Here is a 1,153,433-nt window from a genome sequence, read left to right as displayed (position 1 = left end):
GAATGTGGTCCTTCTGGAAAAGCCACAGGGAAGGGACTGAGTATGCCTAATATTTATGTAAATTTTAACCACATAATGGGCAACTCAAGAAATAATGATGTGACTGCTGGGACCAATCCCTTGAACTGCAAAAGCTTTTGATTCACAAGGAACAGTGGTGATGATTGCCCCTTGCTCTGTCAAGAGTGTACGTTTTGCATTTAGATCAGTTTGGGTGAGAACTGAAAATATAAAACCTAAATATAAATGGACTTGGGTGATGTTTGTAAGAAACATGCAATTTAAAAATTGACATCTAGCATGAAGAAGTGTTAAAAGTGCTAATCTAAAAGTGCTAATACAATAAGAATGTTATTGAAACATGAAAGAAGTTGACCTTTGAGATGCCAGATTTACATGTTTCGCTATTACTGTGCCCTTTTTGTGGCATGAAAGAGTTGGAGAAATTGATACAAAAATATAAAATTCCCCTTTCCTGGATGGTTCTTTGAAAAATGAAATGCTTTGAGAGACAATAAAATGAATGCTTTAATATGTTATACAAGGCTGGCAGGGAAACAAGCAGTGTTCATTTATTTCCCTCTTTTTATTTTTCTATCATTTTCCTCCTCTCTCTCACGAGTATTTATTTATATTGTTTTTTCTTCTGTGTATATAGTGGGCTTGCATCTGTTCTAATTATGCTCCTAGATTTCAATATTTAAATAATGCCCTTTTGTTTCCCTGTTCTGCCAGAACTAAAAATTTATTTGCATCACTATAATGTACTCTTCAATTTTATTACCATCTTCAATTCTTTGCAAATGGCTTATAGATCTTCTCCTACCATAACTTTCATTTAAAATTTAAATTCGCATGAGAATTACTTGCATATTCCAAAACACTCCTAATTCATAATGTTATGTTTCCACTAAGGAGGCCCATGTATTATGTTAAGAGCAGAGCACAGACTCATTGATACAAGGCTCCCAGTCTGGGTTTGTGCCTACTCCACTATCAGTTTGATTTCTACGACTGAGAAAAACTGCAAATTGCAACTAGGAAAGTATTCCTTGGTGTATAATCCTAACAATCAGTTAGTCAGTCCCACTTGGTTTTAAAACAGCAATGTTTGTTTCTGCAAATGAATGTGATCTAAGAGAAAACCTTAAAAAACCTAATGTATTTTTTAACGGTGCATTTATTACCACTGTACTGCTCTCATTACAAATACAAAAGGTCATTAACATGTAGAAGGCTTTTGTCAGATTATTTAGTTCTCAGGACAAAAATAAGTATTTCATAGCCAGTGGAAATTAACGACTTGATTCCATACCAGGAAACACGTCAGTTCCTCTCTATAATTCTTCTTAAGCATCATAACTAGTCAAAATAGATTTACACTTGAGAAGGTCGCACATATTCCCCTGGGAAACACTTTCTGCAAAACTACATTTTGCTGCATGACTTTATGGAGAACAGTACATTTCACAGCACATTCTGACTTCCCTTTCAAGACTTGGGAACCAAAAGGCATGAACAGCAATGAGAGATGTCTTTTTCAGTCATTTAAACCAGGGACAGTTGAATTTGGTTTCATTTAGAGTTAATTGCACATTTTGAATGATTTGGTTTTGACAAAATCCAAAGCATATTTTGCAAATCGCTTTTCCCATTAAATACTAAAACGCTTTATTTTTAAAAGGAAATCTAATCCATATGTTTGGAATTTGTTTACACTAAAATTATAAAAAAATCTATATTTTATTCATGTCCCAGAAGCTTTCTGCACCATTTTGTAAACCTCTTTCAAAAATCAAGAAGTCATGTATTGCCAAAAACTAATGAGATCAAATCCATAAATGTTAGAAATATTGATTTTATGATTCCTTATGGTCTGACCTTAGAAAAACATATCTTTGGTGTTCAATCATCCCTTGCAGAGAAAACGACACCCTTTCTTTTGAGAAACCTATACCAAAAGACCTTTTAGGGGACCGAGTTTTTGTTGTATAGGAAAGTTTTGTTTTGCCTACACTTATCAAGCTGCTTGACCAAATTCAATTTGAAAATGATTTAATTCAATAAAAAGTAAGCAAACTAGAAACTGAGAGTTTATTAAATGCTTGTTTATTAAATACCACATCCAAAATTGTCAAGTTCAACTCATGGGGTTCACTAAACATGAGGTGGTTTCACATACTAAAAAATATCCCACCTGAAAATAAAGAAGGCCAAGAGGAGATAAGAGACCTCATATATTCCTTCATAATGAGGCTGAATATGAAGATGAATTTATCTTCCCCAGTATGCTGAAATCACCATTGGCTTAGAGCAGGGATCAGCCAACTTTTTTTCTGAGAAGGACCAGAAAGTCAGTACTTTAGGTTTCGTAAGTCATGTGGTTTCTGTCACAATTTCTCAATTCTTCCACTTTAGGGCAAAAGAAGACATAGAAAATATATAAATGAAGACCTGTGGTTGTGCACCAATAAAACCTTATTAACAAAAATATTAATAGATGGCAAGAGGGATTTGGCCCATGGGCCATAGGTTTTCTATGGGCCCTGGCTTAGAGTTACTTAACAAAATGCCCAATTGTATTTGGTATGCACCTGAGGTCACATTTGGGAAAAAAAAAAAGACTTTAGATGTTGAAAGACAAGAATCAATTTTTCATCCCTTCTCCTACTACTTTCATTCTTGGAACTTTCATTTTGCAGCCTAAAAAGTTAACTTGTGAAGAGACTAAAAGCTTGTTCATTGCACCCATAGAAATTAGTCAGATGCCTAAAGTTATCAATGCAAATTTAACCCTCCTGAAATTGGCATGTTTCCAGCCTATTGTGCACTTTCAGACCTTGCGTGATTGGTAGTAGTGTATTCTTAATGACCACAAACAACATTAAAATGTTTGAGAAGAAATAGCTTTCTACTAGCATGAGCTAGTGTTTTTATGACCCTGGTGTGGTTATCTTGTTGCTAATGTGCTTTATATAAACTTTTTGCTTAATCAATACACTATGGTAATTTCTGATCAATGGTTGAAAACTTGAACCTTGGACCACACATAGTCTTCTACACACACGTATAGCATAGTGGCTGACAGCACAAGCTGTGGAGTCAGGCCATGATGACTCAAATATCCAATCTGCCACTTATTAGTTGTGTGACCTTAGAAAGTTATCAATGTCAATGTCACTGCTTCACTTCTCACTTACGGTAATAACATTCTCAATATTTGTTGGCGCATATAGCTCTGAATAAATCATAGAATAAAAACTACATTTCCCAACTTCTCCTGCAGGTAGCTGTACCTATATGACCAAGATCTGGCCAATTACAACAAAAGTAATATGATTTATTAATTTTTTCTGATATTTACTAGGGTGTATTTATATGTGGATTTTTTTTTAACTTGCTTGGGATCCAGTGGCTTCTGTGTATTAATGTCTTTCATCATTTCTGAAAACTTCTCAGCCTTCATCTCTTCAGAATTTCTTATCTCCCAATCTCTCTTTCTCTTTTCTATTTCTGAGATTCCAATTAAACAGATATTAAACTTTATCACTATCTCTGTCTCCCTGCCATTCTAAATATTTTATTATTTGGCTTTCTGTGCTTCATTTTGAACTATTTCTTTTAGCTTACTCTGAATCTGCTGTTAATTTTGTTATTTTCTATTGTTATATTTTTCAGATCTAAAGTTTCTATTTGGCACTTTTACAAAATTGCTGTGTTGATTTTTATATTTTCCAGTTCCCTGCCAATTTACTTAAAATTTGTTTTTATATTCTACAACATGGTGATCTTTGTTGTTTTGCAGTCTGTATCTGACTATTCCAATCATTATAGTCTGCAGGTGTATTTCTATTGTCTGTTGTTTTTGTTGGTTCTTGCTTATATGGTCTTGTCTACTTGTGTGTCCAGTTGCCTTTGATTGTGTCCTGGACATAATATTAGAAATATTATTTATAGAAATAATTTGAAGACTAAGGTGACATTTTCTTAGTTATGTTCATGTCTGTTAAGTGTCTGAGACCAGTGCTTGCAGTTTAGTACCATCTTGATCCACGTTTCAGATTTGAGATTTTCTGATGGAAAATCAGGTTTTTACAAAGCAGGGCTTCAGGTGATGCAAGAGTTAGTTTACTTTCCATTTACCTTTACTTCTAGGGCACAGTCCTTTGGATTCCAGCCTAAAGAGCATTTATATATTTATTCCCCTAATCCCTTGGGGTCACCAGAAGACAGCTAAACATCTCAGCTGAAGATGCCCTTAAGGCAAAGGCAGTTTCAAGTCTTTGCTCATTTTTTTCTGGGTTCCCAGCCTGTCTAAGATGTCAGCCCAATAATTGCTTAGTATCTTATTAGCTCTTTGATCTTTTTAGAAGATTTTAAAAATAATCCAAATAGCTTTTTAAGCTGCATTTACTGGGAGGATTGGTCCTTATTACCTAGTTCACATCACCAGAAGTGGAAATTCTGAGATTTCTACTCATGTTCTTAAGGAAGACGAGGTGCATGCTTTTATTACCTCCCTGATCTCCATCTTCGCTTTGGAACATTGTTGGAGTTATGGCCAATCTTAGGCCATGCAGATGAGAACACCACTTGAGAGCAAGGCGGAGCAATGAGACAAAAAGGGCCCAGGCACCTGGAGGATTTGTCGAGCACAGCAAGCATATAAGACTGGACTGCCTACCTGTGGACTACTATATGGTGTAGTAATATTCCACTGTTACTTTGGACTTCTATTACACACAGTCTAACCGAAATCCTAACTAAAAGAATAAGTTACTTAACCTCTGTGGTAGATGATGCAATGATCATCCCAATTCTTCCCTTGACTTTGAGAAAGCAGGATGTAGTGGGCTTAAAAAGTACTTGTGTATTTTTTCTTGTCCTATTGCTTGTTCTTGCATTCCTCCCTCTACAAGGCAAAATGTCTGAGCTAGCCTGCTGGAGGGATGTAAGAGATATGTGGAGGAGGGCCTACATGTAGTAGAGTCACCCCAGATGAGGCCATCCTACATCTACTGCCCAGGTAGCTGACTGCAGATGCATAAGCAAGCCCAGCCAAGATCAGCAGAACCACTGCCTGACCAAACACTTAAGAGCCATAATAAACAGTTGTTATAAGCCATCATGTTTTGGGAAGATTTGTTATGCAACATGAAGTGTGGCTAGAGCTAATTCTTACATGGAGATAATTATAACACCTTATTTTTTTATTTTTAAACTTAAATGATTTATTTAAGTCATTCCTTTTACTACAGTCACTGATATATAGTATGCACACAAGAAGTATTATCTCCTTATATGATGTTTACTGTTATAATTACTGTAACTATTACTGAGACTATAACTCCTTCAAGTCAGGAAATTCAGTGATTATCACATACAACTGACACCAATGTCTAAATCCACAAAACTTTTTAGGTATTGTTATTACCTTCATCCTTCTTCTCCCTTTTTATAGAATCTCACCTCTCATATTTAGTATCTTGAAGAACATTTAGCTGGTTTCTTTTAAGCATTGCATAGATGAAATATCTGAATACTTGGATGAGTTTACCAGTGTTTTTCTCTGACTTGCTATAAAAAAACATAGTTTGGGTGTCAGATTGCTGAACCAAGAGTCATGAGGCTGGGACATTAGTTTGGCTTTTACCACTGACTAGCTGTAAAACTTATATAAGTCACTTCAGATTTCCAGGTTGAGTCTCTTCGCCCAAGGACTGAGATATTTGAAGGCAAACTGGGTCTTATCATTGCATCCCCAGGGCTGATATATAGTAGACTTAGTGAATGTTTGTTGATTTTATTCAATTGAGTTGAACATGGATTAAATTAAGGAAATTTGCTAAACCTCAGCAAGTTCTTTTTCAGCTTAGTCTTTCTATAATTTTACCACCTCTTTTCCTTTAAACCTCCTTTTTCAAACAACCCCTCTCCATTACAAACAAACTAAATAAAATTAAATTGGCTTCCAGTAGTAATCATTTTCATCCTTCCTTCCCAATGGATGTTCTTTGATGCAAACTGTTTGGAAAAGATGCTAACATTATCCATTTTCTGTGTGTCCATGTACTGTTTTCCTGAAGTGACAGGCTAATCTCCTTTATCTCCTCAGCCTTGCACCAGCAACTGTGCTGTGGGACCAAGTTGGGCAGGGCTTCACTATCCAGAAAAAAGGCTTTACTTTTTCTGTTAGTATTTTAATACAATAATAAATTATAATAATGATGGAGAAATCATGACATGTGAAAGCATAGGGGCCTTCAGTTTTCCATCTTAGAACTTCAAACCACGGGCAGCAAGTCTGTAATCTGAACCTCAAACCAGCCTCTTTCACAATGTTTCTCTTCAATGTGTTGACTTCAGCTCTTCAGTGAATATGTGTTTCCTGTGCATTGTTTTATCTGAATTAAAAAACTTTTAAAATAGTTTACAGTAAATATGTCTATGTGTCTGTCACTTTTGCAAATAAAATAAAATTTTCTCTTACTAAAGGAACCAAGAAGTATTTTTTTAAGGTTGTTGGGAAGGTGGGCAGGAAGTTAATGGAAAAACTGAATGGTATAATAATTATTAAGATAGAAGCTTTGGTGTTGAGTGGAGAGCAATTTTGTACAGATTTATTTCTATTAGTATTTCCTGATACCAATATTAGGAAACGCCAGGTCTGAATTGTGGTTAACTGATTTTTTTTTTTTTTTTTTAGAGAATTTTCGACACTGACCTCATGAGGCTTTGAAATTAATATAAGCAAGATGCCTTCATCAAGAAATGAGACTGTGATTCCTCAGTGCTATCACATTGTGCCACTTACGGGAAGAGAACCAACATCATGCTCCACCTCCCACAGGAAAAAATGACAAGGAAAGCTCAGCAGCACCATATACAGGCAGTAAGCTAGGCAAGCCCTTGGGCAGGCACACTCATGTAAGGGGAATTTGAGGGTCTTATTCCTGCCTATATCTTCTAACACCCATTTAGTCCACATTATTGAACTTCATTAAATTTCCTTGCTGTGAATTGAACTGAATTAAGGCCTCCTTTGGCCTTAAAAATCTATAATTTTATCCCTTCTCCTCACATCTGAATAAACCCAACTCTAGAGAATTTGAAGTTTGGGAAGCACCTGGAGATCATACCTTTGGTGGTATAGACACAAGTCTCTGAAAATGTGGTCATACCAGCTATAAAATGTCTCCAGTGGCTTTCTGAGCAATGAATGAATAAGTTAGATGCAGAGCCAAAGAGGAAAAATTGGAGATGCTCATGGGGACTGCAGCAGATAGACTGCCTTGTGGTTGCATGTGGTTGCATGCAAAGATTCTGAGAATCTTTGGGGATTCTCAGAAAATCCTAGGGGATGCATGGGTATGAGGGAGTTGAGGGTCTCCTCTTCCAAAGTTGGTGGCAGTTGAACTGGGAGGCTGGATGGTGTTCCTCTGCATCTCATCAGGAGATGAAGCCAGGTAGAAATAGGCTGGGTCTGCCTACCACCAGCTACTCATTTCCAAACTGAGCTGCTCTTCTGGCCCATATGGGACACCTGGATTTTTTTTTTTTTTTTGAAGAAATGGTCACTTGGCTAAGAGAGTGGACAACGTCCCCTTCTAGCCCTGTGGTTCTCCCATCTTCTCTCCATGACCCAGATGAGTGACTGAGGAACAAACTAACAAGTATTTTTACATTAAAGTAAGCTAACATCCTCAGGGCCTGTGAAAAAATGTCCAGAAAGCCATAAATGCACCAGTAACAACTTCTCCTGGTTTATAACAGGAAAATTGGATTCAGATTCCAAGATTCTCTTAGTGATGAGTGATGAAACCACCACAGCAACATTGAGGGTACAGTTAGGTGATAACCTCCAAATTCTATTCTAATTCCTGACTTGGGCACTAGAAACGGGACTAAGAAGCTGAGAAATGTTGGAGAGGTGCAAAAAAGACAATCAATCAGAACTGGGGGCACCCAGCTTAACGTAAAGTAGAAGTCTCAAAATTATGTGATCGAGATTCTTCTTTCCTTCTATCTCTTTGGGTCAGTCCTCTTGTGATGATTAATTTGCTCCCTAAAGCATCCTACATCCTGTTATATTTAAGGCTCTATTGACTTCCTGTGCTCAGAACGATCTTCTTTAAACATTTGAGATAAGACTCTTAGAATGTGTATATTCTTGGTGGTTATTATATAGGAAACATATGAATCCAAATGTTATCCTCCAAGACAAATTGGCAGGAATGTCAGGATCCTTTTGGGGCTCTGTTTTGTAAACACGGAGAGGTAATGCATATATCTCATTTCCAAGAGCCCAAAGAAGACCCTCAATAACTGTTGAATTGAGGGTAAAATTATAATTTGGAGGCTTACCCTTCCAATCTTCATAGATGCAACCCCTCAACTTATGGCAGGATGCAGGATGTGGGTTGTTAGAGTGATAGAGTTGGGGAGGGCTATGAAAACAGGTTATATGGTAGATAGGGATGAATCTATGACATGCTGCTAATTACTTATGCCTTGGAGTTGGGCTGGAGATACTGCATCACCTCCTCCAATGATGCTGAGGGGCATCATTGGATCAGCAAAGTAACAACCCCAAGCCAGACTGTGCTCTGTCTCTACTATGTTCTCCTGGGGAATCCAGAGAGGTCCCAGCTACTAAAGGGAAGGGGATGTGTAATGGTCCCCAGTACCTTAAAGCTTACAACTTATCTGTCATTATGTTTAGCAGATGTCATCAGGACTCACCTGAATATGACACCTTTTATTAAGCCTTTTCTCATTGACTCATGCAACTACACCATAGTTCTGTATTTTGGCTCCCACCACCTTCCAAATACTGTGTGCTTGTCTCATGCAATTTCTCAAACTCTATTTTGTGTTACAATTATTCATGTATGTGTCTTATCTTCATATCAGAATAAAACATTCTTGAAAGCAGAACCTGTCTTACATAGTTCTGTTTGTTCTGGTGTATCAAAGTTGGCTCCATCCTCTTAACAAATGTTTGACAAATATTAGTTGTTTTGTTTTGAATTGAGTATAATGGTACCCCTCAAGGGAAGGAGTTTTATTAAATAGCTTTTGGAGCACATCATCACAGTCCCCTCTCCATCTCTGTAATCTCTTCTCATCTCACCAAATAACTCCTCCTCTTCTCAGAGCATTGGCTTTTATGGTATTCTGGTTATCAGCCTCATAACAAAAGATCAACCTAAAATGAATTGAATGTGGCCTGTTTCTTCTTTCTGCTTATTTACACATGGGGGTTGGCTGTAAGATGTTGATATGGAGAAAAGCAGATATGAGCAGCTATGGTAGGTAGTATGGATGTACAACAGAGACTAATGCAGGGTTCACCACACTATATCTTCTTCCTGGGCATACAAGAAGTCTACATTTCCCAGCCTCCCTTGCAGTTAAATGGGGCCATATGACTAAGTTCTGGCCGATAGAATCCGATAAGTAGTGACGGAAGCTACTTTCCTTCTAGTCCTTAAAAACATCTCATGAAACCCTTTAACCTTCTCTTCCTTGCTAGGAATATAAAAATTCTTGGAGGCTGTGTCTATAAGTCCATCTCTGTTGCATAATAATCACTCTAAAAGTTAGTGGCTTAAAACAAAAACAACTATAGTTATGTCTTGGTATACACAAGGGATTGGTTCCAGGAACCCCATATATACCCAAATCCCCACATAATCAAGACCTCAGCCAGCACTGCAGAATCTGCCTATACAAAACACCGGCCCTCCCTATAGGAAGGTTCACATCCCTCAAATTCTGTATTTTCAATCCATGTTTGGTTGAAAAAAAATCAGTGTATAAGTGGACCTGAGCAATTCAAACCTATGTTGTTCCGGGGTCAACAGTATTTTATTTGCTTGTGATTCTGCAGTTTAACACTTTGAGAAGGGCTCAGCTGGGCAATTCTTCCATAGATTTTGTTTGGGATTACTCATGTGGCTGTATAAAGCTGGGATTGACTAAAGAATGGGTTGATCAAGAGGGCCTCAGAACTTAGGAGGGTTTATCTCTGCTCCATACGGTCTCATCCTCCAGCAGACTAGCTAGGGCTCTTCATGAGGTACAGGAATAGATTTTAGTAAAAAGAATCCATGTGGAGGAGACTAGAAAAGGTGATGGGAGAAAGAATTTAAAAGGAGGCATAATTCACTGGGGGTTTGTCACTGCAACAATCTAAGACTTAGATTATGTTCCAGGTGAAAAACTAAGATGGAACTATTTCAGATCCCTGAGTCATCATTTGGTAGAGCGTGTCCTGATCTGCATCAGTCTGTGATGCAAGAAAATGTTATCGTGTTGTCACTAATATTTCAAGGTTTATTTGTTGGCACATCATAGACTAAAGTGTTATCCTAACTAATACAGGGAGAAGGACATTGCTCTCAGGTTTGGTAAAGTATGTCTATTATTAGTATATGTAGAATATAATCTTAATATAAAACCATAAATTACTTTCCTGATATGTAGAATACAATCTTAATATAAAACCATAAAGTACTTTCCTGAGGTAATTCTTTAGTTGATAATACTTCTATTAGTGTCGAGGTTTACCATTTATACAGTTATTACTGTATAACCAATTTAATTCAGGTACCAACAGAAGAAATACATAAGAGAGTCAGGTGCTCTTCAGTGACAAAAAAAAAAAAAAAAAAAATTCAGGCCTGGTGTTACATGTTGCACAAAGATCACAAAGGTAGAATTAGCAGGGCTGATACTATCCTTTATTTCAGCAGACTCATCACTCTTACACAGGGTAGTCTTGGGCCATTCACTGTGCTTGGTATAGGCCAAGCATCAATAGGTCTTAAGATCAACCTATGAACTAACATTCCTTGGAGAAGAAACAAGAACTAAGTGAGAGCCCCCTTGTCATAAAAAAAAAAATAGGAAGTCAGTTTATGACTGTGCTGATTCCAAGAGAATTAGGATGTATTGTCTGTCTGTCTGTCATCAAGTCTGGCAGAGTCAAAGCCTAAAAGCTGGCTGGGACGAAGATGCTGAGCTTAACCAAAGAGAGGTGCCAAGTCTCACACTAGCTAGGGAAGGTGCTTAAGGCATGAAGAGCCCATGGAGAGAAAGGAGGCTGCTGCAAGGTCAGTTCCAAAGCCTACAAGGCACAATGGAAGACGCTTTAGAGTAGATGTGGAGCCTCCTTCCCAACTTGGAGAGTCAGGACCAGGCCAGGACCCAAGGGAGTCCATGCAGCTACAGAGATGAAATGAGAGCGACTGGGTAGAGTTTGAGCATGTGGCTATATAATGTCTGTTAACAGAGAAGACTTGGAAACAGGATCTTGGTGGAGCTGGAGAGTCTATCAACCATCAAGCAGGGTCTGAATGGAGGACAGCAGGAGTCAGCAAACTAAGACTCCCTGGGTCAAATCTAGCAGCTGCCTGGCTTTGTTTTGCTTTGTTTTGTTAACTTTTTTTTATTATAGTATAATTTACATAATATAAAAGGAACCATTTTGAAGTGAACAATTCAGTGGTATTTATTACATTCACAGTGTTGTGCAACCACCTCTTTCTAGTTTCAAAACATTTTCATCACCCCAAAGGAAAACTCCATAGCTATGAGCTGTTACTCCCCATTCCCCTCCCCCTAGCTCCTGACAACCACCAATCTGTTTCTATGGATTTACCTATTCTGGATATTTCATATAAATGGAATCATACAATACATGACCTTTAACATCTGGCTTCTTCAACTTAGCATAATGATTTTGAGGTTCATCCATATTTTAGCATGGATCAGTACTTTATTCCTTTTTATGACTGAATAATATTCCATTGTATGGATATACCATAATTTGTTTATTCATTCATTCATTCATTCATTTATTCATGGATTTGGGTTGTTTATACTTTTTGGCTATTGTGAATAGTGCTGCCATGAACATTTGTGCACAAAGATTAGGTTGAGTACCTGTGTTCAATTCTTTTCAGAATGTACCTAGCAGTAGAATCACTGCCTGTCTTTGAAAATAAATTGTAATGAAACACAGCCATGCCCATTCTTTTGAGTATTGTCTACAGCTATTTTCATGCTACAATGACAAAGTTGAATAGTTGTGACAGAGACCATATGGCCACAAAGACAAAAATATTTACTATCTGGCCCTTTATAAAAAAAAAGGTTGCCAACCCCTGGGGTAGAAGAAACACCACCTGCAGATTAATTTTCTCCTGGTTTTTGAAATGGTAGAAAGGAACTGGAGTTTCCCTGTGATCTCTGTTGCCCAAGACTTGATGTGGCATGTTTTAAGTTAGAATAAGAAATAAGTATTGGTAGCTGGGTGCGGTGGCTCATGCCTGCAATCCCAGCACTTTGGAAGGCCAAGGTGGGCGGATCACTTGAGGTCAGGAGTTCAAGGCCAGTCTGCCCAACATGGTGAAACCCTGTCTCTACTAAATATACAAAAATTAGCCTTGCTTGGTGGCATGGGCCTGTAGTCCCAGCTACTCGGGAGGCTGAGGCAGGAGAAATGCTTGAACCCAGGAGGCGGAGGTTGCAGTGAGCCAAGATTGTGCCACTGCACTCCAGCCTGGGTGATAGAGTGAGACTCCGTCTCAAAAAAATAAATAAATAAATAAATAAATAAATAATAAAAAAATAAAAAAAGAAGAAAGAAATATGTATTGGTGGCTATTCCTCTCATTCTCTCCACCCTTCCCTCTTCCTCTCCTCTTTCTTTCTGTTCCTTTGAAAAATTCCAATCTTCTCTCAGTAAATGAAGAGAGGAGACAGGACAGGCAAGAGAATCAGTGCTCTGCTTTTTGCCAGGTACAGAGATCCACTTTGCTTAGAAGTTAGGAAAGGGTCCACAGAGCTGGGGCCCATGGTGGGTGGAAACCTGCCACTGTCCTGTGTGACTTCTATCCATACTTTAATGTGCAAGTAAATCACCTGGGACCTAGTTACAAAGTAGATTCTGATTCAGTAGGTCCAGGGAGGAGCTTGAGACTGCTTTTCTCAATTTTATTTATTTATTTTTTATTTTTGAGATGGAGTTTCACTCTTGTTGCCCAGGCTGGAGTGCAATGGCGTGATCTCGGCTCACTGCAAACTCTGGCCTCCCAGGTTCAAGCGATTCTCTTACCTCAGCCTCCCGAGTAGCTGGGATTACAGGCATGAGTCACCACGCCCGGCTAATTTTGTATATTTAGTAGAGACGGGGTTTCTCCATGTTGGTCAGGCTGGTCTCGAACTCCCAACCTCAGGTGATCCACCCGCTTTGGCCTCCCAAAGTGGCTGGGATTACAGGCGTGAGCCACCGCGCCCAGCCTGAGACTGCATTTCTAACCAACTCCCAGTAGATGCCAACACTGCCAATGCAAGCACCACTCTGAATAGCAAGTTAAGTACTGGTACCCCAACAAGGCTACTTCTTGCAATCTGCTGAGAAGATGTAAAAAATCCCAATGCCTGGGTCCTGCCCCCAGAGATTCTAATGAACTTGGTCTGGAGTGTGGCCTGGACATCTAACAAGCTGCAAAGTTTGAGAGGCAATGTTCTAGAGTTCAGGAGATGGGGGTTTAAGTTGGATCAGTGACGGCTGTTTTCAAAATAGGTTATTGGTAAATACAAATAAGGCTAATATTAATTCAAAACTCAAATTGACCATCTACCTATCAAGTGATTTCTATAAAATATTCTATTTTATATAACTAATTTAGGCTATCAGGGGAATCCATGTAATTCAAAGCTGGATGTACTTTACAAATAAGTGATCTGATTTCATTACTCCTTTTCCTGGGAATTGTGCCTGGCCAAGCTGTGATCAGCTTCCTGCCTCTCATTGTATCAATAAATACGTCAGCATCAGGCCGCTGGGACCTCATCTACACTGACAGCAGAATGCTCAAGACGATCCAACAGTAAATGTTTTAGACTTGTCTCTTCCCATTTCCAATTACACGCTTGTTTTCAGGCAAATCAACATGAGGCCAAGTCTGCAGATGTTTGAAAACTTCCAGATGATTCCTTAAGTTGTTCGTTTTTCATGCTAATGTAAAGATGCCCATGTTCATGGTCTTTATTGTGTATTTTAAAAGTGACCCAATAAGCCCAAGTTTTCCAATCCTATCTTCCATGTCTCCAGACTAGAACATAAATAAAAGTTTTGTTAACAAGACTAAAATACCAGTCGAAGTACCACCACCTCCAATCTGGCCTCTTAGTGCCTGGGTCTGCATGGACTACTCCCCTAGATTATTGTGTTCAGAGCCTTGTATTCCACTCCTTCAGAGGCCAAAATCCATTTTTACAAGATTCTCCCACTCCACCACTCTACCACCAGTACTATTTGTATTCTCTCCATTGTGGTCTATTTCCTCTAAGTAGTTGGTTCTGTTCTCAGCTCATATCATATCAAAAAGTAGCTATATCTAAAGAGCTCAATCATTTCTATCTGTGCAGCATATCTGCTGAAAATGGTTAATCCCATTAGTATCCAGTGATTTCTATCAGTGATTCTCAAAGTGGGTCCTTGGACCAGCAGCACCAGCAGCACCAAGAAACTTGTTACAAATGCAAATTGGGGGGGAGGTCCCAACCCAGACCAATTGACTTACACTCTCTGGGGTTGGACCCAGGAATCTGTGTTTCACAAATCCTCCAGGTGACTCTAAACGGAGCTTCAAGACTGAGAAGTACTGGAGAAGATTAATCACCGTTTTCTTGTAACATCTGTGGGCATGCTATCATTAGGTGTGTTACATTAGCTATGAAATATGCTGACATGAAAGCTCAGTGGCATCATATGCAATGACAGTCGGTTCTTTTTCATGGCTTGCTCATGGCTTCTGCTTCAGATGGCAGGTTGAATCCAAGTGTGCTGCATACATCTTATTCTGGGACTTAGGCTGAAGGAGTGGCAACTACCTGGGCATATGTCTCATGGCAGACGTCAGAAGCTCCCAGAGAGCTGATCTTCTGAAGACTTAGCCTCAGAACTAAGACATCTCTTCTACCCTCATTCCATTGGTCCAAGCTGATCACACGGCCAAACCCAATAGGGTAGAGAAATATCCTTCTACGGAGGTGTTGGGGTAAAGGGGCAAGGGGAAAGAATATTTGCTGAACAAAAATCTAACAGATCATGCTGGAACAATGGGTAATTATACTCAATGCAGATCTTGCCAGCTATTAAATACAATTAAATTATATTAGACTAACAATGGTAATCAAATGAAAACTGCAGATATTTCAAGAGAGCAGCAGTCAACGTATAGATAATTTTTGTCATTCTTTTCGTATTCATGTGATAAACCCTAGACAAAGAATTTCCGTTCACATTTCCTTTCTGGTTCTACTTCTAAAGTACATATGCAGTATAAGCTCAAAAAAAAAATCAAAGGAAATACCTGCTACAGCACTTTCCCCCATGGTTATTTCCACTTTGAAAAGCTGACCAAATATTTTTCTCTCCTAATGTGTGTTTTTTTTTAAAAAACTCTCTTAAATTCCCATCATTGATTCTTTAACCACATTTGACTAGCAAAAGCCAAAAAGAAAAATACGTTCCCTGAAGATACAGTGGAGCCTGCCACTACTAACAGAATTAATCATGTGTCCAGCATGGAATCATTATGGTACTGGGGACAGCATGATCATACTCTAGGAGATTGAGAAGGCAACTTAAAATCCCTGATGACAGGATTTAAAAAGCCCTCATTTCCTTAGCTTTCCCTTAGCTCAGCAATTAAAACACCGGGCCCAATAAATGTTTGCTGAACTAAAAAACATGAATTCTGCTCAAGATGCCAGGTAGCTGGCAAATTCTAAGCTCAGTGTCCTTTTGAAAGGGGAGCAAAGGGAAGCCCATTCTAGAAAGATTATTGTCCACCCAGCTGCTATGAGACAGATACCCAAAGGTGAACAAGTCACCACTTAATGGGCATGTAGAACCACATGCTTCAATGCTAGAGGGCAATGCAGTTTTCTAACCACTGTTTTGTAGATTAGGGTTGGTTGAAGAATTTCTAACAGGATGTATTAGTCCATTCTCATGCTGCTAATAAAGACATACCCGTGACTGGGTAATTTATAATGGAAAGAGGTTTAATTGACTCACAGTTCAGCATGACTAAGGAGGCCTCAGGAAACTTACAATCATGGCGGAAGGGGTAACAAACACATCCTTCTTCACATGGTGGCAGCAAGAAGTGCTGAGCAAAAGGAGGAAAAGCCCTCTATGAAACCATCAGATCTCCTGAGAACTTACTTACTATCCCGAGAACGGCATGAGGGTAACCATTCCCATGATTAAATCACCTCCCACCAGGTCCCTCCCACGACATGTTAAGATCATGGGAGCTACAATTCAAGATGAGATTTGAGTGGGGACACAGCCAAACCATATCACAGGGTGAGAACTTTTGACACCTGTAGGGGAAACCACCTTCACGGGCTGTGTGGATGACCCTGATTTATTTGAAGAAGAGCTGTGGACAGGACAAGTCAAAACAAAGCAAAAGCCCAGCTCTATGAAGAGTAAAGTGGGAATTTTGTGGGAAAATCCTTGGTCTTGGGTCCCAGCCCTGGCCCTGATCCTTACACTATTAGACACCAGGCAAGTTATATAAACCTTTCAACCTCAGTTTCCTCATCTGTAGGGTTAGGATAACATACCTGCCCCAAAAACTTCTAAGGGTGACCCCAAAACTCAGTTGGAATTTTGTGTTAAATGTCCCCCCATTAATATGCACAATATTCTTACTAGGAATAATAACCGGGGGAGGGACAGACAGTGTGGTTTTGTAAACAGCACTCCTGGGGTTGTACAGTGGACAGTCTCTACTACTATATGCTGGACTGCCTCACTTTCCATGCTGTGGCCATGGTGGCATCTAAAAGCTACATTGATGAACGAATTTTCAAAAATGGTACAGAGCTACCAAAAGTCACCACCATGTTCACTGAGTTCTTGATTCAAGTTAATTAAAAAATATTGTTCATAATTTTTTAAAAACTCTTCAGACACTAATAGCATGATTCTCCCCAGTCATGTGATGGAAGCAGTGAGACTGATATTTTTCTTATGATTTTGAAGTTTTCTTATAACTTTATAGATGTCATTATTTGGCGTTTTATTTGGGAGGCAGCACAAGAAAAGTGTTTTCTCTTTTACTCCTTCCCGTTTGCCTCCAACATCATCCTTCAGAGAGGGGAGCAAAAGGAAGCCTATTCCAGAAGGATCACTGTCCCTCCATGCATTACACTTCTGTTATGAGCCCGGCACTACACCTCTGTTATGAGCCCGGCACACAAAGGTGAATGAGGCACTGTGTGGAGGGGATGTGGAATGAAGCAGAAGGATTCAAACAAAAACAGCAATGCAGTGTCCCAGCTTTTGCCTCTATTTCTCATTATTTGTGGTGGACACACCCTAAGGTAGCCCCCAAGGAGTCCCACCCTGGTATAAACCCCTCCCTTTGAGTGCGAGTGAAAGCTGTAGTTTGCTTCTAATCAATAGAATATGGCAAGGGTGACAAGATATCACTTCTGTGATTTCAATAGATAAGATTCCATCTTAGTGGACTGGAGAGACTTTCCTGCCAGCCTTGAGTAAGCAGTCATGTCATGAACCACCTATGGAAAGAACCACATGGCCAGGAACTGCCAGCAGCCTCCAGGACTTCAGGGCAGCATCTAGCCAACAACCAGGAAGATGCTGGAGACCTCAGTCCTACAACCACAAGGAAATGAATTCTACCAACAACCTGAGGAAACTTGGAAGCAGAATGTTCCCCAGTCGAGCATCTGGTGAGAATGCAACAACCTCCCTGGCACCTTGATTGCAAGTTTGTGAGACCCTGAGCAGAGGACCCAGCTCAGCTGTGCCCAGATTCCTGGCCTAAAAAAACTGTGAGAAAATAAATATGTGTTGTTTTAAGCTGGTAAATTGGTGGTAAGTTGTTAAGCAGCACTAGGAAACCAACACACCACTGTATTAAATTATAGTAGTATTATTATAACTAATCATCAGCTTAATTATCTAATAGATTAGAATGTAGGGTATGTCCTATTCAGAGAGAGAAACCTGCTGTGGGCTTTTAACATAGAGCAGGGAAAAGAAGCTGATCTTCCCCCCTCCCCTTACAGCTCTTTTCCTATAAATAACATGCACACTGCTCAGAGGTCTTCTTGGCAGAGTGGAAAATCTCTAAGGGGCAACCCCCTCACCAGCGGCCCATGGTCAGAGGCCTACCAATTCTCTGGGAATCATGAATCCACACAGACTCCTTTGTGATTATCAAGTTCAATTAATTATTACACTAAAGTTACCCTGAAGCAGAATTCTCAACTCTCATAGCAGTCAAGGAGTTTACTGTCTGAAAATATTCTCCTATAGCCAGGTATTAGAGAGACTCCACAGGTATGAATTCTGAAGAACTGTAATCTTCAGCATGTTTTGTGCCATTTGAGTTGTTTTCCTTAATAGATTCTGGTTTCCTCAGTTGGGACTTTAATAGCTTACAAAATATAGAAATGTTGCATGTGGTTTTAAAATTTTGGTCCTTCAGAATAAATTGTGCATAAACACACACTCACAAATTATAGCCACTCTGATGTAAAATAGTTGTTTTGTTCCTAAACTTAAGTTGTGTTTTTATATCATGGGTAGCAGTTTCCATTTCAAGCCAAACTTTCAATCTGGCTTGAGAATTCTAAAACAGTAGTAAGATCAAGTCTTTTTACTACATTGAGAACTGATTTAATTTATAAATATCCCCCAATGCCCTATTCTTATCTGCTCTACTGGCATATGGTCACGTACTCCTTACACAATTGGCCACGAAGTAGTATCAAACTACACGAAAGTCTTCTATGAAATATCAACTTAGGTCACAATTCAAAATAACTCACTCTATTCCAAGTGTTATCCTTAATATAATGTGTGACTATGGAGGGTGTTTTCAACTCTGAAGTTCAAAAAAGCCATAAATGTTTCCAATATCTTCTAGGACCAAGTCCCGTGGTAAGTGTTCCATAAATTTTAGTTTACTTCCTCTCCAGGATCTTAGAGGCTAAACTTAAATTATCATAATTGGTTATCTAAATGTATTATATGTTTAGCAATATTTAACTAATTTCAGAGACCGTTCATATAGTCTTGTGGTGGACACACCCCAAGGTGGCCCTCAAGGAGTCCCACCCTGGTATAATCCCTTCCCTTTGAGTGTGAGTGAAAGCTGTAATTTTCTTCTAACCAATAGAATACAACAAAGGTGACAAGATATCAAAAGAAATACACGAGCCAGTGATGCAAATCCGTATTACAAGAAAGAACAGTATCACTTTGAATTTTCACTTGATTCTGGCCTTTGGATTAGCACCAACTGTGGCAAAGATGGCTCCTTTAATACCATTTATGACAACCGCATCATGGCCAGTGAAATCGTCTTCATGACCTTGTGACTCAAAGGGTGGTCTATGGACCAGCAGTACAAGCATCAGTGGGTGCCTATCAAAAATGCAGAATCTCAGGCTCCACCCAAAACCTGCTAAATCAGGATCTGCATTTGAACAAGAGTGTCTCATATGTACAATGACATTGGAGAATCTCCATGCTATGGTATAGTGTGAGTCCAGGGGGATTGGACATCTAGCCTTTGTTGCCAAGCCCTCCTCCTTTCCCCAGGCTGTGTGAACTAGGTGTTGAAATGTTGGGCTTATGTTCACTAGGGGCTACCTCCAACAAACTGTACCTTTGATTGGCTCTTCACATTTTAGCTATGATCTTCACACACCATCCAAGCACATCTAAATTTTGACACACATCAACAAGAAACAGCAAGGCCAGAATGAGTTCTACATGGAGCGAAGGCTGCAGGCAGCAGATGCTTCCATGTCAAAATAAATAGTAAGATTGGATGCAAAGAATAAAGAAAGCTATTGCTGTCAAAATACAAATACCCTCTATTTATGAGAAGATATTCTCCAAGTATTGATAGTACATGATATTTTAAGGTCCAATATTTCTTTATAATTTAGGTGTTATGAGAAATTAAGAGCAATGCCACGATTATGTAAGGTATTAACATTGGGGGATGCTGGATGAAGTATATGGGAACTCTGTACTATCTTGGCAACTTTTTTTTTTTTTTTTTTTTTTTTTGAGACAGAGTCTCGCTCTGTCAACCGGGCTAGAGTGCACTGGCACAATCTCAGTTTACTGCAACCTCTGCCTCCCAAATTCAAGTGATTCTCCTACCTCAGCCTCCTGAGTAGCTGGGACTACAGGCGCACACCACCATGTCCAGCTAATTTTTTGTATTTTTAGTAGAGATAAGGTTTCGTCATGTTGCCCAGGCTGGTCTGGAACTCCTGGCCTCAAGTGATCCACCCCCTCTCTGCCTCCCAAAGTGCTGGGATTACAGGCATGAGCCACTGTGTCCGGCCTTGGCAACTTTTCTATATATAGAACATTATTTCAAAATAAAAAGCTTATTTAGAAAATAACAAAAATTTGGCTTGCAATTTAGGAAAACGAGAAAAAACTTTTTGAGTGATATTAAAAAGTTAATATATAACAAGTGAAAAAAACAGAGCAATTGAAATAAACACACATAGATTTGCCACATTTTCTCACTGTATCTTTGCAGAATACACCTATTTGCTTAGCAAACCCAATGGGGCACAAGGATGTCAAAAAGCCAAAAAAAAATAAAAAAAGAACAAAAGCAGCATGAAGAATCATAACTGCAGTGCCAGAAATTTGATGAAGATATATTAGGAACATGAAATTAAGACAAAATCTCCCTTAAGCAGTTTGACTGTCCTCTCCTTGCAAATAGCTATCAAAAGATGTTTTTAATAGAAAAAGGCAGTTAAAAATCATATACTTAAAAGGAGCTATATCCATCATCCATATATGAAATACTCCAATTTTATTTTATTGGTCAGGATTCTGACTGGCAAACAATGGAATCCATTCTCTGGCAAGTTTAAGCTACTGAAAGATATTCAGTAGCTCCAGAATCACTGGTAGGGCTGGAGAAATAAATCCACGGCATCACTTCCAGGAAAAATGCCAAAACCATGCAGCAAATTAGCCTGATTTGGGGGCGGGGGGAGAAGCCGCTTCTGCCTTACTGCTGCCACCAGCAAGCCCCAGGTGCCAGGTCCTCAGCCTGATTACAAATGATAGCGCTTCTAGCCTCCAGCTCTTCTGCATCAGGGACTCTAACTTGCAGCCACTGCTCCCGCCCCTGAAAGGCAGCCAGCTGGACTGCTATCCCTGCTGGCAACATGGAAGCTCACTGCAGTGTCTTTCCTTCCTAGCTCAGCTTTGAACTGAGGGCTGGGGTAGCTTTTTGATTCTAAACAGCAGAGACTTGGTTACATGCCACATCCTAGCAGCAAAAGAGCTTGGAAATTTGAGCTCTGATTCTACACCTAGGAGGCAAAATCTAGGGTGATCAACTTATCCCAATTTCGCCAGGACTTGCCTAGTTTTAGCAATATTAAAGTACCATATCCCAGGACAACCCTCAGTCCTAGGCAGCCAGAAACAATAGGTTGTTCTGCTGAGGACTCATGACCTGTGAATTTCCCCAAGTACAGAAATGCTCTTAAAAAGATCATGGGTAACCACAGCTATGATACATATCCCCTACAGTAATCAATACACATAAATGAAAATATAAATTTGAAGCGATTACACCAGTAGTCAAATTGGTCACTAGACCAACTGACCCATTTTTGAGATGAATTGGCATCTCCCTCTCTACTCTCCTCATCCTTTCCTAACTCGCGTGCCATAGTTTGTTCCTGTTCACACATAATTATTTGTATAAAGTGCCCAAAATTTTCCTGGTCACGTTGCAATTCTTTTGTAGGATATATTTATATCTGACAATTACTAAATTGGTTTAAAGTGGCTTACATTTTAAATACCACCACACACACACACACACACACACACACACACACACACACACGCTGGGCTAGTTTTCAGCTTGTTAGCATCTGCTTTTCCTTTATTATTCTGATTTGCCTCCTCTCATTGAGGTAGGAGGTAAGACTCGACTCTGGAGGTGGGAATTGGACACTGGACCAAACTGAGGACTAGCTAAAAACAGGGAGGGGGCAGAAATACCTTTCCATAAGACATGCCCACCAGTGTGCCATGTCAGTTTACCATTGCCATGGCAACACCCGAAAGTTACTACCCCTTTCCATGGCAATGACACAATGACTCAGGAGTCGCCACCCTTTTTCTAGAAATGTCTGCATAATCTGCCCTTTAATTTGCATGTAATTAAAAGTGGATATAAATATGACTGCAGAGCTGCCTCTGAGCTGCTAGTCTCAGCACACTGCCCATGGGGCAGCCCTGCTCTGCAGGAGCAGTCATGGAGCTGTAACACTGCTGCCTCAATAAAGTTGTTTTCTTCTACCACCAGCTCACTCACTCTTGGATTCTTTCCTGAGCAAAACCAAGAACCCTCCTAGGCTAAGCCCCAATTTGGGGCTTGCCTACCCTGCATCACCATTTCTTACTATACAAAGGAGGTACTGAAAATCATCTCTCCAATGCTCATTCCATTTGACTTTCAGCATGATTTTCTGTAATAAAGAGGCTGGAAACTTGAATATTTTTTCAGATTCTTTGCATTTTGCATGGGACCCAGGATTCTGCCAAACAGATCGACTAGCCCAAGATTTTGGAAGGTAGCAAAAAGAAACGTGATTTGATTGACATGTGTAGGATATTAAAATTGTTTGGTGGAAACTTTTGGTTCTTCTTGGCTAACTTCTAGGAAGTTACTCCATTTGAACCTTAGCAACATGGGTATTGATGAACAGGCTATGACGGAAGGGTGGAAATTTCTTCTAGAACACTGTTGGATCAGTGGCCCCTGTCTCCTTGTATTACACCTGTCTATGTAGCTAAAGCATCCCTGGTCCTCTAGATTCTGAGAGCTAACTAATACCCTGTAATCAGTGATTTGTTGGAGCGGACTCACACCAGCTTATGAAAGCCAATTGTGTGCATCTCTTTCTAATTCCTTATCAGTGACATAATATTGGTAGCCTGAAATCTGCCATGAAGCAAGTATATTTACACCATGAAAACTGGAAAATGCTACAAATCAGGATTTTTTTTTTGAGACAGAGTCTCACTCTGTCACCCAGGCTAGAGTGCAACGGCAAAATCTTGACTCACTGTAACCTCCACCTCCTGGGTTCAAGCGATTCTCCTGCCTCAGCTTCCAGAGTAGCCAGGACTATAGGCACACACCACCACGCACACTTATTTTTTGTATTTTTAGTAGAGACAGGGTCTCACCATGTTGACCAGGCTGGTCTCAAACTCCTGGCCTCAAGTGATCCACCCACCTCGGCCTCCCAAAGTGTTGGGATTACAGAGTGAGCCATCGTGCCCAGCCTAAATCAGGAATTTTTTGAGAGCTGATAAACATTTACCAGAACACCACTGCCTGTGATACATCTCTGTCTGCTACTATGGAAGTATAGTCTGTTACCTGGAACTGAGTACCCTGACTATACTCCATCTCTATTATAGTTATGTTTCCTATTTTGTCTCCCTAGCTTTAGATAATTGATTAGGTCTACCCAACTACTAATTGCAAAAGTTTTAAAATAACTAATCCAGATAAGTTGTCTAACTTCTAATGAGTAAATATGTATCAACTACCTCCCCAGCACTGTGCTAGGTAATACTGGAGATTTAAAAAGAAATTTCAATTCTAATTTGAGGGGACAGCAGTAGTGATGTTCAAGTAGGCACTTGAACCATGAAACTTGAGTCTTTGCATATAGTAGTAAGTCACTCTTAACACATTCTCAAAAATATGATATAACTTCCTTCCTTATGGCAGATTTTAAATAGATAACCTGGCTATTAAATTCCTGTCTAAGAAATGTGACTCAAATAACCTTCCTATGTTATCTAAAGCAGTCTTTTTAGTTTGGAGGTTAAATCAATTCAGATACTTTCGTTTGAAAGTACCAGAAACTCTGCCATTCCCAGGTGTTGCTTCGTCTTTAGACAGGTAGCAGGAAGGTTACTGTGGTTCAAGCATGATATCCAATTTGACTGTCTCTATCCAAAGAAGAGGCACCATTTATTCCTTATACCTCTAAGAGCTAAGGAATAATTCTCAGAAACTCCTCAGCAGAGTTCTTATTATTTCATTGGCCAAACTGAGTCATATCAATACTTAGATTAATCACTACCAAGGAAAATGTAACCACAATGACTAATTTAGACCAGGGTTTCTAGCCTCAGCACTATTGACATTTTGGGCTAGATAATTCTTTGTGGTGAAGGGATGCCTTTGCATTATAGGATGTTTAGCAGCACCCCTGATCTCCACCCGCTAGATGCCAATAGTGTGTACATGCATGCGTGCGTGCACACACACACCCCAGTTGTGACAACCCCAAATGTCTTCAGACATTGCCCAATGTCCCCTGGGGAGCAGAATCATCCCTGATTGAGAGCTACTAATTTAGACCAATCAGGATTTACCTATTAAATTAGAGAGGGTCATCCTTTCCTAAGTCACATGGGAATTGGGACTGCATCAGAGGGATAAGTTTGTCAGATAACTGTCAATGGCAGCTACCTCGAAGATCTGTCCTAGAGTCTCCTTACATTCTCTCTTAAACCTATTCCAATTAAGCCCTTCCATGATCTTACTCCTCTGCAAGATCACCCTTGATCACCACTTTGCTAAATCCAATGATCAAACCTCAGTACTTGTTTAACTTGACCTATCAGCAGTATTCAACATGGCTGACCACTTCTTCCTCCACGAAACACTTTCTTCACTTGACTTCCAACAAACCACAACATTGTTACCTCTTACCTTGACTGCACTGTTTGCAACTTCCAAGTCTTCTGTGTTCCTCCTTAACCCCATCCCCACCTCTTAACTTTGGAGCATCCCAGGGCTTAGTCCTAATACCTCTTCTTTCGATCTACATTCACTAACTTGTTGACCTCATTGAGTCTCATGTCTTTAAACAGCATTTATATGCTGCTAACCACCAAATGTATATCTCCCTGGGCTCTGGAATCTTCTATTCAACTGCTAACAAGACAGTACCACTTGTTTGTAATAGGCAAGTCAGACTTTACATATCCAAAACAAACTTCTGATCCTTCAACGCAAATCATCTCTCTTCTATGATCTTTCCCATCTCAGTAAATGGCAGCTCTATTAATGCAGTTGTTTAGGCTAAAAATCTTAGTTATGTTTGACTCCTCTCTGTCTTTCACACCCTGCTTTCAATTCATCAGCCAATTTGGTCAATTCTCATATACACAGCCTGACCACTTTTCCCTCACTTCTGTTGCTACTGTTGTCCTGAAACATACCACCATCATCTTGTGGCTAGATTGTATTCATAGCCTTCTAATAGGCTTGCCCACTCCTCCACCCACACCTCCTTGTCTCCCTTTCCTTCTATAATATTCCCAAAATGGCAGCCAAAGGATCCTTTAGAGCCAAAGTCAGATCATATCAGTTCTCTCCTTAAGCCCCTCCCAACAAAGCCTTCTATCTCATTCATAATAAGCCCCAGAGTGCTTAGAATGGCCTACCAGTCTCTGAATGCTCCAGCTCCTGTTACCTCTCTGCATCATCTCCACCACACTTGGCCTTGTTCGTTCTGCTCCAGCCACACTGCCTCCTTGTTGTCAGTTGGATACTCCAGAGATACAAGGGCTCCAGACCTTTGCGCTAGCTGCTCTCTCTGCCTGGAATTCTCTTTCCAAATATCCACATGGCCTGCTCCCTCAATCCTTCAGATCTTTCTCCAGTGGACCTTCATACTGAGGCCTCCTCTGGCCACTTTTCCTAAAATTACAGCCAATTCCCACCCCCCCACCCCCCAACTCCTAATGACCAGTCTTGGCTTCAATTTTCTCCTTAACACCTATTACCACCTAACATACTATATATTTGTCCTTCATTTTTCTTATTTATTGCCTTTTGCCCACCTAAAATGTAAAGTCCTCAGGAGCAGCACATTTTTTTTTTGGCTGTTTTGTTCTCTGCTCTATCTCTCCACTCAGAACATCACAGACACATAGTAAGTGTATAATGAATAGTTGTTGAATGGAAGACTAAAGAAGTCAGGTTGCCCTGAATTAAACCAAAAGTACACAACATCCCCAATGAAAATGTCAATATTTTTTAAATAGAAGAGCTAAAGCTGATATGGAAAACGAAATGAGAAAAAAATAGCCAGAAAACTTCTTGGAAAAAAAAATAGAAAAATAAAGGAAGACCAGCCCTAGGACATATTATAAAACCACAACACTTGTTTTGTTAAATGCATCTCTGCTTTATCTATTAACATATTCTTCTGTCCCCTGTATTTTTAAGAAATTAATAGTTGGATCTAGTGGCTTGATAAGATTCATTTTCATTTTTCATTTTTATGGTGAGAGTAATTGACAAGTGGTGTTGTAGACATCCATTAGGATGTACATAATGTCTGTCCTTATGCTATGTTAGTGACCATTGATTACAACTACCCAGATGCACTGAATTAATTAGATGGCAATAATTCTTTGTTATCTGAAATGCATAAATAAAATAAATCCATAAATAATAAAGAAAACATCTCTAAATCAAAAAATAAAAATAAAACCACAGCACTTTCAACAGGGTGGAGTATGGAAATATAAAAAGATAAATGAGCCAAAATAGAAAGTTCAGACCCAGATATATCCAGGGATTTCAGTATCTGATAAAATTGACATCTCAAATCAATGAAAAAGCTATGAATTAGTTGATAAATTGGGCATGGTACAACAGGTTAAAAATCAGGGAAAAATAAAAATACAAAAGTTTCCATAACTCATCCATCATACAAGGATGAGTATCAGATAAATACATGAAATATGTATATATACTTTCATGGTTACATTATACATATATTTAAAAAATAAAAGTACTAGAAGAAACCACAAGGTAATTTTTGAGGTCTGAGAATGTCAAAGAGCTTTCAAAGTATGAAACAAAACTCAAACTATTTTACTACGTATATGTAAGTTTAGAACTGTTATACATCTCTTATTAAACCTTTTGTCATTTCATATATACCCTCTTTGATTATACATTTTGTAATAGTATCTACTTTTTCTGATATTAGTATCAGTTATTGATATGCTCCAGCTTTTTTTGAATTGTCATTTGGCTTGAAAATTGTTCTCCATTCTTTTTCTTTCTGTATTCTTATGTTTTAGATGGGTACCTTGCTTTTACAATCTGTTCTTACACTGTTTGTTTCTTCAGTTTATGTTTATCTGATCTTTTTCTTTCTTTTTTTTTTTTTGCTATCTTTTGATTCCATTGAGTTGTAGGTATTTGGGGCTTTTATAGGTTGTTTGATTTATTTTATTTTCTCTTCTACTGGCTTAGACATTAAAGCCTTAAAAATATACCAGGCATACTAAACAAAGTATAAAATTAATAAATATCTAAACTCTTTTCTTAACAAATTCAAAGACCTTAGCACTCAAATCATTTCTTCCCACTTGCCACACTACTTTTCTGAAGATTTTTTAGATAATATTTTTATCAATGTATTGTTAATTTATAAGGATAATGTTCATTTATATTTCCATATGCTTTTATAAGCATATGTATAATTTTTTAAGTTTATATAATCACCATTTGTTCTTGCACCTCAAACATTTCTTCTGAATTTATTTTTCTTCATCCTAAAACAAACCCTTTAGAAGTTCCAATAATTCTCAGTAGTTCTAGAAGTATACTTTTGCTGAGAACACAATTCTAGGTTGAGAGTTGTTTTCTGGCAACTTTTTAAAAGATATTCCCCATCATCTGACTCCCATTCCTTTGAGGAAAATGTCTTTTCTCATCGGCTGCAGCTTTACAACTATATGTCTATGTGCAGGTTTCTTTTTATTTCTCATTCTTGGTATACATGGTGTTTCCTCCATCTGTGAGTTCATGATTTTCACCAGTTCTGGTTAATCTCAGCCAGTATCTGTACAAATATTTCCTCTCCTCTGTTCTCTCCTTATGGAACTTCAATTAGATATACATTAGACCTTCTTTATCTTCCCTGTCTCTTCAATCTCTCATATTTTCCAGCTCCTTGTCACCCATTACTTCATTCTGGGTTATTTATGTCTTTATTTAATTTCATTAATTATTTCTTCACCTATGTGGATGCTGTTTAAAACATACATCATTTACTTTAATCATTTTTATTGTGAAATACAACATATATGCAGAAAAGTTTCTGAAAGATAACATTCTGCAAATTAAGTAACCATAAATCAAACATCTGCACAACCTCCCCACCCAGGTCAAGAATTAAGACATTATAAGTACTCAGAAATCTCCACCTATCACTACTCATTCACACTCTTGCTCTTTCCTCACTATATGAACCACTTCCCTGACATATCTTGCAATCTCTTCCTTACTTTTCTTTATAGTTTTACTACCTATGTATGCATGTGCAGTTTTTAATTTCAATGATTTTTTATTCCTAAGAGATTGATTTGGTTATTTTTAAAATCTGCCTAGGTATTTTTTTAAATTATCTCCTGCTCCTTGCTCATTGTTATTCCATCTTTAAACATTTTATAGACATAAAGCCCTTGCATAGTCTTTATCTGTTAATTCTAACATCTTCAGTCCTAGAGGTCAACAACTTCTAGTTATTGTTTTGCTGACTCACTCATATTGGCTTGTTGCCTTACGTATTTAGTAATTTTTTTTATCATGAGCTCATAATTGTTATTTCCTTTAGCAAATATTTGTATTTACCTCTGATAAACTCTTAGGAGCTACTAATCTGAAACTACTTTAATTTAATTTATCCACATTTAGGACTAGTATAAGTTTGAACACCAGAATCTAAGTGATACCAAGTCTGTGGTTGCAGATTAACAAGGGAGACCTCATTATAGTCATTATTGTCATTATCTTTATTAATATTATCATCAATGTTATTTTTAACCCAAAACCTGTCCCAGGGGCCTGGCTCAATGCAGGAGTCTCTGAGCCAACACCCTCATTTTCAAGAAGCCTGTGGTTTGCTATTCAATTTTCTCCTCCCACCCAGCCCTCCCCACCATAATAGTGGCATTCATGCCCAAGATAACTCTAAAACTTCTGTTTGCTTCCTGCCCACTTCCCTGGTCTCATCACTCTTGTTGTTTTCATCGTTATTATTATTATTACCAGTTTGCCTTCATAATTTTATTTCCCTTTACTGCAGACCAGAAATTGCATTAAAAAACAATGTTATAATTTATCCAAAATCTGGATGTGTTACACCAAGAGGGCTTTTTAGAACTTCTAGTACCCTTGAAAGCAGATTTCCCATGTCAAAAATGACTTTCAACAATTGAAAAGGTAATAAGAGAAATGCAAATTAAATGCACATTGAGATACCGTTTCTCATGTATTAATTCAGCAAATATAAAAACAAGTTTGATAATAGGCTGTTGATGAGACTTGGGAAAACAAGTGCTCCCACACATTGCTGGTGGGGGTATAAAACGGTTCCACTTTTATGGAGCAATCCAGCCATTTCTGTCACAATTGTAAATACATATACCTTTTGACCCAGAAATTCTATTTTTGAGAATTTATTCTACGAATACTCTACAAATACTAGCACATGTGAATCTTATTCATGGCAACATTACTTGTAATAGCCAAATATTTGAAATAACTTACATACCTATTAGGAAGGAACTATTTAAATAATTTACAGTACATCCATACGATATAATATTATACATTATATTTACAAACGAGAAAGTTTTAATATACTTGTATGATGCAACATCCATGATATATAATCAGTGGAAAAAAGTTATTGAACCATGCACATATTATTCTCTGTTTTTTTTAAATACACATTCATATATTCATTTGTATAGCCTTAACATATTTTTGGAATGGTACATAAAATATTCCATCAATGTCGACTGCCTCTAGGTTGGGGACCCGGGTACTTGAAGAAGGAAGCTGAAAGGGAGACTTCTCATTGTACACCCTTTTGTACGTTTTGCATTTGAAACCATGTGATATACTGTCGATTTTTTAAAAGGGTTTGTCAGCTTGTGGTTGACCTTACACGGAAGTGCTGAAGAGGGCAAGCCAAGGATGACAAACTTTGCTTTCTTCTTGGTTTTGCCTAAGGCTGCTCTCACCCCAAGCAGAGAGGGAGTATGGAGAAATCTGGAAGCCAGGCTGTCCAAGAAAGACTGGGTGAGCTAGTGCTGATTTATCATCCATGTGATCTACCTCCTGACCTGGTCACGTGACTAATAACAAATCCACTGGCTCTTTGTTTTATTGCTTTTCACCCAGAAATTTGGAATGTCACAGATGGTTGTGTTTTGACAGGAATTTGGTGTACACTCAGACATACAAAATTCCAGAATCAAAGTCTTCAAAAGCAGCAATTCTCTCTCCTTCTCTTGCCTGGGCCCTGTGTTTTATGTTTGGTGCTACTGACTGACAGCTTCGACTAGAAACACACTACTAGATAGCAGTCCCGGACATCTTGCTGAACCAGCTCCATTTCTTGGTTCAAAAACCCAGAAAGGGAAAGGAAATAATTAGGTTGTAAGTGAATACAATCACACAGTATGCACAACATTAGAATTCAAACTTAAAACTAGAAAATTCAAAATTGAAACCACAAAGCTCAAAATTCAGACTTCAATTCCATTGCAGGGAAAAGTCCAAATTCCATCACTCTGTTACCTAATTTTGTCTTCAAAAAAAAAAAAGGCAAAAATGTAAATGCTAAAAAACCTATATTTTTGTGTTTTTACTTTTTCCTGTTTTAGTATGTTTCAGACATACAGAAAAGTACAGAGCATGTTCTAAAGAACATCATCCATCAACCCACCAAAAAATTGTCACATTTAAAACTTTTGCCATATTTGCTCCAAATAATTGTTCTAAAAAATAAATAATTTTGGATGCAGTTCAAGGTCCCTGTGTCTCTCTTTCCTCATCCCATCTGTTTCCCTTCCTCCTGAGAGGTAACTGCCTTTCAGAATTTGGCATTGATCACTCTTATTAATGCCTTGTGCTTTTACAACATGTGTAGATATGCATAAACAATATATAATACTGTTTTGCATGCTTTAAACATGATATACATGATATGCTGGATCCATCATTCAACACCTTCCTTTTTGCATTTAACTTTTTCTATTACAGGACATATGGTTGTTTCCATTTTTTCCCTATTGCAAAAAATGCTGCAATAAAAATTTGGTACTTGTCTCTGTGTGCACATATGGGACACTTTCTTTAGGCTAGGAGAGAATTGATCAGTCATAGGATATGCCTCTCCTCAACATTTCTAGAGGAAAAAAATTACTGTCAAATGTGACACTACCACTTTACCCTCTTTTAAATAGCCTCCCAAATTTTCTGGGTATGCTTCCTAGCTTCAGAGAGCAGTGGGAGAAAATATATTTTGGATCCAAATACTAATTTGATGAAAGAGTCTGTAGCAGAAGCTGTCTGTCAGTGTCCCACTCATATCCCCTCACTCCTATTACATCAGCACATGCCAGCCAACCCCCAACAGCCAGCACCTGCATTGCTTTTTGCCTGAACACATTCTCTGGCTGCCAGTGATAGTGTTGCTATTGGGGCAGCAATAACAATTGGGGCAAGCTGGGAATTTATATCCTTTCAGAACTACCCTCAATCAATGACTGATGGGAGTTGGAGTATCAATACCTCAGCTCCCTCATTCTTGAGATGGGATGACTCTGAAGCACACGCTTTATCCAGATTTTTGGGGTGCCCAGCAGAATTAAACCAGTTTATCACAGTGATAATCTACTTGATATCGAACACTATATTCAACAATGCTTTGCCTTCCCTTCTCTATCTCACTTCCCCTCACCCCACCAGCATCTTGAGGCCACCTCCCAGATAAATACTTGTTCCCAAACCCTTGTCTTACGGTCTGTTTATTGGGGAACCCAGTTGGACTCCAATTAGCGCTCATGTGTATGTATTCAGATGCTGGTAATGGTCACAGGGATGGGGAGAAATTGTTACCAGTTGTAGAGTTTACTATAAACAAACCACAAAAAAGGAAATAAAAAGGGGGTTTGCATATTATTCAGAGACAGGAGACAAAAAACACTTTGCCGTTTGGCTCGTGGAGGAGATTAGGCAAAAATCCCATAAATAAAGTGTTAATACCTGCTGGGCCAGGAGGCTTTCCTTTGAAAGCCATATCTTTAGTTTCCATTCTAAAAATCTCCAAGTTCAAATATGGCATATAAAAATCACCATATTTGGGCCGGGTGTGGTGGCTCATTCCTGTAATCCCAGCACTTTTGGAGGTCAAGGAGGGTGGATTACTTGAGGCCAGGAGTTCGAGACCAGCCTGGGCAACATGGTGAAACCCCCTCTCTACTAAAAACATAAAAATTAGTCAGGCATGATGGCACATGCTTGTAATCCCGGCTGTTCGGGAGGCTGAGGCATGAGAATCACTTGAACCAAGGAGGCAGAGGTTGTAGTGAGCTGAGATCGTGCCACAGCACTCCAGCCTGGGTGACAGAGCAAGACTCTGTATCAAAAAAAAAAAAAAAAAAAAAAAAAATTGCCATATTTGGCTGTGTTGGAAGAAAATGTGTTTTTTGGTTTGGTTTGGTTTTTTTTTTTTTTTTTTTTGTTAAGCCTAGGTTTTGGTGTAGCTATTTATGAAATTTTCCTTTTAGTTGTGCTACGTTTTTATTTTTAAAATTTTCACAAACGACAGCAGCTCTATGCATGAATATTAGGCAGCAGTTTTATAATGTCTTCAAAGACTCCACCTTGATCCTTTGTTTTGTGCAATATAAAAATTGGTGGTTTTCTACACCCTTACCTTTAGCAAATTTTTAATAAGTAGCATTTGTTGCAATGGGCCTTGAGAAGATGTAGAAAGGTTTCAAGGGTTTTTTCAGCTACAAATCTAGTCAACATCACATCAGTTGGTAGAAGGCTATGTTTTGCCAGCCTGGGTAAGTTGACAGGACCAAAGCAGGAAACTTCTGAACCATCACAGAGCACAAAACACTCTATACTAAATAGCAGACAATCAGACTTTCTAGTTCCACTTTTCATATTGCACAGAAACAACTTCGGGCAGCAAGATGGATTGTGTGTTTCACTGCAGGGCTGGATTAACTGACTTGTGAAGGCTTGTCTTCAAATTCAAGAGCTTGTTTTCATGGTTAATATTCTTTCACTGCATTTATTAAGACACATACCATGTTCATTGGGATTAGAAAGTTCATACAGGCATTCCTCAGAGACATTGTGGGTCCAGCTCCAAACCACCACAATGAAGCAAGGAGTCACACAAATTTTTTGGTTTCTCAGTTCATATAAAAATTATGTTTGTACTATACTGTAGTCTGTTAAGTGTGCAACAGCATTATGTCTAAAAAAATCATACTTTAATTAAAACTACTTTATTGCTAAAAAATGCTAACGTTTGAGCCTTTAGTGAGTTGTAATCTTTTTGCTGGTGGAGGGTCTTGCCTGCATACTGATGGCTGCTGACTGCTCAGGATGGTGGTTGCTGAAGGTTGTGGTGTCTGAGGCAATTTCTTAAAATAAGACAATAAAGTTCGCCACATTGATTGTCTCTTCCTTTTTCAAAATATTTCTCTGCATCCAATATTATTTGATAGCATTTTACCCACAGTAAAACTTTTTTCAAAATTGCAGTCAGTCTTCTTAAACCCTGCCAAGACTGTGGCAACTAAGTTTTTGTAATATTTTAAATCCTTTGTTGTCATTTTCACAATTTTCATAGCATCTTCACCAGGAGTAGTTTCCATCTCAAGAAATCACTTTCTTTGCTCACCCATAAGAAGAAAGTCCTCATACATGAAAGTTTGATCACGAGATTGCACCAATTCAGTCACATCTTCAGGCTCCACTTCCAATTCTAGTTTTTTGCTATTTCTACCACATCTGCAATTACTTCCTCCACTGAAGTCTTGAGCCCCTCAAAGTCATCCAATGAGGGCTGGAATCAACTTTTTCCAAATTCGTGTTAATGTGGATATTTTGACCTCCTTCCATTAATCACAAATGTTCTTAATGGCATCTAGAATGGTGAATCCTTTCCAAAAGACTTTCCATCAACTTTGCTCAGATCCATCAGAGGAATCACTATCTATGGCAGCTATAGTCTTATGAAATATATTTCTTAAATGATAAGACTTTAAGTTTGAAATGACTCCTTGATCCATGGGCTGAAGAATGCACATTGTGTGAGCAAGCATGAAAACAACATTAATCTCTTTATAGATCTCTTGGGTGACCAGGTGCATTGCCAATGGGCAGTAATATTTCAAAAGGAATCTTTTTTCTGAGCAGTAGTTCTCAAAAGTAGGCTTAAAATATTCAGTAAACTATGCTCTAAACAGATGTAGTGTCATTCAGGCTTTTTGTTCCATTTATAGAGCACAGACAGAGTAGATTTAGCATCATTCTTAAGGGCCCTAAGATTTTCAGAATGATAAATGAGCATTGGCTTCAACTTAAAGTCACCAGCTGCATTAGACTCTAACAAGAGAGTCAGCCTATCCTTTGAAGCCAGGCATTGACTCTAGCTATGAAGCCAGGCATCCTCTCTAGCTATGAAAGTCCTAGATAGCATCTTCTTCCAATATAAGCCCATTTCATCTACATTGAAAATCTGTTGTAGTGTAGCCATTTTCATCAGTGATCTTAGCAAGGTCTTTCAGATAACTTGCTGCAGCTTCTCCATCAGCACTTGCTGCCTCACCTTGCACTTTTATGTTATGGAGATGGCTTCTTTCCTTAAACCTCACAAACCAACCCCTCCTAGCTTCGAACTTTTCTTCTGCAGCTTGCTACCTCTCTCAACCTTTATAGAATTGAAGTGAGTTAAGGTCTTGCTCAGGATTAGGCTTTGGCTTAAGGGAATGTTGTGGCTGGTTTGATCTTCTATCGAAACCATTCAAACTATCTCCACATCAGCAATAGGGCTGTTTTGCTTTCTTATTCATGTATTTGCTGGAGTAGCACTTTTAATTGTCCCTGAAGTAGTTTTTTTGTTTTTGTTTTTTTATTTTCAGCTTGGTTCACTGGCACAAGAGGCCTAGTTTTAGGCCTATCTTGGCTTTTGACATACTTTCCTTACTAAGGGTCATCATTTCTAGCTTTTGCTTTAAAGTAAGGGACATGTGATTCTTCCTTTCACTTGAACACTCAGAGGCCATTTTAGGGTTATTAATTGGCCTGATTTCAATATTGTTGTGTCTCAGGTAATAGGGAGGCCCAAGGAAAAGGAGAAAGATAAGAAAATGGCTGGTTGGTGGAGCAGTTAGAACACACAACATTTAAATATTTGCTGTCCTGTGTGACACAACAGTTATAATAGTAACATCAAAGAGACTGATCATAGATCACCAAAATAGATATAATAACAGTGAAAAAGTTTGAAACATTGTAAGAATTACCAAAATGTGACACAGAGACATAAAGTAAGTGCATGCTATCAGAAAAATGGTGCTGATAGACTTGAAGGACGCAAGATTGCCACAAACCTTCAATTTGTAAAAAAACAAAAAAAAAAAACAAAAAAAAACAAAAACAAAACAAAACAAAACAAAAAAGCCCATCATTTGCAAAATGTGATAAACCAAAGTGCAATAAGACAAGGTCTGCCCATATTTTAAAACTCACTTTGTGAAGTAGAGTATGAGTTGGGTATTGTATACCTGGCTCTGTAGACCCAGCTTGGAGTCCCAACTCTGCCCCCTTTTTTGCTATGTCTGATGGTAAAATTACTTACGTTCTCTAAGTTAAACACCCTCATCTGTAAAATAGAGATAATGATAGTACCTATGTTGCTGAGCTGTTGATACAGTAAATGATGTTCTCATAGAATTCTTTACCTTATCCCATGGCCTGTAAAATGGACAGGAGACTGTTCTAACTTGTGACTCTTATAACAAAAGCGAAGAGGCAAAGTTGAGTTTTGAAAGAATTTTTTCTAATTACCTAATTAACTCATGTTAATGAAAAAATTGCAGAATATATGAAAGTACAAAAAAAGAAACATTCTATCACCTGGAGAGAAGCACCAGTAATCACTCATTTGTGCATATGTTGTGGCCTCTGATTTTTACACAAAAACTAGAACTTACTGAGTGTACCATTTTATAAGCTATGGCTTCACTAAAAGTATCATGAAAAGTGCCCCATATCATTAAATAATCTTTGAAAGCACGTTTGTTTGTTTTTATGACTTGGCATTTCATCTAATGAGGTTCCATAATTTATTTATCCAATTTAGCCTATTTTCTAGACCTTTGAATTGTGCCTTCCAAATTTTCAATGCTTCAATGACATTCTTTGATGATATAGCTTTGTGTATGTACATATTTGTTTCTTTGGCCTGAATTCCTAGATGAGCAATCAGTGTTTCAAACGATAAGAATGCCTTTTTTTTTTTTTTTTTTTTTTTTTTTTTGAGACAGAGTCTCGCTCCGTTGCCCAGGCTGGAGTGCAGTGGCGCGATCTCAGCTCACTGCAAGCCCCGCCTCCCGGGTTCACGCCATGATAAGAATGCTTTTAAAACTTCTGATACCTATGCCAAATTGTCCTCCCTAAAGGCTGTTCCAATTTACACACTGATTCATGGTGCGAGGATGTTTGAAGACACAAAATATTTTATCACGTCACAAGAGTTGCAGCAAATGCTATGAGAAGCGCAAAGCCTCCAGGCCTATTCACACACCCCAGCCTTATTTTAAGTTTTGCTTATATTTGCTCTTCAACACAATTAGAAATTCCAACACGTCTTGATTCTCTGGAAGGCAATGGACAAAATTAGAATGTTAAGTTTATTTGCTTGACACTGCAAATATTGTTCAAAATCTGTGACTACTGCTAGATTCTGGAGGGCAGAGACCACTCTGATTTAGTTTTTCATCTTAAGTACCTGGTACGTTTTATATCCTGGCTTCACTGAAAGAAACTCTCTTCCAATACTCATGAATCCCCAGTCTGATTATGAAGTGTGCTCTAAGGTGATGAATTAATTCCCAATTAGAAGTTAATAGATAATGATGGGCTTTCCTTCACTCAATACCTGTCACGTGCCAAAAACCTCTACTAGGAATAAAGATGTTTTACATGGCTTTAAAATGAGCACCTTCAATGTTAAACTCAAAAATTATCATATTACAAAAGAAGAGATACAAATGACAAAAAGGGAAAAAGAAAGAGCTGAGTATTTCTGAAAGTGTCAGTATGCTGATCAGCTGCACTAAGTCACTTGTGTTCACAGTGCTCATAACTCATGTCCTTCAACTGGAGTCCTGCATGAGAGCAAGGACTCCAGTCCTGTCCACTTCAGGCTTCTCCCACTTCCCATGCCTTCTTTAGGAACTCCTGAAAGCACAGCTTTCTGACACTAACAAAGCCACATTGGTTTCAGCTGTAAGGGCGCCTTATGGGTGGCATGCCTGTTGTTGTCTGAGCTGCAGAAGCCTTCAGTGTCCTGCAAGATGACGAATGCCTCCCCAGGCTGCCAGGTCTCCCACTTTCCTACTGTCTGCTTCATGGCCTCTCTTCAGTGCCATCATCCCCTCCTGTTCACTTCCCCTAAGGGACTCATCTTGGGATCTTGGGACAATCCCACACTTCTGTTACCTGCACAGTCCAGCAATAACATCTCTGTTTCTTTCTGTCCAGCCATCTTCCCAGTCTTTGCCCTTTCATTCCACTACTCTCCCATGTTCTTTCTGCTTGTCTGTGTTCAGTCACATTTTTCTCTTTTTCTAACCCATAAAAGCACCTCCAGAAATATCTAGAGCACAGCTACGAGTTGCTGTATTCAGGAAGCCCTCAAATAGAGGTTATGATTACTGCATATAGAAGTCTTACAGGAGCTTCAAAAATAAAAATATCACCAAGATATTTTCCTACATAATGATCTTATTTTTCAGCTATGGTGCATTTAACTTGAAGATTTTTTTTCATCGATTTTGAGGATACACTTGCTTGTGGCCATTCTGTGCTTCAGATAAGTTAAAAATCATGAGCCCAATGCTGTTGACAGTGTTCTCCCTTCATCCTCCAGAAACAGCTTCTTGGAACAACTGATTGCTTTAATTTCCATTGAGGAGTGATTGCAAGGTCCATAATTCAATGATTATTTTCATCTTCTATAAATTATAAATTTTATCTTCACTCTACTTTTTCTATATTTCTCTCCTCCTACTAGCATGTAGACTTGTATTTCCTGCCAAATAAGTTGACTGAAATGAAAGAATCCATTTATTCACATTGATAACACCATGAAAAGAAAATAACTGCTTATATACTATGCTACAGCCTGCTAACATAAAAATCAGATGGTTTACACCAAGGTTTATGAACCTCGGCACTGTTGACATTTTGAGCTAGACAATTCTTTGTTGTGGGTGGTGGCCCTCTACATTGTAAGATGTTAAACAGCAACCCTGGCCTCTTACATCTTACTAGATGACACTAGCACCTCCTACACAGTATGACAATAAAAAATGTCTCCAGACTCCTAACGTCATCCCATGTTGGGAACTGTTGGTTTATACTACATGGAACATGAATGTTCGCAAACAGACATAAGCTTAGATAAAGCCACATTTTGTTTATTCTCCATGAGCTCTCTGGGCGCCAATTATCCTGTTATAAAAATCAGTCAGATTCATCAGGCCAAGATATCTATGTTTGGTATTTTACAAATATAAGGATATTTATAATCATATCAATAACTTGGGACTTTGAGGAGAGCTAAGTGATTATTTGAGAATGACTGACCTCACCATTAAATGGGATGACAGAAAAAAATGAGAAATAGTACATAGAAGTGGACAGCACCCCTTATCTTGGTGTTTGAACCCATGGGACCTAATTAGTCTCAGAAAAAAAGAAAAGCTTGATCAATTAATTGGGCCAGGATGGGCTACATGGGTTGGCTATAGTGTTCAGAATGCTAGCACCAGGAAAAGACTTTCAAAGGAAGGCGTATTGGGCTCCCTCAGACTCCGGTATGAAAATAGGGACAGCATGGTAGACATGGGGCCAGAGGTTAGGAGCGCATTACAGTAGTTCAGATAAGGAACAATAGTGCCCTTGGGTTGAAGTGCTCTCAGTATATGGCATTTCCTAAAGGGAGTAGCTAAAGAATGAGAACACGTGTGAGCATAAGCTCTAGAAGTACTAGCTCTATAGTCATTTGGGGAAAAATATTTCATTTTTCTGGGCATTAGTTTAGGGATTTATCAGATTAAGGGCCCAGAGTCAATATTGCCTAAGGGCCTTTCCAATCCTTTTCCCTACCTTCCCTCCTCCCCCACCAAAAGCTTCAGGTCCAAAAACAGACTGATGTATGTGATTCAAGGACTAATTACTGCTCCTCACACCTATTGTCTTGTAGTAAAATAAGAAGACAGGTGAACAAGTGCCAGTCTCGGCATCCACTGGCTCCAGGTATGTGCAATTAGCAGAAGAAAGTTAACAGAGCACCTTCATGTTTGCTTTGGAACCACAAGCAAAAGACCAACATTTCTGAAGCTGACAAAGTTGTGAAAGAAAGTTCTGATCCTCTCAAATCACCAAGTTCACCAAGTAGGTGGGGCAAACATGCTTCAGGACACATTGACAACTCATTTTCACCACAATTCAACCAACCATCCTCAAAAAAGTGGTGTCCAGTAATGGATCCAACAGCACGGGCCACCATCTATTCTTGGGAGAGTCGCTGGAGTTACTGAGCAGTTCATGTACATCAGAATCCAATAAACCATTTTCAAAGAGGAGTGGCTGGCGACAGAAAATAAGCAACAGGCTATTCCTGGGAGACTCTTCTGGAGTCGCTGAGCAGCTCTTTTGGCTCTCAGCCACACCACAAACCAAGCATATGTGATTCAGGTGAATGGTGGAAAACACTCACAATTCTATACTATTTACATATGCAATGAATTAATCTTTAGTGCCATATAAGACCATGATTTGGGATTTAGTTATTCAATAAAGACCTACTTAGTACAAAGACACGTAGTAGGTCTGTGTTAAACATAGGACCAAAAAACAGATCAAAACCTTGTAGCTTGTGCTCAAGGAGCTAACAGTGTATGTCTTCAGGCCTCTTCTGGTAACAGTAACAAGTGACAGAAAAAGCACCTCAAACTGGCTTAAGCAATAAAGGGGATTTATCAACAACTTTCTGTAAATTCCAGAGGTAGCAGAAGCTCCAGGGTGGCTCAATCATGGTGCCTAGTTTCTTTCAGCCCCTTCACTCTGCTTTCTGCAGGGTCAACGTTATCCTAAGGCTCATTTCTAGCATGTTGGGAAAATGGTTATAGAATTCCAGGTTTCATAGATGTACCCCACACTACACAAGGCAGGGCGTGGGGGGCGAGTTCCTGGAATATCAGCAAAAGTAGTTTCAGCTTTATTCTGATGGGACAGCTCCAGAATGAATCTCTGTAGCTAGGGATTGCCATGATCTGATTGACTTAGGTATGAGTTACCGACACCAATCATGGAAGCCATGGGGTTAGGATTGGTTTATGCCAGTAGAGCCCTCACATTGAAGCTTGGAGTGGAGTTGATGCTGCCAACCAAATAGCTCCTACACAATGGAATGGGGTAAAATGGATATTGGGGAGTCCACCCCCATATCCACTGTATGGTGTAATATTTGTGTGCATAAACATCTAATATACAGAGCAAAAGAGAAGCCTGTCATAAGAGACAGCCCAATAAAGTGTTATGGGTATTTAGGACTGATCCAGGAAGTACATTTTAACTTGAATCCAGGGTTCCTTCCATTGTACTAGTGTGGCTCCTATGGTTGTATGTCTGCAATGAGTATCCAAATGGAATTAATCTGTGGACAATTAGCTCACAATACCCAACACTCAATAGCTACAAACACATGAGCAAGCACAGTTGATTTACTTCACCCACACAGGTGATGCAAATGTCACTACAAAGTTAGCACTGAGCCCAAACAGACAGTCAGAGGGCAAGGCCAAATGGCTGCCTAGGCAGAACCTTCATGGATTAGAATTGTTTTACTCATATACTGATCTCATCCGTTACCTGTGGATATTTCACACTTTATCACCAGAGGGTGTTCTTATCTTCAAATAAATCATAATATTCCATTAAGCAAATGTCAATGTTGAATTATTTTATACTTATAAATTAAGAGTGTCTTATCAGAAAAAGATACTTGAAACTTAAAAAAACCCTTGCAAAACCCCTAATTCTCCTAATTATTTAATAATATATAAAAATAAAATATACACAATCTGATATTTTTGATAACAAATAAAAAACTGATAATGATCCCTGCAATGACCTAATGTAGACTTTTCTCATGTAAGTTAGTGTTTCCCCACCTTGCCTACTCATCATACTTGCCAGATAAATTTTAAAAATACCATTCCCCAGGTCCCATCCCAAGATTCCTACTTAGTAAGAAGTCAACCAAGGCATTTTATTCACAAAGATTCACTGCTGCTAGTGGGCGGGGGTGGGAGTGGAGAATCAGACTTCTCAGCCCCACCATTAAGCTGCACCCTGTAACTTGCCCTGGCCAATGAAACTGAGCAGTGGTGGTGAGAGTCAATTAGCAGTCAGCCAGACTCTTCTCTTCTCTATGCCATGACAAACAGCAATGCTCCAGCTAGAGGCTACTCTGTCACCTTGATGTCACAGTGAACATAAGATGGAGAAGAGCCACAGGTAACCCACAATAAATCCACATTGTGAGGAAGAACTAAGTCTTTGTTGTAGTAAGTCATGAGATTTGGGTACCATTTGTTATTGAAGCATAACCAATCCTATTCAAACTCAATCATTCCTAGAAGTGATTCTGATACACAGTCACAATTGAGAACCATGGACCTAAATGTACTTGAACATCACATATATACACATGTTTGTATGAGTTGCATTCATAAGACAAAATATGTGAGTTCTGAGATGGTGACCTTTCTCACTAGGCTTGGAGATTCCTGTGTGATATATGAAATTCTGACAAATGAACTTTCTATGAAAAAGTCTGCCCATCACTGCTAAAGAGTACAAGGCTACAGTAACCAAAGCAGCACGGTACTGGTACCAAAACAGAGATATAGACCAATGGAACAGAACAGAGCCCTCAGAAATAATACCACATATCTACAACTATCTGATCTTTGACAAACCTGAGAAAAACAAGCAATGGGGAAAGGATTCCCTATTTAATAAATGGTGCTGGGAAAACTGGCTAGCCATATGTAGAAAGCTGAAACTGGATCCCTTCCTTACACCTTATGCAAAAATTAATTCGACATGGATCAAAGACTTAAATGTTAGACCTAAAACCATAAAAACCCTAGAAGAAAACCTAGGCAATACCATTCAGGACATAGGCATGGGCAAGGACTTCATATCTAAAACACCAAAAGCAATGGCAACAAAAGCCAAAATTGACAAATGGGATCTAATTAAACTAAAGAGCTTCTGCACAGCAAAAGAAACTACCATCAGAGTGAACAGGCAACGTACAGAATGGGAGAACATTTTTGCAACCTACTCATCTGACAAAGGGCTAATATCCAGAATCTGCAATGAACTCAAACAAATTTACAAGAAAAAAACAAACCACCCCATCAAAAAGTGGGAGAAGGATATGAACAGACACTTCTCAAAAGAAGACATTTATGCAGCCAAAAAACACATGAAAAAATGCTCATCATCACTGACCATCAGAGAAATGCAAATCAAAACCACAATGAGATACCATCTCACACCAGTTAGAATGGCAATCATTATAAAGTCAGGAAACAACAGGTGCTGGAGAGGATGTGGAGAAATAGGAACACTTTTACACTGTTGGTGGGACTGTAAACTAGTTCAACCATTGTGGAAGTCGGTGTGGCGATTCCTCAGGGATCTAGAACTAGAAATACCATTTGATCCAGCCATCCCATTACTGGGTATATACCCAAAGGATTAGAAATCATGCTGCTATAAAGACACATGCACATGTATGTTTATTGTGGCACTATTCACAATAGCAAAGACTTGGAACCAACCCAAATGTCCAACAATGATAGACTGGATTAAGAAAATGTAGCACATATACACCGTGGAATACTGTGCAGCCATAAAAAATGATGAGTTCATGTCCTTTGTAGGGACATGGATGAAGCTGGGAACCATCATTCTGAGCAAACTATCACAAGGACAAAAAACCAAACACTGCATGTTCTCACTCATAGGTGGGAATTGAACAATGAGAACACATGGACACAGGAAGGGGAACATCACACACCAGGGACTGTTGTGGGGTGGGGGGAGGGGGGAGGGATAGCATTAGGAGATATACCTAATGTAAATGACGAGTTAATGGGTGCAGCACAGAAACATGGCACATGTATACATATGCAACAAACTTGCACGTTGTGCACATGTACCCTAGAACTTAAAGTATAATAATAATTTTAAAAAATAAAAAAGTTAGCTCTTCCCCAAGAAAAAAGTCTGTGAAAACATAATGGCTTTCTCTTAGGCTTTGTTCAATTCTCTTTGAATATGAATTAATTCCGCATGGTCTTATAAGGAATTTAAAAATGAATGGAACCAATTATTCCCTGCATTTTCTCCACCATACCCCTGCAGAAATGAGCCTTTCCTTGACTCCAAATTCCCCTGGAAAAGAAGATAAGATAATTCAGCCTCATTTCAACTAATCCGTTGGTTGTAGAACCAGGCTGAAAGTTATAATAAAAGCTAATCTTTCAGTTATTTAATAAGTATCTTTCAATAAACTAAAGTCTTCATTAAAATTATTGAAAAATTGAATTGTCCTTGGTGAAATCAGGAATAGACTTGTATCTCTTTAGCAGAACAAAAGCACTTCAGCTTTACAATAGTTTTGAACAGAGACAAACTTACTGATAAAAAAAATAACCAGCATGCTTGAGAAGCTATTGATTCAGACCCTCTGTGGCACCACCTCTCAATCATAGCATCCTGGACAAGTTGCCAGGGTCAATGAAGCAGCAGAGGGCAGATGAAGGAAAGGGGCTGCCAGCAACAACAAAACTAGCGTTGGCTTCCTTCCTGCAAACCCTGTCTCCACCAGTAACTCTGACTCTGTGAGATTCCTTATTTTGCTCTTGTGACAGTTCCTGGACACACTCAGACCTACAACCAACAGCTTTGGCAGTTTATGTTCTCAGATGTCCATGGAATGGTCCTGCTTCCTGACACCTAAGCAGAAGGGTAGGCTGAGGCAGCCGTGAAGTGAGGGGCTGTGAGGACCCGTGGGGCCCAAGAGATGATTCATTCTGGGCTGCAGAGAAGGGTCCCCAGTCAAAAAAGGCACCAAATGACTCATCAGATCCTAAGTGGACTTAGGTTTTATAGTAAATAATGCAGCAGAGGATTCCTTTTGATAGCTGTAAATCAGGAGTTAACCAGGGGTGGGAATAGGGAGATGGAGGTCAGAGGATACGAAGGAGCAGGTATGTAGGATGAACAAATCTGGAGATCTAACACACCACCTGAGGACTACATGGCATAAAATTATACTGAATTTGGGATTCATAAGAAATGAGTAGATTTTAGCTGCTCTTGCCACAAAAATAAAAACGAAAAAAGGCAACGATGTGATTTGATAGATATGTTAATTCGCTTCACTGTAGTAATCTTTTTATTATCTATGTATTCCATAACATCATGCTGTATACCTTAAATATACACAATAAAATGTATTTTAAAACAAGAGTAATAAAAAATTAAGTTGTAAATCAAGCAACTTTTAAGTTTTCTCACAGGACTAGTATTCCTCTTAAATGTGTAGATTTAAAATCCTAAAAGATGGAGTTAGATGCACCTATTATTAGAACATAAACTAGGAAGTAGCCATTTTGAGCTCAGTAAACATAAAACATTTATCTTGTGAATTCCAGAACCTTTTGTGCTGTGTAGTCCAAACTATAATTCATGTCAAGCTATGGCACTGAATTCCCGAATCTCATTCATTACACTGAAAATATATCTAAGAATTCTTTATGGATTTTGTAGGCACTATTCAGCCTGAAAACAACTCTTATTTGTTTCAATCTCAGCAATTCTCTGCCTCTTTCCCACTGTCATCTGGGTTGGATAAATCAACTCTGACATGCTTGAGATCAAATCAAACATAAATTGGCTTATTGAGTCTCTTGCTTGTGCTTCAGTTAACACACAAAAAACTATTCCACCTTTTCAAAGGTCAGAGCTTCCCTGACCACTTAAGCAGAGAGAAGATCATCACAAATTCATTATTTGGAGCTTTTATGGAGAAATGTATGTTTCTAGGTTCATTTAAGCACAATTTAAATATCAAAGGAAAAAAATGTGAAGGAGGAAGTTTTTTTAAGAGCAATGTCTCACTTGTACAATAAAAAGCAACTCAGAAATTCCAAAAGAAAGGCTCAAAATGGCCAGAAAATACATAATTATTTTTATCCACTTCTGCAGACATTATTTCTAAAATAGTATTTGAGGCTGTGCCTCTTTGCTGTTCTCCCTCAAGTAAAAAAAATTGGTGGTTTTTAAAATATTAATATATAATAGTTGTACATATTTTGGGAGCACCTGTAGTATTTTGAAACCTGTATACAACGTGTAATGATCAAATCAGGTAATTGGGATATCCATCCTTCAAACATTTATCTTTTTCTTTGTGTTGGGAGCATTATAAATCTTGCCTTCCAGCTATTTTGAAACATACAATAAATTATTGTTAACTATAATTTCCCTACTGTGCTACCAAATACTAGAACTTCTTCCTTCTATCTAACTGTATTTTCGTACCCCTTAACCAACTTCTCTTAATCCTCTCTCCCCTCTTCCTTTCCTAACCTCTGGTAATCACGATTCTACTGTCTACCTCCATGAGATCCATTCTTTTAGTTCCCACATATGAGTGGGAACATGTAATATTTGTCTTTCTGTGCCTGGCTTATTTCACTTAACATAATGATCTCCAGTTCCATCCATGTTGCTGCAAATGACAGGATCTCATTCTTTTTACGGCTGAATAGTATTCCAGTATGTATATATATGACAAGAAAATCTGGTGGTTGTATTTATTTATTTTATTTTTTGAGATGGAGTCTGTTCTGTCACCCAGGCTGGAGTGCAGTGGTGCAGTCTCGGTTCACTGCAACCTCCGCCTGTCAGGTTCAAGCGATTCTCCTGCCTCAGCCTCCAGGGTAGCTAGGATTACAGGCACATGCTACCACGCCTGGCTAATTTTTGTATTTTTAGTGAAGACGGGGTTTCACCATGTTGGCCAGGCTGGTCTCAAACTCCTGACCTCAAGTGATCCACCTGCCTCAGCCTCCCGAAGTGCTGGGATTACAGGCGTGAGCCACCACACCTGGCAACCTGGTGGTTTTAAATAAATGTTGTGTTTTTATTCTTAAGATTCCTTCCAGAGACCTTGTGAATTGGTTGGACTTAAATATTATTGGCAAAGTAAGGGGATCTTTCTCATTTTTCTTCTCTGAAGCACGTTACAAGGCAGAGAGAATCCTGCTATTGTCTTTGGACATTTCTTATTTCCAAGCATGATGCAGCTATAAAGAAGAAAGGAAAATATCAGTGTTTTTAAGTTTCAAGGACTTACCATTAAATGAAATTTAAACTGACATAGAAATGCACGTTAGCAGGATTGATATTTGTCTCTACCTTCGTTGGACTTAAATTACATGCTAATTAAGTCAGTTGTATTAGCACGATGGAGCCCTTCTGTCAATAAATAATAAGTCTGATTTCACTCACAAACTACATTTGTATATGAATGTGCACAGAAATTTGTATCATCAAAGGCTTGCCTAGACATACAGGACTCATAAAGGGAGGAAATACATGCCTTAAATAATGGAGTTTTAAAATTTGAAACAAATTCGAGTTATAAATTTCCAGCTCTGAGCAGGAACATGAGATATGGGGTGTCTGAGTGATTTTCCTGCATGATAAAGCATTGTTTTTTGCGTCGTTGTAACCCAGCTCCAGGGGTAGTGAGCAGAGTCATAATGTAGGTGTTGTGATTCCTGCAAAGAAACTTAATCATAATAGATACTGTGTGCTAAACACATCATCCTTCAAGCTCTCTTAATACATCAGACAAAATACATCAATTAATGTAACAAAACACAGAGGAAAAGTAGGAAAGAGAAAATTGCTGGTGGTACTTCAAAGGTACCACATGTACCCAGCATCCCCTGGAGGATTTCCTGTATGGTAAAAATGCAGCATGAGTGAACATGCTTTCCAGCTGCAAGCCCAAATGCGGAGACCGATTAAGAGGGCTCAGGTTGTAGCTCTTCAAATAAAACACCACGTGTTTACCTTAAAGATTGCCTGGAAGAGACAAGTACAACTGGATGTCCAGAAATGAGACTAAAGGAGCTTCAACATGAAGTAAAAAACACACTTCCAGAATCAACTTGAGGTCACAGCACGGGACAATGCAAGTTTGACTTGGTATCCAGTCTGGACTCTCCAGTACCTGCTTGACATGAGGAAGAATGCTCTCTAATGCCAGCCCTGAGCCAGGCCCAGGGCAAAGCATATGCCATTCCACCCCACCCTGCACCTCCAAAACTGACTCTTCACAAATTAGGTTATGCAGACTTCAGGAAAAAAGAAACTCTAGTGACATTTGGTGGTGATGAAATCTGCTTCCACGGAAAAGACTTTTCACAAGTGTGCTATTAATTTAAAGCGCATCTGGCTAAACCATTTATAAAATGTAACTTCCCAGAAAGAAAAAAAAGAATAGGGATTCACTTTTCTTGATCTTTAAGAAAATGGCTTCTATTTGCTTGCAAAGTTAGGGACTCGAGTCTCTAAATACACTGCTCTGCCTTTTTTGAGTGTATCCAAGAAGATATGCTAAAAAGAATACAAATGTTGGGCCTTATTAAAGTTGTGGGAAGGACAAGGTTCTAGAAATAAGAACTGCAAAAACTGTGATGTTCCGCATGCTAGCCATGAATACTACAGTAATTTCATCAAGTGACGAAAGACTAAGGATATACAACCAAAACAGCAGAGAGGGAGACACTGGCATTTCGTTTTATGAGAGGAATAGTTAATTCAGGGTTGGGTTCACTGCCGAGTCAGGCTGATAGGTGGTGGAAACAAATCCTTATTACTTTCACGAGGGCACTAAATGGTTGTCATTGTGAATGCAGTCACTGCGTTATTGACTGTGGTGTTCCAATCAATTCATGTTTGAGGCTACTAATCTATTCCAAATGAAAAACTGGCTTTTCTTTTGATCAGTGAAGATGACCAGGATCATAATTCAGATAATCCAACCTCCAACTAGGGATGCCAACAGAACTTTCAGCAGGAGCTAAAACTTACATGAGGTCCAATTCTGTGCCTTGATGAAGTGAATATCTGAGAGTTCTCAACATTCCTGTCTTCCATCTTTTTATCTCGTTTAAGTTTCATCAAGGTTTATTTTCTAAACTTTCTATGGTTATTTTGGCAGTTTCATTATATTTGGCATTTTTTTTTATAATTCAAGCCTGATTTTTAAGCTCATTCTAGTGATACTTAACAGGCATTGATTGAGCTCTTAGGCGCTAGTCCCTGCCTTCAAGCTCCTTATAATTCTAAAGGATATTTATATTTCTGACTCCCCCAGTAGATGACGAAATACCACAGGGCAAGGGCACTGTTGTACACATCTGTGAGCTCACGGTGTTGGGTATGATGCCTGACTTATATCAGAACCTTAACAATTTTTTTCAAAGGACTTTTCAAATAAAAAATTTCAAAGACTTTCTGCAGGAATAAATACATGATGCACTAACATCTAGTTCAACGCCAAGTGAAACACTTCGGAAACTGATCTTTTCACAATTTAGTTTCGCTTAGTCAGAAATTCTAAAACATTTTGTAAACACAATTTACAAAAAGAAACAGATTCTATATTTTCTAGCAAGAGAAACTAAAGCAACACTAATGTTTGTAATCCACAGAGTCAAATTTGAAAAGTGAAAAATTCAGCAAACTCCATTTCCTGGGTGGAGGCAGAGGAAGCCCTTGCTGGGAATGATTTGGAAATATGTAAATAAACTCCTCTGACATCTTTTTCACAGGTGGCTACTAAAGATATGTAAAAGGAAGAAGCACTACATGTGAAACACAGGGGAGAGGAAACCCAGATCTGTGCCCCAAGGGGAACTGGATGCTCTGAGAACCTGGATGTGGAGACACCTGAGCCCAGATAGCCATGGAACGTAAATGTGGCCCATTCTTCATGTTGCCTGCATGCCCTTTGCCTAGTGATGTTACTGAGGGGATTACACAGGACTCTGAAACTGTTTTGCCTCTTTCATGCCTTCATTTTCTTTTATAGTTATTCTGAAATCCAGGGAAGCATTCAAAAAGATAATAGAACTAAGAGTTACGTTAATGAATCTCCACTACCATTCCCAAACGCTTCTAATGAAAATTCATCACTTCATGGATGCATTTGAGGGGTTGGTTTGTCGGGGCTGAAACTGACTAAGTCAATTCTATCACACAGGTATTTCACTAATAGTGGCTTCCTGCCCATCACCCACCTTCATCCAGTGGGTAAAGTTTCATTCTGTTTAAGTTTCCTGAACCCATCTGTGACCTTAGCATTCATTCTATGGGCAAAAATTTAAACATATAATTCAGCAAAACAGAATCAAAGGAAAAGGAAGAAGTGTGTGTGGGGAGGGTGGGTGAAGAGGAAGAGGAAGAAAGGAAGGGAGGGAGGGAGAAGTTTCCACCTCTCCTTTTTCTATTTGCAGAGGGTATACACGATGGGAAGAGGGAGAGCAACCACAGTAAAAATGATAATGTTTATAGACAGGAGTTGAAAAAGTCTCCATCTGGCTTATCTTTCCATTCATATTGTTTCAGGTTGTGACTAAATAGGTAGTCGATTCTCTTCCTTCAAGATCTCATCATTTACTATTTCTGGAGACAGGCGGTGGACTCTTTAGTACCCAGTGGAGACTTGTGTGGGGTGGAGCCTTCTCTCTTTTGCTGCAGAAACTGGTACTCAACAACAAGCATCTAAGGCATCTAGATGTACAATATCACTGACTAGATGATTCTGATTAAAATTGTATTTGATAGGAAGGGGTTTCCTTTAATTTTTTACCTTTTTTGCAACCAGTATGGGCACTATTTGAGGCAGACAAGGTGTACCCTCAAGAAGTTTCTAGTTCAATAATGGAGACGGGAAACCTGCAATGCTTGCCCCTTCCTGATCACTTGCAGTGCCATGCAAGAAACATAGAGTCCAGGTTTAGCAGGGTTTTCAGTCTCAAGCAGTGGTCCTCAACCAGAGGCAATTTTGTCCCCACCCCCAGCCCCCGCGGGGACAATTGGCAATGTCTGGAAACATTTTTGGTTGTCACAACTAGAAGGGGGTGCTCCTTACATCTAGTTTGTGGATCCCGGGGATGCTGCCAAACATCCTGCAGTGCACAGGATGACCCTCACCACAGAGAATGATTCGGCCCCAAATGTCAATAGTGATGAGACTGACAAACCTGTTCTCAATCGAAATTCTAAAGACTAAGTTAGAACTCATACTAAGGGGAAATTTAAATACAGTGTTAGAGCAATATGTGAAATGGGGCAATTAATTAATGTCCCCAGGTCCCTTGCCCTGAATATAACTCCTCTGTCTCCAGAGCTTCCCTCCATGGGGCTTGGTTTGATGCCGCACCCTCACTAGTCCCCACAACCTAGTACCATGTCTCCCCTGACCTATAGGTTTTTCCTCAAAATCACCTTCACGTGAATCATCTCAGATTCCACATCTTCTGAGAAGGGGTGTGACTTACTTGCAAAGGTGGATGGATTGGGTCTAGAGAAACCTTGAGGAACATGCAGCATCCCCACCCCACAGCCTGACCTACCACACCAGCAGAGGTTCTGGAAAAGAGCTCTGAGAAGGGGCTGGATGGACTCCGGGGAGGGCCCTCTGGCTCCTGGGAAGTGAGTCAGGGCCGAGCAGGGGCAGCCCGGCCACAGGTGACCAAGAGGAGGAGCTGCGAGCTTTGGAGGCCATTGAGACAACACACTCTGAAGGCTGAGGAGCTCCCAGCCAGCCTAGCAGTCCCGAGTGGAGGAGAGTGCCAAACATAGGCTCAGCACAGCTGCAGCTGCAATGTCACCGCAGTCACCCACAGAACAGCAGAACTGAAGTGTGGGAGGAAGCTGGCATCCCCCCCTCATCTGGGTACTCCCGCAACAGGGACCATGGCTCTTTTTCTTTGTGTGCTCTAGCACCCAGCACAGGGCCAATCTATGATAAATGCCCAGTGGATGTCTGTTTAGTGGATTAGTGGCTTGATTACATAATTAATTATCAGGGACCACCCTGGGAGTAGCTGGTGTGGCAGATGGGCTCTAGTGTGGCTCCCCGTTCCCCCCTGCCTCGGCCCCAGTGTCCACGCTCTTGTGTAACTCCCTCTGATTGAGTGTAGGTAGGACTTGCAACTTGCCTCTTATAGAGTGGTTAGATTCATTATGGCAAAGGTGATAGGAGGGACATGATTACCTGTACCTGACAGAGTGCCCGTCTCCTTGGCATCTCCCTCTCTCTTTGCTGGCTTTGAAAAAGCAAGCTGCCATGTTGCGAGCTGCCTGTGGACAGAACCATGTGGCTAAGTGGCCATCGGCCTGGGAGAAACTGGGGCCCTCAGCTCAGCAACTTGCTGGGAACTGCATGCTGCCAACAACCTGAATGAGCTGGGAAGAACCCCCACCTGCACCTGGGAGGCCCCGACCTCCCTGGCCACCACTCTGATACAGCCTTGCAGTGGACCCAGTTAAGCCATGCCACGAGACACAAACACAGCAATAGATAAGCAATACAACTGGACTATGATAAATTTCAGCCATGCTCGCTTCCCACAAACCAGACATTCATGGAGTGGTTTTGCTGTCCTCTGCCCAGCACCAAGTACACGCCCAGTCTTGTCTTTCTCTGTGAAGTCTGGGTAAGGTCTGTCCTATTCATCCATCATTTTCTCTGTGCACTGACTGGCCTTTAAACAAACCCAAAGAAGGGGCTAAATCTCCCTTCATTTCTTCCATTTCCATCACCACTTCCCATCTCTGAGGTCCAATGACCCACACCAAAATTTGCCAAAATTCATTTGAGCCACTTCACATACATTGGGCTAACAGCAAAATTTATAGGCAGTAAGCCTTATAGATACAATTTTTATAGCTTCATATGAACCCTAAAACGCAAGCAAAGTGGGAGAAGAAAGAATATTCTGGCAGATGAAACTTCATTAGCTGTTAGAATCATGGAGTGCTACAGATGGAAGGGACCCCAGAGATTACAGGTCTGAAACACTTATCTCACAAAATAGGAAAGTGGATCAAGAGCAAGGAGGAGAAAATTTCAGGATCACACAGGGACTTAACGGGTGGGACAGAATTCTTTTAATACCCAGTCTTTCATTACATACATTCCTGTCCTTCAAATTCAGGGTAGAAAACTTTTCAGTCTCTGCCATTCTGTGACCCAAGAATTTTCCCAAGCATGATGGCTACTTCTGAAAGGGATCTTTCCCTCTTTTTCATCTTTTATATATTGAGACTTTCAAAACTCTGCTGAAATCCAGGAAAACAATCCTATTAGATGAAGGCCACAGCTGTTATCTTTACCAGGGGAGTGTACTCAGGTAGGGATCCCATTTTCAAATATGGCACATGTTTTAAATGGAATGAACCGTGAGCGAGCTCTACCTTCGTGGAGCTGCTGTTGGCTTGGCCTTTGGACTCACAGCGTATCATCCTGCTGTGCCCAAACCTAGCATTGGGCAGACTTTTTCCCCAAAAAAAATTTGGGTTGAGATTGGACAGCATTTCAAATTTCTGTAATGAGGGTCATTACACATTTTTAAGACTTGACTAGTCCCACTGCCTCCGGGTTGGCTGTTTAAAAACACAAAGGGTTGGCAGAGTTTAGGTGAGCTGCTCACATTTGGGGTTTTTACGTATAATTTTTAGACTTATGAAAGATAAAATAAGGTGCAAACCCCTTTCATAAAAGGCCCCATCTGCTGCAAGAAAAATTATTGTTATCATGTGTGAAAATTCAACTACATGGTTAAGGGGGAAATCAGAGCATAATCCAAAAGTAAAAAAGATCACGTTTCCCTAAATTCCATATCTCATTCTGTCTCCTCCGGTTCATTCCAGTATAAGATACACATAGCAGACCTTCAGCTCTCTGCACCTGTGGCACCAAATATAGCATTTGTTTGTAATCACAGAAAACTTGATTTTCATTCATTTAAAGCCCAGGGTAACCACGAACTTATGTGGGAGTTCAGAATGAAGCCAGAAATGCCCTAGGCCCACCCCCTGGAGAATCTGATTGGTCTGGGCTTTGGGCTTACTGGGAATTGCTTTCACCTGCCTCCATCCTCTAGTTGACGCTGACTCATGCTGCCAGCTAGCTCCGGGAGGGCATTGAAGCCAGCTAACGGGCGCCTGAGCTGTGACATCTTGGGGGCCTCTGCTCATTTGATGTTTCCAGTGCTAAAAGGTCTCGGCCTCACTGCTGGATTTACTCTTTTGACTCTCCCCAAGGGAAGGTGAAACAGTGACTCATGGCCAGCAGGATTTAAAACGACATTGACTCACAAATCTCAAAGTTAGTAGGTTTGTCGTAGTTCACAAATGCAGTCTGCATTTACGGTCATCTTCACAATATTTCTAATTGTGAAGAGCTGTTTTTCCGTCTCAATAAAATGCTAAGTGTCTAGAAATAGGTTCTGAGCAGCCTTTTCTTTTAGGAAAAAAAAGCGTAGTCTTAAATGGTACCACCATTTATCCAATTGCTCAAAACAGAAAGTTCATCCCCAACCTGCATGTCCAAGGAGTCCAAAGTTCTGTTGACCCAACATTTTCTTCTTATTTATTTGAGACAGGTTCTTACTCTGTCACCCAAGCCGAAGTGCAATGGCGTGAACAAAGCTTACTACAGCCTTGACCTCCTGGGCTCAAGCAATCCTCTCACCTCAGCCTACCGAGTAGTTGGGACTACAGGCATGTGCCACCACATCTTGCTAATTTTTGTATTTTTTGTGGAGATGGGGTCTATGTTGTCCAGGCTAGTCTCAAATTTCTGGGCTCAAGGAGTCCTCCCACGTTGGCCTCCCAAAGTGCTGAGATTACAGGCGTGAGCCACCGCATCCAGTCCCATTTTCTTCTTTATTGTGTTTATTAATTATTGAGTAGAAATTTTAAAAAACTACATGTTTTTAAAATCATTTCAAAATACATTCATGTGTTTGCATCACTGAATCAATTTCAGAAAATGAATGTTACCATTATTTTGTTCCCTATGTGCCTCACCCCAAATTCACTCCCTTTCTCAAGGTTTCTTAACCTCAGCACTACTAATCTTTGAGACCAGATAATTCTTTGCTGTACAGGCTGTCCTGTGCATTGTCAAATGTTCATCAGCGTCGTCCCTGGCTTCTACCCACTAGATGTCAGTAGCACCCTCTCCCCCAGTAGTAACCAGACATTGCCAAATGTCCACAGTAGTCTCCAGATATTGCCAAATGTCCACAGTAGTCTCCAGATATTGCCAAATGTCCACAGGAACCAAAATCACCCCTAGTTGAGAACCACTGCTCTAGAGGTAAATCCTATTCTGAATTTTGTGTTTGTCATTTCTTGCTTGTAGTTTTTATCACTTGTATTTGTGAAAATATTGTTTGGTTTTAAGTTTTTTGAAATTCTTATAAACTTAATTGTTAAGAAAAATGTACACACAACTTACAACTGACCTCGTGTCCTTTCAATGCCATACTGGAACATTACCCAACAGGCTAATCAAGGAGCATTAAATTCTCTAGATGACTATAATTCTCTTTATCTACTATTGACCAGGGCCCAGGCTCTGGAAAGTTACATGTTGACTTGCACATTTTTTTTCCAGTATAGATGAAATGTATTTCTGCTGGGTAGAGAAGATAACCCCAAAGGTTATTATTTTATTGCCCTGTGGGATATAACCAGTTTTGTCTCTTAACTTTGCAAATGCATTTCAGCCTTCTCGCGACTACATAAATCTCTGTTCCTCAAGTGGTCTTAGAAGCAGCTTTGCCATCCTGCTGGTTCTCTTTTGTGAATTGAATAATTTTTCCTTCTACACATTCCTCCCATAATTGTATGAGTCATGTATGAGAGGAATTTTTTGAAAATTAAACACAATCATCCTAATGTATGATTCTACAATTTACTTTTGTTAATACTATGTTCCTAAAATTCATGTATGCTGTTGAGTGTAGTTTTAGTTTATTAATTTTTATTGTAGTATAGTCTCCTATTGTGTGAATATATTGCAACTTTATTTATCTGTGCAATGTTGATGGATGTTTAGGTTGTAACCAGTTTTATTGCTGTTATAAATATACTGCTTTTTAATTCATGTTCATGTCTCTTGATATACAAGCCCAAGAATCTCTCAAGGGATTGTACTTTAGGATGGAACTTCTGAGTCATAGAGCATGTGTATCTTCAAGTTTTTGAGATAATGCAAACATATTTTCCCAAGAAAATGATCAAGTTTACAGCACCACCAACAGTGCAGAAGTGCATTATTGCTCCACTTCTTAAAATCTCGTAGGTATATATTAAATTAAAATTGTTCTGTCCTAGATTAATTTGTACTTCCCGATTATGATACAGTTGGCATATGTTCATATGTTGGTTGGTTTTTCTTCTGTGAAGTTCTTCCATAAATATTTTCTCTTTTGTTTCTATTGGATTATTTACCTCTTTCTTATTCACGTATAGGAGTTATTTTTATACACTGGATAATAATCCTTCTTCAATTTCTTGAGGTTCAAGTATCTTCTCCCAAATTTTGGGTTTTTATTTCACACACTATGTGGCAGCTTTTGCACCTTTCATGTTAAAATCCTGTTTTTATAATATATTTAAAGTGCATCTCTTATCTAGTCTGGCAATCTTTGCCTTTTAATTGGAATATTTAGACCATTTCACTTAATGGGATCATAAATATGGTTGGGTTTAAATCTAACTAGATTTCTATTTATTTTCTATTTGTCTCAATTTGTTATTTTTTTTTCTTTTCCTGCCTCACTTTATCTCCACAGTGAGCTTATTAGTCATTCCTCTTTTAGTTTTTTAGTGGTTACTCTTGGGTTTGTAATATGCATCTTTCACTTGTCCCACTCCACTTTAAATACCATCAAGACACTTCACAGATAGTGTGCCAACATTCACACAGGAGCCTTCTGGGTCCCCCTTCCTGTTCTTGTGCTGATGCTGCCATACATTTTATTTCTATGTAGGAGACAACTTGACTTGCAATACATTACTTTTTTTTTCTTTAAACGGTCAATTATCTGTTACAGAACTGTGGTTTTTTTTTTTCAAAGGAGAAAGCCTATTTTGTATTTACGCAAATATTCACCACACCCTGTGCTGTTCATTCTTTTGTGTAGATCCACATTTCCATCTGGTATTATTTTTCTTCAGCCTGAAGAACATCCTTTAAGATTTCTTGTAGGACAGACTTGCTGGCAACAAATTCTCTCAGCTTTTGTTTGTCTGAAAGATTATCATTTCACTTTTTTTTGAAGTATATTTTCATTAATATAGAATTCTAGATTGACCAATTTTTCTTTAAGCCCTGTAAGATGTGCCTTTTCTTCTGGCTTCTGTTGTTTCTGTTGAGAGGTCAGCAGTTATTCTTACAACATTTCCTATATATAACATGTCTTTTTGCCCTATCTGCTTCTTTAATTTTTTCTTTATTACTGGTTTTCAGAAAGTCGATTATGATATGCGTTGATATGATTTCCTTTGTGTTTCCCCTGGTTGGGTTTTGTTGAGATTCTTTGAATATATAGTTTTCATTAAATACAGAAAATTTGGGGACATTATTTCTTCCAGTATTTTTCCTGCCTCCCTCTCTTTCTGGGACTCCAACTGTCCATATGCTAGACTATTTAATATTGTCCCACTGGTCACTGAAGTTCCATTTTCTTTTTTCAGCCCTTTTTCCTCTGTGTGCTGTAGTTTGAATGGTTTTATTGCTATGTCTTCAGGTTCTCTGATATTTTCCTCTGCAGTGTCTAACCTGCTATTAAGCCATCCAAGAGAATTTTGAAATCATATTTCTCATCTACGGAAGTTCAATTTTGCTCTTGTTATATCTTCCATTTTTCTCCTCATTATGTTCATTATGAAATTGCTCACCATATTTATAATAACTATGTTTTAAAGTCCTTGTCTTCTGCTTATTACATCATCTCCGTCATTTTGGGGCTTGTATCTATGAACTGAGTTTTTGCCTGATTATGGGTCATATTTAAATGTTATTTGCATTTTTTGTAATTTTGTAATAGATCCCAGACATTATGAGTTTTACATTGTTTTCCAGATTTTGTTGTCTTCTTTTAAAGAATGTTGAGTTTTTATTTAGCATGTGATTATATGTTAATCTGTTCGATGCTTCCGAGGCTTGGTTTTAAATTTTATTATGGTGGGTTTAGGTTTGTCTAGGGCCAGTTTTTATCTACTACTAAGAAGAGGTCTCAATCACATGCTCAGCACTTTTAGGTCTCTACTGAATGCCCACGTGTTTTGTGAGGTCTCTCCACTCAGGTTGGTCAGCCCCATGTGAACTCTGAGAATTGTGCAGCTTACCACTCTCTAGTAGTGGTTCTTATGGAATCTCATCCTACGTGTATGCAGTTGAGCCAAAACTTCAAGGAGTCCATGGATATTTCTAGAGCTCTGTCTCTGCAAGTTCTCTCCTCTCCAGTACTCTGCTCTGCAAATTTTAGCTGCCCAATCTTCCTGAACTCTGATCTCTGTTTCCTCAATTTATAGAGACTGCCATGATCTACTTGAGTTCCCCAATACTGTGTGATATTCCAGAAAGTGACTCCAGGTAGAAAGCCAGAGCAATCACAGAACCCACCTTGTTTATTTCTCTTCTTTTTATGGATTACAACTTTACACCTATTGTCCAATGGCTAAAAATAGTTGTTTTCCTATATTTTGTCCAGTTTTGTAGTTGTTTAAGGTGAGAAAGCAAGTTGATTGCAGTTGCATTGCATCAACATATTTTTTGGTGAAAGAAAATCCTCATAAAACAGAAACCTTGCTTGCCCAGTTTGAAAATTAGTATGGCTTAAAGTGGAAGTCTATGATGTTTTTTGGTAAATAAAAGTTCTTAATTTATTAATAAAAGGAGCCATATTTATCAATCTTCTCCTTAATCATTTGTACATTTTATGTCTTATTTAAGAAATCCACATGTCCTTTAAGGACCTAAGCGGATCCTACCTTCTGAGATGTGTAATTGAGAAATTTCTATTTTAAAGTTTTACCTATTTATAACGTGTAGAACTTTTCAAAACCCACTCTTTATTCTACAACTCTTAATCATCCACTTAGTATTAGAGAAAAATAGATCTCTTTGACTGTTCCTGATTGTTAAAACGAACAAACCTTAAATTTCATCCTGGAGTTCTTAGAGATCTCACTAAAAGGTATAGAACCACAAGGAAGAACAAAAATACTGAAAGCATGGATGTCAAATTGTCTTTACCTTTTCTTGTATGATCATGAATAATACCTTTTCAATGTGACACAATGTAGAGATGTTCTCATCTCTGCCCTCCCTGTGCTAGATTTTGAGTATACAAATAAAAGATATTCATGCCTTTCTCTTAAAAAAAGAAATTATTTTCCTATATTACATTCTACAAGTCTTATAGTCTGCTTTTTTCATTTAGATTTATCATCGATTTACAAGCAACTTGTATGTAACTTTTTACATATGGATAAAAAATTGTCACCAAATCATTTATTGAAAAGTGTACCTTTTCCCTATTGATTTTCAATGCTACCTGTTCCAGAAATCAGATTTCCAGATGTGTGGCTCTATATCTTGTGTTAACCTAGTCAACTTCTTTATCTCTACGCACTATGTCACAGTCTTAATTATTAGAGCTATAGAATACTCTGAATTTCTAGAAAGGCAAGTTCTCCCATCACGTTCTTCTTCGGACAAGACCATATGGGCTATTCTTGACCGTTTGTGCTTCTATATAAACGATCAGTTTGTCAAGTTTTAGACTATATCCATTAAGCTTTTTATTGAGAGTCATTGAATCTATGGATAAATTGGTAGACAACTGCTATCTTTATAATATTGAGTGTCGTGGTAGTTTAAAATATGTCCAAAAACTCTTTGACATCTCCTTTAAAGGATGGAGACTAATTCTCCTCCCATTGAGTGTGAGCTTGACTTAGTGACTTGTTTCTAACAGTTAGAAAAAGCATAAATGATGATGTATGACTTCGAGACTTTCTCTTTTGGATCATCGATTCTGGAGGAAGCCAACTGTCAAATTGCCATATGGAAAGACCTATGTTTTGAGGAACTGATGCCTCCAGTCAACAGCCAGACAGGAACTGAAGTCTCTTGCAGACAGCAGTGTAAGTGAGCTTGGAAGTAGATCCACTAACCCCAGTCAAGCTTTCAGGTCGCTACATCCTCAGCTGACATCTTGATTGCAACCTCACAAAAGACCATGAACAGAACCATATAACTAAGCTTCTCTTGAATGCTTGACCTGCAGAAACTGTGAGTTAATAAATGCTTGTTGTTTTAAACACTAAGTTTGGGGTAATTGGTTCTGCAGCAAGAGATAATTAAGTGTTCACATCTATGGATATTGTGTGATACTCCATTTTATTAATGTTCTTTAATGATATTCAGTAAAGCCTTGTAATTATTTCCATAAAACTCTGTGGAAATCATTCCTAAATACTTTAAAATTATGATGCTATTATAATTGTTCCTTTTCTTCTATCTTCTGTGTGTTACTGGTAAAAAGAAACACAGTTAATTTCGTGTGCTTATTTTGTATCCAGCAATTGTAAAACTTTATTTGCAAATGATCTGCAGTTTTCTACATAGATAATCATATTATCTATGAATAATGAGTTCTTTTTTCTTTCTTTCCAATTCCTATAATAATATAATGATGAATAGAACTACTGACAGTAAGAACTTCTTCTTGTACACATGATTTTTAAAGGAATACATTTAATATGTCATCATTAAGTGTGAAATTTGATGTAATTTATTTGTAAATATTCTTCATGAGACATTAAAGAAGTTTTCTTCTATTCCTTGTTTATCGAGATTTTAAAATCATGAATATTGAATTTTATTAAATGCCTTTTAGGCATCTATTGACATGATTACATGATATTTCTTGTCATTAACAACATTAATTGATTTTTCTCTTATTAAAAAAAACTTACATTCCTGACCTAGGCATTCATTTATAAACTAATTATGTCTCAATTTTGGAAGCAGAAGTAAGAGTTCAAGATTTAACTCCCCCCAAAGTGGTTGACCTATCCAGTATATGATTATAACACTAGGGAGCAGAGAAACATAAAGGATTTTTGGTTTTATAGATATCCATAAACAATTGTATTTAATATTGATGGTCTGCGTTACTTTAAAGGGGAATTTGCTCCAACTGTATGACACTGCGGAAAAGGCAAAACTATGGAGACAGTAAAAAAATAAAAAATAAAAAAAAATCAGCCAGGGGCAGGAGAGAGGAAATGAATATGCGGAGCACAGAGGATTTTTAGGGCAGTGAAACTATTCTGTATGATACTATAATCGTGGATACATGTCATTATACATTTGTCAAAATCCATAGAATATACAACACAAAGAATGAACCCTAATGTAAACTATATATGGACTTTAGGTGATAACGATGTGTCAGTGTAGATTTACCCATTGTAACAAATGTTCCACTCTAGTGGGGGATGTTGCTAGTTGGGGAAGCTGTACATGTATGGGGGCAAAAGTTATATGGGAACTCTGTGTATCTTCTGCTCAATTTCCACTGTGAAACTAAAACTGCTCTAAAAATCGTCTATTTTTAAAAGGGAGAGATGGAATTTGGTTCTTGTTTCATGTTGGAACTGCATATTGAACTGATTAATGGACTCTGGGTTTGTCCCTAAAATTGACACATACTGAAACATGCTTGACATATGCTTTTATGTTTTTTTTTAATTTTGTAAAGGATGAAATGGGGGTAGAGGGGAGGGATGGGGAAAGGAGAGAGGTAAACCATTTTGAGTATTATATTTCCATGATTTGAAACTTTAACACTATATTATTACTGGAAAATATTCATGTTTGCAAAAGCCTGCAATGGGCAGGATTGTTTTGATTTGTATTGATTTGTTTTTCAAGAAAAGAGAAACAATTGTACGTAACAACCCACTCAATGCCACAGATGAGTTAATGTTGCCAGATTTTGTGATACTATGTACTTGAAATTATACTGTAAGACTATATCACAGTGTAAGTCTCTGTGATGTATCTCTTTGTCATTCACCTTTTCTCTATCCTGTTTCCTGCTCCAACTGAAAGTGAGAAATCGAAAGCCACAATAGACTGGGTTATAATGGTTCATTTATTGAGTGTGTAAGATATGCAGGGCACTATGCAAAATGCTGTGTTTGACCCCTCTAGAATGAACTGGAAGACCTCATCAGAAGTTTAACAAGCTATGCAACCATCTAAACAATGTATCACTCACAGTCCCGAATCAAACAAACTATCTGGCAATGCTAATAACAATGCCAGATAGTGCTTTTTGTGTAGACATTACTTATGAAGAGCATGGCTTTCTTATAAGGTAACAAATATGAATCTGGATTTTTTTCTTCTAGAGGAAACATATGAAAATTATTTTTAAAGATACATTGGCTCAAAGAAAAAATGAATTAGATACACATAGTTTTTAAAATACAGATAGATTAAAAGTAAGTGCTGGATATACCTAATGTTAAATGACGAGTTAACGGGTATAGCACACCAACATGGCACATGTATACATATGTAACTAACTTGCACATTGTGCACATGTACCCGAAAACTTAAAGTATAATTAAAAAAAAAAAAAAGTAAGTGCTGGGCATGGTGGCCTGTGCCTGTAGTCCCAGCTACTCAGAAGACTGAGGCAGGAGGATCACTTGAGCCCAGGAGTTTGAGACCAGTCTGGGCAACACAGTAAGACACTTTCTCAAAAATATTAATCAATTAATTAAAATAAAAAATTTTAAAAAGTAAGTAACTTTATTCAGATTTAAGATTGGGAACATAATTTTGGTATCCAATTATGAAACTTAACGCCTTTAGGATTCAAAGAGATTCACAATAGTTATTGGCTAAGGAAAACCCTCATAAAACAGAAACTTTGCTTGTCCAGTTTGAAAGTTAGTAAAAGTGCTTTCACGAGAGGGCTGTGGAATGTTGTCCCTGTGCTGTGCAAATGTCTACACTTTGGGCTCTCACTTCAATGCAATCAAGCAGTAAAATCCTAGGAACATCATAGAGCTTTCCAGGGAGTATATAATGTCTCTGCCCATTAAGGCCTCCTTTCACTTTATTAGGTATATATTTTATTGTTACTAAAGGAAGGACAGAAATCAAGTATGATAAATTTAAGATTGTTTCATTCTTTTCTATCATATTTGCATGAGTTTGAAGAAACTAATCAAGAAACAATGTAGAATGGCTGCAATTGTAAATTTTCACTCCAATTTTTAACAAAGGGAAAAAAGAAACAAAGTAAAAAAATTCCTTGTCAAAGGATATTTAGAGAAGTGTGGAGGAAAGAACCACGGTTTGAATTTGAAGGCACACAGTCCAATGTGCATTAAAGCACATTGGACTTCAGTGCCTTATCTATATATTAGGTAAAATAAGGACTTCTGTGAAAGGCAGGATTAAATAAAGTGGCCTATGTAAAACCATGTAGCTCAGTATCTGTCTTCCAACAAATATTTTTAAAATGTTAATTTTTTGGAAGAACAAAATACTCATAAGAAATACCAACTGTTATTCCCAATGCCATTGGAGGAGAGCCTGAGGAAATCTGGACATTCTTGGATTTCTGTCTTTGATACTACCTTGGCCAATTTTCTGTGTCTAGTTTCCTGGAGCAATGAAAATTTGTTACATTTATTGAAACTTTTTCAATGACAAGTGAAAGAAACCCAATACTCTCTAGGCTAATTAAAAAGGAGACAAGTGGCTCACGTAACTAGAAAGTCCTAGATGCATCTGGCTTTTGGGCACAGGGTCTCAAATGTGGTCATTTCCCTGCCTCCCCATCTTTCAGCACTGCTGAGTTCTGTTAGCCCCTGTGTTTCATCTGCTGAATGCACTGGATCGCCCCAAAAGCAGTGGCAGGGGAGTTCCCACAGGGAGTGCCCCAAACCGTCCTGAGATGGGGCCGGTTGGAATTCCAAAGAAAAAGCACTAAATGCCAGGGTGAGCCACCCAAAGCATTCATTAGGGGAACTTGCATACAGAGTGCTGCAGCATATCCTCATGATGGACAGCGGGGTAAAAAGGATGTTCTACGTGGGTAGGTTGGCAGTGAGGGGATCAGGGTTTAAGGAATTTGGCTCAGGGCCAGGGCCAGTTTCTTTCAGTGTTTTGGGAAACAGCCTAGATACCTTTATCTGTGCCTGGGAATTTTCTTTTTTCTTTTTTTTTTTTTTAAGTATAGTGTTTAATCCATTTATAGATGAAATCTTGAAATTTAAATACAACAGATATATGTGATGATGTCATGGTCAATTTCTTTTTTTTTTTTTTATTATACTTTAAGTTCTAGGGTACATGTGCACAATGTGCAGGTTTGTCACATATGTGCCATGTTGGTGTGCTGCACCCATTAACTCGTCATTTACATTAGGATGAAGCTGGAAACCATCATTCTCAGCAAGCTATCGCAGGGACAAAAAAACAAACACCGCATTGTTCTCACTCATAGGTGGGAATTGAACGTTCTCACTCATAGGTGGGAATTGAACAATGAGAACACTTGGACACAGGAAGGGGAACATCACACACCTGTGCCTGGGAATTTTCAAGGCCCCAGTTTGAGTTCAAGCCTATGGGAAAAACCTGCAGCTGCCTGGGTCACAGAGCAGTCAAGGCACTCTGATTTTCAGCCAGGACACAGAAAGAAAGTGGGGGAACTGAGGGGATCTACACTCTGTTAAAGAAAAAATTTATCACTACACTTGTTAAAATGGCAAGGAAGATTTTATTCAAGACTATTGCAGTAAGGTAAGGGTCAACTCTATTGTAATAGGATAGAGAGATTGGACTCAACTCCAGTAAACAAGGATAAGTAGAGATTTATAGCCAAGGAGCAGGGTGAGGAGGTGAGTGAATGGAAAATTACTTAGAAAAGACATCAAAGGTAGGGAGATACTTGCTAAGCCAAGCTAACAGGATTCTTGCTAAAGGCAGATCAAGGACTTATACATCAATGGTGGGGGTTAAAGAACTTGATCAGATACCAAGGATGATTAGATATCAAAGGTGGAGGGATTCTTGCCAAACTGACTTAGCAGAATTCTTGCTAAGATTGGGCAATGCAGGCCCAGCCAAGGACAGAATAGGCACAAAAGCCCAAGGTCAAGGTTTAGTTGAGAAGAGGGCTCAGAGGAGTCTAACTAAATTTTGTTGAAGGAGAGAGTCTTTGTAACTCCCACATGCCAGTCAAGATTTACCTCCTCCTGTTCTAGCAAACTCAAGGGCAAACGCTGCTCATTCCTAAGACTTCTCGTTGAAAATGACTCTGATTGGTGCAGTGTGGTCCCCATGCTCCTCTCTGAACCAATCACCACGTCTAGTGTAATGTACCATGGCTGGTCAAACTTGGTGTATGCTACTTCCCCTTTGAGTGACAAAGAGCCCCACTAGCATCATACAGAAGAGAGGAGATTTGTAAAGGATCCAGAAAAAGGAAGATGGGCAAACATGACAAGTGCTCAAAATCTGTGGCTGCCACAGCCCATTATGTTCACAGTACACATTTTCCAGAGGACTTTGACTTCATAATAGCAAATATGAATAGTGATGATAGAAATTATTTTAGATGTGGTTCACACATCAGGAATGCTTTATGGAATATGCTTTCATTTGTCATATTTATTTTTCTTTTCTCCCAGAACACCCCAATAAAAACCCAGTGATCCAGCCCAGCCACTCTGCTTGTCTTCCCCAGCCAGGCAACTCTTCCTCCTGAACAGATGGACCACTGCTACCACTCAACTCCAATCATGAAAGCTCTGTCTGTCCTCCAAGACCTTCTTAAATACTATCTCCACCATGTTGCTTTTCCCACAACCCCTCAAGAAAGCATCCCTCCCTTATCCAACTTATACACAACCAAGCTTCAGAACTTTGTGTAATTGAAGTATATGTCTCTTCTCTCTTCATTACTCACAAACTCACATCACAAACTCCTTAGTTTGTGAGTCCTTTAAGAACTGTGTCTCCTGTAAGAATGTTATCTAATGCTAATGATTATTTTCTTGTGTGCTTCATAGGAGGTTATACAATTTCAACATAGTGCCATAATTAAAGCTATAGTGCAAGTAAAATTTGCTTAATGAGCTAATCTATTGATTGCCATTTGTTAGGAATGCACTCTGAGTGTATAACCTTTAGCTCTTTACTTTTTCCAAGGTTTTACTTCCAACAGTTGTTTATTTGGGGGTTTGCATATATGACCATGTGTAGACATTTTGAAAAGGACAGCCTAAGGGGCCCTTTATTAATCCTTTGGAACTCTGTTTTACTACAGAACAAGCATTGAATTGGGAAATAGAAGACCTGACGTCTAGACCTATGAAGTGTTGGACCTGGTAAAACGTAGTGCCTCAAACTCCTTATCTGTAACTTGAGGGATGTTCCTAAGGTTCTTTAAAGCTCTAAAACAATTTATGGTTTCCTATTGTTCCCTATATATTTGTGGTTCTTTGTTATCTCAGGGACTTTCTCCACGCTAGTTCCTTTAAATTTTGTAAGTCTCCAAAACTGCCTGGTTCCTTTCTGATGCAACAATAAATACTTATATCTGCATTGCACTAAATAATTTGTCAAAAGCCTTCACAAGCACAATTGCTTTTGATTTTCATAATAATACTTCCTGATAGACATTATTTTCCCCGTTGTATAAATGAGAACACTGAGGTTCAGAGAGGTCCCATGACTAATAAGTAGAGTGTCAAGTGGTGGACCCACATCTTTCGACTCCAAGTCCAATGTTCTTTTCACTTCTCTACAATGTCAGGAAAAGAACCTAGAAGGATGCACAGTTTTGTGTTTTTGTACAAGATAAACAAGAATATAAATTAGTATTTGAATATTCATTACAAGTTTTTGGCCTGGTCTCCAGACAAAGGCAACAGGACAGATCACAGGGCCTCAGCTCTCTTGATGACTTGGACTAAGAGCTGCTCTCTGGAAGTGAAAGGGGAATGACGTGTGGACTCTCTTAACCCACCTTGGGTTATATTTTAAATGAAATTAGAGAAAATGTACAAATATGCAGAAGGTCAAACAAGGGTGCACTTGAAGGAAGCTCCAGGAAGGAAGACTCTTTTGCAAACACGCAAACCTGTTTGTGATAACTTTGGAATGTTGATTTGAAACCTAAGGATTTCCCTTTGAAGTATCACCCCTACTTCACCTCTCCACCTTCCCTCTCCTGCCTCTCATTGCTCCTTCCCTTCCTCCCCAGGCAGCCAGTCTAAATAGAAGTCTGCAAATTTCTTTCAGAATTGCTCTCCGTAGGAGGCACTCCCCTAGGGACTATCAGTTAATTTTCCTGGGGCTTTGAAAGCCACTCATCCAAAAGGTCTCTATCAATTTTCTACCCTATTATTGAGGCTATTTTATCGTCATCATTATTGATGATCCCTTGGATTTGAGTTGAATAATACCAAAGACCATCAACTCAGCCCCTGAGGCTAACCAGTGGAGCCCCCACTCACCACTGTTTACTCTCACTCAAGTGGTGTGGCCTTCAAGTTATTTCTTTCATATCAATATGTTTAATCTGGCCAGTGGCGTGATGTTCAGGGAGAGAGCTTTTTTCAGTAGCTTAAAAAAAAGAGGAAGGCAACAAGGAGAGGTTACCATCATTTGTGAGAACTGAGGAAACAATCAAATCAAACAGCAAATTCACACAACAGTAATGACTGTCAAGCCATTTCAACTACAAGAACTGAGGCAACTCAAAAATAAAATAAAATAATAAACTAAAATAAAATGAAGAGGGGAGGAGGGAAGACTGGGGAGTAACAAAGATGAACTATGTTTGAAGTATCTAATGTTCATACAGATCTCCTTCTCCTTCTCCTTGACAGGGTCTTGCTCTGTCGCCCAGGTTGGAGTGCAGTGGTGCGATTTCAGCTCACTGCAACCTCAACTTTCCAGGCTCAGGTGATCCTCCCACCTCAGCCTTCCAAATAGTTGGGACTACACGCATGTGCCACCACATCCAGCTAATTTTGTATTTTTTGTAGAGATGGGCTTTTGCCACATTGCCCAGGCTGGCCTCAAACTCCCGGGTTCAAGCTATCTGCCTGCCTCGGCCTCCCAAAGTGCTGGAATCACAGGCGTGAGCCACTGTGCCTGACCCAGATGCTTCATATTTTCAAAATGCAACTGGTTAACTCCCATTCAGAGATCTTGCCTGTGCCTTAAAAAACTCATCAGCCAAATTAAAGAACACGAATTTGTGTCTGCATATGACTGGGGAGGGGTCTCCACACTCCCCTTTCTGAAAGAACAGTAGGTCTTTCTCTTGAGATTGCAACTAACTACAATCAGTTTTTTACTTTGAGCAAGTTACTTATTCTTTCTTATCCTCAGTTGCCCCATATGTAAAATCAAGGTATGTATACCGGCCTCAGATAATTCTGGTAAATAATAAATGAGGCAGGTGCAGTGGCTCACACCTGTAATCCCAGCACTTTGGGAGGCTGAGGTGGGCAGATCACCTGCGGTCAGGAGTTCAAGACCAGCCTGGCCAACATTGTGAAACTCTGTCTCTACTAAAGACTCTACAAAACTTAGCTAGGTATGGTGAGGCACTCCTGTAATCCCAGCTACCCAGGAGGCTGAGGCACAAGAATTGATTGAACCCAGGAGGCAGAGGTTGCAGTGAGCAGAGATCCCACCACTGCACTCCAGCCTGGGCGACAGAGTGAGACTCTGTCTCAAAAAATAACAATAATAAAAATAATGAGATAATGTGTGAAAAATACCCAGTCCAATTCCAAGCAGAATTGGTGATCAATTATAGATAGGTGTTGTATTTTTACTGTTACTGAAATCTCTGTATGTCAATATCTAGATGTATGTCAATATTTAGAACAAATCCTACATCTGTACATCAATATTTGAATATCTGTATGTCAATATCTAGATATCTATAGATCGATATTGAGAACTAAGGACCCTGCCACTATTCTTTTATCCAGGCATGTGGCCTGAGAAGAATTTCTTAGCTAATAAATTACAAGTCAAGAAATAAGAAAAATATAGCAGCACCTCTGTTTTCTGGACTACATATTCCATGCCTTTCAGCTGGAGAACCAAAACTCAAATGACATTAAAACAGCTATAATAAGTGCTAAAGAGAATATATATTTTTACATCAATATATGAGATATTAATACATATGTTTTTTAATGGAAAATGTATTCATATAACTTGAATTTTAACATGTCACCCTCATGTAAGACTGCATTCGATAAGCTGAATAATGACTCCACAGATGTTCATACCCTAATCCCCCGAATCTGTGACTATGTTACCTGACATGGTAAAAGAGACTTTAGAAATGTGATTGAGTTAAGGGTTTTGAGATGAGAGGATTATCCTGAATTATTCAAGTGAGTTCAATATAATCACATGGGGTTCTTATTAGAGAGGGGGGTGAAGAAAGAGAGAAAGAGAGGGAGGGGGGAGAGGGAGAGGGAGGGAGAGGGAGAGAGAGAGAGAGACAGAGAGAGAGAGAGACAGAGAGAGAGAGAGAATATAATGATACAAGCGGAGTTCCAGAGGAGAGACGTTGCTACACTGCTGGCTTTGAAGAGGAAGGAAGGGGCTATGAGCCAAGAAATGTGGGCAACCTCCAGAAGCTGGAAAAGGCAAAGAAACAAATTCTCCCCTAGAACCTTAGAAGAAATGCAGCCCTGTGGATCTATTTTAGACTTCTGACATCCAGAACTATAAGATAAATTTGTATTACATTAAGCCACTAAGTTTGTGGCATTTTGTTACACCTGCAGTAGGAAATGAATACATTGAAGAAATCTGATGTGACCCAGCATTTCTCACTGAAAGCCCTAGAAACATAAATTGGGATGTCTCATAGTTCTCCTTTTGGACAAGGGTAGGAAGTTTGTTACCCATCTGTACCTTGACAGTTTGGAAACTGTGATGATGTATTGGAGAAATGTGTAGCAAACACAAACACAGCCTTAGTCTATTTTGTTACATATGCAGATTAATGTTTCTTAAAACAAAGATCCCATGTAAATACAACCTGGAGTTTTAGATGTCTATAATCATCTGCAAAATCTCGTTTGCAATTCAGGTGAGCTATTTGACAGAGCGGATTCCCTCAAACCTTATAAGGTCTCAGAGAGATAGAGAACTTGGTCTAGCAGCTCCCTACTGTTCCTGATCTCCAAGGCAATATGGAAATGCAAAAAAGGAGGAGGAAGAAGAAAGAAAGAGAAGAAGAGGGAGAAGGAGAAGAAGAAAGAAAGAAGGAAGAAGAGAAGAAGAAGGAGAAAGAGAAAGAGAAGGAGAGGGAGAGGGAGGAGGAGGAGGACAGAAGGAGGAGGAGGAGGAGAGGAGGAGGAGAGGAGGGGGAGGAGGAGGAGGAAGAGGAGGAGCTACTTTCTTTTTCAGGTAGTATTTTTTTTGAACCTCAAATTTTAAAAGTTCCCTATAACTCCCAATCACTCATGGTGTCTTTCTTTGCTTTGGCTATTTTTCAAGAACTTTCTACCTACTTTTCTTTCCCTAATAGTGGTATTTTCCCCCTCTAATTTTCTCTTTATATTGGCATTATTTGACAGAAGAATAATCTGGAAAATCAGGAGTCTAGAAGTCCTACCTCGGGCTATGGAAAACACCTTGCTGATTTCTTTAGGGTAGACGTGATCCTAAAAGAAAATTTCCCAGGCCTTTCTGCAGAGTTTCATGAAAACTTTTCTAGCACTAAAAGTAAACTTGTGGATTCCAGGCTTTCTGTGAGATCTTAGATCTAGGACTGGTCCAGAAGGTAGATTCTCTATGCATTATGTATTTCTAATTTGCTGTCCCCTGGTCCATTTCCTTAAATCCTCAATCAATACCAACTTTGACCAGCCCTGTTACCTTGCTCCCTCAGCTTCCTCCCCCTCTTTCCTTTCTTGCTACTCCCTCCCACTCCCTGCCCATGTTCTTTTTTCTTTTGTTTTCTTTCCTTATCCCCCTTTCTCTCCCTTTCTCTCTCCCTCTCAGCTTTTAACTAAGCCATTTGAAACAGTTTTTCCTAATCCTCAAATGTAGAGGGCTTATTATAATATTTTGTTGGAATAAGTAGATTTCCAAGATCACAGTGGTCAGTCAGGAGTGCTGGCGGCTTTGCAAAGGCCCTGGATAATTTTTAACAGACTCCCTATTGGGAATCAGCCATTACCATGTTAATGTCATACTGCAGTAGGGAGGCTGGCAGATGGCAATTCTGATGTAGTTTCACCCCCATTAACTTCATAGATTAGACTCTAAATAAGGAAATACCCATGTGCACAAGAGCATATAAATTATTAAATAGGGTAGCATCAAATGGCTCAAATGGTTCTTTTGTAACCTTATGTTTACAGGGTCATGTTCTACAAATCTATAGGAAAATCAGAGATTGCATCCCAGGAGCATGAAAGTATAAGTGGTTAGGGATTTAGATGCTGCTTTCTCAGGGACTGAGTTGAATTCCTGCTTTGCCACTGACAAGCCCTTGTGGCTCTGAACAAGTTAATTCAACTCTCTGAGCCTTAGTGTCCTCATCTTAAAAAAAAAAAAATCTGCATAGTGGTTTACTTGCCTCCTAATGTTGTTTTGAGAATTAAATAAGAAAGTGCATGGAAAATACTTAACACGATGTCTGCCCCATAATAAAACATAACAATGGTTAGCTCCTATTAGTTTATCATTGGGAAAGGTAAGAGGAAACTAAAACTTTTAGCTCCTCCATGCCTATATGATCAAACACCCATAACAACTCCACTCAGTACATATTAAGTCAGAAACGGAAGAGTCTGAGATCTTATCTGGCTTGTTCTGATGGGAGGCAAGAGGCTTTCTGGATTAGAGAACAGACAATCTATTAACTAGGACAAAAACAGCCAGAGTAATCTAAGCACCAGTTCCCCAAGCCCTAATCCCCATGGGGCAATGGAATGAACACCACATGTTACCTGTAACCCAACAATTAGGAGACCTGAAGCTGATATCTATCTCCTGCTGGCACTTCTGCCCATCCTCCCCTCCAAAAAGGGAGAAAGATGACTCATTAAGCAATCTCACCCATTATGGGGTAGGGGAAGGTCTCTAGCTTCACCACCCTGAATGTGTAGGCCAATGGCTCGAACTTTAGGGAAACAATAGCTCTAGTTTCCAAGGCCTTTGCTTAGAAAACCTGAACCATGTAGAAAAATGAAAGTAGTCATGGAGAATTATCTCCCAACTGGTATCATCCACATTATACAGATACAATGTTACATGTCCACTCTGGGATCAGGATTAGGAGACACCATGGCTGGCTCATCATATCAACTCTGCTTCTGTCATTTGTTCCCATACCAATGAATAGTATTATTTACTGGATTTGTAAGAGCCAACTCTTAAAGTGCTTAGTTCAGACGAACCATTTGGATGTGCTGAGGAAAGTGACATAGAGGGCTACAAATTAATGACGTCGGCTCAGGGAAAATTTTCCTGCAACATACCCCTATATTTTAGACGTATTATTTCCTTCTCCAACACTAAATTGACTTTTTATCTGTCCCATTTCCTCAGGACATTGTTAAATAATATTAAAAATAAATTTACTTTGAGGATGAATGCAATCTTCTAGGGAATTTGTGCTTAACATAAGACAGTTCATAAATGGTTTAACCCAATCTTGCAAATCCTAATGGAAAGTTTTAGACAGGTAGACATTTTGGTAGAAAGATATATCTCACACAAAACATATCTCCAATTAACAGCTAAAAGCATGTGTGTGTGAATTATTCTATTTAATCTATTAGAAAACCCAGGGCAGAGGCATTTCAGAGGAGGAAATACAGAGCTCTAGGTTAAATGCACATTAGAGGTTAAGCAGAGGTAAGCTGCAACATGGACTCCAAGTCTTCAAATGTGAAGGATGCTGGAATTTTATCAACTCTTGCATGCTCCAGATCAGTGACCCAACTATAGCATGTGTGTGGTGAGGGGAGGGGGGACAACTCATTAGGAGGGTCACCATGTCAAACCCACCTGGACGGTGGTTCAAACTATGATCTCCTTCAGAGATTTTTGTTGCCCTCTTCGAGTGAAAGCGACACTGATGTTGGGAGCCTTGTTAATGACACAACAGTGCCCCAACTTTGGGGATGTTTAGAGAGAAAAATCCCTGAGAACTACTAGTGCAATTTTATAGCTAACCAACATACTTTCAAATAGTTAATAGAAATAATTTCATTTCGTTAAGAGAGACTGTCATAAAATATAGAATATTTTAGTGCATTCTATTGTAGAACCAGCTTGGTGGGTTATGCAGCATGCATGCGAATATTCATATTAATATCTTTGTATAAATATCTCTTATTCTTGGTTTCCTTTCATTTAATCAGGTGTATAAGGGTTTCGTGTCTGTTTATCTTTTTACAATGACAACTACAGGTTACATCCCAGATTGTATAAGTCTGACTTAAATACAGTACTTAAATTCTAATAATGATGAAAAATAACTAATCAGGGAGAACACTTTTAGACAAGATTACTCAAGGAGAAAATTGTTCTTGACGGTATTAAGAGTACTGCTCCGCTCCACCAACGGGCAATCATGAAGCACACAAGAAAATCAGCATTAGCATTAGATAACATTCTTCCAGATGTCATCAAAATTCTCTCTCATGTTTCATGAGTACAATACTCTGTTCCTCACCACCTGTTTTAGTTGAATTGACTGCCAGAGAAAGGAGAGAAATGGTGTCCATTTCACTGCACTGCAATTTCCCAAAAGTCAGAACTTATAATGCAAAATGCTTGAATTTTATGTATATCCTGAAGTGGGAACATCAAACAGAATGCAAGAAAAACAACAGACCTAGGTTTTATTCCTCTTCTGCCTAATTTTAAGTGCAGGAAGTCATCCTTTGCACAGTAGCTCAGGACTGTAAAAGTGACCTTGCAAGCTGAAACTGTGCAAAGTGATCTTAACAATCAACAGGGAAAATTATGATTATGCTGGAAATTATAAACTTTACATCAAAATATTAAAGACTCAGAAATAAAGCTACATATCTACAGCCAACTGATCTTTGACAAAGTCAACAAAAATATACACAAGGTAGAGGACACCCTTTCCAATAAATGGCGCTGGGAAAATTGAATTGCCATATGCAGAAAAACAAAACTGGACCCCTATCTCTTACCACATACAAAAACCAACTCAAGGTGGATTAAAGGCTTAAATGTAAGATCTGAAATTATGAAAAAAAAATGCTAAAAGAAAACCTAGGGAAAACTCCCCTGGACATTGGTCTAGGGAAAGAACTGATGACTAAGACCTCAAAAGTACAAGCAACAAAACCAAAAATAGACAAATGGGATTAATTTAAATAAAAAGCTTCTGCACAGCAAAAGAAAGAATGAACAGAGTGAAAAGACAACCTGCAGCATGGGAAAAAATATCTGCAATTATGCATCCAACAGGAAACTAATATCCAAAATTTACAAGGAACTCAACAATTATAAACAGCCCCAAATAGGCCGGGTGCGGTCGCTCATGCCTGTAATCCCAGCACTTTGGAGGCCGAGGCAGGTGGATCATGAGGTCAGGAGATCGAGACCATCCTGGCTAACATGGTGAAACCCTGTCTCTACTAAAAATACAAAAAATTAGCCGGGCGTGGTGGCACGTGCCTGTAATCCCAGCTACCTGGGAGGCTGAAGCAGGAGAATTACTTGAACCCAGGAGGCAGAGGTTGCAGTGAGCCGAGATGGTGCCACTACACTCCAGCCTGGGTGACAGAGCAAGACTCCATCACACACACACACAAAAAAAGCCCGAAATAAGCCCATTAAAGTAGGCAAAGGACATGAATAGACATATTTCAAAAGAAGAAATACAAACGGCCAACAAGCAGATGAAAAAATGTTCAACATCACTAATCATGAGAGAAATGACAAAACCACAATGAGATATCATCTTACACCAGTCAAAATGGCTATTCCTAAAAAGTCAAAAAATAATAGATGTTGATAAGGATGCAGAGAAAATGGAACTGTTATACACTCTGGTGGGAATGTAAATTAGTACAACCTCTATGGAAAACAGTATGAAGATTTCTCAAATGACTAAAAATAGTACTACCATTTTAACCACCAATCCCACTACTGAGTATCTACCCAAAGGAAAAGAAATAATTATATCGAAATATAATGATTTTGCATGGGTATGTTTATTACAGCACTATTCACAATAGCAAAGATATGGATGCAACCTAAGTATCCAGCAGATGACTGAATAACGAAAATGTCCCAAAGACAAAAACCACATGATTATCTCAATAGATGCAGAAAAGGCCTTTGAAAAAATTCAACAACACTTTGTGCTAAAAACTCTCAATAAATTAGGTATCAATGGGATGTATCTCAAAATAATAAAAGCTATCTATGACAAACCCACAGCCAATATCATACTGAATGGGCAGAAACTGGAAGCATTCCCTCTGAAAACTGGCACAAGACAGGGATGACCTCTCTCACCACTCCTATTCAACATAGTGTTGGAAGTTCTGGCCAGGGCAGTCAGGCAGGAGAAGGAAATAAAGGGTATTCAATTAGGAAAAGAGGAAGTCAAATTATCCCTGTTTGCAGATGACGTGATTGTATATCTAGAAAACCCCACTGTCTCAGCCCAAAATCTCAAGCTGATAAGCAACTTCAGCAAAGTCTCAGGATACAAAATCAATGTACAAAAATCACAAGCATTCTTATATACCAATAACAGACAAACAGAGAGCCAAATCATGAGTGAACTCCCATTCACAATTGCTTCAAAGAAAATAAAATACCTAGGAATCCAACTTACAAGGGATGTGAAGGACCTCTTCAAGGAGAACTGCAAACCACTGCTCAATGAAATACAAGAGGATACAAACAAATGGAAGAACATTCCATGCTCATGGGTAGGAAGAATCAATATCATGAATATGGCCATACTGCCCAAGGTAATTTATAGATTCAATGCCATCCCCATCAAGCTACCAATGACTTTCTTCACAGAATTGGAAACAACTACTTTAAAGTTCATATGGAACCAAAAAAGAGCCCACAAGTCAATCCTAAGCCAAAAGAACAAAGCTGGAGGCATCATGCTACCTGACTTCAAACTATACTACAGGGCTACAGTAACCAAAACAGCATGGTACTGGTACCAAAACAGAGATATAGACCAATGGAACAGAACAGAGCCCTCAGAAATAATGCCACATATCTACAACTATCTGATCTTTGACAAATCTGACAAAAACAAGCAATGGGGAAAGGATTCCCTATTTAACAAATGGTGCTGGGAAAACTGGCTAGCCATATGTAAAAAGCTGAAACTGGATCCCTTCCTTACACCTTATACAAAAATTAATTCAAGATGGATTAAAGACTTAAATGTTAGACCTAAAACCATAAAAACCCTAGAAGAAAACCTAGGCAATACTATAGGCATGGGCAAGGACTTCATATCTAAAACACCAAAAGCAATGGCAACAAAAGCCAAAATTGACAAATGGGGTCTAATTAAACTAAAGAGCTTCTGCACAGCAAAAGAAACTACCATCAGAGTGAACAGGCAACCTACAAAATGGGAGAACATTTTTGCAACCTACTCATCTGACAAAGGGCTAATATCCAGAATCTACAATGAACTCAAACAAATTTACAAGAAAAAATCAAACAACCCCATCAAAAAGTGGGCCAAGGATATGAACAGACACTTCTCAAAAGAAGACATTTACACAGGCAGAAAACACATGAAAAAATGCTCATCATCACTGGCCATCAGAGAAATGCAAATCAAAACCACAATGAGATACCATCTCACACCAGTTAGAATGGCAATCATTCAAAAGTCAGGAAACAACAGGTGCTGGAGAGGATGTGGAGAAATAGGAACATTTTTACACTGTTGGTGGGACTGTAAACTAGTTCAACGATTGTGGAAGTCAGTGTGGCGATTCCTCAGGGATCTAGAACTAGAAATACCATTTGACCCAGCCATCCCATTACTGGGTATATACCCAAAGGATTAGAAATCATGCTGCTATAAAGACACATGCACACGTATGTTTATTGCGGCACTATTCACAATAGCAAAGACTTGGAACCAATCTAAATGTCCAACAACGATAGACTGGATTAAGAAAATGTGGCACATATACACCATGGAATACTATGCAGCCATAAAAAATGATGAGTTCCTGTCCTTTGTAGGGACATGGATGAAACTGGAAACCATCATTCTCAGCAAACTATCACAAGGACAAAAAACCAAACACCGCATGTTCTCACTCATAGGTGGGAAATGAAAAATGAGAACACATGGACACGGGAAGGGGAACATCACACTCTGGGGACTGTTGTGGGGTGGGGGGAAGGGGGAGGGATAGCATTAGGAGATATACCTAATGTAAATGATGAGTTAATGGGTGCAGCACTCCAACATGGCACATGTATACATATGTAACAAACCTGCACATTGTGCACATGTACCCTAAAACTTAAAGTATAATAATACAATTTAAAAAAAATTGTGATATATACACACAATGTAATACTAGTCAGCCACAAAAAGAATGCAATCATGTTTTTTGCAGCAACATGGAAGGAACTGGAGGCCATTATCTTAAGTGAAACAACTCAGAAACAGAAAATCTTAAGTGAAACAACTCAGAAACAGAAAATCTTAAGTGAAACAACTCAGAAACGGAAAAACAAATACTGCATGTTCTAACTTATAAGTGGGAGCTAAGTAATGTGTGCACATGGACAGAGTGTGGAATGATAGACATTAGAGACTTGGAAGGGTGGGAGAGTGGGAGTGGAGTAAGGGATGAGAAATTACTTTTTAAATAAACTTTTATTTTAGGTTCAGGGGTGCATGTGCTGGTTTGTTATTAATATATAGGTAAACTGATGTCACAGGAGTTTGGTGAACAGATAATTTCATCACCCAAGTACTAAGCATAGCAGCCAATAGTTATTTTTCCTGATCCTCTCCCTCCTCCCACCCTCCTTTCTCAAGTGGGCCCCAATGTCTGTTGTTTTCCTCTTTGTGCCCATTGGTTCTCATTATTTAGCTCCCACTTATAAGTAAGAACATTAGGTATTTGTTTTTCTGTTCCTGCATTAGTTTGTTCAGGGTAATAGCCTCCAGCTCCATCCATGTTCCTGCAAAGACACGATCTCATTCTTCTTTATGGCCGCATAGTATTCCATGGTGTATTTGTACCACATTTTCTTATCCAGTCTACTGTTGATGGGCATTTAGGTTGATTTGCTATTGTGAATATTGCTACAATGAACATGAGTGTGCATGTGTCTTTATGGTAGAAAAATTTATACGCCTTTGGGAATATACTCAGTAATGAGATTGCTGGGTCAAATGGTAGTTCTGTTTTCAGTTCTTTGAGGAATGCCACACTGCTTTCCACAATGGTTGAACTAATTTACACTCCCACCAACAGTGTATAAGCATTTCCTTTTCTCTGCAACCTCACCAGCATGTGTTATTTTTTTGACTTTTTTATAATGGCCCTTCTGACTAGTGTAAGATGGTATTTCATAGTGGTTTTGATTTGTATTTCTCTAATGATTAGTGATGTTGAGCATTTTTTAATATGCTTGTTGGTCACATATATGTCTTCTTTTGAAAATTGTCTGTTCATGTCCTTGCCCACTTTTTAATGGGGTTGTTTGGTTTTCACTTGTAAATTTAAGTTCCTTATAGATTCTGGATATTAGACCTTTGTCAGATGCATAGTTTGCAAATATTTTCTTCCATTCTTTAGGTTTTCTGCTTACTCTGTTGATAGTTTCTTTGGCTGTGCAGAAGCTCTTTAGTTCAATTAGATACCATTTGTCACTTTTTGCTTCTGTCGCAGTTGCTTTTGGTGTCTTCATCATGAAATCTTTGCCAGTTCCTATGTCCAGAATGGCCCAAGTTATCTTCCAGGGTTTTTATAGTCTGGAGTTTTACATGTAAGTCTTTAATCAATCTTAAGTTGATTTCTTTATACAGTGTAAGGAAGGAGTTCAATTTCAATCCTCTGCATATGGCTATCCAGCTAACTCAGCACCATTTAGTGAATAGGGAGTCCTTTCGCCATTGCTCGTTTTTGTTAGCTTTGTTGAAGATCAGATGGTTGTAGGTGTGTGGCATTATTTCTGAGCTCTCTATTCTGTTCCATTGGTCTATGTGTCTGTTTTTGTACTAGTACCATGCTGTTTTGATTACTGTAGCCCTGTAGTATAGCTTAAAGTCAGGTAACGTGACACCTCCAGCTTTATTCTTTTTGCTTAGGGTCACCTTGGCTATTTGGGCTCGTTTTTGGTTCCATATGAATTTTAAAATAGTTTTTCTCTAGTTCTGTGAAGAATGTCAGTGGTAGTATAGGCTGGGCGCAGTGGCTCATGCCTGTAATCCCAGCATTTTGGGAGGCTGAGGCTGGTGGATCACGAGGTCAGGAGATTGAGACCATCCTGGCTAACATGGTGAAACCCCGTCTCTACTAAAAATACAAAAAATTAGTCGGGCATGGTGGTAGGCACCTGTAGTCCCAGCTACTCAGGAGGCTGAGGCAGGAGAATGGCGTGAACCCAGGAGGCAGTGCTTGCAGTGAGCCGAGATCGTGCCACTGCACTCCAGCCTGGGCGACAGAGCGAGACTATGTCTAAAAAATAAATAAATAAACAAATAAATAAATAAATAAATAAGAATAGTGTTGAATCTGTACATTGCTTCCAGTAGTATGGCCATTTTCACAATATTGATTCTTCCATTCATGAGCACAGTATGTTTTTCCATTTGTTTCTGTCATCTCTGATTTCTTTGAGCAGCGTTTTGTAATTTTCATTGTAGAGATCTTTCACCTCCCTGGTTAACTGTACTGCTAGGTATTTTATTCTTTTTGTGGCAATTGTGAATGGGATTGTGTTCCTGATTTGGCTCTCAGCTTGGATGTTGTTGTATAGGAATACTACTGATTTCTGAGAAATTAATGGATACAGTATACATTATTTGGATGATGGTTACACTAAAAGCCCAGACTTCACCACCACAAGATATATTCAAGTAACAAAGTTGTACTTGTACCACTTAAATGTATACAAATACTAATTAAAAAGCTTTAAAACTCTCTTAATGTCAGTTACAAATGCATAAGGAAATGAAAAATACTAAAGCTAATATTTAGTACACTGTAATTTAAAACATAGAAAATTAAAGTGTTTTATTTATTTGTAAAACACCATTATGTAACCTACAATACAAAGTACCTTGCCTGGGAAAATTGTCATATCCTTTTCTAACTTTGAATCCACTTTTAACATTTTATCCTTTGTATCTTCAACATCATGAATTGTCTCTGTGAATTCCTTTAGGGTGAAGTTTTTTTGTTTTGTTGGCATTTCTTCCTCTGCGGCATCTTCATTCTTCTTGTCTCAACCACATTCCTCATTTACATCCATAAGTTTCCCTTCACTAAATTCCTCTAGTTGCAGGTCTACAGGCTCTCTAATGGTAGAAGCATTGGTGTTCCCACAGTCAGCTATTTCTGTTGTTAACTCCTTTTATGTTTGATTCCAATTTCATTTCCAATGTCATCATGTTTCATTTCTTTGCCACACTTTCATTTTCATTGGCCAATTCTCTCTTCCAATTATCTATTCTGTATAATATCCTGTGAATTTACTACTGGGAGACAAGGAGGCAACACAACTACATGTTTTACTGTCTATACATAAATTGAAGAACAGATGCATAGTGACCACGCATGAATAGAATTTGAAAGAAGTCATGTCCAATTAGCCAAATACACCATATACCAGATGACCAGTTTGTTTAAAGCCAATTAACTGAAGGATCAATTTGCAAAATTTTTAATTTGCCAAATGACCAACTGATTGAATTTGCCAAAATTACTCATTGGCTGAAATCTCCCTTTAAGGAATAGTTTTCTTTAATATGGTCAATGAAAATAAATGTTGTATTCTTGGAATTATAGCCTTCTTAACCATAGTAAGTAAAAATATTGAATAATTATGCGTTAGAATATATTCAAGAATATATTCAATAAATTCAAAATATAAAATCCTTATAATTATTAATATATTTAATAAATAACTTCATTAACATGGTTTTCACAAATAGCAACATTAATGAAAAATATCTTCATGAAGTTGAAACTGCCCAAAAACTCAGAACTTTTAGCAAGTTATTGTGTCTATGGAAAATACATCAGTTGACTAAGATTCAAGGAGAATTTTCTAGGAGACAAGAAAATGCCACCCCAAAATATACAAGATTGTTGAGTGAAGGCAAGCAAGAAGAAGCAGATGCAGGAAAGTTATCTTATTTGCCTAAAAGAAAGACAAAGATTTATAAAGACAAAGGTATCTTGTCCCCTTTCTACCAGGAAGAACAAGTGTTAACCACTAAAAACAACTCTAGACCCTTATCAGCCTGAAGATGGTACCAGAGGAATCTACACCAACAAACTTTCCTAAGTAGACTTTATCTGCCAGTTATTTGCCTAGCCACAAGTTGCTGTCCCGAGAGACTCAAAGTTCTTTTCCTTTGTCTTGTCACTTCTCTGAAAATTTTTGTTCTTTGTTGAAGATGCAACATAAGCTGAAACTCAAAGCCTCTTTGAGAACTACGCATTCTCTGAATGTCTTCCATGTATATACGAAATATGAATGTTAAACTTCTGTTTTTCTCTTGTTATTCTGTCTTATGTTACAAGGGTCCATTCCCACTAAGAATTTATGAGGGTTGAAAACAGAAAGTTATTTTTCTTTCCCTAAAATATTCTTAAGATAAGTGTTTAGTAAACTTATAAACTTTGATAAATTGGCCACTAGGCAATTTGGCCATCGGCAAGAGCTCTAAGCAAGGTAGCTCTTGACCAACTGTTTTTCAGCAAACTATATCAGACCCCACCTTTCTGCCCCTCCTCCTCCCACCATCTCTCCTCTAGGCTGGTTTTGATGTCCTTGCTGTGTGCCCCCCAATATCATGTATTCCTCTATCATGGTAATTATTGCACTTTTAGCCTTACTTGAATGTCTGCCTTCCCCCCATCCACTGCAAGCTCCACCAGGTCAGAGACCAAGTCTGCTGTGTTTATTTTTGTGTTCTAGCACCTAACACAAAATAAATACCATATCGATAAGTAACATTATTGAGTACTTCCTCCAAGCCAGGGGCCATAGCTGGTCCTCTGCATGCATCATTTTCTTTACCTTTTCATACAATCCTATAAGGTGGGTGAAATTATTGTTCCTCATTTTACAAATGAGGAAGCCAAAATCGAAGTCAAAGAGTGCATAATGATAAAATGGATTCCAGAACCAGCTAAGCAGCCTCTCAGCATTAGGAGTCCCATAAACATATGTTGAATTAGTTAAGCATTTACTAACATTTGTATGTAGAGCAACTGCTTAGGAAACTACTGTGTGCTGGTAACTTCTGCTTACATTGTGTCCATGGAGCACAAGCAGGGTCCTTGTACCTCAAGAGCAGGCTTTGGGGCCAGGCACGGTGGCTCATGCCTGTAATCCTAGCACTTTGGGAGGCCGAGGTGGGTGGATCATTTGAGGCCAGGAGTTGGAAACCAACCTGGCTAACATGGTGAAACCTCATCTCTACTAAAAATATAAAAAATTAGCCGGGCATGGTGGTAGGTGCCTGTAATCCCAGCTACTCAGGAGGCTGAGGCAGGAGAATTGCTTGAACCTGGGAGACAGAGGTTGCAGTGAACCGAGATCATGCCACTGCACTCCAACCTGGGCAACAGAAGGAGACTCTGTCTCAAAAAAAAAAAAAAAAAAGCAGGAGCCATCTCTGGGATGCACTGCAGAGCTAGTCCAGTGGCACACTGCCTCTTCTTTCTTAATCAGGAAGATGGAGATCAAGAAGTCACCTCTGGAACTGTTGGCTCCAGGGGCTGCAGCATTCATGCTACGTCTGAACCAAAATGAAAAGAAAACAAAACAAAAGGAATGTCTTGTGCCCTGCCTGTCAACCTGCATGCTGGGATCTTCAGTAATTCAGAAACAGAAAACATCAACGTGTTCACAACTAGTTTTGCCAACTATGGCAAAGAGCAGAAGCCAGCATTACCTCATTCCTGCCTTCTAAATTTCTCATGAGTGCATCTGATTAGTGGAACATAAGGCAGACCTGGACTGTAGCTGCAAGAGAGTCTGGAATTGTAGCTCTTGGCAGTACCACATAGAAGGAGGATGCGATAGAGTATACATGCCTTTACCACCTTTACCATCCACAGTGAACTAATCCTGTGTTGTCACAATGCTGCACCCTCTGCATGGGAATATGGTGCTAGCATGTCTGGTTTATTTGTGCAGCAGATGGAAAGATTGTCCCTGATTCATCCACACTCTCCCACCTAACCTATTGTTATCTAAAAAACAAACAAAACAAAACAAAACAAAAAACACATAATTGGCATTGGGAAGGCCAAAGTTTGGAAAAGAACAAGTAGAACAGAGTAGAACAATCTGGCTGATGTGGGTTCTAAACCTACAATCTTACTTTTATTAGCACACTGTCCTGATGAGCCCGCCTTCCTAGACTAGACAGTAACAGTCATTATAATCATCTTGCCAGTCAGCCCCGTCTCCTTGTCATCATATAACCATGTGTTTGCGCCAACAGAATGAGCATTCCCAGTCAAATCCTCGGAAAGACATTCAAAAGATGACATACGGAGTAAAGGGCGACCCTAACAGAGATAAAGGAGCCCATTTACACTGAGACAAGCTGCCCAAGGAGCCACAAATACATAAATATCTGCAGCCAAAAGGACTGAAAGTAATTTAAGATGAAGAATCAATTCAAGATGGAATAATTCAATTGCTTGATGATGAGGAGGAGGACCACAAAAAGCAGTATTTCCTGGCACATTATTCAGGGACTCATGGGGAAGGTAGGGAGTGATCCTTAGATTTGCACCATGCATGGCAAGAGTGAAGCATGAGGAGAGGACCCTGGTTGATTTGACACCAGAACAATACCTCCCACTACAACTACCAGGACGAGTCCAACCTGAGCTGATCCCCTTGAGCCAAAGAAACTCATCAAGCTTTCTGGCTGTAAAATGGAGGATCTAATATTTGCACCCAAACTTACCTCTTATGTGGCCCATCCCATGAGCTTTTTAAGTTTAGATGTTTTTAAGGTCTAAAATTTTGTGTTGCACGTCATGTTTATATTGATATTCTCCCTTAAAATTTCATTTTTGGGGGGAACAAGTAAATACATTTTTACTGTACCTTACACAGGGATATATTTCTTTAATATCTTTATTTTACAGGCCAAATGTCCCTAATTCTCTTCCTTCCAACATTTTTATAAAATTTAAAAGCAGAGGAAATACAACAGTGAAAAGCTATTATCTTAACATAATGATTTAAAACATTTACTGCCTGCCTTCTCCTTTGCAGGCATTGAATTCTATGTTTTGCATAAATTCACTCATTTAATACTCTCACCAGCACTATAAAAAAAGGTCTACTACCATCCTCATTTTAGAGTTATAGAAACCAAGACAAGGACAAGTTAAGTAACACACCTGAGGTCACACAGATAGGAGTGCTGGAACCAGGCAGTTTCCCTGAGTCTGATCTCCAAACTTAATCACTATCCTTTCTTTCATCATTCAGTCTTTGTTCAAAAAACATCTAAGGAATACCTTCTAAAGTGATACCCTCCTCTGAGAGCAAAGGGGGGCAAAGAGAAGAACCAGACACTAGACACTAGTTTTACAACGTGTACCCTCCAGTTGGGGGATTGTAACATATAAACAGGTCATCTGGTCCCAGGTCCCCATTCTTGACTACTATGTATCCTGCCATTAAAGATAATTCATTTGTTTTTACTTCTTTGGTTACTACAAAGCTGCACTTTTCCATAGCAATGAGTAATATTTCCAGTTTACTTCTGAAACTTGTTAGTTTTTCTTCCCCTGCTGGGAAATGGTTCCCCAGGAAGATTCCAAGTGTTTCAAAGGCATAATTTATACACAGACCTTAAGAGTGCACATCAGCTAGTGGCTTGTGGTTCTTTCTGTTTTGCTTTGCTTTTCAAAAGATGGAAGGAGGCCAAGTAGGCATTTCAAAATAGCTGAAGTCCAAGGAAATAGAAATCAATTCAAATTAACACAAGTATTTACTGGGGTGATTTTTAAATCTTACAAATGTTGAAATGTCTAAGGAAGGAAAATGAATTATTGTGATAGTATATTTGTTAATAGTTTTTGGTTGCATGCAGCAAGGTCGCATGCAGCAAAAATCAACTGAGCTGGTTTAGGCAGAAGGGGTATTTGCAGGGTGTCTCATAGAACCAAGGGGAGAAATTAAGTTGGACCTCAGGGAGGGAATGGGAACAAGAACCAGAAAGGAGGTAAAACAAAATTTTAAAAGGCCGTGTGCGTGTGTATGCATGTGTGCATACAGTGCATACCCACTGATTGGCTTTTTCTGCTTCTTCATGTGGCATCTAACCTTAAAGATCATCCACTTAAATGTTATCATTTCAAGAACACTCAGACTCCAACCAACTGTCTTTCAGTGCCAATTTAAGTTCTCAGAAGAGAATCTCATTGGCTCAGTTTGGGTCATGTGTACAATCCTGATCTAATCCATTTTAGCCAAAGCGGGCATGGTAACATGTCATAATCAAGGCTTTCTAGAGGATCATCCACAGATCCAATCTTTCAACAAATACACATTAAGTGTCTACTGGACTGGATGCTGGGGACACAGCAGTGATGGATGTTTGCATTCTTCTGGACAGTTCTTAAAGGGAGAGTATAGTTTATGACCTACACAAACTCCCAAAAGATTTCTACTACACAGTCTCTAAGTTTTAAAAAATTATTTTACATCATGAAAACTCATTACCTCATACAGTTTCTCTAAAATCCTAATCCCTAATCTCAGTCTTTAGTCTGTATGCATTCACTCCTGTCCATTCTCACACTGCTATAAAGACATACCTGAGACTGGGTAATTTATAAAGAAAAGAGGTTCGATAGACTCATGGTTCTTCAGGCTGCACAGGCATCTTTTTCTGGGGAGGTCTCAGGAAATTTACAATTTACAATCATGGCAGAAGGCAAAGGGGAAACAAGCATGTCTTACATAGTGAGAGAAGGAGGAAGAAAGAGATCGAAGGGGGAAGTGCTACCCACTTTCAAACAACCAGATCTCATGAGAACTCACTCACTATCATGAGAAAAGAAAAGGGAAAATCCATCCCCATGATCCAATCACCTCCCACCAGTTCTCTCCCCCAACATTGCGGATTACAATTCAACATGAGATTTGGGTGGGGACACAGAGCCAAACCTAATCAACTCTTTTCTTTCAACAACATTTATTGAAGCCTTTTAGTGTGTTAGATGCAAACCTGGATGCTGACAGACTAGAATTTCCTAGTCTTGAAGGGTTTAAGTCTCTCAGGAGTGATTCAGATTTATGAACAAAATTTGGCCATTTACTAAGGTGCAAAGACAAACATATATGTGAAACACTGGGAGACTACAGGGCAAGGAGATACATTGAACCCTGGGGCCAGGAAGGGCTGATAAGGTGATTTCGTGTTAGTTTAACTTTATATAGAAGGTACTAGAGAGAATATAATGAAAACCTAAGTACATAGTGTACCTTAGCCGTGTTGGAAACCCTGGTGTCTTGAGTTTCATGTTAACAATATACCATGTTCTAACCTTACTCAGAAATGCCCTCTAATCGTTATCATCCTTCTGGTGGGTCAAGGCTGAGAGAGTGGTTGGTGCTCCTTAATCCTTCGTAATTATTCTTAAGACCTCAACCATTCAGTACTTTGGACTAGGATCTGGGACTGGCCCCACCAAAAAACTAAACCATTTGCAACTCTCCTTTAGAAGGGGGGCATACATCACAACTGCATCCAAGTAATAGTACCTGAAAATCACCCTTCAACTGCCTTAGCAAGGCCTAAAATCTTTTTAGATTAACCACCATAATATTTAATTATTCCTACACTTAACACTACTTTCCTCTTCAGTAAAAACATCTAAGTTTTGTTCTGGATCTTCTTTGCACTCTGGATTAAAGATTCTTCTGAATCACTCTAGGATCAGAATTGTAAGATTTTTCCTACAACATGGTATCATTTTATCATGTTCGGTTCTGACATACCATTTCAAAGATTAATGGTTTTTCAGTTATTTTGGGTTTTCTCCGTCTACCAACTCTCATTCTGCAAGCTTGGTGCAGATGTCTTTTTAATCTCACCATAAGGCATCAGAAGAAAAAACTTAGATCGCTATAGATTTCCTACTCTTTTCTTAGATAACTGATTATCAAACTTCAGCATGCACCAGAAACACTTGGCAGGCTTGTTAAAACACAGATTTCTGGGCCCCATCCCCAGAGTTTCTGATTTAGAAGGTCTGGGATGGACCTCAAGAATTTGTGTTTCTAGGTCAGGCACGGTGGCTCATGCCTATAATCCCAGCACTTTGGGAGGCCAAGGTGGGCGGATCACTTGAGGTCAGGAGTTTGAGATCAGCCTGGCCAACATTGTGAAACCTCGTCTCTACTAAAAATACAAAAATTAGCCGGCCATCGTGGCGCATGTCTGTAATCCCAGCTACTCGGGAGGCTGACAAGAATTGCTTGAACACAGGAGGTGGAGGTTGCAGCGGGCCAAGATCGTGCCACTGCACTCCAGGCTGGGTGACAGAGTAAGACTCTGTCTCGAACAAACAAACAAAAAACAACGCTGTTTCTAGCAAGTTCCCAAGTGATGCTGATGCTGATGCTGTGGTCTAGGGCTACACTTGAGAACCACTTTCCTTAGGTCTTCTCTAAATGGTTTGTTGAAACATCAAGGGCTAAAGGTGACCAGCTGTGCCGTCAAGAATAATGACTGTGTCATAGCACATTCTGCTAAATTTATTTTCAGCTGATCAGATAAATTAATTTTCTGTGGAACCCACTAAAAATTTTTTGGCTAGTTGTACCAACTAGAGATCTCTGGTATGAATATCCAATAAAAATTTTACCAATCTTCCATCAATGTAAAAATCCTGCATTCACTTTTCACACAAGTATAATTATATGATTGCAAAGGAAAGTACATGCATTCTTATGTAACTTGTGTTTTAAAATGATATAGGTGGCAGAAATATAATAAATAGCATCCGAGCAATGCACTTCATTCCCAAACTGGTGCTTTTGAACTTAACATTTTTAATAGCTTTAGGATTGGCAGCATAATTTTAAAAATTATTTTCAATTGTGGTAAAATACACATAACATAGAATTTCTCATCTTAATCATTTTTAAGTGTAGAGTTCAGTAGCACTTAGTACATTCACATTGTTGTGCAACTATCACCATCATCCATCTCCAGAACTCTTTTCATTTTATAAAACTGAAACTCTATAACCATTAAACAACGAATCCCCATTCTGCCTGTCCCAAAGCCAGGCAACCACCATTCTCCTTTCTGTCTCTCTGAATTTGCTACAATTTCTTAAAGTGCTTAAGTGGATAAATGCAAACCAATTGACACTTTACACTAGCCTAGCATAAAAATATACCTATAAACCATTTGCAGGAGAATAGAAAAGATGGGCAAACCAGTATGAGATTTATCAAAGCTAGTAGCACATGGTGGTGAAAATTTCCTACTATATTATATTGCTGCTAAGTAATCTACCGTAACACCCTCTCACCCTCTTCCCACACTGCATGTCTCATTTCTCACCAGGTGCTAAATGGTTATTGTAGCATTCATCTCCTTGGACTTAAGAACTCTAATGATCCAGTAACAGCAGCAGAATACCAAAACACCATGAAGGCCATCGTTTTTTTCTTTTCCCCTCATCTTTGAGACCCTGACATTACTGAAGAGTCTGAGCAGAATCATGTCATCATCATCAGGTGTAGAAAAAAACCTGCAACAGGCCAGAGCTGGCTGATAACACAGGCCAGGTTTGTGGGGTCGCAGCACAGAAGTGAGCCAGCATTCCTCTGGATGCCTGGATGCAGAGTTCAAAGGAAACATCCAGCACATTCTAACTTTAGTAAATCCCCAGGCCAAAGGTAGACTTTTCAGTAAATTAATAATCCCTGAGTGACATCTGATGAGTTCTTTCAAAGACATTTTCCTTCACCCTGCGCCGACCCCTGACCTACTTTTCATTCCTTGCCAAATGAACGGAGCCCATGGTAGTGACTTTTCCATTAAGATTTGGCCTCTCTCACTAAGCAGAGACCTTGAGAACACCAGATAATCAATTTACATTTAGGCTTTTCTGCAAAAGTGGAATGTTTTGATGCCTTGAATTTTATATTATTGACTTTAGCAAAGTTTGCCTTAACAAAAATGCTAAAAATAAAGATTCAGCTGAAAGCAAAAGTGTTTCATAAACACATTGTGTGTTTATTCAAATAAGGAGCTCCCAAATTATATCCTTAACGCCATACTTTTCTTTCCCTAATAATATAGAAGAGAAATATTATTAAGTCAAAAGTGAAAATTTATTGGTAACTATAAATGTACAGTTGAAAGCCTAGTTGTGGGGTTAAGCTGTATGTTGCACGGTAATAAAAGAGGAAATACTAAGTTGGATGAAGGAAAAGAACTGATATTTACTGAGCCTTTATCATGTTCTGGGAATTCTACTAGATCTTGCGCTTAATTTCACCTAGTACAACCACAACAACTACTGTCCCCCAATTTTGCAGATGAGTAACTTGTTCAAGGTCACATAGTTGATAAATGACCAAATCCGAATTCAAATCATGCTTTTGTATTCATTTATTCATTCAAAATTAGTTATTGGGCACCTAGGAAGGGCCAAGTGCAGAGGGTCCCATCATTACTCTTCATGAAAGTCCTAATATGAGGAAAGCACTCCTTTATGTGAACTATAAAGAGTATTCATGCCAACCTAAATGCTCAAGTGACATTACTGTCTTTATATTGACTATAGAAGTTAAAGAAGATGAATAATGGGTCCAAAGTCACAGGCTAGGAAGTGAACAAGCTAAGTTTTGAATCTAGGTCTGTTTGTTTCAAAAAGCAATGCTTTTAATTATTGTGTTTTAATCAATATCTGTTATGGATTGAATGTTTTTGTCCCCCCACCCCCCGCTGCCAAATTCATATGTTGAAGCCCAAGCCCCCACTGTAATGGTATTAGGAGGTAGGGCCTTTGGGAGGTGATTATGACTAGACGAGGTCATGAGGGTGGAGCCCCCATGAATGGGATTAGTGCCCTGTTAGAGTCCCCAGAGAGCTTGCTTCCACTCAGTGCTCTCTGCCATGTGAGGACACAACCAGAAGGCAATCATCTACAATCCAGGAAGTGAGCCCTCACCAGGCACCAGATCTGTCGGCACTTTGATCTTGAACTTTTCAGCCTCCAGAACTTTGAGAAATACATCCCTATTGTTTAATCCACCCAGTCTATGGTATTCTGTTGCAGCAGCCTGAACTGACTGAGACACTCTCTGAGCCTCAGCCTCTTTGCCTACAAAATAGGGCTCATAGCAGCTCTATTCACAATAGCCAAAAGGTGGAAACAACTCCAATGTCCATCAAGGGATGAATGCGTAAACAAAATGTGGTCTATCCATATGTTAGAATATTATTTAGACATTAAAAGAAATAAAGTACCCAACACAGGCTACAACATACATGAAGCACAAAAACATTATGCTAAGTGAAAGAAGCCAGACACAAAAGACTATATATCATGTAATTCCATTTATACATATGTCTAGAATTATAGAGACAAAAAGTAGATCCGTGGCTGCCAGGGGCTGGGGGAGTGACTGCTAATGGATATGGAGGTTTTTGGGTGGAGGGTGATAAAAGTATTCTAGAATTAGGTAGTGGTGATGGTTGGACAATCTTGTGAATATACTAAAAAACACTGAATTGTACAGTTTAAAATGGTGATTTTTTATAGAATGTGAATTATATCTCAAAAATAAATAAATTAGCAAATATAGGACTAATATGAGTACCTAACTCCTAGGATTGTTGTGAAAATTAAATGGAGCAGTTCCAGGGAAGTACTTGGCACAGAATCCAGGCTCATTAAGGCCCTCACCAAATGTTGACCTTAAAAAAGTAGGGAAAGGGCTGGGTGGTGTGGTTGGTCACAGCGCTGTGGCAAATAGATCACTCCCTGCCCGTTGATCCTTCCTCCATTCTTCTGTCCATGGAGCCTCAGAGCCCCTGCCTCATTGCTGGTTCCCCAACCTGGTCACTATCCCCTGCTACCTGCTGTTCTGCTGACACTCCCCTTCCCCTGCCTCCCCAACCCCACCTCACCACCCACCTTCCTCCCAGTGAGAGCAAAGGAGGATCAGTCTCTGTGTGTTCTTCATGTGGGGATATGATTCCCTTGTTGCAACTTCACCTGGTGCTGCCAACTGGACATGAGAACTCACAACCTGGAACAAGGGGATAAAAAATGCCAGGACATGCAAGGTTCTTAACAAATGACTAGAGGAGAAAAGAAAGGAAGCAACTTCTCTCTTGAGGAAATGTGAAAATAAATGTGAATATGTAAGCTATATTTGAGGAATTGCAAAGAAGTCAAATAGCTCACCAGATCCCTATGGAGAGAATAAAGGAAAGACAAGTGTGCAGGAGATGATGAGGGGTCTCCTTGGCCCTGCTGTGATGTTTGAACATCATGGGACTCTCCTGAGGAATTTAACTAAGGCAACACACCATGATCAGAATTCTACTTTTGAAAAAATATTCTTGTAGCATGAAACAAATAACAAGGCCATCAGCAAAGAAAGACGTTCAAGGGGAAAGAGTGGGCAATGCTGAGTCCAGTTTGGGTCATTTTGAGTTGGATGTGTATATGGGACTGGAGATGGAGCTTTCTGGAAGAGACTGGGTGGCTCAGTTTGGAGTATCAGAGGGAGTCCTAGGAGAGAGAATGCAAACAACCCAGGTGGTAGAGGAAGCAGGAGTATGGTTGAGATCTCCAAGATGGGGAGCAGAGCAAGACACAAAATGGGCTGTGGAAGGAATTCCAGCAACCTCTGACATTGAAGGGTGGTGAGAAGAGAGCAGGGTCTCTGCACAGAGCACGTTAACAGCCCTTGTTGCCAGAGTCTGGTGTTCAAATCCTAGCTCTTCTAATTCCCAGCAATAGAATTTTTTTTTTGAAGAGTTTTATGCTTTTTTTTTCACATCTGTATTTCACCCCCGGAGTACTGAGACCGTCATCAATTTTCAAGAGTTTTCGAATTTTCAATTTTCAAAATTCTTCACTGCATACATTTCAATATGAACACATGTTGGGATGGGCAGGTATACCTATGGCTGGCATGCAGATATCACCTGACTATAGCACCATCAGTTTAGTCCACCAATGTGTTCATAGATTGTGTTTATTTTTGTTTTTCATTTTGAAATTTTCATCTGGTTTTACACTGTTGCAGAGCAAATTAGACAAGAAACGTATGTTGTGCAATTTGTGTGGCTACTGCACATAATTGTGATTGTCCCATCTCAATCTTAAGGACAAAATGTTTTCACCCCTGTGAAGCTGAAGACACAACATAAGCAACTTGTGCAAGAACCCATCAATTGCATTCAGAAAACTAGTCACCTCTCTCCCTGCTTCCTTCTTGCTGACTTAGCCCACTCTTTTTTTATTCAGCAAATAATTGTCTAGCAGCCTAAACAATAAGGAAGCAAGAGCCGAAGAGTGGCCATATTTTGAACTGTCTTTCCAAGAAATTATTTGCTTTTTCTGAAACGTGTATTTTTTAAAAAAATAACTAGTTTAAAATATTGCTTGTCTCCACGTATTCAACTTGAGCAGATGTAAAGGAATACATTAAATCAGTTTTTTAAAGATATGCCCATTAAAGACACATTCAGACGTGATTGAGCACTTAAACTCTTTATCGTAAATGGGAGTCTTCCTTAAATACCTCTGATTATCACTTCGGGTAGCCTGTCAGTTTCATCAGAACCAAATATAGCCCCAGATTCCCTCTTCCCTTCTGCCTGAGAATCCTGAACTAAGAAACACACAGCCATCTGGTTCGCCTTTGGAATTGCTGTGTATTATAATATACAATCACATATGATAAAAGAAAATGTAGGAAACATATGGTGCAAGAGTCCGAAGGTATTTGAATGATTACAGCAAGAGCCACTTTTAGCTCATTTTATACATGGACAGAATTTTAAAAATTCTGCAAAGTCATTTGCAACAGTATATTTGTTTGCCCAGCATGATTGCATTCATAATACATTCTTTTGATGTTAAATCAGAAAGTAACAGTGGAGCGGGCTGACCATAAATCAACAGGTTACAACTGGGTCTCTCTGGCACTCTCCACCACTCAGAATGTCATGTCAACCGGCACATATTGAGGCAATTCTATAAATTGGGTTATCTTGGGAAGGGGAGAAAGGAGCAAGAAGAAAAAGGATGGAAAAAGAGCATAGCAAGCTCAAAGAAGCTCTGCATTCCTGATAAGGATCAAGACTCCTCAGTCTCTGTGATTTACTATGTCCATAGTTTCGTCTACCCTGGTAGACACCTTGGCTCCAGATTTTTCAGGATGCATGTTTTTAGTTCAGTGACACTCAATAACAGCATGGTAGGACTGATTTACCTTGACTGCAGAAGAAAATCATGTATTTTCCCCTATAAACTTTTATTTGCTTTCCAAAGCAGAATCTTCATATGTTCTCTCAACCCAAGACTTCTAAACATTACCTTATTTTTTATTTAACAAATTACTAATATAGTGTTTACCACATGCCAGGCATTGTTCCAGGGGCTTGCACATATATTAATCCTCGTAATAGAAGTCATTTAATACTCAAAACAACCATATGACATAGGTAAAATTATTCTCATTTGCAGATAGGAAAATTGAACCACAGAAGTAACCTACCACAAATCAGGAGGTGGCAGATGTGGTACTGCGAAATTCATTTGTTGAATCACTTTGTCTGAAATAAAGAAAAGAAATATACTTGGTTATCTCAAGTAAAAAGGGGTATAATACACATGGGCTGATTGGAATTAACCCTGGAATCTGAAAGCCTCCAGTCAGTTTTAGGGACTAGAACTCTCTCTCTGCCTCTCTCACATGCATCATGATCTATCTCTCCCAGAATCTCCCCCTTTCCCTGCATGTCTGTGGCCCCATGCCTCCATCTTGCTTGTGGCTTCTCTTGGCTCCTACTCTCCCTCACAAATCCTCTCTTTTTCAGCTTTGTTCTATCTCTTTCTCCCTTTCTCTCTCTCTCTCTGTTTTTGACTCAAAATTCTCCAGAAAATGGCAGGTAGCTCTGTGAAGCCAGGCCACACTGCAGTTCCCTGGACAGTCTGGTGTCACCCTCTGTTGAGTCAAGCCCACCACTGCTAACTGGACTAATTAGATGCATGGGCTAACTAGTCTCCAGAGAGGGCTCCCAATGGTTCTTCCCACCCCAGATGTGCCTGCCACACCTCCCAGTGAGAGATGAGTCTATTTCCCCTTCCCTCGAATCTGGGCTGGACTTGTGCTTTGTTTTGGCATGTGGTGGAAGACACGTTGTGGGACTTCTGAGCCCAGGACTTAATACCGACAGTTTTCATTTCCACCTTTCTCCTGAAAATAAGCCACCATGTTAGAAGTCTCACTGCCCAGATTAGAAAGAGCCAAACCCCTTACACCATGTTTCAAGGAAAACCAAACTACCTATATGGAGACAAAGAAATTAAAGGAGAAAGAGAGACAGATGGAGAGAGAGAGAGACTAACTGACCTAGTGGAGGAAGACTGTGGCCCCCAAAATATAAGCAAACCTTTCTTGGATGTTCTGGCCCAGGCCACCGCCAGGTGATACAACCAAATAAATGACCCTAGCTGATACACATGGAACAGAAGGGCCATCCATCTGAGCCCTGCCCAAATTCCTGACCCATGAAATGGTGAGAAATAATAAATTGTTACTGTTTCAAGGTTCTAAGGTTTGGGCTAGTGTGTTACACAGCAAGAGATTACTGAAACAGTGGGCTAGTCCATTTTTAATAACATTTTTATAAAAAGAAACAAACATGGAAAGCATAATAGCCAGATGGCCAGGTGGATGTCTAGAAGATGCCTATCAACAGGGCCACAAACGAAGCCTACGAGAAGCAAGGACCCCTGGCTACAACAGGACATGCCTTTCTCTCCTTAGTCATTCCTGCCTCACACCAACCCCGTGAGCTAGTTAGGTTTTCCCAGTGTAAGACTGCTAATGCAACTTCCATAAAGTCACTTATCTAAGATCAAAATTGGCTTCCATACCCCTGCTCTTTTCTATATATCATTCTGCCTCCCTTTCACTGACACGACATTTGTCCCCAAAGCCACATGACCCAGCTTCCCAGCCACCAGAGGCAAGCCAGGCTGGACACATGGGCATGACTGATTGTAATCTCCTACATCTCACATTGCCAGGCAGCAGCCCCGCCTAAAACTGCTCCACCAGAACGAAATTAGGACCCACTCTTATATCCCTGAAGGGCTAAGCGGGAAACCTCCTGTACAGTTGAACTGCTGCCACCATCTCCAACATCAGCTGCAAACATTTATTGACCCTAACTATATGTCGAGTTCTGTGCTAGTAGACCAGGATACAAAGAGATTAAAACTCCAAGGCTGACATCACGGAGGTTAATGGAGGAGGCAGATAAACACATAAACCATAAGAAGTAACACAAGGTAGCATATGCAAAAAGCTGAAAGAATCTTGTAGTAAAATAAGAGTTTGGGAACTTGGGTAAGACATTGGGATCAGTACAGGGATCCCTCTTAGAATGCAGAAGAATGAGCTAGAGTCTAAGGAGTAGAACTTGGAGTTCTCGAGTGAGAAAGGAGTGATTCAGAATTCTAAGGACTGAACTTGTTTTAAAAATATATAATTATTTAAATTATTTGAAGTTACTCAGGGTTAAAAACAGATCTGGATTAATTTAATTACATAGATAAAATTCATTCAAATAAGTATAAGCCTTCAAAGTAAGTTGCATGGTTTCCGTAGTGTAGTGGTTATCACGTTCACCTGACAATGTAAGTTGCATGAACAACTCTAGAAAGCAGGAGAGTCAGTTAACTGTGTAAGCAAAAAGAGAACCTCTTGAGAGATCCTGGGCTGGCTGTCCAAGAATGTGGAAATCAGGACCAGTTACCTTCACACAAAGCAAAGGAGTTGACTTGTCAGATAGTGAGAGCTCTTGCCATCCAAGGACATTGGATACATTTCCTCAGCCCTGATCTGACTTTTGTGACTTGGTGGTGGCCAGCTCCCAAGCATACTGCTGGGCTCTCATCTCAGCCTCACACTAGGTCTCTCCATTTGGTTTGCTCCAAGTTTTCTCTGTAAAACCAGGAGGTCACTGTGCGGGCACTGCCTAGAAGTGCCAAAGGTCAATGTGCTTGGAACAACCTTTAACTAAGAAGGGATGGGAGTTAGTAAGTACATGCCTCCCCCTCCCATGCTCCAGAGCAGCAATTCTGAAACATGTTCTATACGGTTCCTTCTGAGTCCCTGGTGGAACCAAGCCCCAGTTTTGCACAGCTGTAACCCCCTAATTAATGTACTCTCTATTAGTTTATCCACCCTCGTTTCCTCCTTCTCCCTCCTCTCTCACTCCTGCTTCCTGCAGTCACCTCTCAAAAAACCTGCACCTAAGTCCTTATCACGGATTCTAATCTCAGGGGCTAAGAGATAGCGAGATAGCAGGAAACCAAGGGTAAGAAAAGGTGAGGTGCTGAAGGGAGACTATACACTTTGGGTGAAAAGTGAAAGGTTGACCAAAACCAGAAAGTTTTTACAAAGACAAGCCTCCTAGATTCCATGTTGCCCCATAGCTGACCTTGCATAAACAGGACTCTACCCATTCATTACATGTTGAAGAAATGAGCAACAATTGGCTGAAATCAGAACACTGCAGTTAGGGCACTCTTCAAGAAAGTCTCTTTTAATAAAGGATGAAAAATGTAACAAACTATTGATGCACACAACTTGGATAGATCTCAAGGGTATGCTGAGTGTAAAAGCTAATCACAAAAGGTCACATACATGATTCCACTTATATAACCACCTTGAAGTTGTTATATACAAAATTATAGTGAGGGAGAACAGATCGGCAGTGGCAAAGAGTTAGAGTTGCAAGGAGAGTGTGACTATTAAAGGGTAACATGAAGGAGTTTCCTTGTGGTGATGGAACAATTCTGTTCCAACAATTCTGTTGTGTATTCTGATTGTGATGGTCACTCGAATCTACACGGGATGAAATTTCATAGAAATACACACACACACACACACACACACACACACACACACACACACACACACGAATGCATTATTAGTACCAGTGTTAATTTCCTGGTCTTGTCAATGCACTATCTTTATGTAAGATATTATAATTGTGGAAAGTTGAGTGAAGGGTACACAGGAACTCTCTGCACTATTTTTGCAACTTCGTGTAAGTTTTAAACTATTCCAAAATGAAAAGCTATAAAACTGAAAATTATTTTAAAAAATGGAATGCCAAAAGCCAAGAAAAGAGAGAGTAGGAGGAGGAATACAGCCAGTTTTTCCTTTTTTTCTCCCTCACAGGGCTATGTCAAGGGAGGGCTTGCCCCAGGATGTCCAGAATAAACATTATCAGTTATTATGATGTTTGTGATTATTATTGAGAAACACAATGCAAATTGTTACTCCAGGCACTTAATAAGCTAAGAATTTAGTGAAGGCATTTATTCTACTGCTTAAGGTATAGGAGTTGAAGAATTACCTGAGCATTTTCTTTATTCTGATTCCCCTTGGCCCCAACTGCTAAAGAGAATTCTAACTTGGCTGAACGTGATTTCATTAAAATGGAGAGGCCGATATCAGTGACCAGGAAACCAGGGCATCATCCAGTGAACTTTATGCAACAATGGCATTGAACCTGATCCTGATGAAAAGGATATCTGCCTGCCATATGCATGGCTTCTGAACAGAAGGCTATGAGTCTGAAATGTAGGTGCACACGTGTATGTCTGAGAGTGCCAGGACATAAGCAAGTATTTGACTAGAAGCCATATAAAGAGACGGACAGTTGGAGCCAGGTGGTGAAGAAAAGGCTAGCAGACCCGTGATGAGAGACTAGGTCACTGGGAGCAGATGTTAGAAACGAAAAGTAAGTTATTGGAAGGAAGGCAGAATTTGCAAAGAGCCTGTTAAGTTTAAATCTTTTTACACAAGTAATTAAGCACATCATAAATGGGAAACGTTTAACAATATATTAAAATTTTTAATGTTCTAAATGTTAATGAAACCACAAACATTCAAGTCATTAGATTTTAACTTAAAAATTCTCAAAGGTGTACATTCCATGGGCACCTGTCTTTTTGCTAAGCACTGTATATTTATTACTGCATGAACATTCTCATAATCTTATGCATATATAACCATTTCATTAATTCATTCAACAAAATATTTACTGAATGCCTTCTCTATCTGGTGCTGGGTTTCAGCAGAGACTAAGTTAGACCAATTAGCTGTCCTCATGAGCCAGTAGACTCAGTTTTAAAGAAAACGAGTGTGAGATGCATTCTGCATTGCAGAATGCTTAGAGAAGTGTTCAGTGCTCCAGAGACAACCTGAAGCAGTAAATGAAGAGCCACTCCCATAGAGGAATTATCACAGATACAGGAGAATCAGGAGAAACGAAAGGAGAAATTTTAGGAAGGAGAAGATAGTTGACATTGTGGGACACTTTGGAAATCTGAGGAAATATCCTAGAGTTGGGTGACAAGGAGGTTGGTGAGAATTCTGCTCAGTACACATTCAATAAGAGTATTATCTAGCAGTGTGGCTGGTAAGGAAGGAAAAACAGTCAAACATTAGCTCTTTCAAGATTTTGGAAATTAAAGGAAGGAGGAGGACAAGAAAGCAAATCAGGGAACATCCTGCAGAGGCAACTGGTATTTGGGGATATCTCTACCATAGTAAAGTCAAAAGAACACAAGAAACTGAAGCAGAAGAAAGAAGAGAATTACCCTGGCATTTCTCCCACCCTCCAGTGTCTAACCTGGTTTCCCATTGGTTGAAACTAACTGGAAGCCAGTGGGCAGGGGAGCCTGAGAAATGTAGTCTGTAGGGGTCAGAGCAGAGCAAGGAAGGTTGGGGAATGGGTCTGATATGGTTTGGATGTTTGTCCCATCCAAATCTCATGTTGAAATTTGATCCTCAATGTTAGAGGTGGGGCCTGGTGGAAGTTATTGGGGGTCATGGGAGCGGATCCCTCATGAATGGCTTGGTGCTGTCCTCATGGTGATGAGTGAGTTCTTGCTCTATTAGTTCCTCCAAGATCTGGTTGCTAAAAGGAGCCTGGCACCTACCTCCCCCCTCACTCTTTCCTCCTGTCTCACCATGTGATGCCTGCTCCCCTTCCTCTTCTGCCATGAATGGAAGCTTCCTGAGGTCCTTACCAGAAGCTGATGCTGTCGCCACTTCTTGCAGAACTGCCTGCAGATCTGTGAGCCAAATAAACCTCTTTATAAATTACCCAGCCTCGGGTATTCCTTTATAGCCATGCAAAACAGACTACGACAAGGTCTGAGCTTTAGTAGAAAGTCATTCCTTCTTTAGGACTGGAGGATCAAAGGAGGTGGTACAGCCAGAGCCCAGGAGCTGGGGCAGCCTGGAGGGAGCTGGAACCATGACAAGGACTTGCCCAGAAGAAGTACATCCATGGAGGGAGGTGCTTTCTGCTGGGATAGAATCTAGGAGGCAAAGCAGCCACATGTAGGCCTTTTGGAAGATGATTTCTGAGAATTAGGAAAATTCATGGCTTTATGTTTGGCAAATTCACATTAAAAAAAACATTACGGCAGGACTCGGCCAGTATTTTACCTTGGAAATAATATATGCATTTCTTAATGATTTCTCTAGTCTCTGAGAAACTATAAGGGCTCAGCTGGCCCCTTAATCTATATGACATTTTTATGACAATGAAACTATCACCCCAAGGAGAGTCTTTTGTTCAATTGTCAGATTTTATTGGGCTAGCATAAGCTAACAAAGCAAAATAAAATTATACAGCTAGTATTATATTTAAAACATCAATTTATTACATTTAAAGCTATACCCAAATAAATAAATACACTGGCCTTTGGTGTCAACCAAACAAAATCAATCACACAGATGTTTAATATCTGATTATAATTTTTCCCTACAAGTAAGCTTCTTTGTCTGGACCACAGATAAGAAGATTCATCCTCCCAAACATAATAAGAATTTTAATGGCAACTCAAACTAATTTTATGTCCTTTTGTCAGTCCCTTGCAGAAGTTTTGTGTAAATAAATCTAACTCCTTCCAAAGCAAAATTGTATATCTTTTGGGAGGGGAGCAACTTCTTTCTTTTTCCCTTGGACTTTGAACTGTGGAGTTATACACACTTGGGGTCAAACCATCATTCCAACACTTGTCACTGTGACTCTGGCAAGTTGTAGAAGCTTTGTAAGTATCGGTTTCCTTATTTGCTAGAAATAAGTAAACAAACAAGTAAATAAATGCTGAGGATTAATCTCTGTAAAGCACTTAGAACAGTAACTGACCCATAATAAGTATTCAAGAATTGCTAGCTGCTTTCTTTTCTCTGGAATCACTAACTTTTCTCCAAAAACTCACTGCCTTCTTGATCCAGTTTAACTGCCAATCAGTGATATTTGGCCAAAAATATTTAGCTTTGTCCCAGGGGATCACATGTCCTTGTGTGGTCTAGTATGTATTAAATCTAGCTAAACTACAGAACCACCAGGGAGCTTTAAAAATACAATTTCCCAAGCCCAATCCCAGGCCCACTGAGTTGTAACCCTCAAGGACAGAGACCTAGATCTACATTTTTAACAAGCCCCACCCCCCACTTAGAAAGCAATTAAACAGGTGACTCGGATGATATATACAGCTTGCCTTTTTGCCACTCATGAGGCAGGGTTATTAATCAACTTGACTATTTCCTTCACCTGAAATCCATAAGTGCTTTGCACACCTCTATACAATATCTAAACTTCATCTTTCCAGAAGACAATCTCAAGAAAACACAAGAAATGCATCCCCCCCCCCATTTTTTTTTAATGAACTGCTTTCAATTTTATAACCTTCAGGTTAATGTCACATTTTCTTGCCATTGGCATTTTCAGATGTAGGGTGGACTTTAAAAGTCAATATAAGCTGGAAGAAAAAAGATCAAACAGCAGAGCCTCCTCAAATGTCACTGCTATTGAGAATGGCGGCCACTGATATTACAGGGTCCAACGGTCCTATTCATATTATTTCTCTTTAATACCAAACCTTTTTCTAGCTAATCTGTCAGAAAAAAAAAGCCATTTCTGGGTGGTGATTTTTCAAGCAATGGGAGTTTTCATTTTGCTTTTCATAAAGTCACATAGTTCCAAGCAGACAGACTGGCGACAGAAATCATATTCCAAACACAGATCGAACAGGGTGTGTCACTAAAAGCCTGTGTGCACATTCACAGCAGATGCCAAGCAGCCATCTGTGTGGGGCCAGTTGGAGCTCACAAACACCAGGCCTGTAATTGCTAGAAAGGGCCTGGCAGTGCTAGTACCTCTTCATGCCAGGCCATCTTGGTACTTCCAGGGGGTCAAGTATAATGACAAAATAAAGCCACTCTTACCCCCTTATAGTCACTTTTACTCTTTACTCTGTCTTCTCAATGTTTAAGGGGAGGTCTTGGTTAGATTTTGCCTGAGGCAAAAAACAACAGCATCTTTTACTAAGAATTTTACATTGTTCCCTAACAACCACCCTAAAAAATAATATTACTATCCCATTCTAACCAGTACAGAAAGAGGTGAGTAAAGGTTCAAAGACAAAGAGCTGTGGGTGGAGGGATAAGTACTCTTTCAGGATGTCAGATTCTTAGCCCAGCTCATCCCCTGCCACTTGGTCATGTTACAAAAGGGTAAAGTTGACAACACTGACTTTGCCTGACTTTTCATTGCCCCAGCTTGAAGAGTTAACTATTCTAAAATATTTGCACTGATTTGGGATGGCTGGACTGAAGACTTTTAAGGGCACTCACTGAATGTTTATGAAAAGGAAGGAGGGAAGGAGGGAGGGAGGGAGAAAAGACAAGAGAAGGAAGGAAAGAAGGGAAGAAAAAAGATGAGGAAAAGAGAGAAAGGAGGAGGAGGAGAAAAGGAAGGAGGGAAGTGAGGGGAATAAAGGAAGGAAAAGAAGGAAGGAATACCCTGTTGAGGGCCCAAATTGAACAAAAAGGTGGAGAAAGGGCAAATTCTTTCACTCTCATCTTGAACTGGGTACTATGTGATGGATGAGAGTTCGTGATGGATGAGAGTTCATGATGGAACTCTGGTCCATTTTCTCCTGCCCTTGGACATTAGAGCTCCTGGTTCTCAGACCTTTGGACTTGGGCCGAGTTACACCACCAGCTTTCCTGGTTCTCCAACTTGCAGATAGCACATCATGGGACTTCTCAATCTCCATAATTTCATGAGCCAATATAATACATATACATATGTAATATATAAATCTTCATACACACACACACACACACACACACATACACACACACACACTCTCTCTCTCTCTCTCTCTCTCTCTCTCTCTCTACTAATTCTGTTTCCCTAGAAACCCCTGACTAATACAGATGGCAAATGGGATTACAGATGTGACTTACTTAAGGATCTTGAGATGTGGAAATTATCCTTATTATCTGGGTGACCCAATATAATCACAAGGGTCCTTATACCAGGAAAGCAGAGCAGGAGAGTAAGAGGAGATGTGATGATGGAGACTTTGGAGCAATGCCTTTTCTGGCTAGAAGAGGGCCATGAGCCAAGGAAGCTGGAAAAGACAATAAAGAGATTGTCCTCTACAGCCTCCAGAAGGAACCAGTTCTGCCGACGCCTTGCTTTTAGTCCTGTTTAGTCCCATTTTCAGACTTCTGACCTCCAAAACTATAAGATAATGGATTTGTGTTGTTTCATGCCACTAAGTTTGTGGTGATCTGTTACAGCAGTGGTAGGAAACCAATACACCAGAAATAATAGCAGCCTTCTTATCTCAGTCAAGAGTCCCCAGACCACAGGGGCCAAAACCAGCCCCTGATAGAGTCCCGTGTTAGAAACTTGTATCTCATTGAGATGTGCTACATGCTGCAGGTTACATGCAGACCACAGTCCACTGGGCCTGAAGATGTTCTCCCTCAGAGAACACCCACCAAAGGGAAGGGTACCTTTCTCCCCCGCCACCCACAACTATTTCTTTTATTTCTATAACAACACTGCCACATTCAAAAGTGGCCATGCTTACCAATTTGTCTGAATATTTAAGATATTTTAAGGAAAACGGAATATTATTTTGCCACAGAACCTTTTTGTGATAGATTTACAGGATGTACCCCACCAGGGAATTAATCAATTTTAATCCGTTGTTGCAACAATTGGTTCATCTGTGAAATCAGAAGAACTAATGTTTCTGTCTATGTATGTACAATTATGCATCGAATTCAATGACATAATGATACTCTATCAATATCCTACAAGCTTCCCCTTTTTTCTCTTTTGAGACAGGGTCTCACTCTGTCACCCAGGCCTGAGTACAGTGGCACAGTCATGGCTCAGTGCAACTTCGACCTCCCAGACTCAAGCGATCCTCCCACTTCAGTCTCATGAGTAGCTGAGGCTGAGGACTACAGTAGCTCCCAAGTAGCTGAAGTGGGACTACAGGCACGTGCCACCGCGCCAAGCTAATTTTTTTTTTTTGAGCCGGGGTTTTGCCATGCTGCCCAGGCTGTTCTTGAACTCCTGAGCTCAAGCGATTCACCCAACTCTGCCTCCCAAAGTGCTAAGATTACAGGCATGAGCCACTGCACCCAGTCAATATCCTACAGTTTTCTAAGTGTTCCATCCAGTTTGACGATCTTTGTTAAAGGCTTGCTATACCTTTGGTGTATGAGTAACCACAGTTAGGCTTTCACCAAAAGAAAAAGATTTCATTTTGAACGTCCCAATGGTCCTGTCAACCACTATGTCATTTTTACAACAATCAATTCTCCAGCACTAACTGGGTTTCCCACCATTTAATTCAATGGAGACATTAACTATCCGGAGTTAGCACAGACCCCACAGGTAAAGAGCTCAGTCCCACATGACTGCTCTCACTTCAGATGCTAGCCACAAATGGGGTCACCAGGCTCCCTGCACTTCTGCCCAGCCAATTACAAATTCAGGAGTTCCCATGACTTGCTCCCCATGTGGGTTTGACAATTCGCTAAGATGACTCACACAACTCAGGAAAGTGCTATAGTTACAACAGTTTATTATAAAAGGTACAAACAGCCAGGTAAAGAGGTATATAGAGCGAGGTCTGGAAGGACCCTGAGCACAGAAGCCTCTGTTCCCAGAAAGATGAGGCATGCCACCCTCCCAGTACATTGATATATTCACCGACCAGGAAGTTCCCCCAAACCTCATTGTCCAGTTTTTACTGAGGTTTCATGTAAGCACTATTGACACACTCATTGGCTATTGGTGATTGAATTGAATCTCCAGATCCTCTTCCCCAACCAGGGGTTGGGGATGCAGCAGAGAGTTCTAACTCTCTAGTCATGTGGTTAGCTTTTCTGTCAACTAGCCTCATCCCAAAGCTGTTTAGCCCTCCTGCCCTATAAGTCATCTCATTAGTATAAACTCAGGTATGATTGAAAGGAGCTTGTTATGGATAACAAAAGACAAGGTATGGAAGGCAATGGTTATACAGGAGTTAGCTAGTCTTGCTAAGCTGTGTTGTTATCATACATGTATTTTTGTCTTCACATAATTTTAGCTCTTTGGGAGTTAGTCAAGTCTTTCTGAATTGCAATTCTGGTTTTTCTCTTATTTTATTTCTTTATTACAATTAAATATATTCAAAGTAAAGCCTTTCTCATCTCTGTCAATCAGAACCAAGGAAGGGACGGATGTCCACAGCGAGCTAGCATTTTTTTTTTCCACGGAAAGCAGGATGGTAGTGGGTATAGAAATCAGGTAAGAGAATCCCAGAGGGAAGAAGCAACTCGGTCAGGGTGAACAGATTCAGGGTGTGTCATCCACCAGCCTATTCCTCTAGAGATCTTTTTGCTGGGGCTAAAATCACAGAAGCTCAGGGCTTTGTGGAAGAAGAAAGACTGGTTCCTTCCCATGTGTAAATGGCATTACCACTAAGAGTCATGGACCAGAGAGAAACTTTTTGGAGGCAGCATCTAGCACGGCCAACAGGGTCAATGCAGAGGTCCGTTTTCAATTATAACCCTTAGAGAATAGGGTCTGTGCCTTTTGACATTGCTTTGTATGACATTTAGTACTAAGCTCCCACAGGTGGGGGCTTTATAAATGCCACCAAAAGACAATGGGAACAGTCATTGTATTCTTTTTACGTTTCACCCAGGAGATGGGTTGTCAGCAAAAGTTCATTTTAGAGAACTCTGAGTAGATAGACATCATCCCAGGGGTGGTTTGGGTTCCTGCTACAACAATGTAAAATACTATTCATATCACCCAACTTTGTAAAGGTGGAAGCATTGGATTTTTTAAGGATTTTAAAAATTTCAATAGGTTTTTGGGGGAACAGGTGGTGTTTGGTTACATGAATAAGTTCTTTACTGGTGATTTCTGAGATTTTGGTGCACCCATCACCCCAGCAGTGTTTACTGTGTCCAATGTGTAGTCTTTTATCCCTCACCCTTTCCCACCCTTTCCTCTGAGTCTCCAAAGTCCATTGTATCATTCTTATGCCTTTGCGTCCTCATAGCTTAGCTCCCACTGATAAGTGAGAATACATGATGTTTAGTTTTCCATTCCTGAGTTACTTCACTTAGAATAATGGTCAAATGTAGTGGCATTGGATTTGAATCATCAGATGAAACCTCAACTCTCTATGCAGCTTCGATCGTAGGTATGTGTGGGGCTTCTGTAAAAGTCTGATCCAGGGTTACACAATATATTCAAAAAGTACATGGGTATTCTCATGAAGAGCTCTCAGAGTAGGGGGTAAGACCTAAATACCTGACAAGGAAAATAATCATTGAAGAGATAAATGAGAATGTAATACTAAGGAAAGCAGCAGATGTTTGGGATATTTTTCCTTTGGTGGCCAGCATTTGAACCCCTTCTGGATGCTGAGCCAAAAGTGATTTCTAGGTAACCAGAGTGTTTCTGTTGCCCATTAGTCAGAGGTGGGGCTTAATGGGGATAAGAAGTTAAACAGAATTTGATCTGTGCCAACATAATGGCAAGCTCAGTGGAACCCCAAGCCCACCCTGAGCTTAATTATCCCAAATCCTGAGTGTATGCTCGGCAACAGGCAAAATGCCAACTTTGCTCCCAACCTATGGTAGGAAGGGAAGTGGAAGAAGATTCCAGAGTCCTCCCTCCATAGCAAGAAAGGCAATTATGACCAACACCACTAGCCCAGGGCAATCGTACTGATTGGAAGCACCATTGGAGACTTAAAGATGCAGGATGGGAATTCCTATCCATCTCCACTAAACTCTGCATTGTGATGGGTAAAAGACAGATAGACATGGAAAATTGGATGGCGACTCTAGTTTAGGTTGCATTTAGGTTGCTGTTCTAGATATGGTCTCTGGGAAAAATCAACATTGTAGAAAAGCACCTCAATATAGCTGCTGACTGCCTTACACAACATCATAGTGTCCCAGACATTGCCCCCTGTGCCACATTCTAGCCCTATATCTGTCTAAAAGAAATAGCTGCAACATCAGCTAACACACTGGGAACTGATCTTCATTCTTTCTTAAAGATCCAAGTTGTAATCTAGTGTCATTTCCCTTCAGTGTAAAGAACTCCTATTATCATTTCTTGTAGTTTAGGCCAGCTATCAATGAATTCTCACAGTTCATCTGAAAATATTTCTATTTCTCCTTAATTTTTGAAGGACAGTGTTGCTGAAATGGTTTCTGGATTTGCATTAACAAGTGATCACCCAGACTAGAGGGTCTACTTGTCTGAGCCTTTGCAGCAATAATTCTGGGTTACTGCCCCTGGGTAATTGTTAGGTTTTTTTTTTTTTCCCCACTATAGTTATTTCTGCTACCATAAATACTAACCCATGTATCCCTTTATTGTAATGAAATGATTCAATATTAAGCTTTAAAAAATGAGTCAATTAGAAGAAAAGTATTTAGAAAATAAAAATAGAGATGGGATAGAGATTTGGCACAAATCTGAAGTTCATTAGGAATGACTAATTTTGTGAAATAAATATGAGGCAGCAACAAGCCTGATGCGGTGGCTCACATCTGTAATCTCAACACCTTGGGAGGCCAAGGCAGGAGGATTCCTTAAGCCCAAAACTTTGAGGCCAGCCTGGGAAACATGGCAAAACCCCGTTTCTATTTTTTAAAAATACAAAAAATTAGCTTGGCATAGTGGTGCATGCCTATAGTCCCAGCTACTTGAGAGGATGAGGTGGGAAGATCACCCGAGCCCAGGAAGTTGAGGATGCAGTGAGCCATGATCACACCACTGCACTCCAGCCTGGGCAACAGAGTGAGACCCTGTCTCAAAAGACAAAACAAAACAAACAAACAAAAACAGAGGCGGTAACCATGAGTCACAACTGCAAAGTTCCAGAGAATTAGACCCTCTAGTTTAGGTGACTACAGATAAGTGCAGGTCTAGAGACCAGAATCATAGAACTGATGGGCTCGTTGGGAACACTGAGCCAATCCTTTTCCTTTATGGAGGAAGAAGTAGAGGCTAGATAGTTTTAAGTCAATTGTCCAAGGTCACAAATTTAGCAATTACTAGAGTAAGAATTAGAACTCTGGTCTCCTGCCAGTTCGCTCCTATCCATCACCTCTCTAGATTTCACACTTAAAGTCCTGTCCAGCCTTCTAGATAAAGACTTTCCAGGTCTATGTTTGTCTAAAAGACATAGCTAGCATACCAATTCCCACACCAGGTTAGTATAATGAAACCAATTTTTTTTCTCATCAATGTTATAACTAAACAACATTGAAGAAAACGACGTTAGTCAAGGACCTGCTGTTGTATGTCATTTCAGGTAAAGTTGCACTTTCCAAGAACCTATCGACAATGCTAAGTGAGGATTTACTGTAATGGAAGTTCCAGGCTGGAGATGAAACTTGGAGCTAGCATGTCCAATATCTGTATGGGGATGTCAATATACAGGAAACAGGAGGTAGGGGAAATGCACATGGTTCATGAGCTGAAAACATTAATCAACACAGAAAGAGTGACTGAAAGAATGAGCTTATAGGTTATATAGGCACAAAGAAAGTTACTTATAACAAGTATTAGCTAAGAATCTATGTACATAGGTTTCTTTTTTTAAGGTGCATGAATTTTATGATATCACATTTGTCTGTTTGATCATTCATTTCCTATGGAAAATATAGGCAAAGAAAGTTTGTATGACAAACTTTCATGTATTCTAAGGGCCGAAATAAACTCCTTGGATGAGTAATCAGTGGACCCAACACCACTAAGTATTTTCATCTCTGAAGCTGAGGCCTCAAACAGTGACCTGGGACATGGTGCATATCCTACAGAGAGAATGGAGAGAGAAAAAGACCTACCTTTCTAATTGTGAAAGGCTGTGCCTAGCTCAGCTTTGGGATACCCAGGCTGTGATGACCTTTTCTATTTTGAGAAGGTCAGGCAGTCTGTTATCAGGCTACTGGCGGCTTATCATGAACAAATTTTGCCAAAAAAGAGAATGTATTTAGAGCCCATTCCTCCCTTGAAAAAGAAGACATCAACCTCCACAGCTGTTGGTATAAGGTGTTACTATTCCTTCCGTTTGGATGCAGCATCAAAATAAGCAGAACTCATTCATTAGACGTGGTCAAAGACCAGCAGATGCCAACATCTAAGGTGGCAGCTGCACATACTAGGAACTGGGTAGTGCTATTTCCCATAAGCAAAAGAATGGGTCATTCGTCCCTGACAAGTGAAAACCTATTACTTGGAATTTATGAATTGATAATTCTATTTATCACAAGTATATGACTCATTATTTTCCCACCCAGAAAGTAAGCAGGTTTTTTCTTTCTTGTGGTTTCCACTGAACACGTTTTTGATTGCCTGGTCAGCAAAGAGAGTCTGTTTCCCTTTTTATTGTCTACAGGTGTGTCTCACTTTATGCAATAAGTAGAGTCCAGAAAAATTAGAAGTGAATTAATTTTTTGAATATGGAGGCACATTTTAAATGCACAATGAGAACATACAACTGGAATAAAGCTTGTGGTGGATGATTCTCTATTGCTAAGTCCTTGTTCTTTCACACTGGTCATCATAATGTCTCAGAGATAGTTCCGATTTCTTGCAGGCTGCCTCAACACTTTTGTGAGGTAGAAGAATGAAAAATTGAATATGTGCATTTATTAATTTTTGATCTTATATGGAAATGAAGACTTTAGCACAAGTCATAATCTATTTTTTAATTTTGCAAGCTTTTAAAATTTTATTTCCTACAGTAAATGCTCTGTTATTTTGGCAAGTAAAAGGACAAAGGTTGATAAAGCCTTCCGGTCGAATGTGCATTAAAATTCCTTGTTTGTGTTCATGAAGAACTAGTACTATCTCCAGAGGGATTAGGGGCCTGGGGCAAGTCACGTGGGATAACGAAGTCCTCCATTGCTGAAATATATTTCCTCAGGCGAAATCTGGTTAAAATGAACTTCAAAGCCCCCTCAGATCAAGAGACACCAGAGCTTAAATGTCAGGATCAGACAGAGGTAAAATTGTGATTAAAATAAAATAAGATAGGAAAAGTCACAAAGGGCAATATTCAACTACTTGTTTGCAAAGGATTATTGTGCCTCTCCTAACACTCAACACTGTGTCAGAGAATGGGGATTCAACTATGAAATAGACACTGCCATATATTTCAAGAAACTCACAGAATAGCAATGGAAATGTACATGCAAATGTGGAAACTGTACTACGTGACCAAGTCTAATTAAGTGCCAAGGGTCATGGAGAGCTTCATAGGGGTGATGACAGTTGACCTGGTCTATAAGAACTCCATCTGGTTTTCCTAAGCAAAGAAAACAGAAAAATCATTCTGCACCAAGGTAACAGACCCATGAGACTGAAGCTCCCAGGTTTGGTGGTAAGGACTGTGGGATTTTTAAAACGAAAATGATACAGACAAGCTCTGTGGTAACTTGATCTTTTTCATCAATGTAATAATTTTAAACGATGAAAAGTCAAATAGTGAGAAGGACTTATGAAATGAAAAGCAGTGTCTTTAGCCCTGCTGCTACCTGCCCCCGCCTCAGTCTTGCCCCTGGAAGCAATCTCTTGTTTTTAGTTGTTCTGTGATTTCTCACCAAAACTCTAAATAATAGCTCATCGAAAAATGTCAGAAAGGTGACATTCCAACTGAGAACAGCACTAAGCTCCTGGGCTAGGGTTCCGGTGGGGGTTTAAGGGCTGGAGGGAAATGAGGACAAGCTCATCCTCTGTTGTCTTATCAACTAGACGGGATAGATATTGACACCCTACTCTGGAAGATGAACATTTTGCCCAATTACACTCTCCGCTGCCTGCTGGACCCCACTTGTGATGCCCCTTGTAATGATCATGGCATGAACACCCGCTGGATGAGCCATAGATACTGTGAGATGGTGAGCTCACTTTCTTTAGAGAATTTTCATTGTTGCACCCGGATGTAAGTACTAACCAGGCTGCTTCGGCCAAGTGAAGGTGAGAGGTTCTGCTTCAGTGAGTCCCCTTTATTTGAACCTCACTTCTTGCTCCCACTCTTTTACCTGCATGCTTGAGCCCAAAAGTCGCTTCAGATTTGTGAGACACAATTTGACTCCCACCTCCATTGCAACTTTCACAGGAGAGTCTGGGATGTAGCACCTCTGTTCTCTTTCGTCTGCCAACTGGCTTTGCATGTTCTGCTTTAGAGCTCCCAGATATTTGTTGAAATAGTTCCTCCTTTGATAAGCACCCCCCAACCTCCCAATCCTTCTCTGTTTATCCCCTTTGGTTGAGATGAGTAGGTGTATTAGCTTTCTATTGCTGCTGTAACAAATAGCCACAAATTTAGTGGCTTATAATTCCAAGTATTTATTAGCTTATAGTTCTGCATGTCAGAGGCTTTGGCACAATGTAGCCCAACAGGTCTTCAGCTTAGGGTCTCACAAGACCAAAGCCAAGGTGTGGCAGGGCTGCATTCCTTTCTGAAGGCTCTGAGGATGAATCTGCTTCTGAGCTTATTCAGGTTGTTGGCCAAGTTAAGGTCCTTATGGGTGTAGAACAAAGGTCCTCATTTCCTTGTGGGCTGTTGGCTCGGGGTCCTGTTTTAACTGTTGCCCACATTCCTTCTAGTGCTTTCCTTCTCCTACAACCCTGAGTTAAGTCTCTCTTAAGCTTTGAATCTCTCCAATTTCTTCTTCTGCCACATCTCCCCACCTCTATCTAGCCTAGGAAAGTTGTCTGCTTTTAAGGACTCATGATTAGATTGGACCCACCTGGATAATACAGAATACTCTCCCTAGTTTAAGGTCCATAACATTAATTATGTCTGCAAAGTTCCTTTTGGCATGTAATGTAACATACTCACAGGTTTCAGGGATTAAGGCATAGGTATGGGGGAAGGGAGACATTCTGCCTAACACAGTGGGCACAAATACTTTTGCTCAGGCCACAATCTTCAGCTCTGATGTTTTAGAAAGATTCTTAGAAGGATTAGCTCCAATGCAGAGTGTGGCCTGAAGAAAGAAGCAGGAAGCAGAGTGCCCAGTTAGGAAACTATTTGGAAAGGAAGGGCAAACAGTAGTGAAGTTCATCAGAAACAGTGGAAACTAGAAATAAGGAGGAAGATTTGAGATGCATTTCAGGTGTAAATCAAATCTTTTTGACACAATAGAATATGAAGTTATATGGAAGTATTAATCGTTCAGGATGGTTCCAAGGACAGAGACGTGGTCAGGAGATGGGTAGTACTGGCACTAAGTGAAATGGGAGGCTGCCTCCCCAAATCCATCCCCAATTATTTTTCCACCCTGCGACAACCTTAGCTTGAGTCTTTATCATTATTGCCTTGGTTTCCACTATGAGATTCCACACATAATCCAGTTTCCTCTCAATCTTTTCATTTCTAAGATATCAGATATCCTGGCCTTTCTTAAAGGCCATGAAGCCTCCTAAATGTTGGCCATGAAATGGCTAAAGGAAAGCAACCTGTCACCTATCTTGCTCAGGAAAGGATACTGAAGGATGCCAGAGGATATGTCATGACACCCAATAGTTAAAATCCATTTCTAACACAGAATTCAGCCCACTCTCTCCAATGAAAGGAACTTTACATACATCTCCTATTCCTACTGCACATTAAATACCAATTGCAGCAAAGAAGCCAGCAGACAGAGGCTAGCAGAGCACTCAAATTAAGACAAAGAGTAATAGGATCATAAAAACCATCCCTGATGTGCCCAATATATTGAATGAGCTGCATTTGGTAGGGTCCAAGCTGAGAAACAACTTTATGTGTTTCCACCAGTGAATCTGCAGATCCAGGAGCCCAGTATAGCCTAAAAGCAAAACTATCCTCCTCTAATTCCACTTTATTCTTCTACTCCTAGTCCCCTACTCATTATGCTGCCTCTGGCTACTCCAAAGTGGCTAGGAGCAGAGCTGAAGGGGGAAAAGGCCTTACTTGACTCTGTGCTTGTAATCTGGTGGTGTCACAGATGCACAAAAGCTGACTCTCTCTTGCAGAATGCTTTGTTGTGTTTTTCAGTGGCCCATTGTCTTAGTTCATTCAGGCTGCTATAACAAAATACCTGAGACTGGATCATTGGTAAAGAACAGAAATGTATTTCTTACAGTTCTGGAGACTGAAAAGTCCAAAATCAAGGTGCCAGCAGGTTTGGTGTTCGGTGAGGGTCTGGTCTCTGCTTGCCAGATGGCACCTTAAACGTTGCTTCCTACAGACGGGATGAATCTTGTCGTCATGTGGCCAAAGGGACAGAAGGAACAGACTGATCCCCTCAAACTCTTTTATAAGGTGCTAATCTCATCTGTGAGGTCTTCACCCTCATAACTTAATCACCTCCTAAAGTTCCCACCTCTTAATACTATTGCATTGGTGACTAAGTTTCAACATATAAATTGTGGGGGACACATTCAGACCATAACACCCACCCTCCTTTGGGAACTTCCCACTTCTCTCTCCTCTGCTTCAAGAATGCAGTCTCCAGAGGCCACTTGTCACCTGTACTCCTGGTTATTGCCCCTTGCAGGTTCCTTCTACCTGGACCATCTCTCCCAGGCAAGCAGTAAGCAGTATTTTTTTTTTTTTTTAAGATGGAGTCTCACTCGGTTGCCCAGGCTGGAGTGCAGTGGTGCAGTCTTGGCTCACTGCAACCTCTGCCTCCTGGGTTCAAGTGATTCTCCTGCCTCAGCCTCCTGAGTAGTAGCTGGGACTACAGAGGCGTGCCCCACCATGCCCAGCTAATTTTCGTATTTTTAGTGGAGACGGGGTTTCACCATGTTGGCCAGGCTGGTCTCAAACTCCTGACCTCCAGTGATCCGCCCGCCTCGGCCTCCCAAAGTGCTAGGGTTACAGGCATGAGCCACCGCACCGGGCCGCAAGCAGTATTCTTGAGAGGGGTCCCTCCTTGAGTACCCAGTATACCCCTTGGAAGTCGGCCTCTTTGCCAGGATGAACGTTCAAACCTCAAGCCGCCCCTATGGCAACCCTCTCTCTCTCCTCTTTGTCCTCACAGAAGTTGCCAACCTTCAGACTTTAGGCATGTCCAGGCAGGTGTCAGCCAGTAGTCTCTGTGTCCTCCAAACTCTGAGGGTCATTTGGCCAGATTTTCTATGGACTTTCACTCTAAGCTCTCCTCTGGTCCCATGGCTATAACTGGATAATGTGTTTCTACCGACACTTCCCATACAGCCTCGAGTTTCTTCAATCAACCCTCAGCTGACCTCACACACCTTTGAGGTGAGTGATAGGCTAAAGGCCCCTGGACAAATATAATCTCTTACCTTATCCTACATACATGATCTACCCCTGATATGTTTTAGATGCTTGTTTCCTCCGAATCTCTAATGTTCGAGGTGGGGCTTCGTAGGAGGTGTTTGGGTCATGGGGTTGGGTCCCTCATGAATAGCTTAGTGCCATCCCCTTGGTTATGAGTGAGTTCTCGCTGAGTTAGTTCACATGAGAGTTGGTTGTTTAAGGGAGGCTGGCTCCTCCTCCTCTCTTTCTTGTTTCCTCAAATGCCACGTAACACATGATGAGTAAAAGTACCCTGAGGCCTCATCAGAAGCCCAGCAGATGCCGGTGTCATGCTTTCTGTACAGCCTACAGAACTGTGAGCCAATTAAATCTCTTTTCTTTATAAATTACCCAGTCTCAGGTATTTCTTTACGACAGCACAGATGGTCTAACCCCAACCCCTCTCCCTAGAACGTGGAGACTTGCGACGTATTCTCAAGTGTTGAGGCCTCAGTTGAAATGGGAAACAAGAAATGTCTCGTTTAACATCAGGTTATATCAAATTAAGGAGCGAAACAAGCTTCCAGTATTTGAGCATATCAGAGGTATCAAACACCCTTAACAACACAGTGTTAAAGGTTTTATGTTTCAAGCAAACTTTGGTCAATTGTAAAAGCAAAACAAACAAACAAAAAACCAATACGATTCTACAAATGATAGACTGGGTCTTCAAACAAGAAAGTTTCCATGCTTGGTATGAAATGGAATGGGTCAAAAACAGTTTGGAGTTCAGTCAGAAGAGTAGCAAAGTGATGTTACAGTGGGCTCCCACATGAAAACCATTTGTCACACTCTGTATTACCAGCTTGTTAATATCACCAATGGCACAGCACACACAGCACCAGGAAAATAGCAAATGTTCATATAAATGGACAAATGGATAAACAGATAGACAGGAGATGAGTGAATGGCTGGATGGATAAGCAAATCCTGAATTCAACACCGTGGGTCCCTTGGTCAAACAAACTAAAAATTCTTATCAGCTACTTAAAAAGGAGTAACTGGAAGTTGTAACAGAACCCTGCAGTATATTCTTTAAAGTTTGTGGTAAAGATTTATTCAACTTAATATTTAAATGGATATAGTTCTCTTTCCAAAGCATGATTCATCTCTTGTCAGCTGATCCTTTTATTTTCACAAAGTTCCAAGTTAAAGAACTCCTCTGGCTATGTCATAAATTGATACACGAATTACCTCTACCTGGCTAATGAAATCAAAATAGCTATACCCAGAATGTGGGCCAAAACAGATAAGTAACAGCCCTTGCATATTTTGTCTCCACTGGGTTTATTTCTGTCCAGGTACGCTCCATTTCACATTTGCTTTTCCTAGTACAGAGCCATCTCTGCTATTTGTTCTCAGGGGTTATCATGTTGTCGATACTGAGTGCTAAATCATTTCTCAAGAAAAGAACACTTTCTAAGAGCAACACAAAGAGTGTTTCAAATGCAATTTGATTGATCTTTATCCTCAGATAATGGTTTCTGGTCTAATGATAAGGAATTTCTTTCTCTTTCTATTGAGTGGCAACTGAATTCCCTTTTGCATTGCATAGTGGTATATTTATTGATTTACTGCAACTCTTGAGGTGCACCAAAGCTTTCTTCATCTAGCCACTTCCTTTAGGTGAGACATTTAGGTGACCTTTAGGTGAGACATTTGGGGTAAGCTGAGGGCTCCTCATGACTTACTCATTCCCTCAAAGGATGAGGTCTCCCCCACCATACCCAGCATTAACTTAGTCAATAAACCTTTAAAGCCTGCTCCCTTATTGAGGCACTGTTCTGTGCCCAGGCAACATATGATCATTCCCCTACTAAGATAGAAAATGAGAGGTAAATGAATAATCACTTTCACTCAAAAAACTTTTGTTGGATCAGCCTGGCCAACATGGCGAAATGCCATCTCTACTAAAAATACAAAAATTAGCTGGGCGTGGTGGCATGTGCCTGTAGTCCCAGCTACTCAGGAGGCTGAGGCAGGAGAATTGCTTGAACCTGGGAGACGGAGGTTGCAGTGAGCTGAGATTGTGCCATTGCACTCTAGCCTGGGCAACAGACCAAGACACCATCTAAAAATAATAATAATAAAACTTTTGTTGAACAAATATTCACCCAGGCCAAGCATAAGCATGGGAAGGTGGCCACTGCAGTCATCCAAGCACAATGGCCTTCTCAGACCTCTTTGAAAGCCACGTTTCTGCCTTCATGACTTAAAAGACAACAATGAATAATCCCAAGGGAAACTACAATTCTTTTCCTAATCAATCAAAACCTCACACCTAGAATCCCTCCTGTTTCAGTTATCTGTTGCTGTATAACCACTCCAAAATGTAGTGGCTTAAACTAGCAACAATTTATTTTTCTCATGATTCTGTAAGTTGACTCAGCTGGATGGTTCTTTTGATCTATTTTGCCTTGACTAGAGCCACGCACTCAGCTGCATTCAGCTGGTGTCTGGGCTGGGTGAGAAGGTTCAAAAAAGCTTCACTCATGGCTGCTCACTTCATTCAGGTGGCTCATGCCTGTAATCCCAGCACTTTGGGAGGCCGAAGTGGGTGGATCATTTGAGGTCAGGAGTTTGGAGACTAGCCTGGCCAACATGGTGAAACCCTGTCTCTACTAAAAATACAAAAATTAGCTGGGCATGGTAGCACACGCCTGTAATCCCAGCTACTCAGGAGGCTGAGGCCAGAGAATTGCTTAAACGCGGGAGATGGAGGTTACAGTGAGCCAAGATTACACCACTGCACTCCAGCCTGGGCAATGGAGCGAGACTCTGTCTCAAAAAAAAAAAAAAAAAAAAAAGAGAAGACTGTACTCACATCTGGTGTCTAAGTGCTTCCCCACGTGGGCACTCCACGTGGTTGGTTTGGGCTTTCTCACAATGTGGTAGTCTCAGGATAGTCAGAATTCTTAAATGTCAGCTGTCTTGTAGAGGGATGCTGTCAAAGCAGCCACTCCACTTAAGGCTTGTGCTCAGAAGTCCCAGAATGTCATATTCTCCATATTCTGTTGGTCAAAGCAAGTCATTAGGCCAGTCTAGATTCCAGGGGAGAGGAAATAGACTCTGTTCCTTGGTTGGTGGAGACACATGCACATACATGGAAGACAGGAATTGGTGGCGGCCATCTTTGGAGACCACTTCCTAGTATGAAATAAATCCCCCTTTTTGCATAAGGTTGTCAAGTTACACCATTAACAATAATTTAAATATTGTGTGACAGGTTACATAGGAGAGGTAAAAATTTGTTACCATGTTGTCAGGAAAGAGGAATAATCAATACCACTTTTGGAAGGACGCATCTGAAAATTCTCCACAGATAACCCTCCGTAGTAACCCTCAAACCCTGGAGCTTTAGCAGAGGTGTTTAGGGCACCTAAAAAACTGCTTCATACAGTGCACATTTCTTAGGAAAGAATAAACTATGATTAGCTAAGAGGTCTGTATTAGTCAGGGTAGCTTAACCACTGCAGCAAACAACTCCCAACTCTCAGTAGCTTTTTTCTCATACATATCAGTTTAATGCAGGCTATCAGGTAGACTCTGGTCCACACAATCATTCAAAGACCCAGGCTCCCTCCCATCTACATGGCTCTAAATCCCTGGGGCCTCCTCCACTAGATGCTCTGCATTAGGTCATCCCTCAAGGAAAGAGAAAGATATAGAGAATCACATGGAGACTATTGATGGACCAGGCCTGGAGATGGTGTACAACGCATTCTCTACTTAACTGTAAGGAATTCTGGGAAATGTAGTCAAGTTGTATGTCCCAGAAAAAAAGAAAATCAGTTTGGTAATCAACTAGTTAGACTCTGCCGCAAACTCTTACCAACCCATCCCTACCTTTCTAAAACGTAAACACCCTCTGTTATTTCTAAACAATGCTTAATTTGTATTTAATGCTTATTATCAGCCATTTGAGAAGAATTGGATAGAAGATACAACTCTGAAGAAATATCTGAGCAGGCTCCTATGAAGAGCTTTAGAGCCCTTAAGCTCTGAAAGATATTACAGAAATTTCATCCACATCTAACCCCCTTTCTTAATGTCAGCCTAAATAAAACTAATACTGAGCCCTATCCCCAAAATATAAGGAAGTCCGACAAAGTCCTGATTTTTCTCATGACTGTTGGTTTGTTTTTTCAAAATATTTAATTCCCCCCAGAATGATTTGTGTGTGTGTGTGTGTGTGTGTGTGTGTGTGTGTGCATAGTCTGCCTATCAGATAATCAAGTCTAGCCCATTACCTATAGAACGAATGCCAGAAGGTAAAGGACAGGAATATAGAAAACTGTGGAGAATGCACAATTTTCCATAGAGCCCTCCATCCCTACCCCACCAAGGACACTCTTTAACACCTTCAGGCCAACTCTGACCCATCTTGTAAATAACTTAACATTCCTGAAGAGATAGTGCAATAGTGTTCTTCAGTTCTGCATTGACAAACCACATAATTTCTAGGATCCTGAGTAGTTTGGAAGAGGAGATTATTTGAGCAGAAAACTTGGGTTTGTATTTGCTTTTGTTTTTGCTTACTTGTTTAGTCTGAGTCCTAAAGGAAGCTGGCCAGAATGTTTCTCCACCTAGCCTATTCTGATACTTTAGATATTTGAGTCTGAGATCTCCAAATCTTTTATATCTGTAATCAGTTCATAGAGAAGACTGTATGTTTATAGGAATGTGGAAATAAGGTTCAGTTAGCATAAGACTGTCTATGCTGCAGTAACAAAAATCTCAAAGGCTTAGCACAACAGAAGTTTGTTTCTTACTTACATGAACTCCAATGCAAGTTGGCCAGAGCTTGCCTCCATCTGGTGACTCAGGGATCCAAACCTCCTCCATCTGGTGAAACTGCCATCTCAATATGTGAATTCCCAGGTTGCCATGGTTGAAAAAGAAAGATGGAAGAGGCACACTAGTTCTACACTTCTTTGGCCCATACATAACATATGCCATTTCTTCACAGAATTCATTCAGTAGAAGTTGTCAGATGACCTCCTCTTAACTTCAAAGGAAGCTGGGAAATTTAGGGGAACATATTGTAAACTTGACGAATATTAATCACTTTTGCCTTATAAAGGAAATAAGACTACTTTCAGAAAATTAAACAGGCAGCATTCACATATCATGAATGAAACTAGGAAGTCAGGAGTGTGTGTGTGTGTGTGTGTGTGTGTGTGTGCACGTGTGTGTGTGTGTGTGTATGTGTGTGTAAATGGGTGACAAAAGAGTCTGGGAGATATCCAGAACTCCATGAACAATGTATTGCTCTGGAAAATCACTGGCTAATCTAGAGATTAACAGGCATGGGGCTCTAGGTCAGGTCACTAACAGTATGTCCATTTTTCCTTGTTCTGGGAAAGAAAGGATTCCTAAACTGACACTTTTGTCATTATCACAAGGTGCTACAAGACTCTTGTTTCAACCCAAAATATAATTAAGACATGCTGCAGAAAGGAAAAAAACTGGAAATAGAAGTATAAAATTACTGAGATAAAACTTCCCCTGTTCCAAAATTATAATTTGCTATGTTAATGATGTTATTAGAGAAAAGAGAGAGAAAGCCTGTCCTTCAGTGCTTCCCATGATGAGAGTTATGTACAACAGATATCACCAATTGCCATCATTTCTGCCCCAGGTGAAACAAAGCCATGTGCCAGCCAAGCTTGGCTACTGGCACACCTCCATTTGCCTGCACCCCCATCTTGGAATGGCACCCACAGCTCCAACATTTGAAAGATAAAGAAAAATCTCACCAATAGAGGACTTAAAAACCCAATTTCATTCATATGTGATTATTACTTGATACTATCTCATAGGAAAAATGGAATAAATTATAAAAAAAAACTCCTCTTGTGTTTGCCTATCTCTTGGTATTTTGAAATGCCCATCCCAAAACTTTCAAAAACCAATGAGATAGTCAGGACTATCAAGGAGAGGAAGTTATCCCTGACCTTGGTAAAATCCAGAATTACACCAGCATTATCCTAGAGAGGTAGGTCTGGAAAGTAATTATAAACTATTCCATGGTGTTACTTATTTCTTTTTTAAAAAGGCTATTTTTAATATGCGGGATATACTAATCTATCTGAAGATCGGGAAAATGTCTATCCAGGAAAGAGGCAGGTGCTGAATCTGACTAATATGAAAACTCTTATTCCTTAGAGATAAATACTATTGAGAGAGTTGTATGATTTACCAGAGTCACCATGACCTGAACCGAGAAATCCTTGGGACCATCCATCAGCCTCAATTCTAATTTCTTGCTACCCACCCAGTCTTCTCATTTCTAAGCCCATTCCCTGGATGCCTGGACACCAGGACAGAAAGCTTCAGAGTGGTTGGCACAAATACCCCAGCCACATACAGGTAGTGCTTGCATTTGTGTCCTGTGTTATCCCTTAGTCTTTTAGGTGTTTGACTAGCTTGAGTCGATTCCCAACAGCCCAATATGTCTGATGAGATCATTCAACTTGGATTTCTGTTCTTGAATACCCAAAATCTAGCAACACCTCCTCCACTGCCTGAACAGTCAGTTCACTGCCTCATCTCAACTCCCATCTCTCTGACTGCACCAGTAAAGACTTCTTCCCTGAATGCACCTGCACTCTCTCACAGCCAAGGGGAAATTCTACTTCTAAAGAAATAAATACATTCATGATTTGGTTCTCTGCTTGCCTGTTGTTGGTGTATAGAAATGCTTGTGACTTCTGCACATTGATTTTGTATCCTGAGACTTTGCTGAAGTTGCTTATGAGTTTAACAAGCTTTTGGGCTGATACAATGGGGGTTTCTAGATATAGCATCATGTCGTCTGCAAACAGAGAAAATTTGACTTCCTCTCTTTCTATTTGAATACACTTCTTTCTCTTGCCTGATTGCCCTGGGCAGAACTTCCAATACTGTGTTGAATAGGAGTGGTGAGAGAGGGCATCCTTGTCTTGTGCCGGTTTTCAAGGGGAATGCTTCCAGCTTTTGTCCATTCAGCATGTTATTGGCTGTGGGTTTGTCATTAATGGCTCTTATTATTTTGAGGTATTTTCCTTCAATACCTAGTTTATTGAGAGTTTTTAACATGAAGGGATGTTGACTTACAAGTGGGGGCTGAACAATGAGAACACATGGACACAGGGAGGGGAACAACACACACTGGGGCCGGTTGCAGGGTGGGGTAGTGAGGAGGGAGAGCATTAGGAAAAATAGCTAATACATGGTGGGCTTAATACCTAGGTGATGGGTTGATAGGTGCAGCAAACCACCATGGCACACATTTACCTATGTAACAAACCTGTACATCCCACACATGTACCCCAGAATGAAAAATAAATTTTTTAAAAAATCACCTTGCTTAAGAATGTAACATAATTGAACAGTTGATAATCACTTTCCAGACCTGCCTCTCTAAGATGATGCTGGTATAATGCTGGATCTTACCAAGATCAATACAACTTACATAAACTAAAGTCATTCACCTTTGTTGTCATTTGTGATTTAACAGGAATGGGCACAGAAAGAACCCAATTCCTTCAACTACAAAGTAGCAATCGCATAACCCTTTGCTTGTTAAATCTGTCCAGCTACAAAAATGATCCTAATAGCGTTTGCCTTAAATTTCTCCCTTAGGACCACAAGAAAAATTTTATGACACAGCCAGTGATGCATACTCTGAAGGTACCACAGAAAACCATTATTTGTATTCACATCAAATCTCAGAGATTAGAAGTCAGATTGGTGAACTAGAACTTCTGTTTTGCTCCCTTGCATGTAGGGCACAAGAAGTCACCATGGGAATGCATTCTGATTCCTGTACACTCAGAATAATAAGAATTTTGTGCATTTTTGTTTTCCTGCCAGTGAAAATAACAGAATTTCAGCTCAGTTTCCTCATACCATATGACTTGGAATTTAAGCCTTTTACTTGGATGACTTACTATGGCCGTTTATAGACCTATAATTTTATGTGCCACCTTCCTATAAAACTCACTCCAATTTGTAAACCCAAGGCCAATGATGCACAAACCAGGTGTTTGGAGACACATTAGACAGAGTAGTCTCAGAGAAATGAGAACATTTGAGTCTAGGTTAACATGTTTCTTGACTCTTCCTCAGACCTTGAATTTCAGCAACTTAGCAGGGCCAACCTACACACAAAGGAGCTCCATTCTCTTCCCTCATGTGCCTGTTGGCAGAAGACAACTCGTATGGAAAGTGGTTTTTGGAATCGATGTGATTCTACATGAGGTTCTATGCAGAGTCAATGCCTCTGCAAGGAGAAGCAGGCTTGCCCACACATGGTTTGCCCTGAGAGCATGTACTGTCTGTATTTATCTCCCTGTCTATATGCAGCCCACTGTCTTACAACAGTGCAGTGCAAGCCCTGCAGCTGGTAGGATATCAAAACCTGAAGGCCTAGATTTCAAGTGCCAGGTCTGCCTTTTACTTCCAGGGCCATTTTCAGTGCTGTACATAGGCCATTTTTGGAAGTGGTTCTGAGGAGAAGTGCCAAAGAAGAGGGTATTGGAAGCCTTTTGCTGTACCCACTCAAAACTTGGGATTTTCTCATTCCTCCTCCCTTCATCTTCCAAGTTATCTTATCCCTTGAGAGAACATTGGTTATTTCTTCATCTGCCCGTGTGTCAGCTGGGTTCTCCAAGAAGCACGCACAGAGATGGAGTTAGAAATGCAACATGTATGTTGGAGAGTAACACCTGAGGAAGAATTGGGCAGAGGAAGCTTCCAGACTGTGATGTTGACCTGGCAACTTCTCCATCAACCCAACAGGGAGCTCTAGAGTAAAGATTACCCTTAGAGGAGTCTCACATTGGGCAGAAATGGCTAGAGCCTTTATTGTCTTGTTCAGTCCTTGGCCAGCGACTGCTCTAAGAAGTGCATGTCCTTGGCTCTAAAGCTAATAGAGCGAATGAAATACACTCCTCAAAGCTTAGCAGCAAGATTTTTTCTTGAAGCTTGAGAAAGGATCTAAGCATCATATCTTCACATCTGCCGTGACCAGCCACCCTTCCACTGGGAAGTAGCTCCACTCTCAAATTCATGTAATTCTAACAGGGCAAGGAGTTAAGACCCCCTTTCTTTCCCACAGACTGAGCACATACCCCAGGATAGGTCAATCCAAATCAATTTTGAACATTAGGCATGGGGTGGCCAAGGTCTCTTTCTCTGCAGTAACTCTAAGGACCATATAACTTGGAGCTTCTTGGGGATGTCTTGTCACCATGTGGATATACCTTTCTAAGAATCAGGCTGAGGCAAGCAGAATCAAGAGATGGAACAAGAGACAAGAAAATAGAGACCTGCTGGTTACGGATAAGACACCTATGGGCCACTTCAAATCCTCTTGGCCTCTGCCCTGACTCCACCAACTGCTACTGACACCAGTTCCATGTAGGCTTTGACCAGCCTCATGCAGGTGCAACCTGACAATGTTTTCCACCCTGAGACTCCTCTGAGACTGCAATGAGTTCATTTTCTACTCTGTAGCTTCTCTCTCATAAGACACCTGTTGAACTGGCTCAGCACTCACCTGTGCAACCCATCCATATGAGGGGTGCCAATACCCAGGGGGCCACACTTGATGAATGAGGGACAGAGCTGATGAATAAATGCTTCCCCCTTTGTCACCAAGAAGGGCAGTCCTGAGATGGGTTCTATAAGGCTCTCCTGAAGATCCCATATGGCGTTGAGCTCCAGTTTCCCATGGTGCCAGCCAACTCATTTTTGCATCCTTCTCTTAGGTCTCTTGCATTCCCTTTCCCGTGCTGCTCCCAAATAAACTACCCTCACACGAGCCTTTGTCTCAGCCTCCTTGATGGGGGAACCCAGTCTATGACAGCACTGTTTGAATACCTGGATCCAGCTGTTCTTCAAACTACTTCTTTGGACTTCCCAGTTCCTTGAGCCAACAAAGTTATAAAGTTTTTTTTTCCTTTGGTGTGTGTGTGGGGGGAGGGGTGGTTTGGAGTGTGTGTGTGTGTGTGTTTAAGCTAATTTAAGTCTTTGTGATTTGCAACCAAAAAAGAACTTATCAACACAACTCCATTTTCCTCTTCTAAGTCACCATCATACCTCCATGACGGTCCACCACCACTTCTACCTTTCCAACATCCCTCTACCCTCCCAGTTAGCTCTAGTAAGATGAAGTATCATAATTGACTCCTCCTCATCCATCTCATCCCACAGGTATGGGGATGCCAAATCTCCCTGGAGATGCCAAATCGCCTCCAGATATGAAATCTTTCAACCTTTCGGTGGCTTTGAATCTAAAGTGTGTCTCTTGTAAATGGCACACTGAGTTTGAAGTGCCTGAGGGATCTTCAGCTGCATCCAAACAGGAAGTTAAAGAAGCCAATCTGGAGTTCTGGAGATAGACCAAGGTCAGAGACTGGGGAGGGATGGTCAAAACCAAGACCCTGGCTAAGGTAGCAGACAGAGCTTGTACAGATGAGAAGGCCAAGGCTGGAGCCCTGCAAGCCCATATTTATGGGTAGGAGGAGGGCAATGCTCATTGTCACTTACCTCAAAATTACGGGCATGTCATATAGGCCCAGAAGAAACCTCAGCAGCAAAATAGCAGGTGCCACAGAAGGTGGAAAAGGATTCAGGAGGTAGCAGGACCCACACTGAGTGCTCCTTTCCTCACACAGGGACCCCCATCTGTCTGGGCATTGGCAAGAATCTGGATCTGGAGGTACAAGTGAGCCATTTCAGCATCTTCAGCCACAAGATAGGCATGCATCTTCCCTCTGAGATAGCTCTTTTGTCAGTGCCAATCAGATCACTAAAGGCTATTTTTGACTGAGGCAGGAACATGGTTTCGGAGCCTAAAACTCATTTTCTGCCCTCTCCTAGACTCAAATCTCTCATTTGTTATCCTAGATTTTCCATTTCTTCATTAAAAATATCCGTTTCTGGTGGCTATTGATTACTTCCATGGCAGAGTGACAGACCTGAAATCTATTTCATTTGGAATTTGCACACAATGAAGGACTCTGGAAATGTCTTCAGCTCAAATTGCATCAGGAGGGATTTCCAAAGGGAGAGGGCAAGAGCTGACGTCCCACAAACCTGGTCTAACTTGGCTTCAAGAGGATTAGTAAGTGTGCATCCCAAGGAGGATACAGTGTGAGGTTAGCTGAATAGAAGGGGAGGTGACAGCTGATTTTTGAGAAGGCATTTTGATGAAGTTTCTAAGCAAGGAAAAAATACTTGCTGACAGACAGCAGTCAATACTGTGATAGCAGACAATTTTCTGGGGCTTTGACTAGGAAAGCATTTTGTCTTAAGCAAAGCATCCATATTGCAAATGCCAGACAGTTAGCATAGGCAGCACACAGTCACGACATTTGAAACTTTGGATGTTGGAGTTCACTGCTCTTCTAATTCTTTCTAAACATACTGCTTCTAATATTTGTCTTTGAAGATTATATCATAAAAGACAAGACAAATTCATTGGTCACTGTTCCCAAAACATTAGTTTGCCAAAACTGAACTATGTATCACAAGAATAAATAGAATCGGATCCCTGGTGCTTGCATTTTGCAGGACTGTGTACTCCAGTAAGATGGTTGGGGGTGTGGAGGAGTAGAGGAGCTAAACTTCAAGATGCAAAGGGCAAAAACATTCGTTTCAGCTCCCTGATCCTGGATATCTCTTTGGTCCGCATGTTAATTTGCAAAGAGAAGCTTGGCAGTGCCCATTTTTCTAAGCCTTGACGTATTAATCGGTAAATTAAAAAAAAAAAAAACCTATGGACTAGCTTAGCACAGAGGTGTCAAATGGTTCTTACTGCTTTCAACATCATTTCAACTCATTTGCAACATTTGCAAATGAGTTATACACAGTTTCTCAAGCTGAAAAGGACTAATTGAGTATCTGCCATACAATCAAACCAGAGGCTGGCAAATTATGGCCCGTGGGCCAAATCCATCCCACCACCTGGGTTTGTGTGGCCCACAGACCTTGCTGGAGCAAGCTGCCACTGTTAGTGGGGAGACCAGCCAGAGCATCACCCTCTGCCCCCTATTTCCCCCTCTGTTCCCACAACCTGCCTCCCAGGCCAGTGGCACTGATCAGGGCCCACACTGGACACCGCCTACACAGTGAGGTCTCTGCTGTGGGCGACTGCTGGGCTTCAAGCAGTCCAGGACCCTTCAGTCAACTGCCCAAGTTCAGATGGCCCAGTTCTCCAAAAGGAGAGAAGGGTGCACCAGAATGTCACCAGGGCAGAGAGCGAAACAGATCATGGTAGCGATCCTTCCCCAGATCCAGGCCCTCCCCCTTCCTCCCAGAGCCTATGGTTCAGATTCAAAGGGCGGTCACTTTTCCCCTAGAGAAAGTCTGCAGTAGATGGCACCTGGGCAGAAAGCTGCCTGCCATCCAGGACCAGCCACCCTAATCAAATGGGGCAGGGAGCCACAGGACTTCTCTCTCGTTATCTCAGAATTCACATGGTATTCTCAGTTTTGCCTTTTGGCCTGCAAAACCCGAAATATTTACTATCTGGCTCTTTGCAGGAAAAGTTCAGGACCCCTGGTATAAATTCCCATAAAACACTGGATCCAAATAGAGTAATCATTAAGGTGAGGAGGAGGCTGGAGAAGGAGAAAGCCCTGAGGGCCTATGTTGGGAAATCAGAGGTTCGTAACATGCATTTAAGAGAAAGATGCAAACTATAGATTTACATAACTGAATCCACAAACTTCTGCAAGTTGCATTCATTTCTTACCTGTTGTGTCATCTGCACACCAGGCTTGGTTATGTGGGGTATTTGAATGCCACCTACTGGGCACAAATGGCCTCCAATCATTGGAAATGATTGTTCACACTTGAAAAAAAAAAGGAGGTAATAGCTGGCATCTGACTGCATTGCCCGCACTGGGTCACACTGCACACCACAGCTGGCTGAAGGGCTTGAAGTACAGGGAAAGGTATTCTCTGTGGCAATCAAATTTCTCACTCGAGCAGAGTTTCTCAGCCTCTTTGTGAGAGGGCTGTCCTGTGCTGTCAGATGTATCTCAGCCTCCCTGGCCTCTACTCATGTAGCAGACTGAATAGCGTCCTCTGAAAAGATACGTCCAAGACCTAAACCCCAGTACCTGTGAATGTAACCTTATTTGGAAATAGCATGTCTTTGCAGACGTCATCAAGTTAAGGACCTCAGGATGAGATTATGCTGGATTTAGGGTGGGTCCTAAATCCAATGACAGGTGTCCATGTGAGAGAAATGAGAGGATGATTTGAGATGCAAAGACACAGAGGGGAAGGCCGTGTGAAGTCAGAGACAGAGACTGGAGTGCTGCTGCTATAAGCCATGGAATGTCAATGACCGCGAGTGACCAGCCAGACCTAGGAGAGAGGCACAGAAAGGATTCTCCCTCAGAGTCTCCAGAAGGGACCAACCCTGCTGATATCTTCTTTTCAGATTTCTGGCCTCCAGAATTGTGAGATAATAAATTTCTGTTATTTTAAGCCACCAAGTTTGTGGTAGTTTGATACATACAACATCAGGAAACGAATACAACCTACTAGATACCAGTCGCGTCCTACCCCAGTTGTGACAATCAAAAATGTCTCCAGATATTGCCAAATGTCCCCCGAGGAACAAAATCGCTCCTGATTGAGAACCACTGTGTGAGCACTATGCCCTCCAATCTGAAAGGAAGGAATTCTGGAGCTCTGTGAAGGCTGCCCAGCCATCCTACAAATTGAACAGTAGGTGAATACCATTGACGTGTGAGGCAAATGGGAAATGCAACCAAACTGAGGGAGATGAAATGCAGAAACGACTAGGAACTTTCTTTTTTGTTGATGCAGACATTTTGTTGACACAGACATTCTCTGTAAACCACCACTAGACACAGCAGGAACCCTTTTTAATCCATTTTGATCACAAAACATTAAGAGAATGATTGTCTTCACTTTTTTGTGAGGTAGGAGGTGAGACCAATGTCCTAGAAATAGAAACTAGTGACCATCACACGCACTGGGAGTCCCTCCTGTCACACAAGCGTGTGCCACGGAGAAAGTGCAACAAAGGCATTGCTTCTGCCTCCTGACTCTTGGCCTCTTCCACTACCAGTTAAAGCAAGATGTTAACTTTACCTCTGTTTCTGGAAGTGAACTTGGGCCACTTCCAAAAAGAGTGTAGCAGTGCTGTTGCTGGGTAGAAGTGTGAGCTTGAGAATCAGGCTGCCTGGCTTCAGAGCAGAGCTCTGCCTTGCACTAGCTGTGTGAGCATGCTCAAGCCACAAAACCTTTCCAGCCCTCATGTTCTCATCTGTAAAATGGGGGTAGCCATGGTGTGCTCAGCTTAGAGTGAGTATTCAAAATGTAATGAACATCAAACAGGCTCAGCCTAGAGTTTGACTGGCATAGTAAAGTGTTCAGGAAATATTTGCTCTTATTACCCAGAATGAAGAACATTCATGAATTAGCCAACCAATCTAGTGAGAACATTAAAGATTTATGCTTTGAAGGCACTACCAGAGGAGCAGAGCTACAAAACCTTTGGATTCCAAGTGCCCCAAAATGGAGCATGTTTGGGCATTGAATTTTTGATTATTTGGATAAAGGATTATCCACACAAAAAAATAGTGTGGGTAATCAAAAGCAGAAGTTAATCCAGAAATAACTGAACTACAGTCAGCAAATGCCATCAACACAGATCTCACTCCCAGCAATAGATAACCTACCTACATGCGAGGTCAGGGTCTCTGCCCTGAGAGGCCGCCAGCAGATTCATGACAGAAAGCCTCAGAGAGTAGCCAACTCTGACCTTGATTTGGTTACAGTAGTCCACAAAGCTGATTTCTGAAAGCAAAAAGGACAGCTAAACATCACAATGACATTGGATCTCCAAAACACAAGTCAAAAATATGTAATTTTTAAAAATGTGAATAGTGGTTGTATTAGTTTCGTATCACTGCTGTAACAAATTACCACAAATTTAGCGGCTTAAAACATCAAAGATTTATTATCTCATAGTTCCAGAAGGCAGAAGTCTGAATGGATCTTATGAGTTAAAAACAAAGGTGTTTTTGAAAAGATCAACAAAACTGATAGGCCACTAGCAAGACTAATAAAGAAGAAAAGAGAGAAGAATCAAATAGACACAATTAAAAATGATAAAGGGGATATCACCACTGATGCCACAGAAATACAAACTACCATCAGAGAATACTATAAACACCTCTATGCAAATAAACTAGAAAACCTAGAAGAAATGGATAAATTCCTCGACACATACATCCTCCCAAGACTAAACCAGGAAGAAGTTGAATCTCTGAATAGACCAATAACAGGCTCTGAAATTGAGGCAATAATTAATAGCTTACCAACCAAAAGAAGTCCAGGACCAGATGGATTCACAGCCGAATTCTACCAGACGTACAAAGAGGAGCTGGTACCATTCCCTCTGAAACTATTCCAATCAACAGAAAAAGAGGGAATCCTCCCTAACTCATTTTATGAGGCCAGCATCATCCTGATACCAAAGCCTGGCAGAGACACAACAAAAAAAGAGAATTTTAGACCAATATCCTTGATGAACATCGATGCAAAAATCCTCAATAAAATACTGGCAAACCGAATCCAGCAGCACATCAAAAAGCTTATCCACTATGATCAAGTGGGCTTCATCCCTGGGATGCAAGGCTGGTTCAACAAACGCAAATCAATAAATGTAATCCAGCATATAAACAGAACCAATGACAAAAACCACATGATTATCTCAATAGATGCAGAAAAGGCCTTTGACAAAATTCAACAACCCTTCATGCTAAAAACTCTCAATAAATTAGGTATTGATGGGACGTATCTCAAAGTAATAAGAGCTATCTATGACAAACCCACAGCCAATATCATACTGAATGGGCAGAAACTGGAAGCATTCCCTTTGAAAACTGACACAAGACAGGGATGCCCTCTCTCACCACTCCTATTCAACATAGTGTTGGAAGTTCTGGCCAGGGCAGTCAGGCAGGAGAAGGAAATAGAGGGTATTCAATTAGGAAAAGAGGAAGTCAAATTGTCCCTGTTTGCAGATGACATGATTGTATATCTAGAAAACCCCATCGTCTCAGCCCAAAATCTCCTCAAGCTGATAAGCAACTTCAGCAAAGTGTCAGGATACAAAATCAACATACAAAAATCACAAGCATTCTTATACACCAATAACAGACAAACAGAGAGCCAAATCATGAGTGAACTCCCATTCACAACTGCTTCAAAGAAAATAAAATACCTAGGAATCCAACTTACAAGGGATGTGAAGGACCTCTTCAAGGAGAACTACAAACCACTGCTCAATGAAATAAAAGAGGATACAAACAAATGGAAGAACATTCCATGCTCGTGGGTAGGAAGAATCAATATCATGAAAATGGCCATACTGCCCAAGGTAATTTGTAGATTCAATGCCATCCCCATCAAGCTACCAATGCCTTTCTTCACAGAATTGGAAACAACTACTTTAAAGTTCATATGGAACCAAAAAAGAGCCCGCAAGTCAATCCTAAGCCAAAAGAACAAAGCTGGAGGCATCACACTACCTGACTTCAAACTATACTACAAGGCTACAGTAACCAAAACAGCATGGTACTGGTACCAAAACAGAGATATAGACCAATGGAACAGAACAGAGCCCTCAGAAATAATGCCACATATCTACAACTATCTGATCTTTGACAAACCTGAGAAAAACAAGCAATGGGGAAAGGATTCCCTATTTAATAAATAGTGCTGGGAAAACTGGCTAGCCATATGGAGAAAGCTGAAACTGGATCCCTTCCTTACACCTTATACAAAAATTAATTCAAGATGGATTAAAGACTTAAATGTTAGACCTAAAACCATAAAAACCCTAGAAGAAAACCTAGGCAATACTATTCAGGACATAGGCATGGGCAAGGACTTCATGTCTAAAACACCAAAAGCAATGGCAACAAAAGCCAAAATTGACAAATGGGATCTAATTAAACTAAAGAGCTTCTGCACAGCAAAAGAAACTACCATCAGAGTGAACAGGCAACCTACAAAATGGGAGAAAATTTTCGCAACCTAGTCATCTGACAAAGGGCTAATATCCAGAATGTACAATGAACTCAAACAAATTTACAAGAAAAAAACAAACAACCCCATCAAAAACTGGGCGAAGGACATGAACAGACACTTCTCAAAAGAAGATATTTATGCAGCCAAAAAACACATGAAAAAATGCTCATCATCACTAGCCATCAGAGAAATGCAAATCAAAACGACAATGAGATACCATCTCACACCAGTTAGAATGGCGATCATTAAAAAGTCAGGAAACAACAGGTGCTGGAGAGGATGTGGAGAAATAGGAACACTTTTACACTGTTGGTGGGACTGTAAACTAGTTCAACCATTGTGGAAGTCAGTGTGGCGATTCCTCAGGGATCTAGAACTAGAAATACCATTTGACCCAGCCATCCCATTACTGGGTATATACCCAAATGACTATAAATCATGCTGCTATAAAGACACATGCACCCGTATGTTTATTGCGGCATTATTCACAATAGCAAAGACTTGGAACCAACCCAAATGTCCAACAATGATAGACTGGATTAAGAAAATGTGGCACATATACACCATGGAATACTATGCAGCCATAAAAAATGATGAGTTCATGTCCTTTGTAGGGACATGGATGAAACTGGAAACCATCATTCTCAGCAAACTATCACAAGGACAAAAAACCAAACACTGCATGTTCTCACTCATAGGTGGGAATTGAACAATGAGAACACATGGACACAGGAAGGGGAACATCACACACCGGGGACTGTTGTGGGGTGGGGGGAGGGGGAGGGATAGCATTAGGAGATATACCTAATGCTAAATGACGAGTTAATGGGTGCAGCACACCAGCATGGCACACGTATACATATGTAACAAACCTGCACGTTGTGCACATGTACCCTAAAAGTATAATAATAATAAAATTTAAAAAAAATTTTTTCAAAAAAAAAAAAAACCAAGGTGTTGGTACAACTGCATTCTCTCTTGGGACTTTAGAGGAGAAATCTGTTCCTCGCTTTTTCTAGCTTTTAGAAGCTTCCCACGTTTCTTGGCTCATGGCTCCACATCACTCTAGTCTATTTCCATTGTTACATCTCCTCCTCTGACTTGGACCCTCCTGCCTCTTTCTTCTAAGGATCCTCATGATCACATTGGCCCATTTGTTCCACCCAGGATCACCTCCCAGTCTCAAGCTCCTTAACTTCATCACATCTGCAAAGTCCTTTTGCCATGTAGGGTAACATATTCACAGGTTCCAGGGATTAGGATGTAAACATCCTTGGGGGTGATTTTTGTGTCTACCACAGTGCAGAAATCCTGGTGAAATGTATATCTAATCCAGGATGGTCAGAATCATGTTGGATCATAAGAGAAGAACCCTCCAGTTATGTCATTTTTGAGATTGTGATTCAAAGCATTCTTCTTATCCATGAATGCACTGAAGGGCACTGAAGGCACACAGAGGTCAGGGTGAATATATTATGAGAGTCAGGGCCAAGGGCAGCTAACAGAATACACGTGACATCCATACTGAGAGGTCTGAATAAAGGAGTCAGCTCACCTCTGGTGAAGCAAGGAAGTCTTGGTGGAGTAAGGAGATTCTCAGGGGCTAGGTAATGAAAGAACAGAGACAGTCTGGTTGTCTGGACAGGTTATGAGCATCTTAGGCAGATGGCGCCACATTGACTCAAGAGAGCTAATAAATACCTTAGTACCCTTCTTCCTTTCTGCAGTGATAACTCTGAGACACATGTTCTAAACTATCTCCAGCAGCCAACAGCAGCAGCGATTTGCTGAAGAAAGCACGCTTTGTTGGTTGCCTTTCCTTCTCTGTTTCACCTCTTCCCCACTCTGCCATGCTGTTTCCTGGCATCACCTTCCAAATAAATGACTTGCACTTGAATACCCCGAGACAGGGGATTCTGCTGTTAGGGGAACCCAGACTGAGACAGCCCCCTCTATACTGGCTGCAGCCTCCCTTAGAGGAACATGAAGGGGATAAAACACTTTCTCCAGTGCCTGTCATTATGGAGTGCTTGGGAGTGAGGGGAGAATCACTGTACTTTGGAAGACATCCACTTGCTGATGGAGCAGTGACAACCAGTCCAGACAGGGGAGATGAAAGAGGTTAAAGGCCTGAATCACAAAGAGACCCAACACACTAAAATGTATCCTTAGCCCCAGATATTCCTATTTCAGAAAGGCAAAGATTAGACTGTTCTTCCCGCTTCACCATATGCCCTGTCTAACCCTAAGTATTAGCTTTCGTCCTTTCACAATGTCTCCTCTTTCAATTTATTCAAGCCTGGTCTTGAGTCGTAGCCACAAACACTTTGTGAGTTATTCAAATATGTAATGCACTAGGTTATGAGGCTTTGGGATAAGGCAAAGAGGAAAAAGATATATTCTTAGTCAGTAGTGTGCTAGTAAATGCTCCAGTGAGGGAGAGGAGGAAAGACTGGTTTACAGTATTTGCCAATTTCTGTGGTGTAAACATTTCCACCATGGCTGATTTCAAGGTAGGAATGTGACATCAACTGGCCCATAAAACGCCTGCAAATGTAACCATCAGCTCTTGAGAGCTGGTACAAGCTAGCTTCATCACGCCACTACCCAGCATTCTAGGAATTTATAGTGGTAATAACTGCATAGTCTGGGTACACTATCTGCTTTATCAGACTGACCCCAAAGTGGAAAATGGCTCAATACCACAGAGCTTTGTTTCTTATTCACATGACAGTACTGGGCAGGTAAAGAAGTCACTGGGAAGTCCTCTTCCACAGTTATTAAGAGGCCCAGGCTGACAGCAGAGCTGCCATCTTCAACACATGGCTTCCAAGGTCATGCTGGGTCATCTCCATTCCAGACCAGCAGAGAGGAAGACTGCAGGGGATTGCTGATGGGCTCTCCAGGCTTCACTCCTGCTTACATTCCATTGGCTAGAACCAGTATTGACCACACCTAACTGCACGGGGAGCTGGGAAATACAGTCCAGCTATGGACCCACGAAGAAAAGGAGAACACAGATTTGGTGAGCATCAGCTATCTCTGCTACAATCACATTTTTGGGCATTCATGCTCTGCCATCTGCTGTGCCCAACAAGTTTGTATGGGTAGACGAATTACCATATTTTATAGATGAGAAAATCAAAGCTTAGAGAGGTTAAACGATTTGCCCAGGGTTACACAGCTAGGAAGTAACAGAGCCTGGATTCAAAACCATGTCCATCTTATGCCAAAGTTAAAGCCCTTCAATAGATCATTTACACCTGGCTTTACCTCTATAAAAAATGGTGGCCAGAGGTGTTATGATCCTAAATCAGATACCAGCTAAAGAAATGTTCCTTTGGCAAGACACAGTTTTCGACCTGCCCCTCCCAGCTCTCTTGCCCCAAATGAGTGATGCTGAAGTTTTAATGAATGGCCCCATCAACACAACTCATAAGAAGTGATGGGTTTTAGCAAACAGGGACTGATTTAACTTGTAGTTGCTTCCCTCTGAAGAATGTGAGAATCCAAGGTGACTGGGGACACTTTGGCTGGCACAGACTGGAGGGAAATGGCATTTTCTATCTCAAGCATAGAAGGAGTGGTGGAATGGAGCCAGGCCCTCAGAAGGGAGGAGAGAGAAAATAAGAGAGCTTGGCCCTCTGGCCCAGAGCAGCTAGGGTCCCTGCTGGGCCTGATTATTAAATTGCAATAAGACAGCTCAACAGGAGAAAAGCATACAGATTCATTTAATGCCAAGTTTTACGTAGCACAGGAGCCCTCATAAGGTTATGAAGGCCCAAAGAAGCAGTTACGAGTCAGTCACTTACATACTGAATCAGACAGGGAATAGTTAAGTTGTGAAAAAAGCAACTACATTATGTGGGGAGGCTAAAAAGATAAGAGTTATTGTAACAAGGTCTGCATGGAATTCTGTTTCAACTTCCCATCCTTGATAAGATTGTTATTTCTTTTTGTGTAAGAAGGATGTCTTTCACATGAGAATTTAATCTGCTTTTAAGAAACAAAATGATCAGAGTGAACTTCTTGCACCTGCTTTTTCTGTTGTTAAGTCCCTTTAATTAAAAATAGTCAACATGCCAGAGCAGCGTATTTTGGGGTGGCATATTCTTAGCTCCCTCACAGTCAAGTTGCAGATAGTGTCCTGGGATGTGCCTACAAAGCCAGGGTCTACCCGTCACAGTGTCTGGACATCATCTTGGATGTCACAGCTGAAAAAATTTTTTGAACTACTTCTCTAAAGATTACGATACTCTCTCTTATCTATAGTTTTATATTTTCATTCCCCTTAGACCTCGTTATTAGGTGTGCCCTTTGGATATTTTTCTACTAAGTCAACAGAATCACTTAAAGTTCTTATATTTGGAAGAGAGAGAGAATCTATTAACCAAACCCAGAAATACTGAAATTTTATCTCATTTCTATTCTCTCTCAACATTGAATACCAAAAGAACTTTCCAGTCAGTGGGGCACTTTTCCCCTTTGATGTGACATGTTCAGTAAAGTCACCGGCATGGGTTTCCTGAGCGGTTAGTCACCACAGCTTTTAGAGCCTGCCACACTTCTTCGCAGGTTCAGTTTGATCAAAGATACACCAGGGCACACAGTGTCTTCAGATTACACTTTTATATTCATTCTTTGGAAGCTCAGGGCATCTGAACTAAGCAGCTTCTCTCAGGCCATGAAACACCAAGCCGATTACTGTTTTCTTTTGACACCTAGTGTTTTATGTGACATTTCACACAGTGGCAGATAGGTCTGTTTTGGGGAAATGCTCCATGTCTCCAGAAAACTCTGCCAGGGTTATTTTCCTGATTTATTCTAAAAGGTCACAGCTAAAGAACAGGCTTTCAGCATTTATCCATTGTTCAAAAGCATACATTATATTGTTTATCGTCAATATACGACATACGAGAACTGACACTGAAGAAAGATAATGGAGACACAGCTCTTCGGCCTTGAGAAACTCATAAGTTTGACCCCAAAAAAAAGTCAACCCTAGTTTTTCCCTTTTCAGAATTCCCACATTAGAAATCAATATTCTTTATTGGCTCCAGGATAAATAAATAAAATAGAATCACAAGTTACCCCATCTGCTTCCAGGGACTGAGCTTTGGAACTTCAAATGAAGCTACTATGTAAAGCAGGGCCTGCTCTTGTTAACTCCTGGAGTGAAACTTGAATGTCAAAGTGCAGATTTGAAACCGTCATGAGCTCACATGGTCCCACCCATTTTGGAAACAGCATGTGCTTTGCAGTTACATTCTCTGAGTCCAGTAATTATAAAAGCAAAACCCAAATCAGATGCTGTGATTTCCCCCAACAGCAGCTCCTTTTTGGAGCCTGTAATCATCGTTTGTACTTTCCCATGTCTGTCTGCGGGAGCCCCCTCTGCCCGTCTTCCCCCATTGGCAGCTGGTGCTGTGAACGTTTGCTTGAAACAAACATTCTTTCCTGGGCATACATGTCTGTCCCCTCACTCTGGGCGATCAGTGCACAGCCTTGAATTATGTATATGTTGGTGTGGTTTTCAGATTGGGAATGGCAATGCTGTGGAGGGGGAGGCTCTGAGAGGGACTGAGGGTGAGGCTGAATTCCGTCACCCACATGCCACACAGAGGTATCCCTTGCCCTTGATGAGTTTTGACTGATGATGCCTCTCTGTGTTCATCTCAGAGACGATTTGGAGCTCACGTTACAATGTGACTTCTGGGGACTTTGAAGTCCCAGCTGCAGTGTAACAGCACTGTAGTGATTAGGGGGCCAGCCCTCTCCGGGAAGGGGGTGGCTGCACCGTGGAATACAAAATGCAATTATAAAGGAGCACCTGGGATAAAACCGAAGCAAGGAATGTGGCTTTGGCTCCAAGCAGAAGGGGGCTCATTTAATCACACAAGAATGTTCATCTCAACCAAGTGCTTGATTCAGAAAAACCCAAAACTTTGAAAACAAAAAGTGAAATGAAACAGTAACAAAAAAAACCCTCTGACCTGCCAGCACAGCAAAGGGATGCAGAAACTCTTAACACCTTCATGGCTGCCTAAGAGGAAGATGAACTCCGCAGAGGCTCAACTCAGGGCTGGTGAGATCCTTTTGCTTTTTCTGCCATCCGGGTACCTTCATATTTCCCCAGATGTGCACAGATTTTCACTTTTCTTATAACTTCTTGTGTTCATTCTGCCCCTCCCCAGCCAGAGCCAATTTCCCAGAGGCAAGGCCTGGTTTTCTGTGTGTGTGTGTGTGGTTTTTTTCCAGTTTTAGCCCCTTACTTCCATTAAAATTTATCTATCCGCTTTCCCAGCACATTAAACCAGTGGTTCTCAAACCGGAGCTGCCTCTAAACCGGCTAGAGGTTTTGGTAAAACACAGAGGAGTAGGCCCCATCCCCAGACTTTCAGATTTACCAGGTCCAGAGTAGGACAGATAACTTGCATTTCTAATAGATTGCTGGGTGATCCTCATGCTTCTGGTACAAGGACCATACTTTGAGAACCACTGGGTTAGACCCTGAGCCAAGCTGGGTTGTTATATTGTAGGAAAATGTTCCTAGACTTGAAGTCACGAAGACCAAGTTTGAGCTTCCTCCAACAAGACCACCTCCTAGGTATATTAACTTGAGCAAATCCCTGGAGCCCAGAGGTTCTCAATCTCACATTAGAATCACCCGGTGACCTTTTATAACGTTGATGGAAGACCCCACCCAAGATGGACTTAATCAGAATCTCAGGGCATGGCTCCGGTGCATCAGTATGTTGCAAAATCTCCACAGGTGATTCTTCTGAACCTCAGTTTTGTCTTCTAAATAATAGGTATAATTTTTCCCACACAGAACCATTGAGACAAACACAAATAAATATTAAAATCCCTTCATAAATGACACAGTGCTATTCAAGTGTTAAGTGTCATTTTCTGTTACAGAAAACATATTTAAATTCTGACAGAGGCCATAAACATCTCAGTTAATATCTAAGTCAGGACAGATATTTCTGGCACAAGTTAAGCTGTTGGAGAAACTTGAAGGATGGAAAATCATTTTAACAAATCCATCTTATTCCACTGACACACGCATCTCTCCTTGATTCTGTATTTAAAGCATTTCTTTATATTTTACATATAGTCTAAGAAAGTTAAATTACTCTTGGTGACTATCCAATGGTTTGGTGACCCCAATTTACTCTAAGCCAGGAGCCAGCAAACTTTTTCTGTCAAGGACCTGATAGTAAATATTTTGGGCTTTGTAGGCCAGATGGTCTCTGTTGCAATTATTTAACTCCACCATTGTATCACAAAAACAGTTATAGACTAAAACAAACAAACATAAAAAGCAGCCATAGACAATATGTAAGCGGCTGCACATGGCTGTGTGCCAATCAACTTTAGCTGCAAAAACAGGTGGCAGGCTGCATTTGGCCACGTGCTATAGTTGGCCAACCACTCCTCTAAGTTTCAAAGAAAGACACAAAAATGTTCAAGTTGACTCAAAAAAGCAACTAGGAATCTTTCTAATGAGATGTACCCAGCAAAGAGCGATTTCATCGACATGCTTGCGTGCATGGTCTGAGTGTGGGAGGCAACTGAGAAGGACGACAGGGTGGTCACACAGACAGTTGAAAGTAAGCCAATCACTTTGAAATTACCAATTGGCGTGAGACTTATGTCCAGGTAAGGTGACTGCATTCTTCCTGGGCTCACCATTAGGTTCTCAGAAAGAAGGAAATGCACCCTCTCCCCACTAAATTGCTGTTTTCTGCTTAAAGGCTGAGGGAACTCTTCCCCAGCCATGGGGACTCGTCGAAGCAGGATGGGAGTCCCCATCAGTCTTTGCCTTACACTAGCAATTTTCATCCAGCGTTAGGAAAAAACCAGCAAAATGACACCAAAGGGTGATCCCTTTTCCCATGCTTTGTAAATCACAGTGCTCCCTTCTATACAATTAGGGGAGGGGAGGGGGGAGATCTGCATACCTCCCCCCACCCAGGACACTTGGCAACGTCTGGAGACGTTTTTGGAGTCATAACTAGGTGAGGGGTGCGATGGCATCTAGTGGGGAGAGGCCAGGAATGCTGCTCGCCATTGTATAGTGCACAGGACAGCCCCAAATGTCACTAGTGCTGAGGCTGAGAATCTGAGATGGGGCATCACGTAGGAGGATAGCTGTAACTGGGAAAGTCTGGGGACTGAGAAATAGGGCTTAGAGCTCTTATGCCAAGCTTCTCCCTACCTTGTTTCTCTGGACAGGCTCCTTCAGTGGCCCAATCACTGCAGTCATCACTCCTTTTTCCTTTGGAAGTAAGATAATCTTAGAGAAAGTTGGGTCTTAGCGCTAGAAGTAAACTCAGATCACCTGGTCACGCAAGGCAGCACGTCTCAAATTGTACTCTGCACACAAATCACCTGGGGTTAATTCTGCCTGACTCAGCAGACCTGGATGGGGCTTGCAATTCTGCATTGCTAAGTGGCACTTACTCCAGTAATACAGGCACAGGTAGTCCCTAGATCACACTCTGATTAGCAAGTCACTGCTTTCAGATGATGTGGCTGCAGTGCGTTAAAGTTAAGTCGGTTCTTCCAGTCACTCAACTAGAAATTCTCAAAAGAAACTTAAAAAAGACTTCATGGACCCTCACGCTCTAGCCACCAACTTAGTTAACCACAGATCCACCCTTCCTCTGGCACCTGGCAGCATCCTGCAGACACTGTACCCTGGAGGCACTTTGGGAAATCATCTCCACTGAATGCCGTCCTGCTCTTTCTCCCCAGCATTTTTTTTTTTTTCTGAGACAGAGTCTCGCTCTGTTGCCCAGGCTGGAGTGCAGTGGTGCAATCATAGCTCGCTGCAGCCTCAAACTCCTGGGCTCAAGCGATCCTTTCACCTCAGCCTCTCAAGTGGCTAGGACTACCAGTGCTCACCACCATACCTGGCTAATTTTTTAAAATTTTTTTGTAGAGATGGGGGTCTGTGTTGCCCAGGCTGGTCTTGAACTCCTAGCCTCAAGCAATCCTCAACCACCACAGCCTACCAAAGCACTGAGATTACAGGCATGAGCCACCACACCTGGCCTCTCCCTAGCTCTTTAATAACCAGTGGAGACTCCTGCCCCATGGAGCAACTTGGCTTGGCCACTCCCTGGAGAAAGTTCCTTGCTGATCATGTAAACCACTCAGCAGCCATTCCTAGAAATGTCTTTCTGGGGAGAGGCTAAAGTTTGAGAAATGTAAGAAAAGGAAACCTGTTTCATCAAAAGGGAGCTAGCCCGCCCCAATTTCCACTTGGGTTCGTATCAACTGGAAACAGGTGGAAGCCCTGAGAGAGTGAGTGTGTGTGAAATGAACATGGAGTTCTGCAGAAGGAAGGAATGTTCTACCAGCGAGCATCCCCTGGATCCAACCTGTTAGGAGCCTGTGGGACGAGAATTTATGGATGTGTTTTCAATTTCTCTGAGAGAGTCTGTTTGGATTGAGGAAGGCTGTTTCATCTTTGAAATATGTGTTCCATAACAAGCGCTGGAATCACACATCAATTGCTCCCTTCGTTCTGTGAGCCAAGCCCTGACTAAAGGGGTTTGGAAATCCCCACAAGGTGCTCTCTGCTTATTGCTCATTCAGAAAGAAAAAACATGTCTTTAATGAAATGCAATGTTGAGGAACAGCCAGAAATAGATGCTCCCTATCTGCCTTCACATATGGTAGCTTCTTTCTGGCCAATTGACCACCAATGAACTGGGGAAGAGCTTTAACAATGGGCAGTCCAGGCACCCCGTGCTCAGCTGAAGCACACTGGTCCTGATGGAAATTGATGGAGATGGACGTTTCTAGTCCTTTCTCAACCCATGAAAGCCCAGGAAACCCATGCATGACCCAGACTTTTATTTGCAAGGCCATCCTGGTTAGCTCTAGCTAAGCCTCCAGAATTAAAACTGATGGGCTGTCACTTTTCAGACAAATTCTATTTGTTCATTCTCCCCCTCTGGTTTTTAACAACATCATGGTGACCGGAAATGTCCAAGGCCCACAAAACGCTGTTCTTTCATGAGTTTTACTAACAGACTCATTTCTACATTAACACCATGCTGGAGAGATTTTTCTTTGTCTGGAAGTGCAGAGGGTATTGAGTTTTAGGTTGCCTGAAAATAAGCAAGCTATACACTTTCTTGTGTTCCATGAATTCTTGCTCCAAATTTCAAAGTAATCAATTCATAGTTCAGTATCCATGCATACTGATGCTTTTCTGCTCTTCAAGCCAATATAAAGGTACAGAGAAATGGAATTTTCTACCAAGTAGCTTCCTTTCTATAATTTCCCATTAATTTGGAGACAGATTTTTTTTTCTAAATATATCCCTTAAGAGATCTGAGTTGTTGCTTTGTTTTGTTTTGTTTTTTGGAAAAATGACTGCAGGGACTGGGAAAAAAGCATTTGGCTAGTCTGATCTGCGTTTACTTTCTGTGGCCTTATAATTAAACTAAAGTGTTATATGTCCTTTAACAACACACAATTAATTGAAGTATTTCCAACTAAAGCTACTGAGCTTTAGATGATAATGTCTACCATTTGCCTGGTCATATTCCATGCCAAGTACTGTACAGCAATTACCTCATTTAATTCTCACAGCCATGCTGCTGTGGCAAGAGCAGTAGCTCACTCTACAGAGATGAGGAAACTCAGGCTCAGAGAAGTTCAGTCCCTTTGACAATGGCACACGGAGCCAGGACTCAATGGAGCCGGAACTCAAGTGCAGTCCTATCGGCCTGTGACATTGGTGTGACTCCCTGAAAACTCAATATTGAAATTCTGTTGGAAGAATATTCTGGCTGGGTGCGGTGACTCATGCCTGTAATCCCAGCCCTTTGGGAGGCCGAGGCGGGTGAATCACTTGAGGTCAGAAATTCGAGACCAGCCTGGCCAACATGGTGAAACCCTGTCTCTACCAAAAATATGGAAAATTAGCCGGGCGTGATGGTATGCAGCTGTAATCCTAGTTACTAAGGAGGATGAGACAGGAGAATCGCTTGAACCCAGGAGGCGGAGACTGCAGTGAGCCAAGATCATGCCACCACACTCCAGCCTGGGTGACAGGGTGAGACTCCATCTCAAAAAAAAAAAAAAAAAAAAAAAAAAAAAAAAAAAAAAAGATTCTCCTGTTTGCTTTTAGGATATCATGAGACCACAAAAGTTTCCAGGCATGGCTTTAAATGCCACCGATATGCCAATGGCTTGATTTATATCTCAAAACTTAATGATTCCACTGAGCTCCAAACTTGAATGTCTAAGAGACATCTCTCATGTAGCATTTCCAAAAGGGAGCTCCTCACCTAGTCTAGCCCATCTCAGTAAGTGGCAACTTGGTTGTACCATTTTATAACCAGTCCATCAGCAAATCTGTTGGCTCTACCTTGGAAATACAGTTTGCCCTCTGTATCCATGGATTCTGCATCTGTGGATTCAACTGTGGATTGAAAATATTCAGGAAAAAAAATGGATGGTTGCATCTGTACTGAACATGTACAGACTTTTTTCTTGTCACTATTCCATAGACAATGCAGTGTAACAACTATTTACATAGCATTACATTGAACTAGGTATTCTAAGTAATCTAGAGAACGTTTAAAGCAGACAGGAGGATGTACGTGGGCCATATGCAAATAATACAACATTTTATATAAGGGGCTTAAGCGTCATGGATTTTGGAATCTATGGGGGGTCCTGAAAGCAATCCCCCACAGATACTGAGGGGCAACTGTATAACTGGAATTCAAGAATTTTTCTGGGGCAAGCCCCCATCATCACTCACCTATTTGCAATAGACCCTTTTTTTTTTTTTGAAATGGAGTCTCGCTCTGTTGCCCAGGCTGGAGTGCAGTGGCACGATCTCAGCTCACTGTAACCTCTGCCTCCCAGGTTCAAGCGATTCTTCTGCCTCAGCCTCCCGAGTAGCTGGGATTACAGGCGCCTGCCACCACACCTGGCTTGTTTTTGTATTTTTTTAGTAGAGACAGGGTTTCGCCATGTTGGCCAGGCTCGTCTCAAACTCCTGACCTCAAGTGATCTGCCTGCCTTGGCCTCCCAAAGTGCTGGGATTACAGGCATGAGCCACCGCACCTGGCGTATCTGCAATAGACTCCTAACCGGAGCCCTGGCTTCCAGTCTTGCTGTCCAACAGCCAGAATGGTTTGTGGACAACACAAGTCAAATCATGTCACTCCTCTGAATTCCAGAACTTTACCTGGTCCTTCAAGACCCTGAAGCATCTGCTGTGTCTACCCTCCTCCCAAAGGGAAAACAAACCCAACTTCAAATACCCCCACTCCCATCCCAAGGCTGCAGCCATCCACCCCTGGTGGGCCCCCAGCAGGCTAGGCCCATTTCCACCTCAGGACATTTGCACTTGCTGTCCCCTCTGCTGAGGATACCCTTTCCCCAGCTGTACCCCCAGCTGGTCCCCTCCCCTAACCAGTGGGGACTCCTCTAACCACCCATATTAAATAGCACCTCTTCTAGGTCAAGGATCTGTGGGCATCCTTTGTTCCTTTCTTTTCTTTCTTTCAAATTTTCTGTAAAGTAGAAAGTTTTCACAAAAAAAAAGAAAAAATACTTGTGGGAAAAGACATAATTCAACCCTTGTGGTTCCCAAAGTAATAAAGGGAAAATTTGCTCCTGAAAGAAAGGATGAAAGAATGAATGAATGTTAGACCATTACCCAAGCCGTACTCCCCAGCCTTCACACAGGGCAAGCACAGATGGCCTGAGGACAGTGTTCCTACCCAATCCTTGGAAACTGATAGCCTCAGTCTGAATTTTCATTTGGTCACCGCCCACCCAGCCAAGAACAAGGAATTTTAAAGCTGACTAAATGGACTTCACAATCTGTGTGCCCGTCTTAAGATGGCTCTTTAACTTTACTGGATAGTTCTACCAAGTCATGGGGACCAGGTTTCCAGAGGTTCTACTGCGTAGAAACACACTGTGAAATCAGTATCTCTTCCATTTACATGTTTGTTGCAGACTCTGTGCTTGTTTTATTTTTAAAAATAGAGTTCAGACATTTAATATTTAATAAGGTGTCAACGTTTACACAGAGTGTTACAATAAAAAAAAACCAACACGTTGCTATGTGGTCGTTCCAACACCAAATGTGAATATATCTCATCAAAGTCGCACGTAGGCTCATTCCCAGCACCTCTAGGATAGCAAATAAATAGTTATTACCGCGCCAGTGAAAATAGGGTCTGCTTAATGTTTCCCAAGTCAGATATACAGGCTCTCTCCTCATGTAAATCATTTCAAAGGCTAGAAGCTTAGTCTGATAGAACACTGCCCATACAAAATTAAAGCATAATATTACAATTATGTGGTAATTCAATAGTTCTCCTTGGGTTTCTCATCTTTTCCAGCTTAGCATCTAATAATGAATACTAAGTAGAATTTGCACATGTTGGTAATTTAAAGTAATCAGTTCTCACCTAAGTGAAACAAACTGCTCTAAAATTTTCCATTTCTGTGACTTATTAGGCTCAAAATCTATCAGTTTACACATCTCCTTTGTAAGGTCTTTGGGAAGGACTGAATAAAGAACTGAGATTACCTGGTTCAAAGTAACAGTAAGCACTGAATATTGAATGACTTCGACTTCTAGCACATTCTGCCTTTCCCTAAAAGCCACATGAGCATCATGCAATCGCAGGGGATGCACTAAAAACGACTTAGAAGAAACACACATGTCACTTCCAGGGTGCCCTTATTTGGTGCTTTTGTACAACACATTTCCTCAGTGAGAGCAAGAAACATGTGATGTATATCATGAAAGAGCTCCTTTCCCATGATGTGTTGATGGTTTTTTATGTTAAAACCCGATTCAGAAGGAATCCAGAAAGTTCTACAAATGTCTAAAGCCTTTGGTTCTGGAAGAGGAAAAAAAAAAAAACCTTATTCTGAAAGATGCTTATTTCACCTCCACGTCCCCATGCTGTTCATCAGATCACCAGATAAAGTGGATGGAAGTTCTGCATTTGGAGAGAGCAAATACCCTTGGGATCCCTACCCAACTACGTTTACAAGAAAGACAGAGCATGGCAGCATGTTCCCCATGGGGTTTGTCTGAGCCCCCGGGCCCCTGGGTGAGTGGACCACATGGCTGAGTTAGGACTCCACGGAAGGAAGGCAGTTTGCTGTGGTAGTCCCCACTGCAGACTCCTCATCCTTGACCTTAGTCCACCTGTCCAACTCTGGCCTTCTATTGAGGAGAGCCTGAACCCCACAATAAATCAGAGGTTCAACTTACGAAAGAAAGTAAGATTGGGTTGTTTCAGTCAAGTAACTCTTCCAACTGTTTGCCATGAATTTGCAGGTATCTCTACTCTAAGCACTGGGGAGGACACAAATCCCAAGGTCCCCCTCGGTGACCTTGGCCCGGAAGCATAATTTCCCCTCATTCCCCCCCATGGCCTCAGCCAGATTAGAAAGAAATGCTGTGGTTTCACTGACCTTTGGCTATCTTTTCACTGTTTCATGTTCCCTTTTGAAGCCACTTGTTTCAGCTAAAAGGACCTCCTGGATTCTATAAAGCCAGGCTATGACTAATACTCTTTCCCAGCACACGCTGGCTCTGAGGAGACCACAGGGGAATAAGAGGGGAACTACATGAAGCGGTCATTAAGACTTTTTGGATTTAAAGCCCAGGAGAATCCAACTTCACTTGTAAACGTTCCGCAGAAACCACAACACCAACACTAACATTAAGACCTGTTACTCAAGGCTTACGTGCTATAAATACGACAATGAATTTTATTCTTTTATAGGACCAAGGATTAAATTCTCTACTATTGACTGGATATTGTCACACTGAGGTGGCTACTTGATGTTATTTTGGAAGGAAGAGGTCAATGAATTACACAAACAAATTTTCTTATTGTGTCAGCATGATCTGACTTAAAATTTCTTAACCTGGAGAAAATATGTATTTTGCACATTAATTAGAAGTTCCATAGAAACCCATTTGTAGCTAGGTTTTTGTCCAACATGAAAATTCGTATTAGAGCTAAGAAATTATGGATTTGGGCTGGGAATTCTAGGTCAAATCTGAGAAAAGGGGTGGGGAACAGGAAGGTTAGAAGAACATTCACAGGGGTTTAGCAAGAATGAAAACCGGAAGGGCAATGACAAGGACACGATGATGGCATCCAATACAGCAAACTTCCCCTCCTGAAGACCAACACTCTTCCTTAATAAGATAATATGAATTTCGTTCAGAGAGTAATGTGCCTAGCTCAATATTTTCCTTCCCACACTAGTGTGCGGCTAGGGGGAGCCACGTGACAGACTTCCAGTCAATGGATACAAGCTGAGCGTCTCTGGGGAAGCTTTGCTTTCCTGATAGACATTGTACCTAGTTGCTTGCCTCTCCCTTCCTCTTCCCACTTAGAAAGCAGACATGATACCTGACAGTTCAGGAACCATCTTGCAACTCTGAGGCAATAAGCCAGAGGACAAAAGGTAAAAACGGTGAAAAAGAAATAGCAACGGGATGGGGATCCCAATGATGTTATGGAGACAGTCCTGGAGTACCCCCTCTCAGGGTTCTTATCCAGCCCTTCAGTGTTTGCTGGGTTTTCTGTTATTTGCAGCCGAATGCACACCTAAGTGATACAGCACTATCCAGTGACAATGAGATTGAAAAGGATGAGGGGCACTTAGTGAAAAGGAAGGGACAAAGACTAAAGAGAAAGGGCAAGTGGGATAATCTTACTTACACAGATCGTATGGTGGACCTAATACATAGCTTAATTCCTTCCCGCAGAAAAGACCGAAATCCTGACTAAAAGAGTAAATGTGTCGTTAAGTTCAAATACAAAGATGCCCAGTGCCCAAATTGGCTATATAAAATTTAATGCTGTCCTCCTGTGCTGTGATTGCTAGTATGAAGTGCATGCTTATACATTACAACTGGATGTTTTGCATCCTACAGAGAAGATAATGGAACAGATTTAGAATCAATTTAGTATTTCTCTTGCAATCCATTTGGAGGGATTCCAACTGACAACGCATATGCCTCATCCTCTCCACAGCCGTATCTGATAAGACCTGAGAGGAAAAATAAGTAGTAACATTGGGTAGCCTGTTTGGACTCTTGCATATGCTACTTGAAAATGAAAGCACGCTTATGGCAGGCTGGGGGCATACCGGCTATGGCCCATGGAAGTGCTGAGCTGATCAATATTGAATGCATGGGCAAAAGCAATAAATAAATGAAGCAAATGCCATGGGGATGCAAATCAATGATCGGGTGAGTATACCCTCAAAATAAGGATGTGTCCCTTTGTATGGGAGGAGACACACCGCAGTACTGTATGCTCCAATAGTTCATCGTGCAGTCCCAGGATGCCAGTCTTGCATAGAGAAATGATTTCTTCACACTCATCATGGCAGGTGCCCCTGATGTTGGTTCAGAAACTGATGGATAAGCCAGATAACAGGCTGAGAACAGGAGCAAGAAACAGGACGGTCGTGAGCGGACCCACTGGCATACTTGCAGCTTTCACTGTGTTCAAATTTAATTTCTTTTTCTTTTTCAACAAAGTAAGCGCAAATGTCTTTAGTATGATTCAGTAACATAGCAGCAAAACTTCAAGAACCAATAAATAAGGACGCTGACATGCCGATGCCCCTTTGTCTTTTGGACTCAACACTTCACGTGTGTTCATAAGTTACAAACATCAGCCTTGAGCAGAAGGAGTAAAAGTTTCTTGAGTCAGCATTCATGCTCCACATACTTGTACAGATCACATCATTTACATCATTTACCCACCCACATGCCCCCACAGCAGTAGCAAACTCATTAGGAAACACAGCTTGAAACTCATACGGGGTTAAAGCTATAAAATGCCTACTCATTGATGTTTTTGTTTTTGTTTTTAAAGGTTTCATCCTTCTTCCCCGCCTTTCCAAAAAAGCTTTTGTTTCTGCTGTCCCCAATGCATGATCTTTCATTGGGATAATAACATATCATTTATTTCTTTTTAAATGACACAGTCAGTGTTTTTCTGAAAATAATTGCCACCTTGTTGCTAATTAAACATGATGGATTCGGGGTCCTGGTTTGCCATCTGGGCCATATGTCTCAGAACATCCTTTTTTGTGATGATGCCAAGAAGTCTCCTGGAGAAGAAACAAAATAGAGAAAAGAGGTCAGCCTTGAAACGACGACTCATCCCTCTCCCTAAACCCCAGTGCCTTTTCCATGTGGACACAGAGACAGACAACATTTCCCAGCCTCCCTTGTGGTTAGGCAGAGCCAATGGAGGGAGCACTGGCCAATGCCTGTGGGTGGAAGTGACAGATGCTGCTCCCAGGTCTCCTGTGCATTTCCCCCCACTCTCTCTTCTCATCTGGCAGCCAGAGGCACAGGAGCCAGTGAAGGGCTCTGAGGATTGACTTAGGAGCCACCAGATTCAAACACCTAGGTCCAGAGCCCACCTGCAATCCACAGTGGATGTAACATGTGAGAAAAATAAACCTTTATTGCATTAGGCCACAGAGATTGCAAGCTTGTTTATTACGGCAGTAAACCTATGATGACTACTATATCCTCTTAAATTTCAAGACTATAATCAATTTTAAAAGGGTTTATGAAAGGCATTGTCAAAACTTGACCACACCACAGGAATGCCAAGTGTAAGGTATTTTAAGTATAAGAAATTTTAAGTACAAGATAAAAAGTGATTCTATTTGTAATTCTTACTGGGAGGATAAAGTTGACATTTATCTCTGACTATATACGTAAATTGCCTTCTCTTCCAAAATTCCATTGCTTTCAACTTACAAAAAGAATGCCACTTCCCAGAGTCCATTGTATGGGACCACCAAGACTGTATATCACACAGTGCCAAGGAGCACTGCTCACAAACACTGCAGTAGAAATTGTGCCCTCTGGATTATACAGTGCACATTTGCACAACCATTCATAGCAAGCCTTGTTTCATTATTTTACTAAATGACCACCTGCAGGAACACATCATGTCCCTTGGGTAAAATGAAAGGTCTGAGAGAAGGAGAAGTGAACAACTTCTTTGGAAAAAAAGAAGCTCCATTCCCACATAAGTTTGCAAAACACTACTCACTGTATCTCCACTGTACCCCCCAAAAAAGGGGTATGCAGAAGCAAACTCTGGTAGTCTTGCATTAAAATACTTTATAGCTATTAAAATAATGGGTTTCTACTCTGTGTAATATGATAATATACAAAAGAAATCAGAAAACCTAACTGTAATATACTGTCATTTATTTAATTAAGGCAAAATTAGTCAAATTTATCTCTTAGTGAATATGAAGAAGGGATGTAAGTATTCTAAGCAGTATTCAAATCAGTTACACCTGGTGAAATAGACACTGATTATTCAAACTGTCAGGCCAGAATTCTGACTTTTTTGGCTCTGACAACACTGGACCTTAAACAGTCTTGGAAAAGGTATCCGTTTCTTGTGTTGGTTTCCCTATGTATCACACTGAGAGAGACAGCAAATAAGACCCCTTCCCCTCCATCTCATGGCAACATCTTTAGGAGAGAGGAAAATAGTGAAAGAGCATGCTAAGCAAACAGAATAATGACAATATGAATTACAAAAACATTAAAAGAATATATCATGACCCTACAGGGATTGTTTTTCTTAAATGGGGAGGAATACTTGATAAACGTAGGAAGCAGGACAGAATTTGATAATTAATACTTTGCAACCCCCAATGTAATAGTTAGCTTAGGCAATAATTGTCAATGGATACCAAAATCACTGGGCGAATGGTTGCTGGAAAACAGAAAATTCACATGGTCTCAAAGTACTTTCCTACAGATTATGAACAAAGAGAAAAATGTCACTTTACAATGGAGGGTTCTGGCCATCACCACCTCATCCGAGCAATGGAGCTTATCATCAACAAAGTCAGAAAAGCAGACTCCATAGCGTTACCTATGTTGGAATGCTGCCAAAAACGACTTATGCCAAACTGAATCATGAGGAAGTAATCAGACCCAGAATGTGAGACTACTGGTCTGGACTCTTCAAAGGAAATCTTTGCAAGTAACAAACCTGCACATGTATCTCCTGTGTCTAAAATAAAATTTGGAATTATGTTTAAAAATCTCTCATTAAAAAAACAACAACAAGGCAGGAAACTGTTCTAGACAAGAGACTAAAAAGGCAAAAGAATGCAATGCACAAACCTTGATGGAATTCTGAGTTGATATTTGAATGAATATCAACTGGATATTGGATGATATATTGAGTTACTGTTAATTTTACATCATCATGGTTTGGTAGTTATGTAAAGAAAACGTCTTAGAAGACGTCTGCTTCATTCATAATTGCCAAAACCTGGAAGCAACCAACATTTTCTTTAGTAGGTGACTGGATAAACTGAACCATGGCATATCCAGACAATGGATATTCTTCAGCAATAAAAACAAAAGTGCTATCAAGTCATGAAAAGACGTGGAGAAAAATCAAAATGTGTATTGCTGAGTGAAAGAAGCCAGTCTGAAAAGGCTACATACTGAATGATTCCAACTACATAATATGCAACATTCTGGAAAAGGCTAAACTATGGAGACAGTAAAAAGATCAGTGGTTGTCAGGGTTTGGTGGGTGGAAGAGAGGGATAAATAGGCAGAGCACAGGGGATTTTTAGGGCAGTGAAACTACTCTGTATCATCCTGTAATGGTGGACACATGATATTATATATTTGTCAAAATCCACAGAAATATATGACACAGAGTACACTCTAAAGTAAACTATGGATGTTAGTTAATAATAATGTATTGATATTGGTTCATCAATTACAACAAATACAACAGTAATGCAAGATATTGACAATAGGGGAAACTGAGGGGAGTGAAGGGGATATATGAGAACTCTGCATATTTTGCTCAATTGTTCTGTAAGCCTAAATGTTGTTATAATCCTGAAACAAGAGCTACCTAAAGGAAACAAATGTTAGCACTCTTCTTTGCGGTGAGATGCTGAGTTCTCCTGGGAAAACCCATCTGTGAGTATGAACACAGTTGACAGATTCAAGGCCCAACAAGGGCTCTGGTCTCCTCACACAGGAAGGTTGCTGGGTCCAGCTGGCAGAGCCTGAAACCATTTCTTTCCATCCTGATTTGTTTTAGCTGCTTCGGGCTCAACTGTCATAATGAGGGCCCATTGCAATCAATCAACCAGAGATACACATTTTCTCAAGGGCACTGTTACCCAATACTTCGCCAAATCACCCTGCTTCTACGGTTGCAAAAGCTTTAGTGGGCCCCGGTCTCATTAGAGTTGCCCTTTTGCTTTGGCAGCCATGTATTGCTGCTGAGAAGAGCAGTCCAGGCCTCCAGACTTGAGGCATGTCAGAGCCAGAGGCCCACATAAGAAATAAAGGTTTCCCAATCAACAAAGTGAAGAGACAACCCACAGAATGGGAGAAAACACTAGCAAACTACCCATCTGACAAGGGATTAATAAGCAGAATATATAAGGAGCTCAAACAACTCTATAGGGAAAAATCTAATAATCTGATCAAAAAAACGGGCAAAATATTTGGATAGACATTTCTCAAAAGAAGACATACAAATAGCAAACAGGTGTATGAAAAGAGTACAGCTGGATAGTTTGTAACACAAAGGGTAAATGCTTGAGGGGGTGGATGCCCCATTCTCTATGATGTGATTATTATGCATTGCATGCCAGTATCAAAACATCTCATGTGTTCCATACCCAAAGGAATATAAATCATGCTGCTATAAAGACACATGCACATGTATGTTTATTGCAGCACTATTCACAATAGCAAAGACTTGGAACCAACCCAAATGTCCAACAATGATAGACTAGATTAAGAAAATGTGGCACATATACACTATGGAATACTATGCAGCCATAAAAAAGGATGAGTTCATGTCCTTTGTAGGGACATGGATGAAGCTGGAAACCATCATTCTGAGCAAACTATCACAAGGACAAAAAAACAAACACCGCATGTTCTCACTCATAGGTGGGAATTGAACAATGAGAACACATGGACACAGGAAGGGGAACATCACACACCGGGGCCTGTAGTGGGGTGGGGGGACGGGGGAGGGATAGCATTAGGAGATATACCTAATGTAAATGATGAGTTAATGGGTGCAGCACACCAACATGGCACATGTATACATATGTAACAAACCTGCACGTTGTGCACATGTACCCTAGAACTTAAAGTATAATAAAATATATATATATATATATTTTAAAAATCTCATGTGTTCCATAAATATACACATCTACTATGTACCCACAAAAATTTAAATAAATGTTTTTAAACAAGGTTTCCTCCCAGAGTCAGGAAATTTTGTTCTAGCTCTGATAATTCTAATTAATTTCAAGAAAGCAGTGACAGCTAGGAAAGGCGGCTTTGTTACTGGGAAGGGCCTCTATTTACAGGCAGATAGGAATCCCCAGTGAGGCCCCCTCCCATGCGGTAGCAGCAAAATGCAAGCTGGGCCAATAGGACTCCTTCCACCCATCCAGCCCTCCACCTGGGAAGGCTTTACGCAGGGTTTCTCCACCTTGGCACTAGTGACATTTAGGTTGGCTAATTATTTGTTGCAGATAGGCCATTCTGTGCACTGTAGAACATACAGCAGCATCCTGGGCCTCTACCCACTAGATGCAGCAGCATCCCCATCCCCCATTATGGCAACCAAAATGTCTCCAGACAATGCCAAATGTCTCCTGTGGAGGGGGGACAAGATAGCCCCTGGTTGAGAACCACCATCCAGATTAAAAAGTACTAAAATAGTTCTACACCGGTTGGTTTATAGCCACTGAGCTAGACACCCTGGGATGTACCCTGCCAACCTCATACCTTATAGAACTGCAGTGAACTCCCCACAATTCATAACAAATCAGTTCATTATCTGGCACCAGCTCTTAAACACTTTGACTATTACTCCCAGCCAGAAGCTTTCAGACACAAATAGACCTCTGTGGGTGAATCTATAATACACCGTCAGCATGGGACACAGGAATCCCGTTACCTGGCCCCATATCCTCTGTATTTTACTGAACAGGTATCCCAAAATGCAGCCATTCCAGGAATCTGGATACTTAAGGATGCTGCCACATATCTTCCCATCACGCCCAGGTCTACTCCCCACTGTCGTTGGTCCCAGAGGGTGCTGTACGGAGGGGATTGATGTCCTCAAGGGTCAGGGTCGGCTGGCAGGGTTCTCCATCAAAGGTCCTCCCGGTACCTGGCAGCTGATTGTGCCTCAGGAGATAGGAGACCTGGAAGAATCCAGATGGGACTGGCTCTGCAACCAATTCCCTTTAACCCTGAGCAGTGTTTTGCTTCTTAGAGTCTCACCTCCTCATTTGAAAACTAAGGGGAATGGGGGAGGGGGGAGGAGGGGATGGAGGATGGTTAATGGGTACAAAAAATAGTTTAAAAGAATGAATACGATCTAGTATTTGATAGTGCAACAGGGTGACTACAATCAATAATTTAACTGTACATTTAAAAATAACTAAAAGAATTGGAATGTTTGTAACCCGAAGGATAAATGCTTGAGGTGCTGGGAGACCCCATTTACCCTGATATGATTATTATGCATTACATGCCTGTATCAAAATATACCATATACCCATAAATATATACTCCTATGTACCCACAAAAATTAAAAATAATTTAAAAAAAAGAAAAAAAGGGAAACCAAATGTCCATCAACTAATGAATTGATCAGCAAAATGTGGTCTATCCACACAATGCAAGATGATTCAGCCCTAACAAGGAAAGAAGTACAGACACATCTTCAGTGTGGACGAACCTTGAAAACATGATGCTCAGTGAAAGAAGCCAAATACAAAAGGCCACATAGTGCATGACTGTATTGACATGAAATGTCCAGAATAGGCAAGTCCACAGAGACAGAAAATATAGAGTAGTGGTTGCCAAGGACTGTGGTATAGGAGGTAACAGCTAAGGGGTGTGGGGTTTCTTTTTGGGGTGATGAAAATGATCTAAAATTGTGGTGATTAATGCACAACCCATTTTCTACTAAAAACCACTGAATCATGCATTTTAAATGGGTGAATTGTACAATATGTTAAATAGGAATGGTGAGAGAGAGCATCTTTGTTTTGTGCTGGTTTTCAAGGGGAATGCTTCCAGGTTTTGCCCACTCAGTATGATATTGGCTGTGGGTTTGTCATAAATGGCTCTTATTATTTTGAGGTATGTTCCATCAATACCTAGTTTATTGAGAGTTTTTAACATGAAGGGATGTTATTTTTATCGAAGGCCTTTTCTGCATCTATTGAGATAACCATGTGGTTTTTGTCTTTCATTCTGCTTGTGTGATGAATTACGTTTATTGATTTGTGTATGTTGAACCAGCCTTGCACCCCAGGGATGAAGCTGACTTGATCGTGGTGAATAAGCCTTTTGATATGCTGCCGGGTTCAGTTTGCCATTATTTTTTTTTATTGAGGATTTTTGCATCAATGTTCATTAGGGATATTGGCCTGAAGTTTTCTTTTTTTGTTGTATCTCTGCCAGGTTTTGGTATCAGGATGATGCTGGCCTCATAAAATGAGTTCGGGAGGAGTCCCTCCTTTTCAATTGTTTGGAATAGTTTCTGAAGAAATGGTACCAGTTCCTCTTTGTACCTCTGGTACAAAGAATTCAGCTGTAAATCTGTCTGGTCCTGGGATTTTTTTGGTTGGTAGGCTATTTATTACTGCCTCAATTTCAGAACTTGGTCTATTCAGGGGTTCAACTTCTTCCTGGTTCAGTCTTGGGAGGGTGTATGCATCCAGGAATTTATCTATTTCTTCTAGATTTTCTAGTTTATTTACATAGAGGTGATACAGTATTCTCTGATGGTTGTTTGTATTCCTGTGGGGTCAGTGATGATATCCCCTGTATCATTTTTTGTTGTGTCTATTCGATTCTTCTCTCTTTTCTTCTTTATTACTCTAGCTAGCAGTCTATTTTATTAATTTTTTCAAAAAAACAACTCCTGGATTTGTTGGGTTTGTTGATTTTTCGAAGGGTTTTTTGTATCTCTGTCTCCTTCAGTTCTGCTCTGATCTTGCTTATTTCTTGTCTTCTGCTAGCTTTGGGGTTTGTCTGCTCTTGGTTCTCTAGTTCTTTTAGTTATGATGTTAGGGTGTTGACTTGAGATCTTTCTAGCTTTTTGATATGGGCATTTAGTGCTATAAATTTCCCTCTTAACACTGCTGTAGCTGTGTCCAAGAGATTCTGGTATGTTGTCTCTTTGTTCTCATTGGTTTCAAAGAATTTCTTGAGTTCTGCCTTAATTTTATTATTTACCCAGGAGTCATTCAGGAGCAGGTTGTTCAATTTCCATGTAGTTGTGTGGTGGTTTTGAGTGAGTTTCTTAATCTTGAGTTCTAATCTGATTGCACTGTGGTCTGAGAGACCGCTTGTTATGATTTCAGTTGTTTTGCATTTGCTGAGGAGTGTTTCACTTCCAATTATGTGATTGATTTTAGAGTAAGTGTCATGTGGCGCCAAGAAGAATGTATATTCTGTTGTTTTGAGGTGGAGAGTCCATATAGCCCAGAAAATCCTAAGCAAAAAGAACAAAGCTGGAGGCATCATGCCACCCAACTTCAAACTATACTACATGGCCACAGTATCCAAAACAGTACAGTACTGGTACATAGATCAATGGAACAGAATAGAGATCTCAAAAATAAGACCACATATCTACAACCACCTGATCTTTGACAAAGCTAACAATCAATGGGGAAAGGACTCCCTATTTAATAAATGATGCTGGGAGAATTGGTTAGCTATATGCAGAAAATTGAAACTGAACCCCTTCCTTATACCTTACACAAAAATTAACTCAAGATAGATTAAAGATTTAAATGTAAAACCCAAAACGATAAAAAGCCTAGAAAAAAAATCTAGGCAATACCATTCAGGACATAGTCATGGGCAAAGATTTCATAACGAAAACCTCAAAAGCAATTGCAACAAAAGCAAAAGTTGACAAATGGGATCTAATTAAACTAAAGAGCTTCTGCACAGCAAAAGAAACTATCATCAGAGTGAACGGACAACCTACAGAATGGGAGAAATTTTGCAATCTATCCATCTGACAGAGGTCTAATATGCAGAATCTACAAGGAACTTAAACAAATTTACAAGAAAAAAACAACCCCATCAAAAAGTGGGCAAAGGACATGAACAGACACTTCTCAAAAGAAGACATTTATATAGCCAACAAACATATGAGAAAAAGCTCCACATCACTGATCATTAGGGAAATGCAAATCAAACCCACAATGAGATGCCATCTCACATCAGTCAGAATGGCAATTATTAAAGTCAAGAAACAACAGATGCTGGTGTGGAGCAAGAGTGTGGAGAAACAGGAATGCTTTTACACTGTTGGTGGGAATGTAAATTAGTTCAACCATTATGGAGGACAGTGTGGCGATTCCCCAAAGACCTAGAACCAGAAATACCATTTGACCCAGCAATCCCATTACTGAGTATATACCCAAAGGAATATAAATCACTCTATTATAAAAATACATACACACGTATGTTCGCTGCAGCACCATTCACAATAGCAAAGACATGGAACCAACCCAAATGCTCATCAGTGATAGACTGGATAAAGAAAATGTGGCACATATATACCATGGAATACGATGCAGCCATAAAAAGGAATGAGATCATGTCCTTTGCAGGGACATGGATGGAGCTGGAAGCCATTATCCTGAGCAAAATAACACAGGAACAGAAAACCAAACACTGTATGTTCTCACTTACAAGTGGGAGCTGAACAATGAGAACACATGGACACAGGGAGAGGAACAGCACATACTGGGGCCTGTCGTGGATGTGGGGAGGGAGAGCATCAGGATAAATAGCTAATGCATATGGGGCTACCTACCTAGGTGATGGGTTGGTAGGTGCAGGAAACCACCATGGCACACGTTTACCTATGTAGCAAGACTGCACTTCCTGCACATGTATCCCGGAACTTTAAATTAAATTAAATTAAAAAAGAAAAAACAGAACAGTCCCCCCGGAGCGCCTGCCTTGGGTAGCACCACTTAAACTGGATTATGTCCATGTTCTTTAGTAGATAACAAGCTCCTTGGCTTTTTTTTTTTTAAACACTTTTTGTGCCCCCTACAGTTCCCAGCTAAAATAGATGCTCAATATAATGTTGATTAAACCAATGTTGCTTTGAAAAAAATAAGACTTGTTAGTGTTTGCAAAGTGATGATAACTATAACACACACACACTCACATACACACACACACACACACACACACACACACACACACACACGGAACCCTCCCATATCTATAAATCCTGGTTTTTGTTTCCTTGTCTTCACCCTGGAGACAGTATCAAAAGATCAAGCATTTGCAGTTCTGAAAACCTCCTTTTAAAGCTCTGTGACTGTAATGTCTAAAAGTTAAGTTGATTATAACAGCACTAGGGAAATATGAATTCAGGAGCTGCCTTGGGTTCGTGCATAAATTGTGCCCTGGCCCGCGATGGTAATTATCACAAAAGAAGAAAGCTGAACATCAACCCAGAAGGAGGTAACATCAAATCCAGCAGGCTTCGTTAGTGGCATGAAATGTCCTATTTGATTTAAATCAAGTGTTTGAACTTCCAGCCCCTTTGAGTAGCAGTTGAAGCGAATTCAGCGAATTATAAATGGCCAGATCTATGACCAAGGACATAATTCAAATTCGAGCAGCTGGGCTCTTCTGCGAAAGCTATCCTGTCCAGGCCCCTGTGGACCACCTAGCAGGGCTTGGGGAAAATCTGACACCATCTCCCTTACTCACTTTTCCTTTCTAGAACTTTCATAGGGAAAATCTCACCCAAATTCACTCTTAGCAACTGGAGGCTTCCTAGATTGCGGCATTCCGATTCCTGGTCCAGTTTTATGATGCCCCTTGAACCCCAGGCCTGAGAAATGCTGCAGGTGATCCAGGCCAGCGGTGGAGCTCAGGCTCGTGGCCATCCCGAGCAGGGAAGGTACAGGGTGGGCGAGCACATCAAACATGAGAGCTGGCCAGAGACGTGCCTGCCCTGGCAAGAAGCCCAAGGAGATGAAAGGCCCCGCAGACAAGCATCCCTTGCCAGCACTAACGCAGCAGCATCTGTGTTTGTGTAAAAGATGTAGAGCGAGAGAGAGTGCGATTTTGCTTTCTTGAAGCACATTCAGAGCCAATTTCGGCACCCAGATCTTCACAGGAAGACCTCATGGGGCTCTATGAGGTGTGAGCGGGCATTAAGGGCAGAGTTTCCTGCCTGAGCTGAAATTCCAACGATAATTGACTTTGGATTATTGTTTTAAAGGAAAGGAGAAACTGCTACACACTTGAGACAGCATGGGCAATCACAGTGGTGTTTATACCAAGAGTACTGGAAACTCAAGTGCATAAATCGACTTCAGTGGTTCTCAAGGTGGGGTCCCCAGACCGGCAGTTGCAGCATCACCTGGGAGCTTGTTAGGAAAGAATATTCTTGGGCCTCACCCTAGACTTCCAGGGATCAGTACCTCTGTGGCAGGGCCCAGAAATCTGGATTTAACCTGGAGGTTTAATCCTCCAGGGTATTTTGATCCACACTCAAGTTTGAAAAACCACTTGAGCTCCTTTAAAATTCATCAGCAGAAATGATCCCTAGCCTTGTCAAACACAAGGACTCATTTATTTTTCCCTATTGATTGCACCTCCCACATGCAAGACACTGCTCTGTCTGTAGTCAGAGCTAAGGAGGATGCTCACTCTGCTGGCCAGGAGTTCTCTGGGTAAATCTGCAAATTGCAAAGCCTGTCCCCCTGTGTGCTTGCTACCAGGACAGCAGGAAGAAAGTGGAATGAATAGGATTGCTCATTTGGCTATACAGGCACATCCAGTCCAAGGTCACTCAACTGCACGACTAGTGACATTTTGGGCCAGATGTTTTGTTGTGGAGCTGTCCTGTTCACTGCAGGATGTTTAGCAGCGCCCCTGACCTCTACTCACTAGATGCCAATAGCATCCCTCCCTCCAGTCATGACACCCCAAATTGTCTCCAGACATTGCCCAATGTCTCTGGGAGGTAAAATCATCCCAGTTGAGAACTGCTGTGTTAAACTAGAGTGTGCTGGCTCTGGAAATATAAGCTATATTAGATAGTTGAGCCTCTGGAGTCTATAAAGGCCTAAACTTTATTAGGTACCAATGTCTCCAGAACCCATTCCCCGCCTCCTACTCCCAGCCCATAAAGGAATAAAATGGGCAGATAACCCTAGGTTCCAGGCTACCCTGACCAAGCCGACCCCTTCCCTTACACAAGCTTCTGACACCATGGAACTTGTGACACTCAGAGGCCAAGGAATGACCTTTAAGGAACTGCTTCTCTGGTGCTACTACAGTGGACCCTCGATCTTTGCATTGTTGGTTTCCTGATTTGTGACAACACAAAACAAAAGTGGCAGCAGGGACAATGCCATGGGGCCATCAAATCTCTCCATTCTCCAATCATGTTTGTTTCGAAAACAAAGTTGTTTCAAACAAATTGATATATCAGGAACAATCTGAGCATAATATGAATTTTACCTTTGCTTATGTGTGATTTCATCCATGAGAAGCTCTAGGCAAATGCAGGAAACTGTACCCAGCTGAACCCAGTGGGATCGGCATACACAAAATGCACATGCCCGGCCCCCAAACATCCACAAGCGACCTCAGTTCATGCATGCGTGAAGAGCCATGCCCATCCACACCTGCTGTGACCACTTCCCCTTGAGTTCAGGCTCCCCTCCTTCCACCCCTTCCCGGTAATTCGGAAGTGGCACAGCTTGTGAAACCCACCCCACAGCCAACTTCAGGCCTTTTTAAGATGAAGTGACATATTTCTGTTGTATCCCTGTATTTCTTAACCATTTAACTAATGTGTAACATGGTACTACCACTATTCTTTTTACAAGACAGGGTCTCATTCTGCTGCCAAGGCTGGAGTGCAGTGGTGCAATCCTGGGCCACTGCAGCCTTGGAAGCCTGGGCTCAAGTGATGCTCCTGTCTCAGCCTCCCAAGTAGCTGGGACTATGGGCACACTTGGCTGATTTTATAAAAATTTATCTGTAGAGATAGGGTCTTGCGACCCAGGCTGGTCTCGAACTCCTGGGCTCAAGTGATCCTCCACCTCAGCCTCCCGAAGTGCTGAGATTACAGGCACGAGCCACTCACTGCACCTGGCTCGGTACTACCATTCTTATTAGGCTTCCACCTCTTTTATGTCATATATCACTGATGAAGTTTTTGACTGTTGTGTACCTAACCCCATTTTTCCCACAAGTCCTGTGGTTTGCATGGAGCACTTTTTGCGTAGTGCTGTGATTTTGAGGACCGCATACATCACGTTATAGCAGAACCTCCTCCCTAAGCCAAGTGTCACATGGGGTGGTAGAAAAGCAACACCAAGCCCTTCTCCTGTGGCTCCACCCCTTTTTACTCAACCTCCCTCAGCCCAGGCAGCAGTCCAGCCTGGACCACCCCCTTCTCTGGCTGCACGGCTGCCCAGCCCTCAGTCCCAAGCTCCCTGTACATTTCCTCCTCAACACATTCACCACAGCTTACTGCCATTCTCTGTCAAGGACTATTCCACCCCATGGCCCTCCACATTCTTCAGGGCTGAGACCATGTCTCACTCATCTTTTTCTCCCTAGGTCATTCTGGCCACATGTCCGGCTACTCACCCGCTCCGCGTCACCAGGCACTGCCGAAGCCCCAGTTTCCGGAAGATATCCACCACCGTTTCCATCGGAGTGTGGTCTGTCACTGTAAACGGGCTGAGGTTCAGGATGCGCCGCAGCTTCAGGGGATGTGGGCTGTTGGCCGGCAGCTCGGGGGGTTCCTCCGTGAAGTACATGATGGAATTGCTCACAATGCCCTCCTGCCTCTGTCTGGCGTTCTCTAGAATGGGGTGAGCAGGAACAATGAGCCACACAAAAACCCCTTGCTGAGCAATTCCCCACCCCACACTCACACACACCATCTAGAATCCCACAGAAAAGGGGTTTGGAGGATGAACCACACATTCTTAATAAGGGGCTTTAGCCAAACATCTGTGGAATTGGCATCTCTCTGCAGCTAATGCTGTGTGAGGGTCCCCTGCTGTGACCGGATCATTTGTTGCCAAAGTCTGGCAAGATGGGCCTGACCCAGATGGCCCCTTTGGGGACATTCACTGCTTCACCGCAGACTCCGGGCACCCCAAACAGCCCAGGGCCCTCCACTCTGGCTTTCCTTACGCTCCTTCACCTCATCATGGGCTGGAGTTTGAGGTGACAAGAAACTTACTTAGCTGCCCGATGACCTTAATACATTGTTTTTCTTTTTACGAACTAACTTATAACTGGCCCAAATGGCATTATGAATCCTGGGAGGAACAAGAAACCAATACGGCCAGCCCAGGCTCACAGCCCAGAAATGCAGCTCAATCCCAAACGCGACCCTTGGGTCCAAAGAAACAACCCCAGAAAAGCTGCATCCCCCCTCAACCCTTCGGATCTCCTGTCTTAAAAATGGGCCATTTTGTGGATCCCTCAAAGAAAGATAGTAAAACTGTTATGGTAGCAATTAGCCTATTTCTGTCTATAGAAAAGGCCATGTGAAAGAAAGCTGAAGAAAAGTAGGGTAACAGGAACTCATTAGAAATACAGCTTAACGCGGTGCTAGAAACCCAGGCTATTTTAAGCCACACATGAAATAAATCCATCGGTCTCAAGATATTTCTCCAAGGCGATTTTCCTTCTGTTGGAATTTTAATCTTTCTTTTGGTTCATGGGAAAAGGTTAGGGAAAATGTACAGCAAGGCTTGCTTTAAAATGGATCCTGGTTCCCATAATACACTTCTTACCTTCTCAAAGACTACTATTCACCTATATTGTTCTTTCAAAAATAAAATTCTAACTGCCTCCTCTAAGGCCATTTAGTGCAATAGAGTACTCTAATGGAAAACTGGCAGCATCTGGGGTCAGGCTGAGTCTGAAAAAGGGTCTCTGTTTAAAAGAGGAACAGAGGGCCTGCTGGGCAAATGCCTTCACATTACATGGGTCAGGTTAAATCAAGTTACATCAAATGGGGTATGATTCTGCCACAAATACCAGACGACTCTGAGGCACAACGCGTTTTCAAATGTAGACTGTTCGATATATACTACGTACTTCTCTCCTAAACCAAGATGATTCTGTCCTTACCCACTAAGGCAGGGAGGCAACTGGCAACACACACTTATTTGCTCATTCCCATAGACCAGCCGATTCTCTTAAAGTCCCACTAACAGGATTTCCATCAATTTCAACCACTGAGTGAATGTCAGGATTGGATCAAGTTGCAAACCCCAATCAAGAGTTGATGACATGGATTTGCTGAACCCCTTCTAAAACCAAATACAATTTAATAAATGGTCGATCCACTTGCTACAATAAAATAAATAACATGCTTATATCTCCTTTGAACCTACTGATTGGGTTAGAAGCCCTGATTCTAACAGCCACTAGCTCAATGAACTCTTGCTCACCAGTGCACTCCCAGTGCCTGGACAATGCCTAACACACAGTAGACACAAAACAGATATTTGCCAAATGCACATATGAATGAACGGATGAGTAGGTCTACTAAATGTCAGTGTATCTGGTTCTGCCTGCCACATAAAACTGAACCTATCTCACATAGGAGGCATCAGGAAGGAAAGCACACAAGGTATTTACTGCCAAGCAAAAATATAGGCATCAGCTAGGGTCAGAGCCAGAAGCCTGAGCTATGCACCTTGCTGTTCCCACAGTGGCAACTGCTACTCTCCTCAGAAAGGTTCTGCTAGGCCACTTTGGAACTCTATTACAGACTTACAGGAGGCTTCAAACTTTGTGGGTAGAGGTGCTAAGAACAGGCAAAAGCCTGTGAATGGAAGAACAACCAGCAAGAAAGCTCTTTGCAATTCTCTACCAGGGTGAAACATCTGCTCTCAGTTTGGACCAGAAATCATCAGACACCAAAATGCCTGCATGTAAGTTCACAGAGGGCAGAGGCAGTGTGCTGTCATCCCTGGACTCTGAGCTTCTAGGATGGTATCAGCACATGGTGGACACTTAAGAAATATTTCCTGTGTGAAAGGATAAACCAACTAACTCCTCACCCAGGGGATGAGCCAGTGCTACAAGAAAAGAGACCCACAGACCCTAGGAACACTTGGGAGTCTGTGTTGAAAAAGAAACCAAAACAATACAACCGAAAATGCATCTTTTTAAAAGACCTAAAAGACAAAAAGGAAATGCACTAAATATCAATCATGTCTTCTTTGGTGATAAGAATGTAGGTGGCTTTTTAAATGTTTCCTTTTTCTTCTGATTTCCCCAATATTTGGAGTGTGTATTACTTTCATTTTGAAAAAATGTAATAAACTTCATTTTTAAATGTTTTAAAAATAGTTAAACTGTTTTTAAAACTGTCTTTAATGTAGGAGGTTTGTCATATATTCTACTAGAATGAGTCTCAGTGGCCACAGCTCTTAAAAAAGAATGTACATTTTAGGCCAGGCACAGTGGCTCATGCCTGTAATCCCAGCACTTTGGGAGGCTGAGGTGGGCGGATCACTTAAGATCAGGAGTTCGAGACCAGCCTGACCAACATGGTGAAGCTCCGTCCCTACTAAAAATACAAAAATTAGCCACGCCTGGTGGCATGCGCCTGTAGTCCCATCTACTCGGGAGGCTGAGGCAGGAGAATTGCTTGAATCTGGGAGGTGGAGGCTGGGGTGAGCCGAGATGTCGCCACTGCACTCCAGCCTGGGAAACAGAGCAAGACTTAGTGAAAAAAAAAAAAAAATGAAGGAATGTATATTTTATGAGCACCTGCTAAGGTTACTCAACATTCCATTTCCTAGAAGCAATATGTTCATATGCCAGATGTAGAGATGGTAAATAATAAAGTATGGGTAAGAGAAATTTCACAAACTATGTGATAGGCCAAGAAATTTTTCAAAATTGGAAATAATCACATATTCATTAGGCTATTGAGTGGCTTTAGAGCAATGGTTCTCAACTGGGAGCAATTCTGCCTCCACCCTCAGGGGACATTTGGCAATGTCTAAAGACATTTTTGGTTATCACAATAGGAGAGGGCAAGTGCTGCTGACATCCAGTGGGTGGAGCCCTGGGATGCTGCTCAGCACCCAAGAGTGCACAAGACAGCCCCAGCACAGAGAATCATCAAGCCCCAAATGTCAGCAGTGCTGAGGAGGAGTACTCCCACTTGAACTGTGTTTTTAGGGAAGTAATAGTCTATCATCCTGTTAATTAAAAATGCTTAGCCAGGCATGGTGGTGCAAGCCTGTAGTCCTAGCTTCTCCGGAGGCTGAAGCAGGAAGACTGCTTGAGCCCAGTGGGTAGAGGCTGCAGTGAGCTATGATCGCGCCACTGCACTCCAGCCTGGGTGAAACAGCGAGACCCTGTCTCAAAAAATTTTTTTAAATGCGTCCATAAGACAGATATAATTAATGAGATAGGTTAAAATGGAAAATTGAAAGCAACCACAGAAGTAGTACAAAGATGATATGATAAAAAAGTAAAGATTATACAGAAGAAAAAGCAGATTGTTTTACAAGTTATTGTCTGTCTACTAAAGCATGGAGAAGTCCCTCTATGTGTGTGTGTGTATATATATATATATATATATACACACACACACACACACATCCCCAACAGAAAGGTGTAGATGACACCACTATTCTCCATGACCTAGTCCAGTAACTAACAGCCCTCCCGGGCAGAAACCTCTTTCTCCCTTGTCTGACAGACCTGACACTTAGCTTCTTGTTCAGTGCTGGATGTAGACCCCTTTCTGCAACTAAGCGTCTTCCACATGCTGGAGAATCATTAGGTTGGTGCAAAAGTAATTGCGGTTCTTGCCATTGAAAGTAACGGCAAAAACCGCAACTACTTTTGTACCAGCCTAATAAATCATCCACCAGACCAAAAAAACCTGAGAGTTTCCTTAACTCTTCCCTGAAACTCTAACTTTCCACCCTTTAATCATCTCTGCAACTCCCCGCTGAGTCCTCTTTGAACCTCTACTTAACTGCAGAACTCAAGACAAGAAGCACCTGAGCCCTGCTAAGTACAGGCGAGTCCTCATATTTGCAGAGCAATGAGAGGTAAAGGCCCATTTGCCAGGAACTTGAGCAAGAGTCGCATACAGCCCCGTGTGCTAGTATGTGATGGTGAAGAGAGTCACGTTGCCTAGGTGGTGCTAACGACGTGCTCTCTAACAAAGATAACGCCATGCTTTGGCATTCCAAAACATAACAAAACATTTTCAGCTTCATGTGAGCAGTTGCTACAATTTTTAAACATGATATGTAAGAAAAATCCTTATTTACCTCACTTACCTTTCTTTTCTGATCCATACTATCTTGGATCTGTCTATAATCTTTGCTCCCAATTCCTCTAGGAAGTGAAATTGGCATGGGATAGTGTCTAGCTAAATGCTGTCATATTTCTATACTCATAAAATGGCACAAGATTCCTCAAATACAGGTCATGCACCTGTATTTCTCCACCAGAGTACAGGGGCTCTTCTATTTCCACAGGCCAGAAAAACAGCTTTTCTGATTCCTCAGAGCAAAACACTCCTTCCCTCTGCACAAACCATGTAAATAGCACCTTCTATATTATTATCGGTCTGATTGAAAGCATATAGGTAGTATTTACACCGTGTGGTGCCTCTTCAGACATTCCAAACATAGCTTCGAGAAGAGTACTTGGTTGGTAAGCTTAAATTTCTTCTCTAACTGGTTGATGACAATTACTGCTTCCCACTTGATTACAGTAATGGGTTTCAGCAAAATTAGTAAGCTGCCTCTTAGCAGGTGTGCCTGGAGCTATACAATAGATAATAGATTCTGTGACATTTATTACCTTAGTTTTTAAATTTCAACCTTTGCTTAAAAGATCCTAGGGAATGAAAAAATTTTTAAAGGCTGCTGATTACAGTATTTTTAAACAAACCCAATCCTACTTAACCTTAAAAAAACCTCATTATTTATAAGGCAATATTTACACAAAGGCACCTACCTACCCGTTAAGCAACAGGACCTATAATAAGGAGAAGCATCGCCGAACACTTAAGCACAAACTTGCTACGGTGTCTAAAATACAAAATCAATTTTTACTTTGGGGGAGGTAAAAATGTTTGAGTGTCAAGCTAAAATGGGAGAGGATAGCTTATCTCAACTTATTGTTATAAAGCCTTTGATGAAGATGCCTTAAAGATATTTTAAAGCTATGTAACACTGGGAAGAGGTTTAAGGGAGGTGCCTTGGAAACAGGAAACAAAGGACAGGGAGAGAAGTAAGCAGTTGCCTGGTGGAGATGTATTAACAGTGGGCCATTCCAACATCAGACCAGGGAAAGTCCCATTGACAAGCTTCAAGAATACTCTAGAAGATATATAGTAAAACTGTCGTGTGCACATGGGAGCCACGCCATGGGCCCTGGTCTATCATGAGATGCTGGAATGTTGTACAGATCACAGAGCAAGGATGGTGAGCGTGCCCGTGGATGTGCTATGCTGGTCCTTGCCCCTGCCACCTTGAGGCCCAGCAGGACTCTACCCCTCCAAGGCTCACAGCTTCTCCTTGCCTGGGGTCCCAGCAACTCACAACCAGACCTCTGGCCCTCAGCCCGCAGCCCTAGGCCCCTCTGTCTTAGGAATTCTCCTACCTCCTGTTTACCCTTCTGTTGGAGCCATCCCTCGGCTGATGGGGCCCATGGGCTTGCTTCTCTGATCCACCTGTCGTTGGGACACCCTGACCTGGGCATCATCCCATACTCCCCTCCCCCAACTCAACAGCCTGCCCCTCAGTGCAGCTGATTGTCATTCAAACACAAGAGGAAAATCATCTCACGCAATTGGTTTCAGCGATGTCTGCACATTTACCCACAAGGGCCTCTAACTGTGGAATCTGACATCATATCACAAAGTGAAGCAAAAGACTTGTGTGGTGGCAAGGGGTGTCTGGGGCAGAGAACTCGTGATCTCAGCCGGATGGTTGGTACACCTGAAAGTCTCTGAGACAGCTCAGCCCGGGCCACTCCAGGCTGTCGCCTCTCTTCCTTCTCAGCTTTAGCCAACAATTGCTGAAAGGCAGCAGCGGAGCAGGGCCAGGGGGCTGCTTGCAAACATGCAGTCACTTTGCAACCAAGAATGTCTACCCAAGACTTGGGTTTAAAGCCTTTTTCCTTACAGTGTGACGTGGGGACCAGCAATATCGGCGTTAATGGGGAACTTGTGAGGGATGTAGTATCGGATCCCACCCAAGACCTGCTCAATCAGAATCTGCTTTTGAGCCAGACCCCTGGGTGACCCAGAGACATGTGAAAGCTTGAGAGCCCCTGGCTTAATGCACATCACCTCAAAAATCTTGGATAATGTTAGGGGTACAAAGGATGCCATTCGGCTCTTGGTAAAATGTGAGCTTCCCTCTCTTTACTCACTTATTGCGAGAATCAGTTCCCTCCTCTGGGCAAATCCAATGAGGCGCTCGGAGTCTCTGGAGACCACCACGGGGAAGCCGTTGTAGTCGGTCTCCTTGATGAGCGTCTCCACGTCCTCGACAGTCATGCTGTCCTGGGTGAGCACCGACAGTGGCGGCTCTCCCCGCCGGGGCCGCATGACGTCGGTGGCCAGTGTGCGGTGAGTAAACTCGTCCTTCACGTCAAGGAAAGGGTACCCATTTAAGTGGATGTGGGCCTCGTAGATGCCTTCTTTCCCAAATGCATCAGCTACCCACTTGCTGGTCACAGCCGCCGCCATCAGGGGCACGATGTACTCCAGACCCCCGGTTAATTCAAACATGATGACCACCAATGACACCGTCATCCTGGTAACTCCACCTGCAACAGAGGGGAGGAGTAAGATTCCAAAGTGCAAGCCGGGCAGCTCACGGAAGCATGATTTGGGGAAAATGACAGACAGGCTGTAAATTCCCCTCACACCTGTTCCAAGCAGACTCTCCTACATGCTTCCTACACTGGGCCTCTGGAACCCAGGCCAGGCCCTGTCAAATGTGGCTTTGCGTTGGGGAGCCTGAAGTTGCATCTCACTGGGGCCTCTGCTCCAATGACGGATCCCGGGTTGTCTATTCACCGTGGCCCACACAAGCTTTTTGGTGAGTGGATCCTACATGGGCTCTGCAAGCTTCTGACTAAGCAAGCATGGTGCTCTTCAAGAACCCCATAAACAGAATATCACAGAAATTCTTAAGGACTATAGACAGGGGACAGACCCACCTTTGTGCCCCTGAATGATTAGGTGGAGAAGCGCCTTCTGCTAAACCAAGATTTTTATTTACAGACAGTCCCTGACTTACGATGGTTTAACTTACAATTTTGCCACTTTCCGTGGTACAAAAGCAACAGGCATTCAGTAGAAACCATGCCTCAAGTACACAGGCAACCATCTGTTTCTCACTTCCAGTACAATATTCAATAAATTACAAGAGATATTCAACTTCATTATAAAATAGGCTTTGTGTTAGATGATTGTGCCCAGATGTAGGCAAATGTAAGTGTTCTGAACATGTTTAAGGTAGGCTAAGCTAAGCTACAACGTTTGGTAGGTTAGGTGTATTCAATGCATTTTCAACTTATAATATTTTCAGTTTATGATGCATTTATCAGGATGTTAACCCCATCATAAGTTGAGGGCATCTGTTTGTGTGTGTGTGTGTGTGTCTGCATAGTGAGCGAGACATAGCCTTGGTGCGTTAAGCCATTGTGATTTAGGGGTTTACTTGTTATAGCCACACAACCCAGCCTATCCTGAGTAAAGAAAATGTTCAAGTCCATGTCTTCCTTCTTGGCAGTCCTCTAAGCCAGATTAGTTCCCCGGTCCCCCTCCCTGCCCCACCCATGGTCGTACCGAGGCAGGCCGCAGCTCCCACCATTGCGTACAGCCCTGGCGTGACACAGTCTGCACCGGGTCTGCACCAGTTCCTGAAGATGATCCAGTCATGGTGATGGTAGGCCAGCTGCTCCACGCCAATTCCCACCATCCTGCCCGCTATCGCGCCCACAGCCATGCTGGGGATGAAGAGGCCCGACGGGATCTTGAGGAGACACAGAGAAAAGCAACATGAGGGAAAAAGACCAAGTCCCCGCTTCACGACCCCCAAGAAACACATTCCCCCTCGACGGGCTTGCATTTAGCTTCAGTCTTCAGAGGAGGTGCAACTCTGCAAAATAGGTCAGCTGGGGAAAGGTGGGACAAATAATTTGACCTGCCTAGTCAGTCATATCTACTGCAACTTAGAGAGGACGCAATTTTATACTTTGATTCCCTCTCCTTCAAAAGCTGGCTGGGTTTGCCTGCTGTGGATTAAAGAATGATAAGCCCCACTGCAAATAACATTCAAAGTGAGCATCTGTCAGTTGAGACACCACTTTCTCTCGCCCCTTGCCATGTCATTCAGAATGGCTTTTAAAATTAAATGTCAAGCCACAGCATGAAAATGGAAAAGAAGGGCCTGCGACTGCTCCCAGGTAAAATAAAGAAGCTAAGTCCATCATTGCAGCCACCCTGGATCTTCCAGAAAGCACTTCAATGGCTCCCTGCCCTCTCTAGTAGGTGGTAGCTGAATACCTGTCAGAGAGAGACGAGGGAGGCAATTCCCTCTTCCTAATGAAGTACATTTTCTAATAAGTATTCTGAATATTTTCAAGCCAGGATAGGGGCAGCAAAGAAATAGAATGTAAACTAAGAGATCTTGGTACCAGCGTGTTCTCTACCCTGCTGGATGAAGATACATTTTAGTTTATCTAATGACCACACATGTACTATAGAACAAGCCTGACTCCCTGTGTTCGCTGAAATGACACGTGACCGCTGACCATGGGCAGCAGCTGCAATGATGCCAGCCAGCCCCAGGTGGTTACCCATCTGAGGATGGAAGCAGAACTTTAACCTAATTCAAGTGAAGTTTGGATCCTTGGGTGTGATTTCTAGAGTCAGAATACTCCTTAGGAAATCATTCCTTTCTGAGCTTCCCCTTATTCTACATCATTTATATCCCTGTAACATCAAAGGAGACTTTTCTCAGCAAGCATCATAAAATGTTACCAGCATCTTCCTGAGACATGAAAACAAATCCCTTTGCTAGGAGATGACAGATCAGAGACAGCCAGCTGTTTAATAAGGCCTACTCATCCTTGTTCTTAAGGCCCAAATTCAGGTTTGTATTTGACCACTATGACACACTCAAGTAAACAACTTCTTAGAATTTTTTTCTTTTTTTTTTTTTTTTTTTTTTTGAGACGGAATCTCGCTCTGTCGCCCAGGCCCGTGTGCAGTGGCGTGATCTCAGCTCACTGCAGCCTCTGCCTCCTGCGTTCAAGTGATTCTTATGCCTCAGCCTCCCGAGTAGCTGGGACCACAGGCGTGTGTCACCACGCCCAGCTAATTTTTGTATTTTTAGAAGAAATGGGGTTTCACTATATTAGCCAGGCTGGTCTTGAACTCCTGACCTCAAGTGATCCACCCACCTTGGCCTCCCAAAGTGCTTGGATTACAGGCATGAGCCACCATGCCCGACCATTAAATTTAAAAAAAAAAAAAAAAAAGACAATTCAGGCTGGGTGTGATGGCTCACGCCTGTAATTCTAACGCTTTGGGAGGCCAAGGCAGGCGGATCACTTGAGCCCAGGAGTTCCAGACCAGCCTGGTCAACATGGCAAGACCCCATCTCTACAAAAAATACAAAAATCAGCTGGGCATGGTGGCACGTGTCTGTAGTCCCAGTGGGCTGAGGCAGGAGGATCACTTGAGCCCAGAAGGTCGAGGCTGCAGTGACCCATGATTGTGCCACTGCACTCCAGCCTGGACAACAGAGTGAGACCCTGTCTCCAAAAAAAAAAAAAAAAAAAAAAGACAATTCAGGCAGGGCACAATGGCGCATGTGTGTAATCCTAGCACTTTGGGAGGCCAAAGCAGGAGGATCACTGGAGCTCAGGGGTTTAAGACCAGCCTGGGAAACATAGGGAGCTTGGTCTCTATTTTATATTTTTAATAAAAATAAATAAAATTAAAAGACAATTCATAGAAATGCCACACAGAAAGCAATAGTAATGGAACACAAAAGGGGGCTCTGGGAGGTGGATAATGTTCTGCTTCTGGTCCTGGGTGCTGGTTACACAGGTGTGTGTGTGTGTTTTATGAAACTCCATCAAGCTGTACACTTCTCTATATGAACGATATACTCTAATAAAAGTTTCTTTAAGTAAGTAATGATAGCATTATTCATAATAGCCAAAAGGTGGAAACAACACAAATGTCCATCAAAGGATGAGTGGATAAACAAAATGTGGGATCTCCATAGAATGGAATACTATTCAGCCATAAAAATGAAGTAGTGACACATGCTACAATGTGAATGAACCTTGAAAACATTGCACTAAACGAAAAAAGCCAGTCACCAAAGGCCACATATTATATGATATCATTTATATGAAGTGTCCAAAATAGGCGAATCTAGAGACAGATTAGTGGTTGCCGGGGCTGCAGGAGGGAAAAATGGGGAATGACTGTTAATGGAGATGGGATTTCCGTTTGGGGGATGAAAATGTTCTAAAGCTAAATACAGGTGTTAATTGCACAATATTGTGAATGTATGTAATGCCACTGAACTGTATACTTTAAAATGATCATTTATGTTTTATGGGTTTTACCTCATTTCAAAAAAAAAAAAAAAGCTATAATAACAAAATCCCAGGTTCCATAAAAGAAAGTTCTTTAGGAGGGGCTTTTAAAGTATTTTAACATAATGATTTTAACAAATGATTTTAACACAATGAAAGAGGAAACCAGCTGTCTCTTCTCTGGCTTTAGGAACAAGAGTAATGAAGGCATGTGCTGTTGGGTGTGGTGTGGTGGCTCATGCCTATGATCCCAGCACTTTGGGAGGCTGAGGCAGGAGGATCACTGGAGCCTGGGAGTTTGGGACCAGCCAGGGCAACACAGCAAGAGCCTCATCTGTACAAAAAATTTTTTTAAATCACCAAGTGTGGTGGTTCACGCCTATGATCCCAGCTACTTGGGAGGCTGAGATGGGAGGATCATTTGAGCCCAGGAGGTTGAGGCTGCAGTGAGCTGTGATCATGCCACTGTATTCCAGCCTGGGAACAAGACGAAAGGAAGGGAAGGGGGAAAGGGGAAAGGGGGAAGAGGAAAGGGAAAAGGGAAAAGGGAAGGGAAGGGGAGGGAAGAGAAGGGAAGGAAGGGAAGGAAGGGAGGGAGGGAGGGAGGGAGGGAGGAGGAAAAGAAAGCATGTGCTGTCATCCACAGCTCTGTTCTTCAAAGAGGATGTGTGCAAAGAGCCCCTGTCATGCCCAGCCCTACCCAGACGGGGGACACACTCACTCTGTGCTCCCGTCATACCAGCGTGGTGCTCATCACAATGTCAGAACTCCAGGTCTGCATCTCTTTCTCCCAGAGCTGTGTGCTCTGCAAGGGCAGCTTTCTGTTTGGGTTCTGTATCCCTCAGACTTAGCACGATGCCTAAGATACAGCTGATACTCAATGCATGTTTAATGAGCCAAACTGAGCCAAACCTGGGCTTTTTCCACCACCTGGCATCACCTGGCCAGCGGCAGGAAACCTGTGGTCACCACCACCTGTTCTGGGAATGTGTGAAGTGGGTTTGATGCCTAGCTCTGTCTCCCATAAGCTGTGGGTCTGATCAAGCCACTTAAGATCTCAGAGCCTTAGTTTCCTCAGTTGTAAAATGGGATTAAAATCTCTATTTCATAAGCTTATTGTTTATTAGAAGTTATTTCCTATTGATTAAAGGAATGTCAAGTGCCTGGCACATGAGAACATTCAAGAAAGGCCAGTTCCCCTTTTTTTCCCACCGCAATTTTATTTTAGAGAGTAGGGTGCTGTCCCCAGAAGGACATGGGTCCCCACCCCATCTTCCTTCCCTTTCACTTACCTTCATGCCAAAGGTAAATATGGTAACGACGATTTTGAAGATCAGTGCCAGGGCCAGCTGCCACATGGCCGTGTAAACACCGACACCAGCCGGCCGGTCTGGAATGTCATCCACAGGCCGAGTCATGTTGGGGTCATTGATGTAGTCACAGAGCTGGGAAGACTCAAGGGCTCCACAGTCATTGAACAGCTCAGAAATGAGCTCGCTGGTGCTCTGGCGTGTGTAGGGATTGGGGTAGGCAATGATGGCAGTGATGGCAGTCACCACAATGACCTCCAGCACCGGGTACTTCCCCAGCCTGGTGGTCTTGCGCCTCCTGCACCAGGCGATGTTGCAGCGGATGAAGAGGGTTCCCCACAAGCCCCCGAAGACCCCAAGCAGGATGAAGGGGAAGAGTTCAGCCATGTACCAGGGCGTGTGGTATTCCACATAAAAGAGAACGAGACGGCTATTCCCAAAGGGATTGATGGATCTCAGCGTAAAGGCCGCCACCAGGGCTGCGAAAAATGACCTCCACAAGGTCTTCAGGGGAAAGTAGTAACTGACCTGAGATGAAAAAGTGGAAAATTAAAGACTGGCCGGAGAAAGAGCTGCTCAGAGCCAAGCCCTCTGGTTGGCAGGAAAGTCACACTCTAAGTCCAAGAGTGGACACACTCATTCCATGAGCCTGGACTTAATGTGACCAAAACGCATCAGCAAAGATACCTGGAGGAATCTAACTATGTCTAGAAGTGGAATGGACACTAATCAAGGTGGGTTTGGGCTATATTTTTAAGAGAAAAGTATTTAATCATAATTCTGTTCATGGCACAGAGACTCCCCTAGAAGCAAATAAACCTCTGGATTGGATTCTACAGAAAACAGAGTAGATCAGGGTTTGGAAAACTCTGGGCTGCAAGTCACGTGCAGCCCAGTGAATGCATTTGTATGGCACATGAGTTAAGAATGGTTTTTACATTTTTAATTGATTGAAAAAGGTGAAAAAATCTTTTGATTTGAAATATTCAAAAGAAGAACAATATTTTGTGACATGTGAAAACCATAAAATTCAAATTTCAGTGCCCATAAGGAAACATCTATGGAAATGCAGACATGCCCATTTGTGTACGTATTGTTCACAGCTGCTTTCATGCTATGACAGCAGAGCTGAGCAGCTACAACAGAAATTGCATGGCCCACAAAACCAAAAACATTTACTACCTGGCCTTTTACAGAAACGTTTGCCAACCCCTGGAATAACCCGTTTGGGTTACCAAAATCAAAAATGCTTAATTAAGTTGGTTATGAGAGGGAGAATACTGTAAATCTTTTTAAAAAATCACCTTGGCAATTTTTGAAACAATACTTGAAAACAGGAATTTATCGCTGGTGGCCGGGTATTGTGGCTCACGCCTGTAATCCCAGTACTTTGGGAGGCCGAGGCAGGTGGATCACCTGAGGTCAGGAGTTCAAGACCAGCCTGACCAATATGGTGAAACCCCCATCTCTACTAAAAACACAAAAATGAGCCAGGCGTGGTGGCGTGCACCTATAGTCCCAGCTACTCAGGAGGCTGGGACAGGAGAATTGCTTCAACCCGGGAAGCGGAGGTTGTAGTGAGCCAAGATTGCGCCATTGCACTGCAGCCTGGGTGACAGAGTGAGACTCAGTCTCAAAAAAAACAAAAACAAAAACAAAAACAAAACAAAAAAAAAACAGTGGAAATTGTGGCTCCTTAATTAACTGCCGGAATCTTATCCAATACTTCTTTGATTCTAACCCTCAACGGGCCTTGCTGCTCAAAATCACGAATTCCCTCAGCTGCCCATTCTCACCTCTTCTAGACTGAAAAGCACGCCTCCAATTGGTGCACCAAAGGCAACAGAGACTCCAGCAGCCGCTGCAGCTGAAAGCACCTACAAAACAAATAGTTCTACATAAGCTTCAAGGCCTTCCATGAAAACAAACGTGCAAACCTGCAAGTCAGACAGCAGGAGGGGGCTTTGAGAAGAAAGTTTCGCTGCAGATGGAAGCTGAGCTGGCTCACCTCCCGCCTCTTGCCCTCATTCTTGCTGTACTTGGAGAAAAGGCTGCTGAAGAAGTTGCCACAGCAACAAGCCACGTGCACTAGCGGCCCTTCCTTCCCAAGGCTCAGACCGGAGGACACTACCAGCACCAGCGTGACTGTCTTGATTAGCAGGGTCCACTTCCCCAAGTAGCCCCTGATGATAAAGCCGCTCAAAATGGTCTTTATCTGAAACAGAGGATGGAGAACAAGAGGGAATGAACTCCTTCAATCCATGGCTAGGAAAAGAGCTATAATTCCTCTGAGAGACACGTTCAAAGTTTAGATTCACTCAATAGCATGGAACAGAAACCATTTTCATTTTTGATTTAACTATAATTTTATATTAACTGAAATATTAAAAACTCAATGCATGGTAAATCGTAAGGAGTCCTAGAGTACCAAAAGATCCTAAAGAGGACTGAATAAATCATTAACAAGGTCTCACTTGATTTATGGCATTTTATCCTGTTCACATTACCTTTTGTTATGTTGAGAAGAGACATGTACCTATTGATGTTAACTGTTAACTTTTGACTCTGAAATATATCCTAGATTAAGAGATGGAGAGCTGGCTGACTATGTGACAAGGCAAGGAGAGTGAAGTAGTTAAGAATATGCTACCCCAGGCTGGGCACAGTGGCTCACACCTGTAATCCCAGCACTTTGGGAGGCCGAGGTGGGAGGATCGCTTGAGCCCAGGAGTTCAAAACCAGCCTGGGCAACATAGAGAGACCCCATCTCTGCAAAGAAAAAAAAAAAGAAATTAAAATTAGCTTGGCATGATGACATGCACCTGTGGTCCTAGCTACTTGGGAGGCTGAGGTAGGAGAATCACTTGAGCCCGGAAGGTCAAGGCTGCAGTGAGCCGTGATCGTGCCACTACACTGTAGCCTGGGTGACAGAGCAAGATCCTGTTTCAAAAAAAAAAAAAAAAAAGGAATATGCCACCCCAAAATATGCCACTCTGGCAAACTGACTATTTTGGGTTAAAGGCTCTTGAAAAACAGCAGGTACAAGAACAAGAACATCACCTGACCATTCTGTTTCTTTTTCTTTTTTTTTTTTTTTTTTGAGATGGAGTCTTGCACTGTTGCCCAGGCTGGAGTGCAGTGGTGCGGTCTCGGCTCACTGCAAGCTCTGCCTCCTGGGTTCACGCCATTCTCCTGCCTCAGCCTCCTGAGTAGCTGGGACTACAGTCACCCGCCATCATGCCCGGCTAATTTTTTGTACTTTTAGTAGAGATGGGGTTTCACCCTGTTAGCCAGGATGGACTCCATCTCCTGATCTTGTGATCCGCCCGCCTTGGCCTCCCAAAGTGCTGGGATTACAGGCATGAGCCACCGCAACTGGCCCATTTTGTTTCTTAAAAGCTGGAGATGAAATTCCCATGTGAAAGATGCCCTTCCGATACTAGAAGGAAGCATCATTCTTATCATCAAAGACAGGAAGTTGAGGCTGAGGGAAATCTGCATGAACCAACCTTGTTAGACTAACCCTCATCCTCCTGGCCACTTCACCCAGCTAACCCCCCAGCCCAGGCTCCTCTGCCTCGTCACACTTTCATAGATTACTACTCGTCCAATTCAGCACATAAGTATTCAACCCTAACTTCATCTTTGGGTCTTCACTCCTTATGAAGGCTCCCATGTCATGTAAAATTCATTAAATAAACATGTATGCTTTTCTCCTGTTGATCTGTCTTATATGTCAATTTAATTCGCAGGCCCAGCCGCAAACCCCTAAAAAGGTGTTTGCCCCTACAAGAGCAAAATGACAGTTGAACTTTAGGTCAGGGGTTGACAAACTACAGACTGTGGTCCAAATCTGGCCCACTACCTATTTTTGTATGACCCACGAGCCAAGTGTAGTTTTAACATTTTTAAAAGTAGTATGTAAAAAAAAAAAAAAAAAAAAAAAAAAAAAAAAAAAAGACTACTAGCTTTCTGGTGAGAATAGTTGCTCCATCTTGCCCATTGGCCTCCAAGGCCTAATATATTGACTCTCTTTCTTTTATAGGAAAAGTTTGCCAACCCCTGCTGGAGGCAATGAATTAATGAATTTTTACTGTCCAATTCTTTCAACTTTTCTGTATGTTTGAAAATATTCTTAATACAACAGTAGAAAATGAAGAAGACGCTCAACATTCCAATGATATATGTTTGGGGGATGTAAAGATGTTTGAATCCATCATGACCCCTTCTCTTCTATCAAATCCTACCCTCTTTTATTGTAAAGGACTTTGACTATAGGGAGTGTTATCTTGCTCCATTTCCAGACCTGCTGCATTTTATAAATACCAAATAATGGCTTTCTTCCTAAACGTTCACTTGAGTCTTTGCCTAATGCTTTTAGAATTCAACTGGGTGCCTATCACAGTGATTAACTTCATACACCAAGGGCCTCTCCCCTGCCAAAATGGTATTCTCTTAGATATAGAAGCATCATCAATGATCAAACAACTTTTCTACCTCCAACCCGTCCCCCAATTGGCTGAAATGGACTGAATGTTTACTGCCGGGTTAGCAACTTACAAGCCTGTAATCACAGATTAATTAGACACCAAGTGAATCAGTCAATGAAATCTGTGGTCAATTTCTGGTTTTCCCATTATGTAATACATAATGGGACAAGGTTATCTCTTGTCAGTGTTATTTATGTAACTTCAAAACACCTCCTTGTGGGCATTGCTCTGCCAAGTAATCAGTTTCTCAAATAGCTACTACAGTCGTTCTCAACCGTGGCACTCATCAGAGTCACCTGGGGAATTAGAAAACACTGCTGGCTGGCTCTCACCCCAGAGATTTGATATAATTGGTCTGAGGTGCATCCAGGGTATGAGGATTTTTACAGCCTCTGTAGGTGACTCGAAAATGCAGCCCAGGTGGAGAGCACTGCTTGATTCCTGAAAAGAGCAGCACAGAGATTCCTTATTTCTCAATACAGTATTTAAGGGAGAGCCGTGAAACACTCTTTGTTCTTTCACCAGGTCCTTCTACTGAGCATCATGTCACCTTGGGCGATTTGGGGAGGGTCATGAAGTGAGCTCATCCAAGAGTGTGTATGTTCCTGAAGGACTCAGTGAGCTCCTTCCTACAGAACATGTGCAAGGTCTCCTAGCTATACAGTCAGATGGTGTTTCCTGAACTAGCCTTGAACTCGTGGCAGACAAACTAGTGGTGGTTAGACCCGTCCTTAACTAGTGGTAGTTAGCTTAATTGAGCCCGTGCTCTGGGATCTCAGATCCCTTTATTTAAGGGATGTTTTATTACGCCTGCCACAATTCTGCCCTTTTGTGTTGCCTCAAATAAAATTATCTATAATTTTTTGTCAGTTAGTTAATGTGGATTTGGACCCAAGGGTATAGTTTAAAAGCGTAATACCATTTAGAAAATTACAAGCATCTAAATTACCTGAGCCTTTGCCAGCCATGACATGTGGTGAATTGAACAATGTAATAGGTATTTTGTAATTCTCTAACATGATTTTATAAAATTCTCATGATCAAATTAGGGACTAAATAAGACAAATTCATTCCCAGTAGATGGCAAAATCCAATCACTTGCTTTAATTTGAATTCATAGAGACTGAAGCGAGCAGGGCTTTAACGAGATGTACTGCAGCGGATTTGTGACTTGCTGGTGTTAACCTGAAAACCAGAACTCTTTCCGATAAATAAATATTTGTAAGAGTGTTTATGTTTTATGTTTTTTAATAAACTGAAACATCAACACAGAGTAAGTTCTGAGAGGGTATGATTTCTCATATAGTTGACACGACAGTGGTTCTACTGACAAAAGGAAGCAAGTAGAAAGAGGACACCCTTACCCAGTTCTCTCTCAAGTCCCACGTGCAACAAAAGCTGAGTATTCACTCTTTTTTTTTTTTTTTTTTTTTTTTTTTTTTTTGAGGCAGGGTCTGGCTCTGTCACCCAGGCTGGAGTACAGTGGCACAATCACAGCTCACTGCAGTCTCAATTTCCTGGGCTCAAGTGATCCTCTCACCTCAGTCCCCAGAGTAGCTGGGACTACAGGAGTGCACCACCAAACCTGGCTATTTTTATTTTTTTTTTATGAGACAGAATCTTGCTCTGTCACCCAGACTGGAGTGCAGTGGTGTGATCTCAGCTCACTGCAACCTCTATCTCCCAGGTTCAAGCGATTCTCGTGCCTCAACCTCCCAAGTAGCTGGGATTACTGGCACGTGCCACCACGCCGGCTAATTTTTGTATTTTTAGTAGAGACGGGGTTTTGCCATGTTGGCCAGGCTGGTCTCAAATTTCTGGCCTCAAGTGATCCACCCAGCTCAGCCTCCCAAAGTGCTGGGATTACAGGTGTGAGCCACCACACTCTGCCGCTTATTTTCATTTTTTTGTAGAGATGAGGTCTCACTACATTGCCCAGGCTGGTCTTGAACTCCTGGGCTCAAGCAATCTTCCCACCTTGGCCTCTGAAAGTGCTGGGATTACAGGCAAGCATTCACCTTTAAATGTGCTTTATAGAACTTTTATAGAGAGCATTTATTACATAAAATAAAAAAAACCTTCTTTAAATTTGCTTCTTTTTTCTGTTTTAGAAACAAGGTCTTGCTCTGTTGTCCGGGCTGGAGTGCAGTGGTGCAATCATAGCTTACTGCAGCCTCGAACTCCTGGCCTCAAGCAATCCTCCCACCTCAGCCTCCTAAGTAGCTGGGATTACAGGCATGAGCCCCCGTACCTGACCTAAATTTGCATTTTAAAAAATGTTTCCAAAGGAATTTTTCACTCTAAGTAATCAAAATGTTTTAGAAACAAATGCTAGGGAGGATGAGCAATTTTTTAAATATACATAAGTGCATCACAGTCAAAGTTCATTCTTACACAGTGTGCCATATAGCAGCTTATGGCAGATCACCTCAGACAATGATAAACATGTTTTCCAAATAGTTCAGTCAATATCTTTGCTAGAATGAATGAAGAACAGCTTCATGTCTCAACTGAAGTCAGTTTCCATATTTAGTTGGGTGCTGACTGGGAGGAGATTCTTTTTACCCATGATTTATTTATTTATATTTACTTTTTACTCTGACCCTCTCCTCCAAGAACTGGGAAAAATACTGTATCCTTATGTTAAGAATTTCCAGCTCTACTATAGTAACATGAAGACTTTGCTACTGCTGGGTCAAACCTCCATTTGGTTCCTGAAAGTTCTTTAAAAGATTGTTATGAACTATTTAGGAAATAGAGAAATGAATCCATCACGCACTTATATAGAGTTAAAAGAATACTAATAAAAGCGAGTACCCATGTGCCCACTACCAAGTTTAAGAAACAGAAGAGTGGCTACCTCGTGTTTGCCTCCCCAGTCGAACCTTCCTCCTTCCCCTCACCACTTCCTACCATTTCTTCCCCTTTCTCTATAGTTTTAGCACATACGTTTTTTCATTTTAGCTGTTTATAGACGTTCTATCAATCATACTTTCTCCTTGTAAAACTTGCTTTTTCACTTAACATCACATTTTTTAATTTCATCCATGTCTATGTATCCCTTGCACTTTTGTCACATAAGAAACAAATGCTCAGCTAGGTACAGTGGCTCACACCTGTAATCCCAGCACTTTGGGAGGCCAAGGCAGGCGAATCACTTAAGCCCAGGAGTTAGAGACCAGTCTGGGCAACATGGTGAAAGCCCACCTTTACAAAAAGTACAAAAATTAGCCAGGTATGATGATGCACACCTATAGTCTCAGCTACTCAGGAGGCTGAGGCAGGAGGACTGCCTGAAACTGGGAGTTCAAAGCTGCAGTGAGCTGTGATCATGCCACTGCACTCCAGCCTGGGCAACAGAGTGAGACCTTGTCAAAAAAAGAAAAGAAAAGAAACAAATCCTCAACTCAGTATTTTACTCCTTCTGAGTTCAGCTATCACCAATAAAATGCCCAATTTAGATGATGACAAAGTCCAGCCAGCCCTTCAAAGATAGAACTGATATTCGAACTCCCTGTCTATAAGGACACCAGCTGAGCCACACATCTACAGTTCTTGGAAGGGAGAGATGGGACTACCCAGTGTGCCTCTTACTGCTTCTATTTTCCACCAATTCCCCATCGGCCATCTCCTTATTTGCAAAATGCTTGAGTCAAAAATGCCTACTGTTGGGCAGTGGGATCACAAACTGAGATGTTTTAGACATCAAATAAAATACAGTCAGCTCTGCTACGACACTTGGTTGGAAAATGCAAATTTGCCTCAAGCACTGTGGCTCACTCCTGTAATCCTAGCACTTTGGGAGGCCAAGGCGGGAGGATTGCTTGAGCCCAGGATTTCAAGACCAGCCTGGGCAACATGGCAAAAACCTACAAAAAAATACAAAAATTAGTTGGGCATGGTGGCACGTGCCTGCAGTCCCAGCTCCACAGGAGGCTGAGGCGGGAGGATCACTTGAGCCCAGGAATTTGAGACCAGCCCGGGCAATAGAGTGAGACCTCGTCTCTATATAAAACAATAAAAAAACAAGAAGGCCAGGCGTGGCGGCTCACGCCTGTAATCCCAACACTTTAGGAGGCCGAGGCGGATGGATCACATGAGGCTAGGCCAACATGGTGAAACCCCGTCTCTACTTAAAAATAAAACCAAAAAAAAAATTAGCCAGGCATGGTGGTACACATCCGCAACCCCAGCTACTTGGGGGGCTGAGGCATGAGAATCGCTTGAACCTGGGAAACGGAGGTTGCACTGAGCCGAGATTGTGCCACTGCACTCCAGCCTGGGCAACAGAGCGAGACTCTGTCTCAAAAAAGAAAAAAAAGAAAGAAAGAAAAAGAAAAGGAAAAAGAAAAAAAGAAAATGCAAATTTGTTCCAATGCCACTCATGTTAGGGAGGAATTTGAGCATAACTCAAATTTTATGTCTATTTATGCGCATTTCCTCCAGGAGAAATACCAGGTAAATGCAGAAAATTGCACCCAGTCATGTAGGAAAACACAAAATACACGAGTCAAACATCTACCGGTTCACACATATGCCAGGGTGCCACACCCATCTACGCCTGCTGTCTCAACTTCCCCTACAACTTCAGATAACCTTCCTTATGCCCTTCACAGCAACGCGTAAGTTGCAGCCCTTGCGACACCCACTTCCACAAGCAAACTTCAAGTTCTTTGCAGGAAGTGACATATTTATTGTGGTATTTACATATTTCTTAGCCACTTAATGTGTACAGCTGTGCTCCTGTTTTTACTAGGTTCCTCTTTTTGTCATATGTGTCAGTGATGAAGTTTTGTGTATTGTGCCCCTAATTCATGTTCCCCATAAAGCCCTGTGGTTTCTGTTGTGTGATTTTGCATGGCATGGTGATTTTTAGGAATGCGTATGTTGCATTATAGCAGAACTGGCTGCGCTGAGAAAACAGGTTGGTAATACAGCTTATTTTTCAGGTTCCTGAAGCAATATGTTAACATCAACCATCAAAAATTCAGCATGACATATTAAGACTTCTTTTTTCTATCTTTCCTGAAACAAGACCATGTTGAATTTTGCCTCTGATTGTCTTTTCATGACTTCAGCCCTTTCTGCAAACTGCCTGGACCACCATCAGGGCTGCAGGGTCCTCCCAAAGGGTGTGGATTTACTGCCATACTCAGCCCACAACTACATCTTCAAACTCTCTAGCCCACTGCCTGTGTGCATCGCTAAGGCATCAACCCAAAGGAGAACTGAACTGCATGGATTACAGTGATAATACCAGAACTTTTAAAATTACTTCTGGCTAAAATTTCCACCATCTGGGCTTTTCGGGAATCAGCTCAATTATCATGATTCTGCCCAGTAGGTCCTCATAGGTTTCAAGTTTGGTCTCAGGCACTCCTCTTAATCGGTGAGGTCACTTCCCTCATGCTTCGGTTACATGAAAGTGCTGAAAACTATTTATAAGAACTCGAAATTCACGGGGGTACGTTCACAGTACATGTATTAAAGGCAGAATTCAGGTTTTTAAAAGATTGCTATTAGCTTGCCACCAGAAGAGCAAAACATGGCAAGAGAGATTTCATCATCAGTGAACTTTCACAGCAACAAACCTCCACTATCGTCTCTCACATTACATCACAGATGCACTGATGAGTTATTACAGCGTGTTTATGTGTGTGGTTAATGAACTCTGATTCCACAGGCTTTAAGAGTTATGCCTGGTTTACAAAGACAAGGCTTTTATCATCTGAGAAGCAATAGCACAGAAATCTTGAAGACAGTGTGTAAATCCTGAAGTCAGAACACTGGGTTCAACTCACAGCTTACCAGCTTGGTTACCTGGGGCAAGTCACTTAACCTCTCTGTGCTTTAGTTTCGTCAACTATCAAATGCAGAATAATAGTACCTACGTCATAGTCTTATTGAGAAACTTAATGAGTTAGTAGAAGTAAAACGCTTGGAACTGTGCTTGGCATGACAGTGCTACAGAAGAATTTGCTATTCTTATTATTGGTACCAAAAAAATCAGCCAGAACTCACCTCTGGTATGCCAGAGCCACAGGCATATGGTGCAAATACACGCACCAGGGAGACAGCCAAAAATGCAAACAGCAGCGCCCATAGGATGTACATTAAGTAATTCAGAATGTAAGCACTGGCACCCTAGACAACAGACACAAAACACAAAAGGAAACATTAGCCACAGCTGACCTGAGCAACAGACTCAACCCCTCCCCATCTGTCTTGACAACAAAAGCTTTGACGGGATTGGGCAGGTTTGGTCCCAGTCCTGTATAAACCAAAAGGCCAGCGTAGGTTTATCAGCTGTTGCTATTGCTACAGTCAGTACACACAAACAGAGCAGCGGGTGTTTCTCTGGGAGCTGTTTACACGCGCCTTCTACACAGGGAAGGCTCAGCAGTAATGGAAACCGTGGATGATGCTTGGTTTTAATCACCACTTGCATAGAGTTAATCAAAGGTGTGATGCAGAAAATCCTGCCTCCGAGACCCTGGCAGATTAGTTTTGTCTTGTCTGTGGTGGCTTGGTCTCTCTTAGCTTTCATTAAGGCCACGCCCAAGCACAGCAAGCACCCGCACTGCCAATGAATACGGGTCGGGCCTGTATTTTAGAATACTGCTGCTCAGGGTGGGGTCCATGGTCCAGCCACATCAGTGGCTTATGAGACATGCAGACTCTCAGGCCTCACCCGAGAACTGCTGAACCAGACACCAGACACTCCCGGCTGGGGCCCAGGTCAATATGTTTTAACAAGCCCTCCAGGAGGTTCTATGCGCACTAACATTTGAGAGGCACTATCAGAGAAGAAAAACGTGATCACTTTCAGAATAATTCATTGAACCATTTATTCCAAATTATCTGATGTATGGAGAAGGTTTTCTGAACCAAAAACACAGTCTGGGGTCCTATGCGTGAAAGGCCTGGTCTGCTGGGTACAGACCACACTCTCTAGACCTCAGCTTCTTGCCACCATCTGGATTACTTAAGTAAAGGGGGCAGAAAAGAGAGGTCACCTACAAGTCAGGCCATGGACAGCCACATGTGTGCCTATTAAATGCAAAAACACGTTCCAGGAGACTGCTCTGGCCTTTACAAGCACATATATTCACACCCTATGCGGTGAGAAATCGGACTAAGAAATACCTTTCACCCACTTAAATATGTACTTTTTTGGAGGCTAAAAATAACTCTCACTCTTACTAAAGGTAATTCTTCGAATCAAAGTATAAATCTTAAAAACAGCTGAAAAGATGGATGGCTGTATTTCCCCAAAACACACATTGCAAGTAGGAGAGAAGAATAAAAATATGGCGCACAGCCAATTCTGTCTGCCCGCTCCCATCAACCCAAGTAGAGAATTTCTTTTTGGAAGTAATGGAGAGCACTGAGAACATGTGAGATTTCAAGATCCCTGTCTCCTTCTGAGATTTGAAGGAATTAATTTTCAATTCCACTGAGAAAGAGGTTTAGCAAAAATGGCAAAGTGCATTCCAAATGTCTTCAGCTGTGGTAAGTCAGTCAGGCAAAAAAAAAAAAAAAAAGTGGGGAAGGGAGGAGATGTATAAATAGATTACATATACCTTGAAAGATTAGTTCTAGCTTGAGAGATCCTCACATTACCCCTAATGTGAAGCTTGACAACCTGGTTCCTCCTCACGTGGCTTTCTGATCCTTTAATAACTCATAGTCATGGTGGTAACCACTGAAATGGGTTAGAAGTTAACTCTTTCCTGAACTAAGATTTTAATAAAGATCTGAAGCTCTAAATGCTATAGGTCTGTGGTTCACCACTATTATCTCCTGTGCCTAGGGCATTCTCTTTATAGAAGGCCCAGAACATCCTCTATAATGTGGTCATAAAATGCAATGGAAGATGACTGAAAGCACAATGAGATGCCACTTCATAACCACTAGGATGGCTATAATCAAAAACAGATAATAACAAGTGCTGACAGGAAGGTGGACAAATTGGAAGTCTCATACACTGCTGGTGGGAATGTAAAATGGTACAGCTACTTTGGAAAACAGTCTGACAGCTGCTCAAAAGGTTAAACATAGAGTAACCATCTGACCCAGCAACTCCATTCCCAGATATATACTTGAGAGAAATGAAACATATGTCTTCACAAAAACCTGTACAGAAATGTTCATAGCAACATCATTCATCATAGCCAAAAAGCAAAAGCAACCAACAAATGGATAAATAAAATGTGGTCCATTCATACAATAGAATATTATTCGGCCATAAAAAAATGAAGTAATGGTTCATGCTACAATAGGAAGAAGTCTGGAAACATGATGCTAGGTGGAAGAAGCCAGACACAAAGTCCACACATTGTATGATTTCATTTACATGAAACATCCAGAAGAGGCAAATCTAGAGAGACAAAAGGTAGATTAGTGGTTGCTCAGAGCTGGCAGGTTGGGGGACATGGGAGTGACTGCTAATGGAGACAGAGTTTTGGAAAGGATGACGAAAATGTTCTAAAATTAGATTGTGGTAACGGCTGCAAAACTGAATATACTACAAGCATTAAATCGTACACTTTAAACGGGTGAACAATGTGAACTGTGAATTTATCTCACTAAAGCTGTTTTTTTTAAAGGATAACTTAAAAAGTTATGTTCTTCTCAATTAGAAGATATCAAAGTCAACCTTGTTTCTTCAGCATGATCAGCAAACCACCTTCGGTAAGAAAAAATAAAGCCAAATATAACAAGATAAAGCCAAATATGAGGCTTAAAGTGTATATATATATATATATGCATTGTGCACATGAAACAGTGGGGAAGGGTTTTGCAAGTGAAGTTTGAGTGGTAGCATTAGAGCTGGAAAAAGCCCGTCATCTAGTGTTAAGCCACGAACTTCAGAGCAGGCACTTGAAGGTGAAATCACAGACATTCACAAATCTCCCAGCAGCATTCCCAAGCACGCATGGAACGGCAGGGGTCCCCAGCCAGGACCCTGCCCAAATACCCACCTCTGACTGATTCACCAGCAGCTCCGACCATTTCTGCCACAGGGGACACTTGTCTCTGTCCTCAAAAGTGGTCTCGTTAGAAGTCCAGCAACACTGCTCATGGCTATACCAGAAGGCAGACAGGCAGACCCCCTCCTTCAGGTCCGTCATCCAGTCCACGGCGAGATCGATGACCCCAGCCAAGGTGCCTGGAAGAAGTAACACGAGCCACTAAGAGGAATCGCCCCATGATGCGACAAGAATGAGACCAACACGGCGGCCAGACAGGGGCACATCAGCAATGATGGCCCAGATTCCAGAGCAGGCAATAAACTTGCAATGGGGCTGTCACTTACATAGGAAGCTTCTTTCATTAAACTTGCAGCACTTGAACATTTATGTTATGGGCAAGGCAGCACAAGCCCAATGAGAAATACAAAGGGTTCAGTAGCTTGAACTGGGTAGGAGAGACAAGCAACTTTTGCAATTTTTCCCTTTCCAAGTTTTTGACATTGGGTATTTATAGTGTAAAAGACAGAACTCTCTCAATGGCTTCTGGGGCAGGATCCTAGAATCACACACATTAATATTTCTCAGGGAAACATGATAATTCAGACAAAATGGACTCATAACAACTACGACGGCCTCACATCATAAATGAGTAAGGTTTTGCCACCAAATGAGAACCAAATTCGGGAAGATCCTGTTTATTAAAACTCTCTGCATTATTTAAATTATAAAGAATTATGGGTCTATAAAACTAAATAAGTATTTTAAAAGCCAATAGAAATGGGAGAAAACGGAATGTGCAGTTGAATGGATCACAAAAGGCGGCCTTGGGTCTCTTTCCAGAATAATGCATTCTCATCTCTCACAAAGGCAGAGAATGCTTTCAAGCATCTTCATTTTTCAGCCTTTTCACTGCATCATTATTACAGGATCGGTTCTGCATCCACATCCTCACCAAAAGCATCCACACCTGGCATCAGCACTCACCCCTCCCTTCTCTTCTCCTGGTGTTGCATCGGACACCGCCCACCTCAGCTCTACATCTCCTTCCTCCATGGGGCCTCGTTCTTCCCATTCCCCTTTCCTTCTCCTGTATCTTCAACCTCTTCCTCTCCTTGCCATCAGCATTTAAACATTAAAAAAAAAAAACCCTCCCTGTTTCCACTTTCCCTCTAGTCACCATCCAATCTCTTTCCTTCCCTTGGCCCAGTCCATCCCCTCAATCTACCAGGAGATTCCCATGCAGCTAAGGCAATGGCCTTAGCTCATTCCTCTAGAACAGGATCCACAAACTACAGCCCATGGGCCAAATCTGGCCCACAGCCTGTTTTTGTAAATAAAGTTTTATTGGAGCACAGCTACACCATTCAATTACATGCACTCTGTGGCTGCCTTCATGCTACAGTGGCAGAACTGAAGAGCTGAGATAGAAACCACATGGGCCACAAACCTGAAAATATTTACTCTCTGGCCTCTTGCAGAAAAAGTTTGCTGACCCCAGTTCCAGAGCTCTCAGCATCATCTGACTCTGTTGACCACTCCACCCTTCCAGAAACACCTCTTCCCGTGGCTTCCACATCATGCTCTCCTGCTTTCCTCCTCACTCTCTGGTTTGCTCTGACTCCTCTGATCTTTCTGACTCCTCCACCCAACTTCTAAAGGCCATTTCCTCAAAGCTTGACCCTAAACCCTTTTCTCTTTTTATACTATGCTCTCAACCCTGGCAACCTTATTCATATCCTACTATTTACCATTAGGTATAAATGTACATCTCAAGCTATGCTTTTCCAAGCACATAGAGCCCACTGGCTATTACAGAGCCAATCACTACATAGCCCAGCCGTCAGCTTCCGATGCCCACAGCAGACATCACCAATCAATAATAGCACACTCTATTGGATTCCCCTTCACAATTCTTTTGACATGCCCATGACAGACATCACTAATCAATCATGACACACACTTGTGGACCTACCCTCCCAAATCTTTGTAGCAAAGCCCCAGGCAGTCAAAGCCAATGAATGGGCATTGTCAAAGAACACAAGTCTATTTGCCTTCTTGGGTCTACTAGATATCTCCACTTCAGTCCACCACCATCCGACACCGAACTAAAGCATCCTCCTCCCAGCCTCAGCTTCGTCCCAACTGGGAGAGGAACCCACCATCCAGGCACACTACTGTGCAAACTAGAAATCTGGGAAAGCAACCCCCTTCCAGGCAATCCCCATATCCCAGCAGCTCCACCTCTGAAATCTCTCTTGAATCACTGCAGTTTCCCCCATCCCCACTCGGGCTGTCTTTCAGATCACCGTGTTGAAGTCATTGCTGGCTGGACTGCTGCAGGAGCTTCCTCTCTGGTCTCCAGCCTCAGTCCTGCCCCATTCATGGCCTCTCCACACTGTGGTCAAATAGGCTTTCCAAATGCCAGACTGACCTGTGCCACTCCCCTGTGGAAAGCCCTGCCATGGTTACCCATTATTCTTGGGAGAACACCCAAATCCTCAACAGGTCACCCACCCTGACAGCTGGCCCCTCAGATCTCTCCAGCTTCATCTCTTTCCCTCACTAACTCCCCACACCCTGCCCACTCCATGTTCCTGGAATGTGCCACGCTCTCCTACCTGCACCATCTCAGCAAGCACTGCCCTCCCCTCCCATCAGACTCCTACTTATCATCCAGATTCCAGCATTTATATCACCTCCTCTGGGAAGTCTTTCCTGATTTCCTAAGCCTGGGTTAGGTGTACTTCCCTGGCATTCCTGTGGCTGCCTGTCCTTCCCCATCACCACACCTCTCGCATCCTAATATCACAATTAGCTCTCTTTCTCTTTTTCTCCGTGTGTGTGTGTGTGTGTGTGTGTGTGTACTTCCACTAGTCTATAAGTGGTGGGTAAAAAAGGTTTCATTGTTTGGTTTTCATACCACAGTGGGGGGTCAGGCCTGGCATCCAGACCCTGTGTCCACTCTAAGTGGGCAAGGACCCTATCTGTCTTGTCCATTGTTATATCCATGTCAGGTGCATGGTTGGCACTATATATCCATGTTGAATAAAATATTGCAATAAATAAATGAATGAAAAAATCAGAAAACTCAGGTCCATTCATTCATTCAAGGGATAGTTACTGAACATGTACCTACTACACGGCAGTTACTCATCCATGTCTTGGGAATACAGCAGTGCAAAGAGTAGACCCAGGCCCCTGCCTTTGTGTAACTGTACCTGGGACAGGAGAAAATAAGTATATTAAAGGCTCTGTTAAAAAGTATAAGGGCCAGGCGCAGTGGCTTATGCCAGTAGTCCCAGCACTTTGGAAGGCCGAGGTGGACAAATCGTTTGAGGCCAGGAGTTCAGGACTAGCCTGAACAGCATGACAAGATCCTGTCTCTACAAAAAAAAAAAAAAAAAAAAAAAAAAAATTAACCAGATATGGTGGCACGCGCCTATAGTCCCAGCTACTCAGGAGGCTGAGGCAGGCAGATTGCTCAAGCCCAGTCTGTAACGAACCATGATCGCGCCAGAACCAGACCCTGTCTCAAAAAAACCAATTCTATTCCTAGGCATATACCCAAGAGAAATGAAAACATCCATGCACACAAACACTTGAACAAAAATGTTCATAGCAGCATTCTTCAAAATAGTCACAAAGTAGAAAGAACTCAAATATCCATCAATGGATAAGTGGATAAACAACGTGTGGTCTATCCATACAATGGAATTGTACTTGGTAGTGAAAAGGAATGAAGTACTGACACGTGCTACAACATGGACAAACTTTGAACATATTATGCTGAGTAGAATAAGTTAATCACAAAGACCACATATTGTATGATTCCATTTATATGAAATGCCCAGAATAGGCAAATCCATAGAGACAGAAAGCAGGTTAACAGTGGCCTAGGGCTGGAAGGGGGATGGTTGGGGAGCAGGGGCTTGATAGCTACAGGGTATAATGATTCTTTTGGGCATGATAAAATTATTCTAAAATCGACCACGGTGATGGTTGTACAACTCTGTGATACATTAAAAACCACTGAATTGTATACTTTAAATGGGTGAATTATATGGAATGTGAGTTATATTTCAATAAAGCTTTACATACATACATATATACATCCATAGAGCAGGTGAGGGAGGTGAGGCTTACAGAGAGAGGGATGTAATTTTATTGTTTTTTAAATTTTAAATATCAGACAGGTTTGAAATTTTTAAACATGCAATTCAATAATGAAAGACTTGATTCCAAATATACAAATATATATAATTAGTCTAATTAAGTTAGAGATATCATTAGCTATTTCCTGATTTATTCTTTCATTTTAAAATGGACACATAAGATTGTATGTTGTAATCATATACAACATGATGTTTTGAAGTACATATACCTTGTGGAATGGTGAAAACTATTTCCTGATTTAAAGTTGGAAACTGAAACCCAGTGAAAAGAAATCCTACATGCTCAAAGTATTTTCTCTAGATCATGAAATCCTGGATGCAAGCTTGGTTCCGCTTAATGCTAGTTTGCAGAGTCAGCTAAGTAAACACTGCCCCCTAGCAACAGCACGCAAGAACCATAATATTTAGTATTTCATGAGGTCTTTCCACAGGGTCCGGTAATGTCAAATTTAGAACTATCCACAGTTCTTTGTTTTTCCACAGGAAAAACAAAGGCAAAGAGCTCATTATCTTGATTTTTTAACTTTTTAAAACTGACACATAATAATTGTGTATATCAATGTCATGTTTTGATCTATGTATACATTATAGAAAGACTTGATCGAGCTAATTAAAGATCCGATCATGCCGTTATTTTAATGGCAAAAACCACAATTACCTTCGCACCAACCGAATCACCTCCCCAGTTTATTTTTGTGGTGAGATTATTAAAGTCTACTCTTTTAGCAATTTTGAAATATACAATACATGATCATTAATTGTGGTCACCATGCAGTGCGACCGCTCACTAAAGCTTATTCCTCCAGTCTAACTGAAACTTACGCCCTCTGATCAACATCTCTTTCCCCATCCTGTCCCCACCCCTCCCTCTAGCAGCCACCTTTCTACTCTGTTTCTATGACACTGGTTTTATTTTTTTGGACTCCACAGATAAGTGACATCGTGCAGTATTTGAAGAAGAAGGTGAAGAAGATGGGAGGGTCCTGCAGATATCCAGGGGCAAACAGGATGATCACCCCAAGTTTCATCATTATTCATTCATTCACAACCCCCCTACTGCACACCCAATCTTCCTTGCTGATTCTGGTTCTGACTGCGCTTCAGCAGGCCTCAGCTTTCTTTCGTGGTCCAACAGTGACACCTAGCGGTGACTTCTGATAAGCACATGCGGAGATGCTGTGGGCCTACCCATGAGGGGAGTCCGAAGACAACAGCCACTGAGGGGACAGCCGGCCAGGCAGTGAGACCCCAGGTCCTCTCCACTGTTAGTCCAGCGAGGAAGGGGGAAGTGAGTGGGACGTGGCTCTCTGGCTGTCCCTTCAAAGTGCATCCAAATCAAAAGAACACTGTAGTCCCTTCATTTTCAGCATCACCCCATTCTCACCCTCCCATGTATTCCCCTGCTGACGTGCGCATGGGCTCTCCTTTGGCCAGTGGTGCTCACCCCTGGCTGCACATTACAATCACAGAGGGGAGGGGCAGGCTGTATTCAAGCTAGAGGTCCTCTCCAGAGATACTGTTTAAGTGAAGCCAGGGCAGCAGCATATTGTTTTTAATTCCCCCTCGTGAAAGAGCTGATGGAAATCAAGTGGATAATAAAGCCAGCTGGTCAAAATCAGATTAAAGTCAGCCCAGTTGGGCTCCTAGGTCAGTCAATGAATCTAAGCTGTGCCGTTATCAGAACATCTATTCCTGTTCTGAGTTTCTTCATTTACCCTATTTATTTCTCCTTCCTACGAGCCAAGAAAAATGACACACTATAAGGTTTTATCAATCTACTCTAAATAAGGACATCAAAATTCATAGCAAACTCCCACCTGGCCCACCTTCAAAGGCCTTTATAGAAGCAGTCAAGCAAAATTGGTCGTCCAATCCCTTGTGACAATGAAGTCTAATTTCCTGCCCTGGCTGCTGCCAGTACATGACGGGAAATGCCACTGGTAAAGGAAGGACAGGCTTGGAGAAACGGACAGACAGCATCTGTGACTAGTAGGAAAGAACTCCCCCTCTGAGCATTCCTCTTAGCTCTTTACGGAATGCTGAGGCAGGTGAGGGAGGTAGAGCCCTTCCCTGGCAACCAAGCCCCTCCTCCGATGAGCTAGGGAATAAATCAAGATCACCTGGAAACTGAAAGCCCCTGGAATCACAAAACTCTATCTGTGCCCCATTTGTGTTCTGTCCTTCTTAGACCACTTACTACATATATTCTGCCTGTGTTCTAGTCAATTCCCTGATCTGTTCTCTAACCATAACTATTATGTTGTTATATGCAGGGGATTTTTATTAAGGAAACCTCTTCGTCATGCCAAATTTTTTATTCTTAGACATTAACCTTCACAATCTCCTAAAAGGACATAAGTTTCAGGAAACTATTTCCCGGAAGGGCTGGTGCGTTTGATATTAAAAAGACGTGTTTCCCCTCCAGATAGCATCCATTTACTCTGGAAACATCTACTGCTCGCAAACACGGTGTTGGGATTCTAAAAAGGAAAGATGCAGAGTTCCTGAGGGTCAGGATGATGGAGGCCCCTGGGCCTGCCTCAGCTCCCGTGGGTGTCTAGCATGGTGCTGACTGTTGCAGGATGTTTCCAGTTCATCCCAGAGCCTACCAGTAGTAGCAAAAGGCAATCTCATATGACATTTTGTTATTGAAGATAAAACAGTCCCTGATTTTGTTGTCATCTACATAATCAAGAATAACCGAATATAAAATGTGTGCTTGGCTGGGCTCAGTGGCTCACACCTGTAATCCCAACACTTTGGCTGAGGCAGGAGGATGGCTTGAGCCCAGGAGTTTGAGACCAGCCTGAGCAACACAGTGAGACCCCATCTCTATGAAAAAATAACAAAAATTAGCTGAGCATGGTGGCGCATGCCTGTGGTCCTGGCTACTCAGGAGGCTGAGGTGGGAGGATTGTTCAACCCCGGGAGGTGGAGGCTGCAGTGAACTGGCATCATTCCACTGCCCTCCAGCCTGGGCAATGGAACAAGACCGTTTCCAAAAAAAATGTGTGTTTTCAGTCAAATCCGGTATAGTAAGAAAACTCTGCTCTGTGTGGAAAGGCTACCAGCTCTATCGTCACAGCTCTTCAGAAGCCTGTGCCTGAGCTCATGCCTTGGGCATGCCTTATTGATGATGGATTTTAGGTTAAATATACAGCCATGCATTTTGCCCTTAGATATTTCAAGTAATAAATCCCTCCCACAGGGGTAAAAGCGACAAGCGACACGCGCTATATTCCAAATCTCCCAGAGGGTTCGTGTTTTGAGGTTTCGGCCTCTGCAGCTTCCCACGGGAGTGCCGCATGCCCATCCACGTACCCGCCAGCAGGCCGATGAGCAGCATCACCACCCATCCCGACCAGGCATCCAGCAGGCTCTTGATGAACTCCCATATGGACTCCTTGCTCTTGCTGGTGATCTAGAACAAAGCAGATACAGCAACTGATCCGAATGCATTTTCGAATTCATGCTTTTTTCCTTGAAACTGTTTCCTCGGGAAACAGGGTAATTAAGAAAATAAAATGAATGTCATCAAGCAGCTAAATTCCCACTGATGTGATTCTTTCAGTTATGTGCCGCAACGGTACGACGAGCTTTCTAGTTCACAGAGCTATAAAGATGCCACAAAAGTCTCCAAAGAATTCGAGCACACACTCAAATAATTCACTTAATTAAAAAACATACTAAATGTGATTTGATCTTTGATGATTTAAAAGCTATGCTGAAGGGGGACATTGGTTCGGTGTCTCCATTCTGAATATGAGTTACTATCTTAACTTACATTGCTAAGTTTCATTAAAAAGCCTCTTCACACAGACTTCATCTCCTCCTTTTGTTTTCAAGGTTAAATTTTAGCAGCACGAACTTAGAATTAGCTGGCACAGATCACGTCTCCCACAGCAGATGGACTACCTACACACACCTCCCTGTGCTAACAGAATCCTATGCTCCTCTGAGATCATCATTCCCTCACGGCCTTTTAGAGCAGTGGTGGGCAAATGTTTTCTGTAAAGGACCAGAGAGTAAATATTTTGGGCTTTGCGGGCCGGATGGTCTCCGTTGCAACTCCTCAACCCTGCCACTGTAGCACAAAAGGAGTCATAAAAATATGGAAATGGATGGGCATGGCTGAGTTCCAATAAAACTTTATTTCTAAAACAAGGTGCCAGCTGGCTTTGGCCCGCAGGATGCAGTCTGCTGAGCTGTGCTCTAGAGGGAATGCTGCCTCGACCCCACATTCCTGCACTGCAGAGCCAAGAGGCTGCAACATCTTCATGACTGAGCCTGGCTCCCTACACATTCCCCTCCTCCTTTCGTGCCAGCCCTCGTGAGGCGATGTGACATGGTCACACTGTCCATGTCACTCCTCACCCTCGTCTGAAGCAGCTCTCCCCTCACCGCCAGCCCCCATGCCGCTGGCTCGCCTCCTACCTGACCTCTCCATAGAGGGTGACCTTGTGAGCAGGCCCCTACACAACACCCTTTCCATTCACAGGGGACTGCTCTTGGCAGGGTCCCCTCTTGTCACAGGCTCCCCATCTGCCTCCCCTGGACCTGGTAACTCTGGGCACTGCCTGGGGATTTGACTACCTCTTCCCTTCTGTCTCTGCACACCCACGCCACCGTGGCTGTTTCTAAAGCTTCAGCCTCCACTTGCACACAGGGACCTCATTCTCCCCCCGGCCCTTCCCTCACCCTTGAACCACAGAGTTCTCGCCACCTGTGATCACCCATCCGCAGCGCAGCTCAAACCAACGCATCTACACAGAACTCAATGGCCTCCTCCGCAGTCTGCCAGTCCCCCCTTGCTTCCTCTAGGCATCAAAGGCATCATCCTCATCAGGCCAAAGCCTGGTGTTCTGTGACCCCATTCCCCTCCTGGCCCCAGCACCTCCCCTGAATCCCGTCCGTGGCGCCTCAAAATACCTCTCCATCCTGATCCCCTCTCTCCACCTACACATCACTGCCTTCGGTCTCCTGGACTCATTTCCAAGCTTCCTGTTTCTCCCTTTGCAGCGCATCTTTATTGTCTTCTGTGGCTTTCAGCATGAAATGCAAACTCCTCTCCACCGCCAGCATGGCCGTTCCCCACGTGGCCCTGCTGCCTCCATTTCCACACTCATCCCTATCCCTCCCTCTGCAGGAATCCTCCACCAGATCCTCGGAGCTCCCTGAATTGCCCAGATACATCAGATTCTTTCATGCCTCTGTGACTTAAAAAAGGGGGGCATTCCTGATGTTTAGAATCCTCACCGTTCCTCTGCCTAGCAAAATCTTAGTCATCTTTCAAGACCCAACTGAAATGTTACCCTTGCTGAAAAACCCTTCCCTAACCGAACCTAAATGATCCCACAGCACTTGACAGATAACCATTGTGGTCCATTAAAATATATACTGATTGCCAACTAGACACCAGGCACTGTCATATGTGCTTTCATATACACATAATCTCATTTCCTTTTCAGGCATAATCACTTCCATCCTCATGGATGAGAAAACAGGTTCCAGAAATGGCACCTGCAAAGTCCCCTCCCTCTCCTCCACACCACAATCCCTCCATATGACACAACGTCCTGCCCAAAGCTCCTGCTAGTACAATGATCTGCCAATATATCTGCTCCTCCCACTGGCTCTTTTCTTCTTTAGACCCTAACCCAGCACATGACACGTACGTGGACCTAAGCCCCAGCTCAGTAACTTTTGAATGAAAACATGGCTTAGCCATTTGCAGTGTGTCCTTTCGGAATGCCACCTACCTTCCTGTGTCTGTCGGTGTCCCGTGACTTTTCCCTTAGCCAGTCGATGGTGTGGAAGTCCTCATACGTCCCCACATCAGGGAACGGCTCATCGAGGAAATCCATCAGGTTTCCAGAGCCACTCATCGCTCCCGCATTGACCATGCTAATTACACCTGGGCAAGAAAACCGGTCGTTAAAGACATGAGCAGGACATGCCATGGCCATGCAAGAAGAATAGTCCATGTGCCCTATTTTCTTATATAAGAAAAATTATTTCAGCATAGGCATCTGTGCTGTAATGAAATATATACACAGTCAATTATCATTATTCGTGGAGGTTATGCTCTATAAAGTCACCTCAAACACTGAATTACTGAATACTGAACTACTGTTCCCAAGAGAATACAGGGTTAAGTTCCTGCAAAATCTTTGGTCACATTTTCATCAAACAATCAAGATGTACCTTGTTTATATACTTCTGTTTAAAGACACTCTAATAGATATTGTTGAGTTATTAACATTGACCTCACAGCCAGCAGCACTATCACTCATGCCTGAACAAGGCTTCTCCATAAAACATGTCACAGCCCTCCTACACTCAGGAACACCAGACAGCTTCCCAGCACTGCATTGCAGGGCCATTTTAAACAGCAAAATTACCAACAAAAAAAGCACAAAACTGTGAAAAACATGGCACTAAATAGAACACGAAAAGGACCCTTGTTGACAGGAGGAGAGTGGAAGCAGGAAGGCAGAGCATCGCCTTCTCAGACCTCAGCAAGGAACGGGCACTGCTGGCACTTTTTGTCGCTCTACACACACACGTATCTATGAACAACCTCGAAAGCTCCACGAGTATTGATCTGGGGGGCTACACATAACATTTTAGCCAGTAGGCAAATTTGCAAATATGGAATCTGCAAATGAGGATTAATTAATTATATACATTCCTGGAAAACCTCACATTCTGCAAAAGCAAGGTGTCCAAATGACAGGGCTGGAGGGGCAAATAGGGTTTAAATGAAAATAATGGTAATCAAAGCAATAATTGGTTCCTATGGGAGACAAAGTGGACCACTCAGGCAGGCAGCCTATGTGATTGTCATCATGGATATTCAAAATGTACTCCAATGGCACAGTGAAAATGCTGGCAAGACTTTAATGAGTTGGTGGGAGCCCAGGCAATCTGCAGATGGCAGGAGCCCTCTATGTGAGTGGGGCCACCCTGGAGCTGGACAAGGGAGGTGGGACAACCTGCCGCGAGCCAAGAGCCATGAGAAGCTGGTGGCACGCTGCCCTGGGCAAGGAGCTCCAGGACAGATGCTCATTTTTAATGTCTTAAAATGCAGTCAAAAGGGCTCCTGCTGCCAGGGCAGTAGCACAGTTGAATGTGTCTTCCTTTCCTATCCAAGATAATAATTCTACTCCCACTATTCCAGCTCTCCTCACCTGGAAAACAATCGCGAGTGAACCAACACCATCTCCCATATTCTCCCACCATCAGAGCCTGATTTACAGATTGCACAGGAGCTCATTTCAGCTGTAGAAAATGCTTTGCAGTGGGACCAAGGCTCACCACCAGTTAGCAGAAAAAAGAATACAGTCTTACAGAGACAAGAGGTTGGAATATGCATAAATAAGAATTACTTTGGCAAAGAGCATGGAAATTTGAATTATAGGATGAGGACCACAAAAGTGCTGGCATAGATGGTTAAAAATCTGAAGGGTGGTTATAAAAACATTTGAGTGCAGGCTTCTCTCATGTATTTATATATCTAGAGGACTCAACCACGACCCAATGAAACTGCATTTTAATCAAATTGAAGAGTCACTATGGGCAAAGTAGGGTAATCACCTTACAAGCAATAAAGTGGTCACAGTGATTGATTTATTGATCATCAGTGCAACTCGGCTGCTTTAAAACTTTAAAAGTTTGAGGTTTGAGCCATGCCAAGTTGAAAATAATACCCCCTGATGAGTGCCCAGGGAAGAATCACATCGCAGAAGTCAGTAGCAACCAATGATATGAGGAAGAGAGTAAAATTAGAAAGCAAAGATTTCATTCTCATGTATACAAAAACAACATGAAAATAACCTCTTAATATATGTGGGAAAGAAAATCTCTGATGGGAAAAACAAGACGACAGGCTGTTGACCCTCCAAGAGAGCCCTTGTCAGAAAAACCCAACCAGCAGATAGAATCGCAGAGACTTGGACAGTCTATTCAAAAGGAGTTGATACCACCTAAAATTTAACTACATCTCTAGTCAAACAACTACTTCAGGCAATAATGCTTGAAACAAAAAATCACTGTAGAGAGCAATCATATCTTTAAACTTTGACGGAACATGCAGTGGTCCTGAGGAAAATAAACAGGCTCTGATCTGCAGAGCCTCAGAGGACTTCCCTGGGGACCCAGAAGGAGGTGTTGGTGTCTATTGTGAGGTTGGGATTAAAAGATCATCTAGGGGCCAGGCCCGATGGCTCACGCCTGTAATCCCAGCACTTTGGGAGGCCGAGGCGGGTGGATCACCTGAGGTCAGGAGTTCAAGACCAGCTTGGCCAACATGGTGAAACCCCGTCTCCACTAAAAATACAAAAATTAGCCAGGTGTGGTGGCAGGCACCTGTAGTCCCAGCTACTCAGGAGGCTGAGGCAGGAGAATCACTTGAACCTGGGAGGTGGAAGTTGCAGTGAGCCAAGATTGCGCCACCGCACTCCAGCATGCGCGACAGAGCGAGACTCCATCTCAAAGGGGGAAAAAATCATCTAGGTCCAGCCGACCACAGATTTATGTGTGAGTCCAGCCAAGATCAGCCAACTTTGGCCCCATCCAACCATGCAGCCAACCTGTAGACTTGTGAAAATAATGAATGGTTGTTGTTTTAAGCCACTGAGTCCTTTGAAGGAGTTGTTATTCAGCAGCATGATAATTATGGGTTAATAGGTAGAATGAACTTGAGCTCTGAAGGAAGGAAGACAGGTCAAGTTAGCTGGAGCAATGCAGACCAACTCTGGGGAGGACTGGAGCAGCCATACATGACAGTACCAATAGTGAGAGGGTGGAGTGGAATTTGCCTCAGTTCAGGCTGGAAGTATCCTGCCTGACAAGAGAACATCTCTCCTACACAACCATTATTTGCCTCCAAAGGAACTGTGGAAGGAATGCAGGACACCTATATCTTGCAACCAATGCCTCAAGGCAAAAAAGTATCAGTAGGTTTGGTCTCCAAGCATGAAGACCCCAAGGAATCAGGCTCAAGTTCTTCAACAGCAGATCCTGTCCAGTAAAACTCACTTCACCCAGGACCCAACGAAGACAAGCATGTATTAATACAATAGTATTAATGATGTCATTTACAGCTCTGATGTTAAAAGTGACTCTGAATGGGTCAGCTCGCTCTCAGAACAGGGATCTGTAACACTCGAAGGAAACCTGGACTTTTTATGGTTGGGTATTAGCAATAACATAACAGGTTCTAGAAGATGAAAGAAAGCAGGAAATCACCTAGATCAAGATCTAGAAGGACAGATTCTAAGTAGAATCAAGGCTTGGCTGAATATAAAAATGCTACCCTAGGTGAATCATGGTTATCCATGTTTGACCAAAAATGTCAGGTAGAAACCCGTATCTTTGAATGTGCTTTTCTCTTCTACCTTGAACCTTCTCCTCTGCCTTGAAAGCTCCTATTCACACTGCAGAACCCTGTTCTGTTTCACCCTATCTGTGGAACTTGCATTAATTTCCCCAGACACAGTTGGGGCATCTTCTTTAGCCATTCCAAAGGATTCTTTCTTTTTCTTTCTTTTCTTTTTCTTTCTTTTCTTTCTTTTTTTTTTCAGGGTCTCACTCTGTCACCCACAGTAGAGTGCAGTGGCACAATCACAGCTCAACACAGCCTCAACCTCCCAGACTCAAGCGATCCTCCTGCCTCAGCCTCTTGAGAAGATGGGACCACAGATGCATGCCACCACACTGGCTAATTTTTTTTTATTATCTGTAGAGATGGGGTCTCACTATGTTGCCCAGGCTGGTCTCAAACTCCTGGGCTCAAACAATCCTCCTACCTCAGCCTCCCAAAATGCTGGGATTACAGGTGTGAGCCACTGCACGCAGCCCATCATATCTTTATCTATCCTGGTACTGGGGTCTCATTGGACTCAGCAAGACCATCCTCACCCAGGGTCTTTCACAAGGTCTTGGTCAGACAGGGGCTGGAGCTGGCATCATCCGAAGGCTTGTTCACTCACACATCTGGTGCCTGGGCCAAGAGACTCAACAGCTGGAGACTAGAACAGCTGGGGTTCCCAGGCCTCTCTCTCTTTCCATGTGGCATCCCCATGTGGTCTCTTCAGCATGTGACTTTGGGTGGCAGTATTTCTTTTCTTTTCTTTCTTTCTTTTTTTTTTTTTTTTTTTTTTTTTTTGAGATGGAGTTTCACTCTTGTTGCCCAGGCTGGAGTGCAATGGCGCAATATCAGCTCACCGCAACCTCCGCCTCCTGGGTTCAAGCTATTCTCCTGCCTCAGCCTCCCAAGTAGCTGGGATTACAGGCATGCACCACCACGCCCAGCTAATTTTGTATTTTTAGTAGAGATGGTGTTTCTCCATGTTGGTCAGGCTGGTTTCAAACTCCCGACCTCAGGTGATCCGCCCACCTCGGCATCCCAAAGTGCTGGGATTACAGGCGTGAGCCACTGCGCCCGGCCAGGTGGCAGTATATCCTACCCAGAGGCTCTGGGCCCCAAAGCAAGTGTGTTAAGAGAGAGAGACCCGGCAGAAGCTGTATCACCTTGCGTGGCTCAGCCTCAGAAGTCAGATACCGTCCCTTTTGCCACTTGCTGTTCATTGAGGCAGTCACAAAATCCCACCCAGGTTCAAGGAGAGAGAAAGTAGACTCTACCTCTTGATGAGGAAATGGCAAAGTTCTAGATGAGCATTCCGAAGTCAGAGATATTATTGTGGCTATTTTTTTAAAACACACAACCAACCACCCAACTTACAAAACTTCTTGACAAATACAGAAAACTATCAAGAAAAAAAATAAGGATTACCCATCATCATGCCCTTGATAACTCCCATAACCTGTTGGTATGTTTTCTTCGTAGTTGTATTTTAAAACAAATTGGCAGTATGAGATATTTGGATCTTCAATATTGTACTTTGTCCCTCTATATTCTGATGTTCATCACAAGAGAGGCAGCATCACACGCATACTGGTTAAAACACAGACTCCAGAACAGCGCTGCATGAGTTCAGATCTCAGCTCTGCCACTTACCACCCGTGTGACCTTAAGCAAGTTGTTGGACCTTTCTTACTGTGCCTCAGTCTCCCCCATCTATGAAGTAGGAATTGCAGCACTACCTGCCTCAGGGTGCTGTGAAGAAGACGGAATGAGCTGACATTTGTAAAGCAATTTGTGCCTGGCATGTGGTTAGCGCTTCATAAATGTTTGTTAAAATGAAAATCATGTTTCATGAAAACACCCCTTCCTTATCCCCCTGCATGTCGCCTTGTTTCTGAGGTTGATCTGCTCACTCCTCTGCTTTCTGTAACTGATAGAGGGGACCTGATGGACTCCAGTTCTGTTCAGGGAGATTGTGGTGGTCCAACTGAGCTTCTGGGGGACCTTCTGGGGGATTCCACTTACCAAGAATCAGTGAGGCCATTAAAACATGAATCTATGCCTGACATTCGAAATAGCTTTTCCTAAAAACTCCTCAAAGCATTTACTTTGAGGAGACTGTTTAGACTGTTTTCTTTCAAATCTGAAATACCTCTATTCAAAGTGGCAAGACCACTAACCAAGAGACTTGTACGACTCCCAAGTATGGGTGTGTGACCACAGCTGACCCTCTCTGCCCCTCTCTCAAAAGCCAGGACCCTGGGATGCTCCCTCCCCTGCCCCTTCAGCCCAGTACATGGCACAGGGAATGAAACAGCACCGGCCCCTTTCACCCTCGCAGGGACAAGCAAACCTTTTGTCATTAATTAAAACTGTTTGTCTCTGCCACAGATAATGTTTAGGGCTGGGACTTTACAGAAAGTTCAGCGCTATCTTCACTGCCAGCTGTGATTATCTGTCATTACAGAGCAGAAAATCCTAAGAAATACACTCTTCAGTGTCAGCAAAATGAAAACCTTCAGATCCTCTGGGTAGTCATCTCGCACCCTCAAAAGGGATCCTCTCAAAAGTTATCACAATATTTGCAACCATTATGGCCCTTAACATCTAGAAGTGGGGACCAAGAAGTTTAATTCAGAAGAGATTGAGAACTATATATAAAAAGCAACCTACAGGTAAGCAGTGAAGTCTTTTTTAATGTTTTTGTTTTGTTTTTTGTTTTGTTTTTGTTGTTTTTTGTTTGTTTTTTTACTGCTCCATTTCATTGGCTGTGAAGCAATGAAGTCTTGGAGGAACCAGCAAGGAGCCGACAGCCCAGGCTCAGCTATGGGAATGGGCCCCAGTGGCTACTACATAGATTCCCATTCCTCTCCAATCAGACCAAAGGAAAACAGACATCAGGAAAATGGGGGCGAAGTCAGGCATAATCACAGGAAAAGTCCAGGAAGCAAGTTATCTAGGATCTTTTAGTTTATCCTGTTTTTCTGAGAACTGCAGTTTTAGTAAACAAAAGTAGCAAAATTAACATGCCCATGTTAGCTACATTCTAGAAACTGCTCTGTGCTACTCAACTGGCTTGGATCTAGAGGAAGAGTCTGGATTACCTGGGGGAAGTCAGGCATTCCCCCTGCCTGTCAACTTTCAAGATATCTGCATTTGGAGGAGTAGCAGGAAGAATGGATGAGGTGGCTGTCACCTTGAGACCTTTTCCTTCTGACTTGTACAGATACACACAGGTCTGTAGCAGCAATCTCTTACAGCATTTTTAAAGAGGTAATTCACATACCATAAGATGTACTCTTTTAAAGTGTACAATTCAGTGGTTTACAGGAAATTCACAAGGCTGTCCAATCATCACCACTATCCAATTCCAGAACATTTTCACCCCCCTAAAAATGACCCCCTACCCATTAGCAATCACTTCCTTCTCCCAGCCTAGGCAGCCACTAATATACTTTCCATCCTATGCGTTTGCCTATTCTGGACATTTCGTATAAGTGGAATCATGCAGTAAGTGGAATCATGCAGTATGTGGCCTCTTGCATCTGGCTTCTTCCACCTAGCATAATGCTTTCAAGGGTCATCCAGGCTGTGGTGCGTATCAGTGCTTCACCCCTTTTTATTTATTGCTGAATAAGATTCCATTGTGTGGCTGTATCACATTTTGTTTATCCACTCATCAGCTGACGGCCATTTGGGTTGTTTCTACTTTTGGGCTATTATGAATAAGGCTGTTAGGAACATCTGTGTACAAGTCTTTGCATGGACATATGTTTTCATTTCTCTTGGGTATATGCCCAGGAGTGGATTGCTGGGTCAGATGGGAACTCTGTTTAACCTTCTGAGGAGCTGCCAGACTGAAATCACTTTTCTTGAGTAAGCTTTTTATTGAAGTAAACATGTATTCGTAAAATGCAAAAATCATAGATGAACAGCTCCACACATTTTCACAAAGGGAACTCACCCATGTATGGAGTGCTCAGATCATGGGACGAAACATGACCAGCCCCTAGACACCACTTCAAGCCCCCGCTAGTCCCTGACCCACCCCAAAGGGTAACCACTATCCCAACCCTCACACTATAGATTACTGTTGCCTGCTTCTGAACTTTAAAGAAATGAAATCTTGTTTCCAGCTTCTTTCATTCTATATTATGTTGCAAGATCTACCCATGTTGTTCAGTGTAACTATCTGTTCATTCTCTTTGCACTGTAACAGGGGCCACCAAACTTTTTCTGTGAAGGGCCAGAGAGTAAATATTTGAAGATTTCTGGGCCATGCAGTCTCTGTCTAGACGACTCAGCTCCACCGCTGTCATTGCAAAGCAGCCAGAGACCATAGACACATCAATGCCTGGTGCTGTGTTTCAATAAAACTTTATTCGCGGACACTGAAATATGAATTCCATATCATCTTCATGTGTGGCAAAATATTATTCTTTTGGTTTTTTCTCAACCATATAAAAATGCAAAAACCATTCTTAGCTCATAAGCTGTACGAAAGCAGGCAGTGAGCTGGAGTTGGCCCACAGGATCACGAACTTGGCCGACTCCTGTTTCACAGTATTTGACTGAGGAATCAGCCCCAATGTAGTTATCCATTCTACTGCGGGTGACACTTGGGTGATTTCCCATCTGGAGCCATTACACTTTGTGCTGCCATCAGTATTTACACCGTCCATAAAACGCTGTGGTTGAAGCCCTTCCACCTGTTCCCTCTGTCCTCTGCCCAGCAGTGGCCAGGTGCCACAGTACCTGCCAATGTTTATGCCAGTATTCCCCTCCCAAATCAGACCATGTCAGATTATTTGCCAACTTGCTCTATTAGCTAATCCCCAGATGACTTGGACAGATGGAACGGAAAGTCATAACTCAGATTAAAAGATTAAGAGTCTCCAACAAGCAAGGAAGGCCACCCTAGAGGCAAGTCCCGGCAGGGTCCCCTGCCAGCGTGGGCAGGGTAGAAACTGCTACTAAAACCACCTCCGGCTCTCATGAGCCTCTCCCACAAGCTGTTCCTGCCCCTTGCTCCTTCCTGTTTCCTCGTAGTAACTTAACTGATAGGAGTTTGCAAATGTTTCTGAGAAAGGTCCAGGTGGGAAATCTTTTCAGCTTCGCGGGCCATATGCCATATAGTCTCCATTGCGATTACTGGACTGTGCCATTGTACAGCAGAGCAGCCACGGACAATATGGAAATGAAGGGATGTGGCTGCCTGCTGACAACACTTTATTTACAAAAACAGGAACAGGCTGGATCTGGCCTGCAGGCTGTGCTTTGCCGGCCCCTGCTTTACACCATGGGTGTTTATTGGGCATCTGCTACCTGCCAGGCCACTGTCCAAGGCACCAGAGCTACCAGCACATTTGCGGCCCTCACCTCCCAACAAAACCCAGCAAACAAATAATCGTGACCCACGGGGACAAGTATAATATAAAGACAAGTGGCCACAGTCATTCCCCTTAGGATTATTTAAGGGAAGGAATGAGTTTCCAGAAACCCAACAATGCAACTAAAGGATGTCACCATCAACATTTCAACCTTAAAGCTTTGGGAAAATAAAGATGAGTTCCTATTACACACATACACACACACACAGAGAGAGAGAGAGAGAGAGAGAGAGGGAGAGGGAGGGAGGGGGAGAGAGAGAGAGAGGGAGGGAGGGAGAGAGAGAGAGAAAGAGAGAGAGAGGGTGGGAGAGAGAGAGAGAGAGGTTTCTGTGAGATCCTACAATCAGAAAAGTTTCTCCAAGTAATTAGTGATCCGAATGCTTCAAGATTCCGGGTGCCTCGGCTCATGAATAAAAATATGATCATACCATAGCGCTAACAAAGTGTTCAAGATCATCACAGTTACCTGTAGTGTTCACATGACACCATGAAAAGCATAGGACACAACAGAAATTCTAGAACACACAGCCAGAGGAGAGGGCCCAAGAACATCAAGTTCAGAGACAGGCCATGGTCAGACGGCAGCTAAAAATAAACATCTCAAAAGCTTCATTTCTTACAGATTTTCCAGGAGCCCCAGTGACTCATCACAAGCAGCCTTTACCGAGCTGCTTTTCTTCCAACCTTGTGGATTACGAGAGGTGCTGGCCTCAGTGGCTGCTGGCTGCTGGCTGCCAGTTCCTTGGTGCTGGGAGCCCCTAGTCTCAGAGGGGGCTTCACTGCAACCCAAGACGACTGCTGGTTCAGCTCCTGCTGGTCCAACAAGCCTGTATGAGGAATGCTTCCCCCTTTTTCCATCTCCTCCAACCTGTAACTCCTACCTCGTCAGAAAGAGAAGGCAGGACAACCCTCCCAAACCTACCACGCCTCACCTGCCATCCTCCCCACGGCCTTCAGACCCTAAGCTGGAGCTCCTACCCAGGTCACCGCAACCTCCTAACTGCGTAGCCCACCACTCCAGCTCTGCCCAAGTAATGCCAAGGTAATTCCCTCTCTGACCCACGGCCATTCCTCTGTCACCTTCAGTGGCTTCTCATCTACCCACCCTTTGACTCAAGCACTTCCCAAAGTATGCTTGCAATGAGTAAACACAGAATACAGAGCAAAAGAATCCGGATGCATCCAAACACTCTGTGTGATCCCGTTTACATCATGTTCAAAAACGGGCAGAAGTAAATTAACAAAGCTCAGGAACCAGAATTCTTTGGTAAATCTACAATGAAAAGTAGAGACGTAAACACAATAGAAGTCAGGAGAGTATTCTGAGGGGCAGGGAGGTGAGGGGACTGGGGAGGGGACAAAAGATGACAGCAGCAACAGTCTTTCCTGACTTGAGCAGAGGCATGATGACACAGTGTTCCTTTTACAATTCGTCCAGCTATATGGCAGTGTAGGGCAGCCTGGAGGGGAGGAAGAGCTCAAGGGGGTGACAGAAAGGTAGGGCTGACAGCAGGGCACAGGGTGGGGGGAATTAGGGAGCAACTGGGCTCCGCAGGTTGCCATGGGTGTCACCAGCCCTGCTGAGCTGCAGTCTGCTCACCTGCAATATGGGCTAACAAGACCACCTCCTAGGATGGTCCTGAAGACTGTTTATAAAATGCCCGCCCTGGAACAGGGCCCAGCTGTTCGTTGCCACATAACAGATATTTGCTAAATGAGCTTGTTATTGGGTGAAGGGTCAGCGGAGGACTTGGGTCCGTAAAGGGCTGCTAGAGTGGTCCAAAATAGCCATTTGTGCCTCCATCAGAACTCTCCCAGTCTCCTTCAATTGCTAACAAAGCTGGCCCCTGGCCCCAGATGTGGCACAGAACCCAATCTGGCCAATGACAGTGCCCCGACCACCAGGCACAATGACCGGCTATGGGGATGAGCGTGGGACCCATGCAGGGCCGCACACATGGACGAGGGGGAGAAAGGAAGTCTCTCTTTCCACGGTAGTGGCTAACTTGGAACCACCAACCCTACCAAGGGTGTATGGCGGGAGGGAATGAGGCCAGAGGCAGACACCAAAGTGTCCCCTAGAGACCATTCTGCCCCCAGGGGATGCTTGACAATGCCTGGAGACATTCTTGGTTATCACCTCTGGGGAGGGGGATTGCTATGGCATGATGTGGGTAAAAGCCAGAGATGCTGCCCAGCGTCCTAAATGCACAGGACGACCCGCACAGAGAAGAGTGATCTAGCCCCAAATGACCACAGTGGCAAGTTGAGACAGCTAGAAAACAAACAAGCCAGAGACCCAGACAGACGCCTTCCAGTTCCTGAGCCCAGGCTCCCTACATTCCAGCAGATTCCCTGGGTTTCTTTCCCAGCTTACGTCACCTAGACCAGCGCTTCTCATATGACAATGCACATGCGCATCCCCTGGGCTTCTGGTTAAACTGCAGGTGCTGATTCAGCAGGTCTGGGGCATGGCTGAGGCTCGAATTTCTCACAAGCTCCCGCCCCCGCAGAGGCACTTTGGAGAATGGCCAGGAGGTAACAAAGAAAGAAAAGAGACCGGGCTGCCTTCAGAAATCGGGGAGCCAGGAGCAGAGGACAGAGAAAGAGCCACAGAGGGAGGAGATTAAGCAGTCACGTGACTGGGAGGCTGGGGAAGGAGAATTCCAGAAGGGTACTGCCAGGGAACCCCACGGTTCCCAGCCCGGGGTGCGCAGCCGAACCACGTGGGAGCATTCAGAAAGCCCAAGGAGCAGGCCCCGCCCAGAGTCATTAAACCGGGGTCCCTGAGGCAGCGCCCAGGCATCAGCATTTTTAAAAGCTCCCCAGGTGCTGCCAATGTGCGGCCTCGGGTGAGATCTGACTCCGACTTGGATGAGCCATGCATCCCTTAGGGTCTTATTAAACGGCAGATTCTGATCCTGGAGAGCTGGGGTGTGGCCCAAGACTGCATTTGAGACGCCGAATTTCTAAGGCACTCCCAAGCGATGCCTGAGACCACCACACGAGGCTCTAGGAAGATTGGTTTCATCTGGCGGTTGGCAGGGTCTTGGAGATGTCTGAGAGGGGAGGGGAAGAGGGCAGTCTTGCAGTTAGTTGCCTTTGAAGAATGTCGCCAGGCTGCAAGGCCTGCATTACCGTGATCGTCATCAGACTGTGTCATTTCACTCCTTCCTGCTCCAGCTTCAAAGCTTCCCCACAAGCGCCTCCTCCAGGGTCTCCTGCTCCTCGAATAACATAACATGCTTAAGAAATGCAATCCAACACAAATTAATAGCCATCTTCAAATTATACAACAGACCGCTGTTCTCTTAATTTACTTGTGTGGAAGGAGGGAAAAAAATGTTCTGGCATGAATGTTTGAGGCTATAGCAAACATTTGTTTATCTGCCTATTCACGCTGCTCAGAACTGAAAGATTAGAAGTGGAAGTTTAAAATACAGCTAGTGTACCAGGATTTTCTGCCCCCACAATGCTCACACACACACACACACGCATGCCCTCTCTCTCTCTCTCACATACACACACACACACAAACACACACACTTTCCCATTCCTCCAATGAGCAGACACAGGAAGGAAGCATCTACCTAAGGAGGTTAGAGCGAAGCCTTGACCTCGGTCTCTTCATTCACAGTTACAATACTGCCACACGACCCCAGGCATGCGAACTACCCTATACACATGGCTCTGTTGTCCCCATCCAATTTCTAGAATAACTACTGTATCTGATGCTGCCAGCGCCCCACTCATATCACTCAAAACCTTCCAGTAAGCTCTAGCTAATTTCCAACCATATCGCTTAGTCTAAGGTCACTGTCATTGTTTTGAGACCCACAGAAGGTGGCTCTGCTTACATGGCATGCCTGAAGTGCATTATTGGGAATAGGTATTAATCGATGACTCTCAAGAACTGACTCCCGAGGGAAAAGGCTTGCGGGGCAAAGTCTGGAGAAAACCAGACATCTTCAAATGTCCTACTCCCTTGTCCCTTGAATGAGATTATTTCAAGGCATGTGCTTTGTACCTGTGCAGAAAACACGTAATATAGCAGACCTGAGACTGCTCTCCTTAGAAAGGCCTGTTTGCAAGGTTGGCCCTTGGCTGGCATCTGGGAATTTGTATTTTGGGAGGGTTCCCACCATTCCCAGAGCTGGTAAGAGTGGCTCACTGTGCCTAAACTCTTTGTCCAAATACTGTGATCTATGCTGAATGCCTGCTTTCTCTCTGGGAGTCTGGAATTTTGATGTGTGCTAGGCAGAGGGTGCCTATGTGAGCAGCCCCCAATACAAATCCCAGGCGCTGAGTCTCTAAGGACCTTCCCTGGTGGACATTTCACACATGTTGTCTCAACTCACCATGGGCAGGAGTAGGCATGTTCTGTGTGACCCCACTGGGAGAGGACTCTTGGAAGCACGTGCCTGCTTTTCTCCAGACTTCACCCCATAAGCCTTTTCCCTTTGTTGATTTTTCTCTGTGTCCTCTTGCTTTACTAAATCATAGCCATGCATATGCCATGTGTCAAGTTTTATGAGCCCTCCTAGGAAATCACCAGACCCAGAGGTGATCTTGGGGGCCCATGACACAGCGAGCACCATTTCCTAGAGTTTCCAAAGTGTGGAATTAAGCTCCAGTCGCCCATTGCGTGACATTAACAGCCCGGCCCTAATGGCTGCCTTCCTTTCCTGGTCTCACTTCCCCACTCCCCTCCCAAATCAACTTGCACCAGAAACCTAATTTCAAGTTCCACTTCTGCAAGGACCCAAACGAAGGCAGCATCACATGGCATTTTATATTTCTTCAGCCAGTTATGCCCTTGCCTGTGTAAACCCATGTGAGTGATCTTTACCTCTCCTACACAAATGAGCAAAACCTAGGGCTAGGCAAACAGTTATTAGAAATGACATCAAAAACACAATCCATAAAAGAAATAAAGTAGTAAGCTGTACTAGTTGGGCAAAGTAAAACTTTCCCTTCATTTAAGAATTCAGAGCCGGACGCGGTGGCTCACACCTGTAACCCCAGCACTTTGAGAGGCCGAGGTGGGTGGATCACCTGAGGTCAGGAGCTCGAGACCAGCCTGACCAACATGGTAAAACTCCGTCTCTACTAAAAATACAAAAATTAGCCAAGCATGGTGGTGGGCACCTGTAATCCCAGCAGCTACTCTGGAGGCTGACGCAAGAGAATCTCATGAACCCGGGAGGCGGAGGTTGCAGTGAGCGGAGATCGCGCCACTGCACTCCAGCCTGGGTGACACAGCGAGACGCTGTCTCAAAAAAAATTCAGAAAAACTCCCTAATATACTTTATTGATTGCCGACATACATCAGTCCCCTAACAAAAGGGTCCAAGCTGTGCTGAGGCTTCTGGCAATTAGGGGACAACGTGGGCACTAAAATGGCCTGTCCTAGGCTTCCCGACAGAACCCTGGTGGCTTATCACCGTCTAAACCAGTGGTTCTTCAGCTTGAACGTGCATCAGCATTACCAGGAGGGCTGGGGAAACCCAGACTGTCAGGTCCCACCCTCAGAGCTTCAGATCCGGCAAGGCTTGGATGGGGCCGGGGAATCTGCATTTCTAACAAGCTTCCAAGGGAGGCTGCTGCAGCTGATCCAAGGGCGCACATTAAGAGCCACTGGCCTAGTATAACCTTTTGTTCCCTTCCTATTTTCCACTCATTTCATGACCTGCATCCTTGCCATTGTGTTTTAATCACTAAAATTTTAATATTGTTTATATTAATATTTTTAACATCAATCTTATTTAGAAACTGCATTTTGTTCAAGTGATTATTTACAAACATGCTTCCTCCCATATTTGGCTGTGAGCTCCTTGAGGGCAAAGGCTTATGTTACTCATCTCTATTTACTATCCGGACCTGCATAAAATGAAGTGTTTGCTGAATGTTGCTATATAGAAATAGTGTCCACTAAGCCACAAAAAGCTTAGCCAGGCACACATACTACCTCTATTCTACAGGGAGTGTTATTAATACTATATCCATCAATAGATATAAAACCCTATCAAGTAGTCAGCTATTGAATGCTTTGGACATCACTGCACAGACATGCTCAAGAATCAAGATAAGAGGGCGGGTGTGGTGGCTCATGCCTGTAATCCCAGCACTTTGGGAGGCCGAGGCAGGTGGACCACCTGAGGTCAGGAGTTCAAGACCAGCCTGGCCAACATGGTGAAACCCCATCTCTACTAAAAATACAAAACTAGCCAGGCATGGTGGTGCATGCCTGTAATCCCAGCTACTTAGGAGGCTGAGGCAGGAGAATCGCTTGAATCCAGGAGGCGGAGCTTGCAGTGAGCCAAGATAACACCACTGCACTCCAGCCTGGACAACAGAGCGAGACTCTATCTCAAAAAAAAAAAAAAAGAAAAGAAAAGAAAAAGAAAAAAAAAGAATCAAGAAAGATTTTTATCTGTACATGTACAGAGAACAAAAGGCTATGTAGGCCAGCCTGAAGTCACTGCCATGTCACACGTGAGTGGTTTTGAAACGTCCACCATCACCCACCAGTTTTATAATTTGTAGCAAAATTAAAAAATTTTAAAAAGAAAAACAGAAAATATTTTTTTAAAGACATGATAATAATTTGTAGCAATGCCTGTCTGAGGGGCATACCTTGCCTTTCCTTACTGGTTTTGTTTGTTTGTTTGTTTGTTTTTCTGAATTCATCTTGTTTCCCTTGTTACTTTTCACTCATGAAAAGAGTTGGGCTGACAAAAACAGGTGTCCTCCTGATATCCAGCCACAGGCATTCGACACAGAATCAATGGAGCCTGAGGGAGTGGACTCTGGACCCATAACAGAGGCTAAAAGCACCACAAGCTGACGGTTTCTTATCAGCCCAACAAGACAAATCCTTCACTGTTTTTATCCAAGTGGAGGAGGTGACAGCTTGAGAGGGAAACTGCCTTAAAAATCCCTTTAAGCTCTCTCAAGAAGTTTCTCGGAAATAAATGTAGATACACTGACCAGAACATTCAATATAGGAAATCTTGTTTACACAAAGATTTAAACTATTAGACTATATAATCCTATAGATAGAAGAAGCTCAACAAACCCCAAGCACACACAAAAAAATGAAGAAAACTACACCAAGGCATAGCATAATCGAACTGTTAAACAAGTGAAAAAGAAGATCTCTTAAAAGCAGTGACAGAAAAGAGACACTTTACATACAAAGAAAGCTATTAGGCTATACAGGGCTATGAGGAGGAAAGAGGTACCACTCCATCCCATAATAAGAATGAAGCTCACAAGCCTAATGTCAAGTAAAAGAAAGACACAAAGAAAAGCAGACACAAAGGGATCCGAGATTCCATCCCTATAAAGTTCCAAACAAGCAGAAGGAACCAGTGGCGTTATTCAGGATAGCAGTTACCCTTGGAAGGGGACATGAGGGTGGCTTCTGGGAACTGGTCATGTTCCATTTCTGGATCTGGGCACTGTTACCCAGGTGTGTTCACCTTGTGACAATTCATCAAGCTGCACGCTTACCTTTTGTGCACTTTTCTGCACATGGATTTCAATTAAAAGTTGACCAAAGGCAACCCAAACAAGCCATCAGCTGGAGTTAAATCTCACTGCTTCACTTTACAAAAGTGAGGTTTTTCATTGGCATGCTTGCAACACTTCTTTGAAGTGCCCGTGAAATACTTTCTCTTTTCAAACACCCATTGCATCCTCTCTTGCAAAAATGACCTCCCACTGAAATAATTGAGGTCAGAAGTCTGAAAGCCCTGACAAAGCAAAGGCGCTGGAGTTGGCAAATCCCCTGTGCAGCGGGCAGAGGACACGGGCTCCACATTGCATTACAGGCTGTGGCGTGTTTCCCTGGTGCTGGAGGAAAAGGGGGCTGCTCGCATCAAAAATGACATCCCGCATCTGCAAAGGCCGAATGCCCAAAGTAACGCCCAGACAGCCAAACCCCACTGGCATTTGGGGAATATTTTACTGAAGCCTCCAGGCTATAAAGAGATACACAGGATATACATTTTCATGAAATACAGACCGTTGCCCATTTACTAAAAATCTATATATCCAAACTCATCCTCAATATGCCCTAATTTATCATCAATAGACCTAAACTTTGCATGAAGCTCCTCTCCTCTCCAACCTAGGAAGGAAAGAGAGAGAAAATACCATGAACAAATATGGAACGATCAGAGAAAAGTGGAGCTTCAGAAGGGGCAAAACGAAGGCAGCTATGGCCAGAGCCTGGGGAGCTGACCCAAGGAGAGACCAGCACTGGGCCTCCCCTCCAAGAAAGCTTTGGACCATTACTAGTCATTTCAGTTATCTGAAGCTGCATCACTAATTACCATTTACACTGACCATTCACACGGTTTCTATGTGTCAGGAAGTGGGGAGCAGTGTGGCTGGGTCTTTCTGGCTCAGCGTCTCTCAGGAGGTTGTGGTCAGGATGTCAGCCAGGGCTGCTGTCATCTGAAAGTTGGACGGGGGCTCCCTCACATAGCAACCAACTTGCTCGCTGGCATCCCCACAGGATACCCTGAATGTCCCCACGACATGGCAGTTGGCTTTCTCTAGAGGGGGTGGTCCAAGAGAACCAGGAGGGTCTCTAATGACCTAGCTTTGGAAGTCACACACTGTCGCTTCCACGGTATCCTATTGGTGACACAGGTCAGCCCTGAATGGTTCCATATGGGAGGGGACCACACATGAGCATGAACACCTGGAGGTAGGATGGTCGAGGCCCATCTTGGAGGCTGGCTCCAATACAAAAGCTTTTCACTGCCTTATTCCACCTTGCCTGAAACCCCAGGAATTTCATTTTCATTTGTAATCATTTTGAGTCTTGCTTTTAAAATGCGGGCACCTTTAGGATGATGAGGTGGCCAGGACTCATTCCACCCCTTCTAGCTAACCCTCCAAACACCAGAGGGGAGAAGACAGGAAGGCACTGACAGTGACGGGAGCCAGGTGGTGGCCCCCAGTGAGGGGTGGAGGGCCACACGACCAAGGAGTTTCAAACAGGGGGAAGCTCAGAGCAAAAGGATGTTCAGAAAGAAACTGTGCCTGTTTCAAAATTCTGCCTCGAACCAGCGGAGACACTTCCTTTTTCCTCCTCCCACTTCCTCCCCGGCCCCGGCCCTGCCCCCAGCACTCCCTGTGTTCCTTCAATCACAGTCTGGCTTCCATAGGACTAGGCAGCTGTTGTGTGACCATGGCAGGCTTCCTATGGACCCAGGGCCATGCAGCCATTCGTTCCACGTTGAAACCCAGCCCACGTGTTGGAAATAGGATGAGGCCAACCACATGTGGCCTCGGGTGACACAATGGCCTCAGTGTTCTCACACCCCCATCCCAGGGACAGGAGGGCTGGGCTGTGAGGTGTTTGTGTTGCTGGTGCCAAGAGCCAAGGGTTTGGAATTTCCCCAGAGACTTCTTCCCATAATAATAGTCACAACGCCTTTGTACAGGGCTCCGTGTACCTGGCTTCATTCTAAGCACTTCCCCCGTGTATGAAGTACCGCCTCCCTCAGGCCCACGTTACAGATAAGTTACAGATAAGCAAACTGCGGCACAGAGGTTAAGTCTCACACACAGTGAGGGGGCAGCTGGATCCAGCCCAGGTCCCAGGGGCCTTTCTCCACAACAGCAGGCAGGCCTCTGCCACCTCAGGACCCAGAGCCATGTGCCTCCATGGAGAGGGCACTGGGGGCCACGTTTCTCCTACACCGTGTGAGAATAGCTTAATTAAAGGCCCCTGGGTCGCGCTCTCATGCATCCACAAAAAAATGCTGCTGCACGTGCTTGCTAGGGCTGCCGTAACCAAGCACCACGGACTGGGTGGCTCAGATAACAGAAAAGGGTTTTCTCCCAGTTCCGGAGGCCAGAAGTCTGAGATGAAGGGACGCGCGCTGCTGATGCCTTCGTTTCACCATGATGACCTCTGTCAAGGCCCTATCTCCAAATAAGGTCACGTCTTGAAGTACTGAAGGTTAGGACTTGAATCTATGAATTTGTTGGGGACACAGTTCAAGCCATCACAGCTGCTGAAGACAGTGCAGGTGGGAAATCCCTCGCTCTTCTGGCACCTCCACAGCCTGGCCTTCCCTTCACCATTTTCTGACAGGTTTTCTCCACAACAACCTATTTTCTGCTTATCCAAGGTTCACACCCCCTCATGGATAAAAAGAAAATTTCAGGAGCCACTCGTGACTGGCAAGTGTGTAAAGCCTAAATGCTGGAAGGCACCCAAAACCGCGTTCATGTGCTGTTCCTGGTGGCCCGGGACGCCACGGTGAAGAGAGGCAGGCCACTCTGACCAACACACGGGCTGACATTTGAGCCAATTCCATGTTTGGGGTAAAAGGCGAGCTGGTGTGATGCGTGACTAAGCTAAGAGGAACAATCTCTCGGCTATCTGCTAACCACAGAGGCCTTTTCACCCAACCAGCACCTCCAGGGGTTAGAGTGGAGGGCGAAAAAGAACTTTCATATTTAGCCAAATCAACCCAGAAGGGAAGTGAAGAGCCAAGAGATAGGAGGACACAGTCAGCCCATCGGGAAGCATCGCGAAACTGCGGGCAAGGCTCAGGGGAGCGGCAGCCACAGAGAGGAGCCGCAGGCCCAGCACCCAGGACCAGGAGCAGCCTCCCCCATAAGGAAACACAGCGTTGGGGTAGCTCTCACATCAGCAAACCCCAAACCCATCCTGGGCGCCCCAACTGCCTCAGATGGAAAGAGGGGAACACCACCCTCAGGGGGAGCGCCCACCCACAGCCTCTCCTTCATGACCCTGCTGTTCCCATGTGTCGTCCCCAGGGCAGGTCAAGGGCCTGACCCCAGCCTTCCAGGACTCTCCTCTTCTGCAGCTTCAAGAGGGGTTCAAGTCCCCTCTGTGAGGAAGGCTCCGGTCTCACATCTACTTTCAACCCAGCCAACAGCAGGCTCTCTGTTGAATACGAGGGGGCTGAGTGCTCAGGGCTGAGGGAATAGCCAGTGCAAAGGCCCTGGGGCAGGGCAGGACCACGTCAAGAACAGTGTGAAGATGGCAAGCCAGCAGGCAGGGGCTTCCATGAACCCCCGATTGCAGGCCACTGCATCCCGCAGAAGCGCACGTGACAGGCGGTGCAGGGCGACCAGGGCCACTTGGAGAAGGCAACAAGGGAACAAGTGTGGGGGTTGACCCTCCAGCCACAGAGAACAGCCAATTCAGAGACTCAGTGGCAGGAACAAATGTGCTGGGCCCGAGGACAGCAAGCAAGCTGTGTAGCCAGAATCACCGGAGCCACCGGCAGCCTGACAGCTTGGGAGACTTCAGCCACGACAAGAAGCGGGAAAGAGAGCTTTTCAGGTGTCATGTGGGAATGTGCATGGCCATTTCCTCTGCTGTCCCTGGGAGGCCACCGCCCATCAAAGGTGATGCTGCGACTGAGCCGGATGCATGAGGACACGTCTGCAGCCTCCATGTCCTGCCCTGTAGTTCACACTACCCTCCCACGCCAGGCTTCTTTGATCACCAAGGGCCCACTCTGGCACCTAGGACAACATTGCTGCTAAAGAGGTTAGCTCCTCAGTCCAACTCACCTGGTCACCCTGGCCACTCCCCATCTGGCCTCCAGCCTCGCCTCCTAGCCTCCTTGCTGGCTGCCCTGCTTTCTTTCTCACCCACCTCTGACTCTGCTCCTGACAGCAGCCAGTCCTTTTAACCCAGTCTCAACATGTCACTCCCCGACACAGGAGCATCCAGTGGCTTTCCATCACACTGAGGACAATCCAGGGTTGACACCACAACTGCCAGTTCCAGGATGGCCTGCCCCCTGCGCCCCTCTGAGCACCTGTCCCCACCCCTACTCTCTGGGTAGCTCTACTTTGCACACGCCGATCTCCCTGCTTTCCGCAAACGCTTCCTGTCCTGCCCTGCCTCAGGGCCTTTGCACTGGCTGTTCCCTCAGCCCTGAGCACTCAGCCCACCGTGCTCAAGTGGCTCTCTCTCCATTCGGATCTCTGCTCAAGTGCGACCCCTCAGAGAGGCCTTCTTGCCCTCCCTGACCAGCGTTTGGAGTCCAGTGCTGTGCATCCTTTGCTGTCCATCCTTTCACTCAACACACAGCCTATCCAACAGCTACTTCCTCTTCCCTCAGCTCAAATCAGTCCCGTGAGGGCAGGAACCTTGTCCATTTGGTCCTAACATGTATCCCACTGCCTAGACTTGTAGGACTCAACCAACTGGGGGCAATACTGACCCCCAGGGGACATTTGGCCATGTCTAGAGACATTTTTTGTTATTACAACTGGGAGATGGGGTGCCACTGGCATCTAGTGGATGGTGGCCAGGGATGCGGCTCAATACCCTACATTGCCCAGAACAGCCCCCCATAAAAATGAATCATCTGGACCCTAACGTCCACAGTGTCAAGGTTGAGAAACCCTGGCCTAGACGCACAGACCCAAGGAATATTTGCTGAATGAAGAAGTAATTAAGGGGCCGGGAGCAGTGGCTCAAGCCTATAATCCCAGCACTTTGGGAGGCCGAGGCGGGCACATCCCCTGAGGTCAGGAGTTCGAGACCAGCCTGGATAACATGGTGAAACTCGTCTCTACTAAAAATACAAAAATTAGCCAGGCGTGGTGGTGCGTGCCTGTAATCCCAGCTACAAGGAGGCTGAGGCAGGAGAATCACTTGAACCTGGGAGATGAAGGTTGCAGTGAGCCGAGATCAAGCCACTGCACTCCGGCCTGGGCAACAAAGAGAGATTCCATCTCAAAAAAAAAAAGAAAAGAAATGAAAGTCATTTAAAAAAATACTTATCACAAAAAAAAAAAAATTCCTGCACATAAAAAAGCCACCCACTGAAAATGTGGTTAAACAAAGGTCTTGTTACCAAGGGAAAGTGTGTATGGGGGAAGGGATAGGAGGGGGGACTGTCCCCACACACCTCTTCCCCCAGGTTGGTAGAAGAGATGCGTCATCACACTAAACCCCTTTGGTCTGCTACTGCAAGGCTGACAGGTGGAGAGGAGGCAGGTAAGGCGAGGACCTCTGGGGCAAAGTGGCTGGGGCCTCTGGCCCATGTGATGGGGGCACCTGGAGCACAGGTTAAGCCCTGGGCTTCACCCCCAGACCTATTCAGTCAGAATCCCCAGTGTGTCTAAGGGTTTACATTTCTTTTCTTTTTTTCTTAATTTTTTATTATGAACATTTTCAATTACACAGAACATCATCCAGAAGAATCCAGTGAATAACACCAATCAGACTGAACAGTTGTTCACATTTGGCTCTATCTGCTTTATCTCTTTCTCTCTCTTCATTTAACTGAACCATTTAAAAGTAAATTATTGATCTTGAAGCCTGATCTTCAAAGTGTCATCTGGGGACTCCTTGGGCTCCCCAAGTCCCTTTAAGGGAGTCCATGATGTCAAAAACATTTCACAATATTCTGACATTGTTATTTGCCTTTTTCTAAGTTCATTCTCTCATGAGCATACAATGGAATTTTCCAGAGGCTACATGACATGCGATATTGAAACAGATTGAATGTAGAACCAAGTATGAGAATTCATCTGTCTCCTATTAAGTCATACATTAAAGAGATCTCAAGAAAACATCAAAAAAAGAAAAAAAGTAAATGACTGCTACCATGACACTTCATCTCTAAACACTTTAGTATACATCTCTAAACAAGAAGACTTTTCTACATAAACACATGTATTAGCTATCTATTGCTGCCTAACAACTTACCCCAAAGCATAGCAGCAGGACACAAACATCTATCATGTCACTGTTTCTGTGTCAGGAACCCTGGAGTGGCTTAGCTGGTGCCTCAGCTCAAGGTGTCTCACAGGGCTGCAAGCATCTCAAGACTCAACTGCGGCCAGGCGTGGTGGCTCATGCCTGTAATCCCAGCACTTTGGGAGGCCAAGGTGGGCGGATCACCTGAGGTCAGGAGTTCGAGACCAGCCTGTCCAACATGGCAAAATCCCATCTCTACTAAAAATACAAAAATTAGCCAGCCGTGGTGGCGTGTCCCTGTATTCCTAGCTACTAGGGAGGCTGAAGCATGACAATCGCTTGAACCCAGGAGGCGGAGGTTGCAGTGAGCTGAGATCGCTACCACTGCACTGCAGCCTGGGTGACAGACCGAGACTCTGTCTCAAAAAAAAAAAAAAAAAAAAAAGACTCAACTGGGCCTGAAGGGTCTGCCTCCGAGCCCGCTCACACCCTCACACCGTCAGCGGGTCTCAGTTCTTCTCAGGCTGTTGGAATGGACCTCGGGTCCTCACCACGGCAGATGGACCCTTTTGTAGGGCTGATCACGACATGGCAGCTTCAGTGTAAGCAACCCAAGAGAGAAAACACACCCCAGGCAGAAGCCCCTTTACACCCTCATGGTGGAAGTGCCTCTCCCCCACCCCTTGCTAGACGTATTCATTGGAAGTTCATTACTTGGTCCAGACCAAACCCCAGGGGAGAGGGTGATGCCAAGTTGCAGCTGCCAGGGGTGGGGATCACTGCATCTGTCCGAGGGGCTGCCGAACACATCACAGACTGTCACATCTAATCAAAGCAGCAGCAGTCTCCTAGTGTCACCTAATAGCCAGTCACATCAAAGCATCTCCAGGCATCCCCAAAATGCCTGTTACACGTTTGTTTGGGCCGAATCCAATCGAGGGCCACAAGTGATATTTGGCTATTCCGTCTCTTAAGTCTCGTTTGATGGAGAATACCCCACCTCCCTTTTTAAAAATTTCTTTCATGATATTACCTTGTTGAAGAGACAAGGCCAGATGGCTCATACAGAGCACCAAGCCCACTGGAGGCACACAGGAGCGTGACAGGCCTGCCCTGGGATGTCCGTGGACTGAAGCCTGTGAGGACAGTGGCGTGGGGAGTGGATGGAGCCAGCTGCTCTCACCCTAGCCCTCTGCACAGTGGGTCTTCCTCACCGAAGGCCAACCTCCCCCACCAGGGCTTTCCTATCTCCCCCCAGGAGACCATTTTCATGGTGCCAGGAAAGATGAGACAGACAGAGAGAGAGAGAGAGAGAGAGAGAGAGAGAGAGAGAGCAAGCTGATGGCAACGGAAAGGGAACCCAGGGGAGGGACACATCAAAGTCCAAAGCCTGGGGCACAAGGAAATGTTTTCTGGCCATTCTAAGCACCCCACCACCACCACATACACACACATAGTAAACATGTCCCCCCCTTGCTATGCTGCTGCCACCCCCGCTTCCTGTCTCTTGGGAGTTTCCCAGCCTGCAGACCCTCTCACTTCCATCCGTCCCTCCCCAACAGCCAAGGAAGCAGAGTCAGCAAGCACGGTTGGCCCCACTTTACAGATCCGACAGCAGCTCTGCAGGGTGAAGTGATGCAGCCACGGTCACCCTCCTAGGTGTCAAAGCCAGATCTTTAGTCCTGGACTGAAGCTTAAAGCATGCGACCATGTCTGCCCAAGCGAGTGTCCGTGTCGCTGGTGGTGCGGGCCATTTGTGTTTGCCTCCTCCTAGCTGCATAGACATTACCACCCTCTCGTCCTCACCACGTCCCCCACCAGCACCAGATGTCGTGTCGTTTCATCCTCACAACACCTCCGAGTGGACACTGTTATTCTCATTTTTGCAGACAAGGAAATGGACTCTCAGCTGTTAGGTCTAACCCAGGGTTAGACTACGTCCAGGGACGTGCTCCAGGTCTGCTGAGCACGAAGCCCCGGCAGGTTTCCACACACGTTCATCTAGTGCTCTGTTTTTTTCCTCTTTCCCTAACACTCTCCTTTCTGCCAAGCTCGCCTCCCAGCTACAAATGGCATACAAACAGCTCCTCCCCTTTTCACAGAAGCTATTTCTGGAAATTCACAGCATAAAAACGCCTTCACATTGTGTTTTCCAATATATGTGATATTAAGAAAGGGAATCAGATTTCTGATCAAGGGCTTGGCATCAAACCAATCATAAGAAAATGAATTCTTGGAGCCCGAAGAAGAATATTTCGAGATCATCTCAATCAGTGGTTCTCAACAGGGGGCAAGGGAGCCCTCAGGGGACATTTGGCAATGTCTGGCAACATTTTTGATTGTCACAACTGGGGGCTGGGAGGGGGAAGTGCTACTAGCATCTAGTAGGTGGAGGTCGGAGATTCTGCTAAACATCCTACAATGCACAGGACAGCCTCACCACAAGGAGTTATCTGGCCCCAAATGCCAGTAGTGCCAAGGTTGAGACACCCTGACCTAAATCCCTTTGTTACTTTGAGGACGAGATAGTCGAGGCCCAAAGACACTAAATGACATATCCAAGGCTGCACAGTCACAAAGCCAAAAGTGGAATCTAGGTCTGTATTAGATCCACCTCTATCATCTGCTTTGCTCTATCTAGGGTTGGGCTGGAGGAGAAGGGAGGGCGGGGACCCGGGGATCTTAATTTGTGTAACCAAACTGAACCAAAGGAAGAAAATTGCAATAAACAAGTTACTAAATTACTGCAGCAACACATCTGGGTGTCCCAAATTCTGAAAGAAATGCCTCCTTCAATTATTGATGGAAATAGCATTGCTTTACAGGCCCCCCAACGTTGCTGGTTGGTCAAATTATTCATGATGTGAGTTCCAATACAGTTTAGTGACAACAAAGCTTCCAGAAGGGTCAGGTTTTAGAGGGGAAAATAATGCCACATTCTCCCCCTAAGGGTGCCCCCACACGTCCTGGCTGTAGTTTCTTCCTGACCCCGAGAAAGGCATGTAAACGCTCTAGAAACAGTCCATTAAAATCCCCCACCCACTGTCATGCTAGAACTGAAGTCACCTGACCCCTCCATCTGGCGCTGTCATCAAGCCTCTCCATTCAGCAAGCGAATTATCAGCGAGAGAATTAACAAGAACTCTGGGAATTCTTAGGTTTTGGTGTTATCTCCACCCCCACTCTCTGCTAAAGATCATTTGGTTCTTAGAGATGTAGCTGTCTCTTACGCTCACATGTTATCTTTGGAAGCTGCAATTTATTTTTATTGTATTGGATACCGTTCTTTTTTAATCTACTTAAAACACCTGGAAGGAAAAAAAAAATACGTTTCTGACGTATGCCCTGTAAATGCTGGAACCTTGCAAAATAATGCAAAGCAATTTAGATTGCACATCTGGCTCTTAAATTGCTAACCAAGAAGTTTCCACTCCCCAGCCCGCTTTTGCTTTGAAAGAAATGAGGCTAATTACTGAGGACAAAGGCCTGTAATTAGTAAACATGTCGTTATTTAAGAAGCAGAATGACACTAGGAAAACACTTGATAGTTACCTCTTAAAAGCCCCTCTGTCTACTTAGAATGCATGCAGTGTGGTCACTTCAGATTTTGTTCCCCCGCCGGAGCGGTTTTTTCCCTCCCCCGTCTTTCTGTCTGGCCCCTGCCCGCTTTCTCGGGGCGGGCACGCCAAGACCCAAGTCACGCGTGGGCCTGCCACGGGCCATCCCCGGCCGGGTGCATGCAGCTGCAGCAGGCAGCTGTGGGCAGCAGGCGCCGCAGCAGCCAGAGGCCCCACTTTGGGTTTCTGGGGGCGCAGCCGGGCTGCAGGCCCGCGGGCCGGGCTCCACCTGCAGCGTCCGCGCTGCCGGGGGCGCCGGGGAGGGCATCCAGGCGCCGCGCGCCCCTTACCTGCAGTGCCGCATCGCGCCCGCGGCCGCCCACCTGGACAGCATCCTCGAGCATCCTTTCTTCAGCGCGACGGCTGCGAGCGCCGTGACATCACCAGGAGGCGGGCCCCACGCTGCCACGTGACGCCCTCGGGGCGAGGCAGGGAGGTGTGCGCGGGGTGGGGGGAAGACCCTGGAAGTCCCGGGAGGTGAGGGTCGATGGCCAGAAACCCTCGCGCTGGCCGCCCCTCAGGCGTTTCGCTTGATGTGTGCAGCTTGCCTGGCCTTTCGCGAAGAATTATGAAAAACAACACACAGGAGGAGAAATCCAAATTATTACAGGCTCCAAGCGAGTAATAGGATTTCAAAAGAATTAGCAATAAAGGGATTACAGTGAAAGGAAATACAATTTCATGTTTTATTTTAAAACTAGTATTTATCAAATGCAGTGGAGAAATAAACATTTTGTGCAAATCAAAATGACACAAAATATAGCATGGACATACTTTGCCTAGAGTTTCTATGTTTCAAGCCGTATATCGAGTATTATACCAAACACTTTAGTTCAAAGCAATTCATTATGGAACATTATACTAATTGCACGGATGAATAATGCTTTAATTACTCTGAATAGCTGCATTCCAATATTAATTTGTATTTGCCAAAGGAAAAAATGGTGACACCACGTATTTCTACTACTTACTTAAATATGTGATGATTTAAAATAAAGCACTGCTACGTGAGCATGGTTGTATTTGTGTCTCTGTTTTCTTACATCTTCTGGCAAGGCATTTAATCTCTGAGACATGACTTAATTCACAATAACTCATTATTTCACATTTTCTAATCTTTATCACATTCTGAAGAAGTGAGTCATTTTACTATCACAGAAAATATGTACAATGTCAACATTTCTCATTCACAACTGAAACAGCCTTGCCTAGAAAGACTTTAGAAAATTACAACTGTGATAATTTTGTAAATTTGAAATAGCGTATTTCAAACTTAAGCAGTGCACATATAAACTTTTCTTTTGCCAAAATACACAAGCGTTTTTGAAATGTAAAAGGACAAAAGCAAAGACTGCTTTTATTTGTATTCCAATTGCAAATAGATTCATTTACTTTCACTTGAGTTAAAAATCACAATTTTAACATTCCCTTTGCTCACAGCCCTGAAGGAGACATGAAATAGATTGTTTTACAAGCAGGCTAGAGTTAAGTTTACTTGCAGTTTATTCCATCAGCTTTCGTGTCCTTCTATATTTAACCCTGGCCCTTATACCGTGATTCCCTCCAAATTAACCAAATTTCTGTTCAGAAGGTTAATCTCTAATTTGGGGATAAATACAGCCCTTGACTCTCACAGCGATCAATTATTTTCAACACCAGATTTTAAAAATCAACAAAGTCGCAGTGTACTTTACTAGGTCACTCCTCTCAAATTTGTTTTTCTGAGTGATAAGCAGCTTACCTTCCGCTTTCAGATTCTGAGATAAAGTTAAAACGCTACCGAAATCTCCTGCTCCTTTGGGTTGAGGGTCTAATGGAGGCAGAAACTGACAAGCTCATTTTCCTGCCAGAGGCAAATGTCGATTTCAGCCCGGAGGGCCCCGGAGGCCGGCTGGGAGCATCACGTGCTCGGCCCAGCCACTCAGCCCTGCCCAGCCAGCCTGGTCACCTCTTGGCTCCGGAGCCCCGCCGTGCCAGTGTCATTCGCCTCCTACCCCCGGAGCATTCGTGTCCAGAGAAAACCCGGCGTCCCGGAGACAGGACGCCCCACCCTCAGGGGCTGGGCTGCACGGAATTCTGTGACCGGATTTTCCAGCATCAATGGGAGGTGGTGGGTATACAAAATGCCCTGCAGCCTGAAGAGGATGGTAGCACGGTGCAGACAGCCTTGCTCCGTATTCCGGCTTGGCTGAAATGACGAAATACAGGCAACCTTCTTCATCCTGGAGCAGTTTTTTTGCAGTAGGTTAGTTTCACCTTCTCTTTTTTCTAGGTGATTGCTCAATTGTAAAAAACATTGCAGCAAACCGGCAATTCAGACAAGGCCCAGAACTGGGCCAAGCAATTCTCAACAGAATGAGAGAGCTGTCTGAACACCCTCCACCCTCGCCTTTCAAATTGTCATTTTAGCCAAGATTAAAAAACAAAACCAAAAAAAGCAAAAACCAATACCACCCATGGGAATGTAAGTTGAGCAATCTTTCTGGTGGTCTGTTTAGCATTTTTCCTACCAAATGCCTTACAGATACACAGTTTCGCCAATTACTCCGGGCCCTACAGCTGTTGGTATCATGTGCTCCAGCAACTTGATGTCCAAGAATTTGTCCTGGGGTGTGGGGAGTGGGGGTGGGGGGAAGAACGGTGTGCAAACCCCTGACTAGGGAAAGTTTGCTGCAATATTACTTATGATCTCAAAGCACTGGAAACAAGTTAAATCTCCAAAAACAGGGGATGTTTTAAATTATAAGCCATCTGTGCAGTGGAAGAATTAAAACTAATACGGTGGTACACACGGATGGAAAAAGACATGTGCAGCGGATTAAATGGGAAAAAAAATGGAAGCTTCAAAGCATTATGTGCTGAGTGATCCGTCGTTTCTATGTAGGTGTAATATATTTATATCTACACATATACCTTTGCGAACACAGAAAACTATTAGGAAATGAATTCACTAAAGTATCAAACATGGTATCTCACTGGTTAGTGGGATTAAGGGTGTTTTAAATTTTTCTTCTTTTAAGCTTAGAGATATCGTCTAATTTTTCCACAGTGAATATGTATTGCTTTTATAGCAACAAAAAAATTGTTTTCTTAAAAGCACCATATAGACATGATTATGGAATAAACAAACAGTTTTGGCTAATTTTTTAATGCAGATTTCATTACTTGAAGATCCTGAATTCTTAACCACAAAGTCCCGAGGGAACAATCCCTAGCCATCCTAGATTATTCTGCTCATGAAGATCTTTAGGAAAGAAAGTGCCATTCAGGGGCCGTTGTTAATATTTAACCATCTGTATGTCCAGTTTTAATTTCTCTTCCATTTAAACCTACTTCTTTTTACTTTGCTCTGTGTGGAGATAGAAAGCTGGTTATTACCATCCTTCATGAAAAGATTCTTTCAATAGTTACGGAATAATAACCTTTGAGTTTTTTGTTCATTCGAGACAGGGTCTCACCCTGTCTCCCAGGCTGGAGTGCAGTGGCACGATCATGGCTCACTGCAACCTCAAATTCCTGGGCTCAAGCAATCCTCCTGCCTCAGCCTCCCAAGTAACTGGGACTACAGGCTCTTTCCATTGTCTTCACAGATTTCTCTTTCCTATCCCTTTGAATCTTCTACATTTTTTCTCTTATCTGCCAGTTTTCTACAGATGTCATACAAGGTTTAGAACAGCGGTTCTTAATGGGGTGATGTTGCTCCCTTTCCCCCAGGGGACATTTTTGGCAGCCACAACTGAAGTGGGAGGAGCCGTGTGCTCCTGGCATTGAGTGGGTAGAGGCCAGGGCTGCTGCTGAACATCCTACAGTGCACAGGACAGCTCCCTCTCCACTCCTACCTCCCGGGACAATGAACATTTCGGCCCAAAATATCAGTACAATAGTGCTGAAGTCGAGAAACCCTGGTTTGAATTACTGATGGAGTATAATTTGATGCCCAAGATGTTCCATTTCCCAGCCATTTTCAAGAGTTCCCCATTGTATGATGTGCTGGAAGCTCTCTTCATTATAAATCCCTTAAAGGTAGTACTCCCAGCATGTGGGACGTGTCATTGCCCACCTGTGTGTGCACCACAAACCACCTCTGAAAAGAGACATCGGGAACTGCTAAGGGTGTTATCTCTAGGGAGGAAAACTGTGTGGCTTGGCACAGAGGTGGATGGGAAATTTTCATAGATTTGGATGCACTGTATATTTTTAAAACAGACATTTTCCCACCACTAAATTGTTAAAACTCACTATTCAATTATTCTATAAATGGTGGGTTTTACAAAACCTAGAGGTGAGGACCCTATTGCCTCTTTGTGTCCAAGCCCCCATATATATGTGTGTGTGTTTGTATATATATTATATATTATACATATATATTTTATATATATATATATATATATATTTTTTTTTTTAGACAGTCTTGCTTTGTCGCCCAGGCTACAGTGGTGCAATCTCAACTCACTACAACCTCCGCCTCCCGGGTTCAAGCGTTTCTTGTGCCTCAGTCTCCTGAGTAGGTGGGATTACAGGCGCCCACCACCACACCTGGCTAATTTTTGTATTTTTAGTAGAGATGGGGTTTCACTATGTTGCCCAGGATGGTCTCGAACTCCTGATCTCAACTGATCCGCCCGCCTCAGCACATGCACCCTGTAGAGAGTGCCTTCCTCTGCAGCATGTCATCTGATTCTCGCAGCAGCTGGTTAACAGGAGTAGGGCAGATCTGCTGTGCACCCATTTTGCAGACAGGCTCAGAGACAGCCCTGACATCAGCCTCCTGTTCTGATGGAGGCTGGAGCACCCTGGGGTCAGGCTAGGTCTTCTCTGGCCAGGACCCCAGCTTCTTCCCCAGGCGCCTCTGACCATCCCCTCCACCCTTCTTGGAGCCACAGCTTCCTGGGACCCTCTGGACAGCACTCACCAGCTTAGACCCAAATTATTTACTCGCATTAACCCCTGAGCTCCTGAGCTCCTGAGCTCCTGGAAGGACAGAGGGGAGCTGCATTTACCTGCTCTTTGAAAGCCCAGCATATAGCACTGTCTCTGGGATACAGTTTGTTACACCAGAACTAAAATTTTCCCAAATGTTCTCAGCCAACCGCTTTAATCATACACCATCTTGAAGTATTACATGGCTGTATTGCAGTATTACTGCCTGTGCTATTTTGCCAAGCTTCTGCAAGCCCCACTTTTCCCTTCTGTAAAACAAGGAGAAGGAGGAAGAGTAATAGTATCCACCACTTGTAGCTGAGTGAGACGTAAGTGAGAGATCTGGAAAGAGCACAAGCAGTGCCTTATTATTAGAATTTGAGACACAAGAAAAGTTGTGTACCCCTAAATACAGTGATCAAGATACCCTCTTGTATTTTGAACCAAGTGAAAAAAGTCAGTAAAGACCCTACAACCGAAACACACACGCACAGAAACTATGTATAATGCTCCCCGTGGCCCAATTTATTTGCACCCACATAAACCTCCCCTTCAGATACCTCCTGGCCAAGTAACCCCTCGCTGATTGGAATTGACTATGCTCCCTTGCCCAACACTGAAGGGGAGTGAAACAAACCACAACAGCCTGTCCTTATTTAAAATGTTCATATCTTGTACATTGTAATTTTCTGCACTAATTTTGATTTTATAAATTATATATGTACATATATATGTACATATATATGTGTGTGTGTATATATATACATATATATGTGTGTGTGTATATACATATATATATATTTTTTTTTTTTTTTTTGAGATGGGGTTTTGCTCTCGTCGCCCAGGCTGGAGTGCAGTGGCATGATCTTGCCTCACTGCAACCTCCATCTCCCAGGTTCAAACAATTCTCCTGCCTCAGCCTCCTGAGTAGCTGGGATTACAGGTGCCTACCACCACACCTGGCTAATTTTTGTATTTTTAGTAGAGACGGGGTTTTGCCATGTTGGCCAGGCTGGTCTCAAACTCCCGACCTCAGGTGATCCACCCACCTCAGCCTCCCAAAGTGGTGGGATTACAGGCGTGAGTCACCGTGCCTGGCCAGTATATTATCTTGATTACTGATTTTTGTGGTGCCCTCTTACGTTTTGCACCCAAGGTAAGTGCCTCCCTCACCTCCTCCAAATTCCAGCCCTGAGTATCTGGTAAATTATTCTATAAATGGGGGATCTTATAAAACCTGGAGGTGAAGACCCTATTTCATCTATCTTTGTATCCTGAACTCCTTTACACCTGAATACACCATCTCCAATGAATGAATGAATGAATGAATGAGTTGCTTCCATACCTAGCTGGGGGCTATGCACATGGCCAGCATCCTAAAAGATTTGGGGAATAAGTAAGTGACATGGGATATAAGAATATGCAATCCAGCCTTTTCTAGGCATTCTGGGCTGTGTTCACAGATCTCAGCAGACATCCAAAAGCTGCAAACTCAGACCCCATTGCCCTGACATCGATCCAAAGTGACAGCCTTGACTGACGTGACAAACAACAGCTTTGAAATCCCTCTGCTTTTGCAGTGGAGTGGAGTTGTTGTCAAGGACATTGTCTGTGCTGGGAAGCCTGAGAAAAGAGCCCGTGTAGCTCTAAGGCCTAAGAGAAGTGTTGCCATCCCTTAAAAAAACCATATGGTGCTTTTCCTCTCTGACAATAAGAACTGTGGAGCTGCCACTGTCTCCTTTTTCTCTGTGAGTGCCAGGAGACTCAGATGTTGCCAAGGCAATTCAGTAGGCCTGTCTCCTCCAGTAGGCATATGCACAGTGGCATGTCAGTCATCGTTAAATAACCCAGCTCTCCAAGGGTGGGGCATGGGGAGGGAGGCTTGATTTGTAGCTTGTGCTGATTCTCCTGGTGTAAATTCTCCTGCCATGCCTTGCTTCGAACTACTGAATGGGGAGCTGGAAACTGATGCACGATAGCCATCATTGGACAGCATCTCCACCACGCACAGACAGAAGTCAGTTATCTTATTGCACCTGGACAGTGAACAGCTTTTCTCACCCAGGACCTGGCCTCTGAGAAAAGCTGCTCCTTGTCCAGGTGCCTTGGGTTGGAAATGGGATTTTTCTAGAATTGCACTGCTCTATGGTAGCCACTAGACACAGTTACTATTTACATGAAAATGAATTTAACTTAAAAGTTCCAATTCAGTCCCTCAGTCACACTAGCCACATGTCAGATGCTCAAGAGCTACATGTGGCTTGTCACTACGGTATTTTAGCGCAGATATAAAACAATTCCATCATTGCAGATAATTCTATTGGATGATGCAGTAAAATATTTCTTTTAAACGAACTCCATTGCAATAAAACAATTTGTGTTTATTACTCATGGGATTCTGCCTGTAATTGCAGGGTAGAAACAGCAATCTGGCCAGAGCGTCTGTTAGTGGGAACAATGGAAAGGCACAGATTCCAGAAGGCCGTGTGCCTCTAGCCACAGGTCTCAGACAAGATGCTTCCAAATGCCACTGAATGTGCAGCCTCTGCCGTTGGACTTCACCAGGAGCCTGGGAATCTTCTAAGAGGGGAGCGTCTGATCACTTGTTCCAAAGCAAAACTTGAGATGCATGCCGGAGTACATACATACTGAATACAGGAACCGGCCCTTCAAAGCTCAGTGCTTCTAGGGTGGGCTGGAGAATGACCTCCCCAAAGATGTTCACCCCCTTATTCCCAGGACCTGTGAAGATGTTGCTTTACGTGACAAAAGAGATTTTGCAGATGTGATTAGATTAGGGATCCTAAGATCGTGGGGAGATGATCCTGGGTGGCCCCAGTGGGCCCAGTGTCGTCACAAGGATCATTATAAAAGGGAGGCAGGAGGGTCAGAGTCAGAGAAGATTGGCAATGGAAGCAGAGATCAGAGAGGGAGATTTGAAGCTGCTACACTGCTGGCCTTGAAGATGGAGGATAGGGCCATAAGCGAACAAATGCAAGTGGCCTCTAGAAGCTGGAAGAGGCCAGGAAACAGAATCTCTCCACTAGCCTATGGAAGGAACACAGCCCTGCTGGCACTTGATTTTAGCCCATTCACACCCAGTTTAGACTTCTACCCTCCAGAAAAGGAAAAGGATGAATATGTGTTGTTTTAAGCCGCTAAGTACAGCAGCCATTGGAAACGAACAGAGCCTTGGCTCATTGATTCATCCGATTCCTATTTACGGAGCCCTCCGTCTGCACCAGGCAGAATGCAAGGCCCGAGGGTCAGCCACGCTCGGGAGTGACTGTGTCCCTCTGCTGAGTCCCTCTTACAGTCCATGGGGAAGACAGTCATGAAACAGGTCTTCCCAATCAAGAGTGGGGAATCCCTGATGAGAGAAGTGTTGAGTGATGTGGAAAAATACCGCTAGGGGTTGAATTATGTACTCCCAAATTCATATGTTGAAGTCTCAACTCCCCAGTACCTCAGAATGTGACTATATTTGGAGATAAGTTCTTTAAAGAAGTGGTTATGTTTTCACATCAGGCCGCTAGGGTGGGGCCCTAGTCCCATCTGACTGGTGTCCCTATGAAAAAAAAAAAAGGAGACCCCAGGGTCATGCATGCAGAGTGATGACCACGTGAGGAGGCAGCAAGCTGAGGGGAGAGGCCTCGGGAAACCAGCCTGCCAGTGCCTTCATCTTGAACTTCCAGCCTCCAGTGAGAAAATCAATGTCTGTTGTCGAAGCCACCCAGTCTGTGGGACTTGGTTACGGCAGGCCTAGCGAACTCATACACGTACATAAAGCAGAGGGGCCAAATTTCTTCAGGGATGGAGACCACTTCCGGCCTCCTTGAGAAAGTCATGGTTAAGCTATCCAAGGACAAGTGGGAGTTAGCTCAAGTTGGGGACTGTGGAAGAGTGGACCAGAGAGAAGACAGGGAGTGCCCATAGGTAGCCAGGAGGGAAAGGCCTTCTTTCTGCTACAGCAACTGCAACAAGTAAAATTTGGCCACAGTAGCATTGCTCAAAGTTATTTTTGCCTTTTGTTTGTTTGTTTGTTTTTGAGACAGAGTTTCACTCTGTTGCCCAAGCTGCAGTGCAGTGGCATGATTTCAGCTCACTGCAACCTCCATCTCCAGGGTTCAAGTGATTCTCCTGCCTCAGCCTCCCAGGTGGCTGGGATTACAGGCGCCCACCACCACGCCCGGCTACATTTTTGTATTTTAATGGAGACAGGGTTTCACCATGTTGGTCAGGCTGGTCTCAAACTCCCGATCTCAGGTGATCCACCTGCCTTGGCCTCCCAAACTGCTGGGATTACAGGTGTTAGCCACCATTCCCAGGCTAAAAGGTTTTTTGTTTGTTTGTTTTGAGACATCCAGAGTAATGAGTGTCTTTTGTATGCGAAAGAGATGATGGTAGCTGAGGGCCCTAGGTAGCCTCAGGATAGGGGCTGGTCACCAGTCACCAGAAAGACCAAGGCAAGATAACAGATTGGGGACTTTTAACCCCACCTCCTTGACCTCCGGGGAGGGGAGAGGGGCTGAAGCTTGAGTTTATCACCAGTGGTCAATGATGTAATCAATCATGCCTATGCAATGGAACCTCCATAAAAACCAAACACCACATGTTCTCACTCATAGGTGGGAATTTAACAATGAGAACACATGGACACAGGGTGGGGAACATCACACTCCGGGGACTGTTGTGGGGTCGGGGGAGGGGGGAGAGATAGCATTAGGAGATATACCTAATGTAAATGACGAGTTAACGGGTGCAGCACACCAACATGGCACATGTATACATATGTAACAAACCTGCACATTGTGCACATGTACCCTAGAACTTAAAGTATAATAAAAACAAAACTTCAGTAACAAACAAACAAACAAAAGCCCACAAAAGGACAGGGTTTTCCGTGGGCTTCCAGATAGCTGAATACACAGAGGTTCCTGGAGGGTGGTGCCTAGGGAAGGGCATGGAAGCTCCGTGCCTTGCCTTCCATACCTTCCACATCGCTTCCATCAGGCTGTACATCTGTATCTTTGGTAATATCCTTTATAACAAATGGCTAAACATGTTTCCCTGAGTTGTGGGACCACTCTAGCATGTCAGTGAACTTGAGGAGGGGGTCATGGGAACCCCCATTGTATAGCCAGTCGGTCAGAACCACAAGCCACAACCTGTGCTTTTCATTTTTGTTTTTTGAGACAGATTCTCACTGTGTCACCCAGGCTGGAGTACAGTGGTGCAGTCTCGGCTCACTGCAACCTCCGCCTACCGGGTTCAAGTGATTCTTCTGCCTCAGCCTCCCGAGTAGCTGGGACTGCAGGCGTATGCCACCATGCCCAGCTAATTTTTGTATTTTTAGTAGAGATGGGGTTTCACTGTGTTGGCCAGGCTGGTCTCGAACTCCTGACCTCGTGATCTGCCCACCTCGGCCTCCCAAAGTGCTGGGATTACAGGCGTGAGCCACCGCCCCGGCCACTTTTTTTCTTCAAGACAGGGTCTCACTCTGTCACCCAGGCTGGAGTGCAATGGCATGAACACGGCTCACTGCAGCCTTGACCTCTGGGGCTCAAGCTCAGCCTCCTGTGTAGCTGGGACCACAGGCACATGCCACCATGCCCAGCTAACTTTTTGTATTTTTTTTGTAGAAACGGGGTCTCGCTATGTTGCCCATGCTGGTCTTGAACTCCTGGGCTCAAGCGGTCCTCCCACCTCAGCTTCTCAAAATGCTGGGATACAGGCATGAGACACCACACTCGGCCTCAACATCTTATTTAATGGGGAAACACTAGTTTTTCCACCAAAGTCTGAAAAAAGGTAAATAGCCTTGCATGTATGTGTATTTATCTTATTGTTATTTTCTGTCTTTATGCAGACAAAGACAGAAAACAAAATAGACAAAAACTCATGAAGAAATATCCAAAATACATACGAGTAAAACTATAAAGCATTCCTGAAAGGCACAAAATTAGTCTTGGACAAATGGAAATACACTCTTGGATAAGAGGATTCAACATCATAAAGATTGCGGTTCTCCCAAATTTGTACGTTTAATGCAATTCCAGTAGATTCATAATTTTTTTTCCCTGGAGCTAGACAAGATAATTATAAAATTCATTTGAAAGAACAAATAAGCAAGAATATCCAGGGAAGCCCTGAGAAAGAAGAAAGGAAGGAGGGCTAGCCCTAACTGATATTAAAACTTACCAACAAGCCTCTATAATTAAAGCAGCTTTGCTCATAAGCACAAATTTTGATTGTGCTGAGATGCTTTCTCACCTCTGCAACTGGCAAAGACTCACAAATGTGACACCATTCTATTGCTGAGGTTGTGAGGGAACTGTCTCATACATTGCTGGTGAGAATACAAAATGGCAAAGTCCCCGTGAGAAAAATGCAGCAACACCCAGCAACATGCCGCATGCATTACTGTTGACCCAGAGATCCCACTTCTTGGGATGTATCTCACGAAAACCCTGGCAAAGGCCGGGCAGGGTGGCTCACACCTGAAATCCCAACACTTTGGGAGATCGAGGCAGGAGGATAGCTTGAGACCAGGAGTTGGAGACCAGCATGGGCAACACGGCAATACCGTTTCTATCAATAAAATAAAAAAAGAAACCCTGGCAAAAATGTGAAAAGATGTCTGCAGAAGACTTTCATTGTTGAATTATTATTTTTTGAGACGGAGTCTCGCTCTGTCGCCCAGGCTGGAGTGCAATGGCACGATCTCGGCTCACTGCCACCTCTGCCCCCCAGGTTCAACCGATTCTCCTGCCTCAGCCTCCTGAGTAGCTGGGATTACAGGTGCACGCCACCATGCCCAGCTAATTTTTGTATTTTTAGTAGAGATGGGGTTTTACCATGTTGGTCAGGCTGGTCTCAAACTCCTGATCTCATGATCTGCCCACCTGGGCCTCCCAAAGTGCTGGGATTACAGGCATGAGCCACCGCGCCCGGCCTGTTCAATTATTTTTAATAGTATGACTAGAAACAACCAGAAGATGGTTGAATAAACAATGGTACATCCACTAATGTTGTGTGCAAAGGTAAAATGAAAAGAACACTTACACATACCTTTGGGGGATATGGGGATGGGGTGAATGTATTTTGCTTGTGGGTTGGATGTGAATTTGGAGGGGGGGGATGCAGAGGACAGATCATAGTGGATTGAATGGTGGGCCTAAAGATATGTCTACCTGGAACTTGGGAACGTGACCTTATTTGCAAAGAGTCTTTGCGGAGGTAATTAAAGACCTGGAGATGCGATCATCCTGGATTAACCGGGTAGGCCCTAAATCCAATGGCAGATGTTCTTGTAATAGAGAGAAGACAGGGAGAAACGCAGAGAGAACGGTGATGTCACGATGGGGCCAAGACTGGAGTCATGTTTCTTGCACAAGCCAAGGATTGTCAGCAGCAGCAAGAGCCGGAAGAGGCGGGAAGGATCCTCCCCTAGGGCCTTTGAAGAGAGTGTAGCCCTGGTGACACTTTGATTTAGCACTTTTGGCCTTGAGAACCGTGAAATAAATTTTTGTTAAGCTACCAAGCTTGTGGTAAATTGTTATAGCAGCCAATACAGACTTTGGTGGTCTCTGGGATATATCTATTTTTCTTTTTTTAAAGAAATGCAGTCTCACTACATCGTCCAGGCTACTCTTGAACTGCTGGTGTCAAAGGATCCTCCCACCTCAGCCTCCCAAGTAGCTGGGACTACAGGTGTGCACCACCACCATTGGCTGGGATATACTTTTAAGTGAAAAAAGCCAGGTGAAGAAAAGTATGTTTTTATGCTACCATTTGCCCAAGGAGAGAAAAATACAAATATAGATGTGTTCATATTTGTGTAGTCATGTGTATATGTGTAAATGCACACATGTATATATTTGTATGTACACACTTACATATTTATATACCTGCTTATATTTTAAAATAACAATGCAAGGAAAAACAGTAATCTCTTTTCAATGGTTACCTGTAAGGAGAGGGGAAAAAATAGGGTAGAGGCAAGAATAAAAATCTGACTCTGTGGGGCGTGGTGGCTCACGCCTGTAATCCCAGCACTTTGGGAGGCCAAGGCAGGCAGATCACTTGAGGTCAGGAGTTTGAGACCAGCCTGGCCAACATGGTAAAACTCTGTCTCTACCAAAAACACAAAAATTAGCTGAGCATGGTGGCACACACCTGTAATCCCATCTACTCCAGAGGCTGAGGCAGGAGAATCACTTGAACCCGGGAGGCGGAGGCTGCAGTGAGTTGAGACCGCGCCACTGCACTGCAGGCTAGACAACAGAGCAAGACTCCATCTCAAAAAAAAGCCAGACATAACTACAATGAGATACCACTTGGCATCCCCTAAGATAGCTATAAGCAAAAGGACATAACAAGTGTTGGCCAGGATGTGGAGCAACTGCCGGTAGGAATGGGAAATGGCACAGCTGCTTTGGAAACAGTCTGGCAAGTCCTCAAAGAGTTAAATATGGAGTTACCATGTAACCCAGTGATTCCACTTTTAGGTATTGACCTAAGAGAAATGAAAACATATATCCACAGAAAAGCTTAAATGTAAAAGTCCATAGCAGCATTATCCATAATGGCCAAAAAGTGGAAGCAAAGTGTCCATCAACTGATAAATGAAGAAAATGTGGCCTGTCCATGCAATGGAAGATGATTCAGCCATAAAAAAGAATGAAGTCTCAACACACACTACAACACGGATGAATCTTGAAAGCATTATGCTAAGTGAATGAACCCAGACACAAAGGCCACATGTTATGTCATTGATATGAAATGTTCAGAACGGGCAAATGTGTAGAGACAGAGAGGTCAGTGGTAGCTGGGGTCTCAGAGGATTGGGGAGCAACTGCTAATGAGTCTGAAGGCTTTTTTGGGGGGTGATGAAAACGTTCTAAAAATTGTGATATTTGCACGACTCTGAATATACTAAAACCACTGAATTATACATATTAAATGGGTGAATTGTATAGCATGTGAATTATGTATCAAGAAAAGCTATTACCAAAAAAGAAAAACACAGACAAAAAAAATCCCAATAAGTGAATCATGTTTAGATTCTGTTCAAAGAGTTAAAGAATGACACAAGATAAATGGGAGAGAAAACCTTGGCTATTTGGTAACAGTAAGGAATTATTAAATGCTAAGATGTGATAAGGTTATTATGTTTTTCTCTTTTAGCAATACATATTGAAATATTTAAAGATGAAATGATAAGCTATATGGGCTTTGCTTCAAATTCTAAGAGGAGGAGGTGGGCTGGAGGGTAAAGGAGAGGGCAGCCGTGAATGATCGTGTTGAAGCTGGGTGAGCGCTGCGTTCAGCTATTTTCTCTGATTTTATACCTCTGTTTTTATGCTTGAAAAACACACATTTTTATATATTTAAGCTTCCATAATTAAACATTCTTTTTCCATAAAGCCACACATTTCCACTCTGTTCTTAAGGCAGGTTAGTTTAATTTTATAGAAGAAATATTTTTCAAACAGTACAAATGACACAATTAGAGAGAAAAGAGTGACAAAAAACAAAGAGATGAATACTGATTATAACTTATTCCCACAACAGAAGGCTACTTATTTCTACAATTATCAATCAAAGCCTGACAATTCAGTGATTAGATGAAGTGAAAGCCAAATTCCCTTTTACATGTGGTACTATTTCAAAAGAACCCTGGTGGCAGGATCCTGATGGTTTTGAGACCAGAACTGCTTCTAAAACCTGGCAGCGTTTTTTTGTTTTGTTTTTATCGCGAGGCCTGGTAGATGGACAGATTGAAACATAGATGGAAACACCTAGGACTTCACTTTTCTGGCATGTGGGGTATTTTCTGGGGTTGGCGTGGCAGTCTGAACTAGTCAGAAGCTCCAAGACCACGTCATGAATGACAAGCAACATAGGGCGCTTGGTGTCCTTCTGCCTGCTCAGGCCACCTCCACTGCCTGCATCTGCACCTGCAGAGAACTGCGCGGCTCTCTGGCCTTCCTTTGTCTTTTCTTTCCTTGTCATGGCTGCATTGAGCTGCAAAAGCGGACACAGGCAGGGAGGCAGGGGGAGGTTCAAAGGTAAAGGTGGCAAACACGAGGGCTCCTTGGACTGATACGGAAGCAGGCACTGCATCTGTTTCTTGCAGGCTATCAGTGAGATTCTATTTTTAAAAAACCCAGCCAGGCATGGTGGCTCGCAAGTCCAAGATCAGCCTGGGCAACAGAGCAAGACCTTGACTCTAAGAAAAAAATCAAAATAGGCTAGGCACAATGGCTCATGCCTATCATCTCAGAACTTTGGGAGGCTGAGGCAGGAGGGTCACTTGAGCCCAGGAGGTTGAGGCTGCAGTGAGCTATGACCACGTCACTGCACTCCAGCCTGGGCAACAAAGCAAGACCCTGTCTCAAAAACAAAACAAAACAAAAAAACCCCTTTGGGTGTCAGGGTGGATGGGAAGTACTTCAAATGGAAATCTGTGCAGGCTGGGCAGTGAAATTTATTTGAAAACATTTGTCTAGGGCTTCCTGCACTGACACAGTGGGTTTCCCCACATTACTACTTAATAGGGCTTGGCAGAAAAGTAGCCTCAATCCCTCCCATTTAGAGAGATCCTTGTGGGGCACAGGCTGGGTGTCCTGGGGCCGGGGTGGAAATGAGCTGCCTCCCTGAACAGCCTAGGGTCCGGCAGTGTGGATGGTTGTTTGTTGCCCTTCAAAGTTTCAACAGCTGGGGCCTGGAGACGGGGCCTGCCCAGCAGCGCTGGGAAGGACCCAGGGTGCTCCGTGTCTCCCCACCTCTGTTGTGGGCACATATAAAAAGGAATTGGCCAAAAAGAAAAAAAAAAGGCAAAACATGGCAAGGCTAGAGGCAGAAATACATAGCAAGAGACAAGAAGTGTGAAAAGCATCAGGATTTCAGTCTTACCACCACTGACGAATTCCATTGTCTGTGATAGGTCGCGTGTCAATGAAATGCTTTTACAAAATCCACTTTTAATAAATGTAAAAAGGAAAGCAGGTTATACAAGGGGGGAAGCTACAGACTGATGAGAAGAGAGAGGCCTGATTCAAAGGGATACCTCCAAGGGAAGGGAAGAAAGGTCCAGGAGGAAGAGTTCTGAGTTCTGGTTCCTCTGACATTTCCTGTGGCCCACCCCATTGATTCAAATCGAGGCCTCATCGAGAAGAGTGCATTTCATCTACAATAAATATGTATTAGGCAAAATATTTATATCATTTGGCATTTCAAAGAATAATGGCATATTTTTATTACATTAAAAAATGTTTTTCCTCACAAGCTGGTTCTAAGATTTCTTGAGGAATAGTGGGACGACTCCAGTACAGGGAGCCTCCTGACTCAAACCTGATCCTCTCCTCTGGACGACTCGCTGGGTAGTTCTAGTTACCCGTATGTCCTTCCCTCCCCCAAACAAGCACTTTCAAAGGTGATGGTGTGTATGTCCTAACTGCTGTATTCACCCACGGAGTCAACGAGCGTGGGCATTCCTACTTCCTCGTTCCCTTTCACTTTCCTTCATGACACAGTGGCGTGGCAGGAGTTCCTCCGCCACCCTCCTGGTCTGTTACAGTCGGACAGGGCGGGGTGGGGGGAGGCGGGCAGCATGGACAGCCACCACGGACAGTCAGGCTGAAGCCCCACAGACAGCCACCACAAGCAAGCAGGCTGAAGCCCCGTACACCAGAGGCCCTGGCGCCTGCTTCAGACTCACGCTGAGCACAGAAAGATGCTTCCAAAGGCAACACAGAAATGAGCGGTTGGCGTGCGGCCCACGCCAGAGACTGACCTCTGCAACACACACATGCTTCCGAGTCACGATTGAACCACTGCAGGGGACATTTTAACATGACATCAAGGGAGTGAATGTGTACAATATACATGGTAAATGCACATATGATACGGTGACAAATTTAGCACATAGCGTTCGCATTTCAGGTGTCAAAAACCAAACCAGCCCCAAGTTCCGTTCTACTGCATGAAAAGTACTAAAGAACAAAATTTCAGTCTTAAAATACATCTTAAAGTCAGTATTTTCCTTCAAGGAAAAAAAAGTACTATAAATAAATTACAATACAGTGAATTTGCCTGAACTCACTTCGTTTCTGTCTTCCAGCCTTTAAGTCAAATAAAACAGCATAAAAACTGTACATTCTTAACATGATAGTTGATCTTTTATAAAATAACCTGTCTTCAGAGATGTCGATTTCACAACAAGGAAAAACCAAGCCCTGTTGCCGTCACTATTATAAAATATATATGTATAGATATACGTGTTTTTTTTTTTTTTTTACAAAATGTGTATATTAATAGCTTTGCACAAATATTTTAAAGACAAATTCAGCTAGTCTAAGAACTTCATGAAAATAAAACAGGTGGATAAATACTTCATGTGCACAATGCACTCCATCAGACGTCGTCGGCTGGGAGAGGAGGTATGTTGATCCTTGGCCTTGTGAAGAATGCTATCTTCTCCCTGGGACCGGAGACAATTACAGGTCAGAAGCTGATATGAAGACACGGAAAGCTGGTGGCTCTCATATCAATCATGGCTTTTCTTATTCATACAACAAACTGAATTTAAGTCCCCAACAACACATGTGCTTGTATAGAGTCTCCAAATGTTAATTATGAAGAACCGTAAGAGCAGGGGTTTCTTCATCTCCAGTACCTAGAACAGTGCCTGGTGTATATTAGGTGCTCAGGAAATACCTGTCGTATTAACAAATGAATGAAAAAGTGAAAACTATGTGAATATTAAATGTATACAAAAATTAGGGCTAAAAGACACATTTTATTCGCCCTTAACAAGGAAGGACACACTGGCACATAGGCTACATGGATGAACCTCGAAAACCCTCAGCTGCAGGAAAGAAGCCAGATGCAAAAGTCCACGTAAGATATGATCCCATTCCTATGAAACAGGCAGAAAGGCATATCCCTAGAGACAGAGCTAGGGGAGGGAGAACGGGGAGTGACTGCTTAATGGGCATAGGGTTTACTTTTGGGGTGGTAAAAATGTTCTGGAACTAGACAGAGGGGTGGTTGTGCAACATTGTGAATGCGCCAAAGGCTGAACTGTTCACTTTAAAATGGGTCATTTTATGTTATGTGAATTTCAACTTAATTTTTTTTACAGACACAAAAGAATACTGATGCATCTGTAAAAATCCCCTCAGCAAAAACAAAAACAGACAAAACCAATCTATACTATTAGAATTCAAGGTGGTGGTTACTCTAGTGTGGGATCTGGGGGCACTGATAATGACCGATTCTTAGGACGAGTTTGTAACAATTCACTGGACCATGTGTGTATGATACGCAGCTTTCCTGCAGATACATTTTGCCTTAATCAAAAGTTAACTGAAAAAGCAAAGGTGGTCGGGTGCAGCGACTCATGCCTGTAATCCCAGAACTTTGGGCAGCTGAGGCAGGTGGATCGCTTGAGCTCAGGAGTTCGAGATCAGCCTGGGCAACACAGTGAGACCCCATCTCTACAAAAATGAGCAGGGCATGGTGGCATGTGCCTACAGTCCCAGCTACCTGGGAGGGTGAGGTGGGAGGATCACTTGACCCTGGGAGGTCAAGGCTGTAATGAGCCATGACTGAGCCACCACACTCCAGCCTGGCTGACAGAGTGAGACCCTGTCTGGGGGTGGGGGGACATATATGTATGTGTATGTATATCACTGTTATTTACAATAGCAAACATTTGAAGACGAGCAGCATGTTATAAAATATAGTGGTTGAGTAAACTATTAGATGAGACATTACAGTCAAACAAGATAGCACATTATATAGCAATATGGAATATTTTAATTTAAAAAATGCTAAATGCCAAACTGAACCCGCATTATGATTAGAAGTGGCATGAAAAAAAAACTGTAGGAAAAAAAGATCAGGATAAAAACATGAAAATACACTACTGGCTGCAGTGGATTCCTGTTTTGTTCTCAACTTCCCAGGGGTTTTACAGACTCACACGGCCAGACGCAGGGGCTCACGCCTGTAATCTCAGCACTTTGGGAGGCTGAGGCAGGTGGATCATTTGAGGTCAGGAGTTTGAGATCAGCCTGGGCAACATGGCAAAACCCAGTCTACTAACATTTAAAAATTAGCCGGGTATAGTAGTGCGCATCTGTAATCCCAGCTACTCGGGAGGTTGAGGCATGAGACTTGCTTGAGCCCAGGGGGCAGAGGGTGCAGTGAGACAAGATCGCACCACTGCACTCCAGCCTGGGTGACAGAGTGAGACTCTGTCTCAGAAGAAAAACAAAAACAGACTCACTGTACTTTTTTACCATGCCAAAGGCACGACAGTAAGGAGGAAGCAGGGCCGAGGGGCCGGCCTTGCCACGCCTCCGCCATACCTAAAGGTCTGCACTTGGATGGGCTCTTTGTGGCTCTGCCCACGCAGCTGGTAGATCTCCTTGGAGGCCTTCTTCAGCATCTTCTCAGCCGCCTGCTCATGACGGTAGTCAAGTTTGGTCTGTCTTGTCTGGAACAGCAACGTTGGACCAACAAGACGATTTTATTGATTTTTTTTTTTTTTTTTTTTTTTAAGGAAGAATGAGTAAGTTCACTGCCAACCCTGGAGCCCAGAAGAACCAACCACAGTCAGCGAGTGGTGACAGGAGGGAGTAAGGCCCACCTCACCCACACTCCCCCCAAGGAATTCCTCCCAGGAGACAGAGGCCAGGGGGTGGCTGGAGTCAGGCCTAGCGACTGGGGACCCAGAATGTTCCCCCAACAAGGTGGGGAGGGCCCGTGACCCCTCCTCCAGCACCCGCAGCCTCCAGATGCACGCAGAAGCCACACAGACGCCACCCTCGCAGCCCACAGAGGGAGAAGGGACTCCAAGAGCCCAGTGGTGGGGTATTTCAGGGACCACCTCTGTGTCTGGGAGGCTCCCTTCAGAGCCTGGAGCAGGGAGCAGTGAGGTGCAGGCGGGAGCTGGCCACAGGGGACCCCCACCTGCCGCTCGGCCTCCCGCAGCAGGCCACGGAGCCGCTCGTCCCGAAGCACCCAGGGTGGGAGGTCAGTCTGGCCACGGAGCTGGGCGTCCTCCAACCGCTGCCGCAGCTCACGGAGGGCGCAGAGCTCCTCATTCAGCTGCCTCTGCCGTGTTCTCGACGCCTGGAGATCCAGCTCCAAGTCCAGGGAGGTGCGGGCCATGAGCTCAGCCAGGGAAGACCTGCATGACTGCAAGAGACGCCAGCTGTGAGCCCTCACTCAGGCCTTCTAGAAGGTTCTTCCACAATTAATAGGAGACAGGTCAGGCACACGTATTTCTCTAAGCACGCCCAAGGTTAAAAAACACAGATGTGGGCAAGAGGAATGTAAATCTCTAGTTCAGTATCAAGGTTAGTAACAGCAAATTGTTTTTCTTTAATGATGACCTATGTATTGGCAGAAATGTGCAGCAACAGATGCTCTTATATGGGGCTGGCAGGATCAAAAATGGAACAATCTTTCTGAAGGGCCATTTGAGAATATATATATGTCTACAGCAAACTTGCATCTGAAAGGCATAACTGCTGACATGCAAAAGTGGTCCAATTAAGGTTTATGACAGAAAAAAAAAAGTAAGTCTATAACAGCAGGAAACGTTAAATAAATTACAAGGCCAGTATAAAATGTAGCCATTGTAACAAGTTGAAAAAAATATATGGACATGGAAAAATCTTAATGATCCACTGTACAAGGGGAAAGAAAGTACGTTATAAACCATGAGTGCTTGTTGTTTAAAAAATAGTATACACACTCCCACGCAAACACGCAGACACACACATGCAAGCTGTCCAAAGCTTCCCTCCCCATATAAGCCTCAAGTAAGCAAACATACCTAGGCTCAGGAAAGCCCTGACAGGGAAAAGACTCTTGTCTGCGGAACTGAGAGCAGTACTTCCCATCCAATGGGAAACAGAACCCTGAGACAGCAGTCACCGCAGCAAAACCACAAATCCATTCGCCAATCACCATGGGTCAGTGGCCTGAGTCACGGTATGCTTTTTACACACACAACGCTATTTTGCACATACACAGAATTTAAATGCAAATATGGGTTGTAACTTAACAAATATAAATTCTTTAAAAGCACTGCTGAATTCTCAGCAGAGCTTCATGGTTCTCAACCAGGAGAATCTGGCCCCCGGGAGGACAGCTGGCAATGTCTGTGGACATTTTGAGTGTCACAACTGCTGTGTATGTGATGGGGTGTTACTGGCATCTGGTGGGTGGAGCCCAGGGACACTGCTCAACATCCTAAAGTGCACGGGGCAGCCCCCACAGCAAAGAATGAGCCTGTCTGAAATGCCAGCAGTGGTGCTGCTGAGAGACACTTCTGAAGCCAAATTATGCACTTTTTTTTTTTTTTTTTGAGACGGAGTCTTGCTCTGTCTCCCAGGCTGGAGTGCAGTGGCATGACGTAAGCTCACTGCAACCTCTGCCTCCCGGGTTCATGCAATTCTCCTGCCTCAGCCTTCTGAGTAGCTGAGATTACAGGCACGTGCTGCCATGTCTGGCTAATTTTCATAATTTTAGTAGAGACGGGGTTTCACCATTTTGGACAGGCTGGTCTCGAACTCCTGACCTCAGGTGATCCGCCCGCCTCAGCCTCCCAAAGTGTTGGGATTATAGGCGTGAGCCACTGCACCCGGCCCAAATTATAAACTTTCTTATTCTTCCCAGTCAGCAGCCACTCTTGTATGTGGTGGAGCACAACTGCCACGTGGAAATTGGGGGTTTTTTGTGTGTCTGTCTCTCTTCCTCTCTACACACACACACACACACACACACACTATATATATATATATATATATATATATATATATATATATATATATATATATATATTATTCAAACGATCCCTGCCCAGAAAAGCAACATGTTGAAAAACTCAACTTTTCTAAACTATATATACTCTCCTGTCAAAAAAAGAGAAAACAGCCTATTATATAAAAATGGTTATTTATTATACTGAAGAATGTAAAGATCACAGATTATCTGAAATCATGATACTATCTTAAGAAATATTAGCAACATTACGACATTACATCTGTTAAGTAAACAAGAAATAGAAATACTACCTTTTCATTTACATGACCTTAAATGTTACCTTTTTAAGGCTTGTAAAATCACTCGCAGGGCAAGCACAGATTCCATATTTGTTTACAGGGCACATACCTGCTTATAGCGAAGGGTTCGTCTTTCCAAAGTATTTCGGACAAAGGGGGACTTCCGGGGCAGCGTTGAACTGTCGCTGTCACTACGATAAAGCTGCACAAAAAAGAATGATGTTCAGAAACAATTTCTCAGCAATGCACAGTTCATTGTGTGTGTGTAGTCAGAGTCTCAGAATGGATTCTTTTCATCCTCTTCACAGGCCCTCGAGTGCACTTATGATTATTGGTGCTTGTAGCAGGTCTTTGGGTTTCAATTTAAAGAAGAGTTTCTGCTAAAATGAAAAAAACAAAACAAAACAAAACAAAAACAAAGCAAACGAAACCCTCCCCCAGTTTCCAGGCTAACTGAGCCAACAAAATCTCTGTGTGATCGATACCAATGCCATTTTGTGCCCTGTACAGCCCCCATGAAGGCTAGCGCTGCCCTCAGCACGGTTCACTTTTCCTCAGTCTTTCTCATGTGCTGTATTTGTGGCTTTGGCAATAGCTGGGGAAAGTGACTTCCAAAAAAGAGACTCACTTCTGGTAGTAGGACAAGCCAACATTGCCAACTGCAGCTGTGCCCATCAAAGGACAGGGCGTGCTTTTAAACAGGAAGTAAAGAATGTCATCTTTATGGGAGCCAAGTCATTACAGCCTTCATTTTGGTGGCAGGGTCTCACCTCAGGATCAGTGTCAATCTGTGTGAAATCCAACATCCCTGCCTTCGTGGCCTTATTTTCCACGCCAGTAAACCTATTCAGGAAGTGCAGCGGCCTGGCAGCATACCTGCACGGCGTTCATACAAACATACAGAACAGCGAAGCATCCAGAAGCATCGCCAGTAAGTGCAGCTGTTACGCAGGCACACAGAGCATTTCCTCTGAGTAAGCAAAACACTACCTGCTTGCACCCTCCCCGCCTCAATAAGCAGCCCCGCCAGCCGACACGTTGGTGGCTCGGCAGGAGCCTGGAACAAGGAGGGCGGTGAACGTGGCCTTCCATCTAGAGCGTCCAGCCAAGCGCTTGAGCATCAGCCTCCACGGGGCTGAAGTGTGACGGGTGGGAGGGCCTGTACCGGACGCGGCGCCACCTGGGGCAGCTGCCAGCAGGGACACTTCAGACCAATGGGACAACAGCAGCGGGTCTCACCAACATGGCTGAGAGGCTGTTTTGGCCACCTAGGCCCCCTCCCACAGTGTTTGCCACATCTCCTTTGAGGGTCTGAGGCCCTTCCCTCTCCGAAGATCTGCCTTGGCTCTGCCCTCATGGAGCGAGCACCTCCAGGGCAGATGCCTTCTTCAACAGCCCCAATTCAGAGGTGCAGGAAGGGTCATGGTTCTCAACCAAATGGCCCCTCCAGGTCACTGTGTCATGAGCCATCATCCTTAAAAGCCCTTTCTGTACAAGTCCATGCTGGCACTATCACTCTGTCCTACCTTCATTGACCACACTGGCTCGCATCTTCCCTCTACCCACCTTGGGGTTCTCAGCCTTGTGTGACATGCTAGAACCATCTGGGTGCTTCCGGAAGTTCTGACGCCCAGGCCTTACCTGTGACCAATGGCAAATCTCTGGGGTGCTATGTGGGTACCAGGATCTGTTGAATCCCCCGACATGATTTGACTGCAAGGCACAGCCATGGCTGAGAACCGCTGAGCGCCTCCCACTCATCCACAGGTTGGGAAGTTACATGTGGGTGAGTGAGAACCCACTGCCCCTTTGCCAGGACCATCCACCCTCTGGCCCAGAAACCTGGCTGCCCCACAGGGCTCCAAGCCACTCAGGTTCCCGGCTCCTCCAGCTCAACCCATTCAAGAGGGCCCCTGCTTCCACTTGTTCCTTAGGCTGAGGTAGAAATGATTCGCCCTGCTTCCTGCCCCACAGGTCAATACATACACAACACTGAAAACTGGGGGAAGGGATGAATTTGAATCCTGAACAAATCCAGAATCAGATAAGCATGGTAGGACATGCGGGGAGATCACAACACCAATGTCATCACCGCATACCTATAAAGTTCATAGTTCATGGATTGGTATTATTGGTGCAAATACATATGCCTTTCAGTATGAACAGCAGAAAAAAAAAATCACAAAGGGGATGGAAGACAAAACATTCCAGACAGGTGACAAAGGGATTCCAACTTACTCTGCAAACATACTGGCTTCGTGCTCCAGGCGAGAATGTCTGGGAACGGACAATCGTGCCACTCCGAACAAAAGGCGACCCTCGGGCCCGGCGGCTGGGCCGCTCCTTCACGAGGCTGGCTGCTTCTTCCAGAAAGAGATCTTCCGTGTTGGTTTCCTTATCAACCTAGGGAGTGGTTCACTCATGACTATGGCTTCTTTCATAATGTGAGCAATAAACTTATGGGAACAACCATGTCTTTCACTTCTCCACTTGGGGTTTAGCTGGCGTTTCACATGTGGCACGTCCACAATGGAAAAGCTGATATCTCCCCAACCCCACCCTGGCCCCTCCTCTCACAGGGATCTCAACTTTCCATTTGTTCATGCAAAGAACGTTAGGGCCATCCCGGACTTCCGATCTCTTTTGCACACCCCATATCTGGTCCAAGAGCGATCCCTGCTGGCTCTGTGTTCAAGATCAAGGGGGTTTTGAGCACTTGTCAGCAACCTTTCACCTGAGTCGCCATTATCTCATGCCTGGATGAGTGCAGTAGGTGCCTCACCAGTCTTCCCAATTCCACACCTCTCTGCCCTTCGATCTATTCTCAACACAGCAACCAGGGACATCCCAGGAAAACTGGCCAAATGTGGAAACACCCCAAATGTCCATTGACAGATCAATGGATCAACAAGATGTGGTCTTATCCACACAAGGGAATAGCATTCAGCCATAAAAACCAACGGAGTGTTTATACACGCTAAAATGTAAATAAACCTTGAAAATATCGTGCTGAGTGAAAGAAGCCATGCGGCAAAGGCCACATAGTATATGATTCCACTTCTGGAAACATCCGGAAGAGGTAAATCCACACAGCTAGAAAGATTTTGGTGGCTGCAGGTGGCTAGGGGGAGGGGAATGGGAGTGACTGCTCAATGGGGACGGGTTTTACTCTGGGGTGATTGAAACGTCATGAAACTAGATAGAGGTGGCGGGTGAGCAACACTGTGGACCAAATGCCACTGATGCATACACTTTAAAATGCTTCCCTTTATGTGAACTTCAACTCAATAAATTTTAGAAAGCACTAACAAAAAAGCTACGGTCAGATCATGTTGCCACTGGGCTCAAAACCCACCAGCTTCTCATGCCCTCAGAGAAAAGGAAGGGTCCTGAGTGGGCCCCACAACACACTCCCTTCGTCCTCAGCACCGCCCCACAACACACACTGGCTGCTCCCACACCTGCCCATGCTTCTGCACAAAGCTCTGAGCTCCCTTCCTTGACGATCTCTACTCAAACACTGCCTTCTCAGTGAGGCCCTTCAGGGCCCTGTTTTTTAAAATATTGTGGGAAAAAAACACGCAACAAAAGTTACCATATTAACCATTTGTACAGGCACAGTTCAGTGGCGTCCATTCACACTGATGGGCAACAGATCTCCAGAACTTCTTTACCTTGTAAATCTGAGACTCTGTCCTCTCCACTAAACAACTCCCCATTCCCACTCCTGAGATAGAGCAGAGACCCCATTTTAGGGGCCTGCAGACCTCCCGAGCATGGAAATAAAGGAAAATCAATTTCTTTCAAGGGAAATTCCAGGTACCTCGCTATCCCTGAGATGTAAGTAAGTAACCTGATAAGCAAGAAGGTAATAGTAGCCTAAAACAATAGCCAAGGAAGTTAGAGTCTGGAGATGTTTGGTTGCCTAGAGAAACTAAAGACATCTTGGTCAGGTGCGGTGGCTCACGCCCGTAATCCCAGCACTTTGGGAGGCCAAGGCAGGTGGATCATTTGAGGCCAGGAGTTGGAGACCAGCCTGGCCAACGTGATGAAACCCCGTCTCTACTTAAAAAAAAAAAAAAAAATTCATCTGGGCATGGTGGTGGGCGCCTGTAATCCCAGCTACTTGGGAGGCTGAGCCATGAGAATTGCTTGAACCCAAGAGGCAGAGGTTGCAGTGAGCTGAGATCACGCCACTGCACTGCGGCCTGGGTGACAGAGCGAGACTCCATCTCAAAAAAAAAAAGAAAAGAAAAAAAGAAACCAAAGACATCTTAACATATGTCCCCGACTGTCTTTCAGAAACCCAGACCCCCACCAAAGGGACCCGCTGGCACAGATCTCAGATAAGGGGGAGCTGAGGACTGCACTCTGACCCTTGCTCTTTATTCTGAATCTCTTCCTGAGGGGTCTGGAGGGAGTCACACCTACAAGTCAGAGCTAACTATCTTTTCTGCTGACCCCAAATTTTTAGACAAAGCTTTGCCTCCTGAACCAACTGCAATCAGAAAATCTTTGAATCCATCTACGTCCTGTAAGCCCCCACATTAAGATATCCTATCCTTCTAGGCCAAAAGCAACGTGTAACCTCCATGGATTGGTTTAGGATTTTGCCTGTGACTGCCGCTTTCCTGAAATTTACCTCTGCCTTTAAAAACCCTTCCCTGCAAGGCATGGGGAGGCTGAGTCTTAAATGTGAGCTGCCCAAATCTCCTTGCTTGGCACCTGCAAATAAATGCCCTCTTTCCACCAGTGCAAAACACCTTCGTGCAGACACCTGGTTTTACTGCACCGGGCGAATGGACCCCAGTTCCGTTCTGTAACACATCCCCGCACCCCATCCAAGCTCCTGGCAGCCACCATTCTATTTTCTGCCCCTGTGAATTCGACTACTCCAGGAACCTCACGACGGTATTTGTCTTTTTGTGCTTTTCTATTCTCTTAGCCAGCCACCAGTAACTCATTAGCATATAAAAAGATTTTTTTCAGGCTGAGGCAGGAGAATGGCATGAACCCGGGAGGCGGAGCTTGCAGTGAGCCGAGATCGCGCCACTGCACTCCAGCCTGGGCGACAGATTTTCAGATTCTAAGGATTTTAGGAGTTGCATGCCAGGTAACATGCAACTCAAAGAGTTGAAGACCAAATAAATATTCACACTGGCTTATTCACTCAGCATGAGTCCTCAAAGCTCATCCATGTTGCAGCGTGACAGAATTTCCTTCCATTTTAAGGTTGAATAATATTCTATTGCATGGATAGGCCACGTTTTCTTTATCCACTCATCCATGATGGACACTTTAGTTGCTTCCACCTTTTGGCTACTGTGAATAATGCTGCTGCTATGAACATGGGTGTGCACATATTTCTTCAAGATCCTTTCAACCCTTCTGGATATACACCCAGATATACCCAGAAGCGGGACTGCGGGATCCTGTGGTGGTTCTATTTTTAATGCTTTGAAGAACCACCATAATGTTTTCCGTAGCAGTTGCACCCTTTTATCATCCTGATGTTTGTAAAATGTAAATATAAATTTACATTTCTAAATGTGAACCCTTTCTAAAACTGCAAACCTCTCTACAAGTGTTTGCCCGCTTCCCTGCCATTGCATTCTCCAGAAGCCGCCTTGCTCTCTGTGACATGAACGTATGATAGCAACGTCTCCTTTGGCGCCTCCCTCTCGAGGGTGGGAGTTTGTGTTCTTTTTTTTTTTTTTTTCCTACTCACCCGCTATACTAACTTTGTTGTATCTGTGATGCCCACACAGAAAGGGAGAATGCAAATGTGCTGAAGAACTAACAACTGTGGGATCCAGGTGAGGTGTACAGGTATTTGTTGCATTATTCTAGCAACTTTACTGCAGATTTCACTTTTTCAAAACTAAAAGTTGAGGGAAGGGGAAACACCAAAAAACCCTCCCACGGCCACTCGCCCTGGCTTGGGCTGCTGCTTTTTGAGATCTCAGAAAGTTGGACAAGGGCCATGACCAGCAGCCTGGTCCAAAACAACAACTAGGAACCTGCTGTGGGTCACAGCTTGGGAAGCTGCTGGGGGCAGATTTCACTTTGTGCTTCTGGGTGAGGGCAGGGGCGTGAGGGTGATAAAATACTTTTGTGAGCTGAACAGTGGGGAAACAAAGTTTCAAAACAGCATTGACAGTGCCTTCCCTGACCTCACAGGCACTATAAACATGAGACTTCTCCCCTAAAGACAGGGTGACAGTACAGCTAGGAGCAGATGAGCAGAAGGGGCAAAAGGACAGCACTATTCTACATTTCACAAAAGGGGAAGAGGAACTACAAATGTCCAAAACCTATGGGACTCACAAACCCTCCAGAGCCTCTTTGTCCCTGAAGGTGGGAATGGATCAGCGGTGCCTATTCAAGCCCTTTACACATCTCAGGCCATTCACTTCTTTTCCTCGGCTCACAGTAAACCCAGCCTTAGCTGTGGCCCCCAAATCCAACAGCAGTGCCCATTTTACACCACAACACCCGGGCCACTGCGTGTGTGTGTGCAGGTCAGCCACGTGGCTCTCCTCCCTGGGAGCCTCGGCTCTGCTTGCCTTTGGTGCATCTTCCCCCATCCCCTCACACTTCTCACGAAGAATTTGGGGGCACACAGCCTCTCCTTCCAGGGCAGTATACCTGGTACGTATGGCAAAATATTTGGGGTGAGGGGCTCCGGACAATCTCCTATGTTTTCTACTTACCTTAAGAGGCGAGGGCTGAAATTTCTCGGGGCTGTAAGGCCCTGCCTGAGCAGCAAATGGGTGGCCCAGGATGGAGTCGATACCCATGCAACAGGGCTCTGGGTACGGAGGGCTGGTCTGGGTGCAGTTGCTACAGCCGCTATCCACCGAGTCCGCTTGCCAACTCCTGAAGGCGGACATTGCAGAAGCCCAAATGGTCACCAAACGGGATGTATTTCATGCTACTCTTAGAGCACAGTAGTAGAGGTAATGCAATACAACCTATTTCTTTCCAATGATTGAAGACTGTTGCATCTCTCATAAAGTAAAAGGGCGCTTCTGTTTTCCAGGGAAGATGGCTCTTGAAGGACTGTACTTAAGAGGGGCTTTCTCTGTCACCAATGGCAGCCACTGAAGATCCCAGAAAACTGCACCACTCAGCCCCAAACCCCTCCCAACTCCTGTCCATCCCTGAACACAACACCTTCCCCTCTGCATGCACTATCGCTCCCCAAAATAAATTCCTCTGTAAACTAAACTCAGGGAAAGCCACTGGGAAGCAGCAGGAAGCCCTGGAAAGATGGCGCACTTTATGGAAAAATGCGGAAGTACAGCAATATGTACAGCACCTCCAGAGACGATGAACGCAAACCAGGGCACCAGGGGCACCCATTCACCGGAATCATTCATCTATCGCATGCAGGTCTCCACGGGGCCAAGGATTCACCAATAGGCTGCTTCACGTGAAGCAGAAAGGGACGCCGCATGACCCCATTTGTAGGAAGTGTCCAGACCGGCAAGTCCATAGACACAGAGGGCAGATTTGTAGTTGCAGGGAATCAGAGGAGAACCTGGGAGCGCATTTGGCTAGGGACAGGCAGAGAGTGTGTGATGAAAATAAAATGCTGTAAAATTGACTGTGCCCATTCAGTCCTAAAAACCACCTAACTGTGCACTTTAAACGGGTGAACTGCATGGGAGGTACATTATATCTCAATACAGGTGTTAAAAAAGAAAAAAATCCAACAACTTCAAGGGACCTTACTGTATCCAATCCTGGGAGAGGGCAGTGCTTCAACAGTCCCACTCTCGACAAGAAACTCCAGGACAGACAGAAGGAAAAGGTGAAAAGCACACGTGAGAGTCAGGAGAGAGACTTCGGGGAGCTGCCCTCGTCCACACCAGCACTCAATTTCCACCAGAATCGACTTCTGGGCAGTGGTGCCTAAGGATTGCCCAGCACCTTCTATGGAGGCATGGCTGAGGAAAGCAAGTGCACCTCAGAGACAGCCATGCTGCCTGGCACACTGGCTGTCTCCCCAGAGAAAATGTGCTCCCCCCTGACAGTTTTCACGAGCCTTCTGACCACAGGGCACCCATGCTCCTTTCCAGGGAGGGCATGAGCCGGAGCCTGCCCGCTGAGCTAGCCCTTACCGCTCGGATATGGCCTCGGCCTGCTCCTCCTTGCGCTCCATCTCCAGGACCTCCTCCTCCGTGTACTCCAGCTTGGCCCGCTCCTCGGCCAGTTCCCTCTCCACCGCCTGCAGCTGTGCCGTGGTTCTGGCCAGGAGCACCGTCACCGCATCCTGCAGGAAGAGGGGGTGCGTGAGGACAGCTCAGGCCAGCAGACCCTGCGCACACGGCAGGTGTCCACATGGCACAGGTAGGAGGCCACTCTGCTGCCCTTCCGTGAGAAGAAACTCACCCTACCTAGGTCTGTGGTGGAGGCATTCATGTGGCCTTCTCCTGCAGCTCTGAGGGCTCATATTTAAAACTAGCCAGTGTACCACCCATGACCATGAACACATTTGCATTAAAAAAACATTCGCATGCAATGGCCATATGGAAACTCTACTCCTTTACCCCACTATACTGACTTACGTCTACAAAGACACTTCTAAGAAATGACTTCCCCAAGACAAAGCCAGTCTCAGGGTCACGAAGGCAGCAGTGATCAGCTCCTTAGAGCAGGGCCAAGTACCGTCTTGCCGGAGATGGAGATGGTGTGTGCAGGGTCCCGGGCGGAGCTCTCTCCTGCACACCCAGCCTCCCGCGTCCTTGATGGTTCAGAGCTGGTGAACACCTGCACGGAATGCCAGCGCAGCTGCATCTCACTCAAACTGTCATAGTCAGCCAGGTTAATCTGAGCAATGCCCTGCAGGGGTATTAAAGAAATGCCAGAACAGGCACTGAATGATTTCGCCGTGATGACTAGAGTCCTTTAAAATATCCAGTTCAGGCAGGGCAGGTGGCTCATGCCTGTAATCCCAGGATTTTGGGAGGCCGAGGTGGGAGGATTGCTTGAGCCCAGGAGTTCGAGACCAGCCTGGGCAACAGAGCAAGACTCTGCCTCTACAAAAAAGTTAAAAATCAGCCGGGCATGATGATGTACAACTGTGGTCCCAGCTACTCAGAAGGCTGTGGTGAGCCAAAATCATACCACTGCATTCCAGCCTGGGCAACAGAGTGAGACCCTGTCTCAAAAAAATCCAGTTCACCCTTCAATCTTTGTGTGTGTGCGTGTGTGTGTGCGTGTGTGCGTGTGTGTGTGATGGAGTGTTGCTCCGTTGCCCAGGCTGGAGTGCAGTGGTGCGATCTCAGCTCACTGCAACCTCCACCTCCCTCCCTAGTTCGAGAGATTCCCTCGCCTCAGCCTCCCGAGTAGCTGGGATTACAAGTGTGCGCCACCACACCCGGCTAATTTTTGTATTTTTAGTAGAGATGGGGTTTCGCTATGTTGGCCAGGCTGGTCTCAAACTCCTGAGCTCAGGTGATCCACCCGCCTTGGCCTCCCAAAGTGCTGGGATTACAGGCATGAGCCACTGTGCCCAGGCTACCCTTCAATCTTAACCAAACAAGACATAAAAGATTTCATTCCTACTTAAAGGACTGCAGCACAATGAAAGCAACTGCAGAGGAGTCTAATGGGTGGCTCCCTGGTCGCCTGTTCCGCCCAATCAGAAAGTGCTGGGAAGGGATCAGAAAGGGCAAAAGAATGGGCAACCTGGAGTGCTGGGCCAGGCTCACAGCTCTACTGCAGTGATGAGGCAGATTCGCTCAGGAATTTCTGAAATAAGAAACGACTGCTGAACTCTACATGCCCTAATTGTGCCGCTGAGGGGACAGAACCAAGACAGAACACTCTGGCCATGGAAGGAATCCACCCTGGCTTCCAACCCTGGCATGGGCCTTGGATGGCTGGGATACTGAGGACAAACTGCGGATTCTCCTGAGGCCTCGCCCCGGGGTTGCCAGGTAACGTGCAGGGCGCCCAGGTGAATCTGCACTTCAAATAAACAACACAGGGTTTCCCTGTGAGTCTTAAACACCGCATGGGAAATACTTACACTTTAAAGAGCATCCATAATTTATTTGAAATTCGAATTTAGCTGACTGTCTTGTATTTCTATTTGCTAAATCTGTCAACCCTACTTTGTTCCCTGGACTGAAGATGGGGCTGACGCAAAGGCATCCCACAGGGTCGTGAGTACTAGTTGAGAGGACACATTTAGAGGACAAGGTGCTTGACAACATCACTGGTTGGATCATCCCTGTTTGTATTTCCAGCCACAGAAACACTGAAGAAGATCACAACTTCCAAGCAACCCACCACGGGAGAAAGGGAGGATGGCAGAGGGGAAAGGAGGGAGGGAACTAGAGATGGAGGCAGAAGAGAGAGAGGGAGGCCAAAAGGCAAAGACATACGAAACCTAAGAAAGCATCACAAAAGAGTACAAGAGAAAGAAGGGAAAGAAAGATACACACAAAAAAAAGACCGGCTGACTGAAACACGAAGGAAGGAAGGAGGACGGGGCGGGCGGAGCCTGGCGCCATACCAGCAGTTCTTCCTGCAGCTGCGGAGTCACTGAACACACGTATAACTGAAGTGACTTCAGTGTCAACGCGCTGGAATGCACGGGGATTCTGAACACTTCGTTAAACACCAGCGGCACTTGGAACTCCAGAGCCTTGGAGCAGTAAGTGTTGGGCGTGCCCGAGTCCAGTGGGGGCAAATAGACTCGGATGTGGCTGCAAACAGAACGGGGGAGGGAAGAGCGCGTGCAGGCGGCGCTCACAGATGGCGCAGTCCCAGAGCAGGCGCGACCTACACAATGCGCACAGACCCCCCACGTGCAGCCCCCTTTGGGCAGCTGTGGCTACAGTCTCAGAGTCCTTTGCAAAAAGTTCCTTTCTCAACTAAGCATAGAACGATGTACCCCAGGGATGGGGGAAGTCACTCACAAGGAGGATGACTTCCAAGCCAGGACTGAAGCAGCGGATGCTTCCAGGCCCTGCTGCTCCCCACCTTTTTGGGAATCGCCCCTCTGGTTTTTCTGCATGGCTCCCCCACTGCTTTCTCTGCCCATCACCCATGGGGTAGCCCGTATTTCCCACCCTCCCTGCCCCAAGTCTGGCACATGGGAGGGGCTGAGCCATCTGTGAGCACTGCAGAGGTCATTGGGGTGGCCGAACCCCAGCCGAGCCCCCAGCTGCTCACACTCAGGGATCCTGAGGCCTTTAGAAGACTCACCAAAGGGGCCCCACCCTGCGACTTGAACAGACCATTACAGGCATGGTCACCTGCTTGGGTAAGTGGGACCCTCCATCAGGCCCCCATCTGGGGCCACGGAGCTCAGAGAGGCAGCGCTCCCACGATCGAGGCCAAAGTCACCAGCTGCTCCCAATGCCTATTTCCTCCTCCCCGCTCAGTCAAGGATGCCCTGGTCCCAGCCAGAGGTCTCTCAAGATCACAGAGCAGAGCACGACGACATCAGCAACCCCATCCCCGGGCCAGGAGGATGCAGTCCTGTACGGCACAGGCAAGTGCTTCCTCCACGCCAACACGGCACACACTAGCTTGCCACCAGCACCGGCACCTTCACCAGCCTCAAATCATTCACTAGACTCTTTTGAAGACTTTACACTTCAGACACACACTCCCTGGTGCTTTCCTGGAAATTCAGGCTCCCAAACTGTCTTTTCCCTCCTCAGCCATGTGGCTGGCTGGCCACTGCCCTGGGGCCTGGCTTACACTTTGCAGTCTTCCTTCACCGCCAGCCCCGCCGGGTTCTTCAGCTGCAGCACGTGCACGAGGAGACACTCGCTGCCACTGTCGCGCCTAGGAAACCAGACACGAGTCATGGACGGCAGGTGCCCCCCAAGTAAAACCATCCTTCTGACTCAACTGCAGCAGTGGCCATCCACTGCCTGGGATTCTGCCCCACCCTATCTGCAGGAGACATCTGCACCTAGTGGGTAAAGCCCAGGTACAGCACAGTCCCCGTAACAAAGAATGACCAAATGCCAACCATGCCAGGTGGAGGAGCCCTGGACTGAAGTGACGAGAGTGAGCAAAGGAAATGGCTGGGACCCAAACACCCTGTTTTCCTCAGGGGCACCTCACAGTCACTGCCCTTATTGACACTGTAATTAGAAACCAAAAATTGTTGTCCTGCCAACCAGCGGATTACTTCCTTGACGGTGAGGGAGGGAGTCCGCTACCTGTGCTGCAGTGAGCAGAACCAACTCCTGGCAGACACGGGCGCAACTGTCCCCGAGAGCCACACTTTGCCTGCCGGAGCCCCCAGCTCCAGGAAGTGGCGGCTCTCAGCTGTGAATCTCCATGTTGGAAGACAACAGTGGAGCCACTTTTCCCTGTCACTCCTTCCTGCCACCTCTGTCCCCTCACCTCAGACCTCGGGTAACAAGGGTCCCTCCAGCCCTGTGTGTGCAGGTGGGAGCCACGGGTTGGGCCCAGTCTCCAGCCCAGCCCCAGGGGAAACAGGGTAGGGTCTGTACTCACAGGAGTCCCACGTGGATCTGGGGATCTCCGTTACTGGCCGTGTCTCCGTAGGCAGGCTCCTCGGCATCTTCGTTCCTGAACAGAGGGGTAAATGCAACCAACTTCATTCCTGAGGGAACCGGTCGCTACAGATTCTGCAGGAGCTCCCTCGTGCTGAGAGAGGGCTTTGTTAAGTTGTGACGTTAAGTCAATGAGGTCATCATGTGTCTGAAGGAACAGGGCGGGCCCCCAGAATCCATGAGGCATCTTACTGGGTACCTGCCTACAAACTGCTGGGTATTTTTGTTGTTTTATTTTGTTTTGTTTCTGAGATAGAGTCTGGCTCTGTTGCCCAGGCTGGAGTGCACTGGTGCAACCTCGGCTCACTGCAACCTCCACCTCCTGGGCTCAAGCGATTCTCCTGCCTCAGCTTCCCCAGTAGCTGGGATTACAGGCACCCACCACAACGCCCAGCTAATGTTTGTACTTTTAGTAGAGACAGGGTTTCACCATGTTGGCCAGGCTGGTCTCAAACTCCTGACCTCAGGTGATCAGCCCACCTCAGCCTCCCAAAGTGCTGGGATTACAGGCGTGAGCCGCCGCGCCCAGCCTATTTCTTATGTTGTTCCTGTTTTAGGAAAATAGACTTTGTGGCTGGGCACGATGGCTCATGCCTGTAATCCCAGCACTTTGGGAGGCTGAGGTGGGTGGATCACTTGAAGCCAGGAGTTTGAGACCAGTCTGGCCAACATGGTGAAACCCCATCTCTATTAAAAATACAAACAAAATTAGCCAAGTATGGTGGAGTAGATCTATAATCCCAACACTTTGGGAGGCAGAGGCGGGCCGATCGCTTAAGCCCAGGAGTTCAAGACCAGCCTGGGCAACATGATGAAACCCCATCTCTACTAAAAATACAAAAATTAGCCAGGCACGGTGGTGTGTGCTATAATCCCAGATATCTGTGGGGCTGAGGTGGGAGAACTGCTTAAGCCCAGGAGTTTGAGGCTGCAGTGAGCTATGATTGCACCACTGCACTCCAGCCTGGGCGACAGCGAGAGCCTGTCTCAAACAAACAAACAAAAAATAAATAAATAAAAGAAGAAAGTAACCTTGCACGCCTTTCAAAACCACATGTAATACTTGAGGAAATGTTCAAAAATTAACTTTAAGTGAACTGTCTTCTAGATACCGGAGACTTAAATTGTACAAAGAAATAATGACATCAAAGATGCCCGATCAAAATAAAGCATGGAATTCCAAAAGGCGCTGTGTCATTGTGAAACCATTCCTATAGCTACGAAAACAAGGAAGGGAGGGAGGGAAGAAATTCATTTCTAATGAATGAATGTCCTTTCCAGAAAAGCAGGGCTCTCCCATACATTGATTCTCCTTTTTGAGCTCCATCAGACTCAAGCCTTAGGCCCCCAGGGCCAGGGAGAAAGACTTCTTTCTAAAACCCAATCACCCAAAGGTGAAAGAAGCTAGAAAAATATCCTACCCCTGGAAAAATAAACAAAGTGTCAATGTATGAAAGTTTCAGTACGGAATCTTTTTGTGATTGCCAGTAACACAGGTGATTCTGCGTAGGGAGAAGGAAATAGTAAGACTAGCTTCAGACCTTTTGGTTAGAGGTTCAAACACCCCACTGTCGCTGGCTAGCGAATAATCCGACAGACATGCGGAGATGCGGCGTGCCCTCCTCTCCAACCTCTTGGCACTGTCTTCTCGAAGAGTCACTGCTGTAAGTAAGGGACACACACAGGGTCAGGAAATAACAGCACCGGGGACCGGGGTCCTTGACGCTGGAGCACACACTTCGTCAATGAGTGTTCCAGAGACTCGCTGGGACACACACACACGGAGACATGCTGTGCTCTAGTTGTTTTTCATATGGGAAAATTGAAGAAATGAACTTCTGCTACCTCTTGGATTCATAAATCTATTTCCACCCCCTTAATGAACACACAGAACATAAGATGACGATGAGAAGCCCCTCAAATGGCACTTTCTGAAAGCCGCGCACACAAACGAGACAGGAAAGCAGCATTAGCCCGATGGGAACAGCAGCGGCGCTCGCCAAGAGGTCATGGTTTTCACTGCCTTCTTTATGCTGTCGGGTATTTCCCATGTTTTATACAACAAATACTGCTTTTATACTCAGGAAAAAAACATTTTAATTATCCAAATAAACCCTAGAAAAATTAGCAACCTTCAAAGCAGAGGACACAGTTGAACCCACACTCATTCTCTGAAAACACCACCTGGGAGGCCTGCGGCCCCGGGGGAGGAAGCTGGGGCTCAAGCGTGGCTGTCTCAGTGACCGCAGGCAGGAGCCTTCCAGCCGCCCTTCTGGGTTAGCACGCTGCTATTCCTGCTATGCTTATTTTTATCTTTCACATCTATTTTATTCAAGAGCCAAAAATAGCCATTGAAATGTTTCCTTTTAACATTTCATCAGCCGTTTCTACCCATTTCCTCATAGCAATAAGTTCCTTTTAACAAAACCAATACAAACATGTATATCATCTTCCCGCGCTAAATGCAACTGTGAGCCCAGGAGTCTGTTTTGTGGAGGGGCACACTCGGCTGGAACACGGAATCAAATTGGAAGCCCCAGCTGGGCACTCCACCGTCACTCAAAGCCAGCTCCCGCTTCCATCTCCGCACTTTTCTTTGGCTAAGTTCTAGAAACGGAAAGGGTTGACCTTTGTGCCTTCCTAAACTGAGTCCACTGGTGACCATCTCTCCTTTCAACCAAATTATCATCCACGCCAATGAAATACAAACATGTTCAACAGCACGCAGAACACATGGGGCTGTGGCCTTTGGTCTCACAAGGTTAAGTGGAGGCCGAGTGAATCTTCCAAAGGTCTGCCATACCACATCTGGAGAATTCGCTGCTTCTCCCCCATCAGCCAGGGCTGGAAGCTGGCCTCCATCCTACGGTGGCCGGAGGCACTGCCTCTCAGACAGATCATGACTCCAGATGCCAGCTCTCCTCTTTATCCCTGCCACATGGAAGGACCCAAACACCTGGCCCTCAACTGCAAATGGAAGCCCCCCCAACCACTGCATCAACCCCCAGCAAAGGAAACCACCACTACCATTTGCATTCCCAGCCTTGACACGCGTGGTCCCCAGACTCAGCTGTAGATGCCTGCAGGGAAACAGCACCAGGTAATGAGCCTAAGCACCTGCAACCAACCCAGCCCAAGGCGCAAGTCTGGCCACGTTTCTCTCTCATCATTGCCATAGAAGTCAATACAGAGAGGAAAGAAATGAAGGAGCTAATCCTCGAAGCCCAGGCTGAGTCACTGGACCCACAGGGTGGGTGGAAGTAGGAACTGCCAGGAGGAAGTCCTGTCGGCAACTGCCCCGGCTGAGAAAAAGCACAGACTCCACGCTCCACACCCCGGACACCTGCCCTGGGGCTTCAAGGCACAGAGGTGGACCCTCAGGAGCAGTGCCAGGGAGACAAGGGTCAAATCTTCCCCATGTTCATGTGAAAATCTCTTTACTCCCTTTTCATCATTCAAGACAGACAGACACTAAGAGCCAAGGATGTGAACAGTGCTTGGTAAAAAGGAAGAAAATACAGTCAAAACCACAGCATAGCAGAGCTGCCAGGTGGCATATGACAGCAACGAACGCCATTACATTCCAGAAACAAACACATACAGGGAATGAACAGTGAAAGCTTCTAGGAAAGTTCTTAAACAGCTTGAATATTAACAATGAGATAACAATAAGGCCAATTGCCAACTTGTGTTGAAGCACAGCTATAAGATAACCGTCGTTGGCCACACCCCAGCCATCCTGAACACATCCATCCACAGCACAAACGTATGCCTGGGGCCTGAGCAACAACGCTGAGCAAGGGGACTCCCAAGGCCACTTACAGTGAGCACTTCTGTCGAGCCGCATGAGGAGATAAAAAAAAAAAAAAGCACAAAGTGAAAACACTGCAGAATTTAAGCCAACAACATTAAACAGAATATCAATATCATAAAAACATCAATATGAGCAAAGTCAAGATTTTTACAGGTTTTGATTAGCAAATACTAATGGGTAGATGAAAATAGCTAAGTATTTCATAATCATAACACATTTGACTTTTAAAATCCAGGGAAGACAAAACTGTAACAAAAACGTAAATAGTATGAAAAATCACAGTGTATTGCCCCACTCCTCTGACCTGCCTTCTGTTTCCTCCGATTGATTGAAAACACAAGGAAAAAATCATTCAGAGGCTGGTTTGCAAGTTTGGACAACTTTGATTTTTATCTTACAAAAATTTTGTCTTACTAAGACTTGCTGGGGGCCAAACTTAGACTGCAGTGTTCCCAGCACAGCTGATACATGATGGGGCAGGGGAGGCGAGGAGCCCCCCCTGTGTCCATGCCTGAAGCTGGCTACCCAACCCGGCCCTCTGGGGACACCCAGCAGGGTCAACTATTTCAAGTTTCTAAGGATACAAATAAACGTGTCCTTAGAACAACATAATACATATGTGTCCTTGAAACAATGTAATATATGTAACATATAAAACCATCACCAGATGGCAGTATCATAAAAAGCTACCGCTAGGCGGCAGTGTCACGCAAGAATCCACCACCGATGTCATATAAGAATCTACCACCAGATGGCAGTGTCACTCAGGAATTTATTGGCGGTGTCATATAAGAATCCGCCACCAGATGGCAGTGCCATACAAGAATTCATCACCAATGTCATATACGAATCCGCCACAAGATGGCAGTGTAATACAAGAAATAATCACGAATGACATATGGCTCCACCACGAGATGGCAGTGTCTACACACGTAAGCAAATACTTCCCAGTCCAAGAAGTTTCAACCATTATAGCATCTGCCACGGAAAGCAAAGGAAAAAATAAAGAAACCAGGATGTGAAATTAAGTCAGCGCTTCTCCCTCCCACTCTGTCTCTCCTCTGACCCAAAGTGGCCCTTGGGCCTTGTGCAGATTTTATGCCTAACTAGACTGACATTCTGGAATCTCAATCCCTTAAGGAGAAGGTGGTGGGAGAGAGGAGGGAGACTAAGAAAGAAGTCCTAATTGGATATTTCTTTTCTGACTGAACGGAATAAACATGGAGCAATCAACCTGTGGTTATAAAGAGGAACAAAGCTAATGAAGGATACCTGCATATATGGACTTCAGAAACAATGTATCTGGGGATACCAAAGTGTGTTTGCAAACACAGGGGCAGACACCAAAATAGAGATGCCAAAAAGCCCTGGGGCAGTCTCAGAACATGATGGCCTCTGGTTACGCACGTAAGTGCCAACAGACTACTATTTTATAGAGTGATCAACCTATCTATTGATCTACCAATCCATCTATCTCTTGGGTAACAGAATGGTGGCAAATGGAAGGGGTCACAAAGATCACTGCATTCAAGGGTGGAAAAGGTGAGACTCAGTCCAGGTATGTGTTCAAGGTCACACAGCTAGAAGTGGACAGGGCAGGGAACAAAAGCCTGGTCTCCCAGCTGCTAGTTTGAAGCTGTTTCCACTACACCACACTGGTTCTGCTCTCTAGTTTTATTTCTACCCCTTGCCGCATAAATACTCCATAGTACGTGACTAGGGTTTCTCAGCCTCAGCCCTCTTGACATTTGGGGCTGGACCATTCTCGAGGGGGAGGGGGTGCTGCCCTGTGCATGCCAGGAGCATCTCCCATCCCCTAGTTGTGACAACCAAAAATGTTTCCAGACATTGCCAAGTGTTCCCCAGGGGCAGGACGCAAAAACACCCCTGGCTGAGATCCACTATGCTGCACAAATTATCTAGTGTTTGCCTAAATGGAACATTTAAAACATTTTTGCCGTGCAAATAAAAGTCAATTAAATGGGCTGAACTTCAGGAACGGGAGACCTTGTTCTTGATCCTCTTTAAAACCAAAGGAAGATAAAGTTGCCATGGGTGGCTGAGAAAAGCACATGGGGTCAATATTCCCTTCAATAGCAGTTTGGTCTTCCAAGCAGGCTACAAGCTGAAAGACCCCAGCTCCGAGGAGGAGCTGAACCAACACCAACTGAATGGATGAGGCTCCACGGAGCTCCGTGTTTTTCCATTTGAAGAATCACCAGAGAAACCAAATCAGTAGAAATGACCGATACTTACAGGCATGTCTTTTGAAATTACACAATTATTTTCACTTCCACATTTGATAGACCTATGTTCTTGGAAACTATGAAAACTATAAAAGATAAAGAGATGTCAAAGCAACAAAAGAAGTCAAGATTTCCACTAGCTACAACCAGACACCTGTTGGCATAATGGTCTCAGGCGGGCACACACTGACGGTTCCATCTCGGCACGCACGCTGCAAAGGTCATGAAGGCCCTAATCCATCTCCAGCAGCCTCTGAATGTGGAAGCCTGTGTAGTTCTTACCCTAGTTTTCAACAATTAAGTATTTTTTGAAAACAAGCCAAATACCTAGGAAAGACAACTTTGTCAATTTCAATGATCTTTCCCCAACACAGATCAGAAAGAGCAGGTGTGTGCTCTTCCCGATCACATCAATATTCCTAAACGTAAAGCTCACCATGGACCTGGAAAGCCAGCCATCCTCACTCTGGACCCCACAGTTTCCGCCCTGCAGGTAACCCTCGCCCCGCAGGAGGCCACATCCGCACTTACTTCCACCCACGGGAGCGCTGGCTGGTGGGGGTCCTCGCTCGTGCGGCCCTTCCCCATCCCCGGGGACCCCGTGTGGCTGAAGGGCCGCCATGCCTGGTAAGTCTTCGTCCCCCATAGCCGAGGCGTGTGCCCGCAGTCTGTCTAGGGCGCCCAGGCCTGGCCCCTCACAGCTGTCCGCCAGCTGCGCCAGCGGCGAGTCCCGTGAGGCAGGGAGGAAGGGCGTGTCCAGGGGCGAGCTTGGGGGCGACAGCGAGGACAGCGAGGAGCGGGAGGACAGCGATGCCAGGGACTGGGGCGTGTCCAGGGACCGCCTCTGCTTGTGGAAGCCCGAGGGGCCTGGGGGCTCTGAAAAGGGAGCATCTCGCCCCAGAGAGTCGAAGGGAATGAGGTCGAAGCGTAGAAGCTGGCTGCCCTCAGCGTCGGGCTTCTCGTACTGCGGGAGGCCGTAGATGTCCGTGAAGCTGACCGAGCTCAGGGAGCCCCGGCTGGAGGCCAGAGACCCACGGCTGGAGGCTAGGGACCCGCGGCTGCTCCCCGAGGACACCGTCAGGGTGCTGGCACACAGGCTGAAATGAGACAGCATGGCCATCTGAGATGGCAGGGCAGCCACCCCTGCTCACCCTGTGAGCACGGAAAGGGTGGCAGAGAGCAGTGGGCAACAGCAGAGACCCGTGCCCAAGTCCCAGTCCCAGTCCTGGCTGGAACACATACTAGCCAGGTACACTTGGTCAAGCCATTCACCCCCTCTGGGCTCCCACTGGGGCTGGGGTGAGAACAGTTCCCACCTGGGGCATTGTTAGGAGGAATATCTGAGAAAATGACACATCTGAGGCCCTTGACATTGGCCATTCTTGAGCAGCCAAATCTTACTAGCTTAAAAAGTTCGTATGCTTTTAAAAAAAACCCAAAACAAAAATGCGCACGTGTATAGATGTACACTTCTGAAACTGTTAATTAGGTTACAAAATCCTTGAATACATCTGACTTCAGGCCTCTTATTTACCCTGAAGCCAAATGTGGTTCTCTCCATATTCCTTGAGTCATACAGTAGTAGCATGTTAAAAATATAATGTATCCATTCTGTGTTAACAACATTTCAGGTCAAGCTACAAGAAACGAGTTCATGTACCAGTCATTGGAACATGATGAACAAGTACAGTTTTCTCTTTGAAAGTAACCTACCTTTTTAACTGGGACTGGAGGTAGGATGTTAAGCGGGTGGCTTCTTCCAGCTGCATAAGTAGACAATTCCTTTTTTCCTGAAGCAGAATCCTGTAGGTAAGAAGACAGTCGATTAGTACATTTCAAAGACAGGGAGAATATTTTCATAACAAGACAGTCCACTATCAATTCCCTCCAGCTGAATTAGGTTGCAATCACCACCCATTCTAAAAGCACCCAGGTCACAAGGGCCAAGATCACAGAGACTGCTTTTGTCCCGTTTGAAAAATACATCCCTGGCACCCTGAGCAGTGCCTGCTACTCTGTGGAAGCGCCAGGCACAGTGCACGGGGGAGGGGATGCGTGAGAAGAGGAGTGGGCACAGGGATGGGTCAATGTGTGGGTGGGTGGCTGGATGGGTGGGTGGCTGGATGGGTGGGTGGGTGGCTGGATGGGTGGCTGGGTGGCTGGGTGGGTGGCTGGATGGGTGGCTGGGTTGGTGGATGGCTGGCTGGGTAGGTGGCTGGATGGGTGGCTGGATGGGTGGCTGGGTGGGTGGCTGGGTGGGTGGCTAGATGGCTGGCTGGGTGGGTGGCTGGGGATGGCTGCTTGGATGGATGGGAGGAGTGGTAAGTGAGCAGAAGGACAGATAACTAGCAGATGAGCTCAAACGCAGAGCACGCAGTCATCTGTTGAAATTCCTTGGAACAAATCAGATTCCCTCATACTAGGCCACCTTCTAGAGAAGAACAAATATAATTCTAAGATCTATACAGTTAAAACATTAGAAGCAAATGAAACAAAACAGCAGCCGTTGCCATCTCCAGGCCATGGGGTTGGAGGTATTTTTGTTTTCCTTCCTTCTACTTTTTTCTACTTAGTAATTTTGTAGAATAAAATTTATTCCTACTGCAGTAGGCCCACCGCCTAGAATCGAGCCTATTGTGGATAGGCACTCAATACACAGTTGTTGGACAACTCCATGAATAAATATGTTTGCCTCTAGAAGGAAACACTCCTGGTTTACAAATGGAAATGACACTGTGACGTGTGGCCACAGTAGGCCCCTTTAATACCTTCCTCTTTCCACCAACAGGGAAGGGGACATGCCGAAGGGGTTTAAAGAGCTTGGCTAGGTGGGAGTGAGAGGAAACCAGACACAGTGTCTGACAGCAGCCTGGGATTCAGAGAATCCCACCTGGCCAGTCACTCACAAGCTGTGTGGCCTTAGGCAAATGTCTCACCCTCTCTGAGCCCTTAGTTTCATTACCTGTAAAAATGGAGTCCACAATCTCCAGCTCAGGGAACTGATGCTGCATAGATAAAATAATGTACGGCAGATGACACGTGATTGACAAAGAGCTGCTATCACCCATAAAGGAAACAGATGCGCCACCAACTTAGGATAAGGAAGACAAACCAGTCTGAGTTTGTTTACAAGTTTCAACCACATGCCATAAATTCTGATGAGCCTTTGTTTCTCTTGATGCAAACAAAATTCCAAATGGTGCCATGCAGAGGTCAGCTGGCAAGAGAGTAACAAGCATCGTCCTAAATGGAGCCACGACACAACCCACTTTCAAGTTCAATATCATATATTGAAACCAATGGTTTCCAAAGCATGATCCAAAGACCCCTGGCGGATCCCCAAAACTCCTTCAGGGGTCCTATGAGGTCCCCTCCTTCCCAATGGCATATCGGTAAGCAGCTAGATGGTCTTCACGTGTTCACTCAAAATGACCCTATCTCAACAGGCCGAATGCACCAATGGCCAAAGCAGCTGCCTTCTAGCAAGCCAGACGCTAAAGAGATGGATAGCAAGGGCAAATAATACCACTCTTCTCACTATAGTTTTTTGTTTCAAAAAAGTTATCAGTCATAAAAATGTTACTAATATTAACACATAATAGGGTTTGTATTGTCTTTTTTTATTTATTGAGATGGGGCCTTGCTCTGTTGTGCAGGCTGGAGTGCAGTGGTGCGATCAGAGCTCACTGCCACCTCCACCTCCCGGGCTCAAGCCATCCTCCCACCTCAGGCTCCCAAGTAGCTGGGACCACAGGCATGTGCCACCATACCCAGCTAACTTTTGTATTTTTTGTAAAGATGAGGTTTTGTCATGTTGCCTAGGCTGGTCTCTAACTCCTGAACTAAAGTAATCCTCCTGCCTTGGCCTCCCAAAGTGCTGGGATTACAGGCATGAGCCACTGTGCCCGGCCTATTGTTATCTTTAATAAATAAATATTTTAAAAATTTCCCAGCGCTAACTTCTAAATTAGCAAATACTGACAGATAAAAATCCACATAAACACTGATAGGTCCCTGGGTGGGGAAAAATGAAAAACAAAACAAAACAGTTAGAAAAAAGAACTTTAAAAAAACCAACACAAACAAAAGCTCTTTGGGATCCTCAGCATTTTAACATCGGAAGGAGGTTCTGAGACCAAAATGTTTGAGAACAGCTGTAATAAACTCTTGAGTAGAATGTTCTAAGATTCCACTTACCTATGATATTTTAATTTTTAAGGAAAATGTTTTGATAGCTTGTACAAATGAAAGTAACGTTTAAAAAGCAATTCTGGGGCCGGGCGCGGTGGCTCACGCCTGTAATCCCAGCACTTTGGGAGGCCGAGGCGGGCGGATCACGAGGTCAGGAGATCGAGACCATCCTGGTTAACACGGTGAAACCCCGTCTCTACTAAAAATACAAAAAATTAGCCGGGCGTGGTGGCGGGCACCTGTAGTCCCAGCTACTCGGGAGGCTGAGGCAGGAGAATGGCGTGAACCCGGGAGTCGGGAGTCGGAGCTTGCAGTGAGCCAAGATCGTGCCACTGCACTCCAGCCTGGGCGACAGAGCGAGACTCCATCTCAAAAAAAAAAAGTTCCACTGAGGGGCTTATAGAAAGGCACACTGCTTTCTATGCACTGCCTCATTCCTTACTGGTCTTTGGATTCTATTCCTGCTTTACAGATGAAGAAACTCATATAAAGTAGCTTGCGTCTGCTACGCAAGCTCAAAGTTCGGTCAGGCTGGATTGACCCTAAAGCCAAGGCACACTACCAACAAACAGGCATTTCCTTTACTACTGAAAAACATTTCCCCAATTTTCTGTGATACTCACATCCTATCTGACGCTTATCAAGGGCGATATCCTCAAAAACCCCATCTTTTTCAGAAGATGGAGAGCCGAGAGTTTTCAAAGGGAGTTTAAAAGTGAGTTCAAAATACATCCTTCATTGAGCTTTGGAGCTGTAACTTGGAACCCACTCTCACAAGCACCGGGACACTATTAAGTCACAGAGGACTCCAGGGGCAGAGACGACACCAGCAGAGCGTATCCAGTGGCAAACAGTGACCAGCTCCAAGAAGCCATTTGTTGTAGGGAATTTACCCAAGCCCGGTCCAAGGCTACTAACTTTTTTCTTAATGCTTTTCAGAAATTCTAACCCAACCTGAATTCTATTAGCTCAAATCCCAAATTAATAGAATCTAAATTGAGTTCCTACTGAAAACTGGCTCCACTCTTGAGTGACCAGGGTAGAATTTCCAACCCATCGCTAAATCCGTCAGCGCATTCCAGCTCTGTTTTCACACATATGACATATAGATACATTCATATGTACGGCTCGGTTTTAGACTGTCTTTAGTCATGACTTATTTTCAGATTGTTTTATCTGTAGTGAAAAAAGTTTTAGATCAAATTCCCCCCTTCTATCCAATACAACACATTTGTCATTATACAAACAGGTGCATTTCGGAGCGCACAAGAGACAGCGCATCTGGATACAAGATCACACACAAGTGCCCATGACTGCCCACATTTGCAGTCTAATTTTATGCTGGTTATTCTGAAAGTTGCAGATGACTAAAAATGTAACTTCCTTACCAAACAGGGGCCACGCTGGCAATAACTGAGACATCTAAAAAACTGGCTGGAACATAAACTGCTAAAATAAGAGTCTTAGACATTTGCCTGACTTCTGTACTTATTTTTTCAACAAAAAGAAAAGGGGATACAGTTTCCTGGCAGAAAACTGGCCAGGGCCCAACTCCTAAAGCACATAGCCTTGTGTCTCCAATTCAAATGAAACGAACTTCAAAGAATATTTACCACTGCTATGAAAAGGAGTAGAAAAGTAAGCTAACAGATTAAGAAAATATAAAGTCTAATTTACTGTCTTTATTTACTTTACATAAAGTACTTTATTGTAAAGATGTCATTAAATTATGACAAAGGAAAACATGACTTCAGGTTCAGCAGAACAAAATTTTTGCTTTTTGATAGATCTTTCATTTTATAATCACCCCTATAATAAAAGCAGTCATCCTTGGAAAGAGAATTTCTCAGGATGGCAGGCATCTTGTAATAGAGCCGTGGGGTTCTCTGTTGAACATCAGCATCTTGTATAAATGCCTGCCACACACTAACATGAGCAAGCTAAAATAGCAAAGGATGTTGCAAGCGTTGACACGAGCCATCCGAGAGATTATCTAGGGTATGTGTCCTTCACCTCAAGCCTGCTCCCTCAGCCCAGGAGACGTGCACCAGCTCCCTCCAGAGATGCTGGCTCTGAGCAGCTGGGAGGCCGCCGCACGTATCATCTGCCGGGGCGGGAGGCCTGAAGGAGGTGCGCATCTCTCTCTTTCTCCCCCGGATGACACCCCCAGCCCGGCAAACGCCTCCCATTTGCTGCTGATGACACTGCAGGTGAGACAGGCAGACTGGGCCCAGCTCTACAGCTGGCACGGCTCAGCCTTAAGGCACCAACCTCACTCTCTCTCTGCACCTGGCCCACGCCGGGTCTCCTAATGCTGCCAGCCTGTGCTGGGGGAAGCCTCCTACCATGTGGCCTCATACTTGCAAACTGCAAACACCCCTCCAATGAAGGGAGGTGGAGTGGAGAAATGGGCCCTGCGTGTACCGGCACAGAAAGCCCAGAGCTACAAGAGCCCCACCCCCATGCGATGTGCGTGCAAGTGCTTAGCACATGTGGATGTGCTTTTCCGGCCAAGGTCATTTAGCAGCAGATTCAGGAAACACGCTTGGGGCGATTAGGTCCTGGTCGAGGGCTCTGAGTCCCAGGACTCAGCACCTGGGCTGGTCTCACGAGAGACCCCCATGGGAGTCAAAGCTGGTCCGGCTTTGCTGTCCCCACCCTTGAACCCAGGCATCGGGGCTAACACTGGCTCCATGGAGGGCTGCAGACTTGTACTCAGGGGCCACAGCACTCGTGTGTGCTGGATTTCCACATGGTGACAGCAGCCACAGTCAAAGGAGCGTGGGTGTGGGGCCCTGAGATGCAGGCGACATTTGTGGGGCCAAGTCCTCCCCCCTTCACAGAGAAGCAACAGGAACTCCCAGGCCCTCCTACGCAGAACACACATACAAGAATACCAGGGGTGGAACAGAAGGAAATGTTTAGCTGAAAACAAACGCAGCCGTGCAAGAGCTCTTTCACATTCAGATTCTCCTCGCGGTTGATTCCGGGTGAGGTGACAGGGCATGCCACCATCTCAGGCAAAATGAAATTCACCTGCCTAGGACTCTGAGCTCAACTCTCCAAACACCACCGCTTCCCTGAGGCTGCCGTGAGCCCCTCGTGCCAAGCCACAGACTTGTCTCCTATGAAGATGACCCATGAACATCAAGCATAAAGGACGCCCAACAATACAACCATCGTGAAACAGTAGGAGTAAGAGCATCTGAACAGATCGAATCATCCAAGCATCTATTAGAGTCTCTGTAGAGCTGCTCATGTGAGCTCAAGGGGGCAAGACTTTAACACGTGGGGGAGGGGCTGCTCTCCAAAAGCCCAGCTGATAGCCACAGAGAAACTGCTGTTAAGTGTGGAAGGCAGGCCCAGCCTTTGACACAATCTGCAGTCTCACACAGCAAATGGAAACCAGGACACACGGCACACGAGGAAAGGCTGAACGACTCAGTGCCACCGAATACCAAAGCCACTATGCTGGCTTTGCATGTCCTGCGTGGTGAAGGAGCCTCAGGACAGACGCACGACAGGTGGCCAGCTTCCCAATGCCAGAGAAGAGCAGGCTCTCCTGGCTAGAAATCAAAGTTGGAGAGGAAAGCAGTAGGTGGATACCCACCATGCTCACCACGTCAGGAACAGGGAATTCTTCCCCCATGCAACAGAGCTGCCCGGGCCGGAGCGGGACCACAGCCTGCTCAGGGCACTGTCCCACAAAGGCAGGTGGAAGCACCAAGCACCAACTTCAGGAAGGGTGGGGCGTGGGCGGAGATGGAGGTCACCCATCTTCCCTCACTCCTTCCCCCTTGTCAATCACCTCCTGCTTCGGAGCAGAGGCTCCAGAGACCCAGGGAGCAGAAGGCAGTGCCCCCCACCGCATGCCCCTCCTAGGCCAGGGAACATCCAGGCAGGAGAGGCTCTGAGTGATCATCAGGAACACCCTCCAGCCACACACAAGCCACCCCGTGGAGTTTTTCCAGCAGGCTTTCCGCTGGAGGTCGTGTCCCCGCTGACCCACCTCTCCGTGGCGCCCTGTGCGGAGGTGGCCCGTGCACGCCGCAGCTCCTCCTCTAGGCGCTCCCGCTCCTCCTCCAGCCGGGCCACATCTCCCGCAGAGCGGCGCTGTGCAATGATGAGCTGAAGCTCCTGCAGCAGGGCCTCCTTCTCCTTGATGAGCTGCAGCCGGTCCCTGTCAGCCTCGGCCGTGCTTGGCCAGGACTCATTGTCAAGCCGGGCCAGCTGCTGCTGGATGTTGGCGACTCTGCAAGAGAGACGGGGAGGAAAAAAGGACATCGGCGGACTGAAAACGCCGTCTTCACACCTTCTCCACGTCTCACACTGATTCTATAAACTCCTTTTGCCAAATAAGTAGTGAAATGATTACACCAAGTGACCCTTACACTTAAAAGGATATGGAAACAATGTCCTAAAAAATGGTGCAGAAGTCTTTTCCTGAAGCTCCCTTAGCCTGAGATTCGAGATGAAAATAACCCCATCGTGCCTGTTCCGAAGAACTGACAAAAAGGCCAGCAGCCCTCAACATGCCCATACTCGGCGGCTCAGACTCCTGGTTTCCTACATGAAACTGTCCCAGAGCAGGAGGGAGTCTGCTTGTTTCTTCTGCCCACCCTCATCAGTAGCTAAACAGCATGCTGGACCCCCAGAAGTGCTGCCGGCCTCCCGCCTCCTCAGCTGTGTCTAACCACTGTCAGCCGCTTTAGCAAAATAACAAAGGAGAAATGCACTCATCATCTGGCGTCCTGAAGGAAAGACCTTCGAAGCCCCATGCTCCGCGTCTTCTGGTTCTGTGTGCTCCTTCCTGCACCAGAGCCCCTGGCCATACATGAATTCAAAACACCTTGCGGAGAGCAAGTGGGCACTCGACAAAAGCTGAGTGCATTGAACAGTGAACAAACACGCCTGCAAATATGTGAGAGGAAGAGAGGCAGCCCTGTGAGCATGGATGCTGGTGAGAGATGATCTGGGTGGATGCAAAGCGCAACAATCCTCAAGGTGGAAAAACAGAGGCTCCTATCAGTTTCCATGCCTCGAAATTTCCAAGTGCTTGCTTGGCAAACAGACTGCATTACTTTTTGTGTCATGAGGTGCTGTTGAATGCAGATTAAGTGAAACAGATGTGGCCTGTATTTTTAAAGCATCCTTTAAAAGTAAGAGTAGAATGTTTTAAGCCCTTTAAGTAGGGTTAAAGATCAGGGATATGTTTCTAGGGAGAAACTAGGAATGGCAAACTCAACCTGAACCCCATGCTGTGGAGGACATAGTTGGCATACTCGCCCAAAAACAAAATCCAGAGGCTTCTCTGAGATCACAAAGAGCTGTGAGAACAGGGAAGTGGCAGGCACACGTGGCCCTATATCCTCCGAGGGAGATGCAGGGCAGAGGTGCTCCTGAGACTGCCTCCTCCTGTGCCCGCGGTCCACGGCACTAACCAAGGCTGGCTTCCCACCTGCTGGGTCTAGACCTCAGAAGCCTTCTCTACACTATGAGCCATGTGGATATCCCCAATTGACTAGCATTGCCACACATGTTAAAACCTGCCACCCAGCCTTGTGCCAAGTCAGGCTCCACCTAAACTAGACACGAGCACATGGACTCATGAGGATCGGGCATGACTCCCTCTCTAGCCACCAAACGAATCTGAAAGCCCACAGTTAAGGAAAGAAACGGGTACACAAGTTACAGTTTAAATGTATGCATTTTACTCAAGTCCACTTCAACAAGGTAAAGACACTAGTTGAATGTCAGTAGCTTTATTAGACAAGTTATTTTCTAACTTAAAACTAATGTCTGGAAAACGTGTTGGAAGATGGTGCCAAACCATGTCACCAGAAAAACTAATGACAGAGGCAGCTGAACAGGGCTAGGACTCCAACTGGGCTTAAGCATCCACCTACGTCTAATTAGTGTAATTAAAATTTATGGCAGTCATATATCCAAAGCCCAAGGAAAATACACTCCAAGCAAACCCACAAATAAGTCAGTGCTAAATCAGACATTATACCCAATGACATTTCTGGAACATTCTACAGTAGACCAAGACAAGTTAAGAAATAAATATAAAAGATGAAGAACAATCAGCAAATCTGTGTCCTCATACTTTTTTTCATTTCCATTTATCTGATCCACAGGAAAGTCTGAGCCCAGCTAAATTTTGCCCGACCATTTTATACTCATACTAATTACCATACATATAATATAAACAGAAGTATTTTACAGAACACTCCTTTTGAGTTTTCTGAGCCTTAAATATGAAGAGATCAAGATTCCATTTGAGTCTGCCAGCTCTAGGTTAGCTGCTAGCCTACAAGGATTCAAGCTGTTGAAGGTGGCGGAAGATCCAATTCCAGATAATCACAACCTTTCCAGGAAAATCTCAAGTAATATGCACTGTCAGGAAAAAAAGAATGAGGAAAAAAATGAATTATAGGAGGGAGGAGAGGCAAAGGGTGAGTTTCAAAAGACCTGTCTGCTGCAGGCATAAAGAAACAGAACAGCAGCCCAAATTAAACCATGTCCTGTCACTTCCCACAGCTGGCAGGAAAAATATGCAAGGACAAACGGCAAGGGACGACCTCTCCAGCAGAAACAAAATCTGCAACCCATCTGGAAATGTTTGGGCTGTGCTGAATGCTAGGCAAACATTTCTGTGCCTTCCAATTGTGGGGTTTAATAATAAAATTTCAAAACAATGCAACAATGCAAACAATCTCATCTTCATTTCAGAGCTATATATGAATCTAGAAGAAACTGGAACATATTGAAAAGTTCAATTTCTTTCTTTGTCCCCATGTTCTAGGTGTGAACATTTGGGGCCTGCTTCAGCAAGGTCGAGAGAGGCACATCTGTCTGTCTGTCTGTACTGGAAGCCAAAAGCACTAGGATTCCTTCAACAATCGATTGTTCTTATGTCCCCATGAGACAGACAAGACGGCTTTGCCTTTAAAACCGTATGACTTGTCTACCTTGCCGTGGGCCGGAAACGAGCCATCTGCAGGGAGTATCTTTAGTACGTTAGGTTTACTTGAAGAAACAGACTTCCTGCCTAAGGCTAAACACAGATGTACTGAGTTTCAATGCACCTTCTTCTACATCCACGCCAAACAGCTGATCCACTGGTTGGAGCCTCGCTCCTGTGAGTGCTGTTGTTCCAATTTTGGGTATTAAAGGAAAAACAATTTCCAGAAAGGCTTTTCTTTGAAATATCATTTCAGTGAAATTAAATACATGGAAGTAAAGCAAGGTCATGGTTAAAGTTTGCAAAACAAAATAACTTTCCCGAGTTTTTTGTAAAGAGAACTAATAGCAGCTTAAAATTAGAGAGGATTTTTTTTTTTTTCTGTGAGCCAACTATATTCTTCAGTGATTTTTATTTTTGAGGGGTAATGCATTTTATGGCCTATATAAAATCTCTCCCAAATGCCTTTAAAAGCCTTAAAATATATGCCCCCGTGTCCTGATAGTGAAGAAAGCAAATGTTCAATCAAGCATGCAGGTTTCTTATTTATTATGTGTTTCCCAAATTCTATTCCCTGAGCAGGTCTAATGTAGACAGACATAAAATATGAATCATTTTTCCCTTATGATTTTTGCTCAAACACTTTTCTGTTACAACCCAGGCACCATTAAACCATGCATTTATGCCGCAGAAACTATTTAGACTCTCACAATTCACATGAAAATCTTAAATACGATTTGCATTTTTATAGGAAAACAATGCACTTTCAATAATAAAAAGTTCTGAGGCATATCAAGAATAATCCCTAATTATTTGAATTTATACCAAAAATCTGCAGTCTACAATATCATTTCTCATGGTCCTAAAATCCTGCTGCTTTCTGGAATAGCAAGCAGAACTCTGGACAGCCCACGGTCCTATCCCATGGTGATGAGTCGTGAGGGATCCCAATGGCACATTCCAGGACGCGGGGTCAGCTTAGAGCCTCATACCTTCAGATTGCAATTACGGCTACAGGTTCGATACTCCTTACATTTTCTCTTAGTTTTCTTGTTGTAAATACCCATTTAAATAAAAAGCAAAGGTTAAAGAAAACAGCTGAGATGTAAGTCAGATGGACAATGAAATCACTTCAGCTGATTGAACTAAACCAGCGTCCATTCTACTCAACTCTTTATGTCAGAAGTTTGAGAAGTCTGAATCTAGAATATGTGGGATAAGAAAGGTCTACTAATACACCAATATCTCACCCCGTCCTCAGCTTCCCAGCCCTGACATCTTCTCCCTTTGCAACAGACAGATCTTCAGAGAGCAACTTCATCAAATAAAAAGCAGTGAGTCTACAGGCTTCTCCGTGTTGACCAGAATAGGGAAGACAGAGCCACAGTGGCAAAGATGCTTTTCCTTATTTCTCACAACTGTGCCCCACCCCTAAAACCCAGATAGGAAGTCATTTGAGAAATGAAAAAATCCAAGTGATTGATCAAATTCAACTGGAATCATAACACTACACTGATCCTCGACAACTGATGAACAGCAGGACTGATCCTGGCAACAAAAACTAAGAGGCAGAGAAACTGGATGGACCGAATGTTTTGTTCCTATCTGGACTGAGAGTGTTTCTATGGTAACAGCTACAGTTTGTGCACAGTTCTGGAACAAGCGCCCTTAAGTTAAAAATAAGGAGCCATCTGCGTCATCGGGATTGCTTCAAGAAGACTTGCTCTTTCAACTTCACTTTTAAAATTTCTGAAATTTTAAAATCAATAGTGTGAATATTCCTATCATTAGGTCTGCCTTGGGAATCCGAAGAGGCGCTCCTGAGGCAAGGTGCAAGCAGTCCTTTTGGTACGCTTCACAGGACCCACAGTTAAAAACACAAAACTAGTCATCATGATAGTGGTCGTTTGGCCAGAGAATTCTCTAGAAATCACATCACCACTCAGAATTATGAGTTCCACTTCCACAAACTTCCTTTAAATCTGAATATATATGAAATCCAGCTGAGTGGGGTGGCTCACACCTGTAATCCCAGTACTTTGGAAGGCTGAGGTGGGTGGATCACTTGAGGTCAGGAGTTCGAGACCAGCCTTGGCCAACATGGTGAAACCCCGTCTCTACTAAAAATACAAAAATTAGCCAGGCATGGTGGCACGTGCCTGTAATCCCAGCTACTCAGGAGGCTGAGACACAAGAATCGCTTAAACCCAGGAGGCAGAGGTTGTAGTGAGTCAAGATCACGCCACTGTACTCCAGCACTCCAGCACTCCAGCACTCCAGCCTGGGTGACAGAGCGAGACCCTGTCTTCAAAAAAAAAAAAAAAAAAAGGAAAGAAAAAAAATCTGAATGTATATATATATATGAAATCCCTCATTGTCCAGAATTCGGCATTTTTGACAATTTCCCACATCTTAAAAATAATCTCAAATATATATGTGCAAGGAAAGACGTCCAAAATGCCTAAGGCATAAAATCCTCCACTGTTCAGAAGTGGCAAAGCACAGGAGGTTCTGCAGAGGATATACATGATGGTTTACTTTGTGTGTCAACTTGCCTGGGCTAAAGCTTGCCCAGATAGCTGGTACAAACATTATCTCTGAGTGTGTCTGGGAAGGAATTTCTGGAAGAGATAAGCATTTGAATCAGTGGACTGAGCAAAGAAGATCCACCCTCACCAATGTGGGTGGGCACCATCCAATTCATTGAGGGACTGAATAGAGCAAAAGGGTGGAGGAAGGGTGAATTCTGTCTGTCTTCTTGAGCTGGGACATCCACCTTCTGCCCTCAGACACCAAAGCTCCTGGTTCTCAGGCCTTCAGACTCTGGGACTTACACTATGACCACCCACCCACCCACCCCACTCCACACCCCACCCCACCCCCAGTTCTCAGGCCTTCAGACTTGGACTGAATGAGACCACTGGCTTTCCTGGGTCTCCGGCTTGCAGATGGTGGGACTTCCTGGCCTCCATAATTGCGTGAGCCAATTCCTATAATAAAATAATCTCTCTCCCTTCTCTTCCCTACCCCTACTCTTGTTGGTTCTGTTTCTCTGCAGAACCTAATACAGTAGGGAAGGTAAGCTTGCAGGGTGAAATGATTTCAGGAATGAGAGCTGGGAGATTAATGTCCAACGGCGAAGTAGCAGAACGAAAAGACGACACTGAATTGTGGCACTAATCTAATAGAAGTTCACCTGGGCAAGAGGAAAGGGCACATGATGTCCCTTAGGCTTGGAATGAGGGAGCAGGGAAGAACGCATTATTCTTTGCTAACACTGCCACTAAGAGCAACGTGTTCTTTTTCATGCTTTGGTGGGTTGATGGGGGTACATGATGCCTTCCTGCTCATGGCACACCACTTCTCCAGGGACGCTCACAGGGATATCAGAGACATTATCTCCCAGCCTGATCAAGGGGGCCGAGGAAGAGACCATGGACGGGACCTCAAAGCCACCATGCTTTGCCTGTGGTACTCAGCACCTGGCTCCTGGAATGTTAATGTTGAGTTCTTGCCAGAGAACCACTTGCCACTGCTCTCTCCCCAAGTCTGTATCGTTCTACTCTCGTGCCTCACTTAGAGGCAGTCCATCAGAACACTCGGAAAACACCATTGTAATGAAATCGCTCATCTGGTGCTGGGGAGACCTGATAACATCAACCCTTCCTAGCCTTCCATCTGTCTACAGGGATGGGGCAGAGGGGAGCCAAGACTATCCTGACAACGCTACAAGGTATGTAAAGTCTAGGGCCTTGCCCAGGCTGCTAAGGGTTATGTGACCTACAGCTGAGTAGTTCACATGGCAGGCATGCACTTACTGGTCAAGCCTTAGCTACAGTAACCAATGTGGAATGACTGGAGGCAGAAACAATCACACCAAGGGGACTGGAGACGTGCACCGCCGCATCTGGGAACCAGAGCCCGGAGGGAGCTGCAATCAATGACTCAGCGAACTGCAATCTCCACTGCGGACTCCACCGACAAGAACACTTCATGGATGTTTCTCAGCAGCTTCAAGTCCACTGAAAACACCAAACTCATGGTCAAAACCAAGATCTGCCTTTCAAATGACCCTCCACTTTACTGTGAGCCTCTGGAAACCCTGTTTAGGGTCATCCTTCTCCTTTAATTCCAGGGAGAGCACCATCTCAGTCACACTTCCCCCAGGCCAGTCCAATTTAAGAAAGGGGATGTGCTGATGGCAACAATTTAGGACTGCCAGCTTGTTATTTTGCCAAGTAAAGACTTTTGGAAAAAACCAATTCACATCAATGATCATCATTAGTTAATTAAGAGAAAGATGTTTTAACAGAAAAAAATATATATGAAAAAATGTATATTAAACACGTATTATAAATATAATATATAAAAATATACAATAAATATGTATTAAATATATATAAAACATATATTAATTATATATATTTATATGTATGTATGTACATATGTATGTATCTCTGAGAATGAGAGGCTTCTTTGACTGGAAAGCAGCGAGTTGGCTTTAGGAACACCTGCCGCTGGCCCTCCTTTTTCCCATGCACTGTGGACTAAGGACACCTCAGGCTGGGCTTGGGAAGCAGAGGCCTGCCTGTCGGCCAACGGTACCACCCCCTTTTCGTTCCTTCACAGCCACTGGGCCCGTGGACATAAGTGTCTTCTCAGGTGTACTTCCTCTTCTTGTTTCCTCCAGCCCCAGCCATCCCCTCTCGGACCTTTTACTACACCCCTCTGGCCAGTCTCGTCCTCGCCAGGCCTTTGATTGGACTTCCTCAGGCTCAGTCCTGGCATCTCCTCTTTTCTCCCTGTGTTCCATCTCCCAAGGTGAGCCCAGCTGCTCGGTGACTTCATCTCTATGCCATCTGGGTTCCTCAAATGGCCCTCCTCCACATACCACCATCTGAATGGCTCACACTTAATCTTTCCAACTCAAACGTCCCAGCATGCCCAGCAATTCTGACCCCTCTTCGGGGCATCGTGGCCCCCATGCCGTGGCCTGCCTCCCTGCTCATGCATCCTCCATTCCAGCCTGGCTGGCCTTTGCTCTGCAATTCCAGGCCAGTCCAGCTGCTGCAGAGTGACACCTTACCCCCACTCCTGACCCCCACTCTTACCTGAGAAAGCCCATCCCCAATGGACGGCGACTGGAATCCCAGCACTCCTTCAGGACCCAACTCCAATGCCATTTTCTCCAACCCCCAAGGAGAGGATTAATTATGGAGTTCAAAGGCTAGTAGCCCTTTTGAATGTCCATGAAGGCCCAGAACTGTTAGTCTAGCTCGGTGTGTTGACGTATCACACCTTGAACATAGTCCTTGAAAGGGAGAGACAGTTCCTTGCCTACCTCAGATCCCTAAAGGCACCCATGTCTTGAAGCCCTTTCCCTTCTCAAGTCAAGGCGAGAGACCCCAAGGCTCACACCTGGATGGAGGTTTGAGGAAGGGACCCAGGAGCAGAGCAGTTGGCCTGGAGCTGACCTGGCCCCGGGACTGCCCTGGCTTGCCCCGTCCCAGGGGCAAAGGCCAAATAGCAAATGCAACCACACGGGACCCTCATTTACTCATTCAATAAATATTCACCAAGTATGTAGCTGCTGGGCTTACAGCAATGACCTACAATCCCTGCACTCATGAGGGTTATTTACATTTTCACAGGGAGAGACAGGCAGTAAGAAAAGTAAACACTGGTTAGGTAATAACATTTGCTCAGCCAATCAGGGGGACCGGGGTGAGGACAGGGTGGTGAGGTTTTATTCAGGATGGTCAAGGAAACCTCTCTTAACAAGGTGATCAAAAGGAGAGGTCATGTGACAATTTGGAGAAAAGCCACCCCATTCCAGACAGAGAAGACAGAACAGGCCAAGGGCACTGTATGAGTTTGCTCTTTTCTGCCCCAAATTACCACAAGCTTAATGGCTTAAAGCAACACCTATTATTCCCTTACAGTTCTAGAGGGCAGAAGTCGAAAATGGGTCTACAGGGCTGCGTTCTTTCTGGAGGTTCCAGGGGAAAATCTGTTTCTTTGCACCTTCCAGCTTCTAGGGGCTGCCCGTGCTCCTTGGCTCCTGGCCCCACACTATTCTGATCTCTGATTCCAACCTCACATCTCCTTCTCTACTGCCGACCGTCCTGTCTCTCTCTTATGAGGACTCTTGTGATGACACTGAGCCCACCTGGATCATATAGGCTCATTTCCCCATCATCTCAGGATCCCTAATTTAATTACATCCACGAAGTCCCTTTTGCCATGGAAAGCCACATCTTCACAGGCTGTGGAGATCAGGATGCAGACACCTTGACGGACCATCATTCTGCCAGCTGCAGATGCTAGGTCAGGAGTTGGCTCGGTGGGACTGAGGCCCGGTGGGAGGCCCGAGGGGCTGCTCAGTGCAGGCGTGCTTGTACATCTGAGGAACATCGAGGGGCCGATTGGCTGGAGCAGGGTGAGTGGGGAGCAGGCTGATGCCTGTGAGTCAGCAGGCGACCTGCTCATGTAGGCCCCTTGTTGTCCATGCATCGTGAAGATTCAGGAGCAAGACAGGAAGAAGCCCCAGGGCGAGGTTTCTGGACCTTGGCACCGCGGCCATGCTGAGCCGGGTAAGTCTTTGCTGCGGGGGCCATCCTGTACACAACAGGATGTCAAGCAGCCTCCCTGGCCCCTGCCCTAGAGTTGGGACACCTAAACATGTCTGCAGACACTGCTGGAGGTCTCCTGGAGGGTGAAGGCCTTGCTCCCTGTGTGGAGCCCCACTATGCTAGTGGGAAAAGGACAGGCAGCACCTGTGCAGGCCCACCCAGGTGGAGTTTAAAAGAAATCTCTGATTTTTAAATGCTCCAACACAGCCCACAGAGGCACTTCTGACATGCCGCTACTGTCAGTGGAAGGTGGACCTTCCTCTGTAGCTGTGGTGCGTTTCCTAACAAGGTTCTGGCCATCTTGAAATAATATGGTATTTTATTCAAAAGAACTGATGAAGTACCATGCCTGCCCCTTGAACAATTTTCTTAAATACTCGACTTTTCACCCAAATGTATTATCCCAACATTTAGAAGGTTACTCACCATATACTGGCACCATCTCTAGAAAACAAAGAAATCACTTGCTATGTTTGGTAAATGTCACAACCAAACACGTAACAATCATGTTCCTAAGTGTAGCAAATTCCAGCACCCACACTCCGCAGTTTCACCAGAAACAGGCAAGAGCAGACGAATACTCAGAAGAGACAATCGCTCCTCACAAACTCTTGCAGGCTACAGAGAAGGAATATGCATGATAATGAAGAATCACCACACAGACAACTGGTATTGCCAAATGAACTTGGCACTGTTCTGTGGGGAAATTTAAAGCCCACCACGAGTCCATCCTAAAAAGCCAAGAGGCACTGGTTAGAAAACCTCCTAGAAAACAGAAGGCCCATGTCCGTTTAAGTTGGCCCTGGAGCACTGAATCATATGATGTGCTTTTGTTGCTATTTTTACATTTTTTAAAAAGCCAACAAAGTAGCTTTCCAGACGTCCATGAATGGTACAGTGTGCTGAGCAGGCCTAACTGTTTAGCTTCCAGAAAGAACTCCCTCACCCCACCCGACATTCTGCTATTCTGCTCTCCCCGCCCCCCATGACAATATTTCATTTGTGACTCAAGTAACTTTTTAAAAAAGATATGCTTGATACTCTTCTGAAGCACTTATTTGGAAATAATTTGGCTTTAAGACTCTTTCCAGAAGGCACAAACTAGAGAAAGTCCCTAAAAAGAGAATACAAAAGTCAGAGAGGAGAAGAATATTGAAAACGGGAGCCCTGCACAGCTGAGGAGACACGTGACGCCCTAAAATACTATGCCATGCGAGGGTTCGGAAGCCTCTCAGCTTTGTGCATGTCAGAGGATGAAGACTGGAAGGGAGGGAGGGAAGTGAGGAAAGAGAAACACAAGTGCACAAAGTGGGTCAAGCTGCAATTTGCAGGAGGCCAATGGTTTACGACACAGGACAACATAAATGGAATGAAATCAATTAGGTACTGCTCACCTGTTGACCTAATGCTTATTGAATGTCTTATAACCAAGATACATGGCTTTGCCCATTAGCTTATGGAGTTAGAAGCCACACATATAAAAGATCAAGTGGTTTCACTTATGACACCCTCTGGAACTGATGCTCGTCTATTGGAAGGAGGGAAGGGAAGGAGGGGTAGAGGTTCTGAACCACCGGGGATGACAAAGCCAAAAAAGTTTCTATTCTTATGGAATCACGTCTGTATAACTGTTTGTAATATTGCAAATTTCACATTTTAAATGCACTTGAAATGTTGTCATATGTATGTATTAAGCTACACGTAAATGAAGATCCTTGACTTGGTATTCTATCAAACGCTGTTCTCCGATGAGACGTGACCAATCACACACAGGAACTATGCCACGCTTCCTTCCACAGGAGAAAGTAAGTAAGTAAGCAGAAGGCGAGGTTGGAAAAAAGTGCTTCTTACCTCTTTCTGGCTTCTTCATATTGCCAATTAAGTCTGACTCGGTCTACAAGTCTTGTTTTATCATCAAAGACAAACTTTCCGGAACAGAAGAGAGAAAAAAAGAAAGGAAACGCATATTAAAAACATATTTCCAAAATAGCAACTTCACTTAAACTTTCGGCAGCAATGAGAAATATTCTTCATCTCTTTCACTTTCAATCTGTGCAAGGTCTGGAAGGAAACACTGAATAACCCTTTGCGGCCACCCCTGGCTGGGGAGGGGGGAGGGGGAAGGGAAGACTCTTGCTTGCCTAAACTGGTAGGGTTTTTTGTTTTTTTTTACAGCAGCAGCATATCTATCTATTCTGTAATTCCAAACAACAACCACAAATTAGGTTTTAAAAGAAGTAGGAAATTACTTAGTAAAAGTTGATACAAAGGCAAAAACCAGTCACCCGATTTTGTGCAGTACATTCTCTAATTCCTCAGTAAACGTAAAATAATGATGTTCTACTCAGAAGCTCCACGGTCTGAGGAAGCTGGACTAGCTGTGTGACGGATGGGCTGGTGGACGCCTTCTGATGCCACGAGGTGTGTTAAAGAACCAAGGGCAAGCCAGGCGCGGTGGCTCACGCCTGTAATCCCAGCACTTTGGGAGTCTGAGGCGGGCGGATTACGAGGTCAGGAGATCGAGACCATCCTGGCTAACACGGTGAAACCCCGCCTCTACTAAAAATACAAAAAATTAGTCGGGCGTAGTGGCAGGCGCCTGTAGTCGCAGCTACTCGGGAGGCTGAGGCAGGAGAATGGCATGAACCCAGGAGGCGGAGCTTGCAGTGAGCCGAGACTGAGCCACTGCACTTCAGCCTGGGCGACAGAGCAAGACTCCGTCTCAAAAAAAAAAAAAAAAAAAGAACCAAGGGCAAAAGGAAAGCAAGCAAGGTCTCAAAAAGCCAGAGCTCGGGGAGTACCAATATAGAGTTAGCCTAAATGCGGTGCTCTGTGACGAGTAGATATACTTAAATATTTTTGTACCAGTTACATTGATGACAATAAAATCCTACACAAAACAAAAAAAGACATGTACAGGAAGTAACTGTAGTACATTTTGGTTAATTCCTCATTCCTGCAAATATTCACACAACTCCAGTTTCAATAAATCAGCTCCATCTGTTGATCTGACCTTACTAGATCACATATTATGGCCACCAAGTCTTTACATTTTTGAAATAACTTCCCATCAACAAGTATCTGAAAATATTCAACTTGAATGATTAGCAGTGAATTTATCGACACGAGTTTTGATCTATGTTGATGAAAAATGTCTTCGCAAATTTATTGCCTTGAATGGCAAGATGAAAAAGTGCCTTACAAGGGACTGAGCATTCTCCAACCAGAATGACAATTGTTCATGGTTTCTTTTTTTGAGACAGGGTCTCGCACTATTGCTCAGACTAGAGTGCAGTGGCACAATCACAGCTCACTGCAGCCTCAACCCCTTGGGCTCAAGCGATCCTCCTGCCTCAGCCTCCCAAGTAGCTGGGACTACAGGCATGAGCCACCACGCCCAGGTGGTTGCCCAGCCATGTTGCCCAGACTGGTCTTCAACTCATGGGCTCAAGCAATCTGGCCACCTCTGGCCACCTCAGCCTCCCAAAGTGCTAGGATTACAAGCATGAGCCACTGTGCCTGGCCACAATTATACATGTTTAAACGGCCTCATCCAATGCTCCTCTCCAGCTTCCTCAGTATAAATATATTTAAGTGGCAGTGCCACAGCTCCAAAAGCTGTCCACAGTGGAGATGAGCTACTTGCCATTTCAGTCCCCTCTTTATTAGTGACCCTGCAATCAACTCATCAAGATCAGTAAACATCATCTCTCAAACCTCTTCTCAAAGCTGTATGCACCTCTCTCTAAGCTTTGTTTCTGTACTCTTCTTTGAGAATTAAATGGACATTTTAGTGAAAAGAAAAGACAGCCAAATGGATCCAAGAGACTCCTGCTTCAGAGTTCCTATGCAGCGCTACAGCGTGTGCAACCCTGTGGCTGCAAATCTCCAGTCTCAAAAAGCACATCTGACATACAGCAATATCCACCCCACAAAACAGACTCAACACAAGCACAAAGTGAGGTAGGCAGACTTCTAAGAAGGCCCCTAATGACCAACACCTCCTGGGATTCTCCCCGTGTGAAATTCCCTCCCCCTGAGAATAAACTGGGTCTATAACTTGACTCTAACCAATAGAACAGAACAAAGGTGATGGGAAGTCATTTCTGTGAATAGGTTACAAAAGACTGTGACTTCCATCTTGCTAGCAGACTCTCAGCTGGTACACTTTGACGAAGCAGGCTGCCGTGCTGGAGCAGCCCATGTGGCAAGGAACTGAAGCCCTCAGTCCAGCAACCTGTGAGGAACTGAATCCTGCCAACAATCACATGAGCTTAAGAGTGGCCCCTCCCCCAGGTGAGCTTTTGGATGAGACCACAGTCCTGGCTGACACCTTGATTGCAGGGAAGTTCCTGAGAGACCCTGGAGCAGAAGACCCAGCCCAGTCTCCTGGACCACATCAAGCATGAGATAATAAAGGAGTGTTGTTGTAAGAGGCTAGGTTTTGGGGAAATCTGTTATGCAGCAATGGTTAGCTAATACAGTCATAGCCTTTTGATCTATTTTTCTATAACATGATGTGGTTTCTTAGAAAGTACAGGGGTTTAGGGATGAGAAATGTTTCAAAACCAGACCTGCCTCTCCTCAGCTACAAGACCTTAGGTAACCTGGCATCTCGGTCTCCTGCACATCACACAGGATGGGAACAACTACTTAAACTGAGATAACAGCTATGAGATTGCTGACCTAGGGTCAGCCCCGGTAAACTTCAGGAGCTTATCAACAATGAGCAGTGACTGCTCAAGTAGCATAACCAGCCACCACTCCTCACCTGACATTTTTAGAAGGGTTGACCTAAATCACTGGAGAACCTTCTATCTTAACTGTTTCTCTCAAACTAAATTCTAATTCTAACCTTACAATAAGCAGCAATGAATTATTCACGAATTCAATGAGTCTTACACTTGTTTCCTTCTCTCGCTCCAAAATCTTTACGCAAAAATGCCAAACATTTTTGAATTACAGATTCTCCTCTGTGTGTTACAGATGGCGACCATATTCTTTCATCCAAAGAAGATGCCTAGTCAAAAACGGCCAAGTGTACGTTTGGAACAACGCAGGCAAATTTGAAAATAGGACTGTTCCAGGACACCCAAGACATAAAGGGCCGTGATTTCCTACATTATACTCCACTCGAAGAGGCACTAGTTGCTAAGATTTCAAAATATTAATTAGCTAATTATTTAAAACCCAGAGTTTTCCATCAATTGTTTTTTCCTCCTTTTGTTGCTTTCCTTTTATTTATTTAATTTCGGGGGAGGGGTGGCACTGTGCATTCCATTGATACCTCATCTTTACTTAATAATCCTTAAAAAAAAAAAAAGAAGCTCTTTAAACTGTTTTTCCATTTGGTAACAAATTAATGTCAAGCTTCACTCAATGATATTACAATACTAGCGTCTTTGAATATCCACCATCCTGCTTCAAATGGTGATTTTCCCAACTTTGTTTTTGTGGCTAACTCAAGGCTTCGCTAATTAACAAAGGAGGCATTATGACATTCTTCCAAGTCTCAAACAAAAATGACTTTTAGTTCAATTCAATTTCCTGACATTCTTTTAGAAGAGTAAGAAACAGCAATAAAGTAACACCCAAGGTGGCACAGCTATAAAGCCTTTGGAAATCAGTGGTCTAAGGCAGGAATCAGTAACTATGGCCCTGGGGCCAAATCCAGCCCACTGGCTGTTCCGTAAGTGAACGTTTGAGCAGCTCGAGGCCCCAGTCTTACATGCTTGCAAGGCATCTCTGTTATGGCTGCATGTACACTACAATGACAGGGTGGGGCAGTTCCAGCAGAACTACCTGCAAAGCCTAAAATAGTGACTATATTTACTATCTGGCCCTTCACAGAAAAAGCGTGGGGACTCATGCTCTAAAAAGTGATATGTCTGTCAAAAGAACAGTGAAACTCAACTCTCACAAGGAGTATGTCATTTATAAGAGTCCAAATCATAAGGGCAGCAGTAATAAGCAATTCAATTGTATCACACAGCTGGATGTGAGACACAACACTTTTTCTTCAAACTTAATGGCACAAAAGTGAAGGCATTTCTTAAGTGAACATGGAAAATTACACCAAACCAGTGATGGCAACACTGAAGCAGCCCTCCCCTCTCCCGGTGCATTTCTCCCCCTGGGCGCGCATATACCTCCCCGATGATATCAGTCTGGGAGCCGGCATCGCAGAACTGCTGGGGTACACCAGCATCGCCAGGCACGCCTACATGGTGAGGGAAGTCCACTAGAGAGTCGGTAACGGAGCAGCTGTTCTTGAAGCTATCGGTCAGCTTGGCCAGGCTCTGGAACACAATGAGACAAGCTCTTTGAACGGAGATGGTGATGTGTCTCTTCCCTCCAGAAGTGGTTCTCTCATTTGTTTTAGGTCTGCTGCATTATTTATTACTGAACAGTTGCCCCACCTCACCCCCATGCTCGTTAGATTTCACATAAATGCCCTTCATCACAGGCACCTCTAATAAAATTCTTAGTCATTTAAATCACATCGCAACTAAGTCCCCCTGGCAGCATGTGAATAAAATAGAGGACAATTATGGTACCATTTTTACTGGTTCTTAAACCTTCATGTTTCCTAAAGAAAAAAATAAGTATTTCTATCGAAAATGTAAATGAGCCTGACAGAGATGAATGCTGCCTTGAGATTGTTACAGAGGAAAAACAGGGAAGGGGAAAACAGCTCCCAGACAATGCTTACGTATTTCTTTTTCAGTTCTTTGAGTTGCTGTTTTAGCTTACGTATTTTTATAAACCTCATTTCTCAGTCATAATTCTACATGGTCAAAAGTAATCTCATATGTATGTTGGTTTGCCAAAAATTAGAGTTAGTATGCATTCTGGCACATGAAATCTCTCTGTGTGGCAGTTTTAAGCAGAAATCAGAATTCTGATTTTTTTTTTTTTTTTTTTTTTTTTTGAGAGAGGGTCTCACTCTATCACTCAGGCTGGAGTGCAGTGGCACAATCATAGCTCACCGTAGCCTCGACCTCCTTGGCTCAGGTGATCCTCCGACCTCAGCTTCCTGAGTACTTGGGACTACAGGTATGCCACCACACCCAGCTAAACTTTTGTTTGTTTGTTTGTTTTTGTAGAGACCAGGTCTCACTATGTTGCCTGGGCTTTTCTCAAAGTTCTGGGCTCAAGCTATCCTCCTGCCTCAGCCCCCCAAAGTGCTGAGATTATAAGCATGAGCCACTGCACCCAGCCAGAAATCAGATTTTTGACCATTTCTTTTAGACTTCTGAATATATTCACTTTCAGCAAATTTTACTACAGACACCAGAACCAAAAATGCCCAAGTGCAGTAGAACTCACAAAACTGGCTTGAGATTGAGATAAGGCCTTCTTGGGAGGGGCCAATATTGTTAAGTTCACATAAGAAAGGCAAAACAACTTATTTAACCTGGATAGAAGAGGACTCTGCCTGTGCCTCTTCCTGGAGCTTCTCAGAGTTTGAGAGGCTATGGAGACGTCAAAGAAGGTGCTCGAGCCTGAAGCTTCTTCCAGAAATTCTATCTGTTGCCTCCACGGTGGGAATTCAAGCAAGGCAAATGAGTGGCTGGCCCTGGTGCTGCACACGGTGGCCTCAGAGAGGCCGGGGCAGGCAGCCCTGCTTGGCCTCATGGCGTAAAGCCTCTGTGTCTCCACCATGGAACACCACATGGTTCAGCCTGCGGTATTGACGATGGGTAACAAACATGGGGCATCTTGTTTGATGTCAGCTGAGCAGAGACCTCAATAAATGGTAGCTGTTCTCAGTGCTACCTGTGTGCCAAAAAAAAAAAAAATCTAACAATTAACCATTTACTTATCACAACCTGGAGAGGTCATCTGAAAATAGATTCCTAGGCCCTACCTCCAGAGATTCTAATTCAGTGAGTCTAGGGTGGGGCCTGGTAATCTGCATCTTAACAAGCACCATGAGGACTCTCCGCAAGTCCCTCATGGCCTTGACCTTAGAAGGCACTACCCAGGCAGGGTAGTTTTTTTGTGCATCTGTCTCATTTTGCCTATGAGTTTGAGCTTTGCTTGTTCTGTCCTGTGGGTCTTATACTCTACAGAATCTAGACACATGCCAGCAGGCAGTAGGTGCTCACTTAGGGTAGCAGATGAAAAATAAAAGCTGTAACCAAAAGCACTGAATGCATTCCAGCACTTTACGTCATGAGGTCAAGCAGCGCTCCCCTGCCTTGGCCTCTCTGAGGCCACCATGTGCAGCACTAGGGCCAGCCACTCAGATGTCTTGCTTGAGTTTCCCACCATGGAGGCAGCTTTTTGCATTTGCAAAAGTTCAACTTTTTCTAAAAATAACAGAAACTACAAAAGCTCAAGGGGAAAAAAACATAAAGCAGTATAAAGCTACAATGATCCCAGCTATATATAATACAAATACACCCACATAGTAAAATACTATGCAACCATCTCAAGGAAAGAAGCAGCTCTTTGTGTACAGATATGGGGAAAGGTAGGGGATATTGCTGTTAAGTGAGGAAGCTAGTGCGGAACAGTATCACAGTCCTGGCTTTGCGTGAGGGCGGCTAAACATGTATTCTCTTTTTGTGTGCCCACATGAATGCTGGAAGGGTAGGCAAAAAGGTAATAAAGGCAGTCAGGGGCAGTAGGAGGATGGGGCGATAGCGAGACTTCTTATCATAGACCTTTGGAATTATCTTGATTATTGAACAATATAAATGTATCACCCATTGCTGTGGGTTGAATTATGTTCCCCCAGGAGATATGTTCAAGTCCTAACCCCAGGAACCTGTGAGTGTGACCTTATTTGGAAATAGTCTTTACAGATGTAATCTAGTTAAGATGAGGTCATACTGGATTAGGGTGGGTCGTTATCCAATGGCTGGTGTCCTTACAGGAACAGGAAATTCAGACAAAGAGACAGTCATGTGACCATGGAGGCAGCAATCAGAGTGGCTCATGCCTGTAATCCCAGCACTTTGGGAGGCCGAGACGGGAGGATCGCTCGAGGCCAGGAGTTTGAGACCAGCATGGCCAACACGGTGAGACCCTGTCTCTACTAAAAATATAAAAATTAGCCAGGCATGATGGTGCGCACCTGTGGTCCCAGCTACTCTAGAAGCTGAGGTGAGAGGATGGCTTGAGCCTGGGAGGTCAAGGCTACAGTGAGCCATTTTTGTGCTATTGTACTCAAGCCTAGGTGACAGAGATCCTGTCTCCAAAAAAAAAAAGAAAAGTATACAGGAGGACTGTGCAGGTTATATGCAAATACTACACCATTTTATATAAGGGACTTGACCATCCAATGATTTTGGTATCCTGAGGGATGGGGGTGTGTCTTGGAACCAATCCCCCAAGGATACAGAGGGATGACTATATACGTACTTAAATACAGTGGGGGGTGCGTATGTATGTATGCATGTGTGTGTGTGTGTGTATTATATACACATATATGTTATATATACAATAACTATATAACATGTAATACATAAGTATATTAAAAACATCTTAAAATAAAACACATGAGCAGGCAGGCAGCTTACATGCATCAGGTCCCGCCTCTCCTTCTCGCCTGTGCAAATGGCCTTCTTGATGGTCCGGAGCTCACTCATGATAGCCTGCGCCTCATCCAGTTTGTAGCTGGTGTGAGTACTTGACATCTTCCGATCAATCCTAGTTAAAACAGAAAAATCAATGTCATTTCACATGAGATCCTAGCATTCCATTAAACATACAACTACGAAAACCCAAAAGCTTCATAGAGAGGTGGAAACAGTTAAAGTAATGTTTTGGCTAAGAAAAAGAAAGACCCCACGGAAGCGTCCCTCCTTCTGGTCGATACAACACCCTTTGCTCAGGAGCACCCTGGGCAGGTGAAGACGTCCGAGACAGGATGCCCACGTCCTCCGCTAATGATTGCGCAACAAGATTGCTTGCTTGAGTAATTTCCCGAGACTGTAAATTCCTCTCTCTGAAAAGAGGACATGTTTTGTTTATCTCCAGGTTAGTGGTCAAAATCTTTGTTAAATAAACATATGAATGAGATCTGTGTACAGGGAGAATATATGGGACACAGCAAGAAGTAGTGAGCTTTCGATAATGGTGCTTTGTACAAAAGCTGGAAACCTTTTCTGTCTCCTATAACTCTGATTTCATTCTGGTTCTAATTTATTACTCACTCTTTCTCCTACCAAGTCCTCAATTCTTTCCTTCAATCCAAACACTCATCCAGGGAAAATGGCAATGTCCCTCCCTCCCTCCTTCCTCCCCTTCCTCCCACCTTTCCTCCAAGCTTCCATCCTCCCAGCCAGCTCCTGTACACACCAGGCCTGGGTCTGGGGCTGGACGCAGAGCACAGAACAAAACAAGACTTGGTTCTGCCTTCAAAGGGAGGTGGCCTCTGGAGCATGTCCTTTGTCACATCCCCTACACCTGAGGCTCCAGCATGGGAAGCCCTAAGGCTAAGGAACTTGAGAAATTTTGGTCCAGAGTGGAATGAATTCCTTCTCTGGAAAGCAACTGGCTTCTTTCAGGTTCCGAGTCTCCCAGTTCACAGGTTCTGGTTCTAACATTTCCCTCCATGTTATCCTGAAAACCTGGATCATTAACTGCCAGCCCCAACTCCCTTGCTTACCGCTCACAGGAACCTCTGGCATGCTGGTGGGTGCGAGTGGCACCCAGCTCTGCCACTCACTGGCTGTGGGACCTGGGTGAGTCACTTCCCCTCTTTCCACCTGCTTCTTCCTGTCTCAAATGGGGACACTAAAAATATTTCTCCCATGGGATGGGCATGAGATTTAATGAGAAAATGCAAGGTAAGAGCTTGCTTGGCAGGAGGCCTGGCATATGGTGTTTGCGGTGACTGTTATTATCAGGATAACACAGAATCTCCTTACTCATGGGAGAAAAAGTAAATAACTTGCCAACTCTGGTGTTTTATTATCATTAACAAATTCCTTGCCAAATATGTCACAACTCAAGCAAAACTCGGCACCAGAGTCAACCTGAGCTATCAGCATCCATGGCCTAGGAAGAGGGCAAACAACACAAGCAGGAAGCCATTGACTCCCTTTGAATAGGGCTCTGGGGCTCGGCAGCATTGCTGTGATTGCCATCAGCTACAAATAAAATATTTATAAACACTAGTCCTGAGTTCTGCCCCGAGGAGAGCAGATAGAGGCACACCGTGCATGGTGAATAATGACACTCCTAAATGCCAACGTGTCCTGACCCTGCAGGCACTTCCATAATGGCTGTTACAGACTTGTAGGTTTCTCAAATACACATTGCCTTGTCTGTTCCTACAAAGCAGAAGTCTTTATTTATACATCTTTATTAAAAGGTACACGTATCTTTAACTATAGAGTATTCCATGCCAAAAGTTAAAATAAGTGAGCATGAACTAAAGTTTGAGCTGTGGGCATATTTTTTCTTTTTATTCTGCTCTCATTAAATCCCTTCTTTCACAAAACAGTTCATCCAAATGATCAAGGTGGTAAACTTTAACAGTCTACATCACCTGAGGGTCCTCGGGAGATTTGGCAATAAAATAGAAAAAGTTCCCAGCACAGTACCAGCAGGCCAGTTGGTGGCTACTAAAACGTGGGAGCCAATAGCAAGAATGGTGACAGTAGGCATATAAACCCATTGTACATTTTCAAAACTCTTTTGTTTGTCCCTCAAAACCAGCCCCACTTCCATCAAAATGGCTGGCCTTCTCACTCACTGCTCGTAACTCACTGGGATATTCATGGAAGGGCTACCTTATACTTTCTTAGCTGTCATAGCTTCACAACACCTCCATTTTTTCAATTGTGATCCATTTTCATCCAACAAAAACTTCAAAGGACAGTAAATGTCTTCTTTTACTTCTGTAAAATTCATTTATTTGAGAGCACACTCTCTCTCTCTAAAACTTCCCTAAAAAACTTTGGTCCAATGTAGATGATGTGCTCAATGATTTGGTATTTTTTAAAAATATTGATGTATTCCAGTTCGTTTAAAAAATCATAAGATCTGTGACTGCCAAAGAACTGCCTTATTCTGGTCTTAATTTTAATTAAGAGTGCAAGACAGTGCCTTTACCATACATCACAAATAAAATGATAGAAAAGGTAACTGCTCAAGGAGACTAAACAAGGACATGAGTTATTATGCAGTATGAAATCAAAATTCAGTGCACAGACTCACAGTCTTTACTTTTGCACCCTCTACATTTTGCATTCAGCTTCAGGGACGTTAAGTGATTTGCTGAGGGTCACACAGCCAGTAACAGGCAAAGTGAAGTTCACAGCCAAGGCCCCCCACACCAGGACTTGTCTGCTCCATCACCAGGTTCGCAATATATTCAAAGTCAAGGCCTCTAAATGCCCATTGTGTCAAACCTGAAGGCCACCCATATAACCAGTCAAATGTCATCCCAAAGTAAACTGGTGCTCTTTATGGTGTGCTTTTGAAAGAAATGGGCTGGAGAGAAAAGAAGAAGATACAGCTTCAGATGAGGAACCTAGTACAATGGAAAAGGCATTTTAGAGATGTTTATTGTCAACCTCTACCTCCTGCCACCCTAAAATTTCCATATTGGTTGTTCAATTTAAGATGTCAAGAGAACTGCACTAGGAAAAATAAGAGTAAAACCACATAACTTCTTAACCCCACATCTTGAAGGAAAGAGCTGCCAGCCCTCTAAAGATATTCTGTGTTAATACCACAGATTACAACCCAGAAGAATGGAAAGGTTTGTTACAACTTCTACATTTTCTATCAGCAGCTCTGGCAGACGGCCTTGGGTGAACCTCAGAAAGCTTCCGGCGGCTTTCTATCAACAGCAAGACCTGTGTGGAACACCAGACCTGTCCCACAACCAGGAACAATCCTCTTTTTGTTTCCAGCCCATTTCTGTACGTTTCGCTGTTGTTATCTGAGCATTGCCGAGGTTTTCGCGTGGGCTGTTCCTTAGGTGCTACGCTAATGGGAGATTGTTACTTTAAGCCTGTTCTACTGAACAATCCCACTCTTTCTTGAAACTACTAAATCCCTTCAGACAGAAAATGCTAATTCTAATATGCAGTAATGCTTCATTCTGGTATTGCATGCTTAGAAGGATGTAGTGGCTCATATTTAAGGAGACAAATGGGTTTCACCCCATTTGGGAAGTTAATCAAGAAATCAAAAGTCTTGAAGCAGAGGCTCACCTAGTGGCTAAGAATGTACCTCATGGAAACTAGTTAGTGGAACATCTGGTGAGCATCCCTTTCTGTGATTTGAATAGCAGTGATAATAGGACTTCTTAAAACCCAGGCCAAAACAATATCACACAAAATGCAGAAGAGAATGCTGTGCTAGAGGACAGTTGGCAAGAAGGTGACTGGACAATGTCTAGAGGCCTCCCTGAGTTCCTCCAGCCCAGGGACAAAAGTTTTGGCCAAGGAAACATCTGCCCTCACTCAGAGTGTCCCAGTGTCCGAGAAAGAAGTGGACCCTGTGATGGCTACTAGCGGGCAGGAACAGCAACCTCAGCCACTCCCCCCAGCACCCGGGCAATCTGCATTCACTCCCAAGCCCCACCCTGTGCTGAGAACTGGCTGGGTCCTCAGGATGAAGCGGCGAACAAAGCCAAGTCCTTGTCTTCGTGCAGCACGATTCGAGCCAAGGAGACAGACAATGAAAAGTACATCCTTAGGTCAGGCAGTCACAAATGTTTTCAAAAAAAAATGAAGCAGTTTGGGGATAGAGTGTGACAGAGTACATTTTTAGATGGATGGTTAAGCCAGGATCTCTCGAGATGTCACTAAGCAAAGGCCCACGGAAGTGGGGGAGCAGGCATGTGAGAATCTGGGGGAAAGAGCATTCCAAGCAGAGGGAGCTCCAAGTACCCACGGTAAAGGCAGGACATCCCTTTCAAAGGTGAAACTAGAGGTAAATGAGGCAGGGCCGGGGGCCAGCCTATGTAGAGTCTGGCTTGTGTTGTAGGTGAGAGAGAGCCACAGAAGGACCACAAGGAGAGCACTAGCTGTGGAAGAACCCCATGGCTACTGTGTGAGGATGGAGACTCACATTAGTGCTTGGCCCAGAGCCGTGGTGGTGGAAGCTGTGAGAAGGATCAGAGGCCGGGTGTAGAAACAGCACACCATGGACAAGGTGGCCAGGCAGTGTTACCCAAAAGCATCTTCTGCCATCAAGCCAGTGCTCAGGGACATTATAGGTATCATGGCAGGAAAAGGCTCTAATAACACGAGCAGGAAACTCAGGGAAGGGCAATGTTAAATGAGCTTCCCAGCTGCAGGACCACTCAGAATCTAACATAAGGGGCCGGGTGCAGTGGCTCACGCCTGTAATCTCAGCACTGTGGGAGGCCGAGACGGGCAGATGGCTTGAGTCCAGAAGTTCGAGACCAGCCTGGGCAACATGGTGAAACCCCGTCTCTACTAAAAAAATATAAAAATTAGCTGGGCATGGTGGTGTGCACCTGTAGTCCTAGCTACTCAGGAGGCTGAGGCATGAGAATCGCTTGAACCCGGGAGGCAGAGGTTGCAGTGAGCCAAGATCGTGCCACTGCACTCCAGCCTGGGCCACAGAGTGAGACTCCATCTCAAAAAAAAAAAAAAAAAAAAAAAATCTAACACAAGGTACATTCTAGAGCTCCAGGCAGGAGCTGGAGAGGGGAATTTGCCCACATCTGTTGGTGCACTTGGTCCGTTCACGCACATCACCCAGTTGGGAAACATTGCACGTGTCCTGGTCCTGAGTCTTCCCTTTGCCTCTGGACACTAGTAGTAAGTTACAGTAAGGTAATTTTTCCAAAACGTTTCAGAAACTTTAGGGCAACAGAGTCCAGGGGACCTTTCACTGGAAAAGCTCAATTTTTCTCTAAACTTTAATTAGTCATTGTAAATGGTGCTCCTATTTTCTGAAGACTTTTATAAAAGGCCTCAAGAAAAATGCAAATTGAAACTACACTGAGATACTATCTCTCACCTATGAGACTGGCAAAAATGCAAATGCTTATCAACACATCCTGTTGGCAAAGTCACAGGAAACGAGAACACTCATATGTTAGTGGTAGGAAGGCAAAATGGTGCAACCCCTCAGCAAAGGAATTTGGCCATATCTAATACAAGCTGAGTATCCCTAATCTGAAAATCTGAAATCCAAAGTGCTTCAAAATCTGAAACTTTTTAAGCATTGACATGACACCCAAAGAAAATGACCAGTGAAGCATTTCAGGTTTCAGATTTTTGGATGAGGGATATTGAACCAGTAAGTATAATGCAAATATTCCAAACCAAAAAAAAAAAAAAAAAAAAAAAAAAAAAAAAAAAAACTGAAATTCAAAACACTTCTGGTCCTAAGCATTTCAGATAAGAAATACAACCTATAATACAACAAATACATTCACCCTTTAACCTACCAAGCCCGCTTTCAGGAACTTATCCTGGAAGATACACATCCATAACTTAGGTAAAAAGCTGACAAGAAATGTTATTAATATAAATCAAAGCATTGGGCTAACAAGGCCAGAACCTACTGATCATCTTCACACCGCAAAAAGAAACAAGCACAGAGTGGTGCCTCCTGATGGAAGTAACACCACCACCTAAAAACATTCTTACTAAAAAAAGAAAAGAAATCCAACTTGAATCAGATCAAGCCTCTCAAACTATTACGCCCATTTGCATAAATAACAAGAGACAGAGGAACACGTTCAATGACATCATGTGAATTTCAGCAGCAAAACCCAACATTAGGGAAATTCTATAGGACAACCAAATTACTTTCTCCAACAAATAAGCTGTCAGGGGAAAAAAAGGAGGGAGAGTAGAAAAGAAAAGACGTAAGAGACACATCAACCAAAGGCACTCTGTGGCCCAAACTGGACCCAAACACCTGAAGAAATGCAAGAGCTCACTGGACACAAGATGCCTAGTAAATGGGGTACAGGGATTAGAGTTATTTTCAAAAGGAGTCCATAACTTTAGGAGACATATTTATGGATTAAATGGGATTCTGGCATTTGCTTCAATAAGGCCGTGAGAGCTTAGCAGATGGGGTGGGGTCACCACCGAAACAAGATTGGCAATTGTGCAGGTTAAATGGGGTGAGGGGTACAGGAAGGTTTCAGTATACTATTCTCTCTGCTTTTGTGTTTGATATTTTCCATCATTAAAAGCTTACATGTGTACACTTCACATAGATACACATAAAACACACATCTGTGTACATATTCTATCATTAACCCAGCGAACATATCTGTGGCCAATTCCTCTCTACAACAATCAACAACATATATAGATTTAAAGTAAAATACAAAAGGTTCTTTTTTCCTTACTTGGACCCAAGTGTAATGATGAATTTCCTTGCTAGCCAGGAAATTCACCAAGATAAACAAGGCAAGCTTAAAATGTTATAAGCAGCCAAACTCCTAGTGAGGTGCTCTGGAAAAGAATACACTGGATATTCTGGGAAGCAAGAACAGCAGGAAATTTTCTGGAGGAAAATCTCAGGCCACTGCCTTAAGCAATGTTGGTGATAAAATCAGAGATGCTTCATGTTTAGGTATAACAGCTCACCTGCTATCTGTACGTATAGTCAGGATTTCCCAGTAGAGATGGGGTAATCACATTTTCAATGCTTGAAAAGGCCTTCTAAAATTTCTCAATTAAAAAAATATACATTTGCATGATTCAATCCAAACCTAAACACCCAATGTTCAATACCAGAAAAATAATGAGGCTGTTTTCATCTCATAAGCTGTGGAACTCAGAGAAAGGCTACCAGATTATCTTCCACTTACAAAAATATTTTAAGAGTGGCACGGGTGCCTGGGTTTTCTCTTCTTCCTGTGAGGCTGTGTCTGTCCCAGAATAAAGTAAACATGCACAGTAACAACGCAGCGTCAGACAGAGCCAAGGCAACGTGCCCATTAAACAACAGCTCTGGGCAGCTCCCTCCTGAAAGCTAACTTGCCCCTGGTCAGGCATGAGGTGGGGTGGGCCCCTCAGGACCAAGGCCAGGTCCAGAGCCTTCCCCAGGCCACTCCTTGGCCTCCAGGGGGAGGGCGGGTATTCTCATGAGCTCAGGCAGACAGGAGGAGCCTCCCCTTGGCAAGTGGCAAGTTTACAATTGCTGTTCCCAAGCGTGGGATCTTGATAATGAAAGCAGAAAGACAATCCAAACAGCACTGGCCCGCCTCTCTTCCAGGAGCACAACTTGCGCTCCGTTTTGGCCGCAGGTGTTAAGTTAAAATTCTCGTTATTCTGGCTCCTGCTTCTCTGTCTAATGCCCCTAGGGAAACAGAGGCTGCCTTTTCCTATTCTTGAAACCACTGCAACTACAAAAGATGAATTCACATCCTAGCCATGCTAAGGAGAAGGGGGTTTTCTCAGTCAGCAGTACGTTTCAGTTTCTAAATCAGTCCATCTACAGCTGACACTGCTATATGGCCTTTGTCTTCAAATAAGGAAATGGAGTTCACCAGAACGATGGAGCCAAGGCAAAGCAACGGGCGCTGAGCCCAGCAACCCACTACAGAAACCATGGCCATGAGGGAAGTGCCAGACGTGGCTCCCTGCTGATGCTCAGGGATCCTGAGCAAACTCAGACTCTTCCTGAACCCCAGTCACCTTCCTCAGAGCTGCAAATGAGAATGACATTAACTGCAACCTCCGGCACACACAATGACTAACATTAAAACCACCTACTGGGCCGGGCGTGGTGGCTCATGCCTGTAATCCCAGCACTTTGGGAGGCTGAGGCAGGCGGATCACCTGAGGTCAGGAGTTCGAGACCAGCCTGACCAACATGGTGAAACCCGGTCTCTACTAAAAATATAAAAATTAGCTGGGCATGGTGGCGTGTGCCTGTAATCCCAGCTACTTGGGAGGCTAAGACAGGAGAACTGCTTGAACCCAGGAAATGGAGGTTACAGCGAGCCAAGATTGCACCACTGCACTCCAGCCTGGGTGACAAAGACTCCCCATCTCAAAAAAAAACCAAAAAAAAACAAACAACTACATATTGTCCAGAGACACTGTATCACAATGAGAGACAGCTACAGTGTGGCCTAATGAAGGTAGAAAATTCACCTCAAATCCAACTAGGTAGTCCTAATAACTTTTGGTGACCTGTCACAAATCAAATGATTTGTTTCTGCTTATTCTTTATCCACCACCTTAGCCAAAGTGACACAGGATGACACTGCCACAGCACACACAGTCGCATCTGAGGAGGTGTTGGAGTATCTGGAGGCTGGCTGGAGTGGGGGGCTAAAAGGACAAAACACACGTCGGTGCATTTGGAAAGCACTCTGGCCTATGCACCGCATGAATGACAAAACCAGCAGCCGGTTAGTTGGAAAAGAAGCTTGATTTGCTTAAGACAAAACTAAAGAAGAGGCCGGGAACGGTGGCTCATGCCTGTAATCCCAGCACTCTGGGAGGCCGAGGCGGGCAGATCGCCTGAGGTCAGGAGTTGGAAACCAGCCTGGCAAATGTGGCAAAACCCCATCTCTACTAAAATACAAAAATTAGCCAGGCGTGGTGGCGGGCACCTGTAATCCCAGTTACTGGGGAGACTGAGGCACGAGAATCACTTGAACCTGGGAGGGGGAGGTTGCAGTGAGCCAAGATCACACCACTGCACTCCAGCCTGGGCGACGAGAGCAAGACTCTGTCTTAAAAAAAAAAAAAAAAAAAGCTAAAGAAGAAGCTGTGCTAATACTAACTAGGGTTAATAAAAGGAAGCTCTGACTGTAGATCCAAAATGCACACAAACACATAGCTGGGTAATGGTAGATAATTACATCTGTACCTCACATTCCTTTATTACCTCCCCATAAAGAGCAGTGCTGCAGTCACGTGTGTCACCTCATGCATCTGCATGCAGGATGAAAGACGGCAACATGGTGCCCACCTGCGTCAGTAACAGTAACCACACAGAGTTGGACTAATTGTTTCGGGCTGGGCATGTACCAGGTGCTGGTGCTGTCCTCAGTATAACTGAGCACAGTGATTGCTGTTATGGACTGTGTGTTTGTGTGTCCTCCAAATTCTTATGTTGCAGCCTTACCCTCTAATGTGATGGCATTTGAAGGTGGGGCCTTTGGGAGGTGATTAGGGTTAGATGAGGTCACAGGGTGGGACCCCATGATGGGATTAGGAAAAGGAAGAGAGAACAGAGTTTTTGCTCTCTTAGCCATGAGAGGAAACTGCGACAAGATGGTCATCTGCATATCAGGAATCGGGCCCTCACCAGGAACCAAATATTGGACCTCCAGCCTCCAGAACTGTGAGAAACAAATATCTGCTATTCAAGTCACCCAGTCTATGGTATTTGTCATAGCAGCCCGAGCTGCCTAAAACAATCACCATTTGCAGATGAGAAAAGTAGGTGCAGAAGGCGTGCGGCACATGCGCAAGTTCAGCAAGGAAAGCCAGTGAATGGAGAGAACGGCTCAGCAAACCTTCAGACCCACACCAGCACCATTTCTCAAACACCACCTTTAGTTCATGAAACCTGCAGACTCGATACAGCTCACTAATTGTAAACAATTCATCCCCAATCTCTTAGTAGGGATAACGTTCTTATTGTAAAAATGAGAACAGGAGGAAGACCTACAGACTGGAATGTCCAAAGGAGCTTTCCGTGATGATGGAAATCTGTCACCTATGGTGTTCAATACAGTAGCCACCAGCACGGTGGTTCTCCACTGGGAGCAAATGTGTACTTTAGGGGACACTTGGCAATGTCTAGAAACATTATTGGTTGTCACAATACAGGTGGAAGGTGCTACTGGCATCTAGCGGGTAAAGAGTAAAGACAACATTCTTTGTGTTTTTGTTTGTTTGTTTGTTTTTGAGAGACAGTCTCGCTCTGTCGCCCAAGCTGGAGTGCAATGGCGCAATCTCGGCTCACTGCAACTTCGGCCTCCCAGGTTCAAGCGATTCTCCCTGCCTCAGCCTCCCGAATAGCTGGGATGACAGGTGCCCGCCAAGCGATTCTTGTGCCTCAGCCTCCCGAGTAGCTGGGATTACAGGCATGCACCACCACGCCTGGCTAATGTTTGTCTTTTTAGTAGAGATGGGGTTTCACCATGTTGGCCAGGCTGGTCTTGAACTCCTGACCTCAGGTGATCTGCCCGCCTTGGCCTCCCAAAGTGTTGGGATTACAGGCGTGAGCCACCAGGCCTGGCCAAGACAAGACAATTCTACAGTGCATAGGATAGTCCCCCCAAGACAAGAATGATCCAGCCCCAAATCCCACTAGTGCTAAGTGGTGGAGAAAACCTGCACTAGCCACATGTCACTACTGAGTACTTCTGATGTGACTACTGAGACTGGGAAACTAAACTTTTAATTTTCTTTTACTTTAAATGTCAATTTTAGAACAAAAAATTTAAAAGACTAAAACTAAGAAAAAGTCAAATTTAAATGTAACTAGCCATGAGTGTCTTGCACAGCTATAGTAAACGTGCATAAACATAAAAATAAAGGTCTTGTTTCCCAAGTATTTCCATTTAAAGCAACGAAATATCTTCAAGGAAAAGAGAGATTCTGAAGTTAGCATTGGAAAATCATGAGCATAAATAAAGGCATGAAAGTGAAGGGCATGAAGCTTTGGGACAAGTGTCCAGGCAACTCACTCTTGCAGGGTCTCCACCCCCTTTTCTTTGTACTGCAGTTCCTGCTTCATCTGGGTCAGCTCTCGTTTTAATCTGGAAAGCTAAAGACAAATCACATTTTTTTTCCCAAAAACCAGCTGTGAAGAATGATTTCTACAGTTGTTATTAGCACTGTCATCTGAGTTTCTACTCAGCTTGCAGTTCATAAGATCATCTATTCTCACTACAAACTTCCATTCACATGCATAAGAAGCAGCCTTTCTAGAAGACCTGCTGTGCTTAGATACAAAAATCCCAGATTGTTGACAGACTCTTACGCAAGTGGGGAACCAGCAACTATTTGCATTTTCAAGGTTTCCACATTACAGCTGGCAACTTCTGTAACGCATTCTTCATCTTTCCTTCTACCCACTCCTCTCAGACCCCGCACATGAAACTTTGTGTCCAGAAGCGAGCTCTCTGACTACCTGAAACTCAATGGCTCCTGGAGTGCTTCTTTAAACAGATTCTGGGACCCGCTCCAGGCCCACGTCAAAACTCAGGGGCTAGGCCTGGAAGCTCGCACTTGGAACAAGCTCCCAGGTATTTTTCTTAGCTGTGCTAAAATTTGAGAACCACTGCACTAAAAGATACACCCTGATTCAGGGAATGACACACCAAGAGAGGAGCAGGCTTCATTGCCAAGATGTTTCTTGTGCTTTGTCCCAAATGCAACAAAAGTGTTTCCCTTCCCAGACAACCAAGACAAGGGTCTGAAGAGACGAAACATGGTAGCACATAGATAATTCAGGGGTCACCAGGGAAGAGCATCAGAACCCTCAGAACTCTTCCAGTCTAACACTGCTAGCGATCCCTCCAGGAGGAGTCAACCAGAGTAGAACACCAGCGGCCTAGGCTATAAGGCCCCAGGCTTCCGTCCACCTGGTTGTAAAAACAGCGGTTTTACTCACCCTATCCCGACGACTTGCTATTTCTGCTTTAATTTGGTGTGGGTCATACTTTGTATTTGTTGAATATCCAGAGAATGCTAAATAGAAAGAAAATATTTTATTTTATAATGGATCCTTCAAAATACATACACACAAGGAACTTCTGATTTACTGCATTAAAGGACTCTAAATCTCTGATTTACAAGTGGTCACTGGCTCCTAAAGAATTGACATTTAACATCCTCAAATCTTCCTGATGTTTGATATTTGCATCAGGACTTTCTATAGGATCCCATATAATAAAATACATGGCTGTAGGTCAATCAAAACTCTGTTTAGTTCTACTATAAAACTACTACAGTTAAACACCATATAGACACAGCGGGGGTACGGGGTGAGGGGGAAGAGGTGTGATTATGACATAGGAAACTGTACTTAATACGTGAATAGTACTTGCAGTATGAACCTACTTTTACTTTCTTTTAAAACACACACACACAGACGTCACTGGAAAGATAGAACCAAAAAGTTAACTGCAGTTATTCTCAATGGCTGCATTAAAAATGATTTTATTTTTATTTTCTTCACACTTATATTCTCCGGATGAACAATTTTTGACACAAGAAAGGAAAAAAACATTAGAAATTTGTAAAATAAAAAAGATTTCTAGTAATACGTCAGGATCTGGCAGGCTTGAGAAAAAAGATGGGCCCCCAAGTTGTTTGTCCCAGAAACTGAAGTGAGGCACTCGTGCTTTTACTCTAATAATTTGTTTTGATGAATGTTTAGCTAAAAGACATCACATACCTCAATGCTTTCCTAAACAGTGCAGTGTATATGATTTAAAGTCTTTTTACAGACATGGCATCATTATCGTGAGTAACCAATACCTAGGGATGAGTAAGAGCCACAGAGCTGTTTACACGCTAGGCACAGTCAGCAAATTTCTGTGCACACAGAGAGCTGCAAGCTTTTTCCAGTGTTACGGAAGCTGGAGCAGCGAGTGGCTATTCCTAATTTCTACCACCCCATCCACCGCTCTGCGGTGCTTTTTCTTGATGCTTCTGCCTCCTTTCTTTAGGTTTCTGAAGGCATGGGCTCTATACCACTGCTGCATGGCTTCCCTTCTTCTGCTTAGCTAGTGGAATGCTGGTCTGTCTTCATCTGTGAACCACCCCACTCTGGTGCCCTCTGCCTCCCAGCTATTGTCATTAACATCACCTGCTCAGAAGACACATCTGCAGGGACGGAGTCCTTTCTTTAACGCCTTTGATCTGAGAATCAAAGGCTGGCTGTCATTCAGATAACTCAGGTGCCAACAATGAGAAACCAATTCAAAATCATTTGTGGACTATGTACTGCAGAGGATGGCTCAACACCATTGAGTAGCTTCAACAGCACAATTACTTCAAACCTCAATTAGAACCACATCCAAAGTTCACTTGAGCAGTTGGATCTCCTATTTTAATAACAGTTCTATGGAAAATCTACTATTTAAGTCCCATTCAGTCAGAATTTCAAACAACAGAATCTACTGGAAATAAACAACTGGAAGAGCTAAATGTTTGCCAACTTTATCTCCAATTTTCTTATACTTAGACTCATGATCTCTCAAAGACATGGAGTAAAATATTTTACAAACAATTCTTTCTTAGACAAGACTGCCTATTTCCAAATCCTACATCTTCCATCTTGCCTGACTCTTTGGTTTCATTTAAAATCAGTAATGAAAGCAACATCTCCAACAATGTCCTTAAAAGGCAGAAATAACTTATAGAAAACATCTCCATATTAAACTCCTGGGACTTTAAGTTTCCCAGATCTGAGCTTAAAGGCCTTCTTTCACTTGGGATAGAGATAATATGCAAATGAGGCTATGAGGTTAGGGCTTGCTGAATCCTGGCTTACAACACTACAACACATGTGTCAACTTGTCAACTTGCAGTGGGAGGAACACAAGCCCAAGAGTTATCACCTGGGATCTTTCCCATTAAGGGTAGAAAGTAAGCCTACCACCAAAGTTCAACAAAGTTCACTGCAATGCTAAACATTAGTACCGGTCAGGCGCCGTGGCTCACGCCTCTAATTCCAGCACTTTGGGAGGCCGAGCCAGGCGGATTACGAGGTCAAGAGATCGAGACCATCCTGGCCAAAATGGTGAAACCCCATCTCTACTAAAATTACAAAAATTAGCTGGGTGTGGTGGCAGGTGCCTGTAATCCCAGCTACTCAAGGAGGCTGAGGCAGGAGGATTGCTTGAACCCAGGAGGCGGAGGTTGCAGTGAGCCGAGATCACGCCACTGCACTCCAGCCTGGCGACAGAGCAAGACTCTGTCTCAAAAAAAAAAAAAAAAAAATCTGTACCAATCTTCCTCTGTCTATGCAGTTTCATAAGGAAAATTAGCAAAGAGACTTGAAATACGCAGGGGAGGTGTCTTGGATACTGTTGGACATCTACACGGCAACCTTCCCCCATTTCTCCTTCCTAAGTACCAGAACCCCGGAAGTGTTGGGTAGCTACCTCTCCCCAAGAGACTCAGCATGTATCCACTCCTAGAGGGGGAAACTGACAAACCAATGACTCCACTGAGTCACTGAATCCACCTATGGGGAATCCCACCCCACCTCCAGAGGACTCCGCTATGTGACAATGAATTTTCTTATTGTCTAGGCCCATGAGAATTATTCTTCTCTGCTGCAGCTGAAACCATCATAAGTGACAGAATACCTTTTAATTATGTGGATCCCATTCATGTTACTTTTGCTATGGTCTCTATAAAATTATAAAATTCCAGGACTGGGATAAGGGAAAAGTCTACTCAAGTAACTAACACAGTGAATACATTTTATCTTCAAATACTAAGGATGGTTGTGAACACTGGCATAACTTTTAATAATGTAATTAAATTTATAAATAAAATTCTCAGTTCCTCAGATCTGCCAATAAGACTACTAGAACCATTTACAGAGTCCAAGAACAGATCAGGACTCCAGACCTCATAATAGCGTGTACTACACAACACTTCTTTTCTTTTGGAGACAGGGTCTCACTCTGTCACCCAAACCAGAGCACAGTGGTGTGATCTCAGCTCACTGCAAACTCCACCTCCTGGGTTCAAGCGATCCTCCTGCCTCAGCCTCCCAAGTAGCTGGGATTACAGGCGCCGCCACCACACCCGGCTAATTTTTTGTATTTTTAGTAGAGATGGGGTTTTGCCACGTTGGCCAGACTGGTCTGGAACTCCAGACCTCAAGTGATCCACCTGCCTCAGCCTCCCAAAGTGCTGGGATTACAGGAGTGAGCCACCGTGCCCGGCCTTCCACAACATTTATAAACGGAGTATCTTCCTCTATTAAGACATGTCTCCAATCTCGAGGTTTATGCTAAAGACCAGACTTTCACCTCTGAAGCTTTCTTCTCTCTTGAAGAGTTAAGTGGGCAGAGCTATTAAATAGCATATGGAGTCTGCTCAGGCATACAACATTGCCTCAGATAATATAATAACAAGGTTATAGCCTAGCTGGACCACAGCAATGTAAATTATTATACCTTGCTATTACAGGGTGCCTTTCACATTTATTTAATCTATTCTCATAAAATCTTTGTGAAGGTGAAATGATACTTATGTGTCCTTGCCCATTTTATAGATTAAAAGACTGAGTCTGTAGTGACTTGATCTATAATACATTATGCCATCATTCATAGAGGGCTTCATGTCTAGAATCTGGGCTCCGGTGGGTCAGCTGCCAAAGATCCTTTAATTGGGCTAGCTTTCCCAGAAGAAGAAACGGTCCTCCAGCTCCCCAGTGCCCACCACCCAACAGGTGAACTTGACCTGTGTATTTAGGACTCAAAATGCTGCAAACCCCAGTACTTAACTCTGGATTTCAGTTTGACAGATTACTGAAAGGGGAAATGTGTGTGTCCATGAGTCTGTTTGTCTTTGTCTCTCTTATGTACAGGCGTCTTCTGAGCTATGGGTACCTAAGGTCACCCCAGAGACAAGACATGCTTTAAAAGACCAGCAGTCCTTCTTCAAAGACATCCTCTGGAGCAGGTTGCTCCTTAGGACCAGGTGTAGGCCTCCAGGGATCAGCACTGTCAGGAGTTGCTCAAGGGAGCCAAGAATGACTCTGGGCAAAAGGCCGACAAGCCCTGACAGGTTCCAGGTTGACAGGTACTATCTACCAGAGAGGCACATGGAGAAATACGCAAGGCCAACAAAGCGGGCAGGATGGGTTTTTTTTAAGGCAATATAAGCAAAAGACCAAAAACAATCAAGTAAGGCCACCTGGGGGTGATCTACAGAAGTAACCCAAGAAGCCACCAAATCCTAACCAGGAATTCTCCCTCCAGGACAGACTAGGGGATTATTTCTCAGGAAACACATGTGCTTTGCTGCAACCTCCAAAATCTGGCTTGCTGACTAATACATGGGAAAAATGCTCCATGATCCTTTTTTCTCCTGCCTGCTCCAACATGCGTGTGTGAAGGAAAACAAAAGGTTGAATTGGAATGGATTGCCTGTAGCCCTGTTCCTAACCAAAGACAGCAAATGAGAAATCCTTCAACAGCGAGAGCCCCAATGAGGCCGGGTGCGGTGGCTCATATCTGTAATCCCAGCACTTTGGGAGGTAGAGGCGGGCAGATCTCTTGAGTCCAGGAGTCTGAGACCAGCCTGGGCAACATGGCAAAACCCCATCTCTACAAAAAGTACCAAAATTAGCTAGGTATGGTGGCGCACATCTGGAGTTTCAGCTACTCAAGAGGCTGAGGTAGGAGAATCGCCTGAGCCCGGGAGGTTGAGGCTGCAGTGAGCCAAGATCACACTACCACACTCCAGCCTGGGCAACAGAGCAAGATCCTGTCTCAACAACAACAACAACAAAAAAACAAAAAAACAAAAAAAAAAAAACAGAGCACCAATGGAAGAGTCATTGTGAGACAGGCTTGGAGCCTCAGAAGGAATGCTGGCAAGGCTGATGGCTGATAAGGTCAAGCTTCACCACCACCTAATCCAAGAACTCAGGGTGGATCAGCACTTTCTCACCAGAGATAACGCTGCCTCTTTCCTAGCCACCCAGAAAGACTTTCAATGTAGACTTTGAGTAACTCCTAGGAACTAGGATAATAAACAAAGTCATATTCCTGCTGCTACAAGGGCCATTCACACTCTGTCTAGCCCAGTGGATTTCAACCCTGGGGATCACCTGGGAAGCTTAAAAAAAAAAGCCTGGTCCCACCCAAGGCCAGTTCTATCAAAATCTCTTGGGGTGAGGTCCAAGCAGCAAGTTTTTAAAGATTCTAGCTTGCAGCCAGGTCTGAGAACTATGGGTATAGACCAGGAATTAGCAAACTTTTTCTCTAATGGGCCAGACCCTAAATATTTTTGACTTTGTGGGCCATACAATCTGTCTCAAATACTCAATTCTGCCACTGTAGCTGCTACAGACAATAGGTTACTAAATGGACATGGCTGTGTTCCAATAAAACTTTATTTACAAACACCCACAGTGGATAGGATCCAGCCCACAGGCTTGACATAGTTTGCAGACCTGAGGTTTAGACTATTATCCTACCCCATGCAAGAATTTCTTCCAAAAGATCCTGCAAATGGTCATATATAGTTCATCTGAATGTGCCTGGGGCTAGAGTTTCTCAGGAAGAATAAAGGAATAACTCCAGGAAAAAATGTGTCTGAGATAATGAACGTATTCAGTGTTAAAAGGCAGGCAAATAGAAGAACATGTTGCAATAAAGAAAGTAGAAGAAAACTCTACAAAATGGAGCTGTAGAAAAAGTAGCAGGTGTGTCTCAGAGAGAATGAGTCCATTGTTGAGCAGTTTCACCCCAGTGTTCTACGAAGCATAAATGAGGCCTGGGCATCACCAGGCAGCTAGCACAGAAGCTCATTGAAATCAAGCAGGGTTGGGTTCCTACTCTCATGCAGACAAGTGTGCAAAGCATCCAGCCAAATATCTGAATTTGCTTTCAGGTCAAGGCACGGATGTTCTTAGATACCAGATGGCCCAATACTGACACAAAATCTTTCCTCTCCAATGCATGAAGTTTTCTTCTGGTGATTTCCATAGCTCGAGGGAAATGTGTGAGGGGTATAGGTGAGATGCACTTCTCCTCCCTACCTTCTGCTCCCACATTAGAAATGGCTGTTCCAGTTAATTCCTCTGTTCACACATTATTGCCTCATCTTTCCCAACAAGCAACCATTAGGAATAAAACGTGTTCCCGGCTGGGCGCAGTGGCTCACGCCTGTAATCCCAGCACTTTGGGAGGCTGAGGCAGGCAGATCACGAGGTCAAGAGATAGGGACCATCCTGGCCAACATGGTGAAACCCTGTTACTAAAAATACAAAAATTAGCTGGGCATGGTGGCATGCGCCAGTAGTCCCAGCTGCTCAGGAGGCTGAGGCAGGAGAATTGCTTTAACCCGGGACACAGAGGCTGCAGTGAGCCAAGATCGCGCCACTGCACTCCAGCTTGGGGACAGAGCGAGACTCCGTCTCGAAAAACAAAACAAAACAAAACAAACAAACAACAAAAAAAACATGTTCCCGCCATTTAGTATATATCAACAGCAGGTGCTAACTGTCGAAAAATAAATGAACAGTTTAGTGATCTTACATGGGCCATGGAAAAGTCAAGATCTAGAAAGTGCTCTGCCTTCCACTTGCCCCCTTTATTGCTGCAAAATTTCCCGACAACTTGTCAATTTATAACTAGTCTTTATTTTCAGATAACCTGAAAGTTGGATGGGGGAGGGGTTCCACAAACACCATCAGCTGTTCTGAGTGGCCTCTTCCATGTCTAGGAAACCGTACAGAGCACTGAAGGCCACCAACACAAACAGATCTGGGCTTAAATCCAACTTCTACCATCTGCTGGGTATGTAATCCTGAAGAAATAATTTAGCCTCCCTGATATTCAGTTTCTCATGTGAACAATAAAGAAAACAGCACGTGCTTGACAACACTGTGATCACAACAATGCACAGAAAACACCAGCTCATTGGATATCGGTTCCTTTCACTTCAAGTCATTACCCATGAAGAAAGAAGTGGGAATTAAGTCCAGATGTTATTCTGTTCACAGTATCAGAAAAAGGAGACGCCTCCTGCTTTAGATGACTGGCACTGAGGGAGATCTGGGCAGTGAGACCCGTGTGGCTACACAGCCAACGTGTGCTATGGAAACTGCCACCAGCAGCTCCCAACATGGGCCCAGGCCCTCTGGCATGGCTGTAGAAGCCATCTGTTAGATCATGGTCAAGCCAACAAAATCACTGCATTGGACTTTATCCTGTGGCCAGAAAGAATTCATCTGAGTCCACTCTAGCAGGGTTTTCCTTGTTGTACCTGGTAGTTCGGGTTAAATGGCAGATTGAGAGAGCTTGGTGGGAGCCCTAGGGACAGCAGCAAGTTGATAAAACACTTGGATCAACTCCTAGATTCCGTTCAGAGTTGGCTTTTTCCCTGATGAGCTGACAGGCCCCAGGAAGACCCACTGGCATCTCCAGCCCTTTCACGAAAACAGGCAGGCCCACTTTTGGCCTCGAAGGCAACCTACACAAGTGGAGGGAGAGATCGTATCCACACAGAGACATCCAGCAGGTCAGGAAATGGAATCTGGTGAGCACCTTAGAACCTCAAGTCAACAACAGAGTCATCAGCTTCCTCTACTGAAGGAACAGATACCACTTCAAAAAGAGCCTCTTGAGTGTATCTTTTTAAACGAGCATTAATAAAATCCCATAGGGCACAAAAAGAAATGTAATTGAGTAGAATTCCCTATTTGCCCAAACATCAAAGAAGTGAAAAGCCCATGGAAATACAAAACCTGATCCTGCAGGATCCTTAGCAACTCAGGATGCTGAAGTACTGAATACTCTTAACCTACAGCTTGGCACTGCATTGGGGTTCCCCGTTCACTGCCCCTCAGAGTGGGTGTGGAATCAGACAGGATGTTCTAATGTCTGCATCATTGAGGGCATCCAGTCCAGGGTCCCCACAGTCACTGCAGCTGACATCCTGGCTGCACTGGTGGTAGCCAGTACATAATACACACTTTCTCTAGACTCAGTTTTTCTTTCTTTCTTTTTTAATAGAGACAGGGTCCTGCTAGGTTGCCCAGGCTGGTTTTGAATTCCCGGTCTCAAGTGATCCTCCTGCCTCGGCCTCCCAAAGTGTTGGGATTACAGGTGTAAGCCACTGTACCTGGTCTCAATTTTTCTTTTCAATCACTGGCAAGAAACATCCTGCCAAGTTTTTCTGATATGTATTTCTTCCATTTCATTCTTTGAAAGACTGATTTGAGAGCCTCTTTGGAGACCTAACCAAACGCAAGCATGTAAAAGATAAGGTACCCAAAGACTGCTGGAAAGAAACACACTATTAGGTTGGATTATAAGAATAGCCAATATTCAGCCCTTTTCTAGATACAAAAACAGCAATTTTATACCATTCAACCCAACTTCTACCAAGCAGCTTTCTGAAATGTTTAGAATTGCTAACTATATAATCTCAGAACAGGTTATAGGCCAATGCTTCAGCTAGGGAGACATCAAGGCACCAAGCCCATGGGCTTCTGGTCATCAAAAAGACTGGCCAGGCACGGTGGCTCACACCTATAATCCCAGCACTTTGGGAGGCCGAGGCAGGTGGATCACCTGAGGTCAGGAGTTCCACACCAGCCTGGCCAACATGGCAAAATCCCGTGTCTACTAAAAATACAAAAATTATCTGGGCATGGTGGCGGACACCTGTAGTCCCAGCTCCTCAGGAGGCTTAGGCAGGAGAATCGCTTGAACCCGGGAGGTGGAGGTTGCAGTGAGCCAGTGAGCCAAGATCGTGCCACTGCACTCCAGCCTGGGCGACAGAGCAAGACTCCATCTCAAAAAAAAAAAAAACCAGTATTCTAGGCCATAAAAGTAATCTCAATAGATTTCAAAAGACTGAAATGTTACATAGTCTCTGACCACAATGGAACTAAGTTAGAAATCAACAACAACATGACATCTTTAAAAAGTCCTGCTGACTTACTTCTAAACAACCCATGGGTCAAAAACCACCAAAAAAAAAGGAGAAATTATTTTGAACTGAAAGAAAATACAGCATATCAAAATTTATGAGATGCAGTTAAAGTAGTACTTAGAGGAGAATCCTTATCTTTAATGGCTATATGAGGAAGTAAGAAAGATCTAAAACCAGTGATCTAAATTTCCACTTTAGGAAGCTAGAAAAGGAAGAACAAATTAAAGCCAAACTAAGTAGAAGGAAAGAAATAATAAAGAAGAAAAACCAGTAAGATAGAAACAGACAAGAAATGGGAGAACAGGGCAAAAGCCAGTGTATTGTAAAGATAGATAAAAATCAATAAAAGTTTAGCTATACTGATTAAGAAGACACAAATTATTAATATCAGCAATTAAAGAGAGGACATCACTTCAAAGCCTACAGACATTAAAAGGCTAATAAGGGAATTCTACAAACAACTTCATAGACTTGACAGCTTAGATCACTGGGCAGCAAACTCCCTGTGGGCCAAATCTAGGTTGCTACCTGTTTTGATACTTCTACTGGAACATAGCTAGGCACATCTGTCTACATGTTGTTTCTGGATGCTTTTGCAATATAACTACAGGGTAGAATCGTTGGCACTGAGATCATATGGTCGACAAAGTCTAAAATGTTTACTATCTGACTCTTCATAGAAAAGTTTGCCGACTTTTAGATTAGATGAAATAAGACAATTCTCTGAAACACACAAATGCCAAAACTGATTCAAGAAGAAACAAAAAATCTGGATACCTCTCTATTAAAAGTATTGGATTTGTAGTTAAAAACATTCCACAAAGAACTCCAGGTCCAGGTGGCTCTTTTGGTGAATTCTATGAAATAGTTAAGAAAGCACTAATACCAATCCTACACAAACTCTTTGAGAAAACAGAAGAGGAAGGAACATTTCCCAATTCATTCTATGAGGCCAGTATATTACCCTCATACCAAAATCAGAGAAAGATATTCCAAGAAAAGATGACTGTGAAGATAAGAAACCAGCCTCTAAAACTCCACACATAGCTGACCTATCACAATCTGATGGGAAGTTAAAAACAAAACAAAGCCCTCAAAAAAACCAACCAGGTATGTGCCACTATCTGCAGAGATGGAGATAAGATGGCTTGGAAGCAACACATCAGTAAAACTGAGTTCCCTGTTTCCCTCAAGACACACGGAAATAGAAATATCTTCAATTCCTATTGCAGAGGGAATACCCCACTCCTGGCCATAGCTTCTAAGGCTTCTGCCCCGTCAACAGTTGCCGCAATAAAACAGAGCACAAAACGTGTGGCCCCTTAGCCTTACCTCCATTCTGACTTGCAACACAGAATAAAGCTATAGCTGTGTGTTTAATATCTGCCATGGCAACATGGCACTAATATCACAGGAAAGGCCCCAAGTCTCAAACAGACAGGTTTTTATAAAATTCAACCCAGTGGTACCAACTTTCATCCATTCTTTCCAAGCTCACGAGTGCCCAGGCCAGTCACAGTCATGCACATCTGTTGGGGTCTGTTGAGGGTGAAAGTCTGCTGGGAAGGAACTGGCTCATGTGGTGACTGACCGTGTCCACAGCAAAATGCTTTGGGTTCTGAGAGTGGACCTGGTTTCTTCAACACCAAGCACTTGCTGAGTACTAATGAAATGAAGCCCCCCACTCTGGCAGCCTCCAAAACTAGAGAGAGGTCCCTTTAGAGAACAGCAAGCTGTACATGGTCATCTCACCTGAGGGGCAGAAGGAGAGTCCTCCGATTCTCTGGGTTCTATGGTGTTCCTCCTCCTTCCCTGTACTGCGTACTAAAGCCTACAGCCCAAGAGGAGAACTCTACAAAGAGACAGGGGGCTTGACATGGCTGAGGTCTCCTGAGTCTTCCCACTCAGAATGAATGAAGCCACTGTGTGGATTTCCCAAGAGATCATCCCAGACAAGCAGTGTTAACTGCAGAGATTTCTGAGGGAAGCCCTCTTCAAAACTGACATGCATGAGACAGGCAGCTGGTACACATCCCTACCTGAAATTTTGTTTTCTTGTTTATTTTTTACCTTCCCCACCTGAATGTGAGCTCAAGGGCAGAGACCTTTCCTTTCTTAGTCACCACCAACCATAACCCAGTGTCTGGGCACAAAGTAAGCATTTGATAAATCCTTGCTACAGGAGTGGCTGCCAGGTGCCCACCTGATTTCAGTGCCAAATACTGATGACCTAACAGTATGCGATTAGAACCTTTATGAAGCTATCTTGCCCAGGGAAGGTTCAGTGTTTGCAGGTAACCTAGCAGAGAGATGGCTTTTAAAGTCACAATGGCTTTTAACAGGAGATAAGTCAACTCACAGCTGGCGTACGAGCGGCTGTCATCCTCACACATTTTGTGCAGCTGCTGGTATTCCTCCTGGGCCAGCTCGAACCGCTGCTGCTTAATCTGGTAGATTTCTTTCTTGGCATTGAGAGCCTCCTGAGCTACAATTAAATATTCCTTCAACATGCGCTCTTGCTCTCGCCTCCACTGTTCTCTTGGATCCTCAATCTGGGTAAGTTCTGAAATTTAAAAAGGTAAAAACATAAGTGACTTAAAAGTAAAATCCTTAGGTTGACCAAGAGTCATGCAGTGATGTCACTCATCAATGTGAAAATTAATTAGTTACCAGGATGCATATTATGGAAGATTTTATATCACAAACCTTTCCAAAATGTGGAACAGTTTCCATTTTTATATCCACAGTGCAGATGAGAAGGAAACTCTACAGATATGAAACAGTCCATTGGAGGAGGGAAGACAATACAAGACAATGTTTTTACCAACAAAGACCACACTCTAAATAAGCATGGGAGGAGATGAACCCACAAGAGCTCAGAACTGTGACACTAATTGCTATTTATGACCTTCTCCTCATTGACTCCTTCTGTGTGAGATGATGGAAACTCTTCTGTGCCCCTGGCCTGGCTAGCCCCCTTCTCCTTTCATTTTCCAGACTAGACTGTGTAGTCTTTTCCCATTCCTCACCGACTTCCTTGTCTCCTCCCACCATAGCTTCCCTCATGTGCACTCCTGCTTCCTCCCCGTCCAGCTCTCCAAGGGCCTGTGCCTAACTCCAGCTCCAGCCTCTCTCCCCGGCTCCAAACTTTCATTCCCCCCTGCCTCCTGGATGCACCTCCACATGGATGGACCCAAAGTCATTCCCAGCCATTCATCCAAAGCAGCCCTCATTCTCCACACCACCTTTCACCACCAAGAGCAAAACCAAACGAAACATCACACAGCACACGCCTGCTTCTCCTGTCTTCCGCAATCTCCTGTCTTCCCCTTGTGGGGAGCCGCATCATCTGGATCTAACTGCGGAGCCAGCCTGGGAGTGCAACCTGGGACTCATCCTCAAAGAATCCCACTCCTCTTCCTCCCGAAACATTCGGTGGGTTATGAAGAACTGGAGGTTCCTGCCCCTGGATATGATCATCACTGGCGACACGCCCTTGTCTCTGTCTCTCCTTACTTCAGTCAGACTCTCTGGGCCTTCTGGTCTCATCCCACCAAAACCCATCCTCAGGGCACTCTCCAAAGTGACCTTCCTAACTGGGATGCAATGCTTTCACACAGAAACCTCTTTGAAAGCACAAAGTCCAATCTCCTTAGCCTGATACAGGAGTCCCAAAACTCACTTATCAGCCTCATCTCTATTTTCCGTCTTTTTCCCCAAAAACATTGTCTACACAGACTGAACTTCTGCGAAGTCCCCAAATATGCTTGGCTGGCCCCCCGGTGCCTTTGCCATGCTGACTCAGACCTCTTCTGTCACAGGAAGGCCTGCCGTCTTCCCAGGCACGCTGCAAAGGCACCTTTTCTTCTGAAGCCTTCTCTGATCCTCTAGGCACATGCGTCTCTCCCCTGCTTACGCGGGCTGCCCTTCTTCCCCCTTAACACTGAGCACATGAGTGTTTTTATATCTTTTCTGTTTCCCATCTAAACTATGGCCTCTAGATGGCAGGGGCACAGCCTCAGTCACCTTTATACTCTCAGGACCTTTCACTTAGTGCATACAACAGAGTGGTTTGTATAAACCATATACAAAGGAATAAAATTCCATAAAAAGGAATAAAGTTCTGATGCTCGCTATGACATGGAAGAAACTCAAAAAACAGCTAAGTGAAAGATGCCGGGCACAAAAGGCCACATAGCATCTGATTCCATGTCTATGAAATACCCAGAACAGGAGACTCCACAGAGACCGAAAGCAGACTAGGGGTCACCGGGACATAGGGGAAGGGGAATGGGGAATGACTGCTTAATGGAGATGAGATTTCCCTTTGGGGTGAGGAAAATGTTCTGGAACAAGATAGAGGTGATGGCTGTGCAAGACTGCAAATGCACCAAATGCTACCAAACTATTCACTTTAAAAATGGTTCGTTTTACGTTCCGTGAAGTACACCTCAAAATGGTTAAAATGGTAAATTTTACATTATGTCTGTTTTGACACACACACACACACACACACACACACACACACACACGGTGTGCTTGCTAGAATGTTTCCAGGTAAGTTCTCCTTGGAAATGCCTTCCCTGTCTGCTCTCCTGTCAATATCCTTTGCTCACCCCTTTTCACACCATCCTAGAAAGCCCCTCCTAGAAAGCCTCTCCAAGCCATAAAAGCTCACAGGAGGAGATTTACAAACCAAAACAAATGCAAAATCAGAGTCCTGCTCTTGTCTCAGAGATGAGATTCAGTGGGCGTGGGGCATCCGTACCACCAAGCCCTGGGAAGGACGAAGCGTGTTAACGAAGCCACGGGCATGTGCCCAGGTCCACAGCATGGTGGCCCTGTGAAGTGAGCAGCTCTTACGTGTTACCAGCTGCCGCTTAGACTATCAGCTGGGAAGCCTAGCTCAAAAGGCCACATTTACCCAAACACACACAGCCGTGAAGTGCCAGGCTGGCAGAGAGCCACTGGGGCCTCTCAGCTTCTCTTCTGCCAGGTACTTTCCCTGTCCAAAAAGCAGTGGGTCCACCTAGAAGTCCTCCTGCCACCCGGACCTGCCTGGGAGGGCAGCAGGGCCATAACGGTAGGTATCCCCTGTCTCCAATCACCACTGCTCAATCTCTGGATAAGAGCTGCAATCGTGCCCAAGGACGAGTGCCAGGCACCAAAAACCCCACTGCCCCGAGATCTGAGATGGGGGACTCAGATCTTGGGTGCCAGCAACTGACAATGTAGGAATCAGCCCTGAAGACACCAATCTGAGTTGACTGCACAGTGGGGACATGAGGAGTCATGGCACTGGACTAGAAAAGTGCCTCAAAATCACTCAGGTGGGGGGCACCATGCACCTTCAGACCCTGCAGCCGCCCCGCACTTCACCAACCAAAGGACAGAAAGTAAGCCAAGGGGAAGCCATGCTTCATATCCTGGTAGTGAAATGACAATGACAGAGCCACTGAGGGAAGCCAGAATGAAAATGAGAGAGAGTGAAAAATGGATTCCCAGCTGGGACCCCATCGAAGAAAGCTGACGAAGAGACAGCCAAGATTAAGGGGCAAAGAACAGATCTAGAACAGGGTTCCTATATCCTGGCACCATTGACATTTGGGATCGCCTCATTATCTGGTGAGGGGGGGCTGTCCTGTGCATTGTAGGGTGTTAAGCAGCATCCCTGGTCTACACCCACTGAATGCCAGCAGCACCTCTCCCAGGCACAGCCACTGAAAATGCTTCCAGACAATGCCAAGTGTCCCTGAGGGATAAAATCACCCAGGATGAGAAGCACTGCTCTAGACAGTTCTACAAAGGAGGCTGGCATGGTCAAAGACCCATTGTTTTTGCTATGGTCTCTATACCATTACACACACACACACACACACACACACACACCCCCCGAAAAGGTTTGGTGTATGAAAGCTAAAGTTAAATGTATAAGACGAAATGAAGTGAACATAATCACTTGGGCACTTATTCCAATAACTTGTCAGTTCCACTCTGCAACAAATAATTTTTTCATTATGAGAGGTATCTCTATTTCCAGACTGCCTGGGAAATTTATTCCTTGTAATAGTTATTAAAACCCTCCATTAAACATATTATATGCAGTCCCTAGCAAGACACAAGCAAGGTACAGCTACAGAACTGCTTCACTTTGTGAAGAACTGAGCTAATGGAAACTTCGCATTACATTTATAAAACCCAATTTAATGCTGCATTGGAAGGTAACGATTGTTAAACTCTACAAAAAGTTTTTGGCATCTTTGATATAATGCCACAGATTTTGCACACTACTTACTATTTATGTGGTCCATGTAATAAACTCCAATTTGTTTATCATATACGGTTTCCCATCCTAAAGGAAGTTCGTCCCCAACACAATCGGCAAAGGTCAATGGCTTTGTTATCCTGCAAAATAAAATTATGAAAACAAATTTGAAAGTCAGGTCAGTTTTGTATAAGTTTGCTTTATCTTATCTAATTGACTGCTTTTGCTCCAAATATTTGGTTGGAAAATTAATTCACCAGCTTTGCCTAAATAACTGCATTAGTACACTTGCAATCAGAAGCATTACTATCTCAAAGTGCAACTTTAAATGTGAGCAAAAAGAGATATTCGGTTACTAACAAAACAGGTAAAGCAAGCATCTTCTTCCAAGCAGTATGTTTAATGAGGTGACGACAATGGAATGTAGCTCTTCCAGAAAAATCAGAGAGCACCTATGCTCTGTTCTCATTCCCTGAGAAATGTTCCCCTCACAACTTTCAGTTTCCATACATTACACATGAACATTGGCTTAAATCTATATAAAATGCATTTGCAATATTTTCATCTACCACTGGTCATGAGTTTAATAAACATCAACCATTGGCCAAATGCAAAGAGCCAAGCAAGGTAACAATACAATGATACCCACGCCCTCCCCCCTACTAAATGCTTCCTGTATTTCTTATACAGTAGGAATCAGAAATTTCAGAGTCCTTTTTTATTTTTCTGGAGAAAAACAATAAAAGCACTTTGTCTACAGGCATCTCTCCCTGAAGAAAATCTGATTGAGGAAATTTGGGCTTGACAAGAGAGATAAAGTAAAGAATTTTCAGATGGATTTTTAAAAGTAGACCTCCCCCCTCCCCGATCCCCCATGATCACATTGATTGACAAGACAGTGTTAGGACTGCAGCTGTCATATAAAACGAGACACACCTATAATTGTCTGAGTCTGGGCAGCTATCTCTTGGGCTGTCTCTATAAATGCACACTGACTGCTATGCATGGGAATCCGATCACCTACATTTCACTAAGTCAATCCTCCCACTTCTTCTGTCCCTAGACCTGAGAAAGTGACACAACCACAGCCAAGCCCCATGAGACCAGTATGAATTTTGAACACGTAATTTCCCCAAACTGGTTTGACAACAAGGCTGTCTCTCCCCAGGGGCATTCAGAAATTGATAAACACCATCAGAACAACACTAGTTTTAATCTTCATTCTAAACACATGGTTTTAAGAAGTTAGAAACAATATAAAAACAGAAATATACAGAAGGTGAAATATGCCATATATATCCTCCCAAACACGACTCACTCAAAAAATCACATCACAAGATGAGCCTACTGTATGTAGTTTGTCCCATCCTGGAACTGATGTCTGCAGCACAATGCCTTTACCAGTCAGGAACGTAATGCCGTATCGAGGGTCCCAGTCAAGCAGGTAACAGCAGACTGTTGTGCATGATTTGCATCCTGAATGGGACCCAACCACAGCAAAAAAGAAAATCCTACTTTAACACAAACTGAGTTCTGAGCAAATTGCTGCTAGTCTAACGTAATGATATTCACAAATAAGCCTCTAGAGAAAAATGCCCATGCACAGGTACATTCTAAGCACATTTACATACACGATCTCATTTAATCAACAAATACTGGCCAGGTGCAGTGGCTCACACCTGTAATCCCAGCACTTGGGAGGCCAAGGTGGGAGGACTGCTTGAGCCCAGGAGTTCAAGACCAGCCTGAGTAACACAGTGAGACTCCATCTCTACCAAAAATAAAAAAAAATTAGCTAGGCCCATGCCTTAGTCCCAGATACTCGGGAGGCTGAGGTGGGAGGATTGCTTGAGCCCAGAAGTTCGAGGCTGCAGCGAGCCATGACTGCACCACTTGCACTCTAGCCTAGGTGACAAGACAAGATCCTATTTCCAAAAATAGACAAAGTAAACAAATATAGTTGAGAAACCCATCCTTATAGCACTGCAGAGCCAAATTCTGGCACGATTTTCAATAACAGCATTGAGAATGTCTAGATGTATTTTCCTAATTATCATTCCAAAATATTTATGGGCCAGGGATTTCATAGTTTTCTCTTGTATAGCATATCCTATCTATCATGAATACTCTAAACTTTACCAATATCAAATGATGCTTTTCTCCCAAGAAAGTTATTGGTGAGTAACATTACTTCAGTCATAAATAAATCACTTCAGAGGAGTTATTCAGTTCCAGAATCTATTTGATCACATCTTTTTTAAAAAAGGCTGGTCAAGTGAAGCAGTGGGAGAGGAGAAGAAACAAAGAAATCTGTAATTGGTTGTGATCAATTAGTTGTAAACACCACTGCACTTAGATCAGCCAAAGGAGAGACGAATAAATCTTGGCTCCTCTTTCATCGTCAGAGGGGAAGTATCTGGAGGTGTGGAAAACTGGCGTTTTTTGGTGGTAACTTTTCAGCAAGGAGTGTTTTCTGGCTCTTGCTGGCTAAAAAGCATGGTTCCTGCATGTCAGGATGAGGCCGAGGCCACCCAGGAGCGATCTCAGCCTCATCTGGGGACAATCAGCACCCTCAGCCAGGTGGTCGGCTTCATCCTGGACAATCCCATGATCCCTCATCCTGCCAATGATCATCCTCCCACTTGGGTGGAGACACTGATGTCCAAAGAGTCTTCCCCAAGCACAGTGGCTCTCCATGCAGAAATGCACAGCATTGAGCTGGGCGTGGTGGCTCACACCTGTAAACCCAGCACTTCGGGAGGCCAAGGCGGGCAGATCACCTGAGGTCAGGAGTTGAAGACCAGCCTGGCCAACATGGCAAAACCCAGTCTCTACTAAAAATACAAAAATTAGCTGGGTGTGGTGGCGTGCACCTGCAGTCCCAGCTACTCGAGAGGCTGAGACATAAGAATCGCTTGAACCCGGGAGGCAAAGGTTGCAGTGAGGAGAGGTTGTGCCACTGCACTCCAGCCTGGGTGACAGAGCAAGACTCCATCCTCAAAAAAAGAAAAAAAGAAGAAATTCACAGCACTGAGTTTGCCAGAGCAAACCTCCTGGGCTGGTGTGAAAAGTCCTCCCCAAGCCAAGCCCATACAAAGCTTCTGGCTCTTTCTGCTTCAACTCCCTACCACCGCCCCTCTGCACCCCCCACCCCCTCCCCAACACACACACAATCTCTTGTCCAGGCAAATGAGTTTGTTTACCCGCCTTCCAAAACATCACACTCATTCCAGTCTAAGCAATCTGTTCTCGGTCTTTCCTGGACCTGTGGAGAGGCTTCCTCTTCCCCTCTCGTACCCCAATCCCATCAGCCCTGCAAAGGCCAGCTTGACCCTATACAAATCATCACCGCCAAACACCCACGGTCTCCACTGCCTGGGAGCCACATCCATTCTCAGTCACTGGACACAAAACACCGCTCGTCATGTTTCTGACATTTGTACACATCCTCCACATAAATGAAGGTTAGCTGTTTAGTCTCCTCACTCAACCACACTCCAGCAGGGATCTTGGAGGGAAAAGAAGCTTTTGAAGCTGAGAATGATCCTAAAGCACATCGGCTTTACTCCTAAGAGAGTCCTTCATGTCCTCTCTCAGAAGCCAAGGCCATGGTGACTCCACATATCCGTACCTGCAATTTCCAACACACCCTTAAACTGACCCTCAATGCCAGATTCACACTTCTCAGTATTTCCCAAGGAATCCAGAATCCAGACCTTCGCATGGGAAAAAGTTCAGTTCGCAGAGCATCTTCACGTCTGTCCACATCACATGGGCAATTTTTACATTTTATTGCACGGTTTACAGTCATTGATAGAGACACAGAATTATCTCACGGTAGAGCCAAGGTGGGCCAGAGACGGAGGAACCAGCTTTGTGGGCCTCAAAGCAGCCAGGCTTACATCTGGTTTAATGCATTTTGTTTGTACTATTTCATCAAAATAAAAGGATAGAAAAAATGAAAATGCTAGTGCTGGCATAGGCGCTGTATGAACTGTATACAGTTAAGAGGAAAGTAGAAATTGCTGGGTATGTGGAAAGGCTAAACCCTTAGCCACAGGACTAAGTTGAATCCAAAAAGAAATTTAATGCAGGCGAAAAAGAGTCAGAAATATGTCAAGGACTATGTGTAAAATATAAAGCAGAATTGGAGATGTTCAAATATTTTCGGTTCTTCAGGAAAGGAGCCCTGGGCTATCCCCTTCCCCAAATGCACTAAAGTCTTTCAGCTTTCCCATGCTCATTCACATGTATGCGAAAGCAGGGGAATGGCAATACCGCAGTTTACTCCCCTCACAATAAAACAGAAGAGAAAAATTAAAAGTGGAAAGCGGCACACTATCACAAGGAGGAGCATAGAGAAATCAGTGGTCTATTACCAAGTGGAAGGAGACAGGAAATCTACAAACAAAACAGGAGAGCTCAAACCACCCAACTGAGGCCATTTAGCTTCAAATGAAAAAGAACCTGACGCCTCAACATCTCCCAGATTCTCCTCTATTACAGCATCATCCAATGACTTAAACTCTCAAAGACATCAGGAATTTATTTATGCCTAATTTTAATTCTCCAAGCTATTTTCACACCTACCAAAGATGTAGGGCTTCTAATCTTGTGGTTAAAGTGTCACCAGGGGGAATATTTTCTATTTTTGTAAATGTCATTTTGTTTTCCCCAGAGACAGGGTCTCACTCTGTCGCCCAGGCTGGAGTGCAGTGGCACAATCACAGATCACTGCAGCCTCAACCTCCCAGGCTCAAGTGATCCTCCCACCTCAGCCTCCTGAGTAGCTGGGACCACAAGCAAGTGCCACCACACCCAGCTATTTTTCTTTCTTTTTTTTTTTTTTTTTTTTTTTTTTTTTTTTTTTTTTTTGGTAGAGACAGAGTCTCACTATGCTGCTCAGGCTAGTCTCACACTCCTGGGCTCAAGTGATCCTCCCACCTTGACCTCCCAAACTGCTGGGATTACAGGCATGAGCCACCACGCCCCAACTGATTTTCATCATATTTGATTTTACTAGTTAAAATGCTGAGAAGACAATTGAAAATAAAGGTAGAGCTAAAAAGAAAAAGCACTTTGTTCTAAGATCCCTGTTTCTCTGAGTATGGTACTCCCCCATCCCCAGTTCTAGTCAGTTTCAACTGTGATGGGGTTCCCAACATTGACAGCAGTCCCAAAGTAGAGTATTCTGAAATAGTCAGGGCCAGTAGATCAGCTGGCTAGGGCAGCTTCTCATTTCTGACCTTAGAATCCTTTTTAATACATGGAAATAATATTAGATAATAGAATTTGAGCAAATAGATTAGCAATTCAATTGTGTCTTCTTAAAAACATCACTAAGCCTTTTAATAACTTTAAAGACCAATTTTTTTTTCTGAGAATCGTAAAAAGCGTCCTTATTAACTACCCAGTGGGGTATTACTGGTGTCCAAGTAGGGCCACAGATGGGCAGGGGATATCAAAAGGAGAGAGGTGGCTGAGAAAGAGAGGAAGATGGGGTGCAGGATAGCAGCGCGCACACACTAGTATTTCCTCTGAGGTTCTGTCTTCACCCACAGGGATGCCATCTCAGGTTCTGGAGTTCTCATCTCCCCAAAAACTTGATGCTAGATTCTCCCCCACCCAATCCTTCCCAGTCTCCACAGACAGACTGGGGGAATTTTTGTTTCCATCACAAAAAATTTAGGAGACACTTAAATGGGAGAGAAATGTCCATTGACACCACCACACAAAGGCAACCACTATTCCTATATTAGTATGTTTTTCTCCACCTTTTTTTGATGAGTTGTTTTTATCTGGTATTTTCTGACGTACTCATGATCACACAGTATGTGCAATTATCTATCCTACCTTTTCCACTTAACTTTGTAACATGTTTACTTAATTCGTACCTTGAGGCTCTCCAAAACTTACTTGAGCTAGCCTACCCCTATAGCGTAAGAATTCTGTCCCCCTTGTCATAAATTATTTGTAAACATCACATGGAATAGCTGAATAGCTCAAGCTCCTTGAGAACAATTACCCCATCTCAATCACCTTTGATTTGGTCCAAGACAGGGCATGAAGCTGGTGTTCAATAATTCCTGCTGAATAAATAACTTGCATTTGTACAAATCCTTCACTAAAGGGATTAATGGAATTTACCTAAGCACTCTCCTACTATTGACATCTACATTATTTCCAAATTTTCACTAATATAAATATGCATGAGAGCCACTCATGCTTGGGAAATAGTTCAGCAATTTCCCAAACACTTAAACATAGAGTTATAACCATATGATGCGGCAATTCTACTTCTAAGTATATACACAAGATAAATGAAAACATACGTTCACACAAAAACTTGCACATGAATGTTCATAGCAGCACTATTCATAATAGCCAAAAGGTGGAAACAGCTAACAGCCATCAACTGCTGAATGGATAAATAAAACATGGTCTAGCCATACGATGGAATAGTATTCAGACATAAAAAGGAATGCAGGAATAGACGCAATTGTTGGGGCACTGACCCCCACGAACTTTCAAAATCCATGTATAACTTTTCACTCTCCAAAAACTTAATTACTAACAGCCTACTACTGACCAGAAATCTTACTGATTACATAAACAGTTGATTAACACATATTTTGACATTATACACCATATTCTTACAATAAAATAAGATAAAGAAAATTTATTAAGAAAATCACAAGGAAGAGAAAATATATTTACTATTCATTAAGTGGAAGTAGATCATCATAAAGGTCTTCATCTTAGTCTTCATACTGAGTAGGCCGGCATGGACGTGGAATGGTTGGTCTTGCCGATTCGGGGGTGACAGAGGCAGGAGAATAAGTGGACCCATGCAGTTCAAACCCATGTTGTTTAAGGGTCAACTGTATTGATACATGCTACAACACAGATGAACCCTGAAGTCAATGTGCTGGGTGAAAGAGGCCGGACACAGAGGCCACACATTGTGAGGTTCCATCTAAAGGAAATATCCAGAATAGGCAAACCCAGAGAGACAGAAAGTGGATCAGTGGTGACCAGGGGCTGGGGGAAAGAGGGAATGGGAGTGACTGTTAACGAGCACAGGGTTTCCTTTTAGTGGGAAGAAAATGTTCTGGAATTAGATAGGGTGATGGCTGTACAACCTTGGGAATATACTAAAAACCACTGCTGTACACTTTGAAATGGTGACTATTATGGCACATGTGAAATATATCTCAATTTTATATTAATGATAGAAGGAATATCTGTGTCTATAAAGCTCATAAGCCGTACTTATAATTATTCTTTGAAAAAATTCTCAGAATTAAATTTCAAGGTCAAAGGATATGAAGTTTTACCCCTATATCTTAAATTTGATGCAAAAATTCAGATCATAATGTCTACATGGAATATAACCACTCAAGATCCAGAAGCCTTGGATTCACATTTTAGCTTCTTTTTCTCTCTTCTTTGTCCTACATTTTTTCCATAGCTCATATCATACTAGATATAATGTCATAAACTTATTGCATTTCAGTTGGGTATTGCCTCACGTCTTTTAGCTCTGTCGGCGTCACTTATTTACCAGGCACCCTGGGTCATCCACTTAGGTACGTCCCAGCTTTCTGCTCTTTACTGTAAGTAAGAGAGAGGAGCTGACAGTAAATATTTGAGAGATGTTGCCAAAGCGCTCTCCCATCGCCTCACATGCTCACCTGCAAAGAAAGAAGTGGTCTTTTTCACCACCTTCTGGGGATAAGTTTAATGCATTCAGCCCCAGGCTCCAGATGAATCCACATGGCCTAAGCGGGCTGACCTTCAGGGAACAAGCTGGTAGGGAGACAGCGGAGGTTTGACAGCGCTTTTGGAAGGTGGGGGACTTCCTGGGCCAGCTGCCACTGTCTCTTCATCCCACCCCCGCAACAGCATCAACCCCAGAGTCACTCACTTTCTCTGCCCTCAGCCACCACCCAGAGAGCTGCCAGATGCAGATCGTGCCCTTCACAAACCACATTTCTTGGTTCAGCAGAGCACACGAATACACACTGCTGGTCATTCCAGGGCCAGAGAGGGGAGAGAAGAAAGAAGGCACGGCCCAGCTTTTGTTCCCTTTTCGCCTACTGTATCCTGCTGGGTCCCTTGAGAGATGGCACCTGGGCCATGTAGCTTTAAACAACACAAATGGATTCCCTTACAGTTCTCAACATTAGAAGTCTAAAATGGGTCCAGGGGCCTGCATTCCTTCTGGAGGTTCTGGGGAGAATCTGTTCCTGTACCCTTTCCACCTCCTACAGGCCTCCTGTAGTCCTTGGCTAGTAGCCCCTTCCTTCCTCCATTCTCAAAGGCAGCATGGCCAGATGAGTCTTTCTCAGGATGCCATCTTTCTGGTTCTCTCTATTCTGTCTCCTTCTTCCACTCATAAGGACCCTTGTGATGACACTGGGCCTGCCCAGATCATCCGGGACCATCTTCCCTGGGCAGGATCCTTAAAGTCATCACAGCTACAAAGTCCCTTTTGCCACGCATGTCAACATATTCACAGGTTCCAGGGCTTAGCGACATGCACATCTTGGAAGCCATTGTTCTGCTGACCACAAGACAGCAGCTGGGGAGACTGCAGGGCCAGAGAGAGCGAGCAAGGCAGTCGGTGGCAGACCCATGCCCCGAAGCCCACACCTTCCCTGGACCAAACTGTAGGAAACTACAGGTGGGTAGCAGAAGGTGGAACAGTGAGAAGGGATGAGCGCTGCTGATCCCTCACACATTCTCTCCATCAAAAGGAGGCCAGGGCAATGCTCTGGCACTTGTGCTACACCTTCCAGTCTCAGGGAACAAGAAGATCTTTATATTTCCAATTCACGTTTGTTAAAATGCTCTTCAGAGAGGACACTATTAATCTCGGCTTCAGTTCCAACCCAATCCTCAGGAAATCCTAATGACTTCCTCCACCTTTTCTAAGCTACCTGGCTCACAGTGAGTTTCAAAGCCCGCCGGAACTTGGACACCAGCCCGCTTGTGGTTACTTAGGTGGTGAATTTGACCCTGTTTGCTGTGCTAGTTGCTTCTCCAAGCTTTTGGTGGCAAGCATTTACACTCAGAGCCACGGCTCTCCCGTAGCAGAGAACGGGTCCCTGAGCTCCCTGAAATTAGAAAGAAAAATTGATAAGCACAGTACATGGCATTCATCAGATTCCCAGGGATGTTGATCACCCCAAAAAAACGAAGCTCAGAAGTTCTTTTAGAGAGACTCCTCGTTCCTCTGTCAAAGTTTAAAATAGTAGTGAATGTGCCACAAACCTGTCACACTAATCCTGAAAAGCCATTTGGAATAATCATTTAAAATCTGTGTTTTTGCCCAAGGTATTTATTTAGAATATGCATAGGAATTGAACTGGCTCTTGTCTTCAAGTCCAATTCTATAAGTCTAGAATGTAGGGCAATGAGTAATTACACCTAGAACTCAATCTAAACGTTGCAACCATGTATTAATATAGTGTGAGTGTCCCGACTGTTAGTGATAGAGCCTCGGAACTAATCATTCTTAAATAACATTTGTAATTTCCTTGTGGAAATGTGAAGTCCTCTTAAGAATCAAAAAAAAAAAAATTATACATTGTCAGTCTTTTTATTGTCTCTAACACAAAACTATCATAATTAATGGACAAATTCCCAGACTAATATAAAAAGCAAACAGCTCCTCAAATGTATTTCAAGGAAAAAAGGGATGTTTAGAGGCTTTATGAATGGCAGTAAATCCGTAAGACACTTGACCATGGATGCCTGTAGGTGTTTTTTTGCGGGGGAGGTGGGGAATGACCACAGAGAATCAGATGCAGGTAAACCCCTGTGCCTGAGGAGTGCAAAGCTGCATTGACAGAAGACCGCCAGCCTCAGAGTCTTCAATCTGAAACACGAAGAGCACACCACCAAGATCTGTCTCACTGCTTCAGTGGTGACAAGGTGTAGCACTGTCCTCTAGCCCTCAACCATGTCCATCTCACTGAGACTTTTCTACCTTGCCATGAGCCTCCCAGGACACAATTCCCCTCATTGGCACCTACACCTTCCTGAACGTCCACCTGAAAAGCCAGGTTCCAGCATGTTCTCCAGGGCATAGCTTTTCACAGTGAAGCAATGGGCCAGCCAGCCTGAGAGAGCTGGGGGAGCCTGTTCACAGCCAACTCGCCTGAGTTTGAAGGTCAGTGTTACTGATATCCCAGCAGGGATATCACTCAGGTCATAAAACCCCAGTGAGAAATATGCCAGATGCATCTTTTAATTGTCACAATGAAACGGTACTACCCCATCAGTGAAGCCAATACTTAAAGGCTGCCTCCTATGAGTCGGTATTTGTTACCCAAAGCAATGGAGCAGCAACAGTGCTACATATCCACCAAACCCCTGCTTCCTCTTCCTCTTGGGCCCACAGAGAGATCACACTTCACAGTCTCTCTCCCTTGCAGCTGGGTGGCACCATGTGACTGGGCTCTAGACAATGGAATGTGGGCAGAAGCAATGTACACCCCTTCCAAGGCTTGTCCCAGAAGCTTCTGGCAGGATTCCCCATGCCTTCTCTCTTCCCTTGCCTGTGGGCCCAAAGCAAAGAACCCACTGGAGGACAGCAAAGCCTCAAAAAATGGGCAAGCCACACCACAGAAGCAGCCTGGGTCCACCCTCCACGCCCCAACCAATACTAAACTTACATGAGTGAGAAACTTCTATTCTGCTAAGCAATAAGACTTTGGAGCTGTTAGTATAGTTAGCTGGCTAACCCACTTGGAGATCTGGACAAAGGAAGGAAATAATCAGAATTTGTGAAAAGTCTGAATATTTCATCTCATTTGATGACATGAGCATCTTTAGTGATTCACAAAAAAGTTATCCAAGTATAGACATGTTTTGGAGAGAACTGGTTTGTCCTTCCCCACTATGGAGTCCTGCGGGGCAGGGGTAAGAAAGACCACTGCCCACATTTCCATTACGGACAGTGCTTCTTGCTTTATAGCATAGTCATCATTTGACAGGCTACCTCCCCTAACAGTCTGTGAGTTCCTTGGAAGAAAGGATTCACCTTTCTAAGCCAGAGCCCTCAAACACAAGAGTCCTTCATTAAAGTGCATGATAAATTAATCCGGCCAATTTCAGGAACTGATACCATAGAAAAACCAGTTTGGAGCCAATTAACACTTAAGAAAGAACTGGAAGGGGACAGAAGGGCATTTTAACTTGACTGAGATCACAAGGCCTAGATTATAAGAAATGCAGGACTCGGGAGGCCAGAGCACTACAGGGTCATTCCTCACTCGGACAGCTCTTTTTTTAGACAGATCTATCCTTGGAAGGAAGGTGACTTTCATCAGCTACCAGAGCTTGATGCAACATCCCTGAGTACCTCCCCTAGGTCTTTTGTTCTGAGTTTGCACTGACCATGCCACCTTCTGATCTACAATCTGGTTTCCTGAATGTGGGTCTGCCCACCAGAAAGGGAGTGTCCAGAGAAGATAAAGAGACAAGATCTTAGCAAGATGTTCTATCCTCCAGCAAAGAATAAACTGTTCTAGGAAAATCAGTCCAGGAGGTATTCAAGAAAACCAGCAAACCCCTGGGGCTCTGCAGCCCCAGTGATCCTACCGGTTCTCAGGCATGTTCAGGCATTGGTGCAATGGAAGTCCAAACACCTGAAAAATGCCACCCAGTAATGACTGAATACATCTAAGGTCCCTCGGTACATATTTTATTGAATCACAGACATAGATGGGAACAATTATTTAAAACTTTAAGGGAGAAAAACTTCAAACTGAGGAAACTATACTTTAAGTACTTCCTAGAGGTTGAGCATAGGCAAATGACTCAGTCTCACTGTGCCTCCATTTTCTCCGTTTTACTATAAGGTGATGAGGCAGAAGGCCTGAGACTATTATCAAGGTTTCTGGAATGTATTACATTCTCCAGTAATGCCTGTTTTCCTTCCATTTTATTTTTTTCCTCTAAAGACTGGAAGAATGTCGCTATTATTTTGATTTAGCAGCATAATACTGTATGAAAGGAACATAATCTAAAAGCAAGCTGACCTGAGGCCAAAATTCGAGTCTACCACCCAAAGGAAACCAAACCCAGAGGGGCGCCCAACCGCAGCCATCATCTGAGTGCCCCCCAGCAAGGGTCCCTCTGAGACAGAATAACAGAGAAAAGGAATTTCTCAACAAGCCTATCAAGAGCACACTCCTGAGCTGATGTGAAAACACTTTGTTCACCTCCATATATAAGTTCTAGGGATACAATTTACAGTAAATAAAATAGAGACAGACTTTAGCCCAGCTGGTACAAAGAATTCTCTGGGGCAGCACTGTCCAATGGAATCAGAATGAGAGCCCACATATTAATGCAAAACTTCTTAAACGAGTAAAAAGAAACAGGCGAAATGAATTTTAAAACATGTTTTATTTAACCCACTATACTGCAAATACTATCATTTTTACACGTAATGACTACAAAAATTACAAATGGAATGCTTTTCATTCTTTATTTCAATGGAGTCTTTGAAACCCGGTGTGTTTTACAGGTTAAGCCCATTTCATTTTAGGACTGACCCGATTCAAGTGCTCATTTGCGTGTGGCTGTGGCTACTGCACTGGATATCACAACGTCACACTCTCATCTAAATTCTACAGTAATTTGAGTCTGCAAATGATCACAGGTGCACAGGTGCATCACTTAAGAAAGACCTGGCCTGAGTTGCCATCCTCCACAAGCCACTAGTGGGGATTTTGAAGGAACCACACTTCTAAGACCACAAAACCGCATACAGGGAACTCCTGGCTTCCCTCCAACCCCCTCATATCCATCCGCATTCCCAGTAACCCATGGGAACTGCTATCCCCAAACCTGGATTGTTCTTTCCCTTTGCCAAGTTTCCCCTCACCCCGCCCCTTTCCTGTTCAAATGCTAATGCTTCTTCTAAGATGTGGCCCAGATTCCTCAGGTCCAGACCCAGCCCAGCCCAGCCCAGCCAGAAGCAAGCTGGCCTTTCTTTGGCCAGCCTCAGCACTTGATCTCTTCTGTGGCAGTTCTTAAAACTCTAAGTAGAATGCGGTCATTAATAAACATTGCATCTCCCCGAGTACTAGTTCCTTCAGGGCAAGGCTGGCATCCCCTCCAATGCTGACCTGACCCCCACAGGGCTCCAGGACTTGCCCAGGAGGTGCTCCACTGCATATACAGGATGAGTCGGAATTACTTGATCAATGCTGAATGGAGTCTGCCACCCAAAACAGGTTGTCTGTGGCAGCTCTAGAGCTGATTGTAGATGGTACTGGTCTGGACAGGAAATGCTCATGAGTAGGTGTGCAGATTGGAAGCTGGAGAGACTGGATCAGAGGGAGAATGGGCTGCAGTGTGACAGATGCATGGCTTCCTCTTCAGGGACTGGGCAGAACAGGTGCTCGGGAGCTGTTTACCAGAGTGATCGGAAACTCGGGCTTGTCGCATTAAGAATGGCATCATGGCTGCAAAGCACTAACAGGGGGAGCCAATGCAGGCTAGAGGACCTCATTAGGGGACTCCCAAGTCAGCTCTGAGCCTTCATTCTACAGCTGCTTACAAATCCCTAGACCCACCCCACGCACGCACAGACCAGCCCTCAGTACCCAGCCCCCTCCCATGGACCCAAATGGGTCCTCCTCACTGGCTCCAGACCAGGCTTTCAGGCATGATGGCCCAGAAACCAGGAAGAACCCCAGGCCACTGCAGTTCCCTCGTCAAGGAGGGCAGAGAAATGATACCATCCAGGAGTCTGACTTCTGAAACATGCCTTTCCCTAAGAGAAACCAGGCAGTGGTAGTCAGGCAAGTGGGACTGGGGACAGCAGGGGACAATGGGCGTGTTCTACAACCTAATTGTGATGACAGTCACACAGCTGTATAATTGACTAAAATTCATAGGACTGTACTAAAATGGGTGCATTTTATGATATGGAAATTACACCTCACTAAAGCTGTTTTTAAAATACACACACACACACTGACGTTCTTATTGAATACTTCATTTACAGTGGGGAAAAAAGAATTTAAGGATTCCAAGTCACATGAAATACTTGGGAGAAGAAAAAAACACAAGACTTGGATGCTATCACTAGCTTCGCTGTCATCTCACTCACTTGAAGCTGTTAGATGCATCTGGAGATTTTTATGTGTAAATTCCAAGTCATGGCTGGTGGATGTTCCAGAATATCTTCCATCTGGACACATGTTGAAACATTCCCGAAACTAATTACTTCCAATCCTTTGTGTTCATTCATCCCATTACTCTCTATATCAGGGCTCTCACACTATAGTCACAACCTATCAGTGAGCAGTGAAATTGAGTGAGTAGGTCCCTGGCAGTATTTTATTTTAAAAAGAAAATATTAAAGCACATCATACTTCCTAGGGGCAGTACAGTATGTACATGTCATTAATTTTTCTTCTGGTTGTGTATGTAATTAAAATAGGCTCCTTATTTTTGGTAACCGTCCACAGTACTTGGACAGGCAAAGCTGCAGGACATATGTATACATAGATACATCATGTAAATACTGGAGCACTGAATGTGCAGGGCCACTGCACGGGACGGTGCCAGGTGTGCAAACTAACACTGCAGCCACACAGCAAAGCCCAGCACTGTGCTCAACCAAACACTTAATCATCACGATAGCGTGAGGAGGTGGGCCCACTATCACCATCCCATGTTACCTAGGAGGAAGCTGAGCTCAGGGACACACACCTGAGAAGTGGTGAGACCAGGATGTGGGCAAGGGCAGTCAAGGACTTGGAAGCCACGCCAGAGGCAGCCAGCTCCCTGCACTTCCACACGGAACTCAGAGAACCGATTCCAAGCAAACTTCAAGGGTTCCAAGAGCTCTTTATAGGAATAAGTGTAATGTGAACCGTATTCCACTTTTAAATACTTTCTTATCTCCTTTACCCTCTTGACAAATTTCTAACGATGATTACTCTGGTGAGAGTATAGTTAGAGAAGCAAACGATCAGCCTTTTACTTTTAATATTGCCAAAATTTTAGATGGGAGTCTTAACACAGTCCTTTCAAAATAAAATACAGTATTATAATATTTTGGTCCTTAATTTACTACTGAATACAACAGGAAGAGATATTTTAAAATTAAAAAGGAGAAGTTTTAAGGAAGGATTTGGGAAATAAAGAAACAAATAGTAACAATGGACGGAAGAAGTAAATTCAACCGAATTGGGCAAGGAAAACTACACTGGCCAAGGAGAGCGAAGGGGCTGAACAATAACATTCTTTAGAAATGGCATCACAGGGAAGGCGACCCAGGATGCGTCTCGGCCATCCGTTCAGACGACAAGCGGCACACAGGGGTAAAGATGTCAGTCCTTCGGGCTCTATAGTATCAATTAAAGCTTTTCCAATACTGCCAAGATCAAGTCCCCTCCCCACTCTGGTTTGTATTGGAGCCCAGCTGCAGAAAGTCCTGCACCAGGATTCTAAGAGTAAGAACAAAAGGATTTTATCACCTGCCTTTTTTGGCATTAATTAACACCCCACACCCCGAAGGAAAAAAACAACAACAACAACAACAACTTTCAGCAGTCACTTAACTCGTTTTCTTTGGGGCATGAGAATTCCACTATTTATAGATGCATCGCTGCATATATCACCAACTGAATCCATGAACAAAAGCACGGGGGGAAATGCCAAGCATCTGTGACCTCCAGTCATCCAGCCTGCGCATATTAATTGTGTGCCAGGAAAGGATGCAGAGGAGAGCAGCCGCCCCAGGCAGTGGTTCTTTTTAAGTCTTGGATCTCTTTGGGAATCTGAGACAAGCCATCGATGTCCTGCCTGGAAAGATGTGTCTACATGTACACCCAAGATGCTGCCTCAAAGATACACAAAATGCTACCAGTCTGGGAACTCCAGTTTCAGGAACCCTGTTCCCAAAGCTCCAGGCACAGGGGAAGAGCCACCCAGGCAAACAAGCGCAGCTCGTGGGGATGGGTGGGTTTTAGAAGCACTGGGTTCAAGGCCCAACAGGAGCAGCAAGGCCGCTTCTAACCTGCCTGGGGAGGGGAGGAATGGGGGACGCTGGAGCCATGATGGGCAAGTCCCAGATGGACTGGGACCTGCCCTAGGTTGGGTGAGGGTGGGTGTGGTGAAAGGAAGCCTCCTGAAGAAAGCCTGGGCCACCCTGATAAGGAGATGGGTTCTGCAGATGGCAGGACGCCACTGGGAAGTGAAGCAGGGCCTGTCATCAGCAGATCTGCTTTGTCGAAAGAGGCTGCAGGGAACAGCGGGGAGGGAGGCTGAGGTGTGGGCAGAAGGGAGCCCGCTGTCTGAGCAAGGCAGGAACAAGGGGGCCTGAGCAAGCACTGGGCCAGGACAGTCCTTCTTGACTCCACAAGGAGGCCACTGACTGGGAGCTTGGCCATCATCTCCGCTCCATACCATCGCAAGAGGGACGGCAATGCCAGAGCTCACTTTGTAACCATTTCTGCCCGTTTCCGTGACCTTGATGGTTTCCCTGTTAAGCGGCATCAGGAAAACATGGAGTGTGACGTCTTCTGCAGTGTCTCTGCATTAACGCATGCCCATTAAAGTGGTAACTTATGATGAGTGTGAAGATTTCTACCATGCTAGGCTCCCCTTCAAGAAGGCAGGACTGGGGTCCCTGTCGCCTTTATCACAGACTCCTAGCAGGGGCCTGACACACAGGTATGTCAAATGAACAGGTAGGGAAGTCCAGGTGTTCCTGAGCTGGACTCGAGACGTCCTGAGGATATAGGAAGCCCCCTCTAAAATAACAGGCACTGGCCAGGCACAGTGGCTCACGCCTGTAATCCCAGCACTTTGGGAGGCTGAGGCAGGTGGATCACCTGAGGTCACGAGTTCGAGACCAGCCTGGCCAACATGGTGAAACCCTGTCTCTACTAAAAATATAAAAATTAACTGGGTGTGGTGTCGAGTGTCTGTAATCCCAGCTACTCAGGAGGCTGACGCAGGAGGATCACTTGAACTTGCGAGGCAGAGGTTGCAGTGAGCCGAGATCGCACCATTGCACTGCAGCCTGGGTGACAAGAGCAAAACTCCGTCTCAAAAAAACAAATAAATATATAAATATAAAATAAAAGAACAGGCACTGATGGAGGACTCTGTCATTTTGCTCAATATTGGCTCACAAGAATCATTAACAACAACAACAACAGAATCCTCAGAGCAGGACTGTGGGCAACAACACTTGATCCAAAACACGCAGAGGCCAGACCTATCAGCAACCACCTGAGGCAGCTTAGTAGGGAGCCCCAAATTCTCCTTTAGAAGAGAAAAGAAGTAAAGTTCTTCACCTGCAGGAGCACAGGAAATACTCCACATAAAAACAATTATTCCAAACTCTATACTACATGGAACCAAGCCAGTGTATGTCACCATATGCCCCTGCCACTGTGGCAGAAATTTCTGGATCCTTGAGCATCCGAAAGGCTATTACCATCCACACTGAGCCTCTCCAGTACCACCACTGAAATGTGCCTGCGGCCTCAGGGAAGCGGTGCATTCTCGGCCTGGCTCACACACGCTGGGCCAAGTCCACCTGAGGCTGACTGTGTGTGCTGGGCAAGAGTGAGCCCCTCGGAGGACACACACTGGGCCGTCTGCAAAGGTTCCTCCAATCTTTACACCACCACTAGGAAGCCTGCAGAACCAACCTTCAGCCACACAAACTCGGAGGCCTGTGGCTGTGCCCTGAGCTCCTTCTCTTAGCCGATGCACGTGACCATGAGGCAGGAATAGAAGCCCCACCTCGAGCCCTGGCTAGGCAGAGCTGAGCTTCGGCTGGGCAGGACAGCTGGCCAGTCAAAACAAAAGCACAACACCCAGATGTCTCCAAGACTGAAAGCAACACTGAGAACAAGTAAGTTGCCATTTTTCTGAACTACATTTGCTCTCTCAAACTTGTCCATGCACATCCCCAAAACTGAGCCAGCAGCTGAGGGTTCAGCACTGTCATCCAAGAGAACTGTCAGGTAAATCAGGCCTGCTTAATTATGTTCAGAACTGCCTGGCCACCCATATCGCTGGAACATTGCTTATCAGGACTCCACAGTGAGTTCCTTTTGCTGACGCAAACTTCGCGTGCCCGAGGTCGGCTTTGTGATGGCAGAGGGGGCATGTCAGAAGGAAGGGGTGACTGCCAAGTCCAGAAACCAAGGGAGGCCAAAGGGCCATGCTCACCTGGCTTTCACACATGATGGTCTAGAAACCCAATCTCAGAGAACAAGGCTGCAAGGGCAAAGGCCCTTTGTTTTTGCATCTTGCAAAAACTAGTCCAGTGCTCTACACTCAGAAATGACCTTAACTCAGTCTTCTCACTCCAGGCATCCACAGTCCCCTTTCCCTGGAGAGGCAGCCTCACCACAAGCCCAGGCAACCCTGATCCCAAGATGCTGCTTAGCTCTGAATTTTCACTGAAGGGCAAGTGTCTCCAGACGCCCCCACCAGACTCTGCACACCACAAAGTCAAGGATCATAGAGGTCCTGTCTCCCAGGACCTAGCTGGGATCCTGGAGCGCGCTATGCTCAGATGAATAGATGAGTGGGGGGATAGAGAGAGAAAGGATGGAGGGAGGGATGGAAGGATGGACTAAAGGATGAATGGAAGCAGGGATGAATGGAGGCAGGGATGGCTGACTGGACAAAGGGATGGGGGGACGGAGGGAGGGAGGGATGGGCAGATGGATGCAAAAATGAGGGAGCTTGTTCTGGAGAAAACGCCAAGGGTGTGGCTGGACAGTCACTCCATAGAGAGGTTACCCGTGATGTTAATCAGCCATCTTAGCAGAAGCCAGGAAGAAAGATGGGCTTACACCAGCAGAGACACTGCCAGTTTGAACTACAAGGACAGAGAAACTGGAAGTGAATGAAACAAGGCTGTTGGATTTCTTGGATTCTATAGGATGCGACCATAGATATATTCAGATGAGAACACAGACTATTCTTCAAGAAAATCAAAGAATCACCCTGAAGGCAATTCAAAGACCATCCGGGCTGCCACTCCCACACAGGGCTAGGGGACAAGGCCGTTTCGTCCTCAGTTTCAGAGGGTGGGGGCCTCACACAGTCAAAGAAGGGCACCTAACAGAGCTGTGAGGGTGATGCTGCCACCCCAGTGGGCCTGGAAAGCGGGGCATCTAGCCAGGGGATTATTCTGGAGCCTTAAGATCTCATGGAATTTGTCTTGCTAGGTTTTGTACTGGCTTGGGACCTGCTTTCTTTCCTACTTCTCCCCTTTGGAACAGGAATGTCTGTCCTATAGCTGCCCCACCATTGTATTTTGGAAGCACACGTCTGGTTTTACAGGTTCATGGCTGGAAAGAAATTTTGCCCCAGGATGAATCATACCTCAAGTCTCACCCATACCTGATTTAGACGAGATCTGGATGAGGCTTTGGACTTTAGAGTTGACGCTGGAATGAGTTAAGACTTTTGGGGCTGTTGGGATGGAATGAATATATTTTGTATGTGAGAAGGATGTGAGTTTTGCGGGGCCAGGGGTGGAATGCTATGGACTGAACTGGGTACCCTCAAAATTCATGTTGAAACCTGAACCCCAAAGCATTTGTAGATAAGGCCTGTTAAGGGATGATAAAGGTTAAATGAGGTCATATGAGTGGAGGGCCCTAATCCCATAGGGCTGGTGCACTTATAGAAAGCGGAGACACCCAAGTGCACTCGCTCGCTCTCTCTCTCTCTTCCCCCTCTCTCTCTCTCTCGGCGCCGCCCCCCTCCCCGGCCCCCATCCACTTTTGAGAGAACACAGTGAGCAGGTGGCCATCTGCAAGCCAGAAAGAGTCCACACCAGAAACCAACCAACCAAGATGGAACTGGATCTGGGACTTCCAGCCTCCAGAACCACAAGAAAACAAATGCATGTCGCTGAAGCCCCCAGCCTGTGGTACTCTTACGGCAGCCCAACCACACACAGACAGACAGCCCGGCTCCAGTGTCAAGAACAGTGGGAGAACCCGGTGCCCTCAGGGGAAGGAGTGTGGCGGAAACAAAGGAGCAGGCAGAGGCAGTGGACAACCGTTCACTAGAGTATTTTCCCCAAGCAGCACATACTTTAAGGTCTAAAATCTTTTAAGACTTTGGCACCCTTCACAGTCCACTAATTACACTAGCGCAGGGATTCTCAACTACCATTTTGCCTCCGGGGGATACTTGACAATGTCTGGAGATACTTTTGTTTGTTATAACTAACTACAGAAGAGAAGAGTTCCTGGCATCGGGTGGGTGGTGGCCAGGGATGCTGCTCAATATCCTCCAATGCTCAGGGCGGCCCCTACAAAAACAATTACCCAGCCCCAAGTGCTAATAGTATCACCTTTGATCATTCTCTAAAATACGTGAGGAGCTTCACATATAAACAGGTACATCACAGTGCTACTTATAATAGCAGAAAAAAAAGGAGACAAGCCAATGTCCAATGCTCAGGATGTGATCCAACAAACTACTGCATAGCAACAATCATCGAGAGTTAGTCCTTGAATACCTGGCTACATGTGAGGCTCTCGTTAGGTGCTGTGGATGGAGAAAAAAAAAACACAAAACCAGAACTCCTGTGTTGGTGAGGTCTACCTGGGATAATTTTCAAAATATGCTAAATAAGACACTGTAATAACCTGGGAGTACTTTGGCTAAATCGTTAGGAGAAAGGGTGGCTATAAAATTATTTGAAGTCCGGGCACGGTGGCTCATGCCTGTAATCCCAACACTTTGGGAGGTCGAGGCAGGCAGATTGCTTGAGCTCAGGCATTCAAGACCAGCCTGGGCGACATGGCGAAACTTCATCTCTACAAAAATTAGCCAGGCATGGTGGCGTACATCTGTGATCCCAGCTACTCAGGAGGCTAAGATGGGAGGATCACTTTCAGCCTGGGAGGCGAAGGTTGCAGTGAGCTGAAATTGCGCTACTGTACTCCAGACTGGGTGACAGAGTAAGACTCGGTCTCAAAAAAAAAAAAAAAAAAATTACTTGATATATAATCACATTTTGGTTTCTTTCTTTACAAAAAGAAAAAAGACTAGAGAAGACACCCCAATACAGCTGTAATTGTCAGTAGGGAAGTGGGTGGAATTGTGGTGTGTGTACAAAACTAAAAGCCATTTTTTAAAAGGAAGCTTTTACCCAGAATCTAACATAGCCTCCTCTTCCCATGATCCCTAAGGACAAGTGCAGCCATCACTGAATTTTTTTGAGTTCTGCTCCTCTCTGCCTTAGAGAGGGGCAAGCCAGGTGGCGAGAGCTGGAACCACATGACTCCAAGGCTGCCCAGGGCCACCTGCACTGCAGAAGTGTTCTGCCTGGTTTGCTGTGTTGGCCCTAGGGTGCTCTACCAAAACCTCAACGGGCTGCCAACATTAAAACTCAGATTTCATTTCAAAACCCAGAATGTCTAACTCCCTTGAAAATCAGAAGCGGACAGGTACAGTGGCTCCCTCCAGCACTGTGGGACGCCAAGGCAGGAGGATCACTTGAGCCCAGGAGTTCGAGACCAGTCTGGGCAACATAGGGAGACCCCATCTTCCTTAAATTGTTTTAAATTAAAAAAAGAAAATCAGAAGGGTTGGCACATAGGGATTACAGTGCCCAAAGACGGTAACTGGCTAAAGCTGACTAGAGCCATCCCTTTAGAAGGGGCTGCTCGCTAGTTCACCACAGTCCCCACCACTCCCTGTTACCCCTCTGACAGCTTGCCATCTGGTTGTAGGCCCAACCCCAGTGGGCATTTGTCTGTAATGACCATGCCAAGGCACAGAGGTGGGCAGTCTTCCTGGCAAACAGATGGTATGTACAGAGAGCTCCTGCTAGGCAAGGCATGCATGAAGCTTGGTCTAAATGATGCTCACAAGCCTCGGGCATGTAATCTTGGCTAAGGATGAGAGGGCTTGGGGACCGCACCCTAGGAAAAGCACTGTGAAAAAACTGCAAAGTGCTATTCATTTGTTTAAATATTCACTGCAGGAAAGCTATTTGAGATGCTCAGTGCCAGGAGTTAACCTCAAGGAATTCAGCTCACCGGGGGACCAAATACATAACAAATTACCACTACACAACAGATTCACTCAAAGGCAGGGACACAGCCATGGGAGCTGAGAGGAGAAAGCTACTCGACACAAATACAAATTATTTTATGGTCAGCAGAACATCAAACCTTAGCCCCAGCCTCACTACCCACGCCCCACTCCCACTCCCATTCCATAAAAATAATACCGTGGCATTTATAGCTATTCCACCTCTTTCCCCTTTACAAACCCCATTTCTAGTTTCCAAGGTCATTAAGGGGTTGAAATGATCAACAAACATTCACTGGTTATTGTGAGCAAGATGGAGTCCCATAGCCAGTGAATCTCCACCCTGGCCAGGGGCCATTTCGATGGGGACTTAACTGGTCTGTGGTGGAACACAGGCAGCAGTATTTCTGAAATGCTACATTCGAACTGGAAGCCCAGGTTTAGAACCACTTGTATGACTGATGCTCACAGGTAAATATTCATCTGTCCCCCACGTGCCTGGCATCTAAATGGACAAGGAAGATTCCAGGTGAGCAGGGTCAGAAGTGTGATATTGTGGCAAATGAAGAAATATATTTGCTTCTGCTCCAGGGTCCTGGCACACAGCTCCTAAAACCCTTGGAATTTCCTGAGCAATAGGGGTGCTAGGTACATCTTTTGTTCTGATATTTCGTCTTTGACCCTGGAATCCTGACACAGAGCTCCTAATCCCTTGGGATTTCCTGAGTGATGGGAGGTCTTTTTTAATTAGGTGATTCTTGGTGGGCTCCTGGATGGGGGCTGGGCACCAGAAAGACCAAGCCATGATTGGAGGCTTGGAGAGAGGGAGAAAGGCGGAGACTGAGTTAATAATCAATCATGCCTACGTGATGAAACCTCCACAAAAATCCCTTTAAAGTGCCGGGTTCAGAGAGCTCCCGGGTTGGCAGACGCATCCGTGTGCATCCCAACTCCATAGGGACAGAAGCTCCTGTGCTCAGGAGCCTTCCAGGCCTCTGTGTGTTTCTTCATCTGGCTGTTCGTCTGTATCCTTTATCATACTTTTTACTCACGCAATAAACTGGGGAACGTGTCTCCCTGAGCTTTGTAAGCAGTCCTCACAAATTAATCAAAACCAAGGAGGGGGTTGTGGAGATCCTGATTCATAGCTGGTCAGTCAGAAGTAGGGGTGACAGTCTACTACTTGTGACTGGCATTTGAAGTGGGTGGCAGTCTTGTGGAACTTAACCTGTGGGATCTGACTCTAACTCTAGGTAGACGGTATCAGAAGTGAGTTGAATTAGAGGATGCCAGTTGGTATCCACTGGAGAATTGCTTGGTGTGTGAGGAAAATGCCCACATATCTGGTTGACTTGGGGTGAAGCCTTTATTGTTTGTTTTTTCCTATACTGTAAACAGGAACCATATATGGAGGGCACATGATGAGTAATTTTCACCAGCATCTGTTTTTCAAACTAGGAATTCCACCTTGAATGATGAAAGTGTCTTCAGAACTGTCATCAAATAATTACTCATCCACCCAGCTGTGGAAGACTGGGCACTGCCATTTGCCAAGTGCAGGAAAAGCTCTGAGAAACAGGATAACTGAGGGCAACCCCTGACACGATAAAGTCTGGCAGAGAAGAGAGAAAAGAAAAATGCCAGCCAAATACATAAACTAAGTACATTTCACCGTGATGTGCTTCTGCATGGAGTAAACAGTAAAATGCAACAATTACACCAGACCCAGCCTCTCCTTTTTTGGAGGGAGGCGATGGTTTTGAAATAGTAATCAATCTTTAAAACTGGTATACAGAGCATGTGCTAATGTGTGACATGTATGGCTGACGAAGAGACTGAAACAGATTTTCCTTTGCCTTCTTCTCTGTAACACTGAATATGATGTACATAAGATAATCCTATAGAAAATGCACAGCAAAAAAATGTTTTGCTAAAAAAAAAATAAATAAATAAATAAAAATAAAAAAGCTTTTGCCCTGACATGGAATTTAAGAAAACACATGCATTTATATGGAACTGAAGCCCTTTGAAGCACTATTTTTTCTTCTCTTTTCCCACATATCAATATCTGGTCTCAGTAATCCCTATGTTCTTCCCAACGTTTGTACATAAGTAACTCATTTTAGACCAGCAGGAGACAAGGGTGGGGAAAGAGGGTCCAGGTTGTGGACTGGTGCAGAAGGTGACAGGAAGGAAGAGCGACTCACGTGGAATACGGTAGGCTCTCCCGCCCCTATGGACCCAGAAGCAACAAGGGAACCACCAGGGTGGATCCCAGATCCATGGATGGGGTTTCCTCATAAGAGATTCCTGTGGGGCAGAAAACCCTGGGGACCCTCTCTCTCCTGCCCCCATGCTCAGCTTCCTATCAGATGGAGAACTTCTTTCATTAGAAAGCTCCACCAACAGCCCCGGAACCATCCCACTTTCTCAGTTTTGAGCCCAGCCCTCAGCCATCCTTTGGAATTAAGGGTACTTTGGGTGGGGGCAAAGCAGGCTAAAGATACTGTTCTTCATGGTAGAAAACCTCAATATGCCACATTGCCATGATTAAAGGGACATTTCAAACAAGTACTGAGAGTGCTCTCCCGACCAGACGAGTCCCCACAGAACTAAGCATTGCACCGTTCAAGGGCTTACGCATGAATGCCAGGGTGCCCTTCAGGTGGACAAAGTGTCACCTCCTGAGAGGTCTGACAACATGACAAGTCTTGATGGCACCTCGAGGGGCTGGGCCACCCTGTCACATGAACCATCAGGACAAAGGGCAGCCTACTGCACATTTCACAAATGCTCTGCAAGGGCATTCCGGGAACAGGGAGCAGGAAGCTGATGGCAGCTGATTCTCTACAGAGCCACTGGATTCTCTTTTTTTTTTCTTTTTTCAAAATTTCCCTTTGAACATAGGATTCTCTTTTTGATGTCACCTGTTCAGTCAGGTCACCGGTTACCTTAACAACTGCTTTGCCATGTATTAGTTTTACGTTTGCTCCCTTTGGGGTGGGGATGTATTATCAGAATCACCTGAGTGGCTTGAGGGACAGGGGCTATGTTTAAGAAAGCTTCCCAGGTGTGTTGTAAGAAGCCCCAAGGAATGAATCGCTGGTCCCATTCTTGAGCCTGGTTGCTAATGGAACCCACTGGGAGCACTTTTCAAAAAAGGATGCCACTTGAAATTCATTTATGTGCTGGGCGCGGTGGCTCACGCCTGTAATCCCAGCACTTTGGGAGGCTGAGGCGGGCGGATCACAAGGTCAGGAGATCGAGACCATCCTGGCTAACATGGTGAAACCCCGTCTCTACTAAAAATACAAAAAATTAGCCAGGCGTGGTGGCGGGCACCTGTAGGCCCAGCTACTCGGGAGGCTGAGGCAGGAGAATGGCGTGAACCCGGGAGGCGGAGCTTGCAGTGAGCCCAGATCGTGCCACTGCACTCCAGCCTGGGCGACAGAGTGAGACTCCGTCTCAAAAAAAAAAAAAAAAAAAGAAAGAAATTCATTTATGTGATAGGTATCTAGTCATGTTCTCGTCACATTTATAACATTTATATATTCTAGTCTGAATATATAAAGAACTCTTAAAACTCAGAAACAAAAAGATAAACTAATTTTCAAATGGGCATGGGACTTGAATAGATATTTTTCAAAATAAAAAGATATACAAATGGCCAACAGCACATGAACAGATGCCCAACTTCATCAGTCATTGGGAAATGCACATTAAAAAACCACAGTGATATGCCACTTCACACCTACGAGGTTAGCCATTTTTTAAAAAGCCAAAAAAAAAAAAAACATGCAAAATAACTAGTGTTGGCAAGGACATGGAAAAGCTGGAACCCTCCTATACTTTTGCCAGTGGGAAAGTAAAACAGTGCAGCCACAGCCGGGCGCAGTGGCTCACACCTGTAAGCCCATCTCTTTGGGAGGCCGAGGTGGGCAGATTACGAGGTCAGGAGATCGAGACCATCCTGGCTAACACAGTGAAACCCCGTCTCTACTAAAAATACAAAAAATTAGCCGGGCGTGGTGGCAGGCGCCTGTAGTCCCAGCTACTCGAGAGGCTGAGGCAGGAAAATGGCGTGAACCCGGGAGGCAGAGCTTGCAGTGAGCCGAGATCACACCACTGCACTCCAGCCTGGGCAACAGAGCGAGACTCCATCTCAAAAAAAAAACAAAAAACAAAAAACAAAAACAAGAAAAGGTGCAGCCACTCTAGAAAACAGCCTGGCAGTTCCTCAGAAACTTACACATAGAATTACCATATGACCCAGCAATCCAACACCTAGGTATATACCCTAAAAACCTGAAAACAGGGACACAAATACTTCTACCTGTATTTCATAGTAGCACTTAACAATAGCCAAAAGGAGGGAAACAACCTAAATGTCCACCAAATGATGAACGGATAAACAAAATGTAAACGTAGCCTAGCCATACAATGAAATATTACTTGGCCATAAAATGGAATGAAGTTTAGCCAACAGTGGTGGCATGGAACTGTAGTCTCAGCTACTCAGGAGGCTGAGGCGAGAAGATTGCTTGAGCCTGGGAGGTCAAGGCTGCAGTGAGCTGTGATTTACACCACTGCACTCCAGCCTGGGTAACAGAGTGAGACTCTGTCTCAAGAAAAAAAAAAAAAAGTAATGAAATATTTGACACGTTACAATATAACATGGATGAATCTTGAAAACATTGCGCTAAGTGAAAGAAGCCACAGAAGGGCATATATTCTATAATTCTATTAACATGAATTGTTTAATAAAACAATGTCTCGCCACCTCTGATCACTATTATTAATGCCTGATTTCTGAAATACCTGTAAGAACAGAACTCTCTACAATAAACAGAACTGGAACATCATAGGCTTGAAGCCACAGGTATCATTTCTATCTTGAGATCGATCTCGCTCCTCAGATTTCCTGCATGAATAGGCAAATCCATAAAGACAGAAGGTAGAATAGTGAGTAACTGCCTGAGGCTGGGGATAAGGAGAAATGGGCAGCTGAGGCTGGGGATAAGGAGAAATGGGCAGCGACGGCTTAATGGGTACACAGTCTTCTTTTGGGGTGATGAAAATGTCTTGGAACTAGATAAAGGTAGTGGTTGCACAACACTGTGACAATACCAAATGCCACTGAATTGTACACTTTAAAATAGTTAGTGTTTAATGTTTAATTTCATATTCCTTTTTTTTTTTTTTTTTGGAGACAGGGTGTCTGACTCTGTCACCCAGGCTGGAGTGCAGTGGTGAGATCGTGGCTCACTACAACCTCTGCCTCCCAGGTTCAAGTGATTCTCCCACCTCAGCCTCCTGAGTAGCTGGGACTACAGGCACATGCCACCAAGCCCGGCTAATTTTTGTGTTTAGTAGAGATGGGGTTTCACCATGTTTAATTTTATGTCATGTTAATTTTACCTTGATTTTTTTAATGGAGGAAAGACGGACGTCAGGGGGCTTCCTGGGCCCTGCTGATCAGAACCTCCTAGGATGGCACAAACACAAATATATAGCTCCCAGGTTAATCTAAAATGCAGCTAGGATTGAAAAGCACCAGGTTAGGATACTGTATACATGTATACACAACCTTCAATATAAAAGTGGGGGCCGGGTGGAGTGGCTCATGCCTGTAATCCCAGCACTTTGGGAGGCTGAGGTAGGCAGATCATTTGAGGCCAGGAGTTCAAGACCAGCCTGGGCAACATAGCGAAACCCCATCTCTACTAAAAATACAAAAAATTAGCTGGGCGTGGTCACGCATGCCTGTAATCCCAAGTACTCAGGAGGCTGGGGCATGAGAATCACTGGGACCTGGGAGCGGAGGTTGCAGTGAGCCAAGATCGTGCCACTGCACTCCAGCCTGGGTGACACAGCCAGACTCTGTCTCAAATATATATATCTCATATATATATGAGATATATATATATAAGCACTTCTGTGGCCAACACCTCAGGGTTTCACCTGCTGCTACACTCATCATGGATAAAGTGTATAACATTCCTGCCTGCTCCCTCTTCCTAGAAAAGAAAATGTGCATTTTAAAACAATGTAAGTAGATGTGCGACATTCAGAAAATGAAGGTAATGGCTACATCACAGATATGAGGCACTCAGGAGCAACATAACCAGAACAGTGAGTGGATTCATAATCATGCCCCCAGAATGATGGACACAGTTTAGTCCGCATAGTCTTCAAACAAACCACAGAGTGGTGGTCACAAATCAGCAGACCACTGTGTGCTCATTAAGAACACCAAATAAGGTCAAATATGAATGGGCTCTTAGGAGTACCAACAAGACCAGATGGGCAGGTAAACTTCAGTTGGAGCCATGGGCAGCTCAACAAAAGAAAGAACAATCTAACCTGGAGCTGGCTACCATCTGTGGTTAGAGATGTTATTCAGCAGGAAGGACTCGGCCACATGACTGCAGATGGGCCAATGTTTTTTATTCGTGTGGGAAATCTAAGGAGTAAGACCGACCTCAAAATAGAAATGATGCCTGTGGCTTCAAGCCTATCATGTTCCGATTCTTTTCATTGTCGAGAGTTCTTATAGGCATTCCAGAAATCAGGTGTGAGTAACAGTGGTCAGAGATGGTAAGACATTGTTTTATTAAACACCTCCGCTGGAGTAGAGGTAGTTACTATGAAGGATCGCTGTACATACAATTCATTTGCTCATTTATAAACAAACTATGCTGCAATTGACGCCTTTTCCCAGCACCTTCTTTTTCTTGCTTCTGGAGAGTTCTTACTTTGATCCCATCTTTTGATCCCAGTAAGCATAAGACCTAATTAGTAACAGATTCATGGCCTAACAGTCATACTTTTGTTTCATCTTTACTTTCATAGCAAGTCATGGGAGGAAAAAAAGAACTGAAGAACATCAGTTTCTTTAAAACCCATTCATTAATATGAGAACTATAACTTTAATGTAGGGCTGTCTTTTTGGTGAGAAAAAAAACCCAACCACTTCTTACACCTCCCAGCTTTGCAAACATTACCGGCCAACCACTTCACAAAACCAATTCCAGTAACTCCTGTGCTTGAGGTACCATTATGTCATTGGTTTGCTTCATGGAAAATTTCCTGATTTTCATTTATTTCAGTAGTTTGGAACATGCCAAGATACTCACTTTCTTTAACTATGGGTGGAGAGGTAAAGCAACCCAACACCAGTTAGACATAAAAAAGACTATGGAGAAGAGAGGAAAGACCCAGAGGCATGCTTGCTTTTTCTGCTACACAATCGATACCGAAGACCCTCTGAGGAATCCAAGCTGTCTGTGAACTTCCTATGGGTTTGGAGAGCGTTCTTCCACAAACTAATCGCGCGGGTCAGAGGTGAAAGAAACAGCTTAGCTTTGGCTCCCCACCACCTGGTTGGGATTAATCCACATGGTTTTATAACTCCAAAAATGAGACAAAAGTAGCATTTGTGCTTGAAGTGAAATGATAGGGTGTTATTTTCACTGATGCAGAAAAGGGATGACCACCCCAACAGATGAGAGAAGGGCTACTAACCACTCCTAAATAAATGGGAAGAAGGTGGTATGTTTCTCTACTTTATATAACAAGAGAAAAACTGGCCCACCTTAAGAAAATGCAGACTTTGGATTCCATCAAATATTTACTGAGCTGGCACTAGGTTTAGAGCTGAGACACTGACAATGACTCAGGAAAAACAAGTATTTTATCAGTCATGTGTTTACGTAAAACTTCAGTGTCATCTATCTTTTAAAAGGAGCTGAGTAGCAAATAGCACAACAAAGAGAATTATCTCTATTAGTAATTCTAAAGCATAATAAGGACATGTGTTCCTTTTCAAAAATTGAAAGTAAGTCTATCTAAAGCCTTGAGGTAAAGCTGAGGGCCGGGAGTTGTTCAAACAGGAATTATTGGTTCTGGCCATTGCAGTCGCATTTTAAATGCAAGAGCTACTCTGTCCTTCGCCTGTAACTACATGTGAATGCAAGAAGCTATTCTTGGTAATCCTTGACATTTTTGTCAATATGCCACGTCCATGGTGACATTTTGGAGGTTTATGATATGCGTTCAGTGGGGTGGTTTTCAGAGCCTTGGCTTTTACTATTGAGAATAACAAGGTGACAATCTTGGGTTAACCCGGCCAGGTCAATCACAGAATGATGTATCTGGAATGCCTTTTGAATCCGTATTATCTACGGCAAACCAAACAGTGTCACAGTGCTCCTGAAGAAAACGTACAATGTTCCCCTGGGGGAAAAGTGTTAAAAGCGCTGTAGAGTTGGCCACCGTGGACTTCAAGCCCTACCATTTTAGATCCACACCATCCCAGCCGTTAGAAAGCAAACGATCACCACTTCTTTTTTTTAAATAATAATAAAATATCAGTTTCTAAACTGATTAAAGCATTACACAGGCATTCCAAAAGCACATATGAATATTCTTTGAGACGGAGTCTCACTCTGTCATCCAGGCTGGAGTGCAGTGGCATGATCTTGGCTCACTGCAACCTCTGCCTCCCGGGTTCAAGCGATTCTCCTGCCTCAGCCTCCCGAGTAGCTGGGATTACAGGTGTGCACCACCATATCCAGCTAATTTTTGTATTGTTAGTAGAGATGGGGTTTCACCATGTTGGCCAGTCTGGTCTCGAACTCCTGATCTCAGGTGATCTGCCTGCCTCAGCCTCCAAAAGTGCTGGGATTACAGGCATGAGCCACCGCGCCCGGCCAAAGACGCTGTCTTTTAGGACACAGCCCCACTGCTAAAATAACAGGCACATCATGCATGCCCTGCACACTTCCTGTTCCACGGAATTCCTTATAGCCCCAGCAGCAAAACTGAGAAGCAGTCTGGGAAAAAACCCCAGCTCCTCTGCTGATCCACCCATGACAGCCTTGATATCCACTTTGGCAGAACCCTTTACTCCTCAAGCCAGCAAGGATTCTGAGGGAGGGTCTCAGGAGCTGGGGTGAAGCAGAGAGAGGACCAAATCGCAGGGTCCAGGTCCTCAGGAAGCCACCCCACTGCCTCCTCCTTGGCCTGAGCCACCACTGCTCAGCCCTGGGGGCAGCTGCCATCTCCTAAACCAGTCTCCTTGCTTCAGCTCCTGCCCTCCTAGTCCCCCACAGCAGTCAGAGCGACCTCAATGAAATGTTAAGTCTCCCAACAGAATAGCTCCCAACAGAATTGCTGAGTCACACCTGGAGTCCCTGCAGTGGCTCATGAGGTGCTGCCACCACCGCCTGACCCCATCATCCTCCTCCTGGCCCATTGCTCTCATCTTAGCACCTGTAGCTCCTTCTCCCTGAAAGCCTCTGACCCTAGACACCTCAGGTTCCCTCCTCCCCTCCTGCAGGCACCTGAAAAATAAGGCCTCTCCAGCCGCTCTCCACAAAACGGTCACCCACCCAGCCACACAGTCCCACCAACCTCACCCTGCCAGTTTGCACCTTGTAATGTGGTGACACGCTCAGTGATTGCTATTTGCCACCACTGCAGCGGAAGACCCACAAGGGCAAGGGCCAACGAGAACAGCTCGCTGCTGGAGGCCTGGAGCAGGTGTGAGCCAGAGCCCCAGCTCTGCTGACTCAGGGCAGCTCACTCTCTATGGGGGGGCCACACTGCACGGCAGGTGTGGACGACACCCCTGGGCTCCACCCGCTAGGTGCCAGCAGGACGCACCCCATCCCCCCCAAGTGGGGACAGCAAAAAATGTCTCCAGACAGTGCAAATGTCCCAAGGGGCACAGTCACACCTGCCTGAGAGTTACCACTATTTTAGTGGCATTTGTGAACCTAAGGATGGGAAGATCTTTTACAGCCTTGGGCACATGCTGCCAGCAATACACTGAAGCCAACTCTGTATGAACTGTTCACTGTCTTCTGCTGCCTCTTTCTAACTAGCTTCACCCACTTTCCCATCTCCCACCACTGGTCCGTGACCCCACAAAAGCAAGGACTTTCCCAGGCATCCACATGGACAAGCTGCCCATGCCACCCTTGACTCTGAGCTCTGAGAGTTTCCATCCGAGACCCAAACAGCACAGAAATTTGGGCAAACTTCATTTTGTTCCAAAAGTAAGTTCACCCGCACATTTAAATATACATCCAAAAGCTGTCGGTACACATATGACAACTGCCTCCCAGGTTTTGTACGAGGGTGCTGAGACGTGGCTGAAGATCTTGATCTTGAATCAACTTGTCCAATTCTTTTTTTTTTTTTTTTGAGACAAGGTATTGCTCTGTCACCCAGGCTGGAGTACAATGGCGATCATAGCTCACCACAGCCTCAAACTCCTGGATCAAGCAATCCTCCCGAGTAGCTGGGACTACAGGCATGTGCCACCACGCCCAGATAGTTTTTAATATTTTGTAGAGATAGGGTCTCCCTGTGTAGCCCAGGCTGGTCTCAAATTCCTGGGCTCAAGCAATCCTCCCGCCTCAGCCTCCCAAAGTGCTGGGATTACAGGCATGAGCCACGACACCCAGCCAACTTCTATTCTTAACATCTGTCCAGTATTAAGTGACTGCTAGCTATGAAACAAAGTCTAATCATATAATGTGAATTTTTTTAAGTCTCTAGCATCACTGAGTGCTACAATTTCCAAGTTCCAGAATACTATGACATCACACCTAGAAATCAGTATAATTCTATACACACTCAGAGTATTTTCAGATTTGTGGCCAAGCTAATGCAACGATAATGAAAGTGTGTGACACAAAAGCATTGGCTGTACAGTCATGCACTGCTTGATGATGAGGATATGTTCTGAGAAACGCATTGTCAGCCAATGCTGTCACTGTACAAACATCACACAGCGGGCTTACACAAACCTAGCTGGCACAGCCTACTACACACCTAGGCTATGCAGTAGAGTCTAGTGCTCCTAGGATACAAATCTGTACTGAATACTATAGGCAATACAGTAACACAATAGTATTTGTGTGTCTAAACATAGCTAAACATAAAAAAGGTACAGTAAAAATATGGCATCACAATGTTAAGGGACGACCAGTGTATATGCAGTCCATCATTTCGGTGCAAGACTGTATTAGTAAACGAGAATGACATCGGCCAGGCACAGTGGCTCACGCCTGTAATTCCAGCACTTTGGGAGGCCGAGGTGGGCAAATCATGAGGTCAGGAGTTCGAGACCAGCCTGGCCAACATGGTGAAACCCCGTCTCTACTAAAGATACAAAAAATTAGCCTGGCGTGGTGGCGTGCGCCTGTAATCCCAGCTACTTGGGAGGCTGAGGCAGGAGAATCGCTTGAACCCGGGAGGCAGAGGTTGCAATGAGCCAAGATCGCACCACTGCACTCCAGCCTGGGCGACAGGGTGAGACTCAGTCTCAAAAAAAAAAAAAAAAAAGAATGACAAATGACATCAATCATGGGGTGGTAAACTGCACATGGGTCAATTCCAGCCTGCCTCCTGTCTTTGTAAATAAAGTTTTATTGGAACACAGCCAGGCCTGTTTGTTTCTGTATTGTCTATGGCTGCTTCTGCACTACAGCAGCAGGGTCGGGCAGTTGCAACAGAATCTCCATGGCCTTCATTCACAAGTCCTACGGGTTTAAAAAAAAAAAAAATAATAGAAAGAGAGAGAATCCTATGGCTTTCAAAGCCTGAGATATTTACTATCTGGCCCTTGACAGAAAAATCTCAATGGCTCTCCTCTAATCTGTTATCTCTCTTTAGTAACATTTCACTTCCAGCAACTTCGCTTCCCCAGCCACAAAATCATGAGAATGCAAAGAACAGTTGCTTAGTGAGGAAAAACAGTTATCATAAACTCTGAGCCCTTGTCTTTACACTGCTGAGCCTCCAGTGCTACCCAACTACAAGGAAAATAAGGAGGCAACTCAGAAGCAGAAGTGGAATCATGGAGAGAGGGATTTTTTTTTTATTTTATTGATTTATTTATTTTTTCGAGACAGGGTGTCACTCTATTGCCCAGGCTGGAGTGCAGTGGCACGATCTTGGCTCACTGGAGCCACTACTTCCCAAACTCAAGCAATCCTCTCACCTCAGCCTCCCAAGTAGCTGGGTCTTCAGGGACATGCTCAGCTATTGTTTGTATTTTTTGTAGAGACAGGGTTTTGCCATGTTGCCCAGGCTGGTCTCAAACTCCTGGGCTCAAGTGATCCACCCGCCTCAGCCTCCCAAAGTGCTGGGATTACAGGCATGAGCCACTGCACCCAGCTAAGGGAGGGAATTTTGATAAGCAGAAGACTAAATATGCTGAGGTATCCCAAAGCTGAAGGAGTATGTAATATGACCACAAGGACAAAGAACATGTGAGTGCCTGTTCTGCAGCAGACACTCACCTAAGATCCTTACCTAATCTTAGAGCCTTCAAAACAACCCAGAGGGCAAATGCTTTGCCCCCATTTTATGGAAGAAGAAACTGAAGCTCAGAGAGCCCAAATAACCTGCCTTAGGAGACACAGCAAATAGCAGTCCCGAGTCAGACTCAAAGCTGTCCATGTCTGAAATCAGGGCTACCCACACCTAGGTAGTCCCTGCAGTTAGTGGTACAGTAAGTAGTAAGTCCTCACTAACGTTTTCAATAGTTCCATGGAAACTATAACTTTAAGTGAAACAACACATAAGGAAACCAATTTGACCACAGGCTAATTGGTATTAACTAGAGTTAAATTCCTACAGCCTATTTCTGGTCACAAAAACATCACCAAACTTCTAAATAAAGACTCCTAAACACTTCTAATATTAAACATTGAAATAAACATGTGAAAGAAAAAATGTTAATATTTAAAGGCCAAGTATCAATTGGTCATTTATTCACAAAATTCACTTGACTCCAAATACTGCCAGGTAACCAGATATCACTCAACTTTATAAAACAAATAGTGGTACTAATGAGTCACCCTATTAGATAAATGCCTCAATGAAAAAGTTAGTTGCCTTAGTGAAAAACCCACTATATTTTTAATTTAGTAATGATTAGCGGGTTATTACATGGTGGTATCCTCCCCTTACAGTTGGCAAGACTCCTGGGCAATGTTAACATGTGGCTTCTTGGCAAGTTTCCCTGGAAATTGTATGGACATTTCGAGAAGCCCGAAAAAGCTTTTTGCGTGGTTAGAGGCTGCCAAGTCTAATCTACATAGTCTGGTTTCTCCAACTACCAAATCAAGGTAACCACCTGAATTTAAAAACAGATTTGCTTTAAAAATTGTTTGTAAACGCCCAGGTGCAATGGCTCATGTCTGTAATCCCAGCACTTTGGGAGGCTGAGGCAGGCAGATCATTTGAGGTCAGGAGTTCCAGACCAGCCTGCCCAACATGGTGAAACTCCGTCTCTACTAAAACTACAAAAATTAGTCAGGCATGGTGGCATGCGCCTGTAGTTCCAGCTACTCGGGAGGCTGAGACAGAAGAATCGCTTGAACCCGGAAGGCAGAAGCTGCAGTGAGCCAAGACCATGCCACTGCACTCCAGCCTGGGTGACAGAGTGAGACTCCGTCTAAAAACAAGCAAACAAACAAAACAATGTTTGTAAACAACTTTATTGAGGTATAATCTGCATATCATAAACTCTCCCATTTTACATGTAAGATTCAATGTTTTTTATAAATTTACTGACTTATGCAACACACAAACCAATTTCAGTACGTTTCCATTACCCCAAAGACATCCCTTGTGCCCAACTGCAGTCACCACACTCTTCACCCCCAGCCCCAGGCAACCACTAATCCACTTTCGATCTCCATGGATTTGCCTTCTCTGGACACTCTGCAAAAATCAAATCATATAATTATGTTGTGTCCACATCTGCTTCCTTCACTTAGTGTCACATTTTTGAGGTTCATCCACAGCTCCCCTTTTCATGTGAAACCTATCTAGTACTTGTGTATCCAGTGGCTGCACACCACAGTCTAAAGCTGGGTTGGATATGAGGGAGGGGAAGAAGTGGAGAAAGCACGGAAGGTTCTCCCTGAATCACTGTTGAATTAATCCTTTATGATACACCTACGCTAGTGATGGTGAATATGTGAGCGTGCATTCATTCAACAATACAGAGTGAGTGCATGGCAGACATCTCTGGGGGTGTCTGCTCATTTCAAACCAAGCCTCCATTATTCTGGGAACCACAGCTGGGTTTCCAGAGAGCTCTAATCCTCCTGAAAGCATATGCAAGCTTCTGTGTGCTGGTACCTTTTTCTGAACGCAGAATCCCTACCTTGTGTCAGATTTCCCAGGGTCCATGATTCCAAAATCCTTTAGAATCCCTGCACTCTACCATGAAGCCTTGGAGCAAATCTAACAAGGCTGTCAACTGCACAAAAGAATACTCACCAAACAAAGATGAAGGACAAACTTAGAAATATTAGGTTGAACCATACAAATATCAAGAGTTTAATAGTTCTAAAAAACCACTGGAACTGAAAAAGAACATTACTGGAAAAAATGGTAAAATTCAAATGTCTAGAGTTTGGTTAATAGTAATGTTATCAAGGCTGGCTTCTTAGGTTTGACAAAGAAACATCACCACAGAATATACTACGGTGATATTAGATGTTAACAACAGGGAAACCATCTAATCTTTGCAACTTTTCTGTAACTCTAAAATATTCCAAAATAAAAATATATTAAAACAAACAAATTAACAAAAAAATTGGGTTTTATTCATTCCATGCCTAGAACTATCTCCTAAGACAAACATGAAAAACAAAACTACAGAGAAAATAACTGCACATAGGGACCATTATAATTTTAGTACTTATATAATCATAAATATCAGAGTGAAAAAGACAGGAATATTTAATAAGTGAGGGGACAGCAGCTCAGTGGCAGTCTAAACCTCTCATCTTATGCCAATCATGAAAACTATGGGGCGGCAAGGAACAGAAAACACACGAGTGAGAATGCCTTAGCTGGCTGCAAATAACAGAAATTCTAATTCGACTGGCTCTAAAGGATAAGATGATGCTGTTACCACGTTTAGCGTAAGAAAAGGTACTGAAGGCAGACAGCTACCAAAGCTTAATTCATCCATCCACCCACCTCATCAAAGACAGACTTTCCACTCCACCACCCTCAGCTTCTCAGCCAGCTCCCTCCTAGTTTTGGGGGCATCAGTGTGGCTGCCCACCTCCAGGTTTCCATGGAGACAGAGCATCAATTAGCAGAAGTTCCTTCCACGTAGGTCTATGGGGACAAGGAGCCTTCTCCCCAACCATGCCTGTCTCATACCTCCCCTCACAGCTCATTGACCAGGTCTGAGTCATGTGCTCCTGCCTCAGCCAATTGCAGGCCCGGATGCTGTATGATTGGCTTAGAGCAATCTCAGGCACTATTGATATTAGGGGCTGGATCATTCATTGCTGTGGTGGGGTCGATCCTGTGCATTGTAGGATGTTCAGCACCATCCTTGACCTCTACCCACTGGATGCCAGCAGAACCTACCCCCAGGTGTTAACAATCAAAAATCTCTCCAAATGTTTCCGAATGCTCTGGGTGTAGGGAGAAGGAAGAGGGAATCCTCAGTTGAGACCCACTGGCTTAGGGCAATCAGGACATCACCAGGAAGTACAGACAAGGTCGTAACTCCAGAGCCGAGAGAAGGTGTGGCCACCCCAATAAAATGGGTGCTCTGACAGCTTACAAGGAGGGACTGCTCTTGAGAACATCAGAATAGTGTACATGAGGAAAAGTCAGTGAAATACAGCAATACAGAATGATCATTATAAATCAATAAAACCTGTCTCTACATGCATAATTTCATTCAGCAAACATTTATTGAGGGCCTACTATATGCTAAGTACTATATAGACAAAACACAATAAAATCTAAATGAGATTATTTAAATTTATTTTTCAATTATAAATAACTAGATCTCTGCTTGGTTCCTTCATTCTCAATCTCTTTTTCACTTTTTATTTTGGAATAATTACAGATTCATAGGAAGTTGCAAAGAAATATACAGGGAGGTCCCTGTGAAATGTCCCGAATAGGCAAATCTATAGGGATGAAAAGCAGATTAGCGGTTGCCAGGGGCTGGGGGTATGGGGGCTGACTGCTAATGAACACAGCGTTTCTTTATGGAGTATTCAGAACTACATAGGGGTGACGGTTGCACAATCTAGTGAATATAACAAAACCCACTAAATTGTACACTTTTATTTATTTTTATTTATTTTTCATTTTTTTGAGATGGAGTTTCACTCTGTCGCCCAGGCTGGAGTGCAGTGGTGCGATCTCAGCTCACTGCAGCCTCCACCTCCCGGGTTCAAGTGATTCTCCTGCCTCAGCCTTCCGAATAGCTGGGGTTACAGGTGCCCACCACCATGCCCAGCTAATTTTTCTTGTTTTTTTAGTAGGGACAGGGTTTCACCACGTTGGCCAGGCTGGTTGCAAACTCCTGACCTCAAGTGATCCGCCCGCCTCAGCCTCCCAAAGTGCTAGGATTACAGGCATGAGCCACCGTGCCCAAGGTAAATTTTATAGTATCTCAATTTTTTAAAAATGGAAATAATGTTTAAGGTAAATCTAGTTGACCCCATACTCCAAGGCCTCCCCCATGCTGGGGACAGGCACCCGTCCACAGGACAGAGCTCTAAGTGGCAGAAAGAACAAGTCTCCTGCAGTGACTATGTGGTCTCCTGGCCGAGCTCCGGGCCGCCTGGAAACACCATACCCAAGCTGGTAGATGCCCTCTTTCCTGGAGCACGGAGCCTCGGGCAGAGGAGCTACTTGGGGCACCTCCGCCTGCCTCAAAGATCCACCCACTGCCACTGTGGGGCTGGTGATCCCAGGCTTGGTGCAGCCATCTCCCCCGTTCATTCTCAACATCAACATCCCTCCCTCCTCCCCATGCTCTCTCTCAGTCCCTTCAGTTTTAAAGAAATGAAAAGAGAACCCTCCAGATGAAAAATGCTGGAGATCCCACAGCTCCATAAGCGGCCTTTCGAGATGTCCTTGCTCTGTATTTGTAGAATTTCTGAGCAAAGGCAGAAGCACTCCACTCCTCTCACCCCTCCTTCCTCCGAACCAAAGGGAGAACCGAATGGCTCGGGGCACTGAATGGCTCGGAGCATCTTAGGCAGCCTGATCTCTCCCTCCACACACAAACGCGCACACACATACACACACACACATTCAAAAGGCCAGGCCAGCTCTCCAGGTTGCTGCAGAACACCAGTGTGAACAGATGCATTTTCTTCTGTTTCACTGCATATATGTATACTCTTGACAGTCAGTAAATGCCTATCAATTGAGAGTATTCTAAGAATTGAAGAATACACTCATAGTAATATATGTTCCCAGTTTCATATACTGGTTCAGGGTTTTTCACATAAATATGTTTGAAATTTGTTCATGGAAACACAGAAATCAGGTCTCTGTTGCATAGTATCTCAGGAACTGACAACAGGCTTGAAACAAATTCAGCAGCTAAAGATGAAGCATTGTAACCAGGTGGATGGAGGTAGCTCAGACAGTTCTCAGCCAAGGGATACTGCCCGCCCCGGGGGCCATTTGGTAATGTCTGGAGACATTTTCGAGACATCTGAGGGTGGGGAGTTTGCTACTAATATCTCAATCTAGTGGTAACAGACCAGGGACGCTACTAAACGTCATATGCTACATATGACAGCCCTAACAACAAGGAATTACCCCACCGCCAGGGTTACTTTAGACCAGAGTTGAGAAACCCTGGTCTAAAGTAACACGTTCAGGATTGCTTGAGCCCAGGAGCTGGAGGCTGTAGTGAGCTATAATCATGCCACTGCACTACACAGCCTGGGCAACGGAGCAAGACCCTGTCTCCAAAAATAAAATAAAACAAAAATAACACTTTCTTGGTTTGGACACCTTTTAGGACACTGCCCATCAGCAATACAGTAACTTGAACAGCTTAACATGTTTCTCTATGTAACGGAGTTACTGAACACACAAAACCACCACCACCAATGAAAGCTTCTGAGTGGGGTTAATAGAAGGATTTTCGGTTGGCCCCAGTGAGTCCCGGCTCCTCCTTAGGTGCCAGTAAGATTCCTCAGCAGCCCTCCTGATTTCACCTGCCTTCATTCAAGCATTAGCTAAGTCCTCTACACCATGTTTCCTTCACAATGTCTCTGACACAATCCCTGCCTTTTCTAGCCCGAGTGCCCCTGATCGCTCTAGCTCAGGCCTGTGATCACCTGAGAAAACCTCCACTAGTTTCCAACTGGCCTCTTCTCTCAGAAAGCCTACCTCTCCCCACCCCCACATTTAGCTAGCTCATCAAATATGTTTTTGGTACAGCACATCTGATGCGAGTCCCAATGTGAGTGACTCTCCATGCTTGCACAAGAAACGAGGACCCTCTGGGGGTATTGTGAGAAGCCAGGGAGAGAAAAAAGATGTAAAATGCTTCGCACAGTACCTGCCTAAGCATGTAATAAATGTCAGCCGCTGCTGTGTTTGTTATGCAGACACCAAGCTGACCAGATGCTTCCATTCTCACTGAGATAACAATGCATGTGGGGGTGTTAGTTTCCTACCGATGCTGTAACAAATTGCCACAAACCGATGCTGTAACAAATTGCCACAAACCGAGTGGCTTAAAACAACACAAATTTATTATCTTACAGTTCTGGAGGTCAGAAGTCCAGAATCAGTTTCTCTTGGCAAAAATCAAGGTGTCAGCAGGTCTGCGTTCCATCTGCAGGCTCTAGGGAACAGTCCATTTCCTTGTCTTTTCCAGCTTCTAGAGACCGCCTGCATTCCTTGGCTCATGGCCACTTGACTCCAACCTCTGCTTCCGTTGTTACATCTCCATCTCTGACTCTGACCTCACCCTCCTCCCTCCCTCTAGTAAGGATGCCTATGATGACATCGGGCCCACCCACATAATCCAGGATCATCTCCTTATCTCAAGATCCTTAACTTAATCACATCTGCAAAGTCTCTTTTGCCATGGAAGGTTACTTATTAACAGGCTTCAGGGACTACAACGTGGACATCTTTGAGGGGCCACTATACCACAGGAAGGATTAAATATCAAACAATAATGAATGCAAGATCAAAATAACTAATGAGTATAGCAAAGTGCAAGGGGCACGCACAGTTACCTAGCCACAGTTACCTAGCCAAGGCACAGTCAAGAACAGGCAGGGGACCTGGCTCAACTCCGAAGTCGAACAGATGTTGACCTCACTGCCTATAGGAAGTGAGGCTACTAAGTCAATCTCCCCTGGCCTCAGTTTTATCACATGATCGCCTACACCTCATGCAGCCATCATGGGCTTTCGATGAAAACATTCATGCAATTCAACCTGAAAAAGCTGATACAGGAAAAAAGAAAGAAAACATCCATGCAAAAGCCTAGTGCATTCCGCATGTATCTGTCACAATCACAGAGCCAAGGGATCCCCGCAGGGAGAAACCAGCAGGCAGGAACAGCATGGTGAGGCCTCGTGGAAAAGGACACGAGCACAAGGTAAGCCCCACGGCAGCCTGTCTGGTGTTGCTCAACACTGGAGTCCCAAACCCTGGAAGAGTGCCTTAGACTCAGAAATTGTGCAACAAACAGTTGTTGAATGAATGAATAAATGAATGAACAGAGGCAGGATGCTTAAAAATTGTGTGGATTGGGCAGCTGGGTGGCATTCTGGAAAGAGCACCCAAACGGGGGTCAGAAGACCCAGCTCAAGTCCCTTGCCCTTCTAGCAGCCGGCAGAACATACCCATTGGCTGTGGCTGTCAAGTAGAAAAAGGAATTTGAACAAGATGATCCTAGCTCTTCCAGCCCCAAAGCTGTGGGACCCTGAGCTACATGCTCTGGCCTGAGTCTTACCTCCCTTACATGACAGCTCTGGGTCACTCGAGTTGACTCATTCCCTCATTTATTCCGAACACACCCAGCACTTCCTCAAGGCCAGCACTTTTCTCCTGTTCCCCTTATCTTGCCCAGATCTTGCTTTTTTTTCCAAAGAAGAAAGAAAAATCCCACACCAAAAAAACAAAAACCAAACTACAAAGTTAACTTATCATTTCTATGGCTGGTAGTTTCCCTGCATGAGTCTTGTGTGGTTTACATTAGTGTCACACTAATACATTAACTGAATATATTAACTCAGAGTACCTTGACCACTTTATGAAAAGGTATTTACTGGCTGGACGCGGTGGCTCACGCCTGTAATCCCAGCACTTTGGGAGGCTGAGGCGGGCCTCACCTCAGGCGGATCACCTGAGGTCAGGAGTTCAAAACCAGCCTGGCCAACATGGCGAAACCCTGTTTCTACTAAAAATACAAAAACTAGCCAGGTGTGGTGGTACACGCCTGTAATCCCAGCTACTTGGAAGGCTGAGGCAGGAGAATTGCCTGAACCCAAGAAGGGGAGGTTGCAGTAAGCCGAGATCGCACCACTGTACTCCAGCCTGGGCAAGAGTGAGACTCCATTTAAAAAAAAAAAGAAAAGAAAAGAAAAGGTATTTACCATTGGGCAGAAAATATGGGAAGAACACTTTTGCCTCTTTTGTAAAGATTCACTGTCTTTAACAGTTATGTTTACGTGTGCGTCTTCCAGGGTTGTGTGGGTATTACCCTATAGATGGACTGAGTGGATCATCCTATAGATGATCTTGCTTTTCTACTGCTGGAAAAGCACTAGAACCCCTCACCCAGAAGGATGGGCAAGGAAAAAGACAACCCCAGGCTCAAGTGAGCCCACCTTTTCTCTGAAGTGATCATTATCCGAGAAACTGAATCAATCCTGGGATGCCTTGCAACTATTGTTATCTTCATTTTATGTGTCTGTGTGCCACCTCCCAGACCAGCTTGGTTTCCACATACTGTCCCTGCACACAGAAGGCCAAGACTCTCCACAAATATTTCTTCACTTTATTAAACAGGGATAACTGAACTCAGTAGAATTTAACTTTGCTTTTATTCCATCAGATTTGTTTTATTGAATTTATGGGAAAGATAGACACCATTAGCAAAAGGATCTGGAATGGAAGTCAAGAAGCCTACCGTAGGCTCACCAGATGACCATGAACATGTTCCTGACCCATGGGCTCCTGAAGTAGAACCTAACTAGAGATGGTGATACGTGTTATTTCCACTTCCCAAATCAGAGTGAAAGGAAGGAGAAGGAAACTTGGAGATTTCCAAACATCCAGGAGCTATTTTTGGAAATGAATTACTTTTCCTTTCACTTTTCTTTAAAAAATAAATAAATGAATAAATAAATAAACAAATAAATGGAAGGAAAGGAAAAGACCAAAAAATGTTAGACCAAAAAATGAGGATTGATGATCTAAATGGAAGCAAGAGCCGCTTCTTCCAGGGACTGACCCCTTACAGCCTTAAAAACAAGATGCTCCCCCATGTTCATACAAACACTATCTATAACCTTAAAAAAAGAAAAAGGGAGAAATCATTACCTGTTTATCAGAAAGCTCAACCAGGACAGTTTATATAGTCCAAAAATAGACTCTGTGGGATGAATATAGTAAACCTCCTATTAGTTAATACTGAATAACTAAATAAAGGTTCCAAGAAGGTAGCAATGATGTTATTTGGCTGTTAAATGGGGATCCAACCTAGCAAATTCCAGAGCTATGGATTGTTTTCCTCTTAAAGCAAAAGCATCTTCAGAAGACTTTTAAGATACCACAGAATTCCTCCATGAAGCACAGGTCAAATCCCATCTGGTGAACAAATGGGTCCCCAAAAGCTTATGCCATGACATGATCTTGCTCTTCCGCCATCCGCATGATTATTTATACTTTGATCTCAAATATGGTATCGTCCACCATACTTAAGCTGCCCAGAGCTGGCATTTCCAGTACCGTACAACTCCACCTGAGCTACAGGAAATGGAACATGAGGTTTCAAACACTCAGTCCATCTATAGGATAATACCCAAATAACCCTGCAAGACACACACGTAAACACAACTGTCAAAGACAGTGAATCTTTACAAAGGGGGCAAAAATGTTCTTCCCATATTTTCTGCCCAATGGTAAATACCTTTTCATAAGGTGGTCAAGTTATTCTGAGTTAATATATTCAGTTAAGATATTAGTGTGCCACTAATGTAAACCACACAAGACTCATGTAAGGAAACTACCAGCCATAGAAATAAGTTAACTTTGTAGTTTGTTTTTTCGTTTCTTTTTTTTTTTGGTGTGGGGTTTTGTTTCGTTTTTTGAGACAAGGTCTCACTCTGTCACCCAGGCTGGAGTGCAGTGGCATGACCACGGCTCACTGCAGCCTGGATCTCCCCAGCTCAAGCAATCCTCCCATTTCAGCCTCCTGAGTAGCTGGGACTATAGGCGCACGCTACCCCGCCCACGTAATTATTTTATTTGTTTGTAGAGACAGAGTCTCCCTATGTTGCCCAGGTTCGTCTCGAACTCCTGGACTCAAGCAATCTTGCCCCCTGGGCCTCCCAAAGTGCTGGGATTACAGGCATGAACCACCACGCCTGGCCTAACTTTGTAGTTTTTAACCAAGTTCTTGGGTATGATTCCCAGTAAACTAACTATGAAAATTATATGTACAGTATCAATCTATAGAAATAGTGAATTTAAAGTGAAGGTAGGTTTTTTCGTTTGTTTTTTGAGACAGAGTCTCTCTCTGTCACCCAGGCTGAAGTGCAGTGGCGCGATCTCGGCTCACTGCAACCTCCACCTCCAGGGTTCAAGTGATTCTGCTGCCTCAGCCTCCCAAGTAGCTAAGACTACAGGCGCACACCACTACGTCCGGCTAATTTTTGTGTTTTTAGTAGAGACAGGGTTTCACCACGTTGGCCAGGCTGGTCTTGAACTGACCTCAAGTGATCCACCCACCTCAGCCTCCCAAAGTGCTGGGATTACAGGCATGAGCAACCACGCCCAGCCAACCAAAGGTAGGCTTATAATCAAACTAAAAAATTGTTTTTAAAATATTGAGATTGTGTATACATCTGTAGCCACATCCGTAAAGACGTCTCCTTGTATCTTCTTTGTTGTAACTTTAAAAAGCAGTTACAATAATTTCACCAACAGGCTCTGAGCCGGCACTATCAAATGTTAAACACAACACTGAATGGAATTACTATAAAACTCAAGAAGAGATTTTGTTTACAATCCTTGGACCATATTTTATGCTATACAGTTTTTACTAAAGTTTATATGAAATTATGTTTAAAGTCAACAACAATTTTCACTTAACCTACTACATTCATTTATTCCACCACAATTTCATTTTCTTAAAGAGAAAAAAAAAGCTATTATGTATTTGCCTTTCTCCTGTCAGGTCTCTATGTGGAAGCTGTTTGGTGAAAGTCCTCGTATTTCTTGAATACCATTTTCCTGTGTGACTCAAAAGCAACTCAAAAAGGGTTTTAACTGTCAGATGCGCATGGAGAAAACACTGCCCTCTGACATGCAGTTCTTCCCATATAATAAAAGTTAATTACAACTTTAAAGGGTAACCCGCCACCTATAAAACTCGGCCAGGTTCTGTTTTGAAAGAGGAAGAAGAATGACTATTACAGCCTTCAGCCGACTCCACTTAAATGTTTGTGGCTTGCTGAACATTCCATACATATTTCGGGCAAGGTATTATGGGAGCTGAAGTTCAAGCTGTCCCCTGCTGAATTTTCACTCACTATAAAAACAACGTCTCATAAAAGTACACACGTTTTTACTTTACAAAAAAAAGGTAAAATATCCACTTTTGTTGACTCAATTGACAATTTTAGCATCAGAACGGAGACTTTTTAAAAACCTTTAAGTGATTGTCTGAAAAGTAACAAATCGATTTCTGGAAAAAAGGAATATAGGAAATGTGTCTGAAATACATGGAAAACAAGATTCTCCAAGCTGATTTCTGTATGGTCCATTCACGTTTGTCACAGGTTACACCATTAAAAAGAAAATCCTCACATTGATATCTTTCAGCATGAATCTCCACTCCAATATAACCACAACTGTTTTATATTACCCTTGGAAAGTGAGCCTTAGCCTTTTCTAAGCAAAACACTATTTTAATTGGTTCATTTTCCAGTTGTTTGGGTTTTTAACATACATATGGTATAAAAGGGCACTGCATTCCAAGCAGTTCTACCAATTCCAGAACCATCCAAGGGTTGATCAAACAGCTGGGGCTCTAGCCTTTGGTTAAAATTATAACATGATCTCACCTGATTTTCAAAATAACTAGGCATCTTTTTAACCCATAAAATTGTACTAGGATTGATATAGGTTTCTGAGCCCAGAGGTTTGCAATGTTCAGCGAGAATGTTAGGGAATCACGATCTTTTTGTTTTGCTTTCTTTTGTTTTCCCCTGCTTGAACTCAGAGAAATCTTCAAACAATTCAGCAGCTTCTCTCCTCAAAAGTTTATTTTCAGACGCCAGTGCCATGCAGGCCGCCTTCCCTGTGCAGGTAGGAGGAAGCAGGCACAATGTCACCACACTGGGCCTTTGCAAGTCTTCAAATCACTGGGAAGCCTGTGGTGTTTCCTTTTTGGCACTCAGGCCCTGGAAGGAGAGTTGCTCTAGAGAGGACAAGACATCAGATAACCTGTGGAAACACTTGATGTCCACAGAAATCCCAATTCCACACAAAATACATCTCTGTAAAAGCAGTTGAACAATCGAAACCCGTAGACAATCGAGCAAAAAGTTAAGGAAGAGCTTCGTTACATGGAATTAATTAAATGAAATCTGATAGTGCTTTTACAAGAATCAGTTTTTACTTGATTGGGTTTTTATACGTGAATAAGACAGCTTTGTACCCCATGCATATCTTTCACAAAAAGGAAACTTAAAATACAATTCTTGTTTTTCGTTTATTCCAAAAGCATATGGGACTAATCATATTGCATTCTGGCTGCAGTACAGAAGGCTATTTCAAACAGTTTTAACTCACGAGTTTTAAGGCGCTAAAGAGCAACTAGAGTTTGGGAACAGACTTCTCCAACTCCAAAAGGGTTGGGAATCCCTCAAGGGCCCGTCTGACATCAGGTTTTGGATGGAAACCAGCCTGAACCCGCCAGACAGGGAACCCGCACCCCAAAGCTGGGGCGCACGTTTGTGATCCAAGGTGACAGCTCATCTCGCCACCGCGGGGCTGGGGACACCTGCAGAACCAGGGCCGGGGCAGTGGGCCGCAGACGCCCGGGACCGGGATGGGCGAGGCTGCCGCAGAGAAAGGAAAAGAGGGCCATCTGTCAGCCCCAGGAGAGGAAATTCCAGGAGCCCAGTTCCCAGGCGCCGGACAGCGGGTGACGTGAGGGAACCGAATGAGAGGGTCCGCCCAGCGGCGGGGGACCTGTAGGCGGCCGGCCTCGGCGCTCAGAGGGCTCGAGGCCTGGAGAAGGGGCACCTCCATTCTTGGTCAGAGCCCTGGGAGTCGGGGTATTGGGAGGGTGGATCCTCTCCCGGACCCCCGGAACCAAAGATCTTCACCCAGCCCCGAGGGCCTCCTGGTGTCTCCGATCCTCTCCCTGGGCCCAAGGGATGGGGGCGCCTCGATCGTAGCCTGGACCGGAGCACTCCAGGGAGTCCCCTGGTTCCGGGGATGGAGGCGCTCCGAGCTCTGCCCGGGCCCGGGGGCTCTCGGCGGCGGCCCCGCGCTGGGCGGGGCGTGTCCCCAGCGCATCCGCGGTGGCGCCGGCCGGCGGCCCGGGTCGTAGCGCCCGCGCCGGGTCTGGCGCCCCCAGCCGGCCCGCTTACCGGTCGCGGGGGTCGATCCACGACGTCTGGCGCGTGTTGTGGTCAATGTAAAAGACGCGACCGTCGTAGTCTCGCGCCTCCTCCCAGCCGGCGGGCAGCGGCAGCTCGGCGCTCTCCCGGGCCCGCGGCGGCGGCGCGGAAGGAGCTGGGGGCGTGGGGACCGCGGCGGGGGGCGCCGGCGGCGCGGTTCCCGCTGGGGCTGCGCAGAAGGCGGCGGCTCCCGCGGGGCCTCGCGCGGCTGTCCCCGCCGTCGCCGCCGGCCGCCGCTCAGCCAAGGCATGACGGCGCGGGCCCCGCCGCCGCCCGGCCGCCCCGCGCGCGCCGCCTCCTCCGCCAGCACTAAGGCCCGGCGCCCGGGGCGCGGGGGCGGCCGCGGGGAGCCGCCCGCCGCTCCTGGCGCATCCTCCGCCCGGCGCCCGTGCACCGGCGTCCGCCCGCCCGCCCTAGCAAGCCGCTGCCCGCGCCGCCCACTCCGTTCAGGTAGCCCGGGTGGCCGCCGCGCGCGAAGTCACAGCCCGGGAGCCGCCGCCGCCGCCGCCGCCGCTGCCGGCCGCCCCTCCGTTCCCGCGGCGCGCCCGGCCATCTTCGTTCCTCGGCGCGGCCCGGGCGAGCAGGGGCAGGGCGTTCGCAGGCCCCGCCTCCGGCCGTCCCGCCCCGTTCTCACCCAGGCCCCGCGGCTCCTCCCACGCCGGCGGCTCCACCCACGCCGGCTGCTCCTCCCGAATCTCCCACGGAGGCTCCCGCTCCTCCCGCCGCCTCTGCTTTTCCACCCACTCCCGCTGCTCCGCCTCCCCCGGCCCCGCGTCCTCCGCGCCTCTCCGTCGCCGGCTGCTCCGCCCCCAGTCTCCCTCGGGGTCCTCCTCGGCGCTCGGCTCCTCGACCCCACCCCCACCCCTCCGCTTGCTCCTCCCCCTCCGCCGTCCTCCCTCTCCGCGCGCTCCTCGCTCTCTCCCTCCCGCTCCGCCACCTTCCTCCGGCCTCGGGAAACCGCATGGAGGCCAGGATGGGCGCCGCCGCGTCAGTCCGCCCCCGGGCCCCCGCGTAGAGGAAGGCGGGCGGGGAGGACGACGCCCTACCCGGACTGCGGGCGCGGCCTGCCTGGGGTGACTCCTCGGGCGCAAACAATTCCCGAGAGAGCGGGCAGTGCCCTCCCTTCACCCGCTCCCGGGCTCTGGCTGTCTGGAGACCCTCTGCGCACTTGGCGGGAGGCTGCGCCCTCGGTCTCCCACACAACCCGTCTGGTCCCGCGAAGGTGGGAAAAGCCCCTGAAGGCGGGGCCGAGGGAGCTGAGGAGCTGGGGGAGCCCGCGGCCGGTCCTCTCGGGCGGCGCAGGGAGGACGCCTCTGGAAGCGGGCAGCTGGGCAGGTGGCCACTTTGCGTCCCCGCCAGGACAGCCCTAGAAGGGCTAACCTGGGGGCCCACACTAGGCGGGAGTTCCTTGACCTTCCCTGAGCGCTTCATCCGGTTTGTGGGGTCTGATCGTTTGAGCGGAGACCCAAGTAGACCATTGCTGGGGAGGAAGCCGGGTCAACTCCTAAAACTTTCAGCCTAGACGGGAACTTCTGTTTCACTGGCTCCCAGCTGGGGAAGCTGAAGCTCCAGAGTTGGGGCTGTGTCTTGCTCTAAATCTCCCACCTACTTCGTGCCCCAGACCCACAGCCGCAACACGTTATGCCAGGAAATGCAGGACAGTATCAGGGAGATTTTTAAACAGTTACAGTGATACAAAAATATCTGGTAGAGCCTGATTGAAATCCAGATACACAGGGGAAGAGACTGGAGGAAAATGTCCTGAAATGCTCACAAGAGTTTGCATTCCTTTGGCGGGATTTTTAAAAATGATTTGCCTTCCAATTTTTTGTAAAATGGTAATATTACTTTTATGAGGGGAAAGGTTGTTTTAAAAAAGAAGAATGGGCCGGGCGCGGTGGCTCACGCTTGTAATCCTAGCACTTTGGGAGGCCCAGGCGGGCGGATCACGAGGTCAGGAGTTCGAGACGAGCCTGGCCAGCATGGTGAAATCCCCGTCTCTACTAAAAATACAAAAATTAGCCGGGCATGGTGGCGCACGCCTGTAATCCCAGCTACTCGGGAGGCTGAGGCAGGAGAACTGCTTGAACCTGGGAGGTTGCAGTGAGCTGAGATCGCGCCACTGCACTCCAGCCTGGACGACAGAGTGAGACTCCATCTCAACAACAACAAAAAAAAAATTAGAAGAATGTGGGGCCGGGCTCGGTGGCTCACACCTTTAATCCCAACACTTTGGGAGGCTGAGGTGGGAGGATCACTTGAGCCAGGGAGGTCGAGGCTGCAGTGAGCCGTGTTTGCACGATTGCACTCCAGGCTGGGCGATGGAACAGAGACCCTGTCTCAAAAAAAAAAAAAAAAAAAAAAAAAGAAGAAGAAGAAGAAGAAGAATGTGAAGTTGTGAAGGTATAGCGACGTCCAAAAAACTATCCAAGGAAGGTCTTTCCTCTCCCTCCTCCTACTACAACACAGAAACTTTCTTGCTCCCCAAGTATCTATCTACCCCTACCTGAATGTTCTATGTGAGAAATTCCACCGCATGAGTCCTTTTAAACATGTGTGATTATTACATGTCCAAGGGAAAGAGTGGGAGGGTCAAAAAAGCACATATTTTGTGATGTCGCATGTGCCAGGGAATGCCCCAAGTGCTGAGTGTCCCTGCTCTGACATCTTCCCTTCCGATTGGCATGATTTATCGCCAGTGGGGCTGCCACTGCCTTCTTACCTTACCACCCAACATGGCCGTTCTGAAGCTGCATTTCCACCCTCCCTGTCACCTGGTCCTTTTAGAATCTCACAAATCTGGACACAAATCTATCACTCGAAAGTACTTTGAATGGGGCTGGGGCGTATTGGAGTGAAACCGACTTCTGCAGAGAGAGAGTGGAAAGAGGAGAACACATACACCACACATCAAAGGACTCAGAAGGAAAGGCAAGATGAAAAAAGCATCAGGTAGAGCAAGGAGTGGGGGAAACTGCATCCAATTAGGAGCTCAAAGAGGCCAGCGCCGAGGAGTCTTCACTGAAGGTGAAAGATTTCTACCCGTTCAGGCGGGCAGCAAATAGTGGACCTCCCACGCGCAGACACTGTGCTGCGTGTAGGCATGCTGCAGGGAAGAGGATAGTCTGTGCTTCAGCTTGCACTCCCTTGGGGACTAAACATAGAAATAGGCCCTTGTAATACAATTGTCACTTGTCAACAAATGAAGCCAGGGTGCCAACCTCAATTTGGGGACTCGTGGGAGGCTTTGTGAGACCAAAGGGAAGGTGCCTCAGATGAGGAAACTGAGGCTCAGATGTTCAGATTCCCAAGTTCTGAGCTCTTGCCCCTTGGCACATGGAGCTGCTGTCATGAAATTGTTTACTTGTATAGCAGATGCTGGGGCGGGCTCCCTTCTTTTGGAGTATTGTGAAGATGACCCTTCATTAACACAGATGTCTGAGAGATTACACCCAGCCCCAGGAGCTGACCGTCCAGTTTCCTTGCCTTGGTGACACAAACTCGAATGCCCTTGACACCCCAGAGCTCCCCATGGGATCCCCCATGGGATCAGGCTGAGGCTGTACTTCTCTGGAAATCATAGCTTTGCCAGCTCCTCCCCTGCCCGGTCCCGCCTCCCTTACTCGTGTAAGCATGCCTCCAATCAGCCGCTCACTCGAGAACCCCCGTCTCAGGCACCCTTTCTAAAGAGCCTGACCTAAGATAGGCTCCTGCACACTTACTGTCATCTAAGCACTTAGCAAATACGAGCTCATTTAATCACCAAAACATCTAGAGGCATTCCTACTTTCATTTGCACATTAATAGAGGCAAAAGAAGTGTGACACAGCATGCCAGAGAAGAGAGATTGGAGACCCTCACTGAGAAAACTTCATCCACATGCCCAGCCACTGCCTCTGGACACTCTCTGCCTGAGAGAACAGAAGTGGGGCTATTGCATTTGTCTTCCTAAAAGGAGCTGAACCAGAGAGGAAGAGGCCAGCGCTTGGGGTGACCAAGACCTCTTTATTACACCATTAGTCCTTTTCCACTTGTGTGCAATGTTAGCCCCAGGCGTTTGCTGATGGTCCCTAAAGACTTGTGAATGGAGATGGAAAGGAAGAGAAATTGGTAGGGGTGTGAAGGGACTCTTGACTTCCCAGCTTTGCCATAAATTGGGATCGATCTCTCTCTCTCTCTCTCTCTCTCTCTGTCTCTCTCTCTCTTTGTGTGTGTGTGTGTGCGTGTGTGTGCGTGTGTGTGTGTGTGAATTGTTAGAATAAGGCCTGTCTTTCTTACAGTCAAGTGGGGCTTTCCACATCGGACTAAAAACCACACACACACACAAAACACTGCAGGGCGAAGGAGTCTTGAGTCCTAACTGAATGCACAATTCTACATTCTTTATTTCCTCCGCATTAAAACCACAGCCGGGCCAACAGCAAAAGCACGAACATTGTGTAGTGCTCCATCCTCCCACCAAGACTTCACATGGAAAAGCAGCTCAGGAAAAATCCACTTAGTCTCTGGGGAAAGGAGATGCAAATGCTTTTGTTCTCCTCCCAGACCCTCTGGGAAATCCCCTTTCTGAAGCTGTTACAATGCACTGATCTCTAACTTGCAGAATACTTTCCTTAAAATGATGGTTAAGGAGTAACTCCAACAAGGACAGAGTCTGAAGATTTTTACTATCAGATTCTGCCTTCTCTCCCCAGCCCTCGCCTAAAGGATAAGCTTTATTTGTAAAAAGGAAAGTGCAAAATTGGATCCATACACATTCAGTACTTGATAAGCGTCTAGAAAAGGAAAATCTGTAAAGGCTACAATCATCAAGTGTAAAATGAGAAAAATAAACACCGCCAGAGAAGTCTTGCCTACCTTGTATAAACAATCAAGTGTTCTAGGAAGCGACACATTGGGTAATTCTACACATTGTGCTAAGAGGAAAACGGAAATGGGCCGGATTAGGTCTGAAGAAGAAATGGTTCATTGTTTGGCATTCTTTAAATGCTAGAATAATTACTCAATTATGGGTGTTTCTCATATATTTAAATAATGCAAATCCACAAGCACTGGAGGAGATTAGATGTTGTTCTTGTTCATTCCTGTCTTGCTGGTTTAGGGGCATCAAAGGAAGGGTAAATTGCAAAGATCCCTAAGGGGACCCTCCCCAGGCTCAGGAGTTGGAATGGGGACAGGGTGAGGTTATTTCTTGGTGTTTTATTTCATGGCTTTATGTAAAGACGTAAACTTTAGACACTTATTTGACTTGTATTAAAAAAAGTCACTGTTTAGATTTCGTGTGTGGACGGGGGGCACTTTTCTCAACTGGGACTTCCTTGATTTGTGTAGATGCGTCCATTTTGAAAATTCAGGTTTTTCTCATGTCCTAATCTTCCACTCCAAAGACAGGCAGGGTATTCCCAAAGCGTCCACTGTGTGGATAAACCTGCCAGTCTGCGTTTGGTTCATTTTAGCGCTTAATTCCCGTGTCTGGATGCGCATCACAAAACAACATCATCCTTGGAATCAGTGAATGGCTGTCATGCTTTAAGCACGTTGCATTTGTGCCTGGGTGATTAAAATTCAGATTTTTTAAAAATGTAGACCAATTTCTCTCCCAAACTTAGAAAACTCAGAGCCACTCACTTCCTTCGTCTCCAGGTCTCCTCTTCCAGCCTTACACTTTTACTTATTTTCCTCCCCTTCCCATGGGTTCTGTTCCACAAAATGTGAAGGGGCCAATTCAAAATGTATTCTAAGCACACCATAATTTTAGGAAGAGGCAGCAGCCGTGAGCCAGCACACTACAAGATACTTCCTCCTGGCTGGCTTCTCTCTTATTTAGGATTAGAGCTCTGGTCCCCTGTGTATTTGGAAAAACAGATCCTTAAAACTACAGACCTCTGCTTTATGAGCCAGGCAGAGCAGCTCAGAAGTCTCAGGCTTGCAGAGACAAGAAGGAAAATTTATCTCACTCAGAAATGAGCAATCTTTGTTTTTCATTTGGTGACACTAGCATTAAAATTAGCCTCTCTTGTAACATGAATGGAACCATTTCTGGACACAGGTAACCAAGATGATTGTTATATAATCAGTGACTCAACTGGGGGGGCGGGTGATGGTGTCCCCCAGGGGACATTTGGCAATGCCTGGAGACATGTTTGCTTGGCACAACTGGGAGACTGGGGTTCCTGGCATTTAGTGGGTAAGGCCAGAGATGCTGGCACACATCCTGCAGTGCCCACAACAGCCCAGCACCAGAGAATGATCTGCCCCAAATGACACCAGTGCTGAGGTCAAAAAAACCCTATGAGATATGTATAATGTATTGTTATTATTTTTTTGAGACAGGGCCTCACTCTGTTATCCAGGCTGGAGTGCAGTGCTGCGATCACGGCTCTCTGCAGCCTCCAACTCCCAGGCTCAAGTGATTCTCCCACCTCAGTCTCCTGAGTAGCTGGGACTACGGGCATGCACCACCACACCCGGTTTATATATATATTTGTAGAAAAGGAGTCTCACTATGTTGCCCAGGCTTGTCTCAAACTCCTGGGCTCAAATGTGTAATTTATGAGAACATTTATACTGCCCAAACTTTATAGTGGGAAAACAAGGCTCAGAGAATGTAAGTAACTAGCCTGGTATGACCTGGCCAGTGCTAAAATGCATCAGCCCTAAGACTAAAGCCCAGCTATCCCATCTGACCTCCTGTATTCATCAGGGATGTATAGACAAATAGCTCCAATATATATATATCCAAACTCTCTCTCTCTCTCTCTCTCTCTCTCTCACACACACACACACACACACAGAGAGAGAGAGAGAGAGAGAGAGAGAAAGAGGCAGACAGAGAGAGATATTTATCATAAAGAATTGGCTCATGGAATTATGGAGGCTGACAAATCCCAGGATCTGCAGTTGGCAAGCTGGAGAGCTGATGATGGCACAGTTCCAGTCCAAGTCTGACAACCTGAAAACCAGGAGAGCTGATGGTGTCAGTTCCAGTCTGAAAGTGAGCAGGCTTGAGATCCAAGAGGAGCCAATGTTTCAGTTTGAGTCCAGAGGCAGGAAAAGCCCAACATTCCAGCTCAAGCAGTCACACAGCAAGAGCACCCTCCTACCCAGCCTTTGTGGTCCAGCCAGGCCTTCAACTGATTGGGCAAGGCCCACCGACACTGAGAAGGCAGTCTACAATTCAAATGTGGATGTCATCCAGAAACACCCTTACACACACACAACCAGAGTAATGTTTGACCAAATATCTGGGCACCCCGTGGCCCAGTGGCCCAGTCAAGTTGACACATGAAATTAACCATCACACCTCCTGACTTTATAACTAGTTGTTCTTTGTTTCTATGACTCTTTCTTTCTTTCTCTCTCTTTTTTTTTTCAGGTAGTGTCTCACTTTGTCACCTAGGCTGGAGTGCAGTGACGCAAACATGGCTCACTGCAGCCTCAATCTCCCGGGCTCAAGCAATCCTCCCCGCTCAGCTTCCAGAGTAGCTGAGACCACAGGCACAAGCCACCATGCTCGGCTAATATTCTAACTTTTTGTAGAAATGGGGTCTCACTATGTTGCCCAGGCTGGTCTCAAACTCCTGGACTCAAGAGATCTGCCCACCTTGGCCTCCCAATGTGCTGGGATTCCAGGCGTGAGCCACTGCACCTGGCCTGTTTCTAGGACTCTTTCTGCTCACAGTGTGGCTCGTGGACCAGCAGCGGCAGCATCACGGGGGAACTCATTGAAATGTCCACCCCAGGGCTGTTAGTTTAAGAAGCATCATATTACACCCCATGGAAGAGGATGGTGTGGGGGTGTAGGCATCTACAAAAACTTACTTTACAATATCGATTCACAGAGCCATCTGGGTAGTATTTGCCTTACTTCACCTCATAATCAAGAGGGGTTTATTTATCATTTAAGAGGTGCCAAGCCCTATGGCAATCCCTGAGCAAAGTGTAATCACAAGCCACTTTCACACTTGCTCTGCATGATAAGCACATTGAAGAGCCTGGATCTGTTTGTGACTCAGCTTTAGGCTTGCACAGTAATATACAGTTCAACTTCCCTGGCCCAGAAGTAGAAATGGAGAAGAAGCCAGCTGCAGGCCAACCACACTGTAACAGAGCTTGATTTTTGCCTTAGCTTACTATGCGTCTCCCCTGCCTGATGTCCCAACCCAGGGTCAGCTACATAGTTTGTGCTCTACGTTTTGCAGTGCAAAATGAAAACGCAGGACCCCTTGTTCCAAAAAAAAAAAAATCTCAAGAATTTCCAGATGGTAACAGTGGACCACTACAATAAGCACAAGCCCTTTGGAGCACAGTACCCTGTACAATTGCACAGGCAGCAGCCTTTGAAGCCGGCTCTGTCCATACCTTTCACTTCTAGTCAGGTGACCTTTGAAAATTCCAAAGAAACAACAATTTTCAGTGACAGCAGAGGAGATTGTTTTTGAGAATGGGACTCTGTCCCTGCAAATCAAACTACTTGCTGCCCAAGCCTTCTCTGCCAGCCCAGGTACTTCCCCGAGGTCAGCATGACCCCGTTGGCAGGAAGAACCTCCACTGCTCTTGACTCTCTTGGGTCCCTGGTGCTGGGGGTTGAATTGTGCTCCCCCACCCAAAAAAAGGATACGCTGAGGGCCTAGCCCTGGGTACATGTGGATGTGGCTTTATTTGGAAATGGGGTATTTGTAGATGCAGTTACTTAAGATGAGGTCATACTGGAGTAGGGTGGGCCTTTAATCTAATATGACTGGTGTCATATCATAAGGGAGGGCAGAAGGAACGCAGACACCAGGGTCATGTAAAAATGGAGGCAGAGATTGGAGTAATGAGGCCACAAGGCAACGAATGCCAAGGATTTCTGGCAAGCACCAGAAGCTGGGAGAGAGGCATGGAACAGATTCTACCCTGGAGCCTTCGGAGAGAGAGTGGCCCTGCCTCACACCTGCATTCCAGGCTTCTGGCCTCCAGAACTGTGAGAGAATCCATTTGTGTAGGTTTAAGCCATCAGTTTGTGGTCCTTTGTTACAGTGGCGCTAGGAAACTAACATGCCTGGAACCTTGCCCCCAGGCTCCTGCTGCTGCTTCAGTAGGGAACAGAGTCTATAGAACTCTGTTCACAGGGTCCCAATCAGTGCTGGGAAATCACAGGAAACAGAAGCCTGCCATGAAAGCCCCCAGAGATCCCACCAAACCCAGGAGCCCCAGGCATGACATGCTGGACCTCTCAAGTACATGCCGTAAACTGTAGCAGCCATATCCAGTGTAGACCAGAGGCAAACCACAAATGCCCACATTGGCCATGAGTTGCCCAAAGTTCAGATTTACCTTGGATCCCTGGCTATCCAACTTGCAGATGAGCAAAGTGGCTCTTTATAGAAGCATTCCAGATAATCCTAAAGGAGTGATGAAATTAGAGTTAGAATGAACAAATAGAACTTACAAGGGTTGACTAGATCTCAGCTTTGAGCATTACTGGCTGCTAACATCACAAAAAAGAAAGATGGCTAGACCCACTCTATGGTACTTTATTATAGACAGAACAGACTAAGACACCAGGATTTCTCACAGTAGCACGTCATGTCTCTCTTTTTTTTTTTTTTTGACAGAGTTTTTGCTCTGTTACCCGGGCTGGAATGCAATGGCGCAATCTCGGCTCACTGCAAACTCCGCCTCCTGGGTTCAAGCGATTCTCCCACCTCAGCCTCCCAAGTAGCTGGGATTATAGGCACCCGCCACCACGCCCAGCTAATTTTTGTAGTTTTAGTAGAGACGGGGTTTCACCATGTTGGCCAGGCTGGTCTCAAACTCCTGACCTCAGGTGATCTGCCCTCCTCGGCCTCCAAAAGTGCTGGGATTACAGGCATGAGCCAATAACCCCTACTGAATTTGTATTTGTGCTTACTTGTTAATATCTCTTCTCCCCTACTCGACTAGAACAGTGGTTCTCAACGAGGTGATTTTGCCCCCCAGAGACATTTGGCAATATCTGAGATATTTTTGATTGTCAAGACTATGGAGAGGGAAGAGGCGGTGCTGCTGGCATCTAGTGGGTAGAGGACACTGATTATAGGCTGCTAAACCTCATTCAAGGCACTGGACAACAAAGACTTACCAGCCTAAAACGTCAATAGCACCAAGGCTGAGAAATCCTGGGCAAGAAGCAACAGGAGGAAAAGAGCCATGTTTCATTCTCCACTGTCTATCTGCAAAGAGCAGGTAATCCAGATATATTTCTTAAATGAATAAAGGATTATCTTGTTAATCGCTAACATCACACCTTCTTGTCAATAAATGACCTCAAAATCGGTGACCACGGCTCAGACAAGGCCATTTTTTGAGGTATCCAAAATTGAATATTATTTGGAGTATTCATAAAAAGATATCTTCCTGCTGTCATCACAAAAAGAGAGACACCAGACATGCTGTGCCTTTAGGGAAGAAAACACCACCACCTACAAGAAAATCCTTCCCCAAAACCCAAATCTGATTAAAGCCTCTAGAAAGATTCCACAGATTCCAAAGGCCTTCATTAGCAAATAGAAAGGACATTTATCTATCTATCTTAGGATTCCTTTAAGCGCAAAGGTCTTTAGAGCTGGAGGGAAAAATACACATCTTAAGAACCAGATAAATACAAAATCTCAAGTGATCTATGCTGTCAGCCTACAAATGTCCAGGTGTATGTAGAAGAATCAATAACGTGTGTGACTTAAAACTAAGGGTTAGGAGCCTCGAGAGCAACTCCCGTAAATTATGTCATCAGGGACATAGCAATTATGAGTAGGGTTCAAGTACCCCATTAGGGTCATTGACAAGAATTTAGTCAGGGTGCAGCCCAAATCTTGGGTGTGTATACCGGCTCAGTCACTAGGATGGTAACGGTCAGCTGTAAGAGGGTGAATCTTTCAGCTCCAGGAGGATTTAGGGAAAGTACAGCAACTCTTAAGAGAATCAAAACTGTAGGATTCATATTCGGAATGCAGAAAGAATCTGTGCGTATTTGATGTTCCATGTATTCATAAAGTTTAAAAGAATTTCTAAGCTTTGGAAATCACTGTAAAATGTATAATTGAGTAATCTTGTGATCTTAGTTGAAAACTATTTTTTTTCTTGTCACTGACTGGAGGCTCATGAAAACTAAATTATATACAGTGTTGGAACATTCTAAGAGAACTTAAGTTTCACCATGTCAATTTAATTCATTAAATTTAAAAGAGTTATTTGTAAACTTGGGAATGTATTTGTTTATTGAGACAACTGAAGCAATTAAGAAGGGAATTGAGTGTAGTCTGTTACAAGTTTTAAATATATTTTAAAATGCATGAAGGTGTTTAAATTTGTAAATAGGGTCAAGTATTTTCCAAAGGCCTCTTAAAAGTGGTTGCTATTATTTGCTGGACTTAAAATAGAATTTAAAAAGAAAAGAGAATAATAAGATTTCTAGACTGAACTTAGAAGGTTAAAGGAAAACTAGGCATTAGAACTCGTAACTCAAATAAATTGACTGTGAAATTTGTAAACCTGAATAAATCCCTTTTTGTGCACACACAACACTCTTGAAGGCTATGATCAACACTTCCGAAAGGTCATACAATGTCCAGATGAATGTGCTCGTGTAAAAAAATTACAAACTTATCTTTGCAATCCTATGTCAATAATGGCAAACCATATTGAAATACCATATTATTTACCAGATAAATTCCACCCTAACTCAGAAAGCTTACTCACCTCTCCAGAGTCTGCTTGAAGCTGATAAGATCTGATATGATGCAAGTTGCCTTCCTGCTAAGGGGCTTGTGTTTTCGTTTTTGCACAATCTCAATCTAACTTTCTGCCCTTGTTTTACATTCTCTCCCATTTATAGATTTGTGTGTGTGTGTCTGTGTATTTGTGTGTGATTTGGTTGTCATCTCAATAAGCTATTTCATCACTAACCAACTGATTTATGCTCCTTATAAAGGATCAGTTTAACTCTGTCACTTTAGCTAGAAGTGTTGATAGAAGGTCCTAATAATGCTGTTTGCAGCCATATGTGCTTTGGAAGTTACCGAGCTCTGACCGGGTGAATTCCACTGTGGTCTGATTGTGGCCAACAACAAAATGAGTCAACCATTCTCTGTGGTCCACAGAGCAGCACCATCAGCATCCTCATTAAAAATGGGGATTCTCGGCCGGGCGCAGTGGCTCACATCTGTAATCCCAGCACTTTGGGAGGCCGAGGCAGGCGGATCACGAGGTCAAGAGATCGAGACCATCCTGGCCAACATGGTGAAACCCTGTCTCTACTAAAAATACAAAAATTAGCTGGGCATGGTGGCACGCACCTGTAGTCCCAGCTACTTAGGAGGCTGAGGCAGGAGAATCGCTTGAACCTGGGATGCAGAGGTTGCAGTGAGCCAAGATCGTGTCACTGCACTCCAGCCTGGCGGCAAAGCGAGACTCAGTCTCAAAAAAAAAAAAAAAAAAAAAATGCGGGGAGTATTCTCAGGCCACACCCTGGACCTACAAAATCAGAATCTGCTCTTTAACAAGCTCCTCAGAATCAGAACCTGCTCTTTAACAAGCTCCTCAGGTGATTCCCATGCACATTAAGTTGAAGAAGCATTGATGAAGAAGGGGAGAAATGGGTGGGGCTAATAAAAAGAAGCATCAATCTAGACAAAAGTTCAGGTAACAGTAATCACTGTTTCAGTGATGTGTTGCTTGAGTTTTATGCTCAACAGAGTGCACAGTAGCATTTATTTATTTTTATTTTATTCTATTTTTGAGATGGGGTCTTGTTCTGTCACCTAGGCTGGAGTGCAGTGGCACAAACATGGCTCACTGCAGCCTCAACCTCCTGGGATGAAGCTGTCATCTCACCTCAGCCTCCCATGTAGCTGGGATCACAGGCACGTGCCATCATGCCTGGCTAATTTTTTGTAGAGACAGGATCTCACTTTGTCATCCAAGCTGGTTTTGAACTCCTGGGCTCAAGCAGTCCTCCCACTTCGGCCTCCCACAGTTTTTGGATTACAGGTGTAAGCCACTATACTCAGCCTTATTTTATGTGTGTGCGCATGTGTGTGTGTGTGTATGTTTTTGAAACGGAGTCTCGCTCTGTCGCCCAGGCTGAAGTGCAGTGGCATGATCTTGGCTCACTACAACCTCCACCTCCCGGGTTCAAGCAATTCTCTGCCTCAGCCTCCTGAGTAGCTGGGATTACAGGCACCCACCACCACACCTGGTTAATTTTTTGGATTTTTTTTAGTAGAGACGGGGTTTCACATCTTGGCAAGGCTGGTCTTGAACTCCTGACCTCATGACCCTCCTGCCTCAGCCTCCCAAAGTGCTGGGATTATAGGCATGAGCCACCGTGCCCACCTGCCCACCTGCCTGCCTTCCTTCCTTCCTTCCTCCCTCTCTCTTTTCTTTTCACCTTTGTTTGTTTGTTTTGTTTTGTTTTGAGGTGGAGTCTCGCTCTGTCGCCCAGGCTGGAGTGCAGTGGCGCAATCTTGGCTCACTGCAAGCTCCACCTCCCAGGTTCACACCATTCTCCTACCTCAGCCTCCCGAGTAGCTGGGACTACAGGCGCCCGCCACCACGCCCGGCTTTTTTTTTTTTTTTTTTTTTTTTTTTTTTGTATTTTTTAGTAGAGACGGGGTTTCACCGTGTTAGCCAGAATGGTCTTGATCTCCTGACCTCGTGATCTGCCCGCCTCGGCCTCCCAAAGTGCTGGGATTACAGGCGTGAGCCACCGTGTCCCGCCTCTCTCTGTCTTTTTTGAGACAGCATCTCACTATTTATGGTTGCCCAGGCTGGCCATAAACTCCTGGACTCAAGTGATTCTCCCACCTCAGCCTCCTGAGTAGCTGGGACTACAGGCGCATGCCACTGTGCCCAACTCTTGATTTTTTTCTAACTAGTTATAAACATAAAAATATTGTTTTCACACTATGCTTTTTTTCACAGTATTTTTTAAATCTAACTAAATGGTGATTTTTTTTTTAAAGGTTCCAAATGTTGGCAAGGGCACCGGAAAGCAGGAATTCCAGGGAATGTGAAGTGGTGCGTTTTTGAGGGCTGGCAATGGGGCCTCACATATATATCAAACACCTTACAAATGTTCGTACTCTTTGACCATTCCTAGGCATTTATCCAAGGAAAATAACCAGAGATGTGCATAAACATTAATGGGCAAGGATATTCATCATAGCATTATTTATAGTATTGAAAAATTGGAAACAGACTCCAACTTGCAGTTCTGGCAACTGGGCAGATTGGGTAATACATCCCCTACCCTCCATATTTCTCCAAACACATAGGCATGCTGTATAAAATAGAATACCAATATCAAATACGCAGACAAGCTAGGAAGAAAAATCCCTTTCCTCAGTCAGAAGGGGGTTGTATCCCTACTTAGACACTCACTGTTAAGGGCTGAGGTTTTCATTCCAGCACGAAAGTAAAAGACATGATGTTGACCCCATAAGACAGGAAGCTAGGCGGAACTGAGACTCCTGCATAAAGCTGGGACATGGACTGACCACCTCCTTCATGAAAGGGAGGAGTAGGCAAACTTCTCATCCTCCCAGGGAAGTAGCAAGGAAGCTTTTTTTTGGAGATGGAGTCTTGCTGTGTCACCCAGGCTGGAGTGCACTGGCGCCATCTTGGCTCACTGCAACCTCCGCCTCCCCAGTTCAAGCAATTCTCCTGCCTCAGCCTCCCGAGTATCTGGGATTACAGGCACCCGTCACCACGCCCGGCTAATTTTTGTATTTTTAGTAGAGACGACGTTTCACCACATTGGCCAGGCTGGTCTCGAACTCCTGACCTCTGGTGATCCGCCCTCCTCAGCCTCCCAAAGTGCTGGGATTACAGGTGTGAGCCACCGTGCCTGGCCAAGGAAGCTTGTTTCTTGTAGATACTCCAAGGGAGGGAATGGAAAACAATCTTAGAAGAAAACAGAATCTCAAGTCCATGCATGGAGTTGTGGAGTGTGAATGCACACCATCCTTGTGGCATGGAAATTCCAGACGAGAAATTAGTGGAAAAACGGGCCCCAGTCCAGTCCCTGGAGTATCTGGCAGAAACAAACGTAATCTACTTGAGAATTAGTAGCCTGAGAAATTAAGATAATAAAACTTAAATACTAAAACTTGGTTGTAGTAACCAGTTATTTTAAATTCTTTTGGAGTTGATGAGACATGAATTCTCAGAGTAGATAAACAAAAACAAATCCACACCTGTACGTGTCATATTAAAACTTCAAAACACAAAAGTTAAGAGAAAAATTTAACAAGAAGAGAGGGAAAAGAATCACCTACAAAGGAAAATGAAGTCATTTGATAATAAGAATCGCACCAGTAACAAAAGAAGCAGGAATGCAACGAATAATATCTTCCACCAGCTGAAAGAAAACACCTGATAATTTAAAACTCTATAACCAGATAAACTAATGTTTAAGAACTTAAGAAACAGGCCGGGTGCAGTGGCTCCAGTCAAGTGTAATCCCAGGACTTTGGGAGGCTGAGGCAGGCAGATCACTTGAGGTCAGGAGTTCAAGACTAGCTAGGACAACATGGCAAAACCCCATCTCTACTAAAAGTACAAAAATTAGCCGGGCATGATGACAGGCGCCTGTAATCCCAGCTACTCAGGAGGCTGAGGCAGGAGAATCACTTGAACCCGGGAGGTTGAGGTTGCAGTGAGCCGAGATTGCACCACTGTACTCCAGCCTGGGTGACAAAGCAAGACTCTGTCTCAAAAAAAAAAAAAAAAAAAAAAAAGAACTTAATAAATAGGCAAAATCTATATTTAAAAACAACAACAACAACTTAAGGCACTACTAGAAGACTCAAAGGAAGTCTTGACCAGAGGGAAGAGCTTGAATAGGAAATCACCAAATTAATCTACTAATTTTATAAAATCCCAAATAGTATAACAATATATTTTTACCAATAGATAAGCTATCTTAAAAATGGAAAACACAGTGAAAGAGTCAGAAAACATTGCAAAAAAGAAGACTAAGTGGAAAAGGCAGGACTTGGTCTGTTTGATACTGAAAGACACTGTAAAGCTGGCATAATTGAAAAAGTGCATTACTGAAGCATTAGTAAGCAGATAGGCTAATGAAGAAGGGAACTGAAATGAGTACACAGCATAAGAAATTAGCACATGATAAAGTGGGGGTGCGAATGTGTGGGGAAAATGGCACGATTCAATCAATAACATTGACCTGGCTGGGTGTGGTGGCTCACGCCTGTAATCCCAGCACTTTGGGAGGCCGAGGCGGGCAGATCATGAGGTCAAGAGATCGAGACCATCCTGGCCAACATGGTGAAACCCCATCTCTACTAAAAATACAAAAATTAGTGGGCATGGTGGTAGGTGCCTGTAATCCCAGCTACTTGGGAGGCTGAGGCAGGACAGTTGCTTGAACCCGGGAGGCAGAGGTTACAGTGAGCCGAGATCGCGCCACTGCACTCCAGCCTGGGCGACAAAGCCAGACTCTGTCTCAAAAAAAAAAAAAAAAACAAAACAAAAACAAAAACCATTGAGCAACTCTGCTGCAGCCACCTGGAGAAAATCTGTGCTGAATTCTCTGGCAGGGACTGGTATCCATCGTCACTGGAATCCATTCTCCCCTTCTTGCAGGACACATGGATACATTTGGTGGCCCCATTTGTGGTTGGGGGTGGCTATAATGTTAAAGTTGTCCATGGAGTGTGGGTAGAAGTAAGAGGTGTGGATTCTGGCCCAGGACTTAAGACATCCTAGAGGTGTGTGTCCTTCATGCTCTCTTTCCTCTTGCCACTTGCTGCTACCCACAGATGGAGGCAGCCCACCATCAAGCTAGAGACAAGGACAACATCCTAGGGGGTGGACCGGAAACAAGAGGAAACCTGAATCCCCAAATGACTCTTTGGAACCAAGTCACCCAGTGATCTCGAGTGTCTACCTCGGTCACTTGGTGAGATTTGTAGTTTAAGTCACTGAATTATTATTATTATTGTTATTTTTTGAGATGGAGTCTCACTCTGTCACCCAGGCTGGAGTGCAGTGGTGTGATCTCGGCTCACTGCAACTTCCACCTCCCAGGTTCAAGCGATTCTCCTGCCTCCGCCTCCCGAGTAGCTGGGATTACAGGCATGTGCCACGATGCGCGGCTAATTTTTGTATTTTTAGTAGGGACAGGGTTTCACCATGTTGGCCGGGCTGGCCTCGAATCCCTGACCTCAGGTGATCCACCTGCCTCGGCCTCCTGAAGTGCCAGGATTACAGGTGTGAGCCACCACACCCGGCCAAGTCACTGAATTTTATGAATCTCCTTTCTAAAACAGACTAGCTTTTACTCTGTCTCATACAGATCCCAAACTCACATCTCAACTAAATAAACTCTAGATGGATCAAAATCTAAATGCAAGCAAACAAAGTAAGTATGGGGGATTTTGGTGTTTTTTTTTGTTTCCTTTTGTTTTGTTTTATTCGAGACAGGGTCTTGCTCTGTTGCACAGGCTGGAGTACAGTAGTGTGATCATGGTTCACTGCAGCCTCAATCTCCCAGTCTAGACCAATCCTCCTGCATCAGCCTCCATAGTAGCTGGGACTACAGATGTGCGCCACCATGCCCAGCTAATTTTCTTATCTTTTGTACAGACGGAGTGTTGCTATGTTGCCCAGTCTGGTCTCAAACTCCTGGGCTCAAGCCATCTTCCCACCTCAGCCTCCCAAAGTGCTGGGATTGCGGGCGTGAGCCACTATGCCCCGTTATGTGGGGAAATTACTATACAATTTTTAAATTAGAAACAAATTTTATGTTTATATCTTACTTGTACAACTTGATGATTTGATATATGTGTACATTGTGAAATAATTCCCACAATCAAGCTAATTAAATATCTACCCCGTCCCATAGTTATGTTTTTTTCTTTGTGGTGAGAACACTTAGGATCTACCCTGTTAGCAAATTTCAAGTACACAGTGCAATATTGTCACCTATAGTCACTGTGCAATACATGACATCTCTGGAATGTATTCATCTGGTGAAACTGAAAGTTTGCACCCCTTGACGCACGTCTCTCCATTTTGCCCTCCCCCAGTCCCTGGAAACCCCCGTTCTCTTTGGCATCATGGAAACGCTGGCCTCATAACACAGCCCAGAGCTGGCTGCCTGCCTCCACTGCAGTGTGGCTCCTGTTAGCACAGTTCACTTCACCTTCTGCGCATTCCTATGAAGTCAGACACTGCGAAAGGGCTGAGATTGTCCCCTCTTGCCAGGGAACGAGGTAGCCTGTGCTGGTTCCATGCACACATCTGACCAAAGATCGCAGGGCTCGGTTCAGAGACACAGACTGTGTGTTCTTCACAGCAGAAAGCAGTAGCTCTGCAAGCTCCTGGGTTGGTCCCCACCATCCCGATTCCCATGGGCCACGCAGAGGGCCAGGTGCTCGCCTGCAGCTGTGCAGGTTGCGCCGCAGGAGGGGAGCCCTGAATTGGGAGCTGGAGCTTTCCTTGAGGTGACTTCATGACCTGCCGTCCTCCCCTCCATAGACATGACCTGGAATGTCACTCGCTGCCCAGGGGCTGAGGGAAAAGCTCTCTTGGGCTGTAACGCTGGAAGGTAAGCCCTTATCTCCTGGGAGGGGACAGAGAAGGCTTTAGGATGTGGGAATGCCTCTGCAGAGGGAGACGATCTCTATCTTTACTAGATGCTATCTGTAGCTCCCAAGACTGGTGGCTCTCCAATCAGCACTGACCAGAGCTTCTCAGGGCCCTTTGCTCCCAGCAACCAGACTCTGTGGGAATGCTGAGACATCTAGGGAGAATGGTCACCCAACACTTTTGTTTGCCATTTCAGGCCTGGGGTGCTGAGATGTCGCCCACTGTTGCCAGCCATTCGTACTGAAACAGCCCTCGTTGGTTGCCCCCAACCTGCTCCTGCTTTTAGAAATATAGTCGTCCATCTCTCTGTATCCACAGGGTGGTGGGAGATGGGTTCCTGGATGCCCCACAGATCCCCAAATCCAAGGATGCTCAAGTCCATGATATGAAATGGTGTAATATTTGCATATAAGCTAGGCACATCCCCTGTACACTTTAAATCATCTCTAGATTATGTATACTATTTAATACAATGTAGATGCTATGTAAATAGTTGTTGTACTGTATCGTTTGGGGAATAATGACAAGAAAAGGTCCGTGTATGTTCAGCACAGATGCAACCGTCTGAGGTCTAACTACACAGTACACATCAGCCACAGTGGAACATTGTGGACCGCAGGAGGGTGAGGCAGGAGGCAGGGGGATTGCTTGAGGCCAGGAGTTCAAGACCAGCTTGGGCAACATGGTGAGACCTCATCAACAGCACCACCACCACCGCCACCACCACAACAACAACAAACCAATGAAACATTTTTTGGAACTTTTGTTTGAATTTTTTCAATCCCTGGTTGATTGAATCTGGGGATATGGAATCGGTGGATAGGGAGGGCCCCACACAGCCCCTTTGTTAAACTCACCTTAAATTACTCAGTTTGCACGTGCCACGTGCTTGCTGTAGAGATCCTCTCCGGATTAAGAATATATTTTTAAAAACTACAAATCAATGGGAAAAAGACAAACCTAACGGGATGAGAAGCAAAGGCTCTGGGTAGGAAATTCACAAAGACAAAACCTTGCTAGCCAATAAGCATAAAAAGATGCTTGACCTCAGAGAGGCCAAAGCCGAGTCTCATACCCCACAGTAGTGGCGAGAATGTGAGGAAATGGGATCTCATTCGCTACTGGCAGAACTGAAATCCGAGGCATTATGGAATGCGATTTGGCAGTATCCTGGAAACTGCAGAGGCTCAGCCATTCCTCCGCTAGGAGTGCCAAACGCCGCACGTCTCCATTCAATCCTGCTCTCCGCGCGCCCCCTGGTGGCACTAGTCCGCACCTGCCCCATCCCAAGCGCATTGATTCCCAATGATTGGAAACAACCAAGTGTTTGTCAATAGGAGAATGTGTTAGTAAAGTATATTATATTTATAAATTATATAGTAGGACAGCAAAAATCAGCTAGGTCTAAGTCAACATAGGTAAATCTCTAAATCATAATGTTAAGTGAATAAAGGATATGCTCTTGTGAGTATGTGTGAAACTTTAAAACTCAGAACAATACTGTATTGTTTAGGAAACATTCTTTTGTAGTTAAAGTCTGTGATCAGGGATAGGGAGGATAAACACAACCTTCAGATTAGAGGTTACATGTGGGATGGAAGGATAGGAATCAACTGGATAGAGGAACCATTCAACTCTACCTGTAAACTATTGTTTCTTAAAAATGTCTGAAGCAAAGATGGCAACAAATTAACACATATTAAAATGGAATAGTGATTCACTGGGTGGCTGTAATATTCTCATATATATATATATATATATATACATATATATATATATATATATGTAGAGAGAGAGAGATGGAGTCTCGCTCTGTCGCTAGGCTGGAGTGCAATGGCGCAATCTCGGCTCACTGCAACCTCCAACTCCCTGGTTCAAGCAATTCTCCTGCCTCAGCCTCCTTAGTAGCTGGGATTACAGGCACGCGCCACCACAGCCAGCTAATTTTTTTTTTTTTTAGTAGAGACAGGGTTTCACCATGTTGGCCAGGATGGTCTCGATCTCCTGACCTTGTGATCCGCCCACCTCGGCCTCCCAAAGTGTTGGGATTACAGGCGTGAGCCACCACGCCCAGCCGACAACACTTTTTTAAAAAAATTTGTCCCCCTCCATACAATTGGTTTTTAAATTTTTTTTATTTTTGTGGGTATATAGGCACCTAGCCTCTTCTCTGTATATTTTATATATGGGAAATCTTTTATAATTTAAGGACAGTTAAAACAGCCTAAATGACTAATTTAAATCAGTGCAACAAGTCACAGTGCATCAACAGGATGGAATACAGTGCACCTTTTAGAAATCACCATATCAAAGAATTTAGGGATACTGGGAAAACGCTCAAGATACATTCAATGTGAAAGGATAGATTAGAAAACAATTGTTAAGTGAAATAAGCCAGGTACAGAAAGACAGACTTTGAATGTTCTCACTTATTTGTGGGAGATAAAAATCAAAACAATTGAACTCATGGTCACAGAGAGTAGAAGGATGGTTACCAGAGCCTGGCAAGGGTAGTGGGTGGGGAGTGGGATGGTTAACGGGTACAAAACTATAATTATTAATAGAATGAATAAGATCCAGTATTCGATAGCACAACAGGGTGACTACAGTCAACAATAATGTATTGTAGGTTAAAAATAACTAAAAGAGGCCGAGCGCGGTGGCTCACACCTGTAATCCCAGCACTTTGGGAGGCCGAGGAGGGTGGATCATGAGGTCAGGAGTTTGAGACCAGCCTGGCCAATATGGTGAAACCCCATCTCTACTAAAAATATAAAAATTAGCTGGTTGTGGTGGTGTGCGCCTGTAGTCCCAGCTGCTCGGGAGACTGAGGCAGGAGAATCGCTTGAACCGGGGAGGTGGAGCTTGCAGTGAGCCGAGATCTGTCTGCCACTGCACTCCAGCCTGGGTGGCAGAGTGAGACTCCGTCTCAAAAAACAAAAACAAAAACAAACAAACAAAAAAACACAAAAGGAATATAATTAGATTGCTTGTAACATAAAGAAATGATAAATGCTTGAGGGGATGGATTCCCCCATTACCACAATGTGATTATCATGCATTGCATGCCTGTATCAAAATATCTCTTGTACCCCATAAATATATACACCTACTATATACCCACAAAAATAAAAAATATTTAAAAACCAATTGTATGGAGGGGGACACATTTTTTAAAAAACAGTGTTGTTGGCCAGGCGTGGTGGCTCATGCCTGTAATCCCAGCACTTTGGGAGGCCGAGGCAGGCGGATCACAAGGTCAGGAGATCGAGACTATCCTGGCTAACACGGTGAAACCCTGTCTCTACTAAAAAAATACAAAAAATTAGCCGGGCGTGTTGGCGGGTGCCTGTAGTCCCAGCTACTCGGGAGGCTGAGGCAGGAGAATGGCGTGAACCCAGGAGGCGGAGCTTGCAGTGAGCCGAGATCGCGCCACTGCACTCCAGCCTGGGCGACAGAGTGAGACTCTGCCTCAAAAAAAAAAAAAAAAGTGTTGTTTTTCTCTTTCCCGACATAAAGATAAACATAAAGATAAATAGATAAATGTCAGATCCTTAACCTTGGCTATACCTGAGTAGTGCCACGACTGGTGACTTTTTTTTCTCCTATTCTGTATACCAATTTTACAAATAAATCTATAGTCATTCTTTCAAAAAAAAACCCAATATAATGAATAACACCTGTGCAAGTAACATGTCAAAATAAACAACTGAGCAATTAACAGCAGTAGTGTTCAATTTCAGGCCAAATATTGTACTCTCAAACTATTTGATGGGCTTATACCGTCACCTGGCGGAAAGCATGCTTTATGACTGCAACGTAATTTATAAAATCCAAATGTGTTATTTGTAATTTTTATTATTAAAAATTAATACATGCGCAGTATAGAAATTTCAGAGACTCCATAAAAGTACAAAGAACATGCAGAAGCGGGGCGAGCTGAGGTGGGTGCAGAGAATCGGATTCCCCAGGGCACAGTGAAGCTGGTACCCTGCGCCCAAGAGGACGTCCCCGTGATGCTCTCTGCTGTGTGAGCCCGGGAGGTGGCGGACACAAGCACCCCTGTCCCGGCAGGAAACCCCCCGGCTCAACACAGGAGGAACCTTGAGCCCTGAATCAACTCAGCGGGCCCAGAACCGCCAGCTGCAGCCAGTCGGTCCGGTGGTGTCTGGTTGTCCCGGGGGCCGGTTGTGTGCGGAAAAGAGGCGATGGGTGGCTGGTGCAGGCTGATGGTAGTGAGCAGCCTGTTCTCCCGGCCACCGCTGAGGCGGCAGCAGGGCTCAGCCAGGACAGCCTGGCTCCCTGGCCTCCCCGGACTGCCCCGGCCGAGTCTCGGGCCCAGCTCTGCTGGAGGACACAGAACTGGACCCCGCCAGGGCCGCCCACTCCCAGCCCCTGGGCCTAGGGGCTGTCTACAAGTGGTAACTTCATTTCCTCCACTTCCATTCATCCCTGTCAAATAAATGAATAAATAAATAAAGTTCGTGGGTACATAGTAGGTGTATATAGTAGGAAAGTACAGAAGAAGTCTGAAACTAGCAGAGGCTAGTTCATGAAGTTTAAGGAAAGAAGCCGTCTCCATAACATAAAAGTGCTGACGGAGAGATCGCAGCAAGTTCTCCAGAAGACCTAGCTGAAATCACGGATGGAAGCCGGGCTGGGTATCCTTTGGCATTCACGCCCCGGGGCTCCATGTCCTGTGAGAGGGGATCTGGCTCCCGGGGTCTATGGCAAGACCATCGTCCCCAGAACGTGCAGAAGCAGGCCGAGCTGAAGGGGAGGGCAGAGAATCGGATTCCCCAGGGCACAGTGAAGCTGGTACCACGCACCCACGAGGACGCCCCTACCATAGACTTCCAGGCTGCTCCAAAGCTCGCTCAGCGCCCACTGCCCCTGGGCCGCCACCCCCGCCTCCGGGAGGAAGGGCCCCAGGCCGGTAGCTCTGCAGCCGCGGGCGCAGTCAGAGCCGCTCTGCTCTCACAGCGCTGCGGTGCCGCGGGGCCCTGTCCCAGCTGCCTCCTTCCGCGGGCTCAGCTGTCTCCACGAAAACCCACGACTGTTCCGAGTGGCATCTGGAACAGTGAGTCCTTTCCGTTGGATTGGCCCAGATGCATCAGAGGAATCGCTCTCTATGGCGGCTATAGCTTTATGAAATGGACTTCTTCAACAATAAGACTTGAAAGGGGAGATGATCCGTGGAGCCATGGGCTGCAGAATGCATGTTGTGCTCGCAGGCCTGAAAACAATGTGAATCTCCCTGGAGCTCTCCCTCAGAGCTCTTGGGTGACCAGGTGCCTTGTCAATGGGTAGTAGCATTTGAAAAGGAATCTTTTTTCTGAGCAGTACTTCTCAACAGTGGGCTTAAAACACTCGGTAAACCAGTAAACCATGCTCTAGACAGACGTGCTGTCATCCGGGCTTTGTTCCATTTCTAGAGCACAGGCAGAGTAGATTTAGCATCATTCTTAAGGGCCTTAGGATTTTTGGAACGGCAAATGAGTGTCGGCTTCAATTTAAAGTCACCAGCTGCATTAGCCCCTGACAAGAGGCAGCCTGTCCTTTGAAGCTGTGAAGCCTCTCCAGGTATGAAAGTCCTAGTAGCATCTTCTTCCAATATAAGCCCATTCGTCTACATTGAAAATGTGTTGTTGAGTGTGGCCACCTTCATCCGTGGTCTCAGCTAGGTCTTCTGGAGCACTTGCTGCTGCACCCTGCACTTTTATGTTATGGAGACGGCTTCTTTCCTTAAGCTTCATGAACTAGCCTCTGCTAGCTTCAAACTTCTTCAGTAGTTTCCTACTATATACACCTACTATGTACTCGCAATCATTGTTTATGTATTATTTACTTATTTATTTTTTGAGACAGTCTTGCTCTGTCACCCCCGCCAGAGTGCAATGGCACAATCTCGGCTCACTGCAACCTCTGCCTCCCGGGTTCAAGTGATTCTCCTGACTCAGCCTCCCGAGTAGCTGGGATTACAGGTGCCTGCCACCATGCCCGCCTAATTTTTGAATTTTTAGTAGAGACGGGGTTTCACCATGTTGGCCAGGCTGGTCTCGAACTTCTGGCCTAAGGTGATCTGCCCACCTCGGCCTCCCAAAGTGTTGGGATTACAGGCATGAGCCACCGTGCCCGGCCACAAACTTTTTTTTTTTTAAATTTTAAAAAGCAAACAATTGTATGGGGTGGCACATTTTGCTTTAAAAACATGTCATTTCCTGTTTCCAGCACACATCTGTGAACATGAAGATAATTTCAGAGTGTTAATCTTGGTTATACCTGAGTAGTGCCACAACAGGTGATTTAGAGTTTTATCCTATTCTGTATACCAACTTTGCAATAAATATATAGTAATTCTTTCATAAAAATTAACAATATAATGAATAATTTGCTTGTGCAAGTAACATGTCAAAATAAACAACTGAGCAATGAACAGCAATAGTGTTCAATTTCAGGACAAATACTGTACTCGGAAGGGCTTATGCTGCCACCTTGCAGAAGAATGCTTTATGAATGTAGAGTAATTTATAAAATCCAGATGTGTTCATTATTTATAACTTTTATTAAAAATTCATACATGCTCAGTATAGAACAAAGAATCCATAAAAGTACAAAGAAAGAAAAAATTACCCATAATTTCACTTTACCATTGACTCAAGATTCTGAGTTCCTAGGTAGGAGAGATACACAAATCAGGGTATAATAGTTCTCTCAGTATAAAGTCAGCTTTTCTGCTATTTAGGTGCTAATCTTGGACATGGTTCTTATACTTGATTCTTGCTTTGTTTACCTAAAATCAAGTTTCTTCATTTATACAAATATCTAGTAGTTTGACCCTTTGACCCTGTTCAGATATTCAGATATCTTGGTTGCTTTAATTTCTTTTCTTTTTTTTTTTTTTTTTTTTTTGAGACAGAGTTTTGCTCTCGTTGCCCAGGCTAGAGTGCAATGGCTCCATCTCAGGCTCACCGCAACCTCCACCTCCTGGGTTCAAGCAATTCTTCTGCCTCAGCCTCCCAAGTAGCTGGGATTACAGGCACCCATCACCACATCCGGCTAATTTTGTAATTTTAGTAGAAATGGGGTTTCTCCATGTTGCTCAGGCTGGTCTCGAACTCCCGGCCTCAGGTGATCCACTTGCCTCGGCCTCCCAAAGTGCTGGGATTACAGGCGAGAGCCACCACGCCTGGCCAGTTCTTTTCTTTTCTATTAAAAATAAATGTTGCCATGAACATCTCACACACACACACACACATACACACACACACACACACACACCCACAGACATACCTTGGATATATTGCAGGTTCAGTTCCAGACCACCAAAATAATGCAAATATCTCTATAACCTGAGTCGCATATTTTTTTTGGTTTTCCAATGCATATAAACATTATGTTTACTCTATATTGTAGTCTTCAGTGTGCAATAGTATTATGCCTTAAAAAAATGTAGTATCCTAAATTAAAATTACTATATTGCAGGCCGGGCGAGGTGGCTCATGCCTGTGATCCCGCCACTTTGGGAGGCCTAGGCGGGAGGATTGCTTGAGCTCAGGAATTCAAGACCAGCCTGGACAACATGGCAATACCCCATCTCTACAAAAAATACAAAAATTAGCCAGGCGTGGTGGTGCACACCTGTAGTCCCAACTATTCTGGAGGCTGAGGTGGGAGGATCGCTTGCGCCCGGGTGGTTGAGGCTTCAGTGAGCCGTGATAGTGCCACTGCACTCCAGGAGTCTGGGCGAGAGTGAGACCTAGTCTCAAAAAACAAAAAACACTTTATTGCTAAAAAATGCTAAGGATCATGTGAGCATTTAGTGAGTTGTAATCATTTTGCTGGTGGAGGGTCTTGCCTTTATGTCGCTGGCTGCTGACTGATCAGGGTGGTGATTGCTGAAGGCTGGGTTGGCTATGGCAATTTCTTAAAATAACACAGCAAGGAAGTTTGCTGCATCAATTGGCTCTACCTTTCACAAAAGATTTCTCTGTAGCATGCGATGCTTTTTGATAGCATTTTACTCACATTAGAACTTCTTTCAAAAGTAGAGTCAATCTTTTCAAGCCCTGTTACTGGTTTATCAACTAGGTTGACATAATATTCTAATCCTTTGTGCAAGTAACATGTCAAAATAAACACCTAGTCAATTAACAGCAGTAATGTTCAATGTCAGACCAAATACTGTGTTCTGAGACAATTTTTGCTATTTTGACGTGCTTATGCTGTCACCTGGTGGAGAAATGGAAGAATCCCACTAATTTATCAACTAAGTTTATGGAATATTCTAATCTTTTGTTGTCATTTCAATAATGTTCACAACATCTTCACCAGGAGGAGATTGTGTCTTAAGAAACTACTTTCTTTGCTCATCCATAAGAAGCAACTCCTGATCCAGGGACAATGGCTCACACCTGTAATTCCAACACTTTGGGAGGCCAAGGCAGGAAGGTCTCTTAAGCAGGAGTTCGAGACCAGCATGGACAACAAAGTGAGACCCCCATCTCTGCAAAAAAAAAAATAAACTATTAGCCGGGCATGGTGGCACATGACTGTAGTCTCAGCTACTCGGGAGGCTGAGGCTATAGTGAGCCGAGATCACACCACTGCACTCCAGCCTGGGTGACAGAGTGAGACCCTGTTTAAAAAAATTAAAATAAAAGTAGTACTTGGATATTGTTTTTAAAAAGAAAGAAAAAGCTCAATCAATGCATGGAGTATGAACAAGTAAATAAAAATCACCTATAATTTCATCATAGTTAACATTTTAGCCCATTTCCACCCCATCTTTATCCAGCTCATATTTTTCAAGCTGGAATCTTCTTTTATATGCATTTTGGTTTTTGTTGTTCTTTGCTCTGTATTTTTCCCATTTTATTATGAACCTTTTTTTTTTTTGAGACAGGGTCTCACTTTTTCACTCAGGCTGGAGTGAAGTGGCGTGATCATAGCTCCTTGCAGCCGTTAACTCCGGGGCTCAATAGACCCTCCTCCCTCAGCTTCTTGAGTATTTGGGACCACAGGCATGCAACACCACATCCAACTAATTTTTGTAAAAATTTTTAGTAGAAACAAGGTCTCCTTATGTTGCCCAGGCTGGTCTTGAACTCCTGGGCTCCATCGATCCTCCCGCCTCAGCCTCCCAAAGTGTTGGGATTACAGGCGTGAGCCACTGTGTCCAGCCAAAAACTTTCCCATATTAAACAAGGTTGAAAAAATTTTAGCGAACAACTCAAATACCACCCAGATTCTCTCATTAACATTCTACTGTATTTTCCTTTTTCTTTTTATTCATTTTTCTGCTCTGATAAGAGGCAGATTACTATAGTCTTTTTCATGTACCTATTCATTTGTTCATCCCTCTATCCATCCATCAATCCATCTTATTCTTTCATACATTTCATAGTAAATTGCAGACATCAGTACACATCCCCCTAAGTTTTCAGCAAGTATGCCACTAACTAGAGATTGATATGTGTTTACACTGGTTTTCTTTGGATATAAACTTTACACTTAATAAACTGTAACAATCTTAATACATGCAGGTTTTGCTCATTTTTTGCATTTGCCGATTTTCATAAACATTTTGCTTAGCATCACATTAAGCCAACAAATTAATCTCAGAAGGTGGAACAACTTTGCAAAATTTAATTTCCCCATCTGGGACTGGGGACATGTCTCCATGGCTTCTTTTGGCTCTTACTAAGGTTGAGCAGTTTGCAACATACAGGGTCTTGCACATTTCATATTAAGCTTATTGCTAGATATTTGGGAGTTTATTGCTTTTTTGTGTGAAAGTACTCTGTTTCAATTCTAATTTCAAACTGGCTCATTGTGTAGGAACACGAAAAGATTGTTGATGTTTGTGTATTTAGTATCCAGCTATATAATTGAACTTTCTGTTGTAGTGTAATAACTTTTCTTGGACTTTTTTTAGGTATAGGGTCAACTTAGCTGAACAAAGATTCACACACCCTTCTAGGATAATTATACCTCTTTTCTCTGTCTCCTGACTTACAGCACCCTGGCTAGAACTTCCAGAACAATCTAGCTGGGCGTGGTGGTGTACGCCTGTAATCCCAGCTATTCAGGAGGCTGAGGCAGGAGAATCGCTTGAACCTGGGAGGCAGAGGCTGCAGTGAGCCAAGATCACGCCATTGCATTCTAGCCTGGGCAACAGACTGAGACTCCGTCTCAAAAAAAAAAAAAAAAAAAAAAAAAAAAGGAACTTCCAGAGCAATCTTACGTAACTTTGGTAATGACAAGTTTTCAAGTCTGGTTCCCTATTTTCAGGGAATTCTTCTAATGTAGTGATTCACAAGTGTGGGAAGACCAGGGTCAGTGAAGGGGGTGCTTTGCTGGGGGGAGGGTGGATTTGAACAAGGCCCCACAGGCGATCCTGAAATGGCCCCCACCACTCCAAGGTTAGAAAAAACTGTACTAATCCTTCATCGTTAAAGATATATTTAAGTGTTCGTTTAAGATAGACAGCATTGAATGAAGTGTCTTTTGTTTTTTTAGTTTACAAAGGGTGCTTATCGGAAATTAATGTGGAACTCTCTCGCTCTTTCTCTCTTTATATATATATATATATATACCAGTTTTACTGAGGTATAATCCACATACTGTACAACTCGCCTGTGTAAAGCATACAATGCAGTGGTTTTTAGTACATTCACAAGGTTGTGCGACCATTGTCACCATCAATTTCAGAACATTTTTGTCCCTCCTAAAACGACCCCTGTGCCCATGAGCAGTCACTCCCCATTCCCCTCTTCCCAGCCCCTGCCCACCATTCATCTACTTTCTGTTTCTATGAATTTCTCTACTCTGGACATTTCATATAAATGGAATTGTACAATTTGTGGCCTTTTGTGTCTGACTTTTTTCACTCGACATCATGTTTTCAAGGTTCATCCACATCGTGTTTGCAAGGTAGTGGTAGGAAAACAAAAGCTGTTTCCCGATTTCTTCCCACCAAGTTCAGCTGTTTCAATGATCCTATGACGAAGATTGTGCCACAAGGAATAGCCTTGTGGATGTGACAGTTACCATCCACGGGCCCACTGTGTCCTAGTGGAACTCCATTCAGAGCCTGGGTTTGATGACCTTATGGGATTTCTTCTGGACCTTTCAGTGAGGACTCTATCACTACACGGTCCGTCGCATCTGGCTTACTCACAGCTACCCAAACCCCACCTCGGCTGTAGTAGCCAGGAAGTTGAAGGCCTGAAGTGCATTTACCAGCCAAGGTTTCAGCATCTCGTCACACACTGCCTCAGTAGCTTACGAACAACATGAGAGGCCTCCGTGAGCACGGGAAGTTGCCCAACGGAGAAGTGCAGGTGTCCCCTCCGGTCACCGCATTTGCTTGTCCTCTGTTTCCCAGTAACCCCCACATCCCGGCACTGCTGCCCCTCCATCTCTCTTCCTCTCTCCCCACGGCTCTGCCATGCCCCTGATTTGGGCCATCACCACCTCTCCTTGGAATTGCTGTCCCACCTGTCACCAGCCTCTGCCTCCAGCTTGGCAAGGCTGCCTGACAAGAATGACCGCCAAGGCCTCTGGTGCCTGATCCAATCTTGCCCACCTCTTGAGGCCAGATTCCTTCCAGGTTAATGGGGGCAGAAAGAGAACTGTGAGCTCCCGTCTGTGGGGATCTCACTCATGCACAGGTTGAGAGCCAGAGTGGCATTCATGAGCAGAAACTTCTTTTCCTGGTGTAGGTCTGTGAACAATCCCTCAGGGCACTTTCATCAACATGTCATCGTCACCAGAATCCATAGTTGACATTAGGGTTCATCCTTGGTGTTGTACATTCTATGGATTTGGACAAACGTACAATGATATGTGTTCATCATTATGGTAGCATACAGATAGTTTCACTGCCCTAAAAATCCTCTGCAATCCCCTCTTCATCTTTCCTTCTTCTCTAGCCCCTGGAAACCACCGATTGTTTTACTGTCTCCATAGTTTTGCCGTTTCCAGAGGGTCACACTGTTGAACTCTTACCGTCCGTAGCCTTTCAGATGGGCTTCTTTCACTGGGAAATATGCATTTAGGGTTCCTCCATGTCTTGTCATGGCTTGATAGCTCATTTCTTTTTGTGCTGAAAAATATCCAATTGTCTTAATGTATCACATTGTTTATCCACTCATCTACCAAAGGACATCTTTGTTACTTCCAAGTTTTGGCAATTATGAGTAAAGCTGCTATAATCATCTGTGCGCAGGTTTTTCTGTGGACGTGAATTCTCAGCTCATTTGGATAAAAACCAAGGAACACAATTGTGGGATCATAAGGGTCTGTCTCTTCTAATTCAAAATGATCCCAATCTCTGGTTTTAATGGAAGGTGTGGGTAATTAATTAGATGTTTTCTCTGAAGGTAGGTTTAGGAATGATGGAACCAGATACAGATACCAAACCCTGGAAGAGACAATACTAAAGAGAATTTAAAATAATTAAAAGTGAAGAAATACTCTTTTTAAAAACTTGATCAGGCCAGGCGCAGTGGCTCATGCCTGTAATCCCAGCACTTTGGGAGGCCGAGGCAGGCGGATCACCTGAGGTCAGAAGTTCAAGACCAGCCTGGCCAACATGGCTGAACCCAATCTCTATTAAAAATACAAAAAATAGCCGGGTGTGGTGGTGTGTGCCTGTAATCCAAGCTATTCGGGAGGCTGAGGCAGGGAGAGTTGCTTGAACCCAGGAGGCAGAGATTGCAGTGAGCCGAGATGGCACCACTGCAATCCAGCCTGGGTGACAGAGCGAGACTCTGTCTCAAAGAAAAAAAGAAAAGGAAAAAAAAAAACAAACCGTGATAGATGACTCTAATGTCTAATAACTCCGTATCCCAAACTGTTTACCTTTTGGAAATAAAATTGCTAAAATGCATGCCTTTTATAACCAGCAAGAATTCTCCCAAGCCTGCATACCTGTCTCAATCTGCTGGTTCTCCCACCTGGCTCTGTATTGGCAGCAGGTTTTCTATTGGGCCTATTTTGATGGTAGGTATTCATCTGCGTTAGTTAAGGGTGAACAATAGCAGCCCAGTTACCAAGTAACCCGATTTAATAAGCAGCTGCATTCTGGTTGGTTGACAAAGGACTGAACTAATGGTTGCAGACCAGCTGGCACGAACTGCGGCGAATCCGTCAAGATGTCAATCTAACGAGCCAGTCCTGTTGTGACCGAGAGACAGTTTCCCCAGAATAACTTGGGCCTGGAGAGCAGGATGAAAAGCAGGGCGATCTGGCTGATTCAAAATGTGGGGCTCTTGGCCTCTGTGGCTGGCCGCGTCTGTTCCCTGGCATGCCTCAGTGGCCTGCCAAGTGCATGCCTCAGTGGCCTGTGTGTGCATGCCTCAGTGGCCGACTTTCTCCTCGGGTTTACTCGAGAGTGAGAAGTACATGCTGGGCCTTTGGGAAGCATGTGTGACTCGAGACACAGGTGCCAGTGTGTGCCAGCCCAAAGAACCTGGCTGCCAAACTCCAGGTGGCTCGTGTCCTCACGTGCGTGGCCGGGGCTGTGGGTTCTCTCGGGCTTGTGGCGGTCATCCTGGGACTGATGTGGCTGAGATGCTGGGGCCGAGGAGGAAGTTCTTGGGAGAGAAGTGTCAACATTGCTGGGGGAGCTCTGGTTTTTCTGGCCGGACTCACTACTTGAGCGTCCGTGTCCTACGTTGCCCATATTACCGTGTGGAGGTTCTAAAGCTCAGAGTTCCCACCCAACAAGCCCCGGGGGGATGCGGCAATGCCATGTCCAGCGGCTGGATGGGTGGATTTCTCCTTTCCACTGGAGGCCTTCTTTTGATCACCACACAGCTTTATGCCAACACACTGGCTGCAAAACCAACACCTTTTCCTTCATACCCGGACTTTTCAAGAAAAGTGACTTTTGGTAAAGTAGAATTTGTTTAAAAATGGACCAATCAGAAAGGCAACAGTGAAAGTGGAGAAACCATCTCATTTTGGTTTTCTGCTGAGAAATGATGGAAGCTTGGTTTGCTAGGTGAAGTGGATGGGTCCAAGCTACCTGACGGAGAGAAAACCAACAGTATTTGCTAATAGATTTGACGATGGGGGGAGGGTACAGGAAAGTATATCAGATCTGTGGAACCACCTGTTTCTGAAACTACTACTTGGACAGCCTGATTTATTTTTTAAGCTAGTTTGAGTTGGTTTTCTCTAACTTTCCATTTAAATTTCGTTAAAGGATACAAAATGACAGCTAGATTGGAGAAATAAATTCTAGTGTTCTATACCAACTGTTAGATGACTAGAGTTAAAAATAATAAATAGTTTTGAATAGCTGAATTCAAGAGACTGAGGCAGGAGGATTACATGCGCCCAGGAATTTGAGGCTGCTATGAATTGTGATTGTGCCACAGCACTCAGCCTGGGCGACAGTGAGACACTGTCTCTAAAATAAATAAATAAATAAAATAATTAGAAAATGAAATTAAAATTAGAAATATATAGCTAAAAGGAGGATATTGAATGTTTTCAACACAAAGAAATGATAAATGTTTGAGATTACGGATACACTACTCACCCTGATCTGATTGCTGTACATTCTATGTATTGACATATCACTATGCACCCCAAGAATATGTACAATTATTATTTGTCAATTAAAAAATAAAATAGAAATAAAAATGGACCACTAACCTCAAACTTTTTTTTTTTTTTTTTTTTTTGAGATGGGGTCTCGCTCTGTTGCCCAGGCTGGAGTGCGGTGGTGCAATCTCGGCTCACTGCAAGCTCTGCCTCCTGGGTTCTTGCCATTCTCCTGCCTCAGCCTCCTGAGTAGCTGGGACTACAGGTGCCCGCCACCACGCCCAGCTTATTTTTTGTATTTCTAGTAGAGACGGGGTTTCACCATGTTAGCCAGGATGGTCTTGATCTCCTGACCTCATGATCTGCCCGCCTTGGCCTCCCAAAGTGCTGGGATTACAGGTGTGAGCCACCACGCCCGGCCACCTCAAGCTTTTTTAAGAGTGTTTCCAGCCAGGTGCAGTGGCTCACGCCTGTAATCCCAGCACTTTGGGAGGCTGAGGCAGGAGGATCACTTTAGCCCAGCAGTTCAGGACCAGCCTGCGCAACAAAGGGAAACCCTGTCTCTACAAAAAACCAAAAAATCAGCCAGCTGTGGTGGTGTACGCTGTAGCCCGAGCTACTCCAGAGGCTGAGGTGGGAGGATGCTTGGGCCCTCAAGGTAGAGGGTGCAGTGAGCTATTACTGTGCCACTGCACTCCAGCTTGGGCAACAAAGTGAGACCTTGTTATTGCAGGAATTAAGGGACAGTAGAGACCAATGGGTGGGACAGGAGGATTTATTAGGTGCGCACCGGCCCAGCAGATTAACATCCAAAGGCTGAGCCCCGAACAAAGACAGGGCTTCACTTTTATACATGCATCCAGAAGGGGGTTGGCCAGTTTGATAGCACAAAACCTGTAGGGCAGGCAAGCAAGCTTACAGAAGCAGAACAAAGGCAGTTTGTTAAACAGTGACAGGCCTTGCAACTTAAAACATATCTTGTGACCTTGCCGTGCCACACAGAAGGGAAAAACAGGAACTTACAAAACTTGCAAAAATAATTACGAGAACAGAACAAGGAACAAAAAAATTGTTTTTCTTTTTATATCTTCTGCTTCATTGTCTCTTAAAAAAGAAAACAAGATCTGATATACTTTCCTCTACCCTCCCCCGTCATCAAATCTATTAGCAAGTACTGTTGGTTTGCTCTCCCTGTTTCCAATGGAGAATGTTTCCAATGCAGAATGGAGACAAGCAATTGTTTTGCTTGTCTTCCAGAAATTGAGTTTCTTTCTCTCCTCTCCCCTTTCTTTGTTTTTCCTGCCACAGACTGGCCTAATTGTAATCTGTTGTTGCTTGCTATTAAGTGTCAATTAAAAAGTTTCTTTGAGGCCAGGTGCCACAAGGCCTGTAATCCCAGCACTTTGGGAGGCCGAGGCTTAAGCTCAGGAGTTCGAGACCAGCCTGGGCAACAATATAAAAAATTAGCCAGACGTTGTGGTGTGCGCCTGTGGTCCCAGCTCCTCTGGAGGCTGAGGTGGGAGGATTGCTTGAGCCCAGGGGGCAGAGGTTGCAGTGAACCAGGATTGCACCACTGCACTCCAGCCTGAGTGACAGACACTATCTCAGAAAAAAAAAAAAAAGTTTCCTTGAAGGAGTGAATTTATGCTCAATTTTCCCACTTGAAAATCAAATATCACACCCTATGAGAAGTCAGTTTGTCCCGTGCCTGAAAATGTTGACATGCTGTCATTAATGTGGGAGGTAAAGAGGTGATATTGAAAACAACCAGTGCTGTCAGAACACTAAGACATGGGAAGGAGCAAGAATGTAATGCCTTCTTTGTAGCAGTCTTGAAATAAAATATTTATAGCAAAGTAATCACTGATGAGTTAATTTTTAAATTACTAATAATTCATCCACGTGTTCAAAATGAGTGCGCTTTAGGTAGAAGCAGGAAGACGCTCGTTAGGAATGTTTCCCAGCAGCTGGTCCCTGCACCAAGAGTGTCAGCATTCACCGGGGACTTGCCAGAAATGCAAATTCCCAACTCAGACTTACTGAAAACTCCAGCTATATTTAGTTGGTGATATAGTTTCAATATTTGTTCCTGCCCAAATCTCCTATGGAAATGTAATCCCCAATATTGGAGGTGGGGCCTGGTGGGAGGAGTTCAGATCATGGGGGCAGATCCCTTATGAATGGCTTGGGCCGTCCCCTTGGTGATGAGTGAGCTGTCGCTCTGAGTTCACATATGATCCGGTGGTTTAAAAGTGTGTGCACCGCCCCCCACGCCACACTCTTTTTCTCGCTTGCTCCTGCTTTCACCATGTGAGCTGCCTGCTCCTCCTTCACTTTCTGCTATGAATAAAACCTCCCTGAGGCCTCCCCAGAAGCCAAGCAAATGCCGACACCATTTTTCCTGTACAGCCTGCAGAACCATGAGCCAATTAAACCTCTTTTCTTTATAAACTACCCAGTCTCAGGTATTTTCTTTGTAGCAATGCAAGAACAGCCTAATGCATATGGCTTCGGATCTGAGGGTGATGTTCATACCAATTCCCGCCAAGGGTATGAAGGGTCACGCTTCTTAAGGAAGAGCAAGGGCTGCTGCTGTGAAATGGGAAATGAGTTCCAGTACGGGGGGACTCTGAGTGGCAGCTCTATGCATTGCCAGTAAGGTCTGGAATCAGCCCGGCAGCCATGGAGGCCCATTTCATGGCCTTCATCTTGCCTCCCTATAGCAGTGACTGAGCTTCTTGCCCTGGCTTCTTTCCTGAGGCTCCTTTTCTGGCCCAGTTGCAGGCCTGGTTTGTGGGGTAAAGAGAGTGACCCCACAGAACTATGCTAGCTCAACAGAAGCCAACCTTTGTGACCTCAGCCACACCTCCCAGTCCTTGTTCTACCGGGGCCGGGCCTTCTTGTTTCTTCCCAGTGGGGCGGCCACTCACATCCCAGAATGCCTTGCAGCTCTTTCTACCTACAATGCCAATCAAGCTGAGTAGCAGGTAAACTAAGGAAAAGCAGAAATCTAATTAGCTAGATTGTCCTTAGAAAATTCATGTTGGAGGCCGGGTGCAGTGGCTTATGCCTGTAATCCCAGAACTTTTGGAGGGCTTATCTCAGGGAGCACTTCTGTGTCAGAGCAGAGAGCACCTGCACACATGGTATATTTCTTTTATTTTCTTTTTCTTTTTTTTTTTTCTGTCGCCTAGGCTGGAGTGCAGTGGCATGATCTCGGCTCACTGCAGCCTCCGCCTCCCGGGTTCAAGTGATTCTCCTGCCTCAGCCTCCCCAGTAGCTGGGATTACAGGTGCCCACCACCATGCCCAGCTAATTTTTCATATTTTTAGTAGAGACGGGGTTTCGCCATGTTGCCCAGGCTGGTCTTGAACTCCTGAGCCCAGGCAATCCACCTGCCTCAGTCTCCAAAAGGGCTAGGATTACAGGCGTGAGCCACCGGTGCCCAGCCTGATTGAGGCCTTTTAAACACCTGTGTTCAAACAAGAGCTGTGGGCAATCAGGATGCGCAGTAGATGGTGTGTGTCTCTTAATATGTTATGCCACAGATCTTGGTGGCATCTCTCATGTGAAAGACATTAATGTTTGGTGAAGGAATTCATCAGCGAGTGAATGAGCTAGAGTTATCTGTCCCCGGAGTTGGCCTTAAGTATGATTTTGGGTTGTAATCAACTAAGGGCCTTAGAAGTTACTCTGGGAGCTAGTTAATCCACCCTTCAAGTCTGGGAGAAACTTGAGCCACAGCTCATGAAAGCCATACCTGCTGCGTGGGACCCCGGGAGCAGTTGCCTACATTTGCATAAACAAGACCTACGCTCCTAATACAAGTTACAAAACAAAACTACTTGTTGTATTAGTACAACAAAAGAGAAGAAATATTTAATGCTTCCCTGACAACTATAAATGCTGAGTGGAAAAAGTATCACTCTGCATGGGTTAAAAGTCTAAGAATGAATTAGATTTAACATACCCCCCAGCAATCCTACTGTAAGACACCTAACCAAGAGAAATGGAAACCTGCATTCATGCATAAACCTAAATGCAAACGTACATAGTAGCTTTATTCATAATTGCACCATACTGGAAACAACCCCATGCAACTAAAACTGCTCTAAACATTCCTCAAAGTGCAAAACTGAACTTGAACAAAGGAAAAGATATACTATGTACCATGTACCAGATGTACCGTGCTCTCCAATAAGGAGACTCAATATTATAAATGAGTAAATTATCCCTAAGTTAACATATAAACTTGACACGATCCTAATAAAAACATTAAGAGATTTTCCCCCCAGACTGGAGCAAGACAAGTTGATTACAAAATTTATATGGAAAAATAAGCAGAAATAATTAAGAAAATCCTAGGGGTGGAGCGGGAATAAGATACCAAATAACATACATATTATTTTAAAATAAGTCTCTGTGATAGCTAATTTTAGGTGTCAACTCAACTGCACTGAGGAATACATAGAGAGTTGGTAAAGCATTATTTCTGAGTGTCTTTGAAGATGTTTCCAGAGAGACTGGCGTGTGAGTCAGCAGACTGGGTAGGAAAGATCTATGTGGGCAGGTACCATCCAATCAGCTGGGGCCCCAAACAGAACAAAAAAGACAGAGGAAAAACAAATTGTTTCTGTGTCTCTCTGTCTCTGTCTCTCTCCTTCTGTCTCTCCTGTGTGGGACACCCTTCTTCCCCTGCCCTTAAACATCAGAACTGCAGGTTTTCTGGCCTTTGGACTCCGAGATTTACATCAGCACCCCACCCCACTTATGTCAGCCTTTGGTCTTGGACTGAGAGTTACAGCTTAACCTAGTTCTGAAGCTTCTGATCTTGGGCAGTCACGCTACTGACATCCCAAGGTCTCCAGCTTGCAGACGGCCTGTATAACCATGTGAGCCAATTCCCCTAATAAATCTCTTCCCACATATCTGTTGGTATGTATATCTTTTATTGGTTCTGTCTCTCTGGAGAACCCTAACACAGTCTCTAAAACTTAAAACACTGTACTATGGGTACATGAATATACAAAGAGCGCTAAAGGAGTCAAACAGAATGTCCAGAAATTAGCCCAATATCTATGGAAATTTAGTGTATGAAGAAGATAGCATCTCAGTGGCTCACATCTGTAATCCTAGCACTTTGGGAGGCCGAGGTGGGTGGATCACCTGAGGCTAGGAGTTTGAGGCCAGCCTGGCCAACAAGGCAAAACCCTATCTCTACCAAAAACATAAAAATTAGCCAGGCATGGTGGTGCACGCCTGTAGTCCCAGGTACTTGGGAGGCTGAGGCAGGAGAATCACTTGAACCCGGGAGAGAGAGGTTGCAGTGAGCTGAGATTGCGCCACTGCACTCCAGCCTGGGTGACAGAGTGGGACTGTCTCAAAAAAAAAAAAAAAAAAAAAAAAGATTTATCCTGTATGTCAAGACAAATTCCAAATGAATACAGTAAAAACAAAACCATTCAAGTAATGGGGGAAAAAAATGAAGAAATACCTTTATCACATGAGAGTGGAAAAAACAGTCACCCCTCAGTATCCGTAGGGGATTTGTTCCAGGACCTCCCCTGGATACCAAAATCTGCAGATGTCAAATCCCTGATGTAAAATGGTGTAATATTTACATATAACTTAGGCACATCCTTCTGTATAGATGAAACCATCTCTAGATTACTTATAATACCTAATATAATGTAAATGCTATGTAAATAGTTGTTATAATGTATTTTTCAGGAAATAATGACAAGAAAAATAAGTCTATACATGTTCAGTATAGATGCAATTATTTTTCAATTTTTGTTTTTTGGAGACAAGAGTTTCACTCTGTTACCCAGGCTAGAGTACAGTGGTGTGATCTCAGTTCACCACAACCTCTGCCTCCCAGGTTCAAGGGATTCTCCTGCCTCATTCTCCTGAGCAGCTGGGATTATAGGTGTGTGCCACCATGCCCAGCTAATTTTTGTATTTTTAGTAGAGATGAGGTTTCACCATGTTGGCCAGGCCGGTCTCGAATTCCTGGCCTCAAGTGACCTGCCCGCCTTGGCCTTCCAAAGTGCTGGGATTACAGGCGTGAACCACCACATCCATCCTCAAATATTTTTGATCCATGGTTGGTTGCATGCATGGATGGGGAACCCACAGATATGGAGGGCCAACTGTACACTTAAACTATGATTCAAATACCAGAAGCAATAAAATAAAGATTGGTAAATTTTACAGTAGGTAACCTTTACCCGCCCCCCCACCCCGCTTAAATCTGCATAACAAAAGATCCATAAACAAAGTGCAAAACAAAAGATAAATTAAGAAAAGTATTTGTAACTGAGAGCACAAAGGGCTCTATAATATATTAAGAGCTCTTAAAAATCAAGCATACCAACAACTCAATAGAGGAATGGGTTAGAAACATGAGTAGGTATTGTAGCAGGCAGCTTGTGACATGGCCCTCAGAGGTCTTCACCTTCCTCACATTCACATCCTTCATTCCTTCTCATCGAGCGCAGGCTGGTTTAGCCACTCACTTCTAATGAATAGAAAGCAGCAAGAATGATGGGAGATGACTTCTGTGGTTAGGTTACAAAATGACTGCGGGCCAGGTGTAGTGGCTTATGCCTATAATCCCAGCACTTTGGGAAGCTGAGGCAGAATTGCTTGAGCCCAGGAGCTCAAGACCAGTATGGACAACAAAGTGAGACCCTGTCTCCACACACACACAAAATTTTTTTAATTAGCTGGGCATGGTTCTATGGGCCTGTAGTCTCAGCTCTTTGGGAGGCTGAGCTGGGAGGATTGCTTGAGCCCTGGGAGATTGAGGCTGCAGTGACCCATGACACAGTGAGACCCTGTCCCTTCCTTCTTGTTAGTACTCTCCTCCTTGCCAGCACTCTCTCTGGCCATCTCTCTTACTGCTCTGGTGAAGCCAGCTGCCATGCTGGGAGAAGTTCTGTGGAGATCCCTGTATGGCAAGAAACAAGAATCTGTTCCATCGCTTGCGAGGAACTAAGTGAATAAATCCTGCCAGCAACAATGTGTGCAAGCAATGGAGTGGATTCTCCCCCTCTGAGCCTTCAGATGAGACCACAGAGCAGCTTGGCATTTTGACTGCAGCTATGTGAGACAATGTGAAGCAGAAGCTGTGCCTAAACTCCTGATCCATAGAAGCTGTGAGATAATAATTGGGTGTTGCTTTAAGCCATTAAGTGCTAGGTTAATTTGTTACACAGCGATAGATAACTGACAGAGAACATTAAAAAAAAAAAGACCTGAAACATTTCAAAAAATGTTCAACCTCACTAATAAAAGAAATACATGGCTGAGTGTGGTGCCTCACACCTGTAATCCCAGCCCTCTGGGAGGCCGAGGCAAAAGGATTGCTTGAGCCCAGGAGTTTGAGACCAGCCTGGGCAATAGTGAGACCTCATTTCTGAAAAACAAAACAACTCCCCCCTCCACCCCGCCCAGAAATACACACTAAAAATGATGCTGAGATACCATTTCTCACCTACTATGTTGAAAAAAATTCAAAAGTTTTACAATATATTCTTTTGACAAGGCTGTGAGGAAGCCGACATTCTCATAGATTGCTCATAGGAGTGCAAAATGGGTCACTTTTATGGTGAAAAAATTTGCAATACGTTTTTAAAATTACAGATTTGCTTACCCTTTAATCCAGTAGCCCTAGGAATCTGTCCCAAAGATACACCAGCAAAATGCAAAAAGATGTATGCACAAAGTTATATACACAGACACACACGCATGCACATACATAACTGGTTGAACAAACTAGGGTATATCCACACAATGGAATACTACGCAGCCATAAAAACAATCAGAAAATCTCTACACATTGATATAGAGCAATCTCCAGGAATTTATTGTCAGGTGAAAAAGCAAGGTATCAAAAAATATATATATTATGATAGTATTTTGTAAGAAATGGAATAAACACACACCCTTCTATCTGCAAAAAAAAAGAAAAAACCCAAAAAACTGGAAAATGAACCAGAAATGTAAAAGTTACCTATGGTGAGAGAGAATATAATAGACACAGAAACATAAGTTTATTCAGATTTTTCTGAATAAATATGGTTATATTTTTGACTTTGAAAATTATGTAAATATTCCACATATTCAAAATGGAAACTATGTCAAAAAGACAAAGTTAATCCCATAGAAAATTATGTCAAAAAGACAAAAGTAATGATATCAAAACTAGAAAACAAACCAAAATGAATAAATTTAACTATTTATCAAATTAGTGACATAACCATAAAAAGAAAATCATTACAGGCCAGGCATGGTGGCTCACGCCTGTAATCTCAGCACTTTAGGAAGCCAAGGCTGGTGGATCTCTTGAGGCCAAGAGTTGAGACCAGCCTGGTCAACATGGTGAAACCTCGTCTCTACTAAAAATACAAAAATTAGCTAGGCATGGTGGCACATGCCTGTGGTCCCTGCTACTTGGGAGGCTGGGGCATGAGAATTGCTTGAACCTGAGAGGCAGTGGTTGCACGGTTGCAGTGAGCCGAGATCGCGCCACTGCATGCCAGCTTGGCGACAGAGTGAGACTCTGTCTCAAAAAAAAAAAAAAGTTATATATGCTGGTTCTGTTCATTACAAAGACCTAAATGTAATGACAACTGAGTGAATAAGCACCACCAGTGCCCAAATTGTGGTTTCTAAATCCCCGTCTTCATCTGCAGGGCTCACTAAAGGAACTGCATAGCTGATTCAAGGTCTTGTGCCTGACATATACAAGATACACCTGGAAATCTTGTGGAGGGGTGAAAAAGCCTCAAAGGCTAATGGGGACTGCTAAAGGGCACGGGCTTCCTTTTTGGGGTGAAAATGTTGTGCAATTAGACAGTAGTGATGGTTGTACAACTCTGTGAATACATTAAAAAGTACTGAATTAGACACATTAAAGGGTGAATTTTACAGTCTGTGAATTATATTTCAAGAAAATGTTATTAAAATATTACTTAAATATTTCAATAACAAGACAAAAGAGTGTAATGGAAACTACATCACTGCCACCATGCAGATTATGGGAGTGATATTCATGAAACTGCCACATGATCTTCATGCGTGTAGAGTTTGCTGTGCTCCTGGGATAGCGTTTCTGCAGTAAAATCCTTCCCTTTTAAGATATTAACATACTTTTTAGTCATGTTTCTTGAAAGAATGGAAAATGACTTCAGTATCAATTCAATTTTATTAAACTTCCTATTTTTTCTTAAACCTTAAATGTAGAAACCAATACTCAAAGCTGTTTAATAAAACGGGTTTCAGCATAATATATCTGTGCTCATTAATATTCTAGGAAGGTTTTTAACTGGTAAAGTTAATTCGTTTAAAAAATAAGCTGAAGATTGGGAGGCTGAGGCAGGAGAATGGTGTGAACCCGGGAGGCGGAGCTTGCAGTGAGCCGAGATTGCGCCACTGAGCTCTAGCCTGGGCGACAGGGCAAAACTCTGTCTCAAAAAAAAGAAAAATAAGCTGAAGATTATGAGATGAGGGAATTTCTAGACTGTACCTGAAAAAAATAATTTTGGGGGCTGGGTGTGGTGGCTTACACCTGTAATCCCAGCACTTTGGGAGGCTGAGGCAGGTGGATCACCTGAGGTCAGGAGTTCGAGATCAGCCTAACCAATATGGTGAAACCCTGTCTCTACTAAAAATACAAAAATTAGCTGTGTGTGGTGGTGCGCACCTGTAATCCCAGCTACTCAGGAGGCTGAGACAGGAGAATTGCTTAAACCTGGGAGGCGGAGGTTGCAGTGAGCCGAGATCGTGCCACTGCACTCCAGCCTGGGTGACAGAGGGAGACTCCATCTCAAAAAAAAAAAAAAGAAAAAAAGAAAAAATAATGTTTGGAAATTGTCACTTATTTTGAAAATGAAATCCAAGATTAGGTTCCAAGAGAGTTTTGAGAACCTGTGCATAATTTGTGTGTATGGACATTCTTCTGGGAGAATTTCCGTGAGGTTACAAACCACTGGTATAAAAGGTAATTAGATGTAGAGTAAATAAGTAAATAAATATGCTTGAATTTCAATCTCTCTCTCTATCACTTGATGAATGTAGTAAGTAGTATTGTTGATATGTCCTTCTCTTTACCATTTTGTTCTTTAGGAAAATTATTTTGTAGAGTGAATTTTATTGATAAAGTGAAGAGTTGCTTGAGGTAAATAGTAATGTTAGGATTGTCCTGAATAAAGAGGCTTTTTTAATCTTAAAAAAAAAAAAACTGATGGGGACATGTCAAAGGACACACATGTCACCATGGCTCTACTGCCAAAGATGGGACAATTTGATCATAAAAAGGAAGGATGAATGCAATTGAGTGAAACATATGGAACATATAAAAACCCACAGGTTACTGTTACAAACATTTATGAGATAACTAGGGAAATGTGAACACTGACTATTTGAATATATTAATAAATGACTGGCCAGGCATGGTGGCTCATGCCTGTAATCCTAGCACTTTGGGAGGCCGAGGTGGGCAGACTGCTCGAGCCCAAAACTTCGAGACCAGCCTGTGCGATATAGTGAGACACCCATCTAAATTTGTTTACATATATTTTTTCATTTAAAAAATAAAAACGAATTTAAAAAAGAAGTTAACTTTTTGGTGTGATTGTGGCAATGTGGTTATGTTAAAGAGAATAAGAGGACTGGGCACGATGGCTCATGCCTGTAATCCCAGCACTTTGGGAGGCCGGGTCAGGAGATCGCGACCATCCTGGCCAATACGGTGAAACCCCGTCTCCACTAAAAATACAAAAAATTAGCTGGGCATGGTGGCACGCGCCTGTAATCCCAGTCACTCGGGAGGCTGAGGCAGGAGAATCACTTGAACTCGAGAGGTGGAGGTTGCAGTGAGCAGAGATCACGCCACTGCACTCCAGCCTGGTGACAGAGTGAGACTCCAAAAAAAAAAAAAAAAAAAGAGTAAGAGGTCTGTATCTTTGAGAGATACATATAGAAGTATTTGTGGATACAATAACATATTGCCAGGGATTTATTTAAAATCATCCGTGGTGGAGACAGGACAGGGAGTAAGGGTAGGGCTGAAACACGGCTGGTCGGATATTGATAATGATTGAGGCTGAGGCCGTAGCCTCTCTACTTTGTAATGCACTTGAAAATTTCCAAAATAAAAACACAGAAACAATTTCATGAGTTCAGGCCGAGGCAGGCAGATAGCTTGAGCTCAGGAGTTCGAGACCAGCCTGGGCAACACGGTGAAATGCTGTCTCTACAAAATACAAAATCCAGCTTGGCATGGTGGCGTGCACCTGTAGTCCCAGCTACTCTCCAGGTTGAGGTTGGAGGATCACTTGAGCTTGGGAGGTGGAGGTTGCAGTGAGCTAAGATTGCACCACTGCACTCCAGCTGGGCGACATTGAGACCCTGTCTCAAAAAAAGAAAAAAAAAACAACAGAAATAGTAAAAACAACCAATACATTGGTCAACCCTAATTCTCCTTTTTCACTCTAGAAATCAACAATTGGAGAAAAGAACGAAGCATTTACTCTCCCTTTTTTTGGGTGTGCACTGAATTTTAGAGTAACCAAATAGCCATAGTTGATGAGGGAAAACTTTTTTTTTTTAGAGATGGGGTCTCGCCCAGGCTGGTCTCCAACTCTTGGGCTCAAGAGAGTCTCCCACCTCAGCCTCCCAAGTAGCTGGGACCATAGACCCTCACACAAAAGCATCCCAGCTGATATATCTGGCTAGAATGTTCACATTAGAAAGTCACCACTTGCAGCTTTGGGAGGTCGAGACAGGAGGATTGCTTGAGGACAGGAGTGGGAGACCAGCCTGGGCAACATAGTGAGATCCCATCTCTACAAAAACTTATTAGAAATTAGCTGGGCATGGTGGCACACACCTCCCGTCCCAGCTACTTGGAAGGCTAAGGCGGGAGGGTTGCAGGTTGCTTGAGCTCAAGAGTGTGAGATTACGGTGACCCATGATCCTGCCACTGCACTCTAACCTGGGCGACAGAGATTCCTGTAGGAAGAAGGGAGGGAGGGAAGTAGGGAGGGAGAGAAGGAGGAGAGGAGGGAGGGAGGGAAGGAGAAAAGGAGGGAAGGAGGGAGGACGAGAAGGAGGGAAGAGGGGAGGGAAAGAAGAGAAGGAAGGAAGGAGGGAGGGAGAGAAGGAGGGAAGGAGGGAAGGAGGGAAGGAGGGAGAGATGGAGAGAGGGAAGGAGGGAAAGAGAAACAGAGGGAAAGAATTAGGGAAGGAGGGAAGAAGAGAAAGATGGAAGAAGAGAAAGAGGGAAGAAGGGAGAAAGAGAAGGAGGAAAAAGGGAGGGAGAGGAGGGGAGGGAGGGAGGGATGGAATGAAGGAGGAACAGAGGGAGGGGGGGAGAGAGGAAGAGAAAAAGAGAAGGAGGGAAGGAGGGAGGGAGAGAATGAAAGGAGGAAAGGAGGAAAGGAGGGAAGGAAGGAAGGGAGAGAGGGAAGAAGGGAAGGAAGGGAACGAGGGAGAGAGGGAGGGGGAGGGATGGAAGAAAGGAAAGGTCACCACTCGCAATCCTCAGTGCGATAATTTATTCTAACAAGGACCATCAATAGATGAAACCATTAGGGTTGGGTGGAAGTTTTATGAAGCAACTTACAAAAGGGATCAGGCGTTCCCTTCATGGATCCACTGATCAATGTTAGCATCACTGAAAGGGATAATGACCATGTACCCCTGGCATAGTGCAGTCAGCAGGAAGTACGTGGTACCACCTATGAAATACTCTTCCTGAGAACTGACCAGGACTCTAATCAAGCCTCTAGAGGTAACGAGTTAAATTAATCCACTTTCTTCAGCAAATCAAAATCATTTATTAAAAAGGCACATGAGGTCAGGCACGGTGGTTCTCACATGTAATCTCAGTGCTTGGGAGGCTGAGGCAAGAGGATCGCTTGAGCCCAGGAGTTCAAGACCTGCCTGGGCAACATGGCAAGACCTCATCTTTATAAAAATACAAAAAATTAGGCAGGCATGGTGGTGCACGCTTGTAGTCCCATCTACTTTGGAGGTTGAGGTGGGAGGCTCACCAGAGCCTGGAGGTCAAGGCTGCACCAATCCTTGATCATGCCACTGCACTCCAACCTGGGTGACAGAGTGAGACCCTGCCTCAGGGAAAAAAAAAAAAAAAAAGGCAGAGGGGTTGCTCTGTGTGTGTGTGTGTGCGCGCGTGCACTGGGGGAGTGTTTTAGATGGACACTTCAGAGGCAGAGTGAGCACTTTGTGTGGGACAAATAAAACTACAGAATTATTTTTAAGGCATCTAAACATTCTGACTATTTCATAATGAGGAATAACTGCTCAGTTTTTTACATATATGGTTATGTGAGAAGTGTCCACTTTTTAAGAGTATATGGGGATGAAGGGACATGGTGTCTGGGACATGGTGTCTGGGGTTTGCTTTAAAATACTTAGGAAAAAGAGGCCGGGTGCAGTGGCTCACACCTGTAATCTCAGCACTTTGGGAGGCCGACGCAGGCGGATCACTTGAGGCCAGGAGTTTGAGACCAGCCTGGCCAACATGGTAAAACCCCAATATTTTTAAAAATACAAAAATTAGCCAGGCATGGTGGCAGGTGCCTGTAATCCCAGCTGTTCGGGAGGCTGAGGCAGGAGAATCGCTTGAACCTGGGAGGCAGAGGTTGCAGTGAGCTAAAATCACGCCACCGCACTCAAGTCCAGGCGACAGAGCAAGACTCTGTCTCAAAAAAAAAAAAAAACTTGGGAAAAAGAAACATAGATTAGAAAGGTAAAAGAATGGAAAGAGAAAGCAGAAGTGCCCTAATCTCAGTAACTGTGGAGTCTGGCAATGGGTGTGTGGAGATTCCTTATGCTATCCTCTCTACTTTTGCACATTTTAGAAAACTTTATATGGTAGGGAGATGTTATTACCATGACATAGAAAATAAGGTCCATTCTTGGTTTTTTGTTTATTGGAGTTTTTTTAAAGAGTCAGGGTCTTGTTATATGGCCCAGGCTGGAGTGCAGTGGTGCCATCACGTCTCACTGGAGCTTCCAACTCCTGGGCTCAAGTGATCCTCGCACTTCAGCCTCCCAAGTAACTAGAATCACAGCCACGCACCACCACACCCAGCTATTTTTTTTTTTTCTTGTAGAGACCAGGTCTTGCTATGCTGCCCAGGCTGGTCTTGAACTCCTGGCCTCAAGTGATCCTCCCACTTCGGCCTCCCAAAGTGCTGGGATTACAGGCGTAAGTCACCATGCCTGGCCTATGATTGTTTGTAGCAAAAGTTTAAGAGGGAAATGTGAGAAGTTAATGTACTCAGAAACTCTTATTTCCCTACTCTTAGTTTACAGGGTTGATTATTTGCTGTAGCCAACAATAATTAAAATTCAGATGCAATAAGACCAACTGGCAGGTGGGAAGACTTTTAAATAAAAGTTCTCAATTCAACCAACAAATCAGTGAGCCACATTCAGATACACAAGATAACAGAAGGAGGCAGTTGGCCACCTTCTGTCCCAAACTACCCATGCCACGGTCTTGAGTCGTTGGAAATATTTGGTAGAGCATGCTAATAACATTTTCCATAAACTCCCAGAAATCTTAGATTTGCAAAGCCAATGCAACCAGGAAATTCACATTTCTGAAATACCAGGATGCACTTGGCCGTACGGGGGACATTTGTAAAACAGAGAAAACATCCCAGTTAACAGCATCGGCAAGACACCTATCCCTGCCACTTGAATGGCAGTGCCAACTTCCTGCACATCTGGCTTGAAGGGCATTTGGAGAGATGGCAGGAAGGTGATCCCCTGTGAGTTTATGACGGCATCGTAGTTCTGGAGCACAGCAATTAAGTTAAAGACACCAGCAGCAATGTTGAGAATTCCTGAAACAACGAATGAATTGTAGGTGTCCTCCTCAAACATTCTCATGGACATGTTTCTAAGTGCAAACATGTTAAAGGCTCTCCCGAAGAATCCGAAAATGCTGGCAGTCAGTAGGAAGCGTTGAGCCATGGAAATTTCAAAAGGGAGAAAGGTGTCCTGGTAGCTGTATCGGTAACAAAATTTGGTTGTGGTGCTGTTGGTGCGACGCCGGTAAATGCAGACTCTAAATATTCCCACGCAGGCGATTCCAGGGGGGTAGAGCGAGGTGTCTTTCATGTACCATATTCGCCACTCCACGAGGCCCGTGGACGTAGAGGAGAGGATCCATCCTATGGTGGTAAGGGCGAAGACTGAAAATTGGCAGTCGGCACTGTTGCAGAACCAGACCATGGTGGCAGCGCACCCAGGAAACTACAAACAAATACAGAGCATGGTGAGCGGGGGGACCCTGGGACCTGGGACAGCCTCCCATGGGTGAGTAGCGCCAAGAGGGAGGTGTTGTATTGGAGAAAGGAGACACTAGACCCTCTAGATCTGCTGGTGGGAGTGCAGTCTGAGCAAACTTTGTGCAGGGCCGCTCCGCGATATTTCCCGAAAGCTTTAAAATGCACACACCTTCAGACTGGCAGTTCCACTTCTGGGCATTGGTGCAAAGACATGAATAAGGTCGGCCACAAATATGTAGCCACAAAGATGGTCCTCACAGCATTGCTTGTAATATTGGAAACCGGGGAACAACGTCAAGTCCAACAACAGGGCTTGGTGAAGGAATTTATGCTATGTCCACGCGATGGAGCTATACGCCAACATTGACAATACAAATGGAATCATACAAGGTATAAGAGTTTTGTGTGGCTCTTTTCACATGGCACGTTTCCAAGGGTCATCCATGTTGCAGCAGGTATGAGAAGGTTGTCCCTTTTCATTGCTGAATGGTGTTCCATTGTGTGGGTAGACCACAGTTTGTTCATTCATCAGCTTTTGGACATTTGGTTTGGTGCCATGTTTTGGCCATTATAAACTATGCTGTCATGAACACTTGAATATAAAAGTTTGTATGGGCATATGTCCTTGTTTATCTGGTGTAGATGCCTAGGAGTGAAATTGGTGGTTCATATGTTAAGTGCGCATTTAACTTTTTGTAAATTGCTCAACTGTTTTCCCACGTGGCTGCACCATTTTATATTCCCACCAGCAATGATGGAGGTTCCAGTTTCTTCATATTTTCTCCAACATTTGGTATTTTTAATGTTTTTCATGACAGCCATTCTAGTTGACATTCTGTGTGACCAAAAGGGAGGTGTCCGTAATATTTCAAATACAAATTACATGTTTCAAAATAATATGTACGATATAATCATAGATACAAATCGAACTGAAAATCTACATCCTAAGCTATTAGGAGACATTTTTAACTGGGTTTGAGAGATTCTGAGTTTTTTCTAAGCTATTTGGATTGTGAAGGGTCACACACATATAGAAAAGCACACAAGTGTGCAGCTCAATGAACGATGGTGGGGTGAACACCCATGGAGCCAGCATTTCATTTCAGATACACAATATTCCCACTTCCTTGCTTGCTTTCATAGTTTTGTCATCTCAGCATGCATCCCCACACATCTTACTTCTATTTTGCCTGTTTTTCAAAATGGGGATCATACGGTCAATGCTTTTGTGTGACTGGTTTCTTTCACGCAATGTTGTGTCCATTTATGACACTCAGATTGTAATTTTTTAAAGGTGCCTGGCTGTTCAGTATTTTCAAATATTTCTGCAATAAGCATGATTATTTAAAACAAGAAAACAATAAAAAATATTTCACAAAACAGTTGTCTCGGGAAACTTGCTTGAGCCGAGGAGTTTGAGACCAGCCTGGGCAGCATAGCAAGACCATGTCTCCAATAAAATGTTGTCAAGCAATGGAAGATTCATTAGTTTGAGTACATAAATACACTTTACTACCTAGTATATGTTAAAATGAAGCCAATCATTTATTATAATACTTTGCAGATAGTAAAGTAGAAAAAGATTTAGTAACGTGAGAAAATGTCCATGGTGGGTTGGATCTAAAATGCAGATAACAAACTCGTTAGTATCTATAGTAGTATCATCTTATTTTTGCCTATCATAAAATAGGCTGGGAAGACAAAACAAGATGCATCTGAATATTAGGATTACTGGTGATTTCTCTTTTCGTGTCTTAAGGTCTATTACTTTTTTAATTGGAAAAAATGGTGAGCATACAGAGACACAAACATAAAAGTGTATTAATTAATTATTACCAAGAGTAAGGCCAGGCATGGTGGCTCACACCTGTAATCCCAGCATTTTGGGAGGCCGAATAGGGCAGATCTCTTGAGGTCAGGAGTTTGAGCCCGGCTTTGCCAACATGGTGAAACCCCATCTCTGCTAAAAATACAAAAATTAGCCGGGCATGGTGGTGCACGCCTGTAGTCCCAGCTACTCGGGAGGCTGAGGCAGGAGAATCGCTTGAACTCGGGAGTTGTAGGCTGCAGTAAGCAGAGATAGAGCCACTGCACTCCAGCCTGGGCAACAGAGCCAGACTCCGCCTAAAAAAAAAATTATTATCAAGAGTAATAAAAACATGGCTGTCTCCTGACCCAATCTCCTATTTCTTGGAACCAATTCTAGTGGACAAATCAGAGAAGTGGGATCAAAGTGTCTGGGCACTGATGCTCACCAGGGGTGTTGTTGACACTAGGAATAAGAGAAATCTGGAGACAAGTAATATGTGAAGCAATACGGATGCTTAAGTACATTTCATAATTCCAGGTGATATAGCATACTATTCAACCATTTACAATGAAGTCTTCAAAAGCATTTTAGTGACAGGAAATTGTCACTGTTTGCTAAGTGGGAAAAGGATGCAAAAGAATGTATAAATATACATGTTGTTTTATATATATATGCGTTTGTGTGTCTCCTTGTGTGTTTGTGTTTGTGTGTGTTGTGTATTTGTCTGTGTCTCCTTGTGTGTGTTTGTGTCTCCTTGTGTGTGTTGTGTATTTGTCTGTGTCTCCTTGTGTGTGTTGTGTATTTGTCTGTGTCTCCTTGTGTGTGTTTGTGTGTGTCTCCTTGTGTGTGTGTGTTGTGTATTTGTGTGTGTCTCCCTGTGTGTGTTTGTGTGTCTCCTTGTGTGTGTTTGTGTTTGTGTGTGTGTGTGTGTGTGTGTAGTTGTATGCCCCCAGTTTTGTTTTTAAAAGACACCCACATGTATATGCAGAAAACTTTGAAAGGCTCTCCTGGGTGCTGGGAAGGGTACAGAGGAGTAGCTCACATACCTCTCCCCGACTTCCCAAGGAAGATCCACTCTGGAAAGAGACACTCATTTTTAAGTGATGAATAAAGATGGGATAAAATAGACATTGTGAGTGGAAGGAAGGAAGGAAGGAAGGAAGGAAGGAAGGAAGGAAGGAAGGAAGGAAGGAAGGAAGGAAGGAAGGAAGGGGGAGGGAGGGAGAGAGAAATGGAAGGGCAGGAGGGAGGGAGGGAGGGAAGGAGGGAGGAAGGAAAGAAAGAGTTGCTGGAGAACACTGAGGGTCTGAACTTTATCGGGGAGGCATGCTGGGGAGGGATGGGTCAGAGGTTGTTCCAGGCTGATGTCAGAAGTCCCTCCTAACGGCCGGAACATTCCTGGCGGATGCCACATTTATAGTAATCATTCTTTTTGGCAAGATATTCTTGAACAAATGATGATGATTATTATTAGAGAGAGGGTCTCTGTCTCCCAGATTGGAGTGCAGTGAAGTGATCATAGCTCAATCAGCCTCAACCTGCTGGGCAAAAACCATCCTCCCACCTCAGCCTCCCAAGTAGCTGGGACCACAGGAGTGTCCCACTACACTCAGCTAATTTCTTTCTGTATTTTTTTGTAGAGATGGGGGTCTTGTTATGTTGCCCAGGCTGGTCTCGAACTCCTGGGTTCAAGTGATCCTCCCACCTCGGCCTCCCAAAGTGCTAGGATTATAGGCATGAACCACTGTGCCTGGTTCAATAACTGCATTTCAAAATAAGTGTAATCCTGGGCACCTTGTTTTTGCATCTTTTCTGGAAAAAGGTCCGTAGGCTTCGCTAGGTATCACACAGGTTCATACACAAAAGAGATATATATCCTTTTTCGGCATATTTCGAGATGGCTCTTCAGAGAAGATGCAGACACAGGAACAGCCCTGTGTGGAGACAAAAGTGACTCCATCTTGGATGCTAATCCAGCAGTGTTGACTTTTGATTAACCCCAGTCCTGTGAAGGCCTCCTGATTCCTACTTTATTTACCGTCCTTAGTGTAAGAACATACACTCACTATAAATATAAAAATTTTTTTTGAGACAGAGTCTTGCTCTGTTGCCCAAGGCTGGAGTGCAGTGGTGTGTGATCTCCGCTCACTGCAAGCCTTCCTGGGTTCCAGCGAGTCTCCTGCGTTAGCCTCCCGAGTAGCTGGGATTACAGGCATGTGCCACCACGCCCAGCTAATTTTTTTTGTCTTTTTAGTAGAGACAGGGTTTCGCCATGTTGGCCAGGCTGGTCTTGAACTCCTGACCTCAGGTGATCCACCCTCCTCGGCCCCAAAGTGCTGGGATTACAGGCGTGAGCCATCACACCCAGCCAGCTACTATTTTAAAGAAACAAAATAACAAGTGTTGGCAAGGATGTGGAGAAATGGGATCCTTAGTACATTGTTGATGGGAATGTAAAATGGTGCAGATGCTGTGGAAAACAGTATGGCAATTCCTTAAAAAAGTAAAAAAACAGATACCACCTGATAAAGCAATTCACCTTCTGGGCATATACCCAAAAGAAGTGAAAGCAGGGTCTTGACCAGTTATTGACACACCCATGTTCATAGCAGCTCATTCACAGTAGCCAAAAGGCAGAAGCCACTCAAGTGTCCATTGACAGATGAATGGAGAAGCAACACGTGATCTATCCATACCATGGAATATTATTCAGCCTTAAAAAGGTAGGAAAATCATCCAGGCACAGTGGCTCACACCTTTAATCCCAGCACTTTGGGAGGCTGAGGTGGGAGGAGGATTGCTTGAGCCCAGGAGTTTAAGTCCAGTCTGGGCAACATAGTGAAACCCCATCTCTACAAAAATTAGCCAGGCTTGGTAGTGCACACCTATAGTCCCAGCTACCTGGGAGGAGGCTGAGGTGGGAGGATCACCTGAGCCTGGGAGTTCGAGGTTGCAGTGAGCCATGATCTCACTGCACTCCAGCCTGGGCAACAGAGCGAGACCCTGTCTCACAAAAAAGAAAAAAAGCGCCTGGTGCGTGGCTCATGCCTGTAATCCCAGCACTTTGGGACGCCGAGGTGGGTGGATCACCTGAGGTCAGGAGTTCGAGACCAGCCTGGCCAACATGTTGAAATCCTGTCTCTAGTAGAAAAAAAAAAAAAAAAATTAGCTGGGTGTGGTGGTGTGTGCCTGTAGTCCCAGCTACTCGGGAGGCTGAGGCACAAGAATTGCTTGAACCCGAGAGGCGGAGGTTGCAGTGAGCCGAGATTACACCACTGCACTCCAGCCTGGGTGACAGAGGGAGATTTCCTCTTAGAAAAAAAAAAAAAAAGAATTGCTATGTGATCCAGCAATTCCATTTCTGGGTATATACTCAAAAAGATGGGACAGCAGGGACTCAAAGACATATTTCCACACCCATGTTCATAGCAACATTATTCACAGTAACCAAAGGTGGAGACAACCCAAGTGCCCACCCACAGACAATGGAAGCCAAATGTGGTCTATACCGACACCAGAAATACGATTTCTATCCACAGTCTCAAAAAGGAAGTTCTGACACAGGCTACCACACAAACGAACCTCGAAGACATTACACTGAGTGAAAGAAGCCAGTCACAAAAGGACAAAAACTGTCTGGCTACCCATATGGGAGGTACCTGTAATAGAGAGTCAAATTCATAGACAGAAAGTAGGTGGTAGTTGCCAGGGGCTGGCGGGAACTAAAGGGGAGTTCATGTTTCACGGGGACAGAGTTTCATTTGGGGAAGATAAAAAGTTCTGGAGGTGGACAGTGGTGACAGTTACCCAACAATTACATGTACTTACTGCCATTGAACTGTACACTTAAATGGCTAAAATGGTCAATTTTATGTTACATATACTTCACCACAATAAAAAAATAAATACACAATAAAGAGGGAATGAACCTCCGCTACCTAGCGACGTGGTCTTCGCATGAACCGGTGGCTTGAGGGGAGGGCAGTCAGCTCACCTGGCCAGCGGGGCCGACATGGACACAGCTCCTCTCGGACGTCCTGCCTAGTTCTTCAGCACCGGCTTCTTGGTCCAGGCAGCTGGGAGTTCTCATCAACACGGTAGCCATGGTTTCCAGTTCTGAGGCCCTCCCTCAATGTTCTGTTCTGTTCCCACATTCCACCAGTCACCCTGCTCATCCAGGTGTCAGTCCTAGGTCCTGAGGTCGCTGCAGCCACCACCCTTTAGTTGCTTCATTTGCTTCATCATGTAGCCTCTTTTGCTCTGTCAGCCTTTGGAGGGTAGGTATGTTTGCTAATACACCTGCAGGGTCCACTCCAACATTCGTATGGGCTCCTAATTTCTCTCTCCCCACCAGCCCTAGAACTGGTGTCTAACTCATATCACCTGCAGGTAATGCTTTTTTTTTTTTTAAGACGGAGTTTCACTCTTGTCACCCAGCATGGAGTGCAATGGCGTGATCTCGGCTCACCGCAACCTCCGGCTCCTGGGTCCAAGCGATTCTCCTGCCTCAGCCTCCTGAGTAGCTGGAATTACAGGCACCTGCCACCACGCCCAGCTAATTTTTTCATATTTTTAGTAGAGATGGGGGTTTCACTATGTTGGCCAGGCTGGTCTCGAACTCCTGACCTCGTGATCCGCCCACCTCGGCCTCCCAAAGTGTTGGAATTATAGGCGTGAGCCACTGTGCCTGGCCGACATTTTTTTTTAAGCAGTGGTAATATATAAGTACAGGCGTTAGCAGAAGTGGCACCAACCTGGATGAGATTGAGTTGTGAAGGCCACTGACAACCCATGTATTAGGAAAGACACCATTAATTTTAATTTTATTTTTTTGAGACAAGGTCTCACTCTCCCCCAGGCTGGAGTACAGTGGCAAAACTGCAACTCACTGCAGCCTCAGTCAACCTCCTGGGCTCAAGAGATCCTCCCTCTTCAGCCTCTCAAGTAGCTGGGACCACAGGCACGCACTACCATGCCTGGTTAATTTTTGTATTTTTTGTAGAGATGGAGTCTCGCTTTGTTGTCCAAGCTGGTCTTCAACTCCTGGACTCGGGCGATCTGCCTGTCTCACCCTCCCAAAATGTTGGGATCACAGGAGCGAGCCACCGCGCCAGCTGGGAAAGACACTGTTAGTTCATGGGAAATGACCTTTTTCTAGCTAAGTCTTGAATTACAGGCTTGTTGGAACAGTTTCGGTAGGTAAGACAAGTGGAAGATGCGGAGTGTGTGAAACTGACCTGCTAAGACTGGGGACAGCTTCAAATGGAACCTGTGTAAGAAATGAGGCTGCCAAAAGGCAAACGATGCCAGCTACCCAGTATGTAGGACTAAACATTACATGGAAGTCAAAATCCCACCGGACTCCTTTGCTTACAGGGTTTCCATAAGAAGGAATTTATTCTGAGCAAATGAGCAGAGATGTGTGCAAAGATCTAAGTGCAAAGCACACCCAATGAACTCTGTAACTGAGGTTACAACTGGGACAAAAAGGCAAAATCCTAAAACCACACTTAGAGAACTGTTCAGTAAACCATTTTATATCCTTATAATGGGATATCACACCAAAATTCAATACTATGTTGAAGAATAATTAAGGAAAACGTTCCCAATACTGCTAAGTAAAAAGCAGATTTCGAAAATATTATTATATAATCCTGTTTCCTTAAAAAAAGCAAAAGGAAAAAGGAGACAGGGAGGGAGGAAAAGAATGGAGGGAGGGAGGAAGGGAAAGAGGGAGAGAAAGACGGAGGGAAGGAGAGAGTGAGGGGAGGAATGGGGGAAGGAAGGAAGGAAGGTGGGAAGGAGGGAGGGCAGGAAGGAAGGAAGGGGGTACGTGGCTATGTTGCCTTCCATGGCAAAACAGGCTTTGCAGCTGTGATGGAATCGAGGATCCAGATGTGGGGAGATGATCCCGGCTTATCCAGGTGGGCTAGTGTCATCACAAGGGTTCTTGTGTGAGGGAGGCAAGAGGGTCAGGGAGGGAAATGAGATGATAGAAGGAGGGTCAGGGAGAGACTGGAAGACGCTAGACTGCTGGCTTTGCGGATGGAGGAAGGGGTCGTGAGACCAGAAATGGGGTGGCCTCCAGATACTAGACAGGCAAGAAACCAATTCTCCCTGGAGCTTCCAGAAAGGAACACAGCTCTGCTCACACCTTGACTTTAGCTTGGCGTGACAGATTACAGACTTCTGACCTTCACAACTGTAATGCGTAAATGTGGCATTTTAAACCACTAAGTTTGTGGTAAATTGTTACAGCACCAATAGGACACTAACACACTGCCTATGTCTGGCTGGAGAATTCTTTTATTTTTTATTTTTGAGAGAGTTTTGCTCTTGTTGCCCAGGCTGGAGTGCAGTGGTGCAATCTCGGCTCACTGCAACCTCCACCTCCCGGGTTCAAGCGATTCTCCTGCCTCAGCCTCCCGAGTAGCTGGGATTACAGGCGCCCGCCTCCACGTCCAGCTAATTTTTTGTATGTTTAGTAGAGACGGGGTTTCACCATGTTGGCCAGGCTGGTCTCAGACTCCTGACTGGCTGGGGAATTCTATGTGATCTCTTTTGTTCTTCAGTGTCCTACAATGTGACAAGTTTATGTGCTTTTCTGCACTATTGGTTATCTTTTTTAAAAAAAAAAAAAAGCAATGCACACATGCATTTAACTACACCCTCTCCTCAAAGCCCACTAAAATGACAGAAACAGCTTAAAAGAGGCATTAACCCTCAGAGAACACAGCAGATGATTTACCAAAAAGATCCTGGTAGCAGGAAAGGTGATAGACAAATGCCAACTGGCTGGGTAGACCAGAAGGCTGAGATGCAGACCTGCCAGGAGCAAGACTCTTTGTGGTACCAGGTGCTTCTGCAGGGAGTGGGGTGTCGGCGGGGGAAGTACGGGGGACTGTCAGTAGAAATAGTGCCTGAGAATCTATATCCGATGCCCCCAATTACCCCCTTCACCGCCGCCGCCCATAATCACCAGACCACCAGTCCCCTTCTGTGGCAGAAGGCAGGAGGGCCAATCTGAACTTGGAGGGAGGTAGCTGTACAGTCTTGCTCCCACTGGGCTCCAAGTGTTTGATGAACTCCAAGTGTTGTCATATAACAGATTTTCATGTGGAGAGCAGAAATAGCCACTTCCTTTTTTTTTTTTTTTTTACAGTATTTGGAGAATTTATTTTTCTTTTTTGAGACAGGGTCTACTCTGTCGCTCAGGTTGGAGTGTAGTAGTGTGATCATGGCTCATTGCAGCCTCCAATTCCTGGGCTCCAGTGATCCTCCTGCCTCAGTCTCCCTAGTAGCTGGGAACACTGGCACATTTCACTACACCCAGGTAATTTTTTTTTTTTTTTGTAGAGACGGGGTCTCCCTATGTCTTCCAGGCTGGTCTTGAACTCCTGGGCTGAAGCGATCCTGTCACCTCGGCCTCCCAAAGTGCTGGGATTCCAGGTGTGTGCCCCCGCGCCCAGGCAGGTCTGCTATTTTAATATTTGTTTTGTTTCTTCTGGTTGTTGTTGTTGCGGCTTCCCTTCTACTGCCCTCTTTTGGGCTATCTGAGCAAGGTCGAAAGTTATCTATTGAGTTGTCTGAATCTCTTTGTACAGTTTTTAAGTGCTTGTTCTAGAGATGACAATACACAGGCATTTCATTGCCTATTTTGAAAAAACTATTTATTTATTTATTTATTTATTTATGACAGGGCGTGGTTCTGCCGCCCAGGCTGGAGTGCAGTGGCACAATCTCAGCTCACTGCAACCTCTGTCTCCTGTGCTCAAGTGATCCTCCCACCTCAGCCTCCCCAGTAGCTGGGACTACAGGTGCAGGTCACCATGCCTGGCTGATTTTTTTGTATTTTTAGTAGAGATGGGGTTTTGTCATGCTGCCAGGATGGTCTTGAACTCCTGGGCTCAAGCGATCCTCCTGCCTTGGCGTCCCAAAGTGCTGGGATCACAGGCGTGAGCAACTGTGCCCGGTCCATAGCCTATTCAGAATTAATATTTCATTACTTCCAGAGGAATGTAGCAACTTTACCACTAGGTGTGTCCTTTTCCTTGCAACCTTTAGGTTATAGCTGTCATATACATTAAGATCTACATCTCTCCCTTCTAATTCATAAATACCATTTTGGTTTCTTTTTCAATCAAACTTAGAAAAACATTGAAGAAGCCAGGTGCGGTGGCTCACGCCTGTAATCCCAGCACTTTGGGAGGCCGAGGTGGGTGGATCACCTGAGGTCAGGAGTTCGAGACCAGCCTGGCCAACATGGTGAAGCCCCATCTCTACTAAAAATACAAAATTAGCCGGGCCTGGTGGCACAGCTACTCGGGAGGCTGAGGCAGGAGAATCACTTGAACCGAGGAGGCGGAGGTTGGAGTGAGCCAAGATCGCGCCATTGTACCCTAGCCTGGGCAACAAGAGCAAAACTCCTTCTCAAAAATAAGAAAAAAAAATTGAACATGCTTTTCTTATATATGCTAAAAAGTTGACAACTGTTATGGACTGAATGTTTGCCCCCCTTATCCCCTAACTAGATGTTGAAATCCTAACCCCAGTGTGCTGGTATTAGGAGGTGGGATCTTTGGGAGGTAATCAGGTCATGGGGGCAGAACTCCCCATGAATGGGATTAGCGCCCTTATAAGAAGAGGCCTGAGAGCTACTTTGCTCTCTTTCCACCATGTGAGGATACAACCAGGCCAACAACCCGGTTCTCACCAGAACCTGACCACAGGGGCACCCTGATCTTGGATTTCCAGCCTCCAGAACTGTGAGAAATCAATTTCTGTGTTGTTTATGATTCACTCAGTCTATGGTACTTTGTTATAGAAGCCTGAACGGATTAAGACAACATGTAATATTTGCTAATAGTTTGAGTCCTTTGAATCAATTTAAGAAGAAAGGCTCATGCCAGTAATAGTTTAAAAAGTACTCTAATTCCAAATATCCGTTCTACAGGCGATAGTTTAAGACTGAAAATTCTGCACGAGCAGAATAATGTAAACAAAATATTCACACTCAGGGTTTTTCGTATTTGAAACTCTCCCTGCATGCTATATTCTTTTTTTTCTTCTTCCTTTGATTAGAATGGGCCACAAAAAATAAATAAATAGGGCCGGGCGCGGCGGCTCACACCTATAATCCCAGCACTTTGGGAGGCTGAGGTGGGCAGATCACAAGGTCAGGAGATTGAGACCATCCTGGCTAACATGGTGAAACCCCGTTTCTACTAAAAATACAAAAATTAGCTGGGCGTGGTGGCACGTGCCTGTAATCCCAGCTACTCAGGAGGCTGAGGCAGGAGAATCACTTGAACCTGGGAGGCGGAGGTTGCAGTGAGCCAAGATCGCACCATTGCACTCCAGTCCGGGTGACAGAGCAAGACTCCATCTCAAAAATAATAATAATAATAATAACAACAATAATAATGATTAAATTAAAAAAAATAAATAACAAAAAAAGGGTAACACATCTCCCCAGTTTTGTTCATAGGCCAGTATTTATATATGATCGGATATGAACAAGGACGTCAGTCTTCTGGTAGAATGTTTAGCTGTTTAAGTATATCCAGTTGAGTAATCAAATGTCATTGGTATAAAAATAAATTCCTCTCTGAAGAAAAAGTTTAAAGTTTAGAACTTAGGAAATGCCAGAGAAAACAAAGAATTTTTAGAAACATTTTTTCCTACATATTCTTGAGCTCTCTTTAAATGCCTACATAATGAGCTGTAATAGAGCAAAAATGTCTAAAAATTCCTTCACAGGACGTGTTTGCTCTAAATCAACTCACTATTGAGATAGGGCAGCTGGATGTACTTGTGTCAAGTCAGTGGAGAAACACTCCAGGCTTACGATGGAGTCGCCACCACCAGGCTGGGGATCTCGATGTGTACATCTTAATCTCTGGATCCTTTCGACACCCAGTTCTCATTCGCTTAACTTTCCCTTTTCAAAAGCAAAATTAATATGTAGGCTGGGCAGGGTGGCTCACACCTGTAATCCCAGTACTTTGGGAGGGTCGTTTGAACCCAGGAGTTCGAAACCCATCTGGACAACATAATGAAACTCCATCTCTACAAAAAAATAGAAAAATTAACCAGGTGAGGGACGCACGCCTGTAGTCACAGCTACTTGGGAGGCAGAGACGGGAGGACTGCCTGAACCCAGAGAGATCGAGGCTGCAGTGAGCTGTGACTGTGCCACTGCACTCCAGCCTGGGCAATAGAGTGAGGTCCTGTCTCAAAAAAAAAAATACACACACACACACACACACACACGCACAGATATGTAGGTGAAATCCTATGAAAAGAGAGAACACAGGGAGAAGGCAAAATTATCATGTAGGTAAAAAACTCTTGAACGGGGCAGTTTTGTGGTTTGTAATATCCATCTTTGCTTTCCTAAATATAGAGCAATTGCTGCAAGGCTGGTCTCACTAAAAGAGCTTTATAAAATTGATGGTATGAGGTTTAGTGACAGTAGGGCACGTTACAACTTATAAAATGCTTTTCACACATCTTTGACTGAAATGGATCACAAAAATAGCATAGCAAGACGCCAAGGGAACTCATCCATCCAGGGGGCCACAGATCTTTAGGGAGAGCTGGCTTTCAGCTCACCACATCAAGGATGCTGCTTGCCCTTGGGGGCTTCTTCTGAGCCAGATGAGGCTCCTGGCATTCCAGTCACCTTTGCTGTCTCAGCACTCCCTTTCCTGCCTTCAGAGCAAAGATCCAACACTCAAAGAGCACAGGGGTTTGAGGATACCCTCAACAAACATTTGATGAAAAAACAAATGTGTGCAGAGGCACCTGGGTATACGCTCTACACACAGAAAGATGATATCCAGATATGTTAAAGCAACTCAGCAAAGCAAGCAGCGATTATATCAACTTCGAACCCTGACATGAAACTTGGATGACACCACACGTCAAACAGTGTTTTAAGGGGCAAGAGTATGTACAGGGATTTGTAAAAAACTTCCTCTTTGCCTGATGCACATGTATAAAAAATAAATGTTTTAACATCCCTTTGAAGTCCTTCATGCACACTGTATGATATGGTTTGGATTTGTGTCCCCACCCAAATCTCATGTTGAATTGTTATCTCCAATGTTGGAAGAGGGGCCTGGTGGGAGGTGATTGGATCATGCGGGTGGATTTCTCCCTTGCTGTTCTCATAATAGTGAATTCTCATGAGATATGGTTGTTTAAAAGTGTGTAGCACCTACCCCTTCTCTTTTCTTCCTCCTTCTCTGGCCATGTAAGACATGCGGGCTTCCCCTTTGCCTTCTGCCATGATTGTAAGTTTCCCGAGGCCTCCCCAGCCATGCTTCCTGTACAGCCAGCAGAACTGTGAGCCAATTAGACCTCTATTCTTTATAAATTACCCAGTCTCTGGTAGTTCTTTATAGGAATGCGAGAATGAATTAATACAGAATTATATCAATACCCCAGGAATGGGGTATTAATATAAAGATACCTGAAAATGTGGAAGCAGCTTTGGAACTGAGTAACAGGAAGAGGCTGGAACAGTTTGGAGGGCTTAGAAGACAGGAAAATGAGGGAAAGGTTGGAACTTCCTAGAGACTTGTTAAATTGTTGTGAGCAAAATGCCAATAGTGATACAGACTATGAAGTCCAGGCTGAGGTTGTCTCAGATGGAGATGAAGAACTTATTGGGAACCGAAGCAAAGGTCACTTTTGTTATGTGCTAGCAAAGAAGTTGGAGGCATTATGCTCCTGCCCCAGAGATCTGTGGAACATTGAACTTGAGAGAAATGATTTAGGGTATCTGGCAGAATAAATTTCTAAGCAGCAAAGTGTTCAAGATGTAACCTGGCCGCTTCTAACAGCATATGGTCCTATGCATGGGCAAAGAGATGATCTGAAACAGGAACTTATATTTAAAAGGGAAGCAGAGCATAAAAGTTTAGAAAATTTGCATCCTGACCATGTGGTAAAAAAGAAAAACTAATTTTCTGGGGAGAATTCAAGCTGGCTGCAGAAATTTGCATAAGAGGAGCTGAATGTTAATAGCCATGACAATGGGGAAAATCCATCCAAGGCATTTCAGAGACCTTCACGGCAGCCCCTCCCATTATTGGCCCAGGGACCTAGGAGGGAAAAATGGTTTTGTGGGCCAGGCCCAGGGCTCCTGCTGCCCTACATATTCTCAGGACACTGCTCCCTGTGTCCCAGCTGCTCTAGCTCCAGCGTTGGCTAAAAGGGCCCCAGATGTGTCTCAGGCCGCTGCTCCAGAGGGTGGTAGCCATAAGCCTTGACAGCTTCCATGTGGTGTTAAGCCTGCAGGTGTGCAGTGGGCAAGAGTTGAGGCTTGGGAGCTGCTGCCTAGATTTCAGGGGATGTATGGAAAGGCCTGGAAATCCAGGCAGAAGTCTGCTGCAGGGGCAGAGCCCTCATGGAGAACCTCTGCTAGGGTAGTGCACAGGGAAAATGTAGGGTTGGAGCCCCCCAACAGAGTCCCCAGTGGGGCACTGCCTAGTGGAGCTGTGAAGAAGGCCACTGTCCTCCAGACCCCAGAATGGTAGATCCACTGGCAGCTTGCACCATGCACCTAGAAACGCCATAGGCACTCAACGCCAGCCCTTGAGAGCAGCCATGAGAGTTGAGCCCTGCAGAGCCACAGGGGTAGAGCTACCCAAGGCCTTGGGAACCCACCTCTTGCATCACTATGGCATGGATGTGAGACATGGAGTCAAAGGAGATTATTTTGGAGCTTTAAGATTTAATGACTGCCCTGTTGGGTTTCGGACTTGCATGGGGCCTGTAGCCCCTTTGTTTTGGCAGATTTCTTCATTTTGGATTGGGATTATTTATCCAATACCTGTACCCCCACTGAATGTTGGAGGTAACTTGTTTTTTATTTTACAGGCTCATTGGTGGAAGGGACTTGCCTTCTCTCAGATGAGACTCTGGACTGTGGACTTTAGAATTAATGCTGGAATGAGTTAACACTGGGCAACTGTTGAGAAGGGACGATTGTACTTTGCATTGTGAGAAGGACATGATTTGGGAGGGGCCAGGGGCAGAATGATATGGTTTGGATTTGTGTCACTGCCCAATTCTCATGTTGAATTGTAACCCCCAATGTTGGAGGAGGGGCCTGGTGGGAGGTGACTCAATCATGGGAATGGATTTCCTTCTTGCTGTTGTCATGATAGTTCTCATGAGATCTGGTTGTTTAAAAGTGTGTAGCACCTCCCCCTTCTCTCTCTCCCTCCTGCTCCAACCTAGTGAGACGTGACTCCTTCTTCACCTTCTGCTATAACTGTAAGTTTCCTGAGGCCTCCCCAGCCATGCTTCCTGTACAGCCTGTGGAACTGTCAGCCAATTAAACCTCTTTTCTTTATGGATTACCCAGTCTCAGGTAGTTTTTTGTAGCAATGCAAGAACAAACAAATATACCATATTATAATTTTCTGGTAAACAGAGAAAGAATATTAATAACTATATCTGTATGAATACATCAACAAGAGAATAAGTGAACTATATGCCCAGGAAATGGCTTTTGCATCTTTTCTGTGAACACCTAAGAGCAGACAGATCATCTGGAAGGCTCTTAGGAAGGCTATGTTGGGTGAGGTGCCTATTTTCTCCCAGTGTGTGATTAAGAACATTTTCAAACAGCAAAGTTGAAAGGATTTTACAGTAAACACCTGTATACTCACCACCAAGTTTCTGCCATTAGTGTTTTACTGTGCCTATCACGTATCAATACACCTATTCATCTCTCCCCACCCATTCACCCATCTTATTTTTTATGCATTTCAAAGCAAATTGCAGACATCAGTATATTCCTCCCTAAACACATCAGCCCGCATAGCATGAAGTGCAGTTCAATATTTATTTTTTCCTTCTCTCGTAAAATGCACAAATCTTAAGTACATGATGGCTGGATTCTGACAAAAGCCAACACCTGTGTAACCCATGCCCCTATCCATTTGCAGAACATGAACTTCACCCCAAGTACCCTGTGCACACCCCCACCTCTGGAGACAACTATGACTTTGATATTTTCTACCACAGACAATTTGGCCCATTCTAGAACTTCACATAAACGAAGTCTTGCAGCAGGCACTCTTCTTACCTGAGCCGTCTCCCACTTGGCACAGTGTTTCTTAGATGCATTCTTATATTTTGTGTGCTTCAGTAATTCATGCCTTTGTATTTCTGAGCAGTATTCTATTGTACATAGTAGACTATCATTATTTATTCTCCTACTGATGAACATCGGAGCTGTTTCCACTTTTTGACTATTAGAAAACATTAGACCGAATCACAGAACCTGCTCTAATTTACAGCCCAAAGTTTAACAAGAGGTTAAACATATAAATTAAGATATGACCATCATAAGGCCAGGCGCGGTGGTTCACGCCTGTAATCCCAGCACTTTGGGAGGTCACGGTGGGTGGATCACTTGAGGTCAGGAGTTCAAGACCAGCCTGGCCAACATGGTGAAACCCCATCTCTATTAAAAATACAAAAATTAGCTGAGCATAATGGTGGGCACCTGTAATCCCAGCTACTTGGGAGACTGAGGCACAAGAATCGCTTGAGCCAGGGAGGTGAAGGTTGCAGTAAGCTGAGATCACGCCACCGTACTCCAGCCCGGGCGACAGAGCGAGACTCCATCTCCAAAAAAAAAAAAAAAAAAAAAAAAAAAAAAAAAAAATCTGACAATCATAGACAGAAAGGGAGTTTAAACAAACACAAGAAAACACATATAAACCCATCCCTGGGCTGCAGTGACTTATACCTGTAATCCCAGCACTTTGGGAGGCCAAGACAGGAGCATGGCTTGAGGCCAGGGGTTTGAGGCCAGCCTGGGGAACACAGCAAGATGCTGTCTCTGCAAAAATAAAAAATTAGCCAGGTGTGGTAGAGAGTGCGCCTATAGTCCCAGCTACTTGGGAGGCTGAGGTGGGAGGATCACTGGAGCCCTGGAGTTGGAGGCTGCAGTGAGTCATGATCGCACCACAGCACTCCAGCCTGGGCGACAGACAGAGAAAGGCTGCGTCTTTTTTTCCAAGTGTTTTCCCATAACCCTGACTGCCTAACCTTCAGGTCTCACAAATCTGCTCCCTAGCAGAAACACTTCTAATCCTACCAAATAAAAGAAATCAACCGTTATCTACCTCTCGGGTGGTTCTGGCGGGCGATCTATTCTGACTACAGGGACAGTGTTTCCTCCAGGTGCACAACAGGATAAGAGCCGTATTCACAGCTTATGCAGCCGTGCTGTGAACCAAGCATGGCGTCTAAGCACACCAACATTTATCAACTCACTTGACCTCACAGCAGCCCATCTCCAATTACGAGAGAGGAGCTGGGGCTCACAGAGGCTGGGTTACTTGCTGTGGCCACACAACTAGCAGTGACAGAGGTGGCTTTGCTCCAGGCAACTTGACTCCGTGGTCCCAGCCACTTTGGTGCCACTCCATTATCAGTAGACACGAGGAGGCGGGCGAGATGGAGCCCATGGACAGCCCCAGTTCTTCATCCCTCCCTGTGTCCACACTCTGCCATGTGAATTTACGGTTCCTCCACTAAAAGGTGGAGCCTGTTCCACACCCTTTGGTGCCGGGGTTGGCCAGGAGATGTGCTTTGCCAGAAGAAGGTTAGCAGGTATGACAGGACAAAGCCAGGAGAAGCCCCTTTGTGACAGGGTGTGTTGTCTTGTGCCCCTGCCATGAACACATCCAGCCACACGGCTGGTCCCATGAGGAAGAGGAGAGGCACACAGCACAGAGCCCAGCCCGAATTAGCTCATCTACAAATTCATGAGCTAAGTCAATACTTTGTTGCACAGATTATTGCTGACATTTTACAGTTTGTTACACAGCATTACTGGGGCACCAGCTAAGTGATGCGACCTGGTCCCTGTTTCCTCACCACAAACCGACTAGTGTAAATAAATTACACACATATAATCAATCCCACGGTTTACTCAGATGGCTTAAGAATCTGACGTATGGTGAGGACATTCTTTTTTTACAAAAGCTGTAAAGTAGGTAAATCAAAGACATCTCCATTCACTTGAAGAGACACTATTTATTTTGTTACAGTCAAGCAGGATGATCTGTTGATAGGTGAGTGGTAAGTGTCGAGCATGAAATCTACACACATTTGCTGTGGTGGACTGAAGGATACAAGCCACAGGCCACCCCCCATAGGCAGAGCCCTCCACAGCCACACTACAAGAGGGCGAAGGAGCAGCTGCCACCCAACAACACCAGGGCCAACCATTAGCACCAGATTGATTTTCTATGAATAATACAACTAGATACAGAGTTATGGATGTTGACTCACTAGAATCTTTGGGTCCCCACTAACCAGACGTTTCAGAGGCAAACAGGGGAACTGACAGGACAGCTGGCTCTATGTGCTTTGCTACAAGGATACTCGAGCACGACGTATTGCTGTGTAGAAGAGAAAGTCCTAAAAAGACATCAAAAGGCTGAGTACAGACACCAATTGGATTATTCACATTTTACACACATATCATCAAAATGACCACAATACTGTATTTGAGGGCAAAGAATAACAGGTAAAAGCTCTGCCAAACAAAATACTCTGAAATTCCTTGGGTCGTCTCCCCGAGGGAGAAAGATGGGGGTAAGTGCACAGCCAGCTTCACCTTTTCAGACTGACCAGCATTCACGCAAGTGACTACCAGCTGGAGAGGAGGAGGAAGCTTCGCTGGCAGAACAGGGATTTTTCAAGTTAGCAAGAGCTTAATTTAACAGGAATACACACTTTTGGAAAGACATTTATCCTTTTGGCATTGGTAGGCTGCCAAAAAGGCGGTTTATTGCCTGCATCATTGAGCTTGCCAGTTTGGACTTGGCTCTATAGAGAATGCATTACCGTCAACACGGCCCCTCTGGCTCAGGAAGTGTGGATTCTAGTCTTTTAAGACATCTGTGTGTGTGCATCTGTGCACGCGCACGCGTCTGCTTTGGTAAGGCTGTGGTCACTGCTGCTGACAAAATGAAATCTCCATTCCACTGGAAAACTTCTTTTATGGGAATAAGGGGAAGTCAGGGTTAAAATGATCCGTTGATCCAACAAATGCCCTAATACGACCTAAACACGAAGTCACCCAAGGGATTCACTCACCATTAACATGCATTTAATTAAACATTTTTTGAAGAAATACACTGAATCTACAATTATTAGATAAAAATAAGTAAGTTATAAATTATAACCAAGCCATCGGCGGCTGAACGTCTTTTCGTGTGCTTGTTTGCCACGCGTGTATGCTCTTTGGTGAAGTGTCTATTCAAGTCTTTTGCCTGCTTTTCACTTGGGCTGTTTGTTTTCTTACTATCCGGTTTGAGAGTTCTTTGTACATCCTGGACACAAACCTTTTGTCAGATACACGATTTGCAAATATTTTCTCCCAGTCTGTGACTTGTCAATTGGGAACTGACAGCATGACAGTGTTTTCTTTTAACAAACCAGGCTCTCTTTAGAATCCTGCCATTTCAATCAAGGAAATGGGCATAGAATCTTTAAACTTCATGGCAGAAAAAGATCAAGCTCAGGAGCTGTGTAGTCCACGGGACCTCTGAAGAGGAAGGGGTCTTCCCGTCCATGGAATGTGGCCCTCATGCCATGCTAAACGATTTAAGGAGGAAACAATGGAAAAGTAGCCAATTATCACGGACAATCATATGCATACAAAATACATGGGGGGAAAGTAACTGAAAAAATCTTCTGTTGGTCTTGAGAAACAGCTAACAAGCACATTACTACTGGACACGCTCTTAACCAAAAAATTTTACTTTGCAGAACAACTGTGATGTGAGGTGAGAAGGACTAAAGCTATTTGCCTGCTTGGTGCGTGACTGTGTTTTTTAAAGCATGCACGTTATTTCTTTAAGTGGCAATTTAATCTGAGAATGAGTGAACCCAACCACACAGGTGGTTCCTTTCACAGTTGGTTTTTAACCATTAGGAAACTATTCACCCTTCCAAAAAGTTAATAAATTATCATCATCATGATGATGATTTCTGCTGGGTCAGAGAACATCATTAGATAACAGAGACAAATGCTCACACTGTTGAACGAGCAGGGACAAAACCTGGCAGCCCATGCCTGGATGAATGACAAGAGAAGATGAGCACCAGGGTCCCCCTCTCATGCACGTCATGACGCGCTGGCTGCTGTCCAAGCAGTTGGCTCAGCATCTGAAGACGGGAGGAACAACGGGTTTCCCACTGACAGTGACCACTCGGCAGGCACCACAGGCCCAGCCCACAGCCCATGCAGTGGAAACTCACATCCAGCAGAGCCTGGTGTCAGGTGTAGTTATGTGTAAAGGAAAATGGCTCTCAGCAATCAAAGGGGAAACTAAAAAATTAAATAAATCATCCCACACAAACACAAAAGTTATTGCTTTTATAACAGCCTCTTTGCTATGGGAGAAGTCTCTTTCCAGGCCATGAACACAGATGGGGTCTTCACGAGTATCCTTGGGAACGGAGCTGGAGCTCGGAGGCCCCGTGCCCCTCCTCCACCGGGGACTGGTCTCTTATTTGCCCCTTTCGGGCTGAAGGCTGTCCAATAAGCACTTCAGCTGCTCTTCACCAAGGTGGATTTTATCTTCCAGCTCCCGCTGCTCGATGATGAGGGCCGACTTCATCTTCACGAAGTGCTCATAGTCCGCGAGGCTCTCCTCGCTCAGATAGTTGGCCAAAATGTCAAAGACGATGCGCTCGCGGCGGTCCAGGTTCTCCTTGAGCTCCTTGGCGTCCTCGTGCTGCTGGATCAGGACTCTCTGCTTCTCAAGCAGTGATTGCTGTTGACAGACAAACAAGCCTGTTGAGGACCAGGATGAAAGCTGGGGCACTGGCCAACCCTTGAAGACACTGGCAACTTGTGGGCTGGTCCCACAACTTATCGATGGAAACCCTGATGCCACCAGAGATCCGATGGGGTCCACACAGACAAACCCAGGGCCCAGGGCCTGGGGGCATGTGTCTCATGGTTGCAGCGGGCCAGCCTGAGGCCCCCAGAAGCCGCCCACAGGCCTCTCTGGGTTTCCTCTTGCTGTCTGAGCCTGACTCTCTCCCACCTGCCTCGAATGGTGAGCAGAAGAGTCACCAAGGGACTCACAACGACAGAATTCTGAGATGCTGCAAAGGGCAAAGGACTGCGGGGCCCTCTTGGCGTCAAGGTCCGCTCCATGGGAACACCGTGGGACAGCTGGCCACATGGGTGGACTCGAGAGGAATTCAGGGTAGGCTTACTAAATGCTCCTGGCAGGAGGAGGAGAAGCCCCCGAGCCTGCAGAGCATATCTGCACACAAGGAAGCCTGAGGGTGGAGAAGACGCAGTGCTGTGCACGGGTGTCGGCCAGCAGCCCCCTCGGGCACGGTGCCACCCTGACCTAGCTAGTTCCACGACACAGTTACTAAGCACTCGGCTGAGTGCAGAAGGGCACCGTCTCCAAGCCCAGCGCCAGGACAGCGTTCTGCGTGGCCCAAATCACCCTCACCTGGAGAAAGGGGAAGGGTGCTTCTTCTGCTCCCCTTCTGAGAGAGGTTAAGATGTTTTATTCATGATACAGATGAACATTCTGAAGGCCTGTTCTGTGCAAACAAAACTAGCTGTTTTACTGATATTTGGCCTATGAGGTAAAAGCCAACGAGGCAGCTATTATTTCTCTTGGTTCATATGTGAAAGGACGAAAAGACAGACCCACTGAGAAACGCCTTGAAGTTAGATGCACTGTCTGCTTCCTTCTAGACTGATACATGCCCTCTTGTTAAATCACAGCTACAACCACCACAAGAAAATAGCTATCATTGAGTACTTACGATCGTCAGCAGGCAGGCATGTCTGTTACGGACTTATACATGGTAAAAGAAAAGTAAAAACAACAACAACATGATTTTTCTAAGAAGAGACAATTATCAGTAAGAGTCAATAGGAATATCTAAAAAGATGTTAAAAAGAGGTAACAGTTCTTTGAGAAGATCCCGCAACCCTGCAGTCCAATGACGGTTCAACTCCCTGCATCTGATAAGCACCTTTTCCCCTCAATTAAAAGGAAGGAGGCCAGGCACAGTTGCTCACACCTGTAATCCCAGCACTTTGGGAGGCTGAGGTAGGCGGATCACTTGAGCTCAGGAGTTCCAGACCAGCCTGGCCAACATAGTGAAATCCCATCTCTACCAAAAAAATACAAAAATTAGCCAGGCATGGTGGCATGCACCTGGGAGCTCAGCTACCCGGGAAGCTGAGGTGGGAGAATCTCTTGAACCTCGGGAGGCAGAGGCTGCAGTGAGCCGAGATCGCACCACTGCACTCCAGCCTGGGCAACAGAATGAGACCCTGTCTCAAACAAACAAACAAACAAACAAACAACTAAAGAAATATAAAAGGAAGGAGAGGGTATAGAGCGTGCACTGTCTCGACAAGGTCTGCAGGAGGAGGTGGACAGGCCATGTGGAAGCTATGCTAGGCTCCAAGGAGCTGACTTTCACGACACTTGAAAAACAGCCTTCCCACGAGACCACCCCCCATTTCCAAGTCAGACGTATCTGCATTTACCCGATCACCGGGAGAAGCGCCGTCGTCCAAATTATTGAGGGCATTCTCCACCCGGGCCAGGCGGCCTGACAGCGACAGCAGGAGGTTCACCACTTTGTCCAGGTCTCCAATGAACATCCGGAACTTGTCAAACTCGCTGGGCTTGCAGACGCCTTTCACGATGGCCTCCACCTCGGCCCCCAGCACGGTGTTGGCCTGCACGTCCTCCAGCAGGCTCTCGCGGGCCTCCCGGAGCACCTGCAGCTTGCGGCTGATGCTCTCGATGAGCTCCTGCTGTTGGGCACGGGATGGCAAGGGAACACGGAGACACTGGTTAGGCCGGCCCCCACCCCGGCCACACTGCTCACTGCCACCTTGGCGCACCTACGTGAAAGGTGCAGCTGACCTGCGTGAAAGCTCACTTTTGCATCACCAAATAATAGGGGATTTATACGACTAAGGGAAAGAAGAATGACTCCTAATGGCACTATTGGCATTTAAAAATAAAATAAACCTGTTCTCGTTCTGTTCATGCCCTATTAGAGAACGTCGGAGTTGTGGCCCCGATGCTCGTCATGGTAGATGCAGTTTCAACCCATATCTTTGGAAGGAGTCACAGACCTATGTATTCTGTCCTTTGGAATTTTCTAATTTAAAGATTCACATAGAGAGAAAGTAGTGAGTCTTATGTCCAGCACCAAATTCCGTGATTAGTTATGTGTCCTGTACATATAATTATTGTCACTAGCAATTATTTTTATTTATTTAATTTTTATTTTTGAGACAGGGTCTTGCTCTGTTGCCCAGGCTGGAGTGCAATGGCCTCCCGGGTTCAAGCAATTCTCGTGCCTCAGCCTCCTGAGTAGCTGGGATTACAGGCGTGCACCACCACACTTGGCTAATTTTTGTATTTTTAGTAGAGATGGGGTTTCACCATGTTGGCCAAGCTGGTCTTGAACTCCTGACCTCAGGTGATCCACCCGCCTTGGCCTCCCAAAGTGCTGGGATTACAGGTGTGAGCCACCGGGCCTGGCCTAGCAATTAAAATTTTAATTGCTAAAGAGAAAAAAAAAGAAAAAAAATTTTAATTGCTAATACTAGCATATAAAAATTAAGACCAATAAAGGGATACGAATGAACTTAACAGTCTTTTACTATAACCTACTGATTTCAACTTGACCAAAATGCAAACAGATGACTGTTTTCAAAATTGTAGTAAAATATATGTAACATAAAGCTTGCCATCTTGACCACTTTTCAGAGCATAGTTCTGTGGTGTGTGGTACATTCATGCTGCGATGCACCTGTCACCACCATCCGTCTCTAGAACTCTGTCATCTTCCCCAACTGAAACTGCGTAACTATTAGACACTAACACTCTATGCCCTTTCCCACCAGCCTTCTAAATGATGACCTTTTTTCTACTTGTTTAGAGAAGCGGTCTTGCTATGTTGCCCAAGTTGCAGTGCAGTGGCTACTCACAGACATGATCATAGTGCACTACAGCCTCAAACTCCTGGCTTCAAGTGGTCGTGCCCTGATTCCATAATCTATGGGTAAAATGACCAGCCGGATGAGCATTAGGCAGGAAAAGTCAACCCCACAGCAGGAGAAACATGTGCCAGATACGAGGCAGCCTATTTCCTGATTGCGTGAGGTCTTTCCCTCACATGGATGCATTTATTTTATTTTATTTTATTTTATTTTTTGAGACAGGGTCTCACTCTGTTGCCCAGGCTGGAGTGCAGTGGCATGATCACCACTCACTGCAGCAGTGACCTCCTGGGCTCAACCAATCCTCCCACCTCAGCCTCCTAAGCAGCTAGGACCATAGGCATGCACCACCACACCCAGATAATTTTTTTATTTTTGTAGAGACGGGGTCTCTCCATGTTGCCCAGGCTGGTCTTAAACTTTTACCTGCCCAAAGCAAGATCTAATCTTCCCCAACCTTTCCATAAAGAAATCCTCCACCGCCTTGAATGAATGCAGGTCTTAAGATCCCCATATTCCTGAAGGGTCCTGCGGCACACCTAGGGGGAAGGAACGCTACACAGAGAGGCCAACAAGAATCTCAACAGGCAGACCTTGTGGCTTTCTCCTCGGTCTGTTAGGACTGGATTGTAGTCTTTTTGTCCAATCACATTTCTACACAGATTTCTATCAGGCCTATCCAATGAAGGCTCCATAAAAGGCCCAAGAAGACGGGGCTGGAGACTTCCTGACAGGTGAAGACAAGAAGGTTCCTGGAGGGTGGAGCACCCAGGGAGGGCATGGAAGCTCTTCCGCACCCCTTTCCCCATGCCTCGCCCTACACATCTCTTCATGTGTATCCTTTGTAACATTCTTTATCATAGATGTAAATGTTTCCCTGAGTTCTGTGAGCCACTCTAGCAAAGTAATGGAAACTAAAGAGGGGGTCATGGGAACCCCAACTTGAAGGTGGTTGGTCAGAAGTCCCTGAGACTCAGACTTGCGACTGGTGTGTGTGGGGGGTGCAGTCTTGGGGACTGAGCCCTCAACCCGTGGGATGAGACGCTACCTCCAATTTGACAGTGTCACATCTGAACTGAATCAGAGGCCACCCAGCTGGTGTCTGCTGCAGAAGTGACTGCTCGCTGGGTGTGTGGGAAACCCCCCTCACACATGTGGTCACCGAAGTCTTCTGTGTTGGTTGCTGTGGCGTGAGAGCAGAGGAAAAGTGGTTTGTGCCTTTTCCTACTCACTACCTATCTGGAGAGACTGTTTAAGTTGAGAATCTCACAGCTGAGAATGTGGCCAAATTTTAGATAGTCATCACTTGAGGGAAAAGCACAAAACAGGAAACAGGCATGAAGAACTTCCCAAATTCCTGATACCAATGCTAGCCTGAAGGAAGACTGCAAGCAATGCAGGGAACTGTGGATAAGGAAGGACGCCCGCCAGGGCTGCTCAGGAATTTTTTTTTTTTTTTTTTTTTTTTTGAGACGGAGTCTCTGCTCTGCCACCCAGGCTGGAGTGCAGTGGCGCTATCTCAGCTCACTGCAAGCTCCGCCTCCCAGGTTCACGCCATTCTCCTGCCTCAGCCTCCCGAGTAGCTGGGACTACAGGCGCCCGCCACCACGCCTGGCTAATTTTTTGTATTTTTAGTAGAGACGGGGTTTCACCATGTTAGCCAGGATGGCCTCGATCTGCTGACCTCGTGATCCGCCCACCTCGGCCTCCGAAAGTGCTGGGATTACAAGCGTGAGCCACCGCGCCCGGCCGCTCAGGAAATTTTCAGTGCCATTATTCTTCAGCAATTACGGAAATGTAGATTTTATACTGGTGCATGAACATGTGCCCTCAAAACCTACCTCAGCTGAGCTAATTTGAAACTGGGCTCTCTGAAAGGAGTCCAGATTTCTTTATTGGTTCTTTTACATGTCATATGCAAATTTTTATTGAAACCATTTCCCCTTTGTTAAAGGGCCATTGTATAAAGAACAGCCGTTGGCTTTCAAAGATTTCTGAGACAAGACCTGGCCTGGGACAGTGAACAGATCAGTGGCTGTCCACACCACCCAGGGTGCTGAAGGGCTCACCACTGTGGTCCATACTGTCTGGCAGGCCCATCTGCTATTTCTTGCAGTGCGTGGCTTTCCAGGAGGCTCAGGTAAGAGCCTGCAACAGTAGAGACCAGGCACACAGCCACTCTCATCCCTCCACTAAGAATGAGCCCTGGGCCATTCATTCCCTTCCTCCACCTTTTGTTCCCTTCTATAGGGGAAACAAGGTCTATTCTGTCTGGGCCCTGCACTCACCTCCTGGTTCCAGGGAAAAGCCATAATTCTCAAAGATTCTAAACTTAAACCAATCAGCTATCTGGTTCAACTCAACATGGTGCCCTCTTTTCTGGGCAGAGTCCTTCTGAGCTGCCCCAAGTATAAAACCATATCTTGTCATCTCTGCGTGATGCTTCTCTACCAGCCACCAGAGCCCCCTGCTGCCTCCCTGCCTGGGGCTTCCACTCTCTCAACTCTGTCCTTAGTCTTCTCCTAAAACAGAGGGTTCCCTGATTTGGCTCTCAGCTCTATGACCACCTAGCAATGCTGTGACTGAGACAACTGTGGTCGCCCTGGGAATGTTGGAAGCCTACGGAATTAGGGTCTCATATGTTCCCCTGAAGCAGCTACAGAGCAGGTGGCCTGCTAAGTCCCCATCTGCGCTATGCTCGCTTCCTCCCTGAACACGCCTCCGCCTGTGCACGCGTTGCAGGAATGTGCGACATCATAAGCGTGTGGCTGCGGGAAAGCAGGGAGAAAATGTAATGCAGCAGTGGCCGCTTTGTCCAATCAAGCAGGAAAACAGGACCGCTGAGTCATCAGCACCATAGAGAGCTGGGATGTACAGCATGTGCTTCTGGTGCAGGTGCCCAACTCACACTTGCTGAACTAAAGTGAGGCCAACTTCCAGCCCACAGTGACTCACTCAGTTCCGGAGCCACACTTCTGGTGAGGCGGCTTCCCAGCATCTCCAGCCTCCCAAAGCAGGTGGACAGAGTGCCCCACAGATGAGGGCGGCAGAATCAAGGCATGCCGCTTCTGAAATTCATTATATCATGAAAAACAAAGGCATGCGAGCAAAGAATGCAGTTCTCTAAACCTAGGGTGTGACCCAAATTCAAATGGTCCAGATGGTATGATTTTCCTGGTTCTGTGTGGAAAAACCGAACATGTTTTGGATTCTTTATTATTTTTTAAAAGAGGAATGTGCAACCAGAATGAAGCGAATGGTACCGTGTGCCAGATGGAGGGCCCGTAAAAGCCCCAAGACCTAAACCCTTAATTTTCATTTCCCTTTTTAATACCTTGAACCAAAAAGTTACCATCTTCCAGCCCGGAAGCAGTGGCTCACGCCTGTAATCCCAGCACTTTGGGAGGCTGCGGTGGGTGGATCACTTGAGGTTCGAGACCGGCCTGGCCAACATGGTGAAACCCCATCTCTACTAAAAATACAAAAATTAGCAAGGCTTGGTGGCAGGTGCCTGTAATCCCAGCTACTCGAGGGGCTGAGGTAGGAGAATTGCTTGAACCCGGGAGGCAGAGGTTGCAGTGAGCTGAGAGTGTGCCACTGCACTCCAGCCTGGGTGACAGAGGGAGACTCTATCTCAAAAAAAAGTTACCACTTTCTAATTTGAAAATAATTTTCCTTTATCTGAGGCAGGGGGATCGCTTGAGGCCAGGAGGTCAAGGCTGCGGTGGGCCATGATTGCACCATTGCACTCAAGCCTGCACGACAGAGCAAGACCCTGTCTCAAAAATAAATAAATAAGATAAAATGAAAGAGAATGGTGACTAAACTAATTTGACATTGGATCCTATTGAAACAGCAAAGAGACGTTTGTGGAATGGCTCAAGATTAGGACATAGAACTAACAACAGAGGGCTTCACTAATATCACCTCAAATTCCACTGTCCTGAGTGAAAGCTGAACACAAACGCCCTGGGACACGTGGTGCAGGGTCTGCGCTGGGGCAGGATGGTGTGATCCGGATGCCTGCCCCTGCCTGGACACGCACACGCTGTCATTTGGAATGGACTCTCCTACCTTCTTCACCGACAGGTCGTGGTCCAAGTCGCTTCCCGAATCCTCTTCGTGCTCCTGCTGCTCCTGCAGGTCCTTCATCTTGATCAGCAGCTCCGCCTTGGGGGCCGACGTGCTGTAGTAGGTAGAATTGGTGGCCAGGGACACGGCCGCAGGCACGCTGGGCTCCTCTTTCCTGGGTAAAGGTGTGGGAACTTCAATGAGCTGGGACTGTGCACGCAAACAGCCCCTCTGCCCCACCCCCTGGGTTGTGACAAATCAACACTGGTGCTCACGAAAGGACACCAGCCAGGGAGATGAGACAGCCAAAGGGGGAAAAGTAAGTAGGTAACAAGGTTAAAACTAAAAACCATCAACCCTGTCAAATGGATACTCGTAAGTGTATGAAACATAGTTTTTAAAAAAGGCAAAAACTCAAATAAGCAGGAATATCTAAGAATCTCTGCTACAGAGGTGAGAGCACAGATGATCTCTACCAGGAGCCTGGGTTGATGAGGACAAGGACATGTGTGACGCTATCTACAAACACCAACCCTTCTCCCTTCCTCCCAGCAGCCCTGTCGGCGCCCTCCTGCCTGGGTCCACTTGGTCCAGCTGCTCCTCCTTGGCTGTGTGTCATACCCACTCCACCTTCCTACCCATGAATGACGCTGTGCTGGCAGAACATATGTCAGCAGCAGGGAAGATGCCACCACGCATGCCTTTGTGGTCAAGTGGCTGAAGGAGATACGCTGAAAGTGCTACTTACAAAACCAATTAAAATACATTTGTTCAGGCAGGTGTAAATTGTCGTAATTTTTTTTCATTTCTATTTCAAGAGATGGGGTCTTACTCTGTCACCCACACTGGAGTGCAGTGGCACCATCATAGCTCACTGCAGCCTCCAACTCCTGGGCTCAAGTGATCCTCCCACCTCAGCCTCTCGAGTAGCTGGGACTACAGGTGTCTACCACCACGCCTGGCTAATTTTTTGTACTTTTTGTAGAGACTGGGTTTTGCCATGTTGTCCAGGCTGGTATTGAATTCATGGGCTTAAATGATCTGCCTACCTCGGTCAGCCAAAGTGCTGGGATTACAGGTGTGCACCACTGTGCCTGGCCAAATTATAATAAATTTTTTAAATGCAGATGTAAAAAAATTTCAAATAAAGTTTTAAAAAAACATTTCATAAAGAAACACATATATATTCAATCTAAGCCTTCATTCTCATGTTGGCACTAGGGACACGTGGGGGCTGGATGACTCTCTGTGGGGGGGGCCCTCCTGTGCACTGTAGATGTTGAGCAGTGTTCCTGGGCTCCACCCACCAGATGCTTGGAACACCCCTCCCCACAGTGACATTGCCAACTGTCCCCCAGGGTAGACAGCGGCCCCCACTGAGAACAGCTGTCTTACGAGAAAGGAGACCTGTGGGCATCATCAGAAATCCTGCTGGCCTCAGGCCAAGGCAGCTTGGTGGTCTGCAGTGTGTATTTTCATGTCAGGCCCAAAGCCGTTAACCCTCCATTTCTCTTTCCGGAGGCTCACAAAAAAGCCAAAAAGTGCTAAGCATCGAGGAGCCCTTATGAAAACCCGTCTTCCCCAAAAGCACGCATGAAAACAGAGAGGCAGACCCCCTTCCCTTTACAAGCCTAAGAGATGCCAGGCAGAGTCACGCCCAAGCTGGGAGGCCACGCCTACTCACCTCTCCTCTGTGCTTCTAGGAGAGGGGATTTTGGGGAGCAGCTTCCTCCGTTGCTGGGCTTCTTCCAGGAGGTGCTCGTCTTTGGGGAAGATGCCTTCCATCAAGTCCATAGTGGTTTTGATCTTCACACTGGGATCCAGGATGTCGGCCAGGGACTTATCCTTCCCCACGATCTCCCTGGCCAGCTCCTCCGACTTCAGGTCTTCCACAGTCTTCTCTTTGGCCTTCATGTAGCTGAGCCCTGGAGGGGAGGTGCAGCGGTCTTTCTCGGGGGGCACCTGGGTGCCCAGGGGCTGGGGCTCAGCCGGCTGGGCCCTATGTGGGGCCTCGGGCTCAGCACCCTGCCGCGTGTACAGACAGAAGCGCGAGTAGAACTGCTCAGATGTGCTCAGCGTCTTGATCTGGTCTTTCTCCAGCCCGTGGGGCAGGGCAGGTGGCTCGGCGGGGCATGCCAGGCTCTGGCGGCTCTCCTTCTCTGGCTGGCTCTCCGAGTGCACGATCTTGATGGGCACCATCTTCACCGTGGTGTTGTTGTCCATCACCCGCTCAATTCTGGAAGATGAACAGTCTGCTGAAATCGCAAAGCATGCTCCAGCCACAGACCCTGATTGACGTGTCCCCTGCCCTCCCCTCTGGATGGGAACCTGACTCAAAGGCACTAGCCAGCCACCCAACTCGAAGGAGCCTCCATGATCCCACATCCTGGATGAGGCAGAGGCCTCAAGAAGCTCCCTCTGACTCCTACCTCCGCCTTCCAACCACAGCATCCTTTCTATGCTCAAACCGCCAATGCCACCCCTGAGGCATCCCAAGGTGTCCTCCAGGGGTTCGTGGAGGGCTGTGAGGACTATTTAATACCATTTGTCATTCCGCAGATGATAATGCAAACTTCAACAAGCCCTGTTGGGTTAAATGTTCTTTTGTAGGGGAAGCCTGCAGTGGATGGGCATTTTCCAGGATTCCCATCCGTCCTTAGGTTGGTGCAGGCCCGCGGGTTCCTGCGTAGTTCTCAGGGCCTGGGGAGGGCTCCTCTCCGGAGTGGCCGTGCTTGGAGTCAGGCCAAAGCCCCCCACCACCCCACTTGGGAGAACCTCCTGTGCCATATGCAGGACAGCCCACCCAACACTGTCCTTGTACCCCCCGCCCGCTGTGCTTCAAGCTAGCGTTGCACAGATTTGCACACCAGTGAGATACGATCTCGCAGTAAGCAGCGAGTCATCGGTTCTGTATTACTTCCAAAGGGCACAGTTTTGCTTTTTTTTTAAAAAAGTGTCAGCCAGATGTGGTGGGTCATGCCTGTAATCCCAGCACTTTGGAAGGCCGAGGCGGGTGGATCACTTGTGGTCAGGAGTTCGAGACCCACCTGGCTAACATGGAGAAACCCTGTCTCTACTAAAAATACAAAAATTAGCCGGGTGTGGTGGTGCGCACCTGTAATCCCACCTACTCGGGAAGCTGAAGCATGAGAATCGCTTGAACCTGGGAAGCAGAAGTTGCAGTGAGCTGAGATCAGTGACCTGAGATCACACCACTGCACTCTAGCCTGGGCAACAGAGCAAGACTCCATCTCAAAAAAAAAAGAAAAGTTTCTGGATGAAAGGGACTAGAGAGGTACCTAAAGCATCCCTGGGAGACTGGGGGAGAGAGAACAGGAGGAACAGGCCCAGCAATGCCACAGTCCCTTGTCTGGGGCAGCCCTGCACCTGCTGCTCTCAGCGGCACCGTGCTAGACCATGCTGACCAGGGCCATCTCAGCCAAGAGCTTTTCAGAGCACTGGAGAAGCAGCCCCATATGCTGGTGGTCAGGAGGGAAGCAAAAAGAAACAGGCCAAACTCCACAACCCCAAATTAGGATGTGTTTCTAATGAAGTCAACCCAAAACTGCCCCTACGATGTTACACAAATGTATCCAATTTTCCACAGCAGGAGGGCAGCCACGATGCTCTAAATTTAATGCTGTTTTTCCCTCTTTCACTGGTGACTGGGAATGCAGGAGGGCTCTTTCCCTATCAAGGCAGTGGTGCTCAGGCTGAGATGAACTAACTGCGTATTTTCCTCCCTCTCTCCAGTAGGGTTCAGCAACATCTGATGTGTTTTATCTAGGGACTCACAGACACCTCACAACTGCTTCCTCATGAAGACAATTTACAAAGTCTAACTGTGGAAAATACCATTTAGATAGGTCAGACTTATGAAGGAAAACCCTGGCTAGGCACAGTGGCTCACACCTGGAATCCCAGCACTGTGGGAGGCTAAGGTGGGAGGACTGCTTGCGCCCAGGAGTTTGAGACCAGCCTAGGTAACACAGTGAGACCTCCCCACCTCTCTGTTAAAAACATAATAATAATAAATAATAATAATAATAATAATAATAAAAGAAGGAGGAAAACCTGGCCACCTTATCCAAGCACCAGCAAACGCAGAACCCTCTGCACTCCCTTCACCCCCGCCCCCCCGGCTCCCGGGAGAAGCTCTGCTTGCCTATTACTGACTTTCACATCAGCCTGTATTGGTATCCTCCCCCTTTTGTGCAGAAATTTGATGTGCACAATAGAAACAAATTAAACAACATAAACAAATCTCCCTTCACAGGTTTTAAAATATTGGGAAAGAGGCTGGGCCCAGTGGCTTGCCCCTGTAATCCCAGCTCTTTGGGAGGCTGAAGCAGACAGATCACCTGAGGTCAGGAGTTTGAGACCAGCCTGGCCAACATGGTGAAACCCCGTCTCTACTAAAAATACAAAAATCAGCCTGGTGTGGTGGCAGGTGCCTGTAATCCCAGCTACTCGGGAGGCTGAGGCAGCAGAATCACTTGAACCCAAAAGTCAAGATCGCACCACTGCACTCCAGCCTGGGCGACAGGGAATAATAATGATAATAATATAAAATACAGTACCGGGAAGGAAAAAAAACAAATCTCCTATCTCCCACGGGTTCACATACACTTTCCAACAAAGCATCTATTCCTGATCATTTTTTAACAGAAATGGTCTCTCTTCTTAAAAACAGTCTTGACTTCCACATGAGAACAGTTTCACGAGCCTTGACTTCAAAATAAGGACAGAACACAGTGGGTCGGACCTTCCAGCGACCAGCCCTCATCAACTCACACATTTCTCCTGTTAATGAGCCGTGCAGTCTATGAGATCTTATTATAGCAGCCTGAAAGGAGTAAGACACTTTCCTTTCAGAACCTTACAATGTTACCAATTCAAGGGATATCTGAATGATCTTTAGATACATTTTAAATGATGCAAAGCCCAGTTTTGGCCCACAGAGAAAACTGTGGTTACAATGCCTCGGCTGGAGATACAGGATCAGTATCAGTCATGTTCTTTCTCTGCTGAGTTATTTAGAAGCTAAGAAAAAAAATTACTTGAGACTCTAGAGCAGTGAGGTCCCACAGAATTTTCTGCGGCGATGGGAATACCTGTTATCTGTCCTGTCCAGGACGGCAGCCACCCGCCACACCTGGTGTGACTGAGGACCTGCATTCATCGACTTGGTTTTCTTTGCCCCACATTTACACAGCACAGGTGATGGTGGGTCCTGTGCTGGGCGTGCGGCTCTACAGCAGGGTTCCCAGCCTAAGAGCAGCTGGCATCTGCGGTCGGACAATGCTCTGTGGGGGCCGCCCACACACTGCAGACCCTGAGTGGCCTCCCTGGGCTCCACCACTAGATGCAGAGAGCACCCCCCACTCCCATCGCACTTAGGACAACAAAAACTGTCTCCAGACATTGCCTAATGTCCCCTGGGGGCCAAAATCACACTCCACCTCCTAGGTTGAGAGCCACTGCTCCAGAGAATGAGACAGAAATTCTCCCCTTCTTCCATTTCTCAGTCCTTCAAGGCACTCAAGGAGGTGGTATTTGTGTGTGAAGAAAGCTAAACAGCCGGTGCTCTTTTTTGCACAGGGTCTCACTCTGTCACCCAGGCTGGAGTGCAGTGGTGCCATCCTGGCTTACTGCAGCCTCGACCTCCAGGCTCAGGTGATCCTCCCACTTCAGCCTCCTCCCTGGGAAGCTGGGACTATAGGCATGCACCACCACACCTGGCTAATTTTTTGTAGTTTTAGTAGAGACAAGGTTTTGCCATGTTGCCTGGGCTAGCCTCGAACTCCTTCAGCTCAAGCGATCCACCTGCCTTGAACTCTCGACGTGCTGGGATTACAGGCGTGAGCCACCATGCTGGGCCTAGTGCTCTTGAAAGGTCAAGTTCCTGCCTAACATTCATCAGCATCTCAATGGACGCAATAATTCCATGCCTGAAATCCTGATGATAGCACCATGAAATGTGAATGAGTATTCTTCTGCTTTAACAAAAGGTATATACCAGCTTAGCTTTCTAACATTAAAAAAAAATCTGGAAAAAAAGGAGTAAGAAAATACTGGACACCATGAAAAATACCAATTTCACCTAAAGGTCGCATGCTTAGGTTAAACTCGATTCCAATCACAAATATTGACTGCATTAAAACAACAACAACGACAAAAAAAAACAGACCTCTACCCTGCAGATGCCTGTGGGTAATGCAGATATAAATGCATCTGGCTTGGAGGAAGGGGAAGATGTATCACCTATTCACATCTACCCCTGTTCCCTGCAGGAAACAGCAGCCCCCCAGTGAGATAAAAATCCAACCACCACTGAAGCTTCACTTTCTGTCCACACAGTTATTCCCCAGTACTGACTTTAAGTCCAACGCCTTGAGCTAAAGCAAGGTGCCCAGGTGACTCCCCAGAAAGACCCACTGAGAACCCGCGTCCCACATTAGGAGCCTCATGGGGAGGGAACACCGTCGCAGGACAGTACCTGGTTGAATCCTCATCCTGGATGAGCAGGGGAGGTTTGTCCGTCAGTTTCTGGGGGGCGAACTGGGGCGAGGGGGAGCGCGAGGTCTCCATGGTGGCCGTCTGCAGGCGCAGGTGCTGCTGCTTGGGAGGGAGCAGTGCTTCTGGCAGAGGACGTGATGCGTCCCCGCTCACATGCTGGCTTCCACGCTCACAGACAGTGGCCTTCGGGGTGTCCTGGGGCTGGGCACTGCTGAACACAGAGGGGCTGTGGGAGAGGGACAGGCGGGCCACATACACATCCAGGGACGCAGGGGATGGCGTTGGGAAGGGCCTGCCGAGGACGCCCACGGGGGCGTCAGCAGGTGCGCCGTCTGTGGCCCTGTATCTCCTGGGCTCGCGCTTGGGTGGCGGTGGCCTCTGTGGGGCTGGCCTCTTGGAGAGCAGGGCTGAGCTCACTGGCCACGAGTCTTGTCCTCGAGCATGCAGGGGTGAGCCAGGGCTCTGGGCTCGGGGTCCCAAGTCTGCTGGGGTGCTCTCCTCCGAGTATCTATAATCTCGAGGTAGGGTTCCCGCTCGGCCCCGGCCCTCCCGGGGCAGCTCTGGGGCTCCCCGGCAGTGAGATAGTTCAGAGAATGTGGGTGGGTTCGGTGCCTTCTGACTCGGTGGGTGCTGCTGTGATCCTGGGCTGCCTTCCCGACACTGGGCATCTGCTTGTCTAGAGGAAGAACAAGTACAAATTAATCAACGATTCCAATAATACCTTCCCACCACAAGGGACTGGACCTGGATCTTCACAATCCCCTTAAGCCACTTTCAGGAGTTAAATCCATATGCACTTTCCCACACCTGTCGCCACCGCAACTCCTCATGCAAGGTGGGGAGTCGTGACGCACCTCAGACAACATGAGGCTGTCGACTGGCATGTCCCACAAGGGAACATGAAGCATTCAAGACACAGGCGCACACATCACACACAGACACACATACACACACAAATTGCATTTGTTTTTGCAGGAATAAATGAACAAAAACTTTAGAAACAACATTAATGTTTGTGGAAATGCTCACATACAGCTAGATTCAGAAATATTTACTTCAAGTCACAGTATTTTTATGTGGCTTATGGGAAATTGCCATATACAAAGGGGTAAACCTTTCTAAGATGAGCTGCAAATCAATTCTTTAATAAAACCTTGAAAATCAGTATTGTATTATGAAAATTAAGACCAACAAAGGCTCTTTTAAAGAGTTGGGGTCTCGCTTTGTCACCCAGGCTGGAGTACAGTGTGATCATAGCATGCTGCAGCCTCGAACTCCTGGACTCAAGCAATCCTACCACCTCAGCTTCCCAAGTAGCTGAGACTATAGGTGCCCACCACCATGCCTGGCTAACTTTTAAAATTTTAGTAGAGATGGGGTCTCACTGTGCTGCCCAGGCTGGTCTCAAACTCCTGGGTTCAAGTGATCCTCTTGCCTGCCTGCGGAGTAGCTAGATCTACAGGCATGCGCCACCACGCCCGGCTAATTTTCGTATTTTTAGTAGAGATGGGGTTTCACCATGTTGGTCAGGCTGGTCTTGAACTCCTGTCCTCAAGCGATCCACCTGCCTCGGCCTCCCAAAGTGTTGGGAGGTCTGGTCCCAAAGTGTTGGGAGGGCAGCCTCCTCTGCTCTCAGCTTAGAGGAGGCTGAAGACACAGCACAGGCTTAGAAAACAAGCTGTAACCAAATAGCTCAACCTCAGCTTCAGACAACAGCAACCCCACTCAAAGAAGTCAGATTTCTCATGTGCATCAGACAGACACTAACAGAAACTCCTAGCTTGAAGTGTTATCAAAATAACTTGAATGGCTGGGCACAGTGGCTCACATCTGTAATCCCAGCACTTTGGGAGGCCGAGGCGGGTGGATCACTTGAGGTCAGGAGTTCGAGACCAGCCTGGCCAACATGGTGAAGCCCCATCTCTACTAAAAATGCAAAAATTAGCCGGGCATGGTGGCGTGTACCTGTAATCCCAGCTACTCGGAAGGCTGAGGCACGAGAATTGCTTGAACCTGGGAGGTGGAGGTTGCAGTGAGCTGAGATCATACCACTGCACTCCAGCCTGGGTGACAAAGCAAGACTCCGTCTCAAAAAAACAAAACAAAACAAAACAAAACTTGAACACAGCTATGCATGGGTTAGAGAACAATACATTTGTCTGGTTATAAAACACAGAATGACATTAAAATACTGCCAAACTGATTTGCATTCTGAGAAGCGCTCTCACAGGTCAGATGTCTCCCCCACATTGCATTTCAATATTCAATGGTTCAGAATTCAATATTCCATTTCATTTCCATATTTCTTTCTTTCTTTCTTTCTTTCTTTTCTTTTTTTTTTTTTGAGACAGGGTCTTACTCTGTTGTCCAGGCTGGAGTGCACAATCTGGGCTCACTGCAGCCTCCACTTCCTTGGCAGATGATCCTCCCACCTCAACCTCCCTAGCAGCTGGGACCACAGGTGTGCACCACCACACCCAGCTAATTTTTGTATTTTTGTAGAGATAGGGTTTCACCATGTTGCCCAGGCTGGTCTCAAACTCCTGGACTCAAGGGATCCACCTGCCTTGGCCTCCCAAGTGCTGGGATTACAGGTGTGAGTCACTGCGCCCAGCCTCAATATTTCAGCGTTCAATAATTCATTTCATGCCAAAGAGTTGAGGTACACTTGCACTTTTTTTCCCTTTGAAAACTCCTGAAATCTATCACCCATAGACCCACTTGAAAGCACCTGGTACCTGTTATTTAAAAGCGCCAGGTATTAGTTCGTTTTCACGCTGCTGATAAAGACATACCTGAAACTGGGAACAAAGTGACGTTTAATTGGACTTAGAGTTCCACATGGCTGGGGAGGCCTCAGAATCATGGCGGGAGGTGAAAGGCACTTCTTACATGGCAGTGGCAAGAGAAAACGGAGGAAGCAAAAGCGGAAACCCCTGATAAACCCATCAGGTCTTGTGAGACTTATTTGCTATCACAAGAATAGCAGGGGAAAGACCAGGCCCCATGATTCAATTACTTCCCCCTGGGTCCCTCCCACAACACGTGGGAATTCTCAGAAATACAATTCAAGTTGAGATTTGGGTGGGGACACAGCCAAACCATATCACATCACCACATCACAGAAACAGATAATTAAATGACCTATAATTTATTGCTAAAATCCAAGTGCCTTTGGTCACCCACTGATTAAAAAGGAACTCTATTTGCAAAGTGCCTTCTGCAGAAGTGCTCCGAGATCCACCCATAAACGAAAGAGAACTCACCTGCAGGGAGCAAAGGCCCTGTGAGAAGTGAACAATGACATGGAGCAAGAGACCCACTGAGAAAGTGGACGGCAGGCTGGCTCCTGGCTTCTCTCCTAATCAGAAGGTGCCCACAGGCTCCTTCCCATCTTCCTAGAGGGCCAAACTACAGGAGCTGGGTGCTCTGTTCTCAGGGGAGTGGTGTGTGCTGCATCGTCACTTCCCACGCCAGAAGTGCAGCACGGGGCGCGCTCCAGCCCAACACTGCACTTCATTCAGACCTGCAGCAGCACAGCAATGTCTGGACCAAGTTTGCCCCCCACCCCCACCTTGCAAAGTCAAACTATAAAATCACTAATTGGTTTTTATTGTCGCAGTTGATAAGAATCTGGGCCATCAGGGTCAACAACACAAACGAAGAAAAGGACCAAAAATGGGGATTGGGGACTTGCTGGGGTCATATTCCAACTTTTGTTTCTAACTGGTTCCAAGAGGCAGCTCTGCAGGTTGTGTGTGTGAGTGGTCCATGTTGTGCTTGCGCACAGATGCATGTCTATGTGTTACGTGCATGTCTATATGTTGTATGCATCTGGTGTGTATGTGTACAGATCTATGTGTAGATGTTGTCTGTGTCTATGTTTTGTGTGTGTAGATGCATGTTGTATGTGTATAAATGTCTGTCTGTCTATATGTACACTGTGTGTGTGCCTGCGCTGTGTATGTGTGTAGATGTATATCTCTGCATAGATGTACGTTGTATGTGTATGTCTGGTTGTTTGCATGTGTAGATGTAGGAGTCTGGGTTGTGTCTGAATGTACACATGTGTCTGTGTGTAGATGTATGTTGTATGTGTACGCCTGGGTTGTGTATGTGTGTAGATGCATGTCTCTGTGTCCATGTGTGTTGTATGTGTGTGCCTGTGTTGTGCGTTGTATGCGTGTGTGGGTATGTGTGCCTGTGTTGTGTCTGTGTGGAGATGCATGTTGTGAGTGTGTGCCCGGGTTGTATATGTTGTGTGCATGTGTAGGTACGTGTGTCTCTGTTGTGCCTGTGTGTAGACATGTGTCTCTGCATATATGTATGCATTTCTCTTTGCCATACTTCTAAGGATAAAATAAATGGTGACAGCAAGATCCAGAGATAGAGTAAGCAAGGCACTAAGATGACTTAAGACTTTGTGTCTTCGCACAAGCTCCAGGAATCAACTGCAGCAGGAAGTTCGGCCACACAAAGGAACATTTCAAAGGCAGCTGCACTCTAGGATCCAATTGATATTCAGCCTTGGTTGGTGTTCATTCTCATGCAAAACATGCTAATGCCACGTTCCCAAGGAGACAGCTGCTTGCACAGTTCCCAGAGGGGAGAGGGCCGGCAGGCTCCAAGCAGCAGTGGCTTCAGAGATCTGCTACATGGAGCCCACGGCCCTGCCATTCTCCCTGGGCTGGCCGCCACTGAAGGAGACAGAGCATGAAGCTCTAAAACAGCACCTCAAAGCCAAACAGAACTTATATGAAGGGGACAAACCTGCAGGAAGGGCCACCATTAGTGTACTCAGTCACCCAGCATGCTATGACAGGACCGAAACCACTGTTAGGAAAAAAACAAACACTCTAGAGATCCTGCTGGCATTACTCTATTTTTGCTTCCACGACGAGACAGCCAGCCCCATGTCTGAATGCAAGGTCTCCTTGCACTGCCCCTGCCTCCACACAGCCCTCAGCTCCCCCAGTCCTGCCCTGACATCACCCCACCTCCAGGTCACGCCCCAGCAAGGGGACTCTCTCAAATCATCCCATTGCTCACCTGCCTCCACGCTCCTCCCTGGGCTGAAAGCACCTCTACAGAGGGCAGGGATCTGGGCTATTTCCTTCAGGGCCTTGCAAGCAAATATTTATTACATGCATCATGTTATGCCCTCACTTGAACACAATGTAAATGCACCTGTTGCTTTCAATCACTTTCACTTTTTTTGTGCGGAATTTTAAAAGGTGAGAAGCTGCATTTTTTCAAGACACCATGGTTAAGTTCTCCGTGAAAGGACCTTGTGTGTGAATGTTCCCAACACAACTAAACAGTTTTGAACTGCTCTGTAATCAATAATCCACCACTGTTTTCTGAATAGGGTTAACAATTATCTTTAGCAAGGAGGATGGGAAAATTTCTGAATCTTGCAGATGACTTAAGGAACACACACCACAGGGTCCTCCTCACCTACTTTTTTTTTTTTTTTTTTTTTTTTTTTTTTTTTGGAGACAGAGATAGGGTCTTGCTGTTTTGCCCAGGCTGGAGTGCAGCAGCGTGATCACGGGTCACTGTAGTCTCGACCTCCCAGGCTCAAGTGACCCTCCTGCCTTAGTCTCCTGACTAGCTGGGACCACAGGTGTATGCCACTATGGCCTGGCTAGTTTTTAAATTATTTTGTAGAGATGGGGTTCACCATGTTGCCCATGCTGGCCTCAAACTCCTGGGCTCAAGTGATCCTTTTGCCTTGGCCTCCCAAAGTGCTGGGAGTACAGGCATGAGCCACTGCCACAGGCATCATAACTACTTTTGGTGTCAATGATGGGATAGGGATGCATTCTGATTTGCAGACACACAACACAGGTGCTGCTGAAATGCTGCCCGCGATGAACTCCAGCGCCTGAGTGCTTTCTAAAGTACGGGTTAAACATCTCTCTTCCGAAATGCTTGGGACCAGAAGTGTTTTGGATTTCAGACGTTTTTGGATTTTGGAATATTTACACATACATAATGAGACATCTCGGGGGTGGGACTCAAGTCTAAACCTGACACTCATTTTGCTTCATATACACTTTATATAGATAGCCTGAAGGTAATTTTATACAATATGCTTAATAATTTTGTGCACGAAACAAAGTTTGTATCCACCGAACCATCATAAAGCAAAAGTGTCAGTCTCTCTGCCACCCATGTGCACAATCTGTAGTTGTCTGGCATCTCCGTCATTCCGGACTCTGAATTTATATGCTGCCAACAAGCAATAATTTTCCTATACTGATATATAAGCACTCAACAGTGAAAAGCACGATATACCATCAATACAGTGAGAGAGGAATGTGTCCAGGGTAAGTAAGCAGCACGGCAATGGCACCAGAACACCCGCCTCAGCTGTGAGGCGCCAGCAACAGCAAACAGCAGCAGCTTGCCCAGTCTCTACCTGCATTCTCACTGCGACACATCCCACGAGATCAGCTGTGGAATTTTTCCTTTATGGCATCATGTTGGTGCTCAAAAAGTTTTGAACTTTGAAGCATTTAAGATTTCAGACCTTCTGATTAGGGACGCTTGAGCTGTGCTAGCTGCCTGTGACTTGAGGTTTCCCCGGGCAGACACATCCAATCGGGATCCATCACGTGCCAGCTATGTGACGTCAGGCAGGCAACTACACCCCAGAAAGCTGCCTCTCCTGTACAAGCTGATCACAGGCCACATCGCATAGGATGGCGGTGAGCTAGCAGCAGATAAAGGCCCTGGTGTGGGAGATGGAGTTGCGTGGGCTTCCTATGAGCCAGGCACCTGCTGAGCACCTAAGACCAAAGGGTCAGTCTGTGATGGGGCAGACCTGGACACAGGCCTCTGTGACACCAGCACCATACAACCTTCTTCCCAAAGCATAACACCATGCAACACACCCAGCCAATGAGATGGGAAGGGCACCCCTGCAGCCGACCAAGCCAGCCGGTGAGGGGTATAAAAGGTGCCAAGAGAGCTCTGGGCAACGGCACTGCCTCATTTTTACAATGAAGAGACAGAGTGAACACACTTCCCGTGGATAATGACATTGAGGTGTTTCCTCCTTTCATTTACATATTCTGCTAACTTATGCCATATACAAACGTATTATACACAAGCATACCATCAAAAATAGCAATGGATAGGGCAGTATCTGTGGTGGCCCAAGAGTCCTCCTTGAAAATGTATGCTACAAAGCCAGGGTCTGGGACCGGAACTGTGTGCACAGAGCACAATTATCTCATGGGACAACTGGGGTAGGGCCCAGCATTGCTGCTTCCAAACAGAGCCAGGTTTCCATGAGCATGGAACGTGGAACGCTCAGTAACTCAAACATCAACTCAAGCTCAACACTGACAGTTTGAGGTTATCATCTAGAAAGCACTCCTCCATTGGTTGTGGGCATAAATAGAAGGGATTCTGTAAAGCACAGAATTTTTATCAGGAATCACAGGTAGCTGGTCTGCCCTTCAGCCTGGTGAGGTGTATCAGACGCTGCCAGGCAGGTGTTCACACGCTGAAGAAGCACGGCGCCACCAGGCCTCAGAATGCGGGTCAGGCAGCTAAGAGCCGGCACACCCATGTCATTTTGAGCACAAGTCTCCCGAACGAGTACCTGGTGTCTCCACTGTCCTTCCCAGGCCCTGGGCAGCTCTTACAGACACACACCCTTGGGGAGGCACAGGTGGAAAGCTCTTTTGCCAACACAGCACTCCACAAAGGCCAGATGAGGTGGAAAAAGGAGACAGTGGGGAAGGCGATGGAGCCCAAAAGAGGCAAGAAACCAACCAAGCAACCAACCTATCAATGCTGAGATGTATTAGAAACATTTTAAACAGTGTGAACACCTGGGAACAATGGCACCAAACACTCTCCTTAGACATACCAATTTACCAGGCTGAGCACAGTGGCTCACACCTATAATCCCAGTGCTGTGGGAGGCCGAGGTGGGAGGAATTCAAGACCACTCTGAACAACATAGCAAGACCCAGTCTCTACAAAAAATAAAAATAAAAAAAAAATTAAAAATTAGCCAGGTATGGTGATGCATGCCTGCAGTCCCAACTACTCAGGAGGCTGAGGTGAGAGAATTGCTTGACCCTGGGAGTTCAAGGTTGCAGTGAGCCATGATCACACCACTGCACTCCAGCCTGGGTGACAGAGGGAGACCCTGTCTCTAAAAACAAATGAAAAAAGCCTGGATGTGGTGCCCCGTGCCTGCAATCCCAACACTTAGGGAGGCCAAGGCAGGAGGACTGCCCGAGGCAAGGAGTTAGAGACCAGCCTGGGCAACATAGCAAGACCCTGTCTCTACAAAAAATTGAAAAACCAGCCAGGCATGGTGGTGGGCACCTTTAGTCCCAGCTACTCAGGAGGCTGAAGCGGGAGGATTGCTTGAGCCCAGGAGTTGGAGGCTGCAGTGAGCGATGATCATGCCACTGCACTCTAGCCTGGGTAACAGAGTGAGACTGTCTCTGAAAAGCAAAAAAGAAATATTGATTTACCATAGGACTTTCCAGACTGTGAGCATCAGCAGGCTAGAGGCTGTTTGGTTGTCCTTTGCATGCCCAGCTTTCAGTCATAAAAACTGAAATTGCCCAATGAACAGACAGACCAGCTAGTGACGACAAAGGACACAGCTGTTCTCACAGGCTCTGCTGCAACTTTTGTGTCCTGTTGGAACCACCTTCAGGGAGGACAACAGCCCTGAACCATCCTTCAGTCAGTCATTTCTCTACTGCCGTGTCTCTGCTGAAGCTGCTCCCTGTATGCCAGGATTCTAGTGCCATGTGGGGAAAGCAATTACTCTAGAAAGTCAGATGAATTTAGTGTTTCTTGAGTGTCTTCACAGATGGATAAAAAGGTCTGCTGCTTCCTTTGGGTTTTATTTGTGCTTGCAGGGACTTGGATGGCAAAGAGTAATGAAGTTGAATTAGAGAGGCTGATAAATCACTTGTGGTTAAGAATGGGAGGAGACAGAGAAGATTAAAAGAGAAATCCAAAGCACAGATGATCCAAATCATAGTTACAGGCACTGATTTCTCGAGGGGTTAATGCCCAATAACAGAACCTGCCTAGATTTGGAGATGATAATGTGAGATGGCCCTCAAGTATCGGACCCTGAGTATGTCTTCAGCACACACATTTTGAGGATCTGTTCCAGGCCTCTATTGTCTCTGTGCCTGGAGAGCCACATTCTTGGTTCCAGAGCGTGAGCCCTGGGAGCTGGGCTCTCCCGCCTTGATGAGGGCCAGGCCTGGGCAGAGGTGGGAAATAGCAAGGGCTGGCATGCCTGCAAGCCTGTGTTTCAGGGAAAGCCCTCCAGGCAATGTGGATGTTGAGCCAGCCCTGGGAATCTCTGCTTTACAGGAACTCTCCCTCCGGAACTCCCAACCTCCCACTTTCTTACCCACTTCCTTTAGATATTCAAAGCTATTCCTGAAGTTTTCATCGCTGCCTTGGCATACCCCTCTGAAATGAAATTACTCTCATCTGTGAAAATGGTAAGATTGAGTGCACCCCCCGCCCCCCACTGCCCTCTTCCAGGCCTGGAGGGACTGATCCACATTCCTCCAGCCAGAAAGGCTTCTTGAACCCTGGGCCAGTTCGTCTCTGCTAACTGTAACAACTTCAAAAGGCAGCTTGTGGAGGTCCACTCTGGTTCACATATGGACTACTGCTCACAGTAGCAACTAAAAAGAGGCCAGAAAAGTTATAAAATCATAGGTTTTACAAATTCATCAGACTCCCCACACACATGTAAAAAGTCTTCCCATCCCCTCTCCCTTAGTGTTCCCTTCACAGTGCTTTCAAAATGAGCAATTACAGACACGCGGGTTTTAAAAATTAATATTTGTCTTACCTTCTAGACCAGGAGTTTGCAAACTAGAAACCAAGGGCCAACTCTCCACTGCCTCCTGGTTTTGTAAACGAAGTGTTATTGGAACACACACACGTCCCTCATCAAAAGCTGAGGACAGCTACATGAACTCAATTCCAGAAAGTCTCAAGCCCTTCACAGGAGAGAAAAGACCATGGCTTCTGAGTCCTAGTGAAACTGTGTGAGGAAGGAGACTCTCACACACCTGCCCTGCGACCCAGCCAGTCCACCGCTCCCAGAGAAACAACTCTCTCACCCAAGAGAAACAACACAAGCCCTCATTCATGTTGGCCAAACACTGCCCACCTACTGGTGAGTGGATCAACCAGTGGTGCTGTATTCACAGAAGGGAACACTAGCCAGTAATTTAGAAAAACTACCGAGACACAGCAGTGAGAATGGGTCCCAGGGGCACGACCCTGAATGAAGGGTCAACCGCCAAAGAACGCACAAGTAGGGTCCAGTTTACATGAAGCTCAAGAAGAGGCAACACTCACTAGGGTCACACATCAGGGAGGGATGGTTGTGGGGCAGGGTTTCATTGGAAAGAGTACAAAGGAGCTTTCTGGAACTTACTGTTTTGATTACGAGGTGTATAAAGTTATCAAAATCAGCCAGGCACAGTGGCTCATGCCTGGAGTCCCAGCAACTTGGGTTGCCTAGGCAGGAGGGTCACTTGAGGCCAGGAGTTTGAGACCAGCCTGGGCAACATAGCAAGATCTGGTACCGAAAGAAAAGTTTTTAAAAAAATTATCCAAGTATGGTGGCATGCACCTGTAGTCCCAGCTACTTGGAAAGCTGAGGCAGGAGGATCACTTGAATCCAGGAATTCAACGATGCACTGAGCCATGACTATGTCACTGCATGCCAGCCTGGGCAACAGACAGAGAACTCATTTCTAAAAAACAAACAAACAAAGAAGTCCCAACAATTCCTTTGAAACTCCTTCCTTCAAACAAGTGGAGCTTGTTAGAAGTAGGCCGGACTCTGACTCCTTTTGAACAAGCAAAATATGGCAGAACTCACATGTTTACTACGACATGAACTATTGTGAATAGTTCACTTGTGTGAACTATTTATATTGTGAATGCCAAGGCATGGAAGCCACCTAAGCAGACATTGACAGATGAGTGAATAAAGAAAATGTGATGCGTGCATATAGAGGAATAGAAAAGACTTAAAAAGGAGGGAAATCTTGCCATTTGTGACAACATGGATGAGCCTACAGGACATTATGCTAAGTGAGACAAGCCAGGCACAGAAAGACAAGTGCTACATGGTCCCACTTACGTGAAGAATTTTAAACTTTCAAATAGAATGAATGGTGGTTGTTAGGGGATGGGGGAAGGGGAAACAGGGAGGTATTGGTGAGAGGGCACAAAGTTTCAATTACGCAAGATGAATTACCCAGAGACCTACTGCACAGCGCAGCGTCTGTAGTTAATAATTCTGTATTGTACATTTACAAATTTGCTAAGGGGGTAGATCTTATCAATGACAACAAAAAAAAAGAGGGTTGACAGGGTGGGAGAAAACTTTTGGAGGTGATGGATCCGTTTAAGGCACTGATTGTGGTGATGATTTCACAGGCTTATAGATACTTATCTCCAAATTCATCAAGTTGTATACATTAAATATGTACAGCCTTTTATATGTCAATTATACCTCAATAAATTGGTTTAAAAATGTATGGCAGAAGTGCCGATGTGTGACTTCTGAGACCAGATCACACAGGCATTGCAACTTCCTCCTTCCTCTCTCCCGAGGATAACTCACAGCGGGGAAGCCAACAACCATGTTGTGAGGACACTCAAGCAGCCCTATACGGAGATCCATGTGGGGAGGAACTGAGGCCTCCTGCCAACAGACATATGGGTGCCCTCTTGGAAGCGGATCCTCTAGCTCCAAGCAAGCCTTTGGAAGACGGCTGTCCTGGCCCACGTGTTGACTGCAATCTCAGGAGATGCTGAGCCACAATAACCCAGCTAATCTCCTCCCTAACCCTCAGAAAGTGTATGAGATAATAAATGTTTAGTGGTGTTCAAGCCACCAAATTGGTGGACGATTTGTTATGCAGCAAGGTAACTAACACAATTATTCTACTCTTTATGCTATAATGATCAAGTGATCTGTGGCTGGCTTTTTGTTTTCAATGTATACACAGGAAATTTTGAGGAGAAAGCAGACCAGAAATAAAACTCATAAACACATCAGGTTATCTGCTTCTAAAAATCTGATATGGGCACAATCAGTACCCTAACTGGATTTCATGCCAAGATTCCCAACAATTGCTTATAGCATATTAGCTGACTTTTTTGTTATTACTATATTTCTTTAGGTTAAAAGAGAAAAAAAATCATATCTGAATCTCTGTGATAAATACTATCTTACTGTGGCAGACATTTTCATTTACCTCAATAATAGTTTTAGAAGCATCTGGGTTGTGTAATATTTATTAGGTATGATCTATTATTGACAAAAGCTTAAAGCTACTAAGGTCTGGGCAGAGGTAACAAGCAATGTATGAATTTGAGTTTACCTTACACCTTGTTCCCTACACCTACATGCTCTTCTGAGCCACAAATGTGTATGTGAATTTCTAGACATCTAGGATGGATCTAGGAGGTGTTCATATTACCAAACACTTTCACCTGTATTCTTTTCACCTCCACAACTCTATCGGGGTATCAGTCACAGACCATAAAACTCAGTGACTTGAGAGGTACTGTCTGATGAGTTGTAGTGAGCTGAGATGTCTGTCTGATGAGTTGTGGTGAGTTGAGATATACTGTCTGAGGAGCTGTAGTGATTTGAGATGTCTGTCTGATGAGTTGTAGCGAGTTGAGATGTCTGATGAGTTGTAGTGATTTGAGATGTCTGTCTGATGAACCGTAGTGAAGTTGAGATGTCTGATGAGTTGTAGTGAGTTGAGATGTCTGTCTGAGTTATAGTGAGTTGAGATGTCTGATGAGTTGTAGTGATTTGAGATGTCTGAGTTATAGTGAGTTGAGATGTCTGTCTGATGAGCTGTAGTGATTTGTCTGTCTGATGAGCTGTAGTGATTTGAGATGTCTGTCTGATGAGTTGTACTGAGTTGAGTTGTACTCTGTGATGAGCTGTAGTGATTTGAGATGTCAGTCTGATGAGTTGTAGTGAGTTAAGATGTACTGTCTGATGAGCTGTAGTGGGTTGAGATGTACTCTCTGATGGGTTGCAGTGAGTTGAGATGCCCTGCCCTACCTATGCATGCCTGGTGGTTCCCAAATCTCTGTTTTGATTCGCACTTTTTGGGACCCTCCCCAAGGAAGCCATTCCTGTTCTGAAGATCCAGTGAAATGCGGGGCCGGGTGCGGTGGTTCACGCCTGTAATCCCAGCAGTTTGGGAGGCTGAGGGGGGCAGATCACGAGGTCAGGAGATCAAGACCATCCTGCCCAACATGGTGAAACCCTGTCTCTACTAAAAATAGAAAAATTAGCTGGGCATGGTGGTGGGCGCCTGTAGTCCCAGCTACTCAGGAGGCTAAGGCAGGAGAATCACTTGAACCCAGGAGGCAGAGGTTGCAGTGAGCTGATATCATGCCACTGCACTCCAGACTGGCAACAGAGCAAGACTTCATCTCAAAAAAAAAAAAAAAAAAAAAAAAAAGCAACCTCCTCCATGAAACATTTCCTGGACCCATTGACACAGATATGCCTTTCTTCTCTGAACTTGCACAGTACTGAATCTCTACCTGTTGATTCCTAGACTGCACTTCACCATTCTGTGGTATTTTCATTTAGTATCTCTCCTCCTAGCTGAAACGACTGTGCTCACCCCTGCCTCATCTACCTCTGTATTCCAGGTCCAACACAATGCCTGGCACAAAGCAGATTGCAGCAAAAGCTCACTGAGTCAACAGGAAAGAAGGAACAAAGAAACAAAGGAAGGGAGGAGGGAAGAGAGAAGAAAGGAGCAGAAAGCAAAGCAGGCAGCCTGATGTGCTCGGGCCTTCTGAATCCCATGCTCCTCAGCCATTCACATTTATGTTGCAGTCTAAATGCCTGTGCCCTGCCTCCCAAATCCATAAGTTGAAATCCTAACCCCAATGGGATAGGATGAAGAGGTGGAGCCTTTGGAAGGTGATGCAGTCAGGAGGGTGAAGCCCTCAGGAATGGATGAGTACCCTCATAAGAAGCACTCAAGGATAGCATTGTGGCTGAAGCGTGTAATCCCAGCACTTTGGGAGGCCAAGGTGGGAGGACTGCTTGAGGCCCGGAGTTTGAGACCCTCCTGGCCAACATAATGAGACTCCATCTCTACAAAAACAAACAAAATTAGCCAGGCATGGTGGTACATGCCTAAAGTCCCAGTTACTCAGGAGGCTGAGGTGGGAAGATTGCTTGAGCCTAGGAGTTTGGGAGTTTGAGGCTGCAGTGAGCTGTGATTGCACCACTGCACTCTAGCCTGGAGTGACAGAACCAGACCCTGTCTCAAAAAAAGAAAAGATATGCGAGGGAGCTTGCTTCCTCTCTCTGCTCTCCCTCATGTGAGGACACAGGTAGAAAGTGCCATCTGTGAACCAGGAATCCACAGGCCAGCACCTTGACGTTGGACTACCAGCCTCCAGAAGAACTGTGAGCAATAAAAGTCTGTTGTTTAAGCCTCCTAGTCTATGGTAATTTGTTTTAGGAGTGTAAACTGGCTAGGACAATTTCTATATTATCTTCACTATTAAGAGAGGACAAACTCCTTCAAGGAAGGTTCTGTCTGTGCCTGATTCAACTTTGCATGCAGCACAGCACCCGACCTCGGGAATGCTAATTGCTAACCAGGGAGGTAACACACTGATGTCACCTGAAGACCTGTTCACAGAGACTGCAGTTCTTCTGATCCTAGCGGTGATTAAAACATAGGGGCAAACAGACAAACAAAACCCCTTAGACTTCCAGTGTGCTGGAGCTGAAGGGCCTAGGAGAGGATTCCATACTAAGTGAGAGGTGGACAGCCCCAGCTCCACTCCACAGCCATGTCCCAACTCTCCTCTTCCACTGTAACGTCACATTTCCACAATTACTATAGAAACAGATTGTGTTAGGCTCACTTGCCCAGTAAGAACGATATGAGGTCACTAAGTTTTTCCATAAAACAGTGACTGTAATAACAATATTGGCCAGGTGTGGTGGCTCACGCCTGTAATCCCAGCACTTTGGGAGGCCAAGGCAGGTGGATCACAAGGTCAGGAGTTCGAGACCAGCCTGGCCAATATGGTGACACCCTGTCTCTACTAAAAATACAAAAAAAAATTAGCTGGGCGTGGTGGCGCATGCTTGTAATCCCAGCTACTTGGGAGGCTAAGGCAGGAGAACTGGCTGAACCCAGGAGGCAGAGGTTGCAGTGAGCTGAGATTGCGGCACTGCACTCCAGCCTGGGTGACAGAGCGAGACTCCATCTCAAAAAACAACAACAACAACAACAACAACAACAACAAAGAACCACAATATTAACTGGTGACCGAGAAGCTCTTTGGTGTTCAGAACGTGTTTCTACATATGTTTATGTGGTCCCCACTTACTTTGATCTATGTATACCCTAAATGATGAAATGTTTAGAAGTGTCTCACGCAGGAGAACAAACACACAACTTGAGTATCAAAATGAACATAAAAACATCACAGTGAGAGCAAATGTAAACAAAAAGCAGAAGGGCACAAGCAGGGGCAAGCACCCTTATGCAAAGAGCAGACCGGACACGAGAATGTACAGAGGTCCTATGGTTGTGCTTCCAATAGGACCACGAGTTTCCTGTCAACCAGAGCAAAAGATGGGAACTACGATGAGTTAGGGTTGTCGGAAAGCTGGGCACTTCTTAATTTTTCCACAGAGACAATTTTTCTACCAGCCTTCCGAGATGGATGTCTACACCTCCTAGGGAATTCATGCTGACAGAGCTCCTGGTGGCTACACCTTCTGCGGCACACATGGTAACAAGAGACCAGTAATGGCAATGTACAACTAACAGAAGCCAGTAGCCACCAAAAGGCAGAACTGGCCACACAGAGGCTCCAGGTGCAAGGGCGACAACGCTAAAATTCAACACACTTGTATGTCAAAAAAGTTGAACTGTAACCACCCACTAACATCTGGAAGGCACACAGCACACGGTAGGGATGTTATCTGCAACCTAAATGACAATAATCAAGAAAGGGCTCATCTTCAGTAGGAAAATGAACACGCGCTGAAGAGTAATGTACAAAAGAAAAAACACAAATGGCTAGTCAGTGCACCAAAAAAGTCTGACTTTGCTAGTCCCTGAAGAAATGCAAGTTAAAAATGAAATAACTTTTTTGCCTATCAAACCACAGAATTTTAAAAATGTCTAATATTGACAAAGTTTTGGGAGAAGTAGGACTGTCCTGGGCGATCGGTGCCCCTAGAGTGTAAATAGTAAGCATACACTTTTTGGAGGGCAACGTGGTGATATTTTCTAGCGCCTGCCTAGCAACTCCATGCCCAGAATTTTATCCGAAGGAAATCAACATGGAAGAGCACAAGTATTTCACTACAGATATCTGCTGCAGTATTATTTACAACGTCAAACACCAACAGCAGCCCTAAATGTCCACAGTATGGCTACAGGGTTGTTAGATTTTAGAATGTCATGCACCATACACATACAAGTTACAGAAAAAGGCAGCTTACATACAGTATGTGTAATATAATTGCATGTGTAAAAACATATTTGCAAGGACTTCAAAGCAGATATACTTCCATGTTCCACAGCGGAGACTCTGGGTGATAGGATTGAGGGTGATTTGTTAATATCCTCACTCTGCTTCCCAGAACTTCTATATATTCTTAATAAAAAGGTTTTAATTAGCAAAATTGATTTTTAAAATAGGAAATGTTAATAAAAACTGTATATCACAGCCTAGAAAGCTGTAATCCCAGATTAGTATAAAACCTCATTCTCAAAAACATATGTGAAGCTTACAAAATCAGGAGTAATTTTGAATTTTGGGTGGCCCTGTGGTAAGATATATTAAAAACTAGTTAGAATAGCATATCAGCTTCATAAATTAAGAGAAAATCTCAATCTTCCTTCTATCACAATTGCACGTGACCCCAAACTGTGGAAACCTTCCATCTCAGATCATTGCCTGCCTATCTTCTAACTCAGCTGAACCAGAATCGGAAATGGATTGTTTATCCAATAGACTTCAGATATTTGTTGTACATGACATTAACTTTATATGCATAATTACTATAGAAAATGTGTGTAGTACACATATGTGTATGGGCATGTATATGTGTATACACACACACGTGTATAAATGTTGAAAATTTTCCTAGAATTTCTAGCTTTTCCACCCTTAATGGCCTCCAAGTACATTTAAGGGTCCGCCAGCTAGATTTTTTTAACGGAATAATTTTATAACAAATTTCATGCAAGTTATACCCAAGAGCACCTTGGCAGTGAGTGGCTTTATGAGGCATTACCACAAGAAGACCGAAGTAGGCTTAGCTGTCAAGGGCATTCCCATCAACAAAGCCCTGTTGACAGAAAATTGAGTTTGCTGACAGAGCTGATTTTATTTGTAAATGGATATCGAAGCTATTACCCCTGTGCGTGTGTCTCATATATATTCATATGCTTTTGTTCCTGGAAATAATGACGGCAAATGAGCAAAACAGTGCAGCCACAAATCACCCCACAGAGCTGGAAATATGACTGAAGGGAAATTTGAGTCCCTGGCTTCTCTCCCTAAGAACCAAAAATGACTACAGCTGGAAGGGACCTGGGAAATAATTTAAACTTCAAGATCAAGGTAATGGTAAACATAAAAAATAAATAATTTTTAAATAAGAAATAATTTAATCTGTGTTCCTTGTTTTATGGATGAAGAAATGGAGGGTCAGAATGCTTAGGTGGCTTCGCAAGCCACACCAACGCAGGCTGAGGAGCACACATGCTGTCTCTGCCTGATTAACGGGTTTCTGTACTTCACTCCCAGAAGTCCAAACTGAAATTCCTTCTCACTGCACTGGCAGCAAACTGGATAAGGGATGTGAAAGTTACTAAGAGAATAACTAGGAATTCTTGGGCCAGTTCTACATTCAGCCTTACCTGGAGGACCTCGACCCATTAGTCCGCAGGAGCCCACCAGACTGAAAATCAGCCATGCTGCCCCACGAGGGCTCTTCACTAACTGGTTGTGAGAATCTAGTCACCCCGCCCCCAGTTTGCTTTATTATAAAATCAAGATGGTAACCGCATAGTAGGACCCAAGGTATACATATGAAGAGGCACTGTGAACTTTCAGGAATTTTAAATAAGGTGTCGGCAAATATGTTTTAAAGGTAAATAAGTAAATAACTCTAGGACCTCTTCAGACATCCAAGGATGTCTACAAGCCTTCCAGAAATGACCCGACTGTCTTACTTGCTCTAGGAAAAGCCAGCTGGAAATCAGTGCCCGAGGACAGGGGAAAGATGGGTGGATACAAGACATCAGCTTCTTCCCACTGCTCCCCTACCCTGGTCTTCTTAAAAATTTAATGCATATGAGAGGTAAAAAATTAAAGGTAGTGTAAAGTAAATGTATTCCAAAGGCCACATAAAATATTCCCTTCCTTCCTCAACCTCCAAAATCCAAAGGCGGACTCTGGAAGAGCAGCCAGCCCATGCAAAACAAGCAGCAGTCAGCGTGCATTCACCAGGGTCATTTGTCCCTCTGGCTGGGCAATAGAGCCTTCCGCAGCCTATATGCTTGACACCAACGTGTATGGTTATTCCTAGCACTCTGTAAAAAACTCTGTGTGTGTTGTTCATGCCTCTGTAGATGAGAATTCCCCTGCAATTTTTTTCCTTAAGAGGTATGGTGTTGGTTTGGGTTGGTGGTGATCGGGGCGGGAGGGGCGGGGGGGCAGGGGGGTGGGCGCAGGTGGAGGCGGAGAAACAGAAAGGGACAAAGTATAAAATGTTTTTGCCACTATGTGTGACAAAAGAAAGAAATGTGCCTCTACCACCCATGCAATGCTTTTCCGCAATAAAATAATAAGAAATACTTGTAGAGTATGACCTCAAAGGTTCTATTCCGTAATGAAAAGAAATATGCCAACCATTCATCAACTTGGTACCAAATCTTCAGTTTTTTTATATGATACATTAAAATATTATTTTCCATTCATCTTATAAATCTTAAGACCATCTACGAGGCAGTAGGCTGTTTACTCGTAAGTGCTACCAGGTAGATTTCCAAAAACCTTTCTTCAAACTCCTTTGCCTTTTTACCTTTCAACTAGCACAACCGCTAAAAACATGCATTTCAAAATGACACCTACTCTTGTGAGTCAGTAAATGCAGACCAAAGAGACAGCCTGTGTGTGCAAACATATTTATGCATCAATTTCCCTGTGAAAATGCCATCGACCCTCTGCACACACAAAAGCCTCCTTTAGTAAAGCAAAGGCATTCCAACCATTTAGAAATATAGCCAAAACTAATCATCTCTTTCTTTTATCACAACATAAAATGGGGGAAAAAGCACATGTATAGTAAAACCCTTAAACTGTCACAATCACACCAAAGAGCAAAATAAAAGAACTGGAAAATGCTAAGAACCATGGTGATTCCATTTTCTCTATTTAAATTATCTCACTGCAATCAGCAGGCTATGTGCAAACGCACTCAGGGAACATTTCTCATGACTAAACATGCACACCTGATTTCGCCGCTTTTTTTTCTTGAGGATGTAGCTGACTCACCATTTTTTCTCAATGTCCGCATTCAATGCCTGTGTAGTGAGAATGCCTGTTTCTTACTGCTACTGAAAAACAAAAGGCAAACGAGGCAGGCAGGTCTTCATGCGATGCTGGCGTCCTCCAGCCAGCTCCCTCGGGGAACCCATCTGCAGAACTCACATGGAGCAAGGGTCCCACATACCAAGGGCTGCAGTCCCATCAGAGCAGATGATGGCTCTACGGCTTCCAGCCTAGAACACGGTGTTAAGAGCACCGCCTTCCAGTTCCAATGTGCTTTCAGCTAACCGTGAATCCCAAAGCTGTAAAAATTGCATGCATCCACGAGGACATGCAGCACCGGCGAGCATGCCCTTACACATACGTGCACGCCTGTGGAGCTCGAGCCGGAATCTGCACCCTGATTTGCATTATTTCTCATCTTCAGGCAGAAGAATAAACAATGAGAACACATTCGCCGACCTCACCAGACCTTACCCACAGCATTGTGAGCTGACAAGCAACCTGCCCTTCAAGATAGCAGAACAAAAGAGCCACTGGGAACTACAAACCCCTAACAAACGGCGCAGGCGTCCTGAAACCGGTCCCATCTGGGATGAAGTGCCCCGAGAGCAAACGCAGAGGTCCCTTACCCGGCTCTGCTTACCGTGCTGGATGGGAGTTCGCCCAGCTGTGAAGGCAGCGATGTGCTTCAGGGACCCACAGCCCGCCTCTGCTGCAGCTCTCCTCCTGCCTACTGAATGGAGTCCTAAAGCCAAGCTCACAACAGCTGGCCTGTCTGTGCCTGCTGTCTTGTTGATGGGCAAGCTCACGCAGGCTCCGTCAACCTTCACCTCCACGGCTCAAGGCTCCGCTTGCATTTCCCATCACTTCATCAGCAACTCCTTGCCTCAGTGGGGAACATTCCCAACACTTCAGTGCTTAAACCCCAAAAGTCTTGTAATTTAAAACCCCAAAAGGCTTGGGGGGCAGTCTTCCTTTATGTGTGTGTGTGTGTGTGTGTGTGTGTGTGTGTGTGTGTGTGTGTGTGTGTGTCTTGTAATTTAAAACCCCAAAAGGCTTGGGGGGCAGTCTTCCTTTATGTGTGTGTGTGTGTGTGTGTGTGTGTGTGTGTGTGTGTGTGTGTTTGGAGAAAGGATCTTGCTCTGTCTCCCAGGCTGGAGTGCAGTGGTATGATCATGGCTCACTGTAGCCTCCAACTCCTGGGCTCAAGTGATCTTCCTGCCTCAGCCTCCCAAAGTGCTGGGATTATAGGTGTGAGCCACTGTGCCCAGCACTTCTTATATTTTAACGGGGAAATATAGAAAGCCCACTGCACTGATGTTACAGCTTTCTCTATTAAGTGATGCTAGATAATCCTATAACATATGTGACACACAGTTCAACTCCACAACCATAAGGAGGAAAAAGAAAACATTCAACAGCCTATTCTATGTCCATATATTCTTGGGTTGATTACACACTCATTAGGAATGTAACCCATCAAGCAACTAACAAGCGTTTCCGGAACTTTGAGTGTGTGCAAGGCACTCAGGGAAGACAAAGGCAGGCTGGACCTGACTTTCCCAATTAACCATTTCACAATGATCTCTATTTAAAGTCCCTGAGCCCCACCTCCCTCCTAACGCAGCCCCAGACCTCAGCACCACAGCCCCTCCAGGAAGCAGCGTCGCCAGCCACTGCGCCTCACAGCCCTATCCCACCCTCCCACATCCTGGGCTTAGCCACCAGGACGGAGTTTCTCTTTCCAACCTGTTCCTGTCACCCTCTTCTACATTCATAGCAATTACTTCCAACTCTTGCTCATTTCTCCAAATAACATATGCTGCTTTGCAGCCTATACTGTATCACTGCTATTTTAGATTTTTTTCCCCCATATCGACACTTAACCTTAGGCACTGTGCTGATTCATTAATGTTATATCCCTTAAGCATGTAAATAAGTCTGCGAGCAAGGTTGCTCTGCATATCCCCATGATCCAGGGCCGTGAGGTCAGCAAGCTTGGGGGACCTGACACACTTACACTGAGAGGCAGAATGAGGATTCCAGCCTGTGTCTTCAACTCCGAAGCCCGTGTTCTTTCCAGTACTTTTCATCTTCACGTATTACTTTACCAAGTACATGTTACTGTCTCTAAGAGAGGGTGCCATTCACCCCGGGCCATCACCTTTTCTCAAATGCTCAACACATACTGCCAGGCCACACACGGAACAGCAATCAGCTGATGGCTGATTAAATATTTTATTATAGGGCTGGGTGTGGTGGTTCACGCCTATAACCCCAGCACTTTTGGGAGGCCGAGGCGGGAGGACTGCTTGAGCCCAGGAGTTGGAGACCAGCCTGGGCAACATGGCAAGACCTGGTCTCTACATAAAAATTTGTAAAAAATAAATATTTCATTATACTTTTTTTTTTTTGAGATGGAGTCTCACTCTGTCACCCAGGCAAAAGCGCAGTGGCACCATCTCAGCTCACTGCAACCTCCGCCTCCTGGGTTCAAGCAATTCACCTGCCTCAGCCTCCCGAGTAGCTGAGATTACAGGTGCACGCCACCATGCCCAGCTAATTTTTGTATTTTTATTAGAGACGGGGTTTCACCATGTTGGTCAGGCTGGTCTCGAACTCCTGACCTCAAGTGATACGCCCGCCTCAGCCTCCCAAAGTGCTGGGATTACAGGCGTGAGCCACTGCACCTGGCCAGGGTCTTGCTATGTTGCCCAGGCTGGTCTCAAACTCCTGGCTTCAAGCAATCCTCCTGCCTCAACCTCCCAAAGTGCTTGGATTACAAGCATGACCCATTGCGCCTGGCCAGCATCTCATTTTAGAATGGGTTTAGATTTACTAAAAAATTGCAACAGCCAGGCGAGAGCTCCCATATGCCCTCTACCCACTTCCCCCTATTATTAATATCTGACTTACTATGGGGTGTGTTTGTCATAGTTAATGAATCAATATTGGTACATTAATATTAACTAAAGGTCACACTTTATTCAAATTTTCTGTTTAATCAATGTTCTCCTTCTGTCTTTGAACCTCATCCAGGTACTGCATCATACTCAGGCCTGCTTCTTCAGACTCCTCTTGCTGTGAGGGTGCTATAGCTTTAGACTGAACACTTGTGCCCCCCACCCCCAAATTCCTATGTTGAAACCTAACCCCCAGGTGATGGTGTTAGGAGGTGGGGCCTCTGGGAGGTGATGAGGTCATAAGGATGGAGCTCTTGCGAATGGGATTAGTGCCCTCATAAAAGGGACCCCTGAGAGCTCCCTCTCCCCTTCCATCATGTGAGGACGCAGCAGAGAGACAGCCATTTGTGAGCCAGAAAGCACCTTCACCAGACACCGAATCTGCCAGTGCCTCGATCTTAGACTTCCCAGCCTCCAGAACTGTGACAAATACATTTCTGCTGTTTATAAATCATATAATCTTAGGTGTTTTATTATAGCAGCCTGAATAGGCTATGATAGTTTCTCAGGCTTTCCTTGTTTTTGATGACCTTAATAGTTTTGAAGAGGTCTGTTCCGGCATTTTGCAGCATGTCTCTCAATTGGGAACTGTCTGATGTGTTTTTATGATTAGCCTGGGACTTCTGGGAGAGAGACCATGGAAGTGAAGTGCCACTGTTATCCTATGATATCAAGGGGCATGCTGTCAATGTGACTTACCTGTCAACGTTGGCCCTGATCGCCTGGTGAAGTTGGTATACACCAGTTTCTCCACTGTGATGTTCCTCTCCTCGGTCCCCTTTGCCACACTGTACTCTTTGGAGGGAGCTTACTGTTGGCAGCCCACACTGAGCGGGGAGCGGGGGAGCTATGCTCCACCTCCTTAAGGGCACAGTAGCTACATAAAGTATTTGCAATTTTCTGCACAGCAGATTTCTCTATTCTTCATTTGTTAATTTATTCAACCATCCTGCGTATCAGTCTGGGCTGTGGATTCATTTTATATATTGGATTATAATCCACTACTACTTAATTTTGCTGCTTAACTTGTTCTGCCTTTGGTCATTGTTGGTTCCTGTGTCCCTATGACATACCCACACTGTTGTCACCGCTGGGTTTACATATGGGTGTATTTGAGCGCTTATTTTCTGGCACTATAAGATACTCCAGGCTCATCTTGTACAGTCCCTGCCCCAACCCTAGACTCAGTCATTCCTCTGAGGAGCCCTGGTTCCTTTTATTGGAGAAAAGCCTTAGAAAACAAGTTCTGCATGCTGGCTGTGCTCTAGGAATCCTGTTTTTTTATTTTTGTTTTTATTTATTTATTTATTTATTTATTTATTTTTGAGAGAGGGTCTCACTGTCACCCAGGCTGAAGTGCAGTGGCACCATCATAGCTCACTGCAGCCTTGACCTCCCAGGCTCAAGCGATCCTCCCAATCCAGCCTCCCAAATAACTGGGACTACAGGTGCACCACCATGCCCAGCTAAATTTTTTTTGTAGAGATGGGGTCTCACTATGTTGCCCAGGCTGGTATTGAACTCCTGGGCTCAAGCAATCCTCTCAGCCTCCCAAAGTGCTGGGATTATAGGCATGAGCCCCTGTGCCTGGCCTAGGAATCCACTCTTAAAGGAGACCCTCCAAGAATTCCTTCTAAACAGAAAGCACATTTATAATATTAAAGTTTATAATGTGGCTTTCCAGATACCCATGTTTCTTAGAGCGAGGCATAATTATCAGGGCTTATAAGATGCTCAAATCTTTTTGTAGATTGTATAGTATAATACTATTAAGACTTTAAAATCATAATCATTGTAACAAAATGCATACAAATCTGCTTTTAATTGACACAAAACATTTGTGCCCTTGAAAAAGTCCACACATAAAAAAAGAACAGAATGAAATCACCACCCTAGTACCCTTATGTTCTGAAAGAACTTCCTCCTCACCTCTTAGTCTTGGTGAAACCTTGAACTTTTCTGAGTCACTTTCCATGAATTGAGGGGCATGCCCAGCCCATGTGGTCCAAGGACAACCTTCCCTAACCCAGGCTATCACTAACAAGTCAGAAAAGCTGGTGCTCCAGCATCCTGCGTGCTCCTGCATTCTTGGGCTGTGAACAAGCTACAGCCCCCTCTACTTGGACAAAGCAAACTTCCCCAAGTTAACCACACTAGGGATGGGGAGATGGATATCATGTTGCAAGATAATCGCGAACTATTACAAAGAAGCCTCTTTGAAAACATCCAGACAGACTGCCACTGGGTTCCATGCTCCCTGTGCTGGAAGCACACTCATGTAAGACCATCCCTTACACCCCTCCACTAAGCCCAACATGGTCGGCAAGCAAACCTTTGTGTAAAGGACCAGATGGCAGATATTTTCAGCCCTAGGAGCCATCCGATCTGTTGCAATGACTCAACTCTCTGCCATTATAGAGAGGGAGCAGCCACAGGCCGCCTGTGAGCAAACGGATGTGGCTGCATGCCAATAAAACTTTATTTAAAAAAACAGACAGGGGGCCAGAGTTGGCCTGTGGACCATAGTTTGCTAACCCCTGACTAAAGCAATGATTACACAATCCTTTCCTCTGTTGAGTCATCAATATCTGCTTCCCTAGAACTCGAAACCAGTGAGTCTAGGGGTGCTTTATCATATTCTTCCAAGTAGAGAAGAAAGTTGCTCTGCTCCCCCAGGAACTTGTTTCCAAGTGACCCTGACCTAGACCCCTCAACCCTTTACCATCTGACACCACCCGATTTGGGTGAGCTGCTTGAGAGTGTCGCACAAACCATGAAACCCAAACTCTGCAGATGATTCCGGAAGTGATCTGAGGAAGGATGGGATGCAGGTGTGTGGGATTTGCTTAGGAGAAGGGGAGCCGGGAGGGTGCTCTGGTGCATACAGTGGGCAAACACAGAGTGGAGAGCGGCACGGCAGTGTGGAGACTTTCTATTCAGAGACACAGCCTGTGTTACACCGGCTCCAGTTCTGCTCAGGGAGCCACAGGTAAAACTACCTGTGCCTGGTAAACAGGAGGCAGGGCTGACTCACAGAAAGAAACAAATGACTTGAAGGAAGGGACCAGGCGAGTTCTGCAGAGGACATCCACATACCTGACTCAGAGGTTTCCTTGTCTTGCTTCCTGCTTTAGGGCAGGGCAGGAAGGAATGTGGAGAAGCGAAAGGCCCCTGTGGCTGCTGGGTCCGGTGGGACAGTAGGGATGCTGCCCGCCTCCCCCCTGCCCCAACGCCAGGGGGACCAGCAAGGGCTGGAATCTAGCCAGAGTCCTCTTAGCAGGCCTGCAGGGAGGGCAACCTGGTCACCGTGTGGCTGCTTTTGCGCTATCACGGCAGAGCTGAGTGGTCGCAGCAGGGACACTATGTTCCTCTGAGCCAAACATATTTATCATCTCATCTTCCGCAAACTTTGTCAATCTCTGAACTACAGCTGCTTAATGCACAGACCCATTTTATTTATTTATTTATTTTAATTTTTTTTGAGACAGTTTCACTCTTGTTGCCCAGGCTGGAGTGCAATGGCACGATCTCGGCTCACTGCAACCTCCGCCTCCCAGGTTCAAGCGATTCTCCTGCCTCAGCCTCCTGAGTAGCTGGGATTACAGGTGACTGCCACCACACCTGGCTAATATTTTAGTAGAGACGGGGTTTCACCATGTTGGCCAGGCTGGTCTCAAACTCCTGACCTCAGGTGATCCACCCGCCTTGGCTTCCCAGAGTGCTGGGATTACAGGCGTGAGCCACCACGCCCTGCCTGACAGACCCATTTTAAATTAAAAAAAGTTTTCTTATGGATTCCCAGTGTTGAGATTTTTTTTTAAAGACTGAGATAAAATATATCATAAAATGTGCCCTTTGAAACAGCGCAGTTCAGTAGTTTTTAGTATATCACAGCAGTCACCATCACCACTATCAGATTCTAGAGGATTTTCATTACTCCAGAAAGAAACCCCACGCCCATGAACAGTCTCTCCCTCACTTCTCCCCTCTTAACCCCTGGCAGCCACTAATCTACTTTCTATCTACGGATGTGCCTATTCTGGACATTTTATATAAATGGCATCATACAATATGTGATTTTTATTTTTTTTTATTAGACTGCTAAATGTCTCTATATAAAATCTGTTTCCTTATTTTAATGGTTCTTAGGCTATAAAACACAAAACAAAATTTGCAAGTTATATGCAAGCAAAACTGTAAAGCTGATGTCAGGTCTATATGACAGGTGATGTGGCTTTGCTGAGCATAAACCATGATGCTCGCGGCCCAGGGCACTGCAGTGCCGCTGCTTCTTGGCCCAGCTATCAAAGTTTCCTGGGTGCCACAGAAGGACTCATCTCAGCCATCACTTTTGTTTCGACTAACAGGGCACAGAGCTCTGCTGGCACGGTACCCTGATGTTCTTCCTGTCCCTCATCCATGGGGAGCACATCATTTACAGGGGAGTCCTGAACTTACTCTTTACTTCCACCAAGGGAAACTGTGTCAGCACTGTGGTCAATGAGACTCCCACACACACATACACAGCCATGGTCTTGCACACCATCCACAACACTTGATTTAGATTCTAAGAGCTAGTATGGAAACGAACACACAAAAATTTAAACTGGCAAAGAGGACAGACATGTTCCCAAGGATGTGCTCCAAGTGCCACGTGCGAGAAAGCCCAAAGCAGAAATACATCACTGGCTCCCGCGCCGTCACCGCCCACGCGTCAGTCCTCCCTCGCCCTCCGGCCTTCTGGACTCTCCTGGCGTTGGAGGCGGTGGTGAGCTGTGTGGTATGCAGGGGCCTGAAGCGGGTTGCTCAGCTGGCCCGGTGGGATGCAGACCTGACACGTGCTGCTAGCTCTGGCGGCCTCCTCTAGGAATTCTTTGGGTTTGTGCAGATTTAAAAGACACAAAACTTGTGGGAATATTTGAATGCATTTTCTATTTATATTGAGAAGGAGGTGACTCAGAACTATTTCCTTTTTTATTTCAAATGTGTGGGCCTTCAGAAAACAGATGAGCTAAATCGATTTCTGAGACTAACTGCAAGGACCTAACTGCCACATAAGACACTGAATCTATGGGACTCTTAAGTCAAACTTTAAAAATGAACACATTGGCTGGGTGTGGTGTGGTGGCTCACCCTTGTAATCCCAGCACTCTGAGAGGCTGAGGCAAGAGGATCACTTGAGGCCAGGAGTTTGAGGCCACCCTGAGCAACATGGCAAGGCCTTCTCTACAAAAACTTTTTTTGTTTTTTTAATTAGCTAGGTGTGCTGGCGCATGCCTGTGATCCCAGCTACTCGGGAGGATCACTTGAGCTTGGAGGTTGAGGCTGCAGTGAGCCATGATTGTGCCACTGCACTCCAGCCTGGGTGACAGAGCAAGACCCTTTGAATGAATCAATCGGTTATCAATCTGTACAGCCTTCTGGGTGGATGTCTGTGTCACCTCAGCCCAATCTGGGTGGAGGACTGGACTAGGACACAGCCAAGAGGAATGGAGGCTGGAAGAAGCTAAAGGGGAGAATGGACATCTATGTTTCCAGGTAGCTCTCTGGAGAAAGGTGAAAGCCCCAAAGGATCCCGTAACATGCGAACGCAGCCAAGGTCGGCCCAGAGGCTGAGAGCTTTGAAGAACGCAGCCAGCTGACAAGAAAGGAGGCCAGAGGAGAGGCAGAGCAGAGCGGGGCTGCCACGTCAGCACGTGCTACGGGAGTCTCTCCCCCAAGAGAGGCCGCTGGGGGCTCCAGGGATGGGGCTGCTGGGAAACAAAGGGGCAGCTTTCCACAGGGCTGGATTCTTCTGGAAAGGCAAGTCTCAGGCCACAGCCTAGGAGTCACATGAGGGATCAAGGATCCTGTGCGAGTACAGCTACGTATGTTGGCACCCAACCATGGGGCAGCAACTGTTGTATTTTTTGTAGAGATAGAGTATTGCTAGGTTGCCCCAGCTGGTCTCGAACTCCTGGACTCAAGTGATCCTCCTGCCTCAGACTCCCAAAGTGCTGGGATTAGAGACACGTGCCACTGTGCCCTGCTCAATGACACAAATTCTGTTTGTAGAAGACTGCTTACCTGCCCCATCTAGAACTGAGATGCCTGAGTTAAATTTTCCTCTGCATTTCCCTCTGGCTTCCCTCAGCTCTGGCATCTTGGGGCATTGGTCACTTTCACCCTCCTTTTGCACACTTCTCCCTCCACACGAGGGCTTTGTGGATCTGCCTCCCTGCTCCCGCTTCTCCTCCTTAGCCGAAATCCTGTAACCATAAACTATCACCTGAAAGCTATTCCTTCTAAATAATCTAGAATCACGCGACCAAACCAAAAAGTAAACAAACGGGTGGCCGCCTGTCTCGGTCCTGGGTTTCTTAAAGTCCCCATGGGTATAAATGTAAGGGGAAATTGTAGTTGCAAAGTAAGGCATAAAAACAAGGCCAGGTGTGGTGGCTCACACCTGTAATCTCAGCACTTTGGGAGGCTGAGATGGGTGGATCGCTTGAGCCCAGGAGTTCAAGACCAGCTTGGGCAACACGGTGAGACCTCATCTTTACAAAAAAAATACAAACATTAGCTGGCATGGTGGTGTGCACCTATAGTCCCAGCTACTCCAGAGGCTGAGGTGGGAGGATCACGTGAGCCCAGGAGGTGGAGGCTGCAGTGAGCAGAGGTCGCACTACTGCACTCCAGCCTGGGTGACAGGGCGAGACCCTGTCTCAAAAAACAACATCAAAAAAAGACATAAAGGGAAGTCCGCTAGACCCATGCCGCAGGCTCTCTCCTACAGCTACCGTTTATCCCTTCTGGGGTGAGGGTGTTACATCCGCAAGTACTCCCTGCACAAGAACCTTTCTGCTCAGCATGCAGTACTACACTGTACAAAGCTATGCAGAATGCTGGGCTCTGCCCTGACAAAATTCCAAGATCAAGTTTCACCTTTTTATCCTGACCCGATCCAGCACAGTCTATTCATAATTACCTAGCACAGCAGCTCAGAATGGAAAGCTTCAATTGCCCTGAGCTAATTGAAGGCCAGGGAAAGCAAACATCTGCCCTAAAGTGACAAATGAGGGGGAGAGCTTGGATGATAAATCTCTGTTACTTATTCTGAAATCTACATGAAGGAGCTTGTTTTGTAAATGAAAAATTGGTCTTCACATGAATCTCTGTACACCAAGTCACCTCTCAGGGAAAACATCCAGGAAGATGACCCTCAGGTTCATTTAGCTTGTTTATACATATTATATGAAAGCAAATTTTTCCCTAAAGAGCTCTATTTCGTATGCATTCAATTTTGCAGCTGGTATTGGGATTTAGGATATACTCTCTTTCTTTGCCTCCCCTCCCATCTGTCCCAACAAAATACAAGCCTGAGGTCAGTGCCAGCTCATCAGTGCTTGGCAGTGGCTCCTGCAGGCGGGGGCGGAAGTGGCTGCAAGAAGGCACAGAAGGAAGACACTGCCAGCACCCACAGCTCCAGGGGGCCGCCCCCAGATCTCATTTCAGTGCCAGTCTCTGGAGCCACCCAGAACACAGTCCTCACCCAAGGCCTCTCGAAATTGAGGAGCAACGAACAAATGTGGTACCTCTAAACTTTCCTACAAGGTCTAAAATCTCATACCCAAAACAAATCTGTGCTACCAAATTTATTTTGAGATGTTTATGTCTTCTTGATTCCAAATGCCATGCTAGTGCAGAAGGATAAATAAAGGCCATTTCACTTACTAGTGTGTAAACTAAAATTCTAAATAAAATTTTAGGACACACAATGTACCAATATGGAAAGATTATTCACCACAATCAAGAAAGACTAACTCAAGGAAGGTCAGCCTGGTATTTATCCATTCAGCCACCAATCCATCTGTTTATACATCCACCTACCCATCCTTCTATCTTCCCATTCACTCATCCATCCACCTTCCCATGCCTCCATCCATCCATGCACCCATGTATCCATCCATCCACTTGCCCTCCCCTCTATCCATCCATCTATCCACCCACTCACCCTCCCTTTCATCCATCCATCTACTTATCCATCCATCCTCCCACCCACCCACTTACTTTTCCATTCGTCCATCCAACCACTTACCCTCCCATCCATCCATCCATACACCTCTGCATCCATCCACACACCCATCTATCCATCCATCCACTTACTCTTCCATTCATCCATCTATCCATCCATGCATCCCTACATCTCATCCATGTATCCATCCATGCATCCATCCATCCATCTATCCACTTACCCTTCCATCCATCCAACTATTCATCCACCCACCCTCCCCACCCTCCAACTATCTACCTGAGGACTGGTCCATCCATCTGTCTACTCAACCACCCATCTGTCCATCCACCAGTCCCTCCATCCATCCAACCATTTATTGAGCATGTAATCTGTGCAGGAATTATGTCAGGTACGGGGTACTGAGAAATGAAAAAGTAAAATCCCATCTTCCAGGAGCCAACGGTCCAGCCCAGCAGACAGCAAGGAATAGTGAAGGTGTACAAATACATCCGTGATGTGAGTTTAAGAGTCACTGTCCCCCTGCCAAACCATCCCAGTTTGAAGAGGTTAGCACATTCATGGGGCAGTGGATGTCCACTTTCAAGGTAAACTCTTAAAGATGGATTGACTGAACCAGAAGGTGTGCAGAGCTGTCAGCCTTCAGTTGCATGGTGCCAAGGAACCCTCCAGACAGGTTTCTCAAAAAGCCCTCCAGTCAGGTTTTGCCAAATGCCCCTCTTCTGTGCCACCCACAGGGTGACAGCTCCCTCTTCCCTTCATCTTAAAGGCTTTCACATCTGTCATGAACGTAAAGCCTGATCAGCTCAAGGGTAGGATGACACTTCCTGAGAGAGCTGACAGCAGGTAGAAGTGGTTACTATAAAGGTAGAATGGAGAAGCAGGGACATTTCTCCCAGTGTTAGGGACTGAACTGTGCCCCACAAAATCAATGTGCTGAAGCCATAACTCTTAGTATCTCAGAATGTGACTGTATTGGAAGACAGGGCCTTAGAAGAAGTAATTAAGGTAAAATTAGGTAATTAGGGCCATTGGGGAGGGCTCTGATCCAATAGGACTGGGGTCCTTATAAGAAGAAATGATACAAAAATGCGCAGAGGGACGACCTTGTGAGGACACAGGGAGAAGACGGCATCTACAAGCCTAGGAGAGAGGCCCCAGGAGGAACCAGCCCTGCTCACACCTTGCTCTGGAACTTCCAGCCTCTAGGACTGTGGGAGAATCCACTTCTGTTGTTTGAGTCCCCCAGTCTTGGGGAGTTTGTTATGGCCACACTAGGAAACAGACCCAGCATTCAAGGGGCCCCAAGTCAGCAGGAGAGAGCATTTCCCCAAAGCAGGCTCCAGCTGGCTATGATGCCTGAGCTTGTGGGTCTGAGGTGAAGCCTCTGATGGCAGTGGGGGTGGGGGCTGGGGTGCGGTGGGCTGTTCAGGACAGAAGAGCTGGAGGGAAGCAAACGTGCTGGGTCTGCTCCCTCAGGTTCAGTTCTATTTTAGCTCAAACGCCACCTGTTTCTCCCATAACCCAGCCAGAAGTCACTTTGCTCTATCTCCTCTGAGCTTCTGAAACATCATGTAACTTAAAAAAAAAGTATCATCACTTCAATCTGCCCTACTTGTCTTTATATTAACAGGATCTTGAACTTCACAAAAAATGTTATCTCTATTTGGTTCACATGAGCAACAACAACAAAAAACAATTCCGATCTCAACATTCTTTTGTTATCCAAACAGAATACAATACATACTTTTTGCTACGCATCGATTATCAGAGCAGCACTTCATATGATTTACACAGACATGTTTACGTTATTTGAAACTTATGCAAAACACTGGGTATCTTCAAACCTTTGTATTCTAGATTTTCTTTTTGGTGGGCAAAGAACAATCCCTTGCCTGAACTTTGACTTCTATTATTCTCCATTGAAATTTTTCAAGTGTATTCTTTCTTGCTGGTCCTTCAGAAATTAAAGAGTCTCTGAAAAAAGTTGAAAACAACTTTTCAACCTACATATTCTCGAATTTCATCGCGCCTCACCACTCAAAAAAAAAACCGCACCCAACAATTCTGAAAATTGCTGGGTTGGTAGCTCAAAAGCAGAGAGTTTCTGGAACTAATTTCTTTGGAGTGGTTATGCAGTCTGCTGGGAGACATGGCCTTGATGAATGAAGCAGGGGGCCCCGCTTCCTCTCGACCCTTTCAGTATCGACAGTGCCATTCACTCACTCACACACAGCCTGCACGTGACAGCTGTTCAGGGCGACCCCCTCCATGCACAGCAGAGCTATACACTCTCACCAGCACGGGTGCCCTCTGCACAGATGATACACTGGTGGCATCGGGCAAAGCAAGGCCCGCATGTGCAGAGCCCATCGAGCACTGCCCACGATGCACTGCACGGCCAGCCTCAACGGCCTGGGAGCTGGCTTGGAAAACAGACTGCAGCTGGTGCTCGGCACGTGACCTACTTGGAATCCACAGTCATAAAGCTCTAATTGTGCTTCTCAGACACAGCTAAATTCTGTAGGTGGATTATTCGTCGGCCTTTCTGACCCACGCATTCTTGGTTTCAGCCTCAGAGTCTGTTAAGTAACTGCAGAGACTTCCTACACAAGCACACACACAATATCAATCCTGTCGTTGCAGAGTCACATAAATATTTGATCCCCTTGTAGAAGGATAACAGCTCTGTTTAAGGCCAAATGAAATAAAACCCCATTACATGAGGCTCTTGAAAGCAAACTTTTAAATTGGTAATTTCTGCAACAGAACCTTGAGTTTTGAGGTCAGTGTTTAATGTGAATGTCATGGCAATCACACAACATTCTCAAGGCGACAGAAAAATCCACACCCGGGGACCCTGTCGTGCATTTACTCCCATCCCTCCATCCGCCTTTTTGAAACAAGATTGCACCACATCTTCTGTAGAGACGCACACTCTCTGCCTGCCCTCCTCGTGTGATGAAGGGGAAGATTATACTATTTTTTTTTTTTTGAGACAGGGTCTCGCTCTGTTGCCCAGGCTGGAGTGCAGTGGCGCAATCCCCATTCACTGCAACATCCACTTCCCAGGTTCAAGCGATTCTCGTGCTTGAACGAGTAGCTCAGCCTCCAGGGTAGCTGGGACTACAGGCATCTGCCACCACACCTGGCTAATTTTTTTTTTTCTATTTTTAGTAGAGATGGGATCTCACCATGTTGCCCAGGCTGGTCTTGAACTCCTGGGCTCAAGCGATTCACCTGCCTCAGCCTCCCAAAGTGCTGGGAATACAGGTGTGAACCACCACACCCAGCACAGATTATACTATGTATTTAATCTAACCCTGTCCTTGTCTCAACTAAGCGGCTACGGCGCACATTCTGGAATTATGGCACAAAACGCTCTAATCTCCTGCTGCTGCCACAGTTCCTGCAGATGCTTGAAGCCTCTCTTTGGGAGGTGACTAACTCGATTTCTATTTTAAAGCTCAAAATTAACTCATTAACTAGGTCCAATTTAGGAAGGCCTGCCCTGTTCCTTTCTTACTAACAATCCTTAGAGGCAACTCTGATTTCCAGGCCGCGGCTAGGCACACAGCTGTGTGCTAGATAGCTAAAGCTGCCCTTCCATAAGGCGCTCTGTGCAAAGCGTGCAGCTCCAGTATGTTCAACTGGACTTCTCATTATGTCTCCATAAGCAGTCTCACCGTGCGGAAAACACAGTAGCCATTTTAAGAACCAAAAAATGTCACCGCCGTGTAAGAAGGCCTCCCCGCCCTGGGATGTGTCTCCAGGCAGGGCTGCAGGGTGCACAGGCTCTGCCCAGACCTCCAGTACGTCAGGGATGCTAGAAATCACGCCGGATTTCAGCCGCTTTGGGTTTGGCAAAAGCCAGACATCTAGCCATGTTAACCAAGCACCCACCCATCGTACAGAAGCCCACCCTCAGACGCCTCTTCAGTAACTCTGAATCCAAATTTCACCCACCTCGGCGTGGACTGTCCCTCCTCGGCCCGGACTGCGGAGGGAAGCTCTTCTCTGGGCTCGCCGGGGTCCCCTGCCTGCCTTCGCAGTTCGACAGAAGCTTCCTGCAAAGGGCAACATAATGAGACACCAAGTCCTCAAGCTGCCTTCCTCAGGACATCTGTGATTATGAAAGCCCTCATTTGTGGGTTTGCCTTGCCAGGGCAGTTCTACAAAGCATTTCATTGAGATGACTGAAATAAGACCCCACGTCCACTTCTGTTCTGGGCAGGAAACAACTCCTACGTGAAGCCTGTAAAACCGTGTGGCACAATTGGCCAAAAGAAATAAAATAAAATACAGCTGGTCACAAATTACAGCGGTGAAGCCTCAAGCTCTAGTACTCGTCAGAGCCTGGGATTCTTTGCTCCTGACAGAGCAAGCATGGAATTCTCAGAGGTCATGCTGAATAGCCACAAGCCAGGGTATCCAACAGTGGAAATAAACACTCACAGCATCTGTGTGGATTTTCAGGGCTGGGACGCCACAGAGCAAACCAGCAGCCTTCTTTCCATGCACTTATTAGGTATCTTGTATTAAATTACTAGTGGTTCTTTTTTTTTTTTTTTTTTTTGAGACAGGGTCTTGCTCTTTTGCCCAGGCTGGAGTATAGTGGTGAGAACACAGTTCGCCACAACCTGAACCTCCTTGGGCACCGCCACACCTGTCTTAAGTTTTTTTTTTCTTTTTTTTTTTTTTGTAGAGATAAGGTCTTGCTTTGTTGCCCAGACTGGTCTGGAACTCCTGGCCTCAAGTGATCATCCTTCCTCGGTCTTCCAAAGTACTAGAACTGCAAATGCACCACCGCACCCACCCTGGATTCTTTTAAAAAGAAACTGCATCTATCATTGTGGAACATTTTTTTCTTTGAGATGTGCAAGTGCAGATGTAATAGGGAGAAAAAGCTTTCAAAGGGGGTAGGTGCAAGAGAGAAAGAGACTGTTCACTTTGAAGCAGGGCTAAGAAATATGCAGTTTTCTAGAAAGCTGGACATTAACTCTCACCATCAAAACTCTCACCTTAATAAAGTGCAATCACTTAATGTGTTTTAAATACATTTTGTCCCAGAGCAATCCTTGAAAATACTTGCAAATAAAAAACAGAATACTAAAAAAACCCAAATACTATAAATATTAAAGGTCATCCATCAGTGTTTGAAAAGTGGCTACTGTATGTCATTTTAAGCTTTTACATAAACCACACATTTCCATGTCAGAGGCGTTAGTTATCATTTTCCATAGTTTCTCCCTCCAAGTTCTTTGCTGAGTATGAAGGTAGGAGCAAGCTACTTAAGGGGAAACTCAGTTAAAGCCAGAGATTATGGCAACGAGAACGAGAATGAAAAATGTGGGTTTTCGGGAATATGGCAGTTTAAATTGCCTTGAAGGTGTCAACTTTGTCCCCAAATACCTCTAACAGAGGACACTAGGAGATCTGGAAAAGGTAAATGCTCGCACAGCTGGAGCTGAGTAGCCCTGGCGTCAGCCACTGCATTCTGGGTGTGTCCTGTCCTTGGGTTAAGATGATGGTCAAGGGGGCTGTGGCTCCATGCTTACCTGCTTGTAGTGGTCTGTGGACGGTGAAGACCGGGACCTCCCATGAACGTGCTGCGGCCTCTCCTGTGGGTCCAGGCTCACATCCAGGATGTCATCCGCTGAGTGGCAGCGCCCAGAGCTCCTGGCCTCCAGAGGTTTCCTCTGTTCCTTCCAAGAGGCCTGATACTCTGCAAAGGTGCCGAGCCTCCGCGGCAGGTCTGAAGTCCCTGCCTTCTCCGCTGCGCTGTGAGCGTTGAGGCTGTCCCCAAGGGAGGTGGTGCGCGACCAGGGCTCCGTGCCCTCACATGTGCGGCCCGCTGTCCGCGGCCTCTCTGGCTTGTCTCTCGGGATTCCGTGAAGAGCTTGCTTCTGGGCAGGCCTCTGGGGAACAGGTTTGCTCGTTTCCTCAAAAAACTTCCACCTGTCAGCAAACGTGCCCACAGTATCCTCAGATGTCCTGGGGTGCTGGTGAGGACTGTAGCCCCTCGTGAGGCCCACCTCGTTCATCTTCTCAGGTTCCGAGTAGGACTTCAATTTCTGCTCAGCTGTGAACCGTCTCCGGCCTCCGATGCGGGGCGGGTGGGGCCCGCCACTTGTAGATGAGGGTGGCTGGGCCAGGCCTGCCTCCCAGAAGTGGGGGACAGTGTCTGGATCCCCCATCCGGTGTTCCAGTGACTCCGGGTATAGGTCTCCTGGGTTGGGGTCCAAGTCGCGGCGCTTGAAGGACGTGGCCCTCAGGACCCGGGCTTGGGCCTCTTTCAGGTGGTCTTTATAGGTGCCAGCGAGGGGTCCTTCCTGGGTGCCACCTCCCAACCCGGCCCTCCAGCGGCCGGTGCCATCCTCCGCCTCCCCTGCTGCAGTCAGAGCCACTGTGCTCCGGCTCTTCTGCAGCTTGGCTCTATGCATCTGGATCTCATTCCGCAGGGTGGTGGCAAAGCGGTCGCTTCTTCGGGTGGGCTTGCCCACGTGGGCGTCGAACGGTGGCGGTCTGGTGGCGCTGTCCTCTGGACTGCTCTCAGGCCGGCGCTTCCCCTCCTGGGTCAGGGAGTGCAACAGGGGCGTCTCCTGCGGGCAGATCCTGCTGCTCTCCCCATCTGCCCACGTGATGCTGGCTGCCAGCCTCTGGCTGGCTTTTTCTGCACGGCTGGCCCTGGGAGGCTCCTGGGCTCCCGCGGAGCAGCCCTCGGCCCCTTTGTCCAGCGGGTAACACCGTCCTGTCTCGCGGGCATCCGGAGGACCCTCAGGCTGAGGTAGGTGATGGCGTGGGCTCTGGCCCACCGTGGGTGGGGGAAGACTCTCGAGGGCTCCAAGGGCTGTGTCAGAAGGCCAGCATCCCGCCCAGAGCTGTGCTGCTTGCAGGTCTCCCTGCACACAGGGCCGGGGACCCTGCCAGCCGCTCCCCAGCTTCTGGTCACAGCTGCTGAGCCCCCTCACCTGAGGAGGGCTGTCGTTCTGGAAGCTGGCAGCCCCTGGCTCCTGCCCAAGGCTGTCAGCACAGAGGGGGCTGTGGTCGCTGTATAGGGGAGGGTGTCGGCCGCTATGAGGAGACTGAGGGAAGCGCACATCTGAGCTGGACAGAGAGGCCTGCAGCCTACTGGAAGCTCCATCCTTGGAGGGCGGCCAGCTGCCGTCTGCGTGGGCCTCCTGTGGGCAGCCCGGGCCTCCCGATCCCTTCCCGAGGCTCCCCGGGTGTGCTGACCTCCAAGGCCGATCGGTGAGCTCTGGTCTCCGGTCACCACGAGGCTGAGCCTGGGCCAGGGCCGTAAAGTGCTGTGCCGCAGCCGCCTCTGAGAACACAGGGCCCTGGGCCTTCTCGTGGCTCTTGGTGGCAGCAAAGCTGTCACTGCGGAGAGGGGGAGGGGGAGGAGGTGGGGATGATGGTGCTTTCTTCTTATCGGGAACATACCAGACTGGCCCAAAATTGGACCTCCCAGGGGCAGCCAGCTTGGGCTCGGCATTGTACTCTGGCCTGGGGCCTTTGCCGCTGTCACCGGGGACCCTGGGCGGGAAACAACTGAGCTTCTCCTCCGAGCCCTGAGGGTCGCCTGCGGCCTGGGCCTGCCGGCCACCCTGCCTGGGAGCCTCCCAGAGGCCCACAGTGTAGAGGATGTTCTCTGCGGAGGACGTGTCGGCTTTGGACAAGGTGTGGTCAGGAGTGCTAGAGCTGGTGGAGAAGGAGCCGTAGGCCGAGTCGCGCTTGCTGTGGCTGCCCAGGTGGTCGATGCTGCTGTTGGACTTGGCCACCGAGAGGCGACTGGAGGGGTGGTCCAGGCTGTCAACGCTCCCCAAGGAGCTGAAGTGATCTAAGGTGCGCTGTAGGTTCGTCTGCTCCCAGGAACTGGACAGGTCGTGGGAGGAAGAACTGCAAGAATGAGAAGAAGGACAAGGCATGGTGTGCTTTAGCAACAGCAATGGCAAAGGGCAAGGCGGTGGACGCAGCTGACCCTCTGTGGAAATACCAAAATGCCAAACAGTAATTTCCCACGGTGATGTTGCTGAGGCTGAGGTTGCAGCTCAGCACATCTGGATTTTAGTAGAGACACGGAGAAACTGGGCACAGGCTGAAAAGACTGTGTCCTCCCTGTTACATGGCTTTTACCAAACAGATGCCTTGCAACCCTAGCGCACATTCTCAGCCTGATGCCCGGATCGTTGGCAGGCAACGTCTGCATTTACACGTCTATGGTCAATCAACAGTTAAGCGCAGGGGTGGCCACACCACAACTCAGGTTGTTGTTGTTGTTGATTTTGGTTTTTTTTTTTTTTTTGAGACAGTCTCACTCTGTCGCCTAGGCTGGAGTGCAGACGCGTGATCTCAGCTCACTGCAACCTTCGCCTCCTGGGTTCAAGCGATTCTCCTGCCTCAGCCTCCCGAGTAGCTGGGATTATAGGTGCCTGCCACTGTGCCCGGCTAATTTTGTTGTATTTTTAGTAGAGACGGGGTTTCACCATGTTGGCCAGGCTGGTCTCGAATTCCTGACCTCAAGTGATCTGCCTGCCTCGGCCTCCCAAAGTGCTGGGATTACAGATATGAGCCACCGCACCCAGCCCAAATGGTTTTTATATGTTTTATGGTGGGAGAAGAGGCATACTATTTCTCCTATTTCACCTGTGAAAATGATATGAAATTCAAATTTCAGTTCATACATGAAGCTTTACTGGAACCCAACTGTGCCCATGTGTCTGCGTAGTGTCTGTGGCTGCTCTTGGGCTATAATGAAAGAGCTGAGTAACTGCAACAGAGATGTGCGGCCTGCAAAGCCAAAAGCATTTACTAGCTAGCCTGTTACAGACCAGGTTTGGTGGCTCACACCTGAAATCCCAGTGCTTTGAGACGCTAAGGCAGGAGGATCACTTGAGGCTGGAGGATCACTTGAGGCCAGGAGTTTGAGACCAGCCTTACTTAGCAATATAGTGAGACCCCCATCTCTATAAAAACTTTTTAAAAAATTAGCTGGATGTGGTGGTGCATGCCTGTAGTCCCAGCTACTTGGGAGGCTGAGGTGGGAAGATGGCTTGAGCCTGGGAGGTTGAGGCTGCAGTGAGCTGTGACTGCGCCACTGCACTCCAGCCTGGGCAATGGAGTAAAACCCTGTTTCAAAGATAATAATAATAATAATAATATCACACACTGCTGTGTTCAGCTTTCAGCTAACTGGTTATACCCTACAGAGTTATTGACACTCACACCAAAAAACACAGGCTCCTAAACAGGATGGTGTCTAAGAGGATGAAATTGACGGTGAGTTGACACATTGATTCCTCTGTAAGGTAATAACTGTGTGTGACTGAGAGCTCTCAATGGTGAAACTATTTATCCAGGATGTTAAGTGCTTTCTTTAAAGCTCAACAAAGCTGAGATGTTCACCCTTCAACAGGAAGAAGCTGTGGCTCCACTAGGTTGGGGGAGAGTGAGGATGAGAGAACCGTGTGACCAGGACAGAACACTGGAGAACAACTGGCTGTCATCTATGGGAGGGAGAGGACTGTTTGGGTTTCCCACCCATCTTCTGTAAGAACAGACCACGTATCCTCAAACCCGGGGCATGCTCCTGACTACCCACCAGTATTCTGGAAGGGACTTTTCTGTGAGATCCCAAGTCCAAGCAGATCTAGAGAACTCTGAGCACTGTTTCCACACAGATGTGGGCAGTGTGCATGTTTCTTTCATCAAGAGACTGCCAAATGGGCTTAATGGAGATCTCATCACCTTAAGTCACTTCAGGAATAAAATAAAAGGCCCACTGTTCACTTAAGTGTTACTACTCAGTTGAGAATCTGTGGCTTTTTGTTTTTTTGTGTTTTTTTTTTCCCCAAAAAATACACTGGGCTCTAAATACCATCATCTTTTGTCACTTTAGGGGTAATGTTATATTTCAGTTGTCTTTCCTTCGTGTCATATAAATCTTTACCTTGCAATTTTACAGACCAGTATTTTTTTTTCTTTTCTTTTTTTTTTTTTTTTAAGAGACGAGGTCTTGCTCTGTTGCCCAGACTGGAGTGCGGTGCTGCAATCATAGCTCACTGCAGCCTCGAACTCCTGGGCTTCAGTGATCCTACTGCCTCAGTCTCCTGAGTAGCTGGGACTACAGGTGTGCACACAATGCCCAGCTAATTTTCTTTTATTTTTAATAGAGATGGGGTCTTGCTGTGTTGTCCCGGGTGGTCTTGAACTCAAACAATCTTCCCACCTTAGCTTCCCAAAGTGTTGGGATTACAGACATGAACCATTGCGCCCAGCCAAGACCAGCATTTATTAACAGCCAAAAACTGAGTGGTTACATTAGCTCCAAACACAGACACATACCTGCGTGTGCACGCACGCGCACACACACACACACACACACACACCAAACATGCTCACTGATACTCACACACTCACATACACATATACATGTGCACACACATGCACATACAAGCAAAGAGATGCACAGGCACACATACAGGCACACACGAACAGACACATGAACACTCATACACATACAAAGACACACACACACAAACGTGTAGAAATACACATGCACACTCACACCCCCCCACACACTCACACCCGTAAACATACACAGATACACACACACACTCACGCAAGCAGGGAGACATCCACACACGCACACCAAAAGCAGACTATCTGCTGTTACCGCCATCCTCTTAACAGGAGACTAGTGAGGATACTGCCACTAACTCCAAGAGGGTTGAGGAGAGGCTACCAAAGCTTAAAGAACCTCTTGGGAGCTTTTACAAGATATACCTGCCACCCCATATATATCTCCTGCCTTCCAGTCCATGTGTAAAACCCTGGAAAGGAGAGGGGTGCCGTGGATGCCACCCCACCGGCTCAGAACCCTACTGCCTGGCATCCCACCTGGCCAATCCCAAAGAAGCTTGGCTGAAACCCAAGTCCTATGCTCCCCTTCTTGCTCATGCCTTGTCTTGCCATTTCATTTTGTGTCACACGCTTGCCGGTTCAGTCAAAAATTCAGAGCCCTCCAACTGTGATTATGTGTCGGTGGCCCAGTCTCATCAGAAACATCAAAATCATTCTGCAGTCAGGAGTGCGCTCCCTGCAGAAGGCTGAACAAACCTGGCATCCTGGACGGGAATGGGTGCCTACCTCGCGTGGTGTCGGCCGGACCAGGAAGGACAGCCGCTGGTGGAGGTGAATGGGGAGGCCGCTAGCTCGGGGTGGCTGTCAGAGAACTTGGTGGCATGCCAGGAGTGAGGCCTCCAGCCCAGCTCGCTCCTCCTAGAAAAGAACGCAGGGGAGGCGGGGGGTCAGGGACTGCACACAGCGCTCACTCTCGTGCCAAACAGTGCAGGGGGCTTGGGGACCGCACACAGGGCACACGCTCGTGCCAAACAGTGCAGGGGGCTTGAGGACCGCACACAGCGCACGTGCGCTTGTGCCAAACAGTGCAGGGGGCTCGGGACTGCACACAGCACATGCGCGTGTGCCAAACGAACAGTGCAGGGGACTTGGAGACCACACACAGCACGTGCACTCTCGTGCCAAACAGTGCAGGGGGCTCGAGGACCGCACGCAGCGCACGCGTGCTCGTGCCAAACAGTGCAGGGGGCTTGGGGACCGCAAGCAGCGCGTGCGCGCTCGAGCCAAACAGTGCAGGGGGTTCAGGGAATGCGCACAGCGCGCACGCTTGTGCCAAACAGTGCAGAGACTGACACTGATCACAGCAACTCAGGCAGGTGCACGGCACCATGTTCAGGGGTTGCCAGCTGAATCCAAACCCACACCTTCTTTTTAGATTTTTGTTCACCACCCATTTGCCCTAACGCAGAGTGGGAATCACAGGCTCTAGATGTGCAGCAGCCCTTATCTTTATTTTTATTTTATTTTTGAGACAGAGTCTCACTTTGTTGCCCAGGCTGGAGTGCAATGGCATGATCTTGGCTCACTGCAACCTGGGCCTCCCAGGTTCAAGCGATTCTCCTGCCTTAGCCTCCCAAGTAGCTGGGATTACAGGCGCTCACCACCACGCCCAGCTAATTTCTGTATTTTTAGCAGAGACCAGGTTTTACCATGTTGGCCAGGCTGGTCTTGAACTCCTGACCTCAAGTGATCCACTCACCTTGGCCTCCCAAAGTACTGGGATTACAGGTGTGAGCCACCACACTCAGCCAGCCCTTATCTCTAAAATGTGTTCCTCCATAAATATGGACAACTGTTAACTTGTCAATTTAAAATCTTACAAATGTAAAAATAAATAAAGAACATTTATTCTAAATAAATAAGTAAGCAAATGTTGCCCTCTCCCTGCCCCAGTATGAACACAAACAGCATCTCCTATCTTTTGCTGGAGAAAAGGTATATGGGTCCCTCAGGCGGCTGGGTCACACACAGTTCAGACAGCTTATCTGTGTCTATTTACCTAGGTAACAAAGTAAAGACAGCCACCTTCTGGTTAACTAAGACTAGTAGCCGCATCTTCCCCTGAGCCTCTTAGTCAACCAAAGATCCCCCCAGGGAGTCATGACAACCCACACCAAAAGGCTAAAGTCCCTTCAGCCAGGGCTCCTGAATATGGACGAGCTTTCCTGGGCTCCCCCGCCACAGTCCCCACCATCCCATGTGTGGCTTCTTAGTGTCTTGGCCACATCTGCCCAGATGTGATGAGGTGTGTCTGGTTAGAAATCCCAATGGATGTCGGTAATGCAATAGGGCCTCCAGGGGAACACTGCTGGGCGTGAGATCCTCCTCCCGAGCTCACTTCTCCAGCCTCATGGTAGGAAGCCAGCTTTACATTTCTCTAATTTGGGACAGAACTGACAGCTGATAACCCAATCAAGAATGGAGAACGAGCTCAAGCGGGCCTCTTTAAATACTTTGTGGAGATCAGATGTTTTTCCCAGCAGGCAAAAACATTAAAGAACATTATGCAATAAAGAACATTTTACAAAATAAAACTGAAAAGCATGTATAACACAAACCTTTCGATGACTCAGATCATTTTAACGAGGAAAAGTATACGGGTGGCAAAATGTGGAACATGCTGACTTTATGACAGTTTCCCAGGAACCAAAGAGAAAGTATAAAAGACAAATTCAGCACCCCATGGAAGGAAAGCAATTGTAAAACCCAGACTGTACCTCATGGAATTTCTCAAAATCCTCGTAAGGAAGGTTCTGGCCATGTGAATTTCATTTTCAGCTGGCTTTCTCTGTGCTATGACATCCACAACTTCTTTCATCTTCCTTTATAGTTAATTAATGAAGAAAATAAACTAGACTGACTGAAACTGGAGGAAAGGGGAGAAAAAGAGAAGGCTAGGAAAAGAAAACGTCTGACACTCAAGACGACGCTAGTTCAGCCCTGCTTCGGGAATAACTGGGCTACTAGCTGGTTTAGAGGGTCAGCAGTTCTCCATGGGTACAATAAAAGTTCTCCCAGATAAACTATCATTAGCAAGCACATATAAGAATATTAGCAACAGATTTTGTTCTCACAAAGTATGCATGCAAATGGCCGGGTGCTGTGGCTCACACCTGTAATCCCAGCACTTTGAGAGACTGCCGTGGGAGGATTGCTTTCGGCCAGGAGTTTGAGATCAGCCTGGGTAGCATAGCAAGACCCCATCTCAGCACAAAATTTAAAAATCAGCCGGGCGTGGTGGCGCGCATCTGTGGTTGCAGCTACTAGGGAGAATGAGGTGGGAGGATGATTTGAGCCCAGGAGGTTGAGGCTGTAGTGAGCCGTGTTTGCGCTACTGCACTCCAGCCTGGGGGACAGAGCAAGACCCTGTCTTTTAAAAAATATATACGTGTGACAGATTATGAGGAATCCAGTGACCGTGCCATGCCATGGCATGAGGAAGCCCAAGTGAGCCACGTGGATAAGGCCGTATGGAAAGCGACACCAGGCAGCCCCAGCTGTCGCCCAACCTCCTGGCCCCACGCACCAGACACAGGAGAGAAGGAAGTCATTTGCACGTATGGCCCCTGCAGAGGCAACGTGGAAAAAGACTGAGGAACCCAGCCAGCAGCCAGAACCAAGGCCCAAAGCTTCTGGGCATCTGCTGCTGCTCAAGCCAGCCCCGCGGAAGGCCCCTGTCATGGGGGAAGGGAGAGAGTGAGTCGCAGCTGTGCCCTGCCTCTATTCCTAGCTTTGGCCCTGGACAGATGGACATCAATCCCGGGTGTAGCCACTGACGAGTCAAGAGGGAGGAGGGAAGTCACTTATCCTTATTCATAAGTGGTTAATTTATTCAAAGTGACAAAATCCAAAGTTCAGTTCCTTGGTCATTCTGGCCACATTGCGAGTGCTCAATGGCCACATGTGGGTAGTGGCTACTGCCTGGGCAGCACAGATATGGAACATCTGCAGCCCTGCAGCTGGAGCACTGCCTTAGAGATGTAGTAACCCCATCTCAGCTGCATGGCAGGAATGCTGCTACGCCCCTGCGACTGTCTGCTGCCTGCAACCCTAGCACAGTGACTGTTTACACCGCCTCCCTCCCCAACCCTTCTATCATGTGCAGATAACTACCTTTTAGAGATTTTCTAGAGCATATTTTTAAATCTTGAAATAGCCAGCCCTAACACATAGCATGCTTCTGAGTACCTCCGTATAGGCCAATTGCTTTGTGCTCAATTTTACAACTAGAACTTCTGTTTGACACCACTAATTTTGGGGCCACTTTTCATGCAGCAAAGATGATCAAAATGGAGAGTAATCATCTTAAATCTGCTTTTAAAAACATAATAATTTTAATTTTTTATTTTTTGTAGAGATGAGGTCTTGCTATGTTGCCCAGGCTGGTCTCAAACTCCTGGCCTCAAGCAACTCTCCTGCCTCAGCCTCCGAAAGCACTGAGATTACAGGCATGCGCCACCATGCTCGGCCTTAAATCTGCTTCTGAAAATATCCAGGAAGTATCTTCCTCCCCATGTACACAAAGCTTCAGTTTGCAGAACTGTTTCAAATAAAATGAATCATCCCCATGCACCGATTCCTTAAATCCAAGTATGAAGAGAAATTAGCCCTTTAGCTTGGTCAGTTACATCGGGGAGACAGCAGCTTGCTGGTAACATTAACCTAAACCAGCAGTTAGCCAAAAAACCCAAAATACATCTCAACCTTCCACTGGCCTCAGGCTAAAATAAGAATTAATTCAGTGTTGCAAATGAATAAGGCAGTGACCACAGAAGCCTTCTAGCAGCTGAGAAGGCTAAACAATCCCGTTCCTGGACCAAAATCATTCTGTTGAAATCGGAACATTATGTTTTAAAACAAAATTGTAATAATAATATCATTTCAGATTTACTTTTACCTTAGAAGTTTATTCTATAATGATGATACTCAGCTTATATCTAATACAGACTTTAACAGCTGGCCATTTAGTCAAAACGTATACTGTTCCATGGGTGGAAGAATGGACAAACAAAATGTGGTCTATTCCATACAATGGAATATTACTTGTCAATGAAAAGGAAATTTTGACATATGCTACAACATGGAAGAACCTTGGGGATGGTATGCTACGTGACATTAGACAGTTACAAAAGGACAAATGCTGTATGATTCAACTTATATGAGGTACCTGATTTGTCAAAATCATGAATGCAGAAAGTAGAATGGTGGTTGCCAGGGGGTGGGGGAGGGGAGACTGAGAAGTTGCTGTTTAATGCATATAGAGCCTCTGTTTTGCAAGATGAAACAAGTTTCTGGAGATTGGTTGTATGATGTGAATACACTTAATGCTACTGAACATTACAATGGTTAGGATGGTAAATTTTATGTGTATTTTACCATAATTATCAACAACAACAAAAACCCAAAGTGTATATTGTGCATCTCCCATAGCTATGGGACATCCCTGTGGATGTGTCCATCGGCGGGGACAAAAAGATACAGGGTTGAGGTCAAAATGCAGGCCAGGGAAAGAGGAAGATAGGACAGTCCGAACAGGGGCGTCACAGCCAGAGAGGCTGATGGCATGGAAGAGGGCTCCCCATGGACGGGAATGCATGTGCAGAAGGCATCTTGGGTGGGAGTTGTCGGAGGCAGGCAGGGAACCTGCCTGGAAGTGAGACTTCCATGCCTTCAGAAAATGCATCTCACCTGGTTTATTCCTGCACAAGCACACACTCTTTCCAAACTGTCTGAAGAGAATGAGCAATGCTGTATGAGGCAATGAAAAAATGAAAACAAACCCAGAAGCTGCTTTTTAAAAAGATAATATACAGATATATGTGTTCTTACATATGACACGGTCAGCAGTTCTTATACGAATTGTGGCTTTTTTTTTTTTTTTTTTGACAGGCTCTCCCTCTGCCACCCAGGCTGGAGTACAGTGACGCAATCATGGCTCACTGCAGCCTCGACCTCCTGGGCTCAAGTGATCCTCCCGCCTCAGCCTCTTGAGTAGCTGGGACCACAGACACACACCACCACGCCAAGCTAACTTTTTGTATAATGAGAGATGGGGTATCGTTATGTTGCCCAGGCTGGTCTCACACTCCTGGGCTCAAGAAATCTGCCTGCCTCGGTCTTTCAAAGTGCTGGGATTACAGGCGTGAGCCCCTGTACCTGGCCTAGGGATAATTTTTTAAATAAGCAAATGAAGACACACAGTGAAAAGAGTTGCACTCTTTCTGCTTTAACTGAAGATATCTTGGTTACTGTGGACAGTGAAAATTTACTAATATATATGCTTTTTTTCTCAAGTCTTCTGAATTTCCTGGTGCATAATGAATGTATTTGGGGATCAAGCCGGGGTCAGAGTGGTTTCTGTTTGTTGGCACCTCTGAAATGGCTGGATTGGTGTTGATAAGGAGATGGTGGGGAGGACCTTCAGCCCCTACATGCTGGTCGCTCAATCACAGACCCGTGGAGTTGGGGACAGAGTGCTCTGGCGCCACCTAGAGCCCGCCTACACTCCCGGTCCCTCTGGCTGAGTTTCAAGGGCTCCCAGAAGGACTTGAGTAGACTGAAGGCTGTGGTGTTTCCTCCTGCACAAGCCACGCACTCTTTAAACACTTTAAACCACCTTGTCCCTAGAACCGTGGGTCTCATGTGCAGGACAGACATGTTTCTGTGTATTCCCTTTCATCCTGCAGACTTGACGAGTGCCTTTCTTTCCCCAGTCTGCCTGGTTTTGTGATCATTCTCCCAAGCCATTATCATTTAAAAATTTTATTTATTTAATTCAAAAATTTTTTAAAGAGATGAAGTCTCATCATGTCACCCAGGCTGGTCTTGAACTCCTGGGCTCAAGCAATCCTCCCACCTCGGCCTCCCAAAGTGCTGGGATTACAGGCATGAGCCACCACACCCAGCCCAGGCCATTATCATTCTTCCAAAACATAATGTTTAGCCAATGCATACTATTCCTTTCATATAACAAAACACCATGGTATCGACAATATCGAGTTTTCTGGTACTCCAGATGGAATGATTCATTCTAATGGTGGGTTCCCCTGAAATCCCTTCCCCATGGATTGTATACCAAACTTCATTGAAACTTACTTCAATTTTTTAGAGTAATTTTATATGCTAGGTAGTGTTTGGGTTTTTTTTTTTTTTTTTTTAAAGGACAGGGTTTAGAACACAAATATAAAAAAATGCTAGGATGTCATTGAACATTAAGAACAACAGCTGTATGTTTGAGCCCAGGAGTTCAAGGCTGCAGCGAGCTATTATTGCACCACTGTTCTTCTGCCTGGGTGACAGAGCAAGACTCCATCTCTAAAAAAAAAGAAAGAACAGATTAGATATCAAATATCCTGTTTTATTTTTAAAAGGAATTATTACAAGAACTGCTTCAATGAAATCTTTATTATTCACAAAGAGCAGAATTCCTTCCCTTCCCTCAAACTAAAAAAAAAAAAAAAAAAAAAGAAAAGAAAAAAAAAATCACGAGTGTTGGGTTATTTTCCTAACCTTTTAGAAGAAAGCAAAGAAGCACCTCCTCCCAAGACAAATAGTTTGTGTTTCGTGCCCCCAGCTAACTAAGTGCACAGTAAGAGCACTGGCTGGAGGCCAAGGCAGGGTCTGGGAGGGGAGGCGCCTTGGCCTGCTGGGAGCCTACGGTCTGAAACACAGGCCCACCTGGTCCCCCTGCCTGGAAACTGCGATGGGGGGCGGGGGGTGTTGGTGGTATTACATACGTGGGGGGCTTTTGGCCTACACTGGGAGCTGAGGAACGTTTTGTGGGAAAACAGATAAATAATAGTTTCTAAGGGCTTCTTGGAGATAAGGAAGAGCAGGTTTTGAAAGAAGAGTCTGCAGTTGGAAAGGCCTTGCAGATACCGGTCCAGGATGGGAAGCCCTGGAAACAGTCTGGGGGCCTCAGGGACTGTGACAAGCTTCCTGATGTCAGACCCCAGGGTCTGGGGAGAAGGGAATTTACCTGGCAATTGCTCACACTCTTCTAATCCTTTAAACAAAAACCACCTCTCTGCAAACATCAAATGAACCCCAGCTCTGACTCTGCTTCCTTCCTTTTCCTGCCAATCCTCCGGAAGGCTTCTTCCTCTCCCAGTCTGCCTGCACCTCCTGCCAGATCAGTCTCCCTGCATGCAACACAGCCCTGGCCAGGTCTTGCCCTCACTCTAGAACCATCAGCTGCTCCCAGTTTCCACAAAAGGAAGTCCATGCTCCTAGGTTCTCTGTGGTCTAGTCCAGGGGTTCTCAGAGCATGCTCCCTGGGCCGGCAGCGTCTGTAGCATCTAGGGTCTTGGCAGATAAAGCAAATTCTCATTTCCCCAAGACCAAGGAAGTCTGGGCTGCAGTGGGACAGGAGTGTCTGCACCACCTGAGCAGCTGTGTGTGAGCCACTGGGTGCTGGCCCCATCCTACGTTTCCACCTCCCTCTCCCAAGCCTCCCCCTCTACTGTTCTCACTAGAACTTCCAGCTATGGCTTCCAGCTTTGGAGCACCTAGTATGGCTGGCAGACGTTTATATCTGCCTCTCAAAACTGGCTCAGCTACAAAGGATCGCTCCGCTGGCCTGTCCTCAGCAAAGACTTTCCTGGATCAACTTCCACCCTTCCTTCCTCTCTGAGTCCGCACTTGTGAGAGCTCTTCAGCCCACTCAGCTGCAAGCTCCTGGAAGACGGGACCTAAAGGAATGATTTTAACCACGTGGTGGGAGTGCTTCTCACATACATCACATGAATGTATACAAGTACGCCAGAGCACTCTAGAAATGGTTAACTCTGCATGTATTTTCTATAAGAAAAGTCGCCCCCTAAAGGCACTGTGGGAAGATTTATATGCAGTGTCTTTTCCCAGGCAGTGGTGCGGCAATGCCTGCGTGAATGGTGACATCATGTCTGATAAAGTCTATGGTCCTAGGAGATAAGAGGCAAGTAGTTCCTGCTTTTAAACATGAAGAGAACTGAGGCAAGATAAAAATTCCCAAATGACCTAAGTAGCTGAAACTGAGACATCAGAGCCTCATTGTAAGCAAACGCCAGGGCCCAGCAGCAGCATTCACGTGGGGTGAGAGCCCCAGAGTTGCTCTCCACCTGGCCAGCCTGCCTGCCTCACCCCTAGCAAGAGCGTGCCCCGCCTCTGGCCTCCACCTCTGGTGTTCAACCTGGGTCCTATGGCAGAAAAGACTGCAGAGGAATGCCACAGAAGCCACAGGCAGAACCGAGCGGCACAGAACAGAGGAGTGGAGCAGACCCGAATGACTTGTTTTTCCCATTAACCTCTGTAATGTTCATTTCTATAAACCCATTACTGTTGGAAAGAAAAGGAAAAAAAAAGACGATCGCTGTCCCAGTATCCAAACCACTTGTGTTCAACCATATATATGCCCCAGGTGTCAAATCATCATTTCATTCAGCTTGATGTTTTAAAAAGGGCACCCACACAATTTCCTGGCTATGTTTCAACAGAATGAATTTGTTGGCAAAGAAACTCAGCACATTCAAGTGTGCAGTCATTAATATGACTCGTTTTATATAGCCCTAAGGATGAACACCACGGATATAAGAAAAAAGACACAAAAAGTTTAACTTGTTGAGTCAACATATCAGTATACACATGGCAAAAGCCATACCAAAAAAAAAAAAAAAAAAGCAACAAGGGATTGCAGACTGCTGTTCTCTAAATGCTATGCTATGTATAAAGCGCTCTAGCCATGTAAATAGACGCAAAGGGAAAGGAAAGAGATTTCAAGAAACAATCTCCCCTAGCCCTTTGTGGAATTCTGCCCACTAGAGCTCAGCAAACAATATCCCCACCTAGCCCTTTCTGATGTTCTGCTCATTACATAAAGCCCATAATAATTTACTGTATTTTTACTCAATTTGTCCTCAAATTCCCTTCCCAGAGCCCATGGTTACTCAAGGTACTAGAAGAGTTAAGAAGATACTCTTCATAGAAAAACAAAAACCAAGGTATAGAGAAGAGATACGAGGTTTAGGGAAAGTAACCAATAAAAGAGACTTTACAGTCACAGCACAGCAAAGAAACATTGAGCCCAGACCATGAAAAGAGATGAAACTCAGTGGCAAAATCGGGGAGGCAGAGGGAGGAAGGTCCACGAATTCCTCTGAATGCAAAGTTACAGGCACTACCACCACAGGTGAACTGAATGTGGCAGTAGTGAAATGCTATTACAACTAAATCACATTTCTCCAAAGGAAGCTTGTGCTTTTATTCCAAACTTTTTACAGATCCTATACACATTCAGAGAACTATTAAATACCACTGCACATGTGGTCACTATGGTAAGCCAGACGTCCACTCACATGGGATCGACATATGCCGAATGGCTGATAAAAATCTTCCCTTATTTGATCACTTATCATCTCACCGAGAGGGTGGCAGGCATCCTTTTCTTTGCAAGGGCATTGAGCCAGAGAACATTCCTCTGTGTCTTTACATTTAATAAACCACCATGTCATAGTTGGCAAATCAAAGTAGTGAAATCACTGAAGAAAGATCTGATTCCTTCCTCTTCTTTGTCATTTACTATAACTGCAGACCAATGACCTTGCTTTCCGTACTATTAAAGGCAAGCACACCCACAACCAGCAGAGTAAATGGTACAACTACCCTCCGTGGTGCAGAGAACTGTTGCTACCTGCCCTGTCCATGACGCTGGCTACCTTACCAAAACATGGTCTGGACGTCGGAACTACTCGAGTTATTTAATCAGCCCACTTCACCTCCCCATCAATGCTGTCATGACTACCATTCAGCAAAGCCTTCTGAGCACTCTCCTTAAACATGCCACTCCATTCCATTCCAAAGGCCTTTGGACTCTAACTGCCACAAACAGGCTTTCTTTAACAATAAAACCAAGTTATCAGGCAACTATTCTAAATGGTTTTTATGAGGATTTGGTTCTAAAAGTACCTTCAGATAGCCAAGACGTAGGAACGCATCTTGCAGTTGGGGACAGGAGGGGTTTGAGTGTGTGTGGGTGGGAGGGAGACATGGGATGAAGTTGTTTTCATTATGGAGCATTTTCTTTGTGTGAATAAATTAGCAAGTGACATTAAAACAAACAAACAACAACAACAAAAAAAACAGGCTTTTGTTACAGATAAGGTATGCCCCTCACTTTGTAGAAAGGGCCAAGGCTGTGTCGGGTACTTCATTTCTTCCCCCAAACTCTCCCACCTTGGAACCAATGGGTGTTAGTGGTAACCGGGCTTGAGGTGACAGTTCTAAGAAGAGGCGACATTTACTCCGCCTTTATGACCTGCCGGGCAGCCATCGCTCATGGCTCTGCCAATATCACCTCTCCCTGCCCCTTGGCAACACACTGAAAGCACGTTTGTCTCCATCTGGACAAAGCGGCCAGTGCAGGGCAGAGCATGCCACAGCGTGCCAGTGCCACCACAGCCAAGGACGGGATGGACAGAGAGGGGACCCGCTCAGTGTGCTCCATGTGGGACAGACAGAGCCTTTGGGGACGTCTCGACCTGCAAAGGCCTCATCTACCTGTCCTTTAGGGGTGACTGCAAGGGCGAGTGGCACACTGGACAGAAGCCACATGTGGGCCTCCTGCCCTGCTAAGCCCACTAAGAGGTCAGCACGTGATCCCAGGGGCCCTTGGTGTCTGCTGGGCTGCTGCCTCTCGCAGGACACTACCTCCCAGATGACAGACACCAAGACCTGTCCCCAGATCCCTGCGCCCTCAAGTCTCAAGAGAGGACATTCCCAGAGTCTGCTCTCAAAATCTCACCAGAACACTCTTCTTTCCAAGCCAATAGCAAACTGGGAATTCAACCAGTGTAGATCAACCTTTTCTCCTAAAGCTCAGGGCTTTCAATTTGGTGGATCTCATTACAGCTGCTCTGTTTTAAAAAATAAAAGTCTACATCATTTGTGGAACCGATAAAAAAATAAAAGTCATTTAAACTTCATCGTTAAGGCTAATGCTAACTTCTCAATTCCTTGAACCTCAAAATAAACTTAACCTGTACAGTGTGGATCCCACTGCATAGCACATACAGGTCCTCCAGAGACCCCAAAACAACACAAAAATAAGCTAAACATTCTCTGTAAGTCTTACTATATTAGAAACCATCACTATTTGCAAACATTGATTCATCTGATTAAATTAGCTAAACCACACACTAAGGCAAAACCCCAATAGAAGTAACTTTCCCCAAAATAAAACAATTCTGATCTATGTGGTTTTCTTTTTTCTCCTGATTTTACTTAATAAAAACAATAAGCTGGCCGGGTGCAGTGGCTCACGCCTGTAATCCCAGCACTTTGGCAGGCCAAGTGGGGCAGATTTCTTGAGGCCAGGAGTTCAAGACCAGCCTGGCCAACATGGCGCAACCCCATCCCTACTAAAAATACAAAAATTAGCCAGGTGTGGTGGCACACGCCTGTAGTCCCAGCTACTGGGGAGGCTGAGGCACGAGAATCGCTTGAACCCGGGTGGCGAAGGTTGCAGTGAGCCGAGATCTTGCCACTGCACTCCAGCAACAGAAGGAGACTCTGTCTCAAAAAAATAGAAAAAATAAAATTAAATAAAAAAAAATAAAAACAATAAGCTGGGCATGGTGGCATGCACCTGTAGTCCCAGCTACTCAGTAGGCTGAGGCAAGAGGATCACTTGAGCCCAGGAGTTTGAGGCTGCAGTGAGCTATGATTGTGCCTGTCAGTAGCCACCGCACTCCAGCCTGGGCAACAGAGCAAGATTTCATCCTTCCTTCCTTCCCATCCTCCCTCCCTCCCTCTCTCCTTTCTTTCCTTCACTCATAATAAAATAAATAAATGAAATAAAAACAATAATGGAAAATAGCCTAAACCAGTCAGGGTCTCCTTTGTTTTAACAAGAAAATAAGCACAGTAGCAAACAGCCATTAGACCCCAAATGCTCACAGAATAGAAATACCCACTCCTGAATCACAGACAAAGACATCAGACAGCCTCGAAGGCATGGGTTTCACCTGACGTCCTCCAGTGTCCCCACTAAGGAGCATGCCCTCCATCTGACCATGCACCATTTCTGCCTCAGGAGTAGTTCTGGAGGGGGTGGGGTGCTGGGGGAGTGGGGTGGGGGTGTAAACCTGCTGACGTCTTAGGCGGCCCCTTACTGCTGCCACCGTTGCGAGTAGCAGCTCCCGGAACATCTGTGCTAATCAACCTTAGGGCTGCAGGGCCACCTGCTCCAGGACAGCTCCAAGGAGCCAGCAGCAGAGGGGGGCACAGCACAATGTGGGCTTGGAGCAGCAGTCAGGGCACCTTAGCAATGCCCAAGACGGGACGCATGTTGTAAGAAACCAGCTCCTAGCAAACATGAGTGCTCTCCCTCGACATGCAGCCTCTTCTCTTCAAATGCAGGACCACACCACATGGTCTCGCAAACCCTTGCAGCCTGATGCAGAAAACCCTTCCCTCTGCTGCTAAGCTGCTCCTGAATGCAAGCTTAGTGGATGTAATTAGATTCACAAGAGGGTTTAGGGCTGCCAGCAAAGAGGCAGGAAGTGACATGAATCAACCCTATCCACGATTTGGCCCCCACAAAATGACTCGCAACACATGACCGGTTCAAGAGAAACTGCCCAGAGTGGGGTCTGTGACAAGGTGGCAGGTGGATTTGCTGTAAACAAAACTAATATTATAATGCATATTTGGGGAAAAAGCCAAAAGGGTAATTGCAAAGCTTTAGAAAATAATTTATGATGTGATATTTAAAAGAAATTTTCCCTAGGGTGTTTGAAATTACAGGTGCTTTTTAGAAGCTGAACTTAACAGCCATTTGCCTCTGAAGGGAGAAAAATGGATGACTCTGTCCCTAGAGCTGTTAACGCAGATTTCAGAGAGAAGACAGCAACAGGCAACAGCCACGGTCCCTGGCACCGAGTGGATAGGATGAGCCCAGCTAAGCTAGGAGCTGCCGTCCCCTTCTCGGTCCTTCCCCACCCTCCCAACCCTGCTTCCTCTCCTCCGGAGCAGCTTGAGGGCATCAGGCAGACCTCCCTTTTGCACTAACCCAACTGGGCTAAGTTAATGAGGAAAATGCCAAAGGGTCACCCGGTTTCTGGCCTTAACCTTCCCAAGAACTTGTGCTTAAGGCCAGCAAGCGGTAGATCCGCTGCTAATGCCCAGCGAAATAGCCTGTGGCTCTGTGTGAAGATTCCAGAGCCCAGATCCATTCAAGACCTGCCCAGGACTCTCCAGGGGTGGGCCTGGGCACCTAGGAAAACAGTGCAGTGGAAAAAAACTGGACACACACATACACATAATAAAAGGCTACATGTCTGCCCTGAACTTTCCTGCAAGGAGCACTCCCCTGCCAAGTAGAGACAGAACAACAAACCGCCTGGGAAGAAAGAGAAAAGCAAAACTGCCAGCCTCAGCCTCTCCTCCTGACCTAACCGACAGATCTGACTCCTGGGCAGCACCCCTCCCCTGACATCTCGGGCCGTGGATGCCACCTGGACCTCACAAGGAAGAACATACATGCACTTGGTAGGGCTGATTGTTACAAGTTCTTTGTCTCCAGCTCCCACTGCCCTGGGCGAGAGGAAGCGCTGGCCCTCATTTGTCTGCGGAGATAGTGATCCGCCTGTCTCCTCCCGCATCGCTTTCCCAGCACCAGCTTCTCAACGACCACAAGGTCCACGTTGCCCATGCCTGTGAAACAAGATGCCACCGCTTTGTGAAAGTGGCCCATCGCAATCCTATCCTGGCTGCCTGGTCCCCTGGTCCCCACACATACAAAGATAAAATGAGCCTACAAAATAAGACGTGTAGCAGCTGTCACTACAGGGAGGGGAGTTTATCCGTGAACCACTATTCAAATCATGTTTAAAAAACCATGGAGAGGCCAGGTGCGACGGCTCACGCCTGTAATTCCAGCACTTTGGGAAGATCGCTTGAGCCCAAGAGTTCGAGGCTGCAGTGAGCTATGATCGCACCACTGCACTCCAGCCTAGGCAAAAGAGCAGGAACCTGTCTTTAACAAACAAAAAACCACGGATTCCTGTGCTTTACACAGAGATGTATATACCTCTTTCCCTCATCACATTTTTGCAGATGGGGGCAGACAATTGCAACAAGTCAAACAAGGCTTGGGCAAGCTAGTTTACCATTTGATCACGCTTTTAAGCAGAGCAATATAGAATATGAATATGTTGGTGTCTCAATCTATGAACTACCTGCAGAGTTCCTTTCATGAACTAGCCACTTGTAAGGGTACATGCTCCATCCTGGAGCTCTACATAAAATGCCAGAAAATGCTACCTAATCCATAGAGACAGAAGGCAGATTAGTGGTTGCCTAGGAATGGAGAAAGAGGAGGGCGGGGAGATTTAAATAGAGATTTAAATTTAGATAGAGAAGAATACGTGTTCTGGCTTTAAGAAGAACAATTTTGAAAGCACCCATTGGTGCTTTTGTAGTAAGGAAAACCACATAAAGGTAGTTGGAGTATTAGAAGTTCTATGCACATTTGGTCACAGAAGTCTTCTGTGTTGAGTGTTGTGTGAGAGCAGAGGAAAAACAGCTTGTGGGTTTTTTCCTAACACGGTTATTGAAAGTGTGTTGGGAAATAAAAATTTGTAAATAAACTCCGCTGCTTTATATCTCGTTACACATACTACTTAAATAAAATTCTATTTAAACCACATTATCATTTTGTCCACATCTCTCATTTAAAGGAAAGTGGGTCTGCAGAACACAAAATGGGGATTCTACACAGTGGCTCCTGGAGATCCTTCAGGGCAAAAGTTTAATCCCTTTTCCCAAGAGTCTTTTAAGTACCTACTCAGTGAAACCAGCCAGCAGATGCCCTGAGGCTTCGCTCTCTCCTCCCACCAACCAGTTCTCCTGTGGCATGGCTTTCCTTTGAACAGATTTTAGACTGTCTATCTTTATCACTAAATATGTACTTCTAGCTCAAAAAAAGAATCACATCTACCTTGCTTCTAAACATATGGAATGATACCTGACTTCACTCCCATAACTACGGAAATGCAAATGTAAATAGAAAACCATATTTCACCTATCACATTCAGAGAATACAAACAAACAAACTACAAATATCCTATGCTAGAGATGATGTGAAAGGGTCTGAGAAACTCAGAAATGTCTCTGAACATTCACAACGGACACACCTTCCGACTCAGGAACTCCCATGCTAGGAATTTCTACGCATAGCTATGCCCTGGTGATACAAAGTTGGCCAGCTATGCTGACTAAGCTGGTGTCTCCATCAAAGAAGAGACACACAGTAAGACCACAAGCACAGCCCAGTGTTTTTGGGGTCTCTGGGAGCCCAGAACGAGACAGTACAGGAGACAGAAGAAAAGGGAGTTGCAGTCAGCCTTGGCAGCGGGATGATGACCCCCAGAGCCAATTTATAACTCCTCGTCTTACCTCTGCAGAACAAGCTTCCCTCACCACCACCGGCATTCCACTAAGTTAACTGAATCGTGTAAGAACAAACGTGCTGCTATAGGAGGGTTAAGACGGTGATCACAGAGGAACCATAACACAGTGTCATGGTGCCTCTTGTGCCCCACCCTCCCCAATGGCTCAGAAACCACCATTCTGAGATTTTACTTTCTGATCTACAAAGAGTTGTTAAAAGGGTGCTCAGGAATAGCATGTACCACTTACAATTGACTTTGCTAAATTCATGAGGCAAAAAATGTTTTTCCTTCCTCCCCTTTTTTTTTTTTTTTTTTTTTTTTTTTTTTGAGACAGGGTCTTGCTCTGTCACCCAGCCTGGAATACAGTGGCACAATCATGGCTCGTTGTAGCCTCGACCTCCCAGGCTCAAAGAATCCTCCCATATCAACCTCTCGAGTAACTGGGACCACAGGTGTGCATCATCATGCCCAGCTAATTAAAAAAAAATTTTTTGAGAGAGAGATGGGGTCCCACTATGTTGCCCAGGCTGGTCTCGATTGAACTCCTGGGCTCAAGTGATCCTCCCGCTTCGGCTTCCCAAAGTGCTGGGATTACAGGTGTGAGCCAGCACGTCTGGCCCTTCCTCATTTCTGAATCTTTTCTTTGGATACTGTTTTGGCATCTCCACCCACCCCCACTTCAAAAAAGCCTTTAGGAATTTGTCTTGGCTGGTTTGAGTGCAGCGGTGTTTACAAATAATTAGTCACAACCAGTTACAGATTTCTTTGTTCCTCTCCACGCACACTACTTCACTTGACCAGACTTGAAAAAAAAATTTTTGTTTTTTCAAAACAAGGAAGATATCTTCATGTCTGTACTAAAAATGGAAATAAATGTGGGTCAATTAATTAAAATTTACAGCCAGCCTTCAAAAGAACATGCTAATTTTGTCAAGAGGGATGTGTAAGCACTTGCCTGTTAATAAGCCAACTTTAAAACCAAGGTGGAGAGTTATTTCTCTTTGAAAGCGACATATCACCAACACTCTTGTGGTACCTGGAGTATTGCTTTAGTTCCTGTATATAAAAGCATCATGTCCCCAAGTTCACTTTCTAACCTCTTAAAACCATCCAAGCTCCAACTGACACGTAATGTACAGGAATAGACAGACAGCTCCCTCCAGACCCTCCCTCCAGACCTCAGCACAGTGCTCTAAACCCTTGGTGGCTGGCATCTTCGTGACAGTCACTCTCTTTCTAGCATGAAAACAGAAAGCGCAGTGGCCTGCCACCTTGTGTACAAGACAGGCAACAACATGTCACCTCACTGGGAGCATAAGCACCGTTTTCTGCCTGCCAAGAAAATAATCTACATATAAACAAAGGAAAGATACGAGTATTCAAATCCACTTAATACATTAAAATTTATAAAAATCGTCGTAATAAAATTAGGAACCGTTCAGACTCTTGATGCCGGGCCCATGCTTGGCCGAGACATATAACTCTAAGTGCATGTCCCAATCGAGATCTCTGTAGTGATGTGGGCAGGACAACTGGCTTCCCACTTTGATGTTCCACTCATTCCTGTGTGTCGTGGTAAATGTGGGAGGAAGCTCAGATCTTACCTTTTGACGACCAGCTTCAGGGTCTTATGGGACCCCTTCACCAGGCAAATCGCTTCCTGTCTAAACCCTGAGAGACCAATGTCATTGATGCCGACGATCTCATCTCCAGCCAGTAACTTGTCGACCGCCGCGGCTTTACTGCCCTCTTCAATCTGTAACAGAGAAGCATGTTCCATGAGCCTTCCACGAGCAGCAATTCCTGAGGCAGAGCAGGTCCTCGGAACGCAGCAGACATACCTCACACTTGGCGGGAATGGGCCCTGGGGGCTGACCTTATTACCACTCAGGGGATCAGGGATGCACTACACCCCTCACCCTGGCCTGCCTTCCCTGGACACGACTCCTGTTTATCCAGGGAATGGGAAAGCTTGAGAACACACACAATGGAAAACAGGGGACCTGAAGATACTGATTCATTTTCTAGATCTCCTTTAACCAGACAATAATTTTTGACCATTTTAAATTACTTATTAATTATTTCTCATACATTAATCCTGGAACTAGACTGTTTTTGTAATAGCTTTATAGAAATATAATTCAAATACCATATATTCACTCAAATAAAGCATGGCTTTTAGTATTTTCAGAGTTGTACAACCATCACCACCATCAATATTAGGGCATTTCCCCTAACCCCGAAAGAAACCTTGTGCTCATTACTACTCGGTTTCCAATCCCTCCAGCCTCTGGCAACCACAAATGTACTTTCTGTGTCCATGAATTTGCCTGTCCTAGACAGTTCACATAAATGGAGTAATACAATATGTGGCCTCTTGGGTCTGGCTTCTCTCACTTAGCACGATGCTTTCTAAGTTTATCTACGTTGTAGCATGTAGCAGTACTTCATTTCTTTTTATGGTTGAGTAACATTCACTTGTATGGACAGACCGCATTTTATCTATTCATCAGTGTCTACTTTTGGCTATTATAAAGTGGAACTGCTGCGCCCTATGATAACTACATTTAACAACCTGAGGAGCTTCCAGGCTGTTTTCTACAGCAGCTGTACCGTTTTACATTCCCACCATCGGTGTATGAAGGTTCCAATTTCTCCATATCCTTGCTAACACGTATCTGTTTTTTGTCATAGCCCTAATCCGATTATTATACCATGCCGTGTATGTTAAGATATTCACTACTCAGTGCTAAACACAGTATCCTCCCAATGTGTATTGACTGACTCCGTAACAGCTTGAATGCCATCCATTCTACAGCTTTTTTTCCCTTTTTTCTTTTTTTTGAGACAGAGTCTCGCTCTGTCACCCAGGCTGCAGTGCAGTGGTGCGATCTCGGCTCACTGCAACCTCTGCCTCCTGGTTCAAGCAATTCTCCTGCCTCAGCCTCCTGAGTAGCTGGGATTACAGGCACACGCTACCACGTCCAGCTAATTTTTGTATTTTTAGTAGAGACAGGGTTTCACCCCATTGGCCAGGCTGGTCTTGAACTCCTCTGACCTCGTGATCCACCCGCCTCGGCCTCCCAGAGTGCTGGGATTAGAGGCGTGAGCCACCGTGCGCGGCCTACATTCTGTAACTTTTATTAACCTAGATTTTCCTATACAGTAAAGTAGAACTCAACAGCAATTCATTCCAGTTAATCTGTCCATTTTCTGGCACACTGTGGCCAGTGAGCCAATCCAGCCAGCTTTCTTTCCCCCTCCCACCACCCAAAGTTTTAGTGTAATACAGTCACACCCATTGGTTTACATATTGCTACAGGGCAGAATTGAGTAGCTTGGCCCACAAAGCCAAAAATATTTACTACTGGGCTTGTTCCAAAAATGGTTTGCCAACTGTTTTACACCAAAAAGCTTTATAAACTGCTAGGAAAACCAGTGAGAAGAAATCACTGGTTACAAGCACATCAGCATACAGCCTTTGAATCCACTGCTAGCCAGCTGCATGTCATGGCTAACCCAAGAACAACTTCCAAGAGTGAGCCTGAAGCTAATGCCGTCCATTCTTCTGGCAGTTGAAAAGCTAAGTGTTTTGGATTCAAGCTTACTTCTTGGGGTGGGGGGTCAGGAGAAGCTAGGTGCTAAGTAACTTACAATGCCTCAATTCTGAAGCTGCATATTTTCCTGAAATCTCCACCTAGATCTGAGGACAAGTGAACTTTTGTGAATAAAGCAATTATTCACTGCTAGTCAATACCATAAACAAATTTTAAAAAGCACTCCTAACAAAAATATGCAGCAATTTTTTCAGTCACCAACTGGTTTCAAAAGTTCTAGACGATTTTATCCTGATGTCTTTACAGACTGTAAATAAGCTTCCACCCACTAAGGTTGCACACACAGCCAAGGGATAGCAAAAGGCAGGCGATACCTGGGGGAGACTGGGTTTCGACATGCCCCAAGAGGGAGACCAAGGGGCCGGCCAGGAGGCTGGGGATCTGGAGCAACCCTCCCCCCAGGTTTCTTCACAGAGGAAAGGCTTCTTCCAGGGCTGTGCCTCAGGAGGATGGATCAGAGATGAAGGGCGCTATCTGTTTCTCTAGGTCACTGCTAAGTGCTGTGGCTGGAATGACGCCCGCACATCTGTATTTCGATGCTAGAAAGCCTAAGTGTTGATGTGGCTGACTTTGCTTATTTCTATTGCCCCCTGAACCAAATAAGAGTATCCAGGCAGGGTGGGAAAGACAGTAAAAATGAGGTGTGTATAAGGAGGCAAGTTACAGACATCTGGGGGTCCAGGGATTCCAAGGAAGATCTTGGCATCCTGGAGCTGGTCTTTTGTTTTGGAGCCTTCGGGTCTTTAGTGGCTTTTCTTGCCTGTCGGGAATTCCACCTTGTTGAAAGACCACAGAAGTGTTTTTCTATCCACGTGTTATATCCATGGCTGCCAACTCCGGACCCTAAGACTTCTGGTCTCTTTTTCCTCGTTTCCTTGTATTCACAATGGATAACATAGCTTACCTGCCATGCAGATGCTATTAATTATAGTCACGAATATACAAAACAAGTCAAGTATCAAAAACCCAACTCAAAGTTTTAGACATAACCAATCAGTTCCTCATAATTTTTAGCTGAAACTGTCTATAACTGACCTCAGAATAAAGAATAATTTCTTTCTTCCAAGAGAGATACCCTCATGACAATGTAAACATCCAATTTACTACAAAGAGGTGAAAAGATTGGTCTCTTTAAGTACATTCTGATAGTAGATGTTTCTCCTCTAAACTGTACTTCACGTTACAATTTTGGAAAATTTGCTCCAGAGTAAAGCAGCAAAAGAAAACAATTAATATATATTTATAGACATGTATCTAATTTAAGAGACTTCACCATTAATCTCTATGAATATAGATGATTTTTCCCAATTTTAATTCCACTGCCAAAGGAAACATGGTGTAAAACTCAGAATTTAATTTATACCTTTAATGAGTCTGGAGAAAAGCATAGACAATTACTAAGGGGAAGAATCCAACATTTTACGTAGTAAAGCAAAGCATAAAAATATTGACTAAAGTAACAGAATTGTGAGAAAAATAATACCAGTCACATGCTGATGAAGTAACTGCTTAGAAAACTAATTGAGCCTGTATTTTGAAGTGTCCAAAAATGCACTGTGTTTTTGGAGACAGGGTCACATTCTGTCATCCAAGCTGGAGTGTAATGGCGTGATCACGGCCCACCACAGCCTGCACCTCCCGGTCTCAAGCAATTCTCCCATCTCAGTCTCCCGAATAGCTGGTACTACAGGCATGCACCACCACACCCAGCTAATTTTTAGTTTTTATTTTTTTTGTAGAGATGGGGGTCTCCCTATGTTGCTCAAGCTGGTCTCTAACACCTGAGCTCAAGCCATCCACTTGCCTTGGCCTCGCAAAGTGCTGGGGTTACAAACATGAGCAAAAATGCACATTTACAAAGTATAATTCTATCATCACAAATTTCTAAGGACATCGATACACCTACTGCGTACTCACAAAAATTAAAACAAAAAACCTTGATACTTTTTTCATAAATTTGCATTAAAAAACAACAACAATAAAAAATAAATTTCAAAGGACAGAGCCTTATTTTGTTTTTGCCTTTAAACAATTATGAGTTCTAGGTGAACACAACCCAAATGTCAATCAACAGGTGAATGGATAAATAAAATATGGCATATACATACACATATAATGGGAATATTATTCAGCCTTAAAAAAGGAGAGAAACTCTGACACAGGCAACAACATGGATGAACCTTGAGGACATTATGCTAAGTGAAATAAACCAGTCAAAAATGGAGAAACACTATACGATTGAATTCAGGTACCTGAGTCATCAAAAGGATAGACAGAGAAAGTGGAATGGTGATTACCAGGGGCTGGGGAGAGGAGGGAATGGCAAGTTAGTGTTTAATAGGCAGAGAGGTTCAGTTTGGGAAGATGACAAGTTCTGAAAATGGACAGTGGTGATGGTTGGACAACAATGTAAATGTACTTAACACATCACTGAACAGTACACTTGAAAATTATTAAGAAGATAAGTTTCATATTATGTGTATTTTACCATAATAAAAAGTTATGCATTCCTCAATATCTAAAAACAAGGGGCTGGGTGCGGTGGCTCATGCCTGTAATCCCAGCACTTTGGGAGGCCAAGGCAGGCGGATTACCTGAGGTCAGGAGTTCAAGACCAGCGTGGCCAACATGGTGAAACCCTGTCTCTACTAAAAATACAAACAAAAACTAGCTGGGCATGGTGGCGCATGCCTGTAATCCCAGCTACTCGGGAAGCTGAGGCATGAGAATTGCTTGCTCCTGAGAGGTGGAGGTTACAGTGAGCCAATATCATGCCACTGCACTCCAGCCTGGGCGACAAAGTGAGACTCTGTCTTGAAAAATTAAAATTAAAAAAATTAAAATAAAATCAAGGAAACTATTTTGACCCAGTATAAGAGTGATATATAGTGAACTTTAAAATTGTGTCTAGGGCTGAGAGCAGTGGCTCATGCCTGGAATCCCACCACTTTGGGAGGCCAATGTGGAAGGATCGCTTGATTCCAGGAGTTCGAGACTAGCCTGGGTAATATAACAAAAGAAATCCTGTCTCTACAAAAAAAAAAAAAAAAAAAAAAAAAAAAAGGGTAAAAAATTAGCCAGATATGGTGGCACCCAGCTACTCAGGAGGCACCCAGGTACTTGGGAAGCTAAGGCAGCAGGATCACTTGAGCCCAGAGGGTTGAGGCCGCAGTGAGCCGTTATCATGCCAACCCACTCTAGCCTGGGTGACAGAGCGAGACCCTGTCTCAAAAAAATAAAAATAAAAGGCTGGGCACGGTGGCTCACGCTTGTAATCCCAGCACTTTGCGAGGCTGAGGTGGGTGGATCACGAGGTCAGGAGTTCGAGACCAACCTGCCCAAGATGGTGAAACCCCATCTCTACTAAAAATACAAAAATTGGCTGGGCTTGGTGGCACGCTCCTGTAATCCCAGCTACCCAGGAGACTGAGTCAGGAGAGTCGCTTGAACCCGGAAGGTGGAGGTTGCAGTGGGCTGAGATTGCGCCACTGCACTCCAGCCTGGGCGACAGCGTGAGACTTCATCTAAAAAAATAAATAAATAAATAAAATAAAAATAAAAATAAAAATAAAAATAAAAATAAATGAAGTTGTGTCCTTCTCTCCACAATGACATGTTTGAATTTAAGTATCACAGGAAAATCTTTAGGCAAAACCATAAAGACTCATGGCTTGCAGGGTCTTGGGACAGCTTTTGAAGCAGCACTTCTTCAGGGTGACACAGTTCTGTGTCTGACTCAGTGGTGACCGGGTGGGGTTTTCGGTGGGAATGTGTCTCATTCCCACAAGCACGTGTGTAAGCAAGTCCTGAAGGACTCTCAGAAAGGGCTGTCAGTTGCTCTGACTTCACTGCAAAGGACAACATGATGCTGTTTCTTCTCATCTGCAAGGATTCCTAAAGCTTCCCCTCTAGATATGAAGGACGCATTCCACAACATCCATCAGCCTTCCCCCACCACACTCCACCTATATTTCCCAGCAAAAATGTGTTTTGGTTTGGGAGATAAAAGTCTTCATTTTTTCCCCTGGCTTCCTTATCCAGATAAAGTACCTCTACATGTTTATGGTGCTATGGGGAAAAGTAGTCAGAAAAGCAGCAGCAGCTTTGAAAACCTCCATTCTATTCTCTTTGCCCCACTGAACTTCTCAAGTTCAGTAGAATTAATTAGGCTTAATTAGGCACCTTAGGGAAGGTGCCGCATGCGTGATAGCATCACAATGATGCTCATTTTGTCACAGTCCCAGGTCTACAAGGTAAGGAAGCACTTGGCACTGCACCGATTAGTGACAGCCGCTTAATGTCTGTGGAGTGCCAGAGCCACAAATGAGGAAGTTCTGTCCTGTAGTACTTAGGAAAAATCTTTGCTCTCACTTGCTCTAACCTCAAAAAGCCCCTCTACAAAAAGCTAGGAAGTCAATCATCCCCGACCCATGACGATGCCGGCCCAGGTGCCATGCTATGGGCACTCACAGACCCAAAGCACCAAGTCCACACACCCGGGCAAATACTGTTGTTTTAGTTATTAACTGATATTCTGTGTGGAAACTCACTCTTATGGCCCCGATTAGAGTTCAACGTCTCCTAACGTGCAGAATGCCTCATTGTTCTCATGGAAATGTTTTCTCTAGGAACAGCAGGAAAAAAACAGTTAATCAAAGTCTTTTATGGAACAAAGTTGTTGATACTTCGTTGAAGAGACAATCCAAATGAAGTCCCATAAGGGCAAGGGCATCCTGAGTGCAGCGGGGGAGCAGGCTCACGCTGAAAAGAATGGGGTCCCTGCAGTGGCAGCATGAGGGGGATGTGACCCTCTGTCTCGGGTGGAGATAAGAAGGCCTCCAAATAGAAACGGCAACTAGAAAAAGCTGGGAAGGCCTTCCGCAGAGGCTTCCCCGTGAAGAAGGGCGTGGAGGCAGGAGGCCTGAGGCATGAGTGTGTGTGCAGGGGAGTGTCTGAAGATAGGGCCGAAGTGGGGGAAGACGAGGACCCCGCCCTGGAATGGGAATCTGGACGCTGTCCTGCAGGCAGTGGGGGCCCAGCGAAGGCAGCCATGGCAGTGGAGGAGTGAACTCATCACTACAGCAGCTGCTTCTGGAAGACTCGTCTTATAGTCACACACAAATGAATTTATTTGGCAATAAGAATAAAACGACAAGGACAACGACCCTGATGGGCACTACCCCTACATCTCTGCAGAACTCCTGGGGTAAGAGGCAGAGAAAAATCACGGGAGTAATGCACCAACTCCAGAGGCTGGGAAGGAAGATCTGGACATGTCACCTGCCGCAGGGTTTTCAGCTTGAGGGATTTGGAAAATCACAGTGACCAGAAATCAAAATGAGAGGAGAGAAAGCAGTTTTTTTTTAAGTCCAATATCATATTTCAAGGGCTATGAGTCACACCTGCAATTGATCAATTCTGACCACCTCAACAATGCTTCGCTTTCCAGAGATAAAATATCTGCATGATGAGGACAAGCACTGAAGTCACCTCTCAGTCTGCTTAATTTATTGAGCTCGGCGTCTTCAGAAAGGAAACCTGACTCATCCAGGAAAGAGACACGTTGGGAAATAAATGAGAACACCTTGTCCACACTGAAGGTTCTCTGTGAGACAGACTTGTGCTCCGATAACAGGGAAGCCCCTAGAAGATGGAAATCCCCACCCAAATGTGTTGAGACTTAAAAAAAAAAAAAAAAAAAAAAAATTCCTGGCCCCTGCTGTGGTCCCAGAGGCCAGGGCAGGGAAGGGAGTTGCGGTGCATCCAGATTCATAAGGCTTTTGGGCAGCAGGCACCAGGCACCGCCAAGATGCCCAAGGGGAAGGTCAGGTCAGCCCCAGGGGTGGCCAAGGCACAGCCCAGAGGTCCGCCAGGCTGTCGGCTCAACCTGCTTCTGCAGAAGTGGAAATGAAGCCCAAAAAGGCAGCAGGAGGCCAGGCGCGGTGGCTCACGCTTGTAATCTCAGCACTTTGGGAGGGTGAGGTGGGCGAATCATGAGGTCAGGAGATCGAGACCATCCTGGCTAACATGGTGAAACCCCGTCTCTACTAAAAATACAAAAAATTATCCAGGTGTGGTGGCGGGCACCTGTAGTCCCAGCTACTCGGGAGGCTGAGGCAGGAGAATAGTGTGAACCTGGGAGGCAGAGCTTGCAGTGAGTCGAGATGGAGCCACTGCACTCCAGCCTGGGCAACACAGCGAGACTCCAACTCAAAAAAAAAAAAAAAAAAAAAAAAGGCAGCAGGAAAGGATAAATCCTTAGGGAAAAAAAGCACAAAAGAGAAAAGGGGGAGCAAAGGGCAAATGGGCTGAAGTGGCTCAGCAGGAACCTGAAGATTGACCTGCAGGAAGCGGAGTCTAAATGCAAGTAGAGTCCAGGCTCCCAGGAAGCAGGAGGGAAAGAAACCTGATTACTATCATACACTGCTCAGCAGCCCCTGTCTCCCTTCCCATATATGCCAGGGGAATACTTTCAGCAACTGTTTTGTAAATGCAAGTTTTTTAGTAGTTCTGTAAACATTTTTAAGGAGAGAATCCCACCTAATTCCATGTTTTAAGCATAAATGCTTTTTTTAAAAGAGGTGAAATCATTTGCTAGTTGTTTTTTGGTATATATTTTATGAGAGGCTTTGACTGTCTTGGGTGCTAGGCTGGGTGGACAGTTTTCATATCCTACAGCACAAAGCATACTGACTGGCAATTTGCAGTCATGGTCAGGCCTTTAATATGTCTTGAGCAGCTTAAATTACTTATACTCATAGGTTTGCTTTTTGTTTTTGAGACTGGGTCTCGCTCTGTTGCACAGGCTGGAGTGCAGTGGTGCGATCACAGCTCACTGCAGCCTCGAACTCCCAGGCTCAAGCGATCCTCCTGCCTCAGCCTCCCAAGAAGGTGGGACTACAGGCATGTGTCACCACACCTGGCTAATTTTTTATTTATTTATTTTTATTTATTTATTTATTTTTTGAGACGGAGTCTCGCTCTGTCGCCCAGGCTGGAGTGCAGTGGCGGGATCTCGGCTCACTGCAAGCTCCGCCTCCCGGGTTCACGCCATTCTCCTGCCTCAGCCTCCCAAGTAGCTGGGACTACAGGCGCCCGCCACTACGCCCGGCTAATTTTTTGTATTTTTAGTAGAGACGGGGTTTCACCGTTTTTTTTTTTAGCCGGGATGGTCTCGATCTCCTGACCTCGTGATCTGCCCGCCTCGGCCTCCCAAAGTGCTGGGATTACAGGCGTGAGCCACCGCGCCCGGCCTATTTATTTTTATTTTTTGTAGAGACGAGGTCTCAGCATGTTGCTCAGGCTGGTCTCAATCTCCAGGCCTCAAGCAATCCTACTACCTTGACCTCCTGCTTTGGTCTCCCAAAGTGTTGGTATTATAGGTGTGAGCCCATGGGTTGTTTTTTAGTAGAACTGTTTCGGAAGGAAAAGGACTCCTTGATCCTGGCTCTCCCTATCAGAGAGGCATGCACCCTGAAAGTCTTCTGGTCGTGGCAGTCGGTTTTCCTAATCTCTCTGTTAATGTGCTATGAAAGGCTGAAAACTTGAGTATGCAGTGTTGCTGATAACGGTGAGTGACTGTGACTTCTGATGTGACAGCTCGTCAACATCTGAAGGTACCGGCGCTTGGGGAAGGAAATGTGACCCATCCAGCAAGGCAGCAAGTTGTGAAATATCCTGAGAACATGCATCTACACTGAAGTTTCGCCCGGAGACAGACTCGTGCTCCTAAAGATGGAAACCACCACCCAAAGGTGCTGAGACTTCAAAAAATCCTAATTCCTGGCCTTTTAAGGAAAATTTGCCTCCAAGTTTTCAGCTAGAAGGTCGCTGGAGTACCTGGAAAAGAATCCAATGACACAGCTCTTTAGATTTTCTGTAAGGACATTAACAACAGGATACACATTGAAACAGCTTTGTATTGATCTTCCAAAGTATCAATAAAATCTCTATTAGGAAAGAAAAAATTCCTTTCCTCATAGTTGACAAAATTAGTAAGAAAGCAAGAAAAATGATAATACAATACAAAAAAGCTCCTCAGGAGGCTATGGCGGGATCACCTGAGCCTAGGAGTTGGAGGCTGCAGTGTGCTATGCCCACGCTTCTGAAGAGCTACTGCACTCCTGTCTGGGTAACATAGTGAGACACCCATCTCTTAAGAAATATACACCCCCCCCAAAAAAAAATAATAAATAACACTAACAAAATAAACCAAAACCCTCCTCGTGTGTTTTGGAACTAGATGCTCAAGGAGGTATTCAGTCCACAAAGGTCTAGCCCTTGTTTCATCTCTCCCTAAAATGAGGGCTGCACCACACGAGGCACCATGGCAAGGAGAGGCGCGAGGATGAGGCATGAGGAGAGGACGAGGACGTGGCTGCACCAGGTGACAAAGCCATGCTAATGGACACACAGGCCAAGGGAGTGTCATGACAGAAAACCTACGGCTGGGTGATCGGCTAGGTGAAAAGGGGGCATGTGGCTCCCAAAAATGTGGAGGGAGATGAGGTGAAGATCTGGAGGTGGTGGAGACTGAGTTGGCAGACAGCATTTCTACAGAGCAACGGAAGGCAAGCTGACTGTCCCAGGAGTGACTGGGAGAAACGGGCAGGGGTGGAATGTGCCCTGGGCAGGTGAGAGCTGCAGCGTCAGAATGCAGGCCAACTGGACGGGACCGGAAGAAGAGTGTGCATTCTGTGGCAAGGGGTGACAGTCTTCTTGGAGGGAGGTCAGCATAGAGCCCAAAGGTGTGTGCCTCCTCTCCACATGTAGCAAAGATCCTGGGGCCTCAGGACTTGGCCAAATCCTGACCACCATGTCAGCCCTGAATTTCACAGAGCACAGGCCGAGATCCACCTAAGAGATGGTTAATGGGGAGCAACGTTCAGGGAGGATTTCTGGAACACCATCGTGTGTCAGAGGAATTTACAGTGCAGCTCTGAAGACAACCTGTTGCAACATTGCCAGTTAGCAATGCATTGCCTCTGCATCCCAAATGCACCTTCACTGCCCACATGGTGATCCTGGAGCAGGACCCTGTGGGCGTTTCTCCAGTGCTGGCACCTGGTGAGCACCATCAGCAGAGGGCGGTGGAGGCACGCGGGCGGTGGAAAGGGCTTGCCTTCATCATTCCAGCGTGCTTTCCTCCCTGCCTGCTCCAGTGGGACCTGGCAGTCATGTGGCACACACAGTGGCACTAAGCTCCAAGGGCGGCCTCCTAGCAAGTTCCACTGGTGCTCTGGCGGGCAGCTTCCCAGCGACTTTTAGAGACAATTCCTCGGTGGCTTTCCACCGAGTCCCACAGACACCCCCAGCCAGCTTCCTAGTGAGCTTCAGTGGCATGCCGGGGGTGGCTCCCTACTCTCCAGCCAGCGGTGGCCCTCAGCGACTTTCTCCACTACCTAGTGAGCCATCTTCCATCGAGATTCGAATCTCAGCTTTGGAGGGGGTGGGGAGAATAGTTCCAAATTTATTCCTTCCTCAGGTACTCTGTGCCCCAGCCCTGGAGGGAGTGGCCACTCCCTCTATCTGCTATTCTCGTATTCTTTAGAGTTCTCCTTACCTATAGTAGCTACTAGTTAATAATTCGTCGATAATAGATAATAAACTGCCACAAGTTAATAGTTCTTTACATTAGGGGTGAGCAAACTTTTTCACAAAGAGCCGTAATGTAAATATTTTGAGCTTTGCATGTACACGATCTCTGTGCAACTGTTCAACCTTGCTTCTGTAAACAGAAAAGCCGTAAGCACGGGGGCATGGTGGGATTTGGTCAGTCCACGAAATCCCGCTTCCTATGAAGCACTCCTGTTCCAACTACTGTGTGGCTTCCGTCTCCTAACTAGATCCTGGCTGATACAAATCCCATGAGGCAAGTGCAGTGACAGACATGCACAGGATCCCCTGGTGGCAGACAGGAGGGAATAATCACATCAGAGGGTGGGGGCACGGAGCGTTTCAAAAGATGAGGAATGATCTGGTACTGAAGACCTGCCTCTGCCACTTACGTACACAATTTGGAGAAATGCTTCCTACTCTTGGTTTTATCACCCCAAAAATGGTGGTAAGAGCTGGTTGTCTTACATCCTAGGACGACCAGGAGGATAACAGTGAAACAATTATGAAAATATGTTGCAAACTCTAAAGTATGCTACAAGTACAGTTACAACTTATTCTGCTGTTGTTATAATTTCTTCATGTCCAAACTGCCAGTGGAACCTAGGCTATGCTGCTCCACTCTCAGGGACAGTGACAAAGTATCCGTTTTCATCATAACACGAGGAAATCAGAGCTTAAGTGGTATTAAAAAACACATTATATATGCCGGGCATGGTGGCTCACATCTGTAATCCCAGTGCTTTGGGAGGCCAATGGAGGAGGATCACTTGAGACTAGGAGTTTTGAGACCAGCCCGGGCAACACAATGAAACCAAGTTTCTATGATTTTGTTTTTAAAGTTAGTCAGGCACAGTGGCACATGCCTGTAATCTCAGCTACCTGGGAGGCTGAGGCAGGAGGACCACTTCAGCCCAGGAGTTCAAGGCTACCGTGAGTTATAATCGTACAACTGCACTCCAGCCTGGGGGACAGAGAGAGACCCTATCTCTAACAACAACAGCATCAACAAAAACATAATATCAAATGTGTTCTCTTAACCATTTTAATTGCATGGAGTTCAGTAGCATTAACTATAATCGCATTGTTGTGTAAGAGATCTCTAGAACTTGCAAAACCACAACAGTACCCAATGAACAATCCCCCATTGCCTCTGGCAACCTGCATTTTATTCCTGCCTCTGTGAACTTGACTATTCCAGATATGTCACATAGGTAGAATCATACAGTATCTGCCCTTGTAGGACTGGCTTATTTCAGCTAACATCATGGACTCAAGGTTCATCCATGTGGTTACAGGTAACAGGATTTCCTTCCATTTTGAGGCTGAGCAATATTCCACTGTATGTACACTCTCCATTCTCTTTATCCACTCGTCTGTCAATGTCCATTTGCGCTGCTTCCTACACCTTCAACTCCTGAATACGGGGTGAATACCAAAATTGATATGAGTGGCCAGACACGGTGGCTCATGTCTGTAATCCCAGCACTTTGGGAGGCCAAGGTGGGCGGATCACTTGAGGTCAGGAGTTCAAGACCAGCTTGGGCAACATGGTGAAACCCCATCTCTACTAAAAATACAAAAATTAGCCAGGCATGGTGGCACATGCCTATAATCCCAGCTACTCAGGAGGCTAAGGCAAGAGAATCGCTTGAACCCAGGAGGTGGAGGTTGCAGTGAGCCAAAATCACGCCACTGCACTGCAGCCTGGGTGACAGAGTGAGACCCTGTCTCAAAAAAAAATATTGACATGACTGGGAAAACAGACCAAGTGACTCAGTGATGTGCATGTATGTTAACCACAAGACCCACAGAAGAATGTGCATACCAGGACCATCTGTAAGAGCTACAAATGGGTTATTTTACCCAAATGTCCAATAGATAAAACATGGATAAACAATAGGACACTCCAAACCACGCTCCTCCACCTCAGCACTATTGACATTTGGGGCCGGATCATTCTTTGCCGTGAGGGCTGCCCTGGGTATTGCAGGGGACTCAGCAGCATCCCTGGCCTCTACCCACTAGAAGCCAGTAGCACCCTCCTGCCCCGAGTTGTGACCAATTCAAATGCTTCCAGATGTTACCACATGTCTCCTGGAGGACAAAACTGCCCCCAGGGGAGAACCACCAATATTCCAGAGAAAGGATAACGTATTAGAAATGGTCACCCATGGCTCATGTGGAACAGTAAAACAAAACCAAGGCACCTCTAAAGTCACGCTTTAACCTCCTGCCCTGTAAAATCCATTTACCACGGCAGGAAACAGGCAGCCGTCTTCCTCACGCAAATCATCTTCTCTCTCGCCTCTAGCAGCAACGCAAAAGAGCAGTTTGATCAGGTGAGGGGGAGGGAGGGAGGCACTGCATTTAATCAAGTCCTACTCACCACCATGTAAAACAAGCCTTGCTGTTCTGGACACCATCCCCACCCTGCCCAAACATCACACACCCGCAACAACAGGCCCTTTGTCCTTCCTCCCTAGAGAAAGTGGTCTTTCTTGCCTGCAGAGCTTTGTTTACTGGGTCCCCTCTGGAAACACCATGCACCCCCATCGCTGCTGTGCACACACTCTGCCCAGCTCGCCCACATTCAGCCCTCAGGACGCCATCTTGAACCCCACCGTCTCCACCAAGGGACTCTGTACATCTCCCAGCCTCCCTAGTGCCTGGAGCACATGGCCACTATCTGCTCCTAACCCTGCTGACAGTTACCAGCTTATGCTTCTCATCCCACAACAAGACTAGCATCTCACTGATGACAAAACCCAAATGATATCTGTTTCTTCCCTTCCTATACAAAAGCTGGTCGCAATGCAATAGGCAATGTTTCTGGAGAGGATGAACAGAGAGAAAAAGAATCATCGAACATAAGCGACGTTGTCTAAAGCCCTGCTTTCATCTTAGCACTACAGGAGGAAAAAACAAAACCTGTACCATATTCCTGGTCTTTCAAGTCCATCAATGGAGTCTCGCTCTGTTGCTCAGGCTGGAGTACAGTGGCGCAATCTCAGCTCACTGCAACCTCCACCTCCCAGGTTCAAGCAATTCTCCCTGCCTCAGCCTCCCGAGTAGCTGAGATTACAGATGCTTGCCACCACGCCCAGCTAATCTTTGTATTTTCAGTAGAGACAAGGTTTCACCATGTTGGCCAGGCTGGTCTTGAACTCCCGACCTCAGGTGATCCACCCACCTCAGCCTGCCAAAATGCTGGGATTATAGGCATGAGCCACCGCGCCCGGCCTCAAGTCCATCTTAGAAGTATCAAGAATTGTTTAGTCAAAGCACCGCCAGCAGGCTTCCAGCCAACACAGAACGCAGACCTGCCCAGATCCTCACCCCTTCTCACTCAGCTTTTTTATCTGTTTTTGAGACAGAGTATTGCTCTTGTCACCCAGGCTGGAGTGCAGTGGCGCGGTCTCAGCTCACTGCAACCTCCGCCTCCTGGGTTCAAGCGATTTTTCTGCCTCAGCCTCCCAAGTAGCTGGGACTACAGGTGCCCACCACCACACCCGGCTAATTGTTTTTGTATTTTTAGTAGACACGGGGTTTCACCATGTTGGCCAAGCTGGTCTCGAACTCTTGACCTCAGGTGATCCACCTGCCTTGGCCTCCCAAAGTGCTGGGATTACAGGCATGAGCCACCGTGCGCGGCCTCACTGAGCTTTTGAAAGCAAGTCATCACATCACTGAAGCACCCGCTTAAACAGAGATAACTGGGATTACTTAATTTTGCATTTTCAAAGTGAAAAGGCGATCTGAAAGAACTGATAGGCAACCAAGAAACAGGAAAAGGAACTGCTGGCCATTAGAACAAAGTGTCCCCGCTTCTCAGAACGCACAGCTGTTTACTTTAATGGACATTCCCATCCTACTGCTATTTCAAAGGGACGGGCCTTGTTCAGTGAGATAATCTAATGCTGCCGCCGTGCAACGTCAGGGAGGCCTAGGGGGCACTGAGCCGAGGCTGCTGCACCTTTCTCTGGAGTGAACTCAAAGGGCCCCTCAAGCCTTTGACTTTTTATTGGGTAACATATGGATGATCTCACCCGTCACAAGGGCTATCTTTCTTTTTTGAACAACTCTCTTCAGGGATGCCTTTGTCACAGCCTAGGCAGCAGAGCCTAAGAAGGCAACACGGGGAAAACATAAAGCCCTGGAGTGCACACGCCAGCGCTCGCAGAGGCTGGGAGGGGCCGCTGCAAGTGGAGGGGCTGCATGTATAGAACACACACCCTCAGGATGGGGTCTACAGCCTCGAGCACTGGGCATTGTGGTGAAGGGACAGGGTCCTTCCTTCTGAAGGAGCAGCCACTACCCAGTGTCGGGGGTAGTGACTGCTCATGGGGAAATGAGCAGCCAGGATGCACGAATTTTGCAATGTGTTTAATGCAGCTGAAAATCTGGAATTTCGGGGGCGGGGTGGGTAATCTCCCTGTGTCTGCAAATGTTCACAATCTTTTTGCTTTTAAAACTAAGTGAAAGCACGGTGGACACAGTGACTCACACCTATAATCCCAGCACTTTGGGAGGCCAAGGCAGGAGGATCACTTGAGGCCAGGAGTTCGAGACCAGCCTGGGCAACATGGTGAGGCCCTATCTCTACAAAAAAATTTTAAACATTAGCAGGGTGTGGTGGTGTGTGCCTGTAGTTCCAGCTACTCTGGAGGCTGAGGCAGGAGGATCACTTAAGACCAGGAGTTTGAGGATGTAGTGAGCCGTGACTGCACCACTCTGCACTCCAGCCAGGGCGACAGAGCAAGATTCCATGTCTCTGAAAAAAAAAAAAATTCTTAATTAAAAAATAAAACTAGGTGAGGCCATCCCCACTCCCCCTAAAATCATGTCCAAGGGTCAAACGTGTAACCACCAACTGGCATGCTCTGGTGCAGGAAACTCACACCCCACTCTGTATAAACATCAATTCCTTCCGCATTATTTTTGTGTTAGAATCCACAGTGTCATGCAGGATCCCTACACACCAAGGTGGTGTTCTCAACGTTCCCTCACTGTTTCTCTTCATCCTAGACTTCATTAGCATGTCACCTTCGTGTCCTCTTTCTGCCTCTTCAAATTTGACTTCTCTATCAGGGCTTCATTCAAGTCCCACGTTCTCCAGGAAGACCGCACCTTTTGGAACTGACGTCCTCCTCTCTCCCCCATTACTAATATCAGAGGATCCCTGGCAGCCATCAGCCCTGCCCTCCTTAATATCTGAATCCACCATGGAGACTGGAGCAGCCTCGTGCCCCCTTGCAGCGCAGGGTGGCATGTGCGGTCCCAGCGGATGGGGGAAAGGCAGAAGTCAGCTGCAGGCTTGAGGAGAGCCTTTGTCTCTGCAATCAAAGGGGCAGAAATGTCTGGTACCACCCTTTCCCTTTTCTTCTGGTCTTAAACAAAGACAGGATGCGTGGGGATGCAGCAGCTACCATGCAACTGGGAGAGAAAGGCCTGAAGAGTCACGGAGGCCAGGAACAGCACAGCCTCTTGCCCAGAAGTAGGGGTGCCCCGGCGCTGCATCCCAGGGGCAAACGCTCCAGTCCAGGATCCCCAGTGAGGCAGTTAGAAGAATGGAACAACTCTTCCCAGAAAACACTGACATTTCTCAAGACTCATCATTATATAAGTCCAGATGATTTTTCCTTTAATGTTTATAACTTAAAAACCAACACTCAACAGAATAGTTCTAAACAGCAAAACTTTGTTCACTTGTGTAATTAAAATATAAAACATCTCAATCCCAATAGATTGAGGGGTATAATCTATTAATGCGTCTGAGGAACAAGCAAAGAAAAATGATAATGTCTGGCTGTTTTTATGTTTTTCTTTAAGACACAAATTGCATCTGCCCGAAAAATGGGGCTACACGGAGGTAGTTTTTTTATTATGCTAAACACATTCCTCATCTCATCAGTGGTATTATTTCTCCATGCTGAACTCTTGTTAGAATCAAACCAAAACAGCCAAACTATTCTCTAATTTGTAAGCCTCCTCTGAAAGTACTTAAGATTTATGCCACTCTAATCAAGACACCACTGAACAAAACCCAGAAGCCCTTTGTTGACTTTTTCCAGCAGACAACTCTCAAAGGCAAAGCATTTATTTCCCCCAAGTTCATTCGGTTTTGCTTTAAAAAAAAAAAAAAAAAAAAGGAAACATTCTTAAGTCTTTAAAAAATGACTCCCATTCAAAGTAATTAATTCTTCTGAGACAGCAGCACTCAGCCTCAGCTAAAGCCGAGTAACTTAGGAAGATTTTTAGTGCGCTTTGGCGGGTATGCAACCTTCTGCCAGGATGGTGGAATCTGCCCACCTCTGCTTTTCCAAGTTAAAACCCGAATTAGTCATCCATCTGCCACAACACTGAGTTAAGCGTGTGCCTAGTTCGTGGTGGGCAAGAGTTTGCAGAGCACAGCGACAAGGCGGCTGACACACCCGATGGTCGTACAAGTCAAGGATGGGTTCATCGCTTCTTCCTGGCGCAGAGCAGTTCCCACTTTCCTTGGCAAAGTCTCAGCTCCAAAGCTGTTTCTGAAACCGTAGCAGCCTTGTTTCACTCCACATCCTGTACTGTACTCAGTCCTTTTAGGGACAAAATCTGATGCAATATCTATCTATCTATCTATCTATCTGGATTAATATGGGAATAGTTGGGATTTTTATCGAGTTCAAAAATTGGGGCATCAGCTATTTTCCATGACAGATAAAAAAAATTTCTGCCCCCAAATTCTAAAAACAAAATAAGCGTAGGTAACAGTGACAGATTCTGAACAGAGCTAAAATGCATAACACAATGGGCAAAGGTCCTTTTTACCACATTTTGACATCGAGGGTGCCAAGATATGATAGGATGCCTTTTTTTTTTTTTTTTTTTTTTTTTTACTATACTTTAAGTTCTGGGATACATGTGCAGAACGTGCAGGTTTGTTACATAGGTATACACGTGCCATGGTGCTTTGCTGCACCCATCAACCCGTCACCTACATTAGGTATTTCTCCTAATGTTATCCCTCTACCCCCAACTCCCCGACAGGCCCTGGTGTGTGATGTTTCCCTCCCTGTGTCCAGGAGTTGAACAATGAGGATGCCTTTTTTTTTTTTTTTAAAAAGAGTGGACCACTTACACATATGTAATTTTTAAAGTAACAAAGTTTAAAACAGCCACAATTAAAAAGGAAATAAATTTTAATTTTTTGGTTCTCCTTTAAAAAGATGCCCTGAACATCTGCCGCAGACTCACCCGTGGCATTCTTTGAAGTGATTTTGACATGAGACATGCTAAGATTACGTGTGCCGTTTACTCCAAATAAAATCACCGAGGAGGAGTCTGCAATAAGGCCCAACTCCCGTGTTTCTGTTTCTCCTGACCTTATGAATTTAATATAACTCTCCACAGTACAATCCCAATTTAAATATGGCCATCCTGTGTTGCTCACACCACTACAGCAGAAGCTCTCAACTCCCTGCCCCCCAAGCTGTGATTCCCACTCTTAAAAACAATCGTGGGATGAGAGGTCAGGCAATTATTTCTTTCTCAATTTTACAGAAAAGCAAACTCAGGACCGTGAAGAGTAATGAGTTGCTGTGACAGTCACTCTGTGTATGCGACTTTCACAAGAACAGCAGGGCTGGAATCGGTGGGCACCAAAGCTTTAAAACACGAGAAAATGCAAAATAAAGGGATGGCAACTATGACCCCCATCCAGGTGCCTTCAGCAGGTCAATCTCAGCTGGGCTCCACTCCCTCAACTGTGTGACAAGAGGCTGGAACCAGATGTGGGCTGCAGTCTCCTCCCGCTATCCAACCCAGAGAGCCATCCCGACACCCCTTCCTCCCCTTTATAGACAAGGCACCCAAAATGGGAACATGAAGCAATGGCCCAAGAGGCAAAGCCTCTCCTAAACTGGCAATCACAGGTTTGAGTGGCATTTCTTCTTTTTATGATGTAACTGCTCACGTCCGATCTGATAAAGCAATTTTTGGCAGAATCTCTAACTTAAATCTAATTATTCCTATTCAAAATGCAATTTAGTTTATAACAGTACGCTTTACAATAGAGTTCTCAGGAAGCCACTGGGGTTAAAAAGTGAAACTGTCCTTTGTGATTTGCAGCATAATACCCACATCCCTACGTGTACCTGGTCTGAAGTGTCAACAACGTACCTGATTTAACCCTAAAAGCACAAACCAGACTAACGAGCCTTGGCTTTCTCCATAAGGCATGGAATTTGGTATCTATTTTCTAAGACTGTCTCTTCTATTCCTTCATCTGGGTGGGGTCACAAGTATGATTTGCTGTGTGAAAATTCATCAATGTCTATGCTACCATGTGAGCACTTTTCTGTACCTAGATTCTCTCTCAAAACATTTTATTACCCTTTGTTATGGGGCTGAATTATGTCTCCCAAAAAGATATGTTGAAGCCTCACCTCTGGAACCTGTACATGTGGCCTTATTTGGAAATAGGATCATTGGAGGTGTAACTGGTGATGACGATGTCATCCTGAATTAGGGAGGGCCCTAATCCAATAACGGTGTCCACAACAGATGAGGGAAATTTGGACACAGATAAACAGGGGAGAACTATGTGGAGACGGAAGCAGAGATTGGCATGATGCATCTGCAAGTCAGGGAATGCCTGGAGTCACAGAAGCAGGAAAAACAAGGAAGGCTCTTCCCCCAGAGCCTTCAGAAAGAGGCTCTGCAGACACCCTGATTGCAGACTTCTGGCCTCCAGGCCTCTTTACTATGAGACAACACATTCCTGTTGCTTTAAGCTTTGTGCTAGGTACTTTGTTATGACAGCCCTACGAAACAGATGTAGCCTCCATTTGCTACAAGAAATGGGCTAGTAAGTGAGCACAAAGAACTGCTGGTGTGGCCACTGAATGTTCCAGAAGGAGATCAGGAAGCCTCAGTCCTCCACAGCTGGGGGCTCACTGGCTGCTCACACACGCCTCTCCCGGAGTCCTGGCAGGTGGATCTGGGGTACCCAACCCCTCCACGGGATGCTTCTGGATCCTGTCCCCAGCAGAAAACACTGGGGCTCGCTTAGGAGCTGGTGGTGCTGGGTCTGTCAGCACCCAAGAAATACATCTATATAAAAACAGGCTTTCCTATTAAAGAGGAAACCATCCACAATCCCACTGAGAAGCACACTCTCAAGGCTGTAAAGATGCCGGCTTTTCTAGATTGGTTCCACTGCATACCGGAGAATGCAGAGTGAGGCACATAGTAGGTCTACATCCATCCATTGTTAACAACTTGAGTGGGCTGGGCACCACTGGCTAAAGAGGGTATGTTTCCAGCTCTCCCCAGAGATAGAAACACACATTAGAAGCAAACCAATGACCTTTTCTGGGCCTCAGTTTCCTTATCCATAAAATGATCAGTTCAATCCTAAAGATCTTTTCTAGCTTTACAATTCTGCCATGACAAATTACAATCATCATTTTTATTGCAGGTCAAATTCGACTGTCTTTAAAATTGCAATTCATACAAATTTTTGCACCAATAAGGTGCACTGGGTATCCCAGGGGGAAAGTGGGCGATGTGAGGGAACCTCTTGGGATGGAAATGTCTTGCGTCTTGACGGTCTCTATGTCAATATCACACCTGTAAAATCCCAGCACTTTGGGAGGCCAAGGCAGAAGGACCACTGGAGACCAGGCATAACAGAAAGAGAAAGCCTTTGGTAGACCCAGCTCGGAGCAGACCTTCAAGGTGATGGCAATAAGAACTAAGCTTCAGGTGCCATGAAAAGCCAGCAAGGAGCTAGACTAATCCCAGCTGGAAAACGCCTGCAGGTGGTCTGGGAATCAGAGGGTAATATCTTTGGTCCCCACTCCCCTGCCAAGGCAGAAAGTGAAGGATCCTTCCTAAAAGCAAAGCATGGGGAAAAAATCTAGTTAATTAAATGTTTCAATTAATCAAAGCATTAGCCAAATATGTTGCCCGGAGGTAGCCTGGAGTTTTTTCTGATTACCGCATCTACCTTTTCATGGGCACTAACCTCCTCCAAAGTATGTGAATTGCTCAGCAGCTAGCAGTCATGCCTTACATTCCAACACATCTTGATCCACTTCACGAGAGACTGCTTTTAACGAGCGTGCCCTCTCTACTGGACCATAACTCTTTAAAGGAACAGAACAAGGGAGTGACAGGCCTCTCTCCAAATACACTGAACTCCTGTTAATTCAAAACTAGAAGTTGAAGGGATACATCAGACTTCAGTCACCTGGGGAAGATCCTTGGCTCTCAGTTAAATTCCAGTTTAAACGGTCAACAATTGATTAACAGAGTTTTACTATATAATAAAGTTTTGAACTTGATATCTTTATAGCAAGAGAGAAGTTAAAAGGGGCAATGTGAGGGAACCTCTTGGGATGGAAATGTCTTGTGTCTTGACGGTCTCTATGTCAATATCACACCTGTAAAATCCCAGCAGTTTGGGAGGCCAAGGCAGAAGGACCACTGGAGACCAGGAATTTGAGACCAGCCTGGGCAACACAGCAACACCCCATCTCTACAAAAAAAAAAAAAAATACAAAAATTTGTCAGGTGTGGTGGCGCACACCTGTGGTCCCAGCTACACAGGAGGCTGAGGTAGGAGGATTGCTTGGGCCCAGGAGGCTGAGGTTGAGGCTGCAGTCAGCCGTGATCACGCCATTGCACTCCAGCCTAGATGACAGAATGAGACTCTATCCAAAAAAAAAAGAAAAAAAAAAAAGCAATATCCTGGTTGAAACATTGTTACCATCATATTACAAAAAAGGTACTGTTGCCACGTGGGGAACCTGGGTACAGGACCCATGGCATCTCTCTGTATTGCCACCTGAAGCTATAATGATCTCAAAATAAAAAAAGAGGCCAGGCATGGTGGCTCACACCTATAATCCCAATACTTAGAGAAGCCAAGGCAGGAGGACTGCTTGACGCCATGAGTTCAAGACCAGCCTGGGCCACATAGCAAGACCTGATCTCTACAAAAATTAAAAGCGTTAGCCAGGCTTGGTGGAGTGTGCCTGCAGTCCCAGCTACACAGAAGGCTGAGGTGGGAGGACCACTTGTGCCCAGGAGGTGGAGGCTGCAGTGAGCTGTGTTTCTGCCACTGCACTCCAGTCTGGGTGACAGAGTGAGACTCTGTCTCTAAAAAAAGAGAGAGGAAGAGATGAGACTGACAAAGAGGGGATCATAAGGCCACGCTGGTCTACCAGGGGCTGGAAACAAAGGGATCTGGCTGACTTCCGGAAGGCTGTGGTGAGAGGCAGGGGCCCTCCCATTAAGACTTATCAATACCAGGGTACAAGTTTTTCTGTTTGTTTTCTCTTTTTTTTTTTTTTTTGACACAGAGTCTTATCCGCTAGCCCAGGCTGGAGTGCAGTGGCACGATCTCGGCTCACTGACCTCCTGGGCTCAAGTGATCCCCCCACCTCAGCCTCCTGAGTAGCTAGGACTACAGCTGTGTGCCACCGCACCTGGCTAATTTTTGTATTTTTTGCAGAGACGAGATCTCACTATGTTGCCCAGGGTGGTCACGAACTCCCTGAGCTCAAGAGATCCACTCGCCTTGGCCTCCCAAAGTGCTGGGATTACAGGCGTGCACCACCACGCCTGGCTTAGGTCATTTTCATAAGGACATGGGGTGCCACAGAGAAGGGGCATATGAGCCAGGAAGCCAAACAACAATGCTGGCCCGCTGTACAACTGTGAGGAGAGGGCGAACTCTCATGGAGCAACCAGGGAGCAGGCCGCTAACTCACTTCATAACCTGAAGCGACTTTTTGGAAAGATTAGAGAAGTGACTATACCAAAGCTGCAGTGATGTGGCCTGTCAACCAACCAACCAATTAATCAATAAAAGAAAATGACAGCCAACCAATCAATAAAAGAAAATGACAGCTTGTAGCAGAAAAGCAGGCATGTAAGAAGGTCAGCAAGTGGGCATCTCCGCTGGCTGGCCTTTGGTCTACACAATGAGCAGCGCCCCCGGGTGCTGCAGACGGGAATGATCCCACAGAGCTGCCACGCAGCCCAGCCTGGCCCCAAGATGCCCAGCAGGTATGAGAGGGACAATACACACCCAAGGTTCAGGGTGCTCACCTCAAAAGTGTCAGTCTCCGCTCAGGTGCAGCAGTGTTCTCTCCTTCAGTTCTCCCCAGTGTGACAGCAGGAAACCACTGTCCCCAATCCTCCCCACCAAAACAGTATCTGAGAGGTACCTGCTCTGCTTCAACGTGTTGTTAAAAACTGTACAGCAACAGGCACTCTCTTAAATACAATCTAATGTATCCATTCCTTGCTAAATTGCATGCAACTATTTTGATGCCTTTTAAACTCAAGAAAGAGTATCCTATCTTGTCTGCTGGTGTTATCTTCATTGTACCTACAAGCTAGGGAAGAGATTGGCAAAGTTCTCTGAAATTACCTAGAGCTAATGTGATGAGGAAACTTCTTCCCACAACTGCCTCCTTCTACCCCAGAGCGAGATATCTGGACAGGGCATGTGTGGTGGTGGGGGTGCTCAGCCCTACATTGATGGCAAAAGGTTCTTGATCCAGGAGCAAATAAAGACATGCTCTAAGGCGACGTGTAAAGCTGCCTGCCATCACCCCAGAGGGATGGACCCCAGGAGCACTCAGCAGAGAGGAAACTTTGGTTACTGCTCAAACTCCTAGCCACGCCCGCCCAGCTTAGCAAGTGCCACAAGGCCACCAGCACCCCCATAGGGAAGCTGCAGCCCTGGTCCCACATGGGCAGCCTCTAAAATCAATCCCATGGAAAGGTTTGTTTCAGGGCGAACTGTGGGGAGGAGTCTGGGGAAGGAGGGCAGAATGTGCTGCAGAGGGAGGAGAGATCAACAGGAGGTGAAGCAGAGGTGGGAGTACACAGAAGCTCCCACATGGACTGCTCCTGCCAGCCGGCGCCTGCTGTCTCTCCTCCCAGCCTCTGTGCTGAGGCACAGAGATCCACGCTCCCATCTTCCTGGGTCCTTGGGTGCATCCAGGAGGGCTTGCAGCACTCCTACACCATCTGCCAAAGGAGGCCGCCCTGGGATGCTCCAGACTATAGATTCCCAGATAGGCCACAGCAAGGGAAGCAGGAGAGAAGCTCGGTTTCCGACACAGTGCCTTCCAGGAGACCCACGGGTGAGTCCAGCTGTACTGTTAACTCCTGGAGGATGCAAACGGTCGCTCTGGGGTGGGAATGTTTACCTGAGTGGACGGTTGTTTGCTCTGGCCCTTTAGGTGAACAAAGTGGATGAATGGAAGGGAATCCAGGCATCCCAGGAGTTCATAACACAATGTTCTTCACGGAGCGCTGCACTCACGCAGGGCACCAGCTGGTTCTCAGCACACGTTACTATTGAGAGCTTCCCCTAACCCTGGCAGATACACCTGCATGTCCCCATCTTGTCGATAAACTGATTCGGGAAGCTAAAAAATTGGCCAAAGGACAGACACTTTATTCGTCCCAGAGATATGAGGTAACATGCTTAGGGCTGCATGGCTCATTACCGGCAGAGCATAAATCAGCACATGATAAAGTCTCCTCCTAGTTCCTCTCCTCACATCCCCGTATAAAGAGAGTTTTATCTCTAGACATGTAGAACTTAAATACTTAGATACTTAGAACATGCTTTTCTTTTTTTTTTTTTTTTTTTTTGAGACGGAGTCTCGCTCTGTCGCCCAGGCCGGACTGCGGACTGCAGTGGCGCAATCTCGGCTCACTGCAAGCTCCGCTTCCCGGGTTCACGCCATTCTCCTGCCTCAGCCTCCCGAGTAGCTGGGACTACAGTCGCCCGCCACCGCGCCCGGCTAATTTTTTGTATTTTTAGTAGAGACGGGGTTTCACCTTGTTAGCCAGGATGGTCTCGATCTCCTGACCTCATGATCCACCCGCCTCGGCCTCCCAAAGTGCTGGGATTACAGGCGTGAGCCACCGCGCCCGGCCATGCTTTTCAATACATACCTGACTTGACTTCAGCAACATATCAATAGCCACAAGGGATACACAAATTCAGGTTCCTCGATGGCCTCAGTATACAGTGGGGAATCTGTAAACGTGGATCTGCAAATCTATGCAACATGTTTTGCCTGTTAATCCACACAACATTCGCCCTCAGACATGGGGAGTATTGACCTGCTGAGAATATAAGCTTTTCAGGTTGTTGGTAAACAGGCCCTGGAGTGCCATATCCATAATCTATTTCTCCATCTTCCCCTTCCCTGGGCATAGCAAGTGAGCAGCCACAGATGCAAAGGATGAAAGCAAAGAGAAACAATAAAAAAGTGATAACTTTGTTACAACACGAGTAAATCAGAGGGAAAAAATCACGAGAAAAGGACTGGCCAACACTGTAAGTGTCCAAGAGACTAGGGAATGTTGTGTAGAGCTGTTTCCACATGTAACTCAGCACAAGCATTTAGGCATTACCAGAATGCAGACTCCAAAAGTGCTAGTAAGGATAACAGCAATACGTAAAATAAGTCCTAGGTCTCATTCATATTTTAGGACTGGCCGAGGCTTACACTAGGACTTCTTAGGACAGGACACTTTATGCAACTGGCCGTTTTGCAAGCTATTCTCCCAATAAAAGTGTTTCCCTCATTCATTATTCCTCCAACCCCCTTTTCCCTCTGATTAGAGTTCAACTTATCCAGACATCCCCCTAACACTATGTCTCTTACATTCGTCGGAGCTGATAATCTGGAGAGTATGTTGACATTTTCCAGCCATATTTGGATTCGCACAGCTATTGTGACAACCACTAAAAGTCCTACCTTCCTTTGGTGTGCACTGCATTCCAACCCAGCACGGTTAGTCATTGCAAAAGACTGTTTATGACACAGCATTCTCATCCGTCAGGCACGGCCTGGTGCCGGAAAGGCCACTGTAGCAGTCACCCCTCTTGTAATAAAAACAAAATCCCCACCAATAAAAGGCCAATAGAGTTTGTGGTACAACAATTTTGAGGTTTAGTTCCTCTTCACTGGGGTTGAACATTATGAGACTGGTTTGCCGGCCTCATTCTAGAAAGAGGTTTGTCGGGTTTCATGGATACTGAGCTAACACCAAGACAAGCACGGAATAATAACAATGGCTAAAGGCTTTTGGAAACCAAAATGAGAAAACCAGCAGATCGAAGATGATATTCTGGTGGCTGAATTGTCCTTTCAAAAGGTGGGCTGTCTTAGAGCCCAGATTTCACCTATGAGACTCGTCTCAAACCTTCATAGCCATCAGAGCTGGTGGCAGCAGCCAGCATGCGTCCCCGTGCTCCATGAAACAGCTGCAAAGGGACTGTGGGAAAACAAGGAATTCTCTGGAAGGCAGACGCCAACCACAGATCAGCCAAGCATGGGCTCAGAGGCGGCACAGATGCCAAATCCATGTTCAAAATGGCTCATCTCTGGGGAAAGATGAAAGAGACGATAGGAAGGTCTTAACCTTCCTTAGCCACTAAGAATTCTTTAGAAAAACACACAGACTGGAGGCAGTGGCTCATGCCTGAGGTCAGGAGTTCGAGAGCGGCCTGGGCAACATATCAAGACCCCATGTCTATAAAAGATAAAATAATTGGCCGGGTGTGATGGCTCATGCCTGTAATCCCAGCAGTTTGAGAGGCTGAGGCAGGCGGATCACGAGGTCAGGAGATTGAGACCATCCTGGCTAACACGGTGAAACGCCGTCTCTACTAAAAATACAAAAAAATTATCTGGGTGTGGTGGCACGTGCCTGTAGTCCCAGCTACTCAGGAGGCTGAGGCAGCAGAATCACTTGAACCCGGGAGGCGGAGGTTGCAGTGAGCTGAGATTGCACCACTGCACTCCAGCCTGGGTGACAGAGCGAGACTCCGTCTCAAAAATAATAATAATAAATAAAAGAATTAGCTGTGCGTGGTGGCATGCACCTGTGGTCCCAGCTACTCAGGAGGCTGAGGCAGGAGGATGGCTTGAGCCCAGGAGTTTGAGGCTACGGTGAGCCCTGATGGCACCACTGTACTCCAGCCTGGGCAACAGAGTGAGATCCTGTCTCAAAAACCAAAACCAAAACCAAACAAACTGAGGTTCACAGCAACAAAAATGAATAAACTACAACTGCCACCAGAAACAATATGAATGAATCTCACAAAAGTAATGTTGACTGAAAAAGCTAGACACAAAAGAGTCCATACTAGATGATGCTATTTATATAAAGGCCAAATAGAGGCTAACCTCATCTATAGTGTGGACATTCAAGACAGTCCTATATTTGGGGGGTTGGGGAGGCTCAAGGGCACCCCTGGGGAGCTAGAACATTCCTAAAACATAAATAGGAATGTTCCATCTCTTGATCTGGGTAGCGAGTTACATAGCTGTGTTCATTCCACAAAATGTAGAGGAAGGGGTTGCGACACTGCAGCTGCCAGGAATTATGTTTCTCAACTCATGAAGAGGGACTGTCTGCAGCAGACGGGGTGAGACCAGAGAGGAGCAGAGACGGACAGAAAGGAGGGTGACGGGAGCCAGTGTGGGCTGGTGTGCGCAGAGGTGAGGGCCAGGTCCTGGCTCTGAGTCCTTTGTCTCTGGAACTACCACTCCCCTCATCCTGCCCAAGTAGATACAATAAAAGCCTTTATTTGTTTTCCAGAAAAAACAAAAAGGTGGGTGGGGGTGGGTGACAAGGTGGGATGGGAGATGCTAGCTTGGAATGACTCCCCTGCCATTTCAAAAGTGAGCTGTTCCAGCAGGAAGCAGGGGGAGAAGTTATGGAGAACTGTGACCCCGGCTAACTGCTCAGGCTGGCTTCTTGTTCAGGTTTACTGGGTGGGTCTAAATCTCTCGAAAACATTCTTTAGCAACACAGCGCTTGCTAAACAACAGAGTCAGTGCCCCATAAACATGGGCCAAATGAGCCAGACTCCCTAACAAAGCAAAACAAAAACAAGAAAAAAGTCCTGGCAGTATACACTTCTGCAATAAAGTAAGGGTCGGCCAACTACAGCCTTTGGGCCAAACCTGGCCTGCCACCTGCTTGGTGAATAAAGGTTTAGTGGAACACAGCCACGACCTTCATGTATACACTGGCTGTGGCTGCTTCCTGCTACTGCAACAACCCTGAGGAGTCCCACAGAGAACAAGTGGCCCAAACAGAAAACATTTACGGGCTCCTAACAGAAGACACTTGCCAACTCCCACGCTAGAGAAATACTTTAACTTGCAAATCCAGCATCAGGAGATTGGAGGTGATGGTAGGCAACTGAGCAAGAGTGGGAGTTGAGAGGAACGCAGGAGCACACCAATTCGCCAAGAACTTTCAAACACTATTTTGAAATCTACCATTTTTTAAATTAATTAATTAATTTATTTATTTATTTTAAGATGGAGTTTCGCTCTTGTTGCCCAGGCTGGAGTGCAATGGCACGATCTCAGCTTGCTGCAACCTTTGCCTCCCGGGTTCAAGCCATTCTCCTTCCTCAGCCTCCCGAATAGCTGGGATTACAGGTACCCGCCACCACACCCAGCTAATTTTTTTATAATTTTAGTAGAGACAGGGTTTTATCATGTTGTCCAGGCTGGTCTCGAACTCCTGACCTCAGGTGATCTGCCCACCTTGGCCTCCCAAAGTGCTGGGATTACAGGCATGAGCCACTGCATCCGGCCTTAATTTTTTTATTTTTTTGAGACAGGGTCTTGCTCTGTGGACCAGGCTGGAGTGCAGTGGTGTGATCATGGCTCACTGCAGCCCCGACCTCCCAAGCTCTCAAGTGATCCTCCTGCCTCAGCCTCCCAAGCAGGGGATCACAGATGCACACCACCATGCCTGGCTAATTTTTAAATTTCTTGGAGAGATGCCGTCTCACTATGTTGCCTGGGCTGGTCTTGAATTCCAGGGCTCAAGAGATCCTCCAGCTTTGGCCTCTCAATGTGTTGGGATTACAGGCATGAGCCACCATGCCCAGCCTAAAATATTTATTTTTAGGGTGCACAACAGCACAGAATAAGATAAATAACATATCCACAGGACATACTCAGCAGACCCTCCTGTCTGGGACAATTATCTCTACAAATTTGCTATAACTTAGCAGCTCTGATCACTAATATTTCAGTAACAAAGTTTCTCTGCCTAAACACTTTCAGAAGAAAAATAATTTTTTCCCTAAAGAAATTTCATCATCAAAGGAAATTTTCCAAAGCATAGGAATTGTGGAAAAATCTTCATTAATTCCTACAGTTAAGAAAAGTTAGAAAATCAAAACTAAAAAACAAAACATATCGTGTGTAATGAGAATGGTCTGTGGTCTTCTTTGCAAAAAGCCATAACCTCATTCTACCATGAGAAAATCATCAGATGAATCCCAAGAGGGGTACAGTCTACAAAATTCCTGACCAGTACTCCTCAAAAAGGTCAGAGTCATCAATAACAAGGAAGGTCTGAAAAACTGTCACAGTCAAGAAGAACCTAAGGTGACAGGAAGACTAAATGTCATGTGGGCCGGGCGCAGTGGCTCACGCCTGTAATCCCAGCACTTTGGGAGGCTGACGCAGGTGGATCACTTGAGGTCAGGAGTTCGAGACCAGCCTGGCCAACATGGTTAAACCCCAACTCCACTAAAAACACAAAACAATTAGCTGGGCGTAGTGGTGCAGACCTGTAATCCCAGCTGCTCAGGAGGCTGAGGCTGGAGGATCCCTAGAACCCGGAAGGCAGAGGCCACAGTGAGCTATGATCACGCCACTGCACTCCAGCGTGGGAAACAGAGAGAGGCCTTGTCTCAGTTAAAAAAAAAAAAAAGTCATGTGGTTAATCCCAGGACAGAAAAGGACATTAATGGGAAACTGGGAAACTAAGGAAATAGGAACAAAGTTTGGGCTTTAGTTAACAACAAATAATGTAGCAATATTGGTTCATTGCTTGGACAAATATACCATGGTGATGTGAGATGTTAACAATAGGGGATGGCAGGGATATATGGTAATTGGAAGAAAAAAAAAAAACAATAGGGGGAAGCCCAGTGTGGGGGAGGTGAGAATTCTCCTTACTATCTCTGCATTTCTCTGTAGAGCTAAAACTCCTCTAAAATGGTATTTAAAAAACAACAACTTTGTACTGTGTGCATAGGACAAATGCAAACATCCTGGTTGGCCCCAAGAGTGACCAGCACCCTCCCCTGAGCCGGTGTTTTTAATGAGGTGGCCCTGCCACGCAGGAGCCACACAGCCTTTCTAAGGAGCCAGACAGGGTCTGAAAAGGGCTCCTGGGAAGCTGCAGACAGCTCTGGGGTCAAATTCCAGCTCTCTCCCTCCCTGCCCTCCTTCTCTCCCTAAGACAGACCCCACCCAACCCCAAGCAAGAGGGGAGGGAAGGAGGAGGGAGGGGCAGACAGCCAGGGACAGACAGACACAGGCAGATCCAGGACTCCTGCCCTCCCGCCTCGCCCCAAGCCAGGACAGCTAGGTTGGCTTTCTTGTGGAATTCAAACGACCAGACAACCCAGCCTGCAAGCTACCGGCTCCCCACAGCAGCCTTTCTTGTGGTGGGAGAGGAAGAGGGGGAATTCCTTTGAAAACCCTAAACCACAGACGTTTGTGTCATCAAAGAAGGTGCTGGCTTCAGACTCAAGGACAGAAAGGAGGGAGGCACCTGCGGAGCCCACCATGCTTATGATTTACCAGGACAAGTCAGCCGCTGTGTGCCCTACCACGGTGGGTTTCCTCCCAAGGACACCAGGGCAGGTGGAGACCTGCAGTGGTGAAAAGGAAACAACAGGAGGATGTCTCAGAGCGATCTGTCAGAATCCCATGTGGATCTTCAGGGATTTAAGTGAAATGAATCTGGCCAGACACAGTGGCTCACACCTGTAATATCAACACCTTGGGATTATCTATTTTTTTAAATAAAATTTTAAAAGTTTTCTAAATGCAGCAATCGTGAAGTAAAACAACAAGTTAAGAGGAAAATGATCCAAACTCTAAATTTATGTTGCCTTAACGAGTATTAAAAGAAATGAATCTCAGGAAGTTATAAATGAAAAATTTACAACCTAAAATCTTAATTAGGTTACCAAATGACTATAGCATGCAGACAGTATACAACACAGCATCACCACACATCATTAGGATGTTTTTATTTTAGAAACAAAGTCTCACTCTGTCACCCAGGCTGGAGTGTGGTGGCGCCATCATAGTTCACTACAGCCTGGAACTCCCAGGCTCAAGTGATCCTCCCACCTCAGCCTCCCAGTAGCTGGGACTACAGGCATGTACTACCACACCTAGCTAATTATTTTTTTGTTTGCTTCTTTTTAAATTTTTCTGGAGAGACAGTTTCCCTATGTTGCCCAGGCTGGTCTTGAACTCCTGGGTTCAAGCAATCCTCCCACCTCGGCCTCCCAAAGTGCTGGGATTCCAGGCATGAGCCATCACACCTAGCCTCATTAGAATGTTTGAACATCAGATGTGATTCTGTGGCCCACTGCATTAAGCATTCTGTGCTCATTTTTACACATAACTCATTCCGAATTGGTCTGCTAAGGAACTCCCTTAGCAATGAGGGAAGGCCTCCAACTATAACTGCCTGCCTATGCTGTGGGGTCTGACCTGCAGGACTCATCAGCCTGGATAATGTGAGTTCGCATTTTGTGTCTGGCATGCAGCAAAAACAAAAGCTACTGTGATTCTACCACCTCTTCCAGTGTCTCCCTCCTGCCTCCTCCTTCCCTTCCTAGGAATGTTAGATGGCCCAAGTCAGAAACTGCAGTTTTCATTATTTATTATGTAAGCCAAAGAGAGAAGGCAAATGAAACGATTCAAAAGCATGTACAAGAACTTATCTTCTACAATATTTTATGCATTATAAAAATCCTCACATACATATTATTTTACCATATTTACTGCCATGGAAGATATGAAGGATTTTAAAAATAGAAAAAAAAAATGGCCAGGCACAGTGGCTAATGCCTATAATCCCAGCACTTTGGGAGGCCGAGGCGGAAGGATCACCTGAGGTCAGGAGTTTGAGACTAGCCTGGCCAAAACAGTGAAACCCCATCTCTACCAAACATACAAAAATTAACCAGGCGTGGTGACGGATGCCTGTAATCCCAGTTACTTGGGAGGCTGAGGCAGGAGAATTGCTTGAACCCAGGACGTGGAGGTTGCAGTGAGCCAAGATCGCGCCATTGCACTCCCAGCCTGGGTGATGACAGCAAGACTCCCTCTCAAAAAACAAAAACAACAACAACAAAAATCTTTCAGTCTTCAAGTAACCGTAATGGGAAAAGTTTTCCAAAGCAAGTTATGTGCAACATTTATCTGCTTTCTTAAAAATAAATATTCACTACAGAAGAACCAAGAGTTCTATATTATATAAAAGTATAAAGAAGTGAGGGGGGAGCTCACCCATATTCCACAACCAAAAGACAAACATTTAACATCTTGGTGTACTCTCAATTCTTCTTCCCTTTCTATGCTGCAGCTGCAATTCTACATTAGATTAGAAGCATCTACCCTACTATAAACAGCCCACCTCATAAACAGCAGCTTGAATTGCTAAAGAATATTTTATAGTCTGAATGATTTCATAGAATTCTGAGTGTTTTCATTTAGCATCTGTGAAAATAGCAGGCCAGGCAAGGTAGCTCATGCCTGTAATCCCAGCACTTGCGGAGGCTGAGACAGGTGGATTGCCTGATTCCAAGAGTTCAAGATCAGCCTGGGCAACATGGTGAAACTCCGTCTCGACAACAAAATACAAAAAATTAGCCAGTGTGGTGGCGCACACCTGTAGTCCCAGCTACTTGGGGAGCTGAGGTGGGAGAATTGCTTGATCCCAGGAGGTGAGCCATGATCATGCCACTGCACTCCAGCCTAGTGACATAGACCCTGTCTCCAAAAAGAAAAAGAAAAGAAAATAGCAACAGATTTTAACTCCAAGGTTAAAATTTTTGTTTTCTAACATATTCCCAAGAATTGAAAATGGGAACCAACTGCATGTGAGTTGAATTTAGAGTATTTCCTGTGTAACAGGACTTCCTCTAGTACATATGCAGACATTCTCTTAATTTTTAAAACATATTAAAATATCAAGAGGGCCTAGAAATGGTACCCTGAAAGGAAGTGTCCAGTCTTGTGTCCTCTTTCCAAATCAACAGCACAGCCCTTCATCACCTGAAAACTTTTCCCATCCATGATAAAGTGATGGTCTCCGATGACCTCAAATAGAGTAGGAAACAAGTCTTACCCAAACTCGGAAAGCAGAGTCAAGGTTGAAGTTAGAGCTCGATGGCACCGGAAACAGACATCTGCACAGGCTGGAGCGCCCTTCTCTCCATCAGGGTCAAGAGATAGCTTTCACAGGACACTCTCTTTGTTCTCCCTGTGGGCTCTCCTTGCAACGGTTTTCTAAAAACTAGCCTCTAATATTAACACAAAATGCCACCAGCATGTAACTTGCTACCCAACACTGCACTAATACTCAGCAATGCAAAGCAATGAGCTCTTGATCCATCTGACAACACGGGCACATCTCAGAATGGTTATTCCAAGAGATAGGAGCCAGGTGGAAGGGAGCACCTGCTGCAGGACTCCATCTACATACAAGTCCAGAAAATGTACAGTGACCTAAAGGGACAGAAAGCAGCTCCGTGCTTGGGCTGGGGACACAGGCAGGAGAAAGAAGATGGCAAGGGGGCGCATGTGTGATGTTTCGGGTGTGTGGTTTGCTCATCATCTGCCCCACAGTGATAGTTTCATGGAGGCGGGAGCTCTCTGACCTTAGGACTTGTCAGATGAGCAAATGCGGCTTCCTTTCTGGTCAGATTCCAGACCCAGGGAGATGTGGGTGACAAGAAAAGATGACCAATGGCTCAGACATAATGCACCCACACCACAGAGGGTGATGGTAAAAAAACGCGTCTCTGCCCTGCTGCCTCGTTGCTATGAAAACCCAACAATACCCACTTGGGTTTGCCCACATAATGCATACAAAATAGCTGTTGGGGTCAAGCACACCAATTCGGAAGTGACAGAAACAATACTCCTGTATTGTGTGACCTGATATTGCTCAGTGATATGTATCTCAACACCCAGTGCCACCTGGTGAAATTTCAGTCAAGAAAATGACACAGTTCCTTTCATACCCCCAGCTCTCTTGCTTGGTTTCTGATTTCCTTCCACGTGCGACAGGGAAGGAAAGGGTCCAATCTTAGTCCCTTTCCATCACCCCCAAAAGATCCTTTGTATTCCTTAAGCCATTCCCACCACAGCCCCAGGCAACCACGAATCTCCTTTCCGTCTCTGGATTTGCCTCTTTTGGACAATCCCTGTACGTGGAATCCGGCAGTATGTGGCGTAAAAGCTGCATCCCAGTGGATGGTTTCTCTCACACAGAAGTTAAACCTCTGAAGGTGGCCCAGAGAATGTGCCAGCCCTTGGTGGCGCTCCCATGCCAATGTTTTCCTAGCCAAATTCAGGCACGAAGGGGCACACTGTCTTCAACTTCTCTTATTTAAGGCTTTTTGTTTCTTGCTTGCTTGCTTAACTCGGGTGTCTGGATGAAGCCATCCTGAACTTGCTGTAAAAGTTTTGAGAAGAAACAAAGGCTATACGACATACTATGATGAGTTCGTCACTACTGAGATACTTTCCTGCAGATTACCATAACCCCTCCTTCCTTAGTAGTCAAGGCTTGATCTACTATATGGTAGGGGTTGTGAATTCCCAGGCTCCCTGCAAGTCCCACAAGCAGGCATTTCTTAAGCAGTTTTTAGCTGCCGTGGGTGTTGGCAACAACCCAATCCCAGCCAGCTCGTGACCTTAAAACTCCTGATTTAAGGCCGGGTGCGGTGGCTCATGCCTGTAATCCCAGCACTTTGGGAGGCCGAAGCGGGTGGATCACGAGGTCAGGAGATCGAGACCATCCTGGCTAACATGGTGAAACCCTGCCTCTACTAAAAATACAAAAAATTAGCCGGGCGTGGTGGCGGGCACCTGTAGTCCCAGCAACTCGGGAGGCTGAGGCAGAAGAATGGCGTGAACCCGGGAGACGGAGCTTGCAGTGAGCCGAGATCGTGCCACTGCACTTCAGCCTGGGTGACAGAGCAAGACTCTGTCTCAAAAAAAAAAAAAAAAAAAAACCACACACACACACAGAAAAACTCCTGATTTAAGTCTTCAGCTTACTCAGTGCTCTTGCTTCCCAAGGAAATGTCCAGGACCACCCAATTCCAGCTGTTCTGCTGACTAATGGTGACCCCGATGCCCCAGTGGCCTGATCCATACATGGGGGCAGGTGCTACCACCATCTGAGGCTGCAGTGCCCTAGCGAAGGCACCCCGCCTGGCCCAAGAAGGATGTGAGGAACCTGCCACACATTATATTGGCCAGGCACACAAACACTGAGCCAGCAAGGACAGGAGGGTGAAGGAGACCCACCCAGCCGCAAGGAGCTGGGCACAGGGGTATGAGGCGACATCCCCAGTACAGCAGATCAAGCACACGACCAGGCCCAACACAGTCTGGCCACCTGGTGCTGTCTCCACTTGGCCAAAGAAAAAGCCAAGCAAGACAAGGAACGGTCTCAGAGCACAGCCCAGCGCCCACTCTCCTGTGAGCCTCCCCGCCACCAAAACAGGGCTGGTCCCCTATGTTCCTTCCGCATGCCGCCCTGTCGGGAGGGCAGGATGGGACATGTGCACACCACACGTTTCATCATCAGGAGAACCACATGGAGAACATGCTTCTAGAAGCCTCTATCCCTTGAACTGTCAGTTGAAGGAAGCTGGAGATTTTTGCTCACACGACAATAATTGACAGTGACTTACTTCCTGAGGTCAGAGAGAGGCAACATGAAACACGTTTTTAAAATATTTGGCTTATTAGATTTTTTGAACAATCCTATGCTAACAATCCCGGCTCCCAAGTGACAGTTGATGTTCTAAGGACTTATGCGACCAGCCTCCCCACAAACCACAAAGCTGGTCACTTCCAGAGCCGAGACCCCCTCCCGTGTGCCCACAAAAGTGGGAACCACTCTTGTCAGGGTGGCACGGGAAAGCAATGAGACCGTGCATCAGCTGACACACTGGTCAGCACCATGCGGTCAGTCTGCACCAAGGACCAGCACTTGGCACCGGAAGGGAATGGAGTACCGATACCACCTGCAATGTGGATCAATCCCGAAAATATGATGCGGAGTCAAAAAGCCAGTCACAGAACACCACATACTGCAGGATTCCATGTACAGGGAGTGTCCAAATGAGGCAAGTCCAGAGACAGAAAGGAGATTCATGGTTGCCTGGGGCTGTGGTGGGAACCAGAAGGGATGGCTTAAAGGAATAAAAAGAATCTTTTGGGGGTGATGGAAAGGATCTAAAATTGAATCATGATGAAGGATGCACACCTTTGAACTCACTATAAATCACTGAATTGTATACTTAAAATGGGTGAATTTTATAGTGTAGAAATTGGCCGGCAACAGTGGCTCACGCCTGTAATCCCAGCAGTTTGGGAGGTTGAGATGGGAGGATTGCTTCAGGCCAGGAGTTCAAGACCGGTGTGGTCAATATAGTGAGACCCTGTCTCTTAACAAAAAAAAAGAAAGAAAATCACATATCTCGATAAAGCTGTAAAAGAAAAACAGTGGGAGGGAAAGGGAGAGAGAGAAGGGAGAAGGAGGGGGTAGAGAGGGAGAAAAGAGAGAGAGAGAGAAGCTGGGGGGTAGACTGAGGCTGAGGCTGAAGGACAGCTAGAGAGGGAGAGAAGCGAGGGCACACAGACATTGCAAAGATGCTAAACCGGGCCCAGAAATGTTCTTAGAAACCTCCAGTTCCTATCTGTTGAGCGCTGTCTATGTGTCCAGCAATCTCTGAGGCCCTGCAGACTCCAGACACTATGCTGCCAGGGGTTCCCCTCTTTTTAGAGAGAAAACTGAGGCTGAGCATGGTCCACTTTTACCCAAGGGCAGCTGTCCACTAAAAAGAGGAGCTGGGAGAGGGGACATGGGCCTTTCCACTCCCCACTGCACCGTGCAAAGACGGCTGCCTTGGGCCTGGGCCTGGGCCTGGGCCAGGGCTGATCTGGTGCCCGGGTCTGCTGCCCCTCCCCTCCCCGCTCTCCAGGTGTGCAGATGCCTTCAGGTGGGCTGTACGTGGCTCAGGAAAGGTGCTCAGGGGTGCGAAGAAGCTTCCAGGCTCAGCTGCTCAGCAGGGTTCTTTACTTGACAGTGAGAGGTTCTAGAACAACTCCAGCTCCAACCAACTTTCTTCAGGGAACCTCTGTGTTCAGCCTCCAAACAAAAACAGAAAACTGAGCCGGGCGTGGTGGCACACAACTACTCCAGTGATGAGAGGATTACTTGAGCCCAGGAGTTGGAGGCTGCAGTGACCTATGATGGTTCCACTGGACTCCATCCAGCCTGGGCAACAGAGCGAGAGCCTGACTCAAAACAACCAAAAAAAAAAAAAAACATGAAGAGAGCCAGTGAGGTCGGGCAAAAGCAGTGCTGGGCTTCTGCACCCAGTACCCCCCTAGGGCAGGGCAGGTGCTCTCCCAAAGCCTTAAAAGTTTGGTTTTCTAAAATCAGAATCCTCCTGGCCCACGCTGGTGCTAAAAACACAACCCTTCTTTGAGGTATACAATGGTGTATGCTAATGCTGCTTTTCTTCTTCATTTTACTTTTTGTAGCCAGGCCCTGTAAGATGGCATAAGAATTAACGTTTTCCTAAACGCTAGTGCAGCCACATGGTTTCTCCCCATTGCCCTGCATTCTAATGTGCTTCCAAGGGGATGACGCTGCTGCTGCTCTTGCTTCCTTCCTTAGAACAGCAAGGCTCGAAACATTAAAACTGCTGGACAGGGAGGAGGGAAGAGAGGGAGACAGAGCCCCGGGAATTATTTGCCCCATACACATCTGTCCGTGCATATATTCAACTGGCCCTTTCTTCCTGTGGACTTCTGGTCCTCCAGGCAACTGCAAAGCACAGGTTCTCTGCCCTGCAGGTCTAGTTTCCTGACTCCCAGTTTGAAATGATATGAGGTCACTCTATTTGCAGTCAACACTGTCAGTGTGTTTTTTCCCATCAGTGAGTTGTTTTCAAGGTGAACACAATAAAACCTACTTTACATAAAGAAAAAAATTCTCTGTAAGATTCTGGACATCAGAATCAATGAGGATGAACAGGGACTCCCCTGACTGGCACCTTGGGTAGGACACGACAGCACCACCTCCTGATGGAGCGCCACCTGTTTCTGCACAGTGGCAGATGCTGGGTGAAGTTTTAGAACAAAGCCAGCACAAAGCTAAACCATGGGCTCTGCACCAGTAATCAGATCCTGCAGGCACGGGCAGTGCACCTTGCAAACACCCCTCTCTACCTGGCTCAGCTCCCTGACAAGGAAAACCCAAGTGGGAGAATCTCTTGACCCTGGGAGATCAAGGTAAAAGGTGAACCATGATTGTGCCACAGCCTGGGCAACAGTGAGATGCTCTTTTTATTTCTTTTCTTTTTTTTTTACTTTTTGTGAGATGTTGTCTCAAAGAAAATAAATAAATAAATAAATAAATAAATAAGGTGGAGAAAGAGCACTGGGGAGGAATGGCCAAGAGCACTGATGAGCAACACCAATTTACTTCGCAATGAGCCCATGGCTTCCCCTTGACCTCTTCCAGGTGAAGTTCCACGAGCTGCCTTGGCAACACCTGAGCAAAGCAGTGAGCACCGAGCTCTGCTCCCTGTTTTGGAGGGAGCTCTGCCTCCCTGTCTTGCCGGCTCGGTTCTGCAGGCACCTATACAGCATTTCCCATGCGCACAACATTCTGGAGGACATGCAACACCACACGGAGTGTCTGAGCCTCTCTTTTCTTCCAGCAGATTCCTCCCTCTGGAGGACACCACCTCCTCCTGACAGGCTTCCCCAGCACTCTCCTGGTGCATGGGACTCAACCCATGCTGGGGGCCACAGTCCTGGGATAGGGTGACAGGTCCAGCGCTGCAGCTCTTGGCTCAGCACCACCACCACACTGAGATGGACCCCCGTTTGCTGTGGGGGGCATCTTGCGCACTGGCAGATGTTGAGCAGCATCCCTGCTCTCCACCCACAAAGGCCAGTGGCATCCCCCCATCTTAAGACAACCAAAAATACCTCTGGACATTGCCAAATGTCTGGGGAGCAAAGTCACTCCCAATTGTGAACCACTAGTGTAGATGGGAACCTCAGCGAGGCTTGTCAGGGAGGAACATATCCTTCCTTTGAGGCTGCAGGTCTGTAGAACACAAGCCCAGGGACACGTGTGGCCACTGTGGGAAATGTGCTGGAGAACTAGGCCAGCAGGAAGGAGGCCGTCGGATCTCAGTGGGGTGGGACAGGGAGACACAGTGGGTCCTCCAGCATGCCTGAAGCCCCTCGAGACTTTCTAGCTGGGGAGTTAATGCAGTCCCTCTCCCACGGAAGCTAATGGTCTAGGCTGTATTTCTGTCACTTGCAACCAAAGTAGTTCTGGCTGTCTGGAGTTGTCTGGAATTCTGTTATCATGTGTGCACGTGCATGCACACACACACACACACACACACACACACACACACACAGAGTCTACTTGTGTGTCTCTTCATTGTCAGTGGAGTCCTTCAGCGCTCAATGTCCTAGTAACTAAGTGCTTAGTTATGAGGTCCCTAATTAGGAGGTCCGATGCAGGGGTGGGGTAGCTGAAAATGTGTACAGTGATTCATAATATAGTTTTAAACAAAAGTAGCCTGCAGAGCAAACATCTCCCAGTATTTTGATTCATTTTCTTCATGATGACCTAGGAGAAGAGAATTTCCAGCACTTTGGGAAAATGTGGAAGTCTGCCTTGGAGAGGAGAGACTGCGGGTCACTACACTAACACAAGAGCCAGAGAGAAAACTGGACAAAAAGTGTATTCATTTCAACATGGGGCGGTCACAGGTAATAAAACGCCCGCTCCACAACTGGCAGATTCCCGTTACGGAATGAGGACCAATGTGTTCCCACACACAGACAGTGAAGGGGCTCAGGGATGCTTGCTCTGAGGCTGCGGTTTTGTTCCGTCTGTCATTTCCTAGTCAACAGAGTCCCAGGGCCACCTGCTGTTTTCCTTCTCCACAAGGACGCGAGAAGACATTTGTTAAGTAGAAGTAAAGCACTTTCCATTGTGCCGGCAACTCCTCCTCCCATCTCATCTCCCCTCTGTGACTGCCCAGTCACAGGAAAACCTTTGCATGTGGCCACTTCCTGCTTCAAAAACCAACACAAATAAGTCCTTCCCCTTCCTCTGACCCATTACAAAGTAGATTTCTAGTACTTCCTATACACAAAACAAGAAATATCAAATATCTGAGGTTTTGACCTTGGCCAGAGGAACACCTGGTAGACCAGCAAGCAGGGGCCATCAGAGAAGCGGGCTCAGAGTGAGGTGCACCCGCCCCCCACCCTTACCCCTGCAACCTGCACACACGTTAGTGTTCAACAAGCAAGCCCCAGGACACATTGACCTGCAAGTGAGCTCAGCGGTCAGCTGGGGAGCTCAGCCGGTTCATATGCAGGCTCCTGCTGGTTCGTCTAGTGTGCTGGGGCACTCCCAGCTCTAGCTGTGCCCGCTCCCTATCCCATGTGCCTACTGGGTAAACGGTTTCCTAACTACTAAGCCTGCATGTGCCACATGGTCACATGCATTCTACTTCGAGGGAGCCAGCACACAATTCCAAAAGACTCGACCAAGAGATGGCCACGGGACAGCATCCCTCAGGACTGGAGATTTCCTTTCCACTCCCCACCAACCTAGTCATGCTCCCTGACAAACACAAAGTGCAAGACCAGCAAGGAGGGGTGTGCTGCAGAGGGAGGGGCTCGGCGGGCTAGAGAGACACAGGGTGGGCGTTACCTCCCATAGCAGAACCAAGTCCTGAGGATGGATCCCTGGCCAAGCCCCACTGTGCAGGCCTAAGGAGCTCCCTGCCTCTGGACAGGCACCCCTGGCTCCTCCAGGTCTTGCCAAGGTCATCCTGCCTCTTCAAGGACCAGACTCTCTTAAACACCTGAAGCAAACTTCAGCACAAAGAGAACACACGAAAGAAGAAGGTGCGAAGACCTTAACTAAGGTTCCCTAGGGGTCCCAGCCCTAAGGCCAAGGGAAGGATGACACATTAGGGAGAATCTGACAGTGGATAGCAGTGGCTCCTAACTGGCGTGTGCTACAGACTGAATGTGTGTGTTCCCCCACCCACAAAATCCATATGTTGAAATCCTGATCCTCATGGTGATGGTGTTAGGAGGTGGGGCCTTTGGGAGGTGATTATGTCATGAGGGTGGAGCCTCATGAATGGGATTAGTGCCCTTATTAAAGGGACCCCAGAGAGCTCTGTTGCCCCTTCCACCATGCATGGATACAGCAAGAAGGCACTGTGTGAACCAGGAAGCCCTCACCAGACACTGAATCTGCCACGCCTCGATCTTGGATTTCCAGCCCCCAGAACTGTGAGCAACAAATGTCTGTTGCTTTTGTTTGTTTGTTTGTTTTTGAGATGGAGTTTTGCTCTCATTGCCCAGGCTGGAGTGCAATGGCACGATCTCAGCTCACCGTAACCTCCGCCTCCCAGGTTCAAGCGATTCTCCTGCCTCAGCCTCCCAAGTAGCTGGGATTACAGGCATGCGCCACCACACCCGGCTAATTTTGTATTTTTAGTAGAGACAGGGTTTCTCCATGCTGGTCAGGCTGGTCTTGAACTCCTGACCTCAGGTGATCCGCCCACCTCAGCCTCCCAAAGTGCTGGGATTACAGGCGTGAGCCACCGTCAACTGGTCTATGGTCTTTTGTTATAGAAACCTGAACAGACCAAGACACAGTGACTGTGGTCCCCATCCCCTAGACACTTGGCAATGTCTAGAAACAGTTTTGGTTGTCCTCATTTGGAGACAGATGCCAAGATGTTGCTAAATATCCTACAATCCACAGAAAAGTCCCCACAGCAAAGAATCATCAAGCCCCAAATGTCGATAGTGCCATGTTGACAAACCACATCTACGGCACTAACCAGCTATTTCGGTTTCCCCTCTGAAACAGTCTTTTCTGACAAAAGTCAGTGTTTTCCTCAGTTTCCCTCCCCACTCTCCTGTGTGTAGTTCCATGGGTTCAACCTTAAGCCTTCCTCTAACGCACAACAGAATCTGACTTCTCTCGCCTTCTGCCTAAACTCAGAACTCACAAGATGCCTCTCGTGAGACCCATGCATTCAACACATGGTGTTAATGTCTGGCCTTTGCCAACAGGCTGGACAGTTATCTAAGAAACTAGGGGTTGTAATCCCAGCACTTTGGGAGGCCGAGACGGGCAGATCACCTGAGGTCCAGGAGTTCGTGACCAGCCTGACCAACATGGAGAAACCCTGTCTCTACTAAAAATACAAAAATATTAGCCGGGCATGGTGGTGCATGCCTGTAATCCCAGCTACTCGGGAGGCTGAGGCAGGAGAATCGCTCGAACCCAAGAGGTGGAGGTTGTGGTGAGCCAAGATCGCGCCATTGCACTCCAGCCTGGGCAACTAGAGTGAAACTCTGTCTCAAAAAAAAAAAAAAAAAAAAAAAAAAAAAAAAAAGAAACCAGGGGTTCACTTGAGACCCTGTAACAGCTAAACTGATCAATTTTCTTAGCCACAAGCTGCTTTCTTCCAGTTTAATCTTTGGGTGAAGGATAAGAATTATCAAGCTCTATGTCGGAAATTCATCAGGATGCCACTTCCAATTCAGCTGACCCCACTTTCCAGACAGATGGCTGTGGTGGATCAGCGACTCTAGGCAGCAAGAAAATTCAGGCCACCATCCAGGCGCCAGCACTCCCCCTGCTCCGTGTACATGGCAAAAAGAGATTCAAGCAGTTAAACTCATAGAACCAGAAAGTGGAATAGAGGCTACCAGGGGCAGAGGGGAGCAGGGAATAGCAACAATACGTATTTCTGCCAGGTGCGGTGGCCCATGCCTGTAATCCCAGCACACATACAAAAAGAAAGAAACGTATTTCTCACAGCCTGGAGCTGGGAAGTCCAAGATCAAGATGGCAACATAATCAGGTTCCGGTGAGGGGTCTCTTCCTGGACTGCAGAAGGCCACCTTCTTACTGTGTGTGAGAGAGGGAGACTTGCAGAGCCCAAGACATGCCAGTGTGAATCTGAAATAATCTAATGTATTTTCTGAAACCATTAGCTAATGATTCTTAAAAAATAAAAATAAAAATAAAAAAAACTGGGCCAAAATGCTCTCCTAAAAGCATCAACTGAACCTGAAACCTGAATAATATTGTATTAGATCTGAGCCCTTGGTTTTCTCATCCTGAAAGCATGCATGATAAATAAGCTTTGTACCTACCCCAACTAGACTGTCGTAATGAGCATGTTCAGATCACTCTGCCGCAACCGGCAGGTGTGAGTTCTGTTTTCAATCTGAATCATACTTTCTTCTGGCTTAGAAATACCTTCGCTTGTGAGTCACCTTCAGGCAACCGCAATTTCTCAACTTCCAGATTCACCATCCTTGTTTCCATATATTTAAAAAAATGCCTTGTACTAGGACTGGCTCCCAGTCTCTTGGCCCTAGAATCTCAATGTGTCCCTGCCACCCTAAGGGCTGAAAAGGAATCGGAGTGTGTACGGATCAACAGCGGCCCCCATCATGATTGGGCATCATTGGAACTCCACCTCCAAAGGATGGCTCTGGTCCTTGTCACCACAAACCTCTGGGGTCAGCTCTTAGCCAACAAAGCAATCACACCTACTGCAAGGGCACTGGAAAAGTGGGGTCTCTGACTAGTGCTGCTGGTAACAGCTGGCATGTGTAGACTGGCGACAGCTACTCAGCCCCAGGGTCCAGGCGTGGTGGCTCATGCCTGTAATCTCAGCACTTTGTGAGGCTGAGGTGGGTGCATCACCTGAGGTCAGGAGTTTGAGACCAGCCTGGCTAACATGGTGAAACCCCGCCTCTACTAAAAATACAAAAGTTAGCCGGGGGTGGTGGCGCATGCCTGTAGTCCCAGCTACTCAGGAGGCTGAGGCAGGAGAATCACTTGAACCTGGGAGGTGAAGGTTGCAGTGAGCCAAGATTGTGCCACTATACTCCAGCCTGGGCAACAGAGAGAGAATCTGTTTAAAAAACAAAAACAAAAACAAAAACAAACAACCCCAGGAAGCATTACCTTCCCAACTTCAGATATGTGAAAATTGTGCTCAAAGGTTTTAAATCCAAAGTCAATCAACACAAAGGATTAGCATCTGGTTTACTAACTCAAAGATAGCGCTATGGTCCTTACGCTACACCCTGCTGAGGTGTCATTTGCCTGTTCAAAATAGAAATAACCGTTGCTTTGCCATTCGTAAAATTGTATGTGTGGATGAAGAGACAGATAGACAGATATAGACAGACAGGAAAGCTGGGCACAGTGGCTCACACCTGTGATCCCAGCACTTTGGGAGGCAAGGCTGGAGGATCACTTGAGCCCAGGAATTCGAGACCAGCCTGGGCAACATAGTGAGACCCCATCTCTACAAAAAAAAATAACATTAACTGGGAATGGTAGCAGGCACCTATAGTCCCAGCTACCCGGGAGGCTCAGGTGGGAGAGTTGGAGGTTGCAGTGAGTTAACATCATGCCACTGGTCTCCAGCCTGGGTAAGGCTTACTCTGACAGAGCAATACTCTGTCACTAAAGCAACAATAATAATAAGAAGAAGAACAATAACTTCTTCCCTGGAACACATATGAGGAATGGATAAGAGAAAGTCTATCAGGCTGAGGTTCCCAAGCACCAGCCTATGATCAGAAGCATCCTTCGAGAAGGCCCTTGATATGGTTCGGTTCTGTGTCCCCACCCAAATCTCATCTTGAATCGTAATTCTCATAATCCCCATGTGTCAAGGGACGGACCAGGTAGAAGGTGATTGGATAATGGGGGCATTCCCCCGCCATGCAGTTCTTGTGATAGTGAGTTCTCACAAGATCTGATGGTTTTATAAGGCAGTTTTCCCTGCTCTTGCCTGCTCTCTCTCGACTGCTGCCACGTAAGATGTGCGTATTCCCCTTCCACCATGATCGTAAGTTTCCTGAGGCCTTCCCGGCCAAGTGAAACTGTGAGTCAATTAAGCCTCTTTATAAATTACCCAGTCTTAGGTAATTCTTTATAGCAGTGTGAAACCCTGCCCTTAAAGGGCAGGACTGGGGCAGGACCTGAGCCTCTGCATTTTGGACAAGCTCCCAGAGGAAGCTGATGCTGCTGATGGGAAGAGCACTCTTAGAGAAGCCCTGCTGGAAAGCATTTAGCCTGGCACCTGCTAGGTCCTTCGCTAGTACCCCATACAATGCAGCCCAACCACCCCGACCCGGAAGGACCCTATTCTCTCAGCGGAGGAAGGCCTCCTCCCTCCTCCTTGCTCCACCTCCCCACACAGCAGCACCACTTACTTTCCCAGAACTGCTTGGGTCTATTGGTCTCCCTGCTCCCCAAGGCAGGAGAGTGCATTCCATACTCCCTGGAGCTCCTTCTGCTTGAAAATCCCTCGGCCCCAGCCTCAGCACAGACTACACCTTTTCCCTTCCTGTGACACCTTGGCCACCAGAGCCTGACCAAAGGTTGACGTGCTCCCTCGCCTCAAACCAAAGAGAACCAATGTGGCCCCCTCGAGCTCAGAAAACACACCCATTCATTAAACTCAGGCAGGCCCCTGGCCGGGGGGACTCAATGTTCACCATGAGCTTTGCAGAGAATGCTTGGTGCCTGTCTGTTAACCTGCCAACAAGAGTCAAGGCTAGCTGGGCGTGGTGGCTCATGCCTGTAATCCCACCACTCTGGGAGGCTGAGATGGGAAGATCAGTTGAACCTGGGTGGTTGAGGCTGCAGTGAGCCCAGATCACGTCACTGCACTCCAGCCTGGGTGACACAATAAGACCCTGTCTCAAAAAAAAAAAAAAAAAGAAAAAGAAAAATGTCAAGGCTAACATGTAAGACCATAACCCTCCATCCAGGCTACACTGGACTCTCCTGGTGTTCTTTAGAATCACCAATACCTGCCCCTGCCCCTCCATCTCCTGACTAACTGGCCTGGGGTGCAGCCTGGCCATCAATAGCGCTTCGCAGCTCCCCCAGGGAGCACAGCCAAGGTTTCACCACTGCACTGGAGGAATGGAGTCATCCCCCTTCTTTTATTTAACTGAATACACAGTAACATTTCCAAGGGTCTGTTTTCACCCTGGCCTTAAAAGCTGACCAGAGGCCCAAAGACTCAACATTCTCTACCACTGTCCACCTTTCAAAAGCGTTTGAGCCTTGGTGCATTTTCCCAAATCTTGTTCGTTCTTTGAAAGATGAGAATGTACATAGTAATCTTTTCTTTTCTTCTTGTTTTTCTTTTTCTTTTTTATGGAGACAGGGTAGCTCTCTGTCGCCCTGGACGGAGTGCAGAGGCACAATCACAGCTCACTGCAGCCTTGACTTCCCTGGGCTCAAGTGATCCTCCCACCTCAGCTTCCCAAGCACCTAGGACTACAGGCGTGCACCACCACACCCAGCTACATCTTCTGTATTTTTTTGTAGAGATGGGGTCTCACCATATTGCCCAGACTGCTCTTGAACCCCTGAGCTCAAGCGATCCTCTCAGCTCAGCCTCCCAAAGCACTGGGATTACAGGAGTGAGCCATCACATCCAGCCTCTTTTGTTATTGTTTTTAAATGATGGATAAGAGCTGAAGATAAAGTTATTCTTAGAAATAGAGATTAAAAAAAAAGGAAAATGATACCTGTCAAAAAAAGAAAAAGGTTATTTAGAATACAATTTAGATGTTCCAATAAACTTCTAATATTCAGAAGTCTCCCACCTGTGTCATCCGAGCCCAGCAGTGAGGCGTGGAGGCCAGGTTATGCATGAAGAGCACAACTTCGGATGACCACAGACCCGCTTGCAAATTCCAATGTGCAAAAACAAGGCAAGGGGAAGAAAGTGACAAAGGTCATGATGGCATAACACATTCACTGAGAACCAGAACTGGACAGGGCGGTGAGACATTAGCCCCCGAAGAACCTGGCCCACCTCAGGCAAGCCATGGAGTTGCTACCGTGAGAGGCACATGCACCCACCCTGGGTGGGGACTATCACATTTGCAGGAGGCGGAGGCCCAGGCAGGCTTGCTCCCAACTGTGGCCACAGGTGGAGTCACCCAGAGGGCTTCAGACACACACAGAGGTTCTGTGGGAACACACACGGTTGTGTGTCGTGTTGGGTGCCCAGAAGCACAGCAGGCTACAGATCCACTGGCTTGCATTCCAATACCCAGGACTCCCCTCTAGCTTTCCACCCTCATTCTTCCCAGGGAGCTCCAGAAACTGGCTAAGAAAGGGTCAGACAGCGTCAAACAGGCAACTCAAATGTGCAGCCAGGGTCCACAAGGCTGTGGGAGGGAAGCAGCTACTATCTTCCTCACTGAAACACAAACATACACCCACATATGGAACCATAAATGCAGCTCGAGCACTCAGCGTCCAATTAACAACTCAATGCCAGGGAATGCCCATTTCCCAAGGGCCGTGCAGACTGTCCTTGACACTCAAGTTCCTGGAGAATGAGCTACAGACAAGATTGCATCTTTATCAGTGTGGATGTAAACATGCGAAGAGGAGGGGAAGTTACAATGTCACTTTCTCTAAAATGCCAGTTCATTAATTTTGTCAGCCCCAACTGAATTTATAGAACAAAATACCAAAACAGACTCCCACCATGTTGTGAAAACCCAAAGTCTTACAAGTTAAAATGTCATGCTGTTGTGGGATTATTGGTTCAAATATTGCTTTTGTGAAGCAAGGACTAAGCAACATAGTAAACAGGGCCTCTACTAGGGAGACAGTCCTGGTGCAATAACCCCAGTGCAGGAAGCTGGCTGGAAACACATTCTTCGTGATCCCTTTCATTTTTGTCCAAGAACAGTCTATTATTTTTCCTTTAATATTGAGCTGCAAAGAGAATTTTTTAACCACTTAAGCTATTCGAAGCACATATTATTCCATAACCTTTGTATTTTGATATTTAGGGAGATTTTTCCAAAGCTTCCAATGTAAGAAGAATGACCTTTCATCCAGGAGAAATATTTCCTGGCTTATTCCACTACATCTGAAAACAAGATAAGTAGAAGGGAAACTGCTTTGCTCTTTCATGAAAGCAAACCCAGCACCCCTGCCACCCCCTCCACAATCCCGAGGCCATCTCGAGATGGGGGTCCCAGGGAGAAAGCCGCCCAAGTGTCCCGCAGGAGATGGCTGGGAACATTCCTCTCTCCCTACCCTTGCCAGGTACTCAACCATAAGTGAACGTCCTGATGGTGAAAACAGCCGTGTCAAACTGCCCAGCCCAGCTAAGACCCTGCACAGTTCAAAAGGGCACAACGGTTGTGTGCCGGTTGTGTGTCGTGTCAGGCTCCCAGAAGCACAGCGGGCTACAGATCCACTGGCTTGCATTCCAATACCCAGAACGCCCCTCCAGCTTTCCACCCTCATTCTTCCCAGGGAGCTCCGGAAACCAGCTAAGAAAAGTTTAAGCAATTGCTTTGCTCCAAATGACTTATTTCTTTGTGGGGAGGGGAGGAAGAGAGGGGCAAAATCTATGGAATGGAAGATTTCTAGGTTTATGCTTTCCAGCTTACATATTCTCTTCTCTTACTAGAAATCCATGATCTTTTATTGTATTTTATTCTATTTATTTATTTATTTTTGAGACGGAGTTTCGGCTCTTGTCTCCCAGGCTGGAGTGCAATGGTGCGATCTCCGCTCACTGCAACCTCCGCCTCCCAGGTTCAAGAGTTTCTCCTGCCTCAGCCTCCTGAGTAGCTGGGATTATAGGCATTTGCCACCACGCCCAGCTTTTTTTTTTTTGTATTTTTAGTAGAGGCGAGGTTTCTCCATGTTGGCCAGGCTGGTCTCGAACTCCTGACCTCAGGTGATCCACCCACCCTGGCCTCCCAAAGTGCTGGGATTACAGGTGTGAGCCATAGCACCCGGCCGACCTTAATTTTTAAGCTGTTGTTTAAACTAAAAAGATTTGGGGGAAAACCTGGAATGTAAACGAGCCTCATTCACTTCATACCCAAATGTTATTTCTTGGGACGCTGCAGTGGCTCACGCCTGTAATCCCAGCACTTTGGAAGGCCAAGGCAGGAGGATACTTTGAGCCCAGGAGACCAGCCTGGGAAACATGGCAAAACCTTGTCTCTACAAAAAATTTTAAAATTAGCTGGGCTTGGTAGTACATGCCTATAGTCCCAGCTCCTCAGCAGGCTGAGGTGGGAGGATCACTTGAGCCTGGGAGGTGGAGGTTGCAGTGAGCTGTGATTGCGCCACTGCATTCCAACCTGGGCAAACGAGCAAGACCCTGTCTCAAAAAAAAAAAAAGAAAAAAGAAAAAAGAAAAAAGAAAAAAAATGTTGTTTCTCCATGTAAATCTGGAGCATAATTCCATGATTATTACCAAAAACAAAGCAAAAAGCAAAAATGACTTCGTATAGATCCTGCCTCTTCCTGGGAGAAGTAACTACTACCTGATTCTGTTTTCCTAGCACACTATACAATTTTACATGCAGTGAAGACATAACTACAAAAATAAGATCTATTTATGGTGACCATTCAAATAAAATCTTATGTTTAAGAATAACATGAAATTGGCAGAGACAAGATCACTTGAGGCCAGGAGTTCCACACCAGCCTGGGCAACATAGCAAGACCTTGTCTCTACTAAAAATCGAAAAATTAGCCAGGCATGGTGACACAAGCCTTTAGTCCCAGCTACTTGGGAGGCTGAGGCAGGAGGATAGCTTAAGCCTGGGAGTTTAAGGCTGCAGTGACCAATGATCATGCCACTGTACTCCAGTTTGAGCAAGAGTGAGACCCTGTCTCTAAAAATATGAAGAAGAAGAAGAGAAGAAGGAGGAGGAGGAGGAGGAGGAGGAGGAAGAGGAGAAGGAGGAGGAGGAGGAGAAGAAGAAGAAGAAGAAAAGAAGAAGAAGGAAGAAGGAGAAGGAGAAGGGAGAAGGAGAAGGGAGAAGGAGAAGGAGAAGGGAGAAGGAGGAGGAGAAGGGAGAAGGGAGGAGGAGGAGGAGGAGGAGGAGGAGGAGGAGGAGGAGGAGGAGGAGAAGGAGAAGGAGAAGAAGAAGAAGAAGAAGAAGAAGAAGAATTATTATTCTTATTCTCAAAATTGAGTTTTTCCAACAAATTGCTTCATTTCCTGCCCAAGCAGTTAGGACAGTGCATTGAAGACCCCCGCTGCCAGTGTTTGCTGGGAGTCCTCAGAGAAGGGACAGAGCCCCAGGGAGGTCCGCTCCTGCCCGGAGGCACTGAGCACTCCTCCTCCTCCTCCTGGCACTAAGCAAGCATGTTGAAGCAGCCTAGCCACACCTGGGCAGAGAGGAGCTGGTCTGCACCAGATTTGGCCATTCCCTCCGCAGAGCTTTCTGGAGCTGCCACCTGCGTGGCACTGAGCACAGATCCAGGAGCCAGGACTCCCAGGACTGATCCCTGCTCAGCCCTCGCCTCCCCCAGGCAGATGGGATGGAGGGAGGGAGAGGCAAGCAGTCATGCACAGATGCACACGTGTGTTCAGGCACCAGGATTCTCCATCCCTGCACCAGATGCGGATACTGTGCCGTGGTGGTACCACTCGCATCCCTTAACTTTTCTCTATCACTGCTGGTAGGACAAGGCTTCCTAATTCCTCCCTGTAACTCCTGTACCCATTTGCCCTTCTATTACAAGTGGTCTTTGCCACCACACCCTGCTTAAAAGTCTTCCATGGCTCCCACTGCCCTGGAGCAAGGCCCTGGCTCCTGCCCACCTCCCCCACTGCAGCCTCCTCCCCCCTTCCCCTAACCTGCAGGCTGCCACTAGCTCCTCAGCCCAGGGGGCCTTCCAGCTACATGCCCTGGAGGAACACCATGTGAGTTTCTCCCTCAATCGGGGTTCACCCACTCAGAGGTGAGGCTCCTTAAACAACACACACTCTTTCCCAGGCCTGTCTGCTCCTGGGTCAGATCCAGCACCAAAAATCACAGCTTAGTGATGATCCCTGTGACACGAATTCAGGGCCACTGAAGAACTGCCCCAGGATGGGCTCTAACAGGGGCCTTCAGGGTCAGCCTCCTCTCAGTGAGGTCTCTACAATTCAAGAATAAGGCTGAACACACACCTCGACCCATTTCCTTTTTTTAAATAACTGCTTTCTTGAGTATAACTCACATACGATAAAATTTACCTCTTTACAGTATAGAATCAAAGGGTTTTTAGTATATTCACAGAGTTGTGCAACCACCACTCTCTAAGTCCAGAACATTTTCATCACCCCAACAGAAACCCCACGCCTGCTGGCAGACCCTCCCCTCTGCACTCCGCCCCGGTAACCACCATTTTGCTGCCTTTGCATATTCAAGCATTTGAAGCATTTGCATATTCAAGATATTTGATACCAATGGATCATACGGTATATTTCTCAACCCGTTTTCACTTCAAATACTAAATAAAAGTTCGCAAATGTGGTAGCAAATGTGGTGGGGTGCAATATTTATTACAACCAACAGGCTTTAAAATTTCAGAAATTCCTGGGTTTCAAAACACGCATTACATGTAGGAGAAAAGAAATAAATCCACCTTCCCAGACCAGGTACCAGGGGCAGAGTTCACAATAAGCTAACAAAAAGCCACAACTGCTCCCATTTTCCACATTTACCCCCTCCTTCTTGCAAAGTACCCCAAGCAAGCTCAGGCTGTAGTTTGAAAAACTTCCCTGACGCCTCCCCCACGTCCTCTACTGGTTCAGAGAAGTGCTGCTTTAGAAACTGGTTCCGATTTCAGTGTGTATAAAACCATCTGAGCCAGTTGTTAAAATTCAGGTCCCTGGGTCCCAGCAACCGTGATTCCGAGGTTTTGCACATGCTAATTAGAATACAAATGGCAGACAGGCCACATCTCTGTAGAGCAGTTGTACAGAGAACTGCTCTGCTGTGTGGAGCCAGCATTAGCATCACCCAGATGATTCCTAACTTCTGGTTTGGGGTTCGGTAGGTCTAGAGTGGGGTCCAAGAATTTTCATCCCTACCAAGTTCCCAGGGGATACTGATGCTGCTGGTCTGGGAACCATACTTTGAAAACCACTGCTTACCAAGGACAGCAAGCCCCAGCCAGGATGCCAATTACTGCTCAATGCCTGCTTTTGTAAATAAAGATTTATTGGCACACAATCCTTTCATTTACATACTGTCTACAGCAGCGTTCATGCTATACAGCACAGAGGAGTAATTTGGCCCACAGAGCCAAAAATATTTACTCTCTGGCCCTTTACAGAAGTCTGCTGGCCTCTAGTTTGCAGAGGATCATCCAAACATTAGAAATATCCTGACCATGTCTATTGTCAAATTGAGACTTCTGGTACTTCATACAGATTTCAGAGAATGGAGGACGTGGAATTTTATTAAAACCTAAGGATTTTTTCAAAAGAAAAAGGAAGGCCAGGTACAGTGGCACACACCAGTAATCCTAGCAATTTGGGAGACCAAGGCAGGAGGATCACTTGAGCCCAGGAGTTTGAGACCAGCCTGGGCAACATGGTGAGAACTCATCTCTAAAAAAAACCTTTTTAATTAGCAGGGCACGGTGGTGCACCTGTAGTCCCAGCTACTTGGGAGGGCTGAGGTGGGAGGATTGCTTAAGCCCGGGAATTCAAGACTGCAGTGAGCTATGATTGTACCACTGCACTCCAGCCTGGGTGACAGAGCAAGACTCTATTTAAAAAAGGGTGGGGGAGGAATGCAGGCTGCTTCTAGAAGCTGGAAGCTGGCTGTGGCTGGAGCAAAGAGGGTGGGAAAGGATGGAGGGAGGGCCACATGTTGAAGACCCAGTTACAGAAGCCTCTGTGGGCCATAGGATGGTGCCAGCTTCAGTCGACATATGATGAGACTCTACTGGACAACTCTTCATATTTACAAAAAAAAAAAAAATACTGCAATAAAATAAATCTTGAGGCTCGAAAAACATAATCTGAAAAAAAAAAAAAATTTTAAAGGTGGAGGGAGCCAGGCACGGTGGCTCATGCCTGTAATCCCAACACTTTGGGAGGCCTAGGCAGGCAGATCACTTGAGGTCAGGAGTTCAAGACCAGCCTGGACAACATAGTGAAACCCCATCTCTACTAAAAATAAAAATTAAAAAAATTAGCTGGGTGTGGTGGCAGGTGCCTGTAGTCCCAGCTACTCAGGAGGCTGAGGCAGGAGAATCGCTTGAACCCAGGTGGCGGAAGTTGCAGTGAGCCAAGATCACGCCACTGCAATCCAGCCTGGGCAACAGAGCGAGACTCCCTCTCAAGAAAAAAAAAAAAAAAAAAAGATAAACTGGCAGGGTGGACTCGACGTGATGCCTGCTAGGAGCAAGGTGACAGGGAAGCATGAAGGACAGCGCTTTTCAAGCGTGGGAGAGCAGGGAGGCCTTCACCAGAAGAGCTTTTGCGCAGCCATTAGTACCTGTATTGGGGAAACATAGCATACAAGCAAGACGCTTACAGCCTCAGTGGTGAAAATGTTTTCACATTAGAGACCGAGAACTTTTGCAGTTGTTTATGTCATCCCTTCTTCTCCAGACAGAAGATATAAAAAAGCTGCAATCAAAGATCTCTTCATCTTATTGATAAAGCCACCAATAAGCCAAAATGTCTGTCAACGTCAACCCCAGCATATCAGACCAGTTCTATTACAAGATGCCCTGTCTGATTGCCAAGGTTGAGGGCAAAGGAAATGGAATCAAGACAGTTATAGTCAACATGACTGACACTGCAAAGGCGCTTAATTGGCCTCCAAGGTATCCCACCAAGTATTTTGGTGGGATACATTGTTACATTGTGAATGGATCTCAGGAGGCCAATAAGCTGCAAGACATATTGGATGGACTCATTAAAAAATTTGTTCTCTGTCCTGAATGTGAGAATCCTGAAACAGATATGCATGTCAAGCCAAAGCAGCAAACAATAGGTAATTCTTATAAAGCCTGTGGCTATCGAGGCATGCTTGACACACATCATAAACTCTGCACATTCATTCTCAAAAACCCACCTGAGAATAGTGACAGTGGTACAGGAAAGAAAGAAAAGGAAAAGAAAAATATAAAGGGCAAAGACAAGGAAAATGGCTCCGTATCCAGCAGTGAGACACCACCACCAAAGAAATTAGCCCTCCTCCACATACAGTGGAAGAAGAGGAGGATGACTGGGGGGAAGATACAACTGAGGAAGCTCAAAGGTGCAGAATGGATGAAATCAGTGATCATGCAAAAGTTCTGATACTCCATGATGATTTGGAAAAAACAGTTGAGGAGCGGGCCAACATCCTGTTTGATTTTGTGAAGAAAAAGAAAGAAGAGGGTATCATTGATTTATGTGACAAAGAAATTGTTACTGAAGCAGAAGGACTGGATGTTAAAGCCATGGGCCCTCTTGTTCTGACTGAAGTTCTTTTTAAAGAGGAGATTAGAGAACACATAAGAAATACAGGCACCATTTCTTATGATTTTGTCACAACAACAAAAAAGCTCAATGGTACCTTCTTCATGGCTTTACGTGTGGGGTAGCAATGCACCAAGCTCAGCTTATCTCTAAGATTCCAAATATCTTGAAGGAGATGTATGATGTAGATTTTTTAGAAGAAGAGGTCGTCATCAGCTGGTCGGAAAAAGGCCTTTAAGAAACATGTCTCAAAAGAACCTGCCAAAGAGATTCGTGTCAAAGTAGAACCATTTATAAAATGGAGGCAGAGGAAGAATCTTCTGGTGGTGAAGAAGATGAAGATGAGAACATTGAGGTGGTGTATTAGAAGACTGCCAGTGTACCTAAAGTTGAAACTGTAAAGTCCAACAACAAGGATGATGACATTGATATTGATGCCATTTAATGGGATGGATACAACCTAGCTTAACATTGTAATGCTGCAAATTCTTCTCCGTTACCAGCCAGCACAACATGTATGCGCAAAAGCTAAAATGGCTTAACATCAAGCTACACTATACACTAAAAATCCATTACTGTGAGTGGTCTGTAATTAAGCTCAATGAGACATCCAGGGAGTCCATACACACATCAGTGAGCAGATGTAGTTTGCTTATTTATAGCATGTTTCTTTTTGAAAAACTGGTGGTGGACACATTTGGATCACATTTATACAGTTATAAAAATAAAGATTTGATTTTGGCCATTCTTCAGATATTTGGCTCTGAATGACTTAAGCTGAAGTATCTGGCTCCATTTTCAAATGTTACATCATCGTTTCACCTGATGAGCATTCTTGGAGGCTGCTAGATATTGTTAGGTACTGAGGCTGTAAAGAGGTCTTCAACAGGATGTAAGGCAAACTTATTTGTAATTACCTTATTCAGCCCATTAAGAAATAGTACTACATAAGTTTTATCTCTAGTCCCTCCAATTGGCATCTGGTAATGTACACTGCGAGGTAGACTGATAACCAAATGACAGTGCAACATCCTACTGAGAAGTAAATATGACCTGAGTGTCCTAGAAATAATTTAACAGCAGGTTTTGAAACTTAGAGAGTTGTTTTCTCATTTCATGTATACTTGCCCTAAATTGTAGTCTTTGAAGTCGTGTGCACTGCACGTTGGGTGAGCCAGGGAAGTTATTACATTAACAACCATTTTGTGTGTACGCAGTAGTTGCTTCGTACTGAGAGAACTTGCTTTGGGGTACAATTAAAAAATAAACTGATTTTATTTGGGGGAAACAGGGAAGGGTGCACTTACTAGTAAACCTAAGCATTAATTTTCAGCTTTTGCCCTTATGATTTAAATTACAATTCCAAAATGTTTAGACATACTGAAAAAAAAAAAAAAAGTTAGAGGGAGGTTGGGTGTGGTGGCTCACACCTATAATCTCAGCACTTTGGGAGGCCGAGGTGGGTGGATCACTTGAGGTCAGGGGTTTGAGACCAGCCTGGCCAACATCGTGAAATCCTGTCTCTACAAAAAATACAGAAATTAGCTGGGCATGGGTGACGGGTGCCTGTAGTCCCACCTACTCAGGAGGCTGAGGTAGGAGGATCACTTGAGCCCAGGAATTGAAGGCTGCAGTGAGGCAAGGTCACACCACTGCACTCCAGCTTGGGCAACAGAGCAGGACAACGTCTCTTAAAAAAAAGAAAAAGAAAAATATTCAACAGAAAACCTTACAAACCCTACAATGTTATGATGAAGATACTGCCAATGTCCCCTAAATCTGGAAAATTTAAGTTTGTTGAGGGATCCCCCTATAGCACGGGTTTCTGAAATATAACCAGAAATGATGAAGAGGTGAAGGTTTTGATTTTGGTCTGAAGCTGTGTTGTTGCTGGGAAGTGAAGGAGTGGGAAATGACAAGAGAGCAGCTCATGTCTAAGGGGGGACACCGTCCCGAGCACTATCACCCTTGGGCTACAGGGACCCCGCTCGCTGTCTGAACCCCAGAATCAACCCCATGTCCACTTCGCAGGGAGGGTGAAAGACTCCCATGCTCCTGCTCAGAAAGTAGCAGCAGCAGCAGCAGCAGCAGCAGCAGCAGGGGGTAAGGCTGAGCTAACCACAAACTGCCACCACAAGGACCACAAGGATGCCGGTGACCAGGCATGTCTTCCTGAAGGCTCAGCAGACATGCTGACCACCTCTGTCGGAGCCCTGCAGGGGCCCACACCCACCGGGGTCAGGACAAAAATCCTATGACCTTTGAAATTGTGAGTTTTAATTTTGCTTCAACAGCCGTGAAGCCAAAATGACCAATCCTATTCTTTTGATTCATCAGGGATGCGCCACCCATGTGCTCAGGAAATCACAAGCGCTATGCCTGGGGCACTGAGGTTAAAAAGCTTGAAACACAAGGAAAATACTCAGGAGAATTGAAAACTTGTCCACACAGCAGCATTATTTACAAGAATCACAAAGGAGAACCACCCACATGTCCATCAAAGGATATGAACAAAACGCAGTCCATTCCCATAGGACAATAGCATTCAGACATGAAAAGGAATGACTGATACACACTACAACATGGATGAATCTCCAAACATTATACTGAGATAAACCAGACACAAATGACCACATATTCTACGATCCCACTGACATGAAATGTCCAGAATAGGCAAATCCGTACATAGTAACTGTGATGGTTAATACTGAGTGTCAACTTGACTGGATCGAAGGATACAAACTACTGATCCTGGGTGTGTCTGTGAGGGTGTTGCCAAAAGAGATTACATTTGAGTCAGTGGGCTGGGGAAGGCAGATCCACCCTTAATCTGGTGGGCACAATCTAATCAGCTGTCAGCAAATATTAAGCAGACAGAAAGACGTGAAAAGGAGAGACTGGTCTAGCCTCCCAGCCTACATCTTTCTCCCATGCTGGATGCTTCTGCCCTCGAACATCAGACTCCAAGTTCTTCAGTTTTGGGACTCGGACCAGCTCTCCTTGCTCCTCAGCTTGCAGATGGCCTACTGTGGGACCTTGTGATTGTGGGATGTAATACTTAATAAACTCCCCTTTATAGATATAGATATAGATATAGATATAGATATAGGATATAGATATAGGATAGATATAGGATATATATATATAATGGATCTCTATATATGATATATACATATGAGATATATAGGAGATATTATATACACACACACACACACACACACACACACACACACACACACACACACATAATATGTATATCTATCCTATTAGTTCTGTCACTCTAGAGAACCCTAATACAGATTTTGGTACAAAGAGTGGTTCTAGAGGAACAGAATATTAAGGATGAAGTTCTTTTGTGGGTTGAGGTTTCTGGAGTTGCCTGCTTAATATGATTAGACTCCAAAATGCTAAGGACTCCACTTCTCATAGTATGGAGAACACTGATAGTCCTTGGCATAAACCATTTAGAGAGTTATGCAAAATAAATGCATTTGACACTCCTGATTCACTGCTCATGAGAGGCAAGGAGTTTAGTGACTCTATACATAATACCTTTGACCATATGTGGAAAACCAAGGAATATAATGAAGTTGGTTGGTTGCTCCTAAGTTCAGTGGGCAAAGTGATGAAAGAAAATGATGAACTTGGGGATTCTGTCTCCCGGCTTCAAAAGCAGATACTGAGCCTCAAATCTGCTAAGATTGCCCTGAGTGAGAGTCTTATCTCCTGTAGAGAAAGAGCTGAAATTGTGGAAAAACAGACACATGCTCTTATCATGCGAGGGGCTGACCTTCAATGAAAGATGCATGCACAGCCTCGCCAGGTGTCTACTGTTAAAGTGAGGGCATTGATTCGAAAAGAATAGGACCCTGCAACTTGGAATGGGGACGGTGAGGGAGAACCCTGATGAAGCTGGGGACACTGAGTTTGTAAACTCCGATGAACCTTTTTTGCCAGAAGGAACAGCTTCCCCATCCCCTGTAATGGCAACATCCCTTCCCTGACCCATGGCTGCCATCAGCCTTTCCACCTTTGTCTGAGGAGATAAACCCTGTGCTGCCTGAGGCAACAGTGATGGCCTCCCCTGAGGCAATTGCCAGGCAAAATATGTTGATTCTTCTCAGGAGCCACCCCCGACACCCCTGTTTGCTTCTAGACCTATCACTAAAGTCCCAGCAGGCCCCTAGAGGTGAGGTTGAGAATGTGACCCATGAGGAGGTGCGCTACACTCGAAAAGAACCATTTGAGTTCTATAATTGATATAAACAGAAATCTTGGAGAACAGGCATGGGAATAGATATTAAGGGTATGGGATAATGGTGGAAAGAACACAGAGTTGGATCAGGCTGAATTTATTGATTTGGGCCCACTAAGTAGGGACTCTGCTTTTAATGTTGCAGCTGGGGAGTTAAAAAAAGGTTCTAAGAGTTTATTTGCTTGGTTAGCTGAACTATGGATTAAAAGATGGCCCACTGGGAGTGAGCTGGAAATGCCTGATCTCCCTTGGTTTAATGTAGAGGAAGGGATCCAAAGGCTTAGGGAGATTGGGATGGTGGAGTGGATTAGCCACTTTAGACCTACTCATCCCAGCTGGGAGGGTCCAGAAGACATACCCTTAACCAATGCCTTGCAAAATAGATTCGTGAGGGCAGCACCTGCATCTTTGAAGAGCCCTGTAATTGTTCTTCCCTGTATGTCAGATCTAATGGTGGGAACTGCAGTCACGCAACTACAAAATTTAAATATGATGGGAATAATTGGATCCCGAGGTGGCAGGAGCCAAGTGATGACACTCAACCGTCAAAGGCAAGGTGTGCGTAGCTACCATAATGGACAGCAGAGGCAAAGCGGCAATCAGAATAGTCTGACTCGTGTACAGCTCTGGCACTGGCTAATTAATCATGGTGTTCCTAGAAGGGAAATCGATAGGAAGCCTACTGCCTTCCTACTGAATTTATATAAGCAGAAAACTTCTGGGTCGAATGGACAAAAGACTAATTTGAATTATAAAAACAGAGAATCACAGCCCCTCAATCAATTTCCAGACTTGAGCCAGTTTACAGACCCAGAATCCCTTGAATGAAGAGGAGGCCAGGTCCCCTTGAGGAAGGACCCCACTACATTACGAACAATTTATGTGGTGACTCTTTCTCCCATCCTTCCCCAATGAGACCTCTGGACTTTAGCCAGGGTAACTGTGCATTGGGGAAAGGGAAATGATCAGACATTTTGGGGACTACTGGACACTGGCTCTGAGCTGACGTTGATTCCAAGGGAGCCAAAACGTCACTGTGGTCCTCCAGTTGAAGTAGGGGCTTATGGAGGTATGGTAATTAATGGAGTTTTAGCTCAGGTCCGACTTACAGTGGGTCCCCAGACTCATCCTGTGGTCATTTCCCCAGTGCCAGAATGCATAATTGGCATAGACATACTCAGCAGCTGGCAGAACCCCCACATTGGCTCCCTGACTGGTAGGGCGAGGGCTACTATGGTGGGAAAGGCCCAGTGGAAGCCATTAGAGCTGCCTCTACCTAGAAAAAGAGTAAATCAAAAACAATGTCACATCCCCAGAAGGATTGCAGAAATTAATGTCACCATCAAGGACTTGAAAGACACACGGGTGGTGATTCCCACCACATCCCCGTTCAACTCTCCCATTTAGCCCGTGCAGAAGACAGATGGATCTTGGAGAATGACACTGGATTATCGTAAGCTTCACCAAGTGGTGATTTCAGTTGCAGCTGCTGTACCAGATGTGGTTTCACTGCTTGAGCAAACTAACACATCTCCTGGTACCTGGTATGCGGCCATTGACTTGGCAAATGCCTTTTTCTCCATTCCTGTCCACAAGGCCCACCAGAAGCAATTTGTCTTCAGCAGCAATATACCTTTACTGTCCTACCTCAGTGGTATATCACCTCTCCAGCTTTGTGTCATAATCTTGTTCAGAGAGACCTTGATTGCTTTTCGCTTCCCTAAGACATCACACTGGTCCACTGCATTGATGATATTATACCAATTGGATCCAGTGAACAAGAAGTAGCAAACACACTGGACTTATTGGTGAGACATTTGCGTGCCAGAGGATGGGAAATAAATCTGACTAAAATTCACGGACCTTCTACCTCAGTAAAATTTCTAGGGGTCCAATGGTATGGGGCCTGTCGAGATATTCCAAGGTGAAGAATAAGTTGCTGCATTTGGCCTCTCCTACAAGCAAGAAAGAGGCACAACAACGCTTAGTGGGCCTATTTGGATTTTGGAGGCAACACCTCATTTGGGTGTGTTACTCCAACCCATTTATCGAGTGACCCGAAAGGCTGCCAGTTTTGAATGGGGTCCAGAACTGGAGAAGGCTCTGCAACAGGTCCAGGCTGCTGTGCAAGCTGCTCTGCCACTTGGGCCGTATGATCCAATGGTGCCTGAGGTGAGAGTGGCAGATAAGGATGCTGTTTGGAGCCTTTGGCAGGCCCCCATAAGTGAATCACAGTGGAGGCCTCTAGGATTTTGGAGCAAGGCCCTGCCATCTTCTGCAGACAACTACTCTCCTTTTGAGATAAAGCTCTTGGCCTGTTACTGGGCTTTGGCAGAAACTGAACATTTGACTATGGGTCATCAAGTCACCATGCGACCTGAACTACCTATCATGAACTGGATGCTTTCTGGCCCATCTAGCCATAAAGCTGGGTGTGCACAGCAGCATTCCATCATCAAATGGAAGTGGTATATACGTGATCGGGCTCAAGCAGGTCCTGAAGGCACAAGTAAGTTACATGAGGAAATGGCTCAAATGCCCATGGTCTCCACTCTGCCACCCTGTCTTCTCTCCCCCAGCCTGCACCAATAGTCTCATGGGGAGTTCCCTATGATCAGCTGACAGAGGAAGAGAAGACTAGGGTCTGGTTCACAGACAGTTCTGCATGATATGCAGACACCACCCCAAAATAGAGAGTGGCACCACTACAGCCCCTTTCTACGACACCCCGAAGGACAGCGGTGAAGGGAAATCTTTCCAGTGGGCAGAACTTGGAGCAGTGCACCTGGTTGTGCACTTTGCATGGACAGAGAAATGGCCAGATGTGTGATTATATACTGATTCATGGGCTGAATTCACGGGAAGAAGCATGATTGGAAAATTGGTGACAAAGAAATTCGGGGATGAGGTATGTGGATGGACCTCTCTGAGTGGTCAAAAACTGTGAAGATATTTGTATCCCATGTGAGTGCTCACCAACAGGTGACCTCAGTAGAGTAGGATTTTAATAATCAACTGGATAGGATGACCCTTTCTGTGGACACCACTCAGCCTCTTTTCCCAGCCACCCGTCATCGCCCAATGGGCCCATGAACAAAGTGGCCATGGTGGCAGGGACGGAGGTTACACATGGACTCAGCAACATGGACTTCCACTCACCAAGGCTGACCTGGCTATGGCCACTGCTGGGTACCCAATTTGCCAGCAGCAGAGACCAACACTGAGCCCTTGATATGGCACCATTCCTCAGGGTGATCAGCCAGCTACCTGGTGGCAGGTTGATTATACTGGACCTCTTCCATCATGGCAAGGGCAGAGGGTTGTCCTCACTGGAATAGACACTTACTCCAGATATGGGTTTGCCTATCCTGCACGCGATGCTTCTGCCAAGACTACCATCTGTGGACTCACGGAATGCCTTATCCACCATCATGGTATTCCACACAGCATCGCCTCTAAGGCACTCATTTCATAGCTAAAGAAGTGTGGCAGTGGGTTCATGCTCATGGAATTCACTGGTCTTACCATGTTCCCCTTCATCCTGAAGCAGCTGGATTAATAGAACGGTGGAATGGCCTTTTGAAGTCACAATTATAACACCAATTAGGTGACAATACTTTGCAGGGCTGGGGCAAAGTTCTTCAGAAGGCCATGTATGCTCTGAATCAGCGCCCAATATATGGTACTGTTTCTCCCATAGCCAGGATTCACGAGTCCAGAAATCAAGGGGTGCAAGTAGAAGTGGCAAAACTCACCATCACCCCTAGTGATCCACTAGCAAAATTTTTGCTTCCTGTTCCTGCAACATTACGTTCTGCTGGCCTAGGGGGTCTTAGTTCCAGAGGGAGGAACGCTGCCACCAGGAGACACAACAATGATTCCATTAAACTGGAAGTTCAGATTGCCACCTGGGTGCTTTGGGCTCCTCCTACCTTTAAGTCAACAGGCTAAGAAGGGAGTTACAGTGTTGGCTGGGGTGACTGACCCAGACTATCAGATAAAATCAGTCTACTACTCCGCAATGGAACTAGGGAAGAGTATGCATGCAATACAGGAGACCCATTAGGGCGTCTCTTAGTATTACCATGCCCTGTGATTAAGGTCAAGGGGACACTACAACAGCCCAATCCAGGCCGGACTACAAATGACCCAGACCCTTCAGGAATGAAGGTTTGGGTCACTCCACCAGGCAAAAAAAAACACACAACCAGCTAAGGTGCTTGCTGAAGGCAAAGGGAATACAGAATGGGTAGTAGAAGAGGGTAGTCATCAGTACCAGCTACAACCATGTGACCAGCTGCAGACATGGGGACTGCAATTGTCATGAGTATTTCCTCCTCCTTTTGCTAAAACCATGTTTGCGCATGTATACACTTGTACTAGTGCTAGGAAAATATCTTTATTTTCTTTTCTTTTCCCTTATCGTGTGACATAAGATTTATTGACTTCAGGCTGGGCGCAGTGACTCACGCCTGTAATCCCAGCACTTTGGGAGGCCAAGGCAGGTGGATCACTTGAGGTCAGGAGTTCGAGACCAGCCTGGAAAACATGGTGAAACCCCGTCTCTACTAAAAACACACACACAAAAAAATTGGCTGGCATCGTGGTGCACGCCTGTAGTCCCAGCTACTCGGGAGGCTGAGGCAGGAGAATCGCTTGAACCCAGGAGGCAGAGGTTGCAGTGAGCTGAGATCGTGCCACTGCACTCCAGCCTGGGCAACAGAGCGAGACTCTGTCTCAAAAAAAGATTTATTGACTTCATATCAGCATTTAAGTATTATCAGCTTTATGTAATAGTATTTGGGTTGGGGAATGATGCATTTCTGGTTATACAAAGGATAGTTGCATGTTAGGCGTAATTATGACCTTACCATTGTCTTTACTTGAAGATTATGTACGATCTCACATTGACAAGGGGTGGACTTGTGATGGTTAATACTGAGTGTCAACTTGATTGGATTGAAGAATACCAAGTATTGATCCTGGGTGTGTCTGTGAGGGTGTTGCCAAAAGAGATTAACATTTGAGTCAGTGGGCTGGGGAAGGCAGATCTGCCCTCAATCTGGTGGGCACCATCTAATCTAAAGCAGACAAAAAGGCGTGAAAAGGAGAGACTGGTCTAGCCTACATCTTTCTCCCGTGCTGGATGCTTCCTGGCCTCAAACATCAGACTCCAGGTTCTTCAGTTTTGGGACTCGGACTGGCTCTCCTTGCTCCTCAGCTTGCAGATGGCCTACTGTGGGACATTGTGATCATGTGAGTTAATACTTAATAAACTCCTCTTCATATATATTTCCTATTAGTTCTGTCTCTCTAGAGAACCCTGACTAATAAGAGAAAGCAGATCAGTGTGGGGGTGGGATTTGGGGGAAGGGAGGGAAAGGGGAGGGAGTACTAATGGATGTAGGGATTCTTTTTTGGGGTGATAAAAATGTTCTGGAATTAAAGTGATGATTGCACAAGTCAGTGAATATACAGAAAAAATACCACTAAACTGTACCCTTTAACATGGCGAATTTTGTGACATGTGAATTACATCCATTTATTTTTATTATTTTTTTTTTGAGACGAAGTTCACTCTTGTCCCCCAGGCTGGAGTGCAATGGCGCGAACTTGGCTCACTGCAACCTCCGCTTCCCAGGTTCAAGCGATTCTCTTGCCTCAGCCTCCCGAGTAGCTGGGATTATAGGCGCCTGATACCACGCCTGGCTAATTTTTGTATTTTTAGTGGAGACAGGGTTTCACCACGTTGGCCAGGCTGGTCTCGAACTCCTGACCTCAGGTGATCCACCCACCTTGGCCTCCCAAAGTGCTGGGATTACAGGCGTGAACCACTGCGCCCAACCATTATATCCACTTATTTTAAAAAAATTTTTTGAGACAGGGTCTCACTCTGTCACCTAGGCTGGAGTACAGTGCCGTAATGATAGCTCACTGCAGCCTCCAACTCTCTGACTCAAGCCAAATCCTCCAGCCTCAGGCTCCCAAGTAGGTGGGACTATAGGTGTGCACCACCACACCTGGCTAATTTTTTTTTTTTTTTTTGTAGAGACAGAGTCTCACTATATTGCCCAGTCTGGTCTCGAACTCCTGGGCTCCAGTGATCCTCCCAAAGCACTGGGATTACAGGTGTGAGCCACAGCGCACAGTCTCCATTTTTAATAATTAAAAAACTCAAGAAAAAAGAAGTGCAGGAAGGCTTCCTTCAGCCTCCCCGACCACCCCCAAGTAAAGGAACTCCCAGGCTGCACAGCACACCTTTAATCTGAGAGGGTGAAGTACTACCGTATTTACTGGATGAAACCCTCAAACACCGGAGATCGGAATGCTCCAAGCGGGGCAAAGTCTGGGAGGAAATCAGGCTGTGGAGACAATCCACAGACCAGTTCTCCCTGCGGTGCCAGGCCTGGGCTTGTCCAGGCCAAAAGCTCGGGGCTGCATGTGCTCAGGTGTGCCTGGCACCCAGGATGGTCACAAGTCAGGCTCTCTTCCTCTTTTCCTGCTGAACCACGCCCCTCTCTGACCTCCCCTTGACATTGAACCTTAAAAAGAGACTTCAGAAGCAGTCAAGTTAGCAGCAGGAGCCTGGCAGCCTAGGGCGGGCAGGAAAGGACACTCAGAAGGGCTGCTCTCAGGGAGGATCACAGAAGGGCTCCCTTTAGACAGTGAGAAATGCCTTTTCACAGAAAAGCATCACCTTGCTACAAGCAATGTGGAAAACAGGAAAGAAAAGCAAATTAATCTCAGGAGTCTAATTTCTCTGCTTTACTTTTTTGTTGGGGCATGGACAGCTTTTTTTACGGCCTAGACCAGCAGGCAGCATGCAGTCCTGAACTCGGGTTTTATTTCCGTGGCACAGCACAGGCTATGTGACACGCCTGTTGCTATGAGGCCTCTGGAAGCCTGATTTTGTAATGTCTTTGCAATACGCCAAGGCCTTGATCCTTAGAAACACCTGAAGCCTGTTCCTGTCTCCCAGGGCTGCCGGCCTCCCAACAGGTCCCCTCAGCCCAGGCTCATGGAAACAGCCCCCTGTGCAACCTGCTTGCTCCTGGGGACACTCTGACATTTGCCCCCAAACTCGCACGCCTGAAACAAAGCAGCAGAATGACCAGGCTTGATGCTTGAATGCAGGAAGGATGAGCGCCCTTTCACAGGCTGGCTTTCCTGCACCTACCAAACATCTACTGAGCATCTGTTATGCGCTAGGCATGGCGACGGGGCTGGCTGTGACCCTGCTGGGGGATCATCCAGGCTCAGACATACTCGAGGCAGGGACCTTCATGAGGCTCCTGAATCCAGACAGAATGGGTGGGAACCCAACCCCTTCACTTGCCAGCTGCGACCCAGGGCCCGGCAGGCCTTCCCTAGACCCCATCTCCATAAAAAAGGATTAAAGTTGGGCCAGGCGTGGTGGCTCACGCCTGTAATCCCAGCACTTTGGGAGGCCAATGCAGGAGGATACCTTGAGCCCAGGAGTTGGAGAACAGCCTGGCTAACATGGTGAAAGCCCAGCTCGACTAAAAATACAAAAATTAGCCAGGTATGGTGGCGCAGGCTTGTAATCCCAGCTACTTGGGAGGCTGAAGCATGAGAATTGCTTGAACCCGGGAGGTGGAGGTTGCAGTGAGCCCGGATAGTGCCACTGCACTCCAGCCTGGGCGACAGAGTGAGACTCTGTCTCAAAAAAAAAAAAAAGGATTAAAGTTGCATGTGATGATTGTGCTGGCACAAGGAGACAGATATATATATATACACACACATATATATACACTGGAGGTTGCAGTGAGCCCGGATAGTGCCACTGCACTCCAGCCTGGGCGACAGAGTGAGACTCTGTCTCAAAAAAAAAAAAAAAGGATTAAAGTTGCATGTGATGATTGTGCTGGCACAAGGAGACAGATATATATATATATACACACACATATATATACACATATATATACATACATATATATATACACACAATCTAGATCATTAATGTATTTCAATTAATCTGTTTAACTTGATGTATTTGATTATTTTATATATATTAATATTATATAGTAAATCATTAAATATTGAAATGTTATCTCGAAACATTTTTGGGGACCTAAAAGTTCATTTTCTTCTTGTGAAAACTAGAACATGTTCATGGGCCCCAGCGATGTGCCTGCTGTGCGAGTGAAGAGACTGGCCCTGCCATAACCACGGGCAGGTTTCTCAACCTCTCTAAGCCTAACGCTCCTCACTAACTGTCTTAGTTCAAGATGCTGTAACAAAACACCACAGGCTAGGAGGCTCAAAAACAGCAGAAATGTATTGCTCATAGCTCTGGAGGCTGGGAGTCCAAGGTCAAGACATGGCGGATTCAGTGTCTGCTGTGGACCTACTTCCTGGTTTGTAGGAGGCGCCTTCTCACTGTGTCCTCACAGGATGGAAGGGAGGAAGAACTACCTGAGTCTCTTTTATAAGGGCACTGACCCCATTCCTAATCACCTCCCAAAGACCCCACCTCTTGTTTTTGTTTTTTTTTTTTTTTTGAGACACAGTTTCACTCTGTCACCCAGGCTGGAGTGCAACGGCGTGATCTCAGCTCACTGCAACCTCCGCCTCCCAGGTTCAAGCGATGCCACTCCAACTCGTGAGAACCACAACAGATACTCTCCTTAAGTCCCAACTCAAGTCTTCTCCCATTAATTGGTTTCCTTTTAGCAGCAGCAGGAAAATCAGCCCATCTTGGCCTCCATCCCTGACTTCCCTCCGCTATAGAAGACCCAACTCCAGTATCAGCCCTACATTCTGCCTCAGCCTCCCGAGCAGCTGGGATTACAGGCACTTGCCAACCATGCCCGGCTAATTTTTTAATCTTTAGTAGAGACAGGGTTTCACCATGTTGGCCAGGCTGGTCTCAAACTCCTGACCTCAAGTGATCTGCCCACCTCAGCCCCACAAAGTGGGATTACAGGCGTGAGCCACCACACCCGGCCCCCACCTCCTAATACCATCACCTTGTGGGTTAGGATTTCAACACCGGAATTTTGGGGGGACAGAAATATTCAGATCATAGCACCAATAACAACTGTATAAACCTACCCCACAGAACCACTGTGAAGTTCACATAAAGTTGAACAGTGCCTGGAGCACAGTGGAGATTTGGCAGATGCTACTTGGATTCTTTTATTTTTTTATTTTTTATTTTTTGAGACAGTCTCGCTCTGTCGCCCAGGCTGGAGAGCAGTGGTGCGATCTCGGCTCACTGCAACCTCCGTCTCCCAGGTTCAAGCAATTCTTCTACCTCAGCCTCCGGAGTGAGATTACAGGCACACACCACCACTCCTGGCTAACTTTTGTATTTTTTTTTTTTTTAGTAGACATGAGGGTCTCACCATGTTGGCCAAGCAAGCTCGTCTCGAACTCCTGACCTCAAATGATCCACCCACCTCAGCCTCCCAAAGTGCTGGGATTACAGATATGAGCCACTGTGCCTGGCTGCTATGTGGATTCTGACTGCACCACTCCAATGCCATGTGACTTGGTGACACGGGACAACAGCAGTTCCCAGAGCCCAGGAACTCACGGCATAATGCAAAGCTGCTGGCATACAGTAGGGGTTCTACAGAGCCCAGGAGTCATTCCTACAACGTTCCACCCTCCAGGGCTCCAGACTGGGCAGTGCTGGTGAGGGTAAAGTAAAAGGAAACCCTGGTTCCTCCCAATTTTCAGAGGTCTGGGGACAGCCACCCAGGTCAGTGTGCAGGAGACAGCTGCACCCACCAGCTCACCACAGCCAGTCTCAGGATGCCGCTCCTCTGACCTTCTGAAGCAGAGACTCTTCCTTGCAGTGGGTCAGATGGCACGTTTCCAGAGGGCCACAAATAACAAAGTGGTAAGGTCCCACTGATCTCAGGTCTGCAGGCTTCCTACTAGGCTGTTTCAGGCTATGGTTTTCTTGGTTGCAAGCAACGGAAATGAATTCCTATATCTAAGCGAAAGGGTGATTCACTAAGATGCTACCAGGAATGTAAGGATTGTTGAAAGTCTTAGGTAAAGGGTCAGAAATGAGCCAGAGACAAGGAGCCTGGGGAGGCTGGGCTTGTAGACCGTTGCATCCAAGCTGTTGTCTCTGGGCCCCGGCCCATCAGCCACAGCAGGCCACAGAGCTGACTGCACCCAGCCTTGCCCTGCTTGAGACTCAGAGTCCTGGGAAGGAGTGTTAAGTCACACACCACCTCCTGCTGCACCATGAGCCATGCTCCTTCAGCCTCCACCTCTCCAAAGACCTCATCCACTGGGGAGTTGTCAAAGGAAGACGGGGAGCTAACAGAAAGAGACATCAGACACCACAGAATTTAACGTGCCATCCTCCCAACCCGGGCACGATCTAGTTAACCCAGTGGGCCTTCCTTAACCCACCCAGTCCATCTTCCCAAGGCCAGACACTGTGAGTGACCACAGATTAGGACCGTTAAAATGTCTGTGGATGTTTAAACGGCTAGATTTGTTATCGAGACTGGTTGGTGGTCCTTATATCCACCACACGCACATAAAACAATACCTGTCGAGAACCCGTGCTGCCCAACAGTGCTGGCAGATTCTCACCAGCACTGCTTTTCCCTTGTATGCCCATGGAGTATACTGCATGCACAGGAGAAAACCCTAAAATCCTGACTTCTGTGTCCGGAGGTGGTCTGTGATGGCGGCCCCTCCTAAGAGTTGGCTGTGTGCAATGTCACAACTGATGGCTATGTTCATTTTGTAAAAACCAGGCCCAAGTTCATCAGTACCTCATCAAAACCACCTTCCCAGGAAGACAGGAGAGGCTCCTGAATCTGGTAGTGTGTGGCAGTCAGTTCTGCTTTCTTCCTGACAGGAGGCACGGAGCACCATCGGGTGGGAAAAGCGCCGGGCACCCTTCTCTGGAGTCCTGGGGGCAGGCACCAAAGAGACAGCATGGAGGCCTGCCTCTCCACCCAGCCTCTGGCACCTGAGCCAGTCCCATACCCATGGAACCAAGGGTTACCGCAAAGCAAGGCTGCTGTGTGCATTTCTGTTTTAGAAAAAAAAATCTAAAATCTTTTCAGCCTACAAATTTTTAAAAAATTATTTTTAAGAAGTCTTTGTATGGCTCATGTGGCTTACACAGTAAGATAGGCTTGAGTGTCTTGTTTAGCAAGGAGGTAAAGAGGGAGAAAGAGCTGGGATGCTACCAGGGGTGGTGGCTCCCAACTGTAATCCCAGCACTTTGGGAGGCTGAGGCAGGAGGACTGCTTGAGCTCAGGAGTTCAAGACCAACCTGGGCAACATAGTAAGACCCCCATCTCCACAAAAAAAAAAAAACAAAAAACCAAGTCAGAAGTTGGGGTGGTGTGTGCCTGTGGTCCCAGCTACTCAGGGGGCTAAGGCAGGAGGATTGCTTGAGCCCAGGAGGTCAAGGCTGCAGGGAACTGTGATCACGCCACTGCACTCCAGCCTGGGTGACACAGCAAGATGCTGTTTCATTTAAAAAAAAAAAAAAAAAGAAATCTGCAGCTGTGATGTCACCCAGATGGAGACTTCAGGGATCCTGACTCCATGTACGACCTGCATGATCCAGACAGATCACTCTCAGCCCAAGTTACCTTGTCTTAGATGGTCCTCATAAAAAGGAAGGGGACAAAGGACCTAACGGTGCTCAGAACAGTGTAACAATGTGCAGTCGTTCATCCCATCTCAAGGCTACGTGTAAGCTGTGTTTAAAGGACTTTAATATTTGAGGATCTATTACATGCCAGGCAATATGCCCGCGATACCAGCAATGAAACAGAGCCAGTCCCCACTCTCAGGGACCTCCCGGGTCAAGTAGGCTTGAGGATGCTGCAAGACCAATGATTACAGAGGGCCACCGAGGGCATTCCACATGACTGGGGATGGACAGTTAGGGCCACTTCGCCTGGGTGATGTATTCTGAGCAAAGCCTTCCACAAAACTGTGAATGTCTCAGAACCTCTGCAAAGCCTCAAATAACAGAGGATGCTGGGAGACCAGCAAATCATTCTCTAAAGCAGCACTCAGCAAACTTTTTACCATGTGACTGAATCACGTTGTTAAAATATGGGTTCTGATTCAGCAGGTATGGGGCAGGGGCTGAGATTCTGCAGTTCTAACGAGCTCCCAGGTGATGCGGATATGCTGACCTAAAAACCACACTTTGCCTAACAAGAGTCTGCAGCGAGCTGGGCATGGTGAGGCACGACTGTAGTGCCAATGGCATCAGGAGGCCGAGGTGGGAAGATCACTTGAGCCCGGGAGCTCAAGTCCAGCCTGGGCAACATAGCTTAAGACCCCATCTCTTTTAAAAAAAGAAAAAAAAAAAGGCTAAAACGGAGCTGTCCAACAGACTAAGAGCACCACACATCTACCTTCAAATTGGTTAGGAGCTACATTTCAAAGAGTAAAAAGGAATATGTCAAATTAATTTTATTTTTATTTTTAATTTTTATTTTTTGAGACAGGGTGTTTCTTACTCTGTCACCCAGGCTGGCGTGTAGTGGCACAATCACAGCTCACCGCAGCCTCAACCTCCTGGGCTCAGGTGATCCTCCCACCTCAGCCTCTCAAGCAGCTTGGACTACAGGTGCCAGTCACCAACGCCTGGCTAATTTTTTGTATTTTTTTGTAGAGACGGGGTTTCACCATGTTGCCCAGCCTGGTCTCGAATTCCTGGGCTCAAGCGATTGGCCCACCTTGGCCTCCCAAGTGCTAGGATTACATGCACGAGCCACCATGCCTGGCCAGGTTAATTTTAATAATATATTTGAGTTACTTAACCCAATGTAGTCAAAATATTATAATTCCAACATAATAAATTATTATTAAAATATTTTACATCTTTTGTGTTTCAGACTAAGTCTAAAATCCAGTGTATATTTTAATTTACAGTATATCTCAATTTGAACCAGCTACATTTCAACTGTTCAACAGTCACATATGACAAATGGCCACCATATTAGACAATGCAGGACTGAAGGATCAAGGTGGGTAACAGCAGAAGATGAGGCCAGGGAAAAGACAGATGCTAAAGCATGAAGAACTTTTCATACTCAGCTAAAGTGTTGGATACAGTTTGGTTGTGTCCCCACCCAAATCTCATCTTCAATTATAGCTCCCATAATTCCCATATGTTATGGGAGGGACCTGGTGGGAGATAATTGAATCATGGGGGCAGTTTCCCCCATACTGTTCTCATGGTAGTGAATAAGTCTCATGAGATCTGATGGTTTTATAAGGAGTTTTCCTTTTCACATGGCTCTCATTCTCTCTTGCCTGCTGCCATGTAAGACATCCTTCTGCTCTTCCTTGTTCTTCTGCCATGATGGTGAGGCCTCCCCAGCCACATGGAACTGTGAGTCCATTAAACCTCTTTCCTTTATAAATTACCCAGTCTCGGGTATGTCTGGCAGCGTGAGAACAGACTAATACAGTGTTACATGAAGAGTTACTGGCAAACGAGGGTGGAAAATAGGCAGGATCGATAAAACATAAAAAGCCTTCTAAGGTGGGAGGATTGCTTGAGGCCAGAGTTCAAGACCAGCCTGGGCAACACAGTGAGACTCTGTATCTACAAAAAATAAAAATAATTAACTGAGCATGGTGCCGCATGCCTGTAGTCCCAGCTATCTCGGAGGCTGAGGCAAGGGTTGGGGGTAGAATCACTTGCGCTCAGGAGATTGAGGTTACAGTGATTTATCATTACACCACTGCATACCACCCACTCCAGTGGGTGACAGAGATGAGAACCCCATCTCTATAAAATAAAAATAAAGTGGACAGACATGGTGGCTCATGCCTGTAATCTCAGCACTTTGGGAGGCTGAGGCGGGTGGATCACTTGAGGTCAGGAGTTCAAGACCAGCCTGGCCAACATGGTGAAACCCCATCTCTACTAAAAATACAAAAATTTGCCAGGCATGGTGCCAGGTGCCTGTAATCCCAGCTACTTGGGAGGCTGAGGCAAGAGAATCACTTGAACCTGGGAAGCGGAGGTTGCAGTGAGCCAAGATCACGCCACTGCACCCCAGCCTGGGTGACAGAGCATGACTCCATCTCAAATAATAATAATAATAATAATAATACATAAAATAAATAAGCCTTCTATACCTAGCTAAGGTGTCCCATGAGGAATTACTGAGGCTTTTCCAGCAAGAGCATGAGAAGTAGACCACTGTTTTGGCACACCGACTACTGGAGGTCTCAAGAGTCTGTCATGTGAAGAGGTGAGCAGCAGTATGCATGTTACAGACTACTGTGATTGCCCAGGCAGTCACTGGAGCAAACCACTGGAGGCAGTGACGCTGGGCATGAGAAGAAAGCAATGCACACCCCGTATTTAGGCTCCAAAGGATTGGTGATCAACTGGCTGTGGGAGGTTAAGGGGAGGAAGGCATCAGGGACGACTTCTAGATTTGGGGATAAACTGATGATCAAGATTAGAAATTCAGAATTAGAGAAGGTAAAGGAAGATGAATGATTCCCATTTGGATTGTGCTGAGTTTAAAGGGCCTCAGCAACACACAAGGGCCATCTCAGAGTTCAGACGAAAAGTTGATTTGGTAAAATGGTCATTGAAAATTAAAAAAAGAAGAGAAGTTGAGGCTGCACATATAGATATGAGCATTGTCTATAGGCACCATATATCACCATGTTTACAAATTTGCAAACAGATGCACGTTATCTCGAGGAAGCACATGAGACCACCTAGATGAGAGAGAGAGGACAGATAAAAGGACCTTCAAGAAATCCAACCTTCTAGTAGATGGCAAAGGAAAAGAACCAGTGTAAGCCACTGTAAAAATAGAAAGAAGGGGAAATAAAGAGTTTTCATAGGAATTGAACATTTTTTTCAGTGAAGCAATTACAACATGGGTAATTTAAAAATTAAAAATTCTTAATTAATGGTAATTAATTAATGGGTAATTTAAGAATTAAAAATTAAACTCTCAGGCCAGGCGTGGTGGCTCACACCTGTAATCCCAGCACTTTGGGAGGCTGAGGCAGGCAGATCACCTGAGGTCAGGAGTTCGAGACCAGCCTGGCCAACATGGCGAAACCCCATCTCCACTAAAAATACAAAAATTAGCCGGGCGCGGTGGCGCACCTGTAATCCCAGCTACTCAGGAGGTTAAGACACGAAAATTGCTTGAACCGGGGAGGCAAAGGTTGCAGTGAGCCAAGATCATGCCACAGCACTCCAGCCTGAGTGACAGAGCCAGACTCCATCTCAAAAAAAAAAAAAAAAAAAAAAAAAAAAGAATTAAACTCTCCGTAAAGGCAAACAAGTTCCTGCCTCAGGGTACAAGGAGGTGCATCCTCAGGAATTTTACCTTTGTGTTGAGATTTCACAACCATGAATAGTGGTACAAGTTTTAATTACTTGTCCCCAAAACACCAGCCACTAAAAATGAGGAGGGGGAGTGGAAATGGCTCCGTCCCAAACCCTAATGGCATCAGCATGTGAGAGCTCTGTCGTTAAATCAACACAAAATAAATATGATTGAAGCAGCAGCAGGCCTATCTTTTCAAGTCCAGATGTTTTCTTTCCAAACTTTAATTCAAGATTCAGGGCATCTAAACATAATGAAAATGTTAAGAAAAGCTGCACATACAAAAAAGCATAGTTGTTTGAAAGACTGACATATTTGACCAATATAAAGTACACTCCGTTTTCCAGAAATTAGGGTTTTTAAAAATATGCCTGTCTAGAAAAACCTAAATTATAAAAATATATTCCACAACAAAACATACCATTTCTTAAAACGTCAAGTGGCATACACACAATTAAACTCCTTTCATCTGATTCCAAAGATTGTTGACAATGTAATTCTTAAGGGTTTTCAAGCAATTAAAAATTAGATCTACGAGGTTCAAAGCAAAGAATTCCACAGAGATGGGGAAAAATCAATACAGCTGTACTTTCAGAAATAAGATTATTACATGTTTTGGGCTATGGATCAATCTTTTCCTTTATTTTCAATTTTTTTCATTTTAATTGTGCAACAAGAAAAAAGACACTGTACAAAGCATTATACAATTAGCAGAGATAAATATCACCATGTTTACAAATTTGCAAACAGATGCACAATTAACACCAATAGATGTGGAATTTCGTCAGCTTCAGAATCTGCAAGCCATAGGTAAAGAATCTCTTTCACCTCTTTTGCAAGTCCAGGGAGGGTTTTCAGCTGGACTTGGGCCCCTGCTCTCCCTACCAGCTTCCTCCACAGGCTGTCCTAACTCCTCTTTGTAGGCGGCCAGTACCTGAACAGACAAGGTCTTTCCTCAGCACTCCCACTCCGCCAGCTCCACCTTCCTCCCGAGGCCAGTTTTACTTGGCTTTCATCTGGCTTTCAACTTTATCTCTCCTCTCTTTGCTGGTCTAATTCATGTGTCTGGGTGCTACTACCAGGGGGAAAAAAGTCTGCCATACAGAACTATAATTAATTAATCTGATGAAGGCAGTTCTGTTAATGATGACAATGTGTAGCCCTCCCAGGCAACATTTGCATTTTAACCAAGGCAGTTAAAGAAAGGACACCACCACCAGGAGGAAGGTCCAATCCCTGAAATCATCCTAACAGCAGCTGGCCACCCACCCCACCCACTGTGCCTCCGGCCAGCCCCACCTAGGACTAATTATCTAGACTGGGCATTCTCCCGGCCTCCTGCCCCAATGCTCCAGGGCTCCCAGGAAATCATCCCCGGGGAGGAGAAGGAAGAGCAAGTGGGGGGTGGGGGTGAATAAATTACCAGCTGAGAGAAAAGGGTAAGGAGGTGGAAAGACGCCAATGGGCGTGGAGGTCTCATTTTATATAATAAGTGTGCAGGGAATAGGCTTCATGCTAATTGGACACCCACAGTGATGCTTTCCTCACTCCTTCCAGCATGGGTGTAAAAGAAGCACCGTATATTCCGCCTCTTAAAGCTGGGTATATTTGCTAGAAGGAAAACTTCTGATTTCTCCCAGCATTTCATTTGTGAGAATAGTCTGTTACAGCAAGTAATCCAAAAAACATACAATGAATGGCCCAAACACAGCAGAGGCTTACTTCTTGCTCACCATGGATGGTGACCATAGCATGGGCAGCCACCTCTGCAGTCATTCAGGGATCCACGCTGATGAACTCTGCCCTGCGGCCATCTTCATTCCAGGCAGCCAGAAGGGGAAAAGTAAAATGGCAGGCATGGCTGCAGCTGCACTCCCCAGGGTAGAAGCGTCAGGAGGCCACAGCTAACTGCTAGGGAGGCTGGGAAATGTGGCCCAACAGTGTCTGAGAGGAGGAGGCAACAAGGACTCGGGCAGGCAGCATTTCTGCCACACTTGTGGGTCCCACTCTAAACCCTAACAGATTTTCTACTCCAAAGATTGAAAGAGTGAAGAAATAGAGTCTTGTCACAGGGATACTGAATCTTCATCTTTCCCACTATTGCCACTTCCCAAAACTACTTTTTTAACACCCTACTCTGGCCCAGGAACAGTGGCTCACATCAGTAATCTCAGCACTTTCGGTAGCCATGGTGGGTAGATCACTTGAGCCCAAGAGTTCGAGACCACCCTGGGCAATATGGCGAAACCCTACCTCTACAGAAAATACAAAAAATTAGCCAGATGAGGTGGCATGTGCCTGTAGTCCTAATACTTGGGGGGCTGAGGTGGGAAGACTGCTTGAGCCCAGGTGACTGAGGTTGCAGTGAACCGTGATCACACCACCGCACTCCAGCCTGAATGACAGAACGAGACCCCATATCAAAACAAACAAAAAAACAAATAAAAACCCTACTCTGAATACCACATTGATCTGAAAGAGCTACTCCCTTTATTAATATTATAAAAATAAGAAACACTATTATTCTGGAAAAAAGTTTTTTGGTAGAGGAGAGGAAAGAATCACTTCTGGTGGGCTACAAATAACATAGGAAATGTACTGATGCTGGGCATTAGATGTATTTTTTATTTTATTTTTATTTTTTATTTATTTTTTGTTTTTGAGACAGAGTCTCACTCTGTCGCCCAGGCTGGAGTGCAGTGGTGTGATCTTGGCTCACTGCACCCTCAACCTCCTTGGCTCAAAGCGATCCTCCCACCTCAGCCTCCCAAGTAGCTGGGACTGGAGGTACATACCACCTTGCCTGGCTAATTTTTCTATTTGTTGTAGAGATGGGGTCTCATTTTGTTGCCCATGCTTGTCTTGACTTCCTGGGCTCAAGCAATCCTCCCACCTCGGCCTCCCAAAGTTCCAAATTCTTAATGAATCAGGATTGAGTAGGGAAAGTGAGGAAGAGAAGTGAGGGGGAATTTGAATTTACTAGAGATAGCTTTATGTGTTGCCTCATTTAATCCCCATGATACCACAATAAAATAGGAATGATTCTAGTTGGACAGACAGAGGATTACTGATTAGAAACGGTTAGGAACTGAGAGCAAGATCCAGCTCCGGATGCAAGCAAGCAAGCACTGCCTCCTCTGCCTAGTGGTAACCTTCCCTCCAAACTGGAACCACTACAGCCAAAGTTGGGGGGCAGAGATGATCACCCTCGCCCAGCTGAGCAAAGGAGAGATCCCCTCAACTGGCAGACTTCCCATTACTTTTCAACCTGTACTACACCAGAAGTTTATTAAGTAGAAAAAAAGTATCTGACAAAAACATGGCCGCCTCCCTGCCCCTCCAGAAAAAAAAAAAGAGAAAGATACAGCCTTAGAGGAATACCCAGGGAAACAGCTTCACCTGATCACTCACCCCCATGCACGGAGTGTCCAAACAGCATTTTGGGGAACGCAACCTTCAATACCAGCAGACGGCCAAGGAGCACTAGACATTTGAAGACAACCTCTAACAGGGAAGAAAGCAGCCAAAACAAACAACAAAAGCAGAGCTCAGAAACAATCTATGCAAAAAGAGGACATTTTTAGAGACCAGTTTAATACTGTCACAGATATGGAAGAATCATGAAACAAGATCAGTATGGTATGAAAAAGGAACATTTGAGAAACAAATTTTAAAAGTTTAGAATCTGAGGGAAAAATGAGGACATACATTTAAAACTTAATGGAAAGATTAGAAGATGATGTTGAACAAAATCTTCCAGGAAGAACAAAAATACAAAGAAATGCAAAATAAGAGAGCTGGGCATAGTGGTACACACCTGTAAACCCAACTACTTGGGAGGCTGAGATGGGAGGATCAGTTAAGCACAGGAGTTCAAGGCTGTAGTGTGGCTATAACCGTGCCTGTGAATAGCCACGGCTCTCCAGCCAGAGCAACACAGCAAGACCCTGTCTCTTCAAAAAAAAAAGAAAGAAAGAAAGAAAGAAAAAGAAAAATGAGAGGGAAAAAGTAGACCTAGTACAAAAGATCAAGAAACAAAAACGTCTGATCTCCCTCCAGCAATACTGCACAACAGCAGAGTGGACACCACCTTCAGAGTGCTGTGGGAGAACTGTCTCCATTCAGGACTACGCCCAAACAATTTACTGTCAAGATAAAAATCATGCTGTTTTCAGACAGAGAAGATCTCAAAAGATGACCCCCGGTGTGTCTGAATATATTAAGAGATATTTCATCACTGGGGAGGGTTTGAGGGATGAATCAAGGATAAGTGCACTGAAAATTAAGCAAAGAAAACTATCCTGAACCCTAGTGACTGCAGAAACTTGTGTTGTGGGTACACTGGCTGGGGCCAGAGTCACGGGCAGTAAAAGAATTTACTGAGACAGTAGTCAGTTAAAGAAAAACTAGTTTATGGCTGGGCGCGGTGGCTCATGTCTGTAATCCCCAGCACTTTGGGAGGCTGAGGTGGGCGGATCACCCAAGGTTGGGATTTTGAGACCAGCCTGACCAACATGGAGAAACCCCATCTCTACTAAAAATACAAAATTAACCAGGCGTAGTGGCAGGCGCCTGTAATCCCAGCTACTCAGGAGGCTGAGGCAGAAGAATCACTTGAGCCTGGGAGGCGGAGGTTGCAGTGAGCCGAGATCTCGCCATTGCACTCCAGCCTGGGCAACAAGAGCGAAACTACATCTCAGAAAAAAGAAAAGAAGAGAAGAGAAGAGAAGAGAAGACTAATTTATTAGAGAAAAAGTATGTTGCAAGGGAGCAACAGGCAACACAGCAGAGAAGGGGTTGCAAAGAGGCAGGGGCTGGAGGGAAGTTTTATAGGATCATGCTGGAGAAGCTACACGCAGAGTTGTTTGTGGTTAGCAGTTTCTCAGAACAATTGTTCTCCCCCACCCTGGGGTCCCTTCTTCATTGATGCTAACTTATCAGGACTCCACAGTATGTACCCCCAGACTCAGCAGTGATAGCAATAGCAACCAAAATAAACACTGAATATTGGTAACCCCATGCTCCTCAGAGCGGGGAAGAGGCCAGCCTTAGTTGCTCACGCCTGTAATCTCAACATTTTGGGAGGCCAAGGTGGGAGGATCACTTGAGGCCATGAGTTCAGGATCAACCCAAGCAATACGGTGAAACCCCATCTCTACAAAAAATACAAAAATTAGCTGGGCATAGTGGCATGCACCTGTAGTCACAGCTACTCAGGAGGCTGAGGGGGAAGGATCACTTGAGTCCAGGAGATGGAGGCTGCAGTGAGCTGTGATCATGACACTGCACTCCAGCTTGAGCAAGAGAGCAAGACCCTGTCTAAAAAAAAAAAAAGAAAGGAAGAGGCTAGGTATGCTGCTCAAGATCCTACAATTCACAGGATGGCCCCACACCAAAAAATTATGATGTAATCACATTAGGGGTATGAAGGGCCAAGAATTGTGCCTGAGTAGTTGGGGGAGGGTAGATGAGCAATGAAAAAGAGTGGAAATAAGGGCCAGGCGCAGTGGCTCATGCCTGTAATCTCAGCACTTTGGGAGGCTGAGGTGGACAGATCACTTGAGGCCAAGAGTTTGAGACCAGCCTGGCCATCATGGCGAAACCCCATCTCTACTAAAAATATAAAAATTAGCTGGGCATGGTGGCTCGAGCCTGTAATCCCAGCTACTCGGGAGGGTGAGGTGGGAGGATCGCTTGAACCCCAGAGGTGGAGGTTGCAGTGAGCCGAGATCATGCCATTGCACTCTGGCCTGAGTGGCAGGACGAGACTTTCAAAAAAAAAAAAAGAGTGGAAAAAAGGCTACATCCTAATATCCTACATTGGGAAGAACAAGCTAATAAACAAAAGTTGCAGCAATATACAATATAAGCCATCATTTAGGGATATGGACAGAAATACCAAAAGAAATCAGCTAAGACGTTTTGATAGTTGTCTCTAGGGAGGGGGAAGTGATCAGTAGTCAGGCCAAATGACCAGTAGCATATAAGCACCCTTGAAGAACTACTTGATAATTCATACTGTGCAAGAGCCACTTTGATAAAATAAAACCTCATAAAAGATACACTGACACTCCTAGCGTGTCACGATGGCTCATGCCTATAATCCCAGCACTTTGGGAGGCCAAGGCGGGTGGTTCACTTGAGGTCAGGAGTTAGAGACCAGCCTGGCTACCATGGTGAAACCCTGTCTCTACTAAAAATACAAAAATTAGCAGGGCGTGGTGGTGTGCGCCTGTAACGCCAGGCTGAGGTGGGAGGATTGCTTGAACCCCAGAGGCGGAGGTTGCAGTGAGCCAAGATCATGCCACTGCACTCCAGTGTGGGAGACAGAGCAAGAATCTGTCTTAAAAAAAAAAAAATACGCTATCATGCTTGCCCCTTCCCTTCTATGAGTAAGAAGTGTTACCTTTCAAGGACACAGAGTCTACCCTGCCTGGGTTCTTGTTGACCTCAACAATTTGCCTTTGATCTGAAAGTCACCTTTTGCCAAAAGAAAGATAATCCCAGCCCTTCCTAGCCAAGCCAAGATGCTGTTTTTCTTCCCTTTCCATCCAAAAGAAGCAGCCCTCATTGCCTGCAACTTAATACGCTGGGGATTTAAAACAACAACAACAACAAAAAAAAAAACAACACAAAAAAACAGCCCAGGGGCTCCTTATCTGGGGAAAAAAATGTTACCTTTGCTTTGCAATTCAGAACATCCTAGTTCTAAGGTTCAACCAAATGAGGTTTGTCCAATTTTTTCTTTTTAATGATATAGTATTATCCTTCTAAGACATGTTCCCCCAAAGAGAAGCTGGAACATTCACACCCATAATGGGAACAGGCTGGCTCTACTACAGGACAGCCCAAATACTGCATCACACAAGGTAAAGGACAACAATTCCTCCAGAATACACCCTCCCTGTATCAGATACTGGTGATTATTCTATTCTATTCTATTCTATTCTATTCTATTCTATTCTATTCTATTCTATTCTATTCTATTCTATTCTATTCTATTCTATTCTATTCTATTCTATTCTATTCTATTCTATTCTATTCTATTCTATTCTATTCTATTCTATTCTATTCTATTCTATTCTATTCTATTCTATTCTATTCTATTCTATTCTCGAGATGGAGTTTTGCTCCTGTTGCCCAGGGCAATGGCACGATCTCCAGCTCACCACAACCTCTGCCTCCCGGGAGCCTCCCGAGTAGCTGGAATTACAGGCATGCACCACCACACCCGGCTAATTTTTTTGTATTTTTAGTAGAGACAGGGTTTCTCCATGTTGGTCAGGCTGGTCCTGAACTCCCGACCTCAGGTGATTCACTCGCCTCGGCCTCCCAAAGTGCTGGGATTACAGGCGTGAGCCACCGTGCCTGGCACTGGTGATATTTTTTTAAAGGCCTAAAAGAGCAACAGGCAACCCAGAACTCTTTCAAAATCCTTCATGTGGGTTAAAGTTTTCGGCTTGCATGTGTAGGAAGAGGGCTTGCAGAAACCTGCAGAATTTATCCTTCATGAATTGCCCCACTGCTGACTACAGTGCTTGAAAGTAAAAGAAGACCTGAATAAAAAGTCCATTCAGCTTTTACATTCTAACATTATCGTGTAGAATGTTTCCGCTGCACCCGGTGTGCAAGAAGAAAAGTTCCACAGAGCCCCAGCTTTTCTCCACTGCCCTTAAGAACTTGGCCACAAATCCAGGTTTATTTGCATGCTGATACAAAACAACTCTGGCAAGGGGACAAACAACTCCAAAATGCTTTCCAAAGAGAAAAACCAGCCCTTCCCAAGTGGCAAGCCAGTTTTTTTGACCATGAATTACAAAGGTAGATTAAGAAACCCCCAGCTCATTAGGACAAGGTGAAAACTGCTACTTGTTCTGAGCCTTTCATTATCATACTATTCTACCTTTAGCTCTTGGGCAAACTAGTTTTCTTTTCTTTTTTTTTTTCAAAAGATAAATGTTACGACATGTTAAGAAATACTCATAACTGAGCCATGAAGACCGAACGCATCCTGGTACAGAAGTGAGATGCATAGCTTATGTTTACAGCTTCTCATAATCGCAGAAGGCTCTGGATTCATAGGCGTGAGTCAAGCTGAGTTAATGTCTAAGAGAGGAAGAATCCTCCCAGAGCTGACCCTCAAAGCCTCCAGCTCCCAGACCCTGGAATAGGACTTGAGGCTCACTGCCTGACTCCACACTCTTGCCCAAAACATCGCCGGAGAACAAGGATGAGAATTCAGCAGGGTCACATTAATTCACAGGCTGGGAAAAGGTAATAAAGATAGACTTGAAAGCCAGTTGGCAAGGCGGGCCTACCAACTGAAAGGGTCTTTCAGCACAGGAAAGAAAGCTCACCTCTTGGTTTTTAACCTTACTATTAATTCTTAAATACAGATGGATCTTTATAATGACACTTATCCTAATAGCTGAAGAAAACATGGTAGCTGGCATCAAAAAGTGAGTAAAGCTTTACAACTCGGACATCACTTAGAGATGGCAGAGGCAAGGGAGATCCAAGCCCTCACCCACTGGTTCTCAGACACCTGGAGAAGCAGCAGCACTCCCTCGTGCAGATGTTGACCGCACACTGCATCTGGGCACAAAAATCCACCAGCAGCCACAAAGTTGAGAGTCACCCGCTCCTGACCCACTGCTGAATTCATCAGGTCCCTCTTTTTCAAAACCTTTACTGATATTTCACAAAGAGCTTGGTTGGCTCTTGGGAGCCAATATAATGGCATATGAGACAAGAACTGATCCCGACCAGGGTGGTCACTCTGATCTCCCCGGTCCTCGGGTCACGAGGTGACTTGGCATGGCCCATAATGCAGAGCCCCCTTTCCAAACCAATAAGTAAGGTACATCAGAGGCGCGGGGCCTCCACTCCTGCCCATCACCAACCACCAGTCTCAGCCCTGTGCCCTCTGCAATCAAGGACTCAGCTAACACTTTACATAAGACACTTGCCACCTGGCTGCACGCCCCCCAAAATATGCCCTGATTCCGTCTTTGGCATTCACACTGGAAAGGACATTTCAAAGCTCTGTCTCCAATCCAGAGAAATGTTCTCAGAGTCTGAAGCCCTGGGGTGGGTGAGTCAGGTGGGGGGGACCTCCAAGCGTCCCAGACCACAGCAGTCTTGTCGCACACAACAGCTCTGGTGCCCAATGGCAACCCGAAAATCAATGGGTTCCCAAAGGAGCTGCCCTTGGGGCTAGGCCAGGCCCAAGTTACTGTCTTCTTTGGAGCTTCGGGCTAAGGCTTCTGGCATTCTTTTTGGGGGAGGGAGCGGACTCTAAGAAATAGTGAACAGGAGAGGCTGGGGCTTCATTCCTTCCCTCCCTTAACAAACATTCCTGAGGCCACAGGGGGCTGCTGACACCCAGCTGGTGTATTTAACGCTTCCTCATGAATCCCCCAAACAGCTTTGTGGAATTCAAGCCACTCTAGTGACATTTTAGAAATCAGTCCCCTCCCCTCCCCCCACTGAAGACTTCCACTGGTTGAATGGATGGGAACAGAAACATGCAAAAAACCCACCAGGATCACATATATCCACCATCTCTACTTCCGTTACATAGATTCCTACAGCATGGATGTTATTCCTGCCCCCTCTCTAACAACAGCATGGAAATATGGGTTTGAGTGCATTTTTTCCACCAACTGTAGCAAAATTTCAAGGCAGAAATCAGCAGAAACGTACTGAGGAGTGATGAATCCTGTCGCCATCTGTCAGCGGAGGTTCTGCTGGGCTTCATGCATGCACCCCAAATTCCAAGAATGCTACTCCTCTGAAGTTGGTATCCCTTTAGCTTCAAACTAGACCCAGAGAGTAGTCAGTCCTGATTCTGAACAGCCACTGTGGATGCCCATAAAACACAGCACTTGGGAGTTCCTGCTTCAATTTCCTTTCTCCAGCTACAAAAAATGCAGATGAAGCAAGTATTTGTTTGAGTTTGACTATGTAAATAAAGCCTATTCTCAGGGCCAACGCGTGGGAGGAAAACAGCTCTCCATGCAAACACTGGCAATGCCAGAGGCCTCTAAACACACCACCCTAAAGGCCAGTCTATTCAAAAAGAAACAGAAGTTTTAAGAGCAAGAATCCTTTAAGAGCAAAGGTGATATATGGTTAATCTAACAAAAGAGATTCAAAACCAGGCTAATTTTGCCCCCAGAGGACATTTGGCAATGTCTGGAGACATTTTTGTCATCACACCTGGAGAGAGGTGACAGTAGCATCAAGCAGGTAGAGGCTGGGGAGGCTGCTGAGCATCCTCCAAAGCACAGGGCAGCCCCACAGCAAAGAGATTCAGCTCACAAAGTCCCCAATGCCAAGGCTGGCAAACCCTCACCTAACCGATGTGACGAAGGTATTCAATATGGCATTGCAGGAGATCCCAGACCCAAGCAGATGGCACTGACTGAAGGGGAGCAGCAGGCTTGAACACTGGGGCCAGAGTCTGATTCTTAGGGCCTTTCCCAGGACTCAACAGTTTGTGACCTCAGGATACACCATTTGCCCTGCCTGGGCCACAGCTGTTTCATCTATAAAATGGGCTGATAAAATTCCATCTGAAGACCAGGACCGAACCAGCCTTGTTCTTGACACCCCTCCCAGTTCTACTACACGCACTCCCATGAGGCTTTCAAATGATACCCTCATTATCATAAAGAGAAGGTGCGCTCTTACCTTAATGCAAGCTATCCCCAAATCAGAGTCTGCTAAATAGCAAGTGAGTTGTACAGTATTCCAGGGCTCTAATATGTAACTATTTAATTACAAGTGGAAAAAAAAAAACGATTAGAAGAGCTATTTTTTAATGAGCCCCAGTGACTTTTCAGTAGCTTTTGGGAGAGGAAGATTCAAAGCTTGGATTAATCCACATTCTGAGCCAAGCGCAGTGGCTCATGCCTGTAATGCCAGGACTTTGGGAGGCAGAGGAGTTCGAGACCAGCCTGGGCAAAATGGTGAAACTCCCCGTTTCTACAAAAAATTTTAAAAAATTAACCAGGCATGGTGGCGCACATCTGTGGTCCCAGCTACTCAGGAGGCTGACAGAACAAGACCCTGTCTCAAAAAAAAAAAAGAAGAAAGAAAGAAAGAAAAGAAAAGAAATAAAAGAAAAAAAAAAGAGGAGTGTTCTGGCTGGGCAGAGTATACACACTTTATGACTGTCCACCATGTTTCCAAAGAAGCCAGTGTGATAAAAGATTACACATTGGTCAAATTTATAACAATGGCAACCTCTTTCCTGAGTTCAACAAAAATTTAGTGCAAAGCTAAACAAGGCTTCTCCAAATCCCTCCACAAAGTTTTGTAATCATAAAAGCGACAGAAAATATAGAATGGAAGACGCTGGTGTCTCATTTGCTATTTGAACAACAAAGCCATCCCACTTCCCAAACTGATTACCAGTGCGGCGGGTTAGGAATCACTTAATTTCTTCCTGCTGTGGAGAGGCAGGAAAGCCGAGAAAACCAGTAAATTATCTTCAAACGCTTCTAGTCGCCAAGAATCTTTACATTTTAAAAGGAACTTCGTCCACACGAAAGGTCCGACTCAACCCTTCCCAGAGAAAATGACCACTACACACTTTTAACTAGAACACAGGGTGACTGGACTGTTGTTTATGTGTTTGCTTTTACAAGTTCATACAGGTTCAACTGGTAAGTTTCCAGATGGATTTTGTTTTGAGACAATAAAATTCAATGTTCTAAAGCAAACCACACACACACACACAACATTCCTGATGAGATACATCTGGAATTTCTTTATTATTATTAGAACTCGGGTCCTGCTCTTAGGAAGCAGGCTTTCAGGTTTCTCTAAGTTTGCGCAGGTATCCAGTGCGCAGTGGATCTGGGACTGGAAGCCGAAAGTCAGTAAACATTGATGGGCTGAAGGGAATCGAGAAGTTGCGCTGGCGACAGCTGCTACTCTGGATTTCGTAGTGATCACAGGCACGGGTCCAAGGGGTGCCGAACCAGGGACCCCAGAGAGGCAAACATAGGTGGGGACGGCTCGGGGACACGTTCCTTCGCTGGCCTCCAGGCAGCCCCGCAGGTGCAGGCCGCCACTGGCGGGCCCGGGAGCGCCAGAGGACCCGGCCAGGCCCCTGCCCGGAGGAGGGAGGGGGAGGGGAAAGGGACTCCGGGCAGGAGCCATTTAAACTCTGCGAGGCGCGGGGAACCGCCAGGATCACACGCCCACGCCGGTCCCGGCGCCCAGGCCCGGCAGGTGACCCCAGCAGACGCGCGCGCCAGACCCGGGGGCGCGAGCCTACCGCCCCTCCCGCGCCCCTACCTCGACGCGCCCCGCAGGGCGGCCAGCTCCCGGCTGTCAGCGCCCGCGCCCCGCGGCCGCCTTACCTTGGTGATGACCAGCGGCTCGCCGTGCTCGCGGCCGCCCTTCAGGGTGAAGCCCCACGGGGCGCCGCCGCTCAGCTGCACCTCCACCAGGCGCCCGCCGTCCGCCGCCCGCGTCTCGGCCTCGGCCAGGCGCTCGGGCCGCGCGCGGGGCTCGGCGCCCTCCATGGCGCGACCGCTCAGCGTCCCTGGCCCGCGCCCATGCACTCCGGGCAGTCCCGGCCGTGGGATCGCAAGGGAGGCTCCGAGCGCCGCAGAACTTGCGCCGTAACTTGGAAAGAAAGTGCCGGCCCGGCGGCGGAGGGAGCCCGGAGGGCTGGCGGGGAGGGGGCGGGGCCGGGGCCGGGGCCGGGGCCGGGGCTGGCGGGGAGGGGGCGGGGCCGACGGGGGGCGGGGCGGGCGCGTTCGGGAGCTCGTACCGCGGGGCCGGTCACGGGGAGCGCGTCCAGAGGTCCAGCCCGCGGCCCGAAGGGTGAGGGACGGGGTCAGGTGCGCGCTCAGGGGCCCACGCGGCCGCTCGTACCGGGGAGAGCTGGAGAGGGGCGCGCCCCGGTTCTCTCGCCCGGTGGAGGGGAGCGGGCCGGGAGGGGCGCTCAGGCGCGCGCGCCGTTCAGCGGGTTCGGGGTCGGGGTCGAGGAGCGCGCGCCCCGGGGCTGGCGGAGCCAGCGCGGGCGAGGACGGGGGCGGAGGCCCCGGCGCCAGGTCGGGCCTTTCCTCCCGCGCCAGAGCTCTGCAGTGCTTCGAAGCTCTGGGCGCCCCCGCCCGCCGGTTGGAGGCCAGGACCGGGCAGGTGAGGCGGCAGGTGAGATGGGCGCGGGGTGGCGTGGCGGGAGTCTCCGGCCTCCTCCGTCTCGGGGCGCGCGGCCCGCCGGCGCCCACACTTTGTTCTCGCGCACCGCGGGCTGCCGCGCAGGTGAGAGCGGAAGCGCCGCGGGAGGCCCTGGTGCCCGCGCTGTGGCCGCTGCCCCGGGGCAGAGGGACCGCCCGTCCCGCGCGGCCCTGCGCGCACTCACACTCTGGACTTAGAGAGCCGGGAAGGGCGCCCCCCAGCAGCCTGAGCCGGGCGCGGGTCCGGCCTCTGGAGGGGCTTGGAAGGCGGGCGCAGAAGGACCGTGCCCCGTTTCCACGAGGGCCTTCCCACCTTCCCGCAGAGGCCTCCCACAGCCACCGCGCAGAAAGCCGTTGCGTCTAGATGCTGTCCCCACTCGCCTAGGATTGGACCACAAGGTCTTCAAGTTTCCCAGGTTTACATCCCCGAAAAGGGGAGGTGGAGGTCTGGGATTGGTGAAAGTTTGCGGACAACATGTGTGCCACCTCTTCCTGCTCGGTTTCAGTTTCCATGAAACTCTGGTCTAAAGTACCTGCATGGATAGGTATTTACATGCTTTGCAAAAAAGCTGTTTTCGTTGCTGTTTCTATACGTAGCTGAAGGCTGGTGAACACCTCTTTTCTCTAAGCAGCTCCATCCAGGCCCTTTTCAGAGGTGACGATGCTGGAGTACGCATCCAGGACAGGCCGGGAGAGCACTGGACAGAGAGTCAAGGGTCCCCGGGTCTGGGTTCTGCCACTGTCAAGCTGGGACAAGAAATCTCAGCTCTGGTCTGTTTCTTCAGAGGTCAAGTGAGAGGGGTGCATTCTGTGGAGGTGTCTCATGCAGCCGATTAAATTCAGAGTCGCAGCTCCACTGGGCACCTGTCATGGCGCTGGGCACGTGGTGACTGCCCCATAATTAACTTCTAACTACAGTCTCTGAATGCCTTTAGTTAGAAGAATGAGGCGATTTTTTCTTTTTCAAAGATTAAACGAAGGCTTAAGGAATGTGCCTCTCAGAATCAAGTCGAGTGTATCTTCACTGTGGTGATGGTCACAGGAGCTGCCAAGTTGATTAAGCTAAATTGCACAGAACTAAATGCACGTGAAACGGGAAATCTGAAAAGGCTTGGTGGATTGTATCAATGTCCATATTCCAGGTTGTGACATTGTGCTGTAGTTTTGTAACGTGTTGCCATTGGAACAGGCAGGTGAAGAGTGAAGGGTGCACAGGACTTCCCTGTATTATTCCTTACCAAGAGGCGAAGCCAGTTGGGTGGGGACTCCGAGAATTTTTCTGTCTTACAAGAGGATTGTAAAATGCACCAATCAGCGCTCTGTGGCTAGCTAGAGGTTTGTAAAATGGACCAATTAGCACTCTGTAAATGGACCAATCAGCGGGATGTGGGTGGGGTCAAATAAGGGAATAAAAGCTGGCCACTGCAGCTAGCAGTGGCAACCCGGTCCAGTCCCCTTCCATGCTGTGGAAGCTTTGTTCTTTCGCTCTTCACAGTAAATCTTGCTGCTGCGCACTCTTTGAGTCTGTGCCACCTTTAAGAGCTGTAACACTCACAGCAAAGGTCTGCAGCTTCATTCTTGAAGTCAGCAAGACCAAGAACCCACCGGAAGGAACCAACTCTGGACACATTACAACTACATGTAAATCCAGTTATCTCACAAAGTTTAAGAAATGGATGGATATGATAAACCAAAAGATAAAGAGCTGTATAAATATACCCAGTGTGCTTATTAGAGTTTGCAGACATGTCCGTCTCCCAAAACAGCCCACTCCCTACCTCCCCACCCCAAGCTGGTATAGACTTCAGTCTAAGCTCTTACCTGGGGCTAAAATTCAGACCACTAGACTCATTATAAAGCAGAGACAGTGATTTCATTGTCTCCATAAATCCAGCATTATTCTATATAGCCCCAAAGTCATCTTTAACATTTTATGTTCACCGTACGTAATCATTGTCAGATTACCCATCTGCCACTTGAAAGGTTTATACTTTTTAAAAGGACTCCCTTGTTCTTAAACTTAGCTAGAAATTTACATCCATCCTTACTAAACAGTGTTTAGCTGGGGTGTTTTGTTTTTTTAATCTTCACATTAAGCATCCATCTCAGGATGGTTGGAATATTTATAAGGCTGCTGTCTATAATGATGTTATGCTGTAAGGGACTGAACCAAGATTTGTGTGGCCTGCTATGAGACAGGTGCCTGCTCAGTCATAAATCCTTTTGTGATATTCTTGGGGTTACTATGGTCTAGGTGCGATGACAGCACTTCTATATTGTGTTTGTTTTGTCATCACAAGACACTGTCAATAATCTTGTGAAAATATATCTTGTGGCTGAAAGGCATCACCCCAGTTGATCAGTCTTGCACCCCCATTGGGAGAGTTTTAGTATGACGTTGAACCAGTGTATGGACTCCTAGTAGATGGCTTTCTTTTCTGAGAACTCACAACTCAGGTGGAATTTTCAGAAGCAGAATCCATTTGTCCATGTTAGTCTTTTGTCCTTTTGGAAAGCTGAGGGGCATGTTTGTTCTGTGTAATTTCTCACTGTGGTTGTTCATTGCTCAGAGAATAGGGTGAGCATATACTCTCTTCTGGACCTGCAAGGAGTGTGACCCTATGAGCGCCTGCCCCGGGGATTCAGTAGCCTTAGGTGTTTGTTTCACTTTTTCTTTTTCTTTTCTTTTCTTTTCTTTTTTTTTCTCTTTTTTTTTTGAGACAGAGTCTCACTGTGTCACCCAGGCTGGAGTGCAGTGGCACGATTATGGCTCACTGAAGCTTGACTGCCCCAGGCTTAGGTGATCCTCCCACCTCAGCCTCCTAAGTAGCTGGGACTATAGGCATATGCCACCATGCCTGCCTAATTTTTTATTTTTTGTAGAAACAGGATCTCACTAAGTTGTCCAGGCTGGTCTCAAACTCCTGGGCTCAAGTGATCCACCCACCTCAGCCTCCCAAAGTGCTGGGATTACAGGCATGAGCCATTGTACCTGGCCACTGTTTCTTTTTCTTTTTTTCTTTTTTTTTTTTGGAGACGGAGTTTTGCTCTTGTCGCCCAGGCTGAAGTGCAATGGTGAGATCTTGGCTCACTGCAATCTCTGCCTCCCAGGTTCAAGTGATTCTCCTGCCTCAGCCTCCCAAGTAGCTGGGATTACAGGCATGCGCCACCTTGTCCAGCTAATTTTTGTATTTTTAGTAGAGATGGGATTTCACCATGTTGGTCAGGCTGGTCTCAAACTCTTGACTTCAGGTGATCCACCCGCCTCGGCCTCCCAAAGTGCTGGGATCAGGCGTGAGCCACCGCACCCAGTCCCCGGCCACTTTTGCTAATCTGAGGTTTATTTCCTATGAGAGAAGAGATAGATGAAACTGAGGATGGTTCTGCTTTCACTTCGTCAACAGTGAATGAATTAATTAATGTAAGGCAAATTAACCAACGTTCAGAGACTTCATTAATAGCTAATCTTCTTTATGAAATACAGCTCAAATTATTTTAGCTTTTTGTTCTAAAAAGAAAAGAGATTTATACTCATTACAAAATGTGGTAGAAGATGGAGTTCCAAAATTTTACTTTCACATTTCAAATAGTGGCTCCGTAGGGTCAAGCCTTCCAGAAAACCTTTTAGTGTGGCATTTTAAAAATGGCAATATTAGCCACTTCCTACTAAACCCGCTGTGTTCCTATTAATTCAGACTGGCACAGGATCAGTCAAGATCAGAGAGCACGAGTGATGCAGTTGAAGGAAATCTGTGGGAAGGGCACACTGACTCATACTGCTAACCCCAGCACTTTGGGAGGCCCAGGTGGGAGGATCGCTTGAGCCCAGGAGCTCGACCAGCCTGGCCAACATAGCAGAGCCTTGTCTCCACTAAAATTCAAAAAAATTAGCTGGGCGTGGAAGCATGTACCTGTGATCCCAGCTACTTGGGGCGCTGAAGTGGAAGGATTGCTGCAGGGAATGAAGATCATGTCACTGCATTCCAGCCTGGGTGAGATATTATCTCCCCCACCCCCCAAAAAAAGGAAAACTATGACACGGAACGTTTACCCTTTGTCACCAAGGTTTGGCATCTTCTTGATTTCTATGAGCTATTATTATAAACATTGGGATGACCAGGTGCGGTGGCTTACCCCTGTAACCCCAGCACTTTGGGAGGCCCAGGTGGGAGGATTGCTTGAGCCCAGGAGTTCAGGACCAGCCTGGCAACATAAGGAGACCCCTTCTCTAAAGAAAAATTTTAAAATTAGTCCGACATGGTGGTGTATGCCTGTAGTACCAGCTACTCAGGAGGCTGAGGTGGGAGGATCGCTTGAGCCTGGGAGGCGGAGGCTGCAGTGAATCGGGATTATGCTGCTGTACTTCATCCTGGGCAACAGAGCAAGACCCATAAACAGAGCAAAGAAACATAAAAAAATTGCTTTAGAAAGCCATTGACTATGTTTTGCTTTGTTTTGTTTTGTTTTGTATTTTGGAGACAGGGTCTCACTTTGTTGCCCATGCTGGAGTGCAGTGGTGTAATCACAGCTCACTGCAGCCTCAACTGCCTGGACTCAAGCGATTCCCCCACTTCAGCCTCTTGAATAGCTGAGACCACTGACCTGTACCACCATGCCCAACTAATTTTTTTTTTTTTTTTTTTTTTGAGACAGAGTCTTGCTCTGTCGCCCAAGCTGGAGTGCAGTGGCGTGATCTGGGCTCACTGCAAGCTCCGCCTCCCAGGTTCACGCCATTCTCCTGCCTCAGCCTCCCAAGTAGCTGGGACTACAGGTGCCCACCACCACGCCCGGCTAATTTTTTGTATTTTTAGTAGAGACGGGGTTTCACCACGTTAGCCAGGATGGTCTCGATCACTTGACCTCGTGATCCGCCTGCCTCGGCCTCCCAAAGTGCTGGGATTACAGGCATGAGCCACTGCGCCCGGCCCAATTTTTTTATTATTTGTAGAGATGAGGTCTTGCTATGTTGCCCAGGCTGGTCTTGAACTCCTGGCCTCAAGTGATCCTCCTGCTTCAGCCTCCCCAAGTGCTGGGATTCCAGGCATGAGCCATTGCACCTAGCCTATTTTTTGTATTTTAATAAAATTGCCAGTAAGCATACATTTCTTGAGCACTTTTTACTTGCCCAATACTTGTTGGGTGGGGGGGGGGGGGAATGTAATGGTGCAGGAAATATGAAACATTATCTGTAGCAGTGAGGAAAAGGAAATCTCATGAAAAATCAGTACGATTAACTGCTAAACCACTTTTAACTACAAAAGTTTCAACAGGAGAGAAATTAGAATGTTAAAAACGATAATAAAGCCATAAGGGCCGGGTGTGGTGGCCTGCATCTGTAATCTCAGCACTTTGGGAGGCTAAAGTGGGAGGATCGCTGGAGCCCCAGAGGTCAAGGCTGCAGTGAGTCAAGATTGCACCACTGCACTCCAGCCTGGGCGACAGAGGGAGACCCTGTCTCCAAAGTAAATAAATAAATAAAGCCATAAGTAAAATATTTTAGTTTTCATCTGTCATTGTGGAAATTTCGAATGGACACAAAAGTAGAACTCTTGTTTCATCCTTCACCCACTTTTTATCCTGAAATATTTCAAAGCTCATCCAAGTCTTAAAGACAAAGCTGCATCCTGGTGGCTGAGAGGAAGTGGGGGTGAGGGTTCTTCTGGTGGCGCCCCCACCCCCCAACGCAGGCTGCAGGCTGATAGGAAGCTCCTTCATGGAAAGTTGATCTGCTTAAAGACAGGAAGGCAGAAATCTCTTAGTGAGTCCAGTTCTTACACAACTTCTCAGGAGAATAATGTCAAAATCAGTTTCAAAAAGGCTGTCTCCATGCACAAAGCGACCCTCCAATAGTGCCTTCTCTTGGTGACCACAGAGCTCATTCTTTCAACAAGTCTGCCGTCACCCAGCACGACCCATTCCCACATGGAGCTGAGTGTCCTGGAGAGGGCTTGGAGAGGGCTTGGAGAGGGTGGAGGGACTCAGCTACCACCGGTAGGTAACAAAGACCACGGTGTGACCTCAGCATGGTGGCTGAGTGCAAGGAGAACAAGATCTCCAGTGGAGGAACCAAGAAGCTGCAGAACTGTGAGGCTCATCGATAGGAACATTGGAACTGTCATGATTTATCACTGGAGAATGGTGGAAAAGGGTGACAGTAGGCCAGGCGCGGTGGTTCATGCCTGTAATCCCAGCACTTTGGGAGGCTGAGGCAGGCGGATCACCTGAGGTCAGGAGTTCGAGACTAGCCTGGCCAACATGGTGAAACCCCGTCTCTACTAAAAATACAAAAATTAGTTTGGTGTCGTGGTGGGCGCCTGTAATCCCAGCTACTCTGGAGGCTGAGGCAGGAGAATCGCTGGAACCCGGGAGGTGGAGGCTGCAGTGAGCCGAGATCGCACCACTGCACTCCAGCCTGGGCGACAGAGGGAGACTCCATCTCAAAAATAAAAATAAAAGCAAAGAAAAAGAAAAGGGTGATAGTGAGCCAGGGAATGAAAGGGAGTGACTCTGGAGTCAGCAAATGACTTCACCTGCACAGAGAACAGGGTGGTATGAGCCCAGGACACCAGCAGCCTCAAGGCAGGGGATTTAAGTGGGGAGAAAGCAGGTGGAAAAAGGTGAGTGGGGCCAGGAAGCCGCCTTCACCACCCCCTGCCTGAGCAGGGTAGTCAGGAGGGGTGTGGGGAGGAAAGCAGCCCATGCTCCATGGCTGGAGGAGGCACAGTGCCAGGGAGGGCCAGGTGTCCCTCCGTGCCTCCTTCAGAAGGGGCCACTGAGAGAGGAGGCTGAGGATGGGAATTCCTGGTGATTGCGGGTTTCCGGTGGAGGCGGGGCGCACCTGGAGGCTTGGCTAGCATGAGCAGAAAACAGTGGAGGCTGGGGGCGTGGGCTTCGAGGGCTCAAAGACCTCGAAATGAAGTGTGGGGTGGGGGGGTGATGTTGTGGGGGGTGTGTTAAAACTAACTCCTGGGTTTCTGGGCTAAGTAACTGAGTTGAGAGACAGATAAATGGAAGATTGGAAGTGGAAGAAGTGGAAGAGCCAAGGAGGGGAGGCAATGATTTGTGCTTCAGCAGGTGGAGTTTGACATGCCTTTGGGATACTGTATGAGTTTCCTAGGGCTGTGTGTACAAATTACCATTATGGCTTAGAACAAGAGAAATTTCTCTTTTTTCTTTTTCTTTTCTTTTCTTTTTTTTTTTTGTTGTTGTTGTTGAGACAGGTCTCACTCTGTTGCCCGGTCAGGAAAGTGGCACAATCACAGCTCACTGCAGTCTCAGTCTCCCAGGCTCAAGATGGATACATTTAAGGTCAGATATCAGCTGGGGAAAGGGCCACACTACCTTAATCTGGAGTTACTCAGTGCCAATGTACACCTATCTCTCTCTTTTTTCTCCTTCCTGCCACCTCATCCCACCCTTCTGGCCATGCAGTTAGGAGGACCCCAACTGAGCATGAGCGAGGGGATCAGCAAATGGAAGGTGCTTGGTGTCAGCACTGCAGCTCTGTCAGAAAGACGTGGGAGCGAGTGTTCTTGGCCATAGCTGTGGCTTGCCGTTAGCCTGCTGGGCAGCCATGGTGTGAGTTGGGTCTCTCAGGGAGAGGACACGAGTGGCCAGAATGGGCATCCCAGTGCTAACCAGTGTAAGACCTCAGGAATATTTGGGGCCTTGTTGGTTCTTCCATCCCTCCCTATCTATCTATGGCTCACATACTCTCTGCTTAATGTATGCATCCAACATTTCTTGTAAGCCGCTTGCTTCATTACATGCTGTCTCCTTTTTTCCTTTTTTTTTTGAGATGGAGTCTCACTCTGTCGCCCAGGCTGGAGTGCAGTGGCGCGATCTCAGCTCACTGTGAGCTCCGCCTCCCAGGTTCATGCCATTCTCCTGCCTCAGCCTCCCGAGTAGCTGGGACTACAGGTGCCCACCACCACACCCAGCTAATTTTTTTGTATTTTTAGTAGAGACGGGGTTTCACCATGTTAGCCAGGATGGTCTCGATCTCCTGACCTCATGATCCTCCCGCCTCGGCCTCCCAAAGTGCTGGGATTACAAGCGTGAGTCACCGCACCTGGCCCCCTTTTTTTTTTTTTTAAAGAGATGGAGTCTCACTATGTTACTCAGACTGGAATGGATTACAAAAAGGCCATGTACATAATTTTAGGTGGTACACATCCCAGATGCTTCAGGTACAATGATGAGGCAGAGATGATGATAATTAATTTGAAGTGACTTCTTTCTTTTTCTTTTTCTTTTTTTTGTTTTTTTGAGACAGGGTCTCTAAAAGGAATAGACATGGCATTGTGTCAATAAAACTTTATTTAGAGAAACAGATGGACATAATTTACCAATCCCTGCTCTGTTGTAGAAAACTAAGTAAAACAAAATAACAATAAAATACGATACGTACGGGATTTTGAAATGTGTCACATTCTCTCCCTGAGAGATTCAGTTCACACCATGGCTGCCCAGCAGGCTAACAGCAGGATCACACCATGTCACCCAGGCTGGAGTGCAGTGGTGCAATCATAGCTCACTGTAGGCTCAATCTCCCAGGCTGAAGCCATCCTACCACCTCACTCTCCTAAGTAGCTGGGACTACAGGTGTGTGCCACCACGCCTGGCTGAGTTTCTTTTATTTTGTAAAGCCGAATCAAATACTCTTAAAAATCCAACAAATACACATTTCAAAAGCCCATGCATATTTCTTATTTTATTGTTATGTTTTACTTAGTTTGCTACAATACAGTGGTGGTTGGTAAATTATGTCCATCTGTTCCTCCAAATAAAGTTTTATTGACACAACACCATGCCCATTCCTTTACCTCCTGTCTGTGGACACTTCATGGTTCTTATGGCAGAGTTGGGTAATTGCAACAAAGACCAGGTGGGCTGCAAAGTTTGAAGAATTTACCATCTGGCTCATTTTTTAAAGTTTTCTGACTCCTGTAATAAAGAAATGTCCAGTCTGGGCAACATGGTGAAACCCCATCTCTACAAAAAATAGAAAAAAATTAGCCAGGCATGGTGGTGTACCTGTAGTCCCAGCCACTGGGGAGGCTGAAGTGGGAGGATCGCTTGAGCCTGAGAGTTGGAGGCTGCAGTGAGCCATAACTACTCCACTGCACTCCAGCCTGGGTAATAGAGTGAGACCCTGTCTCAAAAATAAAATAAAATTAAGTAATGTCACAAGTTTGGGCCAGGCACAGTGACTCACACCTGTAATCCCAGCATTTTGGTAGGCCAAGGCAGGAGGATCACTCGAGGCCAGGAGTTCAAGACCAGCCTTGGCAACATGGCCAGTCCCCATCTCTACCAAAAAAAAAAAAAAAAAAAGCTAGGCATGGTTTCATGTGCCTGTAGTTGCAGCTACTGGGGAGGCTGGGGCAGGAGGATGCCTTGAACCCAGGAGCTGCAGTGAGCTGTGGTGGTGCCACTGCACTCCAGCCTGGGCAACAGAGCGAGACTCTGTCTTTGAAAAGAAGAAATGTCACAAATTTAAGAACCTCAGGTTATACACACGTTACGTTTACTCTAGGTCACTAGATGTTCAAACCAGGACAAAGCAATCACCCCGAGGACTTAGGGGTAAAGGGCCACTGCACTTAAACCATCAGGCTCTGCTCTGAGGAGTAACTGACCACACTGGGTATGTTAGTGCCTTTGCATGCTCCTGATCCTGACGTGCGTTCTAGTGAGCATCACAGACAATGTCTCCGCAGGGCGCAGTGCAGTGTTGAGGGAAGCCGTGCTGTCTGCCTGCAGGTCAGCTTTAACCGCAGCCATGCCCCTGAGGTTAATGTGGGTTTCCTATTCTCTACCCAAGGCTACTTGAGTGCCTGGGAAGCAGTCATTGCAAAATTAGCCAAAGTCTATGGTTAAGGAGGAATTGAGTCCTTTTTGTTAGATACATGAGATTTCACAGTCTTGTATGAAGGCGGACTCCAAGGCAGACAGTCATCCCAGAGTCATCTCATTTTAATGTGTTAGTATAATGTGCTAAATATGTAATATGTGTATAGGCATGTCTGTCCTCATCACCCCAGCCCACCCTGCCGCACACACACTTCCTTGAAACCACAGTTGCACTTAGCATCAAATTCGGCCACCTGCAACTGCCTCAGCCTTCTGAAAAGTGGACTTCAAGAAAAGTGCAGCTTCAAGAGGGTGGGGTGAGAAGATGCATTTTCTTGTCGGACTAGTTTGCAGACACTCTTGGTGACTGCAAGGGGCATCCCCAGTCCCCCTCTTGTGGCAGTACTCATGGCATCATCTGCCTGGGTTTGATTCTCAGCTCCACCAGATGTGTGATCTTAGACGAGTTCCTTCCCCTCTGCTGGTGCCTCATGCATTAAGAAGGGATAAAACAGAGGAGCCACAGGGGTGGAGGTGAGAGTTACGAAAGACGATGCATATCTGATGTTCCCAGCCCATGGAAGGCAATCATATAATATCACTGAACTTTCCTCTTCTCAGTACACAACCCACCTCTCTCCGTGGCTCCTGTTGTTCACCTCTCTTCCCATGCTGAGACCACCTGGCTCACAGAATCGTTATCTGCCTGTTGCACAGCTGAAGTTCTACCCTTAGGCACCATTTCTCCATTCATGAATTTCTCATGTTTTCCAGAGGATGGACACAGTCCAAGACTCTCATGTTTCATTCAGCCAGGTCAATACCGAACAACCACCACAGATCAGGCTGTCTGGGTTCTAAGTCTGTGTTCAAAACCCATTCCTTTCACACCTATAATCCCAGCACTTTGGGAGGCCAAAGTGGGAGGATTGCTTGAGGCCAGGAGTTCCAGACTAGCCTGTGCAACATAGTAAGACCCTGTCTTTACATTTTTTTAAAGTTAGCTGGGCATGGTGGCACATGCCTGTCGTCTCTGCTACTCAGGAGGCTAAGGTGGGAGTATCGCTTGAGCCCGGGAGGTCAAGGCTGCAGTGAGCCCTGATCACACCACTGCACTCCAGCTTGGGCAACAGAGCGAGACCTTGTCTCAAAAAAAACCAAACAAACAAAAAAACAATTAAAAAAAATCCTTATGTGGAATATTTGCAGAGCTGCCAAATTCCCCTGGGAGGAGAAGAAGGGGTTCAAGTCCAAACACTAAGCCACTGCAACAAGTTTTACTTTCTCAAAGTTTTGTAATCAACCCTAAGCATTTTTGGCCATTCCACAAGGTCAAACCAAGCACATTTAATTCTGGATGGAGAGGGCAGCAGATGCTACCTAGAGACCCCAGGATGGAGTCCTCCTTCCGTCCATTAAAGATTTCCTTCAGTCTCAGTTGCTGGTCCTTGCCCCTCTTTGTAGGAAGACGTGCTCAGGTGGCAGGAACTCACTCAGGGAGGCTGAAGGGCCAGCCAACCCTGGGTGTTGAAGTGCCCACCCCCAGGGGCAGGCTGGACTGGCTGACTGGCAGAAGTGGGACAGGAACACTGCAGCCCCCTCGCCCCACCAGGCGGCCCTGAGAGTGGCTGTGGTGGACTCTTTCTCGCTGACTGTGAGGAACCAACCGGCCTTGTTGTGAGCTGCCCTGTGGGGAGGCCCATGTGACAAGGAACTACACGGCCTTGGAGACAGCCCACAAGGGACTGAATCCTGCCAGGAAACACAGAAGCTGGCATCCTAATGGGATTTCTGTCTTTTGACTTTGGTAGGAGATAGGATATTCAAGAACATCTATACATTCGGGACATCATTTCAAATTGGAATGGTTTTACTGACTTTTTTTTCTTTAAGAGATGAGGATGGGAGGTGTGGGAAGGGGTCTCGCCATGTTGCCCAGGCTGGTCTTGAACTCCTGGCCTCAAGTGATCATCCCACCTCAGCCTCCCAAGTCACTGAGATTAGAGGTGTGAACCATTGCATCTGGCTGGGTTTGCTGACTTTTGATTGAACAAATCATTTTCATCATTCATGATCTTAAAAGCACAAATAAAACTTTTTTTCTAAGTTCAATTTGGCTGTCAATGAAGTGTATGTAATTTTTCTAAAATTCTTTATTATTATTATGAGACTGGGTCTCAGTCTGTCGCCCCAGGCTGGAGTGAAGTGGTGCGACCTCGGCTCACTGCAGCTTCAACTTCCCTGGCTACAGAGATCCTCCCACCTTAGCCTCCCAGGTAGTTGGGACCACAGGCGTGCACCACCATGCTTCTGTATTTTTGGTAGAGACAGGGTTTTGCCATGTTGCCCAGGCTGGTCTTGAACTCCGGAGCTCAAGTGACCCACCCGCCTCGGCCTCCCAAAGTGCTGAGATTATAGGTGTGAAGCACCACTCCAGGGCAATTTTTCTAAAATTCAATGAAGAGTCAATTTTGTTTGTAGATATGACGAAAAAGTATATGTGTGTGCGTGTGTGTTTATGTGTGTGTGTGTGTGTGTGTGTGTGTGTGTACTTTCAAAGCCACTCCAAAGAGAGCAGATTTATGTAAAAGTGTTTGCTTTTAATGGGCCTTGAGCGTTTGTCAACTGAACTCAAGTACATAGCTAAGCATCAGGTCTCAAAATCATTACATTCCTTTTGTGGATGTTGGAAATTTTCCTTAAAAACTTTTTCTCCTTTTGAGCTGAAAAGTCCAAATATCACCAAATAGGATAAGGTGAACTGAACTGAAACTCTGACATTCTTATAAAGAAATGTAGACAAATGTCTTTAGGCAGACAGATGTCTTTAGGCAGGCAAATGTGAGAACGATTCTCACCATGAAGGCGTGTAGAATTATGCATGCTTTCTTGCACATCAGAAAAAGCACGCGATGTGAATTTACATGTAAAACACCGTACTTGATGTTAATTTAAATAAACATTGAACTGTCTTTAATAGTCTGTACTCGTCCATTTATTTGTGGCTCTGTTGTGGTAGTCATTAAACATTTAATAGCATCAACCACTCATACCACAATCAGCTTTTCATATCTGTCTTGTTTCCTTTTCTTTCTACTTGCTGTTTATTCCATCACAAATGCCAGTTTCAACTCTGAGCTATATGAAAATTGTTACTTTTGGCATATTTACTCCATCAGACTGTTATCAATGTCTTTTTTTTTTTTTTTTTTTTTTTGAGACAGGATCTTGCTCTGTTACCCAGGCTGGAGTGCAGTGACACTATCACGGCTCACTGCAGCCTCAACCCTGGAGGCTCAAGCAATCCTCCCGCCTCAGCCCCCAACAGCAGCTGGGACCACAGGTGCATGCCACCACACCTGGCTAATTTTTTTGAATTTTAGTAGAGATGAGGTCTCACTATATGTTGTCCAAGGCTGGTCTTGGACTCCTGAGCTCAAGCAATCCTCCCACCTCAGCCTCCCAAAGGCATAAGCCACTGCGCCCAGGTCAGTTGTTCTTTTTGAAATAGACGTGTTCTGCCAAATTTAATTGTGAATTGAAAATTGAATCACTGTGAAGCAAACCCTGTTTTACTTTCCATTTTCACCTTGTTCTCACAGTTAACAACTGACTAGTTGACTTTTACGGAGAAAGCATTTAAAATGGAGTGTGATGAGTTAGGAGGTTAGCCATGGATAGGTCCATGGGAGGGCAATGTGCTACTCACTTGGGCAAGAGCTTCTCCTGGGAGTTTATCACAATACTGGCTTCCTATTTTAACAGACCAGGATGGAAATGCTCCCTTAAGTTTCAATAGGAGAAAATTGTCAGGACATCCTATTTTTCAACACAAATCGCGTATTTGCCTCTCTCAGTCCTTATCTGTTGTCTTCCTCTTCCCTTTCTTTTCCTCCCTGCGTCCTGACTTCTGTCCCAGGTTAGTCCCAAACACATCAGAATCCAAGAGGAAGGACATTGCTCACCATTCTCCGACTAATGATTCCCTCCTTGACTCATCCACTGTGTTGAGAATGCTCCAGCCGGGCGCGGTGGCTCATGCCTGTAATCCCAGCACTTTGGGAGGCCAAGGTGGGTGGATCACCTGAGATCAGGAGTTCAAGACCAGCCTGGCTAACATGGTGAAACCCTACCTCTACTAAAAATACCAAAGTTAGCCAGGGGTGGTGGCACGCATCTGTAATCCCAGCTACTCAAGAGCTGAGGCAGGAGAATCGCTTCAACCTGGGAGGCGGAGGTTGCAGTGAGCCAAGATCACACCACTCTATTGCCACAGCCTGGGCAACAGAGCAAGACTCCATCCAAAAAAAAAAAAAAAAGAGAGAGAATGCTCCATGGCTTAGTTGGATGCTAATCAATTTTACTGCATCTATTTTGAACCAAGTCCTCCATAAATTCAAATATGGCCTGGGAGTTTTCTTTGCTTTTCAGGATAAGATACAAGCTCTAGGGTCTTGGCACTCAAAGTAGGAGCCATAGGTCAGCAGCAGCCATGTCTCCTTGGAGAATGTAAGAAATGCAGAGTCTTGGGCCCCACCCCCAGAAACCCTGAATCAGGATTTGCCTTTCCACAAGATCTGCACGCGAATGCACAGTAAAGTTGAACTAGTACCATTCTCAGGCCTGATGCCACTTCACATGTCTCCCTATTTAAAAAAATGTACAATTTGGTCTGGGTGAGGTGACTCAGGCCTGTAATTTCGGCACTCTGGGAGGCCAAGGTGAAAGGATGGCTTGAGACCAGGAATTCGAGACCAGCCTGGGCAACATAGCAAGACCTCATTTCTACAACATTTTTTTTTTAATTAGCCAGACATGATGGTGTATGCCTGTGGTCCCAGCTACTCAGGAGGCTGAGGCGGGAGGACTGCACCACCATGCCTGGCTAGTTTTTGTATTTTCAGTAGAGAAGGGGTTTCTTCATGTTGGCCAAGCTGGTCCTGAACTCCTGACCTCAGGCAATCTGCCCACCTTGGCCTCCCAAAGTGCTGGGATCACAGGCATGAGCCACCGCACCTGGCCTGTGTTCTTCATTAAGGTCTGGTGACACTACCTTATTTATTGGACACAGAATCTATACCATTGCTCAATCAACTTGCGTATGTTACTCATAAACTCCTGTTGAATTGCACTTAAATGAAAGGCAAAGATGCTGTTGGTCATCTGGTGGACCCAAAAGAGGGCTGTGGCTGGAGCAGCTGAAATCCTTTCTCAGGAAGAGCAGCTATCTGAGCACAGAGTTTAAGGCACATTGTGTGTCTATAAGGACTCTAGGAGTGAGCACAAAAGCAGGGTGAGGCAAGGAAGGAAGAAAGCAAATTAAGAGCAGTGCCATTCATGAACTGGCCACAAGATTCCCAAGAAACCCAGCTGGTTACACAGGAACATATGAAACCACTCCTCAGAAACCTCCCTAGGAAGGAAGGGTGAGCAATACATCTGCCAGTGACTTCCTGCTTCCTCTCTCATTGGAATAAGTTTGTCTGCCCCACTAAGTGTTAATCCTCCTCCATTTCTCGGTTGTTGCCCAGCCTTTCAAGCAGCTGCTAGATAAGCCAGAGCCTCAGGTGGTAGACTTACAGGAACTGCAGCCTATGGCCCTTTGCCTGTTTTGTAAATAAAGTTTTATTGGCACACAGCCATACCCATGGACTTATGTATTGGCTGGTCTTCCTCTCTCTCTCTCTCTCTCTCTCTCTCTCTCTCTTTTTCTTTCTTTCTTTCTCCTGTTCTTGCTCTGTCGCCCAGGCTGGAGTGTAGTGAACTCCTGACCTCAGGTGATCTGCCCGCCTCAGCCTCCCAAAGTGCTAGGATTACAGGTGTGAGCCACTGAGCCCGGCTTTTTTTTTTTTTTTTTTTTTTTTTTTTTTGACTGGGGGAGGTGGGGGACAGGGTCTCCCTATGTTGCCCCAGGCTGGTCTTGAACTCCTGGGCTCAAACAATGCTCCCACCTTGGCCTCCCAAAGTACTGGGATTACAGACATAAGCCACTGCACCTGGCCATGTTTTGTCTATATCAATTTAAGTATCAGTAAAACCCACTTGGAAGGCTCATTCTGAATATTAAATGAGATAATGAATGTAATATTCAAAGCATAGTGCCTGCCTACACTCCATAAATTATTTTATTATTTAAATCTTATTTATTAGGCTGGGCGCAGTGACTCACGCCTGCAATCCCCGCACTTTGGGAGGCTGAGGCGGGCGGATCACCTGAGGTCAGGAGTTCGAGACCAGCCTGGACAACTTGGCAAAACGCCGTCTGTACTCTAAATACAAAAAATAGCCAGGTGTGGTGGCAGGCGCCTGTAATCCCAGCTACTTGGGAGCCTGAGGCAGGAGAATCACTTGAACCCGGGAGGCAGAGGTTGCAGTGAGCTGAGATCGCACCACTGCACTCCAGCCTGGATGATATAGTGAGACTCCATGTCAATAAATAAATAAACAAATCTTATTTATTATTTAAATTCAAATTATTGTGAATGGCAGTCTCCTTACTTAGGCTGTTTCTGCCATCCATCTGCCCCTAGCCACCTCCTCTACTGGATTCTAAGGGATATCTGAGTCTCACCATAAACCCCATTCTTTTGGTTGAGACATCTCGATGTCAGGGGACTCACCATGAAAAATAAACTGCCTGGGAGAGAAACTCAGGAACCGTCTTCCAGCAGTTGATCAAGTGCATCTGATCAAGTGGGAATGGTGGGTAAATGGTGGATTGTGGAATGAGAGAAAGCCAAGATGATGGAGCATTTCCAGGGAACAGATGCCCCAGGCAGCCCAAACTGTGAAAATGGAGAGCGAATTCAGGTGCTAAACTGGGAAGGAGGGAAAAACGGAGGAAGGGTTCATGCAAAAACAGATGTACCTTCATGTACTCAAAGACCGATTGTTTCTGCACACATACCTCAAAGTTCATATTCAGCACCGCCATCCCTGTATCTCCCATATCTACGAAACTTCCAGATGTTTCTGCCTCCCAAGTGTGTGCGTGTGTATTTGCTTCACTTTTCTCAGATTTGTAGTTGTACTGTTTCATGAAAAGTTTTGTCAGGCCAGGCATGATGGCTCATGCCTGTAATCCCAGCACTTTGAGAGGCCAAAGCGGGTGGATCACTTGAGGCCAGGAGTTCAAGACCAGCCTGGCCAACATGACGAAACCTATCTCTACTAAAAAGACAAAAAATTAGCTGAGTGTGATGGCATGTGCCTGTGGTCCCAGCTGCTCAGGAGGCTGAGGCATGAGAATCACTTGAACCCAGGAGGCAGAGATTGCAGTGAGCTGAGATCACGCCACTGCACTCCAGCCTGGGCAATGGAGCAAGACTCTGTCTCAAAGGAAAAAAAAAAAAAAAGTTTGTCATCTCAGTTCACCCAAGCTGGAGTTTGGTGGTGCAATCACAGCTCACTGCAACCTCAAACTCCTGGGCTCAAGTGATCCTCCCACCTCATCCTCCCCAGTAGCTGCAACTACAGGTGCGCAGCAGCACGCTCTGCTAATTTGAGATGTGTCGTCTTCCTCTAGGGACAGCAGGACTGGCCTTCCCTTGGGACCCCACAGAAGGCAGGCAGGAGGCTCCACTGCCAGACAGGAAGCAGAGCCTTATTTAACAACAATGAGCTGCAAACTCCACCACTTCAAAAGATGCTGCTCCTAGAGGAAGACGCTAGAGATGGGCTCTCACTATGTTGCCCAGGATGGTCTCAAACTCTTGGGCTCAAGTAATCCTCCTGCCTCAGCCTCCTTAAGTGCTGAGATTACAGGTGTGAGCCACTGGGCCCAGCCTCTCATACCAATTTCTAGTTCCCTCTCACTTTGATGACAGGGTTTTAAATTTAGTCTTACACTCATGCTTCTGCACCTTTACTCTGAGGCTCATCTTTACCATTGTCATCTGTGCCATGGCCCTAGGAATCTGCATTCATATCCATTTTCTCACTGATGAGATTCTGACTACTGAGCTTGAGTAGTGGGCACCAGAGTCAGCCAGAGCCCCCTGGAGAGTACTCCCAGGTTATCACGTAGGAAGCAGAGAGGCGGAGTGTGTTTTCTGGGGCATGAAACAGTGACTCAAATGCAGGGACCCCTTTGCCTGGCCCACTGGCCCTCAACCTTCAGGCAAATGTACAGACACTCTTCATTTTTATCTTTTAAAGCACTTTCCATTACACTAACCTCCAGAAGCAACTCTGCTTACCAAGGCAGAAGGAAAGAGAGCCACTGTCCAAATTAGATATTAGAATTCAAGCTTTTAAACATTAATGCTTGGGGAGTAGTTCTATGGTGCTTCTGACTGTTTTTACAATGGAGTGTGTAATCCAGCAGAGCTGTTAAGCTTTCTGAAGATGTCAGTCTGTTCTGACTTCTAGGAAGGCAGCTGTGGAGTGAACAGGCTGCGTTTATAGACGTGCCAGATCTGGACTCTTTTGAAGTGGTGGAGTTTGCACCTCATTGTTGTTAAATAAGGCTCCGCTTCCTGTCTGGCAGTGGAGCCTCCCGCCTGCCTTCTGTGGGGTCCCAAGGGAAGGCCAGTCCTGCTATCCCTAGAGGAAGACGGCACAGATCATGCCTTCCTTAAAACCGCAAAGCTGGTGGGGAGAACAAGTGAGGAAAGTCCATGAACACAATGGGGACACCTGCACCTTGGTTGCTTGAAAAAAACCCAGAGAGGGGCCCATTTTACCAGGAGAGAGGAGGAAGGGTGTCTCTTGTGTGGTCACAAAGAGCCAATGAGGTTTGTTGAAGATGATAAATATGATGGAGCTGGATTTTTTTTTCTTTTCTTTTTTTAAAATAAAGGCCATAATCTAGAAGGAGCACTTCTATTTTCAGCCTTGAAGAACTTAAAAAAAAAAATCTTAGTATGCTTACTGTAATCATTAACACAATATTACTTGGAAACTTACATGTATAGAATAAAGCAAGATTTTCAATGTATGAGAAAACATAGAAAAATTAACGCAGTTAAGAAAAATCCAAATAAATAGAACTGAAAGTTAAGGTGCAAAATGTGTCTGTGTGTACTTATGCTGAGTACTTTTCCCTTTATTTTTTTAATGTTTTTAAATTTTAAACTTAATTCTGTGTGTGTGTGTGTGTGTGTGTGTGTGTGTGTGTGTGTGTGTGAGAGAGAGAGATAGGGTCTCACTCCATTGCTCAGGCTGGAGTGCAGTGGTGTAATCTCTGCTCACTGCAACCTCCACTTGCCGGGCTCAAGTGATCCTCCCACCTCAGCCTCCCCAGAAGCTAGGGCTACAAGCACGCCCCACCACATCCAGCTAATTTTTGTTTTGTTTCGTTTTTTGATACAAGGTCTGGCTCTATCGCTCAGGCTGGAGTGCAGTGGCACTATCTTGGCTCACTGCAAACTCCACCTCCTGGGCTCAAGCGATCCTCCCACCTCAGCCTGCCGAGTAGCTTGGATCACAGGCCTGGGCCACCACACCGGGCTAATGTTTGTATTTTTAATAGAGGTGGGGTTTCGCCATGTTGCCCACGCTGGTCTCCAACTCTTGAGCTCAAGCGATCTGCCTGCCTCGGCCTCCCAAGGTGCTGGGATTACAGGTGTGAGCTACTGCTCTTTCTTTAACATTGATCTGTTTGTTTCATTCATTAATTGTAAACGAAAATCCTGCCTCTGTGGGATTATATCCATGAATGAGAGAGGCCATAAAAAAAAGCACTAATTGGACAACCATCTCTACTTAGGAAAAAAGCAGTTACAGGGATCAGTCACAGTTTATGAACATGTTCTGGCGCCTTAAAGGCATCAAAATCAGGATGTCAGAGTCCCAAATAGGAAAGATCTAGTCCACGAGGCCTGTTTCTCTAGAAGACCAGTAAAGATGGCAGGTTTGGCGCTCTAGGTGGCAGAGAAACCACCAGGAAGGCTTGGTGAATGGGGAGAAAGGTAACCTTCCCAACCTTTCTGCTTCTCCTTCCACTTCCCTCCTCCTCCTCCCTCTTCCTCTCCTCTCAGCCCTCCCTCTCTCTGTCCTCCTCCTCCGCCCGCCCAAGCATCACCTCGTGAGGCCTCGTGGCGTTAGCCCAGTGCTCTCGGCCCCCACCGAGCCTGGCTCTACTGCAGGCGCTGGGGGTTGGGGTGGGGGAGAGGCCCAGGGCACATGATGCCGCCCCCAGCCCGCCCAGCACATGACCCAGGCAGGCCGGCGGGGTCCTGGCACACCCGAGCCGCGTCCGCGAACACAGCCCATGGCCTCCCCGCGCCTAGGGACCTTCTGCTGCCCCACGCGGGACGCAGCCACGCAGCTCGTGCTGAGCTTCCAGCCGCGGGCCTTCCACGCGCTCTGCCTGGGCAGCGGCGGGCTCCGCTTGGCGCTGGGCCTTCTGCAGCTGCTGCCCGGCCGCCGGCCCGCGGGCCCCGGGTCCCCCGCGACGTCCCCGCCGGCCTCGGTCCGCATCCTGCGCGCTGCCGCTGCCTGCGACCTTCTCGGCTGCCTGGGTAAGGGCGCGCGCGGCCCGCGGGTTGGAATCTGATCAGCGCCTGGGTGAGGGCGCGTGGCCCGCAGGTTGAGACCCGACTGGTGCCCGGATAAGGGCGCACGGCCTGTGGATTTGGACCTGTTCCGTGATGGAGTGAGGACGAGAGGCCCGCGGGTTGGAACCTGCCCGGTGCAGGGCTGAGGGCGCGTAGCTGGCTGGTTGGGACCTGCTCGGTCCCCGGCTGAGGGCTTGAGGCCCGCGGGTTGGGACCTGCTCAGTGCTGGGGTGAGGGCGTGAGGCCCTGGGGTTGGGACCTGCTCAATCCCCGGGTGAGAGTGCGTGGCCCGCAGGTTGAGACCGGATCGATGCCCGGGTGAGGGCGCATGGCCCGCAGGTTGGAACTCGATCCACTCGGGTTGGAACTTGATCGGTGCCCGGGTGATGGCGCACGGCTAGCGGGTTGGGCTGGCCGTCTTAACACTTGAACCACAGAGAAAAGAGAAAGCGGAGGCTGTTCCCTAGGGACCGGATGGGACAACTAGGTAATTTTTTTTTTTTTTTTTGAGACGGAGTCTTGCTCTGTCGCCCAGACTGAAGTGCAGTGGCGCAATCTCGGCTCACTGCAACCTCCACCTCCCGGGTTCAAGGGATTCTCTTGCCTCAGCCTCCCGAGTAGCTGGGGGAGGCGCGCGCCACCATGCCCGACTAATTTTTGTATTTTTAGTAGAGACGGAGTTTCACCATGTTGGCCAGGCTGCTCTCGAACTCCTGACCTCAGGTAATCCACCCGCCTCGGCCTCCCAAAGTGCTGGGATTACAGGCGTAAGCCACCGCGCCCGGCCGACTAGGTAGTTTTGCAAACACATGGTCGGTAAAATTCCCATCCAAGGGACGTTGGGTTTTAAAAAATCCGTTTATTGTGTTTGTTATATGGAAACTTCAGATGGCGCAGTTAAGCAAAACCCAGACCAGAAAAGATTTCCTCATTTTTGCCCAACTGCACCAGGGAGAGACTAACAATTAACTTCTCTCTGTCTCGCTCTGTGTGTGTGTGTGTGTGTGTGTGTGTGTGTGTGTGTGTGCGCGTGTGTAAATTCTTTTCTATTGTGCACTATATATTCTCTCGAGTATTTTGTAAGCTGAAATCCCTTCCCTATCCAGGCTTTTTGGGTATGGTTTTTACACCACAGGTGCGCAAACTGCAGCCCTCAGACCAAATCCTGCCCGTTTTCTAGGGTCCACGAGCTAAGAATGGTTTTACATCCTACTTTTTAAAAAATTAATGATTTTGTTTTTTGAGACAGGGTCTCACCCTCTTGCCCAGGTTGAGTGCAGTGTCACAATCACAGCTCACTGCAGCCTCGACCTCCTGGGTTCAAGCGATCCTCCCACCTCAGCTACCCGAGTAGCTGGGACTACAGCCACACGCCACCATGCTAGGGTAAATATATGTGGGGTCTCACTATGTTGCCCAGGCTGGTCTCCAACTCCTGGGCTTAATTAAAAGATCACCACCCTTGGCATCGTAAAGTGTTAGGATTACAGGCGTGAGCCACCTCACCCAGCCCTAAAATGTTTTTAAAAATCAAAATTAAAAAATATTTCCTGGCATGTGACTATTACTGAAATTTAAATGTTAATGTCTACAAATAAAGTTTGATGGGAACGCAGCTATGTTGTTCATGTGCATTTGTGAATTATTCATGGCTGCCTTTACCCTACAAGGGCAGGGTGAATATTGGACTGAGAAAGTATGGCTCCCAAAGCCAAAAATATTAAGAATGAGTTTGCCAACATCTGCTTTAAACTATTATGTGACACTTTATACAGACCTCTCAGCTAGATTTGGCCATTCTGTTTAGCTTTTTGGAACATTTCCACCATGCGTAAATGCAGTCTATAATAGAAACACTTACAGTGAATCCCTGTACGTGGGATTCGTGAGGTACGGGTACCCGGCTCATCTGCTCCCCTCTTCACCCTCCTCACTGGATTAATGTGAAGCCAATCTCAGGCTCCATCATCCTGCCCATTCAGATCTCAGAGAGAGCCCTAAAACATAATAATTCTAAACATTTGCAACCCCAATATCATTATCACTTTATTTTTGAGACAGGGTCTCACTCTGTTGCCCAGGTTGGAGTGTGCTGGCATGATCATAGCTCACTGCAGCCTCGAACTTCTAGGCTCAAGGGATCCTCCTACCTCAGCCTCCTGAGCAGCTGGAACTACAGGCATGCATCACCACACTGGCTAATTTTTGCATTATTTTTTCAGAGCTGGAGTCTCACCATCTTGCCCAGGCTGGTCAAACTTCTAGGCTCAAGCGATCCTCCTACTTCGGCCTCCTAAAGGTGCGGTGGCTCACGCCTGTAATCCTAACTACTCAGGAGGCTGTGGTGGACGGATTGCTTGAACCCAGGAGTTCAAGACTAGCCTGGGCAACGTAACGAGACCCAGGCTCTACCCCCAAGAAAAAAAAAACAACAAAAAAAAGGCCCGTCATGGTGGGATGCACATGTGGTCCCAGCTACTCACCAGGCTGAGGCAGGAGGACCATTTGAGCCCAGGAATTCCAGGCTAGAGTGAGCTACGATCCAGCCTGGGTGACAGCCAAGACCCTGTCTCTAAAAAAGTAAGGTGTACCCAAACATCTTTTGAGGGTTAGTGAATAATACTTGCATATCCTTTAGCCTTTAGAAGGGAAGTGGATGAGGTTGCGAGCAAATAAGCAGAAGTCAGGAAAAGGCTGGGTGATCGGGACCCCTTACTGAAAAATAAGAAATTTCAATGCCCATGGGATAGGGCTTTTATTAAGCTCAAAGGAGTGATAAATGCTGAAAATTCTAAGGCACCGTACAGAAGAAAGGCATTGTTTTTGTTGGCAGTGGCTTGATAATGAGAAGATGTCTTGAGCTTTTTAGTGTTCACAGTTGTCGTTTAGTAGTGTATTACATAGTGTGTGTTTAGTGGTATATTACATGGTATGTGTTTAGTAGTATATTACGTAGCATTTGTTTAGTGGTGTATCGCATGGTGTGTGTTGCATATTATATGGTGTGATTTTAGTAGTGTATTGCACAGTGTGTGTTTAGTGGTGTATGGCATGTTTACCAGTGAGCACTACTACATAGTATGTAGCTTGGTGTTGTTTACAGTTCTCCCCTTTATATTACCTAGCATACTTTTTTTTTTCTCAGATGGAGTCTCACTCTGTCGCCCAGGCTGGAGTGCAGTGGTACAGTCTTGGCTCACTGCAACCTCCACCTCCCAGGTTCAAGCGATTCTTGTGCCTCAGCCTCCTGAGCAGCTGGGATTATAGGTGCCCACCACCGTGCCTGGCTAATTTTTGTATTTTTAGTAGAGATGTGGTTTCCCCATGTTGGCTAGGCTGGTCTTAAACTCCTGACCTCAGGTGATCCACCCACCTCAGCCTCCCAAAGTGCTGGGATTACAGGCGTGAGCCACCATGCCAGGCTCTTTACTTTTCTTTTCTTTTTGACACAGGGTCTCACTCTGTCGCCCAGGCTGGAGTACAGTGGTGCGATCTCGACTCACTGCAACCTCCGCCTTCCGGGCTCAAGCGATTCTCCCACCTCAGCCTCCTGAGTAGCTGGGACCACAGGCGCGTGCCACCACCTCCAGCTAATTATTGTATTTTTGTAGAGATGGGGTTTTGCCAGGCTGGTGTCATCTCCTGGGCTCAAGTGATCCGCCGGCCTTGGCCTCCCAAAGTGCTGGGATTACAGGCGTGAGCACCGCGCTCAGACCCTAGTGTACTTTTAAACAACGGATATTGCATTACCTAACAAAGAACCATAATATGTACCATGAGTGTGCATACTGTTTTGAGGATATTAGACATTTGGGTCTAATAGCAAGAGAAACTCACAAAGAATAAATGTTAAAGGCAAATTATTGAGAATTAATTTGTGAAAATTTTAAATGTTGTGTTTAAAAAAGAATGAAGGAACTATATATTCAAACTTCTAAATTGTGCTTTTTGAAAAATTCTTTTTTATGTGAGGAATAACTAATATGGCCACTGAAAATGCAGCCGAGAAATCCAGATTGCTAGTCACATATTGCAAGTAAACCAACAGACAAACAAAATAGGGATGAGACTGTGGCCAACTATGGTTTGCGTTAAAGTGCCTGCGTTTGTTTTGCTACCATAAGTTATTTTCTGAGTTTCAGGCCAGGCGCGGTGGCTCACGCCTGTCATCCCACTTTGGGAGACCAAGGCGGACAGATCACTTGAGGTCAGGAGTTTGAGACCAGCCTGGCCAACATGGTGATACCCCGTCTCTACTAAAAATACAAAAATTAGCTGGGCGTGGTTGTGGGTGCCTGTAATCCCAGCCACTCGGGAGGCTGAGGCAGGAGAATTACTTAAACCTGGGAGGCGGAATTTGCAGTGAGCAGGGTTTTTACCACTGTACTGCAGCCTGGGTGACAGAGCCAGACTCCGTCTCAAAAAAAAAGATAAATAAAAAATAAAAATAAAAAAAAGTTATTTTATGAGTTTCAATCTTCTTTTTCTCTCTCTGCACACACAAATATGTATGTTTTTTCTTCCTTTCTTCCTTTTCCCTCCTTGTCTTTTTCCCTCCCTCTCTCCCTCCCTCCTTTCCTTCCTTCCTTCTTCCTTCCTCTCTTCCTATCTCTATCTATTATGTATCTATCATTTTTCCAAAGCAAGAAGTCAGCTTTATATTTGATTAGGATCAGATACAAAGTATTATCCAATTCTCTCTTAGGTATGGTGATCCGGTCCACCGTGTGGTTAGGATTCCCAAATTTTGTTGACAGCGTCTCGGATATGAACCACACGGAAATTTGGCCTGCTGCTTTCTGCGTGGGGAGTGCGGTGAGTCCACCCCCTCTGCATGCCCTCTCCTCCCTACTTATGCTCCTCAAATCGCAGCAGCAGCAAACCCTGGGAGTCTGTTAGAAATGCAGGTTCTCACGTCCTGCCCCATCCTGCTGATCAGGAACCCAGCCCTCTCTGTTTTAACAAAACCCTCCAGGGGATGCTGCCCAGACACTCAAGTGTTGTTTCTCCCACCTCTTCACAAATGCATCCTCCGCTTACATGGGGCCACGAGCAAAACCAGCTGGCACAGAAAAAGTTATCAATCCATTGGATGCATTTTGTATAAATATATACATAAATATATTAAATAAAACATACAAGCCGGGCACGGCAGCCCACACCTGTAATCCCAGCACTTTGGGAGGCCAAGGCAGGTGGATCACTTGAGGCCAGGAGTTCCAGACCACCCTGGTCAACAGGGTGAAACCCCGTCTCTACTAAAAATACAAAAATTAGCTCGGCGTGGTGGTGTGTGCCCATGGTCCTAGCTACTCAGGTGGCTAAGACAGGAGAATTGCTTCAACCCGGGAGGCGGAGGTTGCAGTGAGCCAAGATCGCGCCACTGCACTCCAGCCTGGGTGACAGAGTGAAACTCCATCTTCAAAGAAAAAAAATAAAACCACATAATTATATATAAACAAATTATTGAAAAAGTAAATAGATATCATATATACACAGACACACATACACATGTATGTTATGCTCCATCCGTCACGGTGGTGCTCAGGTGAGTGATTTGAAGCACATTCCCTGATGCTGTGTTGATTGCCCTGTGCTGGAGCAGAATTGCCAGTTTCCTTGCTTCCCTGTCCTCAGTGGCTTCCTAACTGCATCTATGGAGGCTCTGTCTCAGCCCGCAGTGGCGAGACATCTTGACCTTGTGTCGTTTCTAACACTGGAGTCCCCTTACTCCATCTTCTCTTTGGAAGGACTGCCTGAGTCCCTCCTCCCCGTACTCATTCTTCCTCAGAACAAGAGCTTCTATCTAGTTCAAAGCCCCCTTGAGCCTGCACCTCAGTTTAAATGACATATCTTGGAACTTCATCCTCCCTGCATACAAGTGGAGCAGAAGGCATAGTTCCTTAGTCAAATCTGAATGCCTACACCTATCCCAGGCCACACCCTCCTTGGTCCCAGGAACTGTGCCCACTTGTGTCCCGAGAGCTGTCACGTGCGGCTTCCTGACGTCAGAGGAAGCCAGTGTCTACCCTGCCGTCTCAAGGATGGGCTGGGCTTCTTGTACCTGTTTCCAGACATTTTGATGCAGGCTCTTCCCGATTGCAGATGTGGATCCAGCTGTTGTACAGTGCCTGCTTCTGGTGGCTGTTTTGCTATGCAGTGGATGCTTATCTGGTGATCCGGAGATCGGCAGGACTGAGGTATTCACCGAGGAAATGGGATTTCTGCCCTAGTTCTATTTTAGAGGGAAGATAAGAGATGGCACTGAGCGTTTAAAAGTATTTTGCAGTGTTGCAGACACCGTCATTCAGAATCTGTCAGCTGGCCCCTCCGCCTAGAAACATCCACAGCAGCTCATTTTTATAAGAGGCCAAAGGCACATTTAAAATATTAGCCAGGCACAGTGGCTTGTGCCTGTAATCCCAGCTACTTGGGAGGTAGGAGGATTGCATGAGGCCAGGAGTTTGAGACCAGCCTGTGAAACTTAGTGAGAGTCCATCTCCAAAATAATAAAAGAAAATCTTGAGGATTTTAAAAACCTTGAAAGCAAGTAATTCAATAAATGAAATATTTGGAACTGGACAAATACTAAAACAGAATGGGCATGTACATAAACAATTTTATTGTTTATTTTTTACTTTTTAGAGGCAGGGTCTCGCTTTGACACCCAGGCTGGAGTGCAGTGGTGAGAGTATGGTTCACTGCAGCCTCAACCTCCCAGGCTCAAGCGATTCTTCCACCTCGGCCTCCTCAGTCTGTAGCTGGGACTACAGACATGTGCCACCAAACCTGGCTAATTTTATTATTTTTGTAGAGATGGGGTCTTGCTATGCAGCCCAGGCTGGTCTCAAACTCCTGGCTTCAAGTGATCCTCCTGCCTCGGCCTCCCAAAGTGCTGGGATTACAGGCATAAGCCACTGCATAAACAATTTTTTATTATATTTAAAGGTTCAAAGGATGTATATATTGACACTTCATGCTAAATCTGGAACCTGAGAATGCCGGGGCTGGAGGTGGCTGCTTGGCAGGGAGTTACTCAGTGGCTAGTATCTGGGGCACTGGTGTGTTTGAACTGATGCCCAGTCACTCGTGAGCTGTGTAACTGTTGGCGAGTTGTTTAACTTCTCTGGACTTCTGTTTTCTCAGCTGTGAAATGGTACCCACCACACAAGGTCACTGTGAAGAGTAAATGTGATAACCCCTGTATATGGTTAAGAACAGTCCTGAAACGTTGCCAGCTCTTGATACCTATCAGCTGTTACAGTAGGTGGGCTGCACATGTGTTGAGGAAACATCCACATAGAAAGCTGAACTGACACAGAGAAGCTGGATGTGGCATGGCAGGGCTCCAAATCCAGGAAGCATTTGCCCCCACCAAGTTCATGGTCCACTTGATTCAGGTCCCCTTTGAAGGGAGCCCCTCCTTGCCTGTTTTTTGTTCTGGTTTTTGTTTAAATACAGCTTTGTAGGCCAGGCACAGTGGCTTACACCTGTAATCCCAGAACTTTGGGATGCTGAAGCAGGAGGACTGCTTGAGCCCAGGAGTTTTGAGACCAGCCTGGGCAATACAGTGAGACCCATCTCTACAAAAAATAAAAAAAAGATAGCCAGGCATGGTGGGGTGCAACGGTGGTCCCAGCTACTCGGGAGGCTGAGGTGGGAGGATGGCTTCAGCCCAGGAGGTCAAAGCACATGATCGTGTCACTGTACTCCAGCCTGGGCGACAGAGTGAGACCCTATCTCAAAAAACAATAGAAACAAACAACAACAACAACAAAAAACCCAGCTTTATAAAGGTCACCTGTTTAAAGCCTAAAATCCAGTGGTTTTTCGTGTATTCACAGAATTGCATAACCATCACCGTTATCGATGTTACACCATTTTAATCATCCCCTCTACATCTCTGTGGTGGTTATTAGTCACTCCTCACTGCCCCCTCCCCACAGCCCCCAGCAACCACTTATCTACTTTCTGTCTCTGTGGAGCTGCATGTTCTGGACATTTCATAGCAATGGAATCATACAGTACGTGACCTTTCGTGTTTGGGTTTTTAACTCAGTGTAACATTTTCACGGTTTATCCGTGTTGTCACATGTCTGTGCTTCATTCCTGTTATGGTCTGAATGTTTCTGTCCCTCCAAAAATTCCTGTATTGAAATTCTAACCCCTAAGGTGATGGTATTAGGAGGCAGGGCCTTTGGGAAGTTATTAGGTCATAAGTGGGATCAGTGCCCTTGTAAAAGGGGCCCCAGAGAGTTCCCTCACCCCTTCTACCATGTGGGGACACAGCAAGAAGGTGCTATCTATGAACCAGGAAGCAGGGCCTCACCAGACATCACATCTGCTATACCTTGATCTTGGACTCCCAGCCTCCAGAGCTGTGAGCAATAATTGTTTATAAGCCACCTAGTGTGTGATATTTTGTTATAGCAGCCTACATGGACTAAAACAACCCCTTTTCATTGCTAAATAATATTCCAGTGTAAGGCTATACTACATTTTGTTTATCCATTTATCAGTTGATGGACATTTTGTGTGCTTCCATTGTTTTGACTACTTCCATTGTTTGGCTACTAGGAATAATGCTGCAACTGACATTTGTCTGCAAGTGTTTGTGTGGACATATGTTTTCATCACATATTCCTGAGTATATATCTAGGTGTGTAATTGCTGAGCCATGTGGTAACTCTAGGTATAACCAGGTAAGAAACTGTTAAACTGCTTTCCAAGGTGAGTGTACCATTTTACATTCTAGCAGTAATGTGAGGGTTGCAGTTTATCCACATCCTTGTCAATACTTGTTATTATCTGTTTTAATTTTAGCCATCCTAGCATGTGTGAATTGGTAGCTCCTCATGGTTTTGATTTCACTGATGAGTAATGATGCTAAGCATCTTTTCATGTGCTGATTGGTCATGTATATATCTTCTTAGAGAAATATCTATTCACCTCTTTTGCACATTATTTCATTGGGCTATTTGGTTTTTTATTATTGAGTTGTAGGAGTTCTTTATATATTCTAGATACAAGTAGCATATTACATACGTGATTCACAAATAGTTTCTCCCATTCTGTGGTTTGTCTTTACACCTACTTGATGATATCTTTCAAAGCACAGAAGTTTTTCATTCTGATGAAGTCCAATTTTTCTATTTCTTTCCTTGATTTCTTATTCTTTTGTTGTCATATCTAAGAAATCATTGCCTAACCCAAGGTCACAAAGATTTAGACCTATGTTTTCTTATGGTTTGAATGCTTAAATTTAGGTCCACTTAGAATTTTTGTGCACAGGTGACTAATGGGTCCATCTTCATTATTTTGCATGTGGATATCCAGTTGTCCCAGCACCATTTATTGAATAAATTTACTTTTAAAGCCAATATCAGTAAATAGAGATCATATGTAGGCTATAGAATATATTGGGTAATCCCAGTAGATCCCCGCTCTAAAATCATTGACATTCCTTATGTAGATCACATCATCAACTTTGGTCTCTCTGGCCTGAAGTTTAGTGCTTACTTCATTTTTATGCTTGTTCCTTCCATCTTTTTACCTTAGCTCCCAAACTCTTACACATCTGAACCAAACTGAGATATGCCTGGTTGTGAAAATTCTCCAGGGAAGATAGTCAAGGTCAGAGCCAGCCAATTAGGTGTATCAGTGAAGATTCATTTTGGCTACATAAAATATATATAATAATAATGACTTAAACAAGGTAGAGATTTCTCTTTCATGCTAAAGATGTCCAGAGGTAGGCAATCCAGGACACTTGTGATGGACATCAGGGACCCAGGTTCCTTTGATTTTCCTGCGTCACTATCCTATCGTGTGACTTCCATCCTCAAAGTGTCATGGCCCAATATAGCTGCTGGTGCTCCAGTCATCACACCTACATTCTGGGCATCAGGAAGTGGGAAGAGAGCAATGCAATGCAATAGAGGCCTGTGTTCCCCTGAGCCAGCTTTAAGTAGTGTCTTGGGAGTTTCATACAATGCCAGTTACATATTATCGGTCAGAAGTTAGTTTTTTTTTTTTTTTTTTAGATGGAGTTTCACTCTTAGTTTCTTTTTTCTTTTCTTTTTTTTGAGATGGAGTTTCACTCTTAGGGTGAAAAAGATAGAGTTTCACTCTTTTTGCCCAGGCCAGAGTGCAATGGCACGATCTTGGCTCACTGCAACCTGCACCGCCTGGGTTCAAGCGATTCTCCTGCCTCAGTTTCCCACGTAGCTGGGATTACAGGTGCCTGCCACCATGACCAGCTAATTTTTGTATTTTTAGTAGAGATGGGGTTTCGCCATGTTGGTCAGGCTGGTCTCGAACTCCTGACCTCAGGTGATCCACCCGCCTCGGCATCCCAAAGTGTTGGGATTACAGGCTTGAGCCACCATGCCTGGCCAGAACTTAGTTTCATGCCACACTTAGCTGCTAAAGGAGGTAGGAAATAGACTCTGTGAGCCGAGCATGCAGCTGCCCTCATGACATCCAGGTTATGTTACTGAGGGAAAAAGGAAATATGGCTTTGAGTAGGTAATCAGCAGTGTGATACAGCCATGGCCCTGCAGCTCTCATGATTGGCATGTCTCTGAGCATCCCTCAGTGTTGGAGAGGTCGGAGGTCTGACACAACTGTAGGTCTTATAGATGCCAGTTATGGGTAGAAGAAGCGTCTCAGAGTGCTGGAAGGAAGCTGGGAGAAAAGTAATGCCCTCTGCTGCCATAGAGGATATATTACTTCACCTCCACCCACGGTGGGGATGTGGGGGAAAAGGGATGGGGTCCCACAGGGCAATCTGAGAACTGTCTGGACCCAGAGGACAGACAGGGCCCTGAGAAGCTGGGACAGGCAATCATGAAGCCCTCCTTACCCCAAGGATAGTATTTGGGAGTTCATTTGGAGCTCAGTGATCAGAAGGCAGGATGTTGGGACCAAGGGTCTTCAGCCAGTGGGGGGCGCAGGCTTCTCCTGATCTGCTGTGGATTGGGGTTCAGACTTCTGCCCCGGTGTGGGTTTCAGAGGCCCAGCCCGAAGTCAGGGTCTGGAATGCAGAGATTCTGCACTCTCAAACACCCAGCCCTTTGCAGAAAGCCTCTCCGTTAGTTATCTGAGTCTCATACAGAGCTTCTGGTTCCTGGCCCACATTGCTGAGACATACCCCCAACCCTCACCCGCTCCCAGCCCAGCCAGGCTAGGGAAGAGCCATGCCAGGAACCAGTCACAGTGTGGGAGGCAAAACATGCTGGAAGTGTTTCTTTTCCTCCCGAAGCTCTTTGGGCTTGTTTCTTTCCTCTTGTCTCATTGTAGAAGGGTGTCCTTTCTCACTCAGATCCCTTTGTCTACACAGCTGATCTTCCAAGTTGAAGTCCCGATGGGGTGGGGGTTGTGATATTTGCCAGGAATCTGGTAGGGTTTTGAGTGACAGCCATGCATCCCATGGAGCTCCAGCCCCCTACCCCACCTCGTCCCATCAGACAGGAGAGGCAAACCCAAGACTGGATGGCACCAGTCAGCTCTGCAGAGCTTCCATCTTCAGTCTTCCTGCGGCATCTGGAAGGCTGCGGCCTCAACTCCTGGGGGAAACGGGGTGGGGTGTATGGAAGTACAAAGATGAAAGCTAGAGACTGTGCAAGAATGCCAGCTGTGCAGGGAATGGGGAGGCGAAAGGCAAGTCCCCCGCTCTCCTCTCGGGAAGCATGTAGTAGCTGCTGTTTCTGCAGAGACAGCCTTCCCAGGTGGGACTGAGCATTCAGACTTGGCTATTAGGTGTGGAGGTGACTCTGGAAGGGCTTGGGGATAGGAGCTCCTTGCTTATCGGGTGAGCCAGGTATTCAGGAGGCATAAGGCCTCTCTCGCTGGGGGGCTGTGAGGGCCCACACAGCTGAGAAGGAACCCCACGTTCATGTCCTTCTGTTGGGAAACCTCAGGTTCAGGTTTGCTGCAGATCCACCTGGATTCGCTTCCATGCCAGAGGATCAGGTAGGAAAAAGCAAACCAGACAAGCCCAAGCACAGCTCCTCCTCCCTTTCTGACATCTCCATAAAAAACTTTGCAGTCACAGCCATTGGCTGATTTCTTCTCTAAGCTATCCCCTCATCTTTTATAACTGGGTTTTTTTTTTTTTTTTCAGATTCTGTTTTTTTCAATTATTTTTATTTTTATTTATTTATTTATTTTTTTGAGACGGAGTCTTGCTCTGTCGCCCAGGCTGGAGTGCAGTGGTGTGATCTCGGCTCACTGCAACCTCCACCTCCCAGGTTCCAGGAACTCTCCTGCCTCAGTCTCCTGAGTAGCTGGGACTACAGGCACCTGCCACCACACCCAGCTAATTTTTGTATTTTTAGTAGAGATGGGGTTTCACCATGTTGGCCTGGCTGGTCCTGATCCACCCGCCTTGGCCTCCCAACGTGCTGGGATTATAGGCATGAGCCACTGCGCCCGGCCTTTTTCAAGTTTTAAGGTTTATCTTGTTGCAAATTTTTTTTTGAATAGATGAAAAGAGCCCTTCAGTAGGTTATCAGACTTACACTTAAACTGACATGGTCCTGTGGCCCACAGAGGCTTCTGTGACCCAGTCCTCAACACACGGCGCTCCCTCTGTCGTCTCTCACCCTCCCCACTCCAGCCACGCCCAGCTCCCAGCTTCTAGAAGGCGCCTGTATTCCTTTTTTTTTCTTTCTTTCTTATTTTTAATAGCTGCATCTCACTCTGTCATCTAGGCTGGAGGGCAGTGGCATGATCACAGCTCACTGCAACCTTCAACTCCTGGGCTCAAGCAATCCTCCCGCCTCAGCCTCCTGAGTAGCTGGGGCTACAGGTGTGCACCTCCAGGCCAGGCTGCAGCTCACATTCTTTGACTTGTGGCCTTTTCCTCCATCTTCAAAGCCAGCAATGGTGGGTTACGTCCTTCTCAAATTCCCTCCTCTCTGGTTCTCTGCAGCTGATAGTCTCTGCTTTTCTGGATTCTGGCAGTTACATTGGCCCAACCCAGATAACCCAGGATGACTTCCTTATCTCAAACATCCTTAACTTCATCACACCTGCAGAGTCTCTTTTGCCATATAAGGGAACATATTCACAGGTTCCAGAAATTAGGACAGGGACATCTTTAGGGAAATGTATTTGGGCTATCACAAGTGTTTATCCACTCTAACTTATAAACATAGTCTCTGCCAGGCATGTTGGCTCATGCCTGTAATCCTAGCACTTTGGGAGGCTGAGATGGGAGGATTGCTTGAGCCCGGGAGTTTGAGACAAGCCTGGGCAACATAGCAAGACTCCATCTCTACTAAAAATAAAAATAAAAAAGTTAGCTGGGTGTGGTGGTGAGTGCTTGTAGTCCTAGCTACTTGGGAGCCTGAGGCAGGCTTGAGCTCAGGAGTTTGAAGTTACTGTGAGCTATCATTGTGCCATTGCATGCCAGTATGGGTGACAGAGGGAAACCCCATCTCTTAAAACAACAACCACCACAAACATAGTCTCATCTTTTAGATTAATCACAGCTACGAGCCTGACTTCATGTAAAATCTTCTCCATCCAGCTATGGCCTCTGGGGCTGGCCCCCAGCAGGGGCACAGGCTGGAACATTACACTGATTCTTCTATGTCATCCTCTCAAGATGGTCACTCCCATGCAGGCAGGGATTCTGTTTTTTGTGCCTAGAACAGGCATGATCTTTGCTCAATAAACATTCAGCCAATGTACACTGAGTGAGACATACTGCGCTGATACAACTCTGTGATTCTTTTAGTTGAGACGTAACTTAAATACTGTAATATTTGCCCTTTAAACGTGTGCAGTTCAGTGGCTTTTAGTGCCATCTGCAAGGTTATACATCAGTTAGCCTCACTATTACTAGTTCCAGAACATTTCTACCATCCCAAAAAGAAACCCTGTACCCATTAGCAGCCACCCCCATGTCTGCACAATCACACAATATGTGCACCCTTTGTGTCTGGCTTTTCACTCAGCATTGTTGCTGAGGTTCACCCATGGAGTAGCATGCATTAGTACTTCATTCCTTTCAACTCGATATTACCTTCGCACGTGCTGACAGCCATCTTGTAGGTTAAGGGTGTGGGAAGTGTTTCCTATCACTGGCCCCTCTTCTGTAGAGAATGTGCACCGGAAGGGAAATCCCAGAGTAACAGCGCTGATGGTCCAGTACATGTCTCCACCTCCCTGAGCACAGGATGCTGGTAAATCCCATTGCTGGGGCCGCCTGATTGTCCTCAAAGTGAAGACAGCTGGGCATCCAGGGCAAGCCCAGCCTTGTAGGAAAGTGGAGGTGGGCGGGGACGGCCAGCCTGCCCTGGAGGGCAGCGTAAGTAGCAGAAAGCAGCCAGGCCTGACGTCCACCTGGCCCCTTAGCGTAGTGGCACAGGAAGGCCGCAGAGGGTTTCCGTGTTCACCCAGCTGAGAGGAGCAACTCACGGCTCTGAGAAGTGGGTCTGGCCGAGGTGATGCAGCTAGTTAATGTGCCAGCTGTTTGCATTCGGTTCAAACCTGTTGAGCCTCAGAGCATCCTCCTGGGATGAGGCTGTAAGAGGAGTAAGTGGGGAGGCTGGGAGGAGCACCTGGCGAGTGCTGTGCCCGTGAGGTGCAGTCTTAGTCCGTCCAGGCTGCTATAACAAACATCACAGACTGGCGGCAGCTTATAAATAGCAGAAATGTATGGCCGGGCACGGCGGCTCATGCCTGCAATCCCAGTACTTTGGGAGGCCAAGGCAGGTGGATGACTTGAGGTCAGGAGTTTAAGACCAGCCTGGCCAACATGGTGAAATGCTGCCTCTACTAAAAATACAAAAATTAGCCAGGTTGGTGGTGGGCGCCTGTAATCCCAACTACTCGGGAGGCTGAGGCAGGAGAATTGCTTGAACCCGGGAGGTGGAGGTTGCAGTGAGCCGAGATTGCACCACTGCACTCCAGCCTGGGTGACAGAGCAAGTCTCCATCTTGAAAAAAAAAATGCCATCTGACCCAGCAACTCCACTCCCACGTATACACCCCAAAGAACTGAAAACAGGAACCCAGCCAGGTGCAGTGGCTCATGCCTGTAATCCCAGCACTTTGGGAGGCCAAGGTGAGGGGATCACTGAGGCCAGGAGTTTGAAACCAGCCTGGGCAACATAGTAAGACCCATCTCTACAAAAAAAAAAAAAATTAGCTGGGCATGGTGGTGCATGCCTGTGGTCCCAGCTACTTGGGAGGCTTAGGTGGGAGGGTTGCTTACGCCTAGGAATTGGAGGCTGCAGTGAACTATGATTGCATCACTGGACTCCAGCCTGGGCCACAGAGTGAGACTCTATCTCAAAACAAAACAGGAACTCAAACAAATACTGGTACATAACACATGTTCATAGCAGCCCTACTCACAGTAGACAAACAGTGGAAACAACCTAAATGTCCATTGATGGGTGAATCTTGGCCCATGTATACAATGGAATGGTATTCAGTCAGAAAAAGGGAAGAAAGGGCCGCCGCTATGGCTCACGCCTGTAATCCCAGCACTTTGGGAGGCCGAGGCAGGGGGATCACTTGAACTGAGGAGTTCAAGAGCAGCCTGGCAACATGGCATAACCTCATCTCCACAAAAAAATACAAAGAAATAGCTGGGCATGATGGCGTGTGCCTGTGGTCCCAGCTACTCAGGAGGCTGAGGTGGGAGGATTGCTTGAGCTCAGGAGACAGTTGCAGTGAGCCGAGATTGCACCACTGCACTGCAGTCTGAATGACAGTGCAAGACCCTGACCCCTAACCCCTACAAAAAGAGGAAAGAAAGGGCACAGTGGCTCATGCCTATAATCCCAGCAATTTGGGAGGCCAAGGTGGGAGGATTGCTTGAGATCACGAGTTCAAGACCAGCTTGGGCAACATAGCAAGATACTGCCTCAACAGAATATTAAAAGAAACAAGGGAATGAAGAAACTGATCCATGCTACAACGTCAGTGAACCTGGAAAGCATTATGCTGAGTGAAGGAAGCCAGGTGCAGAAGGCCACGTAGCATATATTTCCATTTACATGAAATATCCAGAACATGCAAATCCACAGAGACAGAAACTAGATTAGTGGTTGCTAGGGGCTGGGGGATGGGCAAAGGGGAGTGACCATTTATATTAGCCTCTTCTCACACTGCTATGAAGAACTGCCTGAGACTAATTGATAAAGGAAAGAGGTTTAATTGACTCACAGTTCAGCGTGGCTGGGGAGGTCTCAGGAAACTTACAATCGTGGCAGAAGGCCAAGGGGAAGCAGGACACCTTCTTCACAAGGCAGCCGAGCGATTGGGGGCCGGAGGGGGTTGGGGGGGGAGGGAAATCCCCTTATAAAACCATCAGCTCTCGTGAGAACTCACTCACTATCACGAGAACAGCATGGGGGAAACCGCCCCCATGATTCAATTACCTCCACCTGGTCATTTCCGTCCTCCAACCACCTAACCAATTGATTTCCATCCAACAGTGATTAGTTCAACTTGTTCTATCCCTTGGGATTTTGGAGATTACAATTCAAGATGAGATTCAGGTGGAGACACAAAGCCTAACCATATCACCAATTAATGGATATGGGGTCTCCTTTTGGAATGATGAAAACATTTTGGAAGGAGACGCTGGTGATGGCTGCAGAGCATTGTGAATGTACTAAATGCCACTTTGTTGTTCACTTTAAAATAGTTAATTTTATGTGATGTGAATTTCACCTCAATGGAAAACAACCAACCAACCTCAGCAGCACGAGGAAACTCTTTGCCGAGGGGCTTTCCTCTGTGTACATTTTCCTGACCTTTCCAGAGCGCAGGAGCTGGCCTGGCAGTTCCAGGCAGGCCTCTGTGCCCCACTGAGCTGTGGCTGCTGTTGTGCTTGTCCCCTAGCACCATCCTGCTGTATCACATCATGGCGTGGGGCCTGGCCACCCTGCTCTGTGTGGAGGGAGCCGCCATGCTCTACTACCCTTCCGTGTCCAGGTAAGTTGGGACTCCAGCGCCCCAGGCAGCCCCATCCTTGGCTCATAATGTGTTGTCTTGCAGGGAATACATGAGCCCCGACCCACAGAGTGGGTGCCTTGGAGGTTAGGCCGTTGTCTCAGGGCCACATGAGGCCATGCTCACGGCCCAGCCCCAGAGGGCTGACTACAATAGCTTGGAGAATGACCCTGGAATCATTCTCCCTGGCTCTGCCTTTCTCGTTTGTGTGCATAGGCACCCATGCACACAAGCATGTAGGCAAAGCTTTCCGCATATTTCCCTCCACGTAAGGTGTATTCCCAGCCCCTGTATTGGTACAGTTTTCTCATGCCCACTCTTAAGTATTTGGTCTTCAAGCTTCCTCTGGATGAGCAGGTGAGCTTAACATTCTAGGAATGAGTGTAGGATAATGTGGAAGAGGCCATAAGGATCCCTGGGCAGAGCTTATTCTCTAGCTTTGCTTCCTACGCTTTCTCACTTCTCTTCTATCCTCCACACAGAGGGAGATGTGGCCGCTGGAACTGTCTCAAGCATTTCCTCAAGTTTACATTCCTGTCCATGCAACCCTCAGTTGCAAAGCCAAGGTCTTTCCAAGGATATATACTCTAACTTCCAATGGAAAACTGGAAAATGGAAGTGGACAGTGTCTTTGTCTGTGATTTTTATACCAGGGATCAACACAGTGTAGCCCTCAGGACAAATCCGGCGTTCTTCCGTTTTTGTAAATAAAGTTTTATTGGAATATAGTCACACTCATTTCTTTATGTACTGTCTGACTGCTTTTGCATGACAACATCAGAGTTGAGTAGTTGCCTCAGAGACCACAGTGTGGCCCATGAAGCTGAAAATATTTACTATCTGTTCTTTTACAGAAAAAAAATCGACAGAAAAAAATTGGTGTAGATAATTTATCTCCCTCTTCTCTTGCTTCTTGCGGCTACTCAGTGAGGATGTCTCCAAATTGGTGTTGCCTTGTCAACCATGAATACAAGCAGGGAGCTCTGTATAGATCCATCCATACATTCTGCTTTTCTGGGGAACTTTAAAAGGACAGATGCACTGTCAGCAGCTGTTATAACGGAATGCACTTAGTTGGAAAGGGAGTTTCTGTGACTCTCCCTCGCCTGTGGGACCCCGGAGACTCCTGGCAAAGTTGCATCTGAGCCTTAGGGTGCCATTGCTGCAGGGCGCACAGGGAGCCTTGAGGTGCTCCCAGGGTCTTTAGGAGCTGTACCTTTTAAGCATCTTATCCTTAATCATCTCTTCATTTTCACAACGCCTGACCCAGGGCGCTCGGTGTTCTTCATGCTCACAGTCTCACTCTCTTATTTGTCATTTCCTTTCTGTCTTTGCATCGGAGTCACTTCTCTTTCTCCTCTTGTTTCTCTTTCTCCTTTCAAGCCTTTCCAGATTGAATTTTAGCCTCTACAGCTAAAGATAAAACCGCCTGTTAAAAGAAAGTGGCAGCGTTGAGAGGTGGTATAGTAATTCTTCCTATGGCAAGAGGAGACGGGTATTGCATTTTTCCCACCTGATTTTTTTTTTTTTTTTTTTTTTTTTTTTTACATTTTCTGCCACTTTCCCCTCTGGTTTGACAACTCCGTCAATATTAAGGGTGTTTAATTTATTTTTTGTCATTCCCCCTTCCGTGGCCATGAGGCTGTTTGGTTAGCCCCTTTTCCACCTCCCTCTTTGGTTGAGCTGGAGCAGACCTCCCTCCCCTTTGCCTTCAGTTTCCTCTTCCTCTGTGCCATTTTGCTTCTCTCCTACATTAAGCATTTCGCAGCTGAGAGTTGTTACCTTGGTAACATATGTTTGTGAGGCCCTCCAGCACATTCTGTGGTGACCAGTGACTCCTATGACCCCTCAGTAGAAATCTTTGTCCTTTTCTCTGACAAGAACCTCTGAAACTATTGTTATCCATAACCATGAGAACACATTTCCTCTGAAATATGCAGCTGGCATATTTTGAGTTGTTCAAGCCCAGGGACAAGATTTTATTCATGTTATTGCCCAAAACCATGTAGTAAGTACTCAAAACCTCACTATTTAATGGAGTGCCTTTGTCTCTACTTGAATTGCGTTTTTTCCTTGAGACCCAGTGCAGGGAATCCCCCATCCCAGGGTGTTTTTCTTTCCGATCTTTTCCCAGCAGGAACCTTTAAAAGCTTCCTCCAGTGGAATGCCTTAGGGGTCCTCCCATTTCTGAGACAGAAACATGGTTGATCTCCCTTACTCTCCTGCAATTTATGGCTTGTTCCAGACATGAGAAATGACTCACATTTCCTTTGGGCAGTCAGCAGCAGATTTATGCATTTCCCTTTTTGTTCTCATCCTCTTATCTTGACTTCCAGATAAGTAGATGTCTTTTAGCCAAAACTTTGCTTTTGAGAAGAATGACTTTGGTTTTCCTCTCTCAGGTGTGAGCGGGGCCTGGACCACGCCATCCCCCACTATGTCACCATGTACCTGCCCCTGCTGCTGGTTCTCGTGGCGAACCCCATCCTGTTCCAAAAGACAGTGACTGCAGGTAAATACTAGGGAAGCTCTCTGGGTACACGGCCACTGGGAGCGGCCCCATGCCTCGGGCTCAGACAGTGACACATGTTGTCCTGGAATTCTCCAGGACAGTTGACCTCATTTGTCATCCTCCAGAGACATCAGCAGAACACAGCTGCAGAAAGTAAGCAGGTTCAATAAATGAAAATGTGCAGGCCTCTGCCCGCACAAGTTCTGTACCATCGTTTGTTAGCTCAGTGCCAGGACTAGTTGACTTTTCACTTCTGTACTGGGCTTCTCCTGGGTCGGCTGCAGGAGTGCCCTTGGACGACTGTGGAGGTGTGAGAGGAACAGAAGGAGAAGAGAAGGGAGGGGGAAGGGACTGAGTCTGTACTGAGGCGGCTCCAGCCCCATAATGCACTTGGCTGATGTTTTTTCTCAGATGGGCAGGAAACAGGAAGTGGAGCACAGGAAATGAGTCAAGGTCAATGGTTAGAAAAGGATAAGAGTAATGAAGTCGTTGGCAACATGTCTGGGAAAGACTTCTAGGCTGGGGCTGGAGACCTGCAGTCCAGCCCCTACTTTCCCCTCAAGGAAGTGTGTCCTGGAGTGAGCCTCCCACCTCCTCAGGCTGCCAGAGATCTCTCAAGGGGAGAATGGGAATAAGGAAATTTGCCTTAACTGAGAGGTCCTTTGAAGATCACCTGTTGATTGTTGAACTTTTTAAAAACATTGTTGAGAGTACTCTATCATTGGTAATAGGAAATTATTGTGATTCTTCGGACCATTCTCTTCATATCTACACTTTTTGTTTTCATTGAGACGGAGTCTCGCTCTGTCACCCCAGGCTGGAGTGCAGTGGCGTGATCTCGGCTCACTGCAACCTCTGCTGCCCATGTTCAAGTGATTCTCCTGCCTCAGCCTCCTGAGTAGCTGGGACTACAGGCAAGCGCCACCACGCCCGGCTACTTTTTTTTGTATTTTTAGTAGAGACGGGGTTTCACTATGTTGGCCAGGCTGGTCTTAAACTCCTGACCTCGGGTGATCCACCCACCTTGGCCTCCCAAAGTGCCGGGATTACAGGCGTGAGCCACCACGCCTGGCGCATATCTACATTTAAATATAGTGTGTTAAATATAGCATTTTAAGACAAAATCTCATCAAAAATAGTGATTTGAGCTGATGGAAATGACTTATAGAAAAAAGACTGAAAAGAAATACACTAAGATGTTAACAGTGGTTACCTCTGGGTGGACGGACCATGGGTCATTCATACTTCTCTAAACTTTTAAATATTTTCTAACTTGTCTATAAGAAGAAATTAAATTTTTTTCAATATTTTAACAAGCGTGCACTATTTTTATTTTTTTGAGATGGGGTTTCGCTCTTTTGCCCAGGCTGGAGTGAATTGACGTGATCTCGGCTCACTGAAACCTCCGCCTCCCAGGTTCAAGCGATTCTCCTGCCTCAGCCTCCCGAGTAGCTGGGATTATAGGCATCTGCCACCACAGCCAGCTAATTTTTGCATTTTTAGTAGAGATGGGGTTTCACCATGTTGGCCAGGCTGGCCTCGAACTCCTGACCTCAGGTGATCCACCTGCCTCAGCCTCCCAAAGTGCTAAGATTACAGTTGTGAGCCACTGCACCTCTATTTTTATAACAGAGAAAATGAGCTTTTAAAAATATAGTTTCTGAACTAGGAGCATTCAAATAAAATTGGGAATTTATTTATTTAGTTATTTTGAGACGGAGTCTTGCTCTGTCACCCAGGCTGGAGTGCAGTGATCTTGCCTCACTGCAATCTCTGCCTCCTGAGTCCAAGGGATTCTCGTGCACCAGCCTCCCGGATAGCTGGGATTACAGACGTGCACCACCATGCCTGGATAATTTTTGTATTTTTAGTAAAGACAGAGTTTCACCATGTTGGCCAGGCTGGTCTCGAACTCCTGACCTCAAATGATCCACCCACCTTGGCCTCCCAAGTGCTGAGATTACAGGTGTGAGCCACTGCACCCAGCCAAAATTGGGAGTTAACATAGTAATGTACCTGTGTTAATTTCATAGTTGTGAAGAACATCCCCATGGTTGCATAAGATGCTTACATTGAGGGGAATCTGGGTAAAGGGTAGGGATATACAGGGACTCTCTGTGCTATCTTTTATCTTTGCAACTTTTATGTAAATCTAAAATTATTTCAAAGCAGAAGTTTAAAAATATGTATATTCCTTAGGGTCTATGAGGACTCCAACCTGGAAGTTGTGAGGAATGAATGTCAGTGACTTGCTTTGCTTCCTGCCCCTCTGGCCTTGCTTGTGGGCTCACACCTGCTTCCATTGCCTTCTCTGTCACTCCGTAAACATGAATAATGAACACCATACATAGTTCCTTCTGTTCTTCACAGTGGCCTCTTTACTTAAAGGAAGACAAGGCATTTACACGGAGAACGAGAGGAGGATGGGAGCCGTGATCAAGATCCGATTTTTCAAAATCATGCTGGTTTTAATTATTTGGTAACCTTTCTTCTATATATGTGTATTTTTATTGCCAGTGGGAAGGGCTATGGAAACAACTTGCCATGTTGCATGCGTGACCAGAAGTTCCAAAGGGAAGAGCCTTTGGGAAGGAAATCTTTGAGACTGTGCTAGGTGCCCTTTGAGGAAAGGCACAGAGGACAGGGGAGCAAGTCCAAAATTCATGAATTTCTGGAAAAACATTCAAATCTACTCAAATTATATATAAAGCCCTTAGAAAACGAACACCCAAGTTTAGTTTTGAAATGTCCCAACCATGTGCATTGCTGGGGTTAACCAAAACAAAGGGGTTGCGTATGCTTTTTTTTTTTTTTTTTTTTTTTTTGAGACAGGGTCTTTCTCTGTCACCCAGGCTGGAGTGCTGGAGTGCAGTGGCTCAATCACAGCTCACTGCAACCTTGATCTTTAGGGCTCAAGTGATCTTCTCACCTCAGCCTCCCAAGTAGTCTTACTCTGTCACCCAGGCTGGAGTGCAATGGCACGATCTCAGCTCGCTGCAACCTCCGCCTCTCAGGTTCAAGTGATTCTTCTGCCTCAGCCTCCCGAGTAGCTGGGATTACAGGTGTGTGCCACCACACTCAGCTCATTTTTGTATTTTTAGTAGAGTTGAGGTTTCACCATGTTGGCCAGGCTGGTCTCAAACTCCTGACCTCAAGTGATCCACCCGTCTAGGCCTCCCAAAGTACTGGGATTACAGGCGTGAGCCACCACACTCAGCTGGTCATGCTTTATAAACTCACCCATTTGCCTCACTCCTGACACCAGAATTCCTGTGCCTGACAGAGGGGCAAGGGCACGTCTTTGGTCAAGAAGGTTGGAGAACGGCCTGAGCAGTTTGTCTCTCCTCATTTTTCCCCACCACTGGTATCCTGTCCAAACCTTTCAGGTGGATACTTTGAAAACAGACCTGTAACCAATGCAAAAAATAAAACTGGAATCAGAACATGCTGCACTGTGGTGAATCAGTACCTTGCAGGCAGGGCAAGTACTTATGATGTTAAAAATTCACCTGCGCGGGTCGTGGTAGCTCACACTTTGGTAGTTGGAGGCAGGAGTATTCCTTGAGGTCAGGAGTTCAAAACCATCCTGGGCGATACAACAACAACAATTAGCCAGGAATGGTGGCACATGCCTATAGTCCCAGCTACTCGGGAGGCTGAGGCAGGAGGATCACTTGAGCCTAGGAGTTCGAGGCTACAGTGAGCTATGATCATGCCACTGCTCTCCAGCCTGTGTGACAGAGCGAGACCTTGTCTCTAAAACATAATAGTAATAATAATTCACCTGATATGAGCTTTGTTTGGACACCTTTCTTGGAGATACATAAATCATCTCCTACTAAAAATACACTCAGTTCAACATTTCATATTTCACTGAGCCACCTAAAATAACATTGAAAAATACTATTATAAAATGGCAAGAAAAAATTGTTTTGATCTCCATGAAAACTGTACGTTGCTCTTCAAACAAAAAATGAATTCTGGGTTATTTGATACAGTGCTAGAACCTTACACCCTGATGTGGTGTTGAGTGGTACCATTGGAAGGATTTGCTGATCTGTGCTTTAGACTGAGAAAACGAATTATGTTTTTTAAATTAAATTCTTAGTGTGCTGGTTCCTCTTAGTCTCATTTCTTTTCTTTTTCTTTCTGAGACAGGGTCTCACTTTGTCCCCCAGGCTGGAGTGCAGTGGCACATTCATAGCTCACTGCAGGCTCGATTTCCTGGGCTCAAGCGATCCTCCCACCCCAGCCTCCCAATTAGCTGGGACTACAGGTGCACACCACCACACCTGGTTAATTTTTTTATTTTTTATTTTTAGTAGAGACAAATTTCACTGTGTTGCCCAGGCTGGTCTCAGACTCCTGGGCTCAAGCAATCCTCCTGCCTCAGCCTCCCAAAGTGCTGGGATTACAGGAGGGAGCCATTGCACCTGGCCCTCTTAGTTTCTTACTGCAGAAGTGGCCATGTCTATACCGGGAGTTGGTACTTTTAGGTCTTGGTAGAAATTCTTCTCTGACTCTCCAGCATTTAAAAACGAGTTTCATTGCATGTTCTCTTTACCTGCTGCCATTTTCTTTCTAACAGTTGGTTGTCGAATATCATCAATGAAAGCCTTTTATTCTATCTTGAGATGCAAACAGATATCAATGGAGGTTCTTTGAAACCTGTCAGAACTGCAGCCAAGACCACATGGTTTATTATGGTAGGTCAATCTATATTTTATTTTAATTAGTTAATTATTTAATTAATTTGCTTCAGAGACAAGGTCTCACTCTGTCACCCAGGCTGGAAAGCGGTGGCATGATCATAGCTCACTGCAGCCTTAAACTCCTGGGCTCAAGCAATCCTCTGTCTTGGCCTCCTGAGTAACTGGGACTACAGGTGTATGCCTCCACCCTGGGCAATGTAGGGAGACCCCATCTCTTTTTTTAATTATCTATATTTAACACTTTCTGCTTGAAAAAAAATCAGAAGAAAAAGAAGCAGTCAGAAGTACAATATATTATATTTAAATACAGGATGAGCAAAATAGGCTCCTGGCCTTAGTGTGCTAGCTGGCTGTTTTGTTTGTTGTCGGGATCCTTATTAAATGCTTCAACTCTGGTCAAACAGTTTGGTGCAGTGTATCAAAGCTCCTGGCAGTCTCACAATATCAGAGCATGGATCTTGAAGGAATGCTTCAGACCATGAAAAAGCCACACAGATGAAGATATTCCTGGTAGCATTATCCTTCATAATTGTAAAGCATTATAGGCAACCTGGAGTTCCAAAAAAAAAAAAAAAAAAGAAAGAAAGAAATGTTTAAGTAAATTATGGTCTTTCATCTTGATGGACTATTACTCAGATGTTAAAAATGATGATTATGAAATCTCTGGTATTAACTGGGAAATCAAATATATACAATTATACCAATTACAAGTACAGAAAAACATGTTTATCTTTTTTCAACGGGGAAACAATGAAAAAACACAAGAAATGAAACAGAAAAAAAATTCATGTATTGGATGGACATACATGAAGAGAATGATGGGGTAGAAGCCCCATGGGCAAGTTGCCCCAGTGCTGCCATTCTCTCACCTTTATAAGAAGAAATGCACACGTGTTGTTGGCAGGGAGGTGCATATTGTACTATACAGAATCCATATTTATATTGCTTTTGAAATGGGGAAAGTCTCATTTACAAAGACTTTCAAATGGAGCCAGCACCGGTCCTTCCATCCCTGCACGTGGTTTGGAGCTTGGCTGGGTTCCTCTGGTGAACTTTATGTGTCCTTAGCACACAAGAGTGGAGGGATGTTTCCCAGACTCCGTCTGAGCCTCAGGAACCTTTATTACATCAAGTGCTCCCTTGGCAGCACAGGGTGGCAAACTGGGGAGAACAGAGGCCCCCAGGCTGCAGGAGGAGCTGGCTGTTCAGTCCCTGTGCTACAGCGCTCCCTCTCCCCTTCTCCCACTGCTGCCCTCTTCTCCTCCCCCACCCTCTCCTCCCACTTTCTCCTTCTCCTGTCTTCCCTCCTCTCTCTTGTCCTCTGTCCCCTTTCTTCCCTTCTCTACTCCAGCTCCTCCCCGTCCCCTCCTCTCCCCACTCCCCTCTGCTTTCAGGCACCCTTGAAGGTACAGCACCTACTGTGGCCAATCTTCATCTTGCCCCAAACCAACCCACCAACCAGTCAACCAGCCACCAGCCAACCCATGGTCCCTTCCAAGCGAGTCCAGCCCTGTGGGCATCCTGGGGGGAGTGTGTCACTCTGTGACAGCCCAGGGCTCTGACTTCTGCTACGCTGCACTGACTGCCATGTGTCTTTCTGTCCTCTCTCCAGGGAATCCTGAATCCAGCCCAGGGATTTCTCTTGTCTTTGGCCTTCTACGGCTGGACAGGATGCAGCCTGGGTTTTCAGTCTCCCAGGAAGGAGATCCAGTGGGAATCACTGACCACCTCGGCTGCTGAGGGGGCTCACCCATCCCCACTGATGCCCCATGAAAACCCTGCTTCCGGGAAGGTGTCTCAAGTGGGTGGGCAGACTTCTGACGAAGCCCTGAGCATGCTGTCTGAAGGTAATGCCCTGTCTGCCACAGCAGGTAGACTTCGGGGTCCCAGGGCTCCCCTTGGAAAGCCTTAGAGGATTCTTTGTCCCGGGGGCTGTCCTGTGCATGGCGGGGTGTTCAGCAGCACCTCTCATGTGAACTCACTAGCTTCCAGTTGCACCTCCCCAATTGTGACAACCAAAACTCTTTCTAGACATTGACAAATGTCTCCTGGGGAGCCACAGTGGCCCCCAGTTCACAACCAGTGTCTCAGAATAATTAGGCTTGGATCTAAAAATGTGATTTTTTTCCAGATGTTGTCTGAGCTAAATGCACACAAACACAAAACCAAAGACAAACACCACACAATCCCGTGATGGGGTGTACCAAAATAATGTTGAAATTTGGAGTAAGAAAAATAATATGCAGAAAGATGTTTGGAAATGGCTTAAGGAGTTCCGTTTTCTTTTCCATTCCTACTATTCAAATACACTGAAGGGAGGCCAAGGCAGGTGGATCACTTGAGGTCAGGAGTTAGAGACGAGCTTGACCAACATGGTGAAACTCCATCTCTACTAAAAATACAAAAATAGCTGGGTGTGGAGGCTCATGCCTGTAATGCCAGCAGGTTTGGGAGGCCAAGGTGGGCGGATCACCTGAGGTCAGGAATTCGAGACCAGCCTGACCAACATGGTGAAAACCCGTCGCTACGAAAAATACAAAATTAGCCGGCATGGAGGCACACACCTGTAATCACAGCTACTTGGGAGGCTGAGGCAGGAGAATCACTTGTACCTGGGAGGAGGAGGTTGCAGTCAGCTGAGATCGCGCCATTGCACTCCAGCTGGGGCAACAAGAGTGAAGCCCCGTCTAAAAAACAAAACAAAAACAAAAACAAACAAATACATTGAAGGAAGTTTCACTTTCAGGTGACAAGCTTGGTTTACTTTGAAGACCAAAAAATATGGTGATGAACTGATGAATTGATTCCATGATACCGTACTGTCTGGTTGAAATTGGGAGCCATGAAGAGAAAGAGATAGTTCTGGCTGAAGCTAAAAGACACAGAGAGAAGATTTATTTACAGACTTTCCGTCTGGTACAAATAGTTCACGAAGCATGAGGGACCCACCAGCTGGAACTGCTGTTAGTCTGTAGAGTTACTGATACCATCTAGGGAATGAAGCAAAAAATGTTATCTTGAATTATTTGGCTTTGCATTCCCATCCTGCTGTTTTAAAGTGGCTGAGCAGATATTTGACAGTCAAATAAAACACTAGAAATAACAGTAAAAGTCCCCTGCACCCCACCCCAATCACCACCACCAAACAAAATCCATCAGCATTTCCTTACTTCCACTCCCTCCGGCAAGCTGTTGCATAGATCTTCTGCTCAAAGGTTGGATGTTTTCACATAGAGGTTTTAGAAAAAGCAAATACAGATCCAATAGAAAAATAAGCAGGGCAGCCATCCCTGGAGGCTGCTCTCTGTGAGGGCTCCCTGTTTTTGTTTTTTGAGACAGGGTCTCCCTCTGTCATCCAGGCTAGAGTGTAGCGGAAGGAACACGTCTCACTGCAGCCTCCACCTTCTGGGCTCAAGCAATCCTCCCACCTGAGTCTCCTGAGTAGCTGGGACTACAGGTGCACACCACCATGCCTAGTTTATTTTATTTTTTAGTGTTTGGAGACACGAGGTCCCATTATGTTGCCCAGGCTAGTCTCAAGTGGTCCTCCTGCATCGGCCTCCCAAAGTGCTGGGATAATAGGCTTGAGCCACTGCACCTGGTCCCTTGGCTTTTTAAAAAATTTCAGATATAATTAACGTACCATAAAGGTCACCCCTTTAAATGGCACATTTCAGTGGTTGTGCACACGTCACCACTATCTAAGTCAGAACATGTTCATCGTTGCAGAAAGAAACCCTGTGCCCCCAGGGAGTCATTTCCCTTCTCTTCTCCCCAGCCCCTGGCAACCATGAATCTCCTTTCTGTCTCTATGGCTTTGCTGTTCCAGACCTTACATGGAAAGGGCATTGTGTAATATTCGTCCTGTTGTGTCTGGTTTCTTGTACTTCGGATAGTGTTTTCTAGATTCGCCCATGTTGTAGCAGGTGTCAGAACTTCATTCTTTTTATGGATTGATAATATTTCGTTGTATGGATACACCTATTCTTTGTTTTATTTATTTATTTTTGAGACAGGGTCTCACTCTGTTGTCCAGGCTGAAGTGCAGTGGAATGAACATGGCTCACTGCAGCCTTGATCTCCTGGGCTCAAGCTATCTTTCCACCTCAGCCTCCTGAGTAGCTAGGACAACAAGCAGGTGCCAACACACCCTGCTAATTTTCTTTGGTTTTGTGTGTGTGTTTTTAAAATTTATTTTATAGAGCTGGGGTCTCCCTATGTTGCCCAGATTGGTCTTAAACTCTTGTAAATGATCCTCCCACCTTGGCCTCCCAAAGTGCTAGGATTATAGGCCTGAGCCACTGCACCTGGCCCACTCTTATTCTGTTAATAACTACTTATGACTGCCCCAAACTCTACCAGGCTGTGTACTAGGAGCTGAGTGGGGTGGAGATACTGGAGATGTGTAAACCTGGCCCTCAAGGATCTCACAGTCTATTGGAGAAAATTAAAATATTTTAAAAAATCATTCTATTCTAACAATAGAACACTCAATGGAAATACCAATTGGAGAAAACACTGGAGGAAAAGGAAAGAACAAAAGGAAAGCCTTTTGAGAAAAATGAGAAATACAATCGGTATTTTTTTATTGTGGGAAGAATTCCTGTAAAAATGGCAGCTGCCAATTTAGAACTCCAAGTGACATATTATTAGGTAACATCTGTCAGGGTTTTTGAGGATAGAGCTTGAAGCATAGAGTGAGTTTTCAGAATTAACAACAAACATCTGCAAAAGTATAAAGTGGCCTGGCCTGGTAGTATGAACCTGTATCCCCAGCTACTCAGGAGGCTGAGGAAGGAGGATCGTTTGAGGCCAGGAGTTGGAGTCCAGACTGGGCAACATAGTGAGACCCCATCTCTTTAAAAAAAAGTATAAAGTGGCGGTGCTACTGAGGTGGTGGTTAGGGTCATAAGTTTACATCTAGTCACCCTTTGAATATCTTAAAATTGCCCATAACATGCAGTCATCACCATTTTGTATGGTAACCCTATGCAGGAATTTGCATACATTAATCTAAAAAGAATTGAAAAGGCTTTTATTCAGAAATTAATTTGCTGCCTAGGACACCTCACATTTTTTAATATTTCCACATCGGACTTTTGGCTCTCATCACCATTGTATTGTTTGGGGACAATTTTAGGATCCCTTCTAAATCTTTCCTGGTCGGTATGTCTCTGGGGCCACTTGCCTGTCACCCCAGAATGTGCTTCCCTTCTGTCAGTGGCGGGGGAAACGCAGGTGTCATTCCGATTTTCCTACCAGAGCTTTACCAGCTTGCAGGCAGCAGGATCCCTGGGACTATGTAAATCCTCACCTACTCTCCCTGCCATACCTCCCCAGCCCCTCACTAAGTAGAGGTGAATTTGGGTAAGTTAAGTGTGCATCGGATACTACTTCTGTGCGTAAAGTCAAGGAAAACCCCTTACCAGGGCTGCTTTCCTATTGGCTGCACCTGATTACTACGATGGCAGATACAGAAAAAACTTAGCCATGGGCTTCTCCCTATGTAGACAGTGGATATAAAGCTCAACTTGTTCATCATACCCTTCAGACCCTACTGCTTCGGGTTTCACTACAAGACCAATAGGCTGGCATGGAGCTTTATTAAGTATCTGATATGGTGTCTGGAACTTACTAGGTACTTCACACAAGTTAACTGAATTTTGTCTTAAGCAAATATTCAACACCATTTTAGCCGGGATGGGTGAGTGTTCCTGAGAAGTATAATTTGTGAAACTCCCAAGTAAGTAAGGACAATACTGTTTTTTTTTTTAAACCTGTGAAGGGTTAAAGGAACACAGGCAATGCAGGACTAAGTTGGTTTTGGAACACTGGTGAGAGTTCCTGGAGAAGGTGATGTGCGGGCTGGGTCTTAGATGATAGAACAGCATAGGCAAAGAGGAGACAGAAAATCTAGATGAGGAAGACGCGGTGTTGAGAGTTAGCATAGAAAGTCTGCGTCTTGTTTGGGGACGGTTGTGGCTCAGCGTGGTATGGAGGCGTTGGGGGAAGCTGGAGAAGTGGTGAAGGGTTTATAAAGATTCTGCTAGGGCGTTTGGGCTTTATCCGGTGGCCAGCGAAAGGCCAGTTAAGGTTTTTAAGTGGAGAGACACTGCAATTTGCTTGTAGGACCAGCCCAGTGCATGGGCGTGGAAGAAAACACGTAATGCATCGCGTTTTGTGATTGTGGCAGCAGTTTCCATTGAGGGGATCTGTGTCTCCGCTTAGGGAGGCGGAGAGCCGCTGGATGGAGCTCGGTTCCACGCCCCGTCACCATTGTGCCTCCTTGCTGAACACTCTCTGCTCATCAAGTCGAGGTGTTGGGATCTGGGACAATCCTGAAGAGAGTCATTACTAGGGGAGGATTGTGCACCTGAACCGCTTTTGACTCCCTAGATGTGCAGGCACCCAACTCCCGGGCCTGCGCTGGCTCTCAGGAGACCCAGCCCCTTGGTACCTCCCGGTTTCCCTCCAGGGAGCGAGCCAGGGGGGCATGGCCTGGCAGGAGGGGTGGGGACTGGGTGGAGCTTATAGAGCCTGGCCGGGGCTGTGTTTTGGGGTAGGGCCTGGTGAGAGCGAAGGGGCAGAGTCTGGCAGGAGGGATGTGGCTACTAAGAGCAGGGCATTTCTGATGGGAGCAGGAGTATAGATCTTTCCTGGAAGACGAGTGTGCTAGTACACAAACTTGCAAGATTTAAGGATCATCCCGGGGAGAAGCCCAGGCCGGTGAGGCTGAGGCTTAGGGCTTGTTGGGAGTGGAGGGGTCGTGGTTAGGATAGAACAGAGGGGCTGTGTTCCCACACAGGTGGGGTGAGGCCCATTCAGAGCCCAGAAACATGGCCAGAAAGGAGCGTAGCTGTATCTCCCACAATGCCTTTTATCTCCCCCAATTCCATATGACACCCACCCCGCCATTCTTGGTTTGACCATCAATCCTCTCTACTCTCCACAATTCTGTTTCTCCCATAATTCTCTGTCTCTCCCACAATTCCGTGTATCTCCCACAATACCCTGTATTTTCCCCGATTCTGTATTTCTCCCAGAGTTCCATGGCTCTCCCATAATTTGGCATTCTTCCCCACAGTCCCCTGTCTCTCCCACAATTCTTTTTTCTCTCATAATTCCCTATTTCTCTCACAATAACATTCTCCTAACAATTGTTTTCTCCCACAATTCTCCATTCTATTTTTTCTTGAAAATCTGTTTTCTTCTATAATCTATTTTATTCTTCTTCTTTTTTTTTTTTTTTTTGAGACAGAGTTTCGCTGTTGTTGCCCAGACTGGAGTGCAATGGCGCGATCTAAGCTCACCACAACCTCTGCCTCCTGGGTTCAAATGATTCTCCTGCCTCAGCCTCCTGAGTAGCTGGGATTATAGGCACCCACCACTACGCCCAGCTAATTTTTGTATTTTTAGTAGAGACGGAGTTTCACCAGGTTGGCCAGGCTGGTCTGGAACTCCTGACTTTGTGATCTGCCCGCCTCGGCCTCCCAAAGTGTTGGGATTACAGGCGTGAGCCACTGCATCAGGCCTCTTCTATAATCTATTTTCTACCACAATCTGTCTCTCCTACAGTTCTCCATTCTCCACTCTAATTTGTTCTCTCCCACAAGTCTCCATTCTCTACCACAATTCCCTGCCTGTCCCTCAATTCCTCTTCTTTCCCATAATTCTCCATTCTTCCCAATAATCCTTTCTTTTTTTCCACAGTTCTCTTTCTCACACTACCTTGAGTCCCCCACAATCCCAATCTTTCCCACAATTCCTTGTTTCTCCCACAATCCCTTTTTACAATTTTTCATAATGCCGTGAATCTTCCATAATACCTGGAATCTCGCACAAGCCTTGTCTTTCCCACAATTCTGTTACACAGTACCTTGAGTCTCCCACAATCCCCATCTTTCCCACAATTACTATTTTCTCCCACAATATGGCTTCATGGTTTTCCATAAATGCCTTGCATCTCCCATAATACCTGGAATCTCCCACAAGCCTTGTCTTTCCCGCAATTCTGTGTTTCTCCCATAGTACCTTCAGTCTCCCACAACCTCCATCTTTCCCATGATTCCTTTTTTCTCCCACAATACGGCTTCACAATTTTCTATAATGCCTTGCATTTCCCATAATACCTTGCGTCTCCCACAATTCCTTTCGTCTGCCACAATCCTTGCCTTTCTCCAGCAATTTCCTGTTTCTTTCTCCCACAATTTCTTTCTCCCACAATCCCCATCTTTCCCACGATTCCTTTTTTCTCCCACGATAAAGCTTCAGAATTTTCCATAATGCCTTGTGTCTCCCATGATATCTTGAGTCTCCCATAATTCCTTTTGTCTCCCACAATCCTTGTCTTTCTCCAGGAATTTCCTGTTTCTCCCACTGTACCATATTTCTCTAACAATTTCTTCTTTCCCACTCGTCTCTTCTTTCTCTCAGAATTTGCCATTCTTTTTTTTTTTTTTTTTTTTTGAGATGGAGTTTCATTCACTCTGTCGCCAAGGCTGAGTGCAGCGGCACGATCTCGGCTCACTGCAACCTCCACCTCTTGGGCTCAAGTGATTCTTGTGCCTCAGCCTCCGGAGTAGCTGGGACTACAGGTGCACACCACCATGCCTGGCTAATTTTTGTATTTTTAGTAGAGATGGGGTTTCACCATGTTGGCCAGGCTAGTTTCAAACTCCCGACCTCAAGTGATCTGCCCACTTCGGCTTCCCAAAGTGCTGGGATTATAGGTGTGAGTCACCGTGCCCAGCCAATTCTCCATTTTTCTATTTCAGAAATCTTTCTTTTGTAATTGTATTCTCTCTATACCATATTCTCTCTGCCCTGTAATTCCATTTCTCCTACAACTAATTCTGCACCATAATTCCTTTTCTCCCAAGATACAGTATTCTCTCCCGCCATTTCCTGCTTTTCCCACAATTGCAGCTCTTTCCCACAATTCTCTATTCCCACCCATAGTCCTGTATGTTTCTTACCGGTCTGTCTTTCCCACAATGCCTTGTTTTCCCATACTTCTTTGTTTCTCCCACAACTCTGTTCTCCACAGTTCCTGTCCTTCACACAATTCCCTGCTCTCCCAGAATTCCTTATTTCTCCCACAATTTTGGTCATTCCTACAATCCTCTGTTTCCTCCCATAATTCCCTATTCATCTCACAATCTCTGTCTTTCCCATGGTTCTCTGGTCTCTCCCACAGTTCCGTTTCTCTCTTAAGTCCCCATTTATCCAATAATCTTTGTCTTTGCCACAAATTCTCTATTTCTCCTACAATTTTTTATTCTTATCTTTCACAGATCTCTTTTTCTATAATTCTACTCTCTATTAAATTGTCTCACATGCAGTTCTTTTTCAATTTTTCATTTTCTGCCATAATTTCTCTCCCCAAATTCAACATTTTCCTCCACAATTCCTGACCTTTCTCACAATTTCATCACTTTCCCATAACTCTCTAGTCTTTCCCATTAATCCTTTGTGCCTGGCACAGTTCTCTTTTCCACAGTATCTTGCCTTCCACAATTCCTTCCCCCCCCCCCCAATTCCTTATATTGCCCACAATTCCCTATTCTCTCTCACAATTCTCTGTTCTCTGTTCTCTCTCACAAATCTCTGTTCCCTCCTACAATTCCATTTTCTCCCATGATGTTTTGTATTCCTCACACTTCCCTGGCTCTCCCCAAATTCCCTTTCTGTCCCATAGTGCCTCATTCTCACTAAAATTCTTATTTTTTTCTACATTTTTCTGTTCTCTCCCACAATACCCTATCTTTCCCATAATTCTTTTTCTCTTGTAAGTCCCAGTTTTCCACCATTTTTTCCCCATGAGTCTGTCCTTTCCCATAATTCTTGGCTCTCCCTCCAAATTCTGTTCCCTTCCGCACTTTTCCATTATCTTCCATATTTCTCCATCATTCTTGTACATCTCCACTGTTTCTCTTCTAAGATTCTCCTTCCCTTTTTTTTTTTGAGACAGAGTCTTGCTCTGTTGCCCAGGCTGGAGTGCAGTAGCATGATTTCAGCTCACTGCAACCTCTGCCTCCTGGGCTCAAGCGATTCTCCTGCCTCAGGCTCCCTAAGTTCCAGCTACTTTTTTTGTATTTTTCGTAGAGATGTGGTTTCCCCATTTTGGCTAGGCTAGTCTTGAATTCCTGACCTCAAGCTTTTTTATTTTTTAAATTCCATATCCCAACAGGCCTCTGTTTTAGTAGGTTATTAAAATCCAGCTTTTGAAATATAAATAAGTATTCTCTCAGAGCACTTCTTTCAAGACAGCAAACACCCAAAGCCCCAGCCCTTCCCCTTCCCGTGCCTGTTACCCTCTCATAGTTTCAGTGGAACCCTGCTGATTCATTCAAATACTGACAGCAACAAGTGAGTGGGAGAGAGTGGGGTGCTTTGGACCAGTTGGGGCTTGTTTCCACAAGTAAGCTGTAGAGATAAATGTGGGCATATGGAGGAAGGTAGGGAAGGCAGGAGTACCTGTGAGGGACAGACCCTTTTCTGGAACAGGAGGAGTCATGCTTCAAACAAGAGCCTTTGGGGCACTCAGTGGCTGCCTTTCAAGGCTGCTTCTTTTCACTGCCTCTGAAAAGCCATCATGTTAGCCTGGACTTCTCTTCCCCTCCATAATTTGCAAAATTTCTAGTAAGCTGTTAGACCAGCCACCTCCCAATGGCAAGGCCCCTTACCTAGCACCATGCATACACAGAATTTTTTCAGCAGCCTGTTCTCCAAGTAGCACCCTGAGACACTGCCCAAGAATTGGACATTATTCCACTCCTCTGCAAAACCCACCCAGCTCAGGTGAAGTCTCAGCTTGGGCTCTGGGAGATCAGCTTTCCCCTCAGTGGTCTGCTGTTACCTTCCCCTCTCCCTAAAAGTAACACGTGGTGTCTTCATCAACTGTAGTTGCTTTGAGGGTGTGGAAGAGAAAATACCCTAGGGCCTTGGACTTTGTTGAGCTGGCGAGATCAAATTTAACACCTTGAAGTGGAGTTGGGCCAGGTGTCATGTTTTCTATGGTTCATGCTCAGTGCCCACTGGTTGGGGTTTCAGTTCTAGGACTTCAAAGATTTCAGGGGATCTGAGAAAGGCAGTTGAGGGCACAAGGGACATCCAATATACAGTCATGCAACACTTAACGATGAGGATACATTCTGAGAAATGCATGTTAGGCAATTTCATTGCTGTGTGAACACCATAGAGTTTAAACAAACCTAGAGGGTATACCCAACTACACACCTGGGCTAGATGGTACAGCCTCTTGCTCCTAAGCTACAGACCTGTAAAGCATGTTACTGCACTGAATACTGTAGGCAACTGTAGCACAGTAATACTTGTATATATAAACATGGCTAAATATAAAAAAGGGACAGTAAAAATGCAGTATTATAATCTTATGGGACCACTGTCATATATGTGGAATGTTGTTGACCAAAAGGTTATTATGTGGTGCATGGCTGTATGTCCAAATCTCAGATCTGCATGGGGCTGAGAGAATCCAAACAACCTACCTGGACTTGCAAGGCTCATTAAAGAGGGCCAGTTGGAAGGGGGTTGGCCCTTGGGTACCATGAGGTCACTGGGACGTGCATTTCCTGCAGGGACGTTAGATCTTCACAGATTTTGCAACAATTGGGAATTAGTCAACATCTTCCAACAGCCTGGTTGAATTATCTTCTCAGAGACTTGCTCAGCCAGCACGTTCCCTGCTCACAGAGACCTTTAAGACCAGCAGAGAAACCCTTGGAAATTCAAGGCTGCTGGAAAGCACTCATTGAGCTGAGCACAGGCAGGCTGAACTTGGGCAGCTCCCTCCCAGCAGAATTTACTTCAAGAAAGTTGTCATGCATAAATATTCTCTTCCATGGAGCCCTAGGGAGAGGATGAAAGCACTAGAAATTCTTCAAAGCCACAGGACCCAGAACATGTCCCAGAGTGTGAGGTCACGGGGGAGTGTCCTCAGTCCAGACCTTGATCACAAGCCACCATGTGACATCCCAGCCCAGAGTCTATTTGAAAAGAACCACAGAAATCACAAAGGAGTTCCCATGAATCCAGATGTCCTCATAAACAGTGTGTGACCCTGTTAGAATCAAGTATTTTTGAAGTGCCACCAGCCCCCTTCCAGCAAGAATGTTGCTCCGGAACTGGAAGGCTCCTTTAGAAGTTTTCCCAGCTGGTGTCTGGGCTCCAGAAAAAGCAGATTCACCACACTGACAAAACCACCCTCTCCACCATCCTTGTCGGCTACCCAGACTCTCCTCAGGATCTGGCTGGGCGATCTACGGCCAGATCCATCCTCCCCACATCCTTGAATCCCTTTACCTGCCCTTCAAGCAGCTCATCACACTTGATCTGAGTTACTCAGACCAAGATTATCCAGGACTCATCTTAATCCAAACCTGGGAGGAAGATCTGAGTGTCGTGTCCTCCCACAGCCCACAGTGCTTGTGTGTGTGTGGGCAGGTGCATGTGTATGTGTTGGAGGAACACCACAATATTGCACTTGCCTTTTTTTTTGAGGTGGGATCTCACTCTGTTGCCCAGGCTGGAGTGCAGTGGCATGATCATGGCTCACTGCAGCTTCAAACTCCTGGGCTTAAGAGATCCTTCCACCTCAGCCTCCCAAGTAGCTGGAACCACAGGCACACGCAATCATGCCTTTTTTTTTTTTTTTTTTTTTTTTTTTTTTTAAGAGATAGGGTCTATGTTGCCCAGGCTGGTCTCACACTCAAGCACTCCTCCTGACTCGGTCTCCCAAAGTGCTAGGGTTACAGCTGGAGCCATCGTGCCCAGCCCACACTTGCCTTCTTGGTAATATTGTCATCTCTTGCTGTAGCTCAGGCTTCCCTAATCCTTTCCAAGTACATCTCTCCTGATGTCACAGTTTCTCACTTCCTCTTTTCTATATAACTCTAATTTTTTTTTTTTTTGTTCCTTAACATGTCCTCTCAAACTCTGCATGTATCTCTTTTAAAATTGTGCTTGTTCCTGCCCTTTTCTTTATACTCATGTCTTAATGAGTGCTCCAAGGTACTAGTGCTGCATCCCGTTGCTGTCAAGGCACCTATGTGACTGTACTGACCCATTCCCCATGTTTATTGGGCACCCTCTACATGCCAGGTGTTGTCTGGGGCATTAGGTACACTATGGTGACCAAGACACATTCCCTGTCCACTGAGACTCCACTCTAGTGGCAGAGACAGAAAGAAAAACACAAATAATGACATCATATTCCAGCCAGGTAGTGGGACGTGCCATGAAGAAAAATCAGGGAGGAGGTAGGAGCATGGTTTTAGAGAGGGTGTCCTGAGAGTCTTCCTGAGCATGACGTAATATTAGAATTGAGACCTTAATGAACTGTAGGAGCCATGAGAAAATCAGAAGAGCTTTACAGGCAGAAAAAGAGAGGCACCAATGCCCTGTGGCAGGACCAAGCCTGGAGTGAGAGGGAGAGAGGCAGTGTGCTTAAGGGTGTGAGGGAGCTGAGAGGAACACAGAGTAAGCTGCAGTTGTCAGCAAGGCCCATGGGTGGAGGGCTTTGGAGGCTTTTTGGAGTGCAGTCACTTGCCCCATCTGTTGTTAGGAAGGCCACTCTCTGTTGTGTCTTCCACCTGTGTATTCCCCATGTGAAAGCCCATAACCTGTGTTGCGGCTGGAGCAAGTACTCTAGGATATTTGGGGATTGGAAGAATAATTCTGACATTGGTTCCAAAGGGTCTCACAGATTCTGAAGGAAGACATGTTGCTGGAATTGATGCAGGATTTTATTCTTGGTCACTTTGCAAGCTGGGGACCTCTGGCTGGTGATGCCCCGCCCAGGCCTCGCTCGGCCATGCTACCTGTTGCAGGAGATGGCCTGCCCACCCAGCTTGCATGGGCCAAGTCTGGCTTGCACACCAGTTCTCAAGTTCTTGTCCCATGCCCAAGAAGAATGAGGATGCACTGACTATAGAAGAGTGAGCAAGGCAGGGAGTTTTGAGTGATGAAACTGCTTTCAGCAGAAAGGGGACACAGGGGTGGTCCCCCTACCAGAAGGTGGGAAAGTTTCCCTAATATGGCTGAGTCTGGGGCTTTTATGGGCTCAGAATCGGGGAGGAGCAGGCCTTAGGTAGTACTGGAAAAGGCAATGTTCGATTGGTTAAAAGGCATTATTCAGAAAGAATCAATTGAGAAAGGGCAGGAACAGAGGTTCTCCCTTTGGGTTGTGGATTTCATCCGTTACCAGCAGTCCAGTCTTTCAGACTTCAGGCTGTTTTTGGCTTGAAGGTGGGGTCGAAACCCCAAACCAGGGACCCACTCCTATCTGCCTAGGCATTTGGCTGCCTCCTGTCACTATCAGAATGATGACTGACATCCAGGATTACTCTTTCGATGGGAGTGATGTTAACTTTCATACTGCTGATTGCTGCCTACGTTTTTCTCCCTCTTTGTATTGTGTCTGCTTTTTGTAAATCTTGTCACATTCTGGAAGGACAGGAGAAAGGGGAAGATTGATTAACAAATAAAGAAAACAGGACCAAAGGAAATAATGAAATCAAAAGAAAGCCAGGTAGAATTAGCCCCACATAGTTAAAATGGATTAGTAGTTTGGCTTTGGGCTTTCTAAATGGGGAGTAAAGAGAAAAATGTGACCAGTTACAAGATTCTTCATGATTTAAAAGAAAACATTGGGCACGGAAGCAAACTGCCATGAAATCCAGGCCTGAGAAAAATGTCTCCAGCGATTTCTCATGAAGGGAATGCTGAGCATATTTGGACAAATATATTCTGGTATTTACAAAAATATCATTCATCACTTTATCATCATATCTAGGGTCACAATCAGAAAAAATGAGCCCAATTTGACAGAGTTACCAGGCATGTACTACTGTGTATTTAGTTGGGCATTGAGAGATGAGTTTTCCATGAGTAGAGTTAGATGCTGACAGGGAGGAGCTACTTGCTGAAACCATATGGCATCGTCCATGAAAAGACAATTGGGAGATGGCATAGTTTTACAGAGCGGTGGTCTCCCTCCCTTTGGGCACTTCCTAGAATTGAGTGTAGGTAGCCAGGCAACCATAGGGTCCCTGTTGTGTTAGTTACCATCCTCAGTAGAAGCTGCACCAGTGGTCACAAGAGTGTGTTCTGCTCCTGCATCAGACAGCACGTGTCCTGGGGCTCTGAAATCTTCCTAAACCAACAGTTGTGTCACCTGCAGCATCTGTGCCGCAGTCACCTATCAATCAACTGGCCTAGATGATTCTGTAGGGCTTGTGTCATCCGTTGTAATGATTTAATAAAATGTAGATGGAAAGTTGATGTAGATTTCCACCCCTCCCACCTTTTTTTTTTTTTTTTTTTTTTTTTGCAGATGAGATGAATGCTAGGACTTTGACCAAAGTTGGTCCATGAAAAACTCCATGCACTGAATACTGAGCATTTTCTGAAGCTGATGACAAACCTGCTAGGACACAGACACAGTCAGTCTTTTGTCTTTTCCTCTCCAGGTTCTGATGCCAGCACAATTGAAATTCACACTGCAAGTGAATCCTGCAACAAAAATGAGGGTGACCCTGCTCTCCCAACCCATGGAGACCTATGAAGGGGATGTGCTGGGGGTCCAGACCCCATATTCCTCAGACTCAACAATTCTTGTTCTTTAGAACTGTGTTCTCACCTTCCCAACACTGCACTGCCGAAGTGTAGCGGCCCCCAAACCTTGCTCTCATCACCAGCTAGAGCTTCTTCCCGAAGGGCCTTTAGGATAGGAGAAAGGGTTCATGCACACACGTGTGAGAATGGAAGAGCCCCCTCCAGACCACTCTACAGCTGCTCTAGCCTTAGTTGCCACTAGGAAGTTTTCTGAGGCTGGCTGTAAAGTAAGTGTAAGGTCCACATCCTTGGGGAAGTAGTTAAATAAAATAGTTATGACTGAGCTCTCAGCCTGACTTGGATTCTGTCTTAACACTTCTAGCAAAAGAAAATAAATACATGTACAGTTATGCATTGCTTAATGATGGGGATGAGTTCTGAGAAATATATCGCTAGGTGGTATCACTGTTGTGTGAATACCATAGAGCACAGTTACACAAACCTAGATGGTACAGGCTACAGCACACTTATGCTATACGGTAGAGCCTATGGCTCCTATGCTACAAACCTGAACATCATGTGACTGTACCAAATACTGTAGACAACTGTACCACAGTGGTAGTTTTGTATCTAAACATACCTAAACATAGAAAAGGTGCAGTAAAGATGTGATTTCTAGAGGAAATGCTCTTGACTAAGCTTATTGATGATGCCAAACAGCAGCAAGGTAGAGATGCAGCAGGATGAATAGGGAACCAGGGCCCCGTGGAGCAGCAGCACAGCCTGGCCTCCTAACACACACTAGGGGGCAGAGAAGACAGCATGACTTTGCTCAGGAATTGAGCTTCATGCTGTGTTGAGTAATGACATAGTCTAAGGAATACTTGGAACCTGACTAATGCCCATATTTCCATCAGTTAAGATATATGAGGGAACTTCAAAAAGTTCATTGAAAAATGAAATGAAAAGATAAAAAACAAACGCTATTTCTCAACATAGGCTCCATCAAGGTCAAGATACTTTGTAAGTGATGACACCAGCCATGTAGTCCATCCCTAAAGAACCGAGGGTCCTGGGAATTTAACCATGTCAGTGCAGTCTTTTTTACACTATTAACTGAAGAAAAATGGGTGCCCTTTAAGGATTAGGAAAGAAAAATAAGTCAGAAGGAGGCAAATCAGGACTGTAAGGTGGATGTCTAATGATTTCCCACCGAAACTCTTGCAGAATTGCCCATTTGATGAGAGGAATGAGCGGAAGCATTGCTGTGGTGGACTCCCTGGCAAAGCTTTCCAGGACATTTTTCTGCTAAAGCTTTGGCTAATTTTCTCAAAACATTCTCATAATAAGATGTTACTGTTCTTTGGCCCTCCAGAAAGTCAACAAGCAAAATGCCTTGAGCATCCTGAAAAACTGTTGCTCTGACCTCTGGTCTTGGCCAGTCTGCTTTGCCTTGACTGGACTACTTTTGCCTCCTGGTAGTCATTGCTTTGATTGTGCTTTGTCTTCAGGATGGTAATGGGAAATCCATGCTTCATCTCCTGTTACAATTCTTCAAAGAAATGCTTCAGGATCTTGATCCCATTTGGTTAAAATTTCCATCAAAAGCTCAGCTCTTGTCTGCAGCTGACCTGGGTGCAACAGTTTTGGCACCCATAGAGTGCAAAATTTGCTCAATTTTAATGTTTCAGTCAGAATTACATAAGCTTAACCAGTTGAGATGTCTACGGTGTTGGCTATTGTCTGTCTGTACTGTTAATTGCTGGTCCTCTTCAATTAGGGCATGAACAAGATAAATTTTTTCATCACAACTTGATGTGGATGGTTTGCCATGGTGGGCTTCATCTTCAACATCATCTCATCCATTCTTAAAATGAGTTATCCACCATTTGTAAACTGATGTCTTTAGGGCACTGTGCCCATAAACTATTCATCAAGTCCATTCAAACTTCACCATAAATTTGATGCTTGTTCTTGTTTCAATTTTAACAATTTATGTTGCTCTGATAGAGGCTCTTTTCAGGTTGATATCTTATCATTCTTAGTGCCTCAAACTAGATCCTGTTAAGAGAGGTTCTAACAAATTAGTATGAGTTTATTTTGAGGCAAGACATTTTTGAAATCCATGTATAGTTTTTCCATAATATGTATGTCCATGAACTTTTTGAAGCTTTTTTTTTCCCTCCCCAAAATGTTGCAGCATGCAGGGGGATTACAATCCACCAGCATGTATATAGAAAAGCAAGACACACTATCTTCTCAGGACACTGCAGACAGCTCTGCCATGTGACACCTCGCTTCATATCAAGATTAGGACTCCTTTTCTTCTACAAGAGTCCAGCAAGGTTCTGCATTTGCACGTCTGAAGTCAACAAGGCTGTAGATGGATTGTGAACACACCATGAGGTAGTGTCTGCCCAGGGCTGTCCCAGCTCTCTGGATAACCATTGCTTCACTTTCCCAGGACGAGCCTGGGCTAGGCCACACTGACGTTGATCAAAGGTATCAAGGAGATGTGAAGTTTTAGATTTTCTAGGGGAATCTGCATCCTTCAGCTCAGTAGTGCCATTCTGTCTGCCCTCTCCCTCAGGATCAGAAGCCCTTCCTCTGTTTGAGGATCCCCTCTTACCTGATGAGGCAGTCCCACCACCCCATTCAAAAACCAAAGAGGCCAGCTGCTGGCTTTTCCAGCCTCCCTTGCAGCTAGAGCAAGGCACGTGACCTGACAGAGCCAATCAGGCATGTCTTACATGTTAGAAGCTTGTGCCTCAGGGAATGGACTGCAGAGAAACACTTCTGAAGCCTTGGCAGCAGGCAGGCCCACTTTGGCAGGTAGCATTGGGTGTGCCTCCAGGGCCAGTCCAGCATCCAGTATCGGGGTGTGGGCAGCATCCAGTATCGGGGTGTGGGCAGCACCCAGTTCCATCTCTGTCATCTTCATGAGCCTAGTCCTGCAGCCTGCTCTTGGCGGTTCCTGTCTGTTTGGCCTCTGAGCCCAGTTCTCCAGTTTCTTAAAGCTGCCCAATATCTGGCTCATTCATTCCTTTGGGCTTACATTAGCTAGAGTCAGGTTCTGAAGCTTTCAAACAAGAACCCTGAGATCTGAGTATCCAGCCAAGATAAGGACTCCCAGATGGGGCACCAGGCATCACCAGCTGATACTCATGCATATGTCTTTAACCTGGTGAGCTGAGCTGAGTGAGAGGGTGAGGCACTGGGCCAGGCCTAGGTACTGGGGACAGAAACATTATCATCAGGATGTGTATTAAGGCAATCTAGGGAATGAGGAGACAACTGAGCAAACAAATGATGAACTGAGATGATGGCCAGCCTTGGTTCTGAGTGACTTCCCTGTAAGGCTGGTTACTGCAGGGGATGTGCTTGTTCTGTTACCGTTTAAAGATGGCAGGTGCTCAAGTACCTTGGGGTGCTACAGGAATGATCCAGTGGAGAGAAAGCGATGATGATGATGGAAGGAAAGTTCTTGAAGAAGTGAGAAGGAACTAGGATCTACAGCCAGGAGTTTGGGTTGGCCTGTGACAAGGAGGCAACAACAGAGGTGTAGCTGGGAGCAGAGTTTGGGTGGAAAGGGGAGACTCTTCCCATCAGATAGCTTTCACTTGATTTTAATTTACTGGCCAGTTTATCAATCCCACCATCAATTTCTTTTAAGAGACAGGGTCAGCGGGGCACGGTGGCTCACACCTTTAATCTTAGTACTTTGAAAGGCTGAGGTGGGTGGATCACTTGAGGCCAGGAGTTCAAGACCAGCCTGGCCAAGCTGGCAAAAAACCATCTCTACTAAACATACAAAAATTAGCTGGGCATGGTGGCACACACCTGTATCCCAGCTACTTGGGAGGCTGAGACACTAGAATTGCTTGAGCCTGGGAGGCAGAGGCTACGGTGAACCAGGATAGCACCACTGCAGTCCACCCTCGGTGACAGAGCAAGACCCTGTCTCAAAAAAAAAAAAAAAAAAAAAAAGAGGAAGACAGGGTCTTGCTGTGTCACCCAGGCTGGAGTGCAGTGGCGCCATCATGGTTCGTTGCAGCCTCGATTTTCTGGGCTCAAGTGATCTTCAGCCTCCCAAGTAGCTGAGATCACAGGCACTCGCCACCATGCCCAGCTAATTTTTATGTAGAGATGAGGGTCTCACCATGTTGCTCAGGGTAAAAAACTTTTTAGTAGCCTACTAATTTCCCCCATTTCACAGTAAGATATCATCACGTGCAGGTATGTTTTTACGGAAGAACGCATACACCCAGCTGTTTGTTTCCCACAGTGTCTCAAGATAAGTACCTTTTGCATAAGGATAACTGTTCCTAACCAAAGCGTCCATTCTCCAGAGCATTTGCTTCACATTCTAGCTGAAGGGTGGTCCTACAGACAACATCCTCCTCCCCGAACCCACTGTTCCTTCTCTATTCTCCAGACTGAACTTCTTGCCTTACTTACCGTGCTGTGGATGAGACACTTCAGAGACAAAGGACCCAGACTGGACAAAAACTGGCTCAGACATCTTTTTTAAGGGCATAAATCTGTTCTCCTCCCCCTCCTACCCTTTTCCTGTACTTCACAAGGGACTTCCAGGTTTCCACCAGACAGCCATCATCAACAGCCAGCTTCCAGACAGAACTTGTGCAGAGAGCTTTCTGTGAACATGAATAATGTTCTCTGATATCCTTTTGAAACAGCACCAAGATGGGGCAATTTAAAAAAAAAAGCGAGATCTCTGTTTAGTGAGTTGAAACTTAGATTCCTAAAATAAAGGAGGAGCTTCAATGGACTGGGGGAACCTTTTGAGACGCACTGCGGGGAAGGGTTCCATCCATCTGAAGATTTAAGTTATATAAATTCTGGCAATCGTGGTCCCAATCAACTTTCCTCTATATCACAAAGAAACCCACTTAGAGCCAGTCATACGTCAACGGCATTCTTAGGGGAGCCACCAAAGCCACCCGCCACACGTGCATTTATCCTGGGAACTGCCGCATGCTTTGTTGTCTGCCCACTGTTTCCATGCGGTTCTTCCCGAGCTGTCCCAGGGTTCTGCAGTACCCCTCAGGGTGCCCCAAATCCACCACCTGGCAACACACTTGCTCCACTTGGCAGGGGCTAAAGAGAAAAATGAAAATGAGAAGGTGAACCCCAGAAAACACCGGAAGATAGGGTAAGTTTTTCTCTAAAGGTGACAACTGCTCATATAATATTCAGTCTTCAGTTGCCAATTCAAGACTTGAATTTGGGATTTGGTTCCTGCAAAAGTCCGGATCATCAGTGAAGGTCACAGGCACACTTGGATCTTTCCCAGGGAATCACCACAGAAGCCTCTACGCCCCTAGCCATCTGCTTTGTCCTAGTGCGGAACAAGCAGGATTAGAGGGAAATGACACCGTGACTTTGTCTGGGACTCATCTGCAAAGTGAAACCTTAGACTAAGAGTAAGGCCATCTCTTCGCCTCTCGGAATCTACAGCCTCCTTCATAGAATGCCGATAGCAATATCCATTCACTAATTACATTATTTAACAGCCACCTAATTAATTAAAGCAGCATAAATGAAGACATGCACAGAGCAAATGTCAATAAATGTTTGCCACATGTTGGTTTGCACCATGCAGACGTCCATGTCCAAAGTCACCCCATCCTGTTAGGTTCTGCAAATTACTCGGGGGTAATTCGGGAACTCAAACTCCCGGTCAACCAATCCGCTGATGAGAGAACATTCATTTGCTTTGTCTTTCTCCAACAGCCAGCCTGAAATAAAGAATGAAAAGGAAACACACTAAAAAACATGATCCCTGGACAGAACCACCTTTCAGAACAGCAGGCGGCTGCTGTGACTGCCATGTCACTGCGTTCTGCTCCCAGCTCCCTATCTCACACAGCAATCCTAAACAGAGGCTCAAGGTACTTCCTTCTGGAGAAAATACAGAGCTCTGTCTTCAGTCATTCAGTCAACGTGGGCCCAAGAGTTCCAGAGCGAGAGGAAGAAAGCACACCCACCAAGTTCTCTAATATCAAAATAGAGCAATTTATTCAAGACACTGAATATGATCTGTTGATTCTCTCTTGAAACAAATGAGCTACAACACACAAGGTGATTTTTTTTTTTTTCTTCAAAGAGCGTGAGGGTGAGTACAGGTGGCGGGGGGAATGAAAAGGCGGTCGCTGTCATCTGAACAGAATCGGAAAAATGCCAATAGAGAACATGTCTGGCTGTACGTCTGACACAGACAATAAAAACTGCACAAGCCAGAATGCAAAACTTCAGTGAGTGGCGGAAGGAACATTTCTGCATTTGACAAGAAACATAAGCTTTTTTTTTTTCTTTTTTTAAATGGCGGAACAAAAGGTTAAAAAACAGAAAAGCAACAAGAACAAAGCAGACCCTTACATTTGACAAAGTGCACTTCACTTGGCTCCATGATCTATTTCTTAGAAAGACTAAACAAAAGTCAAGTCCTACGGTGTCGCGAGGGGTCAGAGGGTTTCACCCTGTAACGTCCGGCCCTTTTGGTCCCCCTTGGGGCAGCATCCCTTTCCCAGGTGTGTGCTGGACCTGACTCTCGGTCACTGTGAACCCGACCAAACACTCTAGGAAGGTCTGTCATGCTATGTCTGCTTTCAAGGTCACGTTTGGTCACTAAGACTTAGGCATTCCTCACCATGTTTTAAGAGCTGTAAACAACGTTGAACAATAACATTCCACAGGCCATTTCTTGATTACAGGGATGACTCTACCAACATGCCAGCAGCAGAGAGGGTGAGTAGTGGTGTGCAAATGCTGGAGGCTCTGAAAACGGCTGTCCATGGTGTTGTCCCGCTGAGAACGGGGATGGATATGAAGGGTGCTAGCTGCATCTCGCGCTTGGTTTTGCTTGCGGCCGCAGGCTGGGGAAGCCAGGGATGGAGCCTGGGGTCCGAGGCCTCCCAGCCCAGGTTTCTACCTAACAATTCCGACATGGTTCACATTCATCAAGACTAAAGCCATCCCTCGGGAGAGACCCTGGCTACCGACATTCATGTGAAGATTGTCTAGTGAATTGCTTGCGACACATCCCACCATCGCCATCCCACAGTTGTTACTGGTTTGTCAAGCATAAGCCATGCCCTAACGACAGGCTGGCCTTTGACAGCAGATGTTCTACAGAGATGAGTGCATTTTTATTTGGGTGGGGTAGAGATGGTGTCTTTTGGACCCCAACAAACTGTACTCTAAACTTCACAGAGTCCTTGGGACGGGAAATCATCACCTCATCCAGGGACACTGGCTATCTTCAAAGATGGGTGCGGCGACTCCACATCACTGTGACCTTCTTTGCTAAGTGTTTCGGAAACAGAACACGAATAAAATACTCATCTCAGAACCAGAGCACTTTTTGGTCTTCTGGGACATGAATAATTCACATACCCAAGTGGAGGCCAATCAATGATCTGAGAATGATCAACGCACCCTGGCTTTTGCAGGTGGTCCTGGCACGTTCCAAGTTCCACAGAAGCCCTGACCCTTCCCCGATGGCTGGGTTTTGGCTCCGCAGATGAATGCCACCTTCACAATAACACCGTCTCACTGCTGGAACACACACCAGATTGCACCCTACCCACTGCTGGTGACCCAGCAGCCCCCACGGGCTGGGCCATCTTCCTCAGCCCTTCTGCCCACAGGAAAACCAATGGGAGAAGAGGCCCTTGTCCTTTGGCCTTTTCCCCCTTGCTAATGACAAAAATAAGTCCGTGTCGGGTTATGACAGCAAGCAGATGGAGGTCACCAGATTCACTGAAATGAAGCTCTTCTAGGAACACAAAGCCTTGTTTAATTTTTTAAAAACAGCAAAAAGATTATTTAAAAAAGATCTTTCTCCTAGTCTTCTGTGAGACAAAGAAATTATAAAGATGGCAGAAATTATTAGCGACGTTCTACCTCTATAATTCACGTTCAGGACTGAAAATCTTCCTTCTGCATTCATTTCTGTCAGCGTTAGACTAAGTGACATGCGGGCGCCTCTATGTCAGCTCTGCAAGGACTCGCCAAGCCTGCTCTTGGAGAAATGACCATCGGTCGTTATACGGTTGTGGGAAAGATGTAGCCAACACGCCTAATCCAGCCGAGCAGTCGGTTTCGACGGCTTCTGCAGTACCTTATGGTTCTGCCAATGCTCCCTTGAGGCCAGAGGGCGCGCGGCTCTTCGCTGCTTTCCTGCTGGCTGCCAAGGTGCATACACACCAAAAGATGCGAGGTTCTTCTTCCAGCCGGCATGGCGGGGACCTCCCTCACTGGCTGCAGAGCAATCTCGCTGCTGACCCCGAAGACTGACCCTTGTCCAGCCAGAGTTTTCCTGACCACCTTTCCTGAGGCTGAGGGGAAAGCCAGGGGCTCCCTCAGGCCCTGCCTGTGGCTTCTTCGGTTCTTTTTAAAACATGAATCACACAAAGCTCTCTATGTCTGATGGCCATTTTAAGATTTTAAAATTGTTTTAACATAAAAATATTATTTTTTTTTCCAAAAATACTCCAGGCTCTTTCTCTTATAAGTCATTTTTTTTTCTCCTGTAAAAAGCCCCCCTGCCCTGCCTTCTTACATAAAGCACTTACTACGCGCCAAAGTGCCCTTGAGACCTAAGATCTGAAGCAACTATGAGAAAGGTACAGAGGGAGAGAGAGAGAGAAAGAGAGCACGCCAGTGAGAAAGCGAGCGCGAGCGCGAGCGCAAGGGGAGGAGAGGGTGGGAGAGGGCGGAAGGGGGAAAGCTGTCCGTGGGAGATTGTGTCTTCATGTCCACGGGGCTGCATCTCTTGATGGTGCACTGAAAAAGCAGAGCTCACCAGACAGAGTGGAAAGGCAGGGGGAGGGGCAGGGAGCAACAGAAGGAAGAGACAACAAGCCCAAGACAGCTTCCATCTCAGACGGAAGGCCCCCAGAAGATAGAATTCCAGCCGACTGAAAAACCACCCAATGAACAAAGAAGATTCTAGAAAATAGAAAGTGTTGGGATTACAAAGTTGCGCGTTTCATCGGTACAAACTGGTCTTTGAACCTCCTTTGTGAGAGCAATTGTAGTGTCCAAATTGTTAGGGAAAACAAAAAAAAAAAATCCCAAGGAGGAGGGTTTTTCCCCCTTCCCTGTTTGGTTTATCACAGCATTTTGCTTTTTTTTTGGCACAGCTTTTTACGTTTCTTTCCATTCAGCCATCACAGAGCCTGTTCCGGGTGGAAACCAATCCACACGCCTCGAGCTGGTGACTTCCTCCTTCCCAGGCTGAATGTCCTCAGTGGAAACCATTCTATCCCCGTTTGATATGATTTGCTTCTGTTTTTGCTTGCCTTTTAAAAACTTCTTGATGAAGATTACGAAAACATATAGACTCCTGCGGCCAGAGACGAGTTGGTTTCAGAGTACACTCTAACGCAAGTCAAGTTCCTACAGTTTTGGAGAATAGAGCTGCAACCCTACACATTCACGGCTGGTCATTAGAATTCTTTTCTTTTTTCGATAATATTTTGTGGTTACTTCCGCAGATCCAAAACACACACCTGGAAGGAAAGATAAAGCACCTGTCATCTTGAGAGACAATACAAAGATGCCTTTAGAGTGAGAAGTCGGCAAGCTACGGCCCCCACGCCCAATCTAGCCCTCCACCGATGTTTGTCAGTAAAGTTTATTGGAACATCGTCATGAAGGGTCAGAGAAGCTCTCATAACAGACTGGCATCTGGACATCGGACCGAGCAAACTGAAGCAAACAGCACAGAGCAGAAAGGCCAGGTTAAGGGTAATGATAGGAATTAACAGAGTGGCAGAGGTCCCAGAAGGGACACCTGCAATCGTGGGGCAGATGACAATACGAGCCCAAGTACACAGCCTCTGACAACATTTGGGGACTACTCTGACCCTTGGCCGTTCAGCCAGAACGGCCGCTTGCCCCAGAGGTCAGGGCAACCTCAAGTCCAGGGGAAAATAAGAAATCCAGATGCCCCATGGGAAGAGAAGAGGGCCCAGGAGACCTGCAGGATGGCCACCAGAGGCCCGGGCTTCTCAGCCACAGCATGGGTGACAATTGTGGCCACCCTGTGCACAGTAGGAGGTTTAGCAGCATCCTCATCTAAGCACAGTCACGCGTCACATAATGACGTTTCCAGCAACAACGCACCGCACAGACCGCAGTGGTCCTGTAAGATTATAACCATATATCTGCTGAACCTTTTCTATGTTTAGATAGATCCGGACGCACAAATGCTTACCATTGTGTTCTGGTTGCCTACAGGAATCAGTATGGTCACCCGCTGTCCAGGTTTGTAGCCTGGGAGCAATAGGCTGTACCACACAGCCTCGGTGTGGGACAGGTATTATCATCTAGGTTTGTGTCAGTCACTCTATGATGTTCAGACAAAGATAAAAGTGCCTAATGACACATTTCCCAAAACGTTCCCGTCATTAAGCGACACATGACTGTAGTGACAACCTAAAATGGCTCCAGATATTGTCTAATGTCCTTAGAGGTGCAGAATCACCCTGGTTGAGAACCACCAATTTGACTGAGAAAATGTTGACTAGAAGGACACTCTGGAAGGGACAAGGAGAAGGCCATTCCCAGATGTGGTACCAACTCCGATGGGATCCAGCCCAGAAGCTTCCTTTGGCACTGGGCTAGGCCCTTCAGGACACGAATGCTGCACACGCCCTGGAAGCTCACTTAGGCATCAGCTGCCCCCAACACCCCACTCCCCAGCAAACCAGAGGTGTTGCTTACAGAGCCGTCGGACGCGCTGGCACCCACTTTGTCTCCTCGGGCGTTCCAGCACACCTCGAAGATGCCGCCAGTGCCTCGGTAGCTGTGGACAAGATTTCCACTCTGCAAAGCAAAGCAGCTGTCACTTACAACGCAAGGGGCGCCTGCGACAGATGCAGGTGTGGAATGTGCGCTCCTCCGGCCCTGACGTTTCGTCATGAACATTTTCAAGCATGGTGAAATTTAAGGGTTTTCAGTAAGGACTCTGGGGGCCATGGAGATGTGCCTCTAGGACTTCCCACCACGAGGAGTGAACCTGATTACTTATGCCTGCGGAATCTGCCACATTTGCGTGGATTCTGAGGCTGCACCCAGCTGAGGACTGATGGAGGCGGGAGACCATGGCAGTCACCTGCTGAGACTCAGACTCATCTGGTGGGTAAGTGGCTCATGGACTCTCCATCAGCACGACCAAAACTTTCTACAGACCTGTAAGGGCCATCCCTGACTCTTCCTACCCTTCCCGTCTCCTTCCCAGGGTCAGACTGGCCTTATGGTCTGAATTCTCCCTTCCCCCTACCTTCCTCCCTGTTTCCATCACAGCTCTTTCCCCCAATAAATCTCTCGCCCATCTAATCCTGTTCTGGTGTCTGTTCTTTGGAGGACCTGAATGAATACAACATAATGAATACACCCACCCCAGTAGCAATTAAATTGACTGTAATTCATGATTAAATGTAATAATATGCCATGACATTAAAATGTACGTATTTTTGGACATTTGAAAGAAGAAATGCATAATATACATGTAATGGAAAACACCACAGACCATTGGTTTCCGGTTTAAAACAGCATTAACTTGACAAATCTAAGAGGTAGGGGAAGTTGAGGCCTTTGAAAGAGTTGAATAAGGCCAGGCGAGGTGGCTCACCCTGTAATCCCAGCACTTTGGGAGGCCGAGGCGGGAGGACGGATTGAGCCCAAGAGTTCAAGACTAGCCTGGGCAACACAGTGAGACTTCGTCTCTACAAAAATTAATTTTAAAAAATAAAAAAGAGAGAAAGAGTCGAATAAGCCTTCACTCATGATTCACTATGGTGACAGGCAGGAGAAATCTGAACACCGAGACCAGGAGGGCTGTCCCAAATCCTCTGCTCAATTGGGCCCCTTAAAGGGTGGTGTTCCATGAACTGAGAAAGGTGTGTGTCGGCAGTATTACAGATAAGTATTTTTATACTTGGAGAAAGATTAAAGTGGGCTTTAAGATTTCTCTTAAGAAAATTCCTAAGGATTTCTTGGCCGGGCGCGGTGGCTCATGCCTGTAATCCCAGCACTTTGGGAGGCCGAGGTGGGTAGATTGCCTGGGGTCAGGAGTTCAACACCAGCCTGGCCAACATGGTGAGACCCCGTTTGTACTAAAAATACAAAAGTTAGCCGGCTGTGGTGGTGCGCACCTGTAATCCCAGCTACTCGGGAGGCTGAGGCAGGAGAATCGCTCAAACCCGGGAGGCAGAGGTCGCAGTGGGCCGAGATGGCATCACTGTACTCCAGCCTGGGTGACGAGAGTGAAACTCCGATCCAAAAAAAAAAAAAAAAAAGAAAAGTCCTAAGGATTTCTTTGATTTATAAAAAAGGGTTGAAACAGTTCAGTGAGTTCCTGACAACAGGCTGTACCTAACTGATCATGTCATTGTTTTGATAATTGATGTGTTCTTTTTACAAATCCACCCATTACTATTTCTAGCGAGGATTTCAGGAACGGAGACTCTTGGACACTAGTGCTGAGATGCGTGCTTCCCGGAGAGCTATCTAGGGCTGTGGGGCTGGGCTTGGCGTCGGGTTGGCTCTACGCAGGGTCCACCATTTCCCTTCCTTCCCTGAGAGGATGTGGTTCACATGAGGTCCCTGGGAAGCCTGTGATCTCAGTGGACCCCTTGCCAGTGAACAGGGCTCATCACCATTGAGTCCACAGGGGGAATGAACTTGAGGGTATAAATCCACCTGAATGTCAACCAAGCCAAAAGGAACCAAGAAGGCAGTGCAGATGAAAGGGGGCAGGGGGAAGGCTGTGTGATTCCTCCCCTCCTGAGGCGAAAGGGACCCCTTCCTTATTTTCAACAGCTCCTAGCATATTATCACCTCTCTCTTCCCTTAGACTAGAATCACGTGCTGATGGCCCTATACAATCCTTTATGCTATGCAGTGCTACTTCCCATCCATTTCTACACTTTACAGCTGGAATTCTTCTATCCTCAGGTGTGGCCCAAGATACCCACAGCAGCCACCTTTATTTAAATCCTATGTCCTTTCAATCCCTGCTAAAAGGACAACCCAATATTGACATACCTTATGTCCTCAAACAGAACCTACTTTGATTTGAAAAATTGAGGCTAGGCACGGTGGCTCACACCTGTAATCCCAGCACTTTGGGAGGCAAAAGTGGGCGGATCACCTGAGGTCAGGAGTTCAAGACCATCCTGGCCAACATGTGAAACCCTGTCTCTACTAAAAATACAAAAATAAGCTGGGCATGATGGCGGGTGCCTGTAATTCCAGCTATTCAGGAGGCTGAGGCAGGAGACTTGCTTGAATCTGGGAGGCAGAGGTTGCAGTGAGCCAAGATCGCGCCACTGCACTCCAGCCTGGGTGACAGAGTGAGACTCCGTCTCAAAAACAAAAACAAAAACAAAAAACAACAACAACAAAACAAAACAGAAAAGAAAAATTGAAGTGGCATGACAACAGCAAGAGCACATTCCTTCCCACTCCCTGGTCTGCTCCGTAAGGGAGCTGCAGGAGCTGGTGTGGCCTTGACCCCGTTAGCTGGTCCCCCACTCCCACCTTCTAACCTCAGTATCTAGAGAGCAGCACTTCGGTGATAACTGCTAAGAAGAGGAAGAGGCAGGTGGAAGGTTTCGTGCCATGGACTCAGAAAAGTGAACAGAAGACAGCGGCTCCTTCAAGGAAGAACGTGTGCCAAGGTGAGGGTTTGGAATCAAATGGCCAAGAGCCATGATTACGGTGGACACGACGCCCTTCCTCAGGGAGGGGAGCTGCCGGAGGTGTCTGGTGGGGGAAGAGCTGACAGCCCACGTGGGGTGCACGTGGACAGCATCCACTGGGTCTGCCCGGGGAGCCTGAGCTTGCTCAACTCCCTCCGGGGCACTGCTCTGAGCCAAGGGCACTGGAGTCGTGGCTATTTGGGCATCCCTTACTAAAAGGATTTGGTGTAGGGGTCGGGAGCTTACCTGAGTATTCCAGATATGGACGCACTTGTCGAAGGATCCACTGGCCAAGTACTTCCCATCAGGGCTGAAAGCTACGCTATAGACAGGCTCCTGATGCTTCGTGAGCGTGTGGGTGCAGACGCCTCGTTCTATGTCCCACAGTCGCACCGTAGAATCAAACGAAGCACTAGCAAGGTGGGAGAGAAAGCAAAATCACATACACACGGTGGTTTCAAACAGTTCTCCATAATGTGTATCAGATCTCCAGGAGTTGTTTTTCCCAGCTTTTACGTTTCAAAAGATAATAACTAAAAAGCTTTTTGTCTTCTAAACTGTAACTACTTACAAGTATTAAAAACAAAGCCATAGTCATTAAACAGAAAAAAAGCTTTAATGGTCTTATTAGGGAAACAATTTGATATCTACATTTGTTTCTGCACCTTTTTTTTTTTTTTTGAGATGGGGTCTTACTGTGTTGCCCAGGCTGGAGTGCAGTGGCGTGATCATGACTCACTGCAGCCTCGAACTCCTGGGCTCAAGTGATCCTCCCGCCTCAGCCTCAGCAGAGAAGCTGCAACCATAGGTCCACACCCGGCTAATTTTTATTTTTTTATTTTTTGTAGAGACGGGGTTTCACTGTGTTGCCCAGGCTGGTCTTGAACCTCTGGGCTCAAGAGATCCTCCTGCCTCACCCTACCAAACTGTTGGGATTACAGGTGTAAGCCACTGCGCCCAGCCCTGTTTCTATGTTTCCTATAGACGTAAATGGTAAATATTTTTGTAGAATATTTATCAAGTTTCCTAAAATGCCCCTACAATTTAAAACATGACATCTATTATTACCAACTAAATTAATACAGACAGCCATATTTGGAAAAATAGCAAATTAAGTGAATAAACATTTAAAAAACTTTTTAGGCCAGGTACAGTAGATCATGCCTGTAATCCTAGTACTTTGGGAGGCCAAGGTGGGAGGATCACTTGAAGCCAGGAGTTCAAGACCAGCCTGGGTAACATAGGGAGACCCTGTCTCTAAATAGAAAATAAATTTTAATCAAACAAGAATTAAAATACAATCACATCCACATACGTAATCACATTATTGAAAGCTGCAAATTTTAGTTATTTTCAAACTTAGAACAGTAATATCTATCACAAAGCTATTGTCTGGCTTGCTTTCTTTCAACAGGGACCCATTAGGTACCGGGATGCCCCTTTTATACTTGCTGACTAAAAGGATAATTTATGCTCCTAATAGTACCACGCGACGCAAAAGCACCTTCTGAGTCATCACAAAACAACTCGAGTGTGTAGTACTATATCACACTATATCACAGTACTTTAAGTGGATTTTATGACAATTACTTGAAATATGAGAATTACGGCCTATGTGTTCTTTGTTTTTTTGGTTCCGTCTCTCAGTGGATGCAGGAATTCCATCCTGTCCTCTCTAAGAGATGACCTTAATTCGAGCACCGTCAACAGGAGTTGGTGCTGCCTGGCTTGCTGTCCCTCAACTGTGGCTCTGCAGTCATGTTGGGTGGTTTTTTTTCTTCTTCTGTTTTTTTTTTTTTTTTTTTTGAGACATGGTCTTGCTCTGTCACCCAGGCTGGAGTGCAGTGGTGTGATCACCGCGCACTGCAGCCTCAATCTCCTGGGCTCAAGCCATCCTCCTGCCTCAGCCTCCTGAGTAGCTGGGACTACAGGCACACGTCACCACGCCTGGCTAAGTTTTTGTAGAGATGGGGTTTCACCATGTTGCCCAGGCTGATGTTGAACTCTTGGGCTCAAGCCATCGTCCTGCCTTGGCCTCCCAGGGTGCTGAGATTATAGGCGTAAGCCACTGTGCCTGACTCAAAACCATCCTTACCTCAAAGGCAGGTGTTACTCGGTAATTCTATCCTGGCCCCTTCAAAGTGAGCTACCGCTTTGCTTCCTCTGAAGGGCTTCAACACACGTGCATGGACGCGCTTTAGCAGAATTTCCTGTTGTCTTTGTGTAACACCGAGCTGTGCCAGCTGTGTTGCCTGCCCTTACCTTGCCAACATGATGTTGGAGTTTGGGTTGCTGGTGGCGGGCCCAGTGGGGCTCCACTTGATGGTGTAGATCTCTTTATTGTGAGCCTGAAGATCATGGATGCACACCTCCTGTTTCATGCTCCAGATCTACAGAACACACCAGACACAACATGAGCAAAAGCCATTCCTGCATCCGGGAACGATGTGGAATCATTCCTCCCGGGGGTGCACACGGGGCCCAGGGCAGGGTGGAGGGTGCACAGTGGTGAGAAAGGCTGCAGGGAGGCTGCGATTCTCAGTGGGACTATGACTGAGAAATCGTAGCTCACCGGATGACAGAGGAAGGGAGGGTGGTCAGTAATAAATAATCCTCATGTAAGAGTGACCGTGAGACTGGCATCAAGTGCCCGGGGTTGTCTAGGATTAAACAGCCCACCCCTTGCCATGCCGACTCTACCTTCAATGTCATGTCATCCGAGCAGGATGCCAGCAACATTCCAGACGGATCCCATTTGATGGCGTTGACCTCGTTCTGAAAGAGAGCAGAAGAGTGTGAAAAAGACATCAGGGCCTGTGAGTAGATGAGGTCACCTTCCAGCAGGGGGCAGCAGCGCGCCACCGGCGCTGCAGAAGGTCTTCGGCTTCAGCCTGACATCAAAGGGCACAGCCCAACCAGCCATCTAGTTTCCTCTTTTTCTCACTTTGCCTTTTTCATTTATATAAAACCACAGCCCTATACCACACAACACCAGCCACTCTCATCCATACTTCATTAAGAAAAAAACCTTCCCTGCTAGGAAGGAAGGCAAGTGAAGAAATCACATACCATAAAACGCAGCAAATAAAACCAGTAAAACCAGTTACTTTTTAAATTGGCCTTTGAAAATCACTTTCCTATGCACTTTTCTTTTTCAGACAGGGTCTCACTCTGTCTCCCGGGCTGGAGTGCAGTGGCAGGATCACAGGTCCTTGCAGCATGTACCTCTTAAACTCAAGCAATCCTCTTGCCTCACCCTCCCAAGTAGCTGGGACTACAGGCAGGCACCACCATGCCCTTTTTTTTTTTTTTTTTTTTTGGGATTTTTGCCCAAGCTGGTCTTGAACTCTTGGGCTCAAGTGATCCTCCCACCTCGACCTCCCAAAGTGCTGGGATTACAGGCGTGAGCCACCATGCCAGGCCTCTTATGCACTTTTAATGTAACAGTTCCTCCAGTGTCCACACCCATTAGAAGGTATTTCTCTCCTGCAGGTGAGTGGAGGCGGAGGGAGGGGTAAACATGAGAAGTGAACCCTCACCTATTACGGAGTTCAAGCGGGGTAAGGGCTGATCCAGGTGGAAGATGGGCGACCCAAATGCACACACAGGCAGGCACACATGTGCAACACAAGTGAGAGGCAAATGCTGAGTGGCACAAACACACATGACACAGGCAAAATCCTGGCTGGGGGCTCGTGATCGGCACAGCCAGGTAGCGAAAAGCACAGGCTCAGGACACCTGGGGACCACGAGGCTAAACCCTGGAGGATAAAGGTGAATGAATGTACCCAGGGGCCAAGGGAGACGGGGACACTACCGGGACAGGCATGTGTAAAAGAACCACCTGTGGCAAAGGTTCAGCTGGGGAACAGCCTACCCAGGAGAAATGAGGGGACATGGCGTACCAGCTTGGGGCTCCCTCAGGGGTGACTATAGGGCCCCATATGTCCAGTCCAGTCCCACCATGTGACACCTGCTGTCCCGGCCTAACAATTAACTAATGACACACTCATAATGAATTTTCTAAATTTCATACTCCTAAGGGCTCCGGTTTGGATTAACTGTATGGTCAGGTTGCTTTCTAAGAACATGGAGTTTTGAAGGGTGTGAACTGGACAGTGACAAGGCCACATCTGTGTTCCATGAGGCACACGTGGCCCAGGAAAGGGAGGAGGAAGAAGTTTCGCGGCCCAGGGGCAGGCTGCTGCGAGAGCCCGGGAGGGTGGAGGGGGCCGACTGGAGAGGGGGCTGAGGGTTGTGAGTGTGCACACGCATGGGTGTCTATGAGTGTGAATGTGTATGCAAGGCCAGCAAGGGTGGCTCTGACTGCAGCTGTTCAGAGGAAAACTCATGGGCCCAGGAATGTAGAGCTGGTCACCACTGGCTGTCCCTAGCCAAGCCCATGCAAAGGAACAAATAACTTCCTGGGAGCGGATCCCTAGCTCTGCAATGCAAGCCCCGGTTCCTGGGCCGCCTCCAGAGCCGGCTCATGGGTCTCCACTCAACCCCACTGAGCTGGAGCTTTGTTCAGGGCCATCAGCCACATTAAGACCCACTTAAAGGGCCAAGGCCTGTGCTGGTGGCAAGGTCCTGGGCAGGACACCTGGGAACTGCAGATAGTGTGTACAGCTCTATTAAAAACTTGTGGATAGTCCAGGGTTAGAGGAGAAATAAGTTTAGACCGGGAGAAGAGAGTCAGTTTGGAGCCAAACAGATGTTAACAGGACGATAGGTGCCTGTGCTCTAAAAGCGCCTTCCTTTGGGACAGGGACCCCTGGGCCAGGGGTGGGGAGAGGTGGGCATTAGGGGAATCAGGACAAGGGAATTTACATCAGTTAAGTTAGTGGCACAATGGCAAATCTCCAGGGACTGTGACCATCCTCTCCTGCTTTAACAAGGGACCCCCACCCTGCCCCACCACAGAGATATCCTGGGTGCTGGTGAGAGAAAGGCAAGATGCCATGGTCCCAGCATTGATGCACTCTGCGTTTTCTGGGAGAGGCAGACACGCAGGCCAGCAGCTACTGCCAGGGCTGTGGCATTCATGTGGGCAGTAGGAGCTCAGGGGGTGCCGTGAATCCTCCCCAGGGCGTGCAGAGGATACGTGAATGGGCCTGGAGACTGGGGAGGATTCTGTTTTGGACCGAGAGCTGCTGTGGGGGTCTAAGGCAGGGAGCATTCCAGGCAGGGCTCAGCGCGGGGCAAGGTGCTTGGCTGCACGTGTCTTTAGGAGGACAGAGGCACAGGGAATTTTTGGACACTAGCCCAGGAGGTCGAGGCTAGTAAATGGGTTTACCAGCAGACTGGAGATTGCAGAAGGTTAGAGACCATAGAAATTGGCTAATCTGAGGGAGATTTGGTGAAAGACCGGGAAGCGCCTCAGAGGCCAAACTAAGGAATTTGCTAAGTCAGCTGTTGTTCCCATTGTTGTTCCCTGGTATATAATGGATTTGTCAGCCTCTGCTTGCCTTTAGGATTTTCTCTGTCATTGATTCTGGTGTTTGATGGCCATATGCCTAGGTGGATATGGTCTGTTCTGTTTGTGTGGTTCTGTTTATATTTGTTCTGCTTGAAATTTGCTGAGCTTCTTGGATTAAATGTTGATGTTTTCCACCAAATTTAGGAAAACTTGGCTGTTACTGCCTCAAATGATTTTTCTGTTCCATTCTTTCTTCTCTCCCCATCACGCATATAGGTTTAGGGTCTCTGATATTGTTCCATAAGCCATTAAGCCTTTATGCATTTTTTCGATCTTTTATCTGTTCTTCAAATTGGCCAATTTCTATGCTCTCTAACCTTACTTCCGCAATCTCCCATCTGCTGGTAAATCCACGGATGTGGTTTAGGATCGGTGTCCCCACCCAAATCTCAGGTGGAACTGTCATCCCTGATGCAGAGGTGGGGCCTCGTGGGAGGTGTCCGGATCATGGGGGCAGATCCCTCGTGGCTTGCTGTCTTCGTGAGTTTTTGTCCTTTAAAAGTATGTGACACCCCCCCCACTCCTCCCACCTCTTGCCCCTGCTCTGGCCATGTGAGGTGCCTGCTCCTGCTTCACCTCCTGCCATGGTTGGAAGCCTCCTGAAGCCTCCCCAGAAGCAGATGCTGCCATGCTTCCTGTATAGCCTAAGGAACTGTGAGCCAGTTAAACCTCCTGTCTTATCAATTACCCAGTCTCAGGTATTTCTTTAGAGCAATGAGAGAATTGAGAACTGCCTAATACACCCACCTATTAAGACTTTCATTTCAGACATTATATTTCTCAGTTCTCAATTTCTTTTCTTTTTTTTTTTTTTTTTTTTAAAGAGACAAGGTCTTGCTCTGTTGCCTAGGCTGGAGTGCAGTGGTGCTACTGTAACTCACTGCAGCCTTCAGCTCCTGGGATGTGACTACAGGTGTGCATCACCATACGCAGCTACTTTTTAAAATTTTTTGTAGAGACAGAGTCTTGCTATGTTGCTCAGGCTGGCCTCAAACTCCTGGCCTCAAGCAATCCTCTGGCCTCAGACTCCCAAAGTGCTGGGATTATAGGCATAAGCCACCACACTTAGTCTCCATTTGTTTTTTAATGATTTTTTTTTCTATTCACTGCAGATGTGCCCCGTCTATTCATTTATTGTGAGCATCCTTTCCTTGATGTCCTCTACATGTTTCTCATGGCTACCTTAAAGGCTTTGTTGCCAAATCCACCATCTAGGTCATTTCTGAGTGAACTGTTCTCACTGCCAACCCCAAACTGAGTCAATCCAACCACCATGGTTACCATGGGGTAACCATGACAGCTCAAATAGCCAAGGGGCACATTAGAGCTGGTCTGCTGCTGCAGTAGCTTTTAATTCTAGGCACACAAGAATCGGCTCCCACATCACATTCTCACAAACTCGAGACCAGTGACAAGAGCTCTCACTTACTGTGTGTCCCTGGAAGGTTTTGACTGGGCGGTCACAGCCGAGCCTGCACACATGGATACACATGTCTGTGCTACAGGAGGCAAAGGTCGTGTTGTTCTGCCAGTCCACATCAAGGGCAGGGGCTGCAGTAGGGAGGGAGGACATCTGGAGTTACTCACTGTTGCACAGCTCCATGGATTTACAACAATGAACAGCACAATCAAGAAGCCTCTTTAGTTTACTTATTTATTTATTCTAGAGACAGGGCCTGCTCTGTCACCCAGGCTGGAGTGTAGTGGTGCGATCATGGCTCAACGCAGCCTAGAATTCCTGGGCTCAAGGGATCCACCCACCTCAGCCTTCTGAATAGCGCATGCCATCACGCCTAGCTAATTTAAATTTTTTTTTTTTTTTGCAGAGACGAGTTCTTGCTATATTGCCCAGGATGGCCTTGAACTCCTGACTTCAAACTATCTACCCGCCTCGGCCTCCCAAAGTGTTAGGGTTATAGGCGTGAGCCATTGCACCCAGCCAAGAAGCCCCATTTAGTAACATGATAAAAACGTCTCAAGCGTGAACACAGTCTCTTTCTAAGACCTTAAAGACCCTCTCCTGCCACGTTGGCAGGGATGACAAGATGTCCTGGGAGAGAGGCTCCGTGACACTTCTTGCACCCCACAGCCTGCAGAATCTCCCGCTCCCATGGCACAGTTAAGAAGGGCAGGTGAGAGGGCCGCCCTGCCTGCTCTGTACCTTGCTGCTTCCAGCGGCATCTCTGCAGTGAGCTCATTTGATTTAATTTTGGACAAAGAGGAGAAAAAAGGAGAGGAAAGATTTCATGTCCTATGTTCAAGATACCTCAATATGAAAAAAACTCTCCTGTAACACATTAAGGCATCCCCTTGACTAGGGGATAATTAGGGTCAATAAAAACCCCTTTGGGATGAAACGGAACGCACACTTCAGGGCCTGTGACCGACACCCTCCCTGACTTTGGGCCTTTCTCAGGTCCAGGTGGTTCAGGGTCACAAAGACAGAACAACGGGGAGCTGACCTCCCCTTGTAGTTTAGTTACAGCTATGGGTCTCATTCTCTACCTTCTGATTTATTTTCTAGGATGGCAGCTGGGAATCCAACAACTTCCCAATGTACCAAAATGGCCAAGGCACTCGCTAAAAGCCAGGCCCTGGTTCTGTCCTCAGAGCGTCTGCCTCCACAGGGCTGGACCATGCCCTGAGAGGCACTGGAAGCACAGGTGACAGCAAGGGCACTGAAGTCCTAGCAAATGGACCTCATTCCTCGTTCTGCCTCTTTACTGATGTGCAGCTGCAGGTTGACGGCTTCCTGGAGTCTCAGCTACAGATGTGGATGTTGCAAGCAGCCCCAGACAAGGGGGAGAGAGCCGAGGCATCTCAGGAGATCAGCAGTGCCCGGGACAGGGAGTGCGCTGGAGGTGTGGAAGTTCCCACGGTGGGGGCCCCCGTGCACTCTCATCCTCTTCTGCTTCTGGGGAAGCATGGCTTCAACTGCTCACTCCTGTCCTCTAGCAGAGAGTGGGTCTGCGGCTGGGAGCGAGCATCTGTTCCACCTCCTCTCAGGCGTCCACGGACTGCAGGGGTCACCCGCCTTCCTAGGGGCCAGGAAGGGCGCTGTGCTCAGGTCTCCGGTCTCTTTCCACTGCGGGGGCCACACCAGCAGATCATGTTCCCTGGGCTTCTTCCCACCTCATGCCAGAGAACTGATGAGCAGCAGAAAAGGCCATGCGATGCCGAGACAGAAGGGCACAGGGGAAGAGGCGGCTTCTCTGGTGATCTCTTCCCTTCCCTTCTCTGGTGATCTCTTCCCTTCCCTTCTCTGGTGATCTCTTCCCTTCCCTTCTCTGGTGATCTCTTCCCTTCCCTTCTCTGGTGATCTCTTCCCTTCCCCTGAAGGTTCTGAGCAACCCCACCCTCTTATTAAGGATCATCATGAGGCTTCTTGTGTGGAGAGGACCTCCACAACCAGCCCCGTGTCCGGAACCCTGACTATCAAAAGGAATGATTTAGGGGTGTGAAAAGTACTGTGCTCCATTACATGTGAAATGGAGGGACAGTGCCTCCCTTCCCAGGGTTCATGCTAATTTAAGGGGGTAATGCCTTACGGGGCAGAGAGCTTGGGACTTCGAGAGCTAGTCGTCCGCATCTGACCACCTCTCGTAACCCTGCGCTTCCCATGCAAGCCCATGGAAATTACTTTTAGCTACTGAGTGGGCTCCATGATGCCCCCAGGAGAGGAGGCAGCAGGGTTAGGGCAACTCTACAAGTGTGCCCAGCCAAGAACTCTCATTGGTTTTCCTAGATACTATGGTCCATTCTGTTATTTGCCAAGTTATGTTCTCCAAGGTAGCTGTAAACACTGAATTAGCCAATAATGAAGCATTGCTTCTAGGGGAAAGAGAGGGTTAGCTTCTGCCAGGCTCTGGCCACCATGTCCTTACCAATCGACCAATATAGAAACTCATCTTATGTGAGTTTTTTTTTTTTTTTTTTCTTGGAGATGAAGTCTTGCTGTTGCCCAGGCTGGAGTGCAGTGGCACAATCATAGCTCGCTGCAGCCTCGAACTCCTGGGCTCAAGCAATCCTCCTGCCTCAGTCTCTCGAGTAGCTGGGACTATACATGTGTGCCACCATGCCCAGTTTTTTTTTTTTTTTTTTTGAGACAGGATCTCACTCTGTCACCCAAGCTGGAGTGCAGTGGCACAATCTTGGCTCACTGTACCCTCAATCTCCTGGGCTCAGGTGATTCTCCCACCTCAGCCTCCCTAGTAGCTGGGATGACAGGTGCACGCCACCAAGCCTGGCTCATTTTTTCAAAGATGTTTTTGGCAGAGATGGGGTTTTGGTGTGTTGCCCTGGCTGGTCTCAAACTCCTGGGCTCAAGTGATTCTCCCACCTTGGCCTCCCAAAGTGCTGGGATTACAGGAATGAGCCAACGCACCCAGCCATGTGTGTTTCTTAAAGGCAGTCAGCGCTGAACTGAGAAGAATCCAGCTTTCTCTGAATACTAACCATCAATTGCCCCTATTCTTCCTCGGTCTTCAAATAAGAGGTGCAAGCCTCCATGTGTTTATCCTCCATAAGCACAGGGACCCCATTCGCTTCCCCATCCAGCTCCCCCTGCAGGCGGAAGGTGTGGGTGGGAGGACGCGGGTGTCAGCAATGGTCTTTTCCACATCTGAGATCATCTCTTCTGTTCCATCCCCAGCAGCGTGTTTCATGACAGCCCCACAGTTCTTGACGCATTTTCTTCGTTCTCGTTTACAACATCGCCTGAGCTAAACAGCAAACTTCTGGTCCAGCCTCTGCATTTCGGCATGTGATTAATATACCTGGAAATGTGACAATCTGGTGAGCGGTCCAAGAGATGGCGACCAGCATCTGATGACTCCTCCATCTAAAGCAAGCTGGTTCAACCCGCGGTCCAGGATGGCTTTGAATGTGGCCCAACACAAATCTGTAAACTCTCTCAAAACATTAAGAGTTGTTTTCTTTTTCTTCTTCTTTTTTTTTTTTTTTTTTTTTTTTTTTAGCTCATCAAGCTATTGTTAGTGTTAGCGTATTTTATGTGTGGCCCAAGACAATTCTTCTTTCAATGTGGCCCAGGGAAACCAAAAGACTGGACATTCCTGATCTAAAGAGAGGCTCCCCCGTGCTCAGGTGGTTAGCCCCACTCTGAGTCAGCTCCTGCAGCCACAATGCTTGGAACCATGTGGGTGAATGGCCGGTAAGAGGGCTGAGCTACACTGGGGGCCTCTGTGCCCTCCCTCCCATGCATAGGCCAGTTTGGTTCAATAGCCCTCATTCTTCTGGGCCCAGCCAGTCAGTTTCCTTTTGAAATACTTAGAGATTTACAGGAAGCTGCAAAGGTAACACAGAGAGGTCCTGTGTCTCCTTCACCCAGGTTCTCCTGAGGGTTACATTTCGCGTAGCCGTAGCGTTGTATCGACGCTGGCAAGCTGACACTGGTGCAATTTGCCTGTAGAGTGCTGTCATTTTATCACATGGGTAGATGTGTATCGCTGCAACTGAGACCCAGAAGTGTTCCGTCGCCACTAAGATCTCCCTCAGCTACTGTATCGGCACACAACCTCCTCACATGCTCCCTCAACTCCCACAGCACTGACGGGTCCCAGGTTTCTAGCATTTTAGCATTATGAGAACGTTACATCAATGAAAGCACAGAGCATGCAACCTTCTGAGACTGGCTTTTGTCACTCGGCAAAATGCCCTTGAGATCTCTCCTGGCTGTCGTGCATCAATAGTTCATTCCTTTCTGCGGCCGAGTTTCACTCCACCACGAGGCTCTGAGCTAAGGCTTCCTGCCGACGGTGACCAAGGGCGCCCCCACGAGGTGTTACTGGGGAAAAGCTAGTGGGGCAAGGCAATGTCTCCTATCGCCCCATTAAACACCAAACCTGCCACAGCCACAGAAAGGCGCTCCTCACAGCTCTTCCCAGCTGCGTTTCACCTGGAAGAGCGAGCTTCTTTCTCTTCATTTTGAACGTTCTTTAACACACTGATTGACACCAAAAAGAGAGCAAGTAACGCCTAGATATGTCTGACCTGCCGACGGGAATTGGGTCTACCTCATGGCCAGCCAGATCACAGGTGAGAAGCTCACGCAATTCAGAACAATGTGGTTTGTGGTCTTCCTGGGTCAGCTGGGTAGGAAACCCTTCCATAGGGCCTGGGGACACTTTGGGAAAGATTATTTTCTGCTGAAATACTTTACAGATGAATTCTTAAGACACAAGTGTTAGAGGAACCTTATTGATGTTTACCTCGGGCATATTTTTCTCTGAAAAACAGAAGCCAGAGCTTTCTGCATTAGACATCCCTGCCTCACCCCCCGGGGTCTGCGTGTCTAGGGCTGTGAACCTGTCATAGCATCCTTCCTGCCTACAAAGGTAGGTTTTGGCACTTAAGCCAAACGTGACGGAACTCCATTAGGAAGGCTATTCTCACTAGCCACCTGCTTTGATTTGCAGTCTAGAGCACAGAGTAGCAAGTGTCTGGCATGGAGATGACACACAGATCACAGGCTGTAGGTGGAGTTGCCAGGGAAAGATGGAATGGGTACAGGGTTTCCCTTTGGGGTGAAGAACACTTTCTGGAGGACCTAGTACACGTGCTACCTGCATTGGGAGCCTTTTGTCTCTCGTATGCTCAGCACCTTCATCAACAGTGTCAATTAAAGCAACACCAGTAACAAATTTCACCGGCAACCCTGAGAGGTGTGTTTGGTGTGGGTCCCAAGCTGTGCAGGAGTGGCTCTCCCTCTCCAGGGCAGCAGAGCAGAAACAGCGTCCTCCCTGAGTCTCCCTCACTCTCTGAGCTGCCTGTATGAGGAGTCCCTGCTGAAGTACTGCATGGAATATAACAGACGTGGGTGCCTATGCATCTAACACAATCGTGCCTCGACGGGACCTTCGGTTCATGGTCTTGTTTCCTGCAGGGCCCATGTCCCCTGCCTGGAGCCCTCCCCAGGCGCCGATGGCTGTTCTGCCTTGGATGGTTGTTGCAGTTAGCCCTCCCATTCAGAACATCATTTAAGCACCCCAAGCTGCATGACAAGAAAGACACTCAGATCTCCTCCTGGACAATGCCCCAGGGACAGCTGATAGAATAGTTAACTTTCGTCCCACATATTTAGGGATTCCTTCAAGACGGATCAGACATTTGCCCTTAAGGGAAGTGGCACCTACCCACTTCTGTCCACTTTAAGCCAGTCTAAAGACTTCCAATAGTCTATTAGCTCTGCGGGTGGCCATCTGTCTTTGTTTTAAGAGGCCACGTCTAACATCAGGACTGAGTTACACAGAGGAGGGAGGTGGGAAAGAAAATGAAGAATCATTTTGGAAGACCGAGGTGGGCAGATCACTTGAGGTCAGGAGTTTGAGACCAGCCTGGCCAACATGGCGAAACCCCGTTTCTACTAAAAATACAAAAATTAGCTGGGCTTGGTGGTGCATGCCTGTAATCCCAGCTACTCGGGAGGCTGAGGCAGGAGAATCGCTTGAGCATGGGAGGCGGAGGCTGCAATGAGCTGAGATCGCACCACTGCACTCCAACCTGGGTGACAGAGTAAAACTCTGTCTCCAAACAAACAAACAAAAAAACCCAAAACGACCCACGAAGAATCAGGTGGGAATCTGGAAAATCGGAATCTCTACAGACTCCAGAGCCCTGGGTAACGCATGTGGCCTGGCCTGGCTCCAGTGCACAAAGGGATGTAGTTGGCTCCAGAGCAGCGGCCACACATCTGTGTAGGAAGGTGCTAACACCACAGGCCCGAGGCTGATCTCCCTACAGAGGCTTGCTTGCAAGGCCGGCCCTTGGCTAGCGACTGAGATTTTAGATTTCCGGAGAGTTCCCACCCTCCCCTAACAGACGCAAGCGGCTCACTCTGCTAACACTTGTTTGTGCAAACAGTGTGTTTATGCTGTGCCCCTGCTTTCCTTCTGGGGGTCTGCAGTTTTGGCTTGTACTAGGCACTGGGTGCTTACACGGCCAACCCCCAATAAAAACTCTGGGCACTGAGACTCTATGGAGCTTCCCTGGTATAAAACACTTCACAGGCATAGTTACAACTTATTCCTGGAAGAATTCAGCATGGCCTGTGAGAGTCCACTGGGAGAGGAGCCTTCGAAGCTCTGGATTTGGCCGTGTGCACCGTTTCCCTTTGCTAATGTTGCACTAAATTCTTGTGCTGTTAGAAATCTTAGCTGTGAGTATGTTGAGTCCTGGGGGTCCTCGCAGCAAACCACCAATCCTGGGAGTGGTTTCAGGGAGCCCCCAAAACAGCATCCCTTTAGAACAGCAAGAGAAAGGAGCCCGCACTGCTTCTGTGGCTGGCTCACTGCTGTGTTTCAGAGCTCTGAGCAGGTGGGTGCCGAGGTCATCTCTATCTTGCAAACCTTAAGAGCAATCAATGCTTGCCACAAAATGGGTCTCCTTCTGACCAATGAGGCCTCCTGGGCTCCATACTCGGCGCATTCAGTTACTTTAAGGGGCATCTCAGGATCTCATTCTGTCACCTAGGCTGGAATACAGTGGTGCAATCACAGCTCACTGCAACCTTGATTTCCTGGCTCAAGCAATCCTCCTGCCTCAGCTTCCTGGGTAGCTAAAACTAGAGGTGTGTACCACAACACCCGACTAATGTTTTATATTTTTTGTAGAAACGGGGTCTTGCTTTGTTGTCCAGGCTGGTCTAGAACCCCTGGGCTCAAGTGACCCTCCTGTCTCAGCCTTCCGAAGTGCTGGAATTACAGGCATCAGCCACAGTGCCCAGCCTAATTTTGGATTATTATTATTAGTAGTTTTTGAGACACGGTCTGGCTCTGTCGCCCAGGATGGAGTGCAGTAGCGCAATCTTGGCTCACCGCAAACTCCATCTCCTGGGCTCAAGCCATCCTCCTACCTCAACCTCCCAAGTGGCTGGGACTACAGGTGTGGACCACCACGCCTGGCTAGTTATCGTATTTTTTGTAGTGATGGGTTTTGCCATGTTGCCCAGGCTGGTCTTGAACTCCTGACCTCATGCAATCCACCTGCTTCGGCTTCCCAAAGTGCTGGGATTACAGGCGTAAGCCACTGGGCTCGACCTGAATTATTATTTTTGAATTACAAAAAAACAAACAACAACAACAACAACAAAAAACTCACCTGAATGAAAAGGAAACTGCTGTTTGGCTTCTCCTGTGTGGGCATCCCAAATTATTGTTGTCTGTGTTCCGCAAACAAAGGAAAAAGTTAGTAACTATTCTGGCAAAGTTTTCTCTGGAAACATTTATCATACAAGAAAAGACAGCCCTTCTCCTTATAAACCGGCACTGTCCAATAGAGATAGAGAGTGAGCCTTATGGGCTAGTTTCAATTTTCTGGGATCCACATTAAGAAGAAAGAAACTGGTAAAATTCATTAGCAATCTATTATATTTAACTCCAACATGCCCCCAAATATTACCATTTCAACATGTAATCAGTATCAAAACCTTACTGGGATATTTGCCTTCTTTTTCTCCCATACCACATCATTAAAGTACAGCATGTTTTAAACTCAGCAATCTGGACGGCCACATTTGATGAACCTATCAGCCACATATGCTGGCATCTCCCTTAACTCATTTATGCCTGAGGTTGCAACTTTTTGAATTTCTGCAATCAGACCTTGGCGATGACCCTGAGCAGCAGGATATAAATAACTCCCACATGCTCAGCATTCCGATAATGGAAACTAGGCATAAATGGGTTTAAGGACAGAGCATCCCTAACCAATACTTGCAAGAACTACCAAAATTGGTAGGAATTCCTCCTCATCCCCAAATGCAGAAACTGTTGAAAAACCTGGAACAAAGCATCTCCAGAGATCTTTGTGGCATTTGTTCCAAGTGAAGGGCTGCAGAGACGAGCATTTCTGAAAATGCCTCTGCCCATCCCTCCATGAAATGGGGGCACTAGACATGGCAGAGCCATTGGCTTGCACTGGGGCCAGGCACCAATGTACTGGTCTAACAGTAAGTAGAAAGGTTGAGTTCTCCCTTGGAAAGCAAAGGAAATCACGAATTTTTATGAATTTACTGACGCTAGGAAGATAGAGAACCAGCTCAATGAATAGCATTGGAGTTACGTCTTCATCAACTGGAATTTTCAACTTAATTGGAAACTTTACACCTCTCTGTTACTGACGCTCAGTCAAGATTTTGCTTTAAGAAGAAAGAGTTCTATTTTGTGTTGACTGTAGACATTTTCAGAGGAAAGCAAGCAGTGAGTGTCTTTGAAACTTGGTACTCCTGGGTTTTGGGTCAGTTCTAGACCAATTAACATTTCTTTGTTGGGGTATAACTCTTCTTAATTTAGCCATGCAAAAACAAATCTAACACTGCAGAGAATATATAAACTCTTTCACAGTTCTGATACCATTTCACATATTACATCAGCGACTGGTCTCTTAGTTGATGTTTATGTTAAATGTACATTGGACAAAAGAAAACAGTTATGCAAACATTTGAAGAATGTGACATATATTTTAGTCACTCTGTGTTGGTCAACACCAGCATCCCCTAAGTTACATTTTCTCCCTGAGTGTTATGTACAAGGATGTTATTTTCACTCCTGCTGTGGTTGACTAAGTAATGATGGTGGATCGTACCCAGCCCAAGAGACTAACATAATTCCACATATGCATTTTCACTGATCACATAGTCCATCACCTGGTGGAGTTAAGACTGATAATCAGTGAGAAAAACAATCACAAATGTTAACAGTCTCCAGGTAGGAAGGAGGCCAGGAAACAAACAGCTATTTAGAATTCTACGGAAGTTAAAGGGCAGTAGTTACTGGTGACCAGGGTCTGAGTTCCCATCCCTCTGTACTCTGCACCAGCTGTGTGTCCCTAGGCAAATTAATAACCCTCTCCAGGCCTCCAGTTCGTCCTCTATAGAATGGGAGTGATCATACTTGTGCCTGCCTCCTATCTTGGCAGTACCGGATGGATTAACACATGCAGTAGTGAACTGCTTGATAAAGAAAAGTGCTGTCATTTTCATGAGTGATTTTAATAACTCAAGCAGCAATTACTGAGAGCCTACTGAATGCACAGCAAAGTGCTGCGTATGCATGTTACTTGAATTAGAACATCTTGGCAAAGATCTGATAGTAGCTACATGAGAACGTTTATGTGTCAACCACAGCAACTCAGCTTTTAAAATATCATAAACCAGGCTACTAAGTCTGAAAGGTTTCTTGGCTTAAAAGAGAGGGAGAGCAATTATGAATGAATGATTTGTTGACCTAGTTATACCCTAGTGCAAGAGTCCGCAAACTTTTTCTGTGAAGGGCCAGGTAGTAGAATTTTAGGCTTTGAGGGCCATCTGGTCTCTCTTGCAACTGCTCATCTCTGCCATTGTAGCATGAAAGCAACCATGGAGAAGTCTCAACAAAGGGGTGTGGCTGTGTCCCAATACAACTTTATTTAAATTTAAGAAACAGGTGAGGAGCCAGACTTGGCCTATGTGGGCCACAGTTTGCCAAATTCAATTATTTCATTTAGCAATTTCTCCCAAAGTGGGATGATGTTCAGAGGTCAAGTCTATCATTTTATTTATTTATTTATTTATTTATTTATTTATTTATTTGAGATGAAGTTTTGCTCTTGTTGCCCAGGCTGGAGTGCAGTGGCGCGATCTGGGCTCACCCCAGGTTCAAATGATTCCCCTGCCTCAGCCTCCTGAGTAGCTGGGATTACAGGCATCCCCCACCACGCCCAGCTAATTTTGTATTTTTAGTAGAGACAGGGTTTCTCCATGTTGGTCAGGCTGGTCTCGAACTCCCGACCTCAGGTGATCTGCCTGCCGTGGCCTCCCAAAGTGCTGGGATTACAGGCGTGAGCCACCACGACCGGCCAACTCTATCATTTTATAACTTTCAGAACTAGAAAGAACAGAGAGCTCTGACTCAGGTTTTGTTTTGTATTGTTTTGTCTTGTTTTGTTTTGAGACAGAGTCTCACTCTTCTTCCAGATCCAGGCTGGAGTGCAGAGGCGCAATCTCGGCTCACTGCAACCTCCTCTGCCTCGCTGGTTCAAGAGATTCTCGCGCCTCAGTCTCTAAGTAGCTGGGATTACAGGCACCCGACACCATGCCCAGCTAAGTTTTGCATTTTTAGTAGAGACTGGGTTTCACTGTGTTGGCGAGGCTGGTCTCGAACTTCAAGACCTAGTAAGTTTTCAAGTTATCCTGAAATCACCACAAAATGCAAAGCTTTGTGGAGGCCCGAGCATCCTCCAGTATTCAGGCATGGTTTCCAGTTGTTGTAGAAACACAAATTCATGTGAAAACACGTCTTTTTTTTTTTTTTTTTCTCAATTCTAGATAATGCTTCTTTTCCAAAGCCATGACTTAGAATTCCTGCTGAGTCTCGGGAACGCACAACTGTTCCATGAAGGCTGTCTCCGCTCATGACTCCAGCCAGCCTTGTCGCTGGACAAGTGAGGAAAGTGAAATGCACAGAGGCCGAGGTTGCTGGCTGGATCAGACTCGGGCCCAGGATGGAGTCTGCGTCCCCTTACTCTTTGCCCTTGGGTTCCCACCCCATTGATGGCTTTTACATGCACCTGGAGTTAACACTACCGTGTCTCCCTGCAGCCCTGCCCAGGTGCAGAGCAAGTCAATTCTAACCTGGCTCTGTGGGCCATCGGAAGAGCGTGCCCTTGTAGCCAGGTTGCTTGACTCCTACTCAGAGAAATCTGCGGTCTACGGTGGGAAGCAGCAGTTTATCAAATGAGGAAAGCCGAAGCCTGAAGAACACACACAGCCTGTGCCACTCACCCCTCAGTGGGTGCAAGTTCAGGCAGGGCACGCCCCATACCACGTGGCTCCTTCCAGCAACTGACAAATGCAATGTGGAGATTGTCCTCTCTCTACCACTGAACCATGTACCTCAAATAAAGGGAAGCTTTGCACGAGGGTCTGCAGAACAGCAGAATATATTAAGAGATGATGTGTCACAAATGAACAGAAAGATCAAAACCACAAAAACAAAGCCTAAACAAATCATTTTCATTTCTTAAGGGGAAGCACAAAGCCTACGAGTTCCAAGAAACCACGATGTTATTTTGAGATTAAAAATATATAACCACCTATAGATCAAAGGGATGTATTTTCAGCTAATACTCACTTTGTCTACACCAGCACTCAAAATGTAATTCCCCTTTCGGTTCCATTTCAAGGCAAAGATGGGGCCTTTATGTTGGCCTAAGGTGCTGGCCAGGTTACCTGTTAGTAAAAACAAACATGTTGACCTCAATGTCATGGTCTGTTCACTCAAGGGTTAAGTTCGGCAGCTCCTCTTACCCGACCCCAGCACGAGGGACACAGAACTCACCATCTTCCGTCCATATTCTTGCAAAACCGTCATATGAACCCGTAGCCAAGAGTGTTCCATTGGTCTGAGGGCCAGAAAGAGACAAAACCCCACAAAAACAACTTAGGAGCGGCAGCACCGAAGCAGCTCGGAGAGCCTCTCCGAGGATCCAGGTACACTGGAACCATTTGCCACTGCGTGTTCTTTAATGACAGAATTGAAAATACCATGCTGAAAGCTATCGTAAGACCTTGCAGAAAATAAAAAGCAGTCAAACTGTGTGCATCCCATGTGTCAATGCACAGAACACCTGGTGCTGAAATCCCAAGGTGGAGAATCACCTTTCCTGGGCTGCACGACGTATCTCTCCAGAAGAACTACCTTGGGGCTCCCAGCCTACCTTCCCACCATGAGGCCACAGGCTCATTTTGCTAAGGCATGCTCACGTGCAAAGATACGGCTACTGAATACACAGCTCACTGCCTGCCAAATGCAGCCTTGTTAATAGCTCTTAGAAGCCAAGACTGGCCGGGGGCAGTGGCTCACGCCTATAATCCCAGCACTTTGGGAGGCTGAGGCAGGCGGATCACATTGGGTCAGGAGTGCGAGAGCAGCCTGGCCGACATGGTGAAACCCCATCTCTACTAAAAATACAAAAATTAGCCAGGTGTGGTGGCATGAGCCTGTAATCCCAGCTATTCGGGAAGCTGAGGAAAGAGAATCGCTTGAACCCAGGAGGCAGAAGTTGCAGTGAGCTGAGATCACACCACTGCATTCCAGCCTGGGCAACAGAGCAAGACTCCGTCTCAAAATAAAAAAAGAAGCCAAGAACACCTCTCTGGCAGCCCATCAGAGTGGGGGCTGAGCACACAGGACCACCTGCCTCCTATGTCTGCATGGGCTCCATTGCTGCAGCCCCTGCCTGGTGGCTGGCCGATTTTACCAATTTCAAAGTGCCCAGGGGGTGGAAGATGCTTACATTCCAGTCCAGTGAGGTGACGTCTTTGTTACTCGGGACGTCATGGCCCCCCTCTCGTATACAGTGCCTCAACACGAGCTGGGTGGAGCCCCCGTTGCTATTCTCATTCAGGTTCCATATCCTTGCAGTTGAGTCTCCAGATCTACAGAATAAAAACACAGGAGCCTCTGGTGTTTGGTTCAAATGGGATAAGAAGCTCTCCACAGCTTGCTCTCTGGCCAGAGGGCATCTTCAGCACATGCTCTTCTGTCTTTTTCATCCCTCTGGATCCCTGTTTCCCTCTTTGCCATCTTTGCATTTGGTAATTTAAGTGCTGCTGTGTTCCTCACCACCACATGGAGAAAACGACTTGGAACTATGGCTTCTCCACAATATGAGACATGTAGAGAAGTGGCTCATAGAGCCACCCATTCCTTGGTCTGCCCACACACCGGGGTAAGAAGGGGAGTGTGTGTTCCTTTAGGCAGAACTCCAGAGAAGGGCGAGCAGCTTGCATCTCCCATCTCCCCAACTCTGGAGCGCCCCCCACCCTGACATCCTTACCCGGAGGCTAGCAAATCACTGACAGGATTCCAGGCACAAATGAACACCTCAGACTCATGGCCCCGAAGGACTGTGGCTTTGCTGGATGGAATCTCAACCTCTCCATCTATTTCCATTGGCTTCGCGTGATTATCTGTCACAGCAAACACAAAGAGACAAGTGGCTTACCAATACAAGAGAAACACACTTAAAGGGCTCTTTTGTTTCCAGAAACATTTTTTTTATGTACTAAATACTACCTCTGATGATTCCTTTTCTTTTTTTTTTTTTTTTTTTGAGACGGAATCTTGCTCTGTCGCCCAGGCTGGAGTGCAGTGGCACGACCTCGGCTCACTGCAACCTCCGTCTCCCAGGTTCAAGCAATTCTCATGCCTCAGCCTCTCAAGCAGCTGGGATTACAGGCATGTGCCACCACACCAGGCTAATTTTTGTATTTTTAGTAGAGGCGGGGTTTCACCATGTTGCCAGGGTCGGTCTCAAACTCCTGGCCTCAAGTGATCCACCTGCCCCAGCCTCCCAAAATGCTGGAATTACAGGCGTGAGCCACCACGCCCGGCCTACCTCTGATGATTCTAACGAAATCGTGGCTTTAGTGCAATTTAGTAAATATTTTAGGTTTCTTTACATTTTGACAGTCTCTAAATTTCATTGAGGAATAAAAACAGTTTGCTAAGTGCAGTGGCTCACACCTAAAATCCCAGTGCCTCAGGAGGCTGAGGAGGGAGGACTGCTTGAGACCAGGAGTTCAACAGCAGCCTGGGCAACATAGCAAGACCCCATCTCTATAAAAACAACAACAACAACAACAACAAGAAGTTAGCCAGCCCTGGTGGTGCACACCTGTAGTCCCAGCTACTCAGGAGGCTGCGGTGGGAGGATCACTTGAGCCCAAGAGATTGAGGCTGTAGTGAGCTATGATTGTGCCACTGTACCCCAGCCTGGGTGACAGTTATTTTTTGTAACTGGGGCCAGCTAACTACAGCCCATGATCCAAACCTAGTCCCTGGCTGCTTCTGCATAAATAAAGTGTGACTGGCACACAGCCACTGCCCATGTTTTCAAATTGTCTATGGCTACTGTTATGGGCTAAACTATGTCCCCCTAAAATTCATATCTTGAAGCCCCAATTTCCAGGGGCCTCAGAATGTGGCTGTATTTGGAGATAGGGCTTTTGAAAAGGTGAGCAGGGTAAAAGGAGGTCACAAGGGTGGGCCCTAACCCAGTGGGACTGGTGTCCTTATGAGAAGAGGAGATCAGGACACAGACACAACCAGAGGAACGAGCACGTGAAGACATGGAGAGAAGACAGTCTCTACAAGCCAAGGAGAGAGGCCTCGCAAAGGAACCAGCCCTGCCCACACCTTGATCTTGGTCCTCCAGCCTCCAGAACTGTGAGAGCAAATTCTTAAACAGCCTGGTGTGTGGCCTTTTGTTACGGCAGCCTGAGCTGACTCTCACAGCTGTTTTTGCACTCTGACAGACTTCAGCAGCTGTGACAGAGACTGCATGACCCTCAAAGCCTGGGACATTTACTGTCTGTCCCTGTAAAGAAAGTTTGCTAGACCCTGGTTTATGCTCCTGAGAAAGGAGCAATATAGCCTGATCATCAAACAATTAGCCATGGTTAACAGTTTCACAATACGGTGAGGAATTGAGCATGCTTTGTCATATGTCTTTCGTAAAGGTGCTCTGGTGGAAAACCCAGGAAACAGAAGCAATGTGATCTTAGGTTACGTGTCACTGAGTAGGAGTGCTGTTTATGTAAAAAATAAGAAAACGCCTGGTGGTCCTGCTTAGCTCGAGAAGCCTGATACAAAAGATTCAAACAACAATGGGACTCTTCAATGTTGGTGTTTCTTCCATGCTCTGAAAGTGTCATCTGGCTGGAAGAGAGGAAAAACATCTTTCTGCATGTGGCAGACCCACTGTCCCTGGTGATGGCAAGAGGGAAACTGGCATCTTAGCCAGCCACGCAGTGGCAGGGGGCCTGGTAACTCCAGGCAGGAGTGACAGCCAGTATTTTCATTCTTATCAAAATGCGGCCTTCCAATGCTCCTGTCTCCATAGACTGGGCTGTGGGTCAGGCACAAGATGCAGGGTTTGAGAAGGGGGTTGGGGTGGCTGTTCCAGAAGTTCAACCAGGGTGAACTCTGGCCACATGCACAGAGGAGGAGGGCCAGACTCTTCTTTTCCTGCCCCACAATTGTGGACCTTATCAATAGAAGGCTGGTAAGAGGTCTTTTCCTTTTACCTGAGGCAGGTGGCCTTTCTGTCACCCTATTGCAATAGAAACGTTATTAACAATCTGTGAACCTTCCATTAAATGCTGGATCTGCTTCTCCAAGAATTTTTTAGCTGGTGCCTGTGGATGGTAACTTGTCACAGGGCTTGGCTCGGGCTGCAGCCTCATCAGAGGCAGCCGGCTGGCTCTCTACACACCAGGAAGTTGTGGAGCCAAGACGTACCAGGTAAGACAGCAACGTCATAGTCAGCTCGATCTTCAAGGACTGCTGGGCTGCATGGCTGCTCCGAGGGCAACAACTTTCAAATAAGGAAGAACACACACACATACACTACACCATGCACAGGTGTGCGTGCGTGCGCACACACACGCACACAAACTTGTGCACACACACGCACAGGAACACAGGTGCGCACACGCATATACGCGTGCACGCACACACGCACACACGCACACATACACGCACACGCATGCATACACACTTGCACACAGACACAGGCACATACACATGCAGATATACACATGTACAACATACATATGCACCCATGCATACCTGTGCATGCAAGTGCATGCGCGCACACGGTGCGCCATGCACGGCACATATGCTCGCTCTGAACTTGCACCCTGAAGTGGCGTCCCTACGGGTGTATAGAGCAGTATGTCTAAGTGGAGCAGGTTCTCTGGGTAGAATTTTGGGCTCTCTGACTGGCCACATACTCACAGGCAATCACCTAACAGGGACTGATGTCCTGGGGTTTTGCAAAGACCAAATAAGCCTATGCCCAGTCTCTGGGGCCCAGTGCCCTTGGCAGGAACTGCAAGCTCAATAATTATACCATAATTTGGCCAAAAACCCTCAACATGGAAGGCTGGAGGCTGAGACTAAAGGTGTCCATGAATGAAACACTTTTGTTTATCACGGGCAATAATCATGTGTTACATGAGAGTTCTCAGATTAGCAGGCGCAGCACGATTTCCTAAAGTTGAAGATGAGGGTGAAGAAGCTCAGGTCCAAGGGTTGTGATGGAAAAAATGGAACGGGAAGTTCTTCCGGCCAGATCGTAAGCAAACACTAGAGAGCAGCTTCTAAGACATTTATAGCAGGCAGGTTTTTAAGAAGGCATTCGGATTTGCCCAAGAAGAAAACAATGAACCCAGAGAGGCCCACCGAACTCCCAGAGCCCCTGCACTCACTGACTGAATGTGCTCTGTTCTCTTCCCCATTCACCGTGGCCTCTCTGTTCTTCGATGGATTTTGGTGGGAAACGCCGGCTGAGGTCGTGGTGGCTGCTGTCGCTGCTGCCGTGGCCGCAGCCGCCGCCGCCGCCGCACTGGCTTGCTGCTGAGCGAGCTTCTCTCGGAATGCCTGCTGCCGCGTCTGCACCACGTCGGGCATCACGGCGTCTATCAGTGACAGGGACTCTATGGGGCGGCCGTCGAACACTGTGCCATCCTGGGGAAGCAAGCCAAGGTACAGCTGTCAGCTCACGGGGGTGAGGGCTCTGGGAATGGCCTCTGCTCTCTGGGCAGGAGAAGCGCAGGGAAGTGGGGCGTAAACAGCTGGCTCCCAGCAACCAGGGGGCCACGGGGGAAGCGGCATGGACCTGGAGCCTGGGGTGAAGGGATCCCACGGTGGGCAGGGAAGGGGACACGACAAACTGTTGGTAAGAACTAAGTGTGATGGTTGTTCTGAGTGTCAAACCCAATTGGGGCATTGAGGACAAAAAGGCCATTTATTCTTGACAGAAAGTGCTATCCCTGATGGCACAATTCTCAACGTGGCGGGGGCGGGGGGTGACTGTGACTCCTTGGGGGGCATTAGGCAACGTCTGGAGACTTTTTTGGCTGTTACAACTAAGGGAGGAGAGGTGCTCCTGGCATCTGGTGGGTGGAGCCCAGGGACGCTGCTCAACATCCAACAGTGCCCAGGATGGCCCCACCACAGAGAAACACGCAGCCCCAAATACTGAGTGCTGCGGTGGAGAAGACCTGCCCACGTGCTATCGCGACTGTGCAAAATCTCTGCAAATGACCATCCATTATATGGGAGGGTAACGCTTCAGAAGCAGAGCCCAAATGAGATGCACACAGCATTTAGGCCTGGATTCCAAGTCCATCTGTCCAGGGGATTTAATAAAATAGGCACTTGCTGCTACTTGAAATGACTCCTTGGGTTCAGGGTTAGACTAACCATAGCCATGACACAATTGACATCATTTTGTTTTGATTCATGTTTTTTTGACCATTCTTTGATTCTCTGATTTCCGTTTACCATGGAAAACTTTCCACACACGTTTAAAAATACAGCAGGAGGTTCTTTCCTTGTGAAACACGCCAGATATTCGAATCAGGTGAACCTCAGTAAGCCTTGGGGTTGTATCTGGATGTGCAAACACATGTTTATATGCTCTGAACCTGAATTACTTCAGAAGTGAGGAAGAACTGAAAGGCTCAGGTTTCAGCTGAAGAATAACTAAATGAAACATCACTCCAGATGATTTCTGATTACAAGACAATATTCAAAATAAAGAAAACAATACAACCTATGTAAAGAACTAGCTGCATCACCTCCTCAGGCACTCTTGGCCCTTGATTCTGGCCATGGAGTGGACAATGGTGACCGATGGGTCAAGACGCTCCCACACCCCCTTCCTCCTTCATATGTTCACACCCAAATGAACAAGCCCATGACAAAACGCGGTAACTGTCCAAAGTAGTAACAACATGTCCTCATTTAAACTCCGCGGGCACACTGTCTCTCTTTTTTCCTTAGAGACGGGGTCTCGCTCTGTCATCCAGGCTGGAGTGCAGGGGCACAGTCATGGCTCACTGCAGCCTCAAACTCCTGGACCAAACTGATCTTCCTGCCTTAGCCTCCGAGTAGCTGGGGTTACGAGCATGTGCCACTGCACCTGGCTAATTTTTTTTATTTTATGTAGAGATAGGGTCTCATTATATTGGCCAGGCTGGTCTAGAACTTCTGGCCTCAGGCAACCCTCCTGCCTTGGCTTCCCAAAGTGCTGCGATTACAGATGTGTGCTACCGCCCCTGGCGTCTCACTTTTTAATGATTAGAAACCATTGTGACAAATGGGACAGTCTTTCATTAGCCCCTAGAGTGCTGGAATCTGGAGTGCCGAGGGAAGGCAACTATGAAGGCTTCTCAACAGATGAGAGGTAGAAGGCAATGAGCAGAGAAAAACAGAGTCACAGGCGCCTTGAGATCTGATGGCTGGCTGGACCTTGGAGACATGTCCTCTTAGATACACACGTGTGTGTTTTGCAGTGAGGAAACTAGACAGGGCCAGAAGGAGTCAGTGGAAGATCCCGGGCACACAGTGTGAAGGGGTTTGCCAGGGAAAAAGGAGCACAAGAGAGGAAAAAACACCGGAGTTTCGAAAGCCACAGCTTTGCGAAAAATGGCAGGCAGAAGTGCAAGAAAGAAAACAGGGACTGGGTACAGTGGCTCACGCCTGTACTCCCAGCACTTTGGGAGGCCAAGGCGGGAGGATCGCGGGAGGATCGCTTGAGCCCAGGAGTTCAAGACCAGCGAGACCTCATCTCTACAAAAAATAAAAAAATTATCTGGACGTGGTGGTGTGTACCTATAAGTTCCAGCTGCTCAGGAGGCTGAGGCAGGAGGATCTTTTGAGCCAGGAGGTTGAGGCTGTAGTGAGCTATGATTGTACCACTGTACTCCCACCTGGGTGACAGAGAGAGACCCTGTCTTAAAAAAAAAAAAAAAAAAAAAAAGAAAAGAAAAGAAAAAGAGAACAGGATATTATTACTTTGTGATTTTCTAAAAGAGTTTTTTAAAGCAGTGTAACATGCTGTGAAGGAGAAAGGTTTGTAAGGGCAAGACCAGTTCCCAGAAAGACGGGACAGAGGGAATCCTGGAAGAATGTGACTGCCAGGTGGGATGGATGACGGTACAGTATGGAAAAGTTCAGTAGAATCACGCGCCTGGGTCAGAGTAGGAGAAAGAGAAGCAGAGGGAGGAAGCTGCAGGGGACTGAGAAATCAGTAACAGGGACTGTCTGTGGTCCCAGTGCTTTGGGAGGCTGAGACAGGAGGATCACTTGAGCCCAGGAGGTCGAGGCTGCAGTAAGCCATGACTGTGCCACTGCACCCTAGCCTGGGCAACAGTGTGAGACTCAGTCTCTAAAAATAAAATAGGGACTCAGGTGAAGGCGGCAAGAAAGGTTGTGGATCCCATTATTCCCCAGAAGTCAAGGGGATCTTCACTGCAGAATCATGAGACCAGAATAGGAGGGGACAAGAGAGGGTGAGGTGTGTGGTTTAAAACCAAAATTGGTATAAAATTGGCACAACTCCTCACTGTGGACCAATGTAAAAAGTGGGAGGGGTTCCAAGCCAAGTGCACAGTTTTAATGTGCATTTATTTTTCCATCCTCCTACCCCATCTGCTCTACAACGAGCCCGGTAATGAAGGCATCCCTTGAGATCCTCATTAACACCAGAGCCATCACCTCTCTGCCCTGACGCAGCCTCTGGTGATGCCCTCTGCCGGGTTCTGCTGAAATACAGATTCCACCTGACCATGTGTGGGGCCCCTCTCTAACCAACCTGCTCCAGAAATCAAGAAGAGACAGCAAGTCTGCATTAAGTGCAAGGCAAACGTCCACTCCGAAGCCCAGAGCAGCTGAAGATCTGCCGTATCTTTTTCAGATGTGGCGGTGTAAGTGTTTACATCAACTAACAGCCAGTGATTCTACATTTAAGTCAAAAACACAGAGCCATGTGGGAGGGGCACTGGAAGCTTGCTGCTGTGTGTCCACACAACCGGTATTAACACAAAGTGGAAAAGAACCCAACTTACTTTCTTCTTCTTCCTTTTTTTTTTTTTTTTTTAATTTTAGAGATGGAGTCTCACTGCATTGCCCAGGCTGGAGTGTACTGGTGCAATTATAGCTTACTGCAGCCTCAACCTCTCAGGCTTAAGTGATCTGATCCTCTCACCTCAGCCTCCCGAGAGCTGGGGCTACAGGTGCGTACCACCACACTGGGCTAATTAAAAAATTGTTTTTTGTAGAAATGCTGTTACACCATGTTGTCCAGGCTGGTCTCAAACTCCTGGGGTCAAGTAGACTTCCTGCCTCGGCCTCCCAAAGTCCTGGGATTACAGGCATGAGCCACTGCACCCTGCCGCGGAATTAATCCCAAATGCCTGAGGGAAATGCATGTTAGCTTCCAATGTGTTCCAAGCTCCTGCAGCTTCCCAGGGCTCTGCTGTTTGGGGGCCGGGCCCAGCAGCTACGTACCTCGTTGATACTGATCTCGGCCTCTACATACTGCAGGCCCTTCTGGAGAATGGAGATGAGGGCGGCCGGTGGCACTAGCGTCCCATTGATGTTGGACTGGCTGATGTGGCTCTCAATCCCAAACGTGAAAGCCGAGTGGGAAAAACCTGTGGCAAGAGGGGAAAGCTGAGGTTGAGTGAGACCCGAATTGAAGGAGGGAGGTGCAGCCATTGAGATCTGAAGGTGGCCCGCAGACTTCAAACACACTTAATTTGCAGGGACAGACACGGCTGCAGAATGCCCAGGGATGCTTCTGATTTGGGTTCAGTAAGGTGGGAAAGGGCAGGGAGAGAGGGAGGGACTTCAGACCCAGGAAGACCAGGATTGGTATGTGATGAAACAAGGGACTTAAATGGTAGAACCGTTTCAGTGTTATTAAGAACAAAGCAGAACAGACAATAGTTTGCCCTGCATGCCCCGGTTGGACATTTCTGTTACTCAAATTTGGCTCCAGGCTCCCCACCAAAACTCCGTGGTTCGTAAGACTGTGCAGAAGCTCATGCTGAAGCCTCTCTGTGTCACCCCCTGAAAGCACACAGGGCACCTTTCTTCAGCCCAAGATGAGGGAACAGCAAACGCTGACCCTGAGTCCTCCTGGCACGCGGGGCAAGTGTATCACAACTCAACAACTGAAGACGGAGAAGAGGCCGTCCTGGACTGACTGGTGTGGCACTGAGTCATTTTCTCAAAACACTGGGAATTTTCTCTTTGCTAATTGATGCTGGCTCTTTTCCTCTCCTCCCCCAGTGCATCTCTTTCACTGCCGCTCTAGGAAGCTGCTATCAATGATGCTTGGCAATTTAAAGGTGTTTTCAGATCAGCTTTGGATGAAGGCTCTTGAATGAAGCTGTTGGGAAGGGGGTCAGGACCGAATACACAGAAAGCCATGCCTTGCTCTTGTGGATGGCGCCTGCTTCAAGGAAAGAAGGCAATGATGCAGGGCATCTATGTGGAGGTCTGGGGGTGATGAGGAAGCTGCGACAGCCCTTCATCAAGGAGAGAGAGGGAGGTGGCATCCCACTGCCAGCAAGCCTAGGCTGCTGCAGGGAGTTTCCTAAAACAGGCAACCCCGCCTGGCAGGGCTGGGTCACTTTGCTTGGTGCAGAGGCGGCCTGAGGGTGCACAGGAGCTTGAAATCCTTGGGAGGTGGACATCATGGGGGGATCTCGTGTGAGGAACATGGACCCCCAGTGCTCGGTTCCTGGCAACAGGTGGGGTGGACACCAAGGCATTCCCATGGTGTGGCTTTCAACTCTCACACTGTTTACAACTTCCATGCATGAGGCAAATGAGCAGGAAGCAGGGAGTTCGGAAAGCAGCCACTCTACCTCCCTGGTTAGACCACTCTGCAGGCTGAGAATCTGCTTATCCCAGGAGGCAGGACTGTCAGCCTTGCTGGACAGGTGCTCCTCTTCCGCCGCCTTTCATTCAGCCAATGAGGGGCAGTGGCAGCCGGCTTCCCTCTGCTTCCGTATCAGTGCCCTTCTGCCTCGCCTTATCCAAATGCAAACTGACCTTGCAATAAACAAAACGCTCACCAGATGGGAATGTTCCTCCAGGAGACGAGCTCTGCGCTGTGCTCTCCTTGCTGCTTTCTTACACTTCACTTTTCTCTGTCTACTCTCCCTCCTCCTCAATCCACCCTCTGTTCTGTCCCCACCGCCAGGTTGTAAAGAACATATCAAATGTGTAGTTGAGATTTATCTAACAGAGTAATAGGGTAGCTGCTATTAATTTTACAATCAATTGCACAGAGCCTTGCATATTTCTTTACAGAACTATAACTGCCTACATTAGGTTCCAAAGGACGCCCTTCCAGGTTCCCCTATCCCCAAGGGTTCCTCCGCCCCTGTGTTTTTGGAGGATATAAGCCAAGGCTGTTTACAACAACCTTACCTTTTCCTTCTAACTTGCTTTCTCTCTATCCACCTTCCTTTTCTCCTACCCACTCCTACCAAAATGAAGCAACCCACCCTTGGGTTCACCAACGACTCTATTCTCTGCCAATGCTATACAGAGTTTTACCTGCAAGCTTTTATCATTGAGGTCTTTGGCAAAGTGTGGAAGAGAAAAACCCCAGTCAATGGATAAAGCGGGACCTCACTGCATTCTTGGCTTGACGATCCACTACATGGAATCTTCCTTATCTACTCTGGGCCACAGTGATTCCTCTCTCATAGACATCATGACTCTCACGGCTGATGGGGGCCACTCACGTGGCTCCTACTAAATGGCTTCAAGCTTCTCAGCATCATTCTGTCACTGCCGCTTTCCCCTTGATCAATCAGTCTCTGAGATCTTTTGAGGGTAACTGACAGCCTCCTGTTGCTCAGTTTGTAGGGGTGGGGCTGAGATCTAAGCCTGGGTGCCAGAAACCACTCTTAGCCACCATGAAACAGTATCTAGAAACATCTACTGAATGCACCAGAATGCAGCATTATGTGCTGATGACGGCACCTGACAAGCAAACCTCATGGCTGATGGAGCAATTGTGGAAGGAAAGTCTCGTGCTCCTGGGACATTTCATTCATCCACTCTGACTCATTCATTCCCGCAAGCAGCACTGGGCCACAGAACTGGTACTTGCAGTCACATGCTCTGTGAAACAGAGCCGATTCTGACCACATTACCATCTTCAACCAAACCTGGGCACTCTGTCCACTACCTCAGTCTTTGTAGCAGCTGTTTGGAGTTGGTACTGTTTTTGTTTCACACATAAGGACAAACATTGGAGACATCAGGTAACCCGCCCAAGGATCATGTGATATGACGCTGAACTAAACTGTGAACCGTAGACTATGTGACTCCGAGATTCCGCTTTTTACTTTACACTCCAAGACCCACCCACAAGCACAGGAACCAAAATTCTTGAATTCCCTGCATGGACACAGACTCCATTTCCACCTGGCTGCTCAGCTAGACCACTGGCAGCTCTGGACAGCAGCCAGCGTGGGTGCAGCTCAGGCAACTCACAAAGAACGGTGTGCAAAGCTCAGTCTAACCCACGGAGGGAGTGTGCCCTTGATTTCTCTCTCATCTGGGTTTTTAATGTTGAGTACATGTTTTGGCTGTATAACTTTATCTCTCTACATGATTATGCTCTCCAACACAGATTTCATTTCTAGATCGTGTGGACAACAGTATCCACATTCAATTAAGTCTTCTTGGAACAAAGAGATGAACCAGTAAAGATGGACTAAGGATGTGGCGTCTGAGACTTCTGCAAAGAGCTGAAAGTCGTCTGCCGAAAGGAATATCCTGTGCAGATGCACAATGACAAATGTGCAGGATAAAGTTCTACAGGGGTACCTCGAAGGTCTTTCATCAGCTTGGGTCCTCTTTTGGAGAGGGTAGGTCATGACTGGAAATTAGGCACCTTCATAAAGACCTGGGAGATGTGCATTCCATGCCATGGTTAACAGAAGTCCTCCTATTTGCTGAAATTTTCACTAGCTGCATTTCTCTGAATGGATCTCTACATGGCCTCTAGAGCAATGGTTTTTCAGTCCATTTGCTTGCAAGATTTTCTTACTGATTTCTGGCCATGTGGTCTCATGAAGGCAAGCAGGAGGGCTGGATGGAGAAAATGTCAGCAGCAGGCAGGATGGCTGGGTTCTGTCCTCGTTCTGCCACTGGTGCCTGGCCCATGTCGCTTCATTTGGCTGGGCCTGCATTTCCTCCTCTGTGATATAGGGATAAAAAGTACCTTGAGGTGCTGATGAGACACATAGATGGGACAGCAGCCAGACCCCCAACACATTTGATGGAGAGGAGACCACAGTGAGTGGAAAGGTTGCTGTCCCAGCTTTCCTTGTTGGAACAATAAGGATGTCAGATGAAATGGCTGCTAGGATATTTGCTAGTTCTGATATTCATTCTGGGACAGGAAGATGCCTGCTACGTTCTGAATGTTTGTGTCCCCCCCAGATTTGTATGTGGGAGACAAATCCCCAAAGTGACGGTATTAAGGGGTGGGGCCTTCAGGAAGCAATTAAATCATGAGGGATCCACTCTCGTGAATGGGATCAGTGTCCCTATAAAAGAGGCTCAAGCAAGCTCCCCTGCACCTTCCACCATGTGAAGACACAGAAGGAGCCATCCATGTGAAACAGGACCTCACCAGACACCAAATCTGCTGGCGTCTTGATCTTGGACTTCCCAGCCTCCAGGACTGTGAGCAATACACTTTGGTTGTATATAAATTACCCAGTCTAAGGTGTTGGTTATAGCCCATACTAACTAAGACAATGCCCAAGGACTATGTACTAGAGGCTGCTTGACCACTTCCTCTTAGGCCACAGTTGCCAGAACCAGGTGCCAGGGTGCTGCGGAAGGTAATGCCTGCCTCCACACCTGCCAGCATCTCACCCCTCCCACTTGGACTCCAGGGCTAATGGGCACATTCATATGCAGTCTGCCAGAGTGGTGAGACTTCGGTGCCTTGTGCCTCCTCAGCTTTCCCGCATCTCTGAACACATCTCTTCTGCCCAACAAGACATCCGTAGGAACAAAGACCAGAATGTCAATGATAAACGAAGCACCAAGGACTGCCCCTGCGGCAGGTGCAGAAGTAGTTAAAGGGCAGGAGAACAAAGAGCTTGGTGGTACCTCGATGAAAGATCGTGTGAGGGTGATGGGTTAGTGTCCTTGGTGTCACCAGTAGGCTAGCCTAGAGACATTCCTGAAGACGCTAGGCTTGCCACCTACTTAGGAGGCGTATTCCTGATGAATCTCTTGACAGCAGGGCTTCTCAAGCACAGCATGGCTGACTTTTAGGCTGGCTCATTCCTTGCTGTGGGGGACACAGTCCCATGCATTGTACGATGTTGAGCAGCACCCCCGGCCTCTACCCACTAGATGCCAGTAGCACACTCCCATTGTAACAACCAAAAATGTTTCCAATATTGTCCCATCAACCCCACCATGGTTGGGGAATTGACACCCTGAAAGGCCACTACCCCCAGCTCTACTCTCCTTACATTTCTGCTTGGTTCTTGGTTGTTGCTATTGAAAAGCAAGCCACCCTCTGCATGCAATTGGTCATAGACCTTAGATAACATAACACACAGTAACAGAGCATAACCAGATGAGGTAAAATTATTCCCAGGGAGAAAAAAAAGAGTATAATCATGATAAACTGAAAGGCTTACACAAAGGATGACATTTTATAAAGGATGGTAGGATCTTCCATGTAAAGTCCTGTCCATTTGGAATAAAACGTGTAATAGTCTCACAAGAGAGGAAACAGTCTGTATAAGAATTTGTCTCATCTAACTAGGCAACATAAACATTTAAAACAAACCAAGTACATGTATTGCGTTTCTTGCAATTATGACACTGCTAAACCACACCCCTCACAAATGACTTCACAAACCATTTGAGTTATACAGTGTACTACTATGCTCAGCTAATGTTGGCCTGATTCATCAGCAAAATCTGCTAAGTTATCAATCACTGGCCTTTAGAAATACTGCTTATTTGGCAGAGAAAAGTAGAATTTAATACTCAGGCAGCTGTGGAGTTGGTTTTGCATCTTCAGCTAAAACAAATACCAAGGGTATCAATTTGTAACATTAAAACTGGAATTTTTATTAAGTATTTAACAGACTCACATACTTGTAATACTTACAGCTATCCAAAGCTGAGGGACACCATCTGCTATCTGTGCATTGCCTAGATCATGGGCTTGCAAACTGAGGCCCACAGACCAAGTCTGGCTCACTGCCAGTGTGTGTAAATAAAGTTTTATTGAGATACAACCACACCCATGAGTTGATGTGTTGTCTATGGCTATTTTCACACTACAATGGGAGAGTTGAGTAGGTGCAACAGAGACCACATGGCTCATAAAGCTGAGGATATTTACTATCTGCTCCTCTACAGGAAAAGTGTGCTGACCTGATTTTATATACAGTTGACTCTCCATATCCGATAGTTCTGCGTCCACCAAATCAACCAACCACAGATCAAAAATATCCAGAAAAAAACAACAAAAAACAATATGATGATAATAATACGAATAAAAAACCACTGCAATATAACAAACACACTTTACTTCAGCCTGGGAGACAAAGTGATACACCAGTCTTGAGAGCAAAGGAAAGAAACAGAAGAGAAGAAAGAAGGAAGGACCATATTGGATGCAATGACATAAGAATTTGGTACCATTTCTTAGGCTTATGGGGAGAACACATTTAACCAGGTGCTCCAAGGCCTGGATCTGCCCCCTAACAGTTTCCCCAGCTCCCTTTTCTGACCCATGGACAGGTGGAATTCAATGATCTACAAGGTCCCTTTCAATTCTAAAATCCTATGTAGAGAAAATAAATTACCTTACAGTGCCAACAAAACCTGAAGGGTTTTAATTTATGGAGGTGACTGAGTGACAACACAAAGAGGCTAATGCCATTGAAAGAATTTATTACTCAGTTCCCAAGGAAGGGAGTATGCTGGGGCGTGCCACACCATGCCACACAGGGCAACAAGAAACCTTATCACACACAGGGACCGAGAAGCTGAGAAAGAGAGAGGGAGGAACTAGGAGTGTACCTTTATGACTACAGTAGTCGGGGAGTAAAGGGGTGGGGATATCCCTTATTGGATAGGAAGTGAAAATACATGTCAGAATTTGTGGCTGGGAGTTTCATAATATGATTTTGGCACGCCTGCAAAAGCCACCTTATGAGAGGTAAACAACTTTGGTTGTTGGTCTAGCTCTATGATCAATGGATACCAAACAGCCACTGGTTAACACACTTGTCCAATCTAGTAGGCTAAAGAGAAGGGGTTTTACAATACAGTCATTATGAAACCAAAACGTATATGTAGCACTTCCTTTTGTTTCTGCAAATGCTGACAGTTTTCCAACCTCCTTATTCATAGCGGAGTCAGCACAGCTTCTCCTCAGTCAATATTTCCTGGATCATAAAGGTTTCTCCAGCAGGACTGCAGCTGCCTGGAAAGCTGCCCACTTTCCTCTCAGTGCTGGGACAAGGTGGTGGAGGTGGGGAGGGTGTGATAAAAATAAAGATGCGAGAGAGGCCAAGGATGAGGAAGTGGGAGCCGGGATGAAAAATCAAATGGTGAAGAAAACACAGACACACACGCACACTCTCACGGAGTTAGGAACAGTAAACAGAAAAGGCGAGGGAATTAGAAATCCTATCTTCATCTGTGGGGCGAATTCACTACCAGTTCCCTTCACTTCAACAATGATGGATTAGTCTCACCAGAGGATTACATTTTCTGCCCAAGAAGCAGTTCTTATCATATGTAAACTCCAATTACATCCATGGTAAAAAGAAAAAAAAATATGCTGGGGAGAATTCTTTTTGCCTTTGCAGTCTATATCACTGAACGTGTTCATATCAGCTTTCCATTTTAATGTGTTTATATGAAAAAAACCCTCAAGGCCCAGTCCTCAACTCCCATCCTAACCTCCAACAACATTTTGCTACAGAAAACAGAGTGCAGTGAGAACATTTTTATGCGCTGCAGACCTGTTTGAGATGACCCACCATAACATGGAATTTAGCGTAAAATGAAGCTGCCTCGGACGGCGTCCAAAAGAAATACCAGAAGGATCTCGTTAAAATACGGTTTTGCCATAACATCTGGCCTGGACCCCAAGGGTGGTGGCTGAATACAGCTCAGGCCGCTGACAAGCGCAGACCAGGCACCCTTGCCAAGACTATTTTCATATCCTCTAGATGTGGGGAGCATCCAGGAGGGAAAAGCATTACTCAGGCCATAAACTCATGTGGCTACTTCCTCCCAGGGCAATGGCGGGCTAGGACAACGAGACAACCTTGGACGGGCCTCGGCTAGGGTAGGGGGTGCTGCTTCCTGGAAATGCTCACAGAGAATTGTAGTGGAGGTGATGCCAGGAGAAGCCTCAGCTCCTGCTGCAAGTCAGCTACTAGGAAGAGCTAGGTGCAGAGACGCTCATGTCCTCCAGCCCTACAGTGTGGTCTCCAGCACCTTGGAACACTCATGAATTCTGGATTCAATATTTGGAAATTGGAAGACAGCATGAATGCTAAACCAGAGATTTACGACGGATAGCACCATTGCAAATCACACTCAAACAAAAGTCAAGATATGACTTTGGGAATATAAGAGAAAGCAATTTGGAAGATGGAGAAATTAACTCACATTGTTAAACAATCAACACAACTCCTGTTCTCACATTGGGGGATTTCTTCCAGTCCCTTTTCTCTATGTATCTTAATTACTTTCTTCTTTTTTTTTTTTTTTTTGAGACAGAGTTGCATTCTTGTCACCCAGGCTGGAGTGCAATGGCATGATCTCGGCTCACTGCAACCTCCGCCTCGCAGGTTCAAGCGATTCTCCTGCCTCAGCCTCTCGAATAGCTGGGATTACAGGCGCATGCCACCACGCCCAGGTAATTTTTGTATTTTTAGTAGAAATGGGGTTTCATTTCATGTTAGCCAGGCTGGTCTCGAACTCCTGACCTCAGGTGATCCACCTGCCTCGGCCTCCCAAAGTGCTGGGATTACTTGCTGGGCGTGAGCTACCGCGCCTGGCCTGTGCGTCTTAATTTCTATGTATAATCATCATGGTCACAGAATATTGTATCCCTGTTCTCTTTTACCTAGCACACTATAAGCATTTTCCCTGGTTGCTGGTTGGTTTTGACAGCCACCTCTGTGGTTACTAATTTTTCACCAAGCAGGCAGGTCATCCTTTACTCACACTACATCCAGTTTTATCTTTCAACAATGAATCAACGGCTTCTAACTGGACAGGTTCCCGTGTCTCAGCTGGTGTTAATGTGCCACTAACCCTACTTGCCAGCATCTTTTCCTCCTTCCTGCCATCATGTGTCCTAGGTCCGCATCACCAAGATGGCGCATTCTCCTCAAAAATGCTGGGGTTTGCTCTTTATTTTTCTTGAAGTGCTCTTCTTACTTTGCCTAAAAACTTCTGGTTCAAATCCAGCTCAGATAGCACTCTATGCCCTTTCTCAAGCTGCTGGAGAAAAGGTGACAACTGCTGCATTCAAGTACTCTCTTGTGGCCTCCACATTTCTGACGGTACTCAAAATAATTTTAAGTAGCGTGAGGGCAAATGTTTGAAATTTAATAGCTATTTAAATGTATGTTATGCGAACAATAGAACTAAATGAAACTCGTAAACTAACAGGTATTGGTATATCTAATAAAAAGCAACTGTTTCAATTTAAGAAAATACTCCAGGTGTATGCAAATATGGTGAAAATTCAGATAACGAGCAAAGAACTAAGATTGGCACTGGGTGTGGTGGCTTATGCCTGTAATCCCAGCACTTTGCAAGGTCGAGGTGGAAGGATCATTTGAAGCCAGGGGTTCAACACCAGACTGGGCAACAAAATGAGACCCCATCTTTACAAAAAATAAAAATAATTAGTTGAGTGTGGTGGCCCGTGCCTGCACTCACAGCTACTGGGGGGGGGGGGGGGGGGGGGGGGCTGAGGCGGGAGGATCATTTGTGCCCAGGAGGCTGAGGCTACGGTGAGCCATGATTGTGCCACTGCACTCCAGCCTGGCCAACAGAGAGAGACTCTGTCTTTAAAAAACAATAAATAGGTCAGGCGCAGTGACTCACACTTGTAATCCCAGCACTTTTTTGGAGGCGAAGGTGGGTGAATCGCTTGAGCCCAGGAGTTCGAGACTAGTCTGGGCAACATGGTGAAACACTGCCACTATAAAAACTACGAAAAATTAGCTGGGTGTGGTAGCACATTCCTGTGGTCCCAGCTACTTGGGGAGACTGAGGTGGGAGGACTGCTTGAGCCCAGGAGGCTGAGGCTGCAGTGAGGCAAGATCATGCCACTGCATTCCAGCCTGGGCAATGCAGTGAGACCCTGTCCCACACATGAAATATATATCGGGCGGGGGGAGGAGGGCAGGCAGCCCCTTCTCTGCTGCGCTGCTCATTGCAACCTTAATTCATATTTTCATACTTGCTCTAATAAAACTGCCACTTTTAAAAATTAAAAATATATGTATTATCTTAATTGTTGTATTGTTATTTTTGTTTTTTCCAATGTATTATTTTTCCAATTTATTATTATTATTATTTCTGAGAAAGAATTTCGCTCATTGCCCAGGCTGGAGTGCAAGTGCACGATCTCAGCTCACTGCAACCTCTGCCTCCCGGGTTCAAGTGATTCTCCTGCCTCAGCCTCCCAAGTAACTGGGATTACAGGCATGCACCACTATGCCCAGCTAATTTTGTAGTTTTAGTAGAGATGGGGTTTCACTATGTTGGACAGGCTGGTCTCAAACTCCTGACCTCAGGTGATCCACCCACCTCGGCCTCCCAAAGTGCTGGGATTACTACAGGCGTGAGCCACCGCACCTAGCCCCCAATTTATTTTTGAGTCACAGTTGGTTGAATTTGTGGATGGGGAACCTGAGGATATGGAGGGCCAACTGTATTTGAAAGCATCACGTAGCACATGATAGCTATATATACATATATACATATGCATCTATAGGTAGATATAGATACACATATATAATTTTTATTACATTATTTTCAATGAATGTTGAATAAATGAAAAAATGAGAAAGATTCCAAAGCCAGATGGATGGTGTTCTGAATCCCAGCTGTATGACCTCCTTGAAGTGACTTGGGTAGGCCAGGACCTTCTCAGTACCTTGGGTTTCTCATCTGTAAATGAGGATGGAGCTGTTTCTACTTCCTAGGGATTGGTAGGAATAAACAGTTTCATCTGTCAATATTTAGAATCATGCCTGGCACACAGCAAGTGCTTGACAAATGTGAGATATTGTTACTACAACAAAACAGTGATGGGGGGATAGAGGTAACACTGACAAGGGTAGGATATCTGGGTGCCAGGTGGTGGGGAGGGAACTGAAGACAAGGAGGCAGTAGGAAAGATAACATGGAAAAAAATGTTTGAACACAATCCTGATGTTTTTCTACTAAACAGTGCTAATTCTGAATGCTTCTCTCCGCCCTTCTAAATTCATATATTGAAATCTAACCCCCAAGGGGATGGCATTAGGAGGTGGGGCCTTTGGGAGGTGATGAGGGTGGAGCCCTCATGAATGGGATGAGTGTCCTTATACAAGAGACCCCAGAGAGCTCCCTTGCCTCTTCCACCACGTGAGGACACAGGGAGAAGGCGCCATCTATGAACCAGGAAGCGGGTCCCCACCAGACACTGAATCTCCCACACCTTGATGTTGGACTCCCAGCCTGCAGAAATGTGAGAAAAAAATCTCTGTTGTTTATGGTATTTTGTCATAGCAGCTCGAATGGACTAAGGCAAAGAGTGACATAATCACAGGATAGAGGAAGCTTGTCTTTGAAGTGGACAGACTGTGGTAGGGAAATGGTGATGGTACCAAGTGTGGGTTTACATTAAAGAGTGCTCGTGAAGTGTCATTCAAAATATCAGTATGGATGGCAATGGAGAAGTTGGGGATACACACCGTGACTTGGAGGGGAGGAGTCACTGGAGAGATTGGGAGTGGACACTCAGACTTGGGGGATCAGCAGAGAGACTGGGGATGGGACTCAGACTTCAGGAGGAAGAGAGTGACATATTACTACAGGCACAGATGTGGGAGGGTAAAAAGAACATCATCTTGAGGACAGTAGTAGTTGAGAAGTGAACGGAGAAGGAGGCACCAGCAAAGGGATGTACAGAGACTTCGGGGAAGAGGGACAGTGTTGTGTCTGACAGTCCAGACAACTCGCTTGCTGTTCGGTCTGGAAAGCAAGAAAGGGAATAGAATTTGGCATAAAACATATCAATGCTGGGCACTTTTAAGGTCACAGTAGAATTTCAGAGCAGGCAAGTCTTGAATGTAACGGTGAATAAACTCGGAAGACAGGCACCTTGGTGAGTGGCTATTTCATCTTATCTAAAACAGGAAATGTGGACTCTCTTAGACATTTTCACATCGTCACCAATTTTTAAAGTAGGAAGTGAAATTTAAGGCTTATGTGCATCTTCAACAGAATCTGACCATTTTTGTGGGTGTCAATACCAATGGAGAATTTTTGACTACACTGAACAAGATGTATACTTAAACAACTGTAATTTATAAATACTCAACTGATTTTCATTCTAATTGCTTTTTCTCCCTGTAACAAATTAATGAGCATAAGAATGGCAAGTCTTAATTTAGAACAATAAACTTAGAAAAGATCGTACAACTGAAACTGCACTGGAACCAGGAGAGTGGAATGGTTATGAACATCTGGAATGTAAGAACTTCTGGATTCCTGCATTTTGCTACTGTAAATGGTTATAATCACACCAAGAGAACAGTTTAGCAAAACAGTCTTTTCAAACAGTTTGTTTGCAACTAGCACAGTTATGAGAGGGTTGGTAATTGAACAATTAGCCCCTTCATAACCTCCCATGTGAGCAGAGGCTCTGCAAACCTACACCACTGTATTTAGCAAAGGGAGAATGGACATACTTGGTGGAGGAGGATCAATTGTTCATGCCACACAGCTGGCCAGGGTGATGTGCTATTCTTTTCTATATGAAAGGCCTGGGTATCACGTTCTCCAGCTACTTACCCACTCCTACACATTCTTAGAAATTAGTTTTTATCATTGACATCTAACAAATGCATAAATGCACCAACGACAGATACAGAACCTCACCCAGATTTCCATGTGGCCTGGGCCTGAAGTGGTGTGGATAGCCTTGTATTCTCCTATTTTCCTTCTGAACCCCTCGGCATGGGCCGCATGCCCACAGGAATGGCCCCCAAATAAAAACCCTGAGCGCCAAGGTTCAGGTGAGCTTCCCTGGCTGGCCACTCTCCCGCACATGGCCAATCATATATTCTTCTGGGAGAATTAACAGCTTCTCTGTAACTCCACTGGGGGTGGCCACCTGCAAGGTTGTGCCTAGTTTCACCTGGACTTCGTGCCTTATGCCTTTTCCCCTTGCTGATTTTCATCTGTATTATTTCACTGTAATAAACCGTAAGTGTGGCAGGTACTGAGTCCTGTGAGCCCTTCCAGCAAACCACTGGGCCTGAGGGTGGTCTTGGGGGGTCCCAACATACCAGCAAAATGTGCTGCTCTCACTTAATGAGATCACATCAAAGCATGAGACATTACTGTTTTGCAGAGTTTCAGGGTACTTTCATCCTCTACTAATGTGGACATTTTATTCAGGTCTTCCTTATTTTATTATTTGATGAAACTAATGTTTTCCTTTATTATTCCTAAAGCAAAGACTGCCAACACCTCAAAGAAATGCTGGCCTTCACTGTTTCATAAAGATTCTTTTTTTAAACATGGATACACATTAGCAATGTAAAAGAGCCGCTGCAGTCAAAAAATATTTTTAGAGACTCAGCTGAACAATAAGCCCTGAACTTTTGTTTAAATTAAGATAGCTGAACCATTAAAATGATTTCCTGAATCCATGGAAACGTGTCTTGCATAAGAAGGCATTCCATGGCCCTAGGAAACACAGTGGAGTCTACAGAGTAATTTGTCAGCTGCTAGGATTACAGTGGGCAAAGCCACTTAATCATTTTTGTAGATGCAATTATTCACAAATATTAAGAGTAATGTAACCACCCAATGGATTCCCCTTGCCTGCTGCCTAGACAGAGCTGATTTATCAAGACAGGGGAATTGTAATAAAGAGTTTAATTCATGCAGAGCCGGCTGTACGGGAGACTGGAGTTTTATTAGTACTCAAATCAAGTCTCTCCGAAGGCTTAGAGATTAGGGTTTTTAAAGATAGTTTGGTGAGCAGTGGGGTGGGGTAGGGAGCATCCTGACTGGTTGGGTTGGAGATGAAATCATAGGGAATTGTAGCTGTCCTCTTATGCTGAGTCATTCCTCAGTAGGGGGGGCCACAGGACCGGTTGTTCGCAGGTCCAAGTGGGGCAATCTGGTTGTCAGAAATGCGAACACCTGAAAAGACATCTCAAAGGCCAATCTTAGGTTCTACAACAGTGATGCTATCTTCAAGGGGAAGATGCAAATCTTGACTGCCGGCATAATGGCAAATTATTATGGCATAATGGCATAATGGTAAATTATTTAGAATTCAAGCCCCTCTCATCCTAATTTGGTAGCCTTTCATTAGTTTTACAACAACATTTAGTTTGGGGGAAGGACTATTATCATTGAAACTATAAACTAAATTTTTCCCCCAGGTTAGCTTGGCCAGGAATGAGCAAAGACAGTCAACCTGTGAGCTAGAAGCAAGACAGTCAGCCAGGTCAGTTTTCTCTCACTGTCAACATGTTCTCAGTTATAATTTTTGCAAAGGTGGTTTCAATCCCTCCCTTTGGGTTTTATAACACCTTATTCTTAAGGTGTGGGCTATGAAGATGGAAAAAGAAGAGACGACTGCCCTAACTTCTTCCTGCTGACAGTGGGCATAGTGGGTGTAGCTGCAGACCCCAAGGTAAAAGGAGTGGAACCCCTTTGCAGCTGTCTGCATGTACTCACATGTGCCTGGTTGGGGTTTCAGGGCTTGCATGACAAAGGCATTAGGATGGTCATCTGTAGTTTTGGCACAGCATTGAAGTGAACAGTGAGCTATAAGGTCCTAGGATAAAGAGTGGAAGTCCTAGCTTCCGAAGCCTTTGTAGACTGGACCTTAAGCTCTGAGGGACCCAGGTGAACATCTCTGAGAACCAATCAGACATGGGGCGGCTAGCAGAGAGATTTGGGCCAGTGGTTGTTAGACAGACAGATTGGGATGGACAGGAAAGAACACATTTTACATATATCATCCCATATTCTTTTTAGGTCAGTTTCCTAGTCCTGAGACTAGATGTTTAATTAAACAGCTGTTTCCCATATCAGGAGGTGGCAATGCAGGTGGGTTAGGCCTCTTTCGTTATAGATGAGGCAGGCAGTGAAAATCTGAAACGTTTTTGTCGCCTATATTACGAGGAATAAGCTTCAGCTTGCAGGGCCTCAGGAACAAGGTAGTAGCATTTTACTGAGTCCAAGTTAGAAAAGTGGAAGAAAAATTTGAAAGCATTAGTTTGGGGACTTGTAGCCCACAAAGAATTCAGTGTTAACAGAAGATAATGAAAACTCAAGAAGTTTATAGTTTTTTGAAACATAATTTTTCTCTCTCTAGTCCCCATTTTTATTAAAGACAAATCATAGTAAGACAAATTTACTTGCAAAATAAGTCTTAGTCTTATTATGCTTGGACTGATTATTTGTATAAAGTGCAGCAAGAAGAATTATTTGCCATAATAGGCTCTTTCCTCCACCCAAGGTCTCAAGATAACTTGGGGCTCCCTAGGCCCGCCAGAAAATGACATTCTTTACTTACCACAAGTCAGGAACCCTGTACAGAAACCGCACAAGGTATGAGGCGTTTTCCTGAGGGGCTTTTGTTGGCTCTGTAAGTCAACTTTGATTCCTTAAAGCAGTCTGTTTATATTTGAATGCATGCCATTCCAGTCAAAGCCTTGGTAAAATAACCAGTGTTTCTAATTCTGTTCTGTTACAAAAGAGAACAGATTCTTACTGCACTTATGCAAATAACTATACTGCCATAAGTTGAGAATACTCAAATAGTTTCTATAAATTCTGCAGAAATCAGGTAGAGAAAAAGTAACATGCTCCAAATTTTGCTCACAGTAAATTTTGCACAAGTTTATCTTATTCAATTGCTAAAAGTGGTAAACAGCTAAAAAGAAAACATTTTCTTGATTCTGAATAACAAAGGGATTAGCAATGTTTAACACATCAGCTCTCCACGAGAGTCCCAAAAGTTTTTTTTTTTTTTTCCTATTCCAATGGCACAATTTCTAAACTTATCAGAGACCCGCATTCAAGAGTACCTGTCAGAGTCCTATAGCTGAATATAACAACTGCCTTCTGAAAAGGAGCAACACAAGACAATAATTGTCTATGGATGACACAAGTCTCAGGACAGCCATAAAGATGCAATCAACAAGGAATTCTGGTCGTCTCTGTGACACACAACAATTTAACATAACAATTATAATTATTAATGATAACATACACTGAAACATCAGAATTATAGGAATCTTACACAAGTTTGTAACACATACTAATAACATATTTATATGAATATAACCCAAAGAAAGTTAAACACCATTTTATATTTGACAATGCTTCCTGCATGGTTTTAATATATTGAATAAGCCAAATATATCTCTTTTGGACTTTAGGTGTCCTAATTTTTTTTTAAAACATAACCTAGAATTTGATCTTGGCAAGTTTGTCAAATATCAAAGGTTTAAAACATTAGATATTACAAAATAGAATCCCAGGTCACCATACCTAAGTCATTCATTTAGCCAAAATGATAACTCAAAAATTTTACGAAGGAAAAAATCTTTACTTTGATAGGAGCCTCAGCTTTCCAAACAACAGGACCCAATGAAGACAGCATGAAGCCAACTGAATCTCTTTCCTTTCCCCTCTTCCTTTTCCCTGCCATTTACTCAAAGGGGCAAACAAAAACCTTTTGTATCCCTTAATATTACACGAAAATCTTGTTTAAAAGAAAAAGCAAAATTTCACCTTTGCATTTGTGTACTATTAATGTTAAACCCAATTCTTAATAAAACCTTATAAACAAATCTATATAATCTTAATTCGTTTGACCATCAGGTAAAATTTTCAAAAACCTTTTAAAACCCTTTATAATTTTCTGTTAAACAGCTGATTAATTTCCTAAGAAAACCATTATTCAGACACATGGGCCCAGATTTGAGCCCTGTATCAGTGTGCTTTTATTTTAATGTTTAATTTACCAAAAACTGAAATAATCTCCTTCAAATCTTAGCCAACTTCCTCATACACACAGAACTTCCTTTACAAGATCAATCCTTCACAAACCCTTTATAGCTTGTTCTTTTTGGGGGTAGGGGGGAACGGAGTCTCGCTCTGTCACCCAGGCTGGAGTGCAGTGGCCGATCTCAGCTCACTGCAAGCTCCTCCTCCCGGGTTCACACCATTCTCCTGCCTCAGCCTCCCAAGTAGCTGGAACTACAGGCGCCCGCCACCACGCCCAGCTAATTTTTGTATTTTTAGTAGAGGCGAGGTTTCACCATGTTAGCCAGGATGGTCTCCATCTCCTGACCTTGTGATCCTCCCGCTTGTTTAAACTTGCAGTTTTGTCTTATCGCTCTTTTAGGTTAAGACGATCCTTAAAATCCCCTGAACTAGACAACATTACCTTCCCTTTAACAAAAACCGTATTTCCATACCTTCTTATAACATTTTACCAAAAATACATTCTATTTTCCTTGTATACCTTATAAGTAAAATTGTTTCTCCAGTATATTACAATGTTAATTCTCAGTAGCTTTAATTTGTGGTGTAATATCTGATAGGTAAGCAATTTTAACCATGTATTAGATTATAGAGCCCAGGACAAAGACAGAGCTGCAGACAATGTCTGACTCTTCCCAGCCTAGCTAGGGCACCTGGCTAATTCCACGTGTCCCCAGGCCTTATCTAGAATCCAATGGCTGTAAAACAGACAAGTCAAACAATTATTAAAAATCACAGAAGCAGTTTATGGGCTTAAAGCATCTAGCAAACAGTATCTGACCTGCCTAATTTAGACCAAATGTATAAATGTTGAAGACATTTTACTTTACCAATAATATTTTAAATTGCCTTTATTTTTCAAAGATTAGAGTCACGTGACCTAAATGCATTAATGTTTCTATTTTTCTGACAATTTTTTTTTAGCACTTTTTTTCTTTAAAAGTCAACTAATAGGAACATTAACATGTTTTATATAAACATCACACACACAACACATATAAATACACAGACAGAAGGGGATCCGGTAGTTATATGATTTTTTTATCTTTCAATTTTTAAGTTTCTTCATTGGATTACTGGCTTCAGGGTGGAGCCCTTATAGAAACAGAGCCAGGAGAGCATGTAGTTTCTAGGGCCTAATAAGCAGGCATAGCTGGAAGGCAAAAACAGATCCCCCAAATTAAGGGTCCCATTTTTATATGACATCTTGGATCCCCAAAAAGAGGGGAATGCAATGGGAGAAGAGAGTGCAATGCTTTTACCCTGCATTCCACTGCAAGGCAATCCAAAGCCAATCAGCCCATCCCCCAAGGGAGTCTCATCTCTCAGTGTGGGGTAGAAATATTTCCATACCTTCTAGGTGGCTGACAGCATGCTTCTCTAATCCAAAAGTGCAAAGAGCTGAGTATCCTTCCATAACTCCATTAGCCATCCCTTAAAGTATATTTCCTACCTAGTTATTACACACACAGGCTAAAAGCTCTTCTTCCTGCAAAGTAATTTCTGATACCTCCCAAAGTCAAAATACATCAGGTAACACGGAACAGAGCCTTAGATTTTGAGAGGGATCTAGCCTCCTTCAATTCCTGGGGTTCCATGAGGAAAACGTAGGTTTTTCTCAAAACAGGGTATGTGGCACCTCCTGTGTTTTTCCCAAGGAGTCCCGGGCTGTCAGAAATTACTTTAGGTCCTCTCATGTGGGCATCAAGAGTGGCAAGAAAACAGACTGGGGAAATAATTCAGCTGACTAAGAAGAAAAACAAAGAAAAATTTTTCTTAAACAAGATCCAAGAAGCGAAAAAGCACCAAGGCCTTTTATATATATATATATATATATATATATATATATATATATATATATATATAGCTTGAATATCAGTTTTTAATTAAGTTGATTTTAACCAGGAATGAGCAAAGACAGCCAGCCTGTGAAGCTAGAGACAAGATGGAGTCAGCCATGTCAGATTTCTCTCACTGTCATAATTTCTTCCGTTACAATATTTGCAAAGGCAGTTTCAGTAACACCCTTTTCCGGGTTAACTAACTTACTCACCAGGAGCCAAGCCAAAAAAGAAAAATCAAATGGAAAGTCTGCTACTCTCAATTATTTTATTATCTGCCAGAGAATGCTTTTGGCAGACTTTCTCCTTCCTCAAGGGAAAAAATACCTGCAAAATTTTAATAATAACAAGGACTGCATTTTGCTTGCCGTGAACGTCTATTTGAGTTCTGCAGGTAAGGGAATCAAAATGAAGCCCAAGGAGAACACAAGATGAAGGGCAAAGAAATCAGAATGCCATTAAAACTCCATTTCCCAAGAAAAACCAGTTGGAAGGAAAAAAAAATCCTACAACTAAAGGATATGAATCAGTGCTTCTTAACTGACATTGATTTTACCCACCAGGGGACATTTGACAAATGTCTTCCCACTCTCTCTCCATTGTAATAGAGAGTGGGCAAATGTTAGGGATGCTGCTGAACATCCTATAGTATTCAGGACAGTCCCCCCAAGATGAAGAACAATCCAGCCGCCATTGTCAATAGTGCCAAGGCCAAGAAACCCTGATCTCAATGAATGGGCTGAAAATGTTGAGTTAATGCATTATATGTTGTGGCCATTCACAACATCTTCAGAAGTTAAGACCCTCAAATCTGCCCACTTCTCTCAGGCTGAACACATAAATCTAACAGAATCCTCCACACTGAAGGTTCTAAGTGGATATTGTAAAAGCATTCTAAGACTCACTGGTAAATGAGCAGGGAAGAAGCCATGCACCGACTTTTTCCCCCAGTAAAAATGCAGCCCACCCAGAAACGACAGTCCCCAGTCTGCAAACATTCAAGCAATGTCCGTATGACAAATGCTGTTTGCTTCCAGCTGATTCTTCTGTTTCCAACGGCCCCACAGTGTCTGTGTGGCCATCCATTTCTCAGTTAATAGGGCTGCCACTCGAATCCATTACACAAGAGAGTACCCCCACCCAGCCCTAGGCCTGCAATATGGCTAATGACCTGCGAAATATAATAAAAATGTCTTGGCTGCCTTTGCATTATGGACCACCATCTATCACACACACAAAGCTTTGCAGACAATAGAAACATTGAATTACATTTTTGGTATAGTCTTTTTTACAATTAAATAATTCTGCAATTACTATGGACTCAGGGGAAACTGCAAAACTAGTGAAGTGCTGTGCACCTTTCATCCTGTCTCCTCCCATCTAGGCATCTTACACTACTGTCAAAGAGGATCAACACCACTAAGTAGGAGGCAGGACGGAAATGCTCACTGGAACACAAACTATCGTCATCCTTTCTGCACTGCATTCACTGGTTGTGTACGTATAATCTATGCAGTTTGATCCTACGTGTAGATCTGTGGAACTGTGTCTCTGGTCAAGGTACCAAACTCTTCATTCAACACAAAAGAACTCTCCTATAACCTTCCTTTGTACGCACGTGCTCCCATCCCTACTCCAGATCTGTAGCAGCCACTGATCTGGTGTCCACCTGTATATTTTCAGCACTTTAAGCAGGTCCTATAAATGGAATCATATAGTCTGCAATCTTCTTCCTTTTTTTTTTTTTTTTTTTTGAGACAGAATCTCGCTCTGTCGCCCAGGCTGGAGTGCAGCTGTGCAATTTCGGCTCACAGCAACCTCCACCTCCTGGGTTCCAGCGTTTCTCCTGCCTCAGCCTCCAGAGTAGCTGGGACTACTGGCATGTGCCACCACGCCTGGCTAATTTTTTTGTATTTTTAGTAGAGATGGGGTTTCACCATATTGGCCAGGCTGGTCTCAAACTCCTGATCTCAAGTGATCTGCCCACCTAGGCTTCCTAAAGTGCCGGGATTACAGGCATGAGCCACCGCACCTGGCCCAGTCTGCAATCTTCTGACGTGGCCTGTTCTACTCGGCACATTTCTCTGGGGGTTCCTCCAGCTTGCTGTGCCTACCCACAACTCCTTCCTTTTCACAGCTGAGTGGTGCTCCACGGCACAGGCATGCCACAGCTTGCTTCAACTACGCCCACTGATGGACACTGGCCATATGTCCAGAATATTGCTATTATAAATAAGCCACTGTTTTCTGTTTTTTAAATAACTGGATTTTGTCAGACACCAATGTAGCTTACAAATGATACTAGCTGTGCCAGGGATTTGCCCCAAACACTTATATGGGACTATGAAAAAGCCCTTATCATGTAATATTAGTAATATTAATATTACTGTGAATACAGGTGGTTCTCTCTTCCCTTTGAGACTAATTTTCTAAACTCTGAAAAACAATCTACACATGGAACTTCTCACCTATAATACCATGACCTCCCCCTAAAATCGTGGTAAAATATATATAACATAAAATATATCATGCTAACCATTTTTAAAAAAAATTTTTAAGAGACAGGGTCTCACTCTTTTGTCCAGGCTGGAATGCAATGGTGTGATCATAACTCACTGCAGCCTTCACCTCCCAGCCTCAAGTGATCCCCCCACCTCAGCCTTCTGAATAGCTGGGACTGCAGGTGTGAGCCCATGCCTGGCTAATTTTTGAAAATTTTTTTTGTTATTGAGACAGGGTCTTGCTACGTTGTCCAAGCTTGTCTTAAACTCCTGGCCTCCAGTGATCCTCCCACCTTGGCCTCCATCTTAACCATTTTTAAGTGCACAGTTCAGTGGCATTAGGTGCATTCACACTACTGTGCAACCATCACCATCAACCATCCCCAGAACGTTATTCATTTTGCAAAATGGAAACTGTACCCATTAAATAGCAACTCCACGTCCCCTGCTTCTCCCCATCCCCCAGCAACCACCCTTCCACTGCCTGTCTTTTTGGATTAGACTCCTCGAGGTATCCCTTCTAAGTGGAATCCTACAGTATTTGCCTTTTGTGGCTGGCTAATTTCACTTGGCATAGTGTCTTCAAGTGTCATCCGTGCTGGAGCCTGTGTCAGAATTTCCTTCCTTTTCAAAGCTGAGTCATGATATTCCACTGTATGGATGGACACGTTCTGTTGATGGAATTTCCTCTGTCAATGGACATCTGGGTTGCTTCCGCTGAGGTGTTCTAAAGGACACTGTACTGCTCCCCTAAAGTGTGAGGTCAGTCTTGGAAGGAGGGGGCATGTCTTTCTGTTCAGCTCTCTCAAGCCACTGTCCTCACAACAGCAGCTCACAGATGCAACAGGAGGAGATCAGCCCAGCACACAGCCTGGCCTCCACTCCGGCAAAAACTTGAGGATGATGAATCCCACTCGACTGACAGCACCCTGTTCAGAGGCCTAGGATATGAAGGGCATTGGAACACAGGGAAGCCTCAGGGAAGTGCTTCTTTCACGGACAGACTGAAGCTCCCAGGACCCCTCTTGAATCCAGACTGGTTGGCTTTGAACAGTGTTCTCTTCTACAGGGCATGAGCTACAACCCATCCCTCAGCATCAGGCCCCCACAAGACACCTGGTGCTTTTTCAGAGGGGATCTCACTTCACCCTCAGTCTTATGTTTCTGTAGAAAGTGTTGAAGAACAGGGAACCTTCCCCTCCGCTCCACCTCACTCTAACCGAGACCCACGCCAGCTTACCCGCTGTGAACTTGCTGGGTCATCTGCCAGGTACTCTTTTTGGACAGTATAACCTCGCTGCGTGTTGGTGGGCGCTCAGCACAGCCTTTTATCTCTGTGCTTGGGTTTGTTGTGGAAAGAGGAGGCCGCTGAGGTCTCACTCACTCTTCCATGCACTCCTCTGAGGCTAACTCACCTGAATGGCATCGCCACCAGAGAGAAGCACTGCAGGTGAAGTGTGTCACCCAGCAAGACTCTTTCTTTTTTTTTCAGACAGGGTCTCACTCTGTCACCCACTCTGGAGTGCAATAGCACAATTATGGCTCACTGCAGCCTTGACCTCCCAGGCTCAGGCAGTCCTCCCGCCTCAGCCTCCTGAGTAGTTGGGACTACAGGCATGAACCACCACACCCGGCTAATTTTTGTATTTATTGCCCAGGTTGGTCTTGAACTCCTGGGCTCAAAGCAATCCACCCACCTCAACCTCCCAAAGTGCTGGGATTATAGGCGTGGGCCTCCACACTGGGTAGAAATCTTTCTTATTAATGATTTTCTTGGCATGGAAGCTTCACGAAATGAATGACAAATGTCACTAAGTTATATTCACAACCCTGAAAGTCTGGGCATGTGGATGTACTACTTCACTATTATCTTACTCTGTTCGGGCTGCTCTACCAAAATACATAGAGTAGGTGGCTTATAAACAACATGTGTGTTTCACAGTTCTGGAGGCTGGGAGTCCACGATCAACATGTGGCAGATTGGGTGTCTGGTGAGAACCCGCTTCCCGATTCATAGATGGTGCCTTCTCACCGTGTTCCCACATGGTAGAAGGGGCAAAGGAGCTCTCCTCATGACTTCATCACCTCCTAAAGGCCCCACCCCCAAATACCATCCCCTTGGGGGTTAGGATTTCAACATAGGAATTCGGGGGAACAGAAACATTGGGACCATAGCAACTATCCTCCTTATGAGCAAGGATGACATATAACACAGAGCCATATATACGTTATGTAAATAAAAGAAGCATGCCTACTTCTACCCAGCTAGTCAGGTGTGCAGAAATGGGCTCTTTAGGAAAACAAGAGTGCCCAGAGTGTAGATGCTCACTTTTGATAACTAGTGATACTCTCACTCTGAATAACCCATGTTTGGTGACGTTAATGGAGGCAAGAAAAATGTATAATAAATTGGCCTCTCAGCTACGAATCAGGGCAAATCAGAACATAAGTTCCACTGAATAAGGAGATTTCAACCATCCTCTAGGGTCTTTAAATCTTTAGAGCTAAGCCAGAAGTTCCTCACTCTGGGAATTCAGCGTGTGTGAGAAGTGGATTTTTACCATTTATTATGGTGACAAGCTCCTTTTAGTAGCTACAGTGTTTAAAATTACTGCCGTCATGGACACGGAACTTGGTAACATCCCTGTGCCGGACACAACGTTAGTGAAATTCCATTTCTACTTGTGTTTCTTTTTCTTCAGTACTGTCGCCACCACCATCATCACATGGTTTTTATTAACTTGTCTGCCTGTTCCTGGTGGTGTGTGGACGTCAGTCACAAAGCTCCAGGTAGGGAAATACTTCGCTGGGTTTTCGATGACTTTGATACCATGGGTATGTGGGCAAATGCACAGAGAGCTTTCGTGGCCGCCACAGGGCCCAGCCTGCGGAATCCTGCTATCTGGAAGCCTGGCCTTTGCCTTGCCCAGATGCCTGGGCTTATCCACCGGAGGGCTGATGAGGCTGTATAGAGTTTTCTATTTTTAAGCAGAAGGTTAGACCAACGGCACTGCTTAAGGAGGGGAAGGTATGCAAACAAGGACGCTCTGTCATTCAGCCGACCTGGGCTACATTCATGTCGGCCCATGGAAACTGTGACCCTGACAGGTTCATGAAATTAGTCCAGAAGGCTAGCTGCAAATCCTCAAAGGAAGAATCACACTTCATGAGCGTCCTGCAGATATATACGCCAGAGCTAACGTCCCTTTACATACTTTCCAGTATGCCTTGTGCGACAGGCAGAGGAGTTCTGTGACTCAACTCACGTCTATAAAACCAGTCATGTTTACGACGTGTCCTGCCTCTGCCTTAGATGGAAAAGAATGCACTGGTTTCTGGTAAAGTGAAACCTACACTTGTCACACGACCCAGCAACCCCACTCCAAGATATTTACCCAAGAGAAATGAAAACCTGCGTTCATACAAATGACCTGTATGAAAATCTTTTTTGTAGCTTTATGTTGGAATCACCAAAACCTGGAAAGAACGCAAATGTCCCTCCACAAGAGGATGCATAAACAAATCGCAGAAACAGCATTCAAAATGGAACACCACTTAGCTATTCAAGAATGAATGGCTGGTGCACACAACAGCATGCATGAATCTCAAATGCATAAGGTTGAGTGAAAGACGTCACACTCTCAGGACCACACAATATGTGATGCCATCTCTATGCCATTCTTGCAAGGGCAAAACTCTAGGGACAGAGCAGTGGTGGTTGCCGGGGCAGGGTGGGGGTGGAAGAGGAGCTGAGTACAAAGGGATACAAGGCAATTTTGAGGGTGACAGAACTGTCCTGTGTGTTGACTATGCTCAAGCCAGCTCCGCGCATTCCTTCCTTCTTTCCTCTTCAGACAGTATCTTCTACTTCTTTAAAAAATATTTTTGGCCAGGTAACGCAGTGGCTCATGCCTGTAATGCCAGCACTTTATGAGGCCGGGGGGGAGGATCTCTTGAACCCAGGAGTTTGAGACCAGATTGGGCAACACAGTGAGACCCTGTCTCTACAAATAAAATAAAACAGAAAATAAGAAATTAGCTGGGCATAATTTCTTGTGGCACAAGCCTATAGTCCCAGCTGCTTGGGCGACTGAGGTGGGACGATCAATTGAGCTTGGGAGGTAGAGGCTGCAGTGAGCCGTGATCGTGCCACTGCACTCCAGCCTGGGCAACAGAGTGAGACCCTCAGCATGAGTGAGTCTCAAAAAACAAAATTTTTCATAGTACCTCCCTTTCCCCTGAATGTATCACCCGATTATCTTGCAGGCAGCTCTTTCTCAGTTAAATTCAGTTTGAATCTGTGGTTCTGTCCCCCTGTATTCCTCATACCGTTTTGCAAGTTCCTGTGAATTATTTAATTTATGCCAAAAATGTGGGTCTGGGAGAACATGTTTTCTTTATAGTTTGGATTTTGGGATGAAGTCCCAGAGGAAATAATATGTTTACAGGGACTCACTTGCCAAATTTTCTCTCTTTCCATACTAAGTGGAAAATGGACTTCCACTTCCCTGGCTGTATTCAGAAATATGCGGGGGCACACAACTCACGACTCCCCCAGCATTTGGGGGAGCTGCTCACTACAGCAGGTGCAGGCTGTGCACATTTCTAGGGGCTCGCTCCCTTGCTTCTCTCCTCCTGGGATGGTAACACGAGCTCACGGGAAAGGCACATGGCCACCATGTGATTCTTAAAAACTGCCCAGATAGCACAAGTGACCAGGCAATGGATCCCGTAAGACAGAGGCCAATGGACTCACACACTGTATTAGTCCATTATCATGCTGCTAATACAGACATACCTGAGACTGGGTAATTTACAAAGGAAAGAGGTTTAATGGACTCACAGTTCCACATGGCTGGGGAGGCCTCACAATCATGGCAGAAGGTGAATGAGGAACAAAGTCACATCTTACATGGCTGCAGGAAAGAGAAGGTGTGCAAGGGAACTCCCCTTTATACAACCATCAGGTCTCGTGAGACCTATTCACTTTTCACGAGAACAGCACGGGAAAACCTGCTCCCATGATTCATTTACTTCCCACTGGGTCCCTCCCCATGACATGTGGGAATTACGGGAGCTACAATTCAAGATGAGATATGGCCAAACCATATCACTCGTCAAAGCCAGACTGCTGAACTCATGCAAAAACCAACAAATCCATTTTGGCACTAGAGCTTGGTAATGCAAAAGTTCCCTACTACTTAACATTCTTGCTTTAACCAGTTTCCTCTTTCAGACTGCCATGAGTCTGCTGCTATGAGATGTCGCCTGTGGGTAACAGCTATTGAGTGCTTCTGATGGGCAAAGCCCTTGCTTTGGACAAGTAACAAGGGCAACAATGAAAATCCACTAATCCACACAGGTAGGGAAATATATGTGGTTTGCTAAAAGCCAGATGACCTGACTTCTGCCTGTTGTGGGCAGAGAACAAAACACATCTGTTTTTGAGGTTCTTTTCCGAGTTTGAAGAGATGTGTCTTGGATCCTTCTTCAACACCCTGCTTCCCGGCTGTCTGAGGCCATCAGTGCTCCACTGAAGATTCCTCCTTGCAGCCTAATACATCCTAACTGACACCATGGATACTGGCAGAGGGGAGGAAGAGAGGCACTGGTGAAGGAGATGAATGGATGGACAGGAGCGGCAACCTGGTCTGCTGGGTCCAGGGCAGAGAAGCAGGGCTCAGGCCACATGCTTGGTGACTCTGGAAAACTTGTCCGTCACTGTACCTGGAAGGTGGGGTTGAGTGTTCCAGCAGACCTTCCAGGGAAGCAGCTGTCCTGCCGCACTGCAGGGAAACACCTACTCCCTGCCTCACTGCCCACCCCCACCCGCTTCCTGCCACACACAGGTAAGGAGGGATGACCAGGGAAGGAGGAATGCCAGTTGCAGTAAGATCAGTGGATCTGGGAACCCAGAATTTACTGACAACTTCTAGTGGAGAAAGCCAGAGTGGAGGGAGCTGAGGAATGAATCATCTTCTGAGATGCAGAACCTGTTTTTAATGAGTTTGGTGGGGTGCAGGAGTAAGAGTACAGGTGCTTGAGGAGGAAGCATGATCAGGGAAATGTTTTCCTTTTTATTTAAGGTAGAAGGGAGACAGCGATAGGCTGAGAAGGTGTGCTTTCTTGATGGGGGCTCAATGACTATTGACCTAACCAAAACTTTAGGACTTGAGACGAACATAGAAAATAACCCCAGAATGAACATTTCAACATTAAGTATTTCTTTGCTCCCTTCTTCCTTTGAATACAACCTTGTAGGGTGCTCTAAAAAGTTCCACAATACACACAGTGAGCTGAAGAAGGTGTAATAGTCTCTCTCTTCAATATCAACTCTGCCTAAGAAGTGTTATTATACTTCAGTGACACTGATGAATCAGGAATGGAGCTCACAGATGTTACACAAAGTTGACATTTGCCAAGGTCTATGCATTGTTGTGCTCCAACTCTCCCTCTCAGCTGCCTGGTTACAGAAGCTTCATAAACAAACACTGAATAAGGAAGCCGACCTTTCTGGGGAGGGATGGGGGTTTCTGTGTTTATTTCAAGAAGCCAGCAAAGCTCATGCTCCGTGGCCCCCTGGGGACCAGCCAGCAGCATGGCTCTGTCTCCAGGTTACCGGAGCACGTGGTCCTTCACACCGGACAGTTCCAGCCTGGGACTTGTTTACACAAGAGCTGTGAGTCTCTTTGGCCTTCATCGTGTCCTTGTGCAGAGGTGTTGCTAAATGGAAAGAATCTCAAATTCCATGCCACAAGTCGACAGGGAAGCAGGGTTTGGTACATGGATTTCCATTTGCAGGCACCTCTGGAAAGCTATGGGCTCTGAGGCAGGAGATCACCTGTGCTCCTCTAAGAGCCGAGGTTGAGGTATTAGCAGAGCGGTTATCATTTCCCTGATTTCCAGAGTGAGGCAGTACATATTTTGTTTTGTATACCAACTTCCTATACTATGTTCTGGCAACAGCCAATCACAGGCATCTAATATATATGCAGAAAAGAATGTGTACTTTCCATGAATAACACTAGCTGGGAGCGCAAGGGACAGAGACCCAGGCTTGGATGGGGAAGGCACGCACTTACAATGTGCTACGTGCCTGACGTATTTGAGCACATTTGCCTGGGCAAGGAAACCCAGGCTCAAATGAACAGGCCTCACTCAGACTTGTTCGAGGATCAGAGCTCGAGCCATTCTGTGTGGCTCCAATGCGTACAGTCTACCCTACCAGGCCAGCTGTGAGAGAACTCAAGCCTAGAGGATCGTAGACTGGTTTTCCCTCCAATCGAATACATGCATCTCTGGGAGGACGGGGCCTAGGAACTGGGGTTTCCTTTTCAAATAATCAAGTTCCAGAATATATACAATCTGATATCAAGGGCACGAAGCTTAAAACCCAACTTAAAATCCCAAACCGACTGTTATGAGTTGAAGTGTGCCCCCTCCTCCACAAATTCACAGGTTGCAGTGTTCACCAACAGCGCACCTCAGAATGTGACACTATTTAGAAACAGGGTCACTGCAGATGTAATTATTGCTGTATTCAAAAACAATAGTTAAAATGAGATTGTCTTGGAGGAGGGTAAATTCCGAATCCAATCTGTCTTTACCGTGGGGAAATGTGGACAAATCTGAACACAGAGATGAGGGTGATGTGCCTACGAGCCAAGGAGTTCAAAGACTGCAGCAAGGCCCCAGGAGCCAGGCAGGGGCACAGGAGAGACTTCCCCTCAGAAGGAACCGACCCGCCTACACCTTCATCTTGGACTTCTGTCCTCAGGAACTAGGAGACAACATATTTCTTTTTAAGCCACCCCAGTTTGCGGTACGTCATTATAGCAGCCCTAGGAAACGAATCCACCTGCACCGTATGTCGCTTAGGAAAACGGCTGTGTGTAATAAACACGTGGAGATAACAAACAGCAAGTCCACCAGGGTCATCATCATCGAGGAAGGCGGGGAGGCAAACATGGGCGGGGTTTCCAATGCACCTGAGAGGTTTGTTTAAGTTGAACAGGTAGGTGGGTATCAGGACGTTTTTCACCAATATCATTTTGTAGGTCTTAAATTACATATCTTCTAAGTTAGAACCCAAGCCCTGGGCTCCGTGGCTTCTTCCCACTACTTCCCTGCTGGCGGAGGAGGGCAGCTGCTCAGCTCAAAGTCTGTCTTGTCAACAACGAACACATGTGATTGGCTGTTTACTTACTAACCATAAAGTAATGTCTCAGTGGTAATCAAAAATGTTGGAAGATGCTACGACGATTCCTAAGTTTTAGAAAATTGCCTAGCAGCCCATTTAGGGGGCGGGGAGTAGGGGAGGCTGGGGAGCTGAATAAATCTCTGGAGCAAAATCGAAGAGGTTCAAACACACACACCAGCTCATGCATGCCCTCGCCGAGGTGGAGGCCAAGAGCCCCGCACTGCTTCCGTCCTTTCCACATTCACCACAACCGCTCTTGATTCCTGCCTGATTCATCTGCACAGAAGTGTCAAGGGAAGAAAGAACACATTCCCTCTTTCCACCCGGGGATGGCACAGCTCCAGAACCTTCTCTTCTCCCCATCAGCACTAAGAACCTTCTTAGCTCTTCTTCTTCTTCTTCTACAGCCTGGTTTTGAATTAAGCGTTGATCCTTCTGCTTGTAAGATGCTGTAGATGAATTTCCTACCGACAGAAAACCAAGCCTCTTACCTGACTCCTGGAGATACCGATACACCAGAAAGTTCACCTCGTCACTGGTTATGCTCATCTTAGCCTCACCTCGCGGCGATGAGGTGTTGATGAAGTGGGAACCACCCTCTGTTCAAAAAGAGAAGAGAGTTTTGAAACACTGCTTGTATTTTTCTCTTTTTTTTTTTTGAGATGACTAAAGAAAATAATATCCATGCTATTATACACATGAAGGTAATTAATATCTGATTGTGTTATATTTTATAATTATGTGATTACATAAAAATTCCGTAATTATAGATAGAAAAATATGCCCAGGTGAAATGTTTTCCAAAAAAACAAGAGTTGGCCTATTTCCTAAGGCCGGGGAAGAATTGAGCAAAAACCACATGAATGAAGCCAGAAGCAGGGGCAACAGAGCACGACAACAAACAACTGACTTTGCGTTCAATAAAGCTCTGTGCATGCAGGGATCCGCAGCGCGCCCCATAAGCGGCAGGAATGGAATCCCAAAGTGCACTCAGGCAGACGTGGAGGGATTCAACACTGAGCACTTTTCTGGACACATGGAGAGGTGACCGAGTACACCCGCGGCCATGTCAACACCCCCAAAGAGTGACCACACGGTCCTGGCCACATGAGGAACCGCAGTACCTCTCCCTCGCAAACGTTGAAAGTGGTGCAAGACTGACTGCATGGCCCCTCTTCCTGCAGGGCGGTGGCAGCACGATGAAGAGGCGCCAGCGAGCTCGGTCATGCTACATGTCACCTCGATGTTTCTGCAAGGAGGCCAGGGCTCCTGGTGGAAAACCAGAACACAGAAGGCAGGGAGCACCTCTGTCATTTGTGTTTCACCACAGAATCCGCTGCATCCGTCTGGCTAAGACTTCTGGTGCCCAGAAGGCAGGCAGAAATCTGGGGAGGGAGGATGGGCAGGAAAACGTTCAGGGGCTTCTGTGTGAGACAGCCAAGACAGAGTCTGGTTTTCTTAGACACCACCCGGTTAGACACAAGAGCAAACCAGCCCAAAGGGAACAAGCAAGGAAAGAACTCTGTTGTCCATGAACAAACCAGAATTCATACATCAGTAAGAGCTGCTCACTCCAAACAGCTGGGCAGCCCCAGAAAGGCTGCAACTAACGTCAATGATGTCACCAACACTAAACATCTTTTTTCTTTTGAGACGGAGTCTCGCTCTGTTGCCAGGCCGGAGTGCAGTGGTGCGATCTCAGCTCACTGCATCCTCCGCCTCCTGGGTTCAAGGGATTCTCCTGCCTCAGCCTCCCGAGTAGCTGGGACTACAGGCGCCCGCCAATACGCCCGGCTAATTTTTGTATTTTTTGTAGAGACGGGGTTTCACCATGTTGGCCAGGATGGTCTCGATCTCCTGACCTCGTGACCCACCCGCCTCAGCCTCCCAAAGTGCTGGGATTACGGGCGTGAGCCACCACACCTGGCCTCTTTTTTTCTTTCTTTCTTTTTTTTTTTTTTTTGAGACAGAGTCTTGCAGTGTTGCCCAGGCTGGAGAGCAGTGGCATGATCTGGGCTTACTGCAACCTCCACCTCCCGGGCTCAAGCAATCCTCTCACCTCAGCCTCCCGGGTAGCTGTGACCAAAGGTGGGCATCAGCACGCCCAGCTAATTTTTTGGTTCTTTTTGTAGAGACAAGGTTTTACCCAGGCTGGTGTTCAGCTTCTGAACTCAAGCGATCCACCTGCCTCAGACTTCCAAAGTGGTGGGATTTCAGGCGTGAGCCGCCACGCCCGGCCAGCACTAAACATCTTTAGGCTGTTTGGGAACTGTCTTTGGTGTCTATATCACACATTTGCAAGTATCTTTACAGGCAGCAAAACTTTCATTGTTGAATGAGGATTGAGTTTTTGTTTGTTTAGGGGGAGAAAAGTACAAAGTATATGTTCAAGTTGGAAGATATTTTACATTTAATGGGAGGATTCAAAGTAATGGTTACTGCCAGGGACATACCTTACCCCCACAAAGTCCTGCCCTGGTATACTCCCGACCCTTGAGTATGGGCAAGATCTGTCACTTGCTTCCAGAATGCGTCAAGGAGATGGGGCACCACTCCCTAGGTTAGGTTACATTACATGGCAAGGTTGACCACATTTCTCTCCTGTGATTATTAACACCACATTGCATGATCTGTCCAGGCAATGGCAGGCAGCCTGCAGGGAGCTGAGGGTCTCAGTCCTGCAGCCACAGGAACTGAATTCTACCAACAACCTGTGCTTGGAAGAAAACCCCTGAGCTTAAAGGAGAGCGCAGCCTGGCTGACACCCGGACCAAGCCTTGTGGGACGCTGAGCACTGGCCCCAGCTGTGCTGTGCCTGGACCCGTGACCCGCAGCCACGGTGAGAGAATGAATGTGTGTTGTTTCAAGCTGCTAAACGTGTGGTCGTCTGTTATCCAGCAAGAGATAATGAATGCAGCTGCCCTGGCGACATTCCACCTCTCACTTTGCACTCTTAATAGACTTTATTTTATAGTTGCCAGAACACTGCCATTCAAAAATTCTTATCTTCTTTGCTTAATTTGATGACATTTCTGTACTTTTGCACATACTGCAATGAAAATTTGACAGTCAAAATACAAGTCTGTCCTAGGATTTGTGCTTGAACTCTGGAGAGGTCTCTCAAAAGACAGCATGCAGAAGAAAATATTAGAGACAAAATAAGCTATGAAATCATAGCATGACCTAATGAAAAATTAAATATTATTTAAGGAGACAAAATAAAACAACAAAAATCTATCTAAAGAATGTTGCAGCACTGGGCAGGCTTTTGGTGATGCTGAGTGCTGCAGTGACTATGGCAACACAGTGCCAATAGCAAATGTATAGAGTTTAGGTTTCTCTCTACATCTTGCACAGCTAGAAATCTCTGGTTTTCTATCATTAACTTCTGGTGACTGAACAATGGAAGGCTGGTTGCTACGAAGGGTTACTAGGAGGAGCAAAAAGAATGGACTGAAAAAATGGCTTGGGCCGGGCACAGTGGCACACACCTATCATCCCAGCAATTTGGGAGGCCGAGGCAGGCGGATCGCTTGAGCCCAGGAGTTTGAGACCTGCCTGGGCAACACAGCAAAACTCTGTCTCTACAAAAACAAAACAAAACAAACAAACGAAAAAACTAGCTGAGTGTGGTGGTGCACGCCTGTAGTCCCAGCTACTCAGGAGACTGAGGTGGGAGAATCATCTGAGCCTGGGAAGTCGAGGCTGCAGTGAGCCGCGATCACCACTGCACTCCAGCCTGGGCAACGGAAGTGAGACCCTTTCTCAAAAAAAAAAAAAAAAAAAAAAAAAAAAAAAAAAAGGCTGGCAGCTACAAATCCCAATATAAATGTATCACAAAATTATTACCAAAATTCTCTAGGCTATACATACATTTGTGAAAGACGGTAGATAAGGAATTTTGAAATTAATTTTGAAGAATCTATTATAAAAATAAAGGAAATAATTATAAAGAAGTTTGGCTAAAAGAGAAAATCACTGATCTGGAGCATGAGCTAAAGTTGAGCAATTACATTTTCACAATTGCAGCTTTTTATTTTATTTTCTTCTGTGAGCCAGTGAGTGTTTGAAAAATTGAAGTTTTACAATGTAAGACCTCTTAAAAAGGTAGGAAGAGCAGAGCGCTATAGCTTCAGCCTCACTTAGTCCCAAGGATTTCTGGACAGGCTTAGGAACAGGGCAACAGGGCTAGTGGGACCGGCATGAATCTGGAGTCCCGTGGAAAGGAAGAGAATTACAAAGGACGAGTCAGCCTGGGAGGCAGGGCACGGTGCCCCCTCCCAGTGAGGGCAGCTGGAAAGGACCAATCTTGGAGGGCATCTCATCTCTGCATGTTACAGATGAGGAAACTGAGGCACAGAGAGGAAACTATGTCTGGCAGGACCTGGCAAACACCCCAGCTTCCCAGCTGCCCTTCTTGTTTGCCATGCCTAGCTCCTTTCCTCTTTTACTCTGGGGGAAAAAAAAAAGCAAGCCTGTTCCAGGCACAGCACGATGTTCTGCAGCATCCTTGGACTCCCCCAACCTCCTTGCAGTGGTGACAACCAAAAATGCCTGCACACATTGCCAAATGTCCCACATTGCAAAACTGCAGCTGGCCGAGAACCATTGCTCTTTAGAGGGAAAATAAGCATTTTGTGTTTGAAATGAACTCCATTTATAAAGTAAGGCAACTGGTGCAGGCTCAGACGCTGCTTGGTGACCTGACCACTGAAAAGGTACCAGCTGGGCGCAATGGCTCATGCCTGTAATCCCAGCACTCTAAGAGGCTGAGATGGGAGGATTGCTTCAGCTTAGGAGTTAGAGGCCAGCCTTGGCAACATAGGGAGATGCCCTCTCTACAAAAAAATTTTAAAAATTAGCAAAGTATGGTAGCACATGCCTGTGGTCTTAGCTACTCAGGAGGCTAAGGCAAGAGGTTTGCTTGAGCCCAGGAGGCTGAGGCTGCAGTGAGCCATGATTATGCCACTGCACTCCAGTGAGTGGAGTGAGATCTTGGGTGACAGAGTGAGATCTTGCCTCAAAATAAGAGCAGATACTCTGATTCGTGGAGATGAAACACCTGTATACACAGCCTGGTTAATATTCCCCACCCCAGGAGCATCTGTGATAAATACAGGTGTCTCTGCATGTGTTTATATAGAACTATGGAGAATGAGAATATAAGATCCTGAGGAGATGGGGATTACGGGCCATTTTTAATTATCTGTTCCTCTAATTTGCATTATACATCTTTCTTTCTTCCAACTAGAAAAACTTCTGCTTCAGCTCTGGCTTTCTGCTTTCTGATCACAGATTCATTGTTTTTAAATGTATAAGTTAGGGTCCAAGGATTGGAATGCTTTCCCCAATACATTGTTAACTTTCTAAAGGGTTTTGATTTCTAAGCAGAAGAGAAAACAAAACAAAAACTATCCATGGCCTGCAATCGAGCCAGGATGTAATGTTTGGTAAGACTGACTGCTCCATCTCAAGTACATATTTTAATTTTTTAAGACTGATTTAATATTTGGATCAAACTTTTCTCCCCCAACAAACACTTACTTTGCTAGCTTTTAAATGATTATTTTTCTTTTAAAACCTAATTCCAAAAATTGTAGAATCTACATATATATTCTTAGATTATTAGATACAAGCATGAGAATATTCTCTGAATGGACTCCTAACCCTAACAGCTGTATTTAATGCCCTTCAGCTCTGTGGGCTTCATCACACCAAAATCAAGAGAAACCATCCATCAGCTGGGTGTCCCGGCGTTTAGCTGCGCTTATCTCTAAGTGGCTCACTTGAAGGTGGTGGTTGTTTTCATGGATCTTCTTCAGTTTTTTGACTCAAGTGAGTCTCCTGGCCAGTATTCCTCTGCAAGAACCACTGTTCCAGACAAACCTCACCACACACAAGGCTGGGAATAAAAATTCCTCCTCCTCCTCTTTTTTCTAAGACCAGAACTAAATTTCACAGGAAGATGGTAAATTATGGATCTCCCACCCAGGGCTTTGCTGTTTAATTTCCCACAAATAAATGTGCTGTTATTATAGTGGTATTCGTAGTGTAGCAGAACTCTCAAGCACAGAGAAGGTCACTGCAAACCTCATTTCTGGCTTGAGTGATGGCACACTGGTGTGCCGTTCCTGTCTGGGCGACATTTCCTAAGGCCAGTCCACAAGCACCTTCCTTCACAGAAGAGGAGGGGGATGTTTTGGAAGAAAAGTTAAATTCTTGACTGATGGAGACAAGACCCACGATTTTGGAAGAAGTCAGAGAAAGAGGAGAGAAGCACAGGAGCTCTGGGTGTACATGTGGGGAGGACCTGCTCTATGAAAATGATTTTTGACTTTTAATGATGTGTCACATGCACCCCTCAGCCCAGGGCATGAGGACTGCCCTCTACACCAAGGTTCAAAGCAAAGTGCCATCGACAGCTATGTATTCTGTGGGAAAAAGTCCGCCTTTGTCTTCTGTGCCAAGAACTATTTTTGTGGACAAATAACATGGAGTTTGGAATGTTCATGCTTTATTACAATTACTACTTTTTATTGCAACTATTACTTCTTATGACAGTTATGACTTTATTACAATAAAGTTAGGGTAAATCAGGGTGAGAGTCCCCATCCGTATAGGCTTATTGGCTAGAGATAAGGTAGCTCACGTCCTGAGAGCCACAGAGAACAGGTAAAGATGTGGGATTCAGGGAGCCTTTGGCCAAGCGCCAGAGACCCTGACTTCTAGGGGCAGCTGCACCACTATCTAGCCCTGGGATTGGAGGGTCAGTTATATGGCTGTTTCCTTATCTCTAAACTGAGTATCAAATAGCCCCTATGTAAAGGGGAGAGTGTGAGGAGTCAATGCTTTTATGCAGAGCCCGATGCACAGAAAATATCCAGTATGTGGGAGCTGGTATTTTAGCTCCTCCAGCAATTCCCCAAGAGAGACCTGAAAGGTCAGTAGGAGAGGATCAGGGAAACACACACCTGCCTCGCCCATGACCACTCAGGGCTCGACTCCTCGTCCTGGCTCATCAGCAATGTCAAGCAGGCAAGGTGGCACACATAAAGCCCAACCAAAAAGAACTACCACCAGAGGCCTGTGTTTGGGCATTCTTTTCTAGTATGTACAGCTGGAGACACAAGCCGCATTCTAACACCTAACCGGTTTCCCGAACAGCATCCGCTTCCAGCCTTCGAGTTCTGAGAACTCCTGTGGATGTTTTCCAATTTCTCCAGTTCTAAAATAAAGGAGAGTTTTGGCAGCACTCACAGCTCCTCCTTGGCCCCAAACAGGAGGGGGATGAGAGGGGAGTCTTAATTAGAGCAACTGTGTTTATTTTCTTGCCTGACCCAGCTTTGATTAAAGACACCTTCAATTAGGTTGATTTGAGGTGTTTGGAGTTGTGATTGCGCAAAAACGAAATAACCACCTTCCACTTTGGGTTAAAGCCACAACATTCTCTCACTGTGCTGCTTAAAGAAGGCAAAGAAGAACAAACGAGCATGGGCTGATGGCATTTTTGAAGTTTCTCTGCTAAAGATAAGTAATTCAATATAAGTGATAATTTGGGGTTTAGAGCCGTCAAGAAGCTGAAGGGGAGATTATTTATAGTATTTTTTTTTAAGCCTTGGTTTCAAGGTGGCCAAAAGTCCTATTAATTCGCAGTTCCCTTCACAAAACAGTTCAGCATTCGGTCCCAGGAGAAATGGCTGTTTAAGAGTTTCATTTCATTGAGTATGTAGTTAGAGCACTCAATATGCCATCATTCTGTGGGAGAACACTGGCCCCAAACAAAATCTTAATTGCTGTTTTAATTATCTTAAAAAGTAGAATCACATGGGGCCTGCTGGAGAGCTGGTGCTGGTAGTTAAGGACAGAAAGGGCAAGTTCGTTTCTTGCCAAGAGGCCAGCCGTGTTCTGAAACAGCGAAGGAAGCACGAGCTGATGAAGGGGGCGTGTATTGTAGGAAGGGCAGCGCACAGAGCTCCTCTGACATCACTGGAGGGGAAGCTTTATCTTTCAGCCATTTGCCCTGTTATGTAAACATCTTAAAGATCTTCTAAAGCAGCCCTTGGTTTCTGAAGGCACCTGAGAAAGTGAGTGTCATTAGTTAGGCTGCTATTAGTCAGGCTGTTGGCGTCTGTGCTGGAAGAATCCATTGCTTGGAGGGATGGCCTGGACAAGGCTCAGGTCTTTGGGGCTTGTCTCCATGCAGACTGGACCGAGCCAGGGTCACTGGAAGATCTGCTTGAACTGACCTCAGCCTCTAAAGGGCACCTCTTTCTCCAAGTTGCTTCATGGAAACGAGCAAACTCTGCCCATTTGGAGGCAGCGGCTCTTTTCTCTGCTCAGATGTAAACTGAGTTTATTTTCATTTCACAATCAGTAACCAGCTTAAGACAGAATTTTAAATGTATGTATAAAGTTTACATATAAATCCCAATACACCTTTTCTAACATCTGCCTGGGGAGCAGCTTATTTGGGGGCTGACACAGGCTTGTTTTACCACTTTGCACATCTTTTCATCCTATGTAATTGTAAAGAAGACAATGTGTGGTTCTCGAAACAATCTCATTGTCCAGTGACAGCACGATGAAATAAATTGCAGTGAACACATATGGGAACTATCAGGCCGCCATGAAGATGATTTTAGAAACCAATACACGGCATGGATTGTATGCTAGCTATCAGGTGTGAGTGCTATGTGCACGATACGATCGATCTCACCAGTCATAACTCCAAGAGATAAATATGACCATTACTCTTATTACCATTTTATAGGTTTAACAAATAAAGGCTTAGGGAAGATAACCAACTTAAATCCCAGCGAAGCTAGGATTTAAAGTTACGTTGTTTGACATTAAACGCTGTGGTCTTCCAGTGCAAGTTAAAAATTTCAAAGCTAGGTTAATGGAAAGATATTTATGATATGTCCCAAATTGGGTGGCAGGGGGCGACAACAAAACAGAAAAGAGGGCCAACAAGGTTACAGTTTGACCCAAACCTGTAGGAAAACACATACAGAGGAAAAGTTTGGGGAGAAATGCATAAAAATATTTTATGTTGCTTGCTTTCTTTCATACACTTCTCTCCATTTACCCACAATCAGATATACAATACTTTCAGTACGAAAATATTCCCCGCAAAGTAAAAAATTTCCCATTAGTTTTACGGTTATATTTATTTACTTGGAGTCAATGGTCTGAAATGGTAAATATAATCAAAGAATTATTTCTTCGTTACTAGAGTTCCAATGCCGAGCAGTGACGCCTCCATTTAAATATGGAATAAACTAGTGGCATAAGATGCGGCCAGGAAAACAGCATTTCAGGCAGGGGCAATGTCCATGACAGGGGACTGTGTGGGAAAAGCACGGCTCCCAATTGCATGTGTATCTTTCTACACGTTGTATAGTTTCTACTCTGAACATGGACTACTCATATTTATTAAAACGTAAAGAAAACCTGGGAATGTCGGCTGGGCGTGGTCGCTCACTTGAGTCCAGGAGTTTGAGACCAGCCTGGGCAACACAGTGAAACCCATCTCTACAAAAAATACAAAAATTAGCTAGGTGTGGAGGCATGCCCCTGTATTCCCAGCTATTTGGGAGTCTGAGGCACGACAATCGCTTGACCCTGGGAGGTGGAGGCTGCAGTGAGCCGACATCGTGCCACTGTACTCCAGCCTGGGTAACAGAGCAAGACCTTGTCTCAAAACAAACAAAAACGACCTGGCAATGTCTTCAGAGATAATCAGTATGAAAACAACTATATAGGAAATGAGGCTACAGGGTTGGGAGGGCAGAGCAGAGGAGAGGTTTTGTGTTAGAAAAGGAATGCCGCTTTTCACAGAATAAAATCATCCCTGACGGGACATGGTGGCTCACGCCTGTTAATCCCAGCACTTTGGGAGGCTGAGGCGGGCTGATTACTTGAGGCCAGGAGTTTGAGACCAGACTGGCCAACATAGCAAAACCCCATGTCTACTAAAAATACAAAAAAATTAACTGGGCGTTGTGGCGCACGCCTGTAATCCCAGCTACTCAGGAGGCTGAAGCAGGAGAATCACTTGAACCTGGGAAATGGAGGTTGCAGCGACCCAAGATTGTGCCACTGCACTGCAGCCAGGATGACAGAGCGAGCCTCCATCTAAAAAAAAAAAAAAAGAAAAGAAAAGAAAAAATCCCCATGATGAGGCATTCAGAAAAGGTCCTTTCTGTGCCCTGCCACCCTTCTGGGTTAATTAGTGGCTGGCTGGGGCTTTCATCCAAAGCCCACATGCACGTCAACGGCAGATGCTATGGTGACAGGAAGGAAGCCCTCTTGAAAATGCTCCACCTAGCAAGAGCAAGCCACTACCAGGGAAACCCACATCACATGAGCCGGACAATGCATGTAAGAAAAAGAGCACTGCCTCCCTTTCATCCTCTCCTCCTCTGGCCACAGTTCAACACAGATGCACGTGCCCAAGATTTCAGAGCAGACTGCCTTGGAAGGCACTGATGCTACTGCTTCCACGGAGCAGGAGCTCATCCTATTTTCCTGATGACCGTGGTCTTTAACCTAGCACTTCTGATATCCAGATCCATTATGACCTATTTTCCAGCCAGAAATTAATTTATGGATTTTAATTATCTTTTAGATAGACTGAACACAGTTTCTACACAATGTGCACCGGGCCTTCAAACAAATTTCAGGAATACATGCACTCTGGTCATGATATCTCTAAGACACTGATTTTTCACTGACATATGAAGAATTTAATTTGACCATGATGAGTCTCTTTCTGGCAGTAGATGGAGTCAGCAGTGGGTTCACCTACACATATGATGTGGCCTGTGAAGTTGTGAAAAATAAACTCTGAAGCGTACCCTACAGTTCGAAAGGCAGGCGGTGCCCCATCCCCCAATGTGGCCTGGATCTCATATAAATCTTAGTGTTATATCAGCATTTTGTTTTGTTTTAGTGACAGGGTCTCACTGTGTTGCCCAGGCTGGAGTGCAGTGGTGCAATCATAGCCTGCTGAAGGCTCAACCTCCCAGGCCCAAGTGATTCTCCTGCCTCAACCTCTTGAGCAGTTGGGACTACAGGTATGTGTTACCACCTCTGGCTAATTATTATGTTTTTACTTTTTTTGTAAAGATGGGGGTGTCACTATGTTGCCCAGGATGGTCTCAAACTTCCGGCCTCAAGTGATCCTCCTGCTTTGGCCTTCTAAAGTGCAGGGAGTACAAAGTGTGAGCCACCGTGCCTGGCCTATATCAATTTTGGAGGCTTATATTTAAATGAATGACAAAGACGTTTTTAAAAAAGGAAAAAACTAAAAGCATCATGAACCCAAATATTAGATCAGAGTCCAACCATCCTTACACTTATGTCAGCAAACACAGGTACTAAATTTTGTAATTTAATGCCCCATAGCCTATAATTCCACAGCCATATGACTGACAACAAGTACAAAATAAAGGGCTGACAGAAGCAGCGGTGAGCAGGACTCCTCAATCTCCTCACGTTTGACATTTAGGGGTTGGGGAGGATGTCCTGTGAACTGCGGGACATTTGACAGCATCCCGGGCCTCTACCCACTAGATGCCAGTAGCACCCACTCCCCCAGTGGTGACAACCAGACATGTCTCCACACATTCCCAGGTTATCTTGGGGGTGGAGACTCCCCCAGGGTGAGAACCCAAGTTAGGGCAGTTACACAGGCCCAGAGCCACTCCCTCTTATGTGGCAGAAAGGCCCTCAAATTCCTTACGTAAAAGTCCTGACCCCCAAATATCTGCAGTGCCTTCGCTACGTAATCACAATTTAGAGTCTGTCTTCATCACATCATGGCCCTTGGGTGGGCCTCTCGGAGCCTCACCTCCAGGTGGCCTCCAACTCAAAAGGCCACAATTAGAAAAGGTGGAAAGAAAACAGTTGTGTTCCTCTAGGTTAGGGTCAGCAAACTGCAACCCAGTATCAGTGTCTATAAATAGGGTTTTCTTGGCACTCAGCCATGTTCATACATTTCTGTAGGGCCTACACTGCTTTCACACTGCAATGGCAGAGTACAGCAGCTGCCGCACAGACCGCCTGGCCCGCGAAGCCTAAGCCCCTAACTATCGGGCCCATCACAGAACATGCTTGCTGAGCCTGCTCTCAGTCCTTCCTGCTCTACCACAGATTTTCCCACCTCTACATCCGAGAACGGACTGCCTAGTCCCTTCTCGGCTTGGAATCTTCCTGCCTGAGAACTTCAACAGTGAACGCCCCTGAATGTGAACATTCCTCATAACCATACCAACCCCTTTAAGACTGAGATACAAAAAACACTATCACCAGGGTCTGCGATGGATGCCTTTGAAAGGAGGACATGTGTTGAAACCACACACACCTCAAGGAAACCGTTAGAAGCCCTCACTTTCTGAGACGCAGCACGCAGCATAGGCAGAAAGAGTATGTTATGTAGGTTATTCCCAACCTTACTAATGAACTACAGCAATAGAGTACCATTTTTGAGGATAATGCCAAATGACTATCTGCATGTATAAACCATACAAGTTATCAAAGGCTACAAAAACACTCAGTCATGTATAAATGACTGAGGTATAAAGCCAAACACAGATACCTCACGCAGAGGAGAAATCCAATGTGTGCTGGATTCAATGAAATTGAAGCTTATGTTCCCAAAGTACTGAACTAATACCCACTCAAAACATTGATAAGAGAAAGATCCCCTCCCTGCTTCCCTCTGACATTTAAAATATGGTTCAATGGCATTTCGAAAAATATTGACTGGTGTAACAGCCACTTTGGAAAAATTCAGTTCCTCAAAATGTTCAACAGAGGTACCATATGACCCACTCCTAAGTAAATGCCACAGAGAAATGAAACATATGTCCACACAAAAAAACTTGTATATGTGTGTTCATGACATCATTTTTAATAATAACCAAAAGGGAAATACAACTCCAATTTCCATCAACTGATGCATGAATCAAATATGTTCTATCCATGGTCTAGCCACACAATGGAATATTCTGACATAAAAAGAAATGACACATGCCACAATGCACACGAACCTTGAAAACATTATACTGAGTGAAAAAGCCAGTCAGAAAATTCAAATTCACTAATACATTACAAATTTTGTTTTTATAAACAGACTACACCTTTCATTAAAATACTTATACATATTTAACTTGTTAAAACAACCTACATATGCATATGTCTGGCTTTAAACAAAAGTACCTCAAACAGTAAGCTGCTTATTTTAATTAAATTTAAGTCTATCATTTTAGTTCTAGTTGGTTCTCTTAAAATAGTAAATCAAAAAGCTTCCTCAAAATTCTATCTTTACACTTTAAAACTGCCCAAGTTCTACAGGTTTGTTTGTTTGTTTTTTTAACTAAAAAGGCATTAGAGAAAGAAACAGAAAATTAAATAACAATTAAGTAAAGTGAAATTAAAATCACACGTACCGAAAGGTAGTAAGATAACTTTTACAGAACTTTTGGGGCATGGGTCTCAGTTTTAGTTTGGGCTACGGGCTTCTCAACTCTTGACACCTGTGCACATACAATTGTTTGGTGTGCTAGTCAGGAAACCTTAGCATCTCACCAGATTTACACATAGTAATCTCCATGATTTTCTAATAAGTTTCAAAGTTAACTAGCAAATCAATTTGGAGACAGACACAAATCATATTAAGAAACTGATAAAGCATAGAATTAAGATATAGGAGCCAAATAAAATCTATACTCATGCACCCAATTATAATTAACTTGTCTGCATAATTGTAATTGATAATGTTGACAAGAGAGGTTGATTTTAGAAGGTGTCATCCTCGCCTGGTAAGACCCAGAAAAATTTGTTATAGCTCCTTCAGGATCCAAAATTCTCAGAAGGCAGGCCAGATGCAATGGCTCACACTTGTAATCCCAGCACTTTGGGAAGCCAAGGTGGGCGGATCACTTGAGCTCAGTTCGAGACCAGCCTGGACAACATGGTGAAACCCTGTCTCTACTGAAACTATTTTAAAAATTAGCCAGGTGTGGTGGCAGGTGCCTGTAATCCCAGCTACTTGAGAGGCTGAGGCAGGAGAATCGCTTGAACCTGGGAGGCGGGGGTTGCAGTGAGCCGAGATTGCACCACTGCACTCCAGCCTGGGTGACAGAGCAAAGACTCTGTCTCAAAACAAACAAACAAAAACAAAACAAAACAAAACAAAAACACAACCCAAAATTCTCAGAAGTCAGTAAAAAGGCAAATTTCTCATTTGGAATTGACTATGCAGCTCGCAATGATTTAATGATTGTCTGTCTACTACCTTCAACCTTCAGTAAGGAGAAAGACCGGGCACTTCCCCTGACAACATCATTTAAAACAGAAGGGGTTCCATTTTGGGAAAATGCAGTTCTGCTCCTCAAACGGATTTCAGGTACAAGGGCAAGGATCCAATGGCATGCTGGGCTGCTTACCTTATGGTGACTTCATGTATGGACCTGTGGACCAGCAGGCTTCCCAGCATCCGGTCATAAAAATGGGAAGCCGTCTGCAGGGACCAGCCTAGGGAGAAAGGGAAAGGTTTGAAACAAAAGACTTAAAAATCATTGGGGTGTGTTTACCTCTCAACCATCCCGTTCCTTTAGGTTTTTTCTTCTTCCTAATTAAAACTTAACACATTTTATTGGTTCTTAATTTCTGTCTTAGTCCATAGCACAGATTGTAAGGTTTTGTTTGCAAAGTGAAAGAAAGGAGAAATTAAAAGTGGCCGGTCAGGCATTATGCATGTAGAAGTTCTGAAATAAAAGAGTCTCAAAATAGATAAAATTAATGTTAGCTCAGCTATTGCTACTGCTATTATTTAAAGATAATTTAAAGATTTAAATTAATTTTAAATTACATTAAATTTAAAGATAAATTAAGGTTCCCTTGAAATATCAGTTTTTGGAACAGGGCCTTATTCAGCTGATACATGAACCTGTGCACACCCTCGGGAGAAGACAACACGCTTTAGCTAAACATTCCCCATCGCTTGGGCTAGCTTTCCAATAACTCTACCAGGCACATTTGTGTGCATATATGCATCCTCATGTACTGTGCTCATAAAAACACACAAACGGGTCAGAATCCTTTCTCCTCCGGCTCCTCTAAAATCAAGAAAACCAAAGGCACCCACTAACGTCTCAACTTTTCATTTACTCTTCAGACATTTCTGTTTCACAAGTGTTCCATTTGCACTGATTTATGAGGAAGCCAGGTTTATGGCTCATAAAATGATAATCCTTTATATCAAAAATTGTTTTTATTTCTCAGTCACTATAAACACTAATCAGTAAACCATTTACCTAATGATATTTACCTTATAAAATTTCTTTGGTTGTGAATGATTCCTGCCTCCTAGAGAGTATCAATTATCCTCTATCATCTACGAATTCAAGAACTAAGGAAATTAAATGTCCACCATTTTCTCTAAATTCTTATTTAATAGTCTTCAGTGATAATAAAAAGGTACCAGGTTTAATATAATTGAAGTCCACAAGTGAAGCTATGAGTGAAGGTGTTTCTTATTAGGGAGTTTATATAGAAACTCAAGTGTTTTAAGGAAATTCAAGCAAATTATTCCCACTGAGTCATGTTTATAGTTATGTTGTTTAAAGGAAGGAGATTAAAAAAAAACCTACAAGCAGGTTCACAGGCCCCTAAAGTGCATTACAGTACATTGAAAACAAAAACCATAAGGATATTCAAGATGAAAGTAATAACCAGGGCAATTTGTAAAAAATCTACCACTGAAGTAAAATAATGAGAGTGAAACTAAATTCATCTGTAACTCTGAATAGAAATGAAAGGGCACCAGGGAAGCAGGCACAAAGGAATCTTGATTTTGCTTATAAAATATACTTTTAACTATGAAAAAAATCTGCAGTGGGGATGAAACAGGACAATACTCCTTATAGTGAGCTGGAGAGACCAAATTACTGTTTTCAGGATTGGGTTATAAATTACCAGGGGAAAAAATAGCCTTATGATGAAATTGCTAAATACCATAAAGTATCAAAATATGAGCAGCTGTCACCACAATAAGTTCCAAATTGCTTGTAAATTAAAACATTAAAATCCACAATAATTCAATAAGTAATTAATATACAAACAGCTCTTATTACAAGCTGTTCAGAAGAAAGCTTGCAATCAAATTCCTATTCTTTGGTCCAAAACAGATGGTAACCCACAAATGAGAGTCTTGAAATTTGAGATTATCTCTTATATATGTTGTTAAATTCAATAAGTATAATTAACTTATCATCTGTGTGTGATCAACACAAAAATAGGAATTATGACTTTGGTTAATAACATTCTTCTGGTTATGAAACATGTCAAAAATAATTAGTTTATTGCTAGAAACAATACATTTAAATGAGAAATCAGACCTTCCAACACCTGGTCATTACTGATTTCCCCATTATTAGTATGCAAATAGAACCACAATAAACAGCCCTGGCAAGAAAGTTTACATATTGCCAAATATTTGTGTGAAATACAAACGATTTTAACAAATGCCATATGCTGTTTATTTTTACAGCTAAATAAATGCTGATATGTGACAAATATAAAAGGGATTCTAATTTTCTGGTAGCCCTCTGTTCTTGGTGTGGTGTGCCATGCATGTATAGTGACAGTCCCTCCACATTGAACATGGAGAGGTTTTGAAGGGGCTCTCTAAGCTGACACAACACAGCATGTACCTGCTTCTCCAAAGAAAGTAGGTTAGAATAGAGCTTGCAGTGCTACATACATCTCTTCAAAACACTGAATTCAAACACTGTAATCAAATAAAATACAAGATAATTTAGAAACTGCACATCCACCAGCCTGCTCCTCCCCCAAAATTTCTTTTTCTTTTAGTCACACAAGCACACCTCATTAAGAGACCCCAGGTGTTCCACTACTGAGTTCTTGCCAATGGTAGGTGAGAGGAGCTGGGAAAGGATGTGCACAACTTGTGGTCATGGGGGTTGCTTGAGAGCCTGTCTGACCCTTAGGAAGGCAGGATAGTAACACAACAGGAACCTGGATCCGCCGATGCTCTTGGGGATTTGACACCTACCCTTCTGGGACTACCGCCTGCCTTTGTCTCAAATTGCTGTATTTTGATGTTTAGCCTATTCCCTAAGTAGAATACAGAATCCCTGGGTGATGATCTCAATTTTCCTCATGGTATCCGGTGTTTCCTTCGGTCACACCATCCATAACACGCATTATACCTTTTCTACCCGAACAGGAGGAAGAGTCCTTTCTTCTTCAAGTTCATTTCTACAGTCCAGGCTTGACACATAACACATACTTGATTAAAGTTAGCTTAATGAATGAAAGATGTACCATATATAATCAATCAAAACATTACAGTTGCTGATCACACACGTTAATACAGATTTCGGAAGTCCTCTACACATTCATTTCTTCATCATGTCTGCCTTAATTCTATTGTGAAAAATCAGAATAAAATGCAGCCTTTTCACATGGATATTGGAATTCAGAAAGATTCCTGTGGAGTTATTTTTACTGGCATCTTTGAGGATGTTCTTGGGGGAAGCACGAAAATTTCAAGAGATAGTTTTAAAGAAAAGGACACAGAATGGTCTGCTATTGTTTTCCGATGTTTTAGAATTCTAGATCTCCAAGTGCAAGCACCAGTTATCACCCCATTGTGTCTGTATTTATGAGTAGGCAGTCTTTGTGTATTTCCTTGAACTGGTGCCTCACCGACACTGTCATTTCACTGTTCGCTGTGTCTGGAAATAGACCTAGGCATATGTGAGCCAGCCACCTACAGTTCATTTTCCACCTTTTAATTCTTCACACAACTATTGTTTCATAGAGCTGAAGAGTTACAAAGGTCCAGCCAAATGTTGTCCAAACTCAATAGCACCCTCAGCTAAATTTCATCCTATATGCAGATCAGCTGGTTTGTTCCCATTCAACTATAAATCCTGTACATCACTTTTCAATCGTGCTTTGTGAATTCCTCTGCAGACTTGTAAAACCACTGTAAGGGATTTTTACATCGAATACAAGAAATAATAATCTAAAGCACTGAGAGACTCTTCTTTTTAATACTATGTTTTCAAATTCAGAAAGGGGCATTCCTCGAAAGCAGTCATTTTGAGAAATTATATTCTTTTCCTATCAGGAAAGAATTAGCAACTTTAAAGACTCCTCTTTTGATGCAGCCTTCAGAACCCATTCACCTAAGAAAAACCAGAACAGCACACCTCAGGCCCAACATAGACATTCCCCTGGACCATACATGGTTGTTGTTGTTGTTGTTGTTGTTGTTGTTGTTGTTGTTGTTTTGCTTTGTTTTCAGTTGGAATAAAAGTAACAACATAAAATTAACCATTTTATTATTTTTCTTTTAAAAAAATTCTTATTTTTTTTAAATATAGAGATGGAGGTCTTGATATGTTGCCCAGGCTGGTCTTGAACTCCTGGCTTCAAGTGATGCTCCTGCCTCAGCCTTCCAAAGTGCTGGGATTACAGGTGTGAGCCACTGAGCCTGGCCAAATTAAAGTGTACAATTTAGTGGTACGTTCAGATGTTATGCAACCACCACCTATGTCAAGTTCCAAACCATTTTCAATCACTTGGAAAGGAGTTCTGGTGCCCACTAAGCAGTCACTCCCATTCCCTCCTCCCCCAGGCCTGGTGACCACAGAATGCTTTCTGGCTCTATGAATTTCCCTATTTGGGGCACTAAATGAGATCATACAATATGTGACCTCTTGCATCTGGCTTCTTTCACTGAGCATGTTTTCCCAGAGCATCCATGTTGTAGCACGTTCCAGGGCTTCACTCCTTTTATGGCTGAATACTATGCTACTGCGTGGCTGAACCACGTTGTGTTTTTCCAGGCAGCAGCTGACAGGAACCTGGCTTGGGTCAACCATGCTGCTATGAACATTCATGTCCTTGGGGCAATGGCTAGCAGTGGAATTGCCTGGCATCGTTCTGCCTTTATCCTTCTTTACCTGAGTCTCCTCCTACCCAGGAATGAAAGGTGCACAGGATGGGCGGAGGGAGGCCAAGCTGGAGAGAGCCAGGACCTGGGGAAAGGAGCAGAAGGCCTAAGGCCAGCAGGCAGGGTGGCCAACAAAGGGGATGGATGCACAAGGAGGAGCCGGGAGCCTGCCCATGGAAGAGCCATAGCCAACAACAAGCGCATGCCAGAGCCCTGCTTGGCAAGCACTGTCTGTCTGACAAGCTCATGCTGTGTGCAGGGCCGCACATGCTCACTACCTGGCTGCCACTGCAGACTGAGCATTCCTCTACACAGATCAAATCCCTACCAAGCATTTGCCCAATGACAACAAAGGATGCACCATTTTCTGCTTGGAGCCAAGTTTTTTTTTTTCCCACTCAGAAGCATATGGATTACACATTTAATCCCAAATAAAAGCATGGGATTGGCATCACGTTTCTGTATTTCAATACAGTGTTCTGGAGCAGGGGAGACAGTGCCCGCTGCCGCCCCCTCCCCACACCCCCCGCCATCTCCCAGGGGATATTAGGCAATGTCTGGAGATATTTTGGGGTGTCCCAACTGGAAGTGGAGGTGCTACTGGCATCTCTTGATAAAACAGAATCAAATTTGTATGATAAAATTCCTTCGGGTGCTCGTGGCGAGGCCAGCACGGTACAACACTGACTGAGGCCCCCTGCCTACAGCCATACCAACTCAGCAGCCACAGGAAGGAGGCGCCGGGACACGGCCCCTCCAGCCCCCATCCTGCCTTTAGGTGGGCGGACATCTTGCCTGCAGCCTCGAAAGACCCCACGCTGGTATCACTCAGCTAACCGAGGCCAGCACTCCCGGCTTTCAGAATCTAACACTTTGTCACAGGCAGGTCGGAAACATACCTGGGCAAGGGGCCTTCTCAGCCAGCACCTCATCAAATGGGGGTAATAATTTGCAGAGTTGTTGCCAGGAAAAATGAGAACCAAGTGAACTTGGAAGCCAATCGACTGGAGTTTTAGAGTAAGTAGGGGAGTGTTTGCCAAGGCATGCTCTTCAGAGTGCCGTTTCTCAGGCTGTTTAGTAGATGTTTAGTATGTGTCATCTGAAAAACGGCTCCACACTTCAAAACAATTGGCAACACCGGGTTACATAAAGTTATTAAAAAATAATAGGCTGGGCGCAGTGGCTCATGCCTGTAATTGCAGCACTTTGGGAGGCCGAGGTGGGAAGATCACTTGAGGCCAGGAGTTCAGGACCAGTCTGGGCAACATAGCAAGACCCCATCTCTATTAAATAATAATAATAATAGCTAACATGTATATTGTACCTGTTACATGCCTGGCTCTGTTCTGAGAGCTTTGAGCTTGGATTAAATAATCTAATTAATAATTTTAAATATTTAATGTGCTTAGTACCATAAGTGCTTCTACAGCATACACTGTGTCCGACGGCAGTGGTGGTTTCCATGTGTACAGGAGCGTGTGAGGGAGCGCTGTTACTATCCCGTTCTCACACAGAGGGAACGGACACACTGACATGCAGCTCCATGTCTAGGTCCTAGGGCTGGGGACTGGTGGAGCTGGGGTGTGAATGCTTGCAGTCCGACTCCAGGGTTTGCATTTGTCACCATGAGGTTCTGCCGCCTTTTCATTTGCTGCAGTTTGCTAAAAGCTTTGATCAGCTATTGTGCGTCGTGAGTGCAAAGATGAAGAATTTAGGATTTACTGTGAATCCTACCTCCCACAACCTCACGGTGTATCTTCACTGACATATCCCAGGCCATACCAGCCAGTCATGCATCTGTACAATAAATGTCTAGTCGGTCCTCATGATTTCCTCCCAGCTCTGGGCTGCACGTACGTATCCTGGGCAGCACGTATCCTGTGAACCCCTCTATCCTGCCTTACTGCTAATGGACTTGTCCAGGTGTCTAAGTGCCCGTGCAGATGAGGATACGCCATGCTCAACGTGCTAGGGTTTGCCTGACTCTCCCCGGTTTCTCTATGAAAGACATCTCCACATGCTGAAATCCTAAAGATACTTTTCTGACTGACTCTGAATACCTCAGTCACTAAACATTCTAATAAGCTGAGATTTTACTGTTAAAAGACTATGTGTTCTCCAATGTGTATTTTTTTAAGACTCTGCAAGCTTGAAATCTAAAGGTGACAGTACTTGACTAAAATGAATGCAAGTGTGCCAAGATGGTAATAACTTATAAAAATACAAGTTACTTTTAATATCATAATAGTGTCAAGAAGCAGGGCAGTTCTGTGTGAGCCTCATCCACTGGGAATCAAAATTGGGCCAGCATCCTCATTTCTCTTTCTACTCACCAAACTATGAAAATGGGTATGGGGAGGTGGAAAGTCACAATGCATTCATTATTTCCTCATATCTTACCATCTCATCTTTTTTTCTTTTTAAATTCACTTTTGGAATAGTCTTGATCTAGGTGGATTATTTTTTACCACTGCAGTAAACCTCTGCCCTTCTTTTTCATATGTGCTCCTCAGAGGCAACTCTGAAGAGTCCCCTTCCTTTTAAAGTTGTATTTATGACATAAAAAAAGGTTCTATATTATTTTCTTAATAATCAATGACCAATTTTGCACACAAATTCCTTAGGCCTAACCTTTAATGTTCTTTAAAAATAAGCATATATGTTATAAGCAAACTAGAAGGCTATAAATTAAAAGCAAAGAACATCTTAAAAGAGTTTTCTTTTAAAACCAAGTCTGCATGATTAAATGATAAAAATTGCTTGTCCCATGTCTACAGAAGAAAACTACAGTTTGAATGTTTTTGAAATTAACATTTCAGTACTGCCATCTGTAAATGGTAACCCTGGGTATGCCATCAATTTCCCTTTAGTATGTTCATGGATCATTACTGTACAAAATGAGAGAGACAGATTGTGGTAATAGCTTTTATAGCTGAAACAAGCAAAAATGTTACTACTGGAGCACTCCCATAAAGCTGGCGGTTACACAGGCAATTGTTACTGATATCTTTTCCACAAGCTAACCGTGTTTGCATACCCTCTACATAATACCAGGCAAATGCCCAATTGCTTTCTCGTAACCCAACTCTAAAAGGTCCAAGGAGCCAATATGGAGTTATAAAAATATGTAAAAATAATAAACACTGGTTTTCATCAGTGTTTCTCTAACTGGTTTTAGTGTTCATTAATAAAACACTAGTACTGAGATGATAAAATATGTTACTTAAAACACATTTTGGCTGGGCGCAGTGGCTCACACCTGTAATCCCAGCACTTTGGGAGGCCGAGGTGGAGAGATTACTTGAGGCCAGGAGTCCGAGACCAGCCTGGCGAACATAGCGAAATCCCATCTCTACTAAAAATACAAAAAAGTTAGCTGGGTGTTGTGGCATGCGCCCGCAGTCCCAGCTACTCAGGAGGCTGAGGCACGAGAATCGCTTGAACTCGGGAGGCGGAGGTTGCGGTAAGCTAAGATCGCGGCCACTGCACTCCAGCCTGGGTGACAGAGCCAGACTGTCTCAAAAAAACCACAAAAACCAAAAACGCATTTTAAGGATTCCAAGATCAAATCAAGTTGTAAAACTCTCAGTTAAGGAAAGTAAAACAGATTCAAAACCCTAAACAAACTCCAAGCAGGATAAACAGCATAGAAAACCCCAACAAGACACAATCAATTTCTTGAAAATCAGTGACAAACTCTTAAAAGCAGCCAGAAAACAACCCAAAAGTTATATCCAGGGGAAAAATGATAGTAAAAACTGCAAATTTCTTGTCAAAAGCTATGCAAGGCAGAAGACAATGAAATCTTTAAAGAACTGAGAGGATGTATCAATGCAAAACTCTACACTCAGATGAAATATCTTTCAAAGAATGATGGCAAAATAAAGACTTTACCAAAGAAACAAAAGCAGAGAGAATTCACTTCTTGTAGACCTGCATTACAAGACAGACTGAAGGGAGTCCATGAAGGGGAAGAAAAACTTCGGATGGAAAATGTGGATTCCCACAAAGAAATGATAAGTGGCAGAAATAGTAAATATAAACATAAAAATATTTTCTTCTCTTTAAAAGAATCCTTTTCCATATAATTGACTTCTTAGTACAAAATTAATAACAACGTATTATGGTGTTTGTAACATGTATAAAAGTAAAACATACGGCAAATGTAGCACAAAGCACTAAGAATGGAAGGAGAATGAAAGCACATTGTTGTTGTAAGGCTCTTATATGTGAAGTAAAATATCTTTCAAACATAGATTGTGATAAGGTTAAACATGAAAATTGTCAACACTAGAGCAACACCCTAAAAAATAAAGCAATGAGTTATTGCTAATAAGCTTACTGTGAAGTATAGTCACAAAAAAGCCGCAATTTATGCAAAAGCACACAGGAACCGAGGAAAAAGGAAACACAGAGTAAGTGGTACAAAGAGAAAACAAAGAGCAAGTGGTAAATGGTATAACCACTCCAGCGAAAAGGCTGAGACACGAACAGCAGACACTGTGGGCTACTGCCGGGTGAAGAGTGCGAGGAAGGAGAGGAACAGAGACGATAACTATTGGGTACCAGGCTGAATACTGGGGGTGACAAAATAATCTGTACAACAAACCCCCCATGACACGAGTTTACCTGTGTAACAAACCTGCACATGTACCCCTGAACCTAAAAAGTTCAAAAATAAAATAAAAATCAAAGCAAAATAAATAAGAGGCCGAGATTGTGAAACTGGATTTAAAAAGCCAGAGTCTTCTCTATGCTGTCTATAACAAACCTACTACTTTGAATACATGTATATCGTTACTGAATATATATATATATATTATCCATATATCTCATATATGTTATATATTGATTATATGTTGTTGATATATAGTCTTTGAAAATATGAACAGCCAGCCCTCTGTATCCACAAGTTCTGCATCTACGGATTGAAAATATTTTTAAGGCCAGGTGTGGTGGCTCACGCCTCTAATCCCGGCACTTTGGGAGGCCAAGGCGAGAGGACTGATTGAGGCCAGGAGTTCGAGACCAGTCTGGACAACATTGTGAAACCCAGTCTCTACAAAAAATACAAAAATTAGCTGGGCGTGGTAGCTCACGCCTGTAGTCCCAGCTACTTGGGAGGCTGAGGTGGGAGGATCACCTGAGCCCGGGAGGAAGGGGCTGCAGTGAGCTTAGCAAGACCCTGTGTCAAAAAAAGAAAGAAAAAAAATATTTTTAAAAAATAAAAACAATACAATAAAAACAATTTTAAAAACAATATAACAATTATTTACATAGTATTTACAATGTATTAGGTATTCCAAGTAATCTACGATTTAAAGTTTACAGGAAGATGTGCATAGTTTATATGCAAATAGGACACTATTTTATATCAGAGACTTGCGCCTCCCTGGATTTTGGTATATACAGGGGTCCTGGAACCAATACCCCACAGATACCGAGGGATGACTGTATTCTATTCAGCTTACAGTTCTCCTCCTTCACAACTTCCTCCATTCCTCACGTCCTTAGGGAATCTGTGGAAGATATTTCGGAGGCAAAGAAAACATAAAAAGAAACGAAACATCGAGTGATTCCTGGACACTAAATGCAGATGCCTTTGGTAGAGAATTAATAAGCGAACTTAACACGACACGATGATGCCGGTCTGTTAGAAGGAGACTGGAGACAGCCAGACATTAGGCCCCTCCAGGAGACAGAGCATCATCAAACTGAGGTTGCCATTCAGCTGTTCACTTAAAACACCTTTATGGGACTTAACAAATATCCTGAACCCTGTATTAAATTATCCAGAAGATAACACCGGGAAGTCATGGGCCCTGCTCATGAGGACATACTAGAGCCAAGGAAGTGCTTGGACGGGGGTAGTAGACATGCAGGAAAGAGCGGGACTGGCATTCCAGAAAGCTCCCCACTGAGCCCCGTCCTGCTCCTCACTCCCATACAACCGGCGATCAGCGATCCCGAAGTATTCCACACTCACTTCCCATGTAATCCTAGTACGGTCTGTTTCTAGAGAAACCCTCTTAAAACTCTGGCCCCAACAGCCTGTCTGGTCCAATATCCTACACGCAACTGCCATGTTCTATCAAAGTTCTCCAGCACAAATGCTGCTACCGTTTTTTTAAATCAAGGAAAACGATGGTGTTTTGCTTCTTTCATGAACAAGTACATGAGCCAGGCATTTTAATAAATACACTCTGGTACACGTTACATGCATCTGATATGCAGAGAAACACACGCATACTCACTAAAAGCACTGAATAAAGTTGAAATATTCACAGTGCTCTCTATCATAATTTGTCTTGTTTGGCTATGCTGTTTACTATCCTCCCCCTTTCTGAAACTGAGATTAACAGATGGGAGATATACCTAGATATGGCAACAGAAGGGGAGAAAGTTCCAGAACCATGGAGCAGTGGTAGGTACACATTTTCTCTAAAGGGCCAAATAGCAAGGATCTTGGACTTTGCAGCCATCGTAGTCACGTGTACCTGGAAGCCACTGGCAATCTGTAAACAAATGGGTGTGTTTATGCAAACAGATGTGTATGTGTTCCAATAAAACTACCTACAAAAGCAGGCTGCAAGCCAGTTGGCCTGTGTGCAGTAGTTTGCTGAGCCCTACCTTAGAGCAGTATCATATTAGATTGATTAAGCTGTGCACTCCTAACACATTACTAAAGTAGAACAGATAACCTACTAATATCATCAAGGTGACCCTAGACAACTAACATGCAGAAGAAGAAGATCCGTATTCCACAAGTAGAGCAGGTTTGTCTTGGTTACTTAGAATGGCCCCACTGACAGGCCCACAGGTGCCTGAGGGCAACCTCAGCACAGGTTTTGGTCCCTGGATGCTTTCACAGCTGCCACCAGGAGTCTTTGGGGCAGTCATGCAACATCACTTTCTGTTAAGCTGATGCTTACAGAACACAAGCCCAAAACGCCTCGTAAAAACATCCAAGTCTGCCAGGCGCAGTGCCTCATGCCTGTAATCCCAGCACTTTGGGAGGCCAAGGTGGGAGGATCACCTGAGGTCAGGAGTTTGAGACCAGCCTGGCCAACACGGAGAAACCCTGTCTCTACTAAAAATACAAAAATTAGCTGGGCATGGTGGCACACACCTGTAATCCCAGCTACTTGGGAGGCTGAGGCAGGATAATTATTTGAATCCAGGAGGCAGAGGTTGCCAGTGAGCTGAGATCACGCCATTGCACTCCAGCCTGGGCAACAGAGCAAGACTCCGTCTCAAAAAAAAAAGAAAAGAAAAAGAAAAAAAAAGTCCAACTCTTCTGAGTCTTCAATATGTGAAGCTGTACAGACTAGCCTTGTCAGTTTGGAAATGACATCTTTTTTTTTAAGTTGCTATTAAAATTACAGAAGTAATGCATGTTTATATTGGGGAAATTTTCAGTGGTTCTCAAGCAGGCGTGATTTTGCCCCCCAGGGGACATTGGACAATGTCTGGAGACACTTATGGTGGTCACCATACGGAGAGGGTGCTGCTGGCATCCAGTGGGGGACGCCCAGGGATGCTGCTGAACCTCCTACAGTGCACAGGAAGGACCTCCCACAGATAGTTCTCCAGCCCTACATGTCAACAGTGCCACAGTTAGGAAACCCTAATGTAAAAGGAAAACATTAAAAATCTTCTCTTTCCAAGTCCTCTCAGTCTTAATGCACAGGCAGCCTCTGCTCTAAGCTTCTTCCACAAGTTCAGCAGAAATGTATTCTTAATTTTTACACAAACATAGCATCTTTTAATTGAGTCATGAGAACCACATATCAACTGTTTTCATTCCTAACATTCTTGAACAGCAAGGCTGGTTATGCATCTTCTAAATACAGTAACTCCTCACTTTCCCATTCAGAAAGAAAGAGTCTATTTAATATTATGTCCATTATATAACTGAACCATCACATCAGCCCTGTTTATTCTCATTTTGTAGATAAAGAGGCTGCTTTCTGAAGAGTGTAAGTGAACAATCTAGGCTGGCTTCACAGGTAACAAGTAGTAGGATTTGAACCCCAAGTCCTGGCTTCATGTTGGGTGCTCTCATTGTTTTAGACGAAAGCAATTCACAATTTACACTAATTTATATTGAAGGGAGTAGTAACTTACTTCTGCACAATGAGAATAAACAGGAATTGGGCAACTGAAACACAATTATTGGGGAAGTCTTACAAACAATTTCCAATGCACAATGTATCCATCACAAATCATTCTAACCCCTTCATCTTGTTACTCTTTAACACTTTTAGTTGGTGTGAAATTTATGCAGTCACTTGGGCTGTACCTACAAACAACTGCCTTCAATTAATTTTTGGATTTTCTATGATACTTTTTTCCTGACTCAGATAAGTCTTGGCTATAGTTAGTCCACAGAGTCCACAATATTGTAGCTGGAACAAAAATGAGTTATCACAGGGTTTTGCTTTTCACTCACATGTACATCTCTCTCATTATGTAAAATTCAGATTCATAGATTCTTAGATCAACACTTAATATATTATTTATAGATGAGGAGACCGAGCTCCATGAAGACCAAGTAGGTGGGTCATTCCTCTCACCAAGAAAGCAACAGAGTGCATGTTTAGATGAGTGAATCAATTTCACTTTTGATCTGTGCAATTCAGTTAACTTTTCGAGAATGAAACCTGTGCAATTCCCAGATACCCTAATTACTGTTAAAATCCGTACATTATTGGTGGCTCCTGCCTTCAATATGTAAATGCTTCCCTAGTTGCATTACAGCTACTGGAAACTTGCAAAACAACTAGCAACAATATTCCTAATATAAATGACTACAGAATCCTAGTTAAATATATACAATGCTTTTTAAAAGTGTGGAACCTTACATCAGGCCTAGTTTTGTGTGACTACAGCCGCTGAATAGGAATATTTTTCAATTCATAAAATAAAAGTTGCCACCCTTGTAAGAATTCTGATTCCTCAGTGTCCTTTCTTGATATGCGACACTGATAACTAAGACTCAAGGTCTGGGTGACATTCAATCCCCTAAAAACCAGGGCCCAGAAAGACATGTAGTTTGGCTCTCTCTGACACGATGGCTAAATAGTGAGGTTTTCTTCTATCTGGCTTTTATGTGCCTGAATAGCAATGATGCTGCTTTATGCTCATGGGCCATGGCCACAAATAGGCAGTTTACAGCATGAAATCATCGGGAAAGCAAACACTTCAGGGATTTCACTTGAAGCAAGACCAAGAAATCTATTGTTTCATTAAAAACCACTTCTACCACGATGAAGCACTTGGACACAAACCCTGTGGGGCGGGCAGGTACTACTGACCTCTGTAAACTAACGGCACAGGCTATGGAAGGACAGTACACTGCATGGAGTGTCAGCCAGTGCAGGGCCTAGCATTACCTTTGTCAAAAAGACTTCCGTGTCTACTATTAGAAAGGATGACCGAATCTTGAAACAGAAAAAGAGAGCTCACCATTTAAAAAATTTCCAACAGTCAAATATCTTTGCTGACTGGTGATCAGAATTTCCAAACTACTAGGGGACTCTGATGGTCCCCTGTGACTTTAGTGTCTGGGCATGGGATGCTGAGGTCTCAAAAAACATACAGAATCTCATCTTACCAGGTCAGGAATATGTATGTCCAAGGATATTGTGGTACAAAGAGACACACGCGACACGTGTCATGCTTCGTGTTACATGAGTTTAGTCTTCCCTAACACCCTGCCCCTCACTGCATCACCGTCCCGACATCTCAAAGACAAGGAGACCTTTTACTACATTGCCAGGGAGATTGGAATCCAGGAATGATCCCAGGTCGTCTGACCCTAAGTCCCATCAGCTTCCCGTTACACCACATGACCTATCTTAAAATAAAAAATAAAAACAACCAAAAAAGGGTAACCGCCCAGGCTGGAGTGCAGTGGCATGATCTCGGCTCACTGTAACCTCCGCCCCCCCGCCGGGTTCAAGCGATTCTCCTGCCTCGGCCTCCCGAGTAGCTGGGATTACAGGCGCCTGCCACCGTGCCCAGCTAATTTTTTGTATTTTTAGTAGAGACGGGGGTTTCACCACCTTGGCCAGGCTGGTCTTGAACTCCTGACCTCGTGATCCACCTGCCTCAGTCTCCCAAAGTGCTGGGATTACAGGCGTGAGCCACCGCACTCGGCCTAGTTTGCATTTTCTTTTATCTTACCTACATCTTGTTTGCACATCTCAACTACACTGTACTCATACCCAGTGTAAGCCATCTTTCTCTCCTCCGGATTCCAGTATGGCCTTGTTTTCCAGAAATTACACTCTAACAATGCAAGCTAGCAAACTCTGAGAAGCAGCATGATCCTGGAGTGAGGCTGTTCTCGGCTAAATCCCAGAATTTCGTGCTGAGGGCTGCATGTCCCCCAGTCAGTAACTTAACCTCTCTGTGCCACTAAGTGAGCACAATGCTTTATAGTTACACTGTATGAATTCACATATTAAAATATAGGTAAAGCCACATATGTAGGCTTGTAAAAAAACAATATAACCACACAGTGGGAACAGCTACACTCACTGGTCATTGGAATGCTGTTGTGTTCCTTTTGTTCTATTAATATTCTCAGACCTTAAAAGCAAACATGAAAGCAAGATGAAACTTTTATGTGTTTTTACCACAATTAAACACATAAAAATTTAAAAACCAAGATGAACCTGCAGACGTTTTCACCAGTCCCTCCCAAAAGGATAAATTTGAGCCATTTTTTTAAAAGGAACTTAAAATAGTCATACAAGTATCAAGTGAGTGAAGCTGTAGTTTCAAATGGAACAATATTTATCTGTGGCTTTCTTAAATGGAAACATATTACTTGGTTCTCCAACTGAATTTTTTAAATGAGCAAGTGTGTTTGAGAAAGGAAAAATGAAAAAGGTCAGATGAGAAAAAAAATTCAGACTAGATTGAGCTCTAGCAGATGTTAAAATTCTTAAATTTTTTTTTGTAAAGAGAACATTAAAATACTTTAGCAGCTTCCGTATCTAAGTAGCATTGTTCTTGCCACATTTAGTTATACGCATACCTTATTTAACAACGTCTTCATGTCACATTTCCCAAATCCCGCCTTTCTCTTTTCTACTATTCCCACTTTACCAGTCTAATAGAAAACAGGCTGCTTCTTCATGCAAATATCACTTCAAACACAATTTCAAAAGAGAAAACACGATGCCCCATTTCCTGCAAAACCCAAATACAAGAAAAATAGAATTTAATTCTGCTTCCTGGTTTAAACATAGCCTGATTTGTATTGATCCTGTTCAAATTTATCTCAGGTCCTAAGATCACCCTCATGAATAAAATAAAATAAAATAATAGGTTAAATGTAAATTATATAGGCACCTACAGTAGAGTTGGGTGTGTATATTAAGAAGTTCTGAGGCTGACATTCCTGACAACAAATTAAACACTATGAACCAAGTGTTGCCCTTAAATGATATGTTGAAGATGTCCTTTAAGTGAAAGAAGCTAACGGAGGAAACGGATGCTATGTGAATTTCATTTTTAACAAGTCACACTCAGCCCTCACTGCAGAGAACAGCTCTTTGCAAAAACAACAACAACTTGAAAACACTGCAGTTATGACATTTACATGACTTTACAGAAATATCACAGATTAAAAATAGAAGACTGCCTCTTAGTTGGCTATAAACTTCGTTCCAAAAAAGTGTATGATAAAAAGAACAATTTTGAGAAGTCTTCCTCAGTTTGGTTCCTCCACTATACAGAGATTTATCTCCTAGTCAATGGGAATAGATAGTTCCTTAAAAGGCATGATAGGAAGCCACACTTTGGAATTATAAACAGGAAAGGAAATGTACCTGAAATAAGCAAGATGCAAATGGGTTGGAGTTTTTACACTCTGCATCTCCTACTGAAGGAAATGCCCCCTGCAGGCTTAAGCAACTGGGATTGGTGCTTACATGCAAAAAAGTGACAAATAATGTGTAGGATGGTGTGAGTAATTAGGTGGACAGCTTGATGCACCTACTCAGACCCTTGGAAAAGCCCACGGAGTTGGGCAGAGCAGTCAACAGACGTAAGTAAGCTTTGTCGAACTCCTTATCATTTTAACCAGGTTTGCAAATGTGTTTTGTTTGTTTGTTTGTTTGAGACAGGGTCTCACTCTGTTGCCTAGGCTGGAGTGCAGTGGTGCAATCACGGCTCACTGCAGCCTCCATCTCCCAAGCTCAAGTGATCCTGCCACCTCAACCTCCCAAGTAGCTGGGACTACAAGCATGCACCACTATGCCCCGCTAATTTTTGTACTTTTTGTAGAGACAGGGTTTCTCCATGATGCCTAGGCCGGTCTCGAACTCCTGGGCTCAAATGATCCTCCCACTTCACCCTCCCAAAGTGCTGGGATTACAGGCATGAGCCACCATGCCAGGCCTGCAAATTTGTTCTCGAAGGGCCATAGCAAATCCCACTCCATGGGCCATACAAAGTCTGCTCCATAGACAACAGACAATGGGTATAACCGTGTTCCAATGAAACTTCAACTATGTAAAGTGAAATCTGAATTTCATTGAATTTCCATGGATAATGACATATTATCCTTCAATTTTTTTAGCCATCTGAAAATATTAAAAATATCCTTAGCATGTTGCCTGTACAAAATTAGCAAGGGCTAAATTTGGCTTGCAGGATACAGTGGGTTAACCTTTGCATCAAATCATAGGAGTCACGGTTGGACCCTACCTTTATCACATCTCACAAAAACTTAAACCTTCAGAAAAACAGTATGGCAGGCCCTCAAAAGAGTAAACAGAATTACCATGTGATCCAGCAAGTCCACTTCTAGGTATATGCAAAGGAACTGGAAGCAGAGACTCAAACAGACACTTGTTCCTCAATGTTCACAGCAGCATCATTCACAATAGCCAAAAGCTATTTTGGAATAGCAACCCAAATGTCTATGAACGGATGAGTGGATAAACAACATGCTGTTTATACGAACAATGACATATTTGGCCTTTAAATGGAATGAAATTCTGTTCAGGCACAGTGGCACACGCCTGTAATCCCAGCACTTTGGGAGGCCAAGGTGAGCAGATCACTTGAGACCAGGAGTTCGAGACCAGCCTGGCCAACATGGCAAAACCCCATCTCTACTAAAAATACAAAAAACAAACAAAGAAACAAACAAACAAGCAAACAAAAAACACAAAAAAATTAGCAGGGTGTGGTGGCGCGCACCTGTAATCCTAGCTACTCAGGAGGCTGAGGCAGGAGAATTGCTTGAACCTGAGAGGCGGAGGTTGCACTGAGCTGAAATTGTACCACTGCACTCCAGCCTGGGTGATAGAGTGAGACTTAGTTTCAAAAACAAAAAAAAAGAATGAAATTCTGACACAGGTGTGTGAACCTTGAAGACGCTACACTAAGTGAAATATGCCCGATATGAAAGGACAATTAATGTATGATTCCACTATATGAAGTCACCAGAGTAGTCAAAACAAGAGCTAGAAAGTGGGATGGTGGTTTTCCGGGGGTGTGGAGATGGGGGATGGAGAATCAGTGCAGGAAGATGAAAAAGTTCTGGAGGTAGATGGTGACTGTACTTAATGCCACTGAACTGTATGCTTACAATGGTAAATGTAATGTTATGTGCATTTTACCACAAACAAAATTGCAATGAAAATTGAAACTTAAAAGCACATATGTCTTCCAAAGACCCCTCTGTTGGTTAAAGAAAAAAAAAAAATCAGAAATATCGAAACAGTTATGAGAGTGAAAATGAGCATCGACCAGTTTGTTTTCAAACTAGCAAGTTAAGAATATATTAAGCCAGATTCAAACTCTTAACTAAAATTAAAAATGTACAGGACTTTTTTCTTTTCAGATTCAAAAATGTCATTCTGATATACTTTCCAGTAGAGTTGTGGCCTTTCCTAGAAACAGTCTCAGAATCTTGATAGTTTCTGGAACATCTGAATGTTCGTCAAACTTAGAAATTCTCAGGCCAGCTTCCATCCCTGGAGAACTGAGCTACGTGGCAGCAGAAGGGCACACTTCGGTTCATTAAATTTGTATTAATTTGTGTCGTTGGGAAATGGGCTGGGTGTTCTTGTTAAATCAAGGTTAATCACAAAATTCATTCAAAAAATTAACAAATGATGCTGTTATACGATGTTCAGGACTGTGCTTGTGGTTGTTAGTAAAAACTTCACAAGTCTAAGAAAAACAACAGATATTCAGGTCTAATTTAGCAGAGTGCATCATTTCTCTCTACCTCAGATGAAAACTGCAGAGTCAGAAAAAAAGGACAGGAGGATAGAAGTTAAGCAAAATTCCTAGTCTAGGCCATCTCCCTTATTTTAAAAAGGTGGGGAGTCAGTGAGAATAAGACAGTGATATTAATGTATATTCTCTGCAGAAGTCTCCAGATGGCTGGTTCCCTATATTCTTATCTCCTAAGAGGTTCCAAGTCCCTGTGAAAATGCAAGGAGGTGTTAAATGATTTTGGAAATGCTTTGGGCACCCTGAGTTTCTGAAAGGCATCTTCCCGACCTTTGAGTGCCCCTCGCTGACTACACCGCCATGGGTCTCTCCAGTGAACGAATCTAGTCTCCAGGTCTACATCCCAGATGTCTCCAGCCCCCAACCTCCATAGCTCCTCACCTATCCCTGCAGGGACTGCATGACTTGGCCACTTGAAGGTCCAAGCAGCATCTCAAACGCAACACGCCCACAGCAGAGACCTCCACCCACCCAACCATGGCATCTCGTCTCTCTTCTAGCCTGTAGTCTCCATAAGTCACACCTCCCTCCCACTCCGTGCTCACATGCCACACCTTCACTCCCCTGGCAGGACACATGCACGTCCGCTGACATTCTGCACTGGAGTGTCCTGAATCTGTCCTCTCCCCTTCTTGGCTCCGCTGAGCTATGCTAGTGGAAGGTGAGGTTATCTCCCTGCCTGGGACCCAGTGGGAGTCATCACAGTCCGTCCCTCAGCCAGCAGCCAGCCACTGGTTAGTGTGGTAGGAAGCTGCTGGGGGGTTTCAGGTCCACACTCATCCTCTTAGTATTATGGCCGGCAAAGCACTGTAGGCTTTGTTCACCGTGCACACCTCTGCTCTGTTGGTCACTCGCTCCACCATGCTGGCCTGGCCTGTGTTTTCCCTCAGTTTCCTGGGTGCCTGGCCTTCGCATGTGCTGGCCTCTCCACCTGAAACTCTCTTCTCCTGGCTCTTCCGGCTGCATCTTACACACTTCGGTTCATCCATCTCTTCCTCACAGGAGTCTTCTTACCTCTAATGTGCAAACCCCTCCAACCCATGTCACCTTGTTCGTCTCTGTCACAGGATGTGTTACTGTCATCAGATTATTTTGTTTCTTTGTTCCTCTGTTTGCTACAAGTCTCCCAAGTAACAGGCAAGCTCCATCAGGGCAGGGGCCTCTGCAGCCACAGCACTTAGCTTGGAGGGTGCCTGACTCAGGAAAGAAACTTAAAATACAGCTTGGTAAGTATGAGTTCCCGGATAAATATACAAACTTCAGAAAGTTCAGAAGTCAAGAGCCTGTAGTGGACAGCACAACCCCACGGAACACTGCATTTTCCTTCGTGAGGACTCACAGCATCTCTAGGTCTTGCAGGGCTTTTACAATAAGCATGAACATCAACCGTAAAGTGGATGGAGAAGTAGAAGCCACACGGTACCACATCCCTCCCAACTTACATGGGTAGAGCAGATGGGCTTGCTGTGGGAGCCACTGTCCCCATTTTGCCTACATTGAAGAGATTAATAGCACCATAATGTAGAGCTTACAACTGAGTTAGTCTGACACACAGGCAATTACTAGACTTCACACATTACTGGGAGGTCTAACAATAAAAAGATAAATGGCAACTAGTTCTTGTAAAGGCGTCTGCCTGTTTCCCGCCAGACACTGATTTACGTGTGCACAGCAGCAGGGAGCAAACCTGAGGCAGCTCAGGTAGGTGACGTGGCACTGGAGAAGAAACTGAAGGACAGACACCCAAGCATGAGGATGTAAGCTCGCAGCTAGAGGGCGGCACTCCGGTCCGCACCTCCACCTGTCCCCATCGCTGCCTACACCATCTCCCAAAGCCGATCCAAGTCTGCTCCCAGCCCCATTTCACTCAGTGTCCTCACTATTTTAACTACAAACTTTAAATATTACACAGACGGATGAAGTACGAGTACACACAGGGTCACAGCCTTTTTTCAAAATGAAAATAACATTGAATGTATGAGAGACAGGGTAAGTGTGAATCAGTTTTTACTTGAGGACAGGTGTGGGCAGCAAGACCGGGAAGGTAGAGAGGGGAGGTATAAATCTAGAGAGATGTACAGTGAGATGTCTGTGCAGCTTTGCTTAAGTTAACTGGAAACTAGAAGCCAGGAGGGATGCACCGCGGGTGTGGACAGTGCTGGGATCACTGGGGCACTCCAGGCTGTGGGCCATCCTCAGAGCAGAGGCCTGGGCTGGCCCACAAAGTATTGGCAGATGACTGCATATTCACATGCTTTCGCTTAGAACAAACAAACACAAAGTAAGACATGTATGTATCAGTTTTTATGATTCCCAGTCCACCAATGTTCAGGCCAGACTTGCGGGGGGTGGTGTCTCACTGTCCTTTCATAGAAAACTCAAGTTATATTTGTATGATGCTTATCTGTTTAGAATGTGCATAAATCCATAAGTCATATGGGCTTACATCATGAGTTTCTAAACAGTTAACAGTGATCATTCATATTCTAGAGTCCTGAGAAAGCCCAAGGTTAAACGTCTATCACTTTAAAATGTCAAATGAACACAAGAAAATCACTACCGTACACCAAACACCCCCAATGCTTTGAAGACCCTTCATGAAATTCAGCCATCTAAACTCTGAACCTACAACATGCCTTAATTAAGAGTATTTTCACTACAACCAGCGTCTCAATATTACCAAGGAATATGAAGTGGAACTCTGGAAATAATACTCCATTCCACTGACTAGATTAACTAGCTAATAAAAATTCATTTATGCACATAGTTTTTTTCTTAGATATAGACAAAGTGAGATACATCTACGAAGTGATAAATTTTTCAACAGCATACAAAATACTCAGAAAAATTCTATTTTATTTATTTATTATTATTTTTTGAGACAGTCTCACTCTGTCGTCCGGGCTGGAGTGCAGTGGCACGATCTTGGCTCACTGCAACCTCCGCCTCCCAGGTTCAAGCGATTCTTCTGCCTCAGCCTCCCAAGTAGCTGGGATTACAGGGGCGCGCCACCATGCCCGGCTAATTTTTTTTGCATTTTTAGTAGAGACGGGGTTTTGCCATGTTGGCCAGGCTGGTCTTGAACTCCTGACCTCATGTGATCCACCCGTCTCGGCCTCCCAAAGTGCTGGGATTACAGGCGTGAGCCACCGCGCCCGGCCAGAAAATATTTTAAAAGCCCACCTAATACTGATCCTTTCATCTAGTTCCTCACCTACCTCTACCTTCAAGGATCAGTTTAAAACTTATCTCCTCCAGGCCGTGAAGTCAAGCCTTCTTGATTCCAGGAGGCATGGCCTGATCATTTTCTCCTTGGGCTCCAGGGTATCATGCATGCAATGCTCTGAAAGAACCTACTTCAGTGTGCTCTAGTGGTGTCTTTACATGTCAGACGCCGCCTCCCAATGCAAGACTAAGATCCTTATATTTGTATGCATTTACCTATTTATTCCAGAGGTTCTCAACAGGCAATGATACTGCATGCTCCCCCTATGGCATCCTGGGACATCTGGCAATATCTGGAGACATTTTCAGTTGCCACAACTGGGGGAGGCGGTGCTACTGGTATCTCCTGGGTCCTGGGATGCTGCTAAACCTCCCACCGTGCACACGGCAGCCCCACCACAACCATCTTCCAGCTCCAGCTGACCACAGTGCAGAGGCTGAGCGGCCCATTCTACCCACCTTATTGCCATGAGAATGTGACTGTTCCCTCAAACTCAGTTTTCACTTTCTACACAAGTGTAATCTTTCTGGCTCCTCTCTTATCCAAAACACACCTTTGTGATACTGGCAGGAACTCAGCGTTGCTTATACTTTCCGGCACTCCAAGACTCTTATGGGCATCACTGAAGGAAGTGTGACCCCACAGGTCAGCAGTCTAATGCATTAATGTTTCTGTTTTCTGAAGCTGCTGTGTCATCCCCTCCACAAATAACCCTCATGTCCCCACTCTCTGGGTCTCCCCAGATCAATTCCCATTGAGAACAAATATACTCTCCTAAATTGAACTAGAATAAAACACTGTAGCTATGCCATTTGGTTATATTAATTAACAGGTGCAGTAACATTGCTATCAATATGCAGTAATTACTACACAAATGTGTATATATGAGAGCACCTTCTCCATCACAACAAAAAGCATGGGTACGGGTGGTCTGAGTCAGAGATCTCAGCGAACCTGACCTTCTACTCTCAAGAGACCATTTTCTACGTGGGCCTGCCCTGTTCTGCTCCCTGAGCGCTTCCAGAGAATGCTCTGTGGAAGGACGGTGGGCAAGGGGAGCAAATGAAGACCAAAATGATCAGAGACGCACAATGGGCTCAGGACTTATAAGGCATCTCTTTGAAATGCCGTGGCCCAACCATTAACACTATCTCATAATGCCCACCACATCAACAACTAGCCTATTCAGCCAGAAACGAATGGGTTACATTAAAAACACGGTGCCTTGGAGCTGTTCACACTATCTCACCATTCCCACTGGATTTCCAAGGCTCCAACTAGTGAACATGGTGTCATATGGATGTAGTCCACATGGAAGGACTTGTCATATATGATTCTGGGCCCCTGTGCACATCACGGGTAAAAAAGTTCACCATAAGTATAAGGAAATAATTCATCACAAAGCAGAATTTCCAAGGGCTGGGTCTGTCTGCATTTATCTCTTCTTAATTTCTATGGGGTAGAAACCTCCATTTAACAGTATCATCTTCACCAAATGGAAATTCACCTCACAGGACAACAGGAGCATTCAGAACCCATACACTGAGGAAACACAATTATAATGATTTACAAAGCTCCCTGGAAAGCAACATACTGTAAAAGGCTTAGTAATAATAAAGTTGTCCCATTTGCATAAGTTTTAACAGCACCATCGCTGTAGGAAAACATAGTGCAAATTTTCCTTATTGGGTCAGAACGTGTTATTAAAAGAAAATCAGGGACTTCTTATTAATCAGCTCAATTCTCTAAACCACTATTCACTCCATTCAACCTGCGTGAGTATAAGCTTCTCAGTAGTTTTAAGCGAGTTCATGCCTAGGGAAAAGCATTATGTTTTCTAATTTCTACACAAACTCCAGGAGGAATCAATTTCTCTGTACTGTCTTTTAATTGGCAAAAGTACACTAAAGAGTGTTTTTTTTCTTTAGAAAAAAATTGTTTTTTCAACCAAGTACTTTATATAAAGGGAAATGTGGCTTTACATATTTCTCTAAAACAAACAAGAATTTAAATAAACCCTAGATTTCTAATTACATGGCTCAAAATTACAAACACACGTTTCAAATATAATACCATTTAAAAATATTCAATAGTTTAGCACTTTTACTGTATTCTTTTCTGGTGGGTGGGGGGTACACACAATTGTTCTTTGGCAAATACACCAATCTGAAACTTACAGGACACAATCTAATGCAAATACCAAAGTGATTTAATATGTTCTCATTGTTGGCATCATAATACCCAAAGTGTCATCCGTGGGGTACATTTTTATCCAGTAGCACGTAAGATTTGTGTCTGGTCTGTTCATGGCTGTCTTCCCTGTGTTTCACATAGTAAATGTTCAATAAATACTTGCTGGTTCATTCAATGTGTTATGGAAACATGACGTGAATGCAAATGACTGAGGATTCTAAGTGTTCACCAAGAGCCTAATATGTGCAAATGTTCTGCAAGGTGCTACGCAGTGAAGAAGGATTCACAGAGCTGGAAGACAAAGGCCTTCCCTGTGCAAAAAGCTCCCAAGATAAACAACATGCACTCCTGTAAAAAGATACCTGCCAAGACCATGTGAGATCATCTCTGGCCAAGGATGGGAAAGGGGGTGAAAATGTTCACAGTGAAAATCTTCACTACTCCCTCTAATCATTAAAACACAGTTCATAGTCCCATCTGTGGAAAAAGAAAGAGGACTCTGGTTACAGGGCTAAAACTCAGCATCGGTAATGAGCAAGAGACAGGATATACTCAAAGCTGGGCATGAAAGGTAGGACAGAGGCGTCCTTTGTAGCAGCTATTAGTACACCATCTATGGCTCTGTTGTCCACAGCCTACAATTCTCCATCGAGTGTGTGATTGTCTTAGTAATGACAACTTTTCACCAGAATGAGGATGGGGACTAGGGTGGAATCTCTTTGTCTATTGTTATTCCTTCTTCCCCTTTATCTTTTAAGAATGAAATACTGAATTTTACATGGGTACTCAGACACAAGGCAAGACAATGCTGAGGTTCCCCATCATGAGGAAGCAGTTTAGGGAACAAGATGCCCCTCATCCTCACTTTGAAAGCTACAGAAAGTTATATTCTAGGCCATCAGCTACCTGTTGATTTATCTAACTCAACTTCCAACCTATCTTCTAAAAAGGTTAAAAGGTGCTAACCGATGTCATATAACACAGGAGAAAAGGGGTAAAGCATTCCATCTATAGCTGCGAGTGATGTCCTGGTCAGGAACCCAGGTAACCCCAGAGTGCTTGTACCCTAGCAATCCCAGAGTCCCGGTGACTGAGGATCACCATTATAGCTGCGAATGACTTCCTGATCAGAAACCCAGGTATTCCCAGAATGCTTATACCCTAGCAATCCCAGGTCAACGAGAATTATCACTTGCAGTACCATTTTGTAAATTTACTTTTCTGGATGTGGAACCAAATGTTAAGTTTCTGGAGCCCTGGGGTGTTTTCATCACATAAACAAAGCTTGAAGTAAGCCCCTTCATCAAAAGAGGTTACTGCTTTTTGGCCAGTGTCAAAGGAGACAGCCCTGGGCTTAATTTCAGGCGCTGACTCTTACTAGTTTCTATAGTCATGGTGCAATTATTTCATCTGTTTGAGACCTTTTACCTTAAGTGTACAATGGGAATAATCATTTTTATCTCATGGGGATGCTGCCAGGATGAGAAAAGCAGTATAGACTGAGAACCTGGCTCCCTTCCAAGTCAGATGAGCCTTGACTTCTCTTGGCCAATTCATTTTTTGTTTTGTTTTCTTGAGACAAGGTCTTGCTCTGTCTCCCAGGCTAGAGTGCAGTGGCATGATCCTGGCTCGCTGCAGCCTCAAATTCCTGGACTCAATGATCCTCCAACCCAAGCATCATGAGTAGCCAGGACTACAGGTGTGCATCAACACATCCGGCTAATTTTTTTTGTAGAGATGGGGTCTTGCTGTGTTGCCCAGGCTGGTCTCAAATGCCTGGCCTCAAGCAATCCTCCTGACTCAGCCTCCCAAAGTGCTGAGATTACAGATGTGAGCCACCACATTCAGCCTCTTGATATACCCAAAGTGGGAGCTTGGAAAGAGTTAGGATGAGGTCATCACATTTGAAGACGGTTCAACATTAAGCCTTACAAATCATCAGATTGACTCACTTGAGTGTTTGGAATGTCTGGTCTTGGGTTTAGGTTGGAATTTTATCATTAACTGTGAGCCTGTAATTTCAAACTCTCCTTCCTTTGTTACATGACAACTGTGGTCTAGATCTGCACAACCCAACAGAAATCTAAGGCAAGCCTTATGTATAATTTTAAATTAGTTTTCTTTTTCTTTTCTTTTTTTTTTTTTTTTTTGAGATGGAGTCTCACTCTGTCGCCCAGGCTGGAGTGCAGTGGCGCAATCTCAGCTCACTGCAACCTCCGCCTCCCGGTTTCAAGCTATTCTCCTGCCTCAGCCTCCCAAGTAGCTGGGACTACAAGCATGCCCCACCATGCCCGGCTAATTTTTGTATTTTTAGTAGAGACAGGGTTTCACCACGTTGGCCAGGCTGGTCTTGAACTGCTGACCTCAGGTGATCCGCCCGCCAAGGCCTGCCAAAGTGCTGGGATTACAGGTGTGAGCCACCGCGCCCAGCCTTAAATTAATTTTCATGATAGATTTTGATTTACTCAGTGTATCCAAAATAGTATCATTTCAACTTGTATTCTATTTAAAAAATTACTGAGATCTTTTACGTTCCTTTTTCCTACTAAATTTCCTAAATCATCACAGTGTATGTATTTTACATTTGTACTATATCTCAATTCACAAGTTAAATTTTCATTGGAAATACATGACTGGTATTATAGGTAACAAAATAGACCCTGGAAAATATAGATGCACACACCCACATGGTTCCCAACATTCCAGTAACCAAGGAAGTGTTGATTTTTAAATTTAAATTAATTAAAAGGAAATGAAATGGTAAGGGGTCTGTTTCTCAGTGATAGGAGTCACACCATTGGTGGGACGGGAGAGTGCTGGGCAGCTTGGCCACCAAGGAGAGTCTGCAGCAGCGGAAATTCTCCTATTGGAGTCTGCAGGGTGGAGGGATAACAGGGACTTTTTAGGCCACACGATTCCTCTTTAAGTAGTCCACATGCACATTTTCAAGTTATTGACCCATAGCATTTTTTTCTGGACTACTTCCAAACAGATTAATAACCACAAACTATCCTAGTTTAAAACTCCTAGAAACAGTGTAACTTTCAGCTTAAAAATTATTTTTCACATTATGACTTGATTTTCTTTTTTTTTTTTGGTAATAATTTGTACATTTATTTTTTTAAGGAGAGTTAATCTTTGAAAATGTAAAAAGGTAGTTCTAAGGTCACAGAGTTGATAATACAGTTTTTTTTTTAACTGTTATATACCAGATATTTTACTTATTTTTTGAAAAATACAATTATCTACAATGCTCTTTAATTCAGTTTTTAAAATTTTTTGTATATTCTTAAAATTTTTGCGGTTACATAGTAAGTGTATATATTTATGGAGTACATGAGATGTTTTGATACAGGCATGCAATGTGAAATAAGTGGATCGTAGGGAATAGGGTATCCATCTCCCATGACTTGATTTTCATAATTTCAGACAGACATTGGAACTTGGGATCTCAGACATCACTGACCAAAGAACACACTGGATTTTGCAGACTTTGTACAAAAAAGAAAGAACATAAAATATCTTGCGGATAATTTTTAAAATAGGAATCGCTTGTAGAAATGATGCCATTTTGGATACGTTGGGTTAAATAAAATATATTATGGCATTATTATATATTAAAATAGGTATTACAATAATAATTTAATACACAGTAAAAAAGATGTTGTAATATAAATTTTACCTGCTTCTTTGTACTCTTTTCCTGTGGCTGCTAGAAAAGTATAAATTCCATGTATGGCTCTCAATCTGCTGCTACTGGATAGAGCAAATCTAGCTGGCTTCCACAGTGCCCGCAGGCTCTACAATTTGTGGACTGTAGCTGGCAAGATGAAGAGGCATATGGAGGCTTTCAGTTTTTTAGGCCACATGATTCTTCCTGTAATTGTATCTGCCGACAAATTTTTAATTATATGCCCATAACATCTTTTCTTCCCCCCTCCCCGACCAGTGTGAAACAGATTAAAAATCACAAGTTGTTCTCGCTGAAGACTAGCCTTCTCTAGGAAACAAAAAGCGATTTTCTGTGTTTGAAGTTATTCTTAACAGTGAATTACTGTAGGTTCTGTGAGACACCTGACCAAGGTCCAGGCGAATGTTTGCGGGCTTCAGAACGCCCAGGCGATCGAAAGGCAGCTTGTGTCACTAGCCAACGCTCTGCCTTACAATTTGGTGCCCTCTGTATCTCTCCATTTTGGGGCCGCTGACCTGGCAGGCTGCACGGAGGGTTACAAACTCACAGGGCTCCCCACAGAGCATCCAGGCAAGGATCCTGCCTGGCTGAGGTTCCCTCACATATAAAATGGGGATGGCCGTGCCAACACCTGTGCCACCCCCTCCCTAACAGACTGCCCCGAAAGACACAGGCAATGGTGCCACTGATGGGCTTTGTGGGCAACAGCACAGCGCCACTCAAATCCCAGAGTGCTGCTAATTAAGACCAGGTGACCCCAAACAAAATGCCTGAGCCAGGATTAGTCTTAGTCACTGCTGTTATTATTGTTATACTAAATCCCCTTTTAGACATGACTTCCTGACCCTTACATTTTCAGCTGTCACTTTAAGATTTAATTAAGTCCTGCCCCTTACAAGCATTGGGGAATCAGCACTGGGGAATCCCCGCCTACAGATGCTTGGGCAAACAGCACTGGGTGACTGCATGCGTCTAATCAATGATGGCAAATCGAACACTCGACTGCCCTTGTTTTAGCAAGTGGAATATCATGGCCACGTTAAGTTCTGTTTGGAACTAATTAAGAACCACCCATAAGAAAGGTGGGCATCAAGGAGAAACCATTATTTTATAGGATGCAAATGATGCTGAATGAAGACAGAGTGTTTTGCTTGTATGTTTATTTTGGTGGGAGAATATCCGTTCTGTTTGTCCACAGCTTAAAGTGGCAGTGTGTGGGCACACACATGCCTGGTGACACTGAGTTCAGACTGAAAGTCATCCACCTGGAGCCACCTTCTGAAAGAAACTTGGCAGCATGAACGGCTGCTTCTCCATTCACAGTTTCCATACACACTGCATACTGTAGCATGAAGAGGACTCCTAGTCTGTAGGAGCAAAGTATTGAGAGAAAATGGAATCTTGAGCCCTGAAAGGAACCCAGTGTTAGAGAAATATGGCCATTTCTCCGAGGATTTGCTCAGTCTATTGAATTTGGCAGGAAATGATTCATTCAAGGCTTGGCTCAACTCCTACCTAGTCAATACACTTTTGAGGAAAAACATACAAACATCATTAAGAAGCTAAATCTGTTGTGCTGTAAAACGACAGATGCTCCGACCCAAAATTATCATAGCATTTGTTTTTAGCAATCTATCAATAATTTCTGAATCTTTTCCCTCTCCTTTCATTTGTTTTCATTTCAAAGTTTGAGAAGCTTTCTTTAAAGGGAAAAAGAAAAACAGAAATCATGCTTAAAATGAAGACTACAAAAGAAAGAACTGGAGTTGACATTAGGTAAGCTTTCTACCTGGGATGCCCTAAAGCAGTCAAAGGAGATGCAGAAGCAGCAAAAGAATGGGAATTTGAAAAAGGACTTCACAGAAATATAGAAAATGATCCTGTCCTCATCCTGTGTGTATCATAAGACAGTTCAGTGCTTCAAAGACAGCACAGAGCTTGCCACATAATAGATACTCAATTAATTCATGTGAAAAATACAACAGATGTCACACACAGACACACATTCACATATATCCTTGGGAAACACTGAACTTTGGCTAATGACAAGTAGAAACAAATTAGTAAGCTTGCCAATTTATAATAACATTAAAAAATAATCCGTTATTGGCTAACATAAGAATCTGTGCTTTTCCTACAACTGTCATTCTATAAAAAGTCTTTTGATCAGCACACCAGGAAACAGGAGAGGAGCAGCCTCCGCATGCTCTTGTAACACCCCAACACGTCAGCAGTCCCAACTGCAGTACACAACCAGGGCCCTTCAGGAGAGAGTGGTACAGTCAACAACAGAAGTGCCCTGGTAGGCCCCACCTAGGAAAATCAATCTGCTAGCTTCTTCTTGCTTTCTGGACTTAGCTCTTGTTTCATATGCAGCTCTGACATGAAGATGCATGGTTTGGCTCAGGCCAGGAGGCTAATGGACCAGCAAACATCAGACATGGCCCCTTCAGCTGAAACTCCAACACTGCAATCCTTAAAATAACTGGGATTCAAGAGAAACTCAGAAAGTGCAATATTGGAAAGAACCTGAGATAACACCTTTCAAAGAGGCTTAGGTCTAATACATGGAAAAAGAAATGCAAATAGCTGACAAATGTGATCAAATATTCCACCTCGTTAGGAATTAAAGAAATGCAAGGGGAAAAATAAAGATGTCACGCATTCCTGGCTCAGCTGACCATGTTCACATGAAGTGTTGGAGAGGCCTGTGCCCCAGCCCCTCCACTTACCCCCGTCCCTCCTCACTGCCACGCAACCCGCACAGCCTCTCAGGAAAGCAATATGGTAATCGGTCTCAAGAGCCCTCCAGTTCTATTTCCAGCAATTTATCCTAAAGGAAAATGGAAGCAATTGAAATCTCCAGCAACACATGTGATATAAATGATGGAACATGTACTTCATGAAAGAGATGCATACAAACATTTTCAATCGATGTTGCTGGATGATCAAATGCTTCCTGGAGAAGGTCAAGTGGAAGGGGCATACTACAAAGCTCAGAATACAGCAGGACACACACACACACACACACACCCCTACCTGGAAGAAAACACACCAAAATGCTGGGGCAACACACACACACACACACACACACACACACACACACACCTGGAAGAAAACACACCACCAAAATGCTGGGGCAAAACTTCTAGGGGTGGGTTTATAGATGTTTTTCTTTTCATGCTTACTTTTATTTTTAAAAACTGCTTACAGCATATTAATTTTTATAATTGGAAAAGAATTATGAAAACCCTGGCAAGCAAAGAATAATTACTAATACTTCCTCCGGTGGGTATTCATCAGATTACACGATAGCTGTTTACCTACTGACTTTTCTTCTAAGAACGTTTAAGACGGTTTTCCTTATGCAGTGTGATGTGTTGAGGAAGTTCTTTTCTCCCCTAGGTATATACTGACCAACCCCCGCCCAGTCACCTTTTTGTATTTTTATGACGCTAAAGTTTAGAAACACAACATTAAATATTTATGGCTGATATCTGCTGCTTCTAAAAATACTCAAGAGGAGAAACTCTCTTCCCAAGGCCTCCACTTAACCTGGCTGAACTGACCAAGGCGGGCAGCTGCTCCCTGAGCTTCCCCTGGGATCTCCCACCTCAGCTGCCTACCTGGGTCTGAAACACCCAAACTGCTGACTGCTTCAAACTCGCTTATGTCAGTTGGCCTTGTTATTGCATTTACGAAAAGTAATTGAATATTATATAAAATGGTGAACTAGGAGTACCCCCAAATTATTTTTTCGACAAAAACCACTTTGACTGCTTTTTTAGAGACTTAACCAAGACAGATTGCCTCAAGGGATTTGGGAAAAGAAAATAAAATCCTAGATAGATTCTATACCGAGATGGTTTCATAAATCTCTTTCAATTCCCACTCCGCTTCAAAGAGACAAACATTGTAGAGGCTGCACCATCCGGAATGGGGGAAGCTGACTCCAAACTAGGAATAAAGGATCCCTGTCCCAAGAAAAATCCTACTCCTTCTATCAAGAGATGGGTGAATGGATCTGCACTGATATATTTTAACATAAAACCGAAATAAACAACCTCCAGGAAGAGATGCTTAACACCCCTCCTCCACCCGAGTGGGGATTTTGAAAGAATACTACATGGAAAGGGAAAAACATTAATCGCAACCCAACACCCATGACCTAAACCCAGTGGTCAAGGTCAACAGCAACAGTGGTGAGTCAGGTTGACAGTACCTACCCTTGATATGATGTGGTGAGAAGGGCGCTTCACCTCTGGGGTCTCGTTCCTCAAAACCTACCACCCCAGTCCAATCATGTGAAAACCACTGAACAAGCCCAAATTGAAAAACATTCTCGGCCAGGCACATGGCTCATGCCTGTAATCCTAGCACTTTGGGAGCCCAAGGCGGGAGGATCAGTTAGTTTGAGAACAGCTTGGGAAACACAGTGACACCCTGTCTCTACAAAAATTGGAAAAAAAAAAAAAAAAAATTCCAGGCATGGTGATATGCACCTGTGGGAGGCTGAGGTGGGAGGATTGCTTAAGCCCAGGAGGTTGAGGCTGTAGTGAGCTATGATCACACCACTGCACTCCAGCCTGGGTGACAGAGTGAAGACTTCATCTCAAATAAATAAATAAATAAATCAACTTAAAAAAATAAAAGGAACAAAGAAAAAAAAAGAAAAAAGAAAAGCCATCCTCTTTCATGTTCTACTTCTATTTTCAGCTATTTTCTCCCTTGGGAAATTTTGGTTGCCCATCTCAGCTGGACTTGGAAAGCAGGGAAGGTGAGAACTCTCCAGGGAAGAATTAAAGCAAGAAGTGGGAGTGCCATCCAAGCCTCAGGTCTCAGGGCCAGGGCCACAAGCTGTGAAGACAGAAACACACTGGTACCATCAAGCTTCATGCCAAAGCAACTGGCAAGGGTGAGAGCGGCAACTCCAATGCTAGAACTCAGACACGTACCTGGAGGCTTTGGACCCTGGGGGCCCCAGTGGGCTCTGCCTTGTTTCCAGGCGATGCAAGTGCCAGGGTGAGGCGGTGCCAGCACCAGCACTGCCTCATCCCACTGGACTTCTTTCTGCCTTGTCTAGAAAATGTAAGGGCTACAAGCAAATCTCAAAGATTCTCTCCCAATTCTAAAATCTTAGGAATCTGCGAAATGTCCGATAAGTCAGGCCGAGTGTCCAGAACTGGCACTCACGAGGCTCATTTGTTCAAACCTCACAGGCCTCAAATCCCTGTTGAGAAAATCGTTTGCCCTTAGGACTGTGCTCTGTGTTTATGGCCCTGACTTCAGGGCCCAGGGCCTGGCACACACAGGTATTCAATAAACATCTGCCCAATGAACGAGTGGACAGACGATCTTGGTGCTGTGAGAGCCAAGAGCAACAAAGGGGCTGAAATCCTGAGTAAAAGGGAAAACTCTGTAAACTTTGTGAATGTTTGGAGAAAACATTCTTGATAATTTTTGAAGCTAACTTTGCACAGAAGACTGTAGTAGGTTATTCAACTGTTTTGTTCTTTTGAAAGGGAAAGGCCAACATTTCCTATATGTCTTGAGGCAGAAGGAACATAGAGAGACAGCAGCAGTTCTGAAGTTAACTGGAAGATTAACGCAAATTTATAGTGCAGGTGGGAGCTGAGGACGCTCGTCCATTAGGGGCTCAGGAACTGTTTGCATTTGATTGCAGGGAAAACTGTTTTTCTGTTCAAAAATGCAATTAAGAGCAAAAAAATTGGTATGTGATTCATTCTTTTTTTATTATTTATTTTTGGGACACGGTCTTGCTCTGTCACCTAGGCTGGAGTGCAGTGATGCCATCATGGCTCACTGCAGCCTCTACCTCCTGGGCTCAAGTGATCCTCCACCTCAGCCTCCCGAGTTCCAGCAACTACAGCCATGCGCCACCACACCTGGCTAATTTTTTAATGTTTTTGTACAGACAGAGTCTCACTGTGTCACCCAGGCTGCAGTAACACTACTTTCTAATGAACTGACTGCTAAGCTGTTGACAGTCTCCATTTGTGGGCTCTGATGGCTCCAAAGATAGGCCATGAACGTGGCTAAATCAACAAGTAATTTTCCCAGAATTTTCTGATAGACGATTATGGACTCAAAAGGAGTTATTCTCTGACCAAGGTGCCCATTTATGGGTGTAAAAGACAAAGAGAGACGTGACAGGCAGCTTCTCAGACGGTCGGTCCCCGTGAGCCCTGGCATTCACACTCCAGTACCGGCCTGTCCCACATTCACCAGGTTGATCCACAGGACCAAGAGAATTGTTGCACATGGTGCATCACTTCTGCTGCAGCCACACCCTAAGGGAGCTTGGAACTGACCCCCCAGCCCCACACGAGGTCTCAAAGGCTGCAGCGCAGGCTGCAACCTCACGAGAGACCCTGAGCCAGAACCACCTGGTTATGCTGCACCTGGATTCATGACACTCAGAACCTGTGTGAGATCATTAACGTTTGTAGTTTTCACCTGCTGAGTTTTGGGGTCATTTGTTACACAGCAATCAACAGATAACTGATACAAGGGCTGAAACTGGAGTGCATTGGTGGAAATGAGAGAAATGTGGCACAGAAACTAATCCAATACATCTGCTCCCCCTCCAAGCCAATAATTATTGTTTAATTTGACTTGTCTGCCTTCAAGCAAGCATGCAAACAAAAGCCCTAGCACACAGACTGGAACTGTCTTGCCACAACAAATTAGTCTGTTTTTAGTAAAATCTTAGTCTACTGGGTTAATAATTTACCTTCCAGATTCATGCAGCCATAGAAACCAGACTGATTTTCTTTTTTCTAAATCCCCAGAGAATAATTTGCTCCACTTACCTAAGCATTTCCATGTCTAAGTGGTATACATGACATTTTTAATTAGAAGAAAAGCCCCTGCTTAAAGTTCTTGATTTACTATGAGGTAAATCCTAAACTTGTCTGATTTATTTTAGCAAATTCTTGACATAAAGATGCAAGAAGCTCTTCTATCATATTGCATGAGCACAGAAGAATAGATCTACCTGATCGAAAGAGACCCTCTGTGGCTTTAAACTACTTGTATTATCTCATGTAACAGAATTGAAATTTTTTTCCTCCAAAGTGAAATTCCAGTTTGTGTGCTTAGCTTGTTTATGAGTGTGACATCATACCCAGAATAGGCGGAACTTACGGACGTTCACATGCTCATTATCTGGGATTCCAATTATAAAGCTGGATCTCATGTGTGGGCTCTAATGAGGATGTGAAATCATATCCCCTATCTTCACCACTGCCACTGGAAGATGATCCTGTGTGGCCCTGTGTCATGTCACCTGGGTGACATGACACCCAGGTTACCTCCTGTTTACCACGTGAAGCCGCCACCACCAGGAGATGACATTCCAGGGTCAAGGCTTCCCCTAACACTCTGAGGCTTCCAAATACAGAACATTTCTGAGTGGATGTTTGCTTGGCTTAGCATTTCCCTGAAAAGAGCCACAGTGTCTTGAAAGATGTTTCAGTTCGCGCCCAAGCCTCTCCCAGAGGATCATTTCTTCCCGAGAAAACCTCACAAGACTCCACGGGAAAGGCCTTGGATTCCAAACACAGAAAATCCAAGGGTGAAACGTCTTCTCCTCCTGACCCTCTATGGCCAGAACAGGGCCGGGCTCAGAAGCCCCGCTGGTGGCTGTGACCTCACAGAGTTAATGTTCAATGGTTGAATCAGAGAGGATTCCAGGGACACAGGCCAGCGGCGCTCGGCCAACATCCCAAGCGGAACAGCGGCCTCCTTCACAGCATTCCCGTCTTGTCATGTGGAGAAGCCCACGCGCACCCAGTGGCCAACAGCAGGCTCTCAGACCCAAAGCCACCCTGCACCCCAAACTAGGACATCTACACATCAGAGATGTCTCCCTACACCTCTGAACTGGCAAACACGAGAAGTTACCTCTTGAGGGAGAGACAATTTATGACAACCCAGATCAAGTCCTGCTTCATTTACTCAAAAACTGCCCTTCTGTTAAGAGAACAGTTGGCAGTCCACTGGCAAAAAAAAAAGGGGGGGAAAGTGAAATAAAAAGTCTACCCGGCTAATTCTGACTTCTGCATCTGGCTTTTGACCTTGCTGCTTAACAGGCTTCTGTTTATCAGGAGCCATGGTTCTATTGCCCTTTCACGCAACACTGCCCTTGGAGCACCGCCGCATTTACACATTAATTTTATTCAGCACAAAGAATTTCTTTGGCCACCCTGCCAAAGTGTCTAATGGCCAGTGGGCCTGGGTCATGTGTGGCCACAGAGCCACCCTGGAGTATACCAGGGGAATTGGGAGAAGGGTGGAGTGGGATGGGGTGGGGCATGACTACTGTTATGGGGTGACCTGAGTCCGCAGAAATCACATGCTAAAGTCCTAACGTGCAGCACCTCAGAACCTCATTTGGAAAAAGGGTCATTGCAGATAGTTAGTTAAAGTAAAATGAGGTCAAATCGCAGCAGGGTGGAGCCATAATCTAACATGACTGGTGTCCTTGCAAGAAGACAGAGACACCCAGGGAGGCCATGTAGTCACCGAGGCAGAGAGGAAAGTGCTGTGCCCACAAGCCAAGGACCGCCAGCAACACCAAAAGCAGCAAGGGGATGCAGGAAGCATCCTCCCCTGGAGGCCTCAGAGGTAGCTGGGCCCTGCGGACCCCTTGATTCTGCACTTCTGGCCTCCAGAACTGGGAGACCATACATGTTTTAAGCCAGCCAGTTGGTGGCACGTTGCTACAGCAGCCCCAGGAAACAAACCACCACCAACATGGTAAGCTTCACCCCTTCTCTTCCAAGGGAACTGCAGGTAGGAAACGGCCCCTCTACTGAGCTCTAGTCCTGGGTGTCAACCTCTGCAGTCCCCTCCAGATGGTTACCAAGCTCAGCCCGGGTCCGGCGTGCCTCCACCGTGTCCCTCGGTGTTCTGTGAGAGTGTACAAGATCCAAAATCATGGACTTGATATTTTAGTGATAACCAACTCTTGTCCACAAATGTATACCTATAAATAAGTACATCTGTGTATGCAACTGCTAAATATACACACTGCCATACACGCATTTACAGATCTTTTAAAACAGTATAATCGTTATTGTGTGTGACATCACTAGCTAATTATTCTAAAAACAAAGGTGGTGGGTGGGTTTCAGATCAATAAAAGAGATCCCGGAACAATGGCTTAGCCTGGACCCGAGGGACCTGTGTCACCAAACCACAGAATGGATGTGAAACCATTACTATAATGAGCTCTTTCTCCACTCCCAGTAATGAGTCCTCCTGAAGAATTAATTAAAAATTCTGCCATGGCTTCTCTTAAAGGAGAAGGATACACTTCTGGAAAGGATCAGGGAAGCTTGAATCCAAGAGCCAGCCACTCACCTGCTTTGATGCTCACCTTCCAGGATGTCTGAAAAGTAAACAAATCTTCCTTTACTCTGAGACTTCTCCAATGTATCATTCAATGATTTATGCACTGGGGCTTCTCGTTCACAACGACTGCTCCCAGGTGGATGAAGACAAGCATTTCAACATTTAATCAAGAACTCAGTTTGATTTTAGAAATTCTAGATTCTATTGCTATTATAAAATAAAAGATACTTAAAATCATTGAGACTTTCCTGACATTTCCAAAAGGGAGAAAACTCAGACTCATTATTTATTAAATAGCACATATCTCATAAGAGTTAAAATTCAATGAGAGTTGGATATGGGCAAAAGATAGAGAAATTTTAGTCAACTCTTCCCAATACTCATCATCCATTTAGTGTGAGAAAGTCACCTGTGCACTTTACCTAATTAAACAACTGCAATTTAAAAGTATATATTAACATTCAACTTCAAGCTACTCCAGGCAGATGAGCCCTGCAGCCAGGACCAGCCACTGTTGTTGATCTGATTTTCATGTTTCCTAATTTACAACCTCCCACGACAAAGCTTTCTGAGCCCCGTACCTCAGAATCAAGAAGGGCTTCTAAGGGATACAAGGTGTGGCTGAAAATTACTCAGCATGGTCAAGAAACCAGAACACTGGCGGCAAGCTAAGCTGAAATGCAGATAGTACCTATCTCCAAAAAAAAAAAGGAAGAAAGAAAGAAAAAGAACTTGGAAGACACAGCCAGGATTTCTACTTAATGATCATGATCATTCATTTTACATTTTATAACCTTGATATCACCTGAGGCTTAATGGTAACTTGAGCCATTCTAGAGAGTTCTATATATGAGAGCTGTACATAGCATAGAATATCGCTGTGCTTATAACCACTTCTCTCAAAAAGACAGCATTTGCATGAAATAAGAAGAAAAAGAAAAATGGAAACAAAATCATATTGTAATTATGCCTTTGACCTTTTGCGGACAGATAGTGTCAATATTTCTTTCTTTTTGTTTTCTCAAGACACAGTCTCGACCTGTTGCCCAGGCTGGAGTGCAGTGGCGCAATCTCGGCTCACTGCAACCTCCGCCTCCCGGTTTCAAAGGATTCTTGTGCCTCAGCCTCCCGAGTAGCTGGGATTCCAGATGTGTGCCACCATGCCCAGCTAATTTTTTTGTATTTTTAGTAGATACAGGGTTTCGCCATGTTGGCCAGGCTGGTCTTGAACTCCTGGCCTCAAAGTGATTTGCCTCCCAAAGTGCTGGGACTACAGGTGTGAGCCACTGCGCCCGGCCAAATAGTGTCAATAGTGTCAATATTTCTATCTAAAATGAACATACAGCTCCAGGCTACGCTGCAATTCCAAGGATCTCATTCAGTGGGATTCCTTCCTGCCCACCTGGGATCTGGCATCTCCTCACCTGAGTGGCCAGAGGGGTGGGAAGGGAGGCCAGATCAGAGTAAAAGAGAAAGGGGGATCCCAGAAATGTAAAATGGGGGGCGCTGATGAAAGACACCACTAGGCCTTATGTCCTTGAACTATAATCATCCCCAAGTCATGCTTCTGGACGAGTAAAGAGGTCTGCCTCAGTGACTGGCTTCCAGGAGCAGGCAAGCAAATACACATCCTGTCTCTACAGAAGCTGCCCAGAGCAGAACAGCTACCCCTGTATCTTTGCAATCTGTAGGACAAGAAAACCACCCATATGTACCTAGCCCAGGGAGTGTGTCCTTGCCACGAGATACCAACTCTCACCCCAAAACCCCTTCCTGAAGATCTCCATGGAAACCACATGGGGCCACTGGAATGCCTCCCTATATGACCCAGATGTCTACACTGGCCCAACTATGTGGACAGAGATGGGAGCTGGAAAAAGGGGGCAGTGTTGGCCTGGGTACCACCCTCCAGGCCCTGAATGTTCCATGTTCCCCTGCACTTCTGCCCTGGTCTGTGCACTGATTTGTTCACTATGGAGACTCGGATCTCGCCACTGCCCAAAGGTAACACACTAGAACACTGATTTATTTCATCATCCTCTGTTCAACAAAAATTCCAGTGGTCCCCAGAGCACCTGTAATCAAGTCTGCATGCCCTGACCTGTTTGTTCTCTCTATTCCAAGAAGATCACCTCTGGATAAAATTCCACTTCTTAAAGGCTCAGCTGAAACGCCAGCACCGTCCTTAAGCCTCTGTCATCCTCCGGAATGGAAGCAGACCCTTCTCTCTGCTCCCATGACACAGGGTTTGTACACTGACTGAATTGAGCATGCTGTGCAGATGGGTTTGCCTGTGTTCAGGCCTGTCCTACCCAATCAGACCATACAAAACTTTCATTTATTGTTACACCTAACATTATAATAACATCATATGAAAAAGCTTTCCCCGGGCCTCGGGAAAAGCAGGCAGGCTATGGTCCTCTCCAATTTTGTTTGTCAACAAGGATTTTCAGAACCAACTGGGGTCAAAATGGCTCATCTAAATTGAGAGGTGAATGCTTTTCTGTGTTACAAAGGAACAACGTCATTCTCTCTAGTGCTTTTTCAAGCTGTAATGTCCTATTCTATGGTCCGGACATTTGTGTACCCCCCCCCCCGCCCACCAAATTCCTATGTTGAAACCTAACCTACAATATGATGGTGTTGGGAGGTAAAGCCTCTGGGAGGTAATGCGGTCATGAGGGTGGGGCCTCATGAATGGGATTAGTGCCTTATCAAAGGGACCCCAGAGAGCGCTCTCACCCCTTCCACCATGTGAGAACACAGCAAAAAGATGCTGTCTGTGAGAAAGCAGCCCTCACCAGACACCAAAACTGCCAGTGCCTTGATCCTGGACTTCCCAGTCTCCAGAGCTATGAGCAATACATTTCTATTTTTTATAAGCCACTCAGTCTACGGTATTTTGTTACAGCAGCCGGATCAGACTAAGACGTCTTGCCAGGTTTTCATTGCAGGCAGCTAAAAGCAAATGGAAGTCCTAGTGAGTGAGCGAGTGTTACTGATCCAACTGAAAGAGATACAGCTGTGTCAAACATTGATTTCCCATCCTGGATTCAGGTTTAGTGTGTCTACTGACAGGAGAGAGTCACTGGCTGTCCTGCCCTCTCCGAGGCTTTGGGGTGGAGCACATTCTGATCAGCAGTCCCAGGGAGGTTAGCATGGCTTCATTTCATAAAGACGCTCCCCAAAAAGAAGTTTCCTGGTATTCTAACATATAATGTATTTTATTTTCCAATCAGATTTTGCTTGTAATCACAAAGTCTTATCTATGGGCAAAGTTTGTGGCATATTCATGAATAATCTTTTTTTGTTTGTTCGTTTTTAGCTTTAGCTTTGGGGAAACCTATATGCAAAAGTCACTGAATCAACTGTGCCAGAAGTAGTAATATGGCCAGAGCCTTGTATAAGGAAATGGGAGAGAAAACTAGAGACTTTGAAGAGGACATTTCTAGAAGTAATCAATTGATCTCTCTACAAAACTCAAAGACTCTAGTCTGGCCACCTCTGCCAAGGCAATCTATCTGCTTTTGTGTGTCTCTGTTTCTCTCTCCTTTTCCCTGCAATGACCCTGCCCTGCTGAGAGACCCTCCTCCACCAAGCCCACCCTGGCAACTTTTCCCAACCTGGCGGCAATGAAAGCAGAACCTTTTAATTGACGGTGTTATGGATTCAAGACTGCCCATCCCAAGGCGTATGTTGAAGCCCTAACACCTAGTACCTGGGAGTAACTTCTTATTGGGAAATAGGGTCTTTGCAGATGTAAACTCATTAGGAGAGAGCTCTAAGCCAATGTGACTGGAGTCCTTATAAAAAGGGGAAATTTGGCCAGTTGCAGTGGCTCATGCTTGTAATCCTAACACTTTGGGAGTCTGAGGTGGGCGGATCACCTGAGGTCAGGAGTTCGAGACCAGCCTGGCCAACACGGTGAAACCCCGTCTCTACTAAAAATACAAAAATTAGCCGGGTGTGGCGGCTCATGCTTGTAATCCCAGCTACTCGGGAGGCTGAGGCAGAAGAATCGCTTGAACCCAGGAGGCGGGGGTTGCAGTGAGCCGGGATCGCGCCACTGCACTCCAGCCTGGGCGACAGAGGGAGACTCCGTCTAAAAAAAAAAACAAAAAACAAAACAAAACAAAACAAAACAAAACAAAAAAAAAAGGTAGGGGGATGGAAATTTGGACACAGGGAAAAGGCCATGTGCAAATGAAGGCAGAGATCTGGGTGATGTAGCTACAAGCCAAGGGACACCAAAGACTGCCAGCAGCCACCAGAAGCTGGAAGATGGGCACAGGACAGATCCTGCCTCAAGCCCTCAGGAGGAAGAGCCCTGCTGACATCTTGATTTTGGACTTCTGGCCTCCAGAACTGGGATACAATAAACGTCTGTCGTTTTAGCCACTCCAGCAGCGCTTTGTTATGGCATCCACAACAAACTTATGCACGTGGCTTTGCCTTCCTCTTTCTTCACTGACCAGAAACAGCACGAGCTATTTATGGAATCCATCCAGATCTGGCCAGTCTTGGACATCATCCAGTGCCACCTGGGCAGTGAGAAGTGATGCCCGGGGTAGCGAGCAAACTCTGCTTGGATCAGGCAGAAGTACAGGCTCTGGCATCTTAAAAAGAGATTCCTCAAGGTTTCAGAGGTCAGGCCTTTTCATTTCTGGGTAATGAGAAAACTAGCTGAAGCACAGTATTCTTTCTCTTTTCCATTTCTGTAAGTTGAAGAGTTGCCATGCTGGGTGCATTTCATGGACTGAAATATTTGGGAAAGGCTAGTAACAGTAGATGAATTTCATAGGCCCAACATAACAAAGTACCACAAGCTGATTGGCTTCACAGAAACTGACTCTCTCACGGTTCTGGAGTGCAGAATTCAGAGACATCAAGGCGTCAGTAGGGTTGGTTTCTTCTGAGGGCTGTGAGGGAGAATCTGTTCTGAGCCTGTCTCCTTGGCTTGGAGGTGGCTGTTCACATGGCCTTTTCCCTGTACGAGTGTGTCCAAATTTCCTCTTTTTCTAAGGAAGCCAGTCACACTCGGTTAAGATCCCACCTCCAAATAAGCTCACATTCTGAGATGCAAGGGGTTGGAACTTAAATACATCCCTTTTGCAGGGACACAATTCAGCTCCTAACAGAGACACTGACTAACGCATGAAGCCCAATCCGTGGCCATCATTAACAACACTGGAGCCGGGACACTGACTAACGTCTGAAACCTGATCGGTGACACTCATTAACAACACTGGAGCTGGGGTTACAGGCTGACTGGTCATTCCTCTCTTGGGCTCACATCAGTGGAACATCAGAGCCTGCACCACCAGGAGCAAGGCCATGCCGACGGCTGTCTGGTAGCACCGTTCCTAAAGGACACGCATGGCTCAAGGACTGCTGGGTATAAATATTTCCCATAAATTCGGGGCATTTCATGCATTTCTTTCTTTTCAAAAGCACTCTGTCAGCGCCTGTAGCTTTTGGCATTTAGAATCCAGTCTGGCCAGTGGGCAGCTGGAAATGCGTGTGGGCCAAAGGACTGCAAGGAACTAGGCATTCACTGCTGTTCCCAATTAATGTCTCTGGGAGGAAAAATGCTCACAGCATTTCAGAAAGGAGATGAAAGGTAAAGACTTCTGCAGAGTCAAAAGGAACTTCAGTGGCAGAGGCAGTGTAGACTTGAGTCTTCTGAAACAGACCACTACACCCACTCTCTAAAATAAAGCAGTGAACAGCATGCTGGGTTTAAGGAGAGCAGCAGGTACTTCAACACCCTGCCCGTTCTCCGCATGGCTCAATCTTTTCTCAACATTTGATCTTTTCTCTACTTTTTTGTCCTTAGGTAAGATGTGCCTAAAGCCCAAGTCTTTTGGACCCATTTTCTCCTCTCCTGTGGTTGTTGAACTTTATTTCTAACTTGCTTTTTCCTGAGTCTCCTATCCACTTAGGTCTCAGCTCTCCTCCTTTTACCATCAGGGGCTTTCATGACTTTTTTCTTAGGAATATTTGAGAACCAAAGTCAAATATTCATGACCTCAGCACAATTATTTATAACTAGATACTCCGGGCATGGTTAGCATTATAGGAAACCATGGGCCATGGGCTTTAGGGTCCTCCAGCACAGTCCTAGCTCTTCTTCCTTTATGACTTTAAATCGGCATCTAGAATAATATTAAAGCAGCACGACCTAGAAAGGCTTCCCTGGGATCCTTATTCATGGGTTCTCAGAGACCACCACAGAACCCAGGGCACCGTGTTGGGGGATGGCTTCTATCTGTGCCCCTACAAAAAGCCAAGGCAGCTCGCAGGAGTCACGTCCCTCCCCTGAGCTCAGAGGAAAGGAGATTAAGTGGTTGATTTCAGAGTCTCAGTTTAGGGCAGTGGTTTTCAACTAGGGGTGATTATGCCCCCCAAGAGGCATTAGGCAGTGTCTGTAGACATGTTCGGATGTCACCAGTGGAAGAGGGATGGTGCTTCTACTGGGTGCATCATTCTTGGCTGTGGTGGGGCAGGGTGGGCTATCGGTGACCGCTGCATTGTAGGATGTTGAGCGGCATCCCTGGTCTCCACCCACCAGATGCCAGTACTACCCCTCCCCCAAGGTGACACCAAAAATGTCTCTAGATATTGCCAAATGTCCCCTGGGGAAAGACTGCCTCTAGTTCAGACCCATACAACCTACCAGTCTAGGCAGATGGCCAATTTTGCTGACCCCTTGTTTTCTATGGATAGCTGGGATTTTGGAAGGCTGGCCTATGTAACAATTACAAACATTTATTTTGCCTTCTAGACTCAAGCAACTCGAGCAAAGTCCCATCTGAACCATCTTTAGTTCAACATTCTCATATATTTTAAAAAGACTTTACATCTAATCTTCATTGATGAAGCCACACATCTCTGCAATATTCTCCCACACTGGCTAATACAACAGTTTGGTCCCATAAGTAGGCTAAACCATCTCCTTGTGGTTTTATGTACAAAATAATTTATTTTGTTTAGCCCAGGTAAATAGTGTAATGTTATAAAGTCTAAACAGGAAAAGAAAAAAACAACACACTTACAAAATTTCTGTGTATTTGATTTTTAGCTCTCCTTATGTTGAAGAGAATGCCTTTGCGGAAACAATTTAAACATGAAAACAAATGACCTAAGACTTCTGGAAGATATCTCCAACACTTACTGCATCATTTCATGGTATATTATTTTAAACATATCACAGAATGATGCTCCATCTTACTCCACCCATTCAGATGTGTAAGATACTGTTGCCAAAATCTCAGCTGTGCAAATCGGGCACTGTTTTAAATTCTTTTACTGGTGACAAACCAATTCGGGTGCTGGTTTGTCCTAATAATAAGAAAAATGCCTCCAATTTATAAGCCACACTGCTTTGCATGGAAGGCTTTGAGTGCTTAGTCCACCCTAAGGATTCAAGCTATAGTTAAGGTTTCCCTTTCATCTTCGTCTCCATTTTGCTAAAAGCCAGTGAGACACCGACAAGAAGGGCCCTGACCAGCTGCTCTCAGGAGCCACGCAAGCCGACTCAGGAGGGAATTATTTATTATGTGAACCCTCTCCATCGAATATCTGAAACAAGATTAACATCTGGGAAAAGAGGTATTTACACTTCAAATACACAATAATGAGTTCCCTCTAAAGGCAGGGTCAGCCACCAGGCCGGCACCCAGTGGAATCCACATGGAGTATACTGATGTAACCTGACTGATGGATGGCCAGGAAATCTCTGCTATTTGAGTCCCTGGCCCCTTTCCCAGCTCTATGTGGGTTTGGGCAAACCACATTTTTGACAGCGTCTTCTCCCTCTGTTAGAGAGGGCTAAGAATCACCAAGTCCCTCAGGGAGGCAGAGGGAAGGACCCCCTCACAGGTTCTGGGGACCCCTGTGCCAGCTGCAGGCCTGGGAGCCTGGGGAGGAGCCGGGGTCCACACCCCACTGCACAGTGGCGCTGGCTCTGCAGAGGAGACAGGAAGATGTCCCCTGTGCCTTCACTGTAACCTAACCTTGGAAACCCTGGTGCTTCCAGACTGGTAGTTGACCCAGCGGGGAAAATGAAATGTTAAGTTTTGAAACCTCCAAGATCGCTACTTGAGAGGTTATGTGACCAAACAGATTAAATGCAAATAGGGGTATCCGGAGGAATGGGGATGAAGGATAAACCAAGAAAGACACGGGTATACACCGACAATTCAAGAGAGAAAAAGAAAATAAACCCATTCAAGTCAGGACTACCCACTGATTCTAAGGAGAGTTTTCTCTCCTCTTCTAAATCAGGATGAGGGGAAATGAAAACCATTTAAAATAACAATTCACTTATCAGCCCCCTGTCTTCCCTAAAATATCTGGCTCCAGAATTTTTTCTTGTAGAAGCTCTCATCTTATAGAATGCAATGCAATGATCCCTTGTGGCTAAAACCCATTTCTTGTGGATTCTCAAGAAGTTGGTTTCCAAAATGATTCTCACCTTATCTGGGCAAGAAAGACACCTATAGAGATGGCCAGGGGATAAGTTCCTATAAATGACAGTTCTGTGAAGAATGAGTGTAAAACCAAGACGGGAGGGAGCAAAACGTCAACATGAAACATTTTCATGGAGAAAACTTCCCAAGACCAAGTACTATTCATACCAATCCTATCAAGTTATGGCTATTTATTCTCCTAGAAATCCTGAGAACTAAAACATACTAACCTCCACCTAAAAATGTGTCTGCACACAAGCATTCCTTTTAAAATAAAGATATCTAGAACTGGGAGAGTTACTACAATATCATGCACTGACATAAAAAACTGTTTGAGGTATATTCTTGGGAATTTCACACAAGTTAATCTTGACAAGGTGCCCTATTTTATAAACATAATTTTCATTTGCCCTGGCGCATTACAGCCACTCTATGTGTGACGCACAATAACAGCACCTTCTTGAAAGCTATATCCTAAGAAATGCATTTCCTCAAATAACTGTCTGCCAGCAGCCTCCCTGCATCCTGTTTTAAACCCATCTCCTATGCTGATCCCAGGCCAGTAACCCCGAGCGGGGCAGAGTTTCAGCTACATCGGGCATCACCAGTGCAGCGCAAGGGCTGGTGGGAAATCCCCAGAACACAGCCAAGGTAGGGAGAACCCTCCACACAGTGCAGCCCTTCTCCCCCTTGCAGTGGAGGGGGTGACCAGGATCCCAAGGGTGGAGGGAGGTGGGCCCGACGAGGGAGAGGAGATCCAGGTAGGCTATGGGCATGAAAGAAAAGGGAGGGGAAGCTTGAGGGCAGGGCTTGGGAGGCGGCTGGCCACGGAAATGAAAGAGCAGAGAGAAATAAATGGGGAAGTGGGGCGGAAGGATGGGTGTGGGGTTGGAAAGGAAAGGTGAAAGGGCACTGGGTGGAGGAGAGGTGAGAGAAAAGGTGGGGAAAGGGTCTCCATCACTGGAGTACCCAGCCTCCTCATCCCCTTGGTCAAACAGTAGGGCATGCCTTTCCCAAGGTTCCCACCTGGCCCTAGACCTCATCCCACTGGCTTTCAGAGGTAGGTCAAGGTTGGCAGTGTTTAGGGTAACAGGAAGCTCAGATCTGCTAAGCGAACTTCACCTGCTGGTGTTCTTCAATACAGAGGCTATTTCAATCAGGTGAACCTTATTATTATTATTATTATTATTTTTAAGATGGAGTCTCGCTCTTGTTGCACAGGCTGGAGTGCAGTGGTGCGATATCAGCTCACTGCAACCTCTGCCTCCCGGGTTCAAGCGATTCTCCTGCCTCAGCCTCCTGAGTGGCTGGGATTATAGGCGCCCACCGTCACACCTGGCTAATTTTTGTATTTTTAGTAGAGACGGAGTTTCAACACATTGGCCAGGCTGGTCTTGAACTCCTGACCTCAGGTGATCCGCCTGCCTCGGCCTCCCAAAGTGCTGGGATTACAGGCCTGAGCCACCGCGCCCGACCCCAGGTGAACATTATTACTCAACTCCCTTTCTCCACCCTTCCATCACACCCGCTATTTCATAAGCAGAGTATACCTGAGACACAGCACCACATCCCCACAACCACCCCTTTAGAAGTCTGGAAACAAGCAATGTACAAGAAAACTCACAGAAGAAATATATTTCCCATGAAGCACACGGTACAGCATGTAAAATGGACAGACCCATGGGCACTGTGGCCTTTCTGTACCAATCTGGGCACTGTACTCACAGCTACTCTACGTGTGTGCGTGTGAGTGACCCTACAACGGATTAGTATTCGGCCACAAAAATACGATGACATTTTGATATATGCTATAACACGGATGGACTTTGAAAACATTATGCTTAGGGAAATAAGCCAGACGCAGAAGGATAAATGTTATATGATTCCTCTTCTATGGGGTACCTAGAATAGGCAAATAAAGAGAAAAAAGAGAAGTCACCAGGGACTGAGTGTGGGGAGGGGAGTGTGGAAGGGCCAGTTATTGTATAATGAGCAGAGAGTTTTGGAGAAGGATAATGGAAAAATGTTTAGGTGTAAGAGGGTGATGGCTACACAACATTGTGAATGTTTTCATACCACTGAATTGTACACTTACAAATGTATTACGTAATGTATATCTTACCACAATAAAAAAAACAGAATATGCAACTAGACATGAAAGTTTTAGTAACGTGGTCATCTCTTTGACCCACTATAGAAATAATGACCCAAGGGTTAAGATTTTCTTAACTACCTACAACCAAGGTAGATAAAGAAGCCCCAAGATGAATAGGCCCAGCCCCACTACCAGGAGCTATGACATGATGCTGCTTCTTTAAAATGCCGCTTAGTGCATGCTTGGAAAAAAGGTCAACATCTCAGGCAGTAAACAGAGCGGACAAATGGAAATAAATGAAGGGAAGATGAGGATTCAGAGCAGTCGGCAATGATAAACGTCAAGAAGCCAAGAATTATTAAGTCAAGAGCAGAAATAGAAGACAGGAACAGGAGTCAGCAATGGGGAAAAAAATGACATCAACAGATACGAAAATGTAAAGATGTTTAAGGGAATGACCAATTTAAAAACCCCTTTGTCACATGGAACACTGAGTTTTATATTCCAACTCAAAAGAGTTTAGATTACAGAAGTAAAATCAAAGCTGTTCTTCAGGTGACCAAACGGCTTTCATTAAAATCAGCAGGCTGATATCGAGCCCATGCTCCATGCCAGTCCTTATCCCCTGCCCCCCTGGGTACCTTTCTCTGCCCCTACTGCCCAGGGGAAAAATTCCTGGAGGTACCCTATGAGTTCATGCTGTCCTCTTAGCCAAGGATGCCTTCCTCCTCTGGACTCCAGAAACCTCCTCTTTATCATGTGTGTGTCACTTGGCTCAGGTGTCACCTCTCTGAGCTCTGGAAGGCTGGTGCAGTCCTGCCTCCACCCAAGCCTGCCTCCCTCACACTCCGTAGAAGGGGTAGGCTTTGCTCTTCCCCCCTCTGGGCACTCCCGCAAGATGGCTGATGACCAGCTGATGCTCTGCACACACCTCCACCCCCTTACCTGTTATAACCTGCACAAAGCAAGCAGTAGTAAACCATCCTTGGATGAACAAATATACTCCAGAATAACAAGTATTTATTAAACAATAATTTAAATATATCAACAGTATTAAGTAAGCAAGAGACTGCATGAATCGGCTGGCCAAGGAAAAGCAGTCGATTGGGATCTACAGCAAGGCGTCTGAGAGAAGAAAGGTCAACAGGAGGCTGTGCAAGTGAACGCTCTCATCTGCTTTGTAAAATGCTGACAGAAGAGAACATCATCACAGATTGGCATCATGTCTGCAGAGGGGACAGGCACTGTGCTGAGTGCTTCACGTGGAGAATGATACTTCATCCTCTGGTGGAGGGTGAAAAACTAGTTTCTTTGACAGAGCATAAAATTGAGGCTTCAAACTTGGAAGTTTTGCTCAGGGTCACGGGGAGTAAGCAGGAGTTCCCACAAGCAGTCATGGCAGAGATGGCCTTGCCCAAGATCCAACCCTCATTCCTGGCTCTGGGATCTGTCCTGGGTCGTCCCTGGTAGATTACTCCTTTCCCCATACCCGTCCCCCCAACTATCCCCCCCACACATACACACTGCATAACGATTTGGGCATAGCCCTCGAGTCTCTGAGAAAGGCACAGCCCCCTGAAGTGTCCGCCCGCTGTTCTGTGGGACATGCCAACTCATACTCAATGGTTTCTTTCCCCATCCTCCCCACCCCCACAGTAAGACTCATGGCAAGTCTCAAGATCAAATGAAGTATGCTGCAGCAGTGATTTAAAACTGACAATAATAGTACCCCTGAACAGCACTGCTCATGAAAAATCAAAGCAATAAACAACCAAAAACAACAAACACCAAAACTTTAAAAAATTCAAATGCATTTAAAAGATACTGCATTTTGAACATATGTGGGCTTCCTTTCAAGGACAGGAGCACCACAAATTTCCTAAAAAACTTAAATGTTCAAGATTCAAATGCAAAACGAATCCTGACTTCATGATATTTTGTTCAAATGAAATAAGGTCTCTGCTGATGTTTTAGTATGAAGATTTGTTTTGATCCACATCCTTTACTAAGAATCCGAACTGAAAAAACTTATGGCGACACCAACCAAAAAGTTAATCATATAAATGGCTCCTTTTTTCTCTCTTTTTATGTTTTTTTTACTTATTCGTGTTTTCATCTGACTTTTTTAAAAAAAAAAACTTTTAATCTTGAAATAATTTTTAGACTTACAATAAGCTGCAGAAATAGCACAGAGTTGCATATAACTGCCACCCAGCTTCCACTTATGTTGACATCTTACACAAACATAGCAATTAGCAAAATATAAGAAAGTTAAGACCCGGCACAGCACAAGTAAGTGAACTACAGACTTACCCAATTTCACCGGTTTCTCCTTCCGCCCTTTCTCTCTCCCAGGAGCCCACATTCCTATAGTCAGCACATCCCCTTTGACCTGTGATGGTTCCCCGTTCTTCCCTTGTCACTCTTAATGCTTTGGAGGAGCAGGAGAGGTGTTTTGCAGAATGCCTCTCAGTTTGGGTTTGTCTAATTTTTCTCGTGATTAGACTCTTACGCATTTTTGGCAGGAACACCACAGGAGTGATGCTGAGTCCTTCTCAGATTATCACAGGGTGTCAACATGCCCTCATCGTGATGATGATGATGACCTTGACCACCTAGGTGGTATCTGCTGGGTTTCTTCCCCACATGTCACTACTTTTGTCCCTTTTGTAATTAACAAATGTCTTAGAGGAGACGCTTTGTGCCTATGCTAGTAATAGGTAATGATTCTTAACTGTTATGGATACAAGAATGAACATACGTCTCTCAGTGTATAATTTAAATAGTTTGCTTTACGGGTATTCTTTTCAGAAGAAAAACTCCCAATTAGAAATCTTTAAAAATGGCCATTTTAAAAAAAGAACTCCTGAATTCAATCATGGATGAAAAGTTAAACAACAGCAAGCGCAATGCTTAGTGTGTTCAGGGATTAGTGTGTGCACCGGCATCCAGGCAGATCACCAGCAAGACAGCAAACTCCGATCGGAAGGCTCAGTCCATGCGGCAACTTGCCAGTACTCCAAAAGGTATCCCCAATCAAGACCGGGTTTTGTGTAATTTCTATCCCGACTATAAACAAGAGTTCCCTTGTAGCATCTACAAGGGAACTGGAGCCTGGCGCCACCAAGAGCTGGAGGAGGCAGGAAGGATCCTCCTGTAGAGGCTCCAGACGCAAACAACCCTGCCCCCATCTTGACTTTGGACTTCTGGACTCCAGAACCGTGAGAGGATATACTTCTGGTGTTTTAAGCCAAGCCATTCAGTTTGTGGAAATTTGTTACAGAAGTTCTACAAAACTAATATAGTATAATGATAATTTTACTGGACCTGAGTTTAATCACAACACTGCTGAAAGGCATAAATATGGCACCACTGGTAAGGATAACCCATGGGTATTCTGTCCAGCCAAGTTAGCTCACTGAAATACACTTTCAAATTTTATTCCTCATGATGCCCTGGGGTATTCACAGCACAGTGTAAAATGTCAGGGCAGGGATTAGGATCACTTACCTCTGGTGCAAAATTGAAGGGGATGCCAGAAAATTCAACCATCAAAAGAAACAATAGTGTAATACATTATCTTTAAAAATCAAAATGAGGACGGGCGCAGTGGCTCACACCTGTAATCCCAGCACTTTGGGAGGTCGAGGCAGGTGGATCACCTGAAGTCAGGAGTTTGGGACCAGCCTGGCCAACATGGTAAAACCCAGTCTCTACTAAAAATACAAAAATTAGCCGGGCGTGGTGGTGTGTGCCTGTAATCCCAGCTACTCAGGAGACTGAGGCAGGAGAATGCTTGAACCTGGAAAGCGGTGGTTGCAGTGAGCCGAGATCGCATCACTGCACTCCAGCCTGGGCAACAGAGACTCTGTCTCAAAAAGAAAAAAAAAAAATCAAAATGAATGCAAAAAGTACATGACAAAATATCAAAATGTTAGAGAGAGAGACAGGATCAGTAATGTATGGAGCCATACTGGATCCTGAGGCAAAAGGAAACTTCAGAAATACTGATCCTGTGGTCTTTACTTAAAATTAATATTTTGTTCCTCATGGAATTTCTTGCATTCATTTTAATTTTTTAAATATCACATTAAAATATTATTCACTTAGCCAAAAAATGAATGGAAACAACCCAAACATCTACTGACAGATGAACACATAGATCAAATGTGGTGCAGCCGCCCCTGAGCATCCACAGGGGATGGGTCCAGGACCCCTGCAGATACCAAAATCCGAGTATCCTCCAGTCCCTTAGATAAAAGGGAGTAGCATCTGCATATAACCGCTCATCCTCCCTTACACTTTAAATCACCTCTGGATTATGTATCATACCCAATACAATGTCAATGTCATGTAAATATCTGTTATGCTCTATTTGTTTTTAAACTTGTATTTTTTTATTGTTGCATTATTATTTTTCCCAAATACTTTCAATCCACGGTTGGTTGAATTCATAGAAGCAGAACTCGTGGATATGAACAGCCGGCTGTGTACATATATAATACATACAGTACTGTGTAACAGAAAGGAATGTCTGGCACGTGCTACCACATGAATGAACCAGGAACACACGCAGAGTGAAAGAAGTCAGACACAGAAGGACAGACACTGTATGACTCTGCTTGTATGAGGTTCCTAGAGTAGACAAACGCATTCATCTACAGAAAGCAGAATGCACGGTGGCAGGGGTGGGGGTGGGGTGGGAAGTGACTGCCACTGGGTGGGTGTTTCTTCCCCAGGTGATGAAAATGTTCTAAACTGGGCTGTGGTGACGGGTGCACGCCTCTGTGGATATAGTAAAAACCTCTGAACTGTGCACTGCAAATGCGTGAATTGTATGGCTGTGCACAGCATCTCAATAAAGCTATTAAAATACACACAGATAATTTATCTTGATGTCTGTGGTGTTTGTCACCCCCTCAAATTTTTCTCCCAAAGCAAGCACCTCAGTCTCTTCACTCTGGCCCTGGTAAACATGGCACATCTTCCTTATAGTTTATCAATGGAAACTGATGTCCTTATCATTATATAAAAACAAACACAGATGTGCAAATAATGTGAACTCGGCACACACACTCATGTAAGACAAAATGAAACTTCCAAGCCCTTCTTTGCCTCTAATGGGTCACAGCAGGGGCCCCATCCCTACCTCCAAGGGATGCCGCCTCCCTCCCCACCACTGGGGGTGTTTTCATGGAAGTCACTGGCCTCCTCTGCTCTCCCTGGACTGCAGGAAAAGCTCCAAGCGCAAGCCGCGGACAGCAGACAGCTCTCACTCCCGACACAGATGGGTTTCCGCCCTGCCATCCGACCAGAAGGAGGGCAACCTGCTCAGGGATGAGGCCTCCAGCGCTCGGTGCCTCCAGGGCTCCTTCGGTACCTTCCAGGGCTGCACGCGGGTAGCCCTCTAAGCTGCCCTGGCTCACTCCAAGGGCGGAAATAACCCAGCCGGGCTCCAGGCATCCTTCCCTCCAAAAATACCTACAATTATTATACTGACAAGGCAAATCTAATTTTAGCCAGCCAGGCTCTGCAGTCAGCAATCGTTCCTGCACACAAAAAAGTAACGCTCCTCTCCATCTTTTATTTATTTATTTTTTTGAGATAGAATCTTGCTCTGTCACCCAGGCTGGAGTGCAACTGTGTGATCATAGCTCACTGCAGCCTTGACCTCCTGGGCTCAAACGATCCTCCTGCCTTAGCCTCTCAAGTAGCTGGGACTAAAGGCATGCAGTACCATGCCTGGCTAATTTTAATTTTTTGTAAAAGATGGGGTCTCACTATGTTGCCCAGGCTGGTCTTGAATTCCTGGCCTCAAGCCATCCTCCCACCTGAGCCTCCCATAGCCCTGGAACTACAGGTGTGACCCAAAACATCCAGCCTCTTAACCATTTTTAAGTACACAGTTCAACAGTGTTAAATTCACAATGCTGTGCAACCAATCTCCAGAACTCTCTTTATCTTGCAAAACTCCAACTCTATGCCCATTCAACAATTCCCCATTTCACCTCCCCCAGCCCCTGGCAACTGCCATTCTACTTTCTGTCTCTACGAATTTGTGTACTTTAGATACCTCATGAAAGTGGGATTATACAGTATTTCTCTTCTGTGACTGGCTTATTTCACTTAACATAATGTCCACAAGTTTCATACAAAATTGCGGCATGTGATAGGATTTCCTTCCTTTTCAAGGCCGAATACTATTCCATTGTGTGGACAGGCCACATTTTGTTTATCCAGTCATCTGCTGAGGGACATGTGGGCTGTTTCCACCTCTTGGTTAATATAAATAACGCTGCTCTAAACCTGAGTGTGTAAGTGTCTCTTTGAGATTCTGATTTCAATTCTTTTGGATGTATACCCAAAAGTGGATTTGCTGGATCATCTGATAATTCTAGTTTTAAGAAACTGCTGAACTATAGTCTATAGTGTTTACCTGTTTATGATCCTTCCAATAGTGCATAAGAGTTCCAATTTCTCCACATCCCTGCCAACACTTACTATTTTTTGGGTTGGTTTTTTTGTTTTTTTGATGGTACCCACATTAATGTGTAGTTTACTCATTTTTAAGATGACGAAATTGAGGATTAGAAAGGTTAAGTACTGCTACGGGTTCAACTGTGTTCCCCTAAAATTCACATGTTAAAGTCCTAGCGCCCAGTACCTCAGAATGTGACCTGACTTGGACATAAGGTCGCCGTACATGTAATTAGTGAAGATGATGTCATTAAGGTGGGGAATTTGGATACAGAACTGCACATAGGCAGAAGGTCATGTGAACATGAAGACAGCCTTCTACAAGCCAAGAAGAGAGGCCTGGAACAGGTGCCAACCCCACAACACCACAGTTTCAGACCTGTGGCCTCTGGAGCTGCAGAGCATTTGTTTCTATACGGTAAGCCACCAGTCTGTGGCACTCTGTTACAGGAGCCTAGGGAACGAACCCAGTCCCTTGCCCAGGGTCACAGTCATTAAGTGACCAGTCCAAAGGGCCACAAAACCATCCTCCTCCGACTGCACTTTACTGTCCCCAAATTACCCTCTCAAACTTTAATGTGCTTCTGAGCTGCCTAGGCAGCTTACTAAAATGCAAATTCTCATTCAGCAGACCTAGAGACGGCCTGTGATCTGCATTTCTGACAAGCTGTGGCGGGGGGGGGAGGGGAGGGGGGTGGCATGGAGCTCTTCTAGAGCTGGAAGAACACAACTCTAGATCCATGTATTAAAAGTTGCATCCAGGTGCGGATTCTGGCCTGGGAACTGTCTGTCTCTGGTGATGAATGAATGAGGTAAGAAGTGCTTAGAAAACTTAGGGCAAGTTGTGCTTGCGTTGGTGTCTGAGACATGATTGCTCTTCTAGTTATACATTTTAATTGCTTTTCACAAAGGCACCCACCTCAGACTGGAAATTTTTAAATGGTCCCTTTGACATGGATGCTTTGACAAGCCATTCCCTAGAGAATCTTCTCTCCTTGCAGTTGGATTTTTTTAAAAATTGAAGTAACATTCACGACATAAAATTAACCATTTTCAAGTGTACAATTTAGTGGCATTTGGGGGCATTCACAATGTTATACAATCACCGCCACCTCTGTATCTAATTCCAAAACATTTTCCTCTCCTCCAAAGGAGATCTAATACCCACTAAACAGACACTTCCTGTCCCCTCCTCCCCCAAGGTTTTCTGAGTATTTTCCACAAATGGAACCTTATACAGTCTTTTGTGGCTGGTTTCTTTCAATGTAGCATATCCTCAATTCTCACAATGTAGCATATATGAATACTTCATTCCTTTTAATGGCTGAATATCTATACTTTTACCAAGTATACACATTCTCACAGATTTTACAAAAATGGGTGTTTCCTATTGCTTCCAATAATCCCATTGTAAATGCGAAGCTTTCTCTTGGTTTTTGAGAAGCTGCTACTACCCCATCTCTAAAATCCACCTCTCCCCAACAGGGAAGTCCAATTTTTGGTATTTCCTTCCAGAAATATTCTACCTAGACCAGCCCATATAGCTCCTCCCACTTTGACATAGAACTTGTATTAAACTCTACTCACAATCAGGTATCTGTCTTGCTTTTTACATGCAAGAGCGTCATGTGGAGTTCATTCCATATACAGAATTATGCTTTTTTTCCTATTGTTTGATAGATTCTATGCCTTTATTATAATCTAACACGTTCACTGTGGGTGGTTGCTTTCATCCTTCTGCTTTTACAATGCCTTTGGTGAATATCATGTGAGTACTTCTTTGCATATATTTACACTATGTCCATGAGCTAAATCCCAAGAAGTGACAATTCTAGGTCAGATATCTTTTGCCAATCTGCTCCCCAAAGAGGCTGGACCTCTTGCAATGCCTGCCAGCAACAACACCCGCTTTTATTTGAGCTCCTGCCAGCGGAACACAGTCACACCTCTGACCTCTACTAATGGGAAAGGTGAAATGGTACCTTACACTTTTCATCTGCATTCCCCATGTCATGAGGGAGATTGAGCTTCATTCCATACATTTTAGAGCTATTCATTATTTCCCTTTAAGAAAACTGTTCATGTCTTTTTTCATTTTTCTCATGGCCTGCTGCTGGTCATCCTCCTTAGTACTTTATAGGAGTTCTTCATGTATCACAGGAATCATTCCTTTGCATTATGTGTTGCTAGTACCTAGTATTATTTCTTGGTTTGACATTTACAATCAACTTTGAGCCTCCAGAAAAAAAGAGGCGAACTATAATTACTAAATGCTTAGCATTTATATACTGTGTTAATGCTGTATTCATTTTTATCTTCACAACAATCTAAGAGGTAATTCACGGCTACCTTCACTTTATAGATGATAACACTTGAGGTTCACATATAATTTTAATCCAAGACACTGGCTCCTATAAGCATTCTGCTTGGCCTAAAAAACTTGCATTTCTTTTTATATTTATCAATGACATTTTCCTTTATATGCCATTGACCTTCTTTTTCAATAAATCATAATCTTAAGAAAACCCTACAACACAAAGATAATCTGTATTCCCCTAACTCATACATTCCCATGAGCACGAAAGAAACAGGATTAAGTACACAACCTGATCCCTGGACTCTGTGAATATGACCTTATATAGTAAAAGACTGAATGTGACCTCATTTGGGAAAAAAGGGTCACTGCAGATGTAATTAAATTAAGAATCCTGAGATGAGGTATTCTGGGTTATTGCATGGGCTCTAAACACAGTGTCCTCCTAACAGACAGAGATTGGCGTTATGCAGCCACAGGCCAAGGGGCACCTGCAGGCACCAGAACCTGGAGGACAGACACAGAAGGGGCTCTCCCTTGGAGCCTCCAAAAGGAAGCCACCCTGCTGCCGCCTGACCACCCTGCTGACCTCCTCAACAATGACACAATACATCTCTGCTATTTTAAGCCACCTAGTCTGTGGTCTTTTCGTTAAGGCAAACAGGAAACAATTACAGAATAATAGTATCATAAAAAAATCCTTCTATATTAGGGATACAACTTGAAATGTTTATAGGTAAAAATCACATGATGTCTGAGATCTGCTTTAAATTACTCTAAAGAGAAAACAGTGAGGGGACGATGAGACAAGCTCGTGACACGCTAACAGTGGCTGGAGATGAGTGAAGAATACACAGGAATATACCAAGATATTCTGTATACTTCTGAATATGTTTGACAATTTCCATATTAACAAGCTAAGAGTATATCTCAGGGACTGGCAGGCAAGCATCTGAACTATATATGTGGCATCTGTCCCAATCTTCACACAATGCAATTCGCTTTAACATCTAATTTTATTCACTACCTTCTTGAAAACAGTAAGGAAAACATTGGAACCCCATTCATTAAAGCTGCCACTGCATAGTGGCTTATGCGAGCAACCATGCAATTGAGTTTCTTGAAATAAATCTTAATTCTTAATCTCATATCTTGAAACAAATCTTAATTCTTAATCTCATCTCCCTATATACTTGATCAGACAAATTATATCTCATGCTGAAAGAACATACATGCATTTGGATAAAAGTAAAAATAAGGGATTCTTTCTTATTAGATGTACTATACCAGGAGCACGTGAATAGAACTGTAAGTACTAGAATCAACATGTTTAAAATACTACTGTTTTCTATGGAATCAGATTCCCAAAGGGAAGCAAATTGCTTGCAAAGAAGTGTGCTGCTTATAAAGATCTAATTTATGTAACATGGGCTAAGTCCAAGGATATGACCGTAATATGGGAGATCACACTTCAAGCTACTGTGAAAACACTTTAAACGTTAACTTGCAGCTCTGAAGCAGTAATTAAGGGTGGGACTGTACTGGCTGGGGACCTTTGCAATACTGAAACTGTGTAACAGAAGCCATGCTCTGCTACTAAGCACAGTACTCTGCAAAATGGTTATCCTGCTTCTTGTAAAGACGTTGAAGGTTCTTGATACATTCATTTAGCAAAGGCAGGGTCTAATTGTCCTAATGCTTCCTCAGGGAACACTGTGTTCCAGCTTCACCTAAACTGCCCTGCAAAGAAATGGAATAAAAGGGGCAGCCTGAGTCAGCATTCTTCAGAGAAACTTCGGTGGAATCTAAAGGAAAACCGAAATAAGAAACAGGACTCAGCTGGGCTGGGCAGCAGGCCTCCAGCTCTCATTTGCTCTATGTACAGGAGGCTTCTGTGATCCGAGCCTCATGTTTCCAACGGCGTTTCAGAATTTGAATGCCTGCATATCTGTCCAGTACAGGATACAGGATCTTGGCCCTCTCCAAGATGATGATCTTTGGCAGATAAACCTTCTCGCAGCACTAAGCAAATGAAAGGTACCCTAGAATGGGTTTCTTATGTTGGCATTTGTGAGCCATCACTCTTGGCTGTTGGGGCTGTACTGTGCATGGTGGGATGTTAGCAGCATCCCAGGGCTCCACCCACTAGCCAACAGCATCCCCCACACAGCTACTGAGACAACCCAAAATGTCTCCAGACATTGTCAATGTCCCCTGGCAGTTGCGGAGGGGTGCCCAATCCCCCCACTGGTGAGCATCAGAGCCCTAGAAAGCTCCTTGCTGGAGAGCCATGCCTGAACTGTGGGCTATTCTGCTACACAGGGGGCACGGTGTGAACTCTTCCCCCTACCATTCAAGCTGATGGACAACAAATGGTAAAACAAACCATCCACAAAGAGGCCATGAGAAAAGAATGTATAGATATGGAAGCATGCAAGTTTAATGAACTCAGATGGCCTTTCAGGAAGGCAAAATACAATTGTTTATGAACAGTGACAGCATCGGGCTGCACGTGAAAGGGTTCTGTGAGGTTCTCACTTAGCTATGTGCAATTCCTAGGGACACATGATGGATGCTGCAACCATTTCTCTACAGCCCTTAGTTTTTTAATAACAATGACAATCATAATGTAAACCAACAATAACATTCGAAAGCCCCCCAAGCACCTGAATGGACTTCCTCCTCTGGGCCAAGGCCAACTAAATTTATCCTGAAAGACGGACCAGGCCATGACTGCCGGGAAGTGGGGGTCAAGCATGCCTCATTAAGCCCCTCCAGCACGAACATCATCACAGACCTCAAGTCTGATAAGAAACATTTACAATCTGTTCCCTCTGAAGCCTGCTACCTGGAGGCTACATCTGCAGGATAAAACACTGGTCACCACAACCTCTTAAGGTAGCCCAGACATTCCTTTCTATTGGTAATGACTCTTTCAACCAATGGCCTATCAAAAAAATTTTAAATCTACCTATAACCTGAAAGCACCCCCCCTTCCCCCTGCACCCTTGCTTCAAGTTGTCCCACCTTTCTGGACTGAACCAATGTCTACCTTAAATGTGTCTGATCAATGCCTCATGTCTCCCTCAAATGTGTATGTGAAAGGAAAATAAATCTTGGGGCTCCCAAATCACTAAGTTAAAGGGAAAATCCAGCTGGGAACTGCTCAGAGCAAACCTGCCTCCCCTTCTATTCAACGACAGGCCTCTGCTCACTGATATAGATGCATATCTGATGGCCTCCTTTGGAGACGCTAATCAGAAACTCGTAAGAATACAACTATTTGTCCCTTGTCTACCTATGACCTGGGAGCCCCCTCCCCACTTTGAGTTGTCCCGCCTTTCCAGACCAAACCAATGTTCATCCTACATATACTGATTGATGTTTCATGTCTCCCTAAAATGTATAAAACCAAGCTGTGCTTGGACCACCTTGGGCACATCGTCAGGACCTCCTGAGGTTGTGTCATGGGTGCGCATCCTTAACTTTGGCAAAATAAACTTCCTAAATTGATTGAGACCCGTCTCAGATTTTGGGGGTTCACATATAAAACCAAGCTGTGTTCTCCCTAAAATGTATAAAACCAAGTTGTGCCCCCACCACCTTGGGCACATGTACTCAGGATCTCCTGAGGGCTGTGTCACAGGCCATGGCCACTCAGAGTTGGCTCAGAATAAATCTCTTCAAATATTTTACAGAGTTTGACTCTTTACGTCGACAGTAACAGCAACTCCAATAATGATAGTGGTTTAGGGATACCCATGATTTTAACTCCTGTCAAAGCCAGGAGCAGCATGGCTTATGAACCCACTGAAAGATTCCCTTAGTTGCCTCTTCCTTTGTTCCTTTCTTGGACATTCTATCACGGTGGTTGAAAGAACATTCAAAATCCAGCACAGGGGAGAAATGGCTCTGTGCTCCATGCTAAAATGAAAAGGTAGTGTGTCAAGGGGGTCACAAGTTGTAAAATAGCATTCACCCTCAAACCACCCAATAAGCAGTGCTGCTTCCCACAGGACCCGATGGAAACAAAGGATGTTCACTACAGTAGACACAAGGCACTTCTGACATTGACTCGGATGAACCTGCAGTTCCCAAACGCAGAGGCTCTGTGGTGTAAAGGAAAATGACGACCACATCTTAGCAATTCACTTCCCGGTCACTTCCTCTCCCAGCCTGTCAAGAAGGAAACAGGGCATGCTTTTGAATCCTTTCTTGGCTCATGTAAGAGATCTGGAGAGCCAATCTAATTACTTTGGTTCCAATTTCCAACTCTATCAGTAAGGCACTGATACAAGAAATGGGAAGACAAGTCTCCAGAAGTGGTAAAAATTGAAATCATAGAAACTGTGCACCTACTGTTGGGTGACCTAAAGATCCTGTCATACAAAAGTTAAGATCATCATTTGTGATGACACTTTTGAGAGGGTTTCCCAATGCACTGATGGTGAATACATCTGTTGGGTATTTCAGCTGTTACAGTTTCCTGCATCCCACTGTTGTGGAGCTAGACTCTTACAACAAGATGCTTCAACTCTGCTGAAAAGGAATTTAGCTGCCATCTCCCCGCACCCCGCTTCTGTGGTTTTACTTTCCATCTCTGGCACACAGGGTACTTCACACATTCACAGATATTTAGGGGGAAGAAAAAACAATACATTGCCTGGAACCATAAGCAACAGAGTACCTACTAGGTCTCTGCTTCAAGAAATTTTACACTAAGATAGATCCAAAGGCCCCTGGGTCTCCAGGTTTGCCAAATAGCTTATTTTGGGTATGTGAATAATTTCAATTTAACTCCTTGAATAACTGTCTTATTAAGACGCTGACACATCTGTCCTACCTCTGACTTTTGCAAATAAGATAAAAGTGATTTTCATTGAGTAGAGGCATCATGGTTTCCTTTTATCATTGTTGTTATCATCATCAATATTATCTGTTTGGCAAGCTGTGCGGGCTTCCTTAGGATGATAAATGCTGCCGCAATTTGCAGTATCTTTAAAAGAAACAGCCAATTCAATTCCACGATGCCAGGAGCCGTCTCTCTGCCAAAGCCACCCCTGCATCTGCCACAGGCAACCCATTTGTACTGAGCACAGGGGGACGCTTGTCTTATTGCAGCGTCTGGTTCTACTTAGCGCCGTCGACAGAGCTCTATTGCTGTCCCGTCTCCTCGTGCTCCTTTCTGCAGGCTCCAGCTTGGCGCAGTTGGATTTCCAATTTCTATGCCCAAGTGTGGTGTGCATTACCAATTGCAACACTGACAGCACGTGCTTCTCAATACCAGTGCCATCTCTAACGGCAGCACTTTTTGTGTGTGAGGGTTACTGTTAGCATTTTTAAGAATTTGGGAGGCTGAGGTGGGGGGACTGCTTGAGTCCAGGAGGTGGAGGCTGCAGTCAGCTTTGATTGCGCCACTGCACTCCAGCGTGGGAGACAGAGTGAGGCCTTATCTCTAAGAAGGAAAAAAAAAGTTAAGAATTTCATCTCAGCACTTAACAGGGCTGGTTTGCAAAGACCAACTTTCTAAACGCTTTCTAACAATCATGGGTTAAATAAGCAAGCGCAAAAGTGATGAGAACACTTCTGTGCAGCGTGGTCATCCCCACTTCCTTATCGATCTCCCACGAGTGGAACCCACAGCGATGCTGGTGGAAAGGGCACGCATGGTCTAGGGTCAGCTTTCCCTAAATTCAATTTCAGAGAAAACTGCAGAGGCAAAGAGGAGTTTTCTGTTTCTCTCCTTTAACAATAAAGCTATTAGACCAAAGCACGAAAGACTGCTTCTGTGTCACCGTCTTGACTCACGACAAACATCAACTTCATATTCTTACACTTAATACAAACTGGAATAGCTGAAGAGAAAAGAGAACACTGCCCGAGAAGCTCCATGGACTCAGACACTTGGCTAACTGTCCTGGCCTTGGCATTACCAGGCTGCTGCCTGCTCAAGCCTTATCTCTTCACTTAGAAAACTGGGTCTGTGCTGTCCACATCGTATCTTAGGACTGCTGGTCTTCGGAATAGAAAGCAGGGCTCCTCCATCGTGGCGCATATGGGGCTAGATGATTCCTTGTTATGAGGCCGTCCTGTGCACTGTGGGATGTTGAGCAGTGTCCCTGGCCTCTACTCACCAGATGCCAGAAGCACCCACTGTCACCACCAAAAATGTCTCCAGACATTGTGAGATGGCCCCTGGAGGGTGGGGAGGATACAAAGTCACCCGCTTTGAGAAGCACTATTCTAAAGGAATTCAGTACCAGCGGTTTTGAGCAGCCACCAAAATCAGGCCTAGGTGGGGCCGGCTCTTCCAGAAGCTCACTGTGCCTCCTACCAGCATCGTGAAACTCCCTGCAGTTATCCATCAAGCCAGACTGTTCATCTGTCTGCTCTGGCCACATCTTAAACACGTGAAAATTAAATAACATTCACAATTCAGTTTCTCAGTCACAATGGCCACATCTTTTAAGTGCCCAAGAGCCGAATGTGGGGCCATGTTCACAGGGCAGTCCTATTGGGGATGCCGCTCTAGGTCACCCAAGACATTCCGTACATCATGCATGCTTCTCTGAGACATCAGGAAAAGACTAATTGATGGGCAGATTCAAATGAACACTGGGCACATTTCATCATTGAGGCCTGGGAAAATAAGGATACCTCTTTTTTGGTTTTTGAGTTTCTCTGGGTTTGTTTTTGTTTGTTTGTTTTTTGAGGCAGAGTCTCGCTCTGTCATCCAGGATGGAGTGCAATGGTGCAATTACGGCTTACTGCAACCTTGAACTCCCAGGCTCAAGCAACCCTCCCACCTCAGCCTCCCAAGTAGCTAAGACTACAGGTGCACTCCACCACTCCCGGCTAATTTTTAAAATTTTATGTAGAAATGGGGCCTCACCATGTTGCCCAGGCTGGTCTCAAACTCCTGGGCTCAAGCGATCCTCCCACCTTGGACTCCCAAAGTGCTGGGATTACAGGTGTGACCCACCACGTCCGATGTTTTTTTTTTTTTTTTTTTTTAATGTAGTGCTTTTAAAAGATCTAAAGAGCTAGTTTTTCTACAAACTGACCACTCCATCCTGAATAAGCTTATAATTTTAAGAACTGTAATTTTTTTAAACAGGAAGTCAAGAAAGAAGGTGTTCACCGCAACTTTACATGCAATTAATGAAAAAAAAAGTATGAACCTGGAAAATATAGAAGTTGGCTTTAAATTATGGGAAAGGACAGATGGTTGACATGAACTCCAATTATTCATCTAAGCAAGATATCTGGCCCCATCTCAATGATATGCGTTAGCGCATCACTCAGGTCAATCTCTCCCGATGGGTGTGGTCTGGGTTTGTGCTCCCAGAGTTACCCAGGTTCATCCATAAACCCGTTCCTAGATGTTATGCTGCCTGCAATAGGCCTGGCATCTGCCCAAATGCAGAGACACACTGACGTGGCCTGATGCCTACACTGTGCAGCGCGTACTCAAGTGCACTTGTTCATCCCAACCCACTTCGCTAACAGTCAATCACCCTCTAACCCCAACCCATCACCTCCTAAACATGACAGCGCTCAGGCATGCTACACTTTGGGAGGAGGGGGGGGAATATCAAAACATACTTAAAAGCATAATTTACTCAAGATCTTTACAAAATAGACACTTTCCTTTTAAAAACCTTCTTATAATACTTTGATAGCCAACTGTTCACTGGGTCATCTTGACAGATTAGTATTAATCTCACTGATATTAATGTTTTTGAAAGATTCTCTCCCCTCCTCCATTTAAAGGTAAAATATGTCCACACTGACAACAGACTTTTCTCAGATTGGTTAACAAAAAGGTCCCAAGCTCATAAAATTCATTTTCTAAAAGAATGATAGCTTAAGAGTTTCTGCACAGCATTATAATATTTATGTAAGTATAATTTACACTTCATCATTCCTCACCCAACTTAATATAGTACACAGATAATCTGTTTTTAACTCCACCAAACAACATTTCTCTGATGGAAGTTAGCCAATCGTGTAGTAAGTGGCTTTCAAAAAAAATGACTTTGCATACATCCACACAAAAACGTGTGCTTAAATGTTCACAACAACACTATTCACAATCGCCAAACAGTGGAGGCAGCCCAAACGCCCGCCAACTGATGAACAGATAGTATAATCTGGCTATGAAAAGGAACGAAGCACCGACACAGGGGACAACATGAGTGAACCCTGAAAACACAATGCTCAGTGAAATGAGAACACAAAAGTCCCTATGTTGTGAGTATTTACCTGAAATGTCAGAATAGGGAAATGCATAGGGGCAGAAAGTAAATTGCTGGTTGCACCGGTTGGGACAGGGAGGGAAGAATGGGAAGTGACTGCTGATGGGTGATATGGTTTGGCTCTGAATCCCCACCCAAATCTCATGTCGAACTGTAATCCCCACACGTCAGGGGAGGGACCTGGTGGAGGTGATTGGGTCATGGGGGCGGGTTTCCCCCATGCTGTTCTTGTGATGGCGAGTGAGTTCTCACGAGATCTAATGGTTTAGAAGTATGGCGCTTCCCCTCTCACTCTCTCTCCTGCCTTGCTGTGGTAAGATGTGTCTTGCCTCCTCTTCGCCTTCTGCCATGACTGCAAGTTTCCTGAGGCCTCCCCAGCCATGCAGAACTGGGAGTCAATTCAACCTCTTTTCTTTATAAATTACCCAGTCTCAGGTAGTTCCTTATAGCAGCGTGAAAACAGACTAATACAGTGGGCATGGGGTACTGAACATGTTCTAAACTCAGATAGTGATGATTGCACAACTCTGCGAATACACAAAAAAACACCCTCGGAGGGAGTCTGAAGGTATGTAAATTACATCTCAGTAAAGCTGAAAAACTGCTTTGGCTAAAGTGGCTATCCCTCCATGGTGCTGGGTACACAGTGCAAATGCAGGGATGCTCAATGACTTCTTTATGACAGCTGGCACCATCAAGCACAGGCCAGTTCCACCCTGGGGAAGCAGAGGCAGGAGTGAGGGGAATGGTGTCCCAGTGCTTTCCCAGTATCCACAGAAGCTCGTTTCAGAAGGTCGGTGATTGGTAACATTTTCAAGGCTGTTTCTGCACATCCTACACAGAACAGAACACTTCCTTCTTGTTAGTGAATCTGGGGCATATGGGGGCATAAAAAGTCTCCCCAGCAAAGGTTCGGGAAGGTAAACAAACCAACACACAGACCTTCCTGTGGCCAGGCAACAAGTACTTTTTTTTTTTTTTTTTTTTTTTTTCATTTGAGACAGGGTCTCACTCTGTCACCCAGGCTCAAGTGCAGTGGTATGATCATGGCTCACTTGTAGCCTCGAACTCTTAGGCTCAAGCAATCCTCCTGCCTCAGCCTCCTGAGTAGCTGGGACTACAGGCACACACTACCACACCAAGCCAGTTTGGTTTTGTTTTTGGTTTTGTTTTGGTGGAGACAGGATGTTGCCCAGGCTGGTCTCGGACTCCTGAGCTTGGACTACTGAGCTCCTGCTAGGACTACAGATGTGAGCCACTGCACCCAGCCACAGCAAGCAAATTTTGTGGTGCTCTGACCTCCCAGGCTGAACTCACCAGAGGTCCAGGCACTTTCCAGCGAGTCCAAAGTGCATCACTTTAGCCTCCATTTTGAAAATCCCCACACAGCCACTCTACCCCACTACCTGCTGTAAGCGCTGCATCCTTTCCCATGAAGTAGTGATGCCGGCATTGAATATACTGGGCTGCATTTAATAAGATGCCCAGCAGGGTGGAGTGCTGTCTCCCCTGGCCTACCCTGTTCCGCCAGCTGACTGACCCAGGAGCTGGGGCTATCCTCCACCTCCAGAGATTAAACAACCACAAATGTGCTTTTGCCACTGGGACCCCTAAAGCATGCTTGGGACACAGCGTGCCCCGGCCCATGCCCAGCGTAGGCTGCTCAGACACATCCCACTGGACTCTCACCCGTGAGGAGGGCTCTCAGCACTGATGACTTCCTCAAAGGGAGCCCAGCTCCACTCTGCGGCCCCAAAGCACTAGGACCAAACCACAGGTGGCACAGGGCAGGAAATGCATCCCTGGCACGGTGAGGTATTGTGGGGCAAATGAGGTCACGCCAGCCCCTGCTAGCCACCGTCCAGAATTTATTTACAGTTCAACAACTTGCCACAGCTGCAGAGTTCAGAGGTTTCAAGCACCATAAATCCATCTGTTCCCTGCTTATCTGAATTTCATACAAGATTAATATTTTACCTACATTTGCTGACAAAGACAAATAGCTACAGCGTGCAAAGTGACAATATCCCATGTAAATAAACACTATGAAAAGAACCCAAGTGAAAAGGTGGTATTTGCAGCCAAAAGTTGGTGTTTTAGAGAAAAATTTTTATAAACCAAACACTGGTCACATAACAAAAAAATATTAAAGGTCAGTCCATCACTGTCAATTGTAGTGCTTCTAATAGGAAGGCTTTTAGCAAAAACATGAAAGCACCCAATAATGTAATTAATTTAAAAAGAAACTATAAGTTAAAATTTGAATCATAAAGTTAATCAGCAGTGTAAAATAAAGATTAAATGCACCCTAGTGCATAAACCAGAAAATCCTCCTGCTGTGATGATTTGCTTTACAAATGAAGGTTTTTCTTTAGGTTAACAAAAGGAAAAGTGAAGATAATGCCTTATTTAGTTTGAAGCAACAGAAAGCAGCTGTGTGTTTTAAAGGACTTTAAAATGCCAACAGAATGCTTTGGGAGAATGTGTACTGCTACAGGTAATACAGATTTTGTAACTGGTTTTTCATTATTTCAAGGAGCTCACATCAAGCTCCACGCTTGCCTCCTACACAGTTTCCATCCCCAACCAAAAATCAAATCAAACTTTGTTATGGCAACCCTAGCAAATGAATATCCTGCTCTCTCCACAACACCTGCAATCGGAAGGGCTTTGTTATCTGCTGAATAAATGAGTAGATCCATCAATATCAATTAAGTTGTCCTACTTTGCAGCAAATGTCAGAAGTCCATTTTGACTATTCCATGTAAATAAAGTCATAAACTCATCTGAGTTGAAAGCCTACCCTTGGTAAGTAAACAGCAGTTTCTTTGGAATTCGGTACTGTGATAACATGCTAGAACAAACTCACATCCAAAGATAGAGCAGTGATTTTGTAGATGATGTTTAAGTTACAGACACCACAATTTCAGAATCATCAAGAGTTTTCACATAAAAATAAAACTTCATCATGCTGATTGCGAAGTGTCCCCAAAGTTTATACACACGGATTGAAAGTTTATACTTCTGCAGGAAAGGAAGGTTGTAGAGGGTGGAAAAAGAAAAGCAAATTCAGGGACATGGCGAAGGCCGGCTACAGGGTTTTGGCAGGAAGCTCGGGAGAAGCTAGCAGAAGAGACCCCACTGCCAGAGATCACAAGGGGATGTGGGCTGGCACAGGGTTAACATGTGGACTTCTGCTGCTGCTTTTAATACTTCTACTATTCTTTCCTTTAAAAACTGAAAGGAACAGAAAGAGGTCACCTCAGAAGAAAAGTAGTTCCTAAAGCAGCAGAGAAGTGATGGAAAGGGCACATGAGGAAAGCTGTGGAGTTTTCCGCGGGGGTGTGACATGATTTCACCACGCACCACCTGGAATCACTGTCTGCATCTAAATAGTAGTCACAAGCCAGCCACCCTGGATTCGGCTTTAAAATAATTCCTTGTAAACAACCCAACTGTCCATCGATGCATGAATGGATAAACAAAATGTGGTCTATACACACAAGGGAATATTATTCAGCTTTAAAAAGGAAGGAAATTATGTCACATGCTACAATACAGATGAATCTTGAGGACATTCTACCAAGTGAAATAAGCCAGTTACAAAAGGGACAAATCCTGTAGGATTCCACTTACGGGAGGTATCCAGAGTCATCAAGTTCACAGAGACAGAAAGTAGAACAGTGGGTGCCAGGTGGTTGGTGGGGAGAGAAGGAATGGAAAGCTCATGTTTAATGAGGACAGAGTTTCAGCTTGGAAAGCTGGGAAAGTCCTAGAGAAGGATGGTGATGATGCCTGCACAGTAACGTGAGTGTACTTAATGCCACTAAACTGTACAGTTAAACTGTGTAAGATAGTAAGTTTTATGTTATGTATATTTTATCACAATAAAAATAATTCTGTGTACACTTATGTAAAGGCCAAGATCTTTCAGGTCGTCTTTTCTCGGGGAATTCTTTTCACATTGGGGGATCCCTTAAGAAATGACTAATTGTGCATATGGCTATCTTAAGGTGGGATATCCGCAGACTTCTGTAATAACTCAAAATAAATTAGATTCAGAACTCACTATGAAAAAGCTCAAATTATGCAGATGATTTTCCTTTTTAACACCCTGTAAATGAAATGAAGTTAAACTAAATTGATGCCTATGATAGATGGTCATATTGTCGAAGTGTGCAAGCTCTCTGCTTGCCCCTCCACCCCACCCATACACAGACGCTCCGAGGAAAGGCCGTGTGAGGACACAGCAAGAAGGCGGCCATCTGCAAGCCAGGAGGAGAGGCCTCCCCAGAAACTGAGTTTCCTGGCACCTTGATCTTGGACTTCCAGCCTCCAGAATTGTGAGAAAAGAAATTTCTATTGTTTAAGCCACACAGCCTGTGGTCTTTGGTTACAGCAGCCTGAGCAGACTCATATAATATCCTTATTGTTTTCCAAATTCATAATTATAATGGAGTATAAGAGTCACTTTGGGCCGGGCGCGGTGGCTCACGCCTGTAATCCGAGCACTTTGGGAGGCCGAGGCGGGCAGATCACGAGGTCAGGAGATCTAGACCATCCTGGCTGACATGGTGAAACCCCGTCTCTACTAAAACTACAAAAAATTAGCTGGGCATGGTGGCGGGGGCCTGTAGTCCCAGCTACTTGGGAGGCTGAGGCAGGAGAATGGTGTGAACCCAGAAGGCAGAGCTTGCAGTGAGCCGAGATGGCGCCACTGCACTCCAGCCTGGGTGACAGAGCAAGACTCCATCTCAAAAAAAAAAAAAAAAACAAAAAGAAAAAAAAAATCTGGAAACCATCCTTGTTTATAAAGGAAACACTAAAAAAACCAACATTCTTTGATTTGGGATAAGAGCCAGAGCCAGAGGGAGTGAAGCATGTCAGAAATGGAAGAATTCTTTCATTAGTTTCAGGGTCCTTTGAGGCCATTTTATAACCATAATCTAGAGCCAGTTTTAAGGGCTTAATCCTGCCCAAATATTCTAATGAATGTCCACGTGATTCAAATTCCATCATAAAGAAATTCACTGGATTTTCAACCTGCTTGTTGAGAAGAGGGTACGCGCTCCCCACGTCCCATTCCTGTCTCTTGGGCTTGAGAGCACGGGAAGTGGATAGTCAGCTTTTCTGGAGAAAGCAGGTTTCCAGATAATGCACAGAGACTTCGCAGCACTCCATATGCATGTGTGTTGGCTACACACAAATGCTGTTTGAAAGAAAAGAACGTTGAATAAATGTGAACCACAGATTGGAAGGGAGGAAAATGGAGAGGAATCGTTTTACCAAACAGCACTTCATCAGGGACTTTTCATCAGCCAGAGACCACAAAACGCAATTGTTCTGTTGGCTTACACACGTGGAATTCACATCTTTAAATCAACGAGCTGTGGTTTGGAAGGCGCCTGTGAAACTTCCTGGGTTTTAATAAGATAGATTAGCAGCACCTCCAGCCCCATCCCACCCCATGCCAGGACTGCGCCCCACGCCTGCCAAATAGCCTTCCTGGGGCACCACCTTTAGCAACTGACTATGAAAATCCTTCACGCCCAGGCTGGTCTTTACTCATCCAGCTGAAATCCACAAACCCTGCATTGTCTTTATGACAATTTCCAGTTCTAATTTATCCTAATGGGAAAGCCTTTAGGCTCCAGGGCACCACTTCTCTTGAGTTATGGCCCCTTTCCGTGACAACTACCTGGATTATGTATGTGCTTAGATTTCACAAATAAAAAGGAAGTGGCAGAACTGGCCACCCATTCCTGTTTCGTTTGGTCTTGTTTCTTGAGCCAGGGTCTCACTCTGTCACCTAGGCTGGAGTGCAGTGGCGCGATCACAGCTCACTGCAGCCTCCAACTCCTGGGCTCAAATGATCCTCAAGTGCTGGGACTACAGGCCTAAGTCATCGGGCCCAGCCCTGTCCCTGTTACTCAGATCTCAAAAAGGACAGTAATCACAGTCAAATGTGAAAACAGAAGGCGTGAGCTCAGGACATGTAACACACACACAGCACGGTACACAAATAGACACACACACAGTACACCACACAGACACACAGCACACCACACACGTGCACACACAGCACACCACACACACACACACAGCACACTGCACAGATAGACACAACACACACAGCACACCACACACACACAACACATTGCACAGATACTGCACAGATAGACACACACACAGCACACCACACACACACAGCACACTGCAGACACCACAAAGACAGCACATCACACACACACAGTACACTGCACAGATAGACACAACACACATAGCATACCACACACACAGCACACTGCAGATAGACACAACGCACACAGCACTCCACACACACACAGTACACTGCAGAGACACACACACAGCACACCAGACACACACAGCACAGATAGACACACACATACAGCACACCACACACACACAAAGAGCACACTGCACAGACACACACACAGCACACCGCACAGAGCACACTGCACAGATAGACACAACACACACAGTGCACCGTGCAGAGAGACACAACACAAACAGCAAGGTGCACAGATAGACAACATGCACAGCAAGGTGCACAGACGGACACAACACACATAGCACACCACACAGCCACGCACAGCACACTGCACAGATAGACACAACATACAGAGAGCACACCAGACAGACATACACACAGCACACTGCACAGATAGAGACAACACAAACAGCACACAACACAGACACACACACAGCACACTGCAGATAGACACAACACACACAGCACATCAGACACACACACAGCACACTGCACAGACACGACATACACATAGCACCTTGCACAGACAGACATACAGCACACCACACACACACACACACAGCACACTGCACAGATAGACACAACATACACAGAGCACACCACACAGACACACTGCACAGATAGACACAACACACACAGTACACCACGCAGATAGACACAACACACAAACCACGGTGCAGATAGACACGACATGCACAGCACGCCGCATATAGCCACACAGACACACAAAATACACAGCCACACACAACATACACAGCCCACCAGAGACATATACAACATACACAGCATGCCGCACAGCACGTGCACAGACACACACAACATACACAGCCCGCCAGAGACACACAACACACACAACACACACAGTACAGACAGACACATGCAACACAACACGCCACAAACACAGACACACATAATGCCACAGCACGTTGCACAGACACACACACACAACACAGAACATGCCACGAAAAGAGGACAAGAAGATGCATGGCGTCTTTGGGGGTTCTCAAGACTCCCAGGGGAAACCGTCCAACCACTTCCAGGCTGTAACAGGGAGCAGGGAGTGGGACAAGAACCAGGAGGGAGACAGAGAACTCGCTGGGCATCCGCAACAGCACCCAGGCCAATCAACGCAGCGTGCCACAGCACTAAGGGGGAGCACTGAACTGCCCCACTGCACAGAGGAGGAGACAGAGGCTCAAAGGATTGAACTGACGGCCTGGAAGTCCCAGGGCTGGACTTCTCTGCCTTTCATCTCTGCGCGTCCTTGTCCCAGTGGAGGAAACCTACAGGGGCTTCATGGAGGAGGTGGCACTTGAGTTGGCTGGAGAACTCAGGCGAGGAGGAAGAGAATGAGGCTGTAGTTTAAGTGGTGCCAAAGGCAAGGGATGGGGGCAAGATGGGGCGCTGAGGTTTCTAAAAATGTGGGGTGATGCCCTCACAGTGCTCACGAAAGAGGATGTGGCCTGGAAGGAGACATGGTGGTCAGAACAGTATGCCCCATCCATCCGAGGGAAGAAGGGGCCACCTGGGCAAGACAGCCCTGCAGACTGCAGATGGCACTCTCCTGGTGCAGCACCAAAATACTGGACAACCGGTTTGAGTGGGACACCAGCGTCCCCCAAGCTGGGGCAGACTTAACCCTCATCTGCTGAACCATGTGGGGTGAGGAAGGTTGATCCCAGGGGAAGGAACAGGGAAGTCATGCAGGGACCCACAGAGAAGCAGCTCCACACCCTTCCTCAACGGGCCAATTTCACTCTTCTGGCCACTTCTTCAAGAACAGCTGCAGTGGCGGTGCACGCTGGCTCCATGAGTGCCCTGGTAGCAAGAGCTGCAAGATAAGGAGGCCAGGGTCTTCCCTGTCAGACACGCCAATGCACCAGCCTACACTCTCCACCCAGTTCTGGGCCATCAGGAACTGAGGTACAGGAGCACCTCCTGGAAAGATCATGGAAACTACACTTCCTGCCTCTCTGTGCCATTTTCTCTAAGCTTACTAAGGGTACACGCCCCTGGCAGAGGATGCTGAGAACTTCTAACAGTGCGAAAATCCTGACAAACTCCCATGACCCGCCAGATGCCCTAGCCCTTCCCCAGCCCGTTCTATCATCCTCCTCCAGCATTACTGGGCACACATGTTGTATTTTAAAAGGAAAGAGTAAAACAGAAGAACAGAGTTCCAGGCCCCATTGTGCTCCCAATTAATTGTAAAAAACCCTCTCTGCACCAGAGTTTCCTCAGCTGTGAAATGAGGGTTTTAAACTATTTATGAGGTTTCATCCACATCAAAAAATCTGAGATACCATTTTCCTGTTGACTTCCTGTGTCAATTCTAGGGAAAAACACTTGACAATAACTTAACTAAGAACTTGCAAAAGAATTGTGGAGGGAAGCAGAGAGACAGAGAGGATCTGTCCGCAGCCACCTGAGCACTGGAATGCATCCAAAGGGTGCAATATTTTTGCCATAATGATTAACATTTCAACTCCAGAGAAATTCAAGTTGTACCATCATGAAAGCAACATGAAAAATCTAAAATATGTTTTCAGAAGCCACTAAGCATGACAGAGAAGCTGCAGTTTCCTCCTGATCCCTTTTCTGTTTTTAGTGAGCTCTGAATTAACCGGGCCAAGAGCCAGACGCTGACTAATACATGCACCAGCATGAGCATTGCGGGTGTTCCAGTGCCAGAGGATTCCAAACCGCTTCATTTGCTCCAGGGTTCAAGGTCTGTGTAAGGAAGCTGGTGTTTCCTGTATTACCAATATCAAACAGCAGGGTTATATATTGAGGTTTATTCAATGACATATTTAAAAATCCTTCAAAACAAGTGGTTCTTACAGGTAATTTTGACCCCCAGGAAACATTGGGCAATGTCTAGAGATACTGTTATTTGTCAGGACTGGCGGAGGAATGCCACTGGCATCCAGTGGGTGGAGGCCAGAGATGCTGCGGAACATCCCACAACACACAGGACAGGTCCTCTTAACAAAGAGAATTATTTGACACAAACGTCAATCAATGCCAAGGTTGTGAAACCCTGCTTTTAACTATGCCAAAATGTCTGTAATTATACAGATAGTATATCCTATACTTTCACTTTCCAAACCACTTTTAGTCTTTACAAAGTAATACATGTACAAAATTTTTTTTAAAATGCAGGTGAGGCAAAAGGCTCCTTTTATTAATTACATGCCTTTTAGCACCATCTATCACCAATTCCACTTCCCAAAGCAACCACTTTCTTGGAGCTGTTTCTGTTATTGGTGCTGTTCCCTGCATAGTGACTTCCAAGTTTGTTTTTTTGTTGTTGTTTTTGTTTTTTGTTTTTGGGACAGGGTCTCACTGTCACCCAGGCTGGAGTGCAGTGGCACCATCACGACTCACTGCAGCCTTGACCTCCAGGACTCAAGTGATCCTCCTGTCTCAGCCTCTCCAGTGGCTGGGACCACAGGAGCACACCACCATGCCTGGCTAATGCTTTAAATTTTTTGGTAGAGAAAGGGTCACGCTATGCTGCCCAGGCTGGTCTCAAACACCGGGGCTCTAGTGACGTTCCCGCTTCGGCCTCCCGAAGTGTTGTAATTACAGGCATAAGCCACCATGCCTGGCCAGACTTCCATGTTTCTAAATAGTCTGTTTGTGATACTCTAATCAATACATCAAGTTTAGATATCACTTACTGATTTTCACACACATAGGTAAGGATTGTTGGTTTTTTACATTCCCACCACCAATCTTACACTGACCCTTCCACGTTTTCGATAGCTCATATAACTTTTTTTTTCAGCTAAATCAATATTTCACATATATTACTTTGACAATGGAATGGGCACTGCTGAGTGGGCAATATAGTATGATTATGATTTTTTTTTTTTTTTTTTTTTTGAGACGGAGTCTCGCTCTGCCACCCAGGCTGGAGTGCAGTGGCGCCATCTTGGCTCACTGCAAGCTCCACCTCCCGGGTTCACGCCATTCTCCTGCTTCAGCCTCCCGAGTAGCTGGGACTACAGGTGCCCAACACCACGCCCGGCTAATTTTTTTTGTATTTTTAGTAGAGACGGGGTTTCACCGTGTTAGCCAGGATGGTCTCGATCTCCTGACCTCGTGACCCGCCCGCCTCGGCCTCCCAAAGTGCTGGGATTACAGGCGTGAGCCACCGCACCCAGCCTATGATTTTTTTTTAGTATACTTTTTGTGTTCTCCTAGAATTATTATTTGCCTCTGTTTTCATTTCAGTTTTCTTTGTACTCTTTGATAATCCTTCCCACACTCTCCAACAATCTATTACATTTTTTACATGATCAAAACTCTTGGATAATTTGTCAGTTCCATGCCCTTCCTCCCGCAACACCCACCCACATCCCTCCCACCTTCGACCAATACACTAACACCAAACTTTCTCCTAAAATTTCTTTTTTTTTTTTTGAGACAGAGTCTTGCTCTGTCACCAGGCTGGAGTGCAGTGGCGCGATCTTGGCTCACGGCAAGCTCCACCTCCTGGGTTCAAGCGATTCTCCTGCCTCAGCCTCCCAAGTAGCTGGGACAACAGGCACGCGCCACCACGCCCAGCTAATTTTTGTATTTTTAGTAGAGACGAGGTTTCACCATGTTGGCCAGGATGGTCTCAATCTCTTGACCTTGTGATCTGTCCACCTGGGCCCCCCCAAAGTGCTGGGATTACAGGAGTGAGCCATCTCGCCTGGCCTCCTCCTAAAATTTGTCTCCTGCTCTAGTCTGTACTACAAGAGCCACTGCCCTGAAAACACCTTTGTTTGAGAATTCCTTCTGCCTCTTTCTGTTTCCAAGATCCCAAACCTCCCCCTTTCTTGGTTTACTCCCTCACTTTGGTGGGACATATTCTCCATAAGTTTCCTAGAAGTGACATGTGAAAGTATTTTCAGTAGAGACGAGGTTTCACCGTGTTGGCCAGGCTGGTCTTGAACTCCTGACCTCAAGTGATCCACCTGCCTTAGACTCCCAAAGTGCTGGGATTACAGGCATGAGCCACCACGCCCGGCCCAAACATCTTTATTCTATCCTTAATTAATAATTAGTGGAGGAACACCTTCAAAATTCTGAGGGAAAATTATTTTCAAAGAAGTCTATGTTCAGTCTGTTTTCTAACTTCACGTGTTGCTGTTAAGAAATACAATGTCATTCTGATTCCAAGATCCTTCGTGTGACTCTTTTTTAAATCCGGGAAGTGCATAGATACTTCCTTTATGCTAATGTTCTAATATGTCATGACAATGAACTTTGATGTAGTAAATTGTTTTGATGTGGTTAATTTTTCTGCATTGCCCCCTAGTCCCTTGGTATAAAATTTTTCTTCTTCAGATTTAAGTTTTCCCTTTCTTCCCTGGAATTCCCAATAGGGAAATATCTGAATAACCATTGTTCTTCTGTCCAATAAAACTTTCTGCACTACATCTTCCTTGTCTAATAAGGTATCCACTGGCCACATGTGGCTACTGAGCACTCAAAATGTGGCTAGTGTGAGACAAACTGAATTTTACATTTTACTTAATCTTAGTTAAGCTTAAATACTCATGTACAGCTGGTGGCTACCATATTAGGACAGCACAAATCCAAAGACTATGCCAAAAATTTTTTAAAATACGAAAATCAGGGCCTTTAGCACCAACTCTCAGGTGGTATTCAATTTGTTTTCAGAAGAAAAAATTGAGTATAATTTCCAAATCCCACCATTACTATTTTCATAATAAGGTTCTGTGATTTCATTCCTTATGGCGTCCTTCCTTCCTCACAGGAACTCAAGGGCCTTGTAGAATGGTTATCACACAAGTGGAAAGGTCCCTTTGTGCATAAACATGGATTTTATTGCCCCTGAAGTATAAACAGTACTCCTTCAAGTACTCCTCCTTTTTTCCCCTTAGGGGAGCTGCTGAGGTTCCTCACGGAACAGTAACATGTATTATAAGAGAAGCAAGTATTAAAAAACACCTAAAATGAACAAGGCCACTGAAGGCAACTTCCTTATATGGCAAGCCGACTACTCCCCGTGTCTTTCCGCAAGCTGTGGTAAGAAACGCTGCTTCTGTATACTGGATGCTCTGGGTAGGGCAGAAGCCAGAACGGCAGCCAGGGCATTCTCCTTGCATGTTTCACTCATTCCATAAATACCACAGATATAGCAAACTGTCGTCCAAGCATTCTAGTGCCAAGGACATAGACAGAAAGTAGAATAAAACCAAAGTGCAAAAGTTCTGTATACCCACTTCAAAGTACATGAGCCTCCTGTTCCATTCGAATGACTGGAAACCACTTTTCATTAGAGCTTAGTGCCTAGAATACAGTGGGCATGTAATAGGTGTGTACTTAAAACAAATACAGAGCAAGATCAAAACCCAAAGGCAATCACTGATTTTTTTTTTTTCTGCTTTGAAGAAAAACAGACATATTAATGCTGTATATATTGAGAAATAAATATTCAGGAAAAATCTTTCATTTTTCTATGTAAAGATTCATGGAGAAATACATTTTCTTAGTCTACTCTTCAGGCAAGTCATTGAATATCCATTAGTTCCTATAAAATATGGAATCTTATTAAGCTTGTAGATTTTACAAGTTCAGGGTAAAAGTATGAGCCACTGAAATAAGGAGAAAAAGAGACATTAAAGTCACACAAACTTGATTTCCTCTTTAATGTCTTATGAGGCTTGATAAACAATATTTCATGCTTGTACAACTGGCAAAATCAGTACTTCTAAACAAAAAACAAGCCCACAGGAAATTTTAACAAGCTATCAGCTGCATAATATGTTTGTAAGCACTTATTATTATTTAAATTACAGCAAAAGATTAAATTTTATTTAGTGGCATGAAACTAATCTTTAGTGAGAGAAAGAAAAAGAATCACATTTAAAGATGATACATTAAAGTATTAAGGTAATATGATCTTTCCAATTCAGCAAATTGTCAATTAACAGCAATTCAAATCTGTCCCCGTAGATACAACTCTGAACTTTATGAAGATAATCCTCACGTAATACCAATCAGTTTTTTGTTCAGAGATGACATAGCGCATCTTGAGGTAGAAAAGAATCCTAATTAATCTCTTCCTCATGTCCCAAAGCACTGTCTCCACATTTTGCAATGAGGATGAAGCTTAATTTTAAATCTAATTGTCAAGCACTTTATTTATTCACTGTAGTTATGATAAAAGTTTCTGAACATCATATGGTCCTGGTACTCACGTTTCAGTTTCCATCATTTGCAAAACACTTCTGACTCCCTCCTCACCTGGAAAGGTCAACAGTACTGTCTTCAATTTCATTTAACAAAACAGCCAGCAAATCCCTTCAGGAAAGCAATTAAATATGCTCAAACAAATTCAACTATTCACTTACATAAGTATCTGAAAACCTAGGTCACCAATGTCTATAGAGAGGGAAAAAAATAATCAGCTAATCCAAGAACTGGGTCCTAAAGCATACACATGCACAAACACATACGTGCACACATACATATGAACACGTATATTTCTATTCACAAACCAAACTTGCTTCAACCGCCACCTCCATATTCATGCCATCGGGAAGAGCTGCTATCAGCAGCTTCACCTGTATGAATTTCACAAGGCTTCACTTTCACCCCAGAGAACATGTTTCTATACTCATCCTAGCAGAAGAAATCAGAACGTACAGAGAACCCAGATGTCACTCTTCAGACTTCAACGCTCCTGTCTCCATCACAGTAAAGTCCCCTGGCATTCTTCTCTATAGCCTGTTTGGGTGGTGGTTAACAGTTCCCCAATTCTCTCCTCCTGCATTACCCCACACCACCAAACAACCCCAACACTCATACAAATACTGGAGCTTCACTCTACTGAAAGACGCTGCGGAACTCCTGTAAAGCAGAGACCCGAATTAGCCAACTTTCTGATTCTTACCCTTCTGGAAATGGGTGCCTTCATAATGACTTCTAAGCCCCAGCCTTTTCCAAAAATGGAAATTTTTAAAAGGTGGTGGTTGTGGGGGGTCGGGGTGGGGTGCGGTTTGAGTGTCAGATGTCATGGTGATGGGTCATTGGGAATTCTGTTCTAGCCTACACAGACAGTCAGCCCTGGCTCCAAGCTTTTAGGCCTGTGTTCCCAACAGCGGGTGACTGTGCCCCCTCCAAGAGGCAGTTAGCAATGTCTGGGGATGTTTCAGGTTGTCACAACTTGGGGTGGGAGATGTTTCTAACATCCTACATCAGCCACTTCGGTAAGAATGACACAGTTCTCTGGGACTTGCGTATTTCACTTTGGGTGGTGGAAGGAGTTGGGAGGACCTGATTGTGCAGGTGTCATCTGTCGACAACAGGAGGTGGGATGAACACAGAAAAGGGGTTTTCCATCCGTAAAAAGCCCCGGCAAATCACCTTCATGAATGGCCCCGCAATCTGTCTACACCTGCTTCATGAACACTGCATGAACACTGCGGAATCTGTCTGGACCTACTCCCCATCTTTGGTCCACGCTATTAGCAAGGTCTCCTAACTGGTTTCCCATTCCTCAGCCTTGTACCCTGTGAGAAAACCCACGTAACCAACTCTTAACAACTCTCTGCTACAATGGCCCACCTCACCCTCTGTGACACCTTACCAGCTGTCCATGCAGAGCTAAGTCCTCCAGGCACGCACCTCTGATTCCAGAGTGAAAGTGAGAAGCAACGCAGGGAGCTTGGCCTCAGAGCCTTTTCTGGATGTGACGCGAACAGATCCTGTCACTCTATCTGGGATGCAGCTGGCCTGGCAGCAAACAGCACAGATGCTGCGCCAGAGGGACTGAGGGCGAATCACCATCCACCCCGTGCCAGCGGTAGTATCCTTGGGCCAGATGTCCTCAGTACCTCCTGTTCTCACCTGTACAGAGAGGATAACTGAACCCTCCCAACAAAGTTAGCAGGTGGATGCTATCATTCACACATGGAAAGAGCACAGAATCCCCCTGGCATGCAAGGAACACTACATAAACATCGCCTAGAATTGCCTTTGTCGTGGAACTCCACAGGTGACATAACTAGTTTGCAATCTTGTCAGTTACTAGGTGCATGGTCCCAGACAAGAACCCATGAGTCTCATAAAAATGGGGTGAAGGATATCTAGGTTATGCAGCTGATGGAACAGAGATATTATATGTAAAACACGCAGCCTAGCTCCCGGCTCATCAAAACTATAAACCGGAGGGCATTATTACCAGCTATGATTAACAGAAAAACCGGGGCTGCTGCACTGATGACAAAAAAGGCTGCAGATATTTCCTTCTTATAATTCGAGAAATAACTGATCCATTCTTTCTGCAGTAATCCTCATTTCTTGGGACACATTTAAGAACTTTTACTTCAAATACTTCGTTTTCATTTCCTGCTTTCCAACAAATGTTATGAAGTATACTGAAGGCTATAAGGCCCAGTTTTCAATGGGGTTTAGATGAAATTGTTCCCCAACAGTAATGGAGATAAGAAAAAGAATTTCCACTACATTCAATGTAACTTTAAGCCCACTAATTTTTTTTATTCCAGTAAAATTCAGTGATGCAGGAGCTCCATTAATCATTATGAATCTTTCTTTTTCTAAATTGATATTAAAGAACTTTATCTTAAAGCTCTACCTAGGGCCTAAGCACCAGCTGCTTTTGATAGAGTATTCATCGTAATAAATTTAGAAATATACTTCGTCTTGATGTACTTCAACAGGAAGCAGCTAGATTAGAATAAGATGACACTAACACACCAGAACTCAAAAGCTACTGCAAACCAACCTCCAAAAAGCCACAGCACCATCATCCACTGCAACACTTCTAACTCCCCACCCAGGAAAAGAAGAGAAAAAACTGGGGGTGGCTTCCAAAAACACATACAAAATAGCAAAAATAAAGTAATTCACTGGGTAAACTGGGGCCAAGAGAAGATCATGGTAGGACAAAGGAGACGAAGCTGAGACAGGAAGGCGGTATCCAAAGTTCGCAGTCGGATACAACCTGAAATCACTTGGAAGGGAATTGTCAATCCAATTCCAAGTTTCCTAGACCTCAAAGAAGGAACTATAGTTAGATGCTGGATTCACAGTATCTAAACAATAAAGAAGATGCAAATATCAGAAACACAGCTCCTAGACTTCTGATACATGTGCAAAATTTCTCCCAGAAAGAGGAAATTGTGGACTACATACAACGCTATCCTCAGTAAACACACGACACATTTCCTTGAGACACTTCTTAAAATAACCCTCATTATGAGATAACTGTACAACACCAAAGTCCAGCTATGTAAATCAAATTTATGAGTGGATAAACAATACAGAAGTGAACAGACCTCCTTGCAGCTTGGTTTACTCCAAGGACGTATCTTAGAGCTCTCAGAGTCCCAGCTGGGCTGCTGGTCTCCTGGGGATTACAGTAACACCATTGTAATATATTGTAAACACATGGACATGCCAATAAATATACCACTTCCACAGTACTATTTTTAACAGGTGCCTAGTAACCCATCATACGGCCAGGTCCAGCCTTACAACCCAATCTGTAACCACTATGTTCACTTCTTTGTAACTGCAAGTGATGCCGCAACAAACAGCAAAAACCAATTTTTATATACATATATATATATATTTTTTTTTCCTTCCTTTTTTTTTTGAGATGGAGTTTCGCTCTTGTTGCCCAGGCTGGAGTGCAACGGCAAGATCTCGGCTCACTGCAGCCTGCACCTCCCAGGTTCAAGCAATTCTCCTGCCTCACCTTCCCAAGTAGCTGGGATTACAGGTGTGCACCACTACGCCCGGCTAATTTTGTATTTTTAGTAGAGGCAGGGTTTCGCCATGTTGGCCAGGCTAGTCTCTAACTCCTGACCTTGGGTGATCTGCCCTCCTCGGCCTCCCGAAGTGCTGGGATTACAGGTGTGAGCCACTGTGCCTGGCCAAAAACCAATTTTTAATTGTCAAAAAGTTTCACAGATCACCTACATAAAGAAAGCATGCTGCATTCTTATTATGTAATGTTTCAGGAAAAAATACCAAATGGCAAAAATACAGAATGACTGTAAATTGAGTGACACCTTTAAAATAATTTGTGTTTCTATTAATCACACTAGGGTCCATAGACATTTGCAAAATACTTGAGTCAACTGACTTCAGTTTATAAACAATGTCTGGGGGTCTGTGGACAAATTTCCAGATTTCCGGAGAAATACTTACAAAACATCTAGCATTAAAATTGTTTCACAGATTTGACTGGGAATTCCAGGAAACATTTAATGAGCTAATGAGGACTTTTGTTTCAGTCCAGCAATATATTCTCATTATTTATTAAGCGGGTTCTCCACGCCCATTAAACACAGGCATTTCCCCAGCATTCTGCCCTTGTACCTCTCTTCCCTCTGGCATCACTCCCTTGTCATGTCACCGAATGTGGTGGCTTCTTTGTAGAAAATGCTGAAGCTCTATTTCATGCCCATATTTCCTCTGCCTGCTTCATATCTCCCTGTCCAGCATCCAAAGGTCACTATTTCAAAAGTAAATTTGCTCTCCCCAGCCTGATTCTACCCTTTAACTCCTCAATCGCTACCCTTTACTCCGAAGTCCAGGACTTTCCAACTGTCATCCTGGACTCATCTCTTTCCCTCTCCCATCCCTCTCCTGGTATTCCATCAATCAGACGCCAGTCCAGTCGCCTCAGCCCCAAAGCAGCCCCATTGCATCTCTTCAAGCCCACTGCCACTGCCCTCCTTGGCACCCCAGCCTCTGGACGGTGACACAGAACTCCCTCTGACCGCCTGTTTCCCCTGCAAATCCACAAAACCCTGTGACTCTTCCTAAAGCAGAAGTCTGATCTCATCTCGTCATTCGAAAATATGTAATGGATTGTGTCGCTGTTTCAGAAAACAAGTCCATGCTCCTCTTACTGCCTGACTGACCTCGTGTTTCTTACACAGCCAGCAAAGTAGGGCGTTGGGGTTAACGCCGTTTCCAAGAATAAATCCTACAGGATACTTTGACCAGGCGCCATTGGTGGCAGCCAGAGTTAAGGTCCATCCCCACCCAAGGTGTCCACATCCTGATTCCCAGAAACCATGAACAACTTAAGTTGCATGGCAGGGAGGAATGAAGGCTACAGGTGGAATTCAGGCTGCTAATCAGTTCATCTTTTAAAAAAGTAAATTATCTTGGATCATAAGAGTGGTTTTAACAGAAGTGGTTCATCAGAAGAGTGCTTTCAATGTGAAAGGGGAAATGCAATGTGAAAAAGACTCGAACAAGCAGTGCTGGCTTTAAAGATGGAGGAAGGGGCCATGAGCTAAGGAATATGGGCAGCCTCTAGAAACTGAGAAAGCAAAAAAAAAACAAAAACAAAAACAAAAAACACAAAACAAAACAAAAAACCAGAAACTTAACCCTCGAGCCTTCAGCAAATACCACCACCCTGTAGATGCCTCGATTTTAGCAGAATAAGACCCATTTGGAACTTATGACCTCTAGAACTACTTTTTTTTTTTTCCAGTTTCTTTTTATAGAGACAAGATTTTGTTCTGTCATCCAGGCTGGAGCACTCGCATGGCTCACTGCAGTCTTGACCTCCTGGACTCAAGTGATCCTCCCACCTCAGCCTCCAAGTAGCTGGGACTACAGGTGTGGACCACCATGCCTGGCTTTTTTTTTTTTAGAGAGAGACAGGGTCTTGCCATGTTGCCCAGGCTGGTCTCGAACTCCTGAGCTGAAGCAATTCTTGCACCTCAGCCTCCCAAAGTGTTCAGATGACAGGCATGAGCTACCATACCCAGCCCAGAACTGTTAAGATAGTAAATGTGTGTAGTTTTAAGCATCTAGGTTTGTGGTAGTTTGTTACAGCAGCCACAGAAACTAATCCACCTTCTCCCCCACCACTGCATTCTCATCATACTATATTCAGAACATCTGACGGCACTGAACACTTTGTACTGTTTTTTTTGTTTTGTTTTGTTTTTTTTTTGTTTAGACACAGTCTCACTGGCACCTAGGCTGGAATACAGTGGCACAATCATAGCTCACTGCAGCCTCTAACTCCTGGGCTCAAATAATCCTCCCACCTCAGCCTCCCAAGTAGCTGGGACCACAGGTGTGTGCCACCATGCCCAGCTAATTTTTGTATTTTTTTGTGGAGATGAGGTTTTGCCATGTTGCCCAGGCTGATCTCAAACTCCTGGGATCAAGTGATCCTCCCACCTCAGCCTCCCAAAGTGCTGGGATTCCAAGTGTAAGCTACTGCACCCAACCCATTCATTTCTTTATTCTCCCATCCACTCCAACCAATCTTTCTGAGAGGCCGGTTACACTGCATAGATATGAAAAAGGGGCCTGACTCCTTTCTCCCAGGTTTCCTAAAGCAGTTCATGGTAGTCCCTAATTTCATCTTCAACAAGGAACCCCCTAGGCATTATAAGAGAGATTCAGAAAGTTCTCTGAGAGAGAATAACAAGTGTTGGCGAGGATATAGAGAAACTGGAACCCTCATACATTTGGGTGGGAATGTGAAATGCTGCAGCCACTATAGAAAGCAGCTTGGCAGTTCCTCAAAAAGTTAAACATAGCATTGCCATATGACTCAGCAACTCCACTCCTAGAAATCTACCCCAGAGGAATAAAAGCATATGTGCATGTAAACACCTGTACACGAGGGCTCACAGCAGCTTTATTTATAACAGCAAAAAACATGGGAGCAACCAAATGTCCATAAACTGATGAATCAATCTAAAAATGTGGGATATTTATAACAATGGAATATTATCTAACAATAAAAAACAGGCCAGGTGTGGTGGTTTAAACTTGTAATCCCAAGGCTTTGGGAGGCTGAAACAGGAGGATCGCTTGAGCCCAGGAATTCAAAAGACCAGCCTAGGCAACATAACAAGACACTCTCTCTACAAAACTAAAAACAAATTAGCCAGGCGTGGTGTTGTCTGCCTGTAGTCCCAGCTATTTGGGAGGCTGAGGTGGGAGGACTGATTGAGCCCAGACGTTTGAGGCTGCACCGAGCTATGATCCTACCACTACATTCCAGCCCGGGCAACAGAGCAAGACCCTGTTTCTAAAAAACACAAAATAAAATAAAAAGTGAAGGATCAATCCATGCTATGACATGGATGAACCTTGAAAACTAAATGAACGAGGCCAGACATAAAAGACCACAGGTTATATGATTGGATTTATATCTAATGTCCAGAATATGCAAATCCAGAGACATAAAATAGATCAGTGGCCGCCAGGGGCTGGGGAGGACGTGACTGCTAATGGTTACAGGGACGCTTCCTGGAGTGATGACAATGTTCTAAAATTGTGCTGTCTCGATGTCTGTACAACTCTGTAAATTTACTAAAATTCACTGAACCTGTACATTTACAATAGGGGAATTTTATGGTATGTAAATTATATCTCAGTAAAGCTGTTTTTTAAAAAAGTGATCTGAGATCTTTGAAGGAAAGATGATTTATGTATGTGTGTATATATGATAAAGACAATATATATCACATTGTTACTGTACAACCAGAAAACTAGACTACTTCCAATTTTTAAAAGAACAAAAACTCTTCATTTGCTCTGGGATCTGCGAGGATTTTAAGTAAGTGTATTTCCTCTGATGTCAAAAGCATAATAGCATAATGTAAGTGAGCAAAAGGTATACAAATGGCTTTCTAATTCAAATTATACCCAAACAATAAATTGTATTGAATCAAGTCATATTTGTACATAACATGATTTTCAGCCAGTTTGTGATGAAAACTAAAATGCATAAAATGTGTCTTGTTACAATCACAACACAATCTGGAAGATAAAATATGCTAGAGTATCTGCTTATTCGGAGTTAATAATTCTAATACCTGAAGCTCACTTTCCTAAGTGGATTTTAAATTCAATGTAAGTGGATTAAGAAATTCAATTTTCTGTTGTCACATAGGACAAAAAGCTTGGAAAGTGATGGTAAAATATATTTTTAAAAATTGAGACTGGGCACCGTAGCTCATGCCCCTAATCCCAGCACTTTGGGAGGCCAAGGCATCTGGATCACTTGAACCCAGGAATTTAAGACCAGTCTGGACAACATGGTGAAAGTCCATCTCTACAAAAAATACAAAAATTAGCCAGATGTGGAGGTGCACACCTGTAGTCACGGCTACTCAGGAGGCTGAGGTGGGAGGATCGCCTGAGCTTGGGGAGGTTGAGGTGACAGTGACACCTAGTCTCAAAAACAAAAAACAACCTGCCCACTTGTACAGCTTCTTCCAGTGTTGGTACCAGCATCTTTAAGAAGAAGATGTATGTAACTTACCCTCTATAATTTTAGCTAATTTCTATGAATATATTCCTTTATTTTGGACTGAACCATTATTATAAAAACATAATTTTGTACGTTTATTTTCCAATGTTCTTCAAAAAACCACAGTCAACTTTGGTCATTTATGCTTAGCATAAATCACACTAGTAGAATCAGATCAATGAAAATAATAAACAGCTAACAAATTTCACCACGAGGCTGTCGCTTCTCATTGCAAGAGGAAGGAGGAATCCATAGAAACAGTTAGCAAAAGTCCCAGGCCCTGATCTTTTGCCAGTGATTAGCTGACCCTCCTTGCTCCAGCATATTAAACTTGACTCTACCATCTGGTGCTCACCCACTGTCTGCGTTTCCTGTTGCTGCTGTCACAAAGAATCTCCAGCTCGGCTACCATAAGCAACACAGACACACTCTCTTAGGTTCTCGATGTGCAATGTCTAAAATGGGTCACAGGGCTGTGTCCTTTTTTAAAGGCTTCAGGGGAGAATTCGATTCCTTGCCTTGTCCAGCTTCTAGAGGCCGCCAGCATCCCTTGGCTCATGGGCCCACATCACTGGGGCCTCTGCGCCCATCCTCCTATCTCCTCTGGGATTCTGTTCCCCCAGCTTCCCTATTCCACTCAGAAGCACCTCTGTGATTGCTCTGGGCCCACCCAGACAACCTCCCCAACCTCATCTCGATATCCTTTTGTTTTTGTTTTTTTTTCTGGGACAGTGTCTTGCTCTGTTGCCCAGGCTGGAGTGCAGTGGCGCCAACATGGCTCACTACAGCCTAAACCTCCTGGACTTCAGTAATCCTCCCACCTCAGCATCCTGAGTAGCTGGGACTACAGGCACGTGCCACCATGCCCAGCTAATTTTTAGTTTTTTTCTAGAGACAGGGTCTCTCTCTGTTGCCCAGGCTGGCCTTGAACTCCTGGGCTCAAATAACCCTTCCACCTCAGCCTCCTCAAGTGCTGGGATTACAGGCATGAGCCCCTGGCACCAGGCCTTGAGATCCTTAAACCACGTCCACAAAGTCCACTTTGCTATGTAGAATGACCTATTCACAGGTTCCAGGATTAGGATGGAGATACACCTTGAGGGCCATTATTCCATCTACCACAGCTACCAAGGACCATTTTGAGAAATGTGAAAATGATCTGGAGCCCAGGAAACAAGACACAGGCAGCAGGTGATAGCAGCAGAAACAGGAGTTGTAAAAGCCAGCATTCTTGCAACGACTTTGACCAGTAGTAACACCCTTTCTTTACTTTTGGCAGATTCACACATTTCTGCCTTCTTTTAGGACTCTGTACTCACAAGGTCTATGGCCTCCTACTCACCTGTAGAAGATTGTGAGAGGACAGGCTTTAGACTCTGCCTTGGAAGTGTCGTGGTTTAAGTCGGAGTGATACAAAGAATCAAGCGTCAGTGCAAGCCCAGCCAACTCCTCCTCAGGCAACCTTGACACACAGACATTGATGCAATTTATACTCTTATTTCACGCTCACATGTACTGTTATCCCCAAGTCACAGAGAAATAGACTGATGGTGGATGATCCCCCAAGACCACACAGGGTCAGAGCTGGGATCTGAGTTCCACACCATTGCCCTTTGACCGCACAAAACACCAGTATCTTCCTCAATGCCTACGCGGCCACCTCAATTCCCAAACACCCCAACCTCATCATCCCAAAACACCCAAACTAGATATGTTATCTTGAAGCCAAGAGAAACAAACCACGAGACTTATAGCCCCAAAGGGTGGCCCATCTGAGGACTCCCTCCTTCCAGTGCCACCTCACTGCACAGCGATGAACCCGGCCTCTCTTGGACCACCCGTTTAGGAAACCAAATTCCTCACTTCCTCCCTCCCCTAAGGGCTTTGCAGCCGGTCCTGCAGGCCCTTCTTCTCCCAGTCAGCTCAGCACCACCTGCACTAGCTCTGCCCCCTGCAGTGGGGGTCACCAGACTCACAGCCTCCCTATCTGATCAGATTGGAGGGTCTCCGGGGGAGAAACTATGCTCGATGCTCTGGATGACTCTGGAGCCAGCAGAGTGGCCAGCGTGCGTGTGCTTATGAGAGGTGTGCACCAGGACTCCATTCTCCTTCCTTAAACTTCATATCCGAAGCCCAACATGGAAAAACATCCCATATCTTCTCCACAAATACCTTGGAATACAAGTGTTTCCCCAAACACCCATGGGCCAACACAGTTCTTCCCCCCTCTTCATAGGGAGTATATGTCAGCCTGAGAGCCTCTCTGCCTTTATCCATCACTGATTCCACACCAGGAAGCTGAGGGGGACCTTGCAACATAAGCCATTTATATGTGTAAAAGGACATTTTGTTGAAATACGCTGCACTAAAAATTGGGACACCGTGAACTACATTTTGAAAATAGAAAACCTACTCTACTTGGAACCTTGAGCAGAACAACAGAGGCCCGTTGGTCTTAACATCAGCATCACCACCACCATGAAGAATGCATGAGAACGTGTTCGCCGCCTCACCTAGAACTGTACAAAGAACACTACCCCATGCGAGGCCTTGACCAGGCGGCACCATTCCTCCACTCTACCCCAAAAGGGCCTCCTCATAACTGACCTCCCCCTCTCCATGCTGACAAGGTACTGCAGCAGCACAAAGGAAACTGATCCCCTGGGCACAGGCTGGACACCCATCGTATAACCAGATCCCAGGGGACAGGTGCACTGCATACTTCATGGGTGCGCTGAGCAGAGTCATCTACATGTGTATGTACACGTATATATATGTACGTGTCTATACATATATTTTCCATTAAAAAACCCATAAAGTAAAGCTCCTACACATCCCCCGAGGCAGTTCCTCCACCTCTGGCGCTATGAACATCTGGGGCTAAATCATTCTTGGTTGGGGGGGGGCTGTCCTGCACACTGTAGGATGTTTGGCAGCATCCTGGGCCTCTACCCATTAGATGCCAGGAGCACCACCCATTTCCCCAAAACGTGACAACCAAAAATGTCTCCAGACGCTGCCAAATGTCCCCCAAGGAACACAACTGCCCTGGTTGAGAATCACTGCTGTATTCTACCAAAAGTTCCCAAGTCTGAGAGCAGCCTGTGATTATTTAAAGCACACGCAGTCCTTGAAACCAGAACAATCTACTTTCCCAGATTATAATGAGTTACAATCAGAATTATCTTCTTTGGAAGGTCTTGAAAATGCAATAAAGGGTACCCCACATTTTTTTTCCTACATTCCAAAAAATGACCAAAATGTACACTCCTACAAGAGAATTCGTAGAAGTCATTTTTCCACACACAAAAAAGGTCAATATTCTACCGAGATGATTTTGAAGAGTCTAATAAAAATCAAAGTTGCTTTCTTTCGGGAGCTTTACACCAAAAGCCTGAAATCAAGGGAGGGAACTCCGGAGACAGCCCTGTATTGTATTAAGCCCCATTCCACCTTTTCCTTGGTTGATTGAGATTTTTGTAGGTTACGTAAATATCATTTTTGAATGACTGCTTATTTTCATTCAGTTTGTGGACAAAGAATAAAATGGATTGCTGGAAACGGAGGCTACACTAAAGCTCTTATTTTATCCTTTTAACTATGACTCCAAGAAGGATTTCCCTGCTTTCATCTGTCTTCCTCTTTCTCCCCACCCCCTACACCCCCAATTAAGGTAAAGCTGTGGTACAGAATCACAGAGGAATACTTCTGGGATCCCAGGCCCACACCTCCTTTTTAAAGCAGCCAAGATCAGAAATACAGGGACTCTGGAAATGAGAGCAGTGCTCCAGGCGGGCACCGAGTGACTGCTGTTGTGGTGCAACCCTCTGCGCATTGTGCCCTGCATTTCCAGAGCTGTCTGATCTGCCACCATCCTCCTGGGCTGAAGGCTGGGTGTCACGAAAGCATCCTTTACACTGCTGTCAGGAGCTGAGCAGAAGGTGCCAGTGACTCAGTACCCTTTTCTTCCAGAGATCCCAAATCAGTGAACTGCTCTGAGCTACTAAGTCCAGACTCTGAACCATTCGTGTGAGATCAGATCCTGACCCCCAGCCCTCCTATCCCCGAAGAAACAGCCATCAAGTGAAGGCATCGCAGAATTCTGTACAGCGAGAACAACTTTCTGTATAACGAAACTCCATTCCAAAAAGGGGCCTGCCCAGGAAGGAAGGGAGGGAACAAGCGCCCTTTCTTTTGAGTCATTAAACCTACGAAAGTAAGTGGCTTTTACAACCGCTTGGGATGCACGGTCTTCTGCATCTTTTTGGAAGCTCTCATTCCACAGAGAGGGGGTCGGCGGACTCTTTCCGGAAAGGGCCAGAGAGTAAATATTTTAGCTTCAGTGAGCAGAAAGGCAAAATCAAGTATATTATGTAGTGACATTTAATAAAAAGAGAAAATAAATTTCTCTGAAACTGACAAAAATCAAAATGTATGACAGTTGACACTTTCATTTTATATCATTTTCATGTGTCATGACAAAATCCTCTTTTAGTTTTTTCACCCTGGCCATTTAAAAATGTCAAAGCCATTCTTAGCTGGATGGCCTCACTCAGGCTGGAGGTGGAGTCTGCCCCACGGGCTGCAGTTTGCAGAACCTGCCGCTGAGGAGCACAGTGGACGTGGACCCCCACCTCCTGGCCACAGACCTAGCTGACCCAGCTCCAGGCCTGGGGAGACTGGCTGGGGTCCAGGGAGCAACAGGCAAAGACAACAGAGAAAGGGGGGCAATCCAGACTTTGCCCTTTGTGAGATGAAAAGGGCTTCCTTAGTGCAATGCACTTTCTTTGGAGGCTGTTTGCACTGAGACTGAACTCAAGGGCCAGCTGCTGTCTTCAAGTAAGCATGAGAAAAAGCATCATATTGTTCACATGAATTGTAACACTTACCACTTAAACTTTGCACTTTACTTTTTATTCCACATTTTGCAAGATTATAAATCAAGAAAGATTGCATTGCAGGTTCCTGACAATTCCTGTGTTGCACACAACATAAATGTGCGTATCAAGAAAACACAAAAGGTCCCAGGTTTATCTCTTCTCACCACATCACTAGAGAAATCCTTCTAATTCCAAGAACACTAAACTCCTGCAAACCAAGCTTAATAAATCTTAAAACATTTGAGACTAAAACTGGATGTACCCATGTGTTGGGTATTGACATTAAGGAGACATGGGCATTTTGAGCAGATATTTGGTAAAGTACATTTTATTGGCAGTCGTCACGGTTTTGGATCAGTTCTCTCAATAACGGACCTGCATGTACAAACGCTGTACATTTCAATTCCACACACTGTCTAACCACCATGATGAAAACTCCCTAGACGGTCTCAACTTTCACGCTTTGATAATAAGGTTTTGGTCACAAAAGTCTACTTAAAAAGGTGACATTTTTGCTGGTTTACATGTAAGACTTAGCATTAGGCCTTTAAATGGGGGGCTTAAAAGCACTAAGTAGATGCAAAAAGAAACACACAAAAAAGATAAGGCAAAAAGTAATGGCAATGAACTGAAGAGGTGAGTAAAAATGGGGTGGTGGGATAAGGATGGGAGCTGAGAACTCTGAGCAAACCTATTAACAGAGTTTTGACTTTGGACCACGTAAACGTTTTCTATATTTGAAAAATACTTAACTCAAAGAGGATAAAATATGCATATCTTAAAATTCAATAAAGATGAATAATTTAACTTACATTATCAAATTGGTACTATAAACATCGGAGAAAAATTAAGTAACTTTTGTATATTGTCTGTACACCCACAGTGAGATACATCCTAACGACAAGAGAATCTCAAGGAATCTTGAACTTTATTTCATTGCTTTGGTAGCGGTGGTGGTGGCAGCACCAACGTAAAAATTTCTGAAACCTTTTTTTGTGTCCTATAGAAGAGAATGGATGTGTCAATATGTTGTTGCTGTAGGCAGCAGATTCTCACTACAGAAGCGTGATACTAGATGGCAAGAGGAAGGTGAGGAAGCATCCTGTGGAGTTGGGCTTGAGAGGGAGGGACAGTGTGAAAGCATACACAGAAACATCTATTTCCCTGGGTCTCTGCACCCAAGGAGCCCAGGAGCAATGATATCCCCATAGCAATGAGCACACTCAGTTCTCAGTTCCTGGTTTTTAAATATTAAATATCATTCTCCAAGGCTCTTTGGCCAAAGGCTGATTCAAGGTGAGGGGCAGGGAATTTCCACTGGGAACCTGAAACCTCTTCCGGTCCCAGAAAGAAAGGACACAGATACGAGGCTAGGCGCAGTGGTTCATGCTAGTAATCCCAGCACTTTGGGAGGCCAAGGCGGGTGGAGAACTTGAGGTCAAGAGTTTGAGACCAGCCTGGCCAACATGGTGAAACCCTGTCTCTACCAAAAATACAAAAATTAGCTGGGCGTGGTAGCACACATCTGTAGTCCCAGCTACTTGGGAGGCTGAGGCAGGAGAATGGCTTGAACCCAGGAGGTGGAGGTTGCAGTGAGTCGAGATCGCGCCATTGCACTCCAGCCTAGGTGATAGAGTGAGACCCTGTCTCAAAATAAAAACAACAACAAAAAAATGAAACGACATAGATTAAAGGGCCTTAGAGGAGCATAACAAAAGAACCCAGGCCCCATCCTGAAGGGGGCGTGACAGAAGAACACAGTGCCCAGCCTGGAGGGGTTCCCACTGGGCAAATTTAGGGCAACATTGTGTATCTAAAAGAATAATGTAATGACAACAACGTATAACACACTTTTAAAAATTAAGAATAAGGCCGGGCGCGGTGGCCCACGCCTGTAATCCCAGCACTTTGGGAGGCCGAGGCGGGCGGATCACGAGGTCAGGAGATCGAGACCATCCTGGCTAACACGGTGAAACCCCGTCTCTACTAAAAATACAAAAAATTAGCCGGGCGTGGTAGCGGGCGCCTGTAGTCCCAGCTACTCGGGAGGCTGAGGCAGGAGAATGGTGTGAACCCAGGAGGCGGAGCTTGCAGTGAGCCGAGATCGCGCCACTGCACTCCAGCCTGGGCGACAGAGCGAGACTCCGTCTCAAAAAAAAAAAAAAAAAAAAAAAAAAAAAAAAATTAAGAATAAATGAATCCATAGTGATTTTTAAAGGTCAAAACAGAAAGCTCTTCTTTAAGAATGCCAACTACTAAATGAAAAATGAATAGAAGAATTAGAAATGCATCATTTTTTGACCAAAAATGTACTAGATCAAGATTCAGCTAAATAGAAAATATTTTTGGCTATCTGGTCTCTGTCCCAACTCAATTCTGCTGTTGTAGTGCAAAAGCAACTGTTAACAGACAACACATAAGTAAACAGACTTGGTGGAGTTTTTTGGGGGTTTTTTTGTTTGTTTGTTTTTTCTGAGACGGAGTCTTGCTCTGTCACCCAGGCTGGAGTGCAGTGGTGCAATCTCGACTCCCTGCAAGCTCCGCCTCCCGGGTTCAGGCTACTGTCCTGCCTTAGCCTCCCCAGTAGCTGGGACTACAGGCGCCCGCCACCACGCCCAGCTAATTTTTTGTACTTTTAGTAGAAATGGGGTTTCACTGTGTTAGCCAGGATGGGTCTCGATCTCCTGACCTTGTGATCCGCCCGCCTCGGCCTCCCAAAGTGTTGGTATTACAGGCGTGAGTCACCACGGCAAGCCATAGTTTGCCAAAGCTGGACTAATTAATTTATGGTAATCAGTGGATGCTAAAACCACCAAAGGAAAACCACTGTGAGGAACAGAATAATCACACCATCTCACTGTATCATAGCACAGATTACTCATTGGTAACAGAGAGAAGGGAGCTTCAACAGGGAGCCATCTGGTGAATACACCTTCACCAAGGATGGAGAAGGAGATTCTGAGTTCCTGAGGGGATGCAATGGGAAATATAATCATCAGCTGTGCAGCGTTCCTGCCAAAACTGTTCAACATCACTCTAATCACATCGGGAAACAGACAAATCCCCAAACTCCTATGTCATAGAAGAAGGTTGGGGGACTCCTCTACAATACAGAAGACTAAAGAGACGTAAAATACAATACACTATCCATGAGTACAACTTGGATCAAACAACTGGAGAAATTTACATGTGACAGCATACTTAATAAAACCATCATATGTTTAATTATGAGGTGTGACAACCTCAAGAATGTAAGTACTATGGTTTTGTAGGAGAATGTCCTACACATCCATGGAGTGAAGGGAAGGAGAAGAGGAGAGTGAGGGGGGAAAGGGAGCAACCTTAGAGTAATGAGAGAAAACATACATTTGGTAAAAATGTTTAACGATCCATGAATCTATTCTTTAAGCTTTTCTGAGGGTTTGAATTTTTTTTTTTTTCTTGAGATGGAGTTTTGCTTTGTCACCCAGGATGGAGTGCAGTGGCGCAATCAAGGCTCACAAGCCTTGAACTCCTGGGCTCAAGCAATCCTCCCACCTCAGCCTCTCAAGCAGTAGGACTACAGATGTGCACCACCACACCTGGCTAATTTTTCATTTTTTTATTTTTTGCAGAGATGGGATTTTGCTATTTGTCCAGACTGGTCTCGAACTCCTGGCTTCAAATGATCCTTCTGCCTCAGCCCCGCAAAGTGCTGGGATTATAGGCATGAGCCACCACACCCAGCCAGGGTTTGAAAATTTTCAAACCATAAAAATGGGGGGACCAGCCTGGCCAGCATGGCGAAACCCCATCTCTACTAAAAATACAAAAATTAGCTGGGCGTGGTGGCGGGTACCTGTAATCCCAGCTACTCAGGAGGCTGAGGCAGGAGAATTGCTTGAACCCAGGAGGCAGAGGTTGCAGTGAGCTGATCTCATGCCACTGCATTGCAGCCTGGGCAAGAGAGTGAGACTCCATTTCAAAAAAAAAAAAAAAAAAAAAAAAGTGGGGGGAAAATAACTACATAAACCTTGGATTTCACTAAGTTATTCCACTGCCTCACACCAGTCCCACTTTGCTACTATTTGCCTTCAACAAAATACCCAATTAAGTCCGTTTCTGTATTGAAATAAATATTGAGGCTGGGTGCAGTGGCTCACGCCTGTAATTCCAGCACTTTGGGAGGTCAAGGCAGGTGGATCACCTGAGGTCAAGGGTTCAAGACCAGCCTGACCAACACGGAGAAACCCTGTCTGTACAAAAAATTACAAAAAAATTAGCTGGGCGTGGTGGTGCATGCCTATAATCCCAGCTACTCGGGAGGCAGAGGCAGGAGAATCGCTTGAACTCGGGAGGCGTAGGTTGCAGTGAGCAGAGATCGCACCATTGCACTTCAGCCTGGGCAACAAGAGTGAAACTCTGTCTCAAAAACATAAAAATAAATAAACATTGAGTAAAATATTAAAATAAGCAAAATAAATATTGAAATGAATGTTCACTGTCGTTTAAGGAAAAAAAAAAACCCACTCACTTTGCATTTGTACCACGCCGTCTAGTTAACAGCACTTTTGCATGTCTCTCTGGAGTCTCCCAGCCACGTACATGCTGGGCAGTGTGAGGATCCCTCACCTCTGCACACTCAGGCAGGCCTGGCATTCTCCAGGGGACCCCGTGTGCATCAAGCTGAAAACAGCCAGAATCTCCAGTGGAGCCCGCTTTCCAGACACCATGGGGCCCCAAGCTCTTCCACTAGGACACCTCACCAGAGTTTCACAGGCCCCATGGGATAGCAATGCCTGTACTTCTCCTGATCTTGACTTGAGCAAACACATAATAATTAGTAGGAGTTTGGAATACCTTTAAATTAATTCATAACAGCATTTACACACATTTCTTGGGATACGGGGTGGAAGTATCTGCTGGAGTAATTTGCCCCAACTCCTTGCAAAACTCCCCCTGCCAGACCCTACCAGGATCTAAGTGGGGGCAGGGGTGGGGAGGGCAGGGAGATTTGTGATTGTTTTTTGTTTTCTTAAGAATAGCAGATTATCCCTTTAAAACATAATGAGTTTAAGCCTCAGTGACATCTGCAGAGAATGTTCTGTGTTCGGCTACTGTCACTCAAGGGTGGTGGCCTGCTCCATATGTGGAGAGTAGCCCTTCACCCCTGTTTCTTGGCTGCGTTAAGGGGCAAGGGTACATCGCTGTCATTTTTGATACTGGAATTTTCGATTTGTGTCGAATTTTCTATTTCTATCACCTGTCCCGATACTTGGCACAAAGAAGACTTTAGAGAAGCTCAATTAAACAGGCAATTTAAAAACAACTGTCAACAGAGAGTCCCACACATGGTTTGGACAACATCCCTTATACCCGAAACAGGAGAGCCATCAAGGGGCAGGAGCGGTCACTTGCACACCCCCAAGACGAAGGGCCACACTCTGACAGCTCTGCCTCCTCTTTCTCCTGGCCTCCCATGGGTGGGCTGGGATGCCCCATTGAGTTTGTGAGCCAGCAAGAGGGAGGAGGGGGGAGGAGGGAGAAGGAGGGGCGGGGGAAGAAGCCAAGTCTCTTCGAATCAGGAAAATACCCATCTGATTTCAAAGTCACCCGGCCTTCCTGCTACTCTGAAAAGTGAGACACACGCAGAGCTTGGATATGGCCAACTCAAGCCGACCACCCCACAGAGATTCCTGGCCGGATGATTTCCCGTTCCTTCCCCTAGACAACAGACTTACCCACAACACACTCACACGCACACCCAGAAGAGCCACAAAATCAAATCCAGGGAGGCACTGAGGGTGATCGGCAGGCACAGGCGGCCAGAATCCCAGCACACGGATTCACGTCCCGTGCCCTCACTTTCTATGCCTCCGCAGCCATGGGGAAGCCACCCTGTGCGTCTCAAGCTGTTCTGTCCTTGTTGGTCCAGAGGGATGGTAACGCCCACCCTGCCTTGCTCACAGGGAGGAGTCCGGGGCAGGTGACATGAAGGTGTTTTGAAAACACACAGAGCACACACAAACGTTCAGTATGGTGACACGTGGCAGGGGACAGGCCACGGGCTGGCACTCACTCCCCACTGCGAGGCCAATTCTTCCCTCTCTGCAGCACCCAGGGATCGAATGACTGAGCTGTCATGTGACAAGTGACAGCTTCTCCATACACTGCAGCGTCCAGGGAAAATCGTACTCATTGCAATTCGGGGCTCTTATGAACAACAAAAAATATACAGTCGTGGAGAATACAGTCTGGTGCAGCGGATGCTTACGTTTTAACCACCTCTTGCTAGCCCTACCTAACAGGGTCCCAGTTTCCCTCTGGGGAGTTTCCTCTCCCATTCTGCTTTACAAACAGCGCTGAGAGAAGTTACCATGCTGCGAAGGCAACGCTGCCCGCTCCTGCTCCAGTCTCTTCCAAAGTGCGAGGCGGGGCCAAGGCAGAGTGTTCACAAGCTCAGGTCATGATGAAAATTTCCAAAGACAAGACACACTACCCACAGTTACCTCCTTCAACTCTGATGCCCCCATTCTAAAAGAAAATGCTGGGGAAGTGGGAGCTACCGGAATGCTGTGGTTACATCTATCTATATGGTCCAGGAGTATCCAAGACAGCTGTGTTGCCGCCGGTTGTAATGGTGTTGGAATGGCTTCCAGGAGCAATTCATTTGGAAATAAATCATCCAGTGTCAGGACAGGGTGAGTGGGGCCAGACAAGCACAGCATGATAGGGGCGGCCTGAGGGTAGGAGAAGCACAGTTGGAAAGGATCAAAGCCAGAAGCCAGTCCATGGAAAATTCTTCCGTAGAATTTTTATCACTTATCAAGTCATTTATCAATTTTTATCATCCATCAAATGCAATTACAGGCAAGTTTCCAAAATTTAACTAGGCAAAAGTTCATACTAGCAGTAACAACTTGTAAATCGCTACAACAATGGCAATGACAGAGCTGGACCCTAAACTCTGTTGTTGTTTCCTCACCTGAAAATGCTACTGCAAAACCACTAGCAGAGGAAGAGACAATCTATGAATATACAGATTTTTGTTAAAAAAAAAAAAAAAGAAAAAAGAAAAGAAAAAAGATATGAAGGTGGATCAGGCAATTAATTCACATTTTCCCAGACCATGAAGTTTGTGATCGTTGTCAACTTTAAGAAAATTAGTAAGTAGTGACTCCAGGCCCCTCAAATCCTAGCGAGGGTCATTCCTGGTGGGAATACTGCCAAGTGAGGGGTGACCAAAACGCTGCATGGCTTGTCCCCTGGTCCAACCTGGAGGTGGGCACATGGACCCCAACTCAACCAATTAGCTACTCTGCCTATGCACACACACTCACTTTCACACATACTTTGAATCTTGAACTACCAACACTAGAACAGAAATGTGTCTTAAGTATCTTCTGCGGCTGTGATGGTGTCCAGGCCACCAGTGGCAGTCGTTCCTGACACAGCAAATGTTGCTGTGTTCCCTGTTTTTTGTTTCTCATCTCTGCAAAGCTTCCTTGGTTCCTGCTGCTCCTGCACGACAAGCCTCCTTGCCCTCCATCAGTTCCCATGGGCTCCAACAACTCTAATAAACCCTGTGAGCTTCAGTTAGCCAGAACCGATTTTTGCAGTTTGTTGTTGGCTAAATCCAATCTAACCATCCAGTGTTTTCATGTGCAAGGCAGATACCTTTTTTTTTTTTTGGTCACTGGAGAAACAAAGCTGAACTGGTCAACTCTAGCCCTGGTAGCACGAAGCCCAACATACTGGCTTTCCCACATCACGTACCTAACATTTGATGAATAAGAAATTCATGAACAAAAGGATTGTACCATATGGCTTTATGATCATTTGTGTCTACAATATTAAATTAGTACAATTAATTATAGTTAAATTCTGCCAAGCAACATTTTTGTGTTTTTATATGGTTTGGTTATGTTTTGATATTGTCTGATTTGCAGGCTCCTTCTTTTCCCTGGCGAGTGAAATCTCTTTGCTTACTACTTAATGCCCCACAACAAAAAGTGAATTCTGACTTTTGTTTTCAATTGGAAAGGAGAGGTTGAGTTGGAAACTGGGGTAATATGAATGCGGCATCCTTCTCTGATTATTGACAGAAAAAGCATTTTACAACCTTTAAAAGACAATAAAAGAGGGATTTCACAAACAATATAGGATGCTGGACCAACTAAGAGTAATATTTCCTGGGGCTTGTCACTAAATTGGAGATTTTTCCAAAGAACATCCAAAGCACTAGTGAATACATAAGCATCTTATTTAAAACTATAGGAAAATATAATACTGACCTAACCACTGAATTTAGACTTGTTTGTGATGAAAGACTTAGTCTTTTGTTAATTGTTAATATAAAACATTTTGCTCTTCCTAAGTCAGCACATATTTGAAGGAAAGACCAACAATTGCCTTTGGCATCACTTCCCTCGGTTGTCCCAGCTCCGCGCTAACAAGCACAGTTTTTAATTTAACTTCCCTTGTGAAATGGCTCACTTTTTTAAAGAGAAAAACAGGGCAAGAAGACTTCATCTCCAATGGAAGAGCCACTGCCAGAGGTGGGGCCTTTCTGGTTCACAATTTCTCTCTGGCTTGCCTTCCCCCTCGCCAGCTGACTTGGTTGGCCTCAAACAAATTTCAACACAGTTGAGGGGCATCAGAACACTTGTATGGCTCTGGCCACAACCGCTGCAATAACCAGGCTCCTGTGAGTCAGTTGCCACCTAGTGTATAACCTTTGTTAACTTGCACCCCATGCCTGCATCTTTGTCTTGGTAACCCAACTAGTACACTAAACCCTCTAGAACCCAAATCCTGGCTAACGCATAAGTGTTCAGTGCTACCTCTGACAATGGGCTAGTGATGACAGTGATGATGATTAGTTACTATTATCTCTGTCCCCAGTGTGGATAGGGCCCATGACTTCATTTTAAACTGTAACACTTCTTGTGCCAAATTCTTCCTGCATTATAACTACCACCTACTGTGTACACACAGGTTATTCTGCACCTGTTCTGGATATTCTGTTCTGCCTGCAACTATGAATGTCTTTTAAGACCCCATCTAGAGCCAAATAAGTCCTGTGGCACATTTCTGAGTCACTGGGTTAGTCTAGTTCCAAGTCTCAGCTGTACTGCCTAGTAGGGTTTGCATTTGGTGGGGCATGCCCTGACCACGACTTGATAATGAAGGGGGTGGAGTGGGAAGATGTAATAACCCAGTCTTCACCTGTTTGACTGAGCTATGTGCCAGGCTCTGTGCCAGGTGCAGGACTACAAAGACGAGGATGACGTGGGCCTGCCCATGACACAAAGAACAGTTTGGTGAGGAGACAGATATCTCAAAAGACTATCACAAAACAACCCAGAAGTGCTATAAACAATATTCTCAGCATTTTACAGAACACTGATGAGTAGCCCAAAGCCATCTGGGTGGGAAACCGGGCTTCCTGAGGAAAGTGATATCGGAGCCACGTCAAAGAATAAGTAGAACTTAGCCATGAGGAGAAGAGGGGAGTAGGAATCATCACAGAATACCCCAAATTTATAACAGAAACTAACCTTTACCAAGTGCCCCTGCACCAAGATTTTGCCTATGTAATCTCATTGACCTCACACAACCACCTTATAGAGTACATACGGTCAACTTCATTCTTCTGATTAGGAAAAGCAAGCAGGAAAAGGTTAACTTGACAAGGTGCCACAGCTATGCAAAATGGTGGTGACACAATGCACCCTAATCTGAGTAACTCTCAGACCAACACAATTTCTATTGTACCTACGACCTTCATAGAACCACACTCTTGTGATAAAGGTCACAAGAAGCTCTTTGTGCATTTAATCAAGTATGCAATGTGCCTAGATGTTCCTTGTTGTCCTCAAACACAATGTATCCTTTTCCTCATTTTGGCCACCAAAAGATTCACAAAGGGAACAGAAATCAAGATTGTCATCCCCTCCTCTCAGTATCTCCCCATCAGAGTAACCCTAACTCACCGCTTCTCAACCGTCCTGTTATCTGAGTGCCACGTTCCCAGCAGCTTTTGCTGGCAAGGACAGCTAAGCCCTCCATCTGCTGCACTGCCCTGAGGCCTCATCTTGTGCTGAGAGGAGGGGCCCCAGCGGGCTTCTCCCCAGCAGGTGCACACGCACTCTGGCACCCTGGCACTGGGCCATGCAACCTTTCCCCAGCTGCCTTTCCCTACCAAAGGCGAAGCATGCAGACTTCAGGCTCATCAGAGAACGGAAACACCTTCTGGGGCTCTGGACACAAGGCACCCTCAAACAAACATCACCCAGGAAACTGATACAGAAAACAGAGCTGGAACCTCCCCCTCACCCTTCGGTACAAGAAAAGCATTGAGCAAGAGATGGGATAGCAGTTTTACAAGCGAGGAAGTATGAGGCTAATCTGTTCCCAAACAAAGCACCAAAGAGAAGATATCTGAAGGACGTACAGTCTAAAGTTTCAGCAGAGGATGGGAGACTGGGCACGTCCTAATATTTCGACAGATGTGTCTTAGTTTAAGGATAGCGCACATAAAAACTTTCCTTTTACCAAATTTATCTTTGGTAAACTAATTTCCCAGTCGGTGCCCTTGGAGAAATCTGTGTTAACTATTTGATAGTTCCCAATAAGAAAGGATACCTGGGCAAACATATGGTCCATGATATCCAAAGGAAATCTGAACCGCTTTTCTGCTATTGAGCAACATAAACCAGGCTGAAATTACTAAAATGGGGAGCAGCATGGTTACTACTAAGACCCGGGCTTTTGAAGACAGTGGAAAAAACCCAGACATTAAACCTAATCTCCAGTCCCATAATTGCTATTTTAACATTAACGGAACCTCCAGACATCAAGCACAGTGCAAACGTCCCAAGCAGTGAGCATTTCACGATTTCAACGCCAATGACCTGATCTCAGATGCACATTGGTGCAGTTGAGTCTGGTCACAGTCATAGAGCATCATGTTACTTCCAAAGCTTTCAACTCTGAAATTCTCATTTTGGGCCTCACTTCCCGCCACACCATTCCCCCTGCCTCGAGTGGCCTCACAACCCAGATCTGGCTCTCACCAAGGCCCCCAGCCGACAACTCGCTGCAGGTCACCCCTGTCTTCCCACCCAAACTAGGTCCTCAGGGCTATCAGGCCTAGGGTTGTCCTGTCTAATACAGCAGCCACTAGCCACACATGACTATGTAAACTTAAATCAATGAGAAGTAAACATATGCCAATGCTCATAGCAGCATTATCCACAACAGCCAAAAGGTGAAAGCCACCCATGTGTCCTCTGACAGATGAGTGGATAAACAGAGTGTAGTCCATCCATACACTGGAATATTATACAGCCTTAAAAAGGAAGGAAATTCTGACGCATGCTATGACATGGATGAAACTTGTGCTAAGCCAGACGCAAAAGGACAAATACCATATGATCCCACATATAAAAGGTCCCTAGAGTGTCAAAATCATAGAGAGAGAAAGTAGAACGTTGGTTGCTGGGGCTGTGGGGAGGGAAGAATAGGGAGTTTGTGTTTAATGGGGCAGTTTTCTGTTTGGTATGATGAAAAAGTTCTGCAGATGGATCGTGGTGAGGATTGCACAATGTAATGAATATTTAATGCTGTTGAACAGTGTACTTAGAAATGGTTATGATGGTAAATTCTGTTTTATGTATTTTACCACAATAAAAAAAATTGGGGGGCGGGGGGCAGTAGAGAGAGGAAACCTATCTGTAAGAGCACATTTTTCAATATGCCCAAACAAGAATATCAGGACCTTTTAATTGCTAATGCACGTAGATCACTCAAGACCACAGATGGCTCAAAGGTAAAAACCAAGATCCCTTTGGATCCCTCCCTGCCCGATGCATTGTGCTTTGCTCACAGTAAAAGCACTCAGTGATACTGGCTACATGGCAACAAGTACCAAATGATTACATGAGAGGTCTTTGGTAACTCTGAAAGGAAATTAGTGGATTGACCTTACAGTAATTGCTTCAAGACTTAAAAAGAAGGATTGGTAACTTAACGGCCTGGAAATCTTTCTTGGCGCATTCAAAACAAGAGAAAGCCTTTTGTAAACGCTTTGCACCTGTCTCACCACTGAAAGAGGGATTAAAGCCACTGCCTTGGTGCGAGAGGAGAAAATGTCTCTATGATAAAAGTCAAATTAGCAATATTTGACCTCCGGGTAATTTCACTCTGCAGCCCAGCTCCCCTTCTGCTGAGGTTAAAGGCACAACAGTGGCCAGGAGACAGCCCAATTTAAGAGTAACATGCGTCTAGTCTTATCAGAATTCACTGTTTTGATTTTATAGCAAAGTCAATGAGGCCCTTGGATTCTGTGGAAATTACCTCATAATTATTACCTGTGCAAGACAAATGTAACTTATTTAACTTTACAGGGCATTGCCAGTAAGACATGAATACTACATGATAAAAGTGCTCAATTTTGGCCAGGCACAATGGCTCACTCCTGTAATCCCAGCACTTTCGGAGGCCAAGGCAGGCAGATCACAAGGTCAAGAGATCGAGACCATGCTGGCCCACATGGTGAAACCTCATCTCTACTAAAAAATACAAAAATTAGCTGGGCATCGTGGTGCATGCCTGTAGTCCCAGCTACTCCGGAGGCTGACGCAGAAGAATCGCTTGAACCCGGGAGGTGGAGGTTGCAGTGAGCCGAGATCACGCCACTGCATTCCAGCCTGGTGACAGAGCAAGACTCCATCTAAAAAAAAAAAAAAATGCTCAATTCTGATGCTGGGGCAAACAAGAATTATCCAAGACACTTAAAATTGGACAGCTTTTTGTAATGGCCCAATAATAACGACTGTAATGCAGCAGCTTGTAAGGTACTTTAAAAAACAGAAAGGATATGTACTGAGGTTATCACAGGACAGAAGACTGCCTATGCCTGCTCACTTCAAATGGCCAGAGTTCATTTGAAACACAGCACAACCGTGTGCTTCTAGTGTTAAAATTCATGTGCCGCAGCCCACATTAGTGGATTCAGGCTGATCGATTTCAAACCATTCTGATGGCAAAGGGTGAATCATTTGAAAATGTCTTGGGAATATGATACAGAACCAAAAATGCTCATTCCCTACCTCTAGTTTCACCAATCCTCATACCAGCACTATCTATTGAAGGATTTGTTAAATGTCACTCTGTTCCTCGTATGCACACTAATTCCATTTTAAAAACTCACTCTATACACTCTTTTCAGAGTAATCAAGTAGAGAGGTAGTCCTACAGACTCAACTTTAAAGACTAGGATGTTTATACCCAGACAAGTAAAATATAAAGGGCACTGTCCTTTAACATTAATTTTGACAAGACATCAGAGCCAGATTTGATCATTTGGATATAATTAAAGAGTGCAAGGTTATTTTCACAAAACCAGAAAGACTTCTCTGATAGAATTCATCATCGCATCTTTAGAAGTTTGTGCTGACTCTCACATCAGGGGGGCTGCGTGTTTACAAACACACCCGAAGACTTTCACGATCAGGTATGCAGGGGAGACCTCAGGCCAGTGTGCCCAGGAGGTAGAATTCAGACACATTTCCAGTTAAAACTCTGGAGGCAAAAAAGTTTATTCCTCTGCACACTCGCAAGCCTGGCTGCAAGCCACACACACTCTTCACCTCCATTTCCTTCCCTCTATAAACAGAACCACATCTGTGCACGATGATTTCGTTTCCTTACAGGGGACTGGAAGCTTCCTCTCTGTCTCTCAAATAATGACAAAAATAACATTACTCAGGCATGCACAGCAGGCAAAGCCTTCTTGACAATTAGGATTTCAGAGCTTCTTTTTAGGGGAAAAGGGAGTAAGAATTCAAGTGGGATGGCTTCTGGAAGCCTGGGTCTGCACAGATCCCAAGCTGTGAAAAGACAGAAGCCCATGTGTCTGGCCTCTTTAAAAAAAAAGAGTAATATAAAAAGAATAATAAAAGTACTTACTGTTGACCGGATGCTCACCAAGCTCTGTTCTAAGCACTTTAACATGAACCAGCTTTTAAAATAATTCCACTTACACAAGCTACCTCAAGTTGTGAAATTCAAAGAAGCAGGGAGTGGAATAGTGGTTGCCAGGAGCTGGAGGGAGGAGAAACAGGGAGGAGTTGTTCAGAGGGTACATTGTTTCCATCCCGCAAATGAAAAGAGTCCTGGAGATGCTGGACAACTGCAGCTGACAATGCCTACACTCAGAGAGGGGGGAAGAGGGGAGATCTCATGTGGGACTTTTTTTAACCAGAATTTGTAAAATGCTGTAACAATATCCTATTAAGGGAGGTACCAACATCCGTCCCCAGTAAACACTGGCAGCCAAGAATCAAACCAAGGGACTGACAGATAACCCCAATCCTGAGTCTACTTTAGTGAAAAACGAGAAAAGGAAAATACTCAACACTGTATTTTTTTTTTAAATTAGGGTATTAAGAACTGTTGAATTAGGCACTTAAATGGGTGTTTGGTATGTGAATCATATCTCTATAAACCTTTTTTTAAAAAAAAGTCCACAATAGCTAAGAACAGGTGCATCTTATTATATATAAGCCACACTGAAATACGATGAGCACGAAAACAAATGTACACAGAAAGCACATAAAGAACCCTATACGAATAATACGTGGCCACTAAATAACAACTGTATGTCAATGAGTAAAAAATCATCACTTAAATGATGAAAGAAATTCAGATGACAGGAGCCTCACAAACCCAGTTTTCTGAAGACATTATTTATACTCATTAGGATGCCTGCACAGATGTTGCTGTTGATATGAAACAGACATTGTAGACACAGTGAAAGGGAGAAAAATGGCTGTCCACCATTTTTCACCTCCACATCTCTCTGGCTAGTCTTTAGTGGGATCAGACAGCAAAGCAGGAAAAGACAATTTGATACAACACCGACCCGACCTGCAGGCTCCTGGGCAACCCTTCTCCTCGCCTGCCTCCCTCCCTTGCTCCCGCATGGTTCTGGGTTCCTCCCTCGGAGCTCAGCACTGCCCAAGCACTGGGCACGGCAAGCCGGTGCTTCACTGTCACCACCCCTACCAGCTCCTGAGCTCCTGGAGCAAGGTCTCTCCAGGGTGCAAGCATCCCTGGCTCTGCAGAGCCTTCATGGCACCTATGGGAGCCCCATTTAACCACAGCCCAAGGAAGTCCACCAGCTGCTTCCCCTTTCGAAGGAGCCCGGAGCAGCACACCCAGCAGAGGTAGTGTCCTGGTCTCCATTTCTCGTAACTTGATCATGCTGGCCTGGTAAGCTAGCATCCCTGACCTCCACATTTTCAAAACACTGCACGAATACCCACCATCACTGTGCCTTTCTTTACTTGGGGTCTGCTGTCTGCGATAGGTCCCTCTTTGCCTTGGAAATTGTCCTGCCTTCACTTCTCCACAAAGAAAAGGCTGGGAATGTCTCAGGAGCATTTGAAAACTGCATTTAAGTTTCTCTTTCATGGAGGGTTTTCACTCAGAAGGAAACCAAAACTTCCCCAAAGGTAAAATATTTTCCTAAGTTATCTCCCTACCATCAGAACACTTCTTTGAACTGCAGCATTATGTTTATGGAATTTTGTGTAGCCACAAGTAAGGACTAGAAGAAACGTTTTGAAAAAGTGGGGAGGGGGAGGAAGGAAGAGAATGTATGATGAAATTGGAGAGTAGAGAAAAGCAGGCCGAAGGGTGCGGAAAGCAAGCATTCACGCACATCTTCAACAGACAGCTGTGCTAGGAGTTCGCGCTCGTCTATGGGCTGAATTATGGGCTGTTCACACCTGATGCTGCTTTCAACTCCCTTCCTTTTACCTCTTACCCTCACAGTTTTTGTTTATAACAACTTTACTGAGATATAATTCACATACCATGAAATTCACTCTTTCAAAATGTACAATTCAGTGGTTTTTAATACATTCAGAATTTTGCAACCGCTGTCTAATTCCAGAACACTTTCATCACTTCCAGAAGAAACCCTGTGCTGGCTAGCAGTCACCCCACACTGCCCGTCCCCAGCCCTGGCAAGCAGGAACCCACTTTCTGCCTCTATGGATTTTCCTGTTCTGGACATTAGGCATATTACATCCCTACTCCCAACTCATATGCTGAAGCCTTAAGCCCCAGGACCTCAGAATGTGACTGTTCATTTGGAGTTAGGGCCATTCAAGAGGTAACTAAGGTAAAATGAGGTCATTAGGACGGGCCCTAATCCAACAGGACTAGAGATGAGGGGACACAGACACACACAGAGGGATGACCTTGTTAGGACCCAGGGAGAAGACAGTATCTACAAGCCCAGGAGAGAGGCCTAGGGAGGAACCAACCCTGCTGACCCCTCGATCTGGGACTTAGAACCTCCAGGACTGTGGGAGAATTACGGGCTGCTGTTACAGCCGCCCGGCACGTGGTGCTGCGTTAGGGCAGCCCAGGAGACTAAGGCAAGCCCGCGGGCCCAGTGCCAGGCCCGTGGGAGGCGTGGGAATGCTAAGCAAAAGGATTCCCTCTCCAATTCCTGGAGAGAGAGCACAAGGAGTGAGGCTCATGGGCTTGCCCCCTAACCGCTACGTCCCAACCCTTTGTCCCTTATTAAGAGTGTTTAATGTGTTTGGATAGAATTCCTCTAGGGTAAAAATGCTTCACCCCCAATGTTAAGATATAGAATTGTAATTTTACCCTCCCTCACCCCTCCCTTACAAATCAGTTAACGCTCAGATGTCCAGGGTGGGGCAGAAATCTGTTAATTGACATAAAAGAAATGCAGCCTTCGCTTCCTGGGGCAGGGGCTCCCAGTGCAGGCTTGGACAGAGATCCACATGCAGACTAAATGTCCACCCAAAGCTCCAGAAGCATGTGCGCAGCTCAGGAGGCCACTGCACGAACCTTTCAGCATGGCCAGATCTACTTCTCCTCCCCTCCCACCCCACAGACAGCACTGATTTTAAAAGACGTGCTCTTGCGCCCCAGTGTGGTGGCTCACACCTGTAATCCCAGCACTTTGGGAGGCCAAGGAGGGTGTGGATCATTTAAGGTCAGGAATTCGAGACCAGCCTGGCCAACATGGCGAAACCCCACCTCTACTAAAAATACAAAAATTAGCCGGGTGGTAGTGGTGCGCGCCCATAATCCCAGCTACTAGGGGGACTGAGGCAGGAGAATCACTTGAACCCAGGAGGTGGAGGTTGCGGTGAGCTGAGATAGTGCCACTGTACTCCAGTCTGGGCGACAGAATGAGACCGTGTCTCAAAAAGAAAAAAAAAAGAGCCTCTCATTATGTTGCCCAGGCTGGTCTCGAACTCCTGGACTCAAGGGATCCTCCCGCCTCGGCCTCCCAAAGTGCTGGTATTACAGACATGAGCCACAGCGCCCCGCACAGATCTACTCTTCTTAAATAAGCGGAGATGCTTTTTATTTGTGTCTTTTTGTTGTCGTTGTTATTTTCTCTCAATTATTTAGAATGTACAAAATATTCGTGGTATTCAAGGATCAGGTAACAGCTTTACAAACCAGAAATGAGCGATTATTGACATTTAATCAACCAAGAAATATTTATGAAATATAAGGCAAAAAAACCCCACCACCAACACACACCAACACACACACACACACACACACACACACACACACACACACACACACACCCTCCAGGTTCTTAGTTCAAAAAAGTACCTAGAAATAAGGAAAAATGTAAATTGTTCTGAAGCATGCAAAGTTCATCCTGTCATGAATGAAAGGAACTCTCCCTCTCCCCTCCCTCTCTCCCTGTCTCTCCCTCTCCCTGACTCATTTACTGTGTGAGTTTCTTAAATTCGTGTTAGGGAATGCAGGGAATTTAAGCACTAAGCATACCCATCTCCCACTAACTCCACCCTCCCACCCAGGCCTCCCCCTTTTTAACACTCCCCACCTCTGCACAAAAGGTCCTGATCCTTCTCTATTCAGTTGCATTCTCTTAATGCAATGCACCCGGCACAAGCACACATCCCGCTCAAGGGTTAGCTGCTGACGGAGGGGCGGGGCTTTACCAGCGGCAGATAAGATGCTTTGGCAGGGAGCCTCTTTGCAGCCTCACACGTGATGCTCGGTCCATTTTTTTAAAGGGGGAGGACTACGTTTCATTGAACACATCTAAAAATGTAATGGAGGGAGGGAGGAATTAAAGTCAATGGGTAAAACGTGCCATTTAAAAGTATATGTATTCTCGGGAAAAAATCCAGAAACATTTTCTTTCCGTTATATTTTAAGATTTCTTGGGTTGACTTCAACACAGATAAATGAACATTTGTGATGAAAAGATAAGTATAGTTTCTTAAAATTGAGAAGTCAAGGGGATTTTCTCACCTTATTTTAAAAGAAACATGTAAATATTTTAGCGGAAGTAGAGAGGAAAAAGGAAACATGCAGGGCTTTTTTAAAAGAGCACCTTTTTTTACAGCTTTAAAGCCACAGATAATTTGAGAACATAAAAATGTGTGATGTGGTCTGTTCATTAAAAAGTAAGTGCCAGTATAAATTGAATTTTAAACTATCATTTAGCCAGACAATAATTTCAAATTTAATAACTAAATTGATTTTAATTGCTTTTAAATGGTCCTGGCAAAATCTGAGCAAGCTCTTCATTTCTGCCAATTCATTAGAAGCAGGCAAACTTGAATACAGAAGGAAAAAATCAAATCATTATAATTAAACAAAATTTTCTGCATTCAGTATCCTCTCCAATGTCAAGCAGACCTAGAAGCTACTGACTCTAACAAAAGCAAAGGAGACAGATGGGAGAATGGACCCCCTCGTGACATTAAAATGCCACCTGGCTTATAAATGCACGTTCGTTTTGGAAGACATCAACAATAACAGGGCTCTCCTGTTTGTTTTTTTAAATCGTCTTTTTAGGTCTTCTAAAACTAGAGGAGCTCAGAAGTGCTTTCCCCACATTCATCAGGTATTCTATTGTGGGTTTTCTTTACTCCACCACTCAGCGTATTTCTAGATATTAACCCATTCCTCCATGCATCTGCCATGGAGGTTTCTTTCTCTCTTTCTATCTCTCTCTTTCTTTCTTTGAGACAGGGTCTTGCTCTGTGGTCCAGGCTGGAGTGCCATGGTGCAATCACAGCTCACTGCAGCCTCAACCTCCCAGGCTCCCGCCTCAGCCTCCTGAGTAGCTGGGACCACAGGTGTGCGCCACCATACCTGGTCATTTTTTTTTTTTTTTTTTGGTAGAGACAGGGTCTCCTTATGTTGCCCAGGCTGGTCTCCAACTCTTGGCCTCAAGCGATCCTTCCACCTTGGCATTCCACAGTGCTGGGGTTACAGGCATGAGTCACTGCGCCCAACCATGCCATGGAGGTTTCCTTGAAGTTTTTACCCTGAGCCTCATGACCCCCCATGTCTACATTATTCTTACTCCCAAACAACATCAGAAACAAGGCGCACAGCTGCTGAAGGCTGCTTGGGCCTGGAAACCAGTCTCTACCTGGCTGTGCCATGCCTGCCTTCCTGCACCCACATCTGGGGTCTGAATGCATTCCACACAATGTCTGCAACCCCTCCTTTAGCACGTCTGAAATTCAGCATTCCAGGCAACTGCGGAGATGAGGCCATCATCCCTCAGGACTGCCTTTAACTCCTGGATCCAAGAAAACTGTGGCAACCACAAAGACCAGAGATAACAGAGGACCGGCAAGAGAGTAAACATCTTGGACCTTGAGGGCCATGCCATCTCTGCTGCAACCCACCCAAGTCTGCCCTGGTGGCACACTAAAGCAGCCACAGAGGACACAGAAAGCAATGGGCATGGCTATGTCCCAATAAAGCTGGATTTTCAAATATGGGCCGTGGTTCACACAGACCTAGAGCCTGATCAAAACGTTACCATAGGCACTTCCTTTGTGATTTAATTTTAACAAGCCATATGCTAATTTTGAAATTGTTTTCCAAAAAACCCAAACAAAGCAGGAAAAAAAAAATCAGAAAACTTTTCCACTCCGTATTTTTCAGTGCTGGTTTCCAGAACAGCCAACAACAGGTGGGATAGAATTTGGTGTCGCGGATATAGCAGTGTGTGGCCAAGATTCCCGTTCAGGGCTTCCCCCCATCTCCAGCTGCCACCCTCACCCAAAGCCAGGCCCCAGTGAATGGGCAATGTGGACCTTTACAAAGGCCTGGGCCCCTTGACTTGAGTCAGGACAAGCCGAGACCCAGAGCACCCATGGGTTCAGCTAAAGACTCTGTGACCCCGCCCCAGTCCACTCCTCCCAATCCCCAAAGCAGCACCCCCCGCCCCCACTGACCCCACCCCCTCCCCCCGCAAGCTCCTGCACTCCCCAGACTCTGATCCTGAGCCTCTCTCCCAAGATCCTCAGCACTGTGGCTTCCCAGGAAACCCATGTGCAGCTGCGGGTCACCTGCCCAGGGGCCCAGAGTGGGAACTAGGCAAAGAGGCTGGGGACGTCTGGAAAGGCAGGCCCGGGTACCATACTGAACTGTCCCTCTTCATCTGACAGTCGTTTCTATTTCAGAGACACTTCCTTCCAAACGCCAATGCCTCACAGTCTCTATTCCTGTTCAGGGCCTCGGGAGAACTCCTCGCTCTTCAAATGGGAAGTGAAGTTACCTGTGTTCCTAAGACCCCCTGCATATAGGACAATTCCTCGGAAATGAACTGAGCTGCAAATGTCCTGACACAGGCTACAACATGGGAGAACCTCAAGGACATTATGCTAAGTGAAAAAAGCCAGACACAAAAGGACAAACAGAGCATGACTCCACTGACATGAGGCACCTCAGACTAGTCAAATCCACAGACACAGAAAATAGAACGGTGGGTGCCAGGGGCTGCGGGGGAAGGGAGAATGGGGAGTTACTGTTTCATGGGGACCAGGTTTCGGGTTGGGATAATGAAAAATTTCTGAGGCTGGGCACGGTGGCTCCCACCTGTAATCCCAACACTTTGGGAGGCAGGAGTGGGTGGAATGCTTGAGGCCAGGAGTTTGATGCCAGCCTGGGCAACCTAAGGAGACCACGTCTCTACAGAAAAGTTAAAAAATCAGCCTGGCGTGGTGATGCGCACCTGTGGTCCCAGCTACTCGGGAGGCTGACATGGGAGGATCGTTAAGGCTGTAGGGAGCCGTGATGCACTCCAGCCTGAGCAACAGAGCAAGACCCTGCTCCACTCCTCCACCAAGAAAAAGAAAAAGTTTGGGAGTTATGAATGGCGGTGATGGTGGCGGAACAGTGTGAATATGGGATCCCAGCACCTCAGTGCCCATAAATAAACACACTCAGTCACTCACATGTTGTCAATGGCTGCTTTTGCCATATAACACCCAGAGACTACAGGGTTTAAAAACCACAAAATATTTATTATCTGGCCATTGACAACAAAAGGTTTGCCGACCTCTAACAAAAACAAACCAAAATATGGGGTGGAGCAAGAAAGCAGAGAAGATAAGGTTCCACCGATCAACCCCCACCCCAAGGACACCAATTTAACAACTATATACATACACACAAATAAATAAACCAAAATATCCCAAACCTTTTTTTTTAACGCACATTTAGGGTCAGTGCCTAAATACGGCCTAGAGAGATTATGGTGAATCACTTAAAAAAAGGTCGTACTACAATAAATACAACAGAGACGAGACCCCTATAGGAATTTTCCTCAAAGGAATCTGTAGGGCAAACGGGCATCTTGTCCTTCTCTCTCAAGAGTCCCTCTCCCACACTGGAAATAAACTCCCGTGGTGAGTAGAGACAGCTGGCTTCTCCTGAGACGCTGCTGAGCTGCAGCTACAGTCACTCCTCACACTGCGCCCCCTCTCGGCCCACCCTACACCAACGTGGGCTAGGGAAGCAAAGGGCTTTGGGGGTGGACAGGTCAGGACCTCCTTTGTCCTGTGTGATCCACGGCGATCCTCCTTTCCCCTGTGCGATCTCCCTGCCCACGCCTGGCTCATCTCAAATCCCACGCAATCTCCAAGCCTCAGCTTCCCAGTGGTTCCGTGTGGCGGGGCCTTTCTAAATGCACAGGGGAGGGCGCTCCCCATCACAATTCCCATGACAGGGGACTGACTCCCCCCTTTGGTGTGTCTGTGGCTGCTTTCCAGTATCTGCCTCCCCACAAGTCTATCAACTCCAGGAGGGCAGAAAGCAACTTTCCCCAACGCGACTACCTCTGAGCATGGACCTGCACAGGGGAAGCTGCTGACACATGCTTACAGAATATTCTATGAAATTCAAAAGTCAGTGGCCATAAATGGAGTTTTATTGGAATACAGCCACATTTGTTTGTTTATGCAATGTGCAGGGCTGCCTTCTCACAATGTGGCTGAGTTGCAGAGGTGAATAGTTGCCAAGACTGGCCCCAAAATCCTAAAATCCATACTCTCTGGTCCCTTACAGAAAAAGGGTACCCACCTTGCTGCAGAAGAAAAACCACAGGGCTTAGAACCGAAAAATTACATCTTGGCACAAGCTCTGCTTCCCAGGGACCCCGGGCAAGTCGTTTCACCTCCACTTCTCCGAAAGGAAAAGACCACACCAGAGTCATCAACATCTCTCTCAACTTAACACTCCAGTTCACTCTCAGATCAGCTCAGAGGACTTGAGAGCAGAATGCCAAAAACACAGGCTTCATCTAGAAAAGATTATGCGCAATCTATTCTGCTCATTTAGGTAACAGGCAAATTTTATCTACTTTTGAACTCATCTCCACCTCCGGCCCCAAAATAAGTAAGGAGGAATTCAGTAAAGCTCAGAGAGCCAGACTTCACTGAGTCAACCAGGTATTACAAAGAGGCTGTGTTTTTTTTTCTCTCTCTCTCTTTTCTCTCTCTCTCCCCTCCCCCGCCCGTCTCTCCTCTCTCTCACACACACACTCACACACATACACACATGCACAGACGTTCTCTCTCTCACACAGACCCCTTCATCTTGAACTATAGGTGCAGCTGCACGCATTAGTCTTATTTCTGACACAGAAAGAAACAAGACTAGAAACAAAAATGAGGCAGGAACGTTCCCGGACACAAGAATAGCGCTAGATGCTTCAGCACTCAAGCCTTTCAGGCAAAAAGAGGAAAGAAAACCACATCGAAGGCATCTAACACTCCTAATAGTAGTATTAGGGGTTTTTTTTTTAAACACAAAATCTCTTTGGGAAAAAATTATTTTCTCTGCAAAATAGAGGAAAGTGCCTGTCCAAAAATGTAATTTACATAAACATTTAAATTCTGGCCAAGTTGGTATTGTTTTATGTGTCACATATGCTTAAATACCAATGCACATTTATATTACAGCTGAAGTGAGTTATTTCCTCCTGCTCATAATCAGTTCTTAAACAGTACAAAGTCAAAGGCAAAACAACACTCAGGAGACTATGCAATTTTTCCATTCAAATCTGGATAATTTCTTTTTAAAAAGCAAATCTCTATCATGTAAATCTCAGCAAAAACTTCTCCTTATTAAGCAATTATAGACCATTTGGATACTCCAGGGAAGGTCTAATAACATCTTAATATGTGGCTCCCAGTGTTCCCGCGGTATTTGCTATTACAAGTTAGAGTTACGTGTTCACTTCTCTTATGGAGAAATTTGTCCAAATACCTAGGAAGGCAGGCTCAAAAAATAAAAATAAAAGCATACAGTCTATTGAGCTATTAGGTATACTACTTTAAATATTCAAAACAAGTAAAGTGTGACTCTGACCTCAAGTCTAATGGGAATTTGGAAGGAGAACAAAAACAGCTATCCTCTTAAGACTGCCTACGGGGGACCCATGGTGTTCCGGGTTTCCATGGAAGGTGTGTGGAAAGACGAAATTTCTCACCACTGAGAGAAATCAAGAATCCCAATAAATCCCACTGTCTTGTCTGTAACTGACTCCCATCTCTCCAGCTCCTTGACCACACCCTGGTCCAAGGAACCATCATCCCTCTGGAATATTCTAATGGGCTCCAACAGCCAACCCACTTCCATTGCCAACTCCCTCCAAGGACAGGTGATTGCTGGAGCCCAGGAGTTCAAGACCAACCTGAGCAACATACCAAGACCTCATCTCCACCAAAAATACAAAAATTAGCTGGGCATGGTGGCATGTGCCTGTAGTCCAAGCTACTTGATAGACTGAGGCAGGAGGATCGCTTGAGCCCAGGAGATCAAGGCTACACTGAGTCACGATCGTGCCACTGCACTCCAGCCTGGGGGACAGAGTGAAACCCTGTCTCAAAACAAAAGGAAAAAATAAAAAAGGTTTAGAAAGCACACATCAAAGAACTGAAAGCAGGATCTTAAGGAAATATTTGTGCAGGCAAGTTTGTAGCAGCATTATTCACAACAGTCAAAAGGTGGAAGCAACCCAGGTATCCATCTACAGTTACAGGAATAAAGTGACCTATCCATACAATGGAACAGCACTCAGCCTTAAAAAGGAAAGACATTCTGACACATGCTACCATGTGGACGAACCTGGAGGACAGTACGCTGAGTGAAATAAGCCAGTCACAAAAAGACACATAGTGTAGGATTCCACGTATCTGAGGTCCCAGAGCTGTGAAGCACACAGAAACAGAAAGTTGGGTGGGTGCTGGGGCTGGGAATGGGGAAATGAGTGGGTAGTTATGTATGGAGTTTCAGGACTACGAGACAAAAGGAGTTCTGGAGGTTGGCTGTGCAGAGTATGAATGTACTTGCTGTTACTGAACTGTACACTTAAAAATGGTTAAAATAGGCCGGGCACACTGGCTCACGCCTGTAATCCCAGCACTTCGGGAGGCCAAGGTGGGTGGATCACCTGAGGTCAGGAGTTTGAGACCAGCCTGGCCAACATGGTGAAACCCTGTCTCTACTAAAAATACAAAAATTAGCTGGGTGTGGTGGCGTGTGCCTGTAATCCCAGCTACTCAGGAGGCTGAGGCAGGAGAATTGCTTGAACCTGGGAGGTGGAGGTTGCAGTGAGTGAAGATCGTGCCACTGCACTCCAGCCTGGGCAACAGAGTGAGACTCTGTCTAAAAAAAAAAAAAAAAAAAAAAAAAAGGTTAAAATGACTAAATTTTATATTACATGTATTTTACCAATAAAAAGAAAAGAAAAAAGCACTATTCAACAAATCATGTTTTTGATATTTTGACAATTGCACTTTTAATCGCTTCCTTTATGATTCTACTTTTATTTTAGAATGTGATTCTGAGACCTCTGCGGCTTCACTCGATGACTACAGAGAGCCACGCACACACACAGAAAGGTTAAGAACACTGGTGTAAGGCAAGGGGGCCAATAAAGGCACACGACCCTTTGAGTCTCAGGCACAAGGAGTTTGCGCTTATTTCCCGTCAAGGGTGGGGCTGGGGGCGCCTCGCTGAAGTCTCTGTCCCCACACTGTGCTGAACCACTGGTGTTTTGAGAGAGTCTTGAGCATCAAGATAAAGGAGACACCAGAGTGGAGAAAGACAGGACCCTGCCAAGTGTGGGTGACATGGCCCAGTGTGGCCTGGGGTGGGTGACATGACCCAGTGTGAGTGGCGTGGCCTCATATGGTCCAGTGTGGGTGACCTGGCCCAGTGTGGGTGACTTGGCCCACGGTGGCCCAGTGTGGGTAATGCTGCCCAGGGAAAGGGGCACCCCAGGTTGTGGCACCAGTCGCTGTTGCTCAAAAGGCAGGGACAGAGGGGCTGGGCAGACTCTGGGGGTTCACAGTTCCGAGTTCCCGGGTGCCCTGGGAAGAGTGCTTCTTTCAAGCGGGGCAGAGGCCAGACTGCATGCGGTGATCAGGGTGAAAGGGTGACAGCTGAAAGGAGTGGAGTCTTTCTTTGAAGAATGACAACGAGGGAGAAAAGCTAAAGCAGGGCAATCAGCTACTGGACTTGGGGTTTGGGTTTTTTTTAAAACATAATGCTTAGTTTGTGTTTTTAGTGCTAAAGACAAGTGGAGAGTCTGTGTAGAGAATGAAGAATAGAAGACAGAGGTGAGAGAGATTTTCTTCCCATACAAAGCCTACAGTTTTTACTAAATCCCAAACCACAAGAACTCTTGCTGACCTCACAAAATTAAACCCATGTTGTCAACATGTTCAGAAAACCTTGCACACAGATGGAAACTTTCAGATGGTCTTTTCCTTTCCCATGGGGAAATGTCAACAGAGTCGCTGGGGATGGAGAGCCTGACAAGGGCCTCCATTCAAAGGTGGGAGCCTGAGAAAGTGAGTTCAACCGAGGCAGGAGGGACAAGGCATTCCTGCTGCAGAGAAGTGGGGGCAATGAACTCCACTTCAACTGCTTCTCCTTAGAGCCAGCTTTCCTTCACTAATTAATGAAGAACTCTCGAGCATCCAAGCAAGAAGAAAAATCACACAGTCCCAACCCTCCTGGCATTTACATAGTCATAATGAGAAACACACAAGGCTGGAATCCAGCACACCAAGTTCTGGGGTGTGGGATACGTGAGCACGGGCCCTGTTCTCCACCAGTGCTCAGCCTCGGCCTTCAGAGAGCTCCTCCCACCTGCTATGGTCAGCCTTCCCCAAGCCATGGGGCCTGCAGGTTTCGCTTCCAGAACCAGCCCACTGGGATCATCTGCAAGCCCTCATCCTTCCCTCTCACTCAAGGACCAGAGAGTCTCACGGGCTAACCTGCTCTGTCCAAGACACCTCCCCATATGGAGCTACTGAAATACATATTTAGGCTGGGCATTGTGGCTCAACACCTGTAATCCTAGCACTTTGGGAGGCCGAGGTGGAAGCATTGCTTGAGACCAAGAGTTTGAGACCAGCCTGGGCAACATGGCGAGACCCCCATCTCTACAAAAGTTAAAAAATTAGCCGGGCAAAGTAGCTCATGCCTGTGGCCCCAGCTACTTGGGAGGCTGAAGTGGGAGGATCGCTTGAGCCCAAGAGGTCAAGGCTGCAGTGAGCAGTGATCGCGACCCTGCACTTCAGCCTGGGTGACAAAGCGAGACCCCATCTCAGGGAAAAAAAAAAAAAAAAAAGAAACGAAGAAAGACAAAAATAAATATTTAAAAGGAATAAAATTTAAAATTCAATTCCTCTGTTGCATGAGCCACATTTCAGGTGCTTCATAGCCAGATATGGCTACTAGACTACACAGAAAGTTCCACTGGGCATGTAGTCCTTTTTAGTCTGCTCTGACTTAACCAATTAAAGCTTTGGTTTTTGGGGGTTTTGTTTGGTTGCTTGCTTTTTGTAGTTCAAACTATAACTGACCCTTGAACAACACGGATTTTTTTCAATAAATACAATTGGCCCTCCTTATGGGCAGGTTCTGCATTCACAACCAAATTCAGATGGAAAATACAGTATCTGGGGATGCAAAACCCATAGACACAGAGGGCTGACTTTTCCTATCAGCAGGTTTTGCTGAGAGGACTACAGGATTTGAGTGTGCAATCATTTGGGTATCCGCAGGAGGTCCTGGAACCAATCCCCCAAGGATACCAAGCGATGACTGTAATGAGTTCAAATAAGCTCTTAAACAGAAGGCCTTGACTCAAGTACACTAAATGAGGCTACTCTGATTCTACGCAGGGGTCATGGGAGGAAGGTCAGCCCTGGCCAGCAGCCTCCCCACCCCCAAGCACGCACTCTCTGCTCCCCAGTGTACAATCTGAAAGCCTGGGTCAGTTCCTGCATCTACCGGACCCACCACCTCTGGCTTTCCCTGCTCCCTTAAAACACCAAGACCTTCACATTAGTCATCTCTAGGCAAAACTTTTTAAGAGAAATCATCTTCCTTTCTGCTTCCAAAGGTTCCACGTTTACGACCTTCCCATCTGTTCTGCTCCTTTTCCAAGGCTAAAAACCCTCAAAATTTCCCTCCTGCAAAAAATACGTCCCCTCCCCCCATTCTTTATCTTATCTCTTTAACTTCTTTTTTTGTTCCCCTTAGAAACAAGGTCTCCCTCTGTCACCCAGGCCGGTGCGCAGTGGCACAACTGCAGCTCACTGCATCCTCCAACTCCTGGGGTCAAGTTATCCTCCCACCTCAGCCTCCCGAGCAGCTGGGATTACAGGTGCATGCTACTATGTCCAGCTAATTTTTGTATTTTTTGTAAAAACAGGGTCTCTCTATGCTGCTGCTACCCAGGCTGGTCTCCAACTCCTGGGCTCGAGCAATCCTCCTAACTTGGCCTCCCAAAGTGCTGGGATTACAGACATGAGCCACCATGCCTGGCCTCTAGAACCTGTTTAACTCAACCACAAGTCTCCCCTAGTGTAAAAAAATCCTTCCCCCACACCAGCTTCCCTGTCAAGTGCTGTTCTACGTCTCCCCTTATCTGCAAGGAGGACCACTCCAAGGAGAGGTGTTCCCCCAATACCCCCATCTTTTTAGCCACTATCCCATTTATTCCATCTTCAGCCAGCCGCAGATGCACTGCCCCTACCCTGGAAGCCAACGTGGATACTATGGCCTCTATGTGCCAAGGACACCTCTGCAGCCCTGATAACTCTAGGTCTCCTCTCGCCTCTCATCAATCTCTGCTCACTCTTCAGGATCTCTTAGGGGCACACTCTTCCAAGGAACTCCCCCTCCTCCCATCTCCCTGGTCTCTAGCCCCAGGCCATCTCTTCAGCTCTCAGCCCCATTTCCAATTCCTATCTCCAGAGTTCCCTTTTTACACCTCTGCCTTGTGTCTTCCAACTAGACCACAGTCCCTCGGTGGGGGGCGGGGGGCGGTCAAAGATCTGTGCTACTTATTCTGGAAGAGGAGGTGCTTGGTAAATAGCCGCTAAATCCAGCACCAAAGTTCTGCAGTGTAAGTGGGATTTGCCTCCTTTGGGTTTTCCATGCACATATTCCAGTTTGTGGCTACATAAAAGGAAGGTGCGGGGAGAGGAATATTTAGAGCAGCAAGTAATGGAAACCAGGGGCAGATGAAATCGTTCAATGACGAAGGAAGATTACAGTAATCAGCCCCACCCACAACTCCGACTGCCAGAACACTCATTGAAGAACACCTTCTTGTAAGCTCTGCTCCTACCAAGAAATACTCCAGGCCAAGGAGATCAAAGGGCCACATGCCCATCTCCTCAAAGTTATTTTTAGATCTTGTCAGAGTAGGACAGGAGAAATGAGAGATTTCCCACTCCACAATTATTCTGGCAGCTTTTAAAGTAGGTTAGCATGAAAAATCATCTGGGCTGTCACTGCCGTTTTTGAATTCTAGCTAATTTTTATCCCCGTTCCTCCAACCCCCTCTCCTTGCCACTCTCCCAGCAGCAGAGGTACATGCCTGCAGCTGAATGCCTGGAGAAGTCAAGAAAGAAAATGAGCAAAGGCAAACCAAGGAAGCCGCTTCCCAAAGACACCAGCGCCACTGTAAAAAAGATCCTGCCTGCCTACTTCATGTCTCAAAAAGAAAACATGTTGAGAGAAGAAATTTTCAAATGACAGTGCTCTCTAAATTAAAAATGGGATACAGCCCAAGTCTTCTTTTGTTACTTCCTCAGAAATGTTTTTCTCCTAGAAACTATGCTGTAAAAAATAGGGTCAAATTCCCAACTAGCCTAGAAAGGCTTTTTAAAGCCCACAACGTAACTGAAATGTACATTTGCAATGAAAAATATACAAGTAGGCCGGGCCCAGTGGCTTACACCTATAATCCAAGCGCTTTGGGACAATGCAGTGGGAGGATCACTGAGCCCAGGAGATCGAGGCTGCAGTGAGCTACGACTGCACCACTGTACTCCAGCCTAGGCACCAGAGCAAGACTCTGTCTCTAAAAAAATTAAAATAAACTAAATAAATATATATGTGTATATATATGAAGTATACCATATGGTGGCAACTGTACATTGTGGCATTCCATGTCTCAACCATAATGTTACTGAGGGGAATGTGTTCCACGTACCATGGACAAGACAGAAACCACGCGGCATCTCCTTCACGTGTTATCTCCCTAGTCCAGGCTCAAGGTGACACAACCATCTAAAATAGTGAACGCAAAGGCAGGAGATTGGGTCAGCACACTTCATATGTATGTTAAGCTGGCATTGCACAGAAGGCACTAGAATGTAGCTAAGCACCAGGGGAGCAGAAGGCTGTCCATGTAAAATCCCAGCTCCACCACCTCCTACATGGGTAGGAGGTGTAAGGCCCTGCCTTACACGTCAGCATGGACAGTCTGCCTGTGTGGCTACCACTCTGGTTCTATGATAACGGAGTAAGGAGGGTCTTCAGGCTAAGTGGCTCTCCGAAGCTAACACCAATTCCCAAAAGATTGTCACCAACAATCCCAATTTCTGGGTGACTGAGGAGGATACAGAAAAAGGCCATGAACAAAGGTCATCTTTCAGATGACCCAGCCTCCTCTCTTCTCATGCCCTGCACAGAGGTGACCCACACCTCCCTCATTTCATGCAACAGCCCTTAGGCTCTGTCCTCTGGTCGCAGCTGTTATAGGACAAAGCCAGCAACAATCCCTTCCAATCCTGAGGTATAAATAACTGATAAGGTTTAATGTATTACCTCTCCCAGGACTATTGGCACTTTAACTGGGACAAGACTTCACATGAAGTAAGTGACTCTCGAATTATGAAAATACCAGGCTTCTGCAAGCAAGGCAAGATGAGAGTAGGGTGGAAATGAAGAAGGGATCAGGAGAGGTGAAAGTCCAAGTCACACCACCAAGATGGTACGTGCCTTCAAGCACTCAGAACTACACGCTAGTTCTGCAGAGGACCAGAGAGCAAATATCTTAGGCTTCGCAAGACAGACAGTGTCTGTTGCCATGGTTGCAACACCCCTTGTTGTGAAAAAGCAACCATAGAAAATATGTCCATGAATGGGCATGGCGGAGCTCCAGTAAAACTTTATCTGAATGTCACATCATTTCCATGTATCAACAAGGTACTGTTTTTTTCTTTTCTTTTTTTTTTTTTTTTTTGAGAGAGGATCTGGCTCTGTTGCCCAGGCTGGAGTGCATTGGCATGAACATGGCTCACTGCAGCCTCGAACTCCTGGGCTCAAACAATCCTCCCGCATAGCTGGGGCTACAGGAGCACTGCCACCATGCCTGGCTTTTATTTTATTTTATTTATTTTTAGAGACAAGGTCTTGCTATGTTGCCTAGGCTGGTCTTGAACTCCTTGGGCTCAAGTAATCCTCCCACTTCAGCCTCCCAAAGTGTTGGGATTACAGGCATGAGCCGCCGCTCCCAGTCTCTTTACTCTTTAAACATGTAAAACTATCTTCAGCTCGTGGCTTCTACCCACAGAACCATCCACTCATGCACTCCCCAGGGCACTGTCCTGCAGAATCCTGACTGAGTAGTGCTATGAATTTTCAAGGAAACCCTTCCGGCATTTGGAGAAGCACCAGGGTGCCCTGAAAAGCACACGGCTTTAAAATCCCACTGGCCCACCTGCCACCATTCAGCTTGCAGATCTGCAGTTCAGAGTTTGGGGACCTGGCATTTGTCACTGCCTTGGCCTTAGTTTCCCAAGTTATAAAACGGAAAGAGTCTTTCTAGTGATGTGGATTTGCTATGCTGGCTTGAATGCACCTAGGGCACTGCCCTGCAGAAGGCAGATTCCTGAAAAAGGTCCCTGCTATAATACTGATTCTTTCTGTCTTTATCTCCCCTTGGGGCTGGGTTATGCTCCTGCCTGGGCCTCGGAGGTCGGGGTTTGGTGTCTGTTTGGGGATCTGACCACGGCACTGAGAATGCACAGGTGTATGGGAAGGAATCCACAGTTCAAAGAGCAGAGGGTCAAAGGCAGGGCAGGCTACTCGGATTTCCTCAAAGAACACACACAGATGTTGGCCTTACCCTCTTGGCAGGTCCAGCTCTCAAACGTGCAAGAAACTCGTTCCTGCAGGCTCTTCCTCTCGCCTTTCCTGGCCTTGTCTCCGGCCCTATCTGACTATCTCTACTCTGTCATTACCCACCCTGGGTGGTTCCTTCCTACCACGTTTCTTCTGCTCTCCCAGAGACTGTATAGTACTCAGTTTATAACGAAGATGTTTTACAATTCCTACTTTGTGCTGTAACAAAATAGCAAGACAGATGTTTAGGTAACAAGTCTCAGGACCCAAAACCCTGATTTTTTTTTTAACTTAATGTGCAATTTCAGTAATTCCTTTCTTATTTGAACTAAGCACCAGAACAACTCTACAAAGCTCACAGCAAAATTGCTGAATATCAGGAAATATGAAATGACCTCCTCAATGTGGTAAGCTTTTTTTGAAAAACACTTTTAACCAGAAGTATGCTTTTCATTTTGCTACATCATGCTTTATGAAGGGGACAGTCGTTCCAATGACTTAAAACGATGGGCTTCCAATCATTTCCAAGCAAGAGTCATTGGAGGGCAACACAAAGACTGGTTACCCAATTGCACCAAGTGTGTTGTCAATTTCCCTTGCATTCTCCCTAAATGCTCCGAAAGGAAATCACCTATGTCAGTTTTCATCTGCGATGATAAAGAGGACTTGAGGTATCAAGTATTTCCCCACCCTGAATAGTGAGATGGATGCTTGAGGAGCTGATGCTTGGCCAGTGTGCCTGTGGCTCTCTCTTTATCTCCGTCTGTGCTGGCCCTTGAGAAAGGCTGTATTTTCGCTTATCTTCCCTCCAGTATGTGTACTCCCCTCTTCTAAAGGGCTGGACCACATTCAGCTCAGCCACTTATCTCTTGCTTTCTCTCTTTTGTTTTATTTTGGAGAAGGAAGTGGGCAAAGGCAGTGGGGGAGAGAAAAGAGAAAAATACAAAAGAGATGACACCACCCCACTTCCTCTGATATGAACCATGGTTTCACTGCTTGTTATGGACCCTTGGTTCTTAATTGTGGCAACACGGAGATAACAGGCAGGGACACATTTTCTGGAACCAGTGAATCTGAAACTGCTATCTCCACAATGACACTGACACTATGTCCGTGCACATGAACCAGCTGTGACCACACTAGATTACAGGAAGTATTTTGAGGACATGTACAAAAACAGTGGTCCTGCACCCTTTTTTGACAGGTTTATTGAGATATAAAACACATGCCATACAGTGGACCCATTTCGAGTACAACTCAACAACTTTTAGTACCTGCAGAGTTGTGCAGCCACCATCAGCACAATTTCAAGAATTTCCATTAACCCTGTACCCTTTAGCAGTGACAACCTCTTACCCGCCTAAAGCCCCAGTCCTAGGCAACCACTCATCTACTTTCTGTCTCCACAGACAGATCAAACCCTTTTTCGTTTAGCCCAAAAGCCTCTATAAATGTTGGACAGGCTCCTTGGCATCGACGACACTCACAAATAAATTCTGTCTTATCATATCTCCCTTGTGCAAGGCAGTAAACGAGCCTGGCTTCGGTTTCTACAAGTCACGCAGGCTTCTGCAATTTCACTCCATGCCTCACTCACAAAAAGAGCTTCCCAATCCCCAGACCAAAGGAAATTGTGCTGAATTCTTGACCAGTGCATGTCCAGATTCCTGGACGGGGATGTTCGATGATCTGGCTCCGCTACTGAGGTCAAGGGCTGCCACCTCCTCTTCCACACTCAGAGTTACAGAACTCTGGGGTGTTTGCCATTTCCAATCTCATTGCCTTCTCAGCAAGAGGTGGGAAAGAAAAATCATTCTGCCACATCCTGTGCTGATGATGTTGGGTTCCTGTCTATTATGAGTTTACATTTTGATTCTCCTAGTAAGGCGACTAACTGGCAAACAGGCCAAGCAGATCAGAAGAAGGAATTCCAAAGGGAGGTGTATATGGGCTTAATTAGTGTAAAACACAAGATGATCATCACTTGAGAGAGAAAAGTTGTTTTATCAGTTTATAAAATAAGGACTATAGGAACTTAGGAAGTGGATCCAAGGCAAAGGATTTCAGGTTGCAGTAAGTTGGGTGTTATTTTTCCCCCCTCCATCAGTCTGCCTGGAGCTTAAAAGGGAAATGATTTGTCTCATTTCAGCATCAAAAACAAAAGGAGCACACCCCATACACACATGAGCGGTACACACATCACATTTTAACTCCTGATAACATCTGCCTTCCCGGGGGTTGTCACCAACGCTCCCACCTCGGCCTCCAAGAAAGTCAAGGAGCTCCTCGCCAGGTTGTTCGCCCTGGCTCGCTATGAGCTCTTCTGCTCAATCCTCCATCTCATTATAAACTCTTCTGCTCAATTTATGTTCTGTTGACATTTGGAAATATATTACTGACTCTCATCTTTAACATGCAACTCACAAATGAGTACACGCAAAAAGGGTGAAATCCAAGTAAGGGCTCCAAGGCTAGGTAACTGTGTTGCACCAACGTGGATTTCCTGGGTTTTCCTGCTCTATGATCCTGTGAGAAGCCACTCCCCTTGGGGAAAGCCGGTAAAGGACACAGTACTGGGATCTGACAGCACTATGTTTGCAACGCAGTGTGAGTGTGTAATTAATCAAAAGAAATCATTTAAAACAAAAAGTAAAAGAAAATGTTAAAAATCTAACACAGTCTCTGTTACTGGGGAACCCTCCTGGGGCTTTGGAGAACAAAACATGGCAAACCCAAGGGACACACATGAACCCTAGAAAGGTCAATAAAAACTAACTGCAACAAACACAGGCAACGAACCAGGAAAAACCTCTCTGTAACTAGCAAGGAAATAAAGGTCTTCAACTGGATTAAGACTCAATCTCCTGCAAATTAAAAAAAAAACACTCACAGTGTCATGTGGGGTTTTTTTGTTTTGGGTTTGAGGGGGTTTTGATGTTGTTGTTGTTATTGCCAGGTAACTGGCCTCCGGTCTTCCTACACACAATAAGCAAGTGAACTACAGTGTAGCCTAACTTCAACACTACTGACACTCTGGTGCCAGGTAACCCTGTTATGGGGGCTGCTCTGTGCACGGTAGGATGCTTAGCAGCATCTTTGGTGACATAGTTTGGATGTCTTCCCTTTCCAAATCTCACAGTGAAATGTAGTGGGGTAATCCTCACTGCTGGAGGTGGGGCCTGGTGGGAGGTGTTTGGTTCATGGAGGAACCATGGCTTGGTGCCCTCCCCCTGGTACTGAGTGAGTTCCCTCAGTTCATGCAAGAGCTGGTTGTTTAAAAGAGCCTAGCCTTCCCTCTGTCTCTTGCTCCCTCTCTTGCCATGTGAGACACCTGCTCTCCCTTTGCCTTCTGCTATGAGCAAAAGCTCTGAGGCCTCCCAAGAAACCAAGCAGATGCCGGCACCATGCCTGTACAGCCTGTAGAACTATGTGCCAAATAAACCTCTAAATTACCCAGTCTCAGGTATTCCTTTACAGCGACAGAAAACTAATACACCTGGTTACTATTCACTGGATGCCAGTAACACTCCCTCCCCAAGCTGTGACAACCCAAAATGTCTCCAGACTTTGTCAAATGTCCCCTAGGTGCAGATCACCCCCAGGTGAGAAACACTAGTCCAGGGAACAAACATCTGTTGAATCCAACTGGCAAAAATAACAGGAGTCTAAAATTTACTGGGTACCTCCTACATGCCAGGCAGCCTTCCATGTGGATTCCAAGTGGACGAATTCAGTGAATCCTCCTAAGGATCTGATAAGCAGGTGCTCTTAGGACATGCAAAGAGGTAACTAAGGCAGAAAGAGGTTAACCTGCCCCAGTCGGGAAGCAGATCCCTCCAAATCTTCTGCACCCCCCCACTGGAGTACACCATCAGGCCACCTCGTGAGGGGAATTTCTGCTTGACTATACTCGTCAGTAGAGTCTAAGTTCAGTGAAAACTCAAGCAACAACCTGGGTTAGTTTAATATGACTTGCTACCTTGTCCAGTCTAACAAAACCCAAAGCATTGACTCCTTTTAACTTAAAAAATAAAAAAGCAGAGAGGTCATCATAGGAATTAAAGAGGGATCTTCCTGCACGTGTAGCATGCTTTGTTTGTTTCCTCAACTGTGCCGAGACTCTGGGGGCTTCCTCCGGGTGCCTTCATTTGTATTCAAAATGCACAGTCCCAAGGCTTGGTTCTCGGAATAAGCAGAGCAAAGGAGCCGCATAAGGTCCTGGAAATACATGAACAGGCACCCTGTGGTTGTAGGCTCAAGGGAAAAGTGAAGACCACGCTGGTTTTTCAAATAAAGGGGGCTAGGAAGCCGTATAGTCAGTCGCTTGATCAGCAACTCCAACCTGACACGGAACTCAATCTTTCCCTGAAAGACTCACGGGAAAGGCACTAGGTGTCTGTGTTTCAAAAGACTTACACTGGCCGGGTGCGGTGGCTCATGCCTGTAATCCCAGCACTTTGGGAGGCTGAGGCGGGAGGATCACCTGAGGTCAGGAGTTCAAGACCAGCCTGGCCAACGTGGTGAAACCCCATCTCTACCAAAACTACAAAAAATTAGCCAGGCGTGGTGGCGCATGCCTGTAGTCCCAGCTACTAGGGATGCTGAGGCAGGAGAAACACTTGAACCCGGGAGGTGGAGGTTGCAGTGGATCACGCCACTGCACTCCAGCCTGGGCAACAGAGACTCCATCTCCCAAAAAAAAACCAAAAAACAAAAAAACGTACATAGAGAAAGTCTGAAAGCCCACAAGAGCAATTAGCAAAAGGAACCCTGACATAACAAATACAGTGATGTCCAAAGACATTAGCAACCAGGTAGTTAAGCTCAGGGGGTGCCACGTGTCATAAACTTGAAAGCTGCATTGGTCATGAGTAACACAAATGTAGGTGCTACCACAGACAGCTGGTGGGCATTTCAAACTTTCTCTTCATATCTATGATGAATTCATGGATACCCAAAACAGTGAGCTTCCATTTAGAAAAAGGAACCCCCTTGGCACACATCAACGATTTCAGTGTCATCAAGATCAATGTTAAGGCCAGGCGTGGTGACTCATGCCTGTAATCCAAGGTGGCTCATGTCTGTAATCCCAACACTTTGGGAGGCTGAGGCAGGAGGATCACTTGAGACCAGGAGTTAAAGACAAGCCTGGGCAACATAGGGAGACCCCATCTCTACAAAAAAATAAAACTAGCTGGGAGTGGTGGCATGTGTCTGTAATCCCAACTACTTGGGAGGCTGAGGTGGGAGAATCACTTGAGCCCCAGAGGTTGAGGCTGCAGTGACCTGAGATCGCGCCACCGCACGCCAACCCAGGCAACAGAGCAAGACCCTCTCAAAAAAGAAAAAAAAACAGATAAATGTTAAGAAGTAGACAACCTGCCCTCATTTTCTTCCCAAATGACTATTTCATCTCAAAAGCATCCATCGGTTTTGGCCTTTCAAATAGTCTTCATTATTAAACTTGGACCAAAACTTTAATTGCCAACGTCATTTCCAAAGTATGATGTTGCAAACAATTCCACTACACAATTCACTGAGAATTGAGAAGTACCAACTGTAATTGTGAGCTGGAAAATGATTAAAATGTGTACAAAACAGACAGAAATAAAACGTATTTAACCTATGTTTGGAAGACAAATGCCAACCCATCCTCCAGGGGTAGAATTTTTAAAATCTCCTATTTGGAATCACAGAATACTGGTATCTTTTCTTCACCCACAGCACATCCCACAGGGGTTCAGGTTGTCTTTCTGATAAACCCTAATTAACTTGCGTCTCAGGTGGTTACATGGCTTCCACTTCTTGTCATCAGGTGAGCTGATATTGCAGGAGCCACATCTGAGGAGAGAACATTTCAACCCACAAGCCAGGCAAGCCATTCCCTAAAACACATTCTGGATTAGAGAGATTAAATCTCCTGCATGCCAGCGGGTCAAATGTGCACAGGAGAAAAGAATGAAAGACCGTGATTATCACCATCCTGAGCCCTCTTGGCTTTTACAGTTTCTCTGTTTTAACTCCCATTGAGTACTGACTCAGCACTTCTCAGTTTCATGGAAGGACTTCACTTACCAAATCCAATGCTTGGCCTTTTTTCTGTAAAGGGCCAGAGAGTAAATATTTTCTACTTTGTGGGCCACACAATCCCTGTACTTACAAGCACGTATTCAACTTGGCTGCTGTGGCAAGAAAGCAGTGATGTTAGTCAGGGCTGTCCAGAGAAACAGTGCCAATAGGGTTTGTTTATGTGTGCGTGCGTGGATGGATGGATGGATGGATGGACGGACAGATGGACAGATTCTAAGGAACTGGTTCACACAATTGTGGAGGCCGGCAAGCCCAAACTTTCCAGAGCAGGCCAGAGACCCAGGAAAGCGCAGATGTCACAGTCTCAAATCCAAAGGCAGGATACTGGTAGAATTCCCTCCTCTTTGGCGGACCTCAGTCTTTTTCTTAAGGCCTTCAACTGATTGGATGAGGTCCACCCACATTATGGAAGTCATCTGCCTTACTCAAAGTCTACTGATGTGTTTATTTCATCTAAAAAATACCTTCACAACAACATTCCTAAGTACCTGACCAAATATCTGAATACTATGGCCTAGCCAAGATGACACATAAAGTTAACCATCACAGCAGCCAGAGACAACCCATGAATGAATGGGCATGGTTGTGTGCCAAGTCTGGACACGGCCCCGTGGGCCACAGTCTGCTGGTGCCTGTTGTAATCCATCCTTCAGACAGATGCCAGTTTTGTCTTTCTAAAGCACCTGTTCAAAGGTTTTTAATGGTTTCCAGGACCTAAAGAAAAAGCCCCCCTCCTCCCCACCCAACTTCTTGGATTAGTCCAGTGTCCAAGGCGTTCCACACACACAAGCTCTGCACTAACTGCAATCCAAATCCCACTTACCCCAGGATACAATTTCTCCACTCCAGTCAAATCTGTCTACCCTACGGTCCAGGATTTCTTACCTGTGGCACTGTAGACATTTAGGGCTGGATAATTTGTGGGGGGCTGTCCTGGGCAGTGTAGGATGCCCAGCAGCATCCTTGGCCTCTACCCACCCAATGCCATAGCACCCCCACCCCATCAGCTGTGACAACCAAACTCTAGATGTTGCCAAAGGTAAAACAGGAGAATGTTAGGGTGTGGTGATTATACCGCAATTAAAGCTAGAGGGAACGCTGTCAGTTCCTGGGCCTTCATTTGCTGACACAGAAGTGAGGTGTAGCTCTCTAGAAGCAACTCACAGTGTCCATATCATTAATAACACAAGTTACAGCAAGGACGGCACTTTCCTGCCCTCCACACACACAGCCAACAGTACAGTCAACACAGACTCGCAGCATGCAGGGCCATCTCTGATAACTCAGAAAATGCACGCCATTAACAGTGACAGCAAAAAATCATCCACTAAAAGCAATTCTAGACCAGGCACAGTGGCTCATACCTGTAAACCTAGCATTTTGAAAGGCCGAGGTGGGCTGATCGCGTGAGCCCAGGAGTTCGAGACCAGCCTGGGCAACATGGTAAAACCCCATCTCTACAAAAAATACAAAAATTAGCCAGGCATGGTGGCGTGTGCCTGTAATCCCAGCTACTTGGGAGGTTGAGGCAAGAGGATCACTTGAGCCCACGAGATCAAGGCTCCAGTGAGCCATGACCACATAACTAACACTCCAGCCTGGGTGACAGAGTGAGAACCTGACTCAAAAAAAAAAAAAAAAAAAAGCGATTCTGTACATACAAAATGATGCTATCTGGGGTCTCATACTACCCATGTGTCTGACTTCATCCAAGGGTTCTTTTAGGCAATGTACTAGAAATCTTTTTTTTTTTTTTTTTTTTGAGACAGAGTCTCGCTTTGTCGCCTCAGCTCACTGCAACCTCCACCTCCCGGGTTCATGCCATTCTCCTGCCTCAGCCTCCCGAGTAGCTGGGACTACAGGTGCCCGCCACCACGCCCGGCTAATTTTTTGTATTTTTTTTTAGTAGAGACGGTGTTTCACCATGTTAGCCAGGATGATTTCGATCTCCTGACCTTGTGATCCGTCCGCCTTGGCCTCCCAAAGTGCTGGGATTACAGGTGTGAGCCACCGCACCCGGCTTTTTCTAAAAAAACAAAAAAAAAACAAAAAAAACAGGATACATGCGCAGAACGTGCAGGTTAGTTATACAGGTGTATGTGTGTCATGGTGGTTTGCTGCAGCACCCTACTACCTAATTAGTAGCACCATCCCTACTGACCCTCATAGTTCCCTCCTCTCATCCCCACTCCCCAACAGGCCCTGGTGTGTGTTGTTCCCCTCTCTGTGTCTATGTGTTCTCAATGTTCAACTCCCCCTTATGAGTGAGAATATGCGGTGTTTGGTTTTGTTTCTGTGCTAGTTTGCTGAGGATGATGGCTTCCAGCTTCATCCATGTCCCTGCAAAGGACATGATCTCATTCCTTTTTATGGCTGCATAGTATTCCATGATGTATATGTGCCACATTTTCTTTATCCAGTCTATCACTGATGGCCATTTGGGTTGGTTCCATGTCTTTGCTATTGTAAATAGTGCTATAAGAAACATACACGTGCATGCATCTTTATAGCAGAATGATTTACATTACTTTGGGTATATATCCAGAAATGGGATTACTGGGTCAAATGGTATTTCTGGTTCTAGATCCTTGAGGAATCGCCATACTGTCTTCCACAATGGTTGAACTAATTTACATTCCCACCAACAGTGTAAAAGCATTCCTATTTCCCCACAGCCTTGCCAGCAACTATTGTTTTCTGACCTTTCAATAATCGCCATCTGACTGGCATGAGATGGTATCTCATTGAGGTTTTGATTTGCATTTCTCTGATGATCAGTGATGTTGAGCTTTTTACCATGCTTGTTGGCTGTGTAAATGTCTTCTTTTGAGAAGTGTCTGTTCATATCCTTTGCCCACTTTTTGATGGGGTTGTTTTTTTCTTGTAAATATGTTTAAGTTCCTTGCAAATTCTGGATATTAGACCTTTGTCAGATGGGTAGATTGCAGAAGTTTTCTCCCACTCTGTAGGTTGCCTGTTCACTCTGATCATAGTTTCTTTTACTGAGCAGAAGCTCTTTAGTTGAATTAGATCCCATTTGTCAATTTTGGCTTTTGTTGCAATTGCTTTTGGTGTTTTAGTCATGAACTCTTAGCCCATGCCTATGTCATGAATGGTATTGCTTAGGTTATCTTCTAGGGTTTTTATGGTTTTGGGTTTTACATTTAAGTCTTTAATCTATCTTGAATTAATTTTTGTATAAGGTGTAAGGAAGGGGTCCAGTTTCAGTTTTCAGCATATGGCTAGCCAGTTTTCCCAGCACCATTTACTGAATAAGGAGATCCTTTCCCCATTGCTTGTTTTCGGCAGATTTGTCGAAGATCAGATGGTTACAGATGTATGGTGTTATTTCTGAGGTCTCTGTTCTGGTCCACTGGTCTATATGTCTGTTTTGGTACCCATACCATGCTGTTTTTGTTAATGTAACCTTGTAGTATAGTTTGAAGTCAGGTAGCATGATGCCTCCAGCTTTGTTCTTTTTGCTTAGGATTGTCTTGGCTACGTGGGATCTTCTTTGATTCCATATGAAATTTAAAATAGGTTTTCCTAATTCTGTGAAGAATGTCAATGGTAGTTTGACAGGAACAACATTGAATGTATAAAGTACTTTGGGCAATATGGCCCTTTTCATGATACTGATTCTTCCTATCCATGAGCATGGAATGTTTTTCCATTTGTTTGTGTCCTCTCTTATTTCCTTGAGCAGTGATTTGTAGTTATCCTTGAAGAGGTCCTTCACATCCCTTGTTACTTGTATTCCTAGGTATTTTATTCTCTTTGTGGCAATTGTCTATGGGAGTTCACTCATGATTTGTCTCTCTGCCTGCCTACTGTTGGTGTAAAGGAATGCTTGTGATTTTTGCACATTGATTTTGTATCCTGAGACTTCACTGAAGCTGCTTGTCAGTTCAAGAAGTTTTTGGGCTGAGATGATAGGGTTTTCTAAATACAAAATCACATCATCTGCAAACAGAGACAACTTGACTTCCTCTCTTCCTATTTGAATACCCTTTCTTTCTTTCTCTTGCCTGACTGCCCTGGCCAGAACTTCCAATACTATGTTGAATAGGAGTGGTGAGAGAGGGCATCCTTGTTTTGTACCAGTTTTCAAAGGGAATGCTTCCAGCTTTTGCCCATTTAGTATGATATTGGCTGTGTCTCTTCCAGGTTTGGGTATTGGGATGATGCTGGCTTCATAAAATGAGTTAGGGAGGAGTCCTTCCTTTTCAAATGTTTGGAATAATTTCTGAAGGAGTGGTACCAGCTCCTCTGTATTTCTGGTAGAATTCAGCTGTGAATCCATTTGGTCCTGGGCTTTTTTTGGTTGCTAGGCTATTAATTACTGCCTCAATTTCAGAGCTTATTGGTCTATTCAGAGATTCAACTTCTTCCTGGTTTAGTCTTGGTAGGGTGTATGCGTGCAGGAATTTATTCATTTCTTCTAGATTTTCTAATTTATTTGCATAGAGGTGTTTATAGTATTCTCTGATAGTAGTTTGTATTTCTGTAGGGTCAGTGGTAATATCCCCTTTATCATTTTTTATTGTCTATTTGATTCTTCTCTATTAGTCTAGCTAGCAGTCTATCTATTTTGTTAATTTTTTCAAAAAACCAGCTCCTGGATTCAATGATTTTTTGGAGGGCTTTTTTGCGTCTCTATCGCCTTCGATTCTTCTCTGATATTAGTTATTTCTTACCTTCCGCCAGCTTTTGGATTAGTTTGCTCTTGCCTCTCTAGCTCTTTTAATTGTGATGTTAGGGTGCTGATTTGAGATCTTTTTAGCTTTCTGATGTGGGCATTTAGTGCAAAATTTCCCTATTAACACTGCTTTAGCTGTGTCCCAGAAATTCTGGTACATTATCTCTTTGTTCTCATTGGTTTCAAAGAAATACTAGATTTCTGCCTTAATGTCATTATTTACCCAGGAGTCATCCAGGAGCAAGTTGTTCAATTTCCACGAAATTATGTGGTTTTGAATGAGTTTCTTAATCCTGAGTTCTAATGTGATTGCACTGTGGTCTGAGAGACTGTCTGTCATGATTTCAGTTCTTTTCCATTTGCTGAGGAGTGTTTTACTTCCAATTGTGTGGTTGATTTTAGAATAAGTGCCATGTGGCACTGAGAAGAATGTATATTCTGTTGATTTGGGGTAGAGAGTTCTGTAGACTTCTACTAAGTCCACTTGATCCAGATCTGAGTTCGAGTCCTGAATATCCTTGTTAATTTTCTGTCTCACTGACCTAATACTGACAGTGGGGTGTTAAAGTCTCCCCCTATTATTGTGTGGGAGTCTAAGTCTCTTTGCAGGTCTCTAAGAACTTATTTTATGAATCTGGGTGCTCCTGTATTGGGTGCATATATATACATTTAGAATAGTTAGTTCTTCTTGTTGAATTGTTCCCTTTACCATTATGTAATGCCCTTCTTTGTCTGTTTTTATTTTTGCTGGTTTAAAGTCTGTTTTGTCAGAGACTAGGATTGCAACTCCTGCTTTTTTTCTTTGCTTTCCATTTGCTTGGTAAATTTTCCTCCATCCCTTTATTTTGAGCCTGTGTGTGTCTCTGCATGTAAGATGGGTCTCCTGAATACAGCACACCAATGAGTCTTGACTCCTTATCCAATTTGCTAGTCTGTGTCTTTTAATTGGGGCATTTAGCCCATTTACATTTAAGGTTAATATTGTTATGTGTGAATTTGATCCTGTCATCATGATGCTATTTGGTTATTTTGTACATTAGTTGATGCAGTTTCTTTGTAGTGTCATTGGTCTTTATATTTTCATGTGTTTTTGCAGTGGCTAGTACCAGTTTTTCCTTACCATATTTAGTGCTTCTTTCAGGAGACATTGCAGGGCAGGCCTAGTGGTAACAAAATCCCTCAGCATTTGCTTGTCTGGAAAGGATTTTATAGAAAGCTTAGTTTGGCTAGATATAAAATTCTGGGTTGAAAATTCTTTTCTTTAAGAATGTTGAATATTGGCCCCCAATCTCTTCTGGCTTGTAGAGTTTCTGCTGAGAAGTCCATTGTCAGTCTGATGGGCTTCCCTTTGTAGGTGACCTAGCCTTTCTCTCTGGCTGCCCTTAGTTTTATCCTTCATTTCGACCTTGGAAAATCTGATGATTATGTGTCTTGGGGTTGATCGTCTCATAGAGTATCTTAATGGTGTTCCCAGTATTTCCTGAATTTGCAGGTTGGCCTGTCTTGGTAGTCTGGGGAAGTTCTCCTGGATAATACCCTGAAGTGTGTTTTCCAGCTTGTTTCCATTCTCCCCACCTCCTTCTGGTACTCCACTCAATCGTAGGTTCAGTCTTTTTATGAGGTCCCATATTTCTGGTAGGCTTTGTTCATTCTTTTTTCTCTATTCTTGTCTGCATGTCTTATTTCAGTAAGGTGGTCTTCAAACTCTGATATCCTTTCTCCTACTTGGTCGATTCAGCTGTTGATACTTGTTTATGCTTCACGATACTTGTGTGTGCTTCACAAAGTTCTCGTGCTGTGTTTTTCAGCTCCATCAGGTTGCTTATGTTCCTCTCTAAACTGGTTATTCTAGTTAGCAATTCCTCTAACCTTTTATCAAGGTTCTTAGCTTCTTTGAATTAGGTTAGAACATGCTCCTTTAGCTCATTGTAGTTTTTTATAACCCATCTTCTGAAGCCTACTTCTGTCAATTCATCCATCTGATCCTCCGTCCAGTTCTGTGCCCTTGATGGAGAGATGTTGTAATCATTTGGAGGAGAAGAGGTACTCTGGCCTTTTGGGTTTTCAGCATTTTTTCATTCTTTCTCATCTTCATGAGTTTGTCTAGTTTCAGTCTTTGAGGCTGCTACCCTTGGATGAGATTTTTGTGGGGACCTTTTATTTGATTGTTGTTGTTGATGCTGTTGTTGTCACTTTCTGCTTGTTTTTCTTTCAGTAGTCCAGTCCCTCTTCTGTAGGGCTGCTGCAGTTTGCTGGTGGTTCACCTTCAGGCCTTATTCATCTGATTCGCTCCCATGCCTGGAGATGTCATTAAGGATGCTGGAGAGCAGCAAAGATGGGTGCCTACTCCTTCTTCTGGGACCTCTGACCTCAAGGGGCACCAACCTGATGCCAGTAGGATCACTCCTGCAGAGGGTATCTGACAAGCCCTGTTGAAGGGTCTCACCCAGTTGGGTGACACAGGGAGCAGGACCCGTTTAATGGAGCACTCTGTCCCTTGGTGGAGAGGGTGTGTTTTGCTTGGGGGAAACCCACTCATCTGGGCTGTCCAGATTCCTTGGAACTACCAGGAGGAAAAGCTAAATCTGCTGGTCAGCAGAGACTGCGGCCACCCCTCCCCTATGGGCTGAGGCCCAGGAGATCCAAATTCTGTCCCTTAGCCTCTGGCTGGAGTTACTGGAGATCCAGCAGGGAAGCGCCCCGCCCCACACACACCCCAACTAAGAAAGGATGGGTTGGGATTGGGCCTGAAGAGGCACTCTAGCCGCAGACTGCCACAGCCAGTGTGTTGGGCTGTGGGGACAAGTCTTGGGACCAAGCTGTCCAGCCTCCCTGGCTCTAGCAGGGGAAAAGCGTAGCCTGTAGCTACAGAAATGGGTGCCACCCTTCCCCCTGTCCAGGGAGCTTAGCATGTTAGGCAGTTGCCAGTGCTGGCTGCTGCCCCTCCCTGCAGGAGTTCAAAGGGCTTAGACAGCAGGCAGCTGCAGCTGGTACTGGTCACCCCTCCCCGAGGAGTTTGGTAAGCTTAAGCGGATTCCAGCTGAGAGGCTGTAAGAATCTGTGTGTTCTGGGGCTGGGACACGAGGCCCTGGTGGCGTGGGTTCACGAGTGAGATCTTCCAATCCGTGGGTTTCACAGTTCTGTGGAAAAGCAGTTTCCCCGGCTGGGTAGCGTGCTCACTCACCTCCTGCCTTATCTGGAGTGAGGGGGTTCCCTTTCCCATGTGACTCTCAGGTGGGCCGCCACACCACACTGTTCTTCCTTCTCTCTGTGGGTCACGCCAGCCTTCTAGTCAATTTTGATGAGAGAACCCAGATACCTTGGTTGCTGATGAAGGATTCACACGCTTATTATGGTCTTTTCTGATAGCAGCCTCCCAACACCGTGGCTTCTAGTTGGCCATCTTGGCCCCGCCCTCCATAAAATGTTTTTAAATTCACTGATTTGAGTTCTGGAGGCTTGGAAGTCCAAGATCAATCAGCCTACATGGTGATGACCTTCGTGAGTTCTGCAGGCTGAGAAGTTCACAATTAAGGCACCAGCAGGATTGATTATTTGGTGAGGGATGTTCTCTGCTTCCTTCCAACATGGCACCTTGTTGCTGTAGCATCCAGAGGGCAGAGGGCAGGAACACTGTGTCTTCACATAGCAGAAAGTGGAAGGGCAAGAGACTAGAAATCTTAATTCTTTCAAAAAAGCTTTAGAAAGGTCTTGAACAGCAGAGATGAAAGAAATAAAAATGGTCCCTGCTCTCTAGGAACTTACTATGTGTTTACATCCACAAAGCAATTGGAGACAGTAATCTATTAGGGACATGGATTTGGAGCAAGACAGAAATGAATGTGAACCCCAGCTCTGCTCCTTGCCAGCTGGTAAGTACCCCATGTTTCTGGAGGAGAGGTTCTACATGTATGGGAAGAAAGGTGAGAAGCTCAGCAGCCTGCACTCAAGACTAGCATCATAAGCAAAGCTGGGCGGGAGGAGCAGGAACACCAGCTGCCTGCACAGGCACTGAGCAGAGAAGATGAGATGGACACATAATGGGTGGCCCCGTGATGGACAGCTTAAACTGGAGGAGGCATTTGACTGAGCAGCCAGTGAGGAAGCAGGGCTGGTCTTGAGCAAGACAAGTGTGTAAGTGTGAAGGAAATCCACCTGTCTATCAATTTTCTGGGTCCACAAAAAAATGTCAAAAGAAAACAGGTGAAGTTACATTTAATAATACATTCTATTTTACTCCACGTATCCAAGTGATCATTTCAACATGTAAACTGTATTACATTATCAATAAGATACCTTGCTTTCTTTCTTTTTGAACTAAGTCTTTGAAATCCAGTGTGTATTTTATACTTCTACAAGGCATCTCAATCTAGACTGGCCACATTTCAAGCACTCCACAGCCACATGTGGCGCATGGCTACCATACTGGAAATTGCAAAGGTATAAGGCAACAAAATTATCCAAGAACTCCCAGAGGAGGCTATAGGCTATGGCAGAAGGCGCGGAGGGCGGAGGGGAGGAAATCTCACAGGAAAGAATTTCCAACGAGGCAAGAAGAGGGAAGTAAAATTTGCTGTACCTTTCACGGTGGGCCTGGTGCTCTGCGAGGCATCTGATATGGTATGATTTTCTTCCACCCTCACGGAAATCTGGAAGAAACAGTAAAATAGCAGCAGTGTCACATACCTGAAAACAGCATAATAGTATATCAATAATAAAGTCACTATTATCCCATTTTGTTGTGCTAAAAACAAGGCATGATGAGGTTCACAAACCTGCAGGTGGCAAGACTCAGCCCAGGGCATTCCAAAGCTCAAAGTCCCTTCCTTGTCACCAGGGGGACCCCAGAGTCCACCACTGCAGTAGCCTTTGGCCTTAGCTCCCTGAACTGCAACAGTGGAGAAGGCAGCCCCCAGGGGTCCTCACAGGTCACCATGGTCCAAGGAGCAAGAGAAGCATAGCTTTGCCATCTCGCTGAGGCCCAAACTCAATCATAAAGCTGTCTGAGTCCCTCACCACAGCCCCGTGCCACAAGGTGCTAAGCTCACCCATGTTCACAGTGACTCTTATGACGATGGATGCCAACAATAGTATGTTTTGCACACTCACTCTGAGTGACATGGGAATAGAGAACTTTGCATGTACTGCCTGTCAAACTCCAAAGTCAATCAAGACAGATGTCACTATGCCCAACTTGCTCTCGGTCACACCACTAGGATGGGTAGGGACTGAAACCCACGTCAGTCTGACTGCAAAGTCCTTGTACTTGACCCTTATGCTATGAGGTCTCCTCTCATGACCCCTTGAATGAGTCCTGTGTACTGTCCAGCTAAACTGTCCTACGTGGTGAGAAGAAAATGAAAGAGGATTGGGGCATCCAGGGCTTCCCACAGACTCGCAGAGCTTCTGGATGTTAGCCCTACTGACATTTGAGGCCAGGTGGTCTTGGTTGTTGTGAGGCCGCCCTGTGCACTGTGGGATGTTCAGCAGTATCCCTGCTCTCCATCCATTAGATGACAGTAGCACTCCTTAACCCAGTGTCACAACCAAAACTGTCTCCAGACATTGCCGAGTGTCCCCTGGGGAACAAAAATTACCTTTCTGGTTGAAAAGCAATGCACAGAAATCCCCCACCTTCCCCGGCAGACGTTAGGATGGGTTGTGCATGCTCTGGGCACATGGCCCTGCCACACTCAGTGTCTCAGCTCCCTCATAGCACTTGCAAGATTCTCAATTCCCACACCACCGCTACTGCAGGAGCCCCAGGAGGGGCACCCACCACAATTGGGTAGGTGCAGGTTCTGTTTGGAGAGTAGTTTTTTTTGTTTGTTTGAGACGGAGTCTTGCTCTTGTTGCTCAGGCTAGAGTGCAATGGCGCAGTCTCGGCTCATTGCAACCTCCACCTCCTGGGTTTGAGCGATGCTCCTGCCTCAGCCTCCCGAGTAGCTGGGATTACAGGAACCCGCCACCACATCCAGCTAATATTTTGTATTTTTAGTAGAGACGGGGTTTCACCATGTTGGCCAGGCTGGGCTTGAACTCCTGACCTCAGGTGATCTGCCTGCCTCGGCCTCCCAAAGTGCTGGAATTATAGGTGTGAGCCACCACACCTGGATGCTTTTTTTTTCTTGCTTTTTTTTTTTTTTTTTTTTGAGACAGGGTCTTCCTTTGCTGTCCAGGCTGTAGTGCAGTGGTGCCATCATGGCTCGCTGCAGCCTCCAACTCCTGAGCTCAAGTGATCCTCCTGCTTCAGCCTCCCATGTTGCTGGGACCACAGGCATACACCACCATGCCTGGCTAATTTTTTAAAGAGATGGGGTCTTGTTATGTTGCCCATGCTAATCTCGAACTCCTGGGCTCAAGCAATCCTCCCGTCTCAGCCTCCCAAAGCACTGGGATCACAGGTGTGAGCCACCACACCCAGCCAAGAGCAGTTCTTTTTTTTTTTTGGAGACAGGATTTTGCTCTTGTTGCCCAGGCTGGAGTGCAATGGCCTGATCTCAGCTCACTGCAACCTCCACCTCCCAGGTTCAAATGAGAGTCTCCTGCCTCAGCTTCCCAAGTAGCTGGGGTTATAGGTGCCTGCCACCACGTCCGGCTAATTTTTGTATTTTTAGTAGAGACAGGGTTTCACCATGTTGGCCAAGCTGGTCTCGAACTCCTGACCTCAGGTGATCCACCCGCCTCAGCCTCCCAAAGTGCTGGGATTACAGGCATGAGCCACTGCACCTAGCCAGAGCAGCTCTTAAGAATTCTGACATCAAATGAGACAGCCTTGACTCAAGATGACCATGCGTTCTTTCTGGGGCCAACGTTTGTCCCTTTATGTGATGATCTTGGCCAGCTTGTGGCTGAAACAGGATGTGAACATTTTAAGTGGATGGCCCCCTTGACCAGCAGTAATAGTTCTGTTCCTCTCTCGGCCTCACAAACATCAGCGTTTTTTATTCACTCTTTCCCCTTTCTCTTCCGACCTATCCCTATGTGGCTGCCCACTGGTACAATGATGAGTAACTTCCATTACCAGGGACAGCACTCTCTTTCATCTTTTTATTGTCTTTCCCCTCCCTGTAATGACTAGCGGGCGAGGTCCTCAGGTCGCATCAAGGGCGAGCTGGTCTCTAGCATGTATGTGACTCTGCAATGGACAGGGGTGGTGACAGACATCTCAATCTATGACCCTCTTTCAGGGGTTCTGGGAAGGACACTGATCACGTTGGCATAGTCTAGCCACAGACAATCAGGACACCCGACCATGAAAGGGCAGTGGGAACCAAGGAACACATAAGAAGGCTCTATTGCACCATGTTAATGTCAGTGACCAGGGCTGTCCACTATTCAGCCACAGCCTGTCACCCATGAGCGCCTCCACAGGGGCTGCTCCTCAACAAAGCCACTGCACTGCTCTCTGAATCAAGGAAGCCAAGGAGGCAGAGCCTGCTGGAGGGGAGACATTCCAGAACCCCTACCCAAGCCCAAGACCCCAAGCAAGGGGGGCGTCTCCCTGGGCAAAGCAGCCTGATAGATGTGGAACACAGCAAAGCCTCCTCTGTCTCATCATTAATGTCCCAACTGCCTTGGGCTCAGATCTCAGCACTGTGCAACCCAAAGGGGAAACCAAGCTCGCGGACAGCACGCAAAACCTAACTGCAAATAGGGAAACTCCCTCCTCCATGTCCCCAATGGGCACTAGAGTGGGGGGGCATGTGATTCCCCCACAGGCTTGCTCCAAGACAGTGAACTCAAGGAGTAGCCAGGCTCCTGCGGTCTCTGCAGACTTGTCAGATACTCGCGAAGAAGGCAAGAGCTGGATCAGCACCTGCTGTGGCTCTCAGTGCTCCTGAACAAACTACTGGGAGCCCTGGCCCAGCTCAGCCCTCTAGGGCTCAGCCACAGAGCTGCCAGGCCTTTGCTCAGGGCTGCACGCTGCACATCCATCATTTCGTTTATCAAGGAGCTGTCAGGGAAAGCAGATTCCTCATTAATGTTCTCCAGGGCCTATAGGTTTCCAGCCTTATTCATTCAGGGCAAGCTCAAACGCAGGCCTAAAAACCCTCTTTCCAGCTAGAATTCAATGCATGCTGCTCACCGTCACTCTGACTCACTTCAATAGCCATCTGAAAACAGAGGACGCTGTCCCCTTCCTTCTCTGACTTATAAAATGAGTAATGGAGCAGCTTAAATGAGGGCCTATCTTTGTTCTCACAACACACTGATTATGTCAATGACCTTTACTGATAAAACTATGTGTAGGTATCCATGTTATTGAAGCGACCCAGACAGAGAACAGAAATCAAATCATTATTTGAACAAAAGACAAAAAAAGAAAAATTAATTTGTATCAAATTTTAAAAGCGCGTTAGCTGGGAGGAAATAGCAGGAAAGGGAAAATAGGCCTGGCATAGTGGCTCATGCATGCTTGTAATCCCAGCACTTTGGGAGGCTGGGGCAGGAGGATCACTTGAGCCCAGGAGTTCCAGACCAGCCTGGGAAACTTAGCGAGACCCCACCTCAAAAGAAAGAGAGGAGGAGGAAGGAGGGGAGGGAGGGAGGGAGAGGGAGAGAGAGGGAGACAGAGAGAGAGAGAAAGAAAAGAAAAAAGAAAGAAACGAGAGGGAGGGAGGAAGAGACGGAGAGAGGGAGGGAGAGAGAGAGGGAGGGAGGGAGGGAGGGAGGGAGGGAGGGAGGAACACGCTAATCTCGATCTCCTGGACTCAAGCAATCCTCCTGTCTCAGCCTCCCAATGGAAGCCTTCTAAATGGAAGCACACTGTTTTGGGTATCCATAGATATGAAGAGAAAGTTTGAAATGCCCACCAACTATCTGTGATTAGCACCTACATTTGTGTTACTCGTGGCCAATGTAGCTTTCAAGTTTATGACACATAGCAACCCCTGAGCTTAACTACCTGGTTGCTAATGACACCACCGTATTTGTTATGTCAGGGTTCCTTTTGCTAATTGCTCTTGTGGGCTTCAGGCTTTCTCTGTGTAAGTCTTTTTTTTTTTTTTTTTTTTTTTGAGATGGAGTCTGGCTGTGTCTCCCAGGCTGGAGTGCAATCGCAGGATGGTGCCTGACTGCAACCTCCACCTCCTGGGTTCAGGTGATTTTCCTGCCTCAGCCTCCCTAGTAGCTGGGACTACAGGCACACAACACCACACCCAGCTAATTTTTGTATTTTTTGTAGAGACAAGGTTTCACCATGTTGCCCAGGCTGGTCTCAAACCCCTGGGCTCAAGTTAACCCCTCGCCTCGGCTTTCCAAAGTGTTAGGATTACAGGCGTGAGCCACTGTGCCAGGCCATGGATATCTTTAACGACAAGAACTGTGTGTGTTTGGTTTTAAGACCAAGTGGAGCCCTGATGGTTACATGTCCAACCAAAGGTTATTTAATATTCCCATCACTTCAGATGCTATAATCATAAGTGTGTCATCTGTCCTTGAAACATGTTTTCAACGATGGAATTTTTAAATACAGGACTTGAGTTTTCAGCACTCTCAAAAATCAGAAGGAAAAGGAAAGAGTTATCCAGAAAAAGCTCATTCTCATGGTCATGAGTTTAAACAACCTTAACTATAGACAGACAACCACCGTCCTCTCATAAACCCAACAATCCACTTCATCTCTTGGTTCCCTTTCCACCCTCATTCGGGCTAGGAACGTCTGATCCAATCAACCAGGTGAGAATCATCTCCATGATTCCTCATGCCACTGACTGGCTTCCATTATGGGTCTAATCATCTTCTGGATGAGAGATAGTGGATTTCTCTCAGCAAACAAAACACAGGCGTTCTCCTCATTTCAAACAGCATTATTGCACCTTTAAAAGATTCCATTGAATTGAACCCTAAGAGGCTGCCAGCATTTGACCACTTTTAATTTAAAAGAGCCAGTGTCATTTGGTTCAATCTAATGTGGGTGCAAAATAATTGATATGTACAACTGAAGTCAAAAGTTTGGTTTACAACTGTGTCAGCCCTGGGGGAGAGGGCAAGACTCTCATATCCTTTCCAGAAAGACAGAGTTGCAAATCCACGATGCTCCTTTGGAGATGCCTCCCCACTCCTAGCCCCCTATATTCACTGAGCAAGGCCCTCTGGCTGTAAGCAAGGGGCACTCTTTGCTCTAGGGTTCTCTGGCTTGTTGGCCAAAACCTTATCAGTTATGCATTGTGGTGTGGAGCTTTCCCTACTCAGTCCCCACCTCTCTTTCATCTCCTCAGGCCATGTCCCCAATTTAAACACTTGTACCCTGACTCCTCCTCACCGCACGCTTTCCAGAGGGCCAAACGGACACACTGGCTTTCATGGTGACTTCTTCAAAATCTCTCCCAAAATATCAATGTGTATTGTGTATACACACTATCAACACTACACTATGTATACACACACAGCCAAGCCTTGTTATTTACGGATTCCGTGTCTGTGAATTTGCCTATTGGCTAACATTTATTTGTAGCTCCAAAATCAGTACCTGCAGCGCTTTCATGGTCATTCTCAAACATGCAGCGTGTGGCTGTGTCACCAAATGCACATGTTCCCAGCTGAGGGTGAACAAGGCTCTCACTCCGTAAACAAGTGTCCTTTTCGCAGTCTATTCACAGTGCCAGTTTTTTGAAATGTTGTAGTTTCTGGGTGACTTTGCTGCTTAAAATGGCCCCCAGATGCTGCAGTGCTGTCTCATGTCCTGAAGCACAAGGCTGGGATGCGTCTTATGGGGAAAATACGTGCGTTAGATGAGGTTCGGCCAGGCGTGAGTCACAGTGCTGTTGGCGTGAGTGCAATGTAAAGGAACCAACAGAAACACACAATAGAAATACATACAACAAAGTTATGCACTGACTGCTTGACAACAACATTGTGACCAGAGGTTCGCAGAAGCCTCACTGTGTATTTTCCCTGGGGTGATGCTTTCTATAAAGTCTCAGCGACTTTACAGAACATAGCTCCAGTGAATAATGGGAATCAAGTGTATGCGTGTACAACATGAAGATGCAGCTATCCCAGGAATCTCTGTCGGACCTAAAAAAAAAGAAACCGAAACCCATCTTGCTGCATTTTCACATTCCGTAGACATCCCTGAATGACCTGTCATTATCCCCTCTCCCTTGTGCACCATTTCTCCTGCTCCTCCGCCCTCGACAATTCCTGCCTCTTCTCTACTAAATCAGGGCTACATACTTGTAGGATAGCTGCGCTCCATCACAGAGAAGACTCTCTGCCCATAGCCCTTTTATGCAGGTGAAATTTGATTAAAATGAACGTCGAGGGCAGCTGTGAACGGAAAAAGCCAGGGCCAAAGAGAAACTGCAGGCAATGAGGGACAGAGATGAACCTTTCCCTCTGTAGACTGATAGCTCTTGAGCCCATCCCACACACGAGGGCCCAACAGCCCCCTTCAATTCCTATGACTCAGCACCTCTCAGGAGCAGCTCTGGTGTTTGTCTCCATGTTTTATGTGGGAAATGGATGGAAAAAATGTTAGTATCCAAGGCGAGAAGCAAGCATTGGTTATGAAACAGCATGTCAACTCCTCCTTCCTGTTTTACAACTCCTCTAAGACCTGATGTGGAAACATTTCCAAGAAAGCAAATAAGCAAAAACAAAAACTCAAGACCGAAATTTCTCTTGTAATGTGAGTGATCCTAACAATGAACCAAATAGATTTTAACACGTCCACCTTCATGGAGAATTGTTCTAGCCCGAATTCTAAAAGGACCAAATGTATCAGGCAGGAAGGAATCCTTTAAAAAGAGATCAAAGCCTACTTAAGCAAATTCACGAAAGATGACCAATTTTCAATGAAGATCCTCAAGTTAAATATTTTTAAAATATTTTTTAAAAAAACTTTTTTTTTGAAGTTGAAGAAGTCTATGAGTTGATTTGCCAAGGACTTTAAAGGAAAACACCTGTCACCATGTTTAAAGGCAACACCTGTCACCATGGTTCAAGCTTATATATCTTCCAAAGAGAACTAAGATAATGAGATAAAGGTAATCGTTTTCCTTACTTCCATTTAGACTAAGTGTCTGAACTTGATTTTCTCTGATAGGGTCTAAGTCGGCCTTTAATTATGTCAGACGCACATGAGTAGATAACCAAGAAGTACCCTCAGACCCTATAAGACAACCCTAGAGTATGGAATATGCTGGAATGTTCTGGCAAATTCTCTTCTGGAATTTGGTTCCTCTCTTTCTTGGTTCCTGTTCAAGGCAGTTGAGTCACTCTAAGTTCCAGTCAACATAATAATTATACAAATCCGCTGTGGTGCCAAGTGAAGATCCCAAAGACAACGCTGTAGCCACTGGACCGCACCACATGCAGCTCTCAGCACTGGCAGTGGCGGTATGATCCCCCACAGCTCCATCAATTCAGATCAAGGGCTGTGAACAGTCTCGAAGATGAATCACAGTGTGGTGCTAAAACAACCTCAGAGAACATTTGTCTCAAGCTCTGAGATGACAGAAAAAGAGAGACAATTCCTATATTTTCCTGGGACCAGTGTCACGGGGTGGTTAGGGACAGCATCAGGACTAAATTCAACATTTCTGTTCCCACGAGAGGGTTCTTTCCAGGAAAAGAGACAGTATATCAAACAACAACAAAAATCTACAATTACGCAGGTTGTTTTTTGGTTTTTTTTGTTTTGTTTTGTTTTTGAGACAAGATCTCACTCCAGTTGCCCAGGCTGAAGTGCAGTGGCATGATCTCAGGATATCAGCTCACTGCAGCCTCGACTTCCCAGGTTCAGGTGATCCTCCCACCCCAGCCTCCCAAGTAGCTGGGACCAGGAACATACCACCACGCCTGGCTAATTTTCTGTATTTTTAGTAGAGATGGAATGTCACCATCTTGCCCAGGCTGGTCTCCAACTCACGGGTCCAAGCAATCCGCCCGCCTCAGCTTCCCAAAGTGCTTGGGTTATAGGCATGAGCCATCACGTCCAGCCTACATGGGTGTCCTTTGATTTAATCCAGGCAATCATAGATGAGTCCTGGAACTCAAATTGGGCTTACATAACCCCAATTTCCAAACAAGTGAATCAACAAATCCCCAAAAGTCTTCATTTCCTTTTATACATGCTGTACAAGTGGGCCGAGAGAACAGGTCCCCTGCAAGAAGTTAGACTTCCTGGAGGAGCCAGGCAGGAAAATCAGAATCCTCTCCCTCTTGATGAATGAGACAATCTTCCAAGGGACTTAGAGATTGCTTATGTGATAATACCAGTTCCTGTTCCCTAAGGCACAGCATAGCAAGTGGGAAAACATCACCTCCATTGAGCATAAAGAGTTCCTAGAAAGCATTCTGGCAAGTGGAATTGAGACTCTGCCCTATGGCACTGATAAGAAGCAGGTGGAGGGAAATAACCAGCGGAATATCTCTCTATCACACTCCCAGTCACATAGCAATGCACTACATTCATCACTGGCTCAGAAACCCAGCCAATGCCAAAATCGCATTGCTTGTCCTCAAAAGCATGTCTTCCAGCACATTCCCAAATGGTTTCATCCTTCCATTCCTTCCTCCCCTACACACACACACACACACACACACACACACACACACACACACACACACACACACACACACCCTCTAGCCCCAATCTCAACAATATTCCACTCCCTGCATCTGATACCATGCACCCTGTATCACCGTGCCATGAATCAATCAACAAAACGTCTTGGTACAGAGGCATACCGAACAGAAAGGGAAGTTTGATTCCTTCTTATGTTGCCTCTAGCTCAAGGCCTCTGGCACAAGTCACAAACACCGCAGACCTCCACAAAACGCTCACACCAGCTGAGGTAAGGGCTCCCTTTCCAAAAACGGACATTGGTTTTCTCACTACTAAAATGTGACTTTAAAGAGGCTGGCTCATTTTAATGTAAATATTCTTTAGACAAAACATGATTAGAAATTACCAAGACTGGTAGCATAATGACATCTGAAACTGTTAGTCCTGCACTTGGAAAAGTGGCAGTTAAAAAAAGCACAACATGGCTTTCTCATTTTTTTAATGAAGCCAAGTCCTCCTCCTAATTTAGTTCATATACTTCTATTTTCATCTTCCCTTTTACTACGCGTGAATTTTTAGGTCATCTGCTTGTCAGACACACCAGCTTAGTGTCTTAACAGCCAAGGGGATGAGAGGCAAGTTAATAAATTAGTAAAAAGAGCAACTGAAGGATGGACTCTGTTCCTCTCCCTGCATCCCACAAACCACTAAGCGTCCTTCCCACATGGGGAGCCAGGAAGAAAAGAAACCTTCGTCTCACAACTACTCCATGTACACAAGGAGAACCACTTCAGTGAATCAATACTAACACCCCCTTAAAGAAGTATTTCATAACAAAGTTATTTCTATAACTTGCTGGTAGCCCCCAGAGGCAATACTTGGCTGATCTGAGCATAGCAAATTTCAGGTGACACAGCATCCTCCATAGAAATGCTGCTTGCATGCTTTCTACAAGGAAATCTGTCCATGCTTGCTGTGTACAATTGAGGTGGGGAATGGAGAAGCTTTAACTCCCTGAACTGTACTTCTGTTGTCCTATCAGCAAGCAATTCTTGATTTTTTTTTAATATCTGAAACATTTCAATCACCAAAACAACTTGAGGGTAGGAGAAGAAAGGAGGCTGTCAGCTTGCCAGTGACAAGGACCTTTTCTCCTAATTGCCACACAGAAACCGAGCATCAATATGCCAACCATTCAGCCCCAAAAGCCTAGAAACAGGATTTATAGCAAAGTATAAAAGGCTGGTCCACGGATACCTCATAAATGAGTCTTTAACCACAGAGCGCAACTCACATTGCAATTGATACCATTAGCAACTGACTGATCATTATCGTATGCTGAGTACTGTGCAGAGTAGAAACAAAATATAAAGCGTGATCACTGCTATTAAGAACTTACTGGCCACTAGCTGGGTGTGGTGGTATGCACCTGTAGTCTCAGCTACTCGGGTGGCTGAGGCGGGAAAATCACTTGAGCCTGGGAGGTCGAGGCTGCAGTGAGCCGAGATCATGCCACTACACTCCAGCCTGCATGACACAGTGAGACTCTGTCTCAAAGAAAAAAAAAAAAAAAATATATATATATATATATATATATATATATATAAATATACTGGCCAAGTGCGGTGATGCGGTGGTGCAGTGGCACACACCTGTAATCCCAATACTTTGGAAGGCCTAGGCAGGAGGATTGCTTGAGCCCTAGAGTTCAAGACCAGCCTGCGCAACAACAGTGAGACCCCATCTCTACAAAAACAATTTAAAAACTAGCAGAGCATGGTGGCATGCACCTATAGTCCCAAGCTACTCAAGAGGCTGAGGCAGGAGGATTGCTTTAGCCCAGAAGTTCAAGGCTGCAATGAGCTATGATTGAGCCACTGCACTCCAGCCTGGGTGATAGAGTGAGATCCCCTCTCAAAAAAAAAATTAAAAACAAATTTTTTAAGAATTTATAATCTTGCTGGTGAGCAGGAATAACAGGACAGAAGAAACAGCTGGCAAAAGGCCACTTAGAAAAAAAATAAGCTCATAATAGAAATCTAATAAAACATAGATTTCTTCCCACACCAAATAAACGGTCCATTTATTAAGCTACTAATAAACAGCAAGAGTAAATACTTAATACAACAAAGAATTAATACAATATGAGCAGAACATATTTTTTAATTACAGAAGTAATAGATCTAACTAAGACCCTTGGGTTTGAATTCGCCTCTCCACACAACTATCTGCGAGATATCAAACCTTCCTTCCTAGATGTGTCCGTGTCTACTTATATGGAAAGAATCACCAATTCCCCTTCCCAGTTGGAACAGTCTTGCAAGACATGGTTCTCAAACTATAAAGTGCATGAAAATCACCTAAAATTGCCTGTTTGTGCAGGGTTTCTTGGCCTCAGCAGAACTGACATTTGTTGGGCCAGATAATTCTTTGAGGGGGGCTGTCCTGTGCACATTACAGTGCTTAGTGGAACCCCTGGGGTCTGCCCACAAGATGCCAGGAGCAACCCCCACCCAGCTGTGAAACGCAAAAGTGTTTCCCGACATTGTCAAATGTTCCCCAAGGGGCACAATCCCCTCTCCTCAGGTGAGAACAGGGCTCTAAGATGGAATCAAGGAAGCTGCAGGTTTAACAAGCACCCTGGCTAGGTGCAGTGGCTCACACCTGTAATCCCTGCACTTTGGGAGGCCGAGGTGGGAGGACTGCTTGAGCCCAGGAGTTCAAGACTAGTCTGGACAACATGATGAGACTCTGTCTCTACAAAAAAAATGTTTAAAAAGTAGCTGAATGTGGTGAGTGTGCACCTGTATTCCCAGCTACTTGGGAGGCTGAGGCGGGAGGAGACTTGAGCCCAGAAGAAAGAAGCACCAGTGAGCCATGATCTCACCATTGCACTCGAGTTTGGGTGACAGTGAGATCCTGTCTCAAAAATAAAGTAATAATAAAAAGATAACAAGCACACAGTGCTTCAAAAATCCACCTATAGAGCTGATTTTCTAGGGTATGACTGGATGTATCCACAGTCTCTTCCACAGGGATCACCTTCCCTTCCACCCACAAACATGGCAGAGGCACTGCAATGCTAACTCTTCCATCCTCCCATAGTGGAAGTCTATGGCTGCTCCCTTTGCCATGTGACTTTTCAGGGCTTTCAGACTAGAATAGCCCTCCCCAACCCGTGGAGGCTGGACCTCACCATGGGACTTGTTTTGGTCAATGGGATGTTAGGGGTAGTGACAAACAGAGACTTTAAATGTGCCTGCATGATTTATCTTGGCTTCCTATACCTGATGGGAGAGGCACAAACAACATGCCCCAGGGTCCCCTGATGAGGAGACACATCATTTCAACCCTAAGCCTAGCCCAGAACCTGACCAGGCCTTCCTATTCCCATATAAGCCCAGGAGAGACACAGCTAACCATGACTAGTGAGCAAGAAAGAAACGATTTAAGCCTCTGAATTTGGGGGCTGTTTGTTATGCAACATTAGCATGGCAGAAAGCTGACCAGTATACTCCCAAACTATTTTTGAGCCAAAATGCTGATTAACAAGCTAATTATTGTTGAGTCTTCTGTCCCTTAACTCCACCAGTCTTCCTCCACCATTCTGTGAAGCCACAAACCCAGGGGCTCTTGATTCAGGCCCCAGAAATCCACACACAGCATCTGCAAAGTCCTGGAAGCCAGGCCCCACCCGCTACCTCTGCTTGCTTCATGGTGGTCTCATTCCTTACCCACAGCTGACACAGACTCTGAGACTCCAAGTCCAGAAAAGTAGCTCTGGCAGAGTCCCTGATAAAGTCCAAAACCAAGAGTGGCAGGAAAGAGGACCTCAATACACAAGTGTGTCTCTGAGCTGTTCAGCAATCTAGGGGCTCTCCAAAATGGAAAGCAAATCCTGGCTCATTCAGAGGGAATCAATACTGAGGGCAAGCATGGTGGCTCAAACCTGCAATCCCAGCACTTTGGGAGGCCAAGGAGGGAGGATCGCTTGAGACCAGGAGTTTGAGACCAGCCTGGGCAACAAAATGAGACTGTCTCTATTAATCACTCAATCAACCAACCAATCAATCGACTCAGTGAGTGAGCAATACAAACCAAATGGCTCAACAGTACCAGATTTCTCAATTATTCGAGAGACAAAACACAAACGTTACATAAGCCTATGAATCTTGCAGGCTTCAGAGGAGCAAATTAAGAGACAGAAACAAAGGAAGTAAGTCTGTCCTTGAAGACTGACAATGTAGTAGGCAGAATAATGGCCCCCAAAGATGCTCATGCCTGAATCCCTGGGACCTGAGAATATGTTTCCTTATATGGTAAAAGGGACTTTACAAATGTGATTAAATTAAGTCTCTTGAGATGTGGGGATTATTCTGGATCTTCCGGATGGGCCCAATGTAATCACAGGAGCCCGGAAAAGTGGACAGCCTTTCCCAGCTATGGTCTCAGAGAGATATGCCTATGGAAGGACAGTCAGAGAGGTGCTACGCTGCTCCTCTGCAGATGGAGGAAGGGGCCACAAGCTCAGGAATGCGGCCAGTCTCCAGGAGCTGGAAAAGGCAAGGAAGCCAATTCTCCCCTAGAGCTTCCAGGAAAGTTGTGGCTCTGCTAAACCTTGATTTTAGCACAGTGAGACCCATTTCAGACTTCTGGCCTTCAGAACCGTAAGATAATAGTTTTTGTTTAAGCCAGTAAATGTGCAGTCACTTGTCACAGTAGGACAAGAAATGAATATGATCAATTATAACACCAACCAGTAAAGTACAATGGCCTTCAGTCTTATCAGTAAGCCCTTCATTGCAGGTACAGATGCCCCAGAAAATCATGTCCCATGAATGGTTTCAGAAAATCACCCTCCATATTCTCCAACCCAACCCGGGAAAAGTAATTTTGGTCAAACACAGACAAAAGGTTTGATAAATTCAGAAAAGTAAACAACCTTATGATTCTGTTCCTGCATCAGTCAGGGTTGTGACTTTGGGGACGCCGTAGAAAACAGCCTAAGTCTTGCTGCTTGGAATCCCACAACCTCAGCTCTGGAAGGAACACCACACAACCCCTTTGGGAAATGCAAGCTTCCTAACTCTTACACCAAGAAAGGACCTTCTGACTCCACCCAAAAGATGCAACACAAGAGAGACCTGCAGGCCCAGCTCTAGCTGACGAAAATTGTTTTCTACGTTGACCTTTAGGTATAGGAAAGTGGGAGAAATTTGGAGGAACTACAGCAAATGCGAAAGAGAAAATTACCGTTCATGCTAGAATAGAAGCTGAACTATAAACAATTTTATGAACAATGTTCCATTTGTGAACGATTTTCCATTTTAAATGTAATTGGAGGGAGGAGCAGCCTGTGTCTCTGGCTGACTTATCTCAGAACATTGTTCCACCTTCCTTAATCACCTGGGGTTTTGACAGAACATTTACAAGAAACTAGAACAACACATACTACAACATGGATGAAACTCAGAAATATGAAGTAAGAATCCAGGCGCAAAAGGTCACACATCACATGATTCTGTATCTATGAAATGTCCAGAATAGATAAATCCATAGAGGCAGAAACCAGATTCAGGGTTGCCAGGGGGGCTGGGGAGAAGGGGAAGGGGCAGTGATGTCTTAACAGGTACAGGGTCTCCTTTGGGAGTGATGAAAATGTTCAAAAATTAGACAGTGGTGATGGTTGTGCAACTTTGTAAAAATACTAGGAAATTCCTGAATTACACACTTTAGAGGAATGAGTTGTGTGTATGCTCAGTAAAGTTGTCATTAAAAAAGAGAAGAAGAAACTAGGATATTAGCCAATGATTACAAGTCACTGCAAATCCAAAATTTAACCATCCTAAGGAGATAAGCCTCCTTACAGAGCCTGGAATCCTCCAGGAATCTGTTCCACGACTTCTCCTGAGTGAAGAATCTGAAAGGAATGAACTGAGGTCAACAGCAAAGATAAGAAGCGGTGACCGGAGGTACCTGCAGAATGCACTCAGGGACAAACTGGAAGAGTAGGGCTTTATTATCAAATTCAAGAAGATGCTTTTGCAACAAAGAGTCCACAGTAATTTAAAGCTGCTCTCTGTCAATGAAAAAAGTCAAACTGCAAAACATTTGAAGAGATTTATTCTGAGCTGAATATGAGTGACCATGGCCCGTGACATGGCCCTCAGGAGATCCTGAGAACATGTACCCAAGGCGGTTGGGGCATAGCTTGGTTTTATACATTTTAGGGAGACATGAGATATCAAAATACATTTAAGATATAGATTGGTTTGGTCCAGAAAGGTGGGAAGACTTGAGGCGGCGGGGGCGTGGGGGGGGGGTGTGTGTTCTGGGATAAAATTCTTCTGATTGGCAACTGGTTGAAAGAGTTATTATCGGCAAGGCCTGGTAGCTCATGCTTATAATCGCTGTACTCTGAGAGGCCAAGGCAGGCAGATTGCTTGAGTCCAGGAGCTCGAGACCAGCCTAGGCAACATGGCAAAACACCGTCTTTACAAAAAATACAAAAATTAACCAGGTGTGGTGGCACACACCTGTAGTCCTAGCTGCTAGAGAGGCGGAGGTGGGAGGATCGCTTGAGCCCAGGAGGTCAAGGCTACAGTGAGCTGTGATCATGCCATCACACTCCAACCTGGGCAACAGCACTTGTCTCAATAATAAAAAAAAAAAAGCTATTATCAATAGAAAAAAATGTCCAGGTACCATAAGGGGTTGTAGAGACCTAGGTTTTATCACGCAGATGATGCCTCCAGGTAGCAGGCTTCAGAGAAAATAGATTGTAACTGTTTCTTATCAGACTTAAGGTCTGTGTTAAATGCTGTCGGCTGTTCATGAATTCCAAAAGGGAGGAGGGCATAATGAAGCATGTTCAAACCCCCTTCCTGTCATGCCCTGAACCAGTTTTTCAGGTTAACTATGGAGTGCCCTGGCCTAGAGGAGGGAGTCCCTTCAGATGGTTGACCAAAAGTATTACCTTTCCCCAAACTTAAAAAAATAAAATAAAATAAATAACAAATACATTGATCATACACATCTTCTGGTAGCTTCCTAGCTGCTCCAAGGCTTGTTAGATCAGACACCCGAAAGGCAAATTGGCCCCCTTTCGTGAATTGATTTGAGACTGGTTGATTTTGGCAGGGCAGGGGGATGAAGAAAGGATGGATTTGGTTTGCCTGTGAAAGGCAAGCCTGATGACTAGCTATGCTTTGCCCAAAGGTTCCAGGGGGCATAGTAGCACCTCAGAGCTCTTGGCACCAGGCACAGCTACAAACTCGTCTCATGTGGGCGGGTGCTGACAACACAGCCCGGCCATCCCATCAGAAGGCCATCCCAGCATCTGCAGCAGAGGGCACAATTAGGCCCAATGAGGGCAGACTCCCATTTGGGGGAGTGTCATGGTTTGAGTTTTGCTAACATCAAAACCTGCCTCACCTACTCCAAGTTATTCTTGGTATCTGCCCCTTGCTGGAAGGAAGCCATGCCCAGAAGCCCAAAGAAAAGACTGACATGTTCGACTACACAAAAATGCGAGCTTGATGCTTCAAACCATAAGCAACATTACATGGCAAGGAATGGTCTAGAAGAGAAATACCTGGAACAACTAACAAACGATTAACTATCATAATTTACAAAGACTTCCTTTAAGGCAGCAGCCCTCGAAGTCTATGTGGTCCTTGAACCATTGGCACCAGCATCAGCTGAGAGCCCATTAGAAAGGCAGAGTCTTAACCCAGCCCCTAATTCAATGAATCACAAACTCTGGGGATGGGGCCTGCCACTCTGTGTGTTGGTTTTTCTGGGGTTTTGGGGGGAGTATTTATGCAACAGGGTCTTGTGCTCTATCACCCAGGCTGGAGTGCAGTGGCACAATCACAGCTCACTGCAGCCTCAAACTCCTGGACTCAAGTGATTGTCCCACTGCAGCCTCTCGAGAAGCTGGGACTACAAGTGCACACAATACCTGGCTAATTTTTTTTTTTTTTTTTTTTTTTTTAGTGCCAGGGTCTCTCTACATTGCCCAGGCTGGTCTCGAACTTCTCGGTTCAAGCTATCCTCCTGCCTCAGCCTTCCAAGGTGCTGGAATTCCAGGCATGAGCCACCGTGCCTGGATGCTCTGTGTTTTAACAAGCTCTGCAGGTGGTTCCGATGCATGATGAAGTTTGAGAACCACTGTACAGCCATGTAAACATTTACAGCAGCATTATTCATAATTGTCACAATAAAAAACAAACAACCCAAACATTCAACAACTGGTGAATGGATACACAAACCATAGTGCATCCATACAGGAAGGAATCCTACGCAGCAATAGAGGAATGAGTTAGTGACATGTGCAACAACATGAAGCCCCAAAATCATGATGCTGAGGGAGAGACGCCAGGCAAAATAATGAGTACATACCATATGATTTCAGTAATATAAATTGCTAGAAAATGCAATAGTCACAGACTGCCCACCAATGGCTGCCTGGGAAAGGGGTAGAGGGAGGGGGAGAGACATTACAAAAAAGCACAAGTAAACTTTGGAGAGTGATGGAAATATTCTTTGACTGTGGTGCTGGTTTCACAAATATGGGTGTGTGTGTGTGTGTGTATGAAAAAACGAGCCAGGCACGGTGGCTCACACCCGTAGTAATCCTAGCACTTTGGAAGGCCAAGGCAGGAGGATCACTTGAGCCCAGGAGTTTGAGACCAGCCTGGGCAACATAGGGAGCCCTCATCTCTACAAAAAATAAAAAATTAACCGGGTGTGGTGGCATGCGCCTATAGTCCCAACTACTCAGGAGGCTGAGGCAGGAAGATTGCTTGAGCCCAGGAGATTGAGACCAGCCTGGGCAACATAGTGAGACCTTGTCTCTAAAAAATGTATGTAAACAAACAAAGAAATAAAAAAGAAAAAACAGATTAAAACTGCACACTTCATACAAGTCTAGCTTACTGTACTTCAATATACCTCAGTAAAGATACAAAAATAAGGAAAGCAGATGGTGTGAAACAAATATAATAGGACTCCATTCGGATAAAGACCCAAGACTACATATTAGCGTATGGACAGCTGAAAAGTGCTAGAAAACATCTATAATGTTGTACTCTAGACTGAATCCTGGTGATTCTGCCAGAGGGGAAGGAAGGGAGAACTCCACAAATTCACATAGATTCAGTATCACCTGGGTGGGGGTGGGAGGGATGCACTTAGGGGCAGGCAAAAAGACTTCAAAGAGACCCGCATAGGAGTTTGTTCAGAGCACAGATCAGGGCTTGTCGGAGGGTGGAAAGCAGAGGCAGGCAGGCTTCAGGGGGAGGGAGGAAAAAGACCAACCAGGCGAGAAGATGGGAGGAGGGTCAGCTCTTGTTGGGGGGAGTTAGGTAAAGAAGGCAGGCAAATGTGGGCACTGGTTCTTCAGGGAACAGACACGGATGAACGTGACCACCAGATCAAAGCCAAGGGGCGCTCAGGGTTTCTCCATCTACACAGTCATTTCATTGTTCATTTGTAAATGAATACTTCTAAAGGGTTTGAAAGTCACTTTTTTCTTCTAAACTGAGCTCCAAAGTCTTGTTGGTCTTTTTGCTTTAGAAAAAAATCCCTACTTCCATGGAATGTATGAAAACTAAAAGATGCTTGCATTGCTTTCAAAGCCCCATGAGATTTTTATTCCTTCAACTTCCTTACGTCTTCATGGAGGATGTAAATACCTCATTTACAGCTACCACGAGGTGCAAAGCTTCTAAGTCAGGGTTTCTTAATTTCTGCAATGCTGACCTTTTGGGGCTGGATAACTCTCTTGAAAGAGGAGGGGACCTTCCTCTGCACTTCAGGAGGCCAGCCCTGGCCTCTACCTGCTAGATGCCAAGAGCACACCTTCCTCATTTATAACAACCAAAACTGTCCCCTGGGAGCAAAACTGTAACCGCCTGAGGGGTTCTTCCTGCCGGCTGCATAAAGACCATGGGCATTTTAGTAGAGAAAGAGTTTAACAGACACAAGGCCAGCCACACCACATGGGAGATGGAATAACTAAGGGAAATGCAATAATTAAGGGAAATGAATAATTAAGAGAAAGGCAAGATGGGGGGTGGATTAGCTCAGATCTCTTTCACTGTCATCATTCTCTCACTGATATAACTTTTGCAAAGGTGGTTTCAATACCCCCTTTGGCTTTCATACACCTTATTCTTAAGGTGCTGGCTATAGAGATAGAAAAAGGGTGACCATCACTCTGGCTTCTTCCTGCTGACAGGGGGCATAGTTGCAGGGGTTGGTCCCAGGGGAATAGGAGTGAGCTCACCACCGTGCAGCTACCTGCATGTACTCACGGGTGTATGACAAAGATGTTAATGTTCTTACTCACAGTTCTAGTACAACACTTAAGTCAACAGTAGACTATATGTTGTTAGAAAGAGAGACTGGGATAAACAGGAAAGAGTGAATTTAAATATATTGTCCCATATCTTTTTAGTCAGTGTCCAAGTCCTAAGACTAGATCAGTTAAACAGCTGTTTCCCATATCAGGAGGTGGCACTGCAGATGGGCTAAGCTTCTGTAAGAGGCATTTCCATAGACACGGAAAAAAAACAAAGATTAACACTGGGCACAATTTATCCAGACATTAGACTCAAAACATCTTTAGTTATAGACGAGGAAGGTGGTGGCAATCTGACATGTTTTTCTCTCATAATAAGCTTCAGCTTATAGGACCTCAGGAAAGAGGTAGTAGCAATTTTATTGAGGCCAAGTTAGAAATGAAAGAAAAATTTGAAAGCATTAGTTTGGGACTTGTAGTCCAGAAAGAATTCACGATTCAGTCCAAATGACAGAAAATAATAAAAATTCAAAAATAGTGAACAAGACTAGATTCTAACAACAGGTGTTCTATAGTTTTTTTCTGAAACATAATTTCTCTCTCCAGTCCCTATTTTTACTAAAGACAAATCACATTAGGACTAATTTATGTGCAAAATAAGTTTTATTCTTACTATACCTGGCCCGAGTGTTTGCATAAGGTCAGCTAGAACAATTATTTGCCATATATGCTCCTTTTTAAAATTGGCTTTGCTGCAACTTTATTCCCTAAGAAATCTCACATTAGACTTCAAAGCATTTAGCCCAGCCACGGATTTATCTGTGCCTGCAAATACTTGTATTAATTGGGTGAATTCCTCACCTCAAGGGCTCAAGATAACTTGGAGCTCCTGGACCTGTCAGAAAGTGACATTCTTTACTTAGGAACCTGTCCAGGGACTGTGTAGACAAGGTATGAGGCCAGCTTACCCAAGGGGCTTTTATTGGCTCTGTAAGTCAACTTTGATTCCTTAAAGCAATCTGAAAGTATGCCATTCCAATCAAAGCTTTGGTAAAATAACCAGTGTCTCCAATTGTGTCCTGCTACAAAAGAAAACAGATTTGTATTTAACAAACAACTATAACATCATAAATTAAGTATACTTGCAAACAGTTTTCAAATTCTAGAGAAATCAGGTAGAGAGAGAAATGTGCTTCAGATTTTGTTCACAAGAGCATACTTTATCCAATTGTTAAAAGCTATAAATAGCTCAAAAGAAAAAAAAGGTTTTCTGGACTCTGAAAAACAAAAGAATGAGCAATGTTTCAAACGAAAAGCCAGAAAAAGTTTATTTCGGTCTTCCATTACTTCAGTCCATGTAATTAACTCCTGTTCTGCTCGATATCCATGAATACATTAGCTCTTAATGGGAGCCTTGGAAGCTTTTTCGTCTATTTTAATGTCACAATCTCCAAAGTTATCAGAAAACTGTCACAGTCCTATAGCTGATTATAAAACCACCCTGAAAATAACCAAAGTAAAACAATTGTGGATGACAAAAGTTTCAGAACAGCCACAGTTAAGGTCTGATCATCTCTGTGGCATACAATAACTTAACAATCATAATTATTACTGATAACATATACTAAAACATATCAGAATTACAGGAAATCTTATACAATTCTGAAACACATACTAACAACACATTCATACAAATACAGTCCAAAGAAAGCCAAACACTATTGCATACCTGACAATGCTTACTGTTATAGTTTTAATATATCAAATAAGCCAAATATGTCTCTTTTGGACTTTACAGTATTTAATATCTGGAAGGTTAACCAGATTAAAATAAGGGCGGGGGGGGGGGTGGCTTAATTTAGATTTTGACTTTGGAAAGTTTTGTCAAATATCAAATGTTTAGACCCTTGATATTACAAAATAAAATCCCAAGTCACTAGAAGTCATTTATTTAGCCATAATAACTCAAGAATTTTTAAAAGGCAAAAATCTTCACTCACTGATAGAGGGGAAACTCAACTTTCCAAACAGGACAAAATAAAGACAGTATGAGGCTCCTCTCTCCTCGTTTTTCTGTCATTCATTCAAAAGTCAAACAAAAAATATTCAACCTACAGAAAAACTAAATAATCCCCTTCAAGTCTTAGCCAACTTGCTCATACCCACAGAACTTCCTTTACAAGATGAACCCTTTACAAACCTTTTTCAACTTGCTTAAACTTTCAGTTTTGTCCCATTACTCTTTTAAGATGATCCTTAAAATCCTCCGAACCAGACAAAATTATATTCCCTTTTACAAAAACCATATTCCCATGCTTTCTTATAGCCTCCCACAAGACACATTCTACTTTCCCGCCAGGTGCAGTGGCTCACGCCTATAATCCCAGCACTTTGGGAGGCCGAGGCGGGTAGATCACCTGAGGTCAGGAGTTCGAGACCAGCTTGACCAACATGGAGAAACCCTGTCTCTACTAAAAATACAAAATTAGCCGGAGGTGGTGGCGCATGTCCTTAATCTCAGCTACGCCGGGGGGAGGCTGAAGCAGAAGAATCGCTTGAACCCGGGAGGCGGAGGTTGCGGTGAGCCGAGATCATGCCATTGCACTCCAGCCTGGGCAACAAGAGCAAAACTCCATCTCAAACACACACACACACACACACACACACATTCTACTTTCCTTCTACGCCTTGCATGTAAAACTGTTTCTCCAGTAGTCTCAATTATACGTGTTACAATCTTAACTTTCAGCAACTTTTATTTTTGGTGAAAAACCTGGTAAATAAGCAATTTTAACCATGTATAAAACTACAGAACCCATGATTCTTCCCAGCCTAGCCAGGGGAGCCGGCTAACTCCATGTGTCCCCAGACCTTACCTAGAATCTAATGGCTGTAAGACAGACAAGTCAAACAATTATTAAAAGTCACAGAAGCAGTTTATGACCTTAAAACATCCAGCAAAGAGTATCTGACCTGCCTAATTTAGACAAAGTGTGTTAACTTTGAAGACATTTTTATTTTACTTTACAAATAATCTTTAAACTGTCCTTATTTTTGAAAGATCAGAGTCATGTGATGTAAAAGCCATTAAAGTTTCCATTTTTCTGACAATGTTTAAGTGCTTATTTTTCTTTAAGCCAATTTTATTTTATTTTATTTTTGAGACAGAGTCTCACTCAGTTGCCCAGACTGGAGTGCAGTGGCGTGATCTCAGCTCACTGCAACCTCCGCCTCCCAGGTTCAAGCGATTCTCTTGCCTCAGCCTCCTGAGTAGCTGGGATTACAGGCGTGTGCTACCACACCCGGCTAATTTTTGTATTTTTAGTAGAGATGGGGTTTCACCATGTTGGTCAGGCTGGTCTCGAACTCCTGACCTCGCCCTGGCCTCCCAAAGTGCTAGGATTATAGGCATGAGCCACTGCGCCTGGCCTACGCCAATTATTTAGAGCTGTTTTATATAAACACTACATAACAGAGAAGAATACACAGAAAGACAGGAATGAAGAATCAAGACAGAAGTCCATTGACAGAAGCTTTCAGAGGGAGAACAGGGGCTTTAAAACAGTATCTGTACACATATCAGCTTTAATTAAGTCGATTTCTAACTACAGAGCTCTCAAAAGAAAAATCATTTTAAAATCTCTTTTTACCGGATTTCAGCCAGGACATTTCTAGCTTTTGAACCTTTTACTAAAGGGAACTTCCTATGTGCAATCAATAAGCCTTAACTAAGGGGATGGATTAACCATGAACGCAGGAGGTATCTCCAAAGAGTTGGTAAGGAATTTTTAAAAGATCTAGAATCTCCCCAAAGGTAGTTCAGAGAAAAGAAAATTTTAAAAACCTGAAAAGATATCTCAAAAGGCCAATCTTAGGTTCTACAACAGTGATGTTATCTGCGGGAGTAACTGGGAATCTGCGTATTTGACAATCTGGCAATGGTTCATGTCTTTGCCTTAGCAGCAATCAGGCTCCTCTCCTCCCCCATCCTGATGGCCTCCCATTAGTGTTACAGTTTGGGGCAAGTTTTGAGTTTGGGACAAGGCCTATTATCATTTAAACCGTAGCCTAAAAGTCCTCCAAAGTTCACCTGGCCCAATAGCCCAAGAATATTAAGGGAAAGGCAAGATGGGGGATGGGTTAGCTTAACATACTGTTATAATTTTCTCATTGATATAATTTTTGCAAAGGCGGTTTCAAAACTACCTTGGATTGAGGACCATAGAGCAGAGGTAGATCCTGGGAAAACATCCAGATTCCCTCCAAGCCTGAGGTTCACAGGCAGGTGCTTTCAAGATGAAAGACAGGGGAAGCATAAGGGGGTGTGTGCCCTGGGGTCCTGTGCTCAGCTCTCCAGGGACTTAGGCCACCTTTCTACAGGTAGCTCTTTTCCCACCTCCTTAACTATTTCCCACTGTTAACACGCAAACAATGAGCTCCTCCTCTATGCCAGATTCCCAGCTAATTACTTCCTACAGAGTTTCACATTTAGAGCCTGAAACTAGTCCATGGTTATCCTGATTTTACAGATGAGGAAACTGAGGCACGATGCCTGTTATACTACTATACTTGCCGTCTTTCCCCTTTCCCCACCTTCCTCTCCTGGGGATGAAGGGGCGGAAGGCAAAGTCACTAAATCAGGTCTCACCATCCGGGAAGTTCGACCAAGCACAGAGATACTCATTCTTGGAAGCACAACTCTAAAATATCCACAAAAGGGGAATCTATAGAGACACGAAGGATATTCATGGTGGCCCGTGGCTGGAGGTGGGAGCAGAAATGGGTGAGAACCGAGTAGGAGCGATCTTATTGGGAATTGAAAATGTTCTAAAACTGCATCATGGTGATCTCTACACAACCCAGTAAATTTACCAAAAATCCCTGAATGGTACACCTCAAAGAGGTGACTTTTGTGGCATGTCATTTATACCTCAATAACAATGTTTAAGAAAACTGACTTAATTTTAAGTCAGACTCAAGAGTTCTAAGTTAAATGACATATCTCTTAAAGCTGACGTCTTGGCAAGCCAAGGGCAAACATTTATGGCAAAGCCAAATGGAACAAAGTAATAGAGCTTGCAAAGGGGATGAGTGCCCAACCTGAATACACAATGTATCTAAGTCAACTCCAAGAGATAGAGAAAGCCAAACACCAGTAACTGCCCAACTCAGTGGTGTGGACAGAAAGAATTTCCACTCCAATGAACATCTGGGCCACCAGAAACCCATACAGAAAAATATATTTGTTGTCCAAATATAGAACACTGAATGGAAAAGCAAACAAAACAGGAAATTAGAGAAGGTTGAACATTTACTCTTAGATAGCAAACTACGAATCCAGCCCAAACTTCTCTCACAGCAAACGCCATGCAGAAAAATGGGATTAATGATCCCTGGGCTTGGTCCTCTGTTGTGCCAGACACATATTAGAAAGGAAAGAAAATTCAAAAAGGACAACTTACTCTGTGTTTTTATTATGCTTAAAGATGAACTGGGAAATAATGAAAGCATACAATATCTTGTTTCAACTAACTTTTCTAAAACCATGTCCAGGATATTCAAAAAATTACAAAACGTAACTAGAAACTAACTACTGGGTGGATATGAGCAGTACTGACTGAGATAAAAATGCAATGTTTCCATGAGCTAATCTTATTCTATATTTAGTTTGAGTACACTAATATAATTAACTAAGGTTATATAATTTTGCTAACTTCAAATTTTCACTTATAAAGCTTCACATACAATTATCTGAACTAAAATTGATTTGATTTTTATTTTTGTAGAAAGATGAAAATGGTTAATTTTAATAATCCTGTCTTCCTAATAAGTTACTGTCTTCATTGATATAAATTATGTAGATGGTGCTTCAACAATGCTCTAAAGTTTGTTTTCATAATCTCTTTCAAGGTTAGTGTACTCACAGATTCCACGTCCCAGGGGCTTTTACCATTTGGCCTTCCCATTCCCCTACATACCTCTGTGCCTCAAACTCCCAGAAACTAAACCTAGACAGCTGCCCCTTGAAAGCACAGGAAGTGTGCGCTTAAGAAATAAAGTCAATTCTGGTACAGGCTTCAGAGGTCAGCCGACTTAGGGTCATTCTCTGAGATACACTTCTGAAAGATTATATAGGGTGATTTGGATGGCAAATAAGCAAATGATTAATTAAGAGTGTCATCACTCAACAACAAAGACAGGAGAGGATTCCAGTTCACAGCTGAAGCAATTCAGTGGTTCCAATATGAAGTCAAGACCAGTCTAAGGCTTAAAGCAAAATATATTGTGCCATCTCTTTCCTCTTAAAGGGGTTGGGCTGTGGAGTCAGATAAGGTATATTCCCAAATATACTCTGCATCTGCTTTATGGTTCATTACAACTAAATTTCTTACTGGGGCCTAAATGCATTGGTCTCTGGAGAGGGGAGATAGGTGCATCAATCTAGATAGTAAAAAATTCTACTTCCTGTTTCTCCTCTCTTCACAGTGAGTGCCTTCTGAGTATTACCATAAAGAGAAGCAACAGGTTTTTTAAAAAGTAGACACAAATATTTCAGCTTATCAAAGGACAAATGGAGGTCTACATAGATTCTGATGAGCATTAATCATGGTCGGCATTAGGCATCCTGCTGGTACACGGAAATCTACAAGTACTGCTCCTGGCAGGCTTTCTAATGCACTGCGCAAGTGTATGAGCATCATTTCATATAACAAAGTTATGTTGCGAATTCAATATTCACAAAGAAGAAAACAGATGCAAACACCAAAAATTACACACAAAAACTAAAGCTGACATATCAATTCTCTCAAGTTAAACAAACTAAAAACTGGTCTGGAAACCCAGAACCACTTGAGGTTGGCATTTCATCTCATGAAAACCAAACCTTCAGCCATTCTAAGCAAATGAGCTCAGCCAGAAGACCTTAAATTTAGAGATGATTCCTATTTCTCACCTCCACAGCCCACAATGTGGTCTGAGTTGTGAATATAATTTTTATGTTTATTCACTCTGTAACACCAGTAGTGTAGCAGCAACTCAGAAAAAAAAAAAAAACCTAATGAGGCCAGGCGTGGTGGTTCACGCCTGTAATTCCAGCACTTTGGGAGGCCGAGGCAGGCAGATCACTTGAGGTCAGGAGTTCGAAACCAGCCTGGCCAACATGGTGAAACCACATCTCTACTAAAAATAAAACAATTAGCCAGGCGTGGTGGTGGTGGGCACCTGTAATCCCAGCTACTCGGGATGCTGAGGCAGGAGAATTGCTTAAACTTGGGAGGCAGACGTTGCAGTGAGCTGAGCACTCCAGCCTGGGCGACAGAGCCAGACTCCATCTCAAAAAAACAAACAAACAAACAAAAAACACCAATGAGAAATGCAAAAAAACAAAACACTTAATAACCATGATAGATGAAATATGTCTCAAAAACAAAAACAGCAGGTCACAGTGGCTCACGCCGGTAATCCCACCACTTTGGGAGACCAAGGTGGGCGGATCACCTGAGGTCAGGAGTTCGAGACCAGCCTGGCCAACATGGCAAAACCCCGTCTCTACTAAAAATACAAAAATTAGCCGGGTGCAGTGGCAGGCGCCTGTAATCCCAGCAACTCGGGAGGCTGAGGCAGGAGAATTGCTTGAACCCAGGAGGCGGAGGTTGCAGTGAGCTGAGATCACGCCACTACACTCTAGCCTAGGCGACAGAGTGAGACTCTGCCTCAAAAAACAAACAAACAAATAACCAGATTTAAAGATTTAAAGCACCCTAGGACTTTTATCACAACTCAATTCCAGTACAATCTCACGTTGATGTCTTTGAAATTCTGAACCATTTCTGCAGCAAAACGCCTAATTCTCCAGAGCCCTGAGGGCATCCGTCAATGAAATCAGCTGATTTATAAACAGAATTCAGTGATTATGAAAACAATGCAGTCATAAAACGCTTAAAAAGCATAGCATTGTTCCAAGGTTTCCTTGTGGACCTGCAAACAGGTACTGTCATCTAGTTCCGAAACAAGCGCATTTTTTCAGCTTTAAAAACAACACGCAAAATACAATAGATCCAGTATGTGCATGGTTCCCTGTTATTGCATATTCTTTCTTCCCTAAGTCAAATCACTAATACCTGTACCTCTGGAACGATGTCCAGTCCTTAAGCTGGTGGATCTCAAAGTTACTTAACGCACATACATGTGCGTGCAAACGCACACATACCTTAGTAGCTGAAGTCAGAGGAAAGGGGAGTACAACTGTGTCCTACCTGCAGGCAGGGACGTTGGTATCACCCCCTCTTCCAGCCTTTGGGGACCTACATCATAAATGTTTCTTTCATCATATATCCTTTTCAGCAAAAAAGTTTTCAGAAGGTGCTCCTAACTCATGTAATTTATTAAATATATAAAATACTCAAGTAACATGCATTTCATGGACAAGAAATATATTTTTTACAAGTATTAGAGATTTTCTTAATGGACATTTTCATAATTTCTTCCTGCATCCCAATAAATCTTGCTGTGCACCTGCCAGAGGGCATGAAACTCACTAAGACCCTTTTGGGAATTAAAATCTGAAACAAGTCATTTCTGTCCCCTGTCCTTCCCCCAAATTTAGAGACTACTGGCTTAAAGGAATTACACTCAGAGTCCCATAAAATTTAACAGAGCATCCCGTGACATGTAATATCAACAAGTATCTCTCCTTGCTCTCATCTGGTCTACAATAATTTCTGTCATGTACTGGACAGGGAAGATTATTCATTCTTATTTTCACGAACTTATGAGCTGAGTGCATCTCAAAGGTTAGGCTTTTTGAAGTATCCTAAGACAGATCCCTGGAAATGGCTGAAGTTGACATAGAACCACTGTGTCTTGAAAATGCAAGCTGAATCTGGTATTTTCTTCATAATCAAATTGGGAATTAAACCAAACCCCCTTCAAAGGTGGGGGACAGAACTGTCCCAAATGAGAACCATTAGTTGGCTGCAACATTCCAGAGCTCAACGTTGAAAACACTGTTCCAATAAGAAAGCATCTTTTCTACCTTCATTTCTAAAGCTTCCCTTTCTCCTGAACCCACCGCCTATCATGCCCCATCTCAATCTCTCTGATCCCATCGGACAAGAACAAACCTAGACAAGAAAAGGAAACAGTACCCGACTTCCTCTGAACAGGTCCTCCAGACTCTCCTGCTACTGTCAGAAGTTGGCAATTGCTGTTTTCAAGTTTATAATTTTGAATTCTTGAGTTTTTATCAACATGGAGCTGGCATTACAGTTGTGTACGATTCAAATGCTTGATAAGATTCTGTTGAAAAAAGAACTGAAGGCAAGGACACAAGTTTATTCTGTTCCCCAAATGAACCAAATGGCAGGGACGTCAATTTCCTATTCAGGGATATCAATTCTCTACGCTTTCGGGAAATACAATCTGAAACTGTGAAGCCACCTGGACTTTTATAGCACCTGGGAATTACCTTTGCACATTGGCACTACCGATTTTTACATGGCAGACTTTGGCGACAGTTCTCCACTCAACTTCATTTCTCATCTTCACATAGATGACAAGGTAACAGTGACAACTAAAGGAGCACAAGCATCCAGGCTGACAATTACCCAATTACCCACAGTGCACCAGAAACTGAAATCACGACTCAGTCCTGCTGAATTTTCCTCCAGTTCTTAAAATTATTGTTTTTTTTTTTGAGACGGAGTCTTGCTCTGTCACCCAGGCTGGAGTGCAGTGGCGCAATCTTGGCTCACTGCAAGCTCCACCTCCATGGTTCACGCCATTCTCCTGTCTCAGCCTCCCAAGGAGCTGGGACTATAGGCGCCCACCACCATGCCTGGCTAATTTTTTGTATTTTTAGTAGAGACGGGGTTTCACCGTGTTAGCTAGAATGGTCTCGATCTCCTGACCTCGTGATCTGCCCCCCTCAGCCTCCCAAAGTGCTGGGGGGCATGAGCCACCACACCTGGCCTCTTAAAATTATTTTATATGGTCTTGCCATATTAAAGTATATGTTGGCCAGGAACAGTAGCTCACAACTGTAATCGCAGCACTTTGGGAGGCCGATGCAGGAAGATTGCTTGAGTCCAGGTGCTCAAGACCAGCCTAGGCAACACAGCAAGACCCAATCTCTAGAAAAAAATTGAAAATTAAAAAAAAAAAAAAAAAGAAAGAAAAAAAAAAAGCTGGACATGCTGACTTGTGCCTGTCGGCCCAGCTACTTGGGAGGCTGAGGCAGAAGGATCACTTGAGCCCAGAAAGCCAAGGCTGCAGTGAGCTATGATCAGGGCAACAGAGCAAGACCCCATCTCTAAAAATACATAAATAAAGTATTTGTTATTATTGATTTAAGGAATAAAATGGCACCATGTACAATAAGCTTCTTTTTGTCCAAATTCCCTTCTATCAGGAAATTCAGACAAGCAAAAATGCTCGCAGCACTGAACAATACTGCACATTCACATGGACTCTAAATCCTAACAACAGGCAGGTCCCTAATTGGAAAGAGTCAAGCCTAAAGGGGACACATGCCCTTCTCTTCTTGCTCCGACATGATGGTGCTGGGGATGCAGTTTCAACAGACCCGAAGGAAGGTTTCAGCGTCTTGGAGAGCTGGCCGGGAAGGTTACCGGGCAGGAGAGAGCCTCACCTCCTCCCTACTCCCATATTCTAGCCTGGGCAGGTGTTCCAGAAAGGAAAGAGCCCTGTGCAGGCTATCTGGGGTCATAATCGGTTCCAGGCTCAAGGGAAACAGGCAGAAAAAACTCTCATGTTTTCTTTAAAGCATTCCGGCTACATCCACCACGATAGGAAAAATGACAAGAATTCAAGGCAGACACCCAGGTCAAGAATAAACACTGTGAGTTTTGCCGTGAGCATTGTTTGTGCTTCTTTCACAGGGTCTCCTGGGGCTGGAGAACTGCCGCACTCCCCGGAATCACTCAGAGGCGCCCAGCAGCACAAAGCGCCTTCTGACTCGCTGTGGGTTTCTGAACTAAAATGCGCAACTAACTTATCAATGTTTACCAAAATATCGCTTATTTTAATCATGGGAAAACTGATACTCTAGGCACCGGACATAAACAACTGTCACTTGATCCCAATGTTTAGTTAACATAAAACCGTCATCCTTAACCAGTCTGAAAAAAACATGGCCTCCCAGACCTTGAAGCAGGGTCCATCTTCCAAACCAAATCTTCACACCTGGGAGGGAGGAAAAGGCTTGAGGCCACTCATCCAGCCCTTTAACTCTACACGGTAGGACATGCACAGGTTCTGTGACTTCACACAACCAGGTAGACCACCTCAGGCAGGACAAAAGTCACCAAAATGCCAGGACAAGGATTATATTAGAAAACATGCCACGTCATGAGATCACAGAAAGCGACATATGGCCCAGAGTAAAACACAGGTTAGCAGCTCCATAGAAACACAGATGTAGGAATTCATTTTTTTATTTCTACAACAAAGGCAAAAACAACTTGATATTTTTAGCCTATTTTATATTTACGTGATTAACCCATTGGGAAAACGGCAAAGGTCCTTAATGAACATGTATCCTGTTTTTAAACTAAAGCCATGACTATAACCTTCTGATACATTTCACATATGAAGTACCTTTTGGTAGGACTGTGCAATAAAGGTGAGGGTAACATCCTCTAAAAGGACATCAGAGGTCGGGCATGGTTGCTCACACCTGTAATTCCAGTAGTTTGGGAGGCCGAGGCGAGTGGATCATCTGAAGTCAGGAGTTCGAGACCAGCCTGACCAACATGGTGAAATGCCATCTCTACTAAAAATACAAAATTAGCCGGGCATGGTGGTGCATGCCTGTAATCCCAGCTACTCGGGAGGCTGAGGCAGGAGAATTGCTTGATCCCGGGAAGCGGAGGTTGCAGTGAGGAGAGATCATGCCACTGCACTCCAACCTGGGAAACACCAATGAAATTCTGTCTCAAAAAAACAAAAACAAAAACACGACATTAGAAAATGTCCCATCTGAAACAATGAGGCATCAAGAACTAACTGGCATAGAACAAAGAGGAAATAAATAGGCCGAGCGTGCTGGCTTACGCCTGTAATCCCAGCACTTTGGGAGGCTAAGCAGGTGGATCACCTGAGGTCAGGAGTTTGAGACCAGCTTGACCAACATGGTGAAACCCATCTCTACTAAAAATACAAAAAAATTAGCCAGGTGTGGTGGCACATGCCTCTAGTCCCAGCTTCTCCGGAGGCTGAGGAGGAGAATCGCTTGAACTTGCGGGCGGAGATCGCGCCACCGCACTCTACCCTGGGCGACATAGTGAGACTCCGTCTCAAAATAAAAGAAAAAAGAGCAAATAACTAAAAGAGTATAATTGGATTGTTTGTAACACAAAGAATAAGTGCTTGAGGGAATGGATACCCCCATTCTCCATGATGTGATTATACACTGCACGACTATATCAAAATATCTAATGCACCCCATAAATATATACACCTACGTATCCAGAAAAATTTTTAAAAAATTTTAAAAAGGAGCAAAGCTTTAGCAGCCTCAACAACACACCTGATGTTTTTCCACTGTGGTTTCTTACATTAAGGAGCAAAGCTGTTTTTTCCTTGCTTGTGATAACATCTACAGTGCAAAATGTGCTGTTCTAAGAAAAGCGGTTGGCCAAAGCACACAAAGGCATGAAGTTCATGTGTCATCAGAGAGAGGAGGCAAAGGTGGTACTGGAAGAGCGGATGGATTCACCTAAGGCATTCCACCATGTGTTACATTCAGATGGGATCCCCAAGACTTCCAGAGCAGAGCAGATGGCTGGGTGCCCCAGATTCGGGGCTGGGGGGGGTGACTGTGGAGGAACTGTGGGAGACAGAGCCATGAACATCTCTGGGCTGAGGAGATTGTTCTCTCTCCTGATGATGATGGTGGTCACACCAATCTATGCATGTGTCAAGACTCATAATGCACCCAAAGAGACAAACTTACCATATGGTAATTTAAATAATAAAATTATATAGATACAGCCCTAAAATGTAAGAGGGAAAAGATAAGGAAAAAAACAAAGCAAACTACTAGACACCATCGTGACTGATGGTGATACCTTTCCAGACCCAATTCCCAACTTCAGAAAACAGGAAACTATAAGCATGTTAGGCTAGCCGGGCGCGATGGCTCATGCCCATAAGCCCAGCACTTTGGGAGGCCGAGGCGGGAGGGTCGCCTGAGGTCAGAAGTTCGAGCCCAGCCTGGCCAACATGGTGAAACCCCACCTCTACTAAAAATACAAAAATCAGCCGGGTGTGGTGGAGCATGCCTGTAATCCCAGCTACTCAGGAGGCCGAGGCAGGAGAATCGCTTGAACCCGGGAGGCAGAGTGAGCCGAGATCGCACCACTGCACTCCAGCCTGGGCTGTGAGAGAGACTTCGTCTCAGAAAAAACAAACAAACAAACAAAAAAGGCATGTTAGGCTCCAAGCATTATAATAATTCTATGTCGGTCGACTGAGTAAAGTGGCTCACACCTGTAATCTCAACACTTGGGGAGGTCAAGGAGGAAGGATCACTGGAGCCCAGGAGTTTGAGAGCAGCCTGGGCAACACAGTGAGAGCCTGTGTCTACTAAAAATAAAAATAAAAAAATTGCCAGGTATGGTAGTGCGCATTTGGTACTCCCAGCTACTTAGGAGGCTGAGGCAGGAGAATTGCTTAAGCCCAGAAGGTTGAGGCTGCAGCTAGCTATAATAATTGCACTGTCTCAAAATAAACAAATAAATAAAAACTAAATGAGAAATATAATAACTCTATCTCCTTTAATACAAGGAGCCTGGGAAATCTCTCTCTCCCTCTACCCGACCCCTATATATATAATTACATATATATATATATACTCCTACCCACCTCCTCTCTCAATGAGAAAATTAATGTTAGAGAAGTTCACTGATTTGCCCAAAGCTCCAGTCAGTGCACGGCAAGCTAGCTGCAAACCAGGTTTCCCTCATAGCTGTCCCCAGCGCCCAAGTTCAGCGGGAGCCCAGATTCCCCATGACCAGGCAGGGCTTGGGGCACCTCTGGGGCTCACTTGGACGTGGGGGCCAAGGTCCCGCAGCAGGACCACACTCTGGGAGCCCTTTTCCTACTGACACTTGGAAGAGGGCCTCCACGAGGAAAATGCAGGTCCACACCCAGCTGGCTCAACCTGTTTGCTAATTTAACAGTTGCAGGAAGGGAAATGTCTCCAGACATTGGCAAATGCTCCCTTCAAAAGTGGGGGACAAAACTGTCCCAAATGAGAACCATTAGTTGGCTGCAACATTCCAGAGCTCAACGTTGAAAATACTGTTCCAATAAGCAAGCATCTTTTCTACCTTCATTTCTAAAGCTTCCCTTTCTCCTGAACCCGCCGCCTATCATGCCCCATCTCAAATCTCTCTGATCCCATCGGACAAGAACAAACCTAGACAAGAAAAGGAAGCAGTACCCGACTTCCTCTGAAAACTCAACATATTCTCTCTTCCATCTTAACTTTAAATTTGTTCCAATTCCATTTGTAACGGTTTCCAATTCACTTCTGCAACCTTCAGGCATGCGGTGGATTCTCCCTAAATACTGGATGGCGATGGCTGTGTGGGAGGGGGCCAGCTTGGGAGGCGCAGGCATCTGAAGTCAGGCTCCCGCTGGCCAGGCAGGCAGCAGCCCGGCGGACTCCTTAACGGCTGTCTTTCTCCCCTGGAGATCTGAAACGTCTCTCCTCAGCCTAGGCTCTTTGCCCTTTAGAAACATGTGGACTTCTTCGGCCCCTTCCCATATCCAGCTTTTCTTTTGGTTCTGGTGGGTTTCATGTTTGCCAGTCTGGCCAGCATGGTCCATGTGGTCGAGCCCCACAGAAAGTGAGGGCGGGAGTGGAGGGGGCAAGACCGGAGGTAAAAACTCGAGTCCAGTCTCCGGCTAACTAAAAATAGTTATGGGGGAAAAAAGTTTATCTTTCCAACTAAAAAAAAAAAAGTGTTTACAATATGCCTTTAGTGTTGCTTCCTGGGTGGAACTGATTTTTCAATGCATGTGGTAGTGAAAGATTAACAACTTCTCGGATGTAGCATATTAGGTTTTTTTGCTTTTCCTAAGGGAGGAAAAAAAGCAAATCCAAGGCATCAGGAAAGCAGTGGGAGGATGGTCCTGCCTCGCTGGGCAGAGAAGCTGTGCTGATCAGCTAAGCCAGGAGGCCCACAGGGCACTGCTGCGGGGCAGAGCACCGGAATCTGGACGCCCTGCAGAAAACTGGGAGGGGGCCGGACCCAGGTTCTAGCGGAGGTGTGCTCCTATCCAGCAGGAGTAGATCGGATAATCTGAATTCCTGACCCTCGGGACCTGCTGGAGATGGCCTCCCTCTGCAGGGACCATTTTCCCGCCTCTGTTCGTCACCTTAAAAGGTGAAAAAAAATCTTCTAACTAAGATGATGTTGTACAGAACCAGTGGTACTGATATAATTGATGGGAAAACTCCAGAAATTGAAACATTCACTTCTAAGTATGTCTACAATAAAGTTATTTTTGCAAACTGTTTCCTCTTTAAAACCACTGACAGAGAGAAGTTCTCTGAGGTAAAGGGGCAAAATGCCTGAGAGTTGGGGAGCGAGGGTGGCAGCACTACACCACAAATCTCCATATTTGCCCTACAGGTGTGTGTTCTACTAAGGGCTGGAATCGCCTTAAGGGCCGGTGATCCAGTGATGAACAACTTTTGTTGTTTGCATTAGTTACCCAGCTTGGTGGCTTTCCACAAAAATGTGCAGCACATTTGAGACAGGACTACCCTTTAAAATAAACGCGTCATACTCAACGTTCTTCTGTATTTTATTTTTCCTAATTACATCTTTTCTAGGAAGGACTTGTAAACTTTTCATAAAATCGTCAAGTGCCACTTCCAACACCAAAGCCACTGCCTGGAACCTTAGCAGGGAGGTTGCCTTCCTTCCCCCTCGCCTTCCAGGTTAAACCAGGGACTGGGCGATGTTTCAGGAGAGGAAAACATCCAAAAGGCAGGTCAAACCACACATGACAATGCAAAGCAGAAACAGTTGCAAATACAATAGAGGGTAGGTTTTTGTTTCTTTTTAGGTTTTGCTCCAGAACATCACTGACTCGAGAATAAACGTCAGTCCCTACCTTTGTGGAACGTCCAACGCAGCTGGCTGGGGGAACACGAGGCCTTGCAGGGAGCGAGCCCCGGCCCCGGTCTGACGGAACACAGGCGACGCACGTGAAGTCCAGGCCCTATCCCAGCGCAGGCGGGCCTCCAGCGACCCACAGTTGTCACATATCCGGCCAGCGCCGACTCCCGAAGGCGCACTCCCCATACTCCACTCCGAGCACCGGTCCCATCGTTAGGGAAGGTCCCCCTGGATAGCAAGGCCGGGGCCCAGGATCTGCGAGACCCACCCCACCCGCCCCGTCAGAGCCCAGGAGCAGCAACAGGTCTGCGCTCTCCCCGGGCGGCGCTCTGCAGACCCTCGACGGGCCAAGGGTGCCCCCAGCCCAGCCGTGCGCTCAGGCCGGGGAGATGGGCGGAGGACTGGGGCTCCCGACTTCCTTGACAGTTTCTGCGCGTCAGAAACTGAGCAGACACGGGGCCCGCGCCACCTCGCCCGCCGCTTGCCCCACTCCGCGAGGCTGCGCTTCCACCCGGGTCCGGGAGGGCCGGCCCGCGTCCCGGGTATGAATGGGGCTCTTCTCCCCAACAGCGGGGAAATCCCGCCACCGCCCTCCACCCCGGTCCCCGGAGCCCGCGGTGGCGCAGGTTTGCCCAGCAAGCCCCTGAATCGGCAGACAAAGGGGCACCGGAGGAAAAGCCGAGCGCTTCCCTAAACTTACCGGCCACTTCCCCCTCCCCAAAACAAAGGAGCCCCCCGCCGACCTCCGTCTCTCCCCGCAAGGCGCGCCGGCACTTCGGGGAGCGGCCACCTCGGGGTATTGTTCAGGCTCCTGGGAGCGCGCCGCACCCCAGTCCGAGCGCCGCGGGGACAGTTGGCGACCTGCACCTACAGGAGTTCCAGGGGCGGGTGGAGCGTTCGGGCGCCCCGAGCCGCCGGCCGGACCCTGGAGGGTCAGCGCGGGACCCGCCTCCCCGCAGAAGTTTGCGGACCCCGCGCCCGGCCCGCCGAGCCCTGCGCACTCACCTCGTCGCGAGCAGCGCAACTTGTGGCGGCGCCGCGCGCCCGGCCGCGCTCCGAACCTCCCTCCAGCCGGCAGCCTCCGAGTCCCGGCCGTGCGGCGGCCGAAGAGGGCCCGGCGCCCCGGAGCAGCCGCGCGCCGCCCCCGGGCCGCCCCCGCCCCGCCGCCGCCGAGTCCCGGAGAGAGCGCGGGCGCTGGAAAGTTTCGGTGGCGAATGGCGGCCTGAGGGCGCTGCGGCGGCGGCGGGGCGGGGGCGCTGGCGGCTCCTCGCTCCCAAGCGCGGAGTGGGGGCGCTGAGGCGGGCGCGGCGGCGGCGGCGGCGGCAGCGGGAGAGGGCGGGACAGCGGGAGGGACTGGCACGGACAGTGACCTCCACGGGGAGCTGCCGCGAGCGCGCGGACCCCAGCCAGGAGGACCGCCAGGGGTCCGCCCCCGCCGCCGGCCCCTCCCTCACGGCCGTGGGAGGGGACCCGGCGTACCACCCGGCCCCGCCCCTGCGCCCCGGGGGAGCCGCGTCCCGAACCAGCCCCTCCCCTACGAGGGTAGGGACTCCGGCCCTGCCCCTCCCCCGCGGCTCCTAGTGGGGACCCGCGTCCCAACCCAGCCCCTGTCCCACGGTCGGGGGACCAGCGTCCCTACCAAGCCCGCCCCGCTCCCCCACGCCTAGGGTGGGTGAGGGGAACCCGGGCCTCTCCCTAGTTGCTCTGGTCCCGGTCCCTTCCCCGTGGCCTCCGTGGGACTGAGAGGACCCCAGGGCTACCCCCATCACATCCCAAACCCAGCCTTTCCACGACTGCCTCGAGGGGACGGGAACCTCGGCCACCCCCTCAGTTTCTAGGGGGCAGGGGAACCTCGATCACTGCTAAAGTGTTACCCTCCCCCACCCCAAAAAGGAAGCCACCCGGCTGCCCCAACAGAACCCCCTGCCACCTGCCCGATGGTGAATCTCCCTCAAAATCGGCGTCTTAGAAGACACCCCAGTAGTCTTTACCCCAGCTCAAAAAGTGGGGGTTCCGGCGGAGCCTCGACCTTTGCAAAACACCTCCCAAGAAGAGCCAGAAATGCTTAGGGACAAACTCAGACACACAGGCATAGGCGCCAGGAACTCGGGTGTGGGGGCTGAGGAGGTTGGGGGGACCTGGGCACTCGGGCCTCATCACTCCCACCCCAACCCCCCAGGCATCAGCCCTCTGGCCCTTGCAAAGTGCTTTATGTTGCAATGGCTTACACGGCCTGGCCCCGGTGTACCTAAGTCCCCAGCGCTCCTTCCTCCCCTCCACGTAGGCTACTCCCAACCACTCGCAGCCTTAATTCAGTTAAACAGATCTCCACTCCCCCTCCCCAGCACCTCTGGGGTCAGCCTCGTTGAATATTTTTCAAATATTCTTGCCCCTTCCTTTACTATATAATGAGCTTCGTGCTAAGAGCCCGGTACACTCAGCAATCTAAACTATAACCTCACTTGCTCTTCCTCGAACTCTAGACCATTTGTTGTTCTGGTTGTAGGGGGAGGGGGACCTAAGGTGAGGTTTTTGTTTTTTTGTTTTTGTTTTTGTTTTTCTGAGGAGTCTCGCTCTGTCGCCCAAGCTGGAGTGCAGTGGCGCGCTGTCGGCTCATTGCAACCTCCACCACCCTGGTTCAAGCAATTCCCCTGCCTCAGCCTCCCGAGTAGCTGGGATTACAGGCGCATGCCACCACGCCCAGCTAATTTTTTTTGTATTTTTAGTAGAGACGGGGTTTCACCATATTGGCCAGACTGGTCTGAACTCCTGACCTCAGGCAATCCGCCGGCCTCGGCCTCCCAAAGTGCTGGGATTACAGGCGTGAGCCACCGTGCCCGGCCGGAGGTGAGTTTTTAAGAGGCCGGTCCTCCACCAAAACGGCGGACCTCAAAATTACCCTGCAAAATATTGCTGTAAAACGTCAATGATGCAAAACGACTGTTGCTACACCATCATTAGAGGACATCAATAAAAAAATACACACTTACACAGTCTCCATAATTGTGAATCAGCAGAATAGATTGTGTCTTATTATGTATCAGTTGCCATTCAAGGCCCCCCAGAAGGACATGGTGGGGCCTTCCCTTGAGCCTGCCCTTCGTTGCTCCTGGGCTCCCTGGGCTTGTGCAGACTGATGCTGAGGTATTACATGCAATAGAAAAACGAAGGGTGCAATAGAAAACCCGAACGAGCTCATGATGCAACCCTGCCCTGGCTACACGTGCTTCCCTTCCCCCACCGCCTGCTGGTGGGAGTGCTGCGTTTTTTCCGCCTGTAGGGTCACATTGTGGTTGATTGATTCTCCTTTCGCCTTGCTCAGTCATTCAGATTTGGAAAGTAAATAACAAGTTGACATCATTACAGCTCTGGGCTTTACGCGGACGCAGCCCTCGGCTACCGCACACTCTGGAGTAGCTGCGCAGCCAACCAGCCTCCTAGCTTGCCAGACCTGCTTGTGGTTAGCAGTTGGAAATTCCAAGCTAAACTTGGTTAAAAGGCCTCTTTGTGTGTTTTGATTACTTGGCAGATGCCAGTCTTTTAAAGTATGGGAAAGTGGTGGAAATCCTCACTTTCAAACTGGAGCCCAGTGTGGCCAGGATTTACAGCTGAGCTCCTGTAATTGACAATGCAAAAGAGCTGAGAATTCATCTTGACTGTTTGACAATATCCCCATAATCCCACCACCCTTATTACCCGTAAAGAGTCAATATCTTTTATCATAGACTCACAGGACCCCAAAGGACACTGTAAGACCTAAGACAGGAAGAGAGACCGCCTACATTTATCGTGAAATCACCAAAATTCCTCTTTTTGAAATACTAGATGGACTGTAGGTGGGTGATAATTAGACTGTGTTATTTAATCTGTTTCAACGATTTTTCAAATGTGCAGTCCTATAAGGTGGGAGAAAACAAGGAAATAAAGTAGAGCGGCAAGGAGGTAGTGTATTCTGAGAAAGCTAAAGGATAACAGGGCGAGGGGTCCACAGTGATTTACACAGAAACCCACTGCACTAGCCATGTGCGTGTGTGCGCGTGTGTGTGTTGCAAACACTTATTTTCAGTTATTGACTGGAGGGAGGGGAAAACAAGAATCTGCTTGCAACAAATACTACCAGCATTCCCCATAAACAGTACCCAAAATTTTAATTAAAAGGCAGTAGGAATTCACACAAATATACTTAACTAATCTTTCACAAAGGAGCAAAGGCAATTCATCCTTTTTAACAAGTGGTGCTGGAACAACTGGACACCCATATGCCAAAAAAAAAAAAAAAACTAGGCTTTTTATCTTTCACAAAAATTAACTTAAAATAGAACATACCCCCAAATGTAAAAGGCAAAACTATAAAAACTCTTAGAAGATAACATAGAAAATCTAGATGACCTTGGGTTTGGTAATGACTGTGTAGCTAGAACACCAAAAGCATGATGCGTAAAAGAAAAAAAAATTGGTAAGTTGGGCATCACTAAAATTTGAAAAGTCTACAAAAGACACTGTTAAGAGAATGAGAAGACAAGTCACAGAATGGGAGGAAATATTTGCAAATTCCATATCTGATTAAGGATTGTATTTGAAATATGCAGGCCAGCATAGTGGCTCACACCTGTTGAGGCTGCTGTGAGCTGTGATCTCACCACTGCACTCCAGCCTGGGCGACAGAGAAGACCTTGTCTCTAATTTTTTTTTAGAGTGTGTGTGTGTGTGTGTGTGTGTGTGTGTGTGTGCGTGTACAGATATATGTACATATGTGTATATGTATGTGTATATATATATACATATTTCTTAAAACTCCACGATGAGAAAATAAACAACTGAATCAAAGAGCAAACGATCAGAAAAAAACTCATCAAAGAGATATACAGATGGCAAGTAAGCATATGAAAAGATGCTGAACATCATATATCATTAGGGAATTGCAAGTTAAAGTAACAATGAGATACTACTACATACATTAGAATGGCTAAAATCCAGAAAACTGACAATCCCAGATGCTGACAGGATGCAGAACAACAGCAACTCTCATTTGTTGCTAATGGGAATGCACAATTGTACAGCTACTTCAGAAGACAGTTCGGCAATTTCCTACAAAGCCAAACAGAGTCTTACCATACAGTCAGCCGTTGTGCCCCTAGGTATTTACCTAACTAAGCTGAAAACTTACGTGCTCCAAAAACCTGCACACAGAGGTTTATGGCACCTTTACTCGTAATCACCAAACACTGGAAGCAACCAAAGTATCCTTCACTGGGCGAATGGATAAACAAACTGTGGCTCACCCGCATAATGGAATATTACTCAGCACTACAAAGAAATGGGTTATCAAGCCCCCAAAACACACAAAGGAACCTTAAATGCCTATTGCTAAGTGAAAGAAGCCAGTCTGAAAAGGCCATATACTGTATGATTCCAACCATATGACATTCTGGAAAAGGGGAAACAGATAAGACAACAATAAGATCAGTGGTTGCCAGGGGTTCAAGGAGGAAGAAGGGATGAATGGGTGGAACACAGTGGGTTTTTACAGTGGTGAAACTATTCTGTGTAATACTATGATGGTGGATACACGTTATTATACATATAAGTGTGTGTGTGTATATATATTTGTCAAAATTCACAAAATGTACAACACAAAGAGGAAACCCTCATGTAACTATGGACTTTAATTAATAATAATATATGAATACTGGCTCCTTAGTTGTTACAAATGTACCACACTAACTTAAGATGTTAATAACACTGGAAGCTGGGGAGAGAAACATGTAACTCTGCACTATCGGCTCAGTTGTTCTGCAAATCTAAAGCTCTTCTTAAAAAAAAGCCTATTATTTATTTTTTTTTAAAAAAGAAACACTGTGCCAAATGCTGTGGCTCACACCTGTAATCCTAGCATTTTGGAAGGCTGAGGCAGGAGAATCACTTGAGCCCAGGAGTTCAAGACCGGCTTGGACAACACAGTGAGATCCCATCTCTACAAAAAACAAAAATAAAAAAATTAGCTGGGTATGGTGATCTGAGCTTGTAGTCCCAGCTACTTACTTGGGAGGCTGAGGCAGGAGGAACAGTTGAGCCTAGGAGTTCAAGGCTGCAGTGAGCTATAACCGTGCCACTGCACTCCAGCCTAGGTGACAGAGCAAGACTCTGTCTCTTAAAAAAGAAAGAAAGAAAGAAAGAAAGAAAACAAAAGAAAAAGAAAAAAGACAGGAGGAAGAGATATTGAACTTCTCATGACTTACTGCCTGGTTTTCACTGACTTTAGTGTCTAATTTTCCCCAGGCCCATCTAATTTTCAAAGACTCTTGACACATGGGCCAATACTTGCTTCCATGACTGGCCTAGTCAGAAATCCCTGATCTTCCAAGGATTGACCCAAATTCCTGGGATCCACTTGCCTCACTGTTAGATTACAATCTTCATGCCTGCCCCTTTCCTACTCCATTTTTTTTTTTTTAGACGGAGTCTTGCTCTGTGGCCCAGGCTGGAGTGCAATGGCACAATCTCAGCTCACTGCAAACTCCACCTCCCGGTTCAAGCGATTCTCCTGCCTCAGCCTCCCGAGTAGCTGGGATTACAGGCGCCCACAACCATGCCCAGCTAATTTTTGCATTTTTAGTAGAGACGGGGTTTCACCATATTGGCCAGGCTGGTCTCTAACTCTTGACCTCAGGTGGTCCACCCTTCTCGGCCTCCCAAAGTGTTAGGATTACAGGCGTGAGCCACTACTCCTGGCCTTCTACTCCATTTTTTTTAACCAAAGTTTAAGTAGATCTTATCATCTGTTTAGAGAGGAGAGAGGCCGAATGATATCCCTAACTTTTCATGTGATATGACTGTTATATGACTCAAAAGAAAGACCAGACAGTGCAAATAGGTCCCTAGGTACAAAGTCAAAGTAAAGTCCAAGTTTGCTTTAAATGACAATGGTATTCACTAGCTGCTATACATAAAGAACCACTCATGATAAAGCAAATTATTCATATCTGTTTCCTGAACTGATCTAGTGTGGGAAGCTCATGGTAGTGTTGTTTGGCAACCTCCAGATATATGTGTAGGCTGCACAAAAGTCCATTCTTGCTCTCCCAAGATATTGAAATTGAAGGCATGCTGGAAGTGATGATCTTTCCTTGATGTTTATAGATGTGACTTTTCTCTGAATAAGCACCCACCACGAGCTTCCCATATGAGATGAGGAAGGGGGGATGGACTTTTCAACTTCACTTACAAACATCTGATCTTTCTTTGCTTTTGAATTTTGCTTCTAATTTTCCTTAGAGAGACTAGAACCAAAACTATGAAGGAAGCCACTTGTATAGGTGGCATTATGTGAGGTCCTACTTAGAGAGGTATACAAAAAGGAGTGAAGATAAAAAGGCCTATCACCTGTCATGGAGCTGAGATAAGGTGGATGAAAACCCCTTTTGTATCCCTTGACCTAGGTAGCCACCCAATACTTCTTTTCGTTTTTTGTTTTGTTTTGTTTGTTTTCCCTGATGTTATGGGCCAGGCTGAATAGTGTCCTCACAAAAATTTGTATGTTGAAGTCCTGATCCCCAGTACCTTAGAATGTGACTGTATTTGGAGATAGGGCCTTTAAGAAGGTAATTAAGGTAAAATGAGGTCATTTGGGTAGGCTCTAATCCAATCTGACTGGAGTCCTTTTAAGAAAAGGAGATTAGGACACAGACACGCACAGGGAGAAATCAGTCATCTATAAGCCAAGGATAGAGGCCTGAGAATAACCCAACCCTGCTAACACCTTGACCTTGGACTTTATCCTCCAGGACTGTGAGAAAATAAATGGGTGGTGTTTAAGCAACCCACTCTATTACAGCAGACTCAGCAGACTAATGCATGTGAGCTATTGCTATTTTTCTTTTTTCATTTCAAATTTTGCATTTAGTTATCATTTGAATCCTGAAAGTACTTTGCATTTGGCATGGAGGTGTTCATGTACAGTATCATATTTGATTCTTCCAGGTCCTCCCTGAAGGCCCAATATTCAGAGGATAAAATTGAACTCAAAAGGTTAAAGAATTGAGAGAAGGGCCGAGCGCAGTGGCTCACGGCTGTAATCCCAGCACTTCGGGAGGCCAAGGCGGGCGGATCACTTGAGCCCAGGAGTTCCAGACCCGCCTGGGCAATGTGGCAAAACCCCGTCTCTACAAAAATACAAATAGCCGGATGTGGTGGCGCATGCCTGTAGTCCCAGCTACTCAGGAGGTTGAGGTGAAAGTATCACTTAAGCCTGGGAGGCGGAGTTTGCAGTGAGCTGAGATCATACCACTGCACTCCAGCCTGGATGACAGAGCGAGAACCTGTCTCAAAATAAATAAATAAAATAAATAAACTGGAAGTAGAAAATTTAAAAAAAAAAGAATTGAGGGAAAGAATCATAATATGTCTATGCTTCAGACCTCCTTCAGCAATTTAGTGAATATTGTTTCTAAATGCGTAAAATAATGCATTGATACATCAAATAATGCATAAGATTACAAAGAAACCCAATTGTGTTAAAACATAGTCATCCAATATTTTTTAAAATTCTGATATAGTAATATATGTGCTGCTTTTTCAATACATTCAATTCAGACTGTAGAGGTGATTCTAATAAGTTCCATCATTTCAAAGTAGTCATGAGACCAAACAAAACAAAAATCTGCTTCCACAGCAACCTGCTTGGAACACACATCAGATTTCTTTCTTTTCTTTTCTCTTCTTTTTTTTTGAGACACGGTCTCACTCTGTCACCCAAACTGGAGTACAGTGGCACAATCACAGCTCACTGCAGACTCCAACCCCCAACCAGGCTCAAGCCATCCTCTTGCCTCAGCCTCCCGAGTAGCTGAGACTACAAGCATGCGCTACCATGCCCGGTTAATTATTTATTTATTTATTTATTTATTTATTTATTTATTTATTCATTTTTGAGATGGAGTCTCGCTGTGTCGCCCAGACTGGAGTGCAGTGGCGTGATCTCGACTCACTGCAACCTCCGCCTCCTGGGTTCAAGTGATTCTCCCGCCTCAACCTCCCAAGTAGCTGGGATTGCAGCCACGTGCCACCACGCCTGGCTAATTTTTGTATTTTTAGTAGAGACAGGGTTTCACCCTGTTGCCCAGGCTGGTCTGGAACTCCTGACCCCAGGTGATCTGCCCGCCTCGGCCTCCCACAGTGCTGGGATTATATAGGTGTGAGCCACTGCGCCAGGCCTAATTTTTTATTTTTTATAGAGATGAGGTTGTCATCTCTAAATGCAGTCATCAAGATAAATAATATTATAATGCCGTATTTTAAAACTCAAAAGTGATGCAAAAACTCCATTGTGAACAAAATACCAAAATGTTAGATAAAGCTCATTCTGTTTGGTGATGATGATGGATTCTAAAGAGCAGAAATGGTCAGTGCCTGGGGCCCAGCCCCCCATTTAGAAAAGGTAAAGGTCATTGGAAAGATTGGCCAAATCAAATGTACCCTAGGAGATGCAGAAGCCGGCCAGCAAAGGAAGAGCTGAGTGGGTAGGAAAAGTACTAGATCAAAGGGAGCAGCAGATTTTGTTTTCGATCTGGCAAAGCTTTTATAGTTTCGAAACATTTTCAAACATTCTGTCACTGATTGTCATAGTAACGTATGAAGTGGTTGGGGAAATATTGTCATGATCATATTCATTTTACAAGGGAGAAAAGTTGACTCTCAGAGAGGTTAGTGGCTGGGTTAGTTTCCTGTCACTGCTGTAACAAATTGCCACACACTTAGTGGTTTAAAACAGCACACATGTATTATCTGATGGTTCTGGAGGTCAAAAATCCCAAATGGGTGTCACTGGGGGTGATGGTTAATTCTGCATGTCAACTTGACTAGGCCTCAGGATGTCCACATAACTGATTAAACATTATTTCTGGATGTGTCTTTCAGGGTGTTTCCAGATGAGATTTAGCATTTGAATCGCTGAACTGGGTAAAGCAGATCACCCTCCTCAGTGCGGGTGAGCACCCTCTGAGCCACTGAGGGCCTGAACAGAACACAAAGGCAGAGCATGGCTGGATTTGCCCTCCCTTTGCCTGACTGTTGAGCTGAGACATTGATGTGCCCTCTATACTTCGGGTGCTCAGGCCTTCAGACCCAAATTGGAGTCTACACCATTGGCCCTCTAGCTCTCAGGCTTTTAAACTATACCGCTAGCCTTGCAGCTTGCAGATAGCAGATCACAGACTTCTCAGCCTCCATAATCTCATGAGCCAATACCTTAATAATAAATCTCTCTCTCTCTCTCTGTCTCTCTCTGTCTCTCTCTCTCTCTCTCTCTCTCTCTCTATATATATATATATATATATATATATATATATGTATGTATATAATATTGGTTCTGTTTCTCCGGAGAGCCCTGACTAACACATTAGATAATATCAAGGTGTCAGCAAAACTGTGTTCCACGGCTGGGCATGGTGGTTCACGCCTGCAATCCCAGCACTTTGGGAGGCTAAGGCAGGAAGGTCGCTTGAGCCCAGGAGCTTGAGACCACCCTGGTCAACATAAGAAGACCCCATCTTTAAAAAAATGAAAACAATTAGCCAGGCATGGTGGCATGTGCCTGTACTCCCAGGTACGTGGGAGGCTGAGGTGGGAGGATTGCTGGAGTCCAGGAGGTCGAGGGTGCAGTGAGCTGTGATCGTGTCATTGCACTCTAGCATGGGGGACAGAATGAGACTCTATCTCAAAAAAAAAAAAAAAAGTAGAAAGAGAAGGAGAAAGGAGGAGGAGGAGAGAAGAAAGAAAGAGAGAGAGGGAGGGAGGGAGAAGGAGGGGAAGGGGAAGAAGAAGGCGAAGAAGGAGAAGAAGGAGAAGGAGGAGAAGAAGGAGAAGGAGAGGAGGAGAAGGAGGAGGAAGAAGAAGGAGAAGGAGAAGGAGAGGAAGGGGAAGGGGAAGAGGAAGAAATTCTTTCTGTGGCTCTAGGGGAAAATCTGTTTCCTGACTTTGCCCAGTGTCTAGAGACTGCCGGCATTCCTTGGCACGGGACCTCCTTCCTCCATCTTCAAGCCAGCAACAGAAGGTCAAGTCCCTCTTAAATAGCATTATTTTGACCTCCTCTTCTTCTACCTTCCTCTATGTTTAAAGATCCTGTGTAACCCAGGATTTATAGCCTGTATAATCCAGAATAATCTCTCCATTGTAGAGCTCTTCATGTTAGTCACATCTGTAGTCCCTTTTGCAATGGAAGGTGATGTCTTCACAGGTTCCCAGGGATCCCAGCACGGACGATTTCAGGGGACCACATTCTGCCTTCCACAGTGGGCTTGTAGAATGTCTCCCACTAAAAGGGGGCAGAACACATACAAATCCAGCTCCTCTGATTCCAAAACCCACAGCCCACCTCACACCAACCTTGGTGTCTCTCAAGGGGTGAACGTGTTCAGAGCCCACTTTCACCAACATGGAAAGCAAACCAAAAATCAAATAAATACAAAATGCTGCCTGTGTTTACTCAAAGAGCACATGACAGGCAAGAGTTGCAATTTCCCTCAAATAACACGTGGCTGTTATAGCTACAAAATAAGAGAGATTATCCTTTTCAAGGGTTTCCTCCCCTTCCCGCCTTTCTTTTGGTAACCATATTTCCTTGAAAGAAGTTATGGGCCTGTAATCCCAGCACTTTGGGAGGCCGAGGCAGGCGGATCACTTGAGGTCAGGAGTTCGAGAACAGCCTGGCCAACATGGTGAAACCCCGTCTCTACTAAAAGTACAAAAATTAGCCGGTGTGGTGGTGGGCAGCTGTAATCCCAGCTACTCGGGAGGCTGAGACAGGATAATCGCTTGAAACTGGGAGGCGGAGGTTGCAGTAAGTGCAGTGAGCAGAGATTGTGCCACTACACTCTAGCCTGGGCGACAGAACGGACTCGGTCTCAAAAAAAAAAAAAAGAAGTTATGTACTTCTCCCCCACCCCACCATTTGTTTCCACTTCTGCATTTCTTTTTTTTTTTTTTTTTTTGAGACAGAGTCTCACTCTGTCCCCCAGGCTGGAGTGTAGTGGCACAATCTCGGCTCAATGCACTCACTGCAACCTCTGCCTCCCGGTTTCAAGCGATTCTCCTGTCTCAGCCTCCCGAGTTGCTGGGATTACGGGCGCACGCCACCACACCCGGCTAATTTTTGTATTTTTAGTAGAGATGGGGTTTCATCATGTTGGTCAGGCTGGTCTCGAACTCCTGACCTTGTGATCCCCACACCTCGGCCTCCCAAAGTGCTGGGATTACAGGCAGGAGCCACCACGCCCGACGACACTTCTGCATTTCATGCTTAACTTTTAACACTGGCTGTAGAGAATAAGCATGGGAGACAGGAGGATTTTATAGACAGTTTCTTCACAAAAATTCATCTCCCACACAGTGAAGCTCCACACCACATTAACAAAGAAAATCCCCGAGGCAGGTGGATCACCTGAGGCCAGGAGTTCGAGACCAGCCTGGCCAACATGGTGAAACCCTATCTCTACAAAAAATACAAAAATTAGCCGGGCATGGTGGCACGTGCCTGTAGTCCCAGCTACTCGGGAGGCTGAGGCAGGAGAATCGCTTGAACCCGGGAGGCAGAGGTTGCAGTGAGCTGAGATTGCGCCACCACATTCCAGCCTGGGTGACAGAGCGAGACTCCATCTCAAAAAAAAAAAGAAATTTCTTTAAGAAAAGCACAAGTGAAACTCAATGGGAGTGGAACGTGGCGTTTTTCTCCAGCGCCTTTGTCACAAGGCCTCTTTGATGTTATTACTTTTACAGAATCAGCAGGCACTTGATAAGATGGGACACACATCATGTGTAATATACCCTGACAGCCCCCTTCCTACATGTATACCCAAGAGAAGTGAAAGCTTAGCTTCCTGCAAAAACTTGTATGCAGAAACCTTTATTCATAGTTGCCAAAACCTGGAAACAATCCAGGTGTCCTTCAACTGGTGAAGGGATAAATAAACTGCAGTATGTCCATACAAAGGGACATGGATATGGATATGGATATATCCCCTTGTACGGATATACACTTTTCAGTGTTGACTCCATGAACACTGAAAAGGAGGAAGCTATTGATCTGTGCAACAGCATGGATGAATCTCAAATGTAAATGGCTGAGTGAAGGAATTCAGATTCAAAGGTGACATATTCCATGGTTTTGTGTTTTGTTTCTGTTTTGTAGAGATGGGGTCTTGCTATCTTGCCCAAGCTGATCTTGAACTCCTGGGATCAAGCGATCCTTCCACCTCGGCTTCCCAAAGTGCTGGGATTACAGATGTGAGCCACCACACTCTGCCATATTCCATGGTTTCATATGGCATTCTGGAACAGGCAAAACTACTGGGACAGAAAGACCCTCCATTGTTGGGATTGAGAGTAGGTTGGGGAAAAGGTTGACTACAAAGGATCATGGGGGGATATTTTTGAGGGACTGAGCTGTTCTGTATCTTGATGGTAGTGCTGGTTGCAAAACTGTCAATGTTGGTCAAAACTCATAGAACTGTATAGTCGTCTCTCAGTATCCACAGGGGATTGGTTGCAGAACTCTCTGCAGATACGAAAATCCACGGATGCTCATGTCCCTGATATAAAATGGCACAGTATTTGCATATAACCTATGCACATCTTCCTGTATAATTTATTTTTATTTTATTTAGTTAATTAATGTATTCTTTTTTTCTTTTCTTTCTTTTTTTTTTTTTGAGACGGAGTCTTGCTCTGTTGTCACCCAGGCTGGAGTGCAGTGGCACGATCTTGGCTCACTGCAGCCTCTGCCTCCCGGGTTCCAGCGATTCTCCTTCCTCAGCCTCCTGGGTAGCTGGGATTACAGGTGCACGCCACCACGCCCAGCTAAGTTTTGTATTTTTAGTAGAGACGGGGTTTCCCCATGTTGGCCAGGCTGGTCTTGAACTCCTGACCTCAGGGGATCTGCCCGCCTAGGCCTACCAAAGTGCTGGGATTACAGGCGTGAGCCACCGTGCCCGGCCATATTGACATATTATATTTATAGACAGGGTCTTGTTCCATCGCCCAGGCTGAAGTACAATGTTGCAATCATAGGTCACTGTAGCCTTGAACTCCTGGCTCAAGTCATCCTCCCACCTCAGCCTCCTGAGTAGCTGGGACTACAGGTATGTGCCACCACACCCAAGCTAATTTTTGTATTTTCTGCAGAAACAGGGTCTTGCTATGTTGCCTAGGCTGGTCTCAAACTCTTGGCCTCAAGTGATCCACCTGCCTTGGCCTCCCCTAAAGTGCTGGGATGACAGCATGAGCCACCTCATTCAGCCTCCTGTATAATTTAGATCATCTCTAGATTAGTTATAATACCTAATACAGTGTAAGTGTTGTGCAAATAGTTGTTATAGTGTATTGTTTAGGGAATAATGATAAGAATAAAAGTCTGTACATTCTCAGTGCAGACGCAACCATCCATTTTTTTTCAAGTATTTTTGATTTGAAGTTGGCTGAATTCACGCATGTGGAAGCCATGGATACAGAGGGCCAACTGTACACTAAAAGCTTGAATTTTAGCAAATTTGAGAAAGGCACAGTAAAGCTACATGGAATTAGAGCCCAGCCTTTCCCCCAGTACCTGTGTAAGGAGGCCTTTAAGGTTTGTTGTTATTTTCACTAGAGCACAGCCATTTGATAAGACCAGATACAGGTCTTATAGAAATTTTGAAATGTCCCTGAGGGAAGGGAGGGAAGGGAAAGGACATTTTAGTATACTTCTGAGATATTAGTGAGAATTGATCACGTTTTTAGAGATAACTATTTATTTATTTGTGTATTTATTTATTTATTTGAGATGGAGTCTGCTCTGTCGCCCAGGCTGGAGTACAGTGACGCAATCTCAGCTCACTGCAACCTCCATCTCCCAGGTTCAAGCAATTCTTGTGTTTCAGCTTCCCAAGTAGCTGGGATTACAGGCGTGCGCCACCATGCCTGGCTAATTTTTGTATTTTCAGTACAGATGGAGTTTCACCGTGTTGGCCAGGTTGGTCTCGAACTCTCGACCTCAAGTGATCCACCCACCTCAGCCTCGCAATGTGCTGAGATGACAAGCATGAGCCACCACGCCCGGCCAGAGATAACTATTTAAAATAAAACTCCCCCCACTCACAAAAGGTTGCAGCAGCACACAGCTATCCAACTGCATGGATGTTGGGCGGATTGACATCAGCAGGTAGAGACGTTTCAAGGAATGGTTTCAGCAACGGTCAGGGCACCAGGCAAGGAATGTTTTCTGGAATGGGAGAAAAATAAGTATGCTTCTGGCCAGGCGCGGTGGCTCACGCCTGTAATCCCAGCACTTTGCGGGGCCAAGGCGGGCAGATCACTTGAGGTCGGGAGTTTGAGACCAGCCTGACCAACATGGAGAAACCCCGTCTCTACTAAAAATACAAAATTAGCCAGGCGTGGTGGTGCATGCCTGTAATCCCAGCTACTTGGGAGGCTGAGGCAGGAGAGAGAATAACTTGAATCCAGGAGGCGGAGGTTGCGGTGAGCCAAGATCGTGCCATTGCACTCCAGCCTGGGCAACAAGAGCGAAACGCCGTCTCAAAAAAAAAAAAAAAAAAAAAAAAAAAAAAAGAAGTATGCTTCTAAAAGAGTAGTTTTCCTTTGCACAGGTCCCTTTAGATGACTAAAATAAACTTTTTCAGTTGACTACATAATTTCAAAGTGGTTTGAATTTTTAATGTTAAAGTTCTTCCCAGAAGTTTAAAATGGAAAGGTTTCACGTATGAGCTAAGAATATGAAATGGTGGCTGCCTCTCTCCTGGTTTTCTGTATTTTTGTATAAAGGGGACAAAGATAGACATTACAATAACTGCATTAAATATGTGATTCTATTTTTAAGATAGATTAATGTTTGTTGAAACATTAGGTATGCAATGAAATGCTGTAAATAAAAACCTAAGAATGTCCAAACATCCACAACCCCAGTCCAATCATGAGAAGGCATCATACAAACCTAAACTGAAGGAGATTCCACAAAATACCCAATCAGCACTGCTCCAAACTATCGAGGGCATCAAAGACAAGGAAGCATGGTGAGCCAGTCACAGCCCAGAGGAGCCCAAGGTGATACGATGACTTAATGCAATGTATAATCCTGGATGGGGCCCTAGGACAGAAAAAGGACATACATGGAAAAACTGGGCATTGAGTTATTAGTTATGTACCAAGATCAGTTTCATAGTTGTAACAAAAGTACTATGGAGGCATAAGGCTTTAACAATGGAGAAACTGAATTATACACAGGAACTCTCAATCTTATCTTTCTGTAACTGAAACTATTCTAACATTTTACAAGTTTGCTTAAAAAATTAGAATGCTGCACTGCAGCTGATTTGAAAGATAATTATTTTGAAACATACAAAATTTCTATACTACACACATGTACAATTGCATTTTTTTTGAGAAAAGGTGTCACTATGCAAATTAAAAACCAACAAGTGGTAGAAGCTGGGTGTGGTGGCTCATGCCTATAATCCAAGCACTTCGGGAGGCTGACGTGGGAGGATCTATTGAGTCCCGAAGTTCAAGACCATCCTGGGCAACATAGTGAGACTCCATCTCTACAAAAACAATTTTAAAATAATTATCAGGGTGTGGTGGTGCGCCTGTGGTTCCCAGCTACTTGGGAAGCTGAGGTGGGATCATTTGAGACCAGGAGGTCAAGGCTGCAGTGAGCCATGATTGCACCACTGCACTCCAGCTTGGTAACAGACAAGACCCTGTCTCATAAAAACAACAACAAAAATACAGTGGTAGAAGACTCCATCTCCTCCCATTTTCCCTGCTCTTCTTTCTTCCCTGCACACCCACTCCTCAACATGCTTGTGCTGTTCCCTGAATGTTTGCAGCTTCTTGTCACCTGCACCCAGTGCTGCTTCTGTGAGGACGTCTCCTCCAGGAGGGACCCCAGGCTTCTCCGAGCATTTCGGTCTCTGCTCTGATGGGTGCCCTCTCCCTCCCTCTTCACCAGTCTTTCTTTCATGGGCTAACATGTTCATGTTCATTTGCTCATTAGTTTTTTGTTTTTGTTTCTTGAGACAGGGTCTGGCTCTGTCTCCTGGGCTGGAGTGCAGTGGTTTGACCATGGCTCACTGCAACCCTGGCCTCCCAGGCTCAAGCCATCTTCCCATCTCAGCCTCCTGAGTAGCTAGGTTTACTAACGAGCACCAACATGGCCAGCTAATTTTTGTATTTTTTGGTAAAGATGGGGTTTGCCATGTTGCCCAGGCTTGTTTCGAACTTCAGGCCTCAAGTGATCTTCCTGCCTCAGCCTCCCAAAGTGCTGGGATTACAGCCATGAGCCACTGCGCCTGGCTTGCTCATTAGTTTTAATTGTCTGTTCCCCCAGCCAGAATATGAGCTCAGTGGACATGAAGAGGGTTGAGATGGAGGGAAGGGAAGGGAAAGGAAGGGGAGGGGATGGAAGGGGAGGAGATGGAAGGGAAGGGGAAAGGAGGGAAAGGAAGGGAAAGGAGAAGAGAAGGGAATGGAGAGGTGGTGGTCTTTTGATGTGTCCGCTTGCCTAGGCCACAATCCTCAGTTATTCCATCAAATACCATTTTCATTCTCTAGGGCCGCTCAAACAGGGAACCACAAACTAGATGGCTTAAGACAACATAAATTTATTCTGTCAGATTTCTGAAGGCCAGAAGTCTGAAGTCAAGATGTTGGCAGGGCCATGTTCCCTCTGAAGGCTCTAGGGGAGGATGCTTCCCTGTCTCTTCCAGCTCCCGATGACAGCTGGCAGTCCTTGGTGTTCCTTGCTTAGTAGCTGCATCACTCCAATATCTGCCACCATCTTCACATGGCCTTCTCCCTCCCTGTATGTGTGTGTGTGTCCAGATCTCCCTCTTCTTTCTCTTATAAAGACACAGGTTATCCAGTTAATGGATTTACCGCCTCCCTTAATTCAGTATAGCCTTCATTCAACTTGATCACATCAGCAAAGACCTTATTTCCGAATAAAGCCCCGTTCACAGGTACCAGGGGTTAGAACTTGAACTTATCTTTTTAAGGATACACAATCCAACCCACTACAAACACTAATCTAGGTGTTGCTTCCAGGCTGTTTTGAGATGTAAATAAGGTCCATAATCAGTTGACTTTAAGCCGGGGGAGAGATTATCTTGGATAATCAGGTGAAAGGCCTCTATAGCAGGACTGAGGCTTCCCTAAGGAAGAAGAAATTCCTCCTGTGAACAGCCAGTGCCCAAGAGAGTTCCAGTCTGCCTTCTTAACTGTCTTCCCTACAAATTTCAGGCCTGCCTGCCCAGCCCCACCCAATGACATAAGCCAATTCCTTGCAATAAATCTAGCATGTATCTTCTACTGGTTCCAGTTGTCTGGTTGAATCCTGACTGGTCTATCAGGATTGGAGAACTGCCTTGGGTTTCTTAGATACACACAAGTGATACAATTGGTTCTAGCATGACGAAGGGCCATTTGTGTTCTATGAAGACCATTTGTCAGCAAGGCACTGGGGTTCCTGTTCCAGGGCACCTAAGCAGGAGTTCTTGGCCCACAAAAGTGAAAGTTGAATTTTACTGTGTAAGCTCCAAGGATTTAATTTTGAACTGAGTTTTCAGGAATTATTTTTCTACTTAAGCATACTCAATAAAGCACTTATAGACTTGTAAGGGATCCAAGTGTAAATGTTTTACACTGGACCAGACCGTGAACGTTGGAATCCAGACACCTGGCTTTGCCACTTAGTAGCTGTGTAGCTGGAGCAAATTATGCAGCTTTGTCCTTCTGAATTCCAAGATTTTCTGTTTGTAAATAAGGAAGGGATACTAATAATAATAGTAATAATAGTACCTTCCCACTTTCGTGAGAAAATTGCATTAGATATTATATGTAAAACTAATTTAGCTAAAAAAAAAATACAAGGTAAATTTACACAAATCCTTATTAAATTATGTATTTGTGAAAGAGACTGCACATAAGGAGAAGGTAAGGGTTTTTTTTTCCTCCTTTGGGAGATCCTTCTGCTACAACCTCAGAAATCATTCAGGTTTAAATACTTTCTATTTTTTTTAACTGTAAGTTCACTTGGTGTAAGAAAAAAACAACTTTGCCAGAACCTATGGGCAAATTTCAGAAGCTATATAAATATGACAGAAATGTAGTTACAAGCATAAAGTTTTTTTAGACAGAATTTCACTCTTGTTGCCCAGGCTAGAATGCAATGGCACGATCTCAGCTCACTGCAACCTCTGCCTCTTGGGTTTAAGCGATTCTTCTGCTTCAGCCTCCCGAGTAGCTGGGATTACAGGTGCCGCCACAACTCCCGGCTAATTTTTGTATTTTTAGTAGAGACGGGGTTTCCCCATGTTGTCCAGGCTGGTCTCGAACTCCTGACCTCAGGTGATCCACCCGCCTCGGCCTCCCAAAGTGCTGGGATTACAGGTATGAGCCACAGTGCCCAGCCCAAAGTTGTATATTTTATTTGCCATGTAAAATACTTTAGAGCGGAAATACCATTGGATAAGTTAATCAAAAAGTAGGTAAAAATTTTTGTTAGGGTTCATTTATATGAAAGTCATTGAAAACAGAGACTTGTATAAAATGAATGATCCAACTCTCTTTTCAAATTGCATTAGTTATAATTTCTAATGGATCTGGAAGTTTTTAGATACTACTTCATTTAATACAATTCTGACTTCCTAAGTCATGATTCAAAGCTATTCTTAAAATAGCAACTCACTGGCTCCTCTAGCAAAAATAAACAAGCTGAAAACAAAAACCCTTTTAGTAATACAAATTTAATTCTGATCAAACAAACATTCACTGAGTACATTTTATGGATTTGTGGGGGAAAAAATTAAAAAAAAAGACACAGCCTTATCTTCTAGAAACTTATCATCTCTTAGGAGACAAGCTCTTTTTTAAAAATTTTTTATTCTTTTTTCATTTTCCTTTTATTTTACGGTGCTCTACACATCCAGAGAAACTTCTCTAGTAACAAACTATAGAAATGATCCCTGAGTCTTAGGAGAAACTCTTAACTCTCATAAAAGTTCTGAGTGATAAATAGTAGAAATGAGTGTGTGTGTTTGGGGTGAAGGTTAATCGTCTCACGAGGATTTACATATCTATTTTTCTAAGTTTGGACTTTGCCTAATGGGTGTTCTAAAAGTTTGCTATTCTGTATTCCTTTCTTTTTGAAATTGCCCTATTTATAATTTTATTCAATGAAATGCAGAAATATTAAAATGAAAGGAGAAAACCATCTAATTTTCAAAGGCACATCTAGTGTGACTTCATGATAGTCCACCATAAATTACCGAGGATAATTGAAGAAATTGTGTTCACCAACATGTTGAGGCCTGCAAATTCCACAATCTCCACTGCAGTGCGGGTCTGGAAAACTCAAAACAGCACACGCCTGTTCCCTGGCAGGAACTCTTTCTATCGCTTCCTTTCCTTTCACCTGCTTTCATCTGCTGGCTGGGTTTCTGGGAGATTATGGTGGGGAATGTCTGACATGTGCTCACGGTCTACCAGCACTTACTCAGTCCCTGGCCTTCTCCAAGAACCAAAGCAGGTATGAGACCCTTACTGGCCATTGGGTTGGAGAGAGTAGACAGGGAGGACCAAGGACACCAGCGCTCACATCTTTGTTCCCACTGCCACGGCCATTGAGGACGCCGAGAGGCTGTGGCCTTGCTGAGAAGCCATGCAGCTCTGCACACAGGGTGCGTCACTAGAAGCAGGTCACCATTTCCACTGGTGAGAACGATTCGGCTGAAGCTAATGCATCATTTAGCCTGTTTAGAGAAACAGGCAGCATCTTAGGGTGTGTTTTTTTTGCTTTTTCTTTTTTTGAGACAGAGTCTCGCTCTGTCGCCCAGGCTGGAGTGCATTGGCGCGATCTAGGCTCACTGCAACCTCTGCCTCGCGGGTTCAAGTGATTCTCCTGCCTCAGCCTCCCGAGTAGCTGGGACTACAGGCATGTGCCACCACGCCCGGCTAATTTTTTGTATTTTTAGTAGAGACGGGGTTTCCCCATGTTAGCCAGGATGTTGTCAATCTCCTGATCTCGTGATCTGCCCGCCTCGGCCTCCCAAAGTGCTGGGATTACAGGCGTGAGCCACTGCACCCGGCCGTTAGGGTGTGTTTTGAGGCACACACTTTAGTCCCTGGGAACCCCAAAGAGCTAAGTGTTCCATAAACAAATGTGACAGGGGTCCCACGTCATGCCTAGTAGCAGGTTATGATTCTTCTGTGTGTCCTGTTGCTGTCTCCTTTTCCTCTGTGGAAGGAGTGCGACTCCACCCTAGGGGCTTGGGGCTGTATCTGTGGACTCCTAGTGATGATCTGGCCCAGATCTCACCCTTCACCCAAGGAAACTCTGTCCCTGTTACTGAATTTCCAACTTTTGTCAGATAGACAACCTTCTCCAAGTTACCCAAACCTTAGCCTTGAAACCTTCTGTAACTATTCTCCTCCCCACCAATCCCAACAAGTCCCCACAAGCTTCCCATCCAGCTCCTCCTGCCTTTGCCAGCCGTTATCACCTGCCCTTTCCTTCTAGCTCCACTGCCCCTGCTCAGGACCTCTTTCCCCATAACTGGATTATTCTGACAGTCTCTGAATCGCCTCTGACTTTAGCCAGCTTTAACCGTGGTGTCTTTGTTCTCTCGGGTTGCTCCTGTAACTGTAACAATCTCCTGCCCCTCCCCACCTACTTCACTTCCTGCCTGCTTTTCCAGCGGCACTCAGCTATTCCTGTCTTTTCTGAGTATCAGGGAGCGCTTGGGGCCTCTACCAACCATGGGGAACTTAGCACATCCTGCCTCGTATCCCAGCTGAGGCTTTCACTTTACACCTCCTTCTGCCTGGCTGAGTTGGAAGGTCCATGATGTCCCCGCATCATTCGTGATGCCCAAGGTATACCTGGGTGGGGAAAAATGTCCTTTCTTTGATTGGTTGAGTAGTTATTCCAAGAGTATGATACACTAAGTGAGGATACAAACGAGGGAGGAGCTCTGCTTCAGAGCTGGAGCCGAGGGTTTTGAAGAGTGGGGAGGGGCCGGGCTCCATGGCTCGCCCTGCAATCCCAGCACTTTGGGAGGCCGAAGTGGGCAGATCACTTGAACCCAGGAGTTCCAGACCAGCCTGGCTGACATAGTGAAACCCTGTCTCTACAAAAACTACAAAAATTAGCCGGGCATGGTGGCATACCCTGTCGTCCCAGCTACTAGGGAGGCTGAGGTGGGAGGATCGCTTGAACTCGGAGATTGAAACTGCAGTGAGCCATATTCTCCCCAATGCACTCTAGCCTGGGCGACAGATCAAGACCCTGTCTTAAATAAATAAATAAATAAATAAATAAATAAATGAAGGAAGAGTGGGGAGGGGCAAGGAAGAGAGACACGACGGGAAACTTCTTTGAGAAGGGGGCATGACTGGAAACTGTTTTATTTATTTATTTATTTATTTTTTGAGACGGAGTCTCGCTCTGTCGCCCAGGCTGCTCTGTCGTGCAGTGGCGCGATCTCGGCTCACTGCAAGCTCCGCCTCCCGGGTTCACGCCATTCTCCTGCCTCAGCTTCCCAAGAAGCTGGGATTACAAGCGTGCACCAACACGCCCAGCTAATTTTATTTATTTATTTATTTATTATTATTATTTTTTTTAGTAGAGACGGGGTTTCACCGTGTTAGCCAGGATGGTCTCCATCTCCTGACCTCGTGATCCGCCCCCCTCAGCCTCCCAAAGTGTTGGGATTAAGGCGTGAGCCACTGCACCCGGCCGACTGGAAACTGTTTTGGGACGCGGCCATGGCGGGAAACTCCCTCGGGAGAGGGGCATAATGGAAAACTGCTTTAAGAGAGCGGCCATGACAGGACCTTGGGAGAGGGGCATGATGGGAACCAAACTACGGAGAGACAGAATGCCCAGAGTTAGTCCCCCTCCCTCCGCCCCGCGCCGCGTGGGACCCGTTGAAGGAACCACCTGGGTTCCGTTAGGGCTGGCTGGGAAAAAAGATATGATGGAAAGACGTGGGGAGACGTCTCAGTGGTCTACTGTGGTTGCTCCTGGGCTGGAGAAGATCAGGTACAAGGCGGGGGTTGTGGGCGGGGGCTGAAGGAAAGTGGGATGTTATTTTCCCGTTTGCTTCCCTTTCAAGTGAACCAACGTTGACATCGCTGCATGTTCGTTTCCAAACAAATCTTTCTAAACAAAATGGTCTGTGTCTCGTCTTTTAAAAAGGCCACGTGTATTCTCGCGGCCAAGTCTTTGTTCAAATCTTCCCTTTGTCCATGAAGGCCATCACCCTGCCTCTCCAAGTCTCCCTCCCGCCCCTTCGTCCAAGTCTCCCTCCCGCCCCTTCGTCCAAGTCTCCCTCCCGCCCCTTCGTCCAAGTCTCACTGCTTCGGTGAGGCCTCCGGGACCTTTCACAGCCCTGAGCCTTGGGGGCCACCCTCTGTACTGGAGGAAGCCGTGTAGTCTGTGTCATCAGTTACCACTGCTGTCTGCATTTTGCGTTTCTACCCTGCAAGCTGGGCCTCTCCTGAGGGCCGACTCTTCTTTATGACAGTCACAGTGCTATGCTTTCTGTTCATTGACATATCATGAGTTCAAACGACAATTCTAAAATGGCTTGTGTGGTCTTGGGGGAAACGGATCTTGTCTAAGAAGGGGAGAAGGGAGGGTGGAAAAGCCTATGAGTCACAGGGATTTGGCTACTTTGGGAACCAGCCACCTCTAGTAGTTTTATGTTAGAGACTGAGGCATGGGAGTGGGGTGCTGCAGGCAGGAGACTCATATGCTTGTGTCCTACAATTATTTCACAGAGAATGCCAACCTTTCCAGCATGCTATGTATAGTACAGTGCCTTGCACACAGGTGATCAATAAATAGTTGAACACAGGAAAATGCCCTTAAATATTATTTTCATTTAAAAATAAATTTAATGAATTACTGACACATGCTATAATGTGGAAGAACCTCAAAAGCATTATGCCGAGTGAAAGAAGCCAGACACAAAAGATCACATATCACATGATTTCATTCATATGAAATGTCCAGAATAGGTAAATCCATAGAGACAGAAAGTAGATTAGTGGTTACCAGGGGCTGGAAGAAGGCGATAGGATGGGGAGTGACTATTGAATGGGTATGGGGCTTTTTGGGAGGCTGGTGAAAATGTTTTGGCTCTAGACGGAAGTGAAAGTTGCACAAGTCCGTAAATGTGCTAAATGCCACTGAATTGAACACATTAAAGTGGCTAATTTAGTTATGTGAATTTCATCACAACTAAAAAAAAACACAGGAAAAACTTTCGTAAAACTTTTTTCAAAATAAAATTAATTTAATACATGAAAAAGTAACCAGAAACCATTTCCCCACTGGACTGCAGAAGCACAAAAGACCCTTCTACTTGATGTTTGGCCAAGTTTTTATTTCAGAAGTAGCAAAAAGGAACACCTGAAATCAGAACCTACTGCAAATATACATATTAGTGTAGGTTCAGTCCCCTCACACATTTCCCAGCACTGATTCCTCAGCCATCTATATTGAAACCAGAATGTTGATTGCTTGTGCTTCATTGGGCAAATAACTGTTTTCTTCCTTCATAGAGACAGTAAATGATAACAGCTTAGCTCACAGAAAAAGGATAAGCAATACCAGATTTGGAACATATTGAAAGCTGTATCGATCTATGGATTCTACCATCTACAGAAATGGTCAGTGGCTGTTAGCTACAAGAACCTGTCAAGCAAAATCAAAGTGTAGAAATACAATTTGTATGTCTTTGTCCAACATTGAAGGGTGGAATTAGAACACATCAAGAGGGAAATATGAATAATATAATATTAAACACTTAAGCACTACATTTTTGTGCCAAAGCTGGTTGAAAAAGAATAAAGTAACGTGCAGCAAAAATAACCCTTGGAGGGCAAAGGTGTGGTGGGGTGGGGAAGAGAAGGAAGAGGGTAAAACAGAATATTCCAGCTCATGGGTCTCCTGAATGGTTCTTGTTGAGTTTTAATCACTCATTTTATATTCTGTTGCAGTGTCTACTGCACCAGCCTTGGGCTAGGTTGGATTTTTGTCTTTATTTTATTTATTTATTTATTTTTGAGACGGAGTCTTGCTCTGTCGCCCAAGCTGGAGTGCAGTGGCACAATCTCGGCTCACTGCAACCTCTGCTTCCCAGGTTCAAGTGATACTTCTGCCTCAGCCTCCCTAGTAGCTGAGACTACAGGCTTTTGGTTTCACGTGACTAGATTGTCTCTAGGATCAAATGTTTATCCTAACTACAGCTCAAAGAATTACAAGTGTATTTTCTGTTAGAGTCTTGTGGAGTCATTTTGCTTTCTTCCAAACACATCTTTTTCATTAAAGCCTCTTGAAAATGTTTGCTTAGTGGTTGCAAAAGCAACCTGTAGCACAAAAAATATCAAGTAAAAATAGTGAACAGAATCTGTGGGTGTATTTTCCCTGTGCCGAATTCCCCTTTCTTCCCCCTCCCCCATTCCCTGCTTCAACAGCTCCAGATCAGTAGGAAAAAATCCAATCGCTATATGCCCTACAAAGGGTGGTTTCTCCTCCCTCTTGCCAACATGATTTAGTTATGTAAAAAACATCAACTCTGAAAAGCATAATGCATTCATTCCCACCAAAAATAGTGCATTTAGGTTTATTAATGTTTGGGAACTTCAAGTAATGGAAAAACTGAGCCACATAAAAAGAGATGCATGATAAGTTGCTCTGAATTTAGCTCCATTTTATGATTAAGAACCCAGCACAACCAGTTGACAAGTCAGCCAGGCCTGTTGACCTTGCTTAACTTCCTTCTGAAAGCTCAGATGAAAACAAAAAGTTCCCTAAGCAGATGAAAATAGCTGCAAAAATAAATACGATATCTTGCTACAGGTTAAATAGGCTCTAATGGGGCTTCAGAAGATATTAAATGTTTTAAACAGAAGAGTGGTTAAAAATAGAGAGCAAATGTAAATAATCCAGGGGTTTTTTTTTTCCTCCAAGTTATTTTGGGGCTGAAAATTGCAGGTGGAGGAAGATGAGTAAGTGATACTTAAAACCAGTCTTTCCCTTGATCTTGTTTCATTACAGTCTTCATCTAAAGCTCTTGCAAAACAGTGACTGCTCCAGGTTGTTGGGGTGGATGGTCTAAAAGATAACTTTGGGGATTGGGTGAGTGAATGTGGCCCAACCTCAGGCAAACTTGTGAAGGGGCAAAATTTACCCTGTGCTGCTGGCTTTCTATTACTATTTTTTCTCTCATTTCTCCCACCCTCAAGGTGTGTGGAACAAACTTTGCTTTTGGCGGGGCGGGGGGAGGTGGGGGGGTCTTCATGATCCCTGTTCTTTTGTGGGATTCTGGCCTTCTGGCCTCTTAAGTGTGGGTAGGACGTATGTTTTGCTTCTTTTTTTTTTTTTTTTTTTTGACAGAGTCTTGCTCCGTCTCACCCAGTCTGGAGTGCAGTGGAGTGATCTCTGCTCACTGCAGCCTCTGCCTCCTGGGTTCAAGCGATTCTCCTGCCTCAGCCTCCCAAGTAGCTGGGACTAAAGGCGTGTGCCACCACGCTCGGCTAATTTTTTTGTATTTTTAGTAGAGACAGGGTTTCACCATGTTGGCCAGGCTGGTCTCGAACTCCTGACCTCAAGTGATCCACCCACCTTGGCCTCCCAAAGTGCTGGGATCACAGGCGTGAGCCACCGTGCCCAGCCTGTTTTGCTTCTAACCAGGAGAATATGGCAGAGGAGATGGGATGCCACACCAGTGACGAGGTTCCCTGATGCACAGTCTTGAAGAAGCAAGCAGCCATGGGGCAAGGAACCAAGGGCAGCCCCCCCAGGACCGCCCCCCAGCCAGCAGCCTGCAAGAAGCCAGTGCCCTGAGTCATGAAACCATTTTTTTTTTGGAGACAGAGTCTTACTCTGTTATCCAAGCAGGACTGCAGTGGTGCAGTTACAGCTTACTGCAGCCTCGACCTCCAGGGCCCAAGTGATCCTCCCACCATAGCCTCCTGAGTAGCTTGGATTACAGGTGTACATCACCATACCTGGCTAATTTTTCAAATTTTTAAATTTTTTCTAGGGATGGGGTCTCACTATGTTGCCCAGGCTGGTCGCAAACTCATGGGCTCAAGGGATTATCCTGCCTCAACCTCCCAAAGTGTTGGGATTACAGGCATGAGTCACCACACCCAGCCTGAGGGATCTTGATGGTGGATTCTTTTCCATCCAAGCCTCTAGATGAGAATGCAGTTCTGCTGACACATTGACTACAGCCTTGTGAAACCCTGAGCAAAAGGCACAGTTAAGCTGAGCTCAAATTCCCAACCCATGGAGATTCTGAGATAACAAACGTGTGTTATTTTAAGCCACTGCATTTGTGGCAGTTTGTTACTCAGCAATGGGCAAGTGTTATGGACTGAATTATGCTCCCCCCACAAATGCATATGTTGAAGCCCTAAGCCCTGGTACTTCAGAATGTGAATGTATTTGGAAATAGGATCTCCAAAGAGGCAATTAAGATAAAATGAAATCACTAGGGTGGGCCCTAAACCAATACGACTAGAATTCTTATAAGAATAGTAGATGAGGACACAGATGCACATAGAGGGACCACCATGTGAGGACACAGGGAGAAGACAGCATCTACAGGCCAAGGAGAGGTCCCAGTAGGAACCAGCCGTGCTCACACCTTGATCTTGGACTTCCGGCCTCCAGGACTGTTGGATAATAAATCGATGTTGGTTAAGCCACCCTGTCTATGCTACTTTGTCATAGCAGTCTAAACAGACTTAATACAGTAATTAATACACAAATGCTTGTGTTTTATTTCTACAGGACCTATTCTTACTATCCATCGACTGATTCCATCCATCGCTACCCATCTGCCACCCATCTGTAACCATCTTTCTTGCTCTGAAAATAATACGGTAAGGATTTATAGCTTTACTTCTCCATTTTATTAGGGGCATTCTGCAAATGGAAATGTTTTAAGGCCCTAAAGGAATCAGCCAGTCCCCAGCGGAGACCTCTGAGGAGGAGGAAGATGCAGTTCTTCCTCTTTCCCTCAGTTTTCATGGTGCTCAGGCATTAGGTGACAATGTCTATCATTGGGGACTAGGAGGCAGGAGGCAGAATGGCCCATGTATGTGTCAGGGTTTGCTTAGGGACCCCCAAACATGATCATGGTGCCACACCCAATGTCAGAGAGATGGTCAATGAGTGCCTGAAATGCTGTGGAGGTTAGAGTGGAAGAGAAGGGTGGGCTTGGAAGGCTCCGGGGAGGGAGTTCAGGTGGGAGAGGGTGACATGAAGGCAGGCAGAGAAAGCTGATTCCAGGACCAGCTGGATGGAGCAGGGAGCTTGGAGCAGAGTAGAAAGGCCCCGCAGCTTTCACAGGGTGCCAGATTGACAGCGATAAGGAAGGCCTTGAAGTGCTTTTGGCATGGTCTGCTCTGTTCCTTAAAGAGGCGTGGGTCTTCCCCCAGAACAAAAGAGTACGCTTTGCTAATAAGCCTGCAGGACAAACACATTTCGTGGTTAAACAATTCAGCAAGAAGAACCCATTTGTTGCTCTTGCAAGCTTGACTGGTGGCACTTCGTGCTAGCTCCATCAAGCTGCTTTTTGTTGCAAAATACTTGGATGCCCTAAAAGATTGGTGCCTATTGTAAGACAGAGTCTAAGGTTCCAAGACTATTTAGTCTGGGGTCACAAACACCAACTTTGAAGCAAGACACTCCAGCCTGGGTGAGAGAGTGAGATCCTGTCTCAAACAAACAACCCCCCCAAAAATACAAAGGGAATGTGTCCTAACTGTTCTTTCATGCTAGCAACTTTTTGTTGGGGGGCGGGGGGAATCTCACAACTTTATTGAAAAAAAGTGCAATGAGATTTGTCAACAGCTTAAAAGAAAGACGAAACTTAGATACCTTCCCTCAAGCACAGGACCAAAGGCAGACTGGACTCTTTCTGGATATTGTAGTCAGACAGGGTGTGTCCATCTTCCACCTCCTAGCAATTTTTAAAAGTTTGTAAAAATATATTAAAATGGTGACAGACTGAGGATGTTTTCCCTTGGTGGACTGGTGTGATGGTTAATGTTATTTATCCACTTGACTAGGTCATGGGGTGCTCAGACATTTGGTCAGACATTCTGGGTTTGTGTGAGGGTGATTTTGAGTTGCAAGTGCAGCATGACCTGCTATGGGAACATACACACGTCACTTAAACAGCTGTGTTCAGATTCTGCCTCTGAGAACTGGGGCTAGCATTACCTCTCTCACAGGGTGGATTTGAGGGCAAGGTAATTTCTGTATTCAATACTAGGCTTGGTATACAGTATTTGCTCAACACATTGAAGCTATGATGATTCACTGAAACATGGATCTCAATTAGTACAAGTGTGAGCAGGCACAATATTACTTAGATGACTTTGCAGAATTCAGTGCAAAATACGAAATAAAACAACTACCAAGAAATTGGGGGGAAGAGACCTGAGAATTATGAAGGGGCTGATTGACCCAAAATACAAACCATTAGGCTAGAGCAGTGACTCTCTGACTTGCACACACATCAGAACCTTCCAGAGGGGTTATGGAACCCAGATGGCTGGGCCCCAGTCATTGAGCTTCTGATTTAGCAGGTGTGAGGGAGGCCCAAGTATCCGTTTTTTTTTTTTTTTTTTTTTTTGAGACAGAGTCTTGCTCTGTCACCAGGCTGGAGTGCAGTGGCGTGATTCAGCTCACTGCAACCTCCGCCTCCCGGATTCAAGCGATTCTCCTGCCTCAGCCTCCCGAGTAGCTGGGACGACAGGCACATGCCACACCCAGCTAATTTTTGTATTTTTTTGTAGAGATGGGGTTTCACTATGTTGGCCAGGCTGGTCTGGAACTCCTGGGCTCAAGTGATCTGCCTGCCTCGGCCTCCCAAAGTGCTGGGATTACAGGCGTGAACCACTGCGCCTGGCCATATCTGCATTTCTAACAAGTTCCCAGCAGATGTGAATGTTTGTCCGAGGAACACACTTGGAGAATGAATTGCTGTGCAATGGAAAGTTGCTATTGGAATGCTTGTTTTTTTTTTTTTTTTGTTTTTTGTTTTTTTAGACAGAGTCTCACTCTGTCGCCCAGAGCTGGACTGCAGTGGTGTGATCTCGGCTCACTGTAACCTCCACCTCCCGGGTTCAAGCGATTCTTGTGCCTCAGCCTTCCGAGTAGCTAATTTTTGTATTTTTAGTAGAGACAGAGTTTCACCATGTTGGTCAGGCTGGTCTTGAACTCCTGACCTCAAGTGATCTGCCTGTCTCGGCCTCCCAAAGTGTTGGGATTACAGGTATGAGCCACCGCGCCTGGCGTGGATGGAATGCTATTAATAGTGCATGCACTTAACCAACATTGGAGGATTGCAAGTGCCCACTGCTAAGTGCTCAGGAAAACCCAGAACACTGAAGACATGACTCCTGCCCTGGAAAAGCATGAAGCCTATGGAAGGACATAAGCCCACCCTACATCAGACTATAATGAGTGCTGTAACGGGTGGGCAGAGGTGCCTGGGGGCTCTCAGAGCAGGGACCCTGCCCTTCCTTGGAATAAGGAGCTGCTGTGCTTCCCCGATCTCAGGGAGTGCAGGGGGCCCCAGAAGTCTGGGGTTGGAATTCAGGTACCTGAAAACCTTGCAGTGAACTTCATAACTCTTAAAATAAAACAGCCACTTCATTATGCTAGAAAGTAATATTAAAGGCCTTCCTCCAGGACACTGAGTTCTCTTTGGCCAATCCCCGCTTCATTGAAGTCACACAAATAACTACAAAGTGTCCAGGTGTGGTAGCTCATGCCTGTAATCCCAGCACTTTGTGGGGTGGAGGCAGGCGGATCGTTAGAGGCCAGGAGTATCTGGCTTTCAGTAACCTTCAGCTGATGGGACGAGTCCTACTCACAGTAGAGAGGGCAATTTGCTTCACTCACTCTACAGTGCAAATGTGAATCTCATCCAAGATCACTCTCCAGGCTGGGCGCAGTGGCTCATGCCTATAATCCCAGCACTTTGAGAGGCTGAGATGGGAGGATCCCTTGAGACTAGGAGTTCAAGACTAGCCTGGGCAACATGGTCTACAAAAATTAGCCAGGAGTGGTGGTGCATGCCTGTGGTCCCAAGTGGTGGTGCATGCCTGTGGTTCCAGTTACTCAGGAGACTGAGATGGGAGAATCACTTGAGCCCAGGAGGTCGAGGCTGCAGTAAGCTCTGATTGCACCACTGCACTCCAGCCTGGGTGACAGAGTGAGATCCTATCTCAAAAACAACCAAAAAGCCCCCCAAAAAAACTATAAAGGGAGTATGGCCCAACTGTTCTTTTCATGCTAGCAGTTTTTTTCGGGGATGGGGGTATGCCACAACTTTACTGAAAAAAAAGTGCAATGAGATTTGTCAACAGCTTAAAAGAAAGAGGAAACTTAGATACCTCCCCTCAAGCACAGGACCAAAGGCAGACTGGACTCTTTCTGGATGTAGTCAGACAGTGGGCGTCCATCTTCCACATGCTAGCAAGTTTTAAAAGTTTGTAAAAGGCCGGGTGTGGTGGCTCACGCCTGTAATCCTAGCATTTTGGGAGGCCGAGGTGGGCGGATCACCTGAGGTCACAAGTTCGAGACCAGCCTGACCAACATGGAGAAACCCTGTCTCTACCAAAAACACAAAATTAGCCGGATGTGGTGGTGCATGCCTGTAATCCCAGCTACTCGGGAGGCTGAGGCAGGAGAATCACTTGAACCCTGGAGGCGGAGGTTGTGGTGAGCCAAGATCATGCCATTGTACTCCAGCCTGGGCAACAAGAGTGAAACTCCATCTCAAAATAAATAAATAAATAAATAAATAAAAGTTTGTAAAAATATATTAAAATGGTGACAGACTGAGGAAGTTTTCCTTGGTGGACTGGTGTGACAGTTAATGTTATTTGTCCATTTGACTGGGCCACAGGGTGCCCAGACATTTTGTCAGACATTCTGGGTGTGTGTGAGGGTGATTTTGGATGAGATCACATTTGCACTGTACACTGAGTGAAGCAGATTACCCTCCCAGTACAGGTGGGCCTTGTCCAATCAGTTGAAGCCTTAAATAGAACACAAAGGCTGAGTAAGAGGGAGCTCCTGCTGCCTGACTGCTTGAGCTGACATCAGTCTTCCTGCCTTTGGAATTGAGCTGAAACATCAGCAGCCTGCTGACTTTCCAACTGGAACTTAACGCCATTGGTTCTCCTGGTTCTCAGGACTTTGGACTCACCTAGAACTTATACTGTTGGCTCTCCTGGGTCTCCATCTTGCCAACTGCAGTTCTTAGGATTTCTCGGCCTCTATAATCACGTGAGCCAATTCCTTATAACAAATAATAAATCATATACATATGACTATGATATATAATATATATTATATATGAACTTAGAAGCTTCACACATTTACTACCTTATACTTTACCTTGGTCAGAATTCTGGGCACAGCACAACCAGATCCTCTGCTCAGGGTTCACCAGGATGAAATCAAGGTGTCAGTTGGGTCTGGATCTCATCCCAGGCTTGGAGTTCTTTTTCCAGCTCATTGAATTTTGGCAGAATTCAGTTTTTTGTGGTTGTAGGGCTGTGGCCCCTCCTCTCCTAGAGGCTGTTCCTTCCCACAAACAGTTCACACTGTGGCTGTTTGCTTCATCTCTGAAGCCAACGGAAAAGTCTCTGTGTTTTTTAAGGGCTCACTTGATTAGGTCAGACTCACCCAGGATAATCTCCTGTTTGGTTGACTCAGAGGCAACCAATCAGTCCCCTAATGATGGGAATGGCATCTCGTAATGGTCACGGGTCCTGCCCACACTCAAGTGGAGGGGATTATATGGGGCGTATACACCGGCGTGAGCACCTTTGGGCTGTAGTAGCATTCTGCCCACACACTTACTCTTTCCAGATCCCTCCCACCACATTGCTTTCACCTCCACATTGCCCCCCTTTGCATCCCCTCCCCCAGCAGTGTTATCAAATCTAGACCACCTAGACTGGAAGAGGAGGGGCAGATGGGTTAATTATGCCGACTCCTGAGCCCCTAATCAAAGTCTCAATGGATGGTGATTGGAATTCCCCTCAATGAGTTTTGGGGACTCTAAACTTTACAGCTCCTTTCCTGCTGGCCCCAACATCTGCCTGCCAGCGGGGTTCCACCAGCTCTGCCTCTCCTTCTTCCTGATGCCTCGTCCGCTTCTTCTGCCCCTGCCCAATGACTGGATCCATGCTGGGTTCTCTGTGTCGTTGTCTTTCAGGGACAGGCTTGTCTCTGGCCTCCAGGGATGGGGACACAGCCCAAGGATGGATCTTCTTTCAGATGGGTGTCTCTGTCCCTGGCTACTTGCTTGGACTTCTGGCAAAAATGACCCACCCCTCCCATCTTCCCTTCCTCTTCCTCCCTCCCTTCCTTCCTTCCTGTCACTGAAACTGGAGGGCAGTGGTGCAGTCATAACTCACTGCAGCCTCAAACTCCTGGGCTCGAGCAATCCTCCCTCCTCAGCCCCCCAAAGCACTGGGATTACAGACATGAGCCACCTCGCCCTACCAAGAATGGCTTCCAGTTGCTAGGGTATACACACTCCAGGGGTGCCTACCCTCTAGTGCCATATTGAATTCTTCCCTGCCGCTGCCCTCCTTACCCCTAATCCTGCAAGTTTCCCAGAATTACCACCTTTTATCTACGTGTAGGCCCTGCCCCCTGACTCCTACAGCTGGATCTTTCTCAAACATCTCCTGCCTCGCTTCTTTGAATGGTTCTCACACTGTGATCCTGGGATCAGCAGCCCTAGCAGCACCTGAGAAACTGTTAGAACTGCACAGGAATTCTGGGAGTGGGTCCCCACCATTCATATTGTAACAAGCCCTCCAGTTGCTACTGATGCATGCTGAAGTTTGAGAACCATGGCTTTATTTATTTATTTATTTTTTTGAGACAGAGTCTCACTCTGTTGTCCAGGCAGTGGCACCTCGACTCACCGCAACCTCATCTCCTTGGTAGCTGGGGCTACAGGCCTGTGCCACCGCACCAGGCTAATTTTTGTATATTTTGTAGAGACGGGGTATCGCCATGTTGGCCAGGCCGGTCTTGAACTCTTAGGCTCAACCGATCTGTCCACCTCAGCCTCCCAAAGTGTTGGGATTACAGGCGTGAGCCACCATGCCCGGCCGAGAACCACGGCTTTAGATCAGCCATTCTCAACGTCGGCTATACATTGAAAGTGCTTGAAGAGCTTTTAAAAATCCCAAAAGCCCAGCCGGGCGCGGTGGCTCACGCCTGTAATCCCAGCACTTTGGGAGGCCGAGGTGGGCGGATCACCTGAGATCAGGAGTTTGAGACCAGCCTGACCAACATGGTGAAACCCGTCTTTACTAAAAATACAAAATTAGCCGGGCATGGTGGCTTATGCCTGTAATCCCAGCTACTCAGGCGGTTGAGGCAGGAGAATCGTTTGAACCCGGGAGGCGGAGGTTGCAGTGAGCCGAGATCACACCATTGCATTCCAGCCTGGGCAACAAGAGCAAAAAACTCCGTCAAAAAAAAAAAAAAAATTCCCAAAAGCCTAGGCCCCATCCCAGGACAATGAATCAAATTAATGTTGCTGGGGGTGGGACCCAGGCTGCACTTGTTTTTAAAGCTCAGAGCGTGTCATCAGGTTCTGCAGGATTCTCTGATTTTGAGGGCAGTGCCTACTTTCCCCCTCACTTCTTGGTGGGCGCAGTCCACGTGTGACATGATGAAATGGCCTCACAGGACATTTCTCCTGAGTCCCTTTACCGTCTGAGGTTGGGAACCTTTCTCCATTTTCTCTCAGGAATTACATATACTTGTTTACTCCTGCCTACAATGCTTTTCCCATGCCCTGTTTGCATGTGTCAACCTGTTAAATCTCACCTTTGCTATTGCTTCCCCTGGCTGGGCGTGGTGGCTCATGGCTGTAATTCCAGCAATTTGAGAGGCCCAGGCAGCAGGATCACTTGAGCCCAGGAGTTTGAGACCAGTCTGGGCAACATAGCAAGATCCTATCTCTAAAAAAAGAAAATTAGCCAGGTGTGGTGACATGCACCTGTAGTCCCAGCTACTCGGGAGGCCAAGGTGAGAGGATTGCTTGAACCTAGGAGTTCAAAGCTGCCTTGAGTTATGATTACACCACTTCACTGCAGCCTGGGCAATAGAACAAGACCACCTCTCTCTCTCTTTCTCTCTGTCTCTGTCTCTGTCTTTCTATTATCTATCTATCTATCTATCTATCTATCTATCTATCTATCTATCTATCTACCTATCTATGTGTATATTTCTTCTCCAGCAATGCCTTCCCTTACTCTGTGTGTTAGTCTAGGTCCTCCTGTTTAAGACTCTGTATTTCTCCCATATAGGATCCTAATTTAAAATGTTAGAAAATCAAATTTCTCGTTAGATTTTATCTCAAAGAAAAAACAAAGATGAGGTCAGACTGCCACCAAGACAAATGAGAAAATCCATTTTCTTGCCACTGTCCAGCATAAACTGTGCAGACACTCCAACAAGGTGATGGGTAAATGACTTTGCCTGGAAAAGGCCCCAGTCATCCTGCATTCTCACCCCCGCCCCCCCAGCCCCGTATTTCATGTATTTATTGCATCTCTTGGGGGAGGAGCCACTTGCACACACATGCACAGCTGGAAGTATTTACTGGTGCATATTTATTAAAGTGTGCACTACGCATATCTGCAGAGTGCGAGGGTGGGTTCCTGACTTTAAGAAATTCACAGAGGGTTGAGGAATGTCCTCAGGCTTGTAAGGACAGACCTCCTGGGGGGCACCACTGTAACATGCAGGGCACCACTGTTCTGCCCGCCTCCTTGGGCACTACCCCAGCTATACTGCAAGCCCTCACAAGTCAAAGCTGAGGGTGGTCTTGTATGTGTGGCCTGCTAAAAGGGGACCACATTGCCCTGGCTTGGCAATGTATCCCAGAATATTTCTGAGTCCTTCATGTGATCCCTTGTTATTTCTCCTTTTGTTATGGCACCAGAATATGGATCCAGTGAAAAACCTGGTTAGGAGACAAATTTGAGTGTCAGCATGATGCTCTCTCTGTTCAGAGCCCTCTCTTCACTCCTTTCCCCTCATTCAGCTTGTGGTGTTTGCCTCTTAGCCACACAGCTTGAAGTCTCTTGTCCTCAGCCCTTCATGGAAATGAATCTCCCTGCATTTCTCCCTCCATGCTCTCCTGTGTGGCTCTTCTCAGTTTGCCCCCACATCCGTTCTCGGCTCTTCTTTGCCCTGCTGTGTCATGGAGGCTGGTCCCTGCAGGCTGTACCATCCGGTTTGTCCGGTGTGCTTTTGCTTCTGCAGGAAACATTTAGTTCTTGTTCATAAGGCATGCAGGCTGTGCATCAGCTTTGCCTTTGCTGAGTTCTAACAGACTAGACTTGGCTCAGTTCCATGCACTCTTCCCATATCTGGAGCCAGATCCTATCTGGCACCTGCTCTTCTCAAGGCCAAAAGCAGACACTCAAGTGCATGCCAACCACACCAGTGCATTTCAAGTTCTGTTAGAAGTAGTGTTTGTCGGCCGGGCGCGGTGGCTTACGCCTGTAATCCCAACACTTTGGGAGGCCGAGGTGGGCAGATCACGAGGTCAGGAGATCGAGACCATCCTGGCTAACACCGTGAAACCCCATCTCTACTAAAAATACAAAAAATTAGCCGGGCATGGTGGCGGGTGCCTGTAGTCCCAGCTACTCGGGAGGCTGAGGCAGGAGAATGGCATGAACCCAGGAGGCGGAGCTTGCAGTGAGCCGAGATCACGCCACTGCACTCCAGCCTGGGCAACAGAAAGAGACTCCGTCTCAAAAAAAAAAATAAAAATAAAAATAAAAAGTGGTGTTTGTCACATCTGCTTGCATTCCATTGACCAAAGCAAGTCATATGGCTAAGCTCAAGGTCAAAGGGGCAAGGAAGTATATTCTGCCTACAGGAGCACGTGACATTGGCTGGGAGGAATGGGTCAATTGAGAAGAAACAGTACAGTCTTCCACACCTAGCTCCCTTCCCCTCCAGCTTCTAGTTGGGTTCCCTTAACTCTATCCACCTTTCTCTGTAAATAGCTTCTGCATTTAACTGTCTTTACTTAACCCTTCTGTGTATGCCATCTGCTTCCTGCAGAGACCCTACCTGATACACCAGGACTGAATTGGGATCTGCCTACTTCTTTGACTCTTAATTCAAAGGCTGTATTTACACAGCTAACAATTTATTATAGGTAGATCTCCACTTTACTCTAATGAAGTATATCTGTAATGAACATGAGTACACACAGAAATAATTCTTTCACTGTGAAGAGCTCTTGTTTATACTGTAAGTGCACTTAGATTTTTAGTGTGGTTGATAATCTTTGGTTTTAGTTATAACCTTTATGATAATTTTTAGTTCAGTTTGTGATATAATTTAATAACTTAGTTATTTTAATACCAAAGAAGAGAGAAAAATTACAGATGAATATTTATGTTATTAAGCTAGATTAATTTCTTGTAAGTAATCCAATGTCAAACATATTGAGCCAGCCTATAATATCCCTCAGGTACAAGTGACAGTAAAGCTTATAGACTTATGAGAGATATAGTGATATGTAATGCATACAGTTCATAATAAAGTCCATTGAATTGACATGGGTGATCTTCCTATGTATTTCTTTTTTTTAAATTTATTTTTTATTTTTTTAGACGGAGTCTCACTCTGTTGCCCAGGCTGGAGCGCAGTGGAGTGATCTCGGCTTACTGCAAGCTCCGCCTCCTGGGTTCACGCCATTCTCCTGCCTCAGCCTCCTGAGTAGCTGGGACTACAGGCGCCCACCACCACTCCCGGCTAATTGTTTTTTTGTATTTTTAGTAGAGATGGGGTTTCACCATGTTAGCCAGGATGGTCTCTATCTCCTGACCTCGTGATCCGCCCACCTTGGCCTCCCAAAGTGTTGGGATTACAGGCGTGAGCCACCGCGCCCAGTCTACTTTCCTATGTATTTCTGCATGTGATGATTGAAAAAAGAAATCACAAAGAAGATCTGTTTTGCAAAAAGTGTTTTGTTTTGTTTTTTTTTGAGACAAAGTTTTCGCTCTTGTTGGCCAGGCTGGAGTGCAGTGGCACAATCTCGGCTCACTGCAACTTCTGCCTCTCTGGTTCAAGTGATTCTCCTGCCTCAGCCTCCCAAGTAGCTGAGATTACAGGCGTCACCACCACGCCTGTCTAATTTTTTGTATTTTTAATAGAGACAGGGTTTCACCATGTTGGCCAGGCTGGTCTCGAATTCCTGACCTCAGGTGATCCACCTGCCTCGGCCTCCCAAAGTGCTGGGATTACAGGCCTGAGCCACCGCGCCTGGCCACAAAAAGTGTTTTTTGAACAGTTTTATTGAGACCAGGCGTGGTGGCTCACACCTGTAATCCCAACACTTTGGGAGGCCGAGGCAGGTGGATCTCTTGAGGCCAGGAGTTTGAGACCAGCCTGGCCAACATGGTGAAACCCCATCACTACTAAAAATACAAAAATTAGCTGGGAGTGGTTGCACATGACCGTAATCCCAGTTACTCAGGACGCTGAGGTTGCAATGAGCCGAACCTGGGAGGCGGAGGTGAGCTGAGTGAGCTGAATTCGTGCCACTGGACTTCAGCCTGGGTGACAGAATGAGACTCTGTCTCAAAAAAAAAAAAAAAAATCATAATTTAAAAAAACAGCTTTAATGAGATATCCATTGACATAAAATAAACCATGCATATGGACAATTATAATTTGATAAGTTTTGTTATATGTATATATCTGTGAAACCATCACCACATTAGAAATAATGAGTGGAGCAGTATGAGTTCCCTATGACTGCTTTAACAAATTACCACAAACTTAGTGGCTTAAAACAACATAAATTTTTTTTTTTTTTTTAGACAGAGCCTTGCTCTGTCGGTCACGCTGAAATCACTACAGCCTCAAATTCCTGGGCTCAGGTGTGCACCACCATGTTTGGTTAATTGTTTTTTTTTTTTTAATTTATTTTTTATTTATTTAGACAGAGTCTCACTTTGTCGCCCAGGCTGGAGTGTAGTGGCGCAATCTCGGCTCACTGCAACCTCCGCCTCCCAGGTTCAAACGATTCTCCTGCCTCAGCCTCCCAAGTAGCTGGGATTACAGGCGCCCACCACCACGCCCTGCTAATTTTTGCTTTTTTAGTGGAGATGAGTTTCCACTATGTTGGCTAGGCTGGTCTCGAACTCCTGACCTCAAGTGATCCGCCCACCTTGGCCTCCCAAAGTGCTGAGATTACAGGCGTGAGCCACCTTGCCTGGCCTATTGTTTTTATTTTTTAAGAGATAGTCTTGATATGTTGTCCAGGTTGGTCTTAAACTCCTGGCCTTAAAGAAGCCTCCCTAGTAGCTAGGATTACATGTGCATCCCACCACACCCAGCTGAAACAACACAATTTTATCATCTTACAGTTCTGAAGGTCAGAAGTCTGCAAGGGGTCTTGGAGGGCCAAAATCAAGATATCAGCAGGGCTGTACTCCTTTCTGGAGACTCTAGGGGATAATCTATTTCCTTGCCTTTTCCAGCTTCTAGAGGTTTCTTGTATTCCTTGGCTCATGGCCCCTTCCTCCATCTTCAAAGCCAGCAATGTTGCGTCTCTCTGACCATTTGCTATGGTTTACACATGGTTTGTTCCAGTCCAAAACTTATGTTGTGAGTTGATTTTCAATGTGGCTATGTGGGAGGTGGGGGCTAGTGGGAGGTGTTTAGGTCATGGGGAAGATCCCTCATGAATAGATTAATGCTGTCCCTCAGGGGTGAGTGAGTTCTTGCTCTCACTGGAATGGATTAGTTCCTGAGAGAGCAGGTTGTTAAAAAGAGTCTGGCTTCCTCAGTTTCTCTCTTGCTTCCTTTCTCACGATGGGGTCTCTTTGCACACACCCACTCTCCTGTTTTCCACCATGAGTGGAAGCAGACTGAGGCCCTCACCAGATGCAGTTGCCCAATTTTGGAATTTCCAGCCACAGAAACATGAGCCAAATGAAACTCTTTTCTTTATAAATTACCTAGCCTCAGGTATTCTGTTACAGTAACTCAATATTGGCCAACACACCATTCTTCTGTAGTCATACTTCCTTCTGACTCTGAATGCTTTTGCCTCCCTCTTCCGTTTTTAAGGAGTTTTGTCATTACATTGTCCCAGCCGGATAATCTAAGATAATCTTAAAGTCAGCCGGCTAGCAACTTTAATTCCATCTACATCCTTAACTCCCCTTTGCCATGTAAAGTAACATATTCACAGGTTCTGGGGATTAGGACATGGAAGTCTTTGGGGAACCATGATTCTGTCCATTACTATTCTTATCACTTCTAAACATTTCCTCAAGCCCTTTGTAACCCCTCCCTCCAGCCCTTCCCCATTCTTCTATTCCCAAGTAACCACTGGTCTGCTTCCTGCCACATTATCTTGAGTTTATATGAATGGAGTTAGACAGTCTGTATTCTTTTTTGTCTGGATTTTTTCTTTCACTAAGGGTGATAATTTTGAGATTCATTCATGCTGTTTCATGTATCGGTCATCGATTCCTTTTTATTGCTGAGTAGTATTCCACTGTATGTTGCATTATGGTTTGTTTCTCTGTTCATCTATTGATGGACATTTGGATTGTTTATGGTTTTTACAGTTTCCAGCTATTACAAATAGAGCTGCTATGAGCATTTGCTTATCAGTTTTTGTATGGAACTATGCTATTTCTCTTGGATAAGTATCTATAACTGGAAAGGCTGGATCCTATTATAGATATATGTTTTAACTCTTTCAGAAACAAACTTTGTGAAGCGATAAAAAAAAACCAACAAAATGGTTGTATCATTTTACATTTGTACTAACTGTGTATGAGATTTCCAGTTTCCCCACATCCTCACCAACACTTGGTGTGGTTGGTTTTTAACATTTCAACCACACAATATATCATTTTAAAGATCAGGCTCTGATGTTTACCCCCTGGGTGACTTTTGTTTGTTTAAGACAGGGTCTTGCTCTGTCCAGGCTAGAGAGCAGTGGCACAATCACAGCTCACTGCAGCCTCAGCCTCCTGGACTCAAGTGATCCTCTCACCTCAGCCTCCTGAGTAGCTTGGATTACAGGCCTGTGCCACCATACCTGACTAATTTTGTAGTTTTTGTAAAGGTGGAGTTTTGCCATTTTGCCCAGGCTGGTCTTGAACTCCCGGACTCAGGCAATCCTCCCACCTCAGGCTCCCAGGTAGCTGGGACTACAGGCATGCATCATCATGCTTACCTAATTTTTAAGTTGTTTTGTAGAGATGGGGTCTCCCTATGTTGCCTAGGCTTGTCTCTAACTCCTGAGCTCAAGCCATCTTCCCAGATCGGCCTCTCAAAGTGCTGGGAATATAGGCATGGGCCACTGTGTCTGGCCCAGTTATGTGTTTTTTATCATAAACACACAAATATAATGAAAAATACCCAAATCCCCTTGATTTTTTTTCTATTTATATGTCTTAAAGATATAAAAGTGTTTATCATTTAATTGTCTATTGTAGTAACAAAGGAAAAAGACCACTAGGTAAATATCCTCAATGGTGACTACATGTGATACACAACATGCTATGCAGTATACTACACCTATTTTTTTTTTTTAAACTTGGATGTTTCTGGCTACAGGTTGAACAAGTTTGTAGGAACAGTATTCCTAATGAATTTACGGCCCCCTGTGTTGCTCAGAGACTAGGGCTTATCGGATAGTAATGTCAGTTAAGCAGAAAATAGCCTTTTTCCCTCTGAGTTATCTTGCTCTACTCAGAGCATTGTAAGGTGAAAGAGATCCACATGTGCATTTCTTCCTGTTGGTATATAGACCCTGATTGAGGGATATAGGCCAGGCCTCCATATTCTGGAAAGGCTAATGATAACATAAACCCAGTGCACAGTTTATGATCCCTGTCCCATGTCATTTTCCTTCTAACCCCTCACTTCTCTACTCCTCCTTCCCAGAGGCTTCTTTTGCTTCCTAATCACCCAGTCCCCCTGTTCTCTGCAGCACCAAAATTAGATCTTCAATGTGTTTTTCTATCAAGAGTGAGTGTTGCTCATTCCTACTAGGATGGCTAAAATTAAACAACCAACCAAACAACCAACAGAAAATAACAAGTGTTGGTGAGGATGTGGAGAAATTGGAACACTCACACATGGCCAATTGCAATGTAACACAGTGCAGCAGCTGCTGAAAGAGCTGGGCAGTTCCTCAAGGAGTTAAACGTAGAATTACCAAATGATCCAGCAATTCGTCTTTGTAGTATACACTGCAGGATTGAACGCAAGAACCCAAACACATACTTACACACCAGTGTTCATCGCAGGGTCGTTTACCATAGCCAAAAGGTAGAAGCAGCCCAAGTGAATGGATAAACAAAAGGTGGCATATCCATACAATGGAATATTATTCAGCCTTAAAAAAGAATGAAGTTCTGAGTCATATTGCAACATGGATGAACTTTGAAAGTATTGGGTTAGATGAAATAAGCCAGATGCAAAAGGACAGATAGCGTATGATTGCACTTCTATGAAATATCTAGAATGGGCAGAATCAGAGACAGAAAATGCATTAGAGGTTACCAGAGGCTGCAGGAGGAAGGCATGAGGAGTTATTGCTTAGCGGGGACAGAGTTTCAGTTTGGGAAAAGGAGAAAGTTCTGGAGACAGGTGGTGGTGATAATTGTACAACATCATAAATGTGATCAACATCATGAACAGAACATTTAGAAATGGCCAAAAGGGCAATTTTTATGTTATATATATTTTATCACAATAAAAAAATTCAGAAAAATAGAGAATGGCTGGGTGTGATGGTTCATACCTGTAATCCCAACACTTTGGGAGGCTGAAGCAGGAGGATTGCTTGAGCCCAGGAGTTCGAGACCAGTATGGGCAACATAGCAAGACCCCGTATCTACAAAATAAATAAATAAATAAATAAAAAATTAGCTGAGTGTGGTGGCACATGGCTGTAGTCTTAGCTATACAGGAGGCTGAGGTGGAGGATCTCTTGGTCCTGGGAGGTCGAGGCTGCAGTGAGCTGTGATTGCACCACTGCGCTCCAGCCTGGGTGACAGAGCAAGACCCTGTCTCAATAAATAAATAAATAAATAAAATATTTAAAGAAAAATTGTAGTGTTTTTTTTTCTTTTTTTTTTTCGACAGGGTCTTACTGTGTCACCCAGGCTGGAATGCAGTGGTATGATCACAGCTCACTGCAGCCTTGAAGAGTCTCAAACTCCTGTCCTCAAGTGATCTGCCTACCTCAGCCTCCCAAAGTGCTGGGATTACAGGCATGAGCCACCTGGGCTGCCTGGCCCAATTTTTAAATTTTTTTGAAGAGATGGGGGTCTCGCTATGTTGCCCATGCCGTTCTCGAACTCCTGGACTCAAGCAATCCTCCCACCTCAGTCTCCTGAGTAGCTGGGACTACAGGTGCTCTACCATGCTCAGCTAATTTTTTTTTATTTTTAGTAGAGATGGGGTTTTGCTGTGTTCCCCAGGCTGGTCTCCAACTCCTGGGCTTGAGCAATCCACCCTCCTTGGCCTCTCACAGTGTTGGGATTACAGGTGTGAGCCACTGTGCCTGGCCTAATTATACTTTTATTAAGCTGGGAACATATAATAATCTGGTTTCGGTTAATAAATCATGATCTTAAGGATATCTTTTGAGGGCTTGCTTTAATGAACAAATGAGAATAATTCCTAATTAGTATAGCACTTTTCGGGGGAAGCTTGGAGGAAAAAAAAACAACCCAGTAAAATGAGATAATAATTACTATGCTAGAATCCAACAATATATCTGGAATATCCAAGGTCACATTTTTGGATGCATGCTAACAATATCAGCACCACAGTAAGGGAAGACACAATTTCTAGTTATGTAATATTTACTAATGCATGAAAAACGATTCATTAGCTTTGTCGAAGGAGAATTTGTGCCAATTAATTGATCAGAGCTATATATATATATATATATTTTTTTTTTTTTTTTTTTTGAGACGGAGTCTCGCTTTGTTTCCCAGGCTGGAGTGCAATGGCGTGATATCAGCTCACTGTGAGCTCCACCTCCCAGGTTCATGCCATTCTCCTGCCTCAGCCTCCCGAGTAGCTGGGACTACAGGCTCCCACCACCACGCCCGGCTAATTTTTTGTATTTTTAGTAGAGACGGGGTTTCACCATGTTAGCCAGGATGGTCTTGATCTCCTGACCTCGTGATCTGCCCGCCTCGGCCTCCCAAAGTGCTGGGATTACAGGCATGAGCCACCATGCCCCGCCCGATCAGAGCTATATTTTAATACACTTTTGAAAACACTTGTCCTGAATCAGCTAATTATTCGTAGATGGTTATTGAAACATTATACTAAAACTCAAAAGCCACATTCCGTTATTTATTTATTTCCTGACAGTTAGTTCAAAGGTGATTGCAGTGTCATTGCATGGGGACTCCCCTCACAGCTCATGTACAGATTGGCAATTACCAGTTCTTTTTCTCTGACTGGAATATGTATTCCTAGTGCTGGAGGCTTTGCCTCAAATGTCCCTGTTTCCAAGTTGGGAGTATGTATTTATCCTGTCTGTGCCATCTTTAGGAAATTCACAGCAAGGTTTTGCTCATTGATTCAGAAAACCTTTTTCCTGTTTTAGCAGTCTCTCCACCTAGGGTTGGTTGTTACATAAAGGATCTAACATCGCGCAGCTTCTGAAATGCCAGACGCGTAGGGTTTTAAGAGACGAAAACAGAACATATTTACCCATTCTCGGGTCGGTGTGGCCTGCAAGATGCTTTCTGGGACACAATAACAGGTCAAATGCAAATGTAACAACAAAGCAAAAAGCAAAAGGACACTCAAGTTACCCAAGGATGAGGTAGCTGCACTGAGAGTCCCGAAAACCGAAGAGCAGATACTGTGTACAAAAGAGCAAGTAGAAAACAGCATGAACTGTTTACATGTATGTAAACAATCACATGGCTCCATGACCTGCCATGTTTACGCCATTAAAATGATTAGCAAGCCTTTTTTTCGTGCAGCAAAGGTTCGATATTGCCAGCTTCTGTCAAAACCATCCCGTAATGCAAATTAGTGGAGTCCAAATTCCTTAGATCTCATTAGTTATGAGCTTGCTGGCACCTAGCAAGAAACATGCACAGGTTTGAAATTCAAACCCTGAAAGCAGGAAAGTTGAGTAAGGCAGGAAGGAAAAAATAAAATGTGTTCACAGTTGAAAGACAGGATGGACTAAAATGTAATGGCAACATAATTAAGTGGGAGTTTCACATTTGAAGGTGTTACTGGACAGAGGTTAGATATGTTCTCCTGCCTTTGGCTGACTTTCCCTGGGGGTACTGGCGGGGTGGGGGTGAGTGAAGGGAACTAGACTCAGGGTGATTACGGCAGGGGGCTGGGGGCCGGTCTCAGCACCAGGCTTTCATTTCTGGTCAGGATGGAAGCTGGCAGGAGCATTTAGAACTAAGAACTTGCTCTCAATCTCTGGTTTAAATCCACTCTGCGAAAGTCTGGATTTAAATCCACTCTGCAAAATTCAGTCCAACACCCACAGACTTTCTTTATTTCAGAGTAAACCATTTCATGGCAAAACGCCCAAACATGTCTGACTCTGCCCCTAATTGTGCAGGCACCCCACAGAGACAGGAAGCTGCCACTCACGGTGAGAGCATGAAGTTTGGAACCGCCCCCAGGGACACAACCTGGCTACCCCCTGACCGTCCCTGGGCCTCAGTTTCCTCATCTGTAAAATAGGGACAGAAACAATGTCTTCTTTAGGGTTGTTACGGGGAGTCAATGAGGTCATTCTTGTAGAAGGGTGTGGAAGTGTCCAGCTGATGGCAAACGCTATTTGACAAATGCATAGGGGGCATGCTCTTGGCTGTTGTTTTAAGATGACAAATACGAGGGAGGAATCTTTTGCCTCCTAAGCAGACGTAAAGGGATTATATTCTCCTTAAGCCTCCTGGGAACCTGGAAGAGAGAGACGTTGGTGGGAGAGGGGGATGAAGGGAAGGAGGGGCATGAGGAGAGAGAGAGAGAGAGAGTCCTTGATGTCTTCAGCGACATGGGAAAGAGACAAGGTGTGCCCTGTATTCCTCTCTCCTCACCCTCTGTCTCTCCAATCCCTCTCCCTGCCTGAGCCCAGTTCCCCACGCCTGAGGCCCACTGAGGCAAGGTCTCGTCTCTGCTGGCTGTAAGCCAGTCTTCTTCTTATTTATTTATTTTTGTAGAGACAGGGTCTCACTATATTGCCCACGCTGGTCTCATACTCTAAGCGCTCAAGCAGTCCTCCCGCCTCGGCCTCCCAAAGTGCTGGGATTACAGGCATGTGCCACTGCACCTGGCCCACCAGTTTTCTTTTTGCACGTTGCTCAATAAAGGCTGAAGCGTCGCCCCTTCCAGGAATTGTTGGTTCTTTAGCAGGAAATGTTGAAACCCTAAGAAATCCTGCAGGATTCCAAGAATCTCAGGCCATGCCCTGGGGACCTGAGAAATCCTCGGCAGTGACATGACCTGGTGTGACCGACACCTGCTGGGAAGGTTGGCGGGCTGCAGTCCTTAAGTCCCTCTTCTGCACTCGAGCACTTGAGCACCAGGACTCTTGTGGCTTTAGGTGTGACAAGGTGTGTGGGAACCCCAAATGCCCATGGCGTTCAGAAGCCGTGGCCTCACCAGGAGGACCTCTGGTCCCAGAGGGGGACTTTAGCAATGACGGCATAGGAGGCATGATTCTGGAAAGATTCTGGAGGGACACAGCACAAGCACAAGCACAGAGATTAAATGCCAATGAGGACCACTGTGGGCACCCCAGAGCACCAGGGATGGACAGAAGGCTGTAGAACTACACAGTCATGTAGCGGCTGTCGGCTCCAGTGGCTGTGGAGCTCTGAGCACATGACAGGTCCACACTGAGACGTGCTGAGAGTGTGAAATACACTCATGATAACAAAGGCACAGTAAAATGTCTCACCGAAAATTTTCATATTGATTGCAGCTTGAAATGATAGCATTTTTAAATATACTGGATTAAATAAAATACATTATTAAAACGAATTCCACTTCTTTCTTTTTACCATTTAAATTATGTCTATTAGAAAATTGAGGATGGGGCCGGGCGCGGTGACTCACGCCTGTAATCCCAGCACTTTGGGAGGCCGAGGCGGGCAGATCACAAGGTCAGGAGATCGAGACCATCCTGGCTAACATGGTGAAACCCCGTCTCTACTAAAAAATACAAAAAATTAGCCGGGCGTGGTGGCAGGCGCCTGTAGTCCCAGCTACTCAGGAGGCTGAGGCAGGAGAATGGCGTGAACCCGGGAGGCAGAGCTTTCAGTGAGCCTAGATCGTGCCACTGCACTCCAGCCTGGGCGACAAAGCGAGACTCAGTCTCCAAAAAAAAAAAAAAAAAAGAAAGAAAGAAAGAAAAATTGAGGACAGGTGCGGTGGCTCACGTCTGTAATCCCAGCACTTTGGGAGGCTGATCGGAAAGTATCACTTAAGCCCAGGAATTTCAGACCAGCCTGGGCAACAAAAAAAAAATTGTTTTTTAATTAGCTAGATGTGGCGGCATGCACCTGCAGTCCCCACTACCCAGGAGACTGAGGTGGGAGGATCACTTGAACCCAGGATGTGGAGGCTGCAGTGAGCCGTGATCGCATCACTGCACTCCAGCCTGGATGACAGAGTGAGATCCTGCTTCACACACACACCCAAAGAAAAAATAAGTTGGGGAAACGTGGAAATGAAAGAAAAATTTTAAGTTAAAAAAAAAAAGAAAGAAAATTGCGATTGACTTTGGTCAGCACTAGGCTAAAAGTTTCTACAGAGGCAAACAGGCCACACCTGACAGTTCAAAGGCGGCAGGTTCCTTAGGGCTAATACTGCGGGGGAAGTGGAGCAATGGTAAATTTCTGAGGAGGGTGCAGTGCAGAGAGCACTCACTCGGGCAGAGTGATGAGGGCAAAGTTAACAGGTTGTTAAATGTGCAAGGATGAAAAATATATCTCTCCTGTACACGTCTCTGTAGGAGCTACTAGGGAATGTATTTCAGCAACACAAAATAGTAAACCAGGAAGGGAGGAAGACAAGGAAACCAGGAGACAAGGTCCCATGCTGGAAAGAGGTTGGGGTATTTTAGGACACTAGCCGTGTGCTGGGTTTAAAGCTAAACTGGTATATTGCAGAGCAGGAGGACACATGGCTCTCAGTGGCAGTGTTTGGGTGGAGACATGGGCGAGTTAGGTTATTTAATGTGTGTGAGCATTTGGGGAAAGCATTTGGAAAAAAATCAGAGAACATCTCTAGAAAACTAAGCAATTACATGAGACAGTTATTAATCCCAGAAAATACTCAGAGTTGTACAAGAAAGGAAATGCAGTCATAGTTTGCCACGTGGATCAACAGAGAGCATATTAAGCTATAATAACAGAAAGACTGTATTAGGGGCCAGGTGTGGTGGGTCATGCCTGTAATCCTAGTGCTTTGGGAGGCCTAGGTGGGAGGATTGCTTGAGGCCAGGAGTTCAAGACCAGATTGGGCAACAAAGTGAGACCCCTTCTCTATAAAGTTTTAAAAATTAGCTGAGTTTGGTGGAGTGTGTCTTTAGTCCTAGCTACTTGGGAGGCTGAGGTGGGAGGATCACTTGGGCCCAGGAGGTTGAAGCTGCAGCGAGCCGTGATTGTGCCACTGTACTTCAGCCTGGGCAGTGAAGTGAGACCCTGTCTTTAAAAAAAAAAAAAAAGACGATTAATTTTTTTTTTAACTCATAGTATCCAAATTGAGGGGATGGGTCAAGGCAAACTGGGGTAGTTAGGCCAGAAAAACCCTCCAGTATCATAACAGAAGTTGATAAAAATGACTAAAATTAATAAATTGAGAAATAACAGTATATGAAAATTATTTAGAAATATAGAGGAAAATTCTAGAAGGAACAGAATGGAGTGGAAAGTTGTTGCTCCTGGGGTGGAGGATGGGGGTGAAGAAAGATGGAACAAGGATTGCTAGTACCTCAGATTCAATTATGTACATGCTTTAGTTGGATTTAATAATAATTATTTTTTAAAGCACATGGCAATTTCTCACCCCATGAGCTTCTTTGGTGACATTTCAATTCAATTCTGGTGACATTTCAATGGGGTAATGCATTTTCTGTGAGTCACTTGCTACACCCAGTCCTGCCCTCTCTGCTGAGGGGCTGATGCCAAGTACCCACCCCTTACCACGGAGCCAGCAAGCTGTGCCTTGCCCTCAGGGCCCCCATGCACGTCGCCTTGCAATCTTTCTCCTGTCATTCTACAGCTATTCAGGCCACTGTAGATTATTTTAGAGACAGTGGATAAGACGCTAATGAATACTTGGAGTAGCATTTGTTGAAAATGAAATGCTGGCATGCATATTTTAACAGTAATCAGTTTGGATCAGCAAATAAACACAGAGATGGGGAAGACATGCAAGGGGACCTCTTCTCTCCTCTAGTGTTTCATCAACTCAAGGAAACTTGTTTTTCAAGGCAGCTATTTCTCCACCTAACTGCATCATTTTTCCCCGGCTACGTTTTCAGAGAAAGAGTTCCCCATCTTGTATTTCACAACTGACAGTATTTGCCAAGAATTCACTAGGAAAAACACAAAACATGTCTTTTCTGTATGGATGTGAGCACATGTAAAAAGCTGAGTTCTGACTGTGTGGTGGATTTTTAGAACCACCATTTTTAATGGCTAGAGTTGAGGTCTCCCATTTGTACTTTCTCTCTCTCCCCCTCTTGTCCCCTCCTTCCCTCCTCCACCTTTTCCTTTTTTTTTTTTTCTCTCTCTCTCTCTGTCTCCTTCATTTGCAAGCTCACATAACCTTGTACAATTGAATCCTTACCCTGGAGATTGTCATAGCAGAACCAATTGTGCCCTAGGGAATAAAAAGATACGAGAATTGAAACACAGTGTCAACATATGGTAGAAAAATTGTCAATAATGTTTTGAAAAAGTGGGGAGATTGGAGGCTATTACCCTGGGAGGAGGAAGCAATTGTTTAATAAATGTAAAAGTCACAGAAATGCAACAACGTCTTGTCTGGCAAATATTTCATTTGTGGGAACCACTGACTGAAGTCATTTGAAAATGTAGCAGAAGCATCCCAAACAAATTAGAGGATCAGAACTGGCCATGTCATTGCATCAAGGTAGCCAACTTCTACTGCAGAAGCATCTTTCTGAAAGAGGGACTTTTTGTCATGCCCATTGTGGAATGCTTTTTTGTGTGTGCGTGTGTAAGAAATATTAGTTTTATTTAACCAGTTTTCACAGGTGAATATTTATTATATAAAAACTTTACAGATCGTACAGTTTATGTATAGTTCAAACTAATGAACGAAAAGGTAGGTCCCACAGATGCAAAAACACTGCATGAATCAAGGTAAAGGCGGCTTTACACACGATACAGCTCTCCATGGGGCCAGGGAGGTGGTCAGTTCTAAGTATATATTTCAAAAATGTACAAAAATAAGGTTTTGATTTTATTTTGCTCATCATACATTCAATATGATTGCAAGCTCAGAAGCCTAACTAGAAATAGGGATCTGGAGTCTGGAGTCAGTACCCACTCCTGGAAGGAAGGCACGTGTCTATCAACGCAGGGCACACTTGGACACCATACTGAATTCACCATATTATATAAACATAAAAGCACAGACCAAGAACATTCAATGACGAATATAAGGTAGTTCTTTTTTGTTTGGAAAGGAGATTTTGCATTTAATAGTGTACCGAAATAATTTTAATTTATTAAATAAAATGTATTCTAAGTGAACCTAAAAATTACACTATGTAAACATAAAAATACTTTATTGTGGTGTAATACATCAATCATATCTGCAAAACGAAAACCAAAACTGTATATAAAGTAGCATTTCTCACCCAGCAACAAGAAGCACTCATATAGTTATATTTCAAAAGGGTCAAAAAACTATTTAAAACCCGCCAAAGACTAACTTGTAACCTAGATATTCAAACTTAAGCTATTCAGTGCTTCACTAATACTGCAAAGAAAGCTTTCTTCTAGAGACATTGCTTTGCTTATAGTAACTGGGTAAGAACTGGATGTATTTTAAAAGGAAGGGGAAACCAACTGATATCTCAGCATGAATCTTAAACATATGTCTGGTTTAGGAGTATGCTCCTCAGTGAATGTTTCATCAGAAGTATTTGTTGTAGAAGCTAAGTCTTATTTTTGATTTGGAATTTCCCGAATCTGAGGTATCGGTACCTACTTGGAGAAAAAGCCAATGCCTCAGATGACTCTGTGTCTCTATGTAGGACAGGGGAGGTGAGGCGGGCTAATACCCCTTTAGATTCTCTGTTCTAGAAGGAAAACATGACCAAAACAAACATTATTTCAGATTTTTCTGTCACCAAAATCAATAAAACACACTTCTGGTTTTATACAGTACTAGCCAAAGACAAGAGAAATTAGAGCTTCTAAGAGCAATCCTGTGATCACCATTAAACTGTTATAGTTGTGTGTATATGACTATAAAATACTGATGCTTAGACAGAAAAGCATTGTAGTATTTCATTTTATTTTAAGTGATTTTATTTTATTTTAAAGCTACAGTACTTTCAAACTACTCGATAATACATAGCGTGGATTTTCCGAGTCCTGCTTCCACACGTGAGCTACCAGCGAGCATGACTCAGGCTGTGACAATGGATAAGGACAGCTGGAAGCAATGGTGTTCTTCTCAGCCGGAACCCGGTGCGGTCAGTGTGCAGCCTGACACTCGAAACTCATTCATCTTCCTGTGTAAGTACTTTCACATGGAGTCCAACCCTTGAGCAGAGCCCCAGATTTTCTGCAGTACTTCACATGTTCTCTCGTTGGCCTGTTCCAGATCCCTCTTCATGTTGCAGCACACCAAGGCTTTGGATTCCTTCAGCACTATTCGATTACATGAGACAAGCTTCTTGATCTGAGCCACCAATTTCCTGAGTGAAGGTCCAGGACTCAAACAGCTGGGAGAGAAGGCCGTTGCCAAATGCCTCCTGAGTGATCAGTTTCAACCCACTGAGCATCGTCTCGCTTGCAGCTGGTCGTCCCATGATTTCGGAAACGTAATGGTAGATCAGCTATCTGGGATCTGCTCAGAGGTAGAAGAGGGTGTTGGAAACCAAGTCTTTTCATTAGCCTAAACCATATCACAAAGAGGCAATACGGATGCTCCTAGTCGAATGGCTGGGCAGCTGACTGGTTTAGTAATAGACAGCTTAAGTTAAATGATAGCATTCACAAAGTTCCTTCCATTCAACTATGAAACAGGCCCCTACCTGGGCCCAATCTCCTCTACTCTGTACTTCAGAGGCCAGACGAGATTGGGAGCGTTCACGGTGGTATGGCTGTAGATTGTTCACGATGTTTCTGGTAGCTTTTGCCCTTTTAATGCTTGCTCTCTTTCTGTCCTCTGTCAAACGTTGTAAAACATAAATAAGGTCAAGTGCGCCACAGAAGACCCTACCTAAGGCCCTGAGCAGTACAAGGTTGTTGTACTTTCTGGAGTTCAATGATCGCATTCACGAAGTTCCTTCCATCCAATACCCTCTTCTACCTCCAGGAACATTCCAGATACCTGACCTAGCATTACATTTCCGAAATAATGGGACGATTTATCCAGAGTACTCCCGAATAAATAGCGTGAATGTTCTCGGTCCTGCTTGCAAGCATAAGCTACCAGTGAGCTTGTTTCAGGCTGTGAGAATGGATAAGGACAGCCGGAAGCAATGGTGTTCTTCTCAGCTGGAACCCGATGTGGTCAGTGTGCAGCCTGACACTCGAAACTCATTCATCTTCCTTTCTAAGTCCTTTCACATGGAGTCCAACCCTTGGGCAGAACCCCAGATTTTCTTCAGTACTTCACATGTTCTCTCGTTGGCCTGTTCCAGATCCCTCTTCATGTTGCAGCACACCAAGGCTTTGGATTCCTCCAGCACTATTCGATTACATGAGACAAGCTTCTTGATCTGAGCCACCAATTTCCTGATTGAAGGTCCAGGATCCAAACAGCTGGGAGAGAAGGCCGTTGCCAAATGCCTCCTGTGTGATCAGTTTCAACCCACTGAGCATCGTCTCGCTTGCAGCTGGTCGTCCCATGATTTCGGAAACGTAATGGTAGATCAGCTATCTGGAATCTGCCCAGAGGTAGAAGAGGGTGTTGGAAACCAAGTCTTTTCATTAGCCAAAACCATATCACAAAGAGGCAATATGGGTGCTCCTAGTCGAACGGCTGGGCTGTTGACTGCTTTAGTAATAGACAGCTTAAGTTAAATGATAGCATTCACAAAGTTCCTTCCATCCAACTATGAAACAGGCCCCTACCTGGGCCCAATCTCCTCTACTCTGTACATCAGAGGCCAGACGAGATTGGGAGCGTTCACAGTGGTATGGGTGTAGGTTGTTCACGATGTTTCTGGTAGCTTTTGCCCTTTTAATGCTTGTTCTCTTTCTGTCCTCTGACAAACGTTGTAAAACATAAATAAGGTCAAGTGCACCACAGAAGACCCTACCTAAGGCCCTGAGCAGTACAAGGTTGGTGTACTTTCTGGAGTTCAATGATCGCATTCATGAAGTTCCTTCCATCCAATACCCTCTTCTACCTCCAGGAAGATTCCAGATACCTGACCTAGCATTACATTTCCGAAATAATGGGACGATTTATCCAGAGTACTCCCGAATAAATAGCGTGAATGTTCCTAGTCCTGCTTGGAAGCATAAGCTACCAGTGAGCTTGTCTCAGGCTGTGAGAATGGATAAGGACAGGTGGAAGCAATGGTGTTCTTCTCAGCCGGAACCCCGTGTGGTCAGTGTGCAGCCTGACACTCGAAACTCGTTCATCTTCCTTTCTAAGTCCTTTCACATGGAGTCCAACCCTCGGGCAGAACCCCAGATTTTCTTCAGTACTTCACATGTTCTCTCGTTGGCCTGTTCCAGATCCCTCTTCATGTTGCAGCACACCAAGGCTTTGGATTCCTCCAGCAATATTCGATTACATGAGACAAGCTTCTTGATCTGAGCCACCAATTTCCTGAGTGAAGGTCCAGGATCCAAACAGCTGGGAGAGAAGGCCGTTGCCAAATGCCTCCTGAGTGATCAGTTTCAACCCACTGAGCATCGTCTCACTTGCAGCTGGTCGTCCCATGATTTCGGAAACGTAATGGTAGATCAGCTATCTGGAATCTGCCCAGAGGTAGAAGAGGGTGTTGGAAACCAAGTCTTTTCATTAGCCTAAACCATATCACAAAGAGGCAATACGGATGCTCCTAGTCGAATGGCTGGGCCATTGAGTGCTTCAACAATACGCAGCTTAAGCTGAACAATAGCATTCAGGAAGTTCCTTCTATCCAACAATGAAACAGGCCCGAACCTGGACCCAATCGCATCTACTCTGTACTTCAGAGACCAGACAAGATTGGGAGCGTTCACGGTGGTATGACTGTAGATTGTTCACGACGTTTCCAGTAGCTTCTGCCGTTTTAATGCTTGCTCTCTCTCTGTCCTCTGTCAAATGTCGTAAAAAATAAATAAGGCCAAGTGCACCACGGAAGACCGTACCAATGGCGCTGAGCAGTCCAAGGTTGCTGTACTTTCTGGAGTCAGTACTCCCGAATAAATAGCGTGAATGTTCCCAGTCCTGCTTGCAAGCATAAGCTACCAGTGAGCTTGTCTCAGGCTGTGAGAATGGATAAGGACAGATGGAAGCAATGGTGTTCTTCTCAGCCGGAACCCGATGTGGTCAGTGTGCAGCCTGACACTCGAAACTCGTTCATCTTCCTTTCTAAGTCCTTTCACATGGAGTCCAACCCTTGGGCAGAACCCCAGATTTTCTTCAGTACTTCACATGTTCTCTCGTTGGCCTGTTCCAGATCCGTCTTCATGTTGCAGCACACCAAGGCTTTGGATTCCTCCAGCACTATTCGATTACATGAGACAAGCTTCTTGATCTGAGCCACCAATTTCCTGAGTGAAGGTCCAGGATCCAAACAGCTGGGAGAGAAGGCCGTTGCCAAATGCCTCCTGAGTGATCAGTTTCAACCCACTGAGCATCGTCTCACTTGCAGCTGGTCGTCCCATGATTTCGGAAACGTAATGGTAGATCAGCTATCTGGAATCTGCCCAGAGGTAGAAGAGGGTGTTGGAAACCAAGTCTTTTCATTAGCCTAAACCATATCACAAAGAGGCAATACGGATGCTCCTAGTCGAATGGCTGGGCGGCTGACTGGTTTAGTAATAGACAGCTTAAGTTAAATGATAGCATTCACAAAGTTCCTTCCATCCAACTATGAAACAGGCCCCTACCTGGGCCCAATCTCCTCTACTCTGTACTTCAGAGGCCAGACGAGATTGGGAGCGTTCACGGTGGTATGGCTGTAGATTGTTCACGATGTTTCTGGTAGCTTTTGCCCTTTTAATGCTTGCTCTCTTTCTGTCCTCTGTCAAACGTTGTAAAACATAAATAAGGTCAAGTGCGCCACAGAAGACCCTACCTAAGGCCCCGAGCAGTACAAGCTTGGTGTACTTTCTGGAGTTCAATGATCGCATTCACGAAGTTCCTTCCATCCAATACGCTCTTCTACCTCCAGGAAGATTCCAGATACCTGACCTAGCATTACATTTCCGAAATAATGGAACGATTTATCCAGAGTACTCCCGAATAAATAGCGTGAATGTTCCCGGTCCTGCTTACAAGCATAAGCTACCAGTGAGCTTGTTTCAGGCTGTGAGAATGGATAAGGACACCCGGAAGGAATGGTGTTCTTCTCAGCTGGAACCCGATGTGGTCACTGTGCAGCCTGACACTCGAAACTCGTTCATCTTCCTTTCTAAATCCTTTCACATGGAGTCCAACCCTTGGGCAGAACCCCAGATTTTCTTCAGTACTTCACATGTTCTCTCGTTGGCCTGTTCCAGATCCCTCTTCATGTTGCAGCACACCAAGGCTTTGGATTCCTCCAGCACTATTCGATTACATGAGACAAGCTTCTTGATCTGAGCCACCAATTTCCTGAGTGAAGGTCCAGGATCCAAACAGCTGGGAGAGAAAGCCGTTGCCAAATGCCTCCTGTGTGATCAGTTTCAACCCACTGAGCATCGTCTCGCTTGCAGCTGGTCGTCCCATGATTTCGGAAACGTAATGGTAGATCAGCTATCTGGAATCTGCCCAGAGGTAGAAGAGGGTGTTGGAAACCAAGTCTTTTCATTAGCCTAAACCATATCACAAAGAGGCAATACGGATGCTCCTAGTCGAATGGCTGGGCCATTGAGTGCTTCAACAATACACAGCTTAAGCGGAACAAAGCATTCAGAAAGTTCCTTCTATCCAACAATGAAACAGGCCCGAACCTGGGCCCAATCGCATCTACTCTGTACTTCAGAGACCAGACAAGATTGGGAGCGTTCACGGTGGTATGACTGTAGATTGCTCACGACGTTTCCAGTAGCTTCTGCCGTTTTAATGCTTGCTCTCTCTCTGCCCTCTGTCAAATGTCGTAAAAAATAAATAAGGCCAAGTACACCACGGAAGACCCTACCAATGGCGCCGAGCAGTCCAAGCTTCCTGTACTTTCTGGAGTCAGTACTCCCGAATAAATAGCGTGAATGTTCCTAGTCCTGCTTGGAAGCATAAGCTACCAGTGAGCTTGTCTCAGGCTGTGAGAATGGATAAGGACAGGTGGAAGCAATGGTGTTCTTCTCAGCCGGAACCCCATGTGGTCAGTGTGCAGCCTGACACTCGAAACTCGTTCATCTTCCTTTCTAAGTCCTTTCACATGGAGTCCAACCCTTGGGCAGAACCCCAGATTTTCTTCAGTACTTCACATGTTCTCTCGTTGGCCTGTTCCAGATCCCTCTTCATGTTGCAGCACACGAAGGCTTTGGATTCCTCCAGCACTATTCGATTACATGAGACAAGCTTCTTGATCTGAGCCACCAATTTCCTGAGTGAAGGTCCAGGATCCAAACAGCTGGGAGAGAAGGCCGTTGCCAAATGCCTCCTGTGTGATCAGTTTCAACCCACTGAGCATCATCTCGCTTGCAGCTGGTCGTCCCATGATTTCGGAAACGTAATGGTAGATCAGCTATGTGGGATCTGCTCAGAGGTAGAAGAGGGTGTTGGAAACCAAGTCTTTTCATTAGCCTAAACCATATCACAAAGAGGCAATACGGATGCTCCTAGTCGAATGGCTGGGCCATTGAGTGCTTCAACAATACGCAGCTTAAGCTGAACAAAGCATTCAGGAAGTTCCTTCTATCCAACAATGAAACAGGCCCGAACCTGGGCCCAATCGCATCTACTCTGTACTTCAGAGACCAGACAAGATTGGGAGCGTTCACGGTGGTATGACTGTTGATTGCTCACGACGTTTCCAGTAGCTTCTGCCGTTTTAATGCTTGCTCTCTCTCTGCCCTCTGTCAAATGTCGTAAAAAATAAATAAGGCCAAGTGCACCACGGAAGACCCTACCAATGGCGCCGAGTAGTCCAACCTTCCTGTACTTTCTGGAGTCAGTACTCCCGAATAAATAGCGTGAATGTTCCTAGTCCTGCTTGGAAGCATAAGCTACCAGTGAGCTTGTCTCAGGCTGTGAGAATGGATAAGGACAGTTGGAAGCAATGGTGTTCTTCTCAGCCGGAACCCCATGTGGTCAGTGTGCAGCCTGACACTCGAAACTCGTTCATCTTCCTTTCTAAGTCCTTTCACATGGAGTCCAACCCTCGGGCAGAACCCCAGATTTTCTTCAGTACTTCACATGTTCTCTCGTTGGCCTGTTCCAGATCCCTCTTCATGTTGCAGCACACCAAGGCTTTGGATTCCTCCAGCAATATTCGATTACATGAGACAAGCTTCTTGATCTGAGCCACCAATTTCCTGAGTGAAGGTCCAGGTTCCAAACAGCTGGGAGAGAAGGCCGTTGCCAAATGCCCCCTGTGTGATCAGTTTCAACCCACTGAGCATCGTCTCACTTGCAGCTGGTCGTCCCATGATTTCGGAAACGTAATGGTAGATCAGCTATCTGGAATCTGCCCAGAGGTAGAAGAGGGTGTTGGAAACCAAGTATTTTCATTAGCCTAAACCATATCACAAAGAGGCAATACGGATGCTCCTATTCGAATGGCTGGGCCATTGAGTGCTTCAACAATACGCAGCTTAAGCTGAACAATAGCATTCAGGAAGTTCCTTCTATCCAACAATGAAACAGGCCCGAACCTGGGCCCAATCGCATCTACTCTGTACTTCAGAGACCAGACAAGATTGGGAGCGTTCACGGTGGTATGACTATAGATTGTTCACGACGTTTCCAGTAGCTTCTGCCGTTTGAATGCTTGCTCTCTCTCTGTCCTCTGTCAAATGTCGTAAAAAATAAATAACCCAAGTGCACCACGGAAGACCCTACCAATGGCGCCGAGCAGTCCAAGCTTCCTGTATTTTCTGGAGTCAGTACTCCCGAATAAATAGCGTGAATGTTCCTAGTCCTGCTTGCAAGCATAAGCTACCAGTGAGCTTGTCTCAGGCTGTGAGAATGGATAAGGACAGGTGGAAGCAATGGTGTTCTTCTCAGCCGGAACCCCATGTGGTCATTGTGCAGCCTGACACTCGAAACTCGTTCATCTTCCTTTCTAAGTCCTTTCACATGGAGTCCAACCCTCGGGCAGAACCCCAGATTTTCTTCAGTACTTCACATGTTCTCTCGTTGGCCTGTTCCAGATCCCTCTTCATGTTGCAGCACACCAAGGCTTTGGATTCCTCCAGCACTATTCGATTACATGAGACAAGCTTCTTGATCTGAGCCACCAATTTCCTGAGTGAAGGTCCAGGATCCAAACAGCTGGGAGAGAAGGCCGTTGCCAAATGCCTCCTGTGTGATCAGTTTCAACCCACTGAGCATCGTCTCACTTGCAGCTGGTCGTCCCATGATTTCGGAAACGTAATGGTAGATCAGCTATCTGGAATCTGCCCAGAGGTAGAAGAGGGTGTTGGAAACCAAGTCTTTTCATTAGCCTAAACCATAACACAAAGAGGCAATACGGATGCTCCTGGTCGAATGGCTGGGCCATTGAGTGCTTCAACAATACGCAGCTTAAGCGGAACAAAGCATTCAGGAAGTTCCTTCTATCCAACAATGAAACAGGCCCCAACCTGGGCCCAATCGCATCTACTCTGTACTTCAGAGACCAAACAATATTGGGAGCGTTCACGGTGGTATGACTGTAGATTGTTCAGGACGTTTCCAGTAGCTTCTGCCGTTTTTATGCTTGCTCTCTCTCTGCACTCTGTCAAATGTCGTAAAAAATAAATAAGGCCAAGTGCACCACGGAAGACCGTACCAATGGCGCTGAGCAGTCCAAGGTTGCTGTACTTTCTGGAGTCAGTACTCCCGAATAAATAGCGTGAATGTTCCCAGTCCTGCTGGCAAGCATAAGCTACCAGTGAGCTTGTTTCAGGCTGTGAGAATGGATAAGGACAGATGGAAGCAATGGTGTTCTTCTCAGCCGGAACCCGATGTGGTCAGTGTGCAGCCTGACAATGGAAACTCATTCATCTTCCTTTCTAAGTCCTTTCACATGGAGTCCAACCCTTGGGCACAACCCCAGATTTTCTTCAGTACTTCACATGTTCTCTCGTTGGCCTGTTCCAGATGCCTCTTCATGTTGCAGCACACCAAGGCTTTGGATTCCTCCAGCACTATTCGATTACATGAGACAAGCTTCTTGATCTGAGCCACCAATTTCCTAAGTGAAGGTCCAGGACTCAAACAGCTGGGAGAGAAGGCCGTTGCCAACTGCCTCCTGAGTGATCAGTTTCAACCCAGTGAGCATCGTCTCGCTTGCAGCTGGTCGTCCCATGATTTCGGAAACGTAATGGTAGATCAGCTATGTGGGATCTGCTCAGAGGTAGAAGAGGGTGTTGGAAACCAAGTCTTTTCATTAGCCTAAACCATATCACAAAGAGGCAATACGGATGCTCCTAGTCGAATGGCTGGGCGGCTGACTTGTTTAGTAATAGACAGCTTAAGTTAAATGATAGCATTCACAAAGTTCCTTCCATCCAACTATGAAACAGGCCCCTACCTGGGCCCAATCTCCTCTACTCTGTACTTCAGAGGCCAGACGAGATTGGGAGCGTTCACGGTGGTATGGCTGTAGATTGTTCACGATGTTTCTGGTAGCTTTTGCCCTTTTAATGCTTGCTCTCTTTCTGTCCTCTGTCAAACGTTGTAAAACATAAATAAGGTCAAGTGCGCCACAGAAGACCCTACCTAAGGCCCTGAGCAGTACAAGGTTGGTGTACTTTCTGGAGTTCAATGATCGCATTCACGAAGTTCCTTCCATCCAATACCCTCTTCTACCTCCAGGAAGATTCCAGATACCTGACCTAGCATTACATTTCCAAAATAATGGGATGATTTATCCAGAGTACTCCCGAATAAATAGCGTGAATGTTCCCGGTCCTGCTTGCAAGCATAAGCTACCAGTGAGCTTGTTTCAGGCTGTGAGAATGAAGAAGGACAGCCGGAAGCAATGGTGTTCTTCTCAGCTGGATCCCGATGTGGTCAGTGTGCAGCCTGACACTCGAAACTCATTCATCTTCCTTTCTAAGTCCTTTCACATGGAGTCCAACCCTTGGGCAGAACCCCAGATTTTCTTCAGTACTTCACATGTTCTCTCGTTGGCCTGTTCCAGATCCCTCTTCATGTTGCAGCACACCAAGGCTTTGGATTCCTCCAGCACTATTCGATTACATGAGACAAGCTTCTTGATCTGAGCCACCAATTTCCTGATTGAAGGTCCAGGATCCAAACAGCTGGGAGAGAAGGCTGTTGCCAAATGCCTCCTGTGTGATCAGTTTCAACCCAGTGAGCATCGTCTCGCTTGCAGCTGGTCGTCCCATGATTTCGGAAACGTAATGGTAGATCAGCTATCTGGAATCTGCCCAGAGGTAGAAGAGGGTGTTGGAAACCAAGTCTTTTCATTAGCCTAAACCATATCACAAAGAGGCAATACGGATGCTCCTAGTCGAATGGCTGGGCCATTGAGTGCTTCAACAATACGCAGCTTAAGCGGAACAAAGCATTCAGGAAGTTCCTTCTATCCAACAATGAAACAGGCCCCAACCTGGGCCCAATCGCATCTACTCTGTACTTCAGAGACCAGACAAGATTGGGAGCGTTCACGGTGGTATGACTGTAGATTGCTCACGACGTTTCCAGTAGCTTCTGCCGTTTTAATGCTTGCTCTCTCTCTGTCCTCTGTCAAATGTCGTAAAAAATAAATAAGGCCAAGTGCACCACGGAAGACCCTACCAATGGCGCTGAGCAGTCCAAGGTTGCTGTACTTTCTGGAGTCAGTACTCCCGAATAAATAGCGTGAATGTTCCCAGTCCTGCTTGCAAGCATAAGCTACCAGTGAGCTTGTTTCAGGCTGTGAGAATGGATAAGGACAGATGGAAGCAATGGTGTTCTTCTCAGCTGGAACCCGATGTGGTCCGTGTGCAGCCTGACACTCGAAACTCATTCATCTTCCTTTCTAAGTCCTTTCACATGGAGTCCAACCCTTGGGCAGAACCCCAGATTTTCTTCAGTACTTCACATGTTCTCTCGTTGGCCTGTTCCAGATCCCTCTTCATGTTGCAGCACACCAAGGCTTTGGATTCCTCCAGCACTATTCGATTACATGAGACAAGCTTCTTGATCTGAGCCACCAATTTCCTGAGTGAAGGTCCAGGACCCAAACAGCTGGGAGAGAAGGCCGTTGCCAAATGCCTTCTGTGTGATCAGTTTCAACCCACTGAGCATCGTCTCGCTTGCAGCTGGTCGTCCCATGATTTCGGAAACGTAATGGTAAATCAGCTGTCTGGAATCTGCTCAGAGGTAGAAGAGGTTGTTGGAAACCAAGTCTTTTGATTAGCCTAAACCATATCATAAAGGGGCAATACGGATGCTTCTAGTCGAATGGCTGGGATAGTGACTGCTTCAATAATATTCAGTTTGAGTGAAATGATAGCCTTCACGAAGTTCCTCCCATCCAAGTACTGAAGAGGCCGTACCCTGGGCGCAATCTCGTGTACTCTGTACTTCAGTGACCAGATGAGATTGGAGCGTTCACTGTGCTATGGCCGTAGATTATGTACGACGTTTCTGGTAGCTTCTCTTCTGCCATTTTAATGCTTTCTCTTTTTGTATCATATTCAGGGTCGTATGGTCATAGATTATTCATGATGTTTCAGATAACTTCTTTTACTTCAGTAACAGGTTTTTTGAACGGAGTAATAGTATTCACAAAGTTCCTTGTGTCCATGCACTATACAGGGCAGATACTGCTTAGCTTCTGATATCCGAAGAAATCGTGCCTATTTCGGGTGGTATGGCCAGGGATTATTCACGAAGTTTCTGTTAGCTTCTGCCTATTTAACACTTTCTTTTTTTCTGTCACTTTCAGAGTGATATGGCCATAGATTATTCACGACGTTTCTGATAGGTTCTCCCATTTTAATGCTTTCTCTTTTTCTGTCATCTGTCAAACACTGCATAAAATAAATAAAGTCAAGTCCACAACAGAAGACACTGTTAAAGGCGCTGAGCAGTACAAGCTTGCTGTAATCAGCAGTGGTTGTCAGAGCTGGTAGACTTTTTTCATTACAGCTGTATTTACTGAGTTATTCCCTGTTGATCTAGTGAATAAGATGTGGGTGAAGCCATCTTTTGTCCCGGCCACAATAACTCTGTATCCTTAGGCACTTTCTGTTTGCCTCACACTGAAATGCAATCGTTTGTTAAAAGGCTGTTCTCTTCTGTTGTCAATAAATTTCCTTTTGCTGACAGTTACTGCTGTAACAGATGTCTGTATGTTGGTTGTCCCACTGGCTGTTAATGCATCCATGAATGTAGATGTAGCTTTCCTGTTAACGAGTAGGCCTGTGGCCATGGCTGCACTTACGGGGCCATGCACCTGAGGCACTAGCAGGTGTATCCAGGCTTGCTCCCCATCCTGGCCTGCTCAGTACCAGGGCCCAATAAAGCTTTGTCTGGCTTTTCCGCTGCCACTTTGGGTACTACCATTCCTCCTGACCCTGCTCTGTGGGGTCCAGTTTTTTGGAGCTCTCACTCTGAAAGCCATTCACTGCGTCCTGCTTAATGGGGCTCTTAGGCATGAGGATCTTGATACCTGACTTCACTAGGTCCATTTTCATCTGGCTGCAGAGAGACGGAGCTGTGTTCTTCCTGAACTGCTGGCTGGCAGCAAACAGCTGGCTGTTTTTGGATTCGTGATCTCTCCCAATCACTGGTGCCTTAGGAGAGGACTTAGAAAAGCTGCTGTTTGTGGATCTGGAGATTTGTTTCCTAGCATTGTTGGGAGAGGACCTGTTTGTTCTGGTCAATGTGCTCTCTTTCTGCCTTTCCGTGTGGTGTCTGTTGAAGTCGTGGATGTATTCCTGACAGTTCACGAGGTGCTGCTCTGGTTCCCAAGTGTCGTCCTCGCTGTTGTAGCCTTTTCACTGAACCAAATACTCTGTCTTCCCTTTTTAATTTTTCCTTTTGTCAACAATCTTTTCAATCTAACCTGCCTTAGTTGGCATAGACCAATGTAATTCAGTTCGCTCCTCCTCAAATTTAAACAATTCGTCATTGATGGCAAGTAGTACCCAAGATAAGACTCTTCAGATGAAGAATCACAGCCTTTTCCCATCTCAGGAGAACAATGACTAAAATTTTAAGTTTGCAGTCCTACGCTTTTCCGAATTTAAATGATTTTGCTAATAATCATATCACCTCTATCAAAAATCTTTCTGAATTTTATTGTTATGCATAATCCTTTAATTATTATTATTAATTAATATTTTTAGAGATCGGGTCTCACTATGTTGCCCAGGCTGGAGTGCAGTGGTTATTCACAGGTGCTCTCCCACTATTGATCAACACAGGAGGTTTGACCTGTTTCATTTCCATCCTGGGACAGTTCACCCCTCCTTAGGCAACCCGGTGGTCCCCTGCTCCTGGCAGGTCACTATCTATCTATCTATCTATCTATCTATCTATCTATCTATATTTTATTTATTTATTTTTTGAGTTGGAGTTTCGCTCTTGTCGCCCAGGCTGGAGTTCAGTGGCACCATCTCAGCTCACTGCAACCTCCACCTCCTGAGTTCAAGCGATTCTCCTGCCTCAGCCTCCCAAGTAGCTGCGATTACAGGCACCCGCCACCACGTCAGGCTAATTTTTCTATTTTTTGTAGAGATGGGGTTTTGCCATGTTGACCTGGCTGGTCACGAACTCCTGACCTCAGGTGATCTACATGCCTTTGCCTCCCAAAGTGCTGGGATTACAAGCATGAGCCACTGTGTCAGCCCAAAACCACCATGTTGATACCAAACTTAGTGCAGACACTTGATCGGCATAATATGCTACAGCCCAGAACCCCTGGGCTCAAGTGATTCTCCCACCTCAGCTTCCTGATAGCTGGGACTACACGCGTGGCCCACGCTGCCCTGCAGCACTCTTTCATTTTTATTACATAACTGTTTTCTGTCTATTAGAATAAGTTTGGCGAGGGTTTGGTATCAGTGTTTATAAGGCAGTTTCACTCTGTAGCTGCTGCATTGCCCTGCTCAGCTCACCCAGTCCCTTATTGGTGGACATTTCCTTTATTTCTTGACTTTTGTTACTCAAACAATGGCATAATGAATGTCTCTACATATGTGTTATTTTGCACATAGGTATTACTGTAGGAGGATTCTCAAAGAAGGATAGTTGGATCAGAGGAGTATAAGCTTTAAACTGTTGTCAGATATTGCCAAATACCTTCCCGGGTTTGTGTCATTGGCATTTACCTTCCCCTTGGGGATTTTTCACTGGATACTGGATACTGTTGCCCCATCCACATCGCCTAAGAGACACTCTGGCCAACAATGGAAGCGTGGACCTTTCGCTAATATCCCACAGCACACATAACATGGCTGAGACGGAGTGGCATTTGAAACCACATTTCATTAAAGGGAAACAGAGAAACTGTGTGCAACAAGAACATCTTGATTCTACTCCACGGCTCTCTCCCCATCTGCCCAGTCTTTGGCTTGCCTCCATGTGGTGGGCACTATCTTAATGTCTACCATCTGGGATCTATGCCTGTTATTGTTTTTATTTTATTTTACTTTTTTTAGAGACAGGGTCTCACTCTGTTGCCCAGGCTAGAGTGCAATGGGGTGAACATAGCTCACTGCAGCCTTTACCTGCGAGGCTCAAGCAATCCTCCTGCCTCAGCCTTCCCTGCAGCTGGGACTACAGGTGCACACCACCACACCTGGCTCTTTTTAAATTTTTTATAGAGACAGGGTCTCACTAGGTTGCCCAGGCTGGTCTGGAACTCTTGGACTCAAGTGATCCTCCCACCTTGGCCTCCCAAAGCTCTGGGATTACAGGTGTGAACCATCATGACTGGCTTGTTATTATTATTATTATTGAGATAGAGTTTTGCTCTTGTCGTCCAGGCTGGAGTGCAATGGCTCGATCTCTGCTCACTGCAACCTCTGCCTCCTGGGTTCAAGTGATTCTCCTGCCTCAGCTTCCCGAGTAGCTGGGATTACAGGTGTGCACCCCCATGCCCAGCTAATTTTTGTATTCTTAGTAGAGACAGGGTTTCACCATGTTGGCCAGGCTGGTCTTGAACTCCTGAACTCCGGTGGTCCTCCCACCTCGGCCCCCCAAAGTGCTGGGATTACAGGCATGAGCCATTGTGCACTGCTTGGCTTGTTATTTTTTTTAAAGCACTGACTGACATTTACTCTGGGCCACGTACTGTGTCATTTTGTATCATTGCTCCGTTTTTGTGAATGATTTTTGTATCACTTAGAATGCTTTTGAGTGTTAGTGACAGGACCTCAATCCATACTGGCTTAAACAATGACACTTTTCTATAACTAGAGCACTGTGCTGTGGTTTAGATACATATGGCAGCTCTACTCTTGGAAGCCTAGAGGAAGGTGGGTGTAGGCACCACCAATGGTGCCAATCAAGGGTCCAGACCCTTTCCATCTCTCCTATCTGCCCTTCTCTGTGGCTTGGCTCTGCTTTCTGGGCGGGCTCCCCGCATGGTGCCAGATTCCCAAAGCTGTTCTGGGTATTGCATCCAGACATTGTTAAATCCTGAGACAGAAGAGGGACTATTTTTTTTTTTCCTGTTTTCTTCTTAATAGACAGGAGGCTTTTTTCAGAAGCCCCCCGCCCAGCGAACATCCCTTCCCAGCTTCAAGGTCAGAACTGAGTCATGGGCTCACGTTTAAGTCAATCATAGGCAAAGGAAATGGGACTGTTATGAGTGACTGGGACCACTCAAGGTTCACCTTTGAACTGGGGGTTGGCTTGGCATCCTTTGACCCATGATGAGACGGAATGGGCCCCTGAGTACAGTCAGGGTCCTGCTGGCCTGGGGGGCAGTGTTGAGGGGGGAGATGGGAGTTGGGGGCAGCAACAGGGTGTGCTTAGCTAGACATAATAGCAGCGAATTCCATCCTTGCAATAATCCCACAAGGACGGCGTGTTCATTTCCTGTGACTGCTGTAACAGCCACAAACCAAAAACGTATTTTCTCACAATTCTGGAGGATAGAAGTCCAAAATCAAGGGCCACGCTCTGTGCGGAACGCTTCCTTGCCTCTTCCTATCTTCTGACGCTTCTGGGCATTCCTCGGCCTGTGACAGCATAGCTCAAATCTCTGTCTCCGTCTTCACTCCCTGTGTGTATGTCTGGCTCCTCTGTTTCTGTGTCCACATTTCCTTCTTATAAGGATACCAGCCATAGGATGAGGGCCCACTCTAATCCAGTACATCACCTGCATTTCATTCCATTGGCAAAGACCTTTGTTGGCAAATAAAGGTACATTCACAGGTACTGGGGGTTGGGACTTGGACATAACATATTTTTGGAAGGGATCCAATTTAACCCAGTACAGAAGGTCCTATTTATATCCCTGATTTGCTGTTAGGAAGTTATAGTGCAAGAGCCTAAGTAGCTAGTATGTGGTAGAGATGTCTTTGGACCCAGCTAGTTTTATCCCTCCGTTCTGTGCTCATAGCCATTTCACCACACTTATAAGGCGAATGGCAGAGTAACAAAGATCTGTGAGATCATTATATTTTTTGTTGTTGTCAAATGACTGCAGAATGCATGTCACAAATATTTATTGAACACCTACTATGTAACAGTGACTTTCTTTTTTTTTTTTTTTTTTTTTTTGAGGCAGAGTCTTACTCTGTCGCCCAGGCTGGAGTGCAGTGGTGTGATCTCGGCTCACTGGAAGCTTCATCTCCTGGGTTCACGCCATTCTCCTGCCTCAGCCTCCCGAGTAGCTGGGACTACAGGCACCCGCCACCACACCCAGCTAATTTTTTTGTATTTTTAGTGGAGACAGGGTTTTACCATGTTAACCAGGATGGTCTCGATCTCCTGACCTCGTGATCCGCCCGCCTCGGCCTCCCGAAGGCTAGGATTACAGGCGTGAACCACTGCACCCGGACCTACCTACCTACCTTCCTTCTTTCCATCCTTCCTTCCTTCCTTCCTTTATTTTTTAGACAGAGTCTCGCTCTGTCACCCAGGCTGGAATGCAGTGGCGTGATCTCGGCTCACTGCAACCTTTGCCACCTGGGTTCAAGCAATTCTCTGCCTCAGCCTCCCGAGTAGCTGGGATTACAGGCGCCCGCCACCATGCCCAGCTAACTTTTGTATTTTCAGTAGAGACGGGGTTTCACCATCTTGGCCAGGCCGGTCTTGAACTCCTGACCTCGTGATCCACCTGCCTCGGCCTCCCAAAGTGCTGGGATTGCAGGTGTGAACCACCGTGCCCGGCCTTAACAGTGACTTTCTTGTACATGGGGCTACAGCATAATCAAAACAGAGTTCTTGTTTTCTGCATTTGAGAGAAAAAATGAAATTGTGCCTGTTGAGCACTGAAAACAGGGCCCTCGATATGTTTCTGCCCATTCGGGTGGGGAAATGGAGAATGTGGTGAGTGTTGTTTCTGCCGTGCCCTGTCCTGCTCCTCGCCAGACTTCTTGCTGGGGAGATGCACACAGCAATTACATAGACCAGGTTAATCTCCCTCCTGCCTCCAGGAGCATGGGACACAATATTTCTTGCTAGCAAGAAGCAAGTCATTAAAAGCACACTTTCGGCCGGGCGCAGTGGCTCACGCCTGTAATCCCAGCACTTTGGGGGGCCGAGGAGGGCGGATCATGAGGTCAGGATATCGAGAGCATCCCGGCTAACACGGTGAAACCCCATCTCTACTAAAAATACAAAAATTAGCCGGGCGTGGTGGCAGGCGCCTGTAGTCCCAGCTACTCGGGAGGCTGAGGCAGGAGAATGGCGTGAACCCGGGAGGCGGAGCTTGCAGTGAGCCGAGATTGCGCCACTGCACTCCAGCCTGGGCGACAGAGCGAGACTCCGTCTCAAAAAAAAAAAATAAAATAAAATAAAAGCACACTTTCTTACTCAGCATTGTTTTCCCCCTGGAGTGTAAAAATCGTTGCTAAATTTCTACTGCAGGCAATGAAAACCAGCAATGAATGAAAACGTAGTGCAAAATTAACCTTGAGGGCATACCTGCGTTTTTTTCCCCTACTCATCATGAAGGAAGAGTTGATGTCAAAAGAACCCAAGCAAGGCTGGGTGCAGTGGCTCGCCTGTAATCCCAGCACTTTGGGAGGCCAAGGTGGGAGGATCACTTGAGCCCAGGAGTTTGAGACCAGCCTGGGCAACATAGTGAGATCCTGTCTCTGCAAAAAATACATATAAAAATTATGTGTGTGGCGTGCATTATCGGTGTGATGGTGCATACCTGTAGTCCCAGCTACTCAGAAGTCTGAGGCAGGGAGGATCCCTTGAGCCCAGGAGTTTGGAGGCTACAGCGAGCTATGATCACACCACTGCACTCCAGCCTGGGCAGCAGAAGGAGGGACCCTGTCTCTAAGAAAAACAGAAAGAAAAACAACCCAAACAAATGTGACTAAGGGTCATGAGAGAGAGGAGCTGGGAGGGAGGGAGCCACGCTCTTTGGCCAGTCTTAACAGATGCCGCAGCCCAAGCCACAAGTCTCAGATCTGAGGCCAACATAAAGAGATTGGACAGGAAACACTGCTGTCTATACAAATGTTGATTCTCATTAGTGATTCTGAGTTCCAGCAGGCTCTGCAAAGAAATCCCATAAATAAAGGCATCCAGTCCCACCTTATCCACGCCTGCTTGGGAAATTCTTGCTCACCAGAGCTCTGCCAAATGAAAGCTCACATTGTTTTCTGGACTTTGACTCTTGACAAATACCTCTTAGAAGTTCTCTCTCTCTCTCGCTCTTTCTCTCTCATTTTCTTCCACCAGTCACCTATTATTTCTAATTCAGGATTTCTGTGTAGAATAAGTGAATTGTTTAATGTTCAATCACTTAAGCCAAGGTGTTCCAAGATTTTTGAGGCTACTGATAGATCTCATCAGAATCCCAAATAGTAGATATGCAAATATAGTTTTCTTTGGAACTCAAATAGGGGGATAAAAATAAAACTGTTAAAAGTTAGTTGCATCTTCTCTGGAAACCTGGAAAACAGCACTGTGACCCAGAAGTCACACTTGGGCATTTATAGTAGAGAAATGAACACTTAGGTTAACATGAACTCCTGCCCATGAATGTCCATAGCAGCTGAAGTTTTAATAGCCAAAAAAATGCCACCAGCCCTGATGTCCTTCCATGGGCAAATGGTGGTACATTTGCAGCATGAAAAAGAAACATACTATTTATTTTTACACACAACTTGGATGAATCTCCAGGGAATTACACTGAGTATAAAAAGCCAGTCTCCTCAAAGGTCATATATTGTATGATTCCATTTATATAACATCCTTGAAATAACAGAATTATAGAGATGGAGAACAGATAGTTGATTGCCTGGGGTTGGGAAAAGACAAGGAGGATGCGGCCATAAGGGGTGACATGGGAGGCTTCCTTTGTGGTTAGAAAATGGTTCTGTGTCTTTTTTTTTTTTTTTTTTTTTTTTGAGACGGAGTCTTGCTCTGTTGCCCAGGCTGGAGTGCAGTGGTGCAATCTTGGGTCAGTGCAACCTCCGCCTCCTGGGTTCAATTGATTCTCCTGCCTCAGTCTCCTCAGTAGCTGGGACTACAGGCGCGCGCCACCACGCCCAGCTAATTTTTGTATTTTTAGTAGAGACGGGGTTTCACCATGTTGGCCAGGCTGGTCTCAAACTCCTGACCTCAAGTGATCCACTCGCTTCAGCCTCCCAAAGTGCTGGGATTGGTTCTGTGTCTTGATAGTGGTGGGGGATTATTTGAATCTATATCTGCAGTGACATTTCATAAAATTGTACACAAAGACATACGCATATCATGAGTGTATGAAAAGATGTGAAATCCATATGATGTCTGTAGACTAATTGTATTAAGCCTTTGTTGATTTCCTGGGTTTGAAATGCCCTATAGTTATGAGATACCACCATTGCAGGAAGTTGGGTGATGGGCACAAGAGGCTTCTCTGTATCATTTTTTGCAACTTCCTATGAGTCTATAATTATTTCAAAATGAAAAGTTTTTAAAAATTTGGTAGAAAAACATTGATGCCTAAGGAAATCATCAAAGACATTCATTGAATAAGTTCATAGATGCACTCTGCAAAAACTTTACCAGGGGCCGGGCGTAGTGGCTCAGGCCTGTAATCCCAGCACTTCTGGAGGCCGAGGCAGGTGGATCACCTGAGATTAGGAGTTCGAGACCAGCCTGGTCAACATAGTGAAACCCTGTCTCTACTAAAAAATACAAAAAAATTAGCCACACGTGGTGGCGGGCACCTGTAATCCCAGCTACTTGGGGGTTGAGGCAGGAGAATAGCTTGAACCCGGGAGGCGGAGGCTGCAGTGAGCTGAGGCCATGCCATGGCACTCCAGCCTGAGCGACAAGAGCAAGTCTCTGTCTAAAAAAAAAAAAAAGTTTACCGGGCAGTGGGTATCATTTTCTGCTCCTTCCAGCTTCTCAGAAAAAGGTCCAGCGGGCCATATTAATATAAGCTAGTGCCTAATGTAGCTTTGTCTAAAAATTACATTTTCTGGCTGGGCATGGTGGCTAATGCCTGTAATCCCAGCACTCTGGGAGGCTGAGGTGGGAGGATTGGTTGAAGCCAGGAGCTGAAGACCAGCCTGGGCAACAAAGTAAGACACCTGTCTCTACGAAAAATGAAAAAATTAGCCAGGCATGGTGGTCCCAACTACTCCGGAGGCTGAGGCAGGAAGATTGCTTGAGCCCAGAGGTTGAGGCTGCAGTGAGCCGTGTTCAAACCACTGCATTCCAGTCTGGGTGACAGGATGAGACCCTGTCCCAAAAAATAAGTAAATAAAATAAAAATCGCATTTTCTCAAAGCCTCCATTATTACAGAGGAAAACCAAAAGCCTAACGTACAATGAAGACTTGATCACTCAGAGTCTTGGTCTGCAAACAGCAAGGGGCATTTACATTCACATAGTTGATGAATTTTCTATCTTTTCTATTCACCCCCCTTCTCTCTGGAAACACACAGTGGTTGAGTGTGCCCCACTCTCCAGGCTCATTCCCAGGCCTGACCAGCATTAGGAAGCTCAGATACTTGCTTTATTGCATCTGAATTCCACGGCAATAGCTTGGCCTGCTTTCCTCTGTATGGCCAGAAATGCTTCTGGTGAACTCTCATTGAATAATTAATTTCTAGTTTTAAATAATTCACGAGTCCTGGCTGGTATAATTGCTGAGGACCAAAGAATTAATTTGTTGGATGGTTTTCCTTTCTTCTCCTTTGCCTGGAGGCAGGGCTGCACACTGTTGTCTGGAACGGAAGTGAGCAGCCTCTAACCAGGCTGGTTCCTCGGTGATATTTGATCACTCAATGGCAGGACAGTCGTGATCATAACGCTGCCGTGGAGCAAAGCAGGGATTGCGATCTTGGCCCCGACCCACAGCTATTTCCTCAGCAACCACTCAGTGCTCCGGGATAATGTTGGTAGTGAGGACCAGGCAGACCGTTGATGAATAAAATCCATCCATGCACGGTGGCTCACGCCTGTAATCCCAACATTTTGGAAGGCCGAGGCGAGTGGATCACTTGAGCCCGGGAATTCAAGACCAGCCTGGGCAACATAGTGAGACCTCAGCTCTACAAAAGTTTTAAAATTAGCTGGGTGTGGTGGCGCGTGTCTGTAGTCCCAGCTACTCAGGAGGCTGAGGTGGAAAAATCTCTTGAACCCAGGAGCTGAAGGCAGCAGTGAGCTATGATCGTGCCACTGCACTCTAGCCTGGGTGACAGAGTGAGAACTTGTCTCTAAGAAAATAAAATAAAATTTTAAAAAATCAAAACACGATCCCAAACCCTTGGTTTAGAAGAGGTTGGCCAGCTACTGCCCATGGGTCAAATCCAGCTCGCTGCCTATTTTTGTAAATAAAATGTTATTGGCACATACCCACATCCATTCTTGTAACAGATTGTCTGTGGTTGCTTTCGGCTACAATGACAAAATTGGGTAGTTGCAACAGAGACTGCATGGACAGCAAAGCCTAAAATGTTTATTCTCTGGTCCTTTACAGAACAGGTTTGCAGCTCCCTGACTTGGGACGTTATGAAGCTCTAGGGAGCCTCCAGGTTGAATGGGGCTTTTCTCTCAGCTCTTGTTTACCTTAAGGAGAGGAGTGAGGGAAGAGAAATAAATAAGCAAAAGATGATAATTCCTTACAGGGTTCTGGCCCTTTTTAAAAATTTTTATTAATTTTTTAAGAGACAGGGCCTCGCTGTGTTGCCCAGTCTGGAGTGCACTGGTGTGATCGTGGCTCACTGCAGCTTTGAACTCCTGGGCTCAGCGATCCTCCCACCTCAGCCTCCTGAGTAGCCTCCTGAGACTACAGGCACACCACCACTCCTGGCTTATTTATTGATTTATTTTGAGATGGAGTCTTGTTCTGTCGCCCAGGCTGGAGTGCAGTGGCACAATCTTGGCTCACTGCAACCTCTGCCTCCCGGGTTCAAGTGATTCTCCTGCCTCAGCCTCCCGAGTAGCTGGGACTACAGGCGCGTGCCACCATGCCCAGCTAATTTTTGTATTTTTAGTAGAGACGAGGTTTCACCATGTTGGCCAGGCTGGTCTGGAACTCCTGACCTCAGGTGATCCGCCTGCCTCGGCCTCCCAAAGTGTTGGGATTATAGGCATCAGCCACTGCACCCAGCCACATTTTTTAATTTTTATTATTTGTAGAGACAAGGTCTCACTATGTTGTTCAGGTTGGTCTCCAACTCCTGGGCTCCAGTGATCTTTCCACCTCAGCCTCCCAAAGGGTTGGAATTACAGGCATGAGCCACCGCACCAGGTCAGCTTTGGGCCTCTGAAAATCTGAGATTAGGATCTGATCAAGCAGAAATCAGCTCCTGCAATTCAGGTGGGTCTAACCTGTCTTCTACCCAGCAGAACAAGGAGGTGATGAATACGAGCTTCGGAGTCAGAAGTACGCTCAAACTCCCACCCTGGCTCTTATTTGCTGTGGGTGTATCTGAACCCCTTGGTTTCCTCAGCTTATCAAACATAAGAATTCTCCCTTCTCCACTGGCTTATTAGCGTGTCCTGTGGGCTAACTGCTGTAAAGTGCTTACCGTGGGATCTGACACAGAGTGAATCATGGGGCACTTTGGTTGATTTTATATGACTGTTTCCCACAAGATAAATTTTAAAGGTATGGAAAAATTGTAACTTTCACTGGAAATTACAATCCTAAACATGTGTAGACCTGGAAAAGTTCAGTGTGTGTCAGCATGGGGTGAGGGTTGCCCAAAGGGTAGCCCAGCTTTTTGGACTGGTTGATACAAGTTTTTCCATATGGACTCAACCCCTGTCTCCATCAGCAGAAAGCCAGAGCACTTGGGATACACAGTTAAGTACAAAGTGGAATCTATACTGCCCAAGAGTAAGATGCACACTTGCTGGTTTAAAGAGGGAAAAGAGATGTGAAAAAAGCAAAGTCATTTCTTTTTCTTCATCTAGAGACAGGATCTCGCTCTGTTGCCCAGGCTGGAGTTCAGTGGCGTTATCACGGCTCACTGCAGCCTCGATTTCCTGGGCTCAAGTGATCCTCCCACTTCAGCCTCCCAAGTAGCTGGGACTGCAGGGACGCACCACCATACCCAGTAACTAAGCCCTGTCATAGCTTCTAGATGTTACTTCCAACTGTGAACTTCCTCCCACCACTAACTACTATTCTGCTATTGTTTTCCCCAGAATTAAATGGTCTTAACTGCACTTTCTGACTCTAGTCTTATAGCCCCTAATTCCCTGTGATGTAAAAACACAAATCTCATTTAAAAATTATGGTACAACATACACAACAGAAAACTAATTGACAGTGACGTTTAGTACATTCCCAATGTTGTGCTAGTATCAATTGTCTATTTACAGAATATTTTCATCACCTCCAAAGGGAACGCCATCCCCATTAACCAGTCACTCCCCGTTGCCCTCCACCCACAGCCCCTGGCAACCACGAATCCACTTTTCTGTCTCCATGGATTTGCTGACTCTGAATAGTTCACATAAATGGAGTTTTGCAATGTGTTTTCCAGTGTGGCTTCTTTTACTTAGCATAATATTTTTGAGGTTTATCCACATTGTAGCATATATCAGTACTTTATTCCTTTTATACCAGAATAATATTCCATTGTAATACCACATTGTGTTTATCTATTCACCTACTGATGGACATTTGGGTTGTTTCCCGTTTGGGGCTATTGTAGATAGTGCTGCTACAAACATTTGTGTATCCATATTTGTTTGAGTACTGGTGCTCAGTTCTTTTGGGTACATACCCAGGAGTGGAATTGCTGGGTCGTATGGTAGTTCTATGTTTAACAAATCAAGGAACTGCCAAACCGTTTTCCAGAGCAGCTGCACCATTTTATGATGCCACTCACATTCTTTCATAAATCCAAACAGTGGCTTCCCATTGTCCTCTGGGTAATGTCCGGGTTTTTAACACATCTGACAAGATCTTCAAGATCAGCCCTGCCCACCACAGATATGGTACTCCTTGCTCCTGATATAATACAGCCATGCGTCACTTAATGATGAGGATATGTTCTGAGAAATGAGTCACTGGGCGATCTTGTCATTGTGTGAACATCACAGAGTGGACTTAGACAAACCTAGTTGGTAGGGCCTACTGCACACATAGGCTCTCTGGTCTAGCCTGTTGCTCCTAGACTAGTAACCTGGACAGCCTGTGACTGTACTGAACACTGTAGGCAACTGCAACACAACGGCGAGTATTTGTGAATCTAAATGTAGCTAAATATAGTAAAATATGCTGTTATAGTCTTATGGGAACACTGGCCTATGTGACGGAAATGTTGTTATGCATTGTTACACCACATCCTCTCACTTGGCTTATGTGCTGTGTTCTCCCTACGGAACACTATATTTTTTCATGTAAGCCACTCGCCCTCTTGGATTTTCTCTAGGAAGCCTCTTCTGACCCCTAATGTCCCACATAGGTCCCTCTTTGCACTGCCCTGATCACAGCCTCCACTGCACTGTCCTGGAATTCCTTATTATTTGTCCTGTTTCTCCCACTAAACTGTAATCTCTATGAAGGCAGGAACAGTATCTGTCTTGTTGGTCAGCATATTCCCAATTGACAGCACAAGGTAAGGGCTTAATAAGTATTTGAATGAACTAAATTACCAGGTGCAACCTTCACGCCATGACTAAAGCAAGACAGTAGAAGATAAAGAGGCTTAACACACATTTAATCCTGGATTAATGTACACTGACTAATCAGTGATCTATTTTCTGGTCTTTACTCCTCCTCCCTCTCCCCAACATCCCCATTTCTGTCTATTTTTTATTTATACATGTCCCAGTGGTGCTTAGTCTTGTGCTGGAATACTTAGAAGCCATGTTGCACTGAGATAAGATGCACAGGTTTGCCACATAACTATTTAAAAATGTGATGTGGTTAGATGCATACTTGTGTTAAGAACTAGATTCTCAGCTGGATGCGGTGGTTCATGCCTGTAATCCTAGCACTTTGGGAGGCTGAGGTGGGAGGATAGCTTGAGGCCAGGAGTTCAAGACAAGCCTGACAATTATGATCCAAACAATCATTTATCCTGACAGTTATTTATCCAGAATCATTATTGTTTGGTGAAATGAGTGTTACTTAACCCTTATGCAAAAGAAACACCTTTAAAAGGACTTTTTCAGACCATAGTGAAATACCAGTACACATGCATGGCCTGGCTGATGTTATTGACCATGCCCAAGGAAGGCCAAGGGGTAGAACAACCAGAATTCACATACACTGCAGAAGGAATTTATAGAGGGCAACCACATTGGAAAACTGGAAGTATGTTGAAAAGTTTGACGTACATCAATCCTATGCCCCAAAATTTTACCCCTGGGTAATTACCTAAGAGAAATTAAAGTATATGGCTAGAACAGCCTGAGGAAAGCATGTTAATAGCAGTTTTATTCATAGTCACCAAAAGCTGGAAGCAGTCCAGGTAGTCTACCAATAGGAGAACGGTGACATCAGCCATAGAGTGGAATATCACTCAGCAATAAAAAGGAATAAGCTATCTACACATGCAATGACACACAGGGATAGATTTCCAAAGCTTCTGGCTGAGTGAAAGAAGCCAATCACAAAATAGTACGCACAATTTGATTATATGAAATTCTGGGAAAAAAATGTTTAGTGACAGAAGGCAGATCAGTGGTTGCTTCTGGATAGAGAGAGGATTGACTAAAAAAGGGTACAGGAGAACTGTGTGGGTGATGGAAATGTTCTGTTTTGGTGGAAGTGTGGGTTACGTGGGTGTACACATTGTCAAAACTGATCCAAGTGTCCATTTATTTATTTATTGTAGAGACAACATTTTACCATATTGCCCAGGCTGGTCTTGAACTCTCAGGTTCAAGCAATTCTCCTGCCTTTGCCTCCCAAAGTGCTAAGATTACAGGCATGAGCCACTGTGCCCAGCCTAAATGTCCATTTACACATATGCATTTTACCATAGGTAAACTAAACATCAATTTTTTAATTTTATTTTTTATTTTTTTATGTTTATTTTTTGAGACAGAGTCTCGCTCTGTCATCCAGGCTGGAGCGCAGTGGCACGATCTCAGCTCACTGCAACCTCTGCCTCCCGGGTTCAAGTGATTCTCCTGCCTCAGCCTCCTGAGTAGCTGGGACTACAGGCATGTGCCACCATGCCCGGCTAATGTTTGTATTTTTAGTAGAGGCGGGGTTTTGCCATGTTGGCCAGGCTGGTCTCGAGCTCCTGACCTCAGGTGGTCCACCCACCTCAGCCTCCCAAGGTGCTAGGATTACAGGAGTGAGCCACCACACCCAGCTGATTAAATTTTTTTAAATTAAAAATGCTACTGGTTTTGAATAGTTGAGAAATAATTTTCAGAGCACCATTATTGAATACACAGTAAAATTAAAATTTTTAAAAGTATTTCCATCAGTCAGCTCTTGCTTTTTAAACAAATGGTTCCAAAATTTTATGATGCAAAACAATCACCTTTATTTAGCTTGTAATTCCGTGGGTCAGCAATTTGGGCTGGGCTCAGTCAGGTGGCTCTTCTGGCCTTGCCTGAGCTCAGTTCTGCATTAGCAGTTACTTTCTTCCTTGTGCTGATTGAGTTATAAACCATGCCATTAGCAACAGCTATGGCACCCAATAAAGGGTCAAGGTTCTGGATTATTTTTCATTTTCAAGAGGGATGCAGATTTCATTATAATCTCAAATAGGCATGACTAAAAGGCAGAAATCAAGATGTTAACTTTATTCTCCTCTCCAACGCCATACTTTCTGTCTTAAAAAGGAATCTCTTTTCAACTTGGCTTCTTCTATAAAGTAGGATTGGAAAGTCTCCTCATAATAAAAGTTAGCTGCTTTGTCCTCCTTTGAATTTATGATTAACAGTAGAGAAAGCTTGATACACTTCTGCAAATATGCAAAAAGAAAAGAAAATCCCTGTGGAAATTCATGCCCGGAACTAACATTATTGCAGGAAACATCTGATGATGCTGAAAACATCACCCTCAACTTCAGTATAAAAATCTATATTTTTTAGTATGAATATGGATTAGGGTTTGACAATTACTTAACAAAAGTGAATAGAAAGATTAAAATGGCTGAAATGAACCACCATTGCCTAATTTTATATTTTAAGAAGTCATAACAAGAAATGGATATGCTTCCTTGTTAAAAATGAAAATTATCTGCCTGAACACTCAGAAGAAAAGCATAATGAGAAGCACATTTTTGAAGTACCTTTTAAAATCTAGCTGATTTTGCTTTTTATCATTTATCTAATGTATATAATAGTGACTTCCCCATCTGTTACAATAGACACAAATCATGTTTCAAAAAAAATCCACCCGAGACTACAAGAGATTGTAAAAGTCATTTCAACTCTGAACATGTGCATTAAGTTTTAATGCTAACAGCTGATAATCCTGACATTCACATTTCATTTGCACTTATGTAAAGATATATTTTCTCTGCAGGGGGGCCATGGTAATTTTTTTTCAGTGTCAAGGCAAATGATCTCAGTAAGATGGTTTTTCTAAAAATCATTTATTCTGTAAGAGGTGGAAAGTTGTCATGGACATGGCAGGGGAGTTGAAAATTCCCCCTATATAGAGGATAAAAATGCAGATTCAGGGAAAAGGGAAGCAGAAACACAGAGGGTTCTCTCCCTGCCCCCACTGAGGATCAATACTTAATCTTTTCTGCTTGAGAACTCTGATCCAGTTAGCTAGGTAATCGAGACTGTGCTATGCTGTCCTATGCCCGTTCCCTTCTCTTCTCTCAGTTTTTTTCCACAAAGACATTATTTTCAGAAGGGTCAGATTGCTGTTTTGTAGAGCAATTGATTTAGCTTTCACATGTTACATTTATGAACCAAATAGGAAAAAAATACACCTTAATTATATCTACTTTGGTGCCTCTATTTTACCATCTAGAGTTTCTCTGTGCTTGTCAAAGCTGCACCCTCTTTTTAGACCATAAGAGAAAAAAGTCTGTTACATTCTGCAGCAATGAGCAAAAATGCCCACACTCTGTCTTGCTGAATTATCATTATTTTAAAATATTAATCTATGCAAGTTTTCTTTATGCCTCAGCTGGGTTCTTAGTTTGATACTATCTAGATTTAGGTTTTCCCAAAAGCAGACCAGAGACAGGATTTGAGTGCAAGTAGTATATGTGTGAGCTAATCCCAGGAGACACCCATAAGGGAGTTGGGAAGTGAGACAGGGAAGGGAATACAGCCAATGAAGAGGGATTCCCAAGCCTGTGACCACTGCTGGCAACAGGAGCCCAATCTGCTGGGGACTTCTGGGGATAATGTAGAACATGCCTCAGAGTCATCCCACCTGAAGGGCAAGGGAGCTGGGGTATTTATACCCCAACTGCCAAGGGTCATTTGTTGAGTGCTGTTTCTAGGAGCCCAACTTTTCAGCCTTTGTGGCTTGTCTTGCACACAGCTAGGCATGTTCCTTGGTGTGTCAAGGTTGGGGGCGACATAATACAGACAGGACTCAATAGCATCAGTTACTACACAGCACTACGAGACTGTTCTGCGTAGAAGCCCTAAGGAAGAAATACTTCCTTGTGGTTCTTTCAGGACAAAGATGACCAATTGAAGAATAACACAGAGGGATAAAACTGGAGTGCCTTTCAATAATCGCAAATGAAAAAATGAGTATTTATTGGCAAGCCTGGCTGTGTAACTGCAGAGTCCAGTGCAAAACACAAAAGAAAGGTTTCTTGTTCCAAAAGCAAGAAAAAGTGTGAGGTATCTGGATCAGGGTGGGGGAAAGGCTCACCCTTGCCACACCCCACCAAGTTGTCCATTGAGTGTACCCATGGCCTGTGCAACTGTAGTGGCCCACAGAGCTGGCCCTATTTATTGGATACATTATCAAGATTTGTGCTATGGCTTAGTGAGAGAGTTAATCGAGTTGGAAGATGCTAACTGCGCTCAACCTGGGAATTGAGATACTCTGACTTGTGAATGTTTTGATGGTATAGGACAGGGGTCAGCAGACCTGTTCTGTCAAGCACCAGGTAGTAAATATGTTAGGTTTTGAGAACCAGATGGCCTCTGTCCAGAAACAAGAACTAAATGAGCCAGCATGTTTGCATTCCCATAGAACTTTATTTATAGATGCTGAAATTTGAATTTCAGAAAATTTTCCTGTGTCATGAAATAGTATTCTTCTTCTGATTTTTAACCCTTTAAAAAAAGGCCAGGTGCAGTGGCTCACACCTGGAATCCCAGTACTTTGGGAGGCCAAGGCAGGAAGATCTCTTGAGCCCAGGAGTTTGAGACCAGCCTGGGCAACATAGGGAGACCTCATCTCTACAAAAAAATAATAATACATTAGCTGGGCATGGTGGTTCATGCCTGTAGTTCCAGCTACTCAAGAGGCTGAGGCAGGAGGATTACTTGAGCCCAGGAGGTGGAGTCTGCAGTGAGCCGTGATCAAACCACTGCACTGCAGCCTGGGCAACAGAGTGAGACACTGCCTGAAAAAATAATAATAATTTAATTTAATTTAAAAATGTAAAAATAACTCATAGCTCATGAGCTGTACAAAAACAGACAGTGGGCTGGGGTTTGGGCTCCAGGCTGCAGTTTGCTGACCCCTGGAATCAGAGATTCACAGCATTTATGGATTTAGTGATTGAAGAATCAATAATCTGGGAGTGGCCCTGGGTTCCGAGCAGCTGAAGTGTTGTTTTTGCTGCAGTCAGTTATATTGCGGGCACAGTGGGACAGTGTGCTGCAGTGAGCCACTCAGCAGATGACTGAGACCAGCCATGTGTGGGCATCACTATTGCAACTTGACTTTGCGCTCCTTCTCTTGTCACAAATGCAGTTAAGTCTTGAGAAGTCATACAGTCTTGCATTGCAAGGGGAAAAACATTATGCTTTGGAGACATCTGTAAACCTGAAGACATCTGAAGGCGTGGGGCCCAATTCCTTTCAGAGGTCAAGGTTCTGCCACGGCAGTCAGGAAGACAACCCTGCTTCAGTCCCGTTCCACAGGCAGCCTCATCCTTTTTTCCTCACCTGCCCCGAGTGACCTCTTCTCAGGTCAGGCAAGTGAACTTGGGTTCCCCTAAATACAGTGAAATTGATTCATTTTGGCTGCAAGATACAGAGGCCCCAAATTTGCATAAGCCAGGCAGAAGCTCATTTCTCTCTCAGGTTAAAGTTGGGGCGGAGGTTCAGAGCTGCTGCAGTGTTCTGGCAAGCAGCAGAGAGCCAGGCTCTTTCTTTTTCTTTTCCTTTCTTTTCTTTTGTTTTGTTTTGTTTTTTTTTTTTTTGAGACGGAGTCTCGCTCTGTCGCCCAGGCTGGAGTGCAGTGGCGCGATCTCGGCTCACTGCAAGCTCCGCCTCCCGGGTTCACCCCCATTCTCCTGCCTCAGCCTCCCGAGTAGCTGGGACTACAGGCGCCCGCCACCACGCCCGGCTTATTTTTTTGTATTTTTAGTAGAGACGGGGTTTCACCATGATAGCCGGGATGGTCTCGATCTCCTGACCTCCTGATCCGCCCGCCTTGGCCTCCCAAAGTGCTGGGATTACAGGCGTGAGCCACCGCGCCCAGCCATGAGCCAGGCTCTTTCTACTCGGTGGCTCTTTCTTGGTTCGGCAGTGTCCAACTTGTGGTCTAAGACCGCTGTTCCGTGTCCAATCATAACGTTGTGATCCAGAGGAGAAAAGGAGAAAGGGGAGCTGTTACAGACTGCATGCTTGCGTCATGCCCAAATTCATATGTTGAAACTCTAACCTCCAATGGGATGGTGTCAGGAGATGAAGCCTTTGGGACGTGATGAGGTTATGAGGTTGTGGACCTCGCGATGGGTTTAGTGCCCTTATAAGAGGAGAAACCAGAGAGCTTCTGCTTCTCTCTCGCATCTCCACCAAGTAAGGAAACAATGAGGAGACAGCTGTCTATGAACCAAGAAGCCAGCCCTCCGCAGACATTGGACCTGCTGACACCTTGATTTTGGACCTCCCAGCCTCCAGAATAGGGAGAAATAAATGTCAGTTGTCTAAGTCCCGCAGTCTACGGTAATTTGAGCAGCTGAACCGATGAAGACAGGAGGGCATGCTTCTTTCCTCTGAGTTGCACACATCATTTCTGTCCATATCCCAGTGGTGAGAGCTTACTCATATAGATGCATATAGCTGCAAATGAGGCTGGGAAATGTGATCTGGATTCTGGGTGGCCAGGGACTCAGCTAAAAATTGCAGGTTTTATTACTGCAGAGTGGGGTTTCTCCACCATAGCACTACAGACATTCTTGTTCTGTTACTTCTTTGCTGTGGGACACTATCTTGCACCTTCCTTGCAGGGTGGGTAGCCACATCCTTGACCTCCACCCACTAGATGCCAGGAGCATCACCCCACCCCTAGTTATGACAAGAAAACTGTCTTCAGACATTGCCTTATGTCCCCTGGGGGTAAAATCAAACCAAGTTGAGAACCACTGCTAAGGCAAGAGGGGAGGATGGATAGTCAGAGATACATCTTAACACCATCCCTTGCCTGGAAAACACATTCTTTTTCTTGTGTCTACTAGGCAAACCCTACTCTCTTGTTCAAGGTCAAGCTATGGTGTCATTTTCAGGTTTGGCCTCAGTCTGGTCTTTGCTGGAGCTGTTTTGTGATGTCGCCACATCATTCCTGACCTCGTTGCCTTTATGTCTGATGTATCCTCTTGGAGATTCTGTGAACTACTAATTATTCCTGAATAAATTCATTTTCTGTTTCGATTAGCTAGAGTTGAGTACTATTGTTTACGACCAGGACACCAGACTAATACAATTGGCCTCATTAGGATTCATCCAGGATCCCCTTTGAAAACCTTGGTCTTTTGTTCCTAGGGTTAAGAAGCCAGGCAAATATTGTAGGAGTAACTCAACAAGGCAAATTCCCATGCCTGGAACCCACGGGAACACGCTAATCTCCACACGAGTTTATCGGTTTAAATTCTGTCTTGATTCTTTTTTTCTTTTTTCTCCTTGTAGGACTAGTGGGAAGGTTTGTAGAAATCAAAATTCCACCTGAATCTCTATACATTTATTTATGCTTTCCTAGCCTCTCACTTTCAAATAAAATCCATGCGTAATTCCCTCCACATGTCTCTTCCTTTCCTTTCTACCGTGGCGATTCAGTTTTTTCCCCTTGTCTCTCTGCCTCCTTTTTCTTTTGGCCTGACCTCTTCCCCACTTAATTTTATCTGCTTTTCCTCTTGCTGTATCTTTCTTTTCCATCCTTGCTACTGGCTTAAATTCCTTCAACCCTCAATTTTTTTTTTTTTTCCTGGGTGGCAGGAGAGCGCTCTCTAAAGAATACACAGGAAGCTGCTTTATGAATTCTGCATTAAGCAGAAGAGCGGGAGGGCTGAAGAGGGAGGCAGGTTGGCCTGAGTAATGATTTGGTCCTGCCCAGGCATCTGGCTGCCTGGGGGAGGGGGCATTGGGCCCAGCACTGTGTCAGGGGATTGGATTTAGACAGACTCCAGGACTGCTCCCTCAGGGGCTTAGGCAAGTAGCAAGATGTAGGTGTGCAAGGGTGTAGATGTCTCCAGCTTCAGTAGCATCCAAGGAGTTTGAGCATCTCTGGGTGTTGGTGGCCCTGGACTTTGGTCGGGACCCATCCAGACTCAGGGAGACAATGCTGGAAGTTCTCATCAAGAGTGCCTGGGTGGGGCAACCCCCATGTCCAGAACTTGAGTACAAAATAGAAAACCAAGTGGGAGCCTAGACATTGAACCTGGGCTATGAGAGGGAAGTGGGCCAAGATCACAGTGAGGCGGCCGCACCTGGGAGGCCAGAGCTTTCCAAGGATGCATGCACTCCCACTTAGCAAGACCCGTCAAGAGCCATGGGTGAGTGGGTTGAACACAGGCAGGCTGGGGCTTAGAGCAGAGGTAAGCAGAGCCTGTGATAACTGAATAGAGCCAGAGAACAGCCCCTCTAGCAGCCAATCAAAAACTTTTTTTTTTTTTTTTGAGACGGACTCTTGCCCTGTCACCAGGCTGGAGTGCAGTGGTGAGATCTCCAGCTCACTGCAACCTCCGCCTCCTGGGTTCAAGCGAGCGATTCTCCTGCCTCAGCCTCCCGAGCAGCTAGGACTACAGGCGCACGCCACCACGCCCAGCTAATTTTGTATTTTTAGTAGAGACGGGGTTTCACCACTTTGGCCAGGATTGTCTCGATCTCTTGACCTTGTGACCCACCTGCCTCAGCCTCCCAAAGTGTTGGGATTACAGGCATGAACCACCGCACCAGACTGCCAATGAAAAACTTGAACATGCGCCACAATCACCTGAAAGCCTTTAGTGCTTCTCATTCAATAGATCTAGGAATGTGCATTTCTAACAAGTTTGTAGTGAGGCTGACTTGCTGGCTGGGAGCCACATTTGGAGAGCCCCTGGCCCACGCATTTCCTTCAACAGAGCTTCCCAGCACTGGTTGCCTGTGAGAGGCAGCCGGGGAGATGGAAAAAACATTGATTTCTGCTTTGGGTTAGGGGCAGGCTGCTGCTTCTACAACTAGAACAAAATGGACAAATTAGACAAAGTCATGTTTGTATTTTTATTTATTTTTATTTTATTTTTTTGAGACAGAACTCACTCTGTAGCCCAGGCTGGAGTGCAGTAGTGTGATCTCGGCTCACTGTAACCTCCCACTCCCGGGTTCAAGGGATCTTCCTGCCTCAGCCTCCTGAGTAGCTGGGATTGCAGGCACCCACTGCCACACGTGGCTAATTTTCTTTCTTTCTTTTTTCTTTCTTTCTTTCTTTTTTTTGTATTTTTATTAGAGATGGGATTTCATCATGTTGGCCAGGCTGGTCTTGAACTCCTGACCTCAGGTGATCTGCCCACCTAGGCCTCCCAAAGCGCTGGGATTACAGGTGTGAGCCACTGTGACTGGCCCCAAAGTCATGTTTTTAAAGGCATCGGAGAGATGTAGGGGCAAAGAGGACAAGTAGACCTGAAATCCTAGAGCGGGAGGAGCACTTCCAGCAGTGATTCAAAAACTGGTGCACAGATCTCATGCCCCACACAGGATTACTTGACCGTATATCTGGGATCTTCTGAAGTGAGGGGCTCTGATTATGCATAAATTGCTGTAGAGGAGGAGGAGGGAGCAGGCATTCCCCAGTGTGCAGTGCTGCCAGAGGAAGGTGTGAAGGGAAGCATGTTAGGGCGTCTGTGCCCACTCTGGCTGTGGTTCCTGACTCTTTCTGTCCCAAGCAGATTGAATCCTTGCCTGCCTCCCACTTGATTATGGGAGAGTAACCACGTGATATTACTATTCATTATTTACAGGTCTTTCCCCCTTAGTATCCCTGTACTCTCAGATTCTAGCACAGGGCTTAGCAAATGATAGGTGCTTAGGAAGTGTTTGTTGACAGAATAGTTGTGATCTCAGTTCTGGCTCCATGCCTCTAGCTCAGCGGTTCTCAACTGAGGGTATTTTGACCCTCGTCCCTCAGAGAATACTCGACAATATCTGTAGACATCGCTGATTGTCACAGCTGTGGGGAGTAGGGGAGGTACTACTGGCATATAGAGGATGGAGTCAAGGATGCTGCTTAACATCCTACATGCGCAGGACAGCCCTCACAGCAAATAGTAAGCTGGCCCCCAGTGTCTGCAGTGCCAAGGGTGAGAAATCCTGTCCTGGCTGGTCTCCATGCAAGCCATACCTGAGGGGTCCCACCCCTGCTGCCTCCTCTGGTCACGAGGTTGGAGGTTCCTGTAGCTCAGGCCAGTGCAGCATCTTCCATTCCCTTGACCCCTTTATAAGAGTTTTCCTGTGGCTCCTCGGGTGAGGTTTGGGGTATCAGTTAGTGCTCTCAACAATGGCCACCTGCATGCGCGGGGAGTGACGGGGTTGGCCCTGAGCACAGGTGGAGAGCTGGGCTGTGGGTGATTTGAATGAGCCCTGCATGCTCTGAAGGTCTGGGTTGCCTCAAAGCTCTACCTGGTTTTTCAGAGAAATTGTTCTCCCGTTCACAGAAGCCTTCCTCTGCTACCCAGCTTGTAACAGCCTGCCCATCCCCTCATCCCTTGTCTGAGTTGTTCATCATGACTCATTCCCCAGGATGAGACAAAAGGAGCCTTTGACTCCAATAAATGTTTAAAACAAACAAAAATAACAAACCACTTGTTTCCAGGAAGGGCGGAGGCGGTAAGGTGGAGGTAGCATTTTCCCACTATTGTGCTAACATGGATGAATTAGATCAGCTACTTAACACCTGGAAAGGTGTGGAAAGGCATGAGAGGATGAAGCTGAGTACAGTGAAGGACAAGGAAGTCTGGAACATTGTGGAGTGCGTGGGCCAGGGAAAGCAGCCCTGCAGAGGAGGCTGGAGGGGCAACTGCATATTCCGAGAGGAAGTTCAAAGGCTCTGTGAACAAGCTCCAGCACCAGACAGTGCTTTAAATGTGCTACATACATTATCTCATGCAATCCTCACAACCCTATGAAATAGGTTCTATCATTGATATCTCTGTCAGTCAGCTAGCACCTCAATAATGCCATATAAGAAGCATCCCCAAACAATTTCTATGGCTGAACACAGCAATCATTTAATCTCCCCAATGTGGCCACAGCTTGGCTGAGAGCCAGCAAGATTTAGTCTGAGCTTATCTGCACATAGCTCCAAGCTGCACACTGGATTCAGGTTTGCTCCAGGCATCTTTCTCCTTAAACTAGCAGGCAAACTGCAGCTGTTTCTTTCCCATAGTCATGGGAGACGTTCAAGAGGGAAAGCAAAACTGCACAATTCGTTTCAAGCTTCCACTTGTGTCTCATCTTCTCATATTGGCCATAGTGAGGCACATTGCTGAGCCTCAAATAAAGAGATGGGGATGTACACTCTGCCCAGCATGAGTTCGAAGCAACTTATAGTGTCAAGCCAACACGGATGGAGTGGGTAAGTATACTCCTTCCACGAAGGTTGGGAGGAAGTGGTGTCAGGAATGAGTACTTGCCTAACAATGATCTAATCTACTACATTTTAAATATGTTGAAACTGGGGCACACAAAAGGATTGAGCAATTTGCTTTAGGCTGCAGAGTAAATGAGTGGCTTGGATGTGAACCCAAATGATGTGGTTTGACAGTGTACGTTACACAGTACTACGCTGTACTGTAGTATACTGTACTATACCTGCCATGCCATACCACTATGCCAAAAGACTCTTTGCTGTGTTTTGTTGCCTGTGGTAGCAAGTGTTCAAGATAGTCTCCAATGATCCTCACCTCCTGTATTCACATCCGCTGTGGACTAAAAGCTTGATTGCCCCTTACATTCATATGTTGAACCCCTAATCCATAATGTGATGGTATTTGAAGGTGAGGCTTTGGGAAATAATAAAGGATAGATGAGTTCATAAGGGTAGAGCCCTCTGACAGGATTAATGCTCTTATGAGAAGAAGAAGAGAGCAGCCCTCTCTCCTTTATCTCTGTGTCATGTGAGAATTCTGTAAGAAGGTAGCCCTCTGCAAACCAGGAGGAGAGCCCTCACCAGGAAATGAATTGGCTGACATCTTGATCTTGGACTTCCCAGCCCCCAGCACGGTGAGCTATAAGCCATCCAGTTTTATGGTATTTTGTTATGGCAGCCTGAGCAGACTAAGACAACACTCTTGCATAGTCTCCTCCCATGTTGAATATGGTTGACCTTTGTGACCAATAGAATATTAAGGACATGATGGTGGGTGACTTCTGAGGCCATCACAGGCATTTCAGGTTCCTTTTTGGTGTCTTGTATCACTCATCTGGGAGAACCAGACAGCATGTTGTGAGGATGCCCAAGCAGTCCTACGGAGGGGCCCACAGGAACAGAGGCCTCCCTCCAACAGCCAATACCAGCTTACCAGCCCTGGATCCTCCAGCACATCGTCTTCAGATGCTTCCAGTCCCCATTTAGTCTGCCAGTTGAAGTGCCAGATATCATTAATCAAGAATGTCATCCATTCTGTGCTCTGCCTGGATTCCTGACCCAAAGAAATGTGAGATGGAATACATGATTATGGTTGTTTTAAGCCACTTAATTTGGTAAATTCGGGCAAAAATTTATTGACAAAGATGCCAAAAGCATGGCAACAAAAGTAAACATTGACAAATGGGATATAATTATAAGAGCTTCTGCACAGCAAAAGAAACTATCAACAGAATAAACAGACAACCTACAGAATGGGAGAAAATATTTGCAAACCATGCATCTGACAAAGGTCTAATATCCAGCATGTATTAAGGAACTTAAACATATTTACAAGAGAAAAACAACCCCATTAAACAGTGTGCAAAGGACATAGACACTTTTCAAAAGAAGACATACATGTGACCAAAAAGCATATAAAAAAAAGTTCAGTATCACTGATCATTAGAGAAATGCAAATCGAAACCACAAGGAGATACCATCTCATACCAGTCAAAATGGCTATTACTACAAAGTCAAAAAATAACAGATGCTGGCGAGGTTGTGGAGAAAAGGGAACACGTATACACTGTTGGTGGGAATGTAAATTAGTTCAACCATTGTGGAAAGCAGTATGGCGATTCCTCAAAGAACTAAAAACAGAACTACCATTCCACCCAGCAATCCCATTACTGGGTATATACTCAGGAATATGAATCATTCTACCATAAGGACACATGCATGTGAATGTTCACTGCAGCATTATTCACAATAGCAAAGACGTGGAATCAATCTAAATGTCCATCAGTAACAGGTTGGATAAAGAAAATGTCGTACATGTACACCATGGAATACTATGCAGCCATAAAAAAGGAATGAGATCATGTCTTTTGCAGGAACGTGGATGGAGCTGGAGGCCATTATCCTTAGCAGACTAATGCAGGAACATAAAACCAAGTACTGCATGTTCTCACTTATAAGAGGGAGCTAAATGATGAGAACTCATGAACATAAAGAAGGGACCAACAGACACTGGGGTCTACCTGAGGGTGGGGGGTGGGAGGAGGGAGAGGAGCAGAAAAAATAACTATCGGGTACTAGGCTTAGTACTTGGGTGATGAAATAATCTGTACAATAAACTCCCGTGACATGAGTTTACCTATATAACCAACCTGCACATGTACCCCTAAACCTAAAATAATAGTTCAAGAAAAGCCACTAAATTTCAGAATGATTTATCGTGCAGCAACTAATAATGAATACACAGCCTTTCTTTAGTACTGGAGATGGCATGCAGTACTAAATAGTAGAGCTTGAGCTTGCACTGCAATGGGCTGCCCTCTAACCCAGTGGAGTCCTGTACTACACTGCTGCATGAGTGAGGATGAAGACCGAGGAGGTGGTAAGAGGAGGTGAATGATGAGTGCTGGGTAGTCCGTGCATGGTAGATCTGAAATAGATAAGGAATATTGAAAGGTTATCTCCAGCTTAAGAGGCTGAAAGTTTCAAACCCAAGTTTAGTGATATAGTTTGGATGTGTGTCCCCGCCCAAATCTCACATTGGAATGTAATCCTCAATGTTGGAGGTGGGGCCTGGTGGGAGGTGATTGGATCATGGGGGCAGATTTCTCATGAATGGCTTAGCTCCATCCCTCTTGGTACTGTCCTCGCAATAGGAGTGAGTTCTCGTGCGATCTGGTCATTTAAAAGTGTGTAGCACCTCCCCTATCTCTCTCTCTCTTGCTCCTGCTTCTGCCATGTGACGTGCCTGCTCCTCCTTTGCCTTCCACCATGATTGGAAGTTCCCTGAGGCCTCCCTAGAAGCAGATGCCACTATGTGTCTTCTACAGCTGTAGAACTGTGAAGCCAATGAAACATCTTTTCTTATAAATTACCCAGGCTCGGGTATTTCTTTACAGCAATGTGCGAATGGACTAATACAGTTAGAGAATTGCAGCAACACTTTGAGGATGTCTCTGGTAGAAAACATCATGACTTCCTACTATAATACTTCCTTCTACAGACGGCCTCCCAGTATGTAGGGATAAATAGTTAAAGTCTGACATATACTTTTCCTCTCTGCAGAGCGTACTTCCCAGACTCAGAAATAGTTCTGATTCCATTTATTTATGTTGCCTCAAATAAGATTTTCAGGTTTCATCTTCCATTTGAATTTGACCTTTGCTTTACCGAGGTACATCTCTCCCCTCACTAGCTCTTGGACACATTTGCAATTTCCACTTACCAGACGGTTCTTGCCATTACAACCATTAATAGACAATATAGAAACAAGAAGATACCACCTTCTCTGCCCCCACACCCACATAACAAGAGAAAGATAAGAACAACCCATCAGCTTTCAAAATAATTTTTAATAGAGTAAACCAATACCTGCCCACAATGAATGTGGGAACCTCACAGTCTTCCCAAGGATTCTGGAAGCTGGGGAGGTGGACTATTCTATATGTATTATGTAGAGACAAGGTCTCACTATGTTGCCTGGGCTGGTCTTGAACTCCTGGCCTCAAGCGATCCTCCCACATCGGCCTCCCAAAATGCTGGGATTATAGGCCTGAGCCACCAGGCTGGGCCTGGCTATTCTAAATATATCATCATTTTAAGAAGCATTCATCACTTGGATCACTCTCTCACCATTTACTTCTATTTCCCAGTGATTGTTCTGATAAGCTGGGTCAGGCACAGCTCACTAGACATATAATAGATGCAGGATGAAAGTTCCCCTGGAAGTATCATTTGGATGCTGGAGTTGCTAAGTGGTCCAGGGACAGAGTGGAAGATGGCTTCCTTGATTCAAGAGATCAGGTTGGGGAAAAATCAGTCTTGGCCACGCTATTGGTGAGACTTATCAGGGGCTTAATCATTTTTGGAAGAAATGGTTTAAACCAACAGATTCTCATGTCTGTGATTTTTCTTGCCCTCAAGACCCAGAGAGGGGAACAGGATTTCTCTCGAATATGCAATGTTCCTCCCGCAGAATCAGTGAGGACATACGATCTCTATGTGTGTTCTTTTAACAGAAGAGGGGAAAAAACCCACAGCACACGTGATGTACACACGCACTCCACACACATGGTTAGAATGTTTTCTGTTTTAGATACACATTGCCATGATAAATGTTTAATACATTTAGATTTAATGTAAGACACTATGGAGGGTCCTAAATGAAATTCAGGAGTTTCCCAGGGGTTCACAGCTGAGAAAACCAACCTTAAAACATTCACACCTGAAATATTTGAAAAAAGCATATCTCTGTGTGGGTATCATTTAGTGTGTTATTTTAGCAGTCATTTTAATACTAAACATACACTCTTGTTGTGTAATAAAATCATGAGTTTACACTTAGGGACACTTATCATGAACTAACAACTTCACGTTCATTGACTCACCTAATTCTCACAAATACCAGATAATATGGATATTACCAGATAATACAGATATTACTGTATGTACTCACAAGAAAGATCACAGAACTTGCCCATTGCAACATAACCAATAACAATCCCCAAGAACTGGCCGCGTGCCATGGCACACGCCTATAATCCCAGCACGTTGAGAGGCTGAGGCAGGTTGATCACTTGAGCCCAGGAATTTGAGACCAGCCTGGGCAACATGGAGAAACCCCATCTCTATAAAAATTACCCAGGCATGGTGGCGCATGCCTGTAGTCCCAACTACTGAGGAGGCTGAGGTGGGAGGGTGGCTTGAGCTCAAGAGGTGGAGGTTGCAGTGAGCCAAGATCGTGCCACTGCGCTCCAGCCTGGACAACAGACGCAGACCCTGTCTCATAATAATAATATTAACAACAAAAGAAGTTACTGTTAAAATTTTTTAAAATCTCCAAGAATTGTCCCGTTCCAAAGCCCAAATTCTTCCATACAGCCGGATGCTGTCTCTTTCATAGAAATATACTTGTGTATATTTGTATAATACATTAAAATGCATTGCAATGGATGTGTTTGAACTTTTAATGCAATGAGTCATCTGAAAATTAGAGTTCCTGCTTTTTTTGGCAGTTTTGTTTCCAATATATTTATTCTTCAAGGTCCATTTCAAGTATCACTGCCTGTGAGAAGCTTTCTCCAAACCCCAACCAGGACTCAGCCCCGCCTTGTTTATTCTGCACCTTATATTCCCACTTCTTGTTGGGTTCCTTTGTATTTATTTGCTTGTGTGAACTCCTTTAGGGCAGGCCAACATCTCTTTACTTTTGTCTGCTAGAATCTTCCTTTAAAAAAAATCCCAACTTAAGGAAGTATATAATTTATGTGCAATAAAATGCATAGCTCTTAGGTGTGCCCTTGGGTGCGTTTGGACAAAGGTACATATTACATATTTGTCTGCCCACCATCCAAGTCAAGATGTGAGACATTTCCATCACCTCTTCTGTCCCTTCGCAGTCAACGCCCTTCAGGCAGCCACCAATCTGGACCCCAACAGCATGTGGTAAAAACGTTTCGGACTCAATGCGTCTGACGGATTCTGCATCTGTCTTCCCTATTCTGGTTAATGCACTGGGCTCCTCCTGGCCGCTCAGGTTCTAAAGTACAAAGCCTTTTTTTTTTCTGTCATACCTCTCCCCTATCTTCAACACGTAATTCCTCATCCCGCAAACTTCTCCAGCACCTATGTTCGAAGCTGAGGCCCCATGCCAGGGATTGAGTCATTTTTCCAAAGCTTGTCAGTGCCCCCTCTCCAGAGCTCTTCATGCATACTCCTCGTTTCCTCCGCCTGCCACCCCCTTCGTCTTGGCATCTGTAGACTACTACTCCCCAGCCATAGGTCTGGTCTTCCACCTCCTCCTCTCCCCATAACCTCAACCCCAGGGTTCCCTGCTTCCATCATAAACCTCCCATGCCTCCCTGCTTGATCCAGAACATAGCTCATGAAATAACGCCTCACCTCCTCAGCCTGCCTTCAGGAAATTTTCCAATCTGCCTTTTCCAACCTATCTTCCTTTACTTGCTCCCATGAGACCTACACTCCAGCCACCCCAGCAACGTGCCTGTATCAAAAGATGTTTTGTTTCCTTCTAACTGCATGTCTTTTCCAGGCTGTGCCCTCTGCTTGGAGCGTCGTTCTTTTTTCTCTCCTTGGAAATCTCACCCAACGCTCAGGACCTTTTCCGCAAGGTCTCCCGAGGCCTCTTTCCACTGCTTTCCTATCTGTTTGTGCGCACATTACCCTTGCACCCGCGGGTTTGTATTCACAGGTACTGAACTTTGTTTCTTGTTTGTGTTCTGGCTACACAGTTAGCTCCACACCATGGAGACGTCCATGTTAGAGAAAAAGCAGAGAACATTCTGTCAGGACGAAGAGCAGAATTTGTTCTCAAGTGCTTGCTCTGTTTTTTTTTTTTTTTTAATATTGTGGACACATAGGTGATCATGATTCCCTTTTTACATAGGCTGTTGGGAAGCTTGAGGCCAAATATAGGGCCCTTCCCTAACAAGCAGATAGAGCCGATAGGATGAATTCTGGGTGCTGATGGTTTTGTCGTGTGTTTCCTCTCCTATTTTCTCAACTGTTTTTGTCTTCTGCATGGGGTTGACTACCGTTTCAGATCATAGTAGGCACTCAGTGTAGTTTATTTATTTATTTTTTTGAGACAGGTCTCACTCTGTCACCTAGGCTGGAGTGCGGTGGCTGGATCACCGTTTACTGCAGCCTCAAACTCCTGGGCTCAAGCAATTCTCCAACGTCAGCTTCCTGAGTAGCTAGGACCACAGGCATGTGCCACCATGCCCAGCTAATTTTCCTTTTCTTTTCTTTCTTTCTTTCTTTCTTTCTTTCTTTCTTTCTTTCTTTCTTTCTTTCTTTCTTTCTTTCTTTCTTTCTTTTCTTTCTTTCTTTTTGAGACAGAGTCTTGCTCTGTCTCCCAGGCTGGAGTGCAGTGGTGTGATCTCGGCTCACTGCAACCTCTGCCTCTCAGGTTCAAGTGATTCTCATGCAGCAGCCTCCCGAGTAGCTGAGACTACAGGTGCCCACCACCACACCCAGCTAATTTTCGTATTTTTAGTAAAGATGGGGTTTCACCATGTTGGCCAGGCTGGTCTTGAACTCCTGACCTCAGGTGATCCGCCTGCCTCGGCCTCCCAAAGTGTTGGGGTTACACGTGTGAGCCACCGCCTCCAGCCTAATTTTTGTATTTTTAATAGAGGTGGGTTTCACCATGTTGGCCAGGCTGGTCTTGAACTCTTGACCTCAGGTGATCTGCCCACCTCAGCCTCCCAAAGTGCTGGGATTACAGGCGTGAGCCACCATGCCTGGCCTAATTTTCTTATTTTATTTTTATTTTTGTAGAGATGGGGGCCTTACTATGTTGCCCAGGCTCGTCTCAAACTCCTGGCTTCAAGTGATCCTCCCACCTTGGCCTCCCAAAGCACTGGGATTATAGATGTGAGCCACCATGCCCAGCCTTATTTGCTTAATGAAAAAAATTCATTGATTTCATTTAATGAATGAATGAAGCAGAGAGAAAAACAAATTTAAAAAGTTCTTCCAGGGCACGTGTTTGTTTGGTTCATCTTTATGCCTGACCCCAACTTCCATAACCCAGCACCAAGCTTGGCACAGCAGGAACACAGGAAATATTACGTTTCATTGAATTTTATTAAAAAGAGGCTGGGTGCAGTGGCTCACGCCTGTAATCCTAGCACTTTGGGAATCTGAGGTGGGTGGATCGCCTGAGCTCAGGAGTTCGAGACCAACTTAGGCAACATGGGGAAACCCTGTCTCCACTAAAATACAAAAAATTTGCCGGGCATGGTGGCACGTGCCTGTAATCCCAGCTCCTCGGGAGGCTGAGGCATGGGAATTGCTTGAACCTGGGAGGCGGAGGTTGCAGTGAACTGAGATTGCACCACTATACTCCAGCCTGGGCGACAGAGAGAGACTCCATCTTAAAATAAAAAATAAAATAAAAAATAGAAGGGCATATGAGAGCTCAAAATCATCTGTGAATGGTTGTAATACATTTCTGGAAATAAATTTGCTCCTATTGTAGGATTAGTATAAAATTATGGGTATTGAACAAACATTAAGAAATAGAAGAGACTTATTTTGGCCTTTAAGAAGTGCTGTTGCATTCAGAGCATTAGTAAGCTACGCAAACGCCTGCCAAGAAAGGAACTGTGGCTACAAGCACTGGGGCATGCAAACGCGGAAGGAATGAGTGCCTTGGGAGCCTTCAGTTTCTGGGGATCTGTCGAAAGGTTGGTTGCTTCTGTCACAACAGAAGGAATAGACAAGATGAAATTAATGACTCTTTATCTGCCTCTTTATATGCTCATATCAGTCCTGTCATATGGAAATTTCAGATGTATGCACTCATAAAGAAAGCAGAGAACAAGGAAAGTGCAGAACAGTTCAATACTCATAGAGGGAATTTCTTTTTTGTGCCATGAAGGTTGTTTTCTCTGATTATGGTAGTTGCTTTCATTTCCTGTTTCTCACCTGGAAAGAGACCCCGGCCATCCTCTCCCACTGAATCTCTCTGACTCCGTGTGGCTATGCATCTCCTGCATCTCTTGGGGTGTCTCTGTGTGTGTCTTAGGAGCCCACATCCCCTCTTGAGACTCCACAGGGCATGATTTCCTGGCTTAGGGATGGAGAGAACCCTCAGCTTTCCCTTGTTCTGAAACTCGCCCCTGCTGTGGGTGCTGAGACAGTGAGAGGCTCACCCATCGGCTCAAGAGCACCCCCGAAAATAAATCCCTCGGTTCCTCTCCCCAGCATCTCAGGGGCTTTGAAGCCACTTAGGTAGACAGGTTTTGGCTGGAACCTCATTCATGGTGGGCCTATGCGTCCTCTGTCTTCTGGCAGCCCTTCTCCCTCATGTCCCCACTGATGACATCCCTCCTTCTCGTAGAACCTCCTAGAAGGAGAGCTCACGGCGTTCTCTTTGGTGCCCAGTTCTGGGGCCTAAGCCCACACACCCCACCTCTCAGAAGGGCGTAGCCATCCGGGCCTCCTGCAAGCCCAACCAGGCCAGTGAGATGTGCAGACCCCCGGGCAGAGTCATTGAGACTCATCTCACCACCTGGCAGCCTTACTAAGGCTTCCCAGACCAGCTGGCAGCTTTCTGTTGCTGTACGGCTTCTTGTTGGCCAGCTAAACAAGATAACTCTGTCATTATGTGGTTTTCATTTCCGTAATCTTTTCTACCCTGAGAAATAATTATTTTTTTTCTTTTCCCAGAAAAAGCATCAAATGTACAAAACATAAGAACCCGCCCATGGGAGCTGATGCATTTGGCTTCCCTCAGTTTCTTTCGGAGCCTTTGGTCTGCGGTCCTTGCCCACAGAGGGCGGCACAGCAGGATTTCTCCACCGCAACACTATTGACATTTGGGGTTCCATCATTCTTTGCTATGGGGCTGTCCTAGGCATTGTGGGTTTCGCAGCATACTAGGCGTCAAGTCACCAGATGCTGATAGCAACCCTCCTCCTCCAGGGATGACAGCTAAAAACATCTCCAGACATTGCTGAATGTTCCCTGGGGGGTATAATCACCCCCTATTCACCATTACTGCTATGAAAGAAAGAGGCTGGAAGAACTGGGGCAAGTAGTCATTTCAGCCACAAAGCTTTACACAAAAGTGTGAATATATCTGCCTCTCTTAGAGTCCCCAGTTCTCCATTCTCCTCTATGCTCCCAGGGAAGGTGTGAGCCCCCATACAGCACTAGAAGCTAGAAGGAGTCAGGCATTTTTAATGTCGTCTTGTGTATATGGATCTTCAGGAAATTTTCCCAGATCTGAGTCCTCAAGGAGGGAGCAAGGAAGAACCAAGAAAAAAAGAGAAGGATGGGAAAACTGAACCAGTTTTCAGCTTCCCCCAGTGGAGTCTGGGAATGCTGGTCGGGCCTGTGTAAAGGTGCACCTTTCGTGACCACAGGCAGTGCCTTTTCCCTGTGAGATCACTTTAAAAGAACACATCAGTCTGGCATCCAAAAAATCACTTCAGGTGACTTGAATCTGTACTGCACTGAGAATGCCCAAACTGGGGCTTCATTCATAGTTCACTGTGGTGGGACTTGTTAAAATCTCTTTCTTCCTTCTCTCTCTGTCTTTTTTTGGAGACAGGGTACTGCTCTGTCACCCAGGCTGGAGTGCAGCAGTGCGATCATAGCTCCCTGCAGCCTCGACCTCCTGGGCTCAAGCGATCCTCTTGCCTCAGTCTCCTGAGTAGCTGGGACTACAGGTGTGTGCCACCACCCCCGGCTAATGTTTTTAATTTTGTAGAGATAGTGTCTCTTTATGTGGCCTGAGCTGGTCTCGAACTCCTGGCCTCCAGTGATCCTCTTGCCCTGGCCTCCCAAATCTCTTTCTTATTGTCACATACAAATGGTTAATGCCCCCAAAGTCTCTTCTTTCCCACCCCCTAGCCTCTCTCCAGTTTGCCCAGCACTGCACCCTAGTCTCCTTTCTCCACTCTGTCCTGGTCATTTCTATCTGCCCGCTTTCTCCCTCTTTTTGGTCTTTGTCTTACATAAATCTCTCACTTTCCTGGTGGCGTTGCTCTTACCGTCATTAACATAACAAAAATTTCTGGCTGATAGCTGAGGGATAAATGTTCCTTCTGCTTGGTGGGAGACTGAGAAAATAATACCACACTAAGTGTGAGGCTGAATGCATTTCTAAGGCACTTGGTTAGATGTGATCCAAAACCTTTTTCCATTAATATGAGAGTGAACTCTGTGGTCCACTTATTGAATTACTGTGTTGTTTTGAACTCTGTATTAGTTTTTCTATTGCCACATCACAAATTATCACAAATGCATTGGCTTAAAACAACACCCACGTATTAGCTCACAGTTCTACGGGCCAGAAGTCCAGGTACGGTGTGGCCAAGCTCTCTGCTCAGGGTCTCACCAGGCTACAGTCAAGCTGTTGACAGCGCTGTGGCGGCTGCCTGTGTTCTCATCTGGAGGTCGGGTTCTTTTCCAAGCTCAGGTGGCTGGGGTAGAATTCAGTTCCTTGCAGTTATAGGGCTGAAGGCCCTGTTTCCTGGCTGGCTGTCAGCTGGGGTTTTTCAGCTCCCAGAGGCCACAGGACTCCCTTCATCTTCAAAGCCAATGGCGGAGAATAGCCCTCTCATGCTTCCAATCTCGTTCCAGGAAAACTCTCTCCCCTTTCAAGGCTCTGGTGATTAGCTCAGACCCACTGAGGTCGATACCCCTTTCCTAAAGGCAGTTAATCTGAGACGTAATTACATCTGCAAAATCCCCTTCACTGGAGCCCCTCGATGGGTGTTTGATTGAATAACTTGGAGAAGGTGTTTGAAATCCAGGGATAAGGAATGTTGGGGACCATCTTAGAATTCTGCTGACCACAACCTTGAATATGAACCTGATGGCCTCCTTGTCACTGGAGAGCTATCCCTTTATCAAGGAATCCTTGATTGAGCCATTAGTTCAGTCTGCTTAAACCACCACTGAACTTGCAAAACATGCTTAATTAATATTGATTGATGTAATGTTTTTGAGAAGTAAATTATTTCATTCAATAAATATTTATTATCAATGATATTTCAGACACTCTTCTAGGTGCAGAAAACACAATTATTAACTGTCAGACAAGATCTCTGACTGAATGGGTCTTCTGTTCCAAGGGGTGATGCAATGAATAAGCACACAAGGATTTTTTTTTTTTTTTTCTTTAGACACGTTCTTGCTCTGTTGCCTAGGCTGGAGTACAGTGGCATGATCATGGCTCACTGCAGCCTTGACCTCCTGGGCTCAAGAGATTCTCCTACCTCAGCCTTCCGAGTAGCTGGACTATAGGCATGTGCTACCACACTTGTCTATTTTTGTTTTTATTTTTTTGTAAAGATGGGTTCTTGCTATGCTGCCCAGGCTGGTCTTGAGCTCCTGGGCTCAAGTGATCCACCTGCCTCGGGCTTGAAAAGTGTTGGGATTACAATACTGAGTCTGTAATCTCAGGTACCCAGCCACAGATTTTTTGAATGTATACTGTAAGCAACTGATTATTTTGTAGGAAAATATTTTTTTCTTATGATTCTCAACAAAATGAATCATCTTGTGTTTGTAGAGGAATATCTGTCTACCTACCTACTTGTCTACCTGTCTATATCTACCACATTCACTTCTTGTGAAGCATTATACTAGCTTAGAATCTTTGACATGAGGTCTTTGAATGCATGAGGACAAATACTATGCTTCGGAGTAAGACCTCCATACCGCGTGGATGAGTCTTGCAGGAGCTCTTGGCCCTAGAAAGATTTGCTGAAAATCATAGACATGAGGCAGATGGATTCATAGGAGAAAAGGCGTACAAATGTATTTAATGTGTATACACGGTGCCTTCAGAATGATGGTCCAACTTTCCAGGGAACTCCAGAAGCTTATGCGCTATCCTGAGGTTATAGAAAGAATGGGGCTTGGGTTCTGCTAAAACCAGTTATGGGAGTGGGAGAAGAGGAATTCTATTGAGGGACAGTACATGATTACTAGGGAACAGAAATTAACTTGTAAATAGTTCTCTTTAGAATGTAAGTGATCCTTGGAGACAGTCATCATCTGGAAAAAGGATCTGTTCAGGTGTAGTTATGTCTAGGTCTTCTTTCCTGTAATGGATAACGAGGTAACAGGGAGGGGAACAAGAATAATTGTTCTCCTTGGTGGGTCAGTCTTATCCTTATGTAGATAGGGGAAAAGTCTCTTCCGGTGTTGATCTCTAAGGGTTTTTAATTCAAAATACTCATTGTACCAAGGAGTCATATTTTGGGGTGAAATATTTTGATTTCCTTCATAAGCAAATATGGCTGCAGGGAGAGGCTCATGAAGATGCTATGTTCCTCCCTGAAGCTGTTGGCATGGATGGTGGATAGCATCCTAGAGGACTCTGCTTATCACCATCCATTTCTCCAAACAAGGGGGTGGATGTAACAGAGTTGTGCCATCCTGGCCAAGTCTGTATGAATGCCCTAAAAGAAACTTGGTGTGTGGTTGTACTTCCCTTCCTGTTTTTCAGGGAACTCTAGTTACTCAGATTTTGTCTTCAAAAGCCCTTGGGCCAGTGGCTCCGGAATGACAGCATTCCCTTCAAGGGCATCTCTGCTCTGATCCGGAGCCGAGTTCAGGAAAAGAAAAGGAGGCCATGGATCCTTTCCAGACCTTTCCAGACCTTTTGGAGCTCTGAGGAATCAGCCAGCACACTGTACTGAGCAACCCTCAAAGGATCGCATCACTGCTGACTGGGGGTGCTTTACAAAACAGTGGTATGATGAGGCAGGAGATCTTTACACAGTTTCAAACGACCTCTGCAGGAAATTTATAATGATTTCAAAGGGAAATGGAATAACTTTGCTGTGGAGAATCCTGGCAGGCTCCATCTGAAGCAGGGATCAAAGTGCCCCACACTTTTCAGGTCTGGGGCAAACTGAATTGTGTGTCACCTGCGATGAGAAGAATACAGCATCACTTCAGTGATGTCCTTGGGAAGATGCATAATGTGAATGTAATCGCAAGGAAACATCAGACAAACGCTGGATGAGGGAAATGTCTGGCCTGTCTTCTTCAAAAGTATCAGGGTTGATAACATCCATGTTCCTAAGAGCATTATTTACAATAGATGAAAGGTGAGCCAGCCCAAGTGCCTGTGGACAGATGGATGTATGAACCAAATGTAGTCCATCCAGACAATGCAATATGATTCGACCTTAGAAAGGAAGGAAATTCTGACACAGGCTGCAACATGGATGAACCTTGAAGATATTATGCTAAGTGAAAGAAACCAGTCACAAAAAAAAAAACAAATACTGTAAGGTTTCACTTCTAAGAGGTACCCAGAGAAGTCAAATCCGTAGAGACAGAAAGAAGAACGATGGTTGCCAGGGGCTGGGGGACAGGAGAATGAAGAGTTTTGTGGGTCCGAATTTTGAGTTTAGGAAGATGAAAATGTTCTGGAGGTAGATGGTGGTGATGGTTGCATGATAATATGAATGTACTTGATGTCGCTGAATGGTACACTTAAAAGTTTTAAAATGGTAAACGTTATGGGATATATGCTTTACCACAGGTTTTTTTCTTTTCTTTTTTTTCAGACACAAGATCTTTCTCTGTGGCCAAGGCTGCAGTGCAGCAATGCATCCTAGTCCACTGTAACCTTAATTTCTGAGCTCAAGTGATCCTCCTGTCTCAGCCTCCCAAGTAGCTGGGACTACAGGTGTATGCCACCATGCCCAGCTAATTACTTTTAATTTTTAATTTTGTAGAGATGGGGTCTTGTTATGTTTCCCAGGCTGGTCTTGAACTCCTGGCCTCAAGCAATCCTCCTGCCTTGGCCTCCTACAGTGCTGGGATTACAGGCGTGAGCCACCAAGCCTGGTCACAATTTATTTTTCTAAGTGCCAAGGTTAAGCAAGTCAGGGAAAGACAGGGAATGTTCAAGATGGGAAGATACTGAGAAGACATGATAACAGGCTGGGCATGGTGGCTCATGCCTGTAATCCCAGTACTTTGGGAGGCCGAGGTGGGCAGATCACCTGAGGTCAGGAGTTTGAGACCAGCCTGGCCAACACCGTGGAACCCCATCTCTACTAAAAATACAAAAATTAGCCGGGCATGGTGGTGGGCACCTGTAGTCCCAGGTGCTCGGGAGGCTGAGGCATAAGAATTGCTTGAACCTGGGAGGCGGAGGCTGCAGTGACTCGAGATCACACCAGTGCACTCCAGCCTGGGCAACAGAGTGAGACTCTGTCTCTAAATAAACAAACAAAAGACATAACAATGACAGTTTGTGGTGCTGAACTGGGCCCTGTAGCTGTAAATGATGCTCTAGGGACTTGACGAACCTGGAATGGAGCCTGAGGGTTAGGCGGTAGTCATCTTTCAGAGTGAAGGCCTCCCTTTCTGGTGGTTGTAGTGAGGTTATGTAGGAGGATACCTTTATTTGCGGGAAATACACACTCAGGTATTTGCAACTGACAGAGTCAGCAACTTCATCTCAAAAGGTTCAGAAATAAGTTATTTGTGCCCTACTAGCAACATTTCAGTGAGTTTGCAATTGTTTCAGAATTCAAAAACTCATAATTGAAATGGAGTGGAATCATTCTTTGAAAAGAGTCATTGAGAACAGCGTCTTTTTTTTTTTTTTTTTAGATGGAGTCTCGCTCTGTCGCCCTGGCTGGAGTGCAGTGGCATGATCTCGGCTCACTGCAACCTCTGCCTCCCAGGTTCAAGTGATTCTCCTGCCTCAGTCTCCCAAGTAGCTGGGATTACAAGTGCATGCCAGCACGCCCGGCTAATTTTTGTATTTTTAGTAGAGACTGGGTTTCACTATGTTGACCAGGCTGGTCTCAAACTCCTGACCTCAAGTGATCCGCCTGCTTTGGCCTCCTAAAGCGCTGAGATTACAGTCGTGAGCCATTGCGCCCGGCTGAGAACAGTGTTTTTAATTTAAGGGATACCCAGGAGAAAGCAGTAGTAACAGGGTAGGTGCTTATCAAGGCGTTCGACATCTGGGTGGCCCCTACTTGACATATTCACCTGACCCCAATGTCCTGAGCAATCTGGATGTGTGGGGGCTATTTCCATATTAATTTTGTAAGGTCAGAGCTTCTGGATGGAAAAGAGAGTCCAACCGGCCCCTGTACCCCAATTAGACAGTGGTTATCCTGGGCCCATTGATTACCCCGTCATATCACTGAAGGTCCCTGTTCACCATGAACCCACAGTCTAGGCAGGAGCCAGGACAGGAACACACAATAATGACCCCACTATGTGTCAGTGTACTGGGTTAAATGGAGGCCCCTCAAAAGATATGTTCACACCCAAATCCCTGGAACCTGCATTTTACTTTCTTTGAAGGTAAAAGTCTTAGGCCCAGCCTGGTGGCTAACACCTGTAATCCCAGCACTTTGGGAGGCTGAGGCAGGAGGATTGCTTGAAGCCAGGAGGTCAAGACCAGCCTGGGCAATATACTGAGGCTCCATCTCTACAAAAAATTTAAAAATTAGCTGGGCATGGTGGCGTGCACCTGTAGTCTCAGCTACTTGGGAAGCTGAGGCAGGAGGATCACTTGAGCCCAGGTGTTTGAGGCTGCAGTTAGCTATGATCGCGCCACTGCACTTCAACCTGGGTGACAGAGCGAGACCCTGTCTCAAACAAACAAAATTTATGACTTCTCAGTGCACTTAGCACAAACCCAACCCCCTCTCCAGGGCTGAGAAGTCCTCACACCATCTCGGCCCTTCCTAGCTCTTCAAATTCATGCTATGCTTTCTCTTTGTTCTCTAAATCTCAGCCACCCTGAGTTTCTTTGAGTTCTTCCCGTGGCCTCAGCTCCTCCCTGCCTCAGGGCCTTTGCGTGTGATTTCCATCTCTTGAGCATGTCCTTCCCCTCTTGCTATGCTTGGCAGATTTCCTTTCATCCTTCACGTTCCAGCTTTAATATTCCTTCCTCTTAGAGAGGCAACTTCCCAAACCACACAATGTGCATAGGCCGCCTTCCCGCCGTTCCTCTCTCTCCCTGGATCGCGTCCGTGTGACTTCTGTGGGCCTGTCCTCCCTCCAGGCCGCAAGCTGCAGGGCTTCCAGGAGCCCATCATTTTGGTTCAGGCTTATACTCCCTGTGCCAAGCTCGGGCTCTGGCAGAAAGCAGAAGCTCGGTAAGTGCTTGCTGAATAAATGATAGCGGGAAGAAGGCAGAAATCAGGCGTGTCTGGGGAATCCAGCTGGCAAGGAGGAGGGTGGATTGGTAACTGGAGGAGTTTTAATTTCTCTGACTGGCATCAGCCAACAGCCAGCTTGATACGAGATTAGAAGCCTCTTGAGCCAGGAATTTCACTGCTTTCATATTCTCTGAAACATCTGAGGACTTGTGTGCTGCTTATACTTCAAAGTCACTCTCAGGTCTCCTCTCTTCTCTGGAAACTTCTCTGACCACAGGTCCTCACTGGCCCTGCTTCTTTTTGTTTTTATTTTTTTTTAATTCTTAATTTTTAATTTGTGTTAGAGACAGGGTCTCACTGTCACCCAGGCTGGAGTGCAGCGGCACCATCATAGCTCACTGCAGCCTCAACCTCCTGGGCTCAAGCGATTCTCCTGCCTCAACTTCCCAAGGGGCTAGGACTACAGGTACATGCCATCATGCGCAGCTAATTTTTTTTATTTTTAAATTTATTTAATGTTTTAAAGAAATGGGGTCTTGCTGTGTTGTCCAGGCTGGGGTTGTACTCCCCCCGCCCCCCCGCCTCAGCCTCCCAAAGTGCTGGGATTACAGGCACAAGCCACCACACCCAGCCTCCTGCTTCTCTTTGAATAAATACTGTATTAGGCCATTGTTGCATTGCTATAAGAAATACCTGAGACTGGGTAATTTATAAGAAAAGAGGTTTCATTGGCTCACGGTTCTGCGAGATGTACAGGAAGCACAGCGTCAACGTCTACTTCTAGGGAGGCCTCAGGGAGCTTCCAATCATGGCAGAAGGTGAAGGGGGAGGAGGGGTCTCACAGGGCAGGAGCAGGAGCAACAGCAAGAGAAAGAGTTGGGGGAAGGGCCACACTTCACAACAACGAGATCTCGCCAGAACTCTTGAAAGGACAGCACCAAGACATGAGGGATCCTCAGCTATGATCCAAACACCTCCCACCAGGACCCACCTCCAGCATTGGGGATTACACTTTAACATGAGATTTGGGCAGGGACAAATATCCAAACCATATCAAACACTTATTGGTTACTGGGTTCTGATGATAAGCATGAACGCTTTATTGTCTATTTCTTTTTTGTTTTTCTTCTTATTATTTTTTGAGACAGAGTCTTGCTTTGTCACCCAGGTTGGAGTGCAGTGGCGTGATCTCGGCTCACTGCAAACTCTGCCTCCTGGGTTCAAGCGATTCTCCTGCCTCAGCCTCCCGAGTAGCTGGGATTACAGGCGCCTGCCATCATGCCTGGCTAATTTTTGTATTTTTAGTAGAGATGGGGTTTCACCATACTGGCCAGATTGGTCTCGAACTCCTGACCTCAGGTGATCTGCCCACCTTGGCCTCCCAAAGTGCTGGGATTACAGGCGTGAGCCACCACGCCCAGCCTTTATTGTTTATTTCTTAGCTGAAATAAAGAGAGTTGCTCAAGGCAATGATGACAGAATGAGAAGCGAAATTTGGTGGGTCCGTTGGCCAACTTGCAGATTCCTTTGCTATGTCCTCCTTAGGATAAGGGAAGAAAGACTCCACGGTGGTCATTGAATTCTTTTGCCTTGATTGTGGGTGGAAGGGGCTTGTTGGCAAGGTTCTGAGTTCCTGGGCTATTTGCTGGAGAATATCCTCCCTTTGGAGACTCCACAGGAGAGGAACTAGAAGAAAACTGAGTGCGTGCTCCAACCAGTCTTGTGAAGAAGTCCCAACCCTGAGGATCAGAGTTAGAGGCAGGGATCCGAGAAACCTGGTAGTGGGGAATGGCAAATGGATGCATGATTGTGTGGTGCAACCGTTATGGCTGGCTTTTTTTTTTTTTTTTTTGAGACAATGTCTTGCTTTGTCACCCAGGCTGGAGTGCAGTGGCGTGATCACCATTCATTGCAGCCTCAACCTCCCGGACTCAAGCACTCCTCCCACCTCAGCTTCCCACCAGCAGCTTGGACCACAGGTGTACACCGCCATGCTCAGCTATTTTTTAAAAAAATTTCTTGTAGAGACAGGGTCTCCCTATGTTGCCCAGCCTGGTCTCAAACTCCTGAGCTCAAGACTCCCAAAGTGAGTGATCCTCCTGTCTTGGCCTCCCAAAATGCTGGGATTACAGGCATGAGCCATCGCCTAGCCATGACTTGCTTTTCCTGGGCAGTTGGAGTGGGTCCCTGGGTAGGTTGGCTGAGTTTGAAGATGAGGCCTGGACAGGCATGGGCCACATCCCTATTTCTAAATCCAAGGGTTCTCCCTGAGGAGCGATGTTATTCCCACTGCCCCTCTGGGAACATTTGGCAATATCTGGAGATATTTTTGGTTGTCACTTGTGGGGGTGAAGGGGGAGGGTTCTCCTGGCATCTAGTGGGTCAGGGCCAGGGATGCTGCTAGACACCCTGCAATGCCCAAGACAGCCCCCAGCAATAAAGAATTATCTGGTGAGGCCAGGGGTTCAAGACCAGCCTAGCCAACATGGCGAAACTCCGTCTCTACTAAAAATACAAAAATTAGCCAGATGTGGTGGTGCATGCCTGTAATCCCAGCTACTCGGGAGGCTGAGGCAGGAGAATCGCTTGATCCTGGGAGGCAGAGGTTTCAGTGAGCTGAGATTGCACCACTGCACTCCAGCCTGGGCAACAGAGTGAGACTCTGTCCCAAAACACACACACACACACACACACACACACACACACACACACAGAATTATCTGGAACCAAATGTCAATTGTGCTCTGTGAGCAGCTCTGCAATAAACAGATCCACGTGTTGGTGTCAATGGCCAAGTAAAGAGTCCATGGCTCAAAGGCCATTATATCTGTTAGGCATGTTGGCAACTGATGCCCATTCAGAGCCCCCAAACCAACTGGTTTCACACCCACAGACACAAACCAGATCCTAGTCTGCCAGGTCGAGGGTGGCCCATTCACAGGAGGGTGAACAGAAATTGCAGGAGACTGTTGACTTCCTGTTCATCAAATGATAATTCTTGTTAAATACAATTTGGAATATTTTATTTATATTTTTTCTTACTTGTTTAGTTTTTAGTCAGATCCATCTTTCACATGACAAAGACACAGTTTTAGGTTTTAAAACACAGTTAAACCTTGGGGGGTGGATTGTGGAATTAAAGTTAATTTTCTGGCTTCCGAGTTTCATCAAAAGACTCTTAGATACTGCCTTGTCTTAGATACTGCCTTGTTGCAACACTCTAAAAAAAAAAGTTCAGTCGTCCTCCCTCCTGCAGTGAGTTAGGCGTACTGGGCCTAATTGAATCTTCCTTGGACAGGGATCCTGCATTACCCTGGGACCAGCGTTCAGCTGGGCTAACAAGCCCTCTGCTGTACTTTAAGGGTGATTTCTATGTAATGGCCCCAAGATGCACTCTGGAAGTTGCATTTTTGATTAAGTCCCACCCATCTTCATCAACAGTGACTTCTTTCTTGGAATCAGACTTTGGAAAACAATTTTGATTGAGACGTATTCCGGCTCATTAAGGATATAGAGTACAGGTTGAGTGTCCCTAATCCAAAATGCTACGGCCCACAAGTGTTTCATGTTTCAGATTTCTTTTTTGGATTTTGGAATATTTTCATGTACATATGAGATATCTTGGGGATGGGACCCAAGTCTCAACATGAAACTCATTTCTGTTTCATATACACCTTATACACAGACCTTGAAGGGAATTTTATACCATATGTATATTTTTTATATGGCATAAAAATAATAGATATATTTTTGAGACAGGGTCTCACTCTGTCTCCCACTCGGGAGTGCAGTGATGCGATCATAGCTTACTGCAGCTTCAACCTCCTGGGCTGAAGTGATCTTCCCACCTCAGCCTCCCAGTTAGCTGAGACTATAGGCACGAGCCACCATACCCAGCTAATTTTTAAACAATTTTTTGTAGAAACAGGATCTCACTGTTGTTGCCCAGGCTGACCTTGCACTTCTGGGTTCAAGTGATCCTCCCGCCTAGGCCTCCCAAAGTGTTGGGATTACCGGAGTGAGCCACCACACACAGCCTATATAATATTTTTAATAATTTCGTGCATAAAACAAAGTCTTAACCACATTTTAACTGTGACCCCTCCCATGAGGTTAGGAATGAAATTTCCCACTTGTGGCATCGTGTTTGCACTCCAAAAGCTTTGGATTTTGGAGCATCTCAGATTTTGGATTTTTGGGTTAGGGTTTCTCAACCTGTATTTTACTTTATTTTATATTGTTAGAGACAGAGTCTCACTGTGTCACCCAGGCTGGGGTGCAGTGGCACGATCATAGCTAACCACAGCCTTGAACTCCTGGATTCAAGTGATCCTCCTGCCTCAGCCGCCCGAATCACTGGGATCACAGGTGTGCACCACCGTGCCTAGCTTCAACCTGTATTTGTAACTATTTTTTGAGTTTATGGGGAATGCTATCTTTTTTTTAGTGAGACTATGAAAATCAAATACAGATCCCCAAACGGTATGGTGGGAAGTTGGGTAGATTCACAAACTCCTTCGGCTCTAGAATAAGGGCGATAATGCACATAGAGCGCTTCCTCTGAATTTATTTGCCCTAATTAACCCTTCCTCCTGGCCTTGGTACCCTGGAGGTAGCTTAGAAACAATGTTCAGGCTTAGAGAGAAGCTCAGATGGTCCCACTTGGGTACGCAGGAGGCCTTCCCTCGTGGAAGCTGTATGGGGAAAGCAGATAAGCACTGGGGCCTCCAGAGTAATTTTTCTGGTAGTGGAAACAAGAAGTGCTGCAGGTAATCAGTCTTTATTTTCTTCTTTTTCTGCCTTCATCCGTGGTCTGTTTGGCAGTTACCCAAATTACAAGACTTGACAGTCATTTCTATTTAATAAGCTTGCTTTGAAGCCCAAGAAGCACCCAGTGTGCAGCTCTGCCAACAGGGAATCATTAATGCTGAACAGACAAAATGTGCATGTGTAATTGTTTTCATTGAAATAAGCGCCCCATATACCCCCTGCTATTTAATGAGTACACACAGGTTAACTAAGACCAGGACACCAGACACAGTTGCCATCTCTGATCACTTGCTTAAGCATGTGAAAACAGAAAACAGGCTTGGTTTTGGATGACAAATAGGATTTCACTTTTTTTTTTTTTTTTTTTTTTGAGACAGGATCTTGCTCTGTCACCCAGGCTGGAGTACAGTGGCACAATCTCAGCTCACTGCAACTTCGACCTTCTGGGCTCAAGCAATCCTCCCACCTCAGCCTCCTGAGTAGCTGGGATCACAGGCATGCACCACCACACCCAGCTAATTTTTGTATTTTTAGAAGATATGGGGTTTCACCATGTTGCCCAGGCTGGTTTTGAACTCCTGGCCTCAAGTGATCTGCCTGCCTTGGCCTCCCAAAGTGCTGGGATTACAGGCGTGAGCCACCGCTCCCGGTCAGAATTTGCTTTTTTACTTTCACCTTCCACTTCCACTTTAGCCTAATTCCCAAAGTGAAATAAGTCTGACTAACAGAGGAAGAATGAAGACATTTAAAAGCTTCTTTTTGGACATCTATTTCTCCCTTCCTGGACAGTTGGTGGTTACCAGTAAAAGCTAAGACACTGGCAAAACTTCTTGGCATTCCATTAGAATTTTAGTCAGGCTGCGGTACATCCCTGTTTCATAGGAAAAACTGGGAACCAGATTTATACAGGACACAGAAACCTGTATTTCTTCATATGTGAGAAGACAGGAATGCTGGCCCGGCTGTCATTGAATTTCCTGAGTTTTACTACCTAATAAGGCCAGTTTTTCCTTCCTTCCTTCTTCCTTCCCTTCCTTTTCGTGCTTCACTTAAGAACCATGGGAATTATAACCCTACCTCCAGATTCTTGATTCTGAGATGGTGGCTTTGACATGGTACCTCTTCCCAGCATGGGGCCATCAGCTTTCCATCCAAACCCACTCAACTTGCTGCAACCGAACTCAGTGTCGTCCCCACCCAACTCTGTCCCTCTTCCATCTTGTTTACTTAAATCGCTCCCTCCTCTAACTCATCATCCTGCCTGAAACCTTTCCATCACTTTTTACCAAATTCACCAAAGTCCATCTACATACAGAAAAGCACACTATTGATAAGTCAACAGCTCCCCAGATCTCATAAACTGAATGCTTCCCTGGAAGCGGCACCAGGTGAAGACGCAGAACACCGCCAGCGCCCTGCACGCCCTTCTGCCTCTTTTGAGTTGATGTCCTCCTTTCCCCTTTATCCTGGAGCCCTCACGCCTCCTGGGCCCTCTTCTCCTTTGTCCCTCAGTCCCGTCAGTACTTCTCCCCATCTGTTCTCACTGTCAGCTTCAGGCTAGAACACAACTCTATCATGTCTGTCTCTTTACAAAAACCCACTCTTGCTGTCCAGAGCTATGGTGTAAAAAAAGCCCTCAGTTTCTTAACCTAGACTCCAAGGTCCGCTGGGACTTGACTTCATCCCGTATTTACAGCCCTATTTCCCACAATTTTTCCTCGAACTCCTTATGATTGAGCCAAATGGAAATATGCAGTGACCTGGTAATAGAATAATGACAACAGAAATAACTGAATGGTTTTGAACGTTTAACAATGCACCAACCAGGCTCTTGGTTAAGATGTAATCTATTTTGTTACTTATAGCAACCTCATGAGATAGGTGATATTGTTAACCCCACCTCACCGGAAGCTGAGTGACTTCCTCAAGGTCACACATCCTGTGAGTCATAGAACTGCCATCGAGACTCAAAGGGTCTGAGCTTGGGGCAAGCTCTATGTACAAGTGTCAAGGTTTCCCACATCGGGATTGTGCTCATGCCATTCCACCGTTCAGGGCGTACATGACCAATATTTATCCATGTCTGACCCACTCTGCAAGACGCAGCTCACACGTGTCCCCTCCAGTGGGCTCTCCCTGGTTCCCCCCATTGGAAGTGGTCTCTGAACACCCAGAACATTTTCCTCATCCCTCTTCTGACACACTTCCTTTAATTCGTTTAACAAATACCGTCAATTCTCATTATTCAAAGTAGCGGTGTTCTCTACAGCCTCCATGCGCACCAAATTAGCAAATACTAAACTTCTGCTCCTAGGAGAAACACACAGGTCGGGGTCTTGGAGCCTCTTGTCAAACATTTTTGTCAACGGATCAATACACAATCTTGTTTTGTGTGTCTTCTGCTGAAGACACCTCATTTAATATATGTTATTGATCCATTAAGGTTGAACTCACGGCCAACGGCACTGTAACTCATACGTGAATAATAGCTGTCAAATGTGTATTTTCTCTGTGAGGCACATCACAGCCTACTTGTTTTAGGAACAGAAGACAGGACTTCAGCTCTACACTTGGGAACCATTTTAATAAGTGAAATAATTAGTTAGAAGTACAAACATGCAAAAAACATGGCACGAGGTAGGCTGTGAAAAAGACACTGGTTTACAGCAATGAGAGCTGAAACAGGAAGGCAGAGGGTCTCCTCGTTTGACCTCAGCTGGGAACATGCATGTTGAGCAACTTCAAAGACTTTGACCACTCTGTGCATATCCGAGGATGACTGTGAAGCTCGCCTAGCTGTGGATCACCCCCTTACACAGCTGCTGCACTTCGTGGCCCGGTCATGGCACTCCACACGCATGACCTCCCATCCTTACCTGTCTTGCCTGGGCACCGATGGACGACTTCCTCAAGAACTGGGTCTCAGGATGTCTGGGGCAGAGCTCTGAGCACCCCTTAATGAGATGAGATTCCAAAGGATTCCCCTGAAGCTCTGACCAACCCCCGATGCAAAGGGATCTTGAGCCGCTGTGGTCTCACCTACGTAGATACCGATATTTGTAAACTTCTTCCTTTGCTTTGTGAATGCTCTGGCTGTTTGTAAATTCCTCTCACTGACTGCAGATCCTTTTACAAAGCCACCCACTCAATGGTAGGATCCCTGTCTCTCTTCTCTCAATGCTAGCATAGAGCTTCGCCACATAAGTGGTTATTCAATTAAATAAAACTTGAAAACCTACAGGAGCAATACCATTAATTAGAAGGCGCTTACTTTATTCCAAAAAGAGTTATGCCAGACACACTCTGGTCTGCTTGCTAGAGTCTTCTTATTTCTTGAGCATACATCTTGTTGCTTTTGGAGGAGGATACGATAAGAATACTGAGTGGCTTAGCTTGATTTCGTAGTCCCTTTGAGTGAACTAGATCCCTAGACCTGGGTTCATGGAGCCTGTGGAGCTGAGGCCAGAAAGAGAAGCAAAGTTCCTCAGAGCCCAAGAACTGTTGACCTTAGGTCCTGTACAAGAGTCAGCAGGGCTGGAAATGCAGGCAGAATATTAGCTAGTATTGCACAGACACTTCTAATTGTTTTTTGTTTGTTTGTTTGGAGAACGAGACTCGCTCTGTCGCCCAGGCTGGAGTGTAGTGGTGCGAACTTGGCTCACTGCAACCTCTGCCTCCCGGGTTGAAGCTATTCTCCTGCCTTAGCCTCCGGAGGAGCTGGGATTACAGGCACCTGCCACCATGCCTGGCTAATTTTTGTATTTTTAGTAGAGACGGGATTTTGCCATGTTGGCCAGGCTGGTCTCGAACTCCTGACCTCAGGTGATCTGCCCGCCTAGGCCCCCCAAAGTGCTGGGATTATAGGCGTGAGCCATTGTGCCTGGCCCACACACTTCTATTTGTATGGTTCTCAACATGCAGGTATGTGTTTTGTAACCAAGCGTAGCCCCCTGTTGGACATCGATGGGTTAGTTGGTGTGACTGGGTCCTTTCTTTTTTCTTTTCTTTTCTTTCTTTCTTTCTTTTTCTTTTTTTTGAGATAGAGTCTCACTCTGTCACCCAGGCTGGAGTGCAGTGGCGCCATCTTGGCTCACTGCAACCTCTGTCTCCTGGGGTCAAGTGATTCTCCTGCCTCAACCTCCCAAGTAGCTGGGATTACAGGTGCGTGCCACCATGCCCGGCTAATTTTTGTATTTTTTAGTAGAGACAGGGTTTCACCATGTTGGCCAGGCTGGTCTCAAACTCCTGACCTCAAGTGATCCGGCCGCCTTGGCCTCTCAAAGTGCTGGGATTACAGGTGTGAGCCACTGTGCCAGGCCATGACTGGGTCCTTTCATGCTGCTCTTTCCATTTCTTTGCAGTCCTGGAAGCAGGCTACTTTGGGCAGCTGTCCTTGGCTGCTGCTCCCCTGCACCTTAGGATCCTTATGAAAAGCGACTCTATGCAAAGAGACACGCAGCTAATGCGTGCTGTAGGGTGAGTGGAGAGCCTGGGGGGCTGGGCTACAAAAACCTATGCAACCCAAGCCCGATCTGCCTGACCTTGAATTGGTTTACCACATGTCTCTCTCTTACCAGGCAAATCTCCAAGGAGTCTTTCACTTTGGACAGTACATCCCCAAATCAAAGACTGATTCATAAAAAGAACTGATGAAATGTTGCCTTTTGCTCAGGCACCCTATCACACATGTTTTTCCGGAGTCCCTTGCCATTTCTTCCTTGCTGACTCAGAGTAATGATGGAGAACAAAAAGCCAGGAGGATAGAAAAAAGGAAAGCTGCGCTATCCAGAGAGTCTGGGGAAAGAGCCAAGCTTTTCTCCCCAACCCGCATCTTTTTGGTTGTTGTTTCAAAGAACTTGCTTTGCCCCATTCAAGCTGCAGGGAAATCTCTTTTGCTAGAGGGTGCAATCAAAGCCGGTGGGGCATCTCCATGCAGTGTGTAGGTCACAAAATAGCTCTGAGGACATTGAAGGCCTGTGGGACGTTGCACAATGACATACTGGACCCGTTAGACACGCAGTGGGTTTCGCTTCCTGTACATTTCTCCGAAAAACCTGCCGAGTCATCGACAGTTATCACCACCTTGCAGAATTTACGAAAGCTTCTAAGCAGTCATCTGAATAGTTTCTTTTGCTTCTAGGGCTCCTTGTACTCCTGTAATTTAAAATTTGTTTAAATAATAAAACCAACACACAATCTGGGGCAAAATTAAAATTCCAGGGAAGGCAGGCCAGGTTTTGCTGGATGGGATCCTTCAAGAAATGTGCAGATAAAACAAGGACCAGCAGCTCCTTTTCCTGAGTCTCCTGAAGCGAACAAGTCATTGTTAGGTGCATGGCTTGATAAAGAGAAGTGACAAGAAGATGGTATTTTAGACACTGAGAAATGAAAGCAAGTGTGCGTCGTGTCTAATGCAAATTACTGCTGCCCCTAGAAAAGAAAGGTGTGTGTGACCATAACGAAAGGAATAAGTTTAAAAAAAATTTGCCAAGTTAGCAGATTTCTGTCTCAAGAATGTAACAAAAACCATTTTTTTATGTTGAGGATTTTTTAAAGTTAAAAACAAGTCATCTCCTAAGAAAAGATAAGAATGTGATTCCTGAGCTGAGGGTATTTGCATTTTGAATTTTTGTTCCTACCTTTCAAGTAGGAATTGTGCCAAGAAAGCATAAACACAGAGAAGGAAATGGGTGTTTGTATTTGTAATACCTGCCTCAGGAGAGGAGAGAAGCCAAGAAGAAAGGGTGTGTGATTAACTCCTGAGCGCACTTGGAACCCAATGCGGCCAGAGATGTGAGTTGTGGGCCAGCAGGTGGATCCCTGTGGCCGCAAAATTTTGCTGTGCGACTGCTTGCATCAGTGGTGTTGTGGACGCCTTTAGGCAAGGTGTGTCTGTGGCTTGCTGGTATTTCAGCCAAGGAATGTGTCAGAGTAAGTTCAGCAGCCACAACAAGAGAGGATGTGTAGTGTTTCTGGGAGGGGCTTGTGTTGTTCTCAATTTCCGGGTACAAGGCTGGGTGCAGTGGCTCACGCCTGTAATCCCAACACTTTGGGAGGCCGAGGCGGGCGGATCACCTGAAGTCAGGGGTTCGAGACCAGCCTGACCAACATGGAGAAACCCCATCTCTACTAAAAATACAAAATTAGCCAGGCGTGGTGGCGCATGCTTGTAATCCCAGCTCCTCGGGAGGCTGAGGCAGGAGAATCGCTTGAACGTGGGAGGTGGAGGTCACGGTGAGCCGAGATCGCGCCACTGCACTCTAGCCTGGGCAACAAGAGCGAAACTCTGTCTCAAAAAAAAAAAAAAAAAAAAAAACTCCGAGGACAGAGTGATGTTAGACCAGACAGTGGGTCTCAAACTGTGGGTGTGTTTCAGCCACCTGTGATGCGTGTTACAAAGGCAGTCACCTAAGATCTCACCCTGGAGCTGGGATCCATGGAGCTGGGCAGGTTGAGGTGGTTCCAAGTTCAGTACAGGTGGTTCAAGGTCCCTACTCTGAGAAACTGACATCAAATGAAAGAAGACAAGTTTAGCGTGACAGTCCTTTATCTTCACACCTCATAATTGGCAAGCCACACTGCTTAGCCACATTCAAAGTCACTGGCAAGTGATTTTATTTTATTTTCAAGCGTGGGACAACTTAATTTTGTGAAATGTATATTTTTTGGTCATAGCATAAGCTACCACTCCTCAGTTCTTTTTGGCTGTTTTACAAACCAGTCAGGAAATGTATGGCAAAAACAGCAAAAGGAAAGTCGATTTTAAAAATGTACGATGCATGTTTTCGTTGTATAGACATTAATAATGAAAACAAAAGGAAAATTTTGGCTCTCGAGAAAAATGGAAGTGCCTAAAACGTTAATTTTTTTTCTTTTTTTCCAAATACCCAGACGTCAAGGAGACTAAAATGTAAATTTTAACCTAAAAGTATGAATGTTTTGGGTAGCTGGTTATAGTATCATCCTTGTGATTTGGAAAACATTCTAATGTAACCTTTCCCTGATTATATAGAGATTAGCTAGTATTTTATGTGTAAGCAGGGCCAGCTTTGCTGCCTTGTGACAGTTCAGTCCCACATGGACTGGTTTAATGTTCTGCAACCTCCATATTGCAATGCCTCATCATGTTGTCTTTGAGTTTGTATTTTGAAAGCGACGGTCTGACAGGACAGTGGAGCATGAGCCCAGGGCTTGGAGGTGCCACCTCCCTGCCTCCCAGGATGGACTCTCTGTGCTCCACTTCCCTGCCCCCATCCAATGATGTGGCTACTCTCTGCCTTCTGGCAGGCGCGGAGAGGTTCAGGTCAGCAGGCATGTGCCCCACCTGCCAAGTCGTGGGTGGGACCCCGGGAGCCTGTGAGAGTCCACATTGGCCCTCCGAGTATCCCTATGCCCAAAGAGGTGCTGCATTAAGAGTAAAAAGCAAAAGCCAGGCGCAGGAGTGTGTGCCTCTAGTTCCAGCTACTTGGGAGGCTGAGGCGGGAGGATTGCTTGAGCCCAGGATGTCAAGCCTGCAGTGACCTATGATTGTGTCATTGTATTCTAGCCTGGGCCACAAAGCAAGAACCTGTCTCTAACAATAATAAGAATAAGTGAAAAAACACCATGACAGGTCCAGAACGACTGGGGAGGAGGGAAGGAAAAATCTTTCTTTTCTGCTTTTGAACAAAGGACCCCAAATTTACATTTTGCACTGCGCCCCACAAATCATGCAGCTGGTCCCATGTGTAAGTCATATATGAACACATCGCTCCACTGCAGGATAATGGATGCAGGTCCAAGAAAGGGGAAAAGGATGACTCATTCCCCCACAAACAATTCACAGGGAAAGCATTCAGATGGCCAATTGCTCACCTAACATAGTTTATAATTCCTAACATAGTTCTATAAATGTTGCAGATTACATTTTAAAAACCCGTGGATGCTCTGTTTATTTTTTAAAAATAGTTATGCATTATTTGTTTCCCCAGTGCAGCTCTGTGCAGTGACAAGCAGTTGGATGGAATCATGCGCAACAGCTCTCTGTAATGTAGAAGTGACACACTGTCCCCAAACTGCCATGTCTTGTTCCTCATAGGCAGGCTACTCTCCAGGTGTTTGAAGGGACAACTTCAGCAAGGGGAGAGATCCCATGATTCCCCCAAAGACAGGAACGTGTAGTGAGAAGGCAGAATGGCACTCAGGAGGTGCCCCAGGGACTGGTCGGCAGCCAGCAGCGGGAACAAGGACTGGCCAGATCCCTGGTCTTTGCTAATTTCATTGAGCTCATTACCATGCTCTGCTGTGAATGGAATCGTGTCTTTTTTCCAGTTAGTCTTACGATGGGTCTTCTTCTTCTTTTTTTTTAAATTTAGAAATGTTTTATTTCCTTGCAGAACTCAGTGTACCAATGGATCTTCTAAAGCAGTTATCCATGTAACCTCAGTGAAGAGGTATGGTTCTTTCTCCCACCTCAACAAAACACAGCACACTTGGTATTACATAATTGGTTGGAAAATATTTTGACAATATATATATGTATTTTCATGTAGTTAAAAATCAGCAAAGCAGAAATACATTTCTGTATACTCTTAAGTCAGTGATTCTCAACTGGGGGCAATTTTGCTCCTCCCATCCCAGGGGACATTTGGCAATGTCTGGAGACAATTTTGGTTGTCACAATGCGGGGCGCGCCTGGCATCCAGTGATGGAGACCAGGGATGTTGCCAAACATCTTACAGTGCACAGAGCAGCCCCCTACAACAGAATTATCCAGTCCCAAATGCCAGTGGTGCCAGGATTGACTTACATAAACGATTCTATTTTTAGAAGTGTTATTCAGTTCCATTCCCCAGCAATAATCTAGCATTATTTCTTCCCCAGGAGAAGCTTCCATGAACCAGAATTCAGAATATTAACTTATAGGAGCATGCCTCCCAAAAGGCGATTGTGGGTTTGTCTCTATCATAAAATACAGAGGAATGTGCAGTCTGAGAATGTTCACAATGGGAGCAAAGTGGAGGCATGCAGCCCTGCCTTGGGAGTGTTGGAAGGAGTGTATCACGAAGCTCCAACCTTGCCAGTACAAAAAGGCAAAAAAATTGAAAGCTGCCAGGCAGCTTTCAAGAATTTGGATGTGCAGGCCACACCCCAGACCAATGAAACCCCAGTCTCTGCCAGTGGGACCTGGGTGGTGGGAGTGTTTGAAGCTCCCAGAGTGCCCCCAATGTGGGGCCAGACTGGAGCATCACAGGACACATGGTTTAGATGTGGGGTAAGCGGGATTAGCTGTGCAGGAGGCAGTGACCAAGGGATAGGACCAACACCGCTCCACATAAGCTAAGGCAACTGACGCCTGTGCAAATCCACTGCAAATCAGCCCTCATTTAAATAATAACTGTACAGTCAGAGACTGTGGCTGGGATCCAAAGTTGGCTGGGGTCTACATGGCACACATGGGATTAATAACATCAAGCATGGAGATATTGGTGAGAAGGGGGAAGGAGAGGCAGGAACAAGCTCTCTTTTATTCATTACTGAGAATTCTCCTTCCAACTTATTTTAGAGTTAACTACAAGATCTGTTTAGTCAATGAAGTGACTGGAGCGTTTTCTTTTCTTTTTTTTTGTTTATTTTTTGAGACAGGGTCTCACTCTATCCCCCAGGCTGGAGTGCAATGGTGTGGTCTCAGCTCACTGCAACCTCTGCCTCCTGGGCTCAAGCGATCCTCCTGCCTCAGCCTCCCGAGTAGCTGGGACTACAGGCACCTGATACCATGCATGCCTGGCTAATTTTTTTTTTTTTTTTTTTTTGAGGCAGAGTCTCGCTCTATTGCCCAGGCTGAGTGCAGTGGCGCCATCTTGGCTCACGGCAACCTCCGCCTTCTGTGTTCAAGTGATTCTCCTGCCTCAGCCCCCTGAGTAGCTGGGATTACAGGCGTCAGGACCGCCATGACGCCTGGCTAATTTTTGTATTTTTAGTAGAGATGGGGTTTCACTATGTTGCCCAGGCTGGTCTTGAACTCTTGAGCTCGAGCAATCTGCCTGCCTTGGCCTCCCATAGTGCTGGGATTGTAGGGGTGAGCCACTGCACCAGGCCGAGACTGAGGCTTTTCTGTAGTTGAGACGACAGTTTCTCCATGTCAGCACCGTGAACATTTGGGACTGGAGCATGCTCTGTGGTGGGGCCGTCCTGTGCACGGTAGGGGGTTGACCAGCATTCCTGGCCTCCACCCATGGGATGTCAGGAGCACCCCCCGCACCTGTTTGAGACAACTCAAAAAGTCTGCAGACATTGCCTAATATCCCTTGTGGGGTAAAATCCCTGCTGGCTGAGGGCCACTGGTCTAGACCAAAGCTTTTTAAATTGCTGAGGTGCGTATCTCAAAAATTAGTTGGTTGTGCATTCAGTTGAGTGGGTAGTGACTAGCACTGAAAGCATGAAATGGAAGTGGATAGCCCAGAAAATTATAGAATGAGCCCATGGCAAGGGGAAGGATAAGTTCATGAGCATCATGTCACATTTTGGTCACATATATGTGTATGTGGGTCTTGTGTTTCTGTGTGAAATGTACTTCTTACTGTGGATGGGAGTTTCCTGGGGGAGAAGGAACCACCAAACAGCTCACGCTAGTCAGATGAGGTTAGTTCAAGGAGAGCCTAAGGAGGCCGGGCTTAACCTCATACATCGCCAGTGACATAAATGGATGGATTGGTATTATTATTATTATTATTTTATTATTTATTATTATTTATATATATTTATATATAATTATATATATAATAATTATATATTTATTATTATTATTATATTTATTATTATTATTTTAAAGACAGAGTCTTGCTGGGTCTCCCAGGCTGGAGTTCAGTGACGCCATCTCAGCTCACTGCAACTTCCACCTCCCTGGTTCAAGGGATTCTCCTGCCTCAGCCTCCCGAGTAGCTGGGATTACAGGCATGTGCCACCACGCCCAGCTAATTTTTGTATTTTTAGTAGGGACAGGGTTTTGCTATGTTAGCCAGGCTGGTCTCAAACTCCTGGCCTCAAGAGATCCGCCTGCCTCAGCCTCCTAAAGTGCTGGGATTATAGGCGTGAGCCACCGTGCCCAGCAATTTATGGATGATTTTGTATGGCATATGGGAAAGGCAGCGAAACACCATGGCAAAGATGATCTGGTGCAGAGTGTCTTGGGAACCAGCAGGAAGGCAGAAAAGGCTGGAAGGACTGAGCTCAAGTGCATTCCCAAAGCAACGAGGGCTTAGACCCAAGTAGGAAAGCAGAGAAATGGTCTTGAAGAAAAAGCCAGGATTTGTCACAGATTTGCTCTAGCACATGCTAGCTTTAGAGTGGCCTATCCTGAAGGTATTTTGCCTTTAATAGGTCTATAATAGGGGCCTTTTTTCACTTGGAGACAGTGCCTGCAAAAATGATCTGTTACACTATAACTTTTTATTGTGTTTTTTTTTTAAGAGACAAGGGTCTTGCCGTGTTGTCTGGGCTAGTCTCGAACTCCTGAGCTCAAGCGATCTACCTGCCTCGGCAGCCCCAAGTGCTAGCATTACAGGAGTAATCCACTGTACCCGGCCAACGCTATAACATTTTTAAACTTGAGAGTTAATCAAACTCTAGAAGAGTTTCTTGAGATACAATTTACATAGCGTAAAATTCACCCATTGTAACTGCATAATTCATTGTTTTGTTTTTAGTAATTTACAGAGTTGTGCAATCCTGATGGTAATCTAATTTTAGAACATTTCCATCACCCCAAAAAGAAACCTGGCGCAGGCTGGGCTCAGTGGCTCCTGCCTGTAATTCCAGCACTTTGGGAGGCTGAAGCGAGGGGATCGTTTGAGTCCAGGAGTTTGAGACCAGCCTGGGCAATGTGGAGAAACCCCATCTCTACAAAAATACAAATATTAGCCAGGTGTGGTGGTGTGCCCCTGTGGTCCCAGCTATTAGCGAGGCTGAGGTAGGAGGATCAATTGAGCCTGTGAAGTTGAGGCTGCAGTGGGCTGTGATTGAGCCACTGCGCGCCAGCCTGGGCAACAGAGCAAGGACCCGTCTCAAAAAAGAAAAAAAGAAAAGAAAGAAAGAAACCTTGTGCCCACTGGCAGTCTCTTCCCATCCTTCTCCTCCCCTCACCAGCAACAACCACTGTTCTACTTTCTGTCTCTAGCCTGTTCTGGACATTTCTTATAAAATAAATCATACGATATGTAGCCTTTTTGCATCTTGGCATAGTGTTTTCAAGGTTCAACCACGTTTTGGCATTTCAGAACTTCATTTCTTTTTATGGCTGAATAACATCCATTGTATGGATAGAGCACATTTTGTATATCCACGTATCCATTGATGGGCATTTGGATTGTTTCCACTTTTTGGCTCTCATGGGTGATACTGCTGTGAGCTTTCATCTAGGAATCTGTGGATGCATGTTTTCATTTCTCTTGGGTAGACAGATATGGTTGATCACATTGTAACATTGATATGATTGATTAAATTATTGATTATTGATTAAAAGAACTGAAGGTCCACTATGCGAACCAGCATTCTGAAGATACCAGAATGGCTCTGGAGTTAATTCTTTCTTACTAAAGAAATGGAAGTCAAGGGGTGATGATTTGTGGAAGGCAAGGCTGTGTATTGTTCTCAAATTTCTTCTTTTTATGTTCAATATTCAATATTCCTCATCAAGTTGTGTGATGAACACAAAAAGAGAGGTTCCTTCAAGCCAACCACCAATCTCCTGGGGGACTCTTCATAAACTCAGGCCATGAGCTTTGAGGCCTGTGAAGTTCATCATTAACACGTGACTGTTTTCTTTCACTGTGATGCCAAAAATCATGTCCCACATTGAGATTTGTGCCTTTCATTTTGGCCTGACACGGTGGCTCACACCCTTAATCCCAGCCCTTTGGGAGCCCGAGGTCGGTGGATCATGAGACCATCCTGGCCTTCATAGTGAAACCCCGTCTCAACTAAAAATACAAAAATTAGCTCGGCGTGGTGGCGCGTGCCTGTAGTCCCAGCTACTCGGGAGACTGAGGCAGGAGAATCCCTTGAACCAGGGAGTTGGAGGTTCAAGGGAGCAGTGAACTGAGATGGCGCCACTGCACTCCAGCCTGGTGACAGAGCGAGACTCCATCTCAAAGAAGGAAAAAAAAATGTCACTCAGGGCCGGGTGTCCTGGTTCACGCCTGTAATTCTAGCACTTTGGGAGGCCGAGGCGGGCGGATCACTTGAGGTCAGGAATTCAAGACCAGCCTGGCTAACATGGTGAAACACCATCTCTACTAAAAATACAAAAATTAGCTGGGCATGGTGGTGGGCACCTGTAATCTCAGCTACTCAGGAGGCTGAGGCAGTAGAATTGCCTGAACCTGGAAGGTGGAGGTTGCAGTGAGCTGAGATCGTGCCACTGCACTCCAGCCTGGGGAATAGAGCGAGTCTCCATCTCAAAAATAAGAAAAAATAAAATCCACCATCTTGCTGAAATGCACATATGTATATATATCAACATGCAAAACACTCTAGTAGAGAATATAACAGAAGGGAACATTTCCACTCCCCACCGCCAATATTTAGGCTTTGCAGGACATCCCCAGAATGTGGCGGGCAGTGCTTTGGGAGAGAGGGCTCCTCCCGAGGCTCTGGGATATTAGGATATTGGCGATGCCCCCCCCCCAGACACCTGGAGCACCCCCTACTGTCCTGTTTTGCTCACCCTCTTTTCTTTTCTTTCTTTTTTTTTTTTTTGTTGAGATAGGGTCTCGCTTTGTCACCCAGGCGTGAGCACAGTGGCACGATCATGACTTACTGCAGCCTCAACCTCCCAGGCTCAAGCAATCCTCCCACCTCAGCTTCCCAAGTAGCTGTCACCCTCTTTTCTGACATAAGGTCTAACTAAGGTCAAGAATCAGCTTTAGGCTTGGAAACTTGGCCAATGTTTTCTGCCTTTAACTCTAGAAAGTTTCAGACAGGAATTCCAAACAACCCCAGTGCAGGCAATGGCAACAGACGGACCCATGGTGCAGAGGAAACTGTATTCATTTCTTGCACTGAAGCTAGTGAAGAAAAAGGTGACTTATGTGACTACACAATGGGGAATAACTTAGGATACCGTCCTTAAATGTTAAACAAGAGGAATACTGTGCAAGAGGGATATGGTTACTACATTCTGGCATATACAATTCCACGCGGTGGAATTTAAGCCCTCATTTAAAGTATAATTTTGAAAAATATTTAGTGACCTAGAAAAATATTTATTTTTTAATACTAGGTAACCAAATCGGAATGCTGAACTATTTATACAGAGTGAGCCCGATTTTATTATTTACCTCACCTCCATCCTCAACTCCCATTTTTGGATGGGAAAATTCTTCCACACAGAGGAAAACGACAGGCACGTCGTGAATGCAAACGTCAACGTTGGTTTTCTCTGGGAATTTTTATTTTCTTGGACAGAAAAGTGGCTACACTTTGTTTTTTATTAGGAAGAGAAGCCGCTTTAACATCTAAGTAGTGAAGCCACAGCGAAGTGAAGAAGCCCCTTCACCCATCAGATGGCTTAAGAACGTCATCCTGGCGTCTTCCAAAACTCCTCGAATCCCCTCCTGCCGTGATGACACAGAATCAGAGGCTTCCAGGGGTACGCTTAGGGGGCATCTGATGCGCAGGTGCACACGGCAGCTACTGAGCCCCAACTCTGGAGTGTTCTTACTCAGGGATTTAATTATAGGACGGGGTCGTCAGGAGCAGGTCTCCCACTGCCCTGCAGGAACCCTTTTTGACCTTCAGTAGAGACAGAGCCCTAAAACTTTGGGCCTGATTTTCCCTTCCCCAACTCCTCCTCGTGCCCTTCCCAGGCACTTCCTCACCCCCAGAGACTCCCTTCTTTACCTCTGTCCCCAAGTCCCTCTCCACCCAGGCCTTCTCAAGGGCTCCCCCGCAGCAGGACCCCTCTGCCGTCCCCTTTCCTGTTTCAGAGTGTCGCGGCGTTCTGGGAACCACAGCACCCCCCAACAGCCCTGAGATCCCCGGGGGAGGACCCGGTGAACCTGAGCCGTGTTTTGGGAGCACAGGGAGACACCCGCGCGGGCGGCCGGCGGCGTGGGGGCGGGGCGCTGCGAGTGCGCAGCTCTTCTAAGGTCCTCGGTAATTCTTTCCCAGTCCACGTAGGGCGCTGGCACAGACCGGCCCCGAGTCTGATCCTGGGGGAGGGGAGGAGAAGAGAGGGGAGGGGAGGGGAGGAGGCTGGAAGACTAAGAGGGAGGAGGGAGGCTGTGGCCTAAACTCCAATGCAGGGAGAGGAGGCTAGGAGGGGGGAGGGAGGGACAGAGAGGGGATGAAAAGCAGAGGAGGAGGGGGAAGGGGAGGAGAAGGAGGAGAGAGGGGTGCAAAACGGAGGAGGAGGGGGGAGGAGGGAGGGGGTGAAAAGCAGAGAAGGATGGGGAGGGGAGAGGTGGAGGGGAGAAGGAGGGGGAGGGTAAAAAGCAGAGGGGGAGGGGAGGAAGAGGGAGGGGTGAAAGCAGAGGGGGAGGGAAGGAGGGAGGGGGTGAAAGCAGCGGGGGAGGGGGAGGGGAGGTGGGAAGGAGCAGGGGGAGGGTAAAAAGCAGAGGGGGAGGGGAGGAGGAGGGAGGGGGTGAAAAGCAGAGGGGGAGGGGAGGAGGAGGGAGGGGGATGGGAGGTGAGGGAGGGAGGACAAGGGGAAGTGAAAAAGGGAGGAGGGGGAGGGGAAGTGAAAGAGGGAGAAGCGGGAGGGGAAGTGAAAGAGGGAGGAGGGGGAGGGGCGCCACCCAGCCTCTTTCCGGAGGAGACTCATTTAGATGCAATGGCCAATTTTTTTTTTTTTAAACCAGACTGTATAAATTTACAGTTTCCTTTTCAGCTGAAGCAGACAATGTTAAAACACATTAGATTTTCTGTTTCGGAATGCAAATTAAACATAGGCAAGCTCTTGGAAGGCTTCATTGAGGGCTTGAGAAAATAGGAGATTGAAAACGTCGATGCTTGAGTAAGGCAAGAGATTTTAGCCTTGCAGCAATGTGGTCGTGTGTGTGTTTACTTAAAAAGAGAAAATTGCTTAATAATAAAACGGCCCTAGTCTTCCTTGAACATAACAGGAAGCACTGCTTAAAAAAACATTTATTTCTTTTTTTTTTTACAGCCACCATTTATTTGTCGGTGCACAGGGAGGGGGTGCCGTTGAGGCAGGGTTGGGGTAGTCACCCAGGCACTCCCCAAAGCCTGCTCACCCGGCCCCTCCAACCCCAAGGAGTGGAATCTAGAAGCAGCCCCTAGGGGCTCTCCCCTCTAATCTAGAAATGACTTTCCTAAACAGCTGTCACTATAAACTAGGTTCCTTTCTGTTCTCTGTCCCCTTTTTTCACCCCCAAAGCAAAAACAACAAAAACACAACCTAATAGAAAAGCCCCTCCCGCCGCAACTAAAAACAAGCAGAACACTCGCCCCAAATTCTGTTTCTGCTGTTCCTGCCCCCGTTTATAGGAGCCTTGTGGGCTATTTTCTGCTCTTTTCTCCCCCTGGAGAGTTATTTAAGTCCTTTAAATGCCATTCTGTGCACACATAACTTAAAAATGGTCTGGCACGGGGGAAAAGTTGGCAAATGTCTAGTTCACAATCTGTTGGGTTATGTGAAGCCAGATTCAGTAAAAACTCTATTGGCTTCCGGAGCCAGGTTATGCAACATCTTAAAAGGGTTTGGGGATGTGTCTGTAGGAGGGGGAAGGGGGACCTGAGAGGGGAAATACCGAGCTGGGTGTCACATGTAAGTTTGCTATACTGGGGATGGCCGTGGACACAGACGGGTGTAGGGAGCTGCACCATTTCAGTCTTAAGAGCAAGAAGCCCCCCTGCATTTTAACTGTGTGGGCTTTGAAAATAGGGGTGAGGGGACCAAAAGGCCTTCCCGGGCCATGAGTTCCTGTAGGGTCTCCACGTTGAGATGGCGAGTGGGGGATGGGCCCGTATGAGCCGGCTAGGGCTGCCATGCCAGAGTAGCAGACAGGGATTCCCTCACATTCTGGAGGCCACATGTTTGAAACCCAAGTGTCACAGGGCTGCTTTCTCCCGCAGCCCCTCTCGGTGGCTTGTAGACGGCCTGTATCCTCCCATGGTCGTCCCTCTGTGTGTGCCTGTGTCCTCATCGCCTCTTCTTATAAGGACTCCAGTACTACTGGACCAGGGCCCACCCTAATGACCTCATTTTAATTTAATTACCTCCTTAGAGATCCTGTTTCCAAATACGGTCACATTCCAAAAGGTAGTGGGGATTAGAGCTTCAGCCCTTGAATTTTAGGGATTATTCCCCATTATGGGATGGGGAGAACACTTAGGAGGCTTGATAAGGGAAGCAGAGAGGGTGGGGAAGGAGTTTGCATCCCTTGGGCATCCAGGCCTCGGGATGCCCCGGCCCCTCAGCCCCTGGGTTTGCAGACTGGAGAGCAGGGCTGCTCCCAGGGAAGTGGGCGGGGTGGGGGCGGGGTAGCTGTTAACTGCTAGACTTGGGCCTGTCGCCCATATGACAGCTGCATTTTTAATTCTCTTTTGGAATATTCCTTCTGTATTGCAGTTTCACCATAGCCTGAGAGCCAGCTGGATAAGCTGCTAGGGACACAGGATTCCCTAGTGATAGCGCAGGGCAGCAGTGGTGTCTCAGTGTCTTGCTCACATCTGTGTGCTTGGCACCTGGGAGGGAGCCCCAGGTAATTCTGCAGACTTAAAGGAGGGGAGGAGCAAGCTCACCCTGTGGGTTTTCAAGATGCTAATTTAATCTTCGTTGTTTGTACTTGACAGAAACCACAAAGCTTGTTTATCCAAAGTAGTATCTTTTGTGGTGAAACGATTATCAGTAATTATTAAGAAACAGACGGAGTCTTCTCCTTGGCCACTGAAAAACTCAGAAATGTGGGGAGAAATATCAAAGTTGTGGATGATCTGATATCATGAATTTTCTCAGGAAGGAGATGACCAGAGGCGAAAGTGTATTGGAGCTTCCATCTCGGTGGCTTCTTTTAAGGTTTGGTTCCAAATGGTGGTGACTTCAGAGAGTTGATGATCTCAGAATGCTTTTGAATTTGCACAGCGAAGCCTTCAAGTCCTGCCTTGGCAGTTTCAACAGAAGCATAAAGGATTCAAGGAACCACAGACATGATGGTGGAGACATTTGTGGTGGTGATTTTCCTGGCAAAGCCCTGGGGGAGCCGGCTGGCTTGGTCAGCTGTAGGCAGAGTTTGTCCTTTCCCTCTGGGGGAATCCCACTTTGTCCAGGACACTCCGGAGTCCTTCGGGCCATTCACGATCTTTCCCCCTTTATTCAAGCCCACCTTTCTCTTTTTTTTTTTTTTTTTTTTTTTGAGACGGAGTCTCGCTCTGTTGCCCAGGCTGGAGCGCAGTGGCGCGATCTCGGCTCACTGCAAGCTCCGCCTCCCGGGTTCACGCCATTCTCCTGCCTCAGCCTCCCGAGTAGCTGGGACTGCAGGCGCCCGCCACCACGCCGGGCTAATTTTTTGTATTTTTTTAGTAGAGACGGAGTTTCACCGTGTTAGCCAGGATGGTGCTCATCTCTGTTTAAGGAACAGCCGAGAGTCCCTGGAGGCGCCAAGTCTTCTCTTCTATGGAACTACGCCAGCAGGAATCTCTATGAGGGTTCCTAGGAATTCCGTACCTGAGTGAATGCAGACTTTTTGCACAAACTTCCAGTAGGTGATTCACTAGAGGCCAGAGGCAGGGGAAATGGAATCATTCACTCATTCTTTCATGCCTTTTGTTTCCTGCTTCTAAACTCCTGCTTCTTTTGTGTGTATTTTATTTTGTTTGCCTTAGCTTCTTAAGTCAGGGAGGGTTGGAAGAGAAGGAAGGTGTTTGAAATATACGAGTGAGAAATGAACGGAAATTTGCTGCTTGGTGATAGCACCAAAGGAAGGTGAAAATATGTGTAGTGGACGTGGGTAGTTTTTGTCTGACTCCGTGTTCGGCCTCTATCTTTCGGTTAAAACAACTCAAGTTTTCTCTGGGGGAACACAGGCTGTTATTCTCAGTCCCTGAGATACAGAGCTCCAGCGCCGGGGGCCCAGGTCTGGCCAAACGGCATCTCATATTTCTTGTCTACGGTGACTTCTTAACCCAAATCGTGACCCAGAGACAGCCAGATCTGGGCTTCTATTAGAATTCTTGACAAAGGTTTGTTTTTGTTTTTGTTTGTTTGTTCTTTTTGCTAGGGTTGCTAAACAGGTACCAGTAAACCCAGTGAGGAAAAAAATCCCATCATTCTTATCACTCCTTGAGACCGAAAATGGTACTGAGGAATATGGAGCTAAGGGGTGACACCTCTCTGGATAGCATGGGAATACCTGGATCTAGCCAAGCCTGAAGACCACACATGACATTTGCAGTTATGTGAACCAATGTGTTTCTTTTCTTTTTTCTTTTCTCTTTTCTCTTCTCTTCTTTTCTATTCTCTTTTCTTTCTTTCTTTCTTTCTTTCTTTCTTTCTTTCTTTCTTTCTTTCTTTCTTTCTTTCTTTCTTTCTTTCTTTCTTTCCTTTCTCTTTCTTTCTTGTAGCCCCATTTGACTTTAGTTTCAAATGCTTATGACTGAAAAATGTTCTTGGCTTATTGAAATACTAACCTCTATTTTGTTGAGTATTAAAATTATAGGCCAGGCACGAAGGCTCACGCCTGTAATCCCAGCACTTTGGAAGGCCGAGGCGGGTGATCACCTGAGGTCGGGAGTTTGAGACCAGCCTGACCAACATGGAGAAACCCCGTCTCTATTAAAAATACAAAATTAGCCGGGTGTGGTGACACATGCCTGTAATCCCAGCTATGCAGGAGGCTGAGGCAGGAGAATGGCTTGAACCCGGGAAGGAGGTTGCGGTGAGCTGAGATCGCACCATTACATGCCAGCCTGGGCAACAAGAGTGAAACTCCGTCTCAAAAAAATAAAAAATAAAAAATAAAATTAAAAAAAAAAAATATATATATATATATATATAATTTGATGCTGTTGGAGCCACAGAGCATTTTCCTCCTTCCCTTTCATTTTTTGTTGTGACTTATGACCTATAAGTGTTAAAGAGCATTCCAGAGACATATACATGTTATTGAACCAGTGATTTCCCAAGTGAAGAGGCAGAACATTGCCATTTGCTCAGGAGCCTCCTGCGATTATCATTGCGCTAGAAGTCTCTCACCATCGGAAGCCACCACTATTTGGGCTTTTGGGGAAATCATCTCCTTACTTTTTTTTTTTTAATCATTTTCTCTATGTGCGCATTCTCAAAAAGAATTAATTTTGTATTAATGGAATCATACAGCATGTATCTTCTGGGGTCTTGCATCTGTCACCAGCGTTGTATGTGCAATGTTCCTATCTGCTGTCACTGTAGCTCATTCATTCTCAATGCTATCATAGCATCCCACATATGACGGTACGCAATGTATCCGTTAGAGAGTACCTTGTGTACTGGATGTTTACTGTAGAGAATTCATTGAAGTCGATCAGTGCAACAGAGCTCATATTGGAAACAAACTGAAATGTGCATCACTCTGTGCAGAAGCCCAGTCTTGAATCAGCCCAGCCATCTGCCTTCCTTGGTCCACATCCAAGCAGTTGATGGCTGCTAAGGAAAAATTGCATAACTGAGCAAATCTGTGTTACTACAGCATTGTGATCTTCAACCCCAGCTGGGCCCTCCTGAGAGCAAGCGATTCTATGCATCCCTCTTTAGCCCTGTCTTCCATCCTTTGTTAAATGATCAGTGCTTCCCCCAACCCCTTCCCTGCACATTCTCAGCAGATGGCTTTGCCTCTTTATGGAGGTCATTGGGCAGGAAGTTCTTTCATTTCTTAGCTTAGCAGCAAGGAACCTTATCTACATCCATGCCCTTCATGCCTGCCGTTCCAGGGCCCAGTTGTCCTGTTTTTTCCAGGTCACCCGCGCTTGTGCCCTGCACCCCTCTAGTACCTCCTATCCTTGTCTTTGTGCTCTCCCTTCCCCACATGAGACAATCTGACGATGTCTGTGCAAGTCCTTTGCCTTAAACCTCATCTTTGTTGTCCTTGTGTGGAACCGGATGTTTTCAGTTCTCATCTGAATTATTGCGTTAGTTTTCCTGATTGGTCTCCCTTTAACGCTTGCCTCTTTTGGTTCAAGCTATATTCCTCTACAGAAGCCGCAGTAATGTTTCTGAAATACGCATCTGACGATGTGAATCTGTGTTCATTTCCTGGGGCGGCTGTAGCAAATTACCATGAACTGGGGGTGGCTTACAACAGCAGAAATGCTTTCCTCACAGCTCTGGAGGCCACAGGCCTGAGATCAAGTTGTTGGCAGGGCTGGTCCCTTCTGGAAGCTTCTGGGGGAGACTCCATCCCATGCAGCTCATTTAGCTTCCAGGGGTGGGGGGAGCCAGCAATCCTTGGCACTCCTTGGTTTGCAGACTCACTGTCACTCCAGTCTCTGCCTCTGTCTTCACATGGTGCTTTTGTCCCTGTCTCTAATCTCCCTCTCCTTTCTCTTATAAGGACACCAGTCATTTGATTTGGGGACCACCCTAAACCCAGTGTGCTCGCACCTCGAGATTCTTGTAATTACACCTGCAGAAACCCTAATTCTAAATAAGGTCACATTCTGAGGTTCTGGGAGTTCAAACTTAGATGTATGTTTTGGTACTTGCTATTCAGCTCACCGTATACCCTCTTGCTGAAAACGCTTCTGTGGTCTCCCGTTTCCCTGCAGGGTGTAATCTAAACTCCTCAGCCAGGAATATAGGCCCTTCCTGAACTGACCTTCCACAGCCGCAGCTGTATGGCCTCCTGGCCCCATGTGCCTGCCGTGTACGTCGTTCTTCTGTGTGAACCGATCTTGCTCTCCTGGAGTCTCTCTGGCGTTTTCTTTGTTATTCAGTCCCAGTCCTGCAGTATCCTCCTTGCCTCTGGACTCTCCCGTCTTCCTCCAAGTCCATGGAGTGCCCTGTGTAGACTGTCAAGAGGCCACAAAACCAAGTCACAGAGCTGACAACCATCCCCAAAGTCAACCAGCACAGCAGATTGGAGAGTGGGATTATATTAGGGAGGCTTAATCTCAAAAAAAAAAAAAAGTCAAAATTCACCTACTTATAAATTACCTGCAAGTAGACCAAAAAAAAAAAACTCATTAAAGAATGTGATTGCTTATGAAAATAGCCACCATTTCCCATTGCACAGAAATTGCTTATGATTGTCAATAACGAAGGGGAAACATGAGCTGTGGTCATGGAATTTGGAAATGTAACTGGATATTGCGGAAATATTTAAACAGAATTCTGTTTGTCTACACCTTATGGCTAAATAACTAGACCATGCTGTGAATAGATAGCTCTGCATTTTAACAGCATATTTAAATTATGGCCGCGTTCCCAGACAGGACTGAATGGCCAGGATGACCAAACAGTGTGCTGCTTAGTGGGGAGATCAATTTCCAGAACTCCGGCTCATGGGGGAAAAGCAGACTTTGGCATCCGTTGGGTGCTGGGAACACAAGACTCTCCATAAACCTGGTGTTGGGGGTGGCCTTTTATGGTTATTTGGTTTTATTTCACTTTTAGTTTATTTTTTATTGTGGTAAAATATACATAACACAAAGTTTGCTATTGTAACCATTTTTAAGTGCACAAATCAGTGGCATTAAGTGCATTCATCATGATTTTATTTCCTCTTATTAAGGAATTATAGATTGGACACAGGACAAGATAACTTCAAGTGAGGTAAAAAATGCAGACTGTTGGCCTGACTCAGTGACTCACCCTTGTAATCCCAGCACTTTGGGAGGCCGAGGAAGGCGGATCACTTGAGTCCAGGAGTTTGAGGCCAGCCTGGCTAACTTGGAGAAACCCCGCCTCTACTAAACATAAAAAAATTAGCCAGGTATAGTGGCGTGCACCTGTAATCCCAGCTACTTGGGAGGCTGAGGCAGCAGAATCACTTGAACCTGAGAGGTGCAGGCTGCAGTGAGCTGTGATCGTGCCACTACACTCCAGCCTGGGCAACAGAGCGAGACTCTGTCTCAAACGAAAAAACAAAAGATTTCTTTCTGTCATAGGTTTTAAAAAAATAGACTGCCAAGTGTCTGCTTTTTTGTTTTTTTCTTTTGAGACAGCATCTCACTCTGTTGTCCAGGCTGGAGTAGTGGCACGATCACGGCTCACTGCACCCTCAACCTCCTGGGCTCAAGTGATCCTCCCACCTTGACCTCCCAAAGTGCTGAGATTACAGGCATGAGCCACTATGCCCGGCTGAAAAGAAATCTTTCTGCCCAATAAGAAATTTGAGAATTTGATGGGCTATGTTCTCCTGGTACAGGGAGAAGGAAACAACTCCTTTAGAAGCCTGCTGATACCATGCAGGCTGTTGTTTTTGCAGAGCATTTTATGCTTTCTGTTTTGGAGCGAGCATTCTGGTTTGTAGGATGAACGTATCTCAAGACGAGGTGGGCAGGCTGTCAGCAAAATAAGAGGAAAAGATGGTACCACCACAAATGCCGAGCCCGTGAGAACTGAACGCATATCCCCAGAATTCTGGACGCTTGACAAGCCCTCCCAATGCCTCACTTGTAGCTGAGACTATACGGTGAAATGATAAGGGAAACACTGAAAAGAAAACATTCTGGTTTGGGAGTGGAATTATTTTAGTCTTCTCCTGGGTTGTAATGTTCATTTGACCTCACTAATGTGCACAGAGTTTTAAAAAAATTTGTTCCAACTGAAAGATAACCCTCATTCTGCATGGAAACGTCTTTTGAACAATCATTAACTAATGGATTGATGGTGAGAAATTTGACTCCGCATGGAAATTAACTTGCAAAAGCATGACATAAAGCTTCTCTGTTCTTTCTGTGAGAAATTTTCTCCCAAATGGTTTTTCAAGATGAGTAAAAGTGCATAATTGTGGCTGTCACTAGATCTTCTCCTTCATTTTGGGGGTCTATTCTTACTTATTCGAATCATGTAGACAACTTTGATTATGCCACAGTTGCCCACCGATTCACTCATCTGCAAAGAGTCCCCCGACCACAGACCCCATCTGCTCTCTCACCTGACAGTCCTCTGTTCCACACCATCCAATTTTTACCCTGTGCTTTCAACTCTGTTACAGTCGCCTTAGGAAGAAACCACATTTGGAAGGCTCTGTGTTGGAGAAATACTGAGCTATGTCACCGATTTCTCGGATATGGGAAACAGAACACACAAGCTCTGCTTTTTACAACTTGGATTTGTATGTGGGTTCTCAGACAGCTCTCGTGTTCTAAAATTACTCTTCGGACATCTCATTGTCTATTCCCAAGCTCTTTATTTTGACTGATTCTAAAAGGGCTGGCCTATAGTCTCTCGAGGCAAAAAGGAGACATTGGTGATGATTATTTTTTTCCACAGCAATAAGAAAAATTATTTGTAGTCACTCTTTTTTTTTTATTTTTATTTTTTGAGACAGAGTCTCACTCTGTTGTTTAGGCTGGAGTGCAGTAGTGTGATGATAGCTCACTGCAGCCTCCAACTCCCTGGCTCAAGCAATCCTCTAGCTTCAGCGTCCCGAGTAGCCGAGATTACAGGTGTGTGCCACCACACCGAGCTAACTTTTGTATTTTTAGTGGTGATGGGGTTTCATCATGTTGGTCACGCTGCTCTTGAACTCCTGACCTCGGGTGATCCACACACCTTGGCCTACCAAAGTGCTGGGATTATAGGTGTGAGTCACTGCACCTGGCCGTATAGTCAACTCTTATTGTAGACTCCTGATTCTGTCAGTCCTTTATTTTCTTTGTAAAGTGTTCCCAGGGTCTGGGTGAGACAAAACTTTTTTTTTTTTTCCTTTAAGCAAACCTACTTAAGAGGGAGATGGCTTCTGTGTTTCGACTAGCAGACTCATTTGTTGGTGATGGCATTAATGACCCATCTTCAGAGGGTACAGGGCAGGGGCTTCTGCGTGACACCCAGCAGCCCTTGGGCTGGATGAATGTATCCTTAATGTATCCTTTTTTTTCTTTTCTTTCTTTCTTTCTTTTTTTTTTTTTAAGGCAGAGCCTCGCTCTAATCCCCAGGCTGGAGTGCAGTGGCATGATATTGGCTCACTGCAACCTCCACCTCCCAGGTTCAAGTGATTCTCCTGCCTCAGCCTCCCGAGTAGCTGGGATTACAGGTGTGCACCACCATGCCTGGCTAATTTTTGTATTTTTAGTAGAGACAGGGTTTTGCCATGTTGTCTAGGCTGGCCTCAAACTCCTGGACTCAAGTGATCTGCCCGCCTCACCCTCCCAAAGTGCTGGGATTACAGGTGTGAGCCACTGCACCCAGCTGAATGTATTCTTAATTGATTTACAAGGCCAGTGGGTGTGCTCCTGTGAGCAATTTTCAGAAAGAATTAAATGCCTGCACGAGCAAAGCAAAGACTTCTGGCGGCATCTTTGGCAGAGCTTACAGTAGGGAAGGCATCTCAGCAGGCTTGGCCTCTGCTTGCTACCCCTCACTTGAGTTTTTACTGACAAGCAGGAGGATTCAGGGACAGAGGCTTGGGAGCCAGATAAAATACAGGACACGGGGTTGTGTGTGAATCTCATTCAATGCAACGAATGATGTTTCAGTGTAAGTATGTCCCAAATATTACTTGGGATCTACTTAGATGAGCAGAAAGCCTACGTTCTCACCATCACTGTGTACAATTGGACTTGTCCGAAGCTGCAGCCGTAAGTGGAAACTGCATTCTTTTTCGTCTTTTTCTCTTCTTACTTGGCATGCTCTTCAGATGTGCAGGGACCAATGTGGTGGCTAGTCTGAATCGAAATGTCATCTGATCAGTGTAAAACACACCAGATTTCCAAGGCTTTTTATGGAAAAAATAGAACATTTCTCATTAATAACTTAATATTCCTTATGTGTTGAAATGATCCTATTTTGCATATATTGGGCTAACATGTATCATAAAATTATCTTCCCCTGGTTTTTTTTACTGATTTAATCTGGCTACTGAGAGCTTTAAAGTTACACATGCTACGTGCACTTCATTTCTGTTAGCGCTGGGATTAGTGGACTTTCTGTAAAGGGCCAGTAGCAAATCTCTTAGGTTTTGTGGCAGATAGGGTCACTGTCTTAACTATTTAACTCAGTTGTCTCCAGCCATAGACAATATATAAACACATAAGCATGGCTAAGTGCTAATTAGTCTTTATTTATAAAGCCTTATTTGGCTTGCAGGTGGATTTGTTGACCCTTGCGTTAGAGATTCTGTAGGTTTTTTTATGTGTAATTTTTAAATGGCATGTCTTTGTGTCTCTAAGCCTTATTGATTTGGACAGAGCGAGAAATAATAGTTAAATAGACAATTTACCCTTTGCAAGATGGTTCAAGTACTACATAGAAAAGTGTTGGCAGGATCTCGATTTTTTTTTAAATAAGGGAGAAGGAAAAGCATACATATGGCTGCTAATGTGTGGGTCCTTACTGTATCAGAGCCTCCTGGATGGGGTGGATTGCCATCAACTGTGAGGAGGCAAAGAGAATCCAGGAGGTAATGTTTTGTCCTGGGTCCTATAGAGGTGGAGGGCACACTGAATACACAGTGCATTGAAAACATAGTGGCACCGTCTAACAGGTTTAAGAGATGAGGCCAGGCGCAGGAGCTCGTGCCTGTCATCCCAGTGGTTTGGGAAGCTGAGATGGGAGGATCGCTTGAGCCCAGGAGTTTGAGGCTGCAGTGAGCTAGGATTGTGCCACTGCACTCCAGCCTGGGCAACAGAGCGAGACCCTGTCTCGAGTGAACAAACAAAAAAAGATGAAATTACAGCAATGGAGAGGCTTGGGTCGTGGGTAAAGGGAAAATAATTTTTACAAAGAACTGCTGTGCTAAATCCCTTTCCTTACCAAATTAAAATATTTTATCTACTAAGAGCATGGCCTGATGTAACTTATCTTATTTCATATTTTAACTAAAAAAAAAATTGTACAGGTGGGGCCTTACTGTGTTACCCAGGTTGGTCTCAAACTCCTGGTCTCAAACAATCCTCCCACCTCGGCCTTCCAAAGTGCTGAGATTATAGGCGTGAGCCACCGTGCCCAGCCCATGATTAATTTAGAATTGATTTTCATTGGATTGGAACATATCCTGAAATGTAAAATTTATTTGGGATCACATTTAAAAAAACGTAAACGACAGGCGCAGACATATTTTTGGGAAGTGAGCTAGGGAATTGAGACACATCAGCCATGATTTGTACTTAAGTGAGGTGCTTATCTGTTTCTTTTACTGATGAGAGTGACTTAGAAGTCCTTTGGGAATAAGATGATCATAAATGAAAGTGAAATCCCAGGAAATTTCTAAATTAAAGTTTGATTTATAGCCCTTTTCATGCTCTTCTCTTCAGTGCTGAGAAAAGCTGGAGATAATTCATGTCCCTTCAGTTTTGCAGCCTGTGAATCATGCCCAGTTGTCAATGTCGAAGTTGAGTTTCAATTTTTATTGTTATCTTTCCTTTCAGTGTCAGTGTGTAAACTTAATTTCACTGCAACTGATGTAATTGCTTAAGTAGCTGGGAAGTCCTGTGGGATTAGATTAGGGCTGGTGTCGGGGTGCACCTTTCAAATGTAAAAGTTTACAACCTTGGAGGACTGCCATGAGGGGCTTTGCTCACAGGAGTGCAGATTCAGGGACATCTCTTCCCCCATCCCAGTCTTCATTAAATTGTCACAAGTCTAGATACTCTACTGGAAGAAAAGTAAGCAAAATGTAGTGTATACTTACAGTGTGGTAGGCATGAGTTCAGCACATTACATATATGATTTCATCCTGAAAATTACCCTTTGAATAGTGCTAAAATTCAAAATCCTTCGTAATGTGAAAAGCACAAAATCCTTAGTAATATGAACTAATATATAAATACAAAGTTTCAATGGATTCAATTTAATTCTCTAAACTATATATCATTAAAATGTCTTTCCAAGTGAAAAAAATTGAGGCACAAATGATCAGTCTGATAGTGTCCAAATATTAGCCTAAGACTTTCTAAACTGTCTTTTCCCTTCTAGAAATTGTTGCTGGGATCTTTTCTTTTATAAAATGGCGTCACTAGCAAAAGGATGCCAGGGTTCAACGGAGGAAACTGTGTTAAGCTCTTCCAGGGACTTCTGCATCAAAACCATAGTCAATGAGCGTAGAGTGTGCAATGACAGATAACGGAAACTTGGAAGGTTGGGGAGTGGAAGAGGAATGGACGATGAAACATTACTTAAGGGGTGCAATGTACATTATTCGGGTGATGACTACATTAAAAGCCGTGTAATAAAATTACAGTTGTACTCCATCAATATATACAAATAATAACATAAAATGAAATGATAGTTGTGAGGACCCTGGTGCTTGACGTGTCAGCCCCAGGATGTCTGGGCATGCTGCCTGTACCTGTCACCAGGGGCACACCTGGTGTGCCCAGCGCCCCCCACCTGGCCTTAACCTGACAGCTTGGGTCTCAGCCTTGCCCAAATGCTGTCACCAAGGCAGGGGCTCACAAACCTGCACCATGCCCCTCCAACTTGAGCACTCTCTGGAGCAACAAGTGACTGCCACACCTATCTGGACACCTGTGTCCACTGGGTGGCTGCCAGGGCTTTCTGCGTCAGCACAAGATGTCCTTTCACAGCCTTAAAAACGTCTGAAATCCAGTTAAGCTTCATGCACTGCATTTGGCTATGACCGTATTTAAAAGTAAAATCTAAAACAATATGCCTGCCTTTAGTTTTTATTGTATGGAAGTGACCTTTTTGGGAAAAGTCCGTCTCAGTTATCTTTTAATTAATTAATGAATTAATTAATTTGAGTCAGGGTCTCTCTCTGTCACCTAGGCTGGAGTGTAGTGGTGCCATCTTGGCTCACTGCAACCGCAGCCTTCCAGGCTCAAGCGATCCTTCCACCTTACCCTCCCGAGTAGCTGGGACCACAGGTGCACACCACCATGCCCTCTAATTTTTGTATTTTTTGTGGAGACGGGGTTTCACCATGTTACCCAGGCTGGTCTCAAACTCCTGAGCTCAAGTGATCCTCCTGCCTCGGCCTCCCAAATTGTTGGGATTACAGGCGTGAGCCACCATGCCCGAATGCCAGCTGTCTTTAATGTCCCATGATCCATATTTGTCAGATTGCTTCCTCATGTTTTGATTTGGGTTGGACATCTTTGGCAAGAAGACTTGGTATGTCATTTTCATTGAGTTTCATAGGGGTCAGATGGTTAAGTTGTTCTTGCATTGCTTTTGCTGAGTTGGATCTGTTGGGGAGGGTTGTGTCAATCGGATCTCGCCTTTGTGCAGATACCTTCTTTCCTGTGTAAGGAATAAGATAATTGGGCGTGATATTTGAGACTGTGTTCTGTTCGTAATCCCTTCCTTATTGAGGTAGTCCATTGGTGGTTACAAATTGGTGCATTGATGATGCTGTCATTTCTTCTAAAGTTCTTGGTTGAAGTCCTCCCATGAAGAAGAGCTTTATTTCCATACTCCCAGCTTTTGAGTATCACTCTTGATTCCTGGCTTCTTTTTTATTATATGTGGCATAAGAATTACCATCGTTATTGTTTTATTACTTTTTTAATGCTGAAATTATCCCCACATTCACCCATGAGAGTCCCTGTGGCTATTTATCACTCTTAAAAGGCAGAGTTTCTTTTCAACCTTCTACACATGACATGGCAGAACACACACACGCGCACACACACACACACACACACACACGTGGCTTTGATATTTTTGATATCACTCTGTTTTACCTAATCTCTTGTCTCAGCCAGAATGTATGCCATTTAATTTGCCAAAGATTAACATCTCAGGCAATGTTGGCATTGAACAGCATTGCTATGCTAGGTGACCTTGCCTGCCCCAGGCCAAAGGGAAATTGTATTTTCATAAAACATTGTGGTTTACCTCATTGAGTCAACAGTCAAGCATGGTGAAAATGTTATGACGGCAGAAATTCCCTGACAATCAACCAAGAAAGTTTTTACATCGGCATGCAAGATACAGCCCAAACTCTTAGTGATGTGGTTTGGGAAGACAGGCATTTTTTTTGGAAAAGCCCTGGTAATGTAGAAATTTCATTTTAAATGTGATACAAATAACTTCTTATGGTATTTCTTGTATGTGTGCGTTTGTGCATGCATGCATGTGCTGTGGTCCATTGCACATGGTGTGTGTGCCTCTGTGCGTGTGTCTGTTTCTCTGTATGTGTCCCTGCATGTCCCCATGTGTCCCCTGCATGTCCCCATGTGTCCCCTGCATGTCCCCATGTGCACAGGCTGCGCTTGTGCACATGCTCCATTTTGGATGGCACATTGGCCTCTGTGTGTGTGCTTTGATCCACCATGGATGGCATGTGTGCCTGTGTATAAGCACATGTGCATTGCCTCATGGAAGATGGCATGCAGTGTGTGTGTGTGTATACATGGATTACTCCATTGTAGGTGGTGTTTGCGCCTGTGTATGTGTGTGCATTGCTTTGCTATGAGGCAGTTGAACTTGTGAGAAGCTATTTGTTTAGTCCATTTGTGTTGCTGTAACAAAATACCATTAACTGGGTGGCTTATTAACAATGGGCATTTATTACTCACAGTTCCGGAGGCTGGAATTCCAAGATCAAGGCACTGGTAGAGTTGATGTCTTGTAAGGGCTTCCTGACTTCTCGCTGTGTCCTCACATGGTGGAAGGGGTGAGGGAGCTCTCTGGGGTCCCTTTGATAAGGGCACTGATCCCAGTTCTGAGGCTCTGGCCTCATGACCTCATCACCTCCCAAAGGCCCCACCTCCTAATACTCTCACCTTGGGGGTTAGGAATTTTGGGGGGACACAAACATTTGGACCATGGGACTATTTGACTTCTGGATGATGATAATCTATTTTTTAAAAGTAATTTCACTCTTCCTTATATACCCTTCATAGGCACGGTTGCTGGAGGTAGTTGCCAGCAATTAATATTGAAATTTATATTGAAAAGGGTTCTTCCTTTACTGTGATGTGAAGGACGGTTTCTTTCTATTTGCACATCCCTCATGCAGCACAAAGACATTCTCCCCCCTGATATGCACACTTCACAAGCTGAGCCTGAATTTAATGAAACGATTTAAATTAGCTTCCACAAGACAACAATCTTGGGTCTAAACTCATGCTTAGAATGGGAATAAAACAGATCTGGGAAGAATTACTAAGAGCCGCTTGTGTGGTTCTTGTTATAGCCTCTTCCCTTCCTGAGCCTGGGGGCTGAGGGAGTCGCGGGTTGGGTAATGCATTACAGAATGTGGGCTTGCGTGTGGTTTACTCCTATGGTGGCAGTGGAATTCAGTGCATCGTATGAGTTGTGCTGTGAATGTTAAAGCTTGTGATACAGCCAAAGTTTCCCCTCAGATTGCTTGTTAATCAGGCTCAAAAAGCACTAGAACCTTTTGCTAAGTTAGTAAAATATCAAGAATAATAATTACAGTGTGTAAAAATAGCAAGAAAAAAGAACATTAAGTCACATCGTTAAGATATGTTTTGCAATACAGTTCATGCAGTCCTCCTTACCTTTCCAGAGATTCCCCAATGGTGTCTCTTCCTGGATTCCCTTGTGTTAGTGAGGATAGGCTTTGTTACGGTGCAGGAACAAATAAGCTCAATGTCTTACAACTATGTGTTGCTAAGTTGGCCGGGGGACTCTGCTTATTGTAGTCATGTAGGGACTGAGGCTGATGGAGATGGAGGAAAATGATAGCCACAGTGTGGATCATGAAGTATCCCACTAAAATGTCTTGATTCTCATCTTCCATCGGGGAAAACAAGTCACGTGGCCACAGCTGAGTTCAACCGTGCAGATGTTTAGTCCTTCTTCAGAGAAGGTCCTTGGATATTGGTGAGCATACTACCACTACCACACTCAAATCAGGACCTAATAAATTAAAGTATCTTAAATACATGATGCAATCATGATACTGGTGCTGCTATTAAATCCACAGCAGTAATAAATATGCTACAGTCAGGGTGTGCTGAGAAGCTGAACAAAATATGCTCTCAACCATGAAGTCACCATTGAGGCTTCACTCATCTTCCCCCTATGAGTGATCAAATACTTGGAATTCTTTGAAAATATCTTAGTCTCTAGGTCCTATATGTTTCACACCTGCTGTATTATGAGTTTCTCAAAAAAAAAAAAAAAAAAAAGAGGCCAAGCGTGGTGGCTCATGCCTGTAATCCCAGCACTTTGGGAGGCCAAGGCAGGTGGATCATTTGAGGTCAGGATTTTGAGACCAGCCTGGACAACATGGTGAAACCCCGTCTCTACTAAAAATACAAAAATTAGCTGGGCGTGGTGGCGGGCACCTGTAACCCCAGCTACTCTGGAGGCTGAGGCACAAGAATCGCTTGAACCCGGGAGGCAGAGGTTGTAGTGGGCCGAGATCACGCCACTACACTCTGGCCTGGGTGACAGAGCGAGTCTCTGTCTCAAATAAAATAATAAAAATAAATAAAAAAAGGGAAAAGGAAAATTGAAATTTTAAATATATGGAAGTCATGGATTCTCATTAGTAAGAATTCAGAAAATACAGAAAAGTATAATTAAGAGAATTAAAAATGCTTATGGTACCACTGCTTTGAGGTAGAAAATTTTAGTTCAGAGGACACACACACAAACACACAGTAGAGATGCCACCAAAGTTTTTTGAAGTCCCATTTTAAAAAGAGAATGTGTATTCCTTTAATTACTAGAAAGGTTGAACACTTCCCTTCCTGAATATTTAGAGTCTGTCGTATTTATTCTCCTATGTTTTTCTGTTCTTTTCTGTGTAGGGCTATTTTAAGTGTAAGTGACAGAAACCTGCTTCTATGTTGGCATTTGACAATATGCAAATGAATGGATGTGTCTGAGTTCTAATAAAACTTTATTTTTGCAGAACCATGAATCAGTATGTAATTGCCCAATCCCGGATTAGACAATCACCAAATCTCCCATTTAGCCAGTTTACTTAGGCATAGCTGTGTCATTTACTTAGGGATAAGCAACAAACAGTGTAATTGCCATTGCAAAATCAAATGGGCCCCGATCAGTTACTGGCTAGCCATAAATAGATTTTGGCATACTTGGACTCAACAAATAATGTGCTTGTGTGTTATCATGTCTTCTCAGTATCTTCCCATCTTGAACATTCCCTCAGTCTTTCCTTGACTTGCTTAACCTTGGCACTTAGGAAAATAAACTGTGGCCAGGCGTGGTGGCTCACGCCTGTAATCCCAGCACTTTGGGAGGCCAAGGCAGGCAGATCACCTGAGGTCAGGAGTTCGAGACCATCCTAGCCAACATGGCGAAACCCTGTCTCTACTAAAAATACAAAAATTAGCCGGGCATGGTGGCGCACACCTGTAGTCCCAGCTACTCGGGAAGCTGAGGCAGGAGGATCGCTTGAACCCAGGAGTGGGAGGTTGCAGCGAGCCAAGATCACACCACTGCACTCCAGCCTGGGTGACAGAGTGAGACTACATCTCTTGGCTGGGTGCGGTGGCTCAAGCCTGTAATCCCAGCACTTTGGGAGGCCGAGGCGGTCGGATCACGAGGTCAGGAGATCGAGACCATCCTGGCTAACACGGTGAAACCCCGTCTCTACTAAAAATACAAAAAAAAAAAAAATTAACTGGGGCATGGTGGTACACGCTTGTAATCCCAGCTACTCGGGAGGCTGAGGCAGGAGAATGGTGTGAACCCGGGAGGTGGAGGTTGCAGTGAGCCGAGATCGCACCGTTGCACTCCAGCCAGGGGTGACAGAACAAGACTCTGTCTCAAAAAAAAAAAAAAAAAAAAAAAAAAAGTGGTTGTGTGATTGCATATAAAGTCTGTTCCCTTCTAGGTATTTGAGTTTGAGATTCCTTCATTTGTCAAAAGACACATGGATGGCTGTAGTGAGAGGGACTTTAGAAATGCCTCATGCTGGGGATACGGGATTCTATTTTGTACCAAGTGCAAAGAAAAAGAAATGCTGATGTAGTTCCTTTGCTGACGAGGGAAAACCATTAACTTCAGATAAATAGAAATGGCTGTCACTTTAAGGAAATACAATCTTAGTGACAAAATTAATGGAAAAGCAGCCATAGCATTGATGAAATTTAACTCCATCTGGCATATTGATTACACATGCCGGTTACTGCCTCTGTAGCTCATGGTTCCCTCCTGGTGACACTAGGAGTGTGATACAGGTTGTGGAATGAGCGAATTCCTGGGCCCATGCTAGTCTCCTGAACCAAGCTCTCTACGGGGTGGTACCCAGGAAACAAACAAACACCTTTGGTGATCATTCCGAGGTGTCTTTACAATTGGAAAACTCCTTATATGAGGTGGCACATTCCAAAATAAACTTGCAGTGAGTGTAATCAATTGTCGGAGACATTCTTGACTTATCCATTTTGTGTCCAGTGCAAAGAGTGTCGGGGATATTTATGTCTGATTCTAGGGAATGACTCAATGGAAAATGTGACCTTCTGCTTTCAACCTAAGTTTAGCTTCATGGCTTGGTAGTCTCAACCATATCACAATTTTGTCTTTAAAACTTTCTATAGTTGTTAAGACCAGGATTATGACTAAAGTTAACTCTGATGATCTGTTTTAGCTTAACTTTATTTCTAATCCCTCTTAGTAATATTAACTTCAAGTTCCTTAGCAAAATCCAAAGAAACACACAAAGAGCAATCAGGCTAAAATAAACCTTCTGGGCCAGGGGCGGTGGCTAACGCCTGTAATCCCAGCAATTTGGGAGGCCTGGCAGGTGGATCATTTGAGGTCAGGAGTTGGAGATTAGCCTGGGTAACATGGCAAAACCTCATCTCTACAAAAAAATAAAAAATTATCTGGGCATGGTGGTGCATGCCTGTAGTGCCAACTACTTGGTGGGGCTGAGGCAGGAGGATCACTTGAGCCTGGGAGGTCGAGGCTGCAGTGAGCCATGTTAGTGCCATCCGGCGTGACAAAGTGAGACCCTGTCTCAAACCAAAACAAAACAACTAAAAAAACCCTTCTGCTTTATTAGCATTTTTTAAAGAAATAAAATTCTGCACCCCTACCCTTAGTAGCATAAGGTTTATGAGGGGGGAAATGAATGATATATCAGTTTTGTTCTTACACAACTCTTCTTATATATGTTAGTGGTATCTATTCAAAGGGAAATATTACTTTCATGTTTAATATCATCTCTTATAAATTATTATTATTGTTATTATTTTTTTGAGACAGAGTCTCACTCTGTTGCCCAGGCTGGAGTGCAGTGGCGTGATCTCGGCTCACTGCAACCTCCGCCTGCCTGGTTCAAGCAATTCTCCTGCCTCAGCCTCCAGAGTAGCTGGGATTATAGGCACCACCACCACACCTGGCTAAGTTTTTGTATTTTTAGTGGAGATGGGGTTTCACCATGTTGGCCAGGCTGATCTTGAACTCCTGAGTTCAGGTGATCCACCTGCCTCGGACTCCCGAAGTGTTGGGATTACAGGCATGAGCCACCACGCCCTGCCTACCTCTTGTAAATTAAATTGGCTTAGAGTTGCTAAAGTATTTAGAGAGACTCTATTAGAACACAGATTTTCTTAAATATTTGTGTATGCATCTGTCTTCCCAACTGGACTCTCAGTTATTTAAGGGCGCATGTCTTATTTGTCTTCCGGGAGCCATGCCTAACATGACTGTTGCTCCTTAATATACATGCTCTGAGGGCTTGATATTTGTGTGGAGGAAGGCACATCGTGAAAAATTCCAGCTGATCGAGCTGCACATCAGCTACCTTTGATTTAAAAGTCTATTTCTTCTACTTAAAGATGAGGTGAACACCTTGATTCTTTATCTGTTCTTCAGCTTAAAAAATCCAGATGACAGAGGTTGATTGTGAATCTTGTATAAAACCTGCATTTCCGCGCGCACAGTAACACCCCTTTATCACTTTGCGTACGTCAACTTGGATGCTTGAATGCTGCCTGATGAGCTCTGATTTTGAACTCTCCTGCTTTCCCTTCGCCCTTCCCCGCCCCCTGCCCTTTCCTTCTTCTTCTTCTTCTTTTTTTTTTTTTTTTGGAGACGGAGTCTCGCTCTGTCGCCCAGGCTGGAGTGCAGTGGCCCTATCTCAGCACACTGCAAGCTCCGCCTCCCGGGTTCAAGCGATTCTCCCGCCTCAGCCTCCTGGGTAGCTGGGATTACAGGCACCCGCCATCATGCTCGGCTAATTTTTGTATTTTTGTAGAGACGAGGTTTCACCATGTTGGCCAGGCTGGTCTGGAACTCCCGACTTCAAGTGATCCACCCGCCTTGGCCTCCCAGAGTGCTGGAATTACAGGCGTGAGCCACCGTGCCAGGCCCCACTTTCCTTCTTGAGAGTATTCACTTTCTGGGTCCCAAAAGTTTGACTTTCCATTCAATTTGGATGGACTCATAGCCTTGGAGCTGCGTTGTTCGTGCCATTATTTGGAGTAAGGGAAGAAATGACTGGGTCTCCTTCACAATCTCTGTCCAATGAAGATTGCTATGCTGTAAAAGAGCAAACAATAAAGAACCAGAAGCACAAAATGATGACTCTTAAAGTCATCCCGCTAGGAAAAAACAATCAAACAAAAACCTAACGAAACTCAGTTTTGGAGTGGTGATGTGAACACAGCCTGCTGCAGATGCCTTTGTCAAGAACAGAGGTGGGTACTCGACTTCTTAGTGAGTTTACCAAGTGAGTCAATAAAATGTCTTCAAAAGCCAAGTTAAACACTCTTTGTTTAACTTTCGTAAATCTTCTGGCTCAGCCTTTGCACAGCGACCGTCAGGAAATCCCTCTCACAAACAAAACTTTAGTAGTGCCCCTTTATCTGCAGGGGGTACATTCTGAAACCCCCACTGGATGCCTGAAACCGCTGATAGCACTGGACCAGATTGCTGTCAGTCAGAACACATCCTTCTTATTATTTTTTAAATTAAAAACAATATGGGCCAGGGGCGGTGGCTCACGCCTGTAATCCCAGCACTTTGGGAGGCCAAGGTGGGCACATCATCTGAGGTCAGGAGTTCAAGACCAACCTGAATAACATGGTGAAACCCTGTCTCTACTAAAAATACCAAAAATTAGCCAGGCGTGGTGGCAGGCACCTGGAATCCCATCTACTTAGGAGGCTGAGGCAGGAGAATCGCTTGAACTGGGAGGCAGAGGTTGCAGTCAGCCAAGATCGCACCACTACACTCCAGCCTGGGTGACAGAGTGAGACTCCATCTCAAAAAAAAATTTTTTTTTAATATATATGTATTTCAGATGGGGAGTCTCAGTATGTTACTCAGGCTGGTCTCAAAATCCTGGGCTTGGGCTATCCTCCTGCCTTGGCCTCCCAAAGTGCTGGGATTAAAGGCATGATCCACCACACCTGGGCTGTAACACATTTTTGTTCAGGTCTTCCACCCACAAATTTAATGCCTTTTGCATCTTAACTAAGCACTTATCACACACTGTGGCCACAACCTTTGCAGTTTGAGATGTGACAGCAAAACTGGCATGAATTTCTTCTTCCTTCTTCACAATTTTACCAATGGAAGGTTTGCTCTTACTGTAGATCTTAGCAAGTCTGGCATAAGATTTTTTTTCCTTTTCTTATGAAGCTGAGAACTTTTACCATTTCACTTAAAGGGGGCACATTATGGCTTCTCTTATGCTGTCCATAGCCAAATGGACAACATCACTCCTCTTGTGCTTTGGGGTCATTATTAGGTAAAATAAGCACCGTGACACCGAGACAGTTGGTCGGATCACCAACTAGACAAAGGGGAGATTCACATCCCAGGCAAGATGGAGCAGGGTAGTGAGAGATTTCATCACATTGCTCAGAATGGCAGGCAATTTACAACTTAGGGATTGTTTATTTCTGGAACTTTACATGGAGTATTTTTGGGCTGTGGTTGATTTCAGGTAACTGAAAACTCGGAAGGCAAAACAGCAGATAAGGGGGGAGTACTGTACCTCTGTTGTCTTTTTATTATTTATTTATGTATTTATTTTTTAGAGACACAGTCTTGCTCTGTTGCCCAGGCTGGAGTGCAATGGTGTGATCATGGATCACTGGATCCTGGAATTCCTGACCTCAAGTGATCTTCCTGCCTTAACCTCCCAAAGTTATGGGATTACAGGCGTGAACCACTGCACTCAGCCCCTGTTTTCTTGATGACATTTCACTTCAGGTTAAGTTGAAGGAATTACAGTTTTCTCCCCTACAGCATTTATTTTTCCTTTGTCTTCCTTTATTCTGTTTATTTATTGAGGTTTAATTAACTATAGTAAAATTCATATATTTTAAGTTCAGGGCTCCTCAGGCTGCGTGCAATTCAGGGGTCCCATTCAGCCTATTGACTTTTTTTTTTAATAAGTTTTCTGGTAATATAGCCATTTCTATTCATTTACGTATTGCGTATGGCTGCTTTGCTTGCTGTTGCAAGTGCAAGCTGGAGTAATTGCAACAGTCTTGGCCCTCAATCTCGAAAATATTTATTATCTAGACCTTTACATAAGGTCTCTAGACTTTGCTGAAGTTCTATGAATTTTGACCAATTCAAACAGTCATGGAGTTACTACCATAATGGAGACATAAAAAATTTCCATTGTCCTTAAAAAATTGAGGGAGCCACAATTTGAGATAAGAAATGATTTTAGAAAAGTAACATTTTGCTCAATGTTAACACTGACTTTAGGTTTTTGACATTTGCAATCATTACGTATACGCGGCAGATTGTACGTTTGGCGTTCACATTTTCTGCAGAGGTTTCCCACTACTCTGCTCGACAGAACCCCGATTCCCTGCTGGGGAATTCATTCTCTCCCATTTTTGTACCTGACATGTGAATTAGCTGGATCCCAGCCAAAGCCTCTTCCATCCCTGCTGGTCCCGTTCATGCATCCAGAGACCGACACCTGCCGCAAAGGCAAGGAGAAAGGAAGGCCTTATTCGTTCCTGGGTGCTGCCAGAAAAGACTCCTGTCTGTTGGCCCAGAGGCAGAAAGCAGCCGGAATGGCTTGCACTCATCGGGGGCCTACGAGGGAGACCCCACCTGGAAGGAAAACTCAGGCTGACAGGGCAGAGCTGAGAACTGCAAAGAACCTGATCTTGGTCCTGATGATTTTCTGACCCCGGTTCAAGTCTTGCCTCTCTTTAGCCTTCCTGCTGGGCCTCTCTGTTACAGGGCCCAGTACATTACCTTGAGTGTAGAAGTTGGTTAGCGTACTGGTTTCTGTTATTTGCAACTAAATGAGCCCTAATGGCTACCCATTATATAACACTCAGGGAATTACAGAAACACCTTATCCAGTTATGCTGCAGTTGAGGATTTTATAATATGACTCAGCCCTTTGCAAACGGAACCTGCCTTGTCATTTCTAAGTCAATTAATCAATTGTCACTCATCTATTCTTTCACTGAATACTCATTGGGTATCTGCAATGTGGCAGGAAACCCCATTGTGACCCAAACTCTGGGGAAGTGCAGCTTCCTGTGGGTGTATAGCCCACAAAATCAGCAATCTGTACTAGTCAGGTCTTGCTGAACGAAGCCCCTTTCTGATTTGTCATGCATGCTTGAAACTTGGGGATCATCTGTGTCCCTCCATCCTCCCTGGAAGTCACCAATTCTGCCCTTCTCCCTCCTAGGGGAAGTATAAGAAAATAGTACTGGAATGGAATAGAGTGCCAGGCAGGAACCATAGTGACTCCAATGCCCAACATATTGACTTTCAGATATTTCTGGTTCATTCAAAATCCAGAGCTTGGAGGAAGCCCCGGTTTAGAGCTGTAGACTCGATGTCATCTGTGCAGGTCAAGGGGCCCAGGGAAAGTGAGGAATGGGTCACAAGAAGGGGAGCAGGGGAGCTCCTCAGGAAACACCAGCATCCCAGGCAAGAGAGAAGGACCCCAGGGGACCTAGAAGAAAGGGCCGGTGACAGAGGGGGAAGTCCAGGGCAGCGAGGTGTCCTCGGAGAGCACCGAGAGAGACTACAGGTGCCTGCCACCATGCCTGGTTAATTTTTGTATTTTTTTTGTAGAGGTGAGGTTTTGCCATGTTGCTCAGGCTGGTCTCAAACTCCTGAGCTCAAGTGATCCACCCGCCTCGGCCTCCCAAAGTGCTGGGATTACAGGTGTGAGGCACCGCGCCTGGCCTGGTGGTCCATCTTTATCTGTGTGTGCATGTGATGTATACTGCATGCATGCACACACACACTCACCTCTTTGTTTTAATTCCGTCACCTGAAGAACAGCCTTGAGACAGGACCAGAACAATGAAATGCTCTGTTGGGTGCAATTTGGCTCAAAAGAGTGTGATAACAGCAGGCGGTGGTTATAATATTATAATAGGAAGCTCAGAGATGTGCAATAATTTAGCGTGTGCAGCTGGGCATTGGGTGACAAGCGGGGCATTTGGAATGTTCCTTGTGAAATCCTTGGGTGGGTGGGGCCAGCTTCTTTGGCACTGCTGGGCCCTCACTCTCCATGCGCCGAGGTCAAGCTTCTTTGTCTGTGCAGCTGTGTCTTGGGCTTTCCCATGCATGCCTCTCTGAGCTGTTCTCTGCCTGGTTCGTTTTGTATTTTCTGTTGTCTTTTGTCTCTCCTGCTACCTGGGGTGTGGCCTGCAGGCCCTTCCCAACGTTGCTGAGGGTCCAGGGCTGGGGCACAAACAGACCCCCACTTGCCTTGGGTGTACACCATGAGCTGTAAATCAAGCTAACCACCTGCTGAAGAGAATCTCTTCTATCCTGCTACCTTCCAGGCCATGCTTCAGACAGCCAGGGTTGGTTGCAGCTTCCTTGGCCTCCCTGGCAATGCAGATACAAAGTGATGCGGAGCGCACAGCCCTGGCCCACGCCTGGGCTTTCTGCTACCCCCTCAGGCTCTGACCTGTGTGGTGGGAGGTCTTCACACCCTGGTACAGACTTTCCATCAGTGTACCCTAGGGGGCCCTCACCCTTGTCCCCATTTAGGGAAGAGGTGCTAGGGCCTATAGGCATGGCCTGGAAGCCGGAGGGCTTCACGTAGGCGCATCCCCTGCTCTCCCTTGGCCTCATGAGTCCTTTTCCCTGAGGCAGGACCGAGGTGGCTTCAGGGTAATGAATGTCTGAGATTGAGTGAGTGACAGAGAGAGAGAGAGAGAGAGAGAGAGTAGAGAGAGAGAGAGGTGGAAGGATCGAGGGAGAAAAAAGGAGGAAGTATCTGTGTTTTAAGTTTTTGTTTTTAGTTCACTCCTTAGAACTGGGGTGATAAATTTGACTATTCTGAAAATTTCTTTAATCCAAGTGTATATTAACCAAGCAATAATGTAGCTCCTACCAAGTGAAAAGTTTCGGGTCAGCCTAACACATGGCACGCCAAACAGCTTTATCCGGGCAGGCTGGTTCCAGGATTTCGTGGATTCTTTTACAGTCATATGCGGCTTGTGTGGCTTCGTGGAAGTTTGAGAAGAGTCTTTTTAAGGAACACACTTGCGGATGTTCTGTTCTGCTTTCCCTCTGGGTGTTTATAAATATGTCAGATGACACTACATGCAATGACATTGAACTTCCCCCATTAAACTCTAGGGATGGGGAGATTGGCAGCCTGCGTATTCAGAGCGGAGGTGAAAGTTTTAAGGAGGCCCACAGCCTCCTGGCTTCTGTCATTTCTGCAGATTGGAGATTACTTCCCTGCCGCTTTCTGCAGGGCTGTTGAAACCAAGCAAAATATAAGAACGTTTCAAGAAGCAGCCTCTTTGTGGGGAGCGTTTGGCTAGCAGGAAAGGAGAAGTGAGGAATGTGGCGTGAAAGAAAGAGTTGTCTACTGAATGAATCTGAATTGGCCACGTTTGTCGAGGAAAATCCTCCCTATTATGTATGTGTGGGGGTCTCGGTGAGGGCTCCTATAAGTGACTACCATAATTTAGGACCAGTTGATGAATTCATATATCTCTTGTCCTCTGTTCTCATAGTTTATGAGCAAAAGAATGGGCGGCCGGGCACGGTGGCTTATGCCTGTAATCCCAGCACTTTGGGAGGCTGAGGCGGGTGGATCACCTGAGGTCAGGAGTTTGAGACCAGCCTGACCAACGTGGAGAAACCCCGTATCTACTAAAAATACAAAATTAGCCGGGCATGGTGGTGCATACCTGTAATCCCAGCTACTCGGGAGGCTGAGGCAGGAGAATGGCTTGAAACCGGGAGGCGGAGGTTGCGGTGAGCCGAGATCGTGCCATTGCACTCCAGCCTGGGCAACAAGAGTGAAACTCCGTTTCGAAAAAAAAAAAAAAAAAAAAAAAGAATGGGCCTACTAAGTAGTCACCTGTCATTTGGAAACCCACAAAAATGGGAATTACTACGAGTTTTCAAATTCTTGATCTAGTGCACTGTAAAAGTTTTCATCACATTTTTTTGAGTGCGGTGTCTTTTCTTCTTTTCTTAATCATTTCTGATGTTTTTGCCCTGTATAGTGACAGGACTGTAATGGAATGGGATCATTTCTCTTGCGTGGGATTGTGGGAGTTAGTTCCATCAAGTGAAGGTTACACCACAGATGCCACGCAGCAACAGCTGTGTGGATGGAAAATTCCAGAGTCTTTTTTGTTGCAATATTTTCCATTTTTTATATGTGCAGGCAACTGTGTGCTTAACTGAACTCAGCTGTTTGAAAATTCACAGAGACTGTGAGATAATACCTGTCTTTTGTCATTTAAGCAAGTTTTAGTAATAGAAAAGCAGTGGTTGGTTTAAAAGAGTTTATGAAGTATGTGTTTCGTGAGCAATACTTGGTTCAACACCAAGAGAGGTTTAAAAATCGCAGTGTTGGCCGGGCGCGGTGGCTCATGCCTGTAATCCCAGCACTTTGGGAGGCCGAGGCGGGTGGATCACGAGGTCAGGAGATCGAGACCATCTTGGCTAACATGGTGAAACCCCGTCTCTACTAAAAATACAAAAAAAATTAGCCGGGCGTGGTGGCGGGCGCCTGTAGTTCCAGCCACTCGGGAGGCTGAGGCAGGAGAATGGCGTGAACCCAGGAGGCGGAGCTTGCAGTGAGCCGAGATCACTCCACTGCACTCCAGCCTGGGCGACAGAGTGAGACTCCGTCTCAAAAAAAAACAAAAAACAAAAAACGCAGTGTTTAAATTCTGATAGATAACACCTGTAATCCCGGCACTTTGGGAGTCCAAGGTGGGTGGATCACCTAAGGTGAGGAGTTCGAGACCAGCCTGGACATCATGGTGAAACCCCATCTCTACTTAAAAAAACAAAAAAACCAAAAAACAAAAAAAACAAAAATTAGCCAAGCGTGGTGGCTCATGCCTGAAGTCCCAGCTACTTGGGAGGCTGAGGCATGAGAATCTTTTGAACCTGGGAAGTGGAGGTTGCAGTGAGCTGAGATCATGCCACTGCACTCCAGTCTGGGCAACAGAGTGAGACTCTGTCCTAAAAAAAAAAAAAAAAAAAAAAAAAAAAAAAAAAAAATTCTGACAGATACAATAGAGCAAATGTGCATGAAATAATTTATGTTTTTTTAATAGAGAGAAAATGAAAGATGGTTATAGGACAGTTTCATGGTTCAAGGAAGTGGTGAGTTTTCAGCTGTACTCTGAGGATGGATAGAACATTCTTAAAAGAAAAACTACGAAGTAAAGTATGTGTTTATTGTAAGGGTATGCATTGCTAACTTTTTTTTTTTTGAGACAGAGTCTTGCTCTGTCACCCAGGCTAGAGTGCAGTGACGTGCTCATGGCTCACTGCAGTGTTGACCTCCTGGTCTCAAGCAATCCTTTCACCTCAGCTTTTCAAGTAGCTGGGACTACGGGTGTGCATCACCAGACCTGGCTAATTATTATTATTTTTTTTTTCATTTTTTGTAAAGATGGGGTTTTACTGTGTTGCCCAGGGTGGTCTTGAACTCCTGGCCTCAAACAATCCTCCCACTTCAACCTCCTAAAGTGCTGGGATTACAGGCGTGAGCCACTGGACCCTGCCCATTGCTAACTTTTGACAACAGAGCACACACACCTAACCAGCAGCCATATCAAGAAAATAACACTCCCAGCACCCTGGAACCTTCTGCCCCCATCCACTTCCCATCACCACCCACCACCTCTCTGAGCAGTGTGAATGCATGGTACCCATTTGTGTACTTTCTATACACGGAACCATGCTCTATTTAGCTGGTTTACCTCATCATCACGCTTGTGGGATATTTCACTCTTACGTGGAGGTGCAGGTCATTTGTTTCATTGCTCGTAGTATTTCCCTGTATACATATACCACATTAATCCATTCTATTGTTGTTGGGATTTGGGATGTTTCGTTTTAGGACACTTTGAAGAGTCTGTTGCTATGGGTATGCAAATGCATGTCTTAGGGTGATCATATATGCAAATTTCTGTGGGGTGTATGCCCCGGAATAGTAGACAGTCCCTAAGTAGTGGCAGCAGTTCACACTCCCACCAGCAGGGGGCGAGGTTCCAGTTGCTCCACAGAGAGCTTGATGGGCATAGTCAGGAAGCCACACAGAGAGCAGGAAAGAAAGTGCCAGCCTGGGTTTAGAGACCGAGCGTCCCCGAGCCCATGTTAGGGCCACCTTGGGGAGCCAAAAGAAATAAGGTGGCTGGGTCTCAGGAGGTGGGCAGGGCCGGGTGGGTGCTTCCTTGCAGCTTGCAGAGTTTGAACTCACCCCTAAGCAGTTTACAGCTTTGTAATTTACTTGGGTACTCCAAGGGCTTCGGAACCTATTTTCTTCCTTCCTTCCCTCCTTTCCCTCCCTTCCCTCCTTCCCTCCTTCCCTCCTTCCCTCCCTCCCTCCCTCCCTCCCTCCCTTCCTTCCTTCCCTCCTTCCCTCTTTCCTTCATTTCCTTCCCTCCCTCCCTCTCTCCCTCCCCTTCCCTTCCTTTCCTTCCTTCCCTTCTTTTCCTTCCCTTCCTTCCTTCCCTCCTTCCCTTCCTTCCTTCTCTCCCTCCTTCCCTTCTTCCCTCCCATCCATCACCCAGGCTGGAGTGCAGTGGCATGATCATAGCTCACTGCAGCCTCGACCTCTTGAGCTCAAGTGATCCTGCTGCTTCAGCCTCCCAAAGTATTGGGACCATAGGTACACTTCACTATGCCCAGCTCATTTTTTAATTTGTTTGTAGAGATGGGATCTTCCTATGTTGCTTAGGTGGTCTCAAACTCCTGGGCCCAAGCGATTGCCCTGCTTAAGCCTCCCAAAGAGTTGATATTACAGGTGTGAGCCACTGCACCCGGCCATGGAATCTGATTTGTATTCTAAGCAGCCTCTGCTTCCCATTGCAGCTCCATTTCACCCCAAAGGTGTATGTTGGTTCCCCAGTAATAGATCACACAGAACCTTCTTTCCTTGATGGGACTTGGGTTGAAGACCTTAGGTGTACTGTCTCCTCTCTTTCTTATCTCTCTTTTCAGATTAGGTGTTGATTTTAAGAAACTCCAGAAAATAGTAGACCCATAGGGTTCCCTCATTGTTTTGAAAAACAGCTTGAGATTTTGGGGTTTTGAGTACCTTTCTATCCATCTTTGGCAAAAGGAGTCGTAATTCCCAGCCTGTCTTCGATCTAAATTACTCCAACCGTTTTGAATGTGCCCAGAACGCTGTATGAAATGGTTCAGTCCAATACAATATATCTTCTAGCCACATGTGGCTATTTAAATTTAATTGAACTGAAATCAATTTAGTAATTAATAATTGATTAATAATTAAATTACTAATAAGATTCAGTTCTCAGTTAAGCTAGCCACATTTTAAGTGCTCAGTGACCACAAGTGGCTAGTGGCTACTCTGTTAGGCAGCAGAGAACATTTCCATCATCACAGAAATGTAGTGGGCAGCAGAGGATGAGATGGTGAAACGCCGAAGGAGGGTGGATTGTATGAAAAATGTACATGTGATGTGTCCTGTTTTAGTGGTTACTAGAAAAATGTTTGGTCCGTGATCAAAGCTGCATCACTGTAGTAACATTTCGTGTTCCTTGGGATTCTTATTTCAGTCATGTCTGATAGGCACTTCTGCATTTTGTTTCTCTCACACATTATTTTTTTCCTGGCTGTGAAATAAAAATCTGGGTGTTTAGGCATTTCCCACCAAGTGAAAAGCCATCACAACTTAGGACTGCATGTTGATTTACGGCTCATGTGAGCATAAGTAACTTGCCCAGAAAAATGCTGCCTTAACCCAGTGCTCACAACTCCTCTCTGCAGCTGGAGGTGGGCTGGGGTGAGATGAGGTCATCAGCAGGCCAGACCACTCCTGTCTGAGGGCCTGCTGCCGAAACTCTCCAGTGGGCCTGGAACAGGGAGCGGAAGAACACTTGGAGGATCGAACAAGACATTTTAGTTTAGGAAATTATTCTTATTTTTGCATGCCCTAGGGATTTTTGCATGTTACTGAAAAAACAGTCATACTTCTTGCCCTTCAAAGTATTTTCTGAATAAAACAAATGTCTTCTGGGAAGCTCAGATCAATCAAAGTCACAACTCCAAGATATTCCCTAGTTTCTTCTTAGATATAGAATTTATTCCCTTTTGTGTCAGCATAAAAATGAGAACAAAGCCCTGTGGTAGACTAGTTGTGTCATATGTATTTTGGCCATCATTCATTCATTCATCCAAAAATATACACCCAGTGCTTATTACTTACTGAGCAGTAAATTTGATCCTGGGGATGCTATGATGACCAAAACTGCTCTATCCCCTGTTCTCATGACCGTTATTATTCAGAAGGGGAGATTAGTGTTTCAAAAATGCAAGAAGTCCTATAATTAGGCACAGAATAAGGTGACATAATTGGCAAAAATTGAACTGACAGTTAGGGAAATGTAAGTTGAGATGGTCAAAATATTTTGATTTTACACAAGACGTCATGGAAAAGGTAGTGTTGTTAAATGAAAAAGCACAGGCTTTTGGGTTGAGACCTTTGGATTTAATTCCTGGCATATTTATTACCTATTGCCATGTGACAAGTCACTCCCTTGCAGTTTACAACAACTGTTTATTATCACATAGTTTCTAGGGATAGGAATTTGGGAGCAACTTACTTGGGTGGTTATGACTCAGGATCTCTCATGAGATTGCAGTTAAGACTTCAGCCCTGGCTGAAGTCAGCTAAAGCCTTAATTGGGGCTGGAGGATCTGCTTCCAAGATGGCTCACCCACATGGCTTTTGGTAGGAGGCATCAATTCTTCTTTGGCTTTTGATTGTCATTCTCATTCGCAGCAAGTGGACCTGTCCAATGGGCTGCTTGAGTGTCCTCACAACGTGGCGGCTAGCTTCCCTCAGAGTGAGTGATCAAAGAGAGAGCCAGATGGAAGACACAGTGCCTTCTATGACTTAGTCTTGGAAGTTTCATACCTTTATTTCACCCTTATTCTATTTGTTGGAAGCAAGTCACTAAATACAGCCCACACTCGAAGAAGAACAATTGGGCTCCATGTTTTGAAAGGAGAAGTATCAAAGATACTGGACATATTTAAAAACCATTTAAATATGGCTCATTTTCCTCTAGCTGTGGGATGATGAGCAAGTGTCTACATTCCCTGTGAGTTTTAGTTTTCTCATGTGACAAATAAGTTTAATAATACCATGGCTGGGCATGGTGGCTCACGCCTGTAATGCTAGCACTTTGGGAAGCTCAGGAGGGAGGATCCCTTGAGGCCGGGAGTTTGAGGCTGCAGTGAGCTATGATTGCACCACTGCACTCCAGCCTGGGTAACAGAGTGAGACCCTGTCTCTATAAAAAATTCAAAGTAAAAATAAATTTTATAAACAATGATACCCATGTCACAAAGCTGCTAAGAGAGGACTAAGTGAAATGCCGTAAGTGAAGAAAGATTTGTAAATTTTAAGGAGTTATATAGAGGTTAGTCATTTGGAAAAGCGTGGCCGAGCGTGGTGGCTCATGCCTGTAATCCCAGCACTTTGGGAGGCTGAGGTGGATGGATCTTTTGAGCCTGGGAGTTTGAGACCAGCATGGGCAACATGGCAAAACCCTGTCTGTACAAAAAAATACAAAAGTTATCTGGGCATGGTGGTGTGCATCTGTAGTCCTAGCTACTTGGGAGGCTGAGAGCCTGGAAGGTCAGGGCTGCAGTGAGCTGTATTGCACCACTGCACTCTTGCCTGCTTGACAGAGTGAGAGCCTGTCTCAAAAAAAAAAAAAAAAAAAAAGGCAAGAAACATGGATCCCCACACTTATAAACTCCCTATTTATGCAGTGCAAGACATTTGTTAAGCATTGAAGAGTTTCCAGGGTGATTCAGGCCTGATGTTGTGGGCTGTTGAAGACTTTCTCCATCTTTTCATTTTCATTCTCTTCTTTTTTTTTTTTTGGCGGAGTCTCGCTCTGTTGCCCAGGCTGGAGTGCAGTGGCACGATCTTGGCTCATTGCAACCTCTGCCTCCCCCATTCAAGCGATTCTCCTGCCTCAGCCTCCAGCGTAGCTGGGATCAGAGGCACACACCACAAGGTCCAGCTAATTTTTTTTTCTTTTCTTTTTTTTTTTAGAGATGGGATTTCACCATGTTGGCCAGGATGGTCTTGAACTCTTGACCTCAAGTGATCCATCTGTCCCAGCCTCCCAAAGTGCTGGGATTACAGGAGTGAGCCACTGCGCCCAGACTATTTTCATTCTCTTCTATTGGAACTTTAGGTTGATATGGATTGGAGTTCCTCAATATTTCTTTGATTAAACCAATTTGTAACTCTTTGTCTGTCTGTTTTGGGAAGATTTTTTGATTCAGCCTTCTAATCATGATTTCTTTTCTTGGCTGTGTTCAGCCAGCTTAAAGTAGATTCTGTCTATCATGTTTGAAATTTCAATGGCTCTTTTCATCCCTAAGATGTTTATTTTTTTCTATCCACATTTTTTTGTACTTTTCGGCATTAGTTTCAATTAATAGATGTTGTTGATCTCTACTCATTAGGGGCTTACCAATGAAAAGAGTTAAACCAACACAGATACACAGAAAAGAGATGAAAAAAAAAAAAAACAGCTGGTGACAAATGAAGAAATGAAGGAATGTTTTGTGCTAATGAAGAGCAACTAATGCTTTAACACTACACATTAACACTACGCATATTCCATGTGTTAGTGATTGTGGTGAAGGCTATCTTGTAGCTTCATTTCTTCTAGTTTCTTCCTTTGTGTCTTTAATGCGGGTGCCAGTGATGAGTAGTGAGGCCCTGAATCCCAGCTGGGATGAGTGTGCCAGTTGTTTCCTTTGGCATCCACTTTCTGTGTGTCTATGCTGCTCTAACTCTTTCAGTTTGTAAGCTCCTGATGTGCAGAGATCAGCAGCTTCTGTGATGAAGGCATTCATGTGTGTTTCTCCTTTACTGTTAGCTTTTGGCTTTTATCTGCTGATATCCCTAACTCTACCATCGTGGCTCTATTTTAACACGAGTGCTTACTTGCCTGTTTTCGGGCAGTTGCAAGTCTCTCTGACCATTGGCCATTTTTACCTTTCCTTTTTCCCCACAATTAGCCTAATTTCCCCTCTTTCTTCCTAAAGATCAGTGTCAAAAAAGATGAGAAAAGTGCCCAAGAAGCGACATACAATGGCAGCAGAAGCCCTCTAACGCAACTTGCTAGGCTCAGTCAAGCCATCTTTGGTGATCACGTACTCTGGTCTCCACAGTGGACTGCTTTGCCGCATGCTGTACATCCAAAGAAAATGGGGCATTGCTTTTTCTTTTCCGGAACTCACTATTAAGTGTTTCTGGAATCAGTGGACTGGCCCATGGCTGTCAGAATCATTTAGGCTGCTGCGGAGATGGCTATGGTGTTGGTGCTTTTGCCATAGACATCACCATTCGGTATTAATAGTGTCTCCTGGCTGGCTGCAGCGTGGCTCACGCCTGTAATCCCAGCACTTTGGGAGGCCGAGGTGGGCGGATCACGAGGTCAGGAGATGGAGACCATCCTGGCTAACAGGGTGAAAACCCGTCTCTACTAAAAATACAAAAAAACAATTAGCTGGGAGTGGTGGCGGGTGCTTGTGGTCCCAGCTACTCAGGAGGCTGAGGCAGGAGAATGGCGTGAACCCAGGAGGCAGAGCTTGCAGTGGGCAGAGATCGCGCCACTGTACTCCAGCCTGGGCGACAGAGCGAGACTCCGTTTCAACAACGAAAAAAAAAACTGTCTTTATTGCTAGACTTTTGACTCCGACAATGGACATAGATGCCTTTGTGCTTTTTTCTGTGCATCTTTGGCCAGAAATCAGGAGGTCTGGATCTAACATTAGCTTTGCACTGCCTGGCGGTGGCACAGGTTGTGCAGGCTCAACATCACCCTGGCTTGGCGTGGTTACTGGTTTATGTCTTGTGTGCTGAATGAGGGAACGGAAACACAAATGAAATAAAGACAGGATCTGGGGTAATTCAGTCGGCTTGTCCAAGCTTTAGGTTCACCGTTTAAAAACAAGGTAATTGCATTCATGCTCTTTAAAGATTCTTTCAGCTCTAACACTTTTTAATGATTCTAAATTAAATTATTCTTCATTGAACTGAATACCTCAAAGAAAAAAACACAAGTCGGTAATCTATCATAGTGCTGTATTATAGTTAGATAGTATCCAGTGATGATTTCTTGGTATTTTTTCCAAGGAGAGTGCATAAACTCAAGAAGATATTTTAATTAGTATTTCATCTTTATTATCATTGCTTTCCTAAGGTGCTTAACCTTGTCAAGCTGTTGCAGGGCTCACCTATTTTATGGTTAGCGGTATCAGTCTCACTCAGATACCATCATCACGTGGCATTTTGATAATTTGACAATTCCTCAGCCATCAACTGCCTTAACACTTTACATTCATTCAGATTCTTTTCTCTGTAGGGTGAGTTTTTAGAAAACTTCCTGGTAGTGAATTACTGAGTCCCTGTTACAAAAGGAACCACACTTATTATTTACCCTTTTATAACCTTGTGTGTGTGTGTGTGTGTGTGTGTCTGTGTCTGTGTTTCTAGCAAACAGCTTGCCATTAGCAAAGTCAAGTTGCTTTCCAATGTACCAATTGCTATGTTCTCCTTAATTACATATTAGTTATCAATTTCCCTAGATTAACTATGTTTTACAAGTATATTTTGATTTTGTGTTGGCCACTGTTGTGTTTCTCATCTTAAAACTGGCCAAGAACATATACAGGCCCGGCGTGGTGGCTCATGCCTATAATCCTAGCACATTGGGAGGCTGAGGTGGGCGGATGGCTTGAGCTCAGGAGCTAGAGACAAGCCTGGGTAATATGGTGAAACCCCGTCTCTACAGAAAATACAAAAATTAGCTGGGTGTGGTGCCATGTGCCTGTCCATTACATGCATACAGTCTCAGCTACTTGGAAGGCTGAGGTGGGAGATTCCTTGAGCTTGGGAGGTTGAGGCTGTAGTGAGCTGGAACTTCACTCCAACCTGGGCAACAGGGTGAGACCCTGTCTCAAAAAAAAAAAAATTAATTAAAAAAATAAACACACATGCAGCATACTACATAATGCTACAACATGGGACTAGAACAACAATTAAATCTTTCTTGATGCTGCTTGACTTGACACCAAACCACCAACCCTAGTCCTTGACTATAAACATTTCCTTAAAACGTACTCTGTTTTTGGAATTTCTTGAGGTAGTTGAATTAGAAGCACTTGGTTTTTCAATTATAGTCTTATAAGTCAGGAAAACCCCTTTCAGTGCATTGCTTTGTACATTGATAATACGAAGCAGCATCACCGGCATCTTTGAGAAGCTTCTGGAAGGTGTGAGGGACTTGTAGAAGGTATGCAACACCTGTACAGGGGACTCCCAGATTTCTTGGGAATTCCATTCTGTTCTGCACCGTGGGATAGATGATAAAATAGCTTGTTTTAAAGCCACTAAGTACAGATGCCCTTGGAGGCTGATTTTATGAATTCAAATGACCAGGGGCATAGAATAATGGTTAAGGGTGTAGGCTTTGGGATCAGACTTCCCAGGTTCAAACTCTTATCCTGCCTCATACTAGCTGGATGAACTGGCTGAAATTTCCTACTGTCTCTGAGCCTCAGTTTCCTTATTGTGAAAAAGAGGATAACAGTACTAATCCCAACATAGGATTACATGAGCAATCCTAGTTGGATAACTGAATGCTTAGAACCATTGTCTGGTCGTAGGAAATGCTCAACAGAAAAAATTTTTTAAAGGTACGCAAAAAAGCCACTTTGTGCCATGTTTCTTTTCCCTTGATGTAAATAATGAAAAATTAAATCCAGATACACAAGAAAGCAGGATAGTCACTTACTAAATTTTTTTCCTTATTTTTACAAGATGTTTTCTTGTGGGATTAGAGGGTAGACTTTTCAAAGAGGAGGTGGCACTGCGGTTGGAGAAACATCTGGCTGAAGGAGGGACAAATAGACATTTTATTTGGGTAATTACTCAGAATATAGAAGGCAGTTTTCTGTGCTTGAGAAATTCCCTGCTATGGTGAGAGAACCTTCTTAATTTTTGTTTTAAATTTTATTATGCATGACAGGCTGGATTCTCTTTAGGGGTCTTCTGGATATTGGGTTTGCTCATATAATTTCACACGAACTGAGTTATTCCACTTATCTGTGAGCAAATCTCATACATTTGATTTTATGAATATAATTTGGGATGTATTTGACTGAAAGAGACTTTGGCTAACACGGTAAGAATTTCATCTTGGTATAGGTGTAGCAAGATAGAAAACACATAGCAAATGCAGCAAGCCTGTTTTATAGGAATCTCATTGTATCAAGATAAATTGTTTCTTAAAAACAAAGGGCTTTGGAGAAGTTGAGGCTGCAATGAACTGTGATCGCAGCACTGCACTCTAGCCTGGGCACAGAGTGAGACCCTGTCTCAAAAAAAAAAAAAAATTAAATGAAGGGCTTGGCATATCCAATATAGTCTTGTTCACAATGTAGCATCTAATACAGCTAATATTCAGTCCATTACATGCATACAGTAAAACAAATAAACAAAAAAAACCCTTGAGGTTAATTTTATTTCAATGTACTTGATAGAATACTTACAATTTTATCTCAATATTTTCCCCAAACTCTATTAAGTTTTCTTTCCTTTCTTTCCTTTCCTTCCTTTCCTTCCTTTTCTTTCTTTCTTTCTTTCTTTCTTTCTTTCTTTCTTTCTTTCTTTCTTTCTTTCTTTCTTTCCTTCCTTCCTTCCTTCCTTCCTTCCTTCCTTCCTTCCTTCCTTCCTTCCTTCTTTCTTTTCTTTTCTTTTCTTTTTCTCTTCTCTTCTCTTCTCTTCTCTTTTCTTCTTTGACAGAGTCTCGCTCTTTCGCCCAGGCTGGAGTGCAGTGGCGCAATCTGAGCTAACTGCAACCCTCCACCTCCTGGGTTCACCAATTCTTCTGCCATAGCTTCCTGAGTATCTGGGATTACAGGCGTGCACCACCATGCCCAGCTAATTTTTGTATTTTTAGTAGAGACAGGGTTTTGCCATATTGGCCAGGCTCGTCTCGAACTCCTGGCCTTAAGTGATTCTCCTGCCTTGGCCTCCCAAAGAGCTGGGATTAAAGGCATGAGCCACTGTGCCTGGCCAAGCTTGCTTTTGTAAAAAAAAACTAAATCATGTTCTATACCGTCTCAATTTGATTTCTACTTTTTGTCAATTAGATGATATATCACGTAATTTCATAACTCACATGGGTTGTGGACAGTCATATCTAGACAGTTATGGAAAAATTTGGAGAGGCATTCAGACTATCTCCACGCCCTTTATCAGAATATAACTAGAAAAAGGAATGTTATAGGAGAAGATACATTGGCTCTAAGATGAAAAATATAATTAATATGCAAAATATTCACAGTCAATGTTTGGATCCTTTAAAGACCATGAATAAAAAATTATTTAATTTGATCCACTGAATAATCTGCTGGAAGGGCTGAGACCTTGGCGAAAATTTGTTCATAGTAGAGTTGAGTCTTTTTCTGGGTAATCTGTGTTTGGTGTATACATGTATGTGTGCATTCCAGTTACAATGGCTGTGTAACAAATCATCCCAAAATATAGTGGCTTAAGAGAAAACAAAGGCAGTCATTTCTTATCTCTCAGGGATTGTGAGGGTCAAGTATTTGGAAGTGACTTAGTGGGGTGGTTCTGGTTCTGAGTGTCTCAGGAGGTTGCAGTCAGCCATCAGCCCAGGCTGTGTTCATCTGAAGGCTTGACTGGGACTGGAGGATCTGCTTCCAAGTGCCTCCACAGTGGCTCCCTCTGTGACTGGCAGGCTGTTCTATTTATGTGGACCTCTCCTCCTGCTGCTCGAGTGTCCTCACAACATGGCAGCCAGCGTTTTCAGAGTGGGTGATCCAAAAGCCAAGGTGAAAGTGTTGATGCCTTTTAGGACTTAGCCTTGGAAATCAAACACTGTTGTTTCTACTGGATGTGTGAGACCAGTCCTGGTTGATGTGGGAGTGGACAACTCAAGGGCATGAATTCCAGTTGGTGAAGATCATTGAGGGCCACATTGGAGGCTGGCTACCCTCATGTGTAGGCGTCAGTCATATGCTGTTACCTACATTTGAGAACGTGCTTAGTAAATATACTGATTTCCCCACAATCTAGTGGGCAGGACATACATAAGCATATGGCACAAAAGAATTAAGGTTTTAAAAAAGTGAGTTCAGAAACCACCCATTCAGGAATCATGAATGTGATCAGCTTTTGAACAAAAGAGTGGTTTTAAAGCCATGTCCTTGTGTAATGGATAAAAGATTTAAAAACTTTGTAGATGCAATCATACTTAGGCTTTGAATTACGCTCCTCCCCTTCGCTTGGCTACAAGTCATGTATACTCGAGCACCTAACAACTAACTATAATGGTAATTCAAGTAAACAGGTCACATTTACCTAAATGTATTGGATACAGAGCACATTTGTATGTGCTATGGTTTGATAGTGAACACATTCACATGTAAGAAAATCTGGGATATTCAGGATTTGCAAGCTAGTTAAAAAATTCTGGTGTGTCAGATTTTATAAAATCTCTCTACCCTTGGCAGCCTCTGAAGACGAGTGCAGATATTTGTAAATATGGCAGAGAAAACTCACCTGCCCACTTCAGAGCGTTAAGAGATGCACCTCATACATCCTTATGAGAATCAGCTTCAGAGTTCTGGGGGTGGCTCTACGACTGAAACATTGCCTGATGTCTCATTAAATACACTCTTGGAGCAAGAACTGTGTGTTCCTTGTATAGCAGAACACAGGAACAGGCTGGAGAAAGAGACTATTAGAGAAACATATGAATCTAGGGAAAGCAGTGTTTGGATTCAGCAACCCGTAGTCTCTGACTGGAGTTGTTCATAGTTGTTTCATCTAACGAAATTGCAACAACTGTGCTATCCCTTTGGCTGAAGAAAACCAAGTCCAAATACATCTTTGCAGGCCTTCTCTTTCTTTGTTTGTTTTGCATGGCTTTTCTTCTTTGCTGAAACTGGGTTTCCTGACCAGCCAGCTTTGAAACATTGAATGGTAGGTTTGCTTTCTACTTCTAAGGTTTTGTGAAAAACAACTTAAAAAAAAAAAAACAAATAAATAAACCAGCCAACTTTAACCCTATTATAAGAAACTACAAAGAGATAGGGGGCTGTGATAAAGTTGGGATCATTCTTTAAAAAATTTAATAATAATTTATCTTTCAGGTATCCAAAATATGATGTGCAAGTAAGATACTATATTTTTTAAATTAGATTTTTTGGATGGATTCTTGCACAGGCTCCATTTGCCAGAGGCTTATTTTTGTCTGGGCTCTTTCTTTTTTGAAACTGTTGGAGAGAACGATTTTCTCAGGACATTTTCTTTCTCAGATTCTTGGCTCAAGCTGTAACCAGACAGGCTGCAACTTTTTTTTTTTTTTTTTAGTATCTTTTTCGTCTTGTTTCTCATCTTTTATTTCTCAAAATACATGTGCTTTTTATAGATATGGGAGCAATTTTCAGATCAGGCTCTGAAAATAGTTTGAATTAGAATATATTAGGGGAAAATCATAATTTACCCACAGAAGCACATTGTGTTTTATTTTATTAAAAGCAGTACTTGGAGGCTTCGGAGGCTGCAGACTGGAAAAAATGAGGGGGAAAATCTTCTCTCAGCTATTACTGAAGCCATAGTTTTTGTTTATAGGAATCATTTTTAATGTTAGACGGACACATTAATTAAAAATACATTTGACCACAACTAGTTTCTATTTTGCTTTTCTTTGTTTATATTTCTCCTCGAACGTCTTCCTGAGGGCTGAAGAAGTCCAGAGAGGCATATTTACAAGGATATCTTTTTTCCAACTGTGGAATTAACTCCCTAAGATCTCAAAGTACCTTGCTCCTGGGTCCTTTTCCCCTGTCCTCCCTCAGTGACCCCGTCTGAGTTCACGTACCTTGTCCTACCTTTGATTACCGTGGCCCAGACTCTTCCTGTCCAATTTGGTCTCCATATTGCACGGGATTCTTACTTTTAATGTGGGACTACTCTGATCACATGCCGTCTACCCAAAAGTTTGTGAACACTTTTCATGCCATTCTTTGAAATCCAAACTCCTGTAGCTTGGCATTGATGATTCTTCAAAATCCTGCCACCGTAAAACATGCAAATACTGTACCACTGAGCAATTGCCCCCTTGGGTATTTGTTGCAGAGAAATTAGGTTCACATAAATTTCGTTAGTTCCTAAGACCTGCATCGAATATTCATAGCAGCTTTATTCATAATGGTCCCAAACTACAAACAGCTCCTAGTGTTCCTTGACAGATGGGTGGTAAAGAAACTGTGGTACGTCTGTGCTGTGGAGCACTACTCAGCAATGAAAGGAACAAACCATTGATGTGTGCAGTAACTTGACAGATCTCCAGGGAGCCGTGCTGAGTGAGTGAAGCCCGTCAGTCATTAGCTGAGAACTGCTCCACGTTAGAATAATTCCCCCCCGCCCCCCTTTACAGCTTGCTGCCCTCAAGAGTGGAGTGGAATCTGGTTACCACAGAAAGTCCCCAAGCCAAGAGTTGTCGGTGTCGGCAGTTGGAAGACAGGCTGACAGACATGGATGTACATGCCAGCTGGATCTGGGTGTATACAGACAGGGCTCACTTCCTGAGAGGGAGTTGGGGAGATCTCCTAGGAAATAGAACAAAAACACCAAGAAGCAATGGATGACAAAAGAGAAAATTACAGGACCACTCCAGCAGGTCCAGTAGCTGAACATAGCAGTTCGAGGAAGAGAAAACAAAAAAGAAAACTGAAAAACAGAGGGAATAAAGAATAAATCATTTCAAAAGTGTCCGAGAATACAATTTCTGGTTCTGATAGAAGCATGGTGGCAGCTTAATTCTGCATTGCCTTCTCCCAGGAACCATACAGAGCTCCAAGGAGAATGGCAACCTCCAAGCCACATTGTCAGTGACTCTAGGAAACAGAGACCACTTGTAAACTCTACATTAAAAGCACAGCTACCAGGCCGGGCTCAGTGGCTCATGCCTGTAATCCCAGCAGTTTGGGAGGCTGAGGCAAGTGGATCACTTGAAGCCAAGAGTTGAGACCAGCCTGGCCAACATGGCAAAACCCCTGTCTCCACTAAAAATACAAAAAAATTAGCTGGGTGTGGTAGTGGGTGCCTGTAATCCCAGCTACTCAGGAGGCCGAGGCATGAGAATCGCTTGAACCCAGGAGGCAGAGGTTGCAGTGAGCTGAGATTGTACCACTGCACTCCAGCACTCCAGCCTGGGCAACAGAGCGAGACTGTCTAAAAAAAAAAAAAACACAGCTACCAAAATCAGAATAAGGAGGACTCCAAGCATGGTGACTCATGCCTGTAATCCCAGAACTTTGGGACTCTAAGGTGGGAGGACTCCTTGAGCCAGCAGTTTGAGAACAGCCTGGGCAACATAATGAGACCTCATCTCTACAAAAAAAAAAAAAAAGAAAAAAAAATTAACTGAGCATGGTGGCACATGCCTGTAGTCTCAGCTACTCGAGAGGCTGAGGCAAGAAGATTGCTTAAACCCTGCAGGTCGAGGTTACAGTGAGCCATGATCACACCACTGCACTCCAGCCTGGGCGACAGAGTGAGACTTTGTCTAAAAAAAAAAAAAAAAAAAAAAAAAGAAAAAAATAAGTAGGAAGTTGCAGCAGCTTGATATAATAATAGTATGAACACAGTCTTATAAGGGGAGTCATCTACACAGATGATATTTGAAGTCATTGGAATAAGGACTTTATCAAAAAGAGGAGAAAGAGCTTAAATCAGTGGTGTTTACATGTGCTCATGGATCACTAGGGTATCTTGTTGCAGAGCAAATTCTGATCCTGAAGGTCCAGGGCCACCATGAGCTAGTATTCTGTAAAATATCTTTTTTTTTTTTTTTGGAGACTGGGTCTTGCTCTGTTGCCCAGGCTGGAGTGGAGTGGCATGATCATAGCTCGCTGCAACTTCCACCTCCTGGGCTCAAGTGATCCTCCCACCTCAGCCTCCTGAGTAGCTGGGACCACGGGTGTGGGCCACCAGGCTGGGTAATTTTTTTAGATTTGTAGGATGAGGTCTCCCTGTGTTACCCAGGCTGGTCTTGAACTGCTGCGCTCAAGCTATTCTCCTACCTTAGCCTCTCAAAGTGTTGGGATTACAGGCATGAGCCACTATGCCTGGCCTGTAAAATATCTTAATACATTATTTTAACTTGATTCTGGGGAAATCCAAGACAGTGAGTCCTTGAGTGACATGGATTACGACAGTGAATACGTTGCATATGGTTTAATAACAGTTAAGACATCAACATATACAAAGTTTTAGGAAAAATATCCACTTATACATATTAGAGTGGCTTCTGAAGTGATTCGTTGGTTCCTAAACCTGCAAACTTGATCATTGGGCAAATTGCTGCCCATGGTATGAGAAACCCACTCTAAAGCTGAACTTCAGGAAATTGCCCCGAGCCCTGCCTCTGCCCTTCTGCTTTGGATCCTCAACGTCTCCTCTAATTTGGCTTCTAGCATCACCAGGGATATCTGTTGTCTTCTGTTCTACTTCATCTTCTTAGTCATTCTATACTTACCTATCTCTGATTTGTCACCTACTTATGTCACAAGAGATCAACTCACTGCAAAATTCTGAGACAATTTGTGTGTAAAGTTCTAACTTTAATAGAGAGGCACTTTCTGTCATGTTTATAGAACCTTTTCCACCTGCATGTCTTTTGTGCTAGCTACTTTTGTTCCTAATTGCTCCTGCACAGGTCTTTGCAATGCTATAACTTCTGGAATCTCAGGAACATAATCACCATAAGCAGGAGAAGCCATGACAGAATTTTTGTTTTCTTGCTGTATTCTGAGTACTTGGAAGAGTATCTGCTACATAATTGTTGTCTTACTGAGATTCACTTCCCCTTGGGAACCCAAGTGCTAATTGCTGCAGTCTTCAGAAGGATGATTGAAAGTAACTCATAAGGCAGTTGTGGGAGGCATTTTTTGTGATTCTGCATTTTAGGCTTCAGGCTGCAAGCTCCTGGGAAGACGTTCCTCCATTATTCAAAAGACTTTTCCTACATATTGTTTTCTGTCTCTGTGAATAAATACCCTCTTTCAAGACAACCACATGTCTACTCAGAGCCAGCCTAACATTTGGGGAGGACTTTATTTAAAACATTTTAAATATGGGTTTCTCTCAGCAAAACTGATACTAAAGAATCAGTGACCTTTCCAAAGTCACTTACTTGGCCGTGGAGTGGCAGAAACAGGACTCACACCAGACTTTCTGACTGTAAGCTCGATGTTCTTCCCAGGAAGATGTTAAAGGACTGTTTTTCTTAGGAGACAAGGAAAGGAAAGAGGAAATGCACAGCTTTGACAATCCACAAGTCTAAAGCTGCGAAAAACATGTTCCAAGCACCACATTCTATAGATAGGGGAAACTGAGGCCCAAAGATTCTCCTAACAAGTCACAACATAATAATGAGAAAAAAGTGTCTAAGGCTGGGCACGGTGGCCTCCCACTTTGGGAGGCTGAGGTAGGTGGATCGCTTAAGTCCAGGAGTTTGAGACCAGCCTGGGCAACATGGCAAAACCCCATCTCTACAAAAATTACAAAAATTAGTCGAGCATGATGGCACATGCCTGTAGTCTCAGCTACTCAGGAGGCTGAGATAAGAGGATCACTTGAACCTGGGAGGCGGAGGTTGCAGTGAGCCGAGATTGTGCCACTGCACTCCAGCCTGGGTGATGGAGTGAGACCCTGTCTCAACAACAACAACAACAACAACAACAACAACAACAACAAGAACAAAAGTGTCTAGAACTCACTGTCTAATAGAAATGTAATGCCAGTCACAGATCCAAGCCATATTTGTAATTCTAAATTTTCTAGCAGCCCCATTATGAAAAATAAGCAGATGAAATTAATTTTAATAATATATGTGGCCAACCTAATACATCAAAAATATTATGATTTCAACCTATAATTAATATATCAATTATTAATGGCGTGTTTATGTTCTTTTTTCATATGGGATCTTGGAAATCTTGTGTGTATTTTACACTTATGGGGCATCTCCATACATACTAGCCACGTTTCTGGTGCGGAACAGCTAGCTGTGCCCGGTGACTGCCCTCTCAGAAGGCCCGGCTCCAGGACAGCCCTTCGGTCCTGACTCCAGTTCCCATCTTGGCAACTCCACACTGCCTTCCAGACCTGCATGTCGGAATGTGTAAAATAGGAACAAGAAAGAGCTGGTGCTTATTTTGAATTACTGTAGGTAAAAGAAGGCAGAGTAGCAAGCAGCTGTGGTATATATTTTGTTCATGGAAGATGGTTTAAATGATAACTCCTGTCCAAGTAATGCAAATCAGTAATAAAAACTAGGTTATAAATTTTGCAGTAGAACATAATATTTAAAATGTTTGTGTTCTGGAGATAAAGGTGACTAATACACTTTTGACATAATGCTTCCAGGATTTCTGAGTTTTATTCTTTGAGTTATTTTCCACTATGGTTACTTTCATTAAAACTCACCCCGCCAACCTCCAAAGAGCAGCACATGGGCTATTAAAATGTCAAAGTAGAAGAACTCTCCCCTCCCTTTATTTAAATAAATATGGTCAGTTTTTCAAAAAATATGATCAGCAGAACTAGTTTTGTGAGTTGTTGTTAACAGAGCCTACTAGGAAAAAGAGCTTATGTGTCCAAATAAGTCTGGGCAATACTGGGCTAATCATATCAATCATGCTAGGGTTAGGCTTATAGCCTTGACCAAGCAGGAATTACAGTTGACCCTTGAACAACTCAGGGGTTAGGGGCCTGAGCCCCTTACAACTGAAAATCCACGGATAACTTTTTATTCCCCCCAAACTTAACTACTAATAGTCTACTGTTGACCAGAAGCCTTACCAATAACAGTCGATTAATGAGGTCTGGGCGTAGTGGCTCACGCCTGTAATCCCAGCACTTTTGGGAGGCCGAGGCGGGTGGATTACTTGAGCTTAGGAGTTCGAGACTAGCCTGGGCAACATGGTGAAACCCACATCTCTACAAAAAATACAAAAATTCGCCAGGCCTGGTGGTGAGTGCCTGTAGCCTCAGCTACTCAGGAGGCTGAGGTGGGAGGATCACTTGAGCCTGGGAGGCAGAGGTTGCAGTGAGCTGAGGTTGTGCCACTGCACTCCAGACTGGGCAATAGAACCAGACCCTGTCTCAAAAACAAACAGACAGAAAAGTAAACTAAAGAATATTTTGCATGTTTTACAAATTATACACTGTAGTCTTACAATACAGTAAACCAGAGAAAAGAAATTGTCATGAAGAAAATCCTAAGGAAGAGAAAATATACTTTGTATTCACGAAGTGGATGTGGATCATCCCGAAGGTCTTCACCCTCGTCATCTTCTTGTTGAGTGGGCTGAAGAGGAGGAGGAAGAGGAGGCGCTGGTCTTGTCTCAGGGGTGACAGAGGCTGAAGAAAAATTACGTATAAGTGGACTAGTGCAATTCAGACCTGTGTTGTTCAAGGGTCGCTGTAATTTCTTCTTCTCATAATGAAAATGACCCAGATAAACACAGTCCAGGCAGGGCTGGTGCTGTGACCCAATGTTCTCACCAGCATCCCACGCTCTGTCTCCTTCCCACTCTTGTCCCCGGCTTGTATCCTTAATCATCATGCTTAGTACTTTGTTTCTGCAAGCTTCCCCAAAGTGTGTGTTCTAAAGAAGAAAGGAGGTAGGAAGGAAGAAATGAAAGAAGGAAGGAAGGGAGGGAGGGAGGAGGGAAGGAAGGAAGGAAGAAAGGAAGCAAGGAAAGAAAGAGGAAAGAAGGGAAGCGAGAGGTCTCTATCAGGAAAGCAAATTCTTTCCCAGAAATGTCTGAAAGACCTCTACTTATGTCTTATCAGCTCGAACTATATTGTATAGCTATCTGCAGCTTTGAGAGATTCTGGGAAGATCATATTTTAATAGAGGATTGTATAATGGGAAACAGAATTATCCTTCTCTTTTATAAGACCAGAAAAGAGCATGGAATCTGGGGTGCTGAATATCCGCCACATGAAGTGAAAGGTTTCTTAGCAACGTTTATTGAAGATTTTACTTTGTGTCTAATGGGGGGACATGTTGTCATTTGTTCCATCGATTCCTCATTTTTCTTTTTTCTTTTCTTTTCTTTCTTTTTCTTTTTTCTTTTCTTTTCTTTTTTTTTTTTGAGACAGGATCTTGCTCTGTCATCCAGGCTGGAGTGCAGTGGGTGATCTCAGCTCACTGCAGCCTCCACCTCCTGGGCTCAGGTGATCCCCCCATCTCAGCTCCCTGAGTAGCCGGGACCACAGGCTCACGCCACCATGCCCAGCTAATTTTTTGTAGAGATGGGATTTCTCCATGTTGCCCAGGCTGGTCTTGAACTCCTGGGCTCAAACAATCCTCCCTGCTCAGACTCCCCTGTAGCTGGGACTACAGGAGTGCACCACAACATCTGGCTAATTTTTATTTTTTAATGTTTTGTAGAGATGAGGGATCACTATGTTGCCCAGGGTGATCTTTCACTCCAGGTCTCAAGTGATCCTCCCACCTTGGCCTCCCAAAGCACTGGAATTGCAGGTGTGAGCCACTGTGCCTGGCCCTGTGAGAATTTAAAATAAGGTATAATACTATTTAAAAATCTAATCGATATAAAAATGGAATTGACTTTAAAGCATTGAGAATCCCAGCTCTAGGGAAAATCAGGGAAGCAGACATTTCCTTGCTGAATTCATCTGAGACCCTGTGTGGGTGCAATATGCTGCTGTTTTTTGGGCAGCCGTGGAGGCTGCTGGAATTGAGTATCGAGACTCTTTCATCCTGTTGTGTATTAATACTTGTGAGGGTGAGATTTCTTTCTTTTATGCTTGCGAAGATATTAGATCCCTGCCCAAGAGCCAAAATGGAGCTGCGCATGGATTAGGTGAGAAATGGTGTGTTTTCATCTGCAGGCAGTGAAGGATCTGCAGGTGCGTCTGTGTGGGTGAAGCGGGTGAGTGATGATGCAGCTGGGTCTGGAGCCTGTGTCCAGCCCGGTGTAGGGGGGCCTGGGGCAGATCACTCATCATCATGAATCTGTTTGCTCCTTTGTGAGGTGGGGGGTAGATAGTTCTTTCGGGGGTTCGATGAGATAATTGACTGGTGCTTCCTCCTTTCCGTTCTCTTTTTGTCGTGATTATGATACACAGTTAAATGGCATTAGGCTTCAAGCATAAATGTGCTTATAAGGGACAGATCAAACAGCATACCCGGCACGGCAAATAGGGACTGTCCCTTCTGAGTCTGATGATATTGAAGTGATACTTGAGGAATCCAATCACAAGTAAACTGGTATATGAACTTGACATGAATAAAACAAAAATGGGTTAATACTCCAATATTACTCTGAATTTCTACCTTGGACAATTACCACAAAGTATTTCATTGTTGTATTTAACTGATTATGGTTATATATATGGTTATATAAGAAATTGTTTTGGGGGAAGACAGGGCTTAAGTGAAATACAATCTTTCCTGTCATCCCTGACATGAAAAGGTATAGAAACGATTTGGAAACTGCAGTGCTTGCACATGCTGACCTCCTTTTTTTCTTTCTACTGATGGCAGTATGGCAATTTAACTTGACCCTCTAATGAACATCCCTCCTGTTCATCTTATCGGCTTTTGAAGATGTGGAACAAAAGCTGGCATTAAAATTGACTGGAAACTTCACAGAATCAGGACTTGATGGATATAACTACGTTGTTCATTTGGATTAAAACCATATCCATTAACAAACAAAAAAACTTTCCATTTTCAACTTTTGACTCTGAAGTTTAGGTTTCATTTGCAAGCTGATTTTTTCTGATTACGTAAAATTGCCTGATAGAGATCAGGAGGAGAGACGCTTCGGAAGCCCCAGCTTAGCTCCGTCCGAAGGCGCCCTGCCTCGCGGCTAATCTCCCTCCGTTTGGATGCTGCAGATCCGGGCTGTGTTTTAATAGGGATGTTAGAAACATTTGCCAAGCACCCAGACAGCCCGGAGACCTCTGGTAGCTTTGTGGTGTCATTTCACTGAAAGCACAGTGGTGGTTTTTTGAATACATTTACATAAGAGTGAAGACTCAGAGGGAGAGGAGAAAGGCAATTTGTTGTGAGGATTTTCATCCTGAAAGCCTTTAATGAATTGTTCTTTGCTCCCCGCATCCAGCGACCAAAGTGCCGCCGGCTGTTTGGTCTGCCGGCGGGAATGCGGTGTATAGGGTGGGTTCTCCTCTCCCCTTCCCACTGCCGCCCACACCTGGGCCCCACCTGGCACCTGCCTACCTGCTAGGAAGACCTAGTTCCTAATTTGCAGAGCAGACAGGTGACTGAGGGAGAGAGGTCACTGTTTACTGTTCTCTGAGCTGGTCTCATTTTATCAGATTGATTTCTCATGTTCTGCTTTCTACATAGTTTTCTTGCCTTGGTTCAGGGAGAACAGGGCTGGTCCACTTTGCCAAGGAGTAAGCCCCGGAATACATTAGGTTTGGGTTGACGTGCTCAGTTATGATCTGCCTGTTAGCGGAAGATCAATACGAGAAAGGCGGTGGCCATTACCTTTCTTTGACTTGGTCTCCTGTTATGGAAAGCTTCGTGGTGCTTGGTAGGAGTTGGAGGTGGCTAGGTCGGCCCCAGGGCAAGCCATCATTGTGATAAGAGAGAGAACCCATAGGGTTCCACCCAGAACCCCAAGGTTGACAGTTCCTGTGCTCTGAGAAGGAAGGGCCCGATGTAGCACACAGCAGAGACTGGAATACTGGAGGTGTGAGTTCAAAGCCTCGAGTCTTTAGAATGTTGTTGCCCTGGCCTACAATTTTAAACAATGAACCTCTTTGAGGAAAGGCCTTAAAATGTCCCTACTTTATTCAGTCTCTCAGTTGAAAAACAGAGCTCACCATATTAATATGTGTGGGTGTATATGCATGTGCATGTGTGTATATGGGCATGTGTGTCTGTATGCATACGTGTATGCACACATACCCATATGCACACATAGGTGTGCATGTGTGTACAGACATGATACTGCCTACATATGCACGTGTGTACGCAATTGCATGCATGGCGTTTACATGTTTGTGTCTGCATTTGTGTGTTTCTGTGTATATACGCACATGCGTGTTTGCATGCACACATGCATGTGCGTGCGTGTGTACTGTGTGCATGTTTGTGTGCACATATAGGTATACACATCTGTTTGTGGGCCTCTGTCTGGGTATCGTGTATAACCTGTAACTTTGGTGGTGGTTTGTTTTCCCACCCTGCAATCAGAAGTGATTTCGAGGCCCCAAATATGAGACTGCAGCTTCGCTGTATTAATGGGTCGGGAGGAGCGTACTGATTACGGAATAGAGAAGTTATTTAAACATAACTCCTCAGCAATCTGGACCGGTGGGATGAAACCGGAGAGCCGCAGCCCTGCCGGGGGCCGGCGCCTCCCACTCTAGACGGTGGGGAGGGGGCGCCGGTTGCCTGGAGACGAGTGTTAAGGGCTCAGGTAACAAAAGAAGTTCCAGGGCTCGGTGAAGGGCAGCAGCTGCCCCGGTTGAGGCGGCTTCCGAGGCTTGTGTGTATTCATTTGGTACTCTGCTTTCAGTTAGCTGTTTACACTGCACGCGCAGCATCATATTGGTGCATTGTGCAATTAAAACGCCACGACCCCAAGCCACCACAGACAGTCTATACTCAACTAAACAAAGGCACACCTGATGTTTTGAGAGATTTCTTTTCCCTTTGCTTCCTTTTCTTTTCATTTCCCGTTTCCTTTCAGGTTCTTCTCTCTCTCCTCTTTCCCTCCTCCCTCCCTTCTTTGAAAAAATTCTAGAGGTTATAAAATCAATTTTCTTCTTTGACAACCCTCACAATAATTAGATGAGAACTGGGCACAGTATTTACCTTGATATATAACCATGCTTTTCCTATAGACATAATATTTCCTCCTTAAGTTTTCTTATATTTATTGCCATATTTCCCCCCGATTTTTTACTAAGTCGCCTTGTTTTTTTGGAGACAGGGTCTCACCTTGTCACCCAGTCTGGAGTGCAGTGGTGCCATCATGGCTCAACGCAGCCTTGACCTCCTGGGCTCAAGGGATCCTCCCATGTCAGTCTCCCAAGTAGCTAGGACCACAACTGCATGCCATCACACCAGCTAATTTTTTAATTTTTTATTTGTAGAGAGGGGGCTCTCACTATCTTGCCCAGGTTGATCTCAAACTCCTGGCCTCAATCTATCCTCCCGCCTCAGCCTCCTAAAGTACTGGGATTACAAATGCGAGCCACCGTGATCGGCCCAAGTCATCTTCTTAAACGTAACAGCACAACATACTCTTACTTCCGCTTAGTACCATCTAGGGCCAAGGAGACGCTAAACCACTTAACACTTGTAGGGGCTGCACATGAATGCTATAAGGAATTACGACCCACTGGTGTTGATTTACCAGAGTCGGTTATATTACAGCTTTCACATCCGAGGCGGGTAAAAATAAGAATAAAAATCACTGCATTTCTGGGCTGTCTCACATACCGGGCAGTCTGACTGCTTTGCTCTACTTGCCCCAATTCATTCTGTGCCCCCTTCTGACGTCCTTACTAAGACCCCAGGACATTCAGAGACTTCCTTCAGACCACACACTTGCGGGAAGCTGTGATTCTAACCTGGGAAGTGTGGCTTCTCTCCAAATAGAAAATGTGTGCAATCAGACAGGTGTTAAAGAAAACATGTCGCGACAAAACAATGTGTGCCAATCAAGTGGCAGCTTCTGCGAATGAGCTTGCAATGAGTTTTTCACATCCTCCCCACAGCTTATTTAATTAAACTCCAGGTTAGCGGTTCTGGAAAAGTGCTGCTCTCTGTGGCCACATCTGCCTCACTGGGGAGCTTATTAGAAATGCACATTCTTGGGCCCGACCTAGACCTGCTGAATCAGGAACTCCTGGGTGGGTGGCCCTTTCCAACGACACTTCTAGGCTGGGCATGGTGGCTTACGCCTGTAATTGCAGCACTTTGGGAGGCTGAAGCAGGCGGATCACTTGAACCCAGGGGTTCGAGACCAGACCAGGCAACGTAGTGAGACCCTGTCTCTACAAAAAATACAAAAATTAGCCGGGCTTGGTGGTGTGCTCCTGTAGTCCCAGCTACTCGGGAAGCTGAGGCGGGTGGATTGCTCAAGCCCAGGAGATTGAGGTTGCAGTGAGCCAAGATTGTGCCACCGCACTCCAGCCTGGTTGTCAGAGTGAGACCCTGTCTAAAAAAGAAAAAAAGAAAAAGAAAAAAAATACTTCCAAGGGATCCTGATATACTTGCTGCTAAAGTATGGGACCCATTGCTCCAAGGAAAACTCTACACTCTCTGCAGATTCTGGGGTCGTGTCCTTTTCTCTCACAAGATCCACTCAACCCAGGACCAAGGGAATTGAACGGGGCGGAAAATGCAAGTTAAACTCCAACGACTCATGGGAGAGCAGGGCATAGGCAAGAGAGTGTTCAGATTGCCTGCCCGCTTTGGTAAAGACTTGCAGTTAGACTAGGATTATTCCTGATCAGAACATTTCTTCTGAAAAAGTTGAAGCTTAGACAATTCTATAGGAAGGATGCGGATTTTAAAATTTTACGACAAACTCCAGACTTTTCCTGCATTTCAGGTGGTGTTTCACCTCCCCGGTACTGCGAGCTCCTTGCCCCTGGAGGCCCAAATAATGAGAATTGGATGTTAAAGCACAAGGCCGGGAGACAGGGCTTCCGCGTTCCCTCTCTCCACGCAGGATCTGCTCGTTGGCTTTCCTTCCAGAGTCAGGGAAGGGCCCCTGAGCATCAGCTTTGAAATGGCCCAAAGCAGTGAGGGGGATCATGGGGCTTCTCCTAATAGGCTCTCCCACAGTCTAGTGGATTTCATTATCAGAAAGTAATTTCATTTGTAAAGCATCTTGAAGATCAGGATACAATGTGAGAACACTGTTTCAGTTGCCACTGTCTCCCAGCTGAGGCTTAAGAAAACAAAAGAAACAATTTCATGTGATTATATTAGCAAATACATCTTCTATAATATAAGCCCAGTCTTCAGGCCTTTTGAATTGCATTATCTCCTCTTACTTACTTGCAGAAAGAATTTTGCTGTACAAAGCGGGAGAAATTATTTCACACTTGCTTTGATCAGAAATGTGTTGAGGTGGTTAAACGTTCAGTGTATTCAAATGTGGTGAGCTTTGCTAAAAGAAGGGAAGGACGATCAAATTGTTAGCATAAATCAGGAAGCCTGAGTGCTGTCTTGAATATTTTCAGATGGATTTAAAAGGGTAGTTTAAATTTAAGGTCAAGGAATCTGGGAATCTGAAGTGAGCCCATTGTTCACTATTTTGGTAATACTCTAACATCCCATCTCACGTGTGCGACATCTGACATGTAGATTATATAGAGCCAAAATAAGGTCGCCATGGCTACCATCTGTGCCACTGATTTACTGTTATGAGTTGGATTAGGGTCTTGGCTCAATTATGAAATGTTTGGTTTTTGTTTTAGCTGAAGACAATTTGGTAGTTTGCATTGCTTCCAGTTTCTGCATTTGGACGCGAATAGTGCTCTGTCTTTTCTCCCATGAAAGGTAACCATTGTGTAATAGAATTCACAACTTTACAAAATAGGAATTGGCTCATAACTTAGCTAAGGGTTATCCATCGCTTTATAATAAAAATATTTTTTTGAAATACCTTGAAGCTTTGAGGATTTTGTTTAATGATTACATAACTAGTCGGCCATTAGTGTATGGCATGATGGAAACTTGTGGAGGTAAACAATTACTTCTTGGTAGTCCAAATGGAAGCTGTGTCTGGGAGAGCAAAAATGACCTAAAATTCAGGAAAAATGTGTGGCTTCCTTCAATAGTAGCCACTTACAAATGACAATAAAAGTTGCCAGAGGCATAATTATGTAATCAGTGTGATGTGGGAAGCTGAGTTGCCAGTAGGCTCAGGAAGGTGTGTTGGCCTGAGCACAGCAAGGTGGGCCCGTAGAAGTGAGCCCAGGTAGTGTGGCCAACCTGGAGGGGTCTTCGGGAGGCTGTATTTCAAGACAGGTTCACTGTGGGTTAAAACCAGTGGGAAATATATATTTATATAAAATAAATGACAGAACTCTACACAGGTGTAAAAAGGTGTTAATGGCTATTATTAATTGCAGGATTTTCTGTGTAATTCTGTTAGCTACAGAGGAGAGTAAAGGAGTCACATCGTTGAATTTAGGAATTAAAGTACTTGATGAAGTACTTGATGAAGACCGAAGAAGAAAGATTAAGTAGATATTTTGTTTCAGGCAGAGAAAAGGACCCATAGGTCAGAAAATATCAGATGAAATCAGCGGATCTGTATAAGGACTGTGGGGATAGTAAATAGATTCATGGCATTTTATCCTGGGGTAGAGAAAGTGCTGGGAAAATGAGCTCATGGGATGGAATTATTTTGGGCTTTGAATTCAGACTTGAGTAAATCTTGGCTTTGACTTTGTTATGGCCGCCCTAAGGAACAGATGCAGGATGAGTATAAACTAGTGAAATGATAAATCACCAGCGGAGGAAGTAGTTTTGAATCCCAACTGCTATAGCCGGGAGTGGCGGTGTTTATAAATGGGACATAGAAAATAGAGGGAAGCCTATTAAAGCCTATAGGGAAGCCCTTTAAAGAAATGATGGGAAAGCTTCCACGTCATGCACAAACCTAAATATTTCTTCTTCTGCTTAAGACTTTTGAAGTTTAGCAAAATCTCCCTGGTTCAGACATCAAAAACAAAAGGGGCATCCCAGGTCAGTAGATGCTGTATTTATGGAGGTTTCCATGCTGTATGAATTGATGCAGTAGGAACAGCAAGAGCAAGGGAGGTCCAGGAAGAGTTGCTCACCTGTTGTTCGGTTTAAGCAGAGACAATGAAAAGATTGGACGTCAAATAGACTGTACCCTGAGAAGTCCAAACAGTGGATTTGATCAGTTTTTAACAGCAGAAAGCAATCAGGCTTAGACCTGGGGTTGACAAACTCTTACTTTTTTTTCTTAAATTAAATTAAAAAAATTTTTTTTGAGTCAGGGTCTCACTCTGTCACCCAGGCTGGAGTGCAGTGGCATAAACACAGCTCACTGCAACCTTGAACTCCTAGGCTCAAGCGATCCTCCCGCCTCAGCCTGTGGAGTAGCTGGAACTACAGACGAACACTACCAAGCCTGGCTGATTTTTAAATTTTTTGTAAAGACAGGGTCTTGCTATGTTGCCCAGGCTGGTCTTGAACTCTGGCCTCAAGCAATCCTTCCACCTCAGCCTTCCAAAGTGTTGGGATTACAGGTGTGAGCCACTGCACCCGGCCTTGTGCAATCATTTGAACATGCCAGAACCATTCTCGTCTTGCAGGCCGTGCAAGAACAGCAGGTAGGTGGGATGTGACCTCAGGCTGTGGTTTGCTGTCCACTGGCTTGGAATTGTAGCAAAGCTAGAACAACCAGGACATGGAAAGACAATGTGGGTCGAATTGCCACCAAGACAGGGAAACTTGAACTAACGTTTGCTCTTATATGTTAGTTATTGATGGGTTTGATGGCCAACACTACAACTATAACATAATCTCTAATTCATTGCATATCCTCTCTAGTGTGGATTTAGCCAGTTTTTTAGGTGCATTCCCCCAACCTTATTATTACTGTTATTATCATGTTGTTGTTGTTCTTTATGATTTAAGTTTGGGTGAAGAGAGCAGTGGTAGTTCTAAAGACTTTCCTGGAATCGGGTAAACCATTTCTAAAAAGCTCTTTCCCCTATAACAGTTTTCTGCCTGATTTCCTTGTCTTTGTGGTCACTCCTTGGTGCCTTGTGACAGAAGCTGCCTCATTACCCAACACACTTGTGTCCTTCTCCTCTTGGGCTCACGGCTACACCACACTTCCCAGTTTCTCTGACACTTCTGTGTAGCCATATGCCTAGGCTCTGTCCAGTGGGATGTGGCTGAATTGACCTATGCTGGCTGCAGGCCCAGCCCCAAACAGCCTCCTGAGCAATGCTCCATGCTGGCTCTTTCCCTCTTGGTATGCCTGGAAGGCGAATCCTTTATAATCCCAGAATGTGGCAGGTCCAAAAGTCAGAAGCAGGAAAGGTGCCCAGGAGCACCATCAGAGCAGGAACTTGCCCATTGGAATGTTACGTGAACAAGAAATATAGACGCTCCCTGACTTTCCATGTAGTCGCATCTTGATCAACCCATCATAAGTTGAAAATATCATTATGCCAAAAATATGTAGCTGAGTGGGAGCTGTGGCTCATTGCTGCTGCCCAGCATTGAGAGAGAAGCATGATTTCTACTGAATATATATTGCTTTCACACCATAATAAAGTTGAACATTTGTAAGTCAAGCCATTGTAAGTCAGGACTGTCTGTAAGCACTCACTGTGCTGAACCACTGAGGCTGTTTGTTCCAGCAGTTATCCTGCCCTGGCAAATACAGGTTTGGCTTGTGAAAATAAGATATACTTAACAAAATGGTGCTGGGAAGGAGCTGACTCCCATTCCTCATGCTCACCCGTAGTGTGTCTGGCATCCCAAATCACTCACCTCACTCAAGACCTCTGGCTGGTCCTTGCTGCTCACCTCCTAGAACTTCCTCTAGCCTGGCACCCCAGGGGGCCTGTGTCCCAGTGCTTATCTGCTAGTTGGCCCTCTCTATGCTACACCTGCGTTCTGTCTTGCAGAGTCATTTACGGGGCTCGGATGAATTATTCATCCACTTTCCTCATATTGTTAAAAACTTTCGAGAGAGTGAGTAACAGCACAGGAAATAATACATTTAAAGGGCACAGAAGTGGGTGGTGGGGGCCTGGTTCCGTGAGCCGAAGGGAAAGCTGGGGGTGGGTGAGGAAATGTGAGTCATTTCAAGAGCGAAGAGTGACTGGTGGTCACTGTGTCCCTTGGGGACAGCCCCACATTGTCTGTGGCATCTAGAGGACAGGTAGGCTGCCATGGGTGAGGCATTAATTTGGGAGTTATGTACATTTTATGGTTTGGTGATTTTTAATGGCTATTGTATATGCTAGTAAAGACATATTCATGGTCATTATACATTAATATACATATTATATAATACACATTGTACAAGTGCAGAATATAATTTTATATAAAAATATAAATATTACATATTACACAAAATATATAATTATGTTTGATAATTATGTATTATGTATACTTACCTCCAACAACTATTTAATTGTGTATTATACAATATTGGATATAATGTAATTATATAATAAATAAAATCTGATTTTACAATTCTATAATTTTATAGTATACGCACATATATAGACACACATATATGGTTCCTGGCATCTATTCTATCAAGGCAGAAGCTGAGTTTTGTTGTTTTTTCCCCCAAGATGTAGTACTCTTGTTTTTCCAGATGCCAATTGATTTGCTTTCTGAAATAAAGAACTCAAGATTATGGGTAATCTTCTCAAGCGTCAAATTGGGTGATTGCAGAGAGCCTTCTCATTTGGTCTCTCTAGTCACCTGATACTCAGCGTGAAGCGTCCTACAGTCTCCATAGAGAGTCTCCAAAAGCAGCCCCAAGGGCCTGGCTATGTCTGAATGCAGTTAGCACATTGCATTCTCTCACATGTGTGGGTGTGCACATGCATGCAGTAATGACTGAGAGCCATGTGTCCATAAATACAGAGCCCGTTGTGAGAAGGGGCAAGTATGGTCGGTTCCTTGAGTGGAAATTCTCACAAGGCAATGCACACACCTAATTGCAATGCATGTATATTTCTAGCATTTTTTTCTTTTTCTTTCTTTTTCTTTTATTTTGAGACAAGGTCTCTGTTGCCCAAGCTGGAGTGCAGTAGCGTGATCACAGCTCACTGCAGCCTGGACCTCCAAGGCTCATGTGATTCTCCCACTTCAACCTCTTGAGTAGCTGGGACTACAGGCGTGCGCCACCACGCCCAACTAATATATATATATTATATATAATATATATATATATAATGTGTACATATATATACATACATATATATGTGTATATATATATATTTTTTTGTAGAGACAAGGTCTCGCTATGTTGCCCAGGCTGATCTTGAATTCCTGATCTCGAGCAGTCCTCCTGCCTGGGCCTCCCAAAGCACCAGGATTATAGGTTTGAGCCACTGTGCCTGGCCTGTTTCTAACATTTTTTAGCATGCTTTGAATTTCTCACCAAACTTGCCCTTCCTATTTCCTTTCTCATCTTAGGGATGGGAATCTCCCTCCTTCTTGTAGCTTGGGCCCATCTTGGAGTCCTTCTTGAGTCTGTTTTTCTCTCCAGCCCACTCCAATCTATGGGGATCGGCAATACCTCTAGTACACACATCTGAGCCACCACATCTTTCCTCTGCAGCCACCCGGAACCCTGCTTTTTTGCCTATCGCCAGTCATTAGAGGTGATTCTTTGTGGGTGATAAAAGTTGGAAAGAGTCTGGGCATGGTGGCTCACGCCTATAATCCCAACACTTTGGGAGGCCAGGGCGGGTGGATCATCTGAGGTCAGGAGTTCAAGACCAGCCTGGTCAACATGGTGAAACCCCATCTCTACAAAAATACAAAGATTAGCCAGGCATGATGGCGGGTGCCTATAATTCCAGCTACTTGAGAGGCTGAGGAGGGAGAATTGCTTGATCCCGAGAGGCAGAGGTTGCAGTGAGCCGAGATCACGCCATTGTACTCCAGCCTGGGTGACAGGGCAAGACTCCGTCTCGAAAAAGAAATTAAAAAAAAAACAATTGGAAAGAGATAAGGAGATTGGTAATGTCTGAGCATTGTGAAAAACAGATGTCCTGACATAGAACCAATTGGATTTTTTACCAGTTGAGGGAGGATGGAGGAAGAGGAAGGACTTACTTTCCAGGATGAAGGCAAAGTCTTGGTTGGTAAAAACTGGGTTAGAAGGTTCTGATGGGTTTCTAAGTAATGCAGCAGGGCTTGATGGTCTTGATCATTGTAGGTGTCTGGTGGGGCAGGCGTGGGAGGAGGATAGAACAGTCTTAGGGGCCTTGGAGGGGAGGTGGGGAGCTTTGGGCAGCCATGTTTGTGGAACATGCATTTTAGAGACCCTGTAGAGGCATTTTGTTGAAGGCAAAATCATACAACTTCAGGGAGAGGGGCCGGTTGACTGTTTCTCTAGCTATAATGAGGATCCCCTGGGAATCTTGTCAAAACGCAGACTGTGATTCAGTAGTTCTAGGGTGGATGGAGACCCTCCATTTCTAAGAAGCTCTGGGGTGATGCCAAGGCTGGTGGTCCATGGACCATGCTTTAAGAAGCCTGGGGCTATACTGATGTCTCAATTTCTTTACCTGGAAAAATGTCAGATTCCTTGCATTAATCCACATATAATGGCCCAGCTATGTGTCTTAATCTCTGCTTACTTTATTTGATTTTGGGTAGATAAACTGCAACTGTTTTTGCCTTTCAGTTGCCAGCTCCATAGGGTAGAGGTTTTTTTTGGTTTGTTTGTTTCTTAGAACCACTTATTCTCAGAATCCACCAAGAGGCATTTAAAAAAGTGTCATGAATATAAGACTTTAGAGGTATCTTAAATGGATTCTTCCAAAAAAACAAAGCAAAAAAAAAAACCCTAAATCCTTTGGAACAAAGACTTCACAGATTACTTAGCAAAATGTATTTCATACATTTTCAGTCATGCACATAAAATAAAATTAACCATTTTCAAGTGAACAATGAAGTGGCACTTCATATGTTCAGTGTTGTGAAACCACTGCCTCTGTCTAGTTCCTCAACAATTTCATCATCCCCAAAGAAAACCCCGTGCCTGTTAAGCAGTTCCTCTCCATTCTCTCCTTCCCTCAATCCCTGGCAACCAGAAACCTGCTTTCTGCATCTGTGGATTTCGCTATTTTGAATATTTCATGTAAATGGAATCATATCATATTCATCCTTTTGTGACTGGCTTCTTTCACTTAACATGTTACTTCCAGGCTCATCCATGTTGCAGCGTGTATCAGCACTGCATTCATTTTTATGGCTGAATAGTATCCCATTATAGGGATGAACCACGATTTGTGAATTCATTCATCCTCTGATGGACACTTGAGTTTCTTCCACCTTTTGGCTATTATGAATAATGCTGCTATGAACATTCATGTAAATTATGCATTTTTGTTTGTTTTGTTTAGGGAGTGATTCTGAAAGATACAAATTGATTTTGAAGTTAGTGATTTGAGAAGATTGCCACTCTCATATTTAAATTCAAAAATGAAAAAAATTACTTTCTAAAGCACACTTCAAGATATTCTAAATTGTTTCAAGTGATGAATGGTCTCTTGTTACCTGCACTCTTCAACTGTTTACTCAGGAATCCTGGGGCTTCCTGACACAAAAGGGGCTGTGCGTACAGCTGTGTGTAGTGTCACAAGAGATGAATTGCGATTTCTTCACAGAATTCTTTTCAGCACGCCCAAGACTTCAGAGACACTTGCTTCTGTGCCCCACAGTGGAGCTGTCTACTTGCCTGCTAAGGGCACAATTCGAAAACTCCTCCTGTACCCTATTAAGCTGCTGCAACTCAGAATCACACGGAAGGTCCAGCATACTGAAATAGAATATAAATATACATCTATCACGTCTGGATGCAGAGGGGCTTCCATGCGTTTCCGGGAGTTAGGTAGAAAGGGAAACCTAGTATGTGTGTGTGCGTGCATGTGTGTGCGTGCACGCGCACACACACACACACACACACTCATGCATATGTTGCCCTCATGTTGTCTTTCTGAACAGCAAGGCTTATGTGCTCTAAGATTTCATCAGAGCTTATATAGGCGGAAGTCTGAAAAGGTGACCACGCTGGTTGCCGATCACTCCAGACTGAGGGCTGTAATTAAGATTTACCCTTGTGCAGCTGCAGAATGTATGTTTCCATCTGCCCGAAAATTGGTCCCACATGGCCAGGCCTTTGGGGACTAGACTGGCAGAGGACTGAATGTTCCTCAGCTGTGGTTATGCTGGATAATGCTGGCGAGTGGATACCAAAATCCTGTCCAGGATGAGATGAGAGTGGCTCAAAATGGCTTGCCAAGCAAATGGTGCAGGAACTGACCTTGGGGAAATGCAATGTAGATTCCAGTCAAGCCAGAGAGCCAGGGGACTTTAGCTTAAGCATACAGGGGCTGAGCTTGGACACTGAGCTCCCACACTGGAAGTTGGCGCGTATGCATTGCCTGCACATTTTCCTCGGTTTCAGGCCCTTAGGATGGTGAGCCATCTGGGGCACCGGAGATGCCAACTCTCCTCACAGCACAGAAGCCATAAGATGAGGCCTGTGCATCTGGAGTACAAGTCTCGTCTGGATACTTGTGCATCCAGATGGAAGCTTCTGCATGTCTCTATTCTAGAGAAACGGGGAAGCCATTTGAAGTTAAATGCACTTGGGAGGAAGTATTCCTGACTTTACAGCCTGAGTTTACCACACTTCTCTACTGGAAAGCATTCAAGTCAGGATTTACAGGTACAATTAAAAAAAAAATCAAGGGTAGTTTGAGTTCTTGTTGATGCCAGCTAGGGTTTGTTTTGTGTATGGGAAGGAAGGGCACATAGCTGCCTCTTGTAATTCAAGGTTGTCTGCCTAAAGATAACCTCTTCCTTGGTCAGCCACGGTCCTTGCCCTTCAGAAGACATCTCCAGCTCTTGCACTCTGAGTGTTCGTAGCTATCTTTTGCATTGCTGCAGGGCATTGCTTTACCTTGTCACACCACCAGACACCATTGGCTCCTTGATATAGTTGTGAAAGTGTCACTATTAGCATTTTTGTATTTGTTTGGTGGGTCAAACAAATATGTGGACATTTTTTTCTAGAAGTCCATTTGTGAGCTGTAGTTTTGCTCCCCTAAGTTTATTGAAGTGAATTCCACCAAGCGCATTAATACTGAAGCCCAGATACCTATAGAATAAGGGGTTTCAGAGGCTGGGATGGGGAGAAGAAAACACATGAGCCCCTCAGGGACTTGCAGGTCTTAGCCATTCCCTGAAAATGCCAGAGAGAAGGTACCACCCTGGGCTGCACAGGGGGACATGGAGACACGGAGGTCACATGCAGGCTGGGCCCACTGCCCACTGTACTTCCCCTGGCTGTGACTTTGAGGCCACGGGACACGGAGGGATGAAACCAACCAGAGGGTGGGATGGACCCCTTGCTGTCTGTAAGGGAGGGATGTGATCTAAGAGTGTGAGGGCAGAGACGGCTCCAAATATTAAAATTACCTGACACTTTGTAAAACTACAGGGGTGAGAGGTTCAACTGTAGAAAGCCCAAATGGAATTCCTCACAGGGCTCCATGTTCAGTACTTACAGCTGAAGGTGAGACGAGAGACCACTGCCCAAACTCAAGTAATTATACCCAAATGGTAAACTTGATCCGAAATGAACAAGCACATACACACGTGTGTGTAGATACACATGTATATATGCATATATCCATATCTATATGTATACATGTAATCTTCTTCATATTTGAATCTAATAGACACTGTAACTAATTTTCCAATACATTATACTAGAGCAAAATGCTTGACACCTCCCTTTCCCATTCTTGTAAATAATTTACTGAAAATATTGTACTTATAGTTTTTCTTGACTATATTCCAAAAAAGTATTAATTCACTCGGCCTGGTTTATTTAGTAATAATTACATGTCGGAAATGAAAATAGGAGTTCAAAGTAAGTTTGTAATTGGAAAGCTTTGCTTTGCTTTAGCGGCAGATTTCAGCCTGGACATTTAATAGTGTTTATCACAATGTTTTTTCTTTCCTGCTATCGACCTTGACTAGCTAGCTCTGCTGGACATGGAGAAATGGAGCTGCCTTCTCAGATGTGCACTTTAATTTACTCAGCAGTTCTTGAAGCATATAGGGGCGGGAGAAGATGTTTCAACACTGTTGAAAGCTTTGGGTTTCTACTTTCAGTTTCAGCTGAAGTTGGAGACATTTTAGATAAACGAAAGATGCAAAGACACATCATGTAGTCCCTGTCTTCAAGGAACTCTTAATCAAGTTAAGCCATTTAAACAGAATTATAGGAAAAAGATAACTAAGGATTGCAGACAGTGAATTAGGGGAGTAGCCCTTAGGCACTCGAAAATAGTTTGGCCCAGGGAAGGGGATACTCCAGGCTGGATGGTTCAGGAAGAGAGCTGCAATTTGAGACATCTTGGCTTTTACCAAATAGGGAAGAATAGACAAGCCAGTGCAGGCAGAGAGAAACAGAAAAAGCTTGGGATCATTGCCTTCCTCATCCAGCATTTCAGAGGGGTGATACTTACAAATTTTGAAAACTGGCTAATTACTCTTGTGTATCGGAGGAATTGTAGATGAATTCTGCCATCTTTTCACATTCTTCCTCCAACTACTCTGGTTGTTGCTAAGCGAGCTTGTGTTTTCATGAGAGTATACAGTCCAGAACACAGTTATCCTGAAAATGCAGTTTCGAGTCCATAGTCATTGTGAGCAGTGTGGTTTCTTCCCATCTGGATGTCAGGTGCCCACTTACTAATCTGCTGATTTGTTCTGCTGAATCCTCAAAGCACAGACTATGAACTAAGGAAAATAAATCCCAAACCTTTTCCTTGGAAAGCCTGGGATTTTCAGTGAGCTGGATAACTCTACTGGGCTCTGCCCAACAACCCCCATCTCTTGACTCATTCCATCAGCCAGTAGTGCTTGCTCGAGGTCTTGCTATATGCTGGGTTGTATGGGGTTATGGAGACATGGCAGGAGGGAGGCTACGATGTTGTGGTCAGGACGGCAGATGGTAGGAGGCTGACATAACATGGGCAGAGGAATTGAAATGCTTCCTTGGGGGAAAGGAAAGCAGAAAACAGAAAAAGGAGAGGAGAATCATAACCAGGTGGCTTAGAAAGGTCTCTGCAGAGGACAGAACCTTGGAAGTTACTTTGAAGGATTTTATTTTTATTTTATTTATTTATTTTTTTATTTATTTTGTTTGAAACAGAGTCTCACTCCGTCACCCAGGCTGGAGTGCAGTGGTGCAATCTCAGCTCACTGCAGCCTCCGCCTGCCAGGTTCAAGTGATTCTCCTGCCTCAGCCTCTTGAGTGGCTGGGACTACAGGTGTGCACCACCACGCCGAGCTAATTTTTGTATTTTTAGTAGAGACAGGGTCTCACCATGTTGCCCAGGCTGGTCACAAACTCCTGACCTCAAGTGATCTGCCCACCTCGGCCTCCCAAAGTGCTGGGCTTACAGGCTTGAGCCACTGGGCCTGGCGGGACTTTGAAGGATTTTAATAGGTAAAGAAAAAAAGTCAAAAATGTCAAGGCCAGGGAGCAGTTTGAACACAGGCTCAGGGCCGTGGAAAGGCAAGGTACATTTGAGGTAAAGCAAGCAAAGAGCATAGTATGGCTGGAGGGGACGTGGGGTGGCAGGGCCCAGCAAGCGCCACCTGTAAGACAGCTGTGTGAGGCTGAGGCCAAATCCCAGTGGGGAGGCATGGAAAGCCTGGTAGCGTCTGATGTGATCTACTTTTGCAGATGTAAATTAGTTGAGAGCTTTTATAGACTGGCTCACTGGGGAGGAAAAAGCATTTTTTTTTTTTTTTTCCCCGAAGTGGATTTCTAAACACTACAAGAAGGAGAGGCTGCCAGTGGAAAGATCCTGGGGTACTTTGCAAATGCATTCAATGGCGAATGATGATGTATGTGAATTTTGGTCATCATCAATGGATCTGTTCCTTGAGGAGAGTCATCCTTTGACTTCTTCCAACATGAACTTACTGCAGCTTAGAGCATAATCTATTTTTGAGTCTTAGAATACACAGAATAGAGGCATATAGTGATTATATGTGTGCAATTGCATTACCCTGAAAAAGATAGGTTGAAATCTTAACCCCCAGGACCTTAGAATGTGACTTTATTTGGAAATAGTGTCTTTCCAGAGGTAATCAAGTTAAAATGAGGTCATTAGGGTGGGCTCTAGTCCAATATGACTGGTGTCCCTCTAAAAAGGGGAAATTTGGACACAGAGACAGACAGACACAGAGGGAAGACGAAGTGGACACACAGGGGGAAGATGTCTACAAGCCAAAGATAGCCTGAGGCTGCCAGAAGCAAGAAGAGAGGCCCGGGACAGATTCTCCCACCCAACCCTCAATAGAAACCAACCCTTGCCAGGTGTGGTGGCACCAGCCCGGAGTCCCAGCTGCTCCCGAAGCTGAGGTGGGGAGATTGCTTGAGCCCAGGAGTTGGAGTCTGCAGTGAGCTACGATGGCACCACTGCACTCCAGCCTGGTTGGTAGAGTGAGACCCTGTCTCAAACAAACAAACAAAACAAAAACAAACAAACAAAATGACAAACAAAAATCAATCCTATTGTATCATAAAAAGGACAAAAAGGAACCAATCCTGCTTGACACCTAGATTTCAGACTTTTGGCCTCCAGAATGGTGGGAGAATAACAATTCTGGCTTTTAAAGCCACCCAGTTTGTGATACTTTGTTACAGCAGCCCCAGAAAATGAATATAGTGTCTAAGGGATTTGTGTACATATTTTAACAGGAATAGTGTGATGACGTTGTTGGTAAGTTTCAAGAGTGTGATTCTTTTGTAAGATAATTCAGGATTCTTCTTGATTTGTAATGATTTTCAAGTCATTATCTATTTGTGTACAGCTCCGCATTAGCTCTTGAATATAATATTTCTACATGTTATTTTGTTTGAAATTTCTCCTGGATTTTTCTTCTAGAATTAGTTTTTCTTTGCTTTAAAGTTTATAGCCAGGCAAGGAGAGGAAAAAGCAGGAGACATCTGGAAAAAATTGACCAGGCAGGAAGATTCCTTAATTCTACTATTTTTGGGGGGGGGAGGCGGGGGGTCTTGCTCCATCAGGCTGGAGTGCAGTGGCATGATCATAGCTCACTGTAGCCTTGCATTCCTGGGCTCAAGTGATCCTCCTGTCTCAGCCTCCTGAATAGCTGGGACTATATACCTATAGACATGCCACCACGCATGGCTAGTTTTATTTTTGTAGAGACGGGATGTCGCTGTGTTGCCTAGGCTGGTCTTGAGCACCCAGGCTCAAGTGATCTTCCTACCTCATCCTCCCAAAGTGTTGGGGTTACAGGTGTGAGCCATTTTGCCACGCCCTTAATTCTATGTTTTAAAAATTATATTCTTGGTATTCTTTAGGAATGCGTCAAACTCTTCTAGATTTACAAATACATATATATAACGCCACCGTCATCAGCACAGCATCATGCTCTGTAGTGAAAGATGGAAAAATCTACATTTTTCTTCCCTAAATTGCAATGAGTTCATTTTAAGAAAAGTCAGAATTGAGGAAGGCCACAATCCATTTGGGGTGTCCTTTTCCTTTTAACTACAATTCTAAAGTATACCAAGCTTTTGTCACTAATTATTTTTCTGAAAAAAAGAGAGCACTGTTAAATGAAAAGCAGAGGAAAAATAAAGGCAAATGAAGATGTTCTAAGGCACTAAAGTTTTTGTTGGCTTGTTTTTGCTGTTTATTTTTGTTGGTTGGTTATTTTGGGCCCCTTGGAATGGCAGGTTCTGCAGGTTGGAAAGGATCGTGTATGTTAGTTTTTTGCTCAAGGCGGGACTGTCTATAGTGTGCGGAGAGGCCGTCCATTTTTACACTGCGGCTGCATGGCCAGCTTGCTGCTGGTCTTCAACTGCTTGAGTTCCTACTTGTGAAGATGGAACTCTGTGCATAGAGGTGGGACTACTGCCACCGCCCCGTCCTCCGCCACTCCACCTGTGCCTGGTGGTGGGAGGTGCTTTGTCTATTCCTCCCGTAGCTGGCAGACAGAACTTTCTGCATGTGTCCTGCATGAATGCAAACAAGGCATCCATCTCTGCCTCGTTTTCTCAGTTACAGGTAGTGAGCCCTGTGCTTTCGGGTGTGTGTTTGAAATTGCATCCTCTACATCTGCCTTATTATAAAACAGCTCGCTGCCTCTAGACAAAACATCATCTGCATGAGATTTGCTCTCCAGTATCTGCTTTGTGGAAAGAGGCAGCAAATGAAGCGATGGATGTTTCAAATCTATCATGGAAAAAAAATACAGCACGGCTGAACCATGGTATCCAGCAAACTCATGTATTAAATGCATCTCGTTATGATAACCCGTGTTAAGGAGCAAGCATTTCTATTTTGAACTCTCATTTCAGAGGCGGGGTGAGCCATATAAATTTTCATAGCAGTGATTTGTTTATTTTATCATTTCCCTTGCTGACCCTTCTCTCTCTCCAGCTCTCTATGAGACAGGTGGTTTGGCTTATTACCGGCTTATTTGAACTGGAGCAATTTAAATATTTCTTTCTCTCTGTCTCTCTCTCTCTCTGACGGAGCCTCACTCTGTCGCCCAGGCTGGAGTGCAGTGTCACGATCTTGGCTCACTGTGACCTCTGCCCTGTGGGTTCAAGCGATTCTCCTGCCTCAGCCTCCCAAGTAGCTGGGATTACAGGCGCCTGCCACCACGGTAATTTTTGTATTTTTAGTAGAGAAGGGGTTTCACCATATTGGTCAGGCTGGTTTTGAACTCCTGACCTCGTAATCCACCCGCCTTGGCTTCCCAAAGTGCTGGGATTACAGGCATGAGCCGCTGCGCGCCTGGCAAATACAGTATTTTTCAAAACACAATTTGTTGTAAATCCAGAGTTTCATTTGGCAAGCACCTTTGGTATAGAAATTGTACTAAGATTCCAAACGCTGAAGTTTGGAAAGGAGGGTCTATCCATAGGCTGTAAAGATTGTATCTTCCATCTTTCCAGACTCTGAATCCAACTTTCTGTGAGGCTGATTATTACGTTGGCACCAATCTCTGATGCAGACATTGCCCTAGGCAAAGGTGGAGAGTAGGGGGTTCCTCTACACTCATCTGACACCCCCCCAAAGAAACTGTACTAATGCTTCAATTAGTACATCATGCATACACACTCCAAGTCCTGCCATCAAACTTCCCTTGTGGCAGCAACAGTTTTCCTTCAAATCTTTCCGCCTGCTGTCTCACTAGGAGTTGCTATTTAACTGTTTCACATAAGGGTTAAATTAGCAGAACTTTGTGTAAAAAGTGTGTCCTCCTCCTTCGTCTTCTTCTTCCTTTTTCCCCCTTCTTCCTCCTAACTTCTTCCTCCTTTCTACTTCCTCCTGTCTTCCTTTTTTCTTCTTCCTACTTCCTTCTTCCTTTTCCCTGATTCCTCCTGCATTCTTCCTACTTCCTCTTCCTCCATTTTCTTTCCTACTTCCCTCTCCCTCCTTCCTCCTTTCTACTGCCTTCTTCCTCCTTCATTCTTCCTTTTTCCTCCTTACTTCCTTCTTCCTCCTCCCTCCTTCCTACTTCCTTCTTCTTTTTTCTTCCTTCCATCTTCCTTCTTCCTACTTCCTTCTTCCTCCTCCATCTTTCCTTCTTCCTCCTTCCTTCTCCCTCCTTCCTGCTTCCTTCTTCCTCCTTCCGCTTTTATTTTTCTTCATCCTCTTTCCTCCTTCCTTCTTCCTCCTTCCTTCTTCCTCTTTCCTGTTTCTTCTTCCTTCCTCTTTCTTTCTACCTCCCTTTTCCTTCTTCCTCCTTCCTTTTTCCTTCTTCCTCCTTCCTTCTTCCTGCTTCCTTCTTCCTCCTTCCTGCCTTCTTCTTCCTCCTTCCTCCTTCCTGCCTTCTTCTTCCTCCTTCCTCCTTCCTGCTTCCTCCTTCCTCCCTTCTTCCTCCTTCTTCCTTTTCTTCATCCTTCCTCTTCCTCCCTGTAGAATAAAGGTTTAGATCAGTGTCAGTGAAGATTTTTGGTTAAGAACCAGATAATTCATAGTTTTATGTTTGTGGGCCACCCTTTCTCTGTTGAAATGTCTCAATTCTGCCATTACAGCAAAAGTAAGCATAGACAAATTAATGCCTCTAACTGTGTTTCAACAAATCTTTGTTTACAAGAATAGGCAGTGGCCAGATTTGGCCTGCAGGCTTGTAGCATGCTGTCCCCTGGCTTAATCAGTGCATCCCAATTACTTTGGGAACAGTGTTTTATGACATCCTACATCAGGGGTTGGGGAAGGGGGATTCTGCTTTTCGAATAAGTGCCCAGCAAGTGCTGATGGTGCTTGTTCATAGACCATACTTTGAGTAGCAAGTGTTCAGATAGCATGTGCTTTTTATAAATAGACTTGGCAATTGCACCGAACAAGGGGAGAGTGGTTGATGATTCTGATGAGCTGCAAAATTTTACGGAATTCCAGAGAGAACCTGAAAAGTGGTATCTAAACTCAGAAGAAGACCGTGTGAATGATGCTCTATTTAAAAATGTCTTCTAACCAAACCAAACATGGGAAGCTTGGATAGTCTTGCAGTGATTTCATTCTTTCTCCTCAGGTTTCCTGGAACCCATTTACTCTTGAAACCATTCAGGAAGAATGCAGGAAATTAAAAGGGAGCCTCATTTTCAGTGTGACCTTGGATCTATTGCTTGACCTTCCAACACCTGGGGCAATGCAAATGAGTATCAAATTGTGTCAAAACAGGGTCTTACTGGAAAACAGATGTTGTGTCAGAATTTTCCTGCATGTTGGGGAGCTGAATTTCCAAAGGTAGCTCAAAGTCAACCTATTAAGAATGCTGAATTTTCCAAATACCAGAGCTTGAATGCAAAGGACTAATTACTCTCAGATTTGCGAAAAACGCAACAGCAACAAAAAAAAAAACCAAAAAAAAACTCTTATGTACAGAATGAGAACAAGACTAAGAACAACCACAAAAACTCCAATGAATGTATTAACTATCTTTAAAAGAATAAAACAAACTTTTCCTGAAGGCTTCCTTTAAATATGTGAAATGATGATTGCAGTGACGACGTTCGATGCTGCACACGTCATGGTATAATAGGGATCAGCTCCTTGGAATCATCGCCACCTCTCCCGCCTCCTCTTCCCCTCTCCCTCCATCTCTGCCCAGTCATGGTAATTCTTTCCATATGGAAATGAGAAGTGGCCAGATTTGGGAGACTCCCTTCTTTGGCAGATTGTTGGACTCAACTCCATGTGTATAACTGATCTGGCAGATTGCTCAACATGTGGCGGAGGGGGTCTGGAATTATTTAAAGTTTCAGGTTTTAAAAATAGCAGGCAATTTTGACCCTCTTGGAGGATTTGCTACTACTGGACGTCCTCCTGGGATATTCAGGTAGGGGTCAGGTTTCCCTGCCTGTCATTTCAGAATACCCTTCTAAGTTATGTTGGTAACTGTTTGCATAACAGATTTGTTTTGGTTGAAATTTCGTCTGCTGCGATAATGGCATGTCATGAATTGGGCCTCTCTGTCAGGAGCTGCCCGGGTGAGAGCATTTTAGCAGTAGCTACATATAGGTGTGGGTCCTCTGGGAGGAAGCGTGGCCTTGGGGTTAGAGCCAGAAAGGATCTCGACATGTAGACTCTTGGCCTCTGCTGTTTCTGATCTGCTAGACCTCCACATAGCCATTTTTACATTTTGTAAAACATATGTAAAGTGTTCTTCTTACAAGGGTATGTTGGAGATGGAAGCATGATTATTGCAGCTTGACAACAACAGAGATGCTTGACTTTGGACACTCCTTGAAGCTTGAGAGATTCCCTTCAACTTGTACTTCTGAGAAGAAAAGGGGAGCCCAGGGAGACAGGCAGAATACTCTCCAAGGAGAGAGGAGGCCTCTGAGACCCTGGGAAGGACAGAGCTATTTTGCTCCAATTTTTCCAGGGAGTTTCTTTCAGACTGGAATGGAAGACACTGTCTTTTAGGTGCAAAGGCCCCTTGTGCTTTTTGCTTTGCCTAAGTATTTTGGCCGTGGACATTGGGCGGTGTCAGGCTAGGGAGCAGAAAACTAAATACTGCATGTTCTCACTTATAAGTGGGAACTAAACATTGAGTACACATGGGCACAAAGAAGGGGACAATGAATACTAGGGCCTACATGAGGGTGGAGGGCAGGAGGAGGGTGAGGATTGAAAAACTATCAACTGGGTACTATGCTGACTACCTGGATGATGAAATCATCTGGACAGCAAATCCCCGTGACACACAATTTACCCGTGTAACATACCTGCACATGTACCCCTGAACCTAAAAATTTGGAAAGAAAAAAAAGACAATATGGGTTAATATGTGCAACTCAGGCTATTTCTCCTGCATAAGAGGGGAAATAGTAGAATGAGGATGTTTGCTTCCTTTAATCTTTTGCTGGTTTTGGCAGTGGTGTTTCTTTTTCCTTTCCTTTCCCTTTCCTTCTTTCCTTCTTTCCTTCTTTCCTTCCTTCTTTCCTTCTTTCTTTCTTTCTTTTCTTTCTTTCTTTCTTTCTTTCTTTCTTTCTTTCTTTCTTTCTTTCTTTTCCTTCCTTCCTTCCCCCTTTTTTTTTTTTTTGTTGAGACAGAATCTCCCTCTGTCATGCAGGCTGGAGTGCAGTCGCATGATCTCAGCTCACTGCAATCTCTGCCTCCCAGGCTCAAGCGATTCTCATGCCTTAGCCTCCCGAGTAGCTGGGATTACAGGCGTGTGCCACCATACCCAGCTAATTTTTGTATTTTTAGTAGAGATGGGGTTTCACCATGTTGGCCAGGCTGGTCTCCAACTCCTGGCCTCAAGTGATCTGCTCGCCTTGGCCTCCCAAAGTGCTGGGATTACAGGCGTGAGCACTGCGTCTGGCCAATGGTGTTTCTTAATTGGGTCTTTTCTGTAGTAGGCTCTCTGAGCAAGAACACCCTGGGTATGACTACTTGTAATCATGGGTGAAAGTGGGAAATGCAGGAGTTGTTATTAAATGTCCTTGCATGTTTGCATATGAGTTTTGAGAGCTTCTGCAGAATCTGGGAATGTGGGATGAGGCACTTTTGGAAGGTTTGGGTGAAGGACCCTGTTGCTGGGAGATCTTATGGGGAGCAAAGCCCTTGTGTGTGGCAGGTTCCTGTGGATGTGGTGGTATATACCACAGGCAAAAAAGCAGGAAGATCCAGGATCCTGGCTCCTGCTGGTGCACAGGCTTCTGCTTGGACTTTTCCAGGGTGGCCCCAGAGGACAGGGAAGACCACTTTTGGTCAATTCTAAAATGCACATTTTCCAGCCTTTCATATTTTGAAAATCAGAATGCTTCTTTCAATCAGCCACATCTCATAATTATTGGTATCTGTTTTTCCTTCTTAGCATTACTCAAATTACAGGTGTGTCTTACAGTCCATACTCTTCTAATATTTGGCAAATTGTGGTAGATTTGGGCTCCTGAAGTTGGAATAAGAATGCAGTCAAACTAAGTACTCCCATCTTCTGGAGTTCAAGGGCCAGAGAGAGAAAAAGATGAAACATTTATGCTTTCCTTACCTATCATTTCTGTCCAAAGTAGAGGAGAAAGGGCAGGATTCTTTTATCTAGAGCTGTGGTTCTCAAAGTAAGGTTCCCAGATGAGCAACATCAGCATCACCTGGGACCCCATGAAGCAGAAGCTCGGGGTTTTAAGCAGCCCCCCAGGTGATCCTGAGAACCACTTGATGCCAGTAGTTTCTGCCCAGTTCTTGATCACTGACTCTTTAATTTATATCTAAAGTCCAAGTCTCTGGAGCCTCCACCCCCATATACTCATGATAGTTCACTTGCACCTCAAACTCTATGCACTTAACTGGAAATCCTTGTCTTCCTCCTCAAACCAGTTTCTTCCTACGATTTCTCCCTCTGGATGGTTCCACCATCTCACCTGCTGCTTAAGGTGGAAATGTGGTGTCTCTGTTCCTCTCCGTCTCAGTGTCTCTCTGAGGCATTCCAGCCCCTCCATGCCCACCGCCCATGGCCGTGCCTGGGTTTAGCCTTTCCCTTCCTGGGATATTGCCAGGGTATCTTGTGTTTTCCATGCCTCAGGGCCTATCCTGTCCAGTCCCTCCATGCTGGTCAGGTCAGAGTGACATCTGTCACATGCACACCTGATGATGAAATTCCTTTATCTAATCAGTCTTTAATGACTTGTCATTCTCTCAGCAGTGTTTCCCAACCCAGATCCCTTTCAGAACCCTGAACCCTGGACTTCCGAGATCATCACCGACATCTGAGAACTGCTGCTTATGATCTTTCCTTTTGGAAACTCACCACCACCTTTGACACTTTAAACTCCTTTAGGTTTGACCTAGCATTTCCCATGGACTTGGCTGATCTTGCCTCTTCTGCATGTCAGCTGGCCCCAACTTGCTCTTTGGCCTTCTTTTCTGTAACTCCCCTGATTATATTTTTGGTTGATGGTGATTTGGAAATTTAATTTCCTGAAAATGTCATGTTCCCTTCTGCCCTTGGACTTTCACCCATTGTTTTTACCTCTGAATGAAATGCTCTTCATTCTCCTTGGCTCCTGGAAAATTCCCTCTCGTCATTCAGGTCTCAGTTTAACCACTGCCTCCTACAGGAAGCCCTCCCCGACTCTTCCAGAAAAGTTTGGGCACCACCTCCCACCGATGTCTGCACCTTGTCTAAACTTTCATCATCCCTGTCTCCTCACAGACTAGAACCTTCTTGAATGCAGTGACACTGGTTTAGCACAGTGTCTGCATGGTGCGGGTGCTTAGTAAACTCTGGTGGATGCAAAGCCAGAGTGTGATAGAGTCATTGAGTCCCGGTAGTTTCTGGCCATAATGGTGTTATCCTATTATATTTATATGTAATAGTGCTTTTACAAATGCTCTAATATAATGACTCGTGTAATCCTTGTTACATCCCTGGGTAGGCACTAGCATTTTTTGAAAAATATTATTTTTATTTATTTGTTCATTTATTTTTCTAGAGACAGGGTCTATGTTGCCCAGGCTGGTCTTGAACTCCTGGCCTCAAGTGATCCTCCCACTTCAGGCTTCCAAAGTGCTGGGATTGCAGACATGAGCTCCTGTGCCTGGCTGGCACTTAGCATTGTTATCTCTACAGTTCAGATGGGGTGAAGATGGAAGGATTTTTTGGGTGTGGCCCACCTGTCCCCTGCATGTGGAAGTGAGAAGGAGCCCTCATCTCTGGGAGGAATGTTGGCGAAGAAGGAACAGAGGGCTTTAGGAGGTGCTTTTTCTTTTTCCTTTTTTTTTTTTTTCCTTTTTGAGACAGGATCTCACTCTGTCACCCAGGCTGGGGTGCAGTGGCACGATCTCGACTCACTGCAACCTCCGCCTCGGAGGCGCTTCTTGAGAGAAGCAGAGCACATGCCTGCAGGTCATTTTTCCTTTTCTTGTGAGAAAGGAAGAATTTCTCGTCTTCTCTAGGAAAATGAATACTTCCCTTACACTAAGAAATTTTTGTCCGCAAGGGGTTACTTGCAATTTGTTGGCAAATTCAATAGGGTAGTTATTCTCTGGTTACAGCAGCCCAAGTTGTTAGGATCTTGGTGCTTCTTGTAAGTAAAGCGGGTAACTTTATGGCATGGGACATTTAGCAACGTCTGGAGACATTTTTAGTTGTCACAAATGGGTAGAGGGTGCTCCTGGTATCTGGTAGGTAGAGGCTGGGGTGCTGCTCATCATCCTGTAGTGGAGAGGATGTATCCCTCCACAGAGAATCACCTTGCCCAAATGTCAATAGTGCTAAGTTGAGCAATCCTATTTTATCATCGTAGGCTTAGGCATACACCCAGCATCTTAAAAAGTAAACAGAAAATGTCAAGGTCTAAACACAGCAGTGGGAAACCGCAAATAGGCCTGACCTAGGAGGTGACTGTGGGTGGGTCCCTGAGGTTTTTTTTTTTTTTTTTCCAGACAAAGTCGTCTCACTCTGTTGCCCAAGTTGGAGTCCAGTGGTGCAATCACGGTTCACTGCAGCTTCAACCTCCTGGGCTCAAGTGATCCTCTCACCTCAGCCTCCAGAGTAGCTAGGACTACGGGAGAGTGCCACCATGCCCAGCGAAGTTTTTAGTTTTTTTTTAGAGAAGGAGTCTCCCTATGTTGCCCATGTTGGTCTCAAACTCCTGGGTGCAAGTGATCCTCCTTCCTTGGCCTCCCAAAGTTTTGAGATTACATGCATGAACCACAGGTCCCTGGATTTTAATGAGCAAGACACAATGAAGGACATGAAACTAGAGGTAGGGGGACAGCCTCCACACTCCATTTAGTTTTAGGAAAGGAAACTGCAGGACTGCCAGCCTTGAAAGGTAGGATTGAGGACATCAGTAACCTTGAAGAGATTTGCCTACTATTTGCACTTGCTTCCAGAAGTCCACAAAAAAACCTATACTGTAGTTTTTTTTTCTGAACATTATTCTTAAGGAAATGTTCTGGAAATGTTCTACAAATGTCATTCTTGAAGAAATGTCCTAAAATGACAATAGCAGGGAAAAAAAAAAGATTGCTTTCAATGATGGAAAGATAATTGGGAAAAGGGTAGTGACCAATGAATGTCAGATCTGATGGATCCAGTATGGTATGTAAGACTGGCCACAGGACTCACGTCTGTGAAAGGTCTTATAACTGCATCAGGGAGAGGAGGCCAATAGGAGTAGAGGCCTCCATAGTGACTGAATATAATTTGGGCGGTGTTGGTAGCAATTTGTTCCATGTGGGAAGAAAATATTAGAACATTTTTAAGAATAAAGAATTGAGGCCAGGCGTGTTGGTTCAGGTCTGAAATCCCAGCACTTTGGGAGGCCGAGGCGGATGGATCACTTGAGGTCAGGAGTTTGTGACCAGCCTGGCCAACAAGGTGAAACCTCATCTCTTCTAAAAATACTAAAAGTAGCTGGGTGTGGTGGCACATGCCTGTAATCCCAGCTACTCAAGAGGCTGAGGCAGGAGATTCGCTTGAACCCAGGGAGGTGGAGGTTGCAGTGAGCCGAGATCACGCCATTGCATTCCAGCCTGGGCAACAGAACGAGACTCCATCTCAGAAAAAAAAAAAAACAAAAAACAAAAAAAACAAAGAATTGAGGCCGAGGCAGGAGTATTGCCTGAGGTCAGGAGTTCAAGACCAGCCTGGGCAACATAGTGAGACCCCATCTCTAAAAATAAAAAATTAGCCATGCATGGTAGGGTGTGCCTCCCAAATAGTCCCAGCTACTTGGGAGGCTCAGGTGGGAGGATTGCTTGAGCCCAGGAGGTGGGGGCTGCAGTGAGCTGTGATTATGTCACTGTACTCCAGCCTGGGTGACAGAGTTAGACTGTCTCAAGAAAAAAAAAAAAAAGAATAAATGTTAACAGTCTTTATCTTTGGCATTATTAATGTCTATACAGAGCAATACTGGTGCTCACACCCAGCCATGTGCCAAATGTCCCAAGTCAGAAATGAAATAAGAATTAATCCAAGGGCAGAGTGGGGCACCCCACAGTATCCCACATATTGGCATGTATTGTGCCTTACCCAGGTATGGTCATGTGAACCCAGAGATGACATCGAGTTTATGTAAAACCTACCTTCACAGCATAGGTAAATAGCTTAAAAAGACTTTTGAAGATGTGCAACCTGCTGAAGGTAAGGGTAATACTCCAAGCACAAGTGACCACAAGAAAGTGGTCAATTTGTATTCCTGATGTGAGTTCCTTACTGTATTGAGAGGTCCAAACATTGTCTTCATCAGGTCTGGCAAGAAGCTGACCAGAAAAAAAATCAAAATGATCAAGAGACTATTTGAAATGCAGTTTTATGTCTAAGTTCATTAATGATAGCTATTTTCCTAGCCTCATATATGTGCTTTGAGATATTACTGATATTAGCACTTGGAGGTAATTTGTAAATAGATAAATAGACACATTGCAAGAGTAAGCTCCAGCTTGACCATTCATAAGCCTTATAGCCTATGATGAGGTGCTTGTATTTCTTCTGATTGATTGATTGATTATTTTTTACACTAAGTTTTATTGATGCATAACTTATATCCAGTAAAATGCATCTGTTTGAGGGGTATAGTTTGGTGAGCTTTGACAAGCCAGTATAATTGTGCAATCACCATCACAATCATGATATGGAACAGTTCCGTCATCCCCCCACCTCCCCAAATTCTCTCATATTCCTTTGTAGTCTGTCCTTGCCCCCATCCTGGCCTCTGGCAACCACTGATCTGATTTCTGTTCGTAGTTTTACTTTTCCCAAAATCTCATATAAAACCAGTCAGACAGTATGAGGCTTTCATGTCTGGCTTCTTTCACTTAGGCACAGTGTCTTTGAGGTTTATCCATGTTGTCACATACGTCAGTAGGCCTTTCTCTCTCCTTTTGTTTTTAAAGAGACAGGGTCTTGCTCTGTTGTCCATGCTGGAGTGCAGTGGTGCGATCATAGCACACTGCAGCTTGACTTCCTAGGCTCAAGTGATCTTCCCACCTTAGCCTCCTGAGTAGCTGAGACTACAGACATGTGCCACCATGCCTGGCTAATTTTTAATTGTTTTTGTAGAAACAAGGTCTTACTATGTTGCCCAGGCTGGTCTCAAACTCCTGACCTCAAGCAGTCCTCCTGCCCTGGCCTCCCAAAGTGCTGGGATTATAGACTTGAGCCACTGTACCCTGCTAGCCTTTCCTTTTAATTGCTGGGTAGATTCCCTTGTATGGATGTACTTACTGTTGAATGTTTGTCCATTTCTCAGTGGAAGGGCACAGGGTTGTTTCCAGGTTTTGGTGATTACAAATAAAGTCACTGTACACATTTGCAATTGAGTCTTTATGTGGACATAAGTTCTCATTTCTCTTGTATAAATGCATCTCTAGAAGTGTGATTGCTGCATATGGCAAGTGTGTGTTCACCTTTATAAAAAAACTGCTCAACTGTTTTGCGAAGTGGCGGTGCTATTTTACATTCCTACCAGCAATATATGGAAGTCTGGTTGCTCCACATCCTTGCCAGCACTTGTTATTGTTCTTTTCTTTTTTTCTTAATTTACCCATTTAATAGGAAGATAGTGGCATTTCACTGTGATTTTAATTTGCACTTCCCTAACGGCTAAAGATGCCGAACATCTTTTCCTGCGTTTGTTTGCCATCTTCATCTGTCCTTGAGTGAAGCACACTTATTACATGTTGAGCATAAGTTTCCTTCTATATGTACTCTGACAATCATGTGGACAGAATTTTTTGGAGGATTACAATGAAATAATTCCGGTGAAAGTTTTTTTTGTTTTGTTTTTGTTTTTCAACCCGGTGCTTGGTACATAGCTGTTGCCATTTTTTATTTTCAGTGAATGGCTTTTGGTCAAAGAGTGACCTTAGGGGTTATGACAAACTGAATGACATATTTGTGACTCTTTTTCACGAAGAAGGGGAAGAGCATGAGGAATAGTGACCCAAGGAAGGGAGGTAGGAAGGATTTGTCACCTGAAAACCCCGATATGGAGATGAATGGCTGGAGAATGTTCTGGAGAGCCATGCAAGTTTCCCACCCTGAAAAACTGGTGTTTCTCTCGTGGGCAACAGGAGGTCATTAAGGGTATGAAGACGAAAATGTCCTCATTAGATCTGAGTTTCAGAAGCCTGAGGGCAGCACACTATTGTTTAATCTATTTCACTTGTATGTTGGCAGTGTTCCCAATATGAGCCGCGTCCTATTAAGTCAAGAAGGTTAGTGTCTCGAAACCCAAAGAATGGGGAGAGGCTGAAACGGAGACTTCTCCAGAGGATCACACCAGGCGAAGCCACCTCTGTGGAGTTGAGCAAAGGCTCTGCTTGACCCCAAACATCTTCTGTATGAACATAGACAGGACCTGGGAATCCTACATTCTGTCCTTGAGATCTGAATCGACTATTTTCACTTTGTCACTTATTGTCATATTGATAGAGGATAATAGATTATCTCACTGTCATTAGCAGGCTTTTTATTTCTCTTATTTCCTTTTTAAAATCTTAACAGTCAGAATTCCCTATGAATGCACAAATATATGTTGGTTATAAACAAAACTACTAAAAAGTCTGTACAGTAAAAATGGAAAGCCTTAAGCACACTCAGCATGTTGATCGAACACGTATTCATGGAGCACCTGTTGCCAGGGATTCCCAGGCACTGCTTGAAGGCGTGGGATAGGTAGATCATCAAATAAAGCATACAGAGCTCCCCCAGGACCATGGATCTGCATGCTAGCAGAGGGAGAGACAATATGTGATAATAACAAATAAGTAAATTATACTATCTGCAAGAAGGCTGTGCTATGTGGAAAAGATCTTTAAAATGTACGGAAGACATTTCCATGTGGTTTGTATACAGCTATGATCTTTGTGTAACTTACGGCATACTATTCTGTGGCTGGAGCTAATTATATCGGAGCTGGGATTTGGTCCTTATGGGACGGGATGTAAAGCTGTGAGGTTTTGGTGGAGAGAGAGGGCCCCGGGGAATGAAGAACTCAAAGCTCTGGAGCCTGTTTGCACAGGGGGTGGGGAGTGGCTGGAACCACCAGGAACAGCGACTGTTGATGCTCTCCTGATCCCAGGATGATTTCCTACTGAACTTTTTGGAGGGTCAGGGTGTGGGGAAGATGAAACAGAACTTTCAAACACAAATGCTGGCTGTGATGGAAGTCTGATGGTTGTAGCAGTGGGCCCAGATCCATACTGTTTATAAGGAAAGAGGAGAAGAGAATGTCCTCTTATGAGGCTGAAACATGCATCCATCATTTCGTTTGGTTTCCTTTTAAATTCCACTTGCAAATAAGAGTTTCTTGACACATTACATTTGAATCTTTTGAAACTTAATTTTCTTGTACAGAATATTATTCTGTTTTCCCTTTCTTTCTCTGCAATAAAGCATGCCTGGCTGTTCTCTCATGGATAGAACTGCCTCTGTCCTATTGCTACTTACTCTTTGAATATTATTGACAAAAGTGAGAGCTCATTTGTCAAAGCATACATTATGTTCTGGGTTGAAAAAAAATCCCCCTGCTCTAAAACATTAATTTCCAGAATGTAAGACAGGCTGTGCTAGGTGATACAATTTTCATCTGACACATAAAACACATTAACAGAATATTTTTTTCCACAAGTAGAATAGAAACTTGTAATTCGACAAGCCATCAGACACTTCTCGCTTCCCAAGTTTGAAGTACAACTCTTTTTCCTCTTGAAGCTAATGATTTCATTATGATGAAGATTTTCTGCATAGAATAGGCTTCTCTGCTCCTTTACAGTTTTTGCGCAGTAGGTAATTGGGCCTTTAGTTAATTAGCTGCGGCTGATAGGATATGTGCTAGAAAGAATCAGGTGCAATTTTCCCCCTCTTCTCATTTTATTGTGTGCATTTTGTTGGCGAGATAATTTTAGCCCAATTCATTGTTCAAGTCTACCAGGAGAAAAAAATTAATTATATTAGTTTCATGGTGTTTGGTCTAGAAGGTATAAAATGTAATTTTCTACTTTAGGAGGCCGAGGCGGGTGGATCACCTGACATCAGGAGTTCAAGACCAGCCTGGCCAACATGGCCAAACCCCATCTCTACTAAAAATACAAAAAATTAGCCTGGCATGGTGGTGGGCGCCTGTAATCCCAGCTACTCAGGAGGCTGAGGCAGGAGAATCACTTGAACCAGGGAGGCAGAGGTTGCAGTGAGCCGAGATCGCACCACTGCACTCCAGCTGGGCAACAAGAGCAAAACTCTGTCTCAAAAAAAAAAAAAAAAAAAAAAATTCTGAGGAAAGAAAGGCATGCATGAAGGCTCCATTCCTTTTCAAACATAATTTTCTTTCTTTATTCTTGGCTTTTGTTTGTTGTCATCTCTTGGGTCTTTGCTCAGCTTCTCTCAATTGTTCCAGAGTACACAGGGACCTCTCATCTACTAATGAGTTCTCCAGCAACATAGGAAAACCCAGACCAGATATTGATGTATGTGGTAGCCTTGAATCGGAATCTGGCAGACTCCAAGTGCAGGGCGCATAACTGATCAAGGGCCCCAGCTACTGTGCTCTGCAGTCCCTTGCAATGTTGGTGCAGGGGTGCAGAGGCCATGTTTCTCACTGACTAATCCCAGCCAGCGACCCAATATGACTGACATTGGCTTGACAACTCCCCTGGGGTAGCCTGGAACCTGTCTTAGTCTGTGTATCAGTCAAGAGCGGTCCAACCTTCCCTCCCTTTATCCTTCAAGTGGGGGCAGACTTGCATTGCCCTTTCTTTTACAGAGGTGTTCTCTCTGAAACCATCTTGATTTTCTTAATCCCACGTGGACATCTGCTTCTTGTTGGGCCAGGACTCACTTAATGTCCCTGCAATGTGTCCACTGATTCAGCTCCCCTCCCTCCATGCTGTGTGAAGACTTGCTGTAAAGATGGGCTACTCTTGTAGTTGCCTTCTTGGTGTTCACAGACTGGCAAGCAGACCAGACAGCAGCCTGCTTACTTGGGCCCCCATATGCAGCCTGATTCCTGCTGGCCTTCCTGAGGGTCCTCTCGACACCCCATCTTGACATGTTCTCTTATTTTAGCTACACTGACAAAATACCCACTGGGTTTTGCTGCTGTCTTGCTCCTTAGTCCTGTATAGCCTCTCCACTGACTCATGTCTCTTTGTGCATGTTGGTCCTGCTGTGGTTTTCTCATTTTTCCAGGTGATCTCAGCCACATCCAAGGCTTCCCCTTGAACATGTATACTCAAATTCTATACCAAAGCCACTCTAGGGGACACTACCACCCACAGTAGGCACTTCCTGAAACTCAGTATTTCTGACACCCACTTCACCCTCCTTCATTCACAAAACACCTGGTGTAGCTAATGGCACCACCATCTTTGCATTCTCTCAAGGCAGAAAGCTATGAGTTAGTCACAACAGAACTCTGTCCCACTAACTCTCCCCCACCCCATGGCCATTGATTCCTTGCTGATTTCCTCTCTGTAGCATTTTTGAATCTTACGGAAGAAGTGCAAAATGTATGCTCTGAAAACTATAAAACATTGTTGAAAGAGATTAAAGAAGACCTAAATAAATGGAAATGCATCCCATGTCTATGTTCATGGGTTGGAAGACTTAACAACATTAAGATGGCAGTACTTCCCAAATAGATCTATAGACTCAGTGCAAGCTCTATCAGAATCCCAGCTGGCTTATTTGCAGAAGTAGACAAGCAGAACCTATCATTCATCTGGTAATATAACAAACCCAGAATAACCGAAACAATATTGAAAAGGAAGATCAAAATGGAGGAGTCACACTTCCTGATTTCTAAACCCACTATAAAACTTACAGTCAAAACTTATTATAGTAATAAAGGCAATGTGGTAGTGGTAAAAAGGTAAATATGTAGATGAATTGAATAGAATTAAGAGTGTAGCAATAAACCCTCACATTTGTAGTCAATTAATTTTAAACAAGAGAGTCAATACAATTAAGTTGGGTAGAGAATAGGCTTTTAAAAGAATAGTGCTGGGACAACTGGATGCTCAACATGCAAGAGAGTGAAGTTGGATTCCTACTTCACATCGTATACAATAATTAACTCAAAATGAATCTAAGACCTAAATGTAAGAGCTAAAACTATAAAATTCTTGGAAGATATGAACAATGTCTTTGTTTAGAAATCTAGAGAAGAACTTTTAAAGCAGCTAAAGAAAGATTGGGTGAGAGGTGGCTTTGTGGGCAGAGTAGTATCTGACCAATCAATGGCTAATTGGTCCAGGGAAGCTGCCACCTGCTTCTGGCACACCATGTTGGTGCCCCCTTCTCCATCTTTTTTGGGCAAGAAGATAGGGAGAAAAAAAAAATCTAACAGGATGTTGCCTACTTAAAGGAGTGAGAAGCACTTGTTAGAACGTTCTGCCCACCGTGGGGGTGAAGATGAATGTTATCAGTTGAAAGAAGAATTGACATCACAGTAGCAATGAGCATGCTAAGCTCACAGATCTTGGTTTCTAAATCCCTTCTCTAATAGAAGGAACTAGGGCTCCTTGGAGACTGCTTATTCTGGGACTGAGGCAAGGGAAATCCAAGATGTTCCAGCAATATCATATGGTGCCTAAAATTAATGAAGTGTTTAGAAAATGTTAGGGACATGTTTTTCAGTTAGATATCAGGTGGATTTGTATTTGCGGTCTAGTTTTTAAAAATACTAGCTGATTTGAGTGGCTCTTGCATTTGATGAGTTTTCGTTGTGCATAGCCCTTGACTGGGGGCAAAAAAGGAATTTCTAGCTCTCGAACAGCATGAAGCAAAGAAGTTTGATGATTATTATCTTCATGGAAATATTTTATTAAGTATGTGAACAAAGCTAATGGGCAATTAGTTTCCATGTCATGAAGACTTTGTATCTCAAAAGAATTTTGCAAGAGACTGTATCTAATTCATTATTATAACTTCAGTCAAGCAACATTCTTGAAAAATAGCACTCACCAGGAAGAAACCATTTATGGAATTAAATACAGACAACTTATTTTTAGAATGAACACCGTTGAGTTTCAATAGGAAGAACACCTTTCAGTTTCAATAGGAAAAAAATGACTATGTATTTGAGATGTGAGATAAAATTAACATGAGGAGAAGAGCAGCACAGACCGTGTGGGTAGAAATTTGTTTTCCTTTTGGGTTCTAAGAGTCACTGCCATCAAACTAAAAATTGGCCTTTTCAAGAGGAAACAAGGTTTTGTGCCAGCTTTGTTTTATTATTATTATTCTTTATGCTGTATTTTTGGCTTGCTGACAGCAGCCTTCTGCAACAAGGATTCATAAATGGTTCTTCATATTTAACGTAAATGTCAAGACTGTCAATTCCTGAGCCTGCAGATTTTGCAAAAATATCATTCACCAGCATCTTCATTCTAGTTTGGAACAGATTCAGGGAAATGTCCTTGGCTCCAAAAAAGCTTTAAATAAGGTTTGGACACTCTGGGAGGCTGGCTTGGCTCCACTGTCATTGCCCTTTTGCCACTTCCAGGTAGGGATGGAGATCTTTGGGCATCTGTGCCTTAAAAGGCCTGGGCCTATAAATAAGCAGAGAAAGCTACATTTTTCCATGCTATGTGGCCCTGACCCTTTTACACAAACATAGATGGATGGTCTGAAAGTAACACAAGAAAGCCAGATGTGAAAAGCAACAAAAACAGGGAGGAAAAAAAAAAGTCTGCCTCGCCCTGGAGAGTCTCGCTTAACTGAAGGCTTTTCTCTCTGCCAAGGTTTCCAGCTCTGCGTAACTCCTGTTTCCAGGCTGCCTTGGGTTTTAGGAACCTGTGGACTCCAGAGATAAAACAGGAGGCTGGTTTCCCATGGGTTTTTGCAAGTTCCTGTGTCATCCTAGCCAAGAATTGTATTGGAGTCTTGCAATGATGGTGTGCATGTGTACGTCCAGTGGTGATATACATGGGGTCTCATGGCCTGCAAGATCCCAAATGATGTGGCTGCTGTCTCCCTTTCATGTGCTTCCCATTCCTTCTCTCCCTCTGAGCAAGCAGTCTGCCTTTCTCTCTGCTCCTCAGGCTGCCACAGTCAGTCCAGTCTCCAAGTCTCTGCACTTGCAGTTTCGTGACTTGTCACTGTTTTCCCCAAGATAATCATACAGGTCTTTATTCTTTCAAGAGACCTTTCTTGACCTCACTCACTCCCACGTGGCCCCTCTCTGAAATCCCTCTCCTCTTATCACACTTTCTTTTTCATTTTCTTTCTTTCTTTTTTTTTTTTTTTTTTTTTTGAGACAGGGTCTCACTCTGTTGCCTGCAACCTCTGCCTCCCAGGTTAGCTGGGATTACAAGTGTGTGCTACCATGCCTGGTTACTTTTTGTATTTTTAATAGAGATGGGGTTTTGCCATGTTGGTCAGGCTGGTCTTGAACTCCTGGCCTCAGGTGATCTGCCCGCCTCGGCCTCCCAAAGTGATGGGATTACAGGTGTGAACCACCGCGCCCAGCCTGTTTTTCTTTATGTCACCTGTCTGGACTTGCCATAATAGATTTCATTGTTTATATATCTGTCTTCTCCATTAGAAAGTATTCTTGATGGGAGCAGGGACTTTGTTTTCATCCTTGCTTTCAACTCAGCACCTAGAACCTGGTACATACTGAGTGTTTAAATAAATATATGTTATGTGTAATCCCAGCACTTTGGGAGGCTGAGGTGCGAGGATCACTTGAGGCCAGGAGTTAGAGACCAATATGGGCAACACGGCAAAACCCCATATCTACAAAAACTACAAAAAGTTAGCTGGGTGCAGTGGTGCATGCCTATATTCCCAGTTACTTGGGAGGCTGAGGCAGGGAGATTGCTTGAGCCCAGGAATTCCAGGCTTCAGTGAGCTATGATCAGCACTGCACTCCAGCCTGGGTGACAGAGCAAGACCCTGTCTCAAAAGAAAAAAAATTTATATATATATATATAATGCAGATAAACAAATGAATGCATAGATATATTCCTGAGTACAGTAGTTTTGATTTTGGTGGCATGTCGTACTTGTATTAGTGGGGTGTCACTCCACCGAAGAATTTTCTTTGACTCTTCCAATGATGGTATGCATGTATACATCCGACGGTAATCCATCTCTATCTATCTATCCATCCATCCATCCATCTATCCATTTCATCTATCTATCTATCCATCCATATCTGTTTATCCATCATCCATCTATGCATTTTATCTATCTATCTAAATTAGGTTTCAGATAGAAAACACAAAACTTGGGCAGGGTGATTCCATAAATAGTATTAGAAAAGAGGTTAAGATTGGGGTTGCTTCCTGAAGGAAATGGATTTGTTATCATCATGATCAATTACTGTGATTGATGTAATGAGGAAACAGTGATTAAGTAACATGGTGAATTCAAATTATACATTAGCAATTATCCTCTTAATTGTATGAGCGTGAAGATATACTTTTTGAGAACCCTGGTATAGAAAGGAATGAATAAAGGGATGTAGTCCTTACATTATTTTTTTTGTTTGAAGGCTTAATGTTGATGATACTGAAGATCACATTTATCACAGTAAGGAGGCAGTCTTTATTCTTTCACTCCTCCTTCCCTCTCTCGAGCCTCCCTCCCTTCTCCTTCCATCTTCTTTCTTCCTTTACTTTCCCACTCACTGTGTCCCTGGCTTCTTCCTTTGATTCTTCATAGGGTGAGGAAGTTCTTAGTAAAAAATAATTGAAACGGATGATTTCACTTGCATTATGACATTCCCTGATCCCTTATTCTAATAATAATAACATCATATACCCAATGGTGGCCACTTTGTGTTCACTGCCTCACCTTTCTCTTCTGTAAAATGAGGATTATGATAAATACTGCACAGATGGAGAATTATATCAGGGATAGAGGATGTAAGCAATTACCTTGAAGTCACATGGTGTCAATTACCTTGAAGTTACAGGATTTGACTTTGAGAGGTGCCATTCAGATACACTACCTACCTCTCCAAAAACTGTTAAATATGTGCATAAAGCAAAAATATATTATTTTACTTCTCAGTTTGAAAGAATTTGAGACTTATAAAAATGTTGCCAAACATTTTAGTACAAAGTAATTACCTTTATATAGTACATATACCCTTCACCCAGCTTTCAAAAATGTTAGTAACTTATGTAGCTATTGTACAATGATCAAAACTAAGAAAGTAACATGAGTATAATACTATTAGTTAGCCTGCAGATTTTCTTCAGGTTTTTGTTCAATTTTTGTACTAATGTCCTTTTTCTGGTCCAGGAGTGCATGCAAGACTTCACATTGCATTTAGGTGTTGTCTCCCTAACTCCTCCAATTTGAGCCTTTCTTTGTTCTTTATATTCTTGACATTTACAAAGAGCACTAGCAAATTTTTTAGTAGAATGCCCCTCAATTTGGGTTTTCCTGGTGTTTTCTCATTATTAAATTTAGGTTATATGTTTTTTTGCAAGAATGCCAAGGAATTGATATTGTGTCCTCTGCATGTTATCAGGGGGACACATGATTATGTCACTGTGTTTTATTACTGGCGATATTAACCTTGATCAGTTGGCTAAGGCTGTGTCTGCCAGGATTCTCCATTGTAAAGTTACTATTTTTCCTTTGAAATAAAAAAATATTGTGAGGAGACACTTTGACAGTGTACAAATGTCCTGTTTTTTATCATATTTTTTTCACCAGCTAATGTTAACAGTCATTGATGGCTTCTTCAAGAACAGTTATTACTGTGATACATGCAAATGGTGATATTCTATTTCTTTCATTTCTTTTACATTGAATAATGGGAGTTCTATGATAAGAAAGAGTTATACCTTCTCCTTTGATTTAGTAGTAATGAATTCATGGATAATCATTTTATTCTATGGGTTATAATTCATTAGTATTAGTACTTTTTGCTATTTCTGCTATTGCTCCAGTTGTCCCCAGATTTGCCCATTGGGAGATCCTTTAACTGTCAATTCCTTTTGACATGGCCCCATCATTTTCTAAATACTTCCTTAATTTTAGGCACCATATGATATTGCTGGAACATTGTGTATTTCCCTTGCCTCAGTCTGGGAATAAGCAGTTTCCAAGGAGCCCCCATTCCTTGTATTGGAGAAGGGATTTAGAAAACAAGATCTGGGAGCTTGGCATGCTCATTGCTACTGTGGTGTCAATTCTTAACCCTCTCAAAGAACAGGGCTATTTCCCAGTATATCTATGAATACACAGACATACACATATAACCATCTATACCTATATGTATATACCTTTATGTTTATATATTAAGGACCATGAGTTTATACTGTCACTGATTCCAGTCTAACATCACAGTGTTCATTCTAGCCTTCCCCTGTATTTGTAATTCTTCAACAGTAAAACATCTGTCCCTCATTACCCTCAACATATTTATGAACTCACTCAGCCCTAACTTATATGTGTATGCATGTTTATAGTCCCCAAATTGCTAACTCACATGCCACTTGAAAAGAATATGTATTAACTAGAACACAGTATATGTACACATTTCTTTTTGTCTTTTAAGCCTTCTAGTATGTAGTCAAAATATTGTTTTTCAAAGTTATTTAGATCAGTTCTTTTCTTCTTTTAGCATGTCTGTGTTATGCATTTGCAATAGAGTTGGGCTCATTTGTTACTCTTTAAATTCCATTTTGGGTCTCTGCCCTACTGCCACCACCACTGTCCTGGCTGATTTTAATTAGTTATTACTTTTTGAGTAAGGGAAGCATAACATAGTTCTAAAAGTCAGCATCATACAAAACACATACACAGAGAGGTCCTGCTCTCCACCCCTCCATCTGTGATCCCCCACTCCCATTCTCTCATTCCTTCTTCATTCTCACCCACCCCCTCTAAGTAACCAGCTGCATTCACTTCTGATTCATCTCTCCTGTTTATTTTGCACAAAAGAACAAATGCATGACTATTTTCTTATATCTCCTTCATTCTTACATGAAGGGTAGCATATTATAAAGATATTACTTTGCACTTTGTTTTTTTTCCCCACTGAACAATATGTCCTGGAAATTTCAGTTCATAAAGATCTTTTCCATTCTACACTTTTATTTTTTTCCCACTGAGGTGTAACTTTCATATAATAAAGCACACATATCTTTTTTTAATTAAAAAAAATTTAGAGACTCTAAAAAAAAAGCTGTGTCTCCCAGGCTGGAGTGCAGTGGTGCAATCACCATTCTCTGCACCCTTGACCTCCTGGGCTCAAGCCATCCTCTCTCCTCAGCCCCCGTGAGTAGCTGGGACCACAGGTGCATGCCACCACGCCCAGCTAAATTTTTTTATGTAGAGACAATGTCTCACCATGTTGACTAGGCTGGTCTTGAACTCCTTGGGGTCAAGCAGTCCTCCTGCCTTAGCCCCACAAAGTGCCGAGATTACAGGCATGAGCCACCACGCTCAGCTGAGCACACACATCTTAACTATACAGCTTGATGATTTTTTTTCCATATACTTACATCTGTAAACACCATTCAGTGGATAACTAGAAACACTGCTGGTGTCCTGGAACATTCTCTCATGCTTTTTCTCAGTCACCATCCTCCCCTACAACCAGGGTAACTATTCTGATTTTTATCACCATGAATTAGCATTGTCTGTTTTTGAACCTTGCATGATCAGACTCCTACAGTACATACTGTTCTTGTGGTTTTGTTTGTTCCAGATTATGTCTTATCTATATTCATTTAACCTGGTACAGCCCCGGTGGGTAAATCTTGGATCTGAAAGCTTCATCTTCTTCTGTTATCTTGGAACAAGATTGATGTAGGAGGACAGCTTGCAGGTATTATAGCTTTCTGCACCTTGCTTTGCAGGAGATTATATCTTGTTAAAAATAGATATTTTATAAGGTTTTTAAAAAACTGACACTAACTCCAGTGGTCTCTGAGTGTTTGCATTAAAACCAACTGAGGAGACAATTCTGCCAGTTGGTTTGAAATAAATGGTTGTGCACTTGATCTCTATTTATATAAATAACTTTCAGTGGAATAAACATAATTCTACTGAAATATATGTCCCACGAGGCAGAGATGATGCTTCCTTTATTGACTACCGTATAATGACCTAGTACTTGGTTGGTGAATAATTCTAAAGTGAATAATTCTAAAACAATTGTTAAAGAATAAAAAACCGGACAGTTGCCACAATTTATTCATTAATTACAAATTCACTAAACACTAATTATTATTATGATGATGTTATGCATTGGGAATTGGGCTGGATCTAGCTGGGAATGTGTGTGTCCAGCTCTCAAGGATGTTGCCTTATGCCAGTGAATTGGCCTGGTCCTCCTTCCCTTGAATTGACCAATTCTGAGTTCACCAACAACTCAGGGGGCTGCAGAGTTCATGCTAAACGATGATTGAGGCTGATAACACACAGGCAAAGGGTTCTTTATTCTTTCCCAATGGGCTGAAGCTGCCTTGTTCATTCTACTGCTCTCACTGGGTGGGGGGTGGGGGGGCAAGGAGGAGAAGTGCTGTTGTTCCTCGAGGAGCAGAAAGAAGCGCTGGTAGATAGTTCTAGATTCAACTTTATCTGAGTAACACGCTAAGTGGCACATTACAGTAGTGAACACACTGCCCTTTCTTTCTTGGTTGGGATCTCAGCATGATATGCAGCTTGACCCACAGGGAAAACATTCCTGCATTCTTAGCATGAGCTGTTTTTGCAAGATAAAAGATGACAGTATAAATGAGAAAGAGATATTTCCACTGGTACCTTGTCCAGGTCACCCTGCTAAACACTTACTTACCCATGCATACAGGATGAATGGCTCTTCATAATCGTAGATGGTTTTATATTTGTGATTCTGCACCCCACTGAGCAGAAACAAGCTGAAGCCTAAAACTCTGCTTTCAATTTCAAACACCTCTCAATTCTAACTGGAATTACCTGCTGAAGGAAATTCCATAGCTCAGTGGTGATAATGTCCTACAGGCATTTTCAACTAATTAGAGGAGAAATGTCCTAATTTACAAGGGGAAAAGACAGTTGTCTTGAGAATAATTAATTTCTGCTATGAAAGATGCATATATTAGTATGGTTACCTTCAAGAATTAATTACCTCATTTTGGACTATTTGTCTTTTCTGGAATGCTGCTTACTTCAAAATGTAATTAAAATATTTAGCACATAACAAATTGAAAATCACTGCTCTGCTGTCGAAGCCAGCATGCTAGAAAGGAAATAGTGGTTTGTAGAAACGCTGTAGAAAATTTCCATTTAAATTCTTTTGGTCAAGGATAGTGGATATATCTTCTCAGATAATAATATCTGTTGTTATGTTACGATTTCTAATGAGTTTCAGAATGAGCTGCCTTGTACTAATGCTGTGAGTGGATAAAGAAATAATAACTGATTTTTTTCTCATGAGGCTATTTTAATCTCATGATCTGTGGGTGCTAAGGGAACTTTGGGTGGTGGTTACATCTCTTTTTATGGCTCCACAATTGTCACAAGCACTTGTGTCTTAGACGATGCAATAGAATGTATCATAGATCATCACTCTGTGAGTTGCCGGAGTGGAGACCATGAATTACTGTAAGCTTTCTGGTCCCACATGTCTCTTCTAGCATCTTGCTATTTCTCATCAGAAGGCAGCGTCTATTTCTTATCTCCTTAAACTTGAGTGAGGCTTCGTGACCATCCCAACAAGTAGAATGTGGCAAATGTGATGCTATGTGACTTCTAGGCTAGGTCATAAAATTCTAAATGGCTTCTACCTCTTCCCTGAACATTGGCTGTTGGACAGCCACCATGTTGTGAGAAAGCCCACACTACACAAAGAGGCCATGTATAAGTTGTTCAACCAATAGCCCTAGCAAAGATCTCAGCCAACAGCCAGCCAATATCAACATCTAGACATGTGAGTCTTCAGAGGATTCCAGCCTTGGCCTTCAAATTCCCTCAGCTAAGACGGAGAGGAAAAGAAGCAACCTATCTCTGACGAGCCCTGTCCAGGTTGCAGATTTGCGAACAAATTTGGGATAATTTGTTATGTACCCTAGTAACTGGAACACAAGACTGACATACTGAAAAGAATACTTTTTGAGGAAAATTCATTTGTGGTGGGTTGTAGAGCAGGCTTTCAATTAATGTTTGTCAAAGAAAATGCTTTGTGAAATCAGGATCAGTTAGACAGTCCATAATTGAGTAATTAGGCTGGTCTTTTTACTTTACTTGAATGAGTTTACACGGCTGCCAACACACACACACACACACACACACACACGTATGCATACATATGAATACACATACATCCTTCTATATGTCAACTTTACCATCTCTCTCCTGCTGTAATGCAGTGCTGTTTTGCCTTCTTAGATTATTCATAGCTCTGCTCTAGACCAACTGGAGCATAGGGAAATCTTTATTTCACTTTTATTTCTCACACACATTTTCCTTCAAAGTCCTAAAGAATATTTATAGTTTTCCCCCTTGCCTTGGTTCCAAGGTCTGCCGATGCTAGTTTGCAGAGGCTGATGGGCCCGCTTGCCCTTCCTCTGGGTCATATAAAATGCTACCTCTGTGACTTGAGTTCTCATAAATCCAAATAATGAGGAGATGAGCCTCAAATGGAAATGTGCTGGCTGGGCGTGGTGGCTCACGCCTGTAATCCTAGCACTTTGGGAGGCCAAGGTGGGTGGATCAGTTGAGGTCAGGAGTTTGAGAGCAGCCTGGCTGACATGCTGAAACCCCATCTCTACTAAAAATACAAACATTAGCCAGGCGTGGCAGCGGGTGCCTGTAATCCTAGCTACTCAGGGGGCTGAGGCAGGAGAATTGCTCGAACCCAGAAGGTGGAGGTTGCAGTGAGCCGAGATTGCACCTCTGCACTCCAGCCTGTGTGACAGAGTGAGACTCCCTGCTCAGTGGTAGCTCCTTTCCCCCATAGCTGGAGATGGCATTGGAGCAACCTTGTGATTTCAAAAATAAAACACGCATTAACCCTTTGCACCCTCACATTTTTAAAGAAAATCTGTAACACAAGAAAAGCAACAATTTTCCACTCACCTCCTTCACAGTTGTGTGGAGTGGAATAACGAGAGTGTGTGCTTGTGGAGTGCTTCTCAGCAACGTAGAGGGGCCAGCCTGTGCGGAATGTACCTTCGCGACATCACGTCATTTGGAAGCGCCACCAGAATTGACCACCAAAATTGCTGCATCCCTCTCAGCATCAATTCAGGAAAGTCTGCATGATGAAAAAGCACTCTTCTCTCCTCCAGTACTAAAAATTGTCTTTGGAGTGGTTTGAGGCAGTTGGCAGTGCAGTTTTTCTTCTCCATGGCTTCCATCGTTGTTGCTCATGGAAACTCATAATGTGATGTCAGTGGCTCTTCTCGCTGTCAAGACGTATGTTACTCTGGGGATTGGCCTGTGGCTTTCAGCAGGAAGTTTGCTCTGCCAGTTTTAATACAAACCCTTAAATTTCTTTGTCAGAGATCACCAAGGCATTTTCACAGCATTGAAGATGATTTGTTTTTCCCTGGTGTGGATTGCTTTTTGGAGATGATGACACTTTTTATTCCGCAAGTCCATGCTGATTGCCATGCCGATTGCAGGAACTCTAGAGATATCAATTGCAGGAATTCTATAGATACGGGGCTCTATAAGGCTACTTTTAGAAAAGGGAGCTGGAAACTTGACAGGGCAGAAAGCATCCATCCTGGCCATGAGGCAGATTTTGAGAAAGCAGAGACATTTGGACATTTGTTAAGATTCTCCTGGATGGAGATTGGAGATGTTCCTTTTCAGTGCACTACCCAAGACCTTCCTGGGTGGGTGCCAAGAGAACATCAAGACAGAAAGCAAAAAATTCCATCGGTCCTTGGAACACTTGGAATAATCTAGTGAGATGACAGGCTGAGTTTTGCACATCTCAGAGGGGCCTCGACAGTGTGTGGCTGTGATTCAAACCAGACACTGAAGTGCAGGCTGAGGAGAATGAGTGTAAACTTGGTTAACAGGATTTTTCTTATGTAGGCAATTGCCTTTTTTTTTTTTTCTTTTGCGGTTTCTGAGATCAGGTGACCAGCATGCTTTTGCAAGTTTTGAAAACTTGAATGCTTTCTGGAGTCAGGCAGTAATGTGGATGTTTCAGGAAGCTCTGGGTATAAAAAAAAAATTAAGAGTGTGGGGCCTATTGGGAACAGGTAAGCATAGGAACAAATGTCATTCCCAAATTCTTGCATATTTTCAAAAACACTGCATGGTGAAACCAAGCAGGACCAGCTACATCACTTGCAGCTTCCAGAGCAAAATGAAAGGATGAAGACCCCTTTTCAAAAATTAAGAATTTAAAGATGGCAACAGCAGAGCATTAAATTGAGCGTGGAACCTGTTTTTTGGCATTTTCTAATATGTTACATAAGTGGAAGGATACAGTATGAGGTTTTCTTGTCTGGCTTCTTTCACTTAGCATCATGCATTTGAGTTGCATGATACAGTCATTCTTTTCTTTCTATCCCTTGGGAGTATTCAGTTGGATGGATATTTGTTTGTTTCTCTATTTACCTGTCGAATGGTGCTGGGTTGTTTCCAGTTTTTGGTGATTGTGAATAAAGCCATTGTAACATATACATTAAATAAGCATTTCCATTCAGATGCTGGTGTGGATATATGTTTTCACTTTCCTTAGGTAAATACCTAGGAGTGGAATTGTTGGGTCATATGGTTCATGTGTGTTTAACTTTATAAGAACAATTTTGCATTCCTACCAGCAATATATGTGAGTTTCACTTGCTCTGCATTTTCCTTTTTTTTTTTTTTTTTTTTTTTTGTGAGACAGGGTCTCACTGTCTCCCAGCCTGGAGTGCAGTGGTGCGATCACAGCTCACTGCAACCTCCACCTCCTGGGCTCAAGTGATCCTCCCACCTCAGCCTCCTAAGTAGCTGGGATTGCAGGCGCAAGCCATCAATGCCTGGCTGATTTTTGTATTTTTTGTGGAGACAAGGTTTTGTCATGTTGCCCAGTCTGGTCTCGAACTCCTGAGCTCAAAGTAATCCTCCCACCTCAGCCTCCCAAAATGCTGGAATCACAGGGGTGAGCCATCACGCCCGGCTTGCATTTTCATTAATACTTGTTACTGTCAGTCTTTTTAACTTTATCAATTCTATTAAATGTATAGGCATTTTCATTTGGATTTTCCTGATGACTAATGGTTTTGAGCATCTTTTTGTAAGTGTATTGACTATTTATATCTTCTCTTTTGAGGTGATTGTTCTTATCTTTTGCTCATTTGAAAAGTTGAGACGCAACACTTGAGGCCAGGAGTTTGAGACCAGCCAGGGCAACACAGCAAGACCCTGTCTTAGTATGAAATAAAAAAAATTAGCTGGCTGTGGTGGTGTATGCTCATAGTCCTAGCTACTTGGGAGGCTGAAGCAGGAGAATAACTTGAACTAAGAAGTTCAAGGTTGCAGGGAGCTGTGACTGTGCCACTGTGCTCCACTCTGTGTGACAGAGTGAGACCTGGTCTTTAAAAGAAAAAATAAATAAAAAATAAAATTGGGTTGGTTTTCGTCTTCTTATTGAGTGTGAGAGTTACCTATATTCTGGATACATGCCTTCTGTCAGATATGTTTTGCAAAATTTCCCCACACTGTGGATTTCCTCTTCATTTTTTCCTAACTGTATCTGTCAGACAGCGAAGGTTTTTAATCTTGATAATGTCTATTTTATCAATTTTTAAAAATAGTTGTGCCTTTTGTGTCCTGATACAGAAATCCTCACTTGATCTGATTTCCCACAGATTTTTCTCTTAGGTTCACCACTAGAAATTGAAGAGCTTTAGTTCTCTCATATATGATGCGCTTTGAGTCAACCTGGGGGTGCGGTGTGAAACAAGGGTCAAGATGCATTGTTTTCCCCATACAAATATTCAAGTGTCCTGGCACCATCCATTTGCAAAGTTTGAATTTTATTTGGAAAAATGCAGAGTGAGTGCCGTGTTGATCTGACACCTCTGCCGTCATGCTCTGCTCTCTATACACTCCTTTTTATTTATCTTTGATTCGAATCACTTGAGCCTGGAGTACGGTAGGGTTTGTCCCGCTGGAATTAGGGACCATAATTCAACAATGCCATGAGCAAAGGGGAGCTAAGCACTCTCTCAAAATTTCATAAGAGGCCGGGCATGATGGCTCACACCTGTAATCCCAGCACTCTGGGAGGCTGAGGCAGGCAGATCACTTGAGGTCAGGAGTTGGAGACCAGCCTGGCCAACATGATGAAACCCCGTCTGTGCTAAAAATACAAACATTAGTTGGGCATGATGGTACACACCTGTAGTCCCAGCTACTTAGGAGGCTGAGGCACGAGAATTGCTTGAACCTGGGAGGTGGAGGTTGCAGTGAGCTGAGACAGCGCCACTGTACTCCAGCCTGGGGGACAAAGTTAGATTCTGCCTTTAAAAAATTAAAAATTAAAATTACAAAATAAAATGTGGCTTTAAAAAATCATATGGAATTATATCTTCAAATCTAGATTAAGTGGAAGTGATTCATGGTAGAAGGATTCATGTTTTTATTTAAAAAATTTTTTTTTAATTTATTTTTTTGAGGCAGAGTCTTGCTCTGTCACCCAGGCTGGAGTGCAGTGGCACAATCCCGGCTCACTCCTGCCTCAGCCTCCTGAGTAGCTGGGATTACAGGCGTGTACCACCATGCCTGGCTAATTTTTGTATTTTTAGTAGAGACGGGGTTTTGCCATGTTGGCCAGGTTGGTCTCGAACTCCTGGGCTCAAGTGATCCACCCACCTTGGTGACCCAAAGTGTTGGGGTTACAGGCATGAGCCACCACACCCAGCCAGGATTCACGTTTATGACAGGAACAGTCCTTGCTCCTGCATCTCCTTTCCTCTGTTGGCAAGAGGATGCTCTGGCAGACATTCTGTTCCCATCCAAGGAACATCCCTCATTTTTCAGCAAGTGATAAATCATTGGCAATGAACATAATCACTCTTTGGTGCTTTTTTTCCTTACACCAGTTCACATTTTTTTTATTATTAGATTCTGTGTATCACTATAGAAATACAAAAATAAAATCTTCCAAATTTGGTCCTAACCCAAAACTGTGCAAATAAACACAAAGTCCTACGCCTGAGGCATCAACGGGTATTACCTAGCAGGTTTATTTCTAATAAGAGAAACACGAGTTCTGTGAAACTCACTTTTCCATTTCAGAGGAGGATGAAACCCCCCAGAGCTTCCTGCCTCTTGGTTTGTTGGTGATATGTGTACTTCAACTCTCATAGGAATTCAGTCCAGTTCTCTGGATGTGGGGCTACACTACCTCTCAGAGGAAGTCACATCCGAGTGCGTAGATGTCTATACCATCCAGGATCATCATTGAACATTTCCTGAGTCACTGCGGGGCTGCACACACTGTCCTGCTGAGCTCACGATGTCATCTTAAGGGCAGACTATCCACTTGTCTCACGGTGGCAGAGGAGAATGTCAAACTTCTGTGAGTGCCTCCTCGAGGCCACACAGACTTCTCCACCAGGCTCACGAGGCACAGTGCCCAGGACCCATGAAAATGTTTTAACTTCCTTTAAAAAAGCAGGAGAAAGAGAATGACTTTACCCCAGCATGGATTATAGTCAGTTTTCTACAAAGGGTCATCAAAATAGATAAATTAATGTGTTGAAATTAATAGAAATACTATGTATTTAGAAATATTAAATATATTTTAAAAATATATTTAGACATATTTCATACATAAACTTATATAGATACTTTACAGGTTGATATGTAAATTAATATAAATATTTGTGTATAAATTTACATATAATTTACTTATACGTAAACATAAAGACCTGATCTATATTGAAATTATATTATTATATAATATAGGTGGTATTTACATATGTATATCATATGATTTTATAACGATATAATTATATATATAACTTTATGTTATGTATATACAAGTAATTATATAAATAATTATATAGTTCTTGAATGTTATATTTCAATAATACAATGTTATATAATTAATGTTTTATAAAATTATTTAATATTACAAATAGTAATTAAAACAATGATTACATAAATATATAAACAAATATTACATATTTATAATAATTTATAAATTTGTATGTATAAAATCTTACATATCAGTAAATATATATGTGCGCATATTTATATGTGTTTGTGTAGTCACAACAAAGCTCCAAATCAGGTTCCCTCTGGGATGTGAGAGGGAGATGAGTCGCCTGGGGCCTGGGGAAGGCTTAGGTGTGAGTGGGAACTGCTGTCTGCTGGGCTGGGCTGATGCTTGTGCCAGCCGGGCCCCAGCCTGCTCATGGCATCTCCATGGATGCAGTGCGGTGGCCCCTGTGACCCTTAGTTCCCAACTAGGGAAGGGGCCCAGGGCTGCCAGGCACACGAGGATTTCTTTGTTACAACTGAATTCAGAGGCAAATCCAGCTGGGGTGGGGGTGGGGGGGCTGGGTCAGCATCTTTCTAAGTTCTTCTTCCTCACTTGCTCATGGATGTGGAAAGTTCTGGAAGCTCTGCCTTTCCCCTTTGAGACAGGATTGTGTTCACGCTGGGTGTTGTCATCGGAGGGAGAGCACAGTTCATCAGAGAAGTTTGCCTTTTTTTAAAGCATGAAATTTTAAGATATCTCTCTCTACAACTGAAAGAATAGTATACAAAAATTCAGAAGCAGAGACTATTTAAACATGTTTGGCATACTTTTCCTAATTGTTGTAATAAAACGCTAAAGCTTAGACTGCAAAATATACTATTATTTTTAAGTGCACATAGAAAATTGACCAAAATTAGCCATATACTGACTCATAAAGCAAGTTTTAACAAATCTTAAAAAATTAAAATTCCACAGAGTATATTCCTTGGCTGCAATGGAAGTAAGCTAGAAATCAGTGATAAAAAGATAACTAGAAAATTCCCATGTTTAGAAATTAAGCAGTATTCTTCTAAATAGTAGAAAAGTGAAAGAAGAAGTTACAACGGAAATTAGAAAATATTTGCAGCTGAATGGAATTGAAATCATGGCATATCAAAATTTATGGGATTCAGTTAAAACCCTGAAGAGAAGAAAATATTTACTATTAAATACAGGCATGAGAAAAGATGAAATGCCAAAAGTCAGGAATCTCAACATGCGTCTCCAGAAGTTAGGGGAAAAAAGCATACTGATCTCAAATAAAGTAGAAGAAAATATTAAAGAACAGAAATTAATAAAGTGGAAAACAAATATAGAACAAGGAAAAATCAAGAAAACCAAAGTTCAAAACCAAACATTGCTCTTTGAAAGTACTAATAAAACTTATAATTCCTTGGAAGGACTAATCATAAAAAAAAAAAGAAAAGAACGAAAGGCACAAGATGTCAATATCAGGAATGAAAAAGGGGATATAACTACACATCTGCCAGGCATTAAAAAGAAAATAAGTGGAAGCCGTAAAAAAAAACCAAAAAACAAAAAACAAAACCTTTGGCCAATATATTTAAATATTTAGACGAAAAGAGTGAATTTGTAATTAAACACAAAAAGAAATAGGCAATTTGAAATATTCTATGCATTTTCAAGGAATTAAATCCATAGTCAAAAACATTTCCTCAAAGAAAACTCCAGGCCTAGATAGCTACACTGGTAAGTTCTTCTAAACATTACAGGAAGAAAAAATGACAGTCACACTGAAACTGGAGAAGTTTGCCTTTCATGTGTGGAATTACTTCAGAAACACATATATTTTTTCTGTAGTGTTTAAATAATGTTCCCCCAAAATTGATGTCCACCTGGAACCTTAGAATGTAACCTTATTTGGAAAGAGGGTCTTTGCAGATATAATTAGGATAAGGATGGAGATGAGATCATACTGGATGGGGGTGGGTTTACGTTATAAGAGACAGAAAGAGGAGGCCGTGAAGATGGATGCAGCGATTGGAGATTCCCCAAGAGATTCTCCAAGCCAGGGAACACCAAGGATTGCTGTCAACACCAGAAGCTGGAGAGAGGCATGGGATGGTTTCTTCCTCAGAGCCTCCGGGAGGAACCAAGCCTGCCAACACCTTGATTATAGACTTCTGCTTTCCTGAACTGTGAGATCATAAATCTCTGCTTTATGCCAACCAATTTGTGTGAATATGCTTAACTATGTGCCTGCCACTGTTCTAAGCCCTTTACAAATGTTGACTCACATAAGCCTTGTAGCCAGTCTATGAAGTTGGCATTATTATTGTCTCTACTTATCAATGAGGAAACTGAGGCAGAGAGAGCTAGGAGAGTGCACAGATGGTCTACAGCAGGTGAAGCCTGCCTCAACTCCAGGCTACCTGACTCCTGAATCCAGCTGCTGTGCGGGTGCTGTGATTGTATGTGGGGTGCTTGGGTGCCATAGCAACCAGCTGTGAGCTGTCGTTAGCAGGATCAGATGTGAACGGTATGGTATGTTTGCTAGCATCAGTCTCTTGGATGTGAAACATGATGTTTCCACCTAGAGATAGTGAGGGAAGGGGACTTCTAGTTTTATTCTGCGAAATTTGAATTTGCTGCAGTTTTCATTCATTTAGGGAAAGCTGGGCTGATGTGAGTCTGGGCATCTGTGAACATGGGCAGGGCTGAGCAGTCAGATGGAGTTGAGATTCCTGGAGGCCAGATGATCGTGACTCACTATAGCAGGTCCCTTCTGCTGGAAGGAAAATTTGTATGCTCATGGGTCTACCTTTCCATCCAGTTTGAGCCGTCCTCGCCCCATGGTGGTAACTGTGACTAGAAGGAATGAGGAAGGGTGGGGTTATCTCACGGTATTCCTCTTCCAGCGTGGCATCCCAGGTCTAGCTTACACTTAGCAAATACCTAATAGTTGGTGTGGATAGGGAGCCTAACACTGTGTCTCCTCACCATAATCAGTGTGCCATGACCAAATCAACCATGGCCCCGAAAAGATTGGTAGGAAATACATGGAACAAATATGGACTGGTCCCACTTCTAATCACCGGTTTCCTGCTGCGTCCCACTCAGTTGCTGAAGTCACTGCCCCTTCATAGTCTGACAATTTGAACAACATGAATAGAAGCTCCTGCTTTATTTTTCCATACAAGAATTATACACCAATCTTCCACAGAATGGCCCACAAAAGAAAGTAACCCTACCATTGGAAGTTTCCCCCCCAGATGTGCTTTCCTAAAGTCATTCAAATGAGAAACTTCTTTGTGGAAGAAAGCCATGAAGCCTTACGTTTTCAAGAAGTGGACTTTGGCGTCACTGCTCTCTGCCCACACAGATGCCAGAGGTGTGCTGGGATTCTTGGCTGCGCGTTCACAGGCCTGCGTAGTGAGGTTGCCAAAAGACAGTGCTCATAAATGCCCCACTGGCGTTCCTCTCACAAGAGACAGTCTGCTGTTGAGCAAACCAGCCTGCCAGGATGTACCTGTCGAAGCCCGAGAAGACTCGGAGCTTTCAGCAGAGGACTTTGCCTGGTAGGGCTTTGGTTAAGTGGCAGCAGGAAGAATTCTCCATTGTGTTCTCTGCAGACGGCTGGATTGAGGCCTTTCTTCCCTTCTCCCTTTACGCCCCTCTCCCTCCCTTGCATCCTCTTCTTACGCAGTTGTCTGCAAGTCTAAAGGGGTTGGTTTAGTATCTCACAGAGAAGATTCACTATTTGTAGACTCTCCTGTGGCCCCTTCAAATGCTTGTATAACCCAAGGCTTTCTCTAAAGGCTCACTGGCAATTTCTGCTTGCTCAGGAACTTTAAGGTGCGTTTTGTGACACCTGGACCCTATATCTTGTTGATCTCATCTCCAAAAACTGCAGTGCATGCTTCTCACCCTTTAGGACGTGGAAGATCCCCTCAGGGAGCTTGTTAAACATGGAAGACTCTGACTCAGCAGGTCTGGGATGGTGTCTGGGAATCCACACGCATGACAAACTCCGCAGGTGATTCTGAGGCAGGTGGCCCCTCCTCACCCAACCTTTCACACACACAGCCCCCAACAGTCCTGATTGTTGATGTTTTGGACCACTTTGTCCAGGCTACTGGGACTGCCTTCTTTAGATTTCCATCTAAATAATTTAAATAAAGAATGCAGGCCGGGCATGGTGGCTCACGCCTGTAATCCCAGCATTTTGCCCTAAAAATACAAAAAATCAGCCCGGCATGGTGGCACACACCTGTAGTCCCAGCTACTTGGGAGGCTGAGCTGGGAGGATTGTTTGAGCCTGGGAGGTCGAGTCTGTAGTGAACCGTGATCACGCCGCTGCACCCCAGCCTGCAGGGGGTGGGGGGAAGAATGCAATTCCTTCCCATCATCTTTTTCTTTTTAAATGAAGACAATTGATTCATCAAGCAAAGGGAAGCAGTGGCTTGACAATATAAAACTGCATGTGTTCATTTGTATTTGACTGCCAAGTACATTTTATACCATGTAGCTAGAGCCATGGGGGGTGGTTCAATTTCGGATAACTCACGGAGGGCAAGGAATTAAAGGTGAGAAAGTGTCCCAGTGTTTGCTTTCTTTTGAATGTTCCCCATTTTCACCTGGGCTATCAAATCCGTATTTTTTAAAAAACCAGTGCTTGGCATCCGCTTTGCCGATGTCTGCTCTGATGACTTCTGCGGTTTCCCCCAAATAAGTGAAGTCAACGAAGAAGCAGCATCCACAAGCCTCTGTCCTGTCCCACAGCTCTTGCTCGTGTATGATCTAGAGTTTGCTTTCAGGGCACTGGCCTTAGTCTTGGACATGTGTCGACAGCAAAGTTTGGCTCTTCCTCCTTTCTGTGCTCCCCGAGCCCTGCTCCAGGGTCGGCAGCGTGCTCTGCATGTAAGAGTTCGGCTCCATTTTCAGCTTAACTGCTGTTTCTAAAAATGCATAATGCTCAGTCATGAAACCGTAGTCTTTCAGGCTATAGACTTTAAAAAGTTTCAAAGCCATGCTATACAGGTGAACATCTAAGGGGCTCACAGTCCCTCGACTCTGAGTGTAGGAGGAGCAGCCAATGAACCGCCCAACCAACCAGAGAGAAGTGGATTAACTCAATTAGGTTAATCAGCACCCATCTTGCTCATCCTTGGCCATGCTGAGGGCATTGTGAGTATTTCAAGGGATTTTTACACCAAGTTGGCCAATGATTTTACAGCTAGAACCACCTGGGGTGGTCCAGTTCCCCATAGTTCAGAGTGAAAAAGAAGAAAGCATTTTAGTCCTTTTATTCTTTGATCAAGCTGTGATCAACACACCAAGGAGGTAGCAGGATGGACATCAAATTTGCCTGAGTAGTTTTCGAAGAAAGCTCCCTCTGGTCATTTATCCCTAGTTTTTGCTTGTATTTATTTCTTTGAATAAAACATTTTTGCCAGGCGCAGTGGCTCAGGAGGCTGAGGTGAGAGGATGGCTTGAGCCCAAGAATTTGAGGCTGCAGTGAGCTGTGATGGCACCACTGCACTCCAGCCTGAGTGACAGAGCGAGACCTTGTCTCTAAAAATAAATACGTAAATACATTTAAACATTTTTAAATATTTAAAAAATTTAATTGACACATAATAATTATACATATTTATAGGGTATATAGTGATGTCATAATATATGTGATGTATAGTGATAAGATCAGGGTAATTAGTATATCCGTCATCACAAACGTTTGTCACTTTTTTTGTGTTCGGAACATTGAATATCCTCCTCCTAGAAATATGTAAAATTCATTTATGGTTTGTAAACCAGTTTAACAAAAAGGAAAGTTTCAAGTGAATGCTCTCTCACTTCGGAGGATGGCATATTAAATGTGATTTGGAATATTATTGACTCACGAATGTGATGTTCAGGAAAAATTCATAATAATACAGACAAGTGCTCCTGAATGTAAGACAGATAGGAAGGAGACAAAATTGTTATGATGACGAACAACATAAGCCTATGTGTAGGGAAAAGGTCTGGGGTAAAATACAAAGGTTGGTAGCAATTAAATTTAAATGATTAAGCTGTAGTTTCCTTTTCTTCTGATTTTCTGTGTTTCCCCCCCAGATTTCCTCTCACAAATAAGCTGTATTTTAAAGTAAAAACATTGAAAAATTTGGCATGTTATAGAAATTATTTCAATAATTTCATTACACTTCTCAAATATTCTACCTTTAAATTCTCATACAAATGACTATAGTTTATCTTGAGTTTAATGATAGGGGCCTACTTCCTTTAGACAATATACTAATACGTGATCCCCATCTTCCCCCTCTACCCAAAAGCAGAAAAGATATGTCAGTCACATAAGTAGTTAGGCACCTTATTCTCAAATAATTTTTTTTTTTTTTTGTAGAGACAGTCTCACTATGTTGCCTAGGCTGGTCTTGAACTCCTGAGCTCAAGCAATCCTCTGGCCTTGGCCTCTTAAAGTGCTGGGATTACAGGCGTGAGCCACCATGCCAGGCCTCAAATAATGCTTTGACAATATATTAATTGCAGGTGAATCAACAACCTAACACATGTATGTTAAAAAAAAAAAGAAAAAAAAAAACCCCTCCTCTAGTTGTGGCCCAGTGTGGCTTGTAGACAGCAGAGAGGGCAGCTGCTTGGAGCTCATAGGCAATGCAGACCTGCAGATGGAAATTCTGCATTTTAGGGATACCCCCACCCCAGGGATTGGTGTGGGCATGAAGATGCAGCCCTGTTCTGAGCACAGTAGGGCATCTGTGAGTAAGAGCAGTGCCAACACTTAGGAAATGGTTATTGGTCTTGTGTCCAGCATGCATTTGGTTATTGCATGTTATCTAGAATTGTGCTGCCTCGTTTATATTTAGTTGCCTGCGCCACCTCCTTTATGTTTAGTTGCCTGTAAAACATCGAAGGGTCAGGCCAGTTTTCTAACAATGTGGTTTTCAACCACATGTAGGGCATGAGGGAGGGAGACAAATGTGTCTCCTCGTCCCCAGAGGATGTTTGGCAATGTCTAGAGACATTGTTGGTTGTTGTTCCTGGGTAGTGCTACTGGCATCTAGCAAGTAGAGGCCAGGGATGCTGCTGAACATGCTATAGTGCACAGGGCAACTCCCCCTGCCCCCGAGGGATTATCTGGACACACATGACAATAGCGCCAAGGTTGAGAAATACTGTCTTACACAATGTCTTCCATTCTGGATCTTTCTGTTTGCTCATAATTGGATTTAAAATTAACATTTCTTGGTAAGAATACTTCCTAGGTGAAATGCATTTCTTAATAAATCATACATCAGGAGGCCTCTGGTATAAGTTGTCCCATTGTTGATGATGCTAAATTTGATCATTGGTTAAAGGCTGAATGCCGGATGCTTGACTTCTAGAATGGCAATACATATCCACTCTATTCATCAGCTAGTGGATAAAGTTTGTAGTCAGAATCTTGGCTTACTCTGGAATAGCACACGCTTGAGCACACACACACACACACACACACACACACACTGAAACCATCTTTGCAATGGTTGTATATTCAAGACAGTTAAGCTGCTTTCAATAAGAATTATATTTTTTGTTTTTTAAGAGGATATTGGAGGAGAATCATTGCTAATATTTCTCTATAACATGCAACTAGGGCACTTTCTGTTACACAGGGGACCCTATTTTAATTGAAGGATGGCATTTTGAAGCTGAACTGAGCCTGAGAACTACCCACAGCAATCCAGTGGGAGCAGGTCTTCGAAAAGCATTGAAGAGAGATTTTGCAAATGCTTTCCACAAAGCTCACATCCCGTCTTGTTTATACTCTTTCTCTGCGCTGTCTCTGGACAAAAGGGAAACATTGGCTTCACTGCTGCCCAAATGGTCAGATTCGTATTTGTGCATTTATTAGCCCTTTGAAGCCCAGTGTTTTATGTATATTTATCCCTCCTAACAAATATAGGGTATAAGGAATATTACTCTTATTAGACAATTTGGAAAACTGAGACCAAATCCCTTGGCTAGGTGGTGCACACAACCAGAGAGTGGGAGACTGATCTAAACACCCAGGATTCAGCAATCAGTTCAGCAGGCTGGCTTCTTCCCAGTGCCCCGTATTGCTGACGGGACTAATGAGAAGTAAATGAAAACCTTCATTATGATAGCATTCTACTCTACTTGTGAAGGCAACATTGAAATATCTGTCTTCAAGAAAATGTTTATTCAACGATCATTTATGTGGCTGGGCATGGTGGCTCATGCCTGTAATTCCAGCACATTGGGAGGCCGAGGTGGGCAGATCGCTTGAGGCCAGGAGTTTGAGACCAGCCTGGCCAAAATGGCAAAACCCCATCTCTACTAAAAATACAAAAATTCGCCAGACATGGTGGCTCATGCCTGTAATTCCAGCTAATTGGGAGACTGAAGCATGAGAATTGCTTGAACCTGGGAGGCAGAGGGTGCAGTGCACTCCAACCTGGGCGACAGAGTGAGACTCTGTCTCAAAAACAAACAAACAAACAAACAAACAAAGAGCATTTACGGATATGGATTGTACAATGCTGAAAATAATTTGGAAAAAAATCCTGATGATTGGCATTGTGGGATCTTAAAACAATTATAAACAAATACAACTGTTTCTTTTCCTCTGCACACATGTTCTCACACACGATTGCTTGAGATTCTAGTTTTGCAGTAGTGTGCATTGTAGGGAAGGGAGTGATCTTGAAAGGAAGTCAGGATTCATGTTTCCAAGGTGATGACCACAGGACAGTCAGGCTGGGCACGTCTATCTGAGGCTTGTGTGGTGGCCTAAGGATTGGGTGGCTGCAGCCTCGATTCTGCCAACATCCAGCTCAAATGTTCATGGCCCCTGTTTCGCATGGTGGTAAATGCAGGCATCAGATGTTATCTGTTTGTGTAGTTATTTACATTATTAATAAACTTTGTATTGTGAAGCAAATTTCAGATTTACAACAAATGTGTAGAGACACATTTGTCACAGCTAAGAAACCAGCATAGGTCCACTACTATTAACTAAACTCCAGACTTTATTTGAATTTCATTAGTTTTCTCACAAATGTTCCCTTTCTGTCCCAGGATCCCATCTAGGACCCCACGTTGCATTTAGTCATCATGTTTCCTCAGTCTCCTCTTGGCTGGGACAGTTTTCCAGGTTTTCCTTGTTTTTGATGACCTTGACAGTTTTGAGGAGGACTGATAAGGTATATTATAGAATATCCCTGGATTTGTGTTTTTCTGTATTTCTCATGATTAGCCTGGATTTAAGGGTTTGGGGAAGAACACCACAGGCACGAGGTGCCCTTCTTCTCACATGATTTCAAGGGCGCATGCTATCCATATGACTTATCACTGCTGGTGTTGACCTTGATTGCCCAGTTAGGGTGGTATTTGCCAGGTTCTCCGCTGTGATGTTACTTGTTGTTTTGTCTTTCCATACCCCATTCTTTGGACTTGAGTTACTAAATCCAGTGTGACCATCAATTTTAAGTACCTTTTTTGTCTCCAAGGGCAGTCCTGAGTTTGCACCTACAAATTATAATCCTGTTACAATGTCCTTGGACTTCATGGCTACCACTTTAACTATGAAACAGAGTTCATAAAAGCAAAGAGGCATTTAAGATAGTAAAAGAGTTTTCTTTAACAGTTACAGATAGCATTGAGATTCGCTTTGTGCTGAAATTAAATTCTTATGTATGTTCTATACATTATTACCCAACAGGGAAAAATGTGAATACGTACATTTTTGTTGTCTGTCTATGTGCAGCACGTGAGGCAGCTCCCTATGATTATGGCTTAATCTATACTATAAGGTATTGCTTCCATTTTGCAGATGAGAAAACTGAGGCTCCTAAAAGTTAAGTAATTTCTGTCACACAGCTGGTGAGCAACACAAGTGGGCTCTCTAACGAGGCCACTCAGCTCCAAAGCCTCAATTCCTTCCATTCTGCCATGCAGCCTTCATGGAAGGAAGAAGGGTAAATGGAACGAGAGGGTTTAAAAATAATCCTTTATTCCCTTTAAATGCATTGAACATCTCAGTTAATACTTGGCATTCCAGGCAGACCAAGTTCCGAAGGGCTCCTCTATTCCTGCCCTCCAGCATTTTCACATACTGGTTCCCCTGTGGTCTGTTATTTATTCGCCAGGATAGCTCTTTTCCTTCTGCAAAACACTGCTCAGGACTCCTCTGTAATCTAATCTTCTTAGACAAGCCCCATCTGACCCCAAACCCAGCCCAATCTCTCCCACAACTGCCAAACTTCATTGGGTCTGCAGAGCTGGGCACTGACCACACACAGACATATGCCCATGTCTGCAAGTCTGTATGTGCAGTGGGTACTTTTTGCAGTTGCTTTGTACAAAGCACCCTATTCAGGTCTGTGGAGAATGCAGAGTTGAATATGGCACAGTCTTCACCTTCAAGGAGCTGCTAGTATCAGGGAGGAAATCTCTCATGAGAGCAAGTAGCTTACAAATACTAAAATAAAGGTAAAAGCAAAGGGCAAAGAAAAGGAGAGTCAGGGTTGGCTTCTTGGAAGAGGTGGAGTCAGACGTCATCCTTGAAGGCTGAGTACATTTGCCAAGTTGGAGAAGGTCAAAGGCAATGTGGGAAAGCCAATGCAGAAACAATACGGCAGCAGGCAGTTGGAGAAGGCACGCAGAAGAAAAATGATGATAATATAGTTGGGGCCACATGAAAGAAAGCTTAGAATTTTACCCAGATGAATGCAATTTTATTCTGTAGGTAATAAGAGGCTATTGCTGGTTCCTGGAAAGGATTCTGTGGTGCATTTTAGAAGGCCTCTTTGGCAGTGATGTAATGGATGAAGAGGATGGGGAGGAAGTAGGATGTCTTTTTGCAATGCATGTTTTCGTGTCATTTATTTGTGCTTTTCTTCCATTTTATGATGCAATTCCTGAGGTCAGGCATTGTGCTTCCCTCTTCTTCTGCCGGCAGCACCCACTGGACATTTCATCCTGTCCTGTAGAGAACGAATGTTCGGTACCTGTTGCCGGCCCAACAGTTGTCAGGGACTAGGACCACAGAGCCTCATAAGTTGTACAGGCAACCTAAAAGCGTTCTATGAACCACCCAAAGTGCCACAGAATGGATTTCCTAGGCGGCTTTCTTGGCTTGCCTGCTAAGTACCACATTGTAATGACACCCACCCCTGCCCCCTTCAAATGATTGTCTTCAGGTGGTCTCTGACAGCTTTGGTCTTTGGGGTGGGATGCCTTCATACACACCACCCATTGCTCCATCCAAGCACACCTGGAATAGCTTTTTAAGCTCCACTGTTATTATATCGATGAAAAGGTTTCATTTCAACCTGACCTTCCAGCATCTAAGAGAGAGAAAAAAACCCTCCTCCTTTACAGACCTGACTAATTGCATCTCTGCACCATGGAAATCGATATTTTAAGAAGTAAAGCGGCATTCATGAAGCAGAGCAAGTGTATCTGAGCTTCTGTAGAAGTTGCCACAGCAACACAAGTTGGAGCACTTCCCCTACTTTTTAGCCTTCCCTAAAATCTGCTTCAACAAATTGCCCTAGAAAAAGACAGAGCAGGGAAATGGTATCTTTCATTTGCTGAAAATGTCATTATCTTTGATCAGTGTTAAGTGCAGCCCCCAAATGAGATGTAAAGAGCATTGCTTTTAAGAAATCATGTTGCAGGGAGAATAAAAAATGATCAAAGTGGAGTTATCCAGCCAAACAGGGCTCTGAAACCCAAAGCAAAGTCTCTCAGATGGAAATGAAGCTGAACTTTGGCTGACCCTGGGAATGCATTTGCTAGAGGCCGTGATACCCAAGCCAAGTGTTGTTGAGCGCCATGCTTGTTTCCTCTACGTTTGGCTCTGATATGAAACAAAGTGGGAACATCGATCATTTGCTGCTATTTACTTGTATAAGAGTCTTTGCAGAACGTGTGCATCTCACCAAACAAGGCTATTTCCAAGGAAGTCAAAAGAGGTGATGCAGGATGCTTGCCTACACACAAAGGTGAATATCCAAGGAACAGTCAAGGAGTCACCCTATTACACTGGGACACACTGATAAATGGAAAGTGTCAGAATTCTGGTGTTGGGAAGCCACTTGAGAAATTTGAAGCTACCTCTGTATTCCAAGAGAGATGCATTCAACACAGTGTTGAGTGAATTGAGTTGAATTTTGTGTTCAACTTTTGTGGGATGAATTTTGAATGTTGAGTGAGTAGAAGTGAATTGAGTTGCATTTTGGATCTGATCCTACCTACTCTGTTCCATGCAGATGGAAATATAGGCTATGTGGTAAAGAATTCTAGGACCTTGGAATCTCAGAATTGGAGAGGACCATAAAATTTCTTTCCTGAGTCCTTTGTTTTACTGATAAGAAAATGGGCCCAAGAGAAATTGTGTGTTTGGCAATGTCAGCAAATGTACTAGACACAAAGGATGGAGATGTTCTGGCCTTCTCCAGAAGGCGTTTATTTATTTTTATTTTTTATTTATATACCTATTTCTAGAGACAGGGTCTCTCTCTGTCACTCAGGCTGGAGTGCAGGGGTACGATCATGACTGCAGTGTCAACCTCCTGAGCTAAGGTGAGCCTCCTGCCTCAGTCTCCCAAGTAGCTAAGACTTCAGGCATGCGCCATCACATCTGGCTAATTTTTAAATTTTTTGTAGAGATGGAGTCTCACTTTGTTGCCAAGGCTAGTCTTGAACACCTGGCTTCCAGCAATCCTCTGGCCTTGTCTCCCAAAGTATTGGGATTACAGGCATAGGCCACCATGCCCGGCCTGCAAAAGACATTTCTGAGTTTAGTTGCCTTCATTTCAGAAAATTCTTGTTCTGAAATTCTTCATGTGGTACCCAAAGCTCACTTACTTGTGGGTTAGAGTTGAAGACTTAGAAGCACAAAATGTCAAAAGCTGTTCTTTACTTGCCCCCACAAGTAACAGTGAAATGATCAAAGCAATGGTAATCATGGACTCATTATAGTCCCCTAAACATTTTTTACAAGGAGTAATAGCAGAGATTGGAGATGAAGCTCAATCCTGGCTTCTGTTCCAACCATTACAGGTCGTTTCCTATTTTTCTGGTCTGCAGGTAAGAATATAACTCTTCTGAAGAATGATGAAGAAATTGTTCACCCCCTTTCTGCCCTGGTCCTGGTGGTCCCCTCTAATTTGCATGCCTGGTTTACCTTCCACTACCATCTGCTGGAACTCTGGCTGTGCACCTGGGACACACTCCTGCCTTTAGAGTTGCTCTTCATTGAACTCCTCTCCCCGGCTGCCCTTCACATCCTCACCAAGCTGCCCGCTTTTCCAATCATCCTTCATGCCTCCTAATCTTAGTCATGTTCTTCAGTGTTTTTAAAAAAATGTTTGTCATGTCTTAGACTCTATCTGACTCATAAGTTTTCTTTGAAGTGGAGATGTTTGTTCTTTGTGGCTTTTGTTTAGAAATGAATGTTGGAGATCTATGCATTGGTACTAGTGTTTGCTACCTCGTGGCCAAACAGAATCAAGACAGTTGCAAGGGACGCCATGCTTCCAGCAAAGAAGGGTGCTGTGTTGTTTGTGTTTTTCCATTTGTACCACGGGTGGGAAGAAAGTGTTAGTTCTGATTCACAAACACAGTCATTATGGTGTTTGCCACCAGCTGGCAATCAATATTGCCAATTATTGAGCAAAACAATAATTTGGTAAGAAACTGAACATCCAAGATGGATTTTATAGGAAAAGAGAGCATGTAAAATTAACTTTTGATTTTTGTTTTGGATAAATTAATAGGTAGCATGTTTTACAGAATGTTTGGGTCTTTCAAATTATGTAACAGTTAACCGTTCAATGAAGAACATGTGGAAAATGAAGGCAAAAAGAGGGAAATGTAAAGCATCAACATCTTGTTACTCTGAGATAGCCGCTGACAACATCATGCTCATAGTTTTTTGAACAGCACGATATGTACGCATGTATTTATATCATTCTAAATACTGGTTAGTTTATTTATCACCATGTCCTCGGCACTTTCCTGTGTCATTATATAGTCTTCAAAAATATATTTAAGGATGACATGCGATTCCATTTTAAGGATTTACTATGTTTTAATTAACTACAACTCTGTTGCCTGCCATTTAGGTAATTTCTAATTTTAGCTAATGCATCCTAAGAACTTTAAAAGAACATTGAATTTGCTAAATGACTATTTAAGCAAAACTTGGGGATAGTAGTTCTTTTACTAACTTTTGACAGATTTCCAGTTTCAGAAATCACTCAGACTAACAATCCAACCCATATCATTCACATGGGTGTGTGGGCTGGGTGATAAAATTCTAACTTCAGCAAATATCTGGCTGGAGAGATGGGTTGAGTGGGTTTATAGTATCCATGAATATTGGCTTATTTGTGCATGGCACAGCCAAGGGAACAGATTGGGAAGCAATTCTTTGTACTTGAATCCTTCAAACAGACCCATGCATACCCAAGTCCATTGTGGGCTTAAAGGGCTTTGATCATCTAAGGCTGTGACTCTTACTGGGCAGGTTGGAGACACGATGATTTTGGCTCATTCTTTCCCTGAGGACATTTGGCAATGTCTGGAGACACTTTTGATTGTCAAGTGTGGGGAATGGCTACTGGCATCTCATGGGCAGAGGCCAGGGATGCTACTGAAGACTCTTTCATGCACAGGATACCCCTGCCACAAAGGAGTATCTGGCTCCAAATGTCAATAGTAGTATTGAGGTTGAGAAATCCTGATCTTTCAGGGCGAGCTAATTAGGACAGAATTGAATGCCTCTAATTTCATTTGAGAAAGGTTGTCAGTCTGTCTTACTGTCTGATACCCGTATGCAGCTGTCCTTTTGGCAGATGTATAAAACCAACTTGTGTACTTCTACAGGGAGCTGGTTTTCATTTACCCTTCCTTTCTAGGGACTAAAACTTACCACCTTGGTCATTCTAGATCCGGAGCTTTAAGAAGACTTGCTCATACATAGGGCATGGAAGGAATATCTGCATACAAATTGGCTCACTTGTTGAACACAAATGCTTCCAGGCGATGACACCTTTCCCTTTTCCATTCATGGGTCTATAATCTTGATTTTCTTTCCTTTATATCATTTGCTTTCTGATAGCATTGGGAAAATAAAGCCTGTTCCGTCTATGCCAGGGGATATTGTAATTATATGACATAAGTAGTCCTCAACTTTCATACATTTAATATTTTTAAACATCATGTACTTTTGCAAACTATACTTCAACACTCCTAACTTGCCTTTAAGATACTGCAGTCTGACACGCACACGTATGTTTATTGCGGCACTATTCACAATAGCAAAGACTTGGAACCAACCCAAATGTCCATCAATGATAGACTGGATTAAGAAAATGTGGCACATATACACCATGGAATACTATGCAGCCATAAAAAAGGATGAGTTCATGTCCTTTGTAGGGACATGGATGAAGCTGGAAACCATCATTCTCAGCACACTATCGCAAGGACAGAAAACCAAACACTGCATGTTCTCACTCATAGGTGGGAATTGAACAATGAGAACACTTGGACACAGGGCGGGGAACATCACACACCGGGGCCTGCTGTGGGGTGGGGGGATGGGGGAGGGATAGCATTAGGAGAAATACCTAATGTAAATGATGAGTTAATGGGTGCAGCAAACCAACACGGCACATGTATACATATGTAACAAACCTGCATGTTGTGCACATGTACCCTAGAACTGAAAGTATAATTTTATATATATATATATAAAATAAGAAAAACAAAAAAAAGATACTGCAGTCTGTGTGTGTCAGCTGAGGAGTGGACATTTCTAGCTGTGACTTAGAGATGCCAGTTGCTGCTCATAGTTCCCTTTCAGTAGATTGGCTGTCTTGGTATAGATGCATATGTCTTGGCGTATTTGTTTTACTATTATATTGTATTCTTCTGGTTTTCTTCTATAAATATGGATGAAAAAAACCAAGGAAATTCTAGTAATATAGTAGAAAGTGTAGCTTTTATAAATATAACACAATGGCAATCAAAATGAAAGCAACAGATGTATCAGAAGTAGCAAACCTTCAACCCTTGTCTAATGTTCATTGGCTCTTAGCTGGTAGAATGAATATATGATCAATTATGAATAAAAATAAACTTAATGAACATGTATAACATAATGAAAGTATATTGCTGAAGGTTGTGTCTGAAGGACAATGTGTAACTCAGTGTTTTATCTATTTGCCTCAAAAGAAAAGAGGTCCTCTTATGTACACTGGGTATAACTATTGTTCAGTTGCTTACTTTTGTCATACTGACCTTTGGCATACATTTTCAGGACAGTGTTGTGTGTAAAAACAGAGGCCAACTTATGGTGCCCAGGAAAGACTTTGCAATCCCTCAAGGCTAAAGATCACTACAGTGTGGGAAGCAAGGATGGATGATTAAGAAATACAGTATTTCTGCATTGATTCCCAAAATGAATTGCTTTTTTTTTTTTAAAGAGTCTGCCTGAATTTCAAATATTAATGACCATTAGATGAAATTATATGTTTTAATATTTTACCAGTAGGGATGAATTACATGTATTTCATTTCACAACACATATGTACTTCCATACTTCCATTTAACCAATTATTAGAAATCTAGATATTATTTAAACACATGCTTCACCTTGAGAATAAAATCTCAGAGACCTCAAATGCAACAGTGTAGCTGCCCTGCAATGGATACAAGCACACATTTGATGATATTTTTCTCTATACTCCACTTTCCTTGCTTATGTGTGTTTGTTTATTTATTTTGAAACTGACCATAATGGTTCTTTAAAGGGTTGCCTTAATTCCTTTTGGGAATAAGAACAAGAGTGGGACAGGAAAGTTGGCAGTTTACTCTTATACTGAGGCTGTAGATTGTGGAATGTGATTAAAGTGAGTATTCACTTGGCTTCTGCAATTTATCAGCAATCCATGTGGCTTAGGGAACATTGTTTAATTTCTTTGAGCATGAATTTTCTCAACTGAAACATGGGAATAGTAATGTGTGTAAGTTACAGGATTGTACGAGGGGTGAATGAGA

General features: G+C 44.9%; 6 protein-coding genes, 3 long non-coding RNA genes and 3 pseudogenes across 21 annotated transcripts, besides 77 other annotated features; 4 read left to right on the top strand and 8 right to left on the bottom strand.

Annotated features, from left to right (window-relative positions):
• CLCN4 (chloride voltage-gated channel 4) lies at nucleotides 143,799-224,484 on the bottom strand. Of its 2 annotated transcripts, NM_001830.4 has the most exons (13): nucleotides 224,359-224,484; nucleotides 222,908-223,170; nucleotides 196,283-196,437; nucleotides 193,845-193,944; nucleotides 186,361-186,548; nucleotides 183,398-183,520; nucleotides 174,895-175,101; nucleotides 174,683-174,763; nucleotides 172,869-173,414; nucleotides 168,806-168,992; nucleotides 167,380-167,778; nucleotides 160,582-160,798; nucleotides 143,799-147,965 (listed from the first exon to the last, which is right to left on the bottom strand). In NM_001830.4, exons 3-13 carry the CDS (start codon nucleotides 196,424-196,426, stop codon nucleotides 147,875-147,877), a joined length of 2,283 nt encoding a protein of 760 aa, NP_001821.2. In that variant the 5' UTR covers nucleotides 196,427-196,437; nucleotides 222,908-223,170; nucleotides 224,359-224,484; the 3' UTR covers nucleotides 143,799-147,874. The 2 variants fall into 2 exon arrangements, with proteins under 2 accessions (NP_001821.2, NP_001243873.1); NM_001256944.2 differs by lacking the exons at nucleotides 193,845-193,944; nucleotides 196,283-196,437.
• Nucleotides 191,579-191,708: a silencer, noted in NCBI's record as "silent region_20656". NCBI's record gives its function as "represses an Ori minimal core promoter by ATAC-STARR-seq in GM12878 lymphoblastoid cells {active_cell/tissue: GM12878}" and the evidence as "EXISTENCE:reporter gene assay evidence [ECO:0000049][PMID:35858748]".
• Nucleotides 206,638-207,614: an enhancer, noted in NCBI's record as "H3K27ac-H3K4me1 hESC enhancer chrX:10141885-10142861 (GRCh37/hg19 assembly coordinates)". NCBI's record gives its function as "activates a minimal SCP1, AML or CMV promoter by ChIP-STARR-seq in naive H9 embryonic stem cells {active_cell/tissue: H9 hESC(naive)}" and the evidence as "EXISTENCE:reporter gene assay evidence [ECO:0000049][PMID:30033119]".
• On the bottom strand, nucleotides 236,985-366,205 carry WWC3 (WWC family member 3). Its single transcript, NM_015691.5, is given in 24 exon segments — nucleotides 236,985-240,024; nucleotides 241,919-242,046; nucleotides 242,523-242,750; nucleotides 244,734-244,826; nucleotides 246,863-247,027; nucleotides 251,338-251,503; nucleotides 252,751-252,902; nucleotides 253,298-253,471; nucleotides 255,153-255,345; nucleotides 256,349-256,435; nucleotides 257,120-257,194; nucleotides 258,720-258,840; nucleotides 263,770-264,335; nucleotides 264,952-265,041; nucleotides 271,439-271,681; nucleotides 282,880-282,953; nucleotides 287,178-287,327; nucleotides 290,559-290,688; nucleotides 301,655-301,734; nucleotides 302,584-302,660; nucleotides 313,969-314,172; nucleotides 317,905-318,014; nucleotides 365,601-365,783; nucleotides 365,786-366,205. Coding segments are annotated over 24 exon segments (3,651 nt in total). The 5' UTR covers nucleotides 365,881-366,205; the 3' UTR covers nucleotides 236,985-239,957.
• Nucleotides 261,736-262,030: an enhancer, noted in NCBI's record as "tiled region #7563; HepG2 Activating non-DNase unmatched - State 12:CtcfO". NCBI's record gives its function as "activates a minimal TATA promoter and a strong SV40 promoter by Sharpr-MPRA in HepG2 cells {active_cell/tissue: HepG2}" and the evidence as "EXISTENCE:reporter gene assay evidence [ECO:0000049][PMID:27701403]".
• Nucleotides 270,491-270,670: an enhancer, noted in NCBI's record as "active region_29408". NCBI's record gives its function as "activates an Ori minimal core promoter by ATAC-STARR-seq in GM12878 lymphoblastoid cells {active_cell/tissue: GM12878}" and the evidence as "EXISTENCE:reporter gene assay evidence [ECO:0000049][PMID:35858748]".
• Nucleotides 270,491-271,322: a biological region, named in NCBI's record as "H3K4me1 hESC enhancer GRCh37_chrX:10078177-10078894".
• Nucleotides 270,605-271,322: an enhancer, noted in NCBI's record as "H3K4me1 hESC enhancer chrX:10078177-10078894 (GRCh37/hg19 assembly coordinates)". NCBI's record gives its function as "activates a minimal SCP1, AML or CMV promoter by ChIP-STARR-seq in primed H9 embryonic stem cells {active_cell/tissue: H9 hESC(primed)}" and the evidence as "EXISTENCE:reporter gene assay evidence [ECO:0000049][PMID:30033119]".
• Nucleotides 271,323-272,040: an enhancer, noted in NCBI's record as "H3K4me1 hESC enhancer chrX:10077459-10078176 (GRCh37/hg19 assembly coordinates)". NCBI's record gives its function as "activates a minimal SCP1, AML or CMV promoter by ChIP-STARR-seq in primed H9 embryonic stem cells {active_cell/tissue: H9 hESC(primed)}" and the evidence as "EXISTENCE:reporter gene assay evidence [ECO:0000049][PMID:30033119]".
• Nucleotides 283,026-283,075: an enhancer, noted in NCBI's record as "active region_29407". NCBI's record gives its function as "activates an Ori minimal core promoter by ATAC-STARR-seq in GM12878 lymphoblastoid cells {active_cell/tissue: GM12878}" and the evidence as "EXISTENCE:reporter gene assay evidence [ECO:0000049][PMID:35858748]".
• Nucleotides 298,073-298,573: an enhancer, noted in NCBI's record as "H3K4me1 hESC enhancer chrX:10050926-10051426 (GRCh37/hg19 assembly coordinates)". NCBI's record gives its function as "activates a minimal SCP1, AML or CMV promoter by ChIP-STARR-seq in primed H9 embryonic stem cells {active_cell/tissue: H9 hESC(primed)}" and the evidence as "EXISTENCE:reporter gene assay evidence [ECO:0000049][PMID:30033119]".
• Nucleotides 330,757-331,380: an enhancer, noted in NCBI's record as "H3K27ac-H3K4me1 hESC enhancer chrX:10018119-10018742 (GRCh37/hg19 assembly coordinates)". NCBI's record gives its function as "activates a minimal SCP1, AML or CMV promoter by ChIP-STARR-seq in primed H9 embryonic stem cells {active_cell/tissue: H9 hESC(primed)}" and the evidence as "EXISTENCE:reporter gene assay evidence [ECO:0000049][PMID:30033119]".
• Nucleotides 333,336-333,968: an enhancer, noted in NCBI's record as "H3K27ac-H3K4me1 hESC enhancer chrX:10015531-10016163 (GRCh37/hg19 assembly coordinates)". NCBI's record gives its function as "activates a minimal SCP1, AML or CMV promoter by ChIP-STARR-seq in naive H9 embryonic stem cells {active_cell/tissue: H9 hESC(naive)}" and the evidence as "EXISTENCE:reporter gene assay evidence [ECO:0000049][PMID:30033119]".
• Nucleotides 333,969-334,602: an enhancer, noted in NCBI's record as "H3K27ac-H3K4me1 hESC enhancer chrX:10014897-10015530 (GRCh37/hg19 assembly coordinates)". NCBI's record gives its function as "activates a minimal SCP1, AML or CMV promoter by ChIP-STARR-seq in primed H9 embryonic stem cells {active_cell/tissue: H9 hESC(primed)}" and the evidence as "EXISTENCE:reporter gene assay evidence [ECO:0000049][PMID:30033119]".
• Nucleotides 339,682-340,214: an enhancer, noted in NCBI's record as "OCT4-NANOG-H3K27ac hESC enhancer chrX:10009285-10009817 (GRCh37/hg19 assembly coordinates)". NCBI's record gives its function as "activates a minimal SCP1, AML or CMV promoter by ChIP-STARR-seq in naive H9 embryonic stem cells {active_cell/tissue: H9 hESC(naive)}" and the evidence as "EXISTENCE:reporter gene assay evidence [ECO:0000049][PMID:30033119]".
• Nucleotides 340,215-340,749: an enhancer, noted in NCBI's record as "OCT4-NANOG-H3K27ac hESC enhancer chrX:10008750-10009284 (GRCh37/hg19 assembly coordinates)". NCBI's record gives its function as "activates a minimal SCP1, AML or CMV promoter by ChIP-STARR-seq in naive H9 embryonic stem cells {active_cell/tissue: H9 hESC(naive)}" and the evidence as "EXISTENCE:reporter gene assay evidence [ECO:0000049][PMID:30033119]".
• Nucleotides 366,233-366,292: a silencer, noted in NCBI's record as "silent region_20655". NCBI's record gives its function as "represses an Ori minimal core promoter by ATAC-STARR-seq in GM12878 lymphoblastoid cells {active_cell/tissue: GM12878}" and the evidence as "EXISTENCE:reporter gene assay evidence [ECO:0000049][PMID:35858748]".
• Nucleotides 366,323-367,206: an enhancer, noted in NCBI's record as "H3K27ac-H3K4me1 hESC enhancer chrX:9982293-9983176 (GRCh37/hg19 assembly coordinates)". NCBI's record gives its function as "activates a minimal SCP1, AML or CMV promoter by ChIP-STARR-seq in naive H9 embryonic stem cells {active_cell/tissue: H9 hESC(naive)}" and the evidence as "EXISTENCE:reporter gene assay evidence [ECO:0000049][PMID:30033119]".
• Nucleotides 366,333-366,502: a silencer, noted in NCBI's record as "silent region_20654". NCBI's record gives its function as "represses an Ori minimal core promoter by ATAC-STARR-seq in GM12878 lymphoblastoid cells {active_cell/tissue: GM12878}" and the evidence as "EXISTENCE:reporter gene assay evidence [ECO:0000049][PMID:35858748]".
• Nucleotides 367,207-368,090: an enhancer, noted in NCBI's record as "H3K27ac-H3K4me1 hESC enhancer chrX:9981409-9982292 (GRCh37/hg19 assembly coordinates)". NCBI's record gives its function as "activates a minimal SCP1, AML or CMV promoter by ChIP-STARR-seq in primed H9 embryonic stem cells {active_cell/tissue: H9 hESC(primed)}" and the evidence as "EXISTENCE:reporter gene assay evidence [ECO:0000049][PMID:30033119]".
• Nucleotides 383,564-383,943: an enhancer, noted in NCBI's record as "active region_29406". NCBI's record gives its function as "activates an Ori minimal core promoter by ATAC-STARR-seq in GM12878 lymphoblastoid cells {active_cell/tissue: GM12878}" and the evidence as "EXISTENCE:reporter gene assay evidence [ECO:0000049][PMID:35858748]".
• On the bottom strand, nucleotides 413,107-414,101 carry CLDN34 (claudin 34). Its single transcript, NM_001195081.2, has one exon. The coding sequence runs from the start codon at nucleotides 414,099-414,101 to the stop codon at nucleotides 413,457-413,459; it is 645 nt and encodes a 214-aa protein (NP_001182010.1). The 3' UTR covers nucleotides 413,107-413,456.
• Nucleotides 432,016-595,030, bottom strand: SHROOM2 (shroom family member 2). Of its 6 annotated transcripts, none has more exons than NM_001649.4 (10): nucleotides 594,749-595,030; nucleotides 507,656-507,807; nucleotides 490,351-490,482; nucleotides 484,761-487,101; nucleotides 483,169-483,269; nucleotides 448,589-449,284; nucleotides 443,774-444,325; nucleotides 442,093-442,264; nucleotides 436,546-436,818; nucleotides 432,016-434,788 (listed from the first exon to the last, which is right to left on the bottom strand). In NM_001649.4, exons 1-10 carry the CDS (start codon nucleotides 594,911-594,913, stop codon nucleotides 434,522-434,524), a joined length of 4,851 nt encoding a protein of 1,616 aa, NP_001640.1. In that variant the 5' UTR covers nucleotides 594,914-595,030; the 3' UTR covers nucleotides 432,016-434,521. The 6 variants fall into 6 exon arrangements, with proteins under 6 accessions (NP_001640.1, XP_005274557.2, XP_011543808.1 ...); XM_005274500.5 differs by having other exon boundaries at nucleotides 436,546-436,815; XM_011545506.1 differs by lacking the exons at nucleotides 483,169-483,269; nucleotides 484,761-487,101; nucleotides 490,351-490,482; nucleotides 507,656-507,807; nucleotides 594,749-595,030 and adding an exon at nucleotides 471,891-471,983.
• Nucleotides 438,896-438,975: an enhancer, noted in NCBI's record as "active region_29405". NCBI's record gives its function as "activates an Ori minimal core promoter by ATAC-STARR-seq in GM12878 lymphoblastoid cells {active_cell/tissue: GM12878}" and the evidence as "EXISTENCE:reporter gene assay evidence [ECO:0000049][PMID:35858748]".
• Nucleotides 439,116-439,275: an enhancer, noted in NCBI's record as "active region_29404". NCBI's record gives its function as "activates an Ori minimal core promoter by ATAC-STARR-seq in GM12878 lymphoblastoid cells {active_cell/tissue: GM12878}" and the evidence as "EXISTENCE:reporter gene assay evidence [ECO:0000049][PMID:35858748]".
• Nucleotides 440,313-440,812: an enhancer, noted in NCBI's record as "H3K4me1 hESC enhancer chrX:9908687-9909186 (GRCh37/hg19 assembly coordinates)". NCBI's record gives its function as "activates a minimal SCP1, AML or CMV promoter by ChIP-STARR-seq in primed H9 embryonic stem cells {active_cell/tissue: H9 hESC(primed)}" and the evidence as "EXISTENCE:reporter gene assay evidence [ECO:0000049][PMID:30033119]".
• Nucleotides 440,897-442,096: an enhancer, noted in NCBI's record as "BRD4-independent group 4 enhancer chrX:9907403-9908602 (GRCh37/hg19 assembly coordinates)". NCBI's record gives its function as "activates an origin of replication core promoter dependent on BRD2, P300/CBP, MED14 and CDK7 cofactors, and independent of BRD4, by STARR-seq in HCT116 cells {active_cell/tissue: HCT116}" and the evidence as "EXISTENCE:reporter gene assay evidence [ECO:0000049][PMID:35650434]".
• Nucleotides 452,942-453,660: an enhancer, noted in NCBI's record as "OCT4-NANOG-H3K27ac-H3K4me1 hESC enhancer chrX:9895839-9896557 (GRCh37/hg19 assembly coordinates)". NCBI's record gives its function as "activates a minimal SCP1, AML or CMV promoter by ChIP-STARR-seq in primed H9 embryonic stem cells {active_cell/tissue: H9 hESC(primed)}" and the evidence as "EXISTENCE:reporter gene assay evidence [ECO:0000049][PMID:30033119]".
• Nucleotides 457,355-457,854: an enhancer, noted in NCBI's record as "H3K4me1 hESC enhancer chrX:9891645-9892144 (GRCh37/hg19 assembly coordinates)". NCBI's record gives its function as "activates a minimal SCP1, AML or CMV promoter by ChIP-STARR-seq in naive H9 embryonic stem cells {active_cell/tissue: H9 hESC(naive)}" and the evidence as "EXISTENCE:reporter gene assay evidence [ECO:0000049][PMID:30033119]".
• Nucleotides 457,855-458,356: an enhancer, noted in NCBI's record as "H3K4me1 hESC enhancer chrX:9891143-9891644 (GRCh37/hg19 assembly coordinates)". NCBI's record gives its function as "activates a minimal SCP1, AML or CMV promoter by ChIP-STARR-seq in naive H9 embryonic stem cells {active_cell/tissue: H9 hESC(naive)}" and the evidence as "EXISTENCE:reporter gene assay evidence [ECO:0000049][PMID:30033119]".
• Nucleotides 514,105-515,070: an enhancer, noted in NCBI's record as "H3K4me1 hESC enhancer chrX:9834429-9835394 (GRCh37/hg19 assembly coordinates)". NCBI's record gives its function as "activates a minimal SCP1, AML or CMV promoter by ChIP-STARR-seq in primed H9 embryonic stem cells {active_cell/tissue: H9 hESC(primed)}" and the evidence as "EXISTENCE:reporter gene assay evidence [ECO:0000049][PMID:30033119]".
• Nucleotides 515,071-516,037: an enhancer, noted in NCBI's record as "H3K4me1 hESC enhancer chrX:9833462-9834428 (GRCh37/hg19 assembly coordinates)". NCBI's record gives its function as "activates a minimal SCP1, AML or CMV promoter by ChIP-STARR-seq in naive H9 embryonic stem cells {active_cell/tissue: H9 hESC(naive)}" and the evidence as "EXISTENCE:reporter gene assay evidence [ECO:0000049][PMID:30033119]".
• On the top strand, nucleotides 515,916-516,366 carry HMGN1P33 (high mobility group nucleosome binding domain 1 pseudogene 33; annotated as a pseudogene).
• Nucleotides 520,548-521,048: an enhancer, noted in NCBI's record as "H3K4me1 hESC enhancer chrX:9828451-9828951 (GRCh37/hg19 assembly coordinates)". NCBI's record gives its function as "activates a minimal SCP1, AML or CMV promoter by ChIP-STARR-seq in primed H9 embryonic stem cells {active_cell/tissue: H9 hESC(primed)}" and the evidence as "EXISTENCE:reporter gene assay evidence [ECO:0000049][PMID:30033119]".
• Nucleotides 521,049-521,549: an enhancer, noted in NCBI's record as "H3K4me1 hESC enhancer chrX:9827950-9828450 (GRCh37/hg19 assembly coordinates)". NCBI's record gives its function as "activates a minimal SCP1, AML or CMV promoter by ChIP-STARR-seq in primed H9 embryonic stem cells {active_cell/tissue: H9 hESC(primed)}" and the evidence as "EXISTENCE:reporter gene assay evidence [ECO:0000049][PMID:30033119]".
• Nucleotides 524,158-524,658: an enhancer, noted in NCBI's record as "H3K4me1 hESC enhancer chrX:9824841-9825341 (GRCh37/hg19 assembly coordinates)". NCBI's record gives its function as "activates a minimal SCP1, AML or CMV promoter by ChIP-STARR-seq in primed H9 embryonic stem cells {active_cell/tissue: H9 hESC(primed)}" and the evidence as "EXISTENCE:reporter gene assay evidence [ECO:0000049][PMID:30033119]".
• Nucleotides 537,382-538,376: an enhancer, noted in NCBI's record as "H3K27ac-H3K4me1 hESC enhancer chrX:9811123-9812117 (GRCh37/hg19 assembly coordinates)". NCBI's record gives its function as "activates a minimal SCP1, AML or CMV promoter by ChIP-STARR-seq in primed H9 embryonic stem cells {active_cell/tissue: H9 hESC(primed)}" and the evidence as "EXISTENCE:reporter gene assay evidence [ECO:0000049][PMID:30033119]".
• Nucleotides 538,536-538,830: an enhancer, noted in NCBI's record as "tiled region #9039; K562 Activating non-DNase unmatched - State 22:ReprW". NCBI's record gives its function as "activates a minimal TATA promoter and a strong SV40 promoter by Sharpr-MPRA in K562 cells {active_cell/tissue: K562}" and the evidence as "EXISTENCE:reporter gene assay evidence [ECO:0000049][PMID:27701403]".
• Nucleotides 548,155-548,798: an enhancer, noted in NCBI's record as "NANOG-H3K27ac-H3K4me1 hESC enhancer chrX:9800701-9801344 (GRCh37/hg19 assembly coordinates)". NCBI's record gives its function as "activates a minimal SCP1, AML or CMV promoter by ChIP-STARR-seq in naive H9 embryonic stem cells {active_cell/tissue: H9 hESC(naive)}" and the evidence as "EXISTENCE:reporter gene assay evidence [ECO:0000049][PMID:30033119]".
• Nucleotides 548,799-549,443: an enhancer, noted in NCBI's record as "H3K27ac-H3K4me1 hESC enhancer chrX:9800056-9800700 (GRCh37/hg19 assembly coordinates)". NCBI's record gives its function as "activates a minimal SCP1, AML or CMV promoter by ChIP-STARR-seq in naive H9 embryonic stem cells {active_cell/tissue: H9 hESC(naive)}" and the evidence as "EXISTENCE:reporter gene assay evidence [ECO:0000049][PMID:30033119]".
• Nucleotides 555,445-555,967: an enhancer, noted in NCBI's record as "H3K4me1 hESC enhancer chrX:9793532-9794054 (GRCh37/hg19 assembly coordinates)". NCBI's record gives its function as "activates a minimal SCP1, AML or CMV promoter by ChIP-STARR-seq in naive H9 embryonic stem cells {active_cell/tissue: H9 hESC(naive)}" and the evidence as "EXISTENCE:reporter gene assay evidence [ECO:0000049][PMID:30033119]".
• Nucleotides 561,790-563,420, top strand: EIF5P1 (eukaryotic translation initiation factor 5 pseudogene 1; annotated as a pseudogene).
• Nucleotides 587,908-588,431: an enhancer, noted in NCBI's record as "H3K27ac-H3K4me1 hESC enhancer chrX:9761068-9761591 (GRCh37/hg19 assembly coordinates)". NCBI's record gives its function as "activates a minimal SCP1, AML or CMV promoter by ChIP-STARR-seq in naive H9 embryonic stem cells {active_cell/tissue: H9 hESC(naive)}" and the evidence as "EXISTENCE:reporter gene assay evidence [ECO:0000049][PMID:30033119]".
• On the top strand, nucleotides 602,857-656,113 carry GPR143 (G protein-coupled receptor 143). 3 transcript variants are annotated; one of them, XM_024452388.2, is made up of 9 exons: nucleotides 602,857-602,881; nucleotides 620,633-620,742; nucleotides 622,033-622,127; nucleotides 632,793-632,885; nucleotides 635,306-635,415; nucleotides 637,786-637,894; nucleotides 640,004-640,121; nucleotides 641,740-641,974; nucleotides 655,619-656,113. In XM_024452388.2, exons 2-9 carry the CDS (start codon nucleotides 620,635-620,637, stop codon nucleotides 655,711-655,713), a joined length of 963 nt encoding a protein of 320 aa, XP_024308156.1. In that variant the 5' UTR covers nucleotides 602,857-602,881; nucleotides 620,633-620,634; the 3' UTR covers nucleotides 655,714-656,113. The 3 variants fall into 3 exon arrangements, with proteins under 3 accessions (XP_024308156.1, NP_000264.2, NP_001427710.1); NM_000273.3 differs by lacking the exon at nucleotides 602,857-602,881 and adding an exon at nucleotides 615,612-615,891; NM_001440781.1 differs by lacking the exon at nucleotides 602,857-602,881 and adding an exon at nucleotides 615,612-615,891 and having other exon boundaries at nucleotides 655,483-656,113.
• Nucleotides 616,205-616,706: an enhancer, noted in NCBI's record as "H3K4me1 hESC enhancer chrX:9732793-9733294 (GRCh37/hg19 assembly coordinates)". NCBI's record gives its function as "activates a minimal SCP1, AML or CMV promoter by ChIP-STARR-seq in primed H9 embryonic stem cells {active_cell/tissue: H9 hESC(primed)}" and the evidence as "EXISTENCE:reporter gene assay evidence [ECO:0000049][PMID:30033119]".
• On the bottom strand, nucleotides 640,406-644,359 carry LOC105373126 (uncharacterized). The gene is made up of 2 exons (XR_950507.2): nucleotides 642,740-644,359; nucleotides 640,406-640,677 (listed from the first exon to the last, which is right to left on the bottom strand). It is a non-coding gene; the product is annotated as an uncharacterized LOC105373126 (long non-coding RNA).
• Nucleotides 642,016-642,135: an enhancer, noted in NCBI's record as "active region_29403". NCBI's record gives its function as "activates an Ori minimal core promoter by ATAC-STARR-seq in GM12878 lymphoblastoid cells {active_cell/tissue: GM12878}" and the evidence as "EXISTENCE:reporter gene assay evidence [ECO:0000049][PMID:35858748]".
• On the bottom strand, nucleotides 661,719-918,164 carry TBL1X (transducin beta like 1 X-linked). 4 transcript variants are annotated; one of them, NM_001139468.1, is made up of 18 exons: nucleotides 917,997-918,164; nucleotides 879,610-879,679; nucleotides 846,425-846,559; nucleotides 741,099-741,186; nucleotides 727,137-727,244; nucleotides 697,271-697,416; nucleotides 693,184-693,442; nucleotides 689,748-689,880; nucleotides 689,205-689,346; nucleotides 688,247-688,310; nucleotides 688,040-688,137; nucleotides 684,030-684,090; nucleotides 676,345-676,466; nucleotides 672,137-672,211; nucleotides 671,699-671,826; nucleotides 669,683-669,848; nucleotides 666,456-666,557; nucleotides 661,719-665,239 (listed from the first exon to the last, which is right to left on the bottom strand). In NM_001139468.1, the coding sequence occupies exons 5-18, from the start codon at nucleotides 727,192-727,194 to the stop codon at nucleotides 665,213-665,215; spliced, it is 1,581 nt and encodes a 526-aa protein (NP_001132940.1). In that variant the 5' UTR covers nucleotides 727,195-727,244; nucleotides 741,099-741,186; nucleotides 846,425-846,559; nucleotides 879,610-879,679; nucleotides 917,997-918,164; the 3' UTR covers nucleotides 661,719-665,212. The 4 variants fall into 4 exon arrangements, with proteins under 4 accessions (NP_001132940.1, NP_001132938.1, NP_005638.1 ...); NM_001139466.1 differs by lacking the exon at nucleotides 846,425-846,559 and adding an exon at nucleotides 727,770-727,914; NM_005647.4 differs by lacking the exons at nucleotides 846,425-846,559; nucleotides 917,997-918,164 and adding exons at nucleotides 727,770-727,914; nucleotides 916,012-916,401.
• Nucleotides 672,386-673,042: an enhancer, noted in NCBI's record as "H3K27ac hESC enhancer chrX:9676457-9677113 (GRCh37/hg19 assembly coordinates)". NCBI's record gives its function as "activates a minimal SCP1, AML or CMV promoter by ChIP-STARR-seq in primed H9 embryonic stem cells {active_cell/tissue: H9 hESC(primed)}" and the evidence as "EXISTENCE:reporter gene assay evidence [ECO:0000049][PMID:30033119]".
• Nucleotides 673,043-673,700: an enhancer, noted in NCBI's record as "H3K27ac-H3K4me1 hESC enhancer chrX:9675799-9676456 (GRCh37/hg19 assembly coordinates)". NCBI's record gives its function as "activates a minimal SCP1, AML or CMV promoter by ChIP-STARR-seq in primed H9 embryonic stem cells {active_cell/tissue: H9 hESC(primed)}" and the evidence as "EXISTENCE:reporter gene assay evidence [ECO:0000049][PMID:30033119]".
• Nucleotides 698,515-699,015: an enhancer, noted in NCBI's record as "H3K4me1 hESC enhancer chrX:9650484-9650984 (GRCh37/hg19 assembly coordinates)". NCBI's record gives its function as "activates a minimal SCP1, AML or CMV promoter by ChIP-STARR-seq in naive H9 embryonic stem cells {active_cell/tissue: H9 hESC(naive)}" and the evidence as "EXISTENCE:reporter gene assay evidence [ECO:0000049][PMID:30033119]".
• Nucleotides 718,636-719,835: an enhancer, noted in NCBI's record as "P300/CBP strongly-dependent group 1 enhancer chrX:9629664-9630863 (GRCh37/hg19 assembly coordinates)". NCBI's record gives its function as "activates an origin of replication core promoter dependent on BRD2, BRD4, P300/CBP, MED14 and CDK7 cofactors, with strong dependence on P300/CBP, by STARR-seq in HCT116 cells {active_cell/tissue: HCT116}" and the evidence as "EXISTENCE:reporter gene assay evidence [ECO:0000049][PMID:35650434]".
• Nucleotides 745,313-745,812: an enhancer, noted in NCBI's record as "H3K4me1 hESC enhancer chrX:9603687-9604186 (GRCh37/hg19 assembly coordinates)". NCBI's record gives its function as "activates a minimal SCP1, AML or CMV promoter by ChIP-STARR-seq in primed H9 embryonic stem cells {active_cell/tissue: H9 hESC(primed)}" and the evidence as "EXISTENCE:reporter gene assay evidence [ECO:0000049][PMID:30033119]".
• Nucleotides 787,039-787,538: an enhancer, noted in NCBI's record as "H3K4me1 hESC enhancer chrX:9561961-9562460 (GRCh37/hg19 assembly coordinates)". NCBI's record gives its function as "activates a minimal SCP1, AML or CMV promoter by ChIP-STARR-seq in naive H9 embryonic stem cells {active_cell/tissue: H9 hESC(naive)}" and the evidence as "EXISTENCE:reporter gene assay evidence [ECO:0000049][PMID:30033119]".
• Nucleotides 787,539-788,040: an enhancer, noted in NCBI's record as "H3K4me1 hESC enhancer chrX:9561459-9561960 (GRCh37/hg19 assembly coordinates)". NCBI's record gives its function as "activates a minimal SCP1, AML or CMV promoter by ChIP-STARR-seq in naive H9 embryonic stem cells {active_cell/tissue: H9 hESC(naive)}" and the evidence as "EXISTENCE:reporter gene assay evidence [ECO:0000049][PMID:30033119]".
• Nucleotides 793,743-794,262: an enhancer, noted in NCBI's record as "OCT4-NANOG-H3K4me1 hESC enhancer chrX:9555237-9555756 (GRCh37/hg19 assembly coordinates)". NCBI's record gives its function as "activates a minimal SCP1, AML or CMV promoter by ChIP-STARR-seq in naive and primed H9 embryonic stem cells {active_cell/tissue: H9 hESC(naive and primed)}" and the evidence as "EXISTENCE:reporter gene assay evidence [ECO:0000049][PMID:30033119]".
• Nucleotides 794,263-794,783: an enhancer, noted in NCBI's record as "OCT4-NANOG-H3K4me1 hESC enhancer chrX:9554716-9555236 (GRCh37/hg19 assembly coordinates)". NCBI's record gives its function as "activates a minimal SCP1, AML or CMV promoter by ChIP-STARR-seq in naive and primed H9 embryonic stem cells {active_cell/tissue: H9 hESC(naive and primed)}" and the evidence as "EXISTENCE:reporter gene assay evidence [ECO:0000049][PMID:30033119]".
• Nucleotides 811,531-812,361: an enhancer, noted in NCBI's record as "H3K27ac hESC enhancer chrX:9537138-9537968 (GRCh37/hg19 assembly coordinates)". NCBI's record gives its function as "activates a minimal SCP1, AML or CMV promoter by ChIP-STARR-seq in naive and primed H9 embryonic stem cells {active_cell/tissue: H9 hESC(naive and primed)}" and the evidence as "EXISTENCE:reporter gene assay evidence [ECO:0000049][PMID:30033119]".
• Nucleotides 812,362-813,193: an enhancer, noted in NCBI's record as "H3K27ac hESC enhancer chrX:9536306-9537137 (GRCh37/hg19 assembly coordinates)". NCBI's record gives its function as "activates a minimal SCP1, AML or CMV promoter by ChIP-STARR-seq in primed H9 embryonic stem cells {active_cell/tissue: H9 hESC(primed)}" and the evidence as "EXISTENCE:reporter gene assay evidence [ECO:0000049][PMID:30033119]".
• Nucleotides 820,467-820,966: an enhancer, noted in NCBI's record as "H3K27ac hESC enhancer chrX:9528533-9529032 (GRCh37/hg19 assembly coordinates)". NCBI's record gives its function as "activates a minimal SCP1, AML or CMV promoter by ChIP-STARR-seq in naive H9 embryonic stem cells {active_cell/tissue: H9 hESC(naive)}" and the evidence as "EXISTENCE:reporter gene assay evidence [ECO:0000049][PMID:30033119]".
• Nucleotides 820,967-821,468: an enhancer, noted in NCBI's record as "H3K27ac hESC enhancer chrX:9528031-9528532 (GRCh37/hg19 assembly coordinates)". NCBI's record gives its function as "activates a minimal SCP1, AML or CMV promoter by ChIP-STARR-seq in naive H9 embryonic stem cells {active_cell/tissue: H9 hESC(naive)}" and the evidence as "EXISTENCE:reporter gene assay evidence [ECO:0000049][PMID:30033119]".
• Nucleotides 848,362-848,931: an enhancer, noted in NCBI's record as "H3K27ac-H3K4me1 hESC enhancer chrX:9500568-9501137 (GRCh37/hg19 assembly coordinates)". NCBI's record gives its function as "activates a minimal SCP1, AML or CMV promoter by ChIP-STARR-seq in naive H9 embryonic stem cells {active_cell/tissue: H9 hESC(naive)}" and the evidence as "EXISTENCE:reporter gene assay evidence [ECO:0000049][PMID:30033119]".
• Nucleotides 850,073-850,644: an enhancer, noted in NCBI's record as "NANOG-H3K27ac hESC enhancer chrX:9498855-9499426 (GRCh37/hg19 assembly coordinates)". NCBI's record gives its function as "activates a minimal SCP1, AML or CMV promoter by ChIP-STARR-seq in naive H9 embryonic stem cells {active_cell/tissue: H9 hESC(naive)}" and the evidence as "EXISTENCE:reporter gene assay evidence [ECO:0000049][PMID:30033119]".
• Nucleotides 850,073-850,650: a biological region, named in NCBI's record as "Sharpr-MPRA regulatory region 11092".
• Nucleotides 850,356-850,650: a silencer, noted in NCBI's record as "tiled region #11092; HepG2 Repressive DNase matched - State 9:DNaseU, and K562 Repressive DNase unmatched - State 8:EnhW". NCBI's record gives its function as "represses a minimal TATA promoter and a strong SV40 promoter by Sharpr-MPRA in HepG2 and K562 cells {active_cell/tissue: HepG2 | K562}" and the evidence as "EXISTENCE:reporter gene assay evidence [ECO:0000049][PMID:27701403]".
• Nucleotides 850,460-850,529: a silencer, noted in NCBI's record as "silent region_20653". NCBI's record gives its function as "represses an Ori minimal core promoter by ATAC-STARR-seq in GM12878 lymphoblastoid cells {active_cell/tissue: GM12878}" and the evidence as "EXISTENCE:reporter gene assay evidence [ECO:0000049][PMID:35858748]".
• Nucleotides 854,998-855,047: an enhancer, noted in NCBI's record as "active region_29402". NCBI's record gives its function as "activates an Ori minimal core promoter by ATAC-STARR-seq in GM12878 lymphoblastoid cells {active_cell/tissue: GM12878}" and the evidence as "EXISTENCE:reporter gene assay evidence [ECO:0000049][PMID:35858748]".
• Nucleotides 858,003-858,527: an enhancer, noted in NCBI's record as "H3K27ac-H3K4me1 hESC enhancer chrX:9490972-9491496 (GRCh37/hg19 assembly coordinates)". NCBI's record gives its function as "activates a minimal SCP1, AML or CMV promoter by ChIP-STARR-seq in naive H9 embryonic stem cells {active_cell/tissue: H9 hESC(naive)}" and the evidence as "EXISTENCE:reporter gene assay evidence [ECO:0000049][PMID:30033119]".
• Nucleotides 877,358-877,858: an enhancer, noted in NCBI's record as "H3K4me1 hESC enhancer chrX:9471641-9472141 (GRCh37/hg19 assembly coordinates)". NCBI's record gives its function as "activates a minimal SCP1, AML or CMV promoter by ChIP-STARR-seq in naive H9 embryonic stem cells {active_cell/tissue: H9 hESC(naive)}" and the evidence as "EXISTENCE:reporter gene assay evidence [ECO:0000049][PMID:30033119]".
• Nucleotides 915,426-915,575: a silencer, noted in NCBI's record as "silent region_20652". NCBI's record gives its function as "represses an Ori minimal core promoter by ATAC-STARR-seq in GM12878 lymphoblastoid cells {active_cell/tissue: GM12878}" and the evidence as "EXISTENCE:reporter gene assay evidence [ECO:0000049][PMID:35858748]".
• Nucleotides 915,876-916,015: a silencer, noted in NCBI's record as "silent region_20651". NCBI's record gives its function as "represses an Ori minimal core promoter by ATAC-STARR-seq in GM12878 lymphoblastoid cells {active_cell/tissue: GM12878}" and the evidence as "EXISTENCE:reporter gene assay evidence [ECO:0000049][PMID:35858748]".
• Nucleotides 916,136-916,715: a silencer, noted in NCBI's record as "silent region_20650". NCBI's record gives its function as "represses an Ori minimal core promoter by ATAC-STARR-seq in GM12878 lymphoblastoid cells {active_cell/tissue: GM12878}" and the evidence as "EXISTENCE:reporter gene assay evidence [ECO:0000049][PMID:35858748]".
• Nucleotides 916,946-917,145: an enhancer, noted in NCBI's record as "active region_29401". NCBI's record gives its function as "activates an Ori minimal core promoter by ATAC-STARR-seq in GM12878 lymphoblastoid cells {active_cell/tissue: GM12878}" and the evidence as "EXISTENCE:reporter gene assay evidence [ECO:0000049][PMID:35858748]".
• Nucleotides 916,946-917,801: a biological region, named in NCBI's record as "H3K27ac-H3K4me1 hESC enhancer GRCh37_chrX:9431698-9432526".
• Nucleotides 916,973-917,801: an enhancer, noted in NCBI's record as "H3K27ac-H3K4me1 hESC enhancer chrX:9431698-9432526 (GRCh37/hg19 assembly coordinates)". NCBI's record gives its function as "activates a minimal SCP1, AML or CMV promoter by ChIP-STARR-seq in primed H9 embryonic stem cells {active_cell/tissue: H9 hESC(primed)}" and the evidence as "EXISTENCE:reporter gene assay evidence [ECO:0000049][PMID:30033119]".
• Nucleotides 918,176-918,470: an enhancer, noted in NCBI's record as "tiled region #7028; HepG2 Activating DNase unmatched - State 5:Enh, and K562 Activating DNase unmatched - State 5:Enh". NCBI's record gives its function as "activates a minimal TATA promoter and a strong SV40 promoter by Sharpr-MPRA in HepG2 and K562 cells {active_cell/tissue: HepG2 | K562}" and the evidence as "EXISTENCE:reporter gene assay evidence [ECO:0000049][PMID:27701403]".
• Nucleotides 921,756-922,050: a silencer, noted in NCBI's record as "tiled region #2097; HepG2 Repressive DNase matched - State 3:PromF". NCBI's record gives its function as "represses a minimal TATA promoter and a strong SV40 promoter by Sharpr-MPRA in HepG2 cells {active_cell/tissue: HepG2}" and the evidence as "EXISTENCE:reporter gene assay evidence [ECO:0000049][PMID:27701403]".
• Nucleotides 929,183-929,341: a silencer, noted in NCBI's record as "fragment chrX:9420158-9420316 (GRCh37/hg19 assembly coordinates)". NCBI's record gives its function as "represses an EF-1alpha promoter that drives an FKBP-Casp9 reporter gene in an ReSE screen in phorbol 12-myristate 13-acetate-treated (for megakaryocytic differentiation) K562 erythroleukemia cells {active_cell/tissue: K562(+PMA)}" and the evidence as "EXISTENCE:reporter gene assay evidence [ECO:0000049][PMID:32094911]".
• On the top strand, nucleotides 937,935-973,503 carry LOC107985634 (uncharacterized). 2 transcript variants are annotated; one of them, XR_001755795.1, is made up of 4 exons: nucleotides 937,935-938,092; nucleotides 942,860-942,951; nucleotides 966,718-966,912; nucleotides 967,001-973,503. It is a non-coding gene; the product is annotated as an uncharacterized LOC107985634 (long non-coding RNA). The 2 variants fall into 2 exon arrangements; XR_001755796.1 differs by lacking the exon at nucleotides 937,935-938,092 and adding an exon at nucleotides 942,703-942,761.
• Nucleotides 941,011-941,211: a silencer, noted in NCBI's record as "peak7356 fragment used in MPRA reporter construct". NCBI's record gives its function as "represses an SCP1 promoter by STARR-seq MPRAs in K562 erythroleukemia cells {active_cell/tissue: K562}" and the evidence as "EXISTENCE:reporter gene assay evidence [ECO:0000049][PMID:32103011]".
• Nucleotides 965,377-978,712, bottom strand: LOC442443 (chromodomain Y like protein pseudogene; annotated as a pseudogene).
• Nucleotides 966,799-967,004: a silencer, noted in NCBI's record as "fragment chrX:9382495-9382700 (GRCh37/hg19 assembly coordinates)". NCBI's record gives its function as "represses an EF-1alpha promoter that drives an FKBP-Casp9 reporter gene in an ReSE screen in K562 erythroleukemia cells {active_cell/tissue: K562}" and the evidence as "EXISTENCE:reporter gene assay evidence [ECO:0000049][PMID:32094911]".
• Nucleotides 974,189-975,388: an enhancer, noted in NCBI's record as "BRD4-independent group 4 enhancer chrX:9374111-9375310 (GRCh37/hg19 assembly coordinates)". NCBI's record gives its function as "activates an origin of replication core promoter dependent on BRD2, P300/CBP, MED14 and CDK7 cofactors, and independent of BRD4, by STARR-seq in HCT116 cells {active_cell/tissue: HCT116}" and the evidence as "EXISTENCE:reporter gene assay evidence [ECO:0000049][PMID:35650434]".
• Nucleotides 1,027,826-1,029,025: an enhancer, noted in NCBI's record as "MED14-independent group 3 enhancer chrX:9320474-9321673 (GRCh37/hg19 assembly coordinates)". NCBI's record gives its function as "activates an origin of replication core promoter dependent on BRD2, BRD4, P300/CBP and CDK7 cofactors, and independent of MED14, by STARR-seq in HCT116 cells {active_cell/tissue: HCT116}" and the evidence as "EXISTENCE:reporter gene assay evidence [ECO:0000049][PMID:35650434]".
• Nucleotides 1,028,558-1,028,667: an enhancer, noted in NCBI's record as "active region_29400". NCBI's record gives its function as "activates an Ori minimal core promoter by ATAC-STARR-seq in GM12878 lymphoblastoid cells {active_cell/tissue: GM12878}" and the evidence as "EXISTENCE:reporter gene assay evidence [ECO:0000049][PMID:35858748]".
• Nucleotides 1,028,688-1,028,747: an enhancer, noted in NCBI's record as "active region_29399". NCBI's record gives its function as "activates an Ori minimal core promoter by ATAC-STARR-seq in GM12878 lymphoblastoid cells {active_cell/tissue: GM12878}" and the evidence as "EXISTENCE:reporter gene assay evidence [ECO:0000049][PMID:35858748]".
• Nucleotides 1,039,400-1,039,459: an enhancer, noted in NCBI's record as "active region_29398". NCBI's record gives its function as "activates an Ori minimal core promoter by ATAC-STARR-seq in GM12878 lymphoblastoid cells {active_cell/tissue: GM12878}" and the evidence as "EXISTENCE:reporter gene assay evidence [ECO:0000049][PMID:35858748]".
• Nucleotides 1,088,261-1,088,848: an enhancer, noted in NCBI's record as "OCT4-NANOG-H3K27ac-H3K4me1 hESC enhancer chrX:9260651-9261238 (GRCh37/hg19 assembly coordinates)". NCBI's record gives its function as "activates a minimal SCP1, AML or CMV promoter by ChIP-STARR-seq in naive H9 embryonic stem cells {active_cell/tissue: H9 hESC(naive)}" and the evidence as "EXISTENCE:reporter gene assay evidence [ECO:0000049][PMID:30033119]".
• Nucleotides 1,106,358-1,131,540, bottom strand: LOC124905242 (uncharacterized). The gene is made up of 2 exons (XR_007068388.1): nucleotides 1,131,476-1,131,540; nucleotides 1,106,358-1,107,903 (listed from the first exon to the last, which is right to left on the bottom strand). It is a non-coding gene; the product is annotated as an uncharacterized LOC124905242 (long non-coding RNA).
• Nucleotides 1,131,541-1,153,433: the final 21,893 nt, after the last annotated feature.

This window comes from Homo sapiens, chromosome X (genome assembly GCF_000001405.40).
Source record: "Homo sapiens chromosome X, GRCh38.p14 Primary Assembly".
Classification (NCBI taxonomy): Eukaryota; Metazoa; Chordata; class Mammalia; order Primates; family Hominidae; genus Homo; species Homo sapiens.
This window is presented reverse-complemented; position numbering and strand designations above follow the sequence as displayed.

Bases quoted from the DNA above. Each gene is read 5' to 3' on its own strand.
- CLCN4 (NM_001830.4), bottom strand. From the start codon at position 196,426: ATGGTCAATGCGGGAGCGATGAGTGGCTCTGGAAACCTGATGGATTTC. The intron at 193,945-196,282 runs GTAGGTGGCATT...GCTTTGTTCTAG, and splicing joins ACACCGACAGACACAGGAAG to ATCACCAGCAAGAGCAAGGA. The intron at 147,966-160,581 runs GTGAGTAGCCGG...TTTCTTCTCCAG, and splicing joins TGCCTGGTGACGCGGAGCGG to GAGACTTCTTGGCATCATCA.
- CLDN34 (NM_001195081.2), bottom strand. From the start codon at position 414,101: ATGGTCTGGTTCTGCAACAGTGCCGACTGCCAATTTTCAGTCTTCGCC.
- SHROOM2 (NM_001649.4), bottom strand. From the start codon at position 594,913: ATGGAGGGCGCCGAGCCCCGCGCGCGGCCCGAGCGCCTGGCCGAGGCC. The intron at 483,270-484,760 runs GTAAGCATGGAG...TGCCCTTTGCAG, and splicing joins CCACAGACCACTACAAGCAG to GAAGCTTCTGTCGAACTGCG. The intron at 436,819-442,092 runs GTAGGAGAGTCC...CGTGCCCAACAG, and splicing joins ACGACCTGTCGGTGAAGAAG to CAGGAGCTCATCGAGAGCAT.
- GPR143 (NM_000273.3), top strand. From the start codon at position 615,642: ATGGCCTCCCCGCGCCTAGGGACCTTCTGCTGCCCCACGCGGGACGCA. The intron at 622,128-632,792 runs GTATTCACCGAG...CTTGTCCCCTAG, and splicing joins CGGAGATCGGCAGGACTGAG to CACCATCCTGCTGTATCACA. The intron at 640,122-641,739 runs GTAGGTCAATCT...TCCTCTCTCCAG, and splicing joins AGACCACATGGTTTATTATG to GGAATCCTGAATCCAGCCCA.
- TBL1X (NM_001139466.1), bottom strand. From the start codon at position 727,872: ATGACCGAGCTCGCTGGCGCCTCTTCATCGTGCTGCCACCGCCCTGCA. The intron at 689,881-693,183 runs GTGAGTGCAGGG...TTGCTGTGACAG, and splicing joins GAACAGAGCACATTCAGTCA to ATAATCACGCGAAGCCAATG. The intron at 688,311-689,204 runs GTAAGCATCTTC...TCTGGCCCTCAG, and splicing joins TCACCTCACTGGACTGGAAT to ACCAATGGAACACTCTTGGC.